This window comes from Acinonyx jubatus, chromosome A1 (assembly GCF_027475565.1).
Source record: "Acinonyx jubatus isolate Ajub_Pintada_27869175 chromosome A1, VMU_Ajub_asm_v1.0, whole genome shotgun sequence".
In the NCBI taxonomy this organism is placed as follows: Eukaryota; Metazoa; Chordata; class Mammalia; order Carnivora; family Felidae; genus Acinonyx; species Acinonyx jubatus.
In genome coordinates, this window is record NC_069380.1 from 137,399,141 (window position 1) to 138,545,557 (window position 1,146,417).

Consider the following 1,146,417-nt stretch of genomic DNA (forward strand, 5'->3'; position numbering starts at 1 on the left):
AAACTGGACAACCACAAACGTGGTAGCTATCTGAGGCATAAACAACTCAGGAAATGCTATGGATCCGTGTCATAAAATGGCCACCACCTGACCCAAGATGTTAGGCCAGTCCCAAAGGCCCCCGGGAGCTGGTCTTTGCCTCTGCCTTGTGACACCAAACCAAGGTCTCATTTTTAATGCTATTAAGAAGCTGTGCCCAAGGCTTTGGCCTTGTTATCTCCCTTAACAACGTTATTCTGTTAGGCTGCAAAATAAGCAGCATGGGGTTAAATGTATTAGCTGCCTTCAAACCTAATTTATCTTCATTCCTTCCTAATTTACACTCGGGCTGAATTAATGAGAATGATTTAATTAACACAGTGAGACCACGGTACCAGGGACAGGACAGCTCAGGGGATTAGACCAAACAGTGGGCTATGCAGCTGCCATCCTGCCTCCTGTGGTCCCCCAAAGCCCCGCCCGAATTTCAGACGTGTCCCCTGCCAGGCTTCCCAAAGTGTCTTCTTTGTTCTTCGGTTCACTTCCTGAATCTGTGTGTGGAAAATGGCACTGCTTTCCTTCCTCGTGTAATTTCCAAGACAGGCTCCAGGGCTGTGGCCCGTAGAATCCGTGTGGCAGAGGGGCCAGCTGCTCACCAAAGCCTTGTGTTCTTCCTCCCTAGCCCCCCGCCCCTCCCAACCCCACCCCCCCACCCCCCCCACCCCGTGTTGGGTTTGTGCTGGGACATGGACTCAGAGCCAGGGACAGCATCCCCCCCCCCCCCGTCTGCGCTTGCCTTGGGATCAATACCTGTGGAAAGAAAGGGAGGGAAGTGGGACGGGCAGGCAGAGTTCGGCTGGGATAAATGCGGTCTCAGTGGAGGCCTTGGGTGGCCCTGTGGGCAGGTCTGGAGTGGACATGACCCTTCAGAGCTGCCCCCGTAAAAGCCAGAAGGCCAGGGCTTAAAGGGCCGCATCCACCGGTTGCTGAGCGCGGGCTACCCAGGAAAGGGCCCAAGGCCTTGGCCAAGGTGGCACTCGTCCACAGAGTCCCCAGTTCTGTAGAGGGCAGGTGGCTGAGGACCTTCTGCTGCCAGCGCCCCCAGAGCTGGGGGAGGGAGTCCTCTCTCGTTCGAGGATTTGAGGGACTCAGCTCTGCGCCCATTTCAACGCTTCCCCTTAACACAGATACTCAAACCTAGAAAAGTGAGACCTCAGTTCCTCCCAGCACTCCTCTTACTTTCAAAACGATGGGGATTTTTTTTTTAGTCTGGCTATTTATTAAAAATTACAGGGGCGCCTGGGTGGCTCAGTCGGTTAAGCGTCCGACTTCAGCTCAGGTCACGATCTCGAGGTCCGTGAGTTCGAGCCCCGCGTTGGGCTCTGGGCTGATGGCTCAGAGCCTGGAGCCTGCTTCCGATTCTGTGTCTCCCTCTCTCTCTGCCCCTCCCCCGTTCATGCTCTGTCTCTCTCTGTCTCAAAAATAAATAAAACGTTAAAAAAAATAATAAAATAAAAAAATAAAAATTACAAGGAAAATTATAAAGTAAGTTGGTCAATATGAGAAGTTATCAGCATTGTAGAAGTCAGTTATTTTCCTCTGGGAACAAACAAGAACTCTGAACTGATGGTTTTCTAAATTTTGGTTTCCCACCTTCTGCATGTATGTCTTTTCAACTGTATTTGTGTCAAATATTTGTTAGGATAAACCTTGAGAATATTCTTAAAATTGTATCCAAATGGACACAGCCGTATTCTAAAATTTCAGTTGCTTCCTGCATCCATTATGTGTGCCACCACCTTCCATGTATTTTGTGAATTAAATTGGGCTATAGCATTACTTTTTAATTTCAAATTCCAGTTGTTCATGGCTGATCTATACGAATACAATGGACTTTTGTATTAGGACTTTTTTTAAAAGTGTATTTATTTATCTTGAGAAAATAGAGACAGGGAGAGCACGGGAGGGGCAGAGAGAGGGAGAGAGAGAATCCCAAGCCGGCTCCCAACTGTCAGTGCAGAGCCCAACACGGGGCTTGAACTCACGAACTATGCGCCCCTGACCCGAACCAAAACCAAGAGTCGGATGCTTAAGTGCACCACCCAGGCGCCACTGTTTTATGACTTTTCATAGAAAGTTGTGTGTGAAAGTGTATTTGTGTCATTTCGGTGCCGAGCCCACCATTCAGAGTTATGGTAGCTGGGAAATTCACTCTTCCTTTGAGACTGACCATCACGTGCTGCAGCCCCAGGTAACATTGCAAGGGGTAGACTGTTTACTGGCTGCTTACAGGACTGCAGAGGGGGATACATCTGAGCCACTTGTCCTTGGTGTCCGTCTATAAAGTCTGGTCTTTAGTAAATTAAACAATCTAGGCTGCCTGTGTTCTTTCTTCTCCAAAGCCCTTCCATGCAATGATCTTCACAGTCTGCTGTAGGTTATGGATTTTAGGGTCAGGATTTTAAAGCCGCATTTATTATTTTTTCTCTGATTATAAAAGCAACACATGGTCAAGGACAGAGCCTAGAATCAAGCTGGACTTCCTGTACTAGCTGGGTGTTTGAGGGGCAAGCTTCCTGGTATCCTGGTGCCTTAGTTTCCTGGTTCTTTGCAATGGGAGGTCATATGAGCACCTGGCTCCGAGCATTGTTTTGCTGATTAAATAAACTAGCATATGGAAAGCACAGAGGGCAGTGCCTGGCTTGCGGTGAGCCCTGGATAATGCCTGCTTTATGCCTGGATAATGCCTTAGTAAGCTGTTTAAGAATGGTATTCCTACAGCTATTTCCTCCCGAACCTTCCCAAGTAAAAGTAACTTGAATCATTATCAAAGTTCCTATTTCCACATTTGCCCAGTAGCATTGGGGTAAAGGACACTTCCTGTCTTGAGTGAAATTAGAGGTTCTCTTGGAGTCTGTATGTAAGGGTCTGCTTTTCTCCCACACCCAGGAACCCGACAGCGCGTGCAATAAAAGCTCAAATTCACGGGGTTTGCCTTTGCCCCCTCCTATCACCTATGGATACTGTCTTCGTGTCTTACACTGGGGCCACCGGTCTTCAGCTGAAGACACAGAAACAATATTTTTACTCTCCACTTCCTCTAGCAAACTGAGCTGCTGGAAAGGGAAACGTATTTAAGAAGTCACACAGTTAAAAAAGCAGCCGCTAGCTATTTTTAGAAGGTGGCCTGGCAAAGACAGAGCACGCATGGACCGTAAGCTCCTACTTTTTCCTGCCTTGCAGATCTTCAGGGTGTACTTAGTAAAAGCTCACACCTATCTATCAGAATCACACCCGGCCTCTGAGGGGTGTGGCTTTTTGCAGCCCCGGGGCATCTGAAACCATTCCCCACCCCACTATTTTCCATACTCTTTGAGTGCCCCAAGGCTCCCGGATCTAAACTCTTAATTTGTTCTATGTAATTACATTAAAGAATTGATCATTGTTCCAAGCAGTGAAAATGAGCGTTTTGTTGGGCCTATATGCCTTGCGTCCAGGGCAAGATGCCAAGTCCCTGAGCATGTCTGGGCATGAAAAGGGGACCAGGAGAAGGGACCTTTGTGGTCCAAGAGCTTGTACCTTCAAATGAATATTAAAAGGATTTTATGGCCCTCTGTGAGCCCAGACTTTACTCACTGCACGGAGTTCAGCTCAGACAGGAGTCTGGAAAAAAACCAACCAACCAGCCAAACAAGCTGCAAGTTACCATTACCAGAATGAAGAAAGAATGAAAAAGGAGAAATGCGAAATGTTGACAGACGCGATGTCTTCAAGTTCCCACACTTGTCTCTCCTCGTGATTTTGAAATAACAGCGTGAGTGAGGACATAAATGCACGTAGACACGCATTCACCAATTTCTGTTGGCCTCATGGGAAATCTTTGGAAAGCATCCGGTATAAAATCCCAAATAATTAATGGTAACATTTTTTAAACGTCACGTCTATTCAAATAGTTACGAATCAGTTTTCACACCCACAATTATCTTGAGAAGTGAGTGGTTTCCTTCACTCACCCAATCAATCAGTCGTTCATCCAGCAAATATTTATTTACAGGCATCATATATGAGTACTTGGTGCTGGGGATATTCTCCAGTACCGCGAGGTTTTTCAGCCCTACGCTGTGATGTGACACTGTGTAGGCTCGGCTTGCCATCAGCATATTTGTATTTTGCATTTTGAATATCTCAGTCCAACTCTGAAGCCATGGACAGAAATCACAAATAGGGAAACTTGAGAGGGAATGGCAGGGCCAAAAAGGAGCTCAGCTTCTGCCACCGTTATTAGACTGCTAGTTTGGAAGAGAACCACGAGAATGCAGACCGCCTGGATTGTGAAACGGTCCTCTTCAAGTGCCATTTTTCACCCAAAGATTATAAAGCCATTATTGCCTCATTTAAAAAGGGCCTGTTAAAAATGGCAACGTGGCTTGTCACGGCTCGTAATGGCATCGGCCAAGAAAGAAACAGGCGAACCTCAGAGGCAGAGGTAGGGGGTGAGTGGCAACATTGCACCCTCCTTGCTCTTAACAAAGGCTTCTGTTTTCTGGAGGTTATGAGTGTTGCCACAGGAGAAGGAAACATCCCAGAGTTCCCTAAAACTGCGTATCAGCCTCTTCTACGTCTTTTCCCTGTCACTTTGATGCCAAAAATGAGAAGGAACACCAGCTTTAGACTCTAATTTTTCAGACAGTGGTTTCAGAAAGATCCTTGATCAGTTTCAAAGAATTGCCTCTGTTGCACGTGTGTGTTTTTAAAAACTTCCACACACAATTTTATGGTTTAAAATTTTTGTTTTAATTTGTCAAGTCTCAAGTTTTTGTGTTTGTCCTAGTACAGACAAAAGGTTGTTTTGCCTTGTTTTGTTTTGTTTTGTTTCGTTTCCCTGTTGGGTACCTAAGAAATTAACTGCCACACCCAACAAAGCCAGAAAATGAGACACTGTAGCTCAAGACGCACAGCTGGTAGACCACGGTGCAGAATTTGGATGAGGCAACAGTGCCCTCTCCTGGCTCCAACGAAGAAGTAATTACAGAAGAAACAAAATTCGAGACCAATCCTAGAGGTGCGGTTCGCATTGCGGCCACAGTTAACAACACTGTATTGTGTTGTGACAAGAGGGTAGGTCTTACGTTAAATGCTATTATCACAATAATAAGAAAGAAAGAAGGTGGGAGAAAACTTTTGGAGGTGACGGATACGTTTATGGCCTAGATGTGGTGATGGTTTCATGGGTGTATAACTATCCCCAAACTCATAAGTCCTATGCATTGAACACATACAGCTTTTTGTAGGTCGATCATACTTCAATATAGTGGGTGGGTTTGTTTGTTTGTTTTTTAGTTTATTTTTATTTATTTTGAGAGAGAACAAAGGGGGAGGGGCAGAGAGAGAGAGGGAGAGAGAGAATCCCAAATAGGCTCTGTGCTAACAGATGCAGGGCTCAAACTCAGGAACGGTGAGACCATGACCTGAGCCGAAGTCAAGAGTCAGACACTTAACCGACGGAGACACCCAGCTTCCCCAGTGGGTGTTTTGGTTTTTTTTTTTTAAGGCCCATATTGGAAAAGAAAAGGTGAACATAGTGTTGAAACTCCTTGTGGAAACTTTTGAGCAGCTTCATAGCGATAAAGGCCACGCTTCAAATGCGCAATGCCAAGTGTAATCCAAGGTCTGGCCAGTCCGCAACAATGCCCTGCTACTCCTGTGCTCTATAAACCGGCAAACAGAGGGCACCACTGAGTCATGTCTCTCCTCAGCACAGGCTGGGCAGTTCCCAGCTGGTCAGTCTAGTGCCATTGCCCCCTCCTGAGTACAATACTAATATAAGTTGTCCTCAAGGCTGCTGGACAGGGACCCATATGTCCACTGGGATGGTCTTGGAAGTAATAAGAATGACTAGCAACCCTAACATTTATGCACATACTCTAAGCACTATGTACCCATCTCATATCATAATCCCAACAACCCTAAAAGATTAAAGATCTCACCGATTGAAGCCAAAGTGGTTTGTATCCTGTTAGAGGTGAGTTTCTAACCACTGACATACACTGCCTCCTCCATTTTCCTGATCAACTAGGGCTTCTGCTTTTCTGTCCCGGGGAATGTCAGCTTTAGCCACCCAGCACATATGCAGCAAATTTACCAGAGAAGAAGAAATGAATTTCTTGGTTTGCTTTGCTTTGTGTTGACAGGTCTGATGAAGGTATGACAAATGAGAAGCTGCCATCAACTGGTTAAAATTACGTGTGTGTGTGTTTTAACGTTTATATATTTTTGAAAGAGAGATAGAGACAGAGCATGAGCGGGAAAGGAGCAGAGAGAGAGGGAGACACAGAGTCGGAAACAGGCTCCAGGCTCTGAGCCTGACGAGGGGCTTGAACTCACGAACCGTGAGATCATGACCTGAGCTGAAGTCGGATGCTTGACCGACTGAGCCACCCAGGGGCCCTCCTCTAATGAACTTTTAGAAGAAAGATACCAAACACAAGAAACGATGTCCCTGTTGGAGATTTCTTATAAAAGTAAATGATATCCACCTAAACGACAAATCAATAAGTAGCATCTCAAATTGTTTAAAAAAGCAATAGAGGGGTGATTTGACAGATGGAGGGGGTAGCTGAAGAGCAGAAAACAGCAACTGCTCCCCCTGGCGGCCCTCTGCAGGGAGGGCAGGTTGGGAGGGGTTTACTGAACAGGGTATGGCTGCTCTCTCCTCTCATCCTTCTGTACCATTTGCACATCCATCTGCATTTAAAAGAAATTTTTAAAAGTCAATGACAAAAAGAAAAAAGAAAATCTTAAAGCAATACCTATGTAGTACCTCAGTGGGTCAGAAGTCCCAGCAGAGAGCCCTCAACTGGGTCCCCTGTTCAGGGCTTCCCAAGGCCGAAGTCTGGGTTCCACCAGCCTGGTGTCTTCCCTAGAGGTTCGGAGGGAGTTTCCACTTCCAAACTCATTTCAGTTATTGACAGAATTCAGTTGCTTGAGGTTGTAGCACTGGGATCCCCATTTTCCCATCACATAACCCCCTTCATCTTCAAGCCAACAGTGGTGCATGGAACCCCTCGCAAGCTTGGCATCTCCAACTTTCCCTTTTGCTACGTCTATCTGATTTCCTCTTCGGGCTTCCTTTTTGGTTTTTAAGGGCTCCTGTGATTAATCTAGGCTTACCTGGATAATACAGGATAATCTCCCTCTCTTAAGGCCAGCTGTTTAGTGACCTTGATTATATCTGCCACGTCCCTTCTCCTCCTAATATAACCATGGGCATGACATGGGAGGGCAGAGACAGTGGAGGCCAGAATTATGCCTGCCACACAGGTTTAAATAGAAAGATAAAACCGGGGGTGGGCTAAATGGGTGATGGGCATTAAGGACAGCACTTGTTGGGATGATTACTGGGCGTTATAGTGTTAGTGTTATTACTGGGTGTTATAGTGTTAGTGATGAATCACGGGTTTCTACTCCTGAAGCCAATACTCCGCTGTATATTAACTAGAGAATAAGAAAGAAAGAAAGAAAGAAAGAAAGAAAGAAAGAAAGAAAGAAAAAAGACACAAAGATAAAATCAACGGTTCTTGGAAATGGATTGAACGGACAATAATTCTATTCTTCCTCAAAGACAGATTCAAGTGGAGAGAAGTTACAGCCCAATATCGGGGTACAGGCTACTGTTATTTGTGAGCTAGTATCATCCTATGTTTTGTGGGTCTGTTACTCAGGCTGAGTAATGAAACTGGTCAGAGGAACAGGACTGAGCTCTAGCCCCAGCTCTGTGCGATGTTAAAAAGAAGACACCGGGTCCCGAATGAAGTTGCTTATGCTGAACCCCATGTCACCACACCAAGACTGAACTTGATTAGAGGTTCAACTCTTCCAGAAATGGAATGTTCAACTAGTCAGTCAGAAATCTGATCAGCACCAGTTAGGTAATCTGCCTGACAGACCCCTGCCCTCCCCTAAAGGAAAGTAACCTTGCAATAACCAGCCTGCTCTTAATATAATTTCCTCCTTCCTCCTCCCTTCTGTCTAGAAAAGTCATTCACTTTTTGCACAGCATCTTACAGCTAGCTTTTTCCTCTCAGCTAGATCTGACGCTGCCCAATTTGAGCCAACTTTTGCTCAAATAAACTCTTAAAATTTTGAATGTGCCTCAGTTTATCTGTTAACAGAATCCTTGGGCTGGTCAGTCCACCTCTTGGGGCCTGGGTTTTCTAAGTTGTCAAAAAGGAATTGAACCAGTTAGTTCCTTCCCCCCTCCCCCCAAATGTTGCTTTTTTATACAATACGGCGTCTACATAGACATCCCTTAAAACGATATAATGGTTTGGGCCTTTTAGAACGATTTTCACAATGCAAGGCAAGGTTCGCAGTCATCAAATAATATGCCCATTCATAGACACCTGCAGTTTGTAGAGTGTTTTTTGCTTTATAATCCTCAGACGCCCTTGGCAAGGTGAATATTAGAGTTATCGGGCCCCATTTCCCTGATAAGAAACTGGGTCAGAGAGAATAAAGAACTTGCCTGGGATCACATGGTTGCTAAGTGGCGATGGTTGTGGTCTGAACACAGGTTCTGCAGAGGATCAGACCACCTTTGTCTTTTTACCACCCCGTGGCCAGCCCCTCTCCCAGAAGTCAGCAGTAAAACAATAGATATTTGTGGAATGAATACACGAATGGTGTCACAAATGAACGAACACCTCTTCCAACTACCTCACAAAGAAATTTCCAAAATGCGTTCATTGCTCTGTACTTGCTAAGGCAAGAAGGTCTAGCAAAGCGTTCAGAACACATTTGCAACTTGGGCTCAGCCTAGATGATCCCCTTACCTTATCGGGGAAAACCCCATTTCCACAGTATTTTGCTTAATCAGGGTTCCACTGGATGCCTCAAGAAATAGGACCACATTCAGAGCCGTGAATGAGAAGAAATTTTCCCCCAACCCCCAAACAAGAACCATGATCAGCAGATGACGAATGCCTCTTCGCAATAACTTGGGCCTTCGTGGAAGGGTGGACCCCTCCCACTGTGGACCAACCGGCATCACTGTGCTTTTCCTCTCGAGATAAGAAGTGCCAAGTCACCCAAACAGCAGGTCGCCCAAAGGTGAAGTAATTTATTTCTGTTCCCTGGTGATCATTTGGTCTGTATTCTTTGGCGCTAGAAAGGATAAGACTCAGGTAATGGAAAACCAGAACGCATCTCCCTGTTGGGAAAGCTTCACAATGAGTAGCCGGTTGTTAATTCTAACATGCCAGCACGAATCTTGTGGTTTGGTAGGTAGTCTGTTCACCGGCTCTGTGTAAATCTCCCCTCATGCCCGACAGACTAGGAATTCCCTAAAAAGTCTAACCCTAAATTATTTTCACTTGATTTAATACCTAACTCTGGAGGAATGAGTCTAACACAGAAATTAAATTAATGCTCACTTTTATGTCTGTAGGCAATACGTATACATGCAGCATCTATAAACAACAATTCGTGTCCATTTATAATCACACCATGGCTTACGGAGTGGGCTGGATTGTCTCAATCATCCTGGGAGGTAGGTATTCTCATTATCCCCATTTTGTTAATGAGGAAACAGGAGAAACAATGCAATTTAACTTGCCCATAGCCCACAGTTAGTAAATAGCAAACTCTGGGCCCAGACTTTCTTATTCAGAACCTTTGCTCTTGGGGCACTTGGGTGGCTCAGTCGGTTAAGCCTCCAACTCTTTTTTTTTTTTAATGAAAAGCTAGTTCAAAATTATTTTAATACAGCATTTTAATCATTATTCATATATTTAGCCAATCTCTATCAAGTTAAATAAAGTCAATCATCAACATAGGAGCATGAAATCTGAGTTGCAAGGTGCATAAGGAGCTTATAATCATGTTTAATAAGTAAAAAAAAAAAAAAATTACTCCAAAACAGCCAGAGCCCTATTTAGAAAAAGAAGGGGAGTGTCCCAGAAAACCTTTTTATAACACCATTCATTTAACAAATTTGACAGTTAAAGTTGTCCATGTTTTCTTGTCGCCATTACTAAAGGCGTCCTTCCAAATACTGGGTCAGTACTTAAAAATTATTGACAATTCCAAAACTTTTCATTTATGTAGACTATGTCAATCAATATTTACCTTATTTCAAAATAGAATAGTAATGAAAGGAGTACATGTTAACATAAACAATATATGCCTCCAACTCTAGATTTCAGTTCCCATCACGATCTCCCAGTTTGTGAGTTCGAGCCCCACATCAGGCTCTGCGCTGACAGCGCGGAGCCAGCTTGGGATTTTCTGTCTGCTTCTCCTTCTCTGCTGCTCATTCTCTCTCTCTCAAAAATAAGTAAGTAAACATTAAATGGGGGCGGGGGTGTTCTTCCTAGCTTGTGAGCCTACTGATCTGCAAATCTAATTGTGCGAGAAGCAAGTGCCTTCTGAATACAGGGCAGCGTTTTGCCTTCATGTCTTTTCTCAATCAACAGATGTTAAATCACAGCAGCTCTCATGCTTGGGACATTCTGCAATTTTTTTTACACTGAAAAGAGCTTGGGTAGTAATTACGAATCTTAAGGCACAAACTTAAAAGTATATGAAATGCCATTTTTTTTTCTAGAACGGAACTTAATTTTTATTATTCACTGCTCCTTTGGCAGAAAATTGTTCTCAGTCACTGAAGGGATTCCCTCCCTCAGCCCCCTTCCCTTTCTCCCCGGGGTTTTGTCCACGTTCCGAAGTGCTTTTGAGGAGCCACAAGGTCAAGGATGGAGGCACACCTGCCCCACTCCCACCCCCAGGACGACCACCACCCCTTCTGATCTTCATCCGGTGGTTACCGATGAACTTGCCAGCCCCTCTCAGTTGCCCTCCATCATTTTGCTGCCCTGTTCCTTTTTGGAAACTCTGTGAGGTTGTATAAGACCCTTTCTGCCTGAACTCACCACACAGCCTTCTCCCTCCATGGAAAAGTGTAATAAAATCATATGTGCTTAAATATGTAAATGCCCTAACATGACCACAGTAACAGACATTAGAAAGGATCCTACGAATGCAGGATCACTGTGAACACACATCTCCAAATATAGAATGGCATTGGCCACTCAAGGACCAGGACTCACATTACATCAGCAACATGGCTTAGCAAAATGATTATCTTGCCAAAATCCCAAACCAGACAGAGAAGAGTTGTCCCTCACTTCTCACAGTGGTCCTAACCCTGGATAATTCAGTCGGTATTAAGACACCACAAAAATACATGAATAGGTGCACCTGGGTGGCTCAGTCAGTTGAACGTCTGACTCTTGATTTCGGCTCAGGTCATGATCCCAGGGTTGTGGGATCGAGCCCCACATCAGTCTCCACGCTCAGCATGAGATTCTCTCTCTCTTTCCTTCTGCCCCTCGCCCACACTTGCACACGTTCTCTCTCTCACTCTCTCTCTCTCTCTTTCAAAAAAAAAAAAAAAAAGTAGGTAAATGAAGTGGGCAATTTCCACTTCTGGCCAAAATGGAGTAATGGAGACCAGATTTACCTTCCATCTGAAACGACGAAAACTAGACAAAGTGTATGAAACGAGGACCCTTAAACCACTGGGTCGTCAGGCAACCAAAGCCAACCTCACAGGCCACAGTCCAAACTTACAGGCAGAACTATTCCCCCAGCACCTCTGCTTTAGAACATTAAATCCATCCCCTGTCTTTGCTTGAAGGCACAAATAGATTTGCACTTAACTAAGTGAGGTTTAGCTCTTGCGATGTTGAGTTTGATGCTGTTGTAGATAATTGTGGCCACAAAGGATAAGATTAAGCCCCGATGAAGCTCCCGGACTTCTGTGGTGACTGAATGATTTCTGTTAGAACTGGGGGGATTGTACACAGAACGCTGACCTGAGAGGTGCGAGCAGGCACAATGCACATCACATAAGCCCAAATCCAGCCATAAACATTTGCTGAGCACTCACCACAGGTCAGCTTTGCAGAGGCCAATAGGGCCTCTGCGTTCGGGGAACGCAGAGCCCGGTAGGGGGCGCTGTAGTCTCTAAATTCTTAATCAGCGATTAGGCCACCTCCTATATGTCAGTTTCCTATGCAACAAAAGATGAAGATATCCCGTGGGCACCAGCTTGGGTGATGCAGGGAGAGATGGGGAGCCCTCCCAGCTCCCCCTAGTGAAGCTGTCTTTGCTCCCTTTGTCCTACCCAGGCGTCACATTAATGCCCAGGACTGAGTAATGGGGAGCCAACCCGTCCCGAATCTAGCCCAGCTCTAAAATTGCTTGCCAGGAATCAGCAGGTATTTTACACTTTCTACTTAAACTCTTGACATTAACATCCCCTATGCCAGTGCTTCTCAAACTTTAATGTGCATACAAATTACGTGGGGATCTTGTTCAACCGTAGTCTTATTCAGAAGGTCTGGAGTAGGAACAGAGATTCTGTGATTCTAACAAGCTCTCGGGTGCCTGCCCATGCTACTGGGCTGCAGGTCACACCTGAGAGGCAAGGTCTTGCAAGATACAGTATTAAGGAAGCCATCTGTAACCACAGAATCTCCTGGAGACATTCCCGTGAGTGATATGAACCGCTCTTCAGCCTCGTGAGACGATGGCTCCTTAGAGGCGAGGTTAGCTTTCATTCCTTAGTTAAGGGGATCTGACATGTAAATAAACATAGTGCATAGAACGTAAGAGAATGACGGACTCCCTGTGGAGGCCGGGGAAGGCTTCCGGAAGGAGGTGATTTCTGAGCTAGGTGTGTAAAAATAGGAGTTCAGTGGATGGAGAGGAAGAACAGGCACAGAGGGGTAAGTCCCTACAAGGGACTCAAAGGTTAAACCGGGGAACATGTGTTTTTTTTTTTAACTTTAAATTTTTTAATGTTTATTTATTTTAGAGAGACAGACAGACAGAGCATAAGCAGGGGAGGGGTGAGAGAGAGGGAGACACAGAATCCAAAGCAGGCTCCAAGCTCTGAGCTGTCAGCACAGAGCCCTACGCGAAGCTTAATTAAACTCAGGAACTGAATGAGATCATGACCTGAGCCAAGTCAGATGCTTAACCAACTGAGCCACCCAGGTGCCCCTGGAGAATATGTATTTTAATGTATTTTATTGTGTTATAATTGAACATGTATTCTAGAGCATCCTGACTGCTGGGTATGCAGTCAGGTAGGGAAAGGCAGGCCAGACCCAGGAAGATAGCTCTAATGTAACAGACAGTGAGGGTCTAGACCACGCTGAAGACAGCAGGGAAGCAGGATCCCCACAACCTGCAGATGTGGTTCAGATGTGGTTCCTGGTGACTTTGTCACGGAAGTGGCAGTTGGGGGAGTGGGAAGACAGTGGGTGTGGCTGTGCAGATACTGAAGTTGGGTGGGGCTCAAAGTCCAGGAGATGGATACCAGCAATCTGAAGCTGGTGTCTGACCTCGAGGATGGACCCTGATTCCCACGTGCATATGAAAAGGGGGTCGGGAGTTAGGGGGATGCGTCTTCCCAGGGAGGGTAGAGGTGATGTGAGGCCCTGGCAAAGCCACACTAAGTGTTTCTTTGGCTCTGGGTGTCCTTTTCCATCAGCACCAGCACTAACAGCATCTGGTTGTTGTTTTTTTTTAATTTTTTTTTTAAGTTTATTTATTTTTGAGACAGAGAGAGACAGAGCATGAACGGGGGAGGGTCAGAGAGAGAGGGAGACACAGAATCGGAAGCAGGCTCCAGGCTCTGAGCCATCAGCCCAAAGCCTGATGCGGGGCTCGAACTCACGGACCACAAGATCGTGACCTGAGCTGAAGTCGGAAGCTTAACCAACTGAGCCACCCAGGCGCCCCAACAGCATCTGTTAAGATAAGGGTAAAAACGACATAGTTGTTTCTGTCAGGCACTAAGAAGGACTGTGATAAGAACATCAAGCTTTTAAGAATGTTGTAGCCAACATTCAGATAAGCATGGAGATTGTAACTGTTAAAGTGTTGAACTTTTTTTTTAACTTGGAAAAGAGTCTCAGACTATTGACCATTGATCTCTCAGAGTCTATTAAAACCTGTGTTCATTATGGTGTGGCAAAGCCAGTTACAACTGTTCAGCAGTCTTTATGCTAATTCACACGATTAGGTACTCCACTATTATTAAATGCAGATGACTTGAAGCAATGAAAAAAAATCAGTTTACTGGTTTTTTATTATTTTACTAATTTAAAAAAAATTTTTTTAATGTTTATTTAATTTTGAGAGACAGAGCACGAGCTGGGGAGGGCAGAGAGAGAAGAAGACACAGAATCCAAAGCTGGCTCCAGGCTCCAAGCTGTCAGCACAGAGCCCGATGCAGGGCTCGAACTCACCGACTGTGAGATCATGACCTGAGCCGAAGTCGGATGCTTAACCGACTGAGCCACCCAGCACCCCAGAGCTTACTTTTTTTAAAGGAGCCAAATCTCCTTTTCACAGCAAAGCCAGTCTTGTACAAATGATTATTCTTGCTGTTTTCTGTGTTATTTTCCAGAAATTCTACATAATAGGTTGTTCTCATATATGTGTGTGTGTACATATATATATATGTATATACTTATATTTATATATATAGCTGGTGTTTATTTCTGAGTTATAATTTCAGTAATCATCACGTGACTTCTGACACAAGTTATAGTTTGGGAGAATTTATTTTTATTATTAATAAGGGAAATTTATTCTCAGGATTGCATACTCTGAAAAATAAAAGAGAAGCAACATTTCATATGTCTTTCTTGACTCATGTAGGCTAAGAAAGAGATTCCAGCAATTTGATATAATTGACTGCACTCTGAGGCACACATTTTGTCTCTTCTGGTCAAATGAATCTACGTTTGTGATATTTATGCACAACTAAGTTGACATTGTATACGTTTCTTTTAATTGTTAAATTTATTGCACATATATTTCATGAGCACGTGTTAGTATCCAAATGGTAATTTAAAAACAATAATCAGTTAAAACACTGTCATTTGCATTCTTTCTTACGTGCAGAGTATCATTTCATTCTTGAGATTCTGTGTAGAAATTTTTTAAGGATTATCTCCAGTTACAGATAAGACTCCTGGAGTTTAAAAAGGTCAGGTGACCGACCTGAGTGAGATAACATGGCTGGTGACAGTAAATCTGAGACTCCAAATGAGGTTACCTGTTGCATAATGGCAATTGCATAAATATCCTAAAGTGAAACAGAGGGGCTTTTTTTTAATTGTTCAAAGAAAAAGAAAATATTTAGAGCTGGCTATAAAAGGCTATAAAACAGCTAGTTCATTGATCACTTCCTGGGCACTATGGATAGAAATGAAACCTGGGCCACCTTGAAGCTGGTCTAAGCAGCCTGTTGCATTCAAAAGAAAAACCCAGCTCCAACAAAGCCTTGCAGCTTAATGTGCGAAATCTCTTGGAGAGGCAGCAAACAGGGAACCATACTGGATGACACACAGAATATTCTAAAATTTTTCATTTCCTTTATCTCAGTAGCTGCTCCCCTTAAAATTGTTCTTCCCCAAAAGACTGCTCTCAGTACCTTCTCCCTGCCCCCTTGCTGCCCCTTCACTGGCCACCGCACCCATAGTGACTTCCAGAGTTCATTCCTTCCTGTGGTCACTCCAACTCCTTTCCAGTATGAAATCAGTTTAGCCTCTCAGCTGTGTCCAAGACTCTTCCACAGTTACCCCCCTGGTCAAGATCATGATGGAAGCAGGAAGCTGTCAGATCCTCCCAGACTAAGGACGGTGAGGTGGGTGTGGGTGTGCATACACAATCTTCTGTTGTCCCTGTCACATAAACTTTGAGCTGACATCCTCTAGTGGCTTCCACCCCCTTTCTACAACCACAAGGTGCTGTTTATCTACTCTTTTTTTTCTTTTTTTTTTTTAATTTTTTTTTCAACGTTTATTTATTTTTTTGGGACAGAGAGAGACAGAGCATGAACGGGGGAGGGGCAGAGAGAGAGGGAGACACAGAATCGGAAACAGGCTCCAGGCTCTGAGCCATCAGCCCAGAGCCTGACGCGGGGCTCGAAGTCACGGACCGCGAGATCGTGACCTGGCTGAAGTCGGACGCTTAACCGACTGCGCCACCCAGGCGCCCCTGTTTATCTACTTTCATCTTCACTCCAGCCACACTGGCTGCCTCATTCATCCCCATTCCACACCAAGCGTTCCCCAACCTGAGGACCTTTGCACTTATGGACCTGCCTAGAAAACTTTTCCGTAGATATCACATGACCAGGTCCCTCCCTTCATTCACATCCCTGCTCAGATGTCTCCTGATAAGTGAGGCTGTCCCTGAGCTCCTGGCCTGAGACAACAAGGTCCTTTCCCTCTCCATCCCTTCCTCCTGCTTAATTTTCCTTCAGCTTACTTCTCACCGCCTCCTACTGTGAGGAGAGGGAGTTTGTCAGTTGCGCTCTCTGCTAAAACCTTCGCACCTAGAATGTTGCATGATACCTGGTAAATCCTCAATAAATAGTTGTTAAATAGATAGCACTTGTTCTTCAAAATTTTATTAGAAGGCTAATAAATACTTCACTGAGTGAAGAATGTATTTTCCTTGCGAAACTTGACACTGATTATTGGCAGTCTCATGTTTTCAAACGAGCCTCCGCGTCCTGTCTGCTCCTTGGCTGATTTGCTATTGGGTCTGCATGTCACATGTTGTGTCTTACCTCTCTTAACTCAGCTTACCTCTCTTATTGTTAGCATGTAAGGGCCAGGTTTTCCTGCCCAGTCTCCAGCTCCAGCTGAATCCACTAACAGAGCTGAATCACAGACTCTGACCTAGGCTGATGGAAGGTCAGTAACTTTCAAAAGCGTCAGCTGTCTGTGAGCCCCCAGGGTGTCGGCATCTTGAAACAGGGAAGATTCCAGGGGCCCTGCCTCTCCGGCATCTCTGAGGTCTGAGCTGTGGGAAGTGGCAGCCTGAGACCTTTGGTACCTGTGTCTCCCAGCATCGAGAGGGCATTTCTGGTGAGAAAGAAAACGGGCCCCAAAGGGGTGGGGATTGAACACCAGTACCCGCTAACAAATTGCTGCCTCCAAATGGTGCCAGATGCCTTTCTCACTTTGCACTTACCTGGAGGCACACGTGAGGTCCATAGTGAATCAGAAGCAAAGCATCCTGCACAGCGAAGCCTTTGCCCAGAAAGAGTCCTGGCCCTTGAGCTCGGCTCCTGGGATGTAATCTGTGTCATTCCTGATAGAAAGGAAGGGCTCCTGGGTGGCTCAGTTGGTTAAGCGTCTGACTCTTGATTTCGGCTCAGGTCACGATCTCACGGTTCATGAGTTTGAGCCCCAACATCAGGCTCCTCGCGCTGACCATACAGAGCCTGCTTGGAATTCTCTCTCTCCCTCTCTCTCTGCCCCTCCTGCACACACTATCTCTTTCTCAAAACAAATAAATAAACTAAAAAAAAAAAAAAAAAAGACATTTTAGAAGTGTGTGTTTAGGGCAGGGTCTGGATACACCAGATCTTAGGGTGGGGTTAGCCACACCTGACAGTTTCAGGGTGAGAGCTGGCCATGCCAGAAAGACCAACCATGTGATTTAGGTGGGGGCCTTTGGCTGGAGGCTGAGATCAATCCCTGGAAAGTCAATCATGCCAAGGTAAAAAGAGCCCCAACATCTTCTGAACACCACAGCTCAGGTGAGCATCCCTGATGGGTGATGTCCCATGTGTCTGTCACACGGCAATGCCAGGGTGGTCGGAAGCTTTGCCCTGGCACCCTCCCCCACCTGCTCTATATTCTCTTCCTTTGGTTGATTTCAACCTGTATCCTTGTCCTGTGATGTAGCATAACTGTGGGCACAATAGCTTCCAGCGGCTTCTATAAGTCTTCCTTCTAGTGAATTATCAAAACAGGGTTTTATAAACTGCCTTCCCACAAACTTGGACTTGGTGTCGGAAGTGAGGGCGGCTTGGGGACCATGCCTTCAAACCTCACAGTCTGGCGACACTGGTGACGTCCCCAAAGCACGAGGAGATGGGGGCCTTGGATTTGAGGTGTTTCAGTCCAATACCGTATGTATGCTCCTTCCTCCATGTCACTTTATCTTTTATTTTCACATTTCTTTACATTTAAAAGCTTTCATAGAGGAAACAGACTTTCCAAACAGGGGAACAACATGTCATTGGTACTTATGTAATATTTGTGTCACTAAGTCCCAAGAGACTTTAAAAATATTGAATTTGAAAATAATGTCCCAGCATAGTATGAATTTTGCAGCGTAATGAAGTCACCTGCCTGAGGCCTCACAATGCTCACAGCCAAACTGAGAAAAGAACATGCAGGGCCCAACCCCTCGCTGCCTCACAGCCCATGGTCAGGGCCGAGACATATTAACCTTAGAACACACTAGAAAGCCCATGATAACCTGGAAGCAGCAGGTGAAGGCGCTGAGCCAGGAGGAAACAGGGGAGCTTGTCTGCCTCAGGAAAAGTGCAGAAATGATGAAGGGGGGGCCACAGGCAATCCTGACCTTGAAGGGATCACAAGGTGAAAGATGAGTCCTGGCCAGCAGGGAGGGGTAAAGGAAGTGTAAGGAAAGACGCAGAGGCACTTAGTAGATGTGAACAAAGTGGGATGTCCTAGAGAAGGTGTGGAAGCATGGAGAGCTAGGGAACAAGCCCAGCTCATTCCTCTGGGGGGCGGGAGGGTGGACGGGGAACCAAGAGCTGTGCTAAATCCCTTCTCTCTTAACTTTTCAGTTAGCTACACTTGACTCTCAGGTCCTTGAGCAGAAACTAGCGTTGCTTTGCTATCAGCCGAGCACGCGTGTTCTTCCTCAACCCGGGAAGTTGCACTTTGATGACGACAAATAGAATTCCAACCTTGAAAGTGTGATAAATACCTGGGATTTCGTATCAGAGCTCTGAAGTCAAAGGGGCTCTTAACTTCGATGTAATGACCTTTCCCACCCCGATGGTGAAGGACTGGGGACGGATGGGCGATACTCTGTCCATAACTGGACAGAGTGGATGGAGTGGAGGAGGGGGGGAGGAGCCCAAAGGCAGGAGGAAGTCACCACGGTAACAGAGCAAGAAGCCAAGGGCGAGGAGACAAGGGAACAAAGGGGAGGAGGCCAGAGGGAAGGGCACGTGTGCTGCATGGCCCACGCCGCATGCCCAACAGCCACCTCAAACCTTGATCTGACCCTCAACACTGGGTGCAGCCCCAAGTCTTGAATAGTGATTCATCTAAGCCGATTGTAGCAACCCCATCCCTTTTATCAAGGAGCGGATCTCGAGGCTTCCCTCTTGGCCAGGGGAGCTGTGTGACTCGATTGGTGCCCCTGACTAAAAGGAAGCCGGCTGGGAGGTTTCCGGAAAATGTTTTGCTTGTCCGTTAAAAGAGATCCGTGAGGCTTATGCCTCCCCTTTCCCTCTTCATCCAGCCTCCATCGCAGATCACAATGTCTGAAGCTGCAGCAACCGACATGCAGCTCTGAGGGGCAAGGCAGGAGAATCACAGTGACAGCAGCCGTGACGTCATTAAACCACTGAACTGAGCCAGCAGCTGCCCACTGCCAGGCATGTCGGTAGGCGAGGAAAATGAGAACTTTCTTGCTGAAGCCATCCTTGGGGTGTCTGTCTTCCTAGCAGCAGCCCCAATACAAAGGTCTTATCCTAAGACAATGTCCTTCAGGGCACTTGGGTGGCTCAGTCGGTTAAGCGTCCAACTTCAGCTCCGGTCATGATCTCGCAGTTCATGGGTTCAAGCCCCGCGTCGGGCTCTGTGCTGACAGCTCAGAGCCTGGAGCCTGCTTTGGATTCTGTGTCTCCCTCTCTCTCTTTGCCTCTCCCCTGCTCATTCACACTCTCTCTCTCTCTCAAAAATAAGTAAACATTAAACAAAAAAATTTTTTGTTGATAATCAGAAAAAGAAAATGTCTTTCAATTTTGGATTATTACCTTTATAACTGGTAAAATCATATTTTAGATTATCACTAGAGAAATCTCAGTAATTTTTTAAATTGTCTTAGAGGGCACCTGGATGGGTCAGTCAGTTAAATGTGCAACTGTCAATCTCAGCTCAGGGTTGTGAGTTCAAGCCCTGCATTGGACTCCGTGCTGGGCATGAAGCCTACTTGAAAAAAAGATTGCCTTAGAATTCATGCATCCCATCAAAGAGGCCTCTGATCCTCCTGCTCCATAAACTGCATTTGAGAGCTGAACCAGGCAAGAGAAGCAATTATGGCGAGAGTAAGACAGACAAGACATTGACTAGAAGAAAAGGGGCAACTCAAGAAAGTAAGAGGGGCACCTGGGTGGCTCAGTCCGTTAAGTGTCTGACTTCAACTCAGGTCCTGATCTCGCGGTCCGTGAGTTCGAGCCCCGTGTCGGCCTCTGTGCTGACAGCTCAGAGCCTGGAGCCTATTTCAGATTCTGTGTCTCCCTCTCTCTCTGCCCCTCCCCTGCTCACGCTCTGTCTCTGTCTCTCTAAAATAAATAAACATTTAAAAAACTAATAAAAAAAGAAAAGAAAGTAAGAATGTGGGAGCTGGAACCTGGGCACACCCGGCATCCCTCTGGCAGAGAGAGAAGAGAGAGAATGGTGGCAAGAAATCCATTTCTGCTCGGCCTATCTGCCCTTCACGCCAGACTGCAGCAGGCTGAACCACAGGGAGCTATGTCTGTTGGTGTTGGTGAGGGCGTTGTGCAGCAATTGGTCCCCTCCCTGGCTCCCAGCATGACAAGCCCAGAGCTTTCGCACAGGCCAATTGCACTTGTAACAGGCACTCATTAGATTCCCAGAGCATTATGGAAGCTGAATACAAATTGAAGTCCACAGTCGTTGACCCCGAGAGTTATCCTCTGCATGGGAATAGGAGAAAATCACTAGGAGGCCAAGAGGTGGAAAAGCAAAGCCAGGGGGGGAAAGGAGCCCGTGCTAGACAAACCAGTCAGGTCTTCCGCTACCTCAAGAAGTCTTTCCTCTTTTAGTTCCGAATTTTGAAATGGAGTTCTACCTAAAGGAAATCCAACACATAAAAAAATCCAAACCTACAAAACAAACTGGAAGATCGTGCACATTCTGGATGGAGAGTTCATTTTGCATAGTGCAGGGTTTCTTCATGACATGAGCCTATGCTTCAGGATTTGAACTCATCAGAATTCTTTAGCAGTGTGTCCATGTGTAATCAGAACACCCTTCATGCGTGCAAAGTGCTTCGTCCTTCGCAAAACACGTCCACAACATGCTTGCCCTCATGACCACTCTATTTAATCCTCATGGCAGCGCTGTCTTTGTGAAAAGAATTGATGTCACTTTCAAAATCGTATGTTTTTGTTCAAAGAGCCAATCTTCATTTGAAAAATAGGTTTGTTTCCAGCTGATTGTAAAATTTGTATGTGCTCATTGCAGAAAATTGGAAAATACAGAAGAGTGGAAAAAAGAAAAAAAACCCTCCACACTCCAAAGAAAACCACCACGATTTTAAGGTTTTTTAAAAAATAATCCTTTAAATTGAAACACAGTTGACATACAACATTATGGTAGTTTCCAGAATACAGCAGGATTTGGTGTTTGTATATGTTGCAAAATGGTCACCATGGTAAGTCTGGTCACCACACATAGTTACACAGTTTTTTTCTTGTGATGCACACTTTTAAGGTCTACTCTTAGCCACTTTCCAGTATGCAGTAGAGTATTATTAACTATGGTCCCCATGCCATACATTGTGCACCTTACATTCTCATAAGGTTTTCTTTGTCTTCGCACCCTGCATGTTAGTTTCGCTTGGGCATAATACTGGTTAGACCATTTTATTTTCTGCTTTTTTTTTTTTTTCACCCAACATAACGTGCATATTATTTCAGGATGTTTTTCCTCTTAGTGTCATTTTTTTCACAACTGCACACTATAATTTGCTTCATTATTGCCAGTAATGAAATACTTTGCCCATTTTGTTTTGGATCACCCTGCCCGTGTCGTGCACACAAAAATCTAAAACAACTTTGCCATTATAGAATCTACCAAGCTAATCACTCTTCCTACTATTGAGTCTTTCCTCCTGTCATTCATTCTTTCATGGACCTCCGTCTGTACAAATCTTTATCTAAAACTATGGCAAACTTTTTCAGGCTCAGTGATCAGAGACGGACCTGGTTCTCCAAAAGAAATGAATGTTTAAGGTGCTCGACTGCCAAAGTGCCTCTCCAAGCCTCATACCAATCTGCACTCCCCAAGTCCCCACTCACCAGCATTGAGTGGGTGTTTTAAAAAATATTTATTTATTGGTGAAACACCGTATCTCATTATGAGGTTAATCTGCATATCTTTGATCACCCCTCAGGTTGGTGCGTCTGTTCAGCAATTTATTAACCAGCTATATTTCATCTGTTATGAAGATTTGGTCCTAGGTCAGAGGCAAACCTCATTTTACTGAGAAGGGGGGAAAAAAAAGCTGGCAGAAGTTAAACTATTTCCCCAAGGCTACACCGTCATTAAAAGGGTTAAGTTGGGGGGGAATCCAGTGCAGGGTTTTTGAGGCCTGCTTAAGTAATCGCCCATCCCCACCACCACCGTGGTTCTTTTGGGTTCTTTTAACTCCTCAGTCTTACCTGCAATATCTAACAAAACACGTGCTGTTTAAAGGACACATTCCAAGCTCATTGCTTCTCTGCCACTTTACAAATGAGTGAAGGGAGGCCCACAGACTCACATGGGTGTCTGTTGCACCCGTAGAATCAACTGTTCAACTAAAATGGTGACCTGGTTCCGGGGGCCGGAGTGGCTCAGTCAGTTAGGCATCCGGGTCTTGATTTTGGCTCAGGTCACGATCCCAGGGTCGTGGGATTGAGCCCCACATGGGGCTCCAGGCATGGAGTCTGCTTGGGATTCTCTCTCTCCTTCTCTCTGCCCTTCCCCTGCTCCCTCTCCCTCAGAAAGTAACATAAATAAATAAAAAATTTTAAAAATGAAATGGGGGTCCCTGGGTGGCTCGGTCGGTTAAGCATCCGACTTCGACTCAGGTCACCACTTCGAGGTTCATGAGTGGTTGGTGACTTCGAGCCCCGCGTTGGGCTCTGTGCTGACAGCTCAGAGCCTAGAGCCTGCTTCAGATTCTGTGTGTGTGTGTCTCTCTCTCTCTGCTCCTCCCCTACTCACTGTCTATGTCTCTCTCTCTCTCTCTCTCTCTAAAAATAAATAAATATTTAAAAATTTAAAAAAATAAAAGAATGACCTGTTTCTGATTGTGTGCCGACTTCTCTTAGGCTTAAGACTTTAGATGCTCACAGCACAGAGATATTTTGTGTTGGAACTTACTGGGCAAGCTAGGAGCAAAATTGAGAAGACTCACGTCCAAGGAAAACCTGTTGGAAGTCAAGGGTTTCAAAGTCAGGAGTGGGGGTGGTTTACCACGAGGGACAACAGATAAATCCCACTCTCAGGTGAGACACATTGACAGGGGAAAACAAATATCAGTAAATTATCTGTGAGAGCAAGCCCATTTCTAAAAGATCCAGATAGAGAAAGAACACAACCCCTACTTTTTAAAAGATGGATTGTCTTACAAAGGAGTGCTGAAGAAATCATGCTGATACAAGTTGTTGACCATGTGGCAAAGAATAAATTAGGTTTGGTCCTTCAGGCAACAGGCCAAAATCTGTTCTGGTTAGATTTGTGTTCAATATAGAAATGAAACCATTGGGGTGCCTGGGTGGCTCAGTCCGTTAAGCATCCGACTCTGGCTCAGGTCATGATCTCGCAGTTGGTGAGTTTGAGCCCCATGTCAGGCTCTGTGCTGACAGCTCAGAGCCTGGAGCTGGGTTCAGAATCTGTGTGTGTGTGTGTGTGTGTGTGTGTGTGTCTGCCCCTCCCCTGCTCATGCTCTGTCTCTGTCTCTCAAAAAATAAATAAATGTGATAAAAATATTTTTTAAATGAAACCATTAAAGAACTCAAAAATACGCATTTAAGAAAAGCCTAAATCTGGAATCTGATTTCAAGGTGGCAAAGCCTCAAAGCCAAAGAAGGAAGACTCTGTAAAGGAAAAGATTGAGGGAAAAGTTGAAAGCCTCTAAACAGGAGGGGGGAGAGGGAAGAAGACCTGACAAAACAAATAAAATGTTCCAGCTCATCATCCAAGTTAAAAGGCAAGTATCAAACCAGGAAAACACCGGCAACTCAAAGAGCAGACAGAGATTACCACCGTCACTGCAGGATTGTCACTAATGTGAGGACACCGCGTGCGTCCTAACAGAATGCTCACATCCCATTAGGGGCAGACGGGAGCTACACCCCTGAGCACTTTCTGTGGGACAGCACATATTGAAACAAAGTCTTAAAGGTAAAAGCTCATACACTTTACTCCAGTAACTCTACTTCCCAGAAAGATTCAGAGAGCTATAAAAACATTTTTGCATGAAGATATCTGTCATAGATTATTTCTGGTAGTGAAGATTTCTGAAAAATTTAAATGCCCGGTAAGGAACTAGTTCAGTAAAAATGATCTAGCCTTCCAGACTCCTATTTTAAAAGGATATTTAATTAAAGAAAAAAGGTTCCTGGTGTGTGAAGTGACAAAACAGCATAGAGAGCATAATTATAACCTTATAAAAAGAAACATACGTAGGGGCACCTGTGGCTTAGTCGGTTGGGTGTCCACCTTCGGCTCAGGTCACGTTCACGTTGTTTGTGAGTTCGCGCCCCGAGTCCGGCTCTGTGCTGACCGCTCAGAGCATGGAGACTGCTTCGGATTGTGTGTCTCCCTCTCTCTCTCTCTGCCCCTCTCCTGCTCATGTTCTCTCTCTCTCTCTCTCAAAAAAATAAATAAATAAATAAATAAACATTAAAACACAGTAAAAAAAGAAAAATACGTATATGAATGGTGAGTGGTAACAAGTAGATATAGTTACAATTTTTCAATTTTCGTCTCGTGATTTTCTGTGTTTTGCAGACTTCCTAACCTAAATAAGTAACGTGCATGTGTTTGGTGGTGCCGGTTCCGGTTCCGGGAGAACCATCCCCCTCCCCCACCATACATACACATGTTTAAAACATCTTGTTGGAACCCCACAAAGGACTATCAAATCGAGACTACGCAGGTGAGTTCCCAGCTAAGCTTTCTTAATGAGAAATTGGGAAGGGTGCATGGCAAGTTTGATGAAATCATTTCTTCATAAAGCTGTAAATATTACAGAAGACACATAAGAACATAAACGGCTGCGTGATCAAAGACCCTGTGGAACACATCCACTAGGAGTGAAGGGAAATTTATAGGCCGAATTCTTCTTCTCCAGCCAGCTCCCTGTGAGTGTCCAGTTTAATGACTGTTTAAGTTATATCCGCAATTTTCTGAGCCATTCACTTACTTTTCAAGTTTGTAAACCAACACATCAACAATTCCCAATCAATGGGATAGCATTTCTCCAGGGAGCTATGAACATATACCTTGCATTTTAAATGTAATAAAAAGCATGACTAAACATGCCTCTGTTCTTTATAACATAGAAGTACAACATCTGGTCATAAAAAAAAAATGCATTATACAGAGTTGTAAGGATGCCAGATACTTATTACAGAGAACTGTTTTATCCATTTAGCCCAATTTTCCAGATGTTTTATTACTTGGAGACAGGAGAATTGTTGAAGCTAGTGATTGAAGCCCATTTATTTCAGGGGGCTCGTCTGCAAGCCATAGGAAGCATTTCAGGGACAAGTAATTTATGACATGCTACAGGGCAATGCTTGAGGAGGGCTGTCATCTCATCTGGTCACAAAAAATCCCAACAAAGGGCAAAATACCCTATTTTAAAAACACCCAGCTTCATTTGCAAAAAAAAAAAAAAAATGCCTCTTAGGCAAGCACTTAGTTGTCATTTCACATGCAAATGTTATGCACGTAATTGCAGCAATTTCCATAATAGTAGGTCAAGTTGACAGTGACAATGAAAATGGCCCAGGTTGGCTGTGATCAGAGGCCTGGTTCTCATTGTCTACATGCAGCAAAAGTCTCACTCAGACCAGTTGGAAGTCTTGTCCTCCTAAAGACAACGGGATCAGGTTCACCAGGAGCAGGTGTCACTTCCCCTGTCTTTTTTACCAACAAGTCCCCATCCTTACACACACACACACACACAACATACAAGGCTTGCAGAGCACTAGCCCTGGAGCATGCGTGGAGCTGGCCCTACCTGTCAATCAAAGTAGGATTTTGAGGGGGGAGGGGAATCTTTTTTAGCTTCCCCTCTCTCAAGTTAGCATCCCTGCCTTTGTTTCGCACTCAGGTGGGAAAAGGCTGTCAGGCATCTCAGAGATGTGTTCTCAGGCTAAAAGGGCCACATTGCAGACCGATCTCTGTCAATGTGTCTACAAGCAAGTGTTAGGCAATTTATATGTTGTTTTTGTTATTCTTGTAAATGCTGGTAGCCTCTGGTATGACATACAGTGAGGTCTGTGTATCCTCTCCTGGACAACTTCGCTACCGTGTGTTTTATGACAATGAAAGGGAACCTGAGGCCAAATTCTGCTACATGTGCCAGTGTTTATTGACCTACTGGCATAAAAATGATCAGACGGTCCATTCTGGTGAGCTGGGGAAAGGTCCCATCTCTCTTCAGGCGTTCCAACTAGCTGTTTGCTTGAGAGGTTCTCTCCAAGGAGGAACAATAAATATTTTTACATCAGGATTAGCCAAATTTCTAATTGGGTCAGGAAACAGGCCTTGGGGACCAGGCAGAACACAGGGGCACGTCAACATCTGGGAGTCAAGTGCTGCTTCAGAGCTTTGGGACTGGGCTTGCTGGATTCTCAGGTGAGGGCACTAGGGCGAGTATAGTCTTTCTAGTCAGCCACAGCTTTCATTCTGTATGTCACCAGTGGGAAATCATTCCAATTGTTCCTTATGCTAGTCAACAAGCATTCTCTCATTACATTTCAAACAACAGTATTCAAATCTGTAGTAGTTGTGGGGTATATCTTCCTGATTAGGGTACTTCGGGGACTCACTTATCATCCCTAAGGTGTGGCTTTCTGATTAGGGGCCCTCAAATGCTAACTGTTTCCACATGCATCACACTGTTATATACTGGATCATATTAAGCTAAATTATCCCCAGTTATTTGACGTCCGCTATCCACAAAGGGCAGAATGAGAAGGGACAAAGGTTCTCAAAGGACAGACTTCTGTCCTATTGCCCCACAAAGGGGCGGAGCCTGGCGCTTTGATATCCAGCCATAAAATGTCTTGTCTTGGAGGCCGGACCCAGCACAGGCAGGGTTACCTCATGGCGACAGGGATCAGTTACGGGGGAGGGGGCGGAGCGCAAGTGGTCTCAAGAGCGGCTGCAACGTGTCTCTTCCAGCAGCTACTCTTGTTTTTCCTCTTTTGCACACTTTGTTCTTTGATTTTGAATTCTGCTTGGCACTTCTCAGTCCTCATTCTGTTTTCTTCTTTACAGCTCCTTTATAACTTCTTGTTCAACTTCCTTCTAGATTGCGGGGTGTGGGGGGAGGGACGCAGCTCTTCCAGATTCAGGCTTCAGCAGCAGAGGCTGCCACTTTCGTCACCAGCTAAGAGCGTTTCTTTCTTTTCTTTTTTAAGTTTGAGCCAGCCAGGCGCTCCTAGCGGCTAAGGGCATTTCAGAGAGGCAGCCTACCCCAGTAGGAAGAGACCAGAGACCGAGCACGTGTGGTTGGGCCAAATGGAGTTCAAATCCCACCCCTCAAACTTCCTCATCTGTAAAATGAGCCTAAATTTCTGTACCTTGTCATAAGGATTTCAGAGACTGTGTGTAAAGATTCTGATAAAAGCAGGGCTTTTAAAACGATAGCTCTGGGGCGCCTGGATGGCTCCACTGGTTGGGCGTCTGACTCTGGCTCAGGTCGTGATCACATGGTTTGTGAGTTGGAGCCCCGTGTCAGGTTCTGTGCTGACAGCTCGGAGCCTGGAGCCTGCTTCGGAGTCTGTGTCTCCTTCTGTCTCTGCCCCTCCACAACTTGTGCTCTGTCTCTCTGTCTCTCAAAAAATAAATAAATGTAAGAAAAAAAATTAAAAAAAAAAACAAAAACGATAGCTCTTAGGCCCCAGGAGCCTCTTGCTGTGAGCAGAGCACCCGTAGGGACACATGCACACAAAAGTCAGGATCAGGCAGAGGTAACTAAACTGTAATTCATTAAGTATTCTAATTATCTTTAATCTTGAGTAATTTAATCTATAAAGGATTGAATCTCATCTCATTCTTTTTTTAATTGTACACATGTTTGAGTGCAGCAAATAAGGTTGAACATTTGTCCATATGTTCAGTAACTGAGTGCGTTTCTTTATTTGGACACATGGCCTCTGGCAATTTTTCTTTAGAATGTTTATTGCTCTGCATGATGCCATTAGTGGCTGTATTTGCCACAGTGTTTTTTAAAGTTCAAAGAGCACCTTTTGTTTTGGATTACTTTTCTGACATGCAAAAGTTTAATACTTTTTTTTTTTTAAACTACTGATTTGTTTCCTTTATGAGCATCACCGAAATCTAAGCTAAAAAGGAGACAGTCCTCCCTCTCCAAAGATTTAATCAATATTCACTCTCAATTTCTCCTAAGCTTTTATTTTTTTTAATGTTTTTTAATGTTTATTTATTTTTGAGGCAAAGAGACAGAGCAAAGCGGGGAAGAGGTAGAAAGAGAGGAAGACACAGAATCCAAAGCAGGCTTCAGGCTCTGAGTTGTCCGCACAGAGCCCGGCATGGGGCTCAAACCCACAAACCATGAGATCATGACCTGAGCTGAAGTCAGATGCTGAACCGACTGAGTCACCCAGGCACCCCTCAATTTTTTCTAGGTTTTTAAAACTAACTTCATCAATACATCTGGAATTGCTTTTGGGAAGGCTGAGATAAAGACCTGAATTGATTTTTCCTCCAACCTTATCAATTATTCCTATACCATTTATTGACAATTCTTTTCTGCCTTAATCTGTGATACCTTCTTGACAGCATATATTAAATTCTTACATCTAATAAGGTCCACATCGGGGCCATCAATTCTGTGATATCAACCTGTTTGCCTCTTCCTAGAGCGACACCCCACTAACTGCAGAATGTTAATAAGCAGAGTTGCGGGTTGGAGGCGATGAAGGGGGCCAAGGAGGCTGGCAGAGAAGAGAGGGAAGGACTTCCGGGGCAGATAGTGCCATTGGAGCATAAATAGGGCAAAGGGGAAGGTCGAAGCCTCATAAAAGGGTGAAAAGTAGATACCTCAGTTTGGCTGGAGATGAGGGAAATAAGGGACTGGGGAGAAGAATTACATGGGAACGTAGAAAGGGGTGCAAAGTGTGACGGGCTGGGGCCCCAGGTCAACAAGAAACTGCCCTGTGTAGTGCTATAGGGATATGTAATTCGGGAACGCATCTTATTGCTGTCCTTAAGAGCTAAGGAGGTGCACAGAAACACTGAAGATAAAATGCCAGCTGTAAGAAGGGGTGACAATGCCACAAGAGCATCCTCAACAAAGCTCCAGGGCCATGAGACTCATCCTACCCAGATGTGACCTCACTTCTGCCAAATCTCTGGAGGACTAGAAACAATCCTACATGTTTACCACCCAATGAAGGGTAAAACCAATTGTGGTATATCCATACAATGGAGTATGACTCTGCAATAGATAGGAATCAACCCCTGATACATGCTACAATATGCATGAATCTCAAAATAATTATGCTGAGTTTAAAAAAAAGATCAAAGAAGAGAACATACGGTATGATTTCTTTAAAATTCTGGACCATTCAAACTAATCTATGGTGATAGAAAGCTGATCAGTTGTTTGGATGGAAGATGAGGTGAAGGGGGGCCAGAGTGGGGAGGACAGGGCAGGAGGAAGGGGTTGCAAAAGGGCCAGAGGAAACATTTTGGGGTGGTAGATATGTCCATTATCTTGATTGTGGTGATGGCTCCACTGTTACATAAAAATTACCAAATTGCACAAAGTGTGTGTGTGTGTGTGTGTGTGTTTATAATGTCAGTTATATATATATATATATATATATATGTATATATATATATATACAGTTATATAGAATTACATATATATATTATACGTCACTTATATATTCAATAAAGTTGTAAAAAAAAATTCCTAAACTCCCAAGATGAGCTTGGTATACAATGAGGCTGTGAACCCCTAGATATTTGAGCTGCTTCCTGGTTCTCAGACTCTGTTCATGATGGGAGGGTTCGTGGTGGATATTAGGGAAGTATTTTCTTGTCGTGGAGTCCAGCGCCTTTGGAAGTCCAGGTAGTGGCCACTCCTTTACTGTAGGTCATCCCTGACTCTCTCCTGGGACTCAGGGCTGATGAGATCTGTGCGGTTTGCTCTTGTGAGTTTCCCATCTGATCTGTTTCTGGTGTTGCAGTGGATGCGATGTTTGTTCTCAGGGCATACCCCCACCCTAACCCTCTCTGGCCTCGTGACAGGTTAACCCGTCAGATGGGGTGGCCATGCATTCCTCACCTCCCTGCCTGTGGTATACCTGTGGGCCATTTAGGCTACATGCCCCTCTGCTCAGTTGGGGCAGCTCTCCAGGGCAGCCCATGGCTCCCTTACCTAACAGGCACGTCTTCAACAAAAGGAAACAGTTCCTGTTCAGTGCCCTCCTGGAGGCTCCTGACTGAGCTTTCTGGTCCTTCACACAGCACACCACACAGTGCTTCATGCCAACACTGCCCACAGCACTTCTGCAAGCTCCAGCTGCCTTCGAGTCCCAGTGAGAAGTGAACCCTCATTCCACGCCCTGGGTCAACCTCACGTTTTCTCGGTGATTCTTTTGGGGTCTCCCAGCGTCTGAAGCAACAGACGACTGAATGCCAGCCTCCAACCCCCAAGAACTTGGCTCTCCCCAGGAAGACAAACTGTCCCACCTCTCTCTAGACCTCGTCATGTGGGAGGGCAGGGCAGGCGGACGTGTAGACCCAGCAGCGATGCCCTCCCAGGAGAGCCTGCACCTGTTCACCCGTTTAGCTAGTGCCAAGTCTTCTTACCTAAAGGACTGTCCTCTCGGTCTGCCTGACTCACTGACATACATCAAATCAAGCCCCTTTGCCATTACAGTTCCCAGTCCCACTCGGTTCAGATTGCTGCATCGTGACATCTCACATACCAAGACAAATTGTGGAGGGTGAGAGGAGGGTAAAGCAGGGATGTTTTGGGGAAGAGTGGGAGACAGGCAGTTGCCAACATGACCTTTACCCTCAATATGGAGAACTGGTTTTAGAAGTCTTCTGTTACCTTCTTGTGGATCTTGGTCTTTTGTGGCATCGCAGCAGCCTTTGGTCACCAAATGTTTCCAGATGGATTTGGGATTTTGTTTGTTTGTTTAGCATCTTGGTAGTCGGTATGCATGAACAGATTAAATGAACAGCCAAGTTGTGTAAATACTGCTCATCAGTGGAGGAAGGCGAAGGTGGAGTGTTGGAGGAGAGAGTGAGCCTAGTTTCCCACTGGGCGGCATTGTTGATAAGGGAGTGAGAGATTGTTTCTACAGCTCATCTTAGCGAAACAGGAGGAAATACTTGGTAAGTATTTAACTCAAACCCTCTGGCCCTTCTGGAAGAGCCCAGTTTAGTACTCGCATGCCAAATGGAGCTCAGCCTCCATTTTCAGGACTGCGGTGACAGAATACACAAATATTTCAGGATTGTTTATGGATATGCCTTGAGAGCAGAGAAATGTGGTCAGAGGGAAGCTCTCCATCCAATATCAGGAGCTTCCTCCTTGCCACAGGCTACTCATGCTTTTTCAGGAGTTAGACTGCTTTGCCCACCTGTCTGCCCAGGTCCTGGGCTGTCTGTCCTCAACTAATTGTATCACCATTCTGAGGGCGCTAAATTTGCTCACTCAGCACCCATCCATTTCAACCTCCTTCTAGTATGTCATCCTACAGAGGTTTTTTTTTCTCTCTCAAAGTGAAGCGTAAAGTGAAGAAGCAATTAGCATTAACTTACGTGGAAAAATTGGGGGGCATTCCCAGACCCCAAAAAAAAAAAACCCGTCTCTTGGCTTTTCTGATACCTTTTGAGAAAAAACACAGACCTCACAGACACGTCAACCCTATGTGGGCTTGATGCTGAGATGCTGAGTGTAGTTCCCTGGGAAGGAGCTTGGTGGCGCCATTCTCGCTGCTGCTGCTGCTGCTGCTGCTGCTGCTGCTGCTGCTGGGGGTGAGCGCAGCCTCCATGAAACGCTCGCTGCAAAGCAAACGCCGAATGCTGTTTTTGCTTTTCGCCTTTTTTCATAAAAGAGAAAATCCTCTTTGAATTTCTTTCTGTTAGTGACAATAGGTCCTAATGTAGGTCTCTCATAACAGCAAGTTGTCCGAAATGTGAACTTTCAAAAAGTGGGGACACCTGTATTACACAGCCTAGAAACTATCCTTGCTCTGGGATTCCATGTTCTTTAGTGTCGGCCCGTTCGCTGTGGTACCTTGAGAGCTGAACTCAGAAGTGAGTTAAGTGAAGACAGGGGGGCCTGGGTGGCTCAGTCAGTGAAGTCTCCGACTTTGGCTCGGGTCATGATCTCATAGTTGGTGGGTTTGAGCCCCGTGTCAAGCTCTGTGCTGACAGCTCTGAGCCTGGAGCCTGCTTTGGATTCTGTATGATCCCTCTCTTTCTGCCCCTCTCCCATTTGCTCTCTCTCTCTTTCTCTGTCACTCAAAAATAAATAAATGTTAAAAAAAAATTTTTTTTTAAAGTGGAGACAGAGACAGTGCATGAGGTATCCCTTTTACTGGTAAAGATTGGAGCTGAGCTGGAGGACTTCTAGAATTACAGCTGTAGTAAAGTCTTCTCCATCAGGCATTTGGCTCTCTAGTCACAAAGGAGCAGTTGCTGGAGGAAATTCGGCCAAGGGTCAAGTTATTCAGCTCTCACAAGATTCTATGAGCCTCTGTACCTGCGGTTAATATCCTGTACTCTGATACCCTGTAGTTGATTTCTGCTAAAGCTAGCTGGAGTGGATTCTGTGCCCTACAACTAAGCCTTGAATGACTAATAAATTGTCTGCCCACAAGCCTCAGTTAAAGCTATAAATTTCCTGAATGCCTCTTCCCCCCTCACTCCCCATGGCTGATTGATCCACAAATATCATCTAAATAAGTTGTTTTATTTATTTTATTTTTTTTAACATTTAGTTATTTTTGAGACAAAGAGAGACAGAGCATGAACGGGGAGGGTCAGAGAGAGGGAGACACAGAATCTGAAACAGGCTCCAGGCTCTGAGCTGTCAGCACAGAGCCCGACGCAGGGCTAGAACTCACGGACCGCGAGATCATGACCTGAGCCGAAGTTGGACGCCTAACCGACCAAGCCACCCAGGCGCCCCTAAATAAGTTGTTTTAAAGAAAGAATTATTATGACACTTGCTAAAATGGTAAGGAAGACTTTATTCAAGACGATTGCGATAGGTGTCAAAACTACCAAGAGGGATTGGGATCAACTCTGAATACAACAAAGACAGCTATGGGTTTATGGGTTTATAGCCAACAAGCAAAATTGGGGTGGGGGCATCACTGGATGGAATATTACTAAAAGGAAACATCAGGAGTAGTAGAGATTCTTGCTAAACCAACCTAGCAGGGTTCTTGTCGAAGGAGGCCCGGGTGATGAGATATCAAGTGTGGGGGGATTCTTGATGAATGGACTTACCAGGATTCTTGCTAGAACTGGGCTCTGCTAGGCAGGAAGGGGGCTCGAAAAGGCCTGACCAAAGTTCAAAGAGAGTCTCTTTGTCAGTTGATAGATGAAAACGTGCTCAGCACAGGACAACAAGAGGCTGTACCAGTTCTCTTTCTCTTCCCCATTTTGCTAACATCTTAGGTCGGACTGGGAGGGAGGCCAAAGCTCAGTGATTGAAGTAACTGAAGGTCAGGGTGCCCGGGACAGGGCCATACCAAGGAGGAAGTGATGTGGTCAGAGACCTGGGTGGTGACAGATTCTGTGCCATCGTGTGCATCGTGTTAGGGAACTTGTATTTTCTTCTAGGGGCAGTGGGAAACACTGCCACTGAAGTGTTGTGAAGAAGGAAGTGACATGACTTTGTTTACATTTTACAAAGAAGATTTTGGCAGCTGTTTCCACTCGGTTGAGGTAGGGGTGAGGCTGGTGGGATGAACAGCCAGTGGAAAAATCTTTCCAGGCCAATCTACCTCATTCTTTTGTCATTTCTAGGGAGAAATTACAGGGGTGGAGAAGGAGAGGGATTCTATTAACATAAGCAATGAAGAATGAAAGACCTAGGAACATGCCTAAGAAATAAGAAAGTCCATGAAAAGTAGTCTATGAGACTCTGGAGACAAGCATAAAACAACTTTATAAATTAAGAGAAAGTATTTCCAAGCTGGAAGACTCAGTGATGTCAGTGCTCTCCCAACTGACCTACAAAATCAGTGCCATTCCAATTATATTCAACAACTTTCCTGAACCTTGGCAATCAAGCCTTTAAGTTTATGTGGAAGGAAATAGGATTAGAAATGCCCAGAAGTCTTAGAAATAAGAACAATGTATATGTATGTCCTTCAAGATATCAAAGCATAATTCAAAATTACAGCGATTTAAACTTTTTTTTAAGGTTTATTTATTTTTGAGAGAGAGACAGAGCACGAGTCAGGGAGGGGCAGAGAAGGAGACAGAATCCAAAGCAGGCTCCATGCTCTGAGCTATCAGCACAGAGCCTGATGTGGGGCTCAAACTCACAAACTGTGAGATCATGACCTGAGCCGAAGTCGGACACTTAACCGACCGAGCCACCCAGGCACTCAAAATTACAATGATTTAAATAGCATAATACTTTAGCATAATACATAATACATGCATAATAGCATAATACAATGATTTAAATAGCATAGCACTTGGCACAGGGAAAGATACGTAGGCCCACAGAACAGAGACCCCCAAACAGAATGAACACATCTTGGTGCAAATTGTTTTAAAATTACAGGAAGTATCTTAAATCCGTGAAGAAAGAATGGCCTGTTCAATAAATGGCCTTTTGACAATTGACTATCCATTTGGGTGGAAAAAAAGCTACAGCCTTACTATGCACAAAGACAAACATCAGCTGGAGTGTAGTAAGCTCCTTAAAAACAAAACTATAAAAGCATTAGAAGAAAATAGGAGAATTTTTATCGTCTTTGAATCCTAATCAAGTTCTGAAGCCGTAAAACGAAAACTGACAAATTAAACCAAAAAAAAAGAGAAAAAAAAGGTAAAACCAATTTAAGACAAAATAGCGCACGAGATAAAAGACAATGGAGGGATGGGAAAAGATGTGTGCAATGTACAGGAGAGATTATTATCTATAATTTAACAACCACTCATATAAATCACTAAAGAAAGAAAACAACCCTAAGGATATGAAACGGCTCTTACTACAAGAATATGCAAAATGGCCATTTTTTTTTCAATCTCGCAAGTAATAGAGGAAGTACAGACTAAAACCACCGATAAAGTTGAAAACGATGAATAGTATTGTGATATGAACAGTCTCCTACACTGTCACCTGTTTTGGAGAGAAATTTGGCACCATCTATCAAAATTTTATTTGTATGCATCTTTTAAGGTGTTGTTAATTTCTCACATGACAGTAGATTAAAAAAAAAAAGTCATTTTGATCCCTGGAAGTAAGGCGTGGCCATGACGAACACCTAAAATGTGGGAGTGACTTTGGACTCAAGCAGTGGACAGAAGCTGGAGTGATTTTGGAGACAGGGTTTGTGAAAGCATGATGGGCCTGGAAAAGACCATTAGTGGAAGGACATAGACCAGAGGAGGCTCGCTTATGGGAAAGCAAGGAAAACCTTACTGGAAACTGGAGGAAATGTGATCCTTGTGACACTGGCAGAAAGATCACGATGGCCTTCCGTGATGCAGAGAGTGGAAGATGCGCCTGCTAATGAATATGGGGTCTAACTAAGGAGATTTCCAGCTAGAATATTCAAGGTGCCGTCTAGGTGTATCTTTCCACTATACTAAAGTATGAGAGGAGCAAGGTAAAGGAAGGAAGGACTGTGAAACATAAAGTAGTCAAGGCTTAACTGGGTTTTTTTTAAACAATTTTAAACCACATTTTCTAGGCAAGGCAGCCAGGGAAAATGAAGACTTGGCTTTCAGGCAGAGATGGATCCCAGGTTCTCTCAGGAAAACATGGTCTAAACACGAAACCAGGGGCGCCCGGGTGGCTCAGTCGGTTAACGTCCGACTCTTGATTTTGGCTCAGGTCATGATATCACAGTCCGTGTGTTCGAGCCCTGGGTTGGGCTCTGCACTGGCAGTGCAGAGCCTGCTTGGGATTCTCTCTGTACCTCTCTCTGCCCCTCCCCACTTGTGTTCTCACATGCTTTCTCTCAAAATAAATAAATAGACTGGGGCACCTGGGTGGCTCAGTCGGTTAAGCGTCCAACTTCGGCTCATGTCATGATCTCGTGGCACATGAGTTCGAGCCCCACATCAGGCTTTGTGCTGACAGCTCAGAGCCCAGAACCTGCTTCAGATTCTGTGTCTCCCACTCTCTCTACCCCTCCCCTGCTCATGCTCTGTGTATGTCTCTCTCTCTCTCAAAAATAAATAAACATTAAAAAAAATAAAAAAATAAGGCAAACCTTAAGAGACTTAAAAACTGAGAATAAACTGAGGGTTGATGGGGGGTGGGAGGGAGGGGAAAGTGGGTGATGGGCACTGAGGAGGGCACCTGTTGGGATGAGCGCTGGGTGTTGTATGGAAACCAATTTGACAGTAAATTTCATATTTAAAAAAATAATAAATAAATAAATAAATAGACTCAAAAAATAAACATGAAATCTAGGTTGTGAATATAAAATCCCTTAAGACCTCAGAAAGATCTATTGTGGTGTCTCAGAGTATCTGACAATGAGACAAAAGGTCATTTAAATATTTTAACACTTTGTTGGACAGATCCTCTCAAACAATAGGGTTTCTAAGAATCCTGTTCCCAGCAGCTGCCCACAGTAGCGAAAGGCACATATTGAAGATTTGGTGCATATAGCTTTTGTTTAATGGCATGAACCTCAGTGAGATTCACAGAGAATCAACAATTAAAAAAAAAGTTTTTAATGTTTATTTAATTTTGAGAGAGAGACAGCGACAGAGCATGAGCATGAGCAGGGAAGGGGCAGAGAGAGAGAATGAGACACAGAATCTGAAGCAGGCTCCAGGCTCTCAGCTATCAGCACAGGGCCCAACATAAGGCTCGAACGCACAAACCGCGAGATCATGACCTGACCCGAAGTCGGACGCTCAACCTACTGAGCCACCCAGGCGCCCCAGAGTTAACAATTTTTAACAGAAATGTATCAGCAGAAATGCTACCAGTTTGAACTGAGAAACAGTTGGAAAAGTGACAGATGAAATGACGTCTTTGGACCTGCAAATTTCTACAAGTAAAGAAATCTACTCAGGTGCAACCACATACTACTTTCCAAGAACAAGGAAAAATGACTCAAGGCAGAACCCAAAGCCAGACACTGGAGTCAAGAGTCATAGAGAATTACTTTGAATCTTTGACTCCTTATCAAGCAACTTCCAAAATTTGCTTGGCGGGCTTTGGGAATTGCTATAAACCCCTCAGTGCTTCTCATTTTCTCTCTTTTGAACAGAACCGTCTCTGTTGGTTATTCTAAGTCTGTCCCACCATCGTATTTTACATGTGTGGGGGTACAGATCACTTGTCTCTTGATTAAGAGACTCTCTTGTCTATAGAGTCACAGAAACTGTACTTGAGGATATTTACAAATACATTTAGGAGATTCATCCATGCTTAGTACTAATTTAGATGCCAACCTTCTGAATTTCATGGAAATGTTCTAAAAGGATGAGACTTGGGGGGTTCTTTGGAGGAAGGGGATACGTTTTGTATGTGGGAGGAATATAAACAATTTGCGGTCAGAGGGTAGACTCCACCCTTGAAAAAGTGTAGCCTAATTTCTCTCCCCTTGAACGTGGCTGTGGTTAGTAACTGACTTCTAAGGGATTGAATATGGTGGAAGCATCCTGACAAGAGGAAGCCAAAGAAAGGTGTTGTGGCTTCCTTATTTTTTTTTTCTTTTTTCTTTTTTATTATATGAAAACCTTATTGTTCTTGTTCTCACTCGGTTCACTTGGCCTTGGGGAAGCCAGCGGCCATGTTGTAAATATGCACAATAAACCTTATGGAGTCACATGACAAGTAACTGAGGACTTCAGCCAACAGCCAATAAGTCACTCCGGTCTCTTGCCAATAGCCAGGTCGGCTAGCTTAGAATCACTTAGCCTCCAGCATTAGCCAAGCCTTTAGGAAAATGGCTTCAGATGATCACAACCTCATGAGAGACTCAGCCAGCCTCACCCAGCGAAGATTCCTGAATTCCTGATCCACAGAAATTGTGAGGTATCTGTTATCTTATCATGTATTACGTGTTGTTTTGAGCTCCTATGTTTTGCAGTAATTTGTTACACAGCAATAGATAGCTAATACACAAGGCGAAGTTGCCATTGAAGAAATGGCAATTGCAACAATATGAATTGGAGATTGAACCTTGGAGAAATTATGCTGTTAGCCTTCAATTAACGGTAAGAAGTGGCAGTGAAGATGAATATTGCAAATTAAGTTTGTATTAATTATAAGAAGAGGGACTAATAAGGTGGCACTGGTGCTTGCTGTAATGGAATAACTATATTTTAAGCATGCCCCACAAATCCTCTTTGAAGTCTTTTCTTATAGGTCTTCGCCAAAATTTTCAGAATTCTTACCATAGCACATATGTGGTTTGGGCTTGCCTAGTATCCTTTTCTCTTTCTTCGGGTAACAGATCACTTTGTTAAAAAACAAAACTCAACAGAGTAAATTTTAAGATCTAATTGTCTTTATTAAGTGATTCATGAATTGGGCAGCATTCCCATGTAGCAAAGTAGTGGGGAGCTCCACTGAGCTAAATAAGAGAAACGTTCTTTAAGGCAAGAGGCAGGGGGAGGGTGGCGCACCTGGGTGGCTTAGCTGGTTAAGTGTCCGACTCTTGGTTTCGGCTCAGATCGTGATCTTAATGGTTCGTGGGTTGGAGCCCACACTGGGCTCTGTGCTGAGATTCTCTCCCTCTCTCTCCCCTCTCTGTCTCTGCCCTTACCCAACTTGTTCTCTCTCTCAAAATAAATAAACAAAAATTAAAGCAAGAGAGGGCATTAAAAAGAAGAAGAAAAGAATTTGTTAGCAAGGAATACTCTGTTTAGGCAAGGTTGTGCTCCTTAGGAGAGTGTATGGGGTCTACCCGTAAATTTCCTAGTATTGACCATAAAATTCCATGTTGATTGGTTAAAGGTTACATTCCTGGGGAGTTGAAATGGTATTTAGGTTAGGTATTAAGTTTTGATTTACTGACTTGGGGCTTTAACCTAAGTGATGCCATTTTGGGACTGCAGTTTGTTTGTTTTTGTTTAATTTATTTTTTGAGAGAGAGGGAGAGAGAATCCCAAGCAGGCTCCGTAGAGTCAGCGAAGAACCAGGTGGGGGGCTTGAACTCATGAACCTGAGCAGAAATCAAGAGTTGGACACCCAACCAACTCAGCCACCCACATGCCCCCGTAGTTTTCTCTTCAATAACCTCTTCTTTGGGGAACATCAGCACCCTCCATCCCACGTTGGGTCATATAACTTAACCCCTTTGCCTTAGGTGTGCTATCAAACTTGTCAATTGGGATCCTTTTTCAGGACTGAGGGGGATGAGTAAGGGGCATAAGCTTCCCTGAGGGGTTGTCCTTGCCACCCAGGAAGAGGGCTATCATGAAGAGCCGGTCTGACAATGAAGCCAATATGGAGAAAAAATGAGTTGAAAAATAGAGGAATATAAGCAGGGGAGAGGGGTAAGGGGAGGGAAAGAGGGAGAGAGATGACATTTGAACCCTTGCCACACTGGACCTAATGACATTGTTTCTGCTTGCTTCTAGATCTGCTGTTTTATCTCCAAAGATGCAGAGAGGCCTGCCACAATAAACATTGAGGCTGCTCTCAGGAATTCTCTATAAACGGAATTACTTTTTTTTCTTGAGTGGGGATGGGAGTTTCCAGGCTGTCAGATACTTAGGGCTGAGTCACCGTAGCACGCTACCCAATTTCCTATTTAGCAATCTTATCCTAACATTGCTTTATTCAATTACCTTTCGAACCTGACTTATTTAATAGTTAGTTGAACAAAATAGTTGACACATTTTTGTTCTATTTTGTAACTGTCACGCTTATAATTTATTCGAAAATGGCAGTGTGGCAATATGAATCGCTCATTGTAATACACTGCCTGTTTGTATCATCTGCCTAATTAACTGGGCCCACGGCGTCCCCGTGAAGTCTCGCGAAGTCCTCCGCCAAGATCCACTGAGAAAACCTTTTGCCTAATTTTGAACCTCCCACCTGCTGACAAGTCTGCCCCCCCGGGGTTTCGACGGGAGGCTACGGTTCAAGCTGAACGGCGGTCAGGGGCGGTCTGGGGCGGTCTGGGCTGGGGCGCAAGCCTCCGGAGCCCCCGCCGGCCCAGCCCCTTGCCGCGTTTCCCGGGGCCTCCCCTCGGGGCGGGGCGGGGCGGGGCGGTCGGGGCGGGGCGGGGCGCGGAGGGCGGCGGGGCGGTCCCACAGGCCGGGAGGCGGGCCTGGGCGGGGCGCGCCGTCAGCTGACTCCACCGCCCCAGTGCTCGGCGCTTCCTCCTCGGGGTCCCGGCGGAGGTCAGGTGCGCGGGCTGCAGCTCCGCCAGACCTGGGCCGACCGGCATGAGGCACCGCGGGCTGGGGCTGGCGGCGCTGCTGGCGCTGCTGGCGGCGCTGGCCCCGCGCTCCTCCGCCGCGCCGGAGCCGGCCCTGTGGCCTATGCCGCTCTCGGTGAAGACGTCTCCGCGCCTGCTGCACCTCTCCCGCGACAACTTCTCCATCGGCTACAGCCCCTCGTCCACCGCTGGCCCCACCTGCTCCCTCCTGCAAGAAGCTTTTCGGCGGTGAGCGCTCCCTGCGCGCTGCGGGGCGGAGGCTGGGCCAACCCCCTGGGGCGCTGGGCCGGGGCGAGGGGAGGGGAGCCCTGCGCGCCTCTTGTCACCCCCGCGACCGCACGCGTCCGATTTTCCCCGTTCAGCAGATAAGGAACCAGTGCCGAGCTGGCCCGTGACCTCGCCAAAGGGACAGGTCCAGAAGGTGGGAGAGCCGGCTCAGACAGCCGCTGAAACCCAAGCTCTTCCCCTCCCCCTCCTGCCTGCTAAGGGACTTCCCGGGCATTCTGGAACCCTGGTTTGCGTGCGGGATACTTGAGAGGGAAGGAGTAGGCTGCTCAGAATCTGTGCCCAGCTTCGCCTTGGAGGGGAGAGTAGGGCGGATGGAGGGGCTGGAGTGTGGCAGCTTCTTACGTGAAGAGAATTCTAGGAGGAAAATGAGTGCTTAATGCTTGACACCAGAACTCCCAAGTTGGTTGCCGTCTGCAGTCTCCCCACCCCACTGGCCAAATCAGGTAACAGTTCAGAAGGCAGAAAGTCCTCAGGTTGGAGCATTGCCCAAAACTCCCAAAGTCCGTTTCTTAGGAAATGTTCCATGCTTGCATCTAATTACTTCGATGTAATGGGTTCATCGCAGTCTCTGCTCGTCTTTTCCCAGCACGTCATGTGCTGGCTCTCCCCGCTTCCTGTTCTGGAGCTCACCACATTTCCACGCCTGCAACCCCTTTGGCCACAGACTGGGTGAATCAGGGGATGAGGAGGCAGCCGACAGCCTGGCTTTGCTGGCCACACCACACAGAAGGCCGATTGCACTTGGAGAGGTGTTTCAGCAGCCTTTCTTTGGTGTCCCCTCACCATGAGACCTGTGTAGGCTGGAGTCTCCTGAAGGCCTGGAGTTCAGGGAAGGAATGTAATTTGGTGCTGGCTAGGAAATATTTTAAAAAAACAAACACGCTTACCACGTTTGCTTTGGGACTCAGTGTCTAAAATTGTATTTTCCTTCTGTGCCATACTGTTAGTAAAACGAGGACTGGGTGACAGGCTTGAAATGACGAGGATTATGGCAAGAGAGCAAGGAAGTCAAGTTGACAGTGGTTGGATAACAAGGACTTGAGTCAGTGGTGAGATGGTTTGAAAACAAGGCTTGGCATTTCGAGGCAGTGCAGGTGATTATCTGGAGTTGGCCTAACTAACCATGGCTGGTGTGTGAAGCAGCTGTTAATTATACCCTACGCTGTTAGGAAGCAGGATATAAAACATTAGCCCTTATGGCTAAGACTTGAAAGCATTCAGGGGAGCATTCTAGGAATTCAGGAAGGTCAATATCTATTTCAGAGTATAAGCGCAGTGTGGTTGGAAGAACGTAGAGATGATGGAGATGTTCCAAAGGCTCTAGGTGGACACATGGTCTACGCCCTAGGCAGTTCAGAGCCAGAGGCTCCTGTCTTTGGGGGGCCCAACTTCTATCACAAACCCTGCTTTCAAACTGTGTTTTTTGCAAGGAGAGAGTTCGGTCTGGTGCATGGCAGCTTCCTCAACTTGTAGAACAAGGTCCGTCTCATGCTAGTTTTTTTCTCATGCTCATTTTTTAATTAAAAAGAATTTTTTTTAATGTTCATTTTTGAGAGAGACCGAGCGCAATTGGGGGAGAGGCAGAGAGAGAGAAGCAGACACAGAATCCGAAGCAGGCTCCAGGCTCTGAACGATCAGTACAGAGCCTGACATGGGGCTCGAACTCACAAACTGTGAGATCATGACCTGAGCCAAAGTCGGATACTCAATTGACTGAGCCGCCCAGATGCCCTGAGTCACTCATTTTTTTTAAATGAATGAATAGCTGCACTCCCTCAGTTCCTGAAAGGGAAAATTAACCCAAATACCTTGGACACCATTGGTTTAGAACCCTTTGAGTTTTCTGTTAGTTTTAGTATCTAGGACCAAAGTTCTCCTTATTTGGGCCAAGCCAGCACCTAGCTCAAAATTCAGAGCTGCTGGCAATTTTAATTTCCTTTTTTAAAAAATTTATTTAACTGTGATAAAATACATACAAGATAGAATTTGCCATCTTAACCATTTCTTTTTAAATTTTTTTTGAAAGAAAAATTTTAAAATTTTAAAAATACTTTTTAAATTCTTTTTGAAAGAAAAAATTTTAATTCATTTAAGAGAGCAGACAAGCCCACACGAGAGCAGGGGAAGGGGCAGAGAGAGAGAGAAAGAGGGACAGGGAGAATCCCAAGCAGGCTCTGCACTGTCAGTGCTGAGCCCCATGCAGGGCTCGAATTGAAGAACTGTGAGATCATGACCTGAGCAGAAACCAAGAGTTGGACGCTTACCCTGCTGAGCCACCCAGGCACCCCACATCTTAACCATTTCTAACTATACAGTTCAGCGATCTTAATTTCCTTTTTTTTAAATTTTTTTTTAATGTTTGCTTATTTTTGAGACAGAGACAGAGCATGAACAGGGGAGGGGCAGAGAGAGAGGGAGACACAGAATCTGAAACAGGCTCCAGGCTCTGAGCTGTCAGCACAGAGTCTGACGTGGGGGCTCGAACCCATGAGCTATGAGATCATCACCTGAGCCAAAGTCAGACACTTAACCAACAGAGGCACCCAGGTGCCCCTCTTAATTTCCTTCTGATTCTGTCAAGGTTTTCCCTTGGAAAGGGCCCCCAGCATCATCGTCCATTCTGTTCTGTCACTGGTTAACTTCCATACACTTCCAGACTCATTGGAACTTTCCTACCTCTCCTTACTTTTCTGGAAAAACACAAGGTGTTCTTACACTTAAGTAGCATGCACAGCCTCTGGCTTATCAAAATCTATAAAATGTTATTTAAATGATTGCTTTGAAGCCTGTCAGGTCTTTAGCACCTTTAAATGCTGTTTTAATATCCCCTTTCTCTGGTATTTGGGTACCGGCAGAAGGTAAATTTTCAAGACCCTGGTGAGAATTCTGTAGGCCTTCTTTTGGGGGGGGGGGTTTGTATTAGCTAGGGTTTTTTTTTTTTTTTTTTTGGAAGGTAACAGGAACTCTGTTTTAGTCAAGCTTAAGCAATAAGAAAACCTATTATCTCACATTTTAGGAAGTCCAAAACAGGATTCCACAGCTACTTGACTAAGTGGCTCAACAGTATCATTAGGGAATCTGTGTTCTTTCCATCTCTGCTATCTTTAGTGTGGCTACAGCCGGTCCAGGTATCACATACAGAGAAATGTGGCTTTTGTGGCTCACTTAGTGTAGGAAACCTTCTGCCACCATTACCCCTAATGCACCACCTTCATCACTGGATGCAGTTGGCTTGGCTACCCAAGAGTGATGGGATTCCCATTATTGGTTTGATTACTGGTTCTTAACAGTCTCTTGAAATGAGGTACTTGGAAGTGTGGGTGTACCTTCTCAAATTCCCATGCCTATATCCCACCCTCAGAGATTCTGATTCCGGAGGTCTGGACATCAGTATTTTCAAAAAGCTCCCCGGAAGTTCTGATGTGCAGCTTGGGGTGAGAGTCTCTAATTGGACCAGTATGGGGTGGCTGGGATTGGAGGAGCCCCACTGGGATGTCCACTGCCACATATGTATGTAAAATTTGGCTGCGGGGCTTTAAAACTTTATTTGAATTTATTTCTCACACAGATACCACGAATACATTTTTGGTTTCGACAAGAGGCAGCGTCGCCCTGCTAAACCTAATAGTGCGATAGAGTTACAGCAACTTCTCGTCACAGTTGTCCTGGACTCGGAGTGTGATCTTTTCCCCAACATCACTTCAGACGAGTCCTGTGAGTACCTATGCTAACGTGAGCATGTCGTGTCCTGTGCTGCTCGTTGGTGACTTAAGTGCCAGAAACAGCTTCCATGCCATGAACTGTTGTGAGTTCTTGGCCAGTGAGTTTATGATTTTTATTTTTCAACTTAACATTAAAGTCATGCACAGTCATTGTAGAACATCTTTAAGCACAGGAAGTGAAGAGGAGAAAGTACATCATTCATAACCCCAGCACTCACTTGACCACCGTTATTTCAGATGTGGTTTTTTTGTAGAGTGGTACATTGAAATATTACACATTGATAGAAGTATAAACGTATGAGAAACAATTATGTGAAAATGGGGTTTTTGTATTTGCCTTTTTTTTTTTGTCTAGCAAAACGAACATGTAATGAAATATTTTTCTATGACATCATTTTTAGTGCAGTAATTTACTTGGCTAATAACTCATTTTTGGACATCAGGCAGTTTCTTCACTTTTATTTTGAAGATAAATCTGTGTGTGCCTCCATGATCTCTGTTTGTAATCTTATTTGACACAAAAATGATACAGAACTGGGGGTGGGGCTGGAGCTCTTTCATTTCAGGATATAAACAAAACTTAGCTGTAAGATCTTTTTGTTGCCTAAAATGTTTCTGTAGGGGATACTGACTGGGGGAAACGTGGAATATACACCAAGGAACCAACGGGAGCAGTGTGAGGTTGTAGGTGATAGATTAAGCACAGAGAGAGCAGACTGGTGAGCTGGGTGTAAGGATAGAAGGGATACCCCAGATCTCAGAGAAAAGAGTGACTCCTTTGTCCTCAGACTGCGTTACAGACAGTTCAGTATGTCTCTTCATCCTCTTAGTATGGATCACATTTCTTAATAATACACCTCGGAAAAATAAGTTCATTTCTCAATTCTGTAGCTGTTCTTAGAAGAGAAACAGGATTCTTGGGCAACATCAGACATGTGATTTCAGTTGACCGCACTCAGACCCTTCATGAATTATGTTTTACAATCTGAATTGAGATAGAAAGGGTCATTGACTTGCCAAGGAGTCTTTGCGGTCCGTTAGCAACAGTAATGACATACTGTAAATTCCAGAAAATACAGTGTTTTGAGACGGGAGAGTTAGAGCTTGTCATCCATTCAGCTTTGCAAACCTTTATTCTGAAAGAGAAGCTCCTTGGGCCAAGCTGATTGTGTTTTTCTGGTCGAAGGATAAACTAGTTTTAAGTTTTGAACTAGTTGATGAAGATGCTGAGAAAGTTAACACAGATGGAAATGACACCAGCTGCTGCGGAGTGTGGGAAAATGGTGGAGGGAGTGACAAGTGTTGCAGCATTATGTATTAGAAATGTGTATTCCCTGTGAACCAGGAATGACCTAGTTTCCCCTGTAGAGCATTAATTACATATAACAGGGATGTTCGACGCAGCTTGTGTGTACCAGTGAAGAGTTATAAACAAAACTGCATGTTCGTCCCCACAAGAATGACTATGCCTTGTCAGTCCACACTAAAGAACACAGCAGTGAAGAATAAAGAGGCAGAGTGAAAGAACAGACTTGGAGAGCCTGCCAAGATGAACTGCTGGGTTGAACAAAGGACACTGTATACTGATGCAGGATACTGTTTGTATTTCAGCACACGCACAGGAACGCACATATGAAGCCATGCTACATTTGTTAACACGTGTGTGTGTGTGTGTCAATACCCAGGAAAAGGTGTGATGCGTATTTCTTCTGACGAAAGTAGAGGGACTTGAGTGGGCATCTCAAAGGCGATTTTAGCCTTACCTATTTTATTTTTAGACAATAACATATTGATGTTATTTGTATGCACACTCTTGAAAACGAAGTAATTACGGCGCAGAAAGCAAGCACAGAAGGGGATAACTGAAAAGTCAAAGGTGCCGCTCCCGTCCCACATCAGGGAGGTAATCACTGTGAACACTCATAATTTGGTTTTGAAATAAAAATTAAAATTCTCCAGCTTCTAAGAAAACAAAATCTCGTTTTAACTGCTTTCTCGTTGTGGGTTTTGTGTTGAGTTGAATCAGAACCCTTGTTGCATCCTCGGCTATTGGAAAATAATAAGCATCAGGTACATGCAACATGTTAATGTGTTTAGGTGATTCTTTGTGTTACAACTATTTCTGGGAGATCTCAAAACGATGTTGCAGCAAAAAATGTTTTTAAACAGCATCCCATGAGTCTGGTGGCTAAGAACTTGATAGAGGTGGAGAGGAAACATGATTACATTGTACTCAAAATAGCATTCCCTCTCTTAGCCAGCACTGCAGTCTTCTGATGGAAACAGCTGCCTTGTCACAAGACTGTCACCTGAGAGAGTCACCTGATTATTGGCTGTTGACCGCTCTTTTCCTTACCTGCGGCCTGCTCCTGTAGGACAGTGTGGGTGGCGGTGGTGGAGGGTGATGATGCAGGCCAGATATGATACTAAGTCATTAACCTGCAGCCCTCGAGTGTCTTTACTGTAGCAGAGTCCCCGTCTTTCCACACCCTTCAGCTTTCAGTCTCTCTGTACTGTCTGGTGCTTTACTTTGTGTTTGACTCCCCTCTCCAAAAGTCTCAAATGACTATTGGGACAGCCTTACACAGAGTGGGAATTAAAAGATTGAGAGATTAGCACCGCCCCCCCACCCCCCCTTTGTCCAGAAGCATCCAACTGGAACCTGCCCTACCTGGGTGTGAACCTTTTGTTGATTGGGACAAAACTGAATTTAGCTCAAGTGATTTAGGAAGTGAACCTTAAGGCATATTTAGGCTAATAGCTGGGAAGGTGGATGCAAGGCAAGTAGGGAAGCACAGAAGGAGAAGAGAAAGAGTGGAGGTAAGTCTCTGGCCTTTGGTGGAGTGGAAGATTGGAGTGATACTTGAGGCTTTCCCAAGGAACTAAGGAACTGAGGAATGTTTTGCACTTTTGATTTAAAGTCATAGCTGAATTAGGAACCTAGTCTGTTGAGGGGCCGTGGAGAGAATAACTCTCCTGGAGGGGAAAATAAGGAATTGTGGAGATGTCACCCAGATTTCTGACTCGAAAAGTTCACCTGGTTAGTTCACATGTGGTGCCTCACGGAGATGAAGGCACTAGGGACAGGCAGGGGCAGCACGGAGCAGGAAAGAGTGGGGGAGCTCAGCTTTGGGCATGCAGAGTTCAAGGAATCTGCAGGGTATCTCTGTGAAGAATGTACGGGAGGCAGTTGGAGGAAACAGGCCTGGAGCTAGGGAGAAAAGAATGGTCCAGAAATATTAACTACATGTTTAGGAAATTCACTGTGTGTCACTGAGGGATTAACAGAAACTTCCTCCCCCCCCCCCACTGCAGATACTTTACTTGTGAAAGAACCAGTGGCTTTCCTCAAGGCCAACAGAGTTTGGGGAGTATTACGAGGTAAGTTATTTCCTAGTCGAAGAAACATTTCCATTTGGTGCTTTGGGAGATGGGGCACAGCAAAATTTTGCTTCCTTAGACCCTTTACAGATGGTTCCTCGGTTGTTTGCAAAATAATTTCCATCAAACGTGTACACTTAGAGCACAGAAGAAAGATCACCTGACCTTTTAAAAAATGTCTGAGGGTTATTATAATTATTCATGAGTGTAAGTCTTTCATGCTCCGGGGACTGTAATGTTGACAGAGCTAGAAGTGGCTCAACCTGCTGAGTTGGGCATTTTGTTTCACTTTGTTTCATTATTCCTTTCTTGCTGCCTTTGGTAGCAAGTCTCTCTCTCCCTCCACTTAAAAAATTTCTTTATTTACAAACAAAAGGTTTCAGATTTATGAGGGAACCTTCTCATGCAGAAGCACCGGAGCAAAGAGAAAAAGAATCTACCTGATAAGACATAGTCTCCTGTCAGTCCAAGTAGTGGGGATACTTTCAGCTTGGTAAAGTGAGATGCGAGTGACCTCGACACAGCACAAACGTGTGCCGTCTCCTGTGCAGTTCCTTACACAGTCCGCTTGGTTCTTCTCTAGTGTCTCTTCTTGGGGTTGCCCCTGATCTTATTACCAGTTTTCACTGGGGAACAGGGGGTGGTTCTGTTTTTGCTTCTTGGCCAGGAATCACTTGATCTTGAAAGTCTTGTGAGAAGCCGTGGGGAGGAACCTTCAGCCACACACACCACAGGGGTGGGAGAAGGGAGAGAGCCCTACCCACACCCCTGCCCCCCCCCCACCCCAGTTTTAAATCCCTGTGGAGTTAGAAACATCGCCAAGTTGATAGGGACAGTGTGAAAGATACACATACCTACAGAGGTGGGAGGCAGTGGGCGGAGAGAAACCTTAAAAGCTTTTTCTGAATTTCAGCCAGAGTCGGAATTTCAAAGTGAGGGTAATGGAACATTTACTTGCACTGTGCAAAAGCTTCTTTTACTTTTACTCCTCTAATTTGAGATGTTGTTGTAGTGACTTCCAAATAGTAGGGTTTTAAAAAAGAATAATTTTTTTTAAATGTGAGCTAACCAAACTTACAGTAATTAAAAATAAAAGTGGCCTTGGGTTTGATTTAGGTTGAATGTTATCTGAAATAAAATAATCATTGTGATGCTGTATGTAATAATAGTATGATTTCAATCTTATTTCAAAATAGAACATGTAAATATTTATAGGTGTTTACTGCAAATGTAACTGTAATCATTATCATCTAGATCATTTATATATAATGTTATGTGGTTTTAAGCTTTTTTAGTCTGGTCTGCCTTTGTCTGAAGTTTGTTAGGGAAAACAAAGCCTTATCGTTACTTGCTATGAATCACATCAAAATGAAGCACTTCTGAGAACGTTCAGTGATTAGGTTCCAGTTCAAGAACTGATGTTCTCTCAGGGTGCCTGGGGGGCCCGGTTGAGTGTCTGAGGTAGGCTCAGGTCATGATCTCACAGTTCATGGGTTAGAGTCCTGTGTCGGGCTCTGTGCTAACAACTTGGAACCTGGAGCCTGCTTCCGATTCTGTGTCTCCCTCTCTCTCTCAAAAATAAACATTAAAAATTTAAAAAAAAATTAAGAAAAAACCTGATTTTTCTCTTAAATGTCAGATGCTCAAAGCAATGCTCTATAAATAGTAAATGTATTGAGTGTATTGCACTTAACAGAAAATTCCAAAGTTACTCTTCCCAGCTGGGGCTTGTATTTGGAGGGAGGGAGAAGATACAACAAAAATGACTTTGAATTCTTTTTTTCTTTTCTATTTCCTGTCTTTGTTTTTTTGAGGTATAATTGACATAATATTATTAGCTCCAGGTGCACAACATAATGATTCAGTATTTGTATATACTGCAAAACATTCACCACAATAAGTCTAGCTAATATCCATCACCATACATAGTTGCAATTTTTTTTTTCTTGGGGTGTCTGGGTTAAACATCTGACTTGATTTTGGCTCAGATCATGATCTCACAATTTGTGAGTTTGAGCCCAGCATCAGGCTCTATGCTGACAGGGTAGAGCCTGCTTGGGATTCTCTCCCTGCCTCTTTTCTCTGTCTCTCACCCCCCGCCCCCCCCCCCCAAATAAATTAATTAAAAACATTTTTTTCTTGTGAGAAGAACTTTAATGATGTACTGTCTTAGCAACTTTCAAATATGCAACACAGTACTATGAAATGAAGCCAGTATAGTGTTCATTACATCTCCAGGATTTATTTATTTTACAACTGAAAGTTTGTACCTTTTGACCCCCTCACTCATTTTGCCCACTCCCACTCCACACCTCTGGCAACCACCAATCTGCTGTTTGTATCTATGAGCTTTTTTTTTTTTTTTTTGAGATTCCACATATAAATGAGATCATATGGTATATGTCTTTGACTTACTTTATTTAGCAGAATGTCCTCACAGTCCGTCCATGTTGTCAAAATGGCAGCACTCACATCTTTTCAAGTTATTTTTTCATTTTCTTCAGATAAATACCCATAAGTGCAATTACCGGATCATATGTAATTCTATTTTTAATTTTTGTCTTTTTAAATTTGAGAGAGAACAAGCAAGGAGTGGGGGAGAGAGAGAATGAGAGAATATGAGAGAGAATCTTAAGAGGCTCCAGGCTCAGCACAGAGCCTGATGCAGGGCTCGATCCCAATACCCTGTGATTGTGACCTGACCTGGAATCAAGAGTTGGTTGCTCAACCAACTGCCACACAGGTGCCCCTCTATTTTTAATTTTTTGAGGGCCCTCCATACCATTTTTCACAGTGGCTGCACCAACTTACATTGCTACCATTAGTGCACAGGGGTTCCCTTTTCTCTGCTTCCTCACCAACACTTTTTGTCTTTTTGAGAATAGTTTTTCTTTCAGGTTTGAGATGGTATCTTGTGGTTTTAATTTGCATTTCCCTGATGATTATTGATGTTGAGCAAGCTCCTTTTCATGTACCTGTTGACCATCTGTATGTCGTCTTTGAAAGAAACGTCTTTTCAGATCCACTGCCCATTTAAAAATTTTTTTTTAATGTTTATTTTTATTTTTGATTCAGAGAGAGACAGAGCATGAACGGGGGAGGGGTAGAGAGAGAGGGAGACACAGAATGTGAAGCAGGCTCCAGGCTCTGAGCTGTCAGCACAGAGCCCGATGCGGGGCTGGAATTCACGGACCGTGAGATCATGACCTGAGCTGAAGTTGGACGCTCAACCAGTGGAGCCACCCAGGCAACCACTGCCCATTTTAAAATCAGAGTATTTTTTGCTGTGGAGTTATGTGAATTCTTCCTATATTTTGGATATTAACCCCTCATCAGATGTACAGTTTGCAAATATTTTCTGCCATAGAGTAGGTTGCCTTCTCATTTTGTTTCAAGTCATTTGTGGAAGTCTTTTAGTAAATGTCCCATTTATCTATTTTTGCTTTTGTTGCCTTTGCTTTTGGTGTCAAGTACAAAAAGTCATTGCCAAGACCTATGTCAAGGACCTTACCACCCTGTGTTTTCTTCTAGGAAGAAGGTCTTACATTCAAGTCTGTAATGAATTTTGAGCTAATTTTTGTGTATAGTTTATGATAGTGGTCCAGTGTTAACTCTTTTTCACGTGACTGCAGTTTTCCCAACATTTATTGAAGAGACTGTCTTTTCCTTGTTGTTTTTTTGTTGTGGTAAATTAATTGACCATATATGTATGGGTTTATTTCTGGCTTTTCTGTTTCATTATGTTGATTAGTATATCTGATTGTATGTCAGTACTATACTATTTTGATGACAGTAGCTTTGTAATATAGTTTAAAATCAGGGAGTGTGATACCTCCAGCTTCATTTCTTTCTCAAACTTGCTTTGGTGATTTGAGGTCTTTTGTGGTGCCATAAAGATTTGAGGATTGTTTGTTGTGTTTGTGTGAAAAATGCTATTGGAATTTTGACAGGGATTGCATTGAATATGTACATTGCTTTGAGTGGTATGGATATTTTAATGGTATTCTTCCAATCCACGAGCATTGACTATCTTAGCATTCATTTGTGTCTTCAGTTTCTTTCACCTGTGCCTTAGAGTTTTCAGGGTAGAGGTCTTGCTTAAACCTATTCCTATAGGGGTGCCTGGGTGGCTCAGTCAGTTGAGAGTCCTACTTCAGCTCAGGTCATGATCTCATGGTTCATGAGTTCGGGCCCCATGTCGGACTCTGTGCTGACAGCTCACAGCCTGGAGCTTGCTTTGGATTCTGTGTCTCCCTCTCTCTTTGCCGCTCCCCCACTCATGCGTGCGCGTGCATGCGCTCTCTCTCAAAAATAAATAAACATTAAAAAATTTTTAAAAAATCTACTCCTTTGTATTTTATTCTTTTTGATACCATTGTAAATAGGATTGTTTTCTTAATTTCTAGTTCTGGTAATATAGAAACACAACAGATTTTTTTGGTATTTTGATTATCATTTAAGTTTACTGAATTCATTGGTTAATTCTAACACTTTCTTTGTGGAATCCTAAGGTTTTCTATATATGTCACCTGCAAATAGTGACCATTTTACTTCTTCCTTTCTGATTTGGATGCCTTTTATTTTTTTTCTTTTCTTAAATGCTCTGACTAGGTCTTCTAATACTAAGTTGAATAAAAGTGGTGAGAGTGAGCATCCTTCTTATTGCTGCTCTTTTTATCATTGAGTCTGAGGTGAGCTGTGGGCTTACCATATATGGCCTTTATTATGTTGAGGTATGTTCCCTCTGTTTGGAGTGTTTGTCGTAAGTGGATACTGAATTTTGTCAAATGCTTTTTCTGCATCTGTTAAGATCTTATGATTTTAGGGGCACCTGGGTGGCTCAGTCATTTGAGTGTCCGACTCTTGATTTTGATTCAGGTCATGGTATCATGGTGGGTTCGAGCCCCGCATCAGGCTCTGCATTGATAGTGTGGAACCTGCTTGGAATTCTTGCTCTCCCTGTCTCTCTGCCCCTCCTCTGCTCACTCTCTCAGAAAATAAAATAGACTAAAAAAATTTTAAAAAAAGATCTTATGACTTTGTCCTTCATTTTGTTAATACGGTGTATCACATTGATTTGCAGGTGTTGAACCATCCCTGCACTTGTGGAATTAATTCCATTTGATCATGGTGTATGGCTCTTTTTATGTATTACTGAATTCAGTTTGCTACTGTTTTGTTGAGGATTTTTGTATTAATGTTCATCAGGGATATTGGCCAGTAATTTTTTTTCCCTACCTGGTTTTGGTGTCAGGGTAATGCTGGCCCTGGAAAGTGAGTTTTGAAGTGTTGTCTCCTCTTCTGTTTTTTGTTTTGTTTTGTTTTGTTTTTGTTTTTTGGTTTTTTTTTTTTTTGGAAAAGTTTGAGAAGAATTGGTGTTAATTCTTCTTTAAATGGTAGAATTCACTTCTGAAGCCTGGTCCTGAACTTTGGTTTGTCAAGAGGTTTTGGATTAATGATTCAATCTCCTTACTAGTAAGTGGTCTTTTCAGTTTTTCTATTCCAAGATTCAGTTTTTTTAGTATGTATGTTTCCAGGAATGTATCCATTTCTTAGAAGAAATGGATAGTAAAATACTTAGGTTGTCTAATTTGTTAGCTTATAATTGTTCATAGTAGTCTCTTAGCCTTTTTATTTCTGTAGTGTCAGTTATATCTCCTGATTCGTTTCTGACTTTGAACTATTCTTAGGTTAAAATTTTCCCTGGCTTTATACTTGTCAGCTAGAATGATGAATTATGGTACAGTTGGGGGTACCTGGCTGGCTCAGTCAATGGAGTATGCAACTTTTTTTTTTAAATTTTTAAAAATATATTTATTTTAGAGAGAGAGACAGAGCATGAGTAGGGGAGGGACAGAGAGAGAGGGAGACACAGAATCCAAAGCAGGCTCCAGGCCCTGAGCTGTCAGCACAGAGCCTGACATGGGGCTCAAACCCACGAACTGTGAGATCATGACCTGAGCTGAAGTCAGACACTTAACCGACAGAGCCACCCAGGCACCCCAGGAGTGTGCAACTCTTGATCTCAGGGTTGTGGGTTAAAGCACCGCGTTTGATGTAGAGATCGCTTCAAAATATTTAAAGAAAAAATATATATAGTAAAGTCAAGGGCAGTTAGAGGAAATGGCCTGTAATAGAGTTTACTAAGGAAACAATCCACTTGAGTGAAAAATGTTCAGGAAGATATTCTTTGTAGCTGTGAGTAAAACATTGTTGAGTTTTAAGTTGGGCTCTCATTTATATTTTCATGGTGCTTTTGATCCTTTTTCCCTTCTGTTTATGTACCCTCTAATACTTTTTTTTTTAAGGTTTATTTATTATTTCTGAGAGAGAGAGGGCGCGCACACATGGGGGAGGGGCAGAGAGAGGGAGACAGAGGATCTGAAGTGGGCTCTATCCTGACAGCAGAGAGCACAATGTGGGGTTTGACCCATGAAATCCACAAGATCATGACCTGAGTGGAAGTCGAATGTTTAACTGACTGAGCCACCCAGGCACCCCAAGTGTATTATCTTTTAAAGTGACTATATTTTAGCATAGAAATTATTTTTTATAATACTATATTAAGTAACTAGTATTTTGTTGTATTAAGTCACTATTCATTTTTAAGTTTATCATTCCAACAAAACCCAGGGTATGGGTACAATGAAGTAAAACATTTTAATTAGATGGCAACAGGGATTTTTTTAAAACTGAGCTTTGATCTTAGAAAATATGTTAGAGGTATAGAGGTAACATTATAGTTAGTTTTATTTGCCTTATCTGGTTATGGGTCTACGTTTGGATAATACAACTTTTACTGACTTAATATGTTATAAAAGTAATGTATTAAATTATGAATTTTACTCTCCCTAGGTTTAGAGACCTTTAGCCAGTTAATTTATCAAGATTCTTATGGGACTGTAAGTATGATTATTATATGTTACTAAAAATTATTGGCTATCCCTTTTACTAGAAGAAAAATGTAAAGTTTTTAGCTGTTTATTGCTTCTTGAGTGTTTTTTTCTCTCCAAATGTTTATCTTTTTTGGTAAATGTAAACTTGACACTTTCTTCTAATCTTTCATCCAGTGCTTGCATAGATACGGTCTTTGCTGAGCTCAAGTCCAGAGAATATTCTAAAAATAAATCAAAATTTTATTTTGTTTTATAGTTCACCGTCAATGAATCCGACATTATTGACTCTCCAAGGTTTCCACATAGAGGAATTTTAATTGATACAGCCAGACACTTTCTGCCAGTTAAGAGCATTCTCAAAACTCTGGTAGGTGATTATTATTTTTTTTTATCCATTTTCTATTCCAAAGATGTGTGCTTTTATGGTGTTCCTTAATATGGGTTATTTACGCTGTTGTGTAGGTTGAAACAGGGGGATGGTTTGTCATATACTGAAGCACTGAGCTTTCTTCCTTCCCTCCCCTGGAAAGTATATTTCCTCAGCTGAGAAAGCCAGTGTCCTCCACTGAACTTTATTTAAAGTGTCATAGAAAGTTGGCTAGAAGCTGCCAGGGAAATGTTCCAAAGAAATATGGACTTCAGATGGTGAGAGTTGGGGGTGAGGTTGACGGTAGCTATTTTCTCCTGTCTACTTTTTATTGGTTCATCCGCACGATCATCAATTTGTAAGGGTAGGAAGGTTTTCCTCCCATGTTTTTCTATACCTTTATTTGATCACTTCTGAAAACACCATATTATTAAAAAGGGATTTTTACATTCACACTACTGTCCTGAATTTTATTCTCCAAAAGGCATTATTGTCACTCTTATGAAAGAAATAAATGCTTAGTATAAAAAATTCAAACATAGATCTGCATAAAATAGATAGTAACCCCATAATTGCATTACCCAAGGTTGACATAAATTTCTGTGCCCCATTTATCTCATCTTGCCCTTAAAAATGAATATTAATACACATGACATGACTTTTTTTAATTTAAAAAAAAAATTTTTTTTTTCTTAATGTTTATTTATTTATTTTTGAGACAGAGAGAGACAGAGCATGAGCGGGGAAGGGGCAGAGAGAGAGGGAGACACAGAATCGGAAGCAGGCTCCAGGCTCTGAGCCGTCAGCCCAGAGCCCAATGCGGGGCTCGAACTCACAGACTATGAGATCATGACCTGAGCCAAAGTCGGACGCTCAACCGACTGAGCCACCCAGGCGCCCCTGTTTTAAAGTTTTTTTTTTTTTAATGTTTACCTATTTTTGAGAGAAAGAGAGTAAGCAGGGGAGGGGCAGAGAGAGAGGGGGAGACACAGAATTTGAAGCAGGCTCCAGGCTCCGAGCTGTGACATGACTTTTTAAAAAACTTGACTGGAATTGCACTTCTCCTACCTTAAAAAACATGTTTGGACATCTTTTTATGAAAGAATATATAAGGTCTGTACCATCTTTTTAAACCGTCGAATATTCCGTTTTTTATACCATGATGTGAGTTTAACCATTCTCATGCTGACGAACATCCAGGTTAATTTACCATAAACAGTACTGTAGAATAAGCATTCTTAAATTTGCACACTTGTCAGGATTTTCCTCTAAGATCAGGAACAAGACAGGGTGTCCACTCTCACCACTTCCATTCAACATAGTACAGGAAGTTCCAGCTGCAGCACTTGGACAAGAAGAAATAAAAGGCATCCAAATCAGTAAGGAAGTAAAACTGCCACAATTTGCAGATGACATTCTACTATATATAGAAAACTCTAAAGGCTCCACCAAAAAGCAATAAATTCAGTAAAGTTGTAGTATAGAAAATTAACATTTAGAAATCCATTGCATTTCTATACACTAATAATGAAATAGCAGAAAGGGAAGACAACAGTCCTCTTACAGTAGCATCAAAAAGAATAAAATACCTAGAAGCAAACTTAACCAAGGAGGTGAAAGACCTGTATTCTGAAAACCATAAAATGTTGATGAAAGAAACTGAAGACAATGCAAACAAATGGAAAGATACTTCATTCTCATGGATTGTCGGAATTAATATAATTAAAATGTCCATACTACCCAAAGCAATTGACAGATTGATTTCAATCCCTATCAAAATTACCCAAAGCATTTTTCACAGAACTATAATGAATAATCCTATAATTTGTGTGGGACCACAAAAGACCCTGAAAAGCCAAAACAGTCTTTAAAAAGAACAAAGCTGAGAATATAAAAATCCCAGATTTCAAGATATAATAACAAAGCTGCCATGATCACAACAGTATGGTAATGGCACAAAAACAGACACACAAATCCAAGGAACATAAGAGAGCCCAGAAATAGGTCAGTTAATCTATAACAAAGAAGGCAGAAGGCAAGAATGTACAATGGGGAAGAGACAGTCTTCAAATGGTGCTGGGACAGCTGGACAGCTACATGAAAAAAATGAAATCGGATCACTGTCTTACACCATACACAAAAAATAAACTGAAAATGTCATTCTTTGTGTCTGATACTCCATTGCATGTATGTGTGTGCATATACACACAGACCCACAGACACACCACCTTTTCTTTATCCACTCATCTATCAGTGGACACTTGGTTCCTTCCACAGCTTGGCTATTGTAAATAATGCTGGAGTAAACCTAGGGGCACATATATATTTTCAAATTAGTGTTTTTGTTTTCTTTGGTTAAATAGCCTTTAGTGGAATTACTGGATCATATAGTAAATCTACTTTTAATTTTTTCAAGGAACCTCCATACTCCACAGTGACTGTACCAGTTTACATTACCAGTGACCGTGCACAAGGGTTTTTTTCACATTCTCCATTTCCAACATTTATTATTTCTTGTTTTACTTTAGCCATTGTGACAAGTGTAGAGAGATAACTCATTGTGGTTTTGACTTGCATTTCTCTGATGATGAGTGATGTTGAGCACATTTTAATGTATCTGTTGGCCGTCTGTATATCTTCTTTGGAAAAATATTCAGTGCCTTTGCTTGTTTTTAATTGGATTATATTGGGGTTTTTGGTCTTGTATAAGTTGTTATATATTTTGGATATGAACCCCTCCTGGGGTATATTATTTGCAAATGTCTTCTACCATTCAGTAGGTTGCCTTTTTGTTTTGTGGACAGTTTCCTTCACTGTGCAAAAGTTTTATTTTGTTTTTGTTGCCCTTGCCCAAGGAGAACTATACATTAAAATGTTGCTAAGGCAGGTCACAAAGAGATTACTGCCTAAGTTTTCTTCTAACAGTTTCTTTCATTTTTTTAAATGTTTATTTTTGAGAGACCATGAGTGGGGCAGGGGCAGAGAGAGAGAGGGAGGCACAGAATCTGAAGCAGGCTCCAGGCTCTGAGCTGTCAGCACAGAGCCCTACGTGGGGCTCGAACTCTCGAGCCGTGAGATCATGACCTGAGCTGAAGTCGGATGCTTAACCAACTGAGCCACCCAGGTGCCCTTCTTCTAACAGTTTTATGGCTTCAGGTCTCCCATTTAGATTTTTATGGTATGGTATGTTGTATGGTATGTTTTTCCAGCCCTTCATTTTCAGTCTGTGTGTTTTTTTAGGTGTGAAGCGAGTCTCTTGTAGACAGGATATAGGTGGGTCTTGTTTTAGGTTTGTTTTTTGGGGTTTTTTTTTGTATTTTTTTCCATTTAGTCATCCTTTGTCTTTTGACTGGAGCATTTAGTCAATGTCCATTTAAAGTAATTATAGATATGTATTTATTGCCAGTTTATTCTTTTCTGGTTATTTTTGTTTTTCTCTGTTCCTTTCTTCTTTTGCACTCTTTGTGGTTTGATGCCTTTCTTTAGTGTCAGGCTTGGACTCCTTTCTCTTTATTTTTTTTTTCTGTGTTGATGGTTGCTTAAGTTCAAACATTCTAAAAGCACTAAAGTTTAACCCGCTCCTCTGTATTTTATGTATATGATGTCATATTTTACATCTTCTGCGTGTGTATATCCTTTCACTGATTTTTAGATAGGATTTTACATCTGTTGTATTTTAACATCCATACTGGGTTGTTTTTTTTTTTTAATTTTTTTTTTTAAACGTTTATTTATTTTTGAGACAGAGAGAGACAGAGCATGAACGGGGGAGGGTCAGAGAGAGAGGGAGACACAGAATCGGAAGCAGGCTCCAGGCTCTGAGTGGTCTGCACAGAGCCCGATGCGGGGCTCGAACTCACGGACCGCGAGATCATGACCTGAGCTGAAGTCGGCCGCCCAACCGACTGAGCCATCCAGGCGCCCCCATACTGGCTTTATAAATGACTAATCTACCTTTATTATATGTTTGCTTTTACCTGTGAAACTTTTTCCTTTCATAATTATCTTCTGTTTACAGCCTTACCTTTCTACTTAAAATAGTCCCTTTAACATTTCTTTTAAGGCCAGTTTAATGGTAGTGAGCTCCTTTAACTTTTGTTCGCCTTAGAAACTATTTTTCTGAATGAGAACCTTGCTGGGTAGAATGTTCTTGTTTGCAGGTTTTTTCCTCCCAGCACTTGGAATATATCAGGTCACTCCCTTCTGGCCTGCAAAGTTTCTGCTGAAAAATCAGCTAACAGCCTTATAGGGTTTGCCTTGTATGTTACTGTTTTCTCTGTAGCTTTAAAATTCGCTATCATTATGTTTGCTGCTTCAATTATCACATGTCTTGATCTGGACCTACTTGGGTTAATCTTGGTAGGAACTTTCTGTGCTTCCTGGATATGGGTGTCTGTTTGCTCCCCCAGATTAAGTTTTCAGCTGTTATTTCTTCAGATAAGTTTTTACTCCGTTCTCTCTTCTCCTGGGATTCCTCTACTTCAAATGTTATTACATGTGATGTCATCTGGGTCCCCTTAAGCTGTTCTCATTTTATATTAGAATTGTTTTCTTTTTGCTGATGATCTTGGTTGCTTTCCATTACTGTGTCTTGTAGATTACTGATGTGTTCTTTTGCATCCTCTAACCTGTTTCTTCTAGTTGTTTTTTTTTTAATTTCAGTTACTAAATTCTTTATCTGTTCTTTCATTATTTTCTATCTCTTTGTTGACATTCTGAGTTTATCCACTCTTTTCTCAAGTCTGAGTATCTTTATGACCATTACTTTGTTTTGTTTATTTAAATTCCAGGAAGTTAATGTATAGTGGAATATTAGTTTCAGGTAAGACCATTACTTCCAATTCTGTATCAGGTGTATTGCTTTTCTGTTTCATTGAACTCTGTTGCTAGGATTTTTGTCCTTTTCATTTGGGACCTGTTCTGTCTTCTCATCTTGTCTCTCTGTTTTTATGAATTATGGAGGTCTGCTGTGTCTCCTGGTCTTGGAAGTAGTGACCTTATGTAGAAGAGGTGTTTTGGTACCCTGTAGCAGTGTTCCTGGTCACTAGAATCTGGTGTTCCAGGGATGTCTCCTGTGTAGGTTGCATGTGCCTTGTTGCGGTTGAGCTGTGTTTGCCTTTAGCCCATTTGACTCTAATGACCCATGTTGCCTGCTTTGAGTACAGCACGCAGGGTTTGGTCCCTGCACTGTTGAAGGGCCTGAGTCCACTGTGGGCTCAGAGGGGGTGGGGGGGTGGGCAGCAGTCAAACTAGTCTGGACTTAGCCCCTCTGCTGCAGTTGTGGGAGCACCTCCCAGCAGGGCTTGTTCTTGAGAAGCCAGCTAAAAGGCTCAGCTGCTGGAACTGCAGGCATGTTAGTATATGGGGTTATTCTCCTCCTCTCCACAGGGCAGGAGGCACTTTGAATGAGGCGGGGCCCGTGGTGTTAGCAAAGCAGGTGAGGTGTTTGGTGTTAGCTCTCTAGGTGTGGGGAGAAGAGAAGTGACTGGTGCCTGCCACCACTTTGATTCTTAGAGAAGGTCTCCTCAAGATCCCTGCTCTTCCGGTGCATGTTCTGAGATCAGTAAATAAATCTCCTTTACCATACCCCAGGCATTTTATGAACTGCTCCTTCTGTGCTGTGTGGGTGGTTATTTATTATGTTTGCTGTTTAAGGGCAGAGACTTTGTTTCCTGTTGCCCTCTGGCTCCTGGAGGTAAGTGCACTGATTTTAAAAGTCCCACTGGTTTTCAAAGCCAGATGTCATGGAGACACATCTTCTCAGTGCAAGTCCCCAGTATCTTGGGTGTCTGGTGTGGGGGCTCGTGTCTCTGTGCATCTGATGTCCCTCTTGCTTGTGGTTAGTCTCACCAGGGTTTTGGTTCCCAACCATATCTCCATTCCTCTGTTTCAGGGTGGCCTTCGCCCTTTGATTAACTGTGGAAGGTCTGTTCTGCTAGTCTTTAGTATTAGTTGTCCAGATATAACTGTTAAGATATCTTATGTCAATGGGACAAGGTAAACTTGGGATCTTCCTACTGTATCTTCTACCTGACCTCTACATTTTTATCTGATTCTATTTCTTATCTATATCAGGGATTGGCAAACTAGAGCCCAAGGGCCAAATCCAGTTTGTATTTGTTTCTGCTAATGAAGTTTTACTGGAACACAGCCACATCCATTTGTCTACATTTTATCTTGCTCTACAGCTGCAGGATCAGTTGTGACAGAAACATGTGGCTCATAAAACCAAGGTACTTATTGTCTGGCCCTTCATGAAAAAAGTTTGCAAGCCCCTGGTCTTTACTGAGGCACTCCTTCCTCTGATGGTAAAAATCTTGCCATTATGCACTAGAAAACTTTTACTCTTTTGCCTAATTGCCTGTAGGTAAGCTATTTCCCATATGCATCAGCAAATCCTTTCAGTCTTGATGGAGAAAAGAGGCTTTAAGTTTTAATTAAGCTGGTAGGGCAAACAAATCTACCCTTTTACTATTTTTATCTTTTTTCAGTAGTCTGTTTATATTTTATATAAATAATACATTGTTTATTCCTCTAGAACATCAATAAAATTGATAGCAATTTCCCCAAAAATTCCTGAGAATTTTGCATTTTTATACAAAGTTTCTTTGATTGCTAAAGAAGGGATAGCACTCAAATGTCAGAATTGTGATGAATTCTGTAAATGACTTTTTCTGTGGGAATTGTAAGTCCTGATACTTAAATACTCCATTTTTCCCGCTGCTCTGTTCCCAAAAATGAACATTTTCTGTTCTAGGCCAATGCCTAAATTCACAAGAATTGAATTGGAATTCACAAGATGACTACCTTTTCCTAGAACAAAGTTAGAGCTCCCTGTTTAGAATAAATACAGATGCTGAATAGGCTTTTTAAAAAGTGACACACCAGGGGCGCCTGGGTGGCTCAGTCAGTTAAGCGTCCGACTTCGGCTCAGGTCATGATCTCACAGTCTGTGAGTTTGAGCCCTGCGTCGGGCTCTGTGCTGACAGCTCAGAGCCTGGAGCCTGTTTTGGATTCTGTGTCTCCCTCTCTCTCTGACCCTCCCCCGTTCATGCTCTGTCCCTCCCTGTCTCAAAAATAAGTAAACATTAAAAAAAATAAAATAAAAGTGACATACCATATAATTTATACTTCTTTCTCGTTCTTGCTTTGCTGAAAAAGTAACTTATTTTTAAATTTTTATTTACTTATTTTTGAGATAAAGCGTGCAGGAAGAGTAGGGAGAGAGAATCCCAAGCAGACTCTGTGCTGTCAGCGCAGAGCCCCACACAAGACTTGAACTCATGAACTGTGAGATCATGACCTGAGCGGAAACCAAGAGCTGGATGCCTAACCAACTGAGCCACCCAGGCGCTCCTGAAAAAGAATTTTTTTTGATGGCTTATTTATTTTTGAGAGAGAGCGAGCAAGTGAGGGGAGGGCAGAGAGAAGGGGACAGGATCTGAAGCAGGCTCTACACCGACAGCAGAGACCCCAGTGCAGGGCTCAAACTCAAAAACCATGAGATCATGACCTGAGCTGAAGTCGGACACTTAACCGACTGAGCCACTCAGGCGCCCCTAAAACGAAGTAGACACATTGGAGACAATAATGAATATAGATAAGTAAGTTGGGTTGTGTGTGTATTATATCTGTGGTATGTTAATTTTTTTAACATGTTTGCTTGCAGGATGCCATGGCTTTTAATAAATTTAATGTTCTCCACTGGCACATAGTTGATGACCAGTCTTTCCCTTATCAGAGTGTCACTTTTCCTGAGTTAAGCAACAAAGTGAGTAATTCATGTTATTGTAGTCTGTCTTCAAAAATGTTTGTATGATTTCATTAGAACTTTTGAGGTTAAATGTTTTTTCTTATGGATGGAATTAAAATATAAAAGTTACATGTTTGTGGTTTAAAAACTTCTTTAATAGGCCGTGGCTTAGCAATTTAGATCCATAAAACTTTTTATAATGGTTAAGTTACTGTAAATAAGTGATGTCTAGTAGTTATATAAATAAAATTTTAAAAACTTAAATGAATATAGGAGACCTGAAGCATTCATAACTAATAGAAGGTTAAGTATTTTTATCACCTAATGTGGAGTTGTCACCGGATACTGTAAATGATTTTTTTCTTTCTGAAAAACTACATCGAGAATTTTAGAGATGAGAGCTTCTTAGCAAATAATCGCTGTCTCAGAAGTGTTCAAATTGTATTATAAATCAGTGGAGGTGGGAGCAAGCCTGTGTCATCTTGTTTAATCTCCCTGTAATACAGAGAGACTGACATCCTTATCCGTAGTCGCAATTAGGAAGGGACAAAACCAGGACTCTAAATGTCCTCTATCCACAGTACCCACGCTCTCTCCAATGTTATGATGTAGTATAGGTTGAAATGTTACTGGCACTCACGTTTTTGTTTGCTTTTGTTTTACTTTTTATTACAGAAAATTTCACACATACACAGAAGTAAACATAGAAGACAGAGATTTCCATGTCTTTGTCACCCAACTTCAGTAATCAGAACTTGGCCAATCTTGTATCACTTACACTCACCCTCCCTTCCTACCATATTTTAAAGAAAATCCCAGACACCACATCACATTTGTAAAAAGGTCTTTCTTTAAAAACAATAACAAACCCATAATATACTATTGCGGCTGAAAAGTTAACAGTAATCCAGCTAATCAATCATTATTTATATTTCCCCAAGTGTTTTACCTTGTTTTAATGAACAAAATCATACTTGTAATGGCATGCAAATGAGTTCTATACATTGTGGTCAGTTAGTGTGTCCACTGTCTTGGTGTTATAGGTATCTACCCCGCCCATCTATTTTTTTTGTAATTTGCCATTTTTGTTAAACTAAATCATTTGTCTAGTTCCCAGAGTCTGGGTTTTGCTGATTGCATTCTCATATTGTCAATTATTCTCCTGTCCTGTATTTACTGTGAGTAGTTAGATCTGATCTTGATTAGATACAAATTTGGGGGGGTGAGACAGGATTACTTTTGAGGAGTTGAGCATTTACATTTATGTATAAATTTAGATATAGCTTATAATTTATAAGTAATATTTACATATTTATGCCTTGAGAAATGTGCTTTACGCTAACACCTTTAATCAACTTTTAGTTACAACCTAAGTGTAACCTATAAAGGGATTGAGGGTAATCTTAAAAAAAAAAAATCAAGTCACTTATCAGAATATGTCTGGGGGAATTTTTAAAGCTGATAGTAATTAAAATGACTTCGAAAGGCAACACCTCAACTTTGTAATAGTGTGTGAATTTTTATTCTAAAACTGACAAGGGGAGTGTATTTTCCATTTTCACAAGTTTGACTTTGGAGTCAAACATTTTATTTGTATTTTGTTGTATGGTTACATGAGGTTGAAATAGCATGAGGATAGATGTTCCTGAACCAAGAGGAACTAGAAGAGATAGTTCTATTAGTAAATCTGGAATTAACCCACAGTGTGCTGAGAGCTGATAAGATACGGTAAATAATTTAAATGGCTGGCTCAGTCGGTAGACCATGCAGCTCTTGATCTTGGGGTAGTGAGTTCAAGCCCCACACTGGGCGTAGAGCTTCCTTGTGAATGAATGAATGAATAAAAGTGGGGATTAAAGAAAAAAAAATTGAGTCCTCCACCACCACACTAGACTGTTTAATACATTGTTACACAAGAAAAATCACCTATCACTATGCAAACAGAACTGTTAACAGTATCCTGGACAAACCCATTTCATACATTTTAATAAATACGGCTTTACAGGGCAGCTATTCTCTGTCTCATGTTTATACACCAAATGATGTCCATACGGTGATTGAGTATGCCAGATTACGAGGGATTCGAGTCATACCAGAATTTGATAGCCCTGGACATACACAGTCTTGGGGAAAAGGTAAGGAGTGTCATTTTTAAGTTGCAAAGAGTGAATACCTGAGGTCCTTCCTGCATTTTTTTTTTTTAATGTTGATATTTTTGAGAGAGTGCACGTGGGGGACGGGCAGAGAGAGAGGAAGAAAATCCCAAGCAGGCTCCATGCTATCAGCACAGAGCCTGACTTGAGGCTCGAACTCACAAACCATAAGATCATGACATGAGCTGAAATCAAGAGTTGGACACTTAACTGAGCCACCCAGGTATCCCTGTTCATTTTGTTCTTAATACCTTGTGGTTTGCACAAGGGTAGCACTACTGACAGATGGAATTCAGTTATTATGTGTCTGTTGTGAGCAAGTCACTGCCTAAAGTATGGAAAAAAAAAAAGTCTAAAGGAAAAATTACAAGTAGAACATGCTAAGTGAATGTAAGAAATAGTTTCCTGGATAACACTAAAAATGCTTTTGAGAGATCAAAGAATATATTCATGTTTCTGGGAAAGGGAATAACATGAGGAAGGGCATTAGTTGGAGTGTAGTGCAGCAAAGAGTAGGAACCATTATAGGGTGGTAAAGAACTGAGTCTTGAGCCACACTGTCTGGGTTTGAATCCTACTTCTACCTTGTATAAACTGAGTGACCTTGATCAAGTTGTAGAATGTCTCATCCTCAGTTTCCCCATCTCTAAAATGTAGTAACTATCATATAATTTTTTGAGGGTTAAATAACATGTAACACAGCACCTGGCATTTATAATTGTTCAGTACTAGTAGGGTAGATATGGAGAATATTGAGAAATCAGTCTGGTGAAGTACAGTGTGGAGGGCCTTGGGTGAGGAATGTGGGCTCCATCAGGACTCATGGGAACCACACTTCAGGAAAACCTGTGTGAGGAAGTGGTCAACTGGAAGGGGAAGGAGATGGAAGTCCTAGACCAGAATGGTGTTAATGGGAATGGAAAATAATGTACAGAACTGAGAGACATCCCTAGAACTTGGCAACTGATCAACTCTGAGAGAAGAAGGAAAACTTAAAGAGGAGGAAGATGGCAAACGCTTACCAGGACACAGTAATCAGGAGCAGCTACTGAAGGAGCTTACAGAACAGAGAATCTCACTTTTGTTAGATGGTATTTGAAGTGCAGCTGGGATATCTAATTGTGTGGAGCAGGGAATCTGAAATATGGATTGAAACTTAGGAAAAAGGGCTTGGGTGAGGTCAAGATTTGTTAGTTCCAAATAAACGAGATATCTGAAATGGATAAAATAGGGTGAGGAAAGGGAAACAGAGGTACAGAGGACAGGATTCAAGAAACAATTGCTCATAAGGTTATCTTTTTCTGTATAAATTCTCTTACAGCTTCAACAAAATAGAGTAGTATAATCACATGCAAAGTGATGTCTTTGTGATTAAAATACTTCTTCTTCCAGGTCAGAAAGACCTCCTGACTCCATGTTACAATGAACATAAGCAGTCTGGGACCTTTGGACCTATAAACCCTATTCTGAATTCAACTTACAACTTCCTGTCTCAGTTTTTCAAGGAAGTTAGTATGGTGTTTCCAGATCACTTCGTTCACTTGGGAGGAGATGAAGTGGAATTTAAATGTTGGTATGACAATTCTTTAAAAGCCTTACTTTTTTAACCGTTGCATTCGAAGTAGTTATTAGAAGTTTCTACGTGAAAAAGGAAGATTTGGGAAAGATCTCTGCTTGCTAGGTTTTAAGTTAGCAACATAACTTGAGAATAAAAGCTTTTAGGAAGGAGAATCAAGACGTGAAAGACCGTGGGGACTGGAAACAGACTACAGTGAACAAGAACAGCTTTAGTGAAAAGGCACTGATTAGGTGGGGGAGATTTTTCTCAAATAAAAATCCTTTGCGGGGCGCCTGCGTGGCTCAGTCAGTTGAGTATCTGACTTGGTTTTGGCTCAGGTCATGAGCTCTGCGCTGACAGCATGGAGCCTGCTTGGGATTCTCTCTCTCTGCCCCTCCCCTGCTCACACACACACTGTCAAAATTAAATAAAACATTTAAACAGAAATCCTCTGCAAATAGCCTTAGTTGGAGGAGAGAGGTGGGGAAAGCTATTTTCGCAAGTAACCAGCTTCTGGAAAAAATTATTTGTAATGAAAAACCTGGGTAACTCATAATAAAGTTTTTAGGCTTATTTTCTGTCTACAAACTTTAATAGAGATCTATAATAGATTTATCAAACTTTTAATGTAGTTTTAATCACTGTTTTCTGTTAAAGGGAGTCTAATCCAGAAATCCAGGGTTTCATGAAGCAGAAAGGTTTTGGCAAAGATTTTAGAAGACTAGAATCTTTCTACCTTCAAAAGTAAGTTACTTATAAGCCTCCTCTATTTTTATTTCATCTGTGATTTTTGTAAAAGTTTTAGCTATTGAGTACTCTTTTTTCATTTTCTCTCTACCCCTTGTGAAAGTATAGATATTATATATAGAGATATATAGATATTACCCCTTGTCAAAGATCTATATAATAATATAAATATTATATATATATCTATAGATGTCTATAGATACATATATATTATACCTTGTTGGACAAAGTGAAAAATGAAGAAGGAAGCAGTATGCACTGCTTTCTTTAAATCACTGACATTATGACTAAGACTTTTGCATTAAATGATGAAATAATGTTGAGCAGTCTTCTGTTCAAAGAATTCAGTTCAAAGTCCTGCTTTGCCTGTGAAGTCTTCATCACCATCGAGCCTGTGGAATTCATTCCCTTTGGTTAACTCCAGGAGCATTCTTCTACTTTAGATCTCGTATGTCCAGTATGATAGCACAGCCACATGTGGCTGTTTATACTTACACTGGAGAAAATTTAAAGGGGCAGGTAGTAAATATTTTAGGCTTCATGGGCCCTACAGTTGCATAGTATTCTTGTTTTAAAACAATATTTACAAGTGTAAAAACCATCCTTAGCTCATGAGCCATACAAAAACAGGCTGTAGGCTGTAGTTTGCCAACTCTTATATTAGACAAGCCCAGATTCAAGCCTTTTCCTATTTTGCTTTTTGTGTAGTACATTCTAATTTTCTAATCCTGCACAATATCTGGAATTGTCTAGAGACTAGGAAATATTTGTGGACTAGCTGCCAGCAATTTTATAGTTTATTCTAAGATACTCAAGAAATAACCAGAGATGGTGGTTTGTATATTACCTTGAATTGCCATGTCTTCCCCACCTGGAGATGTATGTAGCACATTCATTCAGCAGATGACTTTTAAACCCCTCTGCTGTGTGATGTCCCCAGCCATGTGCTGGAAAGCAGGAACCACATTGGGTCACGATCCGACTTGAGCAGGTTCTGCTTTAAAGCTGTGCTATAGTGCAAGGCACCTCTCAACATGGTAGTCCTTCATAGAAACCCTGCATGCTTTAAATATACTGTTAAGCTTGTGATCTGAAATTTTTTCTTTTTTTTTCCCCAATGGTAGGCTTTTGGGTATTGTTTCAACTGTAAAGAAGGGATCCATAGTCTGGCAAGAGGTTTTTGATGATCACGTGAAGGTGAGAAGTGTGAAGACTGCATTTGATTCTGATAATACGAGAGACTATTTTAACATCTTGGAAGGAAGGAACCCTAATGAAGTTGTCCCCAACATTATGGGGAAAGTAGCTTACCTTTTAGTTTCAACTTTTGTTAGGCAATAGCTGTAGACCAAGGCTAGTGCCTCCCTTTCATGGCTCCCATCTCCCTCCCCCCACTATTCTCATTATTTGTCACAAGTTGAAGCACATGAAGTTTTGTTTTGTTTTGTGCACCTAGGGGGCTCAGGAGGTTGCTCATCCAACTGTTGATTTCAGCCCAGATCATAATCCTGTGGGACTGAATCCCATGTGGGGTAAAAGTAAAACAACAAAAACAAGGGTAGAACAAACAAGAACAGATGAATCTGTATTGCTACGAAGGTAGCAATAATTGTCAACATACACACTTTTTATTTTCCTTTGGGTAACTGAGAATTTCAAATCCAGCTGCTACTATTATCTTTCCAGAAGAGTTAGTGACATCCTCACAGTTCCAAAGTAAGAACAATGGTAGTGGGGGACAAATGGGAGTGAAGCCTTAGTTGATTATACCTATACAGTGTCATATATAGGCAGAAGTTAAATATCCAACCTTAAGGTTGATACAACTTTTTTTTTTTTTTTTGAGAGAAAGAACAAGAACAGGGGAAGGGCAGAGAGAGACTCCTAAGCTGGCTACACAAAGCACAGAGCCCGACTTGGGGCTTCAACTCATGAAGCCATGAAATAATGACCTGAGCCAAAACCAAGAGTTGGACGCTTAACCAACTGAGCCACCCAGGTGCCCCAAGACTGATGAAACTTCTAATTTTAAGGCCCTATTGCCAGTAACGTTTGGTATTATGTTTTTCCAGAAGCTTAGAAAGTTATTTTCCTAGCAACATGGGCTGGGACTTTTAATTTCATCTGTAATTGTTGGACCTGATCAATACATATTGCTTATAACTTTGATAGCTTCTGCCAGGTACAATTGTTCAAGTGTGGAAAAATCAAGTATATAGTGAGGAACTACGTGAAGTCACAGCAGCTGGCTTCCCTGTGATCCTTTCTGCTCCTTGGTACTTAGATTGGATTAGTTATGGACAAGACTGGAGAAATTACTATAAAGTGGACCCTCTTCATTTTGATGGTGAGTGAAGCACTTATCATTACCTTGGGTTGTTAGTTTTCTTCCCTTAATCTTCCACCGGGAAATTTTCATCCAGATATTACCTACTCACTATCCTCCCTTTTATGTTTGGTCCTGATATTGTTTACTTGAAAAAAAAGGCCCCCAATACATCTTAAAATTTGTGAAAGAAACCATATCCTTGCCTGAATAAAATAACTTCAAAAGTAGGTTCCTTTATCTTCGTTTCCACTGCCGAGCACTGGTACCTTACATTTTAAAGACGCTTGTCCGCATTAACCTTGTATCTCTGCTTTTGACTGACTGGCCTTTCCAATTGTTAAGACACTTAAGGAAGGCTGTAGTCTAGTTCCCTGTATGTCAGGCTGTGTAGTCTTAGGTATACTTAGGAAGGGGGTGGTAGGACAAGTAGAGGGGTGGAGCTTTAGGCTCTCAGACCCCCTTCCTTAAGAACACTTCTACTTTGTCCAGTGTTTAAAATTTCCTTGAAGGAAAAGAATGGTAGTGTTAAAAAGAAACGTTTTGAATCAGTATGTACGTCTGTTAGGAATTGACATAATGTAATATCAATTGGGTACTTAGTCTTTTTTTAGTACCACGAGGTAGATATTGAAGGCAGGAGTGAGCAGTAGTTCTTAGTATTCCAACTTGAATTCCTGGCACACTCTGCTTAGGCAACCAAGGGAATAATGGTTCCTGAACCCAAAGCAGCTTGCACAAAACCAAAACAAAGCAGTGTGCTAGTATTAAAGATACCAATTTGTAGAAATATGCTAACAAGCATTGTGGGAATTAAGTTTGCTACCTCTTTCCGTGCCCAAACCATGAACTGACCAGGGGACCAGTAATTGCCTCTGTCAGAGGGTGGAGCTGCAACTACTTCATTTACAGCCATTCAATGATTTTAATGTAGGTTCTCAGGAACAGAAAAAACTTGTCATTGGTGGAGAAGCTTGTCTGTGGGGAGAATTTGTGGATGCAACTAACCTTACTCCAAGATTATGGTATGGAATTTTAAGTGATAAATTTGAATTAAAGTGCCTTATTTTTCCTTCTCCATCCAAGTAGGGAAGTACCAGAAATTTCAGAACACATAAATTTAAACTGCTTTGGGGGACGTGTGATTTAACTTACAGGCCTCGGGCAAGTGCCGTTGGTGAAAGACTCTGGAGTCCAGAAGACATCACCAGTGTAGGGAATGCCTACAACAGACTGACAGTTCACCGCTGCAGAATGGTCAGGTACGGCATTTTGAAAGTTAGGACATTACCAAGTCCAGGATGATTAACTTTGTTTTCTATAAAAAGAACTGTATGTCACCTAACAAGTAGTGATTTACTTAGAAACTGGGAATTGATTTTTGTACGAAACAGAATTATGCCCAAAAGGAGAAAAGACTATTTGAACTTTTTCTTTAAGAGGCACCTGGGTGGCTCAGTTGGTTAAGTACACCGACTTCACAGTCTCACGGTGCATGAATTCGAGCCCAACGCTGCGCTCTCTGCTGTCAGCACAAAGCCAGCTTCAGATCCTCGGACTCCCTTTGCCCCTCCCCCACTCGGGCTCTCAAAGAACTTAGTTTATTCTTAAGATGCATTATATCAATCTAAAACCTAATTCATACTTTGTTCTATAGACGGGGAATAGCTGCAGAACCTCTTTTTACTGGATATTGTGACTATGAATACAAAACATAAAAATGAGCCTAAACAAAGAAGAAAAGAGGAGGGGACAAAACCTACAGCAATCTGTACTACAATCAACTTGATTTTGAAATCATGGAAATTAAGATTTGGTGCACTGTTTTAAATAAAAGATGTATCTTTTTTAAAATGGGACCTCTATCTGATTATAGAATGGGCAACTCCAGTACCACTGTCAGTTTAGTTAGTTGAGTAAAGCAATAAAAATTCTTCTTACTGAAACTGCAGTTGATAGGGGCTCCGGAGTCTCAAAGTACTTGGGTCAAGCCACTTCGCCGGCCGAGCAGTACAGTTTGGTCTTGAGGATTCATGGCTTCATAATTAGATAGTTCTAAGGCAAAAGTAGCTGAGCCTGATGTTAGCGTTCGAAGCACAGTTGAATAACCCTAGTCAAAATAATTGAAGACAGTTGTCAAATTTAAGCCTCCAGGATCTCTTCCTGCTGCTAATCTTTTCATCATCATCGGGAAAGGTGAAAATGAGACTCACGTGAGTTCTCATTGAACCATTTTGTCAGGAAATACTAGACAAATATTGTGGAGGTTAAATAAATAAAGTGGGTACGTTTCACAAGTATTCCCTAGTCTCAGCATTTAGGAAGAGAAGCATGGAGAATGGTAATGACCCCACCTACCTGTGGTAACCCCTTAGATTCCCGTAACAGTTTAAATCCAAACGCTCGAACAGTTCAAAATCCTGATTGTCTACTTTTGTTCAGCATAAATATCCCCAGTATTCTTTTCAGTAACTAAGTACCTACCATAATTTCTGCTAGGGGAACAAATCCAGTAATAATTTTGTTTTCCTGACGAGTCTGGATTTCCTGAATGGTCCCTCTTCTTTGTGCCAGATCTGCCAGGACAAGGCTGAGGTAATCTCTAGTGACTGTAACCTCGAGCTTCATCAGGGGCTCTAAAACTTGCTTATCAGCCGCCTTCAGAGCCTACAGGAATTCAAGAATGTTAACTCCCCTTTCCTTATTGGAAATCAAATTTCTGTTAAAAAAGATTCGTAAATTCTGCCCATCCTTGTCAGCCTGGAGCTCTTTTTATAAACTATCAGGTACATGGCAAGGGGCTGCTTAATAAAGCTTAATTACACAGAGCATCTAAGAACACGTGGCCAGAGACAGTGCGAAGAAAGAAAATGGTTTTCCCCTTTCAATCAAAGACTTACATCTTATTTGTTGAAACCACGTGTTTAGTTCCTGATGCCTATTACAGTTACAGTCCATAGCAGGACTAATCCAGAAATGTACTACAGTAAGGCTAACAGAAACACATTCAACAAAAGGCAAGAAGAATTAGCACATAAGTAAAACGGAAACCGAACAGAAGCCAATACAACACATAGGGCAAGTACTGGAAGAAAACGGAGGAAGTAGCAGCAACAGAAGATGTATTGGGGTCCCAGTCTTTCCGAGTATCACTACGTCAGACAAACTGGTATGGCAAGTGCAAGCACTGTAAGTACCGGTGGGTCAGATTTAAAACGCTATCCTACTGGGCTGCCTCAGCCTGTTAAGTGTCTGGATCTTGGTTTTCCCCTCAGGTCATGATCTCGTGGTTGGTGGGGGCGGGCTCCACACTGACAGCACGGGGCCTGCGTGGGATTCTCTCTCAAAAATAAATAAACCTCAAAAAATAATCAAAAAGCTATCCTACTGCTAGAGCCTGCCAGAATTCAAAAGTAATAAAAGTCTGATTTAGTCTAAGCCTCTCGTTACTAGGTGGGATGTAACAGAGATCTACAGCGGAAACTTTGCACGAGGGGGCTCTGGAATGTGCCCTCACCTTTACCCAGGTGCAGTGGGTCATCACTCTGTTCGCTGCTCCACCACCACCGATTCTCATTATTACTTAAGGCCTTAGAGGGGGCATTAACACTGCCTGTATTGTCAAGTAAGGGTTCTGGGCCTCGAATTCTTTTGTTCCTGATACGTCACCACCTTCCCATCCTCTCCTGCCCTTTACCCGCACAATCATGAAAAATGGCCAGAGAAGTAAAACCAAGAGTATATGCCCATTATCATCGAAATTTCAAAACATAGAGCACACCTCTCTTTTTGCAATTCTTACCAAGAGCTTTGTACCACTTCACATAATGTCTTTCAGAACAAAATAACAGAGTGGGAGAAGGTAAAAATGAAAACACTATAAGCAAGCAAAGAATTGAATGCTTTGGATTGAGGATACAGACTATAGTCTCTATATGCTTGAGCCTTGTACCCGCTGCCTGCGCGCCCCGCCCCCCCCCCACCCCCACCCCCCCCCCCCGCGGCTCTGGGACAGTTTCTAAATATCCCACAGCAATCCAAGATAACCTTATCATTTCCTTTTGCAAACATTCTTGTGTGCTGTTTCCTATTTCTGTTGAGGACATGATAATATTCATTTCACCTGGACATGCATCTCTAACTTCGGTTTCCCCAAGTAGCTTTACTGACCCTTAAAGCTGGGTCAGTATCCTAATTCAGACCCAGTCCATTCCCTGTCCTGGATTATGTGTTGCCTACTTCTAGTTCCTCCTGTATTCCAGTGATTATAATGCCCTCCTCAAAAACTTTAAATTTTTCACCACTGTTCTCAAAACAAACCTCAAACTCCTCAGGGTAGTTTTTAAAGGTTTCTCTATAGTCTGATTCCATTTTCTAACACTGTCTTTCACTACTACTCTGCCTTCATCTGAGAGTACAGCTAAAGGGACTTCAATCTTCCCGTGTCTGGAATGCCCCTGTGTCCAACTACCAAAATCCACAGCTCAGATATTCCTTCCAATAATACTAATTCCCCACTTCTCCATTTTTATTACCCCCAGTCTGCTCTAATATTTTGGCTGTTTGGCCATATTTAATTACCTTGTAAAATCATAAGCTCCTTTAGGTGAAGACAAACATCCATATTCCATTTATGTCCATCGCACTGCACAGTAAGCTCAACAAAGAAGGCTCAATAAATACAGGAGGCATCATTAACTTACCAGATAATACTTCTAACTATATGCTTAGGCAAACTATATAAAAAAATTTTTATTTTTGAGAGCTAGACAGAGCATGAGCAGGGGAGGGCAGAAGAGAGGGAGATACAGAATCCGAAACAGGTTCCAGGCTCCGAGCTGTTAGCACAGAGCCCAACGTGGGGCTTCAACTCACGAACCATGAGATCATGACCTGAGCTGAAGTCAGCCACTAAACCAACTGACCCACCCAGGCACCCCAGCAAACAATATTTAAATAATACTTTTTGAATGTATAGATTTTTTTTTAATGAAAATTAAATGAAATATGAAAGGACCATTAAGTTGTACCTTCTTAAGTCAGCGACTTAGGGTATTCACATTTAACTTTATAATTCTAGATTCAGTTAAGACCACAGAAAATCAAGTTTCAGACACAGTCCAAAATTTCAGAAAATGGCTTTTAAAAGCAAGTGTTTTACTGCAAATCAGTCACTTATAAAACTGTAGTAGTCCCATGCTGAGAAGAATGCATGGAATCAACATTTGGCACACTAAGATCCTGTGAGTTAAGTCAGCTCTGGTAGATTACTGAGGCAAGACACTCAAGGAAACAATGGGAGGTAAGTAACTGTTCCAAGACTAGACTGCTTGATGTTTTGATAAAGTTAGGTGCTTAGGTGGATTATCAGTTAGTCTCACCTGATTTTTTTTTTTTTTTTTTTTTGAGAGAGCATACGCAGGTGAAGTTCAGGTAGAGAGAGGGGGAGAGAGAATCTTAAGCAGCAGTTTCCATGCTCAGCCAGTAGCCCAATGCGGGAGGGGCTTAATCTCATGACCCTGAGATCGTGACCTGAGCCAAAATCAAGAGTAGGACCCTTACCAGACTGAGCCAACCAGGCTCCCTGTGACTTAATCTGATTTCAATGATCTTTGATTACGGTAATCTTATTCAAATAAACATGAACTCAAAACTGAAACTAATATTACATCTTCAATGTCCTTTATAGTCCATCTTGGGCCAGGATACCCCCAAAATGTCCCCTAATTAAACTACAAAGCTCACCTCTAACAGCTGTGTATCTGGGATGGGGAAACCAAAAATGCCAGTTAAGGAAACCTGCCTCTTTGCTAAAATCAGAGAATATTTCCCGGCAGTCTGTATTAAGCAGTAACTTCCTAGGTCCTCTTACAGATATAACCCTGGTGATTAAGAAATCAGAGATTGTCCAGGGTAAAAACTCTTGCTGACTCTAAGGCGCAGACGGCATCAATACAAGTGTGAGGCACTGCAAAGCACAGATGTCTGTGGAGCAATGGCACACTGCTATCAGGACAGTCACCCTAAAGCAAAAAGGAGAACTACAGGATATTCTCTACCTTTTGTATGCATCTGGAGACACAGGCAGAAATCATAGTTGTGGAGGTACCAGGATGAATTATCAGTGAATGTACAGCAACTGCCACATCTTGGACTGGGGATCCAAGCAATGGTCCTAGGCAAGGGGAAAAAACTTAGGTTAGCAATCAATATGCAGTGAGGAGTAAAGGCAGGGAGAGGACTTCCAGTTTCCACTTCGTTTAGGCAGCTTAGAAGTCACCACTCTGTCCCAGCAAGTATAAAGCAGAACAGACTGAAAAATAAGCAACCCCTCCTAGAGCCGTAAGAGAGGAGAAGACAAAGGACAAACCACTGCCCCCAAAACCAGAGAGGCAGGCGAACAAAGAAGTCACAGCTTCCTGGAGCAGAGCCTCACTAGCCCAGGAACCAGTGCCACAGCAGGAAAACCTCAACTATAGAGAAGTCTGGGAGTTAAAAACTTCAGGGGGACACAGTCATAAATCATAAGGGGGCCCCCATAATTTTTTGAGATGTACCTCCCAGAGCTCGAGCAGGTTCTTCCTGTAAGTATCAGAGAAAGATCTCTTTGTACTTCTGACAGAGTGGAAAAGAAACCATTCTGAAGTACTCCAGAGCACTCTGTTCTTACAAAGGCCTGCTCTCAGGGGAAACTAGTTAACTAGAGCCTAAGAAGCAGGGGCATTAGCAGGACCTAACTGACTTGGGTGAAATACCTAACTCCAGGCCACCCTAGCCATCCTGTCCAACCTGAGGCTAGTGAAAAAAAAACAAAAAACACTTGTGTGGCTCCCCATCCAGAGGCATGGGCTCACTATAAGCCCATGGATTAGAATGCTTCCTTTCCCCCAACACGTGACTTCCACATTACTACACACCATGTTTACAGCAATTCCTTTTACCCAGTACATCATGTTAGGCCATCAGGAAGAAATTACAAGGCATATTAAAAAGCAAAAGCACAATATGAATACAGAACAAGCATCAGAACCAGACATGGTAAGTATGTTGGAATGATCATATCACATGACTGATATATGCTAAAGACTGTGATAAAGTAAACCACATGCAAGAACAGAGAGAAGTCCTAAGAAGAACCAAAAAGAAATGCTTGAAATAAAAAATAACAGTGAAAGAAATGAATTATCTTTGATAGGCTTACAAGTAGACTGGACACAGCTGAAGAAAGTGTCTGAGTTAGAAACTATTCATAGAAACCCCCAAAACAGAAGAACAAAGTGAAGACTGGTAAAAACAAAAACAAAAACAACAAAAACAAAAAAAACCCACCAGAATATCTAAGGACCATGGGACAATGGAAACAGGTCTAACATACACATAATGGGAAGAGTAGTGAGAAAACATTACCTAGTTAGAAATAATGTATAATATTAGGAGTGACTAAGTGGTTGATTATGATACTAAGCTTACCTTTATTTGAGTACCTTACCTTGGAGGCATGCACTGTGAATCCCATTTTCAATGGCCTCTTGGGAAGCCGTCGGAAGGTCTTCACTAACACTTCCAGCATACTCGATAACTGGCATAACAGAGGCTGTTTCAACTGGTTTTACTTCCAGTTCTACAGTCACAAGATGCCGTTTGTCTCCTAATGTTCTATCTAAGGTATCTGTAAACAAATAGAACATAATACCTTAGAGATTTGTTCTGGAAAGGTATTAAGGTACCACAACTGGAAAAACTGCAGTCAACAAACTCAAAGTCTCATAGAAGATAAAGTGGGAAAAAATATTACAGTGGTACTAAATACAGCATAAAGATGTGGGAGTAAAAAGTTCTATCAAGAAAGCATTTGCTTCTGTGTTTATCAATGTAAAAACCAGCTCTCAATCACTTAATATTACTGCAAGGTTAAGATGTGTTGAGGCAGATGATCCCACAAGTTTTGACATGTAGATCACACATTTAAATTTTTTCAAATATCTTATGTGACTGAAATTCTTTTAATTGTAAAATTTTTATTTAACAGTAAAACAGTACAAAGGGTTATCTAATGAAATTAAAAAGCTATTTTAAATCTACTAACCAACAAATTGTTAAATTTCATATTCTTCCAATGTTTTATGCATTTATGATTTCTCAAAATAGTGACTTTTTAAAGATTGAAAGCAGTATCTCTCATTTGCTAACAACCAACAGCAGTCACCAATCTCCATCATTACTAAAACAAAACTATGTTGTATTTTTGTTAGTGACCATGTAATAGAGTGATGCATCACCTAAATTAAAACTTAAGAATTATAATCTACAATTTCTCTTTATAATAAGCTAAAAATAAAGAACGTATGAAACCTAAAAACTACTCAGAAATAGACCATTACCAGTAGTAACCTACAAGCCTTCCAAAGCCATCACTATCATGATATAATCACTCATTCCTATGAGTTTCCTTAGTTATGTTACATATGCATGTATTCCTAAACAATATAGTTCACTCTGCTGTGTTTTGAATTTGTTATTATGTACTCTGCAACTTGCTTCTTTTGCTTATCTCTGGGTCCTCTGGGCTGATGCATATTGATGTAATTCATTCTTTTTCACAGCTGTTTAATATTTTGTTGTATGAACACAATACCGTTTACACATTCTCTGTCCATAAATATTTGGGGTGGTTTTTTCTATTCAGAGGTGGTTATTATTATGTTATTATGAACATTCTTATATCCATCTCTCAGTGCACATGTATAAGAGTTTCTCTAGGGCATGTGAGAAGTGCTAAGTAGTAAAGTCTGCACACAGTTGGCTTCACAAGGAAGTTGCCAAATTGTTTTCATAGTGGTTACGTAATTTACACTCCCACCCTAAGTTTTTAGGAGTTTCCATTGCTCAACATCCCACCAACACTTGGTGCTGTCTGATTTAATCCCTGCCAATTGTGTTGGTGTAAAATATCTCATAACTTGCATGACCCTTCATGATATGAAGAATCTTTTAATATGTTCATGAGTCCTCTGGATATCCTTTTTGTGAAATATCTGTACACGAAGGGCTTATTGTACCCCATGACCACCACTGAAAAGTACGTTTGTCTGATGAGGGCTCATCATTTATTTGATGTATTGAGTGGTACAGGAATAGGGCTGGGTTTAAAACAAAACAGAACAAAATCCTAAAGAGACACAAAAATACAGACACACAAAACCTGTGCCCACTGATGGAAGACGCTAGTGAATATGAACCTTGCTTTATGCAACTACATTGAAAGATTTGGAAAAGAGATCCTGGAGAGAGAGAAAAACACAGCAAATCCTAAATGTTTTATTTTACCTGTGGCACAAACTGCATTTAGAATAGTTTCTCGGTATGCCACCTGGAGAGGCCCTAGATAGGTTTCCAATCCATATTCTCTCTTGATTCGGTCATGAATAATCTCAATATGTAACTCCCCCATACCACATAAGACAGTCTGGTTAAAACAGGAAGAAAATAAAACCAAGATCAAAGAAAAAATGTTTATCACAAAATACTATATAAAGGCATTATATCAATATGTTATTTTTCATTAATTACAAACTGAGGTTCTCTGCAATTTTTTTTTTTTGGTTCTTCCTCAAAACATTTTTGTTTTTTTCTGAGTGGAATAACAGGTCGATTAAAAGTAAATTTCTAGGCTATTCTGTCTTTATTACATGACAGTTTAATTAGGCAAGTAGCATCTAGCCAGGACTATATTCCCAACCATATAGCTTAGTTCTGGCCAATGAAACATGAGTGTAACTGATGTTGGCAATTTCTGGGTTATACCTTTAAAGAAAGGATAAAGCCCTTGTCTTAATGAAAATGTAAGCAACTGTCTTAAGGATGAAAGCGACATCTTGTTATTTGGGGGGTGAAGAGGATAATCTTTTCCCCAAATATTCCCAACCACATTGGCATTTATTTCCCAATCATCCTGGGCCCCTTACAGTATTGTGACTAGTTAAATTTTTCAGACTAGCTTGGACCTTTATTTGACAGTGAAATTATCTTTTATCTTTGATCTTTCATTGTTACTTAGGGCCCTTGTTAGAACAAGCCAAATTTTTATCAAAACCAATCAAGACATGCTTTAAAAAAAATTTTTTTTACAACACTAGTTATTCCTTAAGGTGTTTGTGTATGAAAGAGTATAGTGCAAGGAATCCATATTTGCTCAGTCTTATTCATATGCCATCTATGTAGTAAAGAATTAACTGCACCCAAAAAGAGGTATGGCCCTTACCCTCAGCTACTAGTAGGTAATCTCTAGGCCAGGATGCTGCCTGATGGAAGTGTCTTTACTTGTCTGGGGGATTTTGTCCGCGAGACAGTGTAACAATGTGATTTATGATGTGCGCTTCAGAACAGCCTTATCTGTTCCGACCTGGAAAGTCAAGGTAATAGCCTCAACTTACAGGAGGTACTGGAAACTAAAGGTCAACCACATGAGCAGTATGTAATCAAGCCTTCATAAAAACTCTGGAGGGGTGGGGTGAGCCTCCCTGACTGGCAATACCCTTTACCAAAAGGGTTAATACATCCCTGAAGATGAAGGAAGATAATGCCCTATTTGTTTCTTCCTTTGGCTGGCTCTAATTTTATCGTTCCACTGTAATAGAGCTGTAATTATAAGGAACAAACAAACAAAAGGATTATTTTGTTTCAATTGCTGTACTTTAAAGTAGTGAATTTGGAAAAAGCAAGTTGTAGAATAATACAAAAAGAATGACTTGTTATATATCTGTATATATTTCTGGAAAAAATAAACTGTGGTTTATAACATAGCACAGCGTAAGACATTTGGGAAAGTGTGAAAGTCTATTCACATTTTCACAGTTGTTTACCTGTGTAAATTAAGATGGAAAAAAGGGACACCTTAATTCTGTACTCTGAACCCGTGTGTTATTTGCCATTTTTTAAAAAAAGTATGTATTGGCATTTTTATATGAAAGTTTTTCAAAATAAAAAAAAAAGTTTAAGTGCTTGTTGCTGTCTCCTTCAGTGTTAAACTAAATTACTACCTCATTTAGCTGGCATTTGGGAAATAAAATACTCCATAGTTTTCAGATTAACTAAATCCTTAGTTTATCCTTAAATTTATAATCTTCTGATCTTCTAAAGGAACTTGTTCTAAAATCTTACACAAACTTTACCCTGCCTTCCTAAAAAGACACAATGAACATGTGTTCTTCTGCTGTAATGTAATATCCACAAACTTCTTACCACCTACTTTACAGCTCTACTTCCTCCCATAGTGTTAGGTTGTTAGCCATTACTTCTCCCCCCACCTTATATGTAACTGACAAGAAAAGCACCTTTGCATCCTCGCTTTAGTATGCCGTGTTTATAAGCCTTAGGAGCATAAGAAGCTCAAGGCTTTGTCTTGGGGTTGAACTTTATTTCAAAGTTTCACAAAAGGCTGTCTTCTGGAAAACTGAAATGACAGTGGTCTTTATGTGCTCACTTTGGCAGCCCATATACTAAAACTGGGACGATACAGAGATCAGCACGGCCCCTGTGTGAGGGTGACACACAAATTTGCAAAGCTTCCATGTTAAAAAAATTAAAAAGTGGTTTAAAGAAGTGAGGCGTAATTAATTATATTGAGGAAGTAAGGAAAATATTTCTATCTAGTTTGACAGTCAACCTGATAATCAGAAATTTGTATTATCGGAGAACCAAAAGAGAAGGTTTTTTCTTTCGGGGGCATAGACCAATCTGTTTTAGATATATGCATTTAAATACAGAAACACATACACACACAAATACTACTATTGAAAGATTTCTGGAAGTAAAGTTGTAATAAAATGTGAACCTGTCCAGAATCAGCATCTAGCTTCACTTTCAAACTGGGATCTTCACGTTGAAGGCATTTCAATGCATAATCCAAATCTAGGGGATAAACAGTAAATGTTATCTTTACATTTCATCTTTTAGATAATGTAACATATGTTCTAGTGGGGGAAAAAATGAGCAAGCAAATTTTCAAAAAGAACGTTTCAAAGAGCATCAGTGCTTTGTAGTGAATAAAACGAGGTGATAAGATAGTGATGGGAAGTTATTTAAGATTGAATGATCTGGAAGGGCCTCCCCAAGGTAAGTTAGATCAAGACACAAATAAAGAATGGCCATATATGCAAAATCCTGAAGAAACAGAATACCAGAGAAAATGCCTGTGCGAGAAATGGTTTGCTATTAGAAAAATAACACGATGGTAGCTGGCTATTAGCAAGTAATCACATGATGTAAGGGCTTGTAGGCCAGGCTGCAGAATTTGAATTTGCACTGGGAAGCCACTGACAGGTGGCTTCGCGGGAGAGTAACATCATCTGATTGTGTTTCACGAAGATCTAGGAAAAGACAAGGAAGCAAAATGCCTTCAGAAAGAGAAGCAATGAGAAACTGGCAAAGGAAACTACACCATGAATAAAGAGATGCTAATGTGGTCACTCTATGATGAATTATCACACCCAATGAGGAAACAAGAATATATTATTTGAAACAAATATGGCCTCTAAAGTCAAGTGATACTTTAATACAATCAATTAGCTGTTAACTGTATTCTCCCCCTCTACAAAAGATGTTCGAAGTTTCTCAGACAGGAAGTGCGGCTAAAGAAAAGAGCTGAGCAACGGATTCATGAACCAACCTTACCACACATTTAAAGTGGTCTTATATTCCAGGGACCCTGGTTTATATTCCAGGGACATACGCTTCTAGATATACACTGTCCAAGTAGTAGCCACTAGCCATCTAATTAGTATATTAGGAGTCTAAACAGACATATACTCTAAGTATAGAATACATACCAGGTTTCAAAGACTATGAAAACAAGAAAGTAAAATAGCTCATTAATTTTTTATATTGATTAGATGTTGAAATACTATTTTTGATATACTGGGTTAAATATATTATTAAAATTAATTTTGCCAGTTTATTATTTTTTTATGTAGCTCTAAGAAAATTTTAGATTACAGTTGATGTTATATTTCTATTGAACAGTATTCTTCTGGACTCTTGAAATCCCAAAGTCAGGTCCAAGAACCAGCAACACTGGCATGATATGGAGCCTGTTAGAAAGACAAAATATCAGGTTCCAGTACTGAATCAGAGGCTGCACTTAACAAGAATTTCAAGAAATATATTATGCCCATTAAGGTTAAGAGGCATTATTTTACACAGTATCTTATTTTTAAGCACCTATTCAAAGAAAGTAATAATGCTTATGACACTGTAGCTTTTGAAATGAAAACACAGTAACTTTATTGTAAAATGCAAACTCATTCAAAAATATTTATGATGAATCTACCCTTCAGGGGTTTATTGGGATGAAGAGGGCATTATAAGATAGAGTGTCAATATAATAGGAACATGGGGTAAATACAATGGAGAGCCAGAATAAAGAAAAGGTAGATTTGCTTGAAAGAAGTCTAAGGGAGACTCTATAAAGTCCCATCCCCTGTGGGACTTCAGACCTCTAAGCTAATGCCCATTAACTAGACTTACTTTGGACCCCAGACTTTTCTTCCTCAAGTAGTTAAAAGCTGAAGCGCTAGATTTAAAATGAGCTGGTGCAACTTAACTGCAATGTCACAATTTGAATTTATGTACTCACAATGTTTGAAATATGAAATTACTTTCAAATATTTTTATTTTTTAAATGTTTATTGTATTTCTGAGAGAGAGAGAGAGAGAGAGAGAGACAGAGAGAGAGAGAGAGAGACAGAGAGAGAGAGAGCACGCGAGCACAAGCGGGGGAGGAGCAGAGAGAGAGAGGAAGACACAGAATCCAAAACAGGCTCCAAGCTCTGAGCTGTCAGCAGAGAGCCCAACGCAGGGCTTGAACTCACTAACTGCGAGATCATGACATGAGCCAAAATTGGCATTTTACTGACTGGGTCATTCAAGCGCCCCTCAAATATATTTTTTAAAAGTCAGATTATTTTGTTTGGGCAGCCCCTGCTCTTAAGTGCCTGGCTACCCCTGATATAACTAGTTTGGTCAACTTTGATACACATCAACCTGGGTAGCCAGATTCACATCACCTGATCCTCCTTCCTTAGGGTCAAGACTATATACCCTTAGTTGGTCTCAGGGCATTTTAAGGTGACAAGAAAACTTGCTGCTATACCTGTTTTAATTTCATTGCTGTACCTTTACCAACTGGACAAGAACAGACCCAGTTTCCTTCAGTATTTGGGGGCTGTCTTAAACCAGTATTTACACTTCTTTCATGTGAACTCCAGCTCGAACGGTAAGAACTGGAACCCCTACTTGTCTAGGGATCTTCCTGTTTCTTTTCCCCTTGGTACTCAAGACATGGGAGGCAGTAAATGGGTGCTTTTGTTTTTCCATCATCTGTGAGCCCAACTTGTTTAAGGGGAAAAAATAGCTTCTAATGCCACCTCTAGAACTAGGTTTGTCCTTCAACAACTTAATATAGGAATTCAGTGAGGGCCTCAAAAAGAAGTGATGCCTGAGATGAGATTTTCTAATTAGAGTGAACATCTTCCAGGTAGACAAACTGCATTATGCCATTATAATGCAAGACAGAACAAATGAAAAGAAATAGTAATGCAAAAAGAGCATGGTATCTTCAGAAAACTGGAACTAGTTTATTACAGAAGTGTAAGGTGTGAGTCGTTATTCTGTCTTACTTTTTTTTTTTGGTGAAAGAAGAGGGTTCAGAATGAAGGAGGAAGTTTCAAACAACGAGGCCAGGCAAGAAGGCTGGTGTCAGCGATTGCTAGTGGTCTTCCTCTCTATTCTGCTGCCGCCTGCCTAAAAGACTGCATTTACCAAACTCCTTGCAACTGAGCGGCCAGATGTCTAAGTAATAGCCAGTGACACAGAAGAAGTCTTTAAGGGGAAAAGGACACATCTTCCTCCTTACTCCATGTCTCTGTCAGGAACTTGGCCGTGATGCCAGAGGTGCTAGCAGCCATCCTGTGATAACTAAGGATAGGAGCTACAGACTCAGAGAGGCAGGGCAGAGAAACGAGAGCCCGGGGGCCTGATGATGGTGTAGAGCCACCCTCTAACCCCTGGGCTCCCAACCCAAGGCACATTTTACAAGAGAGAGAAATAAACTTTTGTCATTAAAGCAACTGTTACTTGGGGGTTTTCTGTAATATGCAACCAAATCCAATTGGAAATGATACAGCTGAAATCATGAGATTTATATATCACAGAAAGAAGTCTGGGTTTGTGCTATATATAAGTAATGAGAAGCCACTGAGAACTTAAACAGGCTAAAGCACGAGTACACAACACTCAAAAAGGTCAAACAACATTAACCATAGTATATAAATATCTTCACTGAGTTCTAAAGGTTGATCCAAAAAACAAGGAAAAGGAGCATTTTGTAAATGGTGATGAGAAAATGAATCCTTCTGAACTGTTAACTGTCTAATCTATTATAACTGGAAGGGGAATCCTGACGCCAGTTACTTTGGATGCCAATGACAGCACCACAAGAACCAGAGCAAGGAAGATGATGATAGTCGAAAATGGCCAACATGTGGGAAAAGAATAAATAAAAGGAGCTTGTAAAAATCATAACATCTTAAATAGAAAACAAGACTAATCCCAAGTAATACCCATGACTTCTGATAAAACTGAACTCAATCATGTGAGAAATCTTTTGAGGGCATAACATAACTATCTGTATCTAAATTACTAACTGTATCTAATTACTAGTTAATTGATACACCAAAACTATTTGTACCTGACTGCTTAGCCACCGAAGGGGGTTCTATGGTACAGAAGAAAACAGGTTCTGGAATCTCCACCCCAGCCAGAAGAAGTCTTTCGGCTTCATTGTTCCGTCTATGTTTTTTTCCTCCTTCTGTTTCGGCTCGACGAGCTGCAGCTAACGCACTGGACTTGGATGAGGCAATGGTGTCTCCTGTGGCGGTCTGTAAGCAAACATCGCACTTGGAACAAGACAGGCTCAGTGAGCACTCAGCTTACACCGAGAATCACGAAATATGAAAACTTCCAATGTGACACTTTCATCAGAACTTAAAACAGGAACAAATTCACAAAGCTCACTGCAACTTTGCATAGGTAAAGCTAATTTAACTTGTGTAAGAATTCTATCCAAGATACTGCTGTAATAAATTCTAACAACACACACACACACACACTCTCTCTCTCTCTCTCTCACATACACTCACTACACATTCAAAATTCATTTGGTAAAACAAATGTGCCTTCCTAAATTTTCAATCATATCAAAATAGGTCAATTTTAGTAGAAGTCCATTTTAAGAGTTTTACCACCAGTAAAAATGTCTATAACTGTTTTACAGAAAATCTTCCATTAACTAAAATAAGCAATTAACCATAATTCTCTAGACCATGCAAAATTGATAGCATCCTCACAGACTCATTATTTTTTAAAACTATAATTTCACTTTTAAACTTTAATATTACAACATTCCATGCCAATTTCCTTCTCTGTAAAGATATTCCTAATGAAGCAATAGTTCAAACGTCTCTGTGTAACTCCTTCAAATATGTACATGGAGCTCCTGCCTTCGGGTGGACAGAGGACATTTCAAGGCTACAAGTCCTATATCTGGACTGTGGACATTTTATACTAAAGGATCTTGAATCCTGCAATTAACCATAAAGAGGTTAAAAAATGTTCAAAGTAACCATGGCTATCCTAAATGCCAAATACACCAAAGTTTAATGAGAAAATGTATTCAATTTAATCCATATATAAATGAAATGTCCTTAGTTTTACCTTACCAAAAACATACACAGCATCAACTTATTTTCATCCATTCATCTGACAAGTCATGGACTGCCTCCTATATGTGATGCACTGATCTAGGGACTAAGGACAGAGAACAAAAGAAACCCAAGTCCTTGCCCTCATAAAGCCTTCATTGGCAATATGTCTTCAGTTATTACCCGGATAAGTTATAAGGTTAAATTGTCAGCAATGATCAAGTAAAATACCCAACGAGAATAACAAAATATTAAATTTAAAACACAGGTATGTATCTATAGTGTATTTTCACTTGGATTTGAATTTTACATGAATATAATCCACAGTTTACAGTCTTCTATAATTTTCTTTCTTTCTGAGATTCAACCATGTTGATGAATATGCTACAATATTCATTACCCCACTATTGATGACCATTTGGATCGTTTGTGGGTTTTTGCTACCGCAAAATGCCTGGTTTTAATTAAACATTTAAGCTAATAGTTCCTAGAGAAACCATCTGTTCGCTTACGTGTTTAAGGCCAACAGTCAAAGCAATGTTACCAGCAGTCAGTGAAGGGATTTCTATATGTTGGTCAGCAAATGGCAAAAGAAGACGACTTATTCTCTCCCTGTAAAAACCATGATTTATTTCAGTAAAAGAATTTTTAAAGAAATGACTGCAGTTTTAGAAAATAAACTAAGCTTGTGGAGTGCTTGAGTGGCTCAGTTGGGTAAGCATCCAACTCTTGGTTTCGGCTCCAGTCACGATTGCACAGTTCATGAGTTTGAGCCCTGCATCAGGCTCTAAACTGACCGTGCGGAGCCTGCTTAGGATTCTCTCTCCATCTCTCTGCCCCACTCCCACTTGCTCTCACTCTCTCTCAAAACAATAAACATTAAAAAAAAGAACAGAACCTATAAGCTTCTACTTACGTGCAGTTTCCATTAATATTATAGATGGCCAATTGGGGTTTTATCATGCCTGAGTAAATGCGCATAAACACCAGTGGTCCTCGCTGCTTGTCATGAAGAACTTTAAATGCCAGTGCACATAAGTCACCCTTATACCATGGCCTACAAAATTGAAACATTCCAGAAAGGCCTTTAAAATACACTTCCCATATATCTATGCAGATCAAATCAGAATCACTGTGCAAACTTAACCCTAATGTCCTCCCTCATATCTTCTAGTTAGCTACTCTGGCTGATTAAATTATGTCAGTACTAACTACCTCTCTTCCTCCACAAAACTAAATTATTTAACGGAGATCATTAATTGCTCAAAATTAAAAATAATGGATTCTCTCCCAGATATTACCTCTACTCGCAAATAATTTCACTGCCTAGAGTTCACTCCTCAAAAAATATACCTAGGATAGGTATACCTTCCTATTTTGTGAGAATATACCTTCTCACAAAAACCTGTACAGGGTAAATGTATAGGTGCTTTCTAACTACTACTTACACTCTGTCCTCCCACCTTCTCTCTAGTTGCGTGATCATAGAAATCTACAATTCTTACAGATTGATGTCCTTAAACTGGTGCGCACTGGTGCGCACTGATATGTTTCAGAAAGCCTGAATCCCTCTGAAATTGCCAAATTTTGTTCACAGGCACATTTTTCTGAGGAAAAGCTCCATGTTCTCATTAGTTTCAAAGGAGCCCATGACTCAAAGTAGGTGAGACACTCCTATTATAGAACTTCTCCATCTCATCCCTAATTCCCTCCAATTTTTAACTTTAGCAAATACTCATATAGAGTTTACCATATACTAGGTAGGCACTGTTCCATTTGCTTTATAAGTATTAACTCGTTTGATTCCTGTAACAATCCAATAGGATAGGTCCTAGTCTCTGTATTTTACAGGTAGAAGGTTAAACAACTTGGCAGAGCTCAGATTTAAATCCAAGGAGTACACAGTCCATGCCCATAATCACTTTACCATTAATGCTTCTCCAATTGAGAGATATGAAAAGTGATTAATGTCCTAGTTAAAGGATTAAACAAAGTCCATTCCTGCCTGAATAGTCACTCGGATTTTAGAGGATTTATTACCAAGTACAAAGCTGTTAGTGACAACAAAAGTAAAACAATACCCTTAAACCACAAAATATTTTGAGCTTTTTAAAAATCTTGAAATCTAGTATAAATTTATCTACAGAATATTTATCAAACAACTCCACTATACTGTTTGTTTTTTTTAACTAAGATGACAGCCACACACTCTAGCTCCATTTGTAAATATAGCAGGTTCTAAGACATGCGAACAAATGTCCCTTTCAAGTAAAAATTTATATAGCTCTATATCATTTATAATGATATTCTTCACCAATGTTATTCAAAAATGGTGATTCAAATGCTCTTTGTGAAACAAGACCTACTTTCCCGCTTTTGCGAGGCTGTAAGATTTTAATCTGTACTGCATACTTACAGAAATTCATAGTTGCGCTCTTCAGGTGAAGGCAAGTACACGGTAACAGCATCCAACAAGGGCTGGACACCTTTGTTTTTCAGGGCACTTCCACAAAGCACAGGCACTGCTGTCTGAGCCAGTGTTACTCTGCGAATTGCAGTCTGGAGCTATAAAGCAGAGACAGAAGTACTGTATTCTGTGTGCAGTACACTGGCTCCAACTGAAGTATCTCAGAATTAGACACCCTCGCCAACCAACCATGTAAAACAGAACCACTCAGCACACTTCCATCATTCTTCATGGCCTTATTCTTCTGTATTTTTCTTTATAATGTTAATTACTATTTGGTATACTGGATATATATTTAATGGTTTATTGTCTGTGTCCTTATCCCCCAGAATATAAAATCTACATGAGCGTTACAATAAGTCCCATAAAACATTGCTAAATCCCCAGAAACTACAGAAGTACCTAAAATAAGCAGGTATTTAAAAATATTTCTCAAATAAATGAATTAAACATACTTCTGATTTAACCTTGATTGTCTAAAAGAGGACCTGTACAGAAATTAAGAACATATATATGAATTACAACTTCCTCAAAGGAATTAGACCAACATTAAATCAAACTCAGGAGCGGCTGGGTGGCTCAGTCAGTTAATCGTCTGATTCCTGATTTCGGCTCAGGTCATGATCTCACAGTTCATGAGTTCGAGCCCCGCAATGGGCTCTGCATTTGTGCAGGGCTTGGGATTCATTCATTCTCTCTCTCTCTCTCTTTCTCTCTCTTCCTTCCCCCTTGTGCTCTCTCTTTTTCAAAATAAATAAACTTAAAAAAAAAATCAAATCCAAAGAAAAATGAGAAATCAGGGTAGAAATCAAATTTGAAAGACCTCAAAAACGAAGAAAAGCATGGGTGTGTTTGCAACCTACTGGAAGGAGAATGGTATATCAATTCCTCCTCAGATCATAAGCTCTTTGAAAAGAGAAACCATGGTATGTGACTACAGGGCACAACAAACATCACATCTAAGCGCTCAAATACTAAACGATAACATATTTCAATAATTAGGGCATTTCATTCAAAAGAAAAGTACTTTTTTCCATTCCTAACTTCAAAGGTCTCAAACTTAATCTTGAGACTCATGTTTTTTCTTTAATTCTTTTTGTGAAAAATAACTAAGTACATTTTCTGGGCTCAGTCTGGACCCCATTATATACATATATATAATCCCCCTAAAATACTTGGGAGGCGCCTGGCTGGCTGAGTTGGTGGAGCATGCAACTCTTGACCCCGGGTGCGTGAGTTCAGGCTCTGTGTTGGGCAGAGTTCACTTAAAAACAAACAAACAAGCAAACAAAAAACAACTTTACCTGGTAACTCGTTTCATAAAGAAAAATAAAGACTGTTTGCCAAATTCATAGGGGAAGGTCCCTAGCAGAAAATAACAGAAATGCCTTGAAGAAATCTGTCCTAATTCAATTATTACTACTATTTTATATGCCTATTCTCTGGTTTAATGTATTTCAAAAGGAAACAAAATAAATAAATAAATAAATAAATAAATAAATAAAGACCTGTAACGAGCTTCTAGTAAGAATTAAAACGCTGTCAGAAAAAATAAGAAAAATCATTGCAGTAGTCTATAAAACCAGTAAATTTTCAATATAAAATTTCCACCTGTAATTTCCCTACTAAAGAAATGATCACAAGGAAAGCACTGCAAAGAAGGAATGAGTAACTTGTACTGACTCAACAGGAGTAAAAAAGACTCAATTTCTGATTTTGTAAAGCATATCTGAAAACTGTAAATCACCACCATTATTTAAGCACTTGTATTAATAGTGACTTTATCTTAATGTTCTCCTAATTAAGTCAGCGTTTTCTAATGCCATGCAAAGTTGAAAAAAACTTAACACCTGAGACAGAGAAATCAAACCACATCCAATTAGTAAAACTTCATCAAAGTAAATGAATAATAAAATTTACCTTTTCCGCTGGTAGCAAATCAAAATTTTCACTAAATTCTCCTAAAACCAAGTCAGCAAATTCATCATCCAAATCTGCAACCTACAAAGAACGGTTTTAGTTCTATAACTTGCTTTTATTGTCACAACTATTAAGTCCAAATAAATGTACATTATCCAAATATTTCAAGACATGATCTACCTTATCCAGGCCACAGAACTCTCCTCAACATCTCAAGAGATAAACAGTATTTCTTTCATAGGAAAGGAGACTGAAAACTGAAGATGTGCTATTATAAGTTCCCTACATACATGAGAAGCAATAGCCAGACGAAGTATCTCAATAAAGTGCTATCCACTCAGAGTGCTCAAAAGAAATAAAATACCACAATTCGCAGTCAGTGATAACATATCTAATGGATTGCTGTTTTTAGACAGATTTAGAAGTCTTAGTTCACTGAAAAGTTTCCTCTGGGGAAAGTTTCCTGCCTGGGTGGCTCAGTCGATTAAGCATCTGACTTCAGCTCAAGTCATGATCTTATAGTTGGTGAATTTGAGCCCCACATCAGGCTCTCTGCTGCCAGCAAGGAGCCCGCTTCCTATCCTCTGTCCACCCCTCCCCTGCTAATGTGCACATGTTCTCTCTCCCCAAAATAAGTAAAACATAAAAAAAAAAAAGTTTCATCTAGTATTCCTTTAACATTATGAATATTCACCAGATGTCCTAAGACAGTCCAACTAAAATAATTCCTGTTATTCTAATCCGGCACTGCGGGAACAGATATAAGTTGAGGGTCATAGGCATCATTTCAGCAATAAAAATGCAATTATCTAATTCATGTTCTTTTCTTAGTTATCTGCGTATATGAAATAGGAGAATTCAGCTGACAATAAATTTAATAAAAGTTTCAAAAGTTTGTAATAGTACAAAAGAGCAAAACATTCAAAGTTGGAGACAAGAACACACTTTTAACAGCTAAGTATTGTAGAAACATACCTAACCATTCTCCGGGGTGGGGGGGGGGGGGCATATATGATGGATAAGCACAGCTTCTGGAATTAAACTGCCTTGAAATGGCTCCACTACTTGCTGACTTATTCAAAAATTTAAGTTACATCACCTCTCTCTCTCTTTTTTTAAAGTTTATTTATTTATTTTTGAAAGAGAAAGATAGAAAGGATGAGCAGGGGAGGGGCAGAGTGAGGGAAGAGAGAGAATCCAAAGCAGGTCCCATGCTGTCAGTGCAAAGCCCGATTCAGGGCTCAATCTCATGAACCCCAAGATCATGACCTGAGCCGAAACCAAGAGTTGGATGCTTAACTAACGGACCCACCCAGGCGCCCCCACATCACCTCTCTTCACCTTGGTTAATCATGAAGATAATACTAGTACCTACTTCAGAGGGCAAGGATTGAATAAGCAAGTGAAATCATGCTTCTAGAATGTATAGTAAGAATATAGTAAGTGTAACTTATTATCACTATTCACCTTTAGAACACAGGAAGTTGCTTCTAGTCCACACTAATCTTATTCTCTAAAAAAAAATTTAATCGTGGTAAAACTTGACATAAACAGAACATAAAATTTACCCCCTTAACCATTTCTCACTGAACAGTTGAGTAGTAGTGTTAAGTATATTCACATTGTTGTAAAACTAATCTCCAGAACATTCTCAATCTCACAAAACCCAAATTCTATACCACGAAACAACTCTTCCTCATTCTCCTATCCCCTATCCCCTGGCAACTATGATTCTACTTTCTGTCTCTACAAATCTGACTACTCTAAATACCTCATATAAGTGGAATCATTATACTATTTGTCTTTTTTCCTGGACTGGCTTATTTCAATTAGCATAATGTCCTTGAGGTTCATCTGTATCGTAGCATGTGTCAGAATGCCATTCCTTTTTAAGGCTGAATAATATTCTATTGTATGTTTATACCATATTTTATCTACTCATCTTGTTGATGAACGCTTGGTTGCTCCCACGTTGTGCCCATTAGGAATAATGGTGCTATGAACAAGGAAATGCAAATATCTCTTTGAGACCCTGCTTTCAATTCTTTTGGATATACATCCAGAAGCAGAAATGCTAGACCATTTGGTAATTCTATTTTCAATCTTCTGAGGAAACACCATACTATTTCCCACAGTGGCTGCATCATCTTCATTCCTACCAGCAGCGCACAAAGGTTACAGTTTCTCCATATTTTGCCAACACTTATCTTCTGGTTGAGGGGTTTTGTGGGGGTTTTTTGATTGTAGCTATCCTAACAGGTGTGATGTGGTCTTATTCTCCAATTCTATAAATACACATGTATTCCTTGTAATCAGCACTTTAATATCTACAGAGTCTCAAATCTAATTTTTGTTATATACCATCCTGTCCTAAGACATGCATTAGACATGCCTAAGATAAAACAAAGAAAAATCTCAAAGGAGAACTAATTATGCACCCAATTACTGACTAATAAATGTCAATTTCAGGCACCTGTGTAGCTCAGTTGGTTAAGAGGCCAACTCTTGATTTCTGCTCAGGTCAAAATTCACGCCAGGCTGTGCTGACAGCATGGTGCCTGCTTTGGATCCTCTCTCAAAATAAATAAACATATATAAAAAAATACATACATACATACATACATACATGTCAATTCTACTTTTATTCTGTTTATGGCTCCCCAAATTAGAGAAGCAATAAAGCAAAGTGGGTAAGAGCTCCAGCTCTAAATGGAATCAGACCTGGGTTCAGGTTCCAGCACTGCTCCTTATTAGCTGTATGACAAATTCGTTAAGGATTCTAAGTTTCTGTTTCCCCACCAGTAAAACAAGGATAATACAGGCTGCTATGAGGATTAAATGTATCACATGTAAAGCACTTAAGCTAGTTCACAGTAAGTCCTCAGTAACAGTTACCCAGTAATAAAAAGAACAATGACCATTATTCTGTTAATGATAAAGTTGATGATTACTGTATGTTATAAAGGGAAATAATTACTTCAAGAACAACTTCATACAAAAGATTAATGAAAACAATGATGACAGGATCTACTCTGACCAATTTAATTCAGAAATAAAAAAAATCAAACAGTTCAGATTCAAATGTTTTTCACTACCATAAGATTCAGAGAGTTTATGGCACGTGCCATTCACTCTCTGAATCTTATGGTAGTGAAATGTATGTATGTATTTTTTTATATACGTTTATTTATTTTGAGAGAGATAGAATCCAAAGAGATAGAATTAGTGCCAATGCACTTAAACTTATAGCAGAAATAAACCACGTTTATTAGTATATATGCCAACAATACCATATAAAATATCATAAATATTAACAATCTTACTACTTTCTATTAAAATTTTGAGGGTGGATGAGGTCCAGAGTTACCTATTAACTATAAAATTAATGGCTTTAAAATTTTCTAAGTTAATGTGACATTTGATAAAATAAAAGACGGACACACTCTCTGATATTCCTAGGTTTAACCCTAAACAAATTGTCACAAGTGTGTACAAGGAGATACATACAAAGATGTTCACAGCAACACTGTTTGTAACAGCAAAACAGACAACATAACTTCAAAGTCCACCCACAGAAGAATGGACAAATGTGGTATAATCATATTGGAACATGACACAAGATTGAAAATGAAGCATAACCACACATAACAACAAAGATGAATCTGCAATGTACGGTTATAAAATACAAACAATATCACTCCATTTATGGAAAGTTCAAAACCATGGAAAACTAAGTCCTTCATGAATATATACATTTGTAGCGAACTATAAAACAAAGCAAATGAAAGAAAAGGCTACAACCAAAATAGTGGTGGGGGGAGTAAATGATAAGTGGAAAGGAGAGAGATTTAAACAGCAGTGTCACACAAAGATTCAAGGGTATTGCTAATATTCTATTTCTTAAGCTGGGTGGTAGAAACATTGGTGTTCATCATATTCTTCATTACACTTTATATATTACACTTTAAATATACATAAAGTATATATTTACTTCATAAATTTCATAATATATAAAATATTTTTAAATTTTCTAAATATGCAAATGTAAACTCAAAGTATTTACTTTACCTGCTCAATTAAGGCATTCCTTGCTTCAGTTGTCTCCTTAAGCAACTCAGGATCACTCATTTCCAAAAGGGGATTCCTCACAAAGTCTTTTCCATCATCTGAATTAGGATTCCAAAGAAGTTTTTCTTTATTTACTACATCCACAACTCCTTTGAAAGCTTTGCCTTCACCAAGTGGTAACTGCAAATCAAAGCAAGATTAACTTTATTAAATGATAACTCAATTAGAACTGCATTGATGAGAAAATGTTACCTTTCTCCACTTTCCCCCAAATGGTTATTAACATTATTACCATAATCTGTATCTTTTATTTACATGCCAACTTCTTCCAAAAAACATCTGAGATAGTTTCAGATATATATGTCACAATAAAATGATGAGGAAATTTGCAGCTGCTGCTATTAATAAATCAAATATTAATCAACCAACCTGCAAAAGTAATGGCTTTGCCTTCAACTTCTCTCTGATGCTTTCAACCGCATATTTAAAACTGCAGGAAGCAAAATAACTATAATTAAAAATGTTAAGATTCTTGGGCCGCCTGGGTGGCTCGGTCAGTTAAACGTCCGACTCTCGCTCAGGTCATGATCTTGTGGTTCATTAGTTAGGGCCCCACACTGGGCTCTGCGCTGACAGTACAGAGCCTGCTTGGGATTTTCTCTCTGACCCTCCCCTGCTCATTTGCTCCCTCTCTCTCTCTCAAAAATAAATAAATAAACTTAAAAAATGTTAAGATTTTTTTTAATGTTTATTTATTTATTTTGGGAGAGAGAAAGAGATCGCAAGCAAGCTCCTTGCTGTCAGAAGGAGTTCAATGCAGGCTTCGTCTCATGAACTGTGAGATCATGACTTGAGCAGAAATCAAGAATTGGATGCTCAACCGCCTGAGCCACTCAGGCGCCTCTTAAATGTTAAGATTCTTAAAACAGATTTAAGAATGGTCTCTAAAATCACAACCATTTTCATTGTCCCTAATGTTCACCAGTGAACAGTTTTCCACATGACAATATCTTGAGTAAACTTTCAATGTCAACTTCAAACAGTGCTTGAGTATCTACCATAATCTTGCCACAGAGATATCTAGAGATTATTATAAGCTTCACTTATTATAGTTTGAAACTAAGATTAAATAAACTGATCAAAGTCACCAATAATAAAGTTCAGTTAGACATTCAAATGCATGATCTGTCATTGTAACTCAAGGATTCTTCTAACAACTACATTTGCTATCACACACAGCTATCCCCTTTCTTCCAAAAGCCAGCCCAATTTTGCTGTAACTTTACCTTAGGCGTTCTTGGTATCATGTTATCAGTTCAGAATTAGGATAGAAAAGTACATAAACACAAAGCATACTGTGTGGTTTGAGGAGAGGGACAGTTGGTGTTTTGTATTTGCCACTTACACACTGACCAGGATCTCTCCTTATCACATTTCTACCTGTTTTGAAACTCCTTTTTTAATGGGACTGAATTGAGATTCCATGGAATATTTATACTCTAGAGCAAACAGCTATTTATAAATTTAAGTTAGAGTCCATTAAAAACTCAAAATTGTATTCCTACTTTTTTTTAATGTTTATTTATTCTTGAGAGAGAGGGGGAGAGAGAGGAGAGAGACAGAATGTAAGGAGGGGAGGGGCAGAGAGACAGACCCAGAATCCCAAGCAGGCTCCAGGCTCTGAGCTGTCAGCACAGAGCCCAACGTGGGGCTTGAACTCCCAAACCGTTAGATCATGACCTGAGTCGAAGTTGGATGCTTAACCGACTGAGCCACCCAGGCACCCCTGTATTTCTACTTTTAACAAATGCGGGGGGAGGGGGTGGAAACCCTTGAAATACCTTGCTCCAGTTTTGTCCATTTTGTTTAAAAAACAGATTCGAGGTATCTTGTGTTTATCAGCTTGCCTCCATACTGTGAGAGTCTGGGCCTGGAGCAAAGAGAAAGGGAAAAAAAACCACATATTGGACAAAAATAACTCCACTACACATGGAACAAATAGATCTAAGAATCTATTATAACATGGAACTGGGCCCTGTTCCAACACAGAATTAGTGCCGCTGCACTAGCTACTCTTCTGCTAGTGGGTAATAGAACAAAGAACATGATGAAGTGTGATACAGAACGTGCTTCAAACTGAGAATACTCCTTTGGGTGGTCTAGGTTGCCATACAAGGAGAACAAACACCTGGGAGGTATTAAGAGTCATGGAAAGAGGACTTAATCAAGAACCAGAAGATGTCATTTTTGTCTGGCTTCACCTTACCCAGAACAGGTCACATAATACTGAACTCATCAGTTTGCTGACCAGCAAAATAGGGACTTTTGCCTTAATTCTTTTGTTGTTGTAATGTAAAAAGAATAGGACTGTATTATAAAAAATGATATTGTGATAAAAATATGCATTTTTACTCCTGAAACCAATATTGCACTATGTGTTAATTAAAATTTAAATAAAACTTTTGAAAAGTACATGCATTTTTATTGTGAATGTTTAAATATTGAGTTAAACTGAAGAGTGAGGGAGAAAAAAGCCAATAACTGTATTTCTTAGTAGCAATTCTCACGTATTTTTTTTTTAAATTATTTATTTTGAGAGAGACAGAAAGCACACATGCATGCATGGGAGGGGGCAGAGAGAGAGAGAGAGACACAGGGAGAAAGAGACTCCCAGGCAGGTTCCAGGCTGTCAGCACGGAGCCCCGATACGGAGCTTGATCCCACAAACCACGAGATTATGACCTGAACCGAAATCAAGAGTCAGATGTTTAACCAAATGAGCCACTCAGGCGCCCCTCTCATATGCTTTTCTATTTGACTTCTTTTAATTCTAATTTTTACACATTTTAAATATAAATAGTTTGAGTCTGTTACAATATCTCTGCCTAGTGGAGTCTCAAAGCCCTAGAACAGAGCATACAAAGCCTAATGTGCTGACATTACCTGATACAGAAGCCACTTTATATAATTTGTTTAGGTAAAATTTAGATAGAATAAAAAACACTCAAGTGTATAGTGCGTTCTTGTAAATGTATAGATTTGTATAGCTACTATCCCAACCAAGATATAGAACCTAAGAAATTTTTCTTATGCCCCATCCCCCATAAACAACCTGTCCTCACATTTGTCACCACAGATTCATTCCATTTTTGAATCTCATATAAATAACATGGCTTGTTTCACTAAACATAAAGTTTTTGACATTCATTTATGTTGTTAGGTATGATGGCTGTTATTTTTGTTGTTGTTTTGTTTTTGGCTAAACCCCTTCGTATAAATGTGCCAGCTTGTTTGTCCACCTGTGGATGAGCACCCAGATTACTTCTAGTTTCGGGCTATTATGAATTTAGCTGCTGTAAATATTTTGAAAAAGTCTTTAGGAGACAAATGTTCTCATTCCCTTGGATAAAGACACAGGAGTAGAAGTGCTGGGTGAGAGGATATGTGCAGGCTTCATTTTATAAGAAAATGCCAAATAGTCTTCCAAAGTATAATATTTTACAGTTCCACCAACAGTGTATAAGAGTTTCACTTGTTCCACAACTTCAGCCAGTATTTGCCATCATTTTTTTCAACTTTAGCCATTCTTGTGGGTGTCAAATAGTTTTTCTTTGTAATTTTAATTTGCATTTCTCGATAATCAATGAGACTGAGCATCTTTTCATGTGCTCACTGGGCCATTCATGTCTCTGGTGAAAAATCCACTCAAGTCTCTTGTCCATTTATTTACTGAGTTGTAAGTTTTTATTACTGATTTGTAGTTATTCATATATTCTGGATACAAGTCCTTGATCACACCCATGTACCATGTACTATGAAAATTTCAGCACATACTTCCAAAACAATGATATTTTCCTACATAATCAATAGTGTTATCGCATTCTGGAAATTTAACATTCATATACTATATCTAACATGAGAAATTTTTTCATAGCCTACAGCTTCCCTTTTTATTTTTTAATTTTTTTAGTTTTAATAAGATGTAATTTTGATAAAGTCCAATGAATCAACTTTTCTTCTTCTAGTATGCTTTATATCCTAAGATATTGTTACCTACCCCCAAGGTAACTAATTTCTGCATATGGTGAGGTGGGGTCTGGGGGTATATTATAAATTTTCCAAGAAAAAAGCATATTAAAAAATATAGAAAGACTTCCATTATCCCACCTGCTAGCTAAAAGTCCATTTTAGCATGTTGTAGCACATAAAAGGCTTCTGTGTCACAAATTCAGAAATTTCCTATTCCAATATATTTCAATTTTGTAAATAACGCCATCTGTCAAATGTACATATACAAGTCATAATGACAGAAAGAATGCAACCATTAGGACGCGAAGTGATCAGAAAGAAATGGGAATAATGTATAATCAACCTCAGACCTCAAGGTCAGGCTGTACTTAGATCAAAAAAACATCACTGCCTGTCAGCAGTCCTCAGGTCGGGCTTTCCATAACTGTATTATTTCCCCCCAACAACTTTTCATTCTGAAAAATCTCAAACCTATAAAAAAGGTAAAAAAACAGTACAATAAATACCCATGTACCCATCACCTAGATTCACCAAGTATGAACACTTTGCCACACTTGCCTTTTTCTCCCCAAATGTGCATATGAACACATTAGAATGTGTGCACTGGGTATGGGAATGTGCCACTTGGATCTACTACACAGAGCATAATTAAATGATAGCTCCAGGTGCTATTCATCTTGACTAACTACCACGGTCTCTCAAGGACCAGCTAATGGCCAAGCAGAGCAGAAGTACTAATGTAGGTTATTCCTACAAAACATGTGGGACTTCTCCAACAGGCGACTTTGCCTTGAGGACTTCCATCAGCCTAGCCAAACCCCTTTTGGAAATGTGCTATAGTCTGAAACTCTTCCTACCCAATCAATCGTCCTGTCACCAAGAGCTCCCTGATCTGCCCTCTGGTCTGAAAGCTCTCTTCCACTTCTCTCTTTTCTCCTTTACTCTTCACAGGGATTTCCACCAATAAATCTCTTATGCATCTAATCCCAACTTGGCATCTAATGCTCAAAGTACCCAAGCTAACAACATACGTGTATGTGTGCGTGGGAGGTGAACCACTAGAGCAAGATGCAGATATCATGACACTTTAATCCTAAATACTTCAGCCTGTATTTTCTTTTTTTTTTATTTTATTTTATTTTTTTAATTTTTTTTTTCAATGTTTATTTATTTTTGGGACAGAGAGAGACAGAGCATGAACGGGGGAGGGGCACAGAGAGAGAGAGACACAGAATCGGAAACAGGCTCCAGGATCTGAGCCATCAGCCCAGAGCCTGACGCGGGGCTCGAACTCAAGGACCGCGAGATCGTGACCTGGCTGAAGTCGGACGCTGAACCGACTGCGCCACCCAGGCGCCCCAGCCTGTATTTTCTAAAAATAAGGATATTCTCCTACATAACCATTTACAAAGATCATATTCAAAGAATTTAAGCTGATAGAATACTTTTTTCTTTTTTTTCTTTTTAATGTTTATTTATTTTTGAGACAGAGAGAGACAGAGTGTGAGCAGGGGAGGGGCAGAGAAAGAGGGAGACACAGAATCGGAAACAGGCTCCAGGATCTGAGCTGTCAGCACAGAGCCCTACGCAGGGCTCGAACTCACAGACCGTGAGATCATGACCTGAGCTGAAGTCAGACACCTAACCAACTGAGCCACCCGGGTGCCCCTACAATACTTTTTTCTAATAACATATCATCTATATTAAAATTATTCTGGTTTTCCTACTGATGCTCTTTGTAACTTTTTGTTTTTGAATCCAGGATCCTTCCAAAGATCATATTACATTTTGTTTTCTCGTTTGTTTAAAATCCTTTCAACTACAGGAGTGCCTGTGTGGCTCAGTCAGTTAAGCATCCAACTTCAGTTCAGGTCGTGATCTCATGGTTCAGGAGTTCAAGTCCCGCATGGGGCTCTGTGTTGACAGATTCGGATTCTGTGTCTCCCTCTCTCTCTGCCCCTCTCCTGCTCGCACTCTCTCTCTTTCAAAAATAAACATTAAAAAAAACTTTTAAAAAATTTCATTTGATTGCCTTCTCATGATTAGATTTGGGCCAAACATTCTGCCAAGAATACAACATAATGTTGTGCCCTTCTTAGTGCATCCTATGAGAAAGCCCATGGTGTCGATTTGTATCATTTGGGAAATGTTAATATCGATCATTTAGTGTATCACTTTTAGTAATTTTAAGATTAGAAGAAGTGAAGAGGATTCTATATTTAATAAAAAGCCAATCTTGAAATTCTAAGACATATAGCGATATGCTAAAAAGTACATAACTGGGGCGCCTGGGTGGCGCAGTCGGTTAAGCATCCGACTTCAGCCAGGTCACGATCTCGCGGTCCGTGAGTTCGAGCCCTGCGTCAGGCTCTGGGCTGATGGCTCAGAGCCTGGAGCCTGTTTCCGATTCTGTGTCTCCCTCTCTCTCTGCCCCTCCCCCGTTCATGCTCTGTCTCTCTCTGTCCCAAAAATAAACGTTGAAAAAAAAATTAATTAAAAAAAAAAATAAAAAAAATAAAAAATAAAAAGTACATAACTGACCCCAGTATAATTTATTTTAAATCCACTTTTAAGATTTATTCAAAAAACTCAGTAACTGTTAGGACACAATTCTTCATGGGTATTTCACCTTTCTACATAGTTTGCTAGGAAAGGCACTAACTGCCTTTGTTCTGGACTATGTCTTCAAAGATGTCTTTAAATATAGTAAACGGCTTAGAAAGAGAAGTGTCTTCCTCTGAGTCAAAAGGTAGGTTTGTTTATAAGCCTGGAAGATAACACCTCTCTCCAGAGCAAACAGCAGGCATGCTTACTGCCCATTATAAAACATGTGCATTTTCTAAGCACAGAGTTCCATGGCATGTGCAACTCTTGACTCTCCTGACTCTCTTTAGGTCACCCTGTGGGAACTGGGGCTTGGGTAACTAAGACAAGAAATTATCGACACTCTGGCTATTGCTATTCCTGTGACTAACAGTCCTTTGTCTCTGACTCAAAAGTCTTATGTCTTATGCCAGCATGCCATAAAACTGTGGCAGGTTAACTAGTTAGCTTAAAAAAACAGGTAAGAATCTCAAGCCCTTCACAGTTTTCAGCACTAACTTTCATATTTTCTACAGAAAAGCAACTATTTCCCTTTTATTACGAAATATTTGAGATCACATATAGACCTGTATATGTGATTGCAGTATTAAATTCCAATTTCACCATAATTTGATTAATATGAACTTAACAAATACAGGGCTATCGTAACTAAATCTGATACATTCTACTTTAAGAAAAAATCATGTTGTTGGTATCTTCGTGCCAACTTTGAGAATATTTACTTTGAGAATATTTTTTACCTCTACACCAGCAGAGGCATCAAACACAGCTACTGCACCATCCAACACTCTAAGGCAGCGCTCAACCTCCAAGGTAAAGTCTACATGACCTAAAAAAAAGATGAGAAACATAACACTTAAAATCTTTTATTCATTTTTCTATGTTTATTTATTTTAGAGAGAGAGAGAGAGACAGAGCATGAGCAGGGGAGGGGCTGAGAGAGAGGGAGACACAGAATCTGAGCAGGCTCCAGGCTCTGAGCTGTCAGCACAGAGCCCGACACGGGGCTCGAACTCATGGACCGTGAGATCATGACCTGAGCTAAGCCAGGACACTCAACCTAGTGAACCACCCAGGAGCCCCAACACTTAAAATCTTTTAAAAACTGAACAAAAAAACATGATCCAGCAATCCCACTTTGGGGTACATATCCAAAAGAACCTAAGGGAGAGTCTGAAAGACCTATCTGCACACCACACTCATAGTAAAACTATTCACAATGGCCAAGAGGTGGAAACAACCCAAATGTCCATCAATGGATGAATGATGTATATTTACATACAAATTATGTTATATATGTACAACGGAATATTATGCAGCCTTAAAAATAAAGGAAATCCGGGGCGCCTGGGTGGCGCAGTCAGTTAAGCGTCCGACTTCAGCCAGGTCACGATCTCGCGGTCCGGGAGTTCGAGCCCCGCGTCAGGCTCTGGGCTGATGGCTCAGAGCCTGGAGCCTGTTTCCGTATCTGTGTCTCCCTCTCTCTCTGCCCCTCCCCCGTTCATGCTGTGTCTCTCTCTGTCCCAAAAATAAATAAACGTTGAAAAAAAAAATTAAAAAAAATAAAATAAAATAAAGGAAATCCTCTCACATATTATAAGACAGATAAACCTTGGAAGATTTCATGCTAAGCAAAGTAAGTCACCCACAAAAGGACAAAAACTGTATGATTCTGCTCATATGAGGTATCTAAAGTAATCTCCTAGATTACAAAGTAGAAGAGTAATTACCAGCAATGGGAGCAGATGACAAATAGTAGTTATATAATGGATATATAGTTTCAGTTGTGCAAGACTAAGTACTCCTGGACATCAGTTTCACAACAATGTAAATATACTTACCTACTGAGCTGTACACTTAAAAATGGTTAGGATGGTAAATTTTATGATATATTTTTGACCACAATTTAAAAGGAAACACAAACATGAATAAAAACCTCAAATGATGCAGCACCTCTGCGTTGCTCAAACAGCACCATACCTGGCGTATCAATTAAATTGACTCTATACCCCTTCCAATCAAACGTAACAGCAGCAGACTGAATAGTAATGCCTCTTTCTCGCTCTTGAGCCATGAAATCTGTCACTGTATCTCCATCATCAACATCTGACAAGGAAAGAGATGACACTGTTAGGCTTCATACCAAGTATATTCCATTGAGATAAGATATCTACATGACAGTTTAATTTGCTTTAAGACTGTTTATAAAATATTTGGCTTAATATCTAGAGGCCTTAATCTTACTCTACATAAGTCCTTGTTCTAGAAAAGCTTTTCCAGCAAAATGAGTAATTTTTCCATAAAAAATATTTTTTCTCTAAGATTAAATTCTAAATATTTTAATTTTTCTAAACTTTTTATTTTTTCATTTTTCCCCCTAGTTTACCTTTCATTATCCCTTTTTATGTTTCTCATATCTGATCCCTTGACAGGAGGGAGGGTAGTGCAATGAAAAGAGCACAGACAGATCTCGATTTAAATCCCAACTTTACCATTACTACTGTATGAACCTGAGCAAGCTACTTAACCTAATTTGTACTACAAGGTTAACAAAGGCAACCTCGCTGGGTTGCCGTAAGAATAAAATGAGACTACATAAAGTACCTCCTAGCCCAGTAAATGGTAAGTAAATGGTAGCTACAGGGAACAAGGTAAAGAAAAAACTCCTCCCAAGTAAAATTCTCCTTTACAAATCCTTCTGATTACTAAATCCGCCCCCCCGCCCCACCCCCCAGCCAAAGACACTTATGTGTACAAATGAAAATAGTCTTGGTGGAACTTCTATAGTAAAAAGTTACGGATAAAGTTCACCTTGACTACTAAATTATTCTGCATTAAAATTCTTGTACTCTCATTAAATTTATACAGTAAAAGAAGTAAAAATGAGTTTATCGTTACCATTCAAAATTCAAAACCACAAGTGATCATGGCCTTATACTACCACTACTTATGTCAGCATTAAACCTCTAAAAATGCTAACCACTTTTCCTCACTGTTTGTGTATGTATAGATGTATATAAACATATGTATACATATGTGCCAACTGGGGGAAGAAAAGAAAAATTTATTTTTCAGGAGCCCCAAATATCTGTTAAAAATTAGTGTTGCCAGTTACTCACAAAATAACAAACCAAGAAAACAAACATCATTAATGAGACAAAGACCAAATACCTAACCAAAAGCGCGAAGTTTTTATTTACTTATCTTTTTAACATTTATTTGTTTTTGAGAGAGGGAGACAGAGCGTGAGCAGGGGAGGGGCAGAGAGAAAGGGAGACCCAGAATTCGAAGCAAGCTCCAGGCCCTGAGCTGTCAGCAAAGAGTCCGATGCAGGGCTCGAACCCCACGAACCACTAGATCATGACCTGAGCCGAAGCTGAACAACTAACCTACTGAGCCACCCAGGTGCCCAAAAGCTCTAAACTTGTAAAACATTTGTATGAGGAGGGGATGCAAGATGGTGGAGTAAGAGGACCCTAAGCTCATCCCATCCTACTTTTACAGCTACATATCACTCACATCTGAGTCAATAAACTGGAGAGTGATCTGAAGACTAGCAGAACAAACTCCACAGCCAAATACAGGAAGCCAGCCCTGGAGAGGTTAGAAAGGGCAGAAAGGCAGCCAGGAGCACTGCCCACAGGAGAAAGGAAGCTGTGGTCACAGAGAAGGCAAAGCACCGGGGAGTTTACATAGGAAAAAGAATGCCCATAACTTCCAGCCTTGAAAACCAGAGGCACTGAACTCCATGACTCTGTATAACTAGGGGAGTTGGGAGTCTCGAGCTCTGAAGGTCAGGTGACTCAGCACTGGGTAGCCAGGAGTGCACGTGATAGCCAGGTCCCCGCCCTTAAAGAGACGAGGACCTTTAGAAGAGTCAACACAGACGTGACAGCTTGCACAAAGGCAAAGAGATCTGTTTATAGAGATTTCAGAGCACACTGAGGAATTCCTCTGAGAACAAAGGAACTGGCAGGTGCGGTGCCATTTTTTCTCCCACCCTCCAGCATAAACAGACACAGGCGGGAGGCAGTGCTGCACAGACACCCGTGAGGTAGCGCCAGCAGTGCGCTGTGCCTTGAGTTCTCCTGAGGAATCACCCACTCTAAGTATGCTGGCCTAGGCCTTGGGCTCAGGGCAAATTTTATTAACACTGCGTGCGCCCCACCCAATCACTGCCTCCGCGTGCTGTGGCCCTGTGGCCATCGCACTCTGGCAGATCTAGCCAGGTCTAGCAGCTCAGTGCAGATTTTGCTAAAGTTGAATGCCCCCAGCCACCACACACAGACCCGTACGCTTCTTGTCACTACCTCAGCCATGTGCTTTGTGTCCAGCTAACACATGCCACGCCGCTGGCCACCACCGTGATTTAGGGGATCTGGCCTGGGACTACTGACTCGGTGCAAATTTTGGTTAACACTGCTGCCTGGCCCCTGAGCCCTCCTATGGTCATGCCCTCTCAAGCCGCCCTGCCTGGGTCTAATACCACAGAAAGCAAGCACAGCCCACAAGAGGCAGATAGTCAGTGCAAAAGTCTGGACTGAAAGAGAAAGCACAATAGTAGGACGCAAGCAACGCAACGCAAGCAAAGCAACGCAAGCAACATACAGCAGACTCCTCTGAAGTGTCACTTTCTGGTGAATAGGGAACAGTGCACTGCAGGGCACTACAAGACCTCTTCTTCATAAAGCCACTACTTTTAACAGCAGGAGATATGGCTGACTTTCCTAATACACAGAAACAGACACAGAGAGGTAGACAAAATGAGGAGACAGGGGAATATGTCCCAAATGAAAGAACATGACAAAATCACAACAGGAGACATAAGTGAAACAGAAATTACTACGCCTGGTAGAGAATTTAGAATAATGATCGCAAAGATACTCACTAAACTTGAGAAAAGAGTGGAGGATATTGTTGAGACCCTTAGCAAAGACAGAAAAAAATAACATCAGACATGAAGACTCAATAAATGAAACAAAAAAAATATAATAAATGGAATAAAAAGTAGGCTACAGGAAGCAAAGGAATGTTATCAGTGACCCGGAGGATAGAGAAATGGGAAGCAATCAAGATGAACAGATGAGAGACAAATACTGCATAATAAGAACTGACTTACAGAACTCTCACTCAATCAAGCATAGTAACATTCACGTTACACGGATCCCAGAAGAGAGAGAAAGGGTGGCAGAAAATGTATCTGAAGAAAAAATAGCTGAATACTTCCCAAATGTGAGGAGGGAAACAGAGATCCAGATTCAGGAAGCACAACAAATTGTCCCAACAAATTCAACCCCCAACAAACAAATTGCCACAACAAATTCAAACTCCCCAACAAATGCAACTCAAGGGATTCCACACAAAGACACACATTAATTAAAATGGAAAAGGGGCGCCTGGGTGGCTCAGTCAGTTAAGCGTCCGACTTCGGCTCAGGTCATGATCTCGCGGTCCATGATTTCGAGCCCCGCATCGGGCTCTGTGCTGACAGCTCAGAGCCTGGAGCCTGCTTCAGATTCTGTGGCTCCCTCTCTCTGACCCTCCCCCGTTCATGTTGTCTCTCTCTGTCTCAAAAATAAATAAATGTTAAAAAAATAAAATAAAATGAAAAAAAATTATGATAAAGAATTTTAAAGGTTGCAAGAGAAAAGAAAACAGTTACATACAAAGAAATGCCATAAGGCTATCAGTGGTTTTTTCAGACAGAAACTGCAGGCCAGACAGGAGTGGCATGATATATTCAAAGTGCTGAAAGGATTTTCTGCAGCCATGAATACTCTATCCAGCAAGGTTATCATTTCGAATTGAAAGATAGACTTTCTCACACTAACAAAAACTAAAGGAGTTTAAGACCACTAAACCAGTCCTACAAGAAATACTAAAGGGCACTCTTTGAGTGGGAAGCAAAGCCCATAAGTAAAAGTGTAAAAAAGTAAAAAACACAAAAAAACATTAAAAGAAAATACTTCCAGGGGCACCTGGGTGGCTCAGTCGGTTAAGTGTCTGACTTTGTCTCAGGTCATGATTTCACAGCTTGTGAGCTCAAGCCCCAGGGTGAACTGGAGCCTGCTTCAGACTCTGCCCCAATACTACTCATGCTCTGTCTGTCTGTCTCTCTCTCTCAAAAATAAACATCACAAAAAAATTTTTTAAAGAAAGTAAATGCTTCTGTAAAAACCAGTTAAAATATTCAGAAAATAAAAGGATGTAAAAATGACATCCTATACCAAAAGCATGGGGGGTGGGATTACAGAGGGGTTTAAAGTTCTGCAACCATCAACTTAATATACACTACTATATGCAGAAGAGGTTCTACACAAATCTAATGGTAATCACAAAATAAAAACCAGTAATAGATATGCAAAGAATGAAGAAAAAGGAATCCAAGTATATCACTGAAGAAAGCCAACAAACCATGAAAGAAAGGGTCAGAAAAAAGGTGCAAAAACAACCACAAAACAAGTAACAAAATGGCAAAAATACCTACTGATCAGTAATTACTTTGAATGTAAATGGACTAAACACTCCAATCAAAAGACACAGGGTGACAGAATGAATAAAAACAAGACCCATCTAAATGCTACCTACAAGAAACTCATTTCAGACAGAAAGACACTTGGAGATTGAATGTGAGGGACAGAAAAACATTTATCATGCAAATGGATGTCAAAAGAAAGGCAGAATAGCCATACTTATATCAGACAAAATAGACTTTAAAACAAAGTCTGTAACAAGAGACAAAAACCACTGAATAATAAAGAGTACAATCCAACAGCAGAATAACAATTGTAAATATTTATGCACCCAACATGAAAGCACCCAATTCCATAAAACAGTTAGCAACAGACATAAAGGAACTAATCAAAAGTAACACAACAATAGTAAAGTGACTTGAATACCCCACTTAGATCAATGGTGAGATCATCAAACCAGAAAATAAACAAGGAAATAGTGGCTATGAATGACACACTGGACCAGATGGATATAACAGGAGTATCAGAACATTCCATCTAAAACAGGAGAAAACACATTCTTTTCAAACACACACAGAACATTCTCCAGAACAGATCACATATTTAGGCCACAGAACAAGTCTTAACAAATTATAAAACTCAAAGTCATACCATGCATCTTTCCTGACTACAATGCTATGAAACTAGAAAGCTACTACAAGAAAGGTTCTGCAAAGACCACAGATGGAAGTTAAATGACATGCTAGTAAACAATGAATGGGTCAACCAAGAAATCAAAGAATAAAAAAATTACATGGAAACAAAAATGAAAATTACAATGATTCAAAAACTTCAGGAAGCAGCAAAAGTGGTTCTAAGAGATAAGTGTACTATTGCAATACAGGTTTACTTCGAGAAGCAAGAAAAATCTCAAACAACATAACCTCACACCTAAAGGGATTAGAAAAAGAACACATAAAACCCAAACCCAGCAAAAGAAGAAAATACAGATTAGAACAGAAATAAATGACACAGGAAGTAAAAAAACAAACAAAAAACCCAATAGGATGGATCAACGAAAGCAAGAAAGAATTCTCTGAAAGGATCAACAAAATTGAAAAACCCGTAGCAAGATTCATAAAGAAAAAAAAAAAAAAGCAGAGAAAGAGGGGTTGGGGGTACCCAAATAAACAAAATCACCAATGAAAGAGGAGAAATAACAATCAACACCAAATAAATACAAATAATTGTTACAGAATATTATGAAAACCTAAATGCCAACACAATGGACAACTTAAAAGAAATGGATAAATTCCTAGAAACATATAACCTACCCAACCTATGGTGAAAGAAATGGAAAAATTGAACAGACCAATTACCTGCAATGAAATCAGTCATCAAAAAACTCAAAAAAAAGCAATGCCTGAGGGCTCAGTCAGTTAAGTGTCTGACTTCAGCTCAGGTCATGATCTCACAGTTGGTGAGTTTAAGCCCCACGTGGGACCCTGTGCTGACAGCTCAGAGCCTGAAGCCTGCTTTGGAGTCCATGTCTCCCTCTCTCTCTGCCCCTTCCCCACTCTGTGTGTCTCTCTCTCTCTCACTCTCTCCCTGTCTCAAAAATAAACATTAAAAAAAAATTTTAACTCTCAAAAAACAAAAGTCCAGGACCAGACGGCTTCACAGGAATGCTACAAAACATTTAATTAAGTGTTAATACCTATTCTACTCAGACTGTTCTGAAAAACACAAGAGGAAGAAAAACTTCCAAATTCATTCAACGAGGCCAGTATCATCCCGATACCAAAACCAAACAGAAACCACACACACAAAAAAAGAGAGAACTATAGGCCAATATTTCTCATGAATATAGATGCAAAAAAACCTCAACAAAATATGAGCAAACCAAATTCAACAATACATTTAAAAAAACCATATACCACAATCAAGTGGGACTTATTCCAGGGATGCAAGGGCGATCCAGTATTTGCAAACAATCAATGTGATAAGAGAAAGGATAAAAACTGTATAATCATTTTAGCAGATGCATAAAAAGCACTTGACAAAGTACATCCATTCATGATAAAAATCCTGTGCAAAATAGGTCAAGAAGGAAACATACCTCATATGATAAAGGCCTTCTATGAAAAACTCACAGCCAACATCACACTCTATCATGAAAAACTGAAAACTTTTCCCTTAAGGTAAAGAACAGGACACAGATATCCACTCTCACTTTAATTCAACATAGTACTGGCAGTCCTAGCCATAGTAATCAGATAAGAAAAAGAAATAATAGGGATCCAAATTGGTAAGAAAGAAGTAAAACTTGCACTATTTCCATCTGACACAATACTACATACAGAAAACCCTAAAGATTCCACCAAAAAACTGCTATGAATTCAATAAAGTTGCAGGATACAAAATCAATGTGCAGAAATTTGTTGCATTCTTACACACTAATAGCAAAGTAGCAGAAAGTGAAAATAAGAAAACAAGCCTATTTACAAGTGTACCCAAAACAATAAAATACCTTGGAAAAAATTTAACCAAAGAGGTGAAAGACCTATACTCTGAAAACTATGAAACACTGATGAAAGAAATTCAAGACAACACAAAGGAATGAAAGACATTCACAGACTGGAAGAACAAATACTGGTGAAATGTTCAGACTACCTCAAACAATCTATAGATTTAATGTAATCCCTACCAAAATATCAACAGCATTTTTCACAGAACTAGAACAATCCTAAAATATGTATGAAACCACAAAAGATGTAGAAGAGCCAAAGCAATCTTGAAAAAGAACAACAAAACAGGAGGTATCACAATTCCAGATTTCAAGTTATATTACAAAGCAGTAGTAATTAAACAGTATGGTACTGGCATAAAAACAGACACAGAGGTCAGTGTAATAGAACAGAAAACTAAGAAATAAACCCACAATATATGGTCAATTAATCTTTGACAAAGGAAGAATGAATAACCAGTGGAAAAAAGACAGTCTCTTCAACAAACAGTGCTGGGAAAGCTAGACAGCTATAAGCAAAAGAATGAAACTGGACCACTTTCTTACGCTATACACAAAATGAACTCAAAATGGATTAAAGACCTAAATGTTGAGACCTGAAACCATAAAAACCTTTGAAAAGAGCACAGAAAGTCATCTATCTGACATCAGCCATAGCAACATTTTTCTAGGTATGTCTCCTGAGGCAAGGGAAATGAAAGCAAGGATAAATTATTCGGACTACATCAAAATAATAAGTTTCCGCACAGTGAAGGGAATGATCAACAAAACTCAAAGGCAACCAACCTATTGAATGGGAGAAGATATAGGCAAATGACATATCTGATTAGTACCCAAAACATATAAAGAACTGATACAACTCAACACCCAAAAAAACACATAATCCAATTAAAACATGGGCAGAAGATGTGAACAGACATACCTGCAAAGAAGACAGATGGCTAACACACACACGAAGATGCTCAACATCACTCATCATCAGAGAAACACAAATCGAAATCACAATGAGGTATCACCTCACACCTACCAGAATGGCTAAAATCAAAAACACAAGAAATAACAAGTACTGATGAGAATGTGGAGAAAAAAGAACCCTCTTTTACTGTTGGTGGGAATGCAAACTGGCGGAGCCACTCTAGAAAACAGTGGAGCTTTCTCAAAAAGTTAAAAATAGAACTACCCTAGGACCCAGGAATCACACTCCTGGGTATCTACCCCCCAAAATACAAAAAGCCTAATTTAAAGGGATATATGGACCCCTATGTTTACTGAAGCATTATTTACAATAGCTAAGATACGGAAGCAGCTCAAACGTCCATCAATAGATGAATGGATAAAGATGTAGGATACACACACACACACAGAATACTATTAAGCCATAAAAAAGTAAAATCTTGACATTTGCAACAACATGGATAGAGCTGAAAGTGTAATGCTAAGCGAAATAAGTCAGAGAAAGATGACTATCATATGATCTCACTTATCTGTGCAATTTAACAAACAAAATAATGAAAAACAAAGAAACAAAACAGAGAAAAAAAGAAAGAAATCAAGAAATAGACTCTTAACTATAGAGAACTGATGGTTAACAGAGTGGGTGGGGGATGGGGGAAACAGGGCATGAGAATTAAAGAGTATAATTATGATGAAAAAATAAAATGATAAAAAAGAAAAAACAAAATAAAGATATCTGTACCCCCAAATTCACTGTAGCATTAACAATAGCGAAGATAATGGAAGCAACCTAACTGTCCAACAATACATAAGATGTGATATATATATGTGTGTGTGTGTGTTTATGTGTGTGTGTATATATATATACGTGTACATGTGCATATATGTGTGTGTGTAAGTATGTGTGTATATATATATATGTACACACACATATATATATATACACACATAATATTCCAGTGTGTGTGTACATGTGTGTATATATATATGTGTGTGTACGTGTGTGTGTGTGTGTGTGTACGTATATATATACGTACACTGGAATATTACGTATTACACAGTCACAAAGAAGAATGAGATCCTGCCATCCGAAAAACAGAGGGTATCATGCTAAGTGAAATAAGTCATACCCAGAAAGACAAGTACCATGTGATTTCACTAAGTGCAATCTAAAACAAACAAAAAGCAAAAGCAGACCTGTGAATACAGAGAAGTGATGGTAGCCAGAGGGAAGGGAAGCAGGGGGATGGGCAAATGGGTATAAGGGAGTGGGAGGTTTCTAGTTATGAAATGAATAAGAGCTGGGGATGAAAGGTACAGCACAGGGAATACAGTCGATGGCACTGTAATAGTGTTGTACGGTAACAGATGGTAGTTATACTTGTGGTGAGCATAACGATGTATAGAGTTGTCGTAAAGACAGAGTTGTCATAGAGCCAAATCTTTTTTTTTTCTTTAAAGTTTATTTATTTATTTATTCTCAGAGAGAGCAGGGGAGGGGTAGATAGAGAGAAAGAATCCCAAGCAGGCCGTGCACTGTCCACACAAAGACTGACACAGGGCTCGAACTTACAAAACGTGATGAGATCATGACTTGAGCAGAAACCAAAAATTGGGACACCTAGCAGACTGTGTCACCCAAGTGCTCCCGTTGGGACAAATCTTGTGGACACAGGCTAAGTATTAAATAAGCCAGTCAAGGGGCGCCTGGGTGGCTCAGTTGGTTAAGTGGCCGACTTCAGCTCAGGTCACGATCTCGTGGTCCGTGAGTTCGAGCCCCGCGTCAGGCTCTGTGCTGACCGCTCAGAGCCTGGAGCCTGTTTCAGATTCTGTGTCTCCCTCTCTCTCTCTCTCTCTCTCTCTGACCCTCCCCCATTCATGTTCTGTCTCTCTCTGTCTCAAAAATAAATAAAACGTTAAAAAAAAAATTAAAAAATAAATAAGCCAGTCACAAAAAGACCAATACTGTATGATTCTTTCCACTTATATGAGTTATCTAGAGTAGTCAAATTCATAGAAAGACAAAGTGGAATGATAGTTTCCAGGGGCTGGGCAGAGGGAAAAACATGGAGTTATTATTTAATGGGTATAGCATTTGGGTTTTGCGAGATTAAAAAGTTCTGAAGATTGCCAACAGTACTTAACACTACTTAAATGTACACTCAGAAATGCCTAATATGGTAAATGTTTTCTTATATGTGTACATTTTTTACCACAATTAAAAAAAAAGGTTGCCTTGAAAATTGCCCACCTAATCTGGATCCTCACTTCAGGAATACAAACTGGGGGTGTGAGAAAAGAATTATCATCATACCTGTGATACAAGAGAAAAAGCCTAATAATGTTCCACATTTTGCTGTTATATCCCCACTTACACAGCAGTAATTCTATGAGAAATGCATGTGTTCATACATTTCAGAAACTATCATCATGAATATTCTAATCCTGGGTGTTCTTTTCTTCTATAAATACTATGCTAAGTCCTCAACCAATTTCAAGGTCTAGAGAAATGGTTCTCAGTATAATGCATTTCAAAATCTCTGTGGAGCTTTTGAAAAAGATTTCCACTTCTGGTATTATGGACATGAGGACCTCCATCTCAAATTTCAGAACAAAATGTTTTACCAGAGATAAAGATTGGTACTTTATAATGATAAAAAAGTTGATTCGTCAGAGAAACACAACAATCATAAATGTGTATATGATAAATACAGAGTTTTAAAATACATAACACAAAAATACAGACACCCAGGCGATACCACATACTTGCTGAATCTTAATTTCCAGCGTGGTGCTAAGGCACTGTTATTTAAAAATAAAATAAAACAAAAAAATTACATGGGGATTCAAATGTGCAAGACTGGTCAAGAACTACCATTTTTGACATCTTATAATTAAAAAATAGAATCAAAACTTAAGTAAATACTACTACTACTGCTACTATTTCTACTGTGAATTAGATTAACAAAATCCTTTCTTCTTCTGCAAGAGAATTTGATTCAATTAACTTTCTAGTTCTTTTCTTCTAGACACCAGAGAACACAAGTATGTCAACTATGTTGCTAGGCAAAATCTCTCTCTTTTTTTAAAATATTTTGAGCAGAAGCATGCGTGCACACACGTGTGAGTATAGGAGAGACAGAGAAAGAGGGAAAGAGAGAATCCCAAGCAGGCGCCAGGCTGTCAGCACAGGGCTTGAGCCCACAAATCGTGAAATCATAACCTGAGCCGAAATCAAGAGTCGGGCATTCCAATGAATGAGCCACCCAGACGCCACAGCAACATATCTTACAGAAAAAATAATTTGTGATTGGTAAGGTACATCTGAATTGGGAAGAGCTATACATGAATTGTAAATACTTGATGGAGATACACAACCTTAAGCTCCCCTGAGCGGGATATGGCACAGCCTTTCTAGTAAATCTGGAAGAGAGCCCACGGAGCTGTAACGAGAGGTTTTGGGTCCTAAGGGGCCTGAAGCTTGTAAGCCAGGGTAGCTCCTGTGAATTCTGTTGCCTTAAACTGTACTGTCACTTTAAAATTTTTTTTTTTTTTAAGTTTATTTATTCTTGAGAGATAGAGAGAGACAGAGCATGAGCAGGGGACGGGGAGAGAGAGGGGGAGACACAGAATCCGAAGCAGGCTCCAGGCTCCGAGCCGTCAGCACAGAGCCCAACGCGGGGCTTGAACTCACGAACCGCGAGGTCATGACCTAAGCTGAAGCCGGACGCTTAACCGACTGAGCCACCCAGGCGTCCCTGTACTGTCACTTTTGAGTGGCCAAAGAAGTTAGTTCCCAGATAGCTATGTGCACTGCATTAAGGACTGCTGCAGAAAGAAACACCTATTGCTGGTATGCGGGGAAGCTATGGTTCCTGTCCTATAGCATTCTGAGTAGACGAGGGCGAATTGTTGTCCAAGATAGTCCTGTGAGTCTGAATGTTGAGTTGAACCTAAGAAAACTCTTTGGTGGGTGTTGCAACTACCTTATCTTTATGTTGTGGTTTAGACATCAGTACTTCCATGCCATACTCAAGATCTCTAGGTTGACTTCTTAAAACATTTTCCAGTGATGTTTTTGCTAATGGGGGTTGGGGTGAGGAGGAATCCATTCTAACCTCCCAGAGATCTTGTGTATCCAGAATAGTACAATATTCTTTCTGTGGTGGTAGTTTTGCCTGCATCAATATGAGCCATAATTCCAATATTTCGGATTCTGTTTGAAAGGTGGAGAAAAAAAAAAAAAAAGCATGTGTTACATAGTGGTCATTACTAAAACCGTAAAACCAAAATATGTATTCTATAGGCTGTGCAAATTTCAAAGCTAGTTACTATTTCATAAAAACGACAAAACCAGAAAATACATCCCTACCTACCACATTATTCTGACAAAACAGCTAAATAACAAACAGCTAACTACAATCTTGTGAATTTTACTTTTAGTTCTATGAAAATTGTGCTGCTGCTACATTAAAAATATTTAGCACTGAAATGGAAAAAAAAATAGCTTTAAAGATATATACCAACATCTATTTATAGTTAGCGAGGGCAGAAAGCTAAATTAACAATGCTAAATTAAGCCCATGACAGAAACCTTTACCTTTTCACACAGTGAATGAAAAAGACAGTACCAATGATAGTACTTACTTAGCTATGGGAGGATTGATGACAGAATGAAGGGATTTGATGTCATTTCCTATCAAACCTAATGGAAAGAGGGTTATAATTGAAAAGTTTAAGAAATTTTCCTTTAATTGACAAAGAAGTTAAAATAATTTTAAGCAAATACAGTAATTCCAAGTACAGTAAAATCCAAGATAAATAAAACTTTCTTTTACCTAAAAGTTATATCTCTAAAGAAAAGGCAATGGATGATGATAAGGTAAATTTTCAAACATAAATTTCTAGAAGACATCCTTAGAAAAATATAAATTTACCCCAATCTTTCCCACTTTTTTTTAATGTTTATTTATTTTTGACAGAGCATAAGCAGGAGAGGGGCAGACAGAGGGTATGAGAGAGGGGGCTAGAAAATCAAAGCAGGCTCTGTGCTGACAGCAGTGAGTCCGATGTGGGGCTCGAACTCACTAACCGCAAGATCATGACCTGAACCAACTGACTGAGGTCCATCGACTTAGCTACCCAGGTGCCCCTAATCTTTGCCACTTTCTACAATTCTACAATAGACATAAAAAATACAGAAGAATGTTCATAGCAATGATCTTAAGGCAACAGCTCCTGAACCAAAGAAAAATAAAATGCACAGTCCTGTGAACCTGCAATGTCAAGGCCTAAAGAGTTAAGAGTGATCCTCATATCAGATGACGATGAATTTCTGTACAATTTGAAACCCATCTTCCCTCAGTACTTCCAAGCATACAATATCTTTAACGATGGCCTGGGAAGTATCAGTGAATTGGAGCTATAACAATCTAAGACTTCTAAAAGGCCAAGTAGTATTTCTCAAATACAAAAAGCCCATAATAATTTACTCCATAATTATATATTTTATTAATTTTAAAGCAAAAATGCAGTTACATTTATAAATTTAATCTACACCTATTTAAATCAGCTTTGCAAAACTTCTACAATAAATTAAGAATAGTTCTATTGTATTTTGAAAACCTCCTAGCAGTTCGAAGACTGAAGGATGGCCTGTATGGCTACAGATAAATTTGATGAGCAAAATATAGAAACGTAGATACAAGCCAATACTGCAGACCATTAAATTCACATGCCCTTAACAGTCACACAATCAGTATCATTACTCCATTACTCTCACATGACAAAGATGGTAATTCGAACAGCAACAGAATGCAACTAGTTTCAATGAGTCTCCCATATGCTTGGTTGCTTCAAACACAGAAGACCATTCAGAATTAGTTGCTCAGGCTACCAGCTTTCAATAGCCATACTACCTAACGTAAACTATCCCAGATAAGTATTTAACCAACTACTCTTAAGAACCTTTAAAATAAATTTGGGCAAACCTCGAATGACAGAAAATACTTACGCATAAAAACCAGAAAAGGACTAGAAAGTAAGTATTTTACAGCAAGAGCACTCTACAAATAGACAACCAGCTAAACTTTTGAGCCAGCGACTAAAGCCACCAACCTTTCTCTTTGTTTAGCTCATGTGGATGGGAAGCAGATAAGGAGCACAGGCCTACTACCCCTGGCATCTATCAGAATACATCCAACTCATAATAATCTTAAGGAAATAGCCAAGAAGTAAAAAGGAAGCAGTATTCTGAAAATGGAATGCTTGCCAACAAGAGAGAAAGCAAACAAGCAGCAAAATGAGAATCAAATTTTGTACCTGGTAGAGAACTGTAGTTTCTTCCAAGAGGCACATGTGACTTTAGTCTTTGTAAACTTGCTCTCATTTTAGAGCAACACATATTCTAGTGAGGAGAAAAAGAACCCTGACATTAATTTTATTTTAGCATTTCTAACATCATAACTATGCTTTGTGAGAAGATGAAATACTTTGAATCTCCTTAAAGTAGTCTGAATTTATTAACTCTAGCTCCTTTAAAAAGTGACAACCCAAAATTATACTACAGGAAAGAACAAAAATAAAACTAAAACTGACTTGCTATTTTGAGCTGATCTTAGATGATGGTTCTCTAAGATCTGCAGCATTAACATCACAAGGAACACAAATTCTACAGATCTACTCCAGACAAGAAAATAACAAACTCTGGGGACAGAGGCAAACAATCTGTGGGAATTTTTATTTAACTGAAGTATAATGAACACAGTGTTGTATTACTTTCAGGTGTACTGAACAATCTGCATTTCTACAAGCCCTCCAGGTGATTCTGACAGCTACAGTTTGAGAACCACAGCGCTGAAGTTTCCAGAGAGCCAGAAAAGTTAATCAGGACTCTCACCCTGGCTACTTCTTGATTCCCCTCTACAGCTGCTAAGAGCTGGTGGGGGTCATGAACTCTAAAACCATTAGCTGTTTTGGGGATTTATAAAAGCGGTTACAAATTAGAATCACCTGGAAAACTTTAAAAAACATTTGGCTAGATGCGGGGTAGTTGGGAGAACTCTAGGGACTGGCATTTTTTAAAAGTTTCTTTAGTATCTTCTCCCAGTGTTTCCACACAGAAGTTGATTATTACCCATCCCAATTTATCCCCAAACAACTAGATACACATTTAATGGCTGCTAATACATTTGGAATTATTCTAGTTAGTATAATAATTTGGGATTGTCACAATCTGCCTTTTAATGCTATCTTGGAATGCATTCCTGTCTTCTGTATCACTTCTACATTAGTTAGCAAGTTTCTGTCAATAAAACACTGTTATCCTAAGAAATATTTCAAAAGTATAGACTCAAAGATATTTAAATTTCCACTGCATACTGACCTGGGTAAGAGAGTAGCTACCTGTCACAGGCATGTAGTCTGAAAGCATCAGCAATGAACACACTAAAGAAAACCTGTGTAAGTCTTTGGGACACTAATGACTTCAAAATGGAATATACAAAAGGATATTCTTTAAAATGCTGCACAGTGAATTTTCAAGTAGCCAAATGAATTTACAGACTAGTGATAAGGTCTGCTGCTTCTTTGTTACAGTTTTTCCCACACTCCCTGTTAAGAAAAACTGTTGAAAATAAAGATACACTAGTCTAAGAGTATACTAGGCCTTTGGGGAAGTAAAGGAACTGAACGTGCTGAGGTACATTTAATTTAAAACTTACATTAACGTGCAGGATGGGTGTTTTCTTATGACTGACTACAAATTTCCTCAAGTTGGACAACATGTTGATCCTCTGTTATTCTCTGAAAAAGAAATATACAAAAATTTTAAACTAAGTTTGCATATTATATGTCAGTAAGACATGTAAAGCATATGCAACATATATGGTAATAATGTATTATGTTGAAACAATAGGTACAATACTTTTAGCTATCAAAAACTCCATGCATCATTCAGAAAATAAAAATTCTGACAAAAATGAGAAATATGGTTCTAAAGCTAAAATATTCTTTATTTTTTCAACGTTTTAATTCTTCAAGATATGTACATACCATAAAAAAGATTGGAATTATAAAAATGTAACCAAAATGCATTTATGTATTTACGTAAAATTTAGTATAAAAAGGTAAGCTTCTAAATGTTAATTTGTTAATTTCTCATTGGTAATGTAACTTATTGGTTTACTTATATATTCTGATTTTATTCATTCATACCATAAATATGTAAAAAAATACACAAGAGCAAGTTGTCTTCTGTGACTATAAAAACTAAGCGTGTTTATTTTTTTTAATTGAAACCCAAGTTAGTTAACATATACTGTAAAAATTGTTTCAGGAGTAGAATTTAGTGATTCATCACTTACATGTATCACCCAGTGCTCATCCCAACAAGTGCCCTCCTTAATGCCCATCACCCATTTAGCTCCTCCCCCCACCCTACACACAGCCAACAACCCTCAGTTTGTTCTCTGTATTTAAGAGTCTCTTATGGTTTGTTTCCCTCTCTGTTTTTATATTACTTTTGCTTCCCTTCCCCTATGGTCATCTGTTTGGTTTCTTAAATTCCACATATGACTGAAATCACCTGTCTTTCTCTGATTTATTTCATCTAGCATAATACACTGTAGTTCCATCCACATTGTTGTAAATGGGAAGATTTCATTATTTTGATCACCAAGTAATATTCCATGGAATATATATACCACATCTCCTTTATCCATTCATCAGTCAATAGTTATTTGGGCTTCCCATACTTTGGCTATTGTTGATAGGTCTGCTATAAACATTGGGGTGCACGTGCCCCTTCAAATCAGCACTCCTGTATCCTTTGGATAAATACCTAGTAATCCAATTACTGGGTCATAAGGTATTTCTATTTTTAATTTTTTTGAAGAACCTCCATACTGTTTTCCAGAGTGGCTGAAGCAGTTTTTGCATTCCCATCTCCACATCCTCGCCAACATCTGTTGTTGCTAGGAGTTTTTAATTTTAGCCATTCTGACAGGTGCGAGGTGGTATTTCATTGTGGGTTTCGTTTATATTTCTCTGATGAGTGATGTTGAGCATCTTTTCAGGTGTCTGTTAGCCATCTGGATGTCTTCTTTGGGAAAGTGTCTATTCATGTCGTTTGCCCATGTCTTTACTGGATTATTTGGGTTTTGGGTGTGGAGTTTGATAAGTTCTTTATAGCTTTTGGATACTAACCCTTTATTTGACACGTCATCTGCAAATATCTTCTCCCATTCCACTGGATGCCTTTTAGTTTTGCTGATTGTTTCCTTTGCTGTGCAGAAGTTTTTTATCTTGATGAGGCCACAATAGTTCATTTTTGCTTTTGTTTCCCTTGCCTTTGGAGACTTATCAAGTAAGAAGTTGCTGTGGCTGAAGTCAAAGAGGTTGTTGCCTGTTTTCTCCTTTAGTATTTTGATGACTTCCTGTCTTAGGTTTAGGTCTTTCATCCATTTTGAGTTTATTTTTGTATATGGTGTAAGAAAAGTGGTCCAAGTTCATTCTTCTGCACTGAGCAGTTTTCCCAACACTATTTTTTTTAATGTTTATTTTTGAGAGACAGTGTGTGAACGGGGGAGGGACAGAGAGAGAGAGAGGGAGACACAGAATCCGAAGCAGGCTCCAGATCTGAGCTGTCAGCACAGAGTCTGATGCGTGGCTTGAACTCACAGACTGCCAAGATCATGACCTGGGCCAAAGTCGGATGCCCAACTGACTGAGCCACCCAGGTGCCCCTGTAGTTCTCCTTTTTAGTGGGATCTTTGGTTTTGAAATCAAAGTAATACTGGCCTCGCAGAATCAGTCTCCAAGTTTTCCTTCCATTTCTATTCTTTGGAATTGCTTCAAAAGAATAGGTGTTAACTCTTCTTTAAATGTTTGGTAGAATTCCCCCAGAAAGCCATCTGGCCCTGAACTCTTCTTTATTGGGACATTTTTGGTCTGTGATCCAATTTCTTTACTGTTAATGGGTCTGTTCAAATTTTCTATTTCTTCCTGTTTCGGTTTTGGTAGTTTATATGCTTCTAGGAATTTGTCCACTTCTTCCAGACTGCCCAATTTGTTTGCATATAATTGCTCCTCATATTCTCTTACTATTGCTTGTACTTCTGCAGTGTTGGTTGTGATCTCTCCTCTTTCACTCGTGATTTTATTTACTTGGGTCCTTTCCCTTTTCTTTTTGATCAATCTGGCTAGGGAATATTCTACTTTTCTTAATTCTTTCAAAGAACCATCACCTGATTTCATTGATCTGTTCTACTGTTTTGTTTTTTATATTTTAAGATCATTGACTTGTTCTCTAATCTTTATTTTTTCCCTTTTTCTGCTGGCTTTGGGTTTTATTTGCTGTTATTTTTCCAGCTCTTTTAGGTGTAAGGTTAGGTTGTGTATTTGAGACTTTTCTTCCTTCTTTAGGAAGGTGTGAATCGCTATATGCTTCTCTCTTACGACTGCCTTTGCTGCATGTCAGAGGTTTTGGGCTGTCATGTTTTCATTTTTAATTTCAGCCTGACTAGATTTTATTTCTTCTATCTCCGCAAAAAAGGATTCTTTTCTGTCTTCTATGCTTTTTTCAACCCCAGCCAGTATTCTTAACATGGTTCTAAATTCTGGTTCAGATATCTTATTTATATCTGTGTTAAGTCCCTTGCTGTTATTTCTTCCTGTTCTCTCTGTTGTGGTGAATTCCTTCATTTTGTCATTTTGGAGGAAGAAAAAATTAATAAAATAAAAAATATTAAAAAATTAGTAACAAAACAAAAAATCAAACAAAGGAAGAAGCTAGATCCTAGGTGTGTTTCTGCTTGCTTAAAGAAGCTTGATAGAATACAGAAAAAAGGTAAAGAAAAAATGTTAAAGTTAAAAAAATTAAATAATAGAATAAAAAATGAAATAGAATAAAAAATTTGTTTAAATAAAAATCAAAGTAAAAAAATTTTAAAAAATTTTCTTTCTGTATCCATGAAAGGAAAAAAAGGAAACAATTTAAGCAAAAACAGAAGCAAAGAAAATGAACAAATGAACCAGCAAACAGAATGAAACCCGAATGAAGTTATATGCAGTCTCCCCTAGAAATGAAACTATGAAGCACTCTGCGTTCTGTACATTAAGCCGGTGGAGTGACTTGTGCTGATCTTCTGGGGGATGTGCTTGACGGGCACAGTTGGGTGGGGCTCTGTTCTCCACTAGGTGGCGCTGCTTACCTTACTGGGGTGGCACATGTGTGCAAGCACAGGGGAAGTGGAAATGGCTTCACCCAGCTCCCTCCTCTCTGTTACAGGACATCTGCGCTCTCACCCAACCGTGATCAAGTACCTCTCCTCCATCTCAGGCCTCTGTCCACCCCCTGTCTCTACCCTGTAAGCTGTCTGCCCGCCTTCCAGGTGCCACCTCCCTCCAGAGTTTTATCTCACATGGGGTTGTGTTTCAAAACTCCACACTTGAGAGGACCCTGCAGCATGGACCCACACCAACCCTCTGGGGGAGGGTCTCACTGAGCAATGGCCGGGTGCCGGCTTGCCTCAGAAAACATTCATGCAATAGTGCAGCAGCAGAGTTTCAGAAATTATTGCAAACCACAACACACAGCCAGCATCAGGTTTTACTGCACTCTGGTATCTTTGTCCCAATACCAGCAAACGTGGCTGCTCTCCAGGGTCCACTGGGACCTTGGCCCAGGAGAGGCCATATGGCCTTTACCAAATGTACTCCAAGCAGGGGAACCACTTCTCCCCATGTGACACAGGGACCCCTCAGACCCTGCTGCCTACTCCTGGGGATTCACCCTAATTCCTCCCTAGAGCACCACCAGTCACTGAGCTCTGAAACTTCAGACTCTGCTCTCCAATGTTAATAGAATCCTGGTGGTACTAAAACCCTCTACTTTCACCCTGTCAGTAGTTTTGGAGAACAGATTTCTTGTTCAGTCCCCTGCAAGTGTTTTCACTCTTTCTCTTTCTCTCCAGCTACTTTCAGAGAGTGCTTTTCTTGCACAATCCTGATGCACTGCACTATCCCCTTTTTTTCTGTGCTCTCTCCATGAAAATGGCTCCCTACCCTCCATGGCTTTTCTCTCCACCAGTTCACCTCTCCGTACCGAGTACCTGCCAAGTTTTGTGGCTCAGATTGTTGCGTTAATCCTCAGATGAATTTCCTAGGTGTTCAAAATGGTCTGGTGCTGATCTAGCTGCATTTCAGGGATGAGACAACCTCAGGGTCTCCATGCTGCTCTGCCAGCTTAACTCCTCCCCTCCAAAACTAAGGAACTTTAGTTTAAAAATATTTACTGAATTGATGGGGTGTTTGGGTGGCTCAGTCGGTTAAGCATCTGACTCTTGGTTTCGACCTGAGTCAAGATCTCAGTTTCTGAGTTGGAGCCCTACATTGGTCTCTGTGCTGACAGCATGGAGCCTGCTTGGGATTCTCTCTCTTCCTCTCTCTCTGCCCCTCCCCTGCTCACACTCTTCTCTTTCTCTCAAAATAAATAAACTTAAAAATTAAAAACAAAAATATTTACTGAACTGAATATTCACTATGTTTCAAGAACACTATCAAGGCTATGAAAAATTCATAGAAGTATCTGACACTGGGTGGGGAGCAGGGAGATAGACTGTGTGCTATGTTATACAAGAATCCATGTCAAAATTCATTATTCTTCCTCCTAAATCTGCTCCTGTGTCTTGGAACAGACATATTCACTAGCCCTCATTTAGGAAGTCATCAAATCCTTTTGATTTTATTTCCTAAATATACCTTGAATCCAATCCCTCTTCATTTCCAGTACCAAACAATGTCTGCAGTATCATGCATGTTAGATCCATTCTAAAATAGAACAGACTTTAACACAATAAAATACGAAAAAACTCACTAACAGGGTTTGACTTCACATTGCACTAAGAAACTACCACTTGTCAAAAGCCTGGTAAAGTCATGCACAATTTTCTGAAAAGACTATTAAAATACTCTTCCTTTTCTCAACCACCTATATGTATGAGGCTGGACTTACTTCAGAAGTTCAATCAAAAATAAAAAACATACATATATAGTAACAAATACAGAAGGTGATATGAGATGTCAGCTGTATTCTGTTATGCCCAAAATTAAAGAGATTTGTAAAACTAAGGCAGTGTAAAAGATTCCTCAAATGAAATTATTTTTCTTTTGGAAAATAATAGGTTATTTCCCATAAAACTGTATAACTTACATCAACAGTTAGTTGATTTACTATGTTTAAGTGAATTACTAAAATATTTTAAAGTTTTGTTTTAATATCTAAAGATTGAATATGAATTATAACACACATAAACAAAACTCTTTGGAGTTCTGAATCATTTTTAAGAGGGTGAAGAGTTCCTTTAGCTACATTTTTAAAACTTATTCCAACACCCTGTTTCCCCAAGTGAATGCCCATGATTATTTTAGGTTCTAAGAAAAAAAAATGATTTACCAAATATCAGAAAAACTAGCCAAGAGAATCCATTTTGTAGACAGTAATGCTTAAGAAGTTAAAATAATTTGCTTTAAAAGGTGAGTTTAAGGAAAAATATTAAGGAAATAATAACATAGCTGACATTCAGATATGACCAGTCTCAAAAAGTAGTACTCAAATCACTGAAGTGGGAAATAATGCTTTAATCCATTCTTTACACATATCCTTCAAATAAACAACATCCTCTTGTCACTTCCCTACTCAAAACATTTAAAGGTTCTTAATACAACAAAACCTGTCCCAAACTACCTTCATGACTTGTACTCTCCTATTCCCTACTCTAAACCAGGGAGCTGTAGCCAAAATTCCCCAGGAACACCATGCTATGGCATCTTCACATCTTTGTATGTAATGTTGCCACAGCCTGAAAGCAGTCCTAGAATCCCCAAGACCCCACACCTGGTAAATTTCCATTCAATCTTCAAGTCCCAGCTTGGAACCTTTTCCTAATTTCCTAGAAAGTTTTAATACCACCTTCTCTATGTTTTTATAACACTCAGAACTTATATTTACTCACAACATATAACATATTTATAAGCTATCTCCACTACTGTGAGCTCTCCAAAAGGAAGGATCTTCCACTAACACTGCCCAGCACAATGCTACACTTTTTGATCTATTAAGTTCATTAGGGCCCTCCAGTGATTTTCTTCTTCCCTGTGGATCAATGATCTTCAACAAAAATGGATGCCTACTACTGGTGCTATAAAGTGAGTTATTCTATAAGGCCCAGACCTCCTTAGGCCTTGGAGAATAAAGAACTCACTAAATGTTGTAACACCTGATGGTACAAAAGCAATAATGAGGGGAAAAAAGGCAAACTACCCATTCTACATTACTAGCAACAAGTTACACCATGAACAAATACAAAGAACTCATGGTTTGTTTGTTTTTTAAAACATCAGTAGAGAATCATGCCTGTAAAACTTAATATACAAAAACAGAAATCATGGACCACTAAAGAACAAGCACAAAATACATGAGTAGGCAAGCAAAATGAAGATGATGTTGCTAAGAATCAAGTAATATATGAAAAAAGATGCTACAGCATCAAGTTCAAATGGTCTCTTTGCAGATGATATTTGTCACTGTACTTAGTAATTTCTCCTCAATTAGAAACTTCATTTCAGATTTGTGTCATATTCAATGTTTTTTAGAAAAATATCAAGTTTGAATTAGCCCAATATGTTTATTATTGATTAATGTCAATCCCTAATATCTTTGCTTTTTCTCTTTATGTTGACTAGGTCATCTTGTGCCATCAATCTAAACACTCGTTTTTATTTATTTCTAGCAGAAGTTCTAAAATCATCTAAAGTGAGATACATTTTATCCAAATTTTAAAAATCAGTTCTAGCCTTTAACTTCATTCAAGAAAAAAGTTTGCCCAATTAACTTTTACTCGCTAAAGGAAAAAAAAAAGCTCAGGTAAAGATACTCTTAAATTTAGATCGACTGGACTAATAAAGCATTTCACAATTCCCCGGTTCATCTACATTTACTGCAGCAACACAGGGAATTGGTTATCAGAAATAAAAAAAGTAAGTAACACATGATCCCCAACCTCAAGAAAAAGGTTAGCTTTAAAAATTCTATTCTGTCTCATGCATATCACAGTAGTAACTATTTCATTCATGGCAATTTTTACAAAGGTCTTACCATACCTATTCTTTAATGTAAAGAAGCTTGACTTTTTTAACCACACACAATCAATTTATAAATCAGCTTTCACAACCTCCAGATGTTTCACTTATAATCTCATCTATATCAATAAATTCTACCTAAAGTTTCATCCAGATCAGAAGAATGCACTTTTATGCTTCTTACTACCAGCATGCAAACAACACATAGCTACTATAGACTTTAATAGGTAAAAAGAAGTGATGATATCCAATTTAGCTACTACCATATATATAGGAAGTAAGTTTCTCTAAAAGAGTTTTGCTGACATTAATCTGCTTAAGCAACCATTTTTAACCTGCAATCACAGCTGAAAGTAAGAACAAATGATAAACAACATAGCCAACCACTTTGCCTCCTCTATTTTACACAAATCAAAATGTGACAACTGCTTAACCTTTAGAACTTCATTTATTTTCTGTTCTTGATTCAAAATGAGGCAAAGAGTGCATGAGTGGCTTTGACAATCATAAATGAAAAAACATACTGATGATCTCACAACTTAAACCTACTAAAAGTTTCCATAAGCTGAAAGAACTACAACAGGAAACAATAAGGATAAATTTCACAATGTTAACCAAACGAAACCAACACAAAAGGGTTCATACTGTATGATTCCTATTATGTAAAGTATAAAATGGGCAAAGCTAATCCATTCTGCTACAAGTCAGGATAGTTCTTCTACTTGGGAGTCCAGTGACTGGAAAGAGGCATGAGGAGGACTTCTGAGGTGCAGGCTAATATAATTTCTTGATTCAGGTGTGAATTACAGGGTGTGGTCAGAGTCTGAAACTCACTGAAGCATATGTCTATAGTATGCATTGTTCTGCGTGTATGTTACAATGCAATGAAAGTCTTTTAAAAACTTTTCATAAACTTCTAATTATAATACAAACTTCAAGTGGACCCTTCCCTTGTGGTGCAAAGATCCTACTAGTTTAGAGGACTTGCTGGAGTCCCAATTCTGTAATCTTTAATATTTCAGTTAAAATCTCTGAGCCTATCTTTCCATCTATAACACTACGGGATCAGTATGAGAATTAAGTTCATTTATTCAACAAGAATTTACTGTTGTTGTATCTACCACTGCCTTCTAAGTAAAGGGATTAAAATTTCTGATGCATAGGGGCACTTGTACCCCAATGTTTATAGCAGCACTCTCAACAATAGCCAAATTATGGAAAGAGCCTAAATGTCCATCAACTGATGAATGGATAAAGAAATTGTGGTTCATATACACAATGCAGTACTATGTGGCAATGAGAACGAAATATGGCCCTTTGTAGCAACGTGGACGGAACTGGAGAGTGATATGCTAAGTGAAATAAGCCATACAGAGAAAGACAGATACCATATGTTTTCACTCTTATGTGGATCCTGAGAAACTTAACAGGAACCCATGGGGGAGGGGAAGGAAAAAAAAAAGAGAGAGAGGTTAGAGTGGGAGAGAGCCAAAGCATAAGAGACTCTTAAAAAATGAGAACAGGGGCGCCTGGGTGGCTCAGTCGGTTAAGCGGCCGACTTCAGCTCAGGTCATGATCTCACGGTCCATGGGTTCGAGCCCCGCGTCGGGCTCTGTGCTGACAGCTCAGAGCCTGGAGCCTGTTTCAGATTCTGTGTCTCCCTCTCTCTGACCCTCCCCCGTTCATGCTCTGTCTCTCTCTGTCTCAAAAATAAATAAATGTTAAAAAAAAATTTTTTTTAAAAAAATGAGAACTGAGGGCTGATGGGGGGTGGAAGGGAGGGGAGGGTGGGTGATGGGTACTAAAGAGGGCATCTTCTGGGATGAGCACTGGGTGTTGTATGGAAACAAATTTGACAATAAATTTCATATATTTAAAAAAATTAACACAATACAATACAATACAATAAAAATAAAATTAGTGTACAAAAGACATCCTTGGGTTCATACTGTCTGTATCTTATTTGGTGGAAATAGACAAAAGGAATAAATAAAATACATAGCATCTCATATGGTAATACGTGCTACAGAGAATTAGGAAAGAAAAATTGGGCAGTAACTGTAACCAAGGTCACTTACTCAAGTGACATTTAAATGACATTTAAGCTGAGAGAAGACATTTGCAAACGACATATCAGATAAATGGTTAGTATCCAAAATCCATAAAGAACTTATCAAACTCAACACCCAAAAAACAAATAATCCAGTGAAGAAATGGGCAAAAGACATGAATAGACACTTCTCCAAGGAAGACATCCAGATGACCAACCAACACATGAAAAAATGCTCAACATCAGTCATCATCAGGGAAATACAAATCAACACCACAACGAGATACCACCTTACACCTGTCAGAATGGCTAACATTAACAACTCAGGCGACAACAGATGTTGGGGAGGATGCAGAGAAAGAGGATCTCTTTTGCATTGTTGGTGGGAATGCAAGCTGGTGCAGCCACTCTGGAAAACAGTATGGAGGTTCCTCAAAAAACTAAAAACAGAACTACCGCAGGACCCAGCAATAGCACTACTAGGCATTTATCCAAGGGATACAGGTGTGCTGTTTTGAAAGGACACATGCACCCCAATGTTTATAGCAGCACTATCAACAATAGCCAAAGTATGGAAAGAGCCCAAATGTCTATCGATGGACGAATGGATAAAGACGTGATGTGTATATATATATATATATATATATATATATATACACATACACATATATATACATACACACACACACACACATACATACATACAATGGAGTATCACTCGGCAATCAAAAAGAATGAAATCTTGCCATTTGCAGCTACGTGGATGGAACTGGAGGGTATTATGCTAAGCGAAATTAGTCAGAGAAAGACAAATATATGATTTCAATCATATGAGGACTTTAAGACAGAACAGATAAACACAAGAGAAGGGAAGCAAAAATAATATAAAAACAGGGAGAGTGACAAAACAGAAGAGACTCTTAAATATGGAGAACAGAGGGTTCCTGGAGGGGCTGCGGGAAGGGGGGTGGGCTAAATGGGTAAGGGGCACTAAGGAGTCTACTCCTGAAATCACTGTTGCACTATATGCTAAATTGGATGTAAATTTAAAAAATAAAGTAAAATAAAATAAATTAAAAAACAAAACAAAAATAAATGACATTTAAGCAAAGAACTCAAGTGTGTGAAGCAATACCTGGGGGGAAGTGTATTCTAGGAAGAGAGATTACGTAATGTATTGCACCTGAAAATGCACAAATGTCAGAATTAGGGTTTTAAAGAAAATAAATCACATTAGAAGACAGAGCCATGAAAAACTGCCTCGAATCCATACACTGAGATTGAGGGGGAGGATGAAGGCCTTCGGGGCGGGGGGGGAGGGGGGGAATCCTTTCCTCCTCCTCCGTGGCTGGCTGTTGTATCCCAAAAGGGGGCACGGTGGCCAAGGGGGCAGGGTCATAGGCACGCGGGAGTCGCACCGCGCGGTCCGCGACCCACCTGGCACTGGAGTGCATACCGGAGGTCGGCTTTTTCCCGCCAGGTGCTGAGAGCCGCCGGTGCAGACCGCGCCGAAGTCCGCAAAGGCCTCACCGTCACGACACACTACTTTGGCGAAAGCCCTAGTACCACCAAAAAGGAACTTCGAGCTTCCCCACCTACGTCCTCCGGCCGCCGCACTCCACCACTTCCGGTGGTGCACCACCCAAATGCCTCCTGTCGGCAACTTCCGCCCTTCTATCTAAACGTCAAAACCCCAGGTTCGGAACTGATGTGTCGCGCTTTCTCCGCACTCGGTCGTTTTAGAACTCTTTCCCGTCGGGGTGCGTGGAGTGAACTTGCGGGTCTATGAGACCCGAAAATTGAGAGCTTCTTTGCGCCCCGGCACCTGCACCCGGCGGCTCTGCGGCTGTCACCATGGTGAGGGGGGTAGTTTCGGGAGCTCGGGTCGTAGGGCTACAGAGCTGGTGGAGGGCGAGGGCCCTGGGGCGGGGGCCCTGGGGTGAGGGGTGGTAGGCGGAAGGGAGGTACTGCTGAAGGGAAGGGTGGGCTCGGTTGAGTGAAAAAAAACTTGTTTGGGGGACACAGAGTCTGTTAAATTGCCGGCTTCGCCACGTGTTGTGTGTCGTCAGTACCAGAGCCTAGCGATATCCCTCTGCCGCCTCGTTTTATTGCTGAGGAAACGGAGCCAGGCATACAGCACAGATCTGCCACATCTGCCCTCTTTCTACTGAATCTTTAGTGTTTCTCTGCAAAGTGGTATTCCCACGTACCTTCCTGGTGGTTGCCGCAACGTTTATGTGATAGCGGTTGAAAACACCGCAGCTGATACGTACTACCTGGTTGACTGTCACTCGGCATTATTCTCTGTGCTGGAGTTGACTGCGTCATTATTTTATTTTTGCAGTCTTAAAGTACAAATGGACTGTGGCCACATGTTTAAAAGTGGCCATGTAAAATAAAACTGGCCCTTAAAAAGCAAAAGGGGATCCGAGGCGTTGCTGGTGACAGCAAGAGAGTACAACCACTTTTGAAAGCAGTTTGGCATATGACCACACAAAAGGCTTATGGGCGCGTGTTAATTCGCTAAAAACTGGGAACAACCCAAATACCCATCAGCTGGTCAGTATATCCGTACATGGGACTCAAGGCAGTAACAAGGATTGAGGTACTGATGAATGTAACAACGTGGGGGATCAAAGCCTCAAGTGAAAAGCTACACGCAAAAGGCTACCAATTGTTAATATGTAAGTTTCTATGCTCTGCAAAAGGCAAAACTAGAGTAATACACTACATACAGATTGGAGGTGGAAAAAAGGATTGCTTTCAGATATACAAGGAAGTTTTCTGAGGTAATCGAAAGACTCTCTTACTCTGTGGTGGTTACAAAACTGTTATAGTTTGTTAAAACTTAAAACTGTACACCTGCACCTTAAAAGGGCGCATTTCATTATATGTAAATTGTATGTAAATAAAACTGACTTCCTAATTTTTTAAATAAAAAGGATAATGATGACGATATTGAAAAACCAGATTACTGATGTTAAGAAAAAAAAAAAAAGAGATCCTGGAATCAGGTCATCCTTTTTGTGGGGCCAGTGGATTTTGGAAGTTCCTTTCAATGAACAGAAACTTTCACTGAGATTATTACAGATGTGAATCCTGATGCCTGATATCATCCAGGATCAAACATTTTTTAACTCACTTGACTAGGCTTACTAGCACAAGAGTTACTTAACCAAGTGAACATTTGGATGACATAAGGCCTTCTATACTTCATATGGTGCTCAGAAAGTTTTTTAACATAATTCTGTCATTTTTAAAATCAATGTTTCTTGCATTGTTACAGCCACAAAACGAATATATTGAGTTACACCGGAAGCGCTATGGCTATCGTTTGGATTACCATGAGAAAAAGAGAAAGAAGGAAGGTCGAGAGGCTCATGAACGTTCAAAGAAGGCAAAAAAGATGATTGGTCTGAAAGCTAAGCTCTACCATAAACAGCGCCATGCTGAGAAAATACAAATGAAAAAGACGTAAGTGATCATTTCTTTGTTGTAACAAGTTAATGTCTTTTTAGTAATAGGTTTTAAAACGGATAATCTTGAATCTTTTTCTTTCTTGATAGTATCAAGATGCATGAAAAGAGAAACACCAAGCAAAAGAATGATGAAAAGACTCCACAAGGAGCAGTACCTGCGTATCTGCTGGACAGGGAGGGACAGTCCCGAGCTAAAGTACTTTCCAATATGATTAAACAAAAACGAAAAGAGAAAGCAGTAAGTAATGAAAATTGAACCATTTATTTCTTTTTTGTTCAGGAGAGAATTACTTAAATTTAATCTTAGTTTTTTTCCTTCAGTTTAATTGGATACATGAAATCCAGCTACTATTCCCATTATTCAGGTATCAAAGTCTTTGTAAATTTCATTTTGTATTATTTAATAAAATATTTACTTTCTCATCACCAGAACACGTTAGTGTTTACCAGCTTTTTAAAAATGTATTAAAATACCACACATCTTTAGTGTAAAAGAGTACTTAAAAAGTTAGCAGTGCATCTCAAATTCAGAGTTTTAACAACTTCCTACATTTGACACCTCCTAGTGTTGTGCTCTTGCAGAGAAAGATAACGACTGCTGGTTTTTTGCTGCCCTACTGTGCTACAATTTGTTCAGAAGTAGAATAGTGAAAAACCCTCTAACTGATTTGACTTAAATAAAAATTCAGAATTTTTAACATTACTGAATTGTGCTTGTGTCAAATTAGGTTAAATTCTGCTAAAAACAGGAAAAGATATAGGTACTGTTTTTAAACACCTGTGGATAAATTGACAGAAATCTAGGTAGCAAAAGAATATGTGGTATCTATATTTAAAGAATTTTCAGCCTCCAAATTTGATTTTAAAAACCACACTGTTTTTTTTGGTGTGTAAGAATCTGCATTTAGAATGGTATAACTTAAGCACCAAAACAAACTTTAGAGGTTATCTACTTAACCTCTCCTCATTTTACAAATAAAAAGACTGAAGTCCAGGAGGTTGTAAATCATTCTTCATGCTCACAGATCTATGAAATGGTAGAACTGCTTCTAGAACCTATGTGTTAGTAATAAGTCAAAAAAAATTTTTAGTATTTTTTTAAAAGTTGTTAAATACTTATTTTCCAGTGTTTATTTATTTTGAGAGAGAGCAGGGGAGGGGCAGAGACAGAGAATCCCAAGCCGCCTCCTCGCTGTCAGCACAGAGCCTGACGTGGAGCTGGATCTCATAAACTGTGAGATCATGACCTAAGCCAAAACCAAGAGTTGGACATTTAATTGACTGAGCCACCCAGATGCTCCAAAGTCAGATTCTTTATACTGCCTTTCACTTTTTTCAAACAATTTGCATTCTAGGGAGGTTCAAAGTATGTGGTGATGATTTTGTCTTACTAGTAATAAAATCTAACAGTTCACTTGAGGTAAAAATAGATATATTAAGAGGTGGAAACAGTCTTCTAATTTTACATATGAACTATTTGGTAGTCAGCACATATAGTTTCAAGAAGTCACTGACTTATCACAGGTGGCATTTTTCATCCATAACAAGCCATTAAGATTTTTAGCTTAAGCAAACCATTTTATTTAATGTGTTCATAATATGAAACTTCATTAATTCCAATTAATTTGGGGCTTGCGAGGAGACAGTACAGACCTCTAGAAACAGTTGAGCCAAAATCTTGTTGGTTTAGGAAAAAAATTTGATTTTTCATTCTCATTGCCATTTACTAACAAATTTAAATGATGGTCTGTTTTTAGGGAAAATGGGAAGTCCCTTTGCCCAAAGTTCGTGCCCAGGGAGAAACAGAAGTATTAAAAGTTATTCGAACAGGAAAGAGAAAGAAGAAAGCATGGAAGAGGATGGTTACAAAAGTCTGCTTTGTTGGAGATGGCTTTACTCGAAAACCACCTAAATATGAAAGATTCATTAGGCCAATGGTAAGTCCCTTGCAAGAGTGGGATGGATTAAATATTGGTTGCTGTGTTAAATTGGGTAAAGTAGAATTTCCTGAAATTCCTGAAATTGATATGAAAAGAGATTGAAAGACATTTTTTAGGCTGTTTTTGTTATTTTAAGTTATTGACAGGGATGGCTTAGGAATTTTCCTGTACTGTCAAGAATCTTGTCCTCATAAGAAACAAGAGATGAAAAGTAGTTTTCATTACAGTGTCAGTGGATCCTGATTTTTAAATAGATGGCATGTTAGAATCTTCATTTTCCACGTGAAGTCATTTTACTCACTCAGCAAGTAATCTATATACCTGACACTTGTTATATTTAAGAACAGTTCAAAAACTTCAGTAGGGACAGTTTTTTTCAAGAAGCAAATCCTATTTATTAGGGCAATTAATGCTTTTGAAAACAGTATGTCATCATTGGAAAAAATTTAATATAAGAGTGGGACTTTAATTTCCTTTGACACCAATGGTCAAAAACAGTCTCGTCCCCTTTCCCAAGATGTAATTGAACATATGGTTGACCCTTGAACAACTTGGGTTAGGGATGCCCACCACCTGCACAGCTGAAAATCCATACAACTTTTGACTCCTCAAAAACTAAACTAATAGACTGTTGCTGGAAGCCTTACTGATGGCATCAACTGTCGATTAACACATATTTTGTATGTTAAGTGTATCATATACTGTATTCTTAAAGCTAAAGAAAAAGGGGCACCAGAAAAAAAGGGGCACTTGGGTGGTTGAGTCAATTATGCATCTGACTCTTGATCACAGCTCAGGTCTTGATCTCAGGGTTGAGTTCAAGCCCCACATTGGACTCTGCGCTAGGCATGAAGGCTACTTAAAGAAAAAAAAAAAAAAACAAACGTTAATATCATTAAGGAAAAATAAATATCAAAAAAAAGTCTTCATGTAAGTGGACTTGTGCAATTCAAACCTGTTTTTGTGGGTCAGCTGTGTATTTTTGCAAAATCCCTTTCAACAGACTGAATTACTCTCCCCACTGGATAGCTAACCTGCTTAGAAAAACAATCAGAGGAAGGTTGGCAGTGTTCCCGTTTCTCAACCTGAATAATTTTTAACGGATTAAAATGTTGTCAAACAGTCTGTTTCTGTAAATTTCTGTCGAAACACAGCTGTGCCCTTTCATTTACATAATGTCTATGGCTGTGTTTTCCTGCAGACTTTTGAGTAGTTGCAGGAGAGACCATATGGCCTGCAAAACCTAAAATGTTCACTATCCCTTTACAGAAAACCTTGACCCGTCCCTGGATTGTATCATGGATGCCTCTTATTTTGATTTCATATTCATAATCTCTTAAATATAGTTTGGTAACTTTATCAGTTCTGTAGGGAGAGAATATACTGGTCATGTTGTTCTAGGCTTTCTGTAGCTTGACAGATAAGTCTCTTATTGTGCATTAGTCAAAGGGCATTCCCAACTGTGTAAGTTTATTACAAGCTTCATTAAAGAGTCCATTACTAAGTACTTAATGTACCCTTACCCCATACGTGGAAAAATCAAATTTAAGAGACTGCAGAGTGTTGTGGCTTCTGAAGTGCTACACCCCAAGAGGCCATATCTAGGTGACTGAGTGACTGTGGTCTCTGTAAAAGATGTCTGGGCTTTCTCCAGTCTTTGACCAGTATTACCATCAATGAAAAGCTGACAGTCCACCCACCTTTTTCATCATGTAAAATAGCTAAGGTATATAGAGACATGCCATTTAACCTGGGGAACAAGTCATTTCACATGTCAATCCTTATGTTATAAAAAAAAAAAACAAAACGGGAGTTGTAAGGTTATAATGCTTAAATGAGCTATTTGTACACTTCAGCACAGTGCCTGGCGTATAGCAAGTTCTCAGTAAATGTACGTAACTACAGAGGAAAACCTGAATATGATGCTAGGTAAAGCTCCATGGTAACAACTCCAGGAGTATGTGTTTGGAGTTTTTCCCCCGCGTATTTATCAGGTTTGTAGTCTGTAGAATTTATAAATATTTAATTTGATGCCTTAAGATTTGACACTGGTCAATCCATGAGGATTTTTGTTGGGGAAGACCATTGGAAAGGCAGATGATTGCTCATCGTTAACATTTTAGACTCCTAACGTTTTTGTGTTTGACTTATTAGGGCTTACGTTTCAAAAAGGCCCATGTAACACATCCTGAATTGAAAGCCACCTTTTGCCTGCCAATACTTGGTGTAAAAAAGAATCCCTCATCCCCACTATATACGTCTTTGGGTGTTATTACCAAAGGTACTGTCATTGAAGTGAACGTGAGTGAGTTGGGCCTTGTGACACAAGGAGGCAAGGTTATTTGGGGTAAGTAAAGTTTTGAATATGGGGCTGCTGCTATTATAACCCTAAAATTGAAATTTTTAAGTTGGTAGGAAGTATGTAAGCAAATTTTAATGCAGAATTGCTGGATAAGTAAAAATGATGTAAATCAGACGTAGACTTACGAAAAATACTTCTGTAGACACAAGAGTTATGAATGTGATTCTTTTTAGTTTGGATTATTGATACCAGTTTATAAAGTGTACTAGATTTTTAGATTTAGGGCTGTTTTAAGAGAAACTATGAAAGAAGCAGATGTAAAGTTACAATTATAAGTAACATATTAGAAGGAATTAGAATTCCCCCAGGAATGGGGGAAGGGAGACCTACATCAAACACATAGCCACACTATTTCAATAATAATTAAAAAACAGAAAGACGCCATGCCTCGTTTTCTTGGTTTTCTGCTTTTAGTGTCCAGGTAAGCTTTAATGTTCTTCAAAATTGAAGAGTACTCTCTGACTTCTTGATTGAGTCTTTATATGAGTCATTAACTCCTACTTCATATTGGCAGACATCAGTTTTAAAATAGGTTGCTAGATTAACTTGAAACTTAATGAAAACTTACTGCATTTTCTAGTAAGAAAAGTGTGTGGAAAAGCAACAATGCTCAGGTAAATCCACAAGGGCTTGTTAATACAACCTACTAACAGAATGGAGCTGACCACTATTTGTAAAAGTGTAACAATAGTATGTAAAAATTGCCTCCAGAACTTGTTTGATTTTGAGCGATTTTGTAAAATCTCACTGATCCTACTATCGTTTATTTTTTTCTTTCTTAAAAGTGTCCATTAGAAATATTTTGGGCGAAGTTAATTTTTATTACCTAATCTCTCCTTTTTCCCGCATTGTTTTCTTCAGGAAAATATGCCCAGGTTACCAACAATCCTGAAAACGATGGATGCATAAATGCAGTGTTGCTGGTTTGACAGCACTTTCAGACAAGTAACTCTTGACAATTACTGAAGACTACTCACCAGTTAAGAAGACACCGTTTCTGTGGTGGTTCTCCAAATACTGCCCAACAGCCTTACATATCTGCAGCCTTCAAGAGAACTATTCTATTGTAAGAAACATTAAAATAGGCTTATTTACAAATTGGTCTTTATTTTTTAGTCTGTTGAGCATTTAGGCGTTCATCAATCTGAATAATGTTTTAAAAAGCAATTATAGGGGAGCTGGGTAGCTTACTCAGCACTCTGTGCTGACAGTGCAGAGCCTGCTTGGGATCCTATGTCTTTTCTCTCTCCGCCCCTCTCCCTCTCTCTCTCTCTCTCTCAAAATAAAGATTTAAAAATACATTTAAAAAAGATTTAAAAAAGCAATTGTAGAAGTATCTTGATCTGTATCTGCATTAAGAAGTGGATACTCAGCAATGCAGATTTTTTGTTACTGGAAAAATTAGTATAGTTGAAAACACCTTTTATCATAAAGGTTCGTGCACACTTAAAACTAGAGCCTATGCTAGGAAACTGTCATTTCTGAGACCTTACCTGAAGTCTTTTTTCTTCATTAATCCTAAGAAAGGTAGGGTTAACCCCTGGTAACCTTTGTTTATAAGGTATTTAAAGTACAGGAGAGAAGGCACACTACAGTAAATAGAGTTCAGAAAAATCTTTTCACCTCTAGTTTTGTATTTTACACATTTTTTCTTCCTCTCAGTCATGTATACTTCCATCTACTAGGAACTGTATTTTCTACTCAAAATATATGGAAAAAAATACAATAAAATGTTTATACTTTCATATATTTAACAGGGTTAAAAATGTAAGTAATTCCAGGTAAAAGTTTTAAAAACACTGCACTGATGCTCTTTATGAGCAATTTGTTTGCAGTTAACGTGAATAATATAAAAAAGATCATGTTTCAGGTTTTGTAACTTAGTCAAAGTGCTCTTGTGAATGTTGGTAGCTCTGAGCTTTTAAGGTGTAATATCACATTAATCTATAATCACGTTAATGGTTTTAAATTGTTTATTTTTAAAGTCTGTCTTGAAAGTACAACCAATGTGATTAATTGTGCCTTTAACAAAATTATTTTATGTCTGAACAAATTCAATTATCAAAACACAGGCCAGGAAACGATCACAAAACATACTACTATTAAAACTTAAAAAAACAAAACAAAAAAAACTACCAAGAAAACAAACATGAGTACCTCAGTAAGACTTGCTCTTCTAAATGACGTAACATCTTTTCTAAATACTGTAAACATAGAAGTTTTAGAACACATACACACTTAGGAAAAGAAAGCCTATTTCCTTGGGAATGACTATCCAATATGATACAATTACTTTAGGATGACAGAAGCTGAACTTTTCTTAACAATTAAGATTTTAACGACTGATTTTTGCCACTAATAGAAATGGGGAATGTGTGAACGACTATGTTTTGGAAGGTGGGGGGGAAAAAAAGGTTAAAGGTAAGCACAATACTACAGAACTAAGGTCCACTTATCTTTTAGAACCCAAAATAAGCAAATTAACTATCATGTACAAAGAAAGCTTGATATTAAATATACCAACAGAAGCCTAACATTTGTAACTAATAACACTCATGAAAGACTGGCTAACACCCTAACATCAGATTAGCCACTAGTGGACATACAAGGCAGAAATTTCTAAAATGCTATTACACAGATGGGTAATGTTAGTATAAATTCTTTATTTACATTAAGATCTGTATCAGTTTGCTGGTGTGACCAAACCTTAGAAGGTAATCCCTAACGGTAAATCAGTACTTAATAGCAGGTATTCAGATACTACGTCAAGACTCAGTTTGATGTAATCATAAACCTTCAAGATAATTTTCTGAAGTCACTGAAACACTTTTAGGTAGTGTTCTGGTGGTCAGCTAAAAGCGAACCATTGATCACCAGTAATTGTTACCTTGCCATGTTCATTCTGCAGTGAATGGAAACACCGTGAATATAGACATTTTAAGTAGAAGACTGACATTCTGTCATGCTATTTGATTTTATAAAAAATCATAATAGATCCTCTCACCTTTAAAAGTTGTAGAGGAGCTTTATAATAAATTCTTAAATATATTTCTGTGATGTCTAGCAACTGGAGAATTTAAACTTGAAAGCAGAACTAAAATTTTGCTAATATATACGTTTTATATTACATAAGGAAATATATACGTATTTACACAAACTGAAGTGAAATCTTTTCCAGAAATAAAACTTCTAAACAGAAAAAAGCAGTCCACAAAGGACTAGAGAATGTGACTAGACACTCAACAACTAGACTGGCTGGCTGAAATCAGATTTCAGTCCTCTCTAATTCTGAAGTTTTTCCAATGCCTTGGCAAAAACTAGGTATCTGATTCGTTTTATTCAGATTCCTTATTGAGGACAAATTTTGTTATCAATTCTATACTCACTGAGTACAGAACTCATTTACTGGACACGAACATGTTACTAACCAGGACAGTAAGGTTTTTCTACATGACCTCACTTTCTCTACCATCTACAAACCCCAAAATAACATTCTCTGTCAGAGATAATATGTATCAAAAGTTTTCTGGTATGCTAAGCAAAAAGTTCTGCAATTGCTGAAAATGCTCTTACTGTTTAAGAATAAACCAAACAAGTTTAACAAGGTGAGTGTATACTGTTAGTCCCCACTTATACACGAATAACTGATTATTTTGTGAACTCAGCAACTATATATTCACCTATCAAGAGTTGTCAGCTCAAATTTCTTAAACTATACCCGAGAATAATGAATAGTCCAAGTAAAAAAGTAAAATATCTAAGTGTTAGGTTTTTAAATCTATTGTAAGAAATTAAAAATGGAAAGGTTAAGAATTTACTAAATCTTCGTATCTTTATTTCCCTAACTGTGGTAGTAAAGTTTCTCACAAAATCTATAAAACGGCATCAACATGATAGATACACTAGTACTAGTACCAGTCATACTTATTTTTTCGACTAATCAGCATTTGTTCAGAAAACAAATGGCCAAAGTGCTTTAATTTTTCATCTGGAGTAAAGTCATCTGGCTTGCCTCTGACCAGTAACGAAGGAAAATGTAGGGGATACGAGCATTCAAAATTTACTGTCATTTTACCTGCTTAAACATTTAACTCAGCTTATTAGATCTAAAATACCAGTGTCTCAAAATAAAATTTAATGACCTCACCTGACCATAGACTAGGATAAAGCATTCAACATCGATCCTTAGCACCTCAGATAACGGCAGAAAGACTTAACGTTTTGTTTTTTTCCATGTCAAGACCAATTCTGTTTTAAAAACAATCTAAATGGTCTCAAAGCATTCTCCACAAGAAGCGCAAATCTGAGCACACCTAATAATGAGAATTTTTTTTTTAATTTTCCTAGGCAAAAGCCTTTGCTACAGTAACAATGTATATATATACAGACTAGCTTGTAACCTGTCAAGAACAAAGTAAGAGTGAGCAAGACCAGAGCAACACCCAAAGCCTCCAATTTGATATAAGCTCCTAACTGTAGCTCCCTAGGCAGATTTATTCTTGTCATCTGGATCGAAGGTGGTGGGGGCATGGTCCAAATCTACCCAGTTGTGGATGCCAAGGATATAAGCTGGCAGACAGGCAGGCAGACCTTTTGGTAGGAATCACTCTCTTGAGTTAACGGAAGTGGACAAAAGCTGGGGAGAATATACAACTCTAGAGTAAAGGCAGTGGCAGAATCAAGGAGAAGCCTTAGGAAGGGTTCTCACACTTCTGAAGTATACATGTTAATTGGATGAGGACAAAAGTATAGTCCCCAGCTTCAAATGAAACGTATATAATCATGAGTGCCGACATGCCGAAGTTAAGTCCCTAGCAGTATTGTTAGTATAAGATGTTGTAAAGATGGAACTGGAAACAGATTTTGTACCTTTCCTCAGACACAAGTCAAAGGAGGAAACACAGCTACGAATCAGGAGGCCAAAATACCACCTTCATAAACCCTTCACCATAAACTTCTGTATTTGTGCTGTCATTTAGTTGAAGTATATTTTCACGTACTGACATTTTTGTTTTGACATGCCTACATTTTAAAAAATGATTAGTTTTGATTTTTTAAGATAAAACTTCTGGAACCTTCACCAAGTTTACTATTAAAATCCATAGTATAAAAGATTTCTGTGATCCTTACAAGTAACGGAAAGCCTACTACTTTCAGTTTAATTTATATTTTCTGAAATACTAACGGTCAGGTGTCCCAATTGTTAAAGAAAATATAGTATGATCTGGTTTCCCCAAATCGAAACATGGTTAATAAAAATAAAAAATTGTACTTACACCAAACAGCCTGAAAAATTAAAAAGAATGGTGAATCCTAGGTCCTAACAGGGAGGGAAAACTGGCATCATAAATAAGTTCAAAGTAAAATTTTAGAATTTTTGCCCTGTGCCCCATGCCATTTATTACCATATTTTAAAAACAACAATTATGTTACAAAGAAGAGGGTTCTAGCATCTGCATTTCTTCTTGACTCATGTCAGCTTCGCTTTCTTCTTAGCAGGTCCTTTATGCCCTTTGGCCTTCCTTCTTAAATTCCGCCTGTCGACCACAGGCACCTCCACTTCTATCTCCTCTGAGCTGCTATCCACAGTTTTCTCTGCTGACTGTGTAAACTGATCCAGTTGCTCCGAAGATGCTTCAGACTGTTCCTCTGACTGGTTCTTCTGTCCCGCGTTCTGTGCAAATGGCACATCTTCAAGTTCAACCTCTATCAAAGAACTCTGGGGAAGAGCTGTAGATGTTTCTTGGGGCTCAGGTACCCCCTCCTCACCTTGGTCTTCCAATGAAGAAGTAGTATTGGGCGATAAATTTTCAGAGATGGACTCCTCAGAAAATTCAGCTATCACAGAGTTTGGAAAACCACTGTCAGATCGTTCTTCATTTGGGACAGTACCAACATTGTCTGAACTCCCAAAATGGGCTTTCTTTCTGGAAACTAGTGGTAGTTTCTCTTCAGTGTGCCCTTTTTCATCAGATGGGCCTTCGTCTAGCAACATTTCTGAGTCAGTTATATGTGAGGTCTAAAAATAAAACACCTGGTGAACAAACCTTTGCAGTACAGTTCTTACATAAATTATTCTCAGACACTAATATTCAGTGACAATGAACTGCATTTTAAAGAATTCAGTACTCAGTCACTTTCATTAATCAGGTGTGCATACTCTGAACACAAGTCAATTTTTTCAAAACTGATGTGATCATTTGACTCCTCCTTTAAAGACATAATAAAAGTACTTCGGACATTTTAAACTTCCTATGAAGTTTCTTTAAAACCATCAATGAACTAAAACTTCTTGGTATCTTGCTCTTACTTGAGCCACAAGCAAGAGTCCTCTGGAGTGTGACACTGGGCCATCCCACTAAGTTTGACTATTACTTCACTAGATGAAAGGGAAGGGCAATGGAAATTTTATTCATTTATTTAGTGAAACACTAATAAAATAATGCCATACAGTAGTTGTTTAGCCTTAAAGTGGAATATTCAGAAGTAAAAATGAAACTCCTTTTAAAATATTCCATCAGGTTTTCCCCACTCATCGAATCTCTCTCCCCAATTAAAACGTGTTAAAATGGTCATAGACTATGGTCATAGACTATGTACGCAACAGGTATTCGAGTATTTGGTAAACTATGTTTTATCCGTTTTTCTAAGCATTTCTCTAAATCTACAAAACAAAACTCATTTCAGGGCACCTGGGTGCCTCAGTTGGTTAAGTGTCCGACTCTTGATTTCGGCTCCGGTCACGATCTCACGGTTCAGTTCCTGAGAATGAGCCCCATGTCGGGATTGCTGTGGCAGCACAGAGCCCGCTTGGGATTCTTTCTCCCTCTCCCTCTGCCCCTACTCCGCTCATTCTCTCTCTCTCTCAAAATAAATATACTTAAAGTAAGTAAAATATAAAATAAAAAAACTCATTTTGTTAACGTAAGTCACATATGTATGAATAAGGTTACAAAGATTAGAATTTATGGAACGTTACAGATTGCATTATTTTAAAATACCTAATGTAGTGTGATAATATATAATTCATTTTCCTGAAGGACTATATATGTATTAAGTGGAGGAAAATATATCCACTGCAATGCCCCTTCCACGTCACCAACACTGGAACAGGTGGACTGTAAGAAATTATCTCCCTCTTACCTTATCCTGTGCAACAGTCTCAGGAGGTTTTGAAGATTCTGCCACCACTGGAACAAGAGTTGCAGAGTCTTCACTGGAATTAAAAGACTGCAATTTTGTTTCTTCATCTAAAACTTCACTAGCGGAGTCCTCCTCTTCAGTTGTAAGTGAGGCCTTCAGAGTATCATCCATTATCTCACCATTCAGAGGCTCTAATTCAGATTCCTACATGAATGGGGGAAAAAAGTAAGTCAGGATACAATTTTAAGGTAACTTATTATTTGTCATGCAAGGAGAGTCCGTTCCCAGTCTCCACCTGTCATGCACCAGGACTCAACATAAAGTTTTACCACATTATAGGACATGAGTTAAGGAATTAGTCTGAGGAAAAGACAAACTTCTCAGGCAGGGTCGGTAAAAGAAGGCACAAGTAACCCAAACTCCCCCTGTTCTCAAGGAGACAGCAGACAGACCAGCATGCTCTGCAGACACGGCACAGGTCTGAGATGCAGTGAAGAAACCCTGTTCCCTTCTTGTTCCTCCTTTTTATAGGGCCAGCCTGACGGGCACCTTTTCAGTGAAAAGGCACCAGAGACTAGAGTTGATGCCAGCTCTTTACACAACACTTGGTCAGCACTTGACATCTTTGGGGCCTGTGGGAAGTTACGGTTTACCCTACCAAGGGGAGAAAGCACTGCCAGTCTTGGAGGAAGCTCAGTTTGGACAGAGCTTCTTGCTGGAAGAAAACAGCCCTCAATCTGAGTTCATTTTCCAGTCAACTTTCCAGTCAACTCTGGCTCACTTTTTGAACAATCCTGCTCCTTACATCACATTAAATACGGAAATATCAGTGAGCTGATGACACAAGCCCTCCATTTATGAAATTCTTCCAATGTTTATCAACACAAAATAGTTCTATGTAATGTTTAGTAGTTCTAATGAATCTTAGTGACATTCTAATAGAGGGCATTTGATTACCATTTTAAAACTTAGAAAACTGATGCACTCAAGTGTTCAGAAATAGATCTGTCTGAATTATGTAGGATCCCTACAATCATAGGGATACTGAAATCAGGACTTAGAAAAATTTATCTGCCCAGACAATATATGGAAAATAGACTGCACACAGAAGGTATTTACAATAAAGTTCATAAAATGATCAACTAAGATAGGAAAAAATGTTGAAAGAAAAAAATGAGAAAAACATAGCAAACGCTTAAAAAAACCAGAATGTTGGTAACTAAAAGTGAGAAGCAGCAGAAGAGAGAAATCTGTCCCTCAAGTTTTCGGTTTGGGAACAGAATGGAATATTAAAAAAATTACAGGAAAAAAGGCCCAATACAGAAATAATAAGAAAGTTTGATAAAGATTATGTTGAATTTAAGAAGATAAAAGACATCTGTCTACATAAAAATATTCAGGAGACAAGCAATATTGAAGCATTACAGTCTGAATATTCAAAGTCTAGAGTTACTAGTCATCCCCACAGAGATGAGAGTTCAACCACTGGATTGGATGCATTTTCAAAGGAGAGAACATGAACCAAAGAGCAGAAAGTCAAGAACTGAATCTTCCAGGATGTCCACAAATAAAGGGGAAAAAAGGAAGCAGAATAGCTAAGTAATAAAGCAAAACAAAACTTCAGAGATAGGAAAAACCTAGAAACCAAAATACAGTAGTGTTATAAGGCCTACATTACACGGGACTAGGGAATATTGAAGAAGTCACAGTAATCGATCTAGGTACGGAAAGTCACTAAGCGTCACTGGTGACCTACAAGACTATGTGCTCAGTGTGTTGCTGGACAAATGAAACTGGTTACATGAAGTACGTACAGTATAATCTTAAGGATATTTTTTTTTAAGAGAAAGAGAGCAATCACGAGTGGGGGGAGGGGCAGAGAGCGAGAGAGAGAGAATCCCAAGCAAGCTCCATGCTCAGCACAGAGCCCAACATGGAGCTTGATTCCACCATCCTGGGATTATATGACCTGAGCTGAAATCGAGAGTTGGAAGCTCAACCAAGTGAGCCACCCAGGCGCCCCTAATCGTAAGTTTTTAAAAGAGAACAAGACCACAAATATATATTCTCATAAACGTCTGGATGTGCACAAATCCCCTTTTTAAACACACACTTTACTGTCCAAATGTCCTACAACACAAGAAGAAAATGTCATTTAAAAACACAGTTTCACTGGGGCGCGTGGGTGGCTCAGTTGGTTAAGCAACCGATTTCAGTTCAGGTCATGATCTTACAGTTCGTGGGTTCAAGCCCCGCACTGGGCTTTGCATTGTGCTCCAAGCCCCGCACAGAGCCTGCTTGGTATTCACTATCTCCTCCTCTCTATCCCTCCCCCAATCAATCTCTCTCAAATAAACTTTTTTTTTTAATAAAAAATAAAAATATAGTTTCATGAAATAGAGGAGGCAGGAGCTAAAGTGGAGTAAGTTAAGAAAATAAAATTGGTGGGGCGCCTGGGTGGCTAAGTTGGTTGAGTGTCCAACTTCGGCTCAGGTCATGATCTCAAGGCTGGTAAGTTGGAGCCCCGCATCGGGCTCTGTGCTGACAAGCTCAGAGCCTGGAGCCTGCTTCAGATTCTGTGTCTCCCTCTCTCTCTGCCTCTCCCTGCTCACACTGTATTTCTCTCAAAAATAAGTATTTTTAAATTAAAATAAAATAAAAATGGTAATGCAGTTTCACTTATTTAGGTGCTGGCTAGACTTGGCAAACAGGTAAAAGATTTGTAAAGAAACTTAAGCATGTATGAAAGAAGAAATAAGGAATCTCTAGAGAACCAAAGGTTGAAAATACTGAAGAAAAAGAAAAGGGGGTGCCTGGGTGTCTCAAGTGGGTTAAGTGTCCGACTTTTGGTTTTGGCTCATATCATGATCTCATGGTTTTGGGGGTTTGGGTCTCACGTCAGGCTCTGTGCTTACAGCGGGGAGTCTGCTTGGGATGCTGTCTCCCTCTCTCTCTGTTCCTACCCCACTCGCACAGTCTCTGTCTCTCTCAAAATAAATAAAACTTAAAAAAAAAAAAGAAAAAAACAAGAACAGGAAGAAAGGGAAAAATCAAAAAGATAAGGATAAATACTTGAGGAGCTACAGAAATCAGGCCAGATAAAGTTTTCTCATGTTTAAAAAAATGAAGTTATTTTTCCAGGAATATGTAATAAATTATAGTCAAAATATATAAATATATACACATATATATGTATATGTATATATATATGTATAAATATATACACACATATATACGTATATGTATGTATATATATAAATATATACACACACATATATACATATATATATACATACATATACACATATATATACATATATACCTAACTATAATTTTTGGTTTTGATGATGAATCTTATCCTTCTAGCCAAAATACAGGTACAACTGAGGGCTGTGGACCTTAAGGCATTGTAACTGGTTCTACAAGGTAGACCTTACAGTCCTATGATTTGTGTCACTTCTTAAATACGTTTAATTTCTCAAATTTTGTATTTTAAAAATACTGAGAGATCTTATTACCTAAGCATCCTCTATTTTATCTTTGTTGTAAGTCAAACTTTTAAAAATTTACTTTGAAATATAAAATGATATTTGTAACTTTATCCTCTTCCCAACTCTAGTACTGGACCTTGTTTAGTATAGGTAGATGCTTTTTAGCATTAAATACAATTTCTACTCCCACTCTCAAACGTATCATCATATTTTTCTAACGACATATGATTAAGAAAGTTAAAATTTAGTTTACTTTCGTTCACTTTATTTGATAAGCAGGATCTCATACCTTTTCACCATCTTGCTTTTCCAGACGTGCCTGGGTTTCTGGTGCAGGCCGAGCATCCTTATCACTACTTTCGTCCTCAAATTCAATCACACTTTGTTCGGGTTCTTCTTCCAGGAATTCTTCTGAGCTCTCTGATGTACGTACAGTAGACTCCAATCTAGAAAAGAAAAAACATTCTTACTTGTTTTATTAAGGATGAATATAAACTTTCAGGAGTCTGTTAATCAAGTAACACTTTAAAGAATCAACTAAGTGTTGTTCAGTCAACAACTTCCGGTCCAAAGGCAGTCTCCTCTTCTTACAAACTTAGCGTCTTTCCTACCTTGTTCTCTGGTTTGAGTGGTAACGTCACCATCTCCTCAAGCATGTAAGCTAAATCCTTCTCTTACTCTCTACCCATTTATGAAAAACAAAATTTGGCCCAGGAAGAAGTAGTTGTAAGGGAAACGAGCTCGCGGCTCTCCAGCTTCTGAGGCTTCAGGTGTGTAGGAGAGAGGAGGCAGCTAGTGAGTAGTATCCACTGCAGCTGGTCCTCGGCGACTCTCCTGTCGACCTCCACACGTCGCACCTGCCGCCGCTGTTGGTTGGAGCATTTGACATGGTGCAGCCAAGAAATGGTTATGGAGAAGCCCAGTCTGCTGCTCATACGGTGGGAGTTTGTGAGGTAGTATTATACTTTGCAGCATAAAGCTCCAGAATATTTACGCAGGTTTTATGGAAGGAATTCTTCCTATGTTCATGCTGGAGTACATGCTAGCAGAAACCCCAGGAGGCTGCTTATGGCCAAAATGATATACAACACAAAGTATTATCTCTGAACTTCAGTGAGTATCACACTAAAATTCATCACGTGGATGCTCATGCAACCTTGAGATCGAGTAGCCGTCCAGGTCACGGGTTGGCTATCTAACAGAGGACAGCCAGAGAGGAAGTTTATACAGACCTTGGATCCGGCTCCTGAAGGATCTGTTCCAAGTAAGTTTACGTTCACAATGATGTGTTTCGTTATACAGATGAACTATTTGGTGATTCTGAATCAGAACTCAATGAAGGATCAGGAGATGAGGTAAAAAGAGAAACAAGAAGAAAGGCAACCATCCCCAGAACCTGTGCAAGAAAATGCTGATAGCGGTTACTATGAAGCTCAGCCCGTGGCTAATGGCAGAGAGGAGCCTTTGGAAGAGTCCTCTCATGAACTTGAGCCAGAATCTCAAACAAAGACTGAAGAACTAAAGCCACAAGTGCAAGAGAAGAACTTAGAAGAATTAGAGAAGTCTACTTCTCCTCCTCCTTGCTGAACCTGTGTCTCTGCCACAGGAACCATCAAAGCCACAGGTTGAAGCTAAACCAGAAGTTCAGTCTCAGCCACGTTGCGTGCATGAACCCTAGAGGTACAACCCTGGTCTCCCTCCTAGAAGACCAAGACCAGGCAGAAGAGATGCTGAACAGAGTGAATCTGACAACTGTAGAATAGTTTGCTATCCACACAGTCATCAAATTTTTGTTGATAACCTCCCACATGATATTGATGAAAATGAACTTAAAGTTCTTCATGAGTTTTGTAAATGCTGTGGAACTGCGCATCAATACCAAGGGTTTTGTGAGAAAGCTTCCAAACTTTGTGGGTTTTGATGACTCTGAACCAGTTCAGAGAATTGTTATTGCAAAACCAATTATGTTTTGAGGGGAAGTACGTTTAAATGTGGAAGAGAAAAAAAACAAGAGCTGCAAGAGAGCAAGAAACCAGAGGTGGCGGTTACGATCGCAGGGATATTAGGTGCAATGATCGAGGTCCTGGTGGTCCACATGGAATAGTGGGTGGTGGAATGATGCATGACCAAGTTGGAAGAGGACCTCCTCCAAGAGGTGGCACGGCACAGAAACTAGGCTCTGGAGGAGGAACCGGGCAAATGGAAAGCTGCTTCACAGGACAACGTCATGGAAGCTCCCGATGCCAGTCTCAGCAGTGGTACGTTATGCATCATGTTTGCATTCTTGTTAATTTTTCTTTTTCTTTGGCTTTGGAATGTGACGGCCTTTTTGATCATTTTTTGATGTGAAAAGCATCCTCTATCAGTTAAATTGAGGTGGACATTATTTCCCCAATTCCATAATAGGATTCACACTGTTAATTTATAAATCTAGACTTGGAGAATTAAGGGCTGAGAAATGACCGTATCTTAAACTATCTACAACAAAATGAACTTAACAGGACATGCCCAACTGAATTCAGGTCCTCTGAGTCAAAACAAATCCTCTGCTGCACATTTTAAGTGTTACTGTTTCTGCCTATTAATGTTGGAAACACAAACAATGCAATTTGTGCAACTGGAGAATCTTGTCTTTTTTCTTGGCTCCCCCCAAAAATACAACCGAACAGAAACTTGTTACGCACTCATCAAAAGGCACTGATGCTCACTCTGACTTCATTAACACGGACATCTGCAACAGGAGGCAACAGGAGGAAAAAAATCTTTCCTCTCTTTTTCCAGGAGAGAATAGTCTGTGAAATGATGAGGGCATTTTATCTGCTTGCTGTGACCAGCGTGTGTACACATAAACCTTAGCAAGACTACAAGTACATTCCAGAAGGAATATAGTTATGAACCAAATAACAAAAAGAAGAACTTTAAATGCTATCGTCTTGAACAGCAGACCAGATTCAGTAGCTCCATATCTAAGATTTTTCCACCTACCCCTTTTCAGTACAGGGATGGCTGGCTGCCCAACACATTACTCGTCCCCTTTCTCCTCTCTTTAAACTGTGTACAGTGAAAATGGTCTTTACTGTGTTTTTGTTCTCTGGTAATGTAATAAGCATGATGGTGCCTTCTATTAATACATCAGTCTTGCTGGTAATTCTGTACAGAATAGTGTATGAACTGCTGTGCTGCAAAGCCAAACAGCTGCAAAATGTTGAAAAAATCACTGAGGTATATAAAAACTGCAGTATCTTCAAAATCAGTAAAATTGACTAGCACGTTAAAAAAAAAAAAAGAAAAGCAAAATTCCACAATAATTCTGGGATGTTCAATTTAAAATGCACGGCTATGTTCCCTTCTAAAAAAAGTATTACATCAAAATACTGCTAAGAAAACTGTAATTAATCTAACCTCTTACCTTTTCACAAATTACTAGCCTCAAATATTTAGTTATATATGCCTTTAACATAAATTTTTCACAAAAATAAACCATTTACATAATTACTCAACTATTCCAATTTAAAATTATTTACATAATGAAATCAGCAGAGGTACAGAATTTTCTACTCGAGTAAAATAATTTCACAGATGAAAAGGCAAAATTATGAATGGTTAACTCAGAAACAGCAGGTAGAACTAGTAAGACAAAAATCTAGTTTTACTAAAAATTTGAAATCTTGCTTTCTTTATGATTCCAAGGAAGATAAAGGATAAAGTTTTAACCCGAGGGTTCTGTTGATTCAGCTGGCTATTAAGTTCCTAGAGGGGCTGACTGAACTTAACCACTTATGGTTATCGCTAACTTGTGTTACATTCCAATAACCCAGTAAAATAAATCAGTTATAAAATAAAACTTAAAGTTTTTAAAAAACTAAACCTCAGCATTACTAAAAACTACAGCTACTGGGGCACCTGGTGGCTCAGCTGGTTAAGCTTCCTACTCTTGACCTCATCATCTTGAGTTCAAACCCCATGCTGGGCTCCACACTGGCTGTGGAGCCTACTTTAAAAACAAAACAAAACAAAACAAACAAAAAACTACAGCTACTGGCAGAGCTGGTGATAACGACTCATTTGGGATAATATAATCACTAGAAAATTCTCTTGGATTTTCACACGTTATGTGTGGCTTATTTTACTCTCTTACTATCAACTTCTCACTGTAACATGTCAAAGTGACACCACTGGTAACTGTAATCAGTAATCCTTAGAAGAATTCAAATACAGACTCTTACACCAAGGTTATGTGTACGCAAACAAGGTAATAATAGACTCCACCTTAAATACTAGATACTAATTACATGAAAATAAGAATAACCAAATAATGAGAGTAAAATAAACAGTACTTGTTTATTGAAGCTGTAGGTGAAGTCTGGGGAGTCTTTTCATCTTCCCCTTGCGAACTACTAAATTCAGAATCCTGAAATCGTTTTCCAATCTTTGGCCGCTTTAGATGACTACTTCGAGTACGCGTGGAAACCGGTGTTTTATCATGACCTGAGAAAAAAACCAGCAAAACTACAGTTAATTCATTATGTCTTGAAAGGATTACCTGTTACACTACACAGAAATTTAAGAACTATGCTAGCTTACATATATTCCCCCCCCCCAATTACACATTTCTTTCTCTCCTATCAGGCTAAGAAACAATGCCAATGTCTTTTTCTAAATTATGAAATAACTTTGCGTTATTCATTCCTCACATTTCTATATTGCTCTGGGCTGTGCAATATATTTTGCATTTTCATTTACATTCTCTCCCAATGATCTTGGGAAATAAATAAGGTAGGTATCAGTCTCCCGATTTTACTGGTAAGGAAATGAGGAAAGGGTGGTGTGATAGCTTGCTTTGTTCACACAGCAAGACCAGTGGTAGTGGTGGCATTAGAACTCAGCTCTAAGTTTAACAGATGACCATAGGGGAAGAGAAGGAAAAATAAGATACAAACAGAAAGGGAGGCAAACCATAAGTGACTCTTAAATACAGAGAACAAACTAAGGGTTAATGGGGGGATTGGAGGAGAGGGGGAAATGGGTGAAAGGCATTGAGGAGGGCACTTGTTAGGATGATCACTGGATATTGTATGTAAGTGATGAATCATGGGAATCTACTCCTAAAGCCAAGACTACACAGTATGTTGGCTAACTGGACAATAAAAAACAAAACAAAACAAAAAAAAAAACAAACCTCACCTCTAGATCTTAGGTAAGTCTTCATTTACTCTAAGGGACATCCCCTCCCCTTAAATTCTTGTGTCTCACATACTGGTAAATCAGCTGAATTTCTTACCTTCAGAAGTACTTGCAAAGGCATCTTTTAGAGAGTCAATCTAAAACAGAGATACAGATTAAAGGCAAAACTTTTACATCAGTTTTTCTCCCTATGAATCTACTCCACTCCGTGTCAAAAACCTTTTGAAACATTTTTCAAGTAGTACTTTTTATACTATTCATCAATTAAGGATACCTACTTAAGAAATTAAAAGGCTACGTCATAGCCTCAGGTTATGAGGCTGAGCACTTACCAAGCCACCTAGTATGTTCCAATGCGACACACAGGGGTTTCTTAGTGTTCTGTCCTCAACTACGTATGTAGTTTACATACATAAAATACGTATGTCCAACCAACTTCAGAATTAACCTGTCCCAAATTGAACTCTTACCTTTTCCCAACATTATTCTCTATCTTGGTTAATGGCAATAATAATTCAGTCAGCCATTCTAGCCAAAAACCTGAGGGGGTAATGACTTCCTAACCCTCATTCAGCGAACCACAAAGCCTGTCAATTCTGACTCTAACGAATCTCTCAAAACTGTCCCCTCCTTTGTATTACCAAAGCTTTAGTTCATGCCTTTATCATCTTGAATGAGAACTAGTCCAATAGCCTCATCTCTGGTATCCCTCATTCTAACCACATGCTCTGTAACTCCCTCCAATCTAATGAAAGAAAAGCTTCCAAATCATAAATTGTGCCCACTCTCTTTAAAAACAAAAACAACCAAAAAACATTTAATGGTTTATCACTGCCTAGAATACAAACTCTCAACCTCTTCGAAACCAAATGCCTCTTACATACCAAATAGGCCATTTTCTTTCACGCCTCTCCTTTTTACATGCTCGCCTTTACAAAGCTCTAACCTTTGGCACAAAACTCCCACCTACCCTTTCCAAGTCAGCTTGGTTGCTACTTTACCTATTCCACTCCTTGGGCAGAATCAGTCATACTCTGCTATGTACCTTCAATCATTTGCTATATGCTCTATTAAGGCAATTGTAATCCTGTAGTTTATTTCCTTATTTAACAGTTTCCAATAACGGACCATCTACTTCCTCCCATGCTTGTAAGAACCATATTTTTGTACATCCGGTGCTTGCCACAGCATCTACTTTATTAGACCAACTACTGTTCATTTTTTATCACACACTTGCTGAAACCCTACAACAACGTAGGCACAGAGACTTTAAGGCCTATTGATAGGACACAAACAAGGGTAAACTGTGACAGATGACTAGACAAAAATCCAGTCTTCAAGAAACCTGCAGTTCAACTAGACAAGGTAAAGACACAAATAAAGATCAATAAATAAAAGATACAAAAAGTGTAAGAGAAATACATGTAATGTTTTATGTCCCAAAATAGGAAAAACCAAGTAGAAATACCATCACCACCTAAAGAATAAATCATGTATTGATCACTTCACAGTGTATATCAAAACACCAAGTGTACAACTTGTCAAAATGTGGACAATTTTTGTCAATTATACCTCCATAAAGCTAAAAAAATGTAGATCAAATAAACAAACAAGACCACTTTCCCATGGGGTTACTAATAAAAAGAGAGATTAAAAATAGTTTAATGTGAGAAATATTTTCCTTGAACTAATTAAAATCTTAATGTAATCTGAGTAAGAATTTCTAAAACCAAAGAAAATCCCATTTATGCTGCCAACCTTATGATATGGTTTAATATATATTCTCATTTACACAACCCATTTATAAGTATTTGGCTTATTATTAAAGTAAATCATTGTATAGGAAGAGACTTTTTTCTACATTCACTGACTGGTTTTATGTCTGAAAAACAGACATAAAATGTATACATACATTTATAAGTATTTGGCTTATTATTAAAATAAACCATTGTATAGGAAGAGATTTTTTCTACATTCACTGACTGGTTTTATGTCTGAAAAACAGTACATAAATCTGAGTATATCTGAGAAATCTGGACCACAATATAATCGAACCCAGGCTTACCATGAAGTTTGAAGTTCCAAATGTAGAAAAAATTAAAACTCCTTATATGTAATTATATTATTTATGTTATCTTTAAAAATGTTTCAGGGCACCTAGGTGGCTTAGTCAGTTAAGCATCCAACTCCTGATCTCGGCTCAGGTTGTGGTCTCATGGTTTGTGAGACTGAGCCCCACCCTGACCACACGAAACGTGTTTGGGATTCTCTCTCTCTCTGTCCCTCCCCGCTTGAGCACACGCTCTCCCTCTATCTCAAAATAAGTATATAAACAACAAAAAATGTTTCAAAAATGTTCAGTCAACACTCATGCTAATTAAGGCAGGAATACGGGGCACAAATAATTCCCCAAAGCACTTGTCCCTAAAAGGTTACCTAGTATTTGCAAAGTGCACTACATTCCACAAAGACGTAGCATATATAGCCTCAAACTTCCCACAATAACTTCACAACCTTTAACCTACAACTAATATCACTTCTAAAAATTCATCCATGCCTCAAACTTCCCAAAGTAACTTCATAACCTTTGACCTACAACTAGTATCACTTCTAAAAATTTATCCCTGCAAGGAAAGCATTACATAGGCAAAAAGATACATGTATAAATGTGTTCACTGCTGGGCCACTTATGTATGTAAAAAACTTAAGTATATAATACGTTAAAGAAATAAACAATAATATTTCCATATACTAGAATAGTATGCTGCTACTGAACAATCATGTTTTAAACAGTAATGCCATGGGAAATACTTGCAATACCATGTTAATGGAGAAAAACAGAAGCAGCACAACAGAAAACAAAAATGTACACAAATACATGTTTTGTAATATATATGAAATACAAATACAAAAGTGTTCACAGTTGCTGTATCTAGGGTAGTGGAATTACAAATTTTTATTTTACTTTGTATTATTGTGTGTGTATTCCAAATTATTCTTCAAGGAAAATTAAGTCCTTAGTAACCAATTAACAGGAAATACCAAAAAAACAAGCACAGTAAAAATTACGTAAGTTTGGTGAATGAACTGTAACATTTACAAAATCAAATATTAGCTGCATCTAGTTTAAAGAAACAGAAAAATCATTTCCTACAATAAACATACAGTGTACCTACAGTTAGCTGCATCTCACTAGACTGATTGTCTTCAGTTTCTGCTTCATATTCTGGAACAGATGCAAGACCATATTCTCCAGACATGGGTCTTTTGGCTTCATTTTGAGAAACTGCTGTGTATAGAAGAATTTTAAAAATTGTAACCTAATCAGTATTTGGTTTTAACTGTAGCAATGTTTGTACTGATTTTCACAAAAGCCCTGAAGAGCATCCTGAACAGAGGGTGTTGAAAATCTAGGTGTGGAACATCTCCTTCATCAGTAACTTACAATGAAACCTTGAAATCACAAAAAGTATTAGTTACCTGTATTTAGTGACTATGAGGAAAGTGACTATGAGGAAAGTGACTATTAGGAGGACTATGAGATTGGGAATTACCCTTTGATCCCTTGATGCCTATTCTATGCTGATATCTGGGTTTACTTCTTACCTACCAATACCTGCCAGAATGTTAGATTCTTATGGGCTATTATTCTAGGTCCTCTTATTATTAGTAACCCAAATGTTATGTATTAACAAAAATTCAAACTTTAGAAAAGAGGGTCTGTTACTAGAGAGGTCGCATTACAATATACCATAACTCTGGACTGTAAGACACAACCATCAATAGGCACTTTTTTAAGCTGGACAGGTGTTCAAACTGAAAACCTGTAGTTCTTACCAGTAATTTTAAGCGTTTCTCTCTGTAATGCTCTGGTGACTGGTATTCGCTGGTACCAGTGTCCAACACCTTCAACTTCCCAGAGGAGTTCATGATCTCCTGGATACTTTTCAAAGTACTGCTTGCAAGCTGAAAAATACATTTAGAATTTTCTAGAAATCCCTGATATCAATTGTTTTGGAAAAAGAAAGAAGAGAAAGCTGCTACAATCACTTAAAAATGCTAAGGCAACTCAAGAAAATCACACAGCAGTCTCATTTACGAAAACTTTAACATGATCAAAAAATAAAAATCCTGATAAAAGCTATGTTTCTAAAAAAAAAAAAAAAAAAGATGCGTTTCTAGTAAGAAGTTGCTACAGCCAAGGTCAAAGAGGTTTTTGCCTGCTTTCTCCAATAGTATTTTGATGGCTTCCTGTCTTACATTTAGGTCTTTCATTCATTTTGAGTTTATTTTTGTGTATGCTGTGAGAGAGTGGTTCAAGTTCATTCTGCTGTATGTCGCTGTCCAGTTTTCCCAACTGGGAAAGTTGCTAAAGAAACTCTTGCCAGAGAAACTCTTTTTTCCCATTGGATATTCCTTTCTGCTTCATCAAAGATTAGTTGGTCATAGGTTTGTGAGTCCATTTCTGGGTTCTCGATTCTGCTCCATTGATCTGTGTGCCTGTTTTTGTGGCAGTACCATACTGTCTTGATGACGGCAGCTTTGTAATACATCTTGAAGCCCAGAATTACGATGCCTCCAGCTTTGGTTTTGTTTTTCAACATTACTTTGGCTGTTTGAGTCTTTTCTGGTTTTAGAATGGTTTGTTCTAGCTCTGTGAAGAATGCTGGCGTTATTTTGATAGGAATTGCATTGAATGTGTTGATTGCTTTGGGTAGTATAGACACCTTAACAATATTTGTTCTTCCAAATCCATGAGTATGGAATGTTTTTCCATTTCTTTGGGTCTTCTATTTCTTTCATGAGCTTTCTATAGTTTTCAGCATAAAGATCTTGTACCTCTTTGGTTAGGTTCATTCCTAGGTATCTCATGGTTTTTCGTGCAATTGTAACTGGGATGGATTCCTTGATTTCTCTTTCTGCTGCTTTCATTATTGGTGTATAGAAATGCAACCAATTTCTGTACAATGATTTTATATCCTGCAACTTTGCTGAATTCATGTATCAGTTCTAGCAGTCTTTTGATGGGGTCTTTCATGTTCTCCATATAGAGTATCATGTCATCTAGAAAAGTGAAAGTTTTGACTTCTTCCTTGCTGATCTGGATGCCTTTTATTTCTTTTTGTTTTCTGATTGCTAAGGCTAGGATTTCCAACACTATGCTGAAAAACAATGGTGAGGGTGGACATCCCTGTCGTGTTCCTGGCCTTAGAGGGAAAGTTCTCAATTTTTCCCTATTGAGGATATTAGCTGTGGGTCTTTTGTCTATGGCCTTTATGATCTCGAGGTATGTTCCTTCTGTCCCTACTTTGATGGCTTTTATCAAAAAAGGATGCTATAATTTGTCAAATGCTTTTTCTGAATCTATGGAGAGGATCATCTGGTACTTATCAGTTTTTTTCGTTAATGTGATATATCACATTGGTTGATGTGCAGATATTGAACCAGCCCTGCAGCCCAAGAATAAATTCCACTGGCTTGTGGTGAATTATTCTTTTAATGTATTGTTGAATTTGATTTGCTAGTATCTTGTTGAGAATTTTTGCATGCATTTTCATCAGGGAAATTGGTCTGTAATTCTCCTTTTTAGTGGGGTCTTTGGTTTTGGAATTAAGAGAATGCTGGCCTCATAGAATGAGTTTGGAAATTTTCCTTTCCATTTCTATTTTTTGGAACAGCTTCAAAACAATAGGTATTAACTCTTCTTTGAATGTTTGGTAGAACTCCCTTGGGAAGCCATCCAGCTCTGGACTCTGGCTTGTTGGGAGAATTTTGATTAATGATTCCACTTCTTTACTACTTATGGGTCTGTTAAAATTTTCTACTTCCTCCTGTTTCAGTTTTGGTAGTTTGTAAGTTTCTAGGAATTTGTTCGTTTCTTCCAGACTGCCCGAATTGTTGGCATATAATTGCTTATAATATTCTCTTATTATTGTATTTATTTCTGCAGTGTTGGTCGTGATCTCTCCTCTTTCATTCGTCCACAGAAACTTCTTACTAGACATGTCTCCAGAAGTAAGGGAGACAAAAGCAAAAATGAACTATTGGGACCTCATCAAGATAAAAAGCTTCTGCACAGCCAAGGAAACAATCAACAGAAATAAAAGGCAGCCTATGGAATGGGAGAAGATATCTGCAAATGGCTTATCAGAATACAAGGCTAGTATCCAAAATCTATAACGAACTTATCAAACTCCTCACCCAAAAAAAACCAAATAATCCAGTGAAGAAATGGGCAAAAGACATCAACAGACACTTCTCCAGAGAAGACATCCAGATGACTAAGAGACACAGGAAAAAATGCTCAACATCATCAGAGAAATACATATCAAAACCACAATGAGCTACCATGTCACACCTGTTAAATGGCTTAATATTAACAACTCAGGAAACAAGAGATGTTGGCGAGGATGTGGCAGAAGGGGAATCCTTTTGCACTGCTGGTGGGAATGCAAAGTGGGGCAGCCACTCTGGAAAACAGCATGGGGGTTCTTCAAAAAATTAAAAATAAAACTACCCTATGACCCAGCAAGTGCACTACTAGGTATTTAGCCAAGGATACAGAAATGCTGATTCAAAGGGGCACATACACCTTTCAAATGCACCCCAATGTTTACAGCAGCACTATCAACAATAGCCAAATGACGGAAAGAGCCCAAATGCCCACTGACTGGTGAATGGATAAAGAAGGTGCGCGCGCGCGCACACACACAGACACACACACACACACACACACACACACACACACACACACACACACACACACACACACACACACACAGAGGAATACTACTCAGCAATGAAAAGAATGAAATCTTGCCATTTACAACAACGCAGATGGAACCAGAGTTTATTATGCTAAGCAAAATAAGTCAGATAAAGATAAATATCACATGCTATCACTCATATGTGGAATTTAAGAGACAAAACAGATGAACATGGGGAAGGGAAGCAAAAATAAGATAAAAACAGAGAGGGAGAGACAAACGATAAGAGACTCTCAAATACAGAGAACTGAGGACTGGTGGAGGGGTGCTGGGAGGGGGGAATGGGCCAAATGGGGGATGGGCATTAAGGAGGGCACTCGTTGGGATGACCCCTGAGTATTATATGTAACGGATGAATCACTAAATTCTACTTCTGAAACCATTGTTACACCGTATGTTAACTAGGATTTAAATAAAATTTAAAAATAAAAATAAAACAGTAGAAATAGAAAAAATGAGAAAACAATGCCTCACCCCCCCCCCCCCAAAATAAGATGCACATCACTTAAGGAAAAAATTACTAAATGTTACTAGAGGGCATAAAATTAAAACAAAAGGATTATTAAACTCAACAGTGTAAAACCACCAATTATTCAGTAAATTCTATGCAATTTAAAACAAATTCCCAACAAGTTTATTTTTTAGGAAAACTTTTCAAGAACTCGATCCCAAATTCAAAATGAAAGAACGAAGGGTTAAGAAAGGATATGGAAGAAAAGGAGGGGGAAAAAATTAAAATACTAGGGGGAAACACCCACCAGGAAAAAACCACACATACTTTAAAAACTTGGCAAATGATAGAGAAGGTATTACATCTCAGGGGGGAACAGATAAACTATCAAAATAGTAATGCTAGAACAAAAATCCATACAGAAGAAAATAAAGCCAGATCTTGACCTCATATCGACACCATTCATATCATTAAATTCTAGATGGATTCTTAGACCTATTAAGAAAAGCAAAATGTTTAAAAGAAGACCTAACAGGAGGGCCCCTGCTGGCTCAGTCAGAAGAGCATGTGACTCTTGATCTTGGGGTCACCAGTTTGAGTCCTACGCTGGGTGCAGAGATTAAATAAAACTTTTAAAAAATACAAAAGAAAAACAAATACAAAAGAAAACATAAGAGAATACCTCTGGGACATTTCAGTGCTAAACAATTTCTCATTAAAGATTAAAAAAAATCACAATCGATAATGAAATATTATGATAAAGTTTAAAACTTTTATCAGCAACAATGCAACAGAACTTTCTACAATAATGGAAACGTCTTGGGGGCGCCTGGGTGGCTCAGCTGGTTGAGTGTTTGACTTGGGCTCAGATCATGATCTCGCGGTTTGTGAGCTCGAGCCCTGCATCCATCGAGCTCTGTACTGACAGCTCAAAGCCTGGAGCCTGCTTTGGATTCTGTGTCTCCCTCTCTCTCTGCCCCTCCCCGACTTGTACTCTGTCTCTCTCAAAAATAAATAAAAATAAATAAACATTAAAAATGTTTTTAAAAAGTAATAATGAAAACGTCTTATGTCATCACAGTGAATACAGTAGCCACTACTAGTCCCATGAGGCTACTGAGAAACTGAATGTATAATCCCATTTAACTTTAACTAAACTGAAACTATATTTAATTTATATTAGTGACTGTTTTACTGGACATCATAGTTTTATATTAAAAACATACCATAGAGACAAAGATTAGGAGATCTTCAGAATAAAACAAAGGGTTAGTATTCTCAGCATATTTTAAATAAATCCTAAAATCGAATTAGAAAGATAAAATGATCCCAGAGAGAAATTGGTAGAGGCTATGAAAAGGTTATTCACACATAATGCAAACTGAAAGATCACTTAACAAAAGAAGGTAACCTCACTAGCTGCCAAGGAAATGCAAGATGAAACGGTAAGACATCGTCTTCACACCCATCAGATAATAACAAGCATCCAAAGAATAAGGAAAATGGAAACTCCCACACTCTGCTGGTGTGAGAACAATTTTGCAATAGTTAGTAAAGTTGGAAAGATGTGTTTTATGCTCCAATTCTACTTCTGGATATGCACCCTAAAGACTCACACATACGCGCAAGAAGTCATTTATAATATTCACTACAGGACTGTTTTCAAACAGGGGTGGGAGGTACAACCTAAGTGCCCATCACTAAGGGATACATGAATAAAATAGTATGTATACAGTAAAATACTATGCAGCAACTACAACAAACTACAGCTATATGGATCAACATTGATAAATGTATAAAAAAGATCAGTAAAAAAGCAAGTGAGTATAGGTGCAAAATGATATCATTTATATGAAGTTTTAAAAACATACTGGAGGGGCGCCTGGGCGGCGCAGTCGGTTAAGCGTCCGACTTCAGCCAGGTCACGATCTCGCGGGGTCCGTGAGTTCAAGCCCCGCATCAGGCTCTGGGCTGATGGCTCAGAGCCTGGAGCCTGTTTCCGATTCTGTGTCTCCCTCTCTCTCTGCCCCTCCCCCGTTCATGCTCTGTCTCTCTCTGTCCCAAAAATAAATAAACGTTGAAAAAAAAATTTTTTTTTTTAAATATATATATAAAAAATAAAAACATACTGGAGCACCTGGGTGGCTCAGTCAGTTAAGCACCCGATTTCGGTTCAGGTCATTATATCACAGTTCGTGAGTTTGAGCCCCACTTTGGGCTCTGTGCTGACAGCTCGGAGCCTGGAGCCTGGAGCCTGCTTCGGATTCTGTGTCTCCCTCTCTCTCTGCCCCTCGCCCGCTTGTACTCTGTCTCTCTCTCTCTCTCTCAAGAATAAATAAACTCAAAAAAAAAAACCGATTAAACAAAATGATACAGCCTCTGTGGGAAACAATTTGGCAAATCCTCAAAAAGTTAAACACAGAATTACCATATAACCCAACAATTCCACTCTCAGCTACATACCCAAAGAATAGAAAGCAGGGACTCAAACACATATCTATCTGTACACCAATGTGTATGGACAGCATTATTCATAGCAGCCAAAAGGTAAAACAATCCAAGTGTCATCAAAAGACGAATGGATGAATAAATGAAATGTGACATATTCACACAATAAAAATATACTCTGCCATATAAAAGGAATGAAATTTTGATATATGCTACAAGGATGGCCCTTAAACACTACGCTAAGGGAAATAACACAGACACAGAACATATACCGTATGATTCCACTTCTATGCAGTAACTAGAATAGGCAAATTCAGACAGAGAGTGTGACTCATGCCACTGAATTGTATATACACAAATAGTTCAAATGACAAATATTATGTTATATATATTTTAGCCCCAAAAAACTTAAAATTTTTTTAAATAAAAAAGCAAGGGGCTCCTAGGTGGCTCAGTTGGTTATGCATTGAAATTCAGCTCAGGTCAGCATCCCACAGTTCGTGAGTTCAAGCCTTGCTTCGGATGAGCCCTGCTTCTCTCTCTCTCTCCCCCTTCTCTGCCCCTTGTGGGATTCCCTCTCCTTCCCTCCCTCTCTACCCCTCACTCCCTTGAGCGCGCTGTCTCTCAAAAATAAAAAAATAAATAGGGGCACCTGGGTGGCTCATTCGGTTAAGGGTCTGACTTCAGCTCAGGTCATGATCTCACGGTTTTTGAGTTTCAGCCCGTGTCAGGCTCTGTGCTGACAGCTCAGAGCCTGGAGCCTGCTTAGGATTCTGAGTCTTCCTCTGTCTCTCTCTCTGCTGCTCCTCCCATCTTGCTCACTCTCACGTGCTCTCTCTCCCTCAAAAATAAATAACACATTAAAAAAAAAAGAATTTCAGCTGCATATATTTTTTAAATAAATAAAATAAAATAAAATAGCAAACTAAATGATGCCTTATGGTGTTTATGGTCACAGATCTAAGTATGAAACTTAGAACAGGAAGGATATACACCAACTTCAGGAACACTATTATCACTGGGGAGAAAAGGAGAAGGGGGAATGGGATTACGGAGGGGTCCAAAGAGACCATCAACTGTATCTACAAGATTTTATTTAGTTCTCCCTACAAGTTAATAAAAACAACAAGGCAAAACCTTAACAACTGTTAATCTGGATAATGGATACATTGACACTAGGATACTATTGTCTCATTTTTTTTTCCTGTATATTTCAAAATGTTTCTCACATTTTCTGGTTTCAGTTTCTTCTATACCTATGAGAAAGAAGAGGCCAGAGAAAACAAGCACAAGAGGCCACAGTGATCATCTGTCTGAATTTAAATGACTAAAATAGTAGAGAATGCCTTACACAGTAAGTATGAGGTCCAAAAGGAGTACTTTACAAAGGGTGACTAGACTTGAAGGTCCCAGTTCAGATTTGTCTGGCCAGAGTCAGAAAGAGAACTCTCACACGAATGTCATTCAGCTAAATAATACAGAAGGTATGTGCCCACAACAAAGAACATCTATCAACTAAGCAGCATTAGCTATTCCTTAACAAGTTTTGAAGATTTCTTCCTCTTACTGACATTCTATATGCAGCACTAATTCATTCAGCCTTGCAATAACATTCTTTTAAAGCATAAGCTTTATAATATGGACCCTACAATTCTCCACAGATATTCCCCAATGCTAAATGTCTCCCAACTATTTTAACCTTCTTTGCCTCACAGAATCTTTTCACAGCCATTTATTCAGCACATTCATTCCATGCAAAGAACTAGACCGAGTGGTGTTACAAAAGACATATCCATGGAATTTATGCACAACGAACTCAGCACCTAAACTGTTGTTAAAATAAAGACTCAGAAGAAATAGAAGATAAGGTACTTAGAAGGTACTTAAGAAGTATAAGAACACTACATGTAAAGCATCACAAGACTTAGAGGAAGAAAGATACATTTTTGTTGGGCAGCGATCAGGCAAGGTTTTCAGCCTGGGCCCTAACAAAGAGGCAGATTCTAGAAAACTCAAGATAATTAACTCTAGAGTTATTATGAATTTACTGATGCGGATGGGTACAAAATTAATACAAATCATATCTTTCATATTTATAACGACTAGTGAGAAGAAATAATGTAAGAAAACACAACATCTATAATAGCAACAAAAAAGATAAAATTCCTAAACATATACATTTTTTTCCTATGTTAGTTCTAAGAACTGTATGGAGAATATATACATGCTAACTGGTTTGAACAAAATCCTACAGTTGTACATATTACACAATAATAATATGTTGGACAGAAGAAAAACAACAGTCAATTCTCCATAAGCTAACATGTAAAGGTTTTGTTTTGTTTTGACATTTTTAAAAATTCTAATTCCAGGGTAGTGAACATACAGTGTTAAGTCAGTTTCGGGTGTACGACAGTTGAATGTATAGATTCACTTGGGCTGCTTATCCATAGTTTGGCTACTGTAAATAATGCTGCAATAAACACAGGGGTGCATATATTGCTTCCAATTAGTGTTTTAATAGCCTCTGGGTAAATACCCAGTAGTGTGATTACTAGATCATAAGGTAGTTCTATTTTTAATTTTTTGAATAACTCCATTCTGTTTCCACAGTTTGCATCAGTTTGCATTCCCACCAACAGTGCAAGAGAGTTCCCCTTTCTCCACATCCTTGCCAAAATTGGTTGTTTGTGGATTTTAGCCACTCTGACAGGTATGAGGTGGTACCTCACTGCGGTTTTGATTTGCATTTCCTTAATGATGACTGATGTTGATCATCTTTTTATGTGTCTGTTGTCCATCTGGACATCTTCTTTGGAGAAATGTCGGTTCATGTCTTCTGCCCACTGTAAATTGGATCATTTGTTTTTTCCGTGTTGAGTTGTATCAGTTCTTTATATATTTTATATACTACAACCCTTCACCAAATATGTCATTTGGAAATATCTTCTCCCATTCTGCAGGCTGTCTTTTCATTCTCCTGTGTTATTTCCTTTGCTGTGCTGTGCAGCAACTTTTCATTTTGATGTAGCCCCAGAAGTTTATTTTTGCTTTTGTTTCCCCTGCCTCAGGAGACCTATCTTGAAGGATGTTGCTAAGATTGATGTCTGAGAAATTATTGCCTGTGTCCTTTTCTGGGATATTTATGGTTTCAGTTCTCACATTTAGGTCCTTGATCCATTTTGGGAGTATGGTGTATAAAGGGTCCAGTTCCATTCTTTTGCATGATGCTGTCCAGTTTTCCTAACACCACTTGTTGAAGAGAGTTTTTTCCCCACTGCACATTCTTGCCTCCTTTGTCAAAGATTAACTGACCATATAATTATGTGTTTATTTCTGGGCTTTCCATTCTGTTCTATTTGATCTACAGGTCTGTTTTTGTGCCAGTACCATGCTGTATTGGTTACTACAGCTTTATAGTATATTTTGATATCTGGGACTGTGATACCTCCAGCTTTACTTTTCCTTTTTAAGGTTGCTGTGACTATCGGACGACTTTCATGGTTCCATACAAATTTTACAATTGCCTGTTTTAGTCATGTGAAAAATGCTATTGGTATTTTGACAAGGATTGCATTTAAATCTGTAGATTGCTTTAGGTAGTATGGACATTTTAACAATATTTCTTCTTCCTGTCCATGAGCATGGAATGTCTTTCCATTTCTTTGTGTTGTCTTCAATTTCTTTCATCAGTGTTTTATAGTTTTCAGAGTGCAGATATTGCACCTCTTTGGTTAGGTTTATTCCTAGGTATTTTATTATTTTTGGTGCCATTGTAAATGGGATTATTTTCTTAATTTCTCTTTCTGCTGCTTCCTTATTAGTGTATAGAATTGCAACAGACTTCTGCAAACTGATTTTGTATCCTGAAACTTTACTGAATTCATTTATAGTTCTAATAGTTTTGGTGTTTGTTTTTGTTTTTTTTTTTTTTAAGATTTTACTTTTAAGTAATCTCTACACCCATCATGAGGCCCAAACTTACAACCCCTAAGATCAAAAGTCACAGGCTCCATTGACTGAGCAGGCAGGCACCCCTATCAAATCTAACAGCTTTTTGGGGAGTCTTTAGGGGCTAATCTGTAAATATAAAAGTAATCCCAATAACATCCCAACAGAATTTTGTTTTTCATCTAGTAAACAGATTCTCAAGTCCACACAGGGAAACAAATAAGCAAGGTCAGACATATTAAATGGGGGAGACTAGTCTTTTTAGATGTTCAAAAGCTAAAATAAATACAACAGTGAGGTAATGGAACTTAAAAGATAACAGAAATGAATACGCAAATAAGAAATCTACACAAATATATACACACACAAAAATTTAACGTATGCTATACATGAAAACTTAGTGAACTTTTTGTTAAAGGGACAGGTAATAAATATTTTAAGCTTACAGGCAATATAGGCACTGTCATATTGTCAATATGGGCACTAACCAATTCTGATGTTTTAGTGCAAAAGAAGCCGAAGACATTATGTAAATGAAGGAACATGGCTGTGTTCCAATAAAACTTTATTTCTAAAGACAATTAGCAGGTCAATGGACCATTGTCTGCTAACCTGATACAGACATAAATGCCAAACACTGCAAAAAAAATAAATTATTCAATAAATGAGACTAGAGCAACCACATACCTGTCACGTAAAATAAAGTTGGATCTATACCTCACACGGTACCCAGGATAAATTCCAAATGAATAAAAGATAGAGGAGACTTTATTTAATCCATGTCTTTAGGAATGGGTACATGCTATAGTATTGTCAATCAGCTCCTCATAGTTAGCTAATCATCTACTCTAGCTTGCCCATCCATACTTGGCACTCATTACCTATATGCAGAATGAAAATTATCTTTCTAAAGCTTACAATGTCAAACACTATAATATTTCCTATATCATTAAAAATATTCATGGAAACAAGTGAAGATCATCAAAAATATTGGGCACGGAGCATCATCAAGGAACTACTAATTACATTGAAAGAGAAAACCAAATGGAAATCCAAGTTCTTCAAATTTAATAAGCATGCTATAAGATAGACAGGAAGACCAAGAAATAGAAAATGGAAATGCCACTTAGTCTAAAATTTTCTATTTTCAATGTACTCCTTTATTTTCACATTTCAAAGAGTCTTATTCACAAAATTATACAAATGACATCAACAAAATATTAGGCAATTTCTGCCTAAAGTGAAGGATAACTAAAGCTCCCTAAGACTTTTTGCAAAAATAGACATGCACCTATAATTCATTTGGTATTCAATTTATCATAATCAAGGCATTATTCATAACGACGAAGAAGTGGAAACAACCCAAAAGCCAATCAACGGATGATGGATAAACAAAATGTGGCATATCCATAAAATGGACTATTATTCATCCATAAAAACAAATTAACCACTGACTCATGCTACGCCATGGATGAACCTTAAAAAATTTTAAGCACAATAAAAGAAGCCAGACACAAAGGGCTTATAATATAATCATATCCCATGATTACATTTGTATGAAATGTCCAGAATAGGTAAATCCATAGAGAACGAAAATGGATTAGTGGTTGGTAGGGATGAAGGAATGGAGGAATGAAGAGTGACCACTAAATGGTGCAGGGGTTTTTTTTTTGGAATAATGAGAATGTTCTGGAATTAAGTAGTGGTTATGGTTGTACAGCTATGACTATAATAAAAGCCACTGAATTGTACATTTTAGGAGGATGAATTTTATGGTATGTGAATTATATTTCAACTTTTTAAAAAAGCTCCCACACTTCCAAAAAGCCGTTACATGAAATAAGGACATATTTGTAAAATGAAGCCCTACAGAGCCAAAGAATCCAAATTTATTTAATACTTACTCATATATGCACATTTACAATATTCTGCAGAAACAACTCAGAAGTGACACTGAGACAAGTTTAACATTTTTTAACTTTATTTACCTGTGTACATTAGAGAGGAGAGTGGATACCGCAAGCCAAGTGCATCTTCTGTAAAGGAATCAACAAAGTCCTCCAGCATTTGAAGCCCAAAATCTTTGCCTCGATACTTCTTTCTTACAAACATTGTATCAAGGACTGGCAGTTGGTAGCTTTGGGTAAGAAATGAGGCACATACACTTCCTGTAGTCATAAAACAGAAACCCAACAATTTTTCACATTAAAAGGCCAAATATGTACATACATTTAAAGAAGATGAGTCAACAGTCTTTCTAGAAATGGTTAGTTTTTTACTACATCAAGAAGAATGTTAAATAAATGGATCAATTTCATAATATAAAATCCTTTCCAGCTGCCATTACACATCAAAAAGTATGTATGTGATAATGAGAAGAGCTATGTATTTTGTTTGCCAACAGTATCACCTAACACAAGTAACTATTCTTTCTCATTTTATGAGCTACATACTAGAATATGCATCTCTGTAGACTTGCACAACTTTAAAACTCATCAATTGGGGCACCTGGGTGGCTCAGTCGGTTAAGCAGCCGACTTCGGCTCGGGTCATGATCTCACGGTTTGTGAGTTCGAGCCCCGCGTTGGGCTCTGTGCTGACAGCTCGGAGCCTGGAGCCTGCTTCGGATTCTGTGTCTCCCTCTCTCTGGCCCTTCCCCGTTCATGCTCTGTCTCTCTCTCTCTCTCTCTCTCTCTCTCAAAAATAAATAAACATTCAAAAAAATTACAAAAAAGAAACTCATCAATTACTACATTTTAGAACTGAAAGAGTATCTGATGGCTGCATATGCTATAATACACAAAGTATCTCATTCCAGCTATGGTCCCTGAACATCCATCTTATCCCTTTTTCTCTAGTGAGTACAGTCTCATTTTTGTCTACTTCATGATGGCAAAGAAGCAAATTAGTTCTCCAGATTTTTAAAGACTATAGATTAGGACTAAATGGAAACATTGGTCTTAGAAATGGCTTTGTTAGCAATCTTTTTGCTGGGAGTCTATTTTTTAAAATACCCTATATGTTTAAGGTTAAACAGGATAAATAATTTATAGTAACTAAATATGCCTCTTATTACACAGGTATACTGGTTTGTCTTTTAAGAACCCTGATTTGTGTTCTGACCCTCTAATTAGATGTGTTAGCACCTTAACACATTTTAAGACAGTACATAAGTTGTGGGCATCACTGTAGGGTATCCCACACTTATCTCTATTAATTTTAGAATTAGTTCATATTTATCAGTCAATATTCTACTCTTTTTGTGCCATAAATAAAATAACTTACTGTTCTCAGATTATTCATATTATTTGAGATAAATTCCAATAATGAAGTTCAAGGAGGAAACAAAATTTCAGGTAACAAACAACTTACAAATTGACTTTCACCAATCATATCATTTGATGAACTGGTCAATATAACAAGATTTTTTTATTAGTTGAACCAAATAATTTGAATTACTTATGATTAAATTGGAGAATTTCAGTAACAGTCTCCAAGACTATCAACTAATTTAAGTTTACAATAGGAAATTCACATTACTTGGATCTTAACTGCCAACATATGGTTAGGGTATATCTATGGGTTAAAAGGTCTTAAATAATGACTATAGTTAACAATACTGTGTACTTGAAATTTGCTAAGAAGAAATTACATGTTATCACTATACAAAAAAAGAGAAAACGGTAACTATGTGCAGCAATATATGTTAATTAGCTTGATTTTGGTGACTCACAATGTATACATATATCATCAAGTCGTACACCTTAAGTATGTACCACTTTTAATTGTCAATTTTACTCACAAAGCTGAAATATACAAATTGCTTGTAAAAGTCTAACAGGTAGTCTCAGCAACAAGCTATTTTGACCGTAATCAACTTATATATAATACCTTGAAATTAGAGTTTTTTATAATATAACTGCTAATAGTGATTCTGAAATCAATAGAGACATTACTTCATAAGCACTAGTAGTTCAAAGGACAAAGAAAAAATGAGAAGTAAAAGCGCTATCTGGTTCTAATTCTCAATATGGAGCCTGAGGATTTATGGCCATTCACTATTGTACAAGTTTCAGGTTCCTTACAGAAAAATCATAATTTCATGACAGAAATTTTCCACAAATTGATTTTCTTTGTTTCACACAAACATTTCTTCGAGTAGAGAAGAGGTAAATTCCAGCATCTTCAAGTGTTAAAGTTTATGGAATTAGTGTCCATAAAGTTTAAAATTCTTCTATTTATTTACCACATAGATGCTCCTTGCAAAAAAAAAAAAAAAAACAAAAAAAAACCATGCAGATTCTCTTCCTTTACTTAAATATTTATACAGTTGACCCTTGAACAACTTGGGAGTCAGGGGCACTGACTCCTGAGCAGCTGAAAATCCACCTGCCACTAATAGCCTACTATTGACTGGAAGCCTTACTAATACCAAACAGTCCACTCACATCCATTTTGTATGTTATATGTATTACATACTATATTTTTCCAATACAGGAAGCTAGAGAAAAGAAAATGTTATTAAGAAAGTCACAAGAAAGAGAAAATACATTTACAGTACTGTACTGTATTTATTGAAAAAAATGCATATATAGTGGAGTCATACGGTTCAAACCTATGTTGTTCAAGGGTCAACTGTACTTTGTATACAGGTTCTACTGGATTACCTAGTAAAACAAAACTACAACCTGCTAACTTAGATGAAAGATGAAGTTTCATTAAATTTACTAACTGAAATTGAATTAAATTTAGCATTGCACATGATAGACTGAATACTTATAATCCTCAAAGTTCCAACTTGACCACCTTCTTCCATATATTCTCTGGGAAATCTCACCTACTCCCAAGGCTTCTACCATCTATCCAAATGATGATGATCACTCATCTTTAATTTATTTAATACATGAGACTTTCCCAACATTAAGAATGGAAGTGCTCACATAAATGTAAATATAACAAAAATCATATGATTAGTTCAATAAACAGGAAAAAGAAAAACATCTGACAAAACCCAACACCTTTCATGATAAAAATACTCAATCTCCTAAACCTCATAAACCTCAAAAGGGACTATGAAAAACCCACAGCTAACATCACACTTAATGATGAAAGACTGGACGGTTTCTCTTAAGATCAGGAATAAAACAAAACTTCATTCTCACTGCTTCTATTCAACACTGTACTAGAGGTTCTAATTAAGCAAGAAAAGCAAACAAAAGACAGCTAGCCTGAAAAGAAAGAAGTAGAGCTACATTTTCAGATGACATGATTTTGTATATAGAAAATCTTAAGGAATCCACAAAAAAATTATTAAAACTGATAAAAGGCACATCAGCAAGGATGCAGGACACAAGGTCAATATACATTCAATTATATTTCTATATAGCAGCAATGAACAATTTGAAAATGAAATTAAATAAAACAATTTACCACAGCATTAACAAATAATAAAATTCTTACAAATAAACTTAACAAAAAAACTGCAAAGCTTACTGAAAATTGCAAACATTGTTAAAAGAAATTAAAGAACATCTAAATAAATGAAAAGACATCCATGTTCTTGGATCAGAGGACTTATAATTATTAAATGTCAATATATTCCCCAAATTGACCTAAAAATTGACAATTCTCAGCTACATTTTTTTGCAGAAATTGTCATGGTCTGGGGCACCTGGAGGGCTCAGTTGGTTAAGCATGGATTCCTGATTTCAGCTCAGGTCATGATCTCACAAACAGAGCACAGAGTAGCACAGAGCCTGCTGGGGAATCTCTCCCTTTCTCTCTCTGCCCCTCCCCACTTGCTCATGCTGTTTCTCTAAATAAATAAATAAATAAACTAACTAACTTTAAAAAAAAAAGAAAAGAAACTGACAAGGTGATCCTAAATTCATATGAATTGCAAAGGACCTCAAAAAGCAAAAACAATCTTAATGAAAAACAAAGTTGGAGGATTCACACTTGCCATTTTCAATCTTATAAAGCTGCGGTAATCAAGACAGTATGGTACTGGCACATGAACAGATACAGAGATCAGTGGAATAGAACTGAGGGTCCAGAAACAAGACTTCATATTTATAGTCAAATCATTTTTGACAGGGGCTCCAGCTCAACTCTATGGAAAAAGAATAGCCTTTCCAATGAATAGTCCTGGGATGACAAGATATTCACCTATGCAAAAAAAAAGCAAAAAAAAAACCAAAAAACAAAAAACCATGATGGACTCCTTTCCTCACAACTTATAAGCAAATTAAATGCAAAAGGATTATCAACCTAAATACAAGAGCTAAAACTATAAAGCTTTAGAGGAAAAGATAGCAATATATCTTTATCACGTTGGATTACACAAAGCTTTCTTAGATAAATACCAAAAGCAAAAGTGACAAAGAAAAAGAAGATAAATTGTATTTCATCAAAATTTAAAAATTCTGTGCTTGAGGGGCGCCTGGGTGGCACAGTCGGTTAAGCGTCCGACTTCAGCCAGGTCACGATCTCGCGGTCCAGGAGTTCGAGCCCCGCGTCAGGCTCTGGGCTGATGGCTCGGAGCCTGGAGCCTGTTTCCGATTCTGTGTCTCCCTCTCTCTCTGCCCCTCCCCCGTTCATGCTCTGTCTCTCTCTGTCCCAAAAATAAATAAACGTTGAAAAAAAAATTTTTTTTAATAAAATAAAAAAAATTCTGTGCTTGAAAGGACACCATCAAGAAAGTGAAAGACAACCCCAAAATAGGAAAAAATATTTCCGTATTATATATCCCAGAAAAGATTTGTATATCAAATTGATAAAGAATGCTTATTAACTCAATAATAAAAAGACAAACAAAATTGTATTTTAAAATGGGCTAAGGACTGGAGCACGCCTTGGTAGCTCAGTCAGTTAAGTATGTGACATCGGCTCAGGTCATGATCTTGCAGTTCGTGGCTTTGAGCCCTGCATCGGGCTCTGTGCTGACAGCTCAGAGCCTGGAGCCTGCTTTGGATTCTGTGTCTCCCTCTCTCTCTGCCCCTCCCCTGGCTCATGTTCTCCCTCCTCCCTCCCTCCCTCCATCTCTCCCTCTCTCAAAAATAAATAAACATTAAAAAAAAATCTTTTCAAATAGGCTAAGGATTTAAATACACACTTCTCCAAAGAAGACATACAAATGGCTGACAGGTATATGAAAAAACATTCAATGTCACTCATCACTGGGGATACTCATATCAAAACAATAAAGAAGTATCACTTCACACCTGTCAGAATGACTATTACCAAAACAAAACAAAACAAAAAGACATCAAGTGTTGGTGACGGAAAACTGGAACCCTTGTACACTGTTGATCATAATACAAAATGGTGCAGCCGCAATGGAAACAATATAGAAGTTCTTCAAAAAATCAAAAATATAACTACCATATCATCCAGCAATGGCACTTCTGGGTATTTATCTAAAATAATTGAAATCAGGATCTCAAAGAGATATCAGTAATCCCATGTTCATTTCAGCACTATTCAAAATAGCCAAGATGGTATGACAACCTAAATGTCCACTAGTGATGGGTGAGTCAATAAAGAAAATGCGATATACACCTATAATGGAATAATATTCAGCCTTTTAAATAATAAATCTCGGGGGCGCCTGGGTGGCTCAGTCGGTTGAGCGTCCGACTTCAGCTCAGGTCACGATCTCGCGGTCTGCGAGTTCGAGCCCCGCGTCGGGCTCTGGGCTGATGGCTCAGAGCCTGGAGCTTGCTTCCGATTCTGTGTCTCCCTCTCTCTCTGCCCCTCCCCCGTTCATGCTGTGTCTCTCTCTGTCTCAAAAATAAACGTTAAAAAATAATAAATCTCGTAGAGCACCTGGGTGGCTCAGTCAGTTAAGCATCTGACTTCAGCTCAGGTCATGATCTTGCTGTTCCTGAGTTAGAGCCCCACATCAGGATCCTCTATTCCACTTCAGACCCTCTGTTTCCTTCTCTGTTTACCCCTCCCCTGATGGTGTGCACATGCACACACACGCTCTCTCACTCTCTCTCAAAAATAAATAATGTAAAAAAATAAATCTTGTGATATAGGACAACATGAATGAACCTTGAGGACATCATGCTAAATGAAATTAGCCAGCCACAGAAGTAAAAATACTGTGTGACTCCAACCAAAAGAGTCAAACTCTTAAAGCAGAAAACAGTAGTCACCAAGGCAGAAGAGATGAAATGGCGAGTTGACAATCAATGGGTTGAAAGCTTCATTAATATAAGATCAGTAAATTCTATGGATCCTCTGTATAACATTATTCCTATAGTTAATTATATATCCTACACTTAAAAATCTGTTAAGAGTAAATCTTGTGTTCTTAAGCCAATAAAGTAAGGATTTAAAAAAGCTTTTTCAAGATAAATAATGCACATAGAAAGTAGATTAGTGGTTTCCAGGGACTGTTGGGTAAAGAAAATGAGTGACTGCTAATGGTCACAGGCATTCTTTTTGAATTGATGAAAATGTTTTGGAATTAGACAGTGGTGATGGTTGCACAACTTTGTGAATACATAAAAATCACTTTAAAAAGAGTAAATTCCTTGGGGAGCCTGGGTAGCTCAGTCGGTTGAGCATCTCACTTGGGCTTAGATCATGATCTTGTGGTTTCTGAGTTCAAGCTCCACATCAGGCTCACTGCTGTTGGCGCAAAGCCTGCTTAGGATCCTCTGTCCCCCTCTCTCTGCCCCTCTCCCCCCTTGAACTCCCCCAAAAATAAATATCTAAAAAAGTTTAAAGAGTGAATTTCATGATAGTGAATCTCTAAATTAACTAATGTGAAAGAAACCTGACTAAAACAAAAATGTACATAATGTAATGATTCCATTTTATGAAATTCCAGAAAAAGCAAGCTAATCTATACTAATAGATAGTTTGCTTGGGGATTCATAGTGGGCAGAAGGATGGTTACCAAGAAACGCAAACAAACTTTTGGGGATAATGGATATGGTTATTATTTTGATTGTGGTTAATAGTTTCACAGCTTGTATACATATATCAAAACACAATAAATTATCAATTTTAAATACTAGCAATTTTTGCATGTCAGTTATACCACAATAAAGCTGAAGGGGGAAAACACACACACACACACACACACACACAAAAAAAAAAAAAAGACAACCCAATCTACAAATGGTTGCGTAAAGGATCTAAAAAGACATTTTTCCAGAGAAGACATATATACATGAAATGGCCAATAAACACGTGAAAAGACACTCAAAATTCTTAGCCATTAAGGAAATACAATTCAGAATGATAATGCCATGCCACTTCATACTTATTAAACTAACTAAAATAAGAAAGATAGATAAAAATAAGTATTGGTGAGGATGTGGAGAAATGTGGTATATTGTTGGTGGGAATGTAAAATGGTACAATCGCTTTGGAAAACCATTTGGCAGCTCCTCAAAAGGCTAACCTTAGAGTTACCATATGATCCTGCAATTCCGCTCCTAGGTATATACCCAGGAGAAATAAAAACACATCCACACAAAAACCTACACACAAATCTTCACAACAGCATTATTTATAATAACCAAAAAGTGGCAACAACTCAAAAGTCCATCAAATGATGAAAGACGATATTGGTACATCCATACAAGGGCACAGTATTTGTCCCTAAAAAGGAATGAAGTGGTGATAACATTAACACGCTGCAACATGGACGAAACTTGAACAGTACTCTAAGCCAAAGAAGTCAGACACAAAAAACTACTGTGTCTAATTACATTATTGTAGGACTCCATTTATATGTCCAAAATAGACAAATTTAGAGAGACAGAAATCTAGAGACAGATTAGTGGGTGCCTAAGGCCAGACGCTGAGGGAGTTTAAAGTGACTGCCAATGGGGTGCCTGGGTGGCTCAGTCGGTTAAGCGTCCGACTTCGGCTCAGGTCACGATCCCACGGTCCGTGAGTTCGAGCCCCGCGTCGGGCTCTGGGCTGATGGCTCAGAGCCTGGAGCCTGCTTCCAATTCCGTGCCTCCCTCTCTCTCTGCCCCTCCCCCGTTCATGCCTTGTCTCTCTCTGTCTCAAAAATAAATAAACGTTAAAAAAAAAAAATTAAAAAATAAATAAATAAATAAAGTGACTGCCAATGAGTACAAGGTTTCCTTTTGGAGATGACCCAAGTGATCTAAATTTGGTTAGGGTGATACTTGTACAATTTGGTGAACCTAGTGAAAAAGAAACTGAATTGCATAATTTACATAGGTGAATTGTATGAAATGTGAATACTACCTCAACAAAGCTATTAAAATTTAAATAAAACAGAATAATAATTTATACCTGTGATTCCAATAAATGATTTTTAATCAGATTTTTCATGGAAACTCCCCAAAGCTGATCTTCCCTTACCAACTTTTCAGTAAACCTCATCACCACCCACCCAGCTCCTCATAGCAAAAAGTCTCTAATTCATCCTTAACTCATTTCCTTCATAGCCCATGTACAATCCATCAGAAATCCTGCAGCAGTAACTTCATAATTTATCTCAAATATGATGACTTCTACCCCATCTCCCTTGTCCAAGCCACCATCAGTTCTCACCAGGGCCTCTGTGCAACAGCCTCTTAACGAACTAAACTCAACCCCGGCATCTCCTCTCCTGGTTTTTCATACAATAGAGTTAATTATTTATTTTAAACAAAACTCAGATCGCATTACACCCATGTTCAAAACCCTTCAATGGACTCTCATTACCAGAAGAAATTCAAACTCTTTCCTTGGCCTACAAGACCATTTAGGATATGGACCTGCCTCTTCTATCCCCATATCACTCACTCCCTCTACTATAGCGACTGGCCTTCTTGCTCTATCTGAAACACCCTAAACTTGCTTCTGCCTCAGGGCTTCTACGTTTCAGTTCTTTGCCTGAAAACCTCTTCACCTGAAACATCACATATCTAATCATCCCTTACTTCCTTCAGAGATGCGTATGTGGACCTTTCTATTTAAAACAGTACCTCCCACACACACTCCGTTCTTTTGTCTACTTTAGTTTTCTTCGCAGCATTGTCCACTTGTCTCTGTTCATTGCTAACTCCTCTAAAATCTAAGTTTCACAAGGAGAATTTATACAATTTTTACTATCTCTCAGTATCTCCTTCTTGCTCTTTCTCCTATTCACCTTCTTCCCCTTTCCTTCCTCCCCTATCTATATAACACTTAGAAATAATTTTTAAAAGATGAGTAACATTTGACAATATCATTCAGGGTCTATGCGTCAAATTCAAAAACAGATATTCTGCCCCAACTGAGTGGCTTTCTGTTCTCATGGAATCACCATTTCTTCTTTGTCCACCAGGAATACATCTTCCCTCACCTTCATAAAAACTGGTTTAATGTCTCATGAAGGCATCAGTGTGTGACTGTCTCCAGAGAATGCATGCATAAAGTGAATTCTTTTTCTTTTATTAAAAAAATGTTTTTAATGTTTATTTCTGCAAGAGAGAGACAGAGCACAAGCAGGGGAGGGGCAGAGAGAGAGGGAGACACAGAATCCGAAGTAGGCTCCAGGCTCTGACTGTCAGCACAGAGCCCAACGCGGGGTTCGAACTCATGAACTAGGAGATCGTGACCTGAGCTGAAGTTGGACGCGCAACCAAATGAGCCACCCAGGCACCCCTGAAGTGAATTCTAAACAAACAATGTGATTATATCTACGTGAGAGATCTTGTCATACACCACTAGTCAAGTATCCTTATCACAGTCTCATCACAGCATAAATGCTCTATAAATCAGTTTCAGTAACGTTAGCTGTTTTAACAAACCAATATGGAAAGCTTAACATAAGACTCGTTTTTGCTTAAGTAACAGTCCCACATAGGTGTTAATGCAAAGTGGTTGGTTTTCTGATGCACAACCATCCAAGAAATGTTTCAGTCACCTATTGCTGCCCAACAAACCACCCCAGGGACGCCTGGGTGGCGCAGTCGGTTAAGCGTCCGACTTCAGCCAGGTCACAATCTCGCGGTCCGGGAGTTCGAGCCCCACGTCGGGCTCTGGGCTGATGGCTCAGAGCCTGGAGCCTGCTTCCGATTCTGTGTCTCCCTCTCTCTCTGCCCCTCCCCCGTTCATGCTCTGTCTCTCTCTGCCCCAAAAATAAATAAACGTTGAAAAAAAAAATTAAAAAAAAAAAACCACCCCAAAATGTACTGGCTTAAAACAAAAACTTGCTTCATTTATCACAACTCTCACATGGTATCAGATGGGGCAATGAAACAGCTCAAAGTCCAAATGGCTTCACTCCCACAAGATACAGTGTATTAGCTTCTGAACTACAAGTGCAGCTGGGCTTACCAGCTGGGAGCCTCAGTTCTCCTCAACGCAGCTGTTTGGACTTCCTCACCACATGGCAGTCTCAAAGCAGTCATATTTCTGACACAGTGACTTAGCTTCTAACAGTACAAACTTCCAGACTTTAAGGTTTAGCACAGCGTCACTTGTGCTGCCTTCTACTGGTAAACCATGTCACAAGGCCAGCTCAGATTCAAGCAAGCTACACAAGCACGTAAATACTGGAAACTGGGTAAACTGGACTACCACAGGAACTCACGTTCTTTCTATCTTGTGGCTTCCCCACAGATGGAGAAAAGCAGTGCATCTTAACGACTTTGCTCTGTCACACATATCATTTTTCATCACTTTGGGAACAACTAGTCACACAGCCCCACCTAGCTTAGCCTCAAAAGTGAGTGGAAAATATAATTCCTGACTGTGCAGCTATTGGCCAATGACTAGAATAAAGAAGATGAAGCACAAATATTTAGTGGACAGTTGGCAGCTTCCGCTAACTTTCCCCTTTCTCTTATCTCCCACTAGATTAACATTTCCTTTTTAACTGTCAGGAAATCAATGAGCACATCTCAACAGATACTACCTTCCCCAGGCAGATTCCCTCCAAAGTTATGTTTGGTTACTTCATGCTGCTTCCAGTAACTTATATCCTCACACCAATATTCATAAACACACACTCACTTTATACAAGCATTTTGACTGATCTCATCTTTGTTTTAAAATGACACTGATTTCTGGGGCACCTGGCTGGCTCATTCATTGGAGCATGCGACTCCTGATCTCAGGGTTGAGTTTGAGCCCCACAATGGAGGCAGAGATTACTTATCACAAAATCATAAAATCATGCATCTACAAATACACTCATGCATAGATAATAAGCAGAATTGCACTGCCTTCTGTCAAAATCCACACCTCCCCCATGTGATCAAACTTCTAACTATCTCTTAGATGTCACATTGGATCATTGAACTTTACATGTCAAAAGTGAACTCAAGTATTACCAAATCCACTCCTCCTTCTGTACTCCCATCTTAACATCTTCCCACCCGGGCACCCAAGCCAAAACCCACGGAAGTCATCACTGGTTCCTCCCCTCCCCTTCGACATACAGACTGGAGTCATCATACTCTGTCCACCCAAAAATCTCCCTCAAATCTGTTTCCTTCTCTATTCCTATTCCCGCATCCCTAATGTCAGTCCTTCTTACGCCTGGACCACTAAAATAGCTCCCAATTAACTGACTTCCCCGATTTCAGAATACAATTTCCCTACCCAATCACCAAGTCCTACAAAAATTATCTCACTATAATATTTAATCATGTTACCCCTACATAAAATCGATAGCTTCTTTGCCAATAAAATTCCAAACTTTAGTATGGCATTTAAGACCTTTCACAACGGGACCTCCATCTTTACCTCTCACCCACTCAACCCTCCCTACCCTTTAGTCCCACCAGCTTATCCAGGATGGCGTCCCAAATACACCTTCAATTTTCATGACTCTGTGCCTTCATATATTTATATCCCATTTATAAGTTTACTAAGAAGTTCTTGCCCTTCGCACCTTCTCTGCCTACTGAAGGCCACTTTTAATTATTACTTCCTCAGTGACACCTTCCTCTAGGCAAAATTTGCTGCTCCACTCTTCAGTGACTCCTGTTTGATAACTCGAATACAGTACTTACCAAACTAAATTATAAGTAGCTGTTTAATGACTATAGTTTTCTGTCTCATCCACTAGATTTTTGGTGCTTTGAAGGCAGAGGAACCCAAGACCAGCCATCTTTGTGTCTATATTGACAATGAAAGCACCCCTATATCTCCCTAATAAACAGAACCCTTATTGGAAAGCATGTGGCTTTTTAGATGGCTAGAAATTCACCTCAAAACAAAGCAGCCATTTCATTTCCCAATGACACACTTCGGGTAGCCAACAGTGGTTGAGACTTTCCCATGCCTTTGTTCATTTCCTTTTAAAAAAAATTATACCTAGACAGACTCAAGGCCCTACAATATAATCTCACTCCTCCAACACAAATTTCTGCTACGTTTTGCCTTTACCTACACTACCAATCTTTATCATTTTATATCACAGTTTGATGTTCCTTTAAAAACAGAAGGGCCAGGGGCGCCTGGGTGGCTCAGTCGGTTAAGCGTCCGACTTCGGCTCAGGTCACGATCTCGCGGTCCGTGAGTTCAAGCCCCGCGTCGGGCTCTGTGCTGACAGCTCAGAGCCTGGAGCCTGTTTCACATTCTGTGTCTCCCTCTCTCTGACCCTCCCCTGTTCATGCTCTGTCTCTCTCTGTCTCAAAACTAAATGAATGTTAAAAACTTTTTTTTAAAAAAATAAAAACAGAAGGGCCAGAGATATGAATTTCAGTGAACAGGAGGTGAGTGATTTGCCCAAAAAAGGAGGGAAGACAACAGATCATCTCAACTAAAAGACCTAAAAATCATAAAGCTGACTAGCAAATAATGAGAGAGAAAAAAACGCTTCCATTATGAATTATTACACATGAGGGTTACAAAAACCAAACATATGTCCCTTAGTACTGATAATAAGTCCCTTTGGTAGTGACTCAACAAAATGACAGCTGTTGATTAGATTGTGCCTCCCTGATATGGTTGATTATACTTTCCAAAAATGTGGATCTTCATTTTTTTTCCCCAAAAATATGGGTCTTCAAATTAGATCAAGGTGGTTCACAGTTGAAACCAAATAATAATGGCCATTTCCCAAACGGCAACCAATGACAGTGTCTTCCATTTTGTTTTTTTCTCTCAGCTCATATACACTAAAATGTGATATCTGATTTACACAAATTTACATCTTTTCTATATCTTGACAAAGGGCAAAGTTATAAAATTTCCACTGAATTAACTACTGAATTAACAAACAGGTTTCTTGTTTTGTTTTTCACAACTACATGAGATATTTTTCATTAAGTAGTTTTCTAGTTAGCACAATGCTTTTATCATTACAGATGCTGTGAGGACTTACAAAGCTCAGGTAGAGGGCTACCTGGGTGGCTGAGTCAGTTAAGCATCTAACTTAGATTTCGGGTCAGGCCATGATCTCACAGTAGTGAGATCAAGCCCTGCATCAGACTCCCCGCTGAGCAAGGAGCCTGCTTGGGATCCTCTCTCTCTCTCTCTCTCTCTCTCTCTCTCTCTCTCAAAAAAAAAAAAAAGAGAAAAAAAAAGTTCAGCTAGGTTTTGTGGTAGACACTGATTAGATTCTGGAAATATAGTAAAACCCCGCATCACAAGTAACTTGGTCTGTGAATGATTCACAAGACAAGCACCCATTTCTAATATATTTTAACTTGATAAATGAGAGCGATGTCTTGCAATACAAGTAGTATGCAACAGCGAATGCCACATGATCAGAACTGAACCAATGTTTCTTGAAATTTGCTTTGATATAGGAGTGCTCTGGATTACAAGCAAGTTTCCAGAACAAATTATGTTTGCAAACCAAGGTTTTACTGTAGTTCCATTTTTTAAATGTTCACTTTTATTTTGGTTTTGTTTTTTTTTTTTTTTAACATTTATTCATTTTTGAAAGACAGAGAGAGACAGAGCGCAAACGGGGGAGGGCTAGAGAGAGAGGGAGGGAGACACAAAATCTGAAGCAGGCTCCAGCCTCCAAGCTGTCAGCACAGAGCCTGATGCAGGGCTCGAACTCACGGACCGCGAGATCATAACCTGAAACAAAGTCAGCCGCTTAACTGACTGAGCCACCCAGGCGCCCCTCCCTCACTTTTGTTTTTAATCAAACTTTTACATGCATACTGTTTAGAACACAACAGTCCATTGAGACTCAAAGGAAAAAAAAGCAGTCCCATGACGGCCTCTGTGATCCATAAATATTTTCTACTCCCCAGGAATGACCACTCTGAAACTGTTTAACTGATCTTTCTGGTATTTACTTCCATCTCTAATTAACTTACTACTTTTCTTGATGTTTCCATTCCAGGCACCATCAACAGACTTCCCAGTAAGGAAGGTGAGAGTTTACCTCTTCCACACATTTATACACCCAGTCCCAACTGCACCATAACCACACTTCTTCAGTGCCTTAAGGGCACCATTTCACTTCTTGTGCTCAGTAGCGATGAGAAATCTAATCCTTCTGATTCTTGATCCTTTGTACATATGCTTCTCTCATGCTGTGGAGATGTACAAAATTCTTTTATCCCAGATTTCTGAAATTTCATACTAAACTAGCTCAGTATGAGTCTATTTTCATTCACTGTGATGGATTCTCAATGGGTCCTTTTAATGTGGAAATGCATGTTCTATAGTTCTGAGAAATTTTCTCGAATTATTTCATTGGTCATTTCTTCCCCTCCAGTTTCTCTGTTCTCTCTTGAAACATCTATTTTTCAGACCATTCCTGTAATTTTCTTTCCTATTTTCCATCATTTAGGGTTCATGTTGTAGTTGTTCTACTTTCTGAGCAATTTCCTCAACTTTATCTTTCATACATTGTAATTCTGAATTTCCAAGAGCTCTATACACATTCTTTTAATATATCTTGTCCTCACTTCATCAGTGTAAGGACTATATTAACAGTTGTTTTGCTTTTGCATTGTCTGTCTCTTCCAAATTGCTTTAATTCTTTTTTGGTCTCTATATTTCCTATCAGTGGCTTTCCCTAACTAAGCAATTTCTTCATAGTTAGGAATGAGACATTAAAAAGCTGATTAGAGGGGCGCCTGGGTGGCGCAGTCGGTTAAGCGTCCGACTTCAGCCAGGTCACGATCTCGCGGTCCGTGAGTTCGAGCCCCGCGTCGGGCTCTGGGCTGATGGCTCAGAGCCTGGAGCCTGTTTCCGATTCTGTGTCTCCCTCTCTCTCTGCCCCTCCCCCGTTCATGCTCTGTCTCTCTCTGTCCCGAAAATAAATAAACGTTGGAAAAAAAAATTTAAAAAGCTGATTAGATGTTCTGTGTGCACAGTGGTGACGGCTGACAATGAGCTTCACAGAAGGATGATCTGACTGGGACCTTTCCAAGACGAACCACTTACATTGGTATTTGTAAAATTTTTTTTTCTCGGGGCACCTGGGTGGCTCAGTAGGTTAAGCATCTGACTTCAGCTCAGGTCATGATCTCTTGGTTCATGGGTTTGAGCCCTGCATCAGGCTCTGTGCTGACAGCTCAGAACCTGAAACCTGCTTCAGCTTCTGTGTCTCCCTCTCTCTCTGACCCTTCCCTGCTCACACTCTCATTCTCTCTCTCTAAAACAAACACTAAGAATTTTTAAAAAAAGAAAACAAAACAATTTTTTTCTCTTGGCCACTTCAAATTCCTAAAACATTTTTGCTCATGTTGTAACCTTAAAAACTTTTTGAAATACCACGTATTCACACATCTTTGGTAACATCTAAAATTTTAAGTTTCTATAATTTCAAGGATAGAATTTCTATCATATTACCAATATCAACTTCTAAGAAACTATCATAAAAGTTTTAAACTTACAAAATCTTGCAAAAATACAGAGTCCAATATACCCTTCATCCAGCTTCCCCTAATGCTAACTTCTTACAGTATCAAAGTACTATTATCAAAACCAAGAGATGAATATTGATAAAATACTATTAACTAGAACTTATTCAAATTTCACCACTTTTTCCACTACTGCCTCTTTTCTGTTTCCAAATCCAATCTAGGATTCCATACTGGATTTCGTTTAATATGTCTTTAGTTCTCATCTTTGATAATTCCTCCACCTTTGTCTTTCATGATCTTGACACTTCTAGAAATTACTGATCAGTTAGTTTGTAGAATAACCTTCAATTTGGCTTTGCACATGTCTTCTCATTATAAAATTAAGGTTATGTGTTTTGGGCAAAAATACCAAAAATCATGTTATGCCCTTTTCAGTACATCAGAGATCAGGAGTCCATGATATTGACAGGTGTTACTCCTGGTGATATTAACGATGATTTATTCGTTAACAGAGTGTCTTCCATGATTCTCTATGTAAATGTACTATTTTTTCCCTTTACAATTAATATTAAAGATAAACAAAAATTATATCACTTTAATAAATCTATCTAACAGACCCTAGAAACTATTAACAATTTGATAACCGTTATCATCCCCTTAACTGTTCCTTTACTATTGAACTAACCATTCCTTAACACTCAAAAATGTTACGATGTTCCTTTTTCTCCTTGAATTTCTATTTCTCTTATATGTATTCTACAGAATGTTATCATCATGTAATGTACTTTTATTCTTGAATTATATACTTGATTATTCAACTGTTTTTCAGTGCAAAAACATACCTGTACACAAATATAAATTTTTAAAATTTCTTGTGACCATACAGTTCTAATTATAAAACCAAAATAAATTTTGGGTTCTTATCATCATCAATAATAGTACACAATGGATCAAAACATAAATGTACTCTACATATGGAAAATTACTTATTAGGTGAAAAATAAAATTTTACTCAAAAAGTATCTTCAATGAAATAGATGTATCTCACTTTTTCTTTTTTGGTTTATAAGTCCATTAATGAATATTACTTACTACCAGAATGAGGCAAGGTTCAGCGCTAATCCTATTCCTTTTTTAATAGATAAAAATACTCAATAACTATAGAAGGGACCAGAAAATCTTTTGTTATGATGATGTTATTAAATTCTGTGAATTCCCTTTGAGTTATGTTCCAGATTTCACACAACAAGCTACTGTAAAAAACTACTTTTAATAATGACATCTCCATAACCCCAAAACCATACAAACTCTAAGTCTCCCACAGTGATCTCTGTACTTCAGACAAAAAAAAAAATTATACATTTCTTAAATTTCATTACACTGTAATAGGATTTGACTTCATAAACAGTCAAATCCTATTATATATATAAAACCTTTTATATACACATATAAATATATATATAAAAGCATATATAAATACATATCCTTATATATAAATATATATAAATCCTTATATACATATAAATATATATAAATCCTTTTATATATAAATACATATGTAAATCCTTTTTATATATAAATACATATCTAAATCCTTTTATATATAAATATATATGTAAATCCTTATATATATAAATACATGTAAATCCTTATATATATAAATATATATGTAAATCCTTTTAAATGTATATATATATACTTTTGTATATATATAAATATATATATAAATCTTTTTATATATCAAAACTAATTTTACATCCCAACAAATATCCCAATATACCAATATGCTATTTAACTTAAAAATCATAAAGAGTAATATCATAAAGCTTTCATTCAATACATATTTGTTTAATAAAGATTTTATCTTTTTGTTACTGGGAGTTTTTTTCCTGATACATAGATTATGAATACTTCTATCAGAAAGTGTTTTAGTGGGAATGCAAGCTGGTGTAGCCACTCTGGAAAACAGTATGCAGGTTCCTTAAAACACTAAAAATAGAACTACCCTACGACCCAGCAATTGCACTACTAGGCATTTGTCCAAGGGCTACAGGTGTGCTACTTCAAAGGGACACATGCACCCCCATGTTTATAGCAGCACTAGCAACAATAGCCAAAGTATGTAAGGATCCCAAATGTCCAACGATGGATGAATGGGTAAAGAAGATGTGGTATATATATACAACAGACTATTACTCGGCAATCAAAAAGAATGCAATCTTGCCATTTGCAACTACGTGGATGGAACTGGAGGGTATTATGCTAAGTGAAATTAGTCAGAGAGAGACAAACATCATATGACTTCACTCATATGAGGACTTTAAGAGACAAAACAGATGAACATAAGGGAAGGGAAGCAAAAATAATATAAAAACAGGAGAGGGACAAAACAGAAGAGACTCACAAATATGGAGAACAAACTGAGGGTTACTAGAGGGGTTGTGGGAGGGGGGATAGGCTAAATGGGAAAGGGGCACTAAGGAATCTACTCCTGAAATCATTGCTTCACTATATACTAATCTAGATGTAAACTTTAAGAAGTAAAAAAATAAAGTTAAATTACAAAAAAAATAAATAAGAAAATAAAAAAAATAAAATAAAAAGAAAGTGCTTTAGTATTTGTTTTGAGCAATTTTTCCAAAATATTTTACACCTGGGTTTCCTTTAAAAAAAAAATAATAGTTTCAGATTGAATTAAATGGTTATTAATTCAAAGTCTGGTATAAGCACACCTAATTTCATTGTTATCTGGTGGATGGATGAGAGCCAAAACTTAAAAGTGGGAAAGAACTAAAATAAATAGTAAGGAGGTAATGCAATCAGTAGAAAATTGCAGAAGGTGCTAAAAGTGGTAGACAAGTGGCACTTGAAAACTCCAGGATATGATATTTAGTTAACTACCAGAACAAGCAAAACTAGAGGCCAGGTCACCGAGGAGAGAAGGAACCCAAATGCGCATGAAAAAGGAAGAGAAGCACGCTCCTGGAATCAGGTACTGATCAGAAACACTCAAAGAGCAATGTTATGCCCTTTAACTGTGTGCCTTTCATCTAAAGGAAAGCTCCAAATAAATAAGTATAAGCTAATATGTGCTCCAAATGTCTATGAGCTAGTTCCAAACTTGATCAGACCAAAAAAAAAAAAAGAGCTAAATCTGGAAGGTGTGAAATGTAAAAAAGACCAAAAATTAATCTGAGTGTTCTCTATGAAAGGTCTTCCGGTCAAGGTACAGAACAGGCCGACTTTGCTATGTGGTGGGTATATACGTATACACAGATCAAGCAAGTTAGAGCTTTGTGGCTTCAGTACCTCCAGGGAACTGAAACAGCAGGAAAATAGGTAAAGCAAAATGAAGTGGCACCCATCTTTTAGGAATAGGGTATAGCTAAGTCTTAGGATCAAAAATCCAAACTTCAGGGGTGTCTCGGGGCTCAGTCTGGTTAAGTGTCCAACTCTCAATTTCGGCTCAGGTGATGATCTTGCAGTTTGTGAGTTCGGGCCCCACACTGGGCTCCAAAATGACAGTGCAGAGCCTGCTTCGGTTCTCTCTCTGCCCCTCCCCTGCTTGTGCGCTCGAGCGCTCGCGCGCGCGCGCTCTCTCTCTCTCTCTCTCTCAAAATAAATAAATAAACTTTTTAAAAAATCCAAACTTCAGAAGATTAACAATTTCAAAACTGTCTAAATTCTCGAAATATATTGTTTTTCATGGTAATTAGCAAAGCTACCTTTAATAAATCAGGCTTAATCACTTGTGTGAGGCAGACAGAGGCCATGCATTTGGTCCACAGGTAGAGAGTGGTTTTAAAAGGAGCCTGTAACGGTGACAGCAGCAGGAATCAAACAACCACCTTAAATTAAGGGAAGGGTGATAGCTACTAAGGAAGGACTTGTGATGAGCACTGGGAGTTGTGTAAGTGAGGAATCACTGAACTCTACTCCTAAAACCAATATTGCACTGTGTGTTAACTAACTAAAATTTAAAGGCGGGGGGGAGGGGAGAGGGAGAGAGAGAAGGGCAGGGTAAGAAGTCAAGACAGCCAAATCAGAGGCTCAAAGTACACCTCTCTTTACACATGTGTACAAATCTTACCCTCTGTCAAACGTTTATTTTTGTTTTGTTTTTTTTTCAAAAGACTTTCCTAACAATCTTCTTTTACACAGAAAGGTAGAATCAAAGTACTCCTAAGAAATACTAAGTAAAATCACCTCAATTTAAACCCTAAAGAGTAATTTAAAAGGATACGGATACAGTTGGGGTCTAAAAAGGAAGCTTCCATAATATGTAGTTTAAATAACTTTTAAAGACTCACCTGTAGGCTTAACTGAATAAAACCCAATGGCCTCTCCTTTCTTCCACAGAATCTTAGCGTAATCAGTACTGCTATGGCACAGGAATGGTATCTCATTTCTCTCCATTTCCTGTTTTCTATAAATAATTCGATTCAGAACATACAGTACCACTCTCTCCCCAAGAGTTCTCACCTGGAAAGAGAGTCAGACACAGGCACAACAGTTATGATATGCATTCAGAGATGCTATCCACCTTGCTCCCTGCTTCCACACCTCATACTGGCATGCACAAAGCACTTTAAATACACTAATAATGATTTCTTAAACTTATCATCACAGTAAAAGTGATGATAAGAGTAACCATTCATGCCAACAACAATCCATTTCTACAGACACATAGGCATGGACATAGTGCCTCTCAGCAAAATTCTAAAACAGGAAAAACTAATTTCCAATGTACCAATGATCTAGCCATCTCTTCCTTAGCGCTCAACTGTTTTGTTTCTGCTACCAGCTGCCCAGACCCAGGCTACCTCTACTGCTTCAGTTCTTTTCACCCCATTCCAGTCTCAATATTAAATAAAAAAGAAAAAAAGAAAAAAGAAAAAAAGAAAGCTTCCTGTTATCCTCTAGATCTTTAAGAACCATTACCTTACTTGATGAGGAAATCCATAATTATATTCCTAGGAAAGGAATCTCTCTCATTTTTTCTAGGTAAAATGTTCATTTAACAGTCATGTCTATAGTTAGACAACTATAAGAAACACCCACCTCACCCCACATACATACCCACAGACCCTTCTGCCAGATCAGATGAGTGATGACAGTGGTACCAGGCAAGTCTGATAAAAAACAAACTTGGGGCAGTCACAGAATGGAAACAGAGCCTCACTTCCTACATGCAGGGTTACCTGGTCACAGGGACCACTCACCAACTTTCTGACATCAAACAATGGGGTTTTCTTCCCACAGACATCTTTCAACACTAAAAACAAGAGTACATACTACCCATAAAGTATTTCTCCTCAAGTCTCCTTGAAGAAAAACAAGAGTGCCCTATAATTAGGTGAGTGAAGAAAAAAAGCATTAATGCATATACCAACACTCCTCTCAAAACTAAACAAAAACCCTTAACTATACTACATAGTAGGAGAGGTCAGATACAAACAACACACGAAATGACAAAGCTCACTTGCTTTCCAGGCAACCCATTCCTTCCTTGAACAGCTCTGACCAGTATATAATTCTTCTTTATACTGAGTTGACTATAGCCAAAGACTGTACTTTGATACTCTGGAGCCATAGAGTCTAAAAATAATTGAAGAGAGCCATGACATTCCCCTAAATTCCTACCACAGGAACATAGGAACGAATGAAAGAAAGGACTGATCTAATGCAATTTTGGGTACTTTTGCCATTCCAGTTCTCACTCTTGAAATGCTCCAGATCCTTATCATCTCTCTTCCCACTGGGGCTTGAAGATACTACAGACATAAACACTGAAGATACTGTTACAACAATCGGGCTTTGCTATATAAACTTCAGTTCTTGTATTAGCTTTTTTGTTTACCTTCATTTTACTTCTAATTAACTAAAGCCCAATCGTTTTCATATGCGTTGTTTTAGCTTATTCTTCACAGTGTACATGTGCAGTTATTTTTTTGAACCTATGGGTAATTACTTTTCATCATGTTAGATCCTCTTTGTTTCTTAATTCTGCCTCTCAGAGCCTGGTTCTCCCATTCAGCACTGTGGCATGCAGAATTCAGGTCATCTATGTCTTCCTCGAAGGAAATGAGAAGATGGTAACGAGGACAGAAAAAAAGGGACAAAGCCTGGAAGTATGCTAGTGAGGATCTCCCTTCTATTCCACTGTGTAGAGCACTTGAATAGACCACCTGAAATGGGCCTACTGATAGGCAAGGTTCCTGGTCAGTCTCTCCTAGAGGCAGAGAACCTAAGCAAACACACGGAGGGAACTAGGTTTTTCTCTACCCTATACAGAAATCAGAAGCTGAAGCCAAGTAACTACCGTTCAAGTAACCCACAGAGACTCACCCTTCATCACTCAATTCTCAGATACATTCAGAGCCACATAAAACTGAGGAAGCCCAATCAGAGTACCAGCTTTATCAAAACAATGAAACTTTAATCATCTAATACAACCTGGTCATACTAAAATGGAGAAGTGCTCAATAACTTTAAGAACTATCAATGTTTAATGGGAAACAAACTGTGAAATGGCCTCATAAGAAACACTTTTAAATACAGGATCTTGTTACCTGCTTAAGCCCTTCTCTAGAAGGGACAGATGTTTTCACAATATCATCAATAGCCCACCACTGATCAGCAAGGTAAAGTGCCACAGCTAAAAATAGAATAAATGATTATTAACATTTAAGTCTTATAGCATACAATATTACTATTTGATAAGGTTTATACAGATAAATGTATCTACACTTTATAATACAAGGTGGCCCCATTTATTAAGCAAAAAAAAAAAAAAAAAGGTACCTGTGAGTGAGTCCTCAGGTGCGAAGAGAGCAAGAATTTTCTCAGTCTGATCTCCGCCATAAAGAGGTACAAAGCCTACATTGGACAGGCTAATAGGAATCTGAAATGACAAGTGAGTAAAGATTAGTGAAAAGTCTATTAAGAAAATATAGGACAAAAACAACATGCTTCTACCAAAATATTAAACTTTTCCTACATTAATGCTAATTATGTAATTTCATAGAAGGTATTTCTCGTGTCAAAAAATTATATCAGAGCGTCCGACTTCAGCCAGGTCACGATCTCGCGGTCCGTGAGTTCGAGCCCCGCGTCAGGCTCTGGGCTGATGGCTCAGAGCCTGGAGCCTGTTTCCGATTCTGTGTCTCCCTCTCTCTCTGCCCCTCCCCCGTTCATGCTCTGTCTCTCTCTGTCCCAAAAATAAATAAAAAACGTTGAAAAAAAAATTAAAAAAAAAATTATATCAGACTTCCCTTTTGGAAGCATTTTATTATCTTCGGGGACAAAAAACTGAAGTTTATTTCAATAAATATTATTATTGTACATTAGCCACAGATACGAATAAAAACAAAGGCATGATATGGTACATATAAACTCATTAAAAAAAAGACACTAGTTTATTATCTGTTACACAATTTCACGGGGAAAAAAAACTCCATTTTTAAAAACTTTTTTTTTTTTTAACGTTTATTTATTTTTGAGACAGAGAGAGAGACAGAGCATGAACGGGGAAGGGGCAGAGAGAAAGGGAGACACAGAATCAGAAGCAGGCTCCAGGCTCTGAGCCATCAGCCCAGAGCCCAACGCGGGGCTCGAACTCATGGACCGCGAGATCGTGACCTGAGCTGAAGTCGGACGCTTAACCAACTGAGCCACCCAGGCGCCCCAAAAAACTCCATTTTATAGTAAAAGACATCAGACAAGTAAATCGGTTTTTCCAGTGAGATACATGATACTCTAAGATTTGCCTACCTTCATTAATCTGACCATAATTCCCCACTTACAGATGATACTACAATTCAGATAATTATAAAATACTGGTGCTTTACAAGAAGAGACTTTAAAGAATCCCTTAAACATCACTTACTAGAAGAAAACTACAAGGCCTATAAAGGTTAGAGAATTTGCCTACCATCTAGTTCACAGTGAAATTCTAACAATTCCAAGTCTAATTATCTTTCTTTCACAATATATCATGCTTACTAATTAGAAAGCTTGATTCTAGTACTTTAGGAAAAGGAAGATGTGGTACAAAAATGTGCAATTTAGTGTTCTGATTTTTCTTTCTTAAAAACCTTCTAAAATCACAAATTCTCAATCTAAATTTAGTCAGCTCAAATCCCGTAACCAGTCTCAGCAAACTGTTACACAACTTACATATAATTTTAAAGGCATAATATAAATATTAAGCAATAACCTGTAGAGTGTGTTTTTTTAAAACTTGATCATACTGCTATACTAACAAATCAATATTTATTCACTTTACTCAATAGCCTTTTGATAAACATTTCAAAAGTGAGTAGTTAACATTTTAAAAAGTAAGCAGATACGATTTCACATATAAACTCAACTGAAAAGACTCATAACAATCACCTTAGCACACCTTACCGTGATATTGAGAAGAGAAAAACGTTCAGGGTTTTCAGGGTCGCCACATCTTAGATCTGACATGTAATCTTCAGCAGAATTTTCCAATTCTTCATGACTGCAATTATCCAGCATATCCACAGGGAATGCCATCCTCTTCAACAAACAACATGGAACAAATGTTTCAGAACACGAAATGTTACCTTTCTTTACTCATAGAAAAAAAAATTTTATTGTAACACCACACTTCAAGGAAACTTCATTTTCACTATGCCAAGACAGACAACAATTTGAGCCCACTGATTGAAAATGTATATCAAACAATAAAACTTTTAAACGTTCATTTGTAGTAAAGCAAGCAATGAAACAGAAATTAATCGGGGCACCTGGGTGGCTCAGTCGGTTGAGCGTCTGACTTAGGCTCAGGTCATGAACTTGCGGTTCACAAGTTCAAGCCCCATGTCTGGCTCTGTGCTGACAGCTCAGAGCCTGGAGCCTGTTTCGGATTCTGTGTCTCCCTCTCTCCCTGCCCCACCCCCACTCATACTCTGTCCCTCAAAAATAAATAAACATTAAAAAAAATTTAACATGGGGCGCCTGGGTGGCTCAGTCGGTTCAGCATCCGACTTTGGCTCAGGTCATGATCTCGCAGTCTGTGAGTTCGAGCCCGCATCAGGCTCTGTGCTGACTGCTCAGAGCCTGGAGCCTACTTTGGTTTCTGTGTCTCCCTCTCTCTCTCTCTGCCCCTCCCCCGTTCATGCTGTCTCTCTCTCTCTGTCAAAAATAAGTAAATATTAAAAATTTTTTTTAATTTAATACAAATAGAAATTAATGAATAATTCCTTAAAATGATAAAAATATATTTATACAGGCATAGGATATACATATTTACATATAAACACACATGCATATATCACCCTATACCTGCCAACATTTAAGCCACTGTAAAAGGACAAACACATAAGAACTTTTGGGAATAACAAAACTGTTCTACAATTGGATTATAGTAATGGTACAACCCTACAAATTTATTTTAAAAATCACTGAATTGTACAGTTGCAGTAGGTAAGCGTTACAGCATGTAAATTACATCTCTCATATATATAGCTATTAAAAAAAGAAACCAACACTTTAGTGGGGAAACACTAAAGCCAAGAAAAATAAGGACACTACTACTATATAAAATTATATAGGTATCTGTCAATGCAATTAGATGAGAGAAAGCAATTAAGGCATAACAATTCAGGATGGGTGTGAGGGTTGCAGCAGCAGACTATTGCTACCTCAATTTGCAAATAATTTATTTAATTGAAAAATCCCACAGAATGGAAAAATTATTCCAAATAATATGAAATTATAGTCAAATAGCAAGATATAAAATTAAACATATAAATCAAGCCTTCATATTTACAATAACCACGGGTAAAAAAAAAATAATGAATGGAAAAAAATGAGTAAAAATAGAAAACAAGATCCCATTTAAACACCAAAAATTAAAATAGGCTTAAATTTAACAACAATAAACAACAGGAAACCTATTTAAGTCTAAAACATTACTATAAGAAACAAAGTGAACAAACAGGAAACACAAACCATATTCTTAGAAAGGATGCTTCACCACCAAAAAGGTATTAGTCCTCCCTAAGATAATCTATTAATTTAATGGAATCCTAATGAAAATACCTTTAGGGTTTTATTGTTTCCTGAGGGAAAACAAGTTATAAAGTTAATAAGAAGGAATAAATAAGCAAGAGTAGCTAGAAAAATCCTGAAAAGGCAGAGCAATGATTGGAGAAAAGTATGAACCCTGTCAGATACTAAAACACATAGTTATCAACAATAACCAAACTATGGAGAGAGCCCAAATGTCCACTGACTGATAAAGAAGATGTGGGGTGGGTGGGCAGGTGGCACGCCCACATAGAATGGCCTATTACTCAGCCATCAAAAAGAATGAAATCTTGCCATTTGCAATGACATAGATGGAGCTAGAACATACTATGTCAACCAAAATCGGACAGAGAAAGACAAACACCATATGATTTCACTCCTACATGGAATTTAAGCAACAAAACAGATGAACATATGGGAAGGGAGTTAAAAAAAAAAAAAAAAAGGAAACAAACCATAAGAGATTCTTTAACAATAGAGAACAAACTGAGGGTTGACGGAGGGAGGTGGGTGGGAGATGGACTAGATGGATGATGGGTATGAAGGAGGGCACTTGTGATGAGCAGTAGGTGTTGTATGTAAGTGAGGAACCACTGAATTCTACTCCTGAAACCAATATGGCACTGTATGTTAACTAACCAAAATTTAAATACAAATGTAAAAAAACAAAAAAGTTATCTTAAAACTTTTAGGGGCACCTGGCTGGCTCAGTCAGTAGAGCACACAACTCTTGATCTTGAAGTTGTAAGTTCAAGCCCCATACTGAGCACAGTCTACTTCTAAAAACTAAAATAAAATAAATAACAAAAAGGGGTGTCAACTAGCTGGCGCAGTAGATGGAGCATGTGACTCTTGACCTCAAGGTTGTAAGTTTGAGCTCCAACTTGGCTGTAGAGATTACTTAAAAATAAAATCTAGGGGCAACAGGGGGGCTCAGTCAATTAGACATCTTTTTTTTTTAACGTTTATGTATTTGGGGGGGGGGGTGCAGAGAGAGGGACAGAGGATCCAAAGTGGGCTCTGCACTGACAGCAGAGAGCCTGACATAGGGCTCGAATTCACAAACCATGAATTCATGACCTGAGCTGAAGTCGGATGCTTAACTGAGCAACTCAGGTGCCCCAGCCATCTGACTCTTGATTTCGGCACAGGTAAAGATCAGGCCTGCTGAGGATTCTCTATCTCCTTCTCTGACTCTCCCCTGCTCATGCTCTGTTTCTCTTTCTCTCAAAATAAATAACCAAACATGAAAAAAATAAAATCTAAAAAAAAAACAACAGAAAAAAGCACCATACTATCAAAACATTAAACAATGTGATGACAAGCATATGAATAGACAAACCAATGTAATAAGATATGGAAATATATCCTAATACCTATGGAAACTGAGTATATGATTAAGGGGAGCTATTTCAATCAGAGGGGGGCAAAGTTTTGAATGAGGTAGTATTATTTCATTGGTCTTAGAGTACGTCTAAAACAGACAATTTTGCCCATCTTTGAACTTCCTATATCTGAAATCATACAGCAGGCTCTTTGTTGCATTAACTCTCTTCACTCAACATTACTTCTGTATGAAACATCAATATTGTTGGTTAGACCAGTTAATTTGTCCCTTTTATTACTATGTAGTGTTCCATCATACCATATACAGTTTGTTTACCTATTCTACTACTGATGGACAGTTGAGCTACTATGAATATTTGGGTATGATTATTTTGGTAGGGATACATGCACTCATTAGTGTTAGGTCTGTATACCTACAGTGACCAATCTTACTAAAATTAAGATGAGCAGACATATGCATTCTCACGTGATATGACAAGAACACTGGACCCAAATCTAACCAAGCCATTAGACAAGCATGAAATGAAACCTTAAGTATGCAGCCATCCATATTTAGAACTCAGTTTCTTTAACAGAGAATGGAGTTTAAAAAAAAGAGTGGAAACTGATGTAAATTAAAAGAAATTTAAGAGCAGCACCTGGGTGGGTCACTTGGTTAAGTGTCTGACTCTTGATTTGGGCTCAGGTCATGATCTGCCCCTCATCAGGCTCCACAATGAGCATGGAGCCTGCTTAAGTTTCTCTCTCTCCCTTTCCCTCTGCCTTTTTCCCCCACTCATAAAAAAAATAAATACAACTCCATTATAAATAAATAAATAAATAGAGGAGAGAGAGAGAGAGAGAGAGATAAATGAAATAAAAAGAAAACTTAAGAGACCTGTCAGATGCATTGTGGAGAGGATGCTTATTTGTGTACTCTTTAAAATCTCCATGATAAAAAGTTAAATAAAAACTTAGAATCTACGTCAAATACTGAGCTACCAGTTCTTTTGTTTTTATTATTTTTTTTAATGTTTTCCTTTTTGAGAGAAAGAGCGTAAGCGGGGAGGATCAGAGAGTGAGGGAGACACAGAACCTGTAACAGGTTCCAGGCTCTGAGCTATCAGCACAGAGCCTGACGCAGGGCTCGAAGCCCTGAGTGGTGAAGTCGACGCTTAACTGACTGAGCCACCCAGGCACCCCTGGAGCTACCAGTTTTTAAAGGAAGTATAAAGTTAGTACAGATAATTTTGTTTCAAAATTTTCCTATTTTATATTTACCCAAAATAAAAACTGAAGAGCAGAACTGCTCTATTTGTCAATAACTTCTTCAGTTTTGATAAAGGAAAATTTAAAAGGGGAAAGGCAGAAGAAAATCAACTGAGAAAATAGAAGTTACTTTTCCCTGAAGTGACTTTCAGATACGTTTTATCACAACAAAAGTATTAGTAGCCAAGAACTGAATATCTAATGGAAATTTGAGATAAACACATAAAAGACAGGACACATACAGTAACAATTATATATAATTAAATATATTTTTCTGAGGTTTGAAGATATGAAGATAATGAGAACTTACTTTTTTTTTTTTTACCATAATCTGAAATCTTGATCCTAAGAACTTTAAAACTTGGTGCACAAATGACTGGGAACCTAATTTTATTCAAATATTTGTTATTTTATTCAAATAATGCTGTATATTTATATATTTAATCAAACTGATTTTTAAATCAAAACCTAGAAATAGAACACACCAATTCAGCCCATCTGTCCGTAAATGTAAAAGTCTAAATAAAGGGAGAAAGCAAGATAAATTTGTGAAACTATTGACGAAAGCAATGCCACAAGATTTCCAGCCAATTTATAAAAAGGAAAAATAAATCTAAAGATTTTAAGAGAGCCCAACCAGGAGCCTATATATAACTAAGATGGTGGTGAAAAGGATCATAAAATAAAACAGCAATACTTAAGCAAGCTTATTTGTTAGTTTGAGACTATCTTTCTATCTCTGTCAAAGTCAGTATGTAAAAGCAAACTAAGGAAATACATCATTACATTCTATAGTCCGATCTAACTATTCTAATTAAGATTAAAATTTTAGGTCAAGCTAAAAACACAAAACAAATGGTCAATAGTAGATGAAAGACACATAATTAGGACACTAGTTAAGAGAATGTGTAACTGTTTTTACTTACTTGTAGACAAGATTCCAGCTTCATATCCATGTAAAGCATTAAGAGATTTTTGTTTAAGTTTATTTATTTTTGAGAGAGAGAGAGAGAGAGAGAGAGAGAGAGAGAGAGAGTGCGCGCGCAAGGGCAGAGACAAAGAGGGGCAGAAGATCCGAAGGTGGCTCCGAACCTACAGCAGAGCCCAAAGTGGGGCTCAAACTCACAAACTGTGAGATCATGACCTGAGCTGAAGGCAGACACTTAGGCAACTGAACTACCAGGCACCCTAAGAGACATTTAATGGTCCATACCACTGACTAGACAATGCTCAAGAAAGATTACTATTATACCATTTTCCTTAAACCAACTCAAAAGACTCTGTTGAAAATTAGCTACCAGAACAAGCTATGTATGAATGAAACACATTTAAAAATTTCATTTGCTGGGGGCACCTGGCTGGCTCAGTAGGTGGAGCCTGTGACTCTGGATCTCAGGGTTTTGAGTTTGAGCCCCTTGTTGGGTGTAGGGATTACTTAAAAATAAAATCTTAAAAAAAATTTTTTTAAGAATAAGAATAAAAATTTAACTTGCTAACAGTAATTAGAATCTGAAGAATCAAACAGGGGCATCTGGGTGGCTCAGGTGATTGAGTGTCCAACTTTGGCTCAGGTCATGATCTCATGATTCTTGGGTTTAAGCCCCACATCGGGCTCACTGCTGACAGCTCGGAGCCTGGAGCCTGCTTCAGATTCTGGGTCTCCCTCTCTCTCTGCCCCTCCCCTGCACAGGCTCTGTCTCTATCTCCCTCTCTCTCAAAAATAAATACTAAAAAAATTTTTTTTAATAAAGAGTGAAACAGAAGTTAATGTTTGAAGCCTGCTACCAAAAACTTATTTACAAGTTTAGATTTAGATTTAAAGTCAAGACAAAGAATACAAAGTGGACACAGAATGAAAAAGTAGTCTTGACGGGACAGCAAGTTTATAGGTGATTTTCTTTTTCATCTGTTACTATGCTATGGTTTTTAAAAGATTTTAAATGCTAACGTCGTGTTTTAAATGCAGTTTTTTGGTTTCATTGTTAAAAAGACAACAATTCTATCAAATAGGCAAAGGAGGTGATCTGAATAAAGAACCCAAGATTATAGCCCGGAATAAGACAATTTTAACGTTTATTTATTTTTGAGACAGAGAGAGACAGAGCATGAACGGGGGAGGGTCAGAGAGAGGGAGACACAGAATCCAAAACAGGCTCCAGGCTCCGAGCTGTCAGCACAGAGCCCGACGCGGGGCTCGAACTCACGGACCGCGAGATCGTGACCTGAGCCGAAGTCGGCCGCTCAACCAACTGAGCCACCCAGGCGCCCCCGGAATAAGACTATTTTAGGGCAATAACCAGTCTTAGAGAGGGCTTAGTTTCTCATCTAATACGGTTCAGGTGAAAGTCATGTGTCTGCCCACCCACTAGTCCACAGCACAATGAGACTGAAACATGTGCCACTCTCTGTAAGCCATTGAACTTTCCTCTCGTGTTGCCCAACCTTCAATAATTTGCATACCACCACAAACATTTCCCCCAATGTGTTAAGTGCCTACATCACTATTCAATATATTTCTCAAGTGACTTCTTTTTTTCTTTAGTTTTCTTTTTTATTAGGTAAGCTCGACACCCAATGCGGGGGGGCTTGAACTCTTGACCCTGAGAGCAAAAGTCACATGCTCTACCAACTGAGCCAGTTAGGCGCCCCCCGATTTGCTTCTTTAAAAATACACATACCTCTCATCCTATTTCCTCCCCTCTGCTTTTTTTTAATTTAGTAAAACATGCATATAAAATGCAACATTTTAACCATTTCTAGATTTACAATTCTGCAGCAGTAAGCACTGCAGTAAGCATACAACACCGTTGTATAAACATCACCGCTGTTCATTTCCACAACTTTTTCATTATCCCAAAGAGAAACTATGTACCCATTAAACAATAATTTCCCATTTCTTCTTTCCCCAGCTGCTAATAACCACCATTCTGTTATCTGTCTCTATGAATTTGCCTATTCTAGGCAATGCAATAACTATCTCTTAGCATTTGGCTTATTTCACTTAGCACAATGGTTTTAAGGCTGCATGTTGCAGCATACATCAGAATCTCAAGCCACTTTTTTAAGAAGTATTTTATTCACCCGTAACTATAAAACCACCCATGTGATAGATCGGATTACACGTTTTCCTATTCAGCATTAAAATTTTTAACTACCATCATTTAAACATTCACCTCAAAACCACTTAAGAGCATCTCCTAAATCACCAGTAATACATCAGCACATTTTAGAAAACACTGCACTATAGGTATAGGACTAAAGACAAGCACAACGTGACTGAAGTGTAAAAACAAATGTATTACCCTTCATTCTTAAACCTTTGTAGACTACAGTCTTTAAACAGAAAAACATTGCTTCTGGGCATATTATTATTATTAGCCAAAGATTATTCATACACACACACACACACACAAACACAAAATGGAACAATCATGTGTTCCTGTAGTCCTACAAGTTAAATACTCTGAAATTTGCATAAAGAGCATTACTGGGGAGAGAAATTTTACTTACAAGTTGTGATTTCTGAGTACAGTTTAAAAACAACCAGAGTTTCATAGTTTTTAGTATGAAAAGAATTAGAAAGTATTTCTCTAATTCCAAAGGTGCCTATACATACATACACACACACACACACGTACACCTCTTCTAAAATGTTTTTGTGTTGCAAATCTCTCCTTAGATCCATTACTTTTATTACTGCTTGCTTTCAGTGTTCAATTTTATTGGCTAAATAATCACCTGATAGTATTTGAATGAAGACAGAAACTATTATACATCAGTTGGTTAACAGCAACAGGTAATATTTACTGAGAAGGGACCATATACAAGACTTTAAAGAGAAAGCCACAGCCACATTGGATATATAGTGAGATATTTCTATCAGCTTCAATCTATACATGAAGAAACAGAACGTTATACTACTAGGAGGGCTAGAAGAATAGGTACAATGAGACATGCCTCCCAATACAATTATTTTTACTCAATATTCAAAATCATATTTGTCATGGTTATAGGAAAGCTCCTTTTGAAAAATACTGCAACAATTATCTTGTTATTAAGTCTTCTATTCACCTATTACACCAGAAAGAGCAATTGGAATTGGAATTCTATGACCCTGGTTCCTGGGTCAGCTCTGCCACTAGCTAAGTCAGTGACCCTGGGCAAGTTACTTACCCTCTTCAGGCTTCTGTATTCTCATTAGTAATGTGATGCAACTGGACAGGATAATCCTAAGGACCTCTTCACCTCTAAATGTTTGTAATTATTTAGGAAAAATACTGGTTAAGACTTTAAATTACTAGCCGTATGGCGGTTCTGCTACGGTTTAGAGGCAAGAGAAAAGTGGTAAAGCTCTAGACAGAGATATAGGTTGCTATGATAAATCACTCACTTCTCCCTCTTTTTTGTTGTTAAGCTTCTGTTCTATGTTACATAACTGTAAAGCTGTCAGATCAAATTTTGTCAAGCACTTTATGCTCTGCCCATGAGATAAACCAAAAGGGCTAAATAGGTTCTACATGAATGAGAAAGCTTAGTGTTGCCTTAAGCAAACTAACTCATCAAAAAATTTACGCAGAATGGATAATGAAGTGTAAAAAGTGTCCAAATTAATTTATAAATTAAGCAAATGTTATGCTCATTAATCCTGGCTAACTTGTATAAAAACACAATACTAATACCTCTTACGTAAGAATTCTAAGATGCCCATCAGCTACTTCACATCCATCTTTTAATAATTCTACCCCTTTTCCCTAAATTATTACATAACTATTTAAAAGAATGAATGTTCTAAGGAAGAAAATATGAGAAAGAAAAAACAAATTGCTACAATTGTGATGGTTTTCCCTATTTAAGGTTAATCACCAGATGTCAAATATACACTTTAAAAGGGGGAATGTATTTTCTAAATTCAGTTCCTAAATTCCTTCAAAATTCTTATAATTATTTTTACTTGGGGGCTTTAGGGCGAAAGGAATATAAAAAAAATATGGACATTTTAGAGGTGAAAGAGTTTTTAGAAAAAAAAATAATTACCGCAACCAATCCAAGTCATGATCCTGTTTCCCCAACATTGAAAATAGGTTAGGTATCCAAGCAACATAATCTGTAATGCTCTCAACGTTTTACACAAAAAGCCTTATTATGATTCTTCTCTTGATTCTTCCCTTTTTTCTAACATCCTTTTCTTCCCTAACTCACCTAGCCGCTGTACATTAGCTCAACAATCTCTCTCTTTTTATTCTTCTCTCCATCCTGCCCTACACAAGGCTCTAAATCCTACATTAATCCTTCTCCAGTGTTAGAGCTAAGGTTCTGAACATGACAAAAATGAAACCAGTGAGCAAAGTGCTCCAGCTATCAAATCTCAGATAGGCTCAACACTGTGCACAAATCCATTTCTGTCCTCTGAGAAAGGAAAAAGATTTGATTACCTATAGGTGAGGACTGTCCGCAAGTTTATGGTTAACGGGGCACAAAGTTAAAAAGGATTCATACCTGTTGCTTGTTTTTATTTTAAGTAGGAAGCAAAATCATCTTCTGAAGTAATCGTCACTGAGCCATCAACGGACTGTGTGCCTATTCTATTCAAAACACTTCCCATGTATTCCCAGAAATAGTTATCACAAACCGATGAAGTGAGGAATTTAATTACCTTCACTTGCCAGATGAGGAAACTAAGCTGAGTAGCCTGTTCAAGGGCACACCCTAGTTAAGTGGCAGAACTAGTATTTTAATCCAGGCAGTCTAGCTCTGAGGCCTGTTCTTTTTATCACAACTGTGTCTAAAAGTAGAGCCTTTTAGGAGTCCTATTGTAGTTAAAGATTGATTGCATATATCAGGAGAAATATTACTAGTTTTCTTTCTAAAAATTAGTTCTCTCTTCATATCTAGGAAGACTGTCCTAGATCTAAGAAATCATTTAAACATGAAAATGTAATCTCTCTTGGATGCATCTAAGTGACAAGATTTGGTGTACGTGCCTGCATCCAAACTACAAGGGAGAGAGAACGTGACTGGAGTGGGGGCGGGGGGGGGGGTGTGCATATTCTATCCTGGGGAGGCAAAACAGGACTCTTGGGCTGAAATAAGATTCATAAGCAAAAATGAGTCAGAACGCAAAATACTAAATTTTACCACACCCAAGAATGGATACTCAATTCTTAACTATCAGTACATTTTGAGCAAGATATAGAGAGAGCTGGGGCACCTGGGTGTCTCAGTCGGTTTAGCATCCCACTCTTGGTTTTGGCTCAGGTCTGATCTCATGTTAGTAGTTCGAGCCCATCGGGCTCTGTGCTGACAGTGCAGAAGCCTGCTTGAGATTCTCTCTCTCCCTCTCTCTCTCTCTCTCTCTCTCTGCCCCTCCCCTGCTTGCTAGCTCCCTCTCTCTCTTAAGATAAATACTTAAAAAAAGTAAAACTACTTATACTGCTCAGATACATATGCAAAGAAATAGAAATCACCTGTAACTGAAGCTTCCACTTGAATGACTACATGTTTACTGCAAAAAGAATAGATTTGCCTCTAGAAGATGCCAGCAGCTACCCCAGTACCTCAAACCTGGATTCTGTTTCTATCTCACAGAAGCAGTTTACAAAACTCTGGAAAGGGCGCCTGGGTGGCTCAGTCGGTTGAGCGTCTGACTTCAGCTCAGGTCATGATCTTACAGCTAGTGAGTTCGAGCCCCATGTCAGGCGCTGTGCTGACAGCTCAGAACCTGGAGCCTGCTTCAGATTCTGTGTCTCCCTCTCAAAAATAAATAAGTAAATATATAAATAAACAAGTAAAAATCTCAGGGGGAAAAAGCACAATAAGAAGGATTTAAATAAATGCACCATAAAATTTTGCTTTCATTTCAACATGAGACAATCTAAAATCCTTTGACCTAGCTTCTTTACCACGTAACAGATCTAATTTTATAACGTCTCATTAAAGTTAGCAGGAGTTTGGCACAGTATAACTCAAGGACACGAGCAATTGTTAAAAACAGGAGTCTCAACAAAATGCACAATGTTGTAGGTATCTTTGACATAAAGTATCACAGAAGCTTATCTCATTTAAAACCATAAAGAAGACTGATGTTTTCACTTCAAAGAAAATACACCTAGCCCAAAGAAAAGGCAACAGCCAAACCAAACCTGGTGTTTAATACCGGCATACAATTTAGGAAATATGCTGCCAAGTCACAATCACCACCCCAGCCCCTAATACTTTCATTACACAACTAAGAAACGTAACCAACGGTTGCCACTATGGGCAGAGGAGCATACCAACTTGGAAAAACAGCGGATTCGGGACCACAGGCTACCCACGCCTCTTTCCCTCCAGGCCTCTCCAACTCTGCCCTTCCATCCGTGGCTCCACGCACCTGTTCTCCCACGCCTCCTGCAACCTCAGGTGGGTTTGCTTACCCAGATGAAGTAAATTGTTTTCTTGCCTCTCGTGGGCAGCACACCCAGGAGAAAAAGAGGTAAGTGATAGTAGGAGCCTTCCTGTCTGACTTCGATCCATGTTTACTAAATAAATGAATAAATGAACGACTGAACAAAAGTTTGTGTAAACAAATCACACAGCGGTGCCAGGAGGAAGCAACGCTACGGCTGAGACATGTACGGCTCTGAGGCTAGATGAAAAGCTATCCATGGACCTTCAACAGTGATAGAGGGGAAAACCCTCTAAAAAGACGGAGCATACTACATGGAAGCCAGAAAGCATGTTGAAAATGGCGCGTTGGATTTACCAAGAGAATTGAGGTATATTAGAAGTAGTGGTAGAAACACAAGGAAAATAAACTCTGTACAGAACATAAAAGGCTAAGAATACCAGACTAAAGAGTCTGTGAACTTTATTTGGGATGCAGGAAGCAATTTAAGGATCTTGAGCAGGAAAAAGACATTTAAGTCAGACAGTTGTTCCCACAGCTTTAGGCTGTGAGATAGGTAGGATAGATTAATAAATAGAACTAAAGGAGACAAGTAGAGAAACTCCGACAAGTACCTCACGCATACTTCTTTTAGTATACTTACCACAGGTTAATGTGATTTTTCTTCATCTGTACTGCCAACCTCAGAACCCAGGGAAGCAAAATCCACTTTTTGACACATGAAAAGTGGGATGGGTAAAATTATCTACTGCCTCTTCTGACCAATAACTTGTGTCTATACCTGATTACTTGGAGAAAAAAGACAGGGAAAAATGTCTTAATTTACAAAAGGGTAGTATCATCAAAAATTCATTTATAATTATTTTTTAAAAGTGAAATGTGCGGGGCGCCTGGGTGGCTCCGTCGGTTGAGCGTCCGACTTCGGCTCAGGTCATGATCTCACGGTCTGTGAGTTCGAGCCCCGCGTCGGGCTCTGTGCTGACCGCTCAGAGCCTGGAGCCTGCTTTGGATTCTGTGTCTCCCTCTCTCTCTGACCCTCCCCTGTTCATGCTCTGTCTCTCTCTGTCTCAAAAATAAATAAACGTTTAAAATAAATAAATAAAAATACAAAAAATTTAAAAATTAAAAAAAAAAGTGAAATGTGCTTCCTGATGATGACAGAACTACCATTTATTGTTTGTTTGCCTTTCACCAGGCGTGAGCTTAACACTCTACACATCTTCTCTCACTCATTCCTCCAAAAGACCCTCTAAGGCAGATATTCTTAAGTCTCCCAATTAGGAGCCTCAGGTGTGGGGAAGTTAAGTAAGTTGCCCAAAATCATACAGCTATTAAGTGGCAGTCAGACTCTAAACCTACGCAATCGGTCTCCAAGGGATTTAACCTGGGGGCCAGGTTCCCAGGTCGAGACAGAAGGCCAGTATGACCCAGGATGTATCTGATCGCACAAATATCACAGAGTACATCAAACATATTGTTTAGTCCCTCTGTAAGAGGAAGATTTTTTAAATCTTGCAATATTCTCTCTTCAGATGTTAGATGCACTGTCTCCAGCATTTTTAAATGGTTACTACACAATACAAAGCCAACCTTTTTTTGTTTTGTTTTGTTTAATAAACACATATAAAGAGAGTCTCTGCTTTATTCATAATCAGAAAAACGCAAATTGGGATCACGATTAAATACCATTTTGTACCATTTTAGATTCTCTGTCTCCCTTTCTCTCTGCCCCTTCCCTGCTCATGCTCTCTCTCTCTCTGAAAAATAAACACTAAAAAAGTGGTACCATTTTGCACCCACTAAATGAGCAAAAATTAAGAAATCTATTCGTATTTTTTTAAGATATCTATTCATATTAAGTGTTGGGACAGGTAGTGAATCAACAGGACCACTTAAGATACACTGGTAAGAGTGTAAACGGGTTCAAATACTTGAGAAATAATATGGTATCATGTGTTATGTTGCACAAGTATACAACCAGCCTAGAGACAGCAAAGTGTTCCAGGAAGCATGCATGAAAATGTTCTGAGCAACTCTCTTTGCAATAGTAAAAGAGAATAATCTGAGAAAAATCTTGAGAATAATCTGTTAGGATAGTGGATAAGTCATGTAGTCAGTGCAGCCACATCTCACAATGGGCACAGAAAGTTAATGGTGAGTGAAAAAAAATTCAGGCCTCAGAGAACATAAATCCTATGAAATATCTTTTAGAAATTCAAAAATAAGAAAGCCAACTGACAAGTTAAAAACTAAATGGGAAACACAAAAACTGACAAAGTAAAATGCCTACTAAATATTTATTTAATTACTATACAATAGAGCTAAAGAAAAAATGAAATTCACTAAGTGGCATTATAGTTCTTAAGTTATTCGTTGCTGATGGCCAGAGACAAGTAAGACCTTGAAAGTTAGATGACAGTAGACTCAAAATGAACCATGAGCAAGTTTTTCTTAAGTTAAAGCCAAAAAACCTTAGAATGGTCCTTCTTTATTAAGGTTATGACTATCCAGATCCATAGAACGGAAAAGTATCCCTGCACTTTTCATGGGTCAGACAGCATCCACTGTTTTTGATTCCACTCGGATGATCACATTTTAAGAAAAATCACACTGAAAAACTGGAATGCCTGCAATGGAAAGCCACCAGGATGGCAAAGGATCCAGACACCATGGTACAATGGATGAGGAACAGGAATGAGGAGAAATTAGTGAAGGGAAGTCTTGGGGAAGGGAGGCCAAGAATGCTGCCCTTCAAATATCTGAAGAGTCAATACCCAGATGAAAAGGTAAGAGTTATTTGCCTGTATCTAAAGGGTAAAAAGAATGGGCCATGCTAACAATAAACGCTAGCCACAAGTGAATTATACCATATGAAAACACAGCCAACTAGCTCATCAAAGACTACTGTTAGTTACAGCTGGCACGTTCCAACACAGGGCAAGGGAAACTTTTCTCGGCCCTTCTGCAGCTACAGGTACAAGAACATCCCTGTCTCCATCCAAGCCAGTGTCAAAGTTCTGGAAAGGAGGGCCAAGAGCCCACAGACTTCAGCTGAGTGGTCATTTGTACATGAAACCATTTATATGTAAAACCATATAAATCATTTTATAAAACTATGCTTTTTTTTGGCCATTCTGAGAAGATACTCAGATATAAAAAGTTTGTATTCTCCAAACAAAATTTATTCAGAATCACATCAATTTCTTTTTTATGGTTTACAAAATATTATCGATAAATCTCAGTCTTAAAATTAATTTCAAGTACTTTTATTTTTTTTAATTTTTTTTAGTGTTTACTTTTCAAAGAGAGAGAGAGAGCATGAGCAGGGAAGGGGCAGAGAGAAAAGGGAGACAGAGAATCTAAAGCAGGATCCAGGCTCCAAGCTGTCAGCACAGAGTCCAATGCAGGGCTCGAACTCAGGAACTGCAAAATCATGACCTGAGCCAAAGTCAGACACTACCTACAGAGCCACCCAGGCACCCCTCAAGTAGTTTTAGATATGCATTCTATTCTAAGGCCAAATGTCAAGACTTCAAACATGTGCTTGCTTTTTGGTAAATTTAGCTATATTTTCCATCATGAGCATAAATAATTAATAGAAAACAGGGCCACATTTAAAATTAGAAGACAGGTTCTGGGATGCCTGGATGGCTCAATCTGAAGAGCATTCAACTCTTCATCTCAGAATCATGAGTCTGAGCCCCATGTTGGGTGTAGAGATAACTGAAAAAAAAATAAACTTGAAAAACAAAGATACGTTCTTCATCTGGAATCCACAAAAACTACAAAAGGTTTAAAAGGCTTATACTTTGGGGCGCCTGGGTGGCGCAGTCGGTTAAGCGTCCGACTTCAGCCAGGTCACGATCTCGCGGCCCGTGGTTTCCAGCCCCGCGTCAGGCTCTGGGCTGATGGCTCAGAGCCTGGAGCCTGTTTCCGATTCTGTGTCTCCCTCTCTCTCTGCCCCTCCCCCGTTCATGCTCTGTCTCTCTCTGTCCCAAAAATAAAAAATAAACGTTGGAAAAAAAAAAGTAAAAGGCTTATACTTTATCCCATGCAGTACAAAATCTCCGACTGACAAGTGGTAGATCACAATTTTGAAAATGACGATTGTTGCCTTGAAACATACCTTAACAAAGTGTTGTACTGAACACAGGGTAAAAAAAGATAATAAAAGAGAGAAAGATGAGAAACACTGAAATTGGTACTAAAAATTATCCTAATTTCATTGATAATATTAATAGCTCACCTTTAGATACATTATCACATTTAATTCTACCAACAACATTTTAAGACAGGGTCTCTTATAACTACCTTTTAGAAGAGGAAACTGAGGCCCATGTATCTTAAAAGGCAGCTAGAAACAGCAAATCCAGGTTTCAAACCTATTTGGCTTGAATTGCAGATTATTATACTGCCTCTGGATAATAACTACTGGTAAGTGAAGAATCAGAGTTAGGTCCTCAGGTATTATCAAACTTGAAAGCACTACTATGTACTGATACATGTATAAAATATTTTAAACTATAAAATTAATAATACGGGGGGGTCCTATTTTTTCAATTAAACTTTTTTTTAATTTTTTCTTTTTACATTTATGTATTTTTGAGAGACAGAGTGAGACAAAGCATGAGCGGAGGAGGGGCAGAGAGAGAAGCAGACACAGAATCCGAAGCAGGCTCCAGTCTCTGAGCAAGCGTTCAGCACCGAGCCCGACGCGGGGCCCAAACCCATGAAACATGAGATCATGACCCGAGCTGAAGTCGGACACTTAATCGACGGAGCCACCCAGGCACCCCTATTAAACAGTTTTTTTAAGTTTATTTATTTATTTATTTGAGGGTGAGAAAGAGAGTGTGAGCAGGGGAGGGGCAGAGAGAGAGAGGGAAAGAATCCCAGGCAGGCTCCTTGCTGTCGGCCCACACCCAACACCAGGTTCAATCCCACCAACCATGAGATCATGACCTGAGCTGAAATCAAAAGTCCTACGTGCAACCAACTGAGCCACCCAGCCCACCCTGCTATTACTCCTCTTAAGGCCTCCAATAACCTCTCAACTCCCAAATTCAGTGAATTAGTTTCATTCTCACCTCACCTTGATTCAGACCAAACCCAACTGACCATTCTACTGCTTATTAGTCCACTCCCCGCCATCCCTGTCCATGGACAACACTCCAAACAATTCCATTTCTTAGTATTCTTCCCTCCTCAGTTTCTTTCGGCAACTGAACCCTCTCCACTGTACAACCCATAAGTGCAGGGGGTTTCCCCACACACATACATGCAATCTGGCACTTCTTTTATTATTTTTTGGCACTTCTTTTTTAAAAATGTAATTTACTGGGGACGCCTCGGTGGCTCAGTCGGTTCAGCATCCAACTTCAGCTCAGGTCACGATCTTGCGTTCGTGGGTTCAAGCCCTGCGTCGGGCTCTGTGCTGACAGCTCAGAACCTGGAGCCCGCTTTGGATTCTGTGTCCCCCTCTCTCTATGCCCCTCCCCTGCTCATGCTCTGTCTCTCTCTCTCTCAAAAATAAATAAGCATTAAAAAAATTTTTAAGATAAAAATAATAAAAAATAAAGATTAAAAATGTGATTTATTAAATTGACTTGTTCCCAATTCATAGTTGCAAAACTCTGTGTGCAGTTAGATTTTAAGGAAATCTTTAACATTTTAATACACAATACTTCACTATAAACTCCATGAAGGTGAGGTCTACTTGTTTTCGTGTCCCTTTTTTTTTTTTTATTTTTTTCATGTTTATTTGAGAGAGTGAGAGGCAAAGCACGAGCGGGGAGGGGCAGAAAGAGAAGGAGACACAGAATATGAAGCAGGCTCCAGGCTCTGAGTTGTCAGCACAGAGCCCGACACTGGGCTCAAACACTTAACCAACCCAGCCACCCAGGCACCCCTTGTGCCCCTTAAGGTACAACAGACACTCTGTGTTTTTTGTTGAATAAATGAAAACACCCTTTGGTGTAGCCTAAAATTAACACCTCACTGGAGCAGGTAGTAGCTAAAAATGATACATATTTTTAAAAACATGTGATGAGTCACAAACTTTCTGGACAAAGAATAGGTGGGACTAAATGAGTAGTTCCCTCCTACAAAGCAGATAAGATCTCATACCAGCCCTGAAACCGAATGAGTCTAATTATTTAGGTTATCTTTGGTAAATTATCAGCTTTTCCCTGATTATTTTTAAACCATGACACCTTTTTCTTAATAAATTCAACCTCCAGTAATTTTGTTGTTGTTGTTGTTGTAAAGAATTGTGAAATGCCCTACTACCAGTGAAGCATGCCAAATTTAGAACTTTAATTTCAGGGTTAAATATACAACGGATCAGAAGCTAATGACGTGTGAAGAGAAAATCATCTCAAACACAATAACCATGCAATTCCTTTTTCATTTCAGATTCACAACATCTTAGAAATGGGAAGAACCATGATGGTTTTGTTTCACTTCCTAGTCAACTTACAATCCTTTCTACAGAACCCTTGACAAATATTTTTGCCTGAATACTCTGCCTGAATACTCAATCTTCTTAAATTCTAATTACCTTTAAAAAGAAAATCTCTGCATTTTTAGGCACATTACTGAACATAACACACATAAGGGTTTGAAAAGGTTAGATAAAAGCTAATGGAGAAAAATATTGAAAGGCCTTTTTCCTTTTCAATTTCTCAAATATTGGTAACATGATGCTCAAAATCTCCAACTACGTTAATTCAAACTGGAGTTAATAAGGCCAGTAGCACCAATTCAGTGAACCTCTGTAACCTGTGCATTTACAGAATTAATTTAAAGGTTCAGGAACTGTGTCTGGCTCAGAGCTGAACGTGCTGAGAGGAACAATCTCGTTCCCCACGGACCAATCAGGGCACCTGGAACCCCTAGAAAACAATCGGTGCTTCCTTAAGTTTCCTAAAAAAACAAGACTCATCTCTCCATGTCCAAGGTCCCTGTCACCTCCATAATTCTCCTCCTGGAACACGTCATTTATGAGAGGCATGACATTTCTGCTAGGAAAGGCCCATGATATGGAATTACTTGTTTATAAAGAATTAATGGAAGTCTTCAACTATTCAAAAAAAGTTGAGAGTAATTTCATAAGGAGGGTGGCAATGACATTTTACTCTCAAGAGCATCTAATTATAAAACACTTTGTTTTCTCCAATTCAAGAGTTAAGTCCTTTGACATATACTATACCTTTATTAGGAAATGATACCGTTTGTAATGAGTCTAATACTATTTTGGACGAATCTCAGGTGAGACTAATTTGAAACTTTTCAGAACCTTAAATCCACAGGTAAAGCACCTCTGGATACCATAATCACTAGTGCAGCAGGCTAGTATCACCAGTCATAACCTATTTCTAAATTCCCTAAGCCAATCCTCATCATAAATTCAAAAAGAGGAGGCTACTATGACACCTACAAGCTTTCCTTCAAAGACTCTTTATCTTTGTACTGTAAGTCTTACCACACATAGATGTTTCCCAGGTTCCTCTCACTATTTCATTCCCTGTCCAAAGCCCCACCACCCTCAACAGGAAAACTCGGTCTGGTCCGCAGACCAGAAAAATCTTTTCTCCTGTAGGAGAAAAACAAGCTATAGTTTGCAAAGATATCCGGTACACCTTACATGCTATCAATCTGCCAATGCAAGCATATAATAATACATGGTACAGATCTATTTTGGTGATTTCCCTCCGAGGCCCAAACGTGTGTATTATGCAACAGCCACCATGCCAGGTTTTAATCCCTGTCTGTGATGCACTGATAAAATACAAACGGCCCAAGTATAATCCACTAGGTACTCAAGCACATTTGCCAGAAGATAAATCAAAACAAAAATTACCAAATTCTGAGGAACCTTGAAAATGACAAAGTGCCTAACAGTTCTGAATACAATTACAACTTTTCCTTCCCGCAGTCTCTGAGTAACCTGCTCGCTCAGCCCCAACCCCCTCAAAAATCCTCACACTTGAGCATTTTAATTGATGTTTCCAAAGGATCTCTCCAAGGGGGAAGGGGGCCTGCATCAGGTGGTTATTTTAGAATCTACTCTAATAATCTACAATAACCTAAGATACCCACACCAGTTTCCAGAATCGAGTCAGAGGTTTCATCATTTCTCCCAAAGGACAATAATAGGAGTAAATGCAATCCAGATCCCCGAGGCATAAACAACCCAGGGCTCGATGCTTCACCCACCGATCTCCTGGGGCACAGGCCTCGAAAAACTGCACAATGGGCGGCTAAGAATTAGAACAAAATTGCGATGCCCTTCATTCTCGAAGAGAATCTATACAGTATCTGTTCCAGAGGTTCAATGCAAGGGAGGTGGGCAGAGCATCTCCGGAGGCCACCTGCGTGGCTGAACCCGAGCCTAAACGCCTCGGCGCGCCGCCTCACCAGGTCCGCTTTCCACCGAGCCAGGGCAACGGGCGAGCGCGGCCAGGCTCCAGGTGGGGCGCAGTGGGAGGGGAGGGGGCTCGGCACGCAGCAGCCGGGGAGCCGAAGCCGAGCCCAGGCCAGCCAAGGAAGAAGGCGGCATTCCCTCACACAAAATGGTGGCGCTGACGCGGAGGCCCGCGCACCTGGGGACGCGCCACACGCCCCTCGGGGGACGCGGCCGGCCGCCGGCGGCTGGACGCGCGCCCGGGGCCCGGGAGGCCGGCGTGGGCCTGCGCAGCGGCCGAGTCCACAAGGCGGCCCGCAGCCGGCGGCCCGCGTCGCCGCCCGCGGGGGCGCGGGGCCGGAGCCGGCGGGGCGCGGGGTCGGACGCGGCAGCCTCGGCCTCAGCCCGCGGCCCCCGCCCGGGACGGACAGCGCACTCACCTCGGACGCGCCTCCGGAGCCACCGGAGCCCGGGAAAGGAGGCGGAGCCGCGGGAATGAATGGAGCCGGCGGCTCGCTGGCGACCCCCGGCCGGTCCCGGGCCGCGTCGCTCGCGGCTGCCAGGGCGGGTACGGCCGCCTCCCCCTCGCCCCGGACGCCCGGCTCCTAGTCGGCGGGTCGGCCGCAGCCCACCGTGCCCTCCGCCGGCGTGACGCACTGGCGCCGCAGCGCCTCCAGCCTTTGCTGCCGCGCAGCGCCCGCGCCCACCGCGAATCCCCCCGCCCGCGCCGCGCGGCCCCTCCTCGGCGCCGGGACGCCGCCCTGCCTCCCTCCGGACCCGGCCTTCAGACGGCCTCCGGGCAGGTGCCGGCCGGGCCAGCCGGGGGGCGCCGCGCGGCCCCCGCCTCGCCCCTGGCGCCCGCTCGGCCCGCCTGGGCCGCCGTCACAAGGCAGGGCGCGACGCCCCAGCTCAGGGCTGTGGCCCGGTATTAAAGAGTGACCTTGGCTTAGATATAAAAATAGGTGCGGGTAAGCTGCGGGGACTACGACGCTGAATTTGCGTATTCCTTTAATGTCAACATTCGCAGAATCCCGTTTGCACACGCCAGCGGAGATCTCCTCCAGTCTGGCAATGGCGCGGGCCCTCCCAGAATGTATACTGGGTGAACCAAGACATCCCGGCCTCTGGACTCCGATGCAGGGAGCTCGGGCGAGGACCGTGGGCCTGCGCCCCGCCACCTCCTTCCTAAACCCACTGCTACCTAGGAGGATGCCAGGGAAAAGGAAGTTGAGCTCTCCACGCACAGTCTGGACGAGTCCAAGAGCCATGACTTCCATCTTAAGATAATAAGGAATCACTAAATTTCCTGCGTTGACCTTTTCTCTTTCAGAATGTAGGACAAGCAAACTAGCCCAGACCCAGAAGGATGGCGGCCCCACCCTCCTTTCTTCCTCTTCCCGCTCCTAACTCACTTCAAGGCCCTCTTGATAATTACACTCCCACGAAAGAAAGATATGCTCTCAAGTATTTAAAGCGTGGTAGATTTCTTAAAAGTAATGCATGCCATAGTTTAAATATGTTTAAGAAATGTATTGATCAGTATTCTATGTAATTTTAAGACCTTTTTATACACAAACTCTGGAAAATAAACTTAAACATCCAAGATCTGTGGCATTGTTTTCAGCTCACCCAGTAAATTTCAAATTGTTTTTCACTCCTCAAAAATACTTAGCAATCACAATACCAGTCTTTCACAAATTTAATAGTGATCAACAAGGTCAATAAATACTTCAGAGAAGACTTGTTGATAGAGACATAATGGATTCAGATTTTTTTTTAATTGGATAGGCTTTTCTGCCTCGAGTTGCTCTTAAAAAATAAGGTCACATCTACTATGTTTAATTTGTAACATTTAGCAGAAATCTTAAATGTTACATGCCAAATATTTACCATTTTTAGTGGACCTTAACAAACTAGACCTAATTGAGCAGGAATTTTGAATAGTTTGGTTTTTATGCGTAGCAAATGTTAAATGAATGGAGTTATAAAACCTTTGAATTTCTATTTTTAGAGCTGTACGCAAGTAGGAGTCTCCAGGGTAATCCCAAACAATTGCCACTTTGGGAAGATATTCTTCTTTTTGCTACCAGAGGCTACAGTTGTTGAAGCTGTAAGCCCCAGTACAAAGCTAGGCAGAACAACTTGTTCCGAATGTTTGAATCATGGGCGTATTGAGTTTTAGCTATAAGTTTTGTGGGTGAGTACTTGTGCTTGAGAGGCTTGTCTCCCAAATGTCTGGCCACTCTGGTGGGCATCAGAACTATACCCACCCAGCCCTATAAAAGAGTCCAGTGACCCCATCCAGACAGCTAAACCCAACTGTCTTCCTATGGCAAGGATTCTACCTTCAGAGAACCACTGAAGAAGTTCTGTCTCCTACTTATGTGAGGAGTGTTCTGTGAGGACACTCTGACTTCATTCTCTTTTCTCTACTTGCAACATTATGTGGCCTTGGGTGTTTAAGAAAAAAAAATCATTTACTTACTTCTTTGGCCACGATTCATTAAATCTTGCTTGTCTGTTACCCCATAGTCTTGGGGATCCATGAGCAATTAGTGGGCAAAGAACTAAAAAGTGAGCCTTTATCAGATTAATACATGCTGTGAATGACTACCAAAACATTTTGAAATATATTTGAGGCTTTGGTCTAAAAAGTTTTGTAAAGGGGCCCCTAGGTGGCTCAGTCAGTTGAGCGTCTGTCTGACTTCAGCTCAGGTCATGATTTCATGGTTCCTGGGTGCAAGCCCCACATTGGGCTCTGTGCTGTCAGCACAGAGCCTGCTTTGGATCCTCTGTTCCCCTCTCTCTGTCCATCCCCCACCTGTGGTCTCCCCAAAGTAAGTAAATATTTAGAAATAAGAAATACATACACACACACATACATACATACATACATACATACATACATAAATAGTTTTGTAGAGAATAAAAGGACTATTGCTTTGGGGTTTGTTGTTGCATATGCTTGCTCTGATTATTATTTTGTTAAGTTACAAGCAGAAGGAAACATGCTAAGAGTTTCCATTGCATTTTTAGTACATGTTCAAAGGGGAATGGAACCTTTTTTTTTTTAAGTAATCTCTACACCCAATGTGGGGCTTGAACTCATGACCCAGAGATCAAGAGTCACAGACTCTTCTGACTCAGCCAGCCAGGCGACCCAAGGGTGGAACTATATTAAGAGAAGATTGCCACAACTGGATTTTGGAGGTTGCTTACCAGAGAAGAGTCCTAGCACTGGAAAAGAGGAGTTCCTAATGGCTAAAATAATGGCTGATGTTTTTGACTGCTAACAAATGCCCAGGTACTCATTCTACTAACTTCTTTGTGGAAATTAACTCATTTATTTCTCACACTCATCCTTTGAAGTACATACTAATATTGTCCCCATTTAACATACAAAAGACTGAGGCGCACACGGAGAAGCTAAGTAATTAGCCCGTGGTCACACAGCTAATAATTCTGGCACTATGGCTCAGTAGTACACTTCCTTAACCAGTATTCTTTACCACCTTTTGTGTGCACAAAATCCTATGCCATATGATTGGATTTTGCTTTTGAAGCCCTAAAACATACCAAATTCTCATTGCCTTCATGTTTAAAGTATTTCTTAGATCTAGTGGTATTTTCCTGGACATGAAGAGAAAATTAAACCCTTAGTTAGAAAACTTGTAAGACTTCCTCATATGTGTTAAACAAAACTGTATCCTCTGTTAGTTTTTGAAAGGCAAAAATATTTTTTAAAAACCGTTCTGGGGCGCCTGGGTGGCTCAGTCGGTTAAGCGTCCGACTTCGGCTCAGGTCATGATCTCGCGGTCCGTGGGTTCGAGCCCCGCGTCCGGCTCTGTGCTGCCATCTCAGAGCCTGGAGCCTGTTTCAGATTCTGTGTCTCCGTCTTTCTCTGACCTTCCCCTGTTCATGCTCTCTCTCTCTCTCTCTGTCTCAAAAATAAATAAATGTTAAAAAAAAAAATTTAAAAAAAAAAACGTTCTGCATCTTTCAAGGGTAATTGCTCTCCAAGTTTGTTTTTTTTTAATTTTTATTTTTTTACATTTTTATTTTATTTTTGACAGAGTAAGACAAAGCGTGAGCAGGGGAGGGGCAGAGAGAGAAGGAGACACAGAATCTGAAGCAGGTTCCAGGCTCTGAGCAAGCGGTCAGCACAGAGCCTGATGCGGGGCTTGAACCCACGAACTGTGAGATCAAGACCTGAGCCGAAGTCGGACGCCCAACCGACTGAGCCACCCAGGCGCCCCCCAAGTTTTTATTTTTTTTAGGTTCCAGAGAGTAATTATAAGTTTTATTTATATTTATATTTACTTAGTCTATGGAAGAAATATGATTCCCCAGAAGAGATTTACTACCATCACTGACCCTCCATTAGACTAAAATGTGTAGAACCAGGATCTAATATATAGAGTATATATGTTTTAAATTCCTAAAATCACAGTAGGAAAGTTTTAATGAATGAAGCAGGCCAGGGACTTCCAGATCTAAAATGTTAGCCAATGGATTAACTAGTTGGCTGATAATGTCAGCCATGGCAAAGGCGAAATGAGGAAGCAATCTTTCCTCCTTGGACTAGAAGAAAATAGGACTCCATACCATAGAATGCTTTGTTTCTTTCTCTGGTTTATGAAACATGTCACAGGAATGCTTTCAGGATTAAATGCAGCACTTTGATCGGGTTTTCTTTGTCAGGCACTACTACTGTCTGCAGATGTCAAATTCCTGAGTGATACTATGCGCAGGGTTGAGGGAAGCAGGTGGAAAGAACCTGAAGAACAAGAGAAATGACAGGTTTGAGAAGTCCAGTTACACTTGTTTTTTCTAGTTTGCTTTGGTCTAATGTGAAACAGAAGTTTAATCACAGAGTATTTGGTAAGTTCAATTTGGGTTTAAGGGAAATAACATGCGGTATTTTTCATACATATTTACATCGATGGCCGGTACTGCCAATTTGCCTAGTTAATATCCATTCCCTCCGCTTTTCTCTCACAGCCCCTATGTTGTTCAGGGTGGAAATGTGTCCAACTAAAACTATTTTCCTCCCCAGATTCCTCTTGCAACTGGGATAGTTATACAGTTACTGTGGCCAATGGAATGTAAACAAAAGATTGTTCAGTATAGCTTTCAAGAAAGCTTTATTTTTCTGATAAAAAAAAAAAAGATTCAGATATCCCTTTGCCTTTTGCCATTTGTGCTTTTTTCTTCTTCCTGCTTGGGAGGAAGACTTATGTCTGGGATCAGAGCAGCCATCTTGAAGCCATGAGCTGACCAAGGGAATGAAATCCGCGTGTAACTATACCCCAGCCAAGAGATAGGAACCTGGGACAATGATGACATTCTGGAGCTGCCACACCAATTCCACACCACCTACCTCCAGTCTTCTGTTACTTGCCAACAGATGCAACCCTAACCAAAAGTCAAAGTTAAACCTAAACCAAAGTCCTTGATATAGCTGGAAAAAAAAATAAAGGAACATTCTTCTATAGTATATATGCTATACTATAGAGATATTATTCTTTGATTTTGCTGCTCTATTAAGTAACTGCATTCTGGAGAAATCAGTGACTTACCTCCCCTAGTACTTGGTGAAAAAAAAAACCACCTCAGTTTTGACTATGAAAAGAATATCATATTTAACCAGGTAGTACATTTTATTTTTAACACATTTCACACATGACCTCAGTAAGTCTCTAATATCACTATGAGAAAGGATGACAAATGGCTGTCTAGAAATGATAAGAGTCATCTAGAAACAAGTTACTGGCCAAAGAGATCACCGTGCCGTATACATAAAGCATATACAGAAAAGTATAATTATGTTTTCATTTTTAATGAAAAACAAGTGGAAGAATCAGGATTTAGGGAGGGATCATAAAATTAGAACTTGTCTGTACTTTACAGAAAGCAACCTGGCGATACATATCAAAACTTCTGAAAATGTAAATGTGTTACCATAACACTACTCTTGGAAATCTATCTGAAGGAAACTTTTAGGAAGAAAAAAAAGTTATGTTCACGAAGATGTCATTGAAGCATTTTTTACCCTTTTTAAAAAATTTATTTCTTTAAAGTTTATTTATTTATTTTGAGAGAGAGAGAGAGAGAGAGAGAGACTGTGTGTGTGTGTCTGTGTGTGTGTGTGTGTGTGTGTGTGTGTGTGTGTGTGTATGCAAGCAGGGGAGGGGCAGAGAGAGGGAAAGTGAATCTCAAGCAGACTTTGTGCTCTCAGCACAGAGTCCGATGCAGGGCTCGATGTCATGAAATGTGAGATCAAGAGTGGGAGCTTAATGGACTGAGCCACCCGGGTGACCCAGCCTTTTTTTTTAATTTATTAATTTTTTCTTTTTTTTTTTAGTAATCTCTATATCCTACATAGGGTTCAAACTCACAATACAAAGATCAAGAGTTACATGCTCCCCCAAGTGAGCCAGGCAGGCACCCCTGAAGCATTTCTTTTCTTAAGAAAGCCAAAATGTATAAATACCATGAATGTTTAATAATAGGTATACTGTTGCTAATCACAGAAATGCAAAATGTTTGCCTTTCTTATTGCAGGCAATAAGAGGGATTATTTTTAATTGTTAATAGGAACTGGGAAGGCTTATTGAAACAGCTAAATCGTGTAATAGGTTGGCATGCAAAAGGGAATACCCATCTGGAGGCAATGTATCATAATCTCCATTGTCATTGTTGTTGGATTACATTTATTAAACACTTGTATGCCAGATATTGTACTGATGGGATTCAGAGCAGTCCACCCCAGAATGTGCCACTTTGGCATGAAGATTATTTGTAGCTAAAGACAATCAAGGCCCAACAGACTCAGAAAGAGCTTTTTACCTTCCCTGTAACTGCTCTAAAATTTTAGATAGAAAGCCTATACCAGGAAGAGCGCTATGACCAAAATTAACCTTTTTTTTTTTTTAACATAAGACTCCTCCTCATGGCATGGCATACATTTGTTTACCAAATATTGGCTCTTCCCATCTCCCTATGAATGATCTTTCTCCCGTGTGAAATGCCGGACTTCTATCCTCTTCTCTGTAGCTCAGGATGGCATATGAACCTCAGTTGCCTGTCAAAGAGCCTCTCATGTGTTAGTGGGGCACCTGTAAGTATGTAATTAAGTATTTCTCCTTTTAACCTGTTTTATGTCAATTTAATTATTAGAGCAACCAAAGACTTAAAGGGAAGAAAGGAGAAGTTTTCCTCCCTTGCAGTACTAAACATTTTACCTTAGTTGTCTTGCTTAATCCTCACACTATCTATTTGAGGTATAGTATCTACCTATACCTATATCTTCATTTCAAAGATGAGGAAACAGGTTTAGAGAGGTATGGAATTTTTTTTTAATGTTTACTTAATTTTGAGAGAGAGAGAGAGAGAGAGAGCGCACAAATGGGGGAGAGGCAGAGAGAGAGGGAGACACAGAATCCTAAGCAGGCTCCAGGCTCTGAGATGCCAGCACAGAGCCCGACGCGGGGCTCGAACTCACAAACCATGAGATCATGACCTGAGCCCAAGTCCCATGCTTAACTGACTGAGCCACCCAGTTGCCCCAAGAGGTATGGAAATTGACCCAAGGTGCTGAAGCAGGAAATTGACCATTGTTCTCAATTACTCTAGACTTAGACATTAGACTACAGACTTAACTGTACCTCTTCTCAATTAGCATATATCCAGCTTCTAGAAAATATTTGCATTAACATCCTCTCACCCAATATTTATACATTTATTGACTCAACACATGTGTTTTAAAATGTCTATTATGTCAGGCACTGCTCTAGATGGACTCTGTGATGTGGTAGTGCAATGAATGGGACAGGCAGAGCCAATTAGAAACGTGCATATGGCCTGTAGAACAATGGCTTACTGGCTGAACTGAGAAGACAGCCAAGGCTTTTAGCAGAGTGTAGAGTGTCAAGAAATGAGGCTGGAGAAACAGGCAGGACCAGTTATTCTTTTAAAAAGTCCTGGCCAGCCATGATAAAGAGAGTGGACTCAATCCCAAAGGCAATGGAGAGACATTTGAAGAGTTTAAATTTCAGACTGACATGACCACACTTGCATGTTAGCAAATTTTCTTAGGCAGCAATGTGAAAAATGAGTCGAAGAGAAGACTGGAGGCAAAGAGGCAGTTATGGAACTGATACAGACTGATGACAGTCTGGTCTAGAGCCCACAGTGAGGATGAAGAGAAGTAAATGAATTCTAAAGCTTAAAGGTGAGAAGTAGAGTCAACATGACTTGGCAAAATGTGCCATGTAATAGAGAAGACAAGATCACCAGGTTTTTGGCTTGAACCATTGGGTGGATGCTGGTGCTGCTCACCAAAATAGGAATCACTGGAGAATAAGGATTTGGAAGGTAAAAATCATTATGTCCATTTTGGCTATGTTGAGGTTTTTTTGTTTTGTTTTGTTTTTGTTTGCTTGTTTGTTTTAGAAACAGAGAGCACTTGAGCAGGGGAGAGAGGCAAAGGAAGAGAGAAAGAGAATCATAAGCAGGCTCCGTCCTCAGCATGAAGCCTGACACAGGACTTGATTCCAGACTCTGGGATCGTGATTCAAGCCAAAATCAAGAGTCAGACACTCAACAAACTGAGCCACCCAGGCGTCCCTTGGCTATGTTTGTTATGTGCTGTGAGATATCCAAGTGGAGACATATGAAATAGATCTTTAGGAACTACAGGTCAGAGGACATATCTAGACTGAAGTTATAGATGGAAAGCCATCAGCACAGGAAGGGTTATGGAAACCATGGAATGAATGAGCTTGCTGAGGAAGAATGGGAGAAAAAAAACACATGCCCAGTCAAAATCTAATAGGATTTAGACGATCTAAATCTTCTTAAGAAGATCCTACATGGGAAGCAGAGCTGTGACAAGAGAGGAAAGGGAAACTGTGGTGTTATAGAAGCCAAAAGAAAAAGGAGCTGATCTTCAGTGGAGTTAAAAGCTCCCTTCAGAATTTATCCAAAGGAACTAATTAAGGATGAGCACAAAGATTTGCTTATAGGACTATTTCAATATTGTTTGTAATAGGGAAATACTGGTGGTGGAGAAAGGGCAGGAAAGTCCACCAAGAAGTTGCGAAATAAATGTTGGCACATCCAATGTACCAAAAATGCAATGTTGTGTCATTTTTTAATTACATTTCTGAAAATAAAATAAAATAAATTGCATTTATGAACAATATTTAATAACATCAGGAAATAATTAAGTAGAAAACACATCTGTTTAAAAAGATCCCACTTTTGCTTTTAATATTATGCTTAATCATATGGATATATTCAGAGAATATATAGGCCATAAAGACATATATTGAAATGTTAACAGCAAAAGTTGGAAAACGGATTAGAAAGAGGCAAAACAGGGTAGTAGGATTACTGGAGAGGAGATTTATATTTTGTTTATAGTTTTTTAATTTTCCATGATGAACACATAGTCCTTTTATAATAAAAAATCCATTGGGTTTTTGGTTAAGAAATTTATAGCACATAACCCATACTGTGCAGTGATTAAGTATTATATTTATAGGTGGCGCCTGCCCAGCTCAGTCAGAAGAGAATGCAACTCTTGATCTCCAGGTTGTGAATTCCAGCACCGCGTTGGGTGTGGAGATTACTTAAATAAATAAAACTTTTCAAAAAAACAAGAAGTACTATATTTATGGAAACTAGATAGCAACATGGAAAAATATGAGTGCTAGAATATTAAGTTACAGCAAGTTATATTACTTTCATAGAAAGAACCGGATAAGGGCCAGTTAAAGAACTATCAAAGATAAAACCACACACTGGTTAAAGCGAGTAAAGACAAATGTTATTCAGTAACCATCGTGGTCGGGGAAAAGAGCTGACTTCTAATTCTGATTTGTGCAGAGGTGACTGAACCTTTTGAAAAGAGAACTGTAAGCAGAAAGAGTTAGTGGCCCCCAGAAAAAGAAAGACCAGACACAGATTTTGCAACCCTTGACAAATCATCTTAGGCCGCCAGCTATTTTCCAAGATCTGTGCCTCACCCACTCTACGTGCCCTAGAACACTACTTGTGGAACTTCCTAGGAGGTATCAGAACTACAAAGAAATGCAAAAACCTCACTAGTTAGGATTTTAAGGGAACAAAGGGAATGCAAAAACAGGCTCTATGAGGCCAGGAAATAGCCCACCCATATCAGAGACAGTAGATCAATGGTAAAACTCAAAGAGCGTTTCAGAAGTAAGCAGGGCCCTCCATTCCTAACTGTAGATAAGGAGCCCAAGACCCCATCCAGTTTATACCAACTCTCAGAGCGTGCTCATAGCCCCTTCCCTTTGTCTGACAGTTACCTTGCTTCGCTAGAACATTACATTCTCTGCCCTAGGAGGAGCACGAGCTTCTGTTATTAACATAACAGAGGATGCATGTATAGGCACATTTTCTAAGGATGCCTGAGCAACCATCAGCCCACCTTTCCAAGCGATGACAAAGCTCCCCTTTCTGAATATTCATCCTAAACTGTAAATTAAAGGAACCCACCCATCCCTGCTCGGGGAGTCATGGCTTTCAAAGTTATTCCCCATGATCTCAGTTCCTGCAAATAAAGTTTCCTTTGGTTTACAACTCCACTTGGGGTAGTCTCCATCTGTAACTCACCAAGAAACCAACTCACCGTAGTTCAATTACAGAATGAGGGAGGAGGGCGGAGGAGCAAGGGTATGTCGATCAGAGCCGGAGAAGTGAAAAGTTACAAAAAGTGGGCAAGAATATTGGTTAGTGACAACGTGACTCAGTCATCTGTGTCTGTGAACTGGAATTTATCCAAGCTAGGCTTCTACTTCCCACAGAGCCTGGAAGACAGAGGTCCTATTAACTGGATTATTACATTTCAAAGAAATGGCTTTCAAGTTTTTGGAAAAGGCACTCTGGGGGTTGTAGGAGATACATGCACATCTCAACGGGACAGAGGAAGAATTTACAACTGGAAGCTGTTTGTTTTGTTTTGTTTTGTTTTTTTAATGCTCTAAGAAAGGGAGGTCAAGGGCATTTGATCAGGTGTTGGCTGGAACAAACAGTAACTCTCTTGGCAGCTGTGAGCTTTTCCAGACAGGAACTGAAGCAGGGCCAGATCATCCCGGGGCCTGGGACTGCTGGAAGCCATGCTGGAGTTCAGTCAGCTCTCCTAGTGCAGGGGTTTAGATGGAGTTGTAGGTGCCCAGAGTTTCCGCAGTTCTCAGGGCCAACGTGTCCACAAAGAGGGACAACTCCAAAAGAGACTGAGAAGGTTCTCTTCCTGCGTAACAGGGTAAAGGTCTCTGCCCCATCAGTCTCACAATAAATGAGTCCCTATACTTCAATCCTTGCCCACTGCCCTAGCAGAATCAATATGTGGATAAAGAGAGGTTCTGGGAGGGGCCCCTGGGTGGCTCAGTAGGTTGAGGGTCCAACTTCGGCTCAGGTCATGATCTCACAGTTCGTGGGTTCGAGCCCTGTGTCAGGCTCTGTGCTGACAGCTCAGAGCCTGGAGCCTGCTTTGGATTCTGTGTCTCCCTCTTTTCTGTGCCCCTACCCCGCTCGCACTCTGTCTGTCTGTCTCTCTCTCTCTCTCAAAAATAAACTTCAAAAAATTAAAAAAAAAAAAAAGAGAGAGAGAGAAAGAGAGAGAGAGAGAGTTTCTGGGAATGCATGCAATACTGTCATTGTTTCACTGGCTCCACACACAGCTGGGCCCTGTACAAGGCCACACACCACAGACGGCCCAAGAAAAGGCTGAAACCCTGCTGGGGTTCTGTGTGCCAAGCCAAGCCTCCTAACTCTAGGCTTCATCAGCCAGAAGGAGGGGTGCCTTTTTCTAACTTGTCTATCCTGAAGGAGAAACTTTTTTGAACAAAACAAAGTGTTTTTCGACACTGAGGTGATCCTAACTCTATTAGGTGAAGGATCATGAACACTGGCAAGCAGATCCAGGATAATTTGGGATTGCCCTTTATGGAGCTCCATAAGAAGACATAACTCATTTTAAATGAAAATCAATTTCCAGCCCATTATTTTGGGTTTTGGTGGCACGGTCCACACTCTGAGAACATTGTTATGCAAACACCCTACTAACTAAAACGTATACAATGCTTACACTTGTGTTTACTAAAGATAGAGGCATTGGGGCGCCTGGGTGGCTCAGTTGGTTAAGCATCTGACTTCGGCTCAGGTCATGATCTCACGGTTCATGAGTTCGAGCCCCGCGTCCGGCTCTGTGCTGACAGCTGGGAGCCTGAAACCTGCTTCAGATCCTGTGTCTCCCTCTTTCTCTGCCCCCTACCCACTCACTCTCTCTCTCTCTCAAAAATAAATAAACATTAAAAAAAATAATAATAATAAATAAAGATAGAGGCATTATAATCTCACCCCACCCCCATTCACTTTCCTACACACCTATTCAACACCCCCACCATGAGCTTCTTTTACTGATTTCGAAAAATATTAGAAAGTAGGAGGTGGCAACATTACTGACCAGCTTTCTTCACGTCAGGGACTGCACAAGGGACTTGATTCACAGCTAAATTCTGTCCTACAGATAATGGTGGAACATAAAATGCTGTCCAAGTAAAGATTTGCATATGGAAGCCTTAGATACTGTAATTAAGAAAAGCACAAAGCTAGGGGCGCCTGGGTGGCTCAGTGGATTAAGCTTCCCACTTCGGCTCAGTTCATGATCTTAAGGTTTGTGAGTTCGAGCCCCTTGTCAGGCTCTGTACCAACAGCTCAGAGCCTGGAGCCTACTTTGGATTCTGTGTCTCCCTCTCTCTCTGCCTTTTCCCCACTCATGCTGTCAATCTCTCTCTCAAAAATAAACATTTTAAAAAATTTTTTTAAAAAAAGGAAAAGAAAAACATAAAAGGAAGACTCCTTTACTCCAACGTCAAAACCCCAAAATCAAAACAAACAAACAAAAACCTGTGAAACTCTGAATACTCCAGCTCAACCAGGATGATTACGGAGGAAAAAAAGAATTCAGCAAATCACTTGAATTCCTTTATATTGCAAAGGAGCAAAACGGGATGGAACTTTGAACCCGAACAAAAACACATCCGACAGCAGCAAAAGGCATGTCCTGCCAAGGCTTAGAGGACAGACAGTCAGTCTTCTGCTTCCCCCCACATCAAGGCAGAAACAATACACAATGTCTCTCAATTTTTCTGCCTGGCCTTGGTTTGAAAATGCTACAGAGGAACTGATTAGAGACGGCGTGGGGGATGGGGTGGACCCAGGCCTTCAGTGTGGTGCAGACTCCCTCGTGCTTTCCCTATTGCAGTGCCTCTCCAGCTTTGCTAAAAATGCATTGTCCCAAGTCTCTCCCCTACAGATTTCAATCCAGGAGATCTAGAATGGGGCCAAAGAATCCACATTTTAAATATGCACCATAGCTACGATCTTTATCATAAACTCTGTATAGATGGTGAGATTAACTAACACAATAGAGAAACTGGGATGAGACAAAGAGCGTCATACACGTATGGCAGAGTGAAGGGATTTAAAGGATTTATTTTTAGGTATTCTCTTGCACCCAAGGCGGGGCTCGAACTCAAAACCTTGAGATCAAGAGTCACATGCTCCACCAACTGAGCCAACCAGGTGTCACACAAAGTGAAGGGATTTAAACTTCTGATTTTTCTATGTTATTTTAAGATCTAACACTTACAGGAAGGTGCACAAGGTCTCTAATATTAAGGGTATAGTTCAATTATTATTTTTTTTAAGTTTACTTATTTATTTTGAGAGAGAGAAAGTACAAGTGGGGAAGGGCAGAGAGAGAGGGAGAAAGAGAGAATCCCAAGCCGGCTCAGAGCCGTCGGCATAGAGCCCGAAGTGGGGCTCCAACTCACCAACCGTGAGATCATGACCTGAGCAGATATCGAGGGTCAGGCGCTTAACTGACTGAACCACCCAGGCGCCCCTCAATGAATTTTTAATATGTAGACAACCAGATAACTACCACCCAGATCAATCACCACTACCAACACATCAGCACACTGCTTCATTCTCCCTACCAGTCAATACCACTCCCTAATGGTAACCCGTCTTCTGACATCTGACATCACAGTTTTGCCTGTTTGTGAATTTCATGCCAATAGAACTTAGTATACTTATATTTGAACTTTTTTGTGTCTGGCTTCTTTGGCTCAGCCTTACGTGTGTGACAGTCAACTATGTTGCTGAGTGTTGAAGTAGCTTTTTTTTATTTCCGTGTACTATCCCATTGTATAAAAATGCCAAGATTTATTTTCCCCTTCTCTTGTAGATGGACACCAACCATTTCAGAATCGTTTGGCACTCCTATATGAATTTTAGGAACAGCTTGTCCGTTTCTGCACAAAAGGCAGTTGGATTCTTGTACAGATCGCATTGAATCTACAGAATCTAATTCGCACATTGTTGTCATCTTAACAATATCATGTCTTCCAATATATAAACACCACATTGAAAGGGCGGGCCTACGCCAGCCGACTCCATCTTGTTCTGTGTCCTTCACCTTGACCACACCTCCTCCCCTTGAGTAACCCCCCCCTCACCTGCCTAACAGGACTCGACCCTTCCCCAGGACCCTTCCCCAGCCAATCGGCTGAGGCCACAGCCATTACCTCACCAACTGCCCCTAGGCCCCAATAAAACCTTTGTCCTTTTGAAACTCGCTCTCTTTCCCTGGTATCTCACCGCTGCGTCGGTGCAGGTAGGGGATTGAGCTCGAGCTAGCTCGAATAAAGGCTCTTTGCTTTTGCATCGGACTCGGCTCCCTAGTGGTCTTTGGGGATCACGAATTCTGGGCATAACATTTGGGGGCTCGGCCCGGGATCCCCAAGAACCCCGAGGGACCCCCGACCCGGAGAGCCTGACTGGCCACGGTTAGTGTCTTTGTTCTGTCTTTTCTGTGTGAGCTCATTTCTGGAATTCTGGTAGTGCCCGACGCGGTCTAAGTGGACGCACTGGAGGACCACGGGCCGGGAGTTTCGGAAGACGTTCCGATTCTCCCTTCTGGAGGGACGTGGAATCCCCTCAAAGGTCGGAGACGAGGCGGGTCGCTCCCGCTGGTCGGCGTGAGGCCGTCGTCTTTGGAGGGACGTGGAATCCCCTCATCGGTTTTGGAGGGATGTGGAATCCCCTCATCGGTTTTGGAGGGACATGGAATCCCCTCAAAGGTCTAAGCTAGCTTGCAGTTTTGCTTCCATGGAGTTGGAAGACTTTCTAGGGGCCCTCTGTTTGTCTGTTTTTGTGTTTCTCTGTTTTGTTCTGTGGACTTGCTGGACGGACGTTATGGGACAGACTCAGACTACTCCTCTAAGTATTATGATTGATCACTTTAAGGATGTGAGGGGAAGAGCTAACAACCTCAGTGTGGAAGTCCGAAAGGGTCGGTTGCAGTTTTTTTTGTTCTAGCGAGTGGCCAACTTTCAATGTCGGATGGCCACCAGAGGGGACCTTCGACCTCCCTACCATCCACCGAGTCAGGAGTATCATCTCTCGGCCTAAGAAGACGGGCCATCTTGATCAGCTCCCTTACATTATCACTTGGGAGGACCTTGTAGAAGACCCACCCTCTTGGCTTAAGCCCTTCCTAACCCTGCTCCCTCCGGAGCCAAAACCCATTCTTGCTTTGCAGGAGACAGAGAAGAGGAAAAGTCTTACCCAGCCTTCAGCACCCCTCTACCCTGTCCTACAGAGGGGTACTGAAGAAGAATTAATTTTTCCTCCCCCGTATAACCCCTCTAGGATGCCGGAAGAACACCATCCTCCCCCTCCGGGGGAGGCAGACGCTGTTCTGAGAGCGGGAGGCGAAACGCTCCAGGGGGAAGCCCGCCCTTTACCAGACAAAGGGCTCAGAGGGGGCAATCCGCCTCCGCCGCCGACTCCACTATTCTGCCCCTGCGAGCCACCGGACCCCCAGACGCGGAGGGGAATCAGCCCCATCACTATTGGCCTTTCGCCACTAGTGACCTCTACAATTGGAAAGCTCAGAATCCTAAGTTTTCCGAGAAACCGGCAGGGCTTATTGATTTATTAGACTCTGTTCTTTTTACCCATCAGCCCACGTGGGATGATTGCCAGCAGCTTTTGCAGGTCCTGTTCACGACTGAAGAAAGAGAAAGAATCCTCAGTGGGGCCCGAAAACTAGTTCCAGGCGCAGACGGGAATCCCACCATCAACCAGGCTCAGATAGATGCCTCCTTCCCCTTAACTCGGCCCCAGTGGGATTTCAACACGGCAGAAGGTAAGGAGAGGCTTCGGGTCTACCGCCAGACTCTAATGGGGGATCTCCGAATGGCTGCTAGAAAGCCAACCAATTTGGCCAAGGTAGGAAATGTACAACAGGGAAAAGATGAATCTCTGGCTGCCTTTTTAGAACGGATCATGGAGGCATTCCGTACCTACACCCCCATGGATCCAGAGGCTCCAGAAAGCAAGGCAGCTATTCTCATGGCCTTTGTAAACCAATCGGCCATAGACATTAGGAGAAAATTACAGAAAATAGATAGACTAGGAGAAAAAAGTCTGCAGGACTTACTGGTGGTAGCCGAAAAGGTATATAATAACCGGGAGCCTCCTGAGGACAAGCAGGCTCGCGCCATGGCGGCTGCCAGCAGTAAGCAGACTCGAGACCTGGCCAGAATACTACTAGCTACCACTGCTGACTTCCCCGAGGAACGAGACCGCCGTCTCCGGCAGCTGGCAGACGACACAAGAAAAGGTAAAAGCACCAAGGGGGGGAAGCAGAGGCTGCAGAAGGATCAGTGCACATACTGCAAGGAGATAGGGCATTGGGCCCGAGATTGTCCAAAAAGAGCTGGCGGGAAGGGAAGCAAGACTGATCGAGTAAAAGTCCTAGAGCTGGATGAACTAAGTGATTAGGGGAGTCAGGGTTCGGACCCTCTCCCCGAACCCAGGGTAACTCTTAAAGTGGAGGGGACCCCTATTGACTTCCTTGTCGACACCGGAGCACAACATTCGGTCCTCCGCACCCCACAAGGAAAACTAGCCAGCAAGAAGTCCTGGGTACAAGGGGCAACTGGTATGAGCCAATATTCATGGACTACCCGAAGAACAGTAGATTTGGGAACGGGCCGGGTATCCCACTCCTTTATGGTAATACCAGAATGCCCCTACCCACTGTTAGGACGGGACTTACTGACCAAGATTGGAGCTCAGATAACTTTCAGACAAGGGGGGCCTCAGGTCACCGATGGCAAGGGCCACCCCATCCAGGTCCTGACCATGAAACTGGAGGATGAATACCTCCTCCACCAGGAGGCGCTCCCAAGAGAGAATAATATAGACAGATGGCTACAAGAATTCCCCTCGGTTTGGGCAGAGACGGGGGGGGGATGGGACTAGCCGCTCACAGGACCCCAGTCCTGGTAGAGCTCAAGCCAGGAGACAGTCCGGTAAGGATCAAACAATACCCCATGTCTCAGGAGGCCTGGAAGGGGATCCAGCCACACATCCGGAGACTACGAAGCCTAGGGGTACTAGTTCCTTGCCAGTCTGCCTGGAACACCCCCTTACTGCCGGTCAAAAAGCCTCACACAAATGACTACCGACCGGTACAAGACCTCCGGGAAGTAAATAAGAGGGTTGCGGACATACACCCAACTGTTCCCAACCCATATACTCTCTTGAGCTCCTTGGCGCCCTCCAGGGTCTGGTATACTGTACTAGATTTAAAGGACGCCTTCTTCAGTCTGCCGCTGGCACCCCAGAGCCAACCCTTGTTCGCCTTCGAGTGGCATGATCCAGAGGAGGGCTACAGTGGGCAACTCACCTGGACACGGCTACCTCAGGGATTCAAAAATTCACCCACCATCTTCGACGAGGCTCTACACGAAGACCTGGTATTTACAGACACCTTCTCTGGCTGGGTGGAGGCATACCCAACCAAGCATGAAACGGCTCAGACGGTGGCTAAGAAGCTACTAGAAGACATCTTACTCAGGTATGGTTCTCCTGCTATGGTAGGATCAGACAAGGGACCAGCTTTTATCTCGCAGGTAACACAGGCAGTAGCCAAGGCGGTGGGGGCAAACTGGAAATTACATTGTGCTTATAGGCCCCAGAGCTCAGGACAGGTAGAAAGAATGAATAGAACCCTAAAAGAGACCCTTACCAAATTAACCATGGAGACTGGCGGGGACTGGGTGACTCTCCTACCGTACGCCCTTTACCGGGTTAGAAACACTCCTTACACTCTGGGTTTTACTCCCTACGAGATCATGTTTGGCAGGCCACCCCCTGTTATTCCCAGCCTTCGAGCTGAACTTACTGCTTGAATTTAAAGATCAAGAACTTTTTCTTTCCTTGAGCGGGCTCCAGAGGGCGCACGAGGACATTTGGCCGCGCCTCCGTGCCATCTACGAGGCTGGCCCGATCCCGACACCTCATCAGTACAGGCCAGGAGACTGGGTCTACGTCAAGAGGCACCACCGAGAGACTCTCGAGCCGCGCTGGAAGGGACCCTACATCGTGGTGTTGACAACCCCCACCGCTCTCAAGGTAGACGGCATCGCGACCTGGGTCCATCACACCCACGCTCAGCCAGCGGACCCCTCCTCGATCCGGAAGGACATTGTCACGCGATGGGCCATCAGTCGGGACCAACACAACCCGCTCAAGCTCAAGCTACAGCGCATTTGACCTACCTAATATTGGTAACTCTGTTAACTCTGCTTGTCATTGCTCATGTTGCCGGGAGTCTCCACGCCCCCCAAAACATCACCTGGCAGATCATAGACACCAGCTCGGGGACAATACTTAATCAGACGTCCCAGAGCCACCCCAGGGACACTTGGTTCCCAGAACTTTGCGTAAACCTCCAAACTCTGTTCCCCTTGTCACCATAAATGCAGCTGGTCCCATGATTGGGTCCCTAAGCTACATGACAAGGGGGGAATGAAAGGGCGGGCCTACGCCAGCCGACTCCATCTTGTTCTGTGTCCTTCACCTTGACCACACCTCCTCCCCTTGAGTAACCCCCCCCTCACCTGCCTAACAGGACTCGACCCTTCCCCAGGACCCTTCCCCAGCCAATCGGCTGAGGCCACAGCCATTACCTCACCAACTGCCCCTAGGCCCCAATAAAACCTTTGTCCTTTTGAAACTCGCTCTCTTTCCCTGGTATCTCACCGCTGCGTCGGTGCAGGTAGGGGATTGAGCTCGAGCTAGCTCGAATAAAGGCTCTTTGCTTTTGCATCGGACTCGGCTCCCTAGTGGTCTTTGGGGATCACGAATTCTGGGCATAACACACATGTCTTTTCATTCCTTAGATCCTCTTTGCTATTTGTTCAAGAATGCATTGTTGTCACAGTCTGCAAGTCTTGTGCTTCCTCAGTTAAATTTATTCCCATTTTTTTCTTTCTGATGCTGCTACACATGAAATTGGTTTCTTAATTTTCAGACTGTTTATTGCTAATGTATAGAAATTCAATTGGTTTTCATACAGTAATCTTGTATCTTGCTCCTTGAAATAATTTATCAGCTTTAATAGATTTTTGGTGGATTCGTTAGGGTTTGCTCTGTACAAAATCATGTCATCTGCAAATAGAAGTGTTAATTGCATTCCAACTGGTGTCGAGGATTAACTTGCTGCAGGCTAACGCACTCCTTAGGTGCTGACCTAAGTCCCTGGATCCACGGCAGACAGACCACAGGACTTGGGGAGCGAAGGACTGGAAGGTTCCCAGGCTGCAGAGGCCAGCAAGCCGGTCTGAAGCCACCTCAGCTTTCTGATTAGCCTAGCAAATTTTTACCAAAATGCTTTGCTGTTTTAGGTCACACAAATAATTTCACTAACCTCCCTTTGTGTATCTGTAGACCTTGCCCTCCTTTGAGGAAAGAACAGAGCACTCCTGCACATCACAAAACAGGAACTGGACCCGTTGGCACAACCCCTGAGCCCTGAGATAACGTTTGTAGCTGGCATCACGGAGGCTGCACATGATCAGGACGTGTCGCAGGCCACTGCACTCCCTTTGCCAATTAACTACCCCAAATCCCTTTAAAACCTCCTGGGCCAGGCAGAAACCCTGGAGCTGGTTTTTGGACAAGAGTCTGCCTTCTCCCCAGGTGGCTGGCCTCCTGAATAAAGTTCAAATTACTTTCCAATCAAAACTTGTCTCTTGAGTATTGGTCTTTTGAGTGGCAGGGCAAACTTGGGGTTCGGTAATAGAAGGCGTTTCACTTCCCCTTTTCCTGTCTTGATTCTTTTTTTGTTTGCTTGTTTTTGCCTAATTGCTTGGCCAGAACCTCCAGTACAATGTTATAAAGAAGTGATGAGAACAGACATCTTTGTCTTTGTTTCTGATCTTAGGGAAAAAGTTTTCAGTCTTTTACCAGTAAGTATGATTTTAGCAATGGGTTTTTCACGGATGATCTTTATCAGGCTGAGGAAGTTTCCTTTCCTATTTTGTTGAGCGTTTTTATCATGAAAATGTGTTGGATTTTGTCAAGTGTTGTTTCCCTATTTAGAGGATCCTGTGGTTTTCCTTTAGTCTATTAATATGATGTATTACATCCATTGATTTCATACGTTGAACCAACGTTGCATTCTCAGGGATAAATCCCGTTTGGTCATGGTGTATAATCCTTTTTATATGACATAGGATTCAGTTTTCCAGTATTTGCAGAGGATTTTTGCACCCATGTTCATTAAGTGACATTGGTCTATGGTTTTCTTTTCTTGTGATGTCTGTCTTTATTATCAGATTATACTGAATTTATAGAATGAGGAGATACTGTCTCTCCTGTTTTTTGGTAGACTTTGAGAAGGATTTATATTAATTCATTCATTCTTCCTTTCTTTTCTTCCTTCCTCTTTTCCTCCCTCCCTCTCTCTTTTTCCTTTTCTTTCTTTCTTTCTTTCTTTCTTTCTTTCTTTCTTTCTTTCTTTCTTTCTTTCTTTCTTTCTTTCTTTCTTTCTCCTTCCTTCCTTGGCATCCTTCCTTCCTTCCTTCCTTCCTTCCTTCATCATCTCTACACCCAACATGGGGCTTGAACTCACAACCCCAAGATAGTCACATGCTCCACCAACTGAGCCAGGCAAGCACCCCTGTACTAATTCTTTAAATGTTTGGTAGAATTTAGCAGTGAAGCTATTTGTAATTGGGCTTTTTTTTGGTGGGTAGTTTTTGTCTACTAATTCAATCTCTAGTTGTTAGTGTATATATTATCTTTTTTTCTTTTTTTCCTGAATCAGTTTTGAGTGTGTGTTTTTAGGAATTTGTCTTTTTCATCTAGATTATCTGATTTATTGACAGGCATTTGTTCCTAGTATGCCCTTATACTCTTATGATTTCCGTAAGGTCAATAGTAATGACCCCTTTTTACCCCTGATTTTGGTAACTTTAGTCTTTTCTTTTTGTTTTGGTCAGTCTATTTAAAACTTTTTCAATTTTGTTGGTCTTTTCAAGGAGACAATTTGGGGTTTTGTTTAACTTCTCTATTGTTTTTCTCTTCTCTGCTTCATTTGTTTTCACTCTAATATTTATTATTTACTTCATTAGTCAATGCTTTAGATTTAGTGCACTCTTCTTTTTCTAGTCTCTTTAAGTGGGGGGTTGGGTAATGGATTTGAGATCATTCTTCTTTGTTAATATAGCTGTTTACAGGTATAGATTTCCCTCTCGGCACTATTTTTGGTGTTTCCCATAAGTTTTGCTATGTTGTATTTTTGTTTGCATTCACTTCAAAGCACTTTTTAAATTCTGTTGGGATTTCTTCTTGGACTCATTGGTTATTGAGGAGCATGTTGCTTAATTTTCACATACATGTAAAATTTCCAAATCTTTTTCTTACTAATTTCTAATTTCATTCCACTGTTACCAGCAAACACATACCTTGTATGACTTCAGTCTTTTAAACTTTGTTGCGATTTGTTTTATGGCCTCCAATTAAATTCCATCCTCAAGAATGTTTCATGTGTACTTAAGAAAATGTATGTTCTGGGGGCGCCTGGGTGGCTTAGTCGTTTAAGCGTCTGACTTCAGCTCAGGTCACGATCTCGCGGTCCGTGAGTTCGAGCCCTGTGTCGGGCTCTGGGCTGATGGCTCAGAGCCTGGAGCCTGCTTCGATTCTGTGTCTTCCTCTCTCTCTGCCCCTCCCCTGTTCATGCTCTATCTCTCTCTGTCTCAAAAGTAAATAAACATTAAAAGAAAAGAAAAGAAAAGAAAATGTATGTTCTGCTGTTGTGCAGCAGACTGTTCTATATACGTCCATGAGGTCTAGTTGGTAAATAGTGTTAAAGTATTCTATTTCCTTGCTGCTTTTCTTTCTAGTTGCTCTATCCATTATAGCAAGTTGAGCATTCAAGTACAACTATTATCACTGAATTATCTATTTCTCCATTCAATTCTGTTAAGTTTTGCTTCATGTCTTTTGGGGCTCAGTTTTAGGTAAATATATCTCTATAAACTATATAATTATTACATCTTTCTGACCCTTTTATTATTACAGAATGTCCCTGTTTATCTCTACAAACTTTTATATTAAAGTCTGCTTTGGTAGGAGTTTAGCCCCTCCAGTTCTCTTTTTCTGTTTGTATGGTAGGTCTTTTTCCATCCTTTTACTTTCAACCTATTTATGAACAATATTTTTTTATATGCTTATTGGTCTTTTGAATACTCTCTTTTGTGACTGCTCAGATCTTGGTCTATTTTTAATTTTAAGTTTTTGTCTTTTTCTTATTGATTTGTAGGAGTTCTTTATATGTTCTAGATACAAGTCCTTTGTAAACTATATTTCCCAGTCGGTAGATTCCCTTTTCACCCTTTTAATAGTGCTAACGAGGAGTTGATGGAGTTTTTTTTTGTTTGTTTTTTGTTTTAAAAATTTTTTTAATGTTTATTTATTCTTGAGACAGAGGGAGACAGAGCATGAACAGGGGGAGGTCAGAGAGACAGGCAGACACAGAATCTGAAACAGGCTCCAGGCTCTGAGTTGTCAGCACAGAGCCCGACGCGGGGCTCGAACTCACGGACCGCGAGATCACGACCTGAGCCGAAGTCGGACGCTTAACCGACTGAGCCACCCAGGTGCCCCTGGAGTTTTTTTAATCAGTTTTCTTTCATTTCTTTTTCTTTTCTGTCCTATTTAAGAAATCTTTGCTGACTTGAAGAGTTCTTTTGGTGTATCTGTTTTGTTTTGTTTTTACACAGCATTATTATGGCAATAGCTGACTAATACATTTGATCCTACCAACTTGTTCTCCAAAGTAGTTGTACTAACTTACACTCAAATCAGCAGTATTTTGGTATTCCATTGCTTCACAACTTCCCTTGTCAGACTTTTAAAGTTTAAGGCTGACTGATGTAAAATTCATTTTCACTCTCATTTGAACGTGCATTTTCCTAATTACAATGAGATTGAGAATATTTTCATATATTTATTGGCCACTTGAATGTACACTACTGTTTATTAACTGTTCATTTCTTATATGCTCATCTTTACGTTTGAAAGATCCCAGAACAAGTTTAAAAAACAAAAGCAAGGAGCGGAACAACATAGGGAGAGACACATTCACCTATGTGTCTATGTGGGCTTCCATATATGCAATACACATGTACCTATGTGTTTTAATATGCCTAGGACGTTTTTGAAAAAATATGAAACAGGGGTGCCTGGGTGGCTCAGTCTGTTAAGCGTCCGACTTCGGCTCAGGTCACGATCTCACAGTCCATGAGTTTGAGCCCCTCCTCGGGCTCTGTGCTGACAGCTCAGAGCCTGGAGCTTGCTTTGGATTCTGTGTCTCCCTCTCTCTCTGCCCCTCCCCTGCTCATGCTCTGTCTCTCTCTGTCTCAAAACAAATAAAAACCTTAAAAAAATTTTTTTAAAAGAAAAAATATGAAACAATAAAGTTGGAAGAATTATTTAAAAGGCATTTATAGTGAACTATAAATACAAAAAGAGAAAATTTATTATAATATGTTGAATTATCAGGGAGTTTGAAAAAAGTGGGGAAAAGTGAAGAATAAAGCTACTGAGCTATGTGTGTGGTGTGGGGGCAGTGAAAGGAAGTTAAAATATTTCTAGAATTTTGATGGAAATAAGGAGGACCCAGGGAGTCAGCCAGATGGCAGAGAATGATCTCAAGTGAATCTATGTGAAGTCTTTGATCTCTCTCTGGTAGAGAAATGTCACAAGAAATGACCCTGGGGCATTAGTCAATCAACTAAAGCAGTAAAACTCCAACCTGGCTGCAAGCGAACATCACCTACTGTTTAAAATAAGGGCCACCTCACGTCCGACTTCAGCTCAGGTCACCATCTTGCGGTCCCTGAGTTCGAGCCCCGCGTTGGGCTCTGGGCTGATGGCTCAGAGCCTGGAGCCTGCTTCTGATTCTGTGTCTCCCTCTCTCTCTCTGCCCCTCCCCTGTTCATGCTTTGTCTCTCTCTGTCTCAAAAATAAGTAAACATTACAAAAAAAAAAATTTAAAATAAGGGCCACCTCAGACCAGTTGAATCAAAATTATCTGGAAAATTTCAACCTATCTACAAGCTAACATCTCCAACATTTAAAATAAGGGCCACCTCAGACCAACTGAACCAAAATACTGGGAAGTGGCTCTGGGGAATTGAGTCTTTTTTTTTTTTTTTAAATACTCTCTAGGTGATTCTCATGGACCAAGAGGTTGAAATCGTATGAAGCAGATGCTGATATGTATAACATTAAATTATACTTCTGGAGAAGTGTAATAAAAGAAAATAACCTTTTATTCAGAGGCATGGTTATTATGATCTTTTTTTTAAATTTAAGTGTAATAAAATTAGGAGAAAAGGATTTATGGTAAGTGGCATAAACAGAGAAAAAAAAGAAATTCTAGCTTTCAAAACGTTTCTATCTCAATATATATTTAAAAAAATTTTTTTAACGTTTATTTATTTTTGAGACAGGGAGAGACAGAGCATGAACAGGGGAGGGTCAGAGAGAAAGGGAGACACAGAATCCAGAACAGGCTCCAGGCTGTGAGCTGTCAGCACAGAGCCCGACGCGGGGCTAGAACTCGCAGACTGCGAGATCATGACCTGAGCCAAAGTCGGGCGCTTAACCGACTGAGCCACCCAGGAGCCCCTCAATATATATCTTTTAAATGATGTTCATTCTATGAGCATTTATTGAGAATCTATGACATGCAAAGCCTTGCACTGTTACGTAGTTTTTGTTTCTTTGTTTATTTTAATGATAGGAAATGGCTCTTATCCTCAAAGTTGTTACAGTCTAGGGGTGCCTGGGTGGCTCAGTCAGTTAAGCGGGCCGACTTCGGCTCAGGTCATGATCTCACAGTTTGTGGGTTCGAGCCCCGCATCAGGCTGTGTGCTGACAGCTCAGAGCCTGGAGCCTGCTTTGGTTTCTGTGTCTCCCTCTTTCTCTGACCCTCCCCAGCTCACACTCTGTGTGCGTGTCTCTCAAAAATAAATAAACATTAAGAAAAAAAGTTGTTACACTCTGTTTAGGATATATAAATAACCTAGGGCTAGAACAAGGCAGAAAGAAATGCCATACTTGAAGAAACAGTGCCACGGAAACACTAAGGAGGTAACTCTACCAAGGGCTGGGAATGCAGAGGCTTTACAGAGAAACTAGGATTTTAACTCAGCTTTGAAGGATGAACAGAATCTCAGTAGGTGGAGAAGTGGGGTAAGGGAGCAAGTTCCCCATTTGGAGAAGAGTAGGAGCAAAACCTCAGCAATGAAAGAGTGTGTATAATTTATACCTCATTTTCTCCTGGGTCTACTGCACTGGGTCCTGACTGATCTCCAGCCTGTCCCCACCTCCACCCTCCTGCAGCCCAGGCCTCTGGCCAGCCAAGAGGGCCACAGCTCTTGTATTTCCATAGAACAATGGGCAAGTCATTAAAAAAAATATTCATTATTAGCCTCTATCTACATACTGTTCCCTAAATATTTATGCTTTTGAGATTTTTGTATTACCAAATCAATGTATGCTCTTGTATCAAATTCAAATAATATCAACTAGGATATCAGGATATCAAATAGGAAGTGGAAGCCCCCTTACAATTCAGCCCCCAGTGGTAAGCACTATTAATAGGGTAGGTATCCATCCAGTATCTCTGTTTATCTGTCTCTGTTTGCCTGTCTTTCTTTGTTTCTCTTTCCCTCTCTGTATACACACACACACACACACACACACACGCGTGCATATATAATATTCTTTATATGTACATACTAAACTGTGTATATATACACATATATACATATATATGAATGTGTATAGACACACTATATGTGCATATGAGTATAATAACTGAGCAATTGTTGTAAACATATATATATAACATATATATGTATATATATATACGTATATATATATGTGTGTGTGTATATATATATATATACTTGATACATTTACAGAGAATCTAATGTCTCTAAATACAGGGTGTCTATCTATACATACACATACATGTTTACGTGTGAGGGGAAGTATGTATTACTCTCAGACTCTGACACCTTTTGCTGACTGCCCATCTCTTACCGGTTAAGGTACAAATCCTTAGCATATTGTCTTAAGCCCTAGCAGTCAGGCTGCTGCCTACCTCCGTCTCCGGCTTCCTCTTCAGCCATTCTGGCTACTTTTGAGAAAGACTACAGTTGGAGAGAAATGAAATCATGTTCCTTCTGAGTTCATTCTTCAAAGCTGGGGTCCTTTCAGCAAGTGTCTTCAGGATTGGTAAGTTGACATGACTTGTTACGGCAATAAGAAAAGACCTTGCGGGAAGCAGTATGAAAGCAAGACCAGGGACCTGCAGACAGGAAGTCAAATGCCTGTGTTATGTGCTCCCTCCCCCACTCCCAAGGACAAAGCCCTCCCTCTTCCAGACTGACACCCCCACCCCCACAGTAGGACTTAACCTTGACATTGCTTCAGTCACACTGAGGGCTTTGTGAACTGTGAGCAGTTCGGGGGAACAAGCAGCTGTTTCACTTCTCTGTGCTTTTACATATTTTCATTCCTCAAGTTGAAATGCCCTTACCTGCCACTGCACCCTGGGCAAACGTGAATCCTGCACATCGTGCAGGGGCTTTTTTTCCAGGATGGAGGCCACGATGAGACATCCCCCACCCGGTGATTTAGAAATAAGGCTGCCACGGAATAAAGCAAACAAACCATGTACACTGTGGATGTGATTAACCCCCTGGAGGAGAAAAACAACCAAGTGTGTATAAATATGTGACTGAAGAATTTTAAAACTCTTGAATTTCAAAAAAAGTGAAATAAAATAAAAAGGAGAAAGTGGTGCTGGGAAATCTCAGGGAGGAAATATGGGAAAAAGCTGTAATTTAACAAACACTTAATTGTGTTTGCCTTGCTCACAGTAAGACCATGCTAAGAGAAGGGTCTGGTAAACCTAGCAAGCAGTGGAGAGAGGGCAGTGGGGAGGTACACAGAGACACGGGCTACCAGGTGTGTATAATTTTCACTGCTGTATATTTGGCTAGCATATGAATCAATTACAATTTATCTCCTATTGATAGAAGTTAAGATGGTTCTCACTAGTTAGCCATTATTAACTGCTCAACAGAAATTCTCATCCACGTGTCTCCACTCAGGATTTTCTTTTAATGTTTTATTTATTTTTGAGGCAGAGAGAGACAGAGCATGAGCGGGGGAGGGGCAGAGAGAGGGAGACACAGAATCCGAAGCAGGCTCCAGGCTCTGAGCCGTCATCCCAGAGCCCCATGTGGGGCTTGAACCCACAAACCGTGAGATCATGACCTGCGCCGAAGTTAGACGCTTAACCGACTGAGCCACCCAGGCGCCCCAAGAGCTTGTATTTTCTAGAATACATGTTTAGGAGTGAGATTACTGTATCATAAGAGGTGAGCCCGTTCAACTTTATACCATATAAGGTTAGATTTTCTTCAACATGTCTGGGCAGTCCATGCTGCTGCCAGTAATGTACTAATGTTCCAACTGTTCTCATTCTTACCAACACTTGGTATTGTTAGTCTTAAACGTTTATGGGGTAGATACAGGGGAAATGCTCCCTCATTATTGTCTATGCATTTCTCCAGTTACTATTGAGATTGCACATCATTTACATTTTAAGAGAAGACTTGGATCTCCTTTCCTGTTTCTGTCCTTTGTCTAGTTTTCTGCTAAGTTATTTTTATTCTATCTATTGTTTCACAGGAATTTGGTGTGTGTCTGCATGTGCAGGGTTTGGATATACTCTTCTGGTCCATGGCTTGCTTTTCACTTAAAGTCAGATCTCTGTGCCTCAGTTTCCTCATGTGTAAAATGAGGAGACTATTATTAAACAAGTTAATATATGCAACATACTTAGAACAGTACCTAGCATATAGGAAGCACGGTGTAAATATTTATCACTATTATTACTAGTGTGCTTTGATAAAAAGATTTAGTTATTTTCTATAGTATCTCTTAATGAATGAAAAATTTTTGTTTTAATGCCTAAATTTATTACTCTTTTTCTCCATGGATTGTGCTTTTTGTGTCTAACAGCAGCTTTTTATAACTTGTTGTATGCTTTGCCAAATCTATGAGTGTTTTTACAGTCGAAAAGTTTTCCATCAAGCACTCTGGAACCCATTATAATTGGGAGAATAAGGAGGACACTTAAATCATTGCTTCCGTCTTTTCGTTTTTGTTTTTTGCAAAGAACACACGAGATAGTAAAGACAGCTTGCCAACAGCAGCATTGATTCAAGGAAAAACACTGATGAAAAAACAAAGCAGACTCCCATTCTGACCCTGGAGTGAGACCTGCTGGATTTATATAGCCCAGTCTGTAAGTGTCCAAAGTCCTGGGGCAGTTTCCCAAGCAGGAAGCCTCGGCTATTCTGGCTCTCAGAGAACCTCCCTTGAGAGTCTGGGGAGAAGGAATCACCAAGGGCCGCTTCTTTCCTCATGCAGCATCTCACTGGGGAGCTCAGCCTAATCTGGACATGGTCCCTGTGCTCTTGACCGTCATCCCAATGTCCAGGAGAGGGCACTGGACCCAAGCCTTCAACTGAAGCAATTAGATTCCATGATTCAAGTAGTGTGGCCCCAGGAGAGAAGGCGGGGGATGGGCAAGAAGGAATGCATCAGGTGTCCTGGGCAGGGTCCACTGGGGCCCAAGCTGTGGCCCAACCTCAGGCTATGAAGGGGTCAAAGTTGAGACTGAACTTCCAGCTGACAAGTTCTGGGAAGAGGCTGAGCCAGGCTGATGAGAAGCAGTGTATCTCTGAGCCCACTGGTTCTTAGAGTCTGGCAAGGATACCAGCCTTCTTGTCTCCCTTACACTCAATTCCATTACAGAGTTCAAAGGGCAGCCAGCAAGGACCTGCTGGAAAACCAGGATGGCCCCAGAGGCAGGGGGAGAGGATGGTGACTCTGACCTTAGAAGGTCAGGAAGACTGTGTCTCCAACTGCTTTATATCTTCCCATCCCCATCCTTCATCCCCAAACCTAGCAGTTACCAGTCTATAATAAATAGCCAGGAGTCTGAATAAATACTAAACAATCTCCTAAATAGAGCATATTGGGAGAGGAGGATCATTGCCTTTGTGTTTTAAAGGTTGATGGCTGCTTTTCTAGACATTATCATGAATCCCAAAAATATGCTTTAGGTCACTTAATTTTCTCTATAAAGCAAGACTTTTCATCATGGTGTCATACTGAACATATACTCGTACTCTTGTATGGTATTAAATTTAAAATTTTTATTTTTTTTGTTACTTTTCCCCCATTTTCTTTCAAGTGGTTGCTTTTTCCCCCAAATGCTGATAGTGTGTGTGTGTGTGTGTGTGTGTGTGTGTGTGTGTGTGTGTGTTTGTGTGAAGAAGAATTTTTCTTCTGCTGCTTTTGTAAAACTTACTAGATCCAAACAGATCTCTGAATGTTTTACCAGAGACCATGTCTGTTCAGTGAACTGAGTTAATCTGCTGTTCTGTGAAATAAAACCTTACACATCACCTTAAGTATTGTAGTCATCTTGCAATGTCATTCTCAGTGATTAAAATCATTTCCAGGCCCCTCTGTGGCCGATTATTCCCTCCTGCTCTATTGAAGACATTATAATACTTGTGGGGAAAGTTTCATGGAAAAGCAGGGGCAGTTACTATTCAATGGAGATTCTGCCTGACACAGAGCAGCACTGTCCAAACTCGTGGAGATCAAGATGGGCTGGATGCTGCACTTCATAGGACAACTCAGCTGAAGAGAATGCTGGGAAAGTTCCAAAGCTTTTTCCTAGAGAAAAGTCCACTTTGCTTAGATTCCCTCAGGACTCTCTTCTATTTGAGATTCCTCAGGGGTATATATTGAGTTTTCTGCCTTTCAATTTGTATCAGAAATCTAGCCCAAAGATTTGATACTCAGGGGAGATCACCTATACTTTTCCAAATTTCCCTGGGCATGAAATTCTTACTTGAAGACAGCATTATTCAGAAGCTTCTCTGGTTGAAGTGAGAAGGAGACATTCAGAACTTTAGTTTCTTGAAGGAGCTGATATACTTATTTCTTTCCAACAGTGAAAGCCATGTACTAGAATATGTGTCCCTTGTTTCTCAGGCTGGGGAAGGTCAATGCCTAATTTAAATTTCTTTCTTTTTTTGTTATGTTTATTTTTGAGAGAGAGAGAGAGTGCACATAAGCTGGGGAGGGACAGTGAGAGAGGGAGACAGAGGATCGGAAGGAAGCAGGCTTTGCACTGATAGAGAACGCAATGAGGGGCTCAAACTCACGAATGGTGAAATCATTACCTGAGCCAAAACTGAAAGCTTTAACCAACTGAGCCACCAAGCGCCTCAGTTTAAATTTCAATCATAGCATGTTTGTTAATGTTTGTCATTAGTACAGAGGCATTCTCTTTTTCCCTTCGTCTTGATTTTCCATTCCTATTTTCCTCCTTTGCAACTTATATCCCAAGCGTCTGCCTCCAGCCTAGATCCTCCTCCAGAGATTTAGAATCAACTGTCCTCTCAACATTTCAATTTGGATTATCTCAAGAATCTCAAACTCAGAACATCTAAAACTGCACTTAATTCCCCACCAAAAAAAAAAAAAAAGCCAAACCAAAACAAAACAAAAAAACAAAGAAATTTCTCCTTGCTTTTCCCAGTCCCAAAGAATGTTAACCCCATCCATTCAATAGCCCAGTCATCCTTAATTCTTTTCTTTTCCTCACTCCTCTGTATCTGTCAAGATATGCTAGGTCATGTTGCTGTATATTGAACACCTCCCACCTCTCAGTGGCTTAACCCAAAGAAAGTCGATTTCTCGCTCTGACTAATGAGTCAGAGGTGGGGCTCTGCTCCCCTTTGTCATACTGCCTCTGGGTCCTAGGCTGATCGAGTAGCCACTGTCTGGAACATTTCTGGTCCCCACAACAGAGGGAAGAGAACTCTCAGAGGCTTCATTCATTCATATGATGCTGAGCTCAGAAGCAACACACATCATTCTGCTAGAGCTGATAACTCAGCTCCATCACCCAACTATGGGAGGCCAGGAAGCATAGCCCCACTGTGAAAAATTAATAAGAGCGTTAATGACTACCACACTGTGTTAGGAGGGACTCCCCAGAAGCAGACCTTGAGATGCCAATTCATGTGAAAATGGTTGGTCAGGAAGTGCTGTCTGGAAAAAAAAAACAGTATGGGAGTGGGAAAGAGAGACATGGAAGAGAAGGAAGTGAAGCAAATATCTGACATCAAACAAAATCCCATGAAGGGCAATTTAGGCTCCACTCCATGAGAATTCTGGAGACTGTCATACCTCAGAGCAATCTGGACAAGGGGCAAGGAATCTGGAGCAGTTCTACTGCACCAGGAGTCATTTGCCAGGGCTCTGTAAATCCCAGGTACTTCTAGATCTCCTTGCCAGTATTGCTGTTGGAAGTGAAAGCCCAACAAGAAAATGGCAAAGGGATCTGAAAGCACACAGGTGGAACACAGACATTCTCTACCACCACCCCACCTCCCCATGCCAACAAATCACAGCATCCTACTGGTTCTATCTCCCACGTGTTTCCCAAATTGTCCCATTTCTCTCTACCCTGAGCGGCCTCATCCCTCAAGTACCCCTTGAGGCTATCATCCTTGATCTTCTACAGTACTGCAGTCAGGATAGTGATTGGCATTCTTCACATCTCGGATCTAGACTTCCAACTATAGCGAGATTGTTCTTTCTGATTCATGTAGCCTTTCCCTAGTAACATCTCAGATTTGTCATGTCTGCTTTCTCATCAAGATACAATCCCCATTTTGCAGATGAAAGAACCGAGCCTCAGAGAAGTTTTTACCAATAGTCATGCAGTTAGTATTTAGTAGAGCCAGAATATGAATCTACTATATGTCAATTCTAAGATCTTACCCACTGTATTTCACTGTTTCTGGGTCATGATTAATCTGTCCACTCTACTCTGATTACTACTCAATTCGACAAACTTCAAATTCAATTTGTTTAAAGCCAAATTTATCATATTCTTTACCTCCCTTACCAAATGTCCTGCTCTTGAGTTCCCGATGTCAGTAATAGCTCTGCCATCTTTTGGGGTCACCCTTGACTCTTCTTTCTCTTTCTTTCCTTGTTTCTAGTGATTTCCACAGTGATTATACTTCTGATTTCTAAAGCCCGTCACTGCAGGTAGGGCTGGCTTCTGTGCCCCACCCTGTGGTGTACAGAGTACCTGACAAGTACCCCTATGTGGGAGGTCCTGGAGCTGGGCCCAACAAGGGCTCATCAGTAGTGGATATCATTCCAACAATATTCTATGCCAAGAAATGAAATCAGAATCCGGGGAAAGAAGCCAAAGCTGGCCAGTCAGTCTGCCAAGCTGGAAGTCTTGGACACAGTTATAAACAGAGGGAAAGAAGCCAATGGAGAGGGAGAGACTGACTGATGATGGAAATGAATAAAGCAGTAATGGATGGAATAGGGTCTTGGGAGAGGCAATGAAAGGTCTTGCCATGTGACTCTTTGGGAGATGGCTGACTCTGATGACTGGGGTCTTGAGGAGAAGGAGGTGTATGCCTGACGTATAATAGGTGTTCAAAATAGTATTGAAAGATCTTAAGGAAAATCTCTGTCCCTTATTCCCTGGAGGCACCTAATTTGAATTAATTTAGTTTTCCCCCCTTTAATCTAGCATTTATCTTCATATTTCTTTTTTTAAATATTTATTTATTTTGGGGCGCCTGGGTGGCGCAGTCAGTTAAGCGTCCGACTTCAGCCAGGTCACAATCTTGCGGGGTCCGTGAGTTCGAGCCCCGCGTCAGGCTCTGGGCTGATGGCTCAGAGCCTGGAGCCTGTTTCCGATTCTGTGTCTCCCTCTCTCTCTGCCCCTCCCCCATTCATGCTCTGTCTCTCTCTGTCCCAAAAATAAATAAACGTTGAAAAAAAAATTTATTTATTTATTTTTGAGAGAGAGAGCATGGGGGAGGGGCAGAGGGAGAGAGAAAGAATCCCATGTAGGCTCCCCACTCGGGATGGAGCCCAACGTGCACAGCTCCATCCCGCAACAGTGAGATCATGACCTGAGCAGAAATCAAGAGTTGGACACTTAACCGACTGAGACACCCAGGCACAGGTACCCCTCTTTGTATTTCTAAGTAATATATTTATACTGTTTCTTTTTTTCTTTTTCCTTAATGTTTATTCTTTTTTTTTTTTTTTTTTTTTTTTTGAGAGAGAGAGAGAGAATGAGCAGGGGAGGGGCAGAAAGAGAGGTGGACAGAGGATCTAAAACAGGCTCTGTGCTGACAGCAGAGAGCCTAACATGGGACTCAAACCCACAATCTGCGAGATCATGACCTGAGATGAAGTTGGACGCTTAGGTGACTGAGCCACCCAGGCGTCCCGCGGCTATTTCTTGATTTATCAATTTGAAACTATTAACTTCCTATTAGGTAGATGATGATTTAGTCTTTTACATTATCACTTCCTACTTCGCTTCTCCAGGATAAAAAATTCTAGATGAATTAATAGTGTATTGGGTCTCCTGCCAGCTCCGTTGGGGGAGCGTGAGACTCTTGGTCTCAGGGTTGTGAGTTCGAGCCCCATGCTGGGTGTATAAACTTTAAAAAAAACAGCCAATGTATTATTATGGCTGCACAAATATGGATTAGTGATGAACCTATTAATTACATACTGTATCTTTATAAATTTTTATGTTTCCAGGAATTAATAATTTTTAAAATTCTGTTTTTTACAAGCCTATCTTTAATGTTTTCCCAAGTGGTCCATCTGCTCTTCAAATACTCTCTCAGTAAAACTTTATTCTTCCCCACAGTGCACCAGCATATTAGATAATCTATTTCCATTTTTTTCTTGGAGCCCCCTCGCCCCCCCAGTCATAGCACTCTGCCCCTATTGTAGTCTGTATAGGTTGCTTGCTGTAAAGCCCTACTGCATCACTATCATCCTGAGAATTCCCCTCTCTATCAAAGTATTTCTTCTGCTGTGTTTCCTTTTCCTGGATTCTTTTCCTTGGTTTGCTCTCTATATTTGCTGGAACACAGCTTCCGGCAGGCTTTACACAAGGAAAGTGTCTTAATCTATCCCTATGCTCAATTCATGGCTTGGCTAGGTAATTTTGAAGGCATTACTCTATTATCTTCAACTATTTTGAGTACTTAATATATGCTAGGTGGCTTATGAACAACAGAAATTGGTTTTTCAGAGTTCTGGAGGCTGAAAATCACATAGCAGTCTGCTAGCATGGTTAGGATTTGGTGGGGTCCCTCTTCCCAGCTGCAGACCGATGCCTTCTACTCATTCATATCTTCACATGGCAAAGAAAGGGCAAGAGAGCTCTCTGGGCTTCCACTAATCCCATTCGTGAGAGCTCATGACCTAATTATCTCCTAATACTATCATATTGCAAGTTAGTATTCAACATATGAATATTGGGGGTGACAAAAACATTCAGTCAACTGCAGGCTTGTCCAACACGGCTGTTTACTTCATCAAGCCCAAGAAAATTCTCTCATTCCAGTCTGCTAAAACAGAGTCTTTTATAAAATAATATCATCATGGGAGTGAGGTCCCAGCATCTTTTCCATATACTTCAACCTAATTAAAGGACTGATATCATACCACCTTTGCTGTATTCTATCGGTTAGAAGTAAGTCACAGGTCTTGCCCACACCAAAGCGATGGGGATTAAACAAAAGAATGCACACCAGGAGATGGGAAAGTATTGGGGCTCACTTTTGGGTCTGTCTGCCACAAGGTACACTCTGTATATGTTTGGTGTATATATGTGTGTGTGTGTGTGTGTGTGTGTGTGTGTATGTATACACACACACACACACACACACACACACACATATATATATATATATATTTTGTTGTTGTTGTTGTTTAGAGAGAGAGAGAGAGAGAGAGTGCAAGTGAGCAAGGGGAAGAAAGACAGGAAGAATTCCAGGAAGGGCAGAGGGAGAGAAGCGGGACTCACTCGAAGCAGGGCTCATGTTTTTGCACAAAGTGGGGCTCGTGCTCACATGATGCAGGTCTCCAGATCACCCGAAGTGGGGCTCATGCTCACCTGAAGTGGGACTTAAACTCATGAACCATGAGATCATGACCTGAGCTGAAAGTCAGATGTTTACGGACTGAGCTACCCAGGCACCCCTGTATATGTTTGGTATTTAAAGTCTTTGTAACATTAAGAAAATTTGGCAAACTAGGGCATCCAACAGGTTAGCTTTGTGATTCCAATGTAAAATGAGTGGATAGTTGACTTAGATTAGAAATTTTGAGTTAAGAGGTATAAGAAAGAAAATTATATTGGACTATTTAAAAATAACATCCACCATACTCATATGTTTCATTTATTACAAATATGAGAATTATTGAAGTACATGAAAGGGGAGTGGCCAAGTCTCCAAAGAGAGCCACAATCAATTTGTGTAAATTTTGCTCTTCATAACAAGAAGAGGGGCTTATTCTCTTCCCCTTCAATCTGGGCTGCCTTGTAACTAACTCTGACCAGGTGAATGAGGCAGAAGGGACATTCTGGGACTTAAAACCAGGCCACACAAGGACTGGTAGCTTGTACTTTGTATGTCTTGGAATGTTCTTTCTTGGAACCCAGCGGCCATGCTGTGAGGAAGCGAGTCATGTATCTGATTGTAGAATATGTAAAGAACTCTTAAAACTGTATAATAAAGAGCTAAAAACACCAATGTAAAAATGGGCAAATTTTCAAATAGATATTTGAAAAAGAAGAAGATATAGAAATGGCCAATGAACACATGAAAGATGCTCAACATTATTAGTTATTCAAGAAATGCAAATTAAAAACCATAACAAGATACCACTTCATACCTGCTCGAATGGCTATAATAAAAAAGACAGATAATAATTACTGTTGGTGAAAATGTAGAGCAAATGGAACGTTTGTACATTGCTGAGGTGAATGTAAAATGGTGTAGCCACTTTGGATAATGGTTTGGCAGTTTCTTAAAGAGTTAAACATATGTGTATATTTTTCATTTTTTAAAATGTGTATTTATTTTTGAGAGAGAAAGAACACGTATGAGAATAGGGGAGGGACAGAGAGAGAGGAAGAGAGAGAGACAAAGAGGATCCGAAGCAGGCTCTGTGCTGACAGCAGAGAGTTCGATGCAAGGCTTGAACTCATAAACTGTGAGATCATGACCTGAACCGAAGTCAAACCTCCAACCTACTGAGCCACCCAGGTGCCCCTAAACATAAAGTGTATTAAGCACGTTTTTTTCTTCTAATAGTTCTGACATCCGGGGCTTTACAGACCCTGGGGAGGCTGCCCCTCTCAGGTCTAGCTAATCTCTAGAGATGGTAAACAACTTGTCCAGGAAGGCACCTTTCACATGTAAACCAACCAATCCAAAGCTGGTACCCCAACCACTTCCTTTCCAGAGCACTTAGGTATAAAAGTCATTATTTCCCCACCGTAATCACCTCAAGGCTAAGTAACTGAGAATGTGAGACAACCCCGATGCCCTAGAGCTCGCTAAAAATTACTCAAACTAGCCAATCCCAAACCTGTTTACCACGTGTCACTTGTTCCTTCCTGCAGATACCATAATACATGCTTTTGCCCACGTTTTCCCCTTTCTGCCTCCTAACTGATGTGGTGCTTCCCCATATGGCCCTGCATGGCATAGAGTGACCCCCCTCCACTTGGGAACTGTGAGTAACCGAATATTTTTTTCAGTGAAAATCATCTCTTGATCTGCCGGGCTCACCATATGTGAATAAAACTAAAACCAACATTTTAAAACAATATGTTTACCATTTCATCCAGCAACTCCATTCCTAGGTATTTACCCAAGTGACATGAAACTGTATTTCTGATGTGGGGAACAAAGGCAATATGGAAAAGTTCCGTTTTCTTATAATTTACAGCCCATTGACAAGTCCTTGAGACAGGCAGAGTGACCTTCTTCTAGGAACTTAACTGCTTCAATGTTAATACTTTGCTAAGGGCAAAAGGCAATGTTAGCTTAACATTATCCCAACCTCCAGGATTCTGTAAGTTTACTTTAACATATACAAGTTTCTTAGAAAACTTCCTTTATCTCTACCCCCATATATGGGTTAGCAATCATCCTTCAAGCATATGGCCTCCTGAGATACATCTGAATGGTCTCATGACTGAGTTTTTACTCAACAGTAATAAATGACCTTTTCCTATCAGCAGCTGACCCCCCAAGGTCCTGGAAACCTTGCTTCCAAATTCCTTAAGAGACTTAGGCTATCCCTAACCCCATCCCAACTTGAAGGTATATAATCAGTCACCAGTCACAACCCAGTACAGCTCTTTAGGCCTACGGATCCTGTCCCTGTGGTTTAATAAGACCACCTTTTTGCACTGAAAACGTCTCGAGAATTCTTTCTTGACTGTTTGTTCTGAACTCCAACATTTCCATACAAAGATTAGCACGTGAATATTCATAGAATCATTATTCATCATAGTCAAAAAGTGGAAATAACCCCCAAATCCATCGACTGATGAATAGATACAATGTATTATATCCATACAATGAAATATATTTTATATGTTTTTTATTCAGAAATAAAAACCTCGAACTACTGAAAGATGCTAAAACATGACAAAACTAAAAATAATTATACTGAGTGAAAGACTCTAAGGCACGAAAGACCACACACTGTATAATTCCTTTTATAAAAATGTCCAGAAAAGCCAAATTTATAAAGAGAAAACGTATTTGTGATTGGCTGGGACTGGGATGGGAACAGAGACTGCGAATGGGCATGGAAGTTCTCTTTGGGCTCATGAAAATATTCTAAAACTGGATTGTGGAGATACATGCGCAGCTATGTTAATGTACTAACCGTCATTGAATTGTGTCCTTAAAATAGGTGAATTTTACAGTATGTAAATTATTCCTCAACAAAGTTGTTTTTATTTATTGATTTATTTATTTAAAAAGTTTTATTTAATGTTTATTCATTTTTGAGAGATGGAGAGAGACAGAGCATGAGCAGGGGAGGGGCAGAGAGAGAGGGAGACACAGAATCCGAAGCAGGCTCCAGGCTCTGAGCTGTCAGCACAGAGCCTGACGCGGGGCTCGAACTTGTGAACTGCAAGATCATGACCTGAGCCGAAGTCAGATGCTTGACCGACTGAACCACCCAGGTGCCCACGAAGTTGTTTTGAAAAATAAGAACGTCTGGAACAAGGAAGTCAATGCCTGGGGGATGAATATAATGTTCCAGCACTGTCAGGTTGCCATTCGGTTTTCCTACATCTACCAGTACCTATCAGATGGAAGTTCTGTGGGGTACCCAAGAAGCCATCCTGACTGGACTAAACAAAATCTGTGTAGACATGCTGGATTCCCCTCCAGGTAGGGCCATATCACATTAATGCTTTGTGTGTGTATCCATGTATGTATAGTGAGAATGTGTGCTTCAATGGCAAACTACAATACACCCTTTCTCTTTACAGATGCTGATTCCGTAGAAGCTATTTTATTTATTTATTTATTTATTTATTTATTTATTTATTTATTTATTTTTAAAGTCTACTTGTTTTTGAGAGAGTGCATATGTACAAGCAGGGGAGGGGCAGTGTGGAGGTGAGGGAGAGACAGAGAATCCCAAGCAGACTCTGCACTGATGCTTAATCTACTGAGCCACCCAGGTGCCCTCGTGGGAGCTATTCTATAACTCTTTACCTTGTAGATAACAGAAATGTAAAATGATTCTTGTCTAGAGCCATGCAAATTATGCCCTGTTCAACAGAGGCTCAATTGACTTCCCTCCCCCATACGGAGGAAGCTCATTTTGCCTCCGTTTGCACATTCATTGAACCACTTCCTGCTTTATAATTGTGTCCATTCTTTGACTTCTCCAGTCATAACATCTGTCAGATTCCCTAATTCTGAAAAAAAAAACCAAAAAAAAAAACCCATAATCTTTAACATGTTCATTTTATTTCTGAATGAGAATCATGATTTTATCTTTATTTATTTATTTATTTATTTATTAAAAGTATATTTATTTTTGAGAGAGACAGAGTGTGAGCGGGGATGGGCAGAGAGGGAGGGAGACACAGAATCCCAAGCAGGCTCCAGGCTCTGAGCTGTCAGCACAGAGCCCAATGTGGGGCTCAAACTCGTGAACCACAAGATCATGACCTGAGCCGAAGTTGGACACTTAACCAACTAAGCCATCCAGATCCCCATGATTTTATCTTTTTGTGTAAGCTATCTTTCACATATTGTCTTTAATAGACTTACTTTTAGTTACTTTTTATTTAAAAAAATTTTTTAAATGTTTATTTTTATTTTTGACAGAGAGAGAGAGAGAGAGACAGAGCATGAGCGGGGGGAGGGGCAGAGAGAGAGGGAGACACAGAATCTGAAGCAGGCTCCAGGCTCTGAGCTGTCAGCACAGAGCCCGATGCGGGGTTCGAACTCACAAGCTGTGAGATCATGACCTGAGCTGAAGTCGGACGCCCAACCGATGGAGCCACTCAGGTGCCCCAAGACTTATTTTTTTCTAAGAGCAGTTCTAGGTTCACAGCAAAATTGATCACAAAGTACAGAGTTTCCATATACCGCTGTCCTCACATACACACAGCATCCCCAGCCGTCAACATCAGGCACCAGTGCCTCATTTACCACATCAAGAATGTTCAGTGACACGCCATTATCCTCCAAAGTCTATATAACATGTTTTTAAGGTATCAATAAGTTTTTGTCATCTTTATAAAATCTCAAAATAAACTTGCAATGCATCATATTACCTAGATGCAGTCCAGATAGGTCTCCTAAATGAGCCAACTCGGCGTGTCTTTCAGAATTCTGCTTCAACACTGTTTGTTTCTGCCTAAGGGTGCTACCCGTTATAAGAGGATGACAGATGCTATCCACAGAGAAGCCTGTGCGATCCTTAGAGAGCCAGCGAATGAACCTCTTCCAAATCTCTATCATGCATGCACATACCCTCATGCTTTATTTCATAAAGAATTAAACTGAATTAAGCTGAACTGAATTTCACAATTCACCTACTTGCTTGTGCCAGAAACCCGATGGGTACCCATAGAGTCCCTCTTTACCTTCCTTTATTTTTTGTATTCAACAAATAACTGTCAAATGTCCGATCTGAGCAGACACACTACTAGACCTTGGAGAGACAATGAGTGTGGGTGCAGTCCCTACTTCTGTGGAACTTATGATGCCTAGATAATCATCAAATATATACTGAAAACATGCTATGAAAAAAACCCATGACTTAAATTTTTTTGTTTTTAACGTTTATTCATTTTTGAGACAGAGAGAGACAGAGCATGAATGGGGGAAGGTCAGAGAGAGAGGGAGACACAGAATCTGAAACAGGCTCCAGGCTCTGAGCCGTCAGCACAGAGCCCGACGCGGGGCTCGAACTCACAGACCGTGAGATCATGACCTGAGCCGAAGTCGGCCGCCCAACCGACTGAGCCACCCAGGCACCCCACCCATGACTTAAAATCAGGGCCCCTGATTTTTAGCTAGGCAGCGAGGTGGGGCCAGGGGAAGCTTCTCTGAAGAAATGACATTTGGACTGAAATCTGAAGTTGAGTGGAAGTTAGGCATGGATGAAGTGGAATGGAAGTGTGGTGTGTGTGTTCACGTGTGTGTGTTTGTGTATGTGTGTAGGCAGTAAGGTAGTTAAGCAGTCCCTACCAGGCAGCAGAAAAAGCTAAGATAAAATTCTTTTTTAAAAAAATGTTTTTATTATTTATTTATTTTGCAAGAGGGAGAGAGTGAGAGAATAAGCAGGGAAGGCGCAGAGAGAGGGAGGGAGAGAATCCCAAGCAAGCTCTGCCTTTTCAGCCCAGAGCCCGTCACAGGGCTGTATCTCATGAACCATGAGATCATGACCTGAGCCGAAATCAAGAGTCAGCTGCTTAACTGACCGAGCCACCTGGTTGCCCCCTACCAAAAAATTCTTGAGGAGAGAAAGAGCATTCCAGTTGCTGTCAGGTCACCATGGTGAGAGTTTGGGCAGACAGTGGAGGATGGAGATATGAGTCTGGTGATCTAGAGAGGTCAGTCTTTGGAGGACAGGGGAAGAAATTTGATTTATTTTAAGAGCAGAGGGAAGATGTTAAAATATTTGTATCCCAGGGCACCTGGCTGGCTCAGTCAGTGGAGCATGTAATTCTTGATGTGGGGGTTTTGAGTTCGAGCCCCATGTTGGGTGTAGAGATTACTTAAAAATAAAATCTTTAAAAATATATTTGAATCCTTTATGAAATACTCTATATTGAAAAAGATCATTTTATAGAATATGGTCAGGGGACACAATGGATTTTGCAACAGTCCAGGGTGGAAATAGTATTTGTTTGGACTAGAAGAACAGTGGCAGTGGAGTTGAAAAGAAATGGAGGTGTAGGCAGGAAGAGTTAGAGCTCCCTGGAAAAAGAAAGACAAGACATAGGTTTCCTTGACATGAGAAAAGTCATTTTAGGCGCCTGGCAATCCTGTGACCTGGGCACTACTTGCCCAAAGCACATTTCTTGTAGAACTTCTTGGAAGACGTTGAAACTGCAGAAGGATAGACTCTATCATTAATGACTTTAAGGGAACAAAAGAATGTAGGCACAAAGGGCCACTATCAGGCCAGGAAATAGCCTAATCATATCAGGGACAATAAATCAGTGGTAAAACTCCCAGTGCTGGTTCCAAAGTAAAGGTTGACCTGAAGCACATTCTTAACTTATCTTTGCAGGATCTAAACTCCTTTGAGTGCTCAAATACTGGACCAACTGGAGCCAGAGAATTGATGACATCTGACCCTTGCTGGCCCTCATGACTCAGATCAACCAAGACCTGGACTCTGTCACCTTAAGAGGACTTTTGCCTCAATTCCATGCTGAGTTCCCCATTGTGCAAACCTCTTCATGAATACGTATGCACCGCGTCACCAGTTTTGTTGTTTGAGGAGATACTGCTTTGGGAAATAGCATCTGTGTTCTTCTTTACTTATTGCAAGTAAAACACTTCCTTTTCCTTTTCTTTGGCTTGGTTGTGTCTTTTGGCTTGACACCCACAAAGAGGCAAACTCAGTTGCGGGTAGCAGAGGGACACAGGTGATATTTAGAAAATAAATTAGAAAGGACTAGGTGATGGACCAAAAGTGAGAGACAATGCAGGAGATGAGTCAAAGATGAGTTTTAGGTCAGCGGCTTTTGCTACTCCTGGGTGAGGTCCTTCCCTGAGGCAGGGAACACCAGAGGAGACCACACTTCCCCATCCCCTGTTTTTGTCTCAGGAAATCTCTCCAGCTGCTCCCAAGGGTTTGCTTTCTTACACAGAAGGGCATGAGTGGTCAGTCTCCTTTTCCTGGAAAATGACCAGCATAAACCCAAAATGAACATAGATTTTTCTAAACAAAAGCCAGTAAAGGGGGCTGTCTAATGCAACATCTCTGTTAGGTCCAACTACACAAATGCTCAAGACAAAGGACACATAAAAGCCTGCTCAGCTTCTTCTTCTTCTTCTTTTTTTAATGTTTATTTTTGAGAGAGACAGAGACAGAACGTGAGCAGGGGAGGGGCAGAGAGAGAGGGAGACACAGAATCCCAAGCAGGCTCCAGGCTCTGAGCTGTCAGCACAGAGCCCCATGTGGGGCTCAAACCCACGAACTGTGAGATCATGTCCAGAGCCGAAGTTGAATGCTTAACTGACTGAGCTACCCAGGCGCCATAAGCCTAGTCAACTTCTTGAAGTAGGGAAGGGAAAATGTTGGGAGAGAAAAAAACAGCAGGTAGGGGGGAAAAAGTAGGAGGACAGTGACCTACATGATCCTGGAACTCACAGGGAGAAAAAGTTATCTCACTGATGGTAATTCCCAATAGGCACATCCAGTTAGTCACAGAGTCCTATTGAATCGGCTTCTGTAATAGCCTGTGAGTTAACCCTCTAGCTTCATTTCACTGCCTCCGTTCAAAGTAGGTGATCAGGTTCTCATGACTTCTTTACCTGAACTGCTATAATAACAATTGTATCAGGACTGTATTTGGCTGCATGGAACAGAAACCCAAATATAGTGGTCTCACCAAATAGAAATGAACAGTACGGAGCTGGTATAGCAGGTCAAGAAGTTATCAGGGACTGACCTCCAGATTCATAATCACATTCCAGGTGGGAAGGCGGCACCTTAATCAGAAAAGTAAAACTTTTGGGGCTCCTGGGTGGCTCCATTGGTTAAGCGTTGGACTTTGGCTGAGGTCATGATCTCACAGTTTGTGAGCTTGAGCCCTGCGATGGGCTCTGTGCTGATAGCTCAGAGCCTGGAGCCTGCTTCAAATTCTGTGTCTTGTCCTCTCTCTGCCCCTTCCCCGCTCATGCTCTGTCTCTGCCTCTCAATAGTAAATAAATGTTTAAAACAATTTTTTTTAAAGAAAAGTAAAACTTTTTTTTTTTTTAACGTAGGCTTTCAGCCCAGCACGAAGCCCAACACTGAGCCCAATGCAGGGCTTGAACTCAAGGCTTGAGATCAAGCCCTGAGATGACACCAAGAGTCAGACATTTAGCCAACGGAGCCACCCAGGTGCCCCTCTTTTTCTTTCTCTACTGCGAAGGTATGGAGGATGGATAAAGACTAGGTCATGGATAGTATCTGCCGAAGCTACTCACCTTAGTTCACTGTGGCTAATCCCGCCCCTTTTTCCAAAGCCTTCTCTATGCGCTCGCTAGAGGCATCATTCTAAGATCAGATCGTGTCATTCTCTTGCTTCAAGTATTTTAGTGGTAACCAAGGCTTTCAGGATAAAATTCCAATTCCTAGCTAGCGCACGAGGCCCTTCGGGATCTGGGTCCACCTCTCCCTCCTCCCATCTCCCCTCTCCTGTAGGGTCCCAGGGCACAGCTGCCCCTGCACATCCCAAAGCTGACAGTGTTACAAGTCCGTGCAACCCCACTCGTTGCCTTCCCCAAATTGCCAGTCCCCTCTCATCCCAAGCTCAATTCTAGCTTTTGCCAGACTTCAGTGGGGACGCAATTTCTTCCCAAGTCTTTCTGGGTGTTATTTCTCTCCCCTGGCTTTTTGGCTTTCCCTCTGCTGTAGATGGCACTTCTCACACGGCAGGCCTGTTATTGGTTCACTGCACCCAAGAGCCCCTCAAGGGGAGAGACCGTATTTTAGCATGAGCCATCAGGAGATAGACTCTGAATGAATGAATCCACCCCCATTTGGAATGATCATGTCTTTGCAGAGGAGACTGATGTAGAGAGCAGCCCATGTATTATATATTTAGCAACCTTGCCCTTTGAGGAAAGGCGGAAAATGGGAGACGAAGTTGTGGCAAATGGTTCAGGGTGGTCTTCCCTTACCGATCTTTGGAGTAGCTAAGAGCCTTCAACCTCCTCTCCTAGAGAATGCTTTCCAGATCAAGAAGGAAATAAAATTTTCTTGAGTCTCATTTTGAGTCTCATTTTCCCTCTCCTTACCTCATAAATCCAGATGTAATGGAAGTTCCAAAAGATGACAAAGTAAACAAAACACGAAGAGGAAGAAACACAGGGTTTATGCCATTACCTCCAACATGAGTGAGACATGGGCAAAGATTGTGCCTTCCTATTCACCTGTAGAGGCTTCACAGCCTGTTATAGGGGAATGTTTGCATAATATCCACTGTTCCCTCTCCCAAATATGTATGTTGAAGCCCTTCCCCCCTCAGTGTGGCTGTATTTGGAGTAAGGAAGTAATTAAGGTTAAATGAAGTTGTACAGATGGGGCCCTCATCCAATAGGATTAGCGTCCTTATAAGAAGAGACAACAGAGACCTCTACCCACACCCTGCATCCACACTGAGGAAAGTCCATGTGAGGGCACAGCAAAAGGGTAGCCACTTGTAAGCCAGGAAGAGAGCTCTCACAAGACACCAAATCTATTGGACTTCCAGCCTCCAGAACTGTGACAAAATTAACTTCTATTGTTGAAACCACCCAGTCTGTAATATTTTGTTATGGCAGCCCAAGCAGACTGTGACCCAGCCCTTGGAATGTGCTTCCTACCTAGTGAGTAGTCAAGTATTTGCCAAATTATGTATGTGTATAATGATATATCTATAAAAGGGTATAAAACAGCTGTGAAGATTGTGATTATGGGTGATTTTCATTTTTGTTACTCCTGTTTCTGTATAATTTGAACTCTTTAGGGTGTTTGTATATTATTCTGTGTAGTTTTTTTTTAAGGTCTAAATAAATTTTTAGGGGCGCCTGGATGGCTCAGTCAGTTAAGCATCCAACTTTGGCTCATGTCATGATCTCACGGTTTGGGAGTTCGAGCCTCACATCAGGCTCTGTGCTGACAGCTCAGATCCTGGAGCCTGCTTCGGATTCTGTCTCCTTCTCTCTCTGCCCATCCCTTGCTTGTGCTCTGTCTCTTTCTCTTTCAAAAATAAATAAACATTTAAAAAAAATTTTTTAAAGATTAAAAAAAATTAAGCACAATCTACCTCACAACATGGGGCTCAAACTCATGACCCCCAAATCAAGAGTCACATGCTCTTCCCACTGAGGAGCCAGGTGCCCCTATACTAAGTTTTAAAGAAGCAATTTATTTATTTATTTATTAAAAAAAATTTTTTTAACGTTTATTTCTTTTTTGAGACAGAGAGACACAGAGCATGAATGGGGGAGGGTCAGAGAGAAGGAGACACAGAATCCGAAACAGGCTCCAGGCTCTGAGCTGTCAGCACAGAGCCCCGATGCAGGGCTCAAACTAACGGACTACGAGATCATGACCTGAGCCGAAGTCGGCCGCTTAACCGACTGAGCCACCCAGGCACCCCTTAAAGAAGCAATTTAAATCATATACCATACAAAGCTAGATGGTTTATACTCAGAACAGACCAGGATATAATCATGGGTCATGGAGGCAACGTTCTGGATCTTAGAGCAGAAGACATCTCTTGTGTGGGCTGTACACAATGTCTTATCAAGGTTAAAGCATCTGGAGGTAAGTTTCTTTAGAGTCTGCTTAGAGGTGTTAGGACTGAGGTTGCAGGTGTGAGCTCTGATAGGCTAGGGATAGTGTCAGGCTTTGCTCATTATTATATTTTCAGTACCTAGGATGGTGGGACCTAGTTGCCAATAGTTCATTGAGTTAAAAAAAAAAAAAAAAAAAAAAAAGACATCATTCTTTTGGTTAAACACAAAGAGATTTGCCGAACAATCAAACGAATGACCAAGGGGGATCTCAGATGTAAAGTGATTCTATTTCTTTTGAAATTTGAGAGCAACCATATCTAAGCAGGAAAACCAATTTGTAGGAGACGGGTGGGTGATGGAATGCAGAGAAATTCAACCGTGCAGCACTTAGCTTCCTGAATCACTAACCTCTTGCTCCTGGCTCTCTCTTGCTCTGTTCAGGAAATTTTGTCTATGTGAGAGGCCTGTTCTTAGCAGGCCAGAGTAATTTCTAAAATCAGAATTAGTGAACCAATCCACTCATGAAGATCCTGATTGTTGGGACTTAAACCCAACAGGCTTTAGATTTCAATATAATTTGTGTGATAGGGACCTCTTGTGGTAGTCTGTGTACTTGATCTCATAGCACCTAGAAAATACACACAAACATACTCAGAGGTGAAAGGACTATTATTTTTGGGGACATAAATACAAATGTTGAACGTTAGCAATATAGAAATACAAATGGTCAGTAAATAACTAAAAGATTTTCAATGTCTAGTATTTAAGGAAATTTAAAGGGTGATGTGTGTGTATGTGCATGCGTGTTTAGTACAGCATTTCATTTCATGTCATTATTTTTTAAGATTAAAAAAATTTTTTTAATGTTTATTTATTCTTGAGAGAGAGCGACAGAAGATGAGTGGGGGAGGGGCAGAGAGAGAAGAACACACAGAATCCGAAGCAGGCTCCAGACTCCAGGCTCGGAGCTGTCAGCACAGAGCCCCGGTCACAGGGCTTGAGCCCTCCAATCATGATGAGATGGTGACCTAAGCCGAAGTTGGAGGCCCAAACGACTGAGCCACCCATGCGCCCCTAAGATTTTATTTTCAAGTAACCTCTCCACCTAACATGGGGCTCAAACTCAGAACCCTGAGATCAAGAGTTGCATATTCCACCAACTGAGCTGACCAGGTGCCCTAGTACAGAATTATAAAGGGAGTTATGGCCAGTGTTGAGAGAAGGGAAATAGAAGGGAAATAGACACCAGGCACACCTACAGAATTGCCAGGAGGGTACACTGACAAAACAACTACTACGTTCCCTTTCTGGAAAGAAATAAGGTGTTAAAGTTGCTTTAAAATGTTCGTATTTCCTAACCTAGTAATTCTACTTCTAGAAAATTTTCCAGTAGAAATGATTAAAGACACTGACAAGTTGTTTTTTTTTTTACGTTTTTATTTATTTTTGGGACAGAGAGAGACAGAGCATGAACGGGGGAGGTGCAGAGAGAGAGGGAGACACAGAATCGGAAACAGGCTCCAGGCTCTGAGCCATCAGCCCAGAGCCTGACACGGGGCTCGAACTCACGGACCGCGAGATCGTGACCTGGCTGAAGTCGGACGCTTAACCGACTGCGCCACCCAGGCGCCCCGACACTGACAAGTTTTGCATATCAGGCTTTTCTTCAACTTACAGAACAGAAAAAAAGGAAATGTATGAAAATAGGAAGATAGCTAATTAAATGATGCTATTTCCACATAAAGGAATACTACTTAGCATTTAAAATTCCATTTTATTTTTATTTTTTTATTTTTAACTAATCTTTGCACCCAACATGGGGTTTGAACTTACAACCCCGAAACCATGAGTCACATGCTCCACTGACCAAGCCAGCGAGGTGTCCCTAAAATTGTGTTTTCAAGTAATATTTTTTATTATGGAAAAATGCTTATAATATAATGCTAACAGAGTAAAGCAGAATTACAATTGTAATATCTATGTCTATATCCCATATACACATATATGACAGATGCAAGAAAGAGAGAGGGAGAAGCTGTAAGGAAATCTATTGATACGATAACAGGAATTATTCTGTGGGGAAGTATTATGGTTTATTTGCAATCCTTTCCTAAACTTTTCTGTTTTTACCACAGTGTAGATGATGAACATTGTATTATAAATTATACGAGTCAGAGAAAATAAAGAAAAAAAATCATACAAGTGGGAGCACCTGGCTGGCTCAGTCAGGAGAGCGTGCAACTCTTGATCTTGGGGTTGTGAGTTCGAGCCCCACGTTGGGTGTAGAGATTACTTAAATAAAACTTTAAAAAATTATACGAGTCATACAGATAATATTCTTATTATAAAACATTAACTTGGGTTTTAAATTTTTTAACTTATGTCCGTATTATATATAATTGTGTTAAAACTAGCTTTTCTCGTTGTATAGTTTGGAGATATTTCTATGCTAGTAATTATAGCTCAAACTCAGACTCAAATGGATATTAATTTTTATTTTGACAAAAAGGACATTATTAAAACAATTTTTTTAATGTTTATTTATTTTTGAGAGAGAGAGAGTGGCAGATTGCAAGCGGGGGAGGGGCAGAGAGGGCAAGAGGGAATCTGAAGCAGGCTCCAGGCTCTGAGCTGTGAACACAGAGCCCGTCATGGGGCTTGAAACCATGAACCGTGAGATCATGACCTGAGCCGACACTGGACGCTTAACCCACTGAGCCACCCAGGAGCCCCAAAAAGGTCATTATTTTAAACTGGTATGTATTTGTTGCTATAGTTCAGTTTCAAAATATATCCTTTCAGGGGAAGTATCTAGTTCCACCAAACAGGATATGAGAAGTTTGATGAGGTTAGCTGTTTCCTCTCTAATGAGAATTTGAGGTTATATCTTAAAAAGAGCTGCACTGCCTGGAGAGCAGATAGAGAACTAGAAAGCAGAGCGCGTCTGCTTATCTCTGCAGGGACTTTGGTCAATGCTCACACCTTCATGAAGCCGGAAAGTCTGAGCTGAGCAGGTATAGGACTTTCTTCAATGGGAAGTTTGGATAAAACTCAAGCAGTGTGATTGCAACTTGTAACAGAAGATATATTATTTGATGCATTTTCAGTGGAAACTAGGAGTTCCTCTTAAAAAATTCAGGTAGATTTAAAAACCTCCCTCTCTCTCTGTCTCTCTCTCTCTCTCTCACACACACACACACACACAGTAAAATATTCAAGCAATATAAAATGTCCTCCTACTTCAGATCCCCAGTTCTCTAGTTTCTTTCTTTAGAGAAAACTGTTAGTAGTTACTGATGGATTATTCCAGGAGTGTTTTCTTTGTATGAGAGTAGTGAATACAAACACATCTCTGTCTTTCTTCACTAAAACACAAGTGGACGCATGATATAAACATACTTTTCAGCACCATGTGATTAAAAAAAATTTTTTTTAGGGGAACCTGGCAACTTCAGTTGGTAGAGCATGTGACTCTCGATCTCAGGGTCATGAATTCAAGCCACACATTGGGGGTGGAGCCTACTTAAAAAAATATTGTTGAAAAAAAATTTTTTTTAGTTTGAGTATAGTCGACAATGTTCCATGAGTTTCAAGTGTACAACACAGTGATTTGACAATTCTATACATTGTGCTATGCTCACCACAACTTGCTACCCTTTGTCACCATATAACTCTATTATAGTGTCATTGACTATACTCCTTATGCTGTACCTTTTATTCCTGTGACTTGCTCATTCTATGTTTTTAGGTTTATTAATTTATTTTGAAAGAGAGAGAGCGAGTGAGTAGGGGAGGGGCAGAGAGCAGAGAGGGAGAGAGAGAATCCCACAGCCTGATGAGGGGTTCAAACCACAAACTGTAGGATCATGACCTGAGCTGAAATCAAGATTCAGATGCTTAACCGAATGAACCACCCAGACCCCCCAACTTACTCATTCTATAAACAGAATCCCATATCTCCCACTCCCCTTCATCCATTTTGCCCATCCGCTCCCCACCTCTGGCAACCACAAGCTTGTTCTTTGAATTTATAGGTCTGATTCTGTTTTTTGTTTATTCATTTGTTTTGTTTTTTAGATTCAACATTTAAGGGAAACCATATGGTATTTGTTTTTATCACTTAGCACAATACTCTCTGGGTCTGTATATGTTGTGGCAAATGATAAGATCTCATCCTTTTTTATGGCTGAGTAATATTTCATTATCTATCTACATCTACATCTATATCTCACATCTTTTTTATCCATCCATTTATCCATGGACACTTGCTTCCATGTCTTGGCTATTGTAAACAATGCTACAGAAATACAGGGGTGCATATATCTTTTCAAATCAGTGTTTTCATTTTCTTTGGGCAAACACCCAGTAGTGAAATTAGTGGATCATAATATCTTTCCATTTTTAATTTTTTTGAGGAACCTCCATACTGTTGTCCACAGTGACTGCACCAGTTTGCATTCCCACCAACAGTGCACAAGGGTTCCTTCTTCTCCACATCCTCACCCACACTTGTTGCTTCTTGTCTTTTTGATTTTAGCCATTCTGACAGGTATGAGGTGGTATCTCATTGTGGTTTTGATTTGCATTTCCCTGATGATGAGTGATATTGAGCATTTTCTCATGTATCTCTTAGCCATCTGGATGTCTTCTTTGGAAAAATGTCTATTCAGATCCTCTGCCCATTTTTAGTTGGATTATTTTTTGTATGTGTGTGTTAAGTTGTATTAGGTTCTTTAAAAATTTTGGATATTAACTCCATATCAGATGTATTATTTGCAAATATCTCCTCTCATTCAGTAGCTTGCTGATTTTTGTTTTGCTGATGGCTTCCTTCAACTTGCAAAAGCTTTTTATTTTGATGTATTCCCAATAGTTTAATTTGCTTTTGTGTCACATGCCAGAGGAGACATATCTAGAAAAATGTTGCTACAAAGGATGTTAAAGAAATTACTGCCTATGTTTGGCACCATGTGATTTTTAAAAACTCGAACAGAATATTTAGTGGATATTTTATATATTTGTAAACATATGTGTGGGTATATATTTATATATCTATAGATATACAGATATTTTTTAAAAACATAATGGGACTTCAGTAAATTAAAAGAGATAAGTTAGGAAATTTACATTTCTGACAATATGATAGATATCCTGAAAAATACTTCTGCTATAGAACACCTATGAATATTAATAAAATAAAAAAATTAAATGCATGGCTTAGCAGTTAAAAAGTGATAAAATTTATCTTTTTTAAAAAAATGTTTATTTATTTATTTATTTATTATTTTTTATTTTTTCAATATATGAAATTTATTGTCAAATTGGTTTCCATACAACACCCAGTGCTCATCCCAAAAGGTGCCCTCCTCAATACCCATCACCCACCCTCCACTCCCTCCCACCCCACATCAACCCTCAGTTTGTTCACAGTTTTTAAGAGTCTCCTATGCTTTGGCTCTCTCCCACTCTAACCTTTTTTTTTTTTCCTTCCCCTCCCCCATGTGTTTCTGTTAAGTTTCTCAGGATCCACATAAGAGTGAACACATATGGTATCTGTCTTTCTCTGTATGGCTTATTTCACTTAGCATCACACTCTCCAGTTCCATCCACGTTGCTACAAAGGGCCATATTTCATTCTTTCTCATGGCCACGTAGTACTCCATTGTGTATATAAACCACAATTTCTTTATCCATTCATCAGTTGATGGACATTTAGGCTCTTTCCATAATTTGGCTATTGTTGAGAGTGCTGCTATAAACATTGGGGTACAAGTGCCCCTATGCATCACAACTCCTGTATCCCTTGGGTAAATTCCTAGCAGTGCTACTCTGCTGGGTCATAGGGTAGGTCTATTTTTAATTTTTTGAGGAACCTCCACACTGTTTTCCAGAGCAGCTGCACCAGTTTGCATTCCCACAACAGTGCAAGAGGATTCCCGTTTCTCCACATCCTCTCCAGCATCTATAGTCTCCTGATTGGCTCATTTTGGCCACTCTGACTGGTGTGAGGTGGTATCTGAGTGTGGTTTTGATTTGTATTTCCCTGATGAGGAGCGACGTTGAGCATCTTTTCATGTGCCTGTTGGCCATCCGGATGTCTTCTTTAGAGAACTGTCTATTCATGTTTTCTGCCCATTTATTCACTGGATTATTTGTTTTTCGGGTGTGGAGTTTGGTGAGCTCTTTATAGATTTTGGATACTAGCCCTTTGTCCGATATGTCATTTGCAAATATCTTTTCCCATTCCGTTGGTTGCCTTTTAGTTTTGTTGATTGTTTCCTTGGCAGTGCAGAAGCTTTTTATCTTCATGAGGTCCCAATAGTTCATTTTTGCTTTTAATTCCCTTGCCTTTGGGGATGTGTCAAGTAAGAAATTGCTGCGGCTGAGGTCAGAGCGGTTTTTTCCTGCTTTTTCCTCTAGGATTTTGACGGTTTCGTGTCTCACATTCAGGTCCTTTATCCATTTTGAGTTTATTTTTGTGAATGGTGTAAGAAAGTGGTCTAGTTTCATCCTTCTGCATGTTGCTGTCCAGTTCTCCCAGCACCATTTGTTAAAGAGACTGTCTTTTTTCCATTGGATATTCTTTCCTGCTTTATCAAAGATGAGTTGGCCATACGTTTGTGGGTCTAATTCTGGGGTTTCTATTCTATTCCATTGGTCTATGTGTCTGTTTTTGTGCCATTGAGTTCCTGTTTTAATAGCTGCGTAGATGACAGGACACGAAGTCTAGTATCCTCAGGGTATAAAGCAGTGAAAGTCTAAACTAGAACAACATACAGCCCACAAAAAGAACAATAAGAAAACTCAGGTTTGTAGAGGAGGAATGCCATCCATGAAAAATGTTTCATAACCACTTGTAAAGAATCACTGCCATAAATAATGTTCCTGACAACTTACATGCAAAAGTCCCACCCTATCTTCACCACACTCAACCCTTCCTAGGCAAATGTCACAACAGGTCCTGTACACACGCCCTTCAGATGGTATGTCTTTAAGGTCAATGTAAGGCTGTTTTGAATGTTCCTTAAATACCTTAAGAAAAGTCACTGCCACAAAGCAGAATCTCTACTACTCAAAACTCTTGAAGCTCTCTCCTATCGGGTTCTATTAGATTATCACCAGGCTTGATGTAATTGCAAGTGTGGTGGTTGCTGGCCATGGTCCAAAAAAGCTGAGCGGAGAACCAGAACTGTTGCTGTGGGTGTGGGTACTGAGGAGCCTGACATAATGATTCTGGATTTGTGTACACCTACTAACATGACTTAAAATACACATAAAGCTAAAATTGACAGCAATAAAAGGATTGACAAAGTCACACCACAGTGGAGGATGTTAATATACCTCTCAATCACTTATTTTTCTTTTCAGGATTTCATTTAAATTCAAGTGAGTTAACATACAGTGCAGTCTTGGCTTCAGGAGTAGAACCCAGTGATTCATCACTTACATGTAACATCCAGGGCTCATCATAACAAGTGTCCTCCCTTACTGCCCATCACCCATTTAGTCCATCCCAATTCACCTCCCCTCCAGCAACCCCCGATTTGTTTTCTGTAATTAAGAGTCTCTTATGGTTTGCCTCCCTCTGTTTTTATCTTATTTTATTTTTCCTTTTATTTTTTTTCCATGTATTTATTTTGAGAGAAAGCAGGAGCAGGGGCAAGGCAGAGAGAGAGGGAGAGAGAGAGAATCTCAAGCAGGCCCACACTGCCAACACAGAACCCAACATGGGGCTCAAACCCACAAAGTGCAATATCATGACCTGAGCTGAAACCAAGAGTTGGGCGCTTAACCGACTGAGCCACCCAGGTACCCCTCATCTGTTTTGTTTCTTAAATTCCGCATATGAGTGAAATCATATGGTATTTATCTTTCTCTGACTGACTTATTTCACTTAACATAATACATCAAGTTCCATCCACACCATTGCAAATGACAAAATATCATACTTTTTGATGGCTGAGTAATATTCCACTGTGTGTGTGTGTGTGTGTGTGTGTGTGTGTGTGAGACATCTTCTTTATACATTCATCAGTTGATGGATATTTGGGCAAGGAGTAAGTCTAACTTTTACTCTTCAGAGATGACATGATACTCTACATGGAAAAACCAAAAGACTCCACCAAAAAACTGTTAGAACTTATACATGAATTCAGCAAAGTTGCCAGATAAAAAAATCAACATACAGAAATTGGCTGCATTTCTATACACCCATAATGAAGCAGCTCCCTTTTACAATTGCACCAAAAACTATAAAATCCCTAGGGATAAACCTAACCAAAGATGTAAAATCTCTGTACACTGAAAACTACAGAAAGCTTATGAAAAAAATGGGAGGTGAGAAAAAGAAATGGAAAAACATTTCATGCTCATGGATTGGAAGAACAAATATTGTTAAAATGTTTATGCTTTACCCAAAGCAATCTACATTAATGCAATCCCTGTCAAAATAACATTAGCGTTTTTCACAGAGCTGGAACAAATAATTATAAAATTTGTATGGAACCAGAAAAGACCCCAGGTAGCCAAAATAATGTTGAAAAAGAAAAGCAAAGTGGGAGGCATCACAATTCTGGACCTCAAGCTAAAGTTATAATTATCAAGACAGTATGGTACTGGCACAAAAACAGACACTTAGATCAATGGAACAGAAAAGAGAACCCAGAAATGGACCCCAACTATATGATCAACTAATCTTCAACAAAGCAGGAAAAAATATCCAATGGAAAAAAGACAGTCTCTTCAACAAATGGTGCTGGGAAAACTGGATGGTGACATACAGAAAAATGAAACTGGACCAATTTAAAATGGATAGAAGACTTAAATGTGAGATAGGAAACCATCAAGATCCTAGAGGAGAACACAGGCAGCAACATCTTTGACCGTGGCCACAGCACCTTCTTACTAGACATGTCTCCAGGGGCAAAGGAAACAAAAACAAACATGAACTATTGGGACTTCATCAAAATAAAAGCTTCTGCACTGCAAAGGAAACAATCAGCAAAACTAAAAGCCAACCTACAGAATAGGAGAAGATATTTGCATATGACATATCAGATAAAGGGCTAGTATCTAAAATCTATAAAGAACTTATCAAACTCAACACCCAAAAAACAAAGAATCCAGTGAAGAAATGGGCAGAAGACATGAACAGATACTTCTCCAAAGAATGCATACAAATGGGTAACAGACACTTGAAAAAATGCTCAACATCACTCATCATCAGGGAAATACAAATCAAAACCATAATGAGATACCACCTCACACCTGTCGGAAGGGCTAACATTAACAACTCAGGAAACAACAGAAGTTGGGGAGGATGCGGAGAAAGGGGAACCCTCTGACACTATTGGTGGGAACGCAAACTGGTGCAGTCAGTCTGGAAAACAGTGTGGAGGTTCCTCAGAAAGTTAGAGACAGAATGACTCTAAGACCCAGCAATTGCACTACTAGGTATTTATCTAAAGGATACAAAAATACTGATTCAAAGGGGCACATGCATTCCAATGTTTATAGCGGCACTACCAACACTAGCCAAATTATGGAAATAACTCTTAAATCAAGTAGATAAAAAGAAATCAATGAATGTATCAGGGATATGAAGAAAATCATCAAGTTCATGTAAATATTAATTCAGTGCCTATGAATCGGAGAATATGAATTTAACGGCACACATGAAGCAGTTATGTTCTAGATCAGGACTTTGTAAACCTTTTCTGTAAAGAGTTAGATGGTAAATGTTTTAGGCTTTGAGGACCATATGGTCTCTCTCACAAATACTCAACTCTTGCTTTGTTGACACAGACAATATATAAACAAATGAGTATGACTGCATATCAATAAAACCTAACAAGCCACAAGCCATTTTGGCCCATGGGCTGCAATTTGCCCAATCCAAATCTAAACCTTATAACAAGTCTCAACCTACTTTAAAGACGTAGTCTCATAAAAACTATGTTCTTTGACTATAGTGAAATAAAATTTGAACTTAATTACAAATAGATGTCTCAAAACAACAATTTTTTTTAACATTATAAAGCAGCTTTCTAAATTCAATGTTTTCTATTGCTGTATAACTCCAGCTCCAAAACTCAGCGCTTCTGTGATCAGCTGGGGTGGCGGTAGGGGACAGTTATCCTCGTCTTCCCTCCTATTATTTGGATTGTACCTGCATCTCTGGTCAGGCAGGCAGATTAGCTGGGAGCAGTCTGAAATAGCCTCCCTCAGGGTGTCTGGATGTCTGTTGGCTAGGGTACTGAGGGTGACTAGACCACATGTTAGTAAATTTGAACGTGGGTAGAAGACCCTGAAATTCCACCCCAAGGTATTGATCCTAGGGAAAACATTGCATATATGTAACAGAAGGAAGCTAGAAGAATGTTCAGGGAAGCATTACTTATGCGAGCAAAAAAATATTTACATCAACAAGAGAATGAATGAATTTTGCAATATTTACACAATGGGAATGCTATATGGCAGTTAAGAAATGAATGAACCACAGTTATACTCAGTAACGCAGAATAGCCTGAAATGAAAAAGCAAAACACACTCCAATATAAAACTATTTATATGAAGTTTTAAATAATTCTAAGCCAAAATATATTGCTTAGGTCATAAACATATGAAATAAACCATAAAGAAAATGAGAGAATCACAAACATAAGGTATTTATATGGAAAGATCAAATAGAGAAAGGTATACGGAGGACTGCAAAAACATTGGTAATTTTTAAATGTTTGTTTATTTTTGAGAGAGAGACAGAGACAGAGAATGAGTGTGTGTGTGTGGGGGGGGGGGGTGCAGAGAGAGAGAGAGAGAGAGGCAGACACAGAATCTGAAGCAGGTTCCAGGCCCTGAGCTGTCAGCACAGAGCCCGAGGTGGGGCTCGAACCCATGAACCATGAGATCATGACCTGAGCCAAAGTCAGACACTTAACTAACTGAGGCACCCAGGTGCCTGAAAACATTGGTAATTTTAATTTCTTAAATGATTGGTGAGTATAATGCTTACTTATTACAACTTACACAGTACATATAAAATATGGCATAATGAAAAATAAAAAGTAACTTATAAGGAAACAAAAATGAAAGCAGAGTTGTTGCAGTATTCCAGGTGAGAAGGGATGGTATATTAGAAAAAGAATAGTAATAATAACAATAGTTTAGCAAAATGAGTTTAAAATTAAGTACTACATATACACGTACTTTTTTAATGTTTATTTTTGAGAGAGAGAAAGAGAGCACATGTGCATACAAGCAGGGTAGGAGCAGAGAGAGAGAGGGACAGTTTCTGAAGCTGGCTTTGCACTGAGAGCAGAGAGCCAGATGTGGGGCTCGAACTCATCAACCATGAGATCATGACCTGAGCTGAAGTCGGCCACTTAACTCACTGATCCACCCAGGTGCCCCTACACATATTTTTCAAACATATAAATGGGTATTGAAGTCAGCAAATACCTTTACAAAGTTACTATGTTTTTCCAGCCTGGAAATAAATAAATGTAGTAGATGTTACAAAACATTTTTTCTGATGTTATAGTTGTATGAATATGTAATCTAGACCAATAAACCAAGATTAAAATAAATGGTTGGGCTCAAACTCATTCTCTAGAGAATAAAAGAAAATGGGAACAGTCCAATTCCCTTTAAAAATGATTATGTCTGGGCGCCTGGGTGGCTCAGTCGGTTAAGCATCCGACTTTGGCTCAGGTCATGATCTCGCAGTCCGCGAGTTCGAGCCCCGCGTCAGGCTCTGTGCTGACAGCTCAGAGCCTGGATCCTGTTGCAGATTCTGTGTCTCCCTCTCTCTCTGACCCTCCCTCGTTCATGCTGTCTCTCCCTGTCTCAAAAATAAATAAACGTTAAAAAAAAATAAAAATAAAAATAAAAATGATTATGTTTACCTATCAAAAAATTATACTCTAAGTTGTTCAAATAAAGTTACCAGTTTACTGACTAAAGATCTGAATTCTTCGTATTTGATGAATGGTAGGTGTTAGGTTTTGCTCTCTTTCATGCTGATGCATGCTGTGCTACCACATTCTTGATATTTATTCCTGGTATTGAAAGTGCTTATAGCCTAAGAGATTCTGCTGTCTAGCACTTCCTCTGTCTCTCTCTCTCTCTCTCTGTCTCTCAATGAGACCATTTAAATTAAATCAGTCATAGCAAGTGTGCAATTTCCCTTCGTGCGGTTTTCGAACCACTCTCCCGGAGTCAAATTTACATGGTGCTTCCTGTTTTCAAAAGCAATCCTTTTAAAACAAAAATAATTCTTCACTATATCTTTAGAGGAATTGGTAAAAGCAACAATAGTGGGTTTGTTATGAAGCTTTTTCGAAACTGTTACGATAATTCAGTGAAGCCGAAGCACTTTCAAGGGTCTAAATAGTTTCCCAGATTTCCCCATGGCAGTCACTGGAAATGAATTTTTAAAAAGACAAATATTGTCCCTGGAGAAGAGGGGTCAAATGGGACACACAGTGGTTATGGGGATGGGGGGAGGATACTTTAGAGATTTAGGTGTTTGCTAGAACCAGGTGGTAAAAAACATGGGAAGTCAAAGAATAATACAACTCGAATGACACATTTTGGAATTAACAGCAATGTAAAAAAACTTTGCTTTTCTGTTGTACAACATAAGGGATCAGCTTAAAACAAAAAAATTATGCTGAGCGTTTAAAAAATTCTCTTTTGGTAGCTGATGAAAACTTACAAAGGATTATAAGGCTAGTGCATACAAATGGGTGATTTATTTAATTTTATAATTGATTATCTTATTTGTACAGAGATTTTTTTTAAGAAAAATATTAGATTCCAGTACAAAATAACTTAGAGAATGCATATATAGATTATTATAAAAATTCTACCAGGAAGACTTTATGTACATTGTGGGTGCTTTTTAAGATTAGAGAAGAACATTCAACATGTTTACGGCAGGATGTTTAAAACATAACACTCTTCAATTTTTTCATAGTCAGCCCAAAGGAGGCATTCAGGAAAGAAAAAAGTTCATTTTGTTTGAACATCACATAAGAAAGTAATGACTAATAACATCACAAGCATTCGAATCTAAGTGCCTAGAGGACCATGCCTAGAAAAATCCTTCTATTAAGAAGTTCATTTTGATGAGGTGGGTAGCCATTGATTTGTTGCCATTGAGCACCACTCTTCCCCCACCCCTTCTTTACAGACACACGACAGACCTCAAAAGACCAATGCAGTGCACTGCCTTTCTACTCTGGTAAGGTACATGGGAAATTATATTTTTCACCTCTAGATGGTGCAAGCTTAAAGTAATTTCTCTTTTTCAAGGTTTACTATATGAGGTGATTCATAGATAGCATCTTCAGGTGTGCTGTTTCTGCATAACCATGGGAAAGGCATTTCTGACCTTATTCATTACAGTTTGCTTAGTTTATTTCTTAATACACTTATTTATGATGTATGGAAGCCAATAAATATGGAGAAATTTTACTAAATGTTCCTAATAAACATTTTCTATCAGATTCAACTGAATTAAATTTCTAATGCAAAACAATTATATTAAATGTCCTAACAACATATTCTGCCAAAAAATGTTTTTTTAAAAAAATTTTTTTTATTTAATTTTTTTTTAACGTTTATTTATTTTTGAGACAGAGAGAGACAGAGCATGAACGGGGGAGGGGCAGAGAGAGAGGGAGACACAGAATCCAAAACAGGCTCCAGGCTCTGAGCCATCAGCCCAGAGCCCGACGCGGGGCTCGAACTCACAGACCGCAAGATGGTGACCTGAGCTGAAATCGGACGCTTAACCGACTGAGCCACCCAGGCACCCCAAAATGTTTTTGTTTAAAGTAATTTGACATTAAAACCTGGCAGAACCCTCTTAGAACATAATTCAACAGCAGATTCACATCAGCTAAAGGTCAAAATATTATCATGGGTTGGTGAACTTGTAAAGGGCCAGATAGTAAATATTTTTAAGCTCCCTTGTAGCACAAAAGCAGACACAGATAACATGTAAATAAATGGATGTGGCCGTGTTCCTATCAAACCTTATTTATAGAAACATGACAGGTTGGGGTGCCTGGGTGGCTCAACTGGTTAAGCATCCGACTCTTAGTTTCGGCTCAGGTTGTGATCTCACGAGGTTCGTGATATGGAGCCCTCTGGGCTGAGAGCTTGGGATTCTCTCTCCCTCTTTCACTCTGCCTCTCTCTCTCTCAAAATAAACAAACCAAAAAGAAACATGACAGGCTGGATTCCTCCAAGCTGTAGTTTGCCTATTCCTTACCAGCACCGCCCCCCGCCGCCCCGCTCCAAACTGGTTACCCAAGTCTGTTACAAGTTACAGGCATGTTTGATTATGGCAATACGTAGTACAGTTCACATGAAAATCCAGATTTCTATCTTTGCTTCAGAAAATAAAAAACTGAAGACCTGGGCACATTCAGCTCAAATAATGATCTGGGGTTGAACACTCTGTTCCCTCCCTAGAGGGGTCAGGTCCTCTCCAGCTGCACCCTTCCCACAGGCTAACCTGTGCACTTACCTCTCACTGTGACGGGCAGTGGAACTGAGACCTCTTAGCCTCGAAAACCTACATTAACGCTGTTCCCCAATGGTGTTCCTTAATTGTCCTCTCACTGACTATCCATTCATCTGCTCATCTTTTGGCCTACATTTTTCTGTATTTCAACTCTCACTGTTTTCATTTCAATGCCTCAAAAATACCTAATTATAACATGACAGCAATGCTTGACTTTTTTATGACATGCTTTGCCACAAGTATGAAAACAAGAGCTCTCATAGGTAAACATCTTCATTTCGGTTAACTATCCCCATATACAACGTAAGAATGAAACAGTGTTACTATGTTTCATATACCCACCATGAAACTCCAATCTTTAAAACTTCTTATTTAAAAAAAGAACAATTGGGGGCACCTGGGTGGCTCAGTCGGTTAAGCGGCCGACTTCGGTTCAGGTCATGATCTCTCGGTCTGTGAGTTCAAGCCCCGCGTCAGGCTCTGTGCTGACAGCTCGGAGCCTGGAGCCTGTTTCGGATTCTGTGTCTCCCTCTCTCTGACCCTCCCCCGTTCATGCTCTGTCTCTCTCTGTCTCAAAAATAAATAAACGTTAAAAAAAATTAAAAACAAAAGAACAATTGTTAATAAGGAATAAAAAGTTACATCTTATAGTAGTCGATGGCTTTTTTCAAAAAAAAAAAAAAAAAAAGCTTTTCTATGCATCAATGCCAGCATCCATGGATGTCTGGAAAAGTGGATTTGAAAAATAAATCTGAATAATTTATGAAACTAGTCAGATTGTATCGTTACCACATTCACAGACGGTGCTTTGTATTTATCAAGACATGTCTGAATCAATCTGAAAAATTATTTCCGGATCAATGCCCTCAGAAGAAAGACACTTATTGACTCCTGTGCTTCCCTCTTTTTTGTATTTCTTTCCTCATTCCAGACTGATGGGGAAATAACAAATATTTGCCCTTCCCCACAGCATTTTCCCTGAGCTGATGTCGCTTTACACATCAGTGCAAGTTTCCCAAGGGCCTCCTATCATTTGTCCTCCTTTACTTTCAAAATAAGATGCAGTTCAAAAACTCCTTTGATTTTTAAACCTTTTGGTTTTGATATGAGTGGATTATTATTGAGCCTTTTGTGAGGTGTGGCTGTCTTGTCCGGGTCAATGTCAGCTGGTGAATAGTTTCCCTTTGGAATTCTGTGCTATTCACTTCTGCTCTTGGGAAAAGTGGGTCAACTTTTATCACATTTTAAATCTGCTTGAGACATGCACATGAAGATCAAAGCACGTATAAAGGAGGGTATACCTTGAGGGGGTTTTTTCTCACCACCCCCCCACACACCCCCACAAGACTGTCTCTACTTCAGACACCAATTGTAGGTCCTGGGTTGTCACCTGTACTTCTGACTGATGGGCTATAAATCGGAGTTCTGGGGTACCTGGGTGGCTCAGTCGGTTAAGTGTCCTACTCTTGATTTTGGCTCAGGTCATGATCCCAGGGTGTGGGATCAAGCCCTGTGTTGGGCTCTGTGCTGAGCGTGGAGCCTGCTTGGGATTCTCTCTCTCCTTCTCTCTTTTCCCTCTGCCCCTCTCCCTCACTTGCACTCTTTCTCTCTAAAAATAAAAATAAAAATTTAAACAAACAAACAAACAAACAAATAAATAAATAAATTAGAGTTCTAAAAACCTCCTCTTCAGGTTTGATCATTTGCTAGAAAAGCCCATAGAACTTAGGGAAGCACACTTACCAGTTTATTAAAGGATATGATAAAGGGTACAGATGAACAGTCAGATAGAGAGAGCCAGAGAGCAGAGCTTGCTCCCTCCAAGCACAGGAGCTTCTGTCCCTGTGGAGACGGGGTGCACGACCCTCCTGGCGTGTGGATGTGTTCGCCAGCCTGGAAGCTCTTGAAACCTCACAGTTCAGGGATTTTTACGGAAGTTTCATCACATTGACACAATCGGTTATTGACTCAACTCTAGCCCCTCTCCCTTCCCCAAAGGATGGGAGACAGGGCTGAATGTTTCAAACTTCTAATCAGGGCTTCGTCTTACTGGTGACTAGCCCCCTCCTGAAGATATCCGGGAGCCCACCAAAGTCCTCTTATTGGAACAAAAGACACTCCTATCACTCAAGAAATTCCAAGGTATTTGGGAGCTCTGTACCAGGAACCAGGGTCAAAGACCAAATATTAAAACAAAAATGCTGCTAGCACGTTTATTATTAGGAAATTACAAAGACGTTAGGAGCTCTAGCCAGGAGCCAGGGACAAAGACCAAATTTATATTTCTTATTTTATCAAAATATCATACTACCTTAATAATTTTGTCATACGTTTGTACCATCTGAACCATTACTTAAATTTTTAATTGATTTAGGTAACAAAAGCCCAGTATTGCTGACCATAAATAGAAGATAATGATACAAATGAGACTATAAATTCTCTTTAAATATTCTTTAAATATATTCTTTAAATATACCACCAATACACTTAATCAAATATACCACTGATATATCTGGGAAATGCGCTGTGGGCTCATCAGCTTCTAAACCAGCATGAGAAGACTTCCAAGGGCTACTCAGGGATAGATAGTTTGATGGAAAGAGTTTCCATCACTTCTTTTCTAAAGTACATCAGCATGAGAATGCGCCCATGAGAGAGAGTTGGGTTCTCCATTCTGTCTTCCTGTTTTGAAATCCCCTTACTACTTTATAAAATAAAACGAATCATTCTGTGGTGCATCACATGCGTGACGTGGGTGGCAATGGGCCAGAAAACAGAAAAATAGTTTGAAATATTTGTATCAGTTTTGAAGAAATGAATGAATCTAATAACCAGGTTAAAAAAAAAAATCCCTTTGCTGGCCCGGTGGTTTTCAGTTCTTTGGTTTCAACAAAACGGACAGATATAGTTTAAAATAACTCAATGATAGCTCACGATATAAATTTTGGCATAAAACTCAGGAGCTCACAGAATTGAGTGATTGCTCTAAAATCCATCTTTTTTGTCATTTTTAACACATTTGTGTGAATAAGATTTCTTATTGCTTATATGTATTAAAAAACACACATAGGAATAGAATTAAACACTATGTTATTCTAATAATAAGTAATATTTCTCCACAAAGACATGAATGGGGGAAATAAAAAGCAATCTCAGCCATTTCTTCAAGAGATGTATTTCCAGTATTTTACTTTTTATCAAAATCTCACTGAAATTTATAATATATTTATTTGTTTTAGTCAGCTATAAATTGACTATTTGTAATGATAAAACCCAGGATACATTTTTATTTTTAATTTTTTAAAATGTGTATTTATTTATTTATGGAGGGGGGGAGAAAGAGAGAGAGAGAGAGAGAGAATGTGGGGGGAGAGGGGCAGAGAGAGAGAAGGAGAGAGAATCCTAAGCAGGCTCTGCACTGTCAGCATGGAGCCAGATGTGGATTCCATCCCACGAACTGTGGTATCATGACCTGAGCTGATATCAAGAGTCGGACACTTAACTAACTGGGCCACCCAGGTGTCCCAGGATACATTTTTAAAACTGTTTAGAGCCTTATGGTTACAGCAATTTTTTTTTTTTTTTTTTAGTTTTCATTCCTTTTTTTTTTTTATTATGAAATTTATTGTCAAATTGGTTTCCATACAACACCCCAGTGCTCATCCCAACAGGTGCCCTCAATACCCATCACCCACCTACCCCTCCCTCCCACCCCCCATAAACCCTCAGTTTTTTCTCAGTTTTTAGGAGTCTCTTATGTTTTGGCTCCCTCACTCTCTAACCATTTTTTCTTCTTCCCCTCCCCCATGGTCTTCTGTTAAGTGAAAGGGCGGGCCTACGCCAGCCGACTCCATCTTGTTCTGTGTCCTTCACCTTGACCACACCTCCTCCCCTTGAGTAACCCCCCCCTCACCTGCCTAACAGGACTCAACCCTTCCCCAGGACCCTTCCCCAGCCAATCGGCTGAGGCCATAGCCATTACCTCACCAACTGTCCCCAGGCCCCAATAAAACCTTTGTCCTTTTGAAACTCGCTCTCTTTCCCTGGTATCTCACCGCTGCGTCGGTGCAGGTAGGGGATTGAGCTCGAGCTAGCTCAAATAAAGGCTCTTTGCTTGTGCATCGGACTCGGCTCCCTAGTGGTCTTTGGGGATCACGAATTCTGGGCATAACATTAAGTTTCTCAGGATCCACATAGGAGTGAAGACATATGGAATCTGTCCTTCTCTGTATGACTTATTTCACTTAGCATCACACTCTCCAGTTCCATCCACGTTGCTACAAAAGGCCATATTTCATTCTTTCTCATTGCCACGTAGTATTCCATTGTGTATATAAACCACAATTTCTTTATCCATTCATCAGTTGATGGACATTTAGGCTCTTGCTGTAATTTAGCTATTGTTGAGAGTATACAGCATTTTTTTTTTTATGATTCCAACCTATACACGTATTTTTATCATAGTGAAATAAAGATAAAATGACTAATAATAGACTTTCTAGCACAAAACATATTAGGATCAAATTCTGTGGGAGAATGGAAATATGAGGTCAGACACAAAAGGAATGATGTAAAGTTTCTGACTGTCAAAGAGCTTGCTCATGTGTTTGGTAAATAGTAATGATGAATATCAAATTGTTATGGTATTGAGAATCCACTGGCTACTTTAAAAATAGAAAAGGGACAGTTTTATTTTAAAGACTCAATACATACCATATCCAAGAAAGTGTATCTTTTATAATTATATAAACATGATACAAACTCATCTGTCAATTTAAAAATGTGTAAGAGGGACATTATTCTATAAAATTCTTTTTGAGATTACTTAAGCAAATTAATTTGAAAACCATTGCAGAAGAAATCCCAAGTATGTGAGTTTTAAAAATCTACTATTCATGGGGGCATCTGGCTGGCTCAGTTGGTTGAGCGTCCAACACTTGATTTCACCTCAAGTCATGATCCCGGGGTCATGGGATCCACCGTGAGCATGGAGCCTGCTTAAGATTCTCTCTCTCTCTTTGCTCCTCTCCCACTCACGTTCTCTCTTTGTAAAAAAAATTTTTAATGCCTTTTAAAAATCTATTATTCATGCATCCTTGCTGAAAAAATTACTCAAATATGCATTCCAACTATGAGAGCAATGACTCAAAATCAAGAACCCAAGATTGGAAAAGTCAGAAGAAGACAAAACAAATGGAACATAGAACTCCACTCCACTCATAAAACTGAATATAAATAGCTATATTAAAATTTTCAAATGTAAAAATTTTCAAAAATAATCTCCAAAAGAATGCAAACACCAAGGCAGTTCTTGAAAAGGATTTAGATGGTGAAAAGAAAATGCCACCAGCTAGACCCCAAGACGTGACTTTTACTGCCCACCTGCTTGAACTCATGACATTTCCCTTCACTTCATCTTTTTCTGCTTACCTCTTAACTCAGATATAAGACTGGAGGGGTATGGCATCCTGATGGACACCAAAACTACCCCTCAAACAAAAATGACTGCCCGGAGGAAGAGCTTCAGAGGCCCAGACCCTTCAGTCAAGTTTAAGCTCAACCCCCAACTCACACCTGCACAGATGGACCACAGGGAATGCCCCATGGAGTGACTGACAGTTACCTTTACCTCATTAGAATTATGAAATTTCCGCCCAAGGGAGAGCACAAGCTCCATTTACATAACATACAATGTATGCATAGGCGTGTTTCCTTAGGGCACACCCCGTGACCTTATGCCCGCCTCTACCTGCAATAACAAAACTCCCCCTTCCAAGTCTTCATCCTAATCCTCAATAAAAGGAACCCATCCACCCTTACTCAGGGAGTCACGGCTTTGGAATCTCCCGGTGATCTCTGATGAGGGAGCATAAGGCAAAGTGAGAGCAAAGGACAAACTAACAACACCTTACCCCGAGGTGGGATGTGTGATATTCCTCAGGCACTCCGGGCTGCCCAAGAACAAAGGAAAGGAAAGAAAACAGGTGGTTAAGTGATAGAGATCACAGTCATGCAGGACACGAGTCTCCATCAGTTTGCAAATGTCTTAGTAAATTATAAGAAAAAGGCAATCTTACCAAGAGCCAAATCTCCAGAAACCTGTAGAGTCAGTTTCCTGGAGCTCCAACATCACCCTCCCCTCCATACAGGTAAAATTAAATTTCTTTATAACCTGCAGCCATTGACAAATACTTGAGGCAAATACGAAGTATAACAGTTCTCCAGGAACACCCTACTGCCGTAGGGTTAATGCCTAACTAGAGGGAAAACAACCTTAGCTTGACAATAGCAAGTCCCCTGGCATCTTATAAGTCTTCTTTAGCATATCAAAGTCTTTCTGGAGGCCTCCGTTTTGCCTTTACCTCCTCCAACTCCAGGGTATTTAACCAGTCACTCTTCACACCCCCCAGAGCAGCTCTTTCTGCCCACGGGTCCACACTTTAATAAAATCACCTTTTTTGCACCTAAGACATCTCAAGAATTCTTTTCTTGGTCATCGGCTCTGATCCCCCAACACGCCAAAACCCCATCAATCTCCTTTTGGGCTGCAAATGAAGTTTTCTTTGTGTGACAACTCCACCCTGTGACCCACCGAGGAGCAAACTCATGTTCAGTTAAAAACTCCCATGGTTCTACAACACCAGATTAAATCAACAACTGGAGTAATGGAAAGTAAATGCTGGACAACTTCCCTAAATGCATTATATGCTGGCAGAATATGATTCTTGAGTGCCAACTATGTGCCAAGCACTGTCGAAGAGGCTCGGGCTGTATCACTCAACAAAGTGTTCAAAGATCCAAGCAGAATTTAGAATTCTCTGCATGGAAATATAGTGTATGTTTGGGGAGAGAGGGAGATAAAAATTGTTCAGGTTTTTGATGATCCTTATTAGGGACGTAGAATTTTAAGTTGGTATTTAGTACATGAACTTAACTTTCAACTTGAGAAATAATCAAAAAAAGAACCCCAAGGAATATAGAGAAAAGGAAGTGCTAAAAGAAAAGTCATATGAATATATAAATATTATTACTCTATGAAATGAAGGATGTCTGAATGCATGCAGAATATACCTCACTGTCCATTTGTTTGAGGCATTTGCTCTCCAAACCCAGACACTTAGGGTTTAGATGAATGTTCCACCAGGCAGGCACAAGTGATGAAGTCACTTAATCTTGGATTAACCACACTGGTGATTTAACCAGTCCCCAGCCCCTCTCCCCTTACTGGTGGTCAGAAGGTAGGGCTGAAAGTTCCAAATCTTTAATTGCATGGTTGGTGCCTCTGGCACGAGCCCCCATCCGCCCCATGAATCACTCATTAGCATAAACTCAGGTACAAGTTTACTATGAATAACAAAACATGTTCCTCTCACCCCTGCCACTCCGGAAGTTTCAAGTGTTTTAGAACTTCTGGGCCAGGAACTAGGGGCGAAGACCTCATATATGTTTCTCATTATATTATAACATCAAAGCGCATGTATGTGTTCGGGTGCAGAGGAGGACAGGGAGAGAAGGTGGGGAGACAACACTGTTCCCCTGTTCCCCTTCTACTCACACTGAAGAGATGGCAGGGGCTCCTGTGAAAGAGGGCCCTCCCCCTCTTCCCAGCCCTGGCCAGGTCAGAACTTTGCACTACCTGAAGGGGTCAAGAAGGCCCAAGAGTCACCTGTCTTGAAGAGGCACGGATGTAAACCACCCAAGTGGGTCCAGGGGAAGATTCATGTCCTAGAAGGCATCCCTCCCCTCCAATAATCTTCCTCTGGTAACAAGGGAAGAACCAAGTAAGGCTCTGGAACTTACTCTAACAACTAAGAGTGGGGTCTTGTTTTTGTGAAGCCCTACCTGTGATCAGAGCTGCTCTGGGCAGCCCCAAACTCCAGGCCTGAATATGAAAATATCTTCTCTGCATGAACTAGGGACCGCTGGGAAAAGCAGAAAGGGTTTTTCTCTTTTGTGAAGGGAAGAACTCATCAAGTCGTTGATATGTGCTAGTTCTGACTTGACGCAGAGGAAATATAGGAAGTCATCAAATTTACATTTATATGAGTTTATAGGGAAAGGCAGACACTCATTCCCACTCACTGACACGGCTTTGCATGTAGGAAATGTTAACTCACGGAAATCACCACTCTGTTTAGCAGTGAGGCTTGAAGGCTTTATAAACAAAATGTGATGGCATCTTCCTGAACCACAATAACGGAGTTGCTTTACTATGAATACAAATTGGTAAGGAATTGATGAAACACAGTGTAGATGCTGCTGGAGTATGCTCCTGTTTAAAAAAACAAAACTTTAATGCATTTTGAAAAAGTAGACTTATGACAACGTCCAAGATTGACTGTCATTGTTGGTTCCATAGAAATTGTCTTCCTTCCTTGGGAACGTGTACAAGATGAGAAAATGCATTTTAAGCTATTAGGTGATGTTTTCTAGTCAAATCACTTTTTTTTGTGTGGCTGGACAGCCCTGCTGGTAATGTATCAATTCCATCTGTAGCTATCAAAGTTCCTCTCACCTAAGCTAACTGATAACATTCCTGCTAAACCACAGTGGTGCTTCCTGGCTGGTTCTTATTATCAGATTGTTTTCCTAAAACGACACCGGGAACATTTGTCTGGCATGTGGCATGAGGTCAGGCAGGAGCTATTTCCTTACCCATCCTCTTCCATTGTTCTTTCTTTTCTGGATAGGCTATTTGCTTTTGATCATTTCTCTGCTTCACGCAGGCTCCTTTTGTTTAGGAAGTCTCTAGAGTTGTGGCATCTTGTTGATGTTGAGTTTTTTAATGCTGTTTGCTTGCTTTTTGTTTGTTTCTGGGTCTAGACATTAAACGCTAGATGGATCTTGGCTCTCAGTTGTCTTGGGGCTGATGGGTTCACTGACAAAAAAAAAAAAACCTGACATGCATAGACTCCAATCACAAAAAATCAGCATAATTTTATTGTTATTTTTACTGTGTGAGTTTTCATCTTTTTTTTTTCTTAAGAGCCTGATTAAAACTTTCTTTCTTGGGGCACCTGGATGGCTCAATCAGTTAAGTGTCTGACTTTGACTTAGATCATGATCTCATGGTTTGTGGGTTCAAGCCTCACATGGGGCTCTGTGCTGACAGCTCGGAGCTTGGAGCCTGCTTCCCATTCTGCGTCGCCCTCTTTCTCTGCCACTCCTCTGCTTGCACTCTGTCTCTCTCTTTCTCTCTCAAAAATAAAAATGAACATTAAAAACAATTTTTAAAAAACCTTTCTTTATTACAGCTATAAAGGATTTAAAATAAAAGTTGAATTAGCATGCCATCAGTGGAGAAAGAGATTTTTTTAAAAAACAGAAACAGCTTCCCCTACCCCATCTCCAGTTAATATTGATCAAAACATACTATGGTCATTTAGTCAAAATGATTAAAAATCCAAAAACAAATGCAGTATTCTTGTACGCAGACCCATAGAGGAATGGGAAAAGGCAGAATGAAAGATTAGAGAAAAGTAAACTTCAGAGCAGCTAGGATATGGTGGGATCAAATTACAGTTTTCTAACTGAGGGTGTACCCTTGCCTATAGAAGCGAGTTGTGGGGTCAAGCAGCAGGTGTTCTTTTCAGTAAACGCTTCACTCTTGCTGCCCAACACATCGATTTTGTTTTCTGTCTCCATTCCACCTACACAGCGATCTGCCTCATTGATTGGCTTCTCATGAAACAGGGTGTGACCTGCCTAACTGACAAGCTCTGTCATTCACAACACGCTCCAGCACTGGAAGCTCTGATTGAGCCTAGGATCTAGGAACAGCTTCACCAGTGGCTCGTGCCAAAGCCTGGCAAGTGACCACTGGGTGCTGGCAGGAGGCCTCAGGTCCTCACCTTCAGGACCTCTCCAGAGGGTTGCTTGAGAAGTGACCGACCCTGGCTGCACCCAAAGCAAGTGATCCAGGCCTCAGGTTTTGATGCAGAGAAAGGAATCCCTTCTAGGGTAATTCTCCTGGCCTGTTTCTCACTCATTCTTATGCAAGGAAGAGGAGGGGCTTCTGATTGGTGAATTTGCTAGAAGACACCAATCATGGTCAATCAGCTCCTTTGGGGGTTATTTTATTTCGGAGCAAGCAAGTCCCCAGGATGCAGGCATTCCAATCTGTTTTGGGCAATACCAGAGAAAGGACCAGCTGTTGGGGAGTCCTTGACTTGTCCAGCTACGCCAGTAACTGCTGGGTAAGTCCATCTTATTGGGGTGAATTGGTGGTAAACCCACATAGCTGTAGGTCTAAAGTCATGATCTCTCATCGGCATCGCCAGTGATGTTCTGGTTGCCAGTGAACATGAACACTAGGAGGGAAGATGGGGCCTCTTCAAAACTCAAAATTTGCTGGAAGAGAATAAACCTGGAGTGATTCAGCCAGAAATCTGAACATTTATCTTTTTTATTATTATTGTTAATGTTTTTATTTATTTTTGAGACAGAGAGAAACAGAGCGTGAGCGGGGAAGGGGCAGAGAGAGAGGGAGACACAGAATCCGAAGCAGGCTCCAGGCTCCGAGCTGCCAGCACAGAGCCCGACGCGGGCCTCGAACTCACAGACTGTGAGATTGGGACCTGAGCTGAAGCCGGACGCTCAACCACTGAGCCACTCAGGCGCCCCTGGAAATCTGAACATTTAAATAGCTTTTCCACTAGCCAAACTTTAACATCTTCAAAGCTGAGGGTATTTCTCTGTTCAGTTGGTTTCTGTGGAGCCTAAGAAGGTATTTGCAAAACGTTTTCCAGAGGGACGTCTGGGTAGGGAGGGTTAGGGAGTGGGAGAGTTGTCTTTCTTTACAGTTCTTGCCTTCAAGTACTCTCACCTGGTTTGGTCAAATGGCTGGTGGTTGTAACTATGTGAGAACACCAACCAGTTAACATTTTCCTGGAAGACCTGTTGACTCCAATCTCTACTTCCTGTTCTAACAACAACAACAACAACAACAACAACAACAACGAGGGCACTTACTGTTTTTGAGCGCCTCCTATGAGCCAACCAGTTTACTATGAACTTTACATACATTGTTTCTGATATTTTTTTTAAAAGTTTATTTATTTATTTAAATAATCTCTACACCCAGCCTGGGGCTCAAACTCATAATCCGGAGATCAAGAGTTGCGTGCTTTTCCAACTGGGTCAGCCAGGTGCCTCACATTGTTTCTGATCTTTACATCAGCTCTGCGATATAGATATTACTTTCTTGCAGATGAAGACAATAAGGCTCAGATAAATTAGGAAATGTGCCCCCGGGTCATGCAGAATGGAGACTGGAACCCCAGTGCAACTCCAAAGCTCAGGCTCCAGTCACTTTTGCCCCATCTCTCTGATGCCCCACCCCATCTCAGCTTTGCAGCCTGGGAAGACCAGTTCGATGATGTTCTTGTTTTTCAAGGCTGGCTGACTTTTTCCCAGTGGGGTTTTCCAAATAGCCTAGAAACCCAGGAGCCATTAAGGCCAAGAATTCTACTTGGAGACTATCTTACCCTTCCAGTACCCCCACCTCTTACCCAACCCAGAACTCCCAGCATGCACCCTGCTTTCTGCTATGAAACTGTTATTGTACTTATCCCAGAGTTTGCCAAGAGGCCATCTGTGCAAACAGGAGGTGCTATTATCTTTACAGTCTTCTAAAACGGCCAATGCCTGAGTTATGTAAATTGCATTTGACAATGGAAGATGGGATTCTGGGTCCCTGAGGGACCATATCTACACTGTTACTTTGTCTTCCCACGACACACACACATACACAAAAATTGAAACAACTCTAACATTGAGAGAGAAAAGCAGCAATTTCCTTAGTAGGTGTGGTAGGCAAAATGATGGTTCCCCAAAGACGTCTACGTCCTTTTCCCCTGGAACCTGTGAATATATTACCTTACATGGCAAAGAGACTTTGCAGGTATAATTAAATTAAGGGTCTTGCAACACAGATAAGCCTGGATTACCCGGTGGGCCCAGTATAATCTCAAGGGCCCTTACAAGTGAAAGAAGTAGGCAGAAGAGTCTGAGAGGGAGATGTGGCAAAAGAAGGACAGGTTGGGGTGAAGGCACCGCTGGCGGGGGGCCATGTGCCCACGATGGCAGGAAGTCTAGAAGGTGGGAAACACAAGGAAACAGATGCTCCTGTAGAGCCCCCAGAAACAACCAAGCCCTGCTGACATGTTAACTGTAGCCCCAGTGAGACCCATTTTAGAATTGGGACCGCCAGAACTGGAACATAATAAATTGTGTTGCTTTACGGTACAAAGTTTGTAGTAATTGGTTACAGTAGCAACAGGAAATGAACACAATAGAACACTCTCTGCTCCTTTCTCCCCTTAATCATTTATGCCATTGGCCATTAAACATCCCAGTCAGAAACTGTGCCAGCTAGTGACCCTGCCGTTTAAACTTTTCTCGCACAAGAAACATCACAGCATATCATGTCTGGCGTACTATTTTACTGCTGCCCTTTTTCGTAATAGCCTTTTGGAAAGATGAGGTTAACACAAATCCTGTTTCATATCGATAAGACAAATCTTTATAGATCAGAGCTCTTCCCGGAGACCACCAGAGGCCCCTGCATATCCTCTTGGTCTGAGGTATGAGAAATATCAATCAACAACAATGTGACTAATAGCTGTCACATGTCCATTTGCTGCCTGTGCTCCTGGAAAACAAGGCATGCCCTCTCACCACTAGGAAACTCCCCTGGGTTTCCTGAGTTAGCTATTATCAACAGAGCTCTTTCAGGGCTATAGGAATCGAGGTGAAAGAAGTCAATGACTCCCAATCAGGCTCTGAAGGAAATTGTACAGCCAACGTTAAGTTCCTCTGAAGCTAACCCAGTCTGTGGGTGTGGAAGGTTAATGGCCCTGGGCTGGGGTACCATTAAAGAGTAGAGCAAAGAGCCTCTTAACTCAGTTTTCAGCTGAACACTTTGGACACTGCCTTGTTGATTAAAGGCATCCACTGTCTAAATGCCAGCCAGCAGGATAATGATTTAATTAACCCTCTTATTGGTGGGAAGCTGGTGGGAACCCAGAGCAGTGATTTCCCGGCAGAAACTTTCACCACAAAACAAATTCAATTGATTTCTGCCCACTCCTCCCATTGTCTATGGAAATCTGAACGAGCAAACCAGTTCTAGCTGATTAAGCCAAAGATCCCTCGAGCAGGGCTTTGGTTTGCCAACCCTTCGGGGGTCCGGAAGGTGCCAGGTGCCAATAAATTCTATGTGGCTACAGCGCGAGGTGTCAGGCTATTCTAGATTCTTGTACCCCACTGTGCTCCAGTCTGCTTCCTCCGTGCACACTAGATGGAGGCTCTCATTCACTGATTAAAGGCTTCATTTTCCATAATGTGTGTCTAGGCAATGACCGCATTATTGCTATATCTCTCATTAGTCATTCCTGCTTCAAGCACTGGCAATCATCCTAGTGATTTGCTAATGCTTGTCATTTGCTAATGCTTGTCGTAATTTCAGAATTTAGCATCCAATTAGTCAGTCAATTACCAGGAGAAAAAAAATTTTGGTGTGTGCATTTTACTGACAGGGCTAAAATTGGTGTTCCTTTCAACATATTCTCAGGGCCCCTCTGATGTGCTGACATACTTAGAGAAAGCTAGCTAACCTAACATGAATGTGTGCAGTTAGGATCCTCAACCTACATCTCGCTAGTTTCCCAGATTATTCACTCCTTGGGATTATTTACATTTCTATTGTTTTGTCGGTAGGAAGATGGCAGGATGGACTTTAATGAAAACTGAATTCTGGGGTAAGCACTTAGCCAGATATCTTTTTTTTTTTTAAGTTTTTTTATTTTATTTATTTATTTATTTATTTATTTATTTATTTTTTAATGTTTATTTATTTTTGAGACAGAGAGAGACAGAACATGAACGGGGGAGGGTCAGAGAGAGAGGGAGACACAGAATCTGAAACAGGTTCCAGGCTCTGAGCTGTCAGCACAGAGCCCGACGCGGGGCTCGAACTCACCGACCACGAGATCGTGACCTGAACCGAAGTTGGCCGCCCAACCGACTGAGCCACCCAGGCGCACCTGAAGTTTTTTTCTTTTTGAAAGAGGGGAGAGAGATACGGAGCGAGCAGAGAGAGCAGAAGACAGAGAATCTCAAGCAGGCTCCAGGCTATCAGTGGAGAGCCCAATATGGGGCTTAAACTCACAAACACTGAGATCATCACCTGAGCTGATATCAAGACTCAGGGCGTCCCTTTGCTTTTTTTTTTTTTTTTTTTTTTTTTTAAGTGCTACATGTCTTTTTTTAATCTACAGAATAACTGTGTCCTTTTGAGTCTTCTGACAAGCAGATGCCGATTTATTGGGGAGTAACACCTGTGAACTATAAAAAGCATGAACCGAAACAGAGAGGCTCAGGCCACAGTACACAGCTGATACATTCCAGGTCAACCCAGCAGGGGGTGGCGATGGGTGGTGTGGGCTCAGGAGAGTTCCATATTGGACAGAAAGGGCCACGGTCTAGTACTCCCCTGTGCTCTGTCATTGGCTGGGCTCCAGGCAGGAAGAGGCTGGCCTCATCTCAAATGATGTGGCAAGTTCCAAAGGCACTGGAACTGGAGGGTGCCAGCTTTCTATGCTCCTCACGGCTGCAGGACAAGTCCTTTCTGGACAGGAGATCTGAGCGGCACACCTCCAAAGTGCTAGGACAACTCTGAGGGAGGCACTGCTATTGCAGGTGGGGGAGGAAAAATGTTACCTCTACCCTCTTAGAGCTTTTTGTCTGAGCCGGAAAATTAAACTCACATCAGTGAGACTAACAGGAGAAAAGCATACACATTTACTTAAGTTTCATGTGACTTGGGAGCCCTCGTAAGGAAATGAAGACCCAAAGAAATAGCAAAGCCTACTTGTCTTTATATCAGGCTGCTCCAGGAGGGGCAATTAGAGAGAAGCATCTACATGGGGAGGCTGATGGAAGAGAAGAATTATTTTCACAAGGTCTGTTTGTGGACAATTCTCTCCATCCCAGCTTCCCATCCTTGATGACACGAATGCTACTTTCCTTCTGGTACAGGGAGGGCATCATTCACACAGGAATTATGATCTCTGGTTTATAGGAGGAAAAGGAGTGATCAGAATGCCTTTCTTGCAACTGCTGGTTTTTGGGGTGCATTTGGCTCAAAATAATCCTTGTGCTACATATTTTGGAGTGGTATGTTTTGCCACCCTTCATGTGACCATTTCATGGGAAACTCGTGTATAGAGACCTTAACGTCATACAGCAGGACTCCTAATAGAGGAGACAAAACAGCTGAGAATCATTCCGGGCACATGAGAGGTATTTGGGGGAAAAAGGGGCTTAATCACATCAGTTCAAGTACATAACATGTGTTTTATTAACCAGGGCAGTGGAGTTATAGAAGTTCCAATGCTGGGCACCTGGGTGGCTCAAACGGTTAAGTGTCTGAACCTTCATTTTGGCTCAGGTTATGATACGGTTCATCAGATCGAGCCCCATGTTGGACTCAGTGCTGGGCATGGAGCCTCCTTAAGATTCTCTCCCCCCTCTCCCCCTCTGCTCCCCCCTCAAAAAAAAAAAAAAAGAAGCAGCAGCAGCAGCTCCAATGCTGTATTATTGGAGGGAGATCCTTATTCTAAAAGCAGTTTTCTGCTGGCCTTTAGGGTACTTGAAATGTTACCACTCACTCTTTATTATTTTTTTTTTTAATTTTTTTTTCAACGTTTATTTATTTTTGGGACAGAGAGAGACAGAGCATGAACGGGGGAGGGGCAGAGAGAGAGGGAGACACAGAATTGGAAACAGGCTCCAGGCTCTGAGCCATCCGCCCAGAGCCTGACGCGGGGCTCGAACTCCCGGACCGCGAGATCGTGACCTGGCTGAAGTCAGACGCTTAACCGACTGCGCCACCCAGGCGCCCCCCGACTCACTCTTTAAAGCATAGTCCATTATGTTGCCAAAACCTGAGTGGGGCGACACATTAAGGTTTTCTTGGTTGCTATTAGCTTAGTTTTCAAAATATTTTCTGTACGATGCTTTTTTTTTTTCTTTTTGACACTTGTGCTTCTCTGTGGTGCAAAATTTATTTATTAATTAAACATATTATTGAGTGCCCTGTGGCAGTGTTCAAGATACTTGGGACAGTAGAGACTAAAATAAAAATTCCTTTTTAAAAAAGTTTATTTATTTATTTTGACAGAGAGAGAGAGAGAGAGAGAGTGCATAAGCAGGAGAGAGGAGAGAGAGGAAAAGAGAGAATCCCAAACAGGCTCCACACCATCAACACAGAACCTGATGAGGGGCTCAATCTCATTATAACCTGAGCTGAACTCGAGTTGGACTCTTAACTGACTGAGCCACCTAGGTGCTCCCTAAAATAAAAATTCTTGTTTTCTTAGGTCTTATATTTCAGTGTGGAAGACAGATAAAGAATGTAAAAAATAAATTAGGGTGAATTGTGCCAAAGTGGGGGGGGGAGAAGGAAGTAAAGGGGGATATTAAATATTGAATAGCAGGGTCTGGGAGGTGGATTGTGTGAAATTTAAGTAGGATGGCTAAGAAGTTCTCACTGAGATGGTGACTTTTGAGCAGAGACCTTAAGGAAGCAAGAAGTGAGCCATATAATGATTTGGAGGAGGAGAACAGGCAGAGGGAACGGCAAGAGCAAAGGCCCTGAGGTAAGAGCATGAATTGTATATTTGAGGAGCAGAAAGGTGGCCAGCGTAGCTGGAGTAGAGAGGAAGAGGTGGAGAGGAAGTGGGGCGGGGGGGGAGGGGCGTGTAGAGCAGCAGAGGAATTCAGATAAGTCACAGTCATGGCAAGTCACATTAAATATGGTCTTACAGGTCACGGTCAGGACTTTGGCCAGCACATGTGCCCAAAATAATCAGGAGAGCAATTACAGTGCCTGCCAAATTCTGAAGGCTTCCTTTCTGTCTGTTTCCTAAATCCTTCAAATCACTCCGTATCTTGAACTTTCCACATTTTGAGTCTTTCTGCAAGGGCACCAGAGCCCTTCTCTTCTCTCTTAAGACATCACATCAGGAATTATTTCTCCTGTATTATCAGTTTTTTTCCTTCTCTATGGAACAATTTTCATTAACATACAAACAGGCTATCCTATCTCCCACATTTTAGAAGCTGTGCCTTAAAAAAACCCAGGTTTGACGGTCAAATCACAGTGTAGTTATGAAGAGGACCACATAGCATCAGTAATTTGTACATGGGGAGTACAGCCATATAGGAGCCGGGCCTGGTATATTCCTGCAGACTTTTATAGCTGCCAACATCACACTCAAAGCTCCTCGGTGTGTGGTTGATTCAGATCCCAAGATCTGCTTCACATAAACTGAGTATTGAGAGAGTGGACACAGGACAGGTAAACATAGAGGAAAGAGGTTAGTAGCACTGAAAGCTTGAGAATGAGAGGAGAGAAAAATACAGTGATGAGGCATAGGAAACAGCATGATGATGTTCGAGCCTAGCCACACTGGGGAGCGGTGCTAAAGACAGAGAGGGTCTAAGAAAGGGCAGAACGCTGCCTATTTTAAAATTCTACTTGGGGAATCTTCATTCATGTCATGCTTCCATCCCTAAATTTAGTTTCAAATGAGTTCAATAAATCAAATTTAGTTTGTTATTTAGTTTAATATTTCCATTGATAACTTCCGATGTAGGCAAAGATGGGGCCTATGATGATTTTGGTTGGCCAGCTCTCTGCAGGCTCAGTGAACTGCCTTGGCAAGTAGGACTTTGAGTATACAGAGCCTCAAAGGGGTGAAAGGGCAAGAAAAATGTGCTCGGCATGAAAAGGGAGTGACTAACGGAAGACTTGGCACACTGGATCTGCAAGGTGACCGCCCTGTGTCACCTGTTCCTTCCTTTCCTTGCTCCATATGCTTGCTCCCCTCGGAGGTCTCCGAGGCAGGGTCAGAAATGCTGTAAAGTGGGCATGTTTGCAGGTCGGCAATGTACCTTGATATGATAGTTCTCCAGGGGTGGTAGCTCTCGCCTTTATTTTGACAAAGGCCCGGAGACAATAGAACTTCCTCAAACCATAAAGAAATATACACATAGTAACCAGCTGTTCTCTAAAACTTGAAATGAGTAACAGTTAAGGGGAGTACAAAGTCCACCTAAGTCGTCGTACCCAATTAAAAAAAAATTACTGCTAATGTCAAACTAATAATCAGCAAAGTAGACTAGACCTGACGAAGAAAAAACACAAACACGTTTAATATTTTTCAGGCTTGACAGCATTGTTGAATTATGAATCTCTAGGGAAGACAGAAATGATCTCTTACCTAAATATAAGACTTATGAGCAATAGTTTGCTACCATTTGCCAGACAGCTGAAGAACTGATTCTCAGGGATTAACACCAGCAAACTGATAAAAAATATATTTCCATAAATATTCTAAGAAAATAAAAGGAAAAAAGAGTAGAAGAAAAGGATAGTAAAGGAAACAAATACAAAACAATGATGTCATTTGAAAGCTGTTAATTGGATTCTGTTTGCAAACTTCTTTTTGAGTGGCTTAAAAGAAAAATAAAAAAAAATTAATAAGACCCTGAGAAGCGTCTACCAGCATCTAAAAGCTCTAGCAGCTAATCTCTTAATTAAACATAGCAATGATCATTTTAAATACTTGCACTATTTTTATACAAATAATATGTAGGTATTAGAGAATATAGACTTAAAAAAATTACTTATAATTTCACCATCCAGAGAACGGTGAAATTCACCTAACAGAGAATCCATTAGGATTTGGATGCATATCTTTTCAGAGTGCTTCAAGGAGGAGGAGGAGAAATAGAATGAAATTGGAAGTATCAAGATGCAGTCTGATATTTTTAGTGTGTGTGTGTGTGTGTGTGTGTGTGTGTGTGTATGTGTGTGTGTGCGTGCTGAGTTGCCATCAATAATGCACCTCCTACTCTGAGTTGTGGGAAAAAGTGTATAAATGTCAAGGTAGTAGAATTAAATCTTACAGAACAAAGATTAAGTGGAGAGGGGATCCCACCTCCAGATAATAATACTCTCCAGTCTAAAGGGGAATAAGAAAGGGGAAAAGCATCGCATCCAATCAAAACCTAGCACATGATCTGACACTATGCTTAGACTGCCTGGCTAATGGAGATGCACTGACCTGCTGGATACATCATTAACACTTTAGAGGCTCATCACATGTCCTCCTCATAAAAGAGCTGTACTCCTTTAAAATGCTTCTGATGCTTCCCTGCATGGCCCAGTAGTAGTTGAAAGAATATACTTCTTCTGGCTGGTTTGTCTATGCCTTGCAGCCTTGACTACAAACTTCCCCAGGTTTAAGGGGTTGGTTGGATGAACTACCGCATTGGGCCAAACTTGGAGCCAGTGGTTCTCGGTTAAATTAAATCATAGCAAGATCTACGATGCTGTGGAGGAAGAAGACTGCCAGTGGTTTGGAAGAAAACCCAGTGTGCTATTGAAATGCACAGGGCAATGGTACGATGTGCTGTCTGGTTGGGCTTTAGAATCACTACCATCAAACACAAAAACAGGCATGCTAGAGGGGAGAGGGCAGGGTGAGTATGAGCCAGTCATTGAGTGAAAGCCAGCCATGTGTCAGCCACCGAATCCTGGGAGGATCACATGTTGCAAGCACTGAAAGCCTAGGCCCATGTGAGAAGAACAAGATGGCAGAGTTCTCACACACACACAACTGTGAAATCCATCACGGTCCTGTAGGGGAGTTCAAGTTTGGTCTTTATTTTAAGTTATTCATTGAAAAAAAAAAAATGGCAGAGATCTGTTGGTTGAAGTACTCCTTTCTGCCCATGGATGCCGCTGAGGAAGCATCATTAAAGTTTCCCCTTCCACCGCTGTCATGTCTAAGTCAGAGTTTCCCAAAGAGCCTGAACACATGCAGAAGCTTTTCATCGGAGTTTGAGCTTTGAAACAATGGATGGAGTCTGAGAGCCATTCTGAGCAACGGGGAACGCTCACGGACTATGTGGTAGTGAGAGATCCAAATGCCGAGTGCTCCAGAGGCTTTGGGTTTGTCATCTAAGCCACCGTGAAGGAGGTGGGGGCAGTGTGAATGCAAGGCCACGCAAGGTGGATGGAAGAGTTGTGGCACCAAAGGGGGCTGTCTCGAGAGAAGAGTCTCAAAGACCTGGTGCCCACTTAACTGTGAAAAAGATCTTTGTTGGTTGCATTAAAGAAGGCACTGAAGAACATTACCTAAAGGATTATTTTATTTTATTTATTTTTTTAACGTTTATTTGTTTTTGAGACAGAGAGAGAGAGAGCATGAACAGGGGAGGGTCAGAGAAAGAGGGAGACACAGAATCCGAAACAGGCTCCAGGCTCTGAGCTGTCAGCACAGAACCCGACGTGGGGCTCGATCCCACGGACCGCGAGATCATGACCTGAACCGAAGTCGGACGCTTAACCGACTGAGCCACCCAGGCGCCCCCCTAAGGGATTATTTGAAACAGTATGGGAAAACTGAACTGAGTGAAGTCATGACTGTTCGAGGCAGTGGCAAAAAGGAAGGCTTTGGTTTTGAAACTTTTGATGATCGTGACTCTGTAGAACAGCGTGTCATTCAGAAGTACCATACTGTGAATGGCCACAACTGTGAAGTGAGGAAAGCCCTCGCTGAGCAAGAGATGGCTGGTGCTTCATCCAGCCAAAGAGGTCGAAGTGGTTCTGGAAACTTTGGTGGTGGATCCGGTGGCAGTGGGGATGGCTATGATGGGTAATGATGGGAACAACCTTGGGGGTGGCGGGATTTACAGTGATTTTGGCAATTACCACAATCAATCTTCAAGTTTTGGACCCATGAAAGGAGGAGATTTGGAGGCAAAAGCCCTGGCCCCTACGGTGGTGGAGGCCAATACCTTGCTAAACCACAAAACCAAGGTGGCTATCTATAATGGTTCCAGCAGTAACAGTAGCTATGGCAGTGGCAGAAGGTTTTAATTAAGGCCAGGAAACAAAGCCTAGCAGGAGAGGAGGGCAAGAGAAGCTACAAGGACGCTACAGGTTACAACAGATTTGTGAACTCAGCCAAGCACGGTGGTGGCAGGGCCTAGCTGCCACAAAGAAGACATGTTTTAGACAATACTCATGTGCATGGGCATAAAGCTCGAGGACTGTATTTGTGACTAATTATGCTTCTTTTTTTTTTTTAATGTTTATTTTTGAGAGAGAGAGAGCAGGGGAGGTACAGGGACAGAGGGGGACAGACGATCTGAAGAGGACTCTATGCAGACAGCAGAGAGCCCGATGCGGGACTCAAACTCATAGAACCGTGAGATCATGACCTGAGCTGAAGTCGGACGCTTAACTGACTGAGCCACCCAGGCTCTCCTGTATTTGTGACTAATTGTAACAGGTTATTTTAGTTTCTGTTCTGTGGAAAGTGTAAAGCATTCCAACAAAGGTTTTTTAAATTTAAAAAAATTTTTTATGTTAGAGAGAGAGCGTGAGTCGGGGAGAGGGATAGAGGGAGGAGAGAGAGAGAGAGAGAGAGAGAAAGAGAGAGAGAGAGAGAGAGAGAGAGAGAGAGAATCTCAAGCAGCCTCCAGGCTCAGTGTGGAGCCCAATGTGGGGCTTGATCCTACAACACTGGGATCATGACCTAGTCTGAAATCAAGAGTCAGACGCTCAATCGACTGAGCCACCCAGGTGTCCCTCCAAGGAAGGGTTTTAATGTTTTGTTTTTTTTTGCACCCATGCTGTTGATTGTTAAATAGTCTAATCATTACACTGAATAAATTGTGTCTTTTTAAAAATGTGCTGCGTATAGTTAGTCTATTCTGAAGTCATCTTGGTAAACTACCCCAGTAAAGTTAGAATTCCTTCAGGGTGATGGCAGGGTCCATTCAAGATTTATTTGCAAACTTTTTGGGCACAGAAGCCATTGTCCCCACAAACCTTGGTGTAGTTGAACTGATAGTTAATGTGTCATGACTTGGAGTTCACCGTTTAAAGGGTCCCCCAGGCGAAGTCCTGGAGTTTATTTGGTTATTAATATAATCATTGGCACATCCTATGCAATATCTCTAAATTACAACATCAGATAGAAGTATAGATAAGATTAAAGCTTGTGTGTCATCCATTATCACGTGTAATCCATAAACGATTTAATGTTCTCTTGAAAAAAAGAAATGGCAAATACAAAGCCCCTTTTGGTTAATGGTTTCCACAAGGGAGGTTAGGACAGCTGCCTGTCACTCCCCACCCCGGGTGGGGACACGGGTCTCGGTTCTCCAATTCCGGGAGTAATCTGGAATGGCAGAAGCAGCTAGCTCTTTCTTTCCCTTGGATCAAAGGCAGTGAAGAGAATCTGAGTATAGAGAGGCCAGGAATCCTGTGAGGGAATCATTGTAGATGGTTCCTACACATTTTTACAGAATGTCGTTCCTTCCATTCCTCTCCCTGGCTCTCTCATGTGTTTATCCATTCTGACCTTCCACAAAAGCACTGTCGGAAAAGGGCCAGACATTTGCTGCTGATTGTTTTCTAATTCTGGTTGGATCCCTAGTTGGCACTCAACGGGTTAGGGAATTTGAAAGATCAGGGAAATTCCCAAACTGGACAGAGTCTAGATGCTTACAAGACCCCCTTGGTCTTAGAGTGACAATGACATATATTCAGTAAATACTGATTGAATCTCTGTGTTGTTGCAAGGCTTTGCGTGTAGGGGATATAAACCTTTTCTGTTTTAGTGATGATTTTAGTCATATCATAATCAAACCCCTACATCTTCTAAGACAGTCTCTCTTTTCTTCTGTTTCTTGGTGACATGGTCTATTCTTGGCTTCCTGTGAGCCCCTTATCCAAAGCTGGGCTGAGAAGCTTTAGGGACATCTAAGTAGCCACCCCACTGCGGCATCTCTCACTTATCACATGGACGTGAGAACACAGAACTGGACACCCTGGGGGTCCCCGCCCCTGTCAAGGTGAATGCTGGGCCCTAGGAGATGGGTGGCGACAGATAAAAAGCACACACAGCATCTTGCCTGCAAGGGCTTCTGAGTGTCCTGAAAACACTTGGGTCTCATGATGCCCTTATTCTGTAAAAGGATCATTGCTGTGGTCAAATGACTTGGCCCGTTATCACTCGGCAACTCAGCAGCTACACCAGAAATAGAATGCTGCCCAGTGCTCCGGATTGCCCAGCAGATGCTTAAAACACGGTCAACTCCCAGGGCAGGAGAATGAAGTCATCCATGGAGTCCTTGCCCCCAGGATAATACAAAAGCTCACTGGGCCCCTGAGGTCACAGTAGTTCTTGCAGCTTGGGCTGTGACACCATTCCCCGCGGCCCCCTCCCCCAACCCCACCTCAACTGAAAAAGTAACCCAAGAAAGTTGCTCGTAAGCAGCTAGCAGAGCAGGTGTGCATTTGCTCTGTCAGAGATCAGAGTCGGTTCTGAGAGGGTGATCTAAACCGCAGCAGTGGGGGTGGGTGCTGGGCTCCCCAAAGCAAGCACTCGAGCTGCAGGGAGAAAACTGGAGATGCCCGCCTCACAGTCTCGCCCACTCAATGAATGAGGGGGGAGCAGGGCCGCTGGCCTCACAGGGCACTTGGCCAGTTGCTGGCTGCAGCAGAGGCACAAAGCTGCAGAAGAGGGTGGGAGCTGAGATGCTCCCGCAGAAGAGGGTGGGAGTCAGACTACCTGAGTTCAAATCCCAGGTCCGGTGCTTGCTACCATCTACACTATAGGTGGGACACTGGGCAATTTATGTTAGCACTTTCTGCCTCAGGTCCATCTGTGAAATGTGGGTCATAAGAACACCAACCTCATACGGTCCATTGTTAGGATTAACTGAGCTATATGAGTAAAGTACTTAGTACCTGCATGTAATAGGCACCATGTAACTGTTTGCTGTCATATATTTACCAAAGGGCTATTAGGTGCCCATTAAAGATGATGGTTATAAATAATGATGTGCAGGTAAATGTCTAGCAACCTGCTCTGAGGAAACAAAGCTCTGATTCGTAACGTTTGCTGATGTTCATGGCTTACGTAATCTCATAATGACTGACTTCAAGAACACAGAGCTAAGAAGAAGCGTTCTTAAAGGCTTAAGAAGAGCTGTGAGCTCACATGTCTCAAGAGTTGCCACACCACTGGTTATGAAGCCCGAGTAATGACACGAAAGATGCTATGATATTTTATGGAAAGATAAGAATAAAATTTGAAATGGACAATGATTATTAACTCTGTAAAAATCAAGTGTGTGCAGAGAAAAAAATGCAAGGAAATACATTAAATACTGGCAGGGATTGTTTTTAGAGTAGTGGGAAATAGTTAATTCTTTTATATATATACATATACATATATATATATAACAAAAAATATATATAAATAAACAAAATATATATTTTTTGTTTGTTTTTCTTAAAGTGTTTATGCTAAAAACATTAAAAAAGCAAGCAGAATTAGCTAGCACACACATTTTTTTTATCATGGGAAATTTCAAACATATAGAACAACAGTACAATTTACTCTAGGTTCTCGTTAACCAACAGTGATCAGTAACTTGTCAATTGTGTTTTATTTTAATTGAATAAAATTTCTTTCATTTATCCCAGAGATTATGTGAGATATCTAATATAAAATACAGGGCATTAAAAATATATGTGAACACCACACCATGATTGCATCTAGCAAAATGACTAATTCCTCAGTATCATCCCCAAATGGGAAAGATGTCTTTTATAGTGTGTTTCCTTGAATCGTGGCTCAAGCATGACATTGGGTTGTTATTCTTTTAGCTCTCTTTCATTCATACCAATTATCTTTTCTTTTCATCTCTTTCATGTCACGAGTTTATCGAAGACGCTGATAATTCCCGTAGAATGTCCTGCATTCTAGATCTGGCTGAAGGCTTCCTTATGGTTACTTGTATGTCTAATTCCTGTATATCCCAAAAACTGTTGGTTACATCTAGAGAGTGATTCAGACAGCAATCTGTCCTGGGTCGTGCAATGGACTTCTGAATTTATCATGTTAGCACACATGTAATGTCTGCTTGTGCCACTGTTAGTGAGGCTAAGATTGATCTGTGGATTTACAAGGGTAACACATTTTAAAAACTAAATTAAATCAGAGAATTGGGGTGCCTGGGTGACTCTGTCAGTTGAATGTCCGACTTTAACTCAGGTCATGATCTCACTGTTCATGGGTTCGAGCCCTGAGTCGGACTCTGTGCTGACAGCTCAGAGCCTGGAGCCTGCTTCAGATTCTGTGGCTCCCTCTCTCTCTTCCCCTCCCCTGCTTGTCTCTGTCTCTGTCAAAAATAAATAAGCATTTTTTTTTTAAATAGGAGAATATAATCGCAAGAATTCATTTACAGGATAAGGATAAGTAGGTACAAGGTCTCGATCACTCACGGGAAGGTGCCCTGTTATTTTCATGTCAAAATTTGCTGACAGAAGAGAGATACAGGCCCTTGACCCTGAGTTTCTCAGAAAGTTGGGAGGATATGACAATTTTAATATAGGCTTGGTGAATTCTTTGCAAATACACTAATTGATTCTCTGGTTTGAGGCCATCACAGAAACGCCAGGCACAGAATAAACCGATTAAAGCAAAACATTAGACAGGGTCCATCCTAAACCCCTTCAGCCCCACTGAGAGCTTCACTTCCCTCTTCTTGCGACTACAAGAGCCTACACTTGCCTTCCGACGTGGACTCCCTTTTCTAATTCAGCCCTCGTTCTGCTACTATCAGAGGGCTAAGGTGCACATCAGACCAGTTCAGTGTCCTGGTTAGACTTTTCCAGTAGCTTTCTGTGGCCTGCTAGAAAAACTGGAAACTCTGATTTGTCACTTAGGGACCTTCACAATCTGGCCTGGCCCACCCTGCCCACCTTCCCACCCAAACCTCTTTTTCTTCCTTCATCCAACTCGCCTAACATAGTCATCCCCATGTCGTTCTCCAGATACCATGCTCCTTCACAACTCTGGGTCTTGGCTGTGATTAACCCCCTGCCTAAAATACCTTTCCTTTTGTCTGCCTGGCAGTCTTCCACCCATCCTTGAGACTCCTGTGCCAAGCCAATTTGACCTCCTTGGTCTGGTCTGAATATCTTCTCTGTTTCCTCGGAGGTCCTGACAAGTACCTCAGCTTATCATCATTCTGTACCCATGGACTCTCCTGGGCCTGGCACACCGCAGGTGCTTAGCAAACATTTGTCGAATGAATTAATTTAAAATGAAGCACTGTTGGAAGAATGAGGAAAGTGCAGGGTGAATTTGCCATTGGCCGAACAGGTGCACCCAGAAGACTGCTGAGTCCTGAGTGACCACATTTGCAGCTAGGTTTGTCCTTACTGCTGTCTCCTCAACCTTAAAAAAATTTTTTTTCAAATGTTTATTTATTTATTTTGAGAGAGAGTGCATGTGGGGGAGAGTCAGAGAGAGAGAGAAAGAGAGAGAGAGAGAGAGAGAGAGAGGGATACAGAGAACCGGAAGCAGGCTCCAGGCTCTGAGCTGACAGCCCCGAGCCCAACACAGGGCTCGAACTCACAAACTGAGAGATTATGACCTGATCCAAAGTCGGACGCTTAAAGGACTGAACCACCCAGGCACCCCTCTCCTCAACATTTTTGTCCCTTTAAGAGCTCGGGTTCAAATACAAGCTTCAGTCCTCTGTAGCTGTGTGGCCTCAGGTACTTAGTGTTATCATTTATTAAATGGAGATGATCATAGTATCGACCACCACGTTTGTCTTGATGATTAAATGAGTTAATATACTTAAAGTGCACGGTAAGTTCTATTTAAATGCTTATTTTAAGGGGCGCCTGGGCGGCTCAGTCAGTTAAGCGCCCGACTTTGGCTCAGGTCATGATCTCGCGGTCCGTGAGTTCGAGCCCCGCGCCGGGCTCTATGCTGACAGCTCAGAGCCTGGAGCCTGTTTCAGATTCTGTGTCTCCCTCTCTCTGACCCTCCCCTGTTCACGCTCTGTCTCTCTCTGTCTCAAAAATAAATAAACGTTAAAAAAAAAATAAATGCTTATTTTAAGATTCCACGTTGGTCTCAACAGCTCTGCTTGGTGATTGGCTCTTCAAAGGCATAATTTGTGTCTGACTGAGTTTCCTTTCATTCATATAATGAACAAACATTATAGAAGCAAGTGGGGAGACTGTTCGGAGTGGTAGTAAAGAGGATGGACTTTGAGGCCAGGCTGCCTGGTTCCGCCCTCAGCACACATATTTAAGCCCTTGGAGCCTCTATCTCTTTATCTGCAAAGTGATGATAGTTAGGGGTCTGTTGTCAGGGTTATATGAGATCATTTGTATAAAGCTCTTGACACAAGGCCTGGCACAATGGGAACCGCTCAGCAAATATCAGTTGTTATTATTAAGTATTTTCCTTTCTGGGAGTATTTGCATTTTTGTGTGAACTAAATAGGGGACATATTTGGGGGCAAGTCAGCAATTTGGATCTATCCCAGTAATGAGTCCTCTTTGGTTATTTTTTTCATGCTAGAGTATTTGACTCTCACGCCAATTCTGCTTGTACTTGCATAGATAAGGCAGTTGGAATGCTGCCCGTTCACCAGAATGAATGACTTCTATGTCTGTGTTGGCTGTATTCAGTACAGCCCCTCCTACTAACTCAAAGTAAAAAATTTAGCAGTCAAACCATTTGGGTCCAAAAATGAAACCAATCCAGAGATCTCAGGATAAAAGTAGGTTTCCAGCAGCCCACTTTTGTCAGCCAGGATGTCAGAGTGGATGAGAACCCCCAAAGGTGTATGACTCCACAGCCAGGGCAGCTTGGGTAAAAAACCAGGCCCAAATGGACATTGAATCAGATTCAGGGATTGCATTAACAACTCAGCACTGCCCTTGAGCTGAACTGACTGTCCCTCTGGGAATGCTCCTTAATGGGTTACAAGAGCCACTTAGCAAACCAGAAGTGGGTAGGTGGCCTGTGTTTCCACTTCCTCACGGGCTAAGGCCCTCAGGGAAATGGACAGTAGAGGGAGCTGAGTAGCGGTCAACCCACAATGGTTGTTGTATCCTACACATGCCATGTTTTCCTCCTGAAAGTTGATCTTGGAGATGTGAACATATCTTCCTTGCTTTTTAACCCAAGTTCAAATGTCCTTTTCATGTGACTTGTTAAAAGTACTTTTCTTTCTTGTATCTCACTCCTCACTAACTCCCATTGAATTATTAGTGCCCCAAAAAAGCCCTTATGATAAGCTATCAGACCACTCTAAAATATCTTCAGGCTGCCAAGTGAAGTTTCCTGTATCTACACAATGTGTAGTGATTAAGGAGGAGCGGGGTTTTTGAGAAGGTGAGGTCTTTGCTATCATAAATAACAGCAGCTAGCATTGACTGAGCACTTACTATGTGCCAAAGATGTTCCTGCATTATCTCATGTAGTCTTACAGGACAGGGCTAGGTACCAGAATCAGCCCCATTTTCCACATGAGAAAACTGAGGAAGCAGAGTCAAAGCAATTGCCCAAGTTTGTACAGTTAGCGAGTGACAAAACTACGTTTCAAACCAAGAGTGTCTGCTCTAAGGGCAGAGCTTCTAATCTGTAGTGTATCCCACTCTTCTCTGTTCTCCACTTCCATAATTAACATATGCTGTGGTCGAATGTTTGCGTTCCCCACAAATTCATATGTTGAAATCCTAACTCGCGAGGAGATGGTATTAGGAGGTTGGGCATTTAAGAGATGATGAGGTCATGACAAGGGGAGTTGCCATGACTGGGAACAGGGCCCTTATAAAAGAGACCCCACAAATCTCCCCAGCCCCTTCTGCCACGTGAGGACACAGCAAGAAGTCAACAGTCTCACCCCAGCAGGGTCCCCCCCCAGAACCTGACCATGCTGCATCCTGATCTCGGACTTCCAGCCTTCACAATGGTGAGCAACACATTTCAGCTGTTTATAAGCCACCCAGTCTACGGTATATGGCTATTGCCACCTGAACAGACGAAGACAGTACATATGTCTAGGACGAGATCGCGGGGTCTGGAGCTCACGATGATCATACACTGCCTCAGTTCCTTGAGGTCACAACCTTCTCCCCACTTGCCATTCATCCATTCAGTCATCCATTCAACAAATATTTGTAATGGAACACCAACAACGTGCCACACCCCGAGGACACAGAGGTGATCAAAACCAGGAGAGGCCCTGCACTTACAAAGCCCACAATTTACATGGGACACCAGCCCAGGTGGAGTGATTACACACACATGTGAAACTGTAGCTGGGGACGAGAGCTGCAGGCAGAGGGACGAGATACTGTGAGAATGTGCCGGGGGAAAATCGCCCTGGTTGAGGTGGTCAGGGAAGGCTCAAGATGTCTAAAGAAAACGGAGAGGGGAAAGCATCCCGATGGGATGAGGAACATAGGAGGAAGCCGTGTGACCCACATCCTGGGTCTTAGAGTTGACCAGTGGCCATAGGGGCCCAGCCATGGTTTTTATCTTAATGACCATGGAAGGCCCTTGAACCACCAACTCTAGACTCCATTTTTGAAAAGTTGCTCAGTGCCAGCAGCGCCCCTACAGCCAGGCTCTGTGTGTGTCTGGTACCCATGGAATATCCAGGAGGCAGATCTTTACAATATCAATCAGCACCTTTCCCCCTGCCCCAAATTTGACTCAAGTCATGGTGTTGGCTGGCTTGGGAATAGAGAGAACCTGGTTCTCACAGCTTCCTGCCCTGTCTGTAGGCTCATTCTCTTTGGCTTGGTGGGGGACTGACAGTTCTAGAGAGATGAAGGGTCACATAGTGGAGACAGTAATGACAGAGTTTGTCTTGAAATAAGGTTACCTTTACTTCTCTGCAGACAAATCATAATACTAAGTAAGTTGGTGCACTCAGCAGAATTCCACAGATAGTACTCTCTATCTCTGCCTTTTCTGCAGATAATGCTGTAAATTCTCTGCTTGAAAAAAGCAATTATGCAGTTTTCTGGTACAAAGCTCACTGCTTGCATTCCACAATCATAAAAGAATAAAGACATGATGACTCATTTATTACTCTTGTTACTTAAATATTACTCACTAAACTTTGTTAACAATAGTTACTAGAAAATGACTTCTCTGCCTCACTACATAGAATTTTCCTTCTGGTTTTAGATGCCATTTCTAGTGCCGTCTAAGAGAACTCACTTCTCTGAAATGGTGTGTGTGTGTGTGTGTGTGTGTGTGTGTGTGTGTGTATGTTGGGGGGTGTTATTTACTTATAATTTAATTTAATTTAATTTAATTTAATTTAATTTAAGAGACAGAACTCGAGTTGGGGAGAGGGGCAGAGGGAGAGAGAGAGAGAGAGAGAGAGAGAGAGAGAGAATACCAAGCAGGCTCCATGCTCAGCATAGAGCCTGACACAGGGCTCAGTCCCAGAACTGTAAGATAATGACCTGAGCTGAAATCAAGAGTCAGATGCTCAACAGACTGAACCACCCAGGTGCTCCTATTTATTGTTTATTTATACTTTTATTTCAATCTGTCTTTTAAGGAACCCTCAGTAAATGATTCCAATGTGAACGTGCACAGTCCTTTTCCACAGACTCAAAGATCCTTATGATGACACAAAGTGAGCCTCCTCCAAAGGATTTCCAAAAGACTGACACTTTTCCTCCAGAAGTATAAATGTTTAGATTTCAAAGCTAGAGGAGTCATCTGGATGTCTTCTAGATAATACCTTTAACTCTAAAAAAGTGAAAACAAAATCATTCTTGATTTGTATTTGTACAAGGTTGGGGCGGAGGGCAGCCTGATCCACAGCCTGTGCCAAGTGAGGGCTGCCCCAAGTGAAATCTACTACCTCAGCCCGGGACGAGGGATGGGAGAGTCAGTCAGGGAGATCCTTGGGAGAAAGTGGGAGAGATGGTGAATTTTACATGTCAGTTTTGCTCTGCCAGCCAGGGCACAGATATCTGGCCAAACATTATTTTGTGTGTTTTTGGATGAGTTGAACATTTAAATTCATTGAGCGAGTAAAGCAGATTGCCTACCTTGGCCTAAAGGGCATCATCCAACCCTCTGAAGGCTTGAATACAACAAAAGGCCCATCTTTCCCTGAATAACTGGGAACTCCTCTTGCCTGATTGCCTTTGACATGGGACATGGGTGAAGGTTTTTGTTGTTGTTTTTGTTGTTGTTGTTTATCTGTCCTCATGCTCACTGAAACACTGATTCTTCCTGGGTCTCCAGCCTGCCAACCTACATCATTGGGTCTCCAGCTCGATGACTGCACATGTTGAGATTTGTAAGCTGCCATAAACATGTGAGTCAATTTCTTATAATAGGTTTCTCTCTCTATATATATATAAATACACACATTGCATTGGTCCTGTTTCTCTGGAGAGCCCTGACCACTATGGTATGAGAGGAGGCTCATCACCTCCCAAGACGTGGGTCAGAGCTGCTGGAAGTCTTGCCTGATGAAGCACCTCTCTGTGCAGATCCCCTCTAGATGGCCTCCATTCTCTCCTTCTAAGTCCCAAATTTCTCTGTGAGGTTTATTTTCTCCATTTCACTATGAGAAGCTGCAACAGGAGGTAAGGAAAGGGAAACTGTAGTTTGGGCTTGGCAAGTCCAGACTCTTGATTAGGTGGAAGGTAGGCTGGAGCCTGGAGGTCATCTAATCTATCTGCCTCCTACTCAAGGCAGAAGAGCTTCCCACACTGAGCTGAGCATGCTCACGCATGCAGTCCTTCCGTTGAGAAAGACACTGTGTTGGTTCAGAGCAGGGCTCTGGAATCTGACAGCTGGGACCCCACCTGGCCTCCACTTCTCAGTAGCTATGTGACCTTGGGCACTACTAGGTCCCACTTGACTCATTTCTATAATGGGGATAATTATAGCATACGTTTCATGGGTCACTGAAATGATCCCTTGAAAATACAGAAGCACATAGTCTAGCATCTGTGTTGGCTGTTACTAATAGTCCTGCCTCTTCTATACCAACTTTAATTTAGGGTATAAATGTCTAGATTTGGCAATTCTACATTAGCATTTGCTTTAAACTTTGGGGAAAAAAACCAAAAACCAAAAAACAAACAAACAAAAAAAAAAAACTTTGGGACCTCTGCAGATTTAATAACCACAACTTGTATGTATTCAAGTTCCCACTGCTCAAAGTACAGGCTATGCCCCAGCCCCCTAGAAGTCTACCAGAAATGCAGAACCCAGGCTCCGGGTAAAGTGCAGCTACATTAAGGTTTGATTTAAGGCTCTGACAGAAATGACAAGGAGCACAGGGCTAGTGACAAATTCTTATGACCATACTCTGGAGACAACTGTCACATTTAATACTGATTAATGTTCAATTCTGACCAACATAATGAAAAACAAATTTACACAGGAAGGATTCTGAATGGTAGAGCAGAACCCAGAGGAAGGCAGGACCAGAGCAGCAGCAGGAGCTCCTGGACCCCTCTGGGGTATGGCTTTAGATGCCTCAACTCCACCTGCCTGTGTATTCCATTCAAATTTTCTCTTACTGGTCCAGTCTGGGTCAGTGTCTTCTACTCTTGGACCAATCAGCACTGGCCAGTCTTGAGTGGGCAGCCAAGAAGGTGCTAAGCCAGAAGCTAACCTACCTTGTATCCACTACAAAACTATGTTCCTGAAAGATGAGTCCACATTCCTGCTCGGAATACCTTTTACAGGTGTCCATTTAAATGAGCTATACTAGGGGCGCCTGGGTGGCTCAGTAGGTTAAGCGTCCGACTTCAGCTCAGGTCACGATCTTGTGGTCCGTGAGTTCGAGCCCCATGTCAGGCTCTGGGCTGATGGCTCAGAGCCTGGAGCCTGCTTCCGAATCTGTGTCTCCCTCTCTCTCTGCCCCTCCCCTGTTCATGCTCCGTCTCTCTCTCTGTCTCAAAAATAAATAAACGTAATAAATAAATAAATAAATAAATAAGCAAGCTATACTAGTTGTCTACAATGGATCCTAAACAAAGTTAATGCCTAAAGTTAGGCATCCAAACTTGCCTCAAAAAAAAAAAAAAATGGAGAGGGGTGCCTGGGTGGCTCAGTCGGTTAAGCGTCCTACTTTGGCTCTGGCCATGATCTCCTGATTCCTGAGTTTGAGCCCCACATTGGGCTTTGTGCTGACAGCTCAGGGCCTGGAGGCTGCTTTGGCTTCTGTGTGTGTCTTTCTGTCTGCCCCTCCTCTGCTCACGCACTCTCTCTCTCTCAAAAATAAATAAACGCTTAAAAAATTTTTTTAAATCAAAAAAAGAAAGAAATGGAGATAGGAGGCTGACTTTGAGAGATGTTATTTTTGAAGGATAACAATATATTTACCTTATTAAATTATTAAAAACAACAGCTAGCACATTTGATGTTTGTTCTTAGCAAAGCTTTCGTTTGGAGAGTTTAATCGGTCAGAAGATTCTTCTGGAATTTTAGCTTCCTCCAAAAGCACTAGATCTAGAGGAACAGATTGTGCTGGGTCTGGAAAATAAAGCTCAAATTTCCCAGCAGGCCATATTTGAGAACTGATGTTAGAATAGGGGCTATGGTAACCTGAGGGAGAAGAATGAACTCTATACCTTCATCTGACCCATTGTTTAATCTGTGACAAAAACATGCATGTTGATAAAATCTCAACCATCTGGAACTAAGGTCAGGAAAAGGAGAGGCACATTTTTGGTTCCCAGTCAGCTAAGGTATTAAAGGAATATTGCAGCCGATATTTTGAAAGCAATAATCCTACTGTTTTTTGGAGCAGCTAAGCTTTACCTGGAGTGTGTTCAGGCAAGTGTGCTACAGCCTAGGAAGGGCATTGGAAGCTAGATGGATTCCAGGCAAAGGGCATCAGGAGAACGGGTAGCATGGTTTCCAGAACTTTTTTTCCAAAGAACCATATAAAATAGAACCAGGAATTGGGAGCCATGGAATTTAGCTGGAAGAAGCATCTTCAGCCAGGGAGGCCATGTGAGAGACACCACAGATGAACTAAGCGGCAAACTAAAGCCACTGAGTGGCAGTTTTGAAGAGAGGGTTTTTAGTGAATCCAAACATCATTTCTTTATCTCTGGCACAGAATTTATTTCATGGAGAAAACTGTCTATGATGGGGGAAATGTCTTAATAAGTCTAATTTGGAAAAGAAAACCAAAGCTGGAGGCATCACCATCCCAGATTTAAAGCTGTATTACAAAGCTGTAATCATCAAGATGCTATGATACTGGCAAAAGAACAGACACTCAGATCAATGGAACAGAATAGAGAACCCAGAAATGGACCCACAAATGTATCGCCAACTAATCTTTGACAAAGCAGGAAAGAATATCCAATGGAATAAAAACAGTCTCTTCAGCAAATGGTGGTGGGAAAATTGGACAGCAACATGCAGAAGAATGAACCTGGACCACTTTCTTACACCATACACAAAAATAAACTCAAAATGGATGAAAGAGCTAAACATAAGACAGGAAGCCATCAAAGTCTTCAAGGAGAAAGCAGGCAAAAACCTCTTTGACCTTGGCTGCAACAAGTTCTTACTCAACATATCTCTGGAGGCAAGGGAAACAAAAGCAAAAATGATCTACTGGGACCTCATCAAGATAAAAAGCTCATGCATAGCAAAGGAAACAATCGGCAAAACTAAAAGGCAACTGACAGAATAGGAGAAGATATTTGCAAATGACATATCAGATAAAGGGTTAATATCCAAAATCTATAAAGAACTTATCAAACACAACACCCAAAAAACAAATAATCCAGTGAAGAAATGGGCAAAAGGCATGAACAGATACTTTTCCAAAGAAGACATCCAGATGGCTAACAGACACATGAAAAGATGCTCAACATCACTCATCATCAGGGAAATACAAATCAAAATCACCGTGAGATACCACCTTACACCTGTCAGAATGGCTAACATTAACAACTCAGGCAACAACAGATGTTGGCGAGGATGCGGAGAAAGAGGATCTCTTTTGCATTGTTGGTGGCAATGCAAGCTGGTGCAGCCACTCTGGAAAACAGTATGGAGGTTCCTCAAAAAACTAAAAATAAAACTACCCTATGACCCAGCAATTGCACTACTAGGCATTTATCCAAGGGATACAGGTGTGCTGTTTCGAAGGGACACATGCACCCCCATGTTTATAGCAGCACTATCAACAATAGCCAAAGTATGGAAAGAGGCCAAATGTCCATGGATAGATGAATGGATAAAGAAGAGGTGGTATATATATATACAATGGAGTATTACTCAGCAATCAAAAAGAATGCAATCTTGCCATTTGCAACTACGTGGATGGAACTGGAGGGTATTATGCTAAGTGAAATTAGTCAGAGAAAGACAAACATCATATGACTTCACTCATATGAGGACTTTAAGAGACAAAACAGATGAACCTAAGGGAAGGGACACAAAAATAATATAAAAACAGGGAGGGGGACAAAACAAAAGAGACTCACAAATATAGGGAACAAACTGAGGGTTACGGGAGGGGTTGTGGGAGGAAGGGATGGGCTAAATGGGAAGGGGCACTAAGGAATCTACTCCTGAAATCATTGTTGCACTATATGCTAACTAATTTGAATGTAAATTAAAAAAAAATAATAAAATAAAATAAATACTTTATTGCCAAAAAAACAAAAAGACGTTTCCCTATGGTTTCTGATGCAATTAGAAAACAAACTTAATTTTGGAAACCACAACATTAAATGACTTTTAAGGTTTCCTTCAATTCTAAACATTTTTTAAAATTCTTTTGTTTATTTTTGAGAGACAGAACACAAGTAGTGGAGGGGCAGAGAGAGATAGAGGGAAACACAGAATCTGAAGCAGGCTCCAGGCTCTGAGCTGTAAGCACAGAGCCCAACGTAGGGCTTGAAACCACAAGTTGTGAGATCATGACCTGAGCTGAAGTGGGACACTTAACCTGACTGAGCCGCTCAGGCACCCCTAGTACTAAACATTTTGAATGGCATGAAATGTCAGCTCTTACACGAGGTTATCTCATGCACATATATACATGGATATGATAAAACCATTAATCCTTTGATTTACAAAAATATGGTAATAATTACTGCAATTTGCTCTGTACACTTGATATGCGTTAAGGATCTTTCTATGTTAGTACATACACAGCCACCTCATTCTTCTAATGACTGCCTCGTGTTCCATTGTAAGGCTGTATCATAACATAATAGACATTTAAGCTGTTTCCAATTTGTTACTATTACAGCCAATGCTGAAATAAACATCACTGTAGTATACTGATGTATATTACAAGCATGTATTTGGCACACATTTCTCGAATTGGAATTTTGAAGACATTCCATAAGACCCTACCAGTTTATTCTCATACCAACAGCTGAATAAAGATTCTGTTTCCCCGTCCTTCTACCCTTCAATGATACTATCAATCTTTTAAATTTAAGATAATCAGATGTATGAAAAAATCTTATTGTTTTAATTTGCATCTGTTTGGTTGCCATTTCTGGCACACAGCTCCTAAAACCCTTGGAATTTCCTGAGTGACTTTTGCTATTCATAACAAGCCCCTTCCAGCCACACCTGAGTTTGTGTTAACGAGGTGACTTTTGGAAAGCACCCAGGGATAGGGGCCGGTTGCCAGGGGAACCAACTTTATGGTTAGAGGGATGGAACTTTCAGTCCCATCCCCTGATCTCTGGGGATGGAAGAAGTGTTAGAGAGTGACTGAGTCACTAATGGCAAAGATCTAATCAATCGTGTGTACATAAATGAATCCTTCACAAAACCCCCAAATGAGGAGCTCAGAGAACTTCCGGGTTGGCTTGCAGGAACACTTTAAAGTGCCTGAAGGTGGTGCACCTCAAATTCAAAGGAACAGAAGCTCTGGAACTTGAAAGATGTACTTCTTCATCTGGTTATTCATTCGTATCCTTTAATATCCTTTGTAACAAGCCAGTAATCTAGAAAGTACTGTTTTCCTGAGTTCTGTGAGTGGCTCTAGCAAAGGAGCTGAGCCTGAGAAGGGGGTCATGGGAACTTCTCATTTATAGCCAGTGGGTCACGAGTTCAGGTAACAGCCTGGACTTGTGATTAGCATCTGAAGTTGAAGGAAAGGGCGGTCTTCTCGGATTGACTTTGACTTTGTGGGATCTGATACTATCTTCAGACAGAGTGTCAGGATTGAGTTAAATTATATAACAGCCTGCTGGGGTTGCAGGATTGCTTGGTGTGGGAGAATTACCACACATTTGGTGATCAGAAATAGCAGAAGTGAAGTAGAATGCTGGGACTAGAGAAGACACGTAGGAGTGTGTTTTTTCACAAGAATCTTCTTTGTTCATTTTTCTATTAGATTGAAACTTCTTATTGATTTATGAAGGCTTTTTATTTATGATGGCCTGTCTTAGTTCAAGCTGCTGTAAGACTGGGTGGCTTAAACAACAAATATTTCTTACAGTTCTGCAGGCTGGGAAGTCCAAAATGAAGGTGCTGGCAGATCCTGCGTCTGGTGAAGGCTGACTTCCTGGTTTGCAGATGGCTGTGTTTTCATTGCAAAGAGAGAGGAGAGAGAGAGAGAGCGAGAGAGAGAAGGACCTCTAGTATCTCCTCTTATAAGGGCACTAACTCCATCACCAGGGCTCCACACTCATAACCTAATTACCTCCCAAAGACCCCCATCTCAAAATACCATCACTTTGGGGGGTTAGGATTTCTTTCTTTCTTTTTTTCTTTCTTTCTTTCTTTCTTTCTTTCTTTCTTTCTTTCTTTCTTTCTTTCTTTCTTTCTTTCTTTCTTTCTCTCTCTCTCTCTCTATCTCTTTCTCTCTTTCTTTAACATTTATTTTTTGAGAGACAACAGAGCACAAGGTGGGTGGGGCAGAGAGAGAGGAAGAGACAGAATCTGAAGCAGGCTTCAGGCTCTGAGCTGTCCACACAGAGTCTGATGCGGGGCTTGAACTCACAAACCACAAGATCATGACCTGAGCCAGAATTGGAAGCTTAACCAACTGAGCCAGGATTTCAACATATAAATTTGGTGGTGGTGGTGTGTGTATGTGTGTGTGTGTGTGGGGGGGGGGGTCACAGACATACATTCCACAACATTCCATGACAAACATTCAGTCTATAAGATGGCTGTTAGTCTTTTATGTAGTTTCTCTAGAATGTCATTTAACTCTTGTATTTAATTACATTTTAAAAATAGTTATCTTACAAGATTCAAAAGTCAAAACTATACAGAAAGATAAACAGAGAGCAGTCTCATTTCCGCCTTTATCCCTTCACCTTGTCCCTCCCTATCCCCTGTGTGAAATCATTTTTCCTGTTCTTCATTTTGTAAACATAAGCAACAATGTCCATATAGTCTTTCCCCTCATTTTCTTAATAAACTGTATCAAACAGTAGACAATGTTCTGACCTCTATGAAGTGTTTGCACTTAATATACATTGTAGATATTCTAATAACCACTCCGCATCTTCCTCATTCTGTTTCTCTGCTTCTTCCGACTCCATTGTGTGGATGTAACTGTAGTTTATCCCGGACACTTGGGTCGTTTCCAACTATTTTACCATTACAAACAATAATGAAATAAATAAATTTTTGGATATTCTATTTTGTATCCGGAAGTGTATTTGTAGGAGACAGATTCCTAGGAATGAAATTGCCAGGTCAAGGAACTATCACTTGCTTTTTAACTTTGCCATGACATCTTTCATTACGGAGATGTTTTACATTTTTATGGTGATTTTTTTCTATTTAAAACTGGAAGGTGGGGGCTGGGTGGCTCAGTCGGTTGAGCATCTGACTTCAGCTCAGGCTTTGCGGTGGGTTTGCACCCTGTCTCTGTCTCTCTCAAAAATAAAATAAACACAAAAGAAAATTTTAAAAAATATGTTGAAGTTGCTACCTACCGTTTAAAAGGAAATGTCATCTTTGTATTATTCTTTGATTCACCCTTAGTCTTCTTTATATCCTTTCTAAGTATTTTTAATCTTATAAGCATTCTTTTACATTATGTTTAATATATTTTTGAAGTCACTGTTACCGAGGCACGATTTATATTTATGTTAAAGTTTCACTTTTTCAAGTGTATGGTTCAATGAATTTTGACAAACGGATGTGGTTGTGTTACCACGGCTTTAATCAAGATGTAGAACGTTCCCATCGCCCCAGAAAGTTCCCTCCTGCCCTTGTCGTCAAATGTTGAATTGATGAACTGAATTATCTGTTGGTAGACTGGGCTCCTGCAGTCTCTCTTCTGTATTTTATTTACAGACCGCCTCTTCTAGGTGTGAGGACAAAGGTCTGGCAGAGACAGGAGTGGCGGGGAACTTCACAGCACCCAGAAGATCTGGGAAGTTTATCTGGAATAACTAGCGGGTGTTCAGTTGGGCTGGGATCAGCCAGTCTGCGCGGGGAACCCACTAACGTCAAACCCACCTGGGAATGTTTCTTCTCAACCAGAGTGTTGAGACCTTCGCGATTTATCTCCCTTTTAGTTTGCACCCACTCTCGTTGCCCAGATACTTCTTATCCTAGCCTCCTGAAGCCTTGAGCTTTCTCTGAAGCCTTGAACTGTTTTGGTCTGAAATTCACGGTTTGTGGATATCTGTGTGGGCTGGACACGTATGCTCCAAGTGTGACCTTCCTTTGAAGGGTCTGAACATAGAAAGAGGACGCTAGCAATGAAAACCTCTGCAGAAAGAGGTTTAGGGATGTGTGCTCTGATTCACAGGGAAGTGTAACAAGTAACAAAGCTCGTGATTCACATGTGGATTCAGCAGCTGTGCAGAGGAGGCAATGAGACACTAGTCAAAGTTTGATCTCCTTGCTGACTGTAAATGGACAAAGAATAAATATTGCCAAGCAGTCATAGTCTACGTCACCAGCCTTTCAAGGGAATACCATACACGTATTCTTTTCTGGTCTTCAGGATTTACAGCCACCATGCAGACTGTTTATTTTGACAATGTATGCAAGTAAGTCAAAGTGGCAGTAATGTCTAAAGAAAGTCTTACTAATATAGGCAGTATTAGATAATCGATATATCAATAACAACATATTAATGGATTTTTAATCAATTTATTGGTTATCTGAAACTACATCTATTGCTATAGAGAAGTCATTCCCAAATGTGACAGACTCTTAGAACTACCTTTAGAGCTTGTGGAAAATACAGACGTCCTGGAGAGTCTAATGTAGTCATCAGGGAAGGTTTCTAGAAATCTGCATGCTGATCAACCTTCCTAGTTGGTTCTCATGTTGCTTTCTAGGGTCTACCCTTTAAGGGCATTACATTTGAATCTGGAAGGCTTGGGTTCCAGAGTTCTGGATTCTAGGCTTCCATTTACTGTCTGTGCAGACTTGATTTTAGCATGCCATTGCTCTGGGCCTCAGTGGCTTCGTTTGGGAAATGAATCACAAGCAGTTTTTTGAGCAGGGCAGACACACGGTAAGAGGTATGCTTTTGAGAGGTTAAGCTGGTGAGTCCCTGTGGATAGGGTAAGAGCTAAGACATGGGGGCAGGAGGCTAGTGAGGAGGAAGTCATCACTGTATAGGAAGACCTGTAATGAGAAATGATGGGAGGAAAAGCAATGAGGGGATGAGGGGTCAGAAGTGACACAGGACACAGAGTGGGAGTCACAGGACTTGGTGACTGATTGGGTATGCAGCGTTCAGCAGAGGAAGGGGGAAAGGGGGCTCGAGTGTTTCTACCTGGGTGACTAGGTCAATAGAGGCTGCATTTCTAGAAATAAGGACAGATGGATGAAACATTCAACAGCCCCCTCACAGGATACTCCCTAATGGTACTGTGTTCTATTCCACAACTTTCTTCCCCATCCTGACTGAGGAAGGATATGGGAATGCGCTGTGGAAGATGCAGTTACCAGCTGGACTCCTTCCATCACCTTGAGCAAATCATCTCACCTCCCTCCTCCCTGGAACTTAGTTTCCTCATTTGTAAATGAAAGAACGTGAACCAGAACTTCTTTTGGGATCCATGGACGATCTGCAGGGATTCCATGGATCTGCTGAAACTGTGCACAGGACTTTCATACATAGGTCTATCTAAATTTTTCTTTTTCTTTTTTTAAGTTTATTTATTTATTTTGAGAGAGAGAGAGAGCGAGAGCACAAAAGCAAGCATGAGTAGGGGAGGAGCAGAGAGAGAGGGAGACAGAGAATCCCAAGCAGGCTCTGCACTGTCAGCACAGAGCTCAGTGCACGTCTCAGTCTCATGAACCATGAGATCGTGACCTGGGCCGAGATCAAGAGTCAGACGCTGAACTGACTGAGGCTCCCAGGTGTCCCCAATTTAAATTTTCTATGGGGGCGCCTGGGTGGCGCAGTCGGTTAAGCGTCCGACTTCAGCCAGGTCACAATCTCGTGGTCCGTGAGTTCGAGCCCCGCGTCAGGCTCTGGGCTGATGGCTCGGAGCCTGGAGCCTGTTTCCAATTCTGTGTCTCCCTCTCTCTCTGCCCCTGCCCCGTTCATGCTCTGTCTCTCTCTGTCCCAAAAATAAATAAACGTTGAAAAAAGAAAAAAAATTTAAATTTTCTATGGAAAGGCCCTAGGCTGTCATCAAATTCTCATCAGTTAGTGACCCAGGAGGAAGTAACAGCTATTATTATAATAGATAACTTCTTAAAAAAAACTTTTTATTATGGAAAACTTAAAATACACATACACACAGGTTAAATGAGAATTGTGTCCTTGTTACTCAAGTTTTAATAATCAATATGGTCTCTTAAGTCCTTTTTGAAGTGTTTGTATTTCATTGAATGCAGGTACCATTACTTCTGTTTGACTTTTTTTTTCATGTATTACCTCTAAATGGGTTTTATTCTTTAAAAATTGGAGTTGGGGCACCTGGGTGGCTCTGTGGGGTAAGCCTCTGACTCTCGATTGTGGCTCAGGTTATGCGGGTTCATGGGCTTGAACCCTGTGCGCTCATGCACTTGCTCTCTCAAAATAAATAAATACATACACATTTTATTTAATTTTTTTGTGTTTTTAAAAATATTTTTATTTGTGGGAGAGTGCAAGTGGGGGAGGGACACAGAGGGGGACAGAGGAGCCCAAATGGGCTCTGCCCTGACATCTGACAGCAGGAAGCCCGACACGGGGCTCGAACTCACAAACTGCAAGATCATGACCTGAACCGAAGTTGGACACTCAACCGACTGAGCCACCCAGGGGCCCCAAATAAATAAACACTTTTCAAAATAATAAATAAAGAAGTAAATAGTGGGTCTTTAAAAGAGGGAATGGTAAAATTCACAGACCTCCACTTCAGCCACTCATTCACCAGTCGGGATTCTCTGTACAACATGGTGGTGAATGTGCTTGCTTCTTTCCACCCAGGTGAGGTGTTGTGGGTTGTTTTTGTTTTTGTTTTTTGTTTTTTTTTTACTCCTGCCAATTTCACTGTGTGTTTATAACCAGAGTCAGTTGTATCTGTTTCCGAAACTGTGCCAGTTGTGGTAAGTATTAAAAACATGTAATTTCCTTCAATGTGTACCTAAAGTATTTAGTAAGAGGTCAGAGCATTAAAACTGAAAAAAAACAAACCAATCCACAACTTTACTCTTTGTCACGTATGCTGGTTTGAATTCTCTCTCCGCCGCTGGCCAGTCTCTCCCGCAGAGGTCCAACATTTCTACTCGCTTTCAGCTCTCGGTGAGCAATCTCACATTTAGTCATTCACAAGTGCAGACCAGCTAGCTGTCTATCAGAGCTTTACCTCCTCCTCCACGGTGGCCTCGCGGATTGCCACTGAGGGAGGAGCTGGTTCTCAGCCTTCCATCTTCCTCTGCCGCGGCTCCTCCCTCCCTCTCTGCGCCGCATCTGAACAAGCAGGCTTGAAATCAGGCAGGGAAGGACAAAGGACGCTTGAGACCAATGACTCTGCAATCTGGCACCAGGGCTCCCGAGTGACAGACGCCCAGATATTTGCCCGTTCTCTACGGGGCGCTTTTGGGGGTTCCCGCCTCACCACGGACCTCCCGCTTCACCACACCCTAGGACAGGCGCTGCTTCTCCATTTATGACTTTCCACTCAGCTCCTAACTCCTGAGGACTATGCTGGGCTCGCAGGCGGAGGTCTTGGACAGGGCTGTTGCATGATGATCAAGTTCAGCTACCTTCAGTGAGGTCCCCTCTGACCACTGGGGTGCATACCTGCCTGCCCGCCATTGGGGAAGCCTGATGATGGTTGAAGTGCCCTTGTTCCTCCTGTGCACTCCCTCCTTCTGCAGCCAGGGGCAGCTTCCCGCTTTAAACTTTTCTAGGCACAAGTCCAGCTTCAGGTCGTAGTGACCTTCCTCTCCAGGGTTCCACATCATGCTCTGCTAGCTGTTCACTTGAAGGTCACTTTCTGACCTTATCTTCAAAGAAATTCCTTCTATCAGCCTCCCTTTCTCGTGTAGCCTGGAAGTTGGTGATAAGCTAAGTTGTGGTGGAGAATTTTGGCCATACCCCTTAGCAAATCGGGCAAAGACGATGTGCGTCCTCTCTTAAGACGTGTGTACTCATAACCTTTATTCTCAGTTGTTGGGCCTCAGGCAGAATTGAGATAAGGGAAGTGTGCCATTTAAACATCCACTGTAGAAATACCACTTAAAATGGGAAACGGGGAAAATGTGAGTGTGAAAGGGAGTTACTTCCATGAAAGCTGTTAAACGTTTGGGAAAGGCAAAAAAACAAAAGAGAAAACCCAAACCCAAATCATTACAAAGATCCTATAGAAATAGGTGCAGGTGAGATGCCTACTGACTTAGAGAATCATAAAAATCAGTAAGATTATGTCCATAGTGTTCAAGAACTTTGAGTTCCTGCTTCTCCTTTTTTCCCCCCTAAGAGAAAAATTTATTATTTGCTGCCACACAAAGAATAATATGTTACTTAAATGCACATTGTATCTATGGGGACAAAGGCAAGGCAGGCAGTTACGTTTTTAAAGCTAAGACACAACAGAATATTCATGTACTTTCATTTTTGAGTGTCTACAAACTTAACTCTAGTATCTGAAAAATTCACACGTTTCTGAATTTGTACTTATAAATCTTCAAACACTTGCAAGTTCACATTAGACAATAGATGAAAATCTATAACCAGATTCCAAAAATTCAGGTATGTGAATGGAGAGTTCATACATGGCTCGGACGTGTCACTAGCGGATTTCAGAAAAATCCCGTCATCCCTCTTCTGAACTTCACAACCCATGGTTTAAAGTAAGACAGCATCTGCCAAGCCCCGTTCCTCTGTCTTTGCGGTCAAATCTTGGTTTTGGCTGCTGTCTTCCTTCAGGATTCAGAGAGCATGCACCACCCACTGGGTCAGGAAGGGGTTATTGTCATCGGTGCCGCAGCTGTCTAGAACCAAGAGAGTGCCATCCAGCTCATTTGCCTTGCCTTGGATATCTTTCTTCCCATAACGCAGATTTCCAATCGGACAAATGAAACGGGACTTCTACCCCTTGGCCACATCGGAGACGTCACCTGCTGCTTTTATGCAACCAGAGGTGCTGAACATGTTCGTGCGGTCTTTTCCGGCTCCATGAATCAGTCATAAAAAGATTAGATTACTAGGTTATTGTAAAAGGATATAACTCAGGAACAGCTAGAGGGAGGAGAGGTATAGGGCAAGGAATGGGGAAAGGGCCTGGAGCTGGCAAGCTCTTTTGGAGGATGCCACTCTCCCTCCATCTCCACGTGTTCAACCAACCCAGAAGCTCCCTGCTTCTCTCTAAAGAGGGTGTGGTGATCTCCACTGAGAGGATCCAAGACTAACTGCAATCATCTGCCTTGTACTCAGGGAAAGTGAAGAATGACATACTGTGTTGTGTTAGAAGTTAAAAGCAGCATTTAAGGGGTGCGTGGGTGGCTCAGTCGGTTGAGCGACGACTTTAGCTCAGGTCATGATCTCACAGTTCATGGGTTCGAGCCCCGCGTCCGGCTCTGTGCTGACAGCTCGGAGCTTGGAGCCTGCTTTGGATTCTGGGTCTCCCTCTCTCTCTCTGCCCCCCTCCTGCGTGCACTCTGTCTGTCTCTCTCTCAAAAATAAATAAAAATTTAAAAAAAATTTTTAAAGCAACATATAAGGTAAGTATCATTGATATGTAAATATCTTCTTTGTAATTCCTTCCTTTAACTAACTTCTTAATTATCAAACACCTACCAGTTTTAATAGAGTTGGCTAAAAGTTTTGCAGAGAATGCTGTTTTCCCTTCTCTGTACATTCTTCCCTTCTTCCATATTAATAGGGTTTCATTTTTTTTCCACTGGGCTCTAGCTTCCCAGAATAAAAATATTTCTCTTTGTCTCTTGCAGCTTAGCATAACAACATGACTTAATCGTGGCCAAGAAATATATGTTGACATATTTTTTGGTAGTTTCTGGGAATGTTCTTTAAGCAAAAGCTACCATATGCCCTTGCCCATGTCTTTTATGCCCATCTTCCAACCTACTACCTGGAATACAGATATGATAGCTGGAGCTCTAGGCACCATCTTGGGTCATGAGGAAAAAAAAAATGGAAGGCGGCTGGGTCTCTGAGAACTTTGTGGAACCAAAGTGCCAGAACAACATGGAAGCAAATGTCTGCCTTCTTTAAACTGCTACTGTTTTTGGTCTCTGTGATTCATGGTCAAGCTTAACCATAACTGAAATACAGGGCTTGGGACTAACTATTTTTTTCTGAGCAGAAATGCAATCCGCTCTGCATATTCTATTAAGAAACTTATAGGCAACCACTATCTATGTAGATTTTTTTTTTTTTTTTACAATACTCAGGAGCTTTATAGAGGGGCTACCTGAATTAGGAAGAGAACCCTCTTCAGGTCTTTTGGACTCAAATATTCTACAGTACATCATTTTACTTGAAGAATATTCAGTTTTAAATCATTGCAAAGTCCATACTTTGCCCAGAGATAATTCTTTTAAAATCAGTGATTTGGCTTACTGTTTCTGGTAAATGTTTTCATGTTCTGCAAAATTTCCTCAGGCCATATTGATTTATTTTCCCAAGTCTAACTCCAGAGCTGGGAACACACCATTTTAGAGCCAGCACCAATGTGCTAACACATTGTACCTTGGGGGCAGAAGGACCTCATTCCCTCAATTCTGCGATGTCATCACTAGAAGGTGCACCAAGGGTGTCCTGACAGGTTTTGAGAAAAGAGGAAAACATGCTAAAGGACCCATATTTTTCTCGGCAAATGCTAATAGCATACGTATATATGCTCGTTCACTACTTTTTTATTTTTTTCATTCATTACTTTTTTTTCCTCCAACTTTGAATTCCAATCATTTTCACATTCAGTCTAAAGATTCTTTTGAATTACTTTTTGTTTCACGGCACTCCGACTCTTTGCTTTATTTAACCAGTTCTTGCATTTTGGAGTCTTTTGCCCCTTTGTTACAACACAAGGAATGATTAACGCTGTGTGCTCACATGTACCTGTGTTGAAGTATGGTTCTTCTCATCCCTTCCTCTATTTTTGCCCATCAAATCGGTCTTTGTTTTGAGAGTTAACTAATAAAATTCCAGACCATGGCTCTAAGTTGCAACGCTTCACTATGAGCAAGATGGCGTCGTCTCTCCCCAGTGAAGCCCCAGAGGGAGAGGATCACTATGTCGTTGCTCAGTTAAAAGAGTCATCTTGGCAAGGTGGTAGACTGAGAGCCCTCACAAGCACATTGGTCTTGTTTTCCTGTGCCACGCAGAGGCCTGTGTGAAGGTATATAATTAGCAACCAACTGTCCTTGGAGGTACAGTTTGAAACAAGGAGTTTTGGAAGACGCTAAAGACTTTAGAAACATGTTGCCACGTCCTGTGAAAAATAATTTCCAAAAGAGACCTACAATTCTGACTGGCTGATTGCTTTCCTTAAAAAAGTTGCTGCCTTGGTCCAAATGTTGAATTAACATCTCCATGTCTTTAACCGTATAAATATTTGCAAGATGGTTCTGTCAGACAAGAAAAGGATTATTAGCTCTTTCCCTGTCGTGTACGTGATAGAAATAATAAATGCTTACCACTCATTTTAACAATGGGATGAAGAGTCCTATCTCATTTAAATTTATATTATAATTTCAGAGCACATTAAAAAAACATCAGGGCACTGGATATCCTGGTAAGATTTTTTTTTTTTTACATCAGTTGTGAGACAGCAGTTGGATTTCAGAGATGCAGCTATTTTCAGAAATACAGATTTTTAAGGGCATTTTCACATCAAGAAAACTTTGTATTTTTATAACGTAATTCTTGTCATTGTGTGTGTGTGTGCCAACAGATATTTAATTATCAGTCACATTTCTGTAATCGCGAGGCCATTCTTAACAGAGTATAACATTTAAGAGAAATTACAGCAAGTGTCCTTCTCTCTTATCTGTTAACATTTCATGCTGGGGCAATCTGTTTAAAATCACTATCCAGAACAACTTAAAAGGTCGATGACAGTGCAGTATCTCAAGGAGGCAGTGCCTGGCATTTTAAATGGTGTGTGTGGAAGTTCCTGGGAAGCCTTGATGCTTCCTGGCCATCCATCAGGTGACCAATGAGATACGGAATATTCTGTCTACCTATATATGGACACTTGAGGCTTTTAGCACAACCCTGGGTGGCACCATTTCTGCTTCCATCGGCAGGCTGCTGCCTTCTCAAATCCTTGGCACAGCACTGGGCGTCTCATCTAAGCGGTGTGGGACCCAGATTGTTCCCTTTTGCTCTGCCCGAAGGCAGTGTTGTCCTAACTTCAGTCATTCAGGTCCCACCTCTATGGTTCCAGCTATATCTATATTATTTATTCAGTAGGGGTGCCTGGGTGGCTTAGTCGGTTAGCACCTGACTTTGGCTCAGGTCATGATCTCCTGGTTCGTGAGTCTGAGCCCCACATTTGGCTCTGTGCTGACAGCTCAGAGCCTGGAGCCTGCTTCGGATTCTGTGTCTCCCTCTCTCTCTGCCCCTCCCCTGCTCACACTATGTCTGTGTGTCTCAAAAATAAGTAAACGTTGAAAAAAATTTATTTATTCAGTATTTTTATACTTGTACTCTGTTTCCTTAAATACATTTGCTTTAAAAGAAAACTTTCTATTCTCTTAAATGGCAAAATCAAGTATCACACTATAAATGGAAGGCAACTGTAGGTCAGAGATGGGACCATATCAGAAAAACCCAGAATTTAATCATGTTCTCCCCACTTAACACAACCAATTTCTTCTGAACACCTCTCCCAGATGACAAAGTTCTGTGGAACCTGATCTCCCAAATACTACTCTTGGCTTTGCCCTCTAGAGTCCTGGCCCATGATCTTCTCCCTAGACCTTAGACCTACCAAGCTCACTCTTCCTCTGTATTTGGCATGACCAGCATTCCCTTCACTCCAGGGGCAGCCTAAGTGACCTGACCCCAGGAGGGGAGTGGTCACTGTTGGTGTCCTGTCCAGAAATCCTTGAATACGATTTACTAGTTCCATTTCACCACTTTCTTTCTCCAAAATTCCCCAAAGCACCAACAGAATACTTTACTTACATATACATATGTATATATGTGCATATATATATGTGTGTGTATATGTGTGTGTATATATATATATATAATACATTTACTTAACTTATATATATAAATACATATATAAATACATATAATAAAATACATATATATGTATATAACAATACATATTATAATACATAATATAATACATGTTACATATATACATGTATGTACATGTATATAAATATACATATATATTTTAGAATTTAGTGACTAGCAGGGGGAACAATGGTACATGGATGGATCAATACATTTGAAGTTCTGAAATTAATTAGTTGATGTGAATAATTCATTAATTGAAAAGGCAGAAAACATGTTAACTATTATGCATTTGTAGAATCATTTTCAGAACAGCAGAGAATCAACTAAGGGAATGGTACTAATACAGGAACATCTAAGGAGGATTTATCAAGAGGAGGCATCCTAACCAGAGAGGGCCATCCTGGGTGAGTCAGCACTGAGGAGGAGGGAAGATCTGCTTATCTGGGGACTGGCACAAAGGGAAAACCAAGGACAAATTTATTTTCTCTTGGCTTCCGTGAGGCAAATGCAGAAAATATCTCAGTTTTGGGTGCAAGGCAGACTGAGCCTTCAGGAGACACAAAGCTCACCCGCCAGCATCTGGATACGGTACTCGGCGGGCTGGAAAATGGCTGAGGATGCCACCCGAAGGGGCCCAACGTGGCTGTTTCAGATAAAACTCCCGCTGTCCCTGGCCCCATTGGGATTTGATTTCTGAATCCCCAGACTGATAAGAACCTCCCAGTGTGGAGAGGCTGTGAATCATCTGGCCGCACGTCTTCCTGTCTGCCTTCCTCCCAGCTCATCGATTGGGTTGAGCGCTAAGCAGTCTGATTCCTGCTGAGACAACCGTGTAAGTACTACTCTTTACTCTCCTGCTCTCCCAGATGCACGGACACGCTCCTAAGAGGAGATGAGCTCTCAGAGTTAGGGCAATAATCGAATCTATTGATCGGCCTCTTCCGGTTGCCTGTTCTGAGAAGACACATTACCGTGAGGGCAGGTGTGGCACTGCTGATGTTTGCAGGAAAAAGAGCTTGCCACAAGGTATTGGCACAGCCTGAGGAATCATGATATGGGGAGCCAGTGTCTCAGGAGTACTGCCACTGATTCCCCAGGCCTCCCTGCCCTTGGTGGCCCACTGGTGGCCTGCCCATTTGGTACTTCAGCTGATACCAAATGTGCACGTGCTCACCGCATCACACTTGAAGCTCAGACACTGTAAGCAACAAGACAGGGGAGAGGGGAAAGGTGGCACTGGGGCACCTTCCTCACTCAGAACCTCTATCCACATCCTCCAAAGCTGCCAGGAAAAAAAATCCATATAATGATTGTTTCTTACTAGGCGGTTTCAAAACAAGTAACTTAATACCTCTTCTAACCATGAAGCTGCCCGTGAACCCCTTCTGGAAGAAAATTCTGAACCTGCAAACTTGGCAAAGAATTCTTCCCTAAGAGAAGTTTTGTGAGTTAGAGTAGTATGTTTATCATTATTGTGTTGACCAATATCTGCTTCTTTTCCTATTTTAGGCATATGAAAGTCTGCCCTCCTTAGTCTCTGCAGTCCTTGCAGTTGGACAGGGCCACATGACTAGTTGTGATGGCCAATGTAATGGCATATATCATTTCCAGGCTGAGACAGTGAAATGCCCATGTGTGATCCTCTAGGCTCTTTCTGTTACACGAAGGAAATCACAGAGAAGGCCTTTTGCTGAGATAGAAGGCCCAACAGTTTGAAGCAGCCAGAAGAACTAAGTCTTTATGCACAGGATAACAGCCCTGGAGAGCTGCCTGGGCCCACAGAGGATTTTGCATGAGAGAGAAATAAACCTTCGTTGCATTGAGCCTTTGAGATTTGGAAATTGTTTGTTAGTGCAGCATAACTTAGCCCACCCTTACTAATATAGAATTAATGTTCCATAGAGTGCCTGTTGTTTCTCCTCTGATCCCATCCTTCTCCTCTAGCCAGGTATTCTTTTCTAAGCTAGACTTCTCTCCTGCAATTTTCTGCTTGGCCAGATACTCCTCTCATGTCTTTCTTCCCCCCGTCAAACCATCCTCAGACCCTGCTCAGTTATAGAGTTCATGCTTCAACTGCTCAAACCTTACCATCCTGAAATCTTTCTCAGCCACAATGGCCTAAGTAAGCAGGAAATTCTGCTGAAAACTCATCCAATTGTTTCATGAAACTGAAACTGTCAAGCCCCATGGAGAATTAGTTTAAGTACTGAGGGAGGAGAAAATATTTGACTTTCTTAATACGTATTTTTACTTAACTAAATTGTGGAGCAAGTCAAGATAAGACTACTTTCCTTTCATCCTGACACCTATACGTCACCCTTAGGACTTAAAATGTTGCTGTAAAAATAGTTGTTTTTCTGTGAAGTTAACAGCTAAGTGTCTGGGAGGCTGTGCTACTGACCCAAACTTGAGACACCAAGCATTTGTACGGAAAGATGCCTCCCTGGCCAAAGAAAGTGCCTCCTTTGCCTGCAAGTCAGCAAGTCAAGTTTGTAAAGGGCTCCATTGATCTGAAACTTCTCACTCTTACACCGTGACTGCTGGAAGGCATGCTGGTAACTAACAGGATCATCATTCTCTCTGGTCACCTGTGAGCTGAGCCAAGCAGCGTAAACAAAACGAGGGGCCCGTAGATGTGCTTTAAGAAATCGACTGGGGGGCGCCTGGGTGGCGCAGTCCGTTAAGCGTCCGACTTCAGCCAGGTCACGATCTCGCGCTCCGTGAGTTCGAGCCCCGCGTCGGGCTCTGGGCTGATGGCTCAGAGCCTGGAGCCTGTTTCCGATTCTGTGTCTCCCTCTCTCTCTGCCCCTTGCCCATTCATGCTCTGTCTCTCTCTGTCCCAAAAATAAATAAACGTTGAAAAAAAAATTAAAAAAAAAAAAGAAATCTACTGAGATGAACTGTGGAGTTACGAAAGTAGATACCGCTTGGATGAAACGCCTATTTGCCATTATGACTTAGTTAGAAGCAAATAACAGAAAATCTCATTATAGAGCCTTAAACAACTGGCAGTTTCATTGACCATTTCTCCTGGTTTGATACTTTAGAGCTTCAAAGAACTCTCTGAAGGTGAGAAGTAGACCTCCGAGAGTACCAGAATGTTATTCTGGCCCTCATGATACAGGGCTCTGTCAGCTATGGAGAGGTCAGAAAGAAGTTAAGTGTGAGAAAAAGCCTCTGTGGACCATGAGCAGGACAAAGAGGCTCCAGGACAGAGACAAAACTGATCCACTTTCTGTAGAGGATGTTATCGGTTGCTTCAGGGGTAAACCCTGTTAATTAATTATCCACCCCAAATCTTATGTCCCCTTCCCCTTCCTTCTACAATTCTTCTGGCGTGGCAGCCAACACATCTGATGACAAATCACTCCTAAATATAAACCAATCATGACAACACTATTTCCTGCTTCCTCAGACTCATTTGCAGATAAGAATGCCCGGGGACCTCATCTGAACCAATGGGTAAGTTTGCTAGGGGACTTCTGGGAAAAATATGTTGATTTAAAATGAAATGGACAAGCATGGCTGGCAAGAAATCCTCGGTTAAATGTAATGACAATGCTCAGTGATACAGTAACCATTTGTGATCATTACTAGGCCCCACGCATGAGGGAAAGCTTCCAGAGAAAGAGGAAGATTGTAGACACCCCCTTGCCCCTCAGGGACTTCTTTTTCTGGCTGAGATGGTGTAACAGGGATCAGATTTACCCTTCTACCTGAAGTGAACATAAAAGAGGACAAAATATATGAAATGACAGATTTCAAGACCCAGGGTCATCAGGCAATGAAAAACGTTGATGTATAAGAGGCCAGAAAAAAAGAATGTGAGCCCTATAGTTACCCCCAGAATTCTGCCTTGAAAGAGTTTCCAGGCTGTGGAGCAGGGAGGGGAAAACCAGGTAGAGCCCAGCAGACTCCTTGAGTGGAGGTGAGAGGGACAGAGTTGGAGGAGACCACAGCAGCTAGAGTTTGCAGGACAGAGAACCAGAGAAGAAAGAGCTGTATAAAGAGAAAAATCCAGAGATCTGCAGAGGGCCCTCCTTGAGTTTGAGCCAATTATTGATTAGGACAGGCATGTAAGAAAATTACCTAAGGCTGTGAAAAAGAACCACCTGAATGGATTATGGTATGTTGCCTGACCATAGGGAATTAAATTAGAAATCAATAACAGAAAGTTCTCTGGAAAATCCCAAAATATTTGGAAACGAAACACCTTTCTAAAAAAAATACGATCAAAGAAATCAAAAGGAAAATTAGAAAGTAGTTTGAACCGGAAAAAAAAAAAAAGAATACAACATATCGCATTTTATGGGATTCCACTAAAGCAGTACCTGGGGGAGGGGGGACATCATAACATTAAACATTTATATTAGCAAAGAAGAAACATCTTAAAATCAGTGGTCTCAAATCAGTGGTCCAAGTTTCCGTCTTAAAGAACTAGAAAAAGAATCAATGAAACCCAAAGTAAACAGGAGAGTGGAAATAATTAATACCAGGGTAGAAAACACTGAATTAGAGGAGATAGAGAGGGATAGGGAGAGGGAGAGGGAGAGGAAGAGGGAGAGGGAGAGGGAGAAGAGGGGGAGGAGGAGGGGGCGATGGGGAGGAGGAGGAGGGGAGGGGGAAGGGAGGGGGAAGGGAAGAGGCAGGGGCAGCAGCTGGTGATGGAGGAGGAGAAAGACCAATGAAACCAAAAGCCAGTTCTTTGGGAAGGTCAGTATGATTGATAAATCTTATTAGGGGAAAAAAAAAAAAGACAAATTACCAATGTTAGAAATGACCAAAGTATTATCACTATAGATTCTGTCGATATTAAAAAGATAGTAATAGGCTATAATGAATGCTTTTATGCCAATAAAATTGATACCTTAGGTGAAATGGAAAAATTCTTTGAAAGACAAATTATTAAACTCACACACACAAAGATAACCTGACTAGCCCTATTGAAGAAATTGAACTTGTAGGTAAACAATTTCCCATAAATAAGACTCTAGATCCAGATGGCTTCAATCGTAAATTCTACCAAACACTTAAGAAAGAAATAATATTAATCCTACAAAATATCTCCCCCCAAAATTAAACATGAGGAAAATATGTCCCAACTTATTCTATGAAGCCATCATTACCATTAGACTAAAACCAAAGACATTACAAGAAAACTAGAGCCAGAAATGAAAGACTGGTTTAGCATTTGAAAAAAAAAATCTATCAGCAACAATCTATCAATAATTCACTATATAAACAAACTAACAACTTAATAAAACAACTCTACATGATGATCTCAATAAATGAGGAAAAAAGTTAACAAAATTCAGCATTCCCTCCTGACATAAACTCTTAGCAAACCAGGAATAGAAGGAATTTTCCTAAACCCAATAAAAGACATTTGCAAAAATACACAGTTAATATCATTTTTAATAATGAAAGACTAAGAATAAGAACAAGACAAGGACGACTCAATACTTCTGTTCAACAATGCCCTTGAGGTCCCAGCCAGTGAAATCAGTCAAGAAAAAGAAATAAAAAGCACTCAGATTGGAAAGAAAGAAACAAAACTGTCCATTCACAGACAACATAATCTGTAGAAAAAAAAGCTACAAGAATGAGAGTTTGACAAGTTAGCAGGATACATGCATAACGTATAAAGATCAATTGTATTTTTGTATACTCGCAGTGGACAATCAGATATTTGAAATTAAAAAAAATTAGCATTTATTCATTTTTGAGAGACAGAGAGAGACAGAGTGCAAGCAGGGGAGGGGCAGAGAGAGAGGGAGACACAGAATCCAAAGTAGGCTCCAGGCTCTGAGCTGTCAGCACAGACCCCAACACAGGGCTCAAACCCACGAACCATGAGGTCATGACCTGAGCCAAAGTCGGATGCTTAACCAACTCAGCCAACCAGGCGCCCTGAGATATTTAAACATTTTAAAAGAATACTAATTACCATACATAAAATATATGAAAAACTTAAGGAAAAATCTAACAAAAAGGTACAACATCTGTATACTGAAAACATTACTGAAAGAAAATTTCCAATATACAAATAAATGGACAGATAAACTGTGCTCATGGGTCTGAAGACTCAATACAACAAATACCATTCCTCCTCAATTTATACATTCCATGAATCCTGGGGCACCTGGGTGTCTCCGTCAGTTAAGCGTCCGACTTCAGCTCAGGTCATGATCTCACGATTCGTGAGTTTAAGCCCTGCATCAGGCTCTGTGCTGACAGCTCAGAGCCTGGAGCCTGCTTCAGATTCTGTCTCTCCGTCTCTCTCTGCCCATCTCCCACTCGCACTGTCTCTGTCTCTCTCAAAAATAAATAAAACATTAAAATTTTTTTTTATAGATTCCATGAATCCCAATCAAAATCCCAGGAGGCTTTCTGGTAGATATTTGAGAATTCATATTATAATGCAAAGGACAAAAACTAGCCAACCATCTTTGAAAAAAATTATAGGACTTACCTTACCAATTTCAAAACTTCTTTATTATTAAGCTATAATAATTGAGACAGGGCGATACTGACACAAAACTAAACAAGTAGATGAAGGGAGTAGAATGGAGAGATCAGAAATAAGCTCAAACAACTTTTCACAAAATTACAAAAGCAATTCAGTAGAGGACAGTCTTTTCATCAAATGATGTTGTAACAACTGAATGTCCATCAGCAAAAAGAAAAAAAGTGAAGGCTGATCTAAACCTCAACTGCATACAAAATTTAACTCACTTGGCTTAAGTGTAACATCTAAAACTTGTTCTTAAAAAGCTTCTAGAAGAAAATGTAATCTTTGTGACTTTGGATTACACACAGATTTCTTAGATACACCACTAAAAGCATAATTCATAAAATAATTTATCAATTGAATTTTGTCAAAATAAACAACTTCTGCTTTTTCAAAGACACAGGCAGAAGAATGAATAGATAAACTGCACACTGGGAGAAAATATTTGCAAATCATATCTCTGATAAAAGACTTATTTCCAGAATAAAGAATCTTCAAAACTTGAAAAGAGGAAAACAAACAACCCAATAAAGAAAAGGACAAATTTTTGGATAGACACTTCACCAGGAAAATGTTCAGAAATAAACACATACAGGGGATACTTAACATCATTAGGGAAATGTAAATTAAAACCACAATGTGATACCATTATATGCTTATCAGAATGGCTATAGTGAAAAAAAAAATGACCATACCTGGTGTTCCCAAGGATAGAGAAGAACTGGAACTTTCTTACACTGCTGGTAGCAATGTAAAATGGTGGAATCACGTTGGAAACCGTTTGGCACTTTCTTTAAAAAAAGAAAAAAAATCTACTTATCAAATGATCCAGCCATTCTGCTCCTAGATATTTACTCAAGAGAAAAGGAAAATACATATCTGGACAGAGATTTTTACACAAATGTTCATGGCGACTTCATTTGTAATAGTCAAATTCTGGAACCAACTGAAAAAAAAAAGTCTGGAAACAATGTCAATACCCTTCAATGGGTAAACAATCTGTGATATATCCATACAGTAGAACACCACTCACTTTGTAATTAAAAGAGATAAATTACTGATACATGACACAACATGAATAATCTCAAAATAATTATACACAGTAAAAAAGTCAGGCAAAGAAGGGTATATACTATTGATTGCATTTATAAAAGTTTCTAGAAAATGCAAACTAATTTATAGTGACAGGATGTAGATCAGTGGTCACTTGAGGGGTGTGAGAAGAGACGAGAGGGAGGGACTAAAAAAGAGAATGAAGAAACTTTTGAGGGTAATGGGCATGTTCACTATCTTGAGTGTTGTGATGATTTCATGGGTATATACATGTGTCAAAATCCATTAAATGGTACAGTTTCATTAGTGGAGTTTATTGTAGGTCGACTAAACTTCTACAAAGCTATAAAAAAGAAAAAAGAAGATGCTATCCCTGACATTGTTGAGCCATTCGACCAATGATAGATAGCTATCTGTCTCCAAATTTTTGATTATGAAAAACAATGTAAAGAATTAAGCCATGGCAAGCCATTTTCCCCATATTCGCAGCTGGAAACAAAATTTGCTGCTACATCAACCCCAAACCGTGGCATACATATAAAGATTACAGAAAACTAAAGCTTGAAGGGACATTGCAGATTAGCCATGCAAAGCCTTCCCATGCTCCCCCATTAAAAACAAAAACAAAAAGGAAACAGAAAACTAGAGGGATTTGCCCAGATCTGTTGGAAGATCCAGAAGAGACTCACACTGTCTTGACTCCCAAAGTGGGGATCTTTCTAAGTACAACATACTGCGGTGTGCCATTTCAATTATTATTTTCTAAATTGTATTTTCTTAAAACAGCAAAGACAAAAAAAAGGCAGAGTGAAATTGAATGTGTACAAGCGGAATTAGCAAGAATGGTCGTATGTTTTATAAATGAGGTAACGGAGCCTTGAGGTATGGGAAAGAAAGGTGATATTTGCTCCTAGACTCACAAGGCAAACATTAACACTGGTCTCTTGAGGTAAGTAAAGGAAAATGACACCGCGTGCCCTAAACAATATCAAATGTAGAATTACTTCCAGGAGTCAACATCTGTCTCTGTTAGGTGTCCCTCTGAGCGTATGTGTGTGCCTGGAATAGCATCAGACATTTCAATCCTGATGTTTCCGAGGGTGTTCACATGTTAAAAGTGAAGTGTAAAAATTCAGTCATTCTGTGTTAGTTGACATTTTTTAAATGGCATATCTTTTTTGGTAATTTCACACTAAATTTGTTTCAGATTAGGCTTACTCATGAAGGGCTGAAAGTTTGTTTTATTCCTTAAACGGTCTCATCTTTGGGCCAAGGCCAAAACAATGAAAATTCTAGCTGAGGTAGAATAAGGAAATGAATATTTTGCCACGTTATGGGTGATGGAAAACCTTCCTGGCTCCATATGCTATCAATATCTTATGTGTCAAACCAAAGTTAGGAACACGGCTTTCATCTGTGCGGTTAACTTTATTTTTCTGGGCCACAGCACCAACGCACATACTTGATAGCACTGCCCAGCTGAGAAAGGCTGATCTCTACTATTCTTCCTTTGTAGGAAGAGTAACTCCAAATCCTGGCTCACCAGGGATGTTGGAAAGTCAAAGGGACTTGGGGAAAAGTTACCGAAATGACTGAATTTTGAAAAATACAAACGAACTGTGAAGCAAGATGAAAGGAATCGAAATCACTCAGCCTCAGTGACAAGTTAAGAGGATACTGAATCTCCACTGGGTATTATCTTCCAGCCTTCCTGTCCAAATTCTGCTGGAATTCGTCATGACGTTAATGACACCTTATGGTAGACACTGATATTTGCCTACCCAATATCCATTCCGGTCTCATCCCCATAAACAGAATCAAGGTCTTGTTTAGGATTGGCAGTGTGCCCACCCAGACTACCCTCCCACATTCCCTTGCAGCAAGGGGTACCCATGTGACACTCATTTGACCAATGAGAAACAAGCTAGGAGTTTCTGGCCGGCTTCTCCCCCTGTTCTCCTGCACCCCTCCCTCCAAGCCTTTTCTGTCACAGAGGCAGGAAGCCTGGAGGTACAGCAGCCATCTGGAGATAAAGGTAATGAGCATGAAGACGACGTACCAGGTAGCCAAGTGACTTTGTGAGACTCTCTGCCAGGAAGAATGCCCCTCAGGCATCTCAGTCACAGCATGCCCAAAAGGGAACCCAGTATCTGCTCTTAGAATTTTCCTGTTTTGGTAAATGCCATCACCAGGCATGCTGTCACTATCATCAAAAACTTGGAAGTCACCCTTGACCTACTCCCCTCACTCCCAAGTCCCTACAATTCTGCCAGCCAAACATTGCCCAACAGACTCCTTGTGCTCTCTTATTGTGGTGAAATGCACATAACACAATTTGCCATTTTAATGTATCGATTTGGTGGCATTTACTACATTGACAATGTTGTGCAAACATCGCTTCTATCTTGTTCTGGAATATCATCATCATCCCCTAAGAAAACCCCATGCCCTGTAAGCAGCACTTCCTATTCTCCCCTACTCCTGCCTCCTGGTAACCACTAATTTGCTTTCTGTGTCTATAAATTTGTCTATTCTGGATAGTTCATGTAATTGAAATCACACTACATGTGGCTTTTTGTGTCTCGCTTCTCTCACTCTGAGTAATGTTTTCAAGGTTTATCTGTGTTGCATCATACATTAGTATTTCATTCTCTCTTATGGCCAGAGTACCCATTGTGTAGCTAGATCACATTTCGTTTATCCACTCATGAGTTGAGCCGTGCCTGCTTTTTTCTACCTTTTGGCTATTGTGAATCGGGTTGCTATGCACATTTGGGTATGTTTTTGTTCGAGTACCTGTGTCCATTTCCTTGGGATGCCTGCAGGTGGAAATGCCAGGTCATATAATAAACTACATCGAACTTACTGAGGAACGGCCCCTATTTTTTAACAGTGGCTGGAAAATATTACATTCCCACCAGAAACTGGAGGGTTTCAATTTCTCCACATCTTCGCAACACTTGTTATTTTCTGTTTTGTTTTCCTCATAGTCACCCTAATAAGCGTGAAGTGATAATCTCACTGTGGTTTTGATTTATACCTCCCTAATGACTAATGACATTGAACATCTTTTAAGTGCTTGTTGGGCGTTTGTGTACCTTCCTTGGAGAGGCAATTGGCTTGTCTGGTGTACAACTGCTGAGGTAGAGTTCTTTATACATTAAATATTAGATCCCTAGCAGATATATGATTTCTGAATTTTTCCATTCTGTGGGTTGTCTTTTCATTCCCTTGGTAGTGCCCTTTGATGCACAAAATTTTTAAACTTTGATGAAGTCCAGTTTATCTATTTTTTCCTTTCATTGTTTGTACTTTTGGTGTCTTACATCCACCTTTGAGTCATTTAATACATTCACAGAGCAGGATGATATTTTACATACTTAAATCTGATTATCACTCCCCTCCTTAACACCTTCTATAGTCTTCCACTGCACTTAGGATAAAGCCCCAAATCCTCCCCATGGACTACAAGGCTCTGTATATATAATTTGGTCCCTGTCTTTCTCTTTACTTTTTTTTCAATATATGAAATTTATTGTCAAATTGGTTTCCATACAACACCCAGTGCTCATCCCAAAAGGTGCCTTCCTCAATACCCATCACCCACCCTCCCTCCCCCCCCCCGTCTTTCTCTTTAGTCTCATTGTTCCCCATTTCCCATCATCCTCTTTGCTCTCAGTTTCTCAGGTATGCCAGGCTCTCTTTAATCCCAGGACTTTTTTTTTTTAATGTTTATTTATTTTTCAGAGAGAGAGAGAGAACATGAGCAGGGAGGGGAATGGGGGGGAGACATAGAATTCGAAGTAGGCTCTGTGTTGACAGCAGAGAGCCCAACATTGGGGCTCAAACTCACAAGACACGAGATCATGAGCCAAAGTCAGAGGCTTAACCAAGTAAGCTACCCAGGTGCCCCTAATCCCAGGACTTTCTCCTGTCAGGAATGGTCTTCCTCACCTCCTCTGTATTTAGCTAATTCTAATTCAGCCTTCAGGTTAAGGATGTCACCTCCCTAGTGTCACCTCCCTTAAGTGTCACCGCCCTAGGCGTCTTGCTTAACCCCCAGCCTCAAACTTGTTCCAGCTCATGAGAGGTGCAGGTTTGCAACTAGATGTTAAGCAGGATCATTAGAAATTAAATTATATAAACACAGTCAAATGCATTATATTAAGAACAAACATGTGAAACATTACATCCTGATTATTTATTATGTTGTACTATTTTTTTAAATTTTTTTTAATCGTTTATTTATTTTTGAGACAGAGACAGAGCGTGAACAGGGGAGGGGCAGAGAGAGGGAGACACAGAATCCAAAACAGGCTCCAGGCTCTGAGCTGTCAGCACAGAGCCCGACGCGGGGCTCGAACTCACAGACCGTGAGATCACGACCTGAGCTGAAGTTGGACGCTTAACCGACCGAGACACCCAGGCACCCCTATTATGTTGTACTATTATCCATGCTCCTGAGGCCATCTACACCTGGCAGTACAATGTACTAGTCTCCTACCGTGTATCTCATCCCAACTCTGCCTTTGGTGGCAGGGACAGCCTGAAATCAGTCACGGTGGCAGCATTTACACAAAGGACACAAGGCAGGGTATTTTGGGGGTGGAGTAGGGGTAAGATTTACCAGCACAGCACCATCAGATCTCCCTCAGGTGCTGACATGGCATCCCAGACTTTGGCCTTTTCCACTCCTGTGATCTCTCAATTTATTATTGAAATAGCGGGTTTCCTGTTGGTGCTTCTTGTAAGGATGCCAACTCCACGAGGGAGGCAAAGCTGTACATGCCACCCCCTGTTGATCGCTGCACTCCCAGCACCCAGCACAGTCAACAGCGTACGATAAACACTTAATGATTTTGTTGACAGGTTGTCAATAAGGCCCAAGGAGCAAGCTCTAACCTTTTAAACACAGAGGGGTTGACAGCAGGGATTCATCTAGAAGAGTATAAAATTTTCCATTTCACGGACTGGGCTATCTTGAGGATGTACACACTGATGATCACTTAATTATGTTCTGAACTTGACCAGGCTTGAACATGGCCTTGAGGATTTTTTCATTAGAAGATAGTCAGTGATGGCCAACGATGCTTTTCACCTTGGTCCTCTATACAGACGTGCTGGTTTTCCCACCCTGTCTGTTGGTTTCCAGCTGCCTATCTCTGGCCTCTGCTCCATTCCACACGGCATTCTTCCTCATATGTTTTCAACATCTTCTTACAAGGACATCAGTCATACTGGATTAAGTAAGGGCCTACCCTTGTCCAGTGTGACCTTATCTAAACTAACTGCATCTGCACAGACCCTATTTTCAAATAATGTCACATTCTGAGGTACTGGGGCTTAGGTTTAACTGTTACTAGTAAAATACAACCATCTTGGCAAACAATTCTTTTTTTTTGTTTACTAAATTTTTTTAAAAAATTTTTATTTATTTTTGAGACAGAGAAAGACAGAGCATGAACGGTGGAGGGTCAGAGAGAGGGAGACACAGAATCGGAAGCAGGCTCCAGGCTGTGAGCTGTCAGCACAAAGCCCGATGCGGAGCTCAAACTCACAGAGTGTGAGATCATGACCTGAGCCGAAGTTGGCCGCTTAACCGACTGAGCCACCCAGGCGCCCGTTGGCAAACAATTCTGAAGGCACTGGGTCTGGAGCTTTGCAATCCAGGTTCATTTTATTTAGAGACTTAAGGAGAATCACACATCGTCAGGTCTGATCAGAAAAACCAGTATCATATGCCAGGCTAGCACTCGTACTTCCGAGAGGCCTATGTGGCTCTCACTGTAAGTTCCTGGGAAGCTAACGGAATTAAAAGTGATTGTCAGAGTTATATACTGATGTTTCTGAAAGGCTCTGGAAAGTCTCTGGTTAAATGTGGCAGACTAAACACTTGCTTCTATCTCCACCATCTCCTGAAATCCCCTCCAAAATGAGAGGGAAAAAAAGTGGGGGAGGAATAGCCATAAATCATAATTTCTAAGAAAATGGAATGGAGGTAACTAAGATATAACAACAACAACAACAACAACAACAACAACAACAAAAGGTGTGGGGAGTTGGAAAGAGAAATAACTGTTACCTGACTTATCAGACCAAAGGACACAGAAACCTAAGGCTGCAGTTGGGGAAGCCAGCAGGAAGGGAGTTAATTTCCCCCCGAAAGAACCCTGAAAAGCCATGGGAATCTGAGAGCGAGAGGCACAGAAGACGCTGAGAACTGGCAGATTGGTCGCAGTGAGGCAGGAGGGTCTCTCCTTGACCTGGCAGGAAACTGGAGATGGACTCTGTGAAGAAACTGAGTCACAGAGGGTGTGGTCTAGGGGACCCAAGACAGGGCTGGCAAACGTGTGTGTGTGGTGGGTTGGGGGCCTGTGTCTCACAACAAAAACTGGAGTCTGATCTCTCAACGGTGGCTTCCAACTTGGCCGCACATTGGAATCACCTGAGGAGCAAGGTAGGCTCCACTTCCAGAGCCGATGAAATTGCTCTGAGGTGCAGCCCAGCATCAGGAATTTTCAACATTCCCCAAGTGATTGTAATGTACAGCCAAGCCACAGAAATTCCACTTTAATGTAACCTACAGGCAACAGCTTCTTGTGTGTCATTCCTGATCTTTTCAAAGAACCAACTTTTAGTCCTACTGATATTCTCTATTCTTTGTCCATTTCCTACTTCACTCATTTGTCATCTTATTTCCTTTCCTCTCCTTTGCTTATTTTGGGTTTAATTTGCCCTTCTTCTTCTAGTTTCTTAAAGTGGAAACACGAAGCATGGGCTTTATGAAGACTTTTTTTTTTTTTTCTAAAAGTAGCATTTAATGCTATAAATTTCCCTTAAAGCACTGCTGTAGCCATGTCTCACAAATGTTACGTTGGGTTTTCTTTTTGATTGTGTTCCAAATATTTCTTAATTTCTCTTGTGATTTCTTCTTTGGCTTATGAATTATTGAGGCATATCCTTAGTTTCCAAGAATTTAATATTTTTTTTTCTGGACATCTTTCTGTTATTATGTTTAATTCTATTGTATAGAGAATAATTTTGATCCTTTTAAATTCATTGAGACTTGTTTCATGGCCCAGAATATGTGACACCCTGGGGCATCCTATGTTCGTTTGAAAAGAATGCGTCCTCAGTTGGGTGAAATGTTCTATAAAGGTCAATTAGGTCAAATCAGTTGTGAGTGTTATAAAACTGTCTATAGGCTGACTCATTTTTTGGTCTGTTTCATCTGTTCATTCTTGAGAAAGGAATATTAAATCTTCAACAATAACTTTAGCTTTGCCTAGAAATTTCTCCTTTCAATTCTAAAAGTTTTTGTTTCAAGTATTTTAAAGCTATGTTATTGTGTGCCTACACACTTGGAATTATTACGTCTTCTCGATGAATTGTCCCCTTTACCATTACGAAAAAGCTCTTTTTATCCCTGCTAATATTATTTGTTCCAAAGTATACTTTATCTGAATACAATTCAATATAAGCCTCTCTCTAGCTTTCTTATGATTAGTAATTGCACAGCATGTCTTTTTCAATTATTTTGCTTTTAGTCTATTTGCTTTTATACTTTAAGTCAGTTTCTTGTAGATAGGGTATAGATGGGTTGTTTTATAAGATCGTGAGATTCTTTTGATGGGAGGTCACAACAGAATGATGCTAGGATAACAGAAAGGCAGAACTGTGTTATTTACAGCTCCAAAGGGGAGCAGGCTGTCAGGCAGGGCCACACAGGGCTCTGCCCATAGGGGACAGAAAGCCTGAGCTGCAGGCAATAGTTTTTTTTTTTTTTTAATTATTTTTAATGTTTACTTATTTTTGAGAGAGAGAGAGAGAGAGAGAGAGAGAGAGAGAGAGAGAGAGAGAGGGCACAAGCGGGGGAGGAGCAGAGAGAGAGGAAGACACAGAATCCAAAGCAGGATTCAGGCTCTCAGCTGTCAGCACAGAGCCCGCCGCTGGGCTCGAACTCACAAACCGTGAGATCTTGACCTGAGCTGAAGCCGGAAGCTCAACCGACTGAGCCCTTAGGCGCCCCTGCAGGCAACATTTTAGATATGGTAAGTGGGGTAAGGTTAGCTAGGTTTCGTGGGGCCCCTTAAATAATATCAAGGGCTCCAGGGGCAGGGGGGCTGTACCTAGCTGTTTGGTACCTGACCCTGGTTAGTTAGGGCTGGTGCACAGTGGTGTGGGGTGTGACAGCCCTAATAAAGGAAGTTGTGGGAGTGCAGACTCCATCAGCGCTCAAGAAGGGGAACTCGCTGGCTTCCAGCCATGGACAAGATTGGATCAAGACAACAGTTCAAAAAAAAAAAAGTTGTTTTTTAAATCAAGTGTAATAATGTCTACTTTTAATTGGAGGGGTTAGATAATTTACATTTAATGTGATTATTATTTTGGTTAGGCTTAAGCCTATTACCTTGCCTTTTGTTTTCTATATTGCTATTTGTTCCTTTCCTCCCTTTTCCTGACTCTTTGTATTTATTTATTTTTAAATGTTTATTTATTTTTGAGAGAGAGAGAGAGAGCACTCACAAGCGGGGGAGGGGCAAAGAGAATGGATCTCAGAGGATTAGAAGCCTGCTCTGTGCTGGCAGCAAAGAGACCAATGAGGGGCTTGAACCCACGAAGAGATCATGACCTGAGCCGAAGTTGGGTGCTTAACTTAACCGAATAAGCCACCAGGCGCCCCGCCCCGCCTGCCTCTTTTTAAATTTGGTATATTTTATGATTCCACTTGATCCCTACCATTGATTTATTAGTTATATATCTTTTTGCTGCTCTTCATTTTTTCCCCCACATACTGTAGTTTATATTTTTTGTTATTGCTTTTCACTTTTAAATATTTGCCCTAGGGTTTCAGTCTATACCTTTAACTTATCACAGCCTCCATCCAAATAAAAGTATGTCTTAAGGACCTTGTAACAGAGAACATCCATTTCCTGAAAACCACCCATTCTTTGTGCTGTTTTTGTGATAAATTCTGCTTTACATATGTTTTAAACCCTGTAACACATTTCAATGTTTACAAACTTAAACAATTATCTTCTAAATAGTTTTTAAATAAGGAACAATGTTTTTTATGATTATCTACATATTTATAATTTCCAGCATGCTTCATTTTTTATGTAAATCCAAATTTCCATGTGGTGTAAATTTGCTTCTGCTTGAAGATTTTCCTTTAAGGTTGTGTGTGTGTGTGTGTGTGTGTGTGTGTGTGTGTGTGTGTGTTGCAGGTCTGCTGGCAGTTAATTCTCCCAGCTTTTTGATTGTTTGAAAAGCCTCTATTTTGCCTTCATTTTAAAAAGATTTTTTTGATAGATGTAAAATTCTAGATGGACCTTTGTGTTTTTGTTTTTGTTCAGGGCTTTCAAGATGTCACTTTAGTGTCTTGTGGATTGAAGTTTCTAAGGAGAAGTCTACTTTAATTTTTAACTTTGTCCTGTAATTTGCTTTTCCCTCTGGCCGTTTTGAAGATTTTCTCCTCATTATGGATTTCTGGCAATTTGTCATTTTCTGTCTGGTTTTTGTACTTGGATTTCCTCGAGTTTCTTAGCTCAGTGTGCTTGTAGTTTAATCAAATTTTGGACTTTTTGGGACACTGTGCTCAAAGATTTCTCCTGCTCCCTCTCCCTCCACTGCACGTATGTTATGCACCTTGAGGTTGTCCCAAACTTCACTGAGGCTCTGTTCAGGGGTTTCTTTTGTCTTTCAGTTCAGGTGGCTTGTATTGCTACATCCTTAAGTTCAGTGATCTTTTCCTCTGCACTAAATAGTTAATCTCACCCAGTACCTATTTCATTTCAGATATTTTTCACCTCTAAAAAGCTCCATTTGATTTTGTTAACCATTCATCTTTCTTCTCGTCACATCCATGTTTCCTCTTACATCCTTGAACATAAGAAGCACACTTATAATAGCTGTTTAACGTCCTTGCTGCTAATTTCATTTTCTCAATCGTTTCTTAGTTTGCTTTTAAAGGCTGCGTTTTCTCCTTCTTATGGGTCCCATTCTCCTGCTTCTTTATAGGGCTAGTGATTTTTGACTGGATGTGAAACACTGTGAATTTGTTATTACCAAATGCTGGGTTTATATTCCCTTAAAGAATATCAAACTTTTTCTGGCAGGCAGTTTAAGTTGCTTGTGGATTAGTTCGATCCATTTGAAGTTTGTTTTGCAGCTCTTTTAAGGGCGGTCTAGAGAACCCACTAGCTTAAAGCCAATAGAATCCCACCTTTAAGGCACAGCCCTTCTGGTCTCTACTGAATGCCCAGGTATTCCGCGAGACCTTTCCACCCTGACTGGCGGGAACTTAAGTGTTTTTCAGACCTATGTGAGATTTAAAATCTGTTTATGTCATGGCTCCCTGTCAGTTATTCTTTTCTCGAAAAACGTTGTTGTCCACACTAGTGAAACTCTACCATGGGCATAAGCAGATTAGTATTTAGCCTAAACCTCAAGAGAGACCATATGCAGATTTCTGGAGGTCCAACTTCTGCCTTTTAAGTACTCTGCCCTGAAAAGTTTAGCCACCTTGCCCTCTCTAAATTCCATTCTCTAGTTAGGCTTCTTTTTTGTACCATGGTCTGAGCATTTCTTCCCGGCAGAAAGCCTAGGTGATAGTAAAGCTCACCTCATTTTTCTCCTTTTCTCAGTTTTGTGCTGCGTGTCGTCCAAGTCTGAAAACTGTTTTTTCCTATGTGGTTTCCAGTTTTCTAGCTGTTTATGGTGGGAAGATACTTCCGGATTATCTTATCAATAGGAGCACAAGTAAGTACCCCGCTCTTTTTCTTTTCCTTTTTTTCTTTTCTCTTTTCTTTCTTTTTTCTTTTCTTTTCTTTCCTTTCCTTCTTTCTTTTCTTTCCTTTCCTTCCTTTTCTTTTCTTTTAGCACTAGGGCTTATTAAGCTGTGCCTTAGTACAGACACTAGGGCTTGCCCGTGGTGTTCTTCATGTATAAAGCCTGGACATCCTGCCAATTCTTCTTGAGAAATTACATGAGGAGATGACAGCTAAGTGGATGCTGTACACAACTTCATTATCTGTCATCTTTACACGGTCAACGGCCACTACCAGACAGAGCACCTTCTTCATCTGGAATGTGATTACAGACTCCACTTCATCCACTGTGGCCACCATATTCTCATTGTGGGTCAGTCAGAAAGGGAACTTGCCCGCCTTTTAAAGGCCTGGGCCCAGGGTTCATGAGAGCTGCTTCAAGAGAGATGCTGAAGCAAAAAATAAGGCATCATATTTCTTGGCTAGCTTCTTGATCAATTTCTTATTTTTGTTGAGTTTCTTTAGTGCCTCAGTGTCTATGTGGGGAATATCCACCCCCTTGGCCTCATCACAATGCTGCTGGTCCCCTCAAAATACATATGGAGAATTTGGGGTGGGGAGTGGACCCAAGCCTGATGGTGCCCCAGAAGTGTTCGTCCTTCTGAGTGTCACAGCTCTTCAGGCTGACCTGCAGCTCCGCCATCTCCCGACAATTCAGCGCTCACAGTAGTTCCCACGCAGGACCTCCCACAGGTGTCTTGGGAGACTTTGCTGCTCATGGTGTGGAAAGCCACTATAACCAAAAAAAGAGAGCAAATTCCCCACTCTTAAATTTCAGTTTCTGGCAGCAGATTACCTGATTATCTGAGGACTCCCTCAGTAAGAAACACAGACACTAAAAGAGGAAGAGGGACCAAAGAAAACAGATAATGCCAAGATCAAAGTATTTTTTTTAATGTTTATTTTATTTCTGGGGGGGAGGGGCAGAGACAGACACAGAATCCAAAGCAGGCTCCAGGCTCTCAGCTGTCAGCACAGAGCCCGACGTGACACTCAAACTTACAAACCCGTGAGATCATGACCCGAGCCGAAGTCAGATGCTTAACCGACTGGGCCACCCCAAAGAACAAAGTATTTTAAGAATTTATAATTAAAACCCTAAAAGGGACCCAGGAAGATACCACATCACTGAAATCAGAGAATGCTGTGAAAATTTTTTCTAATTCAGGGAATAGGAAAGTTTTGAAATTAAAAATATGCTAGCAGGAGCTAAAATTTCAGCAGAAAGTATGAAAGGTACAACTGAGGAAGTTTTTTAGGCAGTTGAACAAAACGACAAGGAGAAAGAAAATACAAGAGAAGAGACAAAATCATTACAGGACTGATCAAGAGATTCCAAATTGTCAATTGAAAGGATCTTTAGAAAAAGAGCATAGAAAAAAAATGGAGGACAGGAGATTACAGAAAAAGGAACAGAAAATTTCCCAAATCGCAGTGTGAACCTCTAGATTTAAAAGAGCCAGTGACTGACCAGCTCAATGGATTAAAAAAAAGAAAAAGGATCCTTACCAGGTAAATATGACAAAATATCAGGACGCCTCAACAAATGAGATGCTCTCAAAAGCAGACAAGTGGTCAGAAATTAGAGCGGCACAGAGACACAAGAGATGAGAGGGTAATGGGCTAGTGCCTACGACTTCTAAGAGGACGTGATGGCCATCGGGAGATTTATACCCTGACCAATTATCACGTGAATTTAAGGGCCTAATAAAAATATTTTCAAACAGGCAAGGCAACCGAAATTTGACTTTCTATACATTCATTCTCACGACGGAACAGAAGGATGTACTCCATCAATCACAGTGAAAACCCAGGGGAAGATACAGGGTCCAGAAAATGAAGCATTTCCAACAAGAGATTGTGGGAAGCCCCTGGAAAGTTCTGGAGGGAAATTCCAGGGTTACAGCTGTGTAGCCAGCCCAGAGGACAAATAGCATAGGCCTGAGCAGGACAATGGCAAGGGCATATGCAGAAAAGCAGACAAGGGGACCTGACTATTGACTTGATGTGACTGTATTGCTAAGACTTTTTGTTTAGTGTGTTATTTAGAATTACGAAGGCAAATAGAAAACATTGCAAAGATTTAAAAATGGTTGCTCTACAATGTGGATGGAACTGGAGAGTGTTATGCTGAGTGAAATAAGTCATACAGAGAAAGACAGATACCATATGTTTTCACTCTTACGTGGATCCTGTTAAAAACTTAATAGAATACCATGGGGGAGGGAAAGAAAAAAAAAGGGGGTTAGAGAGGGAGGGAGCCAAAACATAAGAGACTCTTAAAAACAGAACTAAATGAGGGTTGATGGGGGTGGGAGGGAGAGGAGGGTGGGTGATGGGCATTGAGGAGGGCACCTGTTGGGATGAGCACTGGGTGTTGTATGGAAACCAATTTGACAATAAATTTCATATTAAAAAAATAAATAAATAATAAAAATGGTTGCTCTGCGTAGTAGGTATTGGAGATCCCAAGGGCCTCAGGGAGTGACTGTCAGTTTTTGTTTTAACCCAGTACTTCTGTTTAATTTTTAAAAACTTTTCATTTATTACTTTGATAAGTAAAAATAATAATAAAAGGGTAAGAGGCCCAGAAACAAAAATACACAAACACTAGACCCATTCCTGGTACAACTTCTTGGCTGCTCCCCCAAGGACGTGTGACTGTGGCAAGTGGTCAGGTCACCCCAGTGGGGTGGGGTCAGCTCAGGGCCAAAGTGTGGTCTTCCAGCCCTGGAGACGCAGCCCTAATATCCGGCCAGGAAAGCTAGAGCCCTGGACAACTGGAGTTCCCACTGTGAATTTATTTTTAATTTATTTTTTTAAGTTTATTTAGTTTTGAGAGAGACAAAGACACCATGAGTGGGAAAGAGGCGGGGGGGGGGGGAGGGGGAGAGGGAGGGAGAGAGAGAGAGAGAGAGAGAGAGAGAGAGAGAAAATCTCAAGCAAGTTCCTCACTGTCAGGACAGAGCTTGACACAGGGCTCAAACCCACAAAACCGTGGGATTGTGATCTGAGCGGAAACCAAGAGTCAGACACTTAACTGATCGAGTCACCCAGGTGCCCCCACCCAGTGTAAATTTATAAGGGACTGCACCAGAGGGCCAATTTAGTGAGACACAGAATCGTGAAGGCTGACTGGAAATTCACATGAACAAGTCGACACATTCTCTCCTTAACAGAGAAACAAACTCAAGAAGTCTACATTCAGAAGGTGGCTTGATAAAGAGGGAATCAAAGTGTAGGGAGTCATATAGTTCTCAGAAATACTGTAAATACTTAAATAAGATATACGATTAAAATAGCCTGGTGAGTCACCTGCTCCTTTAATAGTTATCAAAGATCAACAAACTTTCTCTGTAAAGAGCTAGATATTCAAAGTTTCCACTTCACAGGCTGTCCCTGTCATAACTGGTCAACTCAGCTGTTACAGCTGGTCCTAAGTTTTATCTGACCTGGTGTTATAGATAGCGTGTTCTGCCTTTTCATTCAAGTCCTATTTTTGTTTCTGTTCCAAGAAAAATAATAGCAGAATTTGCACCAGTGGATTTTCTAGAACAGGTTGGTTAATGGCTAAGATGTCTGGAAGCATCTATGCATTTTGGCTTGTCATTAAGATTCCATTTCATGAAAGAATGTTTCATGAGATTCTTACATACAAGGACAATTTAAGGTTGATTCTCTGAACTTACAGATGCTCTTAAAAAAGTTGAAGAGGTTTTCTTACAGCTTGGCTATCTGACCAGCTCTGCTTTTTGTGTTCATTTGTTTTCACCACAATTAAAAACCACAGCAATTACTCAAATGCAAAGAACTGAAACAGCAAGAATTATCGTTTGACTCTTAGAAAGTGAACACTTTGCTTTCCAGTTGCTACATTCTGGCTTATTTAGTCTGCTGAGAGCAAAAGGGCAAAATAAGCACTGTTTTCCAAGAGTTACGTCAGTTCAGATGACAAACAGCAATTGTAGGTTCAGCCACAGAAAACTCAGAATTTTAGTCATTCAGCACCTGTTTACTAGGTGTTTACTGTGTACCTGGTACACACACAGAACAGAGTGCTGAATGAAACACCTTGGTCCCTGGCTTTTTGGAACTTAAGTCTAGTGGGGGGAGACATAGGTTTAAAAAAGAATAAACACTTGGCATAACATCCTCCAGTTCCATCCACGTAGTTGCAAATGGCAAGATTTCATTCTTTTTCATTGCCGAGTAGTATCCATTGTAGATATATACCACATCCTTTTTATCCATTCGTCAGTTGATGGACATTTGGGCTCTTTCTGTAATTTGGCTATTGTTGATAGTGCTGCTATAAACATTGGGGTGCATGTGCCCCTTCAAATCAGCATTCCTATATTCTTTGGATAAATTCCTAGTAGTGCAATTGCTGGGTCACAGGGTAGTTCTATTTTTAATTTTTTGAGGAACCTGCACACTGAAGAAAGACAGCACATGATTTCACTCATATGTGGAAACTGAGAAACTTAACAGATGATCATAGGGGAAGGGAATGAAAAAGAGGATGAAAACAGGGCGGTAAACCATAAGAGACTCTTAAATACAGAGAACAAATTGAGGGTTGATGGTTGTGGGGAAAATGGGTGATGGGCATTAAGGAGGACTCTTGGGATGAGCACTGGGTGTTGTATTTAAGTGATGAATCACTGGGTTCTTCTCCTGAAGCGAAGACTACACTGTATGTTAACAAACTTGAGAATAAATAAATAAATGAATAAAATACAAAAGAAAAACACTTGTAATTAAAAATTGTGATAATGGCCATATAGGAAAAGTGAATAGAGGAGAATATCATTTAGACTGTGGTATCTAAGGAGATTCTCTCTTTAGTATCTGAGGTATCTGAGGAGGACTCGTTGGAGACGTATTATTTGATCTGGGACTTACAAGTTATGAATAGGAATTTCCAGGCATCTGTACCTGCATGACAAACCACCCCATACCTAGTGGCACAGAAGACTCTTTTGTGCTCAAAAATAGGTTAGGATTTCAAACAGGGCATGGTGGTAACAGCTTATTTCTGCTCAACTTGTAGGGTCTTAAGTGGGAAAATGGGAATGCCTGGGAGCAATTCCAATAGCCAGGGACTAGCATCATCTCTCGGCTGCCTCACGCACATGGCTGTTGCCGCATTGGGCTGGATGGTGCTTCCAAAGACATAGATGCCCAAGTTCTAGTGTCACTACCTGTGAATAGGACCTGATTTGGAAAATGGATCTTTGTAGGTGTGATCAAGTTGGGGATCTCAAGATGAGATCCCTCTGGCTTTAGGGTGGGCCCTAAAGCCCATAACCAGGGTCCTCCTAAGAGACAGCAGAGAGAGAGTGGAGAATAGCAGGGGCGCAGGGGAGAAGGGAAAAGGAAGGAGGAGGCAGAGACTACAGGGATGCATGTACAAGCCCACGAGTGGCAAGGATGGCTGGCTACCACCAGAAACTTGGAGAGAGGAGCGGGTCAGATCCTCCCTCAGAGACCCCAGAATGGGGGGGCAACACCAGCTGACCCCTTGCTTTCAGACTTGTGGCAGATTTCAGAATTGCCAGACAATGACTTTCTGTTGCTTCAAACCACCAAGTCTGTGGTCATGTTATTACGACGGCCACAGGAAACTAGGACAGGTGCCTAGGCTGGGATGACTCAAGGATGCAGCAGCCACAGGTGGCCTCTTTATGTGGCCTTGGCTCCTCACAGTGTGGCAGCAAGGTTCTGAGACAGAGCTTCCTGAAAGCAAGGGACCCAAGAACACAACCTTCAAGAGACCAGGGCAGAGGCTTTCCTTGCCTGGCCTGGGAAGTCACACTGCAATCACCCAGATCAGAGGAGAGGTGACACAGGCTCCATGTCTCAATTGTAGAATTTGTGACCATCCCCTAAAATCGCCTCGAGGACTCAGCCATTTCTAGTAGGGAGCAGAGTGAACAAGATCCGTACTGTCCATGCCGGCAGCTGCAGGCCCCACGCGGCTATTTACACGTGAACTAACCGCCTCTGAAGTACTCCTTTGCCACACGTGGCTAGAGATGACCAAGTTTGACAGTGCAGACAGAGAACATTCCCATCACCGGACAGAGGTCTAGTGGACAGTACTGCTCCAGACTGAGGTAACACTATGGGCCAAGTCTAGGAGCTAGAAAATAAATGGCCTGGAAAGTGGAATGGAGAAAACTGGCTTTAAGGACAGGTGTTTGGGCTGGTTTTTGTTGCTGTATGCCCAGCATCTGGGGCAATTTTGTTTTGTGGAATGAAAGGATGGGTACATAAGGCTTAAGTATACCATGTGTCACGCTAGAGAAAAATGCCCCAGAGTAGATTGGAGAAGTAGACAGGGGTCAAATCACACAGGGCCTTTCTGAACACTTTATGGAGTGTGTATTGTAAGTAAAATAGAACTTGCAAAATATGTTGTTTCTTATTTTGAATATTTATGACAGGCCTAAAAAAGAAATACATTTATTGTGGCTAGTTGGTTTATTTGTTAGTAAAAAAGGCAAGAGACAGAAATCCAGAAATAACAAAGGTTTAACCAAATTAGAAATCTATTTATCTCCGTTTATAGAAATGTAGGCTGCTATGGCAACTCCAGAATCATCAGGAACCCAGGCTCGTGGTGGAAATTTCCCCCTTATTCTCTAGGATGTCTACTTGGGTCCAGACAGGAGAAAGAGAAAAGGGGAGAGGGAGAGCTTCTGACCTTCATATCCCAGATCATCTCACCTCCAGATCCTTAACTTCATTATGTCTGCAAAAACCCTCCCTCCAAATAAGGTCATATATACAGTTATGGGGTAGAGGTCTTGGACATCTGCTCAATTCAAGGACACTTCTCAGGAAGTTGCTTGTAAAACTTTCACTATATCCCTTTGACCGGTACTTTATTGTATGACCACACGTACCTTGCAAGGGAGGCCAGGAAGCATAATATTTATCCTGGGAAACATGTACTGAGCTAGCAAGGGGAGTTCTATTACTACAGAAGAAGCAGAGATAAGACATGAGAGGCACCAACTATCAATCTCTGGCATAAATGTATGCACATGTGCATTTCCATTAGACCATGAACTCCTGGAGAATGAGTCGGTCTAATTCAACCCCGATCCCCAGCACAAAGCACCGTGCTCACCATGCAGTAACTCATCATTGATGGTGTGCTGAACTGCATGCTTTTCAATTTCAAGGTTCTTAAATTCCAACATCTTTTTCAGAAAGATTTATTTCCTAGAAGCCACGTTCCCCACCCCCCACCCTTACTTGCTGAAGCGTGAGGGGACTTTTCTCCAGGCTTCACCCTGAGAATCTGATAAGGCTCCCAGACATTAACAGAAGTGTAGGGTTCCCCTAAAATTCCTCCCCACCCCTATCTCACGACTTTGAACTCTCACCCCTAGCAATGTGCCACTTACAGTTGAAGTAATCCCTCTGGTGCTGGCTCCAGCTGTGAGCTTGTGCTCCTGGTCAGGAAGTTGCCTGTCTCTCCAAGTCTCAGGGTGATGGTGGGCCCTGGGAAATCCGTTCTCTGAGGGATCCAAATATAGTTGTTGATTTTCAGTTTGTTCTTCTTCTTTTTTTTTTTTTTTTTAACTGCAATGGTTCGGAAGAGGAGAGGTTGGTAGGGGGACAACATGAGAGAAGGAAAAGGTGAGGGTCAGTGAGGAGAGGCAGGAAGCACAGGAAATAAAGACGCTCACAAGCCAGGAGCTCCACCTTCCCGTAGCCCCCGCCCCCTTCTTCCATCCGGCCAGGTGTGCCCCCCACTGGCCACCCAATTCCTGCTGCCACTTCAGCCTCCGAACACTTTTCAACTCTGATTGGTCATTAGAATCCCCTGGAGGGCTTTGATAGCACCCTGCACCTCGGTCTCCCCTAATTAGAAACACTTCCGGGGCTTCTAATGTGTAACTGGTGTTGAGAACCAGCGGTCTAGATTCTTGCTCCTCTGAGGATGGCCCACGGACAAGCACCATCGGCATCAATTGGGAGCTTGTCAGAAAGGCAGCGTTTCAGGCCCTACCCCAGACCTACCGAGTCAGAGTCTGCCTTTTAACAAGATCCACAGGTGATTTCTATGCACATTCAAGTCCGAGGAGCTTTGAGGAGGTGACCCTCCTATAACCCCAATTATGGCTGTCTTTATGAAGAGGACAGCTCTCTGAGAAGTGCTATGTGAGCCGGGCGTCCTACGGAACACATGGTCCGTGGAAAAGTCTGACGCAGCCAGTGTAGACGGCATGTCTGCTGTCATTCCCCAAGCATAATATATTTGAAATAAAGAGAATTACATCCTCCAAAGGGAAAGGGGCTTGGGCCCTTTAGTCTAAAACACCAATACGGGGTTCATCAACTTCAGGGGCCACCAGAGGAAACACCGCTCTAATTCAATTAATTGAATAGGTTATAATTGAAGAATTGGGGTTAACTTGGAGGCTGGGGTTGGAAGCAGGCATAAGACACTTTGGCGTAAAAACAGGGTCAGGCATGAGGCCAAGAGAATGACATTGAGATTAAGGAAGTAAGAGCAGGAAGATCACAGGTCAAGTCAGCTCGGGGGTGAGGGGAGCACCACAGAGAGGGCTGGTGGCCTCCAGCAGAGTGACGAGGCACAAGAAAGGCAACGATGACCCTCAGGACCCAGGGTCTCCAAGCCCCACGGATGCGTCCCTCAACCCTGGCTTCCTGTTTACATCCATAAGCTCTGGTTGCCTCCTTCCCTACAAGATCTCAGCACCGTGTGGAGTAAAATAACCACAGGCATGTGTCTGGTACTTTCCTGCTCACCGGGACTGGTGCATAAAGCACAGGTGTTATCAAGTGGCTAAGAGCGTGGCCTCGGCAGCCACAAAGCCTCAATTCCAACCTCAGCTCTACCATTTACCACCTGGTGACCTTGGACAAGTCAGCTGACCTCCTCGGGGTACTTCGTCGTCTACAAAATAAAGATGATATAGGCAACCACTCATAATGGTAAAAGCAGAAGGATTGGAAGCAAAGAGTATCATGCTTGGCACAGGGATATACACACACATATGATATATTATTTACACTGAGACCTGATTCTTTTGGCTTTTTTTGTCTGAAGATTGTTCACCATTCCGTGTTACCTGTTAGGTTCCTTTGAGAGTACTAAATGAGAATTACAACACTTAAAAAGTTCTTTGCTTTCTTTCTCTCTTTCTTTTCTTCCTTCCTTCCTTATTTTAGAGAGAGAGAGAGAACTCTAGCAGGGGAGAGGGGCAGAGGGAGAGAGAGAATCGTAAGCAGGCTCCACACTCAGTGCTGAGTCCAAAGCAGGGCTCGATCCTACAACCATGAGATCATGACCTGAGCTGAAATCAAGAGTTCGATGACTGAGCCACCCGGGTGCCTCAAAAAGTTATTTTATTTATTTATTTATTTTTTTCTGTGAAAAATATTTGGTGTTTCGCAGTCCTCCCTCACCCAAGAATCCCTATTAAATTCTAACTGTAACTCCATTACATTTAAAAGTTGATTTTGTATCCTCATTTTAAGGGTGGAAAACTGAAGTTCAGTGGGGCAAGTTCTTCCCCCAACAAAATTCACTTGGTCCAAAGAGGCAGTTCTGGGACTAGAACACAGATTTTCTGGTTCTTAAATCAGTGTCCTCTCCACCAAAACAGCTTCCCAAATTTTAATATGCATAAAACCACCTGGGACTCTCATTAAATGCAGATTCTGATTCAGTAAGTCTGGGGTAAGGCCCAAATTCAGCATTTCTTCTTTTTTTAAAAAAATATTTATTTATTTATTTTTGGGAGAGCGCAAGCCGGGGAGGCGCAGAGAGAGGGGGACAGAGGATCTGAACTGGGCTCTGAGCTGTCAGCACAGAGCCCAACGAGGGGTTGGAACTCATGAGCTGTGAGATCATGACCTGAGCAGAAGTCAGATGCTCAACCAACTGAGCCACCCAGGCACCCCCAAATTCAGCATTTCTAATAAGCACCCAAGGGATGCTAATGCTTCCGTCTAAAGATGAGATTGAGTAGCAAGGGCATTGTATCTTTCAATCCATATAGTTCTGACGTGGCTGCTACGTATTAGTTGTTAGGTCTTGGGTGCCCCTGCTTAGAAGAAACAGTCACTGAAAAGAAAACTTCTTTCTTAGCTTGGGCTGCCTTGCTTCTGTCTTTCCTAAGGATATCAGAGCAACTGCCTTGTTCCTGAAGTCCCCAACTGTGTCATTCGTCACAAGAGGATTCACAAAGCTGATCTTGTGGTGCCGGCCCATTCTTCGCTCTTGGGAAGAAACCTTGGTGGTGGTGATGTCCAGGCCTTCATAAACCTGAACGGAATCGGCACGGACGATTTCGCCACAGAGGGGTCGGCCTAGCTACAACGTCAGGGGGTTTCCCGGTACCCGTGGCCCCAAGAATCACTACAAGACGCAGTGTCCTTGGCAGGCCTCCTAAGCCCAGAGCCCACGGAAACAGCCACCACCGCCCCCATCTTGAAGATCTCTCCAAAGAATAACTTTTAACAAATTAATGTGCAGACCTTGTCTGGATCCTGATTGCAACATGGTGGCTACAAAGACGTAGCTGGTAAATTTTGCAAATGGACTCAGTGTTACATATTAAAGAATTGTTAATTTTGTTAGGTGGGGTAATGACCTGGTAGTTATGTTAAAAAAAAAAAAAAAAAAAAAAAGAGTCCTTAACACTTAGATTCATATGGAAGTATCAGGTAAGACCGTCAAACACTGCCAACACTTGCCCGCCTTTGACCTATAAAGCAGCAATTGCAAATACCTCAAACATGGACAGAACAGGAGTGTGTCCGGCACTTTCCTGCTCACGAGGACCAGAGCATAAAGCACAGGCAGGCTGCATATCGCTAAGGGAAGTGTTACGATGTCTGGGATTTTCTTTTAAAAATATTTCTGGGGAAAACAGGGTGGAGGGATAGGCAGATGGAACAAGATGGTCACAATGTTAGTAAATGTGAGTCTGGGTAATGAGCATTTATCATGCCATTCTCTCTACTTTTGTGTTGGTTCGAAATTTCCCATAGTAAAATTATTTTACAGTTTTGTTTGGTGGCATTCAACTGTATATTCTTATTCTTTACGCCTACAGCTGAAAGAAACTCAAACCGGTCTTGTTTAAACAAACAAAAGGAAGGCTTTACTTGGGCTAACTGACCAGAGGGCAGGCTGGAGCTGGTCTCAAGAAAGATGGGATTTAGCACCTTCGTTACTTTTGAGGATCCTTTCTCTCCTCTATTTCTTCTCTGTTCCTTGTGGCACATTGACTTCATTGGCTGATACAAACTTGTCCAGGTGGGGTTCGGAGCTGCCCATGGCTCATGTGCGTGTATCCTTGCAGTAGACAATCACTGTGGCTATGGTGGTGGTGGGGGGGGGGGGGAGCTGTGCCTGCTCGTTCAGTAGTCAGGAGGACTGTTTTCTGAAGATTCGTGGAGGAAGAAGGGCTGCACAGACAGAAGTGATGGCCACTCTTATGAGGTCTCTGGTTATTTGCACTAGCTCTTAGATTATAAGAAAAGTTGCTTACAGATCATGTCTTTTTCCTTCCTGGTTGCTTACTTGGCTTTTTTCCAGTTTTTATTTTAAAGTTTATACAGGTGGTTGCAAACTTTGTTGCAAAAAAGCGTAGCAGCTTCCATTTCTTCCCCCAATTCCCTTCCCCAGTGGCAACTAGTTTCACCTCTCTGCATTGGTTCTTTCGGTTTTATTTCGACCTATCTCAATGACATTTTTATATTGCTAGGCTTGATTTTTCAGTTTTAGGCATTATCTCTTGATTCCTAGCATGGGAGATAAAATCTTTCACACACACACCCACACTTCCCACCCCACATATTCATCCTTTCTATCCCCCCAAATTCATAATAAATTCTCTCAGACCCTATTGATGAGATCAATATTTAAAATTCACATGTTAAATATTACATGATTAACATTATCTGATCATGACTGTGTGAACAGTATGTCCAACTGAGTCACAGGCACAGCTACTCAACTTTCTGTTCTTCTTCTTTCTTCTTATAAATGTTTCCCATAGACATTCAGTCCCTCATTCTCCACTTGGTCTAATTTGCCTCTAAACAAATACATTCAGACTTATGAGGTCTCTATATCTTCATCTTCCTGAAGAAATATCTGAAGCTTTCTGGCCTACTCCAGCGGGAACGGGATGCCACCCTTGCTGGCACCTAGCTCCCATCCTGGGATACCCCTTCATCATCGCTCCAAGGATCCACTTCCCTTCTTTCCACGTGGGATCCCCGGTTTCCTGTGGAGGTGGTCTTCCCAACGACAATTGGGGAAACTACCTGTAAAGCTGGATCGATGATTACCCTGAATAAAAAAGAATTAACAGCCAGTAAGAGTAAATGAAATCATGGGCCACACTTACCGCCATGAAAATCACCTGTTCCCCGTTGCCGTTTAAAACAGTGGGAAATACTCTTAAATAAAAGTAGGAGCTAGTTTCCCTTAGACGGATACATTTTTCTGAGTTTTCTCTGGACGATTTTTTTTTTTTTGAGTTTCCACCCATGGCTAAAGTAAAAACTTAGAAACATTTAGAGGATGACATATAACTCGGTATCTATTTTGCTTTGGCATTCCTATAGTAGCTTGAAACAGTGAAGAGTTAGAATGATATGGCTGTTTCAATATTTTTAAATTTTTTAAGACGGTTACATTGAAATTCTCATGAAATATTCCATCTGGGTAGTCTGTCTCAGCAGCACACATCGTTAAGAGAGTTAACACACAACTCTGAATTTGAGACTTCACCACAATAATTTCAGGTTGGGGTTCCCGGGTGGCTCGGCTGGTTAAGTGTCTGTCCGACTCTTGATTTCAGCTCAGGTCATGATCTTGCAGCTCATGGGTTTGAGCCCCACAACAGGCTCTGTGCTGACAGCACGTAGCCTGCTTGGGATTCTCTGTCTCTCCCTCTATTTCTGCCTCTACCCCCCTGACTTGTTCTCTCTCAAAAATACATAAACATTAAAAAACTTTTCAGGTTACCTATACCCCCAAAGTTCATTTGGTTTTTTTTTGTTACATTTTATAAAATAGTTACAAATAAGGCAGCAATGTGGTTGAAAATAATTTTAGGAGGACCTGTAGTTATGGAAATGTATCAACTTTGGTCATAATTAAAAATAGGTAGAGTGGGTTTCTGCACAGAGCCTGGATCCTACTTAGGATTCTCTTTCTCTCTCTCTCTCCCCTTCCCCACTCACACACTCCCCCCCTCTCTAATAATAGACAGATATAGATGTAGATATATATAGATGATATAGGTATAGAATATAAATAGATAACCACCTCTTCAACAACGTAGAGACAGCATATAGGGCAGAGCATATAATCTATTTCTGAACTTCTGATCACAGCTTTTTAGGATCTTGAGGTATGTGTGCTTAGTGTGACATTTGGTGCTTTCTATATGCTAACTTGGCCAAATGTTTCTCATGTAAAGAAATAATTTCAGGAAAGATATCCTACAAGTGGTTCTCAAAGTGGGGTTTAGAACAGCATCAGCAAATTCTCCTCTCCATCCACGACTCTACTTCGTGACAGAGTGAAGAGGGCAGAGGGGGAGCAATTTGTATTTTAACAAGCCTCTAAATGATTCTGCTACAGACTAAAGTTTGAAAACCATTGTCCTCAGAAACACTGTAAGTTAGGGATCATGCTCCACTGTTAGGAATGGAGAGCTGAGGTCACAGTAGTTCAGAGTATGTATCACCCATAAAAGAAGACGAGATAGGTGGTCTTGGATGGTTCAAATGTTGTATTATTTTTCTCTCCTTGCTATAGAACTTGCATCCGCATGGTTTTAAAATGGCTGCTGAGATTCCAGCTATTGCAAACACATTCTAGACAGTAGGAAAAGCAAGGAAGGTGGAGGGAAGGCAAACTAAGTAAGCCATCTTTAAAGTGTATTCTCAGATGCCCCACCAATGACTTTTGCTTTTTCTTATCTGCCATCCCTCATTGAAAGGGATGGGAAATAACGGTTATGTTGTTGCTCAGAATAAAAAAATATAAACACAAAAAACACAGGAGCCAAGGAGAACGAGTACTAGAAGGAACTGGCACCCTTGAGAGCCATCCTGGAACATAGTTCATCATCAAAGGCAAAGTTTTGAGAATATTATTCTGAACGAGCACTTCACTAACCATACATTAAAACACCTTCTTTGATCTGTTAGAGGAACAGCTGCCTCCTTGCTTTAGATAAAGGTCTTTTCTACTTTGAAAATCACAATAGTCATTTATCAGAATAAATAAATACAGTTGATTTCTTTAAAAAAATTTTTTTAATGTTTATTTATTCTTGAGAGAAAAAGAGAGAGGGTGTGAGCAGGGGTGGGACAGAGAGGGAGGGAGACACAGAATCCGAAGCAAGCTCCAGGCTCTAAGCTGTCAGCACAGAGCCCAACACGGGGCTCAAACTCCTGAACCATGAGATCGTGACCTGAGCCGAAGTTGAATGCTCAACCAACTGAGCCACCCAGGCACCCCAAATACAGTTTATTTCACATAGGTTGAGGCTATGTTTGATATATACCAACCAAATGTCCTATGCAATTCTTTGACAGGGTGATTTATAACATATGAAAAGCAATCAGAAAAAAAATATCCATTCTCTTCAGAACTGTAATTCTTTTTCAGAAAGTAATTCAAGGAAAGGAGAAGCTATATGTATAAAGCACAGCACTGTTGTCTATGACAGCAAAGGGAAAAAAAAAGTAATTTACAATCCAAATGTCCTGTAACAAAGGAAGGGCTGAGTGAATTATGGTATGACCATTAGATAGCCATAAAGATCATGCAGCAGCATGGGAAAGTGGTTGCAAATACATTGGTGGGAAGAGAGACAAAAAGCGTATATGTATATGGATAAGGTAGGAGAGGTATTCTGAGAACTATAATGGTTTGGTCAGGATGTGAGAATTATGAATACAAAGGGTTTCTGTTTAAATTTCCTTTATTCTATAAGAAGCAATGGCAGCAATGACAACAAAAAAAGTAAGATGAATTCACCCAATCACTGACCATAATTTTTCCTCAAATTCTCTTCTGTTTGTCTTCTCCATGATTCAGTGCCAGGGGCTCCCAGGAAGGGCTCTGCTGCTCTATCGTGAAGGCTACACCTGAGGCCAGGCGGATAGTCTTCCTGTGGTTTTTACACACCCATACGATTTGGGTATGGTTATACCCACTGATTATCTGTCTCCAAAGCAAAGCTCAAGCTGTTCATTACACATCCTCATAGGAATATTTTTCCAGTAGTGAGAATAAATTTGCAATCATCTGCTCTCTCTCCTGCCAGGGTGTCCCCATAATCAGTTTTATGAAACGAGAAGCCAGTTGTCCTAGGTTACATGTAGATTTGTAGACCCCAAAGGGAACAAAAAAATATGGAACTAATTATCTAGGAATCAAGCCTATGGGTCTTTAATATGATGCCGAGTATCCCCACCCCCAACCACTACTGAAAGAAGTCCAAATCCTTCCATGACATTGCTGTGGATTTGTATGGTTGTCCAGCTTGGCAAGACAAAGAATTAACCATAGGTTAAGAGTAGATTTAATTTTTATTATGTAGAAAATCCCCAAAATGGCCTTACTCCTTGAGCTAGATTGTGATTTGTGACAATGACATTTATACTCCTTGCCAGCTAGGGAGGTTGGTGATGGTTACAGCTTTAGAAAGGGTGACAGAGGAAAACTGGCCACTGGGATTTTCAGAGTGGTTGGAAGGCATAGCAATCAGCAACAACAAGTAGTCCTTAGCTTAGTAGGGCTGGGAATGGCATTATCCAGAACAGAGGGGCAGTTCATCAGGAATAAGCAGCCAACCAGGCCTGAGGGCCGGGTGGAACCACAGTCAAGGGGACTCACACCAAGGCAGGAGTCCTGGTAGAGAGAGAAAAAGAGTCTTGATTTTCCAGGAACTGAAGAACCTGAGATGAAGAACCTCAACCTACTGTATTAAAAACTAACTTCCAAGGGCTCCTGGGTGGCTCAGTTGGTTAACTGTTCGACTTCGGCTCAGGTCATGATCTCACGGTTTGTGGGTTTGAGCCCCGCGTCGGGCTCTGTGCCAACCGCTCGGAGCCTGGAGCCTGCTTGGCATTCTGTGTCTCCCTCTCTCTCTGCCCCTCCTCCACTCATGCTCTGTCTCTCTCTCTCTCTCTCTCAAAAAGTGAATAAACAATAAAAAAAATTAAAAAAATAACTAAAATCCATAAAGTCATCAAGCAAACACGAATACTTGTCTAGATAATTAATCTTGGAGGAGAAGTCAGTCTGAAGGAGAATGAAGACAGAGATCCTGGAAAACAACTCAAGTTTGTGTGCCCATATTTTGTGTATAATCCACACGCTGAATTCTTTTACTCTGAGTGAAATTAACTTGCTCTTCAAATACTGGGCAAGTGTCATAAACTGAAAGAGTCTTTGTGAGGAGCCAGCACAGGCAGAGAAAGGAAATATAAATTCCAGGGACTTGGGGGCACCTGGGTGGCTAGGCGGTTAAGCGTCTGACTTTGGCTCAGGTCACGATCTTGTGGTTTGTGAGTTAGAGTTCGACATTGGGCTCTCTGTGGTCGGCACAGATGCTGCTTGAGATCCTCTGTCTCCTTCTCTCTCTGCCCATCTTCCGCTCTCTCTCTCTCAAAAATAAATAAACATTAAAAAAATAAATTCCAGGGATTCGGCTTTTGGAGCACATTTTTATTTTATAATACCAGAGAATTAACATCTACCAGCTGCACAATACCAAAATGCAATACCAATCTATTTAAAACTCACAGAATGGGAAATATGCTTTTCAAAAATGGTAAAAAACAATAACACAAACAGCTGTAACATACACATAGGACATTCACTTTACATTCACAAAGAAGACTGTCTTTTTGTTTTCAGGAAATATGTCAAAAATATATATATATATATATGTATGTATAATATTCACATTCTGGAAGGCAAGAGAAATCTTCATATTTAACTCTGCAAATTTAAACATTATATATATACACACATATACATATATATATATATTTTTTTTTTTACTTAGAATAGCCAAAACATTAAAAATAGCAGCAACATTGATCTTTAAATATTATAATGTTAGAGTAGATTATTCACATAATGTAGATATATTTTAGTAGCTCTTTCTAATATCTAATACAACTTACAAACTTCAAGTCCTGGTCTCATTGCCAAACAACTTAGAATCTAGATTCAATAAATACTATGCAAAGAATGATTATAAAACACAGACTGCAGAACATTCTCTAGAGCAGGAAAAATCATACCAAAAGGTTTTAGGGGAGAGTCAGGTCTGAAGGAGGTTTGAAGGTCTATAAGGAAACTGTAGGATTCCCAAGGCAAAAGAGATGACCAGACAAGCCCCCTGAAATGTTGAACTGAATCATGGGAAATGTGTCACTGGGGAAAACAAGGTGCTGTCATCTCTTTGTGGTGGCATGTTTCATGTGGATATGGTGTGAAAGTGATTAACAACTGGAAAATTTCCCAATAAACAGGCGATAGAATCATTTGTCACCAAGAGGCAAGACACGGGACAAGGAGATCGAGTTTTCAGCCTTTACATTTATTCTGATGACCAAAGCCATAAAAACCAAGCTGTCTGTGAGAACTTGTGTATTTAAGACTAGAAGGTAGGAAAAACATTTCTACCCCTAACCTCTATCCAAGACACGGGATCAATCTGCTAATCATATTGGCTTAAAAAGAACCCCAGATGTGGTGACAGGGGTTTCTTTGTACCTGGATTCATTTACAGAAGTTGCTCCTGCAAATGTGGCTTCTTTTATATTTCAGAGGTTTTCCAGAAAAGGTAAAGGGTTAAGTTTCACAATGGGGTTGGATCTTTGTTTTGCCTTGTAATAAGACTACTCTCTGATATTTATTGTCAATAGTTTGTCTCCATTTTCAAACCAGTTCACATATTTCAGTTGATTCACACACACACACACACACACACACACACACACACGTGTGAGGAAGCCAGGGTAAGCATCCAAGTGTTCACTTTAAAGATCAGGAAACCTGAGGCTCATAGAAAGTGACTTAGCTTGTCACAGTCACACACGCTAATAAATGGTTAAGTATCTTCTGCAGAACTTAGCTCTGTCCAAGGGTGACTTATTTTTAGGAACAGGGGCTTGGTCACAGTTTTCTGAAGAATGAAGTAATTTGGAGTGGGGGGGGGGAAGAAAAATGAGTTCAGAGAAGAAGAAAGAGAATAGTGATCCCGCTTGGCAGTCAGTATCATATACCTGAAAACAAGCAAAGTGCATTTCACATGGAGAACACAGACATTTTAGAAAATATTTAAATACATAGATTCTGCGGCCGACATTGAAACATAAGATCAGGAAGAAATTTTTACATGAGCTCCATGATTTCCCAAGAGACGTAAAAATATTACAGCCTGTTCTCAGGACTCTGCTCCTGTCCCATTTCAACTCAAGCACAACATAGCTACATTGAGATAGATGTATATTTGATTCGTTGTGGTAGTTTTCTAAGGAGTAGGTTTTACAAAATACCATTAGTGAAAATTCTTGCTATGTCCGTAAGAAAATTAACGTTTTCTCTCTCTGTATCTAAGCTGAGAAGACTTCAGTGAACTTAGAGGTTTTATCATTTTAAGTCTAGATTCTATTTGGATAGTTATTGGAGATGTAAGCAAGAATTTTAAATGACCATAATAGTTGATTTAGAAAGCTGTCATATTTTATACAATCTTTTTGAGAAAATTCAGTGGCTCTTAGCTTAATGGTTCCATAAAACAAAACTATAACAATTCCACTGTAAAAAAAAAACCATACTTTTAATGATAATCTATGAACTAGAAGACTTAGGTTTAACGTTCAGGAGTGTGACATTTAGAACTACTAACCAAGTTCTTGTTTTTCATCAATAAATGTGTTTTAAAGAAATAATTGAACTAAAAAAAGGAGACCATTCATGAAATTGTTGTGTACGATGATGCAAAAATCCTGCAAATCCCCTTGTTTCTCTTCAGGCACCACCTGTCCCAATCCCCTCCCCCCCACCCAACCTCCCCAACATTCATACACTATAAATGCCCCACTGACCGAGTCTTGTAGACTCCGAATTGAAAGAGTGAGGCACTAATAGGTAAATTATGCTTTGGCAAACAAGAAACTGGACATTCTTTGAGCTTTCCTGAGGTAGTGGTTTCTCCTTCTAATATTCTTTTTTTTTTTAATTTTAATTTTTTATTTTTGAGAGAGAGAGCATGAGCAGGGCAGGGGGCAGAGAGACAGGGAGACAGAGGGAGGGAGAGAGAGAATCCCAAGCAGGCTCTGCACTGACAGAGGGGTTCAAACCCATGAACCAACCATGAGATCTTGACCTGAGCCAAAGTCAGACGCTCAACCCACTGAGCTACCCAGGCACCCCTCTCCGTGTAATATTCTAAAGGTTAAGAAAAGTCTAGGGAGCTGAATTAAGAGACAAGAGGAGAGTTGGTCACTACACTTCAACAGTACTCTGAAACTGGTGGTTTAAAAAGTTATGTGATTATCGCACACGCCAACACCTTTTCGGTAGAATCCTGATGGCTGTGTGGAAAACTTAAAGTATTAAGTGTGATTAGGGTAAGCCTTGAGGGCATCATATGACTCGATCTCTGATTTACCTCCATAAGATTACAAGGAAAAACAAACATAAAGATCACCCGACCACGTGCAGTCGTATTGTCATCAAAGCCTAGGTCACTTTGCCTTATGTGTGGAATTTTGGACACCTCTCCAACTATGAGAAGGTTAAGCTCACGTGGTAGTGGGCATAGTATAGCACACAGTTCCATATTAGCTCCATTTATCAGATAGCTTCTTTCTGTCCTGATTTTATCATGATGTGATTATGGGACTTTTAGCCATGAATAACTTTTTTGAAGACAAAGTAATCCATTCTCTCTGCTGTTCTTCAAGCTTTTCTGCCAGGCATTTAATCAAGACAGGGTCCACCTTAGAATCAAATTTATTAGCAAACCAATGTCCATCATTTATAAGCCACCTTAATTCCGCTGCTCCGTAGATACACACACTTCGAAGGTGGGAGCCAGTACAACGGGGATACAAAAGGCCTTCATGATAATTCCATTTGACAAGGCGGGTCTTACTCTGTAAGTCAGACACGTCCTGGGCTGACCTAGAAATCTCCCCAGGTATTCCTGGTACCCGAATTAAGGTAGCCCAAAAATGTTCATCAGGTGAGTACGTATCTTTAGACCAGGCAAAAAAGTCCTTAACAAGGGAGTTGTTGAAAATATATTTAACAAACGCTCGACTTAAAACAAAATAAGCACTTCCAACAAATATCTCAATGTTATGAGGGGGGGCTTCCTTGGAGATGTTTGTCCTTATTGGTAGCTTCACATATTCATAAGGCACCTGTCTTAGTTCATGGTGGTAAGTGAATCTTTCCATTTTACTGTTAGGGGGTTTTACCGTTTCTAACATATTTGCCCCATTGAGCTTCTTCAGCTCTGACACTAATTCGAAGTTTGACTTCAAAGGAAAATCTTGCCCACACAGATTGATAACATATTTCCACTGAACCGAAGACTTGAGGAGGTCTGACAAGCAATTTAAATCAGCTTGGAGTCTGGAAATGTGGGCATATTGTACTGTCTCTATTTTGGAGGCAATGAAAACATTGGAGAAGCACTTAGCTAAATTGTTCATGGCAACTTTGAAGGTATCAGGTGACTTATAGTCATAATGGATGCAGTAAATATTGTGCTCGTTGTATATAGCATGGATTAGTCTTTCAACCATAATTGCGTCTTTATGAACAACCAAAGAATAGGCTATCGGGAAGCTTCTCTCCTCCCTTGAAACAGGCTTTTGATGGTACCTTCTTAGGGTCTGATAAATGTCACAATCACTGGTTATTGCCACGACATCCTCATCATCCAAGTCGATGATTTCTCTCCTTCTTATTTCCAGACTCTTGCCAATTTCCAAAGGTGCCTGTTCATAGACACCTGAACAGTTAACTTCATACCTGATTTCATTCTTAACATTGGTGTATCTGTTTCTTACAAAAGGTGAGGTACTCAGGGAGTATTCAACCAAGTAAATGCCTCTTTGAGGGAAGAGGAGTCTCCTCACATTTAGAAGCTTCAACAGGGAGAACAGCCATAGAGTTAAAAATAAGACGAAAACTTTCTGCTGTGCTGGGTATTTAAAACAGCATTTGAATGTCTTCATTCTGTAAGAAGGAAAAGGAATAATTCAGGTGGAATAAGAGAAAGACAACTAAGAGGCCATTAGTACAGTTCAATCAACATTCACTGGGTACCTTCCACATGCCAGGCAGAAGGCTGGGCCCAGAGGTAAATAAAACAAGATTCTCACCCTTATAAGAGGATCCAGAAATCAGGAAGTGAGAACACACAGAATGGTGGTATTTTGTGGTATGCTGTGTTAACTATACCTAAATTCTGAGAGACATTGGTTACCAAATAAAGGCAAATAATGTAAGCGCCTAAAATATAGGTACTATGTAACTTTCACTGTCTGCATTTCTACTTAGAGTATTTGGGGAGAGATTACTCTGGTTCGGGCAGAGGTCTACAGAGTTAGAGGTCATTAAGGGGTCATCAGAGATGCAGATGGCCCACTGAGCCTGAAAGTAACATCCATCTTGATTCTGCCTTCAGATCCTTATTAGATATAGATCTGAAGTCAGACGGGAAGAGCCCAGTGAACCCCACTGCTATAGACTGAATGTTTATGTCCCACCCCAAATTCATAGGTTGAAAGCTAAGCCCCAGGGTAATGACATTAGGAGGCGGGGCTTTGGGAGGTAATTAGAACACGAGGGTGGGTCCCTCATTAATGGATTAGTGCCCTTATAAGAAGAGACCCCCTCCCTTATCCCCTCTGCCACCTGAGGTATGGATTAATTACATCCATACTATGTGAAAAAGCTGGAGACAAAACTGCATGTGCCCATGTGGAACAATTTCCAGGATATACTGTGAAATGGAAATGAGCGAAATGCATAACTGTGTTTAGTGCACTCACGTGTGTGTCAAAAAAAAAGATGATACAAACCGTATCTACAGAAAAAGAGCACACGTTGGCAAACTTTTCTTTCCCTGTCACAAGTATTCGACTCTGCCACTGGAGTGGGAAAGCAGCCACAGATAACGCACCAATGAGAGGGCATGGTTGTGTTCTAATAAAACTTTATTTATGAAAAGGCAGCTGGCTGGCTATTTCCTGAAGGATACTATGGAGACTCGACATGGGGAATGGGAGCTGCTTTCCAGGGTGGGGTGGGAGAGGGTGGAGGGTTAGTGGCCTGGGTAGGAGGGAGATGTACTTATCCGTGAATATCCTTTTGTATTTGAATTTTAAAAAATGATTATACCACTTTTTTTTTTTTTTTCAGATAAAAACAGGCTAATCAAGTGAGGGCACAGATGAGTTTATTTTGGGAGCAGTAGGAAGGGGGGAACCAGAAAGTGCTATTGCAAGGCTTGAGGACAGGAGGACCAGCTGAATTCACAGAGCTGCTTCAAAAAGGTTCAAATCCTGAGAACTGGGAGGTCTGAGGGCCCCATGAGCAATTTCCTAACACATCGCAATAAATCTTAGATGAGGACATAATCATTGTTCCCAATTGTCTTAGAATTAACAAGCAATCTGGACCTCATTTATTTTTGTAGTTCAGATGAATTGAACTAGCTCTCCTGGGAAGGTCATGCCCTCACTCACTTTGTTTGAATCACTCTCGTTACAGAACAACACCTTATGGACAACAGACTGTCCTGCAGAACCTGGTCCTCCCCAGCCACCTCGCAACCTCTCCTCGGGTTTCCCCAGCGCCCTACTTCAGCTCACTGCTCTTCTCGTGCACACTCTCCCTAGCCCTCTGGATGCTGATGTCCACACACACATTGCCAACACCTTTGTCTCCAGTCCTCACCTGCTGCCCAAGCTTCTGACATGAACATCCAGTTGCTTGACGGACATATCCACATCTCCACTAGATATCCCACAGGCACCCAGCTGAGTCCAAAACTGAATCTGACATCTTCACCTCGCCTGTGTTTTCTGTGTCAGTTTATGGTGACACCACCCATTCAATGACCCAGGCTTGAAACTGGAGGGTCATATGACTCTTTCCTTTCCCTCACGTCCACATTAACAAGCCATCTCATAAATACGCCCAATTCCATCCCTTCTTCTCCATTCTCATTAGCTGAATCAGCACCCAGGTCACGGAATCCCCATTAGGCTCATGGCTCTGAGTCCCTTTGTTAGGTCTCAGGCTTCTCCTCTGAAGCAAAACGAGTAGGGTTCTATCCACACCGGCTCAAGGCCAACGTTCCTGCCAGTTCTTACAGAGCGTGGGAAAACTGACTCCCCACGCACAGGGCAACAAGTTTCTTCAGAAGTTGGAGCGCATGTTTAGAAGCAGGTGTTGTGATAAAGTTTGATTCAGAAGATTCATCAATCCCAAATCAATCTATCTCATCGTGGTCCTAGTTCATGGCAATTACTCATACATAGGAAGGAGCGTACATAAATGGCTAGAATTAGAATGAATCTTACCCAAAGTAAAATTTTGCTTTGTCTTTTCCGGTCCACGGGATCCCTACTTAGCATCAGTTTATAGCTCCCCCTGATACCATAGTGGTAAAATGAAAAAAAATCTCCTTACGTTTCTAAAGAGGTCTGCAAAGTCTTCCAGAGTTATCATGGCATTTAAGATGTACCATTTAACTATCATCTTCACACGTACATAAAAAGGCAAAGGCTGGCTCCCTGTCCTGTCACCCGTTTTCAAGGGCCCCTCTGTACCCACGCTTCCCCTGTCCTTGCTGAGAACACCTGGAGCACACACTTCCTGATTCCAGCCTGGTGCCTAGCCGGTTCGATTTGGGCTAGCGGGCGTGGCTGCCTGCCCACAGAGGGCAGGTGGCAGGGCATGTGTGGAAGGCAGACGTGGCAGGCTTGCTGTGAGAAGTCCTGTGGGAACTGGTTCTGGTTCCACGTCTGAGCTTCGCCAGCCGGGACGAGAGTTCATTTTAAAGGAACGAGGGCAGGGAAGTGGGACAGCCCAGGCATCTGGCTGTCTGATTCTCCTTTCCTCCTCTGGGCATCTTTAAGGAGGAGAGCTCATATGTCTACGGGTCAGCCCTAGATGTCAAGGGATCTGAGCAGCCCTCCAATACCGCCTTGTCCCAGGTCAAAGTAAAACCCCTCCCCTTGCTTACCATGGCCAGAAATTCCTTTGACTGAAAGGACATGCGGTATAGACATACGATGGAATACTGCTCAGTGATCAAAAAGAATGAAATCTTGCCATTTGCAACAAGGTGGATGGCGCTAGAGTGTATTATGCTAAGTGAAATTAGTCAGAGAAAGATAAATACCACATGATTTCACTCATATGCGGAATTTAGGAAACAAAACAGATGAACATAAGAGAAGGAAAAATAAGATAAGAACAGAGAGGGATGCAAACCATAAGAGGCTCTTGAGGACAGAGAACAGACTGAGGGTTGCTGTAGGGCTGTTGGGTGGGGGGGATGGGCTAAATGGGTGATGGGCATTAAGGAGGGCACTTGTTACGATGAGCACCGGGTGTTATATGGAAGCGATGAATCACTAAATTCTACTCCCGAAACCAATACCACACTCTATGTTAACCAACTGGAATTTAAATAAAATCTTGGAAGAAAAAAAAAATGCATTCCTTTCCCCACGTGAGAAGTCCAAAAGGGGGAAGTGAATAAGCTTCTGTCAAATCCTGAAAAGGGCTGTGGGCCTCTTCCCAGCTTTGGTGAGAAGTCAGCAGGACATCCGTGGGCACAAAAAGCCTGCAGGAGGTTAGAGACCACAGTTTCCAACCGTGGCTCTGCTGTTTCCTGGACAGAACCTGTGTGTGACATCCACGGTCAGGAGCTGCGGAGGGCAGAGGCGGGCAAGGGGTGGGGGTGGCAGGCACCTGCCCGTTGTGGCGCTTCCTCCCCTCCCTGCCACCAGCAGCCAAAACTCACGAGTCCCCATGAGCCTCAGGTTTGGAGGATGGAAACGAGCTCCTGATGGCTCACGAGAGCTGGCGGGTGCCAGACTGCCAGTTCTACCGGCCATATGGTTCCTAGGAGACTAGGGCAGCAAGGCCACCTTCTGCAAACACCCCACCCTGGCTCCTTCCCTGTTACAGGCCCTGAGCAGGAAGCAGGCTGAGGTTTTGCTGCCAGGAAGTGGTCTTACAATTATAATACAAATGAGCGCCCACCCACCTGCCCAGGCAAATAAGGAAGCCCAGCCCGCTGCCAAGTTCACTGTCACATAGGTACCAGTTCCTAGCGATGAAGACAGGGCTGGAAAGGACATGATATCGCTGTAGCGAAGCGGAAACAAGCTGTTTGGATAATTCAATAAAAGCCCAACAAAGATGCTGAATGAAGCCTTTCCCCCAAACCATCTTCTATTCCCAGTCCTTCCAGGGGCTGATTACAGTCTTAAAAGAAACAGCAGGCACACACAAAGTGAACTCAGCTAAGTGGTTAGAACTGTAGTCAGGGCTAAGTGGCCACAGCCATTAGCAGCTGGTCCACGGACTCTCCTTAAGTCAGCAGTTTCAAAACCCAGGACTGTCCAAGAGGGGGGCACTTGGGAGAGAAGAAAAAGTATGCGGGCTTCACGATGCGATGCCCCAGAGCCGGGCTTGAATCCCTGGAGGGACGCTGAATCCAACGAATTCACCTCTGAAGCCCAGTTTTCTTATCTCAAAACGGGAACGACAAATCCCCTCCTGAATTGCGGGGAGCAGCTGCGAGGGGTCAGGAGACCCGACATGTGAACGGGGTTACCCCACAGAGGTGTGCAGCTTGCCTGACTCCAAACCTTTTCCTAGTTTTCTAGGTTTTCTAGTACGTTACACAGAATGCGCGGAAATGCAGACAGTGTTGACCTTCTCTTTTCTGGCCAAAGTAGGAGGTAGAAACATCGTAAGGGAGCAGCCGACAGCTAAGCCCTCGCTCAGGGGCTGAGCTGGAAAAAGCAGAAGCCACGCAGGGTCCTGCGATACACGTTTCACCCTCCGGCCACACAGCCAGGACTTCAGCTCAGAGGAGACCCCCTTTCAGCTCAGGAACAGCCTACCGACCGCCTGGACCCTGGACAAGTTGCTCAACGTCTCCACATCTCTGTGTCCACATCAGTAGAAGTACGTTAATACTAGCAACTACCTGTGGGATTTTGAGGTAAGTGGGGTAACGCGTGCAAAACCCTTTAACACAGTCCTGACAGTGACTTGGCCAATGCGGGCTGTGGCTTCATCTTCACCAACATCTTCACCTGGCCTAAGCTACCCTCCTCCTCCTGACTTCTTTAAAGATCCTGCCCAAGACCTATGGCTTACTGTCCTATTTTTTCAAATCTATTTTCTATTTCCCCCCAAAGTTCTGATACAAATGCAATGTTTTTGAATTAATGCCTGAATGCCTCCATCTAGTGCCCCTTACTAATTTAATACCATCATTATTATTAATGAAGAGTCACTGAACAAAGAGGTGTTATCTGGGGCCATGTTCTGAGCCCTCTGCATGTACGCAATCCCCTCATTGGGTCAGTGAGGTAGGGACTACTTTTATGGTTCTTTACAAGACAGGAGACTGAAACATGTGGTAATTAAGAAAGTCCCCCAAGGTGAGCTAGGATCCCCGTCACGTGGAACTTGAACGCAGAGACTCTTGCTCCAGAGAGGTACTCTTAACCTTCTCGGTAATACCGCCTTTAAAAACATAAAGGTTTCCACAATGGTTTTAGTCTTCGACTGAAATTTCTCATTACTATGTCTTACTGATCCGTCCTAAAACTGAAACAGGGATGAACATAAAATCGCCAAGTCCTGAGACCTTCTGCCCAGTTTAAGGGATTATATACCTGGAGAATCAGCCTGCAAGGACACTGGGGGAGGAGCTCATTTTATTCCTGCAGGCAGAGGCAGCGGCAAGCCAGGTGCTACTGATGAGAGTAGTCAGTCTTCCAGCCATGGAATCCATCGAAGGAAAAGAAAGCCAGCTCATCCTACGGAACTCTGACGGCAGTTATTCTTGTCTCACATCCCGTCACCGACTACTTACCGATTTACTTGTTCTCATAGTGACCAGTCAGTCACTGAGAGTTCAGGCTCTCTGAGAATTAGTACCTAGTTTAAAAAGCTTTCTCTCCACATGAAGAATATTCCCTCTGTGGGCCACCTTCGAATTCTTAAACGTAATATCCATACATGTTAGTATGAAAAATAGGATTTGAAGACTTTATTGATTTAGAAATATCAGGATTTTGTTTCTTCCTAAAGTTTTCCAAAGAAGAATCGTCACTTAAGTACACTGATATGAAGATGAATTCATTAAAAAAAGAAAAAAAAAGTCCTGATGTAGTTGAATAAGCTAAGGTCCTTCTACTGCAGCTCCTTGATTTCAATAAGGTCATTGATTCTCCCCTTGATGACATGCTCATCACCAAACCGAGAGAAAGTTTTCAAGTAAGACCATTCGTGGGAGGATGACTCAGCCGGGATGCATTTCCTCAACACCCCCACAGCACCCTACGAGTTCCTAAAGAAGCAGAAAGGCCACAACTTCTTACTCAATATGTCTCCAGAGGCAAGGGAAACAAAAGCAAAAATTAACTACTGAGACCTCATCAGAATCAAAAGCTTCTGTACAGCAAAGGAAACAATCAGCAAAACGAAAAGGCAACTGACAGAATGGGAGAAGATGTTTGCAAATGACATATCAGATAAAGGGTTAGTATCCAAAATCTATAAAGAACTTATCAAACATAACACCCAAAAAACAAATAATCCAGGGAAGAAATGGGCAAAAGACATGAACAGACAGTTCTCCAAAGAAGACATCCAGATGGCCAACTGACACATGAAAAAATGCTCAACATCACTCATCATCAGGGAAATACAAATTAAAGCCACAATGAGAGACTACCTCACACCAGTCAGAATGGCTAAAATAAACAACTCAGGCAGCAACAGATGTTGGTGAGGATGTGGAGAAAGAGGATCTCTTTTGCATTGTTGGTGGCAATACAAGCTGGTGCAGCCACTCTGGAAAACAGTATGGAGGTTCCTCAAAAAACTAAAAATAGAACTCCCCTATGACCCAGCAATTGCCCTACAAGGCATTTATCCAAGGGATACAGGTGTGCTGTTTCGGAGGGACACATGCACCCCCATGTTTATAGCAGCACTATCTACAATAGCCAAAGTATGGAAAGAGCCCAAATGTCCATCGATGGATGAATGCATAAAGAAAATGTGGTATATATATACAATGGAGTATTACTCAGCAATTAGAAAGAATGCAGTCTTGCCATTTGTAACTACGTGGATGCAACTACGTGGAGGGTATTATGCTAAGTGAAATTAGAGAAAGACAAACATCATATGACTTCACTCATATGAGGACTTTAAGAGACAAAACAGATGAACATAAGGGAAGGGAAACAAAAATAATATAAAAACAGGGAGGGGGACAAAACAGAAGAGACTCACAAATATGGAGAACAAATTGAGGGTTACTGGAGAGGTTGTGGGAGGGTGGGATGGGCTAAATAGATAAGGGGCACTAAGGAATCTACTCCTGAAATCATTGTTGCACTATATGCTAACTAATTTGGATGTAAATTAAAAAAAATAAAAAATAAAACAAGTTAAAAAAAAAAAAGCAGAAAGGCCAGTTTCTTCCCCAGATGACCTTACATTCTCATTGTTCTAGAAGACGGCAAAGCAAATAATGATCTGACTGTGAGTAGATAAACAGTGAGCATACAAAACATAAGAATGGCCTGATTGGTCCAGAAAGACAATACAAACGGAGGACAATTCCTCCACTAATAACAGGTTATAATCTCAAAAAGGAAAAAGAAACGCTTTTCCATTCTCCGTTTACAAAAGTAAACACTTCCATTTAAAAAAAAAAATGAACAAGTCCATAAAGTATAAGGAAGCAACTAAGGCTCACCAGTAACCCATCACCCGGCAAAAGCATTCTGTGGACCTTCTGTCCTTCCAGAGCATTTTCAATAACGACACCTTTGTGGACTTGCTTTTGTTTAACAAGAAGTTTCACTATACAGATACTGTCTTATCTGTTTTTTTTCATTTCACAATATACTGTGATTAAGTCCTATCCTGAACTGTGTCTATAAATTGTTCGAAAGTAAATAATTTCTAACTGAGGTCAACATACTTTTCTGTAGGAAAAAAAAAATTCAATAATAGAATTTACTTTTCTGGGCCTTCTTCACCAAAGCTTAATTATTATCCCATAATTCCTGAAGAAGCCTAGAAGCAAAATCCTAAAACTGACAAAGGACTTTAATGGTAATTGAGTCCAAAGTCCTCCTTCTCTAGATGAGAAAACAGGGTCCTAGCTGTCATTTAACACTGTTTCACTCTTGGGATGCCAAGAATATGTTTCCTCCATTACATACATGGGTTTTTTTATTTATTTTTTTATGTTTTTATTTATTTTTGAGACAGAGAGAGACAGAGCATGAGCAGGGGAGGGGCAGAGAGAGAGGAAGACACAGAATCCAAAGCAGGCTCCAGGCTCCGAGCTGTCAGCACAGAGCCCGACGTGGGGCTCGAACTCACGGAGTGTGAGATCATGACCTGAGCTGAAGTCGGATGCTCAACCGACTGAGCCACCCAGGCGCCCCACATACATGTTTATACATCCAACTGCTCTCCCTCAAAGGACTGGACAGAGGGGGGACTTCTGTTCCCCAGTATCCAGAACCCTCATTGTGGTACTCAGTCCAGCCTGGCTCCACTGCCCCCTCGAGTCTGTTGGTCAAAGTCAACAAAAATTGTCATGCTACCAGATTCGGTGGACACATACCTGTCATTTCCTAATGGGCTACACTGAGCACTAATACTATTTGTGTTCTTTATTCCCTTCAATAAGCCTATGAGGTTTATTATCCCTATTACTCATTCTTTATCCCCCCTATCAATATCCTCATTTTTCAGATTAGGAAACTGAGTCACAGAGGATAAATAGCTAGTATGTAGAGGAGCCAGGACTTTCAACTCTGGCCCAATTTCCAAGCTTACACTGTCAACCACAAGGCCAGCCGCCTCTCCAATCTCTTGGAGGAGAACCCTGTTGGTTCTAAACGTGTTTTGAATCCATCCACACCTTTCCACTCCACCGTAGGCCAAGTTACCATCCACTCTTGCCTCTAAAGGAAATAACTTCCTCACTAGCCTCCCTCGAAAGTCCCTCTAATCCATCCTCTGTACTGTTGCCAAAATGATCGTTTAAATTCATAAATCAGACCACTCCTGCTCCCTAGTCCCACTCCCTACACTTAAAACCCTTCACTGGGATTTCTGTTGCACTTAGAATAAAATCAGAAATCCTTTCTATGGCCCCAAGGCCTAGCCAGTTCCTGTCCCTACCTTCCTCTCCAACTTCATCCTATTCTGCTTTTCTTGCTCATTCTACTCTAAGCAACACTTGCCTTCTAAGTTTTGGTTAGCAAAACAGAGCCCTGCTTCCAGCTCGGCACTGACAGTGTGGAGCCTGCTTGGGATTCTTTCTCCCTTTGCCCCTCCCCCACATGCATGTACTCTCTCTCTCAAACTAAATAAATAAACTTAAAAAAAAAAAAGTTTCTAGAACACTAGTCTCCTGCCTCAGGACCCCTGCACTTGCTGTCCCCAAGTTCAGACAATTTTTCTCTGGATCCTGGGGTTACTGGCTCCCTTCTGTCCTTCAAGCTATTTTTAAAAAATGTTTATTTATTTTTGAGAGAGAAAGAGAGTGAGCAGGGGGAGGGCAGAGAGAGAGGGGGAAACACAGAATCCAAAGCAGGCTCCAGGCTCCAAGCTCTGAACTGTCAGCCCAGAGCCTGATGCAGGGCTTGAACCCACAAACCACGAGATCACAACCTGAGCCGAAGTTGAATGCTTAACCAACTAAGCCACCCAGGCACCTCTGGCCTTCAAGCTAGAATAGAAATATCCTTTCCTTGGGTTGTCTCTGATCACCCTTCTCCAGTCTTTCTCCTGACTATTGCATTCCTTGTTTTCTTCCAAGCACTTACCACAGCAGCAGTTACTTTGTTTGATTGTTTATGTCTGTCTCCCAGACAGACCTTGTTCCGGCTCTACCTCCAGCCCCTGGAACATACCTAACTGGCACAGAATAGTTGCTCGGTGGGACAAAGTCAGAAGATCCAAGTTGTGGTCTGGGCTGTGCCATCAAAAACTCAAGTCACCCTGGCAGGTCATTTAATCTTGGGTAAGTCTTTACTTCCCATGTGTTAAATGGAATAATGGTTTTCTATGCAGCAATGCGATCATGAAGGTCCTATGACACAGGCAAGTCAAAGGGCTACAGAAAGCAACTTTGGTATGCAAATGTTGGTTACCAGGACCTCTACAAGAGGAATGGTTTCTTGGGAAAACCAGGAATGAGTCTGTATGCTGTGGTTTAGTTTTGTTTTTCTAAAAATTTTTTTAATGTTTATTTCTGAGAGAGAGAGAGAGAGAGAGAGAGAGAGAGAGAGAGAAAGCATGAGCAGGGGAAGGGCGGAGAGAGGGAGACACAGAATCCCATGCAGACTCCAGGCTCAGAGCTGTCAGCACAGAGCCTGATGTGGGGCTTGGATTCACAGACCGTGAGATCAAGACCTGAGCCAAAGTTGGACACTTAACCGACTGAGCCACCCTAGGGCCCCTAGTTTTATTTTTCTAAAACAGCACATGCATTGCTTCCTTCATTCTGACATTCTAATTATTTTTTGTTTTTCACTCCCTGACAACGGTCTTTTTTGTCACTGTCTGGTATATATATTGTTCCTAAAGACATACACCTGTCTTGGATCTTGAAAGACAGGAACATAGTTACTCTAGTTAATCGTTAGAGGTTTTTATTTTTTTTCCCCTCCGCCTGCTCATTATCTTTCGAAAGACTGATAACCAAAGAATTCCTTATCTTTTAGATGATATTATGTCATTTTTGTGCTTTTCCACTAGGATTTTTGGCAAATATTCAAACGTTGCTGTATTACATGCCTTCTGAAAAGTTTAGATTTCTGCATTAAAAATGTATGCAATTATTATTCATAAAAAAATAAAGATACCTAGGGAGACACATGTAGCCAGTTCTGCTCAGTCACGTTCAGCTAACCAGCTTCTGTAACTACGGATGGCAGACGCTATACAATTTTCCCCTCCATTCAGTATGTTCAGGGGCAATGCTTCTCCAGACAGTACAAAGCTGCAGTGACCCGTTCGAGTGTCCCTGCTTGGCAAAGCCATCCCTAAGGACCACATCACAAGCAAAGCAGCACCGAGGACTCTACAGCAGTGGGAGCGCACAAGAGCCTCAACGAGGGCCTCTACCAGTGCTCAGGGGCTCAGAGGGTTAACACGGTCTCGGTGCAGGAAAGCAGGACGCCCCTCATCCAAAGGGGATGTGGTGGGGGTGCCGGCAGAACGTGGCACAACTGACAGCTTCCTCCACAGGCCCAGCGCTTGGCCTCCAAGTGCAAACACTGTGGTCACCACCTTTGAGAGTAAAGGTCTGGATGGAAATGCTGGGCGTGAACATCAGTTTGTCAACCACCTGTTGATAATCCTTTCAACCAGTAACTTAAGCGGAGCCCCTTAGTTTCGGGGGGGTGGGGGGGAAAGAACGAACAACCCACGTCAGGATGTATTTACCGGACGGTGGTCCCTCAAGGTCATCTGAAATCTGGACTGCAGCAACGGAGCGAAAGAAGTGTCGAATTCAGCCAGGTTTTTTATAGTCACAAAAACTGGGAGGTGGCCAACTTTGCTCTGGCTTCGTTGCCTTTGGTTCACAGGACAAACATCAAAAGCTGGTTGTATATGGGTTTTTTTTGCTTTGTTGTTGTTGTTGTTTGAGGGAGAGAGAGTGAAAGGAGGGTAGGAGCCGAGGGAGAGGGAGAGAGAGAATCCTGAGCAGGCTCCACACTGTCAGCACAGAGCCCTGTTGGGCTCTGTACCAAGAATCCGTGAAATCATGACCTGAGCTGTAATCAAGAGTTGGACACTTAACCGAAGGAGCCACCCAGGCACCCGTTTTTGTTTTTGTTTTTTTATGTTTATTTATTTTTGAAAGAGAGAGAGAGAGAGAGCACAAGCAGGGGAGGGGCAGAGAGAAGAGAGGGAGACACAGAAGCTGCAGCAGGCTCCAGGCTGTCAGGACAGAGCCTGATGCAGGGCTTAAACCCCCAAACCGTGAGCTCACGAACTGAGCCCAAGTTGGACGCTTAACTGACTGAACCACCCAAGTGCCCCCCATGTACCCCTGTTTGTGTATCTTATTGGGCAAAACCACAGGGCTAAGTCTTTAGCAGGAAATCTAAAGGGCCATAAATGATACTACTGAATGAAGTGTTTATTTTTTAACGGTTTGTGACCCTCATTATATTGCAAAACATTAAGAGCTTTTTTTCTACAGGAAAACAAAAACAAAAAAGGAAAGGTGGATTTCAAAAATATCTATGCTCTTAAATTTTAGCTTGGATGGAAACAGCTTAAATGAAATGTTACTTCCTTTGCAGATACAAAAGATAACAAAAAAGGGGTTAATTGATGTACTTGAACTTTGCCTCTCAAGCTTTATAAACCCCAATCTTACATTCTTTCTTAGATTCTCCTTCTCTTCTCTGCCTTCCACACTTAGCTGGACACAATACAGAACAAAAATATATTTAACATTCTAGATGTAAAATGTGGATTGAGTGTATCTCGGCTTCTTTTTCTACAAAGAAGAAGAACTGAATTGAAAGACACCGGTGTCTTTTTTTTTAACTGTATGTTTAGTGTGCTAGAAAGAGAAAAAAACTCTTTCCCCACCCAAGGCCTGCATGGTATATAATTCACCGCCCACCCCGAAATTTCTAGAAGCACTTATTTGCTATTGTACGGCTAACTTCATATTTTATACTGGCCAAAATGAATTCCTCAGAGGTAGCAGCAGAAGAGATACAGCTACTCTGATTTCCATGTGTGCCCTTGAAGTAGAATCTTTAATGTTCGTCACCACATCACAGAGGCAGCGTGGGGATAAACAGATGTGAATGAAGAATATGGATGGCAGGGATGGCTTAAGGCCAGGCCACACTGTCTACGAATGGATTGGACACACTCAATTTTACATCTTCAGAAGAGCGCCTTTGTTTGCTGGGTTGTGTTGATGCGGTGGTGGGCTGAGCTGGAGACTTCAGTACACTTCTCTACTTCCACTAAAAAATTCAAGGCCAGCTACTCTGGCCTGACTCTACCATTCCATAAGATCTGTGTTCTCGGTTTACAATGTACATACTGCCCTGAGAGCTTGTGTGCCTATAGATGCCACAAAGTTAAGGCCCAGGAATTTAAAATTAAGATAAACAGGTGGAACAAATACAATCAGCAGTGCTCGAAAAACTTCTGCCCAAATAGGAATTTTCAAAGCAGGATTTCGTGGAAAGTGTCCCCAGAAAGTCAAATCTAGAAATTACTCCAGGAAGCTCTCCAGTTGGCATCTGCTACAAGGATGTATTCTAGCAATGGTTTTAATGAAGATAACAGGTCCCTCAATACGAAGGTTTAGATTTTGGATTAATGTAATAAAGAAGTCGAAGACTTTAGTGAAAAACCACCTAAGCAAACTTACATGCCAACGGTACAGAATGCAAAAGTAAGAACCAGCCTCTTCAGATGTTCACGCGGATTATAATGTTACAATCATCAGAACAGTCGGGTGCTGGTACCAGAACAGACACAGATCAGTGAGCTGAAAGTCAGCAACAGACCTGGTACGTAAGGACTTCATCTATGGCTCTGATAGAGATGGCCGGTTGCTTTCCAACATCCACCCTCCCTTCCTTCTTTACCAAGCGAACCCCTACATTGTTGGTGGCAGAAATATGCCCCTCTAAAAGCTTTTTTTTTCAGCCTCCACTGAAGAGGAACAGTCAATAACAGTATATTATACTGTGGGGTATCTGGGCAAGTTCTCTAAAGGAACCTGATTCAGGGGGAGGTACGCCATTTTGTCCTTTTTTTGTTTTTGTTTTAAATAAACAAAGAACGCACTTTTCTGCCTGGAAGTCCAACAGGACGGCTAGAGTTATAGTAGCCATGCTGGGACCATGAAGAGCAGGCTGAGAGAATATCAGCAACCACAGCCCTGAAAGCCTCAAACCCCTGACCCAGCCGCAGCAAACATCCACGCTGTTATTCCTGTCGTGTGAGAAAAATAAGCCCTCACATGTTTAAGCAACTTTGCAAAGATGCACTTTGGAAGATGAGCATTTGAAAAGGGGAATGTTTCATGCATATCAAGCAAGCTTCACACACAAGCAAGATTAAGCTTAAATGGAAATGAGGTTACAATATGGGGGCACCTGGGTGGCTCATTTGGTTAGGCATCCAACTCTTGGTTTCAGCTCAGGTCATGATCTCACGGTTTGTGAGTTCGAGCCCCGCGCAGGGCTCTGCGCTGATGGCACGGAGCCTGGAGACTGCTTGGAATTCTCTCTCTCTCCCTCTCCCTCTCTCTCTCTCTGCCCCTCTGCCGTTCTCTTATCAAAAATAAGTAAGTAAATATTAAAAAAATAAAAATATATAAACTAGGTTACAATGACTAGGTACAACTACTTGTCCAACAGTACAATCCGTATGTGGTCAAGCGTGAAATTCTAGGTCTCAGGCAGAACAAACTAGAGGCAGGTGGAAGCTTTAGGTAAACATCTGAAGGAAAGTAGTCTCCACGATTGACCAAATTGACTCTGATACTGGCACAAACCGTGCAGTCTGCACACCATGCTTCAGGTACAACACAACACAGCTCTCGGCAAACCTCTACTTTGTATGGTTCTGGTCACCAGCAGGGGGAAGGCCACATAATCTCTGAAAGTCAACTTGGGCAGGTTGCCTTCTTGTGAGTTTATCTGTAACAAGCTTCCCACCTGTCAAGGAAGATAACAGCACCACTTAGGGTGAAACATGCTGAGTAGTTCCAATCGCCCCCTCCCTCCCTGACCTGCCTGACCCCATTCCTCTCTTCCCTGCCACACTTGACCCCTCTGCATCATACCCTCCTGCTCTACCCCTCTATTTACAGCATAGCCGGTTTGGAACTTAAAGTCAGCGGTTCTGAATTTAAGTCCTGACTTCACTAAGAAGCTCACCAGTCTAGTCAGTCCCCTGCCTCCTTATACCTGTGAAAGAGGCCAAGGTGCTGACTCCCATGGGTACTGTGATGACTGACTGAGCTCCTGCATGGGGTACATTCTGGCAGGAAAAGCAGATGGGCACATAGGTTGCATGACAGTAAGGGGTCAAAAGCATTTAAGCAAGAGGAGCACCCAGTACCATAGTCCAGGGGCCGTTCTGCAGGCAGGGACTGGGCTCATCCTCAACGTGCCACACCGGCTCCTGCACCCAGACACCACCTCCAGGGGGCGACAGCCAGGGCTCTCCATTGGGCAGGATGGTGCAGAAGCCATAGCAAAGCCTTCCACATTCACCTGCTCCAGGGGAAATGAGGCCGTGCCCACTGTCATAGTCCTACAACTTTTCTGTAGGCTTGAGATTTTTTTCAAAATAAAATTTGTTTTTTCTTTTTTTTAAGCGGGAATCAAGGGGGTAAACGGGAGTGCGCAGGACTGCAAGGCTTCCAAAGTCTCCGCCTCATACGGAGATGCAGGCAACGCATTTTTAGTAGCAAGGTCTTAAACATCTCAGTAAGTCTGGGGTCACTGCTGTCGTCCTTCTGTAAGTATGTGTTCCAAGTATGACCCGGTTCACTACTTTGTTATGAAAATATCTTCTCTCTTGTTCCATATTTATGAACTATGAACTAGTCGATGATCATAAAAATATTCTTTCTTCTATTATTTATTGTGGTTAAAATATACTTAATATAAATTTTACCATTTTAATCATCAGTGCTAAGAAGTCTCTGCTTCCTAGTTTATCCTAGAAAATCCATTCCATAAATGATGGAGACATCGTGGGTGGATGAGTGTGTGGACAAATGGTGGATGGATGGGTGGATGGATGGATGGAGAGGTAGAGGGACATGGATGGATCAATGGTTACAATTTTAACCATTTTTAAGTTCTGTAGCATCAAATATATTCACATGGTTGTATAACCATCACCACCTGCATCCACAGAATTTTTTCCTCTTCCCCAGTGGAAACTTTGTACCTGTTAAACACTAACTCCTGATTCCCCCCCACTTCTGCAGTTCCTGGAAGCTACCCCCCTACTTTCTCTTTTTATGAATTTGATTCCTCTGGGAACCTCATAGGAAAGGAATCACAGCCTCTGTCCTTACTTTATTTATCATCATGTCTTCCAAGTTCATTTGTACTGCAGCATCCATCTAAAGTTCCTTCCTTTGAAGGCTGAATGATATTCTATTGTACGTATACACCATGCTTTGTTTAGCTATTTGTTGGTGGATGCTTCAATCTTTTGACTATTATGAATAATGCTGCTACAGACGTGGGTGTACAAATATCTGTTCATGTCCCTGCTTTCACCTCTTTTGTACACACCTTCATGCTTGTATATCCTACTTCTATCCCCCTTCAACTGCTTGCCTGTCCATCCAGCAAACGTCTACTGTGTGCCCACCATGTGCCAGGGAGGCACTATGTTAGATTCTGGAGAGATAATAGAAACTGTCCTGCCTGGAGGGATTCAGAGAGAAATAAATAGCGAGGTCCCAAGAAATCCCAAGTTACTTCGGTACCTCTGAATTTTATTGTATAATCTCTCAGAATTATAATCACCAGGTAGCATGTACAAATGATTTTTATTCAGGGATTTTCCTGGCACAGTGTTAATTATATTTCCTTCCTTTTAAGGATCTCTTCTCTGGTTCCACATCCCCTTCCTTCAGCTCCACGATCTCCGTATTATTCCATTAGTACTTTTTCATGGTCTAGTCTCTGGAACTTAATTTGTGTTTGCCTTGAGCGTCACTCCACTTCTGTCTCCTGACCCCTCGGATACTATATCCAACTCTGTCTGCCTGAGAGTATGGCGGGGTGCTTGCTGGGATGGCTGCAGGAAGAAAGAACCTGGTGGAATAGGGTGGCTGGGCAGAGAGAGCCCCTCCTTGCTGCACCCAGGCGTTACGTGGGGGTGTGGAGAAAGGACACGACAATGCAAATATTCCAAATATGCCACCATGATGCAGGGGAGCAGAAGGAAGAGAGAAGGAAGGCTGGCCGGCACAGGAGCTACGTCAGGCTTTGCTCTTCCTGGTCCTGGGCACAAGTGGCCACCCTCTGCTGCAGTCTGAATGAGCTGTTGTCACTGGCTGTCTGGATCTGGAAAACGACCAGGAGAAATACCACGGTTTGCAGAACTTTTAGAAACAGGTCCAACCTATCCAAGAGCAGACAGGCTGACTGTCTGAGCCTGAACACAGACAGGAAACTCTCCTCCAAAGGGACCACCTCATCTGTTTGCCCCTTAACTAGATGAGGAAAGCAACAGAAGGGACTGGGGAAGGAAGAAAAGCAATCAAAGAGGTAGAAGTCCAGAGTATTCATAGAGATTGCCTTGAGGTTACAAAGAACTCCCTTATCACCAGGCACTTTTGTTTTGTTTGCCATGGCAAGAGAGCACATCACATCAAAAGGCGTTTGGTAGCATCTTGGATGGGAAAGCAGGCTTGAATTTTATGGACATCTTTGCAGTTTGGTTTAAAGCTAGTCTTTCAGTGCCCGGGGAAAGTACGTGGGAGAGGGCTTGGGTAGGACTGGATACGGATCATGAATGATAGCACATTGTTGGATTCCAGGCACTCTTTCATGCTCTAGCAACCATGGCTAAAAGCATTCTTGCCATAAAGTTGTTCTGCTTTTTACATTCTTTTTTTTAAATTGTTTTTTAATGTTTATATTATTTATTTTTGAGAGAGAGAGAGAGAGAGAGAGAAAGCAGGGGAGGGGCAGAGAGAGAGGGAGACAGAATCTGAAGCAGGCTCCAGGCTCTAAACTGCCAGCACAGAGCCCAACGTGGGGCTCAAACTCATGAACGGCAAGATCGTGACCTGAGCCGAAGTCAGACGCCCAACCGACTGAGCCACCCGGGGGCACCTGCTTTTTACATTCTTAAACTTTGTGCAATTAAAGTATCAATTATATTCCTTTAAAAGCCATATATGGACAAAATTCTACATTAAAAAATTTTTAAATAACCTGAATCTCTTTGCTAAAATGTAAGCTTTAGCACAAAACCCTCTTCAAGTCTAGAGCTTAGTGGTGGTTGTGAGGGGTGGGGTGAAGGAGAGGGAAATGACAAGGCACAATTATTGCTTCCTATTATTTTGAAATATCTGAATCCATCCTAATCTGACTATAAAGAAGCTGAAATTTACCTCTGTGTCACTTACAGAAAACCCCCTAAGCTGACAGTATAAACAAATCAGGACAACAAGAACAGTCATGGAGCTCCTGACCTTAAGCTGCCAGTGACTATAAGGGGTGCGGGGTAGGGGGACATGGAGGCTGGAGTCAGAGAAGATGGTCCTCTCATCCTCTCCCTCTCTCGGAGCAACCGCATGGGGACGCTTCAGAGCAGCTGTAATTTAAACCAAACAACGATGGGCTGACGACAGTTCTTCTGATGTCAGCCCCACAAGGACTGCAAAAGATGCCAAGTTTTTAAGCCTCATTAACCGTGAGGAAGGCCTCTACCAAAGCTACTCACATTGTTATTAATTCCTCTGGCCAGGACATCAGCAGCCAGATCAGCAGAGGACATGAAGGTTTATACGAAAGAGGACAGAAGGAGGATCCAAACAGATTTGGACAGACTTGAATCCAGCAAGATGCAATCTAACGTCAGTACCAAGACCAGCGCTTAGGTCCAAGAAATTAACTGCACTCACAGCAGATGGAGAAATGGGGTTTAACAGGAGCATCTGGAGAGAACAGTTCAGGGTTTGGCGGACTGTATGTCTGGGGGGAGTGACAGTTTGTTGGGGATGAGACTGCCAAAAGATTTTTTTTTTTAAAGGCAGCAGATGCAAACCAACACCCAAATCAGTGTGGTTCTGGGAAGCATGAGAACCACAGGGCTGCACAACCTGAGAGCTTAGAGGGCCCTCAGGAAGCATCTTCCCCGGGGTTAGACCCTGGGGCGGAGGAAGGGATGGGTTTGTGTCTGGGTACAACCCCCCACAAGGACACTGACCAGCAGAAGTTAAGCAGAACAGTGAGAAGCTCGTGAACACAAGAGGGAAACGGAAGGTCGAGACTGAAGAAACAAAAATTCAAGAAGAATGAAAGCTGGCTCCAAATATTGAAACACAGGGTGCTGGGCCCCATCCCCAGAGGTTCCCATTCAGCAGATCCGGGTGGTCTCGGAATTTGCATTTCTAAGTTCCCAGGGGAGGCTGACAGTGGCTGGTCCAGGGACCATACTCTGAGAAACAAAATTGTAATTCAGAAAAAAACATGTATGTATTTCTGAGATTTTACTAAGACACAGTGGCCATTCCCCAGCAAGTCCAAATTAGGGATAATTTATTGGTTTTAAAACCCCACATATTGGGGCACCTGCGTGGCTCAGTCAGATAAGTGTCTGACTTCAGCTCAGGTCATGATCTCATGGTTCAGGAGTTCGAGCCCCATGTTGGGCTCTGTGCTGACAGCTCAGAGCCTGGAGCCTGCTTCAGATTCTGTGTCTCCCTCTCTCTCTCGGCCCCTCCCCTGCTCACCATCTGTTTCTCTCTCAAAAATAAATAAACATTAAAAAAAACACACATTTATTTTTAAGATTGTGCTCTTTTTAAAATTTTATGTTGCTGAACAGAAGTTTCACCTTTACTTCTGACCCTTAGCATTTCTTATTAGTTCAGCTTCATAGAGCAAAATTCTGTCTCTCTCTCTGCTTCATTTCTTGCATTTTACGTAGTGGGCAGTCTCCTTCTGGTATTCTTCCATGCATCCTGTCCTGATGTATTATATTCGGCGGGTCAAGCCTCATTACATATTAAAATGTGACCTGCTTTCATCAAATGGTATCTGGCTTCCCACATCTGCTAAAATAGTAAATACTGATCCAGTCCGTTCCCCCCAAAAGCCCACACCGAGCCCACCGTGCCCAGGGGCCCATTAGATTTCAAACCAGCTGCATTCAATTCCCGATTAATTTTTATTTGATCTTATATACTTGAAGCTTTAGCCTTTCGATCCCAGTAGGAAAATTACCAGCATATGGAATGCATATACAATGACATGCAAAGCAATGCAAATTAATACAAAACATACACTTCTAAATTGCTTGGGAAAAGTCTGTAAGCTTCGACATTGATATTATCTGCTTTGCTTCTCTACCGTCTGGCGAGCAGTGACCAGATTCTTTTATTACAGTTAATTTTATATGGTACCTAGCACCTGACACTGGTTAGCCTATTAAATGGAAGGTGCCCCTGTCCGGGAGTCAGGCAAACGGGATCCTAGCCTGAACTTGGCCACTATTCGGTTCTATGGCCTTGTACAAGTTCTCCCAATTCTCTGGTTCTCAGATCCTACATCTGGAAGTAATGAGGTGATATCATCCTAAAACCGCCAGCACTAAGGCTTACAGGCCGCACAATGCACACATCGTGTACACGTTGTGCGTGCGGGATGCACACGTGCAATCCTCACCACAGCCCATGAGAAGGTACAATCAAGCGTGCGCCCCGTCCATGTGGTGTCATTTCAGAGGCCAGGAAACTCTCATGCGTAAGCAAGGGAGCAGAACAGCCAGAACTGGCCTCAGCAGTATCGCTCCAGGGGCCACTCAGTGGAGCTGCTGCTCTGTTGCCCCATTTCCAGCTGTGTTACTACGAAACATTAAGTTTGCATGATTCACGAAGTCAAAGTTCACATCTCACAGTCATACGTGCTTCAAAGTACTGTTTCTGTGAGATGCTGAGAGTTACGGGAGTTCGATGCCAAAATGCCAGCCCAATCAGACTGTATTCACCTGAAGGGACTCCAGTATCTTCGTTCCATCCCTTTCACGTATTGTGTGTGAAGCTCCCTCATCTCACAAAAGCCATCCCCCTTTCCCTCCTCTCACCTGAGGAGTGGCTTCCAGGGAGGCAAGCGTGGAGGCTACTGCCAGTCCTCAGCCCGCAGCGCGCCCCGCGGACCGGGCAGGTGCTCGCTCCCATGTGTGAGACGCGCCCCCCTGGCTCTCACCTCCCCCCATGAAGGCAGGGGCTCTGTCCCAGGTCCACACCCCTGCCCCGGCCACCCCAATCGTCAGCACAGGTGACGCCTACTCCACTGGAGCATCAGCCAGGGTCTCAGACTCAACCAACCGAATATATCTTTCCTCCAAAACCTGCCCCTCCTCTAATGTTTCCTTTTTTATGAATGGCAGCAACATCTGCCACAACCTGGAGAGAATCGCCCTGCCCTCTCCATACAAAAGTCGTCACCAAGTCGCTCCAGAGTCTGCCTTGAATGCAAGCACTTGCTGCCACGGCCTCAGCCCAGCCCAGACCCCCAGGCCTCTCAGACCCTTGGAACAGCCCTGTTTACCTTCCGGGTACCTCAGATCCATTCTCACACAGCAAACCTAGTCTTGTTTTGTTTTGAATGCAACTCTCACCAGGACACTCTCAGGTGTGAAACTGTCCAGAGGATTAATTCCACAAAAGGGCCCCAAGGCCTGGCATCATGTAGCCCTGGCACCTGCTCACCTCACCTGTGCCACCCTCCCTTCACATCAAACTGGACCTCTCCATTCCACAAACTCTCTGCTAGTCCTTGTGTCTCAGGGCACGCTGCTCCCTGGGCAGGGAGAATGCTCCTTTCCCCCTTCTCTTCCGTGCACTTAGTGGACACCACTCCCACTCATCCATGAGGCCCACCTTAAATCTCCCCCAGAAGGCCACCTGCCTCTTTCCCAGACTCAGCACATCTTCCCCCTTCCTCCCCCCACCGCAAAAGCACACGGCACTGGCCAGACCTACAGTAAGGTCTCAACAAATTTGGATTGATGAATTGACTTTTCAATCCGGCATCACATAATCCCATTCTCGTGCTGCTTTCTTCCACTTCCCAGCCTAAGAAGGAAATCCTTTCTTTGAAGGAGACACAGTTTACTTCTGGTAGGGGCCCTAAGATAAGCCCCAGGTTACCAACCAACCTAGCAGCTGCAGTATTCAGTGATTTTCAAGGGAGAAAACAGAAGCTGGGCACAGTCATGTACATTCCCTACTTCCTCACCCCCCACCCCCCACTGCAGCCATGATCTGCATTCATTCAAAGTCACATTGATAACTATTTACTGCCTGCCTATCTTGAGGGTACTTACTTGGCATGGTGCTATCAAGTGCCGACTTTGACTTATTCCCCAATTATGCCATTCACTCCTACCTACCACGGTGCTGATAACTGTGGCATTTAGCAAATCACTTTGGAATGCGTTAACTCTGGAATGAGTACAAGCAATAAACAGGAAGGAACCCTGCTCCTCATCCCCCCCTCCCCCAAATTCTTCTATCAGCTTTCCGAACTCCGGACCACACAACCAAATTCTTTGGCTATTGTTTCTCTGCTAATAAAAGAGGTAATTTAACAGCATCTTAATCCGTCATTTCTCAGACAGTATTGGATTCTTGGAAAGTACAGCACAGAAATGTTCCCTGCCATCATTCATTTATTTTTAAAGATTTTACTTCCTCAAGACACTATCAACGAAGGCTGTCAAAAGGGACAGTTAGGTTCTAAAATGCCTTAGGCTGATAAGTGGTTTGATAAGGGCACGCTTCATGCATGTAAGATCAAAAAGGGTGACTTCTATGTCTACCAACTCTCACGGGATACTTAATATTAGCCCTAATTCCCTTAATATTCTGGGTTGTTCCTCTTCAACTGTACAGACGAGAAGAGGGAAGGGTAAGGGTCTGAGGGCTAACACCACCTCTTCGTGTGCCCAGGTAAGGGGGCAAATCACAAGCTTCCCGTGCGACAACAACCCGGAAAACCTCCCCAAGACCGAGAACTTGGTTCTAAAAGTACCAGGCAATACCAGCTCACTCACGCCGTCAGTCTAAGTAAAGATGGTAAACTGACTCGAGAGTCCAGACCTCTTGGCTTGGATCCCCGGAGGCTCCAAGCCTGCCTGAGCGGCGCGGCCACCTCGCAGGGGGGACGTCCTGGTCAGCTCTGCGGCATGAAAACTTGACCTTAAAAAGCAACGAAGCTCGTCCCTGTGGAGGGCATCGCCAGGAGGTCCGCCCCACAGCTTGCGATCTCCAAACTGGTGAGACCTCACCCCACCCCACCCCTCCCCTCCGCCCCAGAGCGCCCAGTGCTAACGGACAAGCCACTGGTGCAGCCCATCCCGGAGCGCCTCGCCCCTCTCCCGCCCACGCGCTTCCCGCCTACCAGGGACGAGGACGCCAGGGACCCGAGTCTCGGGCAGCGTCGCCGGCGGCGCTGGGGCTGCGGTGAGGCTGGAGCGCTGGGGGGGGGGGGGGGGTGGGGGGAGGGGGGGAGGGGGGAATAGCCGGTGTCGCGCCCCCTCCCCCTTGGCGCCCCTCGCCAGAGCGGCCCTTGTGCCGCGGGACGGAAACTGCGGGTCCCCCGCCTCGGAAAGGGCGCGTGCCGGAGCCGCGTTCTCACCGCTCGGGGAGAGTCCGGGGAAACCCTGGTGCGGACACGCCGCGCGGGTTCCCGAAGTTGCGGCGTCTGCGAGTGCCGAGGCGGGGTCACCCGCAATAGACCCCGACTCCATCTCCGCCCGCCGGGTGCCCGCGCCCTTCCTCCCGGCACCCGCTAGGCGCGCAGCCAGGCCGGGGCTCAGCCCGGGATCCCGCTGCGGCACCCCGTGGTCGGCGTCCCCGCCCCCACCCCCCCGAGAGCAACGCGGCGCCCAAGTTTTCCCTAGCGGGAAAGTCAAAGTCTCGAGGAGGAGAGGGTCCGGCCGTCCCGGCCACTCCGTGGCTGGGATCGGAGCCCTGCACCCCGGCCCCGGCCGTTCCTCGCTGGCCTGCGTGGCCAAGTCGACTTACGAAAGGGAGCAGGGGAGCCCCGGACGCGGGGTCCCCGCGGCTGCAGAGGCCGTCCGGGAGGGGGCCGCGAGCTGAGCTCCGGGCTCCCAGCCCCTCTGCGGCGGCGGCGGCGGCTCGCTCCCGCCTCCTCCCCTTTCGCCAACTCGGCGGCGCGCCCTGCTAGGGAGTTGCTTTCCCTCGGCCGGGGGTGGGAGAGCGCCGAGCGGCCCCCGTGACGTGGAGGAGAAAGGAGGAGCGCCGTCGCCGCGCTCCCGCAGCGGGAGCTCCCCGCCCCTGCACTCCGGGGTCCCCGCTCCAAGCTTGGGACAAAGTTGCGAGGCGCGCGCGGCGCGCTCCGCTCCGGCCGAGCCGCGCGGCTCTGCGCCGCTGCCCTGAGCGTCATCCAGGTTCGGGTGCCTCCCCGAGTTAAACAGACAAGAAATCCGAGGTCCGGGGAGCCAAGAGACTTGCCCAAAGTCGCTCAGAGGGCGGTGACAAAGCAAACTTACATCTGCGACTCCTTGCTTTCCCCCAAGGCTGTGCTCTGTGAAGCTCGGGCCCTGCAGGATTTGTTTGCCTCGCTCTCATTGGTGAGACTGGGACAGTGTCCCACGCAGCCGGGAGAAATATCTAGGAACAGCGTGGGAAGGTGGAGCTTTATGGCCAATAAATAGGGTACAAAGTTGTTTTCCGTCAGTGCCTACATGCCAAATAGACACTCCAAGGCTTCCTTTTTACCCGAGAAAGCGGGGCGGGCTGGGGGTGGGGGGGTCGGTGAGGGCGTCAGGCCTTGAGGGCGTGGGATCCGGTACCAGTCCTGATCCCGGAATAATTGAATGAAAGCAAGCTCAGACCTACTTAACCAACTAAGAAATATCTACAGCTTGAAATATACTAATTTTTGGAAGTGGATGTGATGCAGGCAGGCCAGTCTGAGGACACGGGAGGGGGGCCCCAAAGGACGAGCCAAAAGGATCCTTGGCTTCGGGCAGGATAGAAATCACATGTGAAAGGTTTATGGAATAGCGGGAGTGACCGAGAATAGCAGAGGGAGTGTCTGGGAGACTCCAAAGGGGGAATGAGTCTAGGGGTTGCTTTGGGTTAGGGATTTATATTGGAAAGGTGTCCAGGGTATGTGTTCCTTGAGGATTCCAGGAGAGGGGCCAAAGGCACATGACAGGTGAATATTAGGTGTTATTTTAGAAGGTCCGCGGTGTTGATGCCAGCGTCAGCCCAGATTTGATTGAAGCTAATGTCCTGGAATGAGTTTGGGATCTGGCTCTTTTTAGATGTTATCCGGTGTCTGAGAACTTAGGACAGAACTCAGAGAATAACTTTCTTATTTCCCCCTTGGAGTGGGAACATAGCTCCTCTGGTTTATGCAAACGCAAAAAATAGAACATGAGTAAATGGGGCCTAGCAGAAGAACAGCAGAGATGGAACCTTTCTAAAAATGGAGTCCCTTCCGTTTCCCTATCTCAGATGCTTTATCTGTGCTGGCAGTTGTCTACTTCCAGAAGTCTCCTGCAGCACTCCTGTTCCTTTTAGGGCCAGAGGCTCCTAGGGCCTGACTTTTAGAACAGGAGGCCTACGAGGCAAGTCAGTCACAGCTGGTTTGCTGTTTCCTTCAGTGTCAGTCCGTGTTGACTAAGGGCTTGCCATATGCCTGGTTGGTGGGTGGAGAGCCAGATAAGACCAGACTCTGACACCCAGTGAATCCCAACTAGGGAGCACTGCATAAGAATCCGTATCCTTTACTCCCAGGATCTAGAGTCTGTCCACAGTAGTAGAGACTCTGAGACTACTCTGCCTCTTAAAAACTTCTCTGTGCCAGGGGAGCAAATACTTCAAGATCCGTTTTGCAGGCACTTTCAAGTAAATGGCCAGCTTTGCACTCATCTCCTTTTCCCCAGTGGGACCTCCTTTTTCTGCAAGAGTCACTAAAGATCAGGTAATTCACTCTGCTTGTCTCCCCCGTCTGCACACGAAGAAGATGATGATAAAAACAAGTAAGGCTTCTATCATCCATCTTGGGTGCTATTCTAAGATATCTATACAGACTCCTTTAATCATCACAAAGTTACGAAAGAGGTGCCATTTCTATTCTGATTTTATAGATGACAAGAGGGAAGCAGGTGAAGTGAAATAAGTTGCCAATAAATGGAAGAGCCAGAACTCAGACCCTGATGGGCTGCCCCAAGTATCCATGCTGTTAACAGCTGAGGAGACTGAGGCCTCTGAGACTGGGATTTGAATGGCCCACCGGCCCACACCAGCCCCCACTCGCACCACCGAAGCTTCTGGTTATCTCAAGCAAGGGGCGTTACGAAAGCCACACTCACAGAATTCCTCCCAAAGAGACCAGTTTTCTTATTCTGAATATATCCAGTCAAAAGTGGTTATCCAGGGGCATCTGGGTGGCTCAGTCGGTAAAGGGTCCAACTTCTGCTCAGGTCATGATCTTGCAGTTTGTGAGTTAGAGCCCTGCATCAGGCTCTGTGCTGACCTCTCAGAACCTGGATCCTGCTTCAGATTCTGTGTCTCCCCCCTCTTTCTGCCCCTCCCATGCTTATGCTCTGTCTCTGTCTCTCAATGATAAATAAATGTTAAAAATTTTTTTTTAAAAAGTGGGTATCCATTCACTCACTTGCTCCCCTGTCTCCAACTCCCAGATCAACCTACTTACTAGTCATAAAGCAAACTGTTTCTATGATGGGACCTTAAAAAACACCTTTAGCATAAAGTTTGGGCACGTTGTTTTGGATTGTTCTATATTCAGACCATGCCCATTCTCTCCCTGCCCTCTCTATTCACTGCCATCAATTAGTCCCTTTCCTTAAAACAGTGCCCCAAGTCTTCCAAAAGCTGATTGTCCAAGGCTGGATGGTGGCCACGGAAGGTCTCTGCTACGCTGTGCAGCACGCTCAGTATTCCTGTTAGTTTCCCAGAGCTGCCGTAACAAATTACCACGAACTAGGTGACTTAAAACAGTAGAAATGTATTCTTTCACAGTCTGGACCCAGAAGCCTGAAATTAAGGGGTTGGCAGGGCCATGCTCCCTCTGAAAGCTCTAGGGAAGAATACTCCTCTGTCTCTTCCTCGCTTGCGGTGGTCAAGGGCACTCCTTGGCGCTCCTCGGCTTGCAGAAACATCACTTCAGACTTTGTTTCCTTTACTACGTTAGCCTTCTTTTGTGTGTGTGTGTCTTCTCTGTGTCCAAATTTCTGTCTTCTTTAGGGTTATCGGACACTGGGTTTAGGACCACCCTAATCCAGTATGACCTCATCTTAACTTGATTACATCTGCAAAGACCCTATTTCCAAATAAGGTCAGGTCCACAGGTTCTGGGTGGACATGAATTTTGGGAGGACCCTATTCCACCAAGTACCAGCCCTAAAAGTCACTGTTAATGAAAATGTTTGCTTGAGCTAAGGAGGCAAAGAGTTATAAATCACAGGGTCTCTCCTCCAAGTAAGACATTGTACTTACAGACATAGTCCCTGTACCCAGAAGATCAATAATCAACAGGACAGGAGATGCTAAGCGCCAAATGATGGGCCAAATGACAGCCATGCTCAGGAAGTCAGCCAAGGGGACACAGTCACTGAGGACACCACTAAAGCACATCACTCCGAGCAGAGGGCAATCTAAGCAGACCCTTGTAGGAAAGCAAAGATAAGTAAGGATAGCTTATCAAAAGCACAGCTGTGAGTGGGGAAGGCGTGCCTGGCAGAATTTTACTTCTGAAGTTTTACTGCAGAAATGAGAGGCTAAAAGGACACCTACCATATGGAGTATAAGAACATGGTAGATTATTTGGCCACAATAATGGTATGTTGCAATGCCATTGCAATTAGCACGCTTTAAAGTGCTCGTTCCTTTCATTAATTTCATTCGGTCTTTTTTTTTTTAATGTTCTATTTATTTTTGAGAGAGCACAAGTGGGAGAGGCAGAGAGAGAGAGGGATGAAGGATCTGAAGGGAGCTCTGAGCTGCCAGCACAGAGCTGGATGCTGGGCTTGAACTCACGAAACACATGATCATGACTTGAGCCGAAGTTGGATGCCCAACTGACTGAGCCACCCAGACGCCCCTCATTTGGTCTTTATAACAATCAGAGTGTCATCAGAGAAAAGGACATTATATCTTACATCTAAGGATCCTGGGGCTCAAAGGGGGCAAATAATTTGCTCAGGTCAAACAGCAAATCGGTTGTAGAATTGGTATGAAACACACTGGCCTCAATAGTCCTTGTTCAGGAATTTCCTTACCAAATGATGTTTCCCCCTGGGTGAGCCTTCCAGTACTGGCTGTGTTGTCCTTGGCCCAAGGAAAGCATCTGAAGAACAGGGTAATCCTGTAAGAAATGAAAAGCCTTCCTAAAGCCATGTGAATTCCAAATTGGAATTGTGATAAACCTCCCCCAGACATCTGAATTGGTTTCACTAAACCTTCTGAGTATTTTTGGCTGTATTAAAGAATCTCCTTTGGCCTTCTAGAAACATAATAGGATACAGTGGCCTTCTGAGAAGCTCAGCTGATTACCTCATGAAAATAGAAGTTGGAGAAGTTGAGATGTTGGATACAAAAGGCAACAAATTACATCACAAAATGGTAAGCTGACAAAAACTGATAATCACAATTTCGTGTTGGATCTCACCAGTGTGGAGTCGTGCGCAGATGACCAGATCTTGGCATGTTTGAAAGATTTTCCACTAAGAATCTGTAGCTGTGGCAAGCAGCTGGAAGTAAGCAGAAAGTCTAACCTTGGGCTGAGTATCTGATGATTGATGTGTATTTTCCTGGATTTTCCTTTACTTAGTAATCAGGGAACTTGCTGTATCCTCTGCTGGCTGTGTTTAATGGTATGTTTAAGGATGAAATGCTTTTGAATCTAGTGTGATTCACTGAGTTCTTACCTGTGCAAAGTGCTACACTGGTTGCTACAAGAGAATACAAAAATATAAGAGACAGTCCCTGACCTTGAAGAAAAGCCCATATCATTTAGGAGAGATGAGACGTAGAGATTAAAAATGGTATAAGTGGGGCTGCAATGATATTCTCAGCAGTTTCTCATCAATCAGTTGTCTGTTCAGATGCAACTTCTCTTGCCACCCTTTTTACAACAATGGCTTCCTGTACCTCCATATCACCTTCTAGCCCTTTATCTTGCTCTCTGGCCTTTATGACATTTGTCACTATCTGAAATTAATTTCTTTGCTTGTTTACTCTGCTCCTAGACAGAGGACATGGAATTGTCTCATTTTTTGGTGTATTCCTAGCAGCTAACAACAATGCTGGGCACATATTTGGTGCTCATTAAAATTTTCCAGACAAATGAATGAAGTACATATTAATCAACTGAAAATGGGCCAAGATAAGTTGAATTAATGTAGTGTTTCCCACATTTGACTGATAAAACTTATATGGGCACTATCAAAATTTTTTTTGTGAAGATTTTGATTCAGTAAGCCTGGAATGGGGCCCAGGAATCTGTATTTTTAAGAAGCATCCCAAATGATTCTTTTAGTGGGACAAGTTTCAGAAACACAGGATTAATGCAGTGATTGATGCATTGATGGTGGTTGGAAAAAAAAAACAAAACTGAAGTTACAAGATCAGTTTCCAAAGATCAGTGGCTGCTCACTGGAATCACCTGGGAGAGATTTAAAAAACCCTGTGGGTGCCTGGGTGGCTCATTTGGTTAAGCAGCCTACTCTTGATTTCAGCTCAGGTCAGGTACTCATGGTTAGTGAGTCAGCTGTGTGGACAGCACAGAGCCTGCTTGGGATTCTGTCTCCCCCTCTTTGCCCCTCCCCCCACATGGGTACGCGTGCTTGCTCTCTCTCTCTCTCTCTCTCTCTCTCAATAAATAAATAAACTTACAAAAAAAAAAAATCCCGACAGCCTAGACACTACTCCAGATCAATGAAACTAGAATCTCTTGGGATGAGGCCTAGATTTGGTCTGGGTTTTAACATTCATCAGGTGTTCCTAATAAATATCCAAGACTGACAATCCCCTGAGATCTGCAGAAATATTTTATAAGTACTCCATGTATATTGCTAGGTTGTGGTCCAGTGGCTTCCAGCTTATTGTGTCCCACAGCTAGAATCCTTGATCTCCTAGTCTGGAAGAAACACATGCAGACACTTACACAATAACCCAATTTGGGGAGAACTATAGTAACTTTTTGCTATTGTAAAACATGTTATTGGGGCGCCTGGGTGGCTCAGTTGGTTAAGTGTCTGATTTCGGCTCAGATCATGAGCTCGTGGTTGGTGGGTTCGAACTGTGTGCTGACAGCTCAGAGCCTGGAGCCTGCTTCCAATTCTGTGTCTCCCTCTCTCACTGCCCCTCCCTCGCTTGCATTCTGTCTGTCTGTCTCTCTCTCTTAAAAATAAACATTAAAAAAATTTAACAAAAAAGGTTATTTAAAGCAACAACTGAATAAAATCTCATATACTTCATGGCCAGAGAAAAAAACACATACAATATTTTGAAGGTGAGAAAGCCAACGCCCCTTGGGCATAGCCTAGATGGTTAGAATGAGTCATAGAGAGTAAAAATGCTATGCTTATAATAAAATGGGAGAAAACAGGGGCACCTGGATGGCTTAGTCAGTTAAGCGTCCGACTTTGGCTCAGGTCATGATCTTACAGTGTGTGGGTTCAAGCCCCGTGTCGGGCTCTGTGCTGACAGCTCAGAGCCTGGAGCCTGCTTCGGATTCTGTGTCTCCCTCTCTCTCTCTGCCCCTCCCACACTCACAATCTCTCTCTCTCTCTCTCTCTCTCTCTCTCTCTCTCTCTCTCTCTCTCTCAATAAATTAAAAAAAAAAAAAAAAGGGAGAAAACGTAGGAGAATCCTGAGTTTCTCTTGGAGGCCTACAGAAAGGTGAGAGGTGGCCCAGGAAAGAGACAAAGGGGAAGATGTGGAAAGAGTCTATAACAGTGGTTCTCAATCTGGCTGCATATTAAAATCACCTAAGGTGCTTAAGAAATTACCGATCCCAGACTCGTTCTCAAAGATTTTCTGTATTAAGTATAGGGATGTAGTGTGTGTGTGTGTGTGTGTGTGTGTGTGTGTGTGTGTGAGATGCAGCAAGGTTGTTAATCACAGGTTCAGAGAGGGGAGCCAGGGCAACTTACCCCTCATAACAACAACAGCTATCATTTTTTTTTTTTATTTTTTTAACGTTTTTTATTTTTATTTTTGAGAGAGTCAGCACAGAGCCTGACTCTGGGCTTGAACCCACAAACGTGAGATTATGACCTGAGCCGAAGTCCGTTGCTCAACTGACTGAGCCACCCAGGCACCCTGACAGCTATCATTTATTGAGCAACCCCTCTGTGCCAGCCACAGTGGCTGATGCTTGCTTTATGCAGCTTACCAAATTGAATCCTCACGTACATCTGAGGAGGAAGGTACGGTGGTAGCTCCATTTACAGACAGGGAAACCTAGAGAGGGTCACAAGGTTCCCTAATTAGAGAGTGGCAGAGCTAGGATGTCGGCCCCGAGCCTGCTCTCATATCCACTATCTTGTCCTGCTTCAACCAAGGCAGGGTGTGATGAGGACGTCCTTAAGGAGAAACTCCCTGTGGCAGAGGTCATGTCCAGTCATTAAGTTTTGTGCTGTACTGTGCTGGAACTCCTTCCCCTTTATCACCAAGCCTTCCGGGAAGCCCCTGCTCCACAACAGCTGGGGTGGGTGGTGCTTTGGGGAAAGGACCAGGTGGGGTGAGATCAGTATGAGGCAGAGGGATGTGGGAGGTGGTGAGAGCATTAGTGGCTGAGAGCAGTGTCCAAGGACCAAGCTGACCAGTAGGCTGATGGAGTTTCATAGAAAAACAGCTACAGTAGAGAATGTAGAGAAACAGCAGCAGAGGGACCAAAAATGGGGCAGTGGCGGACTTTGCCCTGTGTGTTGACTGAGCGGCTCAAGTCTGTCCCCTTGGCTTCTATAGGAAAGGGACCTCCACCATTTTAGAGAGGGGCTCTCTGGGCTTGCGTTACGACACATAAAATAATTTGTGACAGAGAGCCAGGTTCTTCCACATTTGACTGTCTACTTACTTATTTATCCTGGATACCTTTTTTTTTTTTTTTTTTGGTTAAGTATCAAAATGTTCTTAAACCTCTCCATATCTACCACTAGCATTTCTGTTTCGGGGACATGTTTACACGAGGAAACCTAATTTTTGTTTTGTTCTGTTTAGTCATTTCGTAACAGTTAATGTGTAGGCATAATGAGCAGAGAACAAAAATGCTGTGCTGAGGTGAAGATGTTGGGTGATTGGCAAGTCTCACCCACCAGCTGGGTAACTTGTCTCACCACTTCCTGGCCTCCGGCTTTGAAGGACATGACCCAACTTCGTATCTCAGCCAGCCTGCCAGACGTCATGGAACTTTAAGGTGTCTTGTGAAAATCTAAAAACAGAAATGTTAACTGCTTTTGCTTTTAGAAATACCACTATTTACATTACAGCTTCAAATGTTTGCATCTGCCGTTCCTACTTTAAAGTCCCTGGCAAAGTAGCCTAAATGAAAGAATGTGAAGTAACAAATATGTCCACGGAACTTAAGGTTAACCATGCAGACTGTACTCAGGGCTTAAATAGAGACTGAGGCAAGCTGATCTGACATGGCCTCAAATTCTGTTCTTCTTATTTAGGTCCATAAAAGAATTATGGATGTGAGAACGTTATGATTAAGTTTAAGCAGAAGCTTACTGTATTTCTTGGCTTTAACAAGTTTAAGAATGATATAGCCCTGGTATCCTTCTGTGAAATAGGCTTCAACATAAATGTGCTGAGGAGAAATAGGAGAGGGTGTCCAAAGAAATACACATGGTGGGTATGTGCTGTTACCCCTCATGGAACTGGGAATCCAAAGGGACTTAAAAGTCCAGGTCCTCTGGGCACATGCATTCATTTAAAAACAACAGGACAGTTTCCCATGAAAATTGAGTTTGGGCAATATTTCAGATGAATAAGCTTTACTCATTCTTTGTACTGGAACTCCCTAGATTGAGAAAGAGAGAGCCCAAGAACAGATACCAATGTGTTCATATTGCAACTCATCCAGTAAGACTGCTGCATTCCATTTGCCACTTATGTCTCCGTCTGCCATGACTACCTGTCATTCACTGAAGTGAGCAAATACTGACTCCCTCAGAGTGTGTAGGAGGAAGGAGTCGATACGGTCGTCATCACTCAAAATGATGTCAATACTCTTGTAATCATTTTGTACATATATAATCAGGCAAATACTTTTGGTTGAGAGAGAGGAAATATATGGTAGCTGACAGCATGAGTTCTGAAGCCAGATTATTAGGTTTGAATCCCAGCTTTACCACTTGGTAGCTGTGTGACTTTGGGCCAAGTTACTTCATTCTGTCCCTCAGTTTCCTTATTTGTAAAACGGGGAATAATATCTCTGCCTCATAGGGTGTGGTGAGGATTAAATGAGTTATTACATTGAAAGTGGTTAACAATGACTGGTACATATTAAGTGTTCAATAAATATTGCTCTTAGCCCAACTCCTCCCCCTCACACATATGTTTGGTGTTTTTGTTCGTTCGTTTGTTTGTTTGTTTGTTTTATTGACAGATTCTGGAATCCGTACAACTGACTACTCTCCTGCACATGGGCAAATCCTTTTTCCTCTCAACCAATCAAGTTAATCCTACTTCCCAGGCCAGTGACTAGTTTACAAACGGGCAGATGGTATAATTCTAGCCAATGAGACACAATGTCCCCGGGTGGTCGTGGTGCTCGGAAAAGATGTGCATTGGAAGAAAGTTATTTCTGTTCTTCTTCTAATGAGGCTGTTTCTACATGTACACCTCCTGTAATAGCCCAGCCATCTTGGCACTGTGAAGGGAGCTGGAAGAAAGATGGAAACAACAGTGACAATGTTGCGTTGAAGAATTAATGAAGTCTAAAGTTTCTACCTCTGGACTCGTTATAGGAAATAAATTTTCCTTATTGTTTAAGCCATTTTTGAGTAGAGTTTTCTATTATTGTACCTGAAACCTTCTAACTGGTTGATATTTCTTGAGCATCTAGTATGTTTGAGATATTTTATGGAAATAAGGTATAAATCTCTAAGCCTGATGTCAACAAGTTTTCCAGCTATTTGCAGGGAGATGAACTACGAGAACGAAAAACACCAAGCTGTAAATATTCGGTGCTTGGATCAGGGTGGTCTGAGAAAGCAATACATGAGGTCATATATGAGGAGAGGGCTCAAAGAGTAAAGAACACATAGATGGGCAGAAGAGAGAGGGAATATTCTAGGTAGTATAAACAAATGTATGGGAGAGTTAGAGATTGCATTAACTTGCTCAGAGCGCCATTACAGAATACCACAAACTGGGTGGCTTAAACAACAAAAAGTTACTTCTCATAGTTCTGGAGTGTAGAGATCCAAGATCAAGGATTCAGCAGTGTTGATTTCATTCTGAGCCCTCTGTCCTTGGTTTGCAGATGGCTGCCTTCTTGCTGTGACTCACGTAGTCTTTAAAAAAAAATTATTTTTAATGTTTGAGAGAGAGAGAGAATGAGCAGGAGAGTGGCAGAGGGAGAGGGAGATACAGAATCCAAAGCAGGCTCCAGGATCTGTGCCGTCAGCACAGAGCCTGATGTGGGGCTCGAACCCATGAACGGCAAGACCATGACCTGAGCCAAAGTTGGGCGCCCAACTGAGCCACCCAGGCACCCCTCACATTATCTTTTATTTGTACATGTGCATCTCTGTTATCCCTCAATGTGTCCACATTTCTTCATAGAAGTACAAGAGATTGTATGAAGACCTACCTTACTGCCATATTTTAATTTAATCACCTCTTTAAAGGCCCTATTTCCACATATAGTCACATTTTGAGGTCTCAGGGGTTAGGACTTCAACATATGAATTTTGAGGAGACACAATCCAGCCTATAATAGGGACAAAGAAAGAATGACTTGCTTTGAAGAGTGAGTCAAGGACTGGAGATTATTGGCAGATGAAGCTCGAAGGTTACGTTAGGACCGGAGAGTCGGGGGACTGGAATGTTGGGCCTAGATTTTACTCTTGCAGCAGCAGGGAAGGAAAAGAGATCTTTAAGAATAATTTGGCACACTGTGCATGTTTTATAAAGAACTGGGTGAGGGAAATGGGGTGGATTGCTGTTGCACATAGTCTAGATATGCACTGATAAAAGTACTGAATTCAGGGAAGTAAGGTGGAGGGAAATGAACGAAAGAGAAACTGAGAAAAGAACAAGATGTATGCTTGGACATTCCCAGCAATCAGACCCGTGGAGTCTGTGCCATAGTAATTCAACTCATAAAAAGAAATATGATTTTATCATAATAGGATGGTGAGGTCTGGGACATTGTGGTTCCAGCTTCCTAACAGGACTGACTACCTGTCTGAAAGGGAATAGGCTTCTTTGTTGAGTATGGAGTATCCTAGAGGTGGTCAAGAAGTTAATGTTAGAGAAAGGATACAAATATCAGGTAGAAGACTGGATTGTTAGCTATTCTTGGAGGTCCCATACATGGCTTAAGGCCAGAAGCTTCAGGGTTTCATTTAGAACTCAAAATAGCCAAAACATCTAGCAAACACTCCACACTGTTGTTTTCTCACGGGGATGATCTGGGGTATCCATAGCTCTCTGAACTCCAGACCCTTTTGTTGTTTAGTTTGGACAAGACTCAGCATGCCTCAAGGGCACTGGGGATTATGTTAGTTACCAGTTGGTAGATACATTCTTAATGGGCTTAGAAAATTAAGTTTAAGAATTTGACCATTAAGATGAAAACTCAGAATTTTAAGTTCTTGTACTATCAACTTAGAATGTATGACTTTTCTAAATTGTAATCACTAAACAAAATACCTGCTTAAGTTATTCTTTAAAAACTTTTTTTAAGTTTCAAAAGAAGCATGTGTTGGTTTTTTTTAAGTTGAATCTACACTGCAAAAGCATCCTTCCACCCTTCCTAGTCCAACTCTCTGAAGGGCAGACACTACAAATTGTTTTTTTTCTGGCATTCCAGAGCTTTTACTCGACATACCTGCACCCCCCCGCCCCCATGCTCATTATCTACAAGTACACATTTCATGACTCATCAAGTATATGTCACACACATAATATAAATACATGCATATTTATTGGCTATAAAAATTATATACACACTCAAAGGCACATTTTTTATTCAACACAATCAGGACTTGCATTAACCACTACCTATCAATGTGAATTTTTTTCATTTATATATATAATTTCTCATGTTAGTACATATATTTGCAAATGAGTCATGTTTTAAACATTTCCTTAAATAACAAAAGCCAAATAGGCCACCTCATGTACATTATTCAAGATTTAGGGGCACCTGGGTGGCTCAGTTCATTAAGCATCTCTTGGTTTCAGCTCCGGTCATGATCTTACAGTTTCATTAGTTTGAGCCCCACATTGAGCTTGGGATTCTCTCTCTCTCTGTCCCTCCCCCACTCACTGTGTCTCTCAAAATAAATGAATAAACTTAAAAAAAAAAAGATTTACAAAAATAGGGAGGCCTGGGTAGCTCAGTCGGTTAAGCATCTGGCTCTTGATTTCAGCTCAGGTCATGATCTCACAGTTTGTGACATCGAGCCCTGTGTTGGGCTCAGCGCTGAGTGTGGAGCCTGCTTGGGATTTTCTCTCTCCACCGCCCCTCCCCCCTCCCCACCATTCCCCTGCTTGCGTGATCTCTCTCAAAATAAATAAATAAATAAACAAACAAACAAACATTAACAAAATTCTATAATGTTAAAAAAAAGAATTAGAAAAATATGGTAATCTGAAGAAATGATAATAGCGTAAGAAACTTTTTAGTTCTCAAATATTACGACATGTAGGGGTAGTCTAACCTGAACATTTTCAATGGACTCTCACAAGAAGAAAAATGATCCAAGATGTCTTTACACTTTTATTAATATGCAAACCTTTCCAGGTGCTTCCTTTTCAGATATTTAAAATTTTTACTTGAACAAGAACACACGCATGGTATGCATTTCAAAAGGTGCCAAAGAGCACAGGTGGTTCAGAGTCCCCCTTTCTTCTCAGTTCACTAGCCCCACGATTTTTCTTCCCACAGACAACTGTTAACCAGTTTCCCATGTATTCTAAAGATATTTATGACTCTATACATTTAAAATAAGAAAATATCAAAAAAGCAAGATTGTATCTCCCAAAGTCTAACACTTATGAGAGTAATTTTTATCACAGTTTGGTTCCTCTACCCAGATGACCCAAGCCACAGAGTCAAAAAGCTTCTTTGGGTGCCTAGGTTAATGACAGGCAAAGAATAAGATGGCAATCACAGGATTAAGATAGACCCTTGAGGGGTGCCTCGATGGCTTACTGGTTGAGTTGGACTCTTGATTTTGGCTCAGGTCATGATCCCAGGGTCAGGAGACTGAGCCCTGTGTTGGGCTCTGCACTGGTGTGGAGCCTGCCTAAGATTCTCTCTCATTCTGTCTCCTTTGTCCTTCCCTCATGCACACATGCATCCTCTCTCAAAAAGACAGACAGACCCTTGAGAACTCTTGCCAAGTTTCCTTTTTTAAATTTATTCAGGGGAGGGGGGGACAGAGACAGAGAGAGAATCCCAAGTAGGCTCTGTACTGACATGGTGGCTCTATCTAAGGGATCCTGAGATCATGACCTGAGCAGAAATCAAGAGTCAGATGTTCAACCAATGTGCCATCCAGGTGCTCCCCAAGTTTCTTATAAAAATCTTTCTTACAAAAAAAAAAAAATAAAAATCTTCATGACAATGTAGCAAAAGGTTAAGTATATCCTATTTAAAATAATCAGCCACCAAATCAACATTTGATTCATTTTTTGTTCTAAGACTTACCATAGTTACAGTTTTATCTATGCTAAATTTTATGAAATTTAAAATAAACCTCTTTCATAATTTTATATTTTGGTCACAAGATAAGTTCCAAAGTAAATGGGGGAAGGTACCAGGACATTAAGTTCTTGTTTTAAGTAGATACACTTTAGCCTGGCCTTTTCAGGACCATTTATCAATCTTTTTTTAATCCTTACTTCCCTTTAGTTAACTGTTATTTATACAAAGGTAGAAGTATTGACTGAAAGATGAGTTTTACATTTATGTTAATAAAAAGCCAGAGATTCAATGTGGTTTAATTCAAAAATGCCTTTATTACAATGGCAAAAAAGTATTTTATCTAACTACAATAGTTTGAGTTCTGTTTTTTCTTACAATAGTAAACACACATCTTAAGTAGCAACTCATAAAGTGTGTATTAAAATAGGCCCTCCGGCCCATATAAGATAAAATATGAATGTGGCTTAATAATATGAACAAATACCCATTAAATTAAGAAAACAAGGTTTTAGAATGTTAGCTCTTCGCATTCCACATAGAACTTCCAATGTTGATCCATTATATGGCATGGGAGAAATTCTTGATCGCTGATTAATAGAACTTCTTTTATTTGCAGATAATGTGGGATGCTTTGCATTGACTCTCTGGAAGTTCCTATTTAAAGAAGAACCAACAAATTAAACCCTATTTTTAAAAAAATAGTATTTAAATTTGCTTATTATAAATCTTAGACCCTAGTCAAGTCTACTGAGCACAAAATGAGATTTCTGACCAAGTCATAATTCACTCACTCCATTTTCCATACCCAAGATAAAGCTATATATCAGCATTGACTTCTTGGGAAAAAGAAGCCTGTCTGCAGTATAAAACACCAAGGCAAGAAAAGGATGACTGCAGCTTCTGAAGGTGGTTATATAAACCCCTCTGTGCCATAATTTCCAGTAAATTGAGAATGAAACAGTAGTGAGGACTAAATGGGATAATGCATGTCAAATGATTGGCTACTGAGTAGCATATAGCAAATACTCAATAAATATAAGCTGCTATTATTATCGTTATTTCTTACTGAAAATAGTAGTAGGCTGGAAGACAGATAATCAGTTTTCTAGGCCACACAAACTTGTGTTGTCTCATGCAAGTTTTATGGCTTCTCCGGCCCAGTACAACTCGGAAAATAGCCACAGTGTGAACATTTGGCTCTTCTCGTTCCTCCTCGTCCCCAAAAAAGACCGCACAGCTAACTAATGAACCATTCTACTCATGCAAGAAGTAGGAAGAAACCCATTTTCCTCAAGCGAGATCACCAAATATTAGATATTCTGCACAAGTCTCCTTAAACTGAATTGCTAGCTTCATCACTAGGCAAAAGGACAGGCTCATGCACCTATTCATGTTATCTAGTGGCCTAAATTAGCACTTCAAAATGACAAGCTAATTAGTTAGGTTAAAAATAATTTTAACTTTAACTTTTCTTTCTCCTGTAACATTTTAAAAAATTCCCTTAATAGATCGTAAGTAAAAATAATCAGACTCATCATTTTAACTGATAGTTCACTCCTCAAACATCACTAACCTACGTACTCCTTTCATTCAACCCATGTTACCTCTCTGGTTCTCAGTTTCATCATCTGTAAAATAGGTCCAAGACTAGATGATATAGAAATTTCACTTCTTTGCTTACTCTAGTTATAAATGGAAATGAATATATATATATCATTTTCCCTTTGATTGGAATTATACTTCTTGTTCAGAAGTGTATATATATACATACACATTCTCATTCTGAACAAGAAGTATAATTCCAGTCAAAGGGAAAATGATTAGGAATTATTTTAATAGATTGTAAAAGTACATCTGCTATAGTTACACTGGGTAAAAAGTCAATTACAGCTATTTAAATACAAAATTCAATGCCTTTTTAAAATAAAAGGATTCTAAAGGCTAAACATGGTGGTAGAGTATTAGGTGATTTGATATTTAAAACTAAATTAATAGTATGAGATAGATTTAGATTGATAAGATCAAAAGCCATCTGTGAAAACTATACTGAAATCAAGAAACAGACTTGGACATTATATTTTGAAGTTTAAATTATTTAAGCCCTTTCTTTATGGGAAAATAAATTTTATACGTGGTTTCTTAAGCTGAACTGGGTTTGAGACAGTTGACTTTATATGTAAAGTGTTCATGTTTTTTTCTGTGTTGTACAGACATCAGGTCTGGAGTTTTACTAATAAGAAACTCATCAAAGGCCTAAGGTATGTAAAACATTCTGGCAGAGGGCCTGGCACACGGCAGGTGCTCAACAGATAAATTAGTTTTCTTCTCTTTCCTCCCCTATCAGTGGATATATATCCTCCACTTTAAGAATTAGGTCAAAGTTAATCATGATACTAGGATGAAAAAAATTATGATTAAAGTAATGAAAAACAATTAAGAATCATCAACAGGAGCTGAAATAAACACCTTCTGCTCTGTTATCAGACACCCATCTTCCTTAGGTGTTTAAGTTTGAAGAAGTTCTTAACCACATAAAACAGAAGCACCTGTGAATGTTTGTGCTCTCTCTGTTACACATACTTTTACAGAGCAATGAAGCACAGTAATAGCACTGGAATGAACAAAACACTTTCTTTAAAGTAATTTATTTACAACATATTATCGGTAGGTCAAGGACAGTTTTTAGCAAAATCAAAAAAGAGTCTATTTTTTTTCTGAAAAAGCATGTTCTATTTTCAAATGAAGAAATGATGAAAGAAAATGATATAACTAATATGCATTAAATGATGGCTTGGGAAAAGAAAGACTTCAGGAGATACTCTTTTTTTCTTAGATGAATACATTTGACATAATTTTCTTTGAGTGTTTTACTACTGTGCTGACAGGGGACATAGATATATATAAGTAAGATTGGCTTTCTGAGTAAGTAATGAATTGTGATCTACATTAACAGATTTTTTTTAAGTACTGTAAAAAAGATTGATATGTCTGTACACAGTGATCACAAATTATGTAGAAGTTTGGGAATGTTCATTTTTTCCTTCCAATTTATTCTGAAATATCAGTGAAGATTTCCTCAATAACACAGAAGAGAAACTACAGCCAAGTAGGCAGAGGCTTAGGAGGAAGTTGTGAAATTTCAAGGGAAAATGCACCATAGATTCACTCCATTTTATAGCTTCTAAGGACTTCAGTGATACATATATATCAGGATTTCACCAACAGAATTTCATTTTTTAAGGCTGGTGTTTGTATGATTAAAATCTTTAAAAAAAAAATTTTTTTTTACATTTATTTATTTTTGAGAGACAGAGCCAGACAAAGTGAGAGTGGGGGAGGGGCAGAGAGAGAGGGAGACACAGGATCTGAAGCAGGCTCCAGGCTCTGAGCTGCCAGCACAGAGCCCGACACGGGGCTTGAACTCATGGAGGGCGAGATCATGACCTGAGCCGAAGTCGGACACTCAACCGACTGAGCCACCCAGGTGCCCCTGATTAAAATCTTTAATTACAAATAGCATATACCTTCAAATCTGTTAATGTACCACATTCTAGCACTCTGGAGTCCACCAACACATTCACCTGAGTTATCAACTTGACTAGTTTTTGTGTGGGACTAAGAATAAAAGCTCTTCCATCATCTCTGATTCATTGGATAAAGTCTCAAAACAGCAAGATTAAAAACTTTTATCACTAATCTTCGTGACTCAGGATTTTTTTTTTTTTTTTTGAGAGAAAGAGAGAGGGATTGAGTATGCGTGTGCCCAAGTGGGACTGGGAGACGGACAGAGAGACTGGGAGACAGAGAATCCCGACACTGGACTCGATCTTATGACCGAAATCATGACCTGAGCTGAAATCAAGAGTCAGATGCTTAATCAAATGAGCCACCCAGGAGGCCCTAGGATATTCTTGATACCATGATTCCAAATGATATGAAGAAATAAATTAGTTATTCAGTTTGCTATTTGTCCCATGAAATGCTGACATCATCTGATTAAAGAGGTTTAGGAAATGTTACCAAAACTAAACAGATTTATTATTTATCATGAAGAGGGGGAAGTAGAAGGATATAGCTCTCTTTTAAGTATCTGGTTGAAAAAATGTGAAGGGCCATTAGTCTTCTATCTCACAGTCAGATGTCGAAAATTCAGATAAAGGAGATAATATTACCTAACCGAAATCCTATTTACAATCTGTTGAATTCTTCACAACAAATTCCATTAAGCCTGTGAGATCTAGGCATGTCTACTTATTAGGACAGTCAATCACAAGTAAATTCAGTTTTAAATTAGCAGTCCTTTGGATCATATTCATGCATCCATTAATTCATTATAATTTGATGAACATTATTCAATGAACATTTACTGGCAAGCTATTGTGCTAGTCTTTGGGGAATATAATAAGGAGCAAAAGCCCAGAAAAGTCTCTCTGAACTCAAAGATCTCAGTCCATCAGGGGGTCAAGATTAGGTAGCCAGCAATTATTTATAATATAGAGTGCTGGGGCACCTGGGTGGCTCAGTCAGTTGGGCATCCGACTTTGGCTCAGGTCACGATCTCACGGTTTGTGAGTTTGAGCCCCGCGTCAGGCTCTGTGCTGACAGCTCAGGGCCTGGAGCCTGCTTTGGATTCTGTGTCTCCCTCTCTCTCTGCCCCTCCCCTGCTCATGCTGTCTCTCTCTCTCTCTCCATAATGAATAAACGTTAAAAAAAATTTATAATATAGTGTTATGCATAAAATTTGACCATCTATTTGCACAACAGTATGTAAGAATCTATATAGTTCTTATAGAGAACAAACTGATGGTTACCAGAGGGCAGATGGGTGGAGGGATGTGTTAAAAGGTGGCAGGGATTAAGGAGGGTACTTGTGATGAGCACCAGGTGTTGTATGGAAGTGTTGAATCACTATATTGTACACGTGAAACTAATACTACACTGTATGTCAACTAATTGGAATTTAAATAAAAACTTTAAAAAAAGTAAATGAAATTGGAGAGTTTCTCTTTTTTTTACCTTGTCCAAATTTCATTTTTTCCAACACCTATTTGCTTAGTTCCTATACTAAGTCATCTAAACAAGGCGCATCTGCAAGTCAAAGGGAGTGCTACTAATAAATTTGCTGGATTAAGGACTGCCCTGGCCCACCTGGGATGCATAATCACCCTAGGTCTGGGAAATGTAAATAGGTCTTCCTAATTTCCTTACTCCCAGAAAGCACTATTCTTTAGAGTGTGACCATTAAAAAGTGTAAGAGAACAGATTATGTTCATGATACGAAGCAGGCTGATGAAATCTGTAAGGCCTTGTTTTTCCTTCAAACTTTGTGTATCCTAGAATGTCAGATCCACAATTTCCATGACATTTTGATATGCAAAAGAGGGAAAAAGATTTTCTCTTCAATGGTTGGCTTGTAATAAGGTTATAGAGTTTACATTTTTCTAATCTGCCAGGTTGTTGGATTTCTGTCAGGTACTACAAAACCAGGTACAGAAGAGTCCTAAATTAAAGAGGTTCAAATAAAGTTCCAACAGCAGCCTACAGAATGCCAGCAGAGACCTGCAGCATCCTAGGCCCAGATGAAGGTAGCAAGAAGTTGGCTGGCATATCGGCACTCCATAGTTCTCAAATTAGCATTGACACTGTGTGAAATATCTAAAGGAAAGAAAATTCAGTATTTCTGTAAACAGTGTTTACGATTTAGAAATTTGTTTATATTGCAGGCAACAGAAGCAGCAGTTCAGAACCCATTTTTTATTTCATGCTCACTTAGCAGGGGAACCATGAGCCCTCTGAGGAAGGAGAGAAATGGCTAGGGTTGGAAATGCCTGCCTAGAGCTAAGAAACCTGAGGAGCAGATAATTTCTGTGAAATAGGAAATAGGGAAGATCCTGTATTTCTGCTCTAATTCTTGAGGTTAGAAACCAGGAGGATAAAGGGTTTGCTTGACTTTCCTGTGTGTGTGTGTGTGTGTGTGTGTGTGTGTGTGTGTGTGTGTGTGAGAGAGAGAGAGAGAGAGAGAGAGAGAGAGAGAGAGAGAGAGACAATTTCTGTTTTACCAGATCTATTCTCCCAGAATGATGAAAAGCACTCTTGAGGCTATCTTCAGAAAAATGGGGAAAATGTATCCTATTCTAAAGCCAGTTTTTGAGACAAAGAAGGACCCTAGGAGGTTACAGTGGATTAGGTATAAAGTTAGGAAAGGAAAATCCTTGGAATTATTAAGGTTTGTTGTAGGAAGGATGGCCCTGGGGAGACTCTGGTTAGGGGCTTAATGATAGTAATCCCTGTTTGGTTGTTGACTCTGGTTATCACAGAATTATCATCTTCTGTATTGTACTTCCATTTCTGCTTATACTGTCCCCAACTGGTCTGAGGCAGGGACACTGGGGGAAAAAGCAAAGGGTAACAGAGACTTAGTTATATTCGTTTTATAGAAATGTGTGCGGCCTCTTCCCAGATCATTTCAAAATCTGCTGCTTAACGATGAAGACGACATTCTCTTCAGCTTTCTTGGGTTAAAGTTGATTCCACCAGATAAAGCACATTAGTTTACACTAACAAGCAAAGATTTATTTTAGTACTTGATTTTAGAAAACTAACCAAATCATGCCTGCAGGAAGGAAAAAAGTACCATTTTTCCTTTTATATGACACTTAAAAATCTACCCAAAGTATAATACAGATTTAGAAAATGGAATTGTGAGAAAAGGTGTCATTTAAAAAATTCTCCTAGAATCAACTATGCTTAAAAATGGAGTGCTATAAACAAACCAACAGAAAATAAGTGTTGGTGAGGATGTGGGGAAATTGGAACCCTTGTATGTTGCTTGTGGACATGTAAATGACTCAGTTGCTGTGGAAAACGGTTTGGCTGTTCCTCAAAAACTTCAACATATAATTACCATATGATGCAGCAATTCCACTCCTAGGTATACATCCAAAAGAACTAAAACCAGGTTAAAATATATGTATAGACATGCTCACAGCAGCACTACTTCCAAAAAAGGGAAACCGAATGTCCTTCAGGGCAAGGTCCTTAAAAGCATTATGCTAAATGAAAGATGTCAGACACAAAAGGTTATATATTATATGATTCCATTTATATGATACATTCAGAACAGGCAAATTCATACAGACAGGAAGTAGACCGAGGGGAGCAATTGTTGAATGGGTGTGGAGTTTCTTTTTGGGTAATGAAAGTTGTTTTGGAACTACACAGAGGTGGTGGTTGCTCACCACTGTGAGTGTACTAAATGCCACTGAATTGTTCACTGTAGAATGGTTATTTGAATGTACATGAATGAAAATACAAAACAAGGAGTGCTTTCTCAGTAGCTTTGGGCACTTTCCTCACAACTAAGAAATGGGTGTTGGTCTGCACGTACCTGGAAGACAAGGTTGATGTTGCTGAGGCGCCATGTTTGGCTCTGAGGGTACGGGTATTTCCTCAGAAACATACTTTACAAGCTCTTTCCCCAGATATGTTACCTGTACACAAGTAAGCACAGAATTCAAAAATTCTACATTTCAAAAGAAGCAAATACACGTCTCTCTTGCAAATTGTAACTTTGGTAAAGTATTGACTGTTGTCTATCACAGACTGGCAAACCATAGTCCATGGACAAATCTGGCCTGCCCCCTTTGTTTGTAAGTAAAGTTTTATTAGAACACAAAGATACCCATTCATTTACTTACTATCAATGGATGCTTTTATGCTACACCATCATTGAATATTGGTGACAAAGACCATACGCCCATGAAGCCTGAAATCTTTATTATTTGGCCCTTTAGAGAAGAAATTTGTTACCCCTGCTTTTTATCATTAATTCTCTTTCCATTCACTTAGTAAACAACCATTAAACCAGCATGGACTACTTTATAGTGTTAAAGAAGTAGCGTTGTACTAATAAAATTAAACCACAAAAGTTAATAGTACTTTTCAAGAAATAAGACATTTAACTGTTCAGATTAATATCATTTCAGGACTATGCATCCAATTTTTTTGGGTTTTTCTGTTTTGTTTGTGAACTTAGCTATTGTTTATCAGCCTTGAAGGTCAGATCTTAGAGATCCCTGCACACAAATGGGCTAGGCTGAGGCACACTGGCGAACATTTGCCACAGGGTCCTTGGGTTCTCCACTCTTTGTTCCAGGGCAGCCTAATAATACGCCTCAGAAGCTAGGCTCACTGTGGCTAAACCATCCAGTCTCAACTCGAACATCCCTTCCTCCAGGATGCTTTCTTAGAACTTCTAGAAACTTAGGCAATAACCTTCCTCTAGACCCCCATAATTTCTGCGCTTATTTTTCTGTCAAGGAACTTATCTCATTTAAATGAAATTATGTGTTAAGAGGTCTGCTTCCATTAACATAAACTCCTTGAAGACAAGGTCTGTGTCATATTCATTTTTATACTCTTAGCACTTTGCATACTGCCTGACAATCCTGGGGGGAAAACCTCTGCAGTCTGAGCTCTTAAGCAAGATTCTCACATTCTTTGAGCCTCTGTTTGTGCATTTGTAAAACGAGTACCTCCAAGCTTATCAGGCTGTTGTGAGGATTAGAATACATGAAAAGCATTTGGCATACTGTCGAGCATGTCCTGAGTGCTCAATAAAAGCTGTTATTTAACAGAATGGGGCAGACATAAGGAATCTGGAAGGTTTAGGCACCCTCTGGGCTCAATCCCATGACCAAACAAACTTGGTAATGGAAATGGAACAGATCTGTCTGACCCACTGTGCTAACCCATCCCCACCTGCCACAGGAGAGATGAGGCCTCTGAATGCCATCTGTCAGTTCTCCCAACAACTAACAATTAGAAACAACAGATTTTGTTCACGTTGTGCCTTGATAATATCCAAAATACCTTACAGGCCCGTCAATATGCAGGCTCAGTATATTCTCACCTGTACTTCAGATTTAAAGCAGATTTTTATCAGTTAGTACTGGGTAATATAAAGTGGTAAAATTGTACCTTAGTAGCCTTAGAAGTCATGAGTCCACATAGGTCTTAAACATAGCACTAGGGGTAATTCAGACATAGAACACAGCTTTCAGAAAATCCACGGAGTTAAAGATCTAGTTTCTTCAAGGTGGGGGTAATTTATTGAATGAGGATAATAATATATAGACCTCAAACTGAACAGGCACTAGTCACTCCTGGAAACTGTCCATTTCATAATAGTGTCTGCGCTCTAGTTGTCTAAAGCATAAGAGCCAACAGTCATCATATTTGCATATAACTCAAACTCTGAATCCTAAACTAAATCTTGAATCCAAATCTAGCTCGTATGCCTGCTCTGATAGAGGCATGTAAGATGAGCTGTTGGTGAGGTTTTTAGGGTCTTGGACTAGATAGCTGCCAGCAATCTTGACAACTTTACCACTCAAAACCCATTGTGATGAGGGGCAGCTGGTAGGATGCCACCTCCCCCCAGAGGAGAACAGTAATAAAGCTGGAGTTAGGGTAAGATGCGTGCTGTGAGGGTTATCTGCAGGTTGTGGTGGTCCTGCTTTTCTAAAATGTATAACTACAGGAGTGCTTCATCCGAAGGCCACTGATGCTCTCCTTGAGGCTTTTAGGTAGAAGGTCCATTATTCTTCAGAAATTAGTTCATTGTGATTTCCTAATATTATACTTGGGAAAGAAATGGTGTGCATTTGTGTGTGTGTGTGTGTGTGTGTGTGTGTGTGTGTGTGTGTGAGGTAGATGCATGATTCAGTTAGCCACTATTCTGGAAATGTAGTTAATCAGCCAAGTGAAATTATTAATTAAGTTTATTTTGGTATGGTCTCTGAAGAAGTACAATCTCAATTGTCATTAACTGCAGTAACAAATGTTTCTCTATACCTTATGTTCTAACGCATCAAGAGAAAAGATAAAACATAACCTGCCTTTGAACATTAAAGAGGTGTCCAAGAATTTACTTCCCTGCTGGGGCTCTATTTTATTTGAAAGTACCAGTCCATTTTTCATATGTCTTCAGGAAAACCATTTGTTGGTACTGACTAATGGGAATCTGTTCATGGATGATCAAATGACTGTTTTACTTCCATTTCAAGTTTTATGAAGCAAGTCTAAACAAATTTACACTATCCCAAAAGGAAGAAAGAGGAAAGGAAAATTGTTTTTGTTGGAGGATGGGAGAGGGAGCAGAAAAGAGCAAAGAAACAGAAGAAAACTGTAGGTTTTTCTTTTAGGTTCACTGTAACACCAAGACATATTTGGCTAAAAAATTAAAATAATTCTCAAATATCCGAGAAGGGAGGATAAAAGTATAATAACTGCCACAAAAGACAGATCCTGGGGAAATATGATGGAAGTGAGGTTCACTTTCACACGGCCCCCCTCTTCCCAATCCCCATCCTAGAGCCTTCTCCACTTCCTTCTCCACTTCCTCCAGGCAGTCTATGTAGCTCCAGGCAAGAGAAGGGCAGTAGGCCTTTCATATTATTTACAGTCTTCAGGATTCACACCTCTTGGATATTTGTATTTTGAAAGGGCCCACGTCTCCAGAGTAGAAGCAGGACTCACAGAAGTTTAAGTTAATTAAGACACTTTGGGAATGATTAATTGACTCAATGAGGCTGGCTGGCTGTCCAGATCAACAATTCCCATCACTTTCTATACTCCTACCTCAACCTTTCCCTACCTTGATATTCCTAATCATGGTGGTGGGAGGAATTATTTTAGAAAGTATGTAGGGTGAGGGGTAACCACAGAGAAAAGTTAATACTAGATCCAAAACAGTGAATTTATAAGGGTCGAAACTCAGAGAGTGAGTCATTTGGATGGAAAGTATGTTTGCCCAAGAGAGCGGTCACTGCTCCTTCAGTCACTGCCCAAAATGGCAGTGTATTCTTCATCTGCAAAGATCCAGTCCTGAGCATTCACAAAATGAATGGTCACTGCCATTCTTACAATTTCCTACCACAACTGTATCACAGAAAGGCATTTTTTTCTGCTAGAAGTGAGCAATTTTTGCTGCACAAGAATGAGGCTTTGCATAAATCCACAAAGGCAGCTAGGTAACACTGTGTGCTCTTTTCAGTTCACGGCAACTGGTTTCCAATGAAAGGAATGTGGGCTCCCTTGTGTTGTAAATGTAGAAAATAATGTCCTTTTGTCCTTACTTGTTGTAAATGTGGAAAATAATATACAGGGAACCAAAAGACCAGATTCTAATCCTAGTTCTGGCACTTACTGGCCTTGGGGGTAATCAACTCACTTAATCTCCTATAACTCTGGTTTTACATCCATAGATAGAGAAAATAGTTAATGTTCTTGCCTCATGGGGTTGTTGTGAAAGAATACATGTAAAAGCCTTTATAAATCACACATAATTATCCAAGTCCTAGAATTTCCACATTGGAAGGGTCTTTAGAGACCATTTAGCACTACTACTTATTTCATACATAAGAAAAATGACGTTCAGAAAGGTTAAGTGACTTGATCCAGATCAGTGATTCTCACTCTAGGCTGCATATTACAATTACCTGGAAAGCTTTTTCAAATATTGTCACCTGGTCTTCAGTCAAGACTATTAGATCAGAAGGTATGGAGCTGGGGTCCTCCAGGCATTAGCAGTTTTTAAAAGCTCCTCAAGTGATTCCAATGTGTAGGCAGGATCGAAAAACATTCCCAGATCATGTAACTTATCATGAGTGGAACCGGGAACCAGCCTGGTCTCCTGTCTCCCTCCCAGAGATCACTCTGCCATATCAGGATGATACCTAATAGTCAGGAGACTGCAGGAGTGAGAGGGATCAGTGATGCCCAGTGGGAGTAAGCATCAGAATTCCCTGTATAGCAGCCCAGATGCTTGGGTAGGAAGTATGAGTCATCTCTGTGTCTAGTGGCTGTTGTCATTCTGTCTGAGGCAGGATAAGACCTAGTTTTCTGGCATTTCTTGCCTGACAAGCAACCACTCCGGGACCTATAGCCACACCAGCATTCTCAGAATGAGTCAGGAGAAATGTTCACATTGACCAATGTAGCCAAAACGCCCTATCACTCAGAAGCAACTGTGAATTCAGGAGTTACTTCAAGATAAGAGGAGGCAAAGGTTTCTGTGTTAAGTTTTAAAAGAGGGTTTTAAACACTGCAAAAATTTTTACTGGGGTAGTGTTTCTCAGCTTGGGGTATTTATTAAAAGTACATGAGCACCCTGTGGTAATTTTTAAGACTATTTTTGAATATTAAAAAAAATCTAAGCCTACTTAGATAATCTGTACAAATATCTTATACCCAATAATTCTTCTAATTTTAGCACCCACATTCGCCTTTGACTTCACTATCACCTTGGTGTTAAACCATATGACTAACTGACATGTCCAATGAGAAAAGACCATAGGCAATGTGATATATAAATGAGGCTTAAGTACAGAGTGAGGGCCAAATGATGTCACAGCCAGCTATTCAAAAGCAGAAAATGCAGTAGTTCCAATAAAGAAAAAGAGTGGGAGAACTGAGTCATCACTGGGCACACTGTAGCAGAGGCATGTCGAGCTCAAAAAAACTAAACTATAGAAATCAGAACCATATTCAGGCTGTAAGCATAGACTATTTCAACAAAATGATAAAATCTATCACAAGTTTGAGAAACTTTTTAATAAAAAGGGATTTCCAAGGGTAAAATGTTAATTACTAACATGCAAATATGACTTATGAATCCACAGAAAGGACTGGGCAGGGTAAATTGAAAGCAGGTGGCCTGGTGAGTCCAGGGGTGGGAAATAAACAACTAGAAAAAACTTTTAAGAAAAAACCCATAAAGACTATAAAGTAGAAAAAAAATCCAAGATGTATTGATGTAAGTGAGGAAACTACAACACAATTTTGGAAGCACCTGACACAAAGGTCTAGAACACTGGAAAGCAATTTAGGGATGCAGAAGGAGAGGAGAAACTAGGAGGGAGGGTGGGCAGAGCTAAGTGGGACAAAAAAGGAGAGACGAAACTGGGCCTTTTATTACTAGTACACTGAGGCTTACTGTAATGGCTAGTGGAGGCTGAAGGCATCTGCAATTCTGTTTAACAGTAATGGTGGATGTCTGATGATTCACACTTTCCTGGGTGAATCATTCCAAGACTCTTCCCTGAAGTGTGACAATGGATATCTGGAGGTGGCTGATCTTGGCCATCAAAGGTGTCAGTCATTAATTGTCTTCAACTGGTGGTTAAACTGGGCTTAGAACTCAGAAGACAGAACTGAGGGGAAGATTACTAAGTCTGGGAAGTCAGAATGAAAACAAGTATTTCTTTTTGGGGGTTTAGCAATTGATGGATAAGACTGAGTTCAAACAAAAGTGCAGCATAACCTCTGTGGGTCTTAGGCTGCTTGCTCCTTCCTGTGGTCTTGGGGAAGATTTTCCTTCACTGCACCAGAATACTAACATATTAATTATCAATGCATCAGAGGTCCCAAATTTTCTCTAGGGAGTCACAAAGACCTGAAATCACCTGGGGGAATCCTAGGGGGGAATCAGGGCATTTGAATTTCTGAGACTAGGTGAGGAACAAGGATGGAGAGGCTCAGTCAGCTGTCCAAGTCTGCCCCTGGGGAATTCTGTTAAACAAGAGTTGTAGGGGAAAGCACGTAGCATATTGTATTAAGGATATATGAGGACATAAACGAGCTTGGAGAAGTTCAGATTTCTTAAAAATAACAGTTTTATCATAAAAATGTACATTTCTATTTGAATATGAAGTTACAGATAAATTAAGAATGACCCACCTTACTCCAAGCATAATTCCAAGTCACGTAACTGTCGTCTCCTAGAAGATCCTTGAGCCAGGTGACTGGATTTTGATAAATCTGACCATTTTCTACCTTAATTTTACCACTCAATAAAACACTGGCTTTGTGAGTAGTCTCCTGAAGTGAAAAATATAAGAAAAATTAAGGAGGAAAAATACCTGAAATATGTGAACATCTGCTTTTGGCCAGGATGAAGTAAGAGGAAGCAGATTTGTCCTAACACGAACAAAAAATAGACAACATATATAAAGCGATAGTTTGTAAGATACCAAACAACATCAGGCAACAAAGTACAGTGATCCCTGAGAAGCGAGAAATTAATGAGGTGAGCCTTCCAAGTGTCCCAGCCATTGACTTGAAAGAATTTCCAAGTCATGGTACAGGGAGAGGGGATCCAGGCAAAGCCTGTGGACTCCCTGAGGTGAAGAGGCAGAGCAGAGTATAGGAAGGCAAAGTGCCCAGAGTCTGTAGGACAGAGTACTGAAGAAGAGAGAAATACAAAGAGAGAGAGCTCTGTAGATCTTCAGAGGGTCCTCTTTGAGTATTCAGCTGAGTAGTGATTAGAGGTAATGACACCTGGCATTCAGAAAGGGCAAAAATAGTGCCTGTTTCCAACAGAAAACCTCACAACTGGTGGGGCACTGGTAAGGTACACAGAAGAAACTTACTTAAGTAGTGAGAAATAATTAGCCCTAGACTGAAAACATGCTCCAATCCTGCCTACTACATCTTAACAGCAAGACTTAAAAGGATCAAATTGTTTCCAAGGAACTTACCTGTATTTTGGAACAAATATATAAAATGTTTATAAGACTACAAAAATATCCAGCATCCAACAAGGTAGATTTCACAATGTGTGGGATTCAATAACAAATTAACAGGCCTGCAAATAAGTAGGAAAATGCAACCCATACAGAAGAGACAAAGCAATCAACTGAAAATGACCAAGACTGATAAGAATGTTATAATCAGCAGATAAAGACATTAAGTAGTTATTATAATCATATTCCACATGTTCAAAAAGTTATGTGGAGGCAGGGAAAATATTTTTTAAAAGACTCAACTCAAAGTTCTAGAGATGCAATTACAATGTGTGAGATGAAGAGTACGAGATGGGAATAGCATGTCTAATAATAGATTAGACATTGCAAACAAAAAGATTGGAAAATTCAAAGATAAAGCAATAGGAACTGCATAAAAATGAAACACCAAGAAAAGAGAACTTAAAAAATGAACAGATAATCAGTGAATTGTGGAATGATTTCAACCAATCTGTGTGTAATAAGAGGTTAAAAAAGGAGGGGAGGGAAGAAAAAACACTTGAAGAAATAAATTGGCTGAAATTCTTCCACATCTGAGATTCAAATTTGGAACCCAGAGACTCAAGAAATCCAATAAACCCTAAGTATAAGAAACATGAAAAAAATTATGCTAATGCATCTCATAATCAAAATTGTTTAAATCCAGAGATGAAGAGAAAGTAACTAAAAGCAGCCAGAAAGAGCAAAAAGACACGTTTTGTACATAGGGACAAAGTTAAGGACAACAGTGTATTACTTGTTGAAAACAATGCAATCAAGAACACAGACAAGCAACATCTTTAAAGTACTCAAAGAAAAAAACCATTCCAACCTAGAAATCTGTATCTAGCAAAAATATCTTTCAAAAATGAAGGTAAAATAAACTTTTTCACACATGCAAAAGTCAAAAGGATTCATTATCAGTAGAAGACCTTCAATACAAGAAATGTTAAAGGTAGTCCTCCAAGAGAAGAAAATGATAGCAAATGGAAATCAGGATCTACACAAAGAAAAGAAAAACAGTAACAGTAATTACATAAGAAAGATATTTTTCTTTTTATTTAAATCTCAAGATAATTAGCTGCTTAAACAAAAATAATGATGCAGTATGGAATTTATAACATTGGGTAAAATATATAATACAAAGGTCAGGAGTAGAAAAATGGAAGCATACTACTTTGCAGTTCTTATAGTATACATAAAGTGGTACAATATCACTTAAAGGCAGACTGGGGGAAGTTAAAAATATGTACTATAAACTCTAAAGCCACAACTGAGTAAAAAGAGTTGTAGCTAATAAACTAACAAAGGAGATAGAACACACACAAAAAAAAAATGAAAAAGGGAACAAAGAAGAGATGAGAGAAATAGAAAACAGATGTCATGTGATAAATTTAAACCTAACTATATCAGAAGTCTCACCAAATATAAATATTCTAGAATCAACTTCTGGCATGACAATGTGAGGATCCACTCCCAGGTGAAAAAGCATTTAAAAATCGTTTAAATCTCTGAAAATGGTCATAAAGGCATGCAGCAAATAGACATCTATTCAGCTAAATCTATGACAATTAGGTTAAAAAAAAAAAAAAGGGAGCCTGTGGTATGTGAACCAAGATTGCTTCCTTCTTCCCTTCCCAGTTCAGTGAGGTGCAGATTCTACTCCAGAATGTGTAGCCACAAACACAGGGCTCCCTCTCCCTACAGCCCCTAGTCAGAGGGCCACCTTCTTGTCAAGGGCAGGATATCAACATTTCTCATCCTGCCCTCAGCTATTTGTTGCTAAGGTTAAGTTGAAGGTAAGTGCAGCCAAGAGGCTGGATGCCTGGGTGGCTCAGTCAGTTCAGCATCTGACTTTGGCTCAGGTTATGATCTCATGGATTGTGAGTTCAAGCCCACATCGGGGTCTGTGCTGACATCTCAGAGCCTGGAGCCTGCTTCCAATTCTGTGTCTCACTCTCTCTCTGCCTCTTCCCCACTTGCACTCTATCCCTCTTTCTCAAAAATAAACATTAAAAACATTGTTAAAGAAAAACAAAAATAAAAGAGGCAGGGGATCCCTTCTGCATAGCCTGTACTGGCGAGGTAGGGGCTCCACCTTTGGCATGGTGTCACTATGACTACTGGGACCCTGATCACTCTTGCCTGGCTTAAAAGGTGGTGGTTTCACATCAGGAGAGAGAAGCTGTAAAGGCACGAGGCTACTGTGCCTGCCTCAGCTAAATGCTCAACTACTAAAGCCGGGGTGCCGTTCAAAGAAAAGCTGCTGTGTTCTCACCCAGCTCCTGAGCTAAGGTACAGAGATTTTGCCTGGGAAAAGAAGGAAGCCTTAAAACAGATGGTTCCTAATCTCCTCCAAAGGAAATGACTTCATTTGCAACAGAACATAGAAGTTCAAGCTCAAAGGCACTTTAAAGGCAGTACAGGTTGTGGTAAAAGGCAACTGAAAGTAAATTGGTGGATTCATTGGAGATACAGGCTAAGCTGTATGCTGGCTAGTTTTCAGGAGAAAATTGGGAAAATAGATAGTAGGGCAGAGACTTCTTAAAGTCAGAATAAAACTCCAACACTGACCTCAAAAACTATCCCTTCAAAGCAGCACACATTTGATTGGATTAGTCTGTAGCAATTTATGCTTCAGGTCATTGTTGAAAACAATAGAACAATGAACCAGCAATAAGTGGAGCTTGATGGTTAGGTATGGTCAGGGAAAGAGACACAGAGAGACCTGCCAAGGCCTAAGTCCATGTGATATAATATCAAAAGTTTAACACTATAGTAGGTAAAAATAACCTCACTAAAACAATCTATCCAGTAACTAAATAAGCAGGCACATAACAATAACAAGCCTAAGAGAAGGTGGAAGCCAGTACGCAAATTTGCTATAATCCATGACCCATTTAAAAATATCTAAAATGTCCAGTTCCAACAAAAAATGATGACAGATGTGGGAAAACAGGAAAGTAAGACACATACACCAAAATAAAACAACAGAAAACATCTGTGAGAGTGACCATATGTTGGATTTAACGAAGACTTCAAAACAGCTATTATAAAAATATTGAAAGAACTAAAGGAAACCGTAATTAAACAAGTAAAGGAAGGAATGATGACAATGTCATATCACATAGAAAATATCAATAAAGAGACAGAATTTAAAAAAGAGAACCAAGTAGTAGGTATGGAATTGAAAAGTACAATAACTAAAATGAAAACTTTACTAGAGGGACTTCTAGTACTAGAAGGACAAAAGAAAGGAATAGAAAACATACTGGAAAAAATAATGGCTAAAAACTTGCCAAATTTATTGAAAAACATTAATCTGTACTTTTCGAAGGAGGCTCAGTGACTTCTAAGTAGGATAAACATGAAAAAGTTCATAAACAGAAACATGCTGAAAGTCAAAGACAATGAGAAAATAATGTACAAAAGAGAAAAATGACTCATTACTTACAAGGGGACCCCAAGAAGATTAACAGCCAGCTTCTTACCAGAAACAAGGGAGGCCAGAAGCAGTGGAATAATATATTCAAAGTGTACAAAGAAAAAAAGTGTCAACCAAACATTCTATATCCAGCAAAGCTATCTTTCAAAAATGAAGTTAAATAAAAACATTCCAGAGGAAGATGGCGGTGTAGGAGGACGCTGGGCTCACCGCGTCCTGCTGATCACTTAGATTCCACCTACACCTGCCTAAATAACCCAGAAAATTGCCAGAAGACTAGCAGAATGGATTCTCTGGAGCCAAGCATAGATGAGAGGTCCACGGAAGAGGGTAGGAAGGGCGGAGAGGCGGTGTGCGCTACGTGGACTGGTGGGAGGGAGCCGGGGCGGAGGGGCAGCCCGCTGGCAAAGGAGAGCCCAAGTCTGGCTTGCAAAAGCGGAGGGGCCAGATGGAGTGTGTTCTGACAGCAAGTGGGACTTAACATCTGGAAGGTTATAAGCTAACAGCTCTGCTCGGAGAACGGGAGGGCTGGAGGACAACAGGAGGGAGAGTTGTTGAGCTCCGGACAACAGAGGGCAGCTTGGAGAGGAACAAAGGCGCTAGCCAGTGCCATCTCCCTCGCCCATCCCCCAGCCAAAATCCCAAAGGGAACAAGTTCCTGCCAGGGAACTTGCTTGCACTGTGCAAATACCCAACGCTGTGCTTCTGTGGATCCATCCCTCTGGCGGGTCTGACTTCCTCCCAGTGCCACAGGGCCCCTCCCAAAGCGGATCTCCAAAGGAAAAGCAAGCTGAGCCTGCCCCTCCCACCCCTGTGCACCTTGCCGATCTACCCCAGCTAATACGCCAGATCCCCAGCACCACAAGCCTGGCAGTGTGCAAGTAGCCCAGATGGGCCACACCACCCCACAGTGAATCCTGCCCCTAGGAGAGGTGAAGAGAAAGTACACACAAGTCTGACTGTGGTCCCAGCGGTGGGCTGGGGGGAGACATCAAGTCTGACTGCAGCCCCGCCCACCAACGCCAGTTATTCAAGACAGTACAGGGGAAGTGCCCCGCAGCTCCACCCCACTCCAGGGACTATCCAAAATGACGAAATGGAAGAATTCCCCTCAAAAAAACGTCCAGGAAATAATGACACCTAATGAACTGATCAAAAACGATTTAAACAGTATAACAGAAAGTGAATTGAGAGTAATAGTCATAAAATTAATCTCTGGGCTTGAAAACAGTATAAAGGACAGCAGAGAATCTACAGCTACAGAGACCAAGGGACTAAGGAACAGCCAGGAGGAGCTAAAAAATGCTATTAATGAGCTGCAAACTAAAATGGAGACGACCACGGCTCAGAATGAAGAGGCAGAGGAGAGAATAGGTGAACTAGAAGATAAAATTATGGAAAAAGAAGAAGCTGAGAAAAAGAGAGATAAAAAAATCCAGGAGTATGAGGGGAAAATTAGAGAACTAAGTGATGCACTAAAGAGAAATAATCTACGCATAATTGGTATTCCAGAGGAGGAAGAGAGAGGGAAAGGTGCTGAAGGGGTACTTGAAGAAATAATAGCTGAGAACTTCCCTGATCTGGGGAAGGAAAAAGGCATTGAAATCCAAGAGGCACAGAGAACTCCCTTCAGACGGAACTTGAATCGATCTTCTGCATGACATATCATAGTGAAACTGGCAAAATACAAGGATAAAGAGAAAATTCTGAAAGCAGCTAGGGATAAACCTGCTCTAACATATAAAGGGAGACCTATAAGACTCGTGACTGATCTCTTGACTGAAACTTGGCAGGCCAGAAAGGAATGGCAGGAGATCTTCAATGTGAGGAACAGAAAAAATATGCAGCCAAGAATCCTTTATCTAGCAAGTCTGTCATTTAAAATAGAAGGAGAGATAAAGGTCTTCCCAAACAAACAAAAACTGAAGGAATTCATCACCACTAAACCAGCCCTACAAGAGATCCTAAGGGGGATCCTGTGAGACAAAGTACCAGAGACATCGCTACAAGCATGAAACCTATGGACATCACAATGACTCCAAACCCATATCTTTCTATAATAACACTGAATGTAAATGGACTAAATGCGCCAACCAAAAGACATAAGGTATCAGAATGGATAAAAAAACAAGACCCATCTATTTGCTGTCTACAAGAGACTCATTTTAGACCTGAGGACACCTTTAGATTGAGAGTGAGGGGATGGAGAACTATTTATCATGCCACTGGAAGTCAAAAGAAAGCTGGAGTAGCCATACTTATATCAGACAAACTAGACTTTAAATTAAAGGCTGTAACAAGAGATGAACAAGGGCATTATATAATAATCACAGGGTCTATCCATCAGGAAGAGCTAACAATAATAAATGTCTATGTGCTGAATACGGGAGCCCCCAAATGTATAAAACAATTACTCACAAACATAAGCAACCTTATTGATAAGAAGGTGGTAATTGCAGGGGACTTTAACACTCCACTTACAGAAATGAATAGATCATCTAGACACACGGTCAATAAAGAAACAAGGGCGCTGAATGATACATTGGATCAGATGGACTTGACAGATATATTTAGAACTCTGCATCCCAAAGCAACAGAATATACTTTCTTCTCGAGTGCACATGGAACATTCTCCAAGATAGATCACATACTGGGTCACAAAACAGCCCTTCATAAGTATACAAGAATTGAAATCATACCATGCATACTTTCAGACCACAATGCTATGAAGCTTGAAATCAACCACAGGAAAAAGTCTGGAAAACCTCCAAAAGCATGGAGGTTAAAGAACACCCTACTAAATAATGAGTGGGTCAACCAGGCAATTAGAGAAGAAATTAAAAAATATATGGAGGGGCGCCTGGGTGGCGCAGTCGGTTGAGTGTCCGACTTCAGCCAGGTCACAATCTTGCGGTCCGTGAGTTCAAGCCCTGTGTCAGGCTCTGGGCTGATGGCTCAGAGCCTGGAGCCTGTTTCCGATTCTGTGTCTCCCTCTCTCTCTGCCCCTCCCCCGTTCATGCTCTGTCTCTCTCTGTCCCCAAAATAAATAAATGTTGAAAAAAAAATTTTTTTTAAAAATAAAAAATATATGGAAACAAACAAAAACGAAAATACAACAATCCAAACGCTTTGGGATGCAGCAAAGGCAGTCCTGAGAGGAAAATACATTGCAATCCAGGCCTATCTCAAGAAACAAGAAAAATCCCAAATACAAAATCTAACAGCACACCTAAAGGAAACAGAAGCAGAACAGCAAAGACAGCCTAAACCTAGCAGAAGAAGAGAAATAATAAAGATCAGAGCAGAAATAAACAATATAGAATCTAAAAAAACTGTAGAGCAGATCAACGAAACCAAGAGTTGGTTTTATGAAAAAATAAACAAAATTGATAAACCTCTAGCCAGGCTTCTCAAAAAGAAAAGGGAGATGACCCAAATAGATAAAATCATGAATGAAAATGGAATTATTACAACCAATTCCTCAGAGATACAAGCAAATATCAGGGAATACTATGAAAAATTATATGCCAACAAACTGGACAACCTGGAAGAAATGGACAAATTCTTAAACACCCACACCCTTCCAAAACTCAATCAGGAGGAAACAGAAAGCTTGAACAGACCCATAACCAGCTAAGAAATTGAATCAGTCATCAAAAATCTCCCAACAAATCAGAGTCCAGGACCAGATGGCTTCCCAGGGGAGTTCTACCAGACGTTTAAAGCAGAGATAATACCTATCCTTCTCAAGCTACTCCAAAAAATAGAAAGGGAAGGAAAACTTCCAGACTCATTCTATGAAGCCAGTATTACTTTGATTCCCAAACCAGAGACCCATTAAAAAAAGAGAACTACAAGCCAATATCCCTGATGAATATGGATGCAAAAATTCTCAATAAGATACTAGCAAATCGAATTCAACAGCATATGAAAAGAATTATTCACCATGATCAAGTGGCATTCACTCCTGGGATGCAGGAATGGTTCAACATTCGCAAATCAATCAATGTGATACATCACATTAATAAAAGAAAAGATAAGAACCCTATGATCCTGTCAATCAATGCAGAAAAGGCATTTGACAAAATTCAGCAACCTTTCTTAATAAAAACCCTCGAGAAAGTCGGGATAGAAGGAACATACTTAAACATCATGAAAGCCATTTATGAAAAGCCCACAGCTAACATCATCCTCAATGGGGAAAAACTGAGAGCTTTTTCCCTGAGATCAGGAACACAACAGGGATGTCCACGCTCACCGCTGTTGTTTAACATAGTGTTGGAAGTTATAGCATCAGCAATCAGACAACAAAAGGAAATCAAAGGCATCGAAATTGGCAAAGATGAAGTCAAGCTTTCACTTTTTGCAGATGACATGATATTATACATGGAAAACCCGACAGACTCCACCAAAAGTCTGCTAGAACTGATACATGAATTCAGCAAAGTTGCAGGATACAAAATCAATGTACAGAAATCAGTTGCATTCTTATACACTAATAATGAAACAAGAGAAAGACAAATAAACTGATCCCATTCACAACTGCACCAAGAAGCATAAAATACCTAGGGATAAATCTAACCAAAGATGTAAAAGATCTGTATGCTGAAAACTATAGAAAGCTTATGAAGGAAATTGAAGAAGATATAAAGAAATGGAAAAACATTCCATGCTCATGGGTTGGAAGAATAAATATTGTCAAAATGTCAACACTACCCAAAGCTATTTACACATTCAATGCAATCCCAATCAAAATTGTACCAGCATTCTTCTCAAAACTAGAACAAGCAATCCTAAAATTCATATGGAACCACAAAAGGCCCCGAATAGCCAAAGTAATTCTGAAGAAGAAGACCAAAGCAGGAGGCATCACAATCCCAGACATTAGCCTCTACTACAAAGCTGTCATCATCAAGACAGCATGGTATTGGCACAAAAACAGACACATAGACCAATGGAATAGAATTGAAACCCCAGAACTAGACCCACAAACGTATGGCCAACTAATCTTTGACAAAGCAGGAAAGAATATCCAATGGAAAAAAGTCTGTTTAACAAATGGTGCTGGGAGAACTGGACAGCAACATGCAGAAGGATGAAACTAGACCACTTTCTTACACCATTCACAAAAATAAACTCAAAATGGATAAAGGACCTGAATGTGAAACAGGAAACCATCAAAACCCTAGAGGAGAAAGCAGGAAAAGACCTCTCTGACCTCAGCCGTAGCAATTTCTTACTTGACACATCCCCAAAGGCAAGGGAATTAAAAGCAAAAATGAACTACTGGGACCTTATGAAGATAAAAAGCTTCTGCGCAACCAACAAAACTAAAAGGCAACCACCGGAATGGGAAAAGATATTTGCAAATGACATATCGGACAAAGGGCTAGTATCCAAAATCTATAAAGAGCTCACCAAACTCCACACCTGAAAAACAAATAACCCGGTGAAGAAATGGGTAGAAAACATGAATAGACACTTCTCTAAAGAAGACATCCGGATGGCCAACAGGCACAAGAAAAGATGCTCAACGTCGCTCCTCATCAGGGAAATACAAATCAAAACCACATTCAGATATCACCTCACGCCAGTCAGAGTGGCCAAAATGAACAAATCAGGAGACTATAGATGCTGGAGAGGATGTGGAGAAACGGGAACCCTCTTGCACTGGTGGTGAGAATGCAAATTGGTGCAGCCACTTTGGAAAACAGTGTGGAGGTTCCTCAAAAAATTAAAAATAGACCTACCCTATGACCCAGCAATAGCACTGCTAGGAATTTACCCAGGGGATACAGGAGTACTGATGCATAGGGGCACTTGTACCCCAATGTTCATAGCAGCACTCTCAATAGCCAAATTATGGAAAGAGCCTAAATGTCCATCAACTGATGAACGGATAAAGAAATTATGTTTTATATACACAATGGAGTACTATGTGGCAATGAGAAAGAATGAAATATGGCCCTTTGTAGCAACGTGGATGGAACTGGAGAGTGTGATGCTAAGTGAAATAAGCCATACAGAGAAAGACAGATACCATATGTTTTCACTCTTATGTAGATCCTGAGACACTTAACAGAAACCCATCGGGGAGGGGAAGAAAAAAAAAAAAAAAGGTTAGAGTGGGAGAGAGCCAAAGCATAAAAGACGCTTAAAAACTGAGACCAAACTGAGGGTTGATGTGGGGTGGGAGGGAGGGGAGGGTGGGTGATGGGTATTGAGGAGGGCACCTTTTGGGATGAGCACTGGGTGTTGTATGGAAACAATTTGACAATAAATTTCATATATTGGAAAAAAAAACAGCTTAAAAAATCTGTTGTTTATTAAAAACAAACAAACAAACATTCCCCAGATAAACAAAAATGGAGACAATTTTTGCTAGAGTACCTGAGAAGAAATACCAAAGGAAGTTTTTCATGTTGAAAGCAAGTGACCTCAAATGGTAATATGAATCCACTTGAGAAAACTAAAAGCATCAATAAAGGTAATTATACATTATAGAACACAGAATGAACAAATATTTATTCCACTTCCTTAACTGATTTCAAAAATCATTGTATAAAACAATAGGTACATAATGTATATATTTAGAAATAGCACAAAGGAAGTGTGTGGGAGCAAAGTTTTCTTGGGCTAGGGGAATGATACCAGATGGTAACTCAAATCCACAGGAACAAATGGAGAGAACCAAAAAGGGCAAATAAGAAGGTTAATAAAACAAAACCTATAAATACATACTTGCTTTCTTTTCTATTTCTTTACAAATCACAAAGTTTTATGAAGTCATAATTACAACAATGAATTGTTGCATTTGAGATATAAAAGGGGGAGAGAGGGATAGAGCTATACAGGGGTTACAGTTCTTTATCTTACTAGAATTAATTAGTATAAATATGAAGCTGATTCTGATAAGTGAAGATATAGCATAAGCATTATGGAAATACTTCAAAAAATATGTCACTAAAGTCACTAAAGAAAAGTCACTAAAGAAACTAAAGTCACTAAAGAAACTAAAATGCTACACTGGAAAATATTCACTTAATGCAAAAGAAAGCAATAAAGGAAACACAGAGGAACAAAAAAGACATGAGACACATTAAAAACAAAAAGTAAAATAGCAGACGTAAGTCCAGTAATATTAATAATGTTAATGAGAGTGGATGAAAAAACTTATTCAAAAAGTAGAGGCTGTCAGACTTAGTTAAAAGAAAAACAAGATGTATGCTATATGCTGCATATAAAAGACAGATTAAATTGAAAGAGACAAGAAAAGTGAACTTGAAAGGACGGAGAAAGATATATCATGCAGACAGCAACCTCAAAAAACTGCAGCAGTTATACTAATATCACACAAAATACACTTTACAACAAAAAGTATTACTAGAGGTAACAAGAGACATTTTATAATAAGAAGAGGGTTAATGCATCAGGAAAATATAACAATTATAAACACACATGCACCTAATAAAAGAGGACCAACATACATGAAGCAAAAATTAACATTTTATTAGGGCGAAACAGACAAATCAACAATATTATAGTTGTCAACACTCCACTTTCAATAATACATAGAACAAACAGGCAGAAGATCAATGAGGAAAGAGAAAACTTGAGCAATATTATAAACTAACTACCCCAACAGGCATCTATAAAAAACCTTCTAACAACAGTAGAATAATTATTCTTCTCAAGTGCACATAGGATGGGCCACATGCTAGTTAAGCCACAAAGTAAATCTCAGAAACTTAAAAAAAAATTTTTTTAATGTTTTTATTTATTTTTTTGAGACAGAGAGAGACAGAGTACGAGTGGGGGTGGGGGCAAGAGAGGGAGACACAGAATTCGAAGCAGGCTCCAGGCTCCGAGCTGTCAGCCCAGAGCCCGACGCAGGGCTCGTACCCACAGACTGTGAGATCATGACCTGAGCTGAGGTCGGACGCTTAACTGACTGAGCCACCCAGGCGCCCCTAATCTCAGAAATTTTAAAAGGACTCAAATAATACTAGGTATACTCTCTAAATGCAACAGAATGAAATTAGAAATTATAAAAGAAAAAAATGGAACACTCAACAGTTAAGAGGAAATCAAACAACACACTCCTAAATAAGTAAAGGATTAAAGACATAATCAAAAGGCAAATACTTTGAGATGAATAAACAAACAACATACCAAAAATGATGGGATGCAGCAAAAGCAGTAGGCTAAAAGTAAATTTATAGCTGTAAATGCCTATATTGAAAAGAAAGAAAAATCTCAAATCAATAACCTGCACTTATAATGATGACACTGAAAAAAGAACAGCAAACTAAACACAAAGCAAGCAGAAAAAAGGAAATAATAAATACTAGAATGGAAATAAATAAAATAGGCAATAGAAGAACGATAAAAATCAATGAAATCAAAGTGGTTCTTTGAAAATATTAACAAAATTGACAAAACTTTAGTGACAGTGACCAAGAAAACAAGTGAGAAGACTCAAATTACTAAGATCAACAATGAAAATTAGTACACCAATACTGACCACACTGAAATAAAAGGGATTATAAGAGAAACTATCAATAATTCTGTGCTAATAAATAACAAAAATGGACAAATTTCTAACAAAATAAAACTACCAAAAATGATTCAAGAAGAAATAGACAATTTGAAAAAACCTGTAAGAGACTAAATTAACACTCCAAACACTATGTACATAGAAAGAAAAAAAAATCCAGGTACAGATGGCTTCATTGCTGATTACTATCAAGCATTTAAAGAGAATTTAATACTAATATTTTGGATTACCAATATTCTAAAAATAGAAAAAGAGAAACATTTTTGTGAGATCAGTATAATACCAAACCAGACAAAAGACAACACAAGAAAACTAAAGACCAATATCTTTAATAAATATGGATGCAGAAATCCTCAAAAACATATTAGAAAACCAAATCCAGCAACATATAAAAAGAATTATATACCATAACAAAGTGGGATTTATCTGCTTTTCCAGGAATGCAAGGTTGGTTTAATATCCAAAGATCAATTAATGTTCTACACCATTATCAAGAGAATACAAAACAAAAACCATATGATCATCACAACCGATGTGGAAAGAGCATTTAACAAAATCCAATACCCTTTCATGATAAAGACACTCAAGAAACTAGGAAAAGAACTTGCTGAGCCTAATATAGGGCATCTAAGAAAAAACCTATAGCTAACATTGTACTTAACAGTGGAAGCCTAAATTTTTCTAAGAAACATAGTCTCATCTTAGGGAAAAAACAGAAGTGTGATCTCACTGTTTTATTTCAATACTGCACTGGTGTTAGCCAGTGCAGCTACACAAAAAGAAATGAAAAGCATTCACAATGGAAAGAAAGAAGTAAAACTGTCTTTATTCATAGCCAACTTGATCATCTATGTAGAAAATCCAATGACTTCTACAAAAATTTACAGGAAGTAGTGAGTTTAGCAAGATTATAAAATAACATCTCAATATACAAAAATCAATTGAATTTCTACCTATGAGCAATAAACAACCAAAAATTGACATTTAAAAAATATCATATATATTACTATCAAAAACATGAAATACTTAGGGATAAATCTGGTAAAAGATATGAAAGACCTGTATACTGACTCCTACAACTGCTGGGAAAAATCAGAAAACGTCTCAATTAACAGAGAGCTGTATCATGTTCATGATTTGGACAACTCAATATTGCTGAGATGTCATCTGTCCCAAAATTCATCTACAGATTTAGCTCAATACCAATATAAATGACAGCATCCCCTTTTTTTAAAAAAAAGAAGCTGACAAACTCACTCTAAAATTCATATGGGATTGCAAAAGACCTAGAATAGCCAAAACACTTTACAAAAAGGAAGAACAAAACTGGAGGACTAACACTACCTGGTTTTAACCCTTATTACAGAGCTGCACTAATCAAGACAGTATTCATAGTAAGATAGACAAATAGGTAAACAGAACAGGGAGTCCAGAAATAGGCACATATATGGACAAATGATTTTCTACAAAGGTGCAAAGACAATTCAATAGAGGGCAATTTTTTCAACACATGGAGCTGGAAGAATTGAATACCCATATTCACAACTATGAATTGGGATCTTGCTCTGTACTACATAAAGAAACTAATGGATCACAGACCTAAATTCTGGGAGAAAATCTTTGTGACCTTGGGTTAGACAAAGACTTCTTAGATATGATACTAAAAACATAATTAGTCAAAGAGCAAATTGCTAAGTTGGACTACATCAAAATTTTAAACTTCTGTTCTTTATAACACAATTTTGAGAGAATGAAAAGGCAAAACTATATTAGGAGAAAATATTTTTGCAAAGTATGTATTGGATAAAGGGCTTATATCCAAAATGTATCAAATAAGAGAATGAGCAGCCAATAAAAAAACAGGCAAATATTTGAAAAGGAACTTCACCGAAGAATAAGTATGGATGGCAAAGAGCACACGAAAAGATGCTCAACATAACTAATCATTATGAAATGCAAAATAAAACCACAATAATAAACTACTATACATATATACATATTATATACATACATCTACATTATATGTTAGTATGGCTAAAATTAACAGACGGATCATACTAAATGCTAGCTAAGTAAGAATATGGAGGAACCACAATACTCATCACAGCTGGTGGGAATGTAAAATGTTACTAACAACTTTGGCAGTTTTTTTAAAAGTTAAATATATACTTACCATATTTCATCCAGTCACTCCACTCCTAGGTATTTACCCAAGAAAAGCAAAAGCCTGTGTCATACTGAAATTTGTACACCAATATCCATAGTAGCTTATATGCGATAGTCAACAACTGGAAACAACCTAAATGTCTACCACAGATGAAATGACAAATTGTAGTACATACATACACACTCTAATGAGGATGACTCTCAAGTAATTATGTTCAGAGAAAGAGGCCAGACAAAAATGAACACATATGGTGTAATTCCACTTTTACAGAATTCTTAGAAGTGCAAACAAAAGTATAAGGACAGAATGCAGACCAGTAATTATCTGGAGTTCAGCATGGGAAGGAAGAAGTATGAAGGAGGTATACAAAATTGCAAAAAGAAACTTTTGGGGGTGATGGATATGTTCATTACCTGTTTGTGGTTATGGTTTCACAGATATATACATACATCAAAATCTGTCATAGTATGTATTTACTATGTAAATACATATGTAAAAACATATGTAATTTAAATACATATGTTAATTATATCTCAATAAAGCTGTTAAGAAATAGCTGAAATATGAAAAGTTATATTAAAATTTTATTATAGCTGCTCCAGAGAAGTAGCCACACCTGCAAAAATTTGAGTTAATGTAATTAATTTACTAACTAAAATCTGAGTTTCTCTGGCTAATCTGATGTAGGTACTACTTAGCAGTAACTGGTTGACAGGCAAGCAAACAGGAACATCAAGAGACCTGAGATCAAGCCACTAATTTGGTCTTTAAACTACAATGTGAAATTTTGAAATTAATTTTTTTGCTCCTAACTTATAAGTAAAGTTTTTTTAACTAGGAAAAGCCTTATTAACCAGCAATGGAAGGACTAGAAACAGTGGTCATTCAGACTAAATTCCAGTTAGCCTGGACCAATTTCTATTGAACTGGTGGTCCGTTAGCAAAGAAACATTCCAGGATTCTTTTTTTTTTTTTTTTAATTTTCTTTTTTTAACATTTTATTTATTTTTGAGACAGAGAGAGACAGAGCATGAATGGGGGAGGGTCAGAGAGAGAGGGAGACACAGAATCGGAAACAGGCTCCAGGCTCTGAGCTGTCAGCACAGAGCCCGACGTGGGGCTCGAACTCACGGACTGTGAGATCATGACCTGAGCCGAAGTCGGCCGCTTAACCAACTGAGCCACCCAGGCACCCCACATTCCAGGATTCTTAAAATCACTGCCATTCTGAATTCCTCTTTCAAAAAGTCAATGTAGGGAAAGGGGACAGGATGCCTGTTTTGTAGGCATTTTCTAGTAGAACAATTTTTTCCTCTTCTATTTATTAAAAAATTTTTAAATGTTTATTTTTGAAAGAGAGAGACACAGAGTGTGAGTAGGGGAGGGGCAGACAGAGAGGGAGACACAATCTGAAGCAGGCTCCAGGCTCTGAGCGGTCAGCACAGAGCCCAACGCAGGGCTCGAACTCACTAGCTGTGAGATCATGACCTGACCTAAAGTCGGACGCCTAACCGACTGAGCCACCCAGGTACCCTTTCTTCTTCGATTTTTATGCATATGTGATATTGTTTTCATTGAGTCAGATTTATCCAAATTCCAAGTCACTTCTTATTTCTAAATTGAACTTCTGTAGAAGATGAATTTATATCTATCCTTTATCTGGGTAAGCTTCAGCAGTGCACAGTAATTCCTAAAACTGTGGAACCAAAGATAGCTCCCATTTATTATTTTTATGTTGTTCTTAAATTCTTCCAGGGCCAATATAATTGACTAACTCTGGCCTGAGAGCCCAAAGGTGCTAGTGACTAAAATGTATAGAGCAACCCAAAAGCATGATTTCACTAGCTAAGAATACAACGTTTTTGTCCCTTCATTCAAGAAGCCCAGCCAAACCCTACATCCATAATCAGAGCTAAATGCCTACACTTTATGAAAGAAACATTTATTTGCTTATTTATAAAATTACATGATTTTAGAGAAAAAAAAGGATACCTGTGTTTTGAATTCCAGAATGTTATTTCCTGGATTAATTCTTCCTAGTAATATCAGATCTTTTATCTGCATACATTTCTTTCTGGGAGCTGTGCTATTGTTTAAAGGGTTTTTTATAATATGTTGACGGCCAGATCCCGAGGAATAGGAGCTCTCACCATCATGAGCATGGGGAATAGCAAAAACTGATTTTTTAAGATATGATTTCATCTGATGCCCAGTAGTACTGCCTAAGGCATCAGTCCCTTGGTGTGCCAAGGATTGTAATGTCCCCCTAGGTGGCTGCTGGGAAGCTATTTTCCTGTTTCCTCTTTTCGGATCACAATTGGTAGGAGCCTGATTGCAAATAACAGTTGATAGATGGGCAGCATTTTCGGCAAGTCTGCTTGTAGTCTCTGAAATATTTAATGTGCCAGTTACTGCTGAAGGACTACTGTAAGATTCATTCCCTTTGGCTGGAGTTTCTGTAAGATCATTTTCTTTTTGTGAATATTCTGCTTGAGCAAGAAAAGCAACAGGCTGGGGTGGTAATTTAATCTTCTTAGTGCCATCTGAATGTCTGGATTTTGATAACCCATCCAAGGTACAGTCATTGACATTCTGTTTAGAATTCAGCTCATTTCCAAAAAATTCTTCCCTTCTCACTGTCTCTGAATTTACACAAGTGTTGGTATTTTGGCTGCCATTCCACGTTTCCAGAGATGACTGTGTTTCCTGTATGCTTCCACAAATAAGGCTGACAGGAGAACAGGAACCTGAATGGGGCTGCACTGAATTTCCCAGACTGGTAAGCCTTTGGCTGTACTTTTCACTAGAGATTTCTGAGCTGGATGGCAGCCTCTTCAAACCAGGACCAGACGCAGATGTAATGTTTTTATAGTTTTGAATTTTCTGGCTAATTTTTTTCTGTTTTTTTGCCACAACTAAAAGGCTCTTCTGTCTTGTGGCCAAATTAGCCAGTTGTTCTCTGAGGACTCCTTGCTTAAATGATTCTATGGACACTCTAGAGAAAGAAACAGAAAGAGAAAAAAAACCCAAAAACAATAGAAAACTTTTTTTAGCAATCATGTAGATTTTAAAGATACTTTGTCTCAATTTAAATTTTAATCAGCCCAAAGTACACAAGTATTTCCTCTGAAAGGAAAATGACTCCTAAGGTAAGTAAGACTGCCTTTTTCTGGAGGTGATGGTGTGGTTATCCACATTTATATTATTTACCAGTTGTGAGTCAACCCTGAAAAAAAACAAATGTGGATTGTTTAGTTGGAAGGAGGAACACCATTTTTAAATTCAGAGTTTGCTTACCTGTTTATAGTGGAAAGGTGTATCGGGAAATGAAATTTGGGAGTAAGTTCCACTCAAGTTCCCTTAGAGCTATGGAGGAGTGAGACTGTTTTGAATAATTATATCTGAGCTGGACCTGAGAAATGTCAATCCATCAAGTAATTACTGTAATTGTACTTTGAACCTGTATTGGGGCACTTTCGGGTCCAGAGGGACTACCAGGACAAGCATTAACCTGTGTGACCACAATGGGCTTGAGAGCGAGAGAAAATGGCTGCTTCACACCCTTCTTTTGGTTATACCCATCTACACTACAGTGCCCTTCAGGATACTGGACTCTTTGTTTCCAGTAGTTCTCAAACTTTTTGGCTTTATGACTGTTTTATACTCTTAAAAATTATTGAGGACCCCAAAGGGCCTTTTTTCATATGGGTCTATCAATATTTACTGTTCTACAAAATAAAACAGAAAATTTTAAAACACAAGAATATACAAAGATACATCCCATCGGCTATTAGAATAATGATAGCACCACACATGTGGCCTCTAGAAAATTCCATTATACACTCATGAGAGAATGAGAGCCAAAAAGTTTCATTATAGAAACAGTTGTGACTTCATACACCCTTTGAAATGGTCTCAGTGACCTTCAGGGATCACCCTAAAGCAGCTGCTTTAAGGGATAACAATAGTATCACAGTTTAGGGTTGTTGGTACTGAACTTCAAGCAGACCAGATGTTAGAGTGAATAGTAGACGTAGGTGGAAGAAGCAGTAAGAAGAAATATTAGCAAACAGCTAGTAGCATAAAATACAAGAAGCTGAACAGAGGAGAAAAAAATAGTAATATCACATTTAAAACAGAGTTCAGACAAAAAAAAAAAACGGTTTTAAGATTACAAGATTTTAAGTCTTACAACAGTATTAATAAGGACTTACACACCTACAAACCCAACTGCTTGGGAACTTCCCAAAACTCCAGGTATATTGTTAATCATAGAACATAAAGGAAAACTGAAGCTAGTCTTCTCCAAAGTTTACCTTCTCCAAAGGTAATTGACCTACCTGTAGGTCCTATAAGCTCACTTGCTTTATACTAACAGGAAAACAGAAAAGAGAAATAATCTGTAATATTTATTCACTGGGGAGAAAAGCAAAATGAAGATAAAATATTTGTGAATGAAAATAGAAAACTGATTTTTAAATAAGTTCAGAAAAAAATGTCAAATGATTATAAGAATATAAAGAAAATTAGAGGTGTGCAGGTGGCTCAGTCATTTAAGCACCCGACGTTTGATTTTGTCTCAGGTCATGATCTCACGGTTTGTAAGATCGAGCCCTGCATCAGCGTGGAGCCTGCTTGGGATTCTCGCTCCCTCTTTCTGCCCCTCCCCCACTGGTACACACGCACAGCACTCACACTCTCTCTCTTAAAAATAAACAAACTTTAAACAAAAGAATATAAAGGAAATTAGAAAATAACAGGTGAATAAGGAACAAGATCAAAAAGATAACTGCAACCCCATATTCACTGCAGCATTATTAACAATAGCCAAGACATGGAAGCAACCTATGTGTCCATCAAAGGCTGAATAAAGAAGATGTGGAATGTGCAAATGTACACACACACACACACACACACACACACACACACACACACACAGAGGAATATTATTCAGACGTTAAAAAGAAAGAAATCCTGTCATTTTTGACAACATGCACAGACCTTGAGAGCATTATGTTAAGTGAAATAAGTCAGACAGAGAAAAACAAATACTGTATGGTCTCACTCATATGTATAATCTAAAAAAACAAAAAACTACAAAACACAAAAAAATGAACTCATATAGACAGAGAACAGATTGGTGGTTGCCAGAGGTGGAAGGTGGAGGATGGGTGAAATGGCTCACCCATTTTGACCCCAGGTCAAAAGGTACAAACATCCAGTAATAAAATAGGTCAGTCATGGAGGTGTAATGTATAGCATGGTGACTATAGTTAATAATACTGTATTGTATATTTGAAAGTTCTAAGAGGGGGCGCCTGGGTGGCGCAGTCGGTTAGGCGTCCGACTTCAGCCAGGTCATGATCTCGTGGTCCGTGAGTTTGAGCCCCGCGTCGGGCTCTGGGCTGATGGCTCAGAGCCTGGAGCCTGTTTCCGATTCTGTGTCTCCCTCTCTCTCTGCCCCTCCCCCGTTCATGCTCTGTCTCTCTCTATCCCAAAAATAAATAAATGTTGAAAAAAAAAATTAAAAAAAAAAAAAGAAAGTTCTAAGAGAGTAAACCTTAAAAGTTCTCATGAGAAAAAAAAAAAAAAGAAGGCATAGGTAGCTAAGTCTATGTATGAAAAACTAATAAAAATATGCCCAAACAACAATATATCTTTCTCAAAAAAGGGAAAAGAAGAGAAGATAATATAATCAGGATAAAACCCCTTAAAAGCCCTGAGAGTTTAAGACATACACAAAACCATAAAAAAACACATGGTTACACCACTTAGATAACATTTGTGATAGCAAAAAGAAAAAATTTTAGTGTAAAAAATCTGAGTTTACTATGGAAAGAAATTTCTTTTGGGGATTCATGACCAGAGAGGCTGTCATAAAATTCTTGGCTATGGACAACTTTTTAAGATACTAAAATGTCCTCTTCTGAATATTTCAAGTAATAAAAAAGAAAAATATCTTTCTGGGAAGTACAATTCCCCATGAAGGTAATAGATTAGATGACCTCATGGTCATTCTTTGGCCCTAAGCAACAATTGTATTCTTAAAAAATTCCAGACCTAACTATTGTAGCTAAAAAGGGATAAATTATGAAAATTCTAAAGCAGTTCTACTTTTTTCACTCACCTGTATTTTTTAGCCAGATCATCCCTTTCTGCCTTCTGTTTGGCAAGCACATTATCCATAACCTCTTTTATCTCTAACATCTTTTCAATGTATTGTTCTGGAAACATGGTAATAAAATAAAAAGTTAACTGAGAGATAGCAATTGTTACATTTGATCACAGAGACTCAGCCTTACTGTTAAATTTTAAAAAATTTATTTCCCTACGCTGCTCCCCAGTATCAATGGCCCAGATATATAAACCAAGACTCATTGAATTACGCCACCCTATGGAAGTACCCTGAAGAGGGCAGGCCAGCTTGAGTTCTAATCCTGCTACTCCACTAAGTTCTGTGACTCTGGACAAGACATATGACCCCTTTGGTTACTTTTCTTATTTGTGAAATGAGGGTAGGGAATAAATATTTTGTTAAACTTACTTTTTAAAACACAAAAGGAACACATTGTAAGAAAAATTTTCAAATAATATGAATGTTTACACAGAAGAAAAGTAAAAAAGAGTATCCCACTTTCACCCCCCGTTTCTCCTCTTTTTTACTCCACAAAAGAGACTACTGTTAATACTTTGGGAGGGCACTTGTTGGGATGAACACTGGGTGTTGTATGGAAACCAATTTGACAATAAATTATATTTAAAAAAAAGAATAAAGAAAAGATCTATTCTTGATTTGAAAAAAAAATACTTTGGTAGCAGGGTACCTGTTTGTGTGTGTCAATTTTTTTTTTAAATTGTGTATTTATTTAATGCATTGTTCTATATATTTATACTATATGTAACTATTTATTATATTTACCTAACAATAAGAATCATGCCATCAGTTCTTGTTCTTTACACTTAGCATTTAGATAGGGCTATATGATATCTAAGTTCACATAGATCTATATATAATTATTTTTATAATAATTACTTAAAATTTTCCTATTTTCTTCCACTGCTTCCTAAGTAACAGCATCATGCTCTGCCCCATCCATCACAAGTCCACAAGATTTACACACAAATGCCAATTATGTCCAAGTCCACATTCCCAAGTAGTAAATGGAAAGGCTTAGATGAATACATTTTCTTTTAAATGACTTTTTTAAATTTAATTTAATTTAATTTAATTTAATTTAATTTGATTTGATTTGATTTTACTTTTGGCTTTGTTTCTTACATTTTTTCCCTAATTATTTTAGACCAATGCATATTTTTCTAGATAACATAGAGAAAATCAGTGGTGGGAAATGACATGAAGTTCAGAGTTGAAATTTTTTCCAGAACTTTCCTTTGCAAATCAGACAAATGACTTGATCAGTAAAGAGTCAGTGTTCCCAGAGTAGTTTCTGCCCATCACGCACTTAAATTTTAAATCACAGGTAAAAATAACATTATCATAGTAATCAAGAAAATTCTATGTATTTCTATAAAAAAGGATAGGAAGAATTTTACATGTAACTTGACACTATATACTTATTTATCAGATACATTAATCAGTGGTATCTTAGGGAGAACCTAGAATCCCTCTAATATATGTAAGATTTTAAAATATGATAATAAAGAATGAGGATGACAGAAATTATTCAACAGATAAGAGGAGGGAAAAGGAACAGTTATGTGGGGGTGGGGGACTCTATTCTATCCTCATCTTGTGCCACGTGTGGAAAAGAGATTTCAAATGAAGAGCAGAGTTGAAATGCATAGGAAAAAACCAATATACAAAATGTTTAAAGTAAACATCTTTTTGGTCAGTTTGGTTGAGGCACTAAGGTTTCTGACATCAAAGTGAATACAAGACATTGATAAGAAAAACCTACAGAAGGGGCACCTGGGTGGCTTAGTTGGTTAAGCGTCCGACTTTGGCTCAGGTCATGGTCTCATGGTTTCTGAGTTTGAGCCCCGCATCGGGCTCTGTGCTGACAGTTTGGAGCCTGGAGCCTACTTCAGATTCTGTGTCTCCCCCTCTTTCTACCCCTCCCCTGCTCACACTCTGTGTCTCTCTGTCTCTCAATAATAAATAAGTGTTAAAAAAAAAATTAAAAGAAAAAAGAAAAGAAAAACCTACAGAAAAATGTACAAAATGGGATCTGTTATTCCTGGACTCCTCAGCCAAATCACAGATATAAAAGGTGTCAGAATAAGGAAGTGGTGAATTTGTAAAGACACTTCTTCAGAGAGCTATTGCTCAACTGGATGAGAATCTCCATTCTCAACAGCCAGACTGAGAGGTGAGGTTTCTCTCTGTCTCAAGCCTAAGGAGGGCAGTTTCTCAAAGAACTGTTGAAGAGAGTAATAACTTTCTTTTGAGGTGATAATGGACTCACACCTGGCTTCCTCCTTTGAAATCTAGAGGTTGAGGCCCTGCAAGGCAAGACATGTGGACACCAGGGAAAAGGGAGAGTTGCTCTTGTGCTGAAAGTTAACTGTCCTCCTTTCTAACCACAGGTCCAAAGTGCCAGGATCCTGAAGACTTGGTATGGAGCCTGCCCTGTGCCTGTGAGACTGACTATGGAGACTTCTACCTGAGAGAGAGTCTGTGTAGGTGGACCACCAAAAAACAAAACAAAACAAAAACAACAACAACAAAACCAACAAAAAAACAGCAGCAACAGCAGCTGACAGAAGACAAAGAGGAGCCAGGGAAAGGAAAATGTGCACTGCCCTGCCACACCACAGGAGCCATGTACAAGTTCAGAAAAGCCTCAGAAAATTGCTCTGAAGAGACTAAGCTTTAGACATCCGCCAAAGACTGATGGAGTCAGTAGCAGTCAGTATTTAGCCTAGTATTTAGGCTAGCAACTGCTAGCCAAGAACTCTAGAGTCCCGTTGCCTTACCGTTCCTCCCTTAAAGGGGCAGTGGGATGAAGATAAAGGGGTCCTGACTAGTCAATGTATTGGCCATAAAAGAATAAAATTAATTTACAAAGCCTAGGGATGGGGAGGGAAGAAAAGTGTCTAATCTTAAAAGCATTAAAAGAAATAGCAAAGGAAAAAGGCTGATACGTTTTATTATACAGAATTTGAAAATGTATGTACTTAAGCATAAAAAGACAGTTAAGTGGCTGAAAAACATATTTGCAGCAGTATGGCAGAAAAAGAGTCAATAACTTGATTGTATAAAATGGCTCCAACTTATTAACAGAGAAACAGGAACAGTCAATTCACAAAGCAGGAAAAAAAACTAGAGAAAAAATACCATTAATAATAAGGTAAGTGAAAATATGAGGCACGTTTTTCTCATTAAACTGGTAAAATTAATTTAAATGAAAATACTGTTGCTATTAGCAGTGTAAAGGAAAACAAACACTAATGTGTGTTGGGGAAAGTGCAAATTAAATTAATATCTAATACTTTATGAAATAATTTATCAATACAAATTAATAGATTTTAAAATGTTTATAAATTTTTGAGCCAGTAGTTCCAAATCATTCCTATGAAGACAGTCCTAAATTCAAAAGCTATATACTATAAAATAGCAAAGAAGTAGAAAAATGTAAATGCTCAAGAAAAACGGAAAAATTACGCCCTGGAACATTTACAAAATAGGATACTAGGTAAACCACTAAGAATAATGGCTCTAGAGAGAAAATGTAAAGTTGGCAAGTTTAGCATGATCTAAACTATGTTTTTAATAATTTTATTGAGGTGTCACTGCATAACCAAATTCTTAGAAGAAAAGAAACAAATACAACAAAATACAGTGGTGGGACAGTAGGTATTTTTAGCATTTTTTTCCTGGTTTTTTGAAGTGTATTTATATGCCTTTTAATAAAAAATTTTTAATTGAAAAAAAATTTTTTTAATTGGAAAATTCATCTTATGTATATAAGGTATTATAAATACTAAATAAAACATATGAACTATTCACATTTGTTTGGGAGTATACATTACAGTATTTTGTATTATTTTCCTCAAAACATAACATGTTTACCATGTGTTAGGCCAAGATGAAAGAATGGGTATAATTTAAAAGGAAATAATTTTTTAAAAGACTGTACAGTATGAACTAGGATAAGAGATGAATAGCTGTATCCTATTACATTAAAGATTGAGGAGATACTTTTAACTACTTAAACATTCAGATCTAAATCTATCAAGACCCAATTTTTACCTTGTAATCGTTAACTCATGAAAACACAACTGTGAGCTATCAAAGATTTACAAATATTCAGTGAACTTTTGAGAAATTCCGATTAGTAGGTCAGGGATCAAAGTCAAATTTACTATTTTGAATCACTTGTGTTTTGTAAACAGGAAGACATCTATGCTAAGATACTTACCTGGTGTATCTGCTCATCTGAAAGGTCTGAGGATTTGCCCTACTTGAGTCACAACTGCATATTCCTCTGCAGATCTGTTTTTAAAGGGCTACCGTAGCTGCAGGGAATAACATAATCTTCTCCCTAGTCACTATATTGTACTTTCTTTTTTTCTTCACATCTTCATCTAAACATATCACCAGTAGTGGCTTATCTCTGATCAATGTTTCAAGTGTCTCTCATGTTACTTATGCTATACTTTGAGTCTTAGAAGTATCTTGATCAACAAGTACACTAACTACTGGTTTGCATAAATGACTTCTGATGCTCATTTCTGGCACTTTACCATCACAAAAAAAAGGCTACTTTCAGCCACTGTAAGCTTTGACATAAACATGTACCGTAAGAAGTTGAGGTAGGAATGACCTTGGATGTACGAAATAATCAAACTTGAGTATGGGTGCATACTTACCTGCATCTTCAGGGGTTCTTATTTCAAATTCTAGTAAACTTTCTTGTTTTTCTTCTATGTCTTGTAGAATGGCACTGATGGTATGATGCTATCAGATAAAAATATTAAAAACTTCATTACAAGAAGGTAGGTATTTCTCTCTGATATGCAATTGTCAAATGCACAGTAAAAGTGCTAAAGAAAGTGCTGCTACAAAGCTTATTTTGCTTTATGTTCAAAATGTGTTCATGCTTTGTTTACCTGTATAAATGTTGCATACTTGAGGGGAAAAGTAAACTTAAATGTTTTGATTTATGTAGCAGATCTACTCCTGGCAAAAAGACTGTAAGAGTAGCAACCGTATAAAGAATCACAATTTCTCACTGACTTCTGTTACAATCATAGCTGTAGGTGAAACAAGAACAACTGAGAGCACATGATATTTAAAGACCACATACATGCAACAAGTTTACTTTAAGGCTCTGTGACTATCACTGCACACTATTAAAATCTCACACATAATCTTAAAATACAAAACACTACTCTCTCAAAAATTCACAAACGGGATTTAAGGCCCCTTCCCCACGCCCTTGTCAGTAATGACTGTCTTGCCTGGAATGCCTTCAGTTAACTTTGCCCAGATCCACCTCTTTCCTATGAGAGATGTAATCATGGAGTCGATTCTGGAACTAGGCTGCCTGGGTGTGCTCTGGCTTCACTTCTTCCTAGCTGGGGGGCTCTAGCAAGTTACTTGTCCTCTCCTTGCCTGAACAGACTAACACATGTAAAATGCTTAGGACAGGGCCATTGCAAAGTAAGAATTCAATAAATACTGCTTATTATATAAAACCCATCTCATACATGAAACCTCTGACAAATCTAATTCATACTGATTTCTCCTTTCTCAGAATTACTTAAGAATTGCAGTGCTACAAAACTTAGCATTAATATATATAATATCTTACATATTATAGTTCTCCCTCAAAATAATAAGATCTATAGGCAGGAGCATAGCTTTTATATTTGTGAATGATTTCCAAACTGTTGGATATATAGCTGGTGCTCAATAAATGAAAACTGATGGACTGACTCATATTATCTATTCTTTAATATATTCTCAATATACATTCATTTAAAAAATGTGTCAGTCCTCAAAGCCTTCTGAAGTATACTGTCCTGAAATTCTACTTTGGTGCCTACAAGGGACATGAAAAATGCACATAATAAACGCATCCAATTATGTGGAAAAGCAATCTCACTGCTGTCATTTATGAAATGCATCAAAGCGGAACTATAGAATATAAATATGCAAAACAAACAAATGAGATTTATCTCTTTTTATACCAAATGGCTATAAAAGCAAACTAAAGGTCTGAACTGGCTACGCCTCTACCTACAGGTCAGGATAAAGAAAACACTTTCTGGAGGTGATTTTCCTTTCTCTTTTGCTCATATTGTGGATGCACTCAGTCTTGGCCACTATGGGCAATAACCTTTAACTCCACACAAGCTACACCTTCCACCATGGAGGGTCCAGCATAATCTTCCCCCCAAGAACCTCTTCTTTAGTTCTTCATTACTTGTTGTTTACCTTAAAAAAAAAAAAAAAGCACAACAAAAAACCCAACCTAGGATCTGTCTTTGGAATAAGCAGCTTTACATAGTTTATATTGTGTTTACTAAAAGCTTCACGAAAATTTCACTCCAATTTCCTATTTTTACTGTGGTAGGACCATCTTTGTCTCTGACACCTTTACAATTCTGTACAATATGGCACAGTGGTTAGAAGCACAGGCTCTGTAGCCAGACTGCCTGGCATTGCTTTAGTTCTGGTACTGCTACTGAACAGAAATGTATTTGGGGAGAGTCTGTCATATAATAAGTACTCAGTGAATACCAACTATTAGTATTGTTATCACTTCTGTACTTCGTCTACACGGGTATAGAGGAGGCTGCCTACATGTTTTGATTTGATGGTGTTACAAGGTAGCACCAAACTAAAATCATCTCATTTCCTTTCTATCTGGCCATAGGGTCCTCCCATCCCCAGTGTGATTTGAAGTTTCCAACACTTAAAAGTTCACATTTACAAAAGATTCTTAATGACTTTAAAGTCCTTATATTTCTTTTGAGTTTTTCCTTCTTTCTTTTTTTTTTTTGACTGGGAAATTCAGTTTTATTAGTTTTTTTTTAATTTTATTTTTTATTTTTTTAAATTTACATCCAAATTAGTTAGCATATAGTGCAACAATGATTTGATTTCAGGAGTAGATTCCTTAATGCCCTTTACCCATTTACTCCATCCCTGTCCCACAACCCCTCCAGTAACCCTGTTTGTTCTCTGTATTTAAGAGTCTCTTCTGTTTTGTCCCCCTCCTGTTTTTATATTATTTTTGTTTCCCTTCCCTTATGTTCATCTGTTTTGTCTCTTAAAGTCCTCATATGAGTGAAGTCATATGATGTTTGTCTTTCTCTGACTAATTTCACTTAGCATAATACCCTCCAGTTCCATCCACGTATTTGCACATGGCAAGATTTCATTCTTTTTGATTGCCAAGTAATACTCCATCATATGTATGTATGTATGTATGTATGTGTGTGTATACCACATCTTCTTTATCCATTCATCCATCGATGGACATTTGGGCTTTTCCATACTTTGGCTATTGTTGCTAGTGCTGCTATAAACATAGGGGTGCGTGTGTCCCTTCGAAACAGCACACCTGTATCCCTTGGAAAATGCCTAGTAGTGCTATTGCTGGGTCCCACGGTAGTTCTCTTTTTAGTTTTTTGAGGAACCTCCATACTGTTTTCCAGAGTGGCTGCACCAGCTTGCATTGCCACCAAGAATGCAAAAGAGATCCTCTTTCTCCGCATCCTCGCCAACATCTGTTGTCGCCTGAGCTGTTAATGTTAGCCATTATGACAGGTGAGGTGGTATCTCACTGTGGTTTTGATTTGTATTTCCCTGATGATGAGTGATGTTGAGCATTAGATTCAACAAAAACCGACCATCAACAAGGCATATCATAGTCAAATTCACAAAATACTCAGGCAAGGAGAGAATCATGAAAGCAGCAAGGTAAAAAAAGTCCCTAACATACAAGGGAAGACAGATCAGGTTTGCAGCAGAGTTTTTCTTTTTTAAAGTTGGTTTTCTTTTTAGGGGCACCTGGGTGACTTAGTCGGTTGAGCATCCAACTTTGGCTCAGGTCATGATCTCAGAGTCTGTGGGTTCGAGCCCTGCATGGGGCTCTGTGCTGACAGCTCAGAGCCTGGAGTCTGCTTCCGACTCTGCATCTCTCTCTCTCTCTGCCCCTCCCTTGCTCATGCTCTGTCTCTCTCTGTCTCAAAAATAAATAAAAACATTAAAAAAAGAAAAGAAAAAGAAAATCAGAGACACAAGCCTATACTACACATGTGTGTAAGAACTAAATTTATATAATTTGTGTGGTTCAGGAACTCAAACTGAGAAATGAGCATAAAAACTTGTGTGAAGCTGATAAATTTCTAAGGGCCCCAGAAGAGGCAAATGTTAAACACGAAGCCTAGGCACACCAAAATTCCCATAGTAATTGGTCCTCAATGAAATGAAATCATAACCAAAAATTAAAAACCACATAAAGAATCATGTTATCATGTGAGACTCAGGAAGAGACCTTAAAATTCCTTTTAGTTTTATTTTGTTCTTTCTTTAAAACAAAAATTCGAAAAGCAAAGAATTTCTAGAAATAAAAAAGAGTCATTTAAATTAAAGTTTCAACATATGAGTTAAAGAGAGTAGAAATATGGGTTAAATAGAGGAGAAATATTTGAGGAGAGAAATAATGAAGCAGGAAAGAGGTCAAAGGATAGCACACAGAATATAGTGTGGAAAGTTAAAGAGATGGAAAATATGAAAAAGATACTAGAAGATATTAAGACTAGTCTAACCAACATCTAAACAGAAGTTCAAAAAAAAAAGAAAAAAGAAAATTACTGAGATGGAGGAGAGGCAATTTTCAAAGGTATAAAGACTGAAAGTTTCTGGAATACAAATGAGAAATGTGCTTTCACATTAAAGGAGTATTTCTAGGCCTGAGTTTAATTAATAAAATGCTCCACATTTAGACACAACTTAGTGAAACTGGAGAACATAAAAGCTACAAGATTATCTATAAGGGAGTGACAATTAGATTGACAGGTGACTTTCTGTCCATTATTAACAGATACCAGGAACCAACGTAAATCATTTTCAAAGTGCTAAGGCAAATGCAATTTAGTTTTAATACAACTTAAAATATTTATGCTATAAATTAGTTGATTAACAATAGTTGAAGTTCAAAGAATAATACTGTCTTCTCTACAATGACTAACAGAAAGCATATAAGAGAAGTCTAACTTCTCTTCAAAATAGTATTTCATTGAGGATGCTATTTCACTTAAGAAGTTAGTTTCTAGTAAGCTTTGTGTTCTTATCATGTTACACGAATCTTATCAATGAACATATTTTTTATTGAGCAAATACTATGTTATTTTTGTAAAAATATATTTTTATATGAGGAGTTTCAGATACAGCAAACACTACCACTATAAACCATGCGGTATCCAGATTGGCTAACCCAGGTTGCTTTCCTCTTTTCTGTCTGGAGTCCAGGGTCTTTTTTACCGACTATGAATCCTCGACATTTTTTGGGAGTGGATGGGTGAAGACACACTATGATAGTGGCAGGGTCCATGGGACTAGAAGTAGCTAAAGAACCCAACCTAGGTGTAAACAATAGCAGCTAATCCATATTCTGTATTCAGTGCAGATAAGTGAGTTAACTATACAACATATTTTCTTGGCTCATTTTGTTCAATTAGCTATCTTATTTTCTTGTGACAAAAAATATTTTCAACCTGTGCATTCTTAAAATGGAAAGAGTACTGCCAACAGTTAATGACTGACTAGCCCAAAGAATGGCATTTTCTAAGCTGAAAATTTAAAGGATTTCAACTTCACTCACCACAGGATGGCTTTCTCCTGTTTTTTCTCTGTGTGAAAGAAAAGGTGGATCAACACTTTTGCAGTCGTCACTAAAACACTGTTTATGTCTTTTTGGTCCGGCAGCAGGAATTTTGACTTTAAAAATTAAAATTAGAAAATATAATAAGAATGTGTAAAAATTTAGCTTCATTTTATCAATTTTAATGGTGACAGGAATGGAAAGAATAAATTAAGTCTACAATTACTAAAATATCTTAATTTGGGTCAGCATCTCATTGTTTATTCTCAATTGCTTAATTACAGCTAACATTTACTGAATACTTATCACACGCTAGATGTCAAACTCTTCCTGAGCCATCTTATTTAATCTTCATACAAGCCCTGTAAGACAGGTAGTTTATTCTATCCATTTTACAGAAGAGGAGAGTGAAGCTTAGAGGGATTCAGGAAGTTTTCTTAATGTCACATAGCTAGTATTGAAATCGGATCTGACTCCAAAATCCGTGCTCTTAAACCACTACGTCTATGATTCATTGTCTCTGATCCTTTCCCATTCTGGATTCCCTTTCTTCATATAACTATTGTTCCCCTATGTCCCTCATCCCTTTACGGTACCTGACCAAGGAAATGTACACACAAGAAACAACAGACAAGTGGGAATTGATACAGCATTTCATAACAGAGTGCCCAATAACTCCAAATACGGCTTTGGAGAGGGAGAGAGATACATGGCTAGGGCTCTAAGAAAGGCTCTGACCCTATATATTTACCATATGGTAACAGGTAATGAAAAGAGGAAACCTTGTATCAGTCTTGACCTTGACCTACATGTGATCTAGCTCACTTGTAAAATATGAGACAATGATTATCCTTGGCTCTGACCAATCGTAACAGTAGTATGATTCCTCTCTTGAAAATCAACAATTGTTAAGGATAGTATAGGCTGGGAGAAAAGTGACAGGGGTTCTTTTCCCAATCTTTCTGCCTCACTGGAAGAAAGGGCAGATATGTTCCTGGGTTTCTTGTATGAGTCAAGCAGGACAGAAAAGGAAGAACAATTCATTCTCCTCAACATTTAATAAATTGTGTTTAACTGTTTTATGTCTTCTGGTTGATCTCCACACAAGACTGGAACTTCCTCAAGCGCAAGTACATAGTTTGCATAGCAGGTGCTCAACAAATGTATGATATCTAAATTAGTGTTCACTGAATGCCTAATTCTTGTAGATAGTTCATTATTTAAATGCAAACTATTTCTAAAAAATGGTTCATAAAATTTTGCCTGGCTGTACATTCCCTTGAAATATTCTTTACACTATATTCACACATACACATATGTATACATGTATATTTCCTTAACAAATTCATATTCTGGCATCAGAACATGAGATTCTTGAAAAGTTGGCATCAGTCCAACTTTCACATGTACCATTACAAATTTTGAAGTAATGGAATCTTACTTCCAAAGACTGAGTATAATGTCAACCTTTTCCAGCCCCTCTACGAGTAAGCCAATCTGTGTGGATTCAATTACATCTCTATCTCAGACCCAATGTTAGAGATTAATAATGGTTTAATGAATAATATGGGCTCCATTTCAACACATAATTCCAAACCAACAGGATCATATGGTATATAAATTAAACCAAATGTGGAAATGCTAATTTCTAAAAATAATGCTTTTCAAGAGTTTAATAAACATATAAAACATCTACCCCAGTCATCTACCCCAGATTTACACTATAAATCTGAAGATTTTATTTTTCTAAGGAGAGGCGTACACTTGTATAAAAGAGCAGGCAATACTTCCACACATACCAGTGACTGTAGCATTACTTTCATCTCTATTATCAGTCTCAACAGCATCATAAGATTTCAGCAGCTTTTTCATTTTTTCATCATCTGCTTCATCCAAAGCAGTATTCTGCTTTTGATTCTTTTGATTTGGGTTTGCTCCATGTTGTAGTAGAATCTCAGCTGCCTAGAAGATATTTTCCCAAGGTTATCTCTATAGACACCTTTCTGCTTTCATTTTAAGACACCACCATTAAAAGTTATCAAAGTATAAAAAGCTATCAAAAAAGCTGGCAAACTCTGGTCAAGAAAATTTTTGATTAAATTTGATATGACAACTGTAAACTGATCCACTGATTTGGCCTGATCTGTCCTCACAGGAGAACCAAACATGAAGACATGAAAGTACCAGATATGCAGCCTTCAGGGCAGTTAAGAAGCAAATATAGGTAAAATGAGGTGCAAGATTTACTCTGTCTCGTTAACAGAGCTCTTTGTCTTCCTCCAACCTGCATTACTATATTTTAGGTATGTTACTTGTTTAAGAAATTTTATGAGCTAGCATGAGAATCCATAACCCTCCTAATAATGTCTATGCACGTCTATTATGCATCCTAACTAACTTACATGTTAAAGGTAAAAGGCAACTTAGAATCTACTCCAACCCCATCATTTTAAGGAAGAGGAAACTGAGGTCAAAGAGCTTGTGACATTGGGTGGAGGGTGATTTCTAATATAAATGAATTTGTAAGTTTACAAAGTCATTTATATTAGAATATAAAGTTGAATAACTCAAAGTTGTTGCATATTAGAAATTAGTGAATGACCAAAGTTAAAGATGTTACTACTTAGTTTATAGTATAACTCAGTTAGTGAGCAATAGCCAATGAGTCCATCTGCGTGAGGAAAGCTATTCAAATCATTGAAAAACCTGATCAGGAAAAGATGGCCAGGATTTTGTTAAAAATAGAGACATACTATGTGTCAGTGGCTTTTCTCTTTCTCCTTATGTCCAGGTATGGAGAAGCAGAGATACTTAGGAGCAGATGGGCCAGTGAAGATGACAAGGACAGCCCCTCATTTGTTCCATCAGCCCAGGGTTAGCATAGCATAAAAGAAAACACATTTGTTTTCAAGTCAAGCATATAGAACTCACTCCTGCTACTTACCAACTGTCCTTGAAGAAGTTTATTTACCATTTGAACCTCATTTTTATCACCTTTGAGAACTAAATGTGAGCCCTTGTCAAATATCTTATACTAGTGGGTCTTTAATGAAAGCAGTCCCGTCTGAGTAAAGGCATTTTGTTTTGTTTTTACAAGAAGGGGTGAGCAGTACCTCAATCCAGTAGTTTCTAAGCCTGAGTGATCAGTAAAGTCACCTGTGGAATTATTTAAAAATACAGATTCCTTATACCCTCTTTCCACTACTATATGGGGGAGAGAGGAAGCTTGTTTTGTTTTGTTTTTTAACAAAGGATGCTTTTCTAGAGTTAAAAATTATGCCATATAAATAATGACTCTTCTGTGTGTTAGGGTGAGGCCTTCCTCTCAGGCCTTGACCTTTAATGTATTAACATGGATTCATTTAATATATTAGTTCCGAGGAAACAGAGAACTCAGCTCATTGGAATGGGACCCTGAACAGCTATTTTTCAGTAATGCCTAAAAGAACAGCTACAGGGCCACAAGGCACTAAACAGGAATGGCTAACAGAGAGCTCCAGGCAATAAGATAGGGTGGACCTGAGGAACAAAGAGCTTGACAAAAATTAGGTGACCAAGAAGTAGGCCCCTTGCTTAACTTTTTTTTTTTTTTTTTAATCCGCTTTACTAGGGTAATCACGACGACAACCATGACTTAGAAACATTCCATCATCATAAAAAAATTTATTATGGCTCTCTGCAGTCAATCTTTTCCCACCTCCCTTTGGCCCTTGGCACTCAGCAATCTGGTTCAATCACTATAAATTTTACCTTTTGTAGTATTTCATATGAATGGAATCATACCGTATACAGTCTTTTTTGTGTGTGGCTTAAGTTAGCATGATGTTTCTGAGATTCATCCATATTGCTGTATCGATGGTTTCATCTGGCTACTTGCTAGCTGGTATGGGAACAGTGTTATAACAATGAATGGAAGTTACACCTATTCTGCCACGCAGACAGACGTGTTCAGGAACACCTGTAATGAAGATGTTTCTAAGAATGCTACTTGCTAGGTATGATGAGAAGAGTGTTACTTCAGGGAATAGAAATTACATATCATTTGCAATGTATGTGGTATTAAAGGACACTTGTAGTAAAGATGTTTCTAAGAAAAAATAGTTTGTTCCTTTTAATGATGTATCTGTGTATCCATCTATTTATTTATCAGTTGAGAGACATTTGGGTTCTTTCCAGTTTCTGGCTATTATGAATAAAGCCACTGTGAACATTTGAGTATATATCTTTATGTAAACAAAAGGTTCTTTTTTAAGATTTCTGTCTCTCTGTTGGACCTCTAGTTTTGTTCATGTATTACTTTCCCGATTTTACTGAGTTGTCTTGTAGACTGCTGGGCTTCTTTAAAACCATTATTTTAAGTTCTTTGCCAGACAATTCATAGATTTCCATTTCTTTGGGGTCAGTTACTGGAAAATTATTGTGTTCCCTTCTTGGAGCCATGTTTTCCTGATTTGTTAACGTTCCTTGAAGTCTTGCATTGCCATCTTCACATCTGAAGAGACAGTCACATCCTCTAATCTTCCCTAATCAGCTTTGAAAGAGACATCTTCACCAGTCAGTCCATCTCAGGATTCTGAGGCTTTCTTAGATTTTTTTCTATAGATGTATTTGCTGCACATTTCTTGTTTTTTCTTGGGGGGAGTTCTTAAAACTGTATGCCTTCTATTGATTCCATGAAGCCAGGCCAATTGGCTTTTGTTTGTTTTTCCAAGGGGGGGTTCTCTAAAATGTCCCCTGAAATCCTACAGAATTGAACTTTCTGTGTTGGATTACTAGCAAGTCTGCAAAGGCTTACTTTTGCTGCCCACGAGAGTGCACAGAGAGAGCTGGCCACAGAGTAGGGTAATAGAAGGGGTACGTGGGTGAGGTGTGCAGAGCATTAGGGAGATTCAAGGAGCTACGTGGGGAGTTCTACAGGTGAGGCATCTCCAACAACCTGTAGGTAGGCTTCCTGGAGTCCACAAACTGGTTAGTTGGAACAACTGTGGAGCAGTTAGCAGCATCACAGAAGCTGGTGAGTTCTAAGCCTTTGCTGCTATGTCCCCAGCCTCTCCCAGCCCTTCAATCTTGCAGATCACCTCATCAATTCGGGTGAGGCAAAAAAGAAGTGTGTCTCTTGGTGTGTATTTGTATAAGAGAAGAATTTCCTAAGAGAAGAATTGCAATTGCCAGCTATGATAGTGGATTTCCCATTTCTTTTTTAAAAAAATTTATATATGAGAGAGAAAGAGAAAGAGAGAGGGAGAGAGGGAGGGACTGAGAGAGGAGACACAGAATCTGAAGCAGGTTCCATCTCTGAGCTGTCAGCTCAGAGCCCGATGCAGGGCTCGAACTCACGAACCGTGAGATCATGACCTGAGCCAAAGTTGGATGCTCAACCAACTGAACCACCCAGGTGCCCCTATTTCCCATTTCAATTCTGCTTTTACTTCATTTATTTTGAAACTCATTACTGTGTGCACCCACTTTCAGAAGTGCTATGCCTTCTTGGTCAAATATTCCCCTTATACTTATGCAATGTCCCTCTTTATCCCTGACAATATTCCTTGCTCTAAAATCAACTTTGTCTTAAGCTTCCAGAGTCACTCATTCTTTTGATTATTGTTTTCATGGTGTATCTTTTTTCCTCATTTCCTCTTCTTCATAGCCCCTGGGAATCACTAATCTACTCTCTGCCTGTATGGATTTGCTTATTGTGGACATTTCATATTAATAAAATAGTATGTGGCTTTTGTATCCATCTTCTTTCATTTAGCATAATGTTTTCAGGTTCATCCATGTGGTAGCATGTATCAGTACTTCTTTTTTTATGGCTTAATAATACCTTCTTGATGTATACCACATTTTGTTTATACACTCATCCACTGATGGACATTTGGGTTGTTTCTACTTTTTGGTTATTTGGAAAATAGTGCTATGGACATTCATATACAAATTTCTGTGTGAACCTATGTTTTCAGTTTCCTAGGCTATATAGCTGGGAGTAATTTGCCACATTATATGGCAACTTGGTTTAACTTTTTGAAGGAACTGCCAGACTGTTTTCTATAGCAGCATCACCATTTTACATTACCACCCGCAATGTATGAGAGGTCCAATTTTTCCACATCTTTGCCAACATCACCTTTACTTTTGAAAGATTTTTTGCTAAGTACAGAATTCTAGGTTAACAAGTTCACTGCCCCTTGTAGTACTTTTTAAAGATGTTGCTCCTTTATCTAGTGGCTTGTAAAATTTCTGATGAGAGGTTGGCTACCATTCTATTTGTTCCTATATACATGTTTTTTCCCCAAACTTTCTGTTTCTCCCTTTTTCACTGGTTCTCAGCAATCTTATTATGGTATATGTTGGTACAGTTTTCTTCATTTTTCCTTTACTGGCAAGTTGGTAAGATTTTTGGTTCTGTGGATTTACTGTTTTCATCACATTTGGATAGTTTGGTCTTTATTGTCCAAATATTTTTTTCTGATCAGCCCCCTCCTTTAGGATTAAGCTTGCATATAGATAGATAGATAGATAGATAGATAGATACACATATATCTGGGAGTATATGTCTATAGATATATAGGTAAACATATATCTATGTCTATATAGATATATCTATATAGATAGATATAGATATGTATAATATAACTTGATATTGCCCTACAGGTCTCTGATGTTTTCTTATTTTGTCTTTGTTTTTTCAGTCTTTCTTCTCCCTTTATTCTGTATAATTTCTAATGTTTTATCTTCAAATCCAACACACTTACTTTTTAGTATTTATATGCTGTTAACCAAGCCATTTGGTGAATGTTTCATTTCACATGTTTTATTTTCATCTCTCATAGTCTGAGTCTTATTTACACCTTCCATTTCTATTCTCATCCTGTTTCTGTTTTTCTCCACCGTCTTAAACATAACAGAGTGTATTAGTTTCCTATTACTGCATAACAAATTACTACAAATCTGACAGCTTACAATAATACAAATTTATAATCTCACAGTTCTGTAGGTCAGAAATCTGAGCGTGGTATGGCTGGGTTGTCTGCTCAGATTCTTCACCATGCTGAAATCAAAGTGTCAGCATAGACTGTGATAGTCACCTAAGGTTTAGGGTCCTTTTCCAAGCTCACTAGTTTTTTGGCATAATTCACTTCCTTGAAAGTTTATGACTAAGCTTCCTGTATTCTTCTTGGCTGTGGATTAGGGACTGCTCTCAGCTTCTAAAACCTAGCTGCAGATCCTTGCCATATGGTTCACTTTGATGCTTTCTTTCTTTTAAAGGATTTACCTCATTAGGTTGGGCCCACTCACACTCAAAGGGAGGGGATTATACACAATGTATATAGGTCAGTGAGTGAGAATTTTCAGGACCATCTTAGAATTCTGCCTACCACGTACAGTATGTAATTATAATATTTGTTTAACATCCTTTTCTGCTAATTTTATTATCTATGTCATTTCTGGGTCTGTTTTGCATGATCATTTTTATGCCTGCTTATAGGTAATATTTTATACTCTTTTATTTAAACAATTTTTTTTGAGCTGGTTGACAGACATTGTGATTTTTATATTGCTGAATGCTGAATTTTACTGTATTCCTTTAGATGTTGTTAGGCTTTGTTCTGGGATACATTTAGGTATTGGAATCAGTAGGATCTTTTTGATACTTTCTTTAAAACATTAGAAAAAATTTACATTTATTTATTTTTGAAAGACAGAGAAGGACCAAGCATGGGCAGGAGAGGGGCAGAGAAAGCACAAGACACATAATCTGAGGCAGGCTCCAGGCTCTGAGTTGTCAGCAGAGCCCGACCCAGGGCTCAAACCCATGAACTGTGAAATCGTGACCTGAGCTGAAGTCAGACGCTTAACTGATCGAGCTACCCAGGTGCCCCATATTTTCTTTTAAATTTTAAGGTGAATCCAGAGAAAGGACTAATTTGACTCAACTATGCAAGAAATACCTATTTGATGTTTCCATGTTTTATGAGTTCCTACCACTCTGGCTGGTGCAAACATAAACTACTCAGCCCCCTGTAAGCTCCAGCGGTGATTCTGACAATCCTTCCTGCTACCTCTTTGCCTAACCTTACATGGTTTTCTTAAACATATTTGTAGATCAGCCAAGAATCAAGGTGGTTTCCTTCAAATTTCTGGAAAGTTCTCTGTGCAGATCCTTTCTCTCTGGTATTTTGCCCCATAAATTCTAGCTGTTGGAGACTTTTAAACTCCAAATTCTATCTTCTGAACTTGAGACCATAGCGCTGTTTGTTTTCTCTCTTCCTATGTTTCTGCCTGGAGACACCTAGTCCATATGGTAGGGCAACCATAGGATTTGCTTCCCTTCTCTAAAGGAGAAGAATGTCCTGTGCTGCATGCTGTACAATGTCTCAAAACTGCCATTTTATATATTTTTTCACTTTGTAGTTGTTAAGAGGGGAGGGCATATCTTGTCCCTCCTAATTTTTCTGGTACGAAAATGGATGTCCATCCTCACCCACTTTGTATTTTTTTCTCTCACTCTCTTTTTCCTCTTCATTTTACAAGGTGAAATACAGGACCATTTTGGAAAATAACTTAAAGCAGAAATGAAGATTTAAAAAGAATTTAAAACTTGGAAAAAATACGCTGTTGAGTAACTTTTCATGCAGTAATGCAAGAATAAAAAAATAAAATATAAGAATTAGCTTTATAGGATATAGAACTGATACTGATTAGGTCTCTAATACCATATATTTACCTCCCCTGCTCTCTTTTTAATCTTTCTAATTTATCAATATTCTATCTCAAGATAAAGAAATAGGGACAAAGGGGAGGAAATTAGAAATAAAATGAGCCACTGATCAAAGAACTGCCACACAGAGGGAAAATGAAGGAAGATGTGAGGAAAGATTCTGGCAATATACCAGAGTCAAAGAAATTAAAATATCTTTAAAAATACCACCTCCTTCTTTCAAATAGAACATTTCTCTTCAAAATAAAGGCAGTACTAATGTGGAAGGTTAGTCTAAATGCAAACTTTGTCTATACTGCCTTAACATAAGGTCGAGCAATAGCAAACTATGGCCCATGAGCTAAGTCCAGTCTGCTGCATATACTTACAACAATGCTGTACGAAATCTTAGCTATGAGCACCACTGAATGCTGAGCTCTAGAAGTCCTTCTAATAAATTCTAAAATATAGGGGTGGTACTGGGGACCTCCTTATTTTCTTTGTTTTATATTCTATTTTTCAGGATAATGTCTAAAAACCTGATTTTCCTACTATGAAATTTTGGCCCTTATTTAAGTGGTTTCACTTTAAGTGGCCTTTTCCTGTACATATAACCAGTAAGTTCATTGATCTAATGACTCTTCCTGCTTCCTTTCTTCCATTTCATGACTACATAACCTTGAGACTTTATCTTAGAGACCAAAGGGCTTCTTTGGTCAAAAGAAGCCACTCTGGACATTAGCCCACCCATCTGGTATTATTCTTAATCATTAGTTTATATCTCTTATCTCTGCAAATCATAAATTCCATAGTATTCCTTCACATGACTACCTTTAAACTGAATACAGTGGGAATATGCTTTCATGAAATTAACAAAAAAATCAGCAGGCTCTTAAAAATATCTAGGGACAGATAAATTGGTGTTAGTGAGACGTTCAAGGTATTTTTTACATGAACCTCGGTTTTAATACTGTTATTCATAGTGGTTTCCTTAACTGTTTTCCAAAGTCAGTGATTTTTCCTGAAACCTGTACTGCCTATTGATAACAACAGAAGTCTTCTCAGATTTGTCAAACAAAGATGAGTCTAAAAATCTTAGGAATTTTAAGGTATAGATGTGAGATTCAGTGGTACTGAAGTAATTACCTTAGCAATTTTTTCTTGTGATGGCTGTCTGATTAAGAGAAACAAAGGAGAAAAATACACAACAAATCCTCAGGAACAAGCAACATTCATTTGTACCCATTTTTTTGAAACCTCAAACCCACTGAGAAATTTTGAGTTAAAGTCTGTCAACATATATCATCACTATAATTAGGCTCTTATGCACAAGAGCCAATCATTTACGACAACTAAACATGAAACGTATTAAATTTATAGCCTATGTTTACCCTGAGCCCTTTCATTTTATTCTGACTCGTGAATTCTATGAACAGAGACAATGTAAAAATGATTCATTAGGAAATATGATTTTTCCAATCTATACACAATATCTTATTTTCATTTATAATTCTAAGTAGTTTTAAAAATCATTTAAGGAATCACTTTAGTGCTCAGTTTAAAATATCTTCATTTTCTTCATTCACTTTTCTAAGGAAAAGTAATAGGAATGCAATCTGATGTGCACTGTACCTTTAAATGACTGCTGGAGGCAACATCATGTAAGGGCAGAATCCCACCTAGATTTTCACAATTAACATTAGCACCAGCTTTTAACAACTCTACAATTATATCATTAGATCCCTTACTAGATGCCTCATGGAGTGGTGTCCAACCTAAAAAAAGGAAAAAGAAAAAGCCAAACAAGCTACTGCTTAAAAATCAACATTCACGTAATATCTCCATTCTTAAGTTTATTTGCACTAATGTAATTAGTATCTATATTGATTCAAATGTATACACTAAGCATTAGACAAGAAATTATACTGAAAACCGTGACCTTAAAATGTGTTTCATTTTGGGGGCGCTTGGGTGGCTCAGTCAGTTAAGCATCCGACTCTTTGTTTTGGCTCAGGTCATGATTTCAACGTTCGTTTGAGCCGTACATCCAAGCCCTTGCATGGAATTCTCTCTCTCCCTTTCATTCTCCCTCTCTCTCCCTTTCATTCTCCCTCTCTGCCCCTCCAGCTCTCTCTCTCTCAAAATAAATAAATAAACTTAAAAAAATGTGTTTCATTTTTGTCAACAAATTGATCTCGGGAAAAAGTATTTCTTGATACAAGGGTCAAAGAAAAGACTCCGAGAACATAAAATATAATGGGACTAAATTTTTTCACCTCAGATATTAAAATAGAGTACGATCATGTCTGACTTTCTCATTTGTATCACTGCATTATCACTTATCTCTTTAAAATGATATATGATTCTTAAAGTCAACCTCTGAGTTTTTCCCTCTGTTAATTCCTCACACGATGTTTGTGCTTGAGCAAAATGTTAGAAGATCAATTTAAAAATGGAGGCTTAAAATTAAAATTAACAAAGAGAGACAAAAGGAACTATGTAAAGAGAGGAGAAAGAGAAGGGACAGGGAAATGGGAAAAAATTGGCATTCTCTCCAATGTGAGAGAATAGTATTAAGGCCTCTAAGGAAAAGGCCTAAATAAAGCTCCCCTTACTCCCCATTCTGTATACTCCCTCTGAATGCTCCCATATGTATGTTAGAAACTGCTTCAAAGGAGGTTATTTTAGCAACTAGAGAAAACCAAGATAAATTTAACTATTCAACTAAATAATATATTATAAAAAAGAAAGTTCAAAGTTAGCAGCCAGGATCAAAATTGGGAGGGGGGATGAAATGTGTAGTTCAGTGAGTTCAAGTGATAAAGACAATTAAAATTTAAAGAATCCAAACCTGCATTATCTTTTACATTCACATCTGCTCCGGATTCTATTAGAGCCTTCACCAGAGACAAATTTCCTCTTGTGGCAGCCAAATGAAGCCGGCTTTCCCTTCTGGCACGCCTCTTATTGATTCCAGCTGTTTTCATTTCTGAAAATTTGCCAAGCAAAACTGAGGCTTCTTTTCTGCCAAATGCTGATTATTACAAAGGAGCTTAGAAAATACAGAGCAACTTCCTTAAAATATCCTAAGTAGGGTACACTATACAAAACATACATCGATATCATCATTGCTATTACTGTTTTAAAATGTAACTTGTGGAGAAATTGTAGAGCATCTAAGCACATTACTTTGCATTCATTCTAACAGTTACTCAGTCACTCAATCATAAGATTAAAACAAACTTACTACAGTTCTACACTCCTCTCATTCTCAGTAGTCCTGTAATAATGGATAACATTTTTCTTAAAACAAATTGTGATTTTATAAAACTCCTCTATTCTCTATCTCAGTGAGTGTCTTTCTGATCACAAAAAATGCCAAAAACCGAATTATGGCCTATTGACTGGTTTTTCTTCCATAAAGCATGTAGTACAATATCATTATCCAAAGATTTTAAAATATATTTATTTATTTTTGAGAGAGAAAGAGGGTGTGTGTGTGCATGAGCAGGGGAGGGGTAGAGAGAGGGAGGGAGAGAGAATCCCAAGCAGGCTTTGCACTGTCAGAGCAGAGCCTGATGCAGGGCTCTAACCCCAAGAACCATGAGATCAAGACCTGAGCCAGAGTCAGGAGTCAGACACTTAACTGACTGATTCACGCAGGTGTCCCCAAAGATTTTTAAAAGTCTTTTCTTTGCACAAGTTAGAAAGACCTAAGTTGGAGCGAAAACACACAAACCAACAACAACAAAAGAAAAGAACCATATTTCCTTCTTAATTTCTTCCCTAAACCATGTTAAAATGATGGTAAAAGATTTTTTTAAATACCATATAAGGACAAAAGAAGAGGAAACAATGGAGGACAGAGGCGTCAACAACTTTTTGGGAATCAGAAAATTAGTGACAGAGAAGAGTTAACTGACTTGGTAGACTGAGGGAAATGACTCAACCCAAATGGCTGCAAAAAGAATTATAGAGAAAGAGAGTCCACCTGAAACCCAGCACTTGAGGACATCAAGTACCATGGAAGGCAGGGTGCATGCAACTGGGCTAGAAGTGCAGAGATTGACTGAAAAAAAAAAAACAAAAAACAAAACACCATATATAGAAAAGTTGGGAATCCAAGTTCCCTTCCCTAATCCTGTAGTGTCTGGCAACCATTCCTCTTACCAAGGTCCCCATTCCCAAGCCAGGTAACTGGAGGTTATTTTCTGTAGAAATTGTATCAGAGAAGCTTCAGAGTGGACATAAGGCAAAGTTGAGGTTTAGAGTGATGAAACAGAAAGGATATTCATTATACCAGTAGTTCTCAAATGTAGTCCCAGATTAGCAGTTATCAGTATGACCTGGGAAATGTGTTCAAAATGCAAATTCTCCAGCCCACTCCAAAAGCCTACTGTAGAGGGCAGACTTTAAGATAACTCCTGGGGAGCTTGGGTGGCTCAGCCAGTTGAGTGTCAGACTCTTGATTTCTGCTCAGGTCGTGATCTCAAGGTTGAGACACTGAGCCTGTTTGGGATTCCCTCTCTCCCTCTCTGCCCCTCCCCTGCCTGCGCATGTGCTCTCTTTCAAAATAAATTAACTTAAAAACAAAACAAACACAAAACTTCTAATGATCCCCATCTCCTGGTATTTATGGCTTTGGATAATCCCTTCCTCTTGAATAATTTGCTTCTAACCAATAGAAGACCTCAATATCAAGGGTATATTTCATTCCCTTCATTAGGCTACAAGAGACTACCATTTTCTGTCTTGCTAGCAAATTTGCTCTATCACCTTCAACTTTCATGTTTTGATGAACCAAGTGGACATGCTGGAAAAACTCATGAAGGAAGAAACTGAGGATGACCACAAACTGGCCACAACCCTCAAGGAACTGAATTCTGACAACCACCACATGAGCTTGAAAATGGCTCCTTCCCTTGTTGAGACTTCAGATGAGACCTGTCTTGGCCAACGGCTTGCTTGTAGCCTATAAAATAAACTGAGCAGAAGACCTGCTTAAGCCATACCCAATTCCTGACCTGCAGCAACTATGAGGTTGAAAAATGTGTGTTGTTTTAAACTAAGTTTGTGAATTTGTTATATACCAAGAGAGAACACACCTAATAAATCAGATGTTTTGAGGCTAGAGTCCAGCAATATGTATTTTAATAAGCTTTTCAGGTGATTTTGATGCAGGATAAGGTTTGCAAACCATTGCTTTAAACCTTAAGACCCTCTCCCTGCTCCATTTCCTAAATGCCAGCAAGAGGATTCTTTGATTATATGAATCACAGGAATAGTAACAGCCTCATGGCTATCTTCCACTGACGTCCAGACAAAATCATATTGCTCTTCAGAAATTTGTGCTCAGTGGGGTGCCTGGGTGGCTCAGTCAGTTAAGTGTCTGACTTCGGTGCAGGTCACGATCTCAAGATTTGTGGTTCTGAGCCCTGCGTCGGACTTTGTGCTGACAGCTCAGAACCTGGAGCCTGCTTCAGATTCTGTGTCTCCCTCTCTCTCTGCCCCTCCCCTGCTCATGTTCTCTCTCTCTCTCAAAAATAAACATTAAAAAAAAGAAGAAGAAATTTGTACTCAGGAATTCTTTACTGGAACAATAAAGACATTTTATGTCTATTATATATATTCAATATTTTATATACATATATAGAGAACATATTTTAAAATTATGAAATACCCAAAATGGCAGACCTGCAGTTTTCAAGTTTGAATTGAAAAATCTCTCCCAGTCATTGTTACTGTGAATGGTCCAAACCTTCTCACCTTGTTCTTTGTGTTATAGCAAAGGAGTAGGCACATAATAAACATTTTGGGGCAAAAACTCTAAAATTCTTCAAAGTTATTGTCATCATAAATTTCTACACCATGTAACTAAAATTTTAAAATAAAATCTGGAAAAAAAAAACTAGAAAGGAAACAAAGAGGACTCAATTTAAACTTGCAAAAAAACTTCATAAAGTCAACTGTTGTTAATACTGAGTACTTTTTAATAGCATTATACTTTATTAATAAATATTAATAATTATTAAAAATATAATATTGAATATATGGTATTAAGATTTATTTTTAGTTTGTGAGTTGGTTTTTTGAGAGTGAGTAGGGGAGGGTCAAAGAGAACGGGACAGAGAAAATCCCAAGCAAGCTCATGCTGTCAGTGCAGAGCCCAACACAGGTCTCGAACCCATGAACCATGAGATCAAGAGTTACCTGATCTCTAACCAGGAGTCGGAGGCTTAACCAACTGAGCCATCCAGCCACCCCAATAATATTATTTATTAATAAAGTATAATGCTATTAAATACTCAGCTTTCAGTTACTTTGTATGTGATCTATTCTTTACTCTCTGGAAGCTCAAGATCCTTAATTATATCTGCAGAGATTCTTTTTCTAAATAAGATAATATTCACCTCTATATAAAATAATATCACAGGTTCCAGGGATTAAGACATGGACATGTTTTCGAGGACCACTATTCAACCCACTACAGGAGGGATGTATAAGAAGGTCTTTAGATTACACAAGAGACGGACAATGGGACAAGGTTCTCAGAGAATGCCTAATCCAGTGTCCTTCCTACCTCTTAAGAAACAATAGACAAATGAACTTTTCAGTGTTTAATATTTAACCTGAAGTGGCTTGGCCCAGCCTATTGTTCACCACAGCCTTATCTCCAAGGACCATCAAAAGAGAGTTAGCTTGTCTATATTGCCAAGCACACACAGTTCATTCATCTGACAAAATGAAAACCAGTGGCTACTCTTTAATTTCCCTTATGCTGAAAGGGCTCTCTGGAAGCTGTTAAGTGATCTGGCACAGTTCAGATGTGCTGCCCCCACTCAATATCATTGCTGTCTGTTTATTTTACCTCCTCTAACATTTCAAGTTAAAAGTCTTAGGCAGAAATATGACAAGAATGTATCTGAAGACTAATGGATTCTCAAGTGGCACTTTTACTATAGTAAAACCATCTGATAAATATAGCTGAAGTAATCTTATAACCTAGTGAATGAGAAAAAAAATCAACCGTAAATGTGAAAGTTTAGCAATTCCCTGAAGTAGAGTGGATTGCTGGGATTGATCATGTCAACTTTTACCTAGACAAGTATAGAAATACAAACCTTGGCTGCAGGTAGCTTTCAAAAAATTTTGTCTTTTTCTCAAATTCCGGACTTTTTTGTGTTTCTGGATACCAGTAGACATTTGAATTTCAGAATCTGTTTTTTCTTTTTTTTCAATGTTTCTCACAGAGTTTTCATCTCCATTGATATTAGTTAATTTCTCACCTGAAAACCAAACATTTTGCAACATACAGTTCTCCTTACTAGCTACATGATTAAAAAAGAGTCTGGTCACATAACTGTTCCAAGTTTCTGTTCCTACCTGGACTGGGGTGTGTGTGTGTGTGTGTGTGTGTGTGTGTGTGTGTGTGTGTGTGTGTTTTAAGGGAATGAAAGTCTTAAAAAATGTTTTTAGGGGTGCCTGGCTGGCTCAGTCAATAGAGTATGTGACTCTTGATCTCAGGGTTATGAGTTTGAGCCCCAGGTTGAGGACAGAGATTACTTAAAAATAAATTCTTAAAAAAGTATACCTTTATATAACAAAGTGTGCTGGATACAATACTTGCAGAAATACAGTGAACCACTGAAATCAAATGAGCTAACGATTTCCTGCTACAGAAACTTCTATAAATTATTAACTTCTATAAACATCAATTTATCAACAATCTTTGATGATAATAGTTTGATTTTCAAGTCAACAATATTAATTAATAGTATCCCTAAATTATACTCTACATGTCCTGATTCTGGTCAGTTTGGGCATAAGGTGAGTGGAATTCAGTTAGAAATTTCTATCAAATAAGTAAATCTATTGGAAATGTGTACTAATCAAGAAATATTATTAATACCTGGTATATGAGAAATTTCTTTCTCTTCTTTTTGTCTACATTGTGAGACATTGGTCAATTCCTTATTAATATTGTCGGCAGAATAAAAAATTATATTATGTATGGTTTTGTTCTCTGGAATATCTTGTTTCCTTTTTTCAACTGTAGTTGTTTCTATTACATGAGAATTAACAACTGCAGACAAAGGCCCTTTGGAAGAACTTGGTTTTTGACTTTCATCGTTGTAATCCCTTTTAGCGTCTTCTCCCTCATTTACCTTTTCCACAGTATGCGTATCTGTTTGATCCATTAAAGGATCTTGAGGCCTTTTGAATAGCTCCACATGACTAGTCAACTTTGAAGTTCCCTGTGTTGAAAATGTTCCTGGACAAAGCTCTGGACTGCCATGTGAATGATCAAAAGAAGTTTCATATGTGCATCGTCCGTAATTTGCAACATGTTGTTCAGGACCTATTGTATTATCTGACTCAGAAAAATCAACAGCTTCCTGTTGTGGAAATATGGTTAGACTGCAAGCTTTCAACTTATTTTCCTGTGAAATACGGTCTTCAGAAAGGAAAACCTGTTGAAAATCCATTTCTTCTCTATTTGTTATATTCTCTTCACAACTATAGTGGTTTTTGCAACCCGTAGAACATACCACTTTTTTAGGTGTTATAGTCTTCTCAGAGATATAGCAATCATCATCATCACTAAGATTTTCCTTTATAAAGGATGCGAAAGAATTTTCCCACTCATTAAGGCTCTCACCTTTTTGACCCAAGTTACTATTTTCATGAGAAAGGCTAATGTGCTGTTGTTCTTGGTGAATGTCAGGCTGCTGATGTGTAGTAACAAGTGGTAACTTGATTTCTTTCTGTAAGGAAAGTCCTGAGAAAAAAACAGCTTCAGCTCCATGAGTGGATTCCAAGCATTTTGTTTCCTGATTATCTGATAAATCCAGGCTGCGGGTATGTGTCTCTTTGAGAACTGAACAAGCCTCCATACTATTACCTAATCCATTTTTCAGGCTTGACGGAGCTAGGCTAAAAAGTTTATGTGACTTTTCTGGAAGGTCAGCAAAGCCTTGGAGAATATCTTGTTGACCAGTAACCAATCTATTTATTCTTCTGGAAGAAGAAATAGCGACGGTCTTTCTTGGAATGCTTTCTTGTTTTGCATCATCCACTTGAGTTCTTTTATGCCATGTGTTTCTTCTTCCTCTGGCTTTAGACACATTTGTGCTAGGACCTTTGATATCCTGGAGACTGTCTTTTCTGAGTCCTCTAATAGAGTGTATTTGGTTAAGAGCTGATTGCTTATGCATGGATTTACCAAATTTTGTGTCTTTGGAATCTCTTCGGTAATGTTCATATACATCTTTATTTATAAATAAACCTTCTTTGCTTCCTTTATCAACTTTTACATCTTCTGATTTCTGTCTGTTGGAATTTTCATCACAAACAAACCCAATGAGATTTTTAGAACTGAATTTTGGTTTCTAAAGAAAGAAAACATAGTTAGCTTTAATTTTCTGCTGTAGCTCTATATTCAATTAACTCAGAATTGTTGATAAATGAAATCATTATGCCATTCAATTTTATGATTTGATCTAAACACAGCACCTGATGGCATATATATACAACGTCGTATTTCAAAAAAGGATTAACAGAAAAAGGGAAATGTAGTAGATTAAGACTCATTATGTGTACTAATCCATATTTTTTGGTTCATATTTTGTTTTTGCCAGTATTCAGCATTGTTCCTCTTATTAGGCATAATTCAAAATTTAATCTACTTGATTTTTATAGGCTTTAAACATAACCAAATGAGAATGCTTTAGAAATATTCTCCTCTCCCAACTGTTATACAGATAGAGCTAGAATTGAGAGTTTTTTCATTTAGTATCTGACAGACTATAGGTAGGGCAGGAAAAGAAGGGATTTAAAAACAAGAAGATAGCCTGGGTGGCTCAGTCGGTTGAGCATTAGACTCCTGATTTCGGCTGAGGTCATGATTCCAGGGTTGTGGGACTGAGCCCCATGTTGATCCCATGCTGAGTGTGGAGACTGCTTAAGATTCTCTCTTCCTTTGCCCATCTCCCCTGCTGGCATTCTCTCCTTCTCTCTCAAAATAAAAAAAATAAAAATAAAAACCAACCAACGAACCAACCAAAAAAACCCCAAAAAACAAACAAAACAAAACAAAACCCAAGAAGGCAGATAGGCTCCCAAACCAATCTGCATGAAAAAACTGTTGTGGGCTGCTAAGATTAAAACAGGGACACTGCTTCCTCTCAGTCACCACAAACCAAGCCCCAAATGAAGAGTAATGGCCCACAGTATAAAGTTTGAAGGAATGGGTTGACACCTCTGGCCAGAAGAAATTTGACATGGATGATAAACCCCATGGCTCCATGAAGAGGAGGAAAAAGGAAATGGCTATTGACACATCAGCGTGCCAAAATATGCTACCTTTACTCAACTGCTTCCTGAACTAACAGCCCAGAACACTGATTCTCATGTAACTATTCCAAAGTTTCTTAAAAGCAAGGTGAAGTCACTGTTCCTGATGAATGCTTCAGCCATCTTTCTTTCCACTCTGATAATCTATAAAACGGGCAGCGTGTGCAATCTATAAAAATGTTTACTGCTAAACAGCGCTATACCTTGTGCTGGTGTACATCCTCTATGTCTGATAGGTCAGTGCTGTTCTTTTGAGCTGTAAACAAAAAGAGAAAATCAAAGAAAACAGCCTCCTGTAGTCAGACTCTAGACTTCTAAAACCCACAAGTCCTTTGCCATGAGAAAACCAGAGGATACGTGAAATTATGCAAACATTTTCCATTCAAATTGGCACATATAACATTCCTATAACTAATAACTTTCATATTTATTAGAAACCCCATACTATCTTGAGAAAGCTGAAAATATTTCTGTAGGAAAAGCAATATGGCCCCAACAAAATAACAACAAAGACGGGCAATGAACTATTTCTATATTTCCCACAGATATATCCAGATATGGAGCTGTCAGCAAACTACTTTTATATAGCAAAAAATTATTTCATAATTAACTGGATTATCATTTCCTAATATGTCTGCTTAATAAGGTTCTAGTCTGAATGCTTTGTTCTCTTAAAAATGAAACATACGTGCATAGAAAAGGCCAGTCTTGAGAATGCGTAAGAAAAAAAAAAGATGGCTTAATAAAATATACCTAGGTTGATAATAAAAGTACTTTAGTGTCTCTTTTAAATCCTAGAGGTGGAATTAGTTACCTATATATACATTTGGCCTCAAAAGACAAAAGCCTAGAAACAGTGCCTTGTACGTAGGAGGTATTCAATCATTATCTAATAGAAGAAGGAATAATGAATGAACGTCTTAGGTGTGATATGCAAACAATTTAAAATTCTTTAAATACACTAGGAACTAGAAATATAAAAATATTTTAACAGGGATGTAACTGGAAAAAAGAATATTTTATTTCTTGGGAATAATTTTCATGATAGCAATCAACTTACAACGAGCATAATGAGGCCTGGCATTCACCTACTCACCTCATACAGAAGACAGTAGGTTCATAGGATGTCCTTCAATGAAGCAAACAGGCTTGGAGCACAGTCTCTGGAGGCTACTCCTGAGTTTCTATCTTTACTCATTTGCTTAGCAGCTGGGTGACCCTGGGTAAGTTTCTTAATATCTCTGCCTCAGTTCCATAAAATGAAGGTAGTAATCGTCCCTATCTTACAGAATTGTTGTGAAGATTCAGTAAGATAATCCATGTAATCCATGTACAGAGTTTAGAGGAGGTCCTGACACATAGAAAGTGCTCCATTATTAATTTTATTATTTTTTTTCAAGAGCAGAAAGGACTCTGTGCCTTTTCCTAACTGTGGTTTTTAAATAAGACAGCAAGAAAATATTTCACAGGAACCACCATTTTGGGCACGGTTCCTAAGAGAATCTGGAAGCTAGAAAGGGGCTTTAATCTCCTCTCAGTTTCAAGAGTCTATATGCTCTAGTATAACCAATTTAACAAAAAAATCTATACAAGTATCAATTCTGAGGTGGTGAATGTTGGTGATGTAGCTGTAATTTTTTTCACTCTGTTATTCCAAGCTTCTGTCATATGTAAGGTACTGTACTGAAGCATCTTACATACATCAACTCTAATCCTCACAGTAACAATCCCATAGGTATCTAAGTAGAGGAGCAGGTATTAGAAGCCCAAATTTACAGATGAGAAAAATGAGTGTTAATATACCTCAGGCTATAAAGTTACTAAGAATGAACTCCTGTCCTATACCAAAGAAGATGTATTTTACTCTAAGAAAACCACCAAATATTATTGCATGAGGGAGGTTTTTTATCCATCATTCCCGTAACTAAAAGCTATTCAACTCAAATTTAAAAACAGAAACTCTCAACTAGTTTTTTCATTTATATTGATAAGTCAGCTAATAATTAATGACAGACTTCAAAACTTCAAACAAGAAATATTCAAACCACCTACTAAAGCATGATAACACAGCCCAGCTTCGTAAATTCCCTCACCAAGGAAGAATGGAAGCTAAATCCTAAGAAAAAAGGCTTGGGATCCTTTTCCATGAAAGAAATTCCCTTGGGTAGGTATAGGTCAGAAGTGGGCATTAGTGAATGGGAGATTCTGGATTTGGAGAAAGGGCTATAATGCTGGAGAAAGCACTCTCAGAAAAGCAAAACAATGCATGCTATTAAAATAGAGCAGTAAAGAAATTAAGCAGATTATCAAAGCAAAAATTTAAAAACATACATGCTTTTGCTTCCAACTGAATATGTGCAATTTTCCACATAGCTTGAAATGTAAATATTAGTGCAATAATTTATCTCAATGAATGGAAGCATGAATAATCTATCTCAATGTGCTTTTACAGACCTGGCCTCAACAAGGTGTAGTCTGTCCCTCTTATTTTCTGATGAGACTGGGCTACAGGGGAAGGAGTGTTTTGTTCTAAAGAACCATTAACTAATTGCCTCTTGGTGGCCTTTAATTCTCAATGAAGTTATCTCGTTATTATAAAGTAGGGTGTTGGGGTGCCTAGGTGGCTCAGTCAGCTGAGAGTCCAACTCTTGATTTCAGCTCAGATCATGATTCCAGGGTCTTGGGATCCAGCTGTCAGGCTCCATGCTTAAGATTCTCTCTCTCTCTCTTTCTCTGCCCCATCCACCACTTGTACTCTCTCTCTCTCTCTCTCTCTCTCAAAAAATAAATAAATATTGCTTCTTGGCCTTTTGGCTAAGATCAAGTGTAAAAAAATAAATAAATAAAATAACATAGGGTGTTTTCATCCAAGTCTTAGTTCTTTGTCAACAGCATTCAAATAGTTACCTCTTAGGGAAAATGTTATTAACATATAGTTTGGTAAAAGTGAATGAAGCACACATACAGCTCCTGAAGGTAAAGACTTTATTTTGTTTGTTTTGTTTAAAAGGACTGACACACTACTTATTCAACAAATATTTACTCAACACCTACTGGGTACAAGGCACTTAAGTATTCATCACCAGACTAAACACAAATCCTTTCCTTCATGGAGCTTAGATTCTGGTGGGGGAAGACTGAAAATAAAAAATAAACAAATTGCCCAATGTGTTAGAAGGTGTTAAGTGCTATGGAAAAGGGATAAATAGAAGAGTAATATAAGGTAAGAAGGATTGGAGTGTGGCAGTTTGAAAAATATGTTCATAAAATTTTTGGTATTTCCTCCTTTCAAAAGGTGGAACTTCGTAGACTTAGTGACTTACTACAACAAATAGAATATGGCATAAGTGCTTCCAAGATTAGTTTATAGAAAGCTTGGGGCCTCTGTCTTGGGTGCGTTCTCTCTTAGATCACTTGCTCTGAGCCAGCTGCAAGGCTGTCAGCAGCTCTATGGAGAAAGCTCCTGTGGCAAGTAATTGAAACCTCCAGCTAATGAGCAGTGAGGCAATGAGGCCTTCCGATAACCAGGTGAATGAGCTTCAAAGTGGATTTTCCTGCCCTAGCCGAGCCTTGTGATGACCATTCCTCACTAAGAGCTTGGCTGCAACCTGTAAGAGACACTGATCCAGAACTGGTTACTCAGTTAAACTGCTTCCAGACTTCTACTCCTCAGAATCTGTGAGAGATAATACGTTTGGTATTCTGAGATGCTAAATTTCGGGTAACTTGCATAGAGATAGGTAACTAATATGGCGAGGGTGGGAAAGAGGTAGGTTGCAGTATTAAATAGGATGGTCGAGGTCTCCCTGAGAAGATGACATTTAAACTAAGACTTGAAGGAGGTGGAAGAGGCATATTTGAGAAACAGCAAGGAAGCCAGTGTGACTGAAGCTGAGAGACAGAGGTAGAGAATGGTAGAAGTTAACTGGTTGGGTGGCCAGCTCATATAGGGGCCTGTATGCCACTGTAAGGATGCTGACATTTCTTCTAGATTAAATGGAAAGCCACTGCAGGCTTTGAGCAGAGGAATGCTGTGATCTTACCAAAAAATCTAACAGATGCATTAAGGAGAATATAAAGAAAGTGTCATGCATGTAAATTATTCTTATAACCTTGTTATTGACAACTATAAATCAAGCTCTTTGGTAGTTCAATTTTTAACAGTGTAATGGATGACAGGGCAAAAATATAACCATAGGAGAAGATTCTTAGGGGATGGAAACAAAAACAATCCTGACCATACTCATCGAACTACATCATATCATGTTAGCCAAAAAACTGTCAGGGCAGTGGGGGGGACCAGAACTTTATAAAAGTTTTTTTAACTGTTTGTAATGCACAACTAGGAAAAAGTACCTTTGATATTATCCCTTTTTTCTCTTTGTTCTTTTGGAGTCCTTACATTATGTGCATTTGCAAACAAGTCAGTGTGCTTTACTAAAGGAATGGAGCAAGGACACCACTGGATAGACGTTCTCACAACTAAGGAGGAAAGGAAATTTAATTTCTGTAATTCTAAATTCAATTCCTGTAACTCTCTACCAACATGATGAACAGATATAACAGGCCAGTTTAATCTTACCTGATGTAAGATGTTTTTGGTGTTTAGGAATATATTTCTCAAGGAGACGCTTCATACGCGAATCTTTGGCCTCATCCAAAGCACACTTTCCATTGTCACTTCTAAGTAAGGGATCAGCTCCATTCAAAAGAAGTAACGCTGCCACCTACAGGAAGACCGTTCATGTGAGCATGCACAGACAAAAGGTATATTATTGCAAATGTGTACTAGCTTACAACTCTAAGCAACATCGGATATTTCTTTCAACAAGAGAGCTTGGGTTTATCTGTAACATCTTTGCCCAATAAAAAAAATTAATGCAACTTACTGAATCATAATTTGTTGATATACATATCCTTTCTCTTACAAAAATAGAGAAAAAGGGGGAAAGGGAGGGGGCAGAGGGGGAGAGGGAAGGAGGGAAAGACTGAGGGAGGAAGGAAAGATCAGAAATATAGATAGTTCAGGTGCTGGTGAAACGGATCTAGACGTACACCGAGAATTAGGCATCGGTTCTGTAGTAGTAAATACAAGTTTGACATGTTCCAGGAGATGGTTATGTCATCTTCCATCTGTAGCTGTGTTGCCGTTGCTCCTCCCCAGTGTCAGGGAGAAAGAAACCAGTCAATCCTTAATTGTTCCTACTCCTCAAGTTACCTCCTCATGATGCTCTCCCTGACCTCCTCATCCACTGCTGCTGCCTTTTTTTGGGTACATATTTTATCATAGTGCCCAATATATATTACACTTATTTCTTATTAATCTGTCTCTTGGGCACTCTAAGGTTGTTGAGGGTGGGATTATGTCTTTCTTTTAAAATTAATTACATATGAATAGGAAATTACTGAATATAGTTCAAAATATAGAAGACTCAGAAAAGTATACAATGAAAAATAAGTTTCCTCCTCTATCCCTGAATTTCAGTCATCTAATTTTTTTAAGTACTATAGTTTCTTCTGAATTTTTTGAGTTAATATAGTCCAACATGTATATATGTATGTATATATACAAATATGTACAGATTTTCTTCTTACACAAGTGGCCATAGAATATATACATTCCTCTATATCTTGCCACCCCTCCCCCAACAAAAGAGCTTAGAAATTGTACCATGTCAGTATAAAATGAACTTTCTCATTCTTTTTAGCAGCTGAGTAATAGTCTACTATTGAATGTACTATATGAATGTACTGTATTTTATTTTATTTTTTAATTTTTTTTAATGTTTATTTTTGAGAGACAGGAGAGACAGAGAACGAGCAGGGGGGGAACAGAGAGAGGAAGACGCAGAATCCGAAGCAGGCTCCAGGCTCCGAGCTGTCAGCACAGAACCCTATGTGGGGCTCAAACCCACGGACCACGAGATCATGCCCTGAGCCGAAGTCAGTTGCCCAAACGACTGAACCACCCAGGCGCCCCTGTATTTTATTTAAGTACCCTATTGACAGATGTTTAAGTTGCTTCCAAGTTTTTACTACAGGTATATGTCTTAATCATCTTTATATTCCCAGTGCCTATCTCAGTGTCTGACAAACAGTAAATATTCACTAAGTAGTGTTTAATACATGAAGAATATAGGGGCGCTTGGGTGGCTCAGTCGGTTGAGCATCTGACTTCGGCTCAGGTCATGATCTTGCGGTCTACGAGTTCGAGCCCTGCATCGGGCTCTGTGCTGACAGCTCAGAGCCTGGAGCCTGCTTCGGATTCTGTGTCTCCCTCTCTCTCTGCCCCTCCCCAGCTCATGCTCTGTCTCTGTCTCTCTCTCTCTAAAATAAATAAACATTAAAAAAATTTAAAAAAAAAAAAGAAGAATATAATCAGGGAGGATGTCAGAAGTAGGCTTTAAGTAACACTACAAACACTAAACAGAGCCTAAATTTCCATGTTAGTATCTGGAATGACAGAAAGGACCTAAATTTGTGTAAATTATATATACCCCCAAATTAAATATATATACATTTTTCCTTTTATAACAAAGCATTCTAGGAGTGAAAAACATAACACTACAAAGGGACAATATAAGATAGATCCTCTAAAAATTATTAAGACTCAGCAATTCTACTTTTCAAATTATTATGAGAATTTAATATTAGATAGGGAAATAGAAAGTAATAATAGACATAATTAAACCTATAATTCATATACAAGCCAGGTAACAGTAGATAACAAATTTATGTCTGGATCTTCATGTTTTGTTCAGCAAAGAAAATACAGAATACACAGCTTTCTTTTAGGAAAAGAAATTTTCCAAGGGAGTTGCCAACAGGGCTGTGCTGTTTATCTCGAGATTCTGTGTCAAATAATAATCCACGCAGTGAGGATGCACAGCAGCACTATCAACAATAGCCAAAGTATGGAAAGAGCCCAAATGTCCATCAACAGATGAATGGATAAAGAAGATGTGGTATATATGTATACAATGGAGTAGTACTCGGTCAAAAAGAATGAAATCTTGCCATTTGCAGCAACATGGATAGAACTAGACGGTTTTATGCTAAGTGAAATTAGAGAAAGACAAAGATCATATCACTTCTCTCAGATGAGGACTTTAAGAGACAAAACAGATGAACATAAGGGAAGGGAAACAAAAATAATATAAAAACAGGGAGAGGGACAAAACATGAGACTTATAGAGAACTGAGAGTTGATGGAGGGGTTGTGGGTGGGGGCATGGGCTAAATGGGTAAGGAGTATCAGGAAGACATTTGTCGGGATGAGCATTGGGTGTTATACATAGGAGACAAATTATGGGAATCTACTCCTGAAATCATTATTGTACTATATGCTAACTTGGATGTTAATTAAAAAAAAAAAAAGCGTTTCAACATTTACCATAAAAGAAAAGAAAAACCATCTAGTGTGAGAGTGACTTAGGAACAAGGAGCGTGAGAAAGAGGACTGGGAGAAAGGAAAAGGCAGGGGCTAGAACCTCACTTTCCTAGAAATCCGAGTTGGTAATTCCCAGGGAATGGATACATTACTTTGAGAGTCTCTGATTTAGACAATGGATAGTTTGCTTCACCAAATATCCACACTTACTCTTTCCCTCTCTAGCCTTAATATTATGAATTCTGCTTTACATATCCTCTAATTTGAAGCACTCTCTTCTCACCAAAAGGCAATAAATAAATGACTTTTCCTGAGTATTTCTCCCATACTTTAAACCTGCATTTAGGTTCTTTATTAGCTCTTTGTGGCTACCTAACAAATTACCCCCAAATTTAGTGGCTTGAAACAAGAATAACTATTTATAATCTCACAGTATCTGTGGATCAACAATTTGGGAGCGGCACAGGTAGGTGGTTCTATCTGAGTTTCTCTTCTCTTCTCTTCTCTTCTCTTCTCTTCTCTTCTCTTCTCTTCTCTTCCCTTTTCTTTTCTTTTGCCAAAGAGTCTAGATGGGATTACTGTCATTCAAGTATTTCATAGAAACAGGAATGTAACGACTGGGTCCAGGTAGTATGAAAAAGTAAAAACACTGCAGGTTTACATGCTGCTCTATTTCCATCAGGAATGGGCTCCCCCGATATCAGACACAGCAACTGTACTTGTCTGATGCGTCCTTGCAGATGCAGCCCTCAGCACACTTGGCACCGCCCACAGGGCAGCAGGAGGAGCAGCTCTTCTTACAGGGGTGCATTTGCACTCTTTGCATTTGCAGGAGCTGACGCAGGTGCAGGAGCCCATGGTGGAGCAGGAACAGCGTGGGTCTATTTCGAGCCAAGGTGAGGGTGGAGGTCCAAAGCAGGTGACCCGGGGAGACACTGGTGGGGGCTGGAGGTCTGGTCAGAGTTATTTATGAGGATGTAGTCAAGAGGCTGGTTGGAGATACAATTATATAAAAGCTTGACTGGGGCTGCAGGAGCTGTTTCTAAGATGGCTCCCTCACATGGGTGTGGGACGGAGAGGCCCTAGTTCACTGTCACAAAGACCTTTCCATAGAGCTACTCACGTGTCCTCATGATATGACACCTAGCCTCACACTTAATGACCTGAGAGAGAGAAGAGAAAACGAGGAAGAAGCTACAATACTTTTAACATAGCCTTGAAAGTCATATACTGTCACTTCTGCTACATCCTAATTGTTAGAAGCAACTCACTGACACTCCAGCCCACAATCTCGGGGAAGAGAATCAGGCTTTACCTTTTGAAAGGAGGACTATTAAAAATTTTGTGGACATATTTTAAAGCTACCACAGGTTAACTCAAACAAGCAGAGCAATTTCAGGAAGTGGCTGGCATCACAATCCTCCTTATTTGGCTGGTCAAACAATAGACTCCTTAACGAAATACAGGTAGACCTCTACTTAAAGTTTGCTTATGGATTTTCACCTCAAAGCATATTATTGAATCAAGTGCTTTCTTCCCTCTAAAATCAGCTGACTTCCTTGTGTAAGAAGCAAGTAGGACAGAGAATAAAATTCTTTTAAGTTTCTATTTAAATTCCAGTTAGTTAACATACACGTAATAGTAATTTCAGGTGTACAATAAAGTGATTCAGTACTTGCATACATCACCTGGTGCTAATCACAAGTGCACTCCTTGATCCCCAACACCTATTTAACCCACCCCCACCTCCCCTCTGGTAACCATCAGTTTGTTCTCTACAGTTAAGAGTCTGTATCGTGGTTTGTCTCTCTTTTCCCCCCCTTTGGTCATCTGTTTTGTTTCTTAAATTCCACATATGAGTGAAATCATATGGTATTCATCTTTCCCTGACTGACTTATTTCACTTAGCATAATATTTAGAGAATAAAATATTTTCAAGTACTTGAAAAGACAGTATTTTGACTATACAGAACTAATGAAACCTGCACAAAACAGAAAAAACTACAAAAAAACCCTTCATTAGTAGTTTCATTGTTGATAATAACATTGTTAACATGGATAATAATATTGTTGGTAGTAATAAATATATTATACAATAAAGAAATAAGTAATTTTTAAGAAACAAATGTTGAGCCTAAGTGAAAAAGAGACATAAGTATAAAATTAGTTAAATGTAAATGTATAATATTGTTTGAAATAGTAGTATCAGTATGGGGTGCCTGGGTGGCTCAGTCAGTCAAGCATCCGACTATGGCTCAGGTCATGATCTCGCAGTTTGTGAGTTTGATCCCTGCGACAGGCTCTGTGCTGACAGCTCAGATTCTGGAGCCTGCTTCAGATTCTATGTCTCCCTCTCTCTCTCTGCACCTCCCCCCACTCACACTCTGTCTCTGTCTCTCAAAAATGAATAAATGTTAAAAAAAAAAAAGAAATATCAGTATGAACTAATAATTTTTCTTTCTAAAAATATGTATTTTACTGAAAATGCCTAAAAGCAATGATATCCCATAGCAATGAGCACACCTAGCACCCAGATTGTGATTTCTAAATAGACTATCCACTTACAGACAATATAAGAAGAAACAAGCTATACAACACCACAAAAATAAAATTAGCCAAATCCAGAATTTAGGAAATTCTTTAAGACAAAAGCCAAGATTCTAGAACCCCTAAGAAAACACAAAATAGAGGAAGAACTGTTATAGGTTAAAACACACTTAAGACACACAACAAACATATGTAATATGTGGACCTTGATGGATCCTGATTCAAACAAAAACTTACTATAAAAACGCATTTTTTAGATAAACTGGGAAATTTTAATATGGACTGGATATTAAATAGTAAAAGAAACTATATTAGGTAGGATGATGTTGTGGGTGTAAGAAAAGTTCTTATCTGTCAGAAATGCAGGCTCAAGTATTTATGAGTATAATGGTATAATACCTGTGATTTCTTTTAAAATATTTCCAGTATCAACAACACACAAGTCGTGTTCCAGCCTGTTGAGGGAGTTTGGCTCTTTATAGTGTAACAGAATATACAATCAAACTTTAGAAGAGATTTCACTACAGATACATGTGGAATGAATAATCACCATGTTCAAGGGATGTTTTTCTCAATACATGTGAACCTAAGTAACACTGTCAGCCAACCTCCAAGTCAACATCTCATATACTCATACACCATACAACATTTCATCAAATAAAAGCTTTGTTAAAATCATGATAGCTTACATCAACCTGTCATGCCATTTCCTTCACCTATTAACAAAGTAAACCTAATAAAAGAGAAGTCAAGGTTAGCCTGACATGACTTGTTCTTCGGGATGCCTACAGATTCTCAAAGATCACTGCATTCTTATCTAAATGTCTCCTATGTGTCTAATAATTTGTTCCAGATTTTTCTAAGGAATCACAATGAGCCAATCATTTGTAATTCTCAAATCCCACCTTTACCATATTGGAAAATGTAATTATATTGACATATAATTTACATGCCACACAATTCACCCATTTAAAAAATACAATTCAATGGTTTTTAGTATATTAAGAGTTGTATAACTATAACCACCATCTAATTTTAGAATATTTTAATTTCTCCTAAAAGAAACCCTTTAACAATGAACTGTTACACCCCATTCCCCACCTTCATTTTTTTGTTTTTATTTATTTTTGAGAGACAGAGAGAGAGAAAGCAAGCACAAGTTGGGGAGGGGCAGAGAGAGAGGGAGACAGAGAATCCAAAGCAGGCCTCAGGGTCTGAGCTGTCATCACAGAGCCAAACACGGGGCGTGAACCCACGAACCATGAGATCATGACCTGAACTGAAGTCGGACGCTTAACCGACTGAGCCACCCAGGCAAGTCCCCACCTTCCATTCCTAATCTTTTCTGTCTCTAAAAGTTTGGACTACTGCAAATATTTCAAACAAATGGAATCATACAAGGTATTTTTAATGGCTTTTTAGCTTTTAAAAAATAGGTTATTATCTTTTAGGATCTCCCACCTTTTAGTATAAAAGTTAATTCCTGTAAGATAATACATTCAAGTTCCTTCAACTCTGGAGTATTTAAGAAACTCACACTCTCCAGGTGGCTGATCCAGTATCAGGTTCCCACGACTTCCTTGGTTTGACATTTTTAGTCCTATAACAAGTAATGCATGGGAGCAATACCCAGAGTCTAGACCATTTCTCTGATCATCTTTGCCTTACATATGAGATTCCCCAAGGTTAGCCTAGATCCTCATCTGATGCTCAAGCTATCCCTACTCCATCCTCCAAAACAACATCCTACCCTACTTTGATTTTTAAGGCTTTGGTTCTTAAGTCAGTCCAGAACTGACCTGGAATTTTGGAAATCTCTCTTGGACTGGGTGAAGTAACTTTCTGGCTCCCCCCAGCTAAACAGAACGGGAAGGAACAAAGAAGACCGTGACTTCATCCCACCCCACCAGGTTTCAGCTTTTAATTCTTAAGACTGTTCTCTGGACTTCAACTTCCATCTTGCCATTCTCTTTTCTCCCGCCATCAGTCAGGATACGCCACGGTGCCAAAAGCACATCAGGTATAGGAACACAAAGGTTGGCATGAGGGAGTGAGATAGGAGCGAGGTAACTAGATTCTGGAGTCAAAGGTGTGTGTCCTTGGTCCCTTTTACTTCACTGAGGGAGTAAGAGAAGGCTACATGTCTGCAAAGGCGAGACAGAAGATAGCCAGTTATAGCCTGTGAGGCAGAAACTGACTAAAGCCGAGTTACCAGATGGGACAAAGGAAGAACTGAGAAAGAAAGGAGGAAAAAGTGAAGTGGTCAGGGCTCACCTTGCCCAAAGGGGGAAAAAACTTTTGACTAGGGTTAAGTCAGCCCTGAATAGTTGGGAAAGCAGATGGGCCAAAAGGAGAGGGAAGAACTGCTTTGGCATGAGGTTTCTCTGCTGGAGGCCAGCTTTGAAGAGGGAGTAAAGGACAGAGAGGGCTCACACCACCACCTGTCCAAGCCTGCATTCTTTTGGCCATTCAATTAGGTCCCAGGCAGAATTCCCCTCCCCACCCAGCTTTCTCTACAATGTGGAGGGTGACCACCTACTAATAAGTGATATAGTATCAAAAGAAGGCAAAAGAACCTTAACTTTCCTGAAGTACTGTTTCACATTAGGAAGGGTTATGCTGTGTCCATGCCCATGGCTCCCAGAAGCCTTCCCCAGATCTATTTGTTAGGCATTTCTTCTTGGAAGCAAGTGTATCATAACTTCCTGAGCTCAGCTGATTAGCTCCCTTTTCTACCCTAGGAGTTTGAACCCAGAGGCAACTTCCAACACATGAGATAAAAAAACATTAATATTTTCAGCAAGTATCTCAATCCGGTAATGTTGTGCCTGAACCAGAAAATGTCTGGCAAGCTCAGAATGTAAGTTTATTTCTGAAATAAACTGCACGTGCTGAAACTGATCATCTTAATTAATATTATCATTATAGTAGCTACCAATTTGTATGGAACTATAGTATTTTGATATTTTAAACAGTAGTACATCTATGCTAGTATGTACTAGTTAATCATTAAATCTAAGAGATTCATATCTTATATGGACTCTGAAAGTAACACTAGTGTCCAAAAAGGTGTATGCCTCCTATCGGGACTGGACATCACCGTTTAACACTCTGTAAGCACAAAACGTCCTGCTAAAACCTATAGAGCACCATACTGAAATAGTCTAAAGAAGTATATAAGTTTAAAAAATACTATGTGAGGGCACCTGGGTGGCTCAATTGGTTAAACATTGGACTCTTGATTTTACTCAGGTCACGATCTTGCAGTTCTTGAGTTTAAGTCCCTCATCAGGCTCCATACTGACAGTATGGAATCTGCTTGGGATTCTCTCTTCTCTTCTTTGTCCCTTCCCCACTCTCTCAAAAATAAATAAACTTAAAAAATAAAAATAAAAAATACTATGTGTACCCATGGGGCGTCTAGCCGGCTCAGCTGGCTTAGAGTCTGACTTCAGCTCAGGTTGTGATCTCATGGTTTGAGTTTGAGCCCCATATTGGGCGTGCTGCTGTCAGTGCAGAGCCCACTTCAGATCCTCTGTTACCCCCTCTCTCTGACCCTCCCCCACTTGTGTTCTCTCTCAAACATAAAGAAACATTAAAAAAAATACTATGTGTAACCAAACACTACCTGTAGTTATTAAAAGTAACACATAAAATAGCATCCACCATATTAGACACAATAAGTCTATCACAAAGTAAAACTTTATCCCACATTCTGAGTACCCATTAGAAGAATAAACTGTAACTGAATCCCTATTGCTAGCTTCCTGAGATTTTTAGTATCTGTAGAATGTAGTATTTGATCTGCAAACAAAAGCATCACAGTACCTGATAACGTCCATTTATGACAGCATCGTGTAGGGGAGTGATCTGGTACATTCCTTTGATATTTACATCGGCTCCACCTTTTAATAGTTCACTTGCTGTCTGATAAAATCCTCCTACACTAGCTTCATGAAGTGCTGTCCAACCTATTTTACAAAAAGGAAATGGTATTTGTTTATGTTTGGCATCGTAATGTTTTGTGCTTGCCCTTATAAACTATATAAACTCTAAGTTGTTTCTTTAAAAATATTTTGATTAGGGGCGCCTGGGTGGCGCAGTCGGTTAAGCGTCCGACTTCAGCCAGGTCACGATCTCGTGGTCCGTGAGTTCGAGCCCTGCGTCGGGCTCTGGGCTGATGGCTCGGAGCCTGGAGCCTGTTTCCGGTTCTGTGTCTCCCTCTCTCTCTGCCCCTCCCCCGTTCATGCTCTGTCTCTCTCTGTCCCAAAAATAAATAAAAAATGTTGAAAAAAAATTAAAAAAAAATATTTTGATTAGATGAGACACGATAATCCCATCATGAAAATAAACTATTATTAGGTGGATTCAATAAATCTGAAGACCAAATAAAATTCCTACCCCCAACTCAATTGTGAAAATATGAAAAATATGAAAAAAATAAAATATTTGAAACTATTCTTGTCCAGCTCAAATAAAAACGCTGTAAGGGAGTCATTGTTAGCTTAAAGAAATGCTAATTATAGGCTACTTTTTTGCAAAGAGGGAGAAAAAACTTTATTTCTAGCTCAAGGTACTTCCATTAAAGTAACCCAGCTGTCAGGAATGCACAGAGGTCACTTCAAAAATACGGGCTCATTTTTAAAAAGCTCATTTGTAAAAAGCTATTTACAGTAGTTCTAACACAAACTATTGTAATAAAACCAGGCATACAAGTAAGTATCTTATGTATCCTTAAGTATGACTTATGTACCCTCATTAGCCAGAGACAATGGTACGTTATATTTATTCAATTCCAATAAATCATATGATTGGTGTAAGAAAACCTAAAAGGTGCATGTTAAAAGTGTATTAAAAAGGGGGGGGGGTAATATTTCATTAACTCTTTCCAGAACCTTCTCCATAAGCTAGGGTTTCTCTATCTCAGCACCAACATTTTGGGCCGGATAATTCTTTGTTGTTCTGAGCATTCTATTAGATACCAGTAGCACCACTCCCCCATTCCAGTTGTAACAACCAAAAATGTTTCCACAAACTGCCAATGTGCCCTAAAAGCCAGTATCACCCCAGTTAAGATCTATTGTCGTAAGATGTTATAGAAAGAGTTTCTCCTATAGTATTAAATAGAAAGCTTTGAGGAAGAAATGAAGAGCAACAAAAAAGGTAAATATATAGTTAATAGAGGAGTTTTTTCCTATAAATTTCCTTAAAATGCATGTGACCATTTAAATTGAAAATCATAACATTATATTTTAGTGTTATTAATTTATATAGCTGTTATATGGCATAAAAGATAAGGGAGATGTGTTCAACGTTCTGACATTTTATAGAAATATTAATATACTAACTCTGAAAAGAAAGAAACATTAAAGATGTACATTGCAATCCCCGGGGTAATCACTACAAAAAAAAAAAAAATGCAAAGACATAGAAAGGAAAAAAAAAGATAACATACACGAGGAACAATTAGTAAAATCACAATCCTCACTCAATCCTACCTTTTATATTAAATTAAAATTGGCTAATTGCCCCAATTAAAAGGCAGAGATAGTCAGAATTTATTTCTTTTTATCTAAAAGCTATCTATAAGAAATATGTATGTATGCTATCTATAAGAAATAAATTTTAAATATAAAGAGGTTGAAAATAAAAGGATGGAAAAAGAGCAAATAGACAAGAAACATAAGATACAGCTAGGATGTCTATATTAATATCATATAGAGTAGCTTCAAGACAAAATGTATTACTAGAGAGAAAGAGAAATATTTCAAAATAATTAAAAGGTCAATTTATCAGAAGACATGACAATTTACAACTGTGTATGTACCTGATAACAAAGCTTCAAAATACAGGAAGCAAAAATGGACAGAATGAAAGGGAGAAACAGACAACTCCACAATCATAGTTGTTAATATTTCAATATTCTTCTCATGAAATGATAGATAAACTAAACAAAAAAAATCCATAAAGAAAGACATGATCTGAACATTATTAATCATCTGCATCTAAGCAACAGTTAGAGAACATTACATAAAACTGAGGAATAAACATTCAAATACACAAGGGATATTAACCAAGAAAGACTATATACTAGGAAATTGACCAATTCTCAATACTTGTAAGAGGATAAAATTCACAGAAAGTATATCCTTTGACCAAAAGTAATTAAATTAGAAACCAATATCAGAAAGATACCTGAACATTCTTCAAATACTTAAAAATTTAACGACTTCTTGGCACAAAACCAGACACATAGACCAATGGAACAGAATACAGAACCCAAAAATAGGCCCACAAATGTATGGCCAGCTAATCTTTGACAAAGCAGAAAAGAGTATCCAATGGAAAAGTCTCTTCAGCAAAAGGTGTTGGGAAAACTGTACAGTGACATGCAGAAGAATGAACCTGGGCCACTTTCTTACCCCATACACAAAAATAAAGTCAAAAAGGAGAGATATCAAAATCCTAGAGGAGAAAAAAGGCAACAACCTCTTTTACCTTGGCTGCAGCAACCTCTTGATAGAGGTTTGGGTTACACGGGTGAATATATATGTCAAAATTCATCAAATAGCACATTGAAGATCTGCATGTCACCATATGAAAATTTTACCTCTAAAAAAAATTGAACTCTAGTTAGAGATATTATTTCTTAGGTGTTTGGTGGTAAAATGTACTAACTTTCTTTGAACTGTGTCAACATAAAGATGGATTGATGGACAGAGATTTATAGATGTAAAGGTATGGTGGATAGGCAGGGGCTCTGCCCCCTGGTTCCTGGCACAGAATGTCTAAACCCTTTTAAACACGGGTGCTAGGAGAATCTTTTGTTCTAATACTTGGTCTTTCACCCCAGTTACTCATACAGAATCCCCAAGACCTTTACAATTTCCCAAGTGATAAAAAATGTCTGACACAAAGCTCCTAAGTCCCTTATTCCCTGGGTGATAAAAATATCTTTTGTTCTAGTGAGGCAACTTTTGGTGGACTCCCAGGTTGGGGCTGGTCATAAGAAAGACTAAACCATGATCAGAAACTTGGAACTTTCAGTTTCATGTCCTCCCAACCCCCACCCTGCCTTCATGATGAAGAATCCATGAAAACCCCAAAACTCCGGGGTTCAGAGAACTTTTCCACACTGGTGAACACAATTACATGCTAGGAAGGTAACACACTCCAATTCCACACGGACAGAAGCTCCTGTGCTCAGGACTCTTCCAGACCTCACTCTATGTATCTTCATCTGGCTGTTAGTCTGTATCTGTATCCTTTGTCATATCCTTTATCATAATAATAAGTAAACTTACATGGTAAACATAAGTAAGTGTTTCCCTGAGTTCTGTAAGCTACTTTAGGAAATGACTGAATCTGAGGAGGGGACTGTGGGAACCTCCAATTTGTAGCCAAGCTGAACAGAAATTGTGGGCAACCTGGGGACCTACTACTTGTGACTGGCATCTGAAGTGGGGGTTTCTGACTGAGCCCTTAACCTGTGGGGTCTGTACTAATACGGGTTAGTGTCAAAAATGAATTAAATTGCAGGACACTCAGCTGGTGTTGGAGAACTGCTTGATGTGTCCAAAACCCACACATGCGATATCACAAGTGTTAGGAATAAAAGTAGAAGAGAAACACACAGTGTTCTTCCTTTATAGTAAGTATGTGATGAAAATAAATATGTAGAATGTGAGTATTAGGTATACAGATGCTTACTGTAGATTTTTTTTAACTTTTCTGTATGTTTGCAATTTTTCATAATGTCATAAAAATTTCAAATAAATAGCTCACTTGTGAACTTTTGAAACATAAGCACTTAAGGACTACCTATTTTTAAAAATGTAACATAAAAATTAGGTCCCTCCAGCACTTTTTCTGATAAAAAGTGTGAACTTGTTTAGATTTTGGGACCTGTGGAAATTTGCTTATCAACGCATATACTGATTAACCTGATTATCTGCCACCAGTCTAGGATGAAAAATGAAATGTGAGAAATCCAAAAGTTATTAAAGAAGATGATAATTTTCCTTCTAGAAAACTTCCTTTCCTTATTTAGGTTTTGATTAAACTACAATAAAAGTTAGTTTCCTAAAGGGGCAAAAATGACTGCTTTAGGAATGAGAAACCCATAACAAAAGATTAGTTTGTTTTCCCTGAGCCAGAATGATGAAAAACATAAGGTAAATGTACAGTGAAAAGCTAGTCTCCTGTTTTAAATTTATTGCAGAAAATTCCCAAAGAAGAGAATTACTGCATGTCAGTAATTCAGAGTTAACGGTGGGGCCTCAAGGAAGGAGTGAAAAATGAATGCTACTCTGGAGACCTAAACAAGAATGAACCAGTGATGAATAGTACCAGTCTTAAGGATGAAAGAAATTCCCAGCATCCACAAAGCCAGATGGACCTTTATTTTGCAGAGAGAGCCATGGTAGACCAGATATGGCTACACATCTGACAGAAAAAAATCAAACGGGGGTGCCTGGGTGGTTCTGTCCATTAAGTGTCCGACTTCAGCTCAGGTCATGATCTCGCAGTTCATTGGTTCGAGCCCCGCGTTGGGCTCTGTGCTGACAGCTCAGAGCCTGGAGCCTGCTTCACATTCTGTGTCTCCCTCGCTCTCTACCCCTCCCGCACTCAACACTCTCTCTCTCAAAAATAAACATTAAAAATTAAAAGGAAAGAAATCAAATGTACAAAGAATTTCCCTTCCCTTAGGGAGTACTCCTTCTGTGTTATAAAACCACTCCTTCAAAATAAAGATGGATCACACTTTACAACAGATCTTTTATCTCCCAGATCTACCAGTGGAAGATCCTTTTTTTTTTAAGTTTACTTATTTATTTTTGAGAGCACACGAAAGCATGAGTGGGGGGAGGGGCAGAGAGAGAGAGGGAGAGAGAATTCCAAGCAGGCTCCACACTGTCAGCACAGAGCCTGATGCAATGCCTGAAATCATAAACGTTAAGATCATGACCTGAGACAAAATCAAGATGCTTAACTGAATGAGCCATCCAAGCACCCCTACAGGTTAGAAGATCCCTGAACATTTTTTTTTCTTTTTAAAAATTTAATCATCTTGAAGGAAATATCTTTAAAGCTTTATAGGATTATAAATTTCCCAGAAAGAAAATATAACCTAACACATTTTTAATAAAGATTCAAGATCCTAACAATCATAATATTAGTTACATGCTCTAATGTAGCAATTGTTAACACTCACGGAGGTCTAAGTGCATGCTTTACTACATTATACAGTCCTCAACAATGTGTCCTCTCATTTTTAATTTTTTTGTCTCTTGCCTTGTTGTTAAACTTCTTGCTATTATCAACATCCTGGTCTGTGCCAATCTTTGCTTTCATTTCTACTGTGCCATAAACTTAGGAATCAGATAGAATTCTGTGTAAAATAATGCTAAGAGCATTGGTGTGAGATAGTTTTAGCAAAGAAGCTTTATGAAATCTGTTTTGGGTATTCAGACTTCAGCCTATTTCCTGGTCGTCACCTTTGTTTTTGATAAATGAAGAATTACTGCAATTGGTTTTTTAAATCAAAGAAAAAGATAACAAAATGTAAACAAGGATTTAAAATGCAAATGTCAACCTATGACAAGACTATTGGTCTGTTATTGTAACATTTTATTAATTTCTCAAAAGGCACTTACCTTTTTTTTGGATTGTTATCACAGAATATATTTAAATTTTCTAGTAAACGTGTCTTTCTGTTTTCACAGCACGTGGCACATAGGAGACATACTATAAAAGCTCACTACAATGAACTGGTTTATTACATAGAGGTGTACACCTCTTGCCAGTAGTTGCCAGTAGTTCTTGAACTTTAGTGAGAATAAAAATCATTGGGGGAACATGCTAAAATACAGATTTCAAGGTTTTAACCTACATATTTTGACTGTGAGACTGGGTGTGAATATGTGTGTTTGGGGGGGTGAAATAAAGGCTACATTTTAAACAAACACTGCAGGTGACTCTGATGAAACTAATAGTTACAAAGTCTTTAAAAATGCTGCCCTCTAGGGGTGCCTGGGTGGCTCAGTTGGTTGAACTTCCAACTTCAGCTCAGGTTGTCATCTCATGCATGGTTCCTGACTTCGAGCCCTACATCGGGCTCTGTGCTGACAGCTTAGAGCCTGGAACCTGCTTTCGATTCTGGGTCTCCCTCTCTCTCTGCCCCTCTCCTGCTTGTGCTCTAAAATACATAAACATTAAGAAAAAAACCAACACTGCCCTCTGCAATTTTATGGGATGTAATAGCCAGAAATAAAGATAAGAGCTAAGATGAAGAGTTAGAAGGAAAAGTAGAGAACAAGAGAGACTTCAAAAAGTCAGAAAAGTATGTTAAGGATAAAGAATTCATGAAGGTCACAGAAGTACCTGGGGCAGTGAGGAGAAAGTGCACAATAAATGGCCAAAGACAAGGAGGGAAGAGACAGCAAGGATGTTAATGGTGCAGACAAGGGCTAATGAAAAGAAACATGTTAAGAGATTTTTGGGAAATCCATAAAGTAAAGTTAGCTGCATGCAGAGCTACTCCTGAATTTAAGGAGCAGATAGAGATTAACAAAAACTACCAGACATTTTTTGTGCACTGTTTCATAAAGTCTAGAAATGGTAGAAAAAGTATGGATACATAAAAGCACTACCCAGGCTGGCCCAGTGCTGCTCAGTGCCTTAAGTACTTAAGTGTCTTTAAGGAATCATTCTTGTCCAGGAGAATATAAGGTTCTTTCTGCAAAAAAAAGACTACCAGAGATCCAGCCTTGTAGAAAGAAAGTTCTGAGCTCCCTGTCCCACCCTCTCTATCTCATACACCCTTCTCTCCATTTCCCCGGCCATTGCCCCTGTTATACACCTGCAATGTTATCTCAATTTCCGTCACATCTCAAGTGTACCATCAGCTTCTTTCAGCTTTTGACCTCACTTCTCTTCCATTCAAAGCTGAGTGTCACGGTAACAACGCCCATGCAAAGCCAGCAAGTCAGCCCCAAGAACAGCATTCTTCTGTGCAAGCCAACTGCACGTGACCCACCTGGTGGGCCCTCAGCAGGCATAATCTTTGAAGGTTAAATATACTACTCTTCTCCTGCTCCTCTTTCCCCTTGTTACCATTTCCCAAGGAGATGATGATGATCAGCTACTCAAGCAGGAAAATGACCTGGAAACTCTGTGTGAGACTTGCCTCAGGTCCACTTTGCCATACTTTCACAGAAGTGACTCTGCAGAAACTACGAACCACCTTCAAAATAATGTGGGTGGTAACCCCAACTTACCAGCATAACTTTGTTGATTAACATTTCCCCCTTTTACTATAAAATGATGAACAAGGTCAGGGTCATTGTGCAGAGCAGCCCGATACAGTAAGTTCTCTCCAAAAATGTTTCTACGGTTAATGTTAGAAAGAGGTATTTCATTCATCTTCATTTTTCCTGAAATGAGGGAATAAACAAAAGAAAACAAACAAATAAGAATCCTTATTTGAAAATCAGAAGGAATACATGTAATAGAGTGAATCTAGTCAACATTCTGGAATTATATTATGAAAAAGTATTGCATCCGTTTACCCAACATTATATAATGTTATCTACAGGCAAAAAGGTGAAAGAAAAAATGTCATTAGTTTGAAAACACCTGCAATACATTATAAATCATGTAAGAAGTTTATATTTATTGAAACCCCATGAAAAGTACATACTTTAGAAGACTAACAGATTCTTTTTTAAAAAAACAGATTATTTTAAGAGTTCTGGTGAAAAGGATTATTTAAATCTAGATGTTATTAAACCCCCCAAAATACTATAGTACTAAAATGTCTTATACCACCATGATGAGAAAATCTCAGAAGTACATAAGGAAGATATAAAAACTAACCCCAGTGAGTCCAGAAAAGAGAAGGCTAAATTTTCTTTCTTTGCTAAAAAGAGCTGTCATAAAATTAAACAAAGAAATATGATCTTGATCTGTACAATAGTTTTGAACTCCTAAGCCAGAAAATATACAATTAAAATAGCTTCCCAGGTTATGCATATCATTTCTCCACTGTGTCTCCGAAAATACTGCCATTCCTCATAAGATACTCCAAGTCCTGTCAATTTTTATGGATAATACTTCATGTGGTTTTCCCGAATTTGAGAATAGCTTTGATTATAGCTTTTCCAATTTGAATCTAGCTAACCTACCCCTCCTAAATTCTCACAAAGGTAAATGAGTACAGCAGCCCATTTTTTAATGGACTATAATTTATCTGCTTTGCCTTTATTAGACTGCCTCCATTCAGTTCCACTGTAAAAGAAACCAACTTCTGGCCATTTAACCTGCTTCCCCCCGTTCTGGACTACAAAGCATTCTGCTCCTACGAGAAAACTGTATGCTTACCAAAACCCAGTACTCTTTACTCTAAGATCTTTGCCAGTTATACTTGCTATTCTAGTTATGTAATTTATTAAGGTAACAAATTAAGAAGAATGCCAAATTTTTCAATGAAAACTAAGTTGGAGAAGACATTCACTTCTAATCATGACTAGACAAAATGTATATGGGGTAAAACAAAACAAAACAAAACCCTAATATTCAGACACTGGAAAACAGGCAGTTCACATCTACAACTCGTCTGAGAGGAGGGAAACAAAGTGAGCCCCAAGAGCACTCCAGTTTCTTGTCTGCTGGACAGAAACTGTCTGGATGCACTTTCCAGAACATAGCACAAGCATAGCAAGGTGATCCGGCTGAACTGAGGAGATAGAGATTAAAGCTTCAGGAGGCTGAGGTGATTAGATTTTGCAGGGCAGGATACCAGGGATGAGGGAGTAAAGAATAGGTACCAGAAATCTAAAGAAGGGACTCCTTGGGCCATTATCTGAATACTAAATGGCTCATATGGAGGAGGAGTCTTCATGAGGCTGGGCAAGAACAACTATCCAAGAACTATAAAATAATAATCGTGACAGGTCACACAGGCCTGGGTGACATTTACATTCCTGACAGCCTGAGGAGAGAGATCTTTTTGAACAACCAGGGCATTAGTGGAAGACAAACCATTGACAAGTCATGTCTCAGTAGGAGGAGTTTAGCTCCAGGATAAAGCCTACACCAAACATGCCTAACTACAAGGTTTTTTAAAAAGTGCTGAAAGGATCAATTTTTTCTTCAAGTCACTGTGGGCCAAAACAAAATGCAACATTCTTAAAATATATGGAGACATTCAATAACATTTTGTTGCATGTGGATGTCCAATTGTTCTCCTCTACAAAAGCCTTGTGCCTTTAAGGTTTTACTTCTGAACTCTTGTTACATTGCTTTCCTTATCTTGACGCAAAAGTCATGCTGTTGTGGTTACAATAACTATATAATTCTTAAAATCAGGCAGAGTGTTAATCCCTCTAACTGTTTTACCAGTCTAGGTCCTCTGCAGTCTATATGAATTTTAGAACCAGCCTGTAAATTTCTACAAGAAACCATACAGGAACTTTGACTGGGATTGTATAGAATCCATAAATAGTATCTAGGGAGAAACAGCATCTTAACAATATTGAGTCTTCTGACTGATGAACAAAGCAATAGACCTCCATTTGTCTCCATCAGATTTTCTTTGATTTCTCTGAATAATGTTTTGTAAGTTTCAGTGTATCTGTCTTTTACAATAGTTTGTCAAATTTATCCCTATGTAGTTCATATTTTTTGATACTATGGTATCAATTTTCACTATCTGTCACTAGAATATAGAAACACAATGTTTGTATTTTCATCTCGTATCCTTTAATTGTGCAAAATTCACTTATACTTGCTTTAATATAGATTCCATTAGATTTTCTATATAGATGATTATGTCATTTGTGACTAAACACAGTTTTACTTCTTTCCCCAAATGAATGCTTTTTATTTATTTATTTTTTCCTGATTGCACTGGCTAAACCCTCTGGTACAATGTTCAACAGAAGTAGTGACAGCAGACATCCCCTGCCTTATTTTTGATCTAAGGGGAAAAGTATTCAGTCTTTAAGTATAATACCTGTAAATATTTTTGTAGATGCCCTCTGTCAGGTTAACAAAATTCCCCTTTATTCTTACTTTGCTGAGAGTTTTCACGTGTGATGGATGTTAGGTGTTGTCAAATGTTTTCTCTGCATCCAATGAGATGATGATATGGTTTTTCTTTTTTAGCTTGTTAGTGAATTACAGTAATTAATTTTTAAATCAAAACTAATCCTGCATTCCTCAGATAAACCCCACTCTGTTATGATGAATTTGATTTGCTAAAATTTCATTTAGATTTTTGCATCTATGCTTATGAGACATTCATCTGTAGTTTTCTGTTCCAGTGATGTCTTTGATTTTGGTTTCAGTTCATTGGTGGTTTCATAGAATGAATTGGGAAGTATTTCCTTATCTTCAACTTTTTGGAAGAGTTTGTGGAAAACAGGTACTATTTATTCCTTAAATGTCTAGTAGAATTCACCAGAGAAGGTATTATGAACTGAACTGCATCCCCTCAAAATTCATATGTTGAAGCCATAATAAAATAGGACTGGTGTCTTAAAAAAAAAAAAAAGGTAGAAACACCAGACCTCTCCACACATGAAGGAAAGACACTTCAAGAAGATGGCTGTCTGCAAGCCAGGTAAAGAGGTCTTGCCAGAAATCAAATTCTCTATTACCTTGATCTTAGACATCTAGCTTCCAGAATGGTGAGAATTTGTCATTTAAGCCATCCAGTTTGTGGTTTGGTTATGATAACCCTAGCAGACTTATCTAGAAGGCATTGAGCCTACAAGTTTTTTGTTTGTTTGTTGATTTTTTGGTGGCAAAGTTTTTAACTACAACTGCAACTTATTTAACAGATAATATTATTATTCAAGTTGCTCATTTCTAATAATTTGTTTCTTTCAGGGAACATGTCCATTTCATCTAAGTTGCTGAATGCATTGGCAAAAAGTTGTTCAGAACATTCCCTTATTATCCTTTTCATATTTGTAGACTATGAATGATGTTACCTCTCTAGTTTCTGATATTTGGAATTTGTATCTTCTTTTATTTCCTCATCAGTCTGGCTATAGTTTATCAATTTTATTGATCTTCTCAAAGCACCAGCTGTTCACTTCATTGATTTTCTCAACTATTTTTCTGTTTTCTATTTCACTGATTTCTGCTTTACCAGTGCTTTCTCTTTTATTATTTCCATTCTTTGGTTTAGTTTGGATTTCATCCACTTATATTTTTCTAGGTTCTTAAGGCAGAAACTGATTGCCTTAATTTGACAGTGTTCTTCATTTCTAATATACATATTTGGTACTATGTTTCCCCCTTAATTACTTTCTGTGACATCCCAAAATATTGCTATGTTGTGTTTTCATTTTATTTTAGTCAAAAACACTTTCAGATTTCCCTTTCAACTTCCTTTTTGACCCATGAGTTACTTAAAAGTGTGCTATTTAATTTCAAAATATTTCAGGATTTTACAGAAATCTTTCTATTACTGATTTCTGATTTAATTCCATTGGTATAAGAGAACATACTCTTTTAATTTAATTCTGTTAAACTTATTGACACTGGTTTTACGGCCAAGAATAAAACTCTTAAAATATTCTGTGTGTATTTGAAAAGAATGTGTGATCTTCTGCTGATGGGTGGAAAGTTCTAAAAACTTTAAGTCAAGCTGATCGATAGTGTTGCTTAAATATTCTGTATCACTACTGATAATTCTATTTGGCTTTTTAAAAAATAATTTAAATTTTTTTTAATGTTTATTTATTTTTGAGACAGAGATAGACAGAGCATGAGTGGGGGAGGCAGAGAGAGGAGACATAGAATCCAAACCAGGCTTCAGACTCTGAGCTGTCAGCACAGAGCCCAATGCGGGGCTCAAACTCACAAACCATGGGATCATGACCTGAGGTGAAGTCGTCGGAAGCTTAACCAACTAAGCCACCTAGGCACCCCTACAAATTTTTTTTATGTTTATATATTTTTGAGAAAGAGAGACAGAGTGTGAGTAGAGAAGGGGCAGAGAGAGGGAGGGAGACACAGAATCCAAAGCAAGCTTCAGGCTCTGAGCTGTCAGCACAGCCCGTCACAGGGCTTGAACCCATGAACCATGAGATCATGACCTGAGCCGAAGTTGTACATTCAACTGACTGAGCCAGGCAGGTGCCCCTGTTTTTTTTTTTTTTTTTTAAGTTTATTTATTTATTTTTGAGAGAGAGAGAGAGAGAGAGAGAGAGAGAGAGAGAGAGAGCGCGCGCAGGGGAGGGGCAGGGAGAGGGAGACAGAATCCCAAGTAGGCCCTGCACGGTCAGCACAGACAGGGCTCAAACCAACAAACTGTGAGATTATGACCTGAGCCAAAATCGAGAGTCAGATGTTTAACTGACTGAGCCACCCAGACACCCCTACTTAGCTTATTATAATGACTTAACAATTGCTGTAAGAGTGGTACTGAAATCTCTAATTGCAGATTTGTCTACTTCTCTTAGCAATTTTATCAGTTTTTACTTTATATATTTTGGAACTCTATTAAAAGAGAAAACTTGCTTAGAATTATGTACTCTTCATGAAGTTGCCTCTGCATCATTATGAAATAGCTTTCTTTATCCCTGCTAATATTCTTTGTTCTGAAATCTATTTTCTCTGATATTATTAACACATAATGACTCTAGCTTACTTTTAATTTGTATAGTAGGCTAAATACTGGTCCTCCAAACGTGTTCACATCTTATCTCTAGAGTCTGAGAATGTTACCTTAATATCAAAAGTGACTTTGCAGGTGTGACTGAGGAGCTTGGGAAGGGAAGGGTACTTGAATTGCCTGGATGAGCCTTAAATGTAATCATGAGAATCCTCATAAGAGGGTAACAAAATCAAAGAGGAGAAGCAGAGACTGGACTGACGCAGCCAGGAACAAAGGACTGCCACAGTCTCTAGAAGCTGGAAGAAGCAAGAAACAGATTTCCCCCCTGGAACCTTTAGAAGGAATCAGCCTTGCTGACACCTTGATTTTCAACTCCTTAATAATCATTTGGACTTCTGACCTCAGATCTATAAGGAAATAAATTTCTGTTGTTTTTAAGTTACTACATTTGTGGTAAATTGTTATAACAGGAAACTAATACAATTGAGTATTCCGTCTGCCCCCACCGCCCATTCTTTTAGTGTTAACCTATTTATGTCTTTATATTTCAAGTGTGTTTCTTAAAGTCAGCATGTAGTTGGGTACTGCTTTTTTATCCAATCTGACGATCTCTGCCTTTTAATTGGGAGTGTTTGACTATTTACATTTACTGTGATTGCTGATATGGTTCGGTACGAGTCATCATCTTGCTATTTGCTTTTAGTTTTTCCTATCCTTTTTTCCCTGTTCCCTCTTCTTCTACTCTTTTTGGATTAAAACTGAATTATTTTTTGTTATTCCATTTTATCTTCTTTGTTGGCTTATTAGCTCTAACTTGTTATAAGAGTTCCTTTAGGGTTTATAATATACATTTTTTTTTTTTATTTTATTTTTTTAGCCTCAGCATTGGATTTTACTTTGGGCAGAGGTGTGGGGAGAAGAAGAAGGGAAAGGATGGAGAAACAAGGTCTCACTAAAGGCTCCAAAGTGTATAAGACTGATAGTACAAGGATGGGGTAAGATGGCCAGGTAAATTAGACGGAGGGCCCCCAGGATTCTTTTTTGTACTGATTTCCATACTCCAATGAAAATGATATGACATATGTGTAATTGCCTCGCACATGGTATTCAATAAATGCCAGTCACTTTTTCTAGTGCTATTCTCCACAGGCTATGCCATACCTACACATCATCATCCTTCTCCTTTAGGGAATGAAGCTCATCTAGAAAACTAGGGAACTAAAAGCACAGTACAGTTCGTGTGATATAGTTGGCTAGCTGGCTCAGTGGAGGGTCTCACTGTTTTGCCATCTCACCAACTTCACCCTGCCAGGGTAGGGTTGAGAGTAGTTTCCCTAAGGCCTGTAAGTTTATCCTAGAAGATTACATGGGGAGGGCTGTGGGCTGCAACTCTGTAGGGAATACTCCTCTTGCTGATTTTGTGGGCTGTCTTCAGGATCCCAACAGCCTAGATGTACTCAGTATCTTGGAAATCCATATCATTCACAGGCAGGACTTGGTCCCTTCCCTGAAGTCCTACTCAATGTACATCAAAGTTGGGACTCACCTTAGAGATGAAAATGCCTAGTTGGGAGATCTTTCCTCCTCAGATATTAAATCCCAACAAAGCTCCAGGAGGCTTCTTCATTATGACAATTCAGGGCAGAAACTGAGTCAACTCAATGTTGCAGTTAAGGGGTGTACCCTCTCATGAGGAGGAATACACACTGGGGGATTCTCACAGAAAGGCAGGAAAACCACTAGGTAGTCATTGTACAGAAACAAGCTGTCCATCTGTGGCAAGGTCCTCACCCACCACAGGCCTCAGCCACCCTAGGCTCTGCTCACCACCAATTCAGTCTCCATAGTATACACCTATAACCCAACAAAGTCTACCTTCAAATGTTATATCCTTAAATACATTTTACAATAGTACGTTTCCACTTCTCCCCTCATAGCCTTTGTTATTATTACCACACATCTTATTTTTATATCTGTTAAAAACCTCATAATCCATTGTTGTTTTTTTTGTTTAAACAGTCAACTATCCTTTAAAATTGGTTTAAAAAAAGAAAAAAATCTTGTATTTTTATCCATACAGTTACCATTTCCAATGATCCTCATTCCTTTGTGTAGATGCAGATTTCCATTTAGTACCACCCTTCTGCCTAGAGAATGTCCTTTAGCATTTCATACAGTATGAGTCTGTTGGTATTGAGTTCTCTCAGCTTCTATATGTCTGAAACTTCATTTCACCTTAATTTTTGAAATATATTTTGCTGGGTATAGAATTTTATGTTCTAGTTATAGAACTCTAGGTATAGAAATTATTTTAATGCTTTAAAACTGCTACTCCACTGTCTTCTTGCTTGCATTGTTTCCAACCAGAAATTGTGTTATCCTTATCTCTATTTTTCTGTACATAACACACATTTTTGTTTCTTAACAACATATATATATTCTTCTGATTTTTTTTAAAGTTTATTTATTTTGAGAGAGAGAGAGAGAGAGCGAGAGAGCAAGCAAGCATGCACAAGCAACTGGGCGAGCAGCAGAGAGGGAGTGAGAGAATCCCAAGCAGGCTCCACGCTCAGCACAAAGGCCGACACAGGGCTCCATCTCACGAACCTTGTGAGACCATGACCTGAGATGAAATCAAGAGTCGGATGCTTAACTGACTGAGCCACCCAGGTGCCCTATCTTCTGACTTCTTAAATGACTGAATATTACTTCAATGGTTATATTACAATTTATTAACTATTCGCCTAGTTTAGACTACTTCTAGTCATTATGATAAACAAAGCTGTAATGAACATCTTTAAAAAAATATCTTTACGTATGTAAGCAAGTATAGCTACAGAATAAATCCCCTTAAGTAGAATTGCTGATTCAAAAGAATTATGACTTAAAAGTCTAACGAATATAAATAAACTGCCCTGTGAAAAGACTGAACAACCTTACACTGAACAAACCAACAACATATGAGCATGCTTACTTTTTCCACATTCTTTCCACTGGGAATTTTCAAAGTTTAAACATTTGACATTCTGTTAAGTGAAAACTATACTTCTAATTTACATTTCTTTAATCATAAGGAAGATGCTAATCTTTTCAGTTATTTATCTACATCTATCTATCTAACTCACACTAAACTATGTTTTTTTTGAGCAAAATTGCAATGCAAAATCCAAGGTGCCGTGTTACTTACTTTATAGTTGAGTCCATCAAAGCCTCCTGTTTCCAGAGAGTGAATGGTATCAGGTTGACACTTGATATTGCATTATTTATGTGTTTACTACTATTTGCAATAACAAAAGCTATTAGAAGATGGGTGTCCTAGGATCAAATATCCCTGCATGAATTAGGTTTGCTGCTGATTAAAAATGCCTTTGCCCATATTTTGCATCTCCTCTGGATTATGATTTCTGAATATAGGATTTCTTTTGGGGGTAGAGGTACACTATTATGTTTCTCTTAGTGTCAGATACATACATAGTGTATATAGTTATACACACATATATATACATGTATATATACACACACACACACACATATACATTTTTTTTTCTGTGAAGTGCTTGTTCGTGTTGCCTACCAACTTTTCTTTATCCTTACTGTTTTCTAACAGTTCTCTGCATGTTAATGCAATTAACTCCTTGTTATGTGTTAGTAATATTTCTTTTGTGCTTGATGTTTGGTTTTCTTTAGGGTGTTTTTCATACAATTTTTTAAAATGTATGTAGTCAGTTTTATCATTCCTTTCCCTCCTGGATTCTGAGTTTGTCATTCTTTGAAAAGGTGCTTTTCCTTGAAGATTATAAAAAGATTCATTTATGTTTTCTTCTAGAGCTTTTGTTTTTAACTTAATCTTTGGTCAAACTGGAATTAAATTTAGCATAAGGAATGTTATAGGTATCCAATTTTATTAATGTTTTCATTATTTATTACTTAGTCCTTCTTTTTGCCACCAATTTGAGATGCCAGCTTTATCACATACCTTCCCCAATATTCACACTGTACCTGGCTTCTAACATCTAAATTCACCTGTTTCCTTGATTTATCTGTCTATTCCTGTGCCAAATTACTTCAATTTCTATGGCTTTCTAATTGCTTTCATATTAATTACAGCAGGTTCCAGTCTCTCCACTCTTCCTGTGCTTTTATTTTTCAGAATATTCTAGGCTAGTCTTTCATATTTAGTATGATTTTATAACATTCTTATAGCTAATCTCCAGCCTTATAAAAAATAATACAAAATAAAACAATTGACATATAAACAATGTTTTTGATTGAGCTCTCATGCATTTATAAAGAGACTTAGGGACAAATAAATTTCTTATGACACTGAATACTTACGGTCAAGAGTAAGGTTCTTCTTTCTATTTATTCAAATTTTTTCTTATATTAGCAGAATTTTTAAAGTCTCTTCTTTATAGGTAAGGTACATTTCTTATTAGTTACATAAGCAGGTATTTTCTCTCCTGTGTAATTATTACAAATGGGACCTTCTCCTATATTTTCTGAGTAACTTATATATACGAAAGGCATTTATTTTTGTCTTATTTTAGTTAAATGAATATTTTAAAAGTTTTATTTGGAAATAATTTCAGGCTTACAAAAAAGTTATAAAAACAAAAGATTCATCCATTGTTAGCATTTTGCCACTACTTTATGTCATTCTAGCTTCTTTTTTATATAAACATATGCATGTACACAGACATTTACATAAATAATAACTTATATACACCATGACCCTTTTGTCACTAATACTTAAGTGTTTATTTCCTAAAAACAAAAATATTCTCTTAAGTAACCAAATTATTATTAAATTCAGGAAATTTAACAATGATATATTATTATTTAACCTGTAGTTTGTATTTTAATTTTTCAACTGTACCCCTATTATATTTTAAACAGTATTTCTAGATTCTTATTGTTTCTGATAGTGTGTTAGGATATTCTTTGGGTTTTTTTTTAGGAACAAAAATAACATCTTAGAATAACAATAATTTTGCCTTCTCCTTTCCTCTATTCATTCCTTTTGGTATGATTTCTCAAAGTCTTATGCTATGTTGGTTACATCACAAATAGGTCACATATGTAAATTTGAAAAGAGTTCTGTAACTATTCTCTCCAAAGGAGAAGTATAGAAAAAATGCCAGCCTATAAGCCAGAAGTTCGTGATCAAGTCCTAGTTATGCTACTAATGAACTGTGCACTACCAGGAAAAATACTTAACCTTTCTCAACTTCTTCATCAGTAAAATGAGAAAGTTGAGACAGATAATCTAGATCATCTCTAAATCCTTTTCAGTACCAAAATTCTATTTTTTTCTAAGTTACTTAGTTACAAAAATTATAAAGAAATCAAATATGCCTCACCATTTTTTCCAGCAAGTTTTGTGTTTTTCCTGATCTGTTTTCCACTCTTGAGTCTGGCTGAACGCATATTCTTCCTTTTACCTTTAATCATTAAAGCAGGATCCTGCATTCTTGAAAAATAAATATGTTTTTAAAATTACTATCATGTCCTCTACAACCATTCACAGAGAATCATATCAAATGTTGACTAAATTTTGAAAACTGAAAGGTATTTTACTGAGCTACTGTCAAGCAGCATGGCAGTTTTAAATATGGAGATTGCAGGGCATCTAGGTAGCTCAGTTGGTTAAATGTCCGACTTTGGTTCAGGTCATGATCTCAAGGTTCATGGGTTTGAGCCACGCATCGGGCTCTGTGCTGACAACTCAGAACCTGGAGCCTGCTTCAGACTGTGTGTCTCCCCCTCTCTCTCCCCCTCCTCTGCTCACACTCTGTCTCTCTCTCTCTCTCAGAAATAAATAAACATTAAAAAAAAAAAGACTACAATATGGAGCTGACTTCTGAATAAATTGCAGATAATTCTGTGACAGGCATGTCAGTCAGTGTGATTTCTAGCCTTTTCTTTGTACCTGAATTTCTTATGGGCTTCTCTCCTTTATGAGAAGTCATCTATAAGTATTCTGAGTCTCTTGCCCCTCACTCCCCAAATTGGCATGCTACTATCTATTCACCTTCTAGGGAAAAAGAGACAGGTTCTTTGCAAGAAAAAAGAACTTGCCATATGGGATTGCAGTGATCAAAAACTGCAAACTACTGGCATAAAAATAGACACACAGGTCAATGGGACAGAGTAGAGCCTGGAAATAAACCTACATATATATGGTCAATTAATTTACAACAAAGAAGCCACAAATAAACAATGGGTAAAGGATAATCTTTTTAATAAATGATGTTTTGAAACTGGATAGCCACATGCAAAACAGTGAGAATGGACCACAATCTTACACCATACAAAAAATCAACTCAAAATGGATAAAAGACTGGATTGTAAGACCTGAAATCATAAAACTCCTAGAAAAAAACACATAGGTTAAGCACCATGACATTGGTTTGGGCAATGATTTTTTTGCATTTGGCACCAAAAACCAAGGCAAAAAAAGGAAAATAAACGAGGGCTACATCAAACTAAAAGCTTCTACACAGCACAGGAAACCATCAACAAAATAAAAAGGCAAGCTACTGAATGAGAGAAAATATTTGCAAATCATTTATCTCATAAGGGGTTAATATTCAAAACACATAAAGAACACATATAATGCAATAGCAAATAAACAATCCAATTAAAAAATGGAAAAGGAACTAAAAAGACATTTTATTAAAGACAACATCCAGGGGTACCTGTGTGGCTCAGGCCTGTGTGACACTTGATTAAGTGTCTGACTTGATTTCTGCTCAGGTCATGATCTTGCAGTATGCAAGTTCGAGCCCCATGTTGGGCTCTGCGCTGACAGCTCAGAGCTTGCTTGGGATTCTCTCTCTCTCCCTCTCTTTCTGCTCTTCCCATGGACTTGCTCTCTCTCTCTCTCAAAATAAATAAACTTTAAAAAAAGACATCCAAATGGCTAACCGGTACATAAAAAGGTAACCCACATCACTAATAGCATGAAAATGCAAATGAAAACCACAACGAGATATTACCTCACAAGTGTTATTTACAATGGCTACCATCACCACTTCTGGATATTTATCCAAAGAAAATAAAATTACTATCCTGAAAAGATACCTGCACTTCCAAGGCCATGACAGCAATATTTACAATAGCCAAGGCATGGAAACAACTTAAGTATCCACCGATGGATGAAAGGATAAAGAAATTTGGTATACAGTGGTGCCTGAGTGACTCAGTCAGTTGAGAGTTCAACTTTGGCTGAGGTCATGATCTCACAGTTCATGAATCTGAGCCCCACATCAGGCTCTGTGCTGACAGCTCAGAGCCTGGAGCCTGCTTCAGAGTCTTATCTCCCTCTCTCTCTGTCTCTCTGCGATTTGCACTCTGTCTCGCTCTCCCTCGAAAATAAATGAACATTAATAAAAAATTTAAAAAAGAAAATTAGTGTGTGTGTATACATATATATACATACATACACATACATACATACACACATATACATACAAATACATACACACATACATACACACACAATGGAATATTATTCAGCCATAGAAAAGGAAATCCTGCCATTTGTGACAATGTGAAAGGACCTAAAGGGTATTATGCTAAGCGAAATAAGTCAGAGAAAGACAAACACTGTATGATCTCACTTATATGTGGAATCTAAAAAAAAAAAAAACCAAACTCATAGATACAGAGAACAGACTGATGGTTGTCAGAGGCCAAGGGGCAGGATAGTAGGTGAAATGGGTGAAGGTGATCAAAAACTACAAACTTCCATTTATAAGATAAATAAGTACTGAGAATGAAATGTACAGCATGGTAAATGTAGTTAACAATTCTGTACTGTATAGTTGAAAGTTGTTGAAAGAGTAACTCTTAGAAGTTCTTGTGACAAGAAAATTTATAACTGTGTAGTGATGCATTTTAACTAAACTTATTTTAAAAAAGAATGAAAATTAGCATTAGGCTGAAATACACCAAATCTCCCATTACCTTTAAAAAAAAAAGTAGAAGAGTTTTCTGGGATAAAAAAATAACTGTATAGTAAATAAGGCAACAACAGTAAAAAATAAAGTTCTTCACTTAGGGATAACTGTACAGTAACGCTAATGTTCCAATCATAGATTTATCTATAAAGTCTATAGCATATCTAGAGAGAAAGAATAATTTGCTAGCATACCTGAAATTCTTAGTTGAGGACTTCTTATTTGTTTGATCTTCACAGACAAGTATCTTTTGTAAAATCTTTTCTGACATCTTATACACGTCATCTGTGTGCTTTGCATCTCTTCCTGCTTTCAGTCTGGATGATCTCCTCAACACGCACAGAGTGTCCTGGTCAGACCTATTTTCCAATGATTGTGAATTTTCCTTATTATTTAATAGTGAATCACAAGTGGTGACATTGTGATGAACTGAAGTTTGCAATCCAAATGGATTTGGATCTTCTAGAGTCTGTAATAAGATGTAAACACATAAAGAAATAATTCTAGCAATGCAAAAAATCTAGAATGAGAAGAGGGGCACCTGGGTGACTCAGCTGGTTAAACCTCTGATTCTTAATTTTAGCTCAGGTCATGATCTCACAGTTCGTAAGTTCAAGCCCTGTGTCAGGCTCTGCACTGACAGCACGCAACCTGTTTGAGAGTCTCTCCTCTCAATCTCTCTGCCCCTTCCCTGTTCGTGTGCACTGTGTCTCTCTCTCTTTCTATCTCTCTCAAAATAAACATGAAAAAAATTTTAAATGAGAAGAAATTAAGTATTATCTTGTCCTTTGATTACATAAAAGTGCCTCTTATAAGATGAAAGTACAAAAATTCACATAGTGAAAAATTTAATATTACAATAATAAAGGATAATGCAGATTTAAAAACCTAAGAGAAGAAGAGGAAAAATAAAACTATTTTTACCACTATTCATCCCTAAATTTCAAGGACAAACCTAAAGTTACTCTAGGTGCTTTAATGTCACAGGAAATGGGTAGCAAAAAATGATGAGACATATAAAAACAATAGAAACGTCGCACTAGACCAGATCAATGTTCTATTCAGCCCAGTGTTTGTTGTTTGACAGTAGGAAGGATATTTTGCGGACAAGACAGTAGATAACTTCTCTTACATTAATTTTAAAGGATTACCAGTATATTATGAATGACTCTAACTTACCATTAATAATACATTATAGATTTAACCTTCATGAAGATATAAGTATTTTTATACATATCATGTAAACCTTTCTTCAGCTTATTTATATATCCAGCTTACAAAGTTTTTTGGGGTATAAGTTCCATATTTTTATTACAGCTGAGTAAAAAGGTATTTAATTTGTTCTAAATCAATCTCTTTTTTAAAGAATTTCTTTTTTTTTGAACACTTGCTAATTCGTGCTCACTCTATTAATACCGATCAACTGTAATTTCCTACATTTTACTCATATTACCTCTTTTCAGATTAGAATACCACAATATTTAATTTAACCTTCATGCCCTATCCCCATGATTAGTTTTTATTTTTCTAGATTTTTTTAGTTTTATTATGTCTGTATTAGAATGCTTTTTACGAGAATTTCACGCAGCATTATGCCAGGTATGTATTCTTCAACATGAGCCTAGTATCATGTTATATAAAGTGTCCCAGGTATATTCATTAGAGTATCCTGGCAGTAGTCAAAAGCAAAAGAAGAAAAGAAACAATCCAAATGATCATTAGTGAATTAGTTAAATAAATTATATTTTATACAATATATGTATACACACACACAAAATATCCATATAGTGGAATAGTATTCAGCATGTAAAAAGATTTAAGTAGTATGATACACTTGCCGACACAGATAACCAAGATGTATTATTATTTAATTTAAAAAACAAGTTCCAAAATGTCAACTATACTTCAATTAAAAATATTTTTAAAAGTCGCAAAGTATTATGTATAATAGAGTCTCATTTATATAAAGTAAACTTATATAAAATATGCACAGAAACAGGGGCACCTGGGTGGCTCAGTCAGTTGAGTGGCTGACTTCGGCTTGGGTCATGATCTCACAGCTTGTGAGTTCAAGCCCCGCATCGGGCTCTGTGCTGACAGCTCAGAGCCTGGAGCCTACTTTGGATTCTGGGTCTCCCTCTCTCTCTCTGCCCCTCCCCGGCTCACACTCTGTCTCTCTCTCTCTCTCTCTCTCAAGAAATAAATAAACATTAAAAAAAAAGAAAGAAAAAAAAATATGCACAGAAACAATTGGAGACAGATATACTGTTAAACTGTTAATAACAGTTAAACTGTTATTAACAGATAAACTGTTAAACAGTTTAACAGATTAACAGATAAACAGTTAATAACAGATAAACTGTTAATAGTGATTATTTCTGAAATGTGGAATTGTGGAGGACTTTTTCTTATTATTATTCTTATTATTACGTATTGCTGTAATAATTGATTTTTCTTTATAATCAGGATGCATTACTAATGCAGTCAGGAAAAACATTTTCTTTAAAAAGTAAAAAACCTGTCAACATAAAAAAGAGACTTGGCAAGCGGTAGCCCACTGCAGGGCCTCCAGGCATAATACTGCAGGGATTCTAAACCCAAGGAATTGTACCACTTGACAGGATCCTCAGACACAGACTTCAAAGTTCTGCTGAAGCCACGCATAACTTTTCCCTCTCTTGGAAGCTCAACCACATATGTTCTATCCTTAACCAGAAATTAATGTGCAATATGTCATCTCTACTCCACACCCAGGGAGACATAGTGATTTTCTGAGCTAATGGGAAAAATTCTGGTAAATAATTATTTCCTTCATAAATACAAGCAATATAATGATACGTCTTCTCAGGTCTTTTGGTGAGAAACTTATATATTTTGACATTTAGATGCCTTGAAAAGTCTACCCCAGGCATTTCTAGAAAGATCAGTTTATACTTTAAATTCAAAAGCATCTTCTGAGCATTGATATTTGGGTAGAAAATATGAATTTAAAATAAAGTATATGGGCAATGAAGACTTGCCAAAGGTCATTATAAAAGGCAAAATGACAGACTCATACTTGCACTTACATGCTGCAGTGAAAGATGCTTGTCCTGCAGCTCAGCTAACTTAGAATCTTGGTCAAAAAGCCGAGGAGAACAAAGAGACTCCAAGTTCACCTCTGTTATTTGTATACAATCTTCACCAGTCTGAGACATCTTGGGCTCCACTCCTAAACATTCATTTCCAGCAGTGAGACTGCTGCCTCCCTCTGTTTTGTGACAGATGGGTCCCACAGTGGCTTCTGATAATGTGTTTAAGGCTGCTAACAATTCAGTTGGCAATGCATTATCCTTTGTGTTTTTTAGTAAATCTCTGTGACATGTCAAAGACACTGATATGGAACTTGGAGACTTGCTCAATGGGTCGGTCAACTCTTTAGGATCGAAAACACTCATTATTTCAAATAGTCTCCTCCTGAGTGATTTCTAGTGATGTGAGTAACCTTTCTAAGGTAGACACAAATGTTCTAAGAGAGCTTTCTTCATCCTTGGTTTCTTCAGAATTCATGGTCGACATGGCTTCATTTCTAGACTCAGAAAACATATTTGGTACTGCTAAGATCTTCTCTGGCTCTATTAATGATTTCTCCTTACAACCACCACATTGGATACTCTAAGAGCAGTACGTGAGAGAAAGCTAATTTCAGGAGAGTCTCTGTCTGTGCTTAGTTCCTGTGTGTTCCAAATAGGAATTCCATCATTATAGCATATATAAAAAATTAAAATTAAAATTTTATAGTTTTCTAGTTTATCATCTTGAGAAATTACCACTAAAAAGTTTCAACAACTTCCTTCTGCTTCCATAAATAAAACACTCTTTACTAATTTCCTATGCCAAATCACTAATGACTCTGAATACATCTACAGTGGACCAAGAGTAAAAATGGCTGGGTCATAATTATAGATGCCAATTATTTGTTTAGCTAAGTTTACATTATCTGTGCTAAGAGAAGAGGCAGAGATGGCATGTATAGTTAAATTAGAAACTGATCTCAAAAATTCACTGGAGTTAATAACCATAAAATTCTCCTTTGTCTAAAATAACACTGAATTTTTATTTACTTATAATGTTTATTTATTTTTAAGAGAGAAAGAGCAGGGAAGGGGCAGAGAAAGATGGGAACAGAGGATCTGAAGCAATCGTTGGGCAAAGAGCCCAACGTGGGGCAGAAACTCAAGATAATGACCTGAGCTGAAGTCAGATGCTTAACAGATCATGAGCCTCTTAATCACTACTAAATTTTTTAAAGATCAATAACCAGTAATAAATTTGGTGTAGTTTCACCTACTTTTTATTCCCCACCTCAGTATGAATATGTAACTGTGAAATAAAAAGGCCAAATGACAAAAGGTCAGAGGAAAACAGAGAAGAAATAAAGACATGGTTCTATGTAAATATTAAAAGCCCCAGGTATAAATCAACTGTGGTTGATTTAAACACATAAAACAAAGCTTATATTTTTAAGTGACTATTATTTTTCAAAGACATCATCTTAATAGGTTATACCTATTCTTATAGTTTTTCCAATGTTCAAAATATCATTAGACTTCCTCTTTTGAAATTGGTTTCAAAAAATATTGATAAGCCACTCAAAAAAAAGTCTCAATACTTTAAAGACACTGCACTTTTTTCTAACCATTAAAAACTGTTAATTTGCTTGACCCTAAATAACAGAATGAGTTTCAATGACTTTTGGCTATTTCTAAAAATCAAATCCACCTTCCAATGACACAGCACTCTAATAGAATGCATTGTAATTTGTAAGCCCTCCAATGTTCTGATTTGATTTGAATAAGAGAAGTGAAAACCATTTTATTCTTCCCATCCTTTCCAACTGCCACCATTTAACTTCTCTGTCAACAGCATACAGAGTTTAAGAAGACATTTATTTATTAGTAAACTATAATTTGCTCACAAAAGTAAAAGGCATTTAGAAAAAATTCAAGAACCCAGATCCTATCCATTCTTTAAGTCACAGTACAAGGTCTCATTCCTATTTGAAGGCCTTATATCTACTAAATTCAAGGTCATTGGGGCACCTGGGTGGCTCAGTCAGTTGCGCATCTGACTTTGGCTCAGGTCATGATCTTGAGCTTCGTGAGTTCGAGCCCAGCACTGGGCTTGCTGCTGTCAGCCTGTAGGCGCAGAGGCCACTTCAGATCCTCTGTCCCCCTCTCACTGCCCCTTCCCTGCTTGCGCTCTCCCAAAATAAATAAATATTAAAAAATAATAATAAAAATTACAAAATAAATTCGAAGTCATAGATATAATAAAGTACATATGTTGGACTCTGCCCTAAAGGAACTTAATTTCTAAATGAAGACTGAGGCATAAACACAAAGACATTAAATAAAGTATAAACAATGTCAAAACACTGTATGAATTCAAATGAATGGCATAAACAAAAGAGCCTAGTGTTACAAGAAGTTTTCTGGGGGAAAAAACCAGAAGGTAGAAGAGGGTTCTCATGACTGCTTGAAGAATGGTTGGTTAAACAAAGTTAAGCAGGTTTCTTTACCATAAGACTTTTCAGAGCATGTGCATTAAAATCTCTGAGGAGACTTTAGGATATAGGTTCTCCAAATTTTTTTGTTCACAAATATCCTTTTTCTCAAGATCTCATCTACTAATGTCATAGGATGCAAGCGACTGAAAAATGCTGACATAGTCAGTGAATAACGAATGCTTAAGAGGGAGCCATTACTTTGGTCAAGATTACCAGAGTCATCTGAGACAGATCCACACAGGAGAAAGGACTTGAACCAGAAATTAATTTGTGAAGGATTTAAAGAAGGGAAAAACACATATTAAGTACCACGTAGGTGCCAGACACCACGAACTATCATTGCTCTCAGTCCTCACAGTAATCTTGTGAAACAGATATTGCTACTGGTATTTTACACACGTAAATGGACACACTTGTCCTTGAAACACACACTATCTGGTTCCAAATGTTATGTTCTTTCTCTTGCTTTCTGGCTCCTGACTTAAACAAAAGCATGGAGATGGTAATGTGTAACATATAGGTAAGATAAAATAAGGTACAAGTATGGCAGGGTGGATCTGGGGAGGTCCTTGACTACTTGAGTCTGTTATGGGCAGAGTCAGTCTTACAGTTCTCTGATTCCCCACGGCACTCAGCAGAAAACAAAGCCAAAACAAGCACTCAACACATGGTTAGTGATTAGCAACTGGAAGATGGGAAAACAGTATCTAGCAGGAAATATTGAAGGAACTGGGGTAACACACAAACAGAAGGCATTTCTGCTACACCATCTCAGCAATTAGTTTGATAATAAGTTACATACTTCTCCTCTAGATAAACGGTAAGAGACTAATACTACTGATAAGAAACACAGATCAATATACAGTATAAGGAAGATGGCAGAATAGAAAGACCCTAAGCTCACTTCATTCCACAGATACAACTAGATAACACATCAGAGTAAATAACTCAGAAAACGACCCAAAGACTGACAGGACAAACTCCATAGGTAAATATAGAGAAGTGGCCACACTGAAGAGTATAGGAAGGACAGAGATGCAGTGGGGAGCTAAACAGACCTGCGGAACCTTCCCTGAGGGAAGAACTCCAGGGGATGGAGGGAAGAACTCCAGGGGATGGAGAGAAGAGAGAAACATACCATCACACTGACGGGAAGGGACCCAGGTAAAATAAATTCCTGTAACATTTGGCTTTGAAAACCAGAGGGGCTGAATTTCATGGGTTTTCACAACCAGTGGGACTTTAAACCTAGAACTTTAAAAACCAATAGGCTCACCTCTTGGAGAGCCAGGAGGGTAAAAGGAAACTAAGTCCCCACACTTAAAGAGACAGCACAAAAAAATAGCCTACAGAGATATACCATAGAAGCAGCAGTTTGGAAAATACTTGGGGAACAGGGGTGGGAAATTTGTTTACTCATCTCAGAATGTGTGCCAGAGGTGCAGGGATAGTTGGAAGACTTCTCCAGGAACAAAGTAGCTGGCAGGTGCCATTTCCTTCCCCATACTAAACACCTGGCCACATAGGGGGACCAGTGGGATACAGACAGTTGCTACCTAACTTCTAACAATACACCTGCTCCCATGGATTTTATGGATCCTCCCTTCCAACCCTACCAGGCTTGGTCCCCACCTGCACAGGACTGGGAGCAAATCTTGGTAACACTGTGGTCCCACCCCTAAGAACTTTTTGGATCCACCTCCTCCAAAAAGCTCTCAGTCACAGCCCATCCAAAGAGATGCAATTAAGACTCCCGAGTGTACAAGCTGCCCTGACAGGGGCCAGCACCACTTCAAAAGGGACCCCTGCCCCGGGGAGAAAGAAAAACCACAACATACACCAGTCTAAATGCAGCCCCAGTAGTGGGTGAGGGGCAGACTACAGCTTGCAGCTTGGAGCCTTCTTTAGATTCTGTGCCTCCCTCTTTCTGCCCCTCCCCCACTTATACTCTGTCACTCTCTCTCTTTCTCTCTCTCAAAAATAAACAAACATAAAAAAAATAGTTAATATCTATTGTTCTCAAACTATTCCAAAAAATGAAGAGGAAGGAAAGCTATCAAATTAATTCTAAGAGGCAAGTATTAACCTGATACCCAAACCAGATAAAGACATCACAAAAAAAAATGACAGGCCAGTATCTCTGATGAACACAAATGCAAAAATCCTCAATAAAATGTTAGCAAACTGAACCTAACAATACATTAAAAAATCATTCACCCCAGTCAAGTGGGATTTATTGCCAGGATGCAAGGGGTGGTTCAGTATTTACAAAACAATCAACATGATATATCACATTAACAAGAGAAAGGATAAAAACCATATGATCATTTCAATCAATGCAGAAAAAACATCTGACAGAGTACAACACCTATTCATGATAAAAATCCTAAACAAAGTCGGTTTAGAGGGAACATACCTCAACATAATAAAGTCCATATAGGAAAACCCACAGCTGATGTCATACTCACCTAGGTTAGGAATGAGACAAGGATCCCCACTCTCACCACTTTTATTAGTGGAAGTCCTAGCTACAGCAATCAGATAACAAAAAAGAATAAGATATCCCAACTGTGAGGAAGAAGTAACACTTTGACTATTTGTAGATGACATGATACTATATTTAGAAAATCCTAAAGACTTCACCAAAAAACTACCAGACCTAATAATTCAGAAGGTTGCAGGATAAAACATTAATATACAGAAATCCATTGCATTTCCATTAACTAATAATAAAGAAGCAGAAAGAGAAATTAAGAAAACAATCCTATTTACAACTACACCAAAAAGAGTAAAATACCTAGGAATAAACCTAGCCAAGGAGGTAAAAGACCTATACTCTGAAAACCATAAAGCACTGATAAAATAAATTGAAAACAACACAAAAAAATGGAAAGACATTCCATGCTGATGGATAGGAAGAATAAATATTGTTAAAATGCCCTTATTACCCTAAGCAATATACATATTTAATGCAATCCCTATCAAAATACCAACAGCATTTTCCACAGAACTACAACAAATAAACCTAAAATTTGTATGGAACCACAAAAGACCCCAAATAGCCATCTTCATTCCAAAGTTACTAACTTTTGGATTTCTCACATTTCATTTTTCATCCTAGGCTGGTGGCAGATAATCAGGTTAACCAGTACACACAGTGATAAGCAAATTTCCACAGGTCCTAAAATGTAAACAAGTTCACACACACTATTTATCAGAAATAGTGCTTGGAAGGACATATTTTTATATTATGTTTTTAAAAATAGGTAGTCCTTAAGTGACTTTGTTTCAAAAGTTCACATGTGAGCTATGTGATGTTTAATTAACTGGTGTTGACTTCAAACAATAAAAATTCATTAAAAGCCATATTGATACATTAAAAAAAAAAAAAAGGCCCTGAATAGCCAAAGCAATCTTGAAAAAGAAAAATAAAGCTGGAAGTATCACAATCCCAAATTTCAAGTGATACTACAGAGCTGTCATAATCAAAACAGTATGGTATTGGCACAAAAACAGACACACAGATCAATGAAAGAGAATAGAAAGCCCAGAAATAAACCCATGATTATATGGTCAATTAATCTTCAACAAAGGAGGCAAAAAAATGAAATGAGAAAAAGTCTTCAACAAATGGTGCTGGGAAAAGTGAATAGCTACATGCAAAAGAATGAAACTGAACCAGTGATACCATACACAAAAAATAAAATCAAAACTGATTAAGAACCTAAATGTGAGACCTAAAATCATAAAAATCATAGAAGAGAACCCAGGCAGGAATGTCTCTGATATCAGCCATAGCAATATTTTTCTAGATATGGTTCCTAAAGCAAGAGAAACAAAAGCAAAAATAAACTCTTGGGACTACAAATAAAAAGCTATGCAGCAAAGGCAACAATTAACAATCAACAAAACTAAAAGACTGAATGGGAAAAGATATTTGCAAATGACATACCCAATAAAGGATTAGTATCTAAAACATATAAACAATGTATACAGAAGTGCCCGGGTGGCTCAGTCAGTTAAGCGTCTTACTGACTCTTCATATCAACTCCAGTCATGATCTCACGAATTGTGAAATTCCAAATTATAGAAGCAGTGCAGGTCCATTGATAGATGGATAAAGAAGAAATGGTATATACATAATGGAATATTATTCAGCCATAAAAAGGAATGAAATCTTGCCATGTGCAATAAATGGATGGATCTAGAGTATAATGCTAAGCAAAGTAAGTCCGTCAAAGACAATACCATATGATTTCACTCATATGTGGAATTTAACAAAACAAATGAACAAAGCAAAAAGAGACAAACCAAAAAACGGACAGTTAACTATAAAATACAAACATGCTTATCGGGGGGAGGGAAATGGGGGTAGGGGTGAAATAGGTGAAGAGGATTAAGAATACACTTATCTTGATTAACACTGAGTAATTTATAGAGTTCTTGAGTCACTACATTGTATACTTGAAACTAATATAACACTCTGTGTTAATGACACTGGAATTAAAGTACAAAAAAGAAACACAGATCAAGAGAATACTATTAAAGATAAAGGAAGAACAAATACTGGAAGGGGTTGTTAGACAAGGATACATTTCTATTTATTGAAATGGTTTAGTCATATTCTCACAGAGGGAAAGAATCTAAATGGCTAAACTTTAATCAATATAATGTTTTAAAAATCTAAACACATGATCTGCATAGCCAATCTCTGTTATATAGACCAACCTTTTCTGGGTGTGGTAAAATTTCAGGATTTTCAGCCTCAGGCCCTAGAAGATAACCATACATTTTACTCCAGTTTTATTAAAGCACTAAAAACATACCCTCTCACTTAGCATTTCTTAATCATGTAACTTGAAATGACTCCCTCAGACATTCGTGTGATTTATAAAATATTTTATAAATATTATACCTATTTATTGATGTAAAAGTATCATTACACTGGCAATAAACAAAAGAAAATTTTTTCCATTTCTTTAAAATATACTACTTTACATGAAGATAGGTAAAATTATAATTATTTAGAATTGGTTCAGCTAAAACCCAGCTTCTCTATTTCGGCTGAGTGATTCTAAGAATAGGTAAGTACAAAGAGCACAAAATCTTATCTCCTTTCTCAGGGTTATTATCTTCTCCATTATGGGTAATGGAATATAAATTAATTTATGCTGTCAAGTTAGGCATGTAAAGGAACACCCCATGTAGGGGCCAAAAGGAATCAGGAGGTTGTCCTAAATATGACTTCCCCTTTACCTCCTCACTCTGCTCCCTCTGCAATTCATACCAAGTGAAGTTGAAGGAGGATCAGGAAAAAAGGTATTTCTCAAATTCCATTCCTCTTGCTTCATACCTTCACCATCAAGGACCAGGTACTCTGACATACTTAGGTAGGAAATTAGGGCTCTTTGGAGTTTCAGGCATATGCTTGAATCATTCACTGGTTTCTTTTGATTAGGCAGTATCTAGAGCTACAGCGTAATCCAAGTAATTGTCTGGTAACCTTACCATGCATCCTCACAAGCAACACAGGTTTTTCAGGAAAAAATAAGCATAAATACGCTTATCACATGGTGCAAAAATCTGCCTCTTATTGTTTTTTTGTTTTGTTTTACCTTTGCCATTTGATGATGACAAAGCTATGAAAATCAACTAGGAAGGCTAACATCATGGCATTGCACACCCTCACAGGATGAAGAGCAAAAAGTTATTATGAATAAATAACTTCTTATCCTTGCATTAGAATTCTTTGTGCCAAGCAATGATGATAATACATGATATTGTGTATATCTTATCATTTAAAATCTTATCTCTAGTTGTTTAAAATTTTAGCACAAATGAAAGAAACACTGTAATACAATAGATACATTTTCAATTATCTCTTTTTTTTTTTAACTGTCTGATCCTTGGGGAGTTAGTTTAAAAACACAGAAAAAGACTTCATCCACTTTTGCCTTCTCTAAATTGTAAAGCAAATCCTCAAAACCACCTCCTTCTATATTGTTTTTAATCACCTCATCACCAAAAATGATCATTCTTCTATGCTAATACTTACTATTTTTAAAATTTGACAAGCTGGTATAATAAAATATAGTATACTAGTTGACTACTATATTAAAAATAAATGTTATTTAGAGGAAATTCTCATTTTCTAGCTACAAAATTTACTTAAAACATTTTTTACAAGTTAAAAAAATTTTGTGGAGTTTTGGTCTTTTAATAAATTATTAAAAGATTTTGTACATTTCCTACTAACACTTGAGACAAAATGTAGTAGTAACATGAATGTAGAAAAAAAGAATTCTAAAGTGCCAAATGAGAAGAAAATGCTCGGAGGAGCTAAATTTTAACTCATAAACAATTACAACAATTACTAATTCGTTTATTTTGATCATTCTACCATTTGGTTAGTATTACTTTTGAACGATTGTATTAGAACAGAGCTAGCAATACTAGCTAACAATTTAATAGTTTCCTTACATGTAATTTAACCTAAAGTCTAGGATGATAATAAAATGAGCTTCCTGTTCTGAACACTCTGAAAGGAATAAAAGGATGAGGGAGTTGCAGTGAAGTGCCAGAAGGGAAAAGGAGCGTCTAGTCACAGCAGCTTCATGGCAGCAAGAAAAACCACGAAGTCAAAATCCTGGTGCCCATGGCACTTTTAAAGGCTTGCAACTCAGAAGTTCAGTGAGGGTGGTGGTAAGAATGCACAGATAGCAACAGCATCATATGGCATGCGTGGCTTTCAGAAGGCCAAATGTCTTGCATTTCCCACACTTTTAACTTCCTACTCATTTGGCCTTCTGAGAGCCATTAACGCAAATAAATCCATATCTAACTAAGCCTTCTATTTTTAGGCAAAGAAAAATTTACTTTGTATGACTCTACCCATAAAAACATACCTTGAATGCTTCGGTGGTTCAGTGAAAGTTCAGCCTGGGGAAATGATTCAGTGACCACTGGAAAACTTTTTCTATGCCTAAAAAATCAATCAATTAATAAATAGATACAAATTTTGAAACGTTAAGAAAAAAACACTTTCTCATTCAAATACAATTTAAACTTTTTTTTTCATTTAAAGGAATTTCAAAATTGCATGATTTTTTTTGCTCCATCATTTTAATTACTTTTACAATTACTACCAATTTGCTAACATTTATACTTCAAGTATTTACAAAAATGAACAAGCTGAAAACTTAATGGTGAAGTTCAGGAGTGTAAACATGATAACCTTACATTCAGATGTAGAAGTCACTTTGGGATGACAGTACCAAAGATAGTGGGGGAGAAAAATTGGTCCTGGTTTATGTATCTCGGTTATCGAAATCCTACAATACATTGAAAGCTTGTCATTATAGTTTTAAATGTAAGTGAAAGTCACTAATGAGAAAATTCTCAGATATTTATAATATCTTGTATTTCACAGTAGGCAAAGAACACATGAAATATTGATGGAAAGAGATTGAAAGCAAAATAGGAGTCATGCTACCCTGCAATTTTATCATCTGTCCTGGGATAATTAAAAGTTGACTGAAGAAAAGCACTCAGTTAATTATTTTTTCCTTAATCTAATTTACTACACAAAGGCAATCAAGATATTTCTCTTAAAAAAAGAACAAAACCCTCTTGTTCCAGCTGTTTTGAGAGAAGTTTTACACATCAGGCATGGTTACTCGAAGCCTAAGCAAGAATAATTAATTGAACACTTTCTCCTGTCTAAAAACAGAAGTGATCAATATACGCTACCTTGAAAATGGAACTGAAGCTGCTCAGACAGAATAATTTCTATGAGGCAAATAGGAATGAATGTTGATTTTTTTCCCCTAAAATGTGATTCTTTGAGAAGAACAAGCTGACTTAAAATAAAATCATAGTCTGAGTCAGCAACTGAATGTTTTTCCTTAATTACAAAGGAGAATTTAAGACATAAGTCTGAAAATAGAGCAAACTTTCAACTAAATTATTAAAAAATAGTTATTTATATTAAGTAACAGAGCAAATAATGTACATGTCTAAAAGAGGAATAATTAAATGATTATTAGTATACAGTCAAGTTATACAGTGAAATACTGTGAGGTCACCAAAATTCATGTTTTTAAATAATATTAATCACATAAGAAAATAATTTGATAATTACTAAAAATTTTTAAAAAGGAAACAAAAAATTATAGAATGACTCTAATTTTGCAAAAAAATATAAACAGAAGTAAAACTATAAAAAAGCCTGAAATAAAATGTACCAAAATGTTAACAATGGGTCTCTAGGGCATGGATGCTGTGTTAGGCTTACCTAGTCTTCTTTCTTCCTCCATTTCTGTAGATGAACTTACAGTGCTAATACATTCAATAATAGAGTTATTTTAATAGGGTGGTTCTCAAACTTTTTGTTCTTTGGTCTCCTTTACACTCTTAAAAATTACTGAGAAACTCAAATGGCTTTTATTTATGTGCAATATATTATATTTAATACAATTTTTATAATTTTATATTTATTTGTAAATATATTTATATAATTATTTTATATATAATATACATATTTAAAATATATATTTATGTATAATGTAAAATAGAGAAATTTTAAAAAATAATCATTAACTTAAAAATAACAGTGAAAGTACATTTATCACGATGAGCACTAAGATACAGAATTGCTGAATCACTACATCATATACCTGAAACTAATATAACACTGTATGTTAACTATACTGGAATTAACATAAAAAAATAAAATTAAAAATAAATAAAAGTTAAAAAAACAATAATCCAGTAACGTTAATATAATTTTATGAAAATTTATTATATTTTTCAAAATGAAAATGTGGCATTATTTAACATTTTGAAAAAATTATGGCTTCGATAAAAGCCAGTTGTCATCTCATTATCTGCTACTGCATTCAATTTTTTGCCAAGCATTGTTTTTTTAGTTCTTTGTTTTGAGAGAGAGAGAGATCTGGAGGTGGGGAGGAAAGGGGCAAGGCGGGGGGGGGGGGGGGAGAGAGAGAGAGAGAGAGAGAGAGAGAGAGAGAGGGAGGGAGGGAGGGAGGGAGGGAGGGGGAGGAAGGGAGAGAGAATGTCTCAAATAGACTCCATGCTCAGCACAGAGCCTGACCTGGGGCTTGCCATGACCCTGGAATTATGATCTGAGCCGAAATCAAGAGTCAAACACTCAACCAACTGAGACACCCAGGTGCCCCACCATACAAATACTGTTTTATTTGAAGTATATAACAAAAATCTGGCCTCGTACAGGTATACAGTTGGAAAAGGAAGGAGTATTTTAGTAGTCTTTTTGGATAACTCTAGTATCACACCAAAACTCTAAAAGGAATAACTTTACAGGTGAACTGGAAATGTAGAAATTGAAACACCAACGAACTTTTTGTATTTTGTCACATTATAACCCAATGGTCTATTTGCACTTTGAATGGATCTTTCACCTGCATGTGATTTTGTGACATTATGCATTTGTCTTTTAGAAAATACTAATTCACCGAGTTATGCAGATCTTCCTTATACTGACAGATTATTAAAAATCAGAAAGATCACTTTTATAAATATTACCACTGATCTCACTGGAAAATTTTAAGTACTGGGAAGCCATCAAGGTTGAGGTGGTAAAAACAAGTTTTCCTAACCTCTTATTTTCACTTGAAAGCTAGAACTTTTTCATTGGCAACAAATATCATAAGCTTTTCCTTGAAGTGACTGGCTTACTTCATTCATTTTCAAGACCATGTCTGCCATATACCCAAGTATGAATGTTATTTTGTCTGTCAATTATTCTTCCAAGTTCAAAGAAAAAGTGAGCTAATTTTCTTACAATGTTTATAATTCAAACAAATTCACAAGTGTTCTTAAGACAACTATCATGCTTCAGTATGCACAGAAGTACTTAGGCATACTTCCCCATCATTGCACAGCACATCAAGAAGATATATATTCAAGGGTAGGAATTCAATAAAACAATAACCTTTCTGCTTCATCAAATGCATTAAGTGAAGCTGAGTGTTTTCTCCCTTTTCTTTTTTAAGTGCTAGTTCATGGGAGTGAAAATTACAGTGACTACTAATACTAATGGGTGCCACTGCCCTGATTCTTACTAAGGCTCCAGCATTTTACCCACCACTTACTTTAGCACCGTATGTGCAAATGTCAATACTATGAAAGAGGCAAATAATGTGTTAGTATTATTATGAAAATGCCTTTTTAAAAAAATTTTTTAAGTTTATTTCTTTTGAGAGAGAGAGAGAAAGCACAATCAGGGGAGGAGATAAGAGAAGTGAAGAAAAAGAGAATCCCAAGCAGGCTCGGAGCTTCAGCGCAGAGCCTAATGCAGGGCTCAATCTCAGGAACCATGAGATCATGACTTGAGCTGAAATCAAGAGTCAGATGTTCAACCAACTGAGTCACCCAGGTTCCCATGAAAATAGTTTTGATCTCACAGATCCTCTAGAAAAAGTCTCAAGGACTCTGAAGGGGTCTGCAGACCATACTTTGAGAACCGTTTTTTGGGTTTTTTTAATATGTTTATTTAGTTTTGAGGGAGAGAGACAACAAGTGGAGGAGGGGCAGAGACAGGGAGACAGAGTGGACTCCGAGCTGACAGCAGAGAGCCTGATGCAGGGCTCAAACTCACCAACTGTGAGATCATAACCTGAGCCACAGTCTGATGCTTAACTGACTGAGCCACCCACGTGCCATGCGAACCATTGTTCAAAAAAAGACTGAAAGGATAAAGCCTTTTAAAATACAATAATTCTACAAAGTCTAATTTCAATAAGGTCTACAAATTCTTCCTTCATGTCATGCTATAAATTTACTTTTTAAATAACATTAATAGAGAATCAACTTAATATGAACCAATCCTCATGAAATGAAACTTATCTAGAATATTTGTAAATAACACTTATGCTGCTAAAGGGGCATTTGTTTTTCTTCCAAGATTTTATTTATTTTTAAATTTTTTTTTTAACGTTTATTTATTTTTGAGACAGAGAGAGACAGAGCATGAACGGGGGAGGGTCAGAGAGAGGGAGACACAGAATCTGAAACAGGCTCCAGGCTCTGAGCTATCAGCACAGAGCCCGACGCAGGGCTTGAACTCACGGACCACGAGATCATAACCTGAGCCGATGTCGGCCGCTTAACCGACTGAGCCACCCAGGCGCCCCTTCCAAGATTTTATTTAAATTCAAGTTAGTTAATGTACAGTGTAGTACACTTTCAGGAGTACACTTTCAGGAGTAGATCTAAGTGATTCACCACTTACATATAACACCCAGTGCTCATCCCAACAAGCGCCCTCCTTAATGCCCATCACCCATTTAGTCCATCTCCCCACCCACCTCCCTCCATCAAGCCTCAGTTTGTTCTCTATAATTAAGAGTCTCTTATGGTTAGCCTCCCTCTCTGTTTTTATTTTATTTTATTTTTTAAAGGGACAACCATTTAAAAAAAATACAATAATTCTAAAACTCCTGAGAAAATGAAGACTTGTTTTAGTGTGTAAAATTACAAAAAAAATCTACAATATAACAAAGCCAGAAATTAATATACTTACTGGAATAGAGCTTGACTTTGTTCCATTTCATCTTGAGGTTGCTGGGGGCGGGGGGGGGGGGAAGATTTTGTTTCTAAATGATAAATGCTAATACAAGAATTAAAAATTTAACATTTAAAATAATCTTATGTTATTGTTTCTTAGCATTTTTTTGTTGTGGTAAAATATATATATAACACAAAATTCACCATGATAACCATTTTATACACACAGTTCTGTGGCATTTTGTGCACACTGTTGCACAACCATCAACATCCAGCTAGAGTACTTTTTCATCTTTTCCAACTGAAACTCAATACCTATGAAGTACTAACTCCCCATTCACCCCTCTCCCAACCCCTGGTACCTACCCTTCTACTTTCTGTCGCTCTGAAATTAAGTACCTAATATAAAAGGAACCATATAATATTTGTCCTTTTGTGTCTGAACTTATTTCACTTATCATGTCTTCAAGGTTAACCCATGCTGTACCATGAATCACTATCTCCTTCTTTTTTAATTCCATTTTATGTATGTACCACATTTTGTTTATCCACTCAACTGTTGATGGATGCTTGTGCTACTATCACCTTTTGGCTACTTGAATAATGTTTCAGTGAACATGGATGTACAAATATATTTTGGAGTCACTGCTTTCACTTATTCTGGGTATATACCCAGAAGTTCCACATGAAAGAGAGATAGATAAGGAAAGTAAAGAGAGGAAGAAATGAGACATTTTCAACATCCCCCTTTAAAAAAAAAAGGCTTGGGGCGCCTGGGTGGCTCCATCGGTTGAGCGTCCGACGTCGGTTGAGTGTCCGACTTCGGCTCAGGTCATGATCTCGTGGTTTGTGAGTTTGAGCCCTGCGTCGGGCTCTGTGCTGACAGCTCAGAACCTGGAGCCTGCTTCAGATTCTGTGTCTCCCCATCTCTCGGCCCCTCCCCTGCTCATGCTCTCTCTCTCTCAATAATAAATAAATGTTAAAAAAAAAATTTTTTTTAGATAAAAATAAATAAATAAATAAATAAATAAATAAGGCTTTCACCAAAGTTACAACAAAGAAACAGAATGACTGGCTAAGAAATGGTAAAAAACTGAGCAAGGGAAGAAAGAAAGAAAATAACAGACAAAAAGAATTAATCATTAGTAATTTGTCACTCTTTGAAATAGCTTTTCCAATTTTTAATAAGTATGTATTTAATCAACATGCTACCTACCTGTAAGACTGCCTTGTCATTAAGAGGCATTATCTTATTTTTACTCATTTGCTCTTGGGGATTATCTCTCAGTTTAAACCCAAGTTGAATCTCAGGAGAAAGTTTGCCTAGAATGAAACAATCATAAATCCTTTGAAAATAGTCTCAATGCTCTGCTTTGGCAACAGCTCTATGATTTTATAGAAACTACAAAATGTCATTTAAATTTATTTTGTGAATTATAATTTCCTAACTGCCACTTCTGTATACCAAAGTTTTTAAGTTATTAATTTCAAAGAAACATATATACTACACTGGAATAAAACAACACTCGATATTTATTGTTTCAGGATGAATGAATGCAAAGGATAAGTAAAGACAATATACAGACTTAAGCCCCACTAGAAGGAGTATTTTCTTTTTTTAAAATTTCATTTTAGGTCATTTTTAAAAACTTGTAATGCTAGTATAAAATACAAAAACAGTCAGAGTTTTGTGTTTTTAAGATGGGAAACTGAGCTCCTATTTTAACTTTTCTTCTCTTCTTAGTTCCTGAAAAGAATCCAAACAAAGGAGTTTTTTTTTTTTTAAATAAAATCTGAAGCAGCAATGAGAAAAAATTTAATATACCCACCAAGGATCAAAATGAGAATGTATTAAAGGGAAACCAGAGGTGCCTGAATGATCAGTTGGTTGAGCATCTGACTCTTGAGCCAGAGTTCAGGTCATGATCTCGTGGTTTGTGGGATCAAGCCCCACGTTGGGCTCTGTGCTGACAACGCAGAGCCTGATTGGGATTCTCTCTCTCTCTCTGCCCCTTTCCCACTTCTGTACTCACATGCACGTGCATGGATCCCGTCTCTTTCTTAAAATAAACATTTTTTTAAAAAAGGGAAACCAAACATTGGTAAACAGCATGTCACTCAACAAAGGAAAAGGAGGGGCTCCTTCAGAAGTAACTATTTGGATTTCTTCCATCAGAATCTCAGAAAACCACCCAGCTCAGAGCAAATCCAACAAAAAGATTGAAGAGGGTACACTGGAAGCTCTCAGTGGGTCTCACACTTCACTGAGCTTGCTGTTTGTACCAAGGAGCTCAGGATGAATGCTATGGCCAGCTACTCTCTGTGGGAAGGTATCTTCCCTACCAGATACAGAAATGTACTTAAAACCAAGGTTGATAAAATAATGCAGTGATGGCACAGGAGTAAAAAAAGCCAAAGAGATCAAAGAAACAAAAAAAGTGGAAAGACATATATATATATATATATATATATATATGCCCTACAATGTATCTGCCCCCACAATAATGGTATTTTAAACAGTGGCAGGGTGCCTGGAGGGCTCAATAGATTGAGTGCCCAACTCTTGGCCTCAGCTCATGTCATGATCTCATGGTTTGTGGGACTGAGCCCTGCATCAGGCTCTGGGCTGACAGCATGGAGCCTGCTTGGAATTCCCTCTCTCCCTCTCTCTCTCTGCCTCCCCCACTGGCTTGCATGCGCTCTCTCTCTCTCTTAAATAACATTTTAAAAAAAGAAACTTTTCTTCTTTTCCATACCTATTTTCAGATATCCATAAAAATTAAAAATGGTTCACAAGAAGAAAGCACAGAAGAAAATAATCTACCACTTAAACAGCTACTGCAGAATTGCTCTTTTTGAACAGTGACGATTGGTGATGAATTTTTCTAGAAGTATTTAAATTGACCTAGAAGGTGCCTGGGTGGTTCAGTCGGTTAAGCGACCAACTCTTGATTTCGGCTCAGGTCATCATCTCACAGTTGTAAGATTGAGCCCCGCATTGGCCTCCGCTCTGGGCATGGAGCCTGCTTAAGATTTTCTCCCTCTGCCTTTCCCATGCTCACCTGTGTGCTTTCTCTCTAAAACAAACAAACAAACAAACAAACAAAAAAACAAACCTAGAAGTGGACCCAGGAAGTATAGAAAAGTGGTAGGTGAAAGGTATTTTTTAAAAATATATGTACTACATATCAATGAACCCATACTGTATTTGTCTTTTTCAGTCTGACTTATTTCACTTTGCATAATCCCCTCTAGGACCATCCACATGTTGCAACTGGTATGAGCTTTCTTCTTATAGCTGTGTACTGCTTTGCTGTGTATATATACCACAACTCCTTTATCCATTTTTCTATCAATGAACACTTAGGTTACTTCATATCCTGGCTACTATAAATAATGCTGTAATAACTATAAGGGTACATATGTCTTTTAAAATTAGGGCTTTTATTTTCTTTGGGTGAATGTAGTGGAATTATTGGATCATATGGCATTACTATTTTTAATTTTTTGAAGAACCTCCACACTGTTTTCCATTGTGGTTGTACCAATTTACATTCCTACCAGTAGTGCACAAGGGTTGCTTTTTCTCTATATCCTCACCAACACTTGTTATTTCTTGCTGTTTTGATTTTAGCTATTCTGACAGGTCTAAGGTAAAATCTCATTGTGATTCTGACTTGCATTTCCCTGATTAGCGATACTTAGCAAAAGACATACGTCTGTTGGCCATCTGTATGTCTTCTTTTTTAAAAATGTCAGTTCGAGTCCTCTGCCCATTTTTTACTTGGGTTATTTGCTCTTTTAGGTGTTGAGTTGTTTAAGTTCTTTATATATTTTGTAAATTAACGCCTTATCAGAGATAGCATTTGCAAATATTTTTTTCCAGTTCCGTGGGTTGCCTTTTTGTTTTGTTGATGGTTTCTTTTGATGTAGTCCCAACAGTTTATTTTTGTTTTTGTCTCCGTTACCTTAGGAGACAACTAGCTAGAAAAATGTTGCTAGGGCTGATACCTGTGTTCTCTTCTAGAATTTTTATGGTTTCAAGTCTCATATATGTCTTTAATCCATTTGAATTTATTTCTGTATATGGTGTAAGAAACTGGTCTAATTTCATTGTTCTGCTTATAGCTGTCTAGTTTTCCCAGCACCATTTATTGAAAAGACTATCTTTTCCCCATTGCATAGAAAAGACTATCTTTTTCCCACTGCATATTCTTCCTAATTTGTCATAGTTTAATTGGCCTCATAAGTGTGGGTTTATTTCTGGGTTCTCTATTCCATTCCAGTAATCTTTTGTGCCGGTACCCATCCTGTTTTGATTACTACAGCTTTGCAGTGTATCTTGAAATCTGGGATTGTGATACCTCCAGCTTTGTTCTTCTTTCTCAAGACTTCTTTGGCTATTTGAGCTCTTTTGTGGTTCCATACAAATTTTAGTACTATTTGTTCTAGTTCTGTGAAAAAATGTTGTTGGTATTTTGATAGGGATTCACTAAATCTGTAGATGTCTTTGGATCATACGGGTGTTTTAACAATATTAATTCTTCCAATCCATGAGCATGGAGTATCTTTCCATTTGTTTGTGTGATTCCAGAGTATAATTCTTTCATCTCCTTGATTAAATTTACTCCTAGGTATTTTATTCTTTTTGCTGTAGTTGTAAATAGGATTGTTTTCTTAGTTTCTTTCTGCTACTTTGCTAATAGTGTATAATAAGTCAGACCAGGAAAGGCAAATATCATACGGTTTCACTCATATGTGGAGTCTAAAAAACAAAACAAATAAATACACACAGAAAAGGTGAATCTGACCTGTAAATACAGAGAAGAAACTGATGGTTGCCAGAAGGGAAAGGGGTGGGAGGAAAGGAAAAAAATGGTGAAAGAGAATGGAAGATACAGATTTCCAGTTATGGGATGAATAAATCACAGGAATAAAAGGCACAGCATAGGGAACACAGTCAATGATATTGCAATAATGTATGTTACAGATGGTAGCTAACACTGTGGTGAGCCTAGCATAACCTATACAAAATTTAAATCACTATGTTGTACACATGAAACTAATGTGACAGTGTGTGTCAACTGTACTCAAATTTAAAATTTTAATATATATAAATAAACCAAGGATATTTGGACCTTAATTTCAGCCTGAAATAATCAGATTGGTTATTTAAAAAAATTTTTTTTAATGTTTATTTTATTTTTGAGAGAGAAAGAGAGACACACACACACAGAGTACAAGTGGGGAAGGGACAGAGAGAGGGGGAGACACAGGATCTGAAGCAGGCTCCAGGCTCCAAGCTGTCAGCACAGAGCCCAACGTGGCGCTTGAACCCACGAATGTGAGATCATGACCTGCGATGAAGTTGGACGCTTACCCGACTGAGCCACCCAAGTGCCTCAGACTGGTTATTAAAAAGTACTATTCATTTCTGCAAATATGCAAGTAGTATGGTTAAACTGGAAATTTTTGCAAGAAGAGCTATCTGGGTATCATTTGCATATCTCTGTAGCCCCCTTTAGGAGCCATGAACATCTTCCTGAAGTTAGAATTCCCCTTGCTATTGTTATAGTAATAGATCTTAATAGACCTCAGGGTCTATTACAGATGAGTATAAGAAACTAATTCTGTGTAAAGTTAAAAACAAAACTAACTATAAAAGGATAAGTTAGTAGAATATTAACACTTTGGAAATTAAAGTGACTATTTAGTGAAAAAAATTATTTCTCACCTTTGCACCTTCCACTTATACCAGGATGGAGACTGAACTCAGATCTAAGAGATGTGTCTTCATCAAAGAGCAGCCTTTCAAATACCAAAAAGAAGATACAGATTGTTATGTTTCCTAAATGCAGACTAACAATTTAACTGTAATTATTAATTATACCTAAACTTGCTAAAATTCTTAGTTACACCACTGTTAATATCTGTACCAAAGTATTTTTTAGTAATGTATGCTTTAATTAAAAACTTATACAAGATGAAAAATACTTATTCATATGGTCATGCTCATTTTTACAAATACCCCATTATTTCTGAGTACTTGGGAGTAAGGAATGAAGGGAGTAGTTTTTGAATGAGATGAAATTAGATGATTTAAGGGAACAGTGCTGGTAGGTTTTCTCTTTCACATTTCTCTATACCACAGGAACTGTGAGATTAAAATCCCAGGGTTAAATTTGGGTATATGTTTTCAGAACACAAAATGACAGAATTCCTTTAATTTTTGGATTCACTTCTTACTATGTTCTAGGCAGCACCAAGGTAACAAAAGGAGACAAACAGTCCATGCCTCAAGAAGCTTCATTTATAATGATGAATACAAACTAAAAACAGCAATGATACACCATGGCAAGTGTGCTAGTAGGCAGACTTAAGTGTTTATCTTTTCTATTTAAAAACACCCTTACAGAATTCAAAAATAGGCAAAGGGCTTGAAAAGAAATTTACCCAAAGAAGATATACAAATGGCTAATAAGAACATGAAAAGATCCTCAACCCTACTAATTAGGAAAATGCAAATCAAAACCACAGTGAGATACCACATCACATCCATTAGGATGGTTTATAAACAAACCAAAACAAAACAACAAAAACAAAACAGAAAATTACAAGTGTTAGCAAGGATAGAGAGAAATTGGAAATCCTGGGCATTGCTGATGGGAATGGAAAATGGTACAACCATTTGGAAAACAGTATGGTTGTTCCTCAAAAAAGAGATCTATAACCACAATTTGATCTAGTGATTCCATTTCTGGGTACGTCCACAAAACAACTGAAAGCAGGGATCTAAAAAGATACCTGTACACTCGTGTTTAGAGAAGCATTAGTCACAGCAGCCAAAAGGTAAAAGCAACCCAAGTGTTCATCAACAGATATGAGTGGATAAACAAAATGTGGTATGTACATAAAATGGAATATTATTCAGCCTTAAAAAGAAAGAAAATATTGACACATGCTATAACAGAAACAGACCTTAAAAACATTATACTAAGTGAAATAAGCCAGATACAAATGTACAAATATTATATGACTCCAGTTATATGAGATAGCTAGAGTGGTCAGATCCATAGTGACAGAAAGTAGAATGGTGGTTGCCAAGGACTGGGAGCAGGTAGGAATGGGGAGTTAGTGTTTAAGGGATACAGAGTGTTAGTTTGGGAAGATGAAAAAAGTTCTGACGTCAGAGGGCAGTGATGGTTGCACAACAATGTGAACATACTTAATGTCACTGAACTGTATGCTTAAAAATGATTAGAATGGTAAATTTTATGAGATATATATATTTTTTTCCCACAATAAAAAATAAAATGAAAAAAAATCTTTCCAAAATCTAAAAATGTAACAGTGTACCAAGGCATGAACATATAATTTGGTACTAAAGGCATTCTTTTGTCATTCACTTACTTATTTCATTTGGCTTTTCACCTTTTAAATGAAAATGAAAAATAAAAGCAATAAAAGAGATAACAGTACACATCGTCTAGGTCCAACAATTATCAGTACACAGACAATCTTGTTTCTTCTATAATCCTTCTGCCATCCTCTCTATTCCTGCCAGTCTCTCACTAGATTATTTTGAAACAAGCCCTGGACCTCTTATTCTATTTCAGCTGGAAATATTTCAGTATGGAACCCTAAAAGATATGAACTCTTTTCAAGCATTACCACAATAATCGCAACTTTAAAAAATAACCATAATTACCTTACTTTCTAAAGCCAAAAATTCCTTAATATTACTATATTTACAGTCTTCAGTAAGCAGCCTCTGAAATGTCTCCTGGTATTTATGCCCTGTGCCCCGCTATGAGTACAGACTAGATGCAGAAAGTCTTCTAATGAACACAATATAGCAAATGTGTTGGGATGTTATTTTTGAGATTAGGTTACAAAAAGACACTGGCTTTCATCTTGCTCTCCCTCTTTTATTCTCTTGCTTATTCCTTCTCATGGATGTCAGCTTGTCATGTTGTGAAATGCTCTGTGGAGGACCCTATTTAGCAAGAAACTAAGGGAGTCAACCATCAGAGAGGAAGTGAATCTTAAGAATCACTATGCAGGAAGTGAATTCTTCTCATGAAGATTTCAGATGAATGCAGCCCTGTGAGTCCCTGAGCCTGATGACCCAATTAAGACACTCCTGGACTCCTGACCCACAGAAACTACAAGATAATGTTTACTGTTTCAAGTTGTTAGGTTTTGGAATAAGTTGTTATACACCAATGGAAAACTAAATGGGTTGTAATCACATTTCTCCAACTGTCTCTTTTTAGTTGTTTTGTTCAAAAGAGGATCCAAACAAGGTGCAAACATTGCATTTGGTTGCTATGTCTAAGTCTCTCTTTGAATCCATAATTATCCCCATCCCACTACAATTTATTAGTTGGAAAAAAATAGTTTTTTCCTGCAGTTTCCCACATTTTGAATTTTCTAACTGCATGTCATGTAACAGGTTTCTCTATCCCGTATATTTCATATAAACTGGCTATTAGAGCCAGAAGTTTGACCTGATTCAAGTTCAAATGGGGGTGGGGTGCATGTGTATACTTCCTACAGGAGATAATAAAGTACTGTTGAGAAGGCAGTCTCCTGTATAGTCTTTCAACTCCCTCTCAGCTTTCAGCATGGAACACTTTCTTACTAAGAAAGTGTTTTCCAGCGTGTGTTGGATTTATGACCTTGTGTGGGAATACCTTGCCCTGTTTCAGACTCAGTGTGTACTCTTTTATTGTGTAAGTGTATGTGTCATATGGCACCTGGCAAACCCCACTACTACATTTGTCCTCTGTGGGGACAAGATGAAGTCATTCTTTGGCACAAGACGGGTGTATGCAGCCCAATCTCTCTGCATCAACTGCAGAGAGTGACTGCTTGCTATGGGGGACCAATGCCTACAATTGAAGCTGATCTTGTGCTTCTTCTCAATGTGAGTAAAGTGCTGTTTCAGCCAGTGCTTGACTGCATTTTGTTTTCCTTGGTGATCTTGATAGCAAAATGGATAAGGCAGAAGTGTCTGCATTTCTGGGGAGCCTGGGTGGCTTAGGCAGTTAAGTGTCCAATTCCTGATTTTGGTTCAGGTCATGATCTCATGGTTTCATGAGTTCAAGCCCCCCACTGGGCTCTGGACAGACAATGCAAATCCTGCTTGGGATTCTCTCTCATTCCCTCTCTCTCTGCCCCTCCCCAGCTTGTGCACACTTATGCACTCTCTCAAAATAAATAAATAAACTTAAAAAAAAAAACTATCTGCATTTCTACTCATGATGATTGGCAACTTGCTCAACAGTGTGGTTGTCACTCTTCTTAGTGGCCACTTATGAACACTGCCTAGGTCTATTCATTATCTTATTAGACCTATATAAAATGGTGGTATTCTACTTTGCCACTTTCTTCATTTATTAATGGCCACTGTTACATGTTAAAAGAAAATTTTTCATAGGGCGCCTGGGTGGCTCAGTCAGTTGAGTGACCAATTCTTGATCTTGGCTCAGGTCATGATCTCATGGTTCATGAGTCTGAGCCCTGAGTCAGGCTCTCTGCTAACAGGGCAGAACCTGCTTGGGATTCTGTCTCTCCCTCTCTGTGCCCCTCCCCAGCTTGTGTGTGTTCTCTGTCTCACTCTCTCAAAATAAATAAGCTTAAAAAAAATTTTTTTTTCACTCATCAACTATATCATTACATTCACAGTCAAGCCATGTTACTCAGCCAGGTTACCTAGGTACAGTTTGCACAGGAAAGAAAAAATAAATGCTTACTTCTTTCTCTTTCTTGACCAGTTTTCAGAATATTAAGACCATTATGAATTCATAGATTTAAATCCACTGCTGTTATTATTCTTATCAAAGCTCAAATTGTCTAGTTTTTAGCTAGTGGGAAGCCCTTCAAGGTGGCTCATGGAGGCAATTAAGGTTAAAGAAGGTCATGAAGGTGGGGCCCTAATCTATTATGACTGGTGTCCATATAAGAAGACAGACACCAGGGATGAATGCACACAGAGCAAAGACTGTACGAGCACACAGCAAGAAGGTGACCATCTGCAGCCAAGGAGAAAGCCCTCAGGAGAAAGCAACCCTGCCACCACCTTGATCTTGGACTTCCAGCCTTTAGAGATGAAAGAAAATGAATTTCTGTTAGTTAAGTCACCTAGTCTATGGTATTTTTTATGGCAGCCTCAGCAAATTAATACATCACTAGTCTTCCCTAGCTTCCCGGAATAAGATATTCTAGGCTCAGCTTATATATCTCTTGCCTTAGACCCAGAACCACTCATTTTGCACAGAGCCTTGAAGTCCACCATACTAATATTATCATTAACAGTGTGATTATTGACGTTACTTTGCAATTTTTTTGAGAGAGAGAGAAAATTGTGTGCACCAGCGGAGGAGGGGAAGAGGAAGAGGGAGAGAGAAACTCAAGTAGGTTTCATGCCCTGAGCAAAGCCTGACATGGGGACTCGATCTCACAACCGTGAGATCATGACCTGAGCAGAAATCAAGAGTCCCACACTTAACCGACTGAGCCACCCAGGCACCCCTAAATGTATTCTGCAATTCTTTATATCCTGAGAGTTAATCTCGTCTGGTATGTTTACCTAAATTCTGTTTTAAAGGCACTCAGGTCCTTTTTGTGTAATTATGCTACCAAGTCAATACACAATTAGATTCACTTGTTTAATCTTGCCTTTCCTTTTTAGAAAGTTTTTTCATGGTGATTTAATTTTGTTTTATAATTATGTAAACTATTTACATCTTTCCAAAAACAAATGTACAAAATAAGATGTATTTAGAGAAGTCTAGCATCTATTCTTATCTTTCACTCACCTGTTCCCTCCCTTCCCATTTTTTAAATATTGTATGGTTTATCCTTCCAATGTGTTTTTGGAAATATAAGCAATATAAATATATATGACCTCACCCATTCTTAAATAAGCAGTAGCATTCTTTATATACTTTACTTTCTTTTTTTTCCTAATAATATATCCAGTAGATTGATCGTCCTAGAGGAAAGAGACTCTCCTTATTTCCTTTTATTAATTCATAGTATACCACTGTGTGGATTCTCACATTGTTTTAAAAGCTTAGTGAAACATAACTGTGGAGGCAAAAATTAAAAAAAAAAAAATTGGGGCAGCGGTAAGAAAATTTACAGATCTCATGTTTTCCATTCCCAGTTGCAAATATACATCACATACATAAAGAAGAAAGAACAGGCTACTAAGAAAAATAAGTCACCATTAAAAAAAAAACCCCGCAGCACCTGGGTGGCTCAGATGGTTATCAAGCGTCCAACTTCAGCTCAGATCATAATCTCACATTCATGAGTTTGAGTCCCATGTTGAGCTCTATACTGACAGCTCAGAGCCTGGGGCCTGCTTCAGATTCTGCGTCTCCCTCTCTCTCTCTCTCTGTCCCTCCCCAGGTTGTGCTCTTGCTCACTCACTCTCTCTCTCAAAAGTAAATGGATAAACATTAAAAAACAAAAAACAAAAAAACAAAAAACCACAGGGATGCCTGGGTAGTTTAGTTGGTTAAGCGTCTGACTCTCAATTTTGGCTCAGGTCATGATCTCACGGTTCATGAGTTCAAGCCCGACGTCAGGCTCTGTGCTGACAGTGCAGAGCCTGCTTGGGATTCTCTCTCTCTGCCCCTCACATACTCTGTCTCTCCCTCTCTCTCAAAAGTAAATAAACATTAAAAAAAAGAAAAAAACCCATATTTCCTAATAGTTCTCAGCACAAGCAAAATTAACAATGTAAAGGACTCCAGTCCTTAACCTAACATACTCTAAGAGCGAATATAGTCTCCTACTATAAGGAGAAAAAACTTTTTTGGCTCAATTACTACTGGCCATTGCTAAGGATTGAAAATTTCATTATTCTAATATGGATAATACCATTACTTTAGTACATTTTTCTAAGAAGTAAAACAATCTATTCATCTTAATGTCCCTAAAAGTCAGATTTTATTTTTTAAAAATTTTTAATTTTTAAAATCTAAAAATAACACAAAAAAGGCATGAAGGAATTTTGGATGGTAATGGTACTATACTATATCTTCACTGTAGTAATGGTTATTACACAATTTTGTATGTGTTTGTCAAAACACACAGAACTGTACACTAAAAAAATGAATTTTCCTATATGTAAATTCTACCTTAATAAAAAAAAAGTACAAAAATTAACATGATGTCAATTTTCCATCAGTAAATTTATAAATTTAACATTATACTAATACAAATACCAACAAGACTTAAAAAAATTTTTTTAAGGTTTATTTTTCAAAGAGAGAGAACAGAGCATGAGTGGGGGAGGGATAGAGAGAGAGGGAGACAAAGAATCCGAAGCAGGCTCCAGGCTCTGAGCTGTCAGCACACAGCCCAACACTGGGCTCAAACTCACAAACCATGAGATCATAACCTGAGCCGAAGCCAGATGCTTAACCAACTGAGCCACCCAGGTGCCCCCTCCAACAAGACTTTTTATTGAACTAGACAACTAATCCTCAAATTCTTCTGGTAAAATAAATAAGAACAGTTAGGAAAAAATTTTTAAATAACAATAAGGAGGTAATAACCTACAGAACATTAAAATATTTTTGGATAGAAAATGTTTCTAAAGGGGCGCCTGGGTGGCTCAGTCAGTTGAGCGTCCAACTTTGGCCCAGGGCATGATCCCGCACTTCGTGAGTTCGAGCCCCGTGTAGGGCTCTGTACTGACAGCTTGGAGCCTGGAGCCTGGAGCCTGGAGCCTGCATCAGATTCTGTGTCTCCCTCTCTCTCTGCCCCACCCTGCTTGCACTGTCTCTCTGTCTCCCCAAAATAAACATTAAAAAAAATTTAAAAGAAAAAAGAAAATGTTTTTTAAAAATGAAACCAGCACATAAAATGACACACCAATAAACAGAATAAAATCTCCTAAATAAACTCACCTACATAGGAAATTTAGTATATTAAAATGGTGGTTGGGGCATCTGAGTAGCTTACTCAAAGGCCTGACTCCTGATTTTGGCTCAGGTCATGATCTTACGGTTCTGAGATTAGGCCCTGCGTTGGGCTCTGTGCTGAGCGTGGAGCCTGCTTGAGATAGTCTCTCTCTCTCTCTGGCCCCCCATCCCAGCTTGCATGTGCACATGGGCACTCGCCCTTTAAAAAAAGGGGGGAGAAGGGAACCTAGGTAGCTCTGTCAGTTAAGCTTCTGACTTCGGCTCAGGTCATGATCTCATGGTTCATGGGTTTGAGCCTTGCATCAGGCTCTGTGCTGACAGCTCAGGGCCTGGAGTCTGCTTCGGATTCTGTGTCTCCCTCTCTCTCTGCTCCCCCTACCCCCAATCACACTCTGTCTCTCAAAAATGAATAAACGTTAAAAAATATTAAAAAAGAAAAAGGCAGCATCTAAAATCAGAGGAAAAGATAGGATTTTTCAAAAAATAATACTGTGACAATGAAGGGGACATCTGGAAAATAATTTAGTTGGATCCACACTTCACAGTGTACTCCATATAAAAATGCCACATGAATCAAAATGTAAATGTTTAAAAATGAAACAAAAAGTATTAAAAGAAACAAAGGAGGTATTCTTTTATAAGTGTGGAGGAAAGAAAGCCTTCCTAATTATGATCTAAATCCAAATAAATCAATTATTAAGATTATAAACACCCATACTCTTTGACATAGTTCTTCTAATTCTAGAAAAAAATTTTACATATGCTCTCAAACATATACACATAACATAAAATATCTTGGCAGGGAGCCCTGGGTGGCTCAGTCGTTTAAGCATCCAACTCTTGATTTTAGCTTAGGTCATGATTTCACGGTTTGTGAGTTCAAGACCCCCATCGGGCTCCACATTGACAGCATGGAACCTGCTTGGGATTCTCTCTCTCTCCCCCTCTCTCTCCCCCTCTCCCACTTGTGCATGCTTTCTCTCTCTCTCTCTCTCTCAAATTAAATAAATAAACAAAAAAAAAAAAAGAAAAGAAAATATCTCAGGGAGTATTAAATATATCGAATATATTGGCTGTCTATGGAAAAGAAAAATGAGTAGCTGAGGAGATAGGGATGAGAAGGAGATTTTTACCCTTTATACTTAAAATGTTTTGAACCATGTAAATATATTATCTATTCAAAAAAAACTATACAAAATGTGGGCACTAAAGGGAATTATAAATAAGAATACAGAAATCTCCTATAATTCTCTCTGTAGTAAGACTCTGGTGTATTTCCTTTCAGCTTTCTTTCTATGAAGGCTAATGTGTTATAGAACCATTAATTTTACAAAGTTTGGATTGATCTGTATAAAGTTTTAGAAAGTACATTTTTTACTTAACAATTATATTTAAACATGTGCAATGTCATTAAAATTCTTCCTAAAACCATTAAATATTGATAATACTCCCTCACAAGGATGTATAATTTATTTAAGCATTATATAATTCTAAAACATTTGTTTTTAAGTATTCATTATTGCAAATAACTCTGAAATAATTTCCTAATACACATAAATCTTTGGTCTTTTTTTTTTTTTTTTAACTATTTCCATAAGAGAGTAGTCAGGAATATTTTTATACAAAAAGGAAAACCAAAAGACTGGGGGCCAAAAAATTAGTTACCCATGTTCTCAATAAAACAGGGGCACCAGGGTGGCCCAGTCAGTCAAGTGTCTCTCACTTGACTGAGAGTCAAGTGGCTCAGGTCATGATCTTGTGGTTCGTGAGACTGAGCCTCATATGGGGCTCTGCACTGAGAATGTGGAGCCTGCTTGGGATTTCGTGTCTCCTTCTCTCTCTGCCACTCCCCTGCTCATTCTCTCTCTTTCTCTCTCAAAATTAACATTTAAAACAAATAACTGAAAAGAGAACATTAATTTCAAAGTGAATTCTAGTCAAACTACTAGACTACATTAAGAGCTAATACACCAAAAGTCACTGACCACTTCATTACAGATGCATATTTTCTCTAATTTTTTTAACATTTATTTTTGAGAGAGAGACAGAGAGACAAATCACGACTGGGGGAGGGGCAGAGAGAGAGGGAGACACAGAATCTGAAGCAGGCTCCAGGCTCTGAGCTCGAACCCATGAACCACGAGGTCACGACCTGAGCCAAACTCAGATGTTCAACGAACTGAGCCCCCCAGGTGCCCCACAGATGCATATTTTAATAATAAAATATAATTTTAAGACATTGGAAAATGAGATAGTAGCAAATACTAACTATAAAAAAGGGAGGGAGAAAATAGATGGCTGGATTAAAAGAAAAACTTTCAGGCAAAATCTGAAATTCTCAAATAATTTTCACTGTTTTGTTAAAAATACGGTAACATTTTTTGGGACAATCAGAGTTTCAATTTTATATGTTCAAAGTTTATATGTTATCAAAGTTATCAAAATAGCATAATTCTAATGTCATGTCAAGGCTCTGATTCATAAAAAAATGTAATTAAATATCCTTTCAGTGTCACAGTTCTAAAAATAGCACTTGGCACCACTGTGTTTAATCAATGGAGTTGCCAGTATTTTGATATACACCCTGACCAAAATGTTGCTTTCTTTAGTCAATTTAATGTGGTTATTAAATCCTTGTCTCTTTGTACTTTGCTTTCTTTTCCTCCCTTTCCCAAGTATATCCTTTGTAACAAGTATTTTCCATCTACACAATTCACATGAAGACAGTGTTGGTCTGTCTTGAGGGACAAAATTAACACTCATCTTCCAGGGTAATTATGTTGAATTAGCTTTTCACTGTATGCAATTACAGTGTTCAGAAGACATGTGACCTGAACACATATACAAATCCATGTAGCAATGAACTTTCTAAGGTGGTTCTATAAATGTACTCAACAGGATTAATTTGAGATATATCCCTCATGTTATAGAGCAGTTAACCTTACCAGAGGCTGTAAAAGAATACAAGGGTTGATAAAAAGTTCCCAGGGCACATATAAGAAAAATGAATCCTGCCTCTTAGAAAACAAATCACAAGCCAACAAAATCTCATTAGTCAGCAACTTGAATTTTCACATAAGACTAGTAGCAACACCCATCAAGTCACAAAAAGGAACGGATGCATTTTCAGACATGGTTTCCAGAGGGAAGGCTAGGACTAAATCCAGGCTCTCAGAGAGTGCTTTTTTAGACAGTGAACACAACTATACGTATTGCCTCCTGGGGATCTTTACTAGGAGCTGTATCCCTCATTCCAGTTAAAGTTGGGAACTTGTGCATGAAAAATAGCCAAAACAAAACATATACAAGCAAAGAAGATGAAGAAAAACAAAATACAATGGTCCAGCAATTCAGCTTCAGCAATGCTTAAACTTTGACCATATTGCCATGTCAATAAAATCACCAATTTTTAACCTTGAGCTGTGAGGTCTGAAAAAATGATGTCTGTATGGTACTGCAGAGAAGCATTTTAAGTGACTTAGAGGGGAAGAAAATGATTGGCCAGACAAGATAGAGTAAACCATCTACAGCCTATTTCTCCATTCATTACAAATAAAAACCCTGGTAGAGTATTTCTTAAAAGCTACCTGAGTAATATGAAAAGTAAACAATAGCAGGCATATTGGGGCTGAAGTCAAAATCTAAACAACCTTGTAATGGATGAGTTTCAGAGTTTGTTTTATTTTGTTGGTCCTTTATTTGTCTCCAGCTTTGATCCAAAGTCTAATCCTGAAGCTGCACGGTGGGCTCAGACAGCAAAAACTCCAGAAGAAACCCCCTATCTCTATCCAGAAGACTGGGGAAAGGGATCTGTGAATGCGAGAAGGTGGGGGGAATCCCTGGGTTGTATTTGTTTTCTTTGGCCTCAGAGATATAGTGTTACCAAACATGGCATCTTAGGCACTTAAAACCCAAGAGAAAGCCTGTCTCTCTTGCTAGAGGAAGCAAACACTAAGGAGTATGGAGAGCATCTCCTTTATTTTCTTCTCTTAACACTCCACCATGAAGGTTGCCTTAGTTTCAAGGACTGCCCTAAAGCAAGAAGGCTAACACTGACAGAAATCTGGCTTTCTGGTCATAGGAACCAGCATGTGTGCATGGGGAAGGAAGGGTGCATGAGACTCCTGTAGGGAAAAAAAAAAAAACAAACAAAAGGGGAATCACCTAATTCTGTATACAATTCAACATAAATCCTAGGCTCAACCTTGAGCTGTCCACATAGAAAGCAGATTCAAAGAAGCATAACAAAGATTTAGAGAACTCAACTACAATATTAACTACTGCCCAAGTTCCAGATTAACCCCTGAGTGGTACATGAGTCAGAGTCAAATAGCATAGTAAAGACTCTGAAAATTGGACTGAGGTAACCACCACCCAAGGAAGGCAAAATAGAATGTGCAGTCAGAACCTAATGAGGCTGATTACCTGTCAAAACAAAAATCAACACCCTTAAGAGGGTTTTAACAGGACCAAGAATCCAGAACATAAGATTCAAAATACATAGGATATAATCACAATTACTCAATATACAAAGAACAGGAAATCTAATTCTTGAGAGAAAAGATAATTAACAGATGCCAACCGCACCCCCATGACCAAGATGTTGGAAAGATATGACAAAGACTTTAAAGCAGCTATTCCAATCATTCTCTATGAGAAAAGGTAAACCCTCATCAAATAGATGAAAACATTGAAGTTCTCAGCAGAGAAATAAAAACTATAAAAAGAATCCATTTTAGAAGAGAAAATGATAATATTTTAAGTTAAAAATGTACTGGATTGGCTCAACAACAGAATAGAGATGACCAAAGGAAGGAGTAAATGACTCTGAATATAGAGTAATAAAAATTATACAGTTTGAAGAACTGAGAGAAAAAAATGGAAAAAAAATTAATTCCGCTTCAGGAATCTGGGAACCAGTATCAAAAGGTCTAACATTCATGTAGACCATTAAAATCCCAGAAGAAGAGGAGAAAGATACTGGTACAGAAAAAAATATACAAAGAAATCATGACAGAAAACTTCCCAAGTTTGGTAAAAGACATAAATTTATATATTCAACAATCTCAGTGAAAAACACCAAAAAAACCCATGCCTAGACACACTATAATAAAGCTAAGAACCAAAGATAGGGGGAAGAGGGCTGAAATCAGATAGATTAAAAAAACCCATGATATTATACATATAGGAACAGTGATTTAAATGAGTGCAAGGACTTGACTAAGAAGGGCAGCACAAGAGAGGTATTGTGTTTTGTTTTGTTTGGAGTGATGGAACTATTCTGGAACTTGATTGTGACGGTTGTTAACAGACTCCATGTATTAGCTGAAATGCACACCAAGAGCAAATATTACTGTGTGTATAAATAAATGAGCCAAAAACTTGGGTATCATCCCTTACTTGCTGCTCTTCCCTCATCCTCCATATCAGATTAACCACCATCTCCTGCCAAATTACTTTCTCACAATTTCTTAAATTTGCCCTTTTCCTTCCATTCCCACTGTTTCTTCCTAGCTGAGTTCTCGTCATCCCAGCCTGTTACTACTTTAATGCCAAAGCTAACCCCTATACCCTTGCTTTGCAAAAGGCGATCTCCGCTCTAAGTGATACCAACTTTAACCCGCAAGCTTGCTAGCAATGCAGAATTTCAGATCCCACCCTAGAACTCCTGAATTGGAATCACACTTTAACAGGATTCTGGAGTGATTTTATAAGGGCATTAAAATTTGAAAAGCCCTCGTATAGGGCATCCTGGAGAGTGAAAATCTGATTATGCTGCCCCTCCACTTAACATCTCACAAAGGCGTTAAGGATATATGAGGCCTTACATCACCTCATTCTACCTTCCTCTCCAGGCTCATCCACTGCCCACTCCACCATTTAACACTTCACTTCAGTAAGACTTAACTATCTGTACATTTCAAAACATAACAATGTTATGTCCCACCGCTACACCTTTACCCAAGCAGTTCCCAGATTAGGACCTAATTTCCCCAAATTAGGATACCTCTTCATCTGGCTAATTCCTAACCCACCTTCAAGCCTCTGTTCAGAAGTCAACCCTAGCAATCTCTGAGGACTACCTGGGTTGAGGTGAGAGTCCCTCTGGTTTCCTAAACCAGCCAAGGCATGCTTCCATCCCTGGACTTCCCACATTTTATTGAAATTACCTGCTTATGAAAAAAAGCAGTTTATCTGTTTATGTGTCTTCCCTGGCCTGTCAGTTTCTCAAAGGCAGTGGCCTCACCTCTTCCATAGTTTTATATCTAGCATGGAGAACTAGTTATGTTCAAGAAGGTTTTGATGAACTGAACTACCATCTTTGATGCTTATAAGATTATTCGTTTCCAGTTTGGTAGTAACCAGTTCCCCCATCACACATTCTTTTCTTGAAAGAAATGATGTTAACCATCTCCTAGTTCGGAGCTTCGAGTTACTTAAAACAAACTGCATCTCAGAAGTTTAGACCCAACACTTTTTTTGCCTGTGCGAAAGGACTTAGACTCAGGCTAAAAAGGTATATTATATTATATATATCATATCATATTATATTATATCAGCCATCTACCAGAAAGCTCATTTTGTACTAAACTGGGCCGGGGGGGGGGGGGGGAGCGTGGTGAGATTATTCACAAGTTCTTAGCTCAGGCCTGGCTGCCTCACAAGACTCGAATCCCGCCTGCAATGACACCTTTGGGTGCCAATGATTTCTACCCAAATCTCCGAGGGCTACTCCACCGCCAGGCCTGGAGCTAACAGGTGGTCACCTTCTCCAGGGCAGCTCCTCTTCTTCCAGGTCGCTCTCCGTCACCGACTCGTCTATCACCGTCTCATCACTGTCCCAGTCCGGGGCCTGGGAGCCTTCCTCCATCTTTGCCTCGCACCTGGAGCCTTTTTTATCCTCCTTCTCCACTCCCCGCTTCCCGAGAAAAGAAAGCGCACTCAGAGGACCGGGGGAAATTGTGAGCAAAAAAGGAAATTCGAGGCTGGAGGCGGGAGGCGGGCCTGGAAAGAAAGGCTGAGCGCACCGGGGGGGGGGGGGGCAGCGACCGTCGTACGCGGCGAGACCTTCCAGCTCGGCCGTCTGGCTGCACGCCGCCTACAGGGGGAGCCGCACGCCCCACGTCAGAGCCGCGTGCGGCCCCGCCCCCGACTCTGAGGGCCGGAAGTGGCTGGCAACGCGCGCGCCAGCTCTGGATTTCCCGGCCACCTGGGGCGTGGCCTCCCACCGCATCCGCTTTCTGTGCTTTTTTTTTTTTTTTTTTCACCCATCTTGAGCTGGGCGGAGGGACTGCGGTTGCGGTCGTGGGGACCAGAAAGGCAGCGATGCCACAGTAAAGACCGAAGTCCGAGCCTGCCTAACGCCGTTGGCAGGAGCGAGACCTAGGTCACCTTACCCGCAATGTGCTTCATGCTTGTGAGACCCAGACCCGAAAAGAACTGTCAGCAGCTGCCCGGCCCGGCAGCCCCTGGGCTGTCAGTCTGACATTCCGAAGCCAGAATGTTACCTGACCTCGTAGAGTGTTTTTGCAGTCCACCAGGTGCTGTCTTTTTTCCTTAATCCCAGTGACACCCTCTCCCCAGGTGTCCTCAGATAGGCAAGACAAGCATGTTTATCATTAGCTTATAGATGATCAACTACACTAATCGACGTATTTTGTTTGTATTTGTATTTTTTCCTCATTAACTCTTTAATTGCCTTGAAATACAAGTTGTGTAGAAACAGTAGATTTTTTTTCTACATAAATTTTTAGAAAAGTGGTAGTCCTAGCAACTTTCAAAAATAGCCAATTACGATTTTTGATTGAAGAACTAGATTTTTATGTATCTGATACATTGTATCAATATAACTTGAAACTTTTTAATTCAATCATTCAAAACAAAGCCAAGTGAACTCCATCTGCCAAGTGAGACGTAGATTCAGGATAAGAGAGAACCCCTTCTGCCTAGCAAGTGTTTAGTATTCACTTTGAAATCTTCATTGTCTAGCACGTATTCAGTCTTTAAAGGTTTGTTGAATAAATGGCTGGAACTAGGACTTTCTAACTCCCCAATTCACTGCTCTTTTCTCTACATGCAAAGGCTTTCCCATTCTTATTATCTTACTATTTAGATCTTATTTAAACCACTACTATTTAGATCATATTAAAACACTTGGCTGCTTGTTGTCTTTTAAACTTACTTGATTATTCTTCATTCCCACTCTGTAAATTAGGTGGGACAGTAATAAATATGCATGAAACTAGGCCTCTTTGTGTTTCTCACACCTCTCCACCTACATCCTCCATGTTTAAATCAGTCCTAAATTCCTATCCACTCTCCTGCTCACCTACTCCTTTGATCATCTAGCTCTGTTTCCACTTTTTAGGGTTTTTTTTAAGTTTATTTATTTTTGAGAGAGAGAGAGCAAGGGAAGGGCAGAGAGAAAGGAGAGAGAGAATCCCAAGCAGGCTCCCACTCACAAACGGTGAATTCATGACCTGAGCCAAAATCAGGAGTTGGATGCTCAACCAACTGAACCACCTAGGCGTCCTTCTGTTTCTACTTTTTAAAAAGTGTTAATTACCAGCAATGGAAAGTGCATATCCAGTAAAAGGCTTGTGGGTGGCTCTAAATGCCCTACACCAGAAGGCAACTTTCCACTAGTAAAAGCACTTGCTCCAGGCATCTGGTAACTTTAGCTAAGTATAGAAAACTTGTAAGCCTGAGATTCAAATTCCTTTTTTTAAAATGCTTTCTCCTTTGGTGGAAAAGAGTCGGTTATTTGTGTGCCTTCAGTTCTTTTATTTTATTCAAGAGACTTGCCAAGATTCAAAGCATAAAGAAGGAATAGCAAAGATGATTCACATAAATGCCAGCATGATTTTATAGGAAACTTTTTTTGTTTTTTAAAATCCAAAGTTTCACTGCAGGACAGGGACAGAGGAATGACTGATCTGTGTTAGAAATCCAGGCTGCACATGACAAGAAAAGATACAATTCAAACTGATTTAAGCAGGTAAAAAGGGTGGGTTGGATCCTGTAACTGAACCATCCATAAGTACCCAGGCATTTCAGGTGTGTTATGATCCAGACATTCAAACAATGTTGAAAGGAAATTTAACTCAGCTTCCTTTTGAATTGGTTAGTTTGAGTTAAACATTGAAATAAATTGAAACACATCAAATGTATAAAAATCCAGAACTTCCACTTAAAAATAATAATTGGTATTGGGGCACCTGCATGGCTCAGTCAGTTAAACGTCCGATTTCAGGTCAGGTCATGATCTCTCGGTCCGTGGGTAGAAGCCCCACGTTGGGCTCTGTACTGACAGCTCAGTTCGGAGCATGGACCCTGCTTCAGATTCTATGTCTCCCTCTCTCTCTGACTCTCCCCACTCATGCTCTGTCTCTTTCTCTCTCAAAAATAAATAAACATAAAAAAATTTAAAAATAATAATAATAATTGGTACTTTAGAAGGTTGATAGGCACCATTTTATTATTCTAAAACAAAAGGAGAAAATAAAGCATTTATCCTGATGTTTCTACACCATCAGTTTTTCAGGATGACCAAGAGTTTATTGGGGCAAAATTTCTTGATAGAAAAATTACAGCTAACAAATATGAGCGGCATAATAGAATTAGAAAATCACCATTTTGCAACCCATGAAACAATGGATGTAGGCAATGCTGATCAATAGATGCAATGGTTATGCAGAACAGTAAAACAAAACAAGCAAACAAAACAAAACAAAAAAACAGAAAACTAGACTTTTCAAACTTAAATCAGTTTGAATTGTTTTTTCACACCTGTCCACCTACATCCTCCATGTTTCAATGAGTCATAAGTTCCTGGGTAAAGGGCTAATGGAGAATTTTATAATGGATGGATTAGGCTGACAACCCTTAAGTCCAATGATAACCTTTACGTCACTAAAAGTGAGATAACCAAATATTATGTACCTCCTGGCACAGTACCACAAAAATAAATGGCACTTCCTGATGAGGTATTCTAGGCACTCCCCAAAACCTCACCAAGCCTCTAGATCTATCAGTTATTTATATTCATGGAGGGGGGACAGAGGAATATGTTAACACCATGAGATGAAATTAACTAAGCCCAGGATGTGGGAAATTCTATAGGACAAATGACCTGGTTTCTTTCAATAATTAAATATCACGGAATTTTAAAAAAGGGAATGAAAACTCTTCTAGATTTAAAAGACCCTACGAAAAAGGGGAAAAAATCAAGTAGTTAAAAAAGAGAATAGATTGATTGTTAATATAAATACTAATAAAGAGGGGCGCCTGGGTGGCGCAGTCGGTTAAGCGTCCGACTTCAGCCAGGTCACGATCTCGCGGTCCGTGAGTTCGAGCCCCGCGTCAGGCTCTGGGCTGATGGCTCAGAGCCTGGAGCCTGTTTCTGATTCTGTGTCTCCCTCTCTCTCTGCCCCTCGCCCGTTCATGCTCTGTCTCTCTCTGTCCCAAAAATAAATAAAAAACGTTGAAAAAAAAATTTAAATACTAATAAAGAGAGTGAATTAGCAAAAAAAAAAACACCCCTTTTTAAATCAACGAATATTTGTAAACAATTAAACAATACAAGGTAGAATAAAATTAAATTTGATTATAGAGAAATTTGAATCATTGACAAATGGTATTATGTACTAAATTCATAAAATGAAACCAAGTAATCCTTAAGAACTATAATTAAATTTGTTGCTTGATTCCATTTAGATTGTAAGTCTTCAAAGAAAAAGTCCTGGGGCATCTGGATGGCTCAGTACGTTGAGCATCTGACTCTTGATTTCAGCTCAGGTTGTGATTCCAGGGTCGTAGGATTGAACCCTGCATCGGGCTCCATGCTGAGTGTGGAGCCGGCTTAGGATTCTCTCTCTCTCCCTTTGCCCTTTTCCCCTGCTCACACACTGTTTTTTTAGAAGAAAAAGGAGGAAGAGGAAGAAGAAAGGGAGGAAGAGGAGGAGGAAAGAAAAAGTCCTGTTTGGGAATTCTTTACTTGTTTTAAAGATGAATTAAAAGGAGGAAGTCAGTTCTATCACTTCCTTCCTTTCATTAGGAAGGAAAATTCCAAAATCATACCCAGTTGCATGTACGCTAACCCACAAATACTATGAGGCTCAGCGCCCTGAAGGAGGACTGAGAATAAGGGCCCTTCCCTTACTGGCCTTGCCTTCTTATGGATGAAGCAGACACTAAACAAGTACATGAATGACTAAGATAATCCAGAGAGTGATGCATGCCTGAAAGAAATGAATAGGTTGCTGACACAGAGAATGTGATCAGAGATGTCCTCTCTGAGGAGGTGACCTTTGACCTAAGACCTAAAACATGAACATAATTGCAGAGGTTCTGAGGCAATCTAGAACAGAAGGGAGGCACGTGTGCCTGTAGCCCTTGAGTAAAGGAAGTGTGGGATGCAATGAGGCCCAAGCACTAAGCAAGTAGAGTATGTGTGAGGTTAAGGTAATGAGATTTTTTTGAAAGTGTGGATTTTGAATAAAAAGTCTCATTATTTTGTGCTTATACAATATATTTGCTTTTATAATTAAAATCATTTCTGCCTATAGCTGCGTATCATTTACATTCTATCCAGATTGCTTTATATCATAGAACTGTGAAAGCTGAGACTTTCATAGAAGACTTGATTTAGCATAACTACAACACACCAGGAATCTCTAAAAGAGTAAACCCAGCAGCTATTTTTTCCTAAGTAATATTCTCCCCACCCCAAAATAAAGCTATATGAAGTGTTTCATGGTTCATGGGTTCAAGGCCTGAGTTGGGCTCTGTGCTGACAGCTCAGAGCCTAGAGCCTGCTTCAGATTATGTGTGTGTGTTTGTGTGTGTGTGTGCACGTGTCTCTCTGTCCCTCCCCTGCTCACACTCTGTCTCTCCTTCTCAAAAATAAATAAACGTTAAAAAAAAAAACTTTAAAAAACTGTAAAATGTGGGAGCACACAAAGGCAGGCTTACACAGGATTAGATGTTGGTTCAGTACCTACATGTGTTTTTTTTTAGTGGTCACTATAGTTGATTCACTCTTATAGGGGTTAACTAACCACAAGTCCTGTAGGTATGTCCTTTCTTCATGCAGAATTTAAGATAGAAGCTCAAATTTAAATTAAAAAAATTTTTTTTCGTTTATTTATTTTTGAGAGAGAGTGAGAGACAGAGAGCCCATGTGAGTGGGGGAGGGGTAGAGAGAGAGGGAGAGAGAGAATCCCAAGCAGGCTCTATACTGTCAGCACAGAGCCAGATGTGGGGCTCGAACTCATGAACTGAGAGTCATGATCTGAGCCAAAATCAGGAGTCAGATGCTTAACCGACTGAACCACCGAGGTGCCCCAGAAGCTCATCTTTAAAATAGCATAAAATAGGGGCGCCTGGGTGGCGCAGTCGGTTAAGCGTCCGACTTCAGCCAGGTCACGATCTTGCGGTCTGTGAGTTCGAGCCCCGTGTCGGGCTCTGGGCTGATGGCTCAGAGCCTGGAGCCTGTTTCCGATTCTGTGTCTCCCTCTCTCTCTGCCCCTCCCCCGTTCATGCTCTGTCTCTCTCTGTCCCAAAAATAAATAAAAAACGTTGAAAAAAAATAAAATAAAATAGCATAAAATAGATATGAAAATACTTTAAAAAGTTAAAAGTACCATGAAATTTAAGATAATAACCTAATAGATATTTTGTGAAATATTTTGAGATGAAAACTTTTGGAGAATAACTAATAGCTTCGATTATTCTGTTAAATGACAAAAAGGTGTATTATCTTATGAAGTCCACTAAATGGGCAGAGGAACCTGAGAAACCTAATAGGTAAGAAGCTGTGACTGGTTCTGAGAGTAGAACTTAGGGACTGATCAGTGTGCACCACCAATATGTGTTCGAGAAAACAGTGTCTCTTGCAAGCCCAATAGGGGGTATGCTCAAGAAAGAATCAGCCTATTTATGTCCCGTCAAAAGGGTAATCTGGAAAGCGAACAGTCCTCAGAGAAGATGGAAGTGGACTTCTGCATTCTGAATTCTAAGGAGAGAAAAAGGGTCATCAAAATAGGATATAGACTCCCAGATCGAAGGAACTGCAAGAGAGGGATCACCAGTGGTGGGCAGGTCTCCAAAAACATTACAAAATCACTTATGATAGTGTCAGCTTTAAATAAATACTGGCGCCAGAGGAGTGAAAAGCTGGCTTAGAACAAGATCCACTCAATGCGGTGCTGGTAAATGTTTAACAACCTGCCCTCTAGCGGGGAGTGGTAGAATTGGCAGGTTTCTGTGGTGTAAATACTCCAAAAGGTATTCCTCGCATTATTTCTTCTTTTCCTCGTTTTCCTCCTCCACTTAGTTAACCATACACTCTGGCCCCGTAGTAAAATTTAACAGAATAATGAGGAAGTGATGAGTTTTTGGTGTTTATTGCCTTTATTTTTAAGATGTTTTATTCAATTAGAAGTTTCTATACTTTAATTTTTGATAGTGACTATATTTAATAACTTACAAATCCCTGAAAATTTAACAATTAGCTCTTGCAAACTAGTAGAAGCTGCCTCCAGTCCTTCTTTGACTCCACCCTAGTGGAGTCATCCCTGTCTTGCCCACACTCCAGTGCCAGAGGGGCCAGATCTTACAGTTAGCTGAGGGGCGAACTAGGAAAGAGAAAATCATCCCTGGAATAGGTTTTGGAAGTCTCAGTTCTCAGAAAGTCCTGCTTGGGGGAAGTGAATTAGTCCTTCATTCAACAAGGTAGATATTTTAGTAGGAAGACCATGTAAAAGCTGGAGGATGGAAGGGAGGCAGGCAAGAAGGAAAACAGAAAGTTAAATGATTGTTGAAGGAGAAAGGTGACAAAACAAAACGATGACCACTCTACTCGGGCTTATGTTAATTGTGGCTGCATCGCCTGGGCATAAGCTTCCTCAGTCAGTGCTTGCCAACGCTGGTTGACTACTACTTTTTTAATGATGTAATTGGCTTGGAAAATGATGAACTAGATGTCAACTTTCACTGCCACAAAGAAGTCATGGTACTTTTCTCTGTTAGGACACACTCCCAACTGAAAAGCCGATTCCAGCTTTATAGCATTCTGTGCCTGTGCCATGACATTCAGTCTTTCTACCTAGACTGTCCTGTCTCCCTTTGCTTTGTCTGGAAAGCTGCTTAATCTTCCTTCGTCTCATTTAATGCTTTCCTCTACTGAGCCACGCCCTTCTTTTGTAATTGTCTAGTGTGTTATTTGAAACTAACGGACACACATTCACATTTTTTCATAATACAGATGATAGGAGAAGAAACCAACACTCTACAGTCTAATTATGCTTTATCTGTCTTTAACTCTGACAGTTGTCATATATCAGGGAACAAGCCATGACTGTTTTAATAAATGGAAGCACCAGGTCAATTAAACAAAGAAAGGGTAACCTTTTTAACACAAGGTGCTAGAACAACTGGATATTCATACAGGAGAAAGTAATCAAACTTGTCCCCTACATTATTACATACACAAAAAATAATTTGGGATAATCATAGAACAAGTGTCCTATAATCTGGTGATTCTACTTCTAGAGAAATTTCTGCACATCAGTATCAAGACAAATGTACATTACTCCTAATAACCCAAAATATAAACAAACTCTAAGGGATAATTTAAAAAGAAAATTCAGGGGGATGCTTGGGTGGCTCAGTCAGTTAAATATCCAACTCTTGATTTCAGCTCGGGTCATGATCTCCCAGTCAAGGGATCAAGCCCCACGCTTAGTGTGGAGACTGCTTGGGGTTTTCTCCCTCCCTCTCTCTCTCTGCTCCTCCCCCACTTGTATGCTCTCTCTCTTTCTCAAAAGAAATAAATAAACATTTTTTAAAAAGAGAAAATTCAGGGTAGTGATTACGTCTCTGAGGAGGCATATGAATGGTATGGGGAAGAGTTCACAGGAAACGCAAATGAATCGGTAATGCCCTATGTCTTGAGTTGTGTAGTTCATCACAGGTGTCTATTGTTTCTATGTTTCATAGCTTCCATGAGATAGATAGATACACACATATATAAAATAAAACAAAATTATATATATATATACATAAAATATAGGTATGCAATATTTTATAATAAAACAAAAGTTATATGTATATTTTCTGTATAATTAAATAAGAATTATAGTGTATATATACTATATATACAATATTTTATAGTTAAACCAGAAAGTATAGGGAAAAACAGAAGGGAATGAAACATGCTAAAATGCTAACAGTCACCCTGAGTGATAGAGTAATGTAATTATTCTATGTAATTATTTTCCCCATTATAATTTTCTACATTTTACTAATTGCTTAAATGGTAATATAATACGTTTATAATAAAAAAGTAATTTTTTTGATGTCACAATATTACAATGACACAATGCTAATGCACAAATTTCAACAATGCCAACTTTGCCTTTAAATATTCAGTCCTCCTTAGTCAGGCCTATATTTTGAGGATATACTTCCCGTTTCTGTGTTTAGGCTTCTATCCTTACTATTTCTGACAGCTCTGTGGTTCCTTTGAGCTCTAATTCAGTAACTCTGAAGGCTTGGATGAAAATGAAGATTGCTTCTTCCACAGCTCTCTAGCAACATCTAGTGGGTATTTAAAGATAGGACAAGACAAACATTTTCCTACATAAACAGCCAACAGTTTTGACGTCAAATCTGACTTAGCAAAATAAGTCTTAAGTCCTCAAGATGAAATAAGCTCTTCTGTGATTAAATAATAGATACATGGGTGTGCATGCAAGCACTTATGATAAAACAGCTGCCATCTCCTCGTCTAGCCTGCTGTGAACTTAACATTTGTTACTGCATTATATAATGAGCATTATCATCAATGCATCAATTACACCAGAGACGTGTCAAAAAAAAGGATGAACTTGTGGAGGATGGCATTTATAAGGAATGGAAGTTTCCAGAAATATAACCAAAGAGTAAGAAGAGTGAATAGGAGGGAAGCAATAGGGAGGAGCACAGGAAAAACAGAAAGAGTAAAGGAAGATCATGGAAGCTGAAAGGATTACAGAATCAAGATACTTGCAAGGTAGGCATTGTTCTCTTAATCAAAAGGTAGGTTTCTCTTAACCCCTTAAGCCTGTTTGAGGTGCTTGCTTCCTCCAAAGAAAGGGTAACCTTTGACTTGCTGCATTACCTCTCCCACCTCACTTTCATGAAAAGTTCTGGACCTAGATGTGTCATGGGTGACCTAGATAGCTGATGAATGAGGGAAAAGAAACTCCCAACTTCAGTCTTCAGATGTAGATAAAGAAAGCATGGTCGCAACCCCTCTGGTCCTTACCAAAACTTCAGTCCTATCAAAAACAGCTCTTGGAGCACCTGGGTGGCTCAGTTGGTTAAATGTCCGACTTCAGCTCAGGTCATGATCTAATGATTCATGAGTTCAAGCCCCACGTCGGGCTCTGTGCTGACAGCTCAGAGCCTGGAGCCTGCTTCTGATTCTATGTCTCCCTCTCTCTCTGCCCCTCCCCCACTAGTGCTCTGTCTCTTTCTCTCTCTCTTTCTCTCTCTCAAAAATAAATAAACATTAAAATTTTTTAAAAAACAAAACAAAACAAAACGTCTCTCTCCCTAGAAAGCTGGCTGGTGACACGTTCCTAAAAATAATTTGCATTTTGATCTTTATAGTAGAAGAGGACAGGGAGGATCCTGTTTGGGATCTCTCTCTCCTCTCTGCCCCTCCCTCATCTTCAAAATAAATAAATGAACTTAAATAAAAAGGTACAGGACAAGGATGTTTCTGTGGTGCAGGTAGGAAGAAGTGAGGCGGTGTTATTTTCTGGTGTCCTAACCCTAGTTTGGGGGTACTATAGATTTAAAATAAATCTTGGGCAAGCTGAACACATTAGGAGCCTTTTGGTTTCAAGCAATAGATCCTGATAACAATGGAAGCTGAGTTTCTACTTGTTCTGGCTTAGATCTACTTGGAGACACAATAACATATGCCCCTCTATTTGGCCTTTTTAGTGAAGGGTCCTGTGATCATCAAGTGCCCCAACTCTGGACTAAATAGAGGCTTACTGAACCAATGCAGAAATGCCAAGTAGCTTTTTCATACATCAATTAAGAAAAGATGCAGAGAACAATGAGCCATTCTATCCTGGGACAAAGAGTGGTAAGAGACATTCTCTCTCCCCCTGTTCCCATGTTAAGACGTCACATGACTGAATGTAATTTTGAATCTTTGAGCAGAGGATGAAGGTGGATGATGGTATTTTTCTGAAGTCCTTTAATTGCATTCCTGGTGCCTTGTATTAATGCAGCTCGTATGAACTCCCTCAGTTATGACATACATGTTAGTTTTTTAGTAAAGCACTGAAAATGTGTAATTTGTTTTCATATGTCAACTAATAAGGTCTAATCACCCAGGAGAAGGGCTCAATAATTAATATTTTTAGTAAGCATCCCATAAAATTTTATAGGAAACTCTAGACTAAACGGAAAATTGCTGAAGAGAATAAGCAATATATAGTTTTTAGATTTCAACAATCATTTAGGTCAAAGTGAAGTCAGGTGTTCAAGCTGCCACTGCACCCTTCACTTGTACAGGTTGTGACATTTGTAGGTCAAATTTATTGTATAATGGCTCTGATAGGGTTATTTGTATTTGTATATTTATCTAGTGCCAGCTAATGATGAAACCCACCTTATCCACGTCGCTCCAGCTAAGAACAGCACTAAAATAATTTCAAACAGGAGCCCTCTGCTAAGTAGTCCGGGGTAAACTGGGTGAATGACACTCCTGCCTCAGTTCAAATCCCTTTTATAAATAAAACAGAGAGTCATCTGGGGTGCCTCACTACTCTATCTGCCTGTGCTGTTGCCTGAAGGATCCTAGGCCATTACTTGACATTGCCTGCCACTGTGTGGTTCCACTCCAGGTTTCTGAGGCCTTCTTGGCATGCAGGTGTTGACCGCACAGATCCCCCAACTACAGAAGGCATGTCTTTGGCCTTCAACACTTCCCCTGCTTACATTTCAGATGTTCCAGAGTAACACTGAGGTTAAAGTGGTGGAGCTTTCTTGCCCTGACCAGGCAGGCCACCCTTCCAGCACCTCCACGTATTTACCAACCTGGAAGTTCTCTGAATCTCATCAATGAGGATTTTTATGGAGGCTTCATTACACCGGCATCACTGAGTAAATCACTGGTCATTTGTAGTTGATTCAACCACCAGCCCTTCTCTCCTCTCCTCCCTGCAGGTCAGGAGAGGGGGCTGAAAGTTCCAACCCTGTAGTCACAAGGTTGGTTCCTATGGTCAATCAGCCCTCATCCTGTTCTCATCTAGGGGATTTCCAAAAGTCACCTTATTGACATAAACTCAGGCATAGTTGAAGAGGCTTGCTATGAATTACAAAAGACATTTTTACCTTACTCTGGAACTAGTTGAGGACAAAAGGCCAAATATGACAAAAGATGTTCCCATTGCTCTAATAATTTAGGAAATTATAAGGATATGGGAAGCTGTGAGATTGGTGGTTAAAGACCAAAATATATATTTCTGATTATATCACATTATCATTTCTGTCTACCAGGAATGATACAAGTTAATTATCAGAGGCAACTCTAGACCTTTACCAGCCCAGAGTCTGCACAGGAATCTACATAACAAATTTTACTAGCTAGGTCTTATCTTCCATTGGCTCCCCCAATATCTACCTTCCCACAGTGTGCCATCCTAGAAACTCAAAATTTTTTTTGTCTTATCATTTCTCTAAAACTTTATAGTTCTCTTGTTAAGATGCTATGTAAACTCAAGGTCTAACCACCCTCTGAACTTCCCATCACTGAGTTCTTCCACATTTATACACAATGTTAATAAACTTCTGTGTGTTTTTCTCTTGATCATCTGTCTTTTAACGGTCTAATTAAGGGCCTCATTAAGAGACTAGGAGGGTAGAGGGGGAAATTTTGTTTCCTCCCTTACAGTATATTGATGATGCAAAGATGAACAAACCTTTTGGAATCTCTAAATGAAAGAAAGACAGTTTTATTTGAGCCCAAGTTAGGACAACTTTATAGGAAACACAATCTTCACAGGGAAGAAAGTGCTCTAGAGAATGAACAGTTTTTATAGGTTATACACTTTTCTACATATTGTAAAATCTCAAAAAATTATAGATTCACTTATAGGTAGGAATCATGAGTTTTAATGTCAAGGAACTCAGGAAGTAGCATCCATATCTCAAGGACAAGATGGTTTTCCTTTAGGCCACTCATTTACAAGCTTGGTGGGCCAAATATCAGGCTTTGGTTTAAATAAACTTTAGGTACATTCATGCTGACGTAGAAAAAATTCTAAGATGGCCACTCTTATAGTCAGGCCTTTAGAGAGTTTTTCTCTCATCAGAATGAATGTGTAGACTCCTTTAAATGTGAAAATGTAATTTTTACATTCTCCCCTTTCTGCATAAGAAAAATGGAATTCAAATGTGAATTCAAACATCCTATGAAGATTTGAGAATTAGGCCACCAGCCATACTTAGTTTCCCAGTTCTCAAAGAAAGACAGATTCATTTTTTAGTTGCTGATGATCAGGGTTCTGGGTTTCAGGGACTACCTAGAAAGAGGCAACAATTTGAAAGATAGAACCTGAGGGAAATGAAAAGAAAAGGGGAAGGATTTCCTTAAGTCTAACAAGGAAAAGTAGCAAAGTGGGGTAGGATGCTCCAATGGTATAGATATATGGTTTTGTTTACAAGGGCCACCTGTCATGCCCTTCTTAAGAACAATCTTCATTAAAATCTGTTAAGAGGGTAGATCTTATGTTAGCTGTTCTTGTCAAAAAAATAATTAATTAAAATAATAATAATAATAATAAAGAGAACAGAAGGAAACTTAGAGGTGATGGTTATGTTTAATGCATAAGTTGAATGGTTTCATGGGCATATAATTATCTTTAAACTCATCACATTGTATGCATTAAATATGTACAGCATCATACATGTTGGTCATACCTCAAAAAAAAAAAACAAAAAACCAGAGAACAATAATCATCATATATGAAGGCATAGGTCCCAAGTCCAATTTAAGGAATTGTTCCAATGGTCTCTGATAACACAGTAAGTGGGCAACCTCTCTGTTCCTGAACCCTCAACAATGCCCAGGGCATATGGAAGTCCAAGGAAAGGTGTGGGGGGGAGGGGGTGTAGCTAGAAACATGGTTGAATGGAAATTTCTTGTATATACGTATACTTGTCAGAGAAGAATGAACTGAAAGATCCTGAAACCCACTAGGCTAAGGCAATAATAATAACAACATTTAACAGTAGGATTACTATGACCTGCTCAAAATTGATCAAAGACTACCACTGAGATGGTAACTGAGGTATCCATTGATCAATTAAACTGATTAGATTTTCTTTCTTTTACTGCCTTTATATTATGGAGGGAAAAAATCTCATACACCATATTTTTTGTCATTTTTATCATTAAGAAAATTTTGACACATGATGTGTAGTTCACTGTTGAAATAATATGGTTGATGGAGATAAAATGACTAGGATGAAGGTTAATGGAGAGGAGGGAGCTGGGTGCTTGAAGTTGACAATATGCTCAAAGGAAAGAGGCAAAATAGCTGGGCCATATTTTCCTCCAGGTTCAACATGAGACACCAGGGTTATCAAGGAGGTGGGAACCCAGAACAAAAGCCTCTTGGGAGGTCAGGGGGGTGCCTGGGTGGCTCAGTTGGTTAAGCATCCAACTTTGGCTCAGGTCATGATCTCACAGTTTGTGAATTCAAGACCCCCATCAGGCTCTCTGCTGTCAGCACAGAGCCTGCTTAGGATCCTCTGTCCCCCAATATCCCTGCCCCTCTCCTACTCACACACACATTCTCTCTCTCTCTGAAAAATAAATAAGCAGGAAAAAAAAAAAAAGCACTGTCTTGGGGGAAAAATATCATACATTAGGCTGAAATGTCTCAGAAAAGAGGAGAAAAGACTTCCTCTAATGAACGTGAAACAACAAAAAGTAAGAGAAAGAAAGTCGTGACACAAATAAGCATGGAGTTGAAACTACTAAGGACCAAGTACTTGCTCCTTTGCTCCAAACTCAAACAAAAATGACCTAAGAAACAAAGAACTAACAGAGTTCCTGAGATAGATTATCTTTCACCTGAAATCCAAGAGTCAAAGAGAATACTGAGCAGGTCAAAGCTTCAGAGAGTAAAGGGCTGCTTTGGGAGCCCAAAGGCTCCATTGCTCCTGCTAGAAATGGGTGGCCTCAGGAAGTCACATGGCAGTGGAAGAGACACAATCATTTTTTACTTCTCAGACCATTGTTTTGCAAACTCTAGTTTACAAAATTGTTTTAAACGTAAATGAAGCTCTGATATTACTTGTTCAAGTCTCCTGATGTGTTTTTAGACTTGATTTTAGACTTGAGAGATAGTTAGCAGTACAGCATAGCATCTCAAAGCCTGTAATATGAACTGTTTTAGGTAGGATCAAAAGTCACCTCGGGCATCTGTCCAATCCTAGTAGTTTTTTCTGTTGACTTCTTTAAAGTGTGTTATTTAGTAAAGTAATAGACAACAAAAGGAGAAAATTATAACACAAATAATCATGCTGTCAAACAGGGTACTTCCTGTCCTAGATCTCCAGGGTAAGGCTCTTTGGCATTTATTCAGGCCGATATTTGCCTCTATGGCTGCCTACTCCCACTCTGGTTCTAAGGGAAAAAGTGTGAAGTGTTGTATTAAACCATGGACTTTACTCCTTTGGGTCTCAGTTTCCTCGTCTATAAATTAGATGTGAAAACGTATCCCTGGCTACCTCACAAAATGGGTGTGAGAATTAAAAGGAGATAAATTTTACATTGTGACTTGAGGGAGCCCAATTAAAGGTATCACTGTTTTCCTTAGTCATGTTATGAATAAAGAATAAGACGAAATAATCTGTCACATAGAAAACCACAATACCACATTTATTAGTGATAAAGCTAATATTGAAAGAATGGCTTATATTTGCAAGTAAATAGAATTCCAAATATAGAACCCAAGAATTAAAAGAACTTACCCACCCAGGACTGGAATACTACAGCACCCCTCCATGTTCCCCCTTCCCCCCTCCCAGTAAACACATGGAGTGGAGGAAAAGGACAATTTATGGTTCTAGTGGGTGGCTTTCTCTGAAGAGGAAGAAGGTATAGTTTAGATGAACATGGCAAGTTTACACTTACCAATCCTACCAATCTATTTGCTCATCCCTTTTTTTCTCCTCAGGAAAATCAAAACAAGGGACAGAAAGGACCCCTAGTGTCATACAAATAAAGATATCTTTATATGGAAGGGCACATCAGGAACAGAAAAAAAGCATTTCCTTCACCATCTCAACCAATTGATCTTATCATTCCCCCCCACACACACATATTAATTATAAAGGTGTTAGAATATGGAATAAAAACACGAAGGAGTATTAAAGAAAAGTGGAAGCCAAAACACAGTAATCTAAATTTCTAATTTTCCCTTATGAGGAAATGGTAATTAAGACAGGGTCAACTACCTGGGATTATTCTATTATTTCATTTATTTATTTGGATAGGTTATTATTGGGCATTGTGGAATGAAGGACTCTAAGAAAAGGGAACTATTTGAATGTTAAAGAGATGTGGCTTCATTTTACACACCAAATTAGTGAAACAGAGCCTCTGTTACAATTGCAAAAACAGCCTCATTATTTGCAACTATATTACATAAAGGATGTGTTTGAAATAAAATGACACAGTAAAGTATTTGTCACATCTTAATTATAACCATTATCATTATTGGGCTTGCTTTGTCATAATTAGGCATAAATGTGAGTAATTCACATAAGTTCTAGTGATCACTGTCCTAGACTCTAAGTCTAAAGTTCTCTCTTGGCCAGCAAGAGAGCAGATGCAGGATTAAAAGCGAGAGACGGCTAAGACAAGAGCCCCGAATAAGGGTCCTTGCCCCATTTTTATTAGGATCAGAAGGCTTACAAACATGGTGATGGACGTGCACAAAGAGACGATGAAACTGTGAACATCAACTCATGGACTTGAGAGAAATGGGGTCTTGAAGATATTCGGGGTTAGGAGTCTGGGTAAATACAAAACAAAATCCTGGCACCAGGTGAGTTGGAAGGTTGTTCACAGCAAACATGAGGCACCACCTCTGTTTGTCTTAGCTAGCCTAGGGGATGACACAGATAGGACATGTGACCTCAGGGTTAAAAAGGCACTTTTTTGCTAATCAGCTCATCTCTAGGCAACTTACCCCACAGCCCAGCGCTCTATAGCCCCATTTACCTGTTTACCTAATTTGGTCCTTTCTTCCTGTGAAACCAGCTTTCTGCTATAGTACTAAATTGGGGGGGAACTTTGGCCCTGAATACCTAATCTTGTTTACCTCATATACCTTTGTATTGGGGGCCTTGTCTCTCCCTCTCTATTCTGGGAGCCTTTGCCCCTCCCTACTTTATTTTGGGGGCCTAATCTTGTTTACCCAAGCTTGGGTGTGAGCATCATATGGCTTTGTAACTCTTTATGCCTTGTTAACCCATTGGTGCAAGCCCAGGGAATTTCTAAGCTTATTCCCCACAATCACTATATTTTTATGAGGCTAAATCTGATCTTTAGTTTTATCTCTTCTTACTCTGTCAGTTGTTATCATCTAATGTGGTAACAATAGTTCTTTATTATCATGGAGACAAAGCAAAGAGCATCATTAACTACTAGAATTCCCTCGACTCAGGTTCTTTACTCCCACAACTGCCTCAGCTTCTGTGCCCTTTCTCCTTTCTCTGCTGTGGGAGGTGAACTTTTAAGAGGCCCTCAAGGATCTCCAACTTCTGGCATTCACATCCTTCTGAATCCCCTCCCCGCGAGTGTGGGCTGGTAACTTGTTCCTAATGGATAAAATACCAAAAGGGAAGTCATGTCACTTTCACAATTAGACTTCAATCTTGCCAGCAGGTACCTCTCTTGTTGGCACTTTCCCTTGCCGTCTTGTGTGCTTATTCTGATAACACCAGTGCCATACTCTGAAATGTTCTATGGAGAAACCCAAAGACAGTGAGCCAAGGGAAGCCTTCAGCCAGCAGCTAAGGAGGAATCAAGGCCTCAGTCCAACAGTCAGAGAGGAACGAAATCCTGCCAACAACCATGACAGTGAGCTTGAAAGGGATTCTTCCCAGCCAAGCCTTGAAATGCCTGCACCTTGATTGCAGCACTGTGAATGAATCTGAAGCACAGGTCACAATGTGGCACTGGCTTCCTCAGAGTAGCTAACATCTGCCCTGCCTACCTCACCTAAGACACTATTTGCAAAAGCACTTTTGTTAATTTCCAAAGAGGTGTATAAATTATATGAAACCAGGCAAAGATGCAATCATCTGTCCTGGAGAAATACAGACAAGGTGTAAACAGCCTAAACGAGAACTCAGCTTAGAGTTAATGAATCTGTGAACAAAGGAAAGTTGTGCAACTCTAATGAATCCAGTGGCATATACCATCTGTAAATACAGGGTCATATTTAAAGAAGCCCTCTGAAGTTGTAATGCCCCCAATTTCGAATCCGAGAGACCACCAAGGAGCCGGTACCGATGCAAACACACGAGGGTTTATTTACAAGCTGGAGCTTGGGCCCAAGTATACCCAACACAGCGGAGCAGGGACTTGGACCCCTAGGTTAAGAGGCGTAGCAGTTTTATAGGGGCCAGTGGCCAATGAGATTGTAACACACACAGAAAGTTGCATAGTCATGTCAGTCCACACGCAGGTGGCCAACTGAATTACAATTTACCCTATAGTAACTGTTTGAACTAGCCTATCACTCTGGTCGGAATTGGCGCGTAAGTTTGGTGGGCAAAAGGCGGGGTTTAAGAACTGGCGCGCAAGTTTGGCGGGCAAAAGGCGGGGTTTACATTCTTTGGCTGTTAGAGGTTCTGCATTCCTATATGAGCCGGTTTCCAGTAGGGGTGTGCTCAGCAGCTTGACTAGGGTGGGGGAGTGTCTTAAGCAATAAGTAGGTCATGTGGGGGTTATACATGAGATGGTGGGTGTAGCACAAAATGGAGTTAGTCTTGATCTGCTTGTCCAGGGGTAGGGGATTTTTGTTAAATTCCTTGGGTCCCACAAAGTAACCAAACATAATTGTTTCAGCCAAAAATAATTAATAAGAGATTGCATTCTTTACTCCAAATGCTGAGGAACATTAACAGGATGCAATGTATAACCCACATGGACTCTTAACTTCCTCCACTCTGCAACTGCTTGCATCCTGAGAAAGTTCCAGAACTTCTCACACACTTAATTTCCAAACAGTTTCTTCAGACCTTGTTCTGAATAATTTTTATTTTCACTCTCGCCAATGCCCCTGTTTTCTTTCCCAACAAGTAAGAATTCTTCTTCTTCTTCTTCTTTTTTTTTTGTCTGTTTTATTTGTTTTGATGGGAAAGGAAGCAGAAAAGAGAAAGAAAATTGAACTAAAGAAAACGAAGTTATCCTTAGCTACATGCTATCAATGAAATGTTAATAATTTTTATCATTGGAAACAAAACTGACACCTTTCCCTGCTTCCATTATGGGTAAGTGTGTACATCATTTCTTTCAGTCAGGGAGAAAGTTTGTGCCTGAGGATAAACTAAAACTAATAAACAAAAAAATAGGGATACCGTGTCTAAGTCTTGAAGCCTGAGCTTTCCTATAAGTTACTAACTCACTTTTAAAATAACTTCATTTTTGTTGACTTTTGCAGATCTGATGTATGAAGCTATGTGACTGTGCTAGTTATTAAGTTATTGTCTCTCAGCTCCAAAGCACCCTTCTTTAAAAAAAAAATTTTTTTTTAATGTTTATTTATTTTTGAGAGAGAGAAATAAACAGAGTGTGAGCAGGGGAGGGGCAGAGAGAAAGGGAGACTCAGAATCCAAAGCTCAGAGCTGTCAACACAGAGTCCGATGCAGGGCTTGAACCCACGAACCGTGAGATCATGACCTGAATTGAAGTCGGACACTTAACTGACTGAGCTATACAGGTGCCCCAAAGTGCCATAACATTTTAGATTTTATCTTAGTATTTTTGAAGCAGAATATGAAACTGAAAAAACTTTGTTGTAGTTTAATAATGTGAGAATACACACATGTAAACACGTTTTGAAGCTAGAACTTCACAGACAGGTTATATGTACTGCTATCTGTAAGTGCCTTGAGGTTAGGGACCAGACCTTGTATTTAGTTCAAGTTTCTGGAATATTTCAGGATCTCAATATATATCTTTGAAAATACACACACAAAAAAATAATGTGCTCTCTCTTAAATGGGTCCTCTGATATGCTGCCCAGCAACTGATACAATGGCAGAAGTCCTAGATTTTCCTTTTATTTTTATAACTCTATCTTCCGGCTTCCTGTTTTAGACTGTATTTTCTTCCTTCACAGTATGCTCATTTTTTTTTTTTTTTTTGTAGTAAGTCTCTTTCTTTTAATCCCTTGAGGAAAGTTTTACTATGTCTTCATTTTCATCACAAAGAATTCACTTTTACCAAAGAATTTGAAAGCAATGTACTTTTTAAAAACATTTTTGTGGGGTCCCTGGGTGGCTCAGTTCAGCTCAGGTCATAATCTCACACTCCGTGAGTTTGGGCCCTGTGTCAGGCTCTGTGCTGACAGCTCAGAGCCTGGAGTCTGCTTGATATTCTGTGTCTCCCTCTCTCTCTGCCCCTCCCCTGCTCATGTTCTGTCTCTCTCTGTCTCAAAAAAAATAAAAACATTAAAAAAAATTTTTTTAACATTTTCGTTATTGAGGTAAAATTTAAATAGGGTGAAATGCAGGTTTTTTTTTTTTAATATATATGAAATTTATTGACAAATTGGTTTCCATACAACACCCAGTGCTCATCCCAAAAGGTGCCCTCCTCAATACCCATCACCCACCCTCTCCTCCCTCCCACCTCCCATCAACCCTCAGTTTGTTCTCAGTTTTTAACAGTCTCTTATGCTTTGGCTCTCTCCCACTCTAACCTCTTTTTTTTTTTTTTTTTCCCTTCCCCTCCCCCATGGGTTCCTGTTAAGTTTCTCAGGATCCACATAAGAGTGAAACCATATGGTATCTCTCTTTCTCTGTATGGCTTATTTCACTTAGCATCACACTCTCCAGTTCCATCCACGTTGCTACAAAAGGCCATATTTCATTTTTTCTCATGGCCACGTAGTATTCCATTGTGTATATAAACCACAATTTCTGTATCCATTCATCAGTTGATGGACATTTAGGCTCTTTCCATAATTTGGCTATTGTTGAGAGTGCTGCTATGAACATTGGGGTACAAGTGCCCCTATGCATCAGTACTTCTGTATCCCTTGGATAAATTCCTAGCAGTGCTATTGCTGGGTCATAGGGTAGGTCTATTTTTAATTTTCTGAGGAACCTCCACACTGCTTTCCAGAGCGGCTGCACCAATTTGCATTCCCACCAACAGTGCAAGAGGGTTCCCGTTTCTCCACATCCTCGCCAGCATCTATAGTCTCCTGATTTGTTCATTTTGGCCACTCTGACTGGCGTGAGGTGATAGCAGGTATCTTAAATGTATAATTTGATGGATGTTCTTAAATGCATAAACCAGGCTGCATTATGACTTCCCTGGGCCCTAGGTACTTTTGCATTCGTGGGCTTCTTTCTTTATACAAAATGTTAAGAATTATATTTTACGATCATGTTGGTAGAACAACCAATACAATCCAAACTACACGCATTATTGCTATATTCATTTTATGTTTCTAATTTTTTTTTTAATTTTTTTTTCAACGTTTATTTATTTTTGGGACACAGAGAGACAGAGCATGAACGGGGGAGGGGAAGAGAGAGAGGGAGACACAGAATCGGAAACAGGCTCCAGGCTCTGAGCCATTAGCCCAGAGCCTGACGCGGGGCTCGAACTCACGGACCGCGAGATCGTGACCTGGCTGAAGTTGGATTCTTAACCGACTGCACCACCCAGGTACCCTATGTTTCTAACTTTAAAAGAAATTAAAATGAAAATATTTTCACGGCCCGTAAAAATCCTCTGAGTCCTAGGCACTGTACTTACTGTGCCTAATGTAGAAGTCAACACATCTGTGTAACCATCACCGTAATCAAGATACAGAATATTTCTGTTATCTCAGAAAGTTTTCTTGTGCTTCCTTCCATTTGGTCCCCACCCCCAAAGGCAACCATTCTTCTGATTTCTATCACCATATTCTTGAGCTTTATATAAATATAAATCACAGTTTGTACTCTTTTATATCTGGTTTCCTTCATCAAGAAATTTTTGTGATTCCTTTTTATTGCTGAGTAGTATTTCATTTCATAAGACACCATAATCTGTTTATCAATTCTCCTATAAGTGGACATTTGGGTTGTTTCTTGTTTGGGACTACCATGAATAAAACTGTTATGAACATTCTTGTATAAGTTTTTTTGCGGACATTAAGTTTTTGTTTTTCTTGAAAAATCACCTACGAATGGAAACACTGGGTCCTATGAATGGAAAAATACAGATGTATTATTTAATTTGTAAGAAACTGCCAAACTGATTTCCAAAGTAGTTTTACCTTTTTATGCTACCAGCAGCGATACGTGGGAGTCATGTTGCTCCATACCAACATTTGTTTATTTTAATTCTAGACATTTTTATGGGTACAAAGTGGCACCATATTGTGCAATATTTTCCCTGAAAATTTTAAAGAGAAGTAATAAAAAATGAAGTTTGTGTTGCCCTATCCAATGTTGAACTTGAAAAACACCCTTTAGACACGTTTTGTTCAAGATTCTTTTCACCAATACCTGATACCTAATGAGTCTCTCTTTTTCTCCTTAATTGTTATTCATCAGTTACTCCTCTAGATTTTGGCCGGAGTAATCAACAGATCATTGGCTATTTTAATGAAAACAGTTTCAGAAAAGTGGGTAGGGGCAAAATCTAGAGTGTAATTGTTCAGATGCTACATATTAAGCTGTCTTCATGTTTTCATAAAGAAAACAATCTGCTCACCACAGCAATAGTTAACAATGTAAATTTTACAGATTATTTCCTAGAGGAGATAAATGAAGGTATGTATATTGCATAGCTCACAGACTTTTCTAGAAAATTCCTTGTTAGACTGCTCCCTAATCTCTCCCCCCTCCCTCCCACTATCAGTTATCAGCCCTCCCTCCCTCTTATTCAATTTCTCTCCCTCGTCTGCATATTCCACTCGGTCATGAATACTGGCACTGTCTTCAGTTTGAGAAGGGTTGCCATTCATTATTGAGGAGAAAAACAAGCCGTAGACCAACTGCCTTCCTTTAGAAGACAATGAGGGATTATATAGGTAAAAAAAAAAAAAAAAAAGTTCTGTAACCTTGGTTTTCTTTTTTTTTTTCTTTCTGAATTACCTTTGGTGCCTTGATTACTTAATATAAAAAACATTTTCTTCTATGTAATAATAGCAAAGTCATCAAGAAACAGTCCACCTGTCAGATTTCATAAAAAGATCTTGTCAAAACAAATATATATTTAAATTAAAAAAAATAAAAACACTCTACCACCACTATTACCACAAATGCAAACCTCACTGTTGGTGCTGTAGTTTGGAAATCTGCTATAACATCATGTGCCCTTACCTCTACCCTGCACAATTGTGAATGGCTGCTCTGTTGTACCATGACTGGGATGCATGGTTCTTTGGAATACATTGTATCTGTGCCCTCCAACAAAGCAGGAAAAGTAATAACTTTTATGGATGCCAAGGAGTCTTATAGTTTCCTCTTAAAATCTGTAGATGAGAAAATACACCTGGATAGAATTTAAAATGACATAAAAAGAGAAGGTATTATTCTATGCAGAACAAAGGAGAGGCAGATTGGATTTAGCTGAAAGCTATCTATTGCCTTGAGGATTATTTTTTATATTCCTTTTACTACTTTATTCTTTTTTTGATCTCAAAAAAGTATGTGTGTGTGTCACCTTAATATCTTGGTTTTGAAATTGCTATTGTTTAGACTTGTACAAGTAAAAGTAAATCTTGAGTAATACAACAATTAATTTTTAGTTGAGTAATAAAAGCTATTCAATGGGTCCTTGGCATCCTGGGCATTTACTGTTTCCTCTCCTCTGTTATTAACACTACATTTATTGAGCATTGAATATGAACGTGACAGGGATGGTACAGATAATAGTTCTTTTGAGTTCCCAGTTCTTTGTCTCGGTCTGAGTTTGATGACAAACCAGTAAACCACTTATTGCAATACAGTGTGTTAAATGGGAGGCACTTCACTCAAACTGGGGTCTGGTGCCTGGGATGAGAAGTATTAAGGAATGCTTTCAGTTTTTATGGTCCAGGAAAGATGATTAGAGAGAGAGAGAGAGAGAGAGCGCGCGAGAGAGCATCAAAGTCTTAAATGATGGATGGATTTTTTTCTAAATATCTGAACTTTGCTCCCTAATCATTGATTGACTGATCCATTTCTTCCTGATGGAATTATAAGGTATGTTAAATTACTGCTACATATTATAATGTTTGTTTACACAAATGGGAGTTTCCTGTTCAGTTCCATTCATTTTTGCATTCTTATGCTGTGTCTAAACTTTTAATTAGCACAGTTTTATCATGTTTTGATATCTGGGAGGCCTAGTCCCCCTAAATGTTCTTCTTTATAACATTTTCCTTGCCATTCTTACCAGTTCTTTCACATGAATTGTAGGATTGTTTTGTCAAGGCACTCTCCTCCCCAAACAGTTTTGTGGGGAACTGAATAAGGGTTACATTAAATCCACATGTTAATGTGGGCTGAATTGACATGTTTCTACTCTTCAGTCTTTTCAGGATTGGATTTTTTTTTTTAATAAGGAGCAAAGATTTATTCACATTATCTTAGAAAATTAGGGGTTTATCATAAGAAGAAGTAATGGAGACATTTGTTTATATTCTGTATATATTTCTGAAGTTTGCTGTTTCCCTCCTCATGGCACATTCTTTTTTTTTCTTTTTTTAACTTATCTATGATATTTTAGATATGTTGGTTGCTATATGAATAGGATTACTTTTCCTTTATATTTCCTTATAGAGGAAAGGTATTTTTTAAGCTTTTATTTTATTCAGCTACTTTACCAGTCCTCTTTTTTCTTTCTTTCTTTCTTTTATTTATTTATTTTTGAGGGGGGTGGGCAGAGAGAGAGGGAGAGAGAATCCCAAGCAGGCTCCACACTGTCAGGTACAGCCCAAAGTGGGGCTGTATCTCAGGAACCTTGAGATCATGACCTGAGCTGAAATCAAGAGTTAGATGTTTAACCGACTGAGCCACCCAGGCACCCCACGTCCTGTTATTTCTAGAAGGTTTCCCATGGATTCTTTTTGAGCTTCTATGTAAACAAAATCATTTTCAAATAATGACTATTTAGACTCTTTTCATTAAGTTGTTTTCAAACCAATCACTGTGGAGGCAGCATGAAAGATGGGAAAGTAGAAGTGAAGGCATGGAAATCAGATAAGAAATTATGGTGATCAGGGCGCACGTGGGTGGCTCAGCCAATGAAGCCTCTGGTTCTTGATTTCAGCTCAGGTCATGATCTCACGGTTCATGAGTTCCAGCTCTGCATTGGGCTCCTCACTGTCAGTGCAGAGCCTGTTTGGGATTCTCTCTATCTCTGCTCCTCCCCCACTTGCACCTGCTTGCTCTCCCTCTCTCTCAAAACAAATTTTTCAAAAATTTAACAAAAAGAATGAAATTATGGTGATCAGGAACTGATGCAGATTGATAAGGGTTGAATGGAGAGGATGGATTAAGAGAAAAGGTAGAAAGTGCAGGACTCAGTGATTTGGGGTAAGGGAGTAGGAGGATGACTTCCAGACTTCAGCTTTGACTCTGTAGAAATAGAATTACACAAATTTTTTGTGGAAAAGAATAGAGTTACTCGGTTAGCAGTTTATTGTGTTTATGAGTAAAAATAAGGATACCAGAATTTCTGGGCTACATAGGCTGGGGCATAGTTTGGGAACAGTAAAGTAGGTAAGCCAGGTGTCCTTGTTCTTGCAGCAGCTTGATGGGCCCTTGCATTTATGGTAACGGCTTCTCTCTGTTTCTGTGTTATTACTACCAACTATTGCACCCTCTGCCTCAGGTCTACTACTTATTCATAGTTTCTGTTTACTCATGGCTTCCGTGTACTGTATTCTGAGTGTCTTTGAATTCTGTTCCTGCTACCATCTGCTTGGCTCTTTCTTCAGACCTACAGTTTAAATTTCCTAGGAAGAGAATTGCTCTAACCAAACATTGTCCCTATTATAATTGAGTTTTCCTATCAGGGCACTTACTAGGCAGCTGATCAGTTTCTGGAATGGCTGCCTCCAGGCAGGTGTTCGCTCTTCGTCCAATCGGCTGAGGCAACCTTTGGATAAGGGAAACACCTAGGACTTCTACAGTCAGCAAGATCTTTGGGGGAAGGGGCTCACCATCACCAACATAGAAGAGGCCTGTGGACATAGTCACAGGCTATGGCTTACTCTACCTGCTACTACACTACAGAAGGAAGAATGGGTTGGGGAAGGGAGAGGGAGAGGTAGTCACAAGTTAGGTTTTGGTCATGTTTCATTAGAGGGGCTTACAGTATATCTCCATAGATATGTCCTGTGGGCTGTGGATAACTCTGGCCTGAAGTTTGGGACCTTCGGAGGCATTTTTCAGTATTTTTAGGCAGGTGCTACTACTCTCTTGTAGTACCTGCTGTATTATAATAAGTAATTAACTTGTTTCAAAATTTGGTGTTTTTCATCTTTATATCCTCAGTGCCGGACACATAGTAAATGCTTAATAATTATATGTTGAACAAATGCATAGTTGTGATTTAGAACCTGAACATTAGGGACGTTTCCAAGTAGACTGATAATACGATCATAACATCATGGTATTTTCCCCTATTTCGTACTTGAAAAATAAAAGAAGGGAAAAGAAACTTTTTACCTTTTGATATCTTTCAGTACATATCAACAATTTATATAATCTTAGTTCAATGAATGTCTTAACATATCATCTTCCATATTGTGTTTTTTTCTGTTTAGCATTCTTATGTACATGGATTTCCAGTGAGGTATCCATATAGTAGATATTTTTATGAACTTCCATTGTTTTGATATATCACTCTACTCAACCATGCCCCAGTTGTTGGATGTTGATAGTACAGTGTTAATCAACATAAGACTGGCGTAGGTGTATAAATTAACTTTAATCTCAATATAGAGGTTTTAATGTTTAAAGTCCCTCCACACTCCCTAGATAGCTACACAAGAATTCCAAATATCTTACTGAAATATACACAAGGGTTTATTAATTAGTTGAGGAATATGAGAAATGATCTTTTTTAGATACAATTTTTTATTGGTCAAGTAAGTGAGTGGTGTTCAAGATAGGCTGTATATACACCATTGCCTTTCAACAAGGTGTAGGAATCCAGGAGGGCCACAGGTTTTTACCTTTGATTTAGTGCCTGAGGTCTAGGGCTTTGTTTTATCTGGCCACCATCTCCTCGTGAAAGATTTTGTTTCCTAATAACTAGAGGATTAACTATGTAGCTCCTGAGCCCGCTCAGAGTGAACTTCTGTTGCATTCAGAGTGCCTGAAGCCAGAAATTGTGGTCTGACCTAAGTTTATAACAACCAGCTACATGACTGCTTTTGTGTTTGCTTGCTTACAAAAGTAGTTTGGCAGAACTTAAGGTTTGCTTTTATTTTAACATATCACCTGGAAGCCTGGTTGTGTGAGAGAGACCCATGGATGCTCCACCTTTAATCATCTGACATCTAATGACCTGATTTTAACCTGCCAAGTGTTGAACAAATGGGCTTACATTGGTTCACGATAGACTACTTGCAAATGTTCCCTGTCATAAATAAGTGACAAGAATGAGATTTTTAAATAGGAAAGTACAATCCCCTGAGATTAAAGTATATAAATCCCCTGAGATAAAGCATATAAGTAACTGAGGGCCTCTAAAGGTGAAGTGATTTGTTTAAGACCCATACAATTGTTAGGGCAGGGCTGAGGCTAAACCCCAGTATCTTGTAGCCTGGAATGGTGAAAACATGTCTCTCCGCTTTTCCAGGGACATCCAAGTTTTCCCAATAATGGGCTACATGGTGATGGTGAAGGCTCTATTAGGTTTTGTTGATTAAAATTTGTGTAAAAAAAGTCCAAAGTTGGTATATGAGGCCAGGAGTTTTTTGGAAGCTTCATGTGCATTGTTTGGAGGTTTCATTTATGCTTGTTTTTCTTTTCAAGTTTATTAACCTTCGCAACCCCAGTTTCATGATCTAATTTTTACAACGTTAAACTGGAACATATTGAACTTATACAATTATGTTCAGCTTCACTTATAGTTACGAATCAGTCCAGACTGCTACCATGACTCCTAGCTCCCATCAGTTATACAACAGTTAATATCCTCAGTGATGTATAGATTCATATAAGTTACTTCACTAGACAATTGCAGAGGCCTCAAGTATTTCAGAGAAGTTACAGATTATATACCATGCTCACTTTTATAATATATCCAATAGTTATATCCTAGCTGCATCCTAATGGGACATTTTTTCAAGCTGGCTTCCTTCATTAGTCTGGCTGATCTTGGGTAAATCATTTAACCTCTCCAGACCTTCTATTGTGAGAATCGAGGTATAAAATCTCTAAAAACAATTCTCATCTCAAGACTGCCCTTCATTTTTCACAACTTGGGTGCCTCTTAACATTCATATTTACTTCCAAAGTGTACTCTAGACCCCTGCCTTTTTTTACAACTTAGATTGGGTATTTTAGAAGGAAACCTTCCCATCCCTTGAGACTAGAACCAACCTTCAGAAGCCTTAACCTCCCCAAAATCAAAGGTAAATCTTAAGAAAAAGGAAAGTCTCCTTTCTTACCCAACCTCAAAATTCACTTTTTCTCTACGCATACCTGATGTCCCACACTCTTCAGTTTTCCTGAGATTATAATGTTTTTCTCTTCTGGACAAAACACCATTCCCTGTAAATGTTGTATTTTCTGGGGCACCTGGGTGGCTTAGTCAGTTAAGTGTCTGATTCTTGATTTCAGCTCAGGCCATGATCTCACAGTTCTTGAGTTCAAGACCCATGTCAGGTTCTGCACTGACAGCGCAGAGCCTGCTTAGGATTTTCTCTCTCCCTCTCTCTTTGCCCCTACCCTGCTCATGCATGCACGTGCTCGCTCTCTCTCTCAAAATAAATAAAAATAAATAAATAAATGTATTTTCTATTTCCAAGAAAGGAAGAAGATATCAGCCAGCTCCCATTCATGACCCAAAGGATAGGTTTTTTCCAAACTCCAACCGACTTTAATATTTTTTCTTACTAGTTTTTCCTCACTCCTGTTCTATTTAATTAAACTTCTCTTCTTTGTTTCATTATAAAAATAATCAGCAATCACTGTAGAAAATTTGGAAATTACAGAAAATTACCAAAAAGCAGAGTAAAACCAGTGTTAATCTACCTACCCACAGAGAGTCACTGACCACATTTTGACTGTTTCTTTTAGTCTTTTTTGCTTCTTTTTGTGACCTCTCATTTTATCCACCCAGTTGTCTTTCCCTATATGCCTTCACAGTCTGAGAATTCTCAACCTACCCAAACCACCAGACTAAAAGATCCAAGAACTTGAAAAGGAAATTGAGTTCTGAAATATGCACAACAGTCCCCTCTTTTTCAGACCATTTCCTCCCCAATTTTTGAAATTATAAATATTTTCAAACACACACAAGAAAGTTGAAATAAAATTAACTCCTGAATGCTTATCACCTAAGTTCAATAATTTTTAACATACTGCAATTTTATCTCTATGATCTACACATACCTTTTCTCTTCTGAATTATTTGAATGTAAGGAGGCAGACCTCATGGCACTTTATCTCTAAACACTTCAGCAAGCATCTTCTAAGAATAAGACATTTTTTAGATAATGACCATACCATTACTGCCCTAAAATTTTTATTTTTCAATGTTTATTTATGTATTTAGGAGGGGGAAGGGCAGAGCGTGAGAATCCCCGTCCCCTGTGTCGTTAGCCCAGAGGCCGATGGTGGCTTCATCTCATGAACCGTGAGATAATGACCTGCATCTAAATCAAGACTTGGAAGCTTAACCAACTGAGCCACTCAGCCACCCCTGCCCTTAAATCATTAAGAATAGTTTCACAATATCATCTAGTATCCAGTCCCTATTCAAATTTGCCCCATTATCCCAAGACGGCATTTGTTGCTTTCTTTTGAACTAAGATTCAGTCACATATTGGCATACGATAGTCTCCCCTTATCTTTAGGGAATATATTCCAAGACCCCCAGTGGATGCCTGACATTGCAGATAGTACTGAACTCTACATAGGCTGGGGTTTTTCCTATACATACATACCTATGGTAAAGTTTAGTTTATTCACCAGGCACAGTCACAGATAAACAATAACTAATAATAAAATAGAGCAAGTATAACAATAGACTGTAATGAGAGTGTCGTGAAATGGTCTTTCTTTCTCTCAAAGTATCTTACTACACTGCACTCACCCTTCTTAGGATGTGAGACAAATGCCTACGTGATGTGATGAGGTGGGGTGAATGACTAGGCACTGTGACAGAGCTTTAGGCTACTGTTGACCTTATGATCAGTCAGAAGGAGGCTCATCTGCTTCTGGAGTGCTGTGAACTGCGGGTAAATTAAACTGTGTAAAGCGAAGCCACAAATAAAGAGGGACTTTTGTACTGTATTTACTTATCTCTTCAGGATCTTTTAATATAGAATGATCTCTCCTCCTTTATTATTTGTTCAAATGAGCTTTACTTTTTGAAGTCAGACCATGTTTTACCACCACGTTTTAAACTTATTCCCACTTCAGAATTAGCACAATGCACTTTCACTTGTACAATTGCAATTACCTCCCCACTCAAGTTTTGACTCCAGTCTATCCAATACGTGTTGTTGATGAGATTATTTTCTTACAGAGCATCCCATGTCACCTTTAGTTTCAAGTCCAGTCATTCAGAGTCCTGAATCCACCATAGAAGCATGACTTGAACTGGGCCAATTAGAGTGAATCTCAGGATTTTTTTTTTTTTACTTTTTTTCAAGTATTTTTTTTTCATTTATTTTTAGATAGCAATAGAGAGAATGAGCAAGAGAGGGGCAGACAGAGAGGGCGAGAGACTCTCAAGCAGACTCTGCACTGTCAGCTCAAAACCCGATGTGGGACTTGAACTCATGAACTGTGAGATCATGACCTGAGCCAAAACCAACACTCAGACACTTAACTGACTGAGCCACCCAGACGCCTATCAAGATTTTGATGGAAATGACCAGAAACTACTCTTACTGTTCTTGCTAGACTTTGAACTTGAGAGCTTTTGAGGCTAGAGGACCCGCAACAAACTTGCCACCATTAGGGGAGAGACTCAAGTTGCTGTGGCTGCGCTTAGAGCCAGAAAAGGAAGGCAACATGACCAAAGGCAGAGCAGAGAAGTAGAGAGAAATAAAGCCTGGTCATAACTGGAGGCCTGAATCTAGCTATGTAGAAGTCAGAGCTACCTCCTGGACTTTTTAGTCACATGAGCCAATAAATTCCCCTTTCTTGGCAAGCTAGTTCACGTTGGATTTCCTGTCAATTAACCACCCAAAGAGTCCCAGCAGATACATGCTTTACAAATGCACTTTCACAATAATCACTGATTCTTAGCAACTCTTTGAACTTGAGCCTCAGAAAAGTTTAAGAACTCTTGAAATGGAATACTATTGTATGGTGGAACTGGGATGACACATAAATTTTGTGAATCCATAGTCATTCATTCTCTGCGTGCATTCTCTTCCTGTAAATTATTCAAAAAGGTCACGCAATCACATGGTTTGAAAGCCGCAATACATAAAAAGGTTAACAATGTCTCTCATCTGCTCTGTTCCCAGCACCCTCCTCCCCATGGGGGGTTTCTTGGGTATATCTCCAGAATATGTAGTTTTCCATATTCCCTTTTTTACACAAAAGAATGGATATAACACACGGTGTTGCAAACTTTTCTTTAAATTAACATATATTGAAAATCTTGCTATATCAGTAACAATAACAAAAGAATACACTTACATACTGCTTACTTTGTGTCAGGCACTGCTTCCAAATGCTTTACATAAATTAACTATTTATTTAACCATCACAACAATTCTGCTGATAGGTAGTGTTTTAAAGATGAGGAAACACAGATACAGAAAAGTAAGTAGGGGGCACCTGGGTGGCTCAATCGGTTAAGTGATCGACTCCTGGTTTTGGCTCAAGTCATGATCTGGTTTTGTGAGTTCAAGCCCTGAGCAGGGCTCAGTGCTGACAGCATGAAGCCTGCTTGGGATTTTCCCTCTCCCTCTGTCTCTGCCCCTCCCCAACTCGTGTTGTCTCTGTCTCTCTCAAAATAAATAAACTAAAAAAAGAAGAAAAAAAGAAAAAAAGAAAAGAAAAGTAAGTAGTGGAGCCAGGATGTGAAACCAGGCAGTCTGACTCCAGAATTCAGGCGCTAAATCACTATTCCAAACTGACTGACAATATTGTTTAGTGAATAGAGAGCTCTTTGTTCTTCCTTTTTTCTTTTGCACTCACATAGTATTCTTTTGTGTGGATGTAACATACGGACATATATATGGGTCATTGCCAACAAGTTTCTATTTCAAAAAATTATGCAATGCATAACCTTATACACACATCATTTCATACGCAGGTATAACCTTCAGTAGATAACCAGAGCTGTAACTTCTGGGTAAAAGGGTATACACATTTGTAGTTTTGACAGCTATTATCCAGCAGCTCTTCATATGAGTTATAACAATTACACCGATGTAAATTTATACTTCGCTACAGTGCCTGTGTCCCCATTGCTTTGGTATTACACGATTTTGTCGAACTTTTAGATTTTTACCAATCTAATAAACAATAAACGATAGTATCTCAGTGTCATTTTAAAAATTCTCTTTTCAGTAAAGACAAGTGAACAGATCACAGGTGTAGAGAGTTTCACAAAAGTACATCTGCAGAACCAATTTAAGAAACCGAACTCCTCCTCCCATCCACATATAATCACTGCATTGACTTCTAACAGCACAGATTTGTTTTGCCTTTTTCAAAACTTTATGTAAATTGAGTCACATAGTATTTACTATTTTGTGTTGGCTTTTTTTGCTTAAAATGATGTTTGTGAAATTTCTCCATATTGTTGCATGTAGTTTCAGCTCATTTGTCCTCATTGCTATATATGCAGTATTTCATTGTGGAAATATATCACAAATTGATTGTCTATCCTACTGTTTATGGAAATTAGGTGGTTTCCAATTTAGAGCTATTAAAAATATTCTCATACTTTTATTTGTTTAATGGAGATCCACACTTCGGCTGGATATATATCTAGGGTTGTGTTTGCTTGGTCACAGAATATATATATATTGAGCTTTGGTAGATACTGCCAAAGAGTTTTTCAAAATGGTTGGATCAATTTATGCTCCCACCAGCAGTATGTGAGAGTTCCAGTTGTTCTACTTCTTTACTAACACGTGTTAGTGTTAGTCTTTTTCTATTTTAACCATTTTTGTGGATATGTGGGTGTTTGCATTTCTCTGATAACTAATGACACTGAGTACCTTTTCTTAATGTTTATTGGCCATCACAATGTTGCTTGTCGTGAAATATCTGTTCAGTAATTTTGCCTATTTTTTCATTGTATTTTCTGTCTTTTCCTATTGACTTGCAAGAGTCCTTTATATACCTTTGATGAGAATCCTTTGAGAAATGTATTACAGTTATCTTCTACTCTGTGGATTGCCTTTTCATTCTCTCAGTGGTGTCTTTTAATGAACAGAAGTTCTTTTAAAAAAAAAAATATATATATATAAACATATATATATTATATATATCTCTATATATTTATATTCTATGTGGATTGTGAAATGACCTAGAATCATTTTATTGAAAAGACCAGTCTTTCTGTATTGCACCGAAGTATCAGCTCTGTCAAAAACCAGGTCACCATTTATATGTAAGTCTGTCTCTGAATTATATTTTATTACAGTTGTCTGTATGTCTTTCCTAGTGTGAGTATAATAATATTGTAATTACTGTAGCTTTGTAATAGATTTTATCTATTATAAATATGCCTAGGTATGTAACTACTACAAATTTGTTCTTCATGATTACCTCATATATTTTCATATAAATTAAACATTTTTTTTAACGTTTATTCATTTTTAAGAGACAGAGAGAGACCAAGGGTGAGCAGGGGAGGGACAGAGAGAGAGGGAGACACAGAATCCAAAGCAGGCTCCAGGCTCTGAGCTGTCAGCACAGAGCCCAGCACCCGACATGGGTTTGAACTCACAGATGGTGAGATCATGTCTTGAGCCGAAGTTGGCCACTTAACTGACTGAGCCACCCAGGCGCCCCATTTTCATATAAATTTTAGAGTGAGCTTGTCAATTTCCACAAAAAAATGTGACTTTTTAAAAAAAAAGATGAGAATTGTGCTGAACTCATGAGTACAAATAGAGTTGATATCTTTAGAATATTTATTTATAATCTGTGAACATGATGTAACCCTCCATTTTATCTAGGTTTTCTTTAATTTAACTCAATAATGTTTTATAGTTTCATCTAGAGTTTTTGTATATCTTTTACTAGATTTATTGGTGGTTATTTTATGGGTTTGATGCTATTATAAATAATACTGTTTTTTTTTTTTTAATGTTCATTTATTTTTGAGACAGAAAAAGAACATGAGCAGTGGAGGGGCAGAGAGAGAGGGAGACACAAAGTCCAAAGCAGGCTCCAGGCTCTGAACTGTCAGCACAGAGACTGATGCAGGGGTCAAACCCACAAACCGTAAGTTCATGATCTGAGCCGAAGTCAGATACTTAAACCAGCTGAGACACCCAGGCACTCCAACACTGTGTTTTTAAGTCCAATTTTTATTTATTTGAAGCTTGAACACAAAAATATAATTGATTTTTAGAGTATTATCCTTGTGTCAGTGATCTTGATTAATTTATATATTAATTCTAATAGTTTGTCCATTCATCAGTCAATGGACATTTGTGCTCTTTCCATAGTTTGGCTATTGCTGATAGTGCTGCTATAAACATCAGGGTGCTTGTGCCCCTTCGAATCAGCATTTTTGCATCCTTTGGGTAAATACCTAGTAGTGCAATTACTGGATCATAGGGTAGTTCTACTTTTAACTTTTTGAAGAACTTTTGTACTGTTTTCCAGAGTGGCTGCACCAGTTTGTATTCCCACCAATCATGTGAGATGTTTCCCCTTACACATCCTTGCCAACATCTGTTGTTTCTGAGCTGTTAATTTCAGCTATTTTGACAGATGTGAGGTGTTATCTCATTGTGGTTTTGATTTGTATTTCTCTAATGATGAGTGATGTTGAGCATCTTTTTATGTGTCTGTTGGTCGTCTGGATGTCCTTTGGAAAAAAAATGTGTATTCGTATCTTCTGCCCATTTCTTCACTGGATTATTTATTTATTTATTTTGGTGGGGGGTGTTGAGTCTGATAAGTTCCTTATAGATTTTGGATACTAACCCATTATCACATACGTTATTTGCAAATATCTTCTTACCTTCCGTAGCCTGTTTTTAGTTTTCTTGATTGTTTCCTTTGCTGTCCACAAGAGTTTTATCTTGATGAGGTCACAATAGTTCATTTTGCTTTTGTTTCCCTTGGCTCCAGAGATGTGTCTAGTTAAGAAGTTGCTATGGTTGAGGTCAAAGAGGTTGCCGACTACGTTCTTCTTTAGGATTTTGATGGTTTCCTGTCTCACATTTAGGTTTTTCATCCATTTTGAATTTATATTTGTGTATAGTGTAAGAAAGTGGTCCAGTTTCATTCTTTTGCAGGTTGCTGTCTAGTTTTTGCAATAGCATTTATGTTGAAGAGACTGGGTTTTTTTTTTCCATTGGATATTCTTTCCTGCTTTATTGAAGATTATCGCCTATAGAACCATATAGTTGTAGGTCCATTGCTCGGTTTCTATTCTGTTCCATTGAACTATGTATCTATTTTTGTGCCAGTACCATACTGTCTTGATGATTACAGCTTTGTAATGGAACAAAGCTTGAAATCTGAAATCGTGATGCCTCCAGCTTTGTTTTTCTTTTTCAAAATTGCTTTGGCTATTCAGGGTCTTTTGTGGTTCCATACAAATTTTAGGATTGTTTGTTCTAGCTCTGTGAAAAATGCTTGTGGTATTTTGATAGGGATTGCATTAATGTGTAGATTGCTTTGGGTAGTATGGACATTTTAACAATGTTTGTTTTTCCAACCCATAAGCATGGAATATTTTTCCATTTCTTTCTATCCTCTTCAATTTCTTTCATAAGTGTTCTATAGTTTTCAGAGTATAGATCTTTTACCTCTTTGGTTAGATTTATTCCTAGGTATCTTATGTTTTTTGGTGCAATCGTAAATGGGATCGATTCTATGATTTCTCTTTCTGCTTCTTCATTATTGGTCTATAGAAATGCAACGCATTTCTGTACGTTGATTTTATGTCCTGCGACTTTGCTGAATTCGTGTATCAGTTCTAGCAATTATTTTGGTGGAGTCTTTGAGGTTTTGACTTCCTCCTTGCCGATTTGGATGCCTCTCATTTCTTATTGTGTCTGATTGTTGAAACTAGGACTTCCAATACTATGTTAAATAACAATGGTGTAGTGTATACATACAATGGAATATTACTTGGCCATCAGAAAGAATGAAATCTTGTCATTTGCAATGATGAGGATGAAACTAGAGTGTATTATGCTAAGTGAAATAATTCAGTCAGGGAAAGACAGATATATGTTTTCACTCATATGTTGAAATTGAGAAACTTAAGAGAAGACCTGGGGGAAGGGAAAGAAAAAAATAGTTACAGAGAGGGAGGGAAACCATAAGAGACTTTTAAATACAGAGAACAAACTGAAGGTGGAAGGGAGTGGGTGGTGGGGGCCAGGGAAATGGATGATGGGCCTTGAGGGGGGCACTTGTCAGGATGCGCACTGTCTGTTGTATGTAAGTGATGAATCACAGGAATCTACTCCCGAAGCCAAGAGCATACTGTATGCACTGTATGTTAGCTAACTTGACAATAAATTATATATTAAAAAAAAATTTTTTTAGGGTTTCTCAGCCAGTTTAGTGTCTGACTTCAGCTCACAGTTTGTGAGTTTGAGCCCTGCATTGGGCTCACTGCTGTCAGCCCAGAGTCCACTTAGGATCCTCTGTCCCCCTCTCTCTGCCCTCCCTGTTCAGAGTCTCTCTCTCTCTCTCAAAAATAAATAAATAAATAAAATTCAAAAACATTTAATGTTTTTGCCTTTTTTAATGCCTTTAATGCCTTTAATGTTTGTGCCATGACCTTTTTGCCATGCAAAAGGCATGACACATGACCAACTGGAAGAAAATATCACCAATAATGGATAAATATTCATGACAACAAACACATCTCAAATCTAATAGCATATAGTGGGGTGATACCAATTAGGGAAACCCTGTGGGCAAGCATGAACATAGTAGCATTCACTACCTAGCTCCCATTCATTTTAGGATTTAATACTGCAGTCTTAAGGGCAGAAAGGTAGGAAATGATTAACTATCTTTAGATAGACTCTACAATTGTCAGAGGTTTCAAACCTCATGTGCATAGGAATTTCTGTCAAATCTATAAAAACAAAACATGTACACAATATCCTATGAAATATAAAGAGATTCAAGAATATTTTTAACTCTGAAATTTTCCCTCCCCATACTGTTTAAAAAAAGAAAGTCCCAACATCCTATTGGAATTCCATTTTTACACTGATTTTAGAACCTAACCCCCACAGATAATATGACTCCTCTGTCTGGCAAAGACGAGATTTTAGATACTGGAAACAGAGTAATTGCATCTGTGTGTAAAAGCTCCATGAACTTCTATTTAACTACCCATCGGCTCTCTTGTCCTTTCTTTGAAATATTTACTGCAAGAAATGTTTGTTGATTTCATATGACTATACAAGTTCCTGCTTAACAGTGTTTATTAGAGTCAGAGCTTCACTGTTAGAATCATCAACAACTACACCAGACCTACTCAGAGTCCAAGGATAACCAGAATAAGAAAATAAGACACCTTTAGAATGTGATTGATGAATGGAATACTATTGCCTAACCATGAGAAGGGAATTATAATAATTTCAGGCCATCTTCTAAAATAGCTTAGGGAAACAATCAAAAGAGGCCCAATGGGAAGGTAAAGGAATGAAAATACCAGAAAGACCGGCATGGTAACCCATAATGCAGTCCTTCTAGAGGACATGTTACTCCTTGCTGAATCTCCTTCCTGCCATGTACCACCTTCGACTGCAAGTGTGGGAGACAATTCCTGGCAGGCTAAAAGCTTCTCTCTTCAAGAGCTCACTGTCAAGTCTTTCAACTTTTCTGCCTCAAGGTTTTTCCAAAGCTTCAGTACATCACTCCTTGTACACATACAGCTGGAAGTATGCTCCAGAGGGCATTTCTAAACCAAAGAAGGACTGGAGTTGGTGAATGAATGGTCCCACTGCATCCCACTATCCTTCAGAAGTGCATTTTACAGGGCTCTTCAGAGGTTCCTCAGCAGGGTTGAGCCCTACTTGTCCACAACGGCAACTAGCTGGATATTGGCTTTTCCTTCTTTCCCACTATACTGTGCATTTTTGTTCTGACTTTCTGGGATCATCCCCAAATAAGCTGTTTCACCTCAGTTTTTGACTCAGTCTTTGCCTTCAGGAACCCAAAGCAAGAAAGTCCTACTACTTTTCTCTGGTAAAAAAAAGGAATAGGATCAACGAAGAGGCAGGTTGAAGTTTCAGACTCCACTGGGCCTGCCTGAGAAAGCGGATCAGGAGGAAGTGGAAAAGCGGGAAGGAGCACTTCACTTCACCTAAGGCCTGCTGGAATCAGGAGGCCTTCTTTCTCCGTACCACAACATTCTTCCCTCTTTTTCTTTTTGTTGGAGCGAGAAGGTCGCCTAAAGACAGAGACCAGTTGAACAGCTTCATTATCACTTTATTCCCCATGAAACACAATGTCACGCAATGGCCAGGTATGGCCACCAGTGCTTTGAACTCTTTAATACAATTGGGATTATCTGGTGGCCCAACCAGTACTAGATTCCAAAAGAAAGATGTTTCCCTTGCAGAGGAATGAGATAGAGACATAGGGCTTTGTCCACCATTGGAAACCAAGCACCGGTAGAGTTTCCAGAAAAACTCTCTCCATAAAGGGCCAGGAAAGGAAAAAGATTGTCCTGACTGCCTTCATTACCATCCTGAGGGCAAAATTATTAATCCATAGTGACATCAATTATAATTTTCTTTCAATAACTTTTATTGGTGTTCATGGGTCAGATTTCTTCCTAGAGTTATTTCTAGTGACATATATTTCAAAAGAACAAGAAAGTAGTAGTTCTAAAAGAGGCACTGAAGAGAATATTTGCAGGTGTATTACGTTTTCCCTTGGGGAAGATGAGTGGCCTATTTTTCTGAAAGAAGCACAGAAGCCTTGGCAGTGTCTGTCTTGAGAATGGTGGGCAGTAGTAATCCTATTCACTTTCCATGAGAAGGAAAAAATTAGCTTTCAACATGTCAGACCCAGCTAGAGAGATTTTACCAAGAATGTTCTCATAACATGCTGTCACTGAAGTAGCACAAATTACCCAAAGCCTAGAAAGTGCAAAATGGGAAGAAAAAAGTAAGATTTTAGGTATGAGCCAAGACTGCAAGATTTATCAGTGTTCACTGGACCTCGAAGTCATGAGTTTTGGAAGCGTTACTAACTGTAGCTTTAGTTCAGTCCAGGGGAGACATGCAGAAAGTGCTGGAAACCTTCTCAGGGAGGCAGGATTCACAGGCAGAAGAAATTTCCAAGGGGGAGACAGCTATTGTCGTACAGAGTTAAAATAGCATAGAGAACCTGCTAGGTATTTAAAAATGCACAGGAAAAAGCAGGGGGTCTGGATAATGAGAAAATCAAGACAACTAACTGTTTAGAAAAATGCTGTATCGCATTCATTCATTTAGGTGTCACAGGTGCTGAAGAGAGAGCAATGAATAAGACCATTGAGACCCTTTATTCTTTTTTTTCTTTTTGTTTAGTTATTTTGAGAGAGAGAGACAGAGGGAGCATGCGCGCAAGAGAGCATGAGAGCACGTGTACGCGAGCAGGGGAGGGGCAGAGAGAGAGAATCCCAAGCAGGCGCCGCTGTTGAGCCTGAGGGAGCATCGGCCTCATCCCAGGAACTGTGAGATCATGGCCCCAGCAGAGATCATGAGTCCAATGCTTAACTGACTGAGCCACCTAAGTGTCCAAGGCCCTTTACTTTAAAAAGAGAGCCCACTTGGCTAGTTTACCAGATTGCTTCTTTACACTGGACCATTTGTAGCAGTATTCCTTTCTGGTGGATTTAGCTAAAAGTCAACTCTATGTGTTAACGAGAGTTCCATCGACATTTTAAGCTCATGTTTATAAAACATCTTTGATTTTAGGTTTATGTCCTTTCCTTTGCCCCCATATTCTTGATAGTAAAAATTGTTTCCTGTTTTTGAGTTAAGTGGTCAGGAACTGTATCGGACCCTCATTGTGCGCTCACCCTGTATGGGGACAACAAGAAAGACAGAAGTGGGAGCCTTTCTTCAGGTTTGAGCTGGGCACGTTGCTGCTGAAAATGAGGATTCTATTCCCCAACTCCTTTGTTGCTAGATAAAGCATTCTGGTCATTGAGATAAAAACTGTGAAAAGAGAGCTGACTCAGTTGGGAAGGGCTCTTTTTTGCCCTCTTGTTTTTTATTCTGCTCCTTCCAGAGTGATGAAAATGCAGATATGAAGGCTGGAGCTCTAGCTGCTTTCTTGGACTTCAAAGTGACTGTGAGGGTGGAAGACATGCTGAGGAGGGTGGAGCAGACAGATAGAAGGGTCCTTGGAAGCATCCTGGGCTGCCATGCTAATCCTAGGCTACTTATCTTCAGTTTCCTTTACCCAAGAAAGAAAGGGATGTTTATTTTGTTTAAACCGATATTTTTTTTTTCAACGTTTATTTATTTTTGGGACAGAGAGAGACAGAGCATGAACGGGGGAGGGGCAGAGAGAGAGGGAGACACAGAATCGGAAACAGGCTCCAGGTTCTGAGCCATCAGCCCAGAGCCTGACTCGGGGCTCGAACTCACAGACCGCGAGATCGTGACCTGGCTGAAGTCGGACGCTTAACCGACTGCGCCACGCTGGCGCCCCTAAACCGATATTTTTAAATAGTTGTTAAATATTTTAGTTTAAGTTCTCTGTTACTCGTAACCAAATTTATTACAGGTGTGTAGCCCTGGGCAATTTGCTCTTTGGCAATTTATGGGGTTGCTCAGAAAAGCTGAGGTGGGCCTGTTTGGGCCATTATCCTTCTTTGTTTTGTTTCACACTTGCCTCATGTGATCTTATCTACATCCTTGCAAGCTCTTCCTCTTTCCCCCTCACTCTTACAATCTTCTGCTGTCTCTCAACTGGGAGCCATACAAAGCTGGAAGGAGAAGATGGCATTGGAAAGATGAAGGTAAACAGGAGAAAGATGTTGGGACATGACAAGTGAATTGGATACAGCCTTTGTCATCAACAGCACATTCCACTCTTATCAACTGAGACCAGGACCAGGTTTGTTAATGAGGGAGAAAAAATAGTGCTCATATTTCAGTCAAAATTCGTTCTTCCTTCCCTCCTTCATTTCACCTCCTTTCTTGGTCTTTCATTGACTTGTGAACCAGCCACCTTAGCCAAGAATCCCTAAGAATCTCAGGGATACACGACGCTCACTCTGACTATAGATAGGCTGTTTCTACATTGTGTGAGGATTCTTTTTTCCTGAGGAGAGTAAATTCCTTTAAAAGAAAAAAAAATTATTCCAATACAGTTCATACCTACTCCCAACAGATTCTGCAAAGCTGGGGGCGGAGGGGGGGAGCCTAAGAAGAGGAATGGGGGAACTGTGAAGAAGAAAACAAACAAAAACACAGTTAAACAGTGAAAACAGGCTCGGTGGGCAGAAGACATGTCGAATTGTGTGCACCCTTTCCTGTGGAGATCTTTGTTCGGGACTGCAAGAGAGGCTCCTGCTGTGGGGTGCAGCTCTAGGAAGTTTTAGGCATGAACAAGAAGCAGAATTTTAAGTTTTGCTGCTGAACAAAAGTAGCAAAAGAAGAGAAGTAGCTGAGACTTTTAGCCCCTGTGAGATGTCACCTTGGGTGACAGAAACTTGGGATTTTCTGCCAACCTGCTCATGACTGCCCCACCTTTTAAATCTCTCATATTCCACAGTACTTTAATGTTTCTGCTTAAGTAGGGGCACCTGGGTGGCTCAGTCAGTTAAGCATCTGACTTCAGCTCAGGTCATGATTTTGTGGTTCAAGAGTTCGAGTCCTCCATGGGGCTCTGTGCTGACAACTTGGAGCCCGGAGCCTGCTTCAGATTCTGTGTCTCCCTCTCTCTCTGCCTCTCGCCTGCTCGTGCTCTGTCTCTCTCTCTCTCTCTCAAATATAAATAAACATTAAAAAAAAATCTCTGCTTAATTAAACTTTCTGCTCCTGATCCATGTCAACCTCCATTCTTATTCTCACTTAGCTGAAATAGCCTTTCTTCAAACCATTTCCTTCCCTTGTTCAGAATGTATTGCATCCAAACTCCATGCCCTACCTCTTTCTCACTGGACCCTGTGCATATTTTACTCAGAACACTGACTCTATTATCTGGAAAGGTTCTGTTTGTGTCTGTTTTCTTATTGAACTCTGTACCTTGGATGCCTACCCCTTTGCCTAGCATAGAGACCCTTGTGTTGAGTATTTCTTCATCTTGGACAGGAGAGATAATCAATCATATTATCTGTCAAAGTTAAGTGGCCAATTATCACTTGCAAGGTACTAGTTAAAACACTATCCCTAAAATTAAAAAAAAAAAAAAGAGTATGTAAGAGAGAGAAAACTGCCTGAGGTTTGAAGATATAACTTTGAATGCAGCTGAGAACAGTGAATGGGAAATAAATAAGTAAATAAAGATGATTTTTCGTTGAGATTATGAAATATTTTTTGCAATGGAGTGTCAGAAGCTTAGGCAATCACAACATGTGCTAATACAAAGCAGTACATATTATGTTGGTGCAAAAGCTAGCACCGTGGAGTTGTTTAGAGCATCCACTTGGGAGCCAAATTTCAAACTTCGTATTCTAACTCCACCACTTCCAAGCTGCATGAACTTAAGCCAGGTGCTTAATCTTTCTGTTTCTGTAGCTTCATCCCTCATGAAACGCAGATTCTACACACCTTTCTCATAGGACTGTTATGAGAATTAAAGGAGTTAATATCAGTAAAGCACTTAGAAAAGTGTCTGGTACATAGAAAGAGTTATTTAAGTACTTATTCTTCTTCTTATTTTTGTTGTTATAATTCTCTGACTTAATGCATGACCCATGACAATAAAAAGAGGGAAAAGTGAAGCTTGGAGGTCTAACACAGTTACATAGATAAATGCTAAGGGTAATATGGATTGAGATGGCAATTTGTACCAGGGCACCTGGGTGGCTCAGTCGGTTAAGTGTCTGACTCTCAATCTCAGTTTCAGGTCTTGATTTCAGGGTCTTGAGTTCAAGATCGCAATATGGGCCATCCATTACTTTAAAAGAGGCTGTTAAAATTATACTTTAGTTTTTAATTTTTTTTTTTTGTTTAAGTAGGCTTCATGCCCAGCATGGAGCCCAACGCGGGGTTGAGCTCATGATCTTCAGATCAAGACCTGAGCAAAGATCAGGAGTTGGACACTTAACCGACTGAGCCACCCAGGTGCCCCAAAATTATACTTTAATAAACTCCTCGCTCTGAGAGTATACCCACAAGAAAAGAAGGCACATAGATTCCCTTGACCCCATCTCCCACTTTCGCCTTCTCTCTTGTGTCCATGCCAAATTTTGTGATTTATCATTAAGTACAAATAACGAGTTAAGTGCAAGAAAAGATTCTTTTGAAATACACTTTGGAACCCATATAGAAGTTGTTTTAAGTACATAAAACCAGACAATTAGCTTTTTGTTTGCTTTTGAACCCATATATTCATTGGAATTCTCAATTAAGCAGAATTTGGGAACAAAACTTTCCAAATCTTGATCTAAAGCCTTTTGTGAAAACAGCTTCATAATCTTCCCTTGATTTTACATTAGTAAGTATTTGTATTATCTGTAACTTTTAATTCTGAAATATCTGACCTTTTAGGCTTCTAGGGACATTGAAAGTGTGAGTTTCTCAGCTATCAGTACTTACAGATTTTCCTCCCTCTCTCCTTTCCTTCCTTCCTTTCATCCTTCTTTCCTTCCATCCTTCTTACCTTCCTTCCTTCACTCCTTCTCCTCCTTCTGCTTTTTCTTCTTCCTCTTCCACTTCTTCCTCTTTTTCTTCTTTTCTCCTTCTCCTTCCTTTTGATAAGACTTAGAATAATTCAATCTTGTTTGGTTCACTACAGTCTTCTTCACTGTGAAAACGGTTTCCTTCCACTATAATTAATTCAATAAATATTTAATAACCATCTATTCTGTGAAGGGATATAAGGTTCATAAAGGCAATCTCCATGTCCGTCATGTTTGTCACTGTGATTCAGATGCCAACTATGGCATGTTGCATATAATGGGCCACCCAAAAATATTTGGTAAAGAGATGTGAATAAAGGTCATATACTGAAGCAGTGGAGTGTAGAAGAACAAGCATAAGCTTTAGATGTGGGCTCCAATCCCAGTTTTCCTAATTATTATCTGTGGTCTACAGTAAGTTGCTTAACTTTTTTTTTTTTTTTTTTTTGTAAATGGAGATAATACCTATTTTACAAGGATTATGGAAACTTAGCAAGATGATAGTTTATTAAAGCTCCTACTGAGTGTATAGTATGTTCCAGGGACTGTGTTTTAAATATAGGACTTTAAAAATTCAGTGGATTATAATTCCTGTTTCTAAGAAATTTCCACATAATAAGACAAGTCACAGAATATTATGGAAATATGAGTGTTCAAAGTAGGGAGGAATGACATGTGCTTGAAGGTATCAGGAAAGGAGGTGGCATATGAAATGGTCCTTAAACGATAGGATTTCAACAATTAAAATGGGTAGGTATATCCAGATTAAATAAAGAGAACATAAGCAGAGAGGTATAAAGCAACCGAGTGTGACCGAAAAAAGGCCAGTTACTCTTGACTAAAACGTAGGGTTGATACAGGTAAGTGGGGAGAGAGACACAACAAATGTGGGGTGGGACCATATTTGTGGTGTCAGGTTCTTTAATCCAGTAGACAATGAGCAACTCCAGGGGGGGCAGTCCTATGGAATAACAGGATCGAAAGGTGCCTAAGAGTGGAGTTACACTATTTCATCTAAGAGATAATAAAGGCCTGCAGCGAGAGGAGGGCAGAGAGAATGCAGAAGACACAGTTGAGGCATATTTCAGAACTGACAGTGGTGTGTGACCAGCGCTCCACACAGAAGCACTGTGCAGGGGCAGGGAGGGACCCCAGTGACTGGAGCTATTTACACAGATGGGTAAATCGCAGGAAGGTGCTGTTTTTAGATTTCCAATATGGGTCAGCTTGAGGTTTGGGCTGCATCTCGCTGCCACCGTCTCTTTTTTCAGCCTCATCTCCACTTCCTTCCATCTCTCTATCCACTAAGTAATTGGGCTTTCTAGCCTCAACCTGACCCTGCGTTCATTGTCACCCTCCAATTCTGCTTCTCACTGGTGTTTCCTATAGTACTCTCACAGCAGGGATGGCAACAGGTCAGGTCCTTGCCCGTAGGACACTCCACCCGCCAGATCCCCTATCGCCTTCGCCTGAGCACCTACCATGCTTGCGCCCCCAGGGCTCTTGGGCCAATAGGCAGGCCCTAGTTCTGGGACTCGACTAGCTATTGGTTGGCCGAGCCATGGTGAGAGATGGTGCGGTGCCTGTTGTCCGCAGCAGTGAGAGCTGTGGGAGGTTGTTAAGGCGACCGTTCGTGACGTAGCGCCGTGAGGCCCAGCAGCCCCCAGATGATTGGCTAGACGATCGGACGATCCTCTCTGATTGGTCGCAGGCCCAGCCGGCTCCGAGTGTGCGTAAGCCGAAGGTTCCTTCCGCTTCGCGTCTCCTTTGACTGGAGACAGACGGAGCGCCGGCGCCCCGGTTCGGTGGCCTCTAGTGAGATCGGGAGGTGAGGCGGGCTGTGGCCACGAAGTGGGGCGGGGGCGGCGGGGAAGCGGGATTAGGGCTGTGTTGATGGCGGTTCTCGGGCTCCGCCTGGCCCTGGAAAGGGGCAACCGGCAGCCGCTGCGGACCTGGCGGGAGCTGCAGTGGCGCCTTTGCGGGTGCGGGGGGCCTGGTCCCTGGGAGGTGTAAGGAGACGCCCTTGAGGCGCGGCTGAGCGGCGGCCGCACCGATGCCAGGCGGGGTCTGGGGCCCGGCTGGGCCTGAGGGGCGGGCGGCGGGCTGGCTTCTTCGTGGCTGCCGTTACCATCGGTGGTCTGGCGGGGCGTAGCCGCGTTTGCCAGCCTAGTCCGAAGTAGTCGGTGTGGGCTACGCAGTCACTATCATCCGGGCGGAAAGGGTGCCAGGTCGGGTGACCCCGGAAGCCCCTCGATCCAAGAAATGCTGGGAGTGAGTGTGTGTGATGTGTCCCGCCGGCAGCTCGCGGAGAGGCCTCGAGAAGGACTATCTGGTGCAGGCGTTCACGCCCAGGCGCTGCTGTTCGTCAGCACCTTTCTTTAAAGTGCTGGGAAAGATTTCTGTAAATGCTGCTGACACAGAGCCATGGAAGAACCGTGCATCTGTAGAGATGTGTCTGGTCATTTACAGGAGCCACGAGTTGAGAGAATACGGAGCCCAATGTAGGGATTTGCCCAAGGACTTAAAAGGTTTATTTTGAAGGAGAGAGAGTGCGAGTGGGGTAGGGGCAGAGGGAGAGAGAGAGCGGGGAGAGAGAATCCCCCAGTCTTTGCCCTGTCAGCGCAGAGCCCGATGTGGGTCTGGAATTAACGAACCGTGAGATCATGACCTGAGTGGAAACCAAGGGTTGGAAGCTTAACCGACTCAGCCACCCAGGCGCCCCAAGGATTCTTCTTTTTCTATTCACCTTTCCCCCCTCCCTCCTCATTTTTCTTTTTCGTAAGGGGGTTGAGTCTCCTTGGTGCTCATGTAATTGAGTCCAAACCTTGTAGATTTTCTGGAATTATTTGGTTTGGATTAGGAATATAGGTTTCAATATAGAATAGGCAATTTCTGCGGTGAGAGATGGCTGATGTACTCCATCTTAAATGGTCATTTGAAATATTTCATGGCTTGGTTGAGGACATGCCACCTTGGACTTCGTCGTGAAAAGTTATAGGAAACATTTTTTTCTGGGCCGTACTAAATAATCATGCATAATTTCAGCATCTCAATATGGAGGATGTATTTTTTGCGTGTGAGTATATTTTACTTTTCATGCAATGAAAGTCGTTTTCTGATTTAGAGGTAATCTAGCAAAAGCCTGTAGTGTACTTTGGGATCGACTGTTTTTTGAGGTCCCGCTTTGTTGTGTTTTTCTAGGATTTGTGATGAACTTGGCAGTAAGTACAAATGGAATTTAGTAACATGAAGGTTAAGAAACTGTGCAAAGATTAATCATTAATATATGAAAACTTGGGTGTGGCGTGAGCATTTCATGATGAAGTGTGTGTGTGCACACCCTCTTTTTGTTCTTGTATGATCTCCTTTTTAAACAGTGGATGGATAACTACATGTGTATCAGTATCTATTTAGGTTTGACCCATATAAAATTGCAGATATTTGAAATGTGACTTTTTTTTAAACCTACACAAGTAGCAGTTTCAGATGGCTCCACATAATACTTGTGTTTGTTAAACAACTTTGGAGCTCTAGCTTAGTAACTGAATAGAGATGTGACTCATAAAAGCATGTAAGAGAGTTGAATGTAGAATCCTGGTTTCCTGATTTCCAGTACTATATATATATATATATATATATATATATATATATATATGTATATGTATATATGTGTATGTATACATATGTATATGTATATATATGTATGTATATATTTATTTATTTACTAGAATACTAGTTTGAGCCACAGAATGCTAAATCCTTTTGGAACTAAAAATGACTCAGTATAAGACATGGTTCTTGCCTTCAAAGAGTCAGAATGTACACAGCAGTTACTTTGAGAGCCGTGTAAGATGATGTATAATCAGATGCTGGAATGTGTGGCACAGGAGGAGTGCAGGGTGGGAGGAAAGAATTAGAGTCAGAGGCCAAAGCATCCTTTTCTGCAGTTGGCGGTGGTAGGTGGTTTCTGTGGTGCATTGGATTGGAGTTTGATGATTCCATTGAATTTAAATGATCTCTTCTTTTGAAGAATCTGAAATGTTTGGGGAATACTTCATTGTGCATAGGCAAGGTATACATTGCCTATTTAACTGTTTTTTTTTTTTTTTTTAAGTAAAACTTATTTTTGTTGCTGCATGGCCTATATAGTGTCCATTGAATTCTCATGGGCTGTCCTGTAGCCTGCTTATGACACTTGCAACTGCTGATGAAGGTGGCATTTAACTACTTTGCATAATCACCAGGAAATGGGGAGGATGCCCGTGAGAAATGAGATGGTGTATAATTATATGGTTACTTTTGACACACCTTGTACATTTGATTACTGAGTTTGTATTTCCAAATAGGTGAGATTCTCTGTGTTTGGGGCTGGTTCACAGGATCATGTGTAATTTTTTCCCTGAATGTTGCAAAGATGACTTTACCTAGGAAAGAAATGTCCCAGTATTGAAAATGCTACCATGAAATCTTTTTAAGGACAACATGATGTACCTAATATATAACTGTGGGTTAATGATGCTAAACCAATTTGTGATCGAATTGGGGTGGTTTTCTGCTAGCAGCTCAGATTTTAATTCAACAGAATTAACTTTTTAATAGTGAGGGATACATTGACTTACTACGGAATAATCTAAGTTGAGAGTGTTTTGGCGGGGAGAGAGTGTTGGAAATTATTTTGACGTAGTGTTGAAATGTATTTTTAGTTGATTCATTTTCTGGAACATTGATGCTTGTTGATCCTTTAGACCAGCTTGCAGAGTTTTTGTTTTTTGCTAGAAGGATGTTATGTGATAGAAAACTGTCCTGAAAATCTAGGCTCTTAGAAGGCTTTTGGTGTAATGAAGTAGGATGCAAATCTGTGATTATTACTCTCCAGTGCTTTAAGTCCAAGTCCCTGCTCATTTAATAGAAACTCTTTTTGTTATTGTTCATTTTCAAAAGCAGTGTATAGACTATAGCCTCTCTTTCCTACTCCATTCCGCTTTCATATGTTCCCAGAATTCTCTGCTTCAGCCCTTAACTGGGGTGGCGGGGGGGGGAGGGGGAGGGCTAGCAGGTAGGCAGTTATATCTGTACCTTGTTGACTTATGTTCATTTTTAGGTCTATTTCAAGATGTGTCAATAAAATGCATGCTACTCTAGTTTATGAGTTTATTTTCAATTAAGCAGGTATTTGTTGAGCAACCGCTGTATGTGGATGCAAGGTGCTGGAGGATAAAATGCGGAACAAGACTCAGGGAGGAAGTTTGAAAAAGCATGAATAAACGCAGGCAGATGCATGTCGCATTTGTAGATCTTAGTGACTGCCAACCTTTTAAAATTGAGACCCTCAGGAAGACATGGGAAGCCACTACACACACTCCTATATGTATAGTTTCATGAACCCTAAACTTTTAAGAGATAATACCTAACCCATGCTACATGTTTACCTACAGCTGTTTTTTCTATTTTATTAAAAAATGTTTGTTCTGATTCGCAAAACTGATTTCATGATTTAATTGATCCAATGAAAGGTGGTTGCCTGCAGTCAGAAAGCCAGCTGCCCAGCTGGTGGCTGGAGCAGCTGAAATGGAGAGAATATAGAGTGACACAGTGGGAGATGACATTCAGTAATTACTTTGGTTCCTGAAAACTACTCTTATTTTCTGTCCCTTAGTCCTTAAGGTAGCATATTTAACTTTCTTCTTCTTCATTTGTTGCCGTTTAATTTACTGTCTTCAATAAATGAGTCATTTTCTTAGCTGTTACTGTAAACATGAGATTCCTTTGAATTCTTGGCTAGTGTGTCAACCAGTAGCCTTACTTTAAAAATCTTAATTTGAAATAGATTTTTATGGGTAATGAACTACGCTTTATTGTAAGCATTAATTTTAGTCTAAGACGTTTTACAAGTTCCTGTATTGGAGACCAGTGACTATCAGATTTTTTAAAAATCACAGTATCGGAATGAACAGAGTTGGCCAGCAAGCATGGGGAAGTTTAGTCATGGTATTCGTTAGATCAGAATTACCTGTATGTTCTATTGGGAATTTTTGAATGTTACAGACATCTACTTTGGCCAGCCATCCTCTTCTTCTGTTACTGTTCTAGCATTTTATTGGCTGTAAAAATGGAAAAAAGACTTTTTCTGGTGACAGCAACAGTAGGAAGTTTTATTAAACATCATTTTTGCCACTAACAGTATGCCATGTTTTGAATGGAATGGAAGACTGTAATGGTTCTCTGCCTTCGAGGACAGGCAACAAGTAGATTGGTATTTGCCTCTTGTGTAATTGGAATACGGAGAATGAAGAGGGTGCTAATGCGCATTTTATGTCAGGGAAATTAGAAAATGAATGTGAACAGTTGTTTTTTACTTTTTTTTTTCTGTCTCCTTGCTCTCCTCCTTAGCTCAGATAATATTGTGGCCTGAGATATTTATTTGGTTTCCTCATAAAAGCTTGAATTCTACAAATTATAAGAAATAGCTGTTTTTAAGTTGGTTGCTAATAGAAGAATCTTTAAGTGTTATGAGTAAAAAAGTAATATCAAAGTCCTCATTTTAATTTTATAATTATTTTCCAGCATTAATAAGGAACACTATCAAATAGTATTATTCATATGTATAAGACAGTGTGCCTACAAAAGCAGAGTTTACAATGCAGAATCTTCTTTTCCTAAAAATACAGTGAAATGTGTACTAAGTGTTCACACTTGATATTCCTTCCAGGATCCGAGGATTCTGTAGCTACAATGTTGTCAAGACTTTTCCGAATGCATGGCCTTTTTGTGGCCTCCCATCCCTGGGAAGTCATAGTGGGGACGGTGACACTGACCATCTGTATGATGTCCATGAACATGTTTACTGGTAACGATAAGATCTGTGGTTGGAATTATGAGTGTCCCAAGTTTGAAGAGGTTTGTGAAAGTAATTTGATACTGACTAAATTACACTTTCAGTTTCTAAAGAGCATTTCCTCTTAAGAGATCATATAATCAAAAAAGTTCCAAGTAAAATTTTTATCTTAGTGTTCATGAACTTATCTCAAATTTGCATTTACTTACAGTGTTTGGAAACACACTGGAAATAACCTTTCTTCATGCCTTTTCTGCATAAAATGAGTGTAATTGACTTTACTTGAGAAAATAATAGCTTAAAGTGATTAACGGAGAAAAATGATGGGCTTTAAACAGTGGATTGTTGAAAAACTGTATTTAATTTTTGATATACATATTTAATATTTTTTATTTGACTTGTATTGTGCCTGTATTTATATTATTGTGACAAATATATAAACGAATGATGCATACAAAATAAAAATTCTTACATATCGTTGCTTCTTTTAAAAAGTAAAACTGTTGGGATTTTTTTTTCTTGTGTCTTCCAACAGGATGTTTTAAGCAGTGACATCATAATTCTGACGATAACACGATGCATAGCAATCCTGTATATTTACTTCCAGTTCCAGAATTTACGTCAACTTGGATCAAAATATATTTTGGGTAATCATTTTATACATTCAGCTTCTTTGTGCTATCAAATTTTTGTTTTGCTATAGAAATACATATTTTTGTTCAAATCCTGTATATGGAAACCTGTATATTGCTTAAAGTGCTGCCGCATAAATTCAGTGGTTTCCTTATTGGGAATAAATATTCTGATAGTTGAGATCTTAATAATCTGGAGAATATAATATTTCTTTCAGAATATTGTATGGGATTATGTTATTTTTATAATAAAGGATGATTTTTTTCTCAGTTTGAGTTTTGTCATTTTAGGTATTGCTGGCCTCTTCACGATTTTCTCAAGTTTTGTATTCAGTACGGTTGTCATTCATTTCTTGGATAAAGAATTGACAGGCTTGAAGTAAGTATTTAAAGCATAAATATACTTTTTTTTCCAAGAAACAATGTTAACAATTTTTCTTCTCCAAGTTATAAAGTATTATATACATTTTCAAAAATTTATAGAAAATATGGGGAAAATTTTCATGTAGTCATTTAGCTAATGATAACACCTTTTGGTATTTATCCTTTCCTACCTGTTTTTACACTTAAAGAAAAATTCTGAGATCACACTGTATATATTGCTTTGTAACTTCTTTATGCCTAATGATAGTTTATCAACATCTTTGCTTGCCCTTAGTGCTAAACTAAATTATTTCTGAGGAGTTTCTCGTATCCCCCTATGTGAATATATTGTAGGTCATTTACTAAACCCTCTAGGATTCGATTCTTAGTTTATTTAATTTCCTCTATTAATAACACTATGGTGAATGTCTTTGTGGATAGATTTGTGTTCATATTTATTTTCAGAATATATTCCTAGGTGTGAGACAGTGGCTGTGTAAATTTTTAGGGCTTTTGAGTGCTGTTATTGCCAACTTTCTCTCCAGAAAGCTTGTTAAGTTTATCCTCCCACAAGTAGTGACCAAGTAAAAGAAATTACATGCATTTCACTTCTTTTCCCCATATGAATTCAAGGAAACATTTTTTACCTAGGATGTTATTTTGCTATAAAATTATCAAAAGGTGTTTCTATGAAAATATATTGACATTTTTAACTTTACAAATAGTTTTTAATTTTGTTTGTTTATTTATTTTGAGAGAGATGGGGGGTGGGGAGACAGAGAGAGAAGGAGAGAGAATCCCAAGCAGGCTATGTGCTGTCAGCACAGAGCCTGATGTGAGGTTTGATCCCACAAACTGAGAGATCATGACCTGAGCAGAAAGCAAGACTTGGATGCTTAACCAAATGAGCCACCCAGGCACCTCAACGTTACAAATAGTTTTAACAAATATTTTTGAGCAGTGAGTATGTTTAGCTTTGAGGATGTCACAGGGGAGTGAGTATAAGGTATACCTTACGGACTACAAAAAGGTACCTATACTAAAGAATCATACAGTGTATGGGGCAGGGGTTTTGTCTTAGAAAGCATTTTTAAGCTACATTTTTTCATCTGATGAATGTACCTGATCATCTTGATTTTTTTGCAGTGAAGCTTTGCCCTTTTTTCTACTTTTGATTGACCTTTCCAGAGCAAGTGCACTAGCAAAGTTTGCCCTCAGTTCCAACTCACAGGTAAGTATTATTTTTAAGACACAGATGTCAATATTGTTCTTTTTTTCAGTTTGTTTACATTATTAGGGCAGATGAATAGCTTCTTCACAGTTGAAGATTCACGAATTGCCCACAGTTTTAATTGTCAGGTCTTAAGACTGGTCTTTTTGGGTACCTAATAAGTCAGTTATAATTGCATAGCTTCTGGAATTTGGGATCTCCATTTTCCTATTTGAAGATTTCAGAAATTAAGGTAATAAGACTTTTGGATAAATAAGAGTGTTCCCCGTTGAAACCTATCAGAGAATAGGACAGGATGTAATAGAAGAGAGTCTGAGGGTAGATTGATTTCTAAAATTTTGGCATTACCACTTGCATTTTTTTCCTTCTAAAGTTTTATCTTGGTGTTCATTAGTCACTGTAAAGAACCTAACATTTTCAGTAATCTTGCATCAGAGTATCTGAGTATAAAGTAGCTTGCCATTCTGCCTTGATTATGTATTTGATAACTGTCTCGAATACTTGAACATGTTGACAAGAGTATGATTTAGGTTTCATAGTATTAAGGTCTTAAAAAATTTGCAATTAAGAACTGTCAATTGTAGCCAATATAAAATGTTGTAGTGTTTCATTATGTGGTATTTAGATGGCAGGATTGACGCACCACCTCAAAGGAATCCTCCCAAGAAGTATCTCACTCGGTGGAAAGGGAAAGCAGGGCCCTGGATATGACTTTTTTTAATCCTTTGCACCTGCAATGCCTGTTAGTGGTATTATATTGTTTATTTTACTCTTTGTATAGCACATTCGCTTTTAACAGAGGCCTTAGGATGCTCTCTGACTTTTTCCAAAGTTATTTTGAACCTTACCCTCATTGATATGTACGGTCTGTGTTTTAGGATGAAGTGCGGGAAAATATCGCCCGTGGAATGGCAATTTTAGGTCCCACGTTCACCCTTGATGCCCTTGTAGAATGTCTTGTGATTGGAGTTGGAACCATGTCAGGTTTGTAAGAGATTTTTAATGTTTTTTAAACTAAGTTTGTAGATGAAGGGAAAAAAGAACGTCTGAGATTACATTGGTTATTCTTTTTTCTTAAAAAATTTTTTTTTGTTGTTTATTTTGAGAGAGAGAGAGAGAGAAAGTGTGTGCACGCAAGTGGTGGAGGGTTAGAGAGAGAAGGGAGAGAGAATCCCAAGCAGGCTCTGAGTTGTCAGTGCAGAGCTCAACTTGGTGCTTGATCCCGTGAACCATGAGATCATGACCTGAACTGAATCCAAGAGTCGGAATTTAACTGACTGAGCCAGCCAGGTATCCCTGCATTGGTTATTCTTAAGTTCTGACTTTTAAAAGTGTAACATTATTCTTAAAAGGTTTTAACTGAATGAATGTGTGGATTTATCTGACCTTGATGTCTGACTGCTTTTGTGAAAACTTAGTAGCAGGTTAGTGATACTTAGTTTTCATGATTGCTACCTTCTGTTTCTGTACTCCACCCTTTTGCTGATTTTGTGGTGCTTATTTTTTTGCTTAGTTTTTAATCAAGATTGTATTCTACGCTTCATCTTAGCCAAAAGGCCGAGAAGCAATAACCAAGATTGTATTCTAAGGCTCATCTGGGGCACCTTCCAGTGCACCTGCCCAGACTAAGTTAGTGATTTGGTTCCTTGTGGGTTTTGTTTTTGTTGGTTTTTTGTTTTTTTTGGTTCTTTGTGTTTTTATTGTCCTGTAGGAGACAGTGCAAGCGTCAGAAGTAGGCCAGATGTAAGTTAGGTCCACCTAATAGGCTGGTTGGCAAGATTAAATCAGATGGTATGCAGTACGTCTTACCGAGTACCTAGCATTGATCTCAACACGTTTCTTAATCCTTAATTAGATAGTAGAAAATTAGATGTTAAATATCAAACACAGGACGGAAGTTGTGGCCTGGCCTGGCCTGGAAATTTGCCAGAGTGAATATATCATGCTGTTGTTGTGAAGATTTCCTAATCATTAAAACTAGACTTTATGACTTCCTCAGGGAACTACCCTTAGTAATGACAGTTGCAGCCTATTTCCTGGTGCCTGAGTGCCCTGGATAAGGGGCTTCATTCTTCACAGGTAAATTATCTAGCTTTTATGAACACAGTTGGTTGTCGTTACTTTTTTAGTCGAGGGCTCATCACTTGGTAGTATGTTAAATACATGTTTCTTCTTTCTGAGGGTAAATTTATTATTTATTGTTTTTTAATCTGTCATTCAACATTTAGCAAGGAAGGTATTTTTAAAAAATATTTTTTATTTGTTTAAAAAAAATGTTTTTAATGTTTATTTTTATTTTTGAGAGAGACAGAGTGCGAGTGGGGGAGAGGCAGAGAGAGAGAGGGAGACACAGAACCCGAAGTGGGCTTCAGGTTCTGAGCTGTCAGCACAGAGCCCAATGCGGGGCCTGAACCCACAAGCCACGAGATCAACGTCCGACTCTGGCTCAGGTCATGATCTCACACCTTGTGGGTTTAGGCCCTGCGTTGGGCTCTGTGCTGACAGCTCAGAGCCGGGAGCCTTCTTTGGATTCTGTGTCTCCGTCTCTCTGCTTCTCCTCTGCTCACACTCTGTCTCTCTCTAAAATAAATAAACAATAAAAACATTTTTTTTAAATAAAACAAAAAAGTACTTAAAAATACAATATGTGTTTTTGTTCTATTATTTAGTCATATGATCTGTTTAGAATTCAAAAATAAAATAGACTGTTGAGTTTTTTGTTATTCTAGTTAGCAGTTTTATAGGAAGAGGGAATGATTTTTTTATTTACATTTCAAAACATTTTTATATTTAATATGAGTGACATCAGAAATATGTGTTATATTCAAGTTTATTTGTAAAGTTGAGGGACTAGGATTTGGTAATCCAAGGTATTTTTCAGCTCTATAATTCTGCTAACCTTCTGTTTGGGACATATACCACGTGATACCTTAAATATTTTGTAATGGAACATTTGTTAATTTTGGATCTTGAGTTGCCTTTTTGCATTATTTAATTTTTCAAACAGATCCATGAAATTCATCAAAATTATAAGAACAGCAATAGCCACGATAGAGGTTGTACTGAAATTAGAGTTCATTTAGTGCACATAAAGTATTTATTATGATACTGAATCGGGAATGGCATAACTGGCAGTATGTTTTACTTTAATCAAAAGTAAATCAAAAGTAAATCCACAGGTGAATTGCTTTTCTGGCAAAGAGTGGAATTGGATCCAGACTGTGGGAGATTGACTCATCAGAGTAGCCTGGCCTTGTTAATCCCTATTTCAAAACTGATTGCTACCATTTGATACAAGGGGATTATCATATGTAAATTAAATACAATGACTGTGCCTGGCATTGTGGTGTTGGAGACCTGGGAGGAGACAAGTTCTTTTCCTGAGAGGGAGTTATTCCTGTTCTAATGTTTGGTATCACCTTGGAGTTCCTCATTTCTTTTTCCAGTAGATAGGAAAGAGTTTAATATGCTAATGTTTTCTTGTATTTGTCTACCTAGAGGAAAGGTCCCTGTGATGTATGTAGCATCAAAAATATAGGTACTTTACTAATTATACATTTAATTTTTCTCTAACCAGGGGTGCGTCAACTTGAGATTATGTGCTGCTTTGGCTGCATGTCAGTTCTTGCCAACTACTTTGTGTTCATGACTTTCTTCCCAGCTTGCGTTTCCTTGGTTTTAGAGGTAAGAGCTGTTCTTACGGCATTAGTAGAAGAGTAATGTTTCTCATCAAATCTGTTCACTTAAATAAAATCAGTACCTTCTAATGTAACACTGGTTTACTTTGTAGCTTTCTCGGGAAAGCCGTGAGGGTCGTCCGATTTGGCAGCTGAGCCATTTTGCTCGAGTTTTAGAAGAAGAAGAAAATAAGCCAAATCCTGTTACTCAGAGAGTTAAGATGATTATGGTAATTTCATAGTTTTCTTTTCCCTTCTGTATTTTCAGTTCCAGTGTTCCATATGTTCTGTTCATATGTTCTGCTTTTTGATTTTTTTTCTCCTTCCTGTTATCTTTCTACATTTTTTGTCTCTTTCATTGATGTTCCTCTTTCTTTTTTTTCCTTGTCTCTCATTTCTTTGAGGCTCCTAGTGTCTCTCCCCTAAACAGATGTTTCAAATTCCTTTGCTTTATTTCTCTTTGCAAACCTGTTTTTTTGCAACGTTTTCAGTAGTTTAGTACGCCACTACTTTAGTCCCAGAGCAAGTGCAGGGCTTTCTTTTCATGCTGAGGGGAGACCATGAAAGATGGTGCCTGGCTATCCAGTTGCTAAGCATGAGAAATTTAGGTGGCATTGATATGCAGAGGATATATAATTTATAACATTTTATTTCAGTCTCTAGGCTTGGTTCTTGTTCATGCGCACAGTCGCTGGATAGCTGATCCTTCGCCTCAAAACAGTACGGCAGAAAATTCTAAGGTTTCTTTAGGATTGGATGAAAGTGTGTCCAAGAGAATTGAACCAAGTGTTTCCCTCTGGCAGTTTTATCTCTCTAAGTAAGTTACCTGAGACCTGCTTTGTTGTGTATTAATCATAGTAGTCTGGTTACTAAAAGTTTAGGTTGTACCATTTTAATTTCTGAGTAATAACTTTTTAATTTCCTTTCTTTTATTTAGAATGATCAGCATGGATATTGAACAAGTTATTACCCTTAGTTTAGCTCTCCTTCTGGCTGTCAAGTACATCTTCTTTGAACAAGCTGAGACAGAATCTACACTCTCATTAAAAAACCCTATCACATCTCCTGTAGTGACCCCCAAAAAAGTCCCAGATGATTGTTGTAGACGTGAACCTATACTGGTCAGAAATAGCCAGAAATTCCATGCAGTGGAGGAAGAGACCAGGATAAACAGAGAAAGAAAAGGTGATTTCTTGTTCTCTTTATTTTCCATTTTTCCAATACTGATTTGTTCAGAAGCTGAGTTCGTTTTAAAATGTATGTTCACTGTTGTGAGATTTCGTTTGGTTTCTTGAACAGTTGAGGTCATAAAACCCTTAGTGGCAGAAACTGACACCTCCAGCAGAGCTACCTTTGTGGTTGGTAACTCTTCGTTACTTGATACTTCACTGGAACTAGAGGCACAGGAACCTGACATTGAACTTCCCATCGAGCCTCGGCCTAATGAAGAATGTCTACAGATACTTGGGAATGCAGAGGTGAGGAAAATAAAGTTAATTCAAGCTTTGTATCTTTTTGCTTTTTTTAAGAAAGGAAGGAAGGAAGTTCTCGCTACTGAGTACTTAATAAGTTCTGGGCACCGTGTTACGTGGTTTGCAGGTAGTGGTCTTTTTTATTCCCCACAACTTTGTGAGATAGTTGGAATTACCTCCATTTTTCAGATGAGAAAGAGAAAGCTGAGGCTCCAGGAGGCGTATTTCCCAAAGTAATACATTATTTAGGAAATGGAAAAGCAGAGATCAAGAGTCCAAGATTTACTGACTCAAGAGACAGTGCTCTTTACCCTTTACTACCGTTTGCCAGAGAGATGAGCCACTACTCTATTCTCATGTGTGTTGGGGCCTAGAAAAGGTTTCATTCAAAAACGAGCTTCAAAGACAGAAGAAAAGTTTTTTGTTTTGTTTTCTTTTCGGTTTGCTTTTTAATAAGCTTCATGCTCACCAGACGCTTGTTTTCCTTTCTGACATCTGAGGGGGTATTCTGCCTACACGGCCGTAGGAGTTAATTCATGCTTTAGTGTGACTTTGTGTTCCATCCATATCTGCTTAATCATTCCTAATTTATGTGCACATGAGTGAGAGTAGCATCATGTTTGTTTTTCTTTCACTTTCCCTCATTGCTATTAACATGTGTGCCAATTTTTGAACTGTTTTGCTGTATACAGAGTTACCAAAACTTAGAGGGTGGCCATCAGAATCTTAATTGTGGTTTTGTTTTGTTTTGTTTTTCTGTGAACTTCCCTTGCAAAATTTGGTGTTTTGGTTTTACATTTGTTTAGGGCCACATTTTTATAGAGAATTTGCTTTCATTTTGATATTCTTATTTCCATTCAAATCATCTTTAGAACTCCAAAGTTCTTTGGGTTCTCCTCTACATTGTTTGTATTAAATGGTGTATTTGTTATGAAGAATACGAAGTGCCCTTCAAATTTTTTGTTATCCCCCTCCCACAACTCCTTCCCATTTTTTTTTTTTCATTTCTTTAGAAAGGTGCAAAATTCCTTAGTGATGCTGAGATCATCCAATTAGTTAATGCTAAGCATATCCCAGCCTACAAGTTGGAAACTCTGATGGAAACCCATGAACGAGGTGTATCTATTCGCCGACAGTTACTGTCCAGAAAACTTCCAGAGCCTTCTTCTCTCCAGTATCTACCTTACAGGAACTATAATTACTCCTTGGTATGTTTTCTTGATTTGAGACAGTTTGCTTTTGTAGCTTTTTAGTCTTATAGCTTTAGTCTTCAGCTTTTTAGTCTTTTCTTTTTTTGTTTTTTAATTTTTTTTTAATGTTTATTTCTGAGGGAGAGAGAGCACAAGCAGGGGAGGGGCAGAGAGAGAGGGAGACAGAATTGGAAACGGGCTCCAGGCTCTGGGCTGTCAGCACAGAGCCCGACGCAGGGCTCGAACTCACAAACCGTGAGATCATGACCTAAGCCAAAGTCGGACGCTTAACCAACTGAGCCACCCAGGCGCCCCTAGTCTTTTTCTTGACTAGTCTTTTGTATGTACATAATTTTATAAAACATTTGTTTAATCACTTCACTGTAATTTTGTATTCTGCTTATGATTATAGGTCCTAGAAATTCAAAATATTTTTCCTGTTGTTTATAGTCATTGTCAATGACTTTTGTACTTTTAAATACTTACAAGGAGTAGATAAAAATGTTGAAAAATAAAGGGTTATGTTTGGAAACAGTTTTGGACGAGAAGGGCTGTGTATTTGTGATAGCAATTTTCACTCAGTACCTGACTTCCCTTTTTAGGTGATGGGAACTTGTTGTGAGAATGTTATTGGATATATGCCCATCCCTGTTGGGGTGGCAGGACCTCTGTGCTTGGATGGAAAAGAATACCAGGTGCCGATGGCGACAACAGAAGGTTGTCTTGTGGCCAGCACTAACAGAGGCTGCAGAGCAATAGGTGTAAGTAGGCATTTCTGTATTTGCCTGTTTTAAGATATGCACTAGGCCAGGCAATGAGAAGAGATCTGGGGCCAAGCAGAAGTGTTTTCAGGATTAACGTGCTTCCATAACATCCTCTGCATAGCTTGGTGGAGGTGCCAGCAGCCGAATCCTTGCAGATGGGATGACCCGTGGCCCAGTGGTGCGTCTCCCCCGTGCTTGTGACTCCGCAGAGGTGAAGGCCTGGTTGGAGACACCTGAAGGGTTCACAGTGATAAAGGAGGCTTTTGACAGTACCAGCAGGTGTGTGTGGGGTTTGTATATGCATTTATGTTTATTTCAGAGCTGGTGTCGTCATCTGTGATTGCTAAACATAACTGTCGACATACTGCCTGCTTCTGGTGACGTACCAAAATCTGAACTTTAAGTCCATTTATTCAAAATGAGTAATATTTATCCTTGGGGCAGAATGTTGGTCCAAATGAATACCTCCAGAGGAGTAAATAGGGAAAAATAGTATGATCTAGTAAGTTTGTGTGTTGGTTTTATAAGACTTAGGTTTTGTTTTTTGGGTTTTTGGTTTATTTAGTTTTTTGTTTTTTATTTTGTTTTTTTGATGTGTATTCATTTTTGAGAGAGAGAGAGACAGAGGGTGAGTCATTTTTGACAGAGAGAGAGAGAGAGAGAGAGAGAGACAGACAGAGGGTGAGCAGGGGAGGGGCAGAAAGAGAGGGAGACACAGAGTCCAAAGCAGGCTCCAGACTCTGACCTGTCAGCACAGGGCCTGATGCTGGGCTCAAATTCACTAGCCATGAGATCATGACCTGAGCTGAAGTTGGATGCTTACCAGATTGAGCCACCCAGGTACCCATATTTTGGTTTTTTTGTTTCCGGTTTTTTTTTAATTTTTTTTTTTTTAACATTTATTTATTTTTGAGACAGAGAGAGACAGAGCACGAACGGGGGAGGGGCAGAGAGAGAGGGAGACACAGAATCGGAAGCAGGCTTCAGGCTCTGGGCCATCAGCCCAGAGCCTGACGCGGGGCTCGAACTCACGGACCGCAAGATCGTGACCTGAGCGGAAGTCGGACGCTCAACCGACTGAGCCACCCAGGCACCCCTGTTTCAGTTTTTATTTAAATGTTAGTAAGTTAACATATAGTTGTAATATTGGTTTCAGAAGTAGAATTCATTGATTCATCACTTATAATACCCAAGGCTCATCACAAGTGCCCTCCTTAATGCCCACCCCCCACCCACTTCTCTCCATCAGCCCTCAGTTTGTTCTCTATCATGAAGAATCTCTAGGGATTCCTGGGTGGCTCAGTCAGTTAAGTGTCAACTCTGGATTTTGGCTCAGGTCATGATCTCATGGCTTGTGAGATTGAGCCCGAGTTAGGCTTTGTGCCAAATAGCTAGAGTCTGCTTGGGACTCTCTCTCCCTCTCTCTCTGCCTCTCCCCGACTCATGTGCACATGCACTGTTTCTCTCTTTCTCAAAACAAATAATAAACATTAAAAAAGAAAAAGAATGAAACAGTTGAATTAGAAATCTCCATGAGTATTCTCTTATGTGTAAAATCAGCTAAAGTAGATTTTTAAGATAACTTGCATCTTCTTAACAAAATAAAAAACATTCACTTTTGTTTATAGATTTGCACGTTTACAGAAACTTCATATGAGTATGGCTGGTCGCAACCTTTATATCCGTTTCCAGTCCAGGTCAGGTGATGCCATGGGGATGAACATGATTTCAAAGGTGAGCCTAATAGACTATAATAGAGTTTGTAAGACTGAATGCCCCAGGGGAGGGGAACTGGGTGTCAGGGAGGTAAGAGTGGGGAGTAGACTCACTGTATATGTTCTCCTGTATTTTTGAATTTGGTGCCATGTGCATATACTAATTCAAAGGGTTCATTGATGGAAAGATTTTTATTGAAAGCTAAATCTTGATTCATGTAACTTATCAGGCATTTATTGGCTCTGATATATTTTTGTATTTGATATGTTTAATTTAGATGGAGTATTATGCATGTTCTGGGCCTACTCAGAAGGGATGGGAGGATTCTTGGGGTTACTGCTCCTTGGCTTTGTCCTATAAACTTTGAAAGCTCACCTCTTTTAGAGACCTCAAGACTTGTATTTAAGAGGCCAAGTTCTTGTATGTAGTCCATTTATCTCCTTATAAGAATATTGTGTATGGTTTACATTTTATTCTACTGATGTTTTCTTATTTACAGATACTATTTTTTATTTACAAATATTCACAAATGTAAAATGTTAAAGTCAATTAGGTTAGCAAGATTTATTTTGTAGTTTAACCAGAGAGAGAAGAGGGGGGAATAATGACTAAAAACTTAAGTTTTAAAAGTTGCCAATAAATAGTATAGTGGTTCCTCAAAAAATTAAAAATAGAATTATGATCCAGCAATTCCACTTCTGGGTATTTACCCAAAAGAGTTGAAAACTAGGTTTCAGAGACTTATTTGTGCCCCTCTGTTCATAGCAGCAGCATTCACAGTAGCAGAGAGGTAGAAACAACCCAAGTGTTCATGGACAGATGAATGGATAAATAAAATGTTGTGTGTACATATAATGAGATATTATTAAACCCTAACAAAATAGGAAATTTTGATATGCTAAATGAACCTTGAGGTTCACTTGCTAAGTTAAATAATCTGGCTAATAAAAAAGACAAATACTATGCGAATTCACACTTGCGAAGTACCTAGATTAGTTAAATTCATAGAGACAGAAAGTGGAAGGGTAGTTGCCAGGGGCTGAGGAGAAAGGGAAATAGGGAGTTGTTTAATGGGTTTGGAGTTTCAGTTTTGCAAGACAAAAGAGTTCTGGAGATTGGCTGTACCGACAGTGTGAATGGACTTAACCCTGATGAACTGTACACTTGAAAATAGTTAAGATGGTAACTTCTATGTTATATGTATTTTACCACAGTTGAAACAGTTTTTTTAATTGCTAGTTAGTATGTTGGGCTACTGAGATATGGGTTGTTAACTGAATTAATTTCACTTAATTGGAAGCCTTGTTTACAGTTTTGTAAGGTAAATCCCAATGACTTCCCATTGACGACAGGATTTACTTTTATGTCTGACTTCTCTTTGCAGACTTGCTAACTTGGGTTTTTAGGGAACAATTTAATAACTAGAAGAGAGAATTTATTACTTGTTGATCATGGGTTGAGTTACTCACTACCAGTGACATGATGATGAGTATTATATTCTCACTGAATATTTTTTAATTCATTTTTTAATTTTACTATTCTCATTATTTCCCATCTACATCCTGTTCATCCGTGACTATGAAGAACTTTGTTTTCATTCTTAGAAGGAAACATAGGAGTCTTATTTCTTTTCTTTTAATGTTTATTTATTTTTGAGAGAGAGAGACCCACACACATAGTGTAAGCAGGGGAAGAGCCGAGAGAGAGGGAGACACAGAATCTGAAGCAGGCCCCAGGCTCTGAGCTGTCAGTACAGAGCCTGACGCAGGACTCAAACTTACAAGAGGTAGATCATGACCTGAGCGAAAGTCTGACACTTATTCCACTGAGCCACCCAGGCGCCCCCATAAGGAGTCTATTTCTGACTGAGAAGTTAGTCACTGTGATGGTTAATGAAACTATTATTTTATGCTCACTTCCTTTGAAGTATATTATATTTAGAAATATTGTAGTTATTGTGTTTATAAGTATTAGTATTACTAGATACAAATAAAGTCTCTGATCTATCAATAGCTTTGTACATTTTAACTTTGTGTTGTTGACAGGGCACAGAGAAGGCACTTTCGAAACTTCATGAGTATTTCCCTGAAATGCAGATTCTAGCAGTCAGCGGTAACTATTGTACTGACAAGAAACCTGCAGCTATAAATTGGATAGAGGGAAGAGGGAAGTCTGTGGTTTGTGAAGCTGTCATTCCAGCCAAGGTTGTCAGAGAAGTGAGTGATTGGATGATCATTTTATTTTGTAAATTGGTTTAAAAATTGGGAAAGGAATACTAACATTCTAAGTGAAGTTTAACATATGGACGGACGTGTTATGTTAAAGATGACTGTGGGATCACATCTTGCCCACCTGTGTATGGTATTCACAGGAACAAGCTTTACTGATACTCTTCACTGAGGACAAGGCCTCAGTGGGGCCGTATCTAAACTCTGTTGGTTTCCGGAGGACAGAAAGATAGAGCTGGGTAACATGCCCTGAGTCTTCTGGGAGAACATGTAAAATGTGCACAACTCTGTTTGCTAGGTATTAAAGACGACTACGGAAGCTATGATTGAGGTCAACATTAATAAGAATCTGGTGGGCTCTGCCATGGCCGGGAGCATTGGAGGTTACAACGCCCATGCGGCGAACATCGTAACCGCCATCTACATTGCCTGTGGACAGGTGAGGGCTCCAGCCTCTCCTTCTCTTGTCTTGGGTTGTTCGAAGTTGAGAGAAGTTTTATACTTCTCCTTTTTATTTTTTCAGGATGCAGCACAGAATGTTGGTAGTTCAAACTGTATTACTTTGATGGAAGCAAGCGGCCCCACGAATGAAGATCTGTATATCAGCTGCACCATGCCGTCTATAGAAATAGGAACTGTGGGCGGTGGGACCAACCTGCTCCCTCAGCAAGCTTGTTTGCAGGTATGACGCCTCAGCCCCAAAGCCTGGTGACCTCAGGCCAGTTCTGACTTGCTGGGATTCTCTGTTTCTGCCTGACATCCCATGTCACTCAGCTGTATTTTAGCTGGTCTTGTCATTCTTTTGCTTCTCACCAGCCTAACCCATTGTGTCGAAGCAAGCATGTTGAGACGTGTGCTTAGTAAGATGAGAAGGTAGATTAAGAGAGTAAATGAATGTTCATCTATTCTGATTAAGTGCCCTGCAGACCAGGCTGTGGATGTTAGGTTAACTATGGTGCATGTTATTGTGAGTACTGGCTGTCAAATCTTGGAGATTGTATACTTCTGGAATCTGTTCTATTCTAATGCCATTGTAGTTGCCCTTATTTTAGCTGATAGAGAAGGAAGTTGTTGCCATGAGTTTAAGGGCGAGTCCCGCTGTGTCTCTCCCTGGCTGCAGATGCTAGGTGTTCAAGGAGCATGCAAAGACAACCCTGGGGAAAATGCCCGGCAGCTTGCCAGGATCGTGTGCGGTACAGTAATGGCCGGGGAATTGTCACTGATGGCAGCGTTGGCAGCCGGACATCTTGTCAAAAGTCACATGATTCACAACAGGTAAGACTTACAGATTTACTTAACATGTTTTCCTGTACTTAAAAATGCAGTACAAAAAACCTACTACTCACAGACAATAGTCCTAACTTAAAATTCTGCATTCGTGATATTATATATATTCCTGCTTTGTCTTTTTCTGCCATAGGTCAAAGATAAATTTACAAGACCTCCAAGGAACTGGCACTAAGAACGCTGCTTGAATAGTCTGACAGATCTGAACTGAAACACAGGCATTGGGTTCTAAAGGACTAACATAAAATCTGTGAATTAAAAAGCTCAGTGCGGTGTTATGTTGAGGATGAACAGACATGATCTGTGAGGTGACTGCTTGGTGTTTGGCTCTTTCAGGGATCCTTCTTTCCATGCAGATTTCTCGGATCTGAAAATAGTACAGTGCTTTATGTGCTGTGCTCTCTGGAAGGAAAGATCTCAACATGGATATCATGCTCTGAACATCACAGATTGTAACCTACAGCTCACTTCTGAAAGAGAATACAAGATGGAAACAAGTGTTTTCTTTTGATGAAATCCATGGAGTTCGTGGTGATCAGTGTGAGATTGACCCTTCTCTCCATCCTCCCCTCCCTCCTGGTTGAAAATGGAGTTTTAAATTATACTGTAGCTGACAAACTGATTTCATAATTAATTTATTGAGTCTGGGTTATAGAACTTAAATAAGAGCTAAGTTTATTTTTTGTAAACTAATAATTCATTTGGTGCTGGTCTCTTTTGATTTCTTTTTGGGTAGCCATTGTGATTCTTCAGAAGGGGACCTACTTTCTTCAAGGGAAGAATTACTCTTATTCCCAAACTACTGAATAATGTGCTAAGCAGTGCTAATAGTTCTCTGTCAAGAAAACAAATCACTGCATTCATCTCTGTAGGCTATTTGTTCAGAGAGGCCTCTTGTCTAAATATAAATGTCTGTCTAGATTGCTAGAACATTTCTTGTAGTGTAAGACTTTAAGAAACAAGAGTTTTGCACTCTTTAAATATACGAGAGCTCTTAATATTGCTTAGACAAAGGGGACTCTCTTTATCAAGAACGTACAAGTCTGACCTCTCAGAGCTCAGAGGTTGGAAAACACAGGCTTGAAAAAAATGCCGTTTCTCTAAGCCGACTTTAATTTCTTAAAAGACTTAAATTTATTTAGCTGAAAAATCTAGGTGGTTTTTTTGTAAAGAACTGTATCAAATCTGTATATGTTGTAATAAAACTTCTTATGCTAGGAGTTTATTGAAAGTGTTCAAGAAATAAATAAAAATCAACTTGTGTACTGATAAGACACTCTAAGCTTGGGCCAGAAAACAGAGTTGTTTAATGTTGTCCAGGAAACCCTGGCTTGCCTTTCAAGCCCAGTGAAAGGGAAGGTCAGCTTTCAGAGCCAGTGAAGGTGCCACATGAATGGCCCTGGAGGAGCATACTTTGTTCCTGTGGCCAGGAGGTTGGTGACCAAAACATTCACACAAGGCTCTTTGGATAGACCCATAAAGGCTCTTTGCTTCCTCAGGGGGTCAGCAGAGTTGTTGAATCTTAACGTTTTTTTAATGTACAAGTTTTGTATAAATAATAAAGAACTCCTTATTTTATATTACATCTAATGTTTCAAGTGTTGGTCTTGGAGAGAGAAGATGGACTCTGAAGAACATTCCAGTAATGCCGTGGCAGCATGGAGAGCCTCTGAGTGATTGTGTCTGCATTACTGTTGTGGAAGATTGACCTTTGCTGTTGTATGTAAAGTTTAAATTGCTTCCGTTGTGACTTGCAGCCAGTGACTTCTTATTTATCCGAACTTTTCATGGAAGTGGCAGTGAAAAGTGTGAGTCTTCATTCTGGTGACTGTAACCAATATTGTCTTGCTAAATGAACGTTTTGTACAATTACTAAATTGTATACATTTTGTTATACTTTTTTCCCAGTTCCAGTAAATTATGAAAAGGAGGTTAATATTGATTAGTGTAAGCAGTAACCTTTTTTTGTTTGGACTGACCATTGGCCTGAGGCCTGAAAACTTGAAAGTCAGGCCAGAGTGGTAACCTAAATACTCCCACTGGGTGTCCCATGACCATTTATTATTCTTCGTCATATGCTCCAATTCCTACAGCATTAATGGCAGGCCAGTGTTGTATGTGCATTACATTACTTTCTTTATACTTAAGAGAGTTTGATTAGTTCAGATTGATCTCCCAGCTGGACCATTTTTGGATATTGGGAATGTGAGGGTTAGTTGAGAGGAATGGCGCATAAAGATTAGGCAGCCAAAACCAAATGGCCACTGTACATTTCAGCTGTATCAGCTGACTGGGGGAGTAGAGTTTAGCAAAGCTGAAGTTGGCCTCTTTCAAGGCTGATTGCCATTTACTTGGAATTGTTGATTGCCCTTCTGCTATAGTTGGAGGTGAAAGGGGAGTATGAATCACTTAAGAACCAAGGCCCAGATGCTAGAAAATCAATTTGATTTTTTTTCCTGAAAATGACATGTGATCACTTGTAGGGTCAACCCCCTCCAGAGTGAAGCAGGCTGGACAGGTGACCGTGGAGAGTTTTCAATGCCCTTATCTACTGGGTGATGGATGAGCAGTGAGCTGCATGTGGCAGGACAGGATTTATTCCTCCTCTTAGGAGAGGATAGAGAATTAAATTCAAAGGAACATCATAAGAGGACACAGAACAGCAAAACACATCAAATACAAATCCACTGTGTGCAGAAGGTTGAAATAAGGGTGGCAAAGTCATTATAAAATTGTTTTGAAGACTAATATTTTTCAAAAACTATCTGTTACGGATAAGACTTGAATTTATTGATAATGAACTTTGCCCAGTCAGCAAAAATAATGAATGGATAACCTCTACACTGGAAGTCGAGAGAGCATGGCAAATGATTTAGTTTACAATTACATTTGAACAGATTACCTTTTCATTGTGATGTGCATGGAACATGCCACCCTCTTGTTTTCCTTTCCTTCCTGAGCAAGTTTGATGGGAGGCATAGGTACCGGATTGTCACAGAACTGTGAACAGTTCTCAAGCAGCTGCTCCCTAAGGCCAATAGAAGAGCCCTGGGCTAATGGCTGGATTTAGGAGGTAGAGCATGAGAGTGTTCTCATCCAGTGCTTCTCCAACTTGAGTGTGCAGCACACTCACCTGGAGGACTTGTCCGTACAGAGTGCCGGGCCCCACCCCCGGAGTTTCTGATCCCCTTGGTCTGGGGTGGGGCCAGAACATGACAGTTACCTTGCAGCTGCTGCTGCTCTACCAGTCTTGGATTTCAGTATGAGGTACCTGGTATTCCTGTGAACGTGAAAGTGTTAGAATATTGTTTATTCAGAAGCACACGGTTGGAAAACACCTATGGAGAGACCAAGTGCCAGTCAGTAAGACTTAATTAGAATTAATCCTAGAGATCAATTAGTTAACAGAACAACCAACCAACTAGAATGGGTTATTTGGCTTTGGTGTCTCCCCTCCCACCTACCCTGTGACAACCCATCCCCCAACATTAAAGTCTCCACATCTGTAGTTTTAGCAGCCTATTCCCCTCACTGTCCTCATTATTCCCCTTGGTCCCTACTCTCTCTCCCAAAGGTCCCACATAAGAGTAGGGGGGACAAAAAAAAGGCAAACCTACTTTTAAAGAGGTTTGTATCTACCACTATCCACTCACTGGCCTCACTCACCTACCTTGTAGCCCCAAAGTTTGAAGCCTCGCCTCACCCTCCTTGTAACCCCCCAAGTTTGACTCTTGTAGTTTAACTTCTGGGGATCTCAGGCCTGGAGCAGGATTACTCTTGACTGTTGAGTCAAGAAACTGACTCAACAGACCATTCCATTTGGTTAATTCTGAAGCCAGATGGCAGGGAGCATTTAAAGGAAGAAGGACCTTGTGCCAGCTGCTAACACAGAGCAGCACCTCGTGTGTTTTGTTGAGGAAACTCTCAGCATAAGGAAGTAATCCAGAATAGAAGGGCTGTAGTCATCTAGCCGATGTTGATTATGGAACTCCTTTGCTTTCCTGTCACTTGAAATTTGAAATGGTCAACAGGGCTTAGTAGATGAGGTGGGGGTGGGGGCCAAGGGAGCAGTTCTGTCTCAGTCTCCATCCTAAAACCATCTGGGATTGCATGTTAGGAACGTTGGACACAATAAAGCAAATCCAGAGTATTGATTGCCCTAAATGATATGGGACAGAAGAACCTCACTGGCCAGCTCTCTTGTATCCCTTGAAGCTGCTCACAAAAGAGATCAAACAGAGGAGTCTCTTCCTCCCTGCCCATTTCACTGTCTGGACTTGGGCTCTAGCCTCAAAGGGCTCTTAAAGTAAAACCATCCCGTTTTAATGCACTGCCTGCCTTAGTCTTTTCTGATCTAGGGTATATATAACCTGTGAGAGATCTACCTCATTCTTAAACTTTATTGCTCTTAAGAGCAAGATAGAGTCAGTGTGTATGGAGCAGCCCATTCACCTCTGGCCATCTGGATGCTCTCGCCCACATTGTACAACCCTTGGTAAGTAGCAAAAGCTTGAAGTTGGCTTGCTGGTATAGCCTGGATAATTGTAATTTTACATGGGAAGCTCTTGGGGAAATGCTCATCTTTTAACTTGTTTAGGACAGTGCCTACTTCAGCCAGTAGAAAACAAACCTTGAACACCACCAGAAAAAAAATGTTGGGCATACATCGCCAATAAATGTGTATTTCTTGATAAATTATATTGAATTATGTATATCGTCAAATAAAAGACTTGAATGATAAAAAAAAAAATATATATATATATATATATATATATATATATATATATATATATATATATATAAATGAAACTGAAGATCTTTTTTTTTCTTGTATTTTAGTGGTAAATCTTGCCCACATTTTCCTCCAGACTGGACAGAAGTCTAATGAAGACAGTGAAGGGACCATGCCTTGTCACCTTAGTACAGCATCTTAAAGGTCCTCAATGTTGTTAAATGGCCGACAAAATGAGTATAATTAGGACTTACTCCAAAGAGAAAATAATAGTCATTTACAACAGGAGGAGCACAGCAGTGTTGAGTTGGGAATCCAGAGACCTCCATTCCAGCCATGGCTTTGCCACTCATTGGCTGTGAGACCTTAGTCTCTTTTCCTTGGTTCCCTTGTCAAAGGAGATTGCTGGATTAGTGGCTTCTAAGGCCTTAAGTAGCTCTCTATGTTCTATGAAATGCTGTATTTATGCGCATATATATATATATATATATATATACAGACTCATTCTATTAGCCAAAGATGGAAATATCTTTTTAGTGGCTGTGGTATGGATCTCACGTCTGTCCAGTTTAGGGAACGGCTTAGTTACCTAATGCACAGCACCACAGGAGCTCTGGGCAGAGGTCGCTTAGCCAATGGTCTCCCATTTTGTCATGTTTCATCAGCTGCTCAGCTAAGTCTACTTGTCTTTGCAGCCTAGACCCATGTGGGCTGTGACAGTGCTTTACAATTCCTTGCACATCTGCTACTATCCTTGGCTGGGAGATTGGGATCTCTTTCTAAGGGCTTACATCCTAAGGGAAGAGAAGATAATTGTGTCCCTCTTGCTAGATCTTCTCCTTTTGTATGTAACATGTCCTTGGACAACCTCTCCTCCCTTTATCTCTTCGGTTTTCAAATCTGCACCTTTCATTGAAGTTAAAACCCTCTGCCCCTCTCTGCTCCATTTACTGTATTTCACAGCCTATCCATTTTTTCCCTCTTTACTGCCTCAAACATTCTATTGAAACTGCTGATTTTAGGTGGAGAGGGAGCTATGTTCTGAGGTTTATGTCAGTGGGGCTGAAAAGCTGGAGTCTAGCTTATTAATACAACAATGCCATACTGTTATATAATCCAACTCTGAAGGGGGAAAAGCACAATGGAACTGAAGAGGAAGAGTTGAAGGGCTGGTATAATTAAGGTCAGAAATTGGGACCCTCAAGTAGGTTCTGAATGTTGACTGAAGGGAGGAGAGAGGAGTGCCTGAGAAGGTAACTTGCTTCTGATTGCTGAGTGACAGACATGGAGTAAATCCACCTGACAGGGATGATTCATTTGTAGAGGGACTAAGGTGAGTCGGGCTGGTAAGGCAGACAGACTAAGGCTAAACTCTTACAAGATAACTTTTGACATTAGACTGAAGTCAAGCAGTGTGGACTCCGTTCTAGAGAGCACTGGTAAAACATTTAAGCAAGAGGCATTATGTATTACGGTACAATTTCACAGTGGCAGGAGGGAGAACTGATAAATAGAAAGGCAAAGACATCACTTAGGAGACTCTCTACACGGATTCTCCAGCTCAGAACTCTTTCCCATTCAGCTGCTATTTTATAAACACGGGACAGACGGCCAGGCAGCTCTAGTTTGAGCACGATGCTATTGCTTCCATTTCTCAAGTTTTAAAAACTCATTATTTCCCCTCCCCATTTCTGACATTGTAATGAGAATTATGTACAAGTAAAAATGACATTAGCAAGACTTATTCCACATCCTAACAAAACCAGGCATCAAACCCCATTGAGTTTTTTCTCAGATGTGTTAAACAATAATGCTCAAAACAGACCTTCAGTGCTGGTAGAATGAATCAAACTACTTCACAGAGCCTTCTGGGTTCCATGAAGTGGCTTTGTCTCTCTAGTTTTCTCCCTCACTAGACATACACCTGCAGGCAAAACCGCAGACAGACAAGGCAAGTAACTTACAGTTCAGCCCAAAGCCCAAAAATGTTTACATCCTTCTTGTCTTTAAACTCAAAAGACAATATGCAGCATGCATGTGGTTGACTAAATAATCCCTAACATTTGCAGAGTGCTTTAAAAGTTTTCAAGAAATTCTAAATATGTTGTCTCACTCTTCCCCAAACAACCCTGTAGATGTAGATGATTATTACTTTACAGAAAAGAAAAATAGATGCAGACATTGAAATGACTTGGCAAGCTCAAAACTGTTCAAGTGAGAATCCGAAAATTTCGTCTGTCTTCTCGTCTTCTGTCTTCTAAGCCATTCGTTCCTTTCTGGTATGTTAAACACAGGATTCCCAGGAACATGGTGAAAAATTCACTTAGAAATAACAAACTCTACTGGATGTTAGTAATGAAAAGTGAAAATTCACAAACCACAAATTAAATAGCAGTTTTAAAATAAAGTGAACAATTAGACAATTTACCAATTTGGTGCTATCAACATTGACAGAAGTTGGTAACTTGTTAAAACACAGCAACAACCCATTTCTTACTTTTTCAGAACACAACTGAGAACCAAGAATCAAAAAACAAAACACTTGCATATCTTGAAGGTAGCTAAGTATATCATTCAATGCACCTTATTCAAGTGTTCCTGATTGCAAAGCCTATTTCCTCTTAGTTTATATACATTCCTAAAAAGCTTGGTTATGACAAAAACAACATAGGCCAGATGTTCTGTTCATTGTTGTATCCCTGATCCTGTAACACTGCATGGCATGGAGTAGGTGCTCAATAAATACTTGCTCTTGGAATTGTTTTGAGTGTGGAGAATTAATGCTATCTGTACACAAGGCTAAAATTGCATGGATGGGGGACTAACCTCGTGTAGCTCTTGCACATGGATCCCCCTGCTGCTGGACCCAGTTCCCACTTTGGCTTCCCAATTCTAAGAGTAACATGAAAGAACCAGAGTGAAATGACTGGAAGGGCATCTACAGCTTGCTTTACTTGCTACCTCAGGGGTTGTTTTGCTATTTTATAAACACGGGTGGTTCACAAAACAGTGGTAGCTATGCTGGAGGTTGTCTGTGGATTAAAAAACCCAATAAACGAAATTTCTTGGGCTTGTGGCTTTTTTTTTTTTTTTTTAAATGATAAGAGTTCCTTGTCTTACCCCTCTAAGCTGGAGGACAGGAAGGCAGTCAAGGCATCAAATGATGGTCAAATTTAATCTTAAGATAAAACTTATACATTTGGTAGGATTTTATGACATACAGGTATTTGGAATTTTTGTAAAGCCAATAATGAAGTGTGTGGTGTTAATACCCATGCCTCAAAAGTGCTAGTCTTCATGCATGTCAATTCTAGTCCATCAAACACTAATAGGTATTAAATACCTAAAGCGTTAAAAATCATCAGAATCTAATGGAAAGAAAAGACTTTGGAATCATTCAAGTAGGCCCGGAACCCAGCCTGGCCTGACACCTTACTGTGAAATAGGGGCGATACCACCACCAACCAGCAGGGGCAGCAATGCTGGAAGAAGGTAGATAAAAGGCAGTTAGTTGCTCATATTCCAGACACTTAATGAGAGAGACATCATCATTCAGCACCTCAACAATCATAAAACCTGGGTAAAATCCTGGTTGGATCTCCTTTTGTAGCTTTAAGGACAGTTAACATTTGTTCTAGTACTAAACTCGAATTCTGTGGAAGAGAGTTTAAGAGGCCAAAAAGTTTACCTTTATGGTATTTGTTGAATGCTATCCAAAGTATACAGACCTGGAAGGCTCACAGAAAATTTGTTTCAATGGGTAAATAATGCAAATACTAACAATATGAGTCCTGTTGTAATCTAGTTTACACAATGGCAAAATTTGGAACATGCCATAAAGTCAACCCAATTTGAAATAGTTAGAAGTACACCTTATTTGCAGGTTACATTTCAGGTCAAGCCTAAGGCAAAAACTGCATATAGTTAAAGTCACTATTCAAAAACTTCTTACAAGTGTGCCACAGGGACCACAAACTATTTCTGTCAACAAATCCAACACATTAAAATAAAAAAATCCAATACAACAGCCAGATTTTCTCGCCAGCACCCCACCAGGTTAAGTAGTGGCCTGTTTTTAGAGGTCATGTTTTTTTAGATGGTATATATCTTTGAACATGAGGAGAGAAATATGCTCAGTGTCTTTCAATATAACCATGGAGGAACCCACTGACTGAACTGCAAATCCACACTTCCCTTCTCATGGTTGTCCTAGAGCATAGATTCCCTAAGTGTAACAAGTGGAGCTGTCCATGTAATTTAAATAAACGAGACAGGATTTATTTACCGCTACATGTAGTTGAATTTTAAGTGTGCATGACTGGCACTGTGCTTTCATTTTAGAAATACTCAACTATATATGGCCTTACTTTCTAGCAATCTGAAAAAACTTTGCATCAGCTTTCATAAGTAAGACATTCATTTCACACTATAATCCACTACACACACACACACATATGAAAAAAAGATTCACAAAATATTTAAATATTCACGCGGCGCCTGGGTGCCTCAGTCATTTGAATGCCCAACTTCGGCTCAGGTCACGATCTCGCAGCTCATGAATTCCAGCTCCATGAAGAGCCTGGAGCTTGCTTCAGATTCTGTGTCAGCACCTCTCTCTAACCCTCTCTGTTCATGCTACGTCTCACTCTCTCTCAAAAATATAAGCATTAAAAAAATATATATATTCACATGCTATGTACTTGATCTATTCCATTCTGTTCTATTTTGTTGAAAAATATTTACGTGGCTTTCTTGATCCCTAACTGGGTTACAACCTCTAGTTTAAAAAATATTAAACTGGAGTTATTTCAAGCTCTTAACTATTCAGAATTATGCAGGCAAGGGCGCTTAGGTGGCTCAGTTGGTTAAGTGTCCGACTTCAGCTCGGGTCATGATCTTGCAGTTCGTGGGTTCAAGCCCCTCATCAGGCTCTGTGCTGACAGCTCAGAGTCTGGAACCTGCGTTGGATTCTGTGTGTGTCTCTCTCTCTCTCTGCCCCTCCCCTGCTCATACTCTGTCTCAAAAATAAATAAAAACATTAAAAAAAATTTAGAATTACGCAGGCAGTATCTAGGGGTTAAGGAAAACAAGCAAGCAAGTACATTTGTCCATAATATTTTAATACTTTTCCACTTTTAAATACTGGTTTTAATTTTGTGATTGTAACATGGAAGATCCAACTTTATTATTTTTTAAAAACATCATCAGGATCATAAAGCTATTATAGAATAGTTACACTCTACACACTCCCAAGGTACTTTAAAATGATTATGTTTTGAGTTTGTAGGTGAACAATGACAGTAATCCAAATACATTGTCTGTACAACTCGGACTAAATACTGGTGAAAGTGTTTAATTGAACAAACAATTGATAAGCTTAATTAACCAGCACAATTTCACAAGAGAACCAGCTCAGCCCAACTAAAATGTTCTCAATAGCAGTTGACACTGATGTTGTATAGGTGCACAAGTTAGCCTATGAAACTCAACAAACGGGAAACCCATTCTTCCTTTTCCTTATTTTGTGTTCTTACACCTCCCTCCCAGCCATCCCCTCCTCGGTCTACCTCGATCGCCTTTGTGGTGTTCCCAAACCAAGAGCTGCTGTGATCACCCTCCACCTCAAAATCAGGAGTCCTGAGTTCCAAGTGAAACACTGTGCTCTCCTGTCCTGTACAGTGGGCAGTCAGGGACAAAACCCATCATTACCAGTATTTTCCAAATTTCTATCACAGTACAAAAGAGGGAACTAGTTGAAAAGAGAGTAGTAAAAGGATCATTTTTTTTGTTTTTTGTTTTTGTTTGGGAGACAGAAGAAATTACTGTGTTTGGGAAAACATCATGTATATTCAGATACTGATTAAAGAATTAGCCACACAGAAATAATTCTAGAGGGTCTGAATATTGTTTAAAATGGCTAGTACCTCTCCAATTTTGAGCTCTTTAAAACTCTTTTCGCATTCCCCAACTCATTTCTAAATCTGACTGGATGGGATTAACTCTAGTGAAGTACCTGTACAGTTATCTAAAGGTAAAATGTATCTTCTTTTTTTTATACAAATATTTTTAGTGTAATCATTTCATTTACAGAATTGCAAAAGTGTATCTAACAGTTAGTGCAAATGCAACTAATGATAATTAGATTTAGACATTGCTTTGTTAAGTTTTCCATACCTTTGTAAAATGAAGCTACTCAATTTAGTTATGAAAGAGTTACTTGTCCATGTTCATGATAGTTACCAAAAATGGCAAACAGAGGAACATTTATAGTGGGCATAGAGAATTTTTTTTGAAGATTCCCATCAGCGGCTTAAGGTTAATAAACCTTCCCTCCCCAACCCTCCCATATTCCCATCCCAACCCCACAGCTGATTGTAAAATAAAATACACATTTGAGGTATAAACTTTTCTTTTTTAAACATCACAATATAAAATGTTAACTGGTGATGTAGTAAACTCATATGATAATTTGTCTTATTTGCCTTACTAGCATTACCACCATATAGGCACTTTTCCACATAGTCAAATTATGAACAGCATTTTTCTGTATAAGGCATATTCCATGCACATCATTAGAGAAAGGTAAATTAAAAAATAGAAAAGATTTATGGAACATGAAATCTGCGTGCATGTAATATAAGCATATGTTTTATATGTATTTTTCTCTCTGTACAGAATAATAAATACCACTATATCTGATGCAAGTAATTCACTTCCAGGATTGTGCATATTAAGTGATCAGACTAATCCCATCATTAAATTATCAGCTTGCATTTATCATTAAGACTCCATTACCATGTATGAAATATATACAGGACATGTTCCAAGTGACATGACTTTCTGCTTTACAAAATGGGTCTGATTTCTGTGTTTCTACAGAGATGAACAAGTCAGCATAGCATCTACAAAATGCCTCTGACATATGTAAGCACATTTGTGTATAAACACAATGAAGATTTTGAAGTGGGCAGTCATTTCTACTTCAAGGAGTACCATTCCTTGCCTCAACTCCATGCTTCAAGGTTTTTCACAGAGGCCTAAAACTAAAGAAGGTATTTTACATTTAAGCTCTTACAGCAAGTAAGGAAAGAATTTCAGTTTGAATCACATGGAATCCTTTACTGCTCTGCTGCAAATTCTGATCAAGAGGCAAACCGGAGCACTGCTCACATTTTATATGCATATCCTGCAACATATCTTTTAAACTGAGCCAAATTAGAAGAACTGACAAACATGCCTGTTACGAACACCAGAAATACTGAATCAAATGTCAAACCCCAACAGCCTGATTTACCTTAACAAGAAATACCATATATCCTCTTACAAATTTTGAGAAAATATGAGCTCATTTTATCCTTACCACTGTACCAAAAAGTAGTTTATACCCACAAGATTTCTGTTTCCGTTTGGAGGCAGACAGAACCAATTTAGGAATCACCAAATTGTGTTTGTAAACAAACTGAAAAAAATCTGTAGCACACATTACACAACTAAAAATACAATAGAAATATAAAGATACCTGGGGGAAAAAATAAAGCTTTTCACTCTTTCTCCATCAGAACCAAGGTTCTTCATAGGAGTAAGACTATAGAAAAGGTGAAATCACAGGTTATTTGACAGCCCTCAGTTATTAAGAGACACTTTACGTAACATGAATCATTATAGAAATCAGCAGCAATGAATTCTATGATTATACAAAGCAAAAAAGTCAAAAAATTCTGAACACAGATTTAACCATAGGCCTGAAAAAAGAACCCCATCCAGATATTTGGTGCACAGAAAGCACATGCCCCATGTGCATTCAACTTTTGTGCTTTTCTTTTGTGCACAAAACCTGATACAAATGAGGATCTTAGGCCGGACCATAGTAAATTAAAAATTCTGAAAAAGTTTCCAAAAATTAAAGCATCAATTCCTAGTTGTGATTCAAAGTTGATTTTTTTTTTCTCTTCTAGGAGCAAGCAAATAAAAATATAGCCATATACATGTAATTTTACATGTATTTATAGTTATATGCTGAGCGAGGAGATCTAGCAGGAGACAGCTAGTGTTAGATGTTCACCTTTGCTATTGCAATATTTCTTCATTTTTGTACACAAGGCCAGGGTGTTGGGCCACAGACAAGGCTATAGATCCTACGTTCCAGCTTAGAGCATTCAATTTTGTTTTTTATTTTTTTCCTCCAACATGGAATGTCACACAGCCTTGCTTCAGTCACTGCAGGAAAGAAAATAAGTAAACAATTAAGATGCATTATTACTGAGAGTGGCAAGATTACCAGAACAGATTCCTCCTACCCTGTGAATTCATGGAATACACAGATCTCTATTAAATATTTATGCTTTATAGATTTTCACCGTTAAAAATGTTAAAATTGTAAACCTTACATAGTTGAAACTGATCAGCAAGGAACAGAAGGAACGTTTTGAAAACTCAAAAAAGAATGGAAATATACCATAGATAAGCAAAGAGGGAATCAACCAGAATTCTCTGGGTTTACACCCCCAAAACCAGCATTTCCTTCTTCTTAGTCTTCAATAAAAATTATGCTATAAAATACCAGTTATCAAGAATTGACTATGAGTTTTAACTATCTTTGGACCTCATTAATTCTTTATGAAATTTCACTAAAGATCATAAACACTATTGGAAGTTATAATTTCTTCATCACTAAAATTAGGATAGCTTTCCTAAAATTTCAATGCTAGAATCCACTTCATACACACATCTGTCCAAACTTATTATGAAACAAATATTACTTTAGGTAAACAAAGATTTTCACTATGGTGTTAAGGTTTGAATTTGGTGCTTTGTCAGAAAGAAGCTCAACCTGGACTCAAGGCCAGAGCTAAGTTGTGGCCACTGAATCTTCCTAGTTCTGTCTTTGCATACATACACATACATCCACAAACAATGCTACCTCCTTCCTCTGAGATGGATTTCAACCCCCTCCCTGCTATGTACTGTGTGCACACACAGACACAGACTCACACAGACACATGCACACAGTCAATAAACAATGCCCTAAATCTAACAGTTCTGAGACAAAATGCTGTTAATAATGTTAGCATGTATTTTACAAATGCTTAAGAAAATTCTTCTTTTCAAACATAGGTGAGAGCAAGTTCTATACATAACTGCATTCTGATTTCTTTTCCTTAATAGATGGTTATATTTTCTGCCCTGCTCATTTTAGCAAGGCTGGGGGTAGAGATGAAGAGAGAAAGCAGATTATAGCTGCACACTTGGTCTTGATTAGAGCAAATAGCATTCTTTAGAAATCTTAAGGCTGTGGGGAGAGACAACCAGCTAAGTCAGGTGACATGGCCTGCTGCCATGACACAGCATCACGTTTCTGGTTAATTTGAGGTAACAGGGCAAAGATAAAATCAGCAAATTTGTGTCCAGATCTAGCCATAACAATCCTAAAGTACGAGATATTCCAAAAGCCAGTACACTTATGCAATGCACTTGCACTTGAAGACAGAATCTCTCAAAGGTCAACCTATATCCCAAAACACTAACCATTCAGGTAAGATTAGAATCTGTTTAACATTTTCAGGTAAGCTTTTTCTTAGGAAAGGCTAAATATCTGGGACATCAATGCAACAACTCTGGTGTTAGCATCTGACAATAAATTTAGCCTTTTTTTTTTTTTTTTAAGAGAGGCATACTATAAACAACATCAGAAACCAGAATTAGTTAAAAATATCATTATATAACACTATTGAACATACTAATTTAATCTAAAGACTCAAGAATACAATAATCTAAGTTACTCAAGAATATAAACTTCTCGGGGCGCCTGGGTGGCTCAGTCGGTTAAGCGTCCGACTTCGGCTCAGGTCATGATCTCGCGGTTTGTGAGTTCAAGCCCCGCGTCGGGCTCTGTGCTGACAGCTCAGAGCCTGGAGCCTGTTTCAGATTCTGTGTCTCCCTCTCTCTCTCTGACCCTCCCCCATTCATGCTCTGTCTCTCTCTGTCTCAAAAATAAATAAACGTTAAAAAAAAAAAAAAGAATATAAACTTCTCAGCCAATGATTTAATATCAAACATAGGTGAGAATAAGAGAACATTCATAAATACTGCAGTTTATGAATTATACTTTGGTAATATCTATTAAAAATTTAAATGTTAACACATACTGAGAGTTCACAGAAACAGAATTATACAAATTTCTCTCAAATGGACAAAGAAATGTTCAAACTATTCATAGTAAGAGAAAGACAATAAAAACTATAGAGAAAGTATTTCTTTCCTATCAAGGTGGGAATAATCCAAGTTTTATTTCATACACTGTGTGAGAGGGTAAAGGGAAATAGGCACTCCAATACATTATTGCTGGTGAGATGATAAATTAATACAACTTCTTTATGGGCAATATCTAAAATAAAAACGCACAACCCCCCACCCCTGGAAGTGCTGGCAGTGTCATATCTAGCAATTTATCCCACATATAAACTTATAAGTGGATATACTTGTAACACCGTTCCAGCAAAAATTGGAAACAACTTGAGTATGTAGCAAGGGAGGACTGTATATCCTTGCAATGGGATACTGTATAGCCACAAAAAAATAATGAGGAAGGTCCATACTGATATGCAAAGACCTTCAAAGTAAAGTAAGCGCAAAGGCAAGATGCAGAACAATGTATTTTCTTCAACAACAACACAAAGGTGTAAGTGTGGGAGACATACACTTGTATTTGCTTGCTCAGGCATAAAAAATTCTCTGGAGGGGCGCCTGGGTGGCTCAGTCGGTTAAGTGTCTGACTATGGCTCAGGTCATGATCTCGTGGCCCGTGAGTTCGAGCCCCGAGTCGGGCTCTGTGGTGACAGCTCAGAGCCTGGAGCCTGCTTCCGATTCTGTGTCTCCCTCTCTCTCTGCCCCTCCCCTGTTCATGCTCTGTCTCTCGCTGTCTCAAAAATAAATAAACGTGAAAAAAAATTAAAAAAAAATTCTCTGGAAAAGATATACAAATAGCACTTATACTCTTTCAGTTTGGGGGTGGGGGAAAGGCAAAACTGGGTGAGCAGGGGCAAGGGATAAATTTCACTGTTCATCTTTTCACACCTGACTTTTGAACCACGTTAACATATCATTTCTTGAAAAAGAATTAAAGATTCCAACACTTTATGGAAAGATGTTCAACACAGCATTATCTGACAGTCAAAATATGGAACCAACATTATGATGGGACTGGTTAATATATTCTGCAACATTCATGTAACAGTTATTAATGGAATGAGATAGTTTTATATATCTCATGTCTTTATATGCAGTACTAGTCAAGATATATTGTTAAATAGAAAAAGCAAGCTGCAAAACAAGAAGTATAGAATAAACAAGTATTATTAACAAATAATCAAGAATACACATCATTCACTACATACATACAAAAGTATGGAAGAATTAACAATGAACCTCAAGTACTTTCTGGGAAGGGAAGAATACAGGGAATTTGTACTTCTAGAATTTTATAGCTCTATAATGTTAAAATGTCTTTGCATAAGCAAACATTGCCTCATATAAGCAGAAGAAAACAAGTTTTAAAGGTTTTAAAAATTACAACTTTGGGAACATTGTAAAACACATTAAAATCACTTTCAACAATTAACTAAATTTTAATATCTGCAGAGTCATATTAATCAAAGTTTTAAAAAAAGGGTAATATATATCTTCCAGTACCTGTTAATACTAGAACAAAATAGGTTTTCCTGCAGTTTTTTCTTGGACATAAGAAGTAAAGCGTTTTAGAAACTTTGGATACTCTCGCTTTGCCACTGCCCTTAACACTGAGGCTGGTGCCCATCCTCCAGGGTTCACTGCAAGATAAAGGAAAATTAAAATAAAGCCCATTAAGATACAATTCTCCAAATGTATGGGAAGCACTCATTTACTTCCTTTGCTTTCAAAATTTTCTCGTGTTGAAACAGTTAACATCTCTTAAAGTCCTGACTGCTAATTCCTTAATGCTAACCACCAGACAAGGACACATAGCAAACAAGAGAGCATTTATTACCTATTTAATACGTTCTTGGCTCCCTAAATTAAATGCAAATATTAATATAGCAACATTTCAGGCTATGTAAGATAAATTTGTCAAACTCTACTATAATCAAACAATATCACTCGGACATAACTGTCTCTTCAAACACAGTAGCAGTTACAGCCCTGTACAAAGAAGATTTGAGGATTTGATGGGAGGGATTCCAGTGACTACTGCAAGTAGGAAATGGGTGTAGTTAAGAATCCAAAGCAGGCAATAATTCAGAATACAAAAAAGCCTGACAATAAGAAAAAGAACTATTAATTTTCTTTACCATTATTGCTTTTATTTCTAATCATACATATATTCTATTAGGCAAATATATAATAGATGGATTTTTAAACCAAGCATATGTGATAGTGATCTAGAGATGAAGTTTAAATTCTGATACAGTAGTTCTGGGATGAAATTCAGATGTGGATATTTTCAAAGTTTCCTGATAATTTTGGTACACATCACTCCAAATTAAAAATCATTAATCTAAAGGAGAAAAACTAAAAAGGCATGGAGATCATAATAAGAAATCTAGGGGTGTTGGCTGGTGCAGTCAGAAGAACGTGCGACTTTTGATCTTGGGGTCGTGAGTTCAAGCCCCACACTGGGTGTAGAAATTACTAAAAATAATAAACTTAAAAAAAAAAGAAAATCTACATTACCAAAGTATCAAAAGAAACCTCTAAACACATACCATTAGCTACATACGTAATCTTGCATAGAATGTTGTCCCTGCTGATCTCCTGGTTTCCCTCTGGTGGGCTTACCAAGGTTTGACAAATCATAGCAATATTTATTTTGGCACGGACGCATCGATTGTTTAGCTGCCAAAACAAAAAATAAAAACAAAACACCAGTGTAATAGATGCCTTGTATTTTATAATCCCTACTGTTCTAATAGCACATTAGGTTATCCAAAACCATAGCTCATCAAAATGTCCAACAAAATCTTATTAGCACCACTAAATAACACATGCCAAGCTGCATGACATCAGGAATGATTTTCCCTCCTCTTCAGTAGTAGATGGAACTCAACTGAGATAGAAACCACAGGGGTTTTGCCAGTAGCTGATCATGGCTTGAGAGGGAAGCTTGTAGAAAGTAGCTTCACTTATGTACCCATTCAGCTCTGTCTCCACGTTTTAACATCAGGGGGAAAGGAAAACAGCCCCTGCTGCATGTTCACAGCCATGACTACTGCCCTCAAGTAACACAAGGGCTATAGTGTTCCAAGGAGCCAATCCAATATAAAACAAAATCTAAGAAACGTTATCAAATCAAGTACCAGTGTGTGTCATATGTGTTTGTCACTTTTGTCCCACACTGTATATTTAGCTTTATACTATACAACTATACACATTTATACAAGTGCACTTACTGGAGCACTGTCGTGATCCACAGAAAAATTACACACTATCCAAGTTTCGGGGTCATTTTCAGTCAAGGCTGGTATCTTTCTAATGGCAGAGAGATATAATACATCTCGCTGAGAAGCAGGCCACACCCTCTGTGGAAGAAGTAAATATCTTTTGAAAAGCCGAATTACTTTTAAATTCATATGTAATACGGAACTAACAGAGACACAAATGTTAAACAAAAATAAATAAAACAAAAATAAATATCTTAGGTGAAGGTACAATCTGTCAAATTTTAAATGGAAAGCATCTGAAAATACCCAGCAAAGGATTAATTATGAACAGTGAATTAACTGCTTTGCAGAATATCATCAAAGTAATTTTTTTTAAATTGTGGATATATATAACAAAAATTTTTGCCATTTAAAGCATTTTTAAGTGTACAATTCAATGACATTACATTCACAATATTATGTAAACATCAGCACAATGTCCAAAATTTTTTATCACCCTGAACAGAAACTCTATACTCAGTAAGCAATTAATTCCTTCCCTAATCCTTGGTAATGTTCTGCTTTTGAGTATTAAACCTCTGTTTAAAGTGTTCAGAGACTTAAAAGCTAAGATTTTAGTAAGAAGACTGCTTCTTTGATATAAGCATATTTGAAGAATACCAAATCAGACTGAATCTTTCAACTTTACAGTATGCCAGGAAACATAAAACACGTTGGAATGATATGGAAATGAGGTCTCTGGAAACTGAGACTATGTACTTTTAAATAAGAGAAAATCTGTGCACTGACTTTCTTAAGCGTTGAGTTTCATTGGAAAGTAAAATGGTTATATTTTAAAGATGCTACATTTTATGAAATCGATGAAAGTAGTGTTGAGCAAAGCCAATAATAAAGGAAAATTGGGCCATGTTTGAACGAATGAATGCAAATCCACAAGGATGATAAGATAAAAATTTACAGAGTGAGGATGACTTAAATATCAGGAGATAAGTAGCCCTCTTTAAGAAACCAGATTATCGGGGCGCCTGGGTGGCTCAGTCGGTTGAGCGCCTGACTTCAGCTCAGGTCACGATCTCACGGTTCGTGAGTTCGAGCCCCGCGTCAGGCTCTGGGCTGATGGCTCAGAGCCTGGAGCCTGCTTCCGATTCTGTGTCTCCCTCTGTCTCTGCCCCTCCCCCATTCATGCTCTGTCTCTCTGTCTCAAAAATAAACATTAAAAAAAAATAAAATAAAAAAAATACTTTAAGAAACCAGATTATAAAAGAAGCCAAATGTAAAGGGCAAGATGTTGCAGAGCATTATTGAATTTTTTTGAAAAAAATTATGCTAGAACAATCTGTTTATTCAATTATAACTGTAATTTAAATTGTGTTAAATTTAAGAGGTATTATTTTAATAGTTTTTAGTTTTATTTTTCAAGTGACCTTAATATAACCTATATAAATTCTTCGCTCCATCTATGATTTACCAAGTGAAATACTTTCAGCAGACTGTTTTCAAGGATCAATTACCTTCAGATTACAAGATTCTTCTGATTCTAAATTACTGGTCATTTCTCTTCATTCCACATTATTGACAATTAATTGATTTTTTTAACATCTGCTAAGTTTTAGGTGTCACTTAGACTCCCCAAATCTGTTTATTAAAGAAGAATCTTCATTGTTACACTTCTTTTTTAATTGAAGCGAAGTTGACATATAATGTACTTATTATACATTTCTTGAGCAGGTGCCATGTAAAATCAAGCCTAGCTCACTCTCATTACATAGGAGATGCCTCATATGACAAAACTGAGTTTAAGAAATACATAACAAACCTAAAATATTTTCATATATTCAGCTCAAATTAAAAAGTCATTTAAAGTAAAGAAAAATAAAGTACCTGTTGAATTATTGTATTTCTTATATAACATACAATATCACATTTGATGGATCTTTCCAAAATTATAATTCCTTTATTTTCCTTTCTTTAAAATGAACGTGAGTCTCAGGTGTAAAACACACTGATCTGACAATTTTATATGGTATCCAGTGCTCACCACAATACGTGTAGTCACCATCTGTTACCATGACGCTATTACAATATTATTAGCTACATTCCCCATGCTTACTTTTTTTATAACTGGAAGTTTGTTCCTCTTAATTGCCTTCATTTATTTTGCCCATCCTCCCAACCCCTTTTATTATCCTTTATACAATATATTATTTGGCAATTTTCAGGGAACAGAGTAGAATCAGGTAAGGGAAATATTCTTTAATTTTTTTTAAAGTTTGAGAAAGAAAGAGAGGGAAGGAGAATAAGCAGGGGAGGGGCAGAAACAGAGAGGGGAGCAAGAGAGAAACCCAAGCAGGCTCCACACTGTTAGCACAGAACCTGATGTGGGGCTACATCTAATGTACTGTGCGATCATGACCTGAGCTGAAACCAAAGTCGGATGCTTAACTGACATGACAGAGCCACCTAGGAGCCCCTAATTCTTAAAATTTAAATACCTAGGATAGCAAAGGAAGAAATGAAATGAATGTGAAATGAAAGCAATATGAAAGTGAACCAATTTAGGACAATGTTTCTGTGTGCTCTGGTGTATGACCAACTTCTTAATAGTTATGCATGGCAATTTTCCTTTGCTTTTAGATGATCTACTTACATGACTTTCTTATCAATCTTAACATACATTAATAACTAATTTCCATTCCACTTAACATTGTTGCCAGAGGAAACTATGATTCACTGTTTTAAATGTTTACTTATTTATTTAGAGAGAAAGATTTATTTATTTAGAGAGAGTGTGTGTGTGCATCAGCAGGGGAGGGGCAGAGACAGAATCCCAAGCAGGTTCTGTGGTGCCAGTGTGAAGCCTGACATGGGGCTTGAACCCACAAACTGTGAGAACATGACCTGAGCCCAAATGAAGACTCAGAAGCTTATTAACCAACTGAGCCACCCAGGCACTCCTATGATTCTCTTTTGTAGGTGGTAACTATGACTTCTCTCCTATAAAGACTAGATGCTAGAAAAATATTTACTTGGGTTTCAGTATTTTCTTTTCTAAACTTTAAGTGCACATAACTAACTGGAGGTCTTTATCAAACACACTGTTCCTGGGTTATTTCTCAGGTTGTCTCGGGTTCTGCTTTAAAGGAGCTGATATCCTTTCAAATATGTGACATTCATGCATCATTAATAAAGTCTGTGGATCTTTTATGGCATTTAACTTCCTGCCAAATTTTACTCGAGAGAATTTCTATGTCTCAGTTTGAATTAGGGTGAAATCCTTTTGGGATGAAGAGATCTTTACCTTGTGCGTTTGATAAATGATGATTGCATTATCAGCTAATGTTTCCACCACATGAAAGTTTTCTATAGTTGCTGAAATGAAGAGAAAACATTAGTAGCCAAAAAGATACATTGCCTCTTTCTAGAATGTGATTAACTCATTTATACTGATGGACATTGTAGTAACATGAGCAGGATTCTGCCCTATGTAGGCTGTCTAAATGGAAGGTGGTTAAGACTTAATAGTAGGGCTACAGGGGCCATGACACCTGATCATAAGGAAATCTCATTTTCTTTGGCTCAATCTCTAGCTTCCACATCAAGAAAGCAATTCTACTCACATGTATTAATTACTCAGATGCAAATTCCTATCTAATACTATGACACTTTCCTATAATTCCTAATTTATTGAAGCTGAAGAAACTGTCCTAAGCTTAGTTGATTATATTTGTGAAAAAAGAATGTCGAACTGTCATAGATAAACATCTTATGATGTTCAAAACTATCTCTATTTATGAAATTTGGTGACTAAGAGGCACGCGCGCACACACGCATGCACACACACACACACACACACTCCAAGAATAACTCTCAACAGACCACAGCAGGATTTATCCAGGGTTTACAAGGGACACAAAACAATCTGGAAAAGCAGATGATAAAACAGAAACTTTTAATTTTAGTCCCAGTCTTTCCACTAACTAGGCTCTGTAGCTTCTGACAAGTCACTTAACCTATTTTTTTTTTTTTTTTTTTTACCTACCTATCATGCAGGATTATTGAAATACTGGATCAAATGCTATAATATAGCAAGAAGCATTCTGTACAGCAAAATGCTCCATTTAAATGCAACTTAAAAAAAAAAAGTAAATGCAAGCTATTGTCAGATTCTCCAGGTATTTTCTACAATGACTTTGTAAACTGTATATGAGATGCAAAAAACTAGGTTGGATTTGATATTAAATTTGAAATAATTATATTAAGATATATTAATAATGGCAGCTTACTTTCCCAATCATTGCGAACATCAACATTCCAGAAGTAATTGCAGACTTCGTGTCCAGTAACGCCTTTCACTGCATGGGTAGCTTTCAAAGGATCCAAAACAATCCCATTTTCTTCTACTTCCCTTCTATATACCTAAAAAGGATATATTTAAAAACCTGTTTAAAAAATAAGAATTAAACCCCTAAAGTACAAACCTGAAAGGTTTTTAAATTTAGCTGCTTTTTAGAATTTTATTTATGAAAATCTATATATGGAATATAAATATTCTGCTAAAAGAAAATCTTAAATTTCAAATTATTAACACAGACAACACATAAAAAACACTTAAAACTACAAATCTGAGGTAAACTTCAATTATGAAAAACATGCACACGCAATGAACACCTAATTACAGGAGTTGTTAAACTAAGCCTGGTTTAGAATATCACCTCCTTAAGGATACCAATGCACAGCAGTTTTGTTCAATGCCTCAGACCCAGCATCTAAAATAGTATCTGAAACACAGTAGGCTCTCAATTATTTGTTGAATCAATGACTGAAAGCTAAAATGACACGAAGATCTATGCTATCTTGCTTTAAATACTGAAGTTGTGTACCTAAACTGCTAAGTAAAATTAATTATTTCAAAGTTATAGGTTACTTCAGAAAGTTTTACAAGAAGTTAATTTCATCAACATGAAATGAATAATGTTATTATAAGAACTAGCTCTCAATTTATGGAGTGCTTTATGGGTCCAGATACTGTTAGGCATTTCACATACAGTTTCTTTTTTAAAATGTCCTTCACCAAACTACTTTTTCCTATATGCTCATTTATTCATGTTATTGGGACTGCTATTTTCCAGTCACCTGAACTGGAAAGTTTAGACTTTTAACTCCTCCCCTCACATTTCACATAGCTATTAAGCTCATTACTCATCGTGTAGGAGATTCTTGACTCTTCTACTATTCAACAGCTTGACTTTTCTACTATTGGTTACTTCTTTTAGCTGGCTTTCATCACTATGTACCTGACCCTCTCAAGTGGTATACTTGGTCTCTGGTTTCTTCCTTATGAGCTTAATCTTCCTAAAATGTTACTTTGTAGGGGCGCCTGGGTGGCTCAGTCGGTTGAGCGTCCGACTTCGGCTCAGGTCATGATCTCATGGTCCGTGAGTTCGAGCCCCGCATCGGGCTCTGTGCTGACGGCTCAGAGCCTGGAGCCTGTTTCAGATTCTGTGTCTCCCTCTCTCTCTGCCCCTCCCCTGTTCATGCTCTGTCTCTCTCTGTCTCAAAAATAAATAAATGTTAAAAAAAAAATTAAAAAAAAAATAAAATGTTACTTTGTATACAGTGGCTAACCTACTGCTACAGACAATAGACTACTCTCTCATCGGGCTATTTCACACTATCCACAATGCAGTCACTCTCTTTCTAATGTGGGCTGTAGGAACACTTATTCTCTATTCTTCATTCTGCATGGAGGGACTTCATCTAGACTATCAGGTTCTGGTTTCTCTGCACCCCTTCACTTTCTCCTCCCAAGGGGGGAAGGAATGTCCTAAGTGAATGTCGAGTACAGAATAAGGACTGGTAGGCTTGGCTCACCCCTTCCTCTACAGAGAATATGTATCCTGGTTTTCTTTTGGGGCTTACTCTTGGGGGAAGGCCTGTGATTATCTAGTTATGTCAGAAACATTATGCTTAAGTCTGGGGTAACAGATTATTTTTTTTAATGTTTATTTTTGAGAGAGACAGAGTGCAAATGCCAGGAGCAGAGAGAGACACACAGAATCCAAAGCAGGCTCCAGGCTCTGAGCTATCAGCATGGAGACCTACACGGGGTTCAAACCAACAAACCACAAGATCATGACCTGAGCCAAAGTCGGACACTCAACAGACTGAACCACCCAGGTACCCCTCAGCTATTAGATTTATAGCTAACATTTTGTTATCTCAATTGCTTGTCTCTTCTTTTTTTCTTCTTAATTAGTCCTCTATTCAGGAGGAAAAGAAATTCCAATATATTTAATATTGTATCTCTATTGCTAGAATAATTCTGGTCAATACAGTCTATTCAAAACTCCTGAATAAGAAGTTTGTCTTCAAGATTTTGCTTGTGTTGTATTTTTTGTCTAAAAGACCCTTGCCTCATCTTTGTCACAACTTTGCTTCCATTTCTAGACATAGTTCAAATGCTTCTCCTCAGTGTAAAACAATCTAGCTGCTTCAAATCAGAGAACTCTTTCTTTTCCAATTTTCTTCACTACTCATCTGTGCTCTTCTTCAATACATTATCAGAAAGAGACAAGTAACAGTCTCTTTAAAAGTCAATATCCTCCTTCCCCAACGAAAGTTTCAGGTTGGAAAAGTCTTATTAAACATCTCTTTATCTTTAGCATGGCCTTGGGCACGAGGTAATCCAAAATTCAATGCACCTGCTGTTTAGAATCCATCTCTAAATCTTGTTCTTGCTCTATTCTCTGTCTCTGGTGTTTAAGGATATGAACAAGATTAGCAGACCCATCTCCAAATACTGAAAGAAGATGCAGTGAGAGAAAGGACTAGAAGTATATACCAAAAAGGGGAACAAAGTGATCTGGGTACATCATTTAATATATTAAAAAATAAATTAAGAGAAATATCCAAATAGAGAGCCATCAGCTAGTTATGATTTGCTCATATCTAAAACCCCAAATTTATTTTCTCCATGGCCCAGGCAAAACAGAATGGGTTGCACATTTCTTTGATCATATGTAACAATCTGTTTAAAAGGAATTTTACAATGCTATCCTCTTTCACATCACTGGGCAGTAATGATACTATGACTGTAACACAGCTGTATTTAGCAATCTAACATTTTACTGGGAATTACCTTCATTTCTCCTTCTTCTACAACCAACTGCCAATTAGCATCTCCACCTACATCCTGTAATGAGTAAGTCATGTGGTTTTGCACCATCTCTTCAACCTTGGAAAGAAAAATAAAATCATAACAATCCCAATCCAATGAATAGCCATGTCATCATCTCTAAAAGAGAACGGTATTCAGTTTATTTCAGTTTAGAAATGATGTTTTTAGAAAGCTGAGCAACCAAATGAACAAAGGTTAGTAGATTTTATACAGCGTTGAAGAGTTTAGTCCACATTCCAGATATCATATCCAGGTTAATGACAGGAGGGAGAAATGCAGAGAAGGAAGACGTTTCACTCATATAACATATATTGGCCTAATGTGCAGCAAGTCAGCAAAAATAAGCATTTTCTGGGAAAAAAAAAGTTCCTTCCTTCACTAGAAAACGTTTTCTTACAGAAATAATTATTTAACACATAAAATCATGGGACACTAAGGGTAAAAGGGGCACAAAGAGACAATCTAGTCCAGTGCTTTTATGTTTAAGACTATACAGATAACAGTTTTTTATATGTATGGCAAGATTTCGCTACAAAATGATAAAAAAAAAAAAACTTCTATTACTTCACTGATAAACTTCACTTCACTTTTACTATGAATGAAAAATAACCAATCCCCTACTTACTTGACTCCAATTTCATTGTTTTGCATTCTTTTAGGGAAAATGCTAATAATCACATATGCAGACATTTACAAATAATCAATTTTTAGTGTCTTCTTTTAAATTACTGTCTTTTTCCTGAAATTTAAATAAAACCTCTGCTTTTAACTATCACCAGTTACTCCTCCACATCTTACATAAACTTTAAATAAAACTGAGTATTTCACACTCCCAGAATCCACAATCATTTATTGGTAAGATTTCATGTGAGTGCTATTTGCAAACTCTCCTAGTTTGAAACATGTTTTGAAACAGAAGTGAAGTGATAAAAAGATGGTTTCTGAAGGAGCTGCTTTATCCATCTACAGAGACGGTTTCTCGAAGCTCCATTTTCTAACCTTTTACTCATAATTTTGTTTTATATAATAAGTACATTAGAGAAGGCATGAAAAGTGTTGGAAATATGTGTATTATACTTCCACTTAATTTATTCCTAAGTTTAACTACTTATTTTACATGAAGTCTACTGTGCTCATTAGGGATACAGACAAGAACCAGGTTTATTTTTATTTATTTTTTTTTTAAATTTTTTTTTTCAACATTTATTTATTTTTGGGACAGAGAGAGACAGAGCATGAACGGGGGAGGGGCAGAGAGAGAGGGAGACACAGAATCGGAAACAGGCTCCAGGCTCTGAGCCATCAGCCCAGAGCCTGACGCGGGGCTCGAACTCACAGACCGCGAGATCGTGACCTGGCTGAAGTCGGACGCTCAACCGACTGCGCCACCCAGGCGCCCCTATTTTTTAAAATAAATATATTAATGATTTGGGGGCAAAAATTCCTAAAATTATTAACTCTGAAGGTATAATTTTTCTACACAGAAAGATGTTACCAATATGTTACAGTGACATATACTTTTACTACATAAAGTTTTCTCGATTTCAGAATGCATTTTTGCTACTAAAAGTAGGTATGACTTTTAAGTGTCATTGGTAATAATCATAAAAGTTTTTGATAAAGATTTTATACTCAGGTTCTACAATCTATTTTTGTACTAAATGAACACGAACATAACATTTATGTCTTAAAAAATTTTTTTTTAACATTCTATATCTTTACATATTATCTTCCAAACAATGTGAATGGCACTGGGCTACAGACTTGAAAGAAATGGAAAAAATGTAACTAATAGTATATTCTATAGTTTTAAAAAGGTTCCATTAGAAAACATAACTCCAGGGGCTGCATGGAAAAATTTATGTGCCTCCAAAAATGTGAAATCTGCTCTGAGACAGTAACGAGGACTAATGCAGGGTTCCAAATTATGAGGACATACAAAATTTAACTGAATTCCCAAAGAAGAAGGAACAAAGAAAGTTCCAATTAGTAGGCATAAACAAACAACCACCATAGCACTGGCTCGATTCATTTGTCTGTATTACATCGTGATTGGGAAAAATTCTTACCCTTTTTAGATCCAAAGATATTAAAAATCTTTAGATATGAAATATGTACTTTGTAGATGGGACACTAAGAGTTGAGAACACCTATATTTATTATGAGATTAAAGGCAGAAAAAAATTTCTTCCCAGAAATAAGACCTACTTCAAATAGACTACTTAGGAAAGAAGAATGAAAGGATTTTACTCTGTTAAAAAAGAGTTCTACTTAAAAAAAAATTTAGTACCATGTAAGCTTTTGTTGGAAAGTACACAGGTAACTGTGTTTTTGTTTGGGCGATAATTCTGACAAATTACTTCAAATGTTGGAATAATGTTTTTGTGTTTTGGTCCCCCCAAAACTAGATTCCACAAATATAAATTGACAGCTGGTAACATAAGTTAAAACAATGTACAGTAAGCACATTTAACATTGTCTTTCTAGATAGATGAAAAAATGGTATTCCTATCCTAGTTACCACTGCATCTATGGAAAAGTGTTCAGTCTTTTGTTCTTATACACTTACTAGACTTAAGAGGGCAATAAATAAACAAGATGAATTTAGTGCTGTGCTTCTTTCTAGGAGATGAAAGAAATTGAAGTACCCAATTATTGTAGTAACCATCTCTGCAAAGCTTTTCTCATGGAATCTTTATCCATATGGCATCTTCCTTGAGGTAACAACACTGAGATTAAGAAGAGAGGTGATACAGGTAAAATCTCACTATAAAGAATTTCATGTTCACTGTAATGAAATATGAAGTAGTAAATGTTACTACTGGGGCAGTGACTCAGGCATTTGTGTCCACACTGACAGTTCCAATCTAACCTAATGATCTGTTTACTGTTTTCAGTTATGACTGCACATCCAAAGTGATTGGAAAACATTAAGTTGGGAGGACAAGGATAAATACAAGCAAAATTTACCATTTTATTAGGCTCAAAATTCGATATACTAGGAAATAATATTAAAAAAAATTTTTTTTAATGTTTAGTTATTTTTGAGACAGAGAGAGACAGAGCATGAATGGGGGAGGGTCAGAGAGAGAGAGGGAGACACAGAATCTGAAAGAGGCTCCGGGCTCTGAGCTGTCAGCACAGAGCCCGATGCGGGGCTCGAACTCACAGACCGCGAGATTGTGACCTGAGCCGAAGTTGGCTGCTTAACTGACTGAGCCACCCAGGTGCCCCTACTATGAAATAATATTACTAGTAACATCTGCCATCACTTTAAAAGACTGGATCAAAATCATTGAAGCAGGTTTCATCTGCTCTAATAGCATTCACTAGTTTTAATTAGTATAATTTCAGGAATCATGCCCTTGATTTTTTTTTGGACCTAGAGTCGAAAATGATGAGATGACATACAAAATATCTTCATAGCAAATGAACTATGAAAAATGGAGATGAAACACATTTTAAATAAGAGATGATGGCACTCCAATTCCAGCCTTTTATTTCACTTCCCATTTGAGACACTCTGTATGCTATTTGAGGAAACTAAATGGATTTTTCTAACATTATCAGTACAGAAATTTTAAAAGAAAACTGCCTTTTGATGACAAAACAAAAAGTGCTCTTTGATGTAATGATCAAAACTCTAATGAACAAGACTCTAGAAGGGCTCAAAGACTGCTCCAATCTCTTTCTCTTACCCATGTGGAAGGAATATAACTATGCTTATTGTTACAATCATAGAGGGATTTGTTGGATAGAATGATTTATTAATAACAAATTAACAGTGCACTATTAACGCAAAGGAAAAATGGACAAGGACATAAATTGTCAGTTCAATGAAGAAACGCAAAAGGCCAAGAAACAAAACTTTTAGTCTATCAGACTGGGAAAAAGTAACTGAATTATAATATTCAGTGTCAACATAACAAAAGAAAATTGACCTGGGAGTGTCACTGGTTCCACTTGTTTTAATGAACAGTTTGGCAATAAAAATTAAAAAAAACAACAACAAAAACTTAGACACGTGTATGGCTTTTGTCCTAACAATTCTACTTCTAGGAATGTATCCTAAGGAAATAACTGGTAAGTGTACAAAGATACACACACACACACACACACACACACACACACACAAGGAGGGTGTGTTTAACAGGATGCTCCTGTAACACTATTTACAATACAGCCAAACTGAAAACAGGCTCAATGTTCAATATTAGATGAGTAGGTAAATCCAGTACGCACATCTGTACAACAGAAAAGGAGATAAAGATCCATATTTACCAGTGAGAAGATGGGCTTAATTATATGTTTAAAAAAAAAAAAAACACTGGTCACAAAATAGTATGTACTGAATTACTTACTTTGGTAGGAAGACAATTATTAAAGTCTGTGTACTTAATCAATATGTGACTGATTTTCTATATACATGGAAAAAGGATATGCATGAGAATATTAACAGTGATCTAATATTTTAATTTTATTTACTCTATTTTCTAGTTCTGCTAAAATTAACATGTATTATTATACAATAAACAGGGAGGGGGTTAAATAATTAATTACCACAATAATAAAGTGTCGCTGTGGACATAAAGGGGGGAAAGAGCTTTATACAGAACCGTGGTTGCAATAATGTCCACTAATGATTAACCTGATGTATTGCCCACCTTTTGATATATTTTTTTCCGAATAGAGAAAGATTTTTTTAATTTTTGCTTTTTAATTTTTGAGGTGACATCAATAGTTGCTGTGATATGCAAATAAATGTGATCCAAAAGATCAACTTATAAATTCAAGTTCTTTCTACTTTCTGTACAGTGTAAGAGCTACTTCTTTCTCCAAATCTGCCAATTAGATAGACTCGTGTGTTGCTACTAATTTCCTAGGAGATTCACATATTTTATTTGAAGTTATTTTCAGGACATCTCTCAGTTCTATGTTTAATTATTCTACTCAATCAGGAGCATGAATATAACTTCATCAAGAACAAAGTAGTCATAAGCCTAGATTTGTACACACACGGCAAAGCCAAATTAATAGTTAAGGGCCAGAGCCCAAATCTGCTAATGACAACAGATACTTTAGCAAGGACCATAAATACTTGAAGACCTCAAAGTCATTATTCTTCAATTTTGCCTCTTTTGGCATATAGAACGGTGGTGCGATAAGGGGGACCTGGGTGTCTCAGTCAGTTAAGCGTCCAGCTCTTGATTTCTGCTCAGGTCCTGATCTCACTCACAGTCCTCAGATCAAGCCCCACATTGGGCTCTGTGCTGGGCGTGGGGCCTGGTTAAGATTCTTTCTCTCCTTTTCTCTCTGCCCCTACCCTGTTTGTGCATGGGCGCATGTGCTTGCTTGCTTGCTTGCTTTCTAAATACATAAATAAGTAAAATGGTACAATAATCAAAAGCTAAAAAAAGATTATAAATAATCACAAGCATCACCTATTACAAAAATTCCACCAGAAGATCTTTCTCAACTTATATACATGAGTTACACAAAATATAAAGAAGTATGCTACAATGTGGCAAAGTCTTGTAAAAACACGGGCAACTGCGTCTCAGTAATATATTCATCTGTACGTGAAGAATTTCAGCGGTTTTATAGCTCTACAGCTTGGGTCGGAGGTCTGCATTCTGAGGCCTTAATTCTTAGGCACCTATCAGTAGCTTAACACTCATTTATCGCTCTCATTATGTTTTCATTCATAGCTTGTGTATTCCTATATTTTAAGGAAAAATGGTGACTGGTACTGATGAGCTTTAGTCTCTTACTCTATTACTTTAATGCAAGGTGGAGCTTAGCAGAATAAACCAAAGCCTCCCAGTATTATCTAGTTTTGCCACGGATTTATTGCAAATATGATATGCCTTTAAAAAGCTTGCACAAATGGATGAACATGATTAAGAAATATTAGAATAAGTTTGGTTCTAGGTGATTTCTGAAGCAGAACTGATACATCTCTCTCTCAAACATGTTCAAGGAGAAAAAGGCTGCAAAAGTCAAAGAATACATTTTGAGTCTTAATTTTCCTCTTTCCTGCAGAGTTAAAAACAAATGTCAATTTTATTCATATGTATAAACTAAGAAATCTGTTTTAAATTAGGACTTTTAAAAAACTTTTACTGGAAGGCAATTGACCCTGGAACATCACAGGTTTGAATTGCGCAGGCCCACTTGAATGCAAATTTGTTTCAGTAAATAAAGTGCAGGACTGCAAATGTATTTTCTCTTCCCTACAATTTTCTTAATAACAAATACAGTATATATGTAACATAAAAGTATATTTTAATCAGCGATTTATGTTCTCCTTAAGGCTTCTGATTAACAGTAGGCTGTGAGTAGTTAAGTTTTTGGGGAGTCAAAAGTTATATGTGGATTTTTGACCGAGGGGGGTCAGTGCCCCAATCTCAACGTTGTTCAAGGGTCAACTGTACTCTGATAGCAAAAAAAAATAATGTGGAAAATTTTGACTAGTTCAAAGAAATTGTTATTATTATAGTAACAATAGCTAACAAACAGCTATATAATAACTAATAAAAGCTCACGCTTATTTAGCATTTGCTACAGGCCGGGCTCTAGCCAGATCACAGTCCTAGCTAGATCACAGAAGTGAAGCACAGAAGAGTTAGAAAAATTGTCCAAGATCATGCAACTAACCAGTATTTACACTTGGTCATTCTGACTGGAAAGCGCAGTTTCTTAACATAAGATAACATAATGCAATCCAATAAAACACAATCACCATAAAGATACATAGCTCAATGGCAAAGATACAAGGATTAAAAAAACTTTAAAAACAAATGCTGATACTAAAAAATATTCCTCTGATAATACTTGGACATTATTATGAGGGTAGAGACAGCAAGCATGTAGTTTCCAGTCTTAAATTCCTAAATCCTTAATGATGTATATGAAAAGGAACATTAATTTATAATATCCAAGGGTAATTTGCATAACAAAAATACAATCTGTTCAATGGAGCTTAGTATAATAATAGTAATGAGACAAATATTATTTAAAAAGACATTTCCCTGTTGAAATATGAGATACTTGAGATTAAAAGGGAGACTATTAAAACCTACTTTTATGCGATAACATACTCTGTAAACCATGTTCATCAAAGTTGTTGAATCCTATCTAAAGAAACTACATGGTATTTAAAAACCAGGTATCTCCTACTTGTTACAATTCAATTTGAAATCTTTCAGGAGTGCCTCCTCCATGGCAAAATTCCAAGCTATTCACAGTACAGGATACAAAGGGCACATGCAAGCCTGATAGAGGAACTATTTAGTAGATAAGGAAGGCCTTTTAAATGCTTATTGTTACCATTTAAAATTCAAAACCAAACAAGTGGCCTAACAGAAAGATATCTAGGAACTGGGAAAGCAGGCTGAAATATAACACGGAAAGACTCAAGTCCGCTCTATACATTCATACAGTACCTGGGAGCTGAATCTGTGAACATCGTCAGAGGCACTGACGAGATCAATGGAAGACATGGAGGAAGAGCGACTATAGGGCTACCAGAGACAGACAAAGAAAAAACCAAGTAATCAGAACAAAGGCACAACAGAGCATTCAGTACCAACTTCCAAACACAAGATAAAGAAAGAGAGAACAAAGCACCATATGAAACAGGCTCAGCAGCAAGTGCTGACTTCATGCACCTATTATGGTTTATGCTCCAAAATCTTTCTAAAAAGAATGCAGTGCTTCCAGTAATACAACATAATACCACTTAACCCCAAAGAAAAAAAGTGACTTAATATAACTAGTTATGCTTCTGGTTAACTATCAGATTAGCCACTCCTATCCACCCCCATCCCCCCCTTTCCCCTTAAAGAAAAAAGAAAGAACATTATATTCAGAAGATGATTTCTAACCATTTTGGAGGAAAAACATACAAAAATGTATGTTTGGAAGAAAACATACAATACCCAAAAGTCTCATTACCTAAATTCAAGAAGAGAGAAACCTTATACAACAAGATAGTTCCATCCACAATGAAGAACAATACAATATATAATTTCAGTGAGCTGTGACATTAGCTTACCTTTTGGACAAACCTATGAGTCCCCACAGAAGAAAAGGCATCTCCAGATGGCATGGATGTAGGCCAATGTAATCTGACCTTTTCACTCTGTGACTAAGAAAACATGTAATGTTAGGTGGGAAGGTTTTAAAGTGTACTTTGTAGCTTGAGAATGGATAATATAACCTGGAACTATCAACATTTAATTACTGAACACTTTAGTACTTATAAATACTTGAAAAACAAAAATACTCGAAAGATACAAGCCTTGCCAAATCCCGACACTTACTTCATGTATTCTAAATCAGTCTCTTCTTTCAGACGCCATAGGTACCACCTTTGACCAGGGATGGGTTCTTTGATTCTGCCCCTGGTCAGACTCTCCAATACCAGCATGGCATTATTTACCATGAATCTTAATTAACACTGCTGTTAAAGTAATTTTCTTATATTCAAACTCTGGCCAAATTATTCCAATCATTCTACTTCATCAGGGATGTGCAGAGCTATATCATCTGAACTAGTGTCATCGTTTGCTTCAGTTTTGTTCCAAATACCAGGTCATGGATATCTTATCTCCTTTCCATTAAGGTATCACACCTGTTAAGCTGTCACTTAACCTGCTTCCTCCTCCTGAGCTTGCCTAGTTTCTTCTCACTTAGTCAATATTTACTAAATATAATGTACCAGAGCCTGTGCTGTGTTGTGTGTGTACTCATCTTCTAACTATGCAGAAGACAAGCAGTAATTTCTATTCAGCTCTATCTGAACAGAACTAAGATCTCATTTCTTATTCACCACTTTATTAAAAATATCTTTCCTTATATTGGCAAATAACATAGAACAATGTAAACTCAAAAATGTCACTGAAGAATACCTAAGTAGTGGCTGTGCGGTGGAGAGCCCTGTGCAATATCTAATGATCTGAATCTTTGGAACTTCACTTCATGAATTACTGAAGTTTACTACTCTAGAGCATTACCATACTATAATTATCTTCTCGATATCAACATGTCTATTAGGCAAGGAAAATCATGGACTGTTTAATGACCTATTTTGTAGCGTATCTACCACAGTGTCAACAACAGACTGAAGTTAAATAGTCCCATGAATATTTTTCTTTTAAAATTTACAAAAGTGTTCATCGATCCTTTTAAACTCCAACTCAACCACTGCATTAGTATCCAGTAGAGTAGCATTTTGGAGCCAGAAGAGAGAATTTGAATCATCTTGTGTAACTCTTTGTTTTACATATTAGAAGACGAAGGCCCAGAGAATTTAAGTGATAAGTTTACAGCTACATAGTTAGTCATTTACAAAACTCAGACTGAAGTTGTCTCGACCTACTCTCCCAGAATAGCACACGACTCTCCCCAAAATAGCACAACTTAGTTTAAAACAAAATCAAAATAAAAAAACACCATGGTGAAGTAAAGCCAAACACAATGATACTCCTTCAGGTTACACTTTAGGCATACAAATATGGAGCTCATTTAGGACCTGAAAGTTTCCACTCTTATTGAATGCTGCATAATCTCTTTTGAATGAGTGATATACTTTATAAATTAATGTAACAACACCTTTTTATCAGTGATTTAGAAAAGAAATAATGAAAAATAAACATGAAAAGAAAATGTCACTCTTGGAGGTGATTTACCCTCAGGGAGACAAACCAGTAAATGGGCATAACGGTCATGACTACCCTAGCAATGACAAAGAATGACAAGCCAACTTATCTACGCAAGTTAATTTGTAGTACAACTGATACATTTACGAATTTATTTGCAAGATGCTTAAAGCCCTGTGAAGAGTGACTAAAATTCACCCTAAGTACCATCTAGTGGTAATACATGGTAACTTCACTACTGCACAACTAAAAGAAGGCAAAGGATCGTACTAATCCTGAGACTAGAGTTAAAGGATTTAAGAAATGTTTTTCTTCACTTTCCAAAAAGAGCTGGGTATGTCTGTTGCGAATTTGATAACGATGAAATACTGAGCAAAGTCAAAAGTGAGGAAGCAACTGAAGGTGAAAGTTGTTAAAGCTTTAAAGGAGTTAATAATAAAAATGGAATGGTAGTAATTTAGAAGAAAAAAAATACATTCTTGGTCTTCTTCCTTGTGAATTCATATGGTCAGTACTTTGTGGTAAAGAGAAATTCACAGAGACTGTTATATTCAGATTAAATATATACTTGTTCTAAATAGAAAGATAATAAAAGTTGGATACTTCAAGGAGAACAGGTGGAATATTTCCATTTAATTTCATGTAAATTATTCATGCTTCCTGTAAACAATCAGTGGTCTCCTTTCCATTGCTTAGAAATGAATCAATGAAGGAAGTGACTTGTAAAGATTCTTCTACATCTGTGACTCAGTGAAGACAGTTCATTTTCTGGGTTATTAGGTTCACAATTTTCAAATTTTATTTATATGAAATAACACACATCAAGAATGCCTAGTGTTAGAATTTGTGTGTGTGTGTGTGTGTGTGTGTGTGTGTGTGTGTTAGAATTTTTAAAAACAGATATACCTGTTCTTCTATTTTATCTTGTCTGTCAAGAGCAGCTTCAACAGCATCAAAGAACTCTTCTTCATTAATCAGACTGTTTGGACCTTCCTATTCAAACACACGAGAGGAAAAAAAAAAACAGTTGATTAAAGAAAATATAAAACCTTCATAATCCTAGCATTAACTCTACAGGAAAGTTGAAATGTGACTTGACAAATATTTATAAACCAGCTAATATATAAAGTAATATCAAAAGACAAGTAACATATGTTCTGTGCAAAATCATGAGTGTCACAATTAATTCATATACTCAATATTCATATACCCACTGTATACTGACCAACACTGTGTTAGGGTGATAGTTTAAAACAGGGCTGTTGTTGAACTATGCCCTGGAGTTAAATTTAGTTCACTGCCTACTTGTGCATGGCCTCTGAGCTGAGAATTTCATTTTTAAGTGGCCGGAGAAGAAAAAATAGCAACATTTCATGATGTGAGAATTATAATATGGAATTAAAATAATGTTTTGTTGGAATATAATCATGCTCATTCATTTAGGAATTGTCTATGCCTCCTTTCATGCTACAGTGGCAGAGGTGAGTACTTGTGAATGAGTACCTGATAAGAGAAAACATATAAAATCACAGAAAAGTAAGTACAAAGTTACATAAGATCTATTGATAGCTGATAACAAGCACAGACAGGAGTTTTCTGAGGGGCATCTTCCTAAGCAAAGACTATTATTTCATGAAGAAAGAAAAACTGAACTGATGCTTGAAAGCCTGGTTAGATGGCAAAGCAGTGGTTCTCAATCAGCTAGGAAACTGCCTTGGGAACTTGTTAAATTTAAAATTCTTAGTCCCCGTACGCAGAAATTACTTTTCAGTGGATCTTGGGTGAAGCCAGGAATATGTATGTTTAATAAGTTCTCCAACCGATTCTCATGCAACTGGAACCTCAGCTGTATCAAATGTACAAAGAATAATAGAAAACAGAAATAAGCACAGTATGTTCCTGCTGACATGAAACAAGTGAATGGACTGTAAGTGGAACAATAGCTTCATGTTAGGGGAAAAGCTGAGGCTGAAAAGGTAGGCTGGGTTTAAGGTTCCCTAAATTTTTAAATATCTAAAGTAAGACACATGAATAATTGCTGGTCTGTCTGGAGTTTTTCCAGTTAGAATGATTACCCTAGGCCATCACTATCCCATTAGAAAGTACCTAAACTAGCAACGTGACACCACCTGGGGCCAACGCAAAAAGGGTGGGAGGAACTACGGTGTAATGCTCTTGTCACTTGTCACAGGCATATGAGACCTCTTGATTTAATGCACTAGTTTTTTGTTTTGTTTTTTCTAAATTTTTGTAATGTTTATCTATTATGGACAGACAGAGAGAGAGCATGAGCAGGGGAAAGGCAGAGAGAGGAGGAGATACAGAATCCAAAGCAGGCTCCAAGTTGTCAGCACAGAGCCTGACACGGGGCTCAAACTCACAAACTGCAAGATCATGACCTGAGCCAAAGTTGGACACTCAACCGACCAAGCCACCCAGGCGCCCCGATTTAATGCACTAGTTCTTTTAGAGCTATGAGGCTCCCTTATAACCACATTAAACACACACACACAACTTTTTATTCAGCTACAATATACAAAGAGTGCAAATTTCAATGAATTATCATTAAGTGAACACAGCCATCAAACGACCAGCTGGATCGCCAACAAGAATAGTAACAACACTCCAGAGGTCTCTCTCCTACAGGATTCCCTTTATAAGTCCAAACATTTCCGACATTCAAGTAACAGCAGTGTAACTTTGCTTGATGTAAGAAAAATACGAAATAGCCAAAATCTACTCTGAACTCAAACATATTTCCTAATGCTTTTAAAACCTCTATTGATCATAACCACATCTACACTTGAAAAATTTTAATGCTCATTCAATCTATGCAATCACTTCAGTCTCAGGAGTCTACTAATTGGGAACTATAGCATTAAAAAATTCTACTTTGATAAGTGAAATGGGCAAATAAGACAGGTACATCTTTCCTTTGATGGCACATGTAAGGGAGAACTACAGTAACTGGAATAAAGTTTACTTTATTAAAAAAACAACTTAAAAAAACCATTTTAACTCATCATGTTTACCAAGGAAAATAGCTATTTATTGCTAAATCTGTGGGAAACACCACTCTTTAGCTTACTTGCTCCATTAGCAGCATTTCTCATGTTAATGATGATCTTGGAAGAGATCTCTCTCCTTGGATTCCTAATTTCCCAATTCCTCTCTATCCAAGACTCCTCTTTGGACTCCCTTAAATGTGGGTGTTCCTCAGGGTTCTACCCTTGTTCTCCCCACAGCATTGGCTTCAGTCATGTGATGATTCCTGAAATCCACAGCCTATCTATCCATTTCTCACCTAAGCGTTAGATCTTTGTATCTAAGAATACCTAAAACCTCCTCCGGTTAATGTCTCAAAATTCATATGCACCTCCAGTTCCCTTCATTCAATCACCACACTCTTTAATCCTAATTTTAAATATGTAAATTTATCGCTGGTGTCTGTTCCTATTACTGTATCTTAATCTAGGTTATCTTCAATTCTCACCTGCGAGCCTGAAGTCTTGGAAGCTGCCAGTCAATGGCTGTCAACTTCAATCCACTACCCTCACAGCAGGGAGCAAGAATGATTTTTCTAAATGGTATATCTGAAAACTTTCACTTGCTTAAAACCCATTGCCTGAGGATATATAAGGATTCCTGTAGACCCTGCAAGCCTGGCTTACTACTCCCTCCTCTCAATAGGCTCCACCCTCCGATAAGGTCTTTCAGTTTCCCTGTGGGCAAAATGCTTTTTTTTTTTAAGTTTTCCTTTTCAGCCCCTACAAGCAAACATTCTTGCTATTCACCTGGTTAGTTTCTACTCAGACTACTCATTCATTTTTTTTTAAAATATAACTTACTGTCAAATTGGTTAACATATAGGGTGTACAGTGTGCTCTTGGTTTGGGGGTAGATTCTCATGATTCATCGCTTACATACAACATCCAGTGCTCATCCCAACAAGTGCTCTCCTCAGTGCCCATCACCCATTTTCCCCTCTTCCCCACACCCCCATCAACCCTCAGTTTGTTCTCTGTATTTAAGAATCTCTTATGGTTTGCCTCCCTCCCTCTCTGTTTGTATCTATTTTTTCCCCTTCCCTTCCCCCATCGTCTTCTGTTAAGTTTCTCAAGTTCCACATATGAGTGAAAACATATGAGATGTGTCTTTCTCTGAATGACTTATTTCACTTAGCATAATACCCTCCAGTTCCGTCTCATTCTTTTTTTTTCTTTTTTTTTTTAATGTTTATTTATTGTTGAAAGACAGAGAGACAGAACACGAGCAGTGGAGGGCCAGAGAGAGAGGGAGACACAGAATCTGAAGCAGGCTCCAGGCTCTGAGCTGTCAGCACAGAGCCTGACGTGGGGCATGAACCCATGAGCTGTGAGATCATGACCTGAGTGGAATTTGGATGCTCAAGTGACTGAGCCACCCAGGTGCCCCTAGTTCCATCTCACTCTTAAGATTTCAGCTAAGATGCTGGGAAGCCACCCCTGACTCAAAAACCTCTCGGTGCTAACAGTGTTAAACTCACCTGTTAAATAGCTTGTTTTCCCATTAGGTACTTGGGCAGGATCCTGTATATCCATGCCTAGTACAGTGTCTTGCATACATAGTATATCTTAAGGAATGAATTTAAGATAATAACGTAATTTCTGGGGATGCCTGGGTGGCTCAGTCGGTTAAGCACCCGACTGCAGCTCAGGCCATGATCTCGCAGTCTGTGAGTTCAAGCCCCACATTGGGCTCTGTGCTGAAAGTTTGGAGCCTGGAGCCTGCTTCGGATTCTGTGTCTGTCTCTGTCTCTGCCCCTCCCTTACTCGCACTCTGTCTCAGTCTCTCAAAAATAAAAATTAAAAAAAAAAAATCACTTTTATTATGATAGAAGAAGATAAGATTCAGTAGGTTGAGAGGGAAAGATTAGGGCCTGAGGTCCCTGGGTGGAGAAAAACACATATTTTGGAACAATGCTGGGAGTGTCTGACCACAACAAACCCCCTCAGGAGTAAGGTTCCTCTTAAGAATGTAACAGACCCCACCTACTCCCTTTCAGGTTTTCCTCAGAAATTTGACAGAAGACCTAAGTATGGCCATAGACCACTCAATTCAATGAAAAGGAGCCAACACCTACAGAATAACCCAGAACCTAGAGTGATCAAGCCCATAAGGGTAGAACCTGAGAAGGAACAAGGGGGAAGGGATGAGGGAAAGCTGACCAGAACTTTATAGAACAAGGACCCTTCTCTACGGTCCTTGCATTCACTTCCAAATGTCCCTTCTCTGTAAAGAGAACTTTCCTACTATTCTTCTTTTCTAATCTTATACTCTAATAAACTTTTGCCTACTGCTCATTTTGTGTCCAAGTCTTCATTCTTCAAAGCAGTGCGACAATGAATCCCGGGTATTGTGGTAAAAAAATCCTGCAACATTATGATAGATATGACCTATATTTTCCTCCTTCTAAAATCAAAATGTAACTTCATACCTCATAATCTGGTCCTCCAAAGTGGGATTTTTTCTTGAGTTCTGTCATGGCATTTTTGTATGCTTCTTCTATTCTTCTTCTCTTCTCAGTTTCCTAAAAAAAAAAAAAAAAAAAAAAAAAGAAAAAGCAAGTGAAAAATTACATCTGAAGTGGAATTTTCTCTCATTTCACTGAAATTTTATAATTTGGCTAAACAACAACAGTAATAAAAAGAAACATCCCACTCCTGTGAAAAATGAGCATTGTTCTGTCCAAGAAAACACTTTTCTCTGAGATATACTTTACACACAAACCACCATTTAAATCACCACTAAGAATTACCTTATAGGTGGGCTATATATTTAGGTGTATTAAGTAACTGTCAAAGTGCCTATGCTTAAGAAAAAAGAAAAAAGATAATATTAACACTAGAAATGCCTACAATATATTTATGTGTTTGTTTCCCCCCAGTAAAGGTGTATTTATTTTGCTTTAAAGAAAGAAAGCAATGGATGTGAAGAAAATAATCAACAGGCAAAATCAATGAATGCTAAAATATATTCTAAGAAAGATGAATGTCTAGTTCTTTTCTCACTGTTGGTTAAAACTATTTTAGAGCTGAAAAAGAGCTTAGATTTCTACTTTGACCCTCACCTTTAATCTATAGCCTTACGGGGTTAAAAGACCCAAAGTCAACACATAAAAAAAGGCTGGCCCTGGGGCGCCTGGGTGGCTCAGTCAAAAGAGTGAGAGTAATGATTTCAGCTCAGGTCACCATCTCAGCTTCCTAAGATCCAGATCTGAGATCTAGCCTCGCCATGGGCTCCCCCAGCTCAGAGCTGACAGTGCTGGGCCTGCTTGGGATTTTCTCTCCTCTCTCTGCCGCTCTCCTGTTAGCACTCTCTCTCTCTCTCTCAAAAAATAAATAAATAAATAAATAAATAAATAAATAAATAAATAAATAAATAAATATTTTTTAAAAAGGGCTGGCCCTGGCACTACCAATCTCAAACTTCTTTCTACAACACCAAATGTACTGCCCTGGTCAAATCTGATAACTTAAGTCTAACAAGCTTATAAGGAACGTGTATTTATTCTCTTTATTCCCTTCCCTTACCTCAAATCCTTAAGGGCTAAGTTAAAGTCCACAGGAACACACACAAAGCTAACTACTTCCAAATATCCTATCTGCATTAAAGCTTGTACAAATCAGTTAATTGTTCATTGGACTTAAAGACTAATTTTTGCACACTCAAGAGAAAGCAGGTATATAGACCCACCAGAATGGCTAACATTTAAAAACAAAACAAATTCCCACAATAACTTGACAATAACAAGTGTTACTAAGAGTAAAGAGGCAAGTGAATTCTCATCTATTGCTGATAATAAGTATAAAGTGACATGACCACTTTGGAAAACTGTTTGCCAATATCCACCACAGCTAACATATACCCCATGAACCAATGATTCTACTCCTAGGTATATGCCCAAGAGAAATGAGTGAATATCCTCCAAAAGCTATGTACAAGAAAGTTCATAGCAGCTTTATTCACAATAGCTAAAATATAAAAACCAAATGAAAAACTGATAAGCAAACTGAAGTCATACAATGAAATACAACAATAAAAAAGAATAAACTACCACTAAATCTAACAATACAAATAAATCTCATGGTCAATGTTGAGGGAAAAAACAGCCAGACACAAGAGTGTATACGTATACGGTCACCTCTTGAGATGGTGGTATGGTATGGACCAGGAAAAGGCATGCAGGAACCTTCTGGGGTACTATTAAAATTCTTTATCTTAATCTGAGTGGCAGTTATAGAGGTGTATACATATCCATAAAAATCGTCACACAGGACACTTAAGACTGGCACACCTTACCATACTTATGCTATACCTAAATTTTAAAAACTGAACACAACAAAAACATACAGCACAATAATAATATTCAAAGGACTTAAGGGAAAATGAAAAACCACATGAAATTACATATGAGAGCCTATTAATGTAAGCAAACATCTTCAGTGAATTGATTTTCTCTTACTAATACCGTTAATAAGTAAAATTGTTTAATCTTAGAATTTCTGGTCTTCTTAGACATGACTAGCTAACAATTCAGTATATGTCTTCTGAAATAGAAGGGATTATTATAGGTAACCAAGAAAAATAACCACTAAATATTAATTTTCTATTACTCAGCTGAAAAAATAATAGAACTGACATTAGAAACAGTATAAACAATACTGCTATCAAATACCTGTTATTATATCACCTATTACCTATTTAATTGCTCTCAATAGATTAAGCTCTTTGAGGGACAATTTCCTGCTCATTGCTGTTTTCCCATTTCTAGCTTAGAGCTAGCACATTGGAAGCGTACAAATACTTTTTGAAGGAAACAGAAATTTCACTTAAATCATATTAAATTACCACTGTACTTTCCTTCCCATTTATACGAATTACTTAAAAGACCTATTTGTTGATAAACTAGTCTCTCCACTCAAGAACTTTCTATTTCTTATAGAATGTGTCTTATACATATATAAATATATACATATATACTTATATGCATATATACACACATGTATGTACACTACACATGTACACGTATCTATATACATATCTATATCTATATACACGTTAGTATACACACACATACATACTGTGTATCACACCCACATTCTTACATTTCACATAAAATGTAACTGAGATCCAAAAAGAAAAAGGAAAGGACCCAAATAAATAAAATCAAGAATGAAAGAGAAGAGATCACAAACAACACAGCAGAAATAAAAACAATAAGAGAATATTATGAGCAATTATATGCCAATAAAGTGGGAAATCTGGAAGAAATGGACAAATTCCTAGAAATATATAAACTGTCAAAACTGAAATAGGAAGGAATAGAAAATTTGAACAGACACATAACCAGTAAAGAAATTGAATTAGTAATCAAAAATCTCCCAAGAAACAAGAGTCCAGGGCCAGATGGCTTTCCAGGGGAATCCTACCAAACATTTAAGGAAGAGTTAACACCTATTCTCTTCAAGTTGTTCCAAAAAATAGAAATGGAAGGAAAACTCCCAAGCTCCTTCTATGAAGCCAGCATTACCTTGATGCCAAAACCAGACAAAGACCCCACAAGAACTATAGACCAATTTTCCTGATGAACATGGATGCAAAAATCCTCAACAAGATATCAGCCAACCGGTTCCAACAATACATTAAAAAAATTATTCACCACAACCAAGTGGGATTTATACCTGGGATGCAGGCCTGGTTCAATATCTGCAAAATAATCAATGTGATTCATCACATCAATAAAAGAAAGGACAAGAACCATATGATCCTCTCAACAGATGCAGAGAAAGCACTGGACAAAATACAGCATCGTTTCTTGATAAAAACCCTCAAGAAAGTAGGGATAGAAGGAGCAAATCTCAAGATCATTAAAACCATATACAAAAGACCCAGTGCTAATATCATCCTCAATGGAGACAAACAGAGCTTTCCCCTTAAGGTAAGGAACAAGACAGGGATGTCCACTCTCGCCACTGTTATTCAACATAGTATTGGAAGTCTTAGCCTCTGCAATCAGACAACACAAAGAAATAAAAGGCATCCAAATCGGCCAGGAGGAGGTCAAACTTTCACTCCTCACAGATGACATGATACTCTATACAGAAAACCCAAAAGATTCCACCAAAAAACTGCTAAAACTGATCCATGAATTCAGCAAAGTTGCAGGATATAAAATCAATACACAGAAATCGGTTGCATTCCTATATACCAACAATGAAGCAAAATAAAGACAAATCAAGGCATCGATCCCACTTACAATTGCACGAAAAACCATAAAATACCTGGGAATAAATCTAACCAAAGAGGTGAAAAATCTATACACTGAAGACTATAGAAACCTTATGAAAGAAATGGAAGAAGACACAAAAAAATGGAAAAAGATTCCTTGCTCCTGGATAGGAAGAATACTGTTAAAATGTCAACACTACCCAAAGCAATCTACATATTCAATGCAATCCCTATCAAAATAACACCAGCATTCTTCACAGAGCTAGAACAAATAATCCTAAAATTTGTCTGAAACCAGAAAAGACACTGAATAGCCAAAGCGATCTTGAAAAAGAAAACCAAAGCAGGAGGCATCACAATCCCGGCCTTCAAACTGTACTACAAAGCTGTAATGTTTATTTATTTTTGAGAGAGAGAGTGGGAGAGAACGGGGCGGGGGGTGGGGACAGAGATTTCTGCACAAAGTCAGATTTTGACTACTGTCTGGCCTAGTATTCAGAGCTGAAATATAACATAGAGTAAAATTCTTCCAACTGCTACTTAGAATTTCTGGACCAGTCTCTGTACCTCAGCTCCTTCTTTAAATGGCATTAGACTAGAACTAAATCTTCTAAGATATGTTACAGTTATAACATTTTATTGTTTTACTGATGTTGAATTCTAAATAGAAGTTTTCCTACTAAACAAATTCACTGAGCCAAAGGTGACATTAGGAACTAAAGACTCATATTGTAATGTTATTATGAATGCTAAAGTTTAAGCAAAGGTGGAAACAGATGAATATGAGGCAACTGTTCAATGAACAACGTATATATGTTAAATAATAGCACAATGACCCTGGAAGTATACACAGCTATGAACACAGTAAGCTAGTGTTTAACTTCATAAACTGGTGTTTAAGAACTTAAATACAGCTGCACGTATTTCACAATTAAGCTAGGTAATGTTAAATGGCTTATCACTTCTATTCCAAGGCATTTCTATTACTACAAAATTTTTTATATTAAAATCCTACCAAGAATTTATGTTGTATGTAACCAAATACATAACTGGTGAATCTCATTAGGAAAATGAGTTTAAGATGCCCACAAAATTTCAGAAGAGTAGTACCCCCTGCTACTTCTATCAATCCCAATAGATTTTTCCCTAAGAAATTACTATAAAGCTGAATCAAATTGGATCATTTTTTAAAAAGAAGAAAAACAACACTTACCTTATCCAGTCTTTTTTGCCAGCTGTCCTCACGTTTTACCATCAGTTCAATACAATGAGAAAGTGTAGCAAGGATTCCAGCAGTAGTTGCTTTAAAAGTTATCGCCTCCCCTTTAAAGTCTATACCATTAATTCCTCTTGGTGTTACATGTGGAAATACTGGGGAAAAAAAAGCTATTCACTGAACATCTTTGTAATGAAGAAATAAGTCTTCATCAAAATGTAAAACTAAAAAATGTTTAAAAACCCAGTAAGTCAGAGCAGGCTCTTAGATTCTAATTCTCCTCTTGATGGCCAACATTTAAAAATTTCCATCCATACTCTACAAGCAAAGAAGCTTGTGGCAGCGTATGTACTTTCATAGCTTTTTTTCTGGATGTTGTTTCATGAAATCTATTTGCTGTACTACACCCAGTGAACAAAGTGGTAGGAGGAATACTTTACCAATAATACTCTGACATCTTAAAGTGGGACGAAACTATGGCAAGAACTACCTTACATTTTGAGAGACCTAAAATTTAAAAAATACCTAAAGATAAACCATACAGAATTGAATAAGGTATGTAAAATTAAAATAAATGTCCAAAATTAAGTCTGAGACCAATGCACATGTTAAATGGCTCTTATGTTTATATTTTATAATTTTAACTCAGAGTTAGTCTTTGAATTAAATGAAAACTCTTACAACTCACAAGATGCAAGCAAGAGAGCATAATATCTTATACCATTAACTAATAAAAAACCACTCCAAGAGAACTCCTTAAGAGAAATAATGATACTTTCAACTTTAAAAACTCCTATATAGATATGACTTAGCAAAGGTATAATCCACAAAAGTAATAAAATGAACTTCATCAAAATTTAAAATTTCTGCTCTTGAAAGTACTGTTAAAAGAATGAAAATTGTAGTTATGCAGAATGAATAAGTGTAAAGGTCTAATGTATAGCAAGAGGACTATAGTTAATAACACTGTAAATTTGCTAAGACAGATTTATCAACTTTGATATCTTTTCAAAGAACCAATTTATAGTTGGATTGTATTGTATTTTGAGTCTCTTCTTTTATAATAAAGGTGTTTCAGCTATAAATTTCCCTCTAAGCACAGCTTTAGTTGCAGTCCATCAGTTTTGGTATATTGTATTTTTGCTTTCATTCATCTCACAGTATTTTCTAATTTCCTTTCTGATTTTGTCTTTAATCCACTGGTTATATGTGAGGGTGTTAATGTCTACGTATTTGTGAATACCCTAAATTTCTGTCACTGATTTTTAATTTTATTCCATTGTGGTTAGAGGACGTACTTTGTATGATTTCAATCCTTTTAAATTAATTGACGCTGGTTTATGGTCTCTCCTGAAGAATGTTACATATACTATTCTCCTATTGTTAAGGATATTGTTAAGAATATATATTCTCCTATTGTTAAGTGGAGAGTTCCATAGATGTCTACCAGGTCTGTTTGTTTTTATAAGTATTTTGTGTCCTTGGTGTTCTTCCTACTTGTTGTATCCATTACTGAAAGCTGGATAGTCAAGTCTCAAACTATTACAATTCAATTGTCTTTTTTTTCCTCTTCAATTTATTCAGTTTTTGCTCCATGCATTCTGTTATTATATACAACTACATGTATAATTGTTATGCCTTTTTGATGAATTGACACTATTATCATAAAGTCTCCCCTTTTGACTCTAGAAATATAAATTAAGAAAAGGATGCACAGAACATAACAAGAAAACTTACATTAGAGGTAAATATTGTTCACAAAAGGTTGAGGAAACAGTCCTTACATCATGATTTAGAACCGTGAGATCATGACCTGAGTTGAAGTTGGATGCTTAACTGACTAAGCTACCCAAGCGCCCCAGGAAGGTGTTTTCATATCCAAAAGTTCCTCCTCTAGTCTAATATTCAAATTACCTTTAAGTGTCTTTATTATCATCTTAGAACCTGTGGAAGTTTTATTCTAATCTTCACACCTCACCCTCAATCCTATTCTTGGAATACATACAATTTATTATCAGGTCGGTATACTAGTTCTAAATTTTTAAAAATCTTAACATATTCACTAATCACAATAGGTAATCTTGACCAAATCTTTTTTAAAGTTTATTTATGTTTTAAAAAGAGAGCGTGCATGTGCATGAGTGGGGAAGGGGCAGAGAGAGAGGGAGAGAGAATCCTAAGCAGGCTCCATACTGACAGCACAGAGCCAGACGTGGGGCTTGATCCCATGGCTATGAGATCATGATCTGGGCCAAAATCAAGAGTTGGGACCCTTAATCGACTGAGCCACCCAGGAGCCCCTAGACCAAAGCTTTAATGATGGCTCTAATGGTAAAATTTGTTACAATGACCACTCCCAAGAATCAAGTATCATTTCTCCCTTTTCTGATGCTGGCTGCATCTAGCACTAAGAGCCTGTCTTTTTTGAGAGATGACTGACACCCTAATCCCATGCTATGATCAAGTAGTACCAGATTTAAAGACTACATGTTCCATTCACTTTACTAGATTATATAGAAAACTTCTAACTCATTTCTAACTCTAACAGAAAGTTACTTTCCATCTATGGTAATTAACAAGAGTTACTTTGCATCAACAGTAAGAAAGGAATTATTCTGTTTATTTTTAAAGTTTTTATTTATTTATTTTTTTGGGGGGTGGAGAAAGTGAAGAGAGCACGAACACAAGTGGGAGAGGGGCAGAGAGAAAGGGAGAGAGTGGGGTGGGGGACAGAGAATCCTAAGCAACCTCCACACTGTTAGCATGGAGCCCAATGTGGCAATGTGGGGCTTGAATCCATGAACCATGAGATCTGGACTGAGCTGAAATCAAGAGTCAGTTGCTTAACCGACTAAGCCACCCAGGTGCCCCAAGAAAGCAATTATCTTATTTTATTTTAATGTTCTTTTAATTTATTTTAAAATGAGAGAGAGAATGAATGAATTTTTATTTATTTTAAAATAAGAGAGAGAGAGAGAGAGAGAGAGAGAATGAATGAATAAATAAATAAATGGGGGACCAGCAGAGAGGAAGACACAGAATCTGAAGCAGGCTCCAGGCTCAGAGCTGTCAGCACAGAGCCCGACGTGGGGCTCAAACTCATGAACTGCGACATCATGACCTGAGCCAAAGTTGGACACTTAATCAACTGAGCCACCCAGGCACCCTGAAAGGAATTATTTTAAACAGTGCATTCCACAAGTGTACTTCAAACATGACTCATGATTTAAAAAATTATGTAAACATCTTGTAGGGTATTTCTCTAAATGACTCTAATAACTTTGCCTTCTGTTGCTTGGTTTCAAGTCTCCAGAAAAAGAGATTGGAGGCTTTCCTCAAATGTCTGGAAATCTGGCTATCTGTTCACATTTAAGAGTAAGTTACTAGAAGCTCTGTAAGCATTAGCAGGGTTTTAAACCCAGTGGACTTCATTTAAGGGTGATCTGGTAGTGAGACAGCTTCTTCATGGTAGATGTAGAAAATCTCTATAGGTCCCTTCCTTGTGGTCATTCAGCATCTAGAGTTATGTTCTATTTTTGTATCAGAAAATATACATCTGGTTGATGGGTATTCTGGAAACAGGGTAAAAGAAGGGAGCTTCAGTACACAGACTTTCATTTCGCGCCTGATCACCAGAGTTCTTGGAGATAAGAAGAACAATGAGGTTGCTAAATTTCAATACTCAGTTTGTAAATTTCTGCATAATCACTTTATTGATGATAGGCCAATACACCTATCTTTTGCTGTGCCAGGTATTCCAGAATCTAGAACCGTCCATTTCAATTTCTATAGAAAATAAATTTCTATTCTATTCTGGGGAGTGTAGGTCGGGGAACTGACTGGGCTGGAAGATTGGACTTGCGAGTTTTACAATTTAACAATTTTCCCAATGTCCAAACAAAATCTTTTTTCCATTAAAGCAGATTATTTATTGTGAAATTAAAATACAACTTGAAATAATCTTCCCCAAATAACCCTCTAATTTAATAAAGATAAGTCTAGATGGCTCAGTAAGGTGCAACATTTCAGTCCCAAGTCCCAAGTCCCAAGTCCCAAGGATAGATAACCGTGTAGTAAGAAGCTAGTATTTCACAAGACTGAGGGGAGGGCAGGTCATAAGCAGGAAGAAAGCTATGATGAAACTAAGAAACAGGAAGAGCCAAAAAGGAAAAAGTAGGGGGAGAGAAGTATCAGATTTTAGTATCAATAATAGAATATTCCACTGTGATCTACGAAAAAGAAAATTAATTCCACGCATACGACAGTTTGAAAAATTATTTGAAAACAGGCCACAAATTATACCTCACATTCTTTCACAACATTAGCAAAAATAAGCTTAAGTAGATTAACTTATTTTTTCACAATGTCTTATTTTTGTAACTTAAAAATTTTTTTACAAATCTAATCCAGCTTTTTTGTAGGATATTTCAAAAGAAGAGTACTGACTATGGATCACAGGTTTCTGGATTTGTTTTTTTGTTTTTTCAGGCTTAAGATTCCTCATGTAAATGATACCATGCAGTATTTGTCTTTGGCTTATTTCTCTTACATTAGGCCCTCGAGCTTCATCCATGTTGGTGCAAACTGTAGGTTTCTAATGAACAATTCAGAATTCCATCTAATAAGTTAGCCATTATAAATACAGCAAAAATAAATGGGTATATGAAATAAACCACCTTGCTCCTGTGTCTATAAACAAATACGTGGTGAAATCAGAGCTATTTTTAATAACTTACATTTAATAACACTGATTATATACTTTTTAATACCAGTTTATTAAGTGAAGACAGAATAGTATGTTCAACAGAGAGAATATACTTTAAATAAACATTCAAGTTATATTATAATGCTTCCCCTCTAAGAAATAAACTTTGAGTGCTAGAAACTGATTTTATAAAATACTGCTGAAATAAGCAGGTCAATGTCTGGAATTTAGAATGAGTCTTTGTTAGATAATGAGCTGCCATTATTATTTAATGTCACAATGTGTATTTTACTCATATGTCTTTTCCTGGAAGAAACTTTCACTTTCCAGTAATTACACTGCTTTTTAAAAACTACTCAATTAGATAATTATTCTTGTTATATACTTAGTTATTATATAACTTTAGAAAGTACACTTAATCCAGCCAACCGGAAAAAATATACTACTTACACTTTTCCTTATTGCCATTAGTATTATGCAAGAAGTCTCCATCGGAACGTGTTGTAGGAAAGTCATCTTCATCATCTTCTACCACTAAAGAAAATATATTTCAGGATATTAGGATTAAAGGAAATAGAAAACCAATTTATTCTTATGTTCGAATGAAGTCAATATATTCTAGATTCTGTGAGTACAAGACCTTATTTACCTTTGTATTTTCAAAGGTTGTCAAGGTATGCCCAATAAACATGCTGTGCAATGTCTTGAAATACATTAGAAAAATTGTACCCATTCTCATTTGTGTAAGGGATAACATTGAGATATGAATTGTTTTGTCCTTTAGTCATCCTATCCCTTACTACCCAGCTTGGGGTGATTTCATAAGTCTACCAGAGGCCTGCAAGGGCTGAGCAGGACTGTAAGAGAGTAAGTTACATGCAAAAGATACCTTAACTTGCCTCTGGGAGTTCTTAAATTTACTATTTCTGCATGTGTAGGGAATGACTTACAGGTCATGACAACAAAATGACTTACAGGTGTGATATCAATTTGCATTCATCCTTATGTGTCTGTGCCTGGACATTCCTTTTAACTTACTCAGTTCCAGAAAAAACAGAATCCCCTCTGTTCTCCTTCTGCATACCTTTTTGTTCTATGTCCTATCCCTTTTTCTACTAACATACTTTAATCCACTGTATTATGTATTCCACTCTTAATGCAAATTTATAAACCTTATTCTCTGCTATCACGTTTTTAAATGGCTTTTCTTTTCTTTTTAGGTACTCCCTTTCTATGTAAGAAGTCTTCATTCTAAATTAATGTTTTACTTCTTGTCTGTATCTCTTTACATCAGGAGTAACTTCATCCTACAATAAACATTTCATCTACTTTAGCTCTCTCTCTCCAATGGATGTAGAGCCCACTCCTGTTTCTTATTCCTCCCCTAAATGGCAATAATCACGACGAAAAATACGTTTGTTCTGTACTGCCATTTTCTAGTTATTAGGCTATTTCATTTTTTCATCACTTAAAAATTTTGCTACTCATCTATAACAACTTTTTCAAATCATAAGCTTTTATCTACTAATACCTACTATTCATTTCCACCTAGCAAAGTAATATCAATACCTGACTAACATTTTTCTTTTCTATGTCCATCATTCCTATAGACGTCAATATTCATATTGAAGCCTCTGCAGGCATCTTAGTCCCAAGACTCATCAGATTCCCAGATTGTGTGGATCTTCATCTTCTTGTCAATCATTTGCAAATATGGTCAATTCTAAGAAGTTCATTAACACAGCATATTGCTCTGTTTTTAAATCAGTACTTACCATCAAACAAGATCCTGACCTTGACGCAATACTACTTTGATCAACTGTTCTTAAATACTACTGAAAGGTTTGTGCTTCACTTATCTCACTAGAATCTATTTTGGGTTTTGTATCTCTAACCATCTAATAGCCTAGTACCACCAAACAGGGATTTTCAACTTTATTTTTCTAGCGCAACACTCAATATAAAATTGATGAAAATAAGAGCTGTTCTGGCTAAAAGAGTGGCGTTCCTCTTTTCCTTCCCAACCAGGCACTCCTTGTCCATCCTTGAGCTACCTTTAAGGGATGTGTGACATGATTTAAGCTACTGTCCTAATATAAATCCCCCATCCCAATCAGACTGGTTTTCCTTACTAACATTCAAATCTATTATGCTAAATTGTATCTTTGGATCTTGCACATTCCTGCTTTCCCTATCCTTGAAATAATCTAAACGAACCACATTAAAAACAGCAGCTATTATTTATTGAATTGTTGCTGTTATGCACAGTTCTAATGTATGTATATTCTCACTTAATTCTCACAATCATATGTGCTGGATATAATATTCACTTTATAGCTGAGACAACAGATGTGAAAAAATGTTAAGTAATCTACTTCGAGTCAACAAACTAACAATGAATAAAAGAGCAAGATTAATAGAAACTTCCTTTTAATGTGATACATCTATCTTCTTTTAAAATCAAACACTATGTTTAGGGTAGAGACAATGTTTTCTACTTCTGCAAACCATACACACACACACACACACACACACACACACACACACACACACAACTTTAAGGGTTAGTTAAATCCTACTGAAGTATGTGTGGGAATGTGGGTGGTCTGGCTAAGACTGCCTAACTAACCATTCTGATTAAATATTTTATATAAAAACACTGAACACCTAAAATAAATGAGAATTTGCTGTTATCATTTCAATGACACACTTAAAAAGCACAGTGATTCTTAAAATTCTTTAAGCCATAAAAACACTTCAAACCAAGAATACTCTACCCGGCAACGTTATCATTCAGAATTCAAGGAGAGATAAAGAGTTTTCCACACAAGCAAAAGCTAAAGGAGTTTGTCACCACTAAACTGGCCTTACAGGAAATGTTAAGGAGACTTCTTTAGGCTGAAAAGTAAGTGTGTTAATTAGAAACAAGAAAATATATGAAAGAATAAATTCTCATTGGAAAGGTAAACAGAGTAAAGGTAGTAGATTAATAACATATAAAGCTAGCATGAAGGCTACATGACAAAGTATTAGAGCAATCCACTACCTACAATCCACTGTTGTCATATTTTGATAATTTTAATCTATTTATTTAGAGAAAGATAAGCGAGAACGTGAAGAGGGCAGAGAGAGAGGGACAGAGATAATCCCAAGCAGACTCCACACTGTCAGTGTGGAGCCTGATGTGGGGCTCAAACTCACAAACTGTGATCATGACCTGGGCTGAAATCAAGAGCTGGATGCTTAATCGACTGAGCCACCCAGGCACCCCCAAGGTATTGATAATTTAATGAAAGATCCTTAGATTCAGTTCAGCAACTGTGATCTACAAAGTAGGAAACTATGGTCCATGTCCTTATTTCACCTTTACCCAGCATGAGTTCTTAAAAATATCAATATTTTTTATAATAGCATTTATAGGGAAATCAGTTGTTATGGTTTGAATTATGTCCCTGCAACATTCATATGTTAGAAGTCCTAACCTTCCATACCTCAGAATGTGACTGTATCTGGAGATGGGGTGTTCACAGAGGTAATCAAGTTAAAATGAAGTCACTAGGGTGGGCCCTAATCCAAGACGACCGGTGTCCTCATAAACGAAGGAAATTTAAACACAGGCACTTACAGAAGGAAGATGATGTGAAGACAAAGGGAAGAGACAACCCATCTATAAGCTCAGGAGAGAGACCTAAAATAGATCCTTCCCTCATGGCCCTCAGAAGAAACCAATGTTGGTAACAACTCATCTCAGACTTCTAGCCTCCAGAACCGTGAGAAAATAAATTTCTCTTGTTTAAGTCACCTAGTCTATAGTACTTTGTGATAGCAGCCCTAACAAATTAATATATTAGTCTACCACTGTTGCTATTTATTCAAACATGAATAGCATTTAAAATTATTTTTCAAAGATTCTATACAACCTGGTTATCACTGTATCCCAACTTCTAAGCCTTCCATTATCACTTTTGTCCTCGAAATGTTCTTTACTACTGATAAGATCATTTAAAAATAAATAAATAAATTCTGTATGTATTCTCTTTTTGTTGAAAGGGCTATTTGCAAGCAAATGAAAGATGATGTGTAATGTTTAGTTTGATAAAAAAAGATATACACACATTTTTCTTAAGGAGAAACACAAGTTGAAAGGCCTTTATTTTTATAGAAATAAATATCAAATGTTAACCTAAAACTTAAAGTCTATGAAATATAAAGAACATTAAGGCTACTTAATTTAGATAAAATTAAGTACCTAAATTAAGTACTTTATGAGGAATATGGGTTTCTGCTTCTGACCAACATAGAAGAAACAGGCTACCCTCTAGAATGAAACTAAAAAACTCGAAAAACTACATGAAACAATGGTTTTCAAGACATTGGATATTAGGCCACAAAGGACAGTGATTCCTGAGAGTCAGGGAACAAATAACATGAGCCCTATGACTGCTCCAGGTTACTGTCTTGGGAGAGTTTCCAAGCTCTAGAGTAAGGAGGAAACCAGGAGTCTGGCAGACTCTCTAAGGTGAGAAGGAACTGACAGTACAGAGAAACAAAGGCAACTGGAATTCACAAGGCAGATGACTGCAGAGGAGAGGCCCGTACAGAGAAAGAATTCTGGAGATCAGCAGAAGGTCCCTTTGAACATTCAGTAGAGTACTGTTAGCACATACAAGTGAGGGAACTATAGAGGCCAGGGAAAGAACTGTATGAAAAAATTCCAGGGAAAAGTATCCAAAACCTACATGGTACAGGGAAAAGTACCTGTTTCCAAATCACGGACTGGAAAACCTCATAATTCACAGTGTACTGGTTAAAGAACACTGAAAACTCTTGCCTCAGTAGTGGGGAGAAATTAAAATACATAACTGTAAGGTTCTTATACTATGCTTGGAAGTGGCATGTTACTTGAAGGTAGTTAAATGTACATACTATGAACCATAAAGTAGCCACTAAAATAACGAAGAGTAATAGCTAAAAAGCCAAAGGAGGTGACAAAATTATTTACTAAATACTCAATCCAAAAGAAGGCAGAAGGGAGGGAAAAGAATAGAGAGAACAAAAAGTATCAACTCAGATCAAACACATTTAATAAGACCAAGAAATGAAACCTTGTCAAGCAACCTAGTTATACTGGGAATGAACATGGTGCTATTTAGGAATACTGAAGGCATTTTTGTCTTCACAGCAAAGGAAAGGAACAAATGAAGAAGAGCAGATGTTAACAACATCAGTAATATCTTTAGCAGTAACAAAGAAAGAGTAACTTTAAAAACTTACACGAGTTAACTTAAGATCATGTCTCTTAAATTAAAAAATTCACTAAAGATTATTTTTAAACATCTATGTAGCTCCATTATTGATTTCTTCTTCAATGAGAAAAAAGCCAGAGGAAGGGAGGGGGAGAGGGAGAAGTGAAGAGAAAAAGGAAGGGAGAAGAGGAGGAAGACAGAAGAACACAGAGATCAAATGATTTCAGATTTAGAGGATTTAACATAAACATGCTTCTCTGTAAGACTCATCAGGGGGTAATTTTTTTTTTTTTTTTTTTTAAAGTTAAGCTCTAGGCCTAATGTGGAGCTTGAATTCATGACCTGAGATCAAGAGTTGCATGCTCTACCAACTGAGCCAGCCAGGTGCCCCACAGGGTAAATTTATTAGACGTGATCATGTGAAATACCCCATACTACCAAGATGATAGATATATTTTTTAATGGAATAAAGAGTTTAAAAACCATGTAAAAGTCTTCAATGGCATCTGGTTTGGGTGATCAGATTAATTAGGATATGTTAATATAGTATACAAGTTATAATACTGAAATCTGCTACATTGGGGGTTTTCAGCAAGTGACTATAGTTACCTTTATCACTTAAAGACATTACCCTTTAAGATCAAGAAGCTTTAAATCCATTCATTCTCCAAGTAAAAATAGTGGTAATAGCCTAATTAACCTTTATCCCTTTGAAGTTCATCCTTGGAGACAGCATCAGCACAGGCATCAAAGTACTTCTGTAAAGTATCAACTTGTCTACACAGGATATCTCTAAAGGTTTCCATTTCAGCCAGTTTTTCACGTAAACTGTGACCTTTCTGCAAAACACACAAAGTGGCGAGGTAATCCAAGTTAACAAAACTGGAATTTAGATACTCCTATTATGTTTCATCACCTTTTAAAGTCTACATCTTATTACTGAGGGGATGGGGTAGGGAGAGTTGTCAAGTTCAACGTAACACTCCCAGGAATAGACTCGAACATGACTAATTAGTGGCTTGACAGTGATAAGCCTGAAGGAAGTAGAGAACAGTTAAGTCTGACAATGTGCTAATATAACATTTAGTATTTTCAAATTAAAATTGTGAAAGACTTTGGGCAAACATATTACTCAGTGACCTTTCAAAGGAATAGTGAGTGCCATCTATAGAACTCTTAAGAGAGCATGTTGTTTGACCATATAGAATTTAATTTCATTGCACTGGAGCTACTTTACAACTCTTTAAGTAGAAGAAAACTGAGAGCAATGTAAAGTCCACAGAGGTGCAAATTAATTTTGTCCAGTGAACACACTTGGTTACTAATCTCTGAACAGAATATATTTGCATATATTAACAAAATCATTTCACTGTTCTTTACATTCTGCTTTGAGCCAATTTTTTTTACATCTTAACTCATTAATGAATTAAATAAAATCTGATATGTTCATTTTATATTTGTAAGAATCATCATTTTGCACCTTAAAAACCATAACAATATGAAATAAGTTACATTGTGGAATATTTCTTTCAAAAACCTATCAAGTTCTTTTCACAACACTCAGTACTCAATTTATGCTGCCGTATAGCATAACAACAAACCTTGAATGAAGAGGTGGATGTTGCAGAATAGCCACTTGCTCCAGACACCAGAGACACCATAGAGCCATGTCGACGCAAGCTGGATTCAGATCCATATCCAGATTCGGTCTAAAAAGGAAAGTAAACTAAGTGAAAAAAAAGTTAAATAAAAAATACTTCACTATCACAAGAAAAAAAAGTTGTAACTGTGAGGTAATGGGTGTTAACTAAACTTATCGCAATATTCACTTCACAATACATATATATCAAATCATTACATTGTACACTTTAATACAATGTCACATGTCAATTATATATCAATAAAACTGGAAAAAACACTTAAGAGCAAACAAAAGTTTCCCATAAATAAATAAGGTGATTGTAACAATAATTAGCAATTTGAGTCCACTCAAGAAATACAGGTAACCCAATGGCATAAGTAATGCTTTTCAATTCCTAGTTGCCATTTAATTGGGAAATTTACTGAACAACAACTTCATGTTGGGCTAGTGGGCTAGGAGGGTTAAATAACAGGAAAACTACCGTGAGTAGTCAAATTCAGAGACAAAGTAGAATAGTGGTTACCAGGGACTAGAGGAAGGGGGAAATGAGGAGTTGGAATTTTACAGGCAGAGTTTTTGTTCCAGAAAAGGAAAAAGTTCTGGAGATGGATGGTGATGTTCGAGATGGATGTACTTAATGTCACAAAACTGTACACTTAAACATGGCTAAAATGACCAATTGTTACATGCATTTTACCAATAAAAATTGGACAGAACAAGGATAAAAAGATGATAATAGGAAAACTTTCAGTACTATTTCTTTATAGGTGAATCACTTATCCCGACATAGCTCAAATACAACTGTCTCAGTGAAGCCTTTCTTATTACACCAGGCAGTGCGTCTCTGTATTCTCAACCATTCTAGAGCATGATTACGGCACTCAATTAAAATAGTTTTACACTTTGTAATTACGACTGGAGTTGGAACTTCTAGAAGAAGATTGTATCTTTAAAAAATTTTATAGTAACTTCAATAGTTCATAACAGAAAGAAAGTTTCCAATTTAGTCAGTCTGTTAAGTAATCATACCATGGAAGATAATTAATTGAACTCCTGGATATTTGGGTACAGTTAGATTCCGTACTGTAGTACTACTTGGGGTTGGCATTCCTCAGAGCACCAATTTTCACTCTTCTTATAACAAAAGCAGTAATAATAATATAGACAAAGGAAATGAACATTTGAAAAAAATACTTCCAAGTACCTGAAACCTGCTCAACTATTTTGGATTTCTGATTACTTTCTATTGTTATTTTTAAAAGGTACTATGGATAATTTTAGTCTTAGTCACAAAACTTAAGGTAAAAAAATATCTAATCATTTCTGGTATCATGCCTAGTAGCAACATTTAGAAGGTTTTTAGATTACTTGATTTTCAAGATTAAGACTAGGAATCACTAAAATTAAGCATGATGTATTACAGAAACCATTTCTACTGGCATTTTTACATCCTCTGTGCTCTAGCTCCCGAAAATCCAGTACATTTCCTATATACCTATTGGTTTACCCAAGACATTATTCTAACTGAAAAACATTCTTTTAGGTATAAGAACATTAAGTTTTTATACTGATTTAATTACTAAATTAAATGTTTGTGTTATTGTCTTTATGTAAATGATACTAATACTAGTTCAAAACATTTTCCAGTTCAGTATCACTTCATTTAACCGAAGTTCATTATTCTAGGAAGAAGATGGAAAAGGAGGAAGAATGAGAAAGGAGGAAGAGGAATCCAAAATCAAAAGAGTAAAACAGCTCATGGAAAAGAGAAAAGTACCTTAGGCAAAGAGACTAGAAACTTATCCATGTGAAAACCTCTTAAAATTCAAACTTCCAGTATATACTGGTTGCCACACAAAGTGAAATTATCATACTTCAATAATGGTCATTAATAAAACACTCTGTGAAAGATACTGCAATATGTTCTTAACTATGAAGTTACTAAGAAATTACATATAAACTTAAGACTGCATGGAATCAAAGCTCTTCTCCAAGATTTACATACGTCATCCTAACACAATTCCATACCTCAAAGCAAAACAGTGTTTTAGTGATGAAGCAAAATATGTATTTTTGTGCCAGGAAAACTATTCATGAAAGGGTAAAACATGCACTTTATGTAAAATTGTACCTCAAGAAAATTGATATTTTTTTTAGAAGATAAAACTAATCTATGACAAAAGAAAATAGGCCAGGGAACGGGGGGAAATGGTTACAAAGAGGCACAAGAAAATTTGGGGGTACAGGTTATAATTGTCCAAACTCAACTGTCCATTTAAAATGGATACATTTTGAGGCACCTGGGTGGCTTAGTCAATTAAGCTTTCAACTCTTGATATCGGCTCAGGTCATGATCTACACAGTTGTGACACCACGAGCTAGCTCAGTGTGCTCTCTCAAAAGTTAAAAAAAAAAAAAAAAAAAAAGGAGAGGTTTGAAGAATGTAATTTGTACCTTAATAAAATAAAAGAAGGTAAGCTTGTTTCAATATCACAGAATCCTACCAAAAGAGAATTCTAACAATCATATATATAGTTTACAAAAAATAAGACTTTTGAAATAATATCCTAAGCTAGGTTCTTTACCTAAAATGGCTCTAGCTTCTTCTCCTGTCTTTTGATAATAATGTTAACTTTCTAAGGGTGGTGTTTCTACACTTTAATTGTATTGGTTTGGTAAAGTTTTTCATTCAATTTCAATACAGAAGACTGGGGACGCTTGGTGGCTCCGTCAGTTAAGCGTCTGACTTCGGCTCAGGTCACGATCTCACAATTTGTGGGACCTCACACTTTGGGCTCTGCACTGACAGCTCAGAGCCTGGAGCCTGCTTTGGATTCTGTGTAGTCTCCTCTCTCTGCCCCTCCCCTTGTGCTCTCTCTCAAAAATAAAATAAACATTTTATAAACAAATAAATAAATATAGAAGGCTAGAATTAAAAGTGAGAGGAACCTATAAGACTAAAAATATAAGGTACTCCATAAGTCACTTATCTCAGACAACTATGCATTATTCATTAGTAAATAGAAATTAATCTGAATTGCCTGTTTAAACACAAAACCCTCTTTTGACTTATTTTGGATGTTTATTTGTAAAATATTCAAAACCAAACAATTTGAAATTTAAATAAATCTACCCTCTCCATCCAGTTGCATTTTATCAATGGGTCTTAGAGGAAGTAAAAACTGCTTATTTTTAAAAGATCTTTTCTTTTAAGATCTTGAAACAAAATAGAAATACAACAAAGTTTTTCTAAAAGTACCTTCACCATAAAACATACCTTTTATCTTCTTGTCTATTTTTTCAGGTTCCACTATTTCAAAACAAGTAATATCTCCTCACAACTAAGACGTGATAGAACAGAGACTCCACTGTAGCAATATTGATAGTGTTGTTCATTTTAAGTAATGGATAGTAAATGAATGTGGAGGCTGCGAGTTTAGTGTAACTGTATTTCTACCTCTAATAAAGTTTCAGGCTTTAAATAAATTCCATTATGAATTGTATAAAATCATTCCAATGAAAAAGAAATATACTAAGCAATTGCGTGGTTATTCAATTTAAACAATGGAGATTCATGTTACTCTATTTCAGTTAATAACTGCACTAAGATAAATTTAAATATAGATAAGTGTTTAACAAATATACATACAAATACACACACACACTCACACACAAATGAATCCTCACTGTTTAAAATCTAGTCATTCTGGAAATGCTTGTGATTGTACAATGATACTGACATTGCATAAAACATTCTTAATGGTATACACCACAGCATTTAGAGTAATTTTATGACAGCCACAAAATGGATCAAATCATCTTTGGGAATCACAGAATAAAAATTAGAGAACACTCTCATTACTTTAAAAGAATAGATTCAAGGGATGCTTGGGTGGCTCAGTTGGTTGAGCATCCACCTCTTCATTTTGACTCAGGTCAGGATTCCAGGGTCATGGGATCAAGCCTTATATCGGGCTCTGAGCTGTCAGCTGGGAGCCTGCTTGGGATTCTGTCTCTCTCCCTCGGTCCCTCTTACCCAACTCGTGTTCTCTCTTTCTTAGATACATGAAAAGTGAAAAGCAAAAAAAAAAGGGATAGCTTCAAACTGTATAATTAAGCCTGACTGTCTTTCTTATTCATGTGATGTGGCTCTGATTTAGATTTCTCTAAAAACATCTAATCTATCACCAAAGATATCAATATTTTAAAAACATTTGGTCATAAGTGCTAAAAATATTTCTAATAGAAAAGTTATAGGGGCGCCTGGGTGGTTCAGTCAGTTGACGTCCGACTTCGGCTCAGGTCATGATCTTGCGGTACATGAGTTGGAGTCCTGTATCAGGCTCTGTGCTGACAGCTCAGAGCCTGGAGCCTATTTCAGATTCTGTGTCCCCCTCTCTCTCCGCCCCACCCATGCTTGTGCTCTGACTCTTTCTGTCTTTCAAAAATGAATAAACATTAAAAAAAAATTTAAAAAAAGTTATAAAACTATTCTGAAAAGGGACAACGTTCCTGGCATCTCCTTTGTCTTCCCAAGATATTCAGGTTAAAGGCAGCAATACTCATCCTGAATTTATAAGGTATGTTATTTGAAGGTGATGTGGGGTGAGGGAAGAAGGATGGAAATGGGGAAAAATTACTTTATTGTCACAACTGATATTCTGTTAAATGTTCTTAAAAACTGTAACATGCTTTTAAAATCTCATTGGTATGATTGGGAAACTTCAGAGGCATGCTGGCTTTTTCTTAATGTCACTTACTTTTCCACAAGAAATATAAAGTTGAGCTTAATTAAAACCTCTAATCACCAATATATATTTTGAAAACACAAAATTCTATCTAAAATTAATAATGCAGAATTCATATAGTTACTATAGGAATATTTTCCTTTCAATATATTTGCTTAAATACTACAATGAGATCACACCTTTATTATAATATTCCTTTTTATTAACACCACACACACACACACACACACACACAAGTCCCAAAACAAAAACAAAACGCACTCTTTTGGCCACTAGATGGGATCATTAGCATTTTCCAAGTAGCAGTACACTTGGAAAACTGAGGTTACTACTGGTCAAAGTACAATAGTAACGTTTAGACTAATTCCTTTATGTGTACGTTTACCTTCTATATTTTCACTTTTTGAAAAAACTTAAAAGCATAATAAATTAAATCATATAGTTCAAACTTATGAATTTAATAAAACACCAGAAATGCCTAAAAACTGATTTGAAAAGAAAACTCCCTCAAAGACACAAATTTTATGGTTTGGCTTAATCATGTGGGAGATAAACTTATATATTCTCATTTTGTACAATCTGTTCATCATCCCATCTAGATTCCAAAGGCCGTGGTTAAAAACCATAGCAAAAAGGCTGACTTATTTTAATAGCACCTGCCTTTTGAAAAGCTCATTCTTTTTCCTAGTAACACTCTCCAACAAGAAACACAGCAAAGAAATTTAGACAAATTAAGTAACTTCCTCATGGTGTCAAAAACCATCTAGTTATTAGTGTCAAAGTTCCCCCTAACTCCAACAACACTGTCTCTTTCCATTTTAATTACGGAGAGAATATACAAGATTAATATAAAAACAATGGAGTTTTCTAGAAATTAAAATTCTGAAACCCATAGTAAAACCAAGTAAGCTTGCTATGCTATAAACATCCACACATCTACCTTCAATACTATTTTAAAGCAAACCACGAGAAGCAAGACACTATTTAACCAAAAGGACTGTGATTTAAAATATCATTTAAGTTGCAGTGGAAACAGTTTTATTCTTGTCTAAGTCAACATAAACATATTATTTGAGATAAGAAAATTTGGCAGAACAATTTCATGTCCGTAAATATTAAAATCTCATCCATTTAGACTTTCAAACACTGATGGACCCTGCTGAAACACCAGCGGCCTCCAGAGTAACAAGAACACAGGATAAGAGAAGACAAGGCTCTAGCATCACTGTAACCACTAGACAACTACACAATCAGTTACTACCTTCTTGGGCTTAATTTTCTAATGTTTAAAATGATATGAGTAGTCTAGGATCATAATTCTCTGTGCCAAACCTAAATACCAAAACTTAGGCTAAAAATGTACATATGCAGTGGAGGCCAAATGTAAGGCCAGCTGTAATTCCTCTTTGTTGAACCAGACGGAAAGATGTAACACAATTCATCAATTTAATGTACCAGATAAAGAGAGGTTCAACCCACCCTGATTTCCAGGAATTGTAGCACTTCATGAATCAAAGAAATTTTAAAATATATTAAGAAAATGATACCACAGAGGATTTTTAACATATTCTGGCTGCCTAAATCCTAGCAGCCCTCCACTAAATACTATTTGCTTACTCTCAAGATATTTTTCTCAAATAATACTGGAAAATAGAACATTTTCTCAGATTAGTCCTATAGACCTTTTTCTTTTCAGATCCTAGTCATTCTTGTATCATAATTTAAAAACCAATATCAAGGGCGCCTAGGTGGCTCAGTCAGTTAAGCGTCTGAATCTTGGTTTCAGCTCAGGTCATGATTTCACGGGTAGTGAGTGGTTAGTGAGTTCAAGCCCTGCATCAGGCTCTGCACTGGCAGTGTGGAACCTGCCTGGGATTCTCTCTCTCCTCTCTCTCTCTGTCCCTCCCCTGCTCATGCTCTCTCTCCCTCAAAAATAAATAAATGAACTCAAAAAAATAAAAATCAGTATCAAGTAAATGATTTGAAGGTCATTTATGGAACCTGGTTATTTATTTTGCATTTTCTTCTGCTGGAACATGAGATGAGCTTTCGTTTACAGAAATATCTAAACATGCAAAGGGTTGTACTGAAATCAGACTGGAGGAGTTAACCAGGGCCTTATCACATGCCCTAGTTGTGTTAAAAAGAATGTTAGAGGAACAGAAGAAAATAAGACACTGCCTATTACAATCCCCCAAAATGCCCAAATACAATATGGTACTATAGAAATAGAGGGTAACAACACTCTCTTCTTGACTTTAGAACTTCCTTTCTTGCACTTAGAATTTCAGGCTTTAGATTCCATAACACATCCTTATAGCTAAAGGGGAAATTAGTAAGGTACAAAGTACTTCCTCTGTAGCAAAAGCTGTTGACACAATCAGTGATGCAAAAGATGATTCTAAACAATTGTGACACTCTGAAATTCAGACTTATCTTAAAAAAATTTTTTTCTCCTTCCTTTAAGGGAATCTGGAGGTCCAACTGTCTTTTTTTCTCAGTGACATTAAAATGGAGGTGAGAAATAACTAGATAGCTATCAAATGAAGCTGTATAAATGAAGTCTGTTAAATAATTTTTCCACTCTAGTTTTAGAAAACAAGTACCAAGGGATAGAGAGATCTTTTTTGTTTTTCTTTCAGAGGAGGGCTGATGAGAGTTGAGTAACTTTCTAAAAATTGGATGTTTTAGATATTAATTCCAGAGAGTCACCTTGGATAAATTGTAACAACAACAGTAAAAGCTAATATTTAAGATACTTACTTTGTACCAGGCATGATGCTAACACTTTAAGTGCATTATCTCATTTAATTCTTTCCATAGCCTATGTGAAATAGGTATTATTAGTATACTCATTTTACAGGTGATTTTATTTATTGTCTTCAGAGTCACACAAATGGGAGCCAGGATTTAATTCCAGGTTCAAGAGCCCATGATGTTACTTATTATATGCTATATTGCCTCAATATCCAGAGACTTTGCTTCTACTTCTTTCAAATGTATCCCTTTTTCTATTTTCCTATTGCTATTCCCTAGTTCTGGTCAATGAGTGACTCATTTGGATAAATTCTCCAGCTTTCTAACTACTTTCAAGTCTTGTTCCTCTTAAAATCCTTTCTAGTATAACCATAGTAGTCCTTTAAAAATAGATATCTGATTCTTTACTTCCTGTTTTAAATCCTATTTGGCTTCCTATTTCCATAAGATCAAGTCCATACATTGTCTATAAGGCAATGTTAGAGGGAGAAATAGAATTACTCTAAACTACTATCAGTATCCATAAGCATTTACTGGCCATTATTTAAAATGTGTTATATCAGAATTGCTGTAATGGAGTCTTTTGTTCTAGCATATCTTTGTCGGAAGGAGATATCACCCGTTTTGAAATAGTGGAACCTGAATTAATAGACAAGGAAATAAATGTGCTTCACAATGCAAAAATCTTTAATAATACTTTATAGTATTTATATTATATCATAAGTACTTGATAAATGTTAACTAATATATTTCTTCTTCACCCCCCTCACACAGGAAGGATATTCCTTTATATCTCTACTCCAAAAACACTTAACAGGGGAGAATAAATATAATAAATAAAAAAAGAAGCTAGCAGCAGATGTAACAAACTTATCAATACTACTCTTTAACTTTCTTATTTTATAGTTTGCCCTAGAAAAAAGGGTCATTGCATATCTTCTTTCAGAAGGAAGTTCCACAGGCACAGGATATAGAAGTCATAATTCTATTTTTTTTTTCTCTAAGTGCAAAGAGATGACAGTGGCAAAATGACTTTTTGAAGCTCCCTTAAATGTCCCAGTAAGAGAAAAAAGCAGATTTTCAATGTTTAGTAAGTATTTGCAGGTTTACTGAAATGTTAAGAGTATAGTTAGCCAAGGAAACTGAACCATAAATTCTCTGCAAAGATCCTGAAAGAAATACATTCACATAAAACAATGGTAAGCAAATGAATGTTCTTTATTATTCTGAAACTTTGGCTTCAAACCTAAATTTTCTAAAGAAGGTATGCATTCCTTTCTTAGGGGTTAAGGGAGAAATCTAGATCTATATCAAACACGAAAAAATACACATAACTTATTCCTGAGTGGAGGAAAAGCAACAAAACAGTATATTATCATTTAAGTACAAATATAAGTCTGTACATGCAAAGGAAGTATCTGAAGAATGAATAGTGGTCATTTCTAAATGGCCTAAATATTCATTTTCTTTTTTGTAGTTTTCAGTATTGTCCATATTGTTTGAAGTATTTATAGTAATCAAGTATCACTTCTACAAAAATAAACACAAAAAATAAAGTCACAGAACACATTTTTAATGTATCTCATTTAAAAAGGGTCAAAAAACTAATAATACTGGTAAAGTTGCAGTGAAATGAATACCCACGAATTCTACACATGGAATGAACATTAGTGCAATCCTTTCTGAAAGCACTTTTGACAACAGATATCAAAAGTGCTCATATCCTTAAACCTAGCAATTCTACCTCTCAGAAACTATTATAAAAACACAACTAACCTGCAGAAAAATGCTTTATGTAGGAAGGCAGTAAATACTAAATACAAAAACCAAAAAAATCTAGAGGCCTAATAATATGAAATATATACTAAAATTACAGTACATTAAAACACTAACAAAGCTATATTGTAAGAAGAAAATTGTACTAGATGGAAAGGAAAACAGGATAGAAACTTTATCTCCATAAGGCTTTGGTGAGGGCATGGGATGTAAACATAGAAAGTAGTTTTGTATTTTTTTTCCTTATAATGATTATTACTTTTAAAAACCAGAGTGGGACAATAAAATCTAATCAACAGAACTATTCTCAGGAATGATTTTTAAAGACTTGAATTAAATGATGACAGTACATAATTACTCCTTTATCCCTCTACAGACCAAAGGGATGTGTCTGAAAAGAAAAAGGGACTAGAAAATGAACAGTGATAAAAGCATTCCTACCAATGATCATACCTGGTCTGTCAAAGACATGGACGTTCTGTGACTAAACACTGACAAAAATGTTTTCAGCTAGGATATTCATTTACTTTGCTACCTATTCTTATTGTTTCTAACCCAAAGCTATACTTCATCCTTCAATTCCAAACCAACCCAGAATATTTACCAGACAATAAAGACGACAACATAAGCAAATCTTTTTTAGGCTATTAGCTAAAAGGATTTATTTAATGAAAAGAGCAGTTTTGTGTTCTTTGATTTTTTAAGAAATATTTTCTCCCAGATAATGTCCAATATATTCAGCAAGTAAAATCAGAGAAGTTTTCACTGATGTCAATATGCATGAGCCATGCCACCCACTATTACTTTTCTACATCAAACACAGAAAGAACAGAATCCAATCTGTCTTGGTAACTGTCAGAAATCTTCCCTCCTGATTAAATAAAAATTCAAATATAATATTGAAACACTGTAAAAAATAACTTTTGTAGCATAAAGTCTCATTTTAATATTTTCTACAGTAATGATATAGAAGTTACTGAACTCTATATTAACTGACTCCTTTAGTCTTTCTTATCTAAAGAAACATTTTCAAAGCAAATTAGAGACTAATAAAGGATAGAAGAAAAAGCTGAAAAGTTAATAGTATTTATGTAAATTGTTAGTAGTAAGTATGCGGCAAGCATTATAAAAACTTGCAAATTTGGTAAATGCCATACAAAATTATAGATTACAGTTTCAGAATATTATGTGTGTATAACTGCCAATCAATCCCACCCTACCCAAAGCACATGTAAATATGCAATTAATTATAAATGGACCAAGAGTGGCCAGTTCCTAGAAACCTAGAGTGAAGAGGCAATCAGATTTATTTAAGATATTTACTTTGAGGAATGTCAAGAGATTCGGGCAGTTAGGAGTAGGAGCTGAAGCCAAAGAGAAGGCAAACAGGAAAAGGTCATGACACACCAACAAAAAGAAACTAAGAGTAGGATGGGAGAACAAAAGTTATGAATAAACAGGAACTATGAAAGAGGGAGAAGAACAGACTGAAACTAAGCTACATTAACTATAGGTGGGGAACAGGTGATGGGACAGTAACAGTTTTGTGGATAAGAGCACTCAGAGTTAAGTATATAGATCCAATTTTCTTTGTAGGCAGGGCATTCTAGTTTTTCTTGGTTCATGGCAATATTCTCATTTCTCAAGGTTAACATGAGTTGACCTTATTTCCTGTAACTTAAAAAGCTTAATTAAAATGAATGGACCTATGGTCAATACCTATGGGATCTTTTCAAATTTTCAATATTTATCTGATCTGGACAACTATGTTCAGCTTTAGCAGATGCTACAAAAGTCTCCCAAAGTGTCTGCACCAATTTACACCTGTTACTCTACATCCTCACCAACACTTAGTATTAAGTCCTTTTTTCTTTTTATTTATTTATTATTATTATTGTTGTTGTTTAAGGTCACCCTGCGTGGCGGATGTGCATTTCCCTGATAACTAATGGCATAGAGGACCTTTTCACATGTTTATTATCCATTTGAATATCCTGTTTTATGAAATGCCAGTTCCAGTCTTTTGGATATTATTTTTTAAGTTTACTTATTTTGAGAGAGAAAGAGAGAGAGAGAGACAGACAGAGAGAGAGAGAGAGAGAGAGAGAGAGAGAGAGAGAGAGAGAGAGAGAAAACACAAGCAGGGAAGGGGCAGAGATAGAAAAGCTCAAGCAGGTTCTGCACAGAAACCAATGCAGGGTTGAATCTATGAATTGTTGAGATCAGGACCTGAGCTGAAATCAAGAGTCAGATGCTTCACTGACTGAGCCACCCAGGTGCCCCAACTATTTTTGTTAAATTGAACTGTAAACTCTTCTTACTGATTAGCAGGGCTCTCCCTGTCTTTTTGACATAAATGTTATCAAGCTAGATCTCAACTAGCTACACAGTTAATGTGATTAGCTGCCTAAATATCTTCTTTTTTCCCTGATGTAAAATCCTCTGATTCCTCTTTTACCATCTAGGTAAAATATAAATACCTTCCACAATTAAAAGAGCATGGCTGAAAATTCTAAGCTAATGACATTCCCTCTTTTCTGTATGATATACTTTACTGAATATTTAGAAATCAATATTTAGAATTCCGTCATATGGAAATGCAAACTGCAAATGGCAGCTCAGGTGAATTCAGCTTTCAAAAATTCTAGGTAACAAAACCTTACAAAGTTATTTTGAAAGCCCTTGACAATTAAGTTATTTTTTATTCCAGAACACTAAGAATATTTAAGAGGGTTGGTAGTTTGTTTTCCTTGATTTCACCTCAAACCTCAAAAGTGTTGGCTGGTAGTATCTACATTTAGGTGTTAAAAAAATTATGAACCATGTATGGATTATCACTGCAAGCAATTTAGCGATTAACTCACTGGTAGGAACTGATCAAAGTCTTGACCTTAATCCAGAGACATAAGGAACTTTTTTTTTAAATTTTTTAAGTTTATTTATTCATTTTGACAGAGAACAGAGCTCATGAGTGGGAGAGGGGCAGAGAGAGGGAGAGAGAATCCCCAAGCAGTCTTTGTGTACAGCCAGCACAGAGACTGATGTGGGGCTTGAACTCACAAACTGTGAGATCATGACCTGAGCCAAAGTCAAGAGCCGACGCTTAACTGACTGAGCCATCCAGGCGTCCCGACATAAGGAACTTCCTCTGCTAGTTCTTTGTAGTTCAGTTGTGATCCCAACCACTTGGGTTTTTCTACAGCTTATACGAGAAAATGACAGACCTTTGACTACTTCAGCAGCTGCTAAATTTGCACTTCTCTCAAAAATTAAAACTTTTGAATGTTAAGAGAAAAGAAAATTTGATTCCATCTTATTCCCTCCATCACTATGGTATGATGCAAACAGGTAAATGGAGAACTAGTAATCCACCAATCTCATGAAATTACTTATATAAAGAATACACCATGGGTGCGTGACTGGCTCATTCAGAAAAGTGTCCAACTCTTCACCTTGGGGTCATGAGTTCAAGCCCCATGTTGGGTGTAGAGATTACTTAAATAAATAAAAACAAAACAAAACCAAAAATAGTCATTAAAAAGTTACATTTGCACTCTTAAGCCTTTGCCAAGTAGATCAGATTCAAAATGCAAAGCTAGGTTTATATGATAATCATTTATAAAGCAGACAAGTATAGAATCTCCAGTATCTGTTAAGAACTTTTTCCACTATTATAGTTCATTAAATATGGCAGAGATAGTATGACTTTACATGACCTTGGTATTTAAGAAGTGCTAAGAACAGGTGTATTCTGTCATCTAGCTATTTTTAAATAGTTTCCTAATAAGCTAAGTCAAATTTAAGACAAAAGAAAGTAAAATTTCAAATAAGCAGAAACTGCTCCTAAAGATCGAGAAAAAGCACCAAAATCAAGCTGACCATGAGACCGTACATGAAAAATTATTTAATTATGCCAAATAGCAACACAGTTTCTAAGAGATCTTCAAAGGGAGTCTTGGGTATCATTTAGGTGGCTCAACCATGAGCACATTTTGGTAAGAAACTTTTTTCATACTCCATCTCATTTCAAGTAAAATGTGTAAGTTCTTTTCAAAAATTGTCTTCCATCTAATTTCCTCGGAAATCCCTAAACTTCTCAGACTAAGAATAAGCCTTTCTTCTGAAAGTATTCAACAGAACTTCAGATATGAATTAGTGGGCCTTCACAAAAGCATAGGAATAAATCAGCAAACATTAAATTATGGAACTGCCTACATGCAGATTCCCACTACAGAAAATGAACATCTGTATAATCATTACCATTTGGATTCTTCCTGCTTAACTATGTATCTTCCTATGACTCCTCATGTTTTGGATAATTTCCAAAATGTGGGAAAAGTCTGTGTGGCCCCTGATCACCAACATTTCAGATCTACTAAGGTTTTTCCCTTATGGAAATAAAGGAATGTCATGACTACCACAAACAAACTCTATCTGAGCCAAAAAGCGTAACTTTTTCAATATGATTCTTAAATCTGCTAGTGCCAGGGGAGCCTTCCTACTAGTTTTTTTGAGGTGTGGGGTGGTACGGTGGGGCAGTATACTCATTTCACAGTAAGAAACTGTTTAGTTAAAATCATATTTATTGCAATTGTAGAAGATCCTAGGAATAATTCTATGACTCTTTTAGATAATACCATCAACAGACAGCTTATCACATTTCTTTGAGAAGCTAATTATGCAGAAAATGTTCACAGAGGCCCTTTGATAATAGACCATCTATATTAGAAAAATGTTTAATCCAAATAAAAATAACACCTTATCTTTACCTTCATACAGCTTTTAGTCTTCAAATAATTTTCATGAACACCATCTCACTTGACCTCAAGACAATATGAGAGATGGCCAAGAGATTAAAAAATTACAAAAAAACTTTGTCTTTAAAAATCATTTTATTTAGTAGTGTCTCAAATCTTACGAAGAAATGCAGAATATGAATGGACTCCACACAATATTGCACACTATTGCATAATACTCCACACTATTGCAAAATAAAATTACTGGTCTGGTATACGTATGCCCCTTGGTATACTTTAAACCGAAGTAGATTCTTCGAATATAAGAATGAACTCAGGAATATCTTTCTTCCACAGGGGCTACTGTCTAATGTCACACCGAATTATGCAACTAACTTCCAATATAATGAGAGCATTTAAATCACAGAATCATCTTTCTTAAACTTTTCTTCTAGTAAGCAAGTTATTCTGAAATGAATACCAAGGAGAACAAAACAACAGCAGAGAATACAGAACGTAATGGATTTCTATTCTAAGATCAATCATGAAGAATGAAAGAAAAACACCTTCAAAAATTCCAAATTTCCCCCACAAAATTTGTTTTACAATACTGTAAATTGTTTCAACTGGAAAATTTATGTGCTCAATGCTTTGCTGATTCCTACAAAGTTGTGTATTTGAGTCTTTAGGGGAGCTTATGGTCTAAAATACACACAAGAGATATGAAGAACATATAAAAACTATGGGAATACTGTGATTCAAGAAGCCCAATGATTTAAGTCAACAAAATATATTCTACATAAATACATACTTATAAGGATGGCAGATGTGCTTGTTGGCTAAAAAACTGGTGCTCAGGTCAGATAGACCTGGACCTGAATGCTGTGGCTCCTTCACTGATTAGCAATTTGACCTTGGACAAGTTACTTAATTTGTTTCAATTTCTTAATCTATAAAAGTAGGATAAGAATCTTACAAGACTATGAGAGTAAAATGAGATAACGTGTATAATGTTTATCACCATATCTGACACACATTAATCCTCAAAACTGTTAGCTATCACCACCACATTGCTGAAGAAGTCCTGTAAGAATTTTTGGTGTATGTGAGCGTGTGTGTGTGTGTGTGTGTGTGTGTGTGTGTGTGTGTGCGTGCACGTGTGTGAAATGAATTGATACACAGTTATTATAAAGAGTAAAAGGGCTACCTGGGAAGGAAGGAACAGAAACCTTTAATATCTTCCAGATATTAAAAATTACTAAAGCCTGTCAGGAAAGCCCTAACAGAGGCCCAATAGCAAGAAAAGGCAATGAAGGGCCATCTGATGACATCAGAAGAGAAAAAGGCCCACTCTTCCAAGTGTTCTGTGTCCTCACAAGGGCAGGTGGTGAAATGAGGAATTAATTGTAAATTGAACTGAATGAGCTGGAATGATGGGAATTTATCAATTCTGAAGTACTCCTGGTTTATCATGACTAGGCTACTTTGCTTGCTTGATCATTTTGTTTTGTTTTTGTGCGGGTGGGGAGGGTGATGTGAGGGGGAAGGGATATATACAGCATACTGTCATCTTTCCTCCACTAAGTAACTTGTCAAGGTCACACAGTTATTATATAGTATAAGCAGTAGTGCCAAGATTCAATCCCATATCTGTCAGACCCCAGAATCCACTGCTCAAACAGTAACCAAACAATACAATGCTCTTTTTGAGAGCCCATGGGCAGAAAGATGAATTCGTATTTGTCTTGCATATATATGGCAGTAGAACTCAAATGATAAACGGATCTAATCTGCAGGAGGTGAGCTTATGGGAATGATTTCCAAATACTCAGTCTACCAATGGAACTGAGTGAAAGCAGAATCAACATAAAATTGAATCCTAAGCATCCAAGAACTAAAAGGTAGTAGAGTCTCATGCAAGTTACTTAAATTTAATCTAAACCTCCATCTTCTCTACTGTAACACAACACTTCCCTCACCTATCAGACGAGCAGGGAGAATATAAAGCACATGAGTACATAATGCAATCATTAATACTTGGGTGATCCTCAATAAGTAGTAGCTCCTATCATCATCAACACGCTTTAACAATTTGATATTAATTTTGAGTATCAATATAACAATGCATGCTAAAATAGTAAAATTACTAAATTTAGGTTCCAATATGTAATATTCTTTAGTAATACTGAAGAATGAATTAGGAAATATATCCTCACTACCTCCTTGTTTCTGGTCTACAGAAAAAAACAACAAGAAACCAAAAAAAATTTGCTGTTATGTTTGGAGATACCATCTGAATTTTTTCCCTCCTATTAGTTTACTAACTCAAACATTTATTTTTGGAATTCATATTCAATTTAAATTTTCATTGATATGTTGCTTAGCTGGCATATATCACATATTTTATATTAAAAAATTATATATATATGCTTGCTTATTTATTTATTTATTTATTTATTTATTTATTTATTTATTTATTTATTTTTAGAGAAAGAGCACGAGCATGGGAGGGGCAAAGGGAGAGGGAGAGAAAGGATCTTAAGCAGGCACCACACCCAGTGTGGAGCCAGACAGGGTCTTGATCTCACGACCCTGACTGAGGTCAGGACCTGAGCTGAAATCAAGGGTAGGACGATGCTTAATCGACTGAGCCATCAGGCCCCCCTACACTTAAATAATTATTAATAAAAATTATAATTAACAATGATTTCTCCTTGTCTATGAATACACTATTTTTAGAAATCAGGAAGAAAAAGTCTGCATAATGTATCTGAAATCTTGCTGCTGAATCTTTTTTCTAAAAACTTAAAGTTCACCAAAAATCTGTTATCTCAGCTTAAGTCACACTGCACTAATAAAACTCAGATTAAACCTATCCATTGTTCAATGATGCAAAGAAATCAATGATACGGAAGAAATATATGCTTTATGCATCCTTCTTCACTTGTGGAGAAAATACAAAATGGGAACCTGCAAAGAATTCAGGTTCAGCTTTACTAAGAAAAACAAGCAAAATAAGATATGCTTAAAACAGAAAACAAAAATCCCTATAATCAACTAATCAGTTAATCAACTGATTAAGCTTTTAAAAGTAATCTCAGTTAAAAATATAGAAATTAGTTCTACTAAATGATATCTTCAATCATTAGTAAAAGGGTTGGCCCTGATTAAATACACAAACCACGCTACTCTCTTTATGTGCATACACATTTAGCAACTCTCACTGAATGTAGAATACTTCAGTCAAAAACAACAGGTATAATTTAGTAAATTTAGTTGTCACTCTATAAAGCCCTTTCTTTTTTACTGTCATAAATGAGAAAATATATCAGCCACTCTGGTAAGTAATCTTACATATATTATCTCATGTATGACTTATACACACCAAGAAGAGGTAAATTATCATGCCAAAAGTCACATATGTCATACACAGCACAGGATGTAGCGTTTGAATCGAGGTCAGCCAGGATTCAAAGCCTTCAGATTCTGGGATTTTAGCTCACCTCTTTTTTATATAATAGAAAACTATTAGCCATTTTTTCAATTTTTAGACTCTTTTCTGAATAATATAATAACCAACATTCACACGATTTTAAGATTTTATTTTATGTTTTTACATTTATTTATTTTTGAGAGACAGAGAGAGACAGAGAGAGACAGAGTAGGAGGCAGGGAGGGGCAGAGAGAGAGAAAGAGACATAGAATCCGAAGCAGGTTCCAGGCTCTGAGCTGTCAGCACAGAGCCTGACACGGAGCTCGAATTCACAAATGGTGAGATCATGACCTCAGCAGAAGTCGGATGCCCAACTGACTGAGCCACCCAGGTGCCCCTAAGATTTTATTTTGAAATGATCTCTACACGTAACTTGGGGCTTGCCCTCACAACTTCGAGATCAAGAGTAGCAGATTCTTTGGACTGACCCAGCCAGGCACCCCAACACACAAAATTTTAAACCAGTTTTCAACTAAAGCTAAAACAGAGAGGAAAGAAATGGGCATTACAGCCAATTTTCTTTATGCCAGGAAAAATTTATAATCAATAATCAAGAAATAAAAGCTAATGCATGATTCATACCAAAAAGAATGCCTGTCGTACCTCAAATCAGACAGGTTCTTCTTGTTTATGTGTGTGTTCATGTTGTATGTGTGCATGTTTTGCATCTGTTAAGTGACCAAAACAGGTGTTTCAACTACAACTCTGTGAAACCCAAATAAACAAGTACAGACAAGTATGCAAACCACAAAGTTCTCTTAAGTCACACTCAGGAATAGCATCGTGAATTTATACCTTTCCCTATTCCTTGTTTTATCATAATATACTGAATTCACTAATGCTGCAGATTTATTAATATCTACTTAGTCTACTTACCAATTATTATTCACAGCTTTAAATTACAATGTGGCTTATACATTTACATAAGAAAGGCTTTCTAAAGGTTTATTATTAGATGGCTTCTTATTTACAAAAATTAAGTGATTTACAAATATTTACACTATGAATTTACCCAAACAGCTATAGAGGACTGCAAAAATTAACATGTAAATTTCTAAATATTAGAGTTTTATACCCAATATTATTTCAAAAGTCCTTTTATCCAGATCATAAAAGAGGCATTAACTATGAAGCAACTCCTAAGTATAAAAATCAAGAATATGTTTTATTTTAAAAAAGGCATATTTTTTTTAATTAACAATTAAACATATTTGTTGGGGTGCCTCTCAATTTGCTAGATGGGGTGCTACCCGACTCATGTATTGTTTAACAAAGTCAATTAGATCTTCAAAAAATAAATAAAAATATTTGTTGTAGCAAATTGCTTCAGAACAACTCAAGTGTTAGAAATAAAATTAGTTCAAAAATTTATAGGGACGCCTGTAAGCGTCTGACTTCGGCTCAGGTCATGATCTCATGGTTTGTGAGTTCGAGTCCGGCATCGGGCTCTGTGCTGGCAGCTCGGAGCCTGGAGCCTGCTTCAGATTCTGTGTCTTCGTCTCTCTCTGACCCTCTCCTGCTCACACACACTCTCTCTCTCTCTCTCAAAAGTAAAAATTAAAAAATTAAAAATTTACACCTGTACTGCTTTAATCTTTACCACTCAAATATTGTTCAACTTTTCAATAACACGTTACATTTAAAAACTTTTTAAAAGAGTTACTACCAGTCTCTTGCTTAATCCTTCATGGATGGATAAACATTGGAGACCCTACCTTGTGCTGTTCGATGGCATCTATCCATTGTTGTCTGTGATCTGGATCCTGAGCACGAAGATACCAAACGCTATCATTTACACTAATATCAAATCGACATTCATCAAAATCATGAGGCTGTGGAGAAAACAGTAGAAAATGAAAAGCTAGTTATATTCTTAGAAGTGTTACACCCTATAGCAAAAACGAACATATACATTCTGGCTGTTGCAAGACGCCTGTTATTCTTTTGTTTCTACTCAAATAACTTTTTTTGAAGATGACTCACATAAAGAGCACAACAAGAGCATAGTTACCAAAAACTAAGTTTCATTCACTATTCTTATAAATGAGTTGATACGTAAATATATTTAAAAAAAGAACGGAGCTAATATTTTCATCAACTGCTTCCAATCAGCTTAACTAGTGGGAATGCCACCAAAAGCACACACACAAAATAGGCCAAGTTTTAGGGATGATATTTACTACTTTTTCCCCTGCCTCTATCATTCAAAAGTAAATGCTCATCATGAATAGTTGTATTTCATTCAATGTGATAAAATATTTTCACATTCTGTGACAAAATAATGTTAACATTTACCCTCAAGTATTTCAAATTAACTTCTAGCTTTTTAAATATCTTTGATAGTAACAGCCAGGAGAGTTTTGAATGAAAAGAAAAATAAAATAAATATTACATCAGGCCTCTATTAGATAGAGGAGATTGTCTCTATCAAAATGTAAACATCTCATAAAAATATCAATTATCTGGTTCAGTCTTTCACATTCTTTAAAATGAATAGTTTATATCCTTGACTTTTGTCCAGTAAATGAATTCAAATATGATAGGACCCCATCACATATACCACCTCTTATTTTACCAGAGTATTGAGAGTCAATCAATTTCTTCTCCTGTGAACAATTTTATCTATAGAGGGGAAAAAGTTCTCCCTGCCCAATGTAATAATTAACTTATTTGATAAACAGAATCTACATATTGTATTTCTAAGGTTTTTTATTCTTTCCTCCCTTTAACAGTATCAATCTTTTATCACCGTATGTGTTTGTTTAGGAAAAACATTTGAACTCTACAATGTCCTTTAGATTATGAAACAGTTTCTCTTTTAAGATTAATACAACAAATCATGGTTCTGACTAGCTAAAGGATATAAATTAAGTATTTTCTGAATCACCATATGCTAGACATCGTAGTTCAGACTGTGGTGGGAGGTAGAATATACTAGAAAGAAGAAAAAGAAAAAAACAAGACAATGCATACCCTGCTTCAGTAATTAAGAATACAGAAACACATAAAAAAAAATACTTAACAATCATAAATACAATGATTACTAGAAATTTAATGAAATGCCAAACATTCAAGTCTTAAGAATGGAATTCAGTTCCTAAAAAAAGTTTCTTGGAGGAAGGGAAGAATACACGCTATCTGAAGAACCAAGTAAATAATTTAACTTGATTAGGTCTACTGTTCTAAATAGGCCAGAAGTTTTTAAACTTTCACTTCACAATCATTCTATTTCCAGCTACCATTCCTCAAAATGTTTTACAGTTTGTATTGGGCTTAACATCCTTAAAGCTTTAGCAAATAAGATCCTATTAGTTCAAAATTCACTAGTTTCTCCATCAAATGGTTTTCCTCCCTCTTTGACATCTTCAAAACTTGCTTACAATCTTCCAATGAGTACAATGCCACAATTAAAATATTCCTGAAAAGAGAAACTCACTGCTAGCCTTCCTCTGGATATGAGTGACTTAGTAAAATCTGAAGTCAGTGTTTAAGATTTGCCAAATTCCTAAATCTGCCAAAGTATACCAATTATGATCTCGTCTCCCTCTTTCAAAGTTTAGAAATGCAGAAAAATGTCAAGCTTTTAATAGAGTTACAGAGAAATGGAATAAAATGATAATCTAGAAGGTGGAATTAAAGAATTTGAAAACTTACTATGAGATGCAGTATCTTGATACCTATACACAGAGGTGGTAGTTGACAGAAAATGTACAGTTAGCCAGTTCTACCATCAGCAATCTGACAGGCAGGTGGTAGAAAAGAGGGACGCACCAATTGTCAGATAATATATAGTCTGTGAACACAGAATTCCCAAAATGCGAAAAAGTGAGGGAAGCTAGATCTATATAGTAAAGAAAATTACGAACTTCTTAAGAGAATGTGTTTAAGAGAATAAATTGAAGTCTAGAGGTGCCTGGGGGCTCCATCAACTAAGCGTCCATTTTCAGCTCAGGTCATGATCTCGTGGTTTGCAAGTTCGAGCCCTGTATCAGGCTCTGTACTGACAGCGCAGAGCCTGAAGCCTGTTTCAGATTCTGTGTCTCCTCTGCTCTTCCCCCGCAGACACACCCTCTCTCTCTCTCTCTCTCAAAAATAAACATTAAAAAAAATTTTTTTTTAAATGTGGCAGTACCCCCCCCAAAAGAGAATAAATTGAAGTCTAAGCAACCGAGCTTATATATTGTCTCAACACACATATAACACCTCCCAACATATAATCAATAATTGCTTCATTCAAACACAATTGCAATTAACACAAGTGAGTTTATCTCACTCTCCCCAAAACCAAGCTGTGCCCCCAATGAGAATGCACGCAATAGAAGAAAGCCAACATCAGAAAGGAAAACATCAAGGAAAATGTAGGTGGACCTCATACTTTACCATGTCAACATTCATTGTTAAGGACAGAAAATATACCAAAAAGTAAAATGGCACTTATACCTGTCTTGGTTTGTCTTAGTTCTTTGGGATTCTATAACACAAAAACCATAAAGTGGGTAGCTTAAACAGAAATTTCTCACAGTTCTGGAGGCTACAAGTCCAGATCAGTGCCAGCATGGTGGGGTGTTTGTCAGGGCCCTCTTTCTGGTTTGCAGATGGTTGCCTTCTAGCTGTGTCCTCATGTGGAGAAGAAGGAGAGCTCTCTGGTCTCTTCATCCCCTCATAAGGATGCCAATGTCATCATGTAGACTTCAGTGTCATGACCTCATCTAAACCCAATTATCTCCCAAAGGCCCTGCCCCACCTCTGATTACTATCACAATGAGAATTAAGGCTTCAACACATGAAGTTGGGGAGGACACAAACATTCAGCCCAAAGCATGCATTATCTGCCAAAATAACCTTATAGGAACAAGAGGCATAAATCCACAAAGAAAAAAAAAAAAGAAAACTTCTCAACAAAACTTAAAAGTAGAATGCAGTAACTGACTCAGCAGGCTTGAAAAACAACTGAAAATTAAACATCTACAAGATAAAAGAAGGCAAAAGAATCAAGCCAGTTTGTATGCAATTATGGAAAAGCAAGGGAACTGGAAGCATCAGGTAGCCATAAAGGTAAAGGCAAGGGTGGAGCTGAAAACAAAACTGACCAAGAGTCATTAAAAGGTAAACTAGATCCCTGGAATCCCAAGCATTGGTGACTACTCACCTACCACTGTACAGTGTTAGAAGCCCCACCCTTGGCCCTCAGAGAGATGGTATGAGACAGGTGTAAGAAGTAGGGACAGTCTTACACAGCAGTGGGTGTGGGGTGTAGGGTAAGGGAAAAAAAAGCAAATCAGAAAGTATTTATACTAAAGATCTTTCCCCTACTTGACTCCCAGAAACCTAGCACTCACACTCTCTCCTTCCATCCTCTTCTGTCTATAGGAAGATTCTTCCATGAGAAAATTTAGTCCAAGAAAAAAGACATATAGTAATGATATTTAAGGGTTTCACACCCAGGCACTTAATTGGTATGAAAGTTCTAAACCATGAAGATAAATAAAAATTTATCTTTCAAACCTGGGAGATATGCATCAGTAAAATGAGGGAGTAACAAAGAGAAGCAAGAAGTATTTGAGATCCATGAAAAGAAGCAGCAAAGGGACTTCCCAAGAAGACAATAAGGAAAATTCCAGAAGCAGCATTATAGAAAAGACCCAAAAGTCTAGAACAGTACCACAGGATACTTTAGAAGAGATTTCTCTGGTGCTGGCACAAGTAGAATGAAAGACTATCTGAAAGGTTAAACTCAGTGGACAGAATGTAAGAAGACATAGAAACTCAAAGTCAACTAAAATTTTAGTGAACTTCATATTGCTTATTTATTTACTTGTTGATGGACAATTGCTTTCACTTCTTGGTTATTTTGAATAAATTTGTTGTGAAAATTCATATCTTTGTCGGGACATACATTTTCACTTCTCTTGACCTAGAGTGGAATGCCTGGCTTATAAAGTAACTATATATTTAAGGAACTGCCAAAAATTAGTTGTATCATTTTACATTCTCACCAGCAGCCTATCAAAGTCCAGTTACTCCTCATCCTTGCTTGGGTTTACTTCTGGACTCTGTTCTGTTCCATTGACCTATATGTCTACTCTTGGGGCACCTGGCTGGCTCAGTCAGTAGAGCATGCAACTCTTGATCTGGGGGTTGTAAGTTTGAGCCCCGCGCTGGGTGTAGAGATTACTTAAAAATAAAATCCTTAAAAAAAAAAAAAAAAAGTCTATTCTTACTCCCAACACCAAATTATTGTTGCCCAATAATCAGTCTTGAAATCATGTAGTGTATGTCTTCAAACTCTACTCCCCTTTTAAAACCTATTTGGGCTAATCTAGGTAGTTTGCATTTCACATTGTATTTCCAAGAACATTTAGTACCAGGTTGCAGGAATTCCATAGATTTTTCTATAGATTAATATGGAAAGGTGTGACCTCTTAACAATACTGAGCCTTCTAATCCATGGACATTTTTCCAGTTATTCATGTCTTCTTTAATTTCTCTCAATAATCTCACGTAGCCTGTATTATACATGTCCAATCCATAATGCAGGACTGATTCCTAAGTCTTGTTATGTTACTGTACATGGAATTGTTTTTCAAATTTCACTGCTTATGGTATATAATAGATCTCATAATTGTATATTAACTGTATATCCTATGATTTTGCAAAATTCACTTAGTACTTCCAACACCTAAAAGACCTATTTTACACCTAAAAATATCTACAAAACCTTGATGCTACTGCAAAGTTTTTCTTCTGGCTTTCTGATCTTTATGCCCTTTTAGATCTTTTTTCTTGCCATACTGAAATGACTAGGATGACCAATACAATGTTAAAACTGAAGTGATAAGGGCACATACATTCTTGCCCTGACCCTAATCTTAGGAGAAAAGCGTAAAATATTTCACCATTGAGCATGATGTTAAACTATGTGTTTTTGTAGATGCGCTTCATTAGGCTGATGTTCCTTTCTACTTCTAGTTCCCTAAGAATTTTTTTTTTTTTCAATTTAAATGAATATTAGGATTTTGTCAAAACCTTTTTGATCTACTGAAATTTGTTATGAATTTTTGTCTTTAGTTTGTTAAAATGGTGTATTACATCAGGGAAATACAAATCAGGAAACAATGAGATACCACCTCAAACCTGTCAGAATGACTAAAATTAACAACTCAAGAAACAACAGATGTTGGCGAGGATAGGGAGAAAGGAGAATACTTTTGCACTGCTGGTGGGAATGCAAACTGATGCAGCTACTCTGGAAAAAAGTATGGAGGTTCCTCAAATAATTAAAAATAGGAGCACCTGGGAGGCTCAGTTGGTTAAGCGTCCAACTGGATTTGGGCTCAGGACATGCTCTCATGGTTTGTGAGATCAAGCCCTGCACTGGGTTCCACAATGATGGCATAGAGCCTGCTTGGGATTCTCTCTCCCCTCTCTCTATCCCTTTCCTGCTCATGCTTTCTCTCTCTCTGAAAAAACAAAACAAAACAAATTTTTAAATAGAGCTACCCTATGACGCAGCATTTGCACTATCAGGTATTATCTGAAGGGGCACATGCACCCCAATGTTTATAGCAGTGCTATCAACAAAAGCCAAATTATGGAAAGAGCCCAAATGTCCATTGACTGATGAATGGATAAAGATGTGGTATAAAACCTTAGTTTGTGAGCATAATTTGTTCAGGAAACATGCTTGTAATCCAAAGCACTTACATATCAAAGTGAATTTCCCCACAAGAAATAATGGAAACTCAGATGATTCGTTCTACAACCCAAAAATACCCATAAAAAATGATGACAATATTGTAATATAATACAAAATATAGAGAAAAATAGACAAATTAACCTGCACTTACCTTTGAAAACCTTCATGGCTGGTGTGAGGGAGACAAGAGAGAGGAGGACAACTTTCACTATCACTAACAGAATCACTGCTATTTGTTGGCTCAATGGAATCTTTTTCTTCCTGGGGGCCACTGTATATGCTTGCACAGATGTTGACTACACTACAGTATTAATATACTCTTGTCAAATACCGTATTTAATGTAATTGGCAATAAAGCAGTAAAGGAAAGGGTATATATCTGCAGGCAGCCTGACTAAAATGAAGTAAAACATTTCTAAGCTTACTCTTGTATGGAAAAGCAAAGGACTGTCCACAGGTGCTTTGAAGTGACAAAAACTACACTAATGCCATTTGTGGGCGTCATCCAACGTACTGGAAAATCACTGATTTCTGTCAAACACCGTGGTCTGAGACGGAGTATCCAAGCATGGGAGACCATCACCCACAATTCAACAGCGAGAGAGAGACAGAGAGAGAGAGAGAGAGAAAGAAGAACCACTGGTTCATTTGTGATCATGTGATGTCAGTCACGTACTACTTGTATTGCAAGACATTGTTCATTTATCAAGTTAAAATTTATTAAAAATGTTTGCCTGTCTTGTGGAACACTTGCAGAACAAGTTACTCACAATCCAAGGTTTTACTATACAATGGAATAAAAAAATGAAATCTTGCCATTTGCAACAACATGGGTGGAACTAGAATTTATTATACTAAGCAAAATAAGACAGTCAGTGAAAGATAAATATTATATGATTTCACTCATATGTAGAATTTAAGAAACAAAATAGATGAACACAGGGAAGGGAAGGAAAAGTAATATAAAAAGAGGCAAGCAAACCACAAGAGACTCTTAAATACAGAGAACAAACAGGGTTGCTGGAGGGGTATTAGGTGAGGGTGGGCTAAATGGGTGATGGGCATTAGGGAGGGCACTTGTTGGGATGAGCAGTGGGTGTTATATGTAAGTGATGAATCACTAGATTCTACTGAAACCATTATTACAGTATATGTTAACCAACTTGGCTTTAAATAAAATTAAAAAACTGGTGAATTATAATGATTGATTTGCTACATTAAATTAACCTCTAATTCCTAAGATAAAGTACATTTGTTTGTTCATTATATATAATCCACTTTTTTGTTTTTGTCCTGAGGGTGCAGGCAGTGCAATATGCCTGGAGGAACTGCAATACAAGGTCGATGTGTGGAGTGGATGGAAGAACCTCCTATTCCATCTCCCTGCTCCAAAAATCCATTTACTATATTGTCTGTGGATAGAGGATGTATCAAATATTAAACTGATAAGAATAGATACTACACATAATCTTAGCCAAAAGGCTGAGAAGTTATACATAATTCTTCTACTATTGATTTGCTAATATTTTATAAAAGAATATGGTATCTATGTCTACCATAGAGCTCTAATATTCTTGTGATGTCTTCATCAGGTTTAGGTTTCACAGCTATGCTGTGTAGGAAAGTGTAGGAAAGAGTTTGTATAAGATTGGAACTATTTCTTTGGATGTATTAAACAACATACCAGGGAAATCATGTGGACAGGTTTTCTTGGTAGGGAGATATTAAGTTCAGGTTTTTAGATCTGGCTTATTCAGATTTTCTGTATCTTAAAAGCATTAAAAGGGAACAAATAATCCTATAATTACCAACACATATTCACTTTTTCTGATGTTCTTCATTAGTTCCTAAAGATCTGTTTACCTCTGGTGTATTTCTCTTCAGCTTGAAAAAGTTCCCTTAGCATCTCTTCTAGCACAGGTCGTCTGCCCACAAGTTCTCTTAGTTTTCCTTTACCTAAAAATATCTTTATTTCACTTCATTTTTGAAGAGTATCTTCACTGAATCCATTATAAGATGTCTTCTAGCCTCCATGATCTCTAAGGAGAAGTATACAGTAGTTTGAATGTCCCCATTTATGTGTCATTTTTCTATAGCTAAGTTCAGGATTTTTTATCTTTGGTTTTCCACAGTTTGACTATGATGTATCCGGTTTCAATCTGGCCTATTGTCGGTTGAGCTTCTCAAATATATAAATTTATATTCTTCACCAAATTTGGAAAGTTTTACTATAATTTCTTCAAATATTTTTTCACTTTGTTTTCTCTCTGAAGACTCCTAAAACCCATTTAATTCTGTTCATTTAAAATAAAACAAAACAAAACAAAATAAAAATTGGGTTAAGAATGACTACTTGGGGGTGCCTAAGTGGCTCAGTGAATTAAGCATTTGACTTTGGCTCAGGTCATGATCTCATGGCTTGTGAATTTAAGCCCCACATCAGGCTCTGTACTGATAGCTTGGAGCCTGGAGCCTGCTTTGGACTCGGTGTCTTCCCCTCTCTTTGTCCTTCCCCTGCCTCTCGAAAATGAATAAACATTAAAAAAAATGACTTCTTTTGATGTATATTCAAAATCCTAATTATTTTCTGTCATCTCTACTATAAATTCCAGACAGTGAATGGTTTTTATTTCAGATATCATTCTTCATGGTTCTAAAATTCCCATCGGTTCTATGTTTTCTTTTTCCCTGCTGAAATGGTCTACCTTTTCATTCATTACAAGCCTATTTTCTTTTACCTCGTACAAACATACAACCTGCTTTAAAATCCCTATCAGATAATTCATCTTGCTCATCTTGAATTTGGCCTTGGTTCATGTCTTTTCCCTTGAGAATGTGCTGCAATTTCCTGGCATTTTGTATCTTGAATAATTTTGAGTTGACCCTGAAAACTGTGAATGTTAGGTTGTGAACTCTGGATTTTGTTTTACTCTGAAAAATTCTGTTTTTGTTTCAGCAGGCAATTAACATGCTCAGACCCAAATTGCTAATTCTGTCATGTGTTCAATGGGCAGCAGCTAGGGTCTCAGTTTAGAGTACTTTCAGTCTGGCCTGTGCACACACAAATGAAAGGTCAGGTACAAATTTGGACCGAGTTTTACATTTGGGGTTCCCTTTCTCTGGCTCTTTTTTTCTGGATTATCTCCTCACTAACTACATTCCTTCTCTTGGTACCTACAGTTAAAAAAATTGCAAATGTTCTTGAAAGCAGCTTTAGCTCCCCCACATCTCTCCCATGGTGGCAGTGACTCAGATCACATTTTAAGAGTACTTTCTATCTGTCTCCCACATACAATGTTTAGGAGTTAACCAGAGACTTGGGTAGACTTTTTACACAACTTTGAGTTGCCCTTCTCTGGTTTCTCCTCTGTGGATTCCCTACTCATTTTCCATCAGCCCTGGTTGTACCACAACCTTTGTCAGGTTCTGTTGGTCAGGAAGATGCCTGGCTGGTTTTTCTGTTTAGTTTTAGCCACCTAGTACCACCACAATCGAGATTTCACCCTTATTCTACTCATTGCCAGATAGCCTGTCCAATGCTCCCTGAGGTTAAAGACAAAATTATCTAAGCTGAGCATCTAATTTTTTTTTACCAATAAATGCAAAATATTAAAATATCTTTGTTCAAACAGAAAATAAATAAAGCCTACCAGATTCAAATAAAATACATCAAACATTGCTCTAAATTACAAGTAAGAGAAACTGATGCTTGCTCACTGAAGAAGTTTCTTTTGAAAGTATCAGGCAGCTCATATTGCTAAGAAATATAAATAAACGAGGTCAGAAAATGGAAAGGAGCCAGGGGAGACTAGGTAAGAGAGAGAACTCTGAGACTGCACCCCACGGTGTCAACTGTACAGACAGGCCACTTCCTCTTCTGGACCCTGGAAGCCACTAGTGGCACTGCTGCTCCTAGAAACTGGATGCTGCAGTTGCCAATATTATCATAAGAAAAACTTTCTGTCATTGCTTCTCTTTAAGATCCTGCTTCACAATCAAGGTAGGGCTGGGGGAGACAAGGGGCAGTAGAGGTGGGGGAGGGTATGTATCAGCAGCCTGATTACCTAGGCCTAATTCACATGTAATATGTATAATATGTAATAACATAATATACATAATATATAACATGTAAAACATACAATGTATATAATATATAATTCATTAATAATGTATAATATACATAACAATAACATATTATATGTAATAATATATAACATAGTATGTATAATCATGTAACAAGGGGAGTTGATGGGCTGGAGGGATGCTAGGGTGAGAGGGGAAAATGAGACTCTGGCTTTTGCAGATTCATTGAGAAGATCCATTCAGACTCATAGCAGGGAATTCTTTAAAAGCTCATTTGATAATGAGCTTGCCACTTCTTATTAACCATATCGGCTCTCTTAAATCCACCCTTCTATACTATTTTATGCTACTGGGACCGGGATACGGCAAAATACATTTCTACCTCTATTAGTCTTCTTTGTTGGTTCAGTATGAGCACCATTCTAGCCAGAGACTGGAAGCCAGGAGGAAGGCAGAAAAAGCCTGTGTTTTTTGTTACATACTGTTTCCATCAACATTTGTCTAGCAAAGGTCCTTAGTCCTGGAAATGGTAGTCAGTTCCGGGCTCCAGCCTCTTTTAGAACCCCCTGAACTAGCTGGCCACCTCAGATGTACCAGCATCAACTGTTCAAGGGCCACTTACTAGATACGTGAAGTGGAGCTCTACAGCATTCCCCTTCAAACTACTAAGATATTAATACCAACTACACTGGGTATAATCCTTCTTCTAGATGTCACAGTGCATTTCCTCTAAGCTTCTGAGATAGCAGATGAACAGTGTTCCCATCTCCAGATGCCTGAGTCTCAGCTTCTGAAAGTACTAACCAGGCAGTCCTTTCAACTCAGAGGTTTAAGCCTCAGTCCCAAAAGGCTCCTGGGATACTGGTACCAGCACCAGTGGGCAACCCTTTCTCTTCAGAAGTCCAACTCCCAACTCGGCGGAGCTCTCCCTCCAACTTCTAAGTTCAGATAACCCCAACCTCGTCCCTTCGTTCCTCTGACCCAAGGAATAAAAGCTGGTTCCTGCAGTTACTACCTATGAACTACCCACAAAGTGTTTCTTTTGTTTAGTTCTAAACACTTCCTGGCTGAAAAATCTACAGCGATTTCTGGTTCCATGAGTGGACATCTGAACGATACAATAAGCAGTCCAAAAATGGCAAATGTTCATTTCCTAATGGAGTAGAAGATATCCATTCAAAAACAGTATTTGCAAAGTCTGGAAAGTGAACAACTTAATATGTGGGAAGATACAAAGAGGTTACAAAAGCACACTTAAAATGTGAGCCCAAACATACTGTTCAGGCATGTGTGATTACATACATATGTGATTAAACATATGTGATTAGAGACTGTGTACAAGAGTCCCTGATAGGTACACCAGTATAATTCCGGCCCTAGGACAGTGACTGACATTGAACAAATATTTATTTACTGGATGTGGAGACCAAAATTCAGAAAACTAAGGTCCACACAAAATCATGCACATCATTGTTCATGAGACCTTTATTAGTAACAGCCCCTCAATTGCAAGCAAACCAAATGTCCTTTGATTAGTTCATGTTACACAAACTATGGTACATATACTACTTAGCAATAAAAGTAACATATTATTGACATATTCAATAGCCTGGTGCATCTTACTCATACTGAGGAAAAAAGCCAATCTCACAAGGTAATATACTGTGTGATTCCATTTATATAAAATTTTCAAAAGGATAAAAGTACAGAACTGACAAAAAGATGAGTGGTTGTAGGGGTTAGGAATGAGAGAGAAGGCTGGAAGGAGAGGAGAGAGATAGAAGAGCCTATAAAGGGGTGGAATGAGGGATCTTTGTGGTGATGAAACAGTTCTCTATTTTTACTGTAATGTTGGTTACAAGAATCTTTGCAAGTGATAAAACTGCATACAACTACATACACATGTGCATGCATGCACACAGACATACACACAAAAGAGTACACGTAAACCTGGTAAAATGTGAATACAGTCTGTGGGTTGTACCAATATCAACTTCTGGGTTTTGAACTGTACTACAGCTATGTAAGATCTTACAATGCAGGGAAACTGGATGAAGGGTAAATAAAACCTCTGATTCCATTTCTGCAAGTTTCTGTGTAAGTACAATTATTTTAAATTTAAAGTTTTCTTAAAGTGAAAAGAAAAAGATATTCAACAAAATGTTCAAAGTGGACCACATAAGATTATCATCACTTGTACAGGCCAATGACAGAGGCATTAAAGCAGGCCAGCTGGCTATATTCAGAATCTAACATAGATGGTATGATCTTGGGAGAGTCCCCAGTGTAAGGAATGAAAATAGTGCTATGTAAATGTAGAAACTATCAATGAACATAGGTATCAATGAATATATCATATGATTTACAGGGAGGAATAAATGCTATGGTAAGCAGACATTTCCATTTTCTGGTAAATGCATTCCTTGTAAGAATTCCACCCAGAAAAATCATGATAATCTGAAAGTTTTAGCAGAGAATCAAAATGAGGAGAATCAAGTTGGAAGATTTTTAGTGGCGAATAATGAACCAAGCTTAATTCAATGTTTTTTCCAACTTTCTTTTTAAGTCATAGAACCCTTGTCCACCTCCCCACCCTTCAAATCTTAACCATAACATTTACATATAAAAAAAAGCAGACAGATATCTGTGCCTCTAGTGAGATATACCCTGAGAAGGACACCACATCATTTTAGTGTATTTTGCCAAGGATGCATAACCTGAATCAAATCACAAAGAAACATCAAGTCCTAAATGAAAAACATTCTAGAAAATAACTTGCCCAGAGTCTTCAAAAATATGTTACACTAGACAAAGAAAGGCTAAGGAGCTAATTGGTCCAAATTAAAAGACACTAAAAGAAACATGACAACTAAATGCAATACACGCTGTACACTGGATTTTGTACTGAAGGGAAAAAATATGCTACAAAGGATACTGCTGAACAATGGACAAAACTGGAATACAGACTTTAAATTAGAAAAAAGATATTACTACATGAAATGTCCTGAATTTGCCAGCTATATTATGGTTATACCTGCAAAGAGAATATCTTTGCTCTTGGAAATTATACACTGAAGTATTAAGAGGAAAAGAAGTATGATATATGAAACCTACTCTCAAATGACTCAGGGAAAGGTATAAGGCATGTGTACATGTGTCTAGAGAACATGATAAAAGAAACATTAAAATATTGGTGAATCTAAGTGTCCACAAGAGTTATCACATTAGTCTTACAACTTTTTATATAAAATTATTTCAAAGTAAAAAGTTAAAAATGATACAAAAAAGTCTCTTTTCTTACAACCTTCCTCTTTCTATCCCACTGTTAACCAAGAGTCACACATTTGACAAATGTTTAGCAAATATCATCTAACATTTTACAAAACCACTAACATTAAAATCAAAAATTAAACATAGTGGGTTGGCGGGGGAGGGAATTCTGAAGAAACAGTCAATGATATGAGGATCAAAAGATAAATTTGCACACATACCACTTGACACATGTACATTCACGTGTCCACAAACACACAATTTATAACTTCAGCCAGGTCCTCTTTCCCTAACCTCCAAACTCTTACTTAATTGCCTCTTTTGTGTCTTCTCCTGACTATTTAAGAGGAATCTCAACACATCAAAAACTGGTCACGTGATTTGCTTCACCAAACTCTAGGCTTCTACATTTCCATCAATGGTAACCAACAGTTGCTTAGACCTGAAATCATCCGACTCATTTCACTGAATCATATAAGGCATTCATCAGCAAATCTGCAAACCTTGTCAGCTGGACCTCCAAAATAAATCTGGAATCCATTCACTTCTAATAACAACACTAGCTGGATCCAAACCACTGCTATGTCTCACCTGGATTATGTGTATAATTTCTTAGGGCTGCCTAATTCTGGTTTCCTGCTTCCATCCTCCTCCTACAAACTATTCGTAACAAAGCAGCCAAAAGTGATCTTGTTACAAGGATCAAATCACTCCACTGCTCAGACTTCCATAACTTCCCTTTTCATTTCGCATACAAAGTCAAAGTCCTCACAAGGACCCACAAGGCTCTATAGAATCAGGAGCATACCTCTCTGCCTTCTTTTCCTACTACTTTCCCCTTGTCTACAGACCATCCAGGCCTCCAGTCACACAGGCCTCCTTACAGTTCCTTCAACTAGCCATGGAGGAACTTGACAACTGCTGCTTCCTACCATGTCACCTCTTACCACATTCATTTTCCTCTTTGAGATTTCTACTCAAATACCTCATTTCACCCATTATAAAATTCCCTGCCACACAAACAAATTTTGTCTCTGAAATAAGGATGTCTTTCAAATGGTATCAACTTGAAATGGCAATGTGACATATAAAATAACAGTGCATCTTAAATTTGGTGGCATCAGACTCATTAAAATACAGTAATATTTTGCCAGAAGAACCTTCCCAGACTCATCCTAAGCAAACTGTAAGTATTAAGTATTCATTTCAATTTTTTTCATTTAACACACTGATTTGATATATCTCAATTTTGGGAATTTCTGAATAAACAAAATCCTGCTTTCAAAATTTACCCTGAGATAAAGGCTGGACCATGATGCAGGCAGCCCCCAATTTCTTAATTTTTAATATGCTTTGACATTGAAACCTGTGCTGTCCAATATAGTAGTCATTAGTCATGTATGGCTAGTCTGAACTAAAATGAGCTGTAAGTGTATAATACACACTGGATTTTGAAGACTTGGTAAAAAACAAAATGTAAAATATCTTAGTAATAATTTCTTATGACTATATTAGGATGACAATATTTTGGATATATTAAGTTAAATAAAATATAATTAATCAATCTCACTTGTTTTTCCTTTTTTGATGTGGCTACTAGAAAATTTTCAATTACTTATATGGCTTGTATATGTGACTAACATATTTTTATTGGACAACCATGATTTAAACCTTTCATGTTTATTTATTTATCCATGTAACCCAACCAACCAACGAAATATTTATGAACATCTACGATTTACCAAGTACTATTCAAGGCACTGGGGATACAATGCCAAGGATAAACAGGCATGGTTCTTAACTTTGCAGAACTCACGTTAACCAAATCAATCACACAAGAAATGTAAAACTTCAACTGTAAATGCCATAAATAGAAAGGTACATTATGTTGAAAAAGCCTATATTAAAAGTAATCTAATCAGGGGCACCTGGGTGGCTCAGTCAGTTGAGCATCCAACTTCAGCTCAGGTCATGATCTTGTGGTTTGTGGGTTCCAGCCCCGTGTCAGGCTCTGTGCTGACAGCTCAGAGCCTGAAGCCTGCTTCGGATTCTGTGTCTCCCCTCTCTCTGCCTCTCCCATGCTCATGCTCTGTCTCTTTCTGTCTCTCAATAATAAATAAATGTTAAAAAAATTTTTTTTAAAGTAATGTAATCACGTAGGCCAAGGTTTCCAAGAAAGTAATGGAATGGACAAAGGAAGAAAGAAAGAACATTCCAGACAGCAAGAAAAGCACATATAAATATTTATGGGCAGGAAAGAGTAGGCTTAGATAAGACACTAAAAGTGTAGCATGACTGGAGGGAGTCTGGTAAGAAACGAAGTTTAAGAAAAAGGTAGACCATGCAAAACCTCAAAACCCAAGATAGCCTGAAGCCCAGCAGAGAAAGGATAGTGTAATGCATTTTCTTTTCTTCCCTGGGCCTGAAATACTTCATTTCACTTTAGAAATTTAGATACTGGGGCGCCTGGGTGGCTCAGTCAGTTAAGCGTCCAACTTTGGCTCAGGTCATTATCTAGCGGTCAGGCTCTGTGCTGACAGCACAGAGCCTGGAGCCTGCTTCAAGTTTTGTGTCTTCCTCTCTCTCTGCCCTTCCCCTGCTCACACACTGCCTCTCTCTCTCTCAAAAATAAACATTAAAAAAAATTAGAAATTTAGGTACTAATTCTTTCAGTGGGCTAACATTCAACTCCTGATTTTTGGCTAGGTCATGATCTCATGGTTCATGGGATCAAGCCCTGCATCGGGCTCTGTGCTGACAGTGCGAAGCCTGCTTGGAATTCTCTCTCTCTCTCTCTCTCTCTTTCTCTCTCTCTTTTTCTCTCTCTCTCTCAGAATAAATAAAAACTTAAAAAAATATATATATATAAAGATTTGCTATAGGTCAATTGACAGGTTTTCACACAGGTACTGTGCTAGGTACTGGGAAAAACCACCCAGTAAGGAACTTTTATTCAAATAATTTGATGGTAGAACCATGAAGATGCATTTACATAATGATAACATTACTGGAATGTTACAAAACTTTGCCAGAAGTTATTTGATTGTAATAATTTTTTTGTTAAAAAATTTTTTTTTATCTTTATTTTTGAGAGTGAGAGAGACAGACAGAGTGTGAGCTGGGGAGGGGTAGAGAGAGAGGGAGACACAGAATCTGAAGCAGTTCCCGGCTCCGAGCTGTCAGCACAGAGCCCAAGGTGGGGCTCAAACTCACAAACCATGAAATCACGACCTGAGCCGAAGTCACACACTTAACTGACTGAGACACCAAGGTGCCCCTGATTATAATTACTTTATGATCAAGGCATATCTTAATGACCTTAACTTGGCTTCTAAAACTAATTCTTTCCAAGCCTTCTAAGTATCAAAAACAATTCAGTAATTTGAAAATATTCATGTCTTTCAAAAAAATTTCACTTTTACATAAATCTTACAAATATAACTGGAATCTGTTTCAACAAGCCTTCTAGATGCACAATGACGTTTGGGAACCAATGGGTTAATGGAAATCCTTGTACTATGAAATAGAAGTGGTCAATTACCATTCTTCTTGAAATAAAAATCGAAGGCACAAACCAAGAAAAAAGCACATATATGAAAAGGGTAAATATATGTTAATCTTTAGTTAGGTTATAAGGAGATTATTATGATGACTAAAGGAAGTAACACGTAAAACACCTAGCATAATGCTTAGCACATAACAGCTGCTTAGTCCATGTTTTATTTTGTTTTTAAGTCTATATATTTATTTTGAGACAGAGAGAGAGAATGGGGAAGGGGCAGAGAGAGGTGGGGAGAGAAATCCCAAGCAGGCTCTGGAGCTTCACTACTGGATAATCCAGTGCAGAACTTGACGCGGGGGCTTGATCTCATGAACTGCGAGATCATAACCTGAGCTGAAATCGAGTCAGACACTTAACTAACTGAACCACCCAGGCGCACCAGAGTCTATGTTTTCTTTTTACAAAATCTTACAGTTAAGTAAAAAAGATGAGCAATGGTTTGTTGAAAAGTTGTGGCTTAGGTTGGGCCCAGAGAAAAAACAGGCTTTTGATAGTGGAGGAGGGAAAAAGACATTTTAGATCATGGAAAATTCAATGAACAATGCTAGGAGAAAATGTCAAGATGCCATTCGGACCAGCAGTCAGATTGACATATGGTAGATGTTCATCTGTTCAACTCATAACTAGTCTGTTTCTGAGACAATTACCTGACTTAACAATTTACCAAAGTCTGAACCTTTCACATCCATTGTCCATTCAGATTGCTAGCACCAATAGCACAACTAATAGGAATTCTTCTGCCTTTATGTATAATGACTCCATTCAACTAAATGTTAGATCAAGGGGCACCTGGGTGGCTCAGTGGGTTGGGCAGCCGACTTCGGCTCAGGTCATGATCTCGCGGTCTGTGAATTCGAGCCCCGCATCAGGCTCTGGGCTGACAGCTCAGAGCCTGGAGCCTGTTTCGGATTCTGTGTCTCCCTCTCTCTGACCCTCCCCCATTCATGCTCTGTCTCTCTCTATCTCAAAAATAATAAACGTTAAAAAAAATTCTTTTTAAATAAAAAAAAAAATGTCAGATCAAATATCAAAGTCCAGAGAACAAGCTGTTACGAGAAATGAGATATCCATTCTTTACTTGAGCACAGCTATTTTTTAAGTGTGGCTCTCAAACTTGCGTATATATCAGAATCATTGAGACAGAATACCAAACCTCATAGCCAGAGTTCCTGATTCATTAGATCGGAGGTTGGGCCTGGGAGTCTACACTTCTGTCAAGTTCACAGTTGGCTTTGATGCTACTGGCCTGGAGATCATACTTTGAGAACAATGTTCTGTGCCCTATCTTCCTTTTTATTTAATACTTCCTTGTTTTCATGGAGCACATTTTCCAAAAGAAAGCTTTGTAGTAGTATGTGCATTTGTAAGTTTACTTTTTATTATGGGAATTTCCAAACTTATGCAAAAATAAAGAATAGGATAATAAACCCCACACACCACTATTCAGCTTTAACAATTAACATTTCTGGCCCTTCTTATTTCATCTATACCCTCCACCAATTCAAGCCTTTCCAGATGAGTTATTTTGAAGTAAATTCTAAACTTATCATTTCATCTGTAGATATGTGAGCATGTATCTCTAAAATAAGACATTTTAAATGCTGCAACAAGTCAATGTTTTGAGACATTTCAAAATGTTTTTATCTGCCCTTTTGGCATTTGTTTAATGGTCTGGCTGGATAAAGAGTTCAGTGTTGAAAATAATTCTTCAGAAGAATGAAGGCATGGCACATTGCATTCTAGCTTTCAGTGTTGTTTTTGAGAAGTCCACAGTCATTTTGAATCCTTATCCTTTGTTGTGACCTGTTTTTCCCCTCTGGAAGCATCCAGGATCTTCGTTCTTCCCAGTGATCTGACTCACTACAATGACATGTCCTTAATAATGGGTCCTTTTTCATCTATTATGCTGGCCTTTCAATGTGTAAACTCACGTCCTTTGACCCGTTCAATGTGTAAACTCACATCCTTTACTTCTATGGATTTTTCTTGTATTCTTTTATTTATTTATTTTTATTTTTTTAATGTTTATTTATTTTTGAGAGAGAAAGAGAGACAGAGAGACAGAGCATGAGCGGGGGAGGGGCAGAGAGAGTGGGAGACACAGAATCGGAAGCAGGCTCCAGGCTGTCAGCACAGAGCCCGACGCGGGACTCGAGCTCACGAAGTGTGAGATCATGACCTGAGCCAAAGTCGGACACTCAAATGACTGAGCCACCCAGGCGCCCCTCTTGTATTCTTATATTGATGTTTCCTTTCTTCTCTGTTCTCTCTTCCTGAAGTTTCTACTCTTCAAATGTTAAAACTCTTGGATCATTCCTTCAATTTTATCTTTTCTCCTATTCACTATCTTTATCTTCTCGATTTTCTGGGAAATGTTTATAATTCTATCTTCTAACCCTTCTGATTTTTTTAAATCACCGCTACCATATTTATAATTTACAATAGCTCTGTTTTATTCTTTTTCTTTTTTATAGTGTACATTTTTGTTTCATGATTCCAAATGCTCTCATCTCTGAGAATACAGAGAAAACAAACTTTCTTCTTTATTTTTGTGGAATATTAGAATAGTTTGTTACCTAGTCTTGTATTTACTCTCTTGATCTCTTTCATACTGGAAACTTCATATGCCTGGTGATCTTAACCGTTCATTTTTAAGAGTTGGGGATCTACAAAGCTGACCGGAATCTGTAAAGTTATGCATGGTTAGTTTATCAAAGATGAGCTTCACTGCTGGATAATCCAGTTAGGCTACTTTGTTGGGGAAGTTCTGATGTTATCTTTAGGTCTTTCCTCTTGGGCTGGTCAGATTCTCTAGGAGTCCCCAGCAATTTACTGCCCTCAATGAGAATATCTGTCACCTAGTGTATGGGTAGCCAAGTGGGGAATGGGGTAAAGTTAAGGTCTCAGCACCCACTTTGCACATTTCCCTTAATCACCTCTATTTAGTATCATTCCTTGATTTCAATAGTTTCTATTGCCTATTTCCCCACTCTTCAGCCTAGAGAGCACTATTTTTTTCTCTCTATAGAATAAACCTCTCCTCTTTGTCAGGTTGGTACAGGGATAAGTCAATCACCCAACTGCACAGTTGGGAGAGAAAAATCTGGGGATACGAGTGTTTCTTAAACTGATAATCAATGTATCCTCTGTATTTCTTTTTTTTTTTATCAAATTCCATCTCCGAATTCTTGTTTCAAGAGGTATCTGGTACTGCTAAAGTATTACATTATTGTGATGTAAATCTAGTTCCTAACTTTTTCAAATGATAACTTAGGATTTGGATTTCTAGGATCTACTAATTTACTGTGCAGTCCATCAGTTTTTCAGCTTCTAAAATGCTCTCTTCTATTGTCTCCTCTCCTGTTCTCCCTTTTCAGGTTAAAGATTTTTTAATTCATTTACTATGGGCAAGGAAATAAAGTGGAGGTGATGAATTTCCTAATTTTTAATTTTTTTTAATGTTTTATTTATTTTTGAGACAGAGAGACAGAGCACGAGCAGAGGAGGGGCAGAGAGAGAGGGAGACACAGAATCCGAAACAGGCTCCAGGCTCTGAGCCGTCAGCCCAGAGCCCGACATGGGGCTCGAACTCACAAACCGTGAGATCATGACCTGAGCCGAAGTTGGACACCCAACCAACTGAGCCACCCAGGAAGCCCTGAATTTCCTAATTTTTAAAAAGCCAAATGCAACTCCTTGACATCTTTCATAACAGGAGAAAACTTCACTTCATGAAACTGGGTTTATGTGTAAGTTTCAGAAATCATTACCCAACCCTGTCCCTTGCTCTCAATACATTATCATTTCAGAGACCACCTTAATTTCTGGATGAGCTTCAACTCATCACAGCCTCTTGGGTCTCTTGGTTCCTTACGATCAATTTGTAAATGACTTTTTCTTTTTTAAGTGATTAAGTATATTTTTAAAAGAAATAATTTTTGCAGAATATATATTCTGTAATGTGGTGACCAAGAGAACATCTCATTCTTTATCAGCCATGGTCTTCCTTCAGTGAAGAAACAACAAAAGTCAAGCCTACACAGTACTCACTCCCAAGAAGCAGCTCAACGGCAGTACCAGTGAATTCACTACATGATGAGGTGTAAGCAGGTAATTTGAAAACTAAAGCTTTCTCAATTTAAAAAAAAAAAAAAAAAATTTTTTAATGTTTATTTATTTTTGAGACAGAGAGAGACAGAGCATGAATGGGGGAGGGGCAGAGAGAGAGGGAGACAGAGAATCAGAAGCAGGCTCCAGGCTCTGAGCCATCAGCCCAGAGCCCGACGCGGGGCTCAAACTCACGAACTGTGAGATCGTGACCTGAGCTGAAGTCGGACGCTCAACCGACTGAGCCACCCAGGCACCCCTAAAGCTTTCTCAATTTAATTAAGCAACAGTGCACCCCTGTACACCCAAACTAAAAAATAAAAATTAAAAAAAAAAGAGAAATATCACCTCTGTACAAATAATGTATCTAATATCTAATAATAGGGCCAACATCTTTGTAAATTATACTGGGAAAGAGATAGCCTTCAAGGGCTCCTAAGAAATCAGAGCAAAAAGTCAGCAAAATAGGGGCGCCTGGGTGGCTCAGTTGGTTAAATGTCCGACTTCGGCTCAGGTCATGATCTCATGGTTTGTGAGTTTGAGTCCCATGTGGGGGTCTGCACTGATAGTGTGGAGCCTGCTTGGGATTCTCTCTCTCTCTCCCTTTCTTTCTGCCCCTCCCCCACTCATTCTCTCTCTCCCTCTCTAAATAAATAAATAAACAAGTAATTGAAAAGGAGACAAACAGAAACAAAAGACTGAATGTACATATCACCAAAGAGATACAAGTAACAAGCAGATGAAAAGATGTAAAACATCAGTTATTATGAAAATGCAAGTTGAAACCACAATGAGGTATCACTACATAGCTACTAGAATGGTTAAAATAAAAAAACAAAAAGTAAAAAATAAGTGCCAACAAAAATGTTCAGCAACTGGAATTCACATGCATTCTGGGTAGGAATATAAAATGGTACTGCCACTTTGAAAAACAGTTTGGCAGTTTCTTTTAGAGTTAAACATACACTTAACCATATGACCCAGCAATCCCATTCTCAGTTTTCTACCCAAGAGAAATAAAAGCAAATATTTACACAAACAGCTGCATAGTGAATAGTGAATATTTACAGCAGCCTGCTTATAGCAGTCCAAATCTGGATACAAACACATATCCCTCAGTGGTGAATGGATAATTAACTGTGTGCATCTACATAGTGGAATAGTACTCAATAATACAAAGGAACAAGTTAGGGATACATGCAACAGCATGGATGACTCTCAATAGCATTATGGTAAAAAAAAACAAACACCAAAAGCTTTATACTTACTGTATGATCCCATTTATATAATATTCCGGGAAAGCCCAAACTACAAGAGCAGTGATTTCCAGAGGGTGGGGATGAGGAGTCTATGGACTACAAAGGGGTAGGAGAGAACTTTCTGAGGTGATGGAAACTGTCTATATCCTGATTGTAATAGTGATTACAAGACTGTATACATTGATGAAAGCTATAACTGTATATGTAAAAGGGGTGAATTTTACTGGATGCAAATTATACCTCAATAAATCTGAGTTTTAAGAAGGCATGACAAGACTTAAAAAAACAATAATCAATAGAACAAGGGGCAAAAAGTCTGTCAGGAACATGCAGAAAGCATATAAAAACTTAACGTGTTTATATATATGTATTATAGAAAGACAGAAAGGAAGAGACAGAGAAAGAAAGAGCCAGTAGGTGGAAGAAAAGTGGTCATAGGAAATGCATGAGAATATGTTGAAATAGGAGGTGAAACATATCTTGACTCAAATAAGTCACCTGCATCTTTTTCTCCCTTAATAAAGGCTTTGCCAGATTCTCCTTTTCCTTTTTTTTTTTTTTAACTGCAGACTTTCTTTTAAATATAAGTATCTCACAAAGTAAACTTAAAGAAATCTGGGTGCCTTCTTTATGCCAAGACTAGACAAGCACCTTTATGTTATTTTGTTTAATACACATAATCATGCCATAGTTAGATCTTATCCCCCTTCATCTTTAATCAGGTAAGGAAGATCAAACTCAGAGCAATTCAGTAACCTACCCGAAGGTAACTTTGGTGGTAAGAAGAGCCAAATGTAAACCCTGGTGTGACTTCAAAGACCATGAATGGTATGTTAAGCATTTTGGAAATTAAGATATAATGCTAAATAGGCACCTGGGTGGCTCAGTTGGCTAAGCGTCTGACTTTGGCTCAGGTCATGATCTCGCAGTTTGTGAGTTCAAGCCCCATGTCAAGCTCTGTGCTGCCAGGTCGGAGCCTGGAGCCTCCTTTATCTGTCTCTCTCTCTCTCTCTGCCCCTCCCCAGCTTGCGCTCTGTTTCTCTCAAAAATAAAATAAACATTAAAAATAAAAAGATATAATGGTAAATAAAAATACTAAATAAAAACTGGTGTATGTGAAGCTTAAAAGACCTTCAGGAAAATTAGGAAAACAAGCCCCTTGCTGTTTTAAGCACGGAAATCTAGAAAATTTTGTATATTTCTTGCTTTATGGAAACTTCAAGGCTAAAATACAGACTATATTTATTATAGAGATTTAAGAGAAGGCATTAATACTAAGTCACAAATTTAAAGAGCTACTTTATAAATATTTAACAGGCATGTTCCTGCAAGTCTTACACAAAATAAAATGTATCACATATACATTTTTTCCTATGTCATGACATGTGATACAATAACACCGGATGGGAATCAGGAGACTTGTGTTACAGTCTTAATTCAGATTATTTTGTATTATGGGTTGAACTGTGTGCTTGAAATGTATGCTGAGGCCTGCATACCTTAGAAATTAACTTTACTTAGAAACAGGGTAGCAGAGATGTAATTAGTTAGGATGATGTCACACTGGAGTAGACTAGGCCCCTAATTCATTATGACTGGTGTCCTTATAAAAAGGGGAAATTTGGACATGAATAAGCCCACAGAGAGAACACTATGTGAACATAAAAGCAAACATGGGAGAATTGCATCTACAAGAAACAGAATGCCAGAGAGCCAACAAGCAAGCAAAAGCAACAGAAGGAACCCACCCTGATAACACCTTGATCCAACTTCTAGTCTCCAGAACTGTCAAACAATAAATCTGTTGTTTAAGCCACACAGTTTGTGGTACTCTGTTATGGTAACCCTAGCAAACAAATTACATTCTGTAATTATATAATTCTGAGCAAATTATTTTGACATTTTGGGGCCTACATTTCAATAGATATACTTTTTTATATTTTTCTTACAAAAACCTTTTACCAAACATTTTAAATATTTCCTATTACATTTGAATTATTTGAGTTACATTATATGAGTTACACTCGTTATCTATAGAAGATAGTATTTCCAAATGAACTGAATAGCTTATTATTACCTTATATTATTATCTTATATCTTATTATTATCTTAATAATCTAAGATTCTAATTTTTTTTAGAAATTCAGACGTGAGTGTTCTTAGAATGAGAATTATCAACTAATATCTTATCCCGTGCTTATACTCGCGTACACCCTCCTCTTTCCACCAGTTCAATGTAGCAAAATTACACAGTTGATAAAAGGCCAACTTCTTAATTTCTCACTAATCTGGAGTTCCTTGTATAATGAATGATTGTTTATGGCACTACTCATCTTTGGTGATATCTAATTTGCTGAACATTATTCTGTATCATAATTTCTTATTTTATAATTTTTGGGGAGTCTGGGTGGCTCAGTCAGTTAAGCGTCCAACTCTTGATGCTGGCTCAGGTTGCAATCTTGCTGTCATAAGATCGAGGCCCGAACTGGGCTCTGTGTGGAGCATGGAGCCTGCTTGGGATTCTCTTTCTCCCTCTCTCTCTGCCCCTCCTCCACTGGTACATGCATATTCTCTTTCTCTCTCTCAAAATAAATAAATAAGTAAACATTAAAAAAAAACTTTTTAGATCTAATTACTCTTCAACACTTAAAATTTTTTGTTTAGTTTTATAGTTTTCTTCAATTTTGAACACTTCCTTCCCTTGCTTTTACATCTCTATTGGCTTCTTTAATTCTGCCAGAATCTTTCAACTTCTCCTCCAACCCTATATACCTAAGAACTATTTGGCTTTAATTTTTAAAAATCTAACCATAAACATTTTCACTATCTTTCAGTTTTCCTTCTGAAAATATTACACCATAAAATTGGTGGATAAACTTACGTATAACCAACCTCTAAGAGTAATAGGAATTTCATTCATTTCGTAATTAAAGAAGTTCTACAAAGTTTCAGGTACACAAAGGCAATACCTAAGGTGAGACCTGGGACTACAGACCCTAGGCAAACCAACTGTAAAGACATTACTATTTCTGTTATACCAAATATCTCTACCTACCTAATTCCCAAAATATCTTATCTCAGTAAATACAAACAAACCACTTCTTTTATCTTCATGAAAGGATCATGAATTGTTGGTTGACAAACTATTAGTATTATAATTTTAAACATGGTACAAAGAGAAGGAATACACAAATCAAGTGAACAGAAGAGAGTGTAGAAACAACTGCAAATACACATGGGAATTTATAGTGAAGGTGACATTTCAATCCAGTGGAGAAAAGGTGAATTATTCAATTAATGGCATTAGAATACATAGTCATTTGAAGAAAAATAAAAAAGCTAAATTCCCCTATCACTCTTTAGGCTTAAAATAACTCCCACAGGAATAAAACTCAAATGTAAATTTTACATGAAAATATAATTACATATTATATTGTATATAGTCTCTGAAGTAGGAAATACCTATCTAAACATAACTAAATGCAGAAGCCATAAAGGAAAGGTCAGTAAGAGTATGTAAAAAATTATAATTTCTGTAAGGCTAAAGAAGACTATAAAACAAGGTAAGAATAAACAAATGACAAATTGGGGAAAATATTTGCAACAAATATGATAAATGGCCAATTATCATGTTATCAAGAGCTTCTATAAATCAATAAGGAAAAAAGAGAACAAGAGATGAATAAATGATTGGAAGAGGAAAAAGAAATATAAATGAGCTATAAACATACAAAGTACTCAATCTCATAAATAGAAAATGCAATTTAAAATATTAAGGTACTATTTTTATCTAGTAGATTGACAAATATTTTAACATTTGCCAAAACCTAACTTCCTCAATACTTCAGGGTATGGGGAAATAGAGACACTCATACATTATTGGTAAGAGTGAAAAGTGGTACTCTTTTGAAAGAGCCATTTGACAGTAACTATAAAGAAATTTTAAAATAAGTTTGTTCCTACAATAGTCATTCAGTAAAAAATCAGATATGTTCTACATGTCCAAAAAAAGGGAGGAGGCATATAAACAAGATATGGTACATCCATACAATTCAACAGAATGTAGTAAACACATCCAAGTCATACTAAAAGAAAATAAGGTAAAGAACAATAGATTTAGTATGATACTATTTGTGTAGATAAAAATGAAGGACATAAACATACAAACACTTGTATGGGCATACAAATTATTGGAAGAAAACACCAGAAATTTAACTTTATTCCTTGAGTGCAGGACTAAGAGCAAAGAGAAACATTCACTTTTTCATGCCACAGATTACATCTTTTTATCAGGAGTGTTTTATTTAAAAACAGAACTTTAAAAATAAAGAACAGTTTAAATATTCCATAAACATTGTTTTTGATTGAAGAAATACAATTAACATATATTGAACACCTACCATGGCTAGTTTTGTAGCACAGACTGGATCTTAAGCAAATAAATTATAAATAAACTATTATAATTCTGAAATTCAACTTTATCTTTCTATAATCATTTACTCTACATACAGATAGTTCATTTTTCATAAAGTGAAAAAAGTATTGCTTTTCTTCTTACCCACTGCTTTCAATCCCTTCACATTAATTTTTTCCAAGTAACAAATTCTCCCAGGAAATATTTTGTTCCTTGAAAGTATTTCACTCAATTCATTATCACAAAGCTAAAGAACATGATTAAAATAATTAAGAATGACTTAATTGTTAAACTAAAATAAGAGCGAATTTAACAATAAATTAGGTTCTATCAGAAAAGGTGGGCTCAGATAGTAGGTTCACCAATAAGTAGTATGTTAAGGTTACAGCAAAGTCACGATTCAAGTCCAGATTTCTCCACATATGAATACTGTCTATTTTATAAGATGCCATGTGAGCAAATTCAACACTGCCATTTATTTTTTGTCTTCAGAGGTGAAGTGATATATATCATAGCCCATATTTAAGAAAAGCAAAGGATACCTATTTAACAGAGATAATTAGTATTACATTTTTGTTATTTAACTCAAGTACATGTTCTATTTGTAAACTTCATTGTCAGAAACTCATAGAATTCAGTTGTATTTTATAACTTCCTTGATATATGGAACAGTGAACCTGTGAACCCACAGTCAAGGAAAAGACTGAAAGTTGAAGGAGTTCAGGAATATAAATGCTTGTGTTTCTCCTTACCACTTGTTTCACGGTCTCTAAGACTACCACTCAGAATTTGCTGCCTCATTCATCTTTTTAACCTTCCCTACCACTATTTAGCTTAGTGAACACCACTAGATTCCTTCCTCATCTCTTTCAAATTGTTTATTTTCCCACCCATTTCTTTGACCCTATACCACAATGAAAGATCTGTAGGCAAATATAGGTATAACAAAAACAACAACAAAACTACAAAGAACAGGGTTTTTTTTTTTCTGAGATGCAATGTAATTATTTACTAAAATTTTTTTTCCTTCAATAAGCCACACACTATTACCATAGTTCATAACTCAAAACTATATTTAACTCTACAGAAACAAGCATAGTACTCTAGGAATACTATTATTTAGTAAACAATAAAGTTTCATTCCTCCCCATTTTCACATCAACCAACAGCTTATTTTCAAAGTGTAGTAGCTAATAAGCATCTGACAAGATACAAAAGAAGGAAGGATAGGAAGACTGGAGGAAGGATATTTCAAGATTGTAAAACACGTTTCTATCCATTGTTCTGTCCTCTAGCATATACAATAATCTATCTCAAGGGAAATAAAACCCCAAAATACAAAACTAGAAACAACTTCAAAATACACCATAATGTACAACATACAAGTCAAATAAATACTGAGCTTTTATATGTTCAAAATATTTCTTTAAAATTGTCCCTAAAAATGGAGAGTAGTAGTTTCATTCTTAATACTTACAAACAATTCCTCTGTAGGTTTTTCCCACTCAGCACTCAACCAAGTTTGTTTTCAAACTTTGAACATATATGAGGGGTAGAATGTACCAAAAAAAAAAAACAGAAAAAAACTGTAGGATTTCCCTTAAATGTGTAACATATACATACCTGAGTCAGATTTAGAAATCGACACAGATTCAAAGTATACTTTTTATTTTTACAAGCAATATAAATTTTATCATAATGTGAATTCTCTTTGAAAGTATCAGTATAATCTATCATTAAGTTTTAACATACCCATTTCTGGATTTTAAGACAACAGTTCCCTTAACTGACCTCCATTTAACAGACCTGTTTTAGCCAACACTTTTTTTTTACTTTTATTAAATAATGGCATACTGACTACTCTCAACTTGTAAGCTATTTTTAATATATTTAGGCACTTCTGATCTCACAGGTTGAGTTATGTTTAACAAATCAGTTGGTTGTTCTCAAACCTGTTTATGCCAGTTTACTTGTGATCCTTGCATAACTTAATTAATATTAGGTAAGTCTATGGAATACAAGTGCAAAAAGAGGGTTGTTTCTATGCAAACTAAGTTGAATGCAAACTAAGTAGAATGACTCAATAAAGGTGAGTCATTCTTTAAAAAGGTATTGAATTAGACAAAGGTGAGACATCTGTAAAATATTAAGGAAAACATAAAAAAGTCAGAAGATCCTATACTTAGGTCTTTCAAAACTATCTTTAAGCATTTATCTCACTTTAGAGAAATCAAAACTGGAAATTGCAAATCATGCATTATGGATATATTTACAAGCACTCCTCTCAATTTCACATTTGAAGAGATGGTGTTAGCATTACATCAAAAAGCTGGCAAATGAATATAAATTTGCATATTTTAAGTTAAAATTTTAAAATGTTAAGATACATTTTTTTTTTAGTTTTCTGCTTTACCTTTTTCAATAACCTACCATGTAATTGTCATTATCTTATCAGATATGAAGTCTTCAAATGTTTTTTTTTCTGCATCCCTTGTTTAAGGGCTTGCTGTAACAACTAGATATATAGTACCCATCTTTATAAAGTAATAGTATCTGGTAATAAGCACTGTAAAACAACTTTATGGAAAGAAGTATTAGACTTTGTGCTCCACAGAGGCGAAGATCTTTACTTGTTTTGTTCACAGATATATCCCTAGGACCTAAACAAGTTCCTAGTGTATAGCTGATGCTCAATAAATACTTGTTGAATGAAGAATAGGAACTTACTGTGATGACAGCCTTGCTAAGACAGATGGATCCTCTGCAGCCGTACTCTGTCTCATCTTCAGATTTGTAGTAACTCAGAGTATTATTTTTCAAAACTACCCAACGATCCTGCCACCCATGAATGTAGTTTGTCCACTAGAGGTAAGGGGATGGGGTGCGAGGGAAAAGAAAAACAAAATATAAAAGTCAGTATTTTAGAAATCCAAACTTTCTGAAACAATCTAATTTAAAACCAAAATGTGAAAAGCTCTAACTTAATTATAAACAAAATGATTATGGGGCACCTGGGTGGCTCAGTCAGGTGAGTGTCAGACCTCAGCTCAGGTCATGATCTCCGATCCATGAGTTCAAGCCCCGTGTTGGGTTCTCTGCAGAGCCTGCTTGGGATTCTCTCTCTCTCTCTCTCTCTCTCTCTCTCTCTCTCTCTCTCTCTCTCCTCTTTCTGCCCCTTCCCCACTCACGTGCTCTCTTTCTCAACTAAACTTTTAAAAAATTGCCAAAAGACGAACTGGCACTTCATAAAACAGGATATTCTGTGCTGACAGCTCAGAGCCTAAAGCCTGTTTCAGATTCTGTGTGTGTGTGTGTGTGTGTGTGTGTGTGTGTGTGTGTGTGTCTCCCCCTCTTATGCTCTGTCTCTCAAAAATAATAAACGTTTAAAAAAATGATTGTAGAAAGTGAAAAGTTGAGATTTTCTAGATATGATTTTCAGTAATTTTTACAAAATTACAAATAAATATTGTATTCTCTTTCATTTAATATTTGAGGAATAAAACTGTTTCAGTTAAAAATTCTGCTCTTCATTTGTGTGCTTCATCCTCCCCTCCTCAGCAACTTCATGAGACTTGGATTGTTTTGTCCCTGCCATAATTAACATATTCAACAGAAAAGTCTGGTTATGTAGCCTCTCATTCTCTTACACCAAGTACTGCATGAAGCTTTGTAAATCAACAGAAGTATGAAGCTAATCATGGCCAAATTCTACTTTGGTTGTAAGTTACTAATATATGAACATATATGATATTTATGACCACATCAAAGTAAAAATACAAGATCATTAATCTTTAAAAGTCTGTATCAACTCTACTGTTTCCCCCACAGAACTCAATGCTACATATTTAAAAGTTCATTCATTTTCCAAGTTTCTCTGAATATCTACTTTTTAAATTCAAGAGTAATAATATATTGTGTATTAAACAAGCTAGTTTTCAAAAACATACTTGGATTATCAGTTTCTAGTACCTACAAATGGTTTCTGTGTTGCTAAAGTCTTGATGCACAGTACAGATCACAATCAATAGTCTTGCAAAGGTGGAAATGTAACCTCTATGGGAATTCTTGATTTTGCATATTTTAATGCTCTGGGGGTTTTATGTACGTAAAGACAATTCCAAAAACTATCTAATTCCAAAACTATCTGCCAAAAACTAATTCAAAATGGATTGTTAAAAATATATTGCATTGGCTCAGGCTCTTTACCCATTGAGAAATCTTTACTTTTCTATTTCCTACTCAGTATGTTTGAGACATTGCAGCTCTTAAATCTTCTAAGGTTCATCATTACAACCCCTCCCTAAGAGCTTATCTATGTTGGCAATTTAATACATTCTCTCCTCTGAGCTCTCTAATCACCATTTCCTTATTTCTAATTCCCTGTGACTTACCATTAAATTACACAATGAGTTGAACTAATGATGGTTACATGTAAAATTGAATTCATCTCCTCTTATAAGGTGCATTTTCCTCCTTATGTTTCTATTTCCTTGGCTATACTGGTATTTGTGCAACCTGATTCATATTCAAACCTGGCTCAGTGCTCCTGTACTATGTGGACAGAACAGAATATACAAAATCAGATAGATTCTATTAGTTGTGTGATGAGTTTTGACAAGTTATTTAACTTCTCTGTGCTTTAGTTCCTTTCCCTATTATTTGAATGGCTGAAAAAAATCATGAATGCCTCTACTACAGTTTTAACAGATACTGTTCCTTGTCAATGTCTATAGCCTGTCATCAACTCCTATTCATCTTTCCTTCATATAAAACCCTTACATTTGGCTCTTCTTCTCTATTTTCAATTAATACAATGATTATCAGGTTACTAGGCTCTTAGAAAGGCTTAAGAACCTTACCTCTAATATCTTCTGCATTTTATTTCATAACTTACATAAGCACATAGGCTTACTTATCTCACATATTAATCTCAATGAACCTCCAGCTCCAAAACTTATGTGGACAACTCCCCATTGTCTGTAATACAAATTATTTAGACTGGCATACCTTAACGCTGCCTCATTCCACTTACTGCCCCTTAGAGGGCTGGTAACTGTGTGACTGTGGTCAAATTGCTTACTGTTTCTTTGTCAAACTTTACCTCTTAAAGTTGTCAAGATCAAACAAGAATAGACTTAGAATACTGCCAGGTACAAAGTATTTTCTCAGTTGGAGACAGAGTTATGCAGAGCTAATGAAGCTTAAGCTTCAGTGCAGTTCACTAGAACAGACCTCTTCCAGAGTGACAGAATGGGCCCCAGCAATTGTGTACCATAATTTTATACTTTTTTTTATAGAGGACCCATTAAATTACATAAGCTTCAGGCCCCTTTACTCAGTAAATGTTAGCTCCTACTATCACAACTAGAAGGTAGAGTTTTGGTTTCTCATAACGTCTCCTCACTCTTCCCCAACTAACAAAGACAAAGCAATATGCTAGACACAGCAGAAGAATCAAAGATTTCTGTTCCCAAGAGTTCAGCAAGCACAATTTCAAGAGGAAAAAAAAAATCATTTACAGTAAGAGTCAGAACAAGTTACAAATAAAATAACTATGGGAACCCAAGGTAAGGAGATCTGAAATGGTTGGCAAAATAAAGAAAGGCTTCATGGTAAAAATAGTTTTTGAGATAAACTCTAAAGGTGGATAGAATTTCAGCCAACAGTTTGGTATGTGGGGAAATAGAAGATAAGGTAAACCTTGAAGGATTGAGAGAATTCATAATAAGTTAGATGAGATTTATTTTATCCAGGCTTAGTTGCTCTCAATTCCCACTAAGGCATGAATCTTTTCTCATCAATGATCCACCCTGATATTGTTATAACCACCTAGAATTATTGTCTATCCAGTATTTTTGGAACCTATGTGCTTAAGAAGTGATTCTACAGAAAATATGCTTCATAGGTATTTCCATGTATTTTAAATTACCATATACAAAATAAAACTTTGGACTAGTATATATCTTTTCTTAAAATTTTTTAAAATATTTATTTATTTTTGAGAGACACAGAGAGACAGAGCATGAGTGGGGGAAGAGCAGAGAGAGAGGGTGACACAGAATCTGAAGCAGGCTCCAGGCTCTGAGCTGTCAGCACAGAGCCTGACATGGGGCTTAAACCCACAGACTGTGAGATCATGACCTAAGCCCAAGTCAGACACTAAACCGACTGAGCCACTCAGGCACCCCAGGACCAGTATATTGCTTTAAAAAAATTTATTTTTACATTTATTTATTTCTTTTTTAGAGACAGAGAGAGAGCACAAGTGGGGGAGGGGCAGAGAGAGAGAGAGAAAGACACAGAATTTGAAGAGGCTCCAGGCTCTGAGCTGTCAGCACAGAGCCTGATGCGGGGCTCGAACTCACAAACCATGAGATCATGACCTGAGCAGATGTCGGACGCTCAAACGACGGAGCCACCCAGGCGCCCCAGGACCGGTATATTTCTAATATAAGCTATCCCCTCTGTCCATTCCAAATCCACTCAATTTTGGAAGGGAAGAAACAATACAAATTAGAGACTTACCTACATTATTCAATTGAAGGAAAAGAACAGTTGCTGAGTTCTATCTAACTCTTGTGTAAATTACCAAGTGAATACAAACGGATCAAAATATAGAAGTACTTTACATTTTAAAACATGTATTCAATATAAAATACTCCTGATTAAAAAGCTTCCAGAAATCATTTTATACAACCATATACTAAATTTCAGGGAAATTTCCTTCATAGCTGTTAACAAAAATACCAAAACCTATATTCCTGCTAATTCTACATATACAGCAATACCAAAGTTATTTACGTACCAGAGAAGTGATAAAAAATACATTTGTCCATATTTAAGTATGAAAGAGATACTTTTCCATTTTTTGTCATAAGGTATGTGTACTATACTGCTCTGTATATAGTGAATACTCAGAGTACTGGGGACTCTTTTCACCAGTCACTACTACCGCCCCCCCAAAATAGTGGTATCAAATAGGTCAAAAGTTCAGCCTGTTTTATAAAATACCACTACTAGAGTACTAATTTGGAAGTCTGCTTTTCATTTAATGGGAAAAGTGATGAATCTACCAGAATTGAGAAGCAAATTCCTTCTGAAATTCCACCTGAAAATGCGTATCTACTACACAATGTGTTCGAGAGATTCCTAAATTACGAGATACATTTAATCTAAAGAAACCCTAGGGAGGTTCACTTTAATGAAAGCCTTTCACTGAAATTCCAATGATCACATATCAACACACATCATGATTTTTCTATGTAAATAGAAGTTAACACTTGGCAAGTCTTAGTTCTGACAGACTCCTGTCTTACCTAAGGCCTTTCTCATTAGCCTTCTAAAAACAACAGAAAAACCTAATATGAAACAAGTCCACAGAAATGTCCAAATGCTTAGCCAAAGTATGTATACTGGAAGCAGCATGGTTTCTTAATAGCCAGTAGGCTGCACATGATCTTCTATCTTATGACCAGCTTGCTGAGGGACTGGCCATTTCTAAAACTTTAACAGGAAGAGAGAAGGAAGTAATAAAGGCAATATGCATCTTATTAGGCAAAACTTTGAACGAATAAACAAGCAAACACCCATATATTACCAAAAGAAAAAAATCAAACATCTCAAAAAGGGCCTGATCGAATTTAATTAACTGGCCTTACAGTCCTACAACTATATGCTTTGCTAAAATTTTGAAAGACGGTATTTAAAATTTTCAGGAAAGGTAAGATGTGTTTTCCTTACTCTGGCCCTTTGACTGCAATAATATTTTATTATTAACAGTGTTCTTCCTGGACTAAATAAAGGTTGGCCTCTATTCTGACTTGTTCCAAGTTACTTGGACTAGTTCTTGTACCTATCACGTGCCGAGTCGACAGCTCTTTTCTGAACTGGGGAATAGGATGAGGGGAAAAGTACAAAAGTCACCTTCCCTGAGATCTCTCACTGTATCTAACTTGGCATAGTTTACCGCCTCAGTTTTCCGCACCATATCCAGTTGCTCCGGCAACTGTCTACACAGCCGCGTTCAGCGAATCCTCCAACCCTGCTCTCCATCTCCGAACTAACCTCGTTTGCGAGGTCCGATCTGCACTGCTCCCAAACCCAGGCATTCGAACACTGCTGTTGCCCAACCCGGGCTCCTATGGCCAGGACAGATGCCGCTCTGAGTCCCAAGTCACGATACGCATGCCGCTCCCAAACTGAATTCGGGGCTGGGACGCGTTTTCTCCGGTCTTTGGCCACCGCCGCCGAGCCCCAGGGCAGGAGAGCAGGACAGTCCCCTTCTCCCTCCCACCCCCACCCTCACCCCGGCCCGGGCACTCCTGCAGCAGTACTCAGCCCCGCACCCAGGCACATTCCGCAGCCCCCGCCCCGGGACAGTCCACCACTCCCGCCCAACCCCACCCCATCCCCTCAGCGGCTTGCCTCACAGCAGGTGAAGTCTGAGCAGGAGGCCCTCGGACGCGCGGGCTGCTCACCTTGCTGAGGACTCCGCAGCGCTCCACAGGCGGCCCGGACTCCGTCTCTGGATCCTCCTCCGAGCCCGACGAGTTCCAGCTCTGGTTATCCGACATGGAGGCGCGACAGCCGAGCGGGAGACCGGCCCCCGCTCCCTGAGCTGCGCCGGAGGAGGCGCCCAGTAGCCGGGGTGAAGGGTCGGGAGATGGCGAAGGGAAGAGTGCCCGCTCCGGCGCCGGGGGGAGCTGGAGGAAGCACGAAGTCCGGCCGCTGCGCCGCCGCCGCCGCGCCTGACACCGAGCGGACCGGGGAAGGAGGACAAGCGGCGAAGGAAGCCTGCCCTTCCAGCCGTCAGCAGCCGCCGTCGCCGTGACCCCTGCGCTGCGCCCGGCGCCACCACCCGAACTCAGCCCCCTCAATGCCAATCTCGTAGAAGGAAAAGGAAAGAAGGGGAAAGAAAATCCAGTTGCAGAGACACGGGTCCACTCACACCTCCGCTACCGCCGCCATCTTCCTGCCTGGCCCACTATTTACCCTCCCCTCCCCTTTCCCCTCCCCTTCGTCCTCCCATTCTCCCCCTGCTCCCCGCCCCGTCCCCCTCCCAACGTCTGACGAACCACGCCGAGGGCTGGAGGTCCCCTCCCGCACCCTACCTCCGGTTCTCCCGGGTGACGCCGGGTAGAAAGGTGGGAGGAGCGGAGAAAGGAGAAGGGGTGGGGTCTCCGTTCTGTTGCATTCTGGGAAAGACGCTGCTCCTTGGGCCGTTCAGTCGCCTGGGAGTTGTAGTCACGATCCTGAGGTAACGGGTGAGTGTTCCGCGCCAGCAAGGCTCGTATCCTTAGGGACCGGTGGAGTGGTGGGAGGGCTTCGTTTGACAGTTGTGTGACCCACCTCCTCGGCCACGATTCTATCTCTGCCTAGAGTGTTTATGACGAGCCTGCTGAGCTTGCGGGCCCGGACGTGAGATAACTCTCCGCTGAGGATGCCGGGCCTGCCTTCCATGGCGGTTTCCTGGAAGCCGGGGAGTATCGAGCCGCTTTCCTGGGTGGGGATGTGCGGGGCTCTTCTGCTTCAACCACGGACCAGGGGTTTGCGACCTTTCTAGTGAGAAAGAGGTTTCATTCTGCCAACCCCACCCCCCTGCAAATTTTGACGGTCTTTCATCTTGCTCTTGAGAAGTTAAACTTAGCGCTTGACGTTTCCCGCCTTTGAAGGAAGAATTTTCAGTCACTTCTAACGTGAGCAAGTACTTCGCATTATTAGATTTACAGAGTGTCCTTTTTGTGGAAAGTAAGTTGAAGATATCAAAGAATAAATGAAGTTTGTGGAATTTTAAAAGTAAAATGAGAATGTGAAATGATAGCCTGGAGTTTAAGTTTTAAATAAGTATCTTCCTGAGAGCCAGGTTAACCATCTCTACGGACCTATCTCTGTCTGAGACGTAGGGAAGGTTGTAGAGTAGAAACTTTACGAGAAAAACCAAAATGCAGTAGTCTTATTGAATAATAAGAGATTAGACAAAATAGGACTAGAATTGAAGGGGTGCCTGGGTGGCTCAGTCTGTTGAGTGTCCGCCTCCTGCTTTTGGCTCAGGTACTGATTGATCCCAGGCTTATGGGATCCAGCCACCCACCCCTCCTCCCCGGTTGGGCTGGTACTGAGGGTGGAGCCTACTCAAGATTCATTCTCTCCCTCTCTCTCCCTCTCTCCCTCTCCCCCCCCCCCCCGCCCCTTTCCTCTGTTCACGCGTTCTCTCTCTAAAATTAAAAAAAAAAAAAAATTTTTTTTTCCTAAGGCTAGAATTAGGAAGACCAAAAGAAGATATAATAGATCTTGGTCTATTTTTACATAAATTATAAGGATAATTTTTATTGTGAGATCTTTAATTTTGTAGCTTCAGTTCTTTACGTCTTGTCAATTTCCTAATGATTGCCAACAACAAAATTCATTACTAAACCTTAAGAGTACCTGCGGGCTGCAGGGACTGAGGATGGGAGTGAAATTTTGAGTCTAGGGGAAAAGTTACAGTGGCCAGAAATAACTCTGGTAGAATAGAGGCCAACTAACTGGGATCTTTGGGAAAAACCAGAATGATAGGAATTGTCTGAGAAGGACCTGTGGTATCTTTTCATTTGCCTGATGCTTATAGATGCTGAGTCTGTTGTAAATAGGTTACAGATTGTTTTTCCATTGTAAAATCAAGTAATCCTTATTAACAGCCATTCAGATGAATAAAACCTTGAGATAACGCTTTAGAAAATACTTTGACAACCTGTTAATTAACACAAAATCCCAAGGTTGTCATTCAAAAGAGAAAAAATCCATGTAGCATATTTTCCTCTTTATTGAATTACTAAATTATGTCTTTAGAATTTTGAATACTGTAGCAATTAAGTTTTGTTTTCTCTTTTGATTACCTAATACATATGGTTAGATGTAATATTTGATTCTTTAAAGCTCTAGGTTTTATTTTCATTTTGTTTATTTTTATTTTAGAGAGAGGGAGGGCGAGCTAGGGGGGAAGTGGGGAAGAGAGAGAGAGAGAGGGAGGGAATCCCAAGCAGGCTCCACGCTCAGTGCTCAGCCGGACCCCACAGCCTTGGGATCATGACCTGAGCTGAAATTAAGAATCGGTTGCTCTACCAACTGAGCCACCCAGAGGCCCCTTAAGCTCTGAGTTTTAAAAGGACATTAGTCTTAAGGGAATGATTGTGAATTTGAGAAATCTACTTCATAATGCAACTTAGAATCATGAGAGCATAGAATATGTTTATATTGAAATTGAACTTTTTATCATATTTTGGCATTTCTAAGTTTTGTGTGGTTGCAACCATAATCACTTACATCTCTGAGGTTCCCACTTTATTCAGTAGGAAATTGTTTCACTGTAGTAGTCTGTTTGTAACTATAGGAGTGGGAGAAGGGGCATTCTGAGAAATAAATCATTTAACATGTATGAAAGTCCCATTGTTGAACACCAAACATATTATTTCTATTCAAGGGCATAGCACATGATAAATGTTTAAATGGATGTATTAGACTGAATATATTATTTTGTTCCACTAGAAGGTGAGTTCTGTGGGGACAGGAATTAAAATTTTTTTTCATCCATTTTTTTCATAACTATTTTCTATCTTTAGTCCCTAGAATAGTGCTCAGCATATATAAGGCATTCATTCGATATAATTCAGGTATTATATCCCATCTTCCAGTTAATAATTTAATTTAACAAACATACAATGTGCAGGATACTATGGGTGATTTTAAGATAGTAAAAAGTTAAAAAAGAGGGGCATGGGGGCTTTTCCTTTAAGGAGATTATAACAGAAAACAAGGTAAGAAAGGTACACATGTAACTTTAATAGCTGAATACTATTTAAGAGAAGGTAAATGACAGACTGGCAATGACAAACTCTCTTCTTTAATCCTGTTTTCTAATCCTGCATCTCTGTAGGCCACTTACCCCAGGTCTTTTTAGTTAAAACAATAGCTATTTGGAATTTTAAAGAAAAAAAGATTGTCCTTATTTGCTGATCTTATACGAAGTTATCATGTAAGTTATGTAATGAATCTTGTCACATTTAAAATAATATAGTGGCACCTAGGTGGCTCTGTGGGTTAAGCTGTTAAGCCTCTGGCCTCTTGGTTGCCGCTCACGTCATGAACACACAGTTGGTGAGATCGAACCCCACTTTGGACTCTGCTGACAGCTCAGAGCCTGTGTGGGATTCATTCTCTCTCCCTCCCTTCCTCTCTCTCTCTCTCTCTCTCTCTCTCTCTCTCTCTCTCCCCCCCCCCACCCCCCGCCTCTGTGTCGCTCACACTCTCTCAAAATAAACTTTTTAAAAATAAATAAATAAAATAATATAAATTGATAGATCTTTTATGACTTGTTACTGTGTTTCTGACATTCAGCATGTCCCCTAAATGCAAGTTTAGAAATAAAAGCTACTCTTCAAGTCTCTTTGCCTTTCCAATTTAACCAGAACTGGTTGTTCCTTTAAATGCATTTTTTTTTTCATGTTTTGAATACTAATTGATCATATTAGCTTCTCAATGTTCCTGTCAGGACTGTTCAAGAACCATGTAGTTTGTGCCACTATGGTGATTCATGCTAGTTCAGGGTGAGCAAGCAGACAGTTCCTGAGTGTGAATCCTAGCTGGCCATCCTTAATAATCATGATTTTGGATGCATGTTTATACTAACTTAATAAATGACATTAGTTTAACTAGTTGCTGTTTATTACTATATATATTCCCAACTATTATGCTGTTAAATACATTTGTAAATGGATATTTGCATGTTTTTCAAAATGGATATTCATTTTTATGGTAGTAAATGCGTCTATGTCCTTTTTCTTTTATATAAAAAAAATTTTTTTAACGTTTATTTATTTTTGAAACAGAGAGAGACAGAGCATGAACGGGGGAGGGTCAGAGAGAGAGGGAGACACAGAATCTGAAACAAGCTCCAGGCTCTGAGCTGCCAGCACAGAGCCCGACGCGGGGCTCGAACTCACAGACCGCAAGATCATGACCTGAGTCAAAGTCGGACACTTAACCGACTGAGCCACCCAGGCGCCCCCCCCCTTTTTTTTTTTTGAGAGAGCAAGTGGGGGAGAGGCCGGGGGTGGTGGGGGGAAGAAAATCCCAAGCAGGCTCCATGCTGACAGCACAGAGACCAATGCAGGGCTTGAACCCATGAACATGAAATCGTGACCTGAGCCAAAATCAAGAGTCCGATACTTAACCCACTGAGCCACCCAGGCGCCTCTCTATGTCCATTTCTGAACAAGTAAACACTAGTTTCAGAAATGTAAAGGGCTATAAGAAATTTGCATGTTTTCATCTTTTGTGATATTGTACAGAATTATTGTAAAATATCCTTGCAGGTGTATTCACAAAAGTGGATATACTAAGTGTGTAAAGTGAATATAGGAATACTGAAGTGGTTGCTCCCCTTTGTATCTTAATCTTTTCTCTTGGTGCAAAAAAAGATTGTATTTTACCTATCTATAATCAACATCTGGCGTGCATATCTTCCAAGTTAACAGTTTTCCAGTTAGACCCAGATCATAACAGGTACATTTGTATCTAGTGTAAGCAACCCAAGTATACTAGTCTATGAATGAACTTTAAAGGACTGTCAATTTTCTAAAAGAAAAAGGTAAGTAATTCAGCCAGCAAAATTGAGTTTATTCAAGAATAGCAGAGAAATTGTAGTTTGTGACAAACCATGGGGAACCATAGGCAACTTCAGAGAACAGAGAAGAGCTTCCATTTATAAAGGAAAGGAGGAAGTTGGGAGGGGTTATTTTCTACAAAAGTTCATTGGGGGAAATGAGAGTTTGAAGTGGTGGTGGCTTCTCATTGGATGCAGGGGAAGGCAGCTTACTGTTGACAGCAAAAGGCCATCTTCTGTCTTCCTGCTGGACTATGCAAGCTATGATGAGTGATGAGTTTGTGAGAGTCCTCTCTCCATGACTTCCCAACTCCAATTTTACTTTAGGTTTCCTTAATGTATTTTCACATTTCCCCCATTTGATAAAGAATTTTCTTTAAAAGCATTGCTGATCAAGAGTTGGGCCATTTCTTCCTTATTAGAGTCATTTTTGTCCATCACTGCCAGGAAGGACCTTTTCTGGGTGTCATGTCTGCAGATTGGAAACCTTTGAGGCCACTTTTGAGTGACTAGAGGTAAGAGGGAGAACTCTCAGGCATTTCCCATTTAAAGTCTGTATCTTATTAGGTTGTATCTGTTGGAGATCATCTTGAAATGCTGAACCAGCATCACTCTTTGGAGTATACCATTTCTACAAAGGTTTGGTAGGCTACAGTATATAATCTAAAAATGATTTTACAAAATAAATAAGAATAATGACCCTAGTTTGTATATTAGTTCTAAACCAGGAGCCCAGACCTGAAGATAGCCAGCTAAAGAGATCAAAGGGCCATAGATGGTGAGGTGGAATTTGTTGTAGTCAGTATGCTTGTTCTGTAATTTTATGAACCTGGGATTTTACTTCTCCAGAGGAATTTAGGTGCAACCTGTGGTGTTTGCTATTTCATAAACATCTTGTTTGGCAAGTAAGTAATCAAGGTCTATGCAATTATCCAAAACTATTTTAGCCAACAAGTAAAGTGATCGTTGTTGGACTGCTACTGCCTTACTGGTGGAATCAGCAAGTTTTCCCAGTTACAGAGAGAGATTCTTAATCATTTATTCACAGGCATGAACAGCCACCAATGGGATAAGTGCCCTTATGATGGAGGCAAATCCAGAATAATGTATACCTCCTGGGAGTTCCCATGTAAGGCAACAATGAAGGTTTGATGGAGAAGACCAGTAGGAGGACCAATGGAAGGCTTCATTTTTATTGTGGATGTCTGTGGGCTAGTTAGTAAGCCTCCAATCTGCCAACTATGTATTTTGGCCCGTTGAGTGGTCCACTTGCCACAGACAGATAAAACCAGGTGGTGCACATAAGACTTTTGCTAGGGTTTGATTATTAATTAATGCCATTAGCTGGGATTATTCAATTGGACCTTTGAACCAAGGGTCAGTGGTGGTTGGGGAACAATTAGGGAGAAACTGTCCTTTTCTGTGAACTTTATTCTTTTTTTTGTCTTTTAATGTTTATTTATTTCAGAGAGAGAGAGAGAGAGCAGGGGAGGGGCAGAGAGAGAGGGAGACACAGAAGCCAAAGCAGGCTTCAGGCTCTGAGCTGTCAGCCCAGAGCCCGACATGAGGATCAAACTCACGAACTGTGAGATCATGACCTGGGCCGAAGTCAGGTGCTTAACTGACTGAACCACCCAGATGCCCCTATGGATTTTATTCTTGAAGGGTGTGCAGAGGGGGGTTGTTTTGTTATAGTGAGCCGACCTGTAGTAGTAGAAAGAACAGGGAACCATGTGATTAGTTGCATCGAGAGCTAGGATAGCAGACAGCTCAAAGCAAAGCACAGGAAAACCTGGTTGTAGAAGTTTGACCCTCTAATATCTAGAGGGGTGTGGGTATAGTTAGTGGTCACACTGGAGATGAAGGAAAAGTTTGCTCTGAGGAAGACTAAAGGGTTGCAAGTCTCATGGACAGGTCCAACAGTCAGAAAGGTTTCCCCTTTTTTTGAGGGATTGGGAAATACGAATGAGGGCATCATCTCATTAGGATAGATAAAGGAGAAAATGAAATGAGAAAAAGCAGAAAGGAGAGAATATACAGGCCCGATCCTGTCATCTTGGGGAAGCTGTCTGCTTCAGTATCCTGTGTTTCATTTCCTAGAAATCTTTAAATTTTTTTTTAAGTTTATTTTGAGAAACAGAGTGAGCAGGGGAGAGGGGCAGAGGAACAGAGAGACAGAATCTCAAGCAGGCTCTGTGCTGTCAGCATGGAGCCCCACGTAGGGCTCCATCCCCAAACCCTAGGTATTTGACCTGAGGTGAAAGCCAGAGTTGGACGCTCAACCAACTGAACTGCCCAGCTGCCCCATATTTCCTGGAAATCTTTAATTTGAGGTCAGCAGTGGATGGCAATTCCGGTCAGCGTTTGGGCTATCTTTAGATGAGACTTATAAATTCAGGAGTCAGTTCCTTGTAGTTAAGTGGTACATGGATTGGCTCATAACACTTGATAAGGACCTTTTCAGTGTGGTTGAAGAGAGTCTTTTTGGAGATGTCTATTCCAAGAAATGAAATCCTCAGGTTGCATTGTGTGGTGTTTGAAGTTTTCATCTCCCAAGAATGTGATGTGAAAAGACTGTTCAACTAGAGCATGATTATTTTTGAGGGATGTAATTAGGCCTTTGCAACGTTAAGTATAGCTCCTTTTATTAGGTGCAGGTCAAAAGAGATGGAAGCTAGGGGTATAGAGCATCCAGTAATTATCTCAAAGGGTGAGAGCTTATGAGTTCCAAAGGGAGTGGATCTGAGCGTTAGAAGGACCATCAGTGCTACTTTTGGCCACGGTAGTTAGTTGGAGGGTTTCCACAAATTTTGCCGGTTGAGTTTTGATGATGCAGTTGGTTGGTGTGACTGGTTCTGAACAATGAGGATGATAGCAGTGAAAATGCTGTAGAACTGGCCAAACAGCATAGACTTGCTGTAATATTTGACCAGCATAATGGGTTTCCCAGTCACTGTGGAGCTCAGGTAGGGTTCCCCAAATAGGGATGATTTTTTCCCAATAGGATATTAGCTACTGAAGAAGTAGTAGCTTGTCTACATGGAAAGGCTTCAAACCAGTGGGAAAACCTGCAAATCATTACCAAGATATATTTGTGTTCATGAGATGGGTGGGTAGCTGAGTACAGCCCGTTTAGAAGACCTCAGATAGTCCTTTAGATAATTTAAAGTGCCCAGGAGCAGTGTGGACAGAATGCTTGGGTGATTTTTTTGAAGAGGGCATCTTGCTATTGGTGGACAAGGGGGAAATCTTCCTGGTGGACTATGCAAGCTTCCACAAGTGGTATGTGGGTGTTAGTCTTCCCTTCATGGCTTCATGAATCCCAAGTTTGAATTATGCTTCCTTAACACATTTTCACAAGATCTATCAGATTTTTTGAATAGTAGAACAAATTTTTGCACTTGATGAAAGAAAAAGACCAAAAATTGACCATAAAATCTAGTTGAATAAAAAACTTGTAATTAATCTGACCAGATTATGTGCACTCTTTCCATATGAAGGGTCTTCACAGCCAGCCAGCTGCAGAATTTCTCTCTTCTTGCTGCATATGCTGATACTATTTTTTTCTCCTTATTTCTCCCCTTCCCTTGCATTACCATTGTTTATATGTGTTGTGTTTTACTACTGTCTGTTAATATTTTCCCTCTTGTATTACTTCTCTACCATAGCAGTCATTGGCAGCAGTGATGGGAAAAGCAGAGGAAGGAATAGGTGAGAAAGAGTGAGAAGCTAGGAGAAAAAATCTGTAATGGAACCTTCCATCCTCTTTTAATTGACTCATAGGAAAAAGGAAAGGAAGCTTATGTTATACCTACTCTTAATTTTTACTTCACTCTTGTTTCCTGCCCCAGTATCCCAAGAGCCCCTAATCCTCTCACATTTTTTCCGGCCTTGTGATTGCTCTTTGTATCCTGGTCTCAAATAAGAGGCTTGATGTTTTCTTCCTACATCTTAATCTCATATTTTTGTTTTCCTCCAAGGGGAATAATTATGATTCTAAATGATTAGTAGCAGTAAGTTAAGTTATCCCTGATACAGAGCACAGGCACTGTCAATGCTTACTTTTCTTGCTTAACCCACACTCTGTTTGGGTCAAAAGACTTTTATTAACATCAATTATTATTATTATATTATACGTATACAGCTAGGTCTTATTCTGTTACTCTGATCCCTAAGGTGACTTTGTAAATATGTCTTGGACTCCCTTGTATATTGATTTTCAACTCAAGGACAACTGTATAGGGTGGGGGTGTACTCAACTGATAACCTTAATGCATTGCATGCACTTACTTAGGAATATGTCATATCCCATAGAAAGTTCTAATACTTGGCAATAAGACAGGGATTTCAGAAACAGAATTTCAAAGGGCATGTAGGGCTACCCTTTTATCTCATTTCCTGTTGTACAGAGGAGAGCCAAGCCAGGCATGTTCCAAGCAGAAATATTCATTCTTACTGTTGAATAAAATTGAAATTGTATTCCTTTATCTTTTATTTTACATCTGTTTGGTTTTGTGGGATAAAAACTTGTCAGGGGTATTTGGTATTTCATGGGTTTCACTATAACAGTAAAAAATCCTTTAAAAAGTACACAGTATGCATCTATTATGGATGAACAGTGCTATTAATATCCACTCTCTCCATGTACACATTTTGTTTTTTACCCTCAAGCTTTTGACTCTCTAACTTTTAACCTCTTTTCCTGTTACATTGAGAAATTCTTTTGTTAAAGTCAGACTATTTAAGCAGTATGGTATTTTTAAATATTTGTAGGATCCTCATGATAGTTATTTTGTAAATGTGTTTTGCTTCCTGTTTTTCTCCCCAGCCCTTTCATTGTTTCACTTTTACTGTAATTTCAGATCCTCTTCTCCTTAGTCAAGTAAGCTGAAAAATACTGTTATATAACTATACATGTTGTTGTGGTGGTACAGTTTATGAACATACAGCTTATCTTCATCCTCATTTAAGGTATTAAGACCTGCTCTATGATGATCCTGATTGGGATGCTTTAAAAATAAGAGATATATACCACATATTCCATGGATTCATTGTTTTCTAGCATTTTACTGTCTAGGAATACAGGCAATACTTAAGTGTATAAAGATATTGATTTGGTTTTAATAGTGACCATATTATTAAAGAGCAAGTAAAGATTTAAATTGCTTATCACATAATGTTCACTAAATATTTAAAGATGAATGAAGTTTAGGTGGTTGATGATTAAAGGGAAGCTGTAGGAACCACAATTAACAAGGCTGAGAAGAAAAGTAACTAACAAGTTAAAATTAATGAGAGACTAAAGAACCAAATTCCATCATAGCTTTTTAAGGAACAAGTATCATTTGTTAAGAACCTACTCAATGTTAGACGTTGTTTTACATCTATTACATCTAGTATTCACAAAAATCTTGCAAAGTACACATTCTTATTTTACATATAAAGAAATTAATGTTCATAGAAGTTAAATAAGTTGACCAAAGTCAAGGTAATTAATAGTCTAGCTCAGACTTTGAAACTCAGAGACTTATAATATACTTTCAATATATATAAAATTGATTTTAGACTAAAAAAAACCCAAAAACAAAGACAACTATTATCCTGAAATGATTAAACATTTGAGTATCTATTAGAGCCCAATTACATCCTAGTTTGTTGCATAGTTTTTCTTTAGTTTGAAATTTTTCTTTTGAAGAAAATTCATCCACACACATTTTTAAGCTGCAGTGGTGTATTATGTAGGCAGTTTTCAATTTTTTTTCTATCATGACTAAAGAGGTATGCTAGCAAGTCTGTTTTAAGTTTTTTTTTTTTTAATGTTTGTTTATTTTTGAGAGAGAGAGCCAGGGAGCGACAGAGAGAGGGAGGTGGACAGGCTCTATGTTGTCAGCGAAGAGCCAGATGCAGGGTTCAATCCTGTGAACCGTGAGATTGACCTGAGCCAAAGTCTGAATCTCAGCTGACTGAGCCACACAGGTGCCCCAGCCGGTCTGTGTCTTAATTATCCATAAATAATTTAAGTGATCTAATTTACAATCATCCTTTTGTCTAATGTTGATAAAGGAATTATATATTGCTTTAACTCTTAGTATATCAGGAAAAATAGTCATGGGTGTCATCATATTTTTTTATATTTTTGAGTAATTTTGAGAAGTAACAAGCAAGGGATAGTGGACAGTAACTTTATTAGGAATTGTAATAAATATTGAGACCTAGTAAACAAATTTTTATTCCATATTTTCCTGAAATGAGTAATGAATGTCCTTTGAAAGCAAGTAGCTGCTCATCAATGTCTATATACAATCCTGGGAACTATGCATCCTATAAATAAAGATTCCAGATATTATATGCATCTTTAAATTGATTCTAGCTTATCATTATGTTTGATTCTTTATCGTGGGCTTATAATATCAAAATGTAATAACATTTGAAACTTTTTCAATAACTGTTGAAAACTTTGACATCTCATAATCTTTTTAGAGGGAAGTCATCCATATTCTTTCCTCCATAATTATAAAATATTTTCATTTTTATATTTATAAACACTACTTAGAAGTACAAGTCAAATAAGATTTTCATTTCTATATTTATTTCCTTCATCTATTTCCTTCCTGACTTTGCATACACATCTAGCTTAGTCATTTGTTGACTTATAAACTGTGTTAAATAACTTTTAGTGCACAAATACCATAAAGGATGAAAGAACACTGCCATAGTCCTATTAGCAAGTTGGGATATTCCAAATTCTTGTTGCATAATACTGTGTGATGAAGACCTTCCCGTTGGATGACTAACTGGATAGGAATGCCATATTTGCTTTTCTTAAAAATTCATTGCTGGGGCACCTGGGTGGCTCACTTGGTTAAGTGTCCAACTTCTGCTCAGGTCATGATCTCTCAGTTACATGGGTTCGAGCCCTGCATCAGGCTCTGTGCTGATAGGTCAGAGCCTGGAGCCTGCTTCAGATTCTGTGTCTCCCTCTCTCTCTGCCCCTCCCATGCTCACACTATGTGTCTGTCGCTCTCAAAAATAAACAATACTTTTTTTTTTTTTCCAAACTGGTGCAGCTGCTCTGGAAAACAGTGTGAAGATTCCTCAAAAAATTAAAAATAAAACTACCCTACCACCCAGCAATAGCACTATTAGGAATTTATCCAAGGGATACAGGAGTGCTGATTCATAGGGGCACATGTACCCCAATGTTTATAGCATCACTTTCAAAAATAGCCAAATTATGGAAAGAGCCTAAATGTCCATCAACTGATGAATGGATAAAGAAGATGTGGTTTATATGGAATACTATTTGGCAATGAGAAATAATGAAATCATGCCATTTATAGCAACATGGATGAAACTGGAAGGTATGCTGAGTGAAATAAGTCAGTCAGAGAAGGACAGATACCATGGTTTCACTCATATGTGGATCTTGAGAAACTTAACAGAAGACCATGGGAGAAGGGAGGGGGAAAAATAGTTACAAACAGAGAGAGAGGGAGGCAAACCATAAGAGACTCTTAAATACAGAGAACAAACTGAGGGTGGATCAGAGGGGGTAGAGGAGGGGGAAAATGGATGATGGGCATTGAGAAGGGCACTTGTTGGGATGAGCACTGGGTGTTGCATGTAAGCGATGAACAACGGGAATCACCCCAAAAAACGAGAGCACACTTTACAGGCTGTATGTAGGCCAATTTGACAATAAATTATATTAAAAAAAAAGTTAAACCTACACAGAAGCAAGAAATGTATTATTGTTGGATCAATTGTAACAATAATTAATAATTAAACTCAGATTAAGAACTAAAAAAATTTAAATAAAATAAAAATTAAAAAAGTTGTTTACTCATTGAGTCTTAAGTTTGAGAAAATATCTATTTGAGTAATCTGAAAATTCATGATCTGAAATTTTGCTTGCATCAGTCAAGCAAAATAATGAGCAATTTCAGCATCATCATAGTCTAGAGTGCTGTTAGTTTCTTTGCATTCATCTTTTGATTTGTCTAATAATTGTGCTCAGTATGGGCAGAAAATGTAAAATTCAGAACTTTCAACTATGTTTAGCTTTTATTAAAAGCTTTCATCAGTGAAAGTTTCTACCTCCCTCTCCCTCTTGCAAAAATGGTGTCTCTGTACTTCTCTTACGCTTTCTTTCAAAGATATAATATAGTGGGCAACACAATTAGAAAACTGAAGTATGCTGTTATAGTGATGATTTATTTCACTACCAGGTCATCTCTAGGTGATTCCATTATTTCATTTTCTTATGATTTTATCTTTTAGCATAAGTTGTGAATAATGATTAAATAATTCCTAGGATAATGAAGTAGCAAAATACTCAAGATACAGGAAAATAAGATCCCTAAAATAACATAATGCATTTTCCATTTCTAAAGGGATCACTATAATGTATCTTCAGTTTATAAAAGCATCAAGTGAACTTTATTGTGTTAAAAAATGAGTATTTTGTTCTTCAGAAGGTTTCTAAGTTCTTTTTCTTTGGAAGATAGGAAATACCAGTGCTGATAATAAATTTCAAAGAAGAAATTCAAAAACTGAAGCTGGGTCTAACAGATCCTTGTATACTAGAGGTTAATATAACTTTGTTCCTTAATTTATATTATAACTAAACACAAACTAGTTTGTATTTCTTTCTCCTATCTCAAGTGAAAGTGTTAACCATTGTAATTCCAAAATAATAATAATTTGACCAAATGAGGCATTCATCTTAAAAATCAAAGTACATATTGTTAAATTAGTTCATTTATCTTTATCCAATCCAGTGAATTTTTGCATTAAAAAATAGATGTATAAAGTATAAAATTTGATATATAAAAAAATCATTTATAAAGTTTATAATATTTTCCCATTGAGAATAGTTAATTTTTATACATAAGAAAAGCATGGCTATTATGGCATCCCACCATAACAAGCATTTAATGATAGAACCACACTTTATAAATCATGATCTGAGAGAATTATCAAAAACCAAAGTGAAGTCAAGAGGATCAGTGCCCTCCATGTAGTAATATTTACTTTTGCCCTGAAGCAGACATGTGAAAAGATGTGTCAAGTGAAGAAATGCTAGTAAATTCCAGAGATGAAGGCCTTTTCCAAAAATACCCCTGTTTCTTTCTACTGATTATTGCTAGTTTTTTTTTTATGGAATAAGAACCCAAACTATTTTGTGATTAACATTAGTGTATGATACTGTAGACAGAAGTTAAATAGGTGTGTAATGTAAACATTTTGTTAGTGATATTCTTGAAAAAAGGGTTGGGAATTTTTTAAGCCATGGAAAGTATTTTTTTCCTTCCTCATTAACGGGGTATTTTAGGAAAAAAAATGTAAATATATGCAGTATAGGGGTGGAAGAAGATGAGGAAGGCAGTGCTGCTGTATATCAAGGGAGAGAGAAAATCTTTCAGATATTTAAAACGGCAGATGAAGGGGCACCTGGGTGGCTCAGTTGGTTAAGCATCCGACTTCGGCTCAGGTCATGATCTTACGGCTCGTGAGTTCAAGCCCGCATTGGGTTCTGTGCTGACTGCTGGGAGGTTGGAGCCTGCTTTGGATTCTGTGTCTCCTTCTCTCTCCCTCAAGAATAAATAAATGTTTTTTTAAAATAAATAAAAAATAAAAGGGCACATGAAGAGGCAGGCGTAAGGGAAAGTGTTCACAGAAAATACAGGAACCTCGTCTAGCTCTGTCCTTTGAAGGAAGAGATGTGCCTGGACACATCATGGCCAAACTGATGAAAACCAAAAATTAGGAGAAAAACTTGAATGCAGTCAGAAAAGGCACATTACATAGAAAGAACAACAATTTGAACTATCATGATCTTAACAAATAATGGAGGCTGGAAAACTGTGAAGCTACATCTTTAAAGTACGGAAAGAAAAAAAGCCTGTCAATTCTATACCTGATGGAAATACCTTTCAAGAATAAAGATAAAATAAATCTGCTGGCATACTGATTAGGAATGTAGGCTCTGCAGGAGCGCCTGAGGCTGAGTGTCCAACTCTTAATCTTGGCTCAGGTCATGATCTCACTGTACATGAGACCGAGCCCTGCATCAGGCTCTGTACTGATGGTGAGGAGCCTTCTTGGGATTCTCTCTCCCCGCCATCCCTTCTCTCTTTCTGCCCCTCTCCTGCTCACTTGGTCTCAGATAAAACATTTTTAAAATTGTAGGCTCTGGAGACAGAATCTTGGATTTGAATTTCAGCTTGGACGCCTCTGGTGATCATGGATGAATTACATAAATTCTCTAAAGTTCAGTCTCCTTATGTATTTTACTAACATATATACTTTATTGGGATAACACCTAAATTAGTAAGTAGTTGAGAAAAATAAATGAGAGAATGCTTTTTAAGCCCTTAGTACCTGCTTGACATATGTTAAGTTGTTAGAAAGTGTTAGTTACCATTTATTCATATGTATTTTTAGCTAGTGCAGCCAACCTTTATGGAATTTTATGCTTTCTATTTTTATCCCTCCCCCCACCCCAGCTTTAGAGAAGTTGGCTACATCTTGAAAAAGGAAGAAACCATTAACAATATTGAAAATGAGAAATCACTTTTGCTGCTACTTTGACTTGTACAAAGACAAGACTTAGGAAGCTCTCATTTTCAGAGAAAATTCTTATAAGTAATGCTTTCCCTTTATTTTCTGCATTGCAATGCATAGGCAGAAATATAGGGCGTTTTTGATCATTGATTTTTACGGAAATTATTACATAAGGCAATCCATGGTAGAAATGAACTCTTTGTTTTAGATGCCATGATTATTGAAGATATTACACTTTGGATCACTAAGAAGATCTGCAGTTGATCTCCAAATGTATTTTAGTAAAGTATGAATGGACATCATATTTTTATAGTTTCATTTTAGTTTCCTTGTTTCATATTCTTCATTTGAAGATTTCTTAGGCTTTTAGAGAGTATTCAAAATAATGATGTCATTTAAAAATAAGTTTAGACCATAAATTGTGTTTTCTATTACAGTAATAAATGATATTTTATCTATTATTTATGACACTTTCACATTACTTCCATGAAATCTATAAAAAACCTGTCCTTCCCCCCCCCCCCTTTTTTTTCAATTTTAGAGGGAAGGAAAGCGAGCAGGGGAGAGGAGCAGAGTCAGGGAGAATCTTAAGCAGGCTCCATGCTAAGCATGGAGCCTGACCCGGGGCTTGATCCCGTGACTCTGGGGTCATGACCAGAGCCAAAATCAAGAGGTGGACGCTCAACTGACTGAGCCACCCAAGCACCCTTGTTCCTTTTTTTTTTTTTTTTTGAATATTTATTTTTGAGAGAGAGAGAGAGGAGCAGGGGAGGGGCAGAGGGAGAGGGAGACACAGAAGCCAAAGCAGGCTCCAGGCTCTGAGCTGTCAGCACAGAGCCCTGCATGGGGACTGAACTCATGAACCGTGAGATCATGATCTGAGCTGAAGTTGGATGTATAACCAACTAAGCCACCCAGGCACCTCTGTGTTCCTTCTTTTTGATAAGATTTCAATAATTTTGTTTTACCTTCTTTGTATTTATAATGTAATGGCTAAGTGTGAATGTTTTGATACTAGACCTGAAATATAGTCTCAAATCTACCAATTATTAACTGTTTGACCTTATCTAAGGTACATGTAAGTCTACACCTCAGTTTCCTCATCTCTTAAATAGGATTATACATGTAAAACACTGTAAGATCCAAATATTACTTTTTATATTACTGCATTTAAAAAGACTTAACTGAGTGGTTAGCATATTCTGTTCTGTATATTAACCTGCCCATCATTCATTCATTCAGCATATAGTTATTAAGTAACAGGCTCAGTGGCCTACCACTATACCAGGTTTTGCCCTCTTAAAATTTATATTTTGGTTGTACTAAGTGCTGCAAAGAAACACTGTCTTATTTTTTCTTGCACAAATTCCAGGAGAAAAAGGTATTTGGCATAGAAGTTATTCACTTGATCCATTTATTAGTATATTTAGATTATTCACTTTTATTCAAATGAAACATTACTAATCTTTAAGATACAACTTTTTCGTAGCAGTGTTACTTACACTTTGATCTATGTACCAGTGCTAATCCATAATGAGATAATTACAGAATTTGAGAGTCAACTATAAATTTATTATCTCACAGTTTTGGTGGATCAAGGATCCCAACATGGCTTTAACTGGATGTCTCTGGATCATGAGGTTGCAGTCAAGCTGTTGTCTAGGGCTGCAGTCTTATCTGAAGACAACTGGAAAAGGTTCCACTTCCAAGCTCACTTACATGACCTGTCAGAGCTGCCTCAGAAATCAGCTGACTTCCCCAGAGTGGGTAATCCAGGTTGAGAATGAGAGCATTCAAGATGGAAGTCACATTTTTTTTATAACCCATTTTTGTATATGATATCCCATCCCTTTTGCTGTGTTCTATTTGTTAAGAAGTAAGTCATTTAATTACATATTATAGTATTTATTTGTTGTACCTTTTTCTTTATTTTCCTAGCATCTATGAAGTATTTTTAAAGGTAAGTTAGTAGCATCAAGAAATGTATATTTCATTTGTAGATTAAATTTTGCTTCTTAATATATTTGGCATTATAGAAATGAATAATTCATATGCTAGAAGCTACTGTCAACATATGACCAGTTTTCATAAGGCTGTATACTATAGGCAGATTTAATAAGAGGATCAGAATTAACTATAATAACTTATTGGCATTGGGAATGTAGTTTTGGCAAAAATATTAACTGACAAAGTTTTACAAATATGCTAAAGCTATTATGGTTTAAAGTTTTGAAATCTCAGAAATTTAAGTTCTTAACTTTAATAGTGATGAATACTTTATTTTAACGTTTTAAAAATGGTAGTCACATAGTGAGAATCCAGATTTTAAGTCCCAAAACTAGGTTGCTATTATTCTTAGCTTCAAGCCTTTCAGTAAAGGCTATATGGTTCTAATCTCTTCTTAAATAAGTGAATTTCAGAGTCTACTTTGACTCCCACACATTTGAGGCATGGTCAGGAAGAAAAAAGCATTTCCAATAAATACTAGATTAGAAATTAAAAAAAAAAATATGTCCACGAGGAAACCAAAGCATGGAATTCATTTCCCTTGTCTAAGTAAAATTATGGTGTCCTCCAGAGGCCGATGTATCTTGCTTACCTGTGAAGGTTATATAATACAAGTGAATTTTTAGATTGAAGAATTAGATTAAGGGATTAAAATCTGATTATATAAACATTTAGCATATATTTATATTTTTTTTTAATGTGCATGTTCTTTTTTTTTAATTTTTAAATGTTTTTATTTATTTTTGACAGAGAGAGAGAGAGACAGAGCATGAGTGGGGGAGGGGCAGAGAGAGAGGGAGACACAGAATTGAAAGCAGGCTCCAGGCTCCGAGCTGTCAGCACAGAGCCCGACACGGGGCTCGAACTCATGGACTGTGAGATCATGACCTGAGCCGAAGTGAGACATTCAACCGACTGAGCCACCCAGGCGCCCCCAAAATGTGCATGTTCTAAAGTAGAGTTCTAAAGATTATTTTGGGAATATTCTGGGATTTAATTTATAATTTTACTCTGAAGGGGCACCTGGGTGACTTGGTTGAGTGCCCAACTTCAGCTCAAGTCATGAACCAGCGGTGCATGAGTTCAAGCCCGACCTTGGACTCACTGGTGTCAGCCTGTCAGTGCAGACCTTACTTTGGAACTTCTTTACCCCTCTATCTCCCCCTCTATCTTTCTCCTCTGCTTGTGCTCTCCCCAAAATAAATAAATATAAAAATATTTTTAGAGGTAAAAAAGTAAAATTTTATTCTGAAACTTGATTTATTCTTAGAAGTTTATTAATATAATTTTTTACATTAAAAATTAATTGTCAAGCTTCATTAATAGGAAGCATTTCTGTGCATATTGTAGATAGTCTATATGTGATTTTTATCAGTCATGCCAAACATATGATGAGAGTTTATTCATACAGTTAAGTATGATACTAAGTATTAGGCATTAATGTTGAAATTTCATATGTCTAGACTTGCTTATCTTAATATTGTCTTCATTGACTTGAAGTAAACTGAAATGTAACTCCTAGTACCTTGATTTGAATATTAGGATCATGTCAGTGGTAAAGCCTTAAAAACCATGAAGAATATTCTCTTGTTGGTTCACTAAATATCACAAGATCCAAGCGGTGGGTGCCATTTGTTCTTTTGAGTTCCCTAAACTCGCGTGGCTGTGTGTGTGTGTGTGTGTGTGTATGTGTGTGTGATTTTTTCACTTGTCATTTATTTAGTCATGAACATTTTTTTTTGTTTTTTTTCTATGATTTCTCAATCAATTACATGCCCGTATTTGCAGCCACATTGATCACATTGTAGAGAAATAAATAAGAATGAAAGTGAGAGGAGAGAAACCACATTTATTGCATGCTTACTTAGTATGTGTTTACTTTGCTAGGGACCCTTACATATCACACACTTAATCATCAACAACCCCTGGAAGGAAGTTTCACAGAACAGGATACCAAGATTCATACACTTTGAAATCATATAAATTTCCCGGGAAGACACAACTAGTTAAGTTTTAGAGTTGACATTTCAGTCCAGGTCTATCTGGCTTCAAAGCATATACTTTTTGCACTATATCAAAATGTCTCTTAGCACTGAACTCTTTTCATTAAGTACTGTACATTAAAATAAGCAGTATATTTAGGTCTCATTAAGAAAAAAATAGGTAACAGTTAATCTGGACTGCTTTTTCCCTTTATTAACAAGAGTTAATAGCTCTCGTTAGCTAAAATAAATCACTCATTATGTAACAGATGATAGTGTAATAAATTATTCTATGTCAATGTTTTGCAACTTTTTCTAACCTATACTCCCTTTCATAGACCTTACTTTTTAATGTTATTTGAACCTTCAAAACAATTATCACTAAAAACAAATCATTATTTCTCCTTCCCCTCCAGTTACAGCATATAACTCTGGGAAGGGATGAGAAATCATCTCATCAATTAAGAATAATTATTTTTGCTGATTTGGATATAAATTCCAGATACTGTTGTTTGGTATCAGAAATTCTTTATATATCCTATCTGTTTAAATGTATTTTTATAACATTTGTTATAACATTTGTTAATAGTCATTAACAAATGGATTGTTACTGTTTTAAAATGAAAGTCCTTTTAACAGTATGATCTAACAGAAGTCAGGTTATATGGAGTTTTTGATTTATTAGGTTTAGGGGAAAGTGTGTTTTAAATCATTTTGGGTTAATTACTCCAAAATCACAACTTCTTGCTGATATTATTTCCTCATGTTTGGCAAATCTTGGAATAGTATTTTCTGGATGTTTAGTTTTTTGTTTATGGTTTTCAGGAATATATAAGATCAGGCAGAAAACATAATAAGAATGATTTTCAGAGCCTGGCTTCATACGGAAACCACCTTTTAAAATTCATCAGTAGTAAACAACTATTTGATTGCACAACAGTGTGAATGTACTTAACACTACTGAGCTGTAAACTTACAAAATGCTTAAGATGGTAAATTTTATGTTATATGTTTATTTTTACAATTACAATAAAATAAAAAGAAACATAGCAATTATTATCTGAACACTGCTAGTGCAGTCTTGGAGTTGATAGCAATTTCAGTACATATCAGTGTTCGCTCTGATGCTTCTAGGTAGTTTGAATCAAAAAAGTGGAGATCATTATTAACTTTCCCTTTTCTGTAAGCTGCCTGTTTATTCTTTTACATTAGTGATAGAATATATATGATGAAATTCTAGGAGAGCTGCATAGCATCCATAGAACAAAGATTTAAGGAAAAATCTGAGGTTTTACTTAAGATATCATTTGAAGAATATTATGTTGCTACAATGTTTTAAATACCTGAGGTAGATTAGTTAGAGCTATAGGAAACTGAAACAATCAGCAGCAATGGATCAAGAAATAATATGGAGAATATATCAAGAAAACACTGGAACATGGGGCGCCTGGGTGGCTCAGTCGGTTGAGCGTCCGACTTCAGCTCGGGTCATGATCTCACAATCTGTGAGTTCGAGCCCCGCATCGGACTCTGTGCTGACAGCTCAGAGCCCGGGGCCTGTTTCAGATTCTGTGTCTCCCTCTCTCTCTGACCCTCCCCCATTCATGCTCTGTCTCTCTCTGTCTCAAAAATAAATAAACGTTAAGAAAAAGAAATTAAAAAAAAAGAAAACACTGGAACAATGTGGCAGGGGGTAAGTGAAAGGATAATTTTTCCAGGATAGGAAAATAATACTTTGTACACCTTTTTCTGTTATTAAATATTTTCCTTCCTATAGTGTAGGATGTAACATATCATTTTTTTTTTTAATGTTTACTTATTTATTTTGAGAGAGAAAGATTGCAAGCTGGGGAGGGGCAGAGAGAGAGAGAGAGAGGAGGGAGAGAGAATCCCAAGCAGGCTCCACACTGTGAACACAGAGCCTGACCCAGGGCTCCATCCCACAAACTGCAAAATCATGACCTGAGCTGAAATCAAGAGTTGAACACATAAGCAACTGAGCCACCTACATGTCCCAGAGAGCCATTTAAAGTAGTATTAAATTTCACTTCCACAAAAATATGGAAAATACTTTGTGATCATAATTTTTGTGCATCTCTTGTGAATATTTTGTGATCATCTCTGCTGGGAGCTAGCTCTCTCTTTCAATTTATGGATTTCTAAAGTAAGAACTAATGGGGAGAATAGAGATAACCAGGACTAATGAGAGATTCTAGAAATTTGAGAATAACAAATACTAAGCAATAAAAACAAAAGTAGGCTCACCACAGAGACATAAATGATAGTACTAAAAGGAACTCATAGGAATTAAAATATACTGAAACTTAGTATGTTTTATTAACTCTCTCCAATAATTTTTTGTACATTTAGATATAACTGGAAAGTAATCACAGAAATTAAATTTAACAAGGCAACTTAATTTCCCAAAGAGTAAATATAAACTAGAATCTTTTGAATATTAATGGAACATAGCAAGTAAACTCAAACATGTAAATTCAAAATATTGTTTAAAAAATTTTTTTAATATTTATTTCAGAAAGAGACAGAGAGAGAGTACAAGCGGGGGAGGGGCAGAGAAAGAAGGAGACACAGAATCCAAAGCAGGCTGCAGGCTCTGAGCTGTCATCTCAGAGCCCGGCGCAGGGCTCAAACTCATGAACCGTGAGATCATGACCTTAGCTGAAATCAAACACTTAACCATCTGAGCTACCTAGGCACCCCTAAATTCAGAATATTCTTATATTGTAATACAAGTCCCCAAAGTTTTAATAAATTAATATAACTATCAAATACCTTAGGAAAATAAGGCTTATAAAATGGAAGGTTGTTTAACTCATATAGCTGTCCTTACATATTTAATATTGAAATAAGGGAAAATTACAAGAATTTTATGGGTGCCTTAAGAGTGACTGCATGGCTTACTTGGTTAAGTGTATGACTCTTGGTTTTGGCTCAGGTTATGATCTTGCAGTAAGTGGGTTTGAACCCTGTGTCAGATTGTGCATCAGCCTGCTTGGGATTCTCTCTCTTCCTCTCTCTCTGCCCCTCCTCTCTCTGAAAAAGGGGAGCCTGGGTGGTTCAGTTGGCTGAGTGTCTGACTCTTGATTTCAGCTCAGGTCATGATCTCACAGGTTCATGAGTTTGAGCCCCACATCAGGGTCTGTACTGACAGTGTGGAGCTTGCTTGGGATTCTCCCTCCCTCTTTCTTTCTGCCTTTCCCCTGCTCACACATTCTCTCTCTCTCTTTCTCAAAATAAATAAGCAAATAAATAAACATTAAATAAACATTAAAAAAGAAATTATAAACTTATTAACTCCAGAAAAGTAGCTTTTCTCACAGTCTTTTAATATAACTATGTAACCTTGCTATGTGAATAAAAGGATGAGAAAATGATATTAAAATGGTATAAAATGATATAAAATGAGAAAATGATAAAAAAAAATGACTGAGTTCAGTCATTCCACAGATTATTTTTTGAGCCCCTGCTCTGTGTCAAGCACTGTTTGAGGCATTTGGGATATATCAGGTAAAGCAAAAACAAAAATCAAAGTACCCTGTCCTCTTGGAGTGTCCATATTCACAGGAGAGATGGATAAAAAGCATAATAAGTATGTAAATTTATGTTTATTATGTTAGGAAATGATAAGAGTTATGAAAAACATGGGGCATTGGGGAGAAGGGGTGGGAGGTACTAATCAGGTTGAAATTTAAATAAGGAGGTCAGGGTAGCCCCTCACTGAGAAGGTAACATTTAAGCAAGACTTGAAAGAGTTTAGTCAATAGGGTATCTAGCTGAAGAATCCTAAAGGGGAAGGGAATAGCCAGGGCAAAAAGTTTCAAGGTTAGAATATACTGACCAGATTTGAGGAATAGCAAAGAGATCAGTGTGGCTGGAGAGTAGTGAGCAACGGGGAGAGTATTAGACAGGTATGAGGGTCGACAGGTAATTGGGATCCAGATTCTGTTGGGACTTTGCTTTTATTCTGGAGTAAGATGGGATGCCATTGTACAGTTTTCAGCAAAGGAGTGATTGTGACCTACCTTGTGATTTAGAAGAATCGTTTCAGCTACTGTGTTGATAATTGATTGCATGGAGGGCAGAAACAGACTATTTAAGAGGCTATTACATTAATCCAGGCAAGAGATAATGGTGGTTCAGAATAGAGTGAAAGAAATGACAGCATTGAGAAGTGGTTAAATTCAGAGTATGTTTTGAAAGCAGAGTCCATAGTGTTTGCCAACAATTTGGATGTGTGGTGTATGAGAAAGAGTGAGGTTAAGTATGACTACAAGATTCTTTGCATGAGGAATTGGAAGCGATTGGAGGGTTGCCCTGAACTGAGATGAGGAAGGCTGCATGCAAGTGGAACTGGTTTGAGTGATGGAGGCAGATGAGAAGATCAGTTTTGGACATGTTAAATTTAGGATACCAGACGGGCATTTGGACTGCAGCTATAAACTTGGAATTTCTTAACATATAGAGGATAGTAAACTATCCTCATGAAACTAGGCTTGGTAATTGAGCATCAGCAAGACAGGAAGGTAGCTGAAAACTAATTTTACCTATCTCACAACTTTGCCTGGTGCCAGTGTTGCTAATAATAACCCAGTTCTTCTGACCCAATTAGGGACCAAAAGCAATTCTTCCTAGAGTTTTTGGGCTAAATAATATATTCTTTGTGAAATAGTAGGCATTCATAAATGTTTCTGTTCTTTTTATACATTTCAGTTTTTAAAGGAGAAGACAGCTTAAATGTAAGATTTGTGCATTCAACATCTTCAAGCTTCAATGGTGGTGGTTTGGGAAAATATGAATGAATTACATTCACCAGTTTTATTAGAAAATGAAAAGTAATTGGATTACTAAAGCATGAGACAAAATATAGGGTGATATTAAGTTGAATGTGATAGTTGAAGAGAAAAATCAAACGATAAAAACAGAAAACTAGCCTATATTCTCTTGGGTACTGGAAAACAATAGCACCAGTAGTTCCCATACTTGGGGCACATTGGAATAACTTGGGCATGCCTTAAAAATACTGATATCTGGTTCCTACTCTCAGACCTTTGAATTTATTTATGTCACATGGAATCAAAACAAACAAAAAAACAACCTGAACTCATAGATGCAGAGAGCAGATTGGTGGTTGCTAGAGGTGGGGTAGGAGTAGGCGAAATGGGTAAAGGTGGTCAAAAGGTACAAATTTCCAGTTATAAAATGAGTAAGTCATGGGGGTATAATGTGCAGAATGGTGACTGTAGTTAATATCGTATTGTATATTTGGAAGTTGCTAAGAGATTAGATCTTAGAAGCTCTCATCACAAGAAATTGTGTAAGTATGTATGGTGATGGATGTCAAGTTAAAAAAAAAAAAAAAAGGAAAAGAAAAGGTCCTCAACAGCGTAGAATAAATGAACCCTTTCTAAATCATGCAAATAAGAAATCACTGGCCTAATTTGTTATAGGTTCATGACAGCTGTTTACCTGGTCATTTCTTTATAGCATACATGCACTCCAAATTGGAAGCAGCTGTGATGTTATGGCAGCTGTACTAGACTTGAAGAAGACTTGGATTCACATCCCAGTTCTTTTGCTTATTAGCAGACTTATGATGGCCAATTCACTTAACCTTACTGAATTCCAATTTCTATCTTTCCTATGAGAATAAGCAAATCTCTGTTGCATGGTTATTATATTTTTAAAAACTAATAAATATGAAAGTAAATTATAAATTACTATTTAAAGATATTAAAGAATTATTTGGGGTGCCTGGCTGGCTCTAGCTGGTAAAGCACGTGATTCTTGGTCTCAGGGTCATGAGTTCAAGCCCATGTTGGGTGTAGAGCTTACTTAAAAATAAAAAGAGAGTTATTATTTGAGAGGATTTTTCTTAATCTTAGATGTGACATAACATTATAAAATGTATTAATCTCCCAAAAGTGAATAGATTATTATTTTGTCTGTATTTTTTTCACTGCCTTAAGAAATAGAGTTCTGGGGGTGCCTGGGTGGCTCAGTCAATTGGGCGTCTGATTCTTGGTTTCAGCTTAGGTCATGATATCATGGTTTGTGAGTTGAACCCCACATTGGGCTCTGTGCTGATGGCACGGAGCCTGCTTAGGATTCTTTCTCTTCTCTCTCTCTTGCCCTCCACTGCTCCCTCTCTCTCTCTCAGACTCTCTCAAAATAAATAAATAAACATTAAAAAAAAAAAAGAAATTGAGCTCTGTATACAGAGTAAATGCCACTGAACTTAACATGTTTAGTAGATGAAGTGTTATTTCATATTTGTTTCCTATACAGTATGTTAATATCTGAAAAACATGAACTTTGGACTCAAGTCTGGGTTTCAATACAGATATTGTCACTTATTAGCATATTTATGTCAGTAGATATGTTCTAAGACTCAGATTTCTTCTCTCTTTATTTTGGGGGTAATAAAATTTACCTTTCAGGGTAGGGCTACTGTGTGAGATTCAAGCGTAAAGTGCCTAGCATAGTGAGTGGCTGGCTCAAAACTTGCAGGAAATGTTCATTTTCTTCCTTCTGAGAGTACAATAATCTTGGGATAGTAATTTTAAACTCTGAATAATAATAATTTCTCAGGGCTCCTGGGTGGCTCAGTTGTTTGAGGTTTGATTAATTTGGCTGACGTCATGATCTCATAGTTCGTGAGTTCGAGCCCTGTGTCAGGCTCTGTGCTAATAGTGCAGAACCTGCTTGGGATTCTTTCTCTTCTCTCTCTGCACCTCCCCCACTCACACTCAATCTCCAAATAAGTAAATAAATATTTAAAAATAACAATATCTCAATGGCTAACAATTCTTATATTCTTAAATATTTTTCTTGTTTTGCTTATTATCATCTTAACTTTTAAGTGTCCACCTCCTCACCATGAATGCTTTGAAAAGCAATGTTTATTTTGTATGTTTTTTTAGGTAATAAAAAAACCTTTAAGTTTATACCATGCACAGCACCAAGGAGAAGAATGACAACAACAAAGATGACCTTCTGCTTAGGATGGGACTTAATGATAATAAAGCTGGAATGGAAGGATTAGATAAAGAGAAGATTAATAAGATTATAATGGAAGCCACAAGGGTATGTTTCTTGTTTCTTTTGATATCATTAATTTAGTAGCTTTTTAACTTTCTGTTTAAAAGAAAATCAGTAAGTTATAAATATTTTTTATTGTAATTTTTAATATTTTAATGTATCTTGTTACAACAAGTGGGTATGGAATAATCTCCCTTCTGTTCTGTTGCTCTTCCTCTTGCCGTCCAGTTTTCCTGCTTCATGTACACATTATATGCATGTGTTTCAGTAATGTAACTTGGAGGTCTTTCCATAAAGATCTTTCCATAAAGATCTTCAGTTTTCATGCCTGCATGTGTAGATATAATTTATTGAACCAGACGGAATGTTCATTTATGAACCCATACATCATTTCTAGTCTTTTGTTTTTACAAACAATATGACAGTGAATAACCTTTACAACTTTCACAACTTTACATATGTGCAGGTAAAATTATAAGAGATCGTAGAAGTAGAATTATTTCACCAAATACAGGTAACAAAAAAGGATATATTCATGTGGAATTTTTTTAAGTGTTTGTTTATTTATTTGGAAAGAGAGCGCAAGGGAGGGAGGAGCAGAGCAAGGAGAAAGAATCTCAAGCTCTGCTGACAGCGCAGAGCCCAACCCGGGGCTTGAACTCCCTAACCACGAGGTCATGACCTGAGCCCAAATCAAGAGTCAGATGCTTAACTGACTGTGCCACCCAGGTAGCCCACATATGGAATTTTTATGAATTGCTCAAGTTGCCCTACATAGTTTATGTATCAATTTAAATTTTCACTGCCAATATATGTACAACCATGCCTGCCCAGTGTGTTACTAAGCTTTTGGATTTTCCTATCTATAGTAATGTAGTGTAGGCTTAATTTGCATTTCTCCTATGAAAAGTGAGATGGTGCATCTTTTCACATGTTTAACAAGCGACTTGTATTTTCCCTTTTTACAAACTGTCTCTTCTCGTCATTTGCACAATTTTCCATTAGATTATTGTATATCTTTTGATTTTGCTTATGATACTTAATCCTGTGCAGAAGTTTTCTGTTTGCCTTTTTTAAAAATTTATTTATTTTGAGAGAGAGAGAGAGAGAGAGAGAGATGTATGAGCAGAGGAGGGACACAAAGAGAGGGAGGGAGAAAATACCAAGGAGGTCTGTGCTGTTAGCATGGAGTGAACAGTGAGATCATGACCTGAGCCAAGAGCAAAAGCTGGACACTTAACTGACAAAGCCACCTTGTTTGATTTTTCATATGTACTTGAATTAGTCAACTGCGTATGGCTTTCTCCAAGGTCATAAATATTTTCTTCTAATATTTTTTTGTTTTATTTATATATTATGAAATAAGTACCCTTCAGAAAGGTGTAAAATTTAAGAGAATATACTTATTTTAAAGAAATGCATGCTGGTATCTACAGCAACTTACTTTTAAATGGTTTAACCAAAAAGAGGGGGAGGAGTGTGTGTGTATGCATGCATGTTTGTGCAAGTGCATATGTTGGAGTGGGGGTGTGTGTATTGTGTATTCCTAGAAATTGTGGGAGAAACTAAATGTATCAGGATATTAATAGCTGATGAATCTAGGTGAGTACATAGGGGTGTTCTTTGTACTATTCCTTCAAATATTGGAAGATTTAGAAATTCCAAAATAAAACCTTGAGGGAAAAATAATTTTTTAAGTGTATAAAATATAGATAAAATTTTAAAAGTAAAAAAATTGAGATGAAGTAAGCAAACATAGTATATGTACCCTAGTTGGATCTTGGTTTGAACAAATATATTTGGAACAGTTAAGGGAATTTGAATATGGACAGGGTACTAGATTGTATTAAGGAACTATTGTTAATTTTATTAGCTTTGAAAATGCTATTATAATTACCTAGGAAAATGACCTCATTTTTAAAAATGCATACTAAAACACTGTATAGAATAGCTAAATATCATTATATCTGTAATTTACTTTAAAACAGTTTACTTAAAAAAATCAGTGAAGGAAATAAGACAAAATGTTAAATCTCAGTGATAGTTTTATATAGTGTTTATTGTACTAATCTGTATTCTCTGAGATTTTTTTGAAATTTTCATCTTAAAACTTAAAAAAAGAATTAAAACCTATGACCCTAGTTTTCAGGTTAAGAAATAGAATATTTAAGTCATCCCAGATTTTATCTTTCCTCTCTCTTCTCTGTGTCCCAGTAACACTTATTAAATAGTTCATCTAGATCATCATTTCTTACTGATCTGCAGTGCTTTCTTCTGTTCCACTGGATTGTTTGTTATTATATCATTACAACATGACCTGCATTCCAGTATTGTCTAGTAAGTCTAGACAACTGCTAGAACAAGTTCTTCTTTTGCTCTTTATTCTTTTTCAAGAATATCTTAAAAAGAGCATTTGCTCTTCCATATAAGTTTTATGTGATATACAGTTGACCATTAAACAGTGCGAAAGTTAGGAGCACTGCCCCCCCCCACACACACACAATTGAAAATCCATGTACAACTTTTGACTCCTCGAAAATGAACTGCTAATAGCCTACAATTGACTGGAAGCCTTACCAGTAACAAACAGTCGATTAACACAAATTTTGTATATTATGTGTATTACATACTGTATTCTTTAATAATAAAGTAAGATGGAGAAAAGAAAACGTTAAACAAATTGTAAGCAAGAAAAAATATATTTACAGTACTGTACTATTTTTTTTAAGATTTTTTTTTAATGTTTATTTATTTTGAGAGATAGAACGTGAGCGGGGGAGGAGCAGAAAGGGAGGGAGACACAGAATCCAAAGCAGGCTCCATCCAGGCCCTGAGCTGCCAGCACAGAGCCCAATGAGGGGCTCGAACTCACAAACCATGAAACCATGACCTGAGCTGAAGTCGGATGCTTAACCAACTGAGCTACCCAGGCGCCCCTGTATTGTACTGTTTTTATTGAAACAAGTCCATGTATGAGTTGGCCTACTGCAGTTCAAACCCATGATGTTCAAAGGTCAGCTGTATATACATACATAGAACTATATATACATATCATCTGATTGATATGTATCTATCATATAAAATATATACTTTATATATATTTTATATACCAATATATATTAAAATATTTATATATTTTATATAATATATATTCCTCTAGTGTGGGGGGTTGGGGAGTTCATCATAAATATCTTTTTTGAATTGAAATTTTCTAATTGTTACTGCTTCACAGAAATGCAACTTCTTTAAAATTTTTATCAGAAACATTTTTTGTTGTTATTTATTTATTTTTTTAGAGAGAGTGTAAATCAGGAAGACAGGCAGATGGAGAGAGGGAGAGAATTTTAAGCAGACTCCATGCTCAGTACGAAGCCTGATGGGGCTTGATCCCACGACCCTGGGATCATGACCTAAGCTGAAATCAAGAGTCAGACACTCAACCAACTAAGCCACCCAGATGCCCCTATCAGAAATTATAAACATACAGAAAATGAGATACTAAAGTGAATTCCTGGGTAATCATCACCCAGCATCATCAGACATCAACTTATTTGCAAATATTGTTTCATCTATCTCACCCCTCCCTACTGAATTTTGGAGGTAGAAGATGGAGTATTTTAAAACAAATCCCAATAAATTGGATAAATTTCTAGAAATTTAAAGTTTTCCAAAACTGACTCAAGAAAATAAGAAAATCTAAATAGACCTTTAATAAGGAAAGAAATTAAATCAATAATTAAAAATCTCCATTCCCCCCCCCCCCCCCGAAAAAAAAAAAAGTCAAGATGGCTTCAGTGGTGAATTTTATCTGACACTTGAGAAGAAATAATACTGGGGTACCTGTGTGGCTCAGTTGGTTAACCATCTGACTTCAGCTCAGGTCATGATTTCGCAGTTCATGAGTTCGAGCTCAGCATTGGGCTCTGTGCTGACAGCTCAGAGCCTGGAGCCTGTTTCAGATTCTGTGTTTCCCTCTCTCAGCCCCTCCCCCGCTCATTCTCTCCCCCCCCCTCTCTTTCTTTCAAAAATAAATAAACATTAGAAAAAAATAATAAGTAAACATTTAAAAAAGAAGAAATAATACCAGTATTCCACAAGTTCTTCCAGAAAATGAAGAAATATGTAACATTTGCCAACTCATTCTATAAGACCAGTATCACCTTGATACAATAGCCAAACAAGCAGAATATTATAGATCATTGTAAACATAAAAGCCCTCAACAAAATGTTAGCAAACTGAATCCAGGAGTATAAAAAGAAGATTGTGTTCCATGACCAAGTGGGATTTATTCCAGGAATGCACTTTTCTCCTAAAATCAGGAACAAGACAAGGAAGTCCACTCTCATGTCTTCTCTTCAACATAGTCCTGAAAGTTCTAGCCAGTGTAGTCAGGCAATAGAAAGAAATAAAAGGCATCTAGATTGGAAAGGAAGAAATAAAACTATCTCTTCACAAATAACATGATGTTTATGGATAGAAACTCTTACGGATTTCAAAAGGAGTGCAACAGTTGTACCCTGAAAATAACAAAAGTGTGTTGAGGGAAAGTAAGGATATAAAAATGAAAGCATCCTATGTTCAACAATGAGAAGACTCAACATCGTTAAGAGGGTAGTTCTCCTCAAACTGATCTATGGATTCAGTGTAATTTTTCATCCAAATTCAAGGGGCTTTTTTTCCTGCCGAAATTGATAAACGGACCCTAAAATTTATATAGAAATGTGAAACACCTAAAATAGTGAAAACAATTTTGAAAAGGAACAAACAATAAGGTCTTTGGCTTTCCTGTTTAAGAATGTGCTATAAAGCTACAGTTATCAAGATAGTGTGTTACTGTCATAAGGCTAGACATATTGAACAATGGGGTAGAATTTAAGAGTCCAGAAGTAAATCTTTGCATTGATACTTTATTGGTTTTTGATGAAAGTACCAAGGCAGAAGGATCATCTGTGCAGCACACGATGCTGGGACAACTGGATATCCACATGCAAAAAAAAGATGAACCTAAACCCTCACTTCACACCATATACAAATTTAACTCAAAATCAAGATAAATGTAAGAGCCAAAGCAGTAAAACTTAATGAAGATATGAGAAAGTCTTTGAGACTTTTGGTTAGACAAGCATTTCTTAGATATAACAATAAAAGCACAGTCAGTAAAAGAAAAAGTTGACAAGTTAGACTCATCACATTTGAAAACATCTGCACTTCAAAAGACACAATTAAAAAATGAAATGATAAGCAACATAGTAATATAAAATATTTGCAAAATACTTATCTGATAAAGGACTTACATCCAGAATATAAAGAGAATTTTTATAAATTGTTAATAAGACAACCTAGTTAAAAATGGACAAAAAATATAAATAGACTTTTCACTAAAGATATAAAAATAGAAAAATAGAACCCTCATACTTTGCTGGTGGGATTATAAAATGGTTCAGCCACTTTGGAAAACAGTCTGGCAGTTTCTCAAAAGGTTTAGAATGGAGTTACCATATGACTAAGAGATTCCACTCCTGGGTACCTAAGGAAAGTGAAAACATATGTCCATGCAAAAATGTCTATATGAATGTTCATTGCAGCATTTCTCATAAAAGCCAAAATAAAAATAATCTAAACGTCCATCAACCTAGGGCACCTGGGTGGCTCAGTTGGTTAAGTGTCCAACTCTTGGTTTTGGCTCAGGTCATGATCTCAGGGTTTCATGGATTAAGCCCCTGGTCAGGCTTTTGCTGACTGTGCAGAGCCTACTTAGGATTCTCTCCCTCTCTCTCTCTCTCTCTCTCTCTCTCTCTCTCTCTCTCTCTGCCCCTCCCCTACTGAGTTGCTCTTGTTCTCTCTCTCTCTCTCTCTCTCTCTCTCAAAATAAACACATTAACATTAAAAAAAATTCATCAACCTGGTGAATGAATAGATGTTATGTTCAGTGATGGGATGATAGGTGATTTTCTAAAAGTGATTTTCTACATTTTCTTTAATGACTAACATTAAAATTTTGTAAAAGCTTTTTTAAAAAAATTTTTGAGAGAGTGCAAGTGGGGATGGGGCAGAGAAAGAGGGAGACACAGAATCCAAAGCAGGCTTCAGGTTCTGAGCTGTTAGCACAGAGCCTGATGTCGGGCTTGAACTCATGAGCCATGAGATCATGACCTGAGCCGAAGTCGGACGCTTAACCGACTGAGCCACCCAGGTGCCCCAAAATTTTATAAATGCTTTTTACATAAAAGTGAAGGAAATAACTGATAACCCAAATGACTGAGGGCTTGGATATGCCCATGGATCCTGTCTAGGACACATTGTTATTTTCTGAGTGCCGATCTGTACTCATCTCAGAGTTTGCAGCGTATAATTACTGTCTCAACAAGCCTATGATGTAGGTAACTATAAATTCATTTTGCAGGTAAGGAAATTGAGACATAGAAAGATTAGTAGTTTTAGGGTCACCCAGCTAGCAAGGAGTGAGCTAAGTTTTGAATTCAGTAATTGTGATTCTAGTCTATACACTTAGGTACCATGGTTATACATACTACAGTGATGCTTTCCTTCTGACACTTTCTTATGCTTTGTTTTGTTTTCTTACAAAGGGGTCCAAATTTTATGGAAATGAGCTCAAGAAAGAAAAGCAAGTCAACCAACGAATTGAAAATATGATGCAACAAAAAGCTCAAATTACCAGCCAACAGCTAAGGAAAGCACAATTACAGGTATTAATTTAATTGCTAAAGAAAGTGAAAGCTGGTAGAATAGTAATTGATAGTTAAAATGCATCATGGTCAAGTCACAACTGAAAACAAGGTAAAATGTAAATGTTCATTATATTATAAAGCATAAAATTTAACAAACATGCATACTTTGTTAAATATTGGTCTACTCTTTTACATAAAGACCCCATACCTAGGCATTGTCACCTCCATTACACAGAAGAGTTAATGGAACCTTAATTAGGGTAAATAACTTGCCTAGCTTCAGAGCTAGGATTTAATCCAAAGCTTATGTTCTTTTTGTTATATACATACTTTGCAGCTACAAAAGGCCACAAGATAAATGTGGCATGTTTTCTTCAATGCTGATTTTGCAAAACAGATTTAGGGGAACATGTTCACTAATTAAATTATAAAGCAATTTAAAACATAATTGTGTTGTACTAAAACTAAGGTAGAATGCCAAATGTGCGTGAATTTTTAAGATAAAACACCAGACTTCTAAAAATTTGGAGGCTTTTGGCTTCTCCAGTATCTTCAGGGAATAAATACTCGAAAGAGTTTCCTCTGGTATTTAAAAGCTATTCCAGGAGAAGAGTTTGAGTAGAGCAACACTGCAGGGCATCATGTAGTAGATTGAAAACTGAAAATAGTCAAGGTTTTGCTGGTAAACCTAAGGTTTACTTTTATATATTTAAAAAAAAAATTTTAAGTAAAGTTTACTTTTAAAGACAGTTTTTATCCTCTATCAAAATCTGATTCAATTTAACAAAGCAGTTTAGGCTGTAATATGATGATAAAATCATATTGATCTAGGCCACACATTTCTTCTCGTGATGGAGTTCAGAGATGCCAAACTTTATGTTTTTTTCTTTGCCAAATTGTAATGTGTCATTTTCTTCATATATGCTTTACTAGAGCACAAGCTAGTTTTTTATTTTATGTGATAAGTGGTCTCCTCTCATAAAGAAAGATCACTTGCTTTTGCCTTCCCAAATTATCATTTAAAAAATTTTTTTTAACATTTATTCATTTTTTGAGGGACAGAGAAAGAGCACGAGCAGGGGAGGGGCAGAGAGAGAGGGAGACACAGATCCAAAGCAGGCTCCAGGCTCTGTGCTGAAGCACAGAGCTCTATGTGGGGCTCAAACTCACAAACTGTGATATCATGATCTGAGCCAAAGTCAGACGCTTAACTGACTGAGCCACCCAGACGACCCCCAAAATTAGCATTTTTAGTGCTTCATAGCATTCTACTGTATGGAGGTACCATAATTTATTTGCCTTATCCCACATGGGTTTCAGTTTTTTGTTTTTATATATAACCTTGCGATGATTGTTCTTATTTACATATCTTTGTACTCTTGTCCTGTTATTTTCACCAAAGATTGTACAGTTTCACATTTTCAACACAAGAGTGCTAGTTTTCCTCACATACTTGTTTCAGATTAAATTTTATTAATTTTATCAATCCTTTAGTTTTTGCTGGTAGTGTCTAAATATTATTTCATGTTTATTTTAATTTGCACCTTCTTTGATTATGACAGAAAAAGAATGTCTTCCCTTGTATTAGCCATTAATATTTCATTCCTATGGGAATTCCTTTTTTATTGTTAGTATATAGGCTAAGTAGCTGGCACAAGATCCCAAAATACAGTGGTTCAGATCAGTTAAGAGTTTATTTCTTTCTCACATAATAGATAAGTATTCCTGGGGTACCTGGGTGGCTCAGTCGGTTAAGCGTCCAATTTTGGCTCAGGTCATGATCTCGCAGTTCCATGGGTTCAAGCCCCATGTTGGGCTCTTGCTGACAACTTGGAGTCTGGACCCAGCTTTGGATTCTGTGTCTCCCTCTCTCTCTGCTCCTGCCCCACTCATGCTCTTTCTCTCTCTCTCTCTCTCTCTCTCTCTCTCTCTCATAAATAAATAAACATTTAAAAAAATAGATAAGTAGTCCCAACTGATTGGGTGGTTCTGCTCACTGTAGTAATTTAGGGCCCCAGGTTCTACATTGTGTTGTTCTGTCATCCCCTAAGTGTTACCGTTACCTGGTTTACAAAATGGGATTACCTCCAGTCTATATTCTAGACCCCAGTAAAGAAGAAAGAATGAGGAAAAAAAATCAAAGGCAAGTAATTTGCTATTCAACAAGTGAAAGAGAAATTGCACACATTACGTCAGCTCACGTGCTTTCTCCTTTTAATTTTTTTTAATGTTTATTCATTTTTGAGAGACAGAGTGTGAGCAGGGGAGGGACAGAGGGAGAGGGAGACACAGAATCCAAAGCAGGCTCCAGGCTCCAAGCTGTTAGCACAGAGCCCCACGCAGGGCTCGAACTCATGAACTGCAAGATCATGACGTGATCTGAAGTCGGTCACTTAACAGACTGAGCCACCCAGGCCCTTTCTTTCTTCCTATACTAAATTCTCATTGTACTTGAATTTGTTTCTGGATTCTCTCTTCTACTCAGTTGAATCTTTTCCTCTATCATACCATGCAATTTTAGTTATTCAATAATAATAATATGTTTAATATGTTCCTTCACTACGATTCTATAAATTTTTTTCTCATGCATTCTTTCGCATAAATTTAAGCATTGTTTCATCAAGTTAAAACAAATCCATTCTGTGTATAATAACATTATTTTTAATTGATATTAATCCTTAGGCAGTTTATTTTCAGAACCTTTTTTTGGTAAGTTTTAATCATCTATACAAATATCTCTTATAAAGCTTTAAAGATATAATGCATATGAGTCATTCAATATAAGAACTTTTTGCTGTTCATGACTCTTTTTAAAGCTCATAATCCTTAAATATGCTAATAATCTGAAGTATTAGAAAATACTTTATATTGTGTAACAGAGCTTCAGATTTTGTTACAGTTTTTGTGACTATTTCATGAGAGACTCTCTGACATCTTTTGAAAGGGGAGTGGCAGGAAATCTGTTTTATGTTGATTGTTAAATTGTTTCACTTGTTGAGCTTCCTTTAAAAGAAATTGTGTAAATGGGAGGGGATTGAGGAAATCCTAAGGAATCTAGAAGATCTGAGAGTAAGAGAGGTTTTCCATGGGAAATGTGTTTCTATTCCAGTGTCATGAATTTTCCAAATAATAGATTTTTGTATGCATGCTATGATGGTAGGAACTATTATTGTTAGTCAAGCTGAGGTAACTAACCTCTATAGTCTCCCGGAGTATTTATTCAGAACCTAAGTGTTCCCCACTCCATCCTACCCTCTTTAGACTTCTTAAAGGCACAATCATTTTTGTAGCTGCCAAAACATCTTGTTATAACATGGATTCATAAATTAGATAGACAAATATCTGAGGTGCCTGGGTGGCACAGTTGGTTAAGTGTCCAACTCTTGATTCTGGTTCAGGTCATGATCTCACAGTTTGTGAGATCGAGCCCCACATCGGGCTCCATGTTGCCGTTGTGGAGCCTGCTTGGGATTCTCTCTCTCTCCTTCTCTTTCTGCCCCTGTCCTGTTCACGGTCTCCCTCTCTCTTTCTCTCTCAAATAAATAAATAAACTTAAAAAAAAAAAAAAAAGGAATAGACAAACATCCATGTTATATTAAATGGAAACTACACAGCAAATCTGTGCATTTTGACCATTTTAACAACTGATTTTATGGACCTGGGTTTATTTACCAATTTAGGGTAGTAGTAAGTCAGGAAAATGAAAAACAATATTTCTGAAACAGTTTCCTGAATGTAATCAAAAAAGGGGATTTTTAAAAAAAGTAAATAAAGCATAATGTTGATATAAAATACACTATTTGAGTTTGGTTTGAAGTTATTTCAATATTAAAGACTTTTTAAGATCCATTTTAGGGAAGCATTATAAAATAATGGAAAGAGCACAGCCTTTAGAGTAACTTGGTTTATAGGTCTAGTGCTAACATTTACCAGCTGTATGACTTAGAGCAGATTACTTCCTCTTACTGAAGTTTAGTTTCCTCATCTACAAAATGGGAATAATAATTACCATCTCAGAATTATTTTTATCACTAAATGAGTTAACATAGAAGTGTTGATTCTAATCTGTACACTTAGCCACCGTGGTTATAGGACACATTTGATATACTCAATAAATGTCACTTCTGTTTTTAAAATTATGGGTAATATCATGAAGCCCTTTCCATATCCCTGGATGAGTACATTACATGAGTAGCTCTTTTAATTCTTCCAATCGTTGGGGATTGGTTTAGTCCCACTTTTCAAAAAAAGTAAGAATGAGGGGAGTTAACTTGCCCCCAACATGTAACTGAAGACCCAGAAGAAGCTCTTATTCTTAACCATGGTCACACACACTAGTTTTGAACTGTGGCAAAAGGGATAACATACACATGAGAGGCTCAGATCAGAACATGGAAGTTATTTGTAAGGGAAAATAGAAGAATGGAAAACATGAATGAGGATTTCATTAGAAGAAATTTGAGAAAAGCAGGGTGGTGTGCATTTGGTAGTTGCAGAGAGAAAAGTGTTTAGACAAGGGTGAGTAATGAGAGTAGAGGAAAGCGGAATGTGTGAGTCACTCAGTGGGGAGGTTTCCTTTTGCCAACTGTACTTTTGCTTGAAGCACAGAAAAGATAATAGATTGCTGAAGGAACTGTCATAAAATTAACATATGAGGCTAAGGAAAGCTTTTTTCCACCTGGTTTGCTTTCCATTTATTATCTTTTTCCTTTCCAATATTTATGGGTTAAGATACTTCAAATGCTGCTCCCGTATTCTCAGTCGATTCCTATCATAGCTATATTTTCTAGATTAAAATAGAGTAGTTTTTAACCCACCCTTATTTTTATTAGCCTCCATGATTTGTCTACATCTTTTTTTTTTTTTTTTAATGTTAGGATGCTATTCTCTAATTTAAAATCGAAGTACTGGAAAAAATAGTTGTTTTAAATCTGGATGATAGATTGGAGTCATGTGAAAGTTCCACTTATTAGGTATCTCACTGCATGAGATCAGCCTTCTGCAAAATTTTTCTGCACATTCTACTTCCTCTTTTTAAACCAGAAAAAAATATATATATTTATCAGTGTAAAATTTATGTATTTTCTCCTATAAGTCTCACCTCTTTCTCTCTTAAAAGAATTTAAAGGCAAATCAAGTCTTTATCCTGATAGAACTCATAATTTAGTATCTAATATAGTAAGTGTACCATAAGGGCAGGAAAACAACTAAGGGAACATTAAATTCTGTGGCATGGAGGACAGAGAGCTAATTAAGCCACAGAGAGGTATCTGAGCTGACCCTTCAAGGCTTTATGACAGAATGAGGAAGATCATCCTAGACAGAGGAACAGCCTGAAAAAGGCACAGAGCATCTCAGTGAGTTGTAGCCTAAACAGAAGCAGACCCTCTAGAGGTTCACTGGAACCAACTGGAAACAAATATGGTTCAGGGGATTATTTCTTTTAATATTTCTAACTTTGAGAAAGAGAGAGAGTGCAAGCCAGGGAGGGGCAGAGGGAGAGGGAGACACAGAATCCGAAGCAGGCTCCAGGCTTCCAGAGCCCAACGTGGGCCTCGAAATCATGAACTGTGAGATCATGACCTGAGCCCAAGTCGGACGCTTAACCAACTGAGCCACCAGGTGCTCCTCAGGGGATTATTTCTAAAAGGGAAGTTGCAGTCTTAGCCTGCAGCTAGTGGGGAAACTAGTGTCACTATAATGCTAAGAAGGAAGACCATGAAAAAAATTCTCCAGAATGGAATTAGAGTTGAAGTCTAACGAGGAGGAAATACTGAATTATACCCCTGCATCTTTCCACTTTTGAGAAAACCTGCTATAGAGATCTCCACATGATGGAAATTGCTTTCATTCCAGAGCTTACCCCTATTGCTTATATCTATTTTCCCCTCAGTTTTTTATTCCTTTGCTGTGCAGCTATCCTTTGATCCTTTAGTAAGAGATTACATTCATTAAACTTGTCCCATTTGCTAGCCACTATTCCATGCTCCTTATGTATTCCATCTTATTCAAAGTGATCATAGATCAAAATGGTCACACCACCACCCTCGGCTACGGGGAAAGCTGGGAAGCATATTTAGCTTCTTTTCTCTTCAGCCTCTATAGTAGAGGCCACAAAAAAGGAACACTTGGAAATGGGTCTGTCTGTTACATAAACCTTTTTCTTACTGCCTGCCATACTTTGGTTATTTTTACCTCCTTTCATTTCCCTTTCTTCTTATCAATCCAATTCTTTCTCTCTAGAGAAATAAAAATGCTTTAAAGATAAGTTTCTTGGCTATTATATTTGACGTATATATTGATTTCATGAAAGAATAAATTATAGCTTAAATTTTCAATTTTGATTTGTATTGACTAATGGTTACCAAATTTTAGCCTTATAAAAACAGTTCTACAGAGTGAATGTTTACATTATGATTTGTACATTCACTTGTACAGTACTCTTCAGCATAAAGGTAATATGCCAAAGAAGTATATAATCTTTCGTTGTAGATTTCCTTTGTTGCTACTTTAAAATGTTAATGTTATGAGTCAGTGAGAGTTGTTTATTTTACCGAAGCTTTTATTTACCATTAGTTGATGTCCAAATTTATAAAGCAGAAGAATCATTTGATACAAGCACTTACAATATTTCATTCATTCAAGAAATATTTATTAAGTACCTATTATGTGATTGTAGTGAGTGAGAGATGGAAGACTTGGTAGGGTAAGATATTTGAGAATGAACTCCCTATCTTCATGAAAATAGAAGCAATTATCAGCCTTAATAAACAACAATAAAGTGTAAGTAGATAGGGGTACCTGGCTGGCTCAGTCGGTGGAACATATGACTTTGACTTTTGACTTTGGGGTTGTGAGTTTGAGCCTTATGTTGGGTGTAGAGATTAATTAAGTAAAAAAAAGTTAAATAAATAAAAAAGAAACTTCAACAAAAAAATGTATACATAGATAGGTGGGTCAATGGGTGGGTGGAAAGATGGATGGATAGATGGACAGAGGTAGATACCTACTAAATGAGAGATTAATGTTGTGATTATGGTGTTTTGATATCATGTTGACTAAAAATATGTTAACTTTTTAAAAAATTAAGGTTGACAGATTTGCAATGGAATTAGAACAGAGCCGGGATCTGAACAATACTATAGTGCACATTGACATGGATGCTTTCTATGCAGCTGTAGAAATGAGGGACAATCCAGAACTGAAGGATAAACCCATTGCTGTAGGATCAATGATGATGTTGGTAAGTAGGTAAAGATCAAAGACAAAAAAGGAAATTTCATAACATATTCAAGTAAAGCTTACTGGTTCATGAAGGGGGAAGGGGAAGCCTTTGGTAAGCTTTCAGTTTGCTGGGCGTTTTTCTGTGTGCTTTATATGTGCTCAATTACGGAATCCTTTCAACATCACTTGAGGAAATTTTTATTTCCATTTGACAGACAAGGAAACTAACTCAGAGGGGTGTTTAAAAACTTCCCCAAAATTACAAACCTGGTGAATGGTAGAGTGACATTGTATCTTTCTGTTGCAAATTATATTTTTTTAAAGTAACCGTTCTAGTTAAAGAGAACTGGAGAAGAAAGAAAAGGAAATGTTATTCTAAAGCAGGCTTGCACACAGTGGCTTGCAGGCCAAATCTAGTCCTTTTTTTTGTAAATAAAATTTTATTGGAACTCTGTCACATGCCATCCATTTGTTGTTGCATTGAAAGAGCAGAGTTGAGGGGCTCCTGGGTGTCTCAGTCAGTTGAGTGGCCAACTCTTAATTTCGTCTTAGGTCATTATCTCACAGTTGTGAGATTGAATCCTACGTCAGGCTCCACGCTGAGCATGAAGCCTGCTTAAAATTCTCTCTTCCTCTGCCCCTCTTCCCTGCTTGTATGTGCATGCTTTCTCTATTTCTCTCTCCGATTAAAAAATAATAATACTAAAAGAGCAGAGTTGAGTAGCTGCAACAGAGACCCTATGATCTGCAAAGTTTAAAGTAATTACTATCCAGACTTTTACAGAAAAGGTTTCCCAACCTTAGTTCTAGAGTAACATACTTCATTAAAATAGGACTGTAATTAGTTTTTACCATGGCTTAGAATCTTAACTTTTGTGATTGCCATGTTGCTCTCCCTCATTGCCACCCTAACCATAGAAGGTAAAGATGGCCAGGATTGCTATATGTGGCTAAAACTGTGTGGGGAATTAGAAATAACACCTGGAGTAGATGGATTTTGGTATAAAAAAAAAAACATATCTATAAGAGAAACAAAGAGAGTTCTACCCTGTTTCTAACTCTTTCAAATGCCTTAGCTATAAATCTGCTTCCTACTGAGTTACTGTTTTATTATAAAACTATAATCTGTTTGTTCATTATCTCTGCTCCCATAAGTATGCAGACAACTAACAATTGAAGTTTCAAAACAGTGTTTATTGCAAGACTACTCTCCTTTTCCTATAAATAATCAGCCTATATTTGAAAAAATGCATTTATTTTTAAGAACATATATCATAATCTATGTGAAATTATCTATGTGTGTGTATATATACATACACAAATGCATACTGTAGCCATGTTAAAGCTAAATCCATTGCTAGATCTGCAAAATATTTTCTTTCCTATAAATTCTGTCCTCCTAAAAATGGGTTATTATTTCCAAATTCAAAATGATTATTTGCCATATTTAAACAAAGATTACTGCTTTTGTGTGCTCAGCTAATAGACTTCCCTTCTAATGAGATTTGAAGTATAATTGCTATTGTTCTATTAAACTCATAAAAGTATATTTAGAAATTAATGGTAGTGATAGCACATGTTTGATTATTCCAGTCTGTTACAGTTAGAATTCTTTTTTGGGGCACCTGGGTGGCTCAGTCGGTTAAGCGTCTGACTTCAGCTTGGGTCATGATCTCACAGTCTGTGAGTCCGAGCCCCGCATCAGGCTCTGTGCTGACAGCTCAGAGCCTGGAGCCTACTTCAGATTCTGTGTCTTCCTCTCTCTCTCTCTGCCCCTCCCCCACTAGCGCTCACTTTCTCTCTCTCTCTCTCTCAAAAATAAACATTAAAAAAAAAATTCTTTCTTGATGAATTGGGTAGATCCTTGAAATGTTCTAAGTTGGGATTTATAGTTAGACCTCATGGCAGTTATTTATTGCTGCATAACAAACCCCTCCAAGTACTTAGTGGACACCATTTATTTGTTCATGATTCTCTAATTTAAGCAGAGTACAATGGGGATAACTCCACTCTACCTGAGGTTGTCTAGAGCTATTTAGCAGGGGCTGGAGGATCCAAAATGGCTTCACTAACATGCTTGGCCCTTCAGCCAAGGTGGCTGGAATGGTTTCTAGCCATTGAGCATTCCTCTGTCCATATGGTACATCATCATCGTTTAGCAGTTTAACCCAAGATCTTTACACAGTTGCTGGCTTCCCAAAAAAGCAAAGGCTAAAGTTGCAGACTTTAGGTTTCAAGACTCACATAATGTCACTCTTTCACATCTTTTTGATCAAAGCAAGTCTCAGTGCTAGTCACTTGGCATGAGACACTGGAGCCCACCCTTGGATAGGAGGAACTGTAAAATACTGTGGCTGTGATTTACATGTAGTCTACCTAACACAAACCTGAAAGTTAAAGGAAGTTGTATTATAAATTTTGTTTCAGCTCTACTACAGATCTAGCTTTCATATCAATTCCATTAGGTTTATTTATATTTAACATATTGATTTGTTTTTCTAGTGCTATCTGCATTTGCTGTTCCAGAATACTGACCAAAAATTAGCATAGTTTGGAGTGCTATCAAGATTTTTATTAAATGCCATTTGAAAACCATTAATGGCAAATTGATGTTATTCTGAAGTAATCCCTTTCATATGGTAGATTCTGTTTTGCATTCCTTTGAATTTTCACTTGAGATTTCAAAGATGTCACTTGTGATAAAATTTTTTTGGAAATGGTATTGTGTGTGGTATCATCATCAACAAGATTTAAAACTAATGTTCTCCTTCTGACTTTCATAATTTTTTCACCAAATGTGTTTCACCAAAAAGGGTATTCAAGCCTGAAAAAATAAAACGTAATTTTCAAAGTTCTTTTAAGCTTTATTCACTTATATTTTTGACATATAATTTGGCTGACAATATATTAGAACCTTTGACTTTTGTTGTAAATGAAAAATTTGCCAAACCCCAAGTATAGCAAATTCCAAATCTATACTAGTATACTATACTATTACTTTCTATACTATTACTTTCATGTAACATCTATTTGTACTATAACATTACTTTATAACTATTAGTTCTATGTAGCATCATTACTTTATAACTATTAGTTCCGTGTAGCATCACCCACCATCATCCCAACTTTGCTGTATACTATATTAGGTATGCCTTAGAACCAGTAACGTTTAGGGACCCCTGGTGGCTCAGTCGGTTAAGCGTCCAACTCTTGATTTTGGCTCAGGTCATGATCTCTTGGTTTGTGAGATCAAGCCCTGCATCGAGCCCCACTTCGAGCTCTGCATCAGGCTCTGTGCCGACAGTGTGGAGCCTGCTTGGAATTCTCTCTGTCTGTCTCTCTCTCCTTGCCCCTCCCCTGTTCATGCACTCGCTCGTGTGTGTTATTTCTCCAAAAAAATAAACTTAAAACCATCTAGCCTCATGGCACTTAAAAAAAAAAAAAGAACAAGTGAAGATTAGTTATTGGAAATATAAGAGAACCTTTTTATTAGTCTTGTTTGTTTCCTGGTATCATGTTATAAATATGGAGACAGCAGTGAGAGAGAGGGTCATGGTATAATACTATGATAGGATAAAGTCAAAGCTCAATTCGAGGCAGTGGCCTATAAAAGAAATGTCCTTGACTTGAAAATACACATCAGTAATGTGTTTCTTATGAACGTATTGATCAAGTGTCCATTTAGGTTTGTATATTTTTTCCTATGTGGTCTGTTTTCTTTCAGTCTACCTCGAATTACTATGCAAGGAGGTTTGGTGTTCGTGCAGCTATGCCAGGATTTATTGCTAAAAGACTCTGCCCACAACTCACTATAGTGCCCCCAAACTTTGACAAATACCAAGCTGTGAGTAGAGAGGTAAGTCTGATGAACTCCTATTACAGACTTTGACTGATTTCTTTTCACTTACAGAATCAAGTCCAGATGCCTTAGCACCTCATAATTTGGTCTTAGCTTATCCCTTTAAATCTTACCTCTCTATCACTTGTCCAGCTTATTTATTGAAAACCGAGCTGAGGGGAGCCTGGGTGGCTCAGTTGGTTAAGCATCTGACTTCAGCTCAGGTCATGATCTCGCAGTTGACGAGTTCAAGCCCCACATCGGGTTCTGTGCTAACAGCTCAGAGCCTGGAGCCTGCTTCACATTCTGTGTCTCCCTCTCTTTCTGCCCCTCCCCTGCTGTTGCTCTGTCTCTCTCTCTCTCAAAAATAAAGAAACATTTAAAAAAATTAACCAAAAAAAAAAAAAAAAAAAGGAAAACTGAGCTGAGTATGCAGAGTACACCCTTCCATTTCCCAGATATTTGCTTTTCCATATATTTTTTTCTTCTGTTTAGAAGCTCTTATTTCCCTAGAAAACTTTGGATTGCCTTATTTTAACCAACATTAACTTCAGCTGTTTTTTTCTTACTGTACAAAATATATCTTTCTAGAATCACCTTATATTTATAATTTATATAATCTACTCAAGTTATTAATTTCAAACTCTTTTGCGAATAAATTTTTTTTATCAAATGTTTTTAAACAATAATAAAATTCCTGTATTTTGATTAACTGTTTTCCTGCCTCATAGTCTAGTGAAGATGCTTATGAGCATTTAATGTCCAAGAGACTGATAATGGAAGAAAAAACGGAATAATCTTGATTTGAAAAGGGTCTTTGAAATATAAAGATTTAATTCAGTAAAATTGCCTAAACTGTCTTATAGGAAAAGCTGCTATTTTTCTCTATTTTTGATATTTTTGATCATGCTAGTGCTAAAACTTAAGTCATAAATTAAAATTTTAGAATACTACGTGAAACACTTTTAGCCTACTGTAGTACAATACAGTGTTAAAGACGACTGTCTGAATTGAAACCCTTAAGAAACTATGAGCTAGCACTTAGTACCATTTAGTCATGTGAAGAATCTTTAGATTTGCTCCTCTTATTTGTTTTCCACCTCATGTACTCTAGAAATGACTCCCACCGAAATTAAAAAGGTGCTCTACCCCAAATAAAAAAGCAAATTCTTTTTTTCATTCTTTCAAAAACAGTCTGTGGCAGCAAGTGCTTTTTGTCTCTCTCTGAAAAGGTGGTGGTGAAGGGGGAAGCACGTTCACAGGTGGTTACTGCTTATGTCTTTTACTGTATTCCTAATGTAAAAGGGTAGAAATGCTACCCGTAAATATTGTAGGCTTTCAGTAAGTTTGAAAATCCTTCAAAAACCTTGTAAGAAAGGATTTTTTTGTGTCCTACTTTATTTAACTCATTAAAACTTCAGATGATATGATGAGACCTGAATTATTTTTAGTTTCCTGCAGTCTTACATATATTGAAGAAATCTTTCAAATTTGAGCAGGATCTAGCTAGTTTTTTTGCAGATAACGAGTGAGTTCTTGTGTGTAAATGAACTACAGCACAAATTCCCTGACTATAAGGGTGTTAATATGTGTGGCTTGGTTTAAAAGTTTAAGGAAAAGCCATTTTTATTTTATCCAAAAGAATGGAACAGCTTTAACTGTTCTGGAAGGCAGAGTGCTTGAATTTTACTGGAACATGTCTATTTTTGTTCTTGAAGCAGTATCCTATGAAAAGGAAGTTAGTGAGTACTCCGTGTCTCTAGGGAGTACTTCTCATTCAGAATAATCGTAGTTGGCTGCCAACTACAGACTTTCCAGAGTTTCATTTTCACTAGAAAGATTCCATTTGAGTACATTATAAAACTGGTTTCTTCTACAAGAACAAAGCTAATTAAGGTACTCTCTGAGTAAAGCATGGCCAAGTTTTATATCACCATTTTCTAAAATTACCTTTGACACAGCTGTTCATAATTAAAATAAGCTAAAAAGCTTTCTTTTTATAAAACTTCAAAAAAGTTCTCATTATACAGCAGACAGATTTTAAATACTAGATGGAAGTATAACATAATTCAATAAATACTTTTTTCAAATATATATATTATTTTGGCAACTACTTCCTCTAATTTCAGGTAATACTTCAGTGGTTAAAAAAATTCATAGTTTCACATAATAAAACTGTCTTATATAAAAGTCATTTCTGGAATCATACAGAAATTCTGATCTATTCATTTCTTTTATCTCAAGATGCAGCTCCAGACTTTTCCTCATAATTTAATATAGTCACAGACTTCCACTGTAGAGTTGTCCTCTTTCCCGTTCCAAATCACGATAATTGAGCTTTATTTTCTGAATGGATACATGCATTAATGTATGTTTTGAGTGGAGTTTTATGTACATATAATAATTAATTAAAATAGAACTACTTTCTAAAGCATCATACTACCTTTATGTAAGATTATTCCTTTTTCTTTTTTTAAAATGTTTAATTGTTTTGAGAGAGCACACACACTCAAGAGGGCAAGTGGGGGAGGGGGAGAGTCAGGGAGAAAGAAAAAATCCCAAGCAGTCTCTGGTTTGTCAGTGCAGAGCCCGACATGGGGCTTCATCTCATGAATCCTGAGGTCATGACCTGCGCCAAGGTCAAGAGTCAGATGCTTAACCTACTGAGCCACTCAGGTGCCCCAAGATTATTGCTTTCTAAAAGGAACAGAAACCATTGGGGCACCTGGGTGGATCAGTGTCTGACTCTAGATCTTCCCTCAAGTCATGATCTCATGGTTCATGAGTTTGAGCCCTACATCGGGCTCTGTACTAACAGTATGGAGCCTGCTTAGGATTCTCTCTCTCTCCCTCTCTCTCTCTGCCCCTCTCACTCTCTCTTTTCTCTTTCAAAATAAATAAACTTAAAAAACATTATAAAGAAATAAATAAAATGAACAAAAACCATCATAAAAGGTGAGATGGAGCAGGGTCCTATTGTTACCACTTCTACTCTTGACCAGTTATTTAAAATTATGTTACTTAACTGTTCTTTCTGTGCCAGCAGGAGGATGTCTGAGATTTATTTGAGTCACTTATTATATCTAGATAAAGATGGCTGAATAGAGATTGTATCAAATGAAGCTGTTTCATGGTCTTCTGCCTTCATGATCTATTTTAATGCAAAAGAGAATTTGAACAAACTTGCCCTAGCAATAAATTATTTATTCCCTAAATCTATGAGCTATTGATTGTAGGATTTTTGCTATATTTCAAAGTAATAATATTAATGTTTCTTATCAGCTGTTATATGACAGGTTTTGCTGTGGCAGCAGAATTTAAACCATTTTGTTCCTTTTGAAGGTTAAGGAAATACTTGCTGATTATGATCCCAATTTTATGGCCATGAGTCTTGATGAAGCCTACTTGAATATAACAAAGCACTTACAGGAAAGACAAAATTGGCCTGAGGACAAAAGGAAGTATTTCATCAAAACAGGGAACTCTCTAGAAAATGGTAAGCAATTAATTAGAATGATCAAACTAAAAAACAAACAAAAAGCCCTTTGAATTAACCCAGTTAATGCATTAGCATCCATAGATGGTAGGACTAGTTAAACCTTTATTATGAAAAAATATTAAAAATGAAAAATCAGAAACTTAAAATGTACTAGTGGAATTTTTAAGTTAAATTTGTAGAATGTCACTTTTAAACCAAATGAGATTGTTAAATTTCTTGAGTTTAAGGGTGTGCGCTAGTTTGCATTCCCACCAACAGTACAAGAGGGTTCCCGTTTCTCCACATCCTTGCCACCATCTGTTGTTTCCTGAGTTGTTTATTTTATCCACTCTGACCTGTGTGAGGTGGTATCTCAGTGTGGTTTTGATTTGTATTTCCCCTATGATGAGTAATGTTGAGCATCTTTTCATGTGTCTCTTGGCCATCTGGATGTCTTCTTTGGAAAGTGTCTATTTATGTCTTCTGCTCATTTCTTCACTGGATTATTTGTTTTTTGGGTATTGCGTTTGGTAAGTTCTTTATAGATTTTGGATACTAACCCTTTATTCGATATGTCATTTGCAAATATCTTTTCCCATTCTGTCGGTTGCCTTTTAGTTTTGTTGATTGTTTCCTAGGGTATTATGCTAAGTGAAATAAGTCAGAGAAAGGCAGATATCATATGTTTTCACTCCTATGTGGAACTTGAGAAACTTAACAGAAGACCATGGGGGAAGGGAAGGGAAAAAAAGTAGTTAGAAACAGAGAGGAAGGGAGGCAAACCATAAGAGAGTCTTAAATACGGAGAACAAACTGAAGGTTGATGGGGGTTTGGGGGAAAGGGAAAAATGGGTGAGGGACATTGAGGAGGGCATTTGTTGGGATGATCACTGTGTGTTGTATGTAAGCAATGAATCATGGGAATCTACCCCAAAACCAAGAGCACATTGTATACACTGTATGTTAGCCAATTTGACAATAAATTATATATATAAACAAAAAAAAGACTGTGCAGAATCCCTAAACAAAGTAATTTCATAGCAGTTCTTTTCCCAAGATCTAATTAAGAAAATGTTGGGTTGTATTGAATCTGAGGAGGTTGTCTTTTGTTGTAGTTGTTAACAGATAATAGAGTTTTTAAAAATTGACCTGAAACATATGAAAACATTGGGTGAGTTTTTTCCCTCTTGTTTTCCAAATTCTCTATAATCTGGTTATACAGTGATTATGACTGTTTTCAGCCTTGCCAAAAGTCATGACTCCCAACTCTCTTCTTTGGTTTAGACCTTATTTTGATTCCTTTGTATACAATGAAATAGAAGTTTCATGACCCTAAGGGTTTTTTCAAGGTATCTTTGTTGCCTATCCAGAACCCTGTCAAGGAACATGTAGATATTATGCATACTACTTTTAGCCCTCTGTCAGAGGTATGATTACTTCAGATATCTTAGCTGTCCTAGACCCCTGAGCAAAATTCACCTGGATGAAAAGGTGGAAACAGAGTTTGTTCACAACCCAAAACTGTATTTCCTGTGCACAACTCATTGACTTCTTCGGGGGTGGGGGGACAGACAGTGGTAGCGAAACCCGTTTGTAACTTCCCCTGAGTCAGCAATGGTGGATCTTTGATGGCATAAAAATGGTGGGTTTTCTTCAGTGACATAAAATTCTCTCATATTGTTTAGAGGTCACATCTTTAGAGCAAGTTTAATGGGGACATCAGATCACAACTTCACCATCTTATTTAGAACTCTAAGGAATAGGTCTCTCTCTTTAATACAAACATTAAACGATAAACAAGCGTGATTCCTGGACACAGAGGCTTAGAGCAAAAGATTTTCTGTAGTATAACTTTATTGTTTGGGGGAAGCAGCACAAACCTGGTGTCATGTTTGCTTTATATCTTAATTTATTTCCTTACTTTTCACAAGAGAAGGTGGGGGAACCATTCAAAGGTTGTATCAGAGCATCTCCATGAGGATCTCCTATAACAATTATTTTCACAATATATTTTTAAAAATTACATTGAGACTAAGGTAAATGTTTTCATTCTCTACTACCGTTCTTTTCATTTATTATACTACATTCAAACTCACTTTGAGCATGTGAATTTTTAATATAGTTATTTATGTACTTTTTTGTATTTCACATTTTTAAGCTATTTAAATAGTTTTAGCTTTTTTCCCTCATATATAAATCCCTGTGGGCTGGACTTTTCAGCATACCTGATTTCACATTATGCCATGGGAAGCGGTCAGTAGTAAGTTGGAGCCATGGCAGGTGACTGATACATCTTCCTCTGAAGTCTAAGACATTTTTCTGCTGTTTGCCTCTTTTCTGAAAGGTGCAGTCTTTGGAAAAGTATTGCTAACTACTTTGTCTATGTGCAAATAAAATAATTAATATTTAAAAAATATATTTATTTATTTTGAGAGAGATACCGCATGCATGGATGTGTGCACAAGTGCAGGGTGGCGGGACAGACAGAGAGGGGGAAACAGAGAATCCCAAGTAGGCTCTATGCTGTCAGTGCAGAGCTCAACACGAAGCTTGATCTCAAGAACCCTAACATCATGACCTGAGCCGAAATCAAGAGTGGGATGCTTAACCGACTGAGCCACCTAGGTGCCTCAATAATTATTATTTTATGTTTATTCTGCCATATAAATCTGGATGGTGAGTGTGAGGCAATACAAGAAACTGAAATACCATATCCTTTTAGCACTTGCCTTCCAGATGGGATGCTTTCATCCTAGTGTTTCAGATTATAAGAAATCTTAGTTTTGTATTCAGATCACTTCAGTTATGGGATTATAAAGATTTTTTTTCAAAAAGCTAATAAGAAACTACTGTAGCAGTAGTTGTAGAGGCAGGCCTAACAGAGAACTAGACAGATGGAATAATAGGAGACTGCAACATTCAGCAGCTGTTCTAACAATGAACCTAAAGGCAGTATGCTTTGCTTCCTGTTATGGTGTTCTATCAGTGACCCACCTAAGAGTACTGTGATGGACTCATGAGGTACAAAACATGGCATAAGGAACTCTGTATAAGGAGCTTATGAACTGGTTTGCAGTTTTTCTGCAGCTCTCTTTACCTTGACTTTTACACATACAGATGGGGAAAAGGGTACCTTTCAACTTTGCCACAGTCATAATGCCTTATGAAATGTTTAACATTTTATTTATTTATTTACTTACTTATTTATTTTAAAGATTTTTTTGTTTAAGTTAATGTACCCACTTGGAGAGAGAGAGAGAGGAACAGGGAAAGAGAGAGAGAGAGAGCCCCAAGCAGGGTCTGCGCTGTTAGTTTAGAGCCCAATGTGGGGCTTGAACTCATGAACTGTGAAATCATGACCTGAGCCAAAGTCAGATGGTTAACTTACTGAGCCATCCAGGTGTGCCTGAAATGTTCATCATTTTAAAAATAGAATATGGAAAATGAAAGCAGCTGAGGCACATAAATAACTGCTAATGTTAAGTTTATAAATAAGACTTATTTTGTATATGGCCTAGGAATTCAGGTTTCCTAGGAATTCAGATTTAGAAAACATCTTTCTGTAACTTAATTCAAATTAGATGCTTTAAAATTTGAAACTAATCTGGTGGTTTGTCATACTATTTGTATTATCTTTAAAAAACCTTCCTTAAAAGTCCTAGTTGTTCGTTTTTTAAGTAATATGCATTTATATGTGTCTTGAAACCAGAAATTTAATTTTTGCTTCTGTATTTATCTTAATATAGAAAACATTTATATGTAATAAAATTATGAAGAGATCAGAAATTTCTGTTGTTAATCTTAATTTTTATAAATATATTTAAACTGCATTTCTTTTCCATTAAGCCCTGAAAGTAGTCTTTAATGGATTTAATGGATTTAATGAGGACATTTTTGATATTGGCATAAATTTGAGTATATTTTACAGTCCAATTGTGAAAAATGCAACTAAAATGAGGCAATAACTAGATTACTATTTTTATTTTACTTTCAAGATTATAGCCTACTGGTAATAATAAAGGCTTCTTTCCCTTAAACTTGGACCAGAGTTAATCTGATCAGACCTTAAGAATTTGTATATTTAAAGAAGCGTAACTTCCAACAGTAATTACTATTTATTTCAAGTGTGCCCTTAGTAAAAGTGGTACTTTATAAGTAAGCAAGTCAAAATTAAAATCAGCATTTGAAAGAGGGAAATTGAGAGTATTTTAATGTCTGAAAAGTTTCTTCCGTGAAGAAAATGGAAGGTTTTTTTCTCTCTAAAAAAACTTTATTTCTCAGCATAATTATTCTTGATTGCTAATGCATTTTTCTTCAATCCTAAATTCTAATTTAATGAGTAAGGGAAAAAAGCTTTTTTAAAAAAAAAAAAAAGAAGTAATGTGACTAGGCCCATTTCTAGATTTTAGTTAATTTAGTTAATTTAGGTAAAACTCACAAATTGGTGAGTTTTACATAGGATGTTTCTTCTTAAAGTGTATACCATGGAAATAGATAATATTCCTTTTAAGAAAAACTTAGAATCAGTATTTTCTTTGTTAAACAGTTACAAAATATAAATAACATTTGTCATCTTGGTTCTTAGAAACAAAACTAAAAAAAAAAAAGAGAAACAAAACTAAACTAGATTTGTTTTGTCTTTAAAAAGAATGTAGGGAAACCTAATTTATGAAGTATGTACTTTTGTATTTATGAAGATTTATGAAGATAATTACTGTTCCTGTTTATAATTTAGATAAACCTGGAGAAGAAGTGAATAAAGTGAGTGAGCAGGAGCGATCCATCCCTCCACTACTCTTTAATGACATTCCTCCTGATTTGCACCCCCAAGGAAATCCTTTCCAAGCAAACTCTGAAGAGCAAAATAATCCTCAAATACTCCAAAATGCGATTGTTTTTGGAACATCAGCCGAGGAAGCCGTAAAGGAAATTCGTTTCAGAATTGAGCAAAAAACAACATTGACAGCCAGTGCAGGTACTTAAAAGGGATTTGATGGCTACCCCATAGTTAAAAATTTCAGACTGGCTAATATAAGTGTAATATTAGTAGTTTCTGGTTATGAAGTATATAGTGACATTTTACTTACCCTTTATGATTTCAATTTCTAATGACTTTACCTATTCAGAATACTGTGAACCTACAGGTAAATTGGAATTCAGCAGAAAAGCCCATGAGCCCAAAGAAAAAACTTTCATAAATCTAATGTAGCTATCCTTTTTTTAAGCATTCAGTATTTTAATTGGTTTAGCTTTATTGGTTTTCCCTTTGAAGACTTCAGCCCTGTCCAGGATTACAGTTCAGGAAAGACCCCAGCTGACCACAAAGTAGAAGATAGAAAAAACCCCAACTAGCTACATAGCAATCTAGGGCCAGCTAGTGAAGGGAAAAAGAGCTTCACAAATGTCAGTAACCCATGAGGGTATCACTGTGTCTTAACATTATCTTATAAAAGCCATATTATGATTACATTAATCTTTCCTTTCTGTGCCAAAGTGTGAGAATAAGTAACAAATTTTAGTAGGATGTGTACAAAAATAGAAATGAATCACTTAATGACTCTATTTGAGTATTTTAAGTTATCTTACTCATTGAGACTCCTAGAGATTTTAAAATATCTTCCTGAAAAGTATTAATTTGTTTTGTGTATAACATGAAAAGAATGCATGTATTTTATTATCATTGTTTTAAGTATAATGCAACCTAGAATATTTGATTTTTTAAAATTTATTTTATTTTTTATTTTATTTCTTATAGCATTTACTTATTTTTAAGAGACAGAGAGAAACAGAGCATAAGCAGGGGAGGGGCAGAGAGAGAGAGACACACAGAATCCGAAGCTTGTTCCAGGCTCTGAATTGTCAACATAAAGCCTAACGTGAGGCTCAAACCCACAAACTGCAAGATCATGACCTGAGCCAAAGTTGTATGCTTGACTGACTGAGCCACCCAGGCGCCCTGATTTTTTTTATGTGGATAATCTATACAGAAGACCTTTTCAAAGAGTGAACATCCATCCTAAGTTATATTCTGGATCTTTTCTATAAGTCAGCCCTGTATTGCTACTAAAAATGGTACATAAACTAATGATATTACTTAAACTCATAAATTACTCGTAGACTTTAAAATACCATGGAGAGGGGTGCCTGGGTGGTTCAGTCAGTTAAGCATCTGACCCCGGCTCAGGTCATGATCTCACAGTTAGTGAGTTTGAACTGTGCTGACAGCTCAGAGTATGGAGCCTGATTTAGATTCTGTGTGTCCCTCGCTCTCTGCCCCTCCCCTGCTCATGCTGTGTCACTCTGTCTCTCCCAAAAGTATAAATAAACATTAAAAATTTTTAAAAATAAAATAAGATACCATGGAGAGATTAAATGTTCCTTATTTTTGCTGTCACAGTAACTACTACATTTCCTTTTCCTAAAATCGTATCGAGCCCTGAGGAGATAGGAAGTTATCAAATGTTATTTTTAAAGTACCATTCCACATCATTTCAGATGTTTTGCACTCACCATTTTTTTTCAGTATTGTCATCATATATTTTAAAATCATATATGTCAACTTCTTTGAGTCATCAGGGTGTTCTTCTTTTAAGGCATTGCCCCAAATACAATGTTAGCAAAAGTATGCAGTGATAAGAATAAACCAAATGGACAATACCAAATTCTCCCCAATAGAGAAGCTGTGATGGATTTCATCAAGGACTTACCCATTAGAAAGGTGAGATTTTATATAGAGTTTATATAAATTTTATTTATATAAATAAACATATATGTATTCATATAAATATACTCGGAAGAGACACTATTTAGGATGGTAATAATCATTCTTTGCTGAAATGTTCTAGAGGTATAGGTAACAAGCAAAAAGTAAAATGGATGATTGAGTTTGGGCTTGAAGAAATCTTTGTATGAAACCCTAAACTGAGGTTTAAGAAGCTTGTTTGCTGAAAAATTTTAAGAAAGTAATAGATGAAAGATTTTTAAGTGTACTGCTACTAAGAAGAACAGAAATAAAAAGAATACTTGGAAGAGTCCTTTCAGCTATCACTTAATATACTATTTTAGTTCTAAAGTCTAGGTGCCACCAGATCAATAGGTATGAGACTTCAGAGATTTAGAAATTTGTTTTGACCAAAAAAAATATTATCTTTAAAATGGTAAAATGATCCCTCAGGGTAAGAGAAAGGGTGTGTTTTACTATTTTTTACAGCTTGTAGATTTTTCTGCATATATATGCTTTTTTAAAAAACAATAATTACACTAGACAGTATTTGATGTTCTGGGGGCTTAATTTTCTTGCTCAACATAATGTATAGGAGTAGATTTAAATAAAAATCTCTCAATGCTCAGAACAAAGTCTGTAATCAAAGAATATAATGTACTACACTTGATCTTAGCCAAAAGGCTAAGAAGCAGTTCAAAGAATATAATGTGTGATCACTGAATAGTTTAGAATATATAACATGTAACTATAAAGCAGCATTTTCCAGTGTGGTTTTCAAGGTATGAGTAGATGTTCCATTAAAAAAAAAAGTTCTGGGGTCAGAGAACTTTGGAACATAACAGCTTTAGTGGGTCACAACAGATAATAGTATACTAAAGATTCATAAGTTTTGCTGTTTATTTTTAATTTGTTTATTCCATTTTCTAAGTTTCTATAATAGAATTCTTTTTTTAATACTTTTTCAAATTACCTGAAATTTAAAAATTTTAATTCCCTATAGCACTTGTTTAGATGTGCCCAAAAATAATTAAAGCAGTTTTCTTGCATGACTTGTGAAGATAGTCACATTATTCGTACCTTTTATTGGTTATAAAAGGTATAATGAGGTTAAATATCTGTTCTTGCCTTAATGTAAAACTTTATTAATGATAAATATTGACTCTTTTCTAGGTGTCTGGCATAGGAAAAGTTACAGAGAAAATGTTAAAGGCCCTTGGAATTATTACTTGTACAGAACTCTACCAACAGAGGGCATTACTTTCTCTTCTTTTCTCTGAAACCTCTTGGCATCATTTCCTTCATATTTCCCTGGGTCTAGGTTCAACACTCCTGGCAAGGTATCTATGTGTATAGTCATTTTGTTTTTTCTTTATCATTTGCTGAAATAGCAATATTAACCATTGACATGGAGGCTCTAAGGATAATATGTTTAAAAATTTTTTTAGGCTAGTTCATTCCAGAATATAATTTTTGAATTAAAGTCAAAAGATTGGAGGTGGGAGGAAAGGAAAAGAGGAACAAAGAATCACTTTTTGGCTGTTGGCCACAGCAATTGGGGACAAGAGGCATGATGAGTTCTTTCTTTTCTGTACCTGTCTTATTTTTCATTTAGAACATAATGACAATGGTGTTCTGATTGCTAAGGAAGGAAAGTGGCTCATATTCCAGAATTTACCCCTTAAGCAAAGAGATTTAATCTCTTTGATTTAATCTCTTTAATTCTTTGAAAGGCTTTCTGAACTAACAACTATATTTCTTTTCTTTTCCAGATTTGTAAATAATTGACAGATTCATTCAATACTAACTAATTACGTTGTTAGGTACTGTTCTAGGCACTGGGAAGAATACTAGGAAACAAGACAAACTCCTGCCTTCATGGAGTTTACATAATAGTGTGGGAAACAGGAAGTAACCAAATAAACAAATGAAGAAAGTAAGGCAGAGTAAGGGACTGGAAAATGACTTGGGCCTTAAGAGTAGGGGGTTGCAGCCATGATCCAGAGGCATGATCCATAATCTAATTGAAGTTCTATTGAGTAGTAAAAATGAGTAGTAAGTATAGGAGAGCGAAGTTAATATACATGACCAAAAACTAGGTAATTGATATTTAATTACATGTATAACTGCAAACGATTATGTCCCCCCCAGAGGCAGGGACCTGAAGTGGCCAGCCATACAAAGATGTAGGAGAAGAGGAAACAGCTAGAGGAGAGGCCCTAGGATTTTTCCCTGCCACTCTTTGATCTCAGTCTTAAAAAGAAGTATCTTAGAGCTAAAGCGTACACGGTTGGGAGTGGGTGAAAAGAAGGAATTTTAAAAAAGAATGGGAATTAACAATGGGCACTATTTTTATAATTTTGTTATCATCCTGTCAGCCTGCCCTCAAAATAACTCCTTGATATTCTGATTCTTAAACTAAAGGAAAGCAGGAAGATTACTGAGGAGACATATGAAAGAAGTTTGATAAAATAATTAAACCTGCTAAATCTTGTAGACATTGCAGGTTGTGCAGTATCTCCATGTTCCTCATTCTTAAGCTCATAGTGAGCTGACTTTGATCTTAAGTGGATATAATGAAAGATCAGAGAAGGAAATCACATTACTATGCATAGTCTAATATTTGAAGGTAATGGGAAATAAGACTTTCTTCTTTAATCTAAGAATTATCCTCTTTTTATTTCCATAGTGCTTGAAAATAATATAGTTCTTGATATAACATAGCATATGTTAAATTGTGGTATTTAAAGATGTAGGTAATGCTCTGAAGTGAAACGCATAGGTAATTTATAATATATCAAACCTCCCTTCTCTTCTATGTACATTCTCTATTCCCCTATCCTGCTTTATTTTTTAATCTATAGTTATTCTCAACTGCTAACATATTCCATATTTACTTCTATATTTGTTTACTTGTCTCCCTCCACTAAGATATGTTTCTTAAGGATAGGAACTTGCTCTGTTTTGGTCATAACCATATGCCCAATGCCTAGAACAGTGCCTTATTCCTAATAGGTTCATTCAGTATGTGAAAAACGAATAATCTACATATCATTTCAGCTTTTTGGTTTCAATTACTCCTATCAGGACAGCTAGAATCCAACCAAACTAGATGGATTAGATTCCCAATCATCCTACTACTGTGTCCAAATTCTAACTGAAGTTTATATAGAGTAGTAAAAATGAGTAATAAGTAACTATAAGAGAGTGAAGTTAATATACATGGCCAAAAACTAGGTAATTGATATTTAATTACATATATTGTATAACTGCAAATGATTATGCTTCTTACTCCTATTGGTTTCTGTAAGTCATGGTTTTGATATTCAGGCTTTTAACAGAAGCAATTTATAATATCAACCTATTTTCATATTTATTCTCTTTGATAGAGATAGACTGGATCCTTTACACACATAATCATATTAGCATCTTATCTGTATTCTTTGTTGATAGTTTTATTTTGAGATTTAAAAAACTCAGTTTCTCACGGTGTATAAATTTTAACAAAAAACATTACTGAGATTTTTAAATGGTAATTGATATATTAAATCCTCTTAGTTGACTAAATGGAACTGAGCCTTCTTTGAGAATGCAAAGAAAACTTTTTTTCTTTTTTTTCATTTCAAGGGATGGAGATAGGAAAAGCATGAGCGTTGAGAGGTAATGTTTTGTTATTAATTGTTCATAATTCATGTTCTTTGTAACTGATTTTTAATTTTTAGTAAAATATCACTGAAACAGAAAAATCTGTTTGCAAACCAAATGACATTTTTCAGTAATTGACACTACTAAAGTAAATATCCCAGTACAGTGCTTTATTACCTTTGCTTGCCATTCTCTCAGTGGGAAAAAATTTAACTGCAGTTAATTTTTTTAGTGTTAGTTTTGCTTCTCTTCAGTGAAAACCAAGCATTTTAGGATTCTAAATCTTAATTTTTAGCCTTGTTGATAAGAAAAATTATACTGGGTAGTTATTTGGGAGATTTAAGAAGGCACCATGGAAATTACTCCTGAAACTTTCCAAATATTGGTGAATGTACATAAGCATCAAATAGTAAGCTTGATGAAAGAGAGCTTAGAGGGGACCTAGTTCAAGTGGTTTGTAATCTTGTCTGGCAGTCAAATGAAATCCTGAGGGGAGTTTATTGTTTTGGGAAATATGTCATTGAAAAGTCCCTCAATTATCTCTCCTCCAGACACCAGAGTTCCACTGAAATGTTTAAGAACCACTGGTCTAGTACAAGGTTGTGTTCATTTTTCACATATATTTAAGTTTACTTATTTATTTTTAGTAATCTCTGTACCCAATGTGGAGCTCAAATTCATGATCCCAACATCAAGAGTCCCACACTCTTCCAACTGAGCCAGCTGGGCACCCCTCACATATACTATTTTTGATCAGAAAAGCTGAATGACTTTTACAAGACAGTATATTCAGTAAATGAGTTTGATAAAAATTTCTGTTTTAGGCTGTGATTTACATAAAAGCAATCAAAGGAAAAGAAGTGGTGGGGGGGCGCATCCAAAATTGAGATAGTACTGTCCTATTTAATGAATTTTTTCTTCCATTTTCTCTTTTGTTATTGAGAATATTACTTACTACCCAAGAATATTAATATTAGCTAATATTAACATTTGTTAGGAAAGGGCCAGCAGAATGGGAAAGAATATTTGCAAATGACATATCCAATAAAGGGTTAGTATACAAAATATATAAAGAACTTACAAAATTCAACACCCAAAAAATTAATAATCCTGTTAAAAATGGAAAGAACACATGGACAGACATTTTTCCAAAGAGGAAATCCAGATGGCCAACAGACACATGAAAAGATGCTCAACTTCACTCATCATCAGGGAAATACAAATCAAAATTACAATGAGATATTACCTCACACTACCTCTGTCAGAATGGCTAAAATCAGCAACACAAGAAACAACACATGTTGGCAAGGATTTGGAGAAAGGGGAACTTTCTTATACTGTTGGTAGGAGTGCAAACTGATGCAGTTTGGAAGTGGAAACAGTATGGAAGCTCCTCATACTGTTGGAAGCAATCCAGCAATTGCACTACTGGGTATTTAACCAAAGAATACAAAAATACTAATTCAGAGGGATACATGCACCCTGATGTTCATAGTAGTATTATCTGTAGTAGACAATTTATGGAAAGATCCATCAACAGATGAATGGATAAAGAAGATGTGGTATGTATACACAATGGAATATTATTCAGCCACAAAAAAGAATGAAATCTTGCTATTTGCAACAACATGGATGGAGCTAGAGAGTATAATCCTAAGCAAAATTAAGCCAGTCAGAGAAAGAAAGACAAATACCATATGATTTCACTCATATGTGGAATTTAAGAAACAAAAACAAGCATAGGGGGAAAAGAGGCAACCAAGAAACACTTTAAATTTTTTTAAAAAATTTTTATTCAGTTTTGAGACACAGAGCATGAGCGGTGGAGGGGTGGAGAGAGAGGGAGACACAGAATCAGAAGCAGGCTCTAGGCTGTCAGCACAGAGCCTGATGCGGGGCTCAAACACACAAACGATGAGATCATGACCTGAACCCAAGTAGATCGCTTAACTGACTGAGCCACCCAGGTGCCCCTGAATACTCTTAACTATAGAGAACAAACTGAAGTTACCAGAAGGGAGGTGGGTGTGCATATGGGTGAAATAGGTGATGGGAATTAAGGGGTTCACATGTTGTGATGAACATCAGATGTATGGAAGTGTTGAATCACTGTATTTTACACTTGAAACTAATATTAAACTGTTTCCTAACTAACTGGAATTTAAATAAAAACTTAAAAAAAAAAAAAAGAAAGAAAGAAACTACACAGTGGGGGAGGTGAGGTGGGAGAAAGGGCCAGCAAGCCAATAGGAAAAAATTAAGAAAGCTAGTTACTCAACAGAGAAGCAAGTACAGATGCCTCTTAAAACATTGGAAATATTCCCAATCTTTATAGTTTAAGAAATACAGATTGAAGGTTCTTTGAGAAAGCCTTTTCACCAATGGGTTGGCAAAGATACCCTATTGATAAAACTGTGGGAGTAAAATAGCTTATAAACTCTGGAGGGAGTGTACTGGTTTCTTACTGGTCCTATAACAAATGACCACAGATCTAGTGGCTTAAAAGAACACAAATTTATTCTCTTACAGTTCTGAAGGTCAGGAGTCCTAAAATTAAGGTATTAGCAGGGTTGCATGCTTTCTAAAGATCCAGGGGAGGATCCATTTCCTTGCCAAAAGCTTCTAAAGGCGGCTTGTATTCTTTGACTCATCATCTTCAGACCTAGCATCTCATCTTTATCCGACTCACCCTCCTGCTTTCTTCTTAAGGGAATCCTTGGGATTACATTGGACCCACCTGGACCATTTAGGATACTCTCCCTATATTAACTTAATCATATCTGCAATGTACCCTTTATCATGTAATGTACTGGGTTCCAAGAGATTAGGATTTGGACATCTTTGGGGACTATTATTTTGCCTACCCCATGGGTGAAGCATTTTGGCAATGGCTGTTAAAATCACAGATACACTTGTACTTTGATCCCATAGTTCGTTTTCTAGGAATTCATTTTACATATGTAATCACATGTCATTTTACATGTATACAAGATTATTATGTTTTGTTGTGATAGTAAAAGAAAGTAACTTAAATATCTAGAGAATTGGTTCAATGATCTTACATCTTTAAATTAAAATATTAGGCTGCCATGTAAAAATGAGGGAATTATTTGTTCATAAGGAAATCTCACCAGGATGAATTGAAAAGATGCTAAACAGTGTGTCTAATATTCTACTGTTTATATAAAAAATTAAGAGAAAATGTTTACTTGTTTGCTTATACATAAAATATTCTGGAGAAATTTAAATGATTGGGAAGCTGGAAACATTGGTTGGAGGAGAACTGGGTATTCTTCACTGAATAGTCCTCTGCTCAGGATTTTTAACTCATTACCCTGGTCTCTTTTTAGCATCTTCCTCTTTTATGTTAATATGATCCCTTGCCTACTTTCAATACTCGGGTGCAGATGAATTCAAATTTCTACATTTAATATCACCAGCCCTCCATTTCCAGTTGTCTGTTAGACTAACTCTACCTAGGTGCCAGGAACAACCCCCTTAAGTCTACTTGAAAATACTTCTATTCCAAAAAGTAGATGAACAGTAATTGGAATAATGTTCTCATATATACTTTGTTAAGATAACCCTCTGTAGCAGTCTATGTACACATATATAATAATGTGTTATAAGTTCTGAGGGCATTATCATAATCTGTTAGTGACTGTAGTCACCTTTTTAAAAATCCCAGTATATGTAGTTAATATGTTATATTAGCTTCAGGTGTACAATGTAGTAATTCAACAGTTCCATATATTGTTCAGTGCTCATCAAGATAAGTACTCTTAATCCCATTCACCTATTTCATCCATCCCCCTAACCACCTCCCCTCTGGTAACCATCTGTTTGTTCTCTAGAGTTACAAGTCTGGTTTTTTGTTTGTTTGTCTCTTTTTTTCTCCTTTGTTTGTTTTGCTTCTTAAATTCCATATATGAGTGAAATCATATGGTATTTGTCTTTCTCTGCCTGGCTTATTTGCTTAGCATTATATGCTCTAGATCCATTTGCATCATTGCAAATGGCAAGATTTCATTCTTTTTTAAGGCTCAGTAATGTTCCATTGGTGTGTGTGTGTGTGTGTGTGTGTGTGTACACATATATATATGTGTACACATGCATACATATATACCACATCTTCTTTATCCATTCATCTATCAATGGACAGTTGGGTTGCTCCCATAATTTGGCTATTATAAATAATGCTGCAGTAAACGTAAGGGTGCATATGTCCCTTCAAATTAGTGTTTTCAAATTCTTTGGGTAAATACCCAGTAGTGTGATTACTAGATTATAGGTAGTTCTATTTTAAAATTTTTGAGGAACCTCCATACTGTTTCCACAGTGGCTGTACCAGTTTACATTCCCACCAACAGTGCAAGAGGGTTCCCCTTTTTCCACACCCTTGCCAACATTTGTTTCTTGAGTTTTTTATTTTAGCCATTCTGACAGGTATGAGGTTATATCTCATTTATTTATTTATTTATTTATTTATTTATTTATTTATTTTTAATGTTTTATTTATTTTTGAGACAGAGAGACAGAGCGTTAACAGGGAAGGGGCAGAGAGAGAGGGAGACACAGAATCCGAAGCAGGTTCCAGGGCTCTGAATTGTCAGCACAGAGCCCGATGCGGGGCTCAAACTCATGGACTGTGAGATCATGACCTGAGTCGAATTGGATGCCCAACCGAATGAGCCACCCAGGCGCCCCTAGGTTATATCTCATTTAGTTTTGATTTGTATTTCCCTGATGATGAATGATGTTGAGCATCTTTTCATGTGTCTCTGTTGGCCATCTGGATGCCTTCTTTGGAGAAATGTGGCTTCTGCCCATTTTTTAATTGTATTATTGGGGGGGTGGTATTTAGTTGTATCAGTTCTTGATATGTTTTGGGTACTAACCCTTTATCAGATATGTCATTTTGCAAATATCTTCTCCTATTCAGTAGGTTGTCTTTTGTTTTTGTTGGTTGTTTCCTTTGCTGTGCATAGGCTTTTTATTTTGATGTTGTCCCAATAGTTTATTTTTGCTTTTGTTTCCCTTGTCTCAGGAGACGTATCTAGAAAGATATTGTCATGGCCAATGTCAGAGAAATTACTGCTTGTTCTCTATTCTAGGATTTTTATGGTTTCAGGTCTCACATTTAGGTCCTTAATCCATTTTGAGTTTATTTTTGTGTATGCTGTAACAAAGTGGTCCAGTTTCATTCTTTTGCATGTAGCTGTCCAGTTTTCTCAACATAATTTCTTAAAGAGACTGTCTTTTTCCCATTGCATAGTCTTGCCTCCTTTGTCGAGTTTATTTCTGGGATTTCTATTTTGTTCCATTGATCTATGTGTCTGTTTTTGTTCCAGTACCATACTGTTTTGATTACTATAGCTTTGTAGTATAACTTGAAATCTGGAATTGTGTTATCTCCAGCTTTGCTTTGCTTTTTGAAGATTGCTGTGGCTGTTCAGGGTCTTTTGGGGCTCCATACAAATTTTAGGATTGTTAGTTCTAGTTCTGTGAAAAATGCTGTTGGTATTTTGACAGAGATCACATTTAATCTATGATTGCTTTGGGTAGTATAGACATTTTAACAATATTTGTTCTTCCCATCCATGCACATGGAATGTCTTTCCATTTCTTTGTGTTGTCTTCAATTTCTTTTACCAGTGTTTTATAGTTTTCAGAGTACAGGTCTTTCACCGCTTTGATTTAGTTTATTCTTAGGTATTTATTATTTTCAGTACATTGTAAATGGGATTGTTTTCTTAATTCCTTTTTCCATGGCTTCATAATTAGTGTATAGAAATGCAGTGGATTTATGTACATTGATTTTGTATCCTGCAACCTTACTGAATTCATTATTAGTTCTAGTAGCTCTTTAGTGGAATCTTTCAAGGTTTTTATATATAGTATCATGTCTTCTGCAAATAGTGAAAAGATTTACTTCTTACCAATTTGGATGCCTTTTATTTCTTTTTGTTGTCTGATAGCTGTGGCTAGGACTTCTAGTATTTTGTTGAATAAAAGTGGTAAAAGTGGACATCCTTGTATTGTACCTGACTTCAGAGGAAAGGCTCTCAGTTCTTCCCCTTTGAGTATGATGTTAGCTATGGGTTTTTCATATAAGGCATTTTTATGTTGAGATATGTTTCCTCTAAACCTACTTAACATTTTTTTAATGTTTTATTTATTTTTGAGAGGGAAAGAGACAGAGAGCAGATGGGGGAGGGGCAGGCAGACACACACACACACACACACACACACACACACACACACACACACACACAGAGAATCCGAAGCAGGCTCCAGGCTCTGAGCTGTCAGCACAGAGCCCAACGCAGGGCTTGATCCCACGAACTGTGAGATCATGATCTAAGCCAAAGTTGGTCACTAAACTGACTGAGACACCCAGGCACCCCTCTAAAACCTACTTTGTTGAGTTTTTTTTTTTTTTTATCATGAGTAGATGTCATACTTTGTCAAATGCTTTTTCTGCAGATACTGAAATGATCATATAGTTTTTATCCCTTCTCTTATTGTTGCAATATATCAGACTTTAACCTCCTTTTAAAAAAACTACTGTAGGTGAAATCAGTTTAACTATAAATGATCTCCCATTATTCATGTAGATCTTAGATGTTTCTTCTTAATTATATCTTAGTTCATCTGAAAATTTTGTTTTGTACTGCAGAAAAATATAACTTAATGCCAGGCCATTAAAACATACTATCTCATTCCTAAATTATCCTGAATTATAGTTTACTCTGTGCACCGAAATCATTCTTGTCTTTTTAGGACATTCAGTGAGATGAGTAAAGCAGAAGAACAATATAGCTTGTGCCAGGAACTTTGCAGTGAACTTGCTCAAGATCTGCAGAAAGAAGGATTAAAGGTACTTTAGATGTAGTGTTCTTAGATTTAACATTTTTTAATAATAAAATACTACCTTAAAGGAAGAGTTAGATTTTGCATCTGAGTACAAATTGAGAAATATTGAGTATCCCCAATAAATAAAGAGTAATCCCCAATAGAGATAAATTCAGTTTCTCAATAAATTGAGAAATATAGAGTATCCCCAATAGAGACAAATTCAATTCTGACCCATAATTGAGGCCTATACTGAGATCAGTCGATGAAGAAACAACTTAGGAGGGTGGGCTGGCTCCAGTATAATTCCAGAGTTTATACTACTTGAGGAGTACATTTGAATACGTTCAGAATCAGACTTATAATGGCATTAGAGAATAAAGCAAAGGTAATGATTTCCCTAGAACTGTATTTACTTATTACAAATGTCTTTCCAACCATCTTTTAATATTTTCCTCAGGTAGACAATGATTTTCTAAAATAGGCATTTTGTTTCAATTCTCGAATTCCAGATTGTTTAACATACTGAGAACAAAACCTTGAAGACCCTGAATTTCTATTTTATAACCTTCACTCACAACAATCTATATGTAGTATTTTTCCAAACTCTCAAACCAGAGGTGGCGTTTTTACAAAGTGTAGCACAAAGGTATTCAAAAGTTATTACCAAAAAACCCCCAAAACAACAAAGGTTATTACAAAGAATGGGATATCTATATAAGTACATTATATATCTTATAATCCTTTTCTATCATACCTGAGTGTGAAGATTTTTTAAAAAAAATTGTTTTAATAAACCTGTAATTTGGGAATCATCTCAGATTTATAAGAAAAGTAGCAAAGATAATATAGAGAGTTCTGATATACCCTGTATTATCATAGCTATATTATTACAGTACATTTGTTGAAGCTAAGAAACTGACATTAGCACATTTCTATTGGCTAACCTCCAGACATTATTTGGATTTTACTGTTTTTCCATTAAAGTCCTCTTTCTGTTCCAAGATTCAGTCCAGGGAACCACACTGTGTTTAGTTGTCGTGTCTCCCAATCTCCTCTAATCTGTGAAAGTTTATCAGTATTTCCTTGTTTTTCATGACCTTAACAGTCTTAAGGAGTATTGGCCGGGTATCCTGCAAGATGTCTTTCCATCCAGGTTTGGGTGATGTTTTTCTAATGATTAGACCAGGTTATGAATTTTTAGAAAGAATACCAGAAGTGAACTGTCCTCGTTATATCCTATCAAGGTATATGATAACTACAAGGTATCATAAATGATACTAACCGTTGTCACCTGGTTAAGTTAGTGTTTGCTAGGCTTCTCCACTGTGAAGTTACTATTTTTCCCTTTCATACTCTATTCTTTGGAAGTGAGTTAATAAGTCAACCCACACTGAGAACCTCCAGGGGGTAATAAAATACACATAACATAGAATTTATCATTTTAACCATTTTTAAGTTACATTTCTGTCATATTAAGTTCATTCATATTGTGCAACCATCACCACTATTAATCTCCAGAGTTTTTTCATTATCCCACACTGAAACCCTGTACCCATTAAACAGTAACTATAAAGGGAGTTCTTATGTGCAAATGGTTTAGCATAATATCTAGCATACAGTAGACACACAGTAAGTGTGAGGGGAGTAATAATTATTGGCTAAAATGGGATTTTTAGATATTTCAGTTATTCTTTTTAGCACATTCCATTACCATGTTTTATAAATAATTGATTATACTTCTATGTTATGTGTATTTAAGAGATCTTTCTAAATTTTTGTAACCTACAAATTAACTTTTTTCTAGAAGTTAGAAAGCCATATGTAACAATGTTCTGTTTGTTGCAGGGTAGAACTGTTACCATTAAACTGAAGAATGTAAATTTTGAAGTAAAAACTCGTGCATCTACAGTTTCATCTGTTGTTTCTACTGCAGAAGAAATATTTGCTATTGCTAAAGACTTGCTAAGAACAGAAATTGATGCTGATTTTCCACATCCTTTGAGATTAAGACTTATGGGTATGACTTGTTTTTCCTTAAATCTGCTAGACCTTCCCAAATAAATTAACTTGGGAAATAGTCTCTCCTTCGTTTTATCTCTTAAACCTGTTGAGGAGTTTGTACCTATGCTGCCATTTTTCTTAATTCTTAGAACCTGATGTAGGTGGAACAATGCTCATTAATTTAATCCCCATAAGAACCAGATAAAGTTGTTCTTTTCCTTACTACTTAGTGAAATCCTTCGGGCTAGGTATGTTTCAGAATTTTAAACTTTTCAGATTTTATGAAAGTGAATTTAGTGCATATACTCCATATGTTTTGTAATACTGATTTGGTATCTGAGGCACCACCTTATGATAAACACATTAATATTTTTGTAGCAAACAAGAAAATATCACACTAGGTTAAAGAGAATTGGGTGAGAGGATGTATATGGACAAGCACTCCAAATGCCAACTTTACTGCTAAGAGTGGATCATTAGCCATGCTTTCATGTATGAAAGACAGCACACACTTGAAATTGATTGAATAAAGTTCGTTAAATAAAAGAGCTAAAGAGCCGGGGCACCTGGGTGGCTCAGTCAGTTAAGCTTCCAACTTTGGCTCAGGTCACGATCTCATGGTTCGGAAATTCGAGCCCCTGCCTGGGCTTCCATGCTGACAGTGCAGAACCGGCTTGGGATTCTCTCTTTCCCTCCCTCTGCCCCTTCTGTGCTGTCTCTCTCTCTTGCCCTCTCTCTCAAAATAAATAAATAAACTAAAAACAAAACCCCAAATCTAAAGAGCAGATGTTAATGACAGCATCATTCATAATTGCCAAAATTGGAAACAAAAATGCACATAAAGAGACATGGAGGCACCTTAAATGTAAATTATATTATTATATTACATTTATTATTAGTAAATGAAAGAAGCCAGTTTGAAAGGTTAAATACTGTCTGATTCAAACTTATGAAATCTGGAAGAGACAAAACTGGAGACAGTGAAAAGATCAGTGTATGTCAAGGGTTAGGGGTGAGGAAGGGATGAATAGACTTAGCACAGAGGACTTTCAGGGCAGTGAAACTATTGTGTATGATTATATAATGGTGGATACAAATCATTAAACACTTGTCAAAATCCATGGGATGTACAACACCAGGAGTGAACCTAATGTAAACTATGAGCTTTGAGTGTTAATGTTGTGTCACTATACGTTCATCATTTGTAACAAATGTACCACTCTGGTACAATATGTCAGTTGGAGGAGGCTGTGCATGGTGTGGGCAGAGGATATGTAGGAACTGCACTTTCTGCTTACTATTGCTGTGAACCTAAAAAAGAGCTAAAGAGTTTTTGAAATTGACTCCAATAGTTGGGTTTTTTTTTTAATTTTTTAATGTTTATTCATTTTTTGAGAGACAGAGTGCAAGTGGGGGAGCGGCAGAGAGAGGAAGACACAGAATCTGAAGCAGGCTCCAGGCTCTAAGCTGTCAGCACAGAGCCTGATGCAGGGCTTGAACCCACACTGTGAGATCATGACCTGAGCAGAAGTCAGATGTTTAACCAACTAGCCACCCAGGTGCCTCAGTTAGTTGAACTTTAATGGTAACTTATGTCAGATGTTAATTGGAAGACTTCTATAATCATGTGAACTCCCAACAGATACTATTTAGTGACACCCAGTTTTATAAAGGAACGTAAATTTCATGCAAAGTACCTGTTTTGAAAACTCATCCTTTAATTCAGAAAATATGCAGTATTGCTTATTATTTTTCTCTAAACAGCCTTTTGTATATATATCACAACAATATTATGCAAAATATTTTTATGCATTATGAGTGAATTGGCTTTGTTAAGCAATTAATTGTCGTTGGTTTAATTTAGGTGTACGGTTATCTAGTTTTCCCAATGAAGACAAGAAACAGCAACAAAGGAGCATTATTGGCTTTTTACAGGCTGGAAACCAAGCTCTGTCAGCTACTGGGCATATGCTAGAGAAAACTGACAAAGATCAGTTTCTAAAACCTCTAGAAATGTCTCAAAAGAAGAGCTTCTTTGATAAAAAGCGATCAGAAAGGAAATGGAGCCAACAAGACACATTTAAGTGTGAAGCTGTGGATACACAAAGTTTACAGACATCAGATTCATTCCAAGTTTTAAAGAAGATGAACGAGAATTTAGAAACATCAGAGAATTCAAATAAGTCTCAGATATTTACCTGTCCCAGTTGTTTTAGGGAGCAAGGAAGCATCAGTCTGGAAGCCTTTAATAAACATGTAGATGCCTGTCTTGATGGACCTTCAATTAATGAAGACCGTAAAATGTTCTCATGCTCACATGCTTCCTCTACAGAAGTTAACAGGAAAGAAAATGTACATCATTCTTTTTCACTCCATGAGAAGCAGGATTATGAAACCCATCAGAAGCATTCAGGAATCAATTCAGTAGATTGTGCAGAGCTAGTAGAGACTAAAGGTAACCCACCTAAAGCAGAAAGTGTAGGTGCTTTAAGTGATAAGCACAGCAAAGAGGAATGTGCTGTTTTTCCAAGAGAATCGTTTAATACTGAGCAACATTATCAGAATTCTTTCTCTACTGTTTTACTGGAAGATATGGGGTCAAGTCAGCAAGAATCCCCCCAGCCTTATTTACCTGAAGTGATAATAACCCAGGCTCTAGTTTGTCCTATTTGTAACCTGGAACAAAAGACTTCAGATCTTACCCTGTTCAATATGCATGTGGATATATGCTTAAATAAAGGCATTATCCAGGAACTGAGAAAGGATAGTCTAGCTAATCAACCCACAAAAAGCACCAAAAGTACTGGTGAGTTTGTAGTCATTTTTATTTTATTTTATTTTATTTTATTTTTTATTTTTATTTTTTAACATTTATTTATTTTTGGGACAGAGAGAGACAGAGCATGAACGGGGGAGGGGCAGAGAGAGAGGGAGACACAGAATCGGAAGCAGGCTCCAGGCTCTGAGCCATCAGCCCAGAGCCCCATGCGGGGCTCAAACTCACGGACCGTGAGATCATGACCTGAGCTGAAGTCGGACGCTCAACCGATTGAGCCACCCAGGCGCCCCCTGTAGTCATTTTAAAGAACTTGATTATATAGGAATGTTTTATTAAAATTGAGATTGTTGTTAAATATGAAGCATATACAATTAAAGGGATAGTTTGTGTATGCTGCCATTTAGGAAAATGTTATTTACCTTATTAGCATAGGTTAGAATTAACTGAAGCCATTAGATTTTACATTTTGGGAAAACTCCATTTGGGGCTTGATTTAGCAAGAACGAACTCATAAGTTCAGGGAGCTAAGTGATCTCATAAAAAATGAGATTCCTGTGGAAGGAATAAGTCACAAGGATAAAAGGTACAGCACAGAGAATATAGTCAATGGGACTATAATAGTACTGTATGGTGACAGATGATAGCTCCATTTGTGGTGAGCACAGCATATCATTTGTTGAATCACTATGTTGTATACCTGAAACTAATAGAACACTGTGTGTCAGTTATACTTCAATTTAAAAAAAGAAGAAAGAAAAATTCGTTAAGAAAACTTTTGCCAAGGCACAGTGGTAAATTAACTATAATCACACAACCAGAAAGCCTCTTTAAGTTGTTTTTTGGTAGTCTGAGTCTAACTTAACTTCAAAAATAAAATTAAGTGTATACTAATAAAATAAGTAAATTACAAAGAAATAATGCTATAAAGTTAGTTTCTGGTATGTCTACATATAAATTATGTAGTACTAAGGAAGTTTTTATTATCTTTAATCAGTCAGCTTTACCTCTTTAGATTTTTATACAGCTTTATAATTATTTCATGTTGTTCATTATGGAATTTCTTGACTTTTCTTTCCTCTAAAGATACCTCAGGCCAAGTACAAAAGACTGCAACAAAAACAAAAAGGTATGGCTAATTTGAGTTTTAACAAAGCTGGCTATAAAATTGTTATATTTTGAGGTCTAATTTTTAGGGAATGTTAAAATCTGCTCTTATAAATCAACTACAATTTTAAAAATCAGTGATTTGCAAAACAGTTAAAAAATATCTTCTTGCATTTTAATTGCATGTTCTTTTTCATTCCAGGCCAGGAATGCACTCATCGTCAAAGAAAGTAAAACCAAACAGTCCCAGACACACTCTTGATATATTTTTTAAATGAATATTGAACATTTTACCATTGAACATTTTATTCTTACTTGAAACTTGTTACTTTATAATCAACAAATCTTAGTTCTTCATTAAGTTTACAAATTCATTTAGTGAAAGACAAGTGCAATAATTCCTTCCCAAATGACATTTCCTTCATATGAATTTGGAATATAGACTAGTTTACTTCTTTACACATTTTGGATAACCAAGAGAATTTCACTTCTATTATACATCAATCAGAAATCAGTCCTGTTACAGATCATTTTAAAATGAGAAATTAGGAATGAAATCAGAAAGTGATTTTTTTCATAATTACATTTTATAATAAATATAAAAACATATTTATAAGGGCTCTCAGAGGTTCTCACAAACCTATGTTAGCATAATAATATTTCAGCACTTAACCACTTTGTTGGCATTGGACTGCTATATTTGATTTTGGTAACTTCTACAACTTCATATATTCGTAGTTTACCTCCTGGGATATTCAAATACCTTGTGAGCCTTCGTAATTAAAATTTATTCTAAGTTCTATGAAGAATATTAGCTGGGCAGAACAAGCCTGAGGGTTTCATTATCTTCAGGAAAATGATATCACAGTATTATCTTCTGTGTTAAAAGAATTCTTTAAAATTTGATTATCCCTTTTATTTTTTTATTTAGAATTCCTTTATGAATAAGCATGTGGCTCACTTTAACAATATTTAGTGTAAGATTCAAGGTGTTAGTTTCTGTATAGGACTTTTAAGTGGTGGTATTTCATTTCTTGACAGTTATGTTTATACTTTACACAGATCTATAAAAAAGGATAAATTGTATGCTCACTTTATTTTTATTGTAACCCTTTAGAAAGAAGTAATTCAAAAGATTAATGTGTATTAAAGCATCTCATTCATCTTCGCTATATTTCTATCACATTTTTGTTAATATGAATGAAAGAAGATAGCTTAATAGTGATCATTGTAGTTACTGCAAATACTTTTGTGCTATTAATAGAATTTTTTTCAAAAAACAATTAATTTAAACATGAAATGGAAGCCATTTTCTGTTACTCCTTTAAAGAACTGAATCTTTTGCCTCTTATATTTTTGTTGTCTCTTTTCCTACTTTTCATATGTTATAACTCATTATCTGAATTTATAAAGAAATAATATTTTAGGAATAGGTTAAATTAGAATCTCATACAGCTTTTGGCCAAAGTGGTAACTGACTTTAAATTATTGTATTATTATATTTATTATGCCAGTCTCAGGCCTAATTATTATCATATGCTATGGAAAGTTCAGAGTTCTTATGTGATTTATATATCTCAGTTCTGTACAAAATTAAGTTTAGTAAAGCACTGATTTAATGTCTTGAAAAGTTAATAGTATCATATTTTTTTTTCCATCTTGCCTCAGATTTATTTTTACTGTATTTTCAACTTTAAATATGAAATTATTTTCAGCTACGTGATTCATGTAATTGAATGTTATCATTTAGTAATATTTAATAATAATTTAAAATAAAATTGGAAGTGTTTCATTGATCTTTTAGCCAATAAAAATGGTTTTCTTACTTTTCTACTCTTTTCCCACCTCTGATTCTTTGTCTTTGATTCTCTTTGCCCCGAATTCTCTCCACATTTTCTTCTATTTAATGTATCCAACTTATTTACTTTTCATTATGATTTTGCTTTGGGGTATTTTTAGGAAATACAGCAAAACTACAAAGAATAACCACCTATGATCTTATCTACTTAGAGGGTCAGAACATAGGGAACCACCTGAGAGAACATATTTGCAACACATTTAACTGGCCCAAACTAGTATCCAGAATATATAATCCAGAAGGTAAAAATGACTCCTCTGTATTAGTAAGAAAGAGACAGATAGCCAATAGAAATTTGGACAAAAGACTTTAAATGTCACTTTACTTAAAAAGAAGTCCAAATGGCCACGAAATATGAAAAATTCTCAGCCATTTTAGAAATAGGGAAATAAAAAATAAAACCACAAAGAAGTATCACTACATCCCTACCAGATTCACAAAAATGAAAAGATCCAATGATACTAAATTTTGGTGATGTTGTGGAGCAATGTAAACTCTCCTTTTGAAAACAATCACTTTGGAAAAGTTTGCCCTTCTTCAATAAATTTGAAGATATGTACACTTAACCTAGCAACTGCACTCCTAAATAAACACCTTTGTTGGTTTTCTTCCATTTGCTCTCCAAATTACTGGTCAAATTATTGGCCCTTGACCATGCTTTTGTCTAGTAAGGGGCCATGGCAATGGGGAAACCACTACAGGAGATTTCAGGGAGGAAAGCAGATGAAGTTGGGTATTTATTCCCACATGTAAGTTTGGTATGATCATCTTGAGCAGGTTAGGTCCCTTGACCGAAGGTCACAACTGTTTTTTTTGTGTTTTTTGTTTTAATGTTTATTTTTGAGAGAGAGCATAAGTGAGGGAGGGGCAGAGACAGAGACAGACAGATGTTCCAAAGCAGGTTCTGCACTGAGACTGAGTGTGCAGAGCCCAACAAACTCACGAACCTTGAGATCACGACCTGAGCTGAAGTCAGATGCTTAACTGACTGAGCCACCCAGGTGCCCCTAGTCACAACTTCTTTATACTGTGTTCTCTGCTCTCTTCAGTTTCTGATAATCCTTTCCTTCCCTCACCCCATCAGCCTGGGAGTGGCAACAGAGCCTTGCTCTTATTAGTTTTGGGGTGCTGCGGTATCTTTTGTGGTTCCCCCACACCTTTGTAAATGGTCCTTAAATTCATCTCACAATACAAACGTTTTTCCTGCCCAGAGCCCTAACTGATACAATGTCTTGGGGAAAATATTGAACATGTTCCTTAGTAAGTATGCACAAGAATGCTCCTAGGGTCCCCTCCCTACGGAAAATAAAAAAACAACCTCAATGCGACCTGGCTATAAGCATACATGACAACATCCCTCACAACCTTGTGACATGAGACCACTTAATCAAAGAAGTAAAAAATATGTAAAGAACTATGCCACGTGACGTTCGGGGCTCAGTTCTTCAGGTACAAACCCAACTGAGCAATGCCAGCATGAAGAAAGTTGCCTCCTGGAAAGAAAAGCCTCGGTATCACGACTCTGTGTAAGAATCCTGCTAAACTAGCAGCACTGTAATAGCCAAAAATGGAAAATAAACCAGATATTAATTTAATTCTACCATTGTATATTCATGTCTATTCAAACAATTCAATTCTATACAGTGGCAAAAATGAAGGCAGTAAGCCAACAGTAGATGAATATCACAAACAATCTAGAGTAAAAGAAGTAAGTCATAGATGGCAAGTCATGGCATGCCATCAGCATGAATACATTTGTAAGCAGTGCAAAATAGTTAAAACTGTTGTGTTGAGGATTTATCCATATGAGATCAGATTACTAAGAAAAGCAAGTATGTTACTGTCCTGAAAGTTAGAATAAAGGTTTCTTCTTTAGGGAGATAGTGAAATGTGACTGGGGAGTGGTACATAGAGCTGCTGGGATACTATCAGTGTTCCATTTCTTGGGTGGTTGATTGCATGGAGGTTGCCTTTAAAAATATTCTTTAGGGGCACCTGGGTGGCTCAGTAGGTTGAGCGTCCTACTCTTGATTTTGACTCAGATCATGATTTCATAGTTTGTGGGGTCGAGCCCCACATCAGGCTCTGTGCTGACAGCATACAGCCTGCTTGGGATTCTCTCTCCTCTCTGCCCCTTCCCCTGCTCACTTGCACACACACTCTCTCTCTCAAAATAAATAAGTAAACATTAAAAAAATTCCTTAAGCTGTACATACGTATTTTATACACACTTGTTCATATGTGACCCAAAATCATAATAAAAAACCAATTCACAAAGTTCCTGAAAATTTAACAATCTGATCCTGCAAGCCAGTACAAGCTAGCTGCTACATATCATTCTCCATGATACACTCCAAACATAGGCTTGGCATTCAAAGCCATTCAAGTCCGACTGCACAGCTTATAGTTTCCTGAATAGACCAAGCTATTTCTCCCCTCTGGTATGAAGCTTGCTCCCTCTGTCCTGAATGTGCTTCCTGAATGTGTTTTTGCTGTCTCCCACCATTCACAACTACTCATCTTTCAACTCAGTCCAGGGGCTGCTTTCAGGAGAGGGCCCTGCCCTCTGGAAAAGCTGATCAGTCATCCCTTTGTGCTTCCATTTCTCTATGAGGACACTGAAACATTCTTCACTATGGCTTTGCTGTGGTCTTGTCCCACTAGACTGCAGATTGCTAGAGATCCTAGGCTGTCTTCACTGATCTCCAAATTCTAGGTGTGAAGTATATGGCGTGGCGCTTAGTGCTACTATCATTTGATGACCTATAAATGAATAAATAATATGTAACCAAAGAGTGGTGTCTATTACTATCTTACTGTTTTTCTCTGGGAAGACAGGTGGTGGCTGATGTAAGTGGCTGCACTCAAGCTGGGCTCTAAGGGATAGGCCTTCCAGAAAGAAGGAATTGTGTTTCTTTTCCTTTATTGGACATTGGCTTGCGTTATAAATGTTTTATCACTGTGTGTGGCCTTTTGGGTGGCTTGGAAGTATTTGGAAGAAGGCTCCAAATGTTACTATTAACCTAAGGCTTAAAAAAATGCTTTTTTGAGGAAATATTCCATTTTGAAAACCATACTTGGTGCCTAGTGCTGATTTTTTTTTTTTTAAGTAATATTCCATTTTGAAAAGTGGTAATAGATTTGAACATACCTGGTGCTGGTAGGATTTTAGTGAACTTCACAGAGCAATGGAGTTTATTTCCCTGGAGCAAAAACTGTTCTTTTGTTGTATAATTCAGGGATAATCACTTTTGCTTTGTAATGCAGAGCAAAAGAGTTGGATTAACAGTTGTTCAAGAAAAACTCAAATGCTATTATGGTGAGTAATGGAAACATTCCATTTGTTAAGCAAACCATAATATTGAACTGTTCTTACAAATGTGATGTAATTTCTAATTGTTGCTCAGCGAGACTGAAGATAATTCAGAGGCAAATAGTGTTAACGCTTTACTTCTAACCCGTCTCTTTTTATTATGATTTCAAACTCCTAAAACATTCATATACATAGATATACATACCTTAGATATGTGTGCACACACACACAACCTCTACCAAACCCTTGTCTATTGAACTCTGTCTACCCTTGTAAGACCTCTTGAAAATGTCCACTTCTTTACATTTTTTTATTAGCTTATTTCTCTTTAAATCATCTTGTGCATTTTTATAGACAATGCTCTCTTATGCGTGTGTGCGTGTGCGCGAGTTTGCGCACGCGCATGCGTGTAAAAAGGTGGGTCAGTTCTGGGGTCAAATCTAGTTCTGTTTTATGAGGACTTAGGTTTTTGGGTTTTTTTTTTCACTCCTAGAATGTGCTAATGTGAGATGTGCCATTGTTTTGTCTGGTTTTATTTTGTAACCCGTTGAACCCACTGTGCTCAGATGCTGTGGATTCAGGGCAGAAGTTCCGGTTGTCCTCCAATACTCTGTTTTTCTTCACTATTACTAGAATTTCAGCTAGGCACACGGTTGTCCTGAATAGATTACTCTATTGGATCAATTTTATAAACCGCTAAGAAATAATACCCAAGACGGGGAGTCCAACAGCTCACGACTGCATTAAAATGGGATACCAAGGTTTGGGAGAAGAAACTGAGACACTTTATTCCAAGGAAAATCCTGGAAGCCCATTTAGGAGTGATTTAATACTGAAGTTCTAAGTGTTGGTTACAAATCCAGCCTCGACGTTTCTCAAAGTTGTACGAAGCACCCAAGTGTGAGTTGGGCGTCTTCGCAGAGCGCTTCACCTCAGGTGAAACAAATCCTGAGACGGTGCAAGCCGCACCCGCCGGCAGACCCGCCCAGGCGGCCGCTCTGGGCTGCGCAGGAAAACGCGGGGCAAGCGGCCCCGAGACCGCCCAGAACCGAGAGCCACAGAGCGGCCCGACCGAGCCTTCCCGCTCGCGCGCTGCGCCCCCCACCCCCCGCGGGGGCGCACATGGACCCCGCCCGAAGCAGCCCGGGTCGCCGGGCGGCGGCGCGAGAGCTACTGCGAGGGGCGGCCGCGGCCGCGAAGGGCCTTCGGGAAGATCTGAGGGGCGCGGTGGTCCGACCCTGGATCCCGAAGCATGAGGGGCCCCGAGAGGAGGCGGCGGCGGGACACGAGATCCGTGAGTTCCAGGACGCGGGGCGCAAACGTGGCGGTGGCGGCGCCTAGTGGGCGCTTCAGGACTCGGGGCTGGGCGCCCACCCTCCGCCCCCGCAGCCCCTGTGGGCTAGTTTGCGCACCCAAGTTTTGGCTCAGACTGTTTTATTTCAGGTGAAGCCTCCACTGTGGATGGAAGGAAAGAGTTGCTCTTTCAATTTAAGGAAGAGTGTTTGGTTTTTGGGTTTTTTTGTGTGTGTTTTGTTTTTTAAATAATTACGCCCTATTGCAAATACGGAAAGAGTTTTATATGCTGTTATCTCCTATATCCTGACTCATGCAATGATTTATTGTGTGACTTTAAATCACTTAATCTTTCTGTGCTTAGGTGTTTGAAAGCATGGGATGGGTCTTTTGTGCCTTGAGATTAAATTTATAGCATAAACTGAGATTGTTCAAGAATCTTTAAAAGTTGAGAATGATTTCCAGACTGTTAACAGCACCAGTTCCTTAATAATGTTTATTTAGTTCGTCCATCTGTCCATTCATTCATTCTAGAAATATTTTCAAGAGCTTACTACTTACTGGACATATTTTAGATGAGTATGAAGTCAGAGCATGACAGCCCTTCTGGTTTTGGTGGAGGGTTGATAGACGAAAAAATTAGTAACAGAATAAGAAGTTATTTTAAAGCAGTGATCATTACTGCGGAGGCCACATAGCCTAACCCCATTTTAGGAAGTTTTTCTCCTGTGTCTTCTTCTAAAAGTTTTATAGTTTTATGTTTTACGTTTTCCTCTATGATCTATTTCGAGTTAATTTTTGTGTATAGAATGAAGTTTAACATCAAGGCTCATTTGTTTTGTTTTGTTTTGTTTTGTTTCATTTTGGACGTCCAGTTGTTCAAATACCATTTGTTGCAATGATTATCCTTTCGCTGCTGTCACAGACTTTACACCTTTGTCAAAAATCAACTGGCTATATTTGTGAGAGTTTATTTCTCGACTCTGTATTTTGTTCAATCCAGCTGTGTGTTTCTCTGCCAATACCATGCTGTATTGATTATTGTAGATTTATAATAAGTATTGTGACTCTTCCAATTTTATTCTTCTTTTTCAAAATTGTTTTGGTTATTCTAGTTCTTTTGCCTGTCCATATAGGTTTTAGAATCATCTTGTCTGTAGCTACAAAATATCCTTTTGGCATTTGATTGAATTGCATTAAATCTATGGGTCAATTTCATATAATTGACATCTTTATTACATCTTCCAATTCATGACATCATGTATCTTCATTTATTTAGGTATTCTTTAATTTTTCTCATCAGTATTTTGTGTTTTTTTGGTATTAGAGAAACTGGAACTTTTGTTGGATTTATATACTTTTAAGTATTTTGATTTTTGATCATTTTAATTATAATTTTTAAAATGGTATTATTTTTAAATTTTGGTTTCCATTTGTTTATGCCAGTGTATAGAAAGATGGTTGATATTTATGTGTTGACCTTGTATCCTACAACTTTGCTAAACCCACTTATTAGTTCTAGAGCTGCTTTATACATTCTTTTGGATTTTATATGCAGATAATAAAATTGTTTGCAACTAGACTAGAGACATTTCGATTTCTTGCCAATCAGTATGCGTTTTAATATACTTTTACTGCTCTGTTGTCCTGGCTGACACTTCCAGCACTGTGTTTAAGAGTTAGACTGGACATTTCTGTTTGTTCCTGGGTAAAGAAAGCATTGACATTTTTATGAGTAAGTAGAATGTTAGCTGTCAGTTTTTTGTAAATGCTCTTTATCAGGTTGAAGAAGTTCCCTTCTATTCCCAGTTTGCTGAGAGGGTTTTTTGGTTTTTGTTTTTAATCATAAATGGATGATGATTTTTTTTAAATGCTTTTTCTGCATCAATTAACCATATAATTTTTCTTCTTTAGACTACCTGTATATACATTGCTTGATTTCCAAATAAGGAACGAATTTTACATTCTCAGGATAAACATTACTTGGTGTGTTAAACTTTCTGTGTATCATGGGATGTGTTTTGATAATGCTTGTTCAGAGAGTTTTGCATCGATGTTTATGAGGGATATTGGCTTGTAGTTTTTTATTCTCATAATGTCTTTGGTTGTAGAATCAAGAAAATGCTGATCTCATAAGATGAGTTGGGAAGCTTTTCCTCTTCTTGTGTCAGGTTATCTATATAATCTTGAATGAATTTGGGTAGTTTGTGATTTTTGAGAAATTATTTCATTTCATCTAAGTTGTTGAATTTATGTGAATGGAATTGTTCATAATATTCCTTTATTCCTTTCATGTGTGTGGGAACGGTAGTGCTGTGCTCTCTTTCATTCCTTACATTGGTAATGTGTGTTCTCTCTCTTTCTCTCTTTTTGGTCAGTGTTGCTAGAGGTGTATCGATTTTATTGATGTATTCAGAGAAGCAGCTTTTGTTTTCATTGATTTTCTCTATTGTTTATCTTTTTTCAATTTTATTGATTATTGCTCTTACCTTTGCAATTTTTTTTCTGTCTGCTTGACTTAGGTGTTTTTTGCTTTTAGGTTTTTACTTTCTTAAGGTAGGAATTTACATTACTGATTTGCAAGCTTCTTTTCTAATAACTTAATGCTATGAAGTTCCCTCTTATAATGCTATGAATTTCCCTCTTAGCACTGCTTTAGCTGCATCCCACACATTTTGATATATTTTATTTTTATTTTTATTCAGTTCAAAATATTTTCTAATTTCTCTTGGGTTTTCCTCTTTCATATGTGGTTTATATGTATGTATGAGAAATTGGAAGTTTTGTTAATACTGAGCATACTTCCCTTGGTAATATTGTTCTGGAGGTAGATGGTGGCTTCCCAATCCTCCCATCCACCCATCTAGCAAATATTTATTGAACACCTGTTAGCACTAGGTACTGGACTTATTTCAGCTTCCTCGTGGATATTGTATTCTGGTGAAGGAAACAGATACTGAGAAAGTAAACAAATGTAATATTAATGTCGAGTAGTATCAAGTGATATGAAGAAAAAGTGAAGTAGGGCACAGGGGCAGAGAATGACGGGAGACGGGTTTGGATGGTCAGACATGATTTTTCAGAAGTGGTACCATTTGAGCAGAGACCTGAATGAAATGCAGGAGGCTTGTTTTTCTATCTCAGCATTATCTCCTCCTGTTTTGGCCCTCTTGCTTCATACTTACCCAAATTTTGAAGGCATTAGAGTTTTTGACCCCTAAAAGTTTAAGTGAATGATACAGCTCTGTGTAATGTGTTGCTTGGTGCTGAACATTTAACATTTCCTTGATCTTATCCATTTCCAAAAAAATAAAAAAAGACATATATAGCACAGTACTCTAAATATTACTTAGCCAAGCTGAAAATTGGTATGTTTATGATTTGTGTCGATCATTTTTTCAACTCTGTCACTTACTAGCTGGAAGGTAGACAATGGTGTGTTGGTAAATGTTTAATTACCAGCTCTCTGGGGGGACTAGTTCTGATTTGAAGTATTTTCCACTTTCCTTTGTGTAATACTTTCACCATAACTGATTTAAAGCTACACTTTTTTCACTGGGAAGGGATACAGCCAGTTTATTAGTCTGTACAAACTGGCGTCTTCATACTGCTAAAGGTAGGTTTTATAATATCCATTTTACATTGGAATGTAAAAATTCAGAATTGTTACAAGGTTACTTAATTAGTAAATTGTGGGCAAGTCAGCAAAAATTTTGAGCCCTAGAAATTCCCATGTAGTTGGCTTGGGTTTAAGAATCTAGCATGGTTTTTTTTTTTTGTTTTTTTTAAAGGGATCCTGTTTAGGGGCACCTGGGTGGCACAGTTGGTTAAGCATCCAACTTCAGTTCAGGTCATGATCTCATGGTTTGTGGGTTCAAGCCCTGCATCAGGTTCTGTGCTGACAGCTCAGAGCCTGGAGCCTGCTTTGGATTCTGTGTCTCCCTCTCTCTCTCCGCCCCTGCCCCATTCATGCTCTGTGTCTCTCTCTCTCAAAAATAAATGAAACATTAAAAAAAAAAAGTTTAAAGGGATCCTGTTTATTTTATTGTGAAGCCTGAGTTAAGAACCATTGATTTAATGGATTAAGAATCTTGTATGGTGCTTCCAATTGGTCTTAGAAGTTGCCTCAAAATTAATTTTTCTTATAGATGTAGGAGAAAAGGGACAAGGTATTTGACTTCATGGACAGAATAGAATGTGTGTGCCATATTTCAGGACATCACAAGGTCTTGATTTGCCCTGGGACATACCCAAGAGGGAAAAGACCCAGAACTAGAACTGCACTCCCATTGGATTAACACATAGGGGCAAGGAGCTAGTGTCAGGGCCATGTGGGATCAAGGACAGAGTTGAGAAAAGTCTGGTTTAACTGACAGAATACATTAGCTAAAGCATCTGATAGAGTAAGCAGTTTGAATCTCCACTTCAGTAATACAGTTTCATATGGACACCCTGGACCTCTGCAGTGACTGAAAGCTTGGTGTTTGGATTCAGACTACCTGGAATAGTTCTATCATTTATTGTCTTTAAGACATGAGCAAGTGTTTTAACTTTTCTAAGTCTCATTTTCCTCATCTGGAAGATGGCAGTGATAATGTCTACTCCACCATGTTCTTAATTTCGTAAAAACTCCAGAGTGCTCCCACATTTAGAGATCAAGCAAAGGAGGAAGAGCCAGTAAAAGAGACTGGAAAACAGGAGGTAGTCTATCAGAGGCATGGAGAAGAATGTTAAAAGGATGGTATGGCCCTTGGTAAATCTGTCAAGAGTTTAATGCACACAAAGAAAGTGATGACTGGCTTTGGGCAAGATCGAGTGACCCTAATAAGCACAGATTCAGTGAAGTGATAGGAATGAGATCTGATTAGCATGGAGGTGAGATGAAACAGGTGAGGAGGAGGAGAGTGGTTATAGAACACATAAGAATTTGGGGGAGCAATGGGAGATTAAGAAATGGAGTGGCAGTTGGAAAGGATGTGAAATTAAGAGAATGTTTTTTTCACTGAAGGTTTTATAGCAGCTCTGTATATGTTGAGGGGAATGGTCCACTGGAGAATGCAGAGGAGAATGGGGTAATTTCCATGAAATAATTGAAAAGACGAGAAGGGTGGGATCCAGAGCCCAATGGAGCGGTTGGCCTTGGGTAGTCATAGGGCTGCTTCATTGAGTGTAAGAGTAGTAAAAGCAGAAAGTGTGGGTGTAAAAGTAGGTAGGTAGGTTGGTAGACTCAGGGGTGAGAAAATATGGAAATTATTATCTAATTGCTTATGTTTTCTCTATGCAGTATTATTAACTGAGAGTTACATATTGGTGATCATGGATACTAAAGTAGGCAAATTAGTAGATTAAAATATTTGAAAAGAAAGAAAAAGTCATGGAATTGAAAAATGGAAGCCTAGGGAAATGAAGTAGGATTGCTGTGATAAGATCCTACATGAGATTAATGGGTAAGAATTTAGGAGTATGTTATTTATGGGTAGTATGTTAGCATGTGTAGTCAGGATAAACCAGATTTTCCTGCAGCAACAAATCACCCCTAAGTCTTGAGTGACTGAATATAATAAAGATCTACTCTTGCTCAGACAACATGTCCAACAGAAGGGTTTCTGCTCTACCTAGTTTCTCAGGAACCTATGTGTCAAGAACTGTAAAGAGGCCATGATTCTACTCTACTTGCAAGCTAACAAGTTAGCCTACCATGGCCTCATGGATGCTAGCAGAAGACACTTCCGATCAGACACAGAGGATTGTAGTGCTCACAGTAGGAGCAGTAGCCAGCGTGTCAGCGTTTGTGTCATTTCTGCAAGCCCCATCTCCAAGGAGATGCAAAGCCCCTTGGGTTGTGTTACAGAAGAATCCTGCACTTAGGGAATCCAAATCTTTTCTAATGGGCAGGAAGCATGCCTTACTCTCTCTGTCTTTTAAGGCAAGCCATAAGCAATCCAGCCCCATGCTCCAGAGATGCATTTTTATCTATCTTTTCTGATGTAGTTCACTGTGCACACATTCTGGAAAAGATGGTCTAGAGCAAAATCAGTCAGTGCTTCTGCTTATCAGATATAGAGAAACATAAGAGACCTGTGGAGAATTGTCTCCCAGTGCCAAACTAATTGAGGCACTGCCATCTTATGACCCCTTGTATTAGTTTGCTAGGGATACTGTAACAAAGTACCACAGGTAGGGTGGCTTAAACAACAACAATTTGTCTCAGAGTTTTTGAGTCTAAAAATCCTAGATCAAGGTGTCAGCAGACTTAATTTTCCCTGATGCCTCTCTCCTCAGCTTGTAGATAGCCATCTCCTCCCACTGTCTCCACATGGTCTTTCCTGTGTCATGTCTGTTCCAAATTTCCTCTGTTAGAAGGACACCAGTCATATTGGATTGGGGCCCACCCGAGTGACCTCATTTTAATTACCTCTTTAATGATTCTATCACCAGGGGTGCCTGGGTGGCTCAGTTGGGTAAACGTCCAACTCTTGGTTTCAGCTCAGGTCATGATCTCACAGTTCATGGGATCAAGCCCCACATCTGGCTCTGTGCTGACAGTGGGGGACCTGCTTGGGGTTCTGTCTCTCTCCCTCTCTCTCTGCCACTCCCTTGCTCATCCTCTCTCTCTCTCTCTCTCTCTCTCAAAATAAATAAACAAATGTTTGAAAAAAAAAAGGACCCTACATAGTCACATTTTGAAGTACTGGGTGTTAGAACTTCAGTAGATAAATTTTGAGGGAATACAGTTCAGCTACAACACTGCAGCATTTAAACACATGGCTTTGAGGGTTGATAAAATGGGAAGAGAGCACCTGGAGGGTGTCACAGAAGCTTTTCACTTGCTCAGCCCCAAGTAACCTACTATCCCCTCTTCTTCTATTCCAGGGGACAGACCTCACCTTAACTGCACCCAGGCCAGGATGTGTACTTACCCATGTGTTCAGAAAGGAGAGGAGAACTAGATAGTGATCAACACTAGTCACGTCTCCCGCACCATGGTGGTGTGTTTCTCTCCAGTACTATTCAGCTGCTCAGGTGCAGAGGTGGAACAGGTAGCAGTTGAGTTTAATGTCAGAATTAGGATTCTGTCAGCTAGTCTGATGAGAAAAGAGAGTGGCAAGGGAAGTAAAGGTGTTTGTATAGAAGTGATTTCAGCGATGGACTAGAAGATCTAAACTGAGTAAAGAGCAGAGTAAGGGCCTAAGGGATGAATAATATGAAAAGCTGGTGAGAACAGTGGATGGGAGGACTTGATGAGGTTGCAGAATTTGGGGACTGGAAGAAGTAGAGCAGGTGAGGTGGATGGATGAGGTGGTGGTCAGATAATGAGTTTCTTGAAGATGTCAGAGGTAATGTGGTTTCTGATGATGATGTCAAGAGTATGACCCTGAAAAATGGGTGACTGAGATCAGGTGGATGGAAAGATTATTGTAAGTGAAAGAGTCAGGGTCAGATTTGTCATCTCTGTGGATGTTGAAGTTACTTAGAGTGGGGACAACAGGCAGAGTAGAAAGGAAGAGGGGGATCCAGGTGATAAAATGAATGTGTGTTTCTCCCGTGAAGATACTCCTAGTCTTTGATTAGATTTGGTAGTACTCTAAAGAGTCTTTGACAGGGGTGCCTGGGTAACTCAGTTGGTTGAGCATCCAACTTCGGCTCAGATCATGAGCTTGTGCTTCATGGGTTTGAGTCCTGTATTGGGCTCTGTGTTGACAGCTCGGAGCCTGGAGTCTGCTTCAGATTCTTTGTCTCCCTCTCTCTCTGCCCCTCTCCCACTTGCTCTCTGTCTCTGTCTCTCAAAAATAAATAATATTAAAAAAATTTTTTTTAAGTCTGTCAAATTGTGTTGTTGTTGTTATTATTATTATGAGACTACTTGGCAACACATCCACAAAACCTCCTCCAGAGTTCTTTTTTTTTTAGAGATGGTCTATTGCTGATTTCATATCATTCATTCTTGATATCATTTTTCATATTATTAATTGTGACTTTATCCCCCAGTATTGGGGTTGTCCCCTGAGAGCCCTCCAGTTCCCCTACATTACAAAAACTGGGTGGCTCTGTCGATTGAGCCTCTGACTTCCTCTCAGGTCATGATCTTGCGGTTTGTAAGTTTGAGCCCTACATAGGGCTCACTTCCATCAGCGCAGAGCCCTCTTTGGATCCTCTGTCCCCATCTCTCTGCCCCTCCCCCCCTTATTCTCTCTCTCTCTCTCTCTCTTTCAAAAATAAACATAAAAAAAAAGAAACAATGAGAGAGCATAAAAAAAAAAATACATTCTGAAATCTTCCCTAGGCTAGTTAATAAAACCTGCCACCTGAATGTGTATTATGTGTGTGATATGTAGTGTTTATAGTAGATGTGAATCTCTTTTTATATAAATGAAACATGTTCATCCCTTTTAGACTTTGTGTATATTTATGTGATGTGGTACATTTTAAGGATTTTTTTCTGCTGGCCTGGCATCTGCACAGGCTTCTGCAGACAATTTTATCTCTGTAAGCTTGTATGGAGCATTTGGGCTCCTGCCTGTCTCATCTTTTACAAACATTTTATTAAAACAAAACAAAACAAAACAAAGTCTGTGGCCACACTCCGATCTCCTAGAGGCAGAGACCACATTGCTGACTTCAGGGTGGTCCTTGGGAATGATGTTTTATTTGGGACCAGGAAATATTTTTAAGGGTGTGAAAATACTTGCATTGTGAGCACAAAGTGGAGTCTTGATAATACAGCTTTGCAAAATACTGATACAAAGTTCTCATGTCCAGAAGAGTAGAATGTGAAAGGGTGAAGGCTGTTTTTATTTAAAGTTACCAGGTTTGCGTGAGGTTTGCTTTTTTCCTTTGTCCCCCTTAAATTCTTCAGTCATGCTTTGCTTGCTTGCTTTCAGTACTGCCAAATGAGAGAAGCTTTCAGAATGCTGCAAAAAGCAATAATTTGGATCTTATGGAGAAGCTGTTTGAAAAGAAGGTTAACATTAATGCTGTGAACAATGTGAGTACAAGTCACAGATGTGACAAGTGACTACTCTAAGGGTGGCTTGGATTTATACAGTGCAATTTAAATAATAATAACAATTGGAATGATTGTGGCGGATGAGGTGTGGGCTAACTCCTTCGGTGGTAATTCCAGAATGTTTAAGCTAAACGTGGAATCAAGCCGTGGGATAGGTTCTGAGTCTTTTAATATATCTTATCAGAGGGGAAATACACAGAGTCTTTGTGTGCATCTGTGCAAAATCTGTGGGTGGGCAGTAAAGCCAGTTGTCAGGGTTATGGGCCTGGACTTGGTCCTGGATTGTAGCCTGTGTATCACTGGCCTCATACATTCTGGAAAGGCAGAACATCTTTTGCTACACAGTTCATCATTGGTTTTTCTCCAGAGATTCCCTTTGTTGTTCAGTCCTGCAAATTTAAAATCTAAGGGAGAGCATGGCTTTGTATTTTATTGCTTTAGAAGTACAGTGCATTTGCATGTTGGGCACTGGAGCCTTTTCTAAAACCTGGCTCTTAATTGTTCTTCAAGTACTTGGGTTTAGGAGAGAAGTCCACTGCCAGAAATACTGGATTTCCTACTGCTTGGTTTTGTAGAGATTTCCTGACAGCTTTTCAAGGCAAGGTTTATCAAAGTGGGGGCTGTGTTAATTACTTAGGACAATTAGTGCAAGTGGTTCAAGGGGATAGCAGAGGTGGATTTAATGCTAAATGAAGCATAAGCTTTAGGGTCCCTTCTTGTACAGACCCCTTCCAAGGTACTGGGGAGGGCTCTGGCAATGTGTTCTCATGGTTATATGTGTTTTTTTTTTAAATCTGAAAAAGTAAGAAACTTTAACTGCCATCAGTTTAGCTCTCTGACTGGCTTTAAAGAGGGCTCCCTGAAGAGTGTAGAGTTTAGGTTCCACAAAACCTGGATCTGTCCCAGGCAGTGAGATCATAAGAATTGAAGTCATGTATCATACACAGTGGAAGGATGTTTACCAGTTGTGCATGTGTGTCTGTGAGAGGTATATGTTTGCTTGTATATGGAAATTCATATGTCTGTGTATATACTGTGTGCATGTGTGTGTCTGATGTGTTATGGTTGTATTTAGTATTTATTGTCCATAGACATCCTAGAAAGAGTAGAAAAATAGAGTTTTGCAGCGTAACAATTTTAGGAACCAAACAAAAACAAAAACCAAAAAAAAAAAAAAAAAAGAAAGGAATTAGGAAAGAAGGAAGGGAAGGGAGTGAAAAGAAAAGCAAGGGCCTTTGAAAGTAATATCTACATAAATTGTTGAGTAAGTAAAGCAATAATCATTTTTCCAAGTAGCAGGGAATAGATTCTTTAATGTACTTTCATAATAATTAAAATTTTTTCACATAAGACTTTATGATATTTTAAACCATATTTTTATATTAAAGTATTTAGAGAGATTTAATGCTAAATGAAGCATCATTTAGGGCACAACCTAGAGCACCTTAACTTACAGTCAGCATAGCAAATTATCATGACCTCTTGATGAATTGTATTACTTTTTTTAAGTTTATTTATTTATTTTGAGAATGAGAGAGTATATACCTGCACATGTGCACAAGCAGGGGAGACGCAGAGAGAGAATGAGTGAGAGAATCCCAAGCAGACTCCGCACTATCAGCACAGAGTCTGACACGGGGCTCAATCTCACCAACTGTGAGATCATGACTTTAGCCAAAACCAAGAGTCGGACACTTAACCAACTGAGCCACCCAGGTGCCCTGTATTATACTTTCTAATGACATCTCTTTTAGTCCCATTTACAGCAAATTGTTGATATGGTTGCTTGTAGAGTTGCTTAAAATCTGTGACGATAGAGATGAAGAAATACATGTAAGTGGTTTTATTGAATTATCTTGGATGCTGTTTTGGCTTGACATACTAGAACACAGCTCTAGATTGCAGACAGTGTCACGATAACTCATGTTTTGTCAAACTTAATTTATCATCAGCTTAGCTACCAAGGATATCAGATACTTAATTTTTGCAATAAATTATTTATTTGAAACAAAGGAGTAAATCCACGCGCAGGCACCTTCTTTGGATGCAAAAACAGTGCCTAGAGTATAGGAAATAAGATCTATGTTTTAGATGCATGCTAAACATCCATTGTCTGAAACGCAATCAACTATGAAAATCCCAGGAGTGCCTTCTTGGCTTTTCTTTGAAACAAAAGATAGTTATAGCTTTCTTTTTCTGTGTCTGCATCTTTCATTGATTGATTCATTCATTCATTCTCTTCTTTCTTTTATTCTGAAGCAGTTTGTTTCAGTAAAATTTATAGATCAAAAAATTTCAGAAGAAAGAGCATATACAATTGAACACCTAGGAAAATTTTTCTTTTGCATTATCAATGTATTCTAACCAGAAAAAAATTACTGTTGTTAATAATTGCATATAGGGAGGGGCGCCTGGGTGGCACAGTCGGTTGAGCATCCGACTTCGGCTCAGGTCATGATCTCATGAATGTGAGTTCAAGCCCTGCATCAGGCTCTGTGCTGGCAGCTCAGAGACTGGAGCCTGCTTCGGATTCTGTGTCTCCCTCTCTCTCTACCCCTCCCCTGCTCATGTTCTGTCTCTCTGTCAAAAATAAATAAACATTAAAAAAATTTTTTTAATAATCGAATACAGGGAACAATACTTTTGCTTTTTTAAAAAAATGTTTATTATTTTTGAGAGTAGGGGAGGGACAGAGAGAGAGGGGGACAGAGGATCTGAGGCAGGCCCTGTGCTGACAGCAGAGAGCCCAATGTGGGTCTTGAACTCACAGACTGTGAGATCATGACCTTAACCAGTGCTCAACCAACTGAGCCACTCAGGCCCCCCACAAGTTTTACTTTTTTATTGAAATCCATTATACTATTAAAATCAATGATGAGTTATGCAATGCAAATATAAACATAAGATACAAAATTATGGCTGTTTGAAAAACAGGAATCATAAAGAGGACAAATAACAATCAGATGACTGAAAACACAAATTACATTTCCTCAGATGAACCGCACAGCCCTGCATTTTGCGGTGGGGGCGAATCATTTATCCTCGGTGGATTTCCTGCTTAATCGTAAGGCCAGGGTGGATGTTGCTGATAAGGTAAGTTCATCTTCCTTTGGTAGAATGGATTGGAGCATGACCAGTGTATGGGGAAAATCTGGTCACTTCAGTTATCTTTTCTTCACATACATCCAGAATATTTCCAAATGCAGTTTTCACTTTGGAAAGATCTCTGTAGAGAATATACACATTGTGTACTCTTTGTATTTGGTAACTAAATTGCTTACCCATTACCTGTAGGACTTAGGTTTTACTTATTTTCCCATATTGACCTTATGGCCAGTAATATGCATTTTTAAGAATAAGATAAGTTGACCAGAGTATAATTTGGGATGTAGAAGACAGAAGCTAACTAGCCTCAGAGACTTCAAATCTTGACTGTGCTCTGTGAACTCTGATAAGCAAAGCTTATTAAATAGGTACTATATGCTAGGCACCCATCTTAGGACTTTGATATTTAGTGCCTCCAACCTTGTGAAAAAGTGTTACTATAATACACAGTTTTCATATGAAGAGCGTAAGACACAGAGAGGTTAAATATCTTGCCCAAAGAATTAACGTCTAAGAAGGTGTAGAGGCAGGATTTGAACTTGGTTTACTTGGTTCCAGAGACCATGATGTTAGCCACAAATCAGCTTAACTATTTGCCTAGATATCAAAATCCACCCTGAGGATTTCCACCTACTTTTCCCAACTTCACTTAATACTTTACCATGGCACGAGGAAAACCACCTGGGCTGGATATACCCAACATCATGTTTATCATCTCCAGTTGCAGAGAAAGATGATAGCCTTGGTTATTAGAATCCAATGGATCATAGTTCTTGGTTCTTAGTTAATCACATGCTCTGTGGTTCTTCAACTGTTGAGAAGGTTTTCATAGAGCCATTCTATTTTCTGTGTTGATTGACTCCTTGGAGGGTAGACTCAGCACTTACTTTTATTCTCACAGGGCCTGGGTTTAGTATGAGCTTGGTAAATCTTTGGAAGATGAATGAATGAAGTCACATCATCTTGTTGGTTTTGTTGGCATAGACATGGCCTAGACTTGATAATGATAAAAGCTTCTGTTTGTTTTACCAGTGAGGCACATCCTTCTCTATTTTATTAGTCTGATATTGGTGGGCAAGTTGATTGATATGTAACAGAATCACAGTGAAGAAGTACCTCTTACTAAAAATTGGCACTGAAAGCACTCCAATTACGTGAGGGTAGTAAGTTAGATTATGGTTATGGTACTTGAGGAATGTGTTGTTAGGATCTGGAAATTGTTGATTATTTTGTAGTGTTAGTTAGCCTGCAAAAGATGATTTGGTAATAGACCTAATTGCCAAGCGTCTATTCTTATTTTGACATTGAAACCTTGATACAATAAATTTTTATTTTAATTTTTAAATTGACTATGCAATTACTTTCTTTTTTGTGTGAAGTTCTATGAATTTTAATGCATGTATAGATTCATGTAATCACTACCATAATCAAAATAGAGAACAGTTGCCTCACCCAGAAAATTTCTCATGCTGCCTTTTTGTATTCAAACCCTCCCTTACCCTGGCAACCACTGATATCTTCTCCATCTCTATAATTTTGCCTTTTTGAGAATGTCATATAAATTATATCATGTAGTATATAACATTCTGACACTGGCTTCTTTCACTCAGCAAAATCTTCGATTCATTCATGTTGTATATATCAATAGTTCCTCCTTTTTTATTCTGACTAGTATTCCAGTGTATGGACGTACCACAGTTTATTCATGCATTCACCCATTGAAGGAGTTGTTACCAGTTTTTGACTATTACAAATAAAGCTGCTATTGGTTTCATGAAGATGGCACCAAAGGCAAAGAAGGAAGCTCTTGCCCTTCCCAAAGCTGCAGCCGAAGCAAAGGCTTTCAAGACCAAAAAAAATGTGATGCGGAAAGGCATCCACAGTCACATACAAAAAAGAATTTCCACACGTCACCTACCTTCTGACGGCCAAGACACTGCGTCTCTGAAGGCCCCACAAATATCCTTAAAACACTGCCCCCAGGAGAAACAAGCTTGACCGTTGTGCCATCATCAAGTTCCCCCTGACTGAGTCAGCCATGAAGAAAACAGAAGACAACAACACACTTGTGTTCATTGTGGATTCAAGGCCAACAAGCACCAGATCAAACAGGACGTGAAGAAAGTACGACATTGTCATGGCCGAGATCAACACGCTGATCAGGCCTGATGGAGAGAAGAGGGCATATGTTCGACTGGCTTCTAACTATGATGCTTTGGATGTTGCCAACAAAATTGGAATCATCTAAATTGAGTCCAACTGGCTGAATCTAAATATAAATGTTTTCACAAAGAACAACAACAAAACGAATAAAACTGCTATCAACATTTGTGTGCAGGTTTTATGTAGGCAAAAGTATTCATTTATCCATTATAAATCTCTGGGAATGAGGTTACTGGGTCGTATAGTAAGCTGTATACAAGAAGCTGCCAGACTGTTTTATAGTGTCTGTACCTTTCATTCCCACCAGCAGTGTAGCAGAATTCCATTTGTTCCACAACCTCATCAGCACTTGGCATTTTCTTTTTTTTCCCTTTAATGTTAGAATTCCTTTTTTTATGTTTATTTATTTATATTTGAGAGAGAGAGAGACAGAGCATGCAGGGAAGGGGAAGAGAGAGAGGGAGAGAGAGAATCTCAAGCAGACTCTGCACTGTCAGCACAGAGCTCACTGCAGGCCTCCAACTAAAGAACTGTGAGATCAAGACCTGAGCCAAAATAGAGTCAGACGCTTAACCGACTGAGCACCCAAGCGCCCCTTCTTAATTAGCCTTTCTAATAAATATGTATTGGCATCACATTGTGGTTTTAATGACTAATGATAGTGAGCATCTTTCTTGTGTTATTTACTGTTTGTATATTTTCTTTGATTATGTGTCTATTCAAATATTTTGAATATATTTTTTAAATTGGGTTTTTTGCTTATTGTTCAGTTTTGAGAGTTATTTATATATTCTGGATACAAGTCCTTTATTTGATATGTGATCTACAAATATTTTCCCACATTTTTTACAGAGCGAAAGTTTTTAATTTTGATGAAGTACAGTTTACCTATAATTAAAAAACCACCAAGAATGACTTGCCTAACTTAAGGTCATGAAGATTTTCTCATATTTTTTCTTCTAAAATTTTTATAGCTGTGTGTTTTACATTTAGATCTGTTGTCCATTTTTGGGCACCTGGCTGGTTCAGTTGGTGGAGCATTGGACTCTTGATCTTGGGTTTGTGAGTTCGAGCTCCACACTGGGTGAAGAGATGACTTACGAATAAAATCTTTAAAAAAATAAAAATTAAAAAATTAAAAACAAAATTGATCTATTGTCCATTTTGAGTTAATTATAAGGTATGAGGAATAGGTCAAGATTCTTGTTTTTTTCTTGCATATGCAGGACCCATTTCCTCATCATTTGACACCAGTGTCACTTCAGTTTTCAGTACTTTGGACCTTTCCTGCATATGTACCATCCAGGGCCCATTCTGAGACCTGTGCAGTGGTCTGCCCCATAGTTCACCATTCCAGGCCTTTGGCATGCTGCTTAGGGTCAGGTCCATGTAAGGGTCAGGGTGCGGCCACACACACATCTTTATGGGCTCACTTTCTTGAGCTTCCCCCTCTCTGGAATCATCACCCTCACTTTTCCCAGCTCCAGGGCCCCTCTCCCCCTTTTCTTGGTGTGCTGACTAGAAAGTTGAGGGTGTATGTAGTCTCTCAGCTCTGCTATGTGCTTCCCACAATTAGGTCTACCTCTGCAACTAAGGGAGGAAAACAAGCAACATGAGTCACCACCCTACCTGCTCTTCTGACCACAGTTTCTCGGTCAGTTTTAGGTGCTTTCCCAGTCCTTGATACTGCTACCTCTTCTACCACAGGGTTCCAGCTTTGGGAAGGAGGCTTGTGTACAGCAGAGCCAGAGCAGAAAAAAGAAACAGTATTTCCCCTACTTTCTCTTTCTTGCAGGATCCCCCTTCTGCTCCGTAGACCAGAAAGAGGGTTTTTTTTTGTTTTGTTTTGTTTTGTTTTTTTTAGCTCTTTGTGTCTGTGCCTAGGACACATTTCTGTGACTTGCACTGCCTTGAGTTCAACCTGGAAGGTATGGAAGGAAAACAAAAACAAAACAAATCAGAAAACCCTCATTGTTTATATTTTGAGTTTTGGTTTACTTCCCCAATCTAATTGCTATTATTTGCTTCCCAGAATCCTCAAATAGCTGTGCCATGCACTCTTTCTGGAGATTTTGGTCACATTTGGTGAGAGAGACCAGGAGCAGTATACTTACTCCATTCTACCCAGGACCATAACCCCAAATCTTTAATGTACTATAAAAGGGGAAAGAATTGTACAATAAACATTTATGCATCCATTGCCCAGGTTGACAGCATCTTTTCCTTTAAAAAGCATGTCTGAGGATTGCCGTGTTTCCAATATATTAAATACACTGCTGGTTTCTGTCAGAGTATAAGTCACTTGTTCCTGAAATGTTGAAGAGATATTTTACCAAGTTATTCTCTTTGAGGCTTTTCCAAATGTACATTTGGAAGCTAACATCAGCTTTTTGTAACTTGGCCTTGTGCGAGTGTGTGTATGTATTTCTGATGTATCTCTGTAGTCTACCTTGAAAGTTTCACTAAGTTTAATATTTCTGTAACTAACTTAATTATTCACAGTGGCATTGGTACATAACCAATAAAATTCTTTTATAATTCAAGCAGTGCTGTGTTTGGTCAAACCTGGCCGTCTCTTTATTTGGGTGATGACCCCTGAGTTTGATTTGGCAGCTGTGTCTTCTAAGCTCTAACACCTGTTTGCAAAGAGCCAAAAATCAAACCCCTTCCCCATCAGTATTTATTCATTGCCTGCTGTGGGTAAGTCTCAATGCCAACTGCTGGGAATTCAACACCATTTAAGTTCTTATTACTCCTAAGTGTAGTCCTGGGACGGAAACACTTGTATTTCCTGGGAGCTTGAAATGCAGAATCAGACCCACCCCTGACCTCCTGAATCAGAATCTGTGATTTAACATGATTCCCAGGTAATTGTTTCAGGAAGCATTGGCAAGACATACAGTCCCTGCTTTGAGGGGTGTACAGTCTTTTGACTGTTAACTAACTTGGATTTAAATAAAATTTTAAAAATTAAAAATTAAAAATAAATAAATACATGAGGAAAAATAAAAATAAAAGTTCCATTTAAAACCAAAAAAATAGGGGCGTCCCGGTGGCTCAGTTGGTTAAGCATCCAACTTCGGCTCAGGTCATGATCTCACGGTTTGTGGGTTTGAGCCCGTGTCAGGCTCTGTGCTGACAGCTCAGAGCCTGCAGCCTGCTTTGGATTCTGTGTCTCCCTCTCTCTGCCCCTACCCCACTCATGCTCTGTCTCTCTCTCAAAAATAAATAGATATTAACCATTTTTTTAAAAAAACTAAAAAAATTAAAAATTGGCTGTCTCAGGAAGGTGGAATGGAGGGTGCTGAACTAGGAAAACTGGGACCTGCATTCTAGGTCCCAAGTTAGACAAGTAATAAAGAGCAAACATTATGAGTATGATATGTAAAATCAGAAGAAACTGACCTCCAATTCTGGTTCTGGTACTTTCAAGTGCTGTGATCTAGTTAATGCTCACTTTCAGGTTCCTTATATAAAAGTTAATGTGTCTGCTTTTCTGTTTCCTTTTATCTCTGGCAAAAAAACATCTATTACTCTGTTAAAGTGCCTTCTAAAACTAAATCTTCTCATGTGGTGCCTGGGTGGCTCAGTCGGTTGGGCGTCCGACTTCGGCTCAGGTCATGATCTCACAGTTTGTGAGTTCGAACACCGCATCAGGCTCTGTGCTGACCGCTTGCTCAGAGCCTGGAGCCTGCTTCAGATTCTGTGTCTCCTTCTCTCTCTGCCCCTTCCCCGCTCACGCTTTGTCTCACTCTGTTTCTCAAAAATAAATCAATGTAAAAAAATAAATAAATAAAACTAAGTCTTCTCACACATCTTATTTGGATCTTGTAATCAACTGTGTTTGTAACCTAGGAAACCAGTTTGCTAGATGTATACAATATGAGTAAATAAACAAGGAATGAGGGTCTGCGGGGGCACCTCCATTTGTAAAGAGCATAAGCCTTTTGGCATTTATTTTGGCTGCCCCAGAAATTACGTTAATGTATTCTCTTCTTAGGAAAGTACAGGTGTGGAGAAATGAAAAAGGAAGTCCCATATTATTGAAGTGTAACTCTAAATTAGTGGTTCTCAACTTGGAGGGGGGGCGTTGTCAATTTTGTTCCCAGGAAATACTTGGAGATGTTTGGAGATACTTTTAATTGCCGTGGCTGAGGGGAGATATTGGCATTTAATGTGTAGAAGCCAGAGATAACTGCAAAACATCCTATAATCTCAGACAGCCCTCCACAACAAAAAATCACCTGGCCAAAAATGTCATAGTGCCACTGTTGATAAGCCTTGTTTTAAATGTACGTACTTTATAAAATTTACATTTCAGCTGTCACACTACGCGGTGAGTTAGTCTATTTAAATATTTGTAATTACAGTATGAAAAAAATGCTTACCAATTTCTGCACTCATTTTCCCAAGGAACAATGATGTACAATAACTAGTTGAGGTTCTTCAAAAAATGTGCCCTGAATACAATTCCACTCCTCAATTACCTTTCTCTACACATGAATGGTCTATATTCATTAATACTAAATCCATTTTCTACATGACCAAAAAAGAGGTCAGAAATATTTTTTATAGAAGATGAGTCACATTTTGATAGGAGCTCTTTTTTTCCTAAGAGGTCATGCTTAATTTCAAAGCAGGCAACACTCAGAGATTTCAAGCACTAATCATAAAATCCAAGAGTCAGGAATTCAAACTGCCAACAACAGGAACTTCTGAAGCCATAAATTCCAAGTGGAGTCATCATTCCTCACAGGCAAAGAATCACTACTCACAGATGTAAATTTCCCCATAGAAAAGTTCATAATACTATGTCTTGTGACACGAAACTGACATGCCTAGGGCAGTTTGTGAGCATGCGTCATGGATTACACTCACAGTTGCACAGAATGCTCTGTAAAGTGTAAAAGGCCCAGAGTCAGTGACAATCTGGCCTTAGCACCAGTCTGGTCGTAAGCAAGAAGGTCAATAACTTCCCCTGGGGAATATTTGCACAGGAAGAGCTTCCCATCGATAAGAAGCTCGGAGAGCTGATGCCTATCATTATCCCCAAAGTACCACCTCCACCTGGGATTCTTTGTTTACATCTAGATCCTTCATTCATCTAGTGTGCCTGTTCCCAAGATTCGGGGATGCCACCCACTTCGAACCTGGAGCTCTTAGCATCGGGCCATGCATCTTATCCTTAGGTTACAATTGTGTTTTTTAAATTCCACATATGAGTGAAACCATAGGCTATTTCTCTTTTTCTGACTTATTTTGCTTAGCATAATAGATTCTAGTTCCATCCACTTTGTTGCACATGGCAAGATTTCATTCTTTTTGCTTGCTGTGTAATATTCCGTGTGTGTGTGTGTGTGTGTGTGCGCGCGCGCGCGCATGTGTCTATAGATATACATGCATGGTGTGTATTTATATACACATTCACACACACAGACACGCACAGAGACCACATCTTCCTCATACATTCATCAGTTGATGGACATTTGGGCTCTTTCCATAATTTGGATATTGTTGATAGTGCTGCTATAAACATTGGGATGTGTGTGCCCTTTGAATCAGCATTTTTGATCCTTTGGATAAATACCTAGTAGTACAATTGTTGGGTCATAGGGTAGCTCTATTTTTAATTTTTTGAGGAAACTTCATACTGTTTTCCAGAGTGGCTGTACCAGTTTAATTCCCACCAGCAGTGCAAAAGTGTTCCTCTTTTTTTCCACATCCTCGCCAACATCTGTTGTTTCTGAGTTAATTTTAGCATTCTGAGAGGTATGAGGTGGTATCTCACTGTGGTTTTGATTTATATTTCCCTGATGATGAGGGATGTTGAGCATCTTTTCATGTGTCTCTTAGCCATCTGGATGTCTTCTTTGGAAAAATGTCTGTTCATGCCTTTTGCCGATTTCTTACTGGATTATTTGGTTTTCGGGTGTTGAGTTTGATAAGTTCTTTATAGATTTTGGATACTAACCCTTTATCCGACTGAGATAGCCAATGTTAACTGTTAGCTATTTCCTTTCACACTTTTCTCCTACGCATTGAGTATATGAGTCTAACTGCCTATAGCATCCCTAAAGCTTCCTGATAAAGTCTCTGATAGTCTGTTTCATGCACATATGCACCTATATTATTTTATACAGAGAAAATATTTCAAATAAGGTATATATATTGGGATTCTTTTTATAACTTCAGTCTTCTCTGTTTTTTTCTTTTTTGTGTACATACTCCTTCTCCAGTGACTACATTTAACAATGCAGAGTATGTGTGTTTATATCTGTACTTTTCCTCATACTCATAACCATATCCATCTAGGTATTGAGCATCTATCTACCTATGTACCCACCTTTTTAAAATGTTTATTTATTTTTGAGAGAGGAGGGACGGAGGGAGGGAGAGAGAGAGAGAGAGACAGGGAGAGAGGGAGAGAGAGAATTCTAAGCAGGCTCCACACTGTCAGCACAGAGCCCAATGTGGGGCTCACTCTCATGAACCTGAGATCATGACCTGAGCTAAAATTGAGAGTCAAATGCTTAACCCACTGAGCCACCCCGGTGCCCCTCCAACTCATTATTTTTTATGGCTGCCTGATGTGGTGTCACGGTTCCCTAATGTGTTCAGCATTCCAATTATTAATGGACATTTACCTTTGCTCTCATTTTTAAGGGTTACAGTTAATATCCTTGTTTATATAACATTAGGTCCTAAAACTCATTTTCAAGGGATAGATTCCCAGTAGTAGAATTGCTTGTTGAATTTAAAATTTCGGTAGATGTTGCCGAATTGCTGAAACCAAAGTGATTCATTTCCACTAATACCTTAAGAGAGCACCTTTTTGGGGTACACTTTTTCAATTGGTTTAATTGCCTTCTTCTTGTTGATTTGTAAGAGGCTTCATGTATTAGAGAAAGTAACCACTTATGTTTATTAAGATACATTTTGAAAAATCTATTTGTTGACTTCATCAGTCTTTCCTTTTGTAACTTGTAGATCAAGACACTGTGTCTTACAGTCTAGATTTTCTTCTAATATATGTACTTTTTGTGTGCTTTTTTACGTGTATAATATGATACAAGATTTTATTTTATTTTCTTCCCTATGGAGAACCACTTGTCCTTGCACCATTTAAAATGTATTCCTCTCCCCCATAGAATTGAAATATTACATTTACTGAATATTAAATTTTCTCCCTATTTCTTCATTTTCAACATTTCAGTATTAACTTGGTCTTTGTTGACTGAAATAATGTGTTGTGGCTCATCCAAGTGATACTTCTCTTTTCTCTTCTTGGGGAAGCACGGCTTGACAGTAATTCACCTTGCAGCCTGGTCTGGAAGTCTTGAGATCATGCTCATGCTGGTTAGAGCTGGAGCAGACCAGAGAGCCAAGAATCAGGTGGGATGTGGGTCACTCCTGAAAATAGTCCTCACTGTACCAATGTGTGTTGGGGAAGTCTTAAGATTGTTGTGTAATTATGTCCCTTAACTTGGCTCTCTTCAGGATGGAATGAATGCCCTCCACTTTGCAGCTCAGAACAATAATGTACGCATTGTGGAGTACCTCATTCAAGATCTGCACTTGAAGGACCTGAACCAGCCCGATGAGGTATGTTTGCTCTGGTAGGATAGGTCCCGTGTACACATCCACCTACCTTCCTCTCTCTTCCTACTCCTCCTAGAGCTGCCAAAACAGCCAGCACAGACAGACCTGGCCCTGTACCCAGCTCCTCCGTCACTCTGGCAGACGGCAGAACAGATGAGAAGTGTTGGTGTTGGTGGTGACCCTGGCATCTGCACATGGGGAGGATGAGGGGTATTGAGGAAGCCGCTAAGTTCTTTTTTCCCCCTTTACTCTCTCATCCTGGTTGGGTGTAGACAGTATCCACCCTATTTTGTATTTAGAATGTATGCTTTCATTTTACTACATTATGCTTGGCCTTTTTGGAGTGTATTTGGCCCAAGTGTATGTAGTAATGAGCCATGGAATATAATGCAATTTTACTGTACTTGTCTACATTCCTTTTCTTTTCATGTGTAGATATATAATAATAACAGCTACCACCTGTTGAGTATTTATTGGTGTGCTAGGTACAAAGGAAAGCTATTTACTTACATTATTTCATTGAGAAGTTGAGGGCCTGGTGTATATGGTTTAACAAATCTTTGCTAAATGAATGAATTCTCCTGTTAATTCCCATAATAATCCTATACAGCAGGATTTTGCTTATTTTTAATTTTTTTAATGTTTATTTATTTTTGAGAGAGAATGCAAATGGGGGAGGGGCAGAGAGAGAGGGAGACACAGAATCTGAAGCAGGCTCCAGCCTCCGTGCTGTCAGCACAGAACTTGACATGGGGCTCAAACTCACAAACTGTGAGATGATGACCTGAGCTGAAGTCGGACACTTAACTGGCTGAGCTGCCCAGGTGCCCTGGATTTTGCTTTTTTTTTTTAATGTTTGTTTATTTTTGCAGGAGAGAGAGACAGAGTGGGGGGGGGGTGCGGGGACAGAGAGAGGGAGACACAGAATCTGAAACTGGCTCAAGACTCTGACTGAGCTGTCAGCACAAAGCTGTTTGTGGGGCTTGAACTCACAAACTCTGAGATCATGACCTGAGCCAAAGTCAGATGCTTAACCAACTGAGCGAGCCAGGTGCCGCGAAATTTGCTTATTTTTAAAGGTGATGAATTTGAGGCTCAGAAAGGCTGAGTACCTCATCCATATCCCAGAGTTGGACAGTGAGAGCCAGAATTTGAATTCAGGTCTTGCTGACCTCAGTCACCATGCTGTCCTGTCTCTCTTCTCTATGACTGTGGACATTCCTCCTGTGTCATGAACTGTCTTTTCCCTGGAATATCTTCTTCTAGGCCTTTTTCATAAGGGAGTATACCCTGTGAGATTGAAGTTTTGATTTCAAATGGGACCTCTTTTTCACTGTGTCTACAATAGTGTCCATAAAAGTCTCTCCATAAATTAATCAGTAATACCTCATTTGACCTCTTGTAAAAAAACGTTCACATTCTTGTCTGACTCCAGTCTTAAAAACAACAACAACAACAACAACGGTAATTTGTTCAAATGAAGTCTATAAGTTTCTTTTACTTCCTCTGAGTATGACTGAGCATCTGTACATTTACAGCTTGGAGGCAGACAGACATGGGCTGTGGTCTGGGCATGTATTAGTTATATGGTTTTAAGCAAGTTCTCTGACTGCTGAAAGCCTCGGTATCTACAAGGGATAATTGGGGAGGCAATACCTCTATGGTTTGATATAGAGTATTGACATTTCCTCAATTTTGTGTAAAAAATGCCTATGCCATTGAACTTCACTGTAAGCCATTCTACCACCCTTTTCTAATCAGATACCACCCCTAAGCCATTCTTATGTGGCAGTATTGGAACAGCCACTGTTGAGATGTTTAAATTTTTTTTTTCAACGTTTATTTATTTTTGGGACAGAGACAGAGCATGAACGGGGGAGGGGCAGAGAGAGAGGGAGACACAGAATCGGAAACAGGCTCCAGGCTCTGAGCCATCAGCCCAGAGCCCGACGCGGGGCTCGAACTCACGGACCGCGAGATCGTGACCTGGCTGAAGTCGGACGCTTAACCGACTGCGCCACCCAGGCGCCCCCACTGTTGAAATGTTTAAATGAGTTAATGACTATAAAACACTTAGCAAAGAGTCTGGTACCTGATAAGTGCTCACTAAATGTAGTTGTTATAACAGTAATCATAGGGCAAAATGCATTGTCTGATTTCCTCGAAATCATAATCATAGATAGCATCTAGTGTCACAGTGCGGACATTAGATCATTCTGGTTTGATTGATGCTAGGTAGGGATGTGACCTGTGAATGAATTCCACTCGATTCCATTCAGCAGATATTTGGTATCTATGAGACACATGACGGTCTTCCTTTTCAGTGGGCTCCAGCTGCTTTGACAGGAGACAGCTGTGTATGGGAGGATCAATAGGCTGAAGGGACTCAAAGACCAAAGCAGGTTTGTGGGGAGCCTTCATATCTGGAACTTCTGCTGGCCAGCAGCCCTCTTACCCACCATCTCTGTAGCTGACTCTGGGGTTGTCCTGTCCCACCCCTCTTCCTCCTCCTCTGTCTGGTGGGAAAAAGACTGGGGAGCCCTGGCAGCAGACTGTGCACAACCACATGTCCAACCGAGAGATCTTTTTTAAAAAAATTTTAAATGTTTATTTATTTTTGAGAGAGAGAAAGAGCGTGAGTGGGGATGGGGTAGAGAGAGAGGGAGACAGAATCCATATCAGGCTCCAGGCTCTAAGCTGTCAGCACAGAACCCACGAGCTGCAAGATCATGACCTGAGCTGAAGTCTGACACTCAATTGACTGAGCCATCTAGGTGCCCCCCCCCCCACTGAGAGATCTTAAAATTAAGATGGATTCAGAGACATATGAGGAATGAACAAATAAATACTCCACTGGTTCATTTGGGAGAAAGGAATCTCTGAATCCAATTTTAGTTTTAAAGAAACCTAAGTGGATCAATGCAAAAGACAAAGTCTACTCTTTTTCTGAGATCTGTGAGTGGGGTTCAAGGATGTTGGCAAAATCCAGTATGAACTGGGATCAGGAGCTCAGGATCTATTAATTCATCTTTGGATTTTCCATCTGTGTTTACTTAAAAGTATTGTGGAACTCATTGAATGCATTTGATAGAAAAAACTGCTTCACCCTCATAGCTGGCCCTCTTGCCTACTTTCTTATCGGCAGAATGTGATTGAGAGCCTGTTTACCTGACCAGTATTAGTAAGATTGTTTTCTCTAGCCCAGAGGGAACTCCAAAAGCTAACAAGGAAAGCCTTATAGGGAGGCGGTCTTTATTAATAAAAGGGATGTCACTAGGCCCAGGAAAGTGTGGGTGGGGATGGGAGAGATGGAAGACATGGAAAATACTTTGAGGTTTCTTTCATGTCCATAGCTTGGGAAATCATGTGTCCTCTCCAGGGGAGAGAGAATAGAGCAGCCAGGAGAAGTTTTGGGTGAAGTAGTGTAGATGTTCTGAATCTACGTGTAAACTTCCATCTAGTGGTCAAAAATAAGCACTCAAAATGTTTGGAGTGGAGCAGGGACACAGAAAGGAATGGCTTTAGAGTATATGCATAGTTGTTGAATCTAAGAGTTTGGTGGTACAATGTAAGGTTGGTTTCAGCTGCGTACTTAATGGGAACTTCTATTGGTTCAAATGAATATAGTAAGTCTTTAGAGGTCAAAATGCAAAGAAGCGTCCCATTTTGGAGTGTTGGAAATAATGAGCATGAGAGGATTTGAAAAGATAGATTTTCTTGTATGGACCTGAGGCCAATATTTAAGGGTTCCAGTGTGCAAAGGGAGAGCTCATCCTACCCACCCTAGGTCCATGACTGCATATTTAACACACTGCTCCTTCAGTAGTTTTTACTTCATGGCAACTTATTTTTCCCTCTCCAATCTCTAGTTATTAAGGAATCTCCTGGTGTTTTCCTTATGTTGGGGTTCTGTTGTGAGGGTCCCAGGATAAGGAGAATTGCCATGGGGTGCAGACCTACACGCAAGGCACTGGAGGACTTTGTGCTGGGTCCTCCCTGGCCACCTCTCAGAGGCTCTCCAGGGCACCACCTCCGGGATCTCTATGGGCAAGAAGAGTCAGTTTGGACTTCAGGTGCCTATTGAATGGCTGTTTATGAAATCTTTGTTTAATTTGGTAACTTGTCAAATTTGATAATCCTGGTAGTAAACTTCAAAATGAAAAATAATTTCAAAAACATTTTTAATGTTTATTTATTTGTTGAGAAAGAGAGAGACAGAGCATGAGAAGGTGGGGGTGGGGGTTGGAGAGAGAGAGGGAGCCACGAAATCCAAAGCAGGCTCCAGGCTCTGAGCTGTTAGTGCAGAGCCTGACGCGGGGCTTGAACTCATGGACCATGAGATCATGACCTGAGCCCAGTCGGAAGCTTAACTGACAGCCACCCAGGTGCCCCCAAAATAATCTCAAATTAACAATTTTAACCCCTTAGATTTGTTCACATGCAAACAATTTAAATGCATTGAATTAAAACATGTTAGGTTAAATATACATTGTGTTAATAAAGGAAAAAGGAATTCTAGTCCCTTCTTATGCTCATTAATTAAGGAAGGCAATCAGCATCCTGAGCTGGGAGGCATTGTGATTTGTCTTCACCTTGGGGCTCTGACACCACTATTCCATTGCACTGACTGAAAAATCTCCCTGCCTTGCAAGTGGGCAGGAGTCCTGTGAGGCTGCACTGCATAGAGGTCGACTTGAACATCATTTTAAAAGGATTGGATGGGTAAAAAATGAAATGAGACATGGTAAGAAACAGTATTTAAACAGGAAAAAGACAAGTATTTTTAAAGTTCTTATTTTTCCTAATAACATGTACTAAGATGAGAGAAAAGATTTATATCTCATTTTACTGTCACTTCTTCCTTATTTATGTTGCCTTTTGATACATTTCTAAAATATAGATTACTTTAAATGCCCTTATTTTGTGTAATTTCACGTTCACATTTTTTTCCCCTTGATAATCACATTTTTAAAGGGCATCCAAAGTTGAAAGTAATAGCTGTTTTCTTGGTGAGGAAAAATGTTTCAACTCTGATAACCTCCCATTTCTTCCCAGACTAGGCTTTCTTTGTGGGTGGGTCCTCTGTCACTTTGTTTAGCCATGCAAAAATGCAAGCCTTTGTATTAGCCAAGGGTAAGAGTAAGGCCTTTTTAAAGTTCAACGGACCCCTGGTACTTCTAGTAGTATTCGTTCCCATACTACTAAATATGTATCTGTGAAACTTCTTTCTGCAATGAGTGATAAAAATCCAGTTTAATCTAGATTAAGCAATTTATTTATTTATTCCTAACTAAAAAGTTGGAGGGTGTATCTGAATGGCTTCAGACACGGCAGGATCCAGCCCCCCCCTTTTTTTTTCTCCCTCTCCAACTCTCGATTGTCTCTGTTGGCATTATTGGTACTCTCTACAAGGTGGGAAAGATGGCTGCTAGCAGTTTCAAGATATTCTTGGGGATATTCTTATGGATTTTTATTCATAAGAAAGAAAATTTCTCTCATTAAATGATCATATATAGGGTGCCTGGATGGCTCAGTCATTTAAGCGTCCTACTCTTGATTTCAGCTCAAGTTATGATCTCACAGTTCGTGAGTTCAAGGCCCATGTCAAGCTCAGTGCTGACAGCACAAATCCTGCTTGGAATTCTCTCATTCCCTCTCTCTCTTTGCCCCTCTCCTGCTTGTGCATGCATGTGTACACACTCTCTCAAAATAAATAAACTTTAGGAAAAAAATAAATGTGCATATATAAATCTCAGAAACAACTCTTTTCGGCCCTGCTTGAATCATCTGCCTAATCCTGGACCAATCACTGTGACCAGCGTGGGTTAAAGTGATCACTTCATGTGGCGGGTGAAACCTGGCAGTTGACAGCACTAAATGGATAAATGGTATCTGTATAAGTGGGGAAGTTCTCAAAAGGAAAATGAACCTGCTGTTACTAGAAGAAACATACACATAAAAGCAGTAAATGTCTACTCTGGGACACAACACCCTCATGTATCATTTATGGTTTCTGTGGGTAAAGGGCTAATAAGACCCCTTTTGCTTCTGCCTGAGAATTTAAATTTTTTTTAACGTTTATTTATTTTTGAGACGGAGAGAGACAGAGCATGAACGGGGAAGGGTCAGAGAGAGGGAGACACAGAATCTGAAACAGGCTCCAGGCTCTGAGCAGTCAGCACGGAGCCCAAAGCGGGGCTCGAACTCACGGACCGCGAGATCATGACTTGAGCCGAAGTCAGCCGCTTAACCGACTGGGCCACCCAGGCGCCCCTTCTGCTTGAAAATTTAAACGTTAGTTAACTTTCTAGCTCTGTGTTACTGCAAACAAGATTAGCGTTGTTTATGATAAAAATGACCCCTAATTGGCAAATTGCATCTGGACTTGGAGGAACTACAGATGCACTATCATCACCGGGGGGAAGCCATATTTTGGGTTTGGGCTTCCCTGACTGTAATGACTTATAATTAATGGAGCACATCCCTTGTGGGGATCTGGAAGCTATGCTTGGGGTATTTATTCCTGTGGGGCACCATCCTTCTAGACAGGGTGGCTCCAATGCCTGTCCACTGTAGATTTGTCACCTTGCAACTGAGCTATCACCTGGGGGGCCAAAGGCAGCAGCTCCTGGACAACTCTGTCGGGACATGGTATGAAGAGGAACGGCTGACCTTGGCCAGCTGTGGTTTGTGTCCTATGTCTTCAGAGTAAAGTGGTGTCAGATGTGGCCGGTGATAATTCCGTTATTCTGAAATCTTTAATTGAAGCCAAAAAGACCCTCTGGTGGGCATTGAAGTCATTCTCATAAATCTTTGAGATAGGGCAGTTGCTTTAAGGAAGCCCTGCTAGTGAGGGGTGACAGCAGCTCAACTCCAACTACTTAAAGGGAAAAAAAAAAAAAAAGGAATTTATTGACTCATTCAGTTAGACACTTTAGGCATAGGCAATTTTAGTTATGTCTGAATGCAGCAGCGCAAATGATGTCAACAGGGCTCTTGTCTCTTTTTCCATTTCCAGCTCTGCTCTCCACTGTGCTGGCTTTATTCTTAGGCAAATTGTCCTCATCAGGTAACAGGGAGGACTGCTGATGGCTTAGCTGCTGCTAATTCTAGACTACAAATAGAATGCGCAGAAAAATAATCCCACGGTTGACCCTGATTGGCCTGGCGTGGCATGTGACCATACCTGAACCAAACAGTGTGACCAAGGGATATATTGTGGAAGAGGCAGGAGCCTGTAATTAACAGCTCCACAAAAATAGGCCACAGGCCCTCTAGAGGAAAAGATGATGGGCAGGAAACATCACTAGTGCTCTTTTCTCCCATCCCAGTGCATTCATGAACTTAAAAGGCTGCCTTCTTCATTTCTTGTCACCTGTCTCCCCACCCACAAGCACACATTCATGCTGAGTTAAGTACTCCCGCGTGTCACCAGGGTTCAATTCCTATATTTCATTATCATTGCTTGTATGTGTCCATTTTCCCTGTTTCACTCTGAGCTTCTTGAGGATGGGGCAGTGTATCTTTCATCCCAGCCACTCTATGGTTGAGCACAATATCTGGCATATTCATAGATGCTCAGTAATTGTGGAATAAATTAATGAATAATTTATAAAGGTATGTGACTAAATGTTTTCATGTAGTGTATAATCATGTCTCTCACATCTCTTTTTGTCATTTTTTTATATGAACCTTTCTCTTTTGTCTCCATTTGCATATGTTTGAATAACCTAGATTCAATAATTTTTGGTCTATCATTTCCAAAATGTTGTTCATGGCTCAAGACTAAATTCTATTCAGTTAGGGGTCTAACTTGCTAACAGAAGACTGGGGGTCGAAGCAGTCTCTGTTCCTTCTCTTTGCCCTTCCTTAGTGACTTTATGAGAATGACAATGAGAGTCAGGCCTTCCAGCCTAGAAGCTTGGGGATGTAGGCCTCACTGGCAAACAGGTCTGGCTCAAGAATAATGAATTAGGTGAACTTTTTGGCACCATTTTGTTTCTCCAACTTCCATATATGTGTGAATGGAGAGCTCCATAGGGCTGATCCTCGTGGACATTTTGTTTTGCCATTTATTATTTCAACATTTTTCCTTTTTTTCCCAGTTATGGGGGAGTCATGTGCTGTTATCTCAAGTTAACAGTCTCCATGATCTTTTGATTACCCTGCATTAGCAGATCAGATAACAAATCTCAGATTCAGATTCAGGAACCTTCTTATAAAGAGGCTTGTATCTTGTTTTTCACATTTCAGACATTTTTCTAAGCCTTTGGTTAATAACACAGCAAGCCAATTTGTGTTTTCTTTATTTTTTTAAAGTTTATTTATTTATTTAGAGAGAGAGGGAACACGTGTGACCAGGGGAGGGGCAGAGAGAGAGGGAAAGAGAGAGAATCCCAAACAGGCTTTGTGCTGTCAGCACAGAGCCTGACAGGGGACTTGATCCCATGAACCATGAGATCATGATCCGAGTGGAAATCAAGAGTAGGTTATTTAACCGACTGAACTACCCAGGCACGCTCATGAGTGTTTTCTTTAAATGAAGAAAATACTTCTGTCTCCATTCCCCTCCCCTGCCCCCCAACTATCTTTTCTTCCTCCTTTAAAATATCTGGAGTTAGATAGGGCACCATCTGATGGGTGGCTCAGTTGGTTAAGTGTCCAACTTCAGCTCAGGTCATGGTCTCATGATTCATGGGTTCAAGCCTTATGTTGAGCTCTGTGCTGATGGCTCAGAGTCTGGAGCCTGCTTCGGATTCTGTGTCTCCCTCTCTCCCTCTTCCCTGCTTGTGCTCTGCCTCTCTCTGTTGTCTTGCTTATTCAATAAATGTATAATAAACACTGGGGGTTTGTGATTTATTTTCAGAAAGGAAGAAAACCATTTCTTTGGGCAGCTGAGAGGGGCCACATTGAAATGATAGAAAAACTTATCTTCCTTAATCTACATACTTCAGAAAAAGACAAGGTGAGTTGGACTTTTATTTCTTTGCTGAGAATGAGAGAAAGGGGGTGGTGACAGCTGGTATATAGATTTGGTGATGGCATTTTGGTCAGGAATAGACTTGTTCACTTGTTACTACAGTCAGAATAATGGAATATCCAGATGAAATGAACCCACTTTGGCAGTGGATCATCCAGATTGCCAGTTTTCACCCAATAAATGTTTGTGAACTCAATAGATTACATGGATTTTTTTCCACTGTCAATTCCAGTGCTCTTTGTCCCTTGAGGTCTGCTGAAGAGTCAGTCTTACCTGACTGGGGAGGGAAACCCTGATAGACACCCATATCTATATTCACATCTTTGATTATTTTCTTAGGAGAAATTCATATGTATACATAGAATTGTGGGCTCAAAAGTTCTACACATTAAATTGTTTGGTATACATTGCTAAAACTATCTCCCAGAAATTTGTCACCAGTTTATCTTCACATAGGTTATGTGAATTGCTTGTATTGTTTCACCTTTTGCTAGCAAATTAGCAGCAAAGGTAGAATGAGGGGCATGGATGGTGTTTTCCCACTTGTTGGATCAACTATGTCTTTTCATTTGAAACTGTAAAAAATTATAAATTTCACTTGAAATTGTGGATAATGTGGCCCACACTCTGGACCACAGCTTTAACCTAAATGAAACCCCTCAGAAACCTCATTACAGTCCTGACCATTGGAGGGTCATGTTGCTCAGTGCAGCGGACTCTATGGTGAGTTTGTCTCTGTTGCAGGAGGGAAATACTGCCCTGCACCTTGCAGCAAAGCATGGTCACAGTCCTGCGGTCCATGTGCTGCTAACCCAGCAGCAAGAAATAAATGAGATCAATGAGGTATGTGAAGGTGCTCGTTAGGGGTGGGCACAAGACTCAAAAGTGGAAGGGTGGGAGGAATGGCTTTCATGGGAGGAAAACAAAGATGTTAGTGCCACAGAGTGTAAAATGTGATGTTACAAGATTCCTTCTTTTTTCTCTAAAGTATCCCAGCAAGTCATTTGTTAGTCCATTCATTTATTTACCCATTGACTCAAAAAATATTTGTTGAATATGTACTCTATTCTTATGTAACACTAAGAGAGAGTATGTATTCTTATTCTAGAAGTCTAAGGGCAAGAAGGGCATTCAAAAAGGTGGGAGCTGGGGCGCCTGGGTGGCGCAGTCGGTTAAGCGTCCGACTTCAGCCAGGTCATGATCTCGCGGTCCGTGAGTTCGAGCCCCGCGTCAGGCTCTGGGCTGATGGCTCAGAGCCTGGAGCCTGTTTCCAATTCTGTGTCTCCCTCTCTCTCTGCCCCTCCCCTGTTCATGCTCTGTCTCTCTCTGTCCCAAAAATAAATAAACGTTGAAAAAAAAATTAAAAAAAAAAATGTGGGAGCTGACAGGGCCAAGGCATAGAGATACAGAAAGGCTGTGCTCACCAGGAGACCTTGGCTTTGACTTGAAGATAGTGGAGACCTTGAAGGGTGTTAAGCAGCAGAAGGGAATGAGTTCTGTGTTGGTTACAGGTCTGTGACTGTCCCAGTGGTTTGAAGTGGGGGCTTGGTGCCTGCAGAGGCTGGAGGTGGGGACCCCAGTCAGGTGACAGTGGAAATTGCTGAAGCAAGAACTATGGAAAACCTGTCACCAGGGCACTTACAAGGAGCAAATAGGATGAAGCAATAGGAGGAGGCAGAGGCCACAGGATTTGTGACCAGAATTAGGGAGAGAGAAGACTTTCTGATACCTGACTCACTGGTTTGGACTACTGGGAGGGTGGGGTGCCCCCCCTAAGCTGTGAGCACAGGGCAGAGTATGTGGGTGAGATCAGTAACAAGGGTTTTGAACGGGTTTGTGATGAGGCACCTGGGAGGGGGGCAGACATTCAGGTAGGGAGCAGTGGGGAGATAGAAACTATCTGGGGTTCAGTGGAGGGTAGGGAGATAGAAACTGGGCATAAGGCTTATGTGGAGAAGTTGTGCCAGGGAGGCAGATCTGCTCTAGGTGGTCACTTTACACATTTGAGTCAATGATTTTTGGACTGGCTCTTTGGAAACTCAGGTGAATGGAGTCCTCTTGGACTTCATAGTTTAACTTTCTGATAAATTCTAAACTTAATACCTCTCTGAGCAATACTCTAAGAGGTAATATAATCATTGAAGACATCGATGACTGTGAGGTATATCATTATTTTATGTAACACTAAGAAAAAAATAATGCTGCCAATTAAACAGTGACACAGACAAGCAGCTTTTTTGTCCTTTAGAATAGTTTATACTTATGGAAAGAGTTTCTTAGATGTTTACCTTAGATTTTTTATTATACACATATAAAGGAACAAATAAATAAGTTGGTTCGTAAACTTCACACTGAGCTTGATTCTTACTCAGTCTTGATGTCCTTGCTTTTTGAAACAAAATACAGTCCTCTGTGCCTTCAAAGGTGCTTGCAATGCAACATTTCTTTAGGGTTACCATATATGGTTTCTGAGATTTAAGCCAACACCCATTCTGATTTCATACACATGACAAGCAGTGACAGCATCACATATACTACCTGGTTGACTAAGATTGTGAGATGCATCCTGATCTCAGATAAAACAAGATGGGACTTAGTATTGGTGGCTTTTGACCATAAAACTAGCAACCTGATGGAAAGGGAAGGCTATGTAAGGGAGTATATGTGATGCCTGAGCCAAGTCTGTATTCCCTTTGGACCAGAGAAGCCCACCAGGCTAGTCCCATGCATCCCCGGATCTGGGCACCCACAGATTGAAAGCAGGGCTCTGACTGTGTGGGTCAGGTCCTGGCTCCGTCGCTCTTCTAGGTAAGTGATCTTGGGCTCAGCACATAGCCCCTCTTAGCCTCAGTTTACTCATCTGTCAAATAACCTCATAAGGCCATAGTGAAGTTTAAATGTGAAGGCTGTGGCACACACTTAGCACCTGGAATAGTGCCTGGCACACGGTAGGCATGTAATAAGTGGCATCTGTTATCATTGGTGTTATCTTGGTGCAATAAATGGGATCATAGTTATCATTTGTTGTTGTTGTTTTTTAAGTTTGTTTATTTTGAGAGAGAGAGAGAGAGAGCGAGCACAGTCAGGGGAGGGGCAGAGAGAGAATCCCAAGCAGGCTGTATGCTGCCAGCACAGAACACAATGTGGGGCTCGAACTCACGAACCGTGAGATCATGACCTGAGCTGAAGTCGGACAGTTAACTGATGAACCATACAGGCAGCCTCATGGTTATCATTTGTATCAGTGGTATATTATTATCCTCATTTTTTCTTTTCAAGTTCTTGGGAGAATTTAAGCCAAGCTTTCTTTTTTTGTATTTTCGTAAGTTGATTTATTTATTGAGAGAGAGAGAGAAAGAGAGAGAGCACGAATGCACACGGGAGTGGCGAGAGAGGAGGGAGAGAGAGAATCCCAAGCAAGCTCTGCACTGAAAGCTCCATCCCATGAACCATGACATCATGACCTGAGCCAAAATTGAGAGTCAGACACTTAACTGACTGAGCCACCCAGGCGCCCAAGCCAAGCTTTCACTTGAGGATCATGGACAAAAATAGAGCCTTCATTTGTTTACTTTAGTGTGTATTCAGTCTTTTCTGACCGTCTGGCATAATAATGATCAGGTTTAATTGGTTTAACTTATTTAAAGATCTCAGGAATTTGGTCTTCTTAAATACAAGTTACGAATGATGTGTGAGAAACGTGAGGAAAAAAAAAAAGTGAATCACCTAGAATAAATCTTAGGTGTGATTAGCCTTCACAAATCAATATAGAGATCAAGTCCTATAGTCACAGGATTTAATTTAAAGTCTTGGTCATGCTTGCCCAGCTGTGTTTTAATACTTTACCACTGGAATGTGTGCACTTGGATTTTATCCACCATTTAGCTATTTTTGAGTTAGGGCACATTAGAGAGAGCTCATAAAGTCCAACACACTGTAATTGCAGATTATGATAGGTTTCATCTTCAGAGAATGAAGTGTCTAGTGATAATATCAGCCCTTTGAATAAGGCCCATAATCTTTATACAGTCATGGGCTGCCTACGTTTCCTAATGTAAGCTGTTGCCAGACCAGTTGGAGTGATCCATGTGAATATAATCTAGCGGGGCTGTCTCTAAATAGTCTTGGAAGCAAACTCTCCTATCAGTAAGGAAATACGGGCATGCATCTGTCATATACACATTTATAATTAAACTAATACATTACAAAATATATGCCAGAAATATACATTTTAAAAATTTAAGATAAAAATAAATAGTAGTTTTGTATTTTCTCCACACTGAAATGATTATTTTAGAGATACCAGATATATTTTCCTTCCATTTTTTTTGTGTTCCTGTGCATATATATTCTTATTGGTTGTCCAGAGTTCATATGACTATTCTTTAGCTCTTGGATATTTTATTTTATTTTATTTTATTTTATTTTATTTTATTTTATTTTATTTTATTTTATTTATTTACTTTTTTAAATATATGAAATTTATTGTCAAATTGGTTTCCATACAACACCCAGTGCTCATCACAGCAGGTGCCTTCCTCAATACCCATCACCCACCCTCCCCTCCCTCCCGCCCCCCAACGGCCCTAAGTTTGTTCTCAGTTTTTAAGAGTCTTGGACATTTTATTTATATCCTTTTTTCTTTTCTTAAAAATTAGGCTGTCATGAGCCTCTTTGTATAAAAACCATAGTCTGAATTCCTCACTATTTCCTTTAGGTATATTCTTAAAGGGAGGATTGTTGGGTCACAGATACAAATGTTTATTAGGCTCCTGATATGTTAAAGATGTGAATTCTTGGGGCGCCTAGGTAGCTCATTCGGTTGAGCATTGGATTCTTGATTTCAGCTCAGGTCATGATCCCAGGTTCATGGGATAGAGTCCTGCATCTGGCTCAGTGCTGGCAGCACAGAGCCTGCTTGGGATTCTCTTTCTCTGTCTATCTGTTTCTGTCTGTCTCTCTCTCTTCCCCTCTGCCCCTCTTGGAGTGTGTGCACACATGATCTCTCTCTCAAAAATTAAAAAAAAATTTTTAAATGATGTGTGAATTCTTTCCTTCACATTTTTCACTAATGCTTTTCCCACTGTGGTTTGCCATTTGGCATCTCTTTTCCAGGAAAATGAGAAGGCATATTATGAGGAGAAATTCCTCTGTAACAGATGGCTGTCCCAGACACTCATGTAAAGCAAGCTGGATATAGTTTTTCCATCTCATTGGGATGGGAACATTGGTTCCATGCCCCTGCATCCCTCTTGACATGATTGTTCATATCTAATTAGCTATAAGTAAAACCATTTGAACTTATCCTAATGCATTTTTAAGCAGAATAATGCCCATGGGGGGGAAATGTTTAGGGAATAAGAAGGGATTCTGCATTTTTTCCCAAAATTTTCAGGAAAGAATCTGCATGAGAAAGGGATAATATCCAAGTGGCTTTTGTGTGATACCAGTTCTTTCCTTTTTTTCTGTGTTTTGGCCTAAACTAAGCTCTCACTTTACCCTACTAGCATTTATCATAATGAGTTTCAGGAAACTTAATTACTGAGAAAGAGTATTACTGTGTTGTTGTTGTTTTTTTTTAATGACACACAATCGTTTAAATCAGTTTTAAACGTTAAAGCTATACTTGGTACAAATGTGCTTCTGTTTGTGTGTGTTTCACACTGAATTATAATTCATATTTCCATGATTATCTTGCTTAATAGGCTGTTACCTTCTTGTGGGCAGAATTTGTGTGTGTTTGTCATTTCAATCCCAAAGCCTTTGCCCAACAGGCAGTAAGTGTCCAATAAATGTTTTGGAGATAAAATAGTAAAGATTAAGAGTATAATGGTGGATGAAAACCCTGTAAGGAGGCAGAATAACAAGATCCGTATGGGTGCAGGCTTTGGAGCCAAACACCCGGATTTGCAGCCTAGCTTTGTCACTTTTCAGCTAAGGCTTAATTTCTTTATCTGTAAATGGGGATATTAATCCTGACCTCGTAGGGTTGTGCATTTAACTCTGCCAAGGCATATAGTCTTGGCAATATAAGTTGTCATATAGATGCTCAGTAAATGCTATCCATTAAGAGTAATGCACAAAAGGTATAGAGAAAGCATGCTGTTCCTCAAGTAGTTTTATTTCATGTCAAGGGGCAATTAATTTTAACTTTTTTCCTTTTATTTATTTATTTTTTTTTAAGAATGGAGAAACACCATTCTTTCTGGCTGTTAAAGGAGGTCATGAAGAATGCAGCAAAGTGCTCCTGACAGCAGGAAGTGATATCAACATTCCAAATAAGGTATGTGCTCCATGCCATGTTCGATCACACAGTGGAGGGGGGCTCAAAATGTTCTTTGAGTAATCTGGTCCTGCATTGATCCACTCACTAGGCCTTTGTAGAATTAATATTTATAATTTTGGAAAACAGGGGCAAGTGGAACAGACAGTTGTTGTTCTCAAGTACAGAGACATTCTCACTGTACCTTGATTTCTCCCTAACAACTATACATGCCTGGCTTATACACAGTAAGTACAAAAAAAAATATTGTGTGGAAGCCCACGTGGTCCGTCTGCAACCTGAAGAGGATAGGATGGAGCCTTCTTGTAAATACAGAATGCTTTTGTATTCATGGTATTAAGATCCTTTGTCACCTATCTTCTTTTTTTAGTGCGGAAATTAGAATTTAGAAAAGTTAAGGAACTCATTCAGGATTATCTGACCAGTTGGTGGCAGTGGGGAGGATTCTAACCACGGTGATGGCCTTGCCTTCCAGATGGTTTTACTTTCTTATTCTATTTTTCTAAATAATTTTAAATTGCAATGAAAATAACAAAAAATCAGAATAGTACCAAAGGATATATGATGACAAGTGTCATATTACAACTATACATCCCAATTTCTCCTCCCTAGAATTAATGTAAGTAATAGCTTATCTTGCAGGAATTTTCCATGCATTTACATGGAAAATGTACACGTGTGTAAGTACTGGCACCACATAGATGATAGCACACTGCATGTATCTGCTGCTCTGCACCTTGTTTATTTTTTAAGTCCCAAAAATGTTGGAGCTCTCTCCATAGCAGAGCAGTGTATAGGCACACCTTAAAGATATTGCAGGTTTGGTTCCAGGCCACTGTGTATCATAATAGAGTGAGTGAAATGAATTTATTGGTTTCCCAGTTCATGTAAGAGTTAGGTTCACATTACACTATAGTCTGTTAAGTGTGCAATAGCATTATGACTCCCCCAAAACAGTGTACACACCTTTATTACAAACTGCTTTATTGCTGGGGTGCTTGGGTGGCTCAGTCGGTTAGGCATCTGACTCTTGATTTTGATTCAGGTCATGATCTCATGGTTCATGAAATGGAGCCCCACATCGGGCTCTGCCCTGACTGCATGGAGCCTGGTTGGGATTCTCTATCTCTCTCCCTGTCTCTCTACCCTTCCCCTGCCCTCTGTCTCTCAAAATAAAAATAAAAATAAAAATAAATATTTTATTGCTAAAGAATGCTAATAACTATCCTCTACATTTTCAGTGAGTCATAATCTTTTTGCTGATGGAAGTTACCTCCCCACTGAAGGTATGCCTATAGAGACAATTCCTTTTCAAAAGGTACAAAGTTAAACACTAGAATCAAGAATAAAGTCCCAAACCAGTAATGTTTTATATTCTTGTATTCTGCGGGTGGAAGTGTACTTTTGTACAATGCTTTTGGAAAAAAGCATTCTGTCACTTTCCCTTCACCCAGGTTTGAGAAATTCTGTTAAGGGAATAACCTTGGAAAAAGCTACATGCATTAAGATAGATAATAAAGTTACTTCCAGTGGCTGAGAATTAGATACAACCTATATATGCAATGAAGTCTATAGGAAAGCCACATAAAAGTTTGCTGCACCTTTTTCTTGGAATATCATGTTGCTATTAAAAAATATTAGGGGCGCCTGGGTGGCTCAGTCGGTTAAGCGGCCGACTTCGGCTCAGGTCATGATCTCGCGGTCCGTGAGTTCGAGCCCCGCGTCGGGCTCTGTGCTGACGGCTCAGAGCCTGGAGCCTGTTTCAGATTCTGTGTCTCCCTCTCTCTGACCCTCCCCCATTCATGCTCTGTCTCTCTGTCTCAAAAATAAACGTTAAAAAAAAAATTAAAAAAAAAATTAATGATTGGGGTACCTGGGTGGCTCAATCAGTTAAGCATCCGACTTCAGCTCCAACAGTGATCGGGTTTGAGCCCCACGTCTGGCTCTGTGCTGACAGCTCAGAGCCTGGGGCCTGCTTTGGATTCTGTGTCTTATTTTCTATCTCTCCCCCACTAAATATATTGCAATATTGAAAAATGTTTATGATAGAACCCTAATAGAAAAACAGTATGTGTTTATACATACATTTTCACTGTCTAAAATTTACATTTCCATGGACAAGATTGCGGGAGAGAATGGAAAATGAAGATACTATGAGTTGATTCCCACTGATGTTGCAGGCTTATCTATGCAGTAAATGAACCTCACATTAATAATTCATGGGGCCCACGAAATCCTCAGAATGTAGAGAGCTGTGCTGTTGTTCAGGCATTCCCAAGTGCTTCCCTGCCTACCCCCCCTACTATCTGCAGCCACCCTGGAGTCCCTGGGAAGGCCTCCCTCATTATCAGGGTCCTTTGAGCTCATTCGTTTTGGCTGACTCCATCATTCTATACCCTCCCTCCCTTCTGTACTTAATTTTGTTTGGCCCCCAGAGAGGTTTTGCTTTGTAATGGTTTTCACATGCTCACATTCTCACTCCCACCCACCCCGACCTCGCCTAGGAGTACAGGCCCCACATTGTCCATATCCTTATAGTCTTGGCCTCATCAAGGCAGCCCAGAAATTGTTCTGAGTCCATTTTTGAGCTTTTACATTTTCTTGAGTTTTCCCCTGAGTTCATTAGCACACTTCCTAGATGAACAGCCTAACCCAGCAAAGACCCTGGGGGAATAAACTGTGTGCACCAGGAAGCATGCAGCACGGACACATTACTACGGGGCAAGTTAGACTATTTTGCTCTTCCATCTGTAGGTGATTACTGTGTTTGATCTTGGAAATGCTTCACCTGTTGACATTGATTAGTCTTGCCCTCCAGGAGCAAGGTCTATCCATCCATCCCTTCCTTCCTTCCTTCCTTCCTTCCTTCCTTCCTTCCTTCCTTCCTCTTTATTTATTGTTGAGGGGGGAGGGGAGAGAGAGAGAGAGAGAGAGAGAGAGAGAGAGAGAGAGAATGCACAAACGGGGGAGGGGCAGAGAGAGGATCTGAAGCAGGCTCCACACGGATAGCAGACAGCCTGATGTGGGGTTCAAACTCATGAACCGTGAGATCATGACCTGAATCGAAGTTGAATGCTTAACCAACTAAGCCACCCAGTTGCCCCTGGGTCATTTCTGAGAAGGTGATTGGAGAGAATTGATTTAGCTATGAGCAGAGACTTCCTCCATTTGTGCTGGATGTAATACTGTCCAGAGTTTGGTCAATAGATGCCCTTCAGGGTCATACTAAATGCCTCTGGTCCAGTGAAGACTTTTGTAGACCTTAACAACTCATTTCTGGAGACCCCACCCTCATATCCTATCAAACATATTTAAATGCCCCAACATTCCACATTAATTTTTTTTGCTGTAAATTATTTCCAAAGACTTTTTTATTGGCTGTGATAAACTCCCCTAATTTATGACTGACGCTGGTTTCTTAGAACTCTCTACATACTTGGGAATTAGAGGAGGTGAAAAAAATTAACCTACAAATTGTTACAAATGTAATGAATATTTTATGACTGTTACATTTAACAGTCAATGAGGTATGAATATGTCAATTAAATATTTATTCACTTCAAGTTCCTGGTTTTCTTTTGGTATCTTGGAATCAATAATTTTTTTGCTAAAGATTTTAAACATTTCTTTGGCTCCTAAAAAGTCTGTAAGCCCTGTACACAATGCCTATAGTGCCTCTGGGGTAAAGTGCTGGAGTGCCACAGCTCTTCCTACTACGTTCTGGCTTCAGGTTCTTCACAAACTTGTTTCTGATTTAGATCTTTTCATTCGGGCACTTCTTACCATTCTGATCTCGGTCCAAATTTCACCCCACCTGGGAGGATTTTCTTGATCACTCACCAGAAAGTAGCCATCCAGCCCTGCTGTTTTACTTCATTTTGTTGCACTTATTATTAGCTGATATTATTCTAATAACATCTAGATTTAGTAAATGGATTTATTCTCCCATCTACGGATTCACTGATCTACCAGTCTGCCAATCTATAGATCAGTTGATTGTCCACCTCTACTGGAATGTGATAATGGACATCTTGTTTACCATCATATCTCCTCACTACCCAACATGGTGCTGGCAGATAATAAACGCTCAATTATTTTTTTGTGGAATGAATATGATGACGGTTATGATTACTGTACATATTTACTAGCTCATTTATCCTCTCAATATTACTATGGTTTGAGACAAAGAGGTAGGATGGTGTGATAGGTACACAAAATAATGCTCCCCCGCCCCCCGCCCAACGTTATCCATATCCTAATCCTTGGAACCTGTGAATATGTTATATTACAAGGCAAAGTGGGATTCAGGTTGCACATGGAATTAAGGTTGCTAATCAGCTGACCTTAAAATGAGATTATCCTCATTTATCCAGGTTGGGCCCAATGTAATCACCCAGGTCTTTTAAAGTAGAAGAGAAAGGCAAGTGAGGAGGCCAAAATGATACAGGGTGAAGACTTGGTGGACCATTGCTGGTGCGCCTGAAGATGAAGAGAGAGGCCATGAGCCACAGGATGTGGGCGGCAATGTCCACAAACTGGCAAAGTCAAAGATGTGGATCTTCCCAAGGGCCTCCAGAAAGGCCTGTAATTTAGCCCAGTGAGACCCATTTCAGACTTCAGACCTCCAGAATTGTAATATAGTACATTCGTATTTTTTAAGCCACTGAGTTTGTGGCAACTGGTTATTAGCAGTGATAAAAACTAATAGTTATGTTCTTTTTTACAGATGAAGACAAACAGGCCCGTACTTGAGAGGCCAATTATTCAAGGTCATATAATAGGAGCTCAAGCTAGAGTCTAGTTGGTCAGCATGTGTATTGTTCTTTTTAGTATCATCTTATCTATTGGCTTCATAACAAACCAACCCAGAGTGCAATGGCTTAAACCAACAACACCTTATTATCTTTCATGGCTCTTGGACTGAGAAATTCTTACTTTGGGTCTGTTATGTGGTTGTAGTCAGATGTCAGCCAGGACTTAGGTTATTTGAAAGCTTAAGTGAGCTGGCCGTTCGTGTGACTCACTCACATGACTGGCAGTTGGTGCCATCTGTCAGCTGGGAGCTCAGCTGGGGCTCTTGAATGGCATGGACGTGTGGTCTCTCTTCTTCACAGTATGGCAGCTGGTTTTTAATAGGCAGGGAGGTGAAGCTGCCAAGCTGGGTAGCGGCTGCACCTGGGTCTGGCATACTGTCATTTCTGCCATACTCTGCTGATTGGTCCAAGCAGTTATAGGGTCCACTCAGATTCAAGGGGAGACCTCTTGATGGGGCAATGGGCAGTCTCAGGCCAGCATGTGAGATGGTACTTACTTATGCAGCCTCTTTTTGGAAAACATAACATCCTGTAGAACCTTATTTGGTTGGTGGGCCTAGAAATACTTTGTAGCAATCTTAAAATTAATCCATCAACAACTATCCATTGTCCTTATACTATTGCAAAGCACCATGCTAAGACTTTTTGGAGGATAGCAGGATAAATCAAGAACAATTTTCTCATCCAGTGTTCACAGTAAGTGAAGTCACTTGAGCACAGGGAAGGTAGGAGGCAGCTGGTACCAGGAAAGGAGAGGCATTGATGAAGGAGTTGAGTAAGGGGCCACGAGGGAACACTGCACATGGGTAGCAGTCATGCTGAGCTTTGAAGCCAGACCTGGCAGAAAGGAGAGCTGCAGGTAAGCAGTCAGGGAGGCAGCAGGTGTTGAGGCATTTCCTGGGACCAATACCAAGTCAGCCTTTTTAGCTCAAGGAGGGTGTTTGCAGAGTGTATGGAGAGAAGACTCAGCCCTAGTCCACTTTGTACTTAGAGAGGGGAAACAGGGATTTAACTCATATTTGCTTGAGGCATGTGTCACCTCAGACTCTCTTTTTATAGGAAACACTTAGAAATAACAAAGAGGCCCTCAAAATAATCAAAAACACATTGGATTTTCTTTTTTAAATAGTTGTATATTTCTTTGTATTAATTAATTACCATGTGATGAATATCAGAAAGCAGGCTGGATTCTAATGGGGATCTTCCCTGCCTTTTCCACCTGTGTTTTGCAGCTCAACATCAGTGCTTTGCAGATAGCAACCCAGAACGGCCACATATCCCTTGTGAGCTGTCTTCTCAGTAAGCATGTTGACCTGTACCAGAAAGTGGAAGTGAGTCTATTTCAATAACATGGGCTTTGATCCTGGTGCTGTGAGGCTGGCTGTGTGCAGAGATGCTCCTTGCAGATATTTGGGGGGTGGGGAGGAGGGGAACGAGATGTTCACAAAGGAGGAATTCTTTCTGGGGAAGCAGACTGACTCCTTTTGGAGGCTGAGTCTTAATCTTGAGAAATAAAATGCAGGGGATGAATTTTATAAAGTCTTTGAAGTTCCTGAACAAAATGAAATCTTTGTGCTTTAAATATTGATACTTGCTGCAATAAAACTTTCTCAGGTGTCCAGAGATGCCATTATTCTTGTATTAAATTTATCAGTCTGTGGAAAAAAAGGACACTGCTATAAATGGGAAGGAGGATGATCTTTTTTCCCCCCCTTCACTGAGTGATCTTGTTTTTCTTTTGAAAGTCCATCCTTTATACTGATTGAGGTTTTCTGAAGTTTGAGTTGGCTTTGGTAGGATTGAGGAAGGCCCTCTGTTCCAGCAGTAGATGGGAAGCATTCCTCTGTTTTTCACTTCTCCTGTGAGAATATTATTTCCTCTGATCTTGGTTAGCCATTACTATTTATTATATTAACTAGAGAGAAGGGATGTGATTTGACCATGTCTGGTAGTTTTTGGAGAATGACGTTAGAGGAATTGGCTCTGAACGCCCCGGGACTGTCCAGGGATGCTTCCCATTTCTCAGGAAGAGCTGGGTCCCTGCAAGGCCGGTAGCCCTGGCTGGAAGGACACTGCCTACTTCCCTGGCCTGAGGGATGCTTCCTCTTTTTTCATGCTTGGTGCCTCAAGAAAGAACATCCTTCCAGAGAAGAAGAGGCCTGCACGGAAAGCCTCCCTCCCACACTGCCCTGACCTGCCCAATCATCTCCATTTCCTTGCTCACCTCCCTGGCAGTCTGACTTCTGCAGCCATGGTGTCCTACCTGCCCCCCCTTCTCTCCTCTTCCTCTGTGGGCTGGTGATGCTCTTGTCAACTCTGTACATCTCTTTTTCATAGGTTTCTTTCATAGTAGGTTTCCTGGGAAGGAGCCTGGTGCCAGTATTGAAGTCAGGCAGATCAGGGATTCAAACCCTGTCAAATCCATTTCTTGCCTCCAAGGCCTTGGGGAAATTATTTAACTGCTCTGTTCCTTATATATAAAGTGGGGAATAGGAGCGCCTGGGTGGCTCAATTAGTTTGACTTCGGCTCAGATCATGATCTCACGGTTTGTGGGTTCAAGCCCTGATTGGGCTGTGTGCTGACAGTGTGGAACCTGGAGCCTGCTTCAGATTCTGAGTCTCCCTCTCTCTGCCCATTCCTCGCTCATGCTCTGTCTCTCTCTCTCTCTCTCTCTTTCTCTCTCTCAAAATAAATGAACAAACAAACAAACAAACAAACATTAAAAAATTAAAATAAATACAGTGGGGAATAGATGTAACTGCTAGGATTATTGTAAACGAAAACTATTAGCCCAGAGTTTAGAATATAAACTATGGGGGAAGTGAGTATACAGTTAAGTAGCATTATAAGATGTTAAATGTACCTTACTGATGCTTATTATTAATATCTCTTTTTCTTGAGTAACACTGTGCTCTATCCTCATCATGCACCCTCGCACACACTTGTGTTCCCTGTCGGCTGCCTTGGCTCTCAGCTCTACTATTGTTCACAGCCTTGCTGGATCTTCTGCCTGCACCTGCTTTTTATACCTGTACCCGTCCCCCTCCTCCCTGCCTCTAACCTCCTAGGACCTTCCCTCCACCCTGACTGCCCCTGAGCTGTCTCTCACGCCTTCCCTCTTTTTCCCCACCTTTTTTTCTTTGCGGCTACCTTCTCTACTCCTGGAGACATTTCTCTCTTGTCATCATGGGCCAGTGGCACCTGTGTGTCAGTGAGGCAACAGGAGCTAAGTGTGTGATTCTAGAGCTGATCGTGACATGACAGCCTGGCGGGGCTGGCGAAGAAGCCCCCCCCCCTCCCGTGGAGATGGCTGAGAGGGGCTGGGACACTTCAGGTGAAGGTGTGGCTGCAGGATGGCTGCACCTTCATTTAACTGCAAATGAGGACAAAGGGGCATGCTGGAGAGGTTTGGTAAACATACTGGGGCTGTATATATACAGGAGAAGGCTAAACATGAGCATGGTGCCCCTGGGTGAATGGGTCATTAGTCCCATGGAATGATCTAGGGAGACAGAATTCTAGATCAGATCGTTTCAGGAAATGCTGAATGTGCATGCTTTTTCCTCCTTGTAGTTATTCCCCCCATACTTTAGCTTTTTGAAGGCTCTGAGAAGTCCTGCATTAAGCCTGTTTCATATTTCTTATCCTTCTTTTCAAAGCACAAATGTCAGTTCTTCAGGAAAGCTTTTTCTCATCTCCAGAAAGGTCAGCCCTCTGGCCATCCCATATATGCTCTTATACCACTCTCTACTTTTCGTCCAAAGCATTTATCACAATTTGTGCATTTATTTTGTGATTAAAACAATAACAACAATATATTCTTGCCCCACTGGATTGGAAGAATCCTGAGAATGCCAGGTTCGCCACTGGATCCCTCCCATTGTAGGTGCTCAGTGTCTAGTCCTGGAATGAATGAGGGGGCAGAGCTGATTGCTGGTAAGCTGGTTTGCTGCACAGCCATGGGGTGGAAATGATGCTGAACCCTCGCTATTGGCCCGCTGCTGTGCAAGGCAATTCCAGTACTCAGAGATTATTAGGAAATGTCTGTCGAAATGAATTGCTTTTTGGTGTGAATGATGAAGCCAAAACCTCTTGGATTTGAAAATTTCTTTCTTTCTGCAGCCGAAGGAGTCCCCTCTTCATTTAGCTGTTATCCACAACCATATCACAGTTGTAAAGAGCTTATTAAGTGCACAGCATGACATTAACATCTTAAATCAGGTAAGCCAGGCAATCCGAACCCAGAGAGTCTATTTTCTTATGATTCAATGTAGTGTGTGATTACGGGTAATTTTGAGCAAGTTCAGGTTGCCCTAAAAATTTTCCAGGAGGAATATACATATTCTTTTTATCCATTTTCTGCTGTAACCCCCACTCCCACTTGAACACACATACTTTTTTCAAACACACAACTGGGGTTCAGTTAGTGCTCACATTTAACAGGCCCAGCACTTCTGGTAGATAAACAGTAGCTCAGAATTAAATTTCCAGATGCTCTTTAAATCAAAGCCCACTCCTTCAGTATGAAATATAATTGGCCAGTAGCCCTTTGCCACAAGGAGGAAGCTTTGTTTCTATATTAGAGACTGTAAATGTGTCTTTTACCCAAAGGCAAAAGAGACCTCTTGGAATAAAAAAGATCACCATAAATTAAATCTACTGGAGCAGAGTCAAATGCTCCATAAAAGGAATCCATTACTAGCTGGTTGTGGAAATGCTGAGTTGGAAGGTTAATGGGGGTGGGTACTGTCTGAATCAGGGCCTCCTCCGGGGCTGAGCTGCCTCTCCCAAGAGCTGTGGGAAGTAGGAAGAGAAACTCCTGGGAGAGGAGCTCTTTAGGAGCGCTGGAGACAGGTGAGAACTCTGGACTCCTCTTGGCTTTCTGACTGCCTCTACCTAGAGAAGCCTCAGCTGGACCCTGAGGGGAGGGAGCAGCCAGATATGGTGGACATACCTGTCCTAACCACCCCCCACCCCCCACACTGGGAGCCCCTGTTTCCATGTCTTTGGAACCAGAGCAGTGCCACAGATCTCTCCAGTCTCCTCCATCTCCAACGTAGGAGTTCCTTTGTGCCAGATGGGAATAGAGACTTACCTACCCTTCCATCCCTTCCTTCTTCCAGCGACCTTGCTCCTCCCTGTGTTTTACCATCCCAAATGTTTGTAGGGAGGGAAGGAATGTTATTAAACATACTTAGGTGTCCAAGTATGTTAATGCCCCAAATATTTGCCTACGTGCAGAATATTTGCCCTATACACAGAACTTGTGTGTGATTTTGGTTTCATCAGAATTGGCCAGATTCACTCTAGAAAGGAGGGTTTGTTAGTCTGCCCGCCAGGTATAGAACTAGACTTGACCATTTCAATTCTCTGTTAGATTGGGAATATACTCAATGTATAACAATAAGAAAATATAAATAAGGTAAAAATTTATAATTATCATCCCCCCCAATAAAGAGAACTCTTGTTAATGTATTGGTTCATTTCCTGTCCTCTAGACTTACAGCAGTATCGTCAAATTGAGATGATATTGGTGTTTGAGGTATGACCCTGTGTCTCTGTTCCATGTTGATAGAGACCTTTGATAGTTTGTTAGTGTAAGTGTGATGTTTTGGATGAGCCCCCAGAGGGGCTGATTGCCACCCAAAAGTGAGTCTTTAATAAATGCTTTCTAATACTAATTATGTTAACGCTCCAAGCAGGTTGATCCTGTGCTCGGGTTGGCAGAGTACTGAGCTAGATGCTATTGTCCAGCTCTGTGACCCTGGGGAAGTTGCTTCCTGTCTCTGGTTTAAGGGTTGGGCTAGACCATAAACAACGTTCCTTTCAGTACTAATATTTTAGAAATGCTGTCTGCACATCAGCATTCCTTTCAGTGAGAGGTTAAAGTGTGTTATTTTCTTGTGATTTCGTATTTCTTGGAAACACTGTTACCCTCTTGGTAAGAAAATGATTACCCCAGAGAGAAATTAGAAGTCTTGTACTCTCTTATACATTATAACTAAGAAATTTACAAGATAGAGAAAAGCATCAATAAGGCAATAAAAATAACTCCCTAATCCTGCCATCTAGACATTATCCTTAATATTGTTGATGTGTTTCCTTCTCTAGATACAGTGTTGTGTCCAAAGTCTGTCAGTGTTAAATGAGTCCTTTTTCCATTTTAAAAATTAATCTTGGAAACCACTGTTTAATTTGTAGTTAAGTACACATAATGTAACATTTACGATTTTAACCGTTGTTGAAGCTACACTTCAGTGACCTGAAGCACAGTCACGTTGCTCTGCCTCCCCCCCCACCGCCCAGTTCCACAACTCCTTCCATGTTCCCAAACTGAAACTCTGCTCATGACTCTAATTCCCCATTCTTCCCTCCCCGCAGTTCCTGGCAGCCACCACTCTGCTTTCTGTCTCTATGAACTTGACTCTTCTAGTCTGTCATAATGAAGTAATGTTTCAGAAATCATTTTTAATGGTTGCCTGCTAATCCGACATGTGGATATACCTCAATTTACCCAGCAAGTCTCTTTGTCAAACATGTAACTTTCTTTCAGTTTTTCACTGTTACCAACAATCCTACAGTGAATGTCCCCTGTACCTATTTAAAAATGTGATCTTAATCTATTTTCCCATATGCCTATATAGGGCACCTCTACTTTCCCTTTGTCTTTTCATTATGCAAGTTTTTTCCCCCTCCTTAATGTGTTTAGATTACATTTTCAAAATTTCTCATGGCAGAGGCAGCAGACTCCTTTGCACCTAGCTGCTGATCTTGGCCATGTGGAACTGGTGGACACTTTGCTGAAGGCAGGCTGTGACCTGAAGGTCGTTGATAAGGTAAGCTCATGGACTTTACCCTGTTCAGCCAAGGTGGTTGTGAAGAGCTGTCTGCAGGCTGTAAGCCTTGACAGCAACCATAGCATACCCTTTTGAAAAGACTGGATAAAGCTTACACAAACATTGTAACGTGCTCGTCAGCAAAACATCCTGATTGTGATTGAGATATGTAGGTAAGAAATTTTACTCTGAATAATAAAATCTGTATTTTTTTAAGTTTTTTTTTTTTTTTTTATAAGTAATCTCTACACCCAATGTGGGTCTTGAATTTACAACCCCAAGATTGAGAGTCGCATGCTCTACCAACTCAGCCAGCCAGGCGTCCCTAAAGCATATATTTTTTAAATTAAAATTATGTATTAGGGGCGCCTGGGTGGCTCAGTCGGTTAAGCATCTGACTTTGGCTCAGGTCATGATCTCATGGTTTGTGGGTTTGAGCCCCGTGTCACGCTCTGTGCTCACAGCTTGGAGCCTGGAGCCTGCTTTGGATTCTGTGTCTCCCTCTGTCTCTGCCCCTCCCGTGCTCATGATCTGTCTCTGAAAAATAAACAAACATTAAAAAAATTTTTTTAATAAAAAAATAAAATTGTGTATTAATCTTTGGAAAAGATTAAAGATTCAGGTGGTCCAAAAATTTAAAAATATAATCAGTAAGGGTTTTACAATAAAAGTGTCCCACCTGCCCTTGACCCCGTTTGTCTGGTTCCCATACTACCCTTGCTAGTGGATCTATTATCATAAATTTCTGTTTTTTCCAGTTTCTTTTTATGCATAAACAAGCAAACATAAATATATAATACTCTTACTACATTCCTCTGTCCTTTTTACACAGTGGTGATATACTTGTACATATTGTCCTGCATTTAGCTTTTTTCCTTTAAAAATATAGAGTGGAAACCGTTCCATATTAGTACAAGGAGAATTTCTCCATTCTTTTTTAGGTAGCTGTGGTATGGACATCTCATAATTTGTTTAGTTATCAGCTGATGGGCATTTAAATTATTCCTAAGCTTTAGCTTTTATAAACAGAGATGCAGTGATGCAGTGAATAAACATACATTAAGTAAAATTTTTTTACTTAAAATTAAAAAAAAATTTAAATTGTAAAATAAATACAACAAAATTTATCATCTTAACCATTAAAAAAATTTTTTTTAATGTTTATTTTTGAGATAGAGACAGAGTATGAGTAGAGGAGAGGCAGAGAGAGGGAGACACAGAATCTGAAGCAGGCTCCAGGCTCTGAGCTGTCAGCACAGAGCCCGACACGGGGCTCAAACCCACAAACTATGAGATCATGACCTGGGCCAAAGTCAGATGCTCAACCGACCAAGCCACCCAGATGCCCCATCATCTTACCTATTTTTAAGTGGACAGTTCAGTAGTGTTAAGTCGATTCACACTATTATGTGACCAATCCCCAGAACTTTTTCATCTTGCAAAACTGAAACTCTATGAACAACAACTACGCATTTCCTTATCCTTCCCCAGCCCCTGGCGACCACCACTCTTATTTTCTGTTTCTGTGAATTTGACTATTCTGGGTACCTCATATAAATAGAATCATACAGCGTTGGTCAGTTTGTCACTGGCTTATTTCATTTAGCATAATGTCCTGAAGGTTTATCCATGTTGTAGCACGTGTCAGAATTTCCTTCCTTTTTAAGGCTGAATGATACTCCATAGTATGTCCATACCACATTTTGTTTATCCTTTCATCTGTGGATGGAGATTTGGGTTGCTTCTACCTTTTGGTCATTGTGTAGACGTGTTTGTAAAGAAAGACAACTTTGTATATTGATGCAGTAAAGCAGACTCAGTCACAGGAGGGTTGTGGGGCAGCCGTGCATTAGGTTCTAGCTTACTGAAAAGTGTAAACGCAGGAAGACCGAGGTGTGGCAGCCCTGTTAGGTGCTCACACACATGTACCTTATTTCAATCCTCACATCTCCTCTGTGAGGTGGACAAAATTACCCGTTTTCAAGAGATTTCAGCGATGTCAACGTCACACACACAGTAAGACACAGAGCCAGGCTTCAAAGCCAAAGCTGCTTGATTGTATAGTGCTTTTCCACAGCTGTGAGCAGAGGTGACTGCTTCTGCAACTTGCTGTCTTTTCCTTCCTTGTCTTTACCCACACTGTTCGTCAGCTCAGCACATCCCTAATTCCCAGCATGAGCTGAGTTCACCCTACTTACTATTGCAGAATCACACATTTTACATCTGTGGGACTTGAAGTAGTGATGTGTTATTTTACTTTTCTGTATATGGCAGTTTTTAAAATTATCATAAAAAGTCATATAAACCTTGGGGCACCCGGGTGGCTCAATCAGTTAAAAGCCTGACTCTTGATCTCGGCTCAGGTCTTGATCTCATCAGGGTCGTTAGTTTTAGCCCTGCTTGGGCTCCACACTGGGTGTGAGCCTACTTAACAAAAAGGCAACACAAACCCACTGTGAACAATCTGGAAAACACAGAAAAGCATAAGGAAGAAAAAAGCATCCACCCATAACTCTGTCACATGGGTGGAAGTGCCCCACTTGCTCTCCTGTGCTCATTACCTTCCCTTAACATTTAGCATTAGTAGTCACACGTCGCATCGTATTTTCCATGCTTTCCTTTCATACTGTATTCCACTTTGTCATTAACACTTAACACCTCTGGGACAGTCTTATGGGTGGAGATTCCATAGCACTGGGAAGGGAATTCATGCTCGGCCCCCAGTGCCTGTGGACTGGATGTCCTGGGAAATAGTAGCCTCAGTGCTACAATTTGATTTTCCCATATTCCCTTCTCCTCTTCCTCTTTTTTCTCTGGGCACATAGTTGGCACCCAACACCTATTTCATTAATAAAAACCACATTTTCCACTCACTCCCACAGTATTTACCAAGGATAAGTGACTCTAAGAGTAAATGAAAGTGTGGATGGAAAAAAGGAGCCAGGGTTTGGTGTAAATAGGACTTTCCCAGAAACCTGCTCCCTCGGTCAGAGGGCTTCCCACCCTCAGTGGCAGGAGTGCTGTATTTCCACTCCAGGGCACACTCCCTGGGAAGGTTTTCCTGTGAACTTGAGAACGCTGGCTCTCAGAATGCTGCCTTCCCACAGCAGGCTGATCATCTGGATTCAAATGGCCTCACGAGCCAGAATCTAGGCAGCATGCAATGGAAGACTTGCTAACTGCCTGCAAAGTGCTATTCTTCCTAATTTCATTACTGTCCTCTCTTGATGAGAAACTGATTACTGTCAGTCCTAATCTTCCGGCCCACCTGGGTCTTAGCACCTCCACTCACAGCCAGATCATGTGGGTTGGTGGGAGTCGCACTTGTTGCAAATGCTCAGCCATGTGAGAGAATTATTGGGATAAATTGCTGGATCCCTAAGCATGGAAACATGGGTTCCTAAAATTGGAACTTCTTCTGGGATTATTTCTGACCATTCGTTTTGATTATCTTCAGGATTCCTGAGCAAATTTTTCCTGTGCCATTTTAAAAATAAATAAAAACCACCATCTTTTTCTCAGGAAAATGTATAGATGTGTGTGGATTGTGCATGGCCTAAAATCTAGGGGACACCTTTTGTTATTTGGACAAGATACCATATGGGTTCCCAGGCCACTCATGCCCCAAATTATGTCCAGAATATCCCTTATTGCATATTCCATGTGGTTAAGTTTCCAATCCCTAACCCCTTGGTTGGAAGCGTAGAATAGAAAAAAATTCTAAATAGGAGTCCTGCGGGCTGAATTCTATACTATGAATTAGTAGTTTTGTCATGGATGCTACTCCTCTTCTTTTTTTTTAAGTTTTATTTATTTAATTTCTACACCCAACGTGGGGTTCAAACTCACGATCCTGAAATCAAGAGGTGCATGCTCTTGACGCTCCGAGGATGCTATTATTCTTAATAAGATCCAGCACTTTTTGCCCTCATTAACACATGGCTTCAACTTCTTGGTCTAAGAGGGCTGTTCAGGCTCTTGCCATCATGCAAGCATTCTAGTCAGGAGGAAGGAGAAAGAGAATGGCGTCCTTCCTGTCTTTAGAAATACTTTCTAGAAGTTGCACGTGCCACTTGCATTTATATAACAGAACTTAGGTCACATATCTAAGTGCAAGGGAGGCTGGGAAATGTTTGGGGTGGTCAGGTGCCCCGCTAAAATCAGGAGGTCTCTTTTTATAGCAGAAGGAAAAGGCTATTGGGGGAAGGAGGTGTGGCACACTGACTAAAGTCTCAACCACAGATGGAGTCAGTCCTCATATTACTTATTTGCTGAGGACTTCCCAGTACAGTGAGCCAGGGAGACCTCTGGAGGTCTCAGAGAGATGTTTGGGTTCTCATCGATAGAGGATGTGTAAAACATCATCTGTTGATGGTTAGTCCCTAGTCTAAATCTTTTCCCCTGCCCTGTGGACACAGCACCTGACACCATCAATATCTAGCATCTCTTGAATAATTACCATGTGTCATGCGCAGTCCTAAGGGCTTGATATGTACTACCGCATTTACCCCTTACCACTATACCATGGGGTAGCCTTTGAGCCCTAGAAAAGCTAAGGACTGACCCAAGTTCACCCTGCAGGGAGGTAGCAAGATCAGGATTTGAACTCAGGCCCCTCCCTCCCTGTTCCAAAGCTGGAGCTCTTAAATACTAGGCCATCCTGCCTGACACTTTCATTTTTAATTTTAGCAAGGGAAGACTGCCCTGGCCATGGCCTCCAGAAGCAACCACAGCCTTGTAGTGGACATGATTATTAAAGCAGAGAGATACTATGCCTGGAGAGAGGTAAGGAACAGGATTCCAGCTTCACAACTGGCTCTTCTGCATCCCCGTCTTCTGATGGGGCAGTGTGGGGTCGGTGTCATTCTTTCTTCTGCTCTCATGGGCAGGGTCCTGGTCAGTGCAGTTATAATGGTCCCTTTGGCCTTTGCTGCCCCATTCAGGAAATGAACAGCTGCCTCTCCCTCTCTTTACTTTGCCAGCATCAGTAGTCAGAGCTCATAGGGCTAAGTGGCCCCATCCATGTCGGCTCAAACAGACTTAGCATGCTTGCCCCGCATGGTTGGCCCTCTGCCACAGAGTCTTGGGCTGTGGTACCTTCTGGAAGTTCTCAAACCTACATTCTAATGAGCGATAAAGAAGTTGACATTCACCGTTCTGCAGCTTTTAACACAAGCTGGTGCTGGCTCTCTAGCACTCAAGTATCCTGTGATAGTCAGAAAAACCTTATTCGTCTTGAGAACACAAAACACTTGTCTCTGAGACATTCTCTCTGCCTTCTTTCATTATTACGTCCTCTGCTAGCTGCCACTCCCACACCTTCTCAACAGAATGCCTTTCTCTCCAAGATTGGAGTCTATACCTTCAGGCAGGAATTAGTTACCAGGCACCACCCTCAATTTGTACTTTGTGTTGTTACCATTCTAGGCTGAATGCCCCGCCCTGGTCCAGTAGGTTGGTACCAGAATTCAGCTCCTACCCTTCAGGTGTTTACCCCTGAGGAGCATCAGCCCTGATTTGCTATCTAGTTGCTAATCCTGAGAAATTTTCCTTAAATCCTTAAGGCAAAACGCATTGATTTGCCTCTTCTTCTCACAATCCTGTTTAATGGGCTCAGTGGTCCTGATATATTATCTGGATGGTATGACATATGTATCATTTAAAGGCCACATCATTCTACTCAAACCTTTCTCACTTGCCTGTAAAGCAAAATGACTTTTTTGTAACCATTAGAATTGTTTTATCTCTCTCCTCCTCCTAGTGATTTTCTTTTTTTTCTCCAAATGTTTATTTTGAGAGGGGGAGGGCATGACCGGGGAAGGGGCAGAGAGATAGAAAGAAATCTCAAGCAGGCTCTGCACTCTCAGCACAGTGCCCAATGTGGGGCTCGAACTCACGAATTGTGAGATCATGACCTGAGCTGAAATCAAGAGTCAGAGGCTTAACCAACTGAGCCACCCAGGTACCCTTGATTTCTATTCCTTCTGCTCCTTTGTTCTCTTCCTCTTTGCCTTAGCTTCATTCTTTCTTAGATCATCACTGTATTTGAGTGACAGTAACTTCCTCAACTTTTGCCTTTTCTCTTGCTTTTAAATGATTGTTTTCACATTTTCTTTAAAATTAGACATATTCATTAGTTCTATTTTTAATGCCTGCTAGCATTTTTAGATTCTTCTTCCTAGATGAGAATAAATTACTCTTCTACCAAGTGAATAAGCCCTTCTTCCTAACAAATCTTTAAGATGTGAGAATCAGATGAACTTTGAGAGTCATATACAATGCACAAATGTATGAAGGAGACCCTCTGAAATGTAAGAGTTGTTCACCTTGGTGACAACTGGGGACGAAGATCTAGAGTAGGAGGAAGGCTTGTTTTTTAATATGTATCCTTAAAATCTTTTTTAACCAAATGTATTTATTATTTATTTTAAATTCACTTTGTTCATTAAACAAATATATGCTTATTATTATTATTATTTTTTTACCAAATCCATTTATTATTATTTTAAATTCTCTTTATTAAACAGATTTATATACTGGCCTAATATAAATCCTGGCCTAATATAAATCATTAAATCCAGTGGTTCAGAGGCAGATGGGAGCTTCCTAAAATCTGGCTCATGCTATTTTAATTTCCACCAGTGTAAGCATGTGATACTCTGCAAATAGTTCAATGCTTTGGCAGACAAACTATTATTGCTTCCAAGGACTATTTAAAGAGACCTGTGGCGGAGCACCTGGGTGGCTCAGTTGGTTGAGTGTCTGACTCTTGGTTTCATCTCAGGTCTGGATCTCACAGTTCGTGGGATCAAGCCCGGCATCGGGCTCTGTACTGACAGCACGGAACCTGCTTGGGATTCTCTCTCTTCCTCTTTCTGTGTCTCTGCTCCTCCCTCATTGTGCTCTCTCTCTCAAAGAAATAAACTTAAAAGAAAAAGAGCTAGGCTTTCCAAATCCCTGACCCTTTCCTACAGAAACTTGAAGGACTACCCAGCCCAATTCCAGAATGCACAGAGCATGTGTACTTCTCAAAGAAATAAAAATGCTGTGATACAAAGGTTAATGCATTTTGCAAGTTCTTCCCTCTACCTTGTAATGTTTTGGGTTTTGATCTTGTTGGATTCCTCATTGTTTCAGGAGAGGGAATGAAGAGTAAAGGAAAAAGTGAAGTGCCCTCGGCTCCCAAATTTGTTGGATGCCCCACCCTCAACCTTTCCTTTTTCAGGATTCCTCGGGAGTTAGGCAGTGTAAGAGTAAAGCTAGGGTTGGGGTAGAGAGGACCCTGCATTTTACAATCTCTGAAGCAATTATGGGTAATTCATACTTGACATTCCTATTCCACCTTCTGTTCACAAGGTCCGGTTACTAGAGAAAAGACTCATCTCCTTGGGCATGCTTCCTAGGGCTTTGTAGACCTCCCAGAGGAGACTGCAGATGCTGTGAAAGGCACAGGCTGATCTGTGATGGGGGCTGAGGCACAAGCCCCACCACTTTATTCTCAGAGGTTTTGAGAACCAGGTACCCATATCCTTTTAGTCGATATCCTGCCCCAGCCTTGACTCCTGTCTTGCTGTTCAGATTATCTTTCATTTAGATTCACTTTTATTTAAGTGAAAGACAAAAATAGGAGCTGCCATATGTACACAAGGAGAATAGGAAGTCCCAAACCCCTAGGGCTGTGTGTTCTGCATGTCCTTAACTGTTCTGCAGCCTCCAGAAGGAGGATTATCTGGAGCTCTGATGGCATATGCATGACAGGTGCAGCTCTATGAAACCATGACACCTGCTTTCACTTGGAGATTTTTCTCCAGTTTCTGTAGAAGGGGTTCTGTAGAAGGGACAAAAGGAACCTTTGAAGACCCAGAAAACCAGACAGAGAACAGAACCGAGAACAGAAATGCAGGCAGAGAACATGTGGATTAAGCCTGGCTGCAGTGGCTTAACACAAAATGATATCGACCCCTGTACTCTCCACTCCTTTGGCCCCACAAGTTAGGCTTCTACTTTACTCTCCTCGCACCAGAGTAGGATGAATGGAAGGACCAGCTCTGGGGCCCTGTTAAGAGAGTATATCCAATCCAGGCCTCATTGAAACTTTGATATGAGACAATCAAACATGCAAAAGAAGAAAGAGAGATATTCGTTGAAAGTAAGGCCTTCAAAGATGCCTTTGTTGTGACATTTCCTAAGCCAAGACATCCCCTCTGTTTTCTTTTGGGGTGAATAAATATCAGTCAGCAAATTGGGAGAGAAGCATGGGATACAACACAGCAAACCCCCTCACATTTCCTGTGTTAGACAGTACTCAAGCTTTTTACTTCAGACATTTGTCTCCATCTTGGATGACAAAAAGTTATCCAGTTACAGGTAATATTGAAAACATAAGTCTCGGTTACCACCTTACCAGTTCTATCTGAAAAACTGTCTACGTCCCATGAAATAAGGCAATAAGCACAAAATGTCTGAAATCACCTGATGCACTTACCTTTAATTTAGGAGCATGGTGAGAGCATCAAGGACTCATCAACCAGCTTTACTTTGACATTCAAACAAGATCACAGTCTGGAGACCAGGCATATTCGCAGTCTCCTCTGGAACCTGGCTTACCATCAGCTAAAGGCCAATGAGTGGCAGAAGCTTGCCCGTTCCTGGAACTTTACAGATGACCAGATCAGAGCCATTGAGGAGCAGTGGTCAGGTGAGCATGACCCAGATGTTGCGAGGGGAGATAGGAACAGCAGTCCTTCCTGGTGGGAGATCTTCCAAGTAAGTAGTTGGTGCTCACAACAAGCAGCAGACTACAAGGGCTCAGGAATGGTGACATTCACCGTAGGACTACAAAGATCGGCAACTTTGCAAACCATGAACAGTCTGCAGTAAACTGAAGTTTGCAAAGGATAATTACTTTTACTGAGCCATATTGAAAAGGTGTTATTTAGCCTTTAAGGAAATTAAGGTTCCCAACTGAATATGCACTAAGGAAGCAAGGATTTAATGGTGGGCTTATCCCTTAGAAGCCAACCTGTTTCTAGTATTCCTTGGGATTGTCTTGGAGTGAAAGGTTCATTCCCTAACAAAAGGCTCACTGTTTAGGGCTTCCACTCCAGGAGGAATCCCTTAAGCCAAGTCTGGGGTACAGAGTTCTTTTTTTTTTTTAATTTTTTTTTAATGTTTATTTATTTTTGAGAGAGAGAGAGTGTGTGGGGGAGAGCAGAGAGAGAGGGAGACAGAATCCAAAGCAGGCTCCAGGCTCTGAGCTGTCAGCACAGGGGCTGACGCGGGGCTCAAACTCATGAGCCACAAGATCATGACCTGAGCCGAAGTTGGACGCTTAACTGACTGAGCCACCCAGGTGCCCCTGGGGTACAGAGTTCTTATAGGATGAGGCCTTGGATGAGACGAGCTGTCCTATGGGAAACTTGGGATACAGACTCAGGCCTCTCCTTGAGTAGAAGATTCCAAGCCATGGAATCAATTCAGCCAGACTCCAGCTGTCAGAATTAGTGAGGTCAGGTCAGTTGGAGTCATTAGCTTTGCTTTTTTTATGATTTGACCAAAACCTAGGAAACAGAAAGTTTGTTTGGCATTAATCAGCTAAGTAACTTTAAAAACAAGAAAGCAGATACTTTTCTTGACAAAACATTCTATTCAGAGCACTTTCTGTACATGGATATTATGAGATGTGAACAAGTCCCATGCTCAGGAGTCGATCTGCATTACTGATTGCTGGGATCGTAGATGGCAAAACCACAGCCCCTGAATACATGCTTCTTACACCACCTATAAGTAAATTACGGTACTTTATATTACTAATTCTAAGGCTACATTGTCATGTAAAAAATGGAAGATAATGCATTGAAAACGTTGAATATTGACTATGGTTTCTGAAAAGGTTCCTTTTTTACTATTAAGATTTCTCCTTTGTCACTAATTAGGCATATAGCATTCTGTTAAGTTTTTAGGAAAACTTAGTTGCCTTCTCGAAATCTCTTTTTGACCTAAAGAAATGATTTGAAAATACAGTGTATCTTCAGAGTACCTGCCAGCAGGATAAAGGGGAGGGGACTTAACGTGTTTTAGTGGAACAGTACGGAGTGCCTAGAATGTGTTCAGTTCGACCAGGCGAGGGCTGCATCAGCTCTTAACGTAAGCCAGAGTGCATGTTTGGTGGGATTTATAATCTAGTTGGCATGACAACAGCAACATACACAATCCAAATACAATCCAGGGTAATGCTACTGCCACTAAGGAGTTTGTGGGCTTTTAGGCAAAGGAGCAACATGTTGACAGTGGTATTTAAGAATTAGTTTGGCAAATGCAAGATGAAGAAACAAACAGGATTCGCCCAGGAGTACATTGTTCATGCGTACAGTTGGCCCTCCCTGCTTCTCTTGACATTTTTCTGGCATGCTTCCTCCCCAGAGCTCAGGCCCTCCTCTTGTGGCATCTGCTTGCTCCCACACACACTCTGCTAGAACCAGGAGCCTGCCTGTCCTGTGTTTGTAACTGCGACCTCCTTGGAGACACGGGTCTCAGCTCTTTCCCTAACATCTCTCGGGGGTTAGGTATCCAGTGCGTATTTGCCCAGTGAGTAATCCCAGCCCAGGGCACGCACACTTCCATCAGACACTGGAGTGGCATGATGGCGCACGCCTGCTGCTTCGAGTATGGTTAATGGACAGCAACGGCAGCAGCTGGGAGCTTATTAGAAGTGCAGATCCTAACCCCAGACCAACTGAATGAGACTCTCCGTTGTAACAGGATCCCCAGGTGAAATATGCACTTTGAGTCGGAGAAATGGGGGTGCATAGCAGCTCTCTGAATGTGGGAGAGCTCCACATCTCAGGAAGGTTGTCCCTTACCGTTGGGCAGGGACTCAGCTGTTGAATCTCGTATCTGCTCCTTTGGTCTGTGTCAAGCACATTAGGTGCACGACAAGTGCTAGAGTGAATCCACACTCTGGTCACCCTACAGGAATTCCAGCGAGGGGAACTGGAAGGGCTTTCATCCACTGGGCTGCTTCTCTAGCAGCCATCAGAAGAATGAGTTGCAACCACAGCAAATTCAGTTAGAATGGAGATCACAACAAAAAGAGACCTCGGGACGTGGTGTTTCGCCTCTGACTCTATGTGCTTGGCACAGGAAAGGGAAGTTTCCGTGAACACGGCCACAGGGCTTTGCTCATCTGGCTGCACGGGACCCTGATGACACAGGCCACTCCAGTCAAGCATCTGTATGAAGAGCTGGTACGCGCAGGTTTCCCAGAACTAGCTGGTGAGTTTTCGAGATAGAAGCTCCTTCTCCCTTAAAATGGTGGGGGACAGTCCCCCAAAACAATACTGTCCATAAACAGCAGCAGTCTCAGTTTGGGGAGAGCTGTGGCTCATAAATATGCAGCTCCTCTGGTGATTGACTCAGTCAGCACTGACGGATACTGGTTTAGCCTGGCGGTTCTCAGCGTACCCCCTACTGGGCATTTGAAGTGGAGGAGTGTTTCTGTTGATGTACAGCAGGGTATGGAGGTGTGTGGGGTGCGGGGAGCTGGGAGAAGGCAGGAATGCTAAACCATCTTAGGAGATTCTAGTATCATTTCCATAACGAAGCACTGTCTTGCTCAAAATGCCATCTTGCCCCTGTTGGGGAAATTTACAAGTTGGTGTATTCAAAAGTGTTATTTCTAGGTTAAAAGAAAAGAGCAGACAGCCTTTTACCTTGGCAACTGAGGTTATTGCTAAAAATCACTTGCCCAAAGACTATATTGTCAGGGAAGATGGTTTCAAAACTTACCAATAATGAGGCGGTGTTAAACTCTCATGTAATAACCATTCAAGCAAAAGGTAGGCACATCTGCCATTACTTTCACCGATGCAGTATTACCTGAAGCTGAGAGCATGAGTGCGTGAATCACACCACTCAGCTAATGTTAAGTTTCAAGCAGTGGTAGGTAAAGGAATCATGCATGGATGATGTCTCCTCCCGTGACATTATCCTCACAGCACTGGGATTGTTCACTCAACTTTAAATTTATTTGTTTCTAGAAAAGAGTAGCCATAAGAATTCTCGGGGGAGACTAAGAGGCAGTCCACTGAAGCAGTGCAGGGCATGTGCTCAGGAGCAAGACCCTGTGGGCCTGTATCTGAACTCCAGTGCGAACAGGTTGTGTGATCTTGAACATGTTCTGTAGCCTCACTGTGCCGGTGTTCTCCTTTACTAACTAGAAAAGTTCTAATGTCAAAGGGTTGTTGTGGGATTAAGTGAGTCATAGTGCCTGGCACATAGCAAGTGCTTAATAAATGTTAGCTATTAATAATGAATGTTATCCTTTTTTTACAGAAAAGATTCGTCAATTCAAAAATGAAACTGATGGGAGGTCCAAGAAATGTGCAGTTTCGTAAATGCCTAAAGAAATTGTATTTAATTGGTTTTCCACTCAGCATTGCCTTTACATTCAGTTCTTTAATGCCATAAAATTCTAGCAGTATTGACTGTCCTTTCAACTATGAAGATGGTGGTGACAGATGAAAAAATGGTATTAGTACTTTCCACCTACTGAAATGAAAGGTCAAAATTTTTTTTGGTTTTTGCTTAAAGAAAATTGTATATGATTTTTGCATTTCTGACATATGATGCAACATATGTGATAGCATAATCTAGGATTTTGTTCATCATGTTTTTAAAAAAAAATGATGGTAGGAACAGCATCCTGGTATAGGGATTTAGAACAGACAGACATGGTTTTAATCCTGGTTTTACTACTTATTAACTGTGAACCTTTGGGCATACTAAATATCCAAGATCTCAGATCTTCAGTTTCCTTCTCCATAAAATGGGGGAATGTCTCTCTCTGCCACAGTATTGAAGATGAAGGTTAAATGCCTGTGAAATCCCTAATCTCATGCCCACAGTAATGAAATCATCCCCTGTGAGTTATTTCTCTTCAGTGAGAGAAACTAGCTTTGAAAATTTATAGTTACTTTTGGCTTTAAATAACACATATGTGTAATAATAGTGCTTAGAAAAGACCGGAAGTATGTATACCAATGTATTTTTTTAAATCTCTTGGTGGTGTAATTACAGGTGGTTTTTATTTTCTTTGTACTTTTTGGTACTTTCCAATTTTTTTTTTTTGACAATAAGCATGCATTATTTTTATAATCTGAGAGAAATAAATATAAAATCAAGTATCAACTCATATCAGTTTACATGCACCTATTCATCATAATTTAAGGCTCTCCATTCTCAAACTCTGACTCTAATTCCATAAGGCACCAGAGATAGAATCATGAGTAATAGCAGTCCAATTATCCTGAATTGATAGTTTTACATTTTGGTCTCATCCTGATTGTAAATGGCCCACTTCTATAAATGTTTAAAATAGGGAACATGTTCACAGGAGTCCAAAAAGTTTTTTAAAAAGGGATTCAGTGGAAAGTCTTGTCCCCATCTGTTCTTCAACATGGCTGGTTTCCAGTGACCATGCTATTTACTCGCCCTTCCAAAATCTGGGTAACCTCTTTATGCAGAAGTAAACAAAGAGAATACATACTCTTATTCTATAAGTGTCTTAACTGTTAAATTTAAGTTAATTAACTTAGAGTAACACTATTTGGTTCTGCTTTGGACAATATACACTTTCTAGAGCTTAAACACTTTTTAAAAAGATGCTTATGATATTCTCAGTTACAATATTCATAACATTCACTTTAGTTAGTCCACATGGTTATGGCTTGGATACTGAAAACCATTCCTAGTTGTCATCTAGGTTCCTCAGAAAGCAGACCCTGAAACCAAAGTTTATGAGTCGCTGCTTTTTTTAGGAGTGGAAATCCAAGGAAGCAACAATGAGGGAAAAGAGGAGTGAGATGGGGAAGGAAGGAAGGAGAGCCCAGACCAGGGTGAAATACCAAACTGGCCACCACCTGGTATCAAGCATAACTGCTTATCTGACTTTGAGGGCACTCTCTTCTGAGAGATGGGCTGGACTAGTACCCCTAGTACTCACGACAGTTTGTACGGGGGAGAAAGAAAGAACTGATCTGTTAACACAATGGGGTGTTAATTCTGGGCCACATAGGAGTAGCCTTCAAGTGGAGCCTGTGGTCACTTGTGATCCTCTCAGAGTGCCTGGGGAAGCCCAGAGAAAAGCATGGCCATGGTACAGGGAGCAAAAGATGAGGTGCTACTGGTTTGTGTTTGTTGAAACCCACGAGGAGCTGTTTGCCACAGTGCTAGCCGGGCCAGAACTCAGGACACTGTTACATAAGAACAATCTAACACTCTAAGACACAATACTCACATTCTTTAATTCTGTAGTTCAGAAAAGCCTGGGTGTGCCCTTTAGAAAATGGGATATTGCCCTATCTCACATTTGTTCTCATGTCCTATTACAATGTGAAGCAATAAGAAAAACTATTTCCTGTAATAACATTAGAGCATAGAGCTGGATCATGTTCAGAGTGAAAGAGGCTTCTAATTCAGTCCATCCACTTCTGTTAAAGATATGAAAATTGAGGCTCTGGACCAATTCTTTAGAATTTATACTTGTTTTTGTGTAACCCAAAGTACTTTGTGAGAGAGGTGGGATAGGTAGATCTCACTGTTTCACAGATGGGATCCTAAGATTCATGAAATTAAATATCCAGCCCAAGATCACCCAGTCAGCCAGCAATAACACCAACGGAACCTGGTCTTGTTTTGCTTGATCATTTTCACCCAGATTGTTTGCACTGGCAGCTAGTGAAAAGTCTTTCCCCAGGCCTAGAAGGTTTGCTGAGTTGCCCAGTGCTATTATCCTCACAGGGTGATGTTTGGATGTTCAGAGAGAAAAACGGTTCAACACTGCAGAGTTTCAAAAAACAAGAAAGACCATCAGAAATAGGACCATTCTAATAGGAAATTTCTTTTTGATGACTCTGTTTCTGTACTAGTAAAAAAAATCTTTCCTTTTATCATTAAAAATTATTGATAGGTCTCATCATTTCCCATTTTTAATTGTCAGAGTCTTAAGAAAATGAAGACTAATACATTAAAATCACAGAAAAAACTGTGATAAAATATCATTATTAATCTTGGTCTTTAGCTCTTTAATTTTAAAATAAAAATACCTTAGTTTCTATTACTTTTAAAAATAAAATTATTTTTATGTTTACTTTTGAGAGAGAGACAGAATGTGAGTGGGGGAGGGCAGAAAGAGAGAGGGAGACACAGAATCCGAAGCAGGCTCCAGGCTCCGAGCTATCAGCACAGGCCCATGAACATGGAGCTTGAACTCACGAACTGCAAGATCACAACCTAACCCAAGTCAGACACTTAACCGACTGAGCCACCCATATGCTCCTTAACAATTTTTTAGTAAAGTTCTCAAAGTTTACTTGGTAACACTAGAAATGATTTAGTCTTTGGTAAATAACATTAATAAAACAAGATTTATATACTTTTATGATGTAATCAGTGACAGGCTGAACCTATTAAACAATCAAGTCATTTTTAAGTTAAAAAATTTTTACTTAATTGTTTAAATTAAAAAAATAACATTAAAATAATCCTACATATAGTTACAAAGGATGGTGTGGCTTTGAAAAAGCCTCCTGGAATTCTGAAAAGATGAACAGGATGTATCCATGATGTTCTAAGAAGATGAAATTTTAAAAACTAGAGACTTCTAATCCTTGGTATAACCAGATGAATTAAAAGGTCTCAATATGTGCATATTCATTTTAGTCAACCACTTTTATGGAATGAATGCTTGTGAGAGACTGGGTGTGAGTTGACCTGGTTCCGAGGGATCTAGAAGCTGAGGTACTACTTTCAGGATGAATCGTCCGGGGATATTTTGCAGCAGCAGCTTGAGGAATGGTTTGCTGAAAAGGTAAAAACCTGCTTTAACAATCCCACAAAATGACACACATTAAATACCACTTCATTATATATAATTTAACCAAACAAACATTTGTTAAGCACCCGATAGATACATGCAATAAGCTGGTGAAGCAGCCATTAAAACAAACACTTAAGGACCAAACAGTGGTCCTTAATCCATAAGTTACACTAATGTGCTCAATACCCTCTGATCAGCTTGTATTCCATAGGATCACAAAGGAGCCATGGGAGTCATTCCTCAAAGAGGACTCAAGTGGAATCTTACAATGTGTACAGAGGCCACCTGTAGAAAGGGACTTAATGGTGTTTGGAAGAAGAGGCAGCCCCAAGCCCTCCTTTTATTCCAAGCAGTGTTCTCCTTCCTGTACCTGTTAACATGTGGAGTTCAATCAGGGAACATGGGGAAAGCTCTGAGAAATCCTGTCTGGTCCTTGTTTCAAATCACAGTAAAGCAGATCTCTCCTATTTCAACCCGGTTCACCTGGGAGCTGACTAAACCTTTATGATCATACAAGAGGAGCTCTTTCCAGAGGCCTGGTGCTCCTTAATGTGGATTACAACTTTCTATACAAAGAAATAACTAGATGCTGAGGACACACATTGAGAGGATACCCACACTATCTCAGAACTCAAGGAAACATCTTGGACCTAAGCACTGACGTAACAGAGTCAGTGCACAACTGACTTCATCTAGGCATAGAATACGTACAGGTACATAATATGTATGTAAGTACACATTACGTGTATACACGTGTAAAATGTACAAGGATTTTCTATATTATACTGGATACAGCTTCTCAGTAGACTTGTTATCCAGTTCTTGGTCCACATCACTGAACAGTACATGGAGATTCCTAGTAGGGTCTTCTACTTAGAAAAGTCATCTTAAAATCCTCGAAGTAAAATTATATACATTTGATCAAAACATTCATTATGTATTTTAAAAACCCTATGATGCAGCTTTTACTTAAAAAGAAAATGAGTGAAAACTCTTAAAGGTCTTCATGACAGATTCTAAGAGCTCCTCTAGAGAAATTTCCCATCTCAAAGGTATTTTATATAAATGTTTCTTTGTACTTAAGTGGATAGTCATTACAGATGGGGGAGATTCTTCCAACTAGTATGAAAATTTAGTTGCTAACCACCTAATCTGACCCTGTTAAAAGAACGATTTTTCCTTGGGGAGGATGGGAAAAAGGGAATGTAGAAACAGATTCACCTTACCACTGGTTTCATGATCTATAAAAATGGCAGAGAATGAAGTAGCACTAGGAACAAGCAATTATCCAGCAGGTGGGGCTAAAGTGTCAGAAATCTGACTAGTTGTTTATTAGTAATAACTGTTTCTAGTAGTTACAGGTCTCGATTGGGGGATAAAAGGAAAAACGGCACAGAGGCCTGCCACAGGTCTATTACATAACCTACTTAGGTAATAATGGAAGCAGTTTATGGCTGTTTCCTTCATGAGCAATTACTGGAGAAGTACTATACATAGTGAATCAGCAAAGGGCAGCTGGGGAGGTAAATATCAGAAACAGGGGTTTTAAGACTATTTCCTTGTTTTGTTTTTTTTTTTTCTGTAGAATATGAATTCCTGTCAGTACAAAAACAAAAGGCTGCCCAAATTAAAAGTAAGCATATATGTGATTTCTTTACACCTTCTTTACCATACAAATGGGCAGTCCCTCTCCCTCTCTATGCACACATGTGCTGAGAAAAACAGAAATGAGTTTTCTCTTTTCGTTTCTGATAACTGATCCTCATATATTCAAAACTATATTGGGAGGTCGCCTAAGGACTTTCAGAGTCTTTGCAGCCTGTGAAGGCTAAGACCCCTATCCACCCTCCATATCCTTATTTGGACTTAATGCCTCCGCCTCAGTCTTCCACTTCATTACCGTCATTCTCTACCCGAGGCTAAATTTAATGAATCAAGCTTCCCTTGATTTAATCATCTGGCAGCCATCTACTGCCCAGCAAATAAAGGATGTAACATCATTCCGTATATATTTTTGCTAAAACTTTGATACATTAAGTAGGCAGTGTTGTCTAACACTGAAAATTTATGTTAGGTGACTTTCTCTTTTAAAATCAATTGTTCCTATTTAAGGATGTGAACTTTTAACTTTCAAAATTTAAATTTTTTGAGACAATTGTCGATTTATATGTATCCCATGTACCTTCCTCTAGTAATTTTTACTAAGTTAAATTCGCTTTTGGTTTTACAGTTTATAAAGTGCCTTTATATATCTCATTCAATTTTCACATTGTCTCAGTTAATCCTGAAACCAGAAAATAACTTTAGGAGCCAAGTACCCTTAACACTCCCATTTTACACAAGAGGAAGTGGAGGCTCAAATATTTTACTTGATTTGTGTATGATCACAAAGGCAGTAGGTAGCAAAAGTGAGGCACTAATTCAGGCTTTTTGTTTATTTTTGTTTAAATTCTAGGCATTTTCCTTTATATTACATGAATCTAGTGCAATCTGAATTTCCACACTACAAATATGCTGACAGTTGTACTGAAAAAGGGAAGAAGACTTAAAAAAAAAAAAAAAGGAACAAAAATTAAAGACTATAAAAATGCAAGTGTTTCTTATAATCAAATACCTGCTACATGAACAGGAGGTAATGAGTAAGTAAATAGTTTTTGTCTCTTGTTTTAAATTAATGAGAAATCATTTATATATTTCTTTTGGCCACCAACACAGTGGATTATTTTTTGTATTGATAATTTTTACACTGTTGAGAAGAAACAATGTTTCTGAAATTAATTTCCTAAAAGAGGAAAGGCAGATTTAGACCAGGTTTGATGATTCTAAGTACATAAAGACTGTAATGATAAAAGGTAGAACAAGTAACAGTCATCATGAATTCTGATCTTCTCAACACGTAATTTAAGTGTTTATTAGTCTCTCAGGAAAAAAGATTTTTTGATTAAGATCATCAAGTATGTGTACTCACCACTGTGACTGGATGATGCTTTTCCACAACAACTGAGCTCATGGGAGGAGAAACTCCCATTATAGCTAAGCTGCTACTAATTCGGTTTTTTGAGGCAAAATCACATCTCCCTGTGATCCGGGCTGTAATTGTTTTTCCAGCTTTCTGTTGTGCAGATGTCACAATTCTGGGCACATACTAAAAAAACAAAGAAACATCCAGGTGGTACAAAATCATGGCAAAATATATAGTATTTTTTGCTTGTATAACTGATGAAGAAAATACAAAGGCACTTAAAAAATAACTATATATTTAACCAACTTTAACATGGAAAAAATAAAACAATGAGACAAAAGGCAAGATACAGAACCACGCACCCCAAAACATCTCTTTATGACTTTGGTGTACCAACCATTTTATAAACTTTTGTAAACTTTAAAAAAAACTCTTTATTCTGAAACAATTATAAACTCATAGGAAGTTGCAGAGATAGTAATAGAGAGGTCCTGTGTATTCCTCACCATTTCCTGCAATGATTACATCTTACATAAATATAGTATAATTATGATGTCAAAGCCAGGAAGGTAACATGGGTATAATGCCTTGGTAGAGATCCGTGTCATTTTATTACGTCTCCATTTCTGTAACTATCACTGCAGTCAAGACACAAAACCATTCTAGCACCACAGCAGTCTCCCTCCTGTGACACTTTTAGAGTCCTATCCATTTCCCTTCCTCAACTGCCCTAACCCTTGTCAACCATTATTCTGTTTTATGAACGCTTTTGATTCTTATGCATAATTAATATTACACATACGCTTTTCATTACACATATGCTTTTGTGTTCTTCCTTTTTTCTGCAGAAAATGGGATGATCATATCAAAAGGTAATGTCAGCTTTTACAGCTTTTGTTACTTACTGCTGATGATACTCCAGAAAGATTATATTTGTAATACGAATAACATATACATGTACTCACTGTTTTTCGTTATCAATTAATTATATTAGCTGCTCCTTTAAGTCTGAGGTGAAACCTAGTATTTGATTCAATTTGTGGTTCCTTATTAATGTTTCATATTTGCAATTCATTTTGTCAACTACCCAAATTCTTTAATTACTTGCCAGGAATGGGTATTTCTCTCAAAAATGTTTAATTAATCCTGATGAATATTAAGCTCATCTAATAATTACAGATACTTATCTAATAGTGTAAATATTTTATCCACTTAATGTTATCCCACTTAGCTTCTTCTTTAAACAAATTTTCTTTTAATGTTTATTTTTGAGACACACACACACACACACACACACACACACACACACACACACACATTGTGAGCAGGGGAGGAGCAGAGAGAGACAGGGAGACACAGAATCCCAAGCAGGCTCCAGGCTCTGAACTGTCAGCACAGAGCCCAATGCAGGGCTCATACCCACAAACCGTGAGATCATGACCTGAACCAAAGTCGGATGCTTAACCGACTGAGCCACCCAGGCGTCCCTCAGTTTTATTTTTCAGTGCACATAAATTTAAAAAATTATAGCTAATTTTGTTGTTAATTTCTTCCATAAGGTAATCAACAAACCTTCTTTAGGCAGCTGAGGTCATTATACTCTTCTAACATTTACTTATTTTGGTTTAACTTATTAAAACACTTGAAATTTCAGTGTGAATTATTAATCTAATTTTCCCTCTAACCATTTTTCCCCAAACCATATTATTAAATAGTGATCTTTCCTCACTGTTATAGTCCATCTGAGGTATCGTTCATTGAGTTCTTCATATTATCTGCATCTAGCTGCAGATGATCACGGCTGTATATTGAAACAGATGATAGTGGGTTCCATGAGAAATGTCTCTGGGAAAATTAAAATGGTAGAATATTGATGTGTCGGGAGAACTCTAGGAAAATAGCATTCAGTGAGGTTTGGAGAGTGTTTGGAGAGTTTGGAAAGACTTAATTACAGTTGCACAGAAAACCAAGCAAAGGTAAAAACAAAGGAATCCATTCCAGGAACAAAAAATTGTACCAGAAAGGAAATGTAGGCATAGTATACATTTGTAGCTTAGCTATATTTAAATAGTCATCATAAATATTAACTTAATGCAAAGTCTGGAATATCTACATTTAAATACAGAAAAAGGACAGGGTTAGGATGGTATTTAAAAAGGCCAATTCTTTCATCCATAATAATCAGTCAACAGATAATACTGGATAATTGATGCATGTGGAAATAAAGATATGAGCATACTACTTAGGAAATTAAAAGGTAAGTAGGAGAAAGAGCTAATAGAATTTAGGGAGAGGTATTTAGAGGACTGTTTCTCACTATAATACTTGTAGAAACTATTTGGCTGGTTAACCTAAACTTTTACGGGTCTTATGAATTTAAGAAACTAAAACTCAGATACTAAAATATTTATAGGCATGTTTTTGTGGACTAAATTCATGCTTCTGACCTTAAGGAAACCTCATCCTATTTCTTATTAAAATAAGGTATAAAATATATTCTATAATGTGCTATATCTTAATATTAAAAACTATTTTAAAATGTAAAATATAAATTTAATTGCTGGTAAGAACATACTTTATGAAAAACTGCAACCTGAAGTACATTTGAGCTGGTAACCTTATTTGTGCCTAGTCACATTTGAAGGGTGTAAGCACTCCCATCCATAACAGCTGTTCCCACTCGGAGGGGGAAGGAATGTAAAAGAAACTGGACACGTTTTGACTGGGAGATGTTTGGAATGAGAAAACTACGGTAGTTGGAAGAATGCCCACAGCTGATAACCTTCACCCAACCAGTTGAGAACTGCTTTAAAATATCTTCAGTAAGATGAAAACATATACTCCAGTAAGGAAATAAAGACTTTAAAAAGAAATTAATAATTGTCTTAACTGACTTGCATGTTTACCAAGTCAGCTTTTGGTTTTATTTTTTAGCTCTTTGTTTTCAAATGGTTTGTTCTGTAATCAGATTGCCTCACAAGTGTTGATAGATTCTTGCTTTACTTTACAAAAACTGAAATTGGAAATTACATAAAATATAATCCACTGAATGTAGCTTATACAAAAGAGATGGCTTAATTACAATCTAGGAACCCATAGTCAGTTTGGTCCCATGTTAAAAATTAGCAAATTAATACACACATGTTTTAGCATAAAATAACACCTAAGATATGTATATATAACTTCTCAAAATTTCCTGCTTTAAATGACTTTTCTTTTTAATTAAAATAATTTTTTTAATGTTTATTTATTTTGAGAGCCAGAGTGTGTGCATGAGTAGGGGAGGGGCAGAGAGAGAGGGAGAGAAAGAATCCCAGGAAGGCCCCACACACTGTCAGCACAGAGCCCAACATGGGGCTTGAACCCACAAACCGTGAGATCATGATCTGAGCTAAAACCAAGAGTCATATGCTTATCCGACTGAGCCACCCAGGCGCCCCAACTGACTTTAAAATATATATATATTTATTTATTTGGGGGACAGCGCAAGCTGGGGAGGGGCACAGAGGATCCAAAGCGGGCTCTGCACTGACAGTCTGACAGCAGTGAGCACAATGTGGGGCCTGAATTCACAAACCACTAAATCATGATGACCTGAGGCCAAAGTCGGACGCTCAACTGACTGAGCCACCCAGGTGTCTCCCCCCCACCCACCACACACACCTTTTTTTAACTGACTTTTTGACTCCATGACCAAACTTACTGGTTCCAGTCAGGATGGATCTCATTAAATCTATCTAAGAGCTTAGCTGACTTAAAAAATGCTATAAAAATGGAAATGCTAGCATTTTATGCCCTATCAATAAAAGCAACAAAATCAAAAGGATTAAGAAAGAAAAGGGAAATGACCTATTTTTAAAACTTAATATTTGTATCTTAATATTTGACATGGAGACAATGGTTGGTTAAGAAACAAGGCTCTGTGGCCAAACAGTCAAAGTCTGACTTCTGTCACTGATTGTGTCCACAGGCAACTCACTCACTCTCCAAACCTCAGTTTCCTCATTTATAGAATGAGGAGGGCAGTGCCAAGTGCCTAATGATATCCTTTCACTTTCCATTCAGATGAAGAGGAAAGTTAAGAGAGAACATTTACTAAAGAGTTTAAAAATCCAACTAAAACCCCTCAACTATTCCAACGGTGAGTCAGAAAAAGAAAAAAGGGTCACCTATTGTTCAAACTCGTGAACTGCAATATACGTGCTCATATAACTGCCTAATTGTTATTTCTTGAAAAGTGCTTACCACCAGGAAATTCTGGTATTGTATTTAACATACTGAGGATGTCTGCAGAAAGGAAAGAATTTTACAGATGAAGGTGTTCTTTTAGTAGGATGATAATCTTTCTTTTTCCAGTTGTCTGTTTCCCAGTTCTCTGCAGTTTGTTCTCTGTTATACACCTCCTTTTAGCTACTGGAAATACCAAGAAGATTGGGAAAAAGTTTTGAATGTTCATAGGAAGCCTCTGTGATTAAAATGAAAAGAAAGATAACCAGGCCTGGATCATAGGTCTCTCCTTTCCCAGTCCCAACAATGATGGGTTCGCATTAGATAAGTTACCCAACTAATATACTTGTTCCTAGTTTTGTTATTATGGTTCTTTTCAAAAACAAGAGGACACATTTGAGGGGAATCTGAATCTGAATATTATAATTACATAAGCAAGGAAGAAAACTAGCAGTATACTTACAGACTGATTTGCTTCTGATTTTCCTCTCCTCCAACCCTAAAGGCTATATTTATGCGAACAAAATTGAATGTGTATCTGTTTATCAAGGAGGATGTAGTTGCAAAGGCTGTCTACACTATATTGTGTTTTCAGGTTGCAAAGACTTCAAAATTATCTCAGGTGACCACACTGTTTCACAATGTAACAAAAAAGGTGGTAAGCATACTCATTCATTCAGTTCTTCCCATATATATCCAGGTTTATATATAAATGCAAATGTACAAATGGTGTAGTCATATTTGAAGGGAATTTTGAAAAATCTAGCTCTGTGGGTTATCTGAATATGCAACATGAATGACAAACCAGAAATTTAAATAGACACTCACTGTGTTTACTTAAATGAGATCATCTGTATAGGATCACACTTCAAAATGTGTAATCATGAAAAATAAACACAGCTGAACATAAGTCAGAGTTGAATTTTAGTGTCTTATTTCTAAGTCAAAACTCCCTCACACATTCAAAATTTTCTTAACAGCTATATTTTTTTCACCTCTTTGAATCAAGAGCAGACATAATAGCAGATCTCAACATATTTTTCCCCACAGTCAGTAGCTTCCACAAGGCAGAAATTCAAGTCAGCTGGAATATTCAAGATGACCAATTGTCTGGCTGACTGAATGCCTCCCTTAGCTACAGAGCGCTGTCCAGGGTAATGGCACCTTCGGATGGGGAACTTTACAACATAAAACCTATTCTGCGATCTTCTGTCCTCTCAGGAAAACGGTAAGGGCCAGGGAGGAGGAGGACACAAGCAAATCAGAATCCTCTCAGGAACTTTATCATACTAGACATGCCTTTGTGCCTAAGCCAAGCCAGAGTAGGGAAGAAGGACATAGTGTTTTTAAGAAGCCCTATAGAAGTAAGTCCAGTTGTATCCCTACTCCCCTCACTATGGAGAATCACTCTTTGAATAATACAGGTTTAATAAGAAGAAGGTGAGGAGTCAGAACCCCGATGTACTTTGTGTTAACTCTTCTATATTAATTAGCTTGATCAATTCCCCTTCAGGCAAGTTCTCACACAAATATTCCATCCCCATTCAGTAGTTCCACACTGTATGTACTTCTCTTAAAAGTAGCTAAGTGACTCTAGGAGAAATTATTCAAGGAGACTTGAATTAAAAATGAGAACCCAATCCAATCAAGATGGAGTAACTACAGAGTAGTGTTAATGATATATGTGCATCGAGGAAAAGGGAAAGGTATAGCTGAATACAAAATATACAAAAGAGCCAGTAATCTTCTAAGCCCTTGAAAAATACCCAGGAGAGTTCCCTTCAAAATAGATTAAAAAGCCTGTCATCTTCTCTTTTTCAAATCTATTTTTCCTGAATAGTTCTTGAAAAAACGTGAAATGACAAAGTTATTTTTAATTATCACTACTATAATAGAAGTTTCAGCTATTATTTTCATTATAAATTGTTTAAAAAAACTTTTTTAATGTTTATTTTGAGAGAAAGAGGGAGACAGAATGCGAGTGGAGGAGGGACAGAGAGAGAGGGAGACACAGAATCGGAGGCAGCCTCCAGGCTCTGGGCTGTCAGCACAGAGACCAACGTGGGGTTCAAACTCATGAACTGTGAGATCATGACCTGAGCCGAAGTTGGATGCTCAACTAACTGAGCCACCCAGGGGCCCCTTCATTATAAATTGTTTTAGCCACTTTGTATAGTAAATATTTTCTGTGGCTTGGCCTAAATACCATACAGACTCTTCCTCCATGGGAAAACATGTTCTAAGTTAAAAATATCCAATATACAGTCAGGTTTTCAGCTCTTTTCCCACTCAGGCACCTGCATTAACTGTACTAACCATTTCTTCTGGTCCAGCAGTGGCTGCAGATCCAGCACCCAGAGTTGAGGTAACAGGAAGGTGAGCAGAGGAAGCAGAAGCAGCCCCGACAGAAGTGATGGAAGCAGCAGAGGGAAATGTGGCAGCACAGGCTGCTCCCACAGCGGCTGCTGGTGGGGATGGTGGTGGCACAATCAGTGAGGGCATCGGAGGGGCCAAAGGATCCAAATGAGCAGAATGTTCTTTTCCTTGAACACCAGAACCATACTCTTCTTTTTTATTTGTGAAGTCTGTCCCTATCAATCACAAATTAATTCCATTAAACTTCTTACAAGTTAAGATGACTTTTATGCCCCCAACAATGAAAATACATAGTAGCTAAACTTAGTTCTAGAGAAGATGTAGAAATTTGTCATGTATTGCATACAATGTTTAACTAACACAGTTTATCATTATTAACTGGTTCGTGTCAGCATTAACCACTAAAGACTTCAGACCATTTCCTTCAATATGTGAAAGCTAAAGATTTGCTCTTATGTCAAAGATAAAAATATGTACTCTGCTATGATGTCAGCTGAGTGAAGTATATTACCAAAACAGCCATCATAATAATATGTGACCATATTATTTATGTCCTTCTGCATTATTTCATACAACTGTCCTGATAAATGGCCTCCTATTTAGATCTTCAGAATTGTTTTCTGATAACACTATACCCTTTTATTTCCATTTATTGCTACTATCCAAACAAAATCAATGTATTTTATTTTTTTTAAGTGTATTTATTTATTTGGAGAGAGAGAATCCCAAGCAGGCTCTGCACGGTCAGTGTGGAGCCCCATGTGGGGCTCAAACTCACAGACTGTGAGATCATGACCTGAGCCGAAATCAAGAGTCAGTCGCTCAACCAGAGCTACCCAGGTACCCTAAAATTCAATGCTTTAAATTTGATTTTTCAGCAAAAAATAATAAATCAATAAGTAACACTAAAATTTTTACTTTTAACATTGTAAACAAAATTGATTCTTCCAAAGAGATTTATATAAATCATGAGTTAAAAATATATTTGTACACTTAACTAATTTTACTGATATTCTACATAATGATTTCTCAAAAATGATGGGGTGCCTGGGTGGCTCGGTCGGTTAAGCGTCCGACTTCGGCTCAGGTCATGATCTCACGGTCCGTGAGTTCGAGCCCCGCGTCGGGCTCTGTGCTGACAGCTCAGAGCCTGGAGCCTGTTTCAGATTCTGTGTCTCCCTCTCTCTCTGCCCCTCCCCTGTTCATGCTCTGTCTCTCTCTGTCTCAAAAATAAATAAACGTTAAAAAAAAAAAATGAACCTTACCCTTAGATCAAAGGAGTGAGTAACATCAGCTTCCAGAAGCTAGGGCAAAGGGTTTCTTCAAATTTTATATTTTTCTCCCCAGTATTAGAATTTAGTTAACATTTCCAGTAAAGACTGTATGTATGTGGCATCTAACACCAGGGTTGAGGGTTTGGAAATTCATTCACTGAGACAATTGAGAATGTGTGAACACAGGGCATTATAGACGCCCATGTGTTTTTTGTTTGTTTGTTGGTTTTTTAATGTTTTAGAGAGAGAGAGAGAGAGAGAGAGAGAGAGAGACAGAGCTTGAGCCGGGGAGGGCAGAGAGAGAAGGAGACAGAATCAGAAGCAGGCTCCAGGCTCTGAGCTGTCACCACAGTCAGACGTGGGGCCTGAACCCAGGAACCATGAGATCATGACCTGAGCCAAATCTGTATACTCAACTGACTGAGCCATCAAGGTGCCCCTGCCTTTTTTTTTTTTTTTTGAAAGAGAGAGAGAGTCAGGGAGGGACAGAGAGAGGGAGAGAGAATCCCAAGGAGGCTCTGCACTGTCAGCACAGAGCCCTACACAGGGCTTGAACCCACAAACCATGAAATCATGACATGAGCCAAATAATTGACTGAGCCACCCAAGCGCCCGATGTGGGGTTCCAACTCACAAACTGTGAGACCATGACCCGAGCTGAAGTCGGATAGCCACTCAGGCGTCTGAGCCACTCAGAATGAGCCACTCAGACTCTAAACCTCTAGACCCCTATGTTTAAATGGTTTTCGATGTCCACTTTCCATCCAGAGACTTCTCTGTGTAAGTCCTTCTCTTAGGCTATCTTTATATAAAACAGAGTAATAGCACCTCATTAACGAAGTTTAATTAGGATTCTAAGGGACATGTCCTTTGAAATCCTCTGATGAGAGAGACTAACTCTGTAAAAGCATGTTTTAAAAACAAAACATAGTTTTAACATGTTTTTGACAGTAAGTAATTCAGACTGTGTCTTTTTAGGTGGGTGGAAGACTTCTCATCTGTGGAACCAGTACAAAGGTCAGGTCTCACAATGAGATTCCCTGGAATAGAGGTAGCTGACTAACTTGTTAATGTGGGCTGATTTATGCAGTTCCATTTTGGTCAATCGCTGTAAGTTTAATAATTACTGTTGCTTTAACTGGGATAAGTTTTTTCATCTGTAAAGGATTTTTTTCCTGATCCCAAAATTGCTTTAATATTTGGCCAGTATCATTTTAAAGGTCATTTTTGCTGTCATATTTTGCCTTCTTCATAAAACTTCTAATTTCCAACCTTTAAGATATAGGATACTGCACAGCATGAGATGCACTTAGATCATGGACAGCAGAGTCAGGAGACGTAAAAAAAAAACAACAGTATTTTATTCACAAAAATAAACTCAAAATGGATAAAGGACCTGAATGTGAGACAGGAAACCATCAAAACCTTAGAGGAGAAAGCAGGAAAAGACCTCTCTGACCTCAGCCGTAGCAATCTCTTACTCGACACATCCCCAAAGGCAAGGGAATTAAAAGCAAAAATGAATTACTGGGACCTTATGAAGATAAAAAGCTTCTGCACAGCAAAGGAAACAACCAACAAAACTAAAAGGCAACCAACAGAATGGGAAAAGATATTTGCAAATGACATATCGGACAAAGGGCTAGTATCCAAAATCTATAAAGAGCTCACCAAACTCCACACCCGAAAAACAAATAACCCAGTGAAGAAATGGGCAGAAAACATGAATAGACACTTCTCTAAAGAAGACATCCGGATGGCCAACAGGCACATGAAAAGATGTTCAGCGTCGCTTCTTATCAGGGAAATACAAATCAAAACCACACTCAGGTATCACCTCACGCCAGTCAGAGTGGCCAAAATGAACAAATCAGGAGACTACAGATGCTGGAGAGGATGTGGAGAAACGGGAACCCTCTTGCACTGTTGGTGGAATGCAAATTGGTGCAGCCGCTCTGGAAAGCAGTGTGGAGGTTCCTCAGAAAATTAAAAATAGACCTACCCTATGACCCAGCAATAGCACTGCTAGGAATTTATCCAAGGGATACAGGAGTACTGATGCATAGGGGCACCTGTACCCCAATGTTCATAGCAGCACTCTCAACAATAGCCAAATTATGGAAAGAGCCTAAATGTCCATCAACTGATGAATGGGTACAGAAATTGTGGTTTATATACACAATGGAATACTACGTGGCAATGAGAAAAAATGAAATATGGCCTTTTGTAGCAACGTGGATGGAACTGGAGAGTGTGATGCTAAGTGAAATAAGCCATACAGAGAAAGACAGATACCGTATGTTTTCACTCTTATGTGGATCCTGAGAAACTTAACAGGAACCCATGGGGGAGGGGAAGGAAAAAAAAAAGAAAAAAAAGAGGTTAGAGTGGGAGAGAGCCAAAGCATAAGAGACTGTTAAAAACTGAGAACAAACTGAGGGTTGATGGGGGGTGGGAGGGAGGAGAGGGTGGGTGATGGGTATTGAGGAGGGCACCTTTTGGGATGAGCACTGGGTGTTGTATGGAAACCAATTTGACAATAAATTTCATATATATAAAAAAAACAACAACAACAGTATTTTGCTATGACAAGATAGGTACGTCAGGAATACTGCATTATTTTCTTTAATGTTTACTTATTTTGAGAGACAGAGGGTGCACATGGGCGGGGTAGGGGCAGAGAGAGTGGGGAAGAGAGAGGATCCCAAGCAGGCTCCATGCTCAGCGTGGAGCTGATGCGGGAATCGATCCCAGGCCCGTGGGATCATGACCTGAGCTGAAATCAAGAGTTGTATACTCAACTGACTGAGCGACCCAGATGCCTCAGGAAAAATGCATTATAAACAACAGTTGTTTTAGGGGAAGAAATGGGGCCAAAAGTATTTTTTTCCCTAGTGAGAATTAAAAATTTTTTAAACCTGTTAATAAAATGCCAGAAAATTATACAACAAAGAGCAAATCCAGCATGAGGTTACTTCTGCCTTTGGGAGCTCCACCAACACTATTGCTAGTGTATATCTCACTATTCCTGTCAATTTTATCCCCCATTGTGATGATCAACAAAGCACCAGGCCACTCAAAACAGTTGAGATCCCAGAACTTGGCATTAGTTGTGGATAAAAGGAGATTTAAAAGCAACAGGGGCAAAACAAATCATGTTGTGTAATTATCAGAATACATTTTCTCCAAATCCTGTTGTGGATATTTGCCTGTAGGAGACAAAGCTATATTTGAATTTAAAATTTAAGATGGTAAATTTATTAAAGGTGGTAAAACACTGTCCTAGTCAATTCATAACCTGCTTACATAGGTTATGAGAAAGAGGTCTCTTATAATTGAATGTAGGAAGTTCTTATTTTTTTTTCCATTTTTTAAAAATGTTTATTATTTTCAGAGACAAAGAGAGACAGAGCATGAGTGGGGGAGGGGCAGAGAGAGGAGACACAGAATCCGAAGTGGGCTCCAGGCTCTGAGCTGTCAGCACAGAGCCTGATGTGGGGCTTGAACTCATAAACCGCGAGATCATGACATGCATTGAAGTTGGATGCTTCACCGACTGAGCCACCCAGGTGCCCCTGAATATAGGAAGTTCTAATGATAAAATTTGTCACTTGTGAAACCTAGGATCTGTTATAAGTAGGTAATTAAAGTCTTCAATTTAATACATACAATTTACTAATAATGACAACTGGTGGTGGTGGTGAGTTTGTTTTTAGTGTTGACACTGAATTGAAAGACCATACTGGAAAAATCAAGAATTCCTTTGGATATTAGCAAGATAAACTAGTCAGCCTTGAGATTCTAGAATTCTAAGTTTTGAACCTGCATGTGGGCCACACACACCAGGACTGCTTCAGAAAAAAGTTATCTGCCTTAACTTCCTAGCATCCACAACATGAACAATTTGAATAATAAATGTTTGATGATGCCTTAAAAGGTTATGGTTATGACAGCCATAGAAAAGTTATTCAATGGACTGGAATATTAATGGTGTTACAAAATGAAACTGTCTCATAAAGTGTGAGTCTCAAATAGGATTTAATGTGAGGAAATACTGCAAAAAATGTTCGTGTACTTACATAAAACAGGCTGACTTCAGACTGCAATAATTACGCCATTACTTATCATCTTACATGTCAAAGTATTTTTTGTCTTTTAAAGAGCTTTCAATTATATTTCACTGCATTTCCTCAAGAATCCTTTGTGAACAGGTAGGGAAGATTTATATTATCTTCTTTGTTCAGAGAAGAAAACTAAAACCCAATAAGGAAAATAGGCCTCAGTGCAAATTGGTGACAAAGGATTCGTGTGATTTGCTTTTCTAAGCCATGCTGAAAAACAATGACACAATCCACACAGATTCCAGCCAACACATGGACTTTTCTTAAAATAAAATTATTTTACTTGACTTCTATAGATAGGCCTATATTTATATTTCAGTTTCAGTTGAGGCATCTCTTAAATTGAAGACAAGCAATTTTAAAAAAAATTTTTTTTATGTTTATTTTTGAGAGACAGAGAGAGAGACAGACAGACAGAGACAGCATGGGCATGAGCATGAGCAGGGAAGGGGCAGAGACAGAGACACAGAAGCCAAAGCAGGCTCCAGGCTCTGAGCAGTCAGCACAAAGTCCAATGGGGGCTCGAACTCACAAGCCATGAGATCGTGACCTGAGCTGAAGTCAGACACTCAACCTCCTAAGCCACTCAGGCACCCCAAAGACAAGCAATATTTAAAATGGGACACCATGACTAGATAAATATTTCATCAACAAAATAGTCCAAAGAATTTGGCTATTTGATCAACAAATACAAATTCTGTACTTAAAGGTACTGCAATTATTAGTTAAAAGAGCCTTAAAATAATGTTACATTCATTACATTTGAATGTTATACATTCAAAACATCATTTTAACATTGACCCTAAACACTTAAGAGTTGACTGTTTACTTGATCATATCTAAGATACCATAAGTAGCCAAGACTAAGTGATTTTTATGGCAGGTTATGATACCATGAAGTTAAAACTACCCATACCTGGGGGCACCTGGGTGGCTCAGTCGGTTAAGTGTCCGACTCTTGATTTCGGCTCAGGTCATAATGTCAAAGTTCATGAGTTTGAGCCCCACAAGGGGCTCCACGCTGACCGTGCAGAGCCTGCTTGGGATTCTCTCTCTCTCTGCCCCTACCCCACTCATGCTCACTCTCTCTCTCTCTCTCTCTCTCTCTCTCAAAATAAGTCAACTTTAAAAAATTTATTTAAAAAATCTAAAAAAATAAAAACAATTAAAAAAAATACCAGTACCTGGTCAAGGCCTATTCTTTGCAGAAAATTAGTATTACAGACCACACCAATCACTGAAATATCCTCAAATCCTTTTCAAAGTAGACAGAGAACCTTAAATACTAACCTGTATCGCCTTTGTTTTGAAATATAGTCATAGCTTCGAGATTTAATGCACACACCCCCCTCATGAAAGCTTTCTTCATGGAATCTTCAAAATGCTCTTTTTCATGCTGCATTCTTTGGATCTCAGCTTTTGCATTTTCCAAAGCTCCAGATAACTAATTAAGGGGAATTTTTAGAAAGAAGAAAAAGATTTGAGATACAAGGAAGGATATTATTTACTGTTCAAAAAACAGCCTTATACTGTGAAGTGTTTTTTTGTTTTTTGGTTTTTTTTAACAAAAGAGTAAGCTATGTTTATTTAAAGTCACAAGCAGTTGACGGACTCCGCATGACTCAGACTACAAGGAAACCATTCTACTTCATTCCATTCTGAGTCCTAGGGGGGCCCAGACTGGCAGGAGTGCTGCTTGGGGCCCGCTGACAGGTTTAAAGGTTTCTCACTGACGGCAATCTGTGACTGTGTGAGATTGGCCAGGCAGGTCACCATTAGCAGGTCACTGATGTTGCTGCTGAGCATGGTCTCAAAGTTATCAGGAACTATCTTGGGTACTTGGTTAACCAGATTCATTAAGAAGCGGCCCACAGTATCGTCAGCTGACGGCTTTCCACACAGCACGTCCTCTGCATACCACAACACTGTGCTCAGGGCATCCTAGATGCCAGCCGATGCCCCTCCTACTTGCTGCAAGTTGCTTGAGAGTCTGATCACTGGGTTGGGGCTAAAACAGGTCTTCGTGATCTGGTCAACTGCTATGTGTTCAGTGTCAGAATATGCATAGTTCACTGTCAGAGGTGGGGACATCCCCCAAGGGACACCCATTAAAGTGCCGACATAGGTAGCCATTCCTGAGGTGAATGGGGTTGGGGGCTTCAGGGCTGTAGTATTCCTGAATCGGCACAGAATTCTCTATGAAGTCACGGCCTGTGGCGTACCAGCCCAGGAAGAGCTCATCTGGAGAGACTTTCTTGGTAATTCACACATGTGCTTAGTGAATGCCATGTCAACAGCCACCTCATCTTCTGACTCACTGTGCAGCACTAAAAGGCAGTTTGTGACTTCCACTGAATGCTAGTCAACAGGTCCCAGCAGGGTCCCAATGACTTGGGCAGCACCTTCACTGAGTGTCTTGTGGCTGTCCGCAACAGAGGCCAAATGACCAGGTGGAGCCCGACCGCACGGCTGCTGGGGCGGGGGCCTGAGAGGGCAGGACCAGGCAGTGACCACACTGGGTCTGTGCTGGGGTTGTGGCCCAGAGCCTGTGGTCCTAGCCAATGCAGCTGCCAGGTATGAGGAGGAGGCTGGAGCTGGTGTTGGAGCCAGAAGAAGCGCTGAGGCCGTGGGGCTGGGGCGGGGGTGGGGGCGGGGGCTGGGGCTGGTGCTGCCGGTGTGGCCATCTTGTTGAGCTGTGAAGTCACTTTTGTGTCAAACACTAAAAACACTTTACCGCACACCTCTTCCGCTATGCATCTCAATTTATTTTAAAAGGTGCATCTTACCTCATTCCTAACTGTCAGATGGAGGTTCAAACAAGGAAAATTTCATACCAGTCCCACCAAAGGGTGCTGACGTGTTTTACTTATAAAGATATGTCATTTCTTACCATAAAACATTCATGCAGAATAATACCCAAAATACATGAAGAGCCACAAGCTCTCACCTCTTCAGAAAAAAATACCTGAATGCAATATTAACAGAATTTCCACCCTTCCTTCCTTCCTTTCTCTAAATGTCATTTAAAGAACTTAAAGTGCAAAGTGACATTAGGTAAAACACTCTTTCCCATCGACCAAATCTGAAGGGACTGCATTTTTTTTTTGTATGTCATTTTGAATTGCAGAAAATTATTGGTACAATGACACTTATTTTTAACGTTAAGAACTTAGTACTATGATGACGAAAAAAGGTTTTTCTGTGACTATGTGATTTCAAGAGGCCTACTGCATTCTTCACTATGGATTAACTTCATTTTGGGTCTCAAATATTTTCCCTTGGAAACGATGTTTATTTTATAAATAAAAGTCAATGGGAAAATAACTTCAGTTTATATACAACGGCTTTATATCAACGTTATAGGAACACAATTTGCTTAAATTAGCACAAGGATAAACATTTTTGTTTTGAGTCTTTATTTTCAGCTCAAAAAGGCCAAATGAAGAAGCCTAAGAAAGTATGCGTTCTTAGAAATATAAGGGTCTATGGGTGATTTACGTTTCCAAGGGAAATGTACATACATGAGATCAAACACGAGTTCCTAGATCAGAGTAAATAAATCTGTAGGTCTGACTTAATAGTGTTGTTCTTTCCCAGGAGTGTCATTTGAGCCTACGTGACACTAAATGGAACTGGAGAAACGGGTCACTCTGCCTAACTATAACTAAGAGTGAGTGATGCTATCCATCTTTTTTATTTTTACTGAAAGAAAGTGAAGGTATAAACAAAAAAGTTTACCGCAGCAACTCTGGTTTCATAATCGTTGGAAATCTGGACGCAAACTTCTTCTGCTCTTGCTTGACAGGCTCGTTCCACCACATCTTTCCATTGCTTCTGTACTATGGATCGCCAGCCTTTCCAGACTTTCTTCAATAAAGTTCTCTGGAAGTACTGGTCAGCTAGTTTGCCTTCATAGACCTAAATGAAAGTAATATACAACCTCAAAAACACGGTAGGCTGGTAAATATATAGGCGATGATATTAAAAAACATAATGTAACACAGTGGTAAGCAGTGTACATGTTATCATTTAATCCTGTGTAATCATATTTTTCTCATCTGCAGGCAGGAGAACAGGCTGAGAGAGGTTAAGGAACCGGCCCATGTCACATAGCTTTCATAGAAAGGGAAAAACCAGCCTCGCCTCATTTCAGAACCTAACCTCCAACCCTTGTATCAATGCTTTATGCAACTAATCAACTTAGGAGGAAAAAAATAAATAAATAAAGCGCAAATGAAAGAAAAGGAATAATCTGCCATTATCAGAGTTATGAATCTGCAGGACCATTTAGCGGAAAGTAGGCCTAAGAGAAGAACAGAGAGTGGCTGCAAGACAGAAAGGGTGGTGGCTGTGATTTCAGGTGCCACTGCTCTCTCTTCAGCCTGGTGGCCACCACCAGAAGCTAGACTAATTTAATTTACACCCTTTGCCATCATACACAGGGCCAAGCAGATCTAAATAGAAACATATACCATTCTTCCTGCATCAACTAATTTAAATTCTTTTGAAGAAATAGTTCCAATTTTCAATTTTCTTAAATTGAAAAAGCTACTCAAAAACTGATGGCAGAAAATAAATGGAAACAAATGAAAATGAAAATACAACAATCCAAATGCTTTGGGATGCAGCAAAGGCAGTCCTGAGAGGAAAATACATGACAATCCAGGCCTATCTCAAGAAACAAGAAAAATACCAAATTCAAAATCTAACAGCACACCTAAAGGAAACAGAAGCAGAGCAGCAAAGACACCCCAGACCCAGCAGAAGAAGAGAAATAATAAAGATCAGAGCATAAATAAACAATATAGAATCTAAAAAAACCATAGAGCAGATCAATGGAACCAAGAGTTGGTTTTTTGAAAAAATAAACAAAATTGATAAACCTCTACCCAGGCTTCTCAAAAGAAAAGGGAGAGACCCAAATAGATAAAATCATGAATGAAAATGGAATTATTACAACCAATCCCTCAGAAATACAAGCAATTATCAGGGAATACTATGAAAAATTATATGCCAACAAACTGGACAACCTGGAAGAAATGGACAAATTCCTAAACACCCACACACTTCCAAAACTCAATCAGGTGGAAACAGAAAGCTTTTACAGACCCATAACCAGTGAAGAAATTGAATCAGTTATCAAAAATCTCCCAACAAATAAGAGTCCAGGACCAGATGGCTTCCCTGGGGAATTCTACCAGACATTTAAAGCAGAGATGATACCTATCCTTCTCAAGCTATCCCAAAAAATAGAAAAGGAAGGAAAACTTCCAGACTCATTCCATGAAGCCAGTATTACTTTGATTCCCAAACCAGACAGAGACCCAGTAAAAAAAGAGAACTATAGGCCAATATCCCTGATGAATATGGATGCAAAAATTCTCAATAAGATACTAGCAAATCGAATTCAACAGCTTATAAAAAGAATTATTCACCATGATCAAGTGGGATTCATTCCTGGGATGCAGGGCTGGTTCAACATTCGCAAATCAATCAACGTGATACATCACATTAATAAAAGAAAAGATAAGAACCATATGATCCTGTCAATCGATGCAGAAAGAGCATTTGACAAAATTCAGCATCCTTTCTTAATAAAAACCCTCGAGAAAGGCGGGATAGAAGGAACATACTTAAACATCATAAAAGCCATTTATTTAAAGCCCACAGCTAATATCATCCTCAATGGGAAAAAACTGAGAGCTTTCCCCCTGAGATCAGGAACATGACAAGGATGTCCACTCTCACCGCTGTTGTTTAACATAGTGTTGGAAGTGCTAGCATGAGCAATCAGACAAAAAAAAGAAATCAAAGGCATCAAAATTGGCAAAGATGAAGTCAAGCTTTCGCTTTTTGCAGATGACATGATCTTATACATGGAAAATCCGATAGACTCCACCAAAAGTCTGCTAGAACTGATACATGACTTCAGCAAAGTTGCAGGATACAAAATCAATGTACAGCAATCAGTTGCATTCTTATACACTAATAATGAAGCAACACAAAGACAAATAAAGAAACTGATCCCATTCACAATTGCACCAAGAAGCATAAAATACCTAGGAATAAGTCTAACCAAAGATGTAAAAGATCTGTATGCTGAAAACTATAGAAAGCTTATGAAGGAAATTGAAGAAGATATAAAGAAATGGAAAAACATTCCATGCTCATGGGTTGGAAAAATAAATATTGTTAAAATGTCAATACTACCCAAAGCTATCTACACATTCAATGCAATCCTAATCAAAATTGCACCAGCATTCTTCTCGAAGCTAGAACAAGCAATCCTAAAATTCATATGGAACCACAAAAGACCCCGAATCGCCAAAGTAATTTTGAAGAAGAAGACCAAAGCAGGAGGCATCACAATCCCAGACTTTAGCCTCTACTACAAAGCTGTCATCATCAAGACATTATGGTATTGGCACAGAAACAGACACATAGACCAATGGAATAGAATAGAAACCCCAGAACTAGACCCACAAAAGTATGGCCAACTAATCTTTGACAAAGCAGGAAAGAATATCCAGTGGAAAAAAGACAGTCTCTTTAACAAATGGTGCTGGGAGAACTGGACAGCAACATGCAGAAGGATGAAACTAGACCACTTTCATACACCATTCACAAAAATAAACTCAAAATGGATAAAGGACCTGAATGTGAGACAGGAAACCATCAAAACCCTAGAGGAGAAAGCAGGAAAAGACCTCTCTGACCTCAGCCGTAGCAATTTCTTACTCGACACATCCCCAAAGGCAAGGGAATTAAAAGCAAAAATGAACTACTGGGACCTCATGAAGATAAAAAGCTTCTCCACAGCAAAGGAAACAACCAACAAAACTAAAAGGCAACCAACGGAATGGGAAAAGATATTTGCAAATGACATATCGGACAAAGGGCTAGTATCCAAAATCTATAAAGAGCTCACCAAACTCCACACCCGAAAAACAAATAACCCAGTGAAGAAATGGGCAGAAAACATGAATAGACACTTCTCTAAAGAAGACATCCAGATGGCCAACAGGCACATGAAAAGACGCTCAACCTCGCTCCTCATCAGGGAAATACAAATCAAAACCACACTCAGATATCACCTCACGCCAGTCAGAGTGGCCAAAATGAACAAATCAGGAGACTATAGATGCTGGCGAGGATGTGGAGAAATGGGAACCCTCTTGCACTGGTGGTGGGAATGCAAACTGGTGCAGCCGCTCTGGAAAACAGTGTGGAGGCTCCTCAAAAATTAAAAATAAACCTACCCTATGACCCAGCAGAGTAGCACTGCTAGGAATTTACCCAAGGGATACAGGAGTACTGATGCATAGGGGCACTTGTACCCCAATGTTTATAGCAGCACTCTCAACAATAGCCAAATTATGGAAAGAGCCTAAATGTCCATCAACTGATGAATGGATAAAGAAATTGTGTTTTATATACACAATGGAGTACTACATGGCAATGAGAAAGAATGAAATATGGCCCTTTGTAGCAACGTGGATGGAACTGGAGAGTGTGATGCTAAGTGAAATAAGCCATACAGGGAAAGACAGATACCATATGTGTTCACTCTTATGTGGATCCTGAGAAACTTAACAGAAACCCATGGAGGAGGGGAAGGGAAAAAAAAAAAGAAAAAAAAGAGGTTAGAGTGGGAGAGAGCCAAAGCATAAGAGACTGTTAAAAACTGAGAACAAACTGAGGGTTGATGGGGGGTGGGAGGGAGGGGAGGGTAGCTGATGGGTATTGAAGAGGGCATCTTTTGGGATGAGCACTGGGTGTTGTATGGAAACCAGTTTGACAATAAATTTCATATATTAAAAAAAAAAACAACTGACGGCAGCCTCCACTATGTCCACTAACATTTAAACATAATATATTCTGATTATGTCAGTTGGTAAATAACTTTCAAAATACGGCATACTCATTAAATAGCTCTTTTCTCTATGATTAATGTAGATTCAATCTATTGGGATTCATAAAAAAAATGAAAGCACTAGGAATTATTCTTCAAGGAGAAATCCTGTTCCACCATTGTAATAGCCTTTTCTTTAAGTATTCAGAACTAAATGCAGAGAGATCATTCCATGGCTCACATAAACATCAAATACACACACACACACAACACATCTATCCCCTATACTCTTGAGTCTCTATACTGTCTTCTTGTGGGATATACATATCCTCTCATCTTTTCCACTTCTGATACAATAATTTATTACTGTCTCTGTTTATATTTACTCTGCTATACTGATTCAACTCTTAATTAAAATAAAGACAATCACAGTTAAATTGTAAACAAACTAAAGATAATTTTTAAAAAGCTACACAGACATGGCTTTCTTTGATTCTCACTCTAAGTCTACAAAACAAACGATCACACAATTTTATAATGTATCAATACAGTACTGCCTCTTTATGAAGAGACTATATGGATACATTCAGGCATGTGTGAAGCAGAAACAATATAAGCAGCATATGATATGTTAGACATTATCAATTCCTTCTCCACACAATCACATCTGAGTTTAAATTTGTTAAAAGGGTTCCGTGACAAGAGCATTTGTAAGTCAGTTATGATTCTTACTTACTATGAAGTAGGAGATGATAGATCAATAGGTCTATAAAATATGAGGTATTTTTTTCCAAAATACACCAAAATCAAATTCCTTTAAAATCTAGGCAACATTAAATTGTAAATTCATTTTGATTTATTAGAAAACAAATCTTTCTTTGACTTTAACAGGAGCTCCAAAATGTGATCCTAAACCTTTTGAGTTCAGAAGTCTAGTATCTGTCAGTTATTGTTTTGTTTTTATACTTACATCCTGTCTGGATTTAACATGGCCAATTCGCCAGTGGAAGAATGTTCTCATCAGCTCTATCCTTTCCTTTTGCTTGCCTATGGCATGAGACAAGCTAGAAATCACCTGTAAATAGCAATTAACACAATTACTGTAATGTTACAATAACAATAATTGGTAAAGTGACTTTCACATATATCAAAAAGTGCTCAAAAGAATACCTGTGGAGCACTACTACATTCATCTAATTAACCTCATTATTATCTTTAAAAACACCAAAAAGCTTGTCCACCTGAATGCACTACATATCAATGAACGAAGGAGAGCAAAAGAGGAAAGAAAGAAAAGTCTTTATTATTTGTATCTGGATAATCACAAAAAAAGTTTATGTATATAAAATTAATAGTCATTGACATTTAATTCAAGAAAGATGACTACACATTTGAAAATATTGCCACATACACAGAAAGGCCTTGTGCACTACACTTGAGGGTAGGGACCAGGTTTTAAACATCTTTCTGGTCCCTTAAGTACCTTTAATACCTTGGGTTAGAAGTTGTTCACTAACTGTTTAAGGATTTTCTGGATTCAACAAACTCATAAAAGCAAACAAGAGTTATACCATAATGTACTTCTTCAGTGATGCTATTCTCGTTCTTTTTTAAATAAATCTACGAATGCTTTTAAAACCTAAGGCGGTATTTTCTTATAAAGAAATAAATGAGTGATTGAAATATATATTTTAAATTGGCCACATTAAAGTGAGATTTAGTAAATTAGGCATATTTATTGAGAGACATTTATTCTGGTTCTTCTTTAAATAATTTTCAAAAGTGGAAAAGGGCACACATTTCTGTTAAAAGGCACAGACCGTTCATCTTATTCATTTTCAAAAACTGGACACATGTATGCTCTTTCATGTGTGATACTTTGAAATTAAAAAAAAATAAGTTTCAAATATTTTAAAACCTCAGGATAGAGTTTTGAGGGCAAGAGAGAAAATGAGTGACATTAGTATCTAGGGTTTCAAAAAAGTAAACTATATAAAATGTTTGATTTTATATCATACCCCAAACATCAAAAGAAATGTATATTTAAAAAAATATATAGTCTTTATCCAGTTCATTAAAACAGTGCTGCATCTGCAGACCAGGAGCTGAGCTGTCGCCTCTGAAAACTAACATCCTCCTGGGGGGAACCATGGATTTACTGCACAGTCTGCTGTGTGGAATTAGCACAGACGTGAACCTTACTCTCTCGTTCTTAAGAGGCTAATGTAAAGTGAAATAAAAAGTATTCTCAGGGCACTTGGGTGGCTCAGTCAGTTAAGTGTCTGACTCTTAAATTTCTGCTCAGGTCATGATCTCACAGTTCATGAGTTCAAGCCCAGAGCAGGGCTCCGCACTGACGGCAAGGAGACTGCTTGGGATTCTCTCTTTGCCCGCCCTGCCCCTCTCAAAATAAATAAATAAGCTTTAGAGAGGGTTGGACATCCGGCTTGTGAGTGGGTACCTTCATTTCACGTGCGACCTAAGAGCGATTTAAAAATGGGTGATATTGAGAAGAGCAAGAAGAGTTTGTTCAGAAGTGCACCCAGTGCCATACCATGGAAAAGGGAGGCAAGCACAAGACTGGGCCGAATCGCCACGGTTTATTTAGGGGAAAGGTCAAGCCCCTGGATTTTCTTATAGGGATGCCAACAAGAACAAAGGCATCACCTGGGGAGAGGAGACACTGATGGACTATTTGGAGAATCCCAGGAAGTACATCCCTGGAACAAGAATGACCTTCGCTGGCATTAAGAAGGCAGGGGAAAGAGCAGACTTGATAGCTTATCTCTAAAAAGCTACTAAGGAACAATAGTTGGCTGTTGCCTTATTTATTACAAAACAAAAATGTCTCATGACTTTTTTTATGTGTCCCGTATTTAAATAAATCTTATACACCAGAATTCAGATCATGAATGGCTGATAGAATATTTCTTTTGGATAGTCCTGATTTAAATGAGATTAGCTTGTGGGGCGCCTGGGTGGCTCAGTCAGCTGAGCGTCCGACTTCGGCTCAGGTCATGATCTCACAGCTTGTGAGTTCGAGCCCCGCGTCAGGCTCTGCGCTGACAACTCGGAGCCTGGAGCCCACTTTGGATTCTGTGTCTCCCTCTCCCTCTGCCCCTAACCACTCGCATTATGTCTCTGTCTCTCTCAAAAATAAACAGTAAAAAAAAAAAATTAAATAAGATTAGCTTGTGGTTAAATGAGTATGATTCGCTTTTTGAACTTTGATAGTAATTCTGGTTCAGCAAGTGCTGTCATTGTTTTCCCCTTTCAAAAATATGATTGGAATTGATTACATGTTCAGCTTTTCACAGAGATGGTAAATGCCATCTCTAAACTTAAACTTATTTAGATTTATGTGGCTGATTATATCAATATATTTAAATACTGAGGAAATCCCTTTACTGTATCAGAACAGCAAGACTCAGCTGTGATTCAAGTTGTGTTTATTAGCCTGTTAAAGGCAAGGGCTGAAGATAAGCTGGCAATGTCCACTTTATCTTTTTAGTCTTAACTATGCCAATTTAATTAAAATTCCCTCCATTTAAAATGTTGCCTTTTGCTTAATGAAAGGCATGTTAGTGTGGTTTATGTATATTATTAAAAATTATTAACAGTTCTCACATTTTATAGATGAGCTGTAAGGTCAGATGCTTTTAAAATTGAGTGTGATAAGGTATAGTAGCAGATTTGGCTTGTGAATTCTTTACTAAGTTATAATTCAGGAATGTCTTCTAAACAGCTATTCAAAAATACAACTGTGGAATTACCATATATGTATGATTGGTGCTTTTGCCAACTTGTTAGAAGGGTTAAAGTAGAGGAGAAATATCATCAGCACCAATTTGTAAATTATGTGATAAGGCTTAAGATAATTAAAAACAAAATCACAGATCAAAAAAAAAAGCTTTAAAAAAAGTGTTCTCTATGTCTATCAATAAAACGAAAAAGACATCATCAATGAAGAAAGATATAGCATCGATAAAATGTGAGATACTTAAAATGACCCCTAAAAAGATGGTTTAAAATGTGGGTAATGCTGGTTCCCCAATGTTCTCTTAAGAGCAGTTAGGAAAAAAAGACCGGGGAAAAGAAATTAGTGTTCCCACATTCAGCACACACTTCTAAAACTTCGAGCACACTGAAGCTGATGACAAAGATTAAATGACAAGACGCTGGCATGTTTAAGAGGAAGAATATATCTTATTCCTATGTATCTATTTTTTCAGTTTCTGAAGCAATCTTCCCTTTGTATCCTGTATGACCTAAATAATGAGTTCCTGGCATTTATTGCCTAGCAAGATTTTTACCGCATCTCACTTAAAAAGAAATACAAAAGTGAAGACCTCATCTTTTCTCCCAATAGAGATTTCATAGGCTTTTTGCAGCTCCTTCAAACTGTTGATCTGGTTGCACAGTTGTTTTAAATGTGCTTCGTGTTTTTCTTTCTCTTTTTTCATTTCCATTCGGTGCCAGTCAATAAAATTAAGTCTCCATTTACTTAGTTCAGATATGATGTTTGTCTGAAAAATAAATATGCCAGCAATTAAGCAGTGTGTTTAGTACTGCTTCTTAAAATTACACTGAAATTAAGAAACATTAAAACTCATTGGTACAAGCAATCAACATAAGAGCTATTTATAAAAACCACTAATGAAAACGTCTGCAAGTTCAACAGTTGTGGCTCTTCTCAGGTCACATTCACCATACTAAGGAAATGGATTTTTTTTTTTCCTACTTTAAGTCACTTTGTATGAAACCTTGTTGTCCTTTGAAAAAATTTCTGGTCCTTCCGTGGTTTATTCAAGGACTTTAATGTCCATATTAAGATAGATCAAGGAGGACAAAAGTCAGAGTATGGCCTTGGCTCAGCCACGGGACTGGGAAGTTATTTAGATAGAGGTGGATAACGGAAACCAGGGGGGTTGACGCTTTCTTTCCCCAAATCGTTTATCACAGAGGCCATCTTACCACAAATTGCTAAGTCTGATCCCTTTTCCCCCTACTGAATGGCATAAGTAAAAATACCAAATAATCATGTTATCAAAACAACTGCCTAACAATATGCTTAACTGAACAGAGAACAAATTATGTGATTAGCGGTAGCACTTACACCATGACACAGATATGAAACCTGTTCCAAGGGGGAAAATGGTAAAAACTATACTAAAAGATTATTTCTAGAATTTATGGTCCCCAATAATAGAGAAATAAAAATGCCATAAAACCCTCAGAACTGTAATTTCACCATATATGTGAATATTCAGTTTTCTCAAACTATGTTTCAGAAAAACTGTCATTTTCTCCATTATATATATGTATATATATTTTTTAAAGTTTATTTCTTTTGAGAGAGAGAGAGAGCGCACGAGCAGGGGAGGGGCAGGGAGAGAGGGAGAGAGAGAGAGAGAGAGAGAGAATCCAAGGCAGGCTCCACACTATCAGCGCAGAGCCCAATGCAGGGCTTGAACTCACAAAACACAAGATCATGACCTGAGCCAAAACCAAGAGTCAGAGGCTTAACATTGAGCCACCCTGGCACCCTTCCATTATATTTTAAATAGAAAAAAATTTGCCACTTCTGTAATACCTTATTTTATTTAGAGGCCAATACCACCACTAAAATAGTCAGCTTTTATAGACTTACCAGTTACACAAGGTGGTTGCTGTAAGCAGCTACAAAATGAATATACGTTGCTAAAACTAGATGCTGTGTTACATATAAAAGGAGACATCTTCATTCGTCACAGCTATGAGATGGTAAGGATTCAATAGGTATCTTTGTCACACGTAGGCTGAGTCTTTAAAAACACCCGAGAAGTTCAGTGGAACCTACAGAGCTGTTCAGCAACTACTGAAAACCTTGCTAATTCAAAACATGGTTTCTGATCTAGTAGCATCACCTGGGAGCTTGTTAGAAATGCATAATCTTGGGCCCTGGTCAAGACCAACTTACAAGCTGGTTTAACATGATTCCCAGATGATGCATACAGATATTAAAGACTGAGAAGGACAGACTTAAAACACTGGACTAATCTTCTAAGGAAACTAAAGATTTTTTTCACAAAATCTTTTGATTCAAAGAAAAGAACAGGAAATAGTGGAATCAAGAGCAAAACTGTTATACTACATATGAAACAACTGTAACTGAACAACTGTAATACCTTAAGTCCTGAACTCCAAATATCAAGTACATTTTCCATCTTCTGAAGGTTTTCATCAGAAATAAGAAAATCGCTCACAACGATTTCATGGGCATCTGCATGACTAGAAACAGATGCTGGTGAGGAAGAGTCACCTAAGAGGTTGGAACTGAAAAAGTCCATGACTGGGTGAGAAGGCTTCCTCGGTGACAACACTGGTGATGACCCTGGAATAGAGGAAAGTTGTTGTGGTCAGGCCAGATTGAGAATAACCCAAATGGTAAGAAATTCCAGTGGAAGGTGAGACGTCAGTGACCTTCAGAAGTAGAGGAAAATGCAGGGAAATAACCTTTCAATTTACTTACTCTTTTTTTTTTTTTTTTTTTTTTTTAGTGTTTATTTATTTATTTTGAGAGAAAGAGAGCACATGACTCTTGTCAACTTTACAAGTTGAGCACCTGACTTTTGATTTTGGCTCAAGTCATGATCCTGAGGTGTGGAATCAAGTCCCATGTTAGGCTCTGCACTGAGCATGGAGCCTTTTGGGATTCTCTCTCTCTTTCCCTTTGCCCCTCTCCAACCCATCCCCTTCTTTTTCTCTCTCAGAAAAAAAGAGAGAGACAGAGAGACAGAGAGGGAGAGAGAGAGACAGAGAGGGAGAGAGAGAGAGAGAGAGAGAGAGAGGGAGAGAGAGAGAGAGAGGGGGAGAGAGGGAGAGAGGGAGAGAGAGAGGGAGAGAGAGGGAGAGAGGGAGAGAGAGAGGGAGAGAGAGGGAGAGAGGGAGAGAGCGAGGGAGAGAGAGAGGGAGGGAGGGAGGGAGGGAGAGAGGGAGAGAGCGAGGGAGAGAGAGAGAGAAAGGGTTAAGTAATGGACCAAGGTCCCAGTGGTTGTCTATAGGTTGTCTATAGGTCTATAGGTTGTCTATAGGTCATTATTACTTTATGTAACACACTGGTGACGGTTTTAACACCAGTAAAATTCAACACTGTAAGTACAAAGAGTAGTTTAGTTTTAACAGATACTCAGTTGTAAGGCACACTGTTAGCCTTCAACATACAGGTGAAAATATACACGTCTATATATGTATACACATATATGTATATAATTTCCATCCTCTGCCCATATACATGGTAGAGGGTAGTGGGCTGGGGTGGAGGATAGATGTAGGGGTGAAAGCCAGTGCCAGAACAGGCATCTACCTTTCAAAAGCACAAAACAGAAAAGATTACTATTTTATCACACATGTATGCTGGAATTAGAGACGGTTTATCATTTCTCACCTATCTCACTTTTGTTACAAGGGTCCTAATAACCAAGACTGAAAGGCCTTCTTCTTTTCCTTGGTCAATGAGATGAGTCAAACAGATAAATCTACTGTAGAACTTGTTACTTGAAAGTAAATCAAGAACTCTTTGCAAAAGGGAAAATCACGCTCTAATACATATGTTTTACATAAAAAATTTATTCAGTAAATGGTTCAGGCTAGTCAACTATGAAACACCACCTCCATACTCTGAAGAATAAACCCAGAGAATAAAGCACAGTGACAAAGTACGTGAATGTTCTCTTTCACTAGATTTCACCAACAATATCTGCACCCATGGGAAAAGCAATAGGCTCTGATTTTTTATTTTTACTTATTTAAAAAAAATTGTTTTAATGTTTATTTATTTTTGAGACAGACAGAATGTGAGCAGGGGAGGGGCAGAGAGAGAGAGGGAGACATAGAATCCAAAGCAGGCTCAAGGCTCTGAGCTGTCAGCACAGAGCCCGACATGGGGCTCGAACTCATGAACCGTGAGATCATGACCTGAGCCAAAGTTGGACGCTTAACCGACTAAGCCACCCAGGCACTCCTCTGATTTTTAATTTTTAAACATATATCCACCTTTTGAAAAAGAGAATCACATCACTGAAGAACTTGAAAGGTCCCCAAGTGTTATACCGCCCAAGCCTTTTATGTACAAGTGAGCAAACCAAAGGTTAGAGGCATTTCTTGTAGGGTGGCTTACATGGCCCGTATATTAAATAACATTATATCACAGAGCAAGAAGACTGTTCTATTTTAATTATTTAATCACTTCAATCTGGTGCTAGTGTGCTTTTATAACCTCTGTAACACTTGCTCATCTCTCCTTTCAACCAAGGAAAAGCAGATTTCAGGCTGAACACATCACCAGCAGTATTCAATCAAAACTTACTAATTGTTAGTTGCATTTATTTTTACCATTGCTTTCTATTTATAAAGGGTATATTAGTTTTATTCTATAATCAGTAATGACACAAATTTTTCTTCTAATGAATTTAAGCTAAAAATGAATATATCTAAAGAAAAAATGACAGAACAAGGGGTATAAAGATAGGACAAAAATCACTAAGTTGGTACATAAATGCCTGAATGTTGGGAAAGAATGCACTGGTTCATGAAAACATTGAAATTGGCCAAATTAGCTGACTCCCATGAAATTTTTTAAAGTACTGCCCTCTAATCTAGCAGTTTTAAGAAAGGATGCCACACACTGTAATATGTTAACCTGTCTTAATTGTACTATTTTAGAATTTTGAGAAATTATTTTAAATAGTATTAGTTAATAAATCAGCAACAGCAGCATTTTAAAATCATGCCAATGAGTAATATGCTGAAATGATTCCTCTTACTACACAAATAAAATTCATCAAACCACAAAATGTTGTATGTTAATAAAAACAAACTGAGGAAGTCATACCATCTGTCTTTGAATGACTTGAAATATTCAAATCACATCCTTTTCCAACTTCCATCCTTGTTTCTTTTACTACAGGGCTATTTCCTGCTGAAAATAAAATAAAATAATTTTTCTATTAAACCAAACCACTCATATCAAATGCCTAATCACACATACTTAATTTAAGAGGGTAGCAGTACATAGGATTTTAGAACAGCAAAATACAACATGCCGGGGATAGAGGAACACTAAGCCAAAGAACAAAGAGAAGGACAAAACTGAGAGAACAAAGTCTTAACTATATCATTAATAAGCTCAATTTTACCCACCAAATATAGATGGAAGAGAACTCAGCCTACTGTAGCATTCAGTTCACACTAAGAGACTGAGTGGATGAATGACATTAGAACTTAGAAGCTATGCAATCTTACACTGGATATTTCCAGGGGCCTACTGCCGTCAAGCTAAAGTGACACTGGTTCCCTCACTTGCAGCTCAGGAACCACTGGTCAATACACGGTGGAAATAAAATGGGGGAAAACCTCACAAGAATGGCTGTGTGGAAGGCTTATATATACTTTGGCAACTTCAACATACCTCACTTACATCAAGCAACAGCAATACCAAGAGGAAAGAATGGGATGATGAACTTACATATTCTTATCAATCTTCGTGTGAATCAAGATATCTAAATTCACTGCATGTTGTATACTTAGATCTCAAATCCTTTTTCGAAAAGGCAGAGTATAAACAAATAAATACTATCTTCCATGCTAGAGAAGAACAGGGGTCTTAAATCCCAAGTGATGACCTTGAAAGGTTGGAGAGCCATGGCAAGGAGAGGACTCCAATGTTGTGTCACTGGGAACAACAGTACAGCAAGGAAGCAAGTGTCTGGTGACCCCCTTAAGGGAGGGACATACAGGGTGAACACACGGATTGACTAGTTACATATTTTGTAAGAGAGTATGCAGCCCTTTGGGTGTGTTCAACAGGAACTACAGGCTCAGGTACCCAGGTTAATCAAGACATGGTCAAGATCACTGATATACAATGAATGAACCCCGGGGCCCTGCCTCTTGAATATCAATTAAAATTTGGGCAGAAAATGTTTCGGGGTAAAATATTGTGGTGGTAAAGTAAATATATGCATTTTATGGTTCTGGCCCTATTTGATGATCGAGTGCAGTATGCTGAAGTCTAGCAATGGATAGTCCATGTCTACCAAGAGACAGGAACAAAATACTAGGGCTGTAACTTATCGGAACCCCAGGAGCCTGTTGATTCTGAGTAGGCTGTTTCATGTGCCTTCAAGGAGACATCCCTGGAGTTACGCCTACTGTTGATAACTACCCATCACCAGGCCTATCTTTGGAGGGTTTTCTGTGCCCTTTGAAGGAATACTTTTTTACAGCAAGTTGTTTGGGATCCTGTACTTTACCAAATAAAGAATGGATAGGTGAAAGGAGCTTTATCTTCCTTTCTCCACCTTTCATTCACCTATCAACATACATCCTGGCTTGTATTAACTCTCAATTCTGTCAATGACGTAGTCCAAAATGGGTTCACCCTTGTGGTGATAATTTAAACAGTCTTCCACGTTAACAGAAATGCTGCCGACAAAGTCCTAGGACATGGTTCACAAACTTAAGTGGTTCTGAGGGCTACCTATGGAGCATCTTTAATTTGGGGCCTTGGGCATTTAGTTTCCAAGATAATCCTGGTATATAATTACTAGAACAATTAGATGCAATTTACTCCACTGACAGGCATGCTATGGCTATAGTGTTGCTTTCATTTCATTTTATTTATTTTTTTTGCTTTTATTTTATTTTTCATGTAGTAGTTTAAACAAAGTTCATATAAATATCCCGCTGTCGCACAAGAGCCAAGAGTAACATATTAAAATGGAAAACACTTCCCAGATGATAGTGATACCCGAGTGATTAAGAAGAATCACTGGAGAAGCATTTCTGGAACTCTAAGTCAACGGCATTAATAAGCTCAATAACAAATTAAGAAATATCTTTCAAAATATACATAACCTTGATTATGAAGAATATCATCTACTACAGTAGGAATCCTAACATCTGGCACCACTTCTTTAGAATGACACGGCTGTGAAGCTCTTGACTCAATGTTTGGAGTCACAATAGCATAACGAAGCAGTTCTTCATACTCTTCCTATGAGAAGCCAAAAACAAATAATGTATCATAAACGGTCACAATGGACATTCAGGCAAAGAACGATAAAGGCATAGTCGAAGCTACTCTTTACTTCAGTTCTCAAAACAGTACTTCGATGTAGTAAGGAAGGTGTACTTTCTTAAAAACAGAAACCCAACAAATAGACCTACCCAAGTTTCTTCTAGCCAGATAGATTCCTTCAGATGCCAATTTAGCAATCGTGACACAAAGATTACCTAGTGTAGTTGCCTGAGACCAGTTAACATCTACAAAGCAGAAACGCCCACCCTGCAGGTGGGCGGAGACACAGACATTTCTCTGCTTTTCTGAAATTTAGTTTGAAGGTGTTGCTTCCAAAGACTCCACAATAGCGTGGTCTAGAGATGAAAAGTGGTTTTGGCTCTTTTTACTGACAGCTACCATCCAACGCAGCAACAACCTGGAGGGTCTTTTCATAGCATGGAAAGAGCGTAAGGGAAATATTGGAAGAGAAAAAGAAATACTGACAATAAAAAGAGAACACAAATGCAGCCTGTTTGTTCTATTCTACCTAGTGGCAACTGCAAGGCACCTGAGAAGCGATAAAAAATACAGGTCACAAAGTGTAGACCTTGCAGTAATATTCCTCAAGTTTAAAACAAAATTGGAATTTCCTCACATAGACAGTTATTTCTTTAGCCATATCAAAAAATGGTATCTGCGAAGTAAAAAAATATACTGGAATTTAGTTGACATTCACAAGCGATTGGTCATGATGTACCAAATAGTCCTACAAGAAGTCATTTCATGGGACACCTGATGCCTCAGTTAACCATCTGACTTCAGCTCAGTCTATGATCTCATGGTTTGTGAGTTTGTGTCCCACCTTGGGCTCTCTGCTGTCAGCACAGAGCCTGCTGTGGATCTACTGTTTCCCTCTCTCTTTGCCCCTCCCCTGCTGTCTCTCAAAAATAAATAAAAACATTAAAAAAAAAAGAGTAATTTCTAAGAGTCGTATTCACGGACCCAGAGAATGTCTTTGCATTAAAAAAAACTGGGGGGAAGGTTTTCCAGAACATTAAATGTTATTATTCTAAAGGATTCTTTTGTGTTAATTTTTCCCCATAAGTAGTTTAGTTCCAATATAGAACTGTCATCATTTCATTAGTCGTAACTGTCTTGTTATTTGGATTCATCTTCAGTATGAAGATAACTGATGCTTGAAACTGCCTCTGTGAAGTGGCACAGTATGTGCTCAAGTGAATTCAGAAAAATTCTGTCTAAATCAAAGAACGATCTTCAGTAGGTATGTGAAAATCAGAAATCCTTACTCTTTCCCTATGGTTTTCTTTGAGTAAGAATATTTAACTGACCACCACACCCAAGTTTCCAGCCATCGTTACATCACAGATGACCAAAATAAGTATCTTGGTGCTTTCCAAGGGAACAGACGTAATTGCCCTCAGACTTTTGTAGTCAGAACTACCTTGTATCCTGAGTCGGTAGTCAATATCACTGTATTTCTAGCTAGTTTCCAAGAAGGTGTTTCAGGGGATCCACGCTGTTTTATTCAAATTTCATTTTTTAAGCTATTTAACTCTTTAACAAACAGTAGTAAAAGGAGCAAGCACTATCACATATACCACATGTGCTAAATTTTAACTGGCCCCAAACTATAAATTCTCAATTTTTTTTTTTTTGTTGGTTGGAATAAAGCTGTTCCTGCCATCGATGTACATGTCAAGCTGCTGTAAATATGTCAGGTTGTGGCTCTGCACAGGTTTGATTTTTGTTTTAGGAATCACACCTGTGCAGGTGAACACACAACTCTAACACATGTGGGCCCATCAATTACAAACTCAAACTCAAGCACATCTGCTGGCGCCAGTCCCTCCTCAGGAGAGTGATGAGCTGTGCAGGGTAGCAAATGACTTCATTCCTTTGTTACATGCTTATCATAATACAAAGGGTTTTAGCACATATTCCAAATTTGAGTCTTCCGGGTGCTTCTTGGGTGATTTGTAGATTATAAAAAGTTTGAAGAAGTGACAGACTTTGTTGGTGATTCAACAATGAATCAAAACTTTTCTATCAATCCTTTTTTTATGTTTTGGGTCAGTTTACTTGCAGATGAGATAGGTTTTTAAACAGCTACCATTTTTTCATAATGCATAGAGAAGTCGAATCACTATGCTGTACACGTGAAGCTAATGTAACAGTGTGTGTCAACTATATTAAAACAAACAAACAAGCCATCATTCTCAACTACTTATGTTAAGAATCAGAATTTTCTTGATATTTTATAGCCCAAATAAAATATAGAAGCAAAATGGTCACTTAGGCTTATCAAACTATGCTAGGTCTCCTATTATCCACCAATGTCAAATGCACATTTAAGGCAGCTTCATTGTTTTTGCTGACTTTGTGAGATGGAAATGTCACAGATTTGAATTTATAATATAAATCTATGCAATTATACTTCTACTTTAACCTTTTTATATTGGAATTTGAAGTAAAATTGTTTGAAAAAAAGGGTTTATGCTGGTAGATGTTTGAAAATTACAAGTCTTTAGGGTAATTAAATGTAAAGAAGTGAGTTGGTGTCAGTTTCAGCCTTGTTTTGCATAGTTAACATGGATTACCTATATGCAGTAAAAGTTATAGCAAATACAGATTTTTACATGTTAAGGCTAATGGCAGAAGAGAAACAGAGACACTCCAAAGAGAGAATCATGGAAAGAAATCTCAATCATCAGAATGATCTTCATGTTGCTATAGTCAACTCCTTTGTTGGAGATGTCCCCTTCATGACAATAAACACGTCTAGTTTTGGGGGTGCCTGGGTGGCTCAGTCAGTTCAGCATCCGACTTCAGCTCAAGTCACGATCCTGCGGTTTGTGAAATTTGAGAACTGAATCAGGCTCTGTGCTGACAGCTCAGAGCCTGGAGCCTGCTTTGGATTCTGTGTCTCCCTGTCTCCCTGCCCCTCCCCCACTTATGCTCTGTCTCTCTCTCTCTCTCAAAAAGTAAATAATAAACATTAAAAACAAAAACAAAACAACAACACATGTCTGAGATTTAAACTTACATTTCCTGAACTCAGAGAAACATTTTACTCATTAGATTATCAGTTTATTATAGAAGGACAGAACTCAGAAACAGCCAGATGGAAGAGACAAAGCACAAGGTATGGGGAAGGGGGGCAAAGCTTCCGCACCTTCCTAGAATGGCAGTCATCCAGAGCTTCCACACATTCACCGAGCTGGAAGTTCTCTGAACCCTCTCCCATTGGGTTTTTATGGAGGATTCATCACACAGGTATGATTAATGAAATCATTGGCCACTGGTGACCGAACTCAACCTGCAGCCTCTCCCTGCTTCCTGGAGTTCACGGTGGGTGGCACTACTAAAAGTTCCAAATCTGTAAGCATGTGGTCCGCTCCCAGCAACCAGCCCCAATCCTTAAGCGGGGTCCAAAAGTCACCTCATTAGCATAACAAACACATTTATCACTATCATTTAGGAAATTTCAAAGTTTTCTGAAAATGTGCAAAACACGGGATAAAGACCAAAATATATTTCTTATTATAAATCACAGTATCACAAGTATAAATGAGTTAATCAGTACTCTCCTGAAGGAAGTCTGAAAAAGGCAGGGATAAAGAGTGCAGGAAAGCACTGTCACCTTAAAAGACAGCACTAGGTAAAAGTACATCCAAAGGGAAGACAAGGATGAAATATCAATGTCACAACTCCAGACTACTTTTATCCTAGTAAATATTCACAGATATTTTTCCAATAGCTTTCCAACTTCTAAATCAGTAATTTCAATTAAAGAATCATATATGTTTCATAAAATATCTTCCTAAAACTTTTCTCCTATTACACAGTGTCAGTAACAACTTAACTCTATTTAGGCATAAACATAATGTCCAGCTTTTCCCTCTCTTAAGTGATACTTAAGAGGACTATAAGACTCAAGATGTACCGTATCAGTGATCTCTCATTTAAAATCTACTCTTGGGGTGCCTGGGTGGCTCAGTCGGTTGAGCGACCGACTTTCACTCAGGTCATGATCTCACAGTTTGTGAGTTCGAGCCCTGGGTCGGGCTCTGTGCTGACAGCTCAGAGCCTGGAGCCTGCTTCGGATTCTGTGTCTCCCTCTCTCTCTGCCCTCCCCCGCTCATGCTCTGTCTCAGAAATAAACATTAAAAAAAATAAAAAAATAAAAATAAAATCTACTCTAGAAGTCAGAGTCCATATTTCTGATGATAAAACATTTAGAAATAAAACAGGGGTGCCTGGGTGGCTCAGTTGGTTGAGTGTCCAACTTCAGCTCAGGTCATGATCTCACAGTCTGTGAGTTTGAGCCCCACGTCGGGCTCTGTGCAGACGGCTCAGAGCCAGGAGCCTGGTTCGGATTCTGTGTTTCCCTCTCTCTCTGCCCTTCCCCTGCTCGTGCTCTGTCTCTGTGTCACTCAAAAATAAATAAACATGAAAAAAATTTTTTTACAAATAAAAGAAATTTAGAACAGTTCATGTAAAAACCACACCTTCTGTAGTTAATTTATCTGTCACTGTCCAGGTCCTGGGCAGCAGAATGTGTTGAACGTTGTAGCAACAGGGACTAGAACCTGGAGTAGAACACCAGGGCATCTAAGGTCCCAGAACTGTGGATGGTTTGATAGTGTATTAATTTGCATTAAAGTGAAAGCAGCATTCAGAAGAGATAGTTGAGAAAATCTCAAGAAAAAAATGTTTCTTGAGATTTCCAGCTTCTCTCATTGTGCTGTTTGAAGCCTTTGCACAGAGGGTTTGAAGAGTTCAGGATTATTTTCTGAAAGGTTCAAACAATGTAAGGTATGTCCCAAAGTCTGTGAAATAATTCTCAATGCTCAATCATATTATTATGATTTGATATACATTATACACCATATACATATATACATAAATATATATACATTAATATACATAAATATATACAGTATATATATACATCATACACCATATACATAATTATAAATGTAAATGGCATGAATACATGAAAAATGTATTCCTAGTTTTCCCTCATATTATCACTTGTTTCACTCATATTGTCACTTGTCACATATTGTCACCTCATAAAATTCACAACAAATTTAGACATGTCTTCCTACCTGAAGACCTGAAGAGACAGAACTGCCTCGGTCAGAGTCATTCTTCATAACTGGCAGTGAGCATTTCTCCTCATCTGATGACATTCTGTACAAATACTACAAACAATGGAAACTAACTTTAGTTTTCTTCCGGTGATATTTAAACTAACATAACATGTTTTCTAGGTATATACATCCTAACCTGTAAACAATAATCATGTGGTATGTTTAAATATTCAACACAATGAGCACCCACAGATAAAATAACTAGGCAAGAAAAGAATAGCAGGAGGCTCAGTTCCCAAGATTAGTGAGTTTTTCATGTAGTCAAGGAGATGACACAAATGTATGAAAGGTTAAAGAGAAATGGAAGCTCCTTGGACAAATCCACAATGGACCTGTTGAGATTAATAGAGTGTGATGACTGTTCTTCAACAATGGGTGGCAACCTGCGTGCTGTGCATTTTACTGAGCCAAGAGAGAATAAACAATTTGTGCACATTCTTTGCCCAAGAAACATACGTTTTGGGAATATTATTTTAGGAAAGCAAGCCTATACAGAACAAGAGATTCTTATATACCATAGAAAACCTGTCAAATGTCTTGTCCCAAAAAATAAAAGTATTTTTAGTAACAAGTAAATAAGTTATTTAAAGGACAAGTAGGGACTATTCAAAGTATCTGAACACCAGTTGCATGGAAAACAGTGGTGAGGAACGTAAGATGACGAAGTCCTGGTCCTTATGGATTTTACAATCTGTAGAGACAGCCAGATGTATATATGCTAGTAGGCCCTAAAACAAAAGAGGTACAAAGCAGGGAGGCCAGGAGTAGCTATTTTTCATGGGGTGGGATCATGAGAGTGACAAAGTGGGAACAGAGCTAGAGTACGTGTTAATTGAGAAGATAAACTGGTATTGAGACCTGAAAGACAAAGGCAGATAAAAGATGTAAGGCTATGCTAGGCATTAGAGCAGAAGCAAAGACACAGAGGCATGGGCATGTATGCCAGGAATGTAAGTAGTTCGTAACACTGAAGCAAAGGGTGCAAAGCAAGGCTTGGCTAAGGATGGAACAGGCAAGGTAGGAAGCAGCCAGAACATGGAAGATCGTGATTACGTTATGTCAAAAAAAATGTAGTCTTTATTCTAGATATATTATTATAATATTTAAACAAGTAATAACACGATCAGGCTGGTCTTGGAATGTTGATGGCTTTCCAATTTCTGACTTGGGTAATTAGATGGATAATATAGTGCCACTAACCAAGACAAGAAATGTAGGAAGGTAAGCAGGTCAGGAAGAAGGAGAGTGGGTTCAATATCAGATAAGTTGGGTGTGAGGTACCTATGAGGCACTGTAGTGAAGCTGCATGTATGCAGGATATGGCCACATCCATTATACTGCACACCAAGGATTGCCGTTCACAATGGCTACAATGAAAATGGTGCTTCCTGGAGTTAAGCAATGAGCACTGGAGGTACAGGCTAGAGATAGTTTGAGGAATCATCAGCATAATGGGAAATGCTGAAAAACGAAGAGGGTAAGATGACCTATGAAAACGAGTGTTAGAAAGAGTTCTTATTCTGAGGTCCATACACCCAAATTATATGCAATATTTTTAGTGTAAATACACGTGTATTTTTCTAGTAAGAGGATCCCTAGCTTCTAATATGTGTTCAGAGGGTACTATACCTCTAATAAAGTTAAAGGTCTGCTACTGTAGTGAGAAGAGGGTTAAAAGTAGAAACACTAACGTTTAAAGGGGAAGAGAAGAGCGAGAAAAAACAGGAAAGTCAGAATGGGAGAACTATCAGGGAAAAAAGCATCATAAAAACTTGAGGAACAGAGTGCAGAGTCAGATGCCAAAGAAAGATGAAAGTTGGGGTCTCTTGAACATGGCAGTAAGGAAGTTGCTGACATTTACCTAAACAATTTCAGTGGAAGGTGCAACAGGTCTCAGTCACACTGGCCTGAAAAATAAATGAGAAATAAGGAAACTGAAGTAGACAGGGCCGACACAGAGAAAAGTACATTATTAGAATGGAAACATAGGTTGGGACTTGTTGATGGAAACTTAGCTTTATTCGATGAGTATTACTGGCTATACACATAAGTAAACTAAATCTCAGCATGACTGTCTTTAGGTAAGCCAATTAGGGAGGATAAAATAAGCACACACATCCCCAGCAAGGAAGGACTGCTTCATGGACTTCAAATCCACCACTGTGGTAACTTGGTTCATTTCTGTTTTCATTTACTTCTTTTAGGCTGTATTTGCATACTGCGTAGATAATAGGAGTGGAGGTGGGCTGGTGCTGACTATTCAAAAAACAAGTAAGCTGAAAAGTAAGGTGAGACTTCAAAAAGAGTTTCTTAATAGAGATACTGCAGCCATAAAGCAACTACTGTATTTTTGGAAAATATGCTATAAATCTGCCATCAGCGCTGCTATGAGGCCAGCAAGGTAGGACAATTTCTTTGAAACCCTACCACACTAGCATTTTCTTACTGTTTCTAGGTTCAGAAACAAGAAAAATGAAGCTTGCTTTAATGGGTGGCGGATGTGAATCAGTTCACTAAATTACCAGTACTCTCTAACCCAAGATACCAGAAACCAAGAGAAAAGTTCTGGGTGCTTCTTGATAGCCAAAGAAATCAAATTACCTCTTGGTAAATACCTGGCTGATAAGGAAAAAGGGGTCCGGGAATTCAAATGCAACCCCAAGAGACAGAGGAAGAGGGAATTAATGTGCGAGCTGGCAGCACATCTTAGCTGCAGGAAAGGAGAAGGGGCGCGCCAGCTCCTCCCCTCATAAGGGACTAGCAGCCTAGGGGGACAGCAGTTGTGAGTAAGCAAAGGGTAGAGGTTCTCTTCATTCACCTTCTTACCCACTCTTGTTTGAATCGAACTCTTAAAAACAAACAACAAAAGAAAAACACGTTAGACATGGTTACTTTCTCGTTTTAAATGATCAGAACCCACGGCGACAGTAATCGTTATACTTCAAGTACCCCCCACTCCTGCCCTCTCTTCCCGGACGCCTTGGAAGGAAAACTTCAGTACCTCGTTGCCCCGCAGAACAGCACACAGCCCACGCCTCGGGGCGTGGTATAGGAGCCCCCGGGGCGGAAACTCGAGCTAAGACACTTTAAACCCCACTCCACTGCCTCCGCCCGGGGCGCGGAACTCGCCGGGGCGCCGCTACTCACCCTTGCGACTCTTCACAAACCCGGACGCCTCCCTCCGCGTCTCCTCGCCGCGTCGCCGCTAAAATAACAGTGGTACCGCCGCTACCTTGGCAGCAGCCTGACAGTTTCAAACTGCACAGAAGAATAAAGGACGGCCCTGTGCATTGGCCCGGAGCTTCAGCAACCTGCCATATGATTGGTCGAAGAGCCGGGGGCGGAGCTCTGGGCCGCTGCGGGGAGAAGCCGGAATTAGGTTACTTAGGGAGAGTCCGGCCCCTGATTCCGGCCGGTACCGAGGGGGCGGGGTCTTAGCGAGCCCCGCCCAGCTTGGGAAGTAAGTACTGCGCGTGCTTAGTTTCGTTGTGCGGCTGCATCCTGAGGCGGTTCAGGGACCGGATTTGGTTAGAGGATGCTGAGCCGGGCTGAAGTCACCCAGGGCGGTATGTTGCCATCTTTCGATAATGCCCGAAGTCTGTGCGTGTGGTCCTAATGCATAAGAATCATCTGCGTCCATAGTGCCCTCCAGCAGAGCCACTTGGAGGTGCTTTTTAAAAGTTCAGTTTCCGGACAACCCTCTACTTGATTCCTTCAGTGTTGGGCAGAGCCCGGGAATCTGAATTTTCAACAAAGACCACCAATGATTCTGACGGAGGGGCCAGCGGACTTCGCTTTAAGAAACTGCTGGACTAGGTTTTACTAATGTCTTCAAAGGTGTCAGACTGCAAGTAATGCCCTTCTGGTGAAATGACTATGAACCTTAGAATAATTATACCCTGGTTCTTTCACCTATTTCCTGTCCGCTTGGATAATGCTACCCACATAATAGGGTTGTAGGGAGATTAAATGAGTTAATATATCTAAAATACCTATCACATAACATCAAAAATGCTAGTCTTTTGATTTGTATTGGCAACACGTATATTTAAAGGTGCATTAGGATCCAGGTTGCAAAGGGAGCACCCCAATTTGGAGACCGAGTAATGAGGTCTGGGTGAGTTTTCAGATTCCTTTTGTTACTGGGAGGATGAGGTATGAAGGTTGTTTTTGTTCTTCTGTAGATAGAAATGGCATAAGCTGGGTTTCATCTACCTGCCTGTTGGCAGAGCCAGACTTCTACTTATACAATGAAGTAAGAAGAGCCAGCAGCTTCTTTGGCACAAGCTATGCTTGTGTCCCTCCCCCCAAACTCCCCTTTCCCATGGCTGTTATAAACAACAAGTTCCTACTAATGCATATGAATTCATACGTGGTTCAGGTATCTGTTTTTGAATTGAATTGCCACCTAGTGACCCCATACACTGTAATTGTAACTGCTGCGCTGTCCCTTTGCCCTCCTGCCACCTGGGTCCGTGTTGCTCTTCTTGGTTTTCTCTCTTTTGAGGCATAGATTTTCATAGAAAACAATTGGGTAAGACATCTCCATTCTTCTGTGAAGCTGCAGAAAGAAAGAGGCCAAACATAATCTGGATGTTATGAATTTAAAACTTATTCTTACAAGATTCCTAGAGAAGGGGAGAGGGGAAGAGATAGAGAATAAAGCACCTGCAAACTCATGATAATGAAATTGCCATCTCTAACCCTTCATAATTACTCATTCGTAAATATTTATCTAATATTCATCATATGCAAAACATTCTGTTCATGCTAGGAATAGAGTGGTGAACAAAATAGACACAACCTGCTCTCATGGAACTTAGAGTTCAATTGGAAAAAGCAGACATCAAACAGCAACAAAAATCCCACACCTGCGAATAAAAAAGTGTGGCTTATGTTTGAAGTGAGGGGAAATTAGGAAATGCCTGTCTGAGAAAGTACATCTCAGCTAAGATCTGAGTATGCACAGTAAAGAATTTATTTTATCTAATAAACACACATGTAGTGCTTACTATATTCTGGGCACTGTACTCATTAACTCATTAAATTCTCAGATTATCTCAGTGATGTAGATGCTATACAACCATCCTCACTTTACAGGTATGAAAACTGAAGCTCAGAGGGTTTATGTAGCTTGCCTAGGATCACACAGCTAATAAGAACAGAATTGGTGTTCAAATTGAAGCAGTCCTTGAGACACCTGGGTGGCTTGATCGGTTAAGTGTCTGACTCTTGACTTAGGCTCAGGTCATGATCTCACAGTGTGTGGGTTTGAGCCCCGCATCGGGTTCTGCACTGAGAGTGTGGAGCCTGCTTGGGATTATCTCTCTTTCGCTCTCTCTCTGCCCCTCCACTACTCACGTGCATGTGTGAACACACACACTCTCAGTCTCTCTCCAAATAAATAAATAAAATTTAAAAAAATTTTTTTAAATTGAAGCAGTCCATAGTCCAAAGTCCATGTTCTCATCACTCAGTATTTCTGTTGGGAACAGCATGGCAGTTATGAATTGGATGGTGTCCTCCGAGAAAAATTGTCAAGTCCTAACCCCCAGTACTTGTGAATATGATCTTACTTGGAAATAGGGTCTTTGCAAATGTAATCAAGTTTAAAAGAGGTCATTCTGGATGGGGGTAGGCCCTATCCTATAACTAGTGTCCTTTTAGGAGAAAGAGATACAGGAGAGAAGATGGAAGTGTTACTGAGAGTTAAATGGAAAAAGAAAGAAGCCTCAGTTCTTTTTGATGTCACAGTAAAGAATTGCATCCAGGACAGCAAAACTAAAGTAAAGCAGAGCAAAGTTTTATTAAAGTACATTCCAAGGGAGGAGCTGGCTGGCCAGTCAAGGGACAGACAATGGCCTGGGAAACCCAGAGGGAAACCAGGACGTGTGGTCTCATATCCATTTTTTTATTTTCGGTCGGTCCTAGGGTCACAACATTTGAGTGAGAGGCCTGGATTATATAATAATTAGCCAACTACACACGTCCTTTCCCATGATGCCTTGGAAATGCCTGCCTGGGTGGTAGGAAACTGCAACATTATTTCCATTCTAGAGGCATAGGGAAGGTGAGGAAAACTAACTGCTTTCTGCACAACTGTACCAAGCACAACAGACTTAAGTCTTCTTCTGCTGGGATGCTGTAATCACAAACTAGCTGCTGGATGGGTGGAAAGGGGTGGTTCCTGGGCGGTCGTTGGTTGGGATCTCCATCAGGACGAGTAAGGTCCATCCTCTTGTCACTCATGCCTACCTTCCTGCCTAACAGTGGCACACATTAGACTATGCATTTATAAGCTCAGAAACACTGAGGATTCCTGGCACTGCCACAAGCTAGAAGAGGCGAGGAAGGAGCTTCCTCTAAAGCTTCCAGAGAGAGCATGTCTGTGTCATTCCTTCGATTTTGGACCTCTGCCTCGAGAACTGTGAATGAGTAAATTTCAGTTGTTTCAAGCCACACAGTTTGTGGTGTTTTGTTATGGCAGTCCTGGGAAAATGATAAAATGGCTAAGGCCTTGAGGTTAAAAAGTGCTTACTGTGTCTGGATAATGAATAAAAGCCAGTGATCTTAGTGAGGACAGAGTGGCTACAGGATGGGGCAGCAGATGGAGTTTTGAGATTTTAAAGTTCATTGGGATCTTTTTACATGTTCAGGAAAGAGGTGGAAATAACATACACTAAAGGGATGACAAGGGAGGAGAGAAGACGACAGATACTAGATGTATTTTAGAAGTAGAAATGATAGGATTTCATGGATTGTATTTGAGATGAAGGAGAAAAGGTGTGTGGACTGAGCACTGGGTAGATGGCAACATCATATACTAAGAAGCAGAATGAATGGTGGAAAGAGGAACAGGTTTTGACAGAGGATCAAAAGTTCAATTTTAAATATGCCGTTTGAAATGCCTGGAGATACCCAAGTGCGTGTCCATTAGGCCATTTGACATACATGTCTAGAGCTCAGAAAAGAGGTCAGGACCCAGATAAATAAGTCGAGGAGGCTTTGTGTATAGATATGTGGAGGACTCCAGAAATGGCTGCAATTCTTCATCTCTCCCTGTATCAGTGTCCTTTGTCACACGCTCTCATTAATGGCCAATGGGATGTTAACAAACATGATGGAAGCAGAGGCTTTAAAGGCACTTGTGTGATTGGCCTGGCTTGCTCTAACCCTCTTTTATGATCATGGGAACATGCCGGGAGTAGCCAGTTGAAAGATAAAAAACATGTCTATTAGACAAGGTGCCTGGGTCATCCCAGCAGAGGCCATCCTAGGTCAGTCTGTAGCCGGCTGACACCCAGATTGGTGTGTAAGTCCAATCAAAGATGGCAAGACCACCAGGCCAACCTGCAGAGTCATGAGCTCAGTGAATGTCAATTGCTTAAAGCCACTGCGTAGGGGTGCCCTCTTATACTGTTGGTAGGAATGCAGACTGGTGTAGCCACTGTGGAAGACAGTATGGAGCTTCCTCAAAAAGTTAAAAATAGAACTACCCTACGATCCAGCAATTGCACTACTAGGTATTTACCCGAAAGATACAAAAATACTGATTCAAGGGCACTTGCACTCTAATGTCTGTAGAGCATTATCAACAATAGCCAAATTATGGAAAGAGCCCAAATGTCCATCAACTGATGAATGGGTAAAGACTTCATATGCTTTCACTCATATGTGGAATTTAAGAAACAAAACAGATGAACATGGGGAAAAAAAGAGAGAAGGAAAACCATAAAACAGAGTCTTAACTGTAGAGAGCAAACAGGGTTGCTGAAGGGAAGATGGAGGGAGGACGGGGATGTGTTAAATGGGTGATGGATATTAAGGAAGGCACTCGTGATGAGCACTGGGTGCTGTATGTAATTGATGAATCACTAAGTTCCCCTGAAACTAATATGACAGTATATACTAACCAACTTAATTTAAATAAATAAAAACTTAAAAAAAATTTTTTTAAATAAATTAAACAATAAAGCCACTATGTTTTGGGTGGTTTGTTATGTAGATTTACTATGTAAGAGATAACTAATTAGATGGAATTTAAAGCTGAGGAACTACGTGAAACTGCCTGGGGGGGGGGGGCGGTTGGGAGAAGGGGGCAGGGAGTAAGCTGAGTTGAGAATGTTTAGGGATTGGGCGTTGGTGGAGGAGCAGCCAAGACTGAGAAGGATGGGCCTGAGAAGTAGGAGGAGAACTGGAGAGGCCTCAGTGAAATGCCAGGGAAGTAGAGTCTGACAATATGGAGGCCTTTCCACAGGCTCTAAATTCTGAACCTCTGCTCTAATAATCTTTCATCTTCTTTTAATCACCGCTGTTTTAGATTAGGCAGTTGTTGAATTTGGCTTGTATTGTTTCCGTAGTCCTGTGTCTTCATTTCTTCTTTCTGAAGTTCCACCCTTCGCATTGCTGATAAATTATTCTTAAAATAACATTGCATTGCCTAACTTCTTCCTCAAACACCTTCCTTGGTGGTACATGGCATTCAAAGCCCTCCTAAACCCAGAAGATCTAGGCTGGATTCATTATATTTTCCTTGTACTAGGTGTACCACTTTTAGGGAAGCTGTGTTCTCTTTTCTGAGCCTAAGCCTCATCTTTTAAAAAAAAATTTAATATTTATTTATTGTTTTAAAAATTTTTTTTACTGTTTATTTAATTTTGAGAGAGAGAGACACAGAGAGCTAGTTAGGGAGGGACAGAGAGAGAGGGAGACACAGAATCCAAAGCAGGCTCCAGATACTGAGCTGTCCTCACAGAGCCTGATGTGGGGCTTGAACCCACAAACCGTGAATCATGACCTGAGCTGAAGCAGGACATTTAACCGACTGAGCCACCCAGGAGCCCCTAAGCCTCATCTTTTTAAAGTTGAGAAAATAATAGAACCTACCAAATTTAAATTTAAATCTGAACCTGAACCTGAACCTAAATCAACCTGTCTATCTATGTATGAAAATCTATTTATTCCCTCTTAAAACTGGGGAGATGCCTGCCTAGTTAGTTTACACGTCCCAGTCTACTTTGCAGTTAAATGAGGCAAGAGAATACTTGTGGAAGTGAAATGTACCACTCCCTGAACTGGGATTTAAGACTGTAGGTGTGTTTTTTTCCAAGCCTTCTTCTTCCCCACTGTGTTGAATGATGAAGTGGAATAGAACTCCTTTGCCAGTTCTGTAACATATAAAACAAAAAACAAAAAACAAAACCAAAAACCACAAATTGTTCCTTCCCTTTAAGTCATTGTACATTTGGGGTCAATCTGTTGCAGCCACCACTCTAATATCACTTCAGGGTGTGTATAGATGTATATATGATGTTTTTGGAAGGCAATGTGTGTGGAAGTATTTTGAAATTTTTTAAAAGCAAAGAAAATGAACATAGGGTTTGGATTCATAAGATCTGGTGCTTAAGCTTTTCCAAGAAGTAGGCATGAAGCTAACAAGGCTCTCGGTACCTGTTGGGAACAATTACTATTATTGGTGGCAAGAGTTGACAACCATGTTATTTTTGCTAGTCCTGGGTTAGGGGACTGATCTGAAACCTGTTTCTTTTTCAGGTCATCCCTGACTCATCTGAAGAGCCTTCTGTCTCCTCACCCTATTACTTGTTTAGCTGGGACTTTCAGGGAAGATTCCCCAACCTGGGAATCTTTAACAGTGATGACTTTGTCATAGAAGAGAAACCAGAAGTTAGTCCATCACTTTGATATTATGGAGGAATAAATTACATCTAGAGAGAAATAGATGTACTTTTCTTGAGTTGCAAATCTGGAGAGAGCAAGAGTGAATGAGCGAACGAGAGAAAGAAAGGCAAGTCCAGAGGAAAGGAAAGGAATAGGGGTGCAGATGGGGAGATTTCAGAGTCAGAGCCCTTGCCAGGGCCTCTATCCATGAAGAGGCTGCCATGATCTCCCCAAAGGACTTGCTTCATTATGGCTCATCCCATGGCTGTTTTTCCACCAGACTGCCAGGCTCACAGATTGTCTTCCCTCCCTTTTCATCCCATCTCCTTCTCATTTCAAGTGTACCTGCCTTTGCCACAGCCCCTAAGGCTGGACTTTGTTTCTCCTGGTCACAAGGGGCCATCATAATAATTTAATCTCTGCAGTGAGAGAGGCGCGAGCCTCCAGAGTGCTCCTCTCCCTGTGAGGTATGAACACCAGCCTTCCGGAAACAATGTTCTGGTTTTTCTAAATCAGAAAAATGACTTGATGGTGGAATGTGAATTTCTGCAGGAAGGTGTGCACAGAACATGGCAGATTTTGGGCAAGTGGCTCAGCATGCATGTCCTCAAATAGAACTTCTGTAGCTGGACCACACAGTCTATGTAGAATTTCTCCACACACTGAGAGCCAAAAACATGGACTCTTAGAACACATTTAACTGAGGCATAGCAGAGGGAGAAAGACTGTCACTAAGCGAGGACACACAGTGGTGAGGAGCATCCTGGGCACTGTAGTCTACAGATATGGCACCATGCCAGTGCTGTGCAGAGACAAGTATTTGCTGTGGAGTAAGAGCTTGTTCAGGATATTTTGATTCCCCAGATTCCACAGTTAGATTTGTCCTCCAGAAGGAGTTCATTTCCTCGCTTCATCAGCCTTCTGTTCTTCCTAATTATAAAGACTCATCATGGACCCTCTCCATTAGCATCTTCTAGCCATGTAAAAATTTCCTTACCCTTAGCATTTCTTTCTCTGGATAAAACTATCTAGGTTTAGCTGCGAGAGGCAAGATTAATTAGTTTTTCAGAGAACAACGTTACTGAGTCCCACTGATGTTTTGAGTACTATACAGATGCTGTATTTTTGGGTCTTCAGAGCGCCTGATATGGGTTTGCACATTAGGATAATTCCGCCCAGGGATAAAACCTATGCAATTCAAGTTTAAAAAAGCACATGCAAAACCTACCAGAAGCCACCGCATTTATCAGCAGGTTTCATATGATTGTTCAGTAAAAGCTCTGTGGGTCTGTACAGGTCACCCCCCCCTCCAAACTCCATCAGAGCCAGCACCCCCCCAGCCCCCACCTACAGTCAGGAGGATACAACTGCAGACACCCAGGAGATGGGGATGGCAGCCCAGGAAGGAGCAGCAGAGAGCGGGCTCTTGATCTTGCAAAACTCATGAAATCTCTCATAAAGAAGTTAGTAGTCAGAACTTCATGCTGCATTTTTATTCAGGAAAGAAGCAGGAAGAGAAGAGTGTCATTTCCTAGGAATCTGGAGAAATGAGGAAAATTCTTCCAAGGAGGGTCTCCCATTCAGAGTTGAGGAAGCTTTTCTGTTCAGCTGATGCAGTATGCTTTGATGTTGATGGCACAGTCATCAGAGAAGAAGGAATTGATGAGCTAGCCAGATTCTGTGGAGGTGAGGATGCTGTGTCAGAAATGATCTGGGGAGCCGTGGGTGGGGCAGTGCCTTTCAAGGCTGACCTCACAGAGCCCTTAGCTCTGGTCCAGCCCTCCAGGGAACAGGTGCAAAGGCTCATGGTAGAGCACCCCCCACACCTGACCCCTGGCATAAAGGAGCTAGTAAGTCACCCGCAAGAGTGAAATGTTCAGCTTTTCTTAATATATGGTAGCTTTAGGAGCATTGTAGACCATGTTGCTTCAAGGCTCAATATCCCATTAGCCATTGTATTTGCTAATAGGCTGAAATTCTAGTTTAATGGTGAATGTGCAGGTTTTGATGAGATGCAGCCAACAGCCCAATCTGGGGGGGGGGGGGTGGTGGGGAAGGAAAAGTTACTAAACTTTTAAAGGAAAAATTTCGTTTTAAGAAAATAGTCATGATTAGAGATGGAGCCACAGACATGGAAGCCTATTGTCCTGCTGATGTTTTTCATTGGATTTAGAGGAAATGTGATCAGACAACAAGTAAAAGACAACACGGAATAGTACATCACTGATTTTGTAGAGCTTTTGGGAGAACTGGGAAAATAATATCAATTTTTATACAGTTTGTAACAATTTCTGGTTAATTTACAGTTATTTTAATTAGTTTACAGTGACTTTACAGTTAGCTATACAGTTTAGGGGCCCCTGGGTGGCTCAGTTGGTTAAGCATCCAACTTTGGCTCGGGTCATGATCTCACATTTCCTGAGTTTGAGCCCTGCATCCGGCTCTGTGCTGACAGGTCAGAGCCTGGAGCCTGCTTCGGATTCTGTGTCTCCCTTTCTTTCTGCTCTTCCCCCACTCACACAAACACACACTCTCTCTCAAAAATAAATAAACATTAAAAAAATATCTTTTAAAAGTTATACAGTTTAGGGGCACCTGGGTGCTTAGTTGGTTAGGTGTCTGACCCGATTTCAGCTGAGGTCATGATCTCACGGTCTGTGAGATTGAGCCCCGCATTGGGCTGTGCACTGTCAGCGCAGAGCCTGCTTTGGATTCTCTCTTCCTCTCGTTCTACCCTGCCCCTGCTCATGCTCTCTCTCAAAATAAGTAAACTTAAAAAAAAAATAAGTTATACAGTTTGATACTGTTTGCTTACAATTGCCTATTACAAACTAACGTATACATTTGGTGCTGATTATCTGTACTTCCGACTAAACTATGGAAAATTACTTATTTTAGCTATAGTCCTAACATTATTATGAACATTAATTACGTGGAGAATTTTATAATGTGAATTCTTTATGTACTTTCCTAGCTATATTTTATTTGAAGCCTTTTAAAGATAGATAGTAAATTAAACACCTTCACTATTGGAAATATAGGTTAGGCAGCTTTTAGTGAATATTATTTTTCCCTTTGGTAGGTAAAATAAAAGTTTATCCATGTATCAGAGAGAAAAAGAACTTACACATTTCTAAATTATTGCTGTCCCCTCCCACCATTCCTTCTTTCCTTTCTTTTTTTCTTCCCTATTTTTTTAGTGGAGGGAAGGCCAGAGAAGCTAAATCCATCATTTGGAAGCAGATGTGGAATGTTGTGGTAGAACTTGTTTCTTCTCTTTGGTAGCACCATTTGTTTAGATTTTTTTTCTGTTCCAGTTTGTGTATGAGGAGTCATGCCGATCAATCCGCCTCCCATCTATGAACACGTTCCAAAGTTCAGTTGTAAATGTATTGTGGAAATGCATTTTTCTACAGAAAAATGAAAATGTTGTAACCCCAAGGTCAGCTCAGTTGTGATTCTATACTGGGGTTGAAATAAAAGCAATAAAAATAAAGTAGAAAATAATACTGTTGCAACATTAGTGGGTTTGGTAAAGAGGAGAAATAACAGTGAATAGAAAAAATTTATTGTGTGTTTATATCTTGAGTGCTGACGAAAAAGACAAAGGGTAACATGCTTATGGGAGGAGAGTTATGCTGTGCGCACAGAGGAGGTAGTCAAAGTGTACTGAATGCCCGGGGAAGTGATGGGGTGATGGCAGGAGATGAGTAGATACGCAAGGTTAGTGTGAAACACATCTCTGTTTACTATTCTAAGATATCAGCCCCTTGTGAGCATATGTGCCTGCTGATCTCACACAAGTTTCCCCTGTGAGTTGAAATGTTGGTCTCACTTTATGTCTGTGTCTTAATGGAGCTCCCATTTCCAAATCTATTGGAAGATAGATAAAAGGAGATTGGGATGCGCAGATCATAGCCTCCATCGTGTTGCTTACTACTTGGGATCTAACTTCAGTCAAATATTAATCCCCATTATATACCGCCTCATCCAATCCTTCGAGTCTTCTGGACCCCCTAGCCTGCATCAAAATCAACCTGAATGGTTTACTGAAACACAGGTTTCTGGGCTCCACCCTTAAGGTTTCTGATTAAGGACACTTGGGGTGGGGCCCAAGAATTTATGTTGCAAGCAAGTTCCCAGGTGATATTGATGCTCTGGTCCTGGGGCCACACTTCACCCTGTGTCAGTCCGGGTCCTCCTCCTGATTGTGAGCAGTGACTCTGGCTCTAAGCTTTAGCCTTCTCTACCCTGTTGCAATCAGACATCTCTAGGGCTCTTCCCAGGACACTCCAAGCTCCTATCTGGTGCTCTGGAGATTGAAGTCCATTTTCTTCCTAAGCCCCAAAGATACTTTTCAAGACTAAAGACTATGGAAACTCGTTCTGACAGCTGTCCACCTTGGAGACCTCTGGGGTTCTGGGGCTTGGCAGTCTCCTTCTCTCTTCACCCAGTTTCCCTCTGTTCTTTTCAGTTGCCTGCAGCATAATTCCCTCCCCCCCCCCCCACCCCCCAGCAGATCCACTGCCTGAAGCTCAGCTTTTCCCCTCCTCCTCTGAGTAGCACCAGGTCCTCATTCATCGTCTTTGCCATGGGTGTCTGATCCTGAAAGCCAGTTTGTGTTGCATCCAATAGCTTTTTAGCAGAATTCTGTTCCCCACCTCAAAACTCAAAGTGGCTTCCTGGGATCCATTCCCAAAGCTTTGGCCGCCTGATCTGTGAGTTTAGATTCTTCCCAGGTACTAACTCAGATGTTGACCTTTCTCCTAGGGAAACATAGTTTGCTTTTAGTTGTTACAAAATTCTAGATAATTAAGCCATGGGACCAGGGCTACATTCATAATAAAATCTGGTTTGATAATACACAGGAAATTGTGATGATTTTTCAGAATTGCAGTTTCAAGCCCACAGTAGCCTTGGAATAAAGCCAAAGTCTCTATAACATTTCTTTTGTTTGGTCCCTACCAACAACCTGTCTTACAACAAAGCCTTCCTCTTGGTTGGTTTCTAGAAATCATTGTGAGGGGCCAGCTCACACACCATCACAAAGAGGATCTTCTCAGGTACCATGATGTGCTTGCCATTTTCTTCCTCTATCACCCAGGAATGTCTTCCTTCCCCAAGTCATCTGCTGCTGGGACCTCAAATACCCCCAGAGACTTCGTTGGTGCCTGCCTAAGGTGCCTTCATCTCCCACAGCCACCAAAGGTGGCTCTGCTCTCTCAGTCATCTGCCAGAGGCACTATAGCTGGCCATCCTGCTCTGTCAAGTATGCTTAATGTTTCTACTGACACAGGCACCTGTTGTTGGCAAGGTTGCTAATGTTCTGCCCTGTTGATACAGACCCTGATAGTGGTCCTGATCTGATCAAGACTTCATGGCACCAGTAGGTTCTTTTCTAGTGTGGGAAGGATCCTTTTGCCTTTATTGTATGTGTTTTTTCCTGGGTTCCAAAGTAGTGCTCCTGGTGTTACCAGTGACTAGAGACAATCTAGTGATAGAGCCTTTGGCAAAGATGGCCAGCTGTTTACCAGAATTCTAAAATGTAGTATTAGTACCAAGAAGTATCCGCCCAAGCAGTTAAAAAAATTTCTGAGCCCACCTTCCCTCCCCCCACCTGCACCCTTTGCATTCAGTGGATTTATGGGACTAGTTCACTACAGTTTCACATTCACAATTTCACAGAGTTGATATGTATCATTTCCAGACCAAGGAGTTTAAGAAGTAGAAGTACCTAGGGGCGCCTGGGTGGCTCAGTTGGTTGGGCGACTGACATCGGCTCAGGTCATGATTTCGCAGTTTGTGGGTTCGAGCCCTGCATCAGGCTCTGTGCTGACAGCTCAGATCCTGGAGCCTTCTTCAGATTCTGTGTCTCCCTCTCTCTACCCCTCCCCTGCTCACACTCTGTGTCTCTCTGTCTCTCAATAATAAATGAACTTAAAAAAAAAAAGGAAGTAGATGTACCTCCTTTTTCCTTTCTTTTCCCTTCAGCTGGCTCTAAGACCTCAGGGAACATCCACATATAGGATGGAAGGAACCAGGACAGCGTGGACTGTTTGTTCTATAAGCAAAACAATAACATTTTCTGCTCACTTAAAAATAATTCAACTCTTAAGTATAAGCTACCGCAACTAAAAAAGTACATCTAATGTTCTTAGTTACTAAAAGTTTGAGGTTTATTTGTACAGCATCTTAACGTTACCCTAATTAATTCACATCTTCTTAAATTTGTTCTCATTTAGGGTTCCTTGTCCTGGAACCTTGTTTCAGGTCACACACAGAGTGCAGTAGAAGCAACACTCAAAATCCCTTTTCTCTTTTCACATTGGCCCTTTGTTGTTGGCAAGTCTTTCTGTACCTGGACTCCCTTAATCTTTTTTTTTTTTTTTTAATTTTATTTTTTTTAATTTACATCCAAATTAGTTAGCATATGGTGCAACAATGATTTCAGTAGATTCCTTAATGCCCCTTACCCATTTAGCTCATCCCCCCTCTCACAACCCCTCCAGTAACCCTCTTTTTGTTCTCCATATTTAAGAATCTCTTATGTTTTGTCCCCCTCCGTATTTTTGTTATTATTTTTGTTTCCCTTCCCTTGTGTTCATCTGTTCTGTGTCTTAAAGTCCTCATATGAGTGAAGTCATATGATATTTGTCTTTCTCTGACTAATTTAGCTTAGCATAATACCCTCCAGTTCCATCCACATACGTGCAAATGACAACATCTCATTCTTTTTGCTTGCCGAGTAATACTGCATCAATATACCATGTCTTGTTTATCCATTCATCCGCTGATGGACATTTGGGCTCCTTCCATACTTTGGCTGTTGTTGATAGTGCTTCTATAAACATGGCAGTGCATGTGCCCCTTCGAAACAGCATACCTGTATCCCTTGGATAAATACCTAATAGTGCAATTGCTGGGTCATAGGGTAGTTCTATTTTTAATTTTTTCAGGAACCTCTGTACTGTTTTCTAGAGTGACTGCACCAGCTTGCATTCCCAGAAACAACGCAAAAGGGATCCTCCTTCTCTGCATCCTTGCCAACATCTGTTGTTGCCTGAGTTGTTAATGTTAGCCATTCTGACAGGTGTGAGGTGATAGCTGAGTGTGGTTTTGATTTGTATTCCCCTGATGATGAGTGATATTGAGCATTTTTTCATGTGTCGGTTGGCCATCTGGATGTCTTCTTTGGAGAAGTGTCTATTCATGTCTTTTGCCCATTTCTTCACTGGATTATTTGTTTTTCGGTTGTTGAGTTTGGGAAATTCTTTATAGATTTTGGATACTAACCCTTCATCTGATATGTCGTTTGCAAATATCTTCTCCCATTCTGTCGGTTGCCTTTCAGTTTTGCTGATTGCTTCCTTTGCTGTGCAGAAGCTTTTTATTTGGATGAGGTCCCAGTAGTTCATTTTTGCTTTTGTTTCCCTTGCCTCTGGAGACGTATTGAGTAAGAAGTTGCTGGGGCCAAGGTCAAAGAGGTTTTTACCTGCTTTCTGCTTGAGGATTTTGATGGCTTCCTGTCTTACATTTAGGTCTTTCATCCATTTTGAGTTTATTTTTGTGTATGGTGTAAGAAAGTAGTCCAGGTTCATTCTTCTGCATGTCGCTCTCCAGTTTTCCCAGCACCACTTGCTGAAGAGACTGTCTTTATTCCATTGGATATTCTTTCCTGCTTTGTCAAAGATTAGTTGGCCATATGTTTGTGGGTCCATTTCTGGGTTCTCTATTCTGTTCCATTGATCTGAGTGTCTGTCTTTGTGCCACCCTTAATACTCCTTTAAAGACCTTTCTAGTGGGCCACCCTTAATACTCCTTTAAAGACCTTTCTAGTGGGGCACCTGGATGGCTCAGTCAGTCAAGTGTCCAACTCTTGGTTTCAGCTTAGGTCATGATGTCATGGCTCATGAATTCAAGCCCCATGTCAGGCTTTATGCTGACAGCATGCTTGGGATTCTCTCCCTTTCTGTCTGACCCCTGCATCTGCCCCCTTTCCCCCACTTGTACACACTCTCTCTTTCTCTCAAAACAAAAACAAAAACAAAAACAAAAGACCTTTTTAGAAACAGAGTCTCATTATTATAGAGTAGTGGTTAAGTTCACAGACCCCAAAGACAGGTTTCCTGAGTTTTAACCTCACCTCTGCCCTTCATGAGCTATGGAAGGTTGGGCAAGTTACTTAGCCTCTGTGTGTATCAATTGTCTTAACTGCAAAATGGGACAATAATATTACTTCCCTCCAGAAATTCCTGTGAGGATTCAATGAGGCATAAGATGTAGATAGAGTACACATCTGCACTGCCTAAAGTATACATCACTGTTACACTGTTGATAGTGTACCTCACAGCCCGTCTAGTCACAGATGGGTGAATCTTGGGTAAACAATTTAAATTTGAGCTGAGCTTCTTCCTACAAAATAGTAAAATGCCATATTAATAACAGAAGTGATTTGCAGTCTGGGAGAAAGGGCATATCCTTACATTTTGAGGAGCTCAACTCCAAAAGTACTTGAGTACTTGAGTACAAAAGTACTTGATGATCAAGCAACATCCTAGGCCATTTCACGTATATTTTGCTATTAGTTATTATGGAAATCTACATAATTAAATCAGGAGACCAGAAATACATTCACAATAAATTTTACCTGGGTAATATATGGGAAATTTTGGTATAATATTAACCATTATTATAAATACAATACTGTATTTTATATTTACCTCCATAGTGTTAGAGTTATCTTTTAGAATTTTAGAGTTTTTATTAATAAGAAAAAGGCAAATATATAAAACTGGGTCAACTAAAAGTTATTTATATTCTAGAAACACCAGAAGGGAGATTTTGAGTGTCATCTTTACCCACTAAGATATAGAAGATACATAATCCTGATACCATGTGAAGCAAGCTCTATCGTATACCTTGTAAAATATATATCGATTCTGTTAATATGAAAAAATGAAAGGTCCTTTTTAAAGTTATGGGTTGATACAATTTTATATTTAAAAAGAATGTTGGTTATCATTCAACTTACATGGATCATTATATTCCCAAGATGAGTGGGCATATATTTGAAACCATTTTAATAAAAATTTAAAAGGCATCGGTTTATTTTCTATTACATTGTACACTCAACAAATGTATGTAAAGACCCAGAATTCTAAGAAAAACATATGCCAAAACATGCTCTTTTGTAAAATCTAAATTTAAAATAAGCTCACAAAATACCATGATAACCCTCAATTGCCTACAATTCAAATAATTGAAATTACAATTGAAGATGTTGACAGTCACATGCATAGCATAAGAGCACTAAGTTTACCATGAGAATCAATGAGAGGATGTAGTTGATTTGCTGAATTCTAAGAATCAAGTCACATAGATTACTCACATTTCTTTAAAAAGAGCTTTAAAAGTGAACAGATGTTAATTCACTTATGGCCAGTGAATATATAATATATATTAATATAATATGAACATGATAATATAAATATGTAGTCTAAATTGTTTTAAATTATAAATAATCCTACCTTAATAAAATTATGGAAAATCTATATGGGAGTGTTTTGTTGTTGTTGTTGTTGTTGTTGTTGAGACAAAAGGGATTTGAAGAAACTTAATGGAACCATTGCTCTCTGACACTATCATTTAGAAATTATTTTTCAAGGAAAATAAATTTAATTGTATTGCTAATTAAGTATCTTTTACCCTTCTAATAATAAAATTCTACTCATAGGTGACTGTGGAAACTGTAAACTTTCTCTTGTAAATTTGCTGATGAAAAATAATAAGATAAAAATAAAGTAAGACTTTTTGAAATTAGAGTCTTTAATTTATTATTTTATTCTTTTTGGCATTTATTTTTCCCCTTCCTCCTCAGTTCCCCACTGCTGCCCATAAAATCCCAAATCTTATTCAAGGCCTATCTCAAATAGTCTTCCTCCTAAGAAGCCTGGTTTTGTTTTTTGTTTTAATATTATTTCTTGTGATCTCTTCTCACCTCATACACTGTATATGCTTAACTCACATTGTATTGTGCTATGTGTATGCTGCATATGGCTAGGTCCTCTGGGACAGGGATTGTGCCTTTTTCCTTTCAGTGTCACCTGTGGGACCAAGCACAGACCTATATGCAGTGGGCCCTAAATAAACATTTGCTGAATTAAAAATGTTAAGTATTTCTGGTTTTCCCAGTCCTTTATACAATAATTTGTGTCTGCTGATGATCCAAACCTCTTTGCTCACTTTCGAAGGCCTGCAAAATCCCTCCAGAACAAAGCTCAGCCTGCGGCATGACTCAGCAATACAGGGTCTGCGTGCGTTCCCGGCTCTGGTAGCTTCTACAGAATGGAAGGAAGTTTGTTTCAGCCACACCAGGGGGCAGTGTGACACACGTCTGCATGGCCATCAAGGCAGGTAAGCGAGGAAAAACAACGCAGTGATTCTGCAAAGAAAACATTTGGAAAATAGTTTAGCACAAAAAGGATAAATGAACTTAATATTCTGTAGCTTAGTCAGACATCCCAAAACTGGAATGATTTATATTACTGCTGCTAACAGGGAAAAGTAAAAAATAGTTTTATTATTTCTGCTGTCAACACGAACACAGAAAGAGATACGTATTTGGGCAGATAAGAGTTGATCTTTGCATTTATATAAAGGACTAGAAGTGATCATATTAAAAAATTTTTTTAAGTTTTTTTATTTATTTTGAGAGAGAGAGAGAGAGACAAAGAGAGTGAGTGGGGGGGGGGGAGGGACAGAGAGAAAGAGAGAGAGAATCCCCCCAGCAGGCTCCCCACTGTCAGTGAAGAGCATGACTCGAGGCTCAAACTCACAAACTGTGAGATCATGACCTGAGCTGAGACCAAGAGTCAGACACTTAACAGACTGAGCCAGCCAGGCACCCCTAGTAGTGATCATGTTAAAGTTCATGTTGTTATACTCTTTTGTAAAGATGAGACTAGCTACAAAAGTCACAATTATTATTTGGAATTCAAATGGTCAGAACATCTTACCTATCAATTAAGAGGTTAATCTGATTCTCAATGTACAGTATTTCGGGAGTTACAAAATGGTTGAATTTGGGAGCAAGTGAATGATTTGTGCAATTTCATTTCCATGCATATAAATATCATTATTGCCTCAAAGTTGGGATTTCAGTGAAGTCCCACTGAATTTGAAATATGGTGAAACAAGGGACAATTGCATTATTCTGGTATCAGTACCATACTCCTCTACGAAGTAGCACACTGTGTGGTACTTGTATCATCACGTCCACATTTCAGTTGCTGAGTACTTATTGGAACTGTAAGATAGGGAAAGCACTTACTAATAGAAATCTATCCTTTAGGGCTTTTCGTGGACATTTGTCATTGTGGGCACTTCTGATTGCCCAGCACCCTTTGAACACTCTTCCAGTGTTTGCAAAACATCCTGTCTTATGAGTCCCCCCCTTCTCCAGGTTGAAGCTGAAAACTGGCTTTCCCAGATTCCCTTGCAGCAAGGGTACAGGTGTGAGGCCTGGATTCCATCAATCAGATGCACTTGCATTTGACTTTGATTGGGAAGTGAGCAAGGGGAGAAAGGAAGCGTGCAGATTTTGTTATTTGGCAAGCACAGCGACAAACGTGTTGGGCTCTTTAGGGGCATTGCCGCCAGAGTTTCTGGCGTCCACTCCTGAGCATCACGCAGCATGAGCTGGGCGACGTCCATGCAAGCAACGGTGGAGGGGCCAACCAGTGACAGCAGGGGTGTTTGAGCTATAGTGGCTCCTGCAGAGCATTGGACGTTGTCCCTGCTGCTCAACATCCAAGCCTGGTCTCAAGCCCTCTCAGCTTCTGTGAACTACTTATTAGCCTTTAATTAATTCTTTTTCCACTTCAGCCAGCCAAGGTAGATTTTGTTGTTTGCCACTTAAACTCTGATAGAAACAAGGAATGGGAGGACATACTCCTTGTTTTTTAGATATACATTTTGGGATAACTTGTACAGATTGTATCGTGTTATGAATCTAGGGATTTTTTTTAAATGAAAACAAGAAAGGAAGAAAGAATACAATATAATACTTGTAATCTGGACCTGATTAAAGAGCCAATAAATGAGTTAAAGCAACTGCAAATGAATAAAAATAAAGTCATTTTAATATTTATATCTATAAGCGGCATGCTTTCTATAAATAAGGGAGAGTAATTTTAATGTTCAGAACTAGGAATTTGAATTTCATACCAGAAAACAAATTTGATATCAAAGAGTCATTTAGCAAAGTGCCAATCTTTAGAAAAGGTGAATAGAAAACTGTTGTTTTTGTCTGGTTAGAACCCTGTTTCCCTTCTAGTTACAGAATCTCTCTTTATTCTTGGGAACCCTTGAGAGGATAAGAAATAATTATTGACAAGAGTGGAGCAGCAGGTTATAACATGATAAAATTTTTACAACTTATCCCCAAATTTATGAACCAGGAACCAGGCTCTTACCAGATACTGAATCTGCCAGCACCTTGATCTTGGACTTCCAGCCTCCAGACGTGTGAAAAATAAATGTTTACTGTTGAAGTCACCAGTCTATTGTGTTTTTGTTATAGTAGCCCTAATGGACTAAACATTCCCCCAGCCCTCACCTCACCTCAATGAAACACAGGTCTGATTTTTTAAAAATCATTGGAGATGAATTTTGACTTATTCTTGAAGGTCAAGTAAGTGGAATCATAGAGTATGCACCTTCCCCCTGGCCACTCTTACCCAGTGTAATGTTTGTGAAATTCATCCATGTTATTGTGATTATCAGTATAACTTGTTCCTTTTTAATGCTAAGTGCTGTTCCATCATATAAATGTCCAATGATGTGTTTATTCAACCGTGGGTAGACATTTGGGCTGTGTCCAGTTTGGGCTGTTATTGACATTCCTATATGCATTTTTATGGGCATATATTTTCATTCTCTTTGGTAAATACCTAAGACTGTATTTGCTGCTGTGCATTAACTGTTTTTACATATTGTTGGTTTTAATTTGCTGACTTTTTTTAGGGCTTTTGTCTCTGTATTCATAAAGCCAAGGGAAGTTACAGTAACTACCTTTCAAAGAGGTAAACATTTGGTCCTTTTCTGGATGGTTGGGGCAAAACTAACCCTTTGGCTCTTTACCTGTGTTGAAGCCATCATAGCAACAGTCCCTTAATCCTAAGCAATGGTCATTGGAACCAGAATACATACAAACCAGATGGAATCATCCACCACCATGGAAAGAAAGTCTTAAAAAATGCATAATAGGGCCATAGCAATGAAAGTAATGTGGAAATTCAGAGGCCACAAGTCTCCAACTTCATAACTAAGTAAACTTGCTCTATATTCTTCCCAATCTCTGTTTTTGAGGGACATATATGTACCCTATGTGCCTATATATTCTTAGGCAACTAATCCATAAACTGATGATCTTCTGATGGAAAGACCATCAGAGATTCCCTAGAGAGAAACTGTACATTTTTGGGAGGCCATTGGTATAATTTGAACTGTCATCATGAGGCAGATCATTTTCAGCTGTGGCAGTCTAGCCAGTGTACCCCTGCATCCGAAGGTGGGCTCAGAGAAGGTACAGTCACTCTGAATCCATGGACTTACAGATATTGACTCTGGATCAAATGTCCTCTTTCTTTCTTGTTTTTTAAAAAAGTTTTAAATGTTTATTTTTGAGAGAGAGATAGAGTACAAGCAGGGGAGAGGCAGAGAGAGACAAGGGACACAGAAATTGAAGCAGGCCCCAGGCTCTGAAATGTCAGCACAGAGTCTGATGTGGGGCTTGAACCCACAAACTGCAATATCATGACCTGAGCTGAAGTCAGTCACTTAACCAACTGAGCCACCCAGGTGCCCCATTCAATGTCCTCTTTCATAAGTGTGAAGTGGCTTGTGAGTGTTACTGCTTTGATATCTGTCAGATTCCCCAAAAGGAAAGGTTACTCATTCCATAGTAAATAATTTTATTTGCAAGTTAAGATTTATAGTGAATTCACTGCAACTTCTCTTTCCTGCATACTTCTTAAACACCTGACTGAATCTTTGGCATGTACTGAAGGCAATCAGTAGATTTTTAAGAAAGCAATCAATATTCCAGAATGTCTCGTCACAAAATTAGAAATTATGTAAAGATAATTGAGGTAAAACACAAAGAACACATTGTTCTCTTGACTCGTATTGGTTCCTCCCTGACAATGAATTTTTATGAGCTGCTTGGACTATTAAAGAAAATTGATATTTTAAAGTCTATGATTATTTGTGACACGAGTACAATACTTGTAGGCTTTTGTTTGTATATTTGTATTTATACTGAATATCTATGACCAACTGTGAGTAAAATACCTTTTGTTTTTAAATTGCTCATTTGTGTAGTGCTTGCCACACATCACTTGAATGAATACTTATTAGATGTGAAACTCAAGTGCTTTCTGACTTAGCTTTAAAATATTTAATTAAGAAATGAAGGGGAAAGCATCTAGGAGCACAATATAAATAGCTTATATGACTTTGTGGGGAATTATCTTTTAGAGTAATTTTTCTGAACACCTAAAACTTATACCTTCAAGAGCTGTCTTTTTTTCTTTTTTTTCTTTTTTTTTCTTTTTTTATTTTCTTTTTTATTTTTTTAAAAAATTTTGTTTAACGTTTATTTATTTTTTTGAGACAGAGAGAGACAGAGCATGAACGGGGGAGGGTCAGAGAGAGGGAGGCACAGAATCTGAAACAGGCTCCAGGCTCTGAGCTGTCAGCACAGAGCCCGACACGGGGCTCGAACTCATGGACCGCGAGATCATGACCTGAGCCGAAGTCGGCCGCCCAACCGACTGAGCCACCCAGGCGCCCCTGTCTTTTTTTCTTTTAACCAATTAAATAATATTCTTTCAAAATGCATGGCTTGATTTCCTCCCATCTTAAGCAGAACAAATATAATGTAGTCTACCCCTTCTAAAGATGATAATTATGCATGTTAGTTCACTATGGGGTGTTGCCCTTGAGGTTTATTTAAGTGCTTAGACCAAAGGAGGGGATCAGAAACTAAAGCAGCACAGCAGTCTACGGCCATATAGTAAATGATGGGGCCATCTGTTAAATGTGCCTCCTCTCTCTTCCTGTTCCCCTCTCCCATATCCATTGGCTTCCAATCTATTCACTGAAACTCAGGAAGATTGAGGGAACCAGATCACCTTGGTTATTCTTGCACGAACTTTATTTTATATTCTTTTACACTGTTGTTTTAGAGGGGACCCAAGGGTGACTCTAAATGCTTTCATGCAGGTGTCAAGTGCATATGTTCATAGGCCTTTTCCTCTCATTTTCACGCCACAGGCCTTCCTGTTTAGTGAAGTTAGCCAAAGAGTGCTGGAGACGTGACACATGACTGGACTAAGGTTTGTGTACTTTACAAGCTTTCAATTACAAGCTTCTGGGGATCTAATATGTTCTGGGGGTCTAATGCACAGCATGGTGCCTATAGTTAATACTACTGTTTTATAGATTTGAAATTTGCTACAAGAGTAGATCTGCCCCTCCCCCCCCACACGGTAACTATGTGAGGTGATGGATGTATAACCATTTTGATTGTGGTAATCATTTCACAATGTATACATATATTAAATCATCACGTTGTACACATCAAATATATACAATTCTTCTTTGTCAATTATATCTCAGTAGAGCTGCTGGGAGTGCGGAAAGTCCTGTGTACTTTATTTATTTAAAAAAAAACTTTTTTAAATGTTTCAGAGACAGAGAGATAGAGAACAAGTAGGGGAGGGACAGAGAGAGGGAGACGCAGAATCTGAAGCAGGCTCCAGGCTCTGAGCTGTCAGCACAGAGCCTGATTAGGGGCTCCAACTCACGAACCGTGAGATATGCCCTGAGCCCAAGTTAGATGCTTAACCCAAGTGCCATCCAAGTCCTGTGTACTTTTAAAGTGTAAGAAAAGCATGGATGGCCCACCCAGACATAGCTTTTTAAATTTTTTTCTGTTTGTGTCTTTCCTTAGAAGCAGGTCTTGGGACACAGATTCAAGTAAGAGTAGTTCATTTGACGGGTGAAGGAAACACGGGTGGTAGGGGTTTGAGAGAAGGCAGTGAAGGCAGCACAAAGAGTGTATGATGCAGCCAGGTACCCCTGTGGGCAACTGGAGTTTCACGGACTGTGCACTGGGCAGACAGCAGAGGGCGCGCTGCGCAGTCACTGAGCCCACCCTCCGCATCCAGCCAGTCCACAAAGGGTGTTCAGGTGTCGTCGTCCTGCATGTGTCCATGCCCAGCGCAGCAGGCATGGGCAAGGATGTGTCTGACACCAAAGAGGGCCCTCAGGTGAAGAGATACAGGTTCTGTTGAGATGGACGTGAGGCATGGTAAAAGATAAACTGACACACACTGGACAGTTTAAGAGTTCATTTTAGCATAAATCAATAGGAATTGGGCAGTGCCAACCCACAAGTAGTCAGGAGCTGGGGAGAGACTTTTATAGAGAAAAGACGGGAGCAAGGTAAGGAAACTGTTGATGGGCTATAGCTTCAAGCCCAGTTGGCTGTTTGTTTCCATTTTGTCACCTTCGGGCATTTACAAACTTAGATTTTGGTTTGCTTAGGAAGGCCACCACAGCATTGAAGCCACCTCAATCTCATGGCCCCCTTGTTTAATTAATTTAACAGGCTGCTTGCCCTAAAGTGACCATGGAGGGGGCTGGGGGGCTACAGGTGTGGCATCAGTAGTGTCCACTGTAGCTGGAGACGTTGACATGAGAATGACCCCCATGATTTGTAGACTTGCATTTTGAGAACAAATTAACAACCTAAAGAAAGAGGTAAACTGAGGGAATCTCAAATGACCAGAAACTGAGCAATTTGAGAAGCACACACTTGTAGCAAGCTACAGGTGAGTCCCTTGAGGATTTGCAGGGGCAAGGTGTGCACGGAAGGAGGAGTCTGGCCAGTAAGCTCACTAGCCTGAAGACAGGGAGATTCTTGATGGATATTCATTGCTTATGAGATACATTTCAGTCTTGTATAAATTAGGCATTTATGGGAAATCAGTCTCTCAGTTCTTCAAGTTTCATTTTTCCAAAGACATATACATGAGAGTCTCTGTTTCACTTCCTGTGGTTCCATCTTAGATTGAAGTCCTTTCACAAAACTAAAAGATAGTTGTGAGTTTCCTTTAACCATACTAGTATCTGGAGGCATTGATTTATAATGTTTCTGGAAGAAAAACTCAATTCCTATTAAGTAGGTCCACACTGCCTGTCTTTTCTGCTTGATTTCCTGAATAAGTTACACAGCAAATTGTCTAACTCAGCCCCCTGCTTTTATAATTATCTAACTACTGCCAATTTGAATTTCTTCTGTCTTGAACAGTCAGCTGTAGTGAGATGACTGAGAGGTGATTGATTTTCTAGTGTCAGTTTACTCCACTTCCTCAAATCAGACAGTTTTTAAAATTACAGAGTAATGATTCTGGAAAATATTATGTCAAGCACTGCTTATTTATGAAAACTTTATACTGTCTTTGTAAGATGCTCAGCTGTGGGAGCAGTGAGTACAAATAAATAGGGATTCTGTATGTTGTAGCAGAGAGCTCCTCTTATTGGCCAGTATCATTTTTGTGTGTGGATCCATTTCTCTCCACCTCCATTTGGCCCTGGGGGTGTGTCTGTAATGGGGTCTCACACATCCACATACTCTTACAGGGTTGGCATATGTGTTGATGTTATGTGTCTACTTGACTGAGCCAAGAGGTGCGCAGATTAAACACTACGTCTAGGTATGTCTCTGAGGGTATTTCTGGATGAGAAATCAACTCCCATGGTTCTTAGGTCTGTGAGCTGAGGCTGGAACAACACCATCAGCTTTCTTGGATGTCCGACAGTAGGTCATGGGACTTCTCAGCCTCTGTAGATATGTGAAGTAATTCCTCAAAGTGAATCTCCACATATATATTACATAATATATATCATATTCTAGTGGTTCTCTTTCTCTGGAGAACCCTGATTAAGGCACCATGTGGCTAGGGCTGGGCCAATCTTAGTACAGTATTTGATTGAGCACACAGAGTGGAAACATGATCCAATCATGGCCAACCTATGTATGTGTTGTGTGGGGACATAGATATTATAGATGCTGGGAGAATGAAATTCTCTTTCTGCCTCATTTGCTAATCTGATAGCATAAGACTATGCATGGTTGTAAGTCACTATCTTGGCTCCCTTAGGTAGAGAGAGATTCCATGCAGAATGCAGCCAAGTAGAGGCAAGTAGTGGAGATAAAAAGTTCTGGAGACTTTAGTCCCTACATCTGGCTGTTCTTGAGCTCAACATCAGGGCCTTCTGGTTTTTTTTTTTTTTTTTAAATTTATTTTAATTCACGTTAGTTAACATACAGTGTAGTCTTGGCTTCAGGAGTAGAACCCAGTTATTCATCACTTAACATATAACACCCAGTGCTCGATCCAACAAGTGCCGTCCTTAATGCCCATTGCCCATTTAGCCCATCCTTCCATCCACTTTCCCTCCAGCCACCTTCAGTTTGTTCTGTATATTTAAGAGTCTCTCAGGGTTTGCCTCCCTGTCTGTTTTTCTCTTATTTTTCCTTCCCTTCCCCTATGTTCATCTGTTGTGTTTCTTAAATTCCACATATGGGTGAAATCATATGATATTTGTCTTTTTCTGACAAATTGTTTTATTATCTCTGACAAATTATTTCTCTGGCAAATTATTTCACTTATCATCATACACTCTAGCTCCATCCATGTTATTGTAAATGGCAAAATTTCATGATTTTTTTATCACTAAGTAGTATTCCATTATATATATATATATATATATATATATATATATATATATATATGTATATATACACACACACCACATCTTATTTATTCATTCATCAGCCGATGGACATTTGGGCTCTTTCTATTCTTTGGCTATTGTCAATAGGGCTGCTGTAAACATTGGAGTACATGTGCCCCTTCAAATTAGCACTTTTCTATCCTTGGAGTAGATACCTAGTAGTACAATTGCTGGGTTATAGGGTAGTTCTGTTTTTACCTTTTTGAGGAGTGGCTGCACCAGTTTACATTCCCATCAACAGTGCAATAGGGTTCCCTTTTCTCTACATCTTCCTCAACATCTGTAGTTTCTTGTGTTGTTAATTTTAGCCTTTCTGACAGGTGTGAGGTAATATCTCATTGGGTTTTGATTTGTATTTCCCTGATGATGAGTGATGCTAAGCATCTTTTCATGTGTCTGTTAACCATCTGGATGTCTTCTTTGGAAAAGCATAGTCATGTCTTTTGCCCATTTCTTCACTGGATTATTTGTTTTTTTGGTGTTGAGTTTGAGAAGTTCTTTATAGATTTTGGATACTAAACCTTTATCCGATATGTCATTTGCAAATATCTTTTCCCATTCTGTTAGTTGCCTTTTAGTTTTGTTGACTGTTTCCTTTGCCGTGCAAAAGCTTTTTATTTTGATGATGCCCCAATAGTTCATTTTTGCTTTTGTTTCCCTTGCCTTCTGAGACATGTTTAATAAGAAACTGCTGCAGCCAAGGTTAAAGAGGTTGTTGCCTGTGTTCTCCTCTAGGATTTTGATGATTTCCTGTCCCACATTTAGGTCTTTTATCCATCTTGAATTTATTTTTGTGTATGGTGTGAGAAAGTGATCCAGGTTCATTTTTTTGCATGTTGCTGTTCAGTTTCCCCAGCACCATTTGCTGAAAAGACTGTCTTTTTTCCATTGGATACTCTTTCCTGCTTTGTTGAAGATCAGTTGGCCATACGTTTGTGGGTCCATTTCTGCGTTTGCTATTCTATTTCATGGATCTATGTGTCTATTTTTGTGTTAGTACCAGATTGTCTCAATGATTATGCTTTGTAATGCAGCTTGAAGTCTGGAATTGTGATGCCTTCAGCTTTGATTTTCTTTTTTCAAAATTACTTTGGTTATTCAAGGTCTTTTCTGGTTCCATACAAATTTTAGGATTGTTTGTTCTAGCTCTGTGAGGAATGCTGGTGTTGTTTTCTTAGGGATTGCATGGAATACGTAAATTGCTTTGGGTTGTATCAACATTTTAATAATATTTGTTCTTCCAATCAATGAGCATGGAATATTTTTCCATCTCTTTGTGTCTTCTTCAATTTCTTTCCATAGTTTTCAGCATAGAGATCTTTTACCTTTTTGGTTAGGTTTATTCCTAGATACTTTATGGGTTTTGATGCAATTATAAATGGGATCGATTCCTTGATTTCTCTTTCTTGCTTCATTATTGGTGTATAGAAATGCAACCTATTTCTGTATAGTGATTTTATATCCCATGACTTTGCTGAATTCACATATCAGTTCTAGCAGTTTTTTGGTGGAGTCTTTCAGGTTTTCCATGTTGACTATCATGTCATCTGCAAAGAGTGAAAGTTTGACTTCTTCTTTGCCAATTTGGATGGGTTTTATTTCGTTTTGTTGTTTGATTTCTGAGCTAGGACTTCCAACACTATGTTGAACAACAGTGGTGAGAATGCACATCTCTGTTGTGTTACTGACCTTAAAGGGGATAGCTCTCAGTTTTTCCCCATTGAGGATGATATTAGCTGTGGGCCTTTCATATATGACTTTTATGATGTTGAGATATGTTCTTTCTCATCCCTACTTTCTTGAGGGTTTTTATCAAGAAAGGATGCTGTATTTTGTCAAATGCTTTTCTGTGTATATTGAAAGGATCATATGGTTCTTATCCTTCATTTTATTAATGTGGTTTATCATATTGACTGATTTGTGAATATTGAACCAACTCTGCAGCCCAGCAGTAAATCTCACTTGATCATGGTGAATAATTCTTTCAATGTCCTGTTGAATTCGATTTGCTAGTGTTTTGTTGAGAATTTTTGCATCCAGTTTCATCAAGGATATTGGCCTGTAATTCTCTTTTCTGGTGGGATATTTGTCTGATTTTGGAATCAAAGTAATGCTGGCTTCATAGAATGAGTTTGGAAGCTTTCCTTCCGCTTCTGTTTTTTGGAACCATTAACTGTTCTTTAAGTGTCTGGTATAATTCCCCTGGGAAGCCAATTGGCTCAGGACTCTTATTCTTTGGGAGATTTTTGATAACTGATTCAATTTCTTTGCTGGTTATGGGCCTGTTCAAATTTTCTATTTCTTCCTGTTTGAGTTTTGATAGTGTGTGAGTATCTAGGAATTTGTCCATTTCTTCTAGATTGTCCAGTTTGTTGGCATATAATTTTTCATAGTATTCTCTAGTAATTGTTTGTATTTCTGTGGTGTTGATTGTGATCTCTCCTATTTCATTCCTGATTTTATCTATTTGGGTCCTCTCTCTTGTCTTTTTGAGAAGTCTGGTTAGGTATTTGTCAATTTTTTTTTATTCTCTCAAAAAGTAGCTTTTAGTTTCATTGATCTTTCCACTGTTTTTTTCTATATTGTGTATTTCTGCTCTAATCTTTATTATTTCTCTTCTTTTGCTTGGCTTTAGGCTTTATTTGCTTCTCCTTTTTCCACTCTCTTAGGAGTAAGTTTAGGTTGTGTATTGGGGCCTTTCTTGCTTATTGAGATAGGCCTGAATTGCAATGTACTTTCCTCTTGGGATTTTCTGCTGCATCCCAAAGGGTTTGGACTGTCGTGTTTTCTATTCATTTACTTTCATGTATTTTTTAATTTCTTCTTTAATTTTCTGGCTAACCCATTCATTCTTTAGTAGGATGTTATTTAACTTACACGTATTTGAAGGCTTTCCAAATTTTTTCTGGCGGTTGATTTCAAGTTTTATAGTATTGTGATCTGAATATATGCATGGTATGATCTTGACCTGTTGAAGGCTGATTTGTGACCCAGTATGTGATCTATTCTGGAGAATGTTTCATGTGCACTTGAGGAGAATGTGTATTCTGCTGTTTTAAGATGAAGTGTTCTAAATATAGCTGTTAAGTCTATATGGTCCAATGTGTCACTCAAAGCCATTGTTTCCTTGTTGATTTTATGTTTAGATGATGTGTCCATTGTTGTAAGTGGAGTACTAAAGTCTCCTACTATTATGGTATTATTATCAATGAGTTTCTTTATGTTTTTGATCAATTGCTTTGTATGTTTGAGTTCTTTCAAGTTGGGTGCATAAATATTTACAATTGTTAGATCTTCTTAGTGGATAGGATATAATGTCCTTCTTTATCGCTTATTACTTTCTTTATTTTAAAATCTAGTTTGTTTAATGTAAGTACGGTACTCTCTCTTTCTTTTGACCTTCGTTAGCATGATAGATGGTTCTCCATCCCCTCACTTTCAATCTGCAGGTGTCCTGAGGCCTAAAATGAGTCTCTTGTAGGCAGCCTATAGATGAATCTTGTTTGTTTGTTTGTTTTTTTAATCCATTCTGATATCCTATGTCCTTTGCTTAGGGCATTTAGTCTATTTACATTCAGAGCAATTATCAAAAGATATGACTTTACTGCCATTGTGTTAGTTGTAGATTTGGTGTTTATGGTGATGTTTTCTGGTCCTTTGTAATCTTTGAAGTCTTTGGTCTTCTTTTTTTTTCCCTCCACTCAGAGAGTCCCCCTGAAAATTTTTTGCAGGGCTGGTTTAGTGGTCACAAACTCCTTTAGTTTTTGTTTGTCTGGGAAAGTCCTTAGCTCTCCTTCTATTCTGAATGGCAGCCTTGCTGGATAAAGGATTCTTGGCTGCATATTTTTCCTGTTCAACACATTGAATATTTCCTGCCACTCCCTTCTGGCCTGCCAAGTTTCAGTGGACAGGTCTGCTACTACCCATATGTGTCTACAGTTGTAGGTTAAGGACCTCTGGTCTAGTTGCTTTCAGAATTCTCTCTTTATCTTTGTATTTTGCAAGTTTCACTGTGATATGTCATGGTGTTGACCTGTTTTTGTTGATTTTGAAGAGAGTTCCCTGTGCCTCTTGGACTTGGATGTCTGTTTCCTCCCTCAGATTAGGGAAGTTCTTAGCTATAATTGGTTCAAATAAACCTTCCACCCACTTTTCTTGCTCTTCTTCTGGGACTCCTATGATATGGGTATTGTTTCGTTTCATGGAATCGCTTAGTTCTCTAAGTCTCCCTTCATGATCTAGTAACTTCCTTTCCCTCTCTTTTTCAGCTTCATTATTCTCCATGATTTTGTCTTCTATTTCACCTATTCTCTGCTCTGCTTCTTCAGTCCTCATTGTCACTGTATCTAGTTTATTTTGCATCTCAATGGTAGCATTTTTAAATTCATTCTGACTGGTTCTTAGGTCTTTAATCCCTGCAACAAGGGTTTCTCTCGTGTCTTCTATGCTTTCTTCAATTCCAGCTAGTAATCTTATGACTGTTGTTCTAAATTCTTTCTCAGATATATTGCTTATATCTGTTTTGAGCAGGTATAATCCCTGGCTGTAATTTCTTCTTGACCTTTCCTTTGGAGAGAATTCCTCCATCATGTCTTTTTTGGCTAAGTTTCTGTCTTTTGTGTGTTTTAAAAGCTTGTTATGTGTCTTGCGCCTGAGAGTACTACTATATTAAAAAGGGGTCATACACTGTCCAGGGCCTGGGACTCCAGGAATTATTTCTGGGGTATGCTGTGTGCACTCTGCTGTTGCGTTTTGGTTGCTCTTTCCCATTTGTCAGTCCTCTGCAGAGCTTCCCCTTGCTTGCAGTGGTGGAATGTTTGGACCTTTAACTAGGTATGCTTTGATTTGTTTGTTGAAGTAACTCTGAGAAAAAAAAAAAGTGGGGGTGGAGGAAGCCTGATCCTATAAAAACAGAAAAGGAAAGGGAACAAAAAGCAAACACACAGAGAATTAAAAAAACTATAAGGCCGATTCCAAAGAAAAAGAAAAGAAAAAGGATAAAAAAAAGCAGAAGAAAAGAGAAAAGAAGGAAAAAGAAAAGAATAAAATGCATATGTATGTATATATATAGCTGTATATATGCATATATATATATATATATATATATGTATAGAAATGACAAAAAACAAATCAGAAACTATGAGTCTCATTTCGAAATTAAAAAAGAAGAAGCAGGAAAAAAAAGTTGTCTGTTGGTTGCTTGGCGGGTAGTGGTTATGCTAGTCTGGAGAAAGGCCAGCTGCATTGGCACTGACTCATTCTTGCCTCAGTAAATAAGCAGTTGCTGGGCACAGAGTGGTGGGATTTGGTCTAAGTGGGTCCCGCCTCCACTGGGGGCTTCTGTGTTGCTCTATGAAGTCCCACCTTGTTGGTGTTGGGGGGAAAATGGCGCCACTCCAATCTCTTGTCCTGGCTGGGGATCCCAATCCCCGTTATTCACAAGCAGCCCTCACGGTATAGTGAGGGCAGTCAGCTTATCCTGCACCACAACCATCTTGCGCACACAGCTGGGATTCAAAACGCAAAGTATTAAAGGACGCTGCATGGCACAGATCTGCTCCCCTCCTCTGGAGTAGAGCCTCTCTACCCTGGTGATGAAAGGCCTTTGACTAGTACCTGCAGCGTCTTTTGTCGCTGGGGAGGCAATAAGCACTCTCCCAAAAGTATTCCAGGAAGAGGACCAGTGCACCCTGGAGATCTCTACATCATGCTCTGCACTCTCGGCCAGCTCTCTCCTCCCCAGGAGCATAGGCAACAACTCCACTCCAGAGAAAGTCACACACTTCCAAAACCTCAGAGTTTGAGCTCCAGAACCTGTTTGCAAAAAATAACTGGGACATTCAGTACTTCTCACACCCCAATCTGTGGTCCAGAGAGGTTTTCCTCTTGTGCTAACTTGATGCTGTACCTTCTCAGCTCTTCTCTTTCTCTCCCTGTTGTCTCTCCACAGAAAGGATTCCCTTCCTCTCTGTGGCTTGGCCATTTTTCTCTCCCCCAATTCACATCCATACATTTCCCACCTGCCAAGCTATTTCCCTCCATCTGTGGAGATCCTTCTGTCTCTCCACAGATCTATTTCCTGGGGGTTCCAAGTAATCTGACCTCAGTACAGCTGTGTTTGAGAGATGAGAAAAGCCCAGGATCCCCCTTCTTCTCAGCTATCTTAACTCTGGGCCTTCTGTTTTTCTGTGAGCTAATTCCTTTTCCTCTTCTCTCTCTTCCTCTTCAGTTTAGTTTGACATAGGTTTCTAGCACGTGCTGTAGAAGGAGTTCTGACTAAAACACTTACTCAGAACTGGCAAGAAAATGAAAATGAGAAAATGCATCAGGAAAAATTTTTGAGAAATTAGCTTGATGATGAAAAATCTCCTAAAATATAATACAAACTGATTTAATATCAATTAGCAAAATGTTTTTTGAAACCAGAATTTGTGTGAAATTATGACAGAAGTTTTCAGTGGCTCTTGGATTACAACACCCTTCAGGAAAAAAAAATAGCTAATATTTATGTTTACTTGCAGAAGAGAAAATTTCTCCTGAATATTTTGTTCTCCTAGCACCCAGTTCCAATAAGTTTGTGAAAGCTGGTGAGTAAATATATCTATTCTTTTATAATTCAGTTCCTATGTCCAACTTTATTTCCAGGGTTAGGGGATTATATTGTGAAGTGAATCCCAAACACAAAAAGCATTTCTTCGTGTGCAATATTTACACTATCCAGTAAATCAAATAGTACTTGTAATTCCTTTGAGAATTTGTAGGAAAACCATGAAATTTCAGTTGATGTCTGGCCTTGGAAACCTCAAAGGTTCATTATGGGATGGTGAGTCTTGTGGCAAATCCTTGTTCTCTCCTAGTCACCAAGATTTCTCATTGCCACCAAGCAATGATCTTAGCTATAGGTGACTTGCCAAAAAAGCGACCCATAGCTGTACAGCAAAAATGAATAGTTTATAATTCTTATGAGGCTTCTTCATTCAGAAGTTCAGAGCTGTGTGAGTTCTGCCATGTAACATATTCATGGAAGCAGCTAGGGTTGTGAAAAGCAAGGAGGGTCACACAGTGATTGAGACAAATCATCTCTTCTCAAAATTTGTTTTCAGGACCACTTAAACTCTTAAAAATTATTGAAAAATTAAAAAAGCTTTTGTTTATTTGGGTTATGTCTCTTTACATTCACCATATTAGAAGTTAGATCAGGAAAATCTAAGTATTGGGAAGCTTACATGCACATGGTGCAGGTTATGAGTTTCCAATATTCTAATTTATATTGAAAGGTTAGAGTTTGTAATTGGCAACAATTACTGTGTTCTTTTCCTAAAGTAACTAGAATGGGAAGTGACGATGTCCATTAATACCCAAATATGAATAACCATATTTTGCCAGTGTTTTTTTTAAGACCACATGGTGTTCTATCAGAAAAGTGTCTAGTCCAGGGGCGCCTGGGTTCCTCAGTCAGCTGAGCGTCTGACTTTGGTTCAGGTCATGATCTCACGGTCCGTGAGTTTGAGTCCCATGTCAATCTCTCTGCTGACAGCTCAGAGCCTGGAGTCTGCTTCAGATTGTGTGTTTCCCTTTCTCTGCCCCTCCCCCACTCACTCACATGCTCTCTCTCTCTCTCTTAAAAATGAATAAATGTTAAAAACGTTAAAAAGTACACTAAAAAGGAGTGTACTCAGGAGTTGAGAACTAACGATTTTTAGTGCTTTATCAGGGCGTGCTTTATGTGACACTGGCTTATTTTTTAACTGCAAGCACATGGCAGTGAAGAATTCAATGACTAAAAGAATAGTTTGGTGCTACTGCTTTGATTGGTGCTAAGGTGCCAGCAGTTTGACCCACATTGCTTTTGTGCCATCAACACAAAGGTCAATCCAGTGGAAAATGCACTTATCATCTTAATATTATTATGAAAATAATTTGACCTTGTGGATTCCTTGAAAGGAATTGGGAACTGCCAAGGGATAGCAGACCATACTTTGAGAATCACTGATTTAAGAAATGCTATTATTCTATCACTTAAAAACAAAAAGCCTTCTTGAGTGCATATTATTGCTAGGCAGTTCTAAGTGTATGGGGTGTGTCTGAACAAAACAAGGAGCTCTGTCTGCACAGAGGCTGTTTTCTAGCAGGGTAGTGATAGACAATCAGACAATAGATATTATAAATAGGTAAGTTAGGAGATACATTAGGAGATGATAAGTGCTGTGGAAATGTACAGAAGTACAGCAAGGTAAGGGCGATTGGGAGTGCTCGCAGTGTCCAGTAGCAGGTGGAAATTTTAGACTGATCAGGATAGACCTCATTGCAAAGGTGATATTGATAAAGTTTTGTTTTATTTTTAAATTTGAATCCCAATATAGTTAACATACAGTGATATATTGGTTTCAGGTGTACAATATAGTGATTCAGCAATCTTATATCACTCAGTATACATTACGAGTACACTCCTTAATTCCCTTCACCTATTTCACCCATCCCCCACCCATCTCCCCTCTGGTAACCATCAGTTTGTTCCCTATAGTTAAGAGTCTTTTTCTTGGTTGGTGTCTTTTTCTCTCCCTTCCCCCCCGCCCCTCCCTTTGCTCATTTGTTTCTTAAATTCCACAAAGAGTGAAATAATATGGTATTTGTCTTTCTCTGACTGACTTGCTTCACTTAGCTTAATATTCTTTAGCTCCATCCATGTCATTGCAAATGGCAAGATTTCATTCTTTTTTATGGCTGAATATTATTCCATTGTATGTATATACCACATCTTCTTCTTTTTTTAATGTTTATTTATTTATTTTGAGTGAGAAAGAGCACAGAGGAGGGGCAGAGAGAGAGGGGAGAGAGAATCCCAAGCAAGCTTGTGGCTAGCTAATAAAGGAGCATTTCAAACAAGGGAACGGCCGTATAAATACGGGAGTATGCGTGACATGGTCAAAATAGCATAAGGAAGCCAATGAGAAAGGAGTGGAGGTATCGAATGGTGAAGTTTCGGGATATGTGGTCAGAGAAGGAAGGGAGGGAACAGATCGTGTAGAGAAATAGTAACTGCTGGAGGAGTTTTAGCAGAAGAGGGACTTGACTTCTCTTATGCTTTAAAAAGGTCATTTTTGTTGCTGTATTGAAGATAGACTATACAGGACAAGGAAAGAAAATGGAAATTAATTAAGAGACTTGTGCAGTAATCTGATGAAAGATAACAGACGGTTGGGCCAGATGTGGAACTGGCGAGAAGAGGGAATCCACGGAACTTGGTTCTGATATGGAGTGTCAGAGAGAGAAGTCAAAGGGAACTTCAAAATGTTTGGTCTGAGTAACTGTAAAGATAATGTATCTCATATATGGAAATTAACTCAAAATTTACCATAGATCTAAGTATAAAATGACAAACTTTTAGAAGAAAACATAGGAGAAAATCTTCATGACCTATGGGTAGGCAGAGAGTTCATGACACCAAAGGCGTGATTCGTAATATAAAATTTAAATATATTGGACTTCATCAAAATTAAAAATTTTGCTCTGTGAAAGACACCATCTAGAGAATAAAAATAAAGTGACAGTATGGGAAAATTATTTGTAAATTAAGTATCCCATGGGATATATATTTATGTGTATACACACACACACGCACACAATTTAAAGTTAACAATAGGAAAACAAGTTTGAAAATGAGAAAAAGATGTGAACAGATACTCCCATAAAAATGGCAAATAAGCACATGGTAAGATGCTTAACATCATTAACCACTAGGGAAATGCACCTTAAAGCCACCAATGCATCTCTTAGAATGCCTAGAATAAAAAATACAGACAATGGCACATGCTGGTGAGGATGTGAAGCAGCTGGGTCTCACACGTCGTTCGCAGGAGTACAAGATGGCATGGCCCTGTGGAGAACAGTTTAGTTTCTTCTGAAGTTAAGTATCCACTTATCATGTAACCTAGTAATCCCACATCTAGATGTTTGTCCTAGAGAAATGAAAACTTACCTTGATTGAAACCTGTACATGGATATCCATAACAATTTATTTGTAATGAGAAAAAATTGCAAATAATCCAAATGTCTTATCCTTCAATAAGTGAATGAGTAAACAAGCTGTAGCATTTCTATATAAGTGAGTGTTGCTCTGCAGAAAAAAGAAAAAGAGGAAGATGCATGTGACAACTTGGAGGGATGATGTCAAGGGTGTTCTATTATGCTAAGTGAGACAGCCAATCTCAAAAGGTTACACACGATATGATTCCATTTATATAATATTCTTGATATGATAAAATTATAGCAAAGGGAAGGTATCCATGGTTGCCAGGGGTTAGGGATGGAATGAGGAGGGCATGGCTGTAAATGGGTAGCATGAGGGAATTTCTTTGGGGTAATGGAACAGCTGTAAATACTGATTGTATCTACTGCTGGTTACAAAAATCTAAACATGTGATAACATCTCACAGAACAATGTACCAAAGAGGAAGAAGCATGCATGTTAAAACTGGTGAAATACAACTAAGTCTGTACTTACTTGTATTTAATAGTATCACACTGATCGTAATTCCCTGGTTGTTGTAATTATACTATGGTTATGTAAGATGTTATTTTGGGGGCAAGCTGGGAAAGGGTTCTCAGGAACTCTATACTATTTTTGCAAATTCTCTTTGAGCCTAAAATTACTTTAAATGAAAAGAAAAACGATAGCATTTCCATTAGCTGGGATGAAAAAGGCTGCATATAGAGCAGATTTTAGAGGAGATGAATTCAGTTGTGGATATCCTAAATTGGAAATATCTATTTTATACACTTATGTATACAAGTGTGGAGTTTGGGAGAGAATTCTGAATGAGATATACATTCAGGAAATGAATTTAAAGCCAGGAGACTGGATAAGCTCATCTAGGGCAGGAATATAAATCAAGAAGAGAAGCAGAGGCAGGAAGGAGCCTTGGGGTACTCTATTATCAGACAGCTTGAGAAAGTAGAGAGAACTCTGACATTATAGTTTCAAGTTTAGTGTTTCCCTTTTATTGAAAACTTTGTGGTGTGCATGCTTGTGTGCATGTGTGTATGCGTGTGTGCATGTGGTGTGTGTGTGTGTGTGTGTGTGTGTGTATGTGTGTGTGTGTGTGTGGCTTGATAGAGTGCTGTTCCAACCAATAGATAGTTTTACTGGTAGATTTGAACCTCTTTCAGTTATTATGGTCTTTCTCTATTCCTCTGTACTTTATTAATTACAGTAAAAATTTTCAGTGTATCAGTAGGAATGCTCCTCTCGCACCTTTTGGGATGAGCACTGGGTGTTGTATGGAAACCAATTTGACAATAAATTTCATATATTGAAAAAAATAAAAAATAAAAAAAATAAAATAAAAAAAAAAGGAATGCTCCTCTCTTTTCCTCAATTATTGAACTCTGGTCAATGATTTTACAACCTATTCTTCTAATGCCTGCTACCTCAAGGATCATGTATGGTAACCTCACTGCTTTGGGAGAAATGAACATGCGTTCAGGTAAAAGAGGATGGAGCATCTGCTGTGAGACCACTTTCCTTAATGGAGAAATAAAGACACATTTAGGAGAAATTTTCTCATTATCTTCTTATTTGTTTTCCTGAAATCATGGCTCTTTTATGGCCAGTCTGTACTCTTGCCATTTTTGTCTTCAACCAAATGTTTTATCTCCTTTGCCACCATCTTCCCATTATCATTGCTTTTAAAAAAATAATTCACTTAGTTAACTGAGTTTACCTTCATAGTTAGGCAAATCACTATAATTACTTTATATGTTTAGGAATGCAGCCTTGGTTAGAAGGAAATTATAATCCATAATGCATATGTTAGAAGACAAGAAAAGGTGAAAATCAATGATCTAAACATCCACCTCAGGAAGTTGGAAGAAGGACAGCAAAGTAAACCCAAACAAAGGAAAAAGAAAGATATAATAAAGTTAAAGGCAGAAATTAATGGAATAGAACAAACATACAGTAGAAAAGATCAACGTAAATGAAAGTTGGTCTGTGCCAGAAAGATTGACCAAGAAAAAGAGAGAAGCGACAAATTATCAATATCAGGAATTAAAAATGGGACGTCACTTTGGATCCTATAGACATAAAAAGAATATAAGAGAATATTGTGAAAATGCATTCCCATGAATTAAAAAATAAATGAAATAATATAATTCATAGTAAACACAATGTACCAAACTGACATCTGTTTCTAACATAAGTAGAAATAGAAAATCTGAATAATTCTTTTGCAAATTGCCTATTTATACTCTTTGCTCATATTTCTATTGAGATTTTTGTCTTTAAAAAAAATCAACCAATAGAATTTCTTTAAATGCTAATACATTAACCCTTTGTCATATTCATTGCAAATATTTCCCCCAGTGTTTTTACTTTCATGTTTTATTCATAAAGTATAGAAATTTATATTATACAGTTAAATTTGTTGAACTTTTTCATTATAATTTCTTTTGCTTTTATGCTCAGTCTATCCCTGTATAGTTTCTTCTAGTTTATGATGTTGATGTGTGTGTATTTTTAAATTAATTCTTTAAAACTTGTGGAACTTAGTGTGATGTGTGACACGAAGCAAGGGATCTTTTTCTTCCCCCTGGACTAGTCAGTATTCTTAGTGTCATTTAAAATATAACCATTGATTTTTCCACTGGTTTGTGATGCTTCCTTGACCAAATATTAAAAACTTGTAGGGTCTGTTTCTTTGAAAATTTCTCTCTTCACTCTTCTTTGGCGTTACTCTTTGAAATTTTTGGCTTTTCCTTCACACCTTTTTTCAAAAAAAATTCAGAGTAATTTATCATGTTAAAAAAATTCCAGGGAATTTATGTAGGCATTTCATTAAAGCTAAATTGTCATAGCTATAATATATCAAATGGTTAGGGGCACCTGGGTTGAGCGTCCAACTTTGGCTCAGGTCATGATCTCATGGTTTGTGAGTTCAAGCCCTGCATCGGGCTCTGTACTGACAGCTCAGAACCTGGATCCTGCTTCAGAGTCTGTGTCTCCCTCTTTCTCTGCCCCTCCCCTGCTCATGCTCTCTCTCTCTCTCTCTCTCTCTCAAAAATAAACATTAACATTTTTTAAAAGTGGTTAAAGTACATATTTTTGAAAAAAATTTTTTAACGTTTATTTTTTGAGAGAGAGAGAGAGAGAGAGAGGGACATAGCATGAGAGGGGGAGGGGCAGAGAAAGAGAGGGAGACACAGAATCTGAAGCAGGCTCCAGGCTCTGAGCTGTCAGCACAGAGCCCAACGTGGGGCTCGAACCCACAAGCTGTGAGATCATGACCTGAGTCGAAGTCAGATGCCCAACTGACTGAGCCACCCAGGTTCCCCGAAAGTACATATTTTGTAATATGACATACATTATCTGTAACATGGGAATAGTGATACTTGACACATTGTTTGGAAAGATGAAATGAAGTGAAAACAGGATGTAAAACACCTTGAATGGTCCTTGACATGTTAGTAGGTGCTCGTTAATTAAAATAACTAAGAATTACTAACTCCCATTATTCTATGCCTCTTAATAAATGATGCCATTTATTACCATTAGTAGTATTTGATGTTTCTGTTCTTATATGTAAAATGTCTCTCCTTTTATGTAAATCTTTTATATCTTTCAACAAAATTCTAATTTTTTTTCATATCAATCACACTCTTTTTGGTTAGTTTTATTCTTAGGTATTTTATAGTTTATACTGTTGTTTTGCATAGACTTGGTTTTTTTCCCATTATATCTTCTTGGTATTGATGCTGTGTAGGCAAGACTTTGAAAGTGTTTATTTATCTTATTTAAATTTATCTGATTATTTGCCAAAAAAAAAAAAATGTAAGAGCTTTTCAGTTGATTCTCATATGGGCTACAAGTAACGATGGTCTTGTGTCCTTATTTCCAGTAGTTAAATTGCTATTTTTGCTCTCAATTTCTTTCCTTAAAAAAATTTTTTTTTATGTTTATTTATTCTTGAGAGAGACAGAGAGACAGAGCATGAGGGGGAAGGGGCAGAGAGAGAGGGAGACACAGTATCCGACACAGGCTCCAGGCTCTGAGCTGTCAGCATAGAGCCCAATGCAGGGTCGAACTCACAGACCACCAGATCATGACCTGAGCCGAAGTTGGACGCTTAAACCCAGTGAACCACCCAGGCGCCCCAATTTCTTTCCTTTTCAAATTGAGTTCAACAGAAGAATGATAGTAGTATATTTTCTTGTTTTGATCTTTAGTTTGAATGAGAATGCCTCTATTTTCTTGCTGTAAGTTATTTTGTTGGCTATTAGAGTAATTCCTCTTATGTTAAGAAAGCATTCTTGGGGCACCTGGGTGGCTCAGTCGGTTGAGCATCCAACTTCGGCTCAGGTCACGATCTCGCAGTTCGTGAGTTCGAGCCCCGCCGTCGGGCTCTGTGCTGACAGCTTAGAGCCTGGAGCCTGCTTCAGATTCTGTGTCTCCTACTCTCTCTGCCCCTCTCCTGATCATGCCCTGTTTCTCTCTGTCTCAAAAATAAATAAAACATTAAAAAAAATTTTTTTTTTTAATTTAGCATTCTTCTCTTTCTAGTGCACCGGGTATGATTCTCAGGCCATAAACTCAGGTGTGTGAGAAAACTAATTGAAGTAAATTTGTATTTTGAGGCTTCATTCTGCCAGATGGCAAGACCTTAATCTCAATTTAACTGGTGTTACTCCTGTCCTTTTCCAAGGGGTTTACATTGTGCCAGGGTGCACAGGGTGGGGCCTCTGGGGGTGGGAAGCCATCTTATTCCAGCCAGCTTTGAGGCAAGGGTCCAAGGGGCTAGGCGAGGAGGAGCTGCAAAGGTTGGGGTTTTCTCTTTTCTCTCTGAGATTGCACTGGGATGTGGTAAAATCAAGGAGTGTTCAGAGAAGTTTTGCTTGCCCTGAGCTCCCTGGTCTTGCCTTGACAGCTTGTCCTCCTGTTATAACATTCATAACTCTGTAGGTGTGGAGTAAGGTCAAAAGTGAGGCATGAAATGAGGCATGGTGGGAATGAGAAGGTGGGTGAGGGTTCAGGCAGCAGTGAGAACAACGTGAGGAAGGAAGAGGGGAGGATGGAACAAAGGAAAGTTCCAGTAGCAAGTAGAAAGAATAGGTCTAGGTCAGCATAAATTGGCTGCTGCTACATCTAAGCAGCTAGTTTTACTGAGGGGCTTCCTGTATTTCAGTTAGAAATAATGAAAAAGAAAGCAGGCACAACCCCAAACCCAATATTTTGAAATACAAACACTTATCTTATATTCTGTATTTAAGCATATATAAAGTTTTCATACAAAGGGCAGAAAATTGAGGCAGTTAAAAAATGAGCATGCAAAGAAGATTTTGACCTGTAGCTCTGATTTTGATACAACATAGCTTGGGAGATCAGAGAGAAATGTTGTATTCCGCCACAGTGTGTTTAAACAAGAGAATGTTTTGATTTCCTTGGGAAGACAAGTCTGCACCATGTTCTTCCTGTTCTTTGAAGAATGCAGCAGGCGGGACAGCTGGTTCTGGGGTAACTGTGATCAGCAGTGCAGCCTTCCTTCTCCAGATCACAGGCCGCCATGTAGTTCTGAAGCTGCCTTTTGGGGCTGTTGTTTTTTCACTCTCTGTCTGATTCATTCTGAGTCATGGGGAGCACACTCCCAATGCAATGAGGTGCACTGCAGAGAGGGCTGGCCTGCTCGTTCTGCACCAGTAAATGTCTGCTTGAGTCTTTCTATCAGAAATGGTTGGGAGAGTCACAACACAGGGGAAAGAAAATGGGAGTGTGAGGGTTCTGCCCGGGAGGATTTGAATGAAGAGAAATGGGAGTAACAAAGAGAGTTTTCTGGGGTTTTCCTAGGGACCACATAATGGACTCATGTGCTTGATGGGTAGCTATATTTCTCTGTGTCATGATTCTCAAGCAACCAAGGTGCCATATCAATAATAGCATTTTCTCCTAATGAAAGGTTCCACTGAAGCATGTCTGGTTCCAGTCGGAGGTTAGGGATGGGGAGATCACCTCAGTGGCAGAACATTACAAAATGGCAAGTTTCCTTGGTCATCAGTCTTCCCCAAATACAGTCACTTGTAGTCTCTCGGTAGGGGATGGAAGGATATCTTCCCAGCCCCGCTGGAGGGACATGATTTTCCAGGCTGTGAGAGGCTTCTGTTCACTAAGAATCTGCTGAAGCTGAGCACGGCTTGAAAAATTTAATCTCCGCAAAAGTGGCCCTGTACTCGATGAGAGTTTCTTCCAAGGAGATAGGACAGAGGCATTACTCCTTGAGGATATTAAAAGCTAGAATATAATGGAAGTGTGGTACATTTCTCTCCTTCCCTCATTTCTGTTCTTGTTAGAATTACTTCAAACAGAAGTATGTTAAATTGAGAAGATGGAGACAATTAGTTAAAAACTCTCTCATTGACCTCTCTTTTGCCTCAAAACGTGAAAATCCAGCGGGTTTGCTGTGGTAGTGCTGCTTCCATTCACCAGAGACAAGAACCATAACACATTAAAATGAGAGAAGGAGGCAATTGGTTGCATTAGTGGCAAAAGCAATTGGAACAAAATGTATTGGTAGTCTGGAAATCATTCCATGTGTGATTATCTGTGTGCTTTGTATTAAGAAGAAATACTCATAATGGAAGGACATGGGGGATAGCCTTCTTTTCATTGGCACAAGAACTTTTACTTGAGAGTCCTATGGTTCTAAGGCATAAAAAAGCAAATTTGCCCCTGAAACAGTGTAGTGTGCAGTAAAAGTCATTTTCAGCACTTCTGAATTCAGCTCACGTAGCCGTCTCGTAGGCTATAAGGAGGTTCAAGCTGTTCTAAAACAGTCATCACGATCCATTACACTCTGTTCCCTGTAGCTTCTGTTCCCAGTTGCATGTGATACTGTAATTGTGAGAGAAAATTTAAAGTACATGCTGACTTTACATATGGAAGGATTATAGTTTCACTCGTTCAAAGCATTCTCAAATATACCATCAAGAATCTCGTATGGACAACCCAGGGCGAAGATACCATTTTGAAAGATGATATATCAAATTAATATTCCTTTTATGTTAAGAGAAATACCTTAGGAGAAAAATACCTCTTGAGTTTGTGGCTTGGTATACATGTGGGAAACAGAGAATTCAAGCCAATAATTTAAGCCCTAAAGGTTTGCTGCAAATGCCTATATCACTGAACAAAAACATTTTGCCTTTTGAAAAATTAACAAAAAAAATTTTTAAAGTTATCTTTAATTGGAGATTTTATGGATACGATTTCTAATTAATGATAAAGGTATCATAGATCATATGTTAAATTATGTTTGAGTGCAATTATTCTCTTTTGGGATGTTGCAGACCTATTTTTGAAAGGCTCAGAAAACAATGAAGAGAAAACACAAACTTTCATACTAGTTTATTCCTTCAAACTCTAAGGAAAACTCAACATTTTCTCCTAAGAACCAATTCCTGCTCCTATGCTCATTATTGTTTCATGTTTTCTAGCCATTCTGTCTTCTTTGGAATTCCTCACTCTTTACTTCTCTGTGCTGTCAGCAAGTCCCACTAACTCTTCTCTCATAAAGCTGCTCTCCTCCATAGCATCTCAGAATTTTATGAATTTGAAGGAGGCTCCTGTAATTCAGCTTTTTGAAAACTTCCAAAGTAGCATAAACTTCTCTGCAAATGATACCTAGAAGCCCTCATATTACTCCTGCTGCTACGACTACTACAACGGCAACGACAACAACTACTACTGCTATTATATCTGATTTGATTGAAGCCAGAATGGAAGGGAGGGTCATAGTTCTCTGTCTATTTGGTCCATACTTACTGGAGTGCTGTTGCCTTCAGAGATGCTTTATTTAATCCCAAGGGATCCTTAGAGTGGAAGAAACAAAGCTTCAAAGGCAAGTGTCTCATTCAAGATCATTAAGCCAGTTAGTGCAGAGCTGGGACTAGAAGTCAAGTTAGAGTTTAGTGCCCTTTAGTACCATTATCCCTACCATCACTGTTACCACCTGATACCTGCCTTATTGCAGTACGTTCTTAGTAGTCTTTGCTCTCTCTTCTTTTACTCCCCCATTTCCATAAGCTATTTTGTGTTCTTTCCTTGTGCAACAGCCTCTCCATTACCTATAAAATCCAGCCTCAGTCTTTATGGGTTCCTTTCAGGCTCTTTACAGTCCGAGTTTTTTCTTACATTGTTCCCCAGTTCAAAGCCACCATGCTACTCTGGTTGGCTTCTTTTCTGATCCTTGAATCACCTCTGAGTCTTTCCTTATACTCTTCCCTCTATCTGGAATGTTGGCTTTCCATCTGTGCTATCCTTCCATGCAAGATCCTTGAAACATGTTCTGACTACACCAGTTCGCAGTTTCCCCTTTTGTGTTTTGAAGGAATGTATTCTGTACCTTTTTTTTTTTTTAGCTTTTATATGTCATATGGGTAAGAATATGCATTGTTTCATCAGTAAAAATATAAGGTTTCCTAGGACATAGACCATGGCTTATTTTGTACATGATACTGACACCATACTGTGAAAGCCAGCTGTATTTTGTGAGTGAATTAAATTGGATTGAGGTAACCAAAAATTATCCTGCTCTTGATCCACAAGGATCCACTGCAGCATTTTGCATGTAGCTGATAATGGTTGCTCTAGCTGACTCTCATCCATTTTACTTTCCCACCATAAAAAAACTGGATCTAAGATTTTCTATTTGATCATATTCTGTAGCTATGCCATCAGCTGAATCATTAAACAATTCTAATTGAATATAAACAGATGTCAATAACAATTATGTAAATGTTTTATTGCAAATGACTATTTCTACAAGTTTTCAATAAATGTCATACACTTGCATAGTACAATGAATATAATTCATTTTCGGGTTAATAAGAATCACACCAAAAGCCATATTGGCTCCTGGAGTAGATGCTGTCTATGTGTCTCTCATATCCAGATAACAGACTAAGGCAGGACTCTATGCCTTATCTGTCTAAATATTTACAATGGGAATTCACATGGCAGGGTTATTTGAAACGAAAAATGGAGTCAGAATTCTGTCTGGTTATTGATTTGACAACAAGGGATAATGTTGCTAATTAGGTTATTGATGTGTTTTTTCAATATACTTTTGTTAATACCTTTTTATTATTATTTTTTAATGTTTATTTATTTTGAAAGAGAAAGGGAGTGGGGGAGGGACAGAAAGAGAGGGAGAGAGAGAGAATCACAAGCAGGCTGTGTGCTGTCAGCGCAGAGCCCTATGCGGGGCTTGATTCCACAGAACCATGAGTTTATGATCTGATGCTTAACTGACTGAGCCAACCCAGGTGTCTCTATTAATACCTTTTTAAAAAAACCTACAAGCTATAGATTTAACTCAATTTATTGAAAGTATGTTAACATTACTGAATATAATTAACAATATCTTAGTTTTCCCAACATGGTAAGAGTGTATTATGCTAAAGAAGATGCCTCTTAATGCAAGAGTAAGAGGTATAACTCATAGGTATTTGATCAGTTTGGGCAAAGCCTTTTTTTTTTTTTTTTTGAGAGAGAGAGAGCAAGCAGTGTGAGTGGGGGGAGAGGGACAGAGGGAGAGAGAGAGAATCTCAAGCAGTCTCCATGCTCAGCATGGAACCCTATGTGGGGCTCAATACCAGGACCCTGGGATCATGACCTGAGCTGAAATCAGTTGTTTAACTGACTGAGCGACCAAGACACCCCATTGGCAGAGCTTTTTTGATATATTCCCAGAAATTGAGAAATTGGTATTTCTAATGATAGGTAGCAAATCTCTTCACAATTCAGGATGATTTCCATTTCTTTGCTTTCAACAGAATTGGAGAAGATCTAATTGAGTTGTCAGCTGATGGATCACAGAAATAGTACTTGGAGATATGCTACTGTGTGGTTTTGGCATGTAAAGTGGAAGAAGTTCAAAGAGTTGAGTGACATTTTATAGCAAATTATGCTCCAATACTGTCTATTTATATATATGAATAAAGATTCCCAGAGTTCCCAAAAAACATATTAGAATTGGTACCAAACCCAATCTCATTATAGCAGTAAATAATTACCCACCAAAACATGAAATGAAATGAAAAATCCTCATCCATTCAATTAACAAAATAATTTCTAATTTTAAAAATATATTTAAAATTTACAATACATTTATGTTGCTTTTGGTAAAGTATATACTAATAATACTTGTAGTAACAACTTAATCCAGAAGGAAAAATTTTACCTTGAAGGATGAAATGACATCAGTAAAAAATTTCAAGTATGAAGGTATTTTATGTGAAGATATTTTGTGGGGAAGGTGGAATGGAAATACGATTTCAGAGAGAAAAAAGAATGGTATAAAGTTTCTAAGTGTTGAAGATCAACTTGTTTATCTATCTATCTATCTATCTATCTATCTATCTATCTATCTATTTTTTCCAGTGGATGGTATTGGGTATCAATAGCTTTGGTATTTTCTTTGAATTACATTATTCCTTTATTTTAAGATGTCAATATTTACAATATGCCAGAAATCAAATCCTTTGAAACTGTTTAAATTCAAAATGATTTAGACGTGAATTAGCGTGTTGTGTGTGACTGGGTACATAGTTTCCCAAATTATTTTACAGGAATGCATAAGCGGGAGCTTGGGAACCGATTCTGTCTGCCTCTCTAGTCTTATCTGATGCTTCTCACTCATTTTTCTCTCTACTTCTGACATATTCTGGTCCTTATTCAGTTCTCTAAATGCTCCCACTTGCTTCTTGCTTGGGAACTTTTCCCTCTTCCCTATCTACTCAGTGGCACCAATCTGCCCCCAGTACTAGCTTAACCACCCTTAACCAAATGATGTCCACTTCCTCCTTCTGAACCAAGCTTCAGTGATAGGTCTTAGGGAAACTTACCAAAGATGACCAAAGTTAGGTTCCCTAGAATGTCCCCTATCCCCATAACACCTTGATCTTTTCCTGTGTATCTCTTATCACAATTATGATTTTAAAATTGATTTAAATCCCATAAGGGAAGGGACCGACTGACTTAATCACTGCTATATCCCCAAGAGAGTCTAGCACGGAAGTGGTGTTAAAGAAAAAATATTCATAACCCTTGTTAAAGATGGTAAGGTAGGCTTTATTCAGTACCAATGCAGTAGGGACCACTTGGGTAGGATTTTGCAGTGGGGAAGAGAGATTGGATTCAACTTCAAATACCCCACAGGCAAGTGGAAATTTATATCCAAAGAATAGTGTGGGAGTCAGTGGATGGAAAATTACTTAGAGGAGACATCAGGGATCAGGGACATTTTGGCTAACCAAAGCTAACAGCATTCTTACTGAAGATGGGCCAGGGTGATGGGACACTGCCTGGGAGATGATGGATGTTGATCAGATATCAAGAGTGGGAGGTTCTAGTTAAATTGACTCAGCAGAAGTCTTGCTGAGACTGGATTTTACAAGGAAGTACACAGATGGGGTGTAGGAGAAGGTTCAGGAACCTGACTCATGTTTGGTCAAGCAAAGAATCTTGTCATTGGGTGCATAGAAGTGACTCCATATTTGTTGGATAGATGAATAAACAATGCTGCTTATCCTTCATAGCTGTGTGTGGCCACAGATACTTGCAGAGTATTGTTATTAATTTAAAAAGGAAGGATTTCTTTGTTGATGAAAGATCTCAAGGAAACCTTACTAATAGTTCTGGGAACCAAATAAGATTATATACAGGAAAAGACTTTGGAAGAGTTAAAGTTGGTATTCACATGTTGGCTATTTCACACACACTCTCTGCATCAGGTGGATTCTCTGGGAAACAGTCAACCAAGATGGGCTTAAGCATGCAGGAAATTTGTTGAGGAAAATGCCTCTGAAGGATAAAGGAGAGGGAGAACAGAAGGAGGTAGGAGAGCTGCAGCCTGTGAAGCAAATTTGATACCTGTGAAGAAGAGGGGGAAGGAAGGAGGATTTGTCAGGGAATCTCAAACTGCAATGCACTTCTAAGAATGTATCAGCCTTATCAGTGGAGATAGCCCAAGTCAACTGTTACAGGAGTCTCACATCCACAAGATGGATGGCACCAGTACCCCTGCCATGCACAGTCAAGTCTTGGAACAGTCCAGAGGAAGCATGGCCTTGGTGCAGACATGATGATGGATCCAGAGGGATGCAGCCGGGGCTTTTGGTCCACTCTATTCCTGCCAGCAGGAGATCTGAGTCGTCCATTCTCATGGCCACCACACACAGAAATCTGGAGGAGCATAATCTGTGGTATCATTTTCTAATTTGTCTAGCAGGTCATTCTACATAGCACTGGGGGCATGGCTTACATTCTCTGATTTCCAGTTTATAATTCATGGGTGTATTTTCTTTGACAAAGGCTCAACTTATTCTATTAATGCCACTAAGTTTTCTGGCCTAACAGCTAGTTACCATCACTTCCTTGCCTAGTGCAGACAACATGGATCTCCCTTCTTTGTGACCACCAGTCCGTTTACTACCTGCAACTGACAGATTAGTTCTTGGTTATTCCAGTGTTGGGTTAGGAAACAGTAAAAAGCTAATGAGGAATAAAGGCAGGCCTTTAACAAACATACTTTTTTTTTTTAACTTTATTTATTTTGTGAGAGAGAGAGAGGAGGGGAGGGGCAGAGAGAGACAGAGACAGAGAGAGACAGAGAGTCCCAAGCAGGCTATGGCACTGTCAGCACAGAGCCCGAGTTGGGGCTTGAACTCACAAACTGTGAGATCATGACATGAGCCGAAATCAAGAGTTGGTTGGTTAACTGACTTAGCCACCCAGGCGCCCCATAGCTAACAGACTTTCCTTGTTGTAAAAGCTCTCTGTGTTAAACGCTTTTAATTTTATAACACATAATGGGAATTCAAAGGGACAGAATATAGAAACATTTATCTATGAAAGCTTTTCCAGTAGCTGATAACTGTTATCTGGCAGAGTTCCTCTTTGGAGAAGTATGGAGACACAGGAAAGAATATCTTAGCCCTCAGAAAGACCAGAGAAGACCAGTTCCTGTCTTCTCCTTAGGGATTCATTTGTCCCCAGTAGTTCTAACTGAACCATCAGTTCTATTTGTCTCGAGAAGAATTTTGTTAATGGTTCTGCTACTCTCTACTGTGAAGTTACCCTTGGAATAATAGTTTTGAGTATGATCACCATGGTGATGCCACATGGGTCAGTTTGCACTCTTGCATGACCCAGACTTCACAGAACTTGATATTAGGCCTAGCTCTGTAGTCTCTTTTGGAGATACATAATTATAAGTCAGTCATGTAGAGCACTAATACCAATCATATGAAGGCTTAATATTAAAATACCACTGAGAGATAAAAAAACTTTCAAATTTGCGCTCTTTCTTTTAAATCTGATGTTCCCTCCTTAGGGAAGTCTGGTTTTGAGTGGCTATATAATTGCATAGTAGTTTTGCTGGGTGTTTTCTTTTTTTTTTTCCTACTCTCCTGATTTTTTACATTTAACTATGAAAGCCTTTCTGAAGTAGTATTAGTTAGGAAATACAAAAAATATACATTTTCCATATGTGGTAACTACCCATTTTCATTATCAAAGGAATAAAGGGGCAGGATTAGAGAAATGAGTGAAGGGGTTCACAAGGAAACAAAAACTAAAAATACATGCATACATATATAAATGCCTACATTACCTTGCACACACTGTGTGTTTTTTTTAATTTTTTTTTGACGTTTATTTATTTTTGAGACAGAGAGAGACAGAGCATGAGCAGGGGAGGGTCAGAGAGAGAGGGAGACACAGAATCTGAAACGGGCTCCAGGCTCTGAGCTGTCAGCACAGAGCCCAACGCGGGGCTTGAACCCACGGACCGTGAGATCATGACCTGAGCCAAAGTCGGCCGCTTAACTGACTGAGCCACCCAGGCACCCCCACACTATGTGTTTTTAAAAAACCTCTCTTGATTTCTCTCTTGTTTTATGGATTGCCATGGTGATAGGAAGGGGAGAGAATTAGGAAGAACTAGAATTATATTTGAAGCTTATAAAATCCATGTGAACATTTATTTCACCTGGTCATTGACTAATCCCTATTATGTGAAAGATACCATCTATTGAAAAAGGTTTCCTTGGGGCACCTGGGTGGCTCAGTTGGTTAAGCATCTGACTTCGGCTCAGGTCATGATCTTGTGGTTCTTGGGTTCAAGCCCCACATTGGGCTCTGTGCTGACAGCTCAGAGCCTGGAGCCTGCTTCAGTTTCTGTGTCTCCCTCTCTCTCTGCCCCTCCCCCATTCACAATCTATCTCTCTCAAAAATGAAACATTAAAAAAATGAAAAAAATAAATAGAAGACAAAGGTCTCCTCCTAGCACCCACCCAGTCTTCCCAGGACTTCAGAGATGTTGCTGATGGAGAATAGGTTCTTGCATCTGTAACACTTTTTGGTTTTAGCCATATGATATTTGGCAAGAAGAACAAAAGCTATAATATCCTGGGTTTATCTGAGGGTGTTTAATGGTGATAGGCAGGCATTGGGGAATCTCAAATGGAGAAAACCTTTTGGGTGCCCTTTCAGCATGCAGAAAGAACCTGTGCTATGGACACAGAGCGGGGAAGGAGAGGGAGAGATAGAGACAGAGAGAGAGAGAGAGAGAGGAAGCTCTAACCATCATAGCCACATTAATATTGCAGAGCTGACCAGAGGGAAGCAAAACCTTTCATGCTAATCGCTGTTGATGATTTAATCCTCAGTGACTATGCATGAACAAGTGCATGGACCAAGAGTGATGGCTGTCTGTGACCAGACATGAGTGACTTTGAGGAAAGAAGACATCAATGGCACCATGGAAAAAGAAGGAAGAGGGACAAGGACAATGGGATTCAGTATCGTAGATACTGCTTCCTAGTCACTCTGGTTAAGATAGCTTCCTGAACTGTGCTCTACAGAACACCAGTTCTATGAAACATTGAGATAGGACACACCAAGAAGAGGATTCCATGGCAGATAAATTAGGGAAATGCTACCTACCGTATCCTCCCAGTTGGCAATATGTAATATGTGTTAGTTGTATGAAGTAAAGAAAATATTCTAACTTTATTTAAACCCAGTGTTTCTTAAACCTTTTTGAATATAGAACCTTATTTTTTTTTTTTTGCTCATTTGGATATTTATTACTAGCATCTCAAGGGAGGTATGTCCTGTTCAACAGTATGGAAATGATGTATTATTAGTTAATGTGTGGAGCCATGAGAACTGGCTTTCAGAACCCAATAAATGGTCTTTTGAGTTCTTGACTATGTACCCAACCCTACATACATATCAAGGTCATCTGGTGGAATTTGAAAAAAAAAATGCCCATTCCTGATCTCACCCCAGATGTAAGTAATCTGAATCCAGGTGATAAGACCTTAGAGTCTGTATTTTAAAAATGTTTCCCAGATAATTCTTTTTTTTTTAATTTTTTTTAATGTTTATTTCTGAGACATAGAGCATGAGTTGGCGGGGGGACAGAGAGAGAGGGAGACACAGAATCTGAAGCAGGCTCCAGGCTCTGAGCTGTCAGCACAGAGCCTGATGCGGGGCTTGAACTCACAGACTGTGAGATCATGATCTGAGCTGAAGTTGGACGCTCAACCGACTGAGCCACCCAGGCACCCCTCCCAGATAATTCTTATGAGCCAGCCCAGTACTGTTCTATGGATCAGCATTTAGAAACCATTAAATTATAGAGTTTGGGCTCAGTTGTTCCAATAAAGTTTTTGTTGCCTCTGTGAAGTCCAGGCTACATAATCCGTGTAGGTGTAGTGTCATATATACCTAAACTGTGAATATAGCCTACCTATGTATTCATGTCAAAATTCTGGGGCTCAAAGTAGGCAAAATGTGATTTTTCTCCTTCTAGCATTCTTCTTTAACAAAGCTAATTTTTGTCTAAATGTGTTGTCTTTTATTTTTAACTTGAAGAAAAAATGTTATTGAAGGAATTGAATGAAGGGTTGATAAAGACAGGATAGCATACAAAATAATCTTTTAAGTCTTCAAGATGGAAGGATTTCATCTAGGGAAGTATAGCTCAAACTACCGTTTTAGTATGTTAGTAGGAACGACTCATATCAATGAACATGGAGTGGCATTTAAGTGTGGAGAAACGTGGCATTCTTTATAGGGGAATCTACTCATGCGGTCTGCACCTGAGCATCTTCCATAGATGTCTGCATCATTCTTATGGTTCAGCTTGACCATTTACTTGAAGGTAGTGAACCATGACAGCTGATGGTTCTGATAGATTCCTTAAACTTATCTAATATTCTGTTCCATGGTCAGAAGCAACTGTGTCCAATAACTGTGATGTTGTGAGTAATGGTTCAGAGTGGTGATAGTTATACTAGAGTAGGTGGGATTGGTACTTTAAGAAAAATTCTACTAACATAAAAAATCTAGAATGTTTCTGCAATATGAAGTCATTTTATCATCAAAATAAAATATGAGAAAGATAAAATTTTGGTCCAATACATTGGAGAATAATTCACATTTGGTAGGCTATTCAGAGTAACTTCACATATGATTTTTTTTTTTACGGTCTTTTATATATGGGAATTAATTCCAAGATAACAAACTTAGATCAGAAGATCCTGAACACTGTTAGATAAGAAGTTTGCTTCTGGGGCACCTGGGAAGCTCAGTTGGTTGAGTGTCCAACTTTGGCTCACATCATGATCTCACATTTCGTGAGTTTGGCCCCACTTTGGGCTCACTGCTGTCAGCGCAGAGCCTACTTCGGATCCCCTGTCCCACTCTCTCACTGCCCCTCCCCTGATCTCTCTCTCTCTCTCAAAAAAATAAATGAACATTTAAGAAAAAGAATTTTGCTCCTGAAACAGAAATTGTCAGATGATACTTTAAGCAGGGCTTCTGAAGCTTTAAGGTACATACTAATCAGTTGGGATTTTGTTAAAATTCAGATTCTGACTGAGGAGAGCAGAGGCGGGGCCTCATATTCTGCATTTCTAGCAAGCTCCCAGGTGATCTGATGCTTTATGGGCCATAATGAGGTTCTAAGGTTTTTGGAAAGCTTTTCTCTTTGGGAGCATATTTTATGATTTGACTATCAGATTGGTAATACGTGGTATGAATTGGTGACAATACATTGTTAATCAATTTATCATGTGTACAGACAGGATGGACACAGGAATTATTAAATTTATATTACATTGAGTTAATTTTGTTGTTATCGATGATATGAAAGAGATTAGTGCTATATCATAAATATTCCAGATTTTTTTTCACAGTTTGCCTTTTTTAAAAATTTTATTTACTATGGTTATCCAGATGCACATTTCAAGTTTGGATTGCTTCTGGGTTCTGAGTCATGTTTGGAAGGACTTTCAATCCAAAATTCTAAAAATATTCACCCATAATTCATACACAAATTATGAGCTGAAGCTTAGGATCCTCCCAACAAGAATGAAAGTAGCTCTTGTCTTTTTGTGAGAATAGTCACTGGGGAATACTTAAGCTTTTTTTAATTTTTTTGCATTTTACCTGGTGACATTCTTGACATATGTTTGTTGTTCTATTTAATGTGCATGAGTTGGAGATTGTAAATCTGATAGAAACGAGAAAGGGGCAAAGGAAATTGGAATAATAAAAGCTTATCAAGGATATATATCAGCACTTAATTGTTAAATAGCACTGGTCTGCACAATGCTTTGACCATAAGATATGGTTGAAGAATAAAATAAGTTTATACATGATGTTAAAACAGACATATTAATAGTTGTATTGCCAGTACTGACTGCAGTAGCATGGACTAATATTTGAGAAAATGTTGTGTTATTTTCCTGCATAGCCATGCCCTGGGAACACAGGATTTTTCTCACTGCAAGGATTTCTGTCTTGAAAGGCACTCTATGGGGCTCCTGGGTGGCTCAGTTGGTTAAGTGTCCGACTTAGGCTCAGGTCATGATCTCGCAGTCTGTGAGTTTGAACTCCCATCAGACTCTGTGCTGACAGCTCCGAGCCTGGAGCCTGCTTCGGATTCTGTGTCTCCTCTCTCTGGCTCACATTTTCTCTATCAAAAATAAATAAGCATTAGGAATGTTTTTTTAAAGAAAGAATTTAAAAGAATTAAAAGAATGCTCTCTACCAGAGAGCCATTATAGACTTTTAATGTAGTAATAATACTATTTTACATATTTTAAAAAGATATTTTCAAAGGATGGCTCTCATGGGTTGGTTTAGGTTTTGTAGGGCCTGAAGATTAATCAAATTTTTAGACCTTCATTAAGAAAATAATGCAAAATAGGTACAGATGTGAAAATTCATTTAGAATTAGAGAAGGTAATCAAAATAAGTTATAAATTCAAAAAGCTGACAAATATACAAGTATCATAAAAATCGAAAAAGTAACAAAATATTAATTAAAACACAAATTGCTTGACATTATCTCTCTAGTACTTAATTCCTACTGTTTTGTTTTATTTTGTTTTGGTGGGAGATGCTGTATAATCTTTGATCATGGACTTTACATGATAATGGTTTTGTACTATTTTCTATAGAGGGAGTAGAAAGAGAATTTCATCTTTCTTTTATCATAATTGATCAAAATAGAAAAGTTTTAGTTTCACTACTCATTGGTAATGTCATGTAATAATTAGGGTTCTTCTTGAATTTTGGAAAATTTCTCTTAAGTTTCTTTTACATATGAGCAGTAAGATTTCAGGATATATAATAATATATATCTTCTAACTTGCTTTTTAGAAATTGCTCCAATTTCTACTTATTGCTTCCTGATAAGGAAGCAATTAAATTTGGGGAGCATTGTTTTCAGTCTTCCTAAAGTCTACACTTTTCTTTTGAATTGATTGAAAATGTATTTTGATCCCCTTTTTATTTTCTTCTATTGCTGGCTTATTTAAAAATAAATCTCATTTTAGTGAGCAGGCATTTTATTGCCATACAATTATTTATTATCTTACAGTTTTCTCACTCAGTATCCCATGATCTCTGTTCTGAAAGGCAATATGTTATTTTTTGCCCAAACCACAAATGATTCTGCTAAAGGTTTTTTTAATGCCTCAAATTGAGCTGTCATCTAGTTCACTGATCCAACAAAAGAGTGATAATACATTTTATATAAATAATTTAGGAAGATTCCTCTTGCCAAAACAAAAAGTGCCTTTAAAAAAAAATTTTTTTTTTTAACGTTTATTTTTGAGACAGAGAGAGACAAAGCATGAATGAGGGAGGGTCAGAGAGAGGGAGACACAGAATCTGAAACAGGCTCCAGGCTCTGAGCTGTCAGCACGGAGCCCGACGCGGGGCTCGAACTCACGGACCGCGAGATCATGACCTGAGCCGAAGTCCGCTGCTTAACCGACTGAGCCACCCAGGCGCCCCAAAAAGTGCCTTTAAAAATAAGCCAATATTAAGAGCAAAAATTCACAAAAGAATATTACAGCAAATCCACAAATGGTATTTCACATTTATCTTAGGCTTTATGCATGGAAGCAATACCATGTATTGCAAGCAGTAAACTTTATTTTAATATCAGGTTCTTAATTCACAATATTATGTAGCAATTGAGCAGACTGAGTAAGAGAACAAATGTTCTTTTACAGAAAATATGGCAAAAAGCAATCACCAAACATGTAGATTAAGTTTTCCTCAAGTGGCTAGTATATGAACAATACAGTTTGTTGTTGGAATATGCTGGTATTTTATATTAACTCAGAATACATGGTAGCTTATGTCAGGGGTTGACAGACTTTTTCTGTACAAGGCGAATAGAAAATATTTTAGGCTTTGTGGGGCCACTGGGCTTCTGTTGGAACTATTCAACTGTGCCATTATAGTACAAAAGCAACCATAGGCAACGAGTAAACAGTGGTGTGGCAGTGTACCAATAAAACTGTTTATCACAACAGGAGGGCAGGAGGGGTAGAGTTTGCCGACCCCTGGCCTATATGCTAGATGTGACAGGCATAGGAAGCATTGCTCCAGGATGTCATTGAGAGTTCAAGCATGATTGCTAGGAAATATAGGAACATTTATAAGAGAATGTTACAGGGGCGCCTGGGTGGCTCAGTTGGTGAAGTATCTGACTCTTGATTTTGGCTCAGATCATGGTCTCATGAGATCGAACCCCACATTGGGCTCTGTGCTTGGGATTCTTTCCCTCTCTCTCTGTCCCTTCCCCACTCTGTCTCTCTCTCTCTCTCTCTCTCTCTCAAAATAAATAAATAAACATTTAAAAACTCTATATTACAAAAAACATGAAGAAATCACATATTAAACATGGCAAATAAATAAAACCCATACTTAGATAAAATCTGAAATAATGTCATAAAAAATTTCAAAGCTGGTAGAGACGAGAAAAGACTAAGATCTAATAGAGCAGCCTCTCTCCTCTCAAGGCAAGAGGGAGAATAATTCAGAGGATACGGATGGTAAGTAGGGACTAAAGAGCATTTACTGCAGCTCAGACTCAGACTGGTCTTAATGTCACACCCCCAGGAGAAAGTACCTTGTTCCTTTAGTTACCTAGATTGGAATGAACCACTGAGCTGGACTTAGCTTGTGTGGAGTAGTCCCTACTTGGTCTCACCTGCCCTTTCCACCAGTGATGATCCTGAGATTACCCAAACATAACCCAAATTATGATGACCCAAGACCCGCTGACTTTATTTATCCCCCCCCCACCCAGGTATACTCAGATATATCAGAGAGGTCCTGAGGTGCTTCCTTCTACGTGGTGAGCCCTACTTCCTCACCCTCCTGCCCTCCGTTTTCCCTGGCACACCTTCACAGTGGTGCCTCTCTGGCTGATGGCCCTCGTGCTTTGCAGAGCACAGCTGACCCCCACTGCTTCAGGAGGAAAGATCCATTTTTTTCTCCTTGTAGACATGACATTCAGTTTTAACCAAGCTGTAGTGGCTTTAATGGATACAGATCTATTTTGTCACAAGACAATTTGGAGGTATATAGCCTTGACTCCTTTTCTGCCACCATTCTTAGCCTGTGATTTTTATCCTCATGGTTGAAAATGGCTGCTTTCACCCTCAGATCATGTCCACAGTCCAGGCAGGAACAAGGTAGATGAGGAAGAGTTGGCACTAGCAGATGATTACTTACGTAATTTTGGCCAGGCTTTGTCAAATGCTCATATTTGTTTGCCATTGAGTCTGAGGAATGTAGATAGATAGATAGATAGATAGATATAGATATAGATGGATATAGATATAGATATAGATATAGATATAGATATAGATATAGATATAGATACACACACACACACACACACACACACACGTACACAGTGGTTGGGTTAGCCAAACTGTACTGAATTCACAACCTCTTACCTATTTGATTCCATGAGCAGGACAGACCTTTCCCCTAAGTTACCCAAAGTATAGTAGAGATTAGGCTATAGCTTTGGAAAAATAGCTCTTTATTTCAACTAGTTTATGACTCCAAAGAAGCTACAGAAATAGTAACATAGATCCTGTATTCCCTTTAAATAGCTTCCCCAAATGATAATATCTTACATTAATATAGTATATCATAACCAGGAGATTGATGCTGGTACAATACCATTAACTCAGGTATAGAACCATATTTGAATTTCACCAGTTTTATATGCACTTTTTTTTCTTTTTGGTGTATAGTTCTATGATATTTTATTGCATGTCTAGATTCGAGTAACCATTATCACAACAGGGATACAGGACCGTCCTGTCACCACAAAGAAACTCCTTTGTGTTACCCCTGAAGAGTCACACACCTTCAGCCCCTTAACAACTACTCCCCTGTTCTCCATCACTATAAGTTTTCCAATTTGAGAATGTTATGTAAATGGAATAATAGAATATGTTGCCCTTTGTGATTGCCTTTTTTTCATATAACATAATGTCCTTGAGATCCATCCAAATTTTGATTGTAACAAAAGTTCATTCCTTCTCTGAGTAATATTCCATTAGAAGGATATACCACAGTTTGTTCATCCATCCACTCCATGTAGGACATTTGGCTTGTTTCCAGGTTTTGTCTATTACAAATAACACCACTATAAACATTCACATACAGATTATTTGTGAATATAAATTTTCATTTTTCTAGGATAAATGCCAGGAATGTTTTTGCTGGGTTATATGTTAAATGTATGTTCAACATTATAAGAAACTGTCAAACTGTTTTCCAAAGGGTGTTTACCATTTTACATTCTCATTATTCAGAATGGCCAAAAAGGTGAAACAATTCAACCCACATATTCACCAATTGATGGATAGCCAAAAGATGGTACATCTGTATAATGGACTGCTATTTGGCAATTAAAAGAAATGCAATACTGATACAAGATAATCATAGAATAAATAAAAAATATTATGCTAAATTAAATAAGTCAGACACAAAAAACCACATTTTATGTGATTTTGTTTATATGAAATGTCTAGAATAGGAGAATCTATAGAGAGGGCAAATTGACTGGTGGTTTGTGCAAGGGAATGGGGAGTGACTGCTAATGAGTATGAGGTTTAAATTTAAGGTGAGAAAAATCTACAATTAGATTCTAATTGTGACAGCTGCACAAATCTGTAAATGTGTTAAAACTCTTAGAATTATACACTTAGAATGAATAGATTTTATGGTATTTAAGTTGTGAGTTTAATAATGCCATTAAACTTTACATGAAAATATGAAAAAAAAACACCCTAGAATAGCCCAAAGATCTTTGAGAAACAAGAATAAATTTGGAGAGCTAATACTATATTCAAGGCATTATGAATCTATAGTAATCAAGACAGTGTGATATTGACATACAGATAATAATATCAGTGGAACCAAATAGTAAGTTCAGTAATAGATGCACATTTGTGTTGACACCTGATTTTTGTGACAATGGCACAAAGGCTATTCAGTGAAGAAATAATAACCTTTTGAAAAATAGATGCTGAAATAATTAGATATTCATATATAAAAAAGTGAACTTCAATCCATACCTATACCACATAAAAAGTTAACTCAAAATAGATCATAGGCCTATATGTAAAACTTTTGTAAAACTTTTGAAAGAAAGCATGTGTTATTGAGTTGAGCAAAGATTTCTTAAATATGACACCAAACATGATTCATAAATTAAAATATTGGTAAGTTGGAATTCATCCTTAAAACCTTCTGCTTCTGAAGGACACTGTTAAGAAAATGAAAAAGTGAATCACATATAACAAGAAACATTTTACAAATCATATATCTGATAAATGAACTGTATCTAGAACATATAAAGAACACTAGGTCTTAGAGAACTAACTTTAAAATTTTTTAAATGAGCAAAAACTTTGAACAGACATTTCACCAAAGACCAACAGATGGCAAGTAAGTACATGAAACTATGCTCAACCTCATTAGGGAAAGAGAACTTAAATCCTCAAGGAGATACAACATGTATTATACCTTGTAGAATGGCTAAAATGAAAAAGACTGACCATACCAAGTATTGATGGGGATATGAAGGAACTAGAAGTCTCATACACTACTGGTGGGATTGCATCGTGGAACAACCACTTTAAAAAATGGTTTGGCAGTTTCTGAAAAAATTAAACATATTCCCACCATGTGATCTAATCGTTCCATTCCTAGATATTTACCCAAATGTAGTGAAAACATTTTTGCATACAAGGACTTGAAAACAAACGTTCATAGAAGTTTTATTTATAATAGATGAGAGCTAGAAGCATCCTAAATGGTTATCAGCAGGTGAATGAATAAACAAATTATCCATGCAATGAAACAGTACTCAGCAATTAAAAAGAAATGAACTAGTGAATGGTGGGGCAACATGGATTAATCTCCAATTAGTAATGCTTGGTGAAATAAACCAGACAGAAAAGAGTATATACAATTGCACTTATATAGATTTTAGAAAAATGTAAATTAATCTATTGTGACAGAAAGCAAAATAGAGGTTCCCTGATGGTGTGGAGGGTGTAGCGTAGGCAGTTTGGTTGTGGGAGAGAGATTAAAAAGGGACACGTGGAAGCTTTTTGAGGTGATGAGTATGTTCACTGTCTTAAAGCTGGTTTTATTTATTTGTGGGTGAGATTCAAACTGACCAACAGTGAAGAATAACACCTGATGTTTTCTCACCATCAAAAGTGTGCTGAGGGGCGCCTGGGTGACTCAGTCGGTTGAGTGTCAGACTTCAGCTCAGGTCCTGATCTCATGGTCTGTGAGTTCGAGTCCTGCTCTTCTGACAGCTCAGAGCCTGGAACCTGCTTCAGATTCTATGTCTCCCTCTCTCTCTACCCCTCCCAATTCGTGCTCTGTCTGTGTCTTTCAAAAATAAATAAACATTAAAAATTTTTTTAAAAAGTGTGCCCAACAACAGCAACAACAGAACAGTTGCATTGGGCTTATCCTTGCTCCTCTTTTCTCCAGGGATTTGACAGTCTAAATAATTGATCAGTTTGTATTCCAGTTTATGATTTATAATGGCAATGTAGCTTCTGACTAAGGAAAGGAAGATATTGCTTTATGGCTTACAAAAAAAAGGTCAAAAGATTGATGTGCCATCAACACATACAACAAATGAATTATTGAGTTTCTGGCTAGGAATTCAGATGTGTTTACTTGGATGTGGAATGCCAAGAAGTCATTAATGATGACTAGAAGACAATGATGAAAAGGAAGAGGCCAAAGTTTCACTATTTACTGTTGATTCTACTAAGTGATTCTGGATGAAGCATTTCACCTTTTTGATATTGTGGTCTTTTCATCAATAAAACGCAAATTTAAAGGCTGTCTCTAACTTTCTGAGTAAGAATTTCTTGATGGGGCTGAACTTGAAATATTCAAAGGGCTTAATTCAGGAAAGATGGACTCATATGGCTTGGGAATATACCAAACTATTTATATAGTGGAGGTATCATAGATGATCTTAATTTTCTGTAGTTCTCAAAATTCTGCTATGAATAGGTATTAATATTATAATTAGGAAAAACTAATACCTATAAGATTATACATATAATATAAATATATGTATATTATTATATTTATAATTTATACATATATATATATACATTTAATATATATAAGCCTAAGAAAAATGGGCTCAAACCTCCTTGGTGAACATTGTTATGTATAGAGGGCCTACATTATAGAAAGAGGACAATCTGACTACCTGTCTGTCCTGATGCCCTTCCCTCTTTCCTATGCTCTCCCTTTCCCCACATGCCCAGCTTTATTTTGCTAGGGTGGTTAAGGCTGGGGTTGTCATATTCTTAGCTATGGTAGCTGAATAATGGCTTGAGAAGAAATCCAGCTCCTAATCTCTGGAACTCATGAATGTTGCCTTATATGACAAAAGGTACTTTGCAGATTAAGTTAAGGATTTTGAGAAGGGGAGATTTTCTCAGATTATCCAGTGGGCTCTAAATGTAATCACAAGTGTCATAAAAGGGACATAGAGAGAGATTTGACTACAGAAGAAGGCACCGTGAAGACTAAAGTAAGATGCTACTCTGCTGTGTTTGAAGATGGAGGAAGGACCCATGAATCAAGAAATGCAAAGCATAAGCTCTAGAAGCTGGAGAAGGCAAGGAAGGGCTTCTGCCCTAGACCCTCTGGAGGGAGAGTGCCCTCTGACATGTTGATGTCAGCCCAGTGAAATTGATTTCAGATTTATGACCTCTAGAACTATAAGCTATATGAGAATAAATGTATGTTGCTTTGAACCACCAATTTGTGGTGATTTGTTATAGGGCTAAAGGGAGTGAATCCATTGGTCTTATCCTGAACAGGCCATAGTGGACTCTTGGAGTCAGCAGCCCCCTCAGGTCCTCTGTTGCAACAGAAGCACCTAAAACACCAACAAATCTTTCTCTTGTCAATAAAGATTAAACTTCATGGCTTAACAATGACTTAATGACTTGCAACTACTTGGAAAGGAATGATACAGAAGAAGGGGACTGAAAACTCCATCCTGCTATGATATGAGCTGGACACCTGTCATCCCATGCCTCTCTGCTATAAATTTTTAAAAATTTTTTAATGTTTTTATTTTTATTTTGAGAGAGAGAGAGGGGGGGGGAGGGGCAAAGAGAGAGGGATACAGAGAATCCGAAGCAGGTCCAGACTCTGAGCTGTCAGCACAGAGCCTGACGAGAGTCTCAAACTCGTGAACCTCTAGATCATGACTTGAGCCCAAGTCTGGTGCTCAACTGAGCCACCCAGGCGCCCCCCTGCTGTATGTTAACAGTTCTGGCCCAATCTCTATTAGGCAGATAAATGTGCCATTACAGACTCATCTGCTCTAGTTGGCAGGTTGTCAATATGGAAAGGTAATCACTTTGGGGATAGTCTTCTCTAGCAGAACATCTTAGGGTAAGCTTGCTGTCAAATATTTGTTATGCTTCTCTCTCCATGTAAGACAGAAGTCCATCGTGGTGTTCATATTTACTAAGCTGGTATTGGGTCTCTGAACGCCTCTCAATACACAGCTCCCAATGACTACTGCCAAATGAGAGACATGGTTCAGGAAGTTTTCCATCCTAGTCCTAAGGGTGTGCCAGTCCTGAGAACACTCATGAAAACTCTAAGCAGACTATATTTCTCCCACCAGGCTGTGGACCAAAATGACCTGATTCAATTTATAAATGTTTCTTTCCTTTTAAAAAATATTCCTTAAGAGTCTCTTCTATGAATCATGAATAACATCCCTTTAAAATCATCTCAATTATGAGAAATCTCCAACTGTGAAGACTCATTAATTGTTCAGAACTCATCAGAGAAAGAGATGTTATAGAAATAAAAAAGATTGTTAGGTGTTTTTCTTTTAAAGTTATAAACAAATTCTTTAATAGTTATTCTCTCTGTTGGGTAGTTTTTGCATGTTGGATATCAAATATTATTTGTGTGCTGCTCTGTCTTTAGCACTTCCCTCTCAACTTCAGGTCACATCAGATTACAGTTTGGTTTTCACCTAAGGTGCCCACTGTCTTGCTTGTGCCTCTGGATGATCTTGAACTCAACTTTGCATCTTTATGTCACTATCATCATTGACATTTGAGGTAATGGGACATTCATTACCTCTCCTAGGCCCCCAGGAGCACAGTGAACAAACTCTTTGGGTCTTTGATTGCCCTAAGCCATGCTCTCTTCTTGGGACTTGAGCTTGGCAAAAGTAGATTTTGCTCATTAGTAGGAATGACAATTTATGAGGTAGGCCTTCAGCATAAGGTCTGGCTGAGAGGGAGCAGTTTTCATGCCTTGGTAAATGCAAGGGTAGCAGAGCTAGCTTCACTAAATCTCTCATCTGTCTGTATATTTCATGCAATTGTTTTGTTCATAAGTAGTTTAAACATGAGTTTCTTTTGTAATGAGCTATGAGATGGAAATCTGAAATGCGAGCATGCTTTATAAATTTGGAATTGATTTACTGCAAGTGGTATACTCCTAGAGGTCATCAAAAGTACTCATTGTGTTGGACAGTTTTTCCCCATGCATACTATCTGTACCCTCTTAACTACTATTCCAAAAGCTGTTTAGAGTAATCCTGAGAACTGTAGTGCTCAGGTAACAAAAGCTGTCTATGGAAAGGAGAAGCTGAAATCCCAGTTTTAAAAGGAAAAATTTCTTGACAGGTCAACTGATAGGTGTTGAGGCCCCCTTTATTACTGTTCTTAAAGACCCACATTTGAGGTTGGCAGGAAGAGTGAACACACAAAATTCTGGGGGAAATGCACAAATCAAAATGGCCATGAGGAAGTATATTAGAAATATCTCTGAAGGTTTTTAAAGAAATTATCACCTGTTCCACATGTTCATATATACAAACTATTTGTATATTCAGTAAATTGCTAAATGGAAGCAGCTTACTTTTTTCACCAAGAGAAGCACTTAACTCTGATATTTAATAACATACAGAAATAATACATTTCTATAGGGGCTGGTTGGACCCCAGTACCATTAGGTATCATTTTATTTCCTGCTCCAGGTTGCTGCCATTCCAAGGCATGGATCCTATCCTCTGGGATCGTTCTGTGGGCTTTTGGCTGTGTGAAAATTAACACAGCTCTGAAAATCCCACACTTCTGGAATTCATTATTAAACCCCTATTTGTATAACTAACTTTCTGTCATCTCTGCTTTGCTGGTAAAGGGACTGTTTCTGATAAGTTGCCATTTGCCACTAAGCTTCCTTCAAAACTCACTTTTTCTTCTATTTTGTTGATTCGGTCTAGGCTACACTGGGGAACTTTCATTGGCTGAACGTTTCCTCCCCTTTGCTCATCCTTGTCCATCCTCCTCCACCATTACTAGCTACACTAAGGAGATGACCAATAGTGAAGAGTAGCTCGAACAATTCAGGTGGGTCAACACATTGGGGAGTGTGAGGACCCCACTCTGTCCACAGAGAAGTGATCCTTCAAATGAAGGACTGAAGGATGTTTTGCTGCATCACACGTACAGCCATAGACTGGGGGCCTTGGAATAAACAACAATAATAATAGTGGTGATGATGGTAATGGTAGCTGTCTTAGGTCATATTTCTCCAGATGGAGGTTTATGTGTAAGAAGTTTCTTAGGAAGAGCTGTTGAGAATAATACTTGCAAGGGAGTGAGGGAAGCAGGATTGGGCAGAGGAAAAAGTTACCATAAGATGCATTGCAGCAGTCAATTCTGCTGATTCTTCCTGGAGCTCAGAAGCTAGGATGACCCTTCAGAGATGTTCTGAATTCAGGCAAGGGAGCCAGGCATTGACAGTCATTGTATGCTGGTTGATTCCAGTGACACCCTATGAGAAGAGTGTTATTGTTCCTACCCCTTAACATATGGAAATCAGGGCCTAGTGAAGTTAGGTGGTACATGGCAGTATGTAGCAAAGGCAGGTTTTGAACCCAGGAGGGCTCAGGTAAAGGACCCATAATTATAACACTCCTCTCCTTGTCTTGCATTTATCTCTCAGAGATAATTACCTCGTCGTTTTAGTTCCTGAAATTCCTTATATTTAAAAAGGTGATGTAAATGTTATACCGGCTCCCTCACTGATAAAATGTCGGTTATATGGGATTAAGTCTGGGTTTCTTTGCTTAGTTTCCCTAGTAGCCTTTTACAGTTAGAAGTTGGCATGCTGCTATGACCAGATTTTTTTTCTATGCAGAGAAGGAAAAGAATTATACTTTTCTCTTCCCCCAAGCATAAGTACTGTCTCTCCACAATTATTGAATTTCATGGTTCACCTCTAATAAGGCATGAACCATGGAAACTGAACATCTACCTAATCCCCATGACAGAGCTGTTCTATAGCAATGGAATTCTGTATAGCTGAAGGCTTGCTTGTTCTTGCCATTAAATAAACTTGTTATTGGAACTCTCCTTTTTTGCTGATAGGAGTGCAAAATAGTACAGCCACTTTGGAAGACAGTTTGGCAGTTTCTTACAAAGCTAAACATAGTTTTACCCATATGACCCAGAAATATCACTATTAGGCATTTACACAAATGAGTTGAAAACTTATGTCTGCACAGAATCCTGCACATAAATGTTTATAACAGCTTTATTCATGATTTACAAAAGCTGTGTGCAACTAAGATATCCTTTGATAGGTGAATGGATAAACAAACTGCGGTATATTCATACAATGCAATATAATTCAATGATGAAAAGAAATGAGCTATTAAGCCATAAAAAGACATGAAGGAAACTTAAATGTATATTGCTAAATGAAAGAAGCAAATCTGAAAAGGCTATATATTGTAGGATTAGAACCATATGACATTGTGGAAAGACGAAACTATATAGATAGTAGCAAGATCAGTGGTTGCCAGGGATTCAAGGGGAGAGTGATGGATGAATAGGAGAAGTTTAGGAGATTTTAAGGTGCTGAAACTAGTTTGTATGATACTGGAGTAGTGGATGCATGACGTTATGCATTTGTCTAAACCGATGGAGCCTTACAGAACAAAGAGTGAACCTTCATGTATGAGAATTATAAAAAATTATCTAGGAGGTCAGGGGATTCATGCATGGAATGCAGACTGTGATGAGAGAATCCAAATGTATTACAGTTGTTTTAAACAATCTTACTCAATCGAGTAGGGTTAAGTAATTTGGAGAGAAGGACTCTGTAAAACTAAAGGCAAAAGAAACTGTACCCTACTTGGTAAAGGTATGTCCATGAGGGTACAGTTCTGATACTACTGTACATATATACTAGAATAATTAAGTATCTCCCATGCAGAAAATGATTTATGTAGGTACTTTGTGCTAAATGAGGGAGGAACATGAAAACAAAAACTTTGTTTGTTTGTTTGTTTGTTTTTGAGAGAGAACAAACAGGAGTTGGGGGAGGGGCAGAGAGAGAGGGAGAGAGAAAATCCTGAGCAGGCTCCAGGCTGTCCGCACAGAGCCCAAGGTGGGGCTCAATGTCAAAGAAAAAGGAGATCATGACTTGAGCCCAGATCAAGAATCTGACACTTAAACGACTGAGCTACCCAGGCGCCCCACTCCTTACTCCTTTAGTGTTCACTCTGCATAGTGACTTCCTTCCAAAGAGCACAGTAGGGAAAGGGGTGGGGGAGAATAGCAGGAAGAGTAACTTTACAGCGGAGAAACCTGAAAAACACTACTTCAGCTAGATGATCAGGGTCAACATCAGTGGTCTGAAATCATATTGATAGAATGTGCCTGCTTCTTTTAGGACTGAGACTTAACTTCCCTTCATCAGATTTACATTTCACAGAATCAAAGGTGATATACTATTTCAAAACTCTCATTATAGAGTCCTTTTCTAATTTAATATAACAGACACCACTACACTGGTATTTTTTATGTGTAAAAATCATACACTCATAAGGTGGTTGGGTTATAGGGGAACTTTTTGAACAGTGTGATAAACCCTTACAGTAACAGCTGTCACCAAAATGATGCGCTGAATGCACTCTAAAAATCTCAGCCTGCCTATTCTTTCCTATATCTTGACCACAGCATCTCTTGACCAAGACAACACTGTTGTTCAAAAAATGTGATGACAGTGTAGTCAGCAGCTGTGTGCCAAAGTTCCCTGATCTGGAAGTCAGGGCAAACAATCATGCAATGGGCAGGAAGATTATAATTGTGGAATCATTGAATTGAAGGTATAGAGATCTACTTGGTGACAGGGAAATAGGACACTTAGGATGTCATATAAAATGGCAGAGAACACCAGCTCTTCACTGGCAAATTCAAAAATACTGGAGGTGAGATGTCAGCGTATTCAAATGATTTCTTAAATGATAACTCATGATAAAAATGTGAACTTCCCATTTACATGGGAGCTTTCCAGCAGTGTCTTTATTGTTTTACCAAATTTGACATTTATAATGGCCCAACAAAAAGTCATGGCCAGTCAGATTGCCATTAACATGTGCAGTGGGGCAAATTAAACAAATCTACTTCCCAGTTCAGAGGGAAATCATGTAATTAGAGGCAATTTGGGCATGGCAAAATTTATCATCAGTTAATGTAGGATGCCTTCTCTTGTAATAAGAAGGATCAAGTATTCTCATCATAATAAGGCTATGATATTTTTTGGTGTAAAATAACATCAGAGTTATGCTATGGATTTAGCATGTGGGTTTGAGGGTGAAAATTAATCCTTATGGTGACAAAATGTGTTTAATGTTTTAGATGCTTTGAGAAAGAATGTGCTAGGTCGAGCCCAGAGTAGAAGATTCTTTCCATACATAGCCCTGTGTCCCCTCTCTCAGGCCAGAGCCAACAGAGCCCAGTATTTCCCTCAGAGGAGCTGTGGAAATGGATTAATGTATTCAGATTTTTAAAAACCTCATATAGATATAAGAAAATCTGTCTTATATACAACCAAGAACACATTAATTATTGTATCCAGCTTCAAGTTCAGGCTTTCTGGGTGAAATCCATTACTCTTCTAGTTCCGTTACGATTCTGCCTCAACATTCTGAAGTCTGAAATGATTCTTTTTTCTTACTCTATGTATAGAAGAGTCATCTATATTGACACATATGACTCTAAATCATTCCTTTCACTACTATACGAATATGCTATGATTTATGATTTTTTTTCATTTTTATGTTGAAGGCCATTTGAATTTTTCCATTCAATTACAAATAATACAGTGGTAAACATTCTTGTGTGTGTCTCTTTGGTCACAAGTACAAGAGTTTTTCTAGGGGACATACCTAGGAGAGGAATAGCTGAGTTGATGTATATGCATTCCTAACTTTTTCAATTGTTAAGTTGCTTTTCACTTTATATTCCCATCAACTGTGCATGAGAATTTTATTTCCTGACCTCCTCAACACTTGTTATTGGAGATGAATATTTTTGCTTATCTGATGGGTGTGATATGGTATCACATTACAGTTCTTATTTTCCTTTCTCTGATGTCAACTTTTTGTGGCAGATACTGTTATTAACTCCCTTTTATTGATGGGAAATCAAAGACTTAGAAAATAATTTGTCCACAGCTTCAGTTAGTAGGGGATAGGAACTTAGAAATGATTGCGGAGCAATAATTTTAGCTTATGCTTCACTATTAGGTCAATATGTGTTATTCTAATGCAGAGACCACGCAGGGAGTCATATTTTTCTCTTCATTCTGTCCTCTTCCAGAAGCAGCCTGCCCTCTCTCTGAACTTTTTCCCATTCATCTTTTTAATCCTTTTCCTGTTTCCTTTCTCCCATCTTTTCCTTTCCTTCTCTCCTTCCCTCAAATCCCTCCCTCCCTCCTTCTTTCCATCCCTATTTTTTAAAAAGCAATTTTAGCTGGGTTATCCTGCACAGTGCTCATAGAATTGAGAAAATGGAGTGAATGTGCATGATAAAATCTTGAGAGATTAACTGATTTTTTTCTTTATGTTGTATGTGAAGAAATTACAAACCCACACATATCACTGTTGAAAGGCAAAGAAACAAAGCTGAGTGCATTTGTGGGTATGTAATTTGGAAATGACTGTTAGCAAAAATTCTCTCTGGAGCAGCTGCTTCTGATACACACCACTTGTCTCTTATAATTAGAACAAAATTTAAGTTTCCTTAGGAACTGAAATGATGCAGCAAATTTATAATTAACAATAAAAAATGTTGAATGGAGAATTGCCCCACCTTTCGTTCCTGTGTTAATCTCTCTGTTAAATTTCTTCGGCAAGTTCTATTTTTATCTAAAAAAGAATTACCACCTAAGCAGGTAATGTGAAGAATATGATTTGTGGAATAAAATACAAGCTCAGGATGTTCTAAACCTTGCAGTTGGAAGAGCAATGAAGCAAATTGGACTCAGTCACGCAAGCATCAAGTTCAGCAAGTTTCCAGGCCTCAGGGTTTTTTAGAAAGATGATACAAAAAGTTCAATCACTGTTTTTATAGAGAATGTTAAAGTTTTGAACTTTATTGTGATACCTTTTTCCTTACCTAAACAGGAAGTTTCTCCCCTGTGCCTACCCAGCCCCTCTGCATCTTTAGGACATTTTGCCTTCCATGAAGCTGTTTGTGGTTGCCACCATCATAGAGAGAAAGATCCTAGGCAGTAGGGCCGGTGACTTGTTGATCTTTGACTCCTCACAGAAATTAGCACGTTGTCTAACGTATAGCCGGTGCACAATATATGATTACTGAATTAAGTTAAGCTGAATTAAATTAAGGTAATAGACATCCTGCTTTCTAATTCTGACCATGTCTGTGAAGAACTGGCACTGAATACAAGATGATCTGCGATGATTGCAGCAAATCCCTTAATCTCCACAGCTACAAATTCTGGAATACAAGTCTGTTAGGAGAAAAGTGAAAGGGTCCCAGGTGAGATATTGGGAGTGAGGTTTTGGTTTAGGTTAGCCGGTCACCAGTAGGAATGATTCCATTTCCTGAGGTGCACCTGAATATATGAAGACGGTACCTTATTCTGGGCTAGGTAGATTCAATCTTGGACAAAATTTATTTTACTTAAATTAAGACTTACAGGAGTTTAAGGGGTGGGGAGTTGAAAAGAATATTCTATAGTTAATTTGGAAGAAAAATGTGAGAATTCACCAAAAAAATTCTGGAAAGGTAGTAAGGAGTGAAGATTTGCTGGGCAAAGTATTAGAATATATAGTTTTACAACACAGTGTCTCTGGGGCAGGAGTAGATTGACTTGTTTATGCATTTACCTATTGACATTTAGATTGTTTCCAGTTTTCAGCTAGTATGAATGGAGCTTCTGTGTACATTCATGTACAATGATTTGTGTGGACGAAGTATTGAGTAAATACCTAGGAGTGGAATTTCTGGGTCTTACAGGAAGGGTAGGTTTAACATAAGAAATTGTCATATTGTTTTCTGAAGTGTATGATTTTGCATTCCTACCAGCAATGAATGAAATTTTAGTGCTCTACATTCTCTCCAATATTTGGTATTGTCATTATTTTTAATTTTAACTATTCTAGTGGGAGTATAGTCAATCTCAATGTAGTTTTAGTTTACATTTCCTTTATGACTAATGATGTTGAGACATATGTTTTCCATGTGCTTATCTGCCAATTTTTACTTGTGTTGTTTGTCTTCTTGTAATTGAGTTTAAGAGTTCTTTATGTATCCTGGATACAAATGCTTTGTCAGCTGTGTGTTGTATTAGGGTTGTCCAGAAAAACAGAACCAATAGAACGTATATAACAGGGATTTATTACAGGATTAGTTTGGAAGTCAAGAAGTCCCTGGATCTCCAGTATGCAAGTTTGAGAACCAGGAAAGCTGGTAGTATAAATCCACATCTGAAAGGGGTGAGGATTGGGACTGCTGGTTTAAGTCACTATCTGAGTCCAAAGTCCTGAAAACCAGGAGCACTGTTTCCAAGAGAAGATGGAGGTCTCAACTCAAACAGAGAGAAAGCAGATTAATTCTTCCTTTGTCTTTTGTTTTATTTGGGATCTAAAAGGATTGAAAAAATAAAAAATAAAAAATAAAAGGATTGAATGGTGCCCACCCACTTTGGGGATGGGTCATCTACTTTATAGAGTTCACTAATTCATATGCTAATATTTTCTGGAAACAGCCTCACAGACATACCCAGAAAGAATGTTTTATTAGGTATCCCAGCATCCCTTAGCCCTATTGATTTGACACGTAAAATTAATGATCATATATGTATTGCAAATATTTTCTCCTAGTCCTGGTTTGTCATTTCGTTTTCTTAATGGTGTCTTTAGAAAAACAGAAGTTTTTATTTTGATAAAAGTCCATTTTTTTTGTGGTTCATGCTTTTTATGTCCTACTTAAAGATTTCTGCTTGTATGAAGAGTGTAAAGATTTTCTTCTGTTTTTCTTCTAGAAGTTTTATAATTTTTTCTTTTACATTTAGGTCTTCTCTAATATAAGCACTTTAAGCTATAAATTTCCCTCTAAGCTCTGCTTTAGCCTTATCCCACAAGTTTTGATATATTATATTACCATTTGGTTTGAAATATTATCTAATTTTCTTTGTGACTGCTCCTTTGACCTATGTGTTATTAAGAAGTATGTTGTTTTATTTCCAAATATTTAGGAATCTTCCCTATATTTTTCTGTTATTGCTTTAATATTAATTATTAAATATTAATTTAATGTAATTACCTGTGCCAGAGAAATACTCTATATGATTTCAATCTTTTTAAATTAGGGCCCAGAAAATGGTCTGTTTTGGTGGACTGAATGTGTTTGAAAAGAATGTTTATTCGTTTTCTGGGTAGTGTATTCTATATTTACAAGTTAGGTCAAGTTAGTTGGTTGTGTTTTTCAGGTCTTCATCTATACTGATTATTTTGTATACTGATATGCCTTGATTCGAGAGACCCCCCGAAAACAAACCAACAGAGTCCAGAGCCAAAGCCAAGCGGCAAGGGTCGTTTATTGCAGGTTCGAACCCGGTCCTCCGCGCACTCGTCGCCGGTGACACAAGAGGCCCCGAGCAAGGATCTTACAGCTTCTTTTATAGACAGGCATAAACAAGTTAGGGATTTTTTTGAGGTTACAGAGTTGTTATAGGCTGACATTTAAATTTGAACGCTCAGCAGAACTTGATTGGTTCCCGCCTTTATTTCAAACCATTCAGCAGAACTTGATTGGTTCCCGCCTTTATGTCAGACTACCACCGGGGCACGCCCTGGCTGGTTTCAGGAACGGCGGGGGAAGGGAAAGATTTTTCTTTGTAGTTGTGAGTACACCTGGTAACTTTTCTCTTAGCCTCTCAATACTTGCTTTATCAATTACTGAAAGAAAACCATTGAATTCTCCACTTTTGTATTTGTGTATTTGTCTCTTTTTCCTTTCTGTTTTTTCAGCCTTTTCTTCAGGCATTTTGAATCTCTGTTACAGGGTACAAACACTAAATAAGTTTTCTGGGACCCAATTTCCAATGTGTGTAGTGGTTGATTCCCCCCCCCGCCCACATCCAAGAATTCTTTAGACTACAATAGCTGGGTGTACTATAATTCAACTCAATTCTCATACTGTCTACCTGGAAATAGCATCAGATTACAGATTAAAGATTCAGTTTCACAAAATTGACACCCCCCCCCCCCCCCACTCGCCACAACTACCAATTTCAGATCCCAATTACAAGTCCAGGCTGTTACCTGTGCCTCTGACTAATCAGCTACAGATTGGAGGTTACAATGACCGCCTTCAATTCAGGATGCCAATTGCAGGTCTGAGTTGTTAACTGTACTTCTGACCAACTGGCTATTGAAGGGAAACAGAATTTACCACCCTGAAATATGTTTCTTTGGCACAAGGATTATTTTGGACTGGTTCTTTTTAAGAAACAGAAACAGGAGCTCTGAAAACTGAGTAAAGTTACCCTTTTGTAAGAGAAATTTACGTTTATAAGGACATCACCATATGTAAGGATGTTTCCTTCTTTGTATTAGGAAGAGGATGACTGAATTTCTAAAACTTTTATCAGTGGAGAAGGCCATGACTTAAGTTGGCTAACAACCATACCGGTGTTTACTGTGCTTTTTCTGGTAGCCTCCCATTACTGGCCTTCCCCCCCCCCCCCCCAGCCCCTAACCTCCAACAACTTTCTTTTGTTTTTAGCTTAAGATGGTATTTAAGGTGATGGTTTGAGCCATTTCTGAAGTTACTTGGTTTTCTGGTATCTCCTATGTATATATAGGAAGCATATATGTTGTTAAACTTCTGTTTGCTTTTTTCCTGTAAATCTATCTTTTATTATTGGGGGGAGGTCTCAGTCAAGATTCAAGAAGGGTAGAGGGAAAATTATATTACTTCCTTACATTATAAATCAGAGGTTCTTTTAACTCCCTCCTTGGGTTTGATTAACTTGCGAGTGTGGCTCACAGAACTCAGGAAACCTGTTTACTTACTAGATTACCAGTTTATTACAAAGGATATTAAAGGATACAAATCAACAACCAGTAAAGATGTACATAGAGTGAGGTCCCAAACAAACAAGCTTCTGTTCCCATGGAGTTTGGGGCCTGGTACTATTGATGAAGGAGCATAAGGCAAGCTAGTACCCCGCAAACCCCTTTCCCCCCTTGGGTGGGATAGGTGTGACATTCCCCAGGCATTCCTGGCTGCCCTAAAGCTAAGAGAAGGAAGAAACAAATAGTTAACTAATAAAGACCACAGTTATGCAGGACAGGAGTGTGAGTCAGTTTACAAATGTCTTAGTGATTTACAAGACAAAGGCAATCTTATCAATAGCCTAACAATAGCAAAGCCTCCAGTATCTTGTCAGTCAGTCTTCTTCAAAATATGCAAGTCCTTTTGGGAGCTTCCCCTTTGCCTTTACCACCCACCTCCCCCCCACCATACCCCCCCACCCACAGCTCCCAGGTATACAGTCACTCCTCACAACCCCAGTGCAGCTCTTTCTGCTCACATGTCTTGTCCCCATACTTTAATAAAACCACTTTTTTGCACTGAAGATATCTCAAGACGTCTTTTAATGGAGGCTTCATTACATAGTCATGACTGATTAAATCATTGGTAATTGGTGACTAATTGAACCAGCAACCTTCTCCCATACCTGGAAATCAGGGATTGAAATTTCCAGCCTTCTATTCATGATTGGTTCCCTGGCAACCGGCTTTCCAAACGTCACCTCATTAACATAAACCCAGTTGTGGTGGAAAAGGGCTTGTTATGAATAATAAGACACCCATTTCACCTTTATGGCTCTGAAGTGATTTCAGGAATTGAGGGCAAGAGACCAAATATAACAAAAGATCCTTCCATTGCTCTTAACACTCAGGAAATTCCAAGGTCTTGGGAGTTGTGAGCCAGGAACCATAGACTAAGACCAAAAATGTATGAAAAATATATTTTGGTCATCTGAATGTCCAAATAATTATTTCTTATAAATGGTAATATTAAATACAAATCTAGGATTATTATGTCATCTTGATGAATTGATCCCTTTATCTTTATGAAATTTGCTTCCTTATCTCTAGTAATATTTCTTTTTCTGAATTCTATTTTGTTTCATAATAGTATAGCCACTCCAGGTTCCTAACGGTTATTGTTTGTGTGGTATATCTTATTCTATACCTTGCTTTTGACTTATTTGTGGATTTCTTTTAATCCACTCTGATAATCTTTGTTTTTTAATTAGAATGTTCAGATTATTTATGTTTAGTGTGATTATTGGTATGGTTGAATTAAAAACTACTATTTTGTCACCTGTTTTTTATATTTCTCTTCTTTTTTCTTTTTTCCTCTTTTTTGGGGTCAATTGAGTATTTTTTAATATTTCATTTATTTTTACTATTGACTTATTAGCTTTATTTAGTTTATTTATTTTTAGAGGTTGTTTTCAAGTTTACAGTGTCCATCCTTTGCTTATCACTTTGTACTGTGGATGACAGGGTTTACAGCTTTTCCCCCAGTAACTTAAGGTTTTTGTTCCACAGCAGAGAAGGGTCTAGGTAGGCTTTATGCCTTTCCCAGTCTATCCAGATCTTTCTCATGAGCACCTTTGGAAGTCTATGGAGAAGAACTGCAAGTGGGCATGAGCTCCCCTTGTGTCTGAAGCTCCCAGGGGGTTCTATGATAGCTACACTAGTCCACATAGGGCGTTTAACAACTTGTTAAGAATTATAGTTGAATTCTTCTGGCCCACTTGTATGGTCCTCAGTGCCTTTTTCTCCTATATTTTGTCACAGGCAAGCTAGTGCTTCCAGCTTCTTGGAGACTCCTGTCTTTCCTTGGCTTTCTGTTTACTTGATTGCCCTCTAATCTCAGTCCTCTGATGGGTTAAAGAAAAATTATGAATTTGTACTTCATTCATTTTTCTCTTGTACATGGGGTGGGAATGATACCTTTCCAGCTGCATGATAGGTAGAAACAAAACTCTCTTTAAGCAGGAACTAGTAATAGAAAAGCTGAGAAGCCAAATAGGGAATGGTGAGCAACTAAAAGATTTGCAACATGAAGAAGGCTTGGCTGGGAGAGGAAGGGAGGAAGTTCTCCTTGTCCCAGTAGTTACATTACCTAAGCAGCACCTAGAACCTCGAAGGGTTTATCTGGTAGGAGCTGGAACCACTGAAGAAACCCAGACATCGCTTGAGGTGGCACCTGTGGTGCAGAAGGAGGGAAAAAACAATTTTGCTTCCCCTTGCCATTCGGTTTCTTGACAGTGCCACCCATTGGACAAATCAGCTGTCTCCAACAGACATAGCAGCTTCAAGAATGCAGACTGCAGAGATTAGATTCCTCCCTTATTAGATAGAACAGAGCAGGTGAAGGATTAAATGTAAAGCTGAGAGCAAACACCCTAAGACCAGCGTGGGGTTAGTCTTTTATTTCTGAATAATATGTTTATGCTACCCTACTGATTTTTCTTTTTTTTTTTATTTAAAAAAAATCTTTAATGTTTATTTATTTTTGAGAGAGACAGAGACAGAATGCAAGTGGGTTAGGGGAAGAGAGAGAGGGAGACACAGGATGTGAAGCAGGCTCCAGGCTCTGAGCTGTCAGCACAGGACCTGACGGGGGCTCGAACATACGAGCTGTGAGATTGTGACCTGAGCCGAAGTTGGATGCTCAAATGACTGAGCCACCCAGGTGCCCCTACTCTACTGATTGTTCAATTTTAGACATTATCTATTGTTTTCTTGAACTACTTCCATCCTCCCTTACTCTAAACTTCTATCTTGAAAATATATCACAATTTTTGTCTAAATAAATAGTGGATGCTACATTATTGTGAATATGTATGTACACATTGTCCATAGCTGAGCCACATAATGCATTATGATTACATTTCCATTAATTTTTTAAATTTGCAATTAAATACAAATAACATAAAATTTATCATCTTACTTTTAAGTATAAAGTTCAGTGGTATTAAGTGTGTTTACATTGTTGTACAACCATTTCCAGACCTTTTTCAAACCTGAGAACTTCCCAATTTCCTCTCTCTCCAGCCACTGTCAACCATCATTCTACTTTCTGTTTCTGTGGGTTTGACTATTGTAGATAGCTCGTGGAAGTGAAATTGTGTATTTGTCTCAGCATAATGTCCTCAAGGTTCATCCATGTTGTAGTATGTATCAGTAATATGTAGTATGTTCCTTCCTTTTTAAGGTTAAATAATATTCCATTGTATGCATGTATCATATTTTGGATATTCACCTGTCAATATTCATTTGGTTGCTTTCACTTTTTGGCTATTGTAAATAATGCCACTATGAACAAGGGTACACAGATAGCTACTTGAGACCCTGCTTTCAATTCTTTTGAATATATATCTAGAAGTGGAATTGCTGGCTTATATGGTATTTCTTTTTTTAGTTTTTTGAGGAAACACCATACTGTTTTTCATAGTGGCTATATCATTTTATATTCATACCAACTGTGTACCCAGAGCTCAATTTCTCCACATCCTTACCAACACTTGTTACTTTCTATTGTTGTTATTATTGTTTTTTTATAGAAGCCATCATAATGGATGTGAGGTGATATCTCCTTATGATGTTGATTCACATTTCCCCAATGATTAGTGATATTGAGCATCTTTTTGTGTATCTTCTTTGGATAAAGAAGACCTTTTCCTATTTTTATATCAAGTTATTTTCTGTTGTTGAATTAAAAAAATTTTTTTTAATGTTTGTTTATTTTCGAGAGAGAGACAGAGACAGAACATGAGCAGTGGAGGGGCAGAGAGAGGGAGAGACACAGAATCTGAAGCAGGCTCTGGGCTCTGAGCTGTCATCACAGAGCAGGACACAGAGCTTGAACCCATGAACCGGGAGATCATGACCTGAGCCCAAGTCAGATGCATAACCCACTGAGCCACCCAGGCGCCCCTCTGTTGAATTTTAAGGAATTCTTTATATATTCTGGATATTAATCCTTTACCAGATATATGATTTGCAATGATTTTCTCCCACTTCTTTTCACTTTGTTAATTGTGTACTTTGATATGAAGTTTTTAATTTTTTTAATTAAACAAGTTTTGCTTTGACTTTTTTCCTTTTTTCTTTTATAGACTTCTTATTTTATGGATGTAGTGTTTTCAGTTATCTGATTGATATTTTATTTACAAGATATTTCTTTATTTTATTTGTTTTTTCTCTCTGCTTTTTCTCTTTTTCACCAGAGTTCCTTTTGTTTGTGACCCTTTTTATTGGTCTCTGTGTTTCATGTTTGGGTTTTCCTCAGATATCTGGTAATTAATGATGGCCCATTCATATTTAAGAATGAGGTCTTAAAGTACTTAATAGAAATTCTATGTTATTAAATGGAAATTCTAGGTGCTTATTGAATTGAATACTCTTAAGTTGTATGATTTGTTTCGGAATCTAGGCCATCTTCTAAGAGGAGCCTTAAATATCAATATTTATAGGTTTTTCTTCTTAGGCCAGTTTCTTCAGAGAGGAATCTCCCCCTTCCTGTCTTGGGTGATATAGGACTGGCAACTGTATGGATTAGGGTTTAGTTTCTATTGTTATCTTTTCCAATAAATCACCCCATCTCTACACTCAGTTACGACTGGTGTTGCTCAGGCCAGAGTCTCTTTATCAATTTTCTGATCTGATTTCTGGTCTTCTAGTCATCTTCCTGCCTTGTCTGAAGGGACTGGTGGAGTGCTTTGGGCAAAGGTGTCCTATGGACTCCTCATAGAGATTTTCAAACAATTATCTTGCTTTTGGCTGAACCTGAACTGTGGACTCAGTGATACCTGGTTTATCTAATCTTGAGGATTCCCACAGTTCTGTAACTTATCAAGTTTTTGACACATAATTAGCTTACTTCTTAGTGGATTTCCAATTACAGATTCAGGTTTCATCATTCTCTGGTCAATTAGGCTACTTCTCATTTATTGTTTTCACTTTCCAGAAGTTGTTGACATCTCTCATATGCTATAATTAGCTCCTGGTTTGTGTGAGTGTATCTAGTTTTTAACTCCTTTTCCTCTCATTTTAGTTGGAATTCAGGAGGTAACAGGGAAAAAAAAAAACCAATTATATTCAATCCACCAAGTTTACCCATGAATTTATGTGTATTGTGTTTAAATTGAGGGGAAAAAACCCTTGATATAAAAAGAAATGGTTAACAGTTATAATTATGCAAATTAGTTTATTAGCTAATTCAACTTAAAAGTAAAATGTTTGTTATTAATAGTAAGCTAATGAGGAAAAATAGAAATAGTGAATTCCTTAAGTTATTGCTTTAGTTTTTTTCTTCGTGTGACTAATTTTTTGTCATAGAATATAAGAAGGGAACGCATGACTTATGAGGTTATGGTAATAACAAAAAGTTTACAGTACTAAAAGGACAATGCAGAATATAAAAATTTATAAATATTACTTGATCATGAATGTATAAATCTAGAATTTCAGGATTAACAAATGGTTCTTTATTTTGCTTCTCTTCACAAATATAAATTGTTATCATAAATATTACTTACTTTTCCTTCATTGTAGTTAGAATGCTTTAATGTTTACAATTGGTCAGTTTGTCAATGAAAGGGTAAGAAATAACATCTGAGGGTGTCTGGGTGGCTCAGTCGGTTAAGTGTCGACTTCCGCTCAGGTCATGATCTCATGGCTCATGGGTTTGAGCCCCACAAAGGGCTCTGTGCGACAGTTCAAAGCCTGGAGGCTGCTTCAGATTCTGTGTCTTCCTCTCTCTCTGCCCCTACCCCACTTGTGCTCCATATTTCCTTGTCTGTCAAAAATAAATAAAAAATATTAAAAAAATTTAAAAAAGAAAAGAAATAACATCTGGATGGGAGCAGGACAAAAGGAGAACAGACTAGAAAAAGGCTATATATCATTGACAACTCTGGACTTTGAGACCAGCAAGTAGCTTTTTTTTTTTTTTTTTTTTTTTTGAGAGAGAGAGAGGGTGCAAGTGAGTGAGAGGGAAAGAGGGAAAAAGAGAAGTGGGACTCATCTGAAATGGGGCTTGTGCTCACCTGATATGGGGCTCTGAGTCACATACTGTACCATCATGACCTGAGCCGAAATCAGATGCTTAATGACTGAGCCACCAGGCACCCAGGCAAGCAAGTAGCTTTTAAAGCAGTTCTTTGACAGTTTTTCTGGATGTTATAACTGGTCATGAGTTTGGATTGCTGTCCTATTATCAGAATATTAGTATATTTGTACTTGTAAACATGTCAGTTAGACCATGTTGGAAATGGCATCTCTAGAACTGAATATGTGGGAAGGATATTTTCTCTTCCTTGTAAATTTGGTATAAAGAGTATTAAATACCAGTGAAGGGAACTTCAAGAAATGTCCAAGAGATGGGATCAACAGAATGCAAAGGGTAGGGCATAAAGAAGAAGAAGGATCCTGGGTCCAGGAAGGAAAGGGTGTAGTAGTCTGAGTCAGCCAGTGTAGGGGTATAGGGAGACATCCCTGACTGTAGCCCCTAACAAAAGAGTGGCTGTGGATGCACCTATGATCCCACCAACCCTGGGCATAGCTCCTTAAAATAGAAACAAGTTTTGATCCAGAACTAAACTATGGTGGTTTAAGAGGCAAATTATTTTACACTCTTTTTGAAAGACAAAGCCCAAATCACCCCCCTGCCCCAACACACACACTACTCTTTGCATCTAAGCTGAACTTAATGGCCAGTTAATGAGAGTATAGTGGAAATAATGCTGTGTGACTTAAAAGTTAGGTCAAAAAGGCAATATATTTTTTACCTGGCTCACTGGAATAGTCACACTGGAGCCTTGAACTAACATGAAAGAATTTTATCACTACAAGGCTACCATGCTGAGATTAAGCCCAAACTAGCCCCCTGGAGAGACCACACAGGGAGCCCTTGAAACTTCAGAACTAGCAGAGGAGCCTGGCCAATTCCCAGTAGATTTAGCCCTGCTGGTCTACTAGTTCCAGCCTTGCTCTGATTGCAACTGCACAGAAGTGCCTGAGTTATAACCCTCCAGCTGAAGGCTCTCAAATTCTTGACCCCTAGAAACAGGAGATAAATGAAGATGATTGTTGTTACTTTAGGCCACTAACATGTATTGTTAACTGACACCGCCATAGATAATTGATTTACAGTATCAAATCTTTCCCAATTATCTATTGCTACATAATAAACTATCCCCAAACTCATTGGTACAAAGCAAGCATTTTATTGTGCTCATAGGTGCTGTGGATTAAGAATTCAGACTGGGCACAGTAAAAATGGCTTGTCACTGTTCCATGATATCTGATGCATCAACCAGAATGACTTCAAAAGCTGGGATTGTTTCAATGGCTGGGGACTGGTATCATCTGGTGGCAGCTTTACTCACATATGCCTGGTGGTTGATGCTGGCTGTAGGACCTCAGCTGGAGTTGTCAGCCACAATACCTACCTGGCCTCCTATGTGGCCTAGAACTTCTTCACAGCGTCATGGCTGGATTCCAAGAGCAAGCTGCTATTTTCTTTCTTCTTTATTTATTTCTTTCCTTTAATTTTATTTAACTCCAAGTTAGTTAACATATAGTGTAATAATGGTTTCAAGGGTAAAATTTAGTGATTTATCACTTACATGTAACAACCATTGCTCATCCAACAAGTGCCCTCCTAATGCCCATCCTCTATTTAGCTCATCCCCCAACCCAACACCCCTCTAGCAACCCTTAGTTTGTTCTCTGTATTTAAGAGTCTCTCATGAGGCAACTGGGTGGCTCATTTGGTTAAGTGTCTGACTTCAACTCAGGTCATGATCTTGCGGTTCTTGAGTTGAAGCCCCCAGTCAATCTCTGTGCTGACAGTTCAGAGCCTGGAGCCTGCTTTGGATTCTGTGTCTCACTCTCTCTCTGCCTCTTCCCCACTCTCTTTCTCTCAAAAATAAACAAACATTAAAACATTTAAAAAAAAAGAGTCTTTTATGGTTTACCTCCCTCTCTGTTTTTATCTTATTTTTCCTTCCCTTCAAATAAAATAAGAAAAATAAGATGCTAGTTTCTTAAGGCCAGGTCCTGGACCTGGGATACTGTTGTTTCTACTGTATTCACATAACTCACATTGAATGGGAGAAGGCCTAGACCTCCATCTCTGGGTAGGCAGAATGTCCAAGAATTTTGGATACTTCATTTCATAGGCTAGGTAGTGGTCTGTAACATGATCTGACTCAAAATGATAAACTGGGTTAATTATTTTCCCTTTATCCAAAATGTAACTAAGTGATGCAAAGGAATTACCTAGTTAGAAGTGAGAAATAGAGATGAAAAAATACCATGCTGTATGGACAAGGCCATGGGTAAACCAAGGTTATGAAGAAGCAGAAACTAGGAGAAAAGAGAACATCTATTAAGTAGAGACAATGAAGAGAGAAGGAAAAAAGGAATAAAAAGAAGATTCCTATAGTCCTGGAGAGGGACCATGACAAGGCAGGGAGGGGCTCTGGAATGGCTTCCTGCCCAGCAGTTTCTGTTCATTCTTTAGTTTTGACATTGGTCTTCTCTTTCTCATTCGGTTTTCTAGGTAACAGTCAATAACAGTGTCCTCCATGGCAATAAGATGTGGTGAAATGAATGAGGCTGGGAAGCAAGTTTCTTCCTTCCTCATAATGTTTACTGATGTGATAGTGAGAGGTACCATTAGAGAGAAATAACTGTTTAAAATGGTTGTTGCTGAGTGGTAAGAAACAGCCACTCTGTGTTCGTTATTGCTCTCTGAACTTGATCATTATCTGCTAAGAAGATATATGGGAAATGGTCCAAAGGAAAGACGTTATTATTTCTAAAGATGTGTTGTTTTATAATGCATTTTGAAATGGAAATGGGAAACTTAGAGATCTGGTTTTATCCAACCATAGGAATTATTTTTGTAACTAGAGAATGAACAAAACTTCCAAATACATTCATTCAACAGTTTTCCCTGAAATTCTAGAACACTTAACCTTATGTGGTATATTGGTCATATGTTTACTAAATTCAGTGACATACTCTTTTAAAAGAAATATTTTGTTACCCACGAAATGGAGGGTTTTCCTGGCACTCTTAAATAGGGTCATTTGGATTTCATCTGCTACATCCATCTTCTCATCTAAAGGAATAGTTAGGTAGTCACTAAGGTACCACTATCAAAATAGCACTAACTCTAAGTATATCATTAATTTATTAGAAAGAATAAAGAATTCTAAGTTGTGAATAATACTAATATATGTCTCTTTCTTATAGAGCTGTTCTACCAAAGATTCACTTAAAATTCTGCCAATAAAGTAGAGTGTTTTGAGCTCTTCTTGCTGTGACAGAAAAGATACGACGTGAAGTCAGGTCAAAGTAGGGTTGCACCTGCTGACAGGGGTCATTCTTTGAAAAATCCCTGGGCTTTTTACACATTTTCACCATGACACACTAACATTTAATCCTTATTGTAATTATTTGACCTAATCATCTTGCCAAAGATATAATTGATCTTTCTCCTGGAGGAGGAACGTAGAATAACAATGCCCTAATTTTGTACGTCTCTGTTCCATAATGACAGGCTGTCATTTTCTATAATTTACCAGAGATGATGAACAATGCATGTAGGCTGAATATAGTTGCTTAGTAACCACCTTTAAAAATTTTCTTAAATGTAATTGCTTCTCTGCTAGGGAAACACTGATCCAGCTAATCTGCATTTAAACCACTTTCTAAGCAACTCCACATATTAAACACCCCTGTGTTTTTTATTTCAAATTATTTTGCCTTTTAAACTCTGTTAAAGTCACCACCTTTGTTAAGATCATTATTTGTTTTTGAACAAAGCGAGGCATTCAAATAATTATCTGACAATTACATTGTCATTCCCTCCACTGTTTTTTTGTATCTCTTTTCTTATTGCTTTTTTAGAGGTGAGGATAGATATTTAAAAAGAATCATGAAAATCCCCAGTTCAACTCTGAAAGATTCTAAATGCTTTCAAACACCACCAATCTGGTTTTCTTTAACTGTGTATCAAAATCACTATATGAGTGTTCTCTTGGCTTCTGTTACTGGTCTTCCTCTTGCTGTTAATCCAACATCTATGTTGCTATTTAAGAAAATGTGGAGTCTATGCAGATACCTAGCACATAACTTTGCTTTTTATAGTTTTGTCTACCTATGTACACTGACTAGAATGATGAAATAGTTAAAAGTTATAATTCTGTTAAATAGCTGTTGTTAGTAGTATGGGATAGTATTTCAAATCCTTAATTACAGCACTATGTCCAGTCCACCTCTATAGCTGCCCATCTTTCCAGTGGGCAGAAAGCTCCTGTTGATGTAGGAATAATTTCACAGCAAGAACAAATTTGACTTAGTCTTCGATTCTAAGTTTGAATTGGATACGGGATAGAAGAGACTAGAAATTGATTTGAGGAACTGAAAGAACATGTTTATATTTCTACCCCCAATCTTTAAACTTAGTAAATGACATCCAAGCTAGAGGAAAGGAAAGAGTTTGGAGAGAAGACAAAGGAAATTAGAAGCAAGTGTAGTGACTTTACTCTTTGTACCCCATCCATGTATGTGTCTCCACCCTCTCAGATCTACCTTTCATCTCAGGATCCAAGAGAGGAAAGTCTCAGGCAAAATCTGGAACAACTGTGAGCCTCCAAGAGAAACTCCCTGCTGCATGCTAGCTTAGCAAAATGGCAGAATGGTATAGATGGAAAAGACTGGGCCAGAGACACCTCCCATCAATCAATCAATCAGTCAATCAGTCAATCAATTTCAAAAACATTTTGCCCATGGATTCTGAGATCCAGTTATTGCTGGGGTCCTAGCATGGGGACACATAGGTTAGCTAAGAGAGAGAGCTGATAAGTTACTTGCGAGGAGGTCACCTAGCATTGCTGAAAGGACCTTCACCAAAAGAATGCTGCTTGTACTTCCTGCCAGGGATGAAAAGAAGTGCAGCTGAACACAGACAACTGTCAGCGCCAGAGAACAGAGGAGGAGCTGGTGGTCAAGAGCTCTACTTGAGGAAGCATTGAATACCTTGAACCAAGAGGAAAGACAAGTTACATTCCCAGTAGACACCAGCAGAGACATGACCTCAGAGAAGTGACATACAGCTTACCAATGAGGAAATGCTCCCATATACTTTCCTAACACTCAGATACTACCCTAGAGACAGTCATGGAAGCTAGAATATTCAGTTCACTAAGATTTAAGCTCATAGTGATTTGACTACAAGCTGGAATTGGTGGAAAGAATAATCTCTGCTGGACTTAGAAAATTCGGGCACTACTTGTTTTAAGTTGCCTCCCATTAGGCAGACTTGAGAAACAAATTTTCTACACTCCATTTAATTCGTACCTGTGTGGCTCAGCCTGGTTCATGTTAAGACAGCAGGGTTTGAGGGGATGAGGGTGGAGAAAGCTGAGGAATGTATTGAAGTTTCTATCTCATATGGGGCAGTCTGGATGATGTAGTCAAGAGTAGATCATCTGTAACAAGCAACCCTGGTTTGAATCCTGGCTTCATCAAATACCAGTTTTGTATTTTGGGGCAAAGTATTTTATTCTACTGAATCTGATTTTCCTCATTGGAAGACATATGATAATATTCAACTTCAGAGGGTTGTTGTGAGGTTTTAATACTTTTGGCACATAATGTCTGGAATATGATCACACGGTATCATATTCTTGACCTCCAGTGCTCTCCTTCATTCTTATCCCCCATGGCATCTCCCCTCCACAGCTCCCCACCCCCAGCATGAAAGAACGTTCCATGTGGGCAGAACTCCTTCCTTATTCACTTATGTATCCATAGTGTCTGGCACACAATAAATGCCAAATGAATAGTTGTTGAATGAATAAATTGGGGTGGAGCTCTAGGGAGGTAGCTGGGAGTATTAAAGCAGGTTCTACCCATAGGGTAGTGGGGTGAGTGGAAGAGCAGGTGGTTATAAATGGTAAGTTTCAGGAGTGCAGTTTTTCATTAGAGTGAGGGAAACAGAACACACTTATACTCACATGCACACTTACATTTATAATAGAAAGGGAACCGAAATTCATGGTCTGCAAAGACAAACAAATCCTGAGCTATAAAAGTATACTTTTATAGACTACTGGTTGTGTTTTTCAACAGCGTGTACATTTGTGTGAAACTCTGTGTGTGTCTTTTTCTAGTGTGTGTTTCTGAATGTTTGCAAAATACTTCAACTAGAGTTTTCAGTCTTATCTGATTGTTTTGAATTTATCTATCTATCTGTCTATCTATCTATCTATCTATCTATCTATCATATGCAAGCTAAGTATTTCTTTGTGAAAAATGTAAATAGAATTTAACTACATTGAAAAGCCAAAACTAATGCTTTAAGGATCTTTAAGAGCTTGTAAAGATGAAGAAATTTTAGAAAGATTTTCATTTGACAGTTTAAGACTACTGTAGGTTTTTAGAATACAATTAACCTTTAAACCTGGCTCATCTTTAAAATGGGTAATAGACCTGACCTTGGAATAAGAGCAAAATCTCTATGGATACTTGGATTAGGACATAATATACTTTCATTCTTTTCATTTTTTTTCTTTTTAAACAAAAAAACCTTTAAAATCTCACATTTGGGGGCACCTGGATGGCACAGTCGATTGAGTGTCCGACTCTTGATTTTGGCTTGGGTCATGATTCCAGGGTCATAGGATTGAGCCCGTGTTGGGCTCTGTGCAGGGTGTAGAACCTGCTTAAGATTCTCTCTCTTTATCTTTCTCCCTCTGCTCCTGTCCCCTACTTATGCTCTCTCTCTTTTTTAAAAAATAAATAAATAAAAAGTAAAACCTCACATGTGTAGTTTTTACTATTTTTATTATTACTGCTGGGAATGATAGGTAATGGTTTTCTAAAAGCAGAAAATTTTATGTTTCTAATGTTCAAAAATTTAATGTCCTTGACATAGTAAATGATGAAGTTTAATTCTGTTTTTCTTAGTAGTTCTCATCACTTGATTTCCATATACTTTGGTACGTAAAGATTGCCCTATGTACAAAATGGTCTGCCTTAATATATGACATTGTCATCAAGCCATAACAAAATGTTCTTTTATTTATGAGAAAATGAAAAGGTTAATTCTTTGGTTCTTTCAAAAGTAACTATTTAAATATGTCATCATTTAATAATGTAGAATGAACATTTCACAGTTTCTGTAAAGATATTTTTTTGAGACCAGCAGTAACAAAGAGTTGACTAGGAGAAGCTAATAATAGACTCCAGCTGAGCAGGGAAGGAGTTGGTCCAGTGATTCTCAAACTTTCTCATTGTTCATTCTCTCTGGTTTCATGAGAAATGAGATTCTCATTTTTCATTCTCTCAAGAATCACCTGAAAAATTTGTTCAATCACAGATCTCCGTTTTAACAAAATCTCCATACCCAGGGATTTTGATTTAATGGATGGTATAGTTGATTGAATGGTGGCCTCCATTCACATAGATATAGATATGGTCACATTCTATCTCCTGGAAACTGTGAATGAGACCTTATTTGGAAAAAGGGTCTTTTCAGGTATAATTAAGGATCTCCGGATAAGATTCCCCTTGATTATTGGGTTAGGTCCTAAATCCAATAACAAGTATCCTTATAAGATATACTGAAGAAGAAAAGACACACAGGGGAGATAGCCATGTGAAGGCAGAAATTGGAGTTTTGTAGCCATAAGCTAAGGAACATCTGGGTCTGTTAGAAGCTGGAAGAGGCAAAGAATGATTCTTCCTTCCCTAGAGACTTCCAAGGAACCACAGTCCTACTGACACCTTGATTTCTAGCTTCTGGCTCCCAGAACTGTGAGAGAATAGATTTTTGTTGATTTAAGTCATTTAGTTTATGGTAAATTGTTATAGTAACCCTAGGAAACCAGTACAGGGGTGGACCAAGAACGTGCATTTCCTATAAGCTGTTGCTGCTAGGAAGTGGACCATGATTTGACTAGTATTGATTTAGTAGATGCTGTGAGTTTAGATGGAAATCAAGTCCAGGATGTTCCATAAATCAGTTGAAATACAGGATGTTCCGTAAATCAGTTGAAGTTTAGATCAAACTGCCCAGGAAATCTGAAAATGAGCAAAGCAGAAACTTAGCTTGCACTGCTTTCTCCCTCTTTGATATTTCCTTCTGCATGGGTGTTCTATGCTCACAGAGCCTGTTCACTCCTGGTTATCCTCAAGACTCAATTTAAACTTCCTTTCTTGGATTGGAGCCTCTGGAATAGGTTATCCTTTATTGTAACACTCCAGTAGAACTCTGTACTTCTGTGTAGCCCTCATCACCATTATAATGATTGTTTCAAGGTCTGTTTTTCTGGAACATTGTAAATTTTTAAGGAGAGAGGCCATAAAAGTCTTCCAGCTCTATACCCAGTTCCTCACACAGAGTTTAACACACAGTAGGTACTCAATAAACATATCAGTGAACAGAAAGCAAGCCCTGCCCTAAAATACTCTGAGGAAAATGTTTGCTGCTTCTCTATTGGCTGCGGATTTTTTATTCAGGGGGTTTAGTAGGTAAAGCAAGACGTTAGAAGTGGACCAACAGATGATTATTAAGTATTTCTTTCTGTGCAGAATGATTTACTGAGTTGGATGCTCTGAGTGAAAATATATATTCAAGTCCTGTCAGCTCCATGTGGTGTCATCATCCTCTTTATCTCTGAGGCAAGTTTTCTTTCAACACGTTATACACGTGCAAAAATAGAATAAAAAAGAGGATACTTTCTGCAAAGTACTCATTTTAACAACCACAAAATATGTATGTTTTTATTAGGCTTTTAAAGACAAGCTTTGAAACTGTAGCCTCTTCTTCTTTTCTAACCAATGACATGAAACCAGCTTTTTGAGCGGACCATCCCTTTTCATCTCCAAGAATAAAGTGACCAATTTGTAACTGTGACTACCTAACATGGGTCAGAATTTAATTATTAAGTCCCATGCTAGCATACAGATTGGTATTCAGTTTTGATGGGGTCACTAGCTAGAGTTCTAGCTATGCAAGGTGACCCAGGAAATTTCAACAGAAATTATTATTTAACAGTAGCTGATTCTTCTCCTGGGATATAGATAGATATAGATATAGATATAGATATAGATATAGATATAGATATAGATAGATAGATATACATATAGATATACATATATCTATCTATATATATATATTTTAACTTTTCAAAGTTTACTTTTTATTCAGCTGTACTGAGGTATAACTGACAAATAAAATTGGAATATATTTAAAGTGTACAATGTGAGTTCATGGGTTCGAGCCCCGCTTCGGGTTCTGTGCTGACAGCTCAGCGCCTGGAACCCGCTTCAGTTTCTGTGTCTCCCTCTCTCTCTGCCCTTCCCCCACTCATGCTCGCTCTCTCTCTCTCTCTCTCTCTCTCTCTCTCTGTTTCTCTCAATAAATAAACACTAAAAAATTTTTTTTAAAGCATACAATGTGATAATTTGATATGTATACACATTGTGAAAGAATTCTTGAGTGAGATATCTTGAAAGGTTTTTATCAGCTGGATGATGTTTTATATATTAGCTATTAGCTGAACTGTATTTTGCTACTAAGTGTAGTTTTGAATTAAAAAATTTAAATCCAAGTTTTCAATTCAGATCTATCTAAATCCAAAAGACCATACCCTTCTCATAAGGCCGCATTAAAAAATAAAATAACTTGTGTAAGTAGCTTGGCCATTCAGTGACCAAATATGTATTTCTCATAGTATTTGGTCTTAGCCCCCTGGTTCCTGGCTCACAGCTTCCCAAAACCCTTGAAATTTCCTCAGTGATAAGAGCAAAAGGAACATCTTTTTTCATAATATTTGGTCTCTTGTCTTCGGTTTCTGAAATCACTTCCGAGCCTTGAAGGGCAAATGGGTGTCTTGATATTCATAAGAAGCCCCCTTCCACCACACCTGGGTTTATGTTAATGTGGTGACTTTTAGAAAGCAGCTAAGGATGGGGGCTGGTTGCCAGAGGAACCAACTGTGTGATTAGAGGTTAAAAGGGTCCGTTGCAGGGATACCTGGGTGTCTCAGTCGGTTGAGCATCTGACTTCAGCTCAGGTCATGATCTCAAGGTGTGTGGATTCAAGCTCAGCGTTGGGCTCTGTGCTGACAGACTGGAGCCTGCTTTGGATTCTGTATCTCCCTCTCTCTGCCCCTAGCCCACTCATGTTTTTTCTCTCTCTCTCAAAAATAAATAAACATTAAAAAAAAATTTTTTTTAAGTTTCAATTGTCCCCCTGCCCTATCTTCTGGGAGAAAAGAGGGCCTGGAATTTGAGTTCAATCACCAATGACCAAAGATTTAATTAAGCACCTATGTAATGAGGCATCTGTAAAAACCCACAAGGATGGGGTTTGGAGAGCTTCCAGGTTGGTGAACACTGTGGAGATTTCAGAGACCTGTGAGCTGGGGGAGGGCAAGGAAGCTCTGGGCCATTTCTTTCTACTTTGCTCTATGAAACTCTTCCATCTGTCTGTTGCTGAGTTGTCTCCTTTTATAATAAATGATAATCAACTGAGTAAAATATTTCTCTGAGGTCTGTGAGCCAACTATTTGAACCCAAGGAGGGAATCATTTGAATATCCTACTATAGCCAGTTTATCCAGACAACAGCCTGGACTTGCCATTGGCATATCAAGTGAGGGCAGTCTTGTGGGACTGAGTCTGGGTGCTGTCTCTGGGAACCTAGTATCAAAATTGGGTTTGAGTTTAGGATCCACTGGCTTCTCTTCCTTCCAATTTTAAGAGGAAGGTCTTTAATCTTTCGCCATTGCATATGATACTAGTGTTAATGTGAAAATAGACAATCTATTTTAGTAATGTAATCATCTTGTTGTTCAATAATGATAAAGTAGAACATTGTATAAGCTCTGAAGGTCCATTTAGTCTAGTATACAATTCTATAGTCAATTATGTTTCTGCAAATATCAGATGTGCTGATTCCTTTTTTTTTTTAAGAAAAAGTTTACTTTTGGATGAATTCTCATCAATCCAAAATTGTTTAACCAGAAATAACAATTTCTTGACTGAGTATGTATAACTAAGGAATGTGATTCACTTTTGTTGTGTCTCTGGGGTTCTTATTTATCACTTGAATGATATCAAGTGATAAATGCTTAGATAATTAGAATCCCAATATCTGTCAGTCTGTGTCTTTTGTCTCTTCATACATGAGGGCACTTATGTTCCAAAAGTTTCTCTGATGTCTTCAGAAGAAAAACCAACAACTCTCTTTGGAATACATCTGGGCCATTCATAACTTCTTTTAAGAGCAGGGTCTGCATTATCTGTAATTACTTGCATCTCTTGTGGAACTTGTGTATACTTTGGTCCTCCTACATTACAAATCAATTCTCAATATTTGAGTCAACATAATCATTTCCCTCCTCATGCTACCTGAAAGAACCTAATTAACATATCCAAAATTACAATTAGAGGGGCCCCTGGTCGGCTCAGTCACTTAAGTGTCTGACTTCAGCTCAGGTCATGATCTCAGAGTCGTGGGTTTGAGCCCCACGTTGGGCTCTGTGCTGACAGCTCAGAGCTTGGAGCCTGCTTTGGATTCCGTGTCTCCTTCTCTCTTTCTGCCCTTCCCCAGCTTGTACACACTCTCTGTCTTTCTCTCTTTCTCAAAAATAAATAAACATTGTCAAATAAAATAAAATTAGAGTTAGAATAAATTATTAATTTTGGACTCTTTTGTCTGCTTGACAAGGAATTTAGTGCAATTTATGTTCCTCTGACTGCCCTCCTCAGCCTGAACCATCCCTCCAAAACTCTTAACCAATGTTAATTTAACATTAGGCTGAGGATTTATCTTGCTGGTGGGAAGAACTGAAATATATTAATAAAATATCAGTTTTATTTTGGAAGTAGCTTGTGTTTAGAGAGAAACTCTGTGAGCATCATGTTATTTATCTAGGACCTAGATGGCTGGCAAGGCAGCTTTCAAACAAACATTGTTATTTAGTGTGGGGAATTTTATTATGACAAAACAAATACATAAAGCACAGATCAGGAAAGAGCTGCGCATTCTTTAGCCTGATAAGGCCATGGTTATTGTTTGGCAGGTTGTAAAATAAGCAGACAAAATAAGCAATCTTAAATAAAGACATCAGGACGTTTTTCACGTAGGCTAAATTGGACTTCACAAGGAAAAAGTTCTCGCTGTGGTGTTACCTTTGGGTATTTTCAGGTAAAACTCGGCCCCAGCAATTACTGCTGAAGAGGATGTAACAGTGGTTGAAGCATCCTGTTCTCATCCTTTCTCTGCCCTCTCATAGACGACTAACCATCCCGAGATGAAAGACATCTTTTTCCATCCTTCTGCCTCTTGTCGTGCACCACGATGATATTGTAGTCTCTGAGTAGACACAAAAAGAGAAGACTTAATGATAACAGGTATGGGATGGGGAGCCAAGTTGGTTCTTATGATCAGAACAAAATTACCACTCTTTTTTTTTTTTAACTGAGATATAATTGACATATAACATTGTTTTAGTTTCTGGGATACAACATAATGATTTGATATATGTATATATTACAAAATTATCACCACATACGTGTAGTTAACAACCATCACCACACATAGTTGCATTTTTTTTTCTTGTGATAAGAACTTTTAAGATCTTATCTCTTGGCAACTTTCAAATGTACAATACAGTATTATTAATGACAGTCTCCACGCTGTACATTACATTCCCAGAACTTATTTATTTTGTAACTGACGGTTTGTACATTTTGACCACCTTCACTCATTTTGTCCACCCCCAACTCCACCCCCATCTCTGGCAATGACCAATCTGTCTCTATATCTGTGAGTTCGGCTTTTTTTTTTTTAAGTTTATTTATTTTGAGAGAGAGAGAGCGTGTGCATGCACGAGTAGGGGAGGGGCAGAAAGAGAAGGAGAGAGAGAATCCCAAGCACAGGGCTCCCTCAGTCTCATGAACCATGAGATCATGACCTGGGCCGAAATCAAGAGTTGGTCGTTTAACTGCCTGAGTCACCCAGGTGTCCTCAGCTTTTTTTTTTTTTTTTAATTAAGATTCTACATATAAGTGATATCATACAGTATTTGTATTTCTCTGTCTGATTTATTTCATTTAGCATAATGCCCTCAGGGTCTATCTATGTTGTTGCAAATTACAGGAGTTCTTCTTTTTTTAAAAAATATTTTTAAATGTTTATTTATTTTTGAATGAGAGAGTTGGTGAGGGGCAGAAAGAGAAGGAGACACTGAATCCAAAGCAGGCTCCAGGCTCTGAGCTGTTACCAAAGAGCCCAATGCAGGGCTTGGACCCATGAATCATGAGATCATGACCTGAGTTGAAGTTGGACGCTTAACCGACTGAGCCACCCAGGTGCCCCAAGTTCCTTTTTTATGGTTAAATGATATTCCACAGCATTCCGAGTGTGATATCACATTTTCTTTATCCATTCATCTGTTGATGGAATGTAGGTTGTTTCTGTCTCTTGACCATTGTAAATAATTCTGCAGTGAACATGTGGTGCAGATGCCTTCAGATAAATACCCAGAAGTGGAATTGCTGGATCACAATTTTTACTCTTACAGTAATGGCACCGGGCAGTGCTTGGCTCTAGGAATCATGGAAGAGGGCACACCAAACTCTGCTAGTAGGAACTCAGACCACCTGTCAGCTGGTGTGGATTCTAAAATATTTAGTATTTCAGTCCCTGGTCAGGGAGGACTGGGACCTTTCTCAAATTTTTAGGGCCAGGAAGGGTGTTGCCAGGGTGTTCTGGTAAATGTTTAACAACCAGATCTCTGAACAAAGAAAAAGCCTGATTTATAGTGTTTGCCAATTTCTGTAGTGCAGATTCTCCCACTGTGGCCAATTTCAAGCTACTAGTGTTACTAAACTCAGAGCTGGGTAGAGATGTGCACTACCACAACATTATGTAGCATTTCCACCATAGAGGCACAGCAGATGTAATCTCAAGGGCATAGATAATAGGAAATTGTAGCAAAATTAGAAAGGTATGGAGGTGTATTTATTACCTTTGCTTTTAGTATCAGAAATGAAGAGGTAAATATCTTATTTTTTGCAAATAATCTGATTATGTAGAACATTTAAGAGGTTTTTCAGGGTCATTTTTCTTCACTTGAGGTGTTTTTCACTTGTCCTTTTTACTTTTAGCTGTTCTGGTTCGGAAGGGTTTTTATGCAATGTCTTAGTTTCAGATTGTGAGATTTGTTCAAGTGTTTGGTTCTGATTTACTTTGTGACAGTGATGCCTGACACATTTCTAAAGGCTAACACTCTGAGGGTGAAATGGTAGCTCATTTACCAAACAAGATGTTGTACTCAAATATCATTATAAGCATATTAAATGTCACTCCTTCCTATTGTTTTCCATAACCCCAAACTATGTTTCCCTGTTGATTTATTCTGCTATTCCAATTTTCTTACTAAAGTATCTTTAAAATATATCAAGGTTTCGATTTCTAATAAATGACAAATTTAAATTTGCTCATTATATAAAGAAAACAATTTATAATTAGTCCCAACCAATGTAACCTAGAATTTCCCCATTATTTTCTGTAAAATAATTTTAACATAATAATCTATACATCCTATTTACAGTTTCTTATTTAGTAAAAGATAAAAGAAACAATGTAAGAAATATATTCTGTTTAATAACCTATGGTTATGATTTATCAGATAACAAGAGAAAATAAAAGGCAAAAGAGTCTTTTCTGGAAACATTGATCCTGATTTTCTCATCTACATTCTCTGCCTTATTTAGAAATGCTACAAAACTAAGTTGTTTTTTTATTTAATTGAAGTACAGTTGACACAATGTTTTATCAGTTTTAGGTGCACAACATAGTGTTTTGACAACTCTATATGTTATGCTGTGCTCACCACCGATGTTGCTACCATCTGTCACCATACAACCTTATTACAATACCATTGACTATATTCTCTATGCTGTACATTTTATCTCCATACAGTACTCATTCTATAACTGCAAGCTTGTATCTCCCACTCTCCTTTACCCATTTTGCTCAGTCCCTCACCCCCTCTCCCCTTTGGCAACCATATTTGTTCTCTGTATTTATGGGTCTGTTTCTGTTTTGTTGTTAGTTAGTTAGTTTGTTTGTTTATTTATTTATTTACTTATTTATTTATTTATAGTAATCTCTACACCCAACGTGCGGCTCGAACTCATAACCTCAAGATCTACAGTGGCATGCTCCTCCAACTGAGCCAGTCAGGCACCCCTGTTTCTGCTTTCAGTGTGTTTATTCATTTGTTTTGTTTCTTAGATTCTACATGTAAGTGCAATCACATAGTGTTTGTGCTTCTCTGTCTGATTTATTTCACTTAGTGTGTAATACCCTCTAGATCCAAAAACTAAGTGTTTTAATGACCTCCATCATTTTCCAAATCACTGCTTGTTCCGTGCCATTCACTTATGCATTTATTTATAATTGGTACCTCCTATGTAGCAGGCTCTAAGCTCTTTCAGTGAAAGCAGCTCAGCTGAAGGGCAGATAGTTGGAAGGCTTGATGATTATAATCCAGATCCTTAAAAACATGGAGATCACCAGCCACAGCAGATCTGTTAAATCAACTTCCCCTGTCTAGGAAAACCTGGGGCTCTGAAAAAAGGATCAGGACTAAGGACATCTGGGTGGATATTCCTGAGTTATTTGGCACTCTGATCTCCCCTGAAATCTCAGAGCTGCAGGGCAGCACATCTCCCTATTGGGAGTTGGTGCTTCCTCATGCAGGGGGACACTGTTGGAGTCCCCTCCAGTATGGCTGCAAGTGCTTCCCTCAAGATACCCACTTCCTCTGCTGGCTACCAGGCTGATAACTGGGTTAAATCCCAGCATGACCCAGCTGGGGACATGCTGGGTCTGTGACAGAGGAAAGAAGTAACATTGTGAAGGAGCAGAGTAGTTAGCATGTATCAGTAGGGCCCACGAAAGTCCCCCTAGGAGTGATGAGGTTGGAGCCAATTCATAAAACACTTGAATATGAGACATTTTAGAGTCTGGATTTCCCACTTCTTCGTTTATGAGAGTAGTAAAACAAAAAACAAAAACAAAACGGGAGAGTAATATGAACAGATTTGTTCTCTGAAAGGAGTACTTTGGCTACTGGCTGTGTGGTGGGTTGGAGGGGGGCAGGACTCAAGGAAAGGAGTCCCTGTGTTAAACAATACTGGGACCAGCCCTAAAAAACTTAGCTGCTTGCTTCAAGAAATACTTATTCCCAGAAGAGTAGATAGTGAACTAACTAAAACAGTTTGCTTATCAAGACTCATTTGAAAACCTCTTCACTGTCCCTACCAATCCAGAGCTATTATGTCGTGAGCTGAGAGTTCATAAGGGAGTTGGAGGGGAGGATGCAGAATCCCCTGACTGGGTGATAGCAAAGTCAAAGGGAAGTCTGAGTAAGAGCCATGACACCATCCTTCTGTTCCAGAGGACCCACCCACCATGACTCCTTCCCACTATGACTCTATGGCCACATCTACTGCTGGCACTCTACTGAGAATTTCCTCTGGTTCCCTGGTATGAATTCCAAAGTACAGGCTTTGCTTGAGAGATTCAGAACACAATCGTGAGTTTTCCTTTTTTATTTACCCCACACAATTTTTTATTAAAACAATTAAACCTGAAAAGGCGCAACCAAGAAAGCAAGTAATTGTTTTCTTACAAGTTTTAATTTAAAAACATGCCAAATACATTTGTGTATGTGGCGCCTTAATCCTTCTCATTTCTTTGATAATTTTATACTTGGACCACTTTCATAATTTGTAAAAAAAAATTCAGCCTGAATTCTATCATTGGGTCAAAAATCAGTGGATTTGTGTATTTTCAGTACCTGGTGGTAACCTTTTCTCTCTGCCAGACGAAATATGTTCTACTTACTGAGGCTGAAAGAATGGACTACTTTTCAGTCTCTGGCAAGTAAATTAGAAAGGTCCATGAAATTCCCACTACACCCTTAATCTGATTTTCTCTGCATTATTTCTCTCAATTAAGAAAAGAGAAAGAAGGAAAAAACAGCTTGTGAAGATCTCCATACTAAGAGTAGAAAAATTCTGTGATTAGTTTCCATAAGTAAAGAAGGTACTTTCCCCTATGTTCTTAGAGAAAATTGATGTGGCTTTCTCCCCATTCCATTAACACTTCCCTAAGCTCAGGCTGGAATGGAATCAAGGGATTCCTGGATAAGAAGCTAATGGAGCCCATACAAGAAGTTTGCCACTTCCCTAGGTTTCCACTTAACTGAGTAAAAAATATTCAAAAAGAAATATTAGGAACTCATAGTGGAAAGTATGAAAGGGTGGCTGCAATTTACCAGACAGTTTGTCAGTGACTCTCAAGTGAAGGATAGACTAATTCGAATCAGGGCTCTCCACTTGCAGACTGGGAAGTCAAGTGGGGAGGGTTCTTGGTAGCTCTTCCTCCCAATCCCTCATTTAGGAGGGTTTGTGGTGTGATAGGCTGGCACAGGGCAGTGAGATAAGGGCATGTCCCTGAGTGTGGCATGTCACACTCAGTGGGGCCACGTCTGGTTTTGTTCCTGGCCTGTACTAAACACAGACATCTGTCCCAGACACAGAGCCTCATCCGGCTCCTCAAGAAGATGACCATGCCAAACAAAGAAATCGAGGCATCGTTGCAGCTAATTTCTGGCTGCCCAACAAACACAGTCTTCCTTCTGTGACCACCTCTGGCCTTAGTGACCCAGGCTATTCAGTGTTTATGCTCTGAATGGAAAATTACATTAAATCCAAAACTCTCACTTCACTTTTTATCTGGATCTGAAAGATTTGGATAGACATCCAAATAATCTTTGACAAAATCCATCTCAATTCCCAGAGTTGAACAAGAACAGATGCCACATTAAGGATAAGCAAACAGGCAAAATCCATTAGTTGTTTGAAAAGATATTGCTGTTTAAAAAGAGGGGGCTGTGCTAAAGAACCAGAGCTGATGTCTTCTTATGAACTGTAGTTACTGTTCAAAATAGAGGGGATGTTTTCAAGTTTTTAATCTGTGATTTTAACATGGTAGAGTGGAACTTGTCAAGTCTATAGAAATAAGCAAGATTGGGGTGGGGGATGCCTGGCTGTCTCACTAGGTGGAGCATGTGATTCTTGATCTTTGGATGGTAAGTTTGAGCCTCACATTGGGTGTAGAGATTACTGGAAATAAATAAATACACAAATAAGCTGTAAAAAAAAGAAATAAGCAAGGAGGTCATGAGCAACAATGGGAGTTCAGAAAAGAGAGTATAGAAGAAAAACCTAAATGAAGATCAGATTTGCTGTTGCAGAACATTCAGTCTATGAAGTAAATGATAACTCCTGGAATTCATCCAAATTTCAGAGGCAAGGAATAAGGAAATTTAAAAAAATGTGAAAAAAATTTAAAAGATAAGTAATGAAGGACTGAGTTAAGGAGATCTAATATACCTATGATAGAAATTCTAGAAAAAGAGAACAGAGTGGATGTAGAAAAAGAAGTAATCAGGAAATAAAGAGGTTAGGAAATTTTCTGGAGTTGAACAAATCAAATACTAAGTGTCTTCAGATTAAAAGGGGCCAATAAATTCTGGTAAAATTAAACAAGATAAACACCTAGACATATGCTGGAAAGTATTTTGACTTTCAAGGATATTTAAAAAATCTATACATATTCAGGCATTAAAAAAAGCTTATAGAGAAAATGTAATAAATTACTGGCTATTTAGAAAGAAAAATGATTGCATTAGATTCCTACTTCATAACTTACTGTAAAAGATTATAAAGATATAAATGAGTATGTAATACAGCCCTAAGTAAAGCCTTTTAAAGCCAAAGTCAGAAACCAGAGGAGAGCATTGATAGATTTAGTTACCTAAGAATTAAAAATATCTGTATATCATGATTATTACATACAAAATATGAAAAGCAAATTAAAACAAAATATTCATAGGCTGTGTAACAAAAGTTTTAAAACTGGGCTAGAGAAGGTGCCAATAATAAATATTTGTTGAACACATGATCAGTAAGTGAAAACTGAAAGCATCCTTCTGAAACATTAAGACACCAAAGCCCTGGAGATGCAGACAAAGGACATGAATCGGGAATTCACAAAAGGAATACAATTGGGCAACATACATATAAAGAATCCAGTCTCATTAGAAAAAAATCAGTCTAATCAAGATGTCACCATTTTTAACTAATTAAGATGGCAAATATTAGAAATAATCCTAATACTTTAATCCCGCAGATCCACATATTCTCATACCCCAGATGACAGCGTAAATGGCATGCTCTTTCAGTATCAATTTGCAAATATGGAAAGATGTAGAAAAATTTGCAGGATTTCCATAATCTTTCCTCCTTTCCATAATCTGGAAGTAGGCAATAAAAGTCTCAAAGTACTCCTGTTTCTATCCTTGGAAACAGCCATTTCACTCGTGGAATTTTATCCTAAAGAAAACAATTAGAAGACTGCAAAATGAAACAAAGTTAGTCTCAAATGCACCATTACAAACTGTTTTTGAAGAATAGTTAAGAAAAGTGAGGAAACACAGTCTAGAGTTGAGTAGGAAGGCAAATTAAAATGCTATTATAGCTGATAATATAGCAATATCTAACTTTTGTGGAGATGATCATACTTAGCATTATACATCAAAGATGTCCTTGTGCTTTAGTGGGTGTAAGTTCTAATCTTGTGCCTATTTTGCAGATGAGGAAGCTGCAGCCTGGAGATATGAGGTTTAGAGGTCTGTCTCTATTTGAGAATCCATGTAACAACTCTGTTATAAACTGCCTTTAATTTTTTTTTTTAATTTTTTTTTCAACGTTTATTTATTTTTGGGACAGAGAGAGACAGAGCATGAACGGGGGAGGGGCAAGAGAGAGGGAGACACAGAATCGGAAACAGGCTCCAGGCTCTGAGCCATCAGCCCAGAGCCTGACGCGGGGCTCGAACTCACGGACTGCGAGATCGTGACCTGGCTGAAGTCGGACGCTTAACCGATTGCGCCACCCAGGGGCCCCGCCTTTAATTTTTTTAATACACCTGTAAGATACAGAAAAAGACTGGTAAAACATTCTTTAAAATGTTACTAATGGAATAACTGATATTTTTTTGTTTCCTTTGTATACTTTTCTATTTCTCTCAATATGTATTGATATTATTATCAGAGGGTAAATTGCAGCAGTTTTAAAGCCCCCATATTAACTGAGCTCAGGTTCTTAACCACTTTCTCTCCTTCCCCAGCACCCACTCTTTACCCGATTTCTCACATTTACTTTATTTACATGTTCCTCATTGAGAATTCATGTTCATCATGGTACTCTCGACCTGATATAAGATATCAGATCATGAAGGAGCTATTGCACATAAATATAAACTCTACCCTGGCCATACACATACCACAGGGGCTAAATGAGTGGGGCCAGAGTCCTGGGTTCTCCTCTTGAACTTGGCATTTATTCCCCTTGGTAAATCAATTATTCAAGTATTATTCAAAAATCAATTATAAATTAATCATTTTCTCAGTGAAGTGAGGAGAAAAATACTAGCTTTCTCCTAGTTTGCAATGAAGATTAAATGAGTTAATATATATAAAGCATGGTGACTGGCCCATTGTAAGTACTATATTAGTATACTTATTAAATCTAAGTAAGTAATATATTTTAGAAAGACTTTTAAGAAACTGAATTCTTTTAGGTATATTGCTGGTTTACTCTGTTAACTGGGAAATAGAATTTACTGGGACAGACCATTGTCTGAACATTTTACTCAATGGCATTTCCACAATGGTATCATTTCCCAGTCAGCCTGATAAGTGAACAATATGCAAGAAATTGAAAATTTGGATTAGTAAAGAAGTTAATAAAGACTGGGGCTCAACAAAAGTGAATTTGGGTCCTATTAAATGCTAGAAAGATAAACCCCAGTCCTGAGGGGGCAGTTCTTGGGGGAGGGCAAACTGAAAAATAGCACCGTGAATTAATCATGCTCCCCAGGTGTGAGAAACACCTTTGAGAAACACCTTTGAGAAACACCAAAGGGGACCGTGTGAATAGACTATTTGATTGGCTTGGCGGCAGCACTAATAAATGCTTGACTTTTGCCGGTATGGTAATTTAGGAATGATAAGTGGAACCTGCCAACAATGCCATTTTACTTGATTGCACCCTAATTGCGTTTATGTCATTGATATCAAACTGTGCATAATTAGAGACTATTTTAACTCTAATAAGAAAGAATACACTTTGTTTTTACATATCCAGATCATATCCTATGGAAGCAACATCCTTATGTCATAGAATAATGGCTTCTTCTGCCTATTACAAGGAGACCTGCTTTTTCTGACTGTTGAGGTATTGTTCATAGACAAGGTTGATGGCTTGGTTATTTTTATTTCACAATGTAAACCTGGGTTGATATGTGCCTGTTGATTATGTTACACACTTACTTAAATGATGAAGTTAGAACATATTGTATAGAACTCAGCAACATATTTCATTCTAGTGTGCAGACAGCATTGGATCTTCACAGCACAATGGGTATTAGTAATAAGGAAAACCTTTGTGACGCCTAAGATGTTAAATAATACTTGAAATTGAAGGCAACAAAAGCAAGTTAACAGTAACCAAAGGCCCCCTTGAGTATCTATCATGCATTTGTGGCTCAACATGGAATAATTTCACATAACTGGCTTCCCTGAGAGCTGTGACACATACAAAAAATTTAGTGCTTATTGATCCGAAGTGTAGCTTTGTGTGGCAAAACAAATTCTAGATATTATCAAGTAAATCGTACCTTTCCCTCCTGTCTCAGCCTCAGCACCCTTTACATTTTAAGTCAGATAATTCTTTGTTCTGCATGGGGGCTGTCTTGTGCCTTGCAATTTGTGTAGCAGCATCCTGGCTCCTACCCACTAGATGCCAGGAGCCCCTGCCACCCCAAGTTATAACCACCAAAAATATCTTCAGACATTGCTGAAACTCCTGAGGGGCAAAATTGCCCCCACTTGGAAACAACTGTTCTAAGATGATAATAGCCAATCACACATGCAGTGCTTGAATGCCCACCACAGCATCCCCACCGATGTTTGTCTAGACCATGCTTGAAATCATCCAGGGAACTCAATAGGTCCTGGCAGAGCCCCTTGTTCTTTCTTCCTGTGAGCTGAAATCTCTCCCATTACATCCTCACCTGCCATGCCAGATCCTCTGGTCATTCCATACAAAAGCCATTTATGTGTTTAAAGACAACTTTGGTCGTCTTAAAGATTCTGTTCTGCTCTAAGACCCCGTAATGATTCTTCGGAATCCTCCAAACTCTTTTTCACATAGGTGATGGCTACATGGTATAATTTCCAGTGTCCTGAGCACTATACTGTCCTCAAAATGCTTCCCACACCTGCTTCTCAGATGCTTGAGTTCTACAACTAGATGTAAAATTCATTGATGAAAGTCAAACAGGAAATAAAGTTGCAACCTTCCTGGGAAAGTTAACCTACTCAGCCTTATTAGTCATTTATACCTGTTTGTTTAGAAGACAGGAAAATCAGCTACAACAATCACATGACATGCATACACACAGCATAAGATGAAATTATTGTTGATATTGGAATTTATTGGATTTTTTATGCTGCTTTATTTGCCTGGCCTCTTAGCCTGGAAGACTCTTACATCGTTTAGATGATGGATGCCCTCAGCCCCTATACGCACCACCACGATCACAACCATCTTCATGACTTTGTAGACTGCCTTCTCAGGACTCTCTGGGATTAGTTTGAGCCATCCTAGCTCCAAATCCTGCCCCTGCAAATCCTGATTTATTTTATCGTTTGTATAAATTTAATTAAACTTTATTGTGAGATATAACAAAGTTAAGGAAAAGTATATAGGCCATACATGTACTTATTGATGATTTTTACAAAGTGAAAAACATCTATTAAGAACAGAACATTATAGGAGCGCCTGGGTGGCTCAGTCGGTTGAGCGTCCGACTTTGGCTCAGGTCATGATCTCATGGTCCGTGAGTTCAAGCCTCGCGTCGGGCTCTGTGCTGACAGCTTAGAGCCTGGAGCCTGCTTCAGATTCTGTGTCTCCCTCTCTCTCTCTGACCCTCCCCCGTTCACGCTCTGTCTCTCTCTGTCTCAAAAATAAATAAACATAAAAAAAAAAAAGAACAGAACATTATAGTACCCGGAAATCTCCTTCATGCCTTCTTTTGCTCTCCGAGGGTAACCACTATTGTAACTTCTAACCGCATAGATTAGTTGTGTCTGTTTTTGAACTTTATATGAATGGAGTCATACAGTATGTGCTTTGTTCTGGCTGACTTCTTTCACACAACAATTTGCTTATGAGATTCTTCTGTGTGTGTGTTAAATGTGTTCATTCTTGTTACTGTGTGGTATTCTCTTGCATAAGTAGACCACGGTGTATTCTTTATTCATTCTGCTGTTGATGGACATCTGAGTTGTTTTCAGCTTGTGTCTACTTTAAACATCCTTGTGCACGTCTTCTAATGAACACATGCATGCGGTTGTGTTGAGTATATACCTAGGAAATGAACTGCTGCGTCATAGAATATGCCGATGTTCAGCTCCAGGAGATGCTGCCATATGGTTTTCCTAGATGTTGATCCCAATTTATTCTCCCACCAGCAGTAAGTGTCAGTTTTTATAAATGTAGCCATACTCGTGGATATGTGGTATAGTATCTCATTGTGGTGTTAAGTTGTATTTCCTTTATGACTGATGATGGTGCATAATTTACCGTTTGTTTGTTGTTTACTTGGAAATCCTCTTGTAATGTGGCTGTTCAGTTTTTGTGTCCATTTTTAATTGGATTATCTGTCTCCTCATTGATTTGTAGGATTTTTTAAAATATTTTTTATTTTATTTTATTTTTTTAATATGAAATTTATTATCAGATTGGTTTCCATACAACATCCAATGCTCATCCCAACAGGTGCCCTCCTCAATGCCCATCACTCACCCTCCCCTCCCTCCCATCCCCCATCAACCCTCAGTTTATTCTCAGTGTTTAAGACTCTCTTATGGTTTGGCTCTCTCCTTCTCTCTTTTTTTTTTTTCCTTCCCCTCCCCCATGGTCTTCTGTCAAGTTTCTCAGGATCCACATATGAGTGAAAACATATGGTATCTGTCTTTCTCTGTGTGACTTATTTCACTTACCATAACACTCTCCAGTTCCATCCAGGTTGCTACGAAAGGCCATATTTCATTCTTTCTCATTGCCACGTAGTATTCAGTATTCAACTAAATGTCCATTCAGTTGATGGACATTTAGGCTCTTTCCATAATTTGGCTATTGTTGAGAGTGCTGCTATAAACATTGGGGTACAAGTGCCTCTATGCATCAGCACTCCTGTATCCCTTGGGTAAATTCCTAGCAGTGCTATTGCTGGGTCATAGGGTAGGTCTATTTTTAGATTTTTGAGGAACCTCCACACTGTTTTCCAGAGTGGCTGCCCCAGTTTGTATTCCCACCAGCAGTGCAAGAGGGTTCCCATTTCTCCACATCCTCTCAAGCATCTATAGTCTCCTGATTTATTCATTTTGGCCACTCTGACTGGCGTGAGGTGATATCTGAGCGTGGTTTTGATTTGTATTTCCCTGATGAAGAGTGACGTTGAGCATCTTTTCATGTGCCTGTTGGCCATCTGGATGTCTTCTTTAGAGAAGTGTCTATTCATGTTTTCTGCCCATTTCTTCACCGGGTTATTTGTTTTTCGGGTGTGGAGTTTGGTGAGCTCTTTATAGATTTTGGATACTAGCCCTTTGTCCGATATGTCATTTGCAAATATCTTTTCCCATTCTGTTGGTTGCCTTTTAGTTTTGTTGGTTGTTTCCTTTGCTGTGCAGAAGCTTTTTATCTTCATGAGGTCCCAGTAGTTCATTTTTGCTTTTAATTCCCTTGCCTTTGGGGATGTGTCGAGTAAGAAATTGCTACGGCTGAGGTTAGAGAGGTCTTTTCCTGCTTTCTCCTCTAGGGTTTTGATGGTTTCCTGTCTCACATTCAGGTCCTTTATCCATTTTGAGTTTATTTTTGTGAATGGTGTGAGAAAGTGGTCTAGTTTCAACCTTCTGCATGTTGCTGTCCAGTTCTCCCAGCACCATTTGTTAAAGAGACTGTCTTTTTTCCATTGGATGTTCTTTCCTGCTTTGTCAAAGATGAGTTGGCCATCCGTTTGTGGGTCTAGTTCTGGGGTTTCTATTCTATTCCATTGGTCTATGTGTCTGTTTTTGTGCCAATACCATGCTGTCTTGATGATGACAGCTTTGTAGTAGAGGCTAAAGTCTGGGATTGTGATGCCTCCTGCTTTGGTCTTCTTCAAAATTACTTTGGCGATTCGGGGCCTTTTGTGGTTCCATATGAATTTTAGGATTGTTTGTTCTAGCGTCGAGAAGATTGCTGGTGCAATTTTGATTGGGATTGCATTGAATGTGTAGATAGCTTTGGGTAGTATTGACATTTTGACAATATTTATTCTGCCAATTCATGAGCACGGAATGTTTTTCCGTTTCTTTATATCTTCTTCAATTTCCTTCATAAGCTTTCTGTAGTTTTCAGCATACAGATCTTGTACATCTTTGGTTAGATTTATCCCTAGGTATTTTATGCTTCTTGGTGCAGTTGTGAATGGGATCAGTTTGTCTTTCTCTTGTTTCATTATTAGTGTATAAGAATGCAACTGATTTCTGTACATTGATTTTGTATCCTGCAACTTTGCTGAATTCATGTATCAGTTCTAGCAGACTTTTGGTGGAGTCTGTCGGGTTTTCCATGTATAATATCATGTCATCTGCAAAAAGTGAAAGCTTAACTTCATCTTTGCCAATTTTGATGCCTTTGATTTCCTTTTGTTTTCTGATTGCTGATGCTAGCACTTCCAACATTATGTTAAACAACAGCAGTGGGAGTGGACATCCCTTTCGTGTTCCTGATCTCAGGGGGAGAGCTCTCAGTTTTTTCCTATTGAGGATATTAGCTGTGGGCTTTTCATAAGTGGCTTTTATGATGTTTAAGTATTTTCCTTCTACCCCGACTTTCTCGAGCGTTTTTATTAAGACAGGATGCTGAATCTTGTCAAATGCTTTTTCTGCATCAATTGACAGGATCATGTGGTTCTTATCTTTTCTTTTATTAATGTGATGTATCACAGTGATTGATTTGTGAATGTGAATATTGAACCAGCCCTGCAGCTCAGGAATGAATCCCACTTGATCATGGTGAATAATTCTTTTTATATGCTGTTGAATTCAATTTGCTAGTATCTTATTGAGAATTTTTGCATCCATATTCATCAGGGATATTGGCCTGTAGTTCTCTTTTTTTACTGAGTCTCTGGTTTAGGAATCAAAGTAATGCTGGCTTCATAGAATGAGTCTGGAAGTTTTCTTTCCCTTTCTATTTTTTGGAATAGCTTGAGAAGGATAGGTATCATCTCTGCTTTAAATGTCTGGTAGAATTCCCCAGGGAAGCCATCCGGTCCTGGACTCTTATTTGTGGGGAGATTTTTGATAACTGATTCAATTTCTTCACTGGTTATGGGTCTGTTCAAGATTTCTGTTTCCTCCTGAGTTTTGGAAGCATGTGGGTGTTTAGGAATTTGTCCATTTCTTCCAGGTTTTTCAGTTTGTTGGCATATAATTTTTCATAGTATTCCCTGATAATTGCTTGTATCTCTGAGGGATTGGTTGTAATAATTCCATTTTCATTCATGATTTTATCTATTTGGGTCATCTCCCTTTTCTTTTTGAGAAGCCTGGCTAGAGGTTTATCAATTTTGTTTATTTTTTCAAAAAACCAACTCTTGGTTCCATTGATCTGCTCTACAGTTTTTTTTAGATTCTATATTGTTTATTTCTGCTCTGATCTTTATTATATCTATTCTTCTGCTGGGTTTGGGGTGTCTTTGCTGCTCTGTTTCTATTTCCTTTAGGTGTGCTGTTAGATTTTGTATTTGGTATTTTTCTTGTTTCTTGAGATAGGCCTGGATTGCCATGTATTTTCCTCTCAGGACTGCCTTCGCTGCATCCCAAAGCGTTTGGATTGTTGTATTTTCATCTTCATTTGTTTCCATGTATTTTTTAATTTCTTCTCTAATTGCCTGGTTGACCCATTCATTCTTTAGAAGGGTGTTCTTAAACTCCATGCTTTTCGAGGTTTTCCAGACTTTTTCCTGTGGTTGATTTCAAGCTTTATAGCATTGTGTCTGAAAGTATGCATGGTATGATCTCAATTCCTTTATACTTATGAAGGGCTCTTTTGTGACCCAGTATGTGATCTGTCTTGGAGAATGTTCCATGTGCACTCGAGAAGAAAGTATATTCTGTTGCTTTGGGATGCAGAGTTCTAAATATATCTGTCATGTCCATCTGATCCAATGTATCATTCAGGGCCCTTGTTTCTTTATTAATCCTGTGTCTAGATGATCTATCAATTGTTGTAAGTGGGGTATTAAAGTCCCCTGCAATTACCATATTCTTGTCAATAAGGTTGCTTATGTTTGTGAGTAATTGTTTTATATATTTGGGGGCTCCCGTATTCGGCGCATATACATTTATAACTGTTAGCTCTTCCTGATGGATAGACCATCTCAGTATTATATAATGCCCTTCTTCATCTCCTGTTACAGCCTTTAATTTAAAGTCTAGTTTGTCTGATATAAGTATGGCTACTCCAGCTTTCTTTTGACTTCCAGGAGCATGATAGATAGTTCTCCATCCCCTCACTTTCAATCTGAAGGTGTCCTCAGGTCTAAAATGAGTCTCTTATAGACAGCAAATAGATGGGTCTTGTTTTTTTATCCATTCTGATACGCTATGTCTTTTGGTGGGAGCATTTAGTCCATTTACATTCAGTGTTATTATTGAAAGATATGGGTCTAGAGTCATTGTGATGTCTGTAGGTTTCATGCCTGTAGTGATGTCTCTGGTACTTTGTGGTTCTTGCAACATTTCACTCAGAGAATCCCCCTTAGGATCTCTTGTAGGGCTGGTTTAATGGTGATGAAATCCTTTCAGTTTTTGTTTGTTTGGGAAAACCTTTATCTCTCCTATTCTGAATGACAGACTTGCTGGATAAAGGATTCTTGGCTGCATATTTTTTCTGTTTATCACATTGAAGATTTCCTGCCATTCCTTTCTGGCCTGCCAAGTTTCAGTAGATAGGTCCACCACTACTCTTATGGATCTACCTTTGTAAGTTAGAGCCTATTTATCCCTAGCTGCTTTCAGAGTTTTCTCTTTATCCTTGTATTTTGCCAGTTTCACTATGGTATGTCATGCAGAAGATCCATTCAAGTTACATCTGAAGGGAGTTCTCTGTGCCTATGGATTTCAATGCCTGTTTCCTTCTCCAGATCAGGGAAGTTCTCTGCTATGATTTGTTCACGTACACCTTCAGCCCCTTTCTCTCTCTCTTCTTCTTCTGGAATTTCTGTGATACAGATATTGTTCTGTTTGATTGCATCACTGAGTTCTCTAATTCTCCCCTCCTACTCCTGGATTTTTTTATCTCTCTTTTTCTCAGCTTCCTCTTTTTCCATAATTTTATCTTCTAGTTCACCTATTCTCTCCTCTGCCTCTTCAATCCGTGCTTTGGCCACCTCCATTTTATTTTGCACCTCATTTATAGCATTTTTTAGCTCCTCATGACTGTTCCTTAGTCCCTTGATCTCTGTAGCAATAGATTCTCTGCTGTCCTCTGTGCTTTTTTCAAGCCCAGAAATTAATTTTATGACTATTATTCTAAATTCTTGTTCTGTTATATTGCTTAAATCGGTTTTGATCAATTCATTAGCTGTCGCTACTTCCTGGAAATTCTTTTGAGGAGAATTCTTCCGTTTTTTCATTGGATAGTCCCTGTAGTGGTGAGGAACTTTTGGGCATATCCCCTGTCCTGTCTGGAGTAACTTGCGTTGGTGGGCAGGGCAGCCGTCAGACCCGATGTCTGCCCCCAGCCCGCCACTGGGGCCACAGTCAGACTGGTGTGTACCTTATCGTCCCCTCTCCCGGGGCAGGACTCACTATTAGCTGGGGTGGATCTGCAAGGTGCACATGGGTGGGAGGGGCAGGCTTAGCTTGCTTTGCCATAGGTGGTCCCCTGCGGGAGGGGCCCTGCAGCACCAGGAGGGAGGCAGTCCCGTTGGAGGGATGGATCCACAGAAGCACAGAGTTGGGCGTTTGCCCAGTGCAAGCAGGTTAGGTGACAGGAACTGGTTCCCTTTGGGATTTCGGCTGGGGGATGGAAGGGGGAGATGGCATTGCCAGTGCCTTTGTTCCCCGCCGATCTGAGCTGTGTCTTCTGGAGCTCAACACCTCTCACTCCTGGTGTCCTCTTGCCCTCCTGCTCTCCGAGCAGAGCTGTTGAGTTTTAACATTCCAGATGTTAAGTCTCACTGGCTGTCAGAACTCACGCAGTCTGGCCCCTCTGCTTTTGCAAGTCAGACTCGGGGATTCTGCCTTGCTGGGTGGGCTGCCCTTCCACCGCCCTGGCTCCCTCCCGCCAGTCTGTATAGCGTGCACCGCCTCTCCACCCTTCCTACCCTCTTCCGTGGGCCTCTTGTCTACACTTGGCTCCGGAGAGTCCGTTCTGCTAGGCTTCTGGCGGTTTTCTGGGTTATTTAGGCAGGTGTGGGTAGAATCTAAGTGATCAGCAGGACAAGGTGAGCCCAGCATCCTCCTATGCTGCCATCTTCTCCTATTCTTTTCACTTTTAAGTAGACAATCCACCTGGAACTGATTTTTGCCTATGGTGTGAGGTTATTATTATTATTATTATTATTATATGAGAATATCCAAATGATCAAGAACCATTGCTGAAACAGGTTTTCCTCTCCCAGGTGCTCTACAATAGAATTTTTGTCATAATCAAGCAATTGTGAACATGTGAATGTGAATCCTGAATACTTAATTCTGCCCCCCGGATTTCAGCCTGTTTATGCCTTTCTGGATTTAGTTTCTGTAGTGCCTCCACAGTACTCGATTACTTAACTCTTAGCTTTCTCTAACAGAATCTGACCTATCTAGCTTTTTCACTGCCCAATATCCTTGCTTCAGAGTAGGTTTTTCACGCTGAATGCTATGCACACAGTAAGCAGGTCCTCAGTACGTTTGTTCCACAAATTGATGTTTTCCCCTCATTCTTACCCTCTTCTCCTTCCTCTCTTTTTTCCTGTTTTATCTTGATTATAGATTTGGAGAGGCCAACTGAGGGAAGCACAGAAGCTAAACATTCTGGGTAGCGAATGAGTGCCTTCCTTACATAAGCAAGGAGGAAAAAGTTGGCTGCTTTTGTGCCCGTTGCTTTCTTTGAAGCTCTAGATTTAAGGAAGTGGGTAGAGGAGGTGGGTTAATTTCAGACTGTTGCCAGCAGACTGTCACTCCCCCAACATGCCGGCTGCTCCCCAGAGTGAGCATGTGTTATTTCTGAACATCAGAGGGACTTAGTCACCAATTCTAAAGTCTAAATTCATCTAATATTTGAATGAATGCTAATACCTGTTAGCCATTTTAGCAACATAAACATGTGTACACACAGTCACATGCCCGCATGTGCGCACACAAAGCTGAATGTACCTTAAATGCTAGCGGCTATGACTTACGATACTCTATCACCTCACAAGTAGTCACCATAGTAATTACAGGGACAAAGCAACATAACGATGGTAAGTGGTGTTGTCAAGAGAATCTTGCCTTTCTGCTAAACCATTTTATTTATTTTTTTTATTAAATTTTTTTGTTTAACGTTTATTTATTTTTGGGACAGAGAGCATGAACGGGGGAGGGGCAGAGAGAGAGGGAGACACAGAATCGGAAGCAGGCTCCAGGCTCTGAGCCATCAGCCCAGAGCCTGACGCGGGGCTCGAACCCACGGACCGTGAGATCGTGACTTGAGCCGAAGTCGGACGCTCAACCGACTGAGCCACCCAGGCGCCCCTCTGCTAAACCATTTTAAATAAGCACATGCTATATGTCTCCTCACTACGCAAATAAAACTTAACACTGTCCCTCCACCATTCCTTCCTCTCGAATTCAACTGTACCCTCTAAACCTTCTAATAATATAGAAATTCTAATATCTGATATAGATACTAGTGACATTGCTGCTGCTAATGGAATTTGATGTATTTTGGAGAAATTGCCAGGTATTCTAAGTTGTGTGTTTGTTTGTTTGTTTGTTTGTTTGTTTTTATATATACTAGGTCATTTTACCTTTATAATAGTCCTAGGAGGCAGTTACTATCCTCTTTTCCTTCTTCCCACTTCCTCTGGAGCCACAAGGCTAGCAAGTCACGGAGTCAGGGCTAAAGCTAGGGCCTGCCACACTGCAGGAGGACTCACAGCCACAGTTTACCCTAGGGCCATAAGTCATGTCCATGGCATAGTGTCCTTTGGGCATCTGCACATAGTGAATGTCCTCTTCTCAGTGACCAAAGCATGGGTAAATGTGGCTGCGGGAGAGTTTGGTGGACAAACAGGGCTGTAACTCCCAATCTTGCTTCTGGTTGTAACTAGATAGCATGGCATAGGAATTCTGACTCCCTACCTTAGGCTGCAGAATTTCTCTTTTTTATTGCCAGGCATTCTCAACAGAGGCTTTTAGACAAGCTGCATTGACAATAATCTTTGCTCAGTGGTAAGGAAAGCTGAATTTCCCATTTGGAGAGAACGGACAATCTGTGACAATTAAGTTTTTCACTGTTGGACCAAGAAAAGTTAAAACTTACATGTGACTTTCTTCATTTCTTCCTTTCATCCTCCCTCTCCCTCTCCCTTCCGCTCTCTCTCTCTTTCTCTCTGAAGGTTTGGCTGCCATAGTTTCTGGAGCAAAGCATCGGGTTAAATGACCTTGTAGAGTCCTTTCTGGCCTATGATTTTAGGAATTAGTGACAACTTTCTGGAGAATTTGCCAAATCAGCAAAGAAAGCAATACTCCTTTCTTGCTTTGTTTGCTACCATTCCCTGCCATGGCCCCTGTCACCACCTTTCCTGCTCTCCTACTCTTTTTAAAGCAACAAGTCATGATTTATCACAGCAGCGACCTATTTTCATTTAAACGTCAGCATGTGCTGTGCCCTCCACCCACAATATCTCAGTCTCCCTTAGGCTACGCTTCTGTGGACACTCTCCCTGGCCCTCTGGAATGTGTCTCAAACTGGATATTGGGTCCTTGAGTTCTGTAAGATTCTTTAAACTTAGTATATTTATTTCTTATGAAAATCTGAAACTTTTTTTTAGCCAGATAAAAGCCCCAAACTCTTTTTCACAAAGATAATTCATTATTAAGAGACATTTTCATCAGGTTTATAAATCAGTGTTCCTCAAATCTGAATCCTGGAATCCTTACAGTCCACAGACACAGATGACCCCTCCTGAGGTCTTCCTTTGTCCCCTGTTGCACCAGCTCCTTGCCCTGTTGTGTGGTCTGTCTGATAATACTGTCCCTTTCCTTGTATCCTCTTTTTTCCTGCAGCCCCAAACTTCTCCCCCTACATTAATCACTTTCTGAGTCCTTCTCTATTTCACGTATCCTTGTCATTTTCTGAGCCTCCCCTTCCTTCACCTTTCTCTATGACCTGATCTTTCCCCTCTACTCCTGGCAATTCCATTTCTGTGTATGGCTTTAAGGTTATTATTTGGCAAGGAATGGAAGAGCAGAGAAAGTCAGCCTGAGCTAACAAGCAGTCTGAGTAATGCAATAGTTAAAGAAATGTGATTTTCTTTTGGTGACACCGCACTGGAATTATATTGTAGGGAATTTAGTAAATCTTAAAGAAAAAGGAAATACGTAAAATGAGTAGTTCATTGTTTGAAGATGAAAATTGTTGCTAAAGACCTTCTTTAGAAGGGGGTCAGCATTTCTACAGTCGTACTATTTATTTGCGTAGTGAATCCTTCAAAAAAAAGTTTAATCGATGTGTCGGTTATCTTATCATAAGCTTCATAAAGTCCATTCGTGTTGTTGTAAATGGCAAAATTTCATCCCTGTCTATGGCTGAGTAATATTACATATATCTATTACATATGTGATATATATATCACATTATATATGTGTTATCACATCTTCTTTATCCGCTCATCTATGGATGAACACTTAGGTTGCTTCCATGTTTTGGCTATTGTAAATAATGCTACAATAAACATAAGGGTGCAAATATCTTTTTGAATTGGTGCTTTTGTTTTCTTTCGGTAAATATCCAGTGGTGAAATTGCTGGATCATATGGTATTTATATTTTTAATTTTTTGAGGAACCTCTATACTGTTTTCCAGAATGGCTATACCAATTTACATTCCCATCAACAGTGCAGGAGGGTTCCCTTTCTCCACATCTTTGCCAATCCTGTTGTTTCTTGTGTTGTTGATTTTAGCCATTCTGACAGTTGTGAGGTGATACCTCACTGTGGTTTTGATGTGTATTACCCTGATGATCAGTGATATTGAGCACTTTTCATATGTCTGTTGGGCATCTGGATGTCTGGAAAAATGTCTATTCATGTCCTCTTCCCATTTTTTAATGGGATTATTTGTTTTGGGGGGAGTTGCGTTGTAGGAGTTCTTTCTATATTTTGGATATTAACCTCTTATCAGGTATGTCATTTGCAAATATCTTCTTCCATTCAGTACGTTGCCTTTTTGTTTAATTGATGATTTCTTTTGCTGTACAAAAGGTTTATATTTTAGTAGAGTCCCAATAGTTTAGTTTTGCTTTTGTTTTTCTTGCCTGAGGAGGTATGTCTGGAAAAATGTTGCTAAGGCCAATGTCAAAGAAATTACTGCCCATATTCTCTTCTACGAACTTTATGGTTTCAGGTCTCACATTTAGGTCCTTTAATCCATTTGAGCCTATTTTTATGTATGGTACAAGAAAGCGGTATAATTTCATTATTTTGCAAGTGTCTGTCCAATTTTCCTGGCACCATTTGTTGAAGAGACTGACTTTTCCCTATTGTATATTCTTGCCTCCTTTGTCATAGATTAATTGACCGTAGATTAATTTCTTCACATCTTCTATCAGTTTTTGCTCTGAGCTATCTATTCAAGGATGTGTATGTGGCAAACAAGCTTACAAATATAGTATCTGCTTGTAGGACATAAGGTAGATTTGTTTCCTGATCAGTTTAATAAATATAGTATCTCCCTCTGAGGTAAAGGATAGGCAGGTTTGGTAGTTGTCCCATTTAAAAGATTGGGGTTTCGTGGGGCATCTGGGTAGCTCAGTCAGTTGAGTGTCTGATTCTTGATTTCAGCTTGGGTCATGATCCCAGGGTCATGGGATTGAGCCTTGGGTTCGGCTCTGTGCTGACTCTGGAGCCTGCTGAGGATTCTCTCCTTCCCTCTCTTTCTGCCCCACTCCCCTATTTGCATGAGCGTGCTCTCTCTCTCTCTAAAATAAAAATAAAAAAATAAGACAAAAGGTTAGGGTTTCCTGTGGGAGGTGATATAAGTGAAATAGGTGATGGGGATTAAAGAGCACACTTATCGTGATGAGTATTGTGTATATATAGAATTGTTGAATCACTATATTGTACGCTTGAAACTAAGTGTATGTTAACAATACTGGAATTAAAATAAAAAACTTAATAATAAAAAAAGAGAGATTTCCTGAGTTTAGAGTTCCTAATCTGTGGCATAAACCCACTGTGTTTTCTGCATCACCTGGTGGGATTTGTGGAGCAAGGAAAATCAATTTGAACACGAAGCTCATGCTAGCTACTGTACCATGAGTAATAACATTCCAGTCCTTGACCCAGGGGTCTTGTGTCTTCTGCCAGAATCTTTGAACCTGTGGCAAGTTAACTTGTTATCTTGCAAGTAGGATAAAAATCTCAGACCCTTCACACTGAGAAACAGACTCTGAGAAGGAGATTTGCATGCACAAAGCCGATGGGGAATGCCCTTGAGATCAGCACCACTGTGAGAAGGAGGGAAGGTGGGCTGGGCTGAGGGAGAAGTTAAGCTTTTGAACTGTAGTACAGTTAGAGCAGAAGCCCCAGTCAATGCTATAGGCAGTTCTAAAGCCAGGATGGACTTTCAGAGTTGTTCCCAATTGCAGTGAAGGGCTTTGAACTTTATGCTGTTTGCACAGACAAGTCTTTGGATTTGGGCTGCTCCCAGGAAGGAGGCTTGACCTGGGGTGAATCAGCCCACTTAGCTGGGGGCAATTGCAGGAGATGGACTCTGCTGAGAGCTCTCAGCTGCCATGAATCCTAGGAGCTAATGGAATGGGTGTAGGCAGGACAGCTTGGAGTTTCCTTTAATTCATCTCTTTCCTTTTTTTTTTTTTTTTAAGTTTATTTATTTATTTTTGAGAGAGGGAGAGACAGCAAGCACTCAAGCAGGGGAGGGGCAGAGAGGGAGGGAGGGAGGGAGAGAGAGAGAGAGAGAGAGAGAGATGCAGAGCTTGATCCCACTAACCCCAAGGTCATGATCTGAGCCAAAATCAAGAGCTGGACGCTTAACCGTCTGAGCCACCCAGGTGCTCCCTTCTCTCTCCTTATAAAGAAAGTTTCCAGACATCAGATTCTGCCTCTGTTTCCTCAGGAGTGTCCTTTATGGGTATTCTTTCCACTCCTCTTCCCTATCTTTCCCTTGGCACAGACTCCTGAGTGACAGGTTGCCATTCAGTCTGAGCCACCAGAGGAGGCTAGAGGCCTCTTCAGTTTTTTTTTTCCCCCTGACCCGCCTGATGCACCTTCCTCCTTGTCCATTTGAACATAAAGATTCTCCCAGAACTTGAGTTTTACTGAGCTATTTTTTCTCATTTTCCGCCTTCCATCCAAGAACCCTGAAGTTTCTCTTTTGCTTGCTAAGATCATGTAGCTACTCTGGCTTTAAACAGGTATTTGCAAACACCATCTATGGCCTAGGGATTGTGCTAGACACTTTGGATATAACAGATGGAAATACCTTCTGGTTTGCTCAGGAACAGTTCATTGAACTCAGAGCTCAATTCAATCAGCAGACGCTGGTAGAGTTCCTACTTTGTGCAGGGTCTCCCTGAGACTTTGGGACAGTGTAGTTAGAATGCTTATTTAGCTGCAAGAAACAGAGACCTGACTCAAAGTGACTTTAAAACTAAGACACCTATGAGGCCGACTGGGACTGCTGAGGTATAGCACTGGTTTCCTGAACTTAGAAAATCCCTCAGTCCTGGTCTGAGATGGGGCCTACCAGGCATGGTGCTTTTTTCTCAGTGGTGGGAGGTATAAGGTATTATGATTTGACCTTAATTTTAGGTGGGTTGTCTTGGCATGTCCCAGAGCATGGGACCCCTAAAATCTTCACAGCTGGAGCATGACCCTGTATCTTAGAGTTTTTCCTCCCATCCTCTGGAATTCAGTACTTTAAGAATGCCTCCAATATACTTGCTGCTTCTTGCCCATCCAGTCAAATTGATATGATGTCATTAATATAGTAGACCAGCATGATATTCTGAACATTGTATGGTGGAACTCAGGACACTCTTAGAGCTCTTTTCAAAAATCCTTAAAAAAAAGAACCCTCTTCTTTAATTTCCAGATTCTGATCCTTTTATACACAAAACTTGAGTGAAGAGCTTAGGTGTCATCCAAGTGGTTTTTAGACACCTACTTTGAAATATCAGTGTGGGCCTAACTTCAGAATATGGTGTCTACTGTCTTCATGCTGCAGCTAAAACTAGGCTAGCAAGAGCCGGATTTTCAATACATATAAATGCCAGTTCCCTCCTTAAAAGAGCTCAGTTTTTAAAAAAATATTTATTTATTTAATTTGAAGGGGGCACAAGTAGGGGAGGGGCAGAGAGAAAGAATCCCAAGCAGGCTCCTCACTGTCAGCGCAGAGCCCAGTGTGGGGCTCGATTCCACAAACCGTGGGATTGTGACCTGAGCTGAAATCAAGAGTCAGACAGAGCAACCCAGGTGTCCCTCAATTTTTTTTTAAATAAGAATAAACTTTTATCCTATTACCATTGAAAACAGGATCTCGTAAGTTGTGTTTTAACCAGATTTAAAAAGTAACATTTCTGTTTATCTCAGTTCTTTGTATAAATTTTAAACCTGGCACGGGAGGCTTATTTACCACTCAGAGAAACCGAAGGGACGCTTTAGTACATTGCAACCAGGGGATGGCAATGCTTTGGTCACAACCATGGGATTCCAATAAAAAGATATGCTCTAGGAATGGTTTACCTGAGGCTGAGCTCAAAAACCTCTCTGTTCTTTTTTTTTGAAATAAAATTTAATTCAATTGCTTTTTTTTGATATTTGAAATAAAGTTCAAGCTCCCTCACATGGCTTTCAATGCACTGCCTTTCAATGCACTGCCTTTCAAACCCCTGCTCACTTATGCAACCTCAGTTCATGTCACTGCCCTCGTTGTGAATTGCATTTAGCCACAAGGCATTTCATTTCCCCAAATGAAGCACATTTCCTTCTCACCTATGGGTCTTTGCCTCTGCTGCTTCCTCAGAGTGGAAGGCTCTTCCATCAGCTATCACATAGCTGCCTCATTCTCATCCTTCAGGTCTCAGCTTGACAGTTTAAATATCACTTCTTCAGGGAATTCTTCTCTGTTGACTTCCTTGAAAGTGAGTCAACTCCCACCTGTCTTGTCCTTTTCTATTACAGCAACCAGTATGTGAGCTTCACAGGACCTACCATAGCTTGTAATTGTTTCTCATCTGACCCTCCACTACACTGTCTGCTCCATGGGAGTGGGGACCATTTCTGTGTCTTGCCCTGTGCTACACCCAGAATCTTGTCTATTACCCTATGAGTTCATTTTCCAGGGCTTCCATAACAAAGTACCACAAAGTACTATTGTAACAAAATCTGGGGGTCTTAAAGACCAAAAATTGATTCCCTCACAATTCTGGAGGCTAGAAGTCCAAGACCAAAGTGTTGGTGGGATAGGTTTCTTCTGAGGCTTTCTCTTTGACTTGTGGATGGCCGTCTTCTCCCTGTGTCTTCCCATGGTCTTCCCTCTATGCATATCAGTCCTATTCTCCTCCTCTTATAAAGACACCAGTCATATTGGATTAGGGCCTACCCTAATGGCCTCATTTTAATTTAATTAACTGTTTAAATACCTTATCTCTAAATACAGTCACATCCTGAGGTACTAGAAGTTAGGACTTCAACATATGACTTTTAGGGGACACAATTCAGGCTATAAAACCCTGGCACACAGTGGACATTGCATAAGTGTCACTGAATGAATAAATGACTTCATAATCACCATAGTTCAAATACTGTAAAACAGAAAGGAAGCTTGATACTTATCTGAGTGTCCTGCTATTAGAGATGCTGGAGTGAGTGTTTAGATTGGCCAGTGGCATCTGTTTTTCTATAATCTCCAGAGGGGCTTCTTGTGCATAATCTTGAGTATCACTCTTGAGTGTCACAGATCCATTCCAATCCCTCTGACTTTGACAAAGAAACAAACAAAACTACACAGCTTAGGGACTTGTCCAAGATCATACAACTAAGGAGTTGCAGATTTAGTATGTAAAACGAAATGCCTGGCCTACTATGCTGTTTCCAATGCCTTACATTTATAAAGAGCCACATTTTCCTGGCTAATGCTAAAATTATCCACAATTTAGACTTTAAGTTATGTGGGAAATTGAAGTCAGCACTCAAGGAGTACATCACTGTTCCTTCATTGGCCTAGGTCAATGGTTTGCAAAACAGGTATACTTGTTCAGTGGAGAAGCAAGTGTTAGCAAACCTCCTCCCTTGGTAACAAATTTGTGTTATATGTAGAATACAGTGATGGTCTATAGAATAGTGTGGCAATCACCTTTCTTCTCCTCCTGGGTTGGGCAGAGTAGAGAAGAGGGCTAGCCTTTGCTTTTGAGAGTATGTGGCAACATCTGAGAAGCCTTGAAAGCTGATGGTCACCTGCATACGATCCCAAATGACCACACTCCTTATTTCTATAAATCTCCATCATTCCACCACTGGTAGAAGAAAGGAAAAGGGGGAAGACATGATGACAATGCCCAGATAAATATTACCAGGGAGGCTATGTGTGCTGTCCTCTAAATTGGGAGTCTGCAGAGTTTGTACCCCCTTGTTCAGTCTCCCATTGTGAGCCCCTGTGATATCTAATGTGGGGAGCACAGGAATCGCCTTAAGTTAGGATGCCACTGGTACTTATTTTCTGGACTTTGAGGCCTCCTCAATCTGTGAGCCTGTCATTGAAGAGGGTGAGAGCTTCTGTAGCAGTGTCAGTAGAGGTGAATGAGGACAAACCGCTCAATGACCGCCTTCTATCATGCTAAGAAAGCTTTCACCTACCGTTTTGTTTCTGGCTGGCCATGGGTAAATTATTAGAGTCAAGACATTACTGAAATAGCCTCTCGCCCTCTGAGCAAGGCTGTGTTGATGAGTGGGGAGGTGGGTGGGAGATATCTCACCCTATTTGTTTTGTGTTTTTTCTTGTTCTAAACTATATTATATGGTGGACTGAATGTTTTGATTACTGCTGATTCTGAGGTACTTGTGCCAGCCCTAAATTAGAGAGTCCTAATTGTTTTCTGATACAAACCGGCAGTTGGTATTGATTGTGATTACAGCTAGGGAGTTTGGGACTTTGGTTATTGATGAGCTCTGAACTCAGAGAACCTGTCTGCAGTGGAGAAACACAGGGATGGTCAGATCTCCTAATCCTTGCCTGCCTTTACCTCCCATCTCAGATTTCAAAGGGAATCTGTGGAGTAGAACATCCTCCAGGCAAACACCCATACTTTAGTGCTAGTGCTAGGAGATTTGCAAAATAGATAAAATGTTCACTTGTGTTTCTAGGATTATTTTGGGAAAAGGTTTAATTTATCATCATTTTGGTCCATCCAAGAATACTGGTGCATATTCACTAATCTACAACTTTTAAGCTAAAAAAAAATAGATTGAATCAGTACTTTTAAAATTATCTATGTATCATCATTTAAAAATATTTTTGTTTTCAATAACATTATTTTGATCTCAGTTTTTTGTTTTTTGTTTTTTGTTTTTTGCATCATTTCTGGTGAATAATCCATTTGCTGGAAACTTGAGCTATAACAGATGGCATGAAATAGAAATGTTACCTCTGTAATTTAAAATCCATTTTCTTTCATTCCAGTTTATTTTTGAGGTATCTGCCTTGCAATCTCAGACTATGTAAATGTGTTTGTGACTTGGGTAAGAAATGTGCCACTGACTGGCATAACTGAATTGTAGAATAAATTTCCTTCTCCTTTTTCATCTTTATTAGGGCTGTGTCTAGACTGTGAACTGGCACCACCCATTTTGTGTTGCAGAGATCTATCTGATACCAGGAGGGACCATTAATAAGTCACAGACCAGACTGGCTTGAGTACTCTGGTCCATTAAAAACATCTTAGGGCCAGATAAACCCTGACCTCCCTAACAAAATGTGATTACGAGTTTCTTACTGCTTTACTTGCTCTCCAGATTCCTAAACTTAGGGCTGTGTTTCCAAGTGAGAACTCTTACTTGCGTTTTGTGACATTTGGCTTCTTTGATTCCTTAAACTTGATTTTGGCCTTGCACTAGAACTCCACCCCTTACCTCAGGGGCTAAAGAGATCCATTTCTTCTCTGGCATTATGTATCTTCATGTACCCCTGGTTTAGGCCTTGCTATGTTTTTTGTTTTTTAATGTTTATTTGTTTTTGAGAGAAGGAGAAAAAGCATGAGCAGGAGAGGGGCAGAGAGAAAGAGACACACACAGTATCTGAAGCATACTCCAGGCTCTGAGAGGTCAGCACAGAGCCTGATGTAGGGCTTGAACCCACAAACCGTGAGATCATTACCTTAGCTAAAGTCAGACGCTTAACAGACTGAGCCACCCAGGTCCCCCTAGGCCTTGCTATGTTTTAGGTCATATCAGTCACTACCCTATCAATTGACCCATTTGATGGGAAAATTTATAAAAGAGGCTACTCAGGTGGAACTGTAGTGAGTTTTCTTGGGTAGCTGACATCTTTCAGGGAGAGTTCCATAGAGAGTGATTATTTTAAATCTGTCCTGTAACTAGTCCATCTTCCTTTTATTCCATTCAAATAATATTTGTATTATTCTTCAATGTGCTGATTTCTAGTTAGCATATCACATCTACTTTTATCCTCGGGTGTATTATGGACTCCTTATGTGACCTAGGTAGAGTTAGACATATGTATAATTATTCTCTTCTCTTCTGAAACAAGCTGGGGGGAAAAACCTGTACTTTTTTGATGTATCTAGCAAGATACTTTCTCTTAGGGGGAGAATTATGTTTGGAGAAATACCTAGATAAGCACTTGGGGTAGAAGGTGAGGCACCAAAGGTATGTGTCAGCTGGTGACAGAACTTGAGGAAAGATGGCAGACCAACATGAATGAGGAGAGGACTGTATTTGTCATTTTCATGAGAAAAGAGGTGATAAAGAAGAGAAGGATAGAAGGATAGGTACATGGACTCTGAGAGGGTTAAGGAACAAAAGGTGAACCCTTTCAGGTAAGATGACCACAATTTGGGGGAATAGGAGTGATTAATAGAGGTTTTTAGGTGACTTTCTTGTCCCATCTTCAATCTGAACCCTTCCTAGGAATCCCAGATATAAAAAAAAAAAATAAGAATGTTTTGGGTAAGGGGTGCCTGGGTGGCTCAGTTACTTGAGCATCTGACTCTTGATTTAGGCTCAAGTCATGATCCCAGGGTCATCGAACTGAGACCTGGGCTGGGCTCCATGCTGAGTGTGGAGCCTGCTTGGGATTCTCTCTTTGCTTTCTCTCTATCTGCCCCTTCCCCATTCACACTCCCTCTTTCTCTCAGAAGAAATAAATAAACTTTAAACAAAAAGGATGTTTTAGGTAAGAATACATGGGTTTTTAAGCAGGTGAGTTGATTTCATGATTAAGTTGATTATGTTGAGGTGTCAGGTGAAGGAAATTCTCCTGAGATGGAAGAAAACACACCAGGGATTCTCAGACCCAGTTGTCTTGCAGAAGTATTGGAGTTCTGAAGGCCAGAGAACTGTATGAGATGAGTCAGTTTTACTCAGATCTCAAGAGGCTAAAGATTCCATCTAATATTTAGATTATACTCATATGTGGCCTGGATATTGGGTAAGAGGCTCAAGCTTCTGAGTAATAATAGCCTTTGGGCCAAAAAAGTCAGGAAGATGTTGATCTCTGGAAACTTTCAATTGCCAATTGATTAGTGTTAATCAAGGAACAGAAGAGTACTAGGAAAGGCTCCTGGGGAGTCATCTCTGCCTACAAGGGAGAAAATTTGGCTGATTGCATTTATTCCACCTGATACTGTATTCTTTATGATCATGGGTTGGAGAGAGGGGATGGTGAGGTTGGGTCTTGAAATGCACTGGAAAAGAATGCAGAGGTTTAGCTGAATAAAGCTGCTCTTTAACTCTAGATTTGGGATAGACATGTTGAATTATCTGTTTTCATGAGACAAATGTGCCATCATGAGGTCTGTAAAATTTTCAACATTCTGTGGGTATGACTAACTTTTAACAGTGAGATTTATTTTTACTTATTTATTATTTTTAAGCTTATTTATTTATTTTGAGAGAGAGAGAGAGCACACTCATGAGCAGGACAGGGGCAGAGAGACAGAGGTGGAGGGAGAGAATCACAAGCAGGCTCCATGCTGTCAGTGCAGAGTCGGACATAGGTCTCAATCTCGTGAACCCTGAGATCATGACTTGAGCCAAAATCAAGAGTCAGACGCTTGACTGAGCCACTCAGGTACCCCCGAACAGTGAGATCTAATTCAGCAAATTTACTTCACACCTGCCATGCAAAAAGCACAGTGAAAAAACTCTGAAAGTACATAAGATAGAGTAAAAGAGACATTCTTGCTGGGGAGACCAGACATATCACCAAGGAGAACAAGGATTTTGGGTCTATGAGTGGCAACTAGTCTAGTTGAGTGTGTGTTAAGGGAAATTGTGGAAGATAAGCCATGAAGGGAGGCAGAATTATTAACTTTATCTTAGAATTCTGTTTTGAGATGTCAATTTTTCTTTACAGCTCAGTTGTCTACTTGCATTCCTCTTTTATTCAAAGAAAAAGAAAAACTGAATCAGCACAGTGTTATGGAGTAAAATCTTGTGGGGAGAATTGTTGAAGAGGTTTACATAAACACACATATATTTTTTAATCTTTAAATTGTTTTTATTTTTACTTTGTTTTTATTATTTATTATTTTTATTTTTTATTTTAGAGAGAGAACATGAGGTGGGTGGGAGAGGGGCAGAGGGAGAAAGAAAGAGAATCCGAAGCAGGCCCCACATCCAGCACAGAGCTGGACACAGGGCTTGATCCCACAATCCTGGGATCATGACCTGAGCCAAAATAAGAATCAGTTGTTCAACCAACTGAGCCACCCAGGCACCCCATAAATTTTAAAACATTTTTTTAAATGGAATATAGTTGACATATAGTGTTAGTTTCAGGTCTACAATTATGTATGCTACAAAATGCTCTCCATAATAAATGTAATTACTGTACAAAATTATTACAATAATATTGATTATATTACTTATGCTGTACCTTTCATCCCCGTGACTTATTTATTTTATAGTGGGAGGTGTGTACCTCCTAATCCCCTTCACCTATTTCATCCATACTCCCACCTCCTGTCTGCTGTAAGCACCAGTTTGTTCTGTACATTTATGAGTCTGTTTCTATTTTCATTATTGTTGCTTGTATGTTAGTTCATTTGTTTTGTTTTTTAGATTCCACATGTAAGTCTTCATTTCTCTCTCTCTGTCTGACTTCTTTCATTTAGCATAATAATACCCTCTCGGTCCATCCGTATTGTTGCAAGTGGCAAGATCTCACTCTTTTTTATGGCTGAGTAATGATCCATTTTATACATATCCCATATTTTTATCCATTCATCTATGGATGGACACTGAAGTTGAAGTAGTGTTTTTGTTTTCCTCAGTTAGATACCAGTGTAGCACTACTGGCTCATGTGGTATTTCTATTTTTCGTTTTTTTGTGGCATCTTCATACTATTTTCCATGGCGTCTGTACCAATTTATATTCCCACCAATAGTGCAAGAGGGTTCTCTTTCCTACACTTCCCACCAACCCTTGATATATCTTGTCTTTTTGATTATAGCCATTCTAACAAGTGTGAGGCGATATCTCATTGTGGTTTTGTTTTGCATTTCCCTGATGATAAGTGATGTTGAGCATCCTTTCATGTATCTGTTGACCCTCTGTATGTCTTCTTTGGAAAATGTCTCTTCAGGTCTTCTGCCCATTTTTTAATGGGATTATTTGTATTTTTTTGAGTATTGAGTTGTATGAGTTCTTTACATATTTTGGACATTAATCCCATATTGGATATATCATTTGCAAATATCTTCTCCCATTCAGTAGGTTGCCTTTTTGTTTTGTTGTTGGTTTCCTTTGCTGTGCAAGTTAGGAATTTTATGGTGTCAGGTTTACATTTAGGTCTTTAATCCATTTGGAGTTTATTTTTGTGTATGATATAAGAAAATGGTCCAGTTTCATTCTTTTGTGTGTAACTTCTCAGTTATCCCAATATCATTTACTGAAGAGACTACCTTTTCCTCACTGTATATTCTTGTCTCCTTTGCTATAGATTAATTGACCATGTAAACATGGGTTTATTTCTGGGCTCTCTATTACTTTCCATCAATCTATGTACTTATTTTTGTGTCAGTATCATACTGTTTTGATCACCCACATATATGTTTAAAGCACAAATTACACGTGATAGCACAAGACCAAATTTGTGTCTTTCACACTTACAGGATGGATATTTGATAGTTTTGATATACTTTGGTACGTTTTCAGAAGGTTAGGCAGAGATGGGCTCCCTCCCTACCCCAATTCAGATGATTAAATTTCTGCCTATAAAATAATATTTTTTTAGCTAGAGTATTTTGTGTGCTTGAAACAGGTCTTTGGAAGGCAAGGAGAATACTAGTTTACCTTTGGGAGCCTTGAGATACTTCTTATCTGGATTACCTGGAATCAGGGATCTCAGAGGCCACAGTCCTGAAAAAGAGAGACTGTGGGTAGGCTTAAGTCAATGAAATATCCCAGCAACTCTGGGTGTTTTATGACTTCTCACTGTCTTTGTGCAAATTGATCAGAACTGCCCTCTGTCCATAATGTCAAGAATGAAGTTGTCCTCTGTACATGTGAGTAGTAACATGGAACTTAAAACCCCCAAAAGTGATCCATCTGTCTGTACAATTTAATGACTTGACTTTTTGTGTCCCTTCCAAGGTTGAGCCATCGCTTCTGGGACTTAGATTCTAGGAGAACATGGTTCCCATCTATCATCTTACCTGTAGGCAGACATAGTTATAGACAGAGCTAATGTCTATGATGTAAGAACCAATTTTAACAAATCTACCTCTTAAATTACTCTTTGTGGTCTGGCTATGATGAATAACTTTTTGTTACCTAAAGACAGTAGATCTTAGTCAGAATTATTATTCTCATAAATTCCTGAGTTGGCTAGATCCTGATAATAAATACAACATGGAGTTCACTTTTGCAAATGAAATTTTAGTCCTGGGGCACCTGGGTGGCTCAGCCGGTTGAGCATTGACTCTTGATTTCAGCTCAGGTCATGATCTCACCGTTATGAGATTAAGCCCTGTGTTGGGCTCTGCACTGACAGCATGGAGCCTGCTTGGGATCCCCTCTCTCTCTCACTCTCTTTCTCTCTCCCTCCCTCCCCAGCTCACACGTACTCTGTGTCTCACAAAATAAATAAATGAATTTTTAAAAAAAGAAATTTTAGTCTTATTTCTTACTGATGAGCAAAAATGATTGCAGATAATCCCAGCACTTCAAATGATTATCAATAACTTGAGCTAAGCATGACCCTGCTTCAAAACGTGTCCTTGGAATTCTGCTTTCAGCCTCACTTTAGGCTTTTGTCCTTCCATATGATATTACAATCATGAAAGAACACGAATTCCTTTATATTAAAGGACTGTTGAATGTTTCTGGATTCTCTAATGATGTTGAATGTTTTTACCCCAAAATTTGACCATAAAACAAGGCAAAGTTTTCTTCTATTTTTTTTCTTTGCTTCCACCCAGGAGCTACTGGTAGTGGTCATATAAGAACAAAGGCTCTTGGTGTATAAAAACCCTCAAATGCCAAGCTTCTGGCTGCTCGTCCTCTGCTGGAGTCCTTGTCCTTATCCTCTGAGGCAAATCAGGTAGTAATTAATCAGTTTGATTAATACATGCATTAAGAAATGAGTACCCATGTTGCCAAATAAACTGGAAAAAGAAATAGCAGCTCCTTTGCTGGCTGTAGTGTTATATTGCTTGGGATAGAATTTTAAGTGCAAATGCAGATGGCTCTTAAAACAATATAAAGAGCATTTAGATCCTTGAGCTGAGGCTGCAGATAAATTTTGAGGCAGAGGGGGAGTCTGGGTCGCTCAGTCCGTTAAGCATCCGACTCTTGATTTCGGCTCAGGTCACGATCTCACAGTTCGTGAATTCTAGCCCTGCATTGGGCTCTTCGCTGACATTGCAGAACCTGCTTGGGATTCTCTCTCTCATCTCTCTTTCTGCCCCTCCTCACTCTCTCTCTCTCTCTCAAAAATAAATGAATTAAAAAATTTTTTGAGGCAGAGTATGGAAGAGTGGTCTCCAGACAGCCAATCCGATTTGTCTCCAGTCTCCCAGCTGACATTCTAAGGTGGCTCTCTACCTCATTCAGTGAAGCTCAGAGTTCTTCACAGCATCCTGGAAAAAGGTGACTGCATGCCTTTCTGTGCTATTTCATTTCTTAAAAATGTTTTGAAAGCTATAAAGCTCTCTAATATATTATTATGTCATATGTAGTAGGTTGAATAGTGTCCCACAAATTCACATCCATCTGGGACCTCACCTTGTGATCTTACTTGGAATTAGAATTTTCACAGATGTAATTAGTTAAAATGAGGTCATAGTGGATTAGGGTGTGTCCTAAATCCAGTGACTGATGTTCTTATAAGAGGACACTCATATACAGGGGCAAACAAGAAAGAAGGCTATATAAGGCCTTGGAGTGATGCGGCCTTAACCCAAGGAATGCCAAGGATTGCTGACCACCACCAGATGCTAGAAAAGAGGAGGGAACAGATTCTCCCTTGGAGCATCCAGAAGAAACCAATCCTGCTGACACATTGATTTCAGACTTCCAGCCTCTAGAACTGGGCGAGAATAAATTTCCATTGTTTTAAGCCACCCAGTTTCTGATAACTTGTTAAGATAGTCCTAGGAAACTAATATACTATCCTTCAACCACTTTAAGGATGATACCACCTTGTGTACTAGAAAATATATGAAGAAAAACAAACAAAAGTTGTACATGATACCCCATGAGTGTTCAAAGGGTTTTTGTGTCTGTCTGATTTGGCCGATCATGTGTCTATTTGACCAGCTCACTTTCTTTGGTTAGGATAGGCACATGTGGCTCTGGAAGAGATACTGGGGTCATACTTGGCTTCAGAGGAAATAGTCATGTATGGACATATATGGTAAGAATCTGCTTTAGTTGCAGGTAACCTAAAAATCAAATCCAAATGAGATTTAAAAGATATCACAATGTCTACATCTCTCAGATTTCTTTCCCTTTTTCTGTTGGCTTCATTCTCTCCTCCTACAGATGGCTTCTCCATGGAAGCTTCTTTCTAGGGAGCGACAGGGAACACGGATGCAAGCAAATTCAGTTTATTTTGTCCTCACAGACACATTTTGCCGTGATGGTGGTTCTTAACTGGGGTTCATTTTCCACTGCCAAGGGTTTTTTGGCAATGTCTGGAAATATTTTTGCTTGTCACAATTGGGACTCGTTACTGGAAATGCTAATATGCATCCTAAAATGCATAGGACGGACCCCCCCCCACAACAAATAATTACCTATACTAAAAAGTTAACAGGGATGATATTGAAAAACCTTGTCATAGGTTATCTTTCCTGAAAGCACTGGTGGAGATGTTTGTAGGTGATTCTGATTGGCCCAGTTTTAGCCATGTGTCCACCTTGAGCCAATCAGAGTAGCCACAGTAACAACCCCTGGCTATACCACTGATAAGGTGCAGGGTCATATGTCCAACCCCATTTATACTACATAGAAGAGGGTGATCCCCAAGGGGAGAATAGATGCACATGACAAATTTGCTTTAAGGAGACAGGAGGAGAAGCACTGACTCTTGACGGTTCAATAGTACTTAAAAGAAGGCGGATGATCTTGATCAGGACACATCTCCCAAGCAGCACATCAGGGCTTTATTATTCCTTCAACAAATGCTTACAGAAGGTCCAGTCTGTGTGGCCTCTAGTGCCAAGTGCGGGGCCCACAGTGGTGAGCTTCAATGTCAATAGTACTCCACTATGGTGATCCTTGCGGATAATGGAGGAGGTAGGTATAAATAAACACCCACATAAAAGTGAAGTAAGTGGCAAGAAGGCAAAGTGCCCTGAAAGAGAGCAATGGGAATGACTTATCTTGGGTAGATGGGATGCTTGCTGTCTGGCGTTTGTGAGAGCAAAGACGATAACTTTGTGTTTGTGCAGAAATGTCAGCTGGTGGTTGCTGGTATGGACCAGGGTTAGCTCTAAGCTAGACAGATCCTCTTCAAACCATCATATGTTTTGAAAGGCAGGTGGTGATTCATTTTTTTGTTTCTTTAAACTGATTCTGTGTGAGCCAGAAAGAAAAGAGATGAAGCAAACTATCTCAATTGTTCCAATTTAGTCGAAGCTTGAAGGAAGACAGAACATTAAAAGTACATTGAGGAGGCCTAACCTAAGAACTACTAGCATGGGCCTATAACAACGTCTCTGAGTCTTGTCCCTGCATGGACAGCCTTGTGCCTGCTCCTTCCCATCCCTTAGGAGGACCATTGCTGGAAAAGGCTTGATTTAAGTGTGTGATGCTCTTTGCTTCAGCCAGAGAATGCCAATGTTAGTTGGGGATGAGTCAGAAAGGGAATGTGACTTTTTATTTATTTATTTTTCTAAATATTTATTCTTGAAAGAGAGAGAGAGAGAGAGAGAGAGAGAGAGAGAGAGAGAGAGAGAGAGAGCACGCTAGTGGGGGAGGGTCAGAGAGAGGGAGATACAGAATCCAAAGCAGGCTTCAGGCTCCGAGCTGTCAGCACCAGAGCCTAATGTGGGGCTTGGACCCACAAACCATGAGATCATCACCTGAGCTGAAGTTGGACACTTAACCTACTGAGCCACCCAAAAAGTCAGAACATGACTTTTTAAAAAATAATAGCTTTATAAAGGTTTTGGCAGATACCATAATATTCACCCATTTAAATTTTATAACTCAATGGTTTTTAGTATAGTCATAGGTGTATGTAAGTTGACTGTAAGTTCACTTTAGAGAATTTTCATCACCTCCAAAAGATTGCCCATCACGACACGTTCCCTCTTCTAGCACTAGGCAACCTCCAATCTACTTTCTGTTCCTATAGATTTGCCTGTTCCTGACATTCCATGCAGATGGAATTATACAATATGTGGCCCTTTGCGTCTGGTTTCTTTTACTTAGCATGTTTTCAAGGTTCATCCACCTTGTAGCATGTGTCAGTACCTCATTCATTTTTATGGCTGAAATATATTTCATTGTATGAACGTTCCACGTTTTATCCATTCATCTTTTGACGGACATTTGGGTTGTTTCCAGCAGTGATTTTTATTAATTAGTTGTATGTGTCAGATGAGCAAAGGAAGTGGTAAGTCCAGATCTGTCCCTTAGTTTTGTTACTTATGAGCCACACTGGCTACAGGGTTGGAGAGAGAAATCTCCCTGACTGCTGACTCAGGGCTTATTAGTACATTTTGGTCATTAGTGATTTTCCTTCCTCTCCTATCATGGACATCTGGATTTAGTTATGCCAGCCACTAAGTCCTTTCCACAATTCTCTTGGTTTCTGTTTTGTCCTCACCTCTAACACTGTGGATTTATCATTGCTGGTGGTTTTGGCTTTATGAGCCGCTGACATACTTCTTTAAATGCTAGATAACCACTCCAGCAGTGCAGAGGTTTTCAGTACATTCTTGTATAATAAACTCCTACAAAGATGCCTCATTTTGTACTTAAAAGCTCTTTGACATTCAACAATGTCATTTAGTGTTAAGGATTCCTATAGGCATAATGTTTTTATAATTTGCAAAAACACACTGACGTATCCCATCTGATTTTAATTCCTGTACTGAGAGGTAAGATGGTGGCCGTTACTGTTCTCATTTGGCACGGAAATGGAGGCTTGGAAGCCTGAGGCAGCCACAGCTTTGGCTCCAGAATCAAGTTTCCTGACCAACCCTCTCTTCCTCTTTTCTGAGGTCCCACAAGGGTTTCCACAGTGCAGTGCTAACCACAGCAAAATGTAACAGAATTGGTCTGAGAATGACAAGCTGTCTGGTCCTGACCACTCTCCCTGCTACCTCAGCAGGAATCTTAAGAATTATCCTTCTTATTTGGAGGTAGCAGTGACATCTGTGTTCCCGCTTGCCTTTGCTGTGGTACCACAGATGTAGTTACGTCACTTAGTTTAAACAGGGGGGGTGAGGGGATCGGCATGGTCTTGTTGACTAGCTAATTACAGTGGTTGAGCACATGCTCTTATTTCTGTCGATGCACTGTGGGAGTGTGAGGATGGGAAAATGGTATGTCTGCAGGAGAGACAACAAGTGGGCTACAGGGAGAGTTGCTCTTGGTGGTGTTTTGTTTGTTTAACATTATTGTGAGGGGTAAATGGTTTCTGATTTCAGTATTTCCCATTAAATTGCTGCTGGAACACTAGGAGAGCATGCATAGCATGAATACATGTTTTGACCTTAAGTTTTAGTTTCTTTTTCCCCCCTAAGCCCAAGCTACTGTTAAATAATATTCTAGGAATGTCTCAGTGCTGTCTTGTCCATGAATCGTTGTTAATTGTTTTTCTTGTGAAGGGAGGCAAAGTTGGGAATAACCAATGTTGCCTTCTTGGTGATATCACTCTCCTAAATATGTAAATTAATATGTCTCTTATCTCTTTCATTTATCCTTCTCAACATCCCACAAAGCAAGTGGTAAAATTGTACCTATTCCCCCATCTGCCTCACAAAAGACATAAAATCACACAGAATAATATCACCACCACCACCACCACCAAGCAACCAGAATACCAAGGAGTCTGGAGGAGCATCCAGAAAAACAAGAATTGCCTCTGTTTGATCTAAGTGTATTCTGCCTGGGAAATTCCACAGCAGTAGGATTATGCCCTGTTGTTTGTTGCTACATCCTAAGACAGGGCCTGCCTAGCATGATGACTCTCACATACCAGGCACTCTGTAAAGGTTTGTGGAATGAATGAATCAATGACATAGTAAGCTCAACAAATGTTTGATTGATTCCATCTTCTTTTCTCATGTTTAAAGTAGTTTCATCTCCTGGTTCACTTGGGTTGCTCAGTTGGTTAAGGGTCCTACTCTTGGTTTTGGCTTAGGTCATGATCTCACGGTCATGATATCAAGTCCCACATCAGGTTCTGCATTGAGAGTGAAGCCTGCTTAAGATTCTGTCTCTCTGCCCCTCCCCTGATCATGCTCTCTCTCTCTCTCTCTCTCAAAATAAATAAATAATTTTTTTTTTAAAAAGTAGTTTCATCTCCTTATGGAAATAGAAAAAGAACATATCCTTTGGCTGTGAGAAATATCAAAAAATATGAAACTACTAGAGCAAGTGTAATCGTAATGTGGGATATGAGCAGCTGTGACCTCATTTTTGTTTTTCCCTCATATCATTTCTTTAGAATTTATTCAGTAGGGTGGTCTCTAGATGAAAACTCTGGAAGACCCCAATGTTTTTTCTTCTCACCTCTAAGTAATAGTGAAGTAGAAGAAAGCAAACAAGCAGAAATAGGAATTTGTCTTAAAGTTTTGCATAGAAAACTTCTGCATAATTATTTCAGAATAAAGCCAGTGTAATGTACTTCATCTAAATAGGTTTTGAGCTATATTCTGAGATTGTATTGTCCAAGCCAGGTGGGTTGGAATAATTCTGAAGTTGCCATATTCTTTCCCATGCAAGAGGAGAGTACATTTGATTTAGGATATCGTGGAAACTATTGAGGGCAAGAATCAAAGAATGGCTTTGATCCATGGTGTAGTCATTCCAGACCAGGTTTTCTATGAGGCATGCTGGACCAGGAATGGATCAGTCAGGGACAAAGAAGTCAAGGGCTTGGGCCCAGGCTAGTTATCTCTCCCAGTAGGGCTTCCCAAATGATAGTGTCCTAAGGAGCAGAGTAAAAGTGGGTTTGGTCAGTGTTTAAGCCCCTAGGATGTGATCCAGTGAGTAATATGTAAATCAGAAGTCTCCAGAAATTGGCTATACATGAAATTAGGTAAGTAACAGAATCATGCTTCTGGATAATCTGTTGAATTTGGCGGAAAATATCTAACCCACACTGAGTGGTATAAATTGGAGCAAGTTAAGGCTGTGGTTCCCAGGCAGGTTGAGCTCATTAAGGGCTTTAAGTCCAGGTGCTGGAAAGTGGGAGATAACTAGAAAGCCTTGGAAGGATTAAGGATTAGGAAGACATGGGCGCAGTGTGGGGGTAAAGGGGGGCTGTAATTCTAAAGGCCTGTGGAAGCCCTAAGTTCACTACATGTACACTGTATGTAGAATGGCAAGATTGATTCCAGACCCCATCTTCAGATGGGAATGATACCCCTGAACTTTCTGGGGACTTCCAAGGCTTCAGAATTGCAGGTAGGATGTGTTGAAACATAGTTGGAGGGGATCAGGACTGGTGAACCATCCCTTGGCACTGTATTTTAGAAGCAGACCTCTTAGAAATGCCAACTCTGAGCTGAACATGTGCACAAGACTTCTCAAAAATCTAGGGTATTTGAATGGGTCTTGTAGCCTACATACCACTGAAATACAAAACACAGAAGAAATCTTACTGTTGCAATAAAGACCTATAGCATCTTTTGTTTTGATGAGATGACCTTTGGTGGGCTCCTAGGTAGCATCGGGATGGGTGCTGGTGACCAGAAAGACCAAGCCATGCTTGGAACTTTCAGCCTGATCCCCGGGGAAGGGAGAGGGACAAAAGATTGAGTTAATCATTATGTGATGAAGCCTCTACAAAACCTCCTAAAGTACAGGGTTCAGAGAGCTTCCAGGATGGTGAACACTAGGAGGTACTGGGAGGAAATGCCCAGAGAGGGTATGGAACCTCCACACTCCTTCCCCACACCTTTCCCTATACATCTTTTGTACCTGGACTTTCCTGAGTTACGACCCTTGTATGAAATCATTAATGGTAAGTAACAGTGTTTTCCGGAGTTCTGTGAGCTGTTCAAATTATTGAACCCTTGGATGGGGTCATGGGGTTTATAGCCAATTGGTCAGAAGTATAGGAGGCCCAGTTTTCCAATTGTCATATGAAATGGGAGGGCAGTCTTGTGTGGGACTGAGTCTTTGACTTGTGGAGTCCATACCAATTCCAAGTAGTTAGTATGAGAATAAATTAAATTATAGGATGCTCAATTGGTATTTGCAGAAAATTAGAGAATTTCTTGGTGTAGAAAAGCTACACATTTGGTGTCAGAAGTGTTGTGAGTAGAGAAACAAACAGGTTTTTCTTAACCTTCCAGTGAAATTATTTGCTGTTTAATCCTTGTCTCAGCATCTACTTAAAAGAAATTAAGGTTGAGATAGATTTTAAAAAAAGAAAACAGCAGACTCTTTTTTAAAGATATTCCCTACCCTCAACACACACAAAATAGAAAATTAAAACAAAAATAGAGAATTTAGCTACTGAAATGTAGCATGAGTATCTGATAGGCGTACAAGACATTTTTATCTGTTCTGTCTGTATATAGCCTCTGAAATGTGAAGGAGCATAGCCAGAGTGAAATATACTTGGAATGCTATCAAAAGAGGAAAGAGAAGAGAAATACATTAAAGGTAGTTGCTACAGAGCTGGCACTGAATCAGGTACTCTTCACATAAACTAATCTCATTGAAACCTCGTATCCTTGGGAAGTAGATACTACTGCCTTTTCAACTGAAGACACTACTGTACCATAAGGCCAAGGAAGGTAGTGATTGTATCTTCCTTGCCATTGTACATAGTTCTTATTACAGAGCCTGGGACATAATTAAAACCTAAAGAATATTTATTTAATGAATGAACAAGTGATTTTGAAGTAGCTTGTGCAGGATCACAGAGCAAGCAAGTTCCCAAATTTACATTCTCGCAGTTTCATTCAACAAAACTTTAGAAGTGGTGAGATCCCATCTAGATATGAGAGTTATTTGTAGAGAGAGTGACTTTAATAGTTATTTATAGAGCTGGGATTGTATCATGTCATGCTACTCAAGGAACAGTAACCTTCTATGGATTGCCTCAAACAACACTATAAAACTTTAACAAATACAGTAAGCCTGAACGAATTTCTTCTTGAGGTCTCAAGAAATAAAAGCTAGGACTCTATACTCTTTTCCATAGCTTTAATGTAATTTATAGGCAATTGAACAGAATGTTAGTAGCATATTTATTGCCATTTCAGTGACAAACAATTTGCTGTGACTTTTTAATTAAGCAAATGTTACATCTTGATGAAAGATGTAGGCTCCAGGGAGAAAAAAAGGCCGAGTTGGAGAAATAAAAGGAGCAACTTGCTCATCACAAAGAATTTCTGGCATATGACATCCCTCATGCCATTTGGTGTATGAGGAAGTGTAGGCTGCTCATTCTGAGTGGCTTTTCTCTATTCATCACATAACAGTCATTCTTTTGCGATTAACCCAAATTAAAAGAACTGGCTCTTGAATGATAGAATTTGGGGTGCTCATGCTGGGTGGGAGGAATGATAGATGATACAAGAGGAGGCAGAGATCAGAAAACAGAGGGAAAAATGGGTTACTCGAGAGAGTGGACACTGCAGGGAAAGGACGGGCACAGTTCCCAAATCCATTGTAACTGACACATTTGTAACTGGAAACCAAACTCACTTCTACTATGAATGTGTACAGTTCACAAGGCAGTGGGTGTTAGAAGCAAACTTTGAGATCTGATAGTCATTTCATAATGGGCTTACTTTGCCTGCTTGATACCAGGGAAGTGTAAAATATGCCAGCAGAATCCATAATTTCTTGATTTGGTAATTTGTTTCTCTCCTATCCAGCTGGGATCTCATCAACTCCAAAGCTTTGTTGAATGGTACCGTAAGGGAGAATGTAAACTTGTGAGCCTAAGGCTTATCATGGAGTACTCTGTTTTGGGTTGGTTCATTCATTTTGCTCAACATAAAGAAAACAGTAACAGTTAGGGGATGGGCTGCATGATGGCCCACATTGTCTGAGGGCAAAGCGGGCTCAACTGGGGAGAAAAAAATAGGCACTTTGGTTGCTCTTCTGGCCCCTCCACCATCAGTGTGATTCAGATTTTCTGTTTCTGCTCTGTATAATGTTCCTCCACCTTATGCTTCTGCTTACTGGTTTGCTTCTTCTGCTTTGTGATGAGAACCAAAACCATTCACAGAGCTGACTGTCTCCATAAGCATAACTTTACTATTTCAGGAGACTCTCCCCAGGAAGATAAAAGTTGTAAATAACTTTATTGTTCATTCCAGTAACTTCCTGAAAGGCCCATCAACTCTTCAATAGAATGTATCAAAAACCAGTTTGTGTGCATTTCTTAACTGGATTTTTTGTTTTTTGGGTGTTGAGTTTGATATGTTCTTTATAGACTTTGGATACTAACACTTTATCCGATATGTCATTTGCAAATAATTCTCCCATTCCAAAGGTTGCCTTTTAGTTTTGTTGACTGTTTCCTTCACTGTGTAGAAGATTTTTTATCTTGATGAAATCCCAAGAGGTCATTTTTGCTTTTGTTTACATTGCTTCCAGAGACGTGTCTGGTAAGAAGTTGCTATGGCCAGTGCCAAAGAGGTTGCTGCCTGTTTACTCCTCTAGGATTTTGATAGTTTCCTGTCTCACATTTAGGTCTTTCATCCATTTTGAATTTATTTTTGTGTGTGGTATAAGAAAGTGGTCCAGTTTCATTCATCTGCATTTTGCTGTCCAATTTTTCCCACACCATTTGTTGAAGAGACTGTCTTTTTTTCCACTGGGTATTCTTTTGTGCTTTGTCGAAGATTAGGTGACAATATAGTTGTGGGTCCATTTTTGGGTTTTCTATTTTGTTCCATTGATCTATGTGTTTTTGTGCCAGTACCTTACTAGCTTGATGAATACAGCTTTGAAATATAGCTTGAAGTGTGAAATTGTGATGCCTCCACTTTTGCTTTTCTTTTTTTAAGATTGCTTTAGCTATTTGGGGTCCTTTTGTGATTTCATATAAATTTTGGGATTGTTTGTTCTAGCTCTGTGAAAAATGCTGGTGGTATTTTGATAAGGATTGCATTAAATCTGTAGATTGCTTTGGGTAGTATAGACATTTGCAACAGTATTTGTTTGTCCAATCCATGAGCATGGGATGTTTTTACAAAGAAGACATACAGATGGCTAACAGACATGTGAAAAGATGTTCAGCATCACTTACCACCAGGAAAATACAAATCAAAAACTACAATGAGATACCATCTTACACTTGTCAGAACAGCTAAAACTAATAACACAGAAAACAACAGATGTTGGTGAGGATGTGGAGAAAGGGGAGCCCTCTTGCACTGTTGGTGAGAATGCAAACTGGTACAGACCATCTAGAAAACAATCTGGAGTTTCCTCAAAAACCTGAAAATAGAACTACCCTATGACCCAGGAATTGCACTATTAGGTATTTACTTAACGGATACAAAAATACAGATTCGAAGGGATACAGGCACCTGATGTTTATAGCAGCATTATCAACAATGACCAAAGTAAGGAAAGAGCCCAAATGCCCATCAACTGATAAATGGATAAAGATAAAAGGATAAATATTACTCAGCCACAACAAAGAATAAAATCTTTCCATTTGCAGTGACATGTACGGAGCTAGAATATATTGAGCTAAGCAAAATAAGTCAGTCAGAAAAAGACAAATATCGTATGGAATTTAATAAATGAAGCAGATGAACATGGTGGAAAAAAGAGCAGGCAAACCATAAAACAGAATTTTAACTATAGAGAACAAACTGAGCATTGCTAGAGGGGAGATAGGCAGGAGAGGGATTAAATGGGTTACGGATATTAAGGAGCACACTTGTTGTGATGAGCACACTTGTTGTGATAGTTCTACTCCTGAAACTAATATTACACTTTATGTTAACTAACTGGAATTTAAATAAAAACTTGAAACAGGAAAAAAAAAACCAGAGGGACCCAAGACTCTTAGAACCCTTCCCCTCAAAATTCTCACCTAGTCATGTACACCACTCCTAAATTATTATATCGTAGTCCTGACTGACCCCTGAATTACGCCTCTCCCACTGATTAAAAGGACCCATCTTAAACTTAAAAATTTCAATCAACATCTTGACTTTGCTGTTCCCTTTTTATGATGCTACTAAAACTGTTGAGGTGATGTTCTCTCTCACTCAGTAGATAAGCCAAGTAGGTAAACAATAAACTCATCTTTCTCTTATTAGCAGGTTGTTTTGGTGATGTTTTGGGGAGCCCAATATTAACTGTCATCCATGTTGGACAAAGCTGACACATAAGGCCTCTTTATGGACGGATGGTCAGTTCAGGGATTTATTGCCTTTTGGTCGGGTCCCTCCCCCGGTCCAAAACACAAAGTCAGATAGTAAAATATGTGGTATAACACATGGCCATGCAAGTTTAAGGAATCAACTACAGCGACTTAAGCAAAAATCTCTGGGCAGGAACTCTTTAGAAGAGGGTTGTGGACATAGCAAGCATTCTCAGAGTGGACTCTGGTAGACCTATAGAAGAAGAGAGTGGAGAACAAGGATGTGGTACTAACATCACAGTTTAAAGATTGGGCCCACTTTTATCTGTTAGAAGCAATGGATACAACCAGCAAAGACCAGAAGGTATCAGATGTTTGAGCTTCCTCCAGCATTTTATTTCAGCGACTCATGGTATCTACCAAGCTTGTCCCAAGGATTGTTGTGAGGATTCAGTAAGATAGTATACAGGAGGTCATTTTTTTAAATGTGTAAATAAAATAATATCAGGTACCATTCTTTATTTATCCACTCATTTATGAAATAATCATCTAGTATTTACTGTATGTCAGAAATTGTGGTAGGCTTCGGGCACACAAACACAAATGAGTCTTCTATCCCTTCAGAAAGCTCATGGTCTAGAGGAAGAAATGGATGTAAAGACAAATCATTGAAAAATAGCATGTATGTCATGATAAAGGAATCTATAAAGTTTTACAAAAACATAGATAGATAATAGAAGTTTAAGATATCTGTACTTTACCTATATTTTACTAAGCCTATTTTGTCCCATGACATATGTATTATTTCCTTCCTCTTCTAGATTAAGTAACTGAAGGGCTAGATAATGCAGGCAAATGATAGATCTGGCACTCAAAACTAAATATTCGAACTCAAAGTCTAGTTGCCCTCCCACCCAATATGTCAAGCTGCTTCACTTAGGATTAGGGGAAATTTGATTCAAGACTAGAAATCTAGGCACTAATTTAAAAAAAAAAGCATGTTTTGAAGAGAAATAACAAACTGTTCATGATGTAATTTAAATCAAAAATATCAGGAAGAACAGGATACAAAACACCTCAGAAAATGAAACCCCAGTATCATGAAAAATTATGACTATTTAATATTATTTCATAGCCCTCACCTGCCTGTAGACACTAATGAATTTGCACTAACAGTAAAAACCCTTATTTCCCCCCTGGCCATGCTTATTTTCCATTTTATATAGAACTTAGGCTTTTTATAAAGCATGTTCCAAATATATTTTGGAGTTCTGGAGGTGCAAGGTTCTTATATATGTTCACCAGCTAGGATGATCCCACTAGGCACTGAGGCTAGACCCCTGTGCCAGGCTCATCACAGATGTGCTCAAGCCATTTCTGGGCCCCAGGAAGGCTCTCTGTCATAATCTGCAAAGGAGTCTTAAGGAAGTGGTGTCTGGGCCCCAGTGTGTCAGAGTATAGTGAAGTTGCTTTTACAGTCTTTATTCACAGCATCCATCCCATACCCTCGTAGGGCTCAGATAGTGATCGAATAGGCAAGTCCACTGCACAGTGTGTGATGCATCATCCCTTCCTCCACCCCTAAGAGCTTTCTCACCAGATCAGGCTTATCATGGGCACTCCTTCAGGAGAGTTCCCTCCTGAAGGCTTCCCAATATTCCTCCAAATAAGGTTCTGGAGGACAGGTCTCTGAAGTTGCAGAAATAAACCCCAGCTACATCTGAATCACCCATGGATTCAAGTGTTCAGACTCTGCTTGTATTTCATTATGATTAGCATGGGGTGCCAGTATCATGAAGGCAGAGAGGGAGAGGTCCTCTTTATTATTTTCTATATTATGTACATTTAAAATATTAATTTTATAAACAGGAAAGATTTAAAGAAAAAACACAAAGAACATAGACTATTAGAACCAGCAATTTGAGAAGGTTATAGATTTTTGAAATAGGATGATTTGTCATCCCCTGGGGAGACTGAAATATGATCCTTCTAATGAACTGAATGACCTCTTTGTCTTAGGCTTCTATGAATCACCTGACTCTTTTCTTTCTTTGACTTGTATCTAACCCAGAGACAATAGGAGTCTACGAATTATTGAACATTGAAATTGCTGAAACACTGACATTAGGGCTTCTGTGAGTTTCAGATTGTAATGGCTTCTGTATAGATCTCATTTAACTGTGGTTGATAAAAAAAAAAGCAGTATTCACTTTAATCAAAGTTGTTTGTAATTTAGGAAAAGAATTATAAGCCAGGGTAGCTTGACACAGATGTAAATTCTCCTCACTGAGCTTAGCCAAACTCACATTTGCTTCAAGGCCTGCAGCTATACAATAGAGGTTTCTTTCAGAGTTATTTTAGTAAATTTCAATGAAAAATTGTCAAGTATAACAAAACATTCTTGGAAAGACAGGAGGAATCTGTGGCATTTCACTTGACACATTAAAAGAACTAATGAGCTTTGCTACTGATAGAGAATTTTTACATTCTTATTTGCTTCAAAGAATGATACTCAGTTCATAATTCTTAAACACTTACATCTTTTCCATTTTTGTTTTTCCTGCTTGGTGCCAGTGTTTTCTTGGCTAGTACTGGAATCTACTGAATAGTCTGGCTCTACATTTTATCCACATATTCTATGGATCTGGTGGTTCTGAATCCAAGTCACTTGAATAGTGATGGGGACCAAATGTTCCTGAAAATATAAATATTTTATATAACCAGATATTGCCAACAAATAGAAAAAAGAAAGGCTGATGTGGGCCAGAGCAGTACTCATAGGCTGTATTCCTGCCAAGTTAAATGTATGCATAGCCAGAAAGGACCAAAATCCTTTGGTAAGCAATACTCATAGATGAGGCGTAATATTTTAGTATCAACCATTTTTAACCATCCTGTTAGTAGTTTCTTTTAATTCTGGTAGCTCTTTTCCCATTTATATCAAATCAGAGACATCAATTTTCTCTGGTAAGGAGTATTACCCAGAGAAAAAAGTGAGGAAGCAATTCTCAGGTTTGAGTTTCAAAATGGGCCTTTTTTCCAGTTTGAAAGAAAAAATTTTGATTTCAAAAGGCTGAATTTTGAACATCAAAAGCTAAGATCCTGAAAGACTCAGTGCTTGAAACTTTTGCCATTAACACATTAGATTGGAAGGAATGCATGTGGATGTCACAGCTGCTTTCCTTGTTGGAGAGGAACTAAGGATCCTACAGACAGGGGAGAGAAGAGAATTGGAAGGCAAGACAGTTCAGTACCACCGAGTTTCTCTGAGAAAGGGTCCTGTGCTCTGACCCCCAAGTGGAGCTGAGGCCAGGGGTGAAGATCAGAGGTGTATGTGTGTTCCAAACCATATATAGATTTGGGTTTCTGACAACAGGCAGGATGTGTGCTTTGCTTTCTAATTGAAGGCAGGCCACGTGTCAAGCATCTAAAAATGGTGCAGCATCCACAATGGCATGGCAGCAGTAGAGTAGGGATGGATAGATGAAGCATCTAGGCAGATGGTCTGAGGGAGCCAACAGAGCCCCTTTGGGCTATTGTGAATAATGCAGCAATGAACATGGGAGTGTAGGTATCTCTTCCAGATAGTGATGTCATTTCATTAAGATATTTACCCAGAAGTAGAATTGCCAGATCATATGGTAGTTCCATTTTTAAGTTTTTGAGGAATCTCCATACTGTGTCCCATATGGCTTATACCAGTTTACATTTCCATCAGCAGTGTTCAAGAGTTCCTTTTTTCCCACATTCTCACCAATACTTGCTCTTGTCTTTTGGATGAAAGCCATCCTAACAGGTGTGAGGTAGTATCTCACTGTGGTCTTGATTTGCATTTCTTTGATGATTAGTGATGTTGAGCACCTTTTCATGTACCTGTTGGTAATTTGTATGTCTTCTCTGAAAAATGTTTATTTATTCAGGTCCTTTGCTCATTTTCAATTGGGTTATTTGTTCTTTTGCTATTAAGTTATGTAAATATTTATATATTTTGGAGATTAACCCCTTGTTGGATATATGGTTTAAAAATGTTTTCTCCCATTCTGTATGTTGCCTTTTAATTTTATTTATTTAGTTAGTTACTTATTTTATCTGTAAAAACTTTTTAGTTAAATGTATACTAACTTGTTTGTTTTGCTTTTTATTGCCTATGTTTTTGGTGTTATATCCAAAACATTGTTCCTGAGACCATTGTCAGAACATTTTTCCCTGTGTTTTCTTCTAGGAGTTTCATGGTTTCAGGTCTTATAGTTAAGTCTTTAATCAAGTTTGAGTTAATTGTTGTGTATGATGTAAGATAGAGGCCCAGTTTCATTCTTTGGTATGTGAATGTCCAGTTTTCCCAACACCACTTGTTGAAGAGATTATCCTTTCTTCATTGTGTGTTTTTAATGACCTATTCAAAGATCAGTTGACGGGTGGGTTTATTTCTGGGCTCTTGATTCTGTTCTATTGGTCTGTGTCTGTTTATATGCTAGTACAATACTGTCTTGATTACTATAGCTCTGTAATACAGTTTGAAATCAGGAGGTGTGATGCCTCCAGCTTTGCTCTTCTTTCTCAGGATTGCTTTGGCTATTCAGGGTCTTTTGTGGTTCCATACGAATTTTAGAATTGGTTTTTCTATTTCTGTGGAAAATTGCCAAATCGGAATTTTGGTAGGGATTGCACTGAATCTATAGATCACCTTAGGTCATTTTAACAATAGAATTTTAACAATATTAACAATATCAACAATACTGTTATTAACAACTTTAACAATATTGTTTTTTTACTTTATTTATTTTTAAAGAGAGAGAGAGCATACAAGCAGGGGAGAGGCGGGGTGGGGGGGGGGGAGAGGGAGGGAGAGAGAGAATCCCAAGCAGACTCCATGCTTTTAGCATGGAGCTCAATGTGGGGCTCGATCCCACATACTGTGAGATCATGACCTGAGCTGAAATCAAGAGTGGGACGCTTAACTGACTGAGCTACCCAGATGTCCCAATTTTAACCATATTATTAATCTAGCCCATGAACACAAGATATCTTGCCATTTGTTTTCATCTTCCTCAATTTCTTGCAATTTCTTGTTTTGTAGTTTTCAGTATACCAATCTTTCACTTCCTTGGTTAAATTTATTTCTAAATATTTTATTCTTTTAATGTAATTGTGAATGGGATTCCTTTCTTAATTTCTGTTTCTAATAGTTCATTGTTACTGTATAGAAACATAACTGATTTTTGTATATTAATTTTGAATCCTTTAACTTTGCTGAGTTCATTTGTTCTAAAATTTTTTGGTGATCTTTAGGGTTTTCTATATAAAAGATAAAGTCATCTGCAAAGAGAGACAGTTTTACTTCTTCCTTTCTGATTTGAATGCTTTTTATTTCTTCTCTCTCTCTCTTTTTTTTCTCCCTAAGTGCTCTGGCTAGGACAGTATTATGTTAAATAATGGGAATCCACCATCAGAGATGCCTGCTCTAGTGACTCTCATTGCTTTTTCATTTTGTTGATAGTTTCCTTTGCTGTTGAAATGCATCCCATCTATACCTAATTTGTTGAGAGTTTTTAATCATAAAATGACGTTGAATTTTGTCAAATGCTTTTACTGCACCTATTGAGATGTTCATTTAATTTTTATCCTTTGTTCTGTCGATGTGGTATATCACACTGATAGATTTATGTATAGTGAACCATCCATGGATCCCAGGAATAAGTCGCATTTGATCATGATGTATGATCCTTATTTATTTTATTTTAATTCTGGTACAGTTAACATACAGTATTATATTAGTTTCAGGTGTACAATGTAGTGATTCAATAATTCTATGTATTACTTATTGTTCATCAATATAAGTGTACTCTTAATCCTTGTCACTGACTTCACCCATTCCCCTCCTTGCCTTCCCTCTGACTACTATCATTTTGTTTTCTATAATTAAGAGTCTTTTTTGGGGGGGATGAGGTGCTTGGATGCCTCAGTCAGATATGCATCTGATTATTGACTTTGGCTTAGGTCATGATCTCACTGTTCATGGGTTTGAGCTCCATGTGGGGCTCTTCGCTGACAGTATGGAGCCTGCTTGGGCTCTCTCTCTGCCATTCCCTTCTCCCTCCCTCCCTCCCTCTCTCTCTCTCTCTCTCTCTCTCTCTCTCTCTCTCTCTCTCTGTCAAAAAAGAAGCTTTCAAAAAAAAGCGTCTATTTTTTGGTTTGTCTCTTTCTTTCCTTTGTTTTGTTTGTTAAATTCCACATATGAGTGAAATCACATGGTATTTGTCTTTCTCTGACGGACTCATTTCACTTAGTATTATACTTTCCAGATCCATCCATGTTGTTGCGAATGGTGAGATTTCATTCTTTTTTATGCCTGAATAATATTCCTTTATATCTATCTGTCTATCTATCTATCTATCTATCCATTTATCTATCTATATATCTCACATCTTCTTTGTCCATTCATTAATGAACATTTGAGCTACTTCCATAATTTGGCTATTGTAAATAATGCTACAGTAAACATAAGGATGCATATATCCTTTTGAATTAGTGTTTTCATATTCTTTGGATAAACACCGATTAGTGTGATAACTAGATCATATGGTAGTTCTATTTTTAATTTTTTTTGAAGAATTCCATGTTGTTTTCCACATGATGTATGAGCCTTTTAATGTGCTATTGAGTTTGGTTTGCTAATATTTTGTTGAGGATTTTTGCATCTATGCGTATCAAGGATATTGGCCAGTAATTTTCTTTTCCTGTATTGTCCTTGTCTGACTTTGGTATCAGAGTAATGCGTGTCTCATAAAATGAGTTTGGAAGTATTCTTTCCTCTTTAATTTTTCAGAATTGTTCCAGAAATATTGGTATTAATTCTTTAAATGGTAGAATTCACCATGAAGCCATTGGGTCCTTGGCTTTTTGTTGTAGTTGGGAAGTTTTTGATTGATTCAATGTATTTATTCATTATTGCTATGCTCATATTTTTTCTTCATGATTCAGTCTTTATAGGTTTTATGTTTCTAGGAATTTATCCATTTCTTCTAGGTTATCTAATTTGTTGGTGTATATTTGTCATAGTAGTCTTATATGATCATTTGTACTTCTGTAGTATCAGTTAAAATGTCTCTTTTTATTTCTAATTTTATTTATTTGAGTCTTCTCTATTTTTTTAATTAGTGTAGCTAAAGATTTGTCAGTTTTGTTTACCTGTTTTCAAAAAAAAATAGCTCTTAGTTTGACTGATCTCTTTTATTGCCTTTCCTTGAGAACTTTCTTTTTACTTAATGTAGGTTTTTATTGCTATAAACATCCCTTTTAGAACTGGTTTTGTTGCATCACCTAAGTGTTGTGATGCAGGAGTATATTGTTTAATCTCTAAATTTTCCACCTGCTGATTTATGTTTTTATACCATTGTGGTTGGAAACGGTGCTTGATATGATTTCAATATTCTTACATTTGTTAAGATTTGTTTTGTGACCTAACGTGATTTATCCTGGAATGTTCTATAAGTGCTTGAGAAGAATGCATATTCTCCTGCTTTTCGATAGAATGTTGTGTGTGTGTGTGTGTGTGTGTGTGTGTGCGTGTGTGTATAGTCTAATTGTTTTAATGTGTATTTCAAGTCCAATACTTTGTTATTGATTTTTTGTCTGATTTACTCATTGTAGAAAGTGGGGTATTCAAGTCCCCAAATATTATTCTATTGCTGTTTTTTCTTTGTTTAGATCTAATATGTTTAGGTGCCCTGATGTTGGGTGCATAAATATTTAAAATTATTATATCCTCTTAATGAATTGATCCCTTTATCATTATATAATGGCCTTCTTTGTCTCTTGTTGCTATTTTTGACTTAAAGTCTATTGTGTCTGATATAAATATAGCTACCCCTGTTCTTATTTGGTTTCTATTTGCATGGAATATCTTTGTCCATCCCTTCTCTTTCAGCCTGCTTGTTTCCTTAAAGCTGAAGTGAGTCACTTATAGTCGGGTCTTGTTTTTTTAATCTATTCTGCAACTCTTTATCTTTTGATTGAATAATCTAATCTGTCTACATTTAAAGTAAATATCGATAGGAAAGGAAATACTGATAGGAAAAATGACATCTTATTAATTGTTTCCTGGCTATTTAATAGCTCCTCTTTTCCTTTCTTGTGTTCTTCCTTTGTGACTTGATGATTTTCTAGAGTGGCGTGCTTTGGCTCCCTTCTCTGTCTCTTTTGTGGACCCACTGTAGGTTTTGCTGCATGGTTACCATAAGGCTTATATGATACATCTCATAGTTATAACAGTCTCTTTTAATCTGTTAACAGCTTAACACTTATCTCATACAAAAACTCCACCCTTTTACTCCCCTCTGTTTTGTCTTTGATGCCATAATTTTTATCTTTTTATATTGTGTATCTGTTAACCAATTCTTATAGCTATAATTATTTTTTTAATATTTTTGTCCTTTAACTTTTATACTAAAGTTCAGTGGTTAACACATCAGCATACTACAGTATTAGAGTATTCTGAATTTAAGTATGTAATTGCCTTACCAACATGCTTTATATTTACTTGTTTTTATGTTACTAATTAGCATCTTCTCATTTCAGTTTGAAGAACTCCTTTTGGCATTTTTTTTTTGTAATGCAGGTCTAGTGGTGGTAAACTCTGTCAGGTTTTGTTTGTCTGGAAAAGTCTTTATCTCTGCTTCATTTCTGAAGGACAGCTCTGCTAGTGAAAGTATTATGGGTTGGATTTTTTTTTTCTTTCAGCAATTTGAATATATCATCTCACTCTCTCCTGGCCTGCACAATTTCTGTTGAGAAATTAAAGGGTTCACTGGGCATCTCTGGCCCAGTCCTGACCCAGCTGGATCCCATCTACCCACCTTTCCAGCTGATTCTGTGCAGAATTCATCAGAGCCAGAGTTGAATGTCACCCTGGTCTTTTCCAAGAGCACTTCAACTCCTTGGCTCTGAATCTCCCTGCCCCCAACCTGTACCTGCTCTTTCTCTGAGGGGATGCTGCTAGCTTGCTTTGTACTACCCACACTCCAGAATCAGCAGTCTTGAAACCTCTTTCATCTGGTACTCAAGCCAGGCCTCCTCCAGAGGAGACCCAGGATGATCACCTAAGGCCAGGTGGGGAAGCAGGGGCACCTACTTGGGGGAATCCTATGTGGACTTGATGGCTTTCAGGAATAAGATTATCATGAATGTGGAAAGAGGATTACAGCGCACCTAAGGAAGACATAAACAATGATACATTATGAAGATGCAGAGCTCTAAAACAGAAAAGAGAAGAACTGGGTCTGGTTCTGTAAAGGTAATATTAATCACACGAATTTATGAGAATTTATTATTTATGGCTGATTACCACATGTACTAACATTTATGTATGTAGGTAACTTGTGACCAGTTAATTTTATTGTTCTATTGGGTTGCACCATTACACAAATAATAATGGTAATAATAAGTTTTTATTTGCTGAGCTCCTTCTAAATGCCAAGCACCATGATAATCACTTTATATAAATTATTTTCTTTAGTTTCATACTCTGTGTTTCTAGTCTTCAGTTGCTCATTGAATATGGTCACTATTTTTTTTTTTAATTTTAAGAGATGTGAACTACATTTTGTAAAATATTGGCTGGTTCCTAAAGCCCTGGAGGTCCTGAGGACAGACTAATTTTATTCATGGTTGGCATTTATCAGAAATTTGCTGTTCAATTTATATTGGTCATACCAACAAAAAAAAATAGTTCTGTTTGTGTGGGAATTCCTCCAAATTCTTCTTAGCTTCTAGGAGAAAACAGTGAGAGGACAAGTTTAATGAGAGCTGGTTCATAAGCATTTCCTCTTCTCTCCTCCCCCATGCCTATTCCTTCCCCTCCCCTCTTCTCCCCTTCTCTCTGTCTCCTCTCTCTCTACTAAGTCTGGCAATGCCCATTAAAATAGTTGTACGTGTAGTGTGGGGACATTTGGGAAGGGGGGCATCTATAAACACAAGCAGAAAGGTATCGTGCTTCCTCACATTATTCTGAGAAAGGACAGAAATTACCAATTTTAAGCTTTACTATATTCTAGGAGGGCACATGTTCCTCTGTGGGCATCCAGCCATGGTGCACTGGAAATCTAAGATTGAATTTAGTTGAGCCTCACTGGTTCTGTTAACGAAAAGAATCATACAAAAGGTCTCTGGGACATGCTGTTTTCTTCATGGGTCAGGAATTGGTTCTACTGTGTATGTGATGGGTTGAACATTGGACAGAATCCCGTGGAAGTTTTGTGATCCAGAGGATTGTGTTTCAAAATGCAATTTCTGTTCACTGAACTTTATGAAAAAGAAAGACACTGCAAAATGATGGTATGAAAGCTAGAAATTCATGGGCATGAGCACTGCTCTAATGGCACATTAAAGCTTGATGGAGCTTTCAAGAAAATGTAAAGATGTGAACAGAGTTTACATTCAAGAGAAAAAGACATTTGGGGCACCTGGGTGCCTCAGTCAGTTGAGCATCTGACTTCAGCTCAGGTCATGACCTCACAGTTTGTGAGTTCAAGCCCCACATTGGGCTCTCTGCTGTCAACACAGAGCCCACTTAAGATCCTCTGTCTACTTCTGTCTTTGCCTCTCCCCTCTTCTCTCTCTCTCTCTCTCTCAAAAATAAATAAATATCAAAAAAAGAAAAAAAAACCACTTGAGAATAAAATATACAATATTTTATAGACCATTTATAGTGATTTGATGTCAATTCATTTTGGTGAAGAGTTACAATAAGCAAATCCTCTTTATCATGTTCTAAGAGGTAGAATCCTAGTTTTAGGAATAACTGGTTAACAGCTCCTCTCTTCAGCTTTCCTTCTATCTCTCGTCATTCGAAGGACAGTGGGCATAGTAGAAATATTCAGGGTAAGAGAGTTGGATTGTAGTTTATACTCTGTCACACATAGGAGATGTGCCATGAGTCTTAGTCTTCCTATTTATAAAATCGAATAGTTGGATTATATATTCTCAAAGGTTTCTTTTACCTCCAAAATGTGGTTCAAAGTGCCCTTATAATGACATGCAGCTTTGTTCTCACTTTTTAAAGCTATAATGAGTGAACTATTCTGGCAGAATTTTGTCGAAAGGAGATGTTGCCTTTTTCAAAGATGTGGTTTTGATCACTTGTTTGAGGACCAGCCCATTGCTGGCCCATTATGTTGATGTCAAATGGAAGACTGAGGCCACATTAAGTCTAATTTGTTGTTGAAAGAAAGTAAGTTCAAAGCTATGTCCCCAAATAGTCAAATTCTGTTTGTAATATCTTGCAAAAGCCACTCAGATAAATGAAATTTATATTTTGAAGAATACTGGGTTATTTTGCATAACCTTTGATTTCACACATTTCTCTTTCATAATGTGTCAGTAGATTTTGTATTGATATAAAAATTTAGTTCTATCATTTTTTTTTCTAAGTTTGAAGTGAATGTAGCTTTCCAGGTTTCTTTATTTTGTCAAGATAAAGTGAAATAAATCTTTGAGTACTAACTTTCCTTTTTCAGTTAACACATCATTTCTACTTAACACTTCCTTTTCCCAGGGCCGTGCTTGTACCAATCCCTCACCAGATGATTTCTTGAAAGGATTCCTGGCTCCAGGGCTATAGTGATACCTCCCAGGCCTCTAGGGGAGCAGGATGCATCTGGGCATTCTTGGTTTGCCCTCTTTTCACTCACCTAAGCTCTTATCAATTCCTTTCTTTCCTTCTTTCATACATCTCAAATGGACCATACACTTGTCTTCATCTATACTCCCTCCACCCTCATCCCAGCCTTCATCATCTCTCACCTGGACAATAGCCTCCAGATTTGTCTCTCTGCTTCCAAGCTTTTTTTTTTTTTTTTTTTTTTTTTTATAGTAGGCTTCATGCCTTGAACTCAGGACCCTGAGATTAAGAGTCACATGCTCTACTGACTGAGCCAGGCTGGTGCCCTCTGCTTCCAAGCTTATGCCCCCTGGCCCAGTCTCCACATAGCAGCTCTATTGGTCATGCAGGTTGAGTTATACCACTAAACTTTCTCCCATCCTTTGGAGTCTTTCTTTTTCATACAAATAAAATTTCAACTCCCAAGACTATGACTGTGGTAAACACTGTGATGTCCTGCCCAGATTCCTCTTCAAAGAAAGATTTGTTGCCCTCGTTACTAGAAATGCTGTTGTTAGATGCCTTCAACTGTCAGACCTTCAGGAATGGCTTCAGCTTCCTGAAGGTGCATTGCCCAGGGTCCTGTCCTTCCTCAAGTGGTCCATAGCTGATGACAGGTCCATGCAGGGGTAAAAAGGCTTGGCTGTCTTGGCCCAGCTCTGGATTACCCTGTGGGACTATTCTGACTCCACATGGAGTTAGTTGCAACTGTCCTTTGGCCTTACTTTTAGCCCCCTTCTTGCTCTGCTCCATCTTGCTTACTTTCTTCCCCTCTTCTGCTGGTGTTGATCTAAAGGAAACTCTTTAATAAATATCTGGAAGCTAAATTCCACCTCAGAACCCAAATTGCAACAAAGGCCTATAATGCCCTGTATTATCTGGTCCTTGCCTACTTGTCCAACTTTATCTTGTGCCACTGGTACCCTGGCACATTGCTCGCCAGTCTACTTTCAATTCTTGGATTGTTCATTCCTACTCAGGATCTTTGTACCTGATGTTTTCTCTTTAGGGAAGCTCTTCTTCCAACAATGTCTAATTCTTGCTTATCTGTTCTCACCTTAAATGTCACCCCCTCTGAGAAGCCTTCCCTAGCCCTGCCCCCCACTATCGTCACTAAACTAATAATATAAATTAGATTGTTTCTCCTGTTTTTTTTTAGTCCATAGAATTATTTACAATTTGTCTTTATATATTCACTTGTTTCTACCACTGTATATACCCACTGTTTATACCCACTGTATCCCCAGCATTTAACTTAATTCTTGGCCCCTAATAGATGTTTCATAAATAATGACTGAATGAATGAATGGACTAGAAGATGCTTAAGGGAAAGCCTCAATATCTCTAGCCCTTTGGTCACTTGTCAAGATCACTATTCACGGAGCTAGACTCTCCTAAAGACTGGGTAGGGAGGGCTACCCCAGGGCAGGACCAACACCATCATAGCCAGTTGCCTGGCTGAATGTTTTGATACAGGTAAGTAGTTTCTGCATCTAGTGGGGATCCATCCAGGTTCCTGGCCAACTGCTCCCACACTTGGCTCCTCTTATAGCCCTGTCTCTCTAACTTCCTTTCTTCTAAAGAAGTTTGCTCCACTTTTCTATGATCCCTTTATGGTTTATATTCTCACCTTGCATTCCCTACCTTTGTTCATACCACTGTATCCAGCCCTAGTAAAGGCACCTCATTCCTCTATACTCCATAGCCCTTTGGGGGAAATCCTCTCATCTTAGCACACATACAGCCTGCCTGTAAAACACAGACTCACTATTCAACTCCATTGCAATTTAGATACTATTACTTAACATTTAGGCAGTACTAGATAGAGGCTGAGAACTTTACAAGGATGACTGCATTCAATTCCCATTCAATCCCAACTGGTCTATGGAGTAACTACTATTATATCTATTTTGTGATGGACAAGATTGGTGAAGTGGATCCGCCCAAGGTAAGAGGTGACTTTGGCATTAAAACCCAAATGGTCTGATTGTAAGGTCAACGCATACTCTTAATTCTTCACTGCATTACAGTATAATTGTACAACTTGCTCCATTGAGACCACAGGACATTGCTTTATTTTCTAGTAAACAGAGTTTGTTTTAAATTATGCTTTGGTTTCTTTCTTTCTTTGCTTTAAAACATAGAAAAATTTGGAAAAGGAATTATAATAGCCTAGGCCTTAGAGAAATCAGTCTCATTGTGTTATTGTCTTACTAATTTTCCTTTTGAGTCCTGTTCTATTATGGAGAGGGGAGAAGGGTCCATGGTCATTGTGGGGCCATTTGCACTTATATATTATCCTCTACAAGGGTGGAGAGTGTCTGGGAAGAGGCAATGAGCATACAGTGGTGCCAATATAATGAACAGGAGTACAGTGAGCAAAACAGTTTTTCTTTTTTTTAAATTTTAAATTAGCTTGTATTCTTTCTCTTGTAAAGTAACTCTTGTTACATTATGAAAAAACAGCAGATGCTTATAAAATATTGATATATAAAAGTGTTACCAATATATTTAAGTACATGGTGAGTTTGCTTATAAGAAATGTCCATGGGTTTGTTATTTTTTGAGTATATTGCCTATGATATAATAGTTTATATAATCATTTTTTCAAACATGGTTGAAATTTTTATTTGATTTCCCCATATGAAACCATGTATTCTAAGTTAGATACGCAAAAGTAAATTAAATAAAAATTTAAAAAATTATTATGTGTTTGCTCTTTGAATTATAAGAATTAAAATGAGAGAAAATGAACTTTTTCACCCACCAGGTTGGTAAAAATTGTACCAATTTTTAAATGAAAAGATAATGTTTAGTGTCTGGCATTGGCGTGAATATTAGGGAAATATGTTTTTTTCTCTTACTTACAAGTTTTCTTACCCCCTAGGGGTAGGACAGAAATATCTTTTTTTTTTTTTTTAGTATAAAATTTATTGTCAAATTGTTTTCTATACAACACCCAGTGCTCCTCCCAACAGGTGTCCTCCTCACCCACCCTCCCTTCCCTCCCACTCCCCGTCAACCCTCAGTTCATTCTCAGTTTTTAAGAGTTTCTTATGGTTTGGCTCTCTCCCTCTCAAACTTTTTTAACCTCCCCCATGGTCTTCTGTTAAGTTTCTCAGGATCCACATAAGAGTGAAGACATATGGTATCTGTCTTTCTCTGTATGACTTATTTCACTTAGCATAACACTCTCCAGTTCCATCCACATTGCTACAATAGGCCATATTTCATTCTTTCTCATTGCCAAGTAGTATCCCATTGTGTATATAAACCACAATTTCTTTATCCATTCATCAGTTGATGGACATTTAGGCTCTATTGGGGGCTCATGAAGATAAAAAGCTTCTGCACTGCAAAGGAAACAATCAACAAAACTAAAAGGCAACCGACGGAATGGGAAAAGACATTTGCAACTGACATATCAGACAAAGGGCTAGTATCCAAAATCTATAAAGAACTCACAAAACTCCACACCCAAAAAACAAATAATCCAGTGAAGAAATGGGCAGAAAACATGAATAGACACTTCTCTCAAGAAGACATCCAGATGGCCAACAGGCACATGAAAAGATGCTCAATGTCATTCCTCATCAGGGAAATACAAATCAAAACTACACTGAGATATCACCTCATGCCAGTCAGAGTGGCTAAAATGACCAAATCAGGAGACTATAGATGCTGGAGAGGATGTGGAGAAACGGGAACCCTCTTGCACTGTTGGTGGGAATGCAAACTGGGGCAGCCACGCTGGAGAACAGTGTGGAGGTTCCTCAAAAAATTAAAAATAGATCTACCCTATGACCCAGCAATAGCACTTCTAGGAATTTACCCAAAGGATACAGGAGTGCTGATGCATAGAGGCACTTGTACCCCAATGTTTATAGCAGCACTTTCAACAATAGCCAAATTAGGGAAATGTATTTGAAAGCTGTCTCAGCAATTCCATTTCTTGGAATATACTCCACAGAAGTTCTCAACCATGTGCATAAGAATTGATGTATAAATCATTATATAAATAGTAAGGAAAGAGTAAGAAAAGGGTAATAATTATGGGTATAATTAAGGGTATTATATTATAATCATCAGTACTACAAATACCATAGAGCTGTTGAAGATCTAAGTGGACTGATACAGCTAAGACTTATTAATGATAGTGAAAGCAAGTTACAAAAGAATAAATATGTATTACCTTGCTTAGTTTAAGAAATATATGAATCGCTTCTCGGCCTTTTGGCTAAGATCAAGTGTAGTATCTGTTCTTATCAGAAATATATGACATTTATGTGTAGAGGCATATGAAAGATCAGAAACATTATTAATGTTTACCTCTGGGGAGAGGATGAGATTGGCCAGTCTGGTGAGGAAATAGAGGAATGGTCACATTCTCGGTGTTTCTATACAATTCTCTACCAATTAGGTTTTTGTACACTGACTATCCATACCTGAATTACCTTTTTAACTTTATAGCAGAAATGAAAAAAAATTTACTGTGAATCTATAAATTTTTGTTTAGTTTAAAATTATGGGCTCTATGTGTAGTGCATGTGGCATCTGAATTATGCTACATTTGGGGGATATTATTGCAATGTGACCTTAGTGTATATTTTGTTACAAGGAACAGAAACCCATTCACAAAGTATAAGTAGAATTAAGGGGAGTTTATTGAAAAAAATGTAAGAGAATCATAGGATCCTCATGTATAATCCAGCCTCAAGGAAACGGAGTTCAGAAGCTTCTCTCTCCATTTCTTTTTCTATAGCCCCAAGGTCTTACATTTGTTCCTCTTCACACATCTGCACACTTCTCCTCTGCAGACTGCCTACCTCTTTTTTTGTGTGTCTGTTTGTTTTTAATCATCCTTGGATTTATGCTTTTACAGGCTTACCACCATTTTGAGCTGAGGAAATTCTAGGAGATACGTACTTTGGATAATGACTTTGATTCTATCAGTTAATTCAATCTGATATTTTATTTTTGAAGTTTGAAATTAATTTCCAACTATTAATAGTATTTAAAATTTCAACCATGTGTAGTTCCTGTTTTTTACTCAGGTCCTGCTACTAAAGTGCAGCCAAGTTTTATATAAAAAGCCCTATTTAGTCAGAAGTTTGTGGGCAGTGACATATGGGGTGGGGCCAAGCAAAGCTAAACAATGTGCTATTTTGGCAAAGCTTGAGTTCATATGGCTAAAGGCAAACATGTGTTATGAGCAAAGAGGAGGACTTACAGCTAGTGTTCAGTGATTATTTACTTTTCATTTACAAGAAGGAAAGTTGACTTACATTCTTACTGATCCTCATTGGAACATAGTCTTTAAGACTAGCCCACTACGACAGAGGTTTATGATAGGAATTAATTGCCAGTTGAGTAGTATGTCAAATGTTTCTTACCTGAACCTAGTAATTACCCTTCTCAACACAGGCAGTCCTTACTTTGCACATTAGTAGGGGATCTAAAAATGACCACGCAGAATGATTTTAATAATCAATGCAAAAATTACCATTGTTCTGTGATCTTATAATAATTTTGTCAAAACATTAAAAACTCTCTTCCTGTCATGTTTGTATGGGGAAATGAAAAAAGATAGTAAAACCAATTTGTAATTAGTGCACTATAATTTATAACATTAGAAACATTGAGAATTAAAGTGCTTTCTTGGTAAAACAGTTATTAAATGCAGTTTGAAGAATAATTGCCTCCTTGTCATAATACATTTGTATGGAGTGAGCATCTTTTCTTTTTTTATGTTTTTATTTATTTTTGAGAGAGAGAGCAGGAGTGGGCACGAGCGGGGGAGGAGCAGAGAGAGGAGACAGAGGATCTGAAGCAGGCTCTGAGCTGACAGCACAGAACCCAACATGGGGCTCCAACTCTCGAGCCATGAGATCACGACCTGAGCCAAAGTCAGACACAACCAACTGAGCCACCCAGGCCCCCCAAGTGAGCATCTTTTCTACCTATGCCTTGGTGATTGCCATACTCTTTTCTTGGTTTGGATTGGCTCCCAACATTGTATCCTATGTGCTTTCAAGGTTGCGAAATATTTGAGAGTTCATTTAATGTAGTGTTTTGCCAGTGTCACTTCCTCTGGGAGATCTTTATCCTTCTTGTCATAATCACCTTCATCATTTATGTCAATAAGTTCACCCTCACTAAGTTCCTGGGCTTGCATATCTGGTGTCTTAGATGGTAGCAATGTTTCTTCCATAACTCCGTGTACATTCCATGTGAATTTCACCTATCACATTATCACTTTTTTTTTTTTTTGCTCTTTCACCTTTCTTGGCCAATTCCCATTTTCAGTTATGCATTTTTATAAAATGTCATGTGGATTTATCACTGGGAAACAACGAGGCAACATATAGGCTTTACTCTGTGTGAACTGAGTAGCTGATGGAGGAGTGGTTGTTGGAGGACTGGTGCTTTTTGAACTGTGGCAACTGCAATTTATGCATAATGGTACTGTGTAAGGAGAGAACTGCCTGCATATCTCACAGAAGTGCATATATGTATTCACCCAAGCACAGGCACAAAAATGTGAATAGTGGTACCATTCATAATATTGCTAAATTGGAAACTATCCAAATGCCCTCCAGAAGTAGAATAGAGAAATAAATTGTGGCTTAGTCATAATATGGACTACTTTATAGCAATGGGGTTGAACAAATACAACTACATGAAATAACGGGGATGAATCTCACAAAATGTTGAACAAAAGAATCCAAACATCAAAGAACATGAGTTCTTTGATTCCATTTATGTAAAGTTCAAAAACAGGCAAAACTAATCTATGGGATCAGATGTCAGTCCTTGGCAGAGGTAATGCCTAGAAAGGAGCATATGTGGGCTTTGGGGTGGTGGTAATGTTTGCTTCTTAACCCAGGGCACTGATTACACAGGTGTTTTTACTTTGTGATAATTCAACAACCTGTACACTTTTGATTGGTGCCTCCTTCTATAGGTGTGTTACAGTTCAATAAGACTTTTACTAAAAATGTAACACATCTCTCACAATAACTCACAGATACAAATTTGTAATAAATTTACTCTTCTAATGTAAATTACAGTGGATTCTGTGAGCTCCCTAGAGCAACCTCAATAGCACTCCCTACTTGCTGGAAGTAAGTGCTTACTTTCTTGATTTTGAACAAAAAAATGATGCCTCCTGTTCCCCAATGCCTCCTGTTCCCAGCTAATGACTACCTCTCATACAAGTAAGTATAAAGACCATCGGTAGAAAAAGGAGCATGCCTCCTCAGGCCTGGAAGACACATTAGAGCTTCAGCTTAGGGAAGAGGGAGGTGCCTGGTTCCCAGCCTCCTAGGCTAGGACGCCAAAGGTACAGGCGCAGGAGGAGGGGGGTGGTGGGGCATCACCCACACTCGAGAAGAAAAAAAATGATGAAATGAGGATGAGCAGGAGAGTATGTCACACCAATTCATATCATTTGTCGCTAGGCTATCATTAAAAAGAAAAGCTGGGAAGGGCTCCACAGCATGAAGTGCGGAAAGACTGCTACTCTCAGGGCCAGCAGCCTCTGTACCATGTTCCCCAGCCTGAGTCCACCTCACATCTTGAAGTTACCAATGGGGCCTTTGACACCACAGGCCTGTGTATCCAGAAGACTTGAGTTAACTCCTTCAAACAGCATGATCAAGTTCTTAAGGCAACTGCTTAGAAAATGGGCTTCCAGAGAAGTGGGTGGGTTTATCACATTTCAAAAAAAAAAAATTAAGGCAACATTCAGTTCTTGATTAATTAATTCAACCATTAGTTATTGTCCATTTACCATAATTATTGGGAGGGCCTTAGGCTAGGCTTTCCCATTCTTTATTTTCTTTCTTTTTTCCTTAGGTTAAAAAAAAATGATCCAACATAACTTATGTGGTAATTCAAATTGTTCTGTAAGGTCTTTTTAAAAAATCAGGAGTCCTTTAACCACAATTTTCATTTCCTATTTCCCAGTGACAGTTAAGTTCAACTTTTTAATGGATTCCTTTGATATTTTCTGCTGTATCTCTAAACCACATGCTTATATTGCTACCTCCTGTTTTTATAGCATTTGACATTGTATTAGCTGCCATAGCATTCCATTGTATTGGGTTACTATATCAAAATACCATAAACTGAGTGGCTTAAACAATAGACATTTATTTCTCACAGTTCTGGAAATTGTGAAATCCAAGATCAAGGTGCCTTCCCATTCATTTCTTGGTGAGAGCCGTCTTCCTGGCTTTCAGACAGCCACCTCCTTACTCTGTCTTCAGTAATCTCACCATGAGGGCCCTACCTTCATGACTGAATCCAACCTCAGTTACTTCTCAAAGTCCCGTCTCTGAATACCATAACATTAGGAGTAAAGCTTCAGTATATGAATTTTGGAGGAGCAGTTTCACTCCATTCCAGACATTATCTCTTGCCTTCCAAATGGGAAAAAATGAAGATGTCTTCTTGTTTCCTTAACCTCACAATATAGTCACACTTCCCATCCCCCATCTCCCCATGTAATTGTATGATGATTTTAGTAAGTCAGTTAAGCAAGAACCCAGAAGCATGCTTCTTTAAATACAGTTGAATCCCAAACCTATGCCTTCCAACCTTGACCTCTGTCCTGCCCTGGCAATCTCATATAGCCTGTACCATGACTATTCAGGTCTGTGTGCCTTTACTTATCTGGTCCTTCTACCTAGAATGTCTTTCCTCCTCTTCTTCACCTGGATTCTTCCATCTTTGTTATTGTTGTTGATTTTTATTCTTCCATCTTTTAATTCAAATCTGAATTCAGACCTATTTCTACCAGCAAACCTTCCCTTGCCCCTCCCTATTTCTACCCAAGGTCTCTGACTTGGGAATAAAACTTTAGTCCTACAATTATCATCCCACGTTGAATTTCTATGTGTAAGAGTATCCCCACCTCAAGACTATAAGCTCTCTGAAGAGAGAGACCTTGCTTTTTCATCAGTGTATCCCTAGTACTAGCACTATGCTTAGCACATAAGATGCATTCCATACATGTTTATTTAACAAATACAAATCAACTGATATTTGGTGCTTTCATTCACCTGTGCCTTCAGGTTTTGCTTTTCTTAATATCAGTCAGATGCCTTTGCTTTAATGGGACTAAAATTGTTTCCTACCAGTTAATGATCTTCTTGGTTCCCAACAAGATTTACAGGCCAACCACAATTTGCAAAAACTATCTCAGAGACAAGAGTCGTGGTTACACTTGACTGACTTCTTAATGGGCATGTTTCTTACTTAAGAGTATAACTGCCCTTCGCTTATTAGAGTTGCTTTGTACTAAATCAATACAAGAGGGTTAGAGGAAAGGGCAAATAATCCTTATAGTAGTTACAGCACTATCTCATGATAAGAAAACAAGATTGGAAGGTTTACTAACTGAATGGATTTACATTGCAGGAGAGTCTTAATCTTTTGTTACTTCATAAATGAGTGGATAACCCTTAGGTCACAAGAATATTTTTTAAATGTAATTTTATGCTTGCTTTATTACTTCCCTAAGACCCTCTAGCTTGTTTACTTAAAGTACCTTATTATAATCTCTCCTTCTTCCTTCCTTCTTTCCTTCCTTTCTCCTATCATTTTTATAGAATTTATCTTTTAGAGCAGTTTTAGGTTCATACAAGAATTGAGGTGGGAGATACAGGGATTTCCTATATATTGCCTATCCTATGCATGTATAGCCTCCTCATTATTAACATTCCCCACCAAAGTGGTTCATTTGTTACAGTTGATGAAACTCTATGCACCTTTGGTTATTCTTTTAAAAAGAAAGGTGTGTGATCTCCGTGTCTTTTCTCCACTGCCTACAAGGTAGAATTTAGATGTGATGGTCAGAATTGCAGCAGCCACATTAGGTCATGAGATTGAAGCTGTTTGCTCAAAGTATTGGGCCATGAATGGGGTCTCCAGCATCATGGAGCAGTTTCATGAGCCTAGGTTACCTGTCAGTTATGTGACAGAGAAACAAACTGCTATCTTGTTTAAACTATTGTTTCTTTGGCCTTTCCTACAGCTGTACCTAAACCTGTGTCAGGATATGTAAATTTCCATCATCCACAATTTATTCCTAAGGACTAAAGCATAGTATCATCTAGATTTTCTTCTTAAAACTCGAATACTCTGGGAGAGGAGACATATTAAAGTGTTTAGGTCAGGAACTTCTTGACATGATTAAACTTATCAAATTATTTTTATTCATTCTCTATTTTCAGGGTTCTGGATTAAAGGAAGATTCTGTTGTTAATATTGGCATTGTATTATTCAAGTTAAGAAGCCTGACTGGGGATAGAAAATTTGGCTATCTCTGCACAAGGCTGAGTCTAGAGGTGCTTGTTAGCACAGCTCCAGAATTCTCTACATGAGCAAGACCATATTTTAATGTGAAAGCTAACAAAGAATATGGTCCTTCAGGAGCAGGGTCTAGCTAACAATTCATGAGGCTGTGAATGAAGTAGTCTAGAGTAGTGCTTGAGAAATAAAATAATTTAAATACTTTTAAATTGGCAACTGGCTTTTAAGTGGGTACAACTGTTGATGTACATTATTTTTAAGGGGTTTTACTCCCAAATGGCAAAAATATTTTGTTCCCGATAGAGTTGGCTGTGTACCTTAAAACAATCATGTCATAAGGGCAGAGTTTTTTTCTGCTTTCCTGTACCTCCTCTTCTTTCTCCTTTTTTCAGGATGCAATATTCTCCCCTCTTTTGCCTCATGATTTCTCTTATTCCTCTACCCCTATTTTGTATCTTTGATTTTCCCACCCTGTCTGCTCAACATTGTAAAAGATTCACAGTCTACAAACTTCCAAATCACAAAGCAGTATTTCTCAAAATGAACCACTCCATCTGTAACTGATATGCTAAATTTGGAGATGTGAGAAACAAGCAGGTGGATGGTTGACCTTGAACAAAACACTTCACCTCTCTTGACTTCAGTTTTATTGTCTTAAAATATGGGACAGTGATTTTGAAATAGTTTTTTTCCTAACACCGCACTCCGGGCTTCCTCTTTTTGTTATAGACTCATTTGGAGGTGCCAGTACTCATTCTGATATGTAATAAATACCTCCTCCACCCTCCTCTTTATGGGCACCATCACCCTTCTTTGCTTTAACAAGAGAACTTTGTATTGCTGCCAAAAGGTATGTGGATATGGGAGAATTAACTTACTTGAACAGAAGTATATCAGTGTTTTTATACATGAAAAAAATGGTGGAGGACATGAATTGTTGCAAAACAAAAGAAAACAAGAAAATTTGAATGTTGACTAAGAACTTGGAAAAACTGCTTCCCTGCTTACTCTAATTATTTGTCCACATTCACCTTTGTGTTTTTACGAGTATAGTATAGTTTAATTTAGTTGCCTTTTTGGCTTACAGGAAAATATTTTGGGAAATTAGTATTCATGTATCTAGTCCTTAGCAATTTCTTCACTGATATCTATCTATCTATCTATCTATCTATCTACCGAACAACTAAATTCCTCCTTGTTCATTGGGCAAAGTAGTGTTTATTACTGAAATTCCTGGCCAAGGTGGAATCTCTAGACTACAGTCTACCTCTTTACTGATCCCAGCTAAAACTCTAGACAGCAGACAAAAGGACTTTGAAAAGTAAGGATTAATATGGAAAATGGACAATGAAGTCAAAACTTGATTAACAACCTGTAGCAAAGAGGAGTTTCTTTTTTGTTGTTTTTGTTTTTTCTCCTTCGACTACTGGATTTGAATTGGGTTCAGGCTGGCATGTACAACTGGCAGCAAGTGCTGACAGAGAAATACTGGGAGAAATCATTTATCTAGGAGACCAGGAAAAGTGATCTGTGATTTCCCGAGTGTAGAAATAACTTTTTTTTTCTTCTGATTTTTCTGCCCTTCTAGTTCTGAGTCAGGGCCAGCCTCAGACATGGCACTGTACTGCCATCACTGTGATGAAGGCACTTTTAACCCCAAGAGAAGACCGAGTTTGAAGCTAAAGGAACTGATGAAAGGGGCCTCTTTTGTCCAAAGAGTATGGGGGAATCTCTTTATTTTTCTATTTTATTATTCTTCTTTCTTTATTCTGAAAGCAGTGCCAGTTATGTGGAACTGTACAAAGCACAAGAGGCCCCATCTTTCTAGCCAAGGGAACTGGAAAAAATGTGTCACTGTGAACCAGAGTGCAGGAGAAATGCCAGAAAGAGAAGACTAGAGATGAGGATCCCTTAATTCTAGCACAAACCAACATTAGGTCTTGGCTCACCTCCAAGTTGGGCACATGTAGGCCAGATACAAGGAAACAGTAAAGATTTCAAAAAATAAATTGCTACATAAAAAACCTGACCAGGTCCCATGCTTTCAGGCCTTCACCAGGTAGACCCAAACAGCATAGTGAAACCTTTAAAAATAAGCTAATATTGGGACTAATATGCTCAGAAGGCAAAATAGACTTTGTGGTTCAAAACAGACCTGGTTGGTGGTTTGCTTTAAAAAACCCACATTCACACACATTCTTCAGATGATTTTAATAGGGTCCAGTGCCTACAACATAATATTCAGATGCTCATTATAGAATCCACAATTACTCAATATACAAGAATCAAAACAAATGACCAACATGCAAACAAAAACAAAACAACCCACAAAAATTCAGGAAACAATCATCAACAGAATTGACAGAAGGCAACATTAAGATGACCCACATGTTGGAATTACCAGAAAAATACCTAAAGAAGTTATAATAACCATTTCCATGAAGTGATGGTGAACATTCTTGAAAGGAATAGGAAGATAGAAATTTTCAGTAGAGTAAAAGTTATAAAAAAGAAACAAACAGAAATGTTAGAACTAAAAAATATAGAATCTGAAGACCTTAACAAAACTATCAATCCACTTGACATAATTGATATTTATAGAAATTTTCAGGCAACAACTACTAAAACACATTATTGTTAAGTGCACATGGAACATTCACCAAGATGGATCATATCTTCAACTCTAGAGCAAACATTAAAAAATTAAAGAATTGAAGTCATACAAAGTATGTTCTCTGGCCATAAAGAAATTATATAAGAGGGTACCTGGGTGGCTCAGTTGGTTAAACGTCCAGCCTCAGCTCAGGTCAGGATTTCACGTTTTGTGAGTTTGAGCCCCGCATTGGGCTCTGTGCTGGCAGCTCAGAGCCTGGAACCTGCTTCGGATTCTGCATCTCCCTCTCTCTCTGACCCTTTCCTACACGTGCTCTGTCTCTGTCTCTGTCTCTGTCTCTCTCTCTCTCTCTCTCAAAAATAAATAAACATTAAAAACTTAAAAAAAAAGAAATTATGTAAGAAATAACTGAAAGATGTCTGGAAAATCATCAGATGTTTGAAAATTAAATAACAGATTTTTAAATAATTAATAGATCAAAGAAGATGTCACAGGGGAAGTTAGAGTGTATTTTGAATAAAGTTAAGAGGAAAGCAATAATGCCAAAATTTATGGGAGGTGAGTAAGGCACTGCTTAGAGTGAAAATAAGAGCATTAAATGCTTATGTTAGAAAAGAGAGACTAAGGAAAGGCTTTAGTAATATTCTAAGCTTTCATGTCAAAAAGCTAGAACAAAAATCCAAACCACCCAGAAAAATGGAAATGAAAAAGATAAATAAAAACTGCAGACAATAACATCAATGAAACTAAAATCTGCTTCTTTGTGAAGATTAAAAAAATTAGTAAACCTCCCCCTAAATTGGCGAAGAAAAAAAGGGAGAAGATACGTATTACCAAAATCAGGAATGAAAAGAGGAGATATCACTACAGACTTTACAGATATTAAAAGAATAAATTGTGAGGTCAAAGTAAAGGTTTCATATTTTTGCATATGGACAGGCACTTGTTGCAGCACTTTTTCTTAAAAAGATCATCATTCTTCCATTGGATTGCCTGTATATCTATGTCAAAAATCAATTATATTTATGTGGGTTAATTTCTTAACTCTCTAGTCAATTCCATGGATTTATATGGCTATCCTTTCACCAGTTCCATAGTATCTTAATTACTGTAGATTTATAGTCAGTCTTGAAATAAGGTTTTATGAATCTCCCAACTTTGTTCTCCTTTTTTGAAAAATTTTTAACTATTCCAGGGCTTTTGCATTACCATATGAATTACAATGAAATATTACACAGTAATAAAAATGAATGAACTACTGATACACCTAAAGAAATAAATGAATTCAAGTGTATTATTTTAAGTGAAACAGGACAGTCTCAAAAGGTTAAATATTTTATGATTCCATATATATGACATTATGGAAAATCAAAACTGTAGAAAGAGACCAGATTAGTGGTTGCCGGGGTGAGGGTTTGACTACAAAGGGACAACATGAAGGAGTTTGGGGCGGGGAGCATTGATAGAACTGTTATCTTAATTGTGGTCATAGGTACGTGATTCTACCCATTTGTGAGAACTGAAGGAGCTATATAATGAAATGAGAGAAATTTCCTGTATTTTAATTAATAATAAAAAGTAAAAAATAGTGTTTATTACTAATATTTTATCTTTGCATATATTGCTCCCAAACTGAAAGATCCAAGTATGAAAATCTGTTTGGCTGGGTCTGGCTGTGACCATGTCTTAATTTTCAGGGATGAGGAGAGGTAGTCTTGCGTAGCTCTTGACTTCTTTAATTGGACTCCTACAAAGTTTTGTACAATTAGGAATTTCCAAAAGTAGGGAGAATTTGGAGGGGCCAGTGAGAATAAAGATAGATGTCCATTAGAACATCTTCATCAGTGCAGAGCATGAGGATTAGGAGTAGTGTCTTCATCCAACTAACTTAATCCCTTTGGGAATGGTGCTGAGGAAGAGCAAAGGCCCCAAATTTTGCCTTTGGAGTGAATACTCATTTCATATTCTTTTTTATCTCACTTTTGTTTTATTTTTTGAGTCCCAATTTAGAACCCACTCTCTACTACCTATTTTCCCCACCTTCTGTCTTGGAAAACTCTACCCCTTTCTACATTAGGGAGGCTTCATAGTCCTAAAACTCCTTGTGTTGTAAAATGTCTGGTGCTGAAGACTCTGAATACTGAAAGATTTCTTCTACTCATGCTTTGCTGGGTATGAATGCAGACGAAGACATGTACTTTGGTCTGTAGAGTGTCCTAATTCCTAGTTCCACCAGTAGCAGCCATAGCTCATTTCCTTCTGAGTTACCCAGGGGCAAAGTGTATCTGACTACAGCAAATACATTTTTTTTCGAGTGACTGAAACATCCTTTCTCACATGAGAAAGGTATAACCCCTTATTAACATTTTTTTTTAAAACTTCTCCTTACAAAATAATCACCTTGGGCATTACTGAGCTAAGTAACACTTGTCTCCTCCTTTATCTTGCTTTTATTAAAAGGGCCCCAAATTATGTTTTTTGTGTTTTCCAAGCTTTTAGCAAGGGTAGTGGTCTTATTCCACCCCATAACATGTCAGTGAAAACTATGAATTAACAATAACTTGCACATTTATATAATGGTCAGTTACAGAAGCATATTTTTATAGGAGCATCATCAGGAATTCCCTCTTCAAAACAGCCCTCCCAGAGACCTCTTCAATTAAATGGCTTTATCCTGTACCTTCACAGCAGCCTTTATATACATCTATTTCATCACTAACTATGTTATATCAGATTCTCTCTTTATGTTTTATCTCCCTCACTAGATTGGCAGCATATGTAGGGCAGAGTGTATCATATTCATGAGTTTCTAAAGTGTGTTCAATAAGCTGTTACTTGGTATTATGTTTTAAAATACGGTTTTGTAGATACATATGATTCGGAATGATGATTAAACAGGTTTATCTGTTTAAGATAAGATTTTAAACATTCAAGATCTCTCAGAAACATTCATATATTTATTTATTCAACAAGTGTTTATTGAGAACCCACTGTGCCAACTACCATCCTGGACCCTAGGAGAATTCCACTGGAAGGCCTAAAAATAGGCTGTAATACATCCTAAGAATAGGATGTAGGACAGCTTACATCCTTGTAGGGAAACACATAATAAATACATAAATGGAGATATGATATGCTGAGTGGTGATAAGTGCCATAAGGATAAACAAAGCGAGGTAAGAAAATACAGAGTGACAGTCTGTGGTGAGGAGGTCAGGGGGAAGATTATATAGGATGGTGGTCATGGAAACCATGGTGGTCTTATTAAGCCTTCTTTAATAAGGTGACATTTTTGTAGAAACCTGAAAGAAGTGAGGAGGTGAGCAATGCAGGTATCTGGAGAAGGAATATTTAAGGGAAGAGTAAATATAAAAGCTGATATGAGTATGCCTGGTGTATTCCAGAAATGGTCAAGAGGCCAGTATTACAGGAGTGGATTAATCTAAGAGGAGAGTGATAGGAAAGGAGATAAAAGAGATGGGGTAGAGATAGGAAGAAGGCTGGGGGAGCAGAAAAACAGACCATCTGTGGTAGATCATATGAAGGTCATCATTGGAACTTTGGCTTTTATGTTGAGTTAGATAGCAACACATTGGTGGTGCATGGACAGAGGAGTGACATAACTTGGGTTGCTATGTTGACAGCAGACTGAAGGGGAGAAGGGTAAAAGTAGGGGAACAAGTTAGGAGGCTGGTTTAACAGTTTAGAAGAGAGTTGGTGGTGACTTGAACCAAAGTGATGGTGGTGGTGATGGCAAGAGGGTGACAAATTTATTTTTAATTAGACCCAGCAGGATTTCTGGATGGATTGGAGATGGTTGTAAGAGAAAGGGGAAGTCAAGGATGAGTCTAAGGATTTTATTTAGCTTAAGCAATTGGGAGAATAATGGTTCCATTTACCACTGAATTGGGGGAAAGAAGGGGAGATAAGAATTGTGGGAGAAAGACCTGTATCTTTTTTTTTAAAAATAATAATTTTTTTAATGTTTATTTAGTTTTGAGAGAGTGTGCAGTGGAGGGGCAGAGAGAGAGGGGGACAGAGGATCTGAAGCGTGTTCCCACAGCACAGAGCCTGATGCAGGGGCTCGAACTCACAAACTGTGAGGTCATGACCTGAGCCAAAGTCAGATGCTTAACCAGCTGAGCCACCCAGTTGCCCTGAAAAGCCTGTCTTGATGAAACCACCTAGGCTCTGGGGCACCACTAACGTGTTTATATGCATGGTGGATATCTAAGAGGGAATATAGTAGGCTGCACTTCTTAAATTTATTCCATTATAGAACCTGTGTTTTATCTTATGGATCTAGTGTTTCATGGCACATACCCTGGAAGTAAACATAATTGAACTTAGTTAAACAGCTGACGGTAGGGGTGCCTGGGTGGCTCAGTCGGTTGAGCGTCCAACTTCAGCTCAGGTCATGGTCTTGCGGTCTGTGAGTTCGAGCCCCCCGTCAGGCTCTGTGCTGACAGCTCGGAGCCTGGAGCCTGCTTTGGATTCTGTGTCTCCCTCTCTCTCTGCCCCTCCCCTGCTTATGCTCTGTCTCTCTCTCTCTCTGTCAAAAAGAAATAAACATTAAAAAATAAAAAAAAAACAACAGAAGATGGTATAAAGAGAACACTTCTAAGGAATATGCCATCACCAGTGAGTTTAATAATTACCAATATTCAAATATGCTATGGTTTCCAGAAAGACTCTGTGAGGAGGAGAAGAAAGTTGCTTCCCACTTTGATAAATTATAAAATGATAAATATTACAAAGTAATATGACTAACTTTTAGCAAAGATAAGAGAACTTCTACATTCAAAAGATTACTACCTCTTTTGAAGTAGTCCCTTCAGGATGGTTACTTTTTCTAACGATATTATAATTGTTCAAAAATATATTTGGAAATCACACTTGGAGTATCCCTCATAGATATAGTATTTTGAGAATCCTTAGAGATGGCAAAATGTCTTTTGAGGCTGAATTTTAATTTCTAAAGCTGCCAAAAGTCATTCAGAGTCAAGCCAGATATAAATGGATGAATAAATTGAGAAATATCTTACTGTTAAATGTGAGTTGGGTCTGTAAGATTGAATTTCCCAATGGCCTTGAGAGAGATTCTGAAGAAGGAATTCAAAAATATTTTTGAACAATGGTAATATCCCTGGAATAATTATATCTCTTCCATGGCATCTGCCTTCATTTAGGTATACAAGTTTTACTGTTGAGATCTCTACATTATAGTCACATGCTCAAAGTCAAATGAATGATTCTAATTAACTTAAAAATGAGGGGAATTGGTAAAGAGGTGAAATTAGATTCCCACCTGCTTATTCTCATCACCCATACCCTCTCTTTCCCTTTCTATTCTTGGTCTGTAGTTTTGTACACAGAAATGCCATAGGGCATTAAAACTATCTTGATTGTTGTAAACTGGGTTTGAGATCATTCCGTCCTGAGAGTCTAAATGATAGAAAGAAAAGTATAAGGATTTTTGTGGATGAGGGTAGGAAAAAAATAAGTTTGTCCCCAAGATCTATTTTAGACAAAGAAATTAATACACCAAATGGACCTGGCCTGGTGCCTGATGTTTGCTGTTTTCCAATTGGGTGCAAACATGTCTGTGAATTTTTGGTGGTGAGCCAGCTGCTCTGTACTCATTCTGGTTGATTAAAATGCTCTCTCAGTAGAGATTCTATTCAGAATTGATCACTCTGTTTTTGCTTGCTGGGAAATGGAAATTGCCATGGCTTCTTAGGTTGAATGAAAAAAATTTTCTATTACAGCAAAGATCTCTCAAATCCAAGATTTCCCAATTTTTCAAGGCTGAAAAGCCTTCTGAATTGTATCCCATATCAAAGAACCCCAACCTATGCTTCATGAAGTATGTTTTGGCCTAACCAGGAAGTAACAAAGTAGATTCCAATTAAATAAAACTGTCTCAATCTATGGATCTACCTGACCATCTTGAGATGCTTCACACACACAAGACAAAAAAAAAAAAAATATATATATATATATATGTTTTGTATATATATTTTTATTTTATATATATTATATATTTTTTATTATATATATATATATATATATATATATATATATATATATATGACTGTATATATATCCCCATCAAGGAGAAGGCAATGATTTGTTATCACTGAAATTGACACTCATTCTGGATACGGATATAAATTTGCCTTCCCTGATGACTATGCTTCTGCTAACAGCAATATTCATGGACTTATAAAAAATCTTTATTCACCATTATGGTGTCCCACATAACATTTGTTTTCACCAAGGAACTCATTTTACAGCAAAGGAAGTAAGGGCATATAAAAGGCTAATTGTTTCCCTCAGTCAAGGAAATCTTTTCAGGTGATTGGTGAGTAGTAGTAAAATTAATAAGGAATCATACTCCTGTAGCCCAAAGAACTCACAAGTCTTTATTATAACCTAAGGGATTCTGTAAGTATAGCAGTGAAAATGGAATAAAGATTGATATCCCTACTTGCTTTTAGTGAGACTCAAGTACAGAAAAATGAAATAACCCTGACCAAGATAATCCATCTGACATTGTTGAACTTGAATTGCTCTACTTCCTCTGACTTCTAATACACTCCTCTTCCACATTTGTCTTTTCCCTTCCTTCCCTGTCTCCCTCCCCCATTCCATCCCTCCCTCCCCCTACTTCTCCTTCATCTACCCTTAAATAGAGAGATTCTTCCATCTCCAGTTTTCCCCAAACTGATTGATTGCTTTCACAGTCATGGTTTCAAACACCTCTTATTATAAAGCCTCCTAAATTTCCAGACCTCTTTTCAAAGTTCACTTCTCCCTCCTAAGGTCAAATACTTTTCAGATATATCTCCTTGTATATCACTGAGGCACCTCCAACTCAATATATCAAAAATATTTATATTATGTCCCCTAAAACCTATTTCTTTTCTTTTTTTTTAAATTTTATTTTTTATTTTTTAAAATTTACATCCAAATTAGTTAGCATATAGTGCAACAATGATTTTAGGAGTAGATTCCTTAGTACCCTTTACCCATTTAGCCCATCCCCCTTCCCACAACCCCTCCAGTAACCCTCAGTTTGTTCTCCATATTTATGAGTCTCTTCTGTTTTGTCTCCTTCCCTATTTTTATATTATTTTTGTAAAACCTGTTTCTTTTCATGGTTCACTCTCTCAGCCTTCTCATATGTAGTGGGGCTTCAGTGCCCCACCCATGTCCCTCAACCTTACTTAATGTCATGTGCTTAAACCAACATCAGACTTCCAGTGTGCACATCCCTGTGCTTGGGTACTTTATCCAGAAACCCAGTAAGTATTTCCCTCTTGTGCTACCAGGCTAGAAATGACAGAGAGTGAACAGCTTGATCCAAGGACTGATGGCAGTTGGTGTCCACATGGCTCAGCTCTCTTGTTCCTCAAATGGGACAAATCTGAGTTGTGTGTTTCATTCCATTTCCAAGATTTCTTGCTCCCCTCCCTGCCATGGGCTCATGCTCCAGTTTCCTATGATAGAAGTTGTTTTCACAATGCATTCTTTCTTGGCTGCCTTTTTTTCTTTGACATCACCCCACCAATCCCTTAGCAGTACCATACCCTGCACCTCCAAATAAACTATTTGCTTTTTAAAACTGAGAGAAAATTGACATATATCTTTATTAGTTATATATGGCATTTTTCTAGAACCCTGAACATGTAATAGTTTCAGGTGTGCAACATAATGATTCAATATATGTATATATTATGAAGTGATCACCACAGTAAGTCTCGCTAACATCCATCACCACACATAGTTACACATTTTTTTTCTTGTGATGAGTACTTTTAAGATCTCTCTTAGCAACTTTCAAATACATAATACAGTATTATTAACTACAGTCACCATGCGGTATAACTGTTTGCTTTTGAATCTGTATCTCTGTGCTTCATAACAAGACTTTGATGCCACGATCCTAAGGAGCAGATTCTCAGGATGGGCCTCATTAGTGGGTCACTCACTGGACAATAAGGAACTAACTACTGGATATAAGTGTGAGCTGGTAACCAGCCTTGGCACACTAAAACATAAAAATTATTAGTATGCTCACGAGTGGTGAGTTGGGAGAAGATATGGTCAGAGGGGATGCACTGCCTTATGCATTCTCTCTAGCATTTGAAAGATACTTAATGATTTTATATACCTGTGGAGTTGCATTGATTGTTGTTAAGTGCTATTGATGTGCTAAAAGAAAAAAAAACAATAGGCTAAGTTGTTCAAACACCAATTCAGGGCAAGGTATGAAACCACCAATTCAGGGCAAGGTATGAAAGCCAGAAAGGCAGGGTTTATATAATCTCTTGATATGTAGCTATTAACCTGTTGATGATCTTTTCCTTAATCTGTATTGGGAGGAAGGAATGGAGAGCATTAAGCATTCAGATGATTCCCTCAGGGCCATATTCACTCTTCTGCTCTGTGTCTTAATATAGGCTCAAATTGCATCTGGACATTCCAATGTGGTCTATCATATTGTTGATATATTAATTAAACCTGAGAGCAGAGTATGTCAAGTGTTCTGGTTACCTTGATAAAACATATGTCTTTGTAGGAGATAAATCCTATAAGGATTTAGGGGTCTGTCATTGATGAAGTTTCTAAGGGTCCAACAAAATGCAGCATACCCAGGCATCCTTCCAAAGTAAAGGGCAAGTCATTATACCTTGAACTTTCTACACAAACAAATCACTGTATCTCACAGAGCTCTTGGTAGGCCTCTTTGGATTTGGGATTTAGGATATACCTCTCCTTGGAATTGTGCTCCAACTCATTTGTCTGATTTGGAAGCCTACCAGTTTTGAGTAGGTTCCAAAGAAAGAGAAAACTCTACAATAGGTTGAAATGACTTCTTGAGTATATCCCGTGGTGCTCCAAATGTCCTTGGTACATTGGGTTACAGTGTGGAGTCTCTGGGAAGCCCCAGTAGGATATTTACAGCACAGACTGTTAAGGTTCTGGAAACAGTGTCATGCCATTTGTGTCAGATAACTGTCCATCATTCCAAAATAAGTTCCTGGAATGCTACTGGGCCCTTGTAGAAACTAAGTAAATACATGATCATGATCATGATCAAGTAGCTATGTGATCAGAGATGTGTAGTATGAGCTGGGCACTTTCAGGCCCACTGAGGCATAAGGTCAAATGGACACAATAGAAATATGTCATATATTGAAGTGAAACATTCAAGATTGTTCCAAGTAATTGTCAGACCCCCCAAAGCTACCTACTTTTGTTACACCAATGACTTTTCCTTACTTACTTCCCTACAAAACTAAGGTGCCGTCTAATCAAGTGATTGGTGGCCTAGCTAGTGGGAAGCATTATTTCATACCCTGGACTCTGAGTCCAGAATCAGCATTCTCAAACATGGCATTGCGTTCCTTGTTCACTCTCCATCATTAATTGAAAAGTACCAATGTACAATCTGCATAATCTGTAAATGACTTGTGGATATCCTACGTAATGGTTTGAGAAACACTGAGAATATCTAGATAATAAACTTTTTAAAATTCAGAAAATCTATTTTTTAAAAACCAACAGTAATTTTCTGAATTCAAACCTTAACCAGTGTACCCATTGCACTGAACAAGAGTCAATATACTGAATACAGTATAGTCATAAAGCAATTTTATTCCTTTGGTCAAACCCAGGTGGTGGTAGGTTGCTTCTTTCTCTCCCGTGGACACAATTTCTAGTAGACACAGAACCTTTTCCACTTGCATGTAGATGATGAGTCTTCTGGTTATTCTTGGTCACACACACATACACACATGCATGCAAAGCAGTTAAATTTCAGGAATTTGAAAATCTATTCTTGTGTAATAATTAAAACTCTAAACTGAACTTAAAGCTTCTTTTCTCCGATAGTTTGGGCTTGAAATTGGAAAGGTGGCTGAGATGGCTTCTCTGTATCATGCTTTGAAACTATCCTTCCCCAGGTCTTGTGTGAGAGTTGTTCAGGGAGGGTGAGGGTGGGGAAGGACTTCTTTCCTGGGACTGTTGTGGTCTGAAGTGGCACTCTGGGTTTGGTGAGTGTCAAAGCTGACTCTCACTGGCCTTGGTAGATCTTCAAAACTGACTCTCTTGTAATGCATTCGTGGGTTCTCTGGAGACACATCATAGTTGGCATTTTTCATCTAGAATTTCTATAAATGTGAGGCAACTGATCTCTCCCCAAACTGCCCAGCCCTACCCTTTCACCCTCAGACTTCTGTGTCTGCTAGTTTCCTCCTGTTTCCTTCCATTGAGACAAACTTGCCTCCATCAGGGAGCTTTCTTGGGCGTAGTTCTCTTAAGGCAGCCTCCAGGTGGACCACAATCTGGTTCCCAGAAGACATCTTTGCATCCTTTTCTCTGACAGACTCTAGGAGTGCAGACCCTTTCCATTTGACCACTTCGTCTTACCCTTCAGGTAAGCAGTTTCTAGTAACTGCCTCTTGCCTCTGGCCTTAGAGGTTTCTCAGGTGTAGATTTCCACTGGCCTCCTAGGCTCATGTTCTTTTCTTTTTTTCTTTTTCTTTTTTTTTTTCATCTTTTAAAGCTTATTTATTTATTTTGTGAGAGAGACAGAGTGAGCGAGCAGGGGAGGGACAGAAAGAGAAGAGAGGCAAGCCTAAGCAGGCTTCATGCTGTCAGCTCAGAGCCTCATGTGGGGCTCAAACTCGCAAACCATGAGATCATGAGCTGAGCTGAAAACAAGAGTCAGACGCTTAACCAACTGAGCCACCCAGGCACCCTCCCCGCCTCCACAGTTTTTTTTGAAGTTCCTGTCATCCTCTCCTATAGAGGTGGAGTGTTCACAACATACTAGCGCTTGTCCCCAAGGAAAACCTTTTCCTGACCTCTTCACCCTTAACCTTTTGATAATCTTAAAGTACACGTTGGAATATGGGTTTCAAAACACTTCCTTTGCACAGGTGAGCTGGCAGTTCCCTTTGGCAAATGCGGGCCAGTCTCCTCCTACTGTTTTGTTTCTGTACCTTTTGAGCACCAAAATTATAATGGAAAGAGTCCCTTGTTAATATCAGTTTTTTATTCATTCACACTTATATTCTTTTTCCAGGTGTTTCTTAAACACCTGCTCTGTGTACCATGGTAGCCACTCGTGATACAAGGATAAAGAAGACAGGGTTTCTGATCCAAAGAAGTCCAGAATTAAACAAATTATGCTTTGAAGACAGGCATTGAAGGACCTCTTTCCTAAGTTTCTACTGTTTGGCTTGGCAGAGGCTGTTCTCAGAGGAGACCTGCTTTCTCTGCGTGCCACCTGCCCAGAAGAGCCCCTTCTTTGGAGCTTCAGTCCTTTGTTCTGTGCTCTTCCTAAGGACACCCCAAATACATTCTGGAGACCATCAATTACCTCAGCACTTACCCTGTTTAACATCTCGTTGCTATTAAGTAATTAGAACTGATCATTCCTGTCTACCTAATGTGGCAGTTTTCACCTCTCTTCATCCTTAGGGATGGGGAGCATGACAACAGTACTTTTAGAATGCTCCCCAAGTGATTCTACAACAGAGCTAGGGTCAGGGCTTATCAGTGAAACACACATCCTTCTAATCAAACTGCTGCTCAAGGAATTTATCTTCTATGATCATTGGGAGAAATATCAATTATGTAAATCCATAGAGATGATATAATATAATATACATTTCAGACATTACTTCATTGTTACTTGTGGGGTCCACTGCTCATGTCCTCACTCTTAATGTATCTTCTGTCAGTCTAAAGATAGAAATACCTGATTCTGCAAATGTCCGTCTTCCCTATAGAGGGAAGAAGAAATATAAGACCAGTCCTATTCACAAAGAAATGAGAAATTGCACTAAAAATCAATACTACCCTTTTAAAGACCTGGAGCATCATTATTGCTTTCTCAGACAAAATTAGCAGTAATGCTTCTTCATTACATTTTTATTGCCAAGTGAATTTGCTGAAAGAACTTTGTGGTGAAAAATTATATTCAAGTTTAGAATATGAAACTTGCTTAAGAGTAGCATCATAGGATTATAGAATCTTTTTGCTAGCATGCTTGCTCATAATTCTAAATTCTCCTGATGCTATTTTCATATGATCTTGAAGGTCAATCAAGTATCAACAAACTCAGAACTCATGAATGTTTTCTACAATCATGTTAAGTCAAATGCCTGATGCTGCCCATTGCTCTACTCTTTTATGGCTTTTTTAAAAAGTTTATTTCATTATTTTTGAGAGAGAGGGAACCAGGGGGGAGATGCAGAGAGAGAAGAGGACAAAGGATGTGAAGTGGGCTCTGCGCTGACATCAGTGAGACCGATGCAGGGCTCGAACTCATAAACCATGAAATCATGACCTGAGCCAAAGTCAGATGCTCAACCAACTGAGCCACCCAGGCTCCCCTTATGGCTTCTTACAATGTTTCTAATATTTGTTGTTCTGTTATTTATTGTATTTATGTGTATAGGTACCTCATGCATACTTGTATACATTCATTTATTTATTCCCCAAACATTTATGGAATGTTTGTATTAGAGATACAGGAATGAAAGGCACTGTCTGCGCCCTCCCTTGTGTTCTGACACCACTTTGTACTCACCCCCATCATAGCTGCATCCACTGGGCTGTCCAAGTGGATTAATTTGACTCCTAGGGACTCTGTCTTGAGCCTCTTTGAAGGTCTGCTTCTGATATTTGTGGCCCAGGACAAGAATACAAATGGAAGCCTACACACTATGTATCTAAATATTTAAAGGGTATATATTGAGCTATCATACCTTTAAATAAAACATGCTCTCTCCTCTTGCCTTGCAAATATACCTCCATAATAGTTAAATTGAAAAATACATCTAAAGCCATGGTTTCCATATGACTGAAAGACAGCAGATATCACAGATAACTTGGTTTAATTATTTTTTGCATATCCCTGCAGAAAATTACATATATATACATATACCTAGATATATATATATATATATATATATGTTAAATTGCTTTTTCTTTCCTTCATTTTAGCATACTTGCTGATTATATTGTAGTCAGAATTTATAGATAATTTGTGTTCTATTGAAAGTAATGATCTAAAGGAATAAAAATTGAAGGTAAATGTATATGACTGTAAAGCATAATTAGAATGTTTTCTAAAATGTAAATTAAAGTAAATATGAAATAGAAACAAATTATGGTTTTCAAGTGCTGTCATTCAAAATTACAAACTATAATAAATATCAAAATTTTAAATAATTTTGAAATCTGAAGTTTAATTTGTTTTGAAATTTTAGTTATAAAACATTAAGTATTTTTTTTAATGTTTATTTATTTTTGACAGAGAGAGGGGCAGAGAATGAGCAGGGGAGGGGCAGAGAGAGAGGGAGACACAGAATCTGAAGCAGGCTCCAGGCTCTGAGCTGTCAGCACAGAGCCTGATGTGGGGCTCGAACTCACAAACCGTGAGACCATGACCTGAGCCAAAGTTGGACGCTCAACTGACTGAGCCACCCAGGTGCCCCAAACATTAAGTATTTTAAATAAACCATTTGCTACTTTAGGTTTCAAGATTTATCTACTAGCCCATATCCAATATAAAGAATTAATATACATTTCCATATATATTAAATTTAGTTCTACATAAATGCTAATTTGAAATCAATATAAATTGTTTGATATTATAAGATGCTTCTTGGGGTGCCTGGTTGGCTCAATTGGTTGAGCATCCAACTTCGGCTCAGGTCATGATCTCCTGGTTCATGAGTTCATGCCCTGCTTTGGGCTCTGTGATGACAGCTCAGAGCCTGGAGCCTGCTTCAGATTCTGTTTCTCCCTCTCTCTTTGCCCCTCCCCTGCTCACAATCTGTCTCTGTCTCTCAATAATCAAATAAAATGTTAAAAAAAATTTTTAAATGCTTCTTGACTCCCATATTCAATTGTTGTAAATATGCTAATTACTGAGACAGGGGAGTGCAGCCATTGGAAGTTCTTTTGCTGTCAGGCTCTCTGTAAATCCCCTCCTTCGCTCCTGTTTTGAGCCCCTTTTTTATTCTTAATCTTCCCATCTGCTTAATCCAAGGCTAAAGCCTCCCTGGTCATCCTCCACCATCAAAACCCCCACCATCAAAATATTCTTTACCAGAATATTCATGGATAAGGCTTTCTCTGCCATGTTCTACCAATTTTTCTGCTTTCTTTCAGAAATTTGTTGGAGTCTCTAATCCTTTTATAAAGTATTTTTTTTAATGTTTATTTATTTTTGAGACAGAGCATGAACAGGGGAGGGGCAGAGAGAGAGGGAGAAACAGAATCCGAAACAGGCTCCAGGCTCTGAGCGGTCAGCACAGAGCCCGACGCGGGGCCTGAACTGGCAGACCGCGAAATCATGACCCCAGCCGAAGTCGGACCCTTAACCGACCAAGCCACCCAGGCACCCCGGAGTCTCTAATCCTTTAATGGATCCCCTCTTAGTCTTTTTATTGCTATAAATTTATTCCTTTTTTATTCTTTCGTTATCATCTTAATAGGATTTGGGGGTGAGGAAAGAGGTTAACAAAAACATGTATTCAGTTGCATAAAAGGAATTTTTATAAATAGTTTTAAAAAAGATAATAGGAAGAGGATTTAAAAATCTTTATCATCTCAATAAAACCCACAATCACAATAATATATTTACTAGTGGAGCCCAATGTGATATATTAACAAAGAGTCTCCCTTCTTATATTTAAGGTGAGAGTATTAGAGGGATATGTGCAGGGGTCTGTCTTAATGTACAGATCATGAATATGAAGACACATTCTCTTTCTCCTGGTTATGATCAGGAGTAAACTCATGGTGAGAACAGCAGTTAAGGGGAAGGACACCACTGGTGGCTATAAGAGACTGGGGCTCACTGTCCACCCGAAGATCACACTAATCACTTTGGCCTCAGAGACACTAGTCTCATAGACTGAACTCATTTATTATAGTCCTTGGCCAGAACATTATGGAGGAAGAAAGTGGAGCAGATTGATTCTTCTCCTCTTGAAATAAATTAAAAAAAAAATTTTTTTTTACTGTGGTAAAATACACATAACATAAAATTTCTCCTTTAACCATTTTTATGTTCAGTGGTATCATTATTGGGCAACCATCACTACCACCCATCTCTAGAGCTCTTTTCATGTTGCAAAAATTTAAATTTTATACCCATTAAGCAATGACTCCTCATTCCCCTGCTGCCCAGCCTTATACAACCCTTATCCTACTTTCTGTCTCAATGATTTTGGCTACACTAAGTACCTCATATAAATAGAATCATACCATATTTGTCTTTCTATGACTTGGCTTATTTCACTTAGCATAATGTTCTCAAGAGTCATCCATGTTGTAGCCTAAGTCAGAATTTCCTTCCTTCCTTCCCCCCTCCCTCCTTTCTTTCCTCCTTCTCTCCTTTCCTCCCTCCCTTCCTCCCTTCCTTCCTTCCTTCCTTCCTTCCTTCCTTCCTTCCTTCCTTCCTTCCTTTAGAGAGAGAGAGCACGAACAGTGGAGAGGCAGAGAGAGAGGGGGAGAGAGAAAATCCCAGGCAGGCTCTGCACTGCCAGTCCAGAGCCCCATGTGAGGCTTGATCCCATGAATTGTGAGATCATGACCTGAGCCAAAATCAAGAGTTGGATGCTCACCCACCTGAGCCATCCAGGTGCCCCAGAATTTCCTTCATTTTTAAGACTGATAATATTCTATCGTATGTATATACCACATTTTGCTAATCCATACATTCACTTATAGGCTTTTGGGTTGCTTCCATGTTTTCATTATTGTGAATAATGCTGATATGAACATGATGTACGAGTATCTTATTGAGAAGCTGCTTTCAATTTTTTTGATTATATATCCAGAAGTGGAATTGCTGGATCACATGGTAATTCTGCTTTTAATTTTTTTAGAAACTGCTCTATGGCTTTCCACAGTGGCTGTACCATTTTACATTCCCAACAAGAGTGCACAAGTGTTCTAATTTCTCCACATCCTCACCAACACTTGTAATTTTCTTTTTTTTGTTTTGTTTTGTTTTGTTTAATTGAACCACCGTTGCATTCCCGGAATAAATCCAACGTGATCATGGTGAATGATTTTTTAAATGTATTTTTGGATTCGGTTTGCTAATATTTTGTTGAGAATTTTTGCATCTATGTTCATCAGAGATATTGATCTACAGTTTTCTTTTTGTTGTTGTTGTGCTTTCTTTGGTTTTGGTATCTGGGTAATGCTGACCTTGCAGAATGAATGTGGAAGCTTTCCTTCCCCTTCTATTTTTTGGAATCATTTGAGAAGGATTAGGTACTAACTCTTCTTTAAATGTTTGGTAGAATTCACCTGTGAAGCCATCTGGTCTTGGACTTCTGTTTGTTGGAAGTTTTTTTGTTTGTTTGTTTTTTGTTTTTTTTTTCAGTTTTTTTGAGAGAGAGAGAGGGGGGGGGGGAGAGAGAGAGAGAGAGAGAGAGAGAGAGAGAGAGAGAGAGAGAATCCCAAGCAGGCTCCATGTTCTCAGTGTGGAGATGTGGGGCTCAATCCCATGAACCATGAGATTGTGACCTGAGCCAAAGTCAAGAATTGGATGCTTAACTGACTGAGCCACCCAGGTGCCCCAGGTTGGGAGTTTTTTGATTACTGATTTAATTTCACTGCTTATTCTTGTTCTGTTCAAATTTTCTATTTTTTCCTAATTTACTTTTTGTTTTTGTTTTGATAGTAGTCATCCTAATGGGTATGAGGTGGTCCTCCTGATATAATTTCATACATTTATTCTAGACTGAGTTTTTGATTCTATCTACTATTGTATGGTTGCTAAGGATACAAGAGCAAATACTTGAGCTTCTCAAGTGCTGGGAGATCATTTCCAATTTTCCAGAGAAACAAGAAAAATCAATTACCTAGCATAGCTTTCTGTACTTGACTGTCAAAAATGCTCCCATATAAAGGCAAAAGATTAGCATTCCCATATTAAATCTTTTCCAGATTGTCAGCTGCATGGAGTTTTTTTTTTAAAGGGTAACATGGTCACTGTATTGAGATTCTGAACACAATGTGCAGCTATGGAAGCAAAGACCCTGTTACAGTTGCATTCAATCTGATTTCCTAAAGCCAAGTATTTTCACATTATTGATTACCTGCCTTCCATACAAATGGTGGAAGAGAATATAGGAAAGAAAGAAGCTTTTTGAATCTATAACTAACTAACTAACTGAACTGCATCAATTTTATATGATCCAATTCTTTTTTTTTTTTTTTTAACGTTTATTCATTTTTGAGACAGAGAGAGACAAGGGTGCGATCGGGAGAGGGGCAGAGAGAGAGAGAGGGAGACACAGAATCTGAAGTAGGCTCCAGGCTCTGAGCTGCCAGCACAGAGTCCGACATGGGGCCCAAACCCATAAACTGTGAGATCATGACCTGAGCCAGTCAGACGCTTAACCGATTGAGCCATTCAGGCGCCCCTATATGATCCAATCTTAGTGGCCTTCAGGTTAGTAATGATTTAGAGTTATGCTTTGACTTTCTTTTAAGTATCTCATTAAATCTAATACATTCATCTAAAGTGAGAGAAAAACAAGTACTCTAAGATTTTGTGTGGGGAATTATACTTTCGCCAGTCAAAAAATGAAGATGGCCACCCTGAAAAGATATGTTTTTGCTATTTTACTACATTACATGGTGGGTGGGAAAAAGCAGACAGTCCCAAGACCCGGGTTTAGGCCCTGGGCTTTAGTGTTTACTAGTACCTCACTTTCTGCAAATTTCTGAAACTCTTTAGATGTTTTACTTAGATGTATATATTTCACAGTTAACATGACTATTAAGGAACAAATGAATAAGGTATATATATTATGATTAGTTTAATTTAAAAAAATTATCCTTTTTGGGGAACATCTGATTACTCATGTGACAAAAAGGCCATTTTCCTCAAATAAACCCATTCTTTAATGCTCCTTTTCTCACATGGTAGAACATTATTTCATTAAAGAATTACTAATGGCACCCCAGGTATGTTCTAGGGACTGTTCTAGATGCTTGAGATACATAGTAAACAAAACTCTCTACCCTGCAGGATCTTTCTAGCAGGAGGAAAATGACAGCAAGCAATAGGTATAATAAGTAAAGTACTTAGCATGTTAGAATGTCCCACATGCTAGGGAGAATATTGAAAAGGCAGGGTAAGCAGCATTGGAATGATGGGGGTGGACACAGGGGTGGTTGGAAGTTTAAGTCAGTTGGCAGAGTAGGCATCAATGAAATGAGAATTGATCAAGGTCTTGAAGGTGGTGACAAAGTTAGCCATGGGATTCTTTGGAGGGGGATATTCCAGGAAGAGAGAACTGTTGGTACAAAGACAGAAACTGTTAGATTTTAGAGATGAGGAAACTGAGATCCAGAGATGTTAGGGTACTTGCCCAGGATCACATAGTTAAAAAGTGTCAGAACTGGGTACAAAGACAATTTGTCTGGCTTCAAAATTAGTGTTCTAACCTCCTCACCATGCTACCCTGTGGGCTGTGGTAAGTATTTGTTGAATAAATGAATGAGTGAGTGAGTGAGTGAGTGAATGAATGAATGAATGAATTGCACTAACTGCAAATGACCTGAACTGGTGGTTTAGAAAATGGTATGTAGGAAGACAGGGGGTGGAGTGGATTAATCATGAGGCCAGATAATCTCTATGTATACATACATATGTGTATATGTATGTGTATGTATATATATCTGTGTATACACACACACACACACACACACACACACACACAGACCACATCTTTTTTCTCCTTTCATCTAGCGGTAGACATTTGGGTTGCTTCCATATCTTGCTATTGAAAATACTGCTGTAATAAGCATAGGGGTGCATATATCTATTTGAATTAGTGTTTGTGTCTTTGGGGAGTAAATACCCAGTAGTGGAATTACTGGATTATATGGTACTTCTATTTTCAGTTTTTTGAGGAACCTCCATATTGATTTCCAGAGTGGCTGCACCAATTCACATTCCTACCAGCAGTGCACGAGTGTTCCCTTTTTGCCACATCCTTGTCAGTACTCGTTATTTCTTGTCTTTTTTATTCCAGCCTTTCTGTCAGGTATAAGGTGGTATCTCATTATGGTTTTGATTTGCATTTCTCTGATGATTAATGATGTTGAGCATCTTTTCATGTGTCTCTTGGCCATCTGTATATCTTCTTTGGAGAAATGTCTATTCAGGTCCTCTGCCCATTTTTAATCAGATTGGTTTTTGTTGTTGTTTTTTGTTAGTACTTTGATAGTGATTACATGGAACCTATAGATTGCTTTAGTTGGTATGGACATTTTAACATTATTAATTCTTCTAATCCATGAGCATAGAATATCTTTTTATTTGTTTGTGTCATCTTTAATTTCTTTCATCAGTGTTTTCTAGTTTTCAGAGTGTAAGTCTTTTACCTCCTTGGTTAAGTTTATTCCTAGGTATTTTACTCTTTTTGATGCAATTGTAAATGGAATCAATTTTTAATTTCTCCTTCTCCTACTTCATTATTAGTGTATAGAAATGCAACTGATTTCAGTGTATTAATTTTTCATTCCACAAATTTACTAAATTCATTTATTGCTTCTAATAATTTTCTCATGGAGTCTTTAGGATTTTCTATGTATTATATCATGTAATCTACAAATAATGACAGTTTTACTACTTTGCTACCAATTTGGATGTCAGTCTATCTATCTATTTTATTCCAAGATTTTGTTTAAATTCAAGTTAATTAACATATAGTGTAGTATTAGTTTCAGGGGTAGAATTTAGTAATTCATCACTTTCATACAACACCCAACACTCATTACAAGTGCCCTCCTTAATGCCCATTACCTATTTAGCTCATCCCCACACCCACCTCCCCTGCAGCAACCCTCAGTTTATTCCCTGCAGTTATTAGTCTCTTATGGTTTGCCTCCCTCTTTGTTTTTACCTTATTTTATTTTTCCTTCCCGTCCCTATGTTCATCTGTCTTGTTCCTTAAATTACACATATGAGTGAAATCATATGGTATTTGTCTTTTTCTGACTAACTTATTTCGCTTAGCATAATACACTGTAGTTCCATCCGTGTCATTGCAAATGACAAGATTTCATTCTTTTTTATGGTGAACTAATATTCCATTGTATATATATACCACATCTTCTTTGTCCATCCATCAGCCAGTGGACATTTGGGATGCTTCCATATCTTGGCTGTTATAAATAATGCTGCTACAAACATAGGGGTGCATGTGCCCCTTTGAATCACTATTTTTGTATCCTTTGGGTAAACACCTAGTAGTACAATTGCTGAGTCATAGGGTAGTTCTATTTTTAACTTTTTGAGGAAACTCCATACTGTTTTCCAGAGTGGCTGCACCAGTTTTCATTCCCATGAACAGTGCAGAGGGTTCCCCTTTCTCTGCATCCTTGCTGATGCCTATTGTTTCCTAAGTTTTAATTTTAGCCATTCTGACCAGTGTGAGGTGGTATCTCATTGTGATTCTGATTTGTATTTCCCAGATGATGAATGATGTTGAGTATTTTTTCATGTGTCTGTTAGCCAATAGTATGTCTTCTTTGGAGAAATGTCTGTTCATGTCTTCTGCCCATTTCTTAACTGGATTTTTTATTTTGGGGGTGTTGTGTTTGATAAGTTCTTTATAGATTTTTGATACTAGCCCTTTATCTGCTATGTCATTTGCAGATATCTTCTCCTATTCCATTAGTTGCCTTTTAGTTTTGTTGATTATTTCCTTTCCTGTGCAGAAGCTTTTTATCTCGACGATGTCCCAAGAGGTCATTTTTGCTTTTGTTTCCCTTGCCTCTAGAGATGTATCTAGTAAAAACTTACTATGGCTGGGGTCAAAGAGGTTGCTGACTGTGTTCTCCTATAGGATTTTGATGGTTTCCTATCTCACACTTAGGTCTTTCATCAATTATATATATAATATATGTAATTTTATCTTGAGAGAGAGAGAATGGTTGGTGGAGAGGCAGAGTGAGAGGGGAACAGAGATTCCAAAGCAGGCTCTGTGCTGACAGCAGAGAGGCCGATGTGGGGTTTGAACTTACAGACTGTGAGATCATGACCTGAGCTGAAGTCAGATGCTTAACTAACTGAGCTACCCAGGCAACCCTCATCCATTTCCAGTTTATTTTTGTGTATGGTGTAAGAAAGTGGTCCACTTTCATTCTTCTGCGTGTTGCTGTCCAGTTTTCTCAACACTATTTGTTGAAAAGACTGTCCTTTTTTTTTTCCAGTCGCTATTCTTTCCTGCTTTGTTGAAGATTAGTTGATCATAGAGTCGTGGGTCAATTTCTGGGTTCTCTATTCTGTTCCATTGATCAATGTGTCTTTTTTTGTGCCAGTACCTCCTTTTATTTATTTTTATTATTTGCTGTGGCTAAAACTTCCAGTACTGTGTTGAATAAGAATGTGACAGTGGGCACTCTTGTCTTGTTCCTGATCTTAGAGGAAAATTTCTCAATTTTTACCACTGAATATGATGTTATCTGTAGGTTTTTCATGTATGACCTTTATTATGTTGAGGTATGTTCCCTCCACACTCACTTTGTTGAGAGTTTTTACCATGAACAGATGTTGAATTTTTTTCAGATGCTTTTTCTGCACCAATTGAAATGATCATATGATTTTTATCCTTCATTTTGTTAAATTGATGTATCATGTTGATTGATTTGTAGATATTGAAACATCCTTGCTTCCCTGGAATAAATCCCATTTGATTGTGATGAATGATCCTTTTAGTGTATTGTTGAATTCAGTTTGTGATACCACTCTCACCATCCCAACATGCTATCATTGTTCTAGCAAATCAGGTAAAAGGATCCCTAAAAGGTAAAAGGATCTCAGACAAAGTAGAGAGCTAGACCTCTGAGCGTGGATGGGGAGTCATTGTCATTTACGGTTAAGTGAGAAGAGTGGTTGTTCCATTTGATGACAACCTTAGATAATGGCTTTAGCCAAGGATACATCTTTAAAGAGAAAATGAAAGTAGCTTTAAAGACTCTAACTTGCTTTACTAACATTTACCCTAATAGGCCATGCTTCAGGACTGTATCAGTCCAATCATCATCATCATTGTCATCATCATCATCATCATCATCATGGCTGTCCCTGAGTGCTTACTTTTTCCACACAATGGAGATTATCCTCATAACTGTTTATCTGTTTATCTATTTATGTATCTAAGTAATTGTCAATAATCCATATTATAACTCCATATATAAACACTCCCCATAAAACTATGAAGAGAGTACTAATATTATTGCCATTTTGTAGATGAAAAAACAGAGGCTTCTAAGAAACTTGTTAAAGTCACACAGCAGGAAAGCAACAGAGGCAGGAATCCAAGCTATATAGCGTATCCCTAGACCTCCTGCTCTTGACCACAATAGCATCCTGATTACTCCTGTAAACTGATTATGATGTCCATTGGCACTCCATCACTTTCAACAGCTTTTCTCAGGATCATTCTACTACAAAGCATGCAGCACCTGACCCTGAGGTGGTGCCACTGAAGAGAAAACCACAGCACTTCCATAGTATTGCAGGGTTGGTGATTTTCAAATACAGATATATGGGGCTTGCTAGAACATAAATTCAGGTAAGATCACAGAAGTGTGCCTGGTGAAGCACTATTTATATGCATTTTGGTGGCTTAGAATATTCATTAAATAATGTAATCAGCAACTGCTACTCTTCAACCGAATTTTCTGTTTGCCTAAAATTAAAGGAAAGAGTGGACTTGTGAATTTCCAATTCTTGTAGGAATTTATTTAAAATGTAGAGGGTGCTTAAGACCTATTCCTGACTTTTTCCTGTGTCTCATGTTAAATATAATAATGTTGTGCACTGGGTGTGAATCTCTTAAGTATTCTAAGACTCCATATAGCAGGATAGACACTTTGTAGAGGGATTAGCATCCTGAAACCTCTCTCTGTGCTTCTAAGAACTGGTAATAGAAAGGACATTCTGGTTTCTAGGAGGAAATCCTGTTTTAATTATGCTTTATATGCAGAGCCTTGGGACACACACATCACGGACACTATAAAATAGAGAAGTGGATTGGTGAGGCTCTGGGGAAAGCCTCAGGGCACAGCTGTCTTTACACAGTGACACAACAAACTCAGAAGAGCAGAGAGGCTCAGGCACCATCAGTCTCTCTATCCCTTACAGCCCTGCATTAAACTGTCCTGCATGATAGTCAAAGAGGGGAGAAGCTTAAATTGTGCTTTCCTGTTCCAGAAGAGAAGGGCTTTATGTCAGTAGCTGTAATCTCAAGTCATTAACTTTAAATCAACACTGCAAGAGAGCTAGGATGAAAATGTACTTACTGAAACAGTGCAGGAATAATAGTGCAATGGCTCATTGACAGAGTACATTTGAATGGCAGGTGTAATTTAATTGAGAATTGTATGCAAAGAGGAAAATAGAATTGATGTTTGTTTAATATTGACTTGTTTAAAAGCAATGGATCAATGCCAAGTTGCTCTTAATTTCCTCTCTCTGATATAATTTTTTCTTTAAAGAGTTGTTTTCAAATTTTTTTTCCTCTTTCTTGAAGGGAGGATGGCTAATCACAAAATAAGAAACGTGAAGACCATCTACTAAATACAGAGAAAGACCTAGAGTTGTTTCATGCCTTAGAGAAAACAAGAGAAAAAAATGGAATTTAATCTCTTCATCAACTGCTGTTAATTCATAATTTTCTATGTAATGAGATTGGAATGAGCTGTGCAGGGAAGATGCAGCCTGCATAACAATAACAGGCTTTCAGATAGATTCCAATCTTAGCCGCTATATTTCTTCTTCCTAGGGTCTTCCCAGAGAGATCACACAACAAAACATCTTGATCAATTGGACAATACCCTGCTTTTTTTTTTAACTTAAAATTCACTCCCAGATCCCATTCAATGGGCATTTCTTAATATTTGAGATAGTCCAGTAAGTCTTTTTAGGGAATAAAATTATCTGTTTATTAGGAAGTTGAAGAAGAAAAATAATACAATCTCAAATATATTTCCAATTTAAAACTTTAGAAATAGAATACTTTTTTTAATTTGAAAAAGTTATCTCTTTGCTAAAACAGCAGCTATATTACACTCCATGGGGAAACACTGGAAGCATTTCCATTAATTTCAGAAACAAGTCTAGGATGCTGGCTAGAAGTCATTATTGTTTAACCGGATCACAGCAATTCTGGACAATGCAATAACAATGAAACAGCAGTGACAGGAATGGGCATTGGAATGGAGAAGTAAATTATTTATAGTGTAAACATATTTTACATAAATAACAAATATAGATTATCAAACCTGAGAAAATGTAGTGAAGTTATTCGAGGCTCTAGTCAATGTCTTCTGTTCCTGTCAAAGAGCAGCTCCATATCACCCTCAGCAGCCTGAAGGGGAGCCTCACTCAGAAAACAGAGCCAACAAAAATGAACGTTCCCACTAGCACATCTTTCAACACATGCATAACCTTCATGACCATTATAATTGGTGAACTGCCCTTGCTCTTACCCATGACCTTCCCTTCAATTGTGCACTGGCTTGGCTTGGCTTGGCTCTTATCCTTCTCATGTAGTTATGAACATCACTCTTGTACTTATGTCTTCTCTCTAACATCCAATTTGTCCTCTGCTGCATCATTACCATTAGCATCCAAACATTCTTCAGTATCTTCCACCTTAAAAAGCCATCCCTTGGCCTGACATCACTCTCTAGCTATTGTCCTGTTGCTTGGCTCCCTTTTCCAGCAAAACTCCTTTTAAGAATTCTCCTTACCTTTCACACTTCTTGGCCTCCCATTAGTTCTTGAACCCATGCCTCTCAAGCTTTTGCCCCTAACTCTTCATTGAAATAGCTCTTGCTGAGATAACCCATGACCTCCATGTTGATTTGACACAGGGGTCAGGACTAGTCCTACTCTTACTTGGTCTAGTAACAGCATCAGACTCAGCTGCCACTTTCCTCTTGAAATGATTTCTTCACCTAGGCTATGTGACTCCATTTCTTTTGGCTCTCCTCCTGCCTCATTAGCTATATATTTTGCTCTTTTTTTTTTTTGCTGGATATTCCTCACTTCCTTTTCTCTAAATATTGGCATGTCTCAGGGTCGGTTCTGTGAAAGAGAACTGAGGTGAGGTGAGGAGGTAAATCTAGCAAATTAATTGGTTTATGTGATTGTGAGGGCTGGCTAGGCAAATCTGAAATCCGTAGGGCAGGCTATTTGAAAGGCAGTCTGGAACTCTTGGGCTTGAACCGAGGTTGGATCCACAGGTGGGATTTCTTCAGGGAAGCCTTAGTTCTACTCTTCAGGCTTTTCAAATGATTGAATCAGGCCTACTGAAATTATCCCAGATAGTCTTCCTTTCTTAGATTATCTATAAGATACCTTCCCAGCAACACCTAGATTAGTGTTTGGTAGACTAACAGGGGACTATCGTTTAGCCAGGCTGACACAGAAAAGGGACCATCGCACTCACAGTCATATCATTTTTAAGTGGCAGAATTGACTTTTGAACCTAAGACAACCTAACCTCAAAGTCAGTGCCCACTTCAGGATATCATCTCGTCCAACACTCTGATAAGGGCCTGCTTCTTAAAACTGGGTCCTCACTATTACCAGCAATATGCAAACTTAATTTGCTTAACTGTTTTTCAGAGACAGGGAAAGGTATTCTTGCTCTGGGTGGAGGTTAGACAAGAGTGCATTTCAGCACTAACATTCAATAGTCCTTTGGTTCAGTGATACTCAGATTTGCTCAGTAGAGATCCTCTGGGGATCCACAAAGAGGACAGAGAATGATTTATAAAGGGCAATAGTGAAATAGGTTCATTTCTAGTATTTAAGAAGGCCGCTTAAAAACAGTTTATGGTTGGGTTTGGAAACATTTTTTTTTTACAATATTATGTCAAATATAATCTGAAGAATCTCAGAATAAAGGGCTAATTAAGTAAATGAAAACTTGAGGCTGTCCTGTTTGTAGTTGTCACTCTTATTGAATTGATTCCAAATTAATGAAGTTTTACAACATATGACATTTAAAGAAGTAACTCTAATGTTTTATTTACTGAAGTCAGTTGTGGTGTGTTGAGTAATGGCATCCCAAAGATGTTCAGGCACTAAATTCTTGGAACCTGTGAATGTTTTCTGGCAAACAAATTTTGCATGTGATCAATCTGAGGATCTTGGGATGGCGAGTCTCCTGGGTCACCCAGGTGGGCCCAGTGAAATCACAGCAGCTCTTCTAAAGGACTAAGGAAGAGACAGTGTGATGATGTCAGCAGAAGCTGGAGTGGAGGTGTTTGGAGATAGAGGAAGAGGTCACAAGCCACGGAATGCAGGTGGTGATTAGAAGGTGAAGAAGGCAAGGGACCAGGTTGTCCCTTTAGTACCTTCAGGAATCAGCCCTGCCGACACCTTGCTGTTAGCCCTGTGAATCTGAGCTTGGACCTCTGACCTCCAGAACTGTAAGAAAGTACATTTATGTTGTTTTAAGCCACCGAATTTGTGATAATTTGTTAGGGCATTAATGGGAAACTAATGTGTCAGTAGATAAAGTGTTTTCTGGTTGTTTTTGGCTTAATGACAGTTATAGAACAATCCATGAATGGCAGGTGACAATTGCTTTTGGTTGGCTAACACAGCTTTCATCCATAACCTCTTTCTCCCTAGTTGGAGATGGACTTTGTTGGGAGAACGTTTCCTGGGGGCCAGTGAAAAGTTAGAGTCTAGACATCTGATGAAATCTTTGAACAGGAACACCAACCATGGACCACCTATCTCCAGATTTTTATGTGAGAAAAAGAGTAAAAAAGTAAGCACACACAAAATGTAGTATAGCCATCCTTCCAGACTTTGATTTGTGAACTCACATGCATGTATATGTGCACTTACACACATAGGCACACACATATTTAAATACTATTGATGAAGGAAATTTTCAACTTTGAATGTTTGTGAGCCCTAATCCTGGGCTCCCAGGGAAGCTATACTTGAACATTTAGCATGGTCAGAATGACTCAGAAAAACCTCAAAGCGTGGGCTCTATTTCTACCCCAAGCACACATTGTCTATCTGCTTCATTTAAAAATAATAATCATAAGGAGCATTCCAAACATAAAGGTAAGAAAAAGAAAAAACCTCCTCCTGGTTTCTCTAAGATGGAAGTCATAGAGCCTTGCACATAAAAACTAAGATCATGTCCATAACTTTCCAGAGCGTCCTTCATAATGATTTGTAACTCTATGTAAAAAAACAAAAAAAAAAAACCAAAAAACAAAAAAACCCCTATGTAACACTGCACCGAATGTTTCTTTCCTGGAGCACTCTTATTTGTGAAGATCATCTATTCAGGCAGCTGTCCTAACTTGGGCTCAAATAAAACTCTTTTCCTTGCTCTTTATAATTTTTAAAAAGGTTTGTTCGTTTTTCAACACTATACATGGGAAATTGTCACTTTTTTCCATTTAACATTATTTCGCAGCCAATTTCCATGCCGATAAATACAAATCAATGTAAAGCAACCATTTAGAGTGGCTATCTGCTATTTCAATGTATAAATGCATTTCAGTTTATTTTAGCAGCCTTCCATTGATGAGCGATTGTGGTTGTCATCGTTTTTAAAGCTTCCTCCTATTCTAAACAATCCTGTGCTGAACATCTTTATATGTCACTGGGCACATTTGCCTTACTACTTCCTTGGAATTATTTCTCAGAAAAAGAAGTTCTCAGGCGCTCACCTGACTGGAAGACACTGATCTGTCAAGGGTTGAAGTCAATTAAAGCAACAAGGAGCCAAAATTAAGGTCACGAAGTTACCCTTCCTTTCTGCAATAGATTAAATCAAAGAAAGACTGGAGCTGGAGGAGGCACTGACTCCCCCCTCTTCCCTTTTCCCCATAGAACCTGCACTGGTTGAGGGTCTGGTGGAGCAGTGCAGACAGGGGGATTGCCTGACTGTTAGGGGACCCTGAACAAAAGTCTCCAGCAGTGTTGTAGACTCTGGGATTCTAGGGAATGGGAGAGGGAAGGGCTAAGAGTGGAAAAGAAGGGTAAGAGTGAAAAAGTAAGCCCGAGTGGGGAAAGAGTCTTCCAGGTTACCCACCCTCCCCCCCCCCCTCCCATGAGGCGCTCCTGCGGAGGCACCTGAAGAAGACCTCTGCTGAAGGCCTCAGATAGAGAGTTGTAGGGATGCAGGTGCAGAGCTCAGGATGTATATATGCAGTGGTTGACCCAAGGAGGCACCTGTGACCTGGACTGCTCCTCCCCTCAGCCCATGATGCACGTCTGTGCACCAAGTCTCGTGTGGGGAGGCCAGCCTCCCCGGGGAGGCTTGTCAGGCAAAGCCTCTGTAGTTGCCTGTAGTTGGGCCTGAAAAATCATAGGTTTTTAACCAGGAGCCTGACTTCTCATAAATGCTGGGTCAAATGATAGGCATGTTTTGAAGGCTTTTACACATAATAACATTCAGAAATTTGACCCTTGGCACTATTACCACAACATCACAACACTGAGAGTTGATGTATTCTTAAATATTTGACAATCTTGTAGTTAAACATGGGTTCTCATTGTTTCAGTTTCTGCTTACTGGTTATCAGGGAATTGGAACTCCTTTCATATTCTGGTGCTAGTTCCTTATTTTAATTGTTAGAGCTTTGGATGATCTGGTAGAGCAGGACCTATCCCACTAGTCTTGTTTGGCTTTTTTTCTTGCCTCTTCTCATGCATTTATTTTTCTAGATGCATTTTACAGCCATTTAATACAGCTTCTCTTCCCCTTAAACTCCTATTGGGAGTTTCCCTATTGGGGAACCCTGTTGGGAAACCCCTATTGGGATTTCACTTGGGCTTTTTATATTACTAGATGAATTTGTGAAGAGGGGACTGGCATCTTTATAATAGTGAGCTTTTCTGTCCAGATCGTGATCTATATGTCCTATTAGTTTGGGCTAGTTTTTAATGAGATAGGGTGTAAATAATTTCCTTGGTTAAGGAAGAACAATAAGATAGTTGACATAGTTTTTACATTTTGTCTAAGCGGAAGCAGAACAAGCTCTTTTATATCAGGACCATAAAAAACATATAAAATGACACATAGAGGGGCTCTGGGGGGGTTCAGTTGATGAAATATCTGACTCTTGATTTTGGCTCAGGTCATGATCTCACAGCTCTTGAGTTTGAGCCTCACGTCAGGCTCTGTGCTGGCAGCGTGGAGCCTGCTTGGGATTCTCTCTTCCCTCTCTCTGCCCCTTCCCTATTTGTGTGTGCACTCTCGCTCTTTCTCTTAAAATAAACTGTATAAAAATGGCATATATATGCAGTCCTGTTTCTGCATGATTTTGGCATACATAAATTTCAGTTATCATGGCTCAGTTAATAACAGGAGTCCCCCACCACACAGTTCAAACTTTAGTTACCATAGTGTATAAACTGAGTAATATTATCATCAAGGGCAAATTTGACTGCTAGCTCTTCAGTCTGCAGATCACAATGTGAATAACATAAATTGATCAGTGATCAGTGATGTCTGTTCCTTCAGTGTCTGTCAGTGCTTGGCGCCTGCATATCTGTTACTCAGGTCAACCCCACACAGCACAGTAGGTGGCTGTGTTCCCTCCTGATCTCCCAGTAATAAATCCATGTAAGGCTTTGCAAAAGGGATAATCAAAAGAGGGCATTAGCCAATAAATTGGAGGGGCCACAAGAAGACAAGATATAGTAATGCTGGAAGTGCAGCCCGAATTGGATGTAAATGGCACGCTAGAAGAACTCATCACTGAGGGAACACAGACACAGCTGCTGTTCAGAGGACGTCAGATCTGCAGCCAGGGGGAAAAAATCAGACTTGTGTGAACTTCAAGTGGTAGTGACAAAAAGGATGAACGGGTCTCAGAGGAAGTGACCCTTGAAAAAAAACTTCACATTAAAGGAACTCTTGGAGACATTTCATGACATTGATAAAGGCAAAGGATAAATGGGGACAGCTGGTTCAAAATTAAAGAAGATTAAGATGATTTGCCACAGCGTTGGAAAGATGCTTGCTCTGAGTCATAAATTATAGGACAAGAACAAAGTGATCACTGTTCAAGTTACTCTTGAGAAATAAGGTGAAATAAATTTAATCTTCATTGTTTCTAATGTTTAAAATAAGGTGTATTAAATGTTGCTATTTTTATATTTCTCTGTGCATTTATAGTGAACAGCAAGGGCTTTTAATGCTTGGATAATATACATGGAAAAACTCCATTTTTTCCTTCTGTGTAGGGAAAAACCCACTTCTTCCCATCTATGAATTTCTTCCCTATGTGTTTCCTTTACTATTTACACAAAACACTTCACTTCTGACACTTCTGGTCACCAAATGGGTGGGGTTTTTTTCCCATGCCAAGCAATTTGCGGTGCCCCCAGCTAGGTGTCCTATAATTCAACTCAACTCTAACACCATCTACCTAGAAATGGTATCAGATCTCACAGGCTAAGGGACAAGACCCCCACCCCCACACACACACCACACTTCTGATGTCAGTCACAAACCCAGGGTGTCACCTGTGCATCACAGATTCCAATGACCTCTTCTCTGGGTTCAATTAATTTGCTAGAGCGACTAACAGAAATCAGGGAAACATTTAGGTTTATCAGTTTATTAAAGGATATGATAAAGGATACAGATGAACAGCCAGATGTAGAGAAACAAAGGGTGAGGTCTGGGAAAGTCCTAAGTACTGGAGCTTCTGTCCCCATAGAGTTGAGGTGTATCACCCCCTGCCCCTACTGTGGTTGTGTTCACCAACCTGGAAGCTCTCAGAACCCCACACTCTTCAACTTCATGGAGGCTTCCTCACATAGGCGTAATGAATTATTAAGTTAGCTTCTAGTCCTTCTATCTCTGAAGGGTCGGGGGTGGGGCTGAAAATCCCAAACTTCTCATCATAGTTTGATCTTTCTGGTGGCCAGTGTCCATCCAGAAGCCCACCCAGAGCTGACACAGTGGCACAAAAGGTGCTCCTGGTGCTCTTATCACCTAGGGATTTACAAGGTTGTAGGAGCTCTGTGTCGGGGATGGGGTTAAATACCAGATATTAGAACAAGAGATGCTCTTAGTGTTTTGTTCACTCAGGAAATTATAAGAGCTTCAGGAGCTCTGTGCCAGGAATGGAGAGGCAGAGACCAATATATATTTCCTGTTGTGTTGCTGAGAACACAGTAAAGATGACTGAGAAACTGTAATTTTTTTCCATTAAGATCATTTTGTGTAGTTTCATCCTATGCACTCATTCTGTGTGATCGTGCACTGCCGTGCAAAGTGAGCACAATCTGTGCTAAGGAAAACAGGAGACAGAGTGAGCAAGAATAGTAAGTTGAGTGAAAATCCCCCCAACTCAGAGCAGATGGCAGGGAAAGGAAAGGCTGTTCATCTTGGTAAGAAAATAATGCCCATGAGACTGTCACTGGCCTAGAGGATGAATGTGCTATTGTGGAGTCATGCGGGGATGCTGCCACTCACAAAGGTCCTTCCAGAAATGAAGTCACTGTGTGGAAGAGCTGTCTGCGCCACCATGTTCACTGCAGCCTTATTTACCACAGCCAGGCCCTGGACACAACCTAAGTGTCCATCAACAGATGAGTGTGTAAAGAAAATTAATATGTATACAATGGAATAGTAAAATGGTAAAAGGAAAGAGGTAAAAAGCCATAAAAAGTAAGAAATCCTGCCATTTGTGACAACACGAATGGACCTTGAGGGCATGAGGCTTAGTGAAGTAAGTCAGTCACAGAAAGACAAATACCATATGGTCTCACTTATATGTGGAAGCTAAAAACAAAAAAATAAAAAGCAACACTGAATTCACACTCCTAGATACAGAAAACAGATTGAGGTAGGGGGTAGGGGAGATGGAGCGAAGGAGGTCAAAAGGTACAAACTTCCTAGTTATAAGGTAAAATAAATACTGAGGATGTACTGTCCAACATGGCGACTGTAGTTAACACTGCGGCATATTTGAAAGTTGCCAAAAGTTCTCGCTGCAAGGTGAAAAAGCTTTTTCCTTTTGTCTCTATGTGAGATGATGAATGTTAACTTACTGTGGTAATCATTTCACAATATATGCAAGTCAGGTCAGTATGTTGTACACCTTGAACTTACACAGCATTGTCCATCAATTGTATCTCAATAAACCTGGAAGAAAAAAAGAAACCTCTTCCCAATCATCACTTTATTTAAATAGAATCTTTCTTTAAAGCTTTTGCTTATGAAAGTAGAAGGGATTTCTGGCCCTGGTTGCCTGAGTGTGCATCCTTGCTCCCTTTCTTTCAGGAGTCAAGATTGTCTAGGTCAAAAATGCCCCCTGTCTTAGTTGCTGTGTCAGGGAGGATGACTGCTCTTATTCCAGTTCTTTCATATGAAGTCATCTTGGCCACTTAATCTTCCAGTACACTGACACAATGCAACCCTCTCAGCCTAATGGGTTCAGGCACATCTTTCCTGGGCCGATAGCCAGGAATGGATTGATGTGCTAGTTTGAAAGGAGAAAGAAAGCACAAAGAATTTTTCAAGCCAAGAAAGAAACCAGAGAAAGAAATACAGTTTCTGTCAATGGCTTTAAGTGAGGATTTTTCCTTAAAATCCCAATGATGCTCTACAGTGCTGTGAGTGATTTATAACGCCAGCAAGGACTGGCTGTGCTTAATGGGGTCATTTGATTTTAATGCCTCAGATGGGACTGCTGCTATTTTTGGCCCAATAAACGAGTCTGTGGTGGTACACATGAGCAAATTTAAAAAGGTAAATCATGTCTGTACTGTGATCAATTTAGAGGGAGAGAATCTTAAGAAGAAAGCCAGACAGACAGTGAGATGGGAGATGTAATCTTCGACAAAATGCGTAACATTCCCTCATCTCTGGAGTAGAGGTACACAAAAGGCAGAGGCATCTGTATTTATAGATGTTCTGACGCTGGCTCTGAGATGTAATTTAAGGAACTCAAAGACCTGTCTCATTGGATATACGTCCTTGCTAAGTTGCTGGACTTCCTGCCTTTAGCTTGAGTTCTTCAGAGTCTTTCTGCATCTACCTTTGATTAGCAGTATGACCTTGAGCAAGTTATCTTTTCCAGCCTCAGCTTCTTCTCCTGTAAATGAGAGAATTGAAGGAGAAATCTAAAAGGTCTTTCAGTTCAATGGCTTTGTGACTCTCTCAAGTTCTTCAGGAGAAATACTTTTAATTGGGGGGACGGTTTCTGTCAGTAAAATTTTAAAAAACCAGCCTTGATGTAGAAAGGATTTAAGGTGACTTGCTATCATTTTATTTCTCTGGCTTTTGCATATGTGAGGAAGTTTCTTTTCTTCCCCACCCTGCACATGGCTGCCTTCAACTAAACTAAGGCGTGGTCTGGGATCTCAGAGGTTGTCAAGAGTATTTTATATTGCTTCTTAGATTGGTTGGCAGCACAGATCACATTACTGCAGGCAATTAAGATTTGGCTATAGAAATGAACTATTTTAAAAGTAAAACATCATTCATATAATAGCTAGTTAGAAATGCTATCACAAAATTTAGAATAAAATATGAAGAAATAGAAACATCTAAGTAACTACCATTGTGTTCATTTTAAGAACTATCAAGCCTTGCCTATCTACTCTTTATTTTAATCTCTAATATAGGTAAAAAGCAAGCTTTGATTCACCATAAATATTTCCTTAGAATGAAAGTCAATTGTTACATTCATAGCTCACATCTGGCTCAGACTCTTAGAGGTGCTAAGACAACTTGACATTAAAAGCTCATTCAGGATTTCCAAGCTCTTGTAAAATAACGACAGGACTTCTAAGTCCTAATTTTCCATACATCTTCCAAAAAGCATATATATCACAAGGAGAATAAATGAAAAAACCTGTAGTTCAAGTCTACAACAATACTAGGAGACAGAAAATAATACAGTTCTCTTCAATTTATACATAGTGGAGAAATGGAAACACAGAAGAGCCAACTGGTGAGCTCTGCTAGAGTGGTGAGTCAGGAAGATACCAGCAGTAGAGGAATGAAGGTAAATCTCCCTCAAAAGGAAGGTCCCCCTACAGTGAGTGAAGAAACACTGAGAACACTGTACCTGTGCCAGCATCACATGAAAGGAAGGTACTCAGCATCAGCTATGAAGCCTCCTTGCTATAAATGTTTGACCTCAGTTGAATTCCAGGAAAGAGGAGAATCCCAAACATGGGATATTCTGTAGACAACTGACCTCTACTCTAAAAAGGATTCAATGTCATAAAGAACCAAGGGAAATGGAAAGATGGTTTCAGGTTGGGGGGAATAATGAGACATAACAACGAAACACAATATGGAAATCTTGACTGCATCTTGGATGGGTGCGCAGCTACAAAGGTCACTTGGCGAATGGGAAGGAAACTGCAGTACAACTGTGTCTTGTGTGATGTTACTTGAATGAATGTTTGTTTTCAGCTGTCGTAATGGTGATGCGGTTGTGCAGGAGAAAGCCCTTGTTCATGAGAGGTGCAAATCGGAGGACTTAGGGGTGAATGGCAATGAAGTCTGGAGCATACATTCAGATGGTTTGCAGAAGGGAAGTGCTTCTGTATGCAGTGGACAATGCAGTGGATATGATGAGATACCTACAGTTAGTAAACCTAGTATGGGATGTACTGTTGAGCAACCTTTCTGGAGGCTTAAAATGTTCTGAAAGAAAAAGAAAGAAAATTTCAGGCATCTTATTTTGAGCCCTTGAGACATTTAGCTGTCTCCTGAAACTTCCTGGTGATATTTCCCAGAGACCTATCCCTACGTATGTCTTTGTGTTCCCCATGGCACAGCAAGAGGAGATAGACGGGGAAGTTCTTGCAGCCTGCAAGTTCCCAGTTTGCATGATACAACTGTTGTGCCTGTCTGGAGTTTCTCTGGCATGGTGTTTCTCAGAGTGGAGTCTGTGAGCCACTGGTGAGCCTGCATTACATTGGACCTGCCCTAGACTTGCTGGAACTCTGGAAGGTGGGACCCAAGCACTAGAATTTTAGCAAGTTCCTTTGATTTCTTTTGCACACTCAAGTTTGAGAAACCTTGACCTAGCACTCGACTCTACCCTTAATAGCACCAAACCCACCCCAACAGGCATTTAGTATGAACACTAATTAGCATGGAAAATTATTTTTAGCAGGCTGTTAGAATTTGAAAAATAAGGCATTCAGAGAGCGATATGACGGCATATCGAGAGAGGTGACACTCCTTGATAAGGAAGCTGTTTCATGCACTACTATTCCACCAGATGTGTCGTGTGGCCTCTGAAACAGACCTCTGACTCAAATGCATTTAGTTCCTTTTTTTTTTCTCAAATGCATTTAATTCCTGAAAGAATCATAGCTTCCTTCTCTCCCTTTCCTCTACCTGCTCTCATTCTGCCAATATGATTATTCAGAACATTGATTGTCATGTTTAAATAGAACAACACTTTTCTTAAAACTGGGTTAAGATTTTACATTAACTAGGAGGAGGACATATTAACCTTATACCATCCACTTCAATCAACAAAACCAGTGACTGGAGGAGATAAGATATGGGACAGTTAAGCTTTAATGGGGGTTGAGGAATGGACAGGCAGAAGGAACATAATGCAAGTGTGGAATTATGTCTGAGCCTGATGGCACCCCAAAGTTGGGGGCCTTCGTCAGCTGGGGCCATGAGAGGTCCCAGCGTTTTGAGAGAGCTAAGAGAGAGGAAGGGGTGCGGGGCCGGGAGGGGCTAAAGAGGGTCATGGGAACAGTCACATACAGAATTTTGACAGGGAATTAAAAAAAAAAAACACCTTTTTCCAGTTCAGGAATGGTTCTTGGAGAAAATAATAGTTTTTAATAGTCTATTTAAAATTCATTGGGTCCATGTAGACAAGTTCTTGGTTGTGGATTGTGGTTGTGACTACTGAAATCTCACCCTTACACATTTGCTCTGGAGATCCCCCTAATGCAATGCCTCTTGAGCCTCATGGAAGAGAACACCACTCCCCCAGCTCAATCAGGAACATTTGGGATTGAAGTCTGAATGACAAGCTAGTCAAAGGTACAATTCCATTTCCATAATTTCTGCTGTTCAGTTGTGACAGGTGACTTCCACTGGGAGGAAGAAGAAGTGGGAGTGACAGTAGACATGGGGTGTCTTTGGGGGTTGACCAAAGTTCTACAATTGATCGTGGGAGTGGCCACACAACCCTGTGAATATACTAAAAACCATTCATTTGTACCTTTTAAATGGGCAAATCGTATGTGAACTATATCTCAATAAAGGTGTAATATGTATCTTTAAAAATCACTGGAAACATATCTAGGGGTACAAAGAAGAGAAAATTCTTTGTGAATTATAATGTGACTCTCTGGCCAACCATGGATAGCTATGCATCCGAAAAGCTAAGGGCAAATTGCAGGAAGCTTGTCATCCAAGACAGGAGAAGATTAATTGTGAAACTTTTCAAGAAGCATAGGTAAAAATGATAAAAAAATAAGACCTTTTTCTGTTGCATCACCTACCCATTACTTCTGTAATTTTTTAAGGAGGTAAAGTAACCAGAGGAACTGCAAAGAGAAGGTAAGAATGTGGGCTATTTCAGTAAACATTTCATTTATTTATTTTTAGGTATACAGTGTCTCTCAAGAGCTGAGATGATGTGGTTGGATTGAGAAGAGTGGGATTGATCATGTACTGTTACTATAACAATTGAAGTTTCAGAAACAGGAGTTCATAGATAGACAACCATGACTGCTAGCCTATAGCCCTCACTGCCAGTTCATGTTTTAGGGTCCTGAAAACCCTCTGTATTGGTTTGTTTGTGCTTATAGGGCTCAGAGATAATAATGCCTTTCCTTTAAGCATATCATCCAAAACACTTGAGGGCTTGGGGGTGCGGGGAAAAGGGGGAAAGAAGAACAGCAAAACATCACTATCAAGTAATGAGCCTAGTGGCTTTGCAAGCCTCAGAAAGTGGAAAAAGTAGTGAGCAAACCTAGCTTCATCTCACTCCCCTGAGTGAGAAGAGGGGACCACTTGGGGTATGAGGTCTGGACATCTGGGTCGAGGCATCCCATTTCTCAGGGCTGTGGGTGTGAAGCTGAGAAACTGTGAGGTGCCTTGGGAGAAACCAAAGCAAAAGTCAGGCAGACTGTTGAAGCGAGTTGCCCAACAGAAAAGGCCAGGCCGAGAGGGAGATTTAAATATACATGGCTCTAGAGAGAAACCACTTGAGGCAAAGGGGTTGAATCAGAGGTTGAAGGTGGGGCTAAGACACCATTTCAGTGGACCTTATGGAGTGTTGCAGGGTCCTACAGGTTGGATGACGAGGGACAAGGAAAAGGAAGGAACCATTAACGGCACTGCCTATTCCTTGTTCTATCTCAACTTTTCCGAGGGCCAAGTCAAAGAATTATGGAATCTAGTAGTTTGACCTACCAGCCAGGCAGTCCACAAAACCTCCAAGCATATGAGTGTTTACATTTAAGGACCTCCAGAGTGATTGCCTGATCCATTCCCAAACCACCCTTAATACCAGAAAGTCCTGCCTTACATCAAAATGCACAGTTCCTGCTAGTAAAACCCATTTCTTATCTTGGCCCCTTGCTGGCTGGGCATCAACACACAGCTGGTGAATGTTTGGGAAGCCATAAGCTCTCTAAGGGTCAGTCTCCTCATTTGTAAAATTGGCATAATGCTAGGGCCTGTCTTGCAGGGTTATTGTTGAGATTGACCGAGACGAGATTTATAAAGCATACAGATCACTTCTTGGCACAGGGTATGCATTGTTTTCAGCATCAGAATCAGTCCTAGTATTAGTTTTTGTGTTTCTTTTAGTAATACTGAGGCACATAGCCTGTGCTAATCAAAAAAGGCTCCTATCTGACAAATAACGGAAACTCTAGATTTCTTGAAAATACTAGTGACCAAAAAAATGTAGATATTGGTAAACTGAGTGTTCACTGTATGATAGACCCTCTGGTGTGTTCTATTTAGATTATATCTTTTTATCTGCAGGATGACCCTGTGAATAAAAAGAATTCCATTTTACACATTTGAGAATAAGCTCAGAAAATTGACTTGACCAGGTACCCCAACTAGTAGGTTTAGGAATGGAACTTGAATCTAGTTCTGTGTGACTCCAATACCTTAGTGTGAGAGCAACCACAGGAGCATGAGGTTGGGTTTTGCTGTCACAGTGACATCGAGGACACCCTGTTGGGGCCTGAGGAGCACAACCTAAATCTCAAGGTTAAGGCTGTACCAGCAATTCCTTCATTTTCCTTCGAATCTGTCATTGGTCTATAGCTTTGCCCATAAAGATTTCTAAAATATTCTGGAAGCCGTTTATGTTTTCAGTGTGCACTGGCCTTTATATTAACAAATTCAAGTTTTTCCATAAGCCAGTAGGTTTTTAAGTAGTGCAGGGTTTTTCTGAAATGGCTTGTGGCTGACACAGCCTCAGAGGAGAAGACCCAGTGGTGCCATTTCCAGTCACACACCCTGTCCATTCCATTTCATTCCATTCTACTTTCATCTGGTTTGTATTTTAGGGCTCCACGTAAGAAGATACCTTTAAGGAGGAAAAAATATTCTGCTGCTAAAAATATAAATATTTGAAAACCAAAGCTTTAAACTATTGTTGGTAATACTTGTATCTATTTGTCTCAAAACACATTGTTCAAAAACGCCCGATTCTCATTTCTTGCATTCTATGATTTCAGGAATAATTGTCATGGTTTCCTAGATTTATTGTAATTTCCATGTTAGGTATGTTAATTTTTCTTGACCAATATGCTTTCCCTCGGAGAACCTCCCTCTAATAATACCATGTACTTCTATGAGAGCTCCTTACCCAGCCTTGGCTGTTCCTGCATCCCATCCCACAGGCAAACTGATTCATCCAGGAATTGATATGTGGTGAAGCAGAACAAATTTGAGTCTTTTCCTAGATCAATATTCAAAGCATTAGCTGGCAAATGAAACCATGCAGGGATGAGCAAAACAGAGAATGGAGGGAAAATCAGAGTCCTAATGAAATTATTTGAGCTCCTGGATCCAGTTGGACTTGAAACCATGTTCCTATCTGGATTCTCCCATTTAAATGAGTCAAGACTTCAATTGATCTTGACTGCTGTATCTGTTCTGTCCCTGACATTTAAGGCTTTGCACTTTATTCATTTGTGCACATTGAGAATGCTCTTGTAAAAAACTATCCTTTGGTTATTCCAAATGTAGACCTTGTGTGTTTCCTCAACCGGGAAGCAAGCTCCTCAAGGAAGGAGCCATTCATTGTCTTAACATCTGTAACCTCTGAGAGAGTCTTAATGATTGAGCATTTGACTTTCCCAGAAGGTAGTAATGCTTTTTGTTTAGGGAAATTTGAACATTTTGCCTTTTTATGATACTAGGAGTGACTGTCAGCTGTTGAAAACTCTGCCCAGTGGCCAGCCTCATGGATACATGTGTTGTGACCATGTCCTCAATTGTGATCCTTACCACTTGCCTTCATATTAAGTGTACTTTTCATGATCTTCTTTTGTCTACCAGCTCCTTTAACCTGCTTTCAGCGGGAGATGCTATGTAAGAGGCAAAATGTTTTTGTTTTTTAATTCTAGTATAGTTATGATTCAATGTTATATTGGTTTCAGATGTATAGTATAGTGATTCAGTACTTCCATACATTGCCCGGTGCTCATCATGTTAAGTGTACTCATAATCCCTGTCACCCATTTCACATCCTCCCCCCACCTCTTTTCTGGTAACCATCAGCTTGTTCTCTATAGTTAGGATTCTTTTTTGGCTTGTCTCTTTTTGCCTTGTTTTGTTTCTTAAATTCCACATATGAGTGAAACCATATGATGTTTGTATTTCTCTGACTCACTTCACTTAGTATTACATGCATAGATCCATCTATGTTGTTGCAGATGATAAGATCTCATTCCTTTTTATGCCTGAGTAATATTGCCTTGTATATACATACCACATCTTGTTTATCCATTCTTCTTTCAGTGGACACTTGGGCTGCTTCCATGATGTGGGTATTGTAAATAATGCTGCAATAAACAAAGGGGTGCATATATCATGTTTTTGTGTTCTTTGGGTAAATATCCAGTAGTGAAATTACTGGATCATATGGTAATTCTATTTTTAATTTTTTGACAAACGTCCATACTGTTTTCCACATTGCACCAGTGTGCATTCACACCAACAGTGCCCAGAACTTCCTTTTTATCCACATTCTCACCAATACTTGTTGTTTCTTGTATTTTTGATTCTAGCAGTCCTTACAGGTAGGAGGTGATATTGTGGTTTTCATTTGCATTTCCCTGACAATGAGTGATGATGAGCATCTTTTCCTGTGTCTGTTATCCATTGGTATGCCTTTTTTGGAGAAAAGTGTGTTCATGCCTTCTGCCCATTTTTTAATTGGATTATTTGGGGGGTGGTGGTGTTGACTTGTACCAGTTCTTTATGTTTTGGATGCTAGCCCTTTATCAGTTATATCATTTGCAAATATCTTCTCCCATTTAGTAGGTTGTCTTTTAGTTTTATTGATTGTTTCCTTTGCTGTGCAGAAGCTTTTTATTTTGATGTAGGCCCAATACTTTATTTTTGTTTTTGTCTCAGGAGGCATACCTAGAAAAAAGTTGCTATGACCAATGCCAGAGAAATTACCACCTATGCTCTCTTCTAGGATTTTTATGGTGTCAGGTGTCATATTTAGGTCCTTAATCCATTTGGAGTTTAATTGTGTTTATGGTGTAACAAAGTGGTCCAATTTCATTCTTCTACATGTAACTGTCCAGTTTTCCCAACACCATTGTTGAAGAGATTATCCTTTTCCCAATTATATATTCCTTTCTCCTTTGTTGAAGATTAATTGACCATATAATTGTGGGTTTATTTCTGAGCTCTCTATTCTGTTCTATTGATCTGTGTGTCTACTTTTGTGCCAGTACCATACTGTTTTAATTACTACAGCTTTGTAGTATCACGTGAAATCTGGAATTGTGATATCCCCAGTTTTGTTTTTATTTTTCAAGATTGCTTTGGCTATTTGGGGTCTTTTGTAGTTCCCTACAAATTTTAGGATCATTTGTTCTAGTCCTGTGAAAAATGCTGTTGGTATTTTGATAGGGATGGCATTAAATCTGTATATTGTTTTGGGTAGTATATACTTTTAAACAACATTTGGTCTTCCTATACATGTGTACGGAATGTCTTTCCACTTGTTTGGGTTGCCTTCAATTTCTTTCATTGGTGTTGTATAGTTTTCAGTTTAAGTCTTTCACTTCCTTGGATAAGTTTATTCCTAGGTATTTTATTATTTTTGGTACAATTATAAATGGGATTGTTTTCTTAATATCTCTTTCTGCTGCTTCATTATCAGTGTATACAAATGCAACAGATTTCTGTACATTGATTTTGTATCCTGAGACCTTACTGCATTCATTTATCATTTCTAGTAGTTTTGGGGTGGAGTCTTTTGGGTTTTCTATACATAGTATCATGTCTTTTCTCTTTATTTTTGCATATCTATTACTGGTTTTTGATTTGTGGTTACCATTAGGTGTGTACGTAACATCTTATGCAGATAACAGTCTACACTAAGTTGATGGTCACTTAAGTTTGAACCCATTCCTTACTGTTCTCCACTGCCCACTGTTTTAGGTATATGGTGTTATACTTTACGTCCTTTTATTTTGTGACTTCTTTGACTGATTTTTATAGATGTACTTCTTTTTACTGCTTTTGTGTTTCCTACTTTTCTTACTCCTACTTATGGTCTTTCCTTTCCACTCAAAGAGTCCCCTTTAACATTTCTTGTAGGGCTTCTCCCACTAGACTATAAACTCTACCAAGGCAGGGATTTTGTTTTGTTTTGGTTTGCTGTATCCCTAGTACCTAGAACAGTGCCTGTTACACAGTAATAGTTGAAGAGTATGTTGTTTCCTCAGAAGGGAAAGCAGGTAGAGTGAGTGACTATCAGGCCTCCCCAAGGCATTTTCAGGGTGCAGAGAAGTTCAGGATCATTGGGATCCCAGCTGCGGGCCTGCTTCATGGGTGATCACTGCCTGCTAATTATTCAGGAGAAAGATAGCTGAATTAGGGTAGTGCCTGAATTATGGTAGTGCTTGTAAAGTGCAGTAATTTTCTTTTTTTTTTCCTTTTTTTTACCTTTATTTATTTTTGAAAGACAGAGAAAGAGCACCAGCAGGAGAGGGGCAGAGAGAGAGACACACAAAGAATCTGAAGCAGGCTTCAGGCTCTGAGTTGTCAGCATAGAGCCCAATGCGGGGCTCAGACCCACGAACCTTGAGATCGTGACCTGAGCTGAAGTCAGATGCTTAACTGACTGAGCCACCCAGGTGCCCCAGCAATTTTCTTAAAATTGGTTAATGTGAGTGTTAGAAGGGGTGAATCTTACAAAATTTCAGACTTCAGTCTTATAGGAGTTTATAGAAGAACTTTCACATAGAAAAATGAAATCCAAAATTCTCTTTTAAGAAATCATTTTCCTCCTCCCTCTTTTGATTTTTGAACTTTTTAATGTCATATTTGACCTCTGAGGGAAAAAAATAGGAAATTAAATCAAAACAAGAGTCAGTTTCAGTTACTTTGAAGGTGTTGAGATTATTTTGGACTCTTTCTAACACTAAAATAGGATAAAAACTTAGAGGCTTCAGCTTCATTATAGTTTCTTTGGAATCAAATAGTTTTCCCTCCTACGCCAGAGGGACTGAAAGGGTCCAGGTAGTATGCAAGGATCCAAGATAGGTATTGGATATGTCTTTTTTTGTGCAATTAACAGCACACTATGTGTAATGAAATTTAGGAATAAGGGGAGTAGGGGTTGTAAAGACATTGCCCATTTTAGCCTGGATTGTTAATTTCATGAAACATATATTATGGATGGGATCATTAACACCTTGTTTTAAGTCTGACCCTAAAGCAAAGTAGAAACACATTTCCAGCCTATAGAACCGACAGGCTGTTTTTAAAGAGCCAACTCCTAAAAGCAGATAAAAATAGAGCCATCCTTTCATACCACCAAGATGGCAGCTGTGTGGGTGGAAGGTGCATTGTTAGTTGATGACATACGGGAGATAAAGTAACTGTTTCTTAAGAGGAAAAAGAAAGCAGACAGATACTGAGAAAAAAAAAATCCAGGAGTTCTGTGTAAATACACTTTTACAGCTTTACTTCTCAAGCTGTCATGACAGGGCTTAGCTGGAATTTGAGGAAATAGAAACCACCTCCCCGCCCCCGACCCAGGAGATGAGAGAAAAACAAAGCTAGCCATTTTGACATTACCAGCTAAGACCTCTAAAAGTCTGAGACTGCCTTCTGCATGTTTTCTGTGGAAAACTGTGTGAGTTATAATAACTTAGAATGAATAGCCATAATTTATCTGTTGCTAGCTTGCTGAGGGCTAGGCACCAAGTTAACCATCTAGCCATCTTCTTTAGCCTTCAAAATGACTAATGTTAATAGGCCGTACTCCCATTCTAGAAATGACAAACTCCTATCTGTTAAAAGTTTACAGTAGTCAAATTATTTGCCTGAGGTTATATAGTAGAACTAGGCTTGAGCCCAGATCTATTTATCTCTGAACTCTGTGTGTTTAAACATCCTGCCATATTGCCTATCACATTGCTTCTCAACCTTTCCAAATCTAATCCCTTAATAGTGGATATTTTAAATATTCCTTTATTATTCTAAAATAATGTCGTAGATATTATTGTTGACTACTTTATAATTTTGAGAAACACCCAGAATTCTGAGTATAAGAAAAAGAGAAGAAAGGAATAGATTTTACAACAATATGTTATTCAAATACCTAAATGAGCAAGCTTGACTACATTAGAAGGTACAGTAAAATCATCAGGTGCTTGTATGTATGTGGAGAATCATTATGAATACAAACATCATTAGCAGTGTTATAATGGGTAACATGGATTTTTGAAATAGAAACCACTTCTTGCTCAGACTCAGCAAAACTTAGTGCAACCTACCTTCAACTTATACAATAGCTGCATTCTTGGATAATTTAATAAAAATGAAAGTCTAAACTCTCCCCCCCCCATGTTTTCTGTTCATATGAAAAGCATATTTTGGTTATATAAGCTCAGCTGATGATAAACATGAATGCTGGGGTGCCTGGGTGGTTCAGTTGGTTGAGCATCTGACCAGCTCAGGTCATGATCTCACAGTTTGTGAGTTCAAGCCCCACATCAGGCACTGTGCTGACAGCTTGGAGCCTGGAGCCTGCTTTGGATTCTGTGTCTCCCTCTCTCTCTGTCCCATTTGTATTCTGTCTCTGTCTCAAAAATAAATAAACATTAAAACAAATTTAAAATAAGTAAACATGAATGCTAGTTGGGGCATTTGAATGCCAAGAGATGCAGGACTCCTACCAGCTAAATGCCAAAAGCAAATCGAAAACCCCATGAAACATACCACCACAAATTTTTCACAACATTTCCTAAGCGGCAGTACCACCCCGTTGAAGAACTATTGGCAAAATTCAGACCAATTTTAGAGTTCAGACCACTTTGTTAAGACGAAAATTACTGCCATCCAGGGCTCTGTGAAAATACAGTGTAAGATTTCTAATTCAAGAAATTCAGATCCAAATATCTAATGCAACTCCTCAGATCCAAATCTCCCATCTTTTCTCACATTCATTAAGGTCAGGCAGACCAAGCAAGCACACTCACGTTCTCCTAAGACAGATGGACACCTGTGAAACACACACACACACACACACACACACACACACACACACACACACACACGCTTGCCCCTAATCAGCTTAGGTCTTTCCAGCTACTTGATTAAGGAACTAAAGGTATATTCACCCTAATACAAGTTACCAGATCTAATTACATATATTCCAAAACCATTGATTATCTTAATGTCTACATTTACTGCAGCCCCTCTGACTGGTGTAGAAATGCGCTTTGTAAAAAGTCTAAAAGTAACAAATTAGTAAAAGATACACTTGTAAACACGTGTAAGTACTAGTCAAGGGCGTACAGTGATTTCCATCCCACTCTTTTTTGTTCTTGGATAGCCTAGAAGATGGAGTTAGTTTTTGCTCACCAAATATTCCATGTGATTCACTATCATTTTTCAGCCTTCCTTGTAGCTAAAACAGGGGCTGCGTGACTAATTTTGCCTAAGGCTGGGAGTAGAAATGATGTATGTCACTTCTAGGGTGAGTCCTTAACAACAGCTCTGACTTCATCCTCTCGGATTCCTCTGCCACAGCAGATAAGGAAGCTGAGTTTTCTAGATGGCTCAGCTATAAGTTGGTGCGTGGAGCCCCCGGCCCTGAGTGACTGTATGCAGCAGAGTTTGTGCCCCACCCTGGACATTTAGCATGAGCAAAAAATAAAGCTGAACAAAAACTAAGCCCGCTGAAATTTGGGATTTTTGTTTTAACTTGCTGGCCTTCCGTGCCTGATATATGCACTTTGTTAATCATTAGAATGTGTATGAAGGAGCTAGTGTCCTGAACCCCTTCTATACTGTACTTCTGCTCCCTCTGCTCCTTGCCTATCTTTAGTATAATCTATGCTTTTGCATCACATTTCATGGAGGTATGTTACAAATGCCAATAAATCTGATCTGAACTATTATCTTAAAGAAATATGTTTTATTTTTATGGACTAATTCTTATTTTTACACAGCTTCTTCACTTATGTCATTGATGATTGGCGTTGATGAAAGAGGCATGTAGGATACATTCTTAAGAGGTAAATTGTTACTAATGTATAATCGACCATCTTGAGAAATTTCCCTGTAAGATTTTACAACCTTTTGAAGTAAATTACCTTGTGGCAAAGTTACTCAAATCTTCTCGAGCTCAAAATCTTTTCAGTGATCATAGTCATCAGTTTTACAGAAAAACTACAGAATATATCATAAAACCATGTATATAATTGTTATTATCTTAAATCATTTTCATTTCCTTCCGGAGGTAGTTTCTTCTCTGATGTTTAAAACAGTGTGACCCAATGGAAACAACATGAGCTTTGGAGTCCGTATTATATAGACTTTAGGAAGTAAAGAAATTAATTTTCTTATCTACCTGAAAAGTTCATGGATTCTCTGGGTTTAGGGATGTCTGGACTTAGACTCTTAGAAGATATCATTAAGACCAGTTTCTCTCCATCTCTTATCTCTGATTTCTACTCTCATCTTTGTTCTCATCTTTAAGCAGGCTATCTCCTTTTAGTAGCAAGAGGTTACCAGCTATGGGCATTTGCCTTCAAAATCCCAGTGCAGCAGAAAAAAAGAAAAAAAAATTCCTTCCTCTCTTTTATTGTCTCCAGAAAAAGCCATGCATTTCTCTCTGATAGACTGTGGTCATGTCATCTGACACTTCTGGCCACTATGCCCAGGAGGACACCGTGACTTGATCAAGTGTGCCAGGGTCCCACAGGAACCCTGGGAGCGGCAGAGTCAACCCATCCGAACCATGAGAGGCACGAATGCTGGACAAGCAAAGCCGACACACTTCCACTGCAGATGCAGACACATCTGAGTTTGCAACCTCTCAGGACAGTTACTATGTCCCTGACCTCGTGTAGATCATTTCTCCTTTCTGATCCTGAGGTTTTCCATCTCTGAAGTGGTGGGTTCTTGTGATGATGTAATGGGTAGAACACTGAAAAGCCCCTCATTCAAGGCAAATGACAGAGGAATTCCATAAATGGCAGCCCAAAGTCAGTTCACTTGGTATTAAATAACTGCATGAAGCATCGCACTGTTACGATTGCCATCATTGTTGAAAACCTTTAGGGCCTGGTTTTCTTCCTGCTCCACCCACTCGGAGAGAGAATCTTCTTGCTGGCTCAGTGAACCAAGGCAAGGTCATTAACATTACTAAAATTCACACCTGCATTAGCTGCATCAAAGCAGCTGTGTTTATTATCATAACTCACCAATCTTTCCATGGTAATTTCTCACTTATCAAGAGGTGGGGAATTCTGTTCTCCTTGATTATAAATATAACCTCTATAATTTCATCATGAAAAAAATTAATTTGACATCAGCCCTCCAGGGCATTCATTGTCTTTCTCTCTCTGGCTCTCATCAGCCTCTAGCTTTACGGTCAGCATTGTTTTGTTCTTCTACTGAATATACAATCTGAGACCTAACCAGAAACTGCCATTCCACTGGGCCTGATCCTTTATCAATAATAATGAGTGAATTTTTATAAAATAATCTCCATCACCAAGTTTTTAAAAATAGGACTTGAACAGCTCCTCATTAATCTTTGTAGGGTAGATTAGAGTTTCTTCTGAAACTTCATAGTTAGTCAACAAAATACACATTTAACATCTAACTACAGCCATTGCTTTTTAGGAACTTGGTTCCATCTCTTCCTACTGGGGTGGATAAAAGGGTAAGGAGAATGCTAAGGTCTACCTCCCCCAGATTTCTTCACAGCAAAGCTTCTGGATGTGATTTAGGTGCCAGTCAGCCACACTCATGCAAGACTTGGGATGTGGCAATGAAGAGAACGCAACATTTCTGCCTCTCTTGTGGCAAAAGCTCAGGTTGGAGGGCTCATGGTCCCCGTGACCACACAACTTGTGTGCATGGTCATGGTGGCAGCCTCATGATTTTAGATCGCCACCTGACTGTGGCAGCGCTGCTCTGGAGCTGGTGGCTTTCTGGTTGCAGGAGAGGCAGCAGATCTCTGGGTAGCCCAGATTCTACTGCGTGATTTGGAGTCATCCCTGAAAACCCATCCAAGAGTCTTAATTAACCATCTCAGTGATTCTGAAGCCGTTTAATAAATTGTAATAAATTTCATCCTGCTCGAACTAGTAACAGTGGATGCTGTTCTCTGCACCTTAACTCAAATTTCATTAAAAATTTGTCTTCGATTCTCTAGATCCTTCATCTATCTATCAAATTGCAGTTTGAGGCAGGAAATGATATATCTCTTTCCTAAAAAGTAAGGAAAATTCTCATATAATTCTCATCACAGGGCCCATGATTCCCTTCTAATTCAAAATTCTGATCTCTGTAGACTTCTTAATGATAATATGAATGTAAAGGAGCTTTTGAAGGAAAAGAAACAAACAAACAAGCAAATCAGTATGTGAGAAAGTGTTTGTGAACTGGCATTAATTAAAAGTGATAATTTCAGGGGGTGCCTGGGTGGGTCAGTTAGTTGAGGATCTGACTTTGGCTCAGGTTATGATCTCATAGTTTGTGGGTTTGAGCCCCATGTAGGGCTCTGTGTTGACAGCTTCGAGCCTGCTTCAAATTCTTTATCTCCCTCTCTCTCCACTCCTCTCCCGCTTGCACTCTGTCACTCTCTCTCTTTCAAAAGTAAATAAACATTTAAAAAGTTTTAATAAAAAAGTGATAGTGTCAGATACAACTAAGATATTTGAACCTTTATTTTTTTTAAACTTTTTAAAATGTTTATTTATTTTTGACAGAGAGAGAGAGAGACAGAGAGAGACAGAGCTTGAGCGGGGGAGGGGCAGAGAGAGGGAGACAGAATCCAAAGCAGGCTCCAGGCTCTGAGCTGTCAGCACAGAGCCTGACTCAGGCTCTGAGCTGTCAGCACAGAGCCTGACTCAGGCTCGAACTCTCAGACTGTGAGATCATGACCTGAGCCAAAGTCGGATGCTCAACCGACTGAGCCACCCAGGTGCCCCTTGAACTTTTAAGTCCAAATTCTACAACTTGTAAATCACTGAGAATGAATCTATCATTTTTCAGTCCAATAGTTGACTTTCTAATAATGTGTCAATTGTAATAAGATACTTCCCTAAAATTGGCTATTCTAATTAATTAAATATGGTAAAGGTCAGAAGGAGGAAGTTCAGGGAAGACTGTTAAAGAAATATACTGTATGATATGTCAGTTTTTGCAAGAACTCCGACTATTAGTTCAGAGGAGAAATCCTATTTGTACATCAACCCTAAGAAGCCTCAGAACTGATAAATAATGCCCCAAAGACCAGATAAAGCTTCACAAATAAACTGGAGAGAGAAAACTAGTGCCATTCATTGCATAGTGCTGTGTAGACAGCTCACTCTGAAATAGGAAAAGGTTGAGGATTCTGAGCACTCTTATGGATTTCTGATCTATAGCAGAGATCCTCTTTAGCGTGGTGTCAGGCGGTGTCCCTTGATCGCTTTCTCACCTACTTCTGGGGAATTTGTCCCAATTTCCCTGAGGGTATGGAGAGTAATAAAAAGAGAAGCAATTACCATTTGACAAAAATCTAATCAATAGCTGGATCACTGTGTCAGCTGTGGAACAAGAGGAAGAAAGAGAAGCCAGAATGAGGGTTCTAGAAGTCAAGAAGAAAAGTGAATGCAGCAATTTGCTGGCCGTTCAGTGATTCTACAGGAATTTCAATAGACATGTGAGGGCAGAAGCTGTATTGCAGTAGCTTGAGAAGTAAATGGAGTGTGAGAAATGGAGACATAAATACATGTCCTCCTTTCAGGAAGATGATAGTAAGAGAATGAAGGGGCAGTAAGGCATTGTGTTGAGTAAATTCGAGTATGTTCCTTCAGGGAGAAGAAGCAGGAAGAAAGAGATAACAAACTTACAAGTGCAATGAGGATAAAAAATATTTCTATGAGAGTACTACTCTCCTCTTTTCCTTCACTCTACCTTCAATGTCAAATGTGGGTGTTACCTGTTTCATGTCCCTACCACTGCCACATATCTGGACCTTATTATATGGGTTGTACAAATTGGGTAAGAAAACTCAAGAAACCAGGATGAGGGATTTGTGTTTTGTTTGCATGAATGAAAGGAAAAAAAATGAGTATAGAAGAAGGCTGTACAAATGGGGAAAACTGTAAAGTTTTCCTTGTAAAGTTCCTTGTAAAGAGAGGAAGCTAAGGAACAGAGAGTTTACAACACAGTATAGTATGGGGGAAAGAGAAAGAGATTTTGAGAAATATTGCCGTGGATTGTATGTCCTTGCAAATTGTTTGATGGGTACAAGTAAATAGTGGAATTACTCTAAGATTTTAGTGATAGACTCTAGGACACAGGATGTATGAGCCATGTCACTGAACTAAGTCTCTGGCAGTGTTCCAGTTACTAAGGCAAAATAACAGCCCCAAACTTAGTGGTATAAAATAGTCAAAAGTCCACTAAGGTTTTGTGGAAACTGTTTTGCTGAAAAAACTGTGAGCTCAGAATAAAAAGTCTTTGACTATTACAGTTTTAAAACACTTTTTGAGTCCCTAAGCTTATATTAGCTCAAAATAGGCTGTATGGCTTTCTAGGAGATTATAGTCCTTGATGCCTATTTCAGATGCAGCCATAGCACATGACAGTCAAGAAAGAACTTCCTAAAGGGAAGATCCAGGGGCCATGAAGAATCATGAGTATAGGAGTGCTGGCAATACTGACTCCACCATTGTCCCTTCATCTTACTTGTTTTCTCTGGATGACCTCTTTTGGGACTACATATTCCTGGCCCCTTGGAGATTAATATAGGTACCTTAAAAGTGTCCACGAAGGCTGGGATAGGGGGAAACTTGCTCTGGCCTTCCACGAATCTGTTAGAGATAACATGGGCTTTCCACTTCCTAACACAGAGGTGGTACCACAAGCTCTAATTAAAGGTTCACTGTCAGGTGCATGCAAACCCTTTGATCTCACTACATTTGCCCTCACTCTATAATCTGAGGACTAAGGTCTGGACTTTGTAGACCTTTGAGAATAACCGCAGCTACTGTGGATTGTCCTCCCTCAGATCCCCCCTCAATAAGTTACCCTGAATAAAACTCTGTGTATACTGTATGGAGTCACCTGCTCTGTTTTCCTGTCTCAAAGTGCCTTCTCCATTTGGGGGACACTTTACCGTGCCTCCCTCACCTTCTAACAATGGGCAAGGGAGTTCCTTCCAGAATGTAGAATCTAGGTCAAATCAAGGGAAATATACTAAGTCACAAGATACCTCACAAATATTGTAGGATTTTGTTGTTGCTATGGACCAGAGACCACTGCATATTTCCCATACCTCATTTTTCTTTTCTGGATAGGAGTTTTATTAAAGCTGTTCTGTCTCTGATCAACCGTTATATTTTGGGGTGGGGGCATGAAGTGGCAGAAAGTCTGTCTTACTGGTTGAAAGGCAACCACGAAGCAGGAAAAATAATAGTGGACTGGAAAGTGAGGAAGAAATAAAATTTTAATGTGTCAGGTCACTACAATTTTAGGATTTATTTGCTCAACAGCTAATGTTAATATGAGGAGTATGGTAGATACATGAAGAAATCATTGGTCTGTTTCAGTGATTGGTTTGGTTTCCCACCTAATGGTTTAAGCTTTTGATTGGGTATCTGGCCAAAAAAGACCGCAGTGTCTTTTTATTTTTCTAAGATTAATATGAAGATTAATTAGATTTCTGTGTTTGCAAGCTTTACTTACCCCAGTAAACAATGATGCAACTTAAGTTGTTAAATTCTTGCATTCATATATTTAACATGAATACTTACTGACTTAATTTGTTATATTTTATGGCACTTGAGTATGTAAATTATATGAGCTTAAGCAACATTTCCAAGCACAGAAAGAAGAAAATGCTTGATCGTAACAAATGAGTGTTCATCCTAGAAACAAATCGCATTCTGTTATTAGTAGCATCGTCGTTTCTACTCATTTACCACGATACAGATTGATTTTTATCGATTCCTTTAGCTGCCTTCCTGGAAACTCTAATGTCTCATTTCTGTGCTGTTTCACGTTTATCTCACTAGTGCCCAGCGAGATGCTTAACATATAGGAAGAGCCTAACTGATATTTGGGAAACTGAACTTAAATTTGAAAACTAGGAAATTACAAGTGATATAGGAGAAGTCAAAATCCTTTAGGTATTTATTTGCCCTAGAAATACCAGTTTTATTGATTTCCTGGAAAAGTCATTTTATAATTGAAAAGACATTTTTGCCAGTGATTCATTTGAAACTTCATTTCATCCCATTAATCCCTTGGAGGTTTTTAGTTTTATGATTTAATATTCACAAGCACATGGATACTGAACCACAGTGAAAGCTTTTAACTGGCTTTTCATTGTATAAAGATCTTGAAGGTGAATAAAAGTTATTTGATCTTAAAATTAAAAAAATCAGGGGGCACCTGGGTGGCTCAGTCGGTTAAGCATCCAACTTCGGCTCAGGTCATGATCTCACAGTTTGTGGGTTCTTGCCCCTCATCGGGCTCTGTACTGGCAGCTCAGAGCCTGGAGCCTGCTTCGGATTCTGTGTCTCCCTCTCTCTCTGCTCCTCCCCGACTTACATTCTGTCTCTCTCTCTCAAAAATAAACATTAAAAACGTTAAAATTTTTTTTTTTAAAAATCATTAAAATCATTGAAAACACTAATGCCATGTTTTGTCTTCTTAAGCCATTTTGGGATCATTTCTAGTCCTCATTCTTCAAGGCCACCATTAACAATCCCATTGAACACAACAGGGAGCCAAGGTTAAAATGATTTATTCCATGCCATTTTGCAGCTGTGGCAAGGCTAGGCTAAGAGATTGAAGCTCTCAGCAGCTCTCGTCTGCCTCCCACTCTCTCCCTGGCGCCTAATGCCTAACAGCTGCATTAACTCACTGGTGTCATTTAGTGCATTGAAGGATGATTTGCTTTTCTCAGCATGCCTAGTGCATCAACAGATGCCCTTTTGACCTTAAGATTTCACAGTACCTTTGCAGGTACCTGACTTCCTGTGAGTGACAGGTGCTAGAAGAACAGAACAGCACGCACCTCAGCAGTACAAAGCCTGGTCTCTGACCCACCTGCTCTGTATTTTCTTTCACCCAAGCCATCTCACATATTACAACAAATTGAGTTGCCATTGCAGAGTTTTCACTATGTCACCTGCTAGGATTATTACAAAACAACCCCTCTGTCTCTCCTTTACACCAGCCGAAATAGAATATTCTGCTGCGAAACTTCATCCTCCCTCAGAAGGCAAAGGCATGACGTAATTGGCCATCACAAGGCCATTGCCGTAAACTAAATGTTTGTGTCCTTCCCAAGTTCTTGTATTGAAGCCCTAGTCTCCAGCGTGGTGGTATTTGTAGGTGGGGCTGTTGACAGGTAATTAACGATTTGGAAGAGGTCATGGGAGTAGAGCCCCTGTAATAGATTTGGTGCCCTAATAAAGGGAAAAAGGGACCAGAGCTTGCATTCTCTCTGCCGTGTGAGGATATAATGAGATTCTGTCAGGTCACTTCTATTAGCATTGTTCCCAGTTTAGGCTACTATATTTTCCCCCTGAACAGTATTTTGCCATCAAAATAAAGTAATTGAGAGAGCCCCCATGGCAAGAAATACTTTGTAAAGACTTAAGTCGAAAGCAGCTCCCTCTTTTCAAAGGACACTTTTGGGTAAAACTCAAAAGCTTTTGCAATTTGTAGATCCATGGTGTTTGGTTCAAGAAATCTGGACTATGATCAGGAAATACAAATATTTCAAAAGTATCCCATATGATTCTGATCAGCTGTCCCAAAACTGCAGTATAAGAACTCACGTGTGTCTGTGTTTTCCCAGTGTTAGCAGTTTGGTATAAATAACTTCCATGCTTTATACCATGCTCATGGAAAAGTATATTTATACTTGTTTAGAATTGTTTCATAATATTTTTAAATTTTTTTTAATGTTTACTTTTAGAGAGAGGAGAGAGAGAGAGAGAGAGTGTGTGTGTGTGTGTGTGTGTGTGTGTGAGCAGGGAGGGGCGGGGGGGGGAGGCGGACACAGAATCCGAAGCAGGCTCCAGGCTCTGAGCTGTCAGCACAGAGCCCCACGCAGGGCTGGAACTCACAAACTGCAAAATCATGACCTGGGCCGAAGTCGGACACTTAACCGACTGAGCCACCCAGGCGACCCTAAAAGTGTATTTTTTAAAAATATTATGCAACAAGTAGGGGCTCCTGGGTGGCTCAGTCGGCTAAGCGTCCAACTTCAGCTCAGGCCGTGATCTCCCGGTTCGTGGGTTCGAGCCCCATGTCTGGCTCTGTGCTGACAGCTTGGGGCCTGGAGCCTCCTTCGGATTCTGTGTCTCCCTCTCTCTGGCCCTTCCCCACTCATGCTCTCCCTCTCTCTATCTCTCAAAGATGAATAAAGGTTACAAAATTTTTTTTAAATACAATATTATAGTCTAACTTTTCCTTTAACTTAGTATTTTCTCAGGGACTCGCTTTCAGCATGCTTATATACACATACAAATAGGCTTCTCAGTATCAGCATTATTGATATTTTGGGCCAGATAATTCCATGTTTGGGGTGGCTGTCCTGTGCACTGTAGGATATTTAGTGATATCCATGACCTCTACCCATTAGATGCCAGTAGAACTCAGCCCGCTGTTGTGACAATCAAAAATATCTCCAGAAATCTATCCCCAATGTCCTTTAGGGAACAAAATCATTCCTGGTTGAGAACCTCGGATAGGGAGTAATCTATTCAACCATTCTTCTATCAATGGCAATACAGGCTATTTTCTGGACTTCTTCTCCCACTCTGCAATAAAACCCCCCATACATGTATCTTTAAACAACATTGTTTCCGTTTCCATAGGGTAGATGCCCACAAACAAGGTTGCTGCAAAGTTGATGGGTGTCCTCAGATAACTTTCCTAGGAGCCTGCAGCAATTCACATTCCCAAAACAGTATCTGAAAGGGTCCCTCTGCTCTCCCCACCACTGGATATTGACTGTCTTTTTTTTCTTTCCTATTTGCTAGTCAGATGCATAAAAACATGGTGTTCCAATATTGATTTGATTTTTAGTGACATGGTCACTTATTTATTGGTCCTTTGCTTTTCATGCTTCGTGAAACCTGTCAAGTCCTTTGACTATTTTTATGGGTTATCTGTGTTTTTAATTTTCATCAGTTTGTTGGAAGTATTTGTTAGGGATATTCGTTCTTTTTTTTTTAAGTTTATTTATTCATTGAGAGAGAGGCAAAGAGAGAGAGAGCATGAGGAGGGGAGGGGCGGAGAGAGAAGGAGAAAGAATCCCAAGCAGGCTCTGCACTGTCAGTGAGTGGAGCCTGATTCAGGGCTTGAACTCAAAACCGAGAGATCATGACCTGAGCCGAAACCAAGAGTGGGGCACTTACCTGACTGAGCCACCCAGGAATATGAGTTCTTTTCCATAACTCTTAGAAATGGTTTGGTTGGTTTTTTGTTTGTTTTCAGTCAATAATTTGTCTTTTTATGCAAAAAAGGAGAGCAAAAAGTGGAAATGACTTGCTCAAGATGGCACCTTCAGTTAAAGGTAGAGCAGGGACAGTTCGAGGATCTCCACTCAGGGTGTTCCCCTTACCCAGTGCTGCTCTGGGGGAGCTGCTCTTCTCTCTCTCCCTTCTCCCCTCCTCCTCCTCCATCTGTGCATGTTTACAGCCACTAGTAGAATCAATTTGAAAACACAGGGCAGCCAAAGTATAACAAAATACCATAACACAGAGTAACAGCCCTCGTGCCCCGAGCACATAATAATTTTCCTAGGTTGCCCTTTTATAGTAGTCCAAACACCTAAGCAGTACCTGGGGAGAGATTGCTCCCCCCTGGCACGTAGGCAGGGTACCAGAGATAGAGCAGATGGGGCTTTCCTGGCTGGGAATTCTGCCAGCTAACATTCAGGAAGGAGGTACACAGACAGTATGAGCAAGACAGCCAAGAGACTAATATGTTCAGATGGCATAATGCCTTTTCACAAACTGCTGGGCCATTTATCCATGGCAGACGGAAGTTTTTAGAAGCACTGCCTGCCACCTTAAGCATCATATCGTTTTGAAATCCATTCCCTATAAGAGAATGAATGTATTAGGAAAACATTCCCTGAAATATCATCACATTTGGTAAAACTCTGTTTTTGGAAACAAACAACAACAACAAATTCCAAGGCTTTATTCTCTGTATTGAGACATTGAGCCTGACCATTGCTACAGACACGATTTGCAACACTGTTGAATATATCCTTGCAGCTGGGTACCCAGGGAAATGCAGTATGGTGACCAAGAGTTGGTGTATTTAATAACACATTGGGAGGACTGGAAGTCAGATGGCCCATCTCTGTTGTGTCACTCCATTAGGCTTCAGTATGGCTGTGGGGAAGCCAGTCAGGGCATTAATGCTTGTTCATGCATGTGTCAATGTGATGGGAAATGTTAGCTTAGATGAGATGTGCTTTTTAGAAATGTGTGTGGATGATTAGGCAGTGATTTTCAACCAGGATGGTGGGAGGTGGATGGAGAAGGAATTTTAAAACTACACCTGTTGCCCAGGATTCATCCTGGTACATCTTTTTGCGAGGCATCCCATCCACCCCCACCTACGGTGACAATGAGGTAAGCCACTTATAGTTGGAAATGACGGTGTACCTCAGGTGAGTGGGCATGGAAAAAGGTTGATAACTACTGATCTAAAAATTCAAAGATATTTCTTCAAGTGGGAATCAGCTCAGCAAATTCCACCCCCCAACCCCGGTCTCTCTCTCTCCTTCTCTCTCTCTGACACACACACACACACACACACACACACACACACACACACACACACACCAGTGCTGCTATTAAAAGGAGGCCGGGGGAGCCTGGGTGGCTCGGTCGGTTAAGCGTCCGACTTCGGCTCAGGTCATGATCTCACGGTCCGTGAGTTCGAGCCCCGCATCAGGCTCTGTGCTGACAGCTCAGAGCCTGGAGCCTGTTTCAGATTCTGTGTCTCCCTCTCTCTCTGACCCTCCCCCGTTCATGCTCTGTCTCTCTCTGTCTCAAAAATAAATAAACGTTAAAAAAAAAAAAGGCTGTAGGTGGTACTGTGCTAAGTGCACTGAAGTGTACAAATGAAGTTTTTTTCCCCCATATACTTGTAGTCAACCTCCAGCCAACAAACATTAATAAGCCCAGCATTGTACCATTCACCATACAAATAATTACTGAGGCTCTATTAGGTGGGAGGTTGTGTGCTGAAAAGGGTAAGACAGGATCCCTGTCCTGTGGAGGCTTACAGTCTAGCAGAGGCACTTAGCCAAGGACACAAAGAGTAACCAGACAAAGCAGACTCTACAGCTGTACCTCCCACAGAAATTTCTGTGGAAACACCGAAATACTGGCGAAGCGGTAACGAAGAAAATATTCTTATAGACAGCTGAATCCAAAAGAGATGAAGAGAAATCTATGGCAGAAAAGTAAAGCAAGACCTCAAAGTGATTGCAGTTCACAGATACCTCAGGACAGGAAGGTGGACCCGGATGAGAGATCTGATGGCTGGGGCTTGGGTTGAGGACAGCTCTTTAACAAGTGTGCGGGAAGGAGAGGATGGGCTTGGGCCTCTGCCAGGGATCAAACCGCACCCAAGGCTGTTAGCAGAAAGTGGGGACTCTGGACAGCATCGCTTCAGAGATAAAGAGCAATTCACTTTCCCACTCAGAGAAAATGAATTATGTCTTTCTCTAGGGCTTTCAGAGGAGGAAAAAGGTTCTGTGAGAAACCAAAACGTCATTTCTGTGTCTCTAAAAACAAAACTTGGGGCACCTGAGTGGCTCAGCTGGTTAAGCATCCAACTTCAGCTCAGGTCATGATCTTGTGGTTTGTGAGCTCCAGCCCCGCGTTGGGCTCTGTGCTGACAGGTCAGAACCTGCAGCCTGCTTCCTGTGTCTCCCTGCCTCTCTGTCCCTCCCCTGTTCATACTCTGTCTATCTCTCTCTCTCAAAAATAAACATTAAAAAAATAAAAACCTATTTCTAGGTAGGTGAACCCCTCTGTAGCACTCAGCAGAATCAGAACAAAAACTACTTTCACAATTTAGAGTAAATTTGACTCTTAAAGAAAGAAAGAAAGAAAGAAAGAAAGTAACTCCTAAACCAAAACTACAAACTACACAAAATAACTATCCATCAAAAGTGAGACTCAGCAGAAACGAGATCAGAGGATTACAACCCCCAAGAGCTGAGATAAAGAACATTTGGAAGGAGACCTCTTCAGAGAAGGGACAAGTGAGACGGTACCTTGGGATGATCAGAGAAGACCTGAGCTTGGAGAAGGGGTGATTGTGGTGGGCAGAGTTAAAAAAGACAGCATTTTTCCAGGTGAGAGACTCAAGTGAAATCTGGAAAACTTAAGGCATTTTCAACGATGATAACTACAGGATGAGGGAGAAATAGTGTTCTTGTATTTAGCAGACAAAAATGCAGGCTATCCAGATACCTTTGAATTTCAGGTAAAAAACAATTTTTTTTTTAGTATAAGTATGCTCCATGAAATATTTGGGACATACTTACACTAAACATTCGTTGTTGACCTGTGATCCAATGCTAACTACATGTTCTGCATATTAACCTGGCAGCCTAAGTAGAAAGCACTGTGACAAGTTTTAAGTATTAGGATTTGGCCATCCAAGTTCTATTTGAGGGTATGACTCATGTGTAGAACGTAAAGAGGAAACCCATAAATTGCACACACTGAAGAATACAAGAGGAACGAGTAACACTGTGGTAGCGTCCCCTCCCTAAGGAAAGAAAACAACCTCAAGGCAACCAGGCTATATGCATAGGTGACATTCCTCATGACCTGTAACATAAGACCACTTAATCAGACTGCCTGTTTGTGCGTTACCATATATGGGAGACAAAGAAGTAAAAAATATATTAAAAACTACGCCATGTGGAGTTTGGGACTCAGTTCTTTGGGTACAAACGCAACTGTGGTGCCGGCAGGAATGAAGTTGCTTCCTGGAAGGAAAAGCCCGTGTGTCACCACTCTCTGCAAGAATCCTGTTACAACACCAGAATGGTGATTTGCTTGGACCCACTGGGGAGGCAAATAACGTTATCAAAATGCAGATCAAGAATGGAAACCATAACCAAGAGATAAGGACTTAGAAAAGGCCATTTGCTTTTGGAGATGGGAAAGATAATGGTAACTTTTTTTTAAATTTTTTAAATGTTTATTTATTTTTGAGACAGAGAGCATGAACGGGGGAGGGTCAGAGAGAGAGGGAGACACAGAATCTGAAATAGGCTCCAGGCTCTGAGCAGTCAGCCCAGAGCCTGACGCGGGGCTCGAACTCACAGACCGTGAGATCATGACCTGAGCTGAAGTCAGACGCTCAACCGACTGAGCCACCCAGGTGCCCCGATAATGGTAACTTTTGAGGAATTAATCAGTGACAACTGCAGGTAGGAAGCCAAATCACAGGTATTTCAAGAATCAAAGAAAAGGAGGGGGGGTAATAAGGCCAAGTAGTGTATTTATTTTGAAAGCTCAAAATAAAAATAAAGATGATGTCTAGGAGAGAGCAGGAGATGTTCATAGAAAGAGCGGAAGGCCCTACAGAGGGCAAGATGGAGGACGTCCCTGGGGAGGTGGGACTGGCTGTCACAGGTGGTGAATGAAGAGCACAGGTGGACAAGCACTTCTGTTAGAGGGCAGCCATCCAGACACTTGCTTTCAGCCCAGGTTACAAAAAAAAGTTTCAGTGATGCATAATTAGCATACAATAAACTGAACCTATTTAAAAGCATATCATTTGATACATTATAACATATGTCACAGCCGTGACCACCTGTCACCACAAGTAAAGATCAAATCTGTCGACCCCCAAACTTTTCTTGTGCCCCTTTGTAATCACTCTCTCCTACCTCTATCTGCATCACCCATCCCCAGATAACCCCTGATCTCCTTCTTATAGGTTGGTTTGCATTTTTAAAATTTTATATAAATGGTATTGTACAGTATTTACACCTTTTTCAAATCTCGCTTATTTCACTCAGAATAATTATTTTAAGATTTATGTGTATTGTAATGTTTACCAGCAGTCCATTCCTTTTATTGTTGGGTGCTGTTGCATTGTATGGACACTCTGAAGTTTGGTTATCCATTCACGTCTTGGTGGATATTTTTATTACTTCCAGAATTTTCCTTTTACAAGCAAAGCTGCTATACACATTCGTGTACAGATCTTTCTTTGCATGGCATATACTTTCGTTTGTGTAAATAATACCAGGGCACTTGGGTGGCTTAGTTGATTAAGTGTTTGACTTTGTCCCAAGTCATGATCTCACGGTTTGTGGGCTCATGCCGGGCTCTGTGCTGACAGCTCAGTGCCTGGAGCCTGCTTCAGATTCTCTCTCTCTCTCTCTCTCTCTCTCTCTCTCTCTCTCTCTCTCTCCCCCTCTCTCCCTCTGCCCCTCCCCTGCTCACGCTCTGTGTGTCTCTCTCTCACTCAAAAATAAATAAACATTTAAAATAAATAAATACATACATACATACATACATACATACATACATACATACCAAAGAGGGGAATGACTAGATCATCTGATGTGTACAACTTAAAAAAAAAAGAAAAGAGAAAGAAACAGCCAACTGCAAACAGACACATGGGAAGATGATCAACATCACTCATCATCAGGGAAATGCAAATCAAAACCCAATGAGATATCACCTCACACCTGCCAGAATGGCTAAAATCAATGGATAAGAAATAACAAGTGTTGGTGAGGATGTGGATTGAAAGGAGCCCTTGCCTTCTTGGCAAATAAATTTCTTCTTTAGTAAAGGCTTCTTAAATCTTTTGCCCTCCACCTTTTTTTTTTTTTTTTTTTTTTTTTTTTTTTTTTGAGAGGAAGAGAGAGGGCACAAGTGAGCAAGGGGCCAAGAGAGAGTATCCCATGAGGGGCAGAGAGAGAGAGACACGGAGAAAGAGAAACGGGGCTCATGCTCACGAATAACCGTGAGATCATGACCTGAGCCAAAGTCAAATGCTCAACTGACTGAGCTACCCAGGCACCCAAATCTTTTGCCCTTAAGTAAAAAAAAAACCAAAAGAACAACTGAGTTCTTTGCTTTCTTATTGAGTTTTGAAAATTCTTTGTGTATTCTAGATACAAGTCCCTCATGAAATCTATGATTATAAAATATTTTTCTGCCAGTTTGTCATTTGCTTTTTCATTCTCTTAATAGTACATTCTAAAAGCCTAAGGTTTTAATTTTGATGAAACCCAACTTATTGATTTCTTCTTTAATGAATCCTATTTTTGGTGTCATATGTAAGAAGACTTTGACCCAAGGTCACAAAACATTTCACCTATGTTTCTTCAAGAATATTCATAACTTTTGGGGCACCTGGGTGGCTCAGTCCGTTAACCATTCAAGTTCAGCTCAGGTCATGATCTCATGGTTCATGGGTTCAAGCCCCATGTGGGGCTCTGTGCTGACAGCTCACAGCCTGGAGCCTGCTTCAGATTCTGTCTCTGTCTCCCCCGATTGTTATCTCTCTCTCAAAAATAAAATAAGCATTAAAAAATTTAAGAAAATAATATTTATAACTTTAGGTTTTACATTTAGGTCTATGATCCATTTTGTGTTATTTGTTATATATGGCGTAAGATATGGATTCAAGTTGATCTTTTTGCACATAGATAACCAATTGATCTGGCACCAGACTGTCAGCTTTTCTAGGCAATCTTTTCTCCGCTGATTTGCCTCTATGCCTTTTTCTAGGATGTTTTCCATATCTGGGTAAGTCTATTTCCAGGCTCTATTACATTTATTTATTTGTCTATCTTGACATCAATACCACACTGTCTTGAATATCATAGCTTTATAATAAGTCTTACAGTCAGGGAGTGTTCTCAAACTTTGGATAGTCTATACATAGATAATTACATAGACACATGTCCTTCTTTTCTAATCTGAGTACATTTTATTTATTTTGTTTTCTTTTTCATTCACTGGCTAGAACTTTCAGTGCACTGTTGAACAGAAGTGGTGAGAATTGACCCGTTCCTCATCTTAGGGAGGAAACATTCATTGAGTATGATGTTAGCTATATGTTTTTCATAGATGTCCTTTATATGGAGTTGAGCAAGTTCCCTTCTAATCCTAGTTTGTTGAAAGTTATTTTCCTAAATAGATGGTGGATTTTGTTAAATGCTTTTGTTTGGGTGAATTGAAATAATCGCTTGGCTTTGTTTTTAGTTTTTTTTTAATATGAAATTTATTGTCAAATTGGTTTCCATACAACGTCCAGTGCTCATCCCAGCAAGTGCCCTCCTCAGTGCCCATCACCCACTTTCCCCTCCCTCCCAGCCCCCATCAACCCTGTTTATTCTCAGTTTTTAAGAGTTGTTTTTAATTTGTGAATATGATGAATTGATTGATTTTTAAATGATAAGCCCATCTTATTTTCCTACGATAAACTCCACTTGGTCTTAATAGATTTCCTTTAATATATTATTGTATAATTTCACTTATATCACCCATAGCTCTTCTTAACTCTTTGAACATCCGAATCAGAGCTTTAAGACCTCTTTGCATTTTCTTGTCTATAAATTACTACATCAGTGGGTATTCTTTTTTTTTTTAACGTTTTATTTATTTTTGAGACAGGGAGAGACAGAGCATGAACAGGGGAGGGTCAGAGAGAGGGAGACACAGAATCTGAAACAGGCTCCAGGCTCTGAGCTGTCAGCACAGAGCCTGACGCGGGGCTCGAACTCACGGACTGTGAGATCATAACCTGAGCCGAAGTCAGCCGCTTAACCAACTGAGCCACCCAGGCGCCCCTGTCAGTGGGTATTCTTGGGCTTTGTTCTGGGATGCTGTTAAGTTCTTAGAAACAGTTTGATCCTTTTTGGATGTTGCTTTTAAGATCTTGTATGTGGGACTAGTCCAGTGCTCATCTAGGATTGATTATTCTTCGATACGAAGGCAGGATCCCCTGTATGCACCCCTCCATCTCCCCCCCAGCCTCCCAGGAGGCTTTCCATCTGGCTGGTGGGAACAGGCATTGTTTCCTGTGGCTTGTGAGCCTCACATGCTCTTACCTCTAATCCTCTCAGGTGGTTCTCTCCCTGGCCTCAGGTGGTTTCCCACACGCATGTGGTGCTCAACTGAGTACTTAAGGGAATTCCTTTGCAGGTGTCTGTAGCTTTTCTGGTACTCTTTCCTGCAAAAGCAACGAGTCCTCAGTTCAGGACGTCTGCCAGTGTCACCTGCAGTTCCCTACCCTGCATCACACCTTAGCAATTGTCCAGGCAGCTGGTTGGAGACAGGGCTCTCCCCATGTTTGTTTTTGTCCCCCAGGATCCACTGTCCTTCATGGCCTAATGTTCACTGTCTTGAAAACTGTCTTTTTCATATATTTTGTGTGGGTTTTGTTGTTGTTTCAGAAGGGAAGGTAAATCTAATTCCTGTTATGCCATCTTGGCTGGAAGTGGAAGTCCATGGTATTTTTTTTTTTTTTTGAGAAAGAGAAAGAGAGAGAGAGAGAGAGTGTGCGAGTAGGTGAGGGGCAGATAGTGAGGGGGATAGCGGATCTGAAGTGGGCTCTGTGCTGACAGCAGACAGCCCATTGTGGGGTTTGAACTCAGGAACCGTGAGATCATGACCTGAACCAGAGTCCAGAGGTTAAACGATTGAGCCACCCAGATGCCAGCATAGCATTTTTTTTTAAGGATGGTAAATTGTTTATTAAATACCATCTGGGGATGTGTGTGGGTGGCTTTCTTGGTTTTGGGTCAGGTCATGATCTCAGAGTTCATGAGTTTCAGCTTTGAATTGGGCTCCATGCTAGTGGTGTGGGACTCACTCCCTCTCTCTCTGCCCCTCCCCTGCTCGCACTCTCTCTCTCTCTCAAAAATAAATACATAAACTTTAAAAAAATTTAAATAAAATAAGTATCATCTGGACTATTGGTTAATCGAACAATGTAGAGATAATCCCCAAACAGGCAGTATATCTTTATTTATGAAATCAGGTCAGTAGGGTAACCATATTATGTTGCTAAGTCTTGTGATGGCACAGGTGAAAGTTCCTTCTGTTGTTCACACTATAAATCAGGATTTGTTTACCTCTAGCTTCTAATTATCATGGCCCACACGTTTATGTTTCAGTCATACTTTTGAATATAGATGCACATTTGTGACACAAAAATTTGGTAGGTGTGGGTATTTGCAAAGTTTCCAGATGATTCCAATGATTGGCCTGGCTGAACAAATCAGTACAGTGCAAAGCAGAGATTCTCACCCTAAGCACTACTAACATTTTGGGGTAGATTATTTTTGTTTTGCTTGGGAGAGAACTTCCATCCACTGTAGGATGTATAACAGCTTCCTAGACTCTACTCAGTAGATGCCTCTGCCCATCCCCAAACATGACAACCAAAAATGTTTCCAGAAATTGCCAACTGTCCCCAGGGGGGCAATATTGCCTCCAGTTGAGAAACACTCATGGAAATTAAATCCAGACCTTAAAACTGCTAGAGAACATAAACTACGTTTTATTTATTCCTACATTTCTAGCACTCAGGAGAATGCACTTAGTAAATGCCTGTGGTGTGAACAAATGGATGACTAACATGAATGAATGAATGTCATCAGTCCCTGTCTTATAGAACAAATATTCTCAAATCTCACTGCTCTTGTTAAAATGCAGATTCTCCAATTACACTCCCAGAGAGTCGTTTTGTACAGGCGGTGGGGCACAGGAATTTGCATTTAACTGGCATCACAGTGATCTCCCAACCAGAATCTGAGGATCCCCTGACTCTAAATACAATGAAAAAAAGTATTTATTAGAGTGAAAACACCCACTCTCTTCCTGTAATTGTAATGCCAGTTACAAAGCTCTCGCCATTTTTATCCACCCTACACAATAAGCATATGTAATTTCAGAGACAGGTAAACAAATATTTGACCCTTCAACAGGTTCACAAAGAATTTGCTTTAAAAATATTCTGCTTAACCTGCAACTGTCCATTACATTACCATTTACCATGTGATGTTTACTTTAGGATAAAAGCCTGAGTGTCGGTTTAGTATTCAATCTGACATCTTTACTGAAGGAGATCTCTGGGTAGAACCATCAACCACGGTCTCTAACCAGAGCAAGTTCTTGAACAGGTTCAGTCTCTGCATCAGTCACTTCTGTTCAGAATTTGATTGAACAGAGCCCTTCAGTCCCAGAGGCAGATTTCGATCCAGACCTCTGACCCAGTTTCTATGCTGACTATATCATAAGGTTGAAGGGTCAGGGAAAGCATATGAAAGGTAAAGATTTTAATGATTATCTGTTTCTTTTTAAAATTCAAGTGAATTCCAACAGACTAAAAAAAGACTATTTCTTAATACCTGCAACTGTCAAGAGACCCTATATATGAAAGAATATTTACATATTTTGGCTTGGTTTAGTAATTTTCCAGCAGCACAGATAGCTTTGATCAGAGGCTTGGTTTACTTTATTTCTGTAAAGTTCTTTTTGGAAAAAATTTGCATCTTAGGAGTTGTTTGCCTACCCATCTAAGAGCTTTTAGAGAAGAAAGGGGCCTTGGGGCACTTCATAGACTCACTAGGTGCAGTGCATTCTACAAGTAATGGATCGAGGATTCAAAGAGGTAGATGCCTTCTGGGCATGGATTACCTTAGCAATGAAAGGGACCCATAGGATGGGGCACCTGGGTGGCTCGGTTGAGCTTCTGACTTCGGCTCAGATTATGATCTCACCGTTCATGAGTTCAAGCCCCACGTCAGGCTCTGTGCTGACAGCTCAGAGCTTGGAGCCTGCTTCAGATTCTGTGTCTCCCTCTCTCTACCCCTTCACTGCTCATGCTCTGTCTCTCTCTCTGTCTCTCAAAGATGAATAAACGTTAAAAAAAAATTAAAAAAAAAGAAAGGAACCCATAGGAGTAAGCACCACTAATTTACTCAAATAATGATGTAATACGCATCAAAAAAGGATGCATTCTTGGTACATATATGGCTCAGAGCAATCACTTTGCACCCTTCTAGGAGGTACCTTGCAGGTGGTTAGAGCACCCTGCTGGTTGGCCCTCTCAGGGTAGTCTAGCTTAGAAATGTGCCTCCTTCTGGAGTGGAGAGAGCCACTGGACCATTTGCTGGCTCCACTCTGGAGCCTTTCCAGGGGGAATATTCAAAATACTTAACAATACTGAATAATCAGCATAGAAATTTACATTAGTAAATAAATCAAACATTTAAAAATTCTCTTCTGTTCCCTAATTCATCTAAACAATATAGCATACAACTGCACACCATGCAGTTTTGCAAATTATTCACTGAACCATTCTAATAGTTTGGAAATGTTATGTTGAATTTTAAATACTGCAAGTGTGGTCTTCTGTCTGACCTGGCTGTCACAGGCTAAGTGATGCCCCCGTCCGAGCCACCCTTTGGTGAAAGGTTTGTATCAAACTCTGCTAAGAGCTTCCCTGTTAAATTGGTCATCTTTTGGTCCCTGCCTCTGGGGCTCTCTTGTAGTGTGCTATGCGCACTGCCCACACATCACAGCTAGGCACACGCTTGATTCCAGTGCTTTCCATACAATGCAGACTCAGAGAAACTGTGTCCTAGGTTCTGTCAAGAGTGGCACCCCGCTTCCCATGTCACCAACCCCTCTGGCTGGGCTGCCACTCCAACAATGCTGGCTGGCTCCCAGGCGGCAGGCAAGCCCTCATTGTCTCCGGCTGCTACTGTCACCTTGATCTCCATGCCACCAGGGCTGCCATCAGGTCCTGTCACCCGACTCTGCAGCTCGACACTGTCTCGGGTGAATCCCAGTTTCTATAAGTATGAAACTGTACTCCTCTTTCACGGTGCTGAATCCTCTCCACACGTCTGTTGATCAAATAGCAATTACATTCCAAAATTGCCTAGCCCATGAAAGACCACCTCAGATGTTAATATATTCCATATCTCTATTATTACATAGGTCACACTCCAACAGCAGGCCCATTTGTTAGTGGTCAAAGTGACATTGTACAGCAATCAGCATGAATTATTGAGTTGACATTAGAAATTATATTATTAATTACATCTGCTGCTCAGTTCAGCCTCTGTTCTATTCTTTAAAAAAATTTTTTAAACGTTTATTTAATTTTGAGAAACAGAGCGAGAGCAGGGGAGGGGCAGAGAGAGAGGGAGACACAGAAACCAAAGCAGGCGTCAGGCTCTGAACTGTCAGCACAGAGCCCAAAGCGGGGCTTGAACCCACAAACCCTAAGATCATGACCTGAAGCAAAGTCAGAGGCTCAACCAACTGAGCCATCCAGGCACCCCTATTCTTTACGGGAGGTGTAGAAGTACTTCAGTAATTTAGCAACTTACCCAACTTTCCCAACTATTTGCTTTTCAGCCTCTCAAAAGGGGACTTGCTGCCCTGAATTCCCTGAGGTACTATACGGAATCTGTCCTCATAGCCTGGCCTGAGTAAGATAAAAGGTACTTTATTCATCAGGTCATAAGACCCAAAGCAAATCTAGTCAGAAGTCTCTAAGTATATTTGTTTCTGGTTTCTAAAGTCTTTCCTTTGGGACAAGATGGAATATAAGTACATATTATTAAGTGATATAATTAATTATGAATATTTAAAGAACACATTTTTTATTAATAATTAACTTGCACAAAAGAAAATACTATGATTTCTCTAGGGGTAGGGACCATATCTTCTTATTTACTCCTCTTCTTGCACTGTGTATAAGACCTGCTATACTAATTGTGCAAACCAGATGTTTCAGTGAATGAAGGAACAAATAAATAAAAGGCTCTTCATTAAGCTGGAAGCAGGGGCTTGAGGATTATAGGAGAGTACTCCATGGTGGAAATCGCCTGGGTTTTGGAGCCAGGAAGTTCTTGGGCAGAATCCCAGATTTAGTACTTACCTGTTACATAGCTTAACTTCTATGGAGCCTCAGTTTCGATATCTGGAAAATGAAGGTTATGTAGATATAATAATATTTATATCGCAGAGTTGTCATATAAATGATAAATAAGGTACAAAAAACTCCAGGCACATAGTAAGTGATAACACTGTGGAAACTATCGTGTCACTCACATCATTCACTGAAAACATGAATCTGAAAGAGCAATTGAACCTATCTTAGTATATAAAGAATATTCTCAGTATACTCTGAACTAATGGCAAAAACTAAGATGGAATTAAATGCTTTTATATTTCGCGTAATTCTTGGATAGCTTGTGAATTCTCTGTGAGAAGAGTAAACTTTCGGCGAGGCAGCTCAGACTACACCTATCATCTCCCTTTTTTATTAATGAAGAACTCTGTAACAGCTAAGACGAATCCCATAATTGAGTCAATATGCACCTTTGCTTTGTAAACACTCAGATAAGCACATGTGAAACTTCAATTTGGTCTCCTCTTTTGCAGAAGAAACAGTAGCACAGCTCAACATAGTATGTAAAGCTTCATTTCTCAACAGCTCACATTTTAGTGTGTCTAAAATGATATTGACTATTTATTATTATTATCAATATTTTTAGCAAGTGCTTTACACAGGGCTAGACATTCAGGCCAGCAGAAGAAATAGCCACACCCTGGAGAATGGGATGAGACTGATGATGCCCTAAGTCTACTTACCCAAGTGTGGTCAGCATGGGCTTCCTCCCCTGTCCTTCATTTCCTGATTAGTGTCCAACAATGGTCAGGGTGCCTGGGTGGCTCGGTTGAATAAGCGTCCAACTCTTGACTTCGGCTCAGGTCATGATCTCCCAGTTTGTGAGTTCGAGCCCCACATGGGGCTCTGCACTGACAGTGTGGAGCTTGCTTGGAATTCCTTCTCTCTTCCTCTCTCTCCTTGCCTCCCGCCCCCACTCACACTCTCTAAATAAATAAATAAACTTAAAAAATATATATTGGTGACTGGTTGCTGCCTATGACATGGCTCAGTTTGGAAGCTCTGATGGTCCCAGTCCTGGAGTTGCTCAGGTCTCTTCCATAGGAAGGTTGACTCTCCTGGAGCATGTCAGATGACCAAGCAGGAAAACCAGAGGTCATCTCATTTACGTGCAGTTTATTACCTCTAGTTGGTTAAGTTTCAATGCATGGAATAGAAAACATTACAACTGGAAAGGATCTTAACTGGCCCAACACCCTCCTTGTATATATAAGCAACTTAGGGCTAACTACTTATGCAGGATGGTGTCAGTGGTTAGAAGTGTAGCCAATCCCTCTGCCATATCATGTGAGTATATGCCTATTCTTCTATAGACTTTTATAACTTAAAAGGAGAGAGAAAGAGAAAATGGGTATCACTGTCTAACTCACTGCTACCGATATTCAAGATACATATTCCCATACTAGTTATCAATAGTGATGGCATCTTTTATACAAAAAAACAGCATAATAAAATAATTAGGCATGCACTTATAAGTTTGTTTACTTATAATAAGCTGTATACATCAACCTCCCTCCAAAAAAAATTAACATTTGATGGTAAAACACATATACAGTAGAATAGTTAAAAATAAAGGTGAAATAACTGAGGCTAGTATCATATTGACACAGAGACACAGGAGATAATTGAATCAGAAAACTGGAACTAGGCAATTACTAAGAATATTACATTTTATTCTGAGATTCTTAGCAGCCAACACAAAAAGGAAACATAAGGGGTTAAAAAGTCAATGGTCTAAAGGAATCATTCCAGTAAAACAAACTGTTTTCTGGTTCTGAATTATAAAACGGATGTATTGCATAGGATTTTCTTCAAAGGCTACTGAATAGTGTGCAACAGAAAATGTCTTTGATATAATCCAGTAGAAGATGCAGAAGGGGTCTTTGTGCGCAGATTATTCACTTGCCTAGAAATATAATATTAAATTCTGTGAAGACTTGTTTTGAATGACATTTGTAGGCTGATATAGGGAGTTGGCACTAGGAAAGCAACCCTGGAGAGAAAGAATGTGGTGGAGAGGTAGCATTTTAAATCCTGGATGCTTCTTTCAGGCACATTTGCACCTGTCGAGTGTGGAAAACAAGTCTCCCTTCGCCTCTGGTAAGCTGGAGAGGTAGGAGAGGTATGGTGGAAACAGCTCAATCCTTGTTCACAGTGTGTAACCTTGCAGTGCTGGCTGCCTTGAAAGGTTGCAGGGATTATTGTGAATGCTACTCTTCTTGACATGTTTTCAAACTGAGAAACTGGGGAGACAGTACAGTTAAAAATCATCTGCTTCGGGAAGTAGAGGAAGTTACGGCAGCATAGCCTATAGCCTAAGCAGCATTCTGCCTGTCTCAAGGCACATGGCTGAGAACTGCCATCGTCAGGCCTGGGGAATGGAGTGTGGGGTACTGTCAGGCAGAGTGACCTCTGAGTCCAGCTGACTGGGAGGAGCAGAGGGGAGAGAGCAGGTGTACTAACATCCCCTTCAAGCTTGTGCCCAAGTCAGGTTTCATAGGCCCCCTCTGAGCATCTTGGGTGAGAATACCAACAGGGGCTCACACTCTGCACATCTAAATATTTAACATGATAGATCCTAACTGATGTTAGGTAAAATATGCTCTATCCTCCTACCTTTTATAAGTATACCTCCAGGATGAAACTGGAAGTCCAGGTTTAAATTTAGAACCTCAAATTCTGTGAATTCTGCTCCAGTCCCTATCAGACCCTTTCTCTTCTTCATCTGGTTTTATCATCATTGCAAAGGGCACCGTGCAGATGCATAGGGACATTCTAACTTGCACATCCAAGCTACTTTTATATGCCATTTAATGGCATATAAAATGACAGCTTCTCAGGCTATCCCTCAGCTCTAGGGGGGCATAGAGCAGTGGCAGAGTTTACCCTAGGAAGGAAAGACCCAGATAAGAGGACTGTGGAGACCCTGAAAGTAAGTTCAAGACATTTGAGCAGGGAATTCTGGGATGCCAGATATTTAGAGATGGGGAATGGGTCCCAGGTGGACAGATCTCTTTGGTCTGGTTGACTCATCATCTCATGAAGAGGAGTGTAGCCAAAAGAGGGTCACAACAGAGCCATCTAGTCTTGGTCTAAAGGTGAAAGTGAGCAACTGAACCCTAGTTGTAAGGGCAGTCTGGATGCAATATTTGTCACCAGCGCCTGCCTCTTGACCTCCATTCGGCACCAGAGTTGATTCAGCTGACTGGCTCTCTGGTGGGATGTTGTCCTCCCTCACTGCCCTATACAAGTTCTTCCTAAAGCTGCAAGATGAGTCAAAGCAGGAAACATTGACAGAGAGGGTCTAGGGTCCTCCTCTACAAGAACTCCCCGAAATCTAGAGACTTGCTCTGCTTTGCCTTCTCACCCAGGGCGGCTCCTCTGGCTATGTCTACCAGATCCCTCAGCCCATGTGTATTCAGGTCCTCTGCCCATTTCCTAATCAGATTATTAGCCCCTTATCAGGTATATCATTTAATCAAATATCTTCTATTCTGTAGGTTGCCTTTTCGTTTTGTTGAGTTTCCTTTGCTGTGCAAAAGCTTCTGATTTTGGTGCAGTCCCAGTAGTTTATTCTTGCTTTTGTTTCCCTTGCCTCAGGAGACGTATGGAAAAAATGTTGCTACAGCTTATAGCAGAAATTATTGCCCGTATTTTCTTCTAGGAGTTTTATGGCTTCAGGTCTCACATTAGGTCTTTAATTTATCTTATTTTTGTGTATGGCATGAGAAAGTGGTCCAATTTCACTCTTTTGCATGTAGCAGTCTGGTTTCCCCAGCACCATTAACAAAAATTTTTTTTAATGTTTATTTATTTTTGAGAGAGAGAGAGAGAGCAAGCAAGGGAGGGGCAGAGAGAGAGGGAGACACAGAATCTGAAGCAGGCTCCAGGTTCTGAGCTGTCAGCACAGAGCCTGACACAGGGCTTGAACTCACGAACCATGAGATCATTACCTGGGCCAAAGTTGGCTGCTTAACTGACTGAGCCACCCAGGCACCCCTTTCCAGTGCCATTTTTGAAGAAGACTGTCTTTTACCCATTTTATGTTCTTGTGTCCTTTGTCATAGATTAATTGACCATATAAGCATGGATTTATTTCAGGGCTTTCTTTTCTGTTCTGTTGTTCTTTGTGTCTAGTTTTGTGCCAGTGCTATACGGTTTTAATTACTACAGCTTTGTAGTATATATTGAAATCTGGGGTTTTGATACCTTCAGCTTTGTTCTTCTTTCTCAGAATTGCTTTGGCTATTTGGGTGTTTTGTGGTTCCATACAAATTGTAGGATTATTTCTTCTAGTTCTGTGAAAAATGCTGTTGGTATTTTGATACAGATTGCATTGAATCTGTAGATTGCTTTGGGTAGTATGGACATTCGAACAATGTTTCTTCTTCTAGTCCACAAACATGGAATATCTTCCATTTATTTGTGTCATTTTCAATTTCTTTCATCAATATTTTATAGTTTTCAGAGTACAAGTCTCTTACCTCTTTTGTTAAGTTTATTCCTAAGTATTTTATTATTTTTAGTATAATTATAAATGGAATTATTTTCTTAATTTCTCTTCCTGCTAGTTCATTTTTAGTGTATAATTTTGCAACTGATTTCTGTGTATTAATTTTGTATCCTGCAATTTTACTGAATACATTTATTATTTCTAATAGTTTTTTCCTCAGCTCATGTTTGCACAGGCTCTTCTGTCCCATCTTGTGTCTATGGATAGTCATACCAAATCCTGTGACATGTAGCCCACCCATTCACAGCATTGCCTGCTTTTGTCCACAGTGCTGCTCAACATGGTCTTGTTACTCTGAATGTCATGACAGTCTTGACTACAAGCCAGTCCCCCGGAAAGATTTCTTTCTTGTGAGATTTTATAATGGCAACGCTAGAATGAATTGAGATTATGAGGTTTCCAATAGACCTGAGTTCAAAACCCAGATTTGCCACTTGCTAGCTTTGAAAACTTTGGCAAGTTATTCAAATTCCCTAAGATTCAATTTCTTCATCTAAAAAAATGAGGAAGATGTATTTACCTTGCAGGCTTGCTGTAAGAATTGGATAAACTGATATATGTAAAATCTTAGTCATGTATCTGGTACCTGGTAAATGTTTCATAAATGTTAAGATTCTCGCTTCAAACGTATTTCTAAGGGCATCATTTCCTACAGAATCTATACAGGCTCCTTTTAAGGGTAGGTTCTCAGTTTAGCATTCAGGGCCCTTTGGCAGTTGTCTTTGTCCACATCTCTTGTCTGTCCCTGATGTGACTTTCCTGTTCCTGCCAAGTAAATTTCCATACGTCCCACAAGTGACTCATACTTTCTGGCCTCCATGGCTCTTCTGTTATTACAACTGCATTGCATTTAGTCTTTAAACAGCTCTCAGCATTGGACCTCCTCTCTACAACCTTTGATCTCATTCTATGTCAAAGCCTAGTTTGGTATTAACTTCTTCCAAAAACCCAGTGCCACTCTCTTCTTTGCCCTCTCCTTTACCACACACGGTAGATTATTTCTAACAACACCTGTGACTGACCTCTCTAATCCAACACCTTCTCTTACAGTGTAACCTTGTCAAGAGATAGTCTGTTTCTCCTACCTTTGAAAGTGGGTGGACTCTGTGACTTCTTGGGCCAATAAGATGTTGTCAGATGTCGTTTCCAGTATTTCTGAGCCCAGGACTTAGGAAGACTGGCAGCTTCCATGTTATACCTTAGAATGCTCACTCTTGGTAAGACAAATCACTTTGTCAGAAACCTGGTTACTTTGAGACTTCCATGCAGTAAGGAAGCCCAAGCTAGCTAGTTACATGGAAAGCCCATTTGATGAGAGAGAGAGAGAGAGAGAGAGAGAGAGAGAGATACCCACCAGCCCCCAGATGTTTTCGCCATTGATAGTAGCCAGCCTCCAAGATGACTGCTACCTGCTAGTGCTCATACTCTTGTGTAGTCTTCCTGTATGTACTGTGCTAAGATTGGTCTGTGTGACCAACAACAATATGGCAGATGTACTTGTTGGTACATCACTTTGGAGATTACGATGTAAAAAATTGCAGCTTCCATCCCCCAATGTCTCTCATGACTTGCTCTGGAGAAAACCAGCTCTCATGGAGCTCAGGTAAATTGGAAAAAAATCATTCAGAGCTAGCAAGTGAAGGAACCCAGATTCAGGTTCAGGCTGCAGGATTTCGAAGCCCAGGCAATTAACCACTCTCCCTTCTACTTTTTCTATAATTCAGGAGAGCCCAAAATATAGTTCTGATTGCTTAGTAACAATCTTGAAACCCCACCCCACTTCCACACATAAGTCAATGCATTTTTCATTTTCTAAGTGAAACAGCATTAGATTTATTATACTGTAGAACTTCACTTAGTGTAAGCCAAATACCACAGTGTATAATCATTTTAATTATTTATTTGTGTAGTTTCCAGTACTTTGTCCAAGTATTTTGTTTCATTTCTTTATATATATAAATATTTCTTTATTTTATATATATAATGAATAATGAATATATATATTCATTTCTTTATATCTTTCTATCTATCTGCAGGTCATTCCTTCTTCGGTAGTATAAAATAAGCAAACAAATACAAAAAGAAAGAAAGGTTCATTTAATACCAAAGCAGTTCCCTCTTATGGATTTGATTTATTTCCTCTCCTCTTCCTTTTCTATACTGATATGTACTGAATGGGTTGGCTGCAATCTTAAGCCAAACAACACATTAATCTGTGGTGACCCAGGATGCTGCTGGGGACGAAGGTGTTGATGCTCTTTTGTGCTGCTAATGCCAAGGTTTTGTTACTCTTAACTTTATTGTTTAAATTTATTTTATGTTGCTTTTCCATGTGAGTGTTAATTACATGGTGGCTTGCTGTTGACTTCTCAATATCCTTCTTCTGTTTGCAAAGCACTGTGTCATGCTCTGTGGAGGCTGAAAGAAGCTGCATTAAGGAGGGTTCCTTCCCTCAAAAAGTTTAAAGCTAGTGACGGTTAAGAAGTCTACCAGGGTTTCTGGATGGCACAGCAGGAGTAGTAAAAAGGAATTCATTCATTCTCCATGTATTTATAGAGCATTCTACAATATTATAGGCATTGTTTTAGGCATCTGGAATTCATCACAGAATCCAGACATCAAGTGTGTAGAGCTTATACTATTGCATATCAGACGGTGATACATGTTATCTGAGACAAATAGGGCAGGGTGAGGTGAAAGTGAGCATCTTCTTTTCGATTTCTTCTACATGCCAGATGTGTTACAGATGCTCTTGATCATCAAAATTACCCAATCCTGGAAAAATAAGAATATTTGAACTCAGAGAAATTAGGAAACTTTGATCTTTATAATACAAAGGCCACCATGCCACTGTACCATGTTATCTCCCTTTAGAAATGCTAACACACACACACACACACACACACACACACACACACACACAGTTCAATGGAAGAAAATGAGAGAGCAGCGAATTCTCAAGGGGCTTTGTGGAAGTCTTCATGGAGGAGGTGGCCTTTGAGAGGGCCATTAACAAATAAGCAGAAAGAGGAGGGGAGAGCATGATCAATGAGGGAACTCTGAATACATGAGTATATATCTATTCCAGTATACATCTATTCAACTTAAATCCATGTAATTGTATAAAGGTTTTGCTATCTCAAACGTAAAACTCAAAAGGTTTTCCTACTGCATGAGAACTTATTTTCTAAAAGCCAACTTGCACTCCACAGCCCTGTAGCATTCAAATAAAATGAAAAGAATGTAAAGCAATGCTCTCGTAATAGGAAAAGGAGCTTCCAGGTCAGTGTTTTAAAACAAAACAAAACAAAACAAACAAAATAAATAAATAAAACCCAAACCTTTTCTGGTTCTGAGCCAGAAAGACCTTTCCCAAAGAGGAGGCAGCCCAACCCAAAGCCTCCCCCAGGGGTGCTCTCTCTGATGGCCTCTTGCTAGCCTAAGTCCTCAGATCCTTGGGAAGGTCTGAATGTGACCGTCCTTGTTCATTCATTTTATGTCACAGAGTGCTGCCAGTAGATTTTCCCATTACGGAAATTGGGGCTATTTTTTTCCAGGACGTATTTATTAACGGTAATGCTTTGGCTTTCTTCCATCTATTGAACAGAGTACTTATATGCATTCCACTGAAGAATGGGAATTGAGTTTTTTCCATTACCCGACCCATGTTCTTCTTAAATCTGATGGCGTTCTTTCCTAATGCTTCCAATAATGGTTTTCTCTTTGTGTACTTTTGATTGAAGTGTAATATACATATAGAGAAGTACAAAAGTCTTGATTGTTCAGATTGATGAATTCTCACAAAGTAAACACACCTGAGTAACCGGTACCCAGATTAAGAAAGAGAACCTTCCCAACACCCCCAGAAGACTCCCCATCACTACTCCCCACGGGTGACCACCATCTGACTTCTAATAATAGTGAATAGCTTTGCCAGATTTGCACTTAATATAATTATAAATAGAATTATGTGGTATGTACTTTTTCTTGTTGGGCTGTTTTTACTCAGTGAGATCCATCTATGTGGTTGCTGGTGGTTAGAGTTTGTGTGTTCTCGGGTGGTATAGTACTCCATAGTGTGTCTATAGAGTGAACAGACAACACTGTGTCCATCCATTCTGTTGTTGATGGCATCTAAGTTGTTCCCAATATGGGGACCACAGCTATAAAAATTGCTATAAAAATAATTTATGGAACTTCATGTGATCCATAAGAAAAAAATTGTTATATTTATATGTTAATGGATACCCTAATTACAAGCAAAATTCTAAGTTAAAAAGAAAATTGTGCTAGAGAGCAAGTTCCTTGAAAATAAGGTATATACCTTAGTCCCTGGTGGATTCCCAGAGCCTGCTTCGTGGTGGAAGCAGATAGCAGAGGGGTTCAGCAAACATTTGATGAACATATAAATGAACTTTAGAATTAAGAAAATTTTATCTTTAGGGAAGAAGACTGACACCTAAGAGGCCATCTTACTAATTGGTGAGCTACATTAATGTGAGCGTCCCATTAACCACCAAATGATCATTAGCAGGACTATTATTGTAAAAGAATTTCTGCAGTGAGTAGAAGGCGGGTGAAACTAGATGGCCTTAATCCTAAATGGCTAGGATTCTATTTAACATGTTGTAATTACACAAATAATGTCACTCTGGGTGAAAGGAAGAACAGGGGGAAACAAATTATTTTGTTTTATTTTTTGTTTGGGGGTTATTGACTTTGTGGGTTTTTTGTTTGTTTTTGTTTTCTGGGGTTTTTTGTTTTTTGTTTCCTGTGCTAAATACTTCCCTGTGAGCACCAGAGGAAGCTGGTGTTGCAGTAAGTAGCAGTTTTCATTATACATTTATTTTGCTTAATTTTCATGTTTATTTTGTAAAAGGGCCTCAATAGTTATGTCACATGGCTTTAATAGTATCATCGCTTTTACTCAAGGCAGAACAGAGTTCTTATGACAAACAGGACATCATACCATAAAAAGCAGAAATTCAGGAGCCAGATAACTGATGATGAATCCTGCCTAATTCATCATTCACCATTCATTCACCATTTATTAACTGTGTAACTTTGAGCCATTTATCCAACCTTTCGTTTCCTTATCAGCAAAATGTGGCCAATAATGGTACCAACCTCACAGTCATCATAGGGATGAATATATGTAAGGCACTTGAAATAATGCATGACATACTAAGCAATCAGTTAGTATTTGCTTTGTTTGTAAGAACCATCACTCATATTGTAGATATTGGTTAAATGCAGCCCAACTTATTCAGTTAATATTCATTAAAATGTTTAGGATTGACGAGATGCTATAAGTGTTATTTATTTGGTCTTGACACAAGGCAATGACGTGATTTTTCTTCCATGATTAAATACGGGGACCTTTGAAGATGGAGGTTAGGGAGGAGTGCGCACATCCAGCAGGCAGACTTCACTGACAAGCCGGAGAAAGAGTGTACAGAAAACTCCTCGGGATCTCCTTGGTCAGAGCCTTGGAGAACTGGAAGAGATGAGTCCCAAGTAAAAATGCAATTCACCCCTCAGGGCTGGTGATGACTAAAGTTGGCATAGATAAGGCTGTGTGCCTTCACTTGTTTGTTCATTAGTCATTTATCCATTTCTATACTCTTCTTTTTTTCCCCTAAAAAAGGATTTCCACATTAGCATTTCTCCCCCAATTCCTTTTATTTTTTTATTCTCAAGTTAGTTAACATACAGTGTAGTCTTGGCTTCAGGAGTGTAGAACCCAGTGATTCATCTCATATATATGACACCCAGTGCTAATCCCGAAAAGTGCCCTCCTTAATGCCCATCACCCATTTAACCCACCTTCATCAACTCTCGGTTTGTTCTCTGTATTTAAGAGTCTCTTATGGTTTGTCTCCCCTCTGTTTTTATCTTATTTTTCCTTCCCTTCCCCTATGTTCATCTGTTTTGTTTTCTTAAATTCCACATATGAGTGAGATCATATGATATCTGTCTTTCTCTGACTTATTTCACGTAGCAATAATAACCTCCAGTTCCATCCACCTTGTTGCAAATGGCAAGATTTCATTCTTTTTCATCGCTGACAAGTCCATTGTATCTATATACTACATCTTCTCTATCCATTCATCAGTTGATGGACATATGGGTTCCTTCCATAATTTAGCTATTGTTGATAGTGCTACTATAAACATGGGGGTGCCTGTGCCCCTTTGAAAGAGCACACCTGTATCCTGTGGATAAATGCCTAGTAGTGCAATTGCTGGGTCATAGGGTAGATCTATTTTTAATTTTTTGAGGAACCTCCGTACTGTTTTCCATAGTGGCTACAGCAGTTTGCATTCCCACCAACCATGCAGGAGGGTTCCCCTTTCTCCACATTCTCGCCAGCATCTGTTGTTTCCTGAGTTGTTAATTTTAGCCACTCTGACTGGTGTGAGGTGGTATCTCATTGTAATTTTGATATATATTTCCCTGATGATGAGTGATATAAGCATCTTTTCATGTGTCTGTTTGGCATTTGTATGTCTTCTTTGGAAAAGTGTCTGTTCATGTCTTCTGCCTATTTCTTCACTGGATTATCTGGGTTTTTTTAGTGTTGAGTTTGGTAAATTCTTTGTAGATTTTGGATACTAACCCTTTATCTGATATGTCTTTTGCAAATATCTTCTCCCATTCCATTGGTTGCCTTTTAGTTTTGTTGACTGTTTCCTTTGCTGCGCCGAAGCTTTTTATATTGATGAGGTCCCAGTAGTTCATTTTTGCTTTTATTTGCCTTGCCTTCTGAGACATGTCAAGTAAGAAGTTGCTGCGACTGAGGTCAGAGAGGTTGCTGCCTGTTCTCCCCAGTAGGATTTTGATGATTTCCTGTCTCACGTTAAGGTCTTCCATCCATTTTGAATTTATATTTGTGTTTGGTGTAAGAAAGTGGTCCAGGTTCATTCTTCTGCATGTTGCTGTCCAGGTCTCCCAGCACCATTTGCTAAAGAGGCTGTCTTTTCTCCATTGGATCCTCCTTCCTACTTTGTTGTAGATTTGGTCATATATTTGTGGGTCCCTTTCTGGGTTCTCTATTGTATTCCATTGATCTCTGTGTCTGTTTTTGTGCCAATACCATACTGTCTTGATGATTATAGCTTTGTAATATAGGTTAAAGTCCAGGACTGTGATGCCTCCAGCTTTGGAATCTGGGATCTTTTTGGTTCCATACAAATTTCAGGATTGTCTCTTCTAGCTCTGCGAAGAATGCTGGTGCTATTTTGATTGGGATCACATTGAATGTGTAGATTGCTTCGGGTATTATTGACATTTTAACAATATTTGTTCTTCCAGTCCATGAGCATGGAATGTTTTTCCATTTCTTTGTGTCTTCTTCAATTTCTTTCATGAGTTTTCTATAGTTTTTAGGGTACAGATCTTTTACCTCTTTGGTTAGGTTTATTCCTAGGTATTTTATGGTTTTGGGTGCAGTTGTAAATGGTATCAATTACCTGATACCTCTTTCTGTTGCTTCCTTGTTATTGTATAGAAATGTGACCAGTTTCTGTACATTGATTTTATATCCTGCAACTTTGATTAATTCCTGTATTAGTTCTAGCAGCTTTTTGGTGGAGTCTTTTGGTTTTCCATACAGAATATCATGTCATCTGTGAGAAGTGAAAGTTTGACTCCTTCTTTGCCAATTTGGATGCCTTTTATTTCATTTTGTTGTCTGATTGCTGAGGCTAGGACTTCCAACACTATGTTAAACAACTGTGGTGAGAGTGGACATCCCTGTCATGTTCCTGATCTCAGGGGGAAAGTTTTCAGTTTTTCCCATTGAGGATGATATTAACTATGGGCCTTTCATCTGTGGCTTTTATGATGTTAAGGTATGTTCCTTCTATGCCTACTTTCCTTTTTAGTAGGGACTTTTCTGGGTTTGGCAGGAAAGGCGGTCTTAAGAGCAATATACACTGAGGGGCGCCTAGGTGGCTCAGTCAGTTAAGCGTCCAACTTTGGCTCAGGTCATGACCTCACAGTTTGTGGGTTTGAGCCCCATGTCGGGCTCCGTGCTGACAGCTCAGAGCCTGGAGCCTGCTTCAGGTTCCGTGTCTCCCTCTCTCTCTTCCTCTCCCTGGCTCTCACTCTGTCTCTCTCTCTCAAAAATAAATAAATATTAACAAAATTTAAGAGGAATATACACTGAAATTCACTGAAATCCAGGCCTATCTCAAGAGGTGAGAAAGTCTCAAATAAACAACCTAACCTTATACCTAACAGAGCTGGAAAGCAGCAGCAAAGAAAGCCCAAAGCCAGCAGAAGAAGGGCAATAATAAAGATTAGAACAGAAATGAATGATACAAAATCAAAAAACAAACAAACCAAAAACAAAACAGTAGAACAGATCAGTGAATCTAAGAGCTATTTTTTGAAAGAATAAACAAAATGGATAAACCCCTAGCCAGACTTCTCAAAGAGAAAGAGAGAGAGGACCCAAATAGATAAAATCATGAACGAAAGAGGAGAGATCACAACCAATACCACAGAAATACAAACAATTATCAGGGAATACTATGAAAAATTATATGCCAACAAACTGGACAATCTGGAAGAAACGGACAAATTCCTAGGCACTCATACACTACCAAAACTCAAAGGGGAAGAAATAGAAAATTTGAACTGACCCATAACCAGCAAAGAAATTGAATTGGTTATCAAAAATCTCCCAACAAATAAGAGTCCTGGGCCAGATGGCTTCCCTGGGGAATTCTACCAGACATTTAAAGCACAGTTAACACCTATTCTTAGCAAACTATTCCAAAAAATAGGAATGGAAGGAAAGCTTCTAAACTCATTTCTCCCCCAATTCCTGATCAGAACCTTCCAGAGCATTTAAAACTGTGGCATTTTAATCTGTTTGTAAGAAGACCCTGCTCTCATTGAGGGCTTTTTAACTGTTTATGCACTGGAATTAAAGCATCAAAATAAAGTGATCCCTAAGAATTCAGAACTGTACCAAGTAATAAACCTCAGATGAATCCTAAGTTTAGAAACGTGATTTTCTTCCTGCTCATCAAATTTTGGTAAAGTGCCTCCCTAAGGGAAAGCCAGAGTGAAGAGAGCATCTAAACTTCCTTGCCACACATCTGGGTTAAAAAATAACAATAAGCAAACCAGATCACAAATTAAAGTATAGGTGCATATTTCCGCATGCAGGTTTAAAATGTTTATAGTTTTAAAAATTAAAAGCATAATCAACACAAAGATAAATTAAACAATGGAAATTTGCAGCAACTAAAATAATATGTTCTTATGAAAATAATCTCACAAATCATTGAGAAACAATGTAGACTTTAATATTTGATGTGAATAAGAAACTCCCAAAATGCCCTATAATTACTTAGCTAATACACCAAGAAAATGTTCAGCTGCACTAGTAATAAATAAATGCCAATAAAAACAACAAAATAACATTTCTCTTTATCAAAGTAGCAAATGTTTAAATGATAAAACCCAGAGATATTTAAGACGAAGGACGTAAAAGTATCTATGGGAGACTAAATTGGTCTTTAGGTTTTAGGTTAGCAATAGGTGTCACGTAGATGTTTATTCCTTTAGTTCCAATAACCCCACTTCTGAAAGTCCATTTTGAGTGTTTAAAAATCTGACAAAGCTTAGTTAACAACGATATCCATCACAGCGATACTTAGTGAAACGTTTAAAATCACTGAAAACTAGAAGACTAGTTATGTATTCCATTCACTACAGCAGTGAAAAATAACGCTTATGTAATTTGCAATATAAGAGAAAAGAGTTCTGCGATAATGTTAAGTGAGGGAAGCTAGTCATAAAATACAGTGTGATTGCAATTATGTAAATACCATCTTAAAAAAAAGTTTAAAAAATCTATAAAAGTCTAGGCATCATGCAAAAAGACAAATGAAGTATATTGAAATAGCACATAAATGGTTGTTTCTGGGGGGTAGAGCTATGTATAAGGCTTTCCTCCTTTTGATTTATCCACAGTTGTATGCCTTATCCACATAATCTGTAATAAGGATATTTATCTATTACATTGGAAACAATTTTTGGTACTTGAAAAAATAAACAAATGAGGAAAATAAAATATGGGAACTTTCATTTTCTTTTCCCAGCAGAGTAATAGAACAATTTATTTTATCTGACTTGTGGCTACCTGTTCCATTTGTGGAGTATAGATGCTAAATCCAGTGTCCTCCTAGCCAAGGCTTTCCCCTGCTATAGCTCCTTGGCCTGCAAGATCAAGTCTTAAAGCCATTCGAGGTCTTATTAAAAACTAAAGGGGTACCCCAAACATTTAGTGCTCGATTTCTTTGGAAATTTAATCTTTTTCTAATCAAGTCTGAGAAATTTTTTAAATTCATTTTCTTAAAACATTAAATCCAACTTTAGTTATATTGCTGATTAAATACCTTTTGATTTTTGAGATCACCATGCTTGAGAAAGCTTTAAGCATATTCATGTTCAGGGATCGTGGGCGTAAGTAAGATTCAACTCCTTTCTCATTTGTTACGTGAACTGCCCTCATCGAGCGCAGGCTATCACTGCAAAGTAGATGAAGAAAGCACTGCAATATTAAAACTTATAAAAGGTTGATGACTCCCTTACAGAAGGTTCCAGGCTGACTTCTATGGTCTCATGGGCTCTGTGTGTCATCAAGACCTCCTAAGATTCTGAAGCCCCAGTTCCGTGGCTATGAGGGACTTGGGACCTGGCATTAGGAACAATGCGTGTCTATTATGTTTCATCCTCAGGAACCCATCTGACAGCACTCGTCAGGTCACATGTTGTCTGTGCTCAGCATACTATGCTGCTGACTTCTTGGACTCTAAGTAGGGACCCAACCAAGGTTGGGCTCCTTACTAGGAGAGGTCCTCATTAAAACTCAAACCCTACAATTTCTCCCCTTTGAAATCTTTCTTCCAACAGCGTCTGATTCTAAAGTAGCTGTTACTTTAAGATAAAATATAAGAAATAAATTCTGGCCAGTGTAATAATGCTTATTTACCTCTCTTGGAGGGTTTATATTATTATGTTATATATTATACATAATATAGTGCTATACTATTATATACTCATATATATAGTCTATAATATAATTATATATTAGTATATATTGACACTATACCAAACTATTATAATCATAGGTTTAATGTTATACTAATTTTAAATATTAGTCCCAGAAAAATAAAAAATTTCAGTGGAATTTCAGATATTGTTACTAACCAACAAGGGAAATATTTTAGGAGTCTATACCTTCCATATATTCCATATCACACTCCACTGACTTAAAAGGCTGGCTTAGACTGAAGGCTGTACAAGATATCTCAATTCCTAATTTTTCAATATGGGCCAAAAAAAGAAAGGAACACTCAACAATTTCAGGTAACTATTGTGTGGATTTCTAAAATCTCTAACAAGAATCCATGCCTCAAGAGAGCTGACCTTTCTTTGTTTCAGGTGTCATGTGTCTTTTTCGCTCAACAGTTAAGGTCATGAGTATATGTCACATTGCTCAACAAAACCCACTGATTGACACAAACTCTGTGACATAACGCTAGTCTCTTGAATTGAAATGAGAAAAAAATAGTTTTAGTCTGGACCATACCAGCCATCAGATCAAAATAGCAGGTATTTTGATTCTTCGGTTCAGAGGTCACGTATGATAATTCAGCCCTTGGTTATGGACTGGGAGAAAGTTAAAGATTAGTATGTGATGGTTGACCTCTTCTTATCTGAGCTCATCTAGTCAAAAACCAAAGGGGATGTTTTCATTATCCAGAATCATTTTGCAGGAAATAATTTTTTAATAGATTGGTCTTTCACAATATGAAAAAAAAGGTTTCTATCTCTAGTTCTGCTCCACGATTATCATTTTGTTGAACATCCACAATGTTTTTTGTTTTGCTTTGTATTTTAGGCAATTCAAATGTGTTTCTGTAATACTTACTTTCTGTTAATTTTGAGATATGCTTTAAGGAAGTAGGGTGCGTAATGGAAAGGTTACTGGATGCTGGGTCCATACCAGCTTTGTGACTCTGGCAAGTCAAAACTTCTAAACTGCAATTTGCCTTGTCCATAAAGAGAAGATTCCACCATCCGCCCTACAAATCTCATAGTGGATGGTGATAATACATTAACATAATAATACGTGTTAAGGTACTATACAGATAGTACCTTATCTCTATAGTAATTAGATAATTAATTAGAAAAAAAATGAAGGAATTTTTATATAAAATTAGCTTTAGAATATAACCAGAACTGCAATCCTTCACTCATATGTTAAATATAGTAGGTTTCAATTTTGTTTCTGCTGCTGACTAGACACATAACCTTAGACAAGCTATTTAACCTCTCTGACTCAGTTTCTTCACCTGTAGTGCCTACTTACTTAGGGTTTTTGTGGGTATTAAGGACTATAATGCATGTAAAGTATAGAGCAATGCGACTGGCTACAATTATTATGGTCACTCATCTGGGTTAAATTCTCACCAACCAGTCTAAAAATTTTCATCAAGGTTTATGGCCATTTTGGAAACTTATGGTAAACAACAACAACGAAATATTTTTCCTTGAAACGGGGTTAATGTTGATGAGCATTTGAATTATTCAGTAATTATTTTTGCTGTATCCTTTATTTGACTAGAGAAATATTTATAGGGACTATTTAATGGTCATATCTTTATTTTAGAGAGAACATTTCTTTTAGGTATGTTTAAAGATTGTTCCACACAGAAGTAGCATTACAGTGTATTTGATTTTTCCTCTTGTTTGCATTTATCTATTTGATAAATCTACCATGAGCCAGGCATTATGTCTGGATTAACACCAGGGGTGCTGGTGCAGATGGGAAACTGGCTATGGCAAGAGAAAATCTACCAAGGAGAGCCCTCAAAATGTCTCCTTCCTAAGCTACTTCAATTGCATGACCAGAAATAACTCAGGCGCAGTCTTGGTTGGAGGTGGGGATTATGCCCTGTTCCAAGGGCAGCCCTGTTTCAGGTCTTTGATCTCCCTAGGGGAGATCCTTCATCAGATCCTCCCCCCACCTCCATCAACCTGAGCTCCTTGCAACACTTGGGCAGTCTACCGCCAGGACAACTCCAACCTAACTGCCTCCTGCCCAATCCCACCTACACACCGGAAGCCAGCCCAGAACCAAGTCAGGTGTATTTGTTCCAACTATCATGATGGATTAAATTCTCATTTCTATGCAGCAGCAGCTTGGAGTGAAGAGAAATAAATGTTGGCGAAGATACACTTGTAAGGGCTCATTAGAATATAGACACAGACTAGGAACTTCCTAAGAGCTGAAGGAGAATATTACAAGTACTGAACGTTCTATTTTTTCATTACTATAAAATTAAATATGGAACAGAATAAATTGGGAGATGATTCGCCTCATAATATGCGTGTGACTAGAAGTTGAAATGTGAAATTAGTATTGTAAAGCAAATCTAATCATAGTTTGAAATATAAATAAGAATATTTCAAGATCACTTCAGAATACTAAGATAAGTACATGTAGATTTTATAAAACTCTACTGTAATATTCTTTTATAATAGTCTACCATGATCTTGTGCATCTATTCAAATTTAGAGGCTTTAGTATGAATGTATTAAATCATTTCCAAAGTTCTGAAAGTGATCACACTGAGGTACAGTAAAGAATGGAATGTTGGGTTCCATTGTTTTCTATTACTAACCAAGTGTTTTTTACTGTTTCTGTTACCAGAAACAAATAACTAAAATACATACTTGCTACTATTTTTAAATAGCATTTTATTTACTAATATTTTTCTAATTATTCTAAATATTTTAATAATTATTATTCTGATAATATTTCAATATCATTTTCTAATAATTCCTCAAAGGTTAGATTTGTCATCTTTATTCCAGCAAGGAACCTGGTTTGGCTCAGGAGATATTCATGTCAGAAAGAAGGAGATAAAACACTGCCCTCAGCCCACCTCAAGTTGTATTCTGGGTAAGAGTTACATCTGAATGTGTGGGATCATAGAACAGACCTTCTCCTCTTTGTACCCTTATTTTTGGGATAGAGAATCACACATGATTATTCTTATCAGCTGATACATACTGAGGCCCTGCTATATGCAGGATTGTATAAAATGCACAAAGACACAGAAACCTGCCCTCTAAAATTTATGCAACTGTGTTCATTCCCTTGAAACTTTGTTTCTAAAATGGATGTTTTGAAATAAAGGTACATCAAGAGAATGGTAAAAAGGCTCAAGTAATGTACAGAATGATATTCATGTCAAATGCAAAGCAAAGACATTATTTTCTTTACTGGGACTTGTGTACATTTTGGTTCTTCTTCTTTTTTTTTTTATTGTCTTAGTATACAAAACTGGGAAGGGATGTTTAACTGAAATAGTTCTAATGTTCCCGAGTTTTCTTTATCCATGAGACTAGGAGCTTAGTGGCCCCTAAAATATTTATTAAAACTGCTGTCATCTTTGTCTAATAAAAAGCTGGGTGGGTTTTTTATTTGATGCGATTTTTAGAGTATGGGAAAAGGGGAAGGAGGGAGAGATCTGATAGATGGTTATGCGAATTTAGGTATCAGGATTTTATTATACCTGAGAAAAAAAGCCACGTCCTTTCCTATGTTCGATTGCTATTATTGCTTTATAGCTCTTGACTCTGGTGAATTGGAAAAAAATATTGAGAAATAGGAAAGGCTTTTTAAGACCATGTCACATGCTGGGGTCAATTTGAAGATGAAAGTATCAGAAGTAATATTACATTTCTTACCACGGCAGTCAGCCAAGTCATTGGAGTTGCTTTTAATTAAACCCTAATAAGCTCTCACAGAGGTACACAGACCAAAGCCATATCTCTTTTGAATTGAATGGACTTTTTTGACCACAAAGCAGGCGTTCGCAAGTACACACTATGGAGAAGCAGAGAGGGTCATCCCCCTTATCCACCATGTTGCCCTGCCTCCCAGCACGGCAAGCACTTCCTTCACACTATGTAGTTTCCTTAAGTGTCTGAACACCTTATGCAGCACAGTGTGACGATGTGCTTTACCCCGGATGATGATAAAATTAGTCCACGCATCATCAGCTGCAATTGCCTGCATCTAACCAGAAGGTGATTGGCCCTCCACAGCTCTCCTCTCCTTCTGGGAGCTGATGGATTGTTTACCCCCGTGGAATGGTCTTGCTCTGTTGCTCCAAATGTGTGTAAGAGCCCCTATAGTTTGTGTTGCACCTCCCCTAGGAAGGAGCTAAAAAACCCTTTGCCAGATTTCTTTGCAGCAAAGGCCCAGGCGTGCGTCCCAGGTTCTGCCAATCCTTTACAATCCTGTAATTTCTTCGCAATCTTTTGTAAAGAAAGTGGGAAAGCAGCACCAGCAAGGCCATGTCCTAGCAAAGGCAGTGGTGGAGGCGGCGGCGGTGAAGTTCTGGCCTCCCATCGGTGGTAGAATTAGAGTTGGTGGCTATGATTATCTTCTCTGGAACATCCCACACTGTAGTTTGGATGTTAACTTCCACCCAGCTGGGCTCTAAGCCTGTTCCTTTGGTCTTCTCAGAGTTACTGGGAACTACTTAATAACGTTTAATAGAATCCTTTTCTGACTGAATGGTCTCATACTCTTTTGTTTACAACTAAGAATGCTGAGAGTTTCACAGATGGAGAACTTTTTTTAAACAAGCATTTTTATTCAGTACCACCGTTTTGTAACTTTACCTGTACCAGAGATTGGCATTTAATTCTTAAAGGATTTACTCTTTTTTTTTCCTCTGTGTGTTTCTAAAACACATTTGAGGAGATTTAAACAACTTTAAACAGTTTGACATGATATCTGGAGAGTGATTCAGAAAGGCAGATGTACCCTGAGTGCCCATGAGCATTGTGAATCAACGCTCATAAAATTTTTTTAAAAAAAGAATAAAGTGAATAGTAACAATAAAGTAGAGGAAGGCTGAGGAAGGAGAGCAACAGAAGAACATGAAGAGTGTTGTAGCACGAATATAAAACTGTGCTTACTCTAGACTTGTATTTTGTATACAGAGCAAGGAGCCAAAAGTACTGCACAGTGTGGAGGGGAGATTAAAGTTAATACTGAAGGACAAGGGAGGATAACATGGAATGAACATCTGAGAAAGGACTGGAGGAAAAAGCAGATTGCAAATCTCAAGGTAGAGGCCTTCTTCAGAGAAACCACGGAGCTCAGGCCTGGATGCAAGAGGGAACAGGACCACACCTTCAGCAGGAGTGAACCTCCCAGGGTGCAGGAGCCTTCCTTGAAGTGTAATCTTGCCAAAGCCAAAACACACACAAACAGAAATCAACAATATGTGCATTACGCCTGTTATGTAAGCATTTGGGGTTTTTCCTGGAGTGAGTCCCTTGGTTGAAAGATTTGTGTTTTAGTTTTGCACATTAGTTTTGCACGTTGCATATCATTTTCTTCATTATTATCCCCCAAGCATTTGTCCAGTGCTCCTCTTTATGGGATATTTCACTAGGTCCTACTCACATGAAATCAGGGAAAAACTCTTCTTGCCTACCAGGAATTTACAATTCAGATCTCGAGGAAGGCAGGAACTGGACTGAGACAGTCGGATGATTGAGATCAACCCTTCCCTAACCTTTCCTTTCTTAAATACCGGTGTTCTGAGAACATCAGAATGCTCTTTAACTGTTAATATTTTCTTGTTGTTAAAGTGATTTTAAGATCAAACACAACAAAATTTTAAGAATGACATGCTTATGAAAAATCAAAGGGACAACATGGAAAGCTATTTTCACCTCTTGCTTTTTCTCATAAGTATTAGATCTAAAAGAAACTTAAAAAGGAAAACAAACCTTGTAATTTATTACTATCTTTGATATGCAACAGGTCGGTTTTGATGTTATTAATAGGTCTAATTTAATACTAAACTTTAAACTTTCCCTGGAAGCAAAGTTCTCTGAATGCTTTATTCCCCCCCCAGATTGTTGCATAGAATAGAAAAACAAGATCTCAAGGAAGAACACAATACTGATCTGAACATTCAGTGTATATAGCTTTAGAACATGAAAACATTTATGGTTTTTAAAATATGTTATCTCTCGCCTGGTAAAATTTTCTTAGACTACATTACCCAACAGCAACCTGTGACTAAAATTTGTCTTTCTCTGAGACTAGCTTATTTCACTTATTTCACTCTCCAGATCCATCCATGTTTTTGCAAATGGCAAGATTTCATTCTTTTTTAAGTCTGAAATATCCCATTGTGTATGTATATACCACATCTTCTTTACCATTCATCTATTAATAGACACTTGGGCTGCATCCATAATTTGACTATTGTAAATAATGCTGCAATAAACATAGGGGTGCATCTATCTTTTTAAATGAGTGTTTTCATATTCTTTGGGTAAATAACCAGTGGAATTACTGGATTGATCATATGGTGATTCTATTTTTAATTTTTTGAGGAGTCTCCATGCTCTTTTCCATAGTGGCTGCACCAATTTGCATTCCTATCAGCAGTGCACAAGGGTTCCCTTTTCTCCACATCCTCAATGACCCTTCTTCCTTATGTTGTTGATTTTAGCCATTCTGCAGGTATGAAGTGATAATCACATTGTGGTTTTGATTTGCATTTCCCTGTTGATGAGTGATGTTGAGCATCTTTTCCTGTGTCTTTTGGCCATCTGGATGTCTTCTGTGGAGAGATGTCTGTTCATGTCTTGTGCCCATCTTTTAATTGTATTACTTATGTTTTTGGTGTTGAGTTGTATAAGTTCTTTATATATTTTAGATATTAACCCTTTATTGGGTATGCCATTTGCAACCATCTTCTCCAATTCCATAGGTTGCCTTTTAGTTTTGTTGACTGTTTCCTTTGCTGTACAGAAGGTTTCTATTTTGATTTAGTGTCAGTAGTTTATTTTTTAGAAGGCTTATTCTTTGAACTTATTTTGGTTTTGATTTGATTTCCTTACATTAAAAATAATTTTTGTTATTAATTGTATTTAAAAAAATTTTTTAATGTGTATTTTTGAGAGAGAGACAGACAGAGTGTGAGTGGAGGAGGGGCAGAGAGAGGAGACACAGAATCTGAAACAGGCTCTAGGCT

The 1,146,417-nt window shown here is 39.0% G+C and overlaps 12 protein-coding genes, 3 long non-coding RNA genes, 2 other non-coding genes and 7 pseudogenes across 51 annotated transcripts; 12 read left to right on the plus strand and 12 right to left on the minus strand.

Annotated features, from left to right (window-relative positions):
- The first annotated feature begins 40,601 nt into the window (after positions 1-40,601).
- HEXB (hexosaminidase subunit beta) lies at positions 40,602-71,732 on the plus strand. The gene is made up of 14 exons (XM_015072129.3): positions 40,602-40,915; positions 44,544-44,689; positions 48,013-48,078; positions 54,934-54,980; positions 55,231-55,341; positions 63,011-63,112; positions 65,100-65,229; positions 66,640-66,820; positions 67,463-67,549; positions 68,677-68,749; positions 69,725-69,899; positions 70,813-70,903; positions 71,036-71,140; positions 71,536-71,732. The coding sequence occupies exons 1-14, from the start codon at positions 40,695-40,697 to the stop codon at positions 71,594-71,596; spliced, it is 1,596 nt and encodes a 531-aa protein (XP_014927615.2). The 5' UTR covers positions 40,602-40,694; the 3' UTR covers positions 71,597-71,732.
- On the minus strand, positions 56,275-130,419 carry GFM2 (GTP dependent ribosome recycling factor mitochondrial 2). Of its 5 annotated transcripts, none has more exons than XM_053223928.1 (22): positions 130,282-130,382; positions 119,378-119,457; positions 117,978-118,062; positions 116,304-116,361; positions 115,775-115,872; positions 103,704-103,829; positions 102,464-102,552; positions 96,932-97,020; positions 95,520-95,580; positions 95,091-95,270; positions 91,023-91,103; positions 89,052-89,200; positions 87,552-87,692; positions 87,148-87,247; positions 85,624-85,813; positions 81,712-81,788; positions 79,206-79,344; positions 77,368-77,547; positions 75,938-76,053; positions 72,363-72,545; positions 71,820-71,988; positions 56,276-56,686 (listed from the first exon to the last, which is right to left on the minus strand). In XM_053223928.1, the coding sequence occupies exons 2-21, from the start codon at positions 119,438-119,440 to the stop codon at positions 71,851-71,853; spliced, it is 2,343 nt and encodes a 780-aa protein (XP_053079903.1). In that variant the 5' UTR covers positions 119,441-119,457; positions 130,282-130,382; the 3' UTR covers positions 56,276-56,686; positions 71,820-71,850. The 5 variants fall into 5 exon arrangements, with proteins under 5 accessions (XP_026895828.1, XP_053079903.1, XP_026895829.1 ...); XM_053223923.1 differs by lacking the exon at positions 56,276-56,686 and adding an exon at positions 67,411-68,048 and having other exon boundaries at positions 119,378-119,459; positions 130,282-130,419; XM_015072124.3 differs by lacking the exon at positions 56,276-56,686 and adding an exon at positions 70,776-71,196 and having other exon boundaries at positions 119,378-119,459; positions 130,282-130,419.
- On the plus strand, positions 81,353-81,456 carry LOC113594860 (U6 spliceosomal RNA). The gene has a single exon (XR_003415318.1). It is a non-coding gene; the product is annotated as a U6 spliceosomal RNA (small nuclear RNA).
- Positions 130,420-130,548: 129 nt separating the features above from the next.
- NSA2 (NSA2 ribosome biogenesis factor) lies at positions 130,549-137,898 on the plus strand. Its single transcript, XM_027040083.2, has 6 exons — positions 130,549-130,701; positions 132,131-132,318; positions 132,411-132,561; positions 134,081-134,260; positions 136,418-136,610; positions 137,487-137,898. Exons 1-6 carry the CDS (start codon positions 130,699-130,701, stop codon positions 137,552-137,554), a joined length of 783 nt encoding a protein of 260 aa, XP_026895884.1. The 5' UTR covers positions 130,549-130,698; the 3' UTR covers positions 137,555-137,898.
- Positions 137,899-138,584: 686 nt separating this feature from the next.
- Positions 138,585-347,664, minus strand: FAM169A (family with sequence similarity 169 member A). 10 transcript variants are annotated; one of them, XM_053223942.1, is made up of 15 exons: positions 347,552-347,664; positions 328,947-329,042; positions 216,861-217,032; positions 192,223-192,357; positions 190,618-190,717; positions 190,386-190,471; positions 188,124-188,295; positions 168,049-168,228; positions 156,281-156,409; positions 155,620-155,732; positions 152,541-152,580; positions 151,597-151,747; positions 147,549-147,705; positions 143,769-143,972; positions 138,585-142,644 (listed from the first exon to the last, which is right to left on the minus strand). In XM_053223942.1, the coding sequence occupies exons 3-15, from the start codon at positions 216,897-216,899 to the stop codon at positions 142,096-142,098; spliced, it is 2,055 nt and encodes a 684-aa protein (XP_053079917.1). In that variant the 5' UTR covers positions 216,900-217,032; positions 328,947-329,042; positions 347,552-347,664; the 3' UTR covers positions 138,585-142,095. The 10 variants fall into 10 exon arrangements, with proteins under 10 accessions (XP_053079917.1, XP_026895851.1, XP_026895835.1 ...); XM_027040050.2 differs by lacking the exons at positions 328,947-329,042; positions 347,552-347,664 and adding an exon at positions 238,831-239,047 and having other exon boundaries at positions 155,620-155,729; XM_027040034.2 differs by lacking the exons at positions 328,947-329,042; positions 347,552-347,664 and adding an exon at positions 238,831-239,046.
- LOC106974843 (ras GTPase-activating protein-binding protein 2-like) lies at positions 148,062-149,603 on the plus strand (annotated as a pseudogene).
- On the minus strand, positions 340,147-340,852 carry LOC106974810 (60S ribosomal protein L10a-like; annotated as a pseudogene).
- Positions 347,665-356,865: 9,201 nt separating the features above from the next.
- On the minus strand, positions 356,866-385,941 carry GCNT4 (glucosaminyl (N-acetyl) transferase 4). Of its 9 annotated transcripts, XM_053224002.1 has the most exons (3): positions 385,280-385,411; positions 376,094-376,202; positions 356,866-361,428 (listed from the first exon to the last, which is right to left on the minus strand). In XM_053224002.1, exon 3 carries the CDS (start codon positions 361,425-361,427, stop codon positions 360,063-360,065), a length of 1,365 nt encoding a protein of 454 aa, XP_053079977.1. In that variant the 5' UTR covers position 361,428; positions 376,094-376,202; positions 385,280-385,411; the 3' UTR covers positions 356,866-360,062. The 9 variants fall into 9 exon arrangements, with proteins under 9 accessions (XP_053079977.1, XP_053079974.1, XP_026895774.1 ...); XM_053223999.1 differs by lacking the exons at positions 376,094-376,202; positions 385,280-385,411 and adding an exon at positions 385,768-385,941; XM_027039973.2 differs by lacking the exon at positions 376,094-376,202 and having other exon boundaries at positions 385,280-385,412.
- Positions 385,942-399,246: 13,305 nt separating this feature from the next.
- Positions 399,247-534,427, minus strand: ANKRD31 (ankyrin repeat domain 31). The gene is given in 27 exon segments (XM_053224024.1): positions 399,247-399,797; positions 406,531-406,633; positions 412,884-413,024; positions 429,869-430,871; positions 434,004-434,100; positions 438,710-438,797; positions 443,677-443,792; positions 445,476-445,638; positions 454,007-454,149; positions 455,226-455,363; positions 459,496-459,660; positions 460,284-461,763; positions 462,931-462,983; positions 467,310-467,454; positions 476,493-476,635; positions 483,944-484,099; positions 494,655-494,764; positions 497,450-497,724; positions 500,414-500,708; positions 500,710-500,890; positions 500,893-500,968; positions 507,532-507,575; positions 509,709-509,785; positions 514,367-514,407; positions 515,567-515,673; positions 520,085-520,158; positions 534,062-534,427. Coding segments are annotated over 27 exon segments (5,664 nt in total). The 5' UTR covers positions 534,166-534,427; the 3' UTR covers positions 399,247-399,651.
- LOC128315943 (metallothionein-1-like) lies at positions 470,654-471,074 on the minus strand (annotated as a pseudogene).
- A 5,854-nt stretch (positions 534,428-540,281) lies between the features above and the next one.
- On the plus strand, positions 540,282-545,623 carry LOC113603430 (uncharacterized). The gene is made up of 3 exons (XR_003425016.2): positions 540,282-540,505; positions 544,290-544,437; positions 544,946-545,623. It is a non-coding gene; the product is annotated as an uncharacterized LOC113603430 (long non-coding RNA).
- A 22,474-nt stretch (positions 545,624-568,097) lies between these two features.
- Positions 568,098-581,754, minus strand: LOC128315334 (serine/arginine repetitive matrix protein 1-like). The gene is made up of 4 exons (XM_053221671.1): positions 581,576-581,754; positions 579,234-579,918; positions 577,734-577,899; positions 568,098-572,355 (listed from the first exon to the last, which is right to left on the minus strand). The coding sequence occupies exons 1-3, from the start codon at positions 581,752-581,754 to the stop codon at positions 577,744-577,746; spliced, it is 1,020 nt and encodes a 339-aa protein (XP_053077646.1). The 3' UTR covers positions 568,098-572,355; positions 577,734-577,743.
- On the plus strand, positions 579,404-601,089 carry HMGCR (3-hydroxy-3-methylglutaryl-CoA reductase). The gene is made up of 20 exons (XM_015072120.3): positions 579,404-579,580; positions 584,462-584,649; positions 585,123-585,234; positions 585,511-585,598; positions 586,729-586,813; positions 587,692-587,797; positions 590,391-590,497; positions 590,604-590,720; positions 591,147-591,307; positions 591,428-591,675; positions 591,790-591,968; positions 592,976-593,170; positions 593,755-593,913; positions 594,038-594,195; positions 595,545-595,650; positions 597,678-597,848; positions 598,159-598,299; positions 598,384-598,542; positions 598,981-599,135; positions 599,281-601,089. Exons 2-20 carry the CDS (start codon positions 584,485-584,487, stop codon positions 599,333-599,335), a joined length of 2,667 nt encoding a protein of 888 aa, XP_014927606.1. The 5' UTR covers positions 579,404-579,580; positions 584,462-584,484; the 3' UTR covers positions 599,336-601,089.
- A 7,889-nt stretch (positions 601,090-608,978) lies between these two features.
- On the minus strand, positions 608,979-711,450 carry CERT1 (ceramide transporter 1). Of its 3 annotated transcripts, XM_027039895.2 has the most exons (19): positions 711,221-711,450; positions 710,588-710,993; positions 704,838-704,972; positions 675,435-675,551; positions 656,169-656,276; positions 655,268-655,406; positions 649,772-649,855; positions 644,614-644,771; positions 639,607-639,699; positions 635,037-635,123; positions 632,525-632,617; positions 631,914-631,991; positions 624,430-624,525; positions 621,575-621,707; positions 620,590-620,660; positions 617,301-617,429; positions 616,617-616,746; positions 615,568-615,704; positions 608,979-612,096 (listed from the first exon to the last, which is right to left on the minus strand). In XM_027039895.2, exons 1-18 carry the CDS (start codon positions 711,301-711,303, stop codon positions 615,577-615,579), a joined length of 2,268 nt encoding a protein of 755 aa, XP_026895696.1. In that variant the 5' UTR covers positions 711,304-711,450; the 3' UTR covers positions 608,979-612,096; positions 615,568-615,576. The 3 variants fall into 3 exon arrangements, with proteins under 3 accessions (XP_026895696.1, XP_026895689.1, XP_026895683.1); XM_027039888.2 differs by lacking the exon at positions 711,221-711,450 and having other exon boundaries at positions 710,588-711,063; XM_027039882.2 differs by lacking the exons at positions 631,914-631,991; positions 711,221-711,450 and having other exon boundaries at positions 710,588-710,824.
- On the minus strand, positions 682,719-682,909 carry LOC113594925 (U2 spliceosomal RNA). The gene has a single exon (XR_003415417.1). It is a non-coding gene; the product is annotated as a U2 spliceosomal RNA (small nuclear RNA).
- LOC128315962 (uncharacterized) lies at positions 691,832-694,262 on the minus strand. Its single transcript, XR_008299204.1, has 2 exons — positions 693,417-694,262; positions 691,832-693,119 (listed from the first exon to the last, which is right to left on the minus strand). It is a non-coding gene; the product is annotated as an uncharacterized LOC128315962 (long non-coding RNA).
- POLK (DNA polymerase kappa) lies at positions 711,006-783,534 on the plus strand. 6 transcript variants are annotated; one of them, XM_015072115.3, is made up of 15 exons: positions 711,006-711,373; positions 737,246-737,408; positions 743,952-744,071; positions 751,144-751,296; positions 755,002-755,133; positions 758,458-758,611; positions 763,329-763,568; positions 765,187-765,311; positions 766,488-766,654; positions 768,942-768,974; positions 775,743-775,839; positions 777,663-777,834; positions 779,683-780,624; positions 781,681-781,723; positions 781,904-783,534. In XM_015072115.3, exons 2-15 carry the CDS (start codon positions 737,274-737,276, stop codon positions 781,977-781,979), a joined length of 2,589 nt encoding a protein of 862 aa, XP_014927601.1. In that variant the 5' UTR covers positions 711,006-711,373; positions 737,246-737,273; the 3' UTR covers positions 781,980-783,534. The 6 variants fall into 6 exon arrangements, with proteins under 6 accessions (XP_014927601.1, XP_014927603.1, XP_026895669.1 ...); XM_015072117.3 differs by having other exon boundaries at positions 763,425-763,568; XM_027039853.2 differs by lacking the exon at positions 711,006-711,373 and adding an exon at positions 716,172-716,264.
- A 4,441-nt stretch (positions 783,535-787,975) lies between these two features.
- ANKDD1B (ankyrin repeat and death domain containing 1B) lies at positions 787,976-849,351 on the plus strand. 3 transcript variants are annotated; one of them, XM_027039832.2, is made up of 15 exons: positions 787,976-788,166; positions 797,048-797,151; positions 800,167-800,265; positions 809,734-809,832; positions 809,938-810,042; positions 818,906-819,004; positions 819,764-819,862; positions 825,204-825,302; positions 831,349-831,447; positions 834,240-834,338; positions 836,855-836,953; positions 841,643-841,738; positions 845,450-845,651; positions 848,096-848,227; positions 849,287-849,351. In XM_027039832.2, exons 1-15 carry the CDS (start codon positions 787,995-787,997, stop codon positions 849,346-849,348), a joined length of 1,665 nt encoding a protein of 554 aa, XP_026895633.1. In that variant the 5' UTR covers positions 787,976-787,994; the 3' UTR covers positions 849,349-849,351. The 3 variants fall into 3 exon arrangements, with proteins under 3 accessions (XP_026895633.1, XP_053080050.1, XP_053080048.1); XM_053224075.1 differs by lacking the exon at positions 800,167-800,265; XM_053224073.1 differs by lacking the exons at positions 848,096-848,227; positions 849,287-849,351 and adding an exon at positions 847,928-848,087.
- A 3,085-nt stretch (positions 849,352-852,436) lies between these two features.
- POC5 (POC5 centriolar protein) lies at positions 852,437-895,150 on the minus strand. Of its 5 annotated transcripts, XM_015072111.3 has the most exons (13): positions 895,008-895,134; positions 893,722-893,767; positions 891,816-891,911; positions 886,539-886,677; positions 884,515-884,601; positions 881,810-882,015; positions 879,992-880,168; positions 876,613-876,717; positions 871,529-871,708; positions 869,081-869,234; positions 862,336-862,610; positions 855,799-855,975; positions 852,437-852,813 (listed from the first exon to the last, which is right to left on the minus strand). In XM_015072111.3, exons 3-13 carry the CDS (start codon positions 891,897-891,899, stop codon positions 852,670-852,672), a joined length of 1,728 nt encoding a protein of 575 aa, XP_014927597.2. In that variant the 5' UTR covers positions 891,900-891,911; positions 893,722-893,767; positions 895,008-895,134; the 3' UTR covers positions 852,437-852,669. The 5 variants fall into 5 exon arrangements, with proteins under 5 accessions (XP_014927597.2, XP_014927599.2, XP_014927596.2 ...); XM_015072113.3 differs by lacking the exon at positions 893,722-893,767 and having other exon boundaries at positions 884,515-884,598; positions 895,008-895,150; XM_015072110.3 differs by lacking the exon at positions 893,722-893,767 and having other exon boundaries at positions 895,008-895,150.
- LOC113593760 (eukaryotic translation initiation factor 3 subunit F-like) lies at positions 869,244-871,404 on the minus strand (annotated as a pseudogene).
- Positions 878,139-878,454, plus strand: LOC106974832 (cytochrome c-like; annotated as a pseudogene).
- A 39-nt stretch (positions 895,151-895,189) lies between the features above and the next one.
- LOC106974833 (uncharacterized) lies at positions 895,190-940,417 on the plus strand. The gene is made up of 5 exons (XR_003414088.2): positions 895,190-895,320; positions 911,789-911,951; positions 916,875-916,936; positions 926,927-926,992; positions 940,227-940,417. It is a non-coding gene; the product is annotated as an uncharacterized LOC106974833 (long non-coding RNA).
- LOC128315961 (phosphoserine phosphatase-like) lies at positions 895,289-904,062 on the plus strand (annotated as a pseudogene).
- Positions 940,418-1,047,315: 106,898 nt separating the features above from the next.
- LOC113594931 (uncharacterized) lies at positions 1,047,316-1,047,432 on the plus strand (annotated as a pseudogene).
- Positions 1,047,433-1,146,417: the final 98,985 nt, after the last annotated feature.

Bases quoted from the DNA above. Each gene is read 5' to 3' on its own strand.
- LOC128315334 (XM_053221671.1), bottom strand. From the start codon at position 581,754: ATGGAATCATCAAACTCCAATCCAATGCACCACAGAAACCACCTACCA. The intron at 579,919-581,575 runs GTACATTCTGAC...ACTTCGGACTAG, and splicing joins GCTCTCAAAGTAACTGCTGT to GCTGGCAAACGCGGCTACGC. The intron at 577,900-579,233 runs GTAGGTGCTCAG...AATTAATTATAG, and splicing joins GCCCTGGGGGCGCAAGCATG to TGGAAGGAAACCGTTTTCAC.
- GFM2 (XM_053223928.1), bottom strand. From the start codon at position 119,440: ATGTTGTCCAACTTGAGGAAATTTGTAGTCAGTCATAAGAAAACACCC. The intron at 115,873-116,303 runs GTAAGTACTATC...CCTTTCAAACAG, and splicing joins ATCAATCCTCCCATAGCTAA to AATCCGAAATATTGGAATTA. The intron at 72,546-75,937 runs GTAGAGAATATC...GAATTCCTGTAG, and splicing joins TCTCCAGATGCATACAAAAG to GCTCTGAAGGCGGCTGATAA.
- HEXB (XM_015072129.3), top strand. From the start codon at position 40,695: ATGAGGCACCGCGGGCTGGGGCTGGCGGCGCTGCTGGCGCTGCTGGCG. The intron at 54,981-55,230 runs GTAAGTATGATT...TTTGTTTTATAG, and splicing joins ATCAAGATTCTTATGGGACT to TTCACCGTCAATGAATCCGA. The intron at 65,230-66,639 runs GTAAGGAGTGTC...TTCTTCTTCCAG, and splicing joins TACACAGTCTTGGGGAAAAG to GTCAGAAAGACCTCCTGACT.
- CERT1 (XM_027039895.2), bottom strand. From the start codon at position 711,303: ATGCAACAGAACGGAGACCCCACCCCTTCTCCTTTCTCCGCTCCTCCC. The intron at 704,973-710,587 runs GTGAGCAGCCCG...CCTTACCTCTAG, and splicing joins GCTGCGGAGTCCTCAGCAAG to TGGACAAACTACATTCATGG. The intron at 675,552-704,837 runs GTAAGTTCCTAT...TTTTCTCCACAG, and splicing joins TTAGCAAGGCTGTCATCACA to CCTCATGATTTTGATGAATG.
- POC5 (XM_015072110.3), bottom strand. From the start codon at position 891,899: ATGTCATCAGATGAGGAGAAATGCTCACTGCCAGTTATGAAGAATGAC. The intron at 882,016-884,514 runs GTATGACTTCCT...CCTCTATTCCAG, and splicing joins AAGTCATTCAAAGACAGATG to GGTCATCACCAGTGTTGTCA. The intron at 862,611-869,080 runs GTTAGTATTTAA...TGTGATTGATAG, and splicing joins TCAAAACAAAGGCGATACAG to GGACAGACTTCACAAATAAA.
- ANKDD1B (XM_027039832.2), top strand. From the start codon at position 787,995: ATGGACCCCGCCCGAAGCAGCCCGGGTCGCCGGGCGGCGGCGCGAGAG. The intron at 788,167-797,047 runs GTGAGTTCCAGG...GCTTGCTTTCAG, and splicing joins GGCGGCGGGACACGAGATCC to TACTGCCAAATGAGAGAAGC. The intron at 810,043-818,905 runs GTATGTTTGCTC...ATTTATTTTCAG, and splicing joins ACCTGAACCAGCCCGATGAG to AAAGGAAGAAAACCATTTCT.
- GCNT4 (XM_027039961.2), bottom strand. From the start codon at position 365,664: ATGGTTTGGGGGAAAGGCTTCATTCAGCATCTTTGTTGGGCTTTTATT. The intron at 361,429-365,479 runs GTGGGTGGGCGC...TCCTTCTTACAG, and splicing joins TTCCTTATTTGCCTGGGCAG to AATGAAGACATTCAAATGCT.
- FAM169A (XM_053223942.1), bottom strand. From the start codon at position 216,899: ATGTTTCATAAACCAGAGAAAGAAACAAAGCATTCTATG. The intron at 190,472-190,617 runs GTACCTTTTTTT...TTCTATTTTTAG, and splicing joins ACCTGAGGACTCACTCACAG to CTGTGGCACTTTACCTTGCT. The intron at 155,733-156,280 runs GTAAGAACTACA...TTCTATACACAG, and splicing joins AGAAACGCTTAAAATTACTG to CAGTTTCTCAAAATGAAGCC.
- POLK (XM_015072115.3), top strand. From the start codon at position 737,274: ATGCACAGCACCAAGGAGAAGAATGACAACAACAAAGATGACCTTCTG. The intron at 751,297-755,001 runs GTAAGTAGGTAA...GTTTTCTTTCAG, and splicing joins TAGGATCAATGATGATGTTG to TCTACCTCGAATTACTATGC. The intron at 780,625-781,680 runs GTGAGTTTGTAG...TTTCCTCTAAAG, and splicing joins AAAAAGCACCAAAAGTACTG to ATACCTCAGGCCAAGTACAA.
- NSA2 (XM_027040083.2), top strand. The intron at 132,562-134,080 runs GTAAGTAATGAA...GTCTGTTTTTAG, and splicing joins AAAAACGAAAAGAGAAAGCA to GGAAAATGGGAAGTCCCTTT. The intron at 136,611-137,486 runs GTAAGTAAAGTT...TGTTTTCTTCAG, and splicing joins AGGAGGCAAGGTTATTTGGG to GAAAATATGCCCAGGTTACC.
- HMGCR (XM_015072120.3), top strand. From the start codon at position 584,485: ATGTTGTCAAGACTTTTCCGAATGCATGGCCTTTTTGTGGCCTCCCAT. The intron at 586,814-587,691 runs GTAAGTATTATT...TCTGTGTTTTAG, and splicing joins CCCTCAGTTCCAACTCACAG to GATGAAGTGCGGGAAAATAT. The intron at 595,651-597,677 runs GTGAGCCTAATA...TGTTGTTGACAG, and splicing joins GGATGAACATGATTTCAAAG to GGCACAGAGAAGGCACTTTC.